At 40.0% G+C, this 1,153,433-nt stretch overlaps 2 protein-coding genes across 7 annotated transcripts; both read left to right on the top strand.

Annotated features, from left to right (window-relative positions):
* The first annotated feature begins 93,201 nt into the window (after nucleotides 1–93,201).
* On the top strand, nucleotides 93,202–145,469 carry DHX15 (DEAH-box helicase 15). The gene is made up of 14 exons (XM_079703993.1): nucleotides 93,202–93,339; nucleotides 99,432–99,867; nucleotides 103,015–103,208; nucleotides 117,711–117,870; nucleotides 119,437–119,655; nucleotides 123,753–123,920; nucleotides 131,838–131,924; nucleotides 132,937–133,086; nucleotides 133,493–133,601; nucleotides 134,108–134,299; nucleotides 137,193–137,315; nucleotides 141,775–141,965; nucleotides 143,508–143,677; nucleotides 144,903–145,469. Exons 1-14 carry the CDS (start codon nucleotides 93,269–93,271, stop codon nucleotides 145,018–145,020), a joined length of 2,388 nt encoding a protein of 795 aa, XP_079560119.1. The 5' UTR covers nucleotides 93,202–93,268; the 3' UTR covers nucleotides 145,021–145,469.
* Nucleotides 145,470–187,647: 42,178 nt separating this feature from the next.
* Nucleotides 187,648–867,900, top strand: PPARGC1A (PPARG coactivator 1 alpha; the record flags this gene model as incomplete). Of its 6 annotated transcripts, none has more annotated exons than XM_079700904.1 (13): nucleotides 187,648–187,861; nucleotides 775,332–775,511; nucleotides 830,603–830,797; nucleotides 832,630–832,752; nucleotides 833,638–833,842; nucleotides 837,924–837,969; nucleotides 838,079–838,152; nucleotides 849,485–850,400; nucleotides 851,184–851,288; nucleotides 851,441–851,561; nucleotides 860,280–860,401; nucleotides 860,733–860,884; nucleotides 867,797–867,900. In XM_079700904.1, 13 exons carry the CDS (start codon nucleotides 187,775–187,777, stop codon nucleotides 867,898–867,900), a joined length of 2,430 nt encoding a protein of 809 aa, XP_079557030.1. The 6 variants fall into 6 exon arrangements, with proteins under 6 accessions (XP_079557030.1, XP_079557031.1, XP_079557033.1 ...); XM_079700905.1 differs by lacking the exon at nucleotides 187,648–187,861 and adding an exon at nucleotides 518,616–518,702; XM_079700907.1 differs by lacking the exon at nucleotides 187,648–187,861 and adding an exon at nucleotides 564,306–564,374 and having other exon boundaries at nucleotides 860,739–860,884.
* Between the last annotated feature and the right edge of the window lie 285,533 nt (nucleotides 867,901–1,153,433).

Genomic DNA, 1,153,433 nt, shown 5'->3' with positions numbered 1-1,153,433 from the left:
TGCATAATCTCACTTAAATGTGGAATCTAAAAAAGTCAAACTCATAGAAGCAGAGAGCAGAATGGTGGTTGCCAGGGACTGAGGGGAAGGGGAAATGGGATGATGGTCAAAAAGTACAAAGTTTCAGTTCTGCAAGAGAAATAAGTTCTGGATATCCACTATACAATACAGTATATATATATATATATATATATATATATATATATATATATATATATATAATATGCCTATAGCTAATAAAACTGTACTATATACTTAAATTTGCTAAGATCTTATGTTACGTATTTGTACCATAAAAAGATAAATAATAAAGGGTCTGGGAGGAAACTTTGGGAAGTGATGGATATATCTATGGCCTGCTGGTGGTGCTGGTTTCACAAGTACATACTTATCCCCAGACTGATTGAGTTGTATACATTAAATGTGTATAGCTTTTTCTATGACAATCATACTTCAATAAATTAATTTTTTTTAAATAGACATTTATTCATGATTTGGTTTGTTTTCATTACTTGCAAGGATGTTTGTTTGACATAAAATAAAAATAAAGTTAAATTTTAAAAAAAGAAGAGAATATGGGATGGAATATATGGGCACAGCCATCTTCGAAAATACAGGCTGCCCAAGAGTTCCATGACAGCAGGGATCTTGCTTTGTTCACATGGTACCCACAGCTCTAGAGCAGTGCCTGGCACACAGCAGGTGATCAATAAATGTTTGTGGAATCAAGGAATGAAATGCCCTATGATGTAAGTATATTGTCTTCATTTTACAAATGAAAAAATTGAGACCCAGGGAATGGTTCCGGTAGAAACCCAGGTCTGCCTGACTCCAATAGCTGTTTTGTTTTCTTTTTTTAATTAGAGTATAGTTGCTTTACTATATTGTGTTAGTTTATACCATACAGCAAGGTGAGTCAGGTATACGTATACCTATATCCCCTCTTTTTTATTTCCTTCTCATTTAGGTCACCACAGAGCATTGAGTAGAGTTCCCTGTGCTGTACAGTAGGTTCTCATTAGTTATCTATCGTATACATAGTATAAATAGTGTATATATGTCAACCCCAATTTCCCAATTCATCCAACAGCTGTTTCTTAACAAATTATACACTCCATTCCCTCCCTAATGTTGACAACTGAAAAAATGAATAAAAGAATAAAGGGTGGAATTATATTTCTTCCCTAGTAAAATTATCCTAATATCTCTGGTTAACATTCAGATTCTATCAAGTCTTCCAATTCACCTTCCCAGATTTTCCCAAACTTTTTAGTACTGCTTAACACTGATATGTACCAAGCATCCTTTTTCAATAGGATCCCATAAACTCTGGTCTTAGGATACCTAAGATTTCTGCTTCCAGGTAACAGGCCCTGGAAATGGTGAAACACAGCTCTCGAAGGACTCCAGTCAAGGTCAGTCAAGCTGACTTCAAAACTAAAACCACCTAACGACTTCTTTTATTGTCACTTTCAGAAGGCTGGGCCTTTCTGCTGGCTGGTTTCTGTCTTAGCTGGGGGTGGGTGGCACGTCTGGGTAATGATTCAGAGGAAGAGCGCCACCTACTGATGACCTGCTCCACCTCCAACATCACCATAGCTGGGCTTAGACCTTCCTGTTCATGGTCAGAAGGGTGTACCGGGATCTTCTGAGCAGAACAGTGGAATCTTGGTATGACTTCTAACTTGGTTTGAAGTAACACTAAGATGGACAAAATCATAGCACACTGAATACAGGGCAGGCCCATGTGGTTCTGACAGGCAGGATGGTAAGTCAAGTAGGACCAGATTCTTTCCAAAATACAGCTTGCATTTTTTCTGGCAAGCCTCTCCACTGAATGTTTCTTTATTAAGCAGAATAATTCTGTAGCATATTTAATACCATTCTAGCAAGGCATTAACTAGGTTATTATTTCCACTAGTGCCTTCACTTCCATTTTCAATGTGTTCCTAAGAAATTCCAATTTATAATATAAGGCAAGAAAGGTCAGCTTCAAATAGTTCTTGTATCAACTAGGAGGCCTGTAGCTAGAAAAGGAAGCCATGGCAACTTGACTTAATAGTTCATATGATATAACTCTATTTATATGAAATTCTAAATAGGCAAAACTGACATATAGTGATAGAAATTAGAACAGTTGTTATCTGGGGTAAGGGGTGGGAGGGTGTTAATTACAAAAAGACACAAAGAAGGTCTGTGGAGATGAAAATTTCTATACCTTGGTGGGATTTGGTTACTTAAATGAGCATACTAGTCAAAACCCATTGGATGGTACAAGGAAGATTTGTGCATTTCACTTATATAATTTTTTCCTGGAAAAGAAAAAAATGTAAATAAATAATGAATTCTAGTTAATAACTGGCATGCTGAAGTATTTAGGAATAGAGTTTACTGATGTCTGCAACTTACTTTGAAATCCACTAAGAAATAAAATGGGATGACAGGTGCGTAGAGAGATGGATTGACATGTGAAAAAGCAAATAGGGCAAAATGTTAATGGTTGTAGGATTAAGGTGTTGTATATATGGGTGTTCACTATACACCTCATTCATCTTTTCTCAATGTTTGAAAATTTCCATAATAAGTAAAAAAGGAAAATAAAAACAGAACAAAGCCTAATGGAAATAACACATGTAGCCACCTTCGGATTGAAATGACTTAAGAAACTATCAAGTTTGGGCTACTTTGGGCTGGAATTAATTCATTTATCTTAGTAAGAAGGACAAATTGGGTAGTTCTGATGTCACCAATTAATTTTTCTGAATGAGAAAATTTCTAAATTTTGAAATTTAATTTAAAAAATTTTAAATTTGGGGTGCCCCCAAGCTTTCTGACACATCCCTGTAGTACTGGTGGGCTCTCAAATTAATCTGATGAGGTCAAGGAAGAGGATACTGCTTTACCAATTACTTGCACCTTTCTGTACCCTCTTGACTAGGCAGAGTGTTTTGTTGTTGTTGTTGTTGTTGTTGTTGTTGCGATACACGGGCCTCTCACTGTTGTGGCCTCTCCCGTTGCGGAGCACAGGCTCCGGACGCACAGGCTCAGCGGCCATGGCTCACGGGCCCAGCAGCTCCGCGGCATGTGGGATCTTCCCGGACCGGGGCACGAACCCGTGTCCCCTGCGTCGGCAGGCGGACTCTCAACCACTGCGCCACCAAGGAAGCCCCAGAGTGTTTTAAAGAATGGCTGGGGACCTGCCCTTCCCCAAGTTGATCACCTTCCTAGCTTTGTACTGATCTTTGCAATGAGAATCCCCCCTCCTCAGCATCCTGTCTCTGGAAAGAAGCTGCACCAAAAAAAAAAAAATTCTTATTTAAGAGAGCCAACAAAGCTTTTCAAGCCATCAAATGAGTTAAGATGAACCAGAAGTATATGAATTAAATTTCCCCTCAAGTCTTATAGAAATACAACAAATAAATTAAATGCATGTGGATTTAAAAAATCAAAGGCTGAAAAAGCTTGAGGCAAAGTGCATTTGACATTTGAAATAATAGAAACTTGAGAGGAGGCATGTAACAAGATGTGCACTTACCTGCTGTAATAGGGGCCTGACTCGGTGTTTATGGAGCATAATGGCATTGCAGGGAAATTCAATACAACTCTCCAGGCACCAGGTGTGACTTGAGGGCCATCATTTAGAAGACAATGTCAGTGGGCTCCAGCTCAGCCCTCAACCCAGGAGGGCCATGGTTGCTGCAGTTCTTAGTTCCTGCAGAGTTTGCAAGGGTTTGCCTACAGCTCCAAAGTAAGCATGTGAAAGGGTCTGGGAATATGTTGAAAGAACCTGAAAGATGTTCTCATTGTGGCCTGGTAATTCCACTTTGAGGCATTTAGCCTAAGCAAGGAATTATGAGATGTGGCCAAAGCAGCATGCACAAGGATATTCATCACTAGATTATACAACACAGTAAAAATTTTAAAGCAATCCTATGTCCAACAATAGGAAATTGGTTAAAAAATCATGGTAGATGCTGTTTAACAGAGTAGTTAAGACAATAGATGTGAGTTTGAGACCTGACTTAACCACTCACTAGCTTTGGCACCGTGGGTCAGTTCTAGCTGTAACCCAGTTGAGCTTCTGCTTCCTCATCTATAAAATGGGGATGATACATTACCCCATGGGTCTGTTGGAAGGATGAAATGAGACAATATGAGTAAAGCCCTTATGTAGTACCTGATCACTATGAGTGCTTAACTAATGGCATCATAATTATGATTTTATATATGTATATATTGTATGGGATGTTTGTATATGTATAGTACTATACAATATAATTTGTAGCTGCTATATAATAACTGTTACAAATTATATTGTTTAAAAAATACTTTTTTAATGGCATGGAAAATGCCCATAATATCACATTAAGTAAAAGAGTACAGAACTAAATGTAAAATATAACTCAATTTTATTAAAATAAATATTAGTGGACATAAGAGAAAAGACTGGAGGAAACCATCAAAATGTTACTAATGACCTTCATATCTGTTAGGAAGAATATTGATGATTTAAATTCTGTTCTTTACACTTTCCTCTATTTTCAAAATTATCAGCCTTGATCACATATCACTTTGTGTAATTTCCTTTTAAATAACATCCTATTAGTTTATATTAAATAGAGTTGAATTTAAAGAAAAGAGCAAAAAGAGACCCATCCTTTTATCACTGAGAAAACTGTTGGGAAAAAAAGCAACATATAAACATGGTTAGAAAATTGAAAGCATAGAGAAGTACAAAGTTAATAGTGGAGTTTTCCATCCGCTTCCTCCCTCTGTCCATTGCCCACAAAGGTAAATACAGTTAATAGTTCCCTTCAAGGCAGGAAAAAGACACCAGTATCTATCAGTGCGAACAGATCCACCTCATTCTTTTAATTTTTATCAAATGTTATTTATATCCTATTCTAGGAAAGCTGTTGCTTTTAAAGCTCTTTAACCATCACCCCAATCCGTACCATCACCCCTCCCTCCCTCCCCTTCCAGCCCAGCCACAGTTAGCAGTTTGATTCGTGGGTCCTTTCATATCGATTCCTGTACATTTACTTACGTAACAGCATTCTCAAGCCCAGCAATAGCGTGGGGCTTTTCTTTTTGATGTAAATGGTATCACACTCTACACGTAAGTTTAACCACGGCACAGTTTTCTATAGTATAGATGTATCACAGTGTATTGAACATTTCCCCCATGAATGGATATTTAACCTTATTTCAGTTTTATTTATTATTTTTATAATCAGAATGAAATATTAATTATTTTTAATTTGCCTTTTATTAAACCTAAATATATATATAGATTTATATATAAATATAAATCTATATATGTAAATTTAAAATGGGCTATTGGAAGCAGTTCAATGTGGTTTCTTGGTGTTCATCTCATTTTGGACCCTTTGAGTGAACCTGGCCTGTGCAATCTCACCCACACGAGACCTCAGAAATCAGCAGTCCATCCCAGGAGCTGTTCTAGGCTCTGTCCATTTGCACATACACCACCTCAAGTTTTCCCTTCCCTGCACACATCCCTTCTTCTCTGCTCTCCACTTAGCCCCACATCCCAGTTCCTGCTTCTCCTTCTAACCAGTAGGTAGCCAACCCAGCTTTGGACTTGCTATCCCAGCTAATCACTGATAGATAAGAAGAAAAGTGGGTCAGGAAAAAAGACCTTTCACCTGCTTTTATACCTTAACAATAGGGAAATGGATACCTTGAAGTGGGGTGCTACAGTAACATTCCTTAACTAATACTGAAGTTTATACTTGAAGTGGGGTGCTGTCGTGATGTAAACCTGAAACATGTGACTCTGGTTTAGTTGTTTGCCTTTCAAGCTACCACAGGTCTTTTGTAGATACATGAGTCTTTCCAGTCTCCAATAGCAGCTTGCTTGCTGTCCACTGCCCAACTAACTAGTGTTGAGTGACAAGTGGCAAGAAAAATGATTTTAGAAGCTATAAAGATGAAGACCATGTTAGTTATGCAGTAGCAAAATACCTGGACGCAAAGAAATAAATCACTCACAAACATTTTTATTTAGGGAAGAACTTCAACCATGGTTATGCTCATGGGACCAATTGGACACATGTAGATCAGAAGCCTACTAAGATTTTGAGGGGACAGAATTGCTGAAGAAACCATAATCCACGACTTCGTTTGAGCCTAAAACCACTAGTTCTCATAGGACACTTGGCATTGTCTGGAGACATTTTTTGTGTGTGTATGGTACACAGGCCTCTCACTATTGTGGCCTCTCCCATTGCAGAGCACAGGCTCTGGACGCGCAGGCTCAGCGGCCATGGCTCACGGGCCTAGCTGCTCTGCGGCATGTGGGATCTTCCCGGACCGGGGCACGAACCTGTGTCCCCTGCATTGGCAGGCGGACTCTCAACCACTGCGCCACCAGGGAAGCCCTGGAGACATTTTTGATTGTCACAACTGGGGCAGAGATGCCTGTACCTACTGGTACCTAAAGGGTAGAGGCCAGGAAAATTGCTAAGCATCCTATATTCATAAGACACACCCCACAACAAATGGCTCAAAATGTCAATACAATAATAGATCATAGAGAACAACAGATGAGGGGATTTTTCCCCAAGGAGTTTAATTCTGGTCTAATCAAGAAAGTTTCCCTGCTGCCTGGCAGAGCCTCTTGCTTGACAGGATTGTACAATCTATGGACTATGGACCAATGACTCCCATTCTGTGCTTTTCTGAATGGAACTGCTTGTTTCCTTGTCCCATCCCTGTTCCATCATAGCACATGGGGTACATGGAGGGTGGTGATAGATAACTTGTTTTTTTAGTTCAAAGGTCAGTGAGCATGAAATATTGCATCTGGACTTTGTGGAGATATTACATATCACCTGGAGACTCAGAACATTGAGCTGAACACAGTAACTGGCCTGGACTTTCAATTGTCTCCTTTATGGAGGGGGTCAGTGTATTCTCTGCGTGGGAAAAAGGGTATGAAGGTTATTTGGTGATCGGAAGGGCAGATTGCAGCAGAGGTCCTCAAATCCTAGGCTAGATGACATTCCTCAGTCTCCCTTGTGGCGTGGTGTGGCTGTGGACTAACCACTAACCCATAGAGTGGGAGCACATGTCATGCTCAGCACTTCCAGGCCTGGCCCCTAAAGCCCTCCTGCCAAGCCCTCTCGCCACTCCCACCCCCACCAGGTTGATGCAGAGGAACACAGGGAACTTGGAAAACAAATGTTGAAGATGGCAGAGCCACAGTGTGGAAGGAACCTGTGTCCCTGAAACACTGTTTGGCAGAGAGTTGCCTACTAATCTGAAATACCTGCTCAGGGATTTATGTGAGCAAGAAATAAACTTCTCTCGTGTTAATCACTGATCTGTTTATCTGTTACAGTCATTCACATCACCTTAACTAATACACCTACAGAAGGGAATCTGGTTTAAATGAAGCCTGGAACACAGGCCAATTTTCCTAGTACAGCCAATCTCATCCTATCACACAGACACTGTGTGATCAGAGCTCAGAGTAACCCTCAGCACGCTTATACTTGCTTGTTCAATGTTTATCTCCCCTAGTAGACTATAAACTTCATTGCAAATGTGTCTGCTGTATCCCTCAAACCTGAGAGAGTGCCTGGCACACTAGCCAGTCAATAACTATATTTTGACTGAATGTATTCTCTTAAACACCATCTGAGGAAGATTCTAAACCACTCATAATAACAATAGTTAACATTAATTATGTGCATATGCAGTCAATGTGCTAAGCACTTTGAGTGGATGGTTTCATTTTATTCAATATCCAACAAATGTTTGCTGAGTGCCTAATATATGCCCTTTACTGTTCCAGGATTTACCACGTGTACAAAAGGATAAAAATTCCTGTCCTCAAGTTGCTTATATTCTGAAGGATTTAAACACTCACAGCTTTTCCCTTTTATACATGAAAAGATACATACCTTGTCTGAGGACTAACAGTGGGGAGGGGGGAAGGGCGTGGGACCCCAGAGACCAGGTATTAACAAGAAGAATGACTAACAGGCAACATCGATGCCTCTCCTGGGGAGATTTGTAAAAGAGAACAAGGTGCTGTCTGTCTGTGTTACTTTGTTACAATGAATCCTATGGCCTCACTTGGGTTCCTATGGTATTAGGAGGTGGGGTCTTTGGGAGGTGATTAGGTCAAGAGGGGGAATTCCTCATGAATGGTATTAGTGCCCTTATAAAAGAGACAGAACCAGGAAGTAAGTGGACCCTCACCAGGCATTGGATTTGCTGGTGCCTTGATTTTGGACTTCCCTGCTTCTAGAACTGTGAGAAATAAATTTCTGTTGTTTATAAGCCACTCAGTCTATGGTCATTTGTTACAGCAGCCTGAAAAGACTAAGACAGAGAGGCAAATCTGCACTGGCTCAGTTGCACATGTCTCCAAGTAAACCTGGGGAGCCTGGGCAATCGATAGAGCTTCAGTGGTCAGAGGGCAACTCCAAAGTATGGGCTCTTTAAGAAAAATAGGGGGCTGCCTTAAAAAGAGGGGGGCCTGCTGTTCAAAACCAGTCCCACGGGCCTCTATAGGCCCCTCTGATGGTGCCAACCTGCTCCCCGGCACTTGACTGTCTCTCCTCCAGCTCAGACCCACATCCACATCCCCTGGCTGCCCAGGCTCTGCACTCCTCCTGTGCACTGGAACAGCTGGGCGTTTCACCACTACATACTAGTCTGGTTACCTCTGAACCAGATGTTCCAGGAGATCAGTTCTGCTTAGAACAGGGAGTGGGGTTGGGTCTGAGAGGTTAAGGGCCTCCGTTGGGAAAGGACTGGAAATCCTCTTCAGGTGAGGATGCCCAACAAGGTCTGGAGAGTGTGGCCAAATCACTGAGACCTCTGGTCCACTCCCCAAGAGCCCTCCAGCCCAGACATGACCAACCATGGTCAGACCTGGCCGAAGCACAGCCCCACTCACTCTAAGTGGGAGTCTTGCTGGGTTAGGGCTGGCGGCTTGACCGTGGCTCAGGATGGGGAAGGCTGAGGAAGGCTGGGGAAAGGAGGTGGCTGGCACAGTGAGGGGGATTACATCATCTTCCAGGGCACCAGAGCTCCCAGAACCCCTCTCTGGCAAAGCAGATCCGCTACCCTCACAGAATATTCAATTTGGAAGAAAGCACAGAGACTATCTAAGCCAACCCCACTGCAACAGCCTCCCCTACAGACTCAATGTCTAATTCACCCTTGGCCATGAGGGACCTTGGGCTGCAAGACACCATAAGACTTAGGTGGTGCAAATTTGAAGAAAAAGAGTACTAACTCAAATACTTTGCATCTTGAAAAGCTTATATCAGTAAAATAACTCCGTGCTTTTCCAAGACTCTGAGCTCTTTGAGTACAGGGAGTGTACTTTACCCTTCTCTGTATCTTCTGGGGAACAGACACTTGCCCTGTATGAAGTGAGTGCTCAGTATGCTTGTTGAATTGAATCTAATTGTCTTAAGTAGAGGAAAATGGAGGTTTGGGAGGTGGGCAGATTTTTCATTGTAAGGATTTCTCCCTCCCCACAATGTGTTTTCCAAATATTATAATATGCTTTTTTTCTCACTACACTTTTTTTTTTTTTTTTTTTTTTTTTTTTGCCGTACGCGGGCCTCTCACTGTTGTGGCCTCTCCCGTTGTGGAGCACAAGCTCCGGACGCACAGGTTCAGCGGCCATGGCTCATGGGCCCAGGCGCTCCGCGGCATGTGGGATATTCCTGGACCGGGGCACGAACCCGTGTCCCCTGCATCGGCAGGAGGACTCTCAACCACTGCGCCACCAGGGAAGCCCACTTTTTTATTTTTTTAGTACTTTTTTTCTGGGTATTGCTGGGGCTTTGGACTTTGAAGACCTCCACCCTGCTTTTACCACCTTAGGCCAGATAATGCGTATGGTCCCTGGTCTGTAGTTTCAACCTCCATAAAAGGAAGCCATAAACATGTGCCATTTGTGACCTTACTGATATGTTGTCAGATGAAACGGGGTACTTTGTGAAAGCATCTTGTACACTGTAAAGTCCTCTATAAAAAGTCTTCTTCTTCTCCTACTTCTATTTCTCTTCTCCCTAACATTAATTGAACATTATTTTGTGACAGAAACTGTTCTTGGCACCTTACAACCATCTTCTCATTTAATTTCATGAAAATCCCACGTTACCTCCATTTTACAAGTCAGGAAACCCAAGCTTAGACAGGCCCAGGGTCATGCCAGGAACACACAGCTAGGAAATGACAAAGCTGGGATTGAAACCAAAGTCTGTTTGATTCCAAAGCTGCTCCTCTCCCTTATCCTCCTCCCTGCTTTTCTCTTTCGCCCTCTTTTTTTCTACTCTTCCTTCGCTCCTCCTTCCCAGCCCCAAGGTAGGGGTGGGGGGGGGCGGTTAGGAAAGAGACGCTATTGGTAGTCCAACGGTCATGTCCCCATCCCTCTTCTTTGAATTCAGGCCCTGATTTTTTTTTCAGGTATGGGGTTTCAGCACCTCAGGGGAGGCAGGGTCTCTCCCCAGCTCCAGGGTAAATCTGGATTGTTGGGTTCTAAGCCAATGACAATAATTTTATTTCTTTGTTAATGATTGGTTTTAAGCATGGGCATGTGACTCATTTCTGGCCAATGTGACTTTAAAGGAAGTATTTGAGGGGGTGTCCTTATTGGAAAATAAAAGGTATGCACAAGAGGAATATTGATGTGCAAAGACATGATACCTGAAGCCATGGCAACCATTTTGTTACAATGAGGAGAATTGCCTTGATACAAAGTGGGAAAAATGAAAGAGATGTGGGTCTTTAATGACGATGAGTTGATGACTTATCCATTCCTGAAGCTGCTGGTATTACACTGGGATTCTCTTCACATTTGTTAAATCATCCTCTTATTGTTTAGGCTGGTTTGATTTGCTATTCTCTTATTTGTGACCAAAAGTCTAACTCACATACATTTTCCCCTCTTCTTTTCCTCTTTCATGCCTTCTTGTGTTCTTAAGTGTTAAGAAGTATTGATCGGGGAACTTGATTACATGAGTTTGACACTCTCTCCACTGTTGAAACTGTGCCAGAAATGACAGAGAAAAAGGCAAGGGGGCATCTGTTCCAGGCTTACATGGGATCCATAGATGCCTCAAGGTCCACCTTACACTCGGACCAGGCTTCCCATCCACCTGCTTAAGGTGGCTCTACAGAAGAACCAAGGTTATTCCCACACCTAGACATGAGGCCAAGAGGTTGCCGCCCATCATCTGAAGCAAAAACAACGTTAAAGGAGAAAACAGGAGAGATTCCCCTTTTCTGCCTCATGGGGGATCAAAGATAATGAATATTGTTAATGCTGCAGGAGACCTAAGACATCCAAGTTCATTCCCATTATCTTACAGATAAAGACATCAGGCGTGAAGAGGGAAATGATTGTCCAAGTTCGCGCAGTTGGTTAATGGCAGAGGCAGGCCTGCATTAGGAACTCAGGTTACTAACTGAGGGTTTCTTCATGACTCCAAGTGCCACTATCCATTGAGATACCTGGTCCTAGATTGCTAAGCATTTCCCACATTGTCCCTGAGTGTGTAAAGGAAATCTTTTTCATTTGGATAGGGTTCAAATTAAGAAGAAGGAAATGAAATCAGGGGTGGGGGAGGGGAGAGAAGGAGCGTGTGTGTGTGTATGTGTGTGTGTGTGCGTGTTGCAAAGAGGAAGAGGTGTGAGTGCTCAGGAGAGCTGCAGCCACACGACTTGCCTCCGGCGCTTCCACTACTGGGCTTGCTGGTCACACCAGCTGCGTTACCCAAAGCCCATCCCTTCCCGGCCTGCCACCGACAAATTGCATTGATTTACGAAACAGACAACTCTGCAATTGCCTGAGTACATTTAATCTTTTCAAATTAAGCCAGCTTCACATTCAGCATACCATATGGAATTCTTTAGGGTGTTTATAAACACGGTTACACTTAAGCCCTCGTCCACTCTGCTTAAACTAGAGCAGAAATAGACCAGAGAGCAAAAAACATACAGATTGAAGGGACAATCTGTCACCAGGCCAAATCCTCTCAGAGTGGAAAAGACTTCAGACATCTGGTCCAGAGGCTGCACCCTGGAGGTCCATGGGCTGATTACGGCACACAGATGTGTTGAGTTTGGCTCGCTTTCTGTTTCTGAAAATTTTTGTGCCAACATTTAGGAGTTGGAAACTTTCACATAAAAATCCAGACTTTCTACATCTTTTGGAAAAAACTGGAAATGTGGCCACACTGAGCCCTCATTCCCACACAACGATCAGCTGAAGACGAATCGTAGCTTCTTCCTGTGCCTGGGCGACCCTTTCTTGTTGGCCATCATTGTCACCACTGCCGATCGTCTTACACCAAATACCTGCCTCACTCACTCTCCATACTTGCCTGACCCTCGTAGGCGTTTGTCTGCCATCCTTCTCTAAATGAAAACACTCACTTACACGAGAGGAAACTGAACCTCAGAATCCAGATGTGACTTGCCTAAAATCTCCAGACACTCCAGAGAGAGGTTTGGACTTCCTCGGCCCATAAAGCTGGATGTGGGGAGGATGGAGGAAGGCAAGCCAATGTTACCCATATTTTGAGAGCGTCAGAGCCCACAGATGACTCAGGATTAGATGAGAAGGTGAGATATTTGATTCATAGCCTGTGGCTGATTGCAGATGTTCATTTATTCATTGCAACAAACATTCATTGCTTTCACAATCTACTTTAGTCTCTGGGGAGACAAAGATACTAAATCTTGATTCCAGTTCTCAAGGAGCTTTCAGTCAAGTGGAGAAACATAGACATGTTAGCACAGGAATTCCAACAGTCCTCCTCCCAGCCTCTTTTGGTCAGATCTGCAGGTGGAAGGCAGTACAGCACAGTTGAAAAGTGTGAGGTATTAGAAAATATGTATTGGTCTCTGCCCCTGGTTGCTGGCACAGAGCTCCTGAAACCCTTGTAATGTCCTAAGTGGTAAGATCACTGGAACATCTTTTGTTCTAATATTTGTCTTTGATCTCAGTTCCTGAAACAGTGCTCTTTAAACCCTTGTGATCTGCTGGGTGATAAGAGTGTCTTTTGTGGGAATGAGGTGACTCTGAGTCAGCTCCTGGATGAAGCCTGGGCACCAGTAACAACAAGGCATGATTAGAAGCTTGGAATTTTTAGCCCCATCCTCCATTCTCTTGAGAAGAGAAAAGGGCTGAAAATGGAGTTAATGATCAGTCATGTGTATGTGATGAATCCTCCATAAAATTCCAGTTGTATGGGGTTCTGAGAGCTTCTATGTTGTTGAACAGCTGGAGGTGTGGGGAGAGCGGTGCACCGGAGAAGTCATGGAAGCTGCTCTGCCCCCGCTCCCAACATACCTTGCCCTACGCATCTCTTCCACCTGGCTGTTCATCTGTATCCTTTATCATATCCTTTTGGAATAAACTGGTAAGCCTAAGTAAATGTTTCCCTGAGTCCTGCAAGCCACTCTAGCAAATTAATCACATCCAAGGGGAAAGAAGTCATGGGAACATCTGATTTGTAGCCAACCAGGACAGAAGTTGTAAGTAACCTAGGGACCTGCTACTTGCAATTGGCATCTGAAGTGGGGGTCAGTCTCATGGGGCTGAGCCCTGAGCCTGTGGGATCTGACACTGTCTCCAGGTAGACTGTGTCAGCATTGAATTAAATTATAGAACACCCAGCTTGTGTCAGAGAGTTGCTTGGTGGGGGAAAAACTCACACACATGTGGTGACCAGAAGTGTCAGAAGTGAAGTGTTTTGGGTGAGTGGTAAAGGAGAAAGACACACAAGAGGTGGACAAGACTGGGTTGTTTTGTTTTGTGGGAGGTTTGGGGGTTTGTTTGTTTTTTTTAACATATTATGGTAACAGGCTGACTTGCCAACTTGGATTCCAGTACTGGTCCTGTTCCTTCTTAACTTGGACAAGAAGGTTCCCATCTAAGCCTCAATTTTCACATCTGTATAAAGTAATTAAATGCCTATCACATGGAGTTCTTGTGCAAAACATTTGAAAATCTCCTTGCGCAGAGTAAGCATTTAGTAGCTGGTGAATTCAAGAATTCTTCTTCTAGAATGCTTTTTTTCCCCTCCTCTGCTACTCATTCTTCTTTTCCTTTTTTTTTCCCCCTTTCATCTCTCTCTTTCACTCTAGTTTGTTCTGGACATTGCTTTAAATTTTAAGATCTCCAAATGTTTTCTGGCATCACAAATCACTATGTGATGGGCAGGACTTATAACGAGAAGTGCCAGTACTTATTAAAATGAATCCATGTGGCCTTGATGCTCAGAAGCAGTGCATTGTTTGTGTTACTTCTTTGAAAGACAGAAAATTACTAAGGGGTGAATCCTTAACTATCTGGTCTCTTATTTGCATGGAGTGTCTTGGTTGATGGTCCTGCTCTGGGGTTTTCACACACACAAAATTTTTCTGGGCCTTGAGCATTCCAGGTTCAAAAGAGAAACAAAGGACCAAGAGCTAGAAAATCTTACATTTTGATCCCAGGACAGATGCTGTTTCACTTGTTGGCCATGGGCAGATTACCTCCCCCCCATCACTTTCCCCATCAGCAGTGCAGAAATCAATTATTTCCTTGCCTCACTTGAGGGCTGAGAGACTTAATTAAGCTTTTGGAAGATGGTTGTTAGTTAACCTAATTCTCTCCGTAAACTGACAACCTTTTGCTTTCCTAATCATACCTCCCAAACTTTCCATAAATTAGTCCCCTTTTCCTAAAGTCAGAATGTAGGATGACTGTTCTTTTTACTGATTCGCTTCTATAAATGGTTTTTAGTGATGTTATTAGCCCTTTCCCATAAACAGGCCCAGGGTAGGAAAATCCTCATGAAGAGAGAGCCTCTCAGGGGTGACCAAGACCAGAGGTGCTGGGAAGAAAACTGTCTTCTCCAGAAGGGAAGTGTTACCTTTGCCCTTGAAAATAAGTCTTGGGCCCTCTGGTCCTTGTGGGCCATACAGAGAATTGCGGATTAGATTAAACTTGCTTCTTGTTCACTGGCTTGGATAAAGAGTCCTTCCTGGCATAAGTAAGAGTCCCTGAGAGCTTGGGAGGTATGATTAGGAAAGCAAAGGTTCAGACACAGGTTCAAATCTTCGCTCCACTACCTCCTAGCTGAGAAAGCCTGAGCATTTATTTGCTTAATTCACAATCTCTCTGTTTGTAAATGACAAGGATGAAGTCTCCTTTACAGGCTTGTCATGAGGAAGAAGTGAAGCCACGTGAATTTCCCTCGTCATATCTCCTTGTAGAGATATGTACATCTGTCCAATTTTTATAGCTAGATTATTAAAAAAAAAAACCTTGAGGACAGAGATTGCTCAAGTGTATCTAGCCTTTCTCAACAGGGGTTCCACAAGAGAAACAGAAAATTGTGTGGGTGACTCTTTTCTCAATTCTCCTAAGGATGATATATAACTAGTACCATTTTAGATGCACAGGAGAGAAGTTAATTCATTCCCTACAGTGGATGCCTTAGGCCATTAGGTCTTAATTCTTTCCTACAACCTGGTTAAGAAGCGCTGGTAATACTAATCATTGTAAAAGATAAACTCCAAACTTTCAGTGGTTTAATGTTAATAGAAGTGTATGTCTAATGGGTGTTCCAAATTGGCAGAAATAAAATAATTCAGAGCTTCTAAGCTCTCCTTGCTCATCTGCATTAAAGGAAAAGAGCAGGGAGGAGAGAGGTTTTCTAGTCACATTCAATTAGCTAGACTGCAGGCGCAGGGCACAATGGAGGCTGGGAAATGTAGTCTATCTGTGGAGCCAGGGAAAAGAAGAGAAGGCTAGCAGGTCTCTGCCATATACAAGTATTATCCCCCTATGTTTAGTCTTTCATATAGTATCATACAGTAAGTGACAGCGTTCAGTAAAAGGCTGTGAAATTTATGCTTGAATGAGTGAATCAGTCATTCATTCATTCAGTTAATCAATCCTCACACGCTTTCTCTGTTTATCCTATGTCCTGCTTTCCCTGAACCCTTTCTCCCAGCCAGCTGCCGCAGCAAGACCCAAATAAATTGATCTGTAGCATTAAACAGTGTTTAGAAGGAGCACTTGGACTCAACTTCCAAAGCCTTGGATTTCTGTCTCAGTTGGATCAATTACCAGCAGGGGAACCTGGGGTCAGTTTACCTATCATTCCAGATAGATATTACATGCTGCTTTGTCTATAGTGGAAACCATGGTTTGTGGCCCAACTCATGGTTTTGGGGAAGACCACGGGCTTAATATAAGCTAAGGTACAGTACTTTGGGAAATGCCATATAAATGTAAATGCTATTGATGTTCATCCATGCTAAGTTATTAGCTGGAAATACTCAAGGTGTTTCTCCTAAAAGGGCATCTGTATTGTAAGAGAAAACTCTGAACAGATTTCTAGTGGTGAAATATCAGATGCTTCCTTGCAAAACCGTGCTTTCTGCGCACTGTTCCTGTGTCCTACTAGTGGCCTAATAATTTCCATAAATGCCATCCTGGGGGGGCCAGAGTACAGGGCTATTGTTTGGATCTGTATTGATGGTGGACTCCAGGATAAGGAAAGATGCACAAACCTGAGATAGTTAAATTCAAACCAATATGGGACAGGGGAGGAAGGAGAGGGGAGGAAGGAGAAGAGAGGAAGGGAGGAGACAGGGATGGGGTGCCACGCCAACCAGTGTCATGTGTCTCTAGCAACGCAAGTGAACATCAGTTGGCTCAACTGGATTATTTCTTCCAAAGGAAAGGGTTAGAGAGAATCAGGGGGAAATTCAACGTCTGTAGAATCTTTCAAATGGGGCAAAAGAAAAAGCCTTTGTCGTTTGCATGGAAACTAATCTAGGTAAATTCTAAATTAAACTATTCACCACCTGTGGAACAAGAGTTTGAGGGCAACCTGCTGTCACAAACCTCTTACTTCTAAGGAAGGGAGGGGATACGGTGTTTCAGTAAAGACACTGATCATAGAATCAAGTAGAGCTGGGTTCCGATTTTTGCTCTACCACTATTTCTAGTATGATTTTGGGAAAATCTCTCTGAATTTTGGAGATAGTAACGCCTATGTCAAAGGTTCGCCATAAAGACTAGCTACAACCAAATACCTGTTAGCCTGCCTAGCACGTAGTAGGTTTTCAATAAGTGAAGGTTGTTTTTATTATTAAAATAGACCAAAGCATCCACTCCCCAGTGATGTGTGATTGACATACTCATTTCTGGATAACAAAGAAGCTGCAAAGATTGAAAGGGGCTTAAACAGCACTGCCTCTGGGGGAGAGGGGTCTTTCCTGACCATCCTACCCAGAGTAAACTCTCCCAGTGACTTCGTATTTGGACGTATATTTGTGTACTTGGGTTTTGTCTCTCTTTTCATCCAAAAGTAAGCTCCAAGAGGGCAGAGAGCTTGTCTATCTTGTCCATGGCGGTTCAATGTGGGACACAGCCTAGAATGCCATGTGCTTCTGGAAGGAAGGAGAGGGAAGGAAGCAGGGCTGCCTGAATGATTAGTAAACATTTTAACACTGACAACGCTTATATCCCACAGAGAGAGCTGCATCCTGAAATGCAGATACCCCTGGGAAAGGCAGCCGTTGACTGAAATGTGTTCTGACGTTTAAAGGACTCCTAGGAGATCCCTGCCTGGGAAAGAGTCTCCAGAGATGGTGGGATGGGAGATGGGGGCAGGGAAAGAGCTTGTCTGGCTGTCACCTGGGCACCTGAATCCAGGTGTGCATGTGGATTAGGAAGAAGCCCTCCCCAACCCAGCCTGCCCATGCAGAACCCAATTTGCATGCATCACCTACACCCTCAGTGTAGCATCCATCTTCCTTTTCATCAGTGCTTGTGGGGCAAGGGAGGAAAATACCTTTCAAGACCAGACATGAATCTTGCAGTAAACAAGCTTTACTCTGCCCTGTTGTGTGGGTTTTAACCTTTCATATTACCCAAAGGGCGGACTGAAATGCTGAAGTAACGCACTGTGAAGCTTCCATGCTAGGCTGGGGAAACTCTAGCCATGAAAACAAACAAAAAAGCATGAAAGTTACCACGAGCCTTTTCTCCTAAAAAGAGGCATTTAGACACACTTTCTTTGTTTGCTAGCCCCCTTTCCTGTTCTCTTAATCCCTCCTTCCCTCCTGTCTCTCCTCTCTCCCTCTCTCCCTCTCTCCTTCCTCCTTCCTCCTTCTTCTTCCTCCATCTTCTCTTCCATCTCCCTCTTCTTTCTCTCTCTCTCTCTCTCTCTCTCTGTGAATGAGACTAAATTTCATATTAGATGGGGATGAGGAAGGAAAGGACTTGACATTTACGAAGCACCTGCTATGTGCCGGACACTGTGCTGGCAACACCTACATGTGTTATTTCATTGAACCATCCTCACAGCCACAGGGTGGTCATTCTCTCCGCTCTGTGACCCTCAACAGTTAACTTGTCTGAGATCACACAGCTACTCAGACATCTGTCAGACCTCATCAGCTTTACTACTTAAATATTTTGAATTTCATTCAAACTGAGGGTCATACATGTATACGCTATGCTCTTTCATCCATTAATATCATTTCCTGTGGAAATAATCGAAGATGTACAGAAAGATGCAATGAGACCATTGATTACAGCATTGTTTTTGGTGGAAAAAATTAACCTAAATGTCCAATAGTAGGGATTGGCCAACTAAATTATGGGATACCCATGCAGTGGAAGACCTCATAGATATTGTGATTGTTTATTTATTGCCACAGAAACGTGTTGCTGATTTATTATTAAGAGGAGGGGGGAAAACAGGTTTCAAACAATATGTAAAATACAGTTGGGCAAATAAATACACAAGTAAATATATGCATATAAAAATTCAAAAAGAATGTAAAAGAGTAGCACTTTATCTCTGAATAGTAAGATTATAGGTAATTTTTATCTCCTTTTGCTTCTGTGTAGTTTTAAATGCTTTTCTACGACGAGCCGGCATCTCCTGAGCAATTAATTTGTTTTAGTTTTTTCTTCTTAAGAGTAGTTTTTAGAATGATTAGAAAGCTGCTTTCTAAAACATTTTGCTGGAGGACCCAGAATCTGGAAACGTCTATTTTTTTGTAGCTACTACTAAAAGGAGAAATAAAAATCTTAGCCAAATACTGGCATTTGGCCAGTATTGTTTCTTTTTTTAATTACATTGTCAGCCGCTGATTAAAATGTAAGCTCCTGAAAACAGAAAACATGTCCTTTTCTCCTCTTTAATCCATGTCCCTTTGTGGTGTTCAGTGACTATTCATGGTTATTTGATTTCTTCCCTTTACTCCTTTTGTTTTAGGTTTGGGCTTTGTTTCTTTGTTTGTTTCCTATTTTACACCGGAAGCTTACTCATTTGGACCCTTTTTAATTCTAGTTTGTGAAAAACTGGAAAACAGAAAAGACTGAAACTTACTTTTTTTCTTTGAATAAAATGTGGGTTCCTTGAGTGAAATGCCCATGTAAGCAAACGAGGTGGGAGGGGTATATTTAACTTCCTTGGGAAAACACTTCTGAACTCTTTATGACATCCTTTCGTGCCCAGTTAACTGAAGGACTGATTACAAGTGATTATAATCCACTGGGTCGATTTTGCAGAACTTCTCCTGGCTGCAGGGCGTCTCCTCATGGTTTGTGTTACTGGTCAGTATTGAAAGTGACACATCTACTTTGCCTTACAAATAGCATGGATATTCACTAATTCAGAATCTGTTCAATAATCTGAGTGGGTCTTTCGTATTCTTCTATGTTCAGATTTTACTGTGTTTTGGAACTGAGTTGATCTCTCTTTAAAATAAAACTGTGCTTTTAAAAATAAAAAAGTTTTTCTTTCACTAAAAAATATAGCTGTAGAATTCAGGGTATACATGAAAGTGTTTTTTTTTTTTAACTTCTTTTTTAAATTTTTATTTATTTATTTTTAATTTTATTTATTTTTTTGGCTGCGTTGGGTCTTCGTTGCTGCGCGTGGGCTTTCTCTATTTGCAGTGAGTGGGGCTACTTTTCGTTGTGGAGCACAGGCTCTAGGCGTGTGGGCTTCAGTAGTTGTGGTGTGCGGACTTCAGTAGTTGTGGCACACGGGCTTAGTTGCCCCACAGCATGTGGGATCTTCCCGGACCAGGGCTCGAACCCGTGTCCCCTGGATTGGCAGGCGGATTCTTAACCACTGCACCACCAGGGAAGTCCCTATACATGGAAGTATTAATTGCATTCATTGAGTAAAAAACAATGTAAACAATATGTAAGTGTGCAAAAGTGAAGGTCTCCACCCAACTCTCTTTTTTCCATGCACAGATATGGAGATTCCTGGTCCTCCTATCTTGTTTCTGTGGAGAAACACAGTCCACGTCTGCTTTCACAGTACAGCATCCCAGGAGTCATGGCAGCAGGCCTGGGGCTGGGACCCTTCCTCATTCAGCTGATAGGGGCTGAATGCTGTTTTGAGTCTCTAATAAGACAGCCTCAGAGCTTTCGTGACCACTCGGTACCAAAATGCCAATTTTACAGAGTTGTTGATTTTCTGGTTTTGCAAGGTGGTTGGGTTGTTTTGTTTTGTTTGTCAAAAGCAAACCTTTCAGTAGTTTTCCAGTAGGCAACCCACCTATTTAGTGAGGTATTTCCTTCACTAAATAAAACATGTATTGAATGAAAATAAGAATTGATATTATGAGCACATGGAATCTAAAATGGTCTCCTCTAGAACTGTACTGTTCAACAAAGTAGCCAGTAACCCATGTGGCTATTTAAGTTGAAATAAAGTAAATAAAATTTAAAATTCAGTTCCTCAGTTGCCCTAACCACATTTCAAGTGCTCAAAAACCACTTGTAGTCAGTGACTACCATATTGGAGAGCAGAGATGGAGATTGTTTCCATCATTGGATAAAGTTCTATTGGACAGCACTGCTCTAGAGTCTAATATGAGACAAAAAACATAAAACCACTAGTGAAACACCTCCCTCACAATATAGGTACATGTTTCAAGTTTGGGCTACAGAGATCTTACACTCTGTGCACTAGCTATAGTTCAGAAAATATAGCATAACTGGAAGAAGGACAAAAATATATCCAGGGAGGCCTTCCCTGGTGACACAGTGGTTAAGAATCCGCCTGCCAATGCAGGGGACACGGGTTCAAGCCCTGGTCCGGGAAGATCCCACACGCCGCGGAGCAACTAAGCCCGTGCGCCACAACTACTGAGCCTGCACTCTAGAGCCCGCGAGCCACAACTACTGAGCCTGTGTGCCACACTACTGAAGCCCACACACCTAGAGCCCGTGCACCGCAATGAAGTGTAGCCCCCGCTCGCCGCAACTAGAGGAAGCCGGCGCGCAGCAATGCAGACCCAACGCAGCCATAAATAAATAAATAAATAAATAAATAAATAAATAAATAAATTTACTAAAAAAAAAAAAATATCCAGGGCACCTTCTATTCTGGTGACTCTTGCTATGGAACAAGTCATGTCATACTTAGTGCCTTAAAGCAATAACGATCCTTGTTATCCCGGTCCGGGGCACTGGTTCTTGGGTCTGTGTTGTTTGCAGTGGCGGCTGGGCCTGGCGGCAGCTTCCTTCCTCCAGCGGGCCGATGTGGCTGTCAGGCTGGGACCTCAGCTGGGGCCTGTCCTGGAGGAAGCAGTAACACCTCTCACTTCTCAGAAGCTGGCCTGGGCATTTGCATCGACCGTCACACTTCCTCCCCTCTTCAAGAGGAGAAAGAACAGAGAGCCGCTCCTACCAGAAGGAGAGTCAGCCTCACATTAGGAGGGTGTGGGACAGGCCAGCTTGGAAACTACCATCTGCCATCCCTTCTCTGGACGGGCCAAGGGTCCACTGTCACATCCCTGCCCTCCTGGTCTCTGGCCCTGACTGCAGTTCGAAGCTCCAGCTGAGAACTGATCACGTTAAAGAATAACTAATTGCATGACTTCTGCAGTGCTTTTTCCACCCAAAGCACAAATTCCAAATCTTTATTGTGCCATGGGTCCCTTTGGCAATATGGTAAAATCTATGGACTCCTCAGGGTAATGTCTCCAAGCGCATAAAATAAAAACATAGGATTTCAAAGGAAATCAGTTATACAGAAACACAGTTACCAAAATATTTAAATAATAATTTAACAATATCTAGCAAGCTCTAGCAGCAAGTCTAGTAAGTACTGTAATTTCAAAGTTCTGATGAACCTAAATGATATTTTGAGATGTCTGTAACAACTGTATGTATGTGATACAGAAATATCTGTGATTTCTATTAATGACAAATTCATAAGTTCTGCTGAAACTATTGTGATTTGTTGCCTACCTTCACATTTAAAGGAAATGCTGAATTTCCATTAAAGGCTAGTGACAATAAAGATGTGATTTTCTTTCTCATCCAGGTTTGCCAGTGCCTGACTCTGCTTTGCTTAGGAGTCCCTAGGCTACACGGGAGAGGCTGGGTCAGGCCTTCTTTGTACAGCAGAGCAAGAGGAAGCATTGAGAAGTGTAAGGTGAGGTACAGGCTTGGCGCAGGGTGGGTGGAGGGCAGGAAAGCAGGGATAAAACTGCTCAGGGCGAAAAAGTAACAGGGATTTGGATAGAGAAGAAAAAGCTTCTGGCAAGACAGAAAGCTAGAGAGGATGGTCAAAGGTGGAGTCCTGAGGAAAAAATTCTCCCAGTGAGGAAGTTTTCTCTGGCTACGAGGGCCAAGGAAACTTTTTGACCTCCCCCATCCCCCAAATTGGGATTCCTTCCCCAGGAGAGCAGTGATACAAAAATGGAATTCCATACTGGCCACCACACCTTCCCGGAGCGAGTTGGTCCAGTCCCTTCTGTGGGGCGGAGGGAACTAATTAACTACACTGCTCCCCTCTGTTCCCAGCTCTAAATCAACTGAGAGAACAGGAATGAGGAGATGGAGATCAAAACATCTGCTTTATTGCTACTAAAATCTGGATGGCAGGGCAGGGCTTAGATGTGGGCTTCCTCCTTCTCCCTGCCTCGACTCCTGCCCACACACCCCATTTTAAAGCTGGGCACGGGCAGGGGGGAGGTTGAGCCCATAGAACAAACACCTTATGCAGGATGGCTGCCTGGCATTGGTCTAGGGAAAGATGGCGGAGGGGGAAGAGGGCAGAGAGAGGCACACACATACACACTTACCTTTAGTTTTCTCGATGGACTAGTTTCTCCCTATCAGAAAACATGGGCCAGTGGCTGTCACACACCAACCAGGTAATTCACTCCATCTCCAAGGGGAGGTATGAGGGGTGTGGCAAAAGGCCAGGAGTGCTCAGGGAAAAATCTTAGTGGAATTTTTTTTTTTTTTTTTTTGCGGTACACGGGCCTCTCACTGCTGCGGCCTCCCCCTTTGCGGAGCACAGGCTCCGGACGCGCAGGCTCAGCGGCCATGGCCCACGGGCCCAGCCGCTCTGCGGCACGTGGGATCCTCCCAGACCGGGGCACGAACCCACGTCCCCTGCATCGGCAGGCGGACCCCCAACCACCGCGCCACCAGGGAAGCCCTTAGTGGAATTTTAAAGATGGAGAAGTATCCCCCTCAACACCCGCAGCCCAAACTGCCCTCCCCAGGTATAAATAATAATTACTATTTAATTTATTATTATTATTATTATAAAAAGAAGAGGGGGCTTCCCTGGTGGCGCAATGGTTGAGAGTCCGCCTGCCGATGCAGGGGACACGGGTTCGTGCCCCCGTCCAGGAAGATCCCACATGCCGCGGAGCGGCTGGGCCCGTGAGCCATGGCTCCGCTGAGCCTGCGCGTCCAGAGCCTGTGCTCTGCAATGGGAGAGGCCGCAACAGTGAGAGGCCCGCGTACCGCAAAAAAAAAAAAAAAAAAAAAAAAAGAAGAGGAAGATCAAGAGGGCTCCCTACCTTGTGACAAGGACTAGATGAAAAATTTTAATGCATAATCTCAACTAATCCTCACAACAGCCCTCTATCGTAGGTGGTCAAATCATCTGAAACTGTGGATTTGGGGCTTACAAAAGTGATAATTTTGTACCTTTTGACCTAATGGCTCCCCCAATTGATAGATGAGGTCACTGAGATTTACAGTAGTTAGGTGACTTGCCAAGGACCACATAGCTCCCAAGTGAGCCATCGGGAATTGAATTCAAGCCTGACTCCAGAGCCCATGAGCTGCCCTGCCACAGCAAGATGGTGCACCCAGAGATGCACCTGAGGATTCTGAGGCTCTTTTCAGAGTACATACCCACCTTCTCTTTCTGAGGCCTGTGCCATGGACTAAGTGTAAAGAGATAAATAGCATACAGGTTCTGCCTCCAATGGTGCCCTGTATAGAGTAGGTGCTCAGTAATATATTAATAGGCTAAATACTGAAGTTCACTTTCTTACACACATAGTGCGAGGAAGACCTGCTCTACTTGGCTGAAGACTCCAGCCTTACAATGTCCAGCCCTTTACTGTTCACAAAGCTCATTCACACACATTCTTAGAGCTGAGGTGCTTCTTTTTTTGTTTTGTTTTTAATATATTTATTTATTTATTTTTGGCTGCATTGGGTCTTCGTTACTGTGCACAGGTTTCCTCTAGTTGCGGCGAGCAGGGGGCTACTCTTCGTTGTGGTGTGTGGGCTTTAGGCGTGCGGGCTTCAGTAGTTGTGGCACGTGGGCTTCAGTAGTTGTGGCTTGCAGGCTTTAGAGCGCAGGCTCAGTAGTTGTGGCGCACGGGCTTATTTGCTCCACAGCATGTGGTATGTTCCCGGACCAGGGCTCGAACCTGTGTTGCCTGTATTGTCAGGCAGATTCTCAGCCACTGCGCCACCAGGGAAATCCTGAGGTGCTTCTTTTTTAAGCGCCTGATGAAGGCTCTGAAACCGAAGATTCGGCCTGCTTTGGGAGGAGATTCTCCCCTGCTCAGAATGAAGCGGGCTTACAACAGAAACCAAGGTCAGGGTGGGAGCAACCTCAGGCCAATTTAGAGAAAGCATAGGGATTCAGATGCAGGGCAATTTGAGGTTCTGTTTTGCAGTTTTCCTGAGCAAGAATCTACCCTGAAGATCTCATTCTCATTTCAAGTCAGTCCTGGGAAACAGGTCTTATATTGGGGACAATCCAGGAGGAGACTGAGCTCCATGGAGACTCCTGCGGCAGCAGGACCCCAGGCAGGAAGGCTGTGTCGGTGGCATTTCAACCCCTCACTCCCAATTTCCCAATACTAGGGTCGGGCTGGAGGACCACCCCAGCCTGGACATGCTGCTTCCTAAGCACCTTTGGAGTGCATCCACTTCTTTTGCTGCTGTCGCCATGTGAGTCCAAGTGACAATAATCTCTTGCCCAGGTTATTGATCTGTTAAAAAAAATCCAATTGTGTCATTGTACTGCTTCAGACCTTTCAAAATGGTTCCCCACTGACCCCAGAATAAAGCCTAGACTCCTCCCCCTGCACCTGCCTAACTCCACAGTTCACCTGCCTCCATCCCTCCCCTTCTCTCACACTTGGGGATCCAGCCAACTGGACTTCTTTTACTCCACAAATACCTCATTCTCGAGAGAGACTTTCTCCTGGCTTTCATGCACACCGTTCCTCTGCCTGGAACATTCTCCCCATCTCCATTCCTCTTTGACATTATTTCCTCTGATATATTCCCTGCTGCTCCTTTGGGCTCCTATATTACCCCACATGTCCTCCATCCTAATACTTTTCACACTCCATTGTATTTTCTTGTTTAGTTATTCACCGATCTCACTAAATGTGCCTGAGGCATAGTAAAGTTTCAGTAAATACTGTTTGAATGAATAGATGAAATGAACAAATAAAAGATGAAAGTAAAGATCCATGTTCCAGAGGATTGAAAGGTCTTTAAACTATGTAGCCAGTTATGGACTTGAGAGAACTTTAGTTCTGCTCTGAGAAAGATATACAGTGTCTGAGTCCAATGGCACGTATATATCTGTGTGGATCCAAAACCCCATAGAAGCCTCAGCACCCATATGTCAGGGGTGGATTCCCAAAAGCCCAGCCTATAGCAGTGGCTGTAAATTAGAATTCACTCTTCATCCTACAAATTTAATCCCATTCAACTGCAGCAGGTCTAAGTCCCATCAGAAATGCCGTACAACTTCTTATTTATTTATTTTTTATTTTTTAAAATAAATTTATTAATTTTATTTATTTATTTTTGGCTTCATTGGGTCTTTGTTGCTGCACACGGGCTTTCTCTAGTTGCGGTGAGTGGGGGCTTCTCATTGCAGTGGCTTCTCTTATTGCAGAGCACAGGCTCCAGGCACATGGGCTTCAGTAGTTGTGGCATGTGGGCTCAGTAGTTGTGGCTCGCAGGCTCTGGAGTACAGGCTCAGTAGTTGTGGCGCACGGGCTTAGTCACTCCACGGCATGTGGGACCTTCCCAGACCAGGGCTGGGACTTGTGTCCCCTGTATTGGCAGGTGTATTCTTAACCAATGAGCCACCAGGGAAACCCCCAACTTCTTTTTTAGATTCCACATATACGCGGCGTCATAAGATATGTGTCTTTCTCTGTCAGCCTTACTTCACTTAGTATGACAATCTCTAGGTACATCCATGTTGCTGCAAATGGCAACATGGATGCAAATTATTTCAGTCTTTTTTATGGCTGAGTAATATTCCATCATGCAAATATACCACATCTTCTTATTCATTCATCTGTCAGTGGACATTTAGGTTGCGTCCATGTTTCCATCAAAAAAAAGAAATGATACAAATGAACTTATATACAAAACAGAAATAGACCCACAGACATAGGAAACAAACTTATGGTTATCAAAGGCGAAAGGGAAGGGAGGGATAAACTAGGAATTTGGGGTTAACATAAACACACTACTGTATATAAATTAGATAACCAACAAGGACCTGCTGTATAGTACAGGGAACTATACTCAATATTTTGTAAGAACCTATAAAGGAAAAGAATCTGAAAAATTATATATATGTATAACTGAATCACTTTGCTGTACACCTGAAACTAACACAACTTTATAAATCAACTATACTTCTGTTTAAAAAAATAATTAAAAAAACAAAGTACCACCAAAACAAAGTCATACAACTTCTTGATTTGTTTTTATTACTCACCTCAAACATGATGAAAGCAAGTTTTTCCCAGACTTAAATAGACAAGAGACCTCAATTTCTTGGCTGCCTGAATTAACACTGGGTGGGGGAGCAGGCTTTTCAAGGACAGTTTTGCCTTAACAATATCACTGCTGCTGTCTCCTCAAGGACAGAGGCCAGGGTCACCTGTAAACCCTACAGAGACCAGTGCTGCCCACCCTGCAGAGACGAGGGGACAAGAAGCATTTGTTGCTCACACCGAAGGATCTGGATGTTGGCATTTTTAAAGCAACACCACTAAGCTATGGTTGAAAATATTTATTTATGCCTTAGAGATCACAACAGTGCTTTTAAAACCTATATTTAATATATAAACTAAATCCAGGAAATAAAGGTGCATTATATAAAAGTTCACAAAAGTAGGGTTTATAAGGAAAGCTTCTTACCTCCTAAAGATATGATGACTATAGTTTTTTTGAGCCAAAAGAGAGCATTTCAACATGAAGACATCCCATTAAAGATCCCAGAATAATCCTACTGATCTCATCCGTTAGCCTTGATGTCATAGAATGAGAGTCAATGTCAGTGAGACTGGGTCCCAACCACTAAATGTCGAGAGAAGATAATAAACTTACAGTATGCATATGTTCGTATTTGGCCTGTTCCACAGAGCTTAGAGAGGCTATCAGAAATACATCAATTAAAATAGTAAGACATAAATAAATGCTAAAACATAAGAATCAGGGAAATTATACGTTAGAATGGGATATCAAGTTTGGGGGTAGGGGAATGCAGAACATAGTTTTGAAGCTCCAAATTTCCATGCATTATTATAGATGAGGTGCAAATTTAGCTTTGCGTTTTCTAGTGCTCAAAATGAAGAAGGAAATTAATGAGCAACATTCAACATAGTACTGTGAGTTGTCTTGGAACTGCACATCGTAGGGGTAGACCTTGCTCAGGAGTGCCTCCATTGCCCAGGAATCTTGAGAAATTCCAGATACTAGAGAAACAGGTAGAGTGGAGTTTTATTTTACCTTAGGTGAACTGATCTCTTCTTGTACCTCTACATCACACTGTAAAGGTGACAGCCCATTCTGTCCCTTGTAGGTCTGTCCTGAGGCTCTAGGTGGGTTCATCCATTCAACACACATTTCCTGATGGCTCAGCCTGTGCCAGGCACTGTCCTGATGTTATGGGCACCGTGATGTGATGCCCACGACTCCTTTAGGCATGAAGGGCTCTCCTTCAGTTCTGAGAGTGCTATTGGCATCCAGCCCTCAGCTGACAGCTCACTTCAGGAACCACCTGAGCAGAAGGGAGCCCCCTCACCTGCAGTGACCCACATTTAATGACTGGCCAATGTGGTGATATTAAGGCCTGGTCCCCTTATCTCAGTTTGGGACAATCTGAAGGCACACCCTGGCTTCAGAACGTCCCATAGAGTTGTCTGGGGGCTCTGTGGAGGCATCACAGCTCAACTTCCCCCTCTGCCTTTCCCGTTTACAGGTTCCAATCCCAAGAATCCTTCTTAATAAACCACGGGTACACTACCTCCATCTCGGAGGAGCTTCCATCTCAGGAAGCAGAGAAGCTACACCTGGTTAGCAGTTACACTGCTCCTTCCTCTCCAGGAAGTCACCACAGAGGAGAGGAGGAAGGAAGCATGTTCCAGGAGCCAGGGTGGTCCAGCTTCCACTCACCTTCACCTTTCTCTCCCGTTTTCCTCCCTGCTGGGAGTCCAGGGTGCTTGGTTCACACCCTATTCTCTCTCTCTCTCTCTCATGATCAAAACCTAATCTTGGCAACAAAAAAGTTTTTATATTAAGAGTTGGCTTAACAGTGTCTGGCATAGAGAAATAAAGACAAAATATAAAAACAAAACAAAACAAAAAAAACTAATCTTGGGCTAAGTTTTCTTACACTTAAAATGAGGGAAATGAACGAAAGGATTTGTAAGCTCTATAATTATGATCCTTTGAACATTTAAAGATATATCATGTTCTTTTAAATCTCAACCACTTATTTCAGAGAGTGCCAATTTATGCAAACGCAAACTAAAGGACATCACAATATACTATTTATTTTTTCAATACACTATATTTTAGTAAATACATTTGCGTCACCATCATTGAAGAGCATTCAATGAGCGCCTGCCAGATGCATCGTATAGCACTTGAAAAATCAGCAATTGTTGAGATGTTGACATATTTAAATTTGGCTCATATTACATGAGAGTGCGTAACTCAGATTGGGAATTACATTCATGCTCCATGGCTGCTGTTTCTTCTTTCTCTTCTGCTCTTTCTTCTTCTTTCAAGCTGCCAGATGGTGTGGATCAAATTATTCTAGAAGGCAGAGAGCCTGGATTTCTGCAGATAAGCATAGCAGTCAGTGCTGACTTTTGCCTCCATCATGGCCACTCACTGTGGTGTAATCTGTTCCTAGTCATCCAGGCTGCTCAGGTATGAGGGTGGTTCCAGCCACACTTTTAAGTGCACTTTGAGAATTTCTGGAATAAAACTTTTGCTTTATTTCTTTCACTTATTTTCTTAAAATCTTAGACATATAAATTTTATTTTTAAAAAAATGAACTGGACTTCTAGGATACAGTCAAATGCAGTGATGAAAATTCCATCTTGAAGAGTCAGATGGACAAAGGTGATATCCAAACTTTACTGAGCATTTTCTATCTATTAACTGATCTACTCCTCACAATGTCTCCATTTCACAGAGGGAGAAACTGAGACACAGAGAGGAAGGGCAACTTGCCTACAGTTACCCGGCTAAAAAGAGGGAGAGTCAGAATTTTAATCCGGGCAGTTTGGATTACAGAGACCATGCTTTGAACTGCTTCCCTCCACTGATATGTGGTCATCAGTACCTCTGTGACTCAGTCTCCCCATTAAAAAAAAAAAAAACAAGGATAAGAACATCATCATGAACACAGGCTGTGAAGCGGTAGAAGGACACAAGAAGACATTTGGCTCTCTGCCAGGCACGTAGTAAGTGCTCCAAAAGCATTTGTCTTCATTACATTTCAAGGGGGTGCTGTCACAGGAAATGCATATATCCTCTCAGTATCTCATTATTGAATCTGTCTTGGAAACCTCAGTTTTGTGGAGTTCAGAAATTTCTTCCTCAATGACACTTAACCAACAAGGATTCTAACTAACTGGATGGGCATGGGAGTTATGCTGTGTGTGTGTGTGTGTGTGTGTGTGTGTGTGTGCACGTGCATGCACAACTTCAAGTGCACTGTCTGTGTGCCTCCGGGCTGCATTCATTCATCTGTAATTCCACAGCCTGGGGGTTCCGTGGTCATGTCCACCTCCAACATACAGAAGAGAGAAAAATGCTTTGAGCAGTGACCAAAGCATGGACAAGGGGAGCAGAAATATTTGGCTCCATCTTTTCAGCACTGAGTTCCTACTCTTACACTCTGCTGATGAGAAGATATATATTGGTATAGGTTTTATGGAAAAAAATTTGCCAATGTCTATCAAAATTTTAAATGCACGTGCCACATGGCCCAGCAGTTCCACTGGAAGAAATTATATCAAATATATGATAGTCACTTCAGTAACATTTATAAACACAGAAGATTGAAAACTATCCAGATGTCCATACATTATGGAATATCTGTACAATGAAATACAAATGCTGCCAATAAAAGAATAAGATAACTCTCTGTGCTGATAAGGAACAATTAACAAGATGTATAATTAGGTGAAAAAGCAAGATGAAGATTATCATCCATGTAAAAAATAGATATATACGCATATTCACGTGTGTGTATATATATGTATATGTGTATGTATACATACGTACATACATACATACAGTCTTGGTCTATTCAGACTGCTATAATAAACATTACCATAGACTGGGTGGCTTATAAACAACAGAAATTTATTTCTCACAGGTCTAGAGGCTGGAAGCCCAAGATCAGGGTGCCAGCAGGATCAGGTTCTTGTGAGGGCCTTCTTCTCGATTGCTGACTTCTTGTATCCTCGTGTGGTAGAAAGAGGCTGAGAGAACGAACTCTCTAGGATCTCTTTTATAAGGGCACTAATACCATTCATGTGGGCTCCACCCTCATGACCTAATCACCTCCCAAAGACCACACCTCCTAATACCATCACATTGGGGACTGGGTTTCAACATATGAATTTTAGGGGGACACAAACATTCAGTATGTATAATGTAATATATACATGTCATATATATGTCTATACACACATATAGCACATGTATATAATAAATGTAATATATAATATATGTGTATACAATATGTAATGTAATATACATGTGTGGTATATTGTATACATATATGTAATGTACACAAAAGGTAATAAATAATACATGCATTACATATATGTATATATTACATTACACACATACATATTACATTACATGTGCATATTACATATATGTTTATGTATATATATATTTATAGCTGTCTGAATTTGTATTCCTCCAGAATCAAACTTTAAGAGAAGAAGATAAGTGTATGTCATTTTTTGTGAACCCAGGAAACTCCAATAGGAAGTGGAGAAGTAAGGCAAGGGATGTCTTGTAGGCAGGGAAGGAAAGAGAGTCAGTTAAGGGCATTATCAAGAGTGACCACTGAAGGCAGGAGTGCAAATCTGCTGGGGGAGTCTGGAAAGGGGCATGAACTTCACCTCACTACTATCTCACCTGCGGGGTCAGGGGACTGTGCTGCTTATCCGTCATCTTTCCATCTGTCTTTGGTTGTGGGCTACTTCCAAGACATTCACTCTCTCGAGTCATTCCGGCTTGCCAAAGCTGCTCCCAGGAGCAGAGCAAATAGCCCCAGGAGGGAAGTCTCAGGGCTCACAGAGAGCAGCCTTTGGGGTGTTGAAGGGAGGGGAGGGAGGACATTAGTGGAGCACTGACAGGGTCTGTTCAAACATGCCCAGAGGCTGTCTGGAGGGAGCAGCATAAGGAACCAGGGTTAGTGGTGGGGAGAAGGGGCACCGGGAGTCTGGAGAGGACACGCACTTTCCCTATGGACCCTACTGCACTTTCTGAATTTTGTGATGTGCATACATCACCCTTTCTCAAGGTAAACAAAGTGATACCTAGAAATTAAATCAAGCCTTTGCAGAGAAGACTGGGAGGCCAACAAGCACGTCTCTAGAGTACCTGGCACTAGTGACATTCCAGGCTGGATAATTCTGTCCTATGCATTGCAAGATGTTTCGCTGCATACCTGGCCTGTACACACTAGAAGCCAGTAGCACTCCCTCCCCAAGCTGTGACCATCAAAAATGCCTCCAGGGACTTCCCTGGTGGCGCAGTGGTTGAGAGTCCGCCTGCCGATGCAGGGGACACGGGTTCGTGTCCCGGTCCGGGAAGATACCACATGCCGCGGAACGGCTGGGCCCGTGGGCCATGGCCACTGGGCCTGCGTGTCCGGAGCCTGTGGTCTGCAACGGGAGAGGCCACAACAGTGAGAGGCCTGCGTACCGCAAAAAAAAAAAAATGCCGCCAGACATTGCCAAGTGCCCCCTGGAGGCACAATCACCCCTGTCCCCTTTGAGGACCTCTGCTTTAAAGAACTGGCAAGGTTGGATTCTCTCAGGTAGCACATCCATCTCTCTGCATGAAGCCCATGTTTGGGGAGGGACGTCAAAACTGGAATGGGATGAAAGCTCTTCCCTCAGAAAGGAGCTGGGATACCTTCCCACCGACTCCTCCCCACCTTCTGCCAGTTGCCTCCTGGAAGCTAGAGCTGGACCACAATTTGCAGGGTGTAACGTCGTCAGAGGGTGATGACAGCTCTGAAACGAAATGATTTTAGTTGAGTTCGGATGGCTTCATGCCCCATTTTCCAGGTCTGTGTACCATGTGCCAGCGTTGCAAACAGGCAACGGGAACAAAAAGAGTCCTTGTTTCATGACAACGAAGGCAGCTTCTCCTGAGGCTGTGTAGCATAATTGCCATTGTTTAAATTGTTGCTGAGCAATACTTACTCCCCCTCCCACCGTGGGCCCAGTCTACGTCCCTGCTCTGTCAGTGTTATGCTTGGCTTCAAAACTGTTTTTAGCCAATGGGACGTTAGCCACAACAAGGCTAGAGGCTTTACATGCGCCAGCCCGTTTGGCTTAGTTCTTAACTCTGGTGTCCCCCCTGTGTGGCCACTGCCCTTCACCTGGCCTCCGGGATGAATATACATAGAGTCAACCCGAACCTGATTCCCAGCCTGGAGCCAGTCCCACAGAACCCACAGCCTGAAGCAGAGTTAGTCACTGAGACCCAAACCACAGTCAACCCACAGACCTGGAAGTATGAGAATAAATGCTGATTGTAAGCCATTGTGTGTGGGGCTGTTGGTTAAGCAGCGTTACTGTGGTAAGAGATGACTGATTCCATAATAATTAGCCATGCCTGCTCCAAAGACAGGCACTTTCCCTACTAACCCTATGGCCTTGGGCAAGTTAACCTCTGAGCCTCAGTTTCCTCACTTATAAAACAGAAGAAATAATAGCATTACTTTTAACATTGTTGTAAGGATTAAATGAGATAATCTATTGATATAGAGAGAGTTTGACATCATACCTGGCCCGGAGTAAACATTCTATAAATCAGAGGTCACAAAAATTGGAAGTGTGTTTTCAAATAATTCAATTAATTATCTCTATTAGGCTCAATTCCCAACTGCCAACTGGGAAATTACATGTAAAAAAGTAATCTAGACTTACATCTTCTCTTGAAAAATCCGATCTGGCAACACTGGGCCATCATTCCTACATGGCAACAATGGATAGAGCTAGGGGGCAGTATATCACTGTGTAAATAATAGAAAAATCTGACCACCAGGGTTTAACCAAGGGATTAGTTTTTCTAATGCAGCAAGATGAGATGTCCAGGATTCAGAAGTCTGAGGCTAGCACCGAGGCTGAGCAATGCCATCAGGAACCTAGGCTCCTCTGGCTGGCTGCTCTGCCATCTTTAGCATGTGGTGTTTGGTCCTCATGATCTCAAGATGGCTGCTGCACATCCAGCTAGAGCATATGTGCTTCAGACAAGAAAAGAGGGTGGAGGACGGAAAGGGGCAAAGGACAAAATCTCTTCAGGCAAAGCTGTCCTTTCATATGAGAAAGGAAGACTCCCCAAGGACTTCCACTAACATCTTAAAGGTTGGAAGTGAGTTGTATCAGCCACCCCTTGCTGCAAGTTTGGCTAGGAAATGGAATTTTCATTACTGCCTCTATTATCAAGAAAGAAGGCAGTTGAAAATGTGTTGTATAACTCAAGCTAGAGTATCTCAGTTCAGAATACACCCTTCCCAGTCTGGTTTATCATTTACCTGCCCTCCATGGCCCCCATCCCTGTATTTGTGTTTGCAATTCCTGTCATATATGGTTTTTGTTATTCTCAGCCAAGTCAGGGCATAGGTTTTGGAGTATGTTCTGGCCTAAACCTTTCTAGGCTGATGGCAGAACTGAACATCCAAGGCCCCACCCTCCTCAGCTACTTTGCCCCATTCTTCATCTTTAGTTTCTCATCTGGGGCAGGGGTGATATGCAATATGCTCAAAGAAGCAAGGGAAAGGTTTTGGCCGACCTCTTAAAAGTAGCTCTGACCGTACTCACCATATTCTTGCTGTGGTCTTGGCTGAAACTGAGAAAATATTCTTTCCCCTCTACTCCATTTGTTCTATTTCTCCTTTTGATGGACTTTGATAGTTTCATACCATTTTTCAAGGCAGGCTATTGAAGTTCCAGGAGGTGACCTCTATTTACTACAATAAAATTAATGATTTATAGAAAGTCAAAATTCCACAATCCCCCAAACTCTCCTTTTATCCCTAACTACTATGTCAACAAACCACCCAGCATCCAGCATGGTTCAAAGGTCTGAATTGTGTAGCAAAATAAATCATTTTTTAAATCCCAATAGTAATGTATAGTGGGAGCATTCTTAACTTGAATTGAGTAAGGTGGAACAGAGCAGATGCAGCCAACCTTGGCTGTAGTATATTACTCAAGTTGATGTGGGCCTGAGGAGATTGGATATTTAATGTCAATGATACCATGCGGGGGGGGAATTCAAAGTTCCACTAGAAAATAAGAAGGTAAAATTTAGGTCCCAGAAGCTCTGGCCTATTTTTTCTTTCCTCCCCCTCCCCTGCTGTCATTTCCCCTGGTTTCTTACCATCCTCCTCCTCACTCTCTCTCCCTTCCTGCCCGCTGGTCTATTTCTATGTCCTCTCTTAAAGGTCTAGCGAGTTTTTCACTAGGGCCCTAATTTAGGTCCAGTGTTGACATTCCAATATATGCAGGACTCTGGTCCCAACCTCGCTTATTCCGAGGCACTTGATGTCGTGCTTTACATCACAAGGTTCCAACCTAAATCTCTGGAGTGTGCAGAGCTGCCCAGAGCCCGTGCAGAGTTTGCTTCGTTTGGGCAAATCTGCACACTCAAGGTGGCGTCCACTCCAGGAGGCTCAGGAATCATGGAGAGAAAAGGTGTGTCTGTAGGTAGTGGAGTAGCCTGAGGCGTCTGGTTGCCCGGTAACATCCACTCACTACGGTTCAACAGGTTTGTTTTGAGCTCCTACTATATTCAAACACAGCGCGAAGTGCTGGGGATACAGAAATCCAAAAGATGTGATCCTGCTCTCAAGAAGCCCACCGTCTAGAGGAGGTAGCTGACCCCAAGAGAAATAACTTACTACACTAGAAAAGCTCTGAATTCCCCTAGTGCATTGCTTTTCACACTTTAATGTGCACGCGGATCCCCTGTGGTTCTTGTGAAAATGTCGATATGGATTCAGTGGATCTGGGAGGGACCTGGGATTCTGCCTGTCTAACAGGCTGAGGCCCACCCTGCTGTTGCTAGCAAGGTCCTAGGGCTGGGTCTTAGCCTTGAAGAGGAAGCCTAGAGGGGCCCTGGCTGAGAAAGCCCCCAGGGAGTAACTAGAGGCTCCTTCTTCCACACTTCAGGAGCGTGTGGCTTCCACTCCGGAAGTATAAACAGCAGCACAAACAGAGCTTTTCCAGGCTTAGCCCATCCGACTAAGGCCACGTATCACTAGGTTGTCACAAACCAATGGGACATTTTTCGACCATGGGCTGAGTGATGGGGTAGTTTCAGGAGGTAAATATTTGAAAGGGAAGCAGCAAACAATTGTTTAGGGTTGAGGGTGGTAAGAGCACTCGTGTTCTTCTTGCGACAGCCTTCATTTCTCTTTTCTGTCTTCACTGGGAAAAGGAGTCTCTCAGTGCACTGCAAATGCTGTAGCTCCCATTGCCCCTCCCCACATAAAGGTGACAGTACTTGTCAGAATTCCTATGACACACCACACACAGTACCTGTGCTCCGAACCTGCTTTAACAATCTTGAGCTGAAAACAATGGAAGTTGTATTGTGGTTTTGCTTTTTAAAGCCTGAAGCCAGATGCTAGGATCTATTCTGTACTTCCGAATCTCTACTTAGAAAACTTTTCCTTCTCCTTTCTTATAAAGGATTGCGTCAAGAACACACTATGTGGAAAACCAGCACTATTTACAATAGCCAGGACCATGGAAGCATCGACAGATGAATGGATAAAGAAGATGTGGCCCATATATACAATAGAATATTACTCAGCCATAAAAGGAAACGAAATTGAGTTATTTGTAGTGAGGTGGATGGACCTAGAGTCTGTCATACAGAGTGAAGTAAGTCAGAAAGAGAAAAACAAATACCGTATGCTAATGCCTATATATGGAATCTAAAAAAAAAAAAATGGGGCTTCCCTGGTGGCACAGTGGTTGAGAGTCCACCTGCCGATGCAGGGGACACGGGTTCGTGCCCCAGTCCGGGAAGATCCCACATGCCGCAGAGCGGCTGGGCCCGTGAGCCATGGCCGCAGAGCCTGTGCTCCGCAACGGGAGAGGTCACAACAGTGAGAGGCCCGCGTACCGCACACACACACAAAAAAAATGGTACTGATGAACCTAGTGGCAGGGCAAGAGTAAATACGCAGACATAGAGAATAGACTTGAGGACATGGGGAGGGGGAAGGGTAAGCTGGGACGAAGCGAGAGAGTGGCATGGACATATATACACTACCAAATGTAAAATAGATAGCTAGTGGGAAGCATCAGCATAGCACAGGGAGATCAGCTCCGTAATTTGTGACCACCTAGAGGGGTGGGATAGGGAGGGTGGGAGGGAGATGCAAGAGGGAGGGGATAAGGGGATATATGTATGCATATGGCTGATTCATTTTGTTGTACAACAGAAACTAACACAGTACTGTGGAGCAATTATACTCCAATAAAGATCTATTAAAAATAATAATAATAATAGTATATGCCCCTCATTAAAAAAAAAAAAAAGAAAGAAATCAGTGCATTTCCACGCCATGAGACTCCAGATGTGTGTTACTGTATCAGCTTTCTATTACCATGGCTACTGCTGTGTAACAAAACACCACAAGCCCTCCTACGCAATATACTTATTGTCCATGCATCTGGAGGTCAGCTAGTTGTCCTGACCGGGCAACTGGGGTGACTGGGCTCTGCTCTGTGTGTCCTATCTTCCAACATGCTCTCACAGGCCTGTTTTCACCACAGTGGTGGAAGGTGCAAGAATGCAAACAGAGAGATACAGTGACTTTTTTCAAGCCAATGTCTGCATTATGTCTGCTAAAATCCCTCTGTCAAAGAAAGTCCCATGGCTGGGCCAGAATCAGAGTGGAAGGGGGCTTTGCAGGGTTATATGGGGAGGGCATGGTTACAGGGAAGGGAGAAAAACAGGGGCTATGAATGCAATCCATCTAGCACAGTCTTCGCATGTAGCAGTAACTTTCCAGTTCATAGTTAAGCTGATCCAACCATCTACTCTTCCCTGCTCTAGGAAAGACAGAACAGCTGCAGAAAGTCCAGGGAAAACAAAGGCATCTGAGAGGAGGGAGAGCAACCAAGTATTTACTGACAATGCTCTATTCATAATCCACATTTAATTCGCATTCAAAAGGATGTATTGACAATCTGCCAGGTTTTAATAGCTCCACCTTTAAGTGGCATCTCTGCAGCAGTAGAAATATCAAGCTTTCTGTCTCTTTGAGAAGCAAGGGCCTGGGCTCGCAAGGTAAACAAAGGGTAATGAAACAGCAAATGGCAGGGTGTCAAGTTGTTGGAAGGTGTCTAGCAGGATGCCACGGAAACACGGTTTCATTCTGGTCTCATTTAACGTCTTCATTAATGATCTGGAAGAGGGAGTAAACAGCGCATTAATTATAATCACAAGTGATACTAAATTGGGATTTGTTGCCTCCACCAAAGGAAGGGACTCTGAAAGACCAGGCAGGAGATGGATCCAGCTTGGAAAAGTGAACAGCATCTAGGAAAACATCACTGTACGTGGCAGGGGACCGAACAAGTCATTTGGAAGCAATGAGATTAAAAGCCAAGGAAGCTGCCTGAAATCTTTTCTGGGACAACCTAGGGTATTCACACATAAACCAAAGAGGTGGCATCAAGAAATTAGAGACAAGCAAGCTGGAGCAGGAGAGGGGAGAAAGACAACATCATTTGAATTATAAACTAGGGAGCTTGAAAATTTCCCCTTCACAGCTTCCTTCTCCTACTGGCATAGTAGCTCCCAAGGGCAGGGATTCGTGTTGATTTGTTTTCTGCTATATCTCCAGCACCTGGAATTATGCCTGGGACATACAAGCCACTTAATAAACATATGTTGAATGAATGAATGAGGAATGGAGTGTAACTCCTGAAGAAAGAATCAAAAGAGGCTTTCTCTCCATAAGGCACAAACCAGTCAAAGATGGGTTTAAAAGTAAAACAAACAAATGAACAAAACAAACACTGGGGATTGGGAGGAAATTAACAAAGTGGAAATAAATAAAGGTCCCCAGAGAACTGAGACCCTCTTGGCTTTATCATACAGTGCTAATAGTAGTCGCAGTAGTAATCGCTGTAATAGTGGTGATAAGTATCTTCACTGTTCTAAGTGCTTTGCATGAATTATCTCGTTGAATCATCACAAAACATGGAGGCATGTTCTATCATTGCCCCCATTTTATACATGAGGTATAGAAAGACTAAGTAACTTTTCCAAGATCCACAGTGAGAGTGGTGGGATTTAAATTGATGCAACCATATCCCGTGTTTTTTACTACTATATTACATTGCCTACCACACTGGCTTAAGGGAAAGGGGAGAGGTGGGAGAGAGAGAGGGAGGGCTAAAGTGAAGGGGAAGGAGAGGAAGAAAATCAAAAGGAAAAGTAAACAGAGTCAAAATAGGGCAGATGACTCTTCCCCCCCTCCCATCAGGGAACCAAGCTCAGTGTGAGCATGAGACTGAAAACTTAATGCAGCTCTTCTCCCTGTAAGTGTTTCATGGTCTCTGCCCTAAATATCATCTAGTATTTAAAGACACATTTTTTTTTGGTACAAAATACCCCTTAATTCTAAACTGAGTACTTGATCTGGTGCTCAATTGAAGAAACCATCTGTAGTTTTCCTTTATTTTCTTCTTTATTCTTCCATTTCTCAGCTCTCTTCTATGAAAGTAAAAAGTCTGGAAGTTTATGTTTTACACGTGTACTCATTATTTTTCTGTACATTATTCCTTATTTTCTTCACATTACTGCATGTCTCTGTCATTTGTACATATCAAGAGTTGAGGATGTAAAACCATATGTACTGTACTTTATAGGTGATTTAAGGGACTTCCAAGGGCCATTATTTACAGGAATTGGTTTTTGTCCTACACTTTGACCTTAAAACAAAACCCCTTTGTCCTGTCCTCCTTTGAAACCACTCTACATTGCTTAATGATTTTGCTCATGGTTCTAATTTTTAAGTGATTGTCTTTGTTTTGTCTGATGTTTATTATGTGAATACTTGCAGGTCATAAATTTGTCTTCAAATCACCGGCATCTATAGAGGCAACATGGTCTGAGGTGGGACAGATTGACGCTAAGGCAGAGACAAACCGTGATTGGAGATGGAATCCTGAAACAGCAAGAAACTGGGTCCAGTCCTCAAGGGCCTCAAAGGTGTTCTAGTTCCTGAATTTTGTCCTCTGCTTCTAGAATTTTATTCCCTAAATTTCTTCCTTCCTCCCTTCCTTCCTTCCTTCCCTTTTTTGGCTGTTCAATTTGAGTTTCTGTCTCTTACAAACAATGCAATGACCTGGGCTTCCCCAGTGGCAGAGTGGTTAAGAATCCACCTGCCAATGCGGGAGACACAGGTTTAAGCCCTGGTCCGCGAAGATCCCACATGCCGCAGAGCAACTAAGCCCGTGTGCCACAACTACTGAGCCTGCGCTCTAGAGCCCACAAGCCACAACTACTGAAGCCCGAGCTCCTAGAGCCCACGTTCCGCAACATGAGAAGCCACTGCAATGAGAAGCCTGTGCACTGCAGCGAAGAGTAGCCCCCCATCACCGCAACTAGAGAAAAGCCCACTCGAAGACCCAATGCAGCCATAAATAAATAAATAAATAAATAAATAAAAATAATGCAATGACCTTAGGGTCTGTCTAATTTTAAAAGTCTGTGCTTTGATTCTGGGATTCTAATATTAACATTGATTGGAGGAGTCAATTTAGTGTTCTAAACTGTGCTCTGGGGGACGATGGGAAACCATTGTTCCCGATAATTCTCATGCTGTGTTCATCTAGAGAGAACTAAGAATCCACTCTTAAGTTTGATGCCCAAGTAGTGATAAATATTCCAGCAAGAAGAATTCCTAAGGCTGATCGAAGGTGGTATAAAAAGTTGCTCTCTCAAAATAAAGATAGAAAAGCATTTTCCAAAGTGTGTTTCTGTTAGAATAGGGTGACCATGTTATTTACTCTCCAAACTGGTACACTTTGGGGAATTAACGTAGATGCCTTTAGCAATTATGCAAGGACAGCAGGTGTAAAATATGACTGGTCACCCTATGTAAAATATGTCTCAACAAAGGGGGTTCCTTGACCTCAAAATTTTGGGAAGTCTGCATACTATATAGTTTTTTCTTGAGAATCACAACACCCATACTCTTAAAAGCTCTGAGTCCTATAGTAAAGAAACCCACTAAATGTCATCTAAACCAGCATTGCCCAACTGACTTGATTATGAAATCTTTATTTTCAATAATACCTTCTACCATCCTAGGGACTCAGTGTTCCATAGAACATACTTCAGAATATGTTGACCTTGAACATGTCTTATTCAATTATAGTGTAACCTGCTACCTCCTGAATCTAGAGAACACCAAAACAAAAATACCTTCCCACCAAGCTCCTATTTGCCTGAAATGTCTACCATTATTTCCTCCTTTAAGGACCTTTTAAAGGATATGCACATTGTAATGGGGTTAGGCATTATGTCATCTGGAAAGAAAGAATACCTGGAAAGAATAACTCATTAGCTAGCTAAATATTAGTGATAATTAGGTTGTCTGAATAGCCACTTACCACCCATAGACTCTGAGCGAGAACAGGTCCCCCAGGAATTGTCTTCAAGGGAGGAATGGGAAAAACTGGGTCTGGATCGGAGGACACTGGCCTGTGCAGTATTTTAGTGGAGGGTTTGGTATGAATATGGTTCCCAACCTTTACTCCACCAAAGCTCACTTCTCTTTACTGGCTCCCCCATATCCTTAGTTTTAAAAGATGTTGCCTCCCAAATAAACTGAACTTACTCAATAGTAGCATTTGTAACTTTATTGTCATGGTTCCCCTGCCGTTTATTTTCTTACTTCTGAGAAAGCTCCTTCCCAACTTCAACCATGAAGTTCTAGAAAGGGCTTCTCTGGTCTTTGAAAATCCCACCTCTCTGGACCTACTGACTAGTCTAGGGTGAGCCTCTGGGCCAAGCTGGGCCAATCAGGGAGCTTTCCTGGGTTTGTTGACATTCGGATCAGAAGGAACAAGTCTCAGTCCCCCTTGGGCTACCAAAGCTGTTGGATGTAGGCGTGGGAGCAGCCAGTTTCCAGCCATATGGAGGAAGCCGGTCTTAGACCAGGGTTTCCCAACAACTATTGACAGTTTGAGTCAGATAATCCTTGGTTTTAGGGGCACTATTCTTTGCATTGTAGAATGTATAGCAGCATCTTGGCCTCTACCCACTAGATGCCAGTAGCATCTCCCCCCAGATATTGATAAATGTCCCCTGGAGGGTAAAGTCACTCTCCACCGTTGGTCGAGAACCACCAATCTAGAGAATGAAGCCCACATTCAGAGAAAAGCACAGGTGAGAGCTAGGAAAACTTGAGAATGTCCTGGTGACATTTAAGGCACTGGTCCCAGCGGTCCCTGAGGCTCAGCACACCCCAATTCTTCCTGTGGATTGATTTCATGAGCTAATTAATTCCACTTTTTTTCCCCCTAAGCTGGCTCAAGTTGAATTTCTCTAGTTGCACACAAGGGTGCTGTGTTCATCTATAATTTCCATTTGGATTTTTGACAAACTGAAAATAGCTCACTTCCTTGCTCTCTTCCTCCTGTCTCCCCCCACACAAGGTTCACGATTACATACAAAGACCCCAAGAGTCAGGGTTCCCCTACCCTGTCTTAGACTGAGAGCCTTGATGCATGAATGAGGACAGAGATAGTAAAAGTGAACCCTAAACTGGATCTAATATGCATGCAACTAAAACAGTTTCTTTTCCTTTCTTTCAGCAGCGAGCAGCAGAACTGGGTTTGCCTAAAGATAATTTTTTTAGGGGGATGAGGGCTGTGGGGGAAGGGAAGTTGTTTTTTTTTTTTTTTTCTTCAATAATGGGAATAAGCAAGGCAAAAAATAGAATAGAAAGCTGATGTCTTAGTGTCAGAGCAAGCCTTTCTCTGGAGCTGTTACAAGCCGCAGGGAATTTGGCACCAAAGCCAGTGACCATATGCCTGCTGGGCCTGAGGAAAAGATGTGCCCTGTCCTGCCAGCTCAGAGCTACACAGACACTGCCTTTTGAGCCACCAGGCCCTGGGCCTCTTCAGAACGACCCCGACCCCTGATCTAGGACTGAGCCCCCTGACAGCTCCCCCCAACCAAAGTGCACAGGCCAGTGCAAGGTAGAGCTTTCATAGGCCCAGCTTCACCCCAGCTTTGCAGCTGGGAGCAGAGTACCTAGAAAGGGGAGGGGGCTGGTACTCAGGCAGGACACATCAGGATAGCCATAAGGTTGTTAAACTATTGGAATGTTTCCACATTGGTGGGTAAGTTGATGCTATCCTGAGCCAACTGGGCAAACCTTTCCCAAACTTGATGCTCCAGGAACTAAAGGGTTAATCCCACACAGCATGTGGCCCAGGACTCAGCTTCTGAGCAAGCCTTCTTCTATTCTGATTGGTTGATGCTGGTGCCTTCCTGGTTGTTATATATTTTAATATTAGCACTGTAAGGGAAAACTGAATCCTGGGGGAAAGGGATGGGAGGGTGGCAAAGATTTCATTTATTTCCACATTCTCCTTTGGAATGATCCCGCATTGTTGCTTATTCTTTATGAATGCATTTATTCTGAGAGCATTTTGGATTTGCACTTGAAGATGAAGCAGCCTTGGCTCCTGCTGAAGACATTCACGGTCCAGCAGGGGAGGGAAGACATGCACAGTAGGTAGAGAGCGCACAGGTGATGCAGAAGGTGCTCTAGCTGGAAGGCTGCTGGGACTCAGCTGACAATACCTTCATTTCTTCTGGAGGTTGTGAGCTTTCTGTGGTTTCCCGGGAGTTGGGATGATTGGCAGTGTGCATCTGCACTCTCTTTTGGTCCTTCCTGATGGGCGCTGGTAGGAATTTGGCTTACCTCCTACCACGGAAGAAGCACACCATCATCCAGGCCATATCCAGGCTTTGCTGCCACCCACTGAGCCACCAAAGCCACATGTTTGCCACGGGACTGATGCCATCAAACAGAGCTAAATTTAAACTGGAGGGGGGTTCTGTTGTAGCTATTTCCTTGGATTACTTTTACTCTTTCTAATTTAGGCATGACAAAGGAGAGAAGCTCCAGCATCCCTCCTTAATTCAACTTAGTCTCAGGTCAAGGGGAAATAAACCAACCATTTAAAAATGTCTCCTCTTGAGAAGGCAAAGGAAAAGGCTATGGAAAATGGTGAGCTGAGTTTATTCTGGTCAAAATAGAAGAAAGACCCCAATATGACCCCTTCAATAGATATTCTCTCCCCTTCTTCCTATATCTATTTGTCCTTCCACAATATCACCCCATCCCTCTGCCATCCTGGCCCCATTAAAGCAGGATCCTATGCTCATGCAACAGTCAACTATTAACTGATAAGGCTTAACAACTCCCAGTAGGTATTTGCATTTTAATAGAGAATTATCGAAGACCAAAAACTTTCAGAGTCCGAAAGAACAAAGTACCGAGTTAGAGACTGTGAGGTAGATATTTGGGAGAGCAGAAAATTGTCCAGATTACTCTCAAGCTTAACATGTTTATTTGTCCCCTTCACAAGGGACATTTGTCAAACCCCCTTCCTGTGTTCTCCCCTCTGATCCCCACTCCCATCCCATCTCTACAAATACATTAGCTATGGGGTACCTGAGAGAGAGAACGTCTTTTATTTAGTGAAAATTCTGATAAACCATTCTGGTTATGGAAGGCTAGCACTCAGGGTGGGGGGTAGTGAATTGCTTGGCTCAGGAAGATATAAAGAGAGGGTGCCTGGGTTGGAGGCTATCCTCTAAAATGGAGGATAAATCCCAGAAATAAGAAAAAAGAGATGTAAAAAAGAAATGAATGGGGAATATGGGGATAGATCATGTCTTCATATGGAAGACTGGCCAGTAAGAAGTTCATGGTACAAGAAAGGCCAATGGACTTAATAGGGATGTTTAATGTTTAATTTTAATTAATTTAATTAATTTAATTTAATTTTTCATGTGCTACACTGAGTTAAAAGCAGCCCCCATACCCTCAAAATTTTCAGTAGTAGTTTGCTATGCCTGTGTCAACATGCGATTTTAGGGAAGTGCATGTACTTGAGTAAGGAGTACTGGCTGCAATCCCAGATAAACCCCGAAACAAATGAACCTGAACACAACACGTCTTCATTTCTCACCCTGGCCACCACGAGGGCACGGCATTTGAAACACATGGCCTCCAAGGTCAAGGACCTGCATGATGTTAAGAATGACACCGATCGGGCAATGTGGAAAAGGAACAGCATAGAGGACGTAGAATGGAGATTGAGAATCAAATGGAAGCATGAAACTGAAGCCAGAGGTGACTGGGAGGAACTTAAAGTCACAGAGAATAGTATGGTTTGTTGGGAGGGATGCTGATTTCTGGCAAAAGTGAGATAGGAATTTGAATTGATCTTTAAATCTTTAAAGACAAGGCGATTGCAGGCTGAGAGAATCGGGGACATCTAGATCGCTGACATTTAGTCACTCTGAGATAGGGGTACTTGCCCTTCCCCCAGTGGTATTTCCAATATGTGCCTGTTTCAATCTTCTGGCCATCCTTAGCATGGACATGGAAAGAATAAATTAATTTTCCAGGAAAAATGGGAAGTCAGGTCCCATTGTTTCCACTCTTAGACAAAAGACCATGAAAAGGCACAGGCTAACAAGCCGTTGGGCCTGAGGTGACAAGAGCAGCAGCATCCTTGAGTGGTGATGCTAGGGTAGTTCTCAGTAATGGGACACAGGATGGGCCATAGCACCACCCAATGGGGAACTCTGCTTTCAGGCCAGGTCCCAAGTAAAAAGAGACTCTTCCCACCAAAGGGGTGCAAAATCCTGCTCACATGATTACAGATGGTGTTTAGGAAACAGCAACTAGACCACAGAGAGGGCTAGAAGTGTGTGGTTAGCACCCTCAAAGGTGCAGCCACAATATAAATGTTAATGTGAAAACTATGCAGGACTTCAAAGGGATCTCCCTGGCTGCAGAAACCATGGCTGACACAGGTCAACTTGAGAGAACTCATGGCCAAAATAGAGAGGGCTCAGAATAGAGACAGAGTCACAGGCCCAAGAACCTAGACCAAAAATTTACAGAAAGGACAGGAGAGAGGCCAAGCCTCCCTAGACAATATACATAGAGGTGATTTTGAACATTGTGGATGCCAATGCCAGGAACTTTCTGCAAATAGCAATGAGGGCACAGGAGTGGCTGCCCGAAGATCTATTATTCTTCCTCCTCCTGCTCTGCTCTATATCCCACAAGGTGTCTGTGTTAAGAGGGTGAGAGATGGGCTGACCCTGCAGCTGCATTTCCCAGGCTGCCCTGGGCTCAGCCACGGGAAGGCAGTCGTGGGAGACTGGAGCTGGAGGAGGGAGGAGCAGGGACTTCCTCTAGCAAGGGTTGTGTCTGAGCTGCCAGCTCCTGCCAGCTAGGCCTGTGGCGGTTCCTGTGTCTCCAGGTGACCCTGGCCCCTGGGCTCCAGCAATGCTGCCTTCCCCCTTTGTCCCTCCAGCTCAGAGGCGGCAGTGGCTTTCTGCTGTTGCAAATCTCTGGGTCGCCTCGATCTCCCATTTGTCTTCTTAACATTTCCATCACCCATGTAACCAATTCCCCACGTTAAACTCCCTCTGTTTAAAATATCCAGAAGTTTTCTGCTGTCCTGGTTAGAACCTGGCCAATATAGCCCTGAAATAGGAAATATCATCATGCAGAACAATAGGGGGATGAGACGTTGTGGGCATAACCATGAAGAAGTGGAACACAGGCCAAGGACCTACACCCCACTGGTTAAGGACCCCATCCCAACCTAGAGAGAGGGTACTGGAAGGTAACACTGGAAGGCTGGTTATGCTTAAGCAAACATTTAGTGAAGTGTTTGAACACAGTTTTCATTCCAGTGTGGATTCAGTGATTCTCCCCCAAACTTTTTGTAATCTTAATGAATGTGGGCTCTATGAGATCAAAATTTTTGATATGGAAATAATTTTACGCACAGAAAAGTGGCAAACATAAGAATAGGACAAAGAACACCCATGAGCCCTATCCCCAGATTGACATATTGCTGGCATTTTATTCATGTGCATTATAATTTACTCCCTCTCATATATAAAACATATGTGATTATTTTAATTATACAACCATACTATATAATTATATAATACTCTTCTGAACATTTGAGAGTAGGTTGCCTACATCATGGCCTGTTACCCCTAATTACTTCAGTGTGTATTTCCTAAGAATTGGGATATTCTAAATCACCATAACACAACTATCAACTTCAGTGAATTTAACTCTTATCTAATGTGTTTAGGGTATTCCAACTGATAATTGACCCAATGATGTCAACTGACCTAATACTGTTCTTTATAGCATTTTTTTCCCAGTTCAGCCTTTCTTTGTATTTTATGACACTGACACTTTTGAAGACTATAGTGCTTCTCTCTCTCCCTCTCTCTCTTTCAATAGAACTTTCCTCATTTGGGATTTGTCTGATATTTCCTCATAGTTACATTCAGGTTAGGCATTCCCGACCAGAATACATCATTGATGTGTCCTTCTCAATGAATGACATTTTTTTTTTTTTTTTTTTTTTTTGCGGTATGCGGGCCTCTCACTGTTGTGGTCTCTCCCGTTGTGGAGCACAGGCTCCGGACATGCAGGCTCAGCGGCCATGGCTCACGGGCCCAGCCGCTCCGTGGCACGTGGGATCCTCCCAGACCGGGGCACAAACCCGTGTCTCCTGCATCAGCAGGCGGACTCTCAACCACTGCGCCACCAGGGAAGCCCAATGAATGACATTTGAAAGCACACACCATCCCTCTGCCCCTCATGGGTGATATCAATCTTTATCATCTGGTCGAGGTGTTGTGCGATTTCTGCACTGAATAGTTACTGTTCTTTCCTTTGCAAATGGTGACCAGTCTCTAGAGAGACACTTAAGGCCATGCAGATCTCCTGTTCCTTGTGAAAATTACCTCCTAGATTTAATCTACTGGTGATTCTTGCCTAAGCCAATCTTTATTATGATAGTAATAAAATGGTAATTTCCCACTTCAGCACTCCCTGCCCATTGACTGGTGAGAATTTGGCATTTTACTATAAGCAAGAGCCTTCCCTTCTCCCTTGTGTGTTTGTTTATCTACCTATTATTACAATGGATTCATCAATTTCTATTTTTTCAATAGTTTATAATTCACTGTTTTCCTTAATTATTTGATATTCACATTATCCCAGATTTTGCTGGTGGGAACCCTTTCAAGCAAGCTCTTGGGTCCTCCCTACATGCACTCATCATTTTCTTAAGCACTTCCTTACGCTCTAGTATTCATTAGAAGATGTCTGAGGCTCATCTTGTACTTCCCAGCGGAGGGATTTTTGTATGTTTTGTTCACTGGTATCTCTAGTACTGAGAACCATGCCTGATCAATAAATATATGTTGATTGTTCGAATAAGGTTCTGAATTAAAACCCTCTTCAGGTACTAAGACAGATAACTGGGCTGGGCAAAACCTAAATGTTAAAGTTAAGATTTTGGTGGCCAAAAGCCTTTGAAAATGTTTAAACCCTGTAACCTACTAATTCTATTTCTAGGAATCATTCCTAAAAGGAATAATCTGAAATTAATATAAAATGTGATTGCACAATGATGTGAATATAGTTTTATTTGCACAAGGAAAATTTAGACACAATGTCCAGAACTGGGGGAATGGTTAGGTAAATCTGCCACATTCACATGCTGTCATATAAAGCAGCCATTAGAAGTTAGATTTCTGTAAATTTATTAATAATGTTACTAAATGCTTTTGCTCTGATATCAAGTGGAAAAGAAGAGTCCAAAACTGAATAAATAGTATACCTGAAACATATTAAAATACACATACAAGAAAAATCAGAAGAAAATATAGAAAAATTTTAGGAGGAACTGCCTCTGTGTGGTAGGATTATGTGTTTTTCTTCTTTTTACTTTCTTTTGCATTTCCAATTTTTCTACAATGTGCCTGCATTTCTTTTATAACTAGAAAAGTTAATTTTTTGAGAAGCAAAACAACATCAATGTGCCTAGCTTGTGAGAACAAGCTAAGTGGTATCCCTCATGTTTGCTTTGTGCGCTACATGTTTCAAAACCAGTCCCATGTTCTGAAAAGCACTTCTGACCAAACAAAATAGACGAGTGTAGAACAGTTTCAAGACATTATCAAATGAGATCCTTTACCTGGAACACTGCACCAGGCTTCTTCTATCTGTCAACATCTTGTCCGTCCTTCAAGGTGTCTTCCTTTGATTTCTTGCAAAAGCAGACCCTAAGACAAGGGCTTGGGTGCAGGTGTCTTCCTTGAAAGAGGAGAGTGATAAGGTGTGTGTTAATGAGCAGTTTACTACTGAGAGTAACTTGGGGCTCAGTCCCCAAGGGGGTCATCTGAGGAATTTTGAAAATGTGCCACAGAATTATTCCACCCAGGATGGGGAAGCTGGGGTATGGATTCCTTAGCTCCTATCTCACGCTGGCTGAGGGTTGCCCCTGGGGGCATTAACTCTGACACTTGCAGGCTCCCCTGCAAGGGGACAGAGCAAACTTTGATGACCCTGGAGAAAGCCTCAAGCAGAGAAGCAGAGAGTCCCTTGAGGTGAGAAGCTGGCAGGCTGTCCCCCACAGATGCTGGTGAGATCAAAGGTGGTCCTGGTATGAACTGGGGTGAGGCATCAACAGCACCTGCTACAGTGTCCCAGTTCTGATTTATCCCCACACCAAAGATTTCAAGCCTGTCATAAAAGCATCAATCTCTTCCTTCATCACTACTTCCATAGCCCTTCTCTTTATGATGCCAGTGCTTTCTGTGTGAGCTTAGGTACCTCTTTATGCATCAGTTTCTTCATCTGTAAAATGGGGATGATAGTAGTTCCTGTGGTAGATTACAAAAATGTCTATTACGATTCTTTACTGCTCTGGCATTCATGCCCTTCACAGAATAACTCTGCAGCTCCTCTCTTTAAGAGGTGGAGCCTCGGGGCTTCCCTGGTGGCGCAGTGGTTGAGAGTCCGCCTGCCGATGCAGGGGACACAGGTTCGTGCCCCGGTCCGGGAAGATCCCACATGCCGCGGAGCGGCTGGGCCCGTGAGCCATGGCCGCTGAGCCTGCGCGTCCGGAGCCTGTACTCCGCGGCGGGAGAGGCCACACAGTGAGAGGCCGGCGTACCGCAAAAAAAAAAAAAAAAAAAAAAAAAATAGGTGGAGCCTCTACCCCATTTCCTGAATCTAGGTTACCCTTGTAAATTTGCTTTGGCCAAGTGCAGATGAAGCAGAATTGACTGTGTGCCAGTTTCGAGATTCGTCCTCTAGAGGTTTGTGTGCTTCCACGTGTTTCTTGGAGTCCTGCCTCTGCCATGAGAATAAGCAAGAGCTAGCATGCTGGAGGAGGAGAGACAGAGTAAAATGGAAGCAAAGTGTCTCATCTGAGACCTTCTCAGACCAGCCAGCCCCCAGCCATCCAGATGCATGGGAGAACTCAGCCAAGGTGCCTCGGCCAACAGCCCACTGCCCCAGAAGCAGAAGCTCCCAGCCAATGCTCAGACTTGTGAGCAAAAATAAATGTTGTTGCATGCCACTGAGGTTTTATGGTTGTTACACAGCCTTATTATGGTAACAGATAACTGATACAGCACTGATTTCCCTAAGGATTAAAGATATATATAAACACTGCAGGATTTTGCACAGGGCCAGGACCATGATACCCCTTCCTCAAATGTTAATTATTATTGTTATAAAACTATCACACTATCACAGTGTGCCATGTTTTCAGATTATTTATATATATGTCGGTTTCTCTTACTAAACTAGGGGCTCCTGGATGATAGGAAACCAGACCCAATTCATCCCTGATGACATAGTTCCCTACACTCAGGAACCCATAATTTAGTAGGGGGACAGATGTGTACAGAAAGTCGGCTGTGGGGACTAGAGCTAGCAAAAGTCCAAAAGTGCTGAACGCAGAGCTGAGCACAGAGAAGATGCCCAATGATAAAATAAATAATGAAAACCAAGCATCCCCAACGTCAGGGCATTTTTATGCAAGGTGAGATTTGTAAGGGCTGGGCCAGCCCTCACCTCCACCTCACAGAAGCACAGCCAAGGCAATGATGAGCTTATTTGGTGGTTTTACAGCTAAATATGGCTGCAGCTCATGCTTTCAAGCTCTGTCTTCCTCCAGAGACCAACCATCACATGATGAAAAAACTAATTAGAGCAAGCATGATGCCCAGAATAAGCAGCCTATTAAGGAAAGTTGAGTCGAATGCAAAAAGACATCTTTTATAAATATATTCTCAATAAGTATTTATTTGTGTGTGTGTGTGTGTGTGTGTGTGTGTGTGTGTTTCCCCCAACTTTACTAAGGGAGTTTATTGTTTGAGAAAAGTCCTGGGAAAAAATAAGAATATTTTTACGATTTGACTCCTGGTCCCCGGAGAGCTCCTCTCTGGGGCTAGCAGGACGCATGGAGCCAAGTCCCAGCAGGAACATGCAGGCAGCACGTGCTGAGCCTGGAGAGCAGGTTAACACAGCCTCAGACAGATTCATCTTCAGTGCATGTCCTCGACAGCCTCTCAACTTAGGTCAAGTCCATGGCAAACCAAAGGATTTTATTAGAGGCAGGGAGAAGTTGTGAAGAGCATGTGCACTAACTCGGATTCCATTCCCAATTCCATGACCCACAAGCCCGGGGACCTTGACCTAGTTACTTAATTTCTCTGAGTCTCAATTCCCTCATCTGTAAAATAGGGATAATAAGAGTCACCTTGCTGGGCGAGTATGAAGAACAGAGAAGGCACACAAAGAGTCTGGCTCTTCGTGGCAGGAGTCTAGGGGCAGAATAGCCTCATGGTTAAGCAATTGGCCTGGAGAGCCAGATGGCCTGTGTTTATTCCAGCACTGCCACTTGCTAATGGTCCTCAACCTCTCTGTGCATCAGATTATATAAAATTTGTAAATTGGGGGAAATTACCACTAGCTCTTAAGGTTGTCATGAGGATTAATTGAGTTTGAATATGTAAAGTCCTTAGAACAGTATCTGGTACATGGCAAGTGCTCAGTGTTAGCTATTATTGTTCTTCAAATCGAGTTATTAATAGAAATCTCTGATGACCAGAGACCTCCTAATCATCTCACTTTAGTCCAGATATCAGCTGCAATAAATACATTAGCTCCTATGCACAAATGGCAAGAGTGGATTTAAGCAAATCATAACTTAGTGAGTCACAATTCCAGTTTATAAGCAGAGAAACACAATTCAATTTTATAGGCAGCTGGGCTGCTAATTAAGAAGAAGCCCTTAATTACAGCACCTGATATAGGAGATCTGTCTTGTGCTCACTCACCTTATTTTGCCCACCTCTCCTCCCTCTATCTATCATTCACCTATTTCTCTGCATTTTATTTATTTCCCTGTCTCCTCAGAGGAGAGGGTAGGTCAGTTGTCTAGAGACCTAAATTCTAAAACTGCTCCCTGGCTCTGGAACTCACACATCTCTGCTTGAAGTAAGAACGGTGCTCAACTCACCAAGCTGGGGCTCTGAGGATAATGCAGGCAGATGTGAAGCAGCCACAGGAGTTTGGGGGAGCTGAGAAAATGGCCCATAGGGTTGACCCAAGGGAAATGAAAACCTATGTCCATATGAAAATCTGTATGCAGATATTTATAGTGGCTTGATTCATAATCACCCAAACCTGGAAACAGCCCAAATGTCCTTCAACTGTGAATGGATAAACAAACCGTGGTACATGCACACAATTGAATACTGTTCAGCTATAACAAAGAACAAGCCACCGGTACAGGCACATCATGGGTGCATCTCAAATGCATTAGCTGAGTAAAAGGAGGCAGACTCAAAAGGCTACATAGTGTAATGTTTCATTAATACAACTTTCTAAAAAAGGCAAAACTATAGAGACCGAAAACAGATCAGTGATTGCCAGGGCCTGGGCATGAGGGAGGGGAGTCAGCATCAAAGTGCCTTAGGGAATTTGGAGAAGGACTGGGAATGTTCTATACCTTGATTGTGGTGATTACACAGCACATGTGTTTGTCAAAACTCATAGAACTCTTCTTTGGAGAAATGTCTATTTAGGTCTTCTGCCCATTTTTGGATTGGGCTGTTTGTTTTTTTGTTATTGAGCTGCTTGTAAATTTTGGAGATTAATCCTTTGTCAGTTGCTTCATTTGCAAATATTTTCTCCCATTCTGAGGGTTGTCTTTTGGTCTTGTTTATGGTTTCCTTTGCTGTGCAAAAGCTTTGAAGTTTTATTAGGTCCCATTTGTTTATTTTTGTTTTTATTTCCATTTCTCTAGGAGGTGGATCAAAAAGGATCTTGCTGTGATTTATGTCATAGAGTGTTCTGCCTATGTTTTCCTCTAAGAGTTTGATAGTGTCTGGCCTTACATTTAGGTCTTTAATCCATTTTGAGCTTATTTTTGTGTATGTTGTTAGGGAGTGTTCTAATCTCATACTTTTACATGTACCTGTCCAGTTTTCCCAGCACCACTTATTGAAGAGGCTGTCCTTTCTCCACTGTACATTCCTGCCTCCTTTATCAAAGATAAGGTGACCATATGTGCGTGGGTTTATCTCTGGTCTTTCTATCCTGTTCCACTGATCTATATTTTTGTTTTTGTGCCAGTACAATACTGTCTTGATTACTGTAGCTTTGTAGTATAGTCTGAAGCCAGGGAGCCTGATTCTTCCAGCTGGGTTTTTCATTCTCAACATTGCTTTGGCTATTCGGGGTCTTTTGTGTTTCCAAGATATACAGATTGCCAACAAACACATGAAAGAATGCTCAACATCATTAATCATTAGAGAAATGCAAATCAAAACTACAATGAGATATCATCTCACACCGGTCAGAATGGCCATCATCAAAAAATCTAGAAACAATAAATGCTGGAGAGGGTGTGGAGAAAAGGGAACACTCTTGCACTGCTGGTGGGAATGTATGGAGAACCACTATGGAGAACAGTATGGAGGTTCCTTAAAAACTACAAATAGAGCTACCATATGACCCAGCCATCCCACTACTGGGCATATACCCTGAGAAAACCATAATTCAAAAAGAGTCCTGTACCACAATGTTCATTGCAGCTCTATTTACAATAGCCAGGACATGGAAGCAACCTAAGTGTCCATCATCGGATGAATGGATAAAGAAGATGTGGCACATATATACAATGGAATATTACTCAGCCATAAAAAGAAACGAAATTGAGCTATTTGTAATGAGGTGGATGGACCTAGAGTCTGTCATACAGAGTGAAGTAAGTCAGAAAGAGAAAGACAAATACCGTATGCTAACACATATATATGGAATCTAAGAAAAAAAATGTCATGAAGAACCTGGGGTAAGACGGGAATAAAGACACAGACCTACTAGAGAATGGACTTGAGGATACGGGGAGGGGGAAGGGTAAGCTGTGACAAAGCGAGAGAGTGGCATGGACAAATCTACACTACCAAATGTAAAATAGATAGCTAGTGGGAAGCAGCCACATAGCACAGGGAGATCAGCTCAGTGTTTTGTGTCCACTTAGAGGGGTGGGATAGGGAGGGTGGGAGGGAGGGAGATGCAAGAGGGAAGAGATATGGGAACGTATGTATATGTATAACTGATTCACTTTGTTATAAAGCAGAAAGGAACACACCATTGTAAAGCAATTATACTCCAATAAAGATGTAAAAAAAAAAAAACTCATAGAACTCTACATCAGAATAGGTACATTTTCCTGCATGTAAATTACACCTCAGTAAACCTAACTTTACATTTAAATGGTCCATTGGGACCATGAAGCAGCAGATTAAAGGACCTTGGCACTTTCCAACGTCAAACAAATAACTGTTACCTTATATTTTTATTTTATGCATTTCTTGACATCCTTGTTAGCCATTGAAATATGCATTTTTGAAAGCAGGGGGCAATTAATCTCATCAAATATAATAACTTTAGGATAAAAAAATGTCTTTTCCAAATTAAAGTAGCCTTGCAGGAAGAATCAGATATGAATTCCATTGGGCAAAACATGTTAACAGCCACTACCCATGTCAGATGATGCATAGGATGGGATGTGTGTGTTTCAGACTCTGGAGAAGAGGGGACAGCTTGTTTTGCCCAAATGATTCTTATCTGACCTCAATGCACAATGAACTCAGGGAAGCTGTTCCTACAAAATTAGGGCACAGTTGAATATAGACACGTGCCAGATGGGTATTCCCAGAAGAACAGCTTTGTCCAAGTGAAAGAATGACAACGTAGATAACGATCCAAGAATTCACAGTTTGAGATCCCTCAAACTGCCCAGGATCTAGCGTTGCAGAACGAGACCTGGGTTTCACAGTTCATCACAGAAGTATAAACGAGGGTGGATTGATTGTCGTGAGCTTTTTCCACCATTGAAGTGATTTTTGTCAGCTTAAAACACACTGCACTGATGAATCATTAGTGCCAGCTTTTCATAGAACATGAGAGTGCCAAAAACTATCAGTGGATGAAGGAGTAACCTGAGTCTGGGCGGGGCGGGGACCGGCACAGTGACAAGAGTCAACGAGTATTGAGTATTTGCTGAGCCCGGACCTACGTGACCTGGTCTCGTCCCATCACGACCTCCAAGGAAGATGTTGCTATCACAACTTTACAGACAGGAGATGAGAACTTAAAGAAGGTGAAGCCACTTGCACTTAACCATTTTATATTTTCAAATGCAAATGTTCCGTGACTCCACAGTGAGTGGAAATGGTGATTTCTGAAGTAAATTCAGACAGAGGTGAGTTGAAGCAAGAGACAGAAAATAAAATCATAAAGAAGTGGGCAATAACGTGCTGGTAAGTGTTTAACAACTGGCTCTGGGGTAGGGAGGGCTGGGTTATAACTACTCTACCATTGCCAAGTTGAAACTATCCATGTGAAATCAACCAGCTGGCAAATTTCCTGACAATTCAACAGTTAACCATCCTGAGAGTTGCTAGTGGGGAAATCTGGGGTGAAAAATATCAGCTCAGAGAAAGCCTCAAGAAGACCCTGAGTGAACTGGAACGTGGGGATGGGAACAGCAGAATAGGAAAGAGAAGGATGTGGAGGAAATAATAAAGGAAGACAGAATTCAGGGCACAGATCTGAGACCTGCTGAGGAAGATGGAGGTCCACTGGGTGTTTAAAGAAGCCAGAAAAGCCCCAAATCTGTCCATGGCCCTCTGCCCCGTGGCCCCTGAGGTTAAGCTAGGGGGGCACTGGGGAACTGAGCAGAAGCCTGTGTTTGAGGAAAGGCCAGGAACACAGTGATCCCTGGTCAGGGTTTACAGGAGGGATCTGTGGAACAGAAAAAGGGCTGAGTTGCTGAGAAGAAGAAATGCTCATTTCCAGTGACCACATTAGCAAACTTGCTCAGATGTCCGAGCATAAAGTAGCAACGATCATGAGTTCCTCTGATGGGCAATATCACGCATATCACACACAAGGCACTGAGCCACTTCTAAAGGAAAACTCCATCATTTCTTGCTGCTCATAGATTTTTCTTCTGAATACGTGATGCCAACAATTCATCCTATCATGTAGTTTCTGACTCTTGCTGATAGATTCTGACCTTACTTTTCATCCTCCCACTTGCAGCCTCACCATGCCCTTCAGGCTTGATGGGCACATAGTCTTTCCCCCTATACACAGGGCTTCCTGTTGGAGTCTCCCCACATCCACACTCATGGCAGTTTTAAAACAATGCTGCAAAATCTTTGACACTCCTTCCTTCCAGAGGTGGGATCTGTGTCCCTGCCTCTTGAATCTGGGTAGGCTTGGACCAATAGCATAGGGTGGAAGGGCCGCTATTTGGCTCTGAGACTGGGTCATAAACAGCCATGCAGCCCTGGGCTGCCTAGTAAGAAAACCAATTATCCTGAGGCCACCTTGAGAGAAAAACTACACATAGGCACTCCAGCGGACAGTCCCAGCTTAGCTGAGCCTTTCATCCGACTCACCAAGCCACCAGACATGAGAATAAAGCCGACTTGTACCCTCCTGGCCAGCCCAGCCTCCAGCCAAATATTGCCGAGTGATCTTACATGATGCCACATGAAGCACTGTTGTTGACCCCTGCCTAAATTCCTCACACACAAAATCATGAGATATAATAAAATGATTGCTATGTGTTCAGGATAGTTTGTTATAAGCAATGGATAACTAGAACACCGCACTCACTCCCAGGCTTTTCATGCTTCCCTCTTTGAAGAGCCTCTGGGCAAACAGTGCATCTAGTCCTAACCCCTAAACAGTTGAGAAGGTTCTTTGAATAGCACCATGAAATATTGCTTTACTTAATTCCATCATATGAACCAAGAACAATTTTAGTAGCCTAGATATGACATGAGTACATGTGTGCAATAAAAAAGCACAGCTTTCAGCACACTCTTCCTTGAAAAATCAGTCTCTGGACTTACGGACTATCAGATATTTCTAAAATGTCCTGATAATATTTGTTTGCTACTTGTTTATTCACTTGTTTGTGAACTGGCGCTTATCAGAGAAGTAGAAGCAGCTTCCAAAGATTCATGGGCAATCTAAGCAAGAAAATTCTATCCATTTATGTGACTTTTCTCCTCTTGAACTGGAGAAAAACATTCTTCAAATTGAGGAACAAGACATGTCTATCACAATTCACAAAAAAAGGAAGAATAAATTGAGAATCACCCCCTTCAAACCTATGTCAGTCCAACTAAATAACTGATACATGAACACGTATCAAATTAGTTACCCAACTAGTGTATAGTTTGCATTTTCCCATTCATTCCACAGTATTTATTGAGCACATAATACATACCAAGCACCATACTAGACTCTAGGAACACAGAGATGAAGTTGAAAAAATAGCAGAACTAAGGAGCTTATAGTCTTATGAAGGACACAAACACATAAACAATACCTTAATTTTGTGATGATAAATGCAAATGTTTGTTAAATTTTGATATTTCTGGAATTGAAATGTGCCTTTACAATCAATGCCAATCTTTACTTTCCTACAAGCTGCCGGGCAGAAGAGTGAATTGTCACCAGCTGGGGTAACACAAGTGAGAAGGCTTGAGCACAGGAGTATTTAGTGATGCACAGTGAGTATGTTACCCTTTTCTCACCTTTATTTGCATCAGTGATAAAATTTTAACTAACTTTGGATTCCTAATTGTTGCTTAAGTGTCTTCCAAAAAATTATTTTATGATGAAGAATTAAAACAAACAAAATTGAACAAATTCCTCTCTTCAACAAGCAATGCAATTAAAGACAGTAGAAATGACCAAGTCTCTCAGTAATAGCTGATAGAACTTACAAACCTGGGAGAGGCAGGTGTAACCAATTCACACACCATGAAGGAATATCACTCAGGCTTTACAAGTCTCTCTGTTCAAAGCTTCCGCTCACTTAAAGAGAAACCATTTAACTTCCAGCAATACATCATTTAATTAAATGGCAAACAAGACTCTGAGTTTAACCAAATAAGAAACAATGACAAACTTTGATAATCTTTAATATACTTCCATACTTAATGATCTTAACTAAGGATGCTAAAGGGGTCACTATCACCAGCACAGATTACAAAATGATCATGATATAAACCGTGATGCCATGCAAACTGCAGGTGATGAGATGTGATTCAGAAGGACCCTTAGATTCTCATTATGTTGAAGACTTAAACTCTGTAATACTAAACAAAAAAAGTAAAATATAATTATCTGGATAAATTTGGCAGTTAAAAAAATGTAGATTGATGTAGATTAATAGTCTTTTAAAAAATGTATTACTAAATAAATATGCCATCTTAAAATCAATAGTGTCTTAAAATCAAGATGATATTATACCATCAAATGTGTTTATGATTATAATATATTATCAAATGTGCTATGTAGTCTTAATTTAAAGTATTTTGTCTGATTGTCCTCATTAGTAATTATATTTATCAGAAAATGTGTCACACTTGTTGATTAGGAAGATAAGGTCACAGGTAAAAGGGTAAAGGACTATGGGACATGACAAAGGGAGTGGTAAATTTTAGTTGAAACAGGAGATGAAGGAAAGTAATTGGCTTTCTGAAATGTTGATTTTTTTTTTAAGTTTGTCTTTAAAGATAGGTACATTTTTGTCATAGGAGTAATGAGAGTTTAAATTAGAGGAAAATTATATTAATGAACAAAAATATTTGGCTTATTCAGGAAATTCTGAGTAGTTTAATGGCTAGAGTTTAGGCTTTATGAGGATGGAGACAGAAAAAGTACACTGGCTGGAGTGGCTGGGCCTTATGAAGGGTCTCGTGTTTTATTCTATCCTGTACACACGAGGGGATCACAAAACGATTTAAATAGGAAAGTCTCATGAGCAAATGTATTTGTTTAAAAAACAGTTCAATAGCTGTACAGAAAATGAATGGGAAGAGAATGAGGCTGGAGGCAGGGGGGCCAATTGGAGGCTGTTACAATATTCCCCCAGGAGAGATGATAAGGGCCTCAACCAGGTAAGTGGCTCTACGTACAAATGGCTGAGGGAAGTGACTCCCTTGGGTCTCATCCTGTTGTATTCCCATATTCCTCACCATAATCTTGAGTTCTGTGTGCGGGGCTAGAGCAGACAGGAAGGGGAAATGTACCACTGGAGATAAAGAAGATAAAATAGAAAAAGTATATGAATCCAGAAATTTAGTCCTTGGAGAGAGAATTCCCCTTTTTAATTCATTTTGATTTCCTGTATGGGCAAAAGTTACTGGAAGTTGATAAGAATTTAGCTACTGAAGCCATTTCCTCAGGGATGGTATGGATGGGGAAGTGTCTTTTTTATTACATGATTGAGTTAAGCTGCAAAGGTCCAGTCATCATCCTGCTATATTTTGCAATGGCAAAATACTTACTAATGTTGTAAAAAAACTAAATGCGTTTACTATTGAAACATTACTATAAATGTATTAAAAATATATTTTAGGGGACTTCCCTGGTGGCACAGTGGTTAAGACTCTGCCTGCCAGTGCAGGGGACATGGGTTCAGTTCCTGGTCTGGGAAGATCCCACATGCCACGGAGCAACTTAGCCCGTGTGCCACAACTACTGAACCCGCGTGCCACAACTACTGAAGCCCACGCACCTAGAGCCCGCGCTCCACAGCAAGAGAAGCCACTGCAATGAGAAGCCTGCACACCACAACGAAGAGTAGCCCCCGCTCGCCGCACCTAGAGAAAGCCCGTGTGCAGCAACGAAGACCCAGTGCAGCCAAAAATAAATAAATAAAATAAATTTATAAAAAATAAAATAAATTGTATACTAGTAGAGATGTCAGTAATTGTGTACATACTAACAATGAATATGTGGAAATCAAAATTAAGAATACAACATCACTTACAATTGTTCCCCAAAAGTGAAATATTTAGGTGTAATTTAGCAAAACATGTACAAGACTTGTATACTGAAAACTACAAAATTCTGATGAAAGAAATCAAAGACAATCTAAGTAAATATAGAGACTTTCCATATACATGGATTGGAAAACTCAGCATACTAAAGATGAGAATTCTCTCCAAACTGATATACAGCTTTTATACAATTCCTAGCAATATTTTTTGTAGATAGGCGAGATAATTCTAAAATTTATATAGAAAGGTAAAGAAAGTAGAACAGCTAAAACCATTCTGAAAAAGAAAAAAATGGAAGGAATCACTCTACCTGATTTCAAGACTTATTGTAGAGCTACAGTAATCAAGGTTGTGTGATTTCGGCAGAGGGATTGACATATACATCAGTGGAACAATATAGAGAACCCAGAAATAGCCCCACACAAGTACCGCCAAGTAATGTTTGATAAAGGTCAAGTGCAATCCAATAGAGGAAGGATAGTCTTTTTAATAAATGGTGCTGGAGCAACTGGCTATCCATAGGCAATACAAAACAAAACAAAACAAAACAAAAAAAACTCCTCAGAAACAAAAAATAAAACTTGACCTGAACCTCACACCTTATAAAAAAATTAACTCAAAATGGATCATAGAGTTAAATGTAAAAGGTAAAGCTATAGGGCTTCCCTGGTGGCGCAGTGGTTGAGAGTCCGCCTGCCGATGCAGGGGACATGGGTTCGTGCCCCGGTCCGGGAAGATCCCACATGCTGTGGAGCGGCTGGGCCCGTGAGCCATGGCCGCTGAGCCTGTGCGTCCGGAGCCTGTGCTCCTCAACGGGAGAGGCCACGGCAGTGAGAGGCCGGCGTATCGCAAAAAAAAAAAAAAAAAAAAAAAAAGTAAAGCTATAAAATTTTTAGAAGATAATATAGGAGAAAGTCTTCAGGACCTAGGACTTAGTGAAAAGTTCTTAGTCATAACCCAAAAGCACAATCCATAAAAGAAAAAAATGGATAAATTGGACTTCATCAAAATTAAAGTTTTGCTCTGTGAAAGACCCTGTTAAGAGGATGAAAAGGCAAGCTATAGATGGGGAGAAAATATTTGCAAATCACATATTAGATAAAGGTCTCATTTCTAGAATATCCAAGAACATTTAAAAGTCAACATTATGAAAACAAGCAATCCAATTAGAAAGCAGGCAAAAGACATGAAGAGACATTTTACCAAAAATGATATACAAGTGGCAAGTAAGCACCTGAGCAGATGTTCAGTGTCATTAAGCATTAGGAAAATGCAAATTAATTGTCCAATGAGATGTCACTACACACCTGTCAGACAGTTAAAATAAAAAATTATGACAATACTGCATTTGTTTACTAAAACTGCTGTAACAAATACCACAGACTGGGTGGCTGAAGACAACAGCAATTTATTTCTCACAATTCTGGAGGCTAGAAGTTTAAGAGCAAACTGTTGTTAGGGTTGATTTCATTCTGAGGCCTTGCTCCTTGACTTGTAGATGGCCATATTCTCCCTGTATTTTCACATGGTCTTTTCTCTGCATATGTTTAGTCCTAATCTCTTCTTATAAGGACACCAGTCATATTGGATTAGGGTCCACACCAATGACCTTATTTAACCTTAATCACCTCTTTAAAGACCCTATCTCCAAATATAATCATATTTTGATGTACTGGGGGTTATGGCTTCAACATATGAATTTAGGAAAGACATAATCCAGCCCATAACAAACACCAAATGCTAGAGAGGATGCAGAGAAACTGGATCACTCTTTTATTGCTGGTGGGGATGTAAAATAGTACAGCCAATGTAACACAGGAATTGCACTCTGGGGCTTTTTTTTTTTTTTTTTAACATCTTTATTGGAGTATAATTTCTTTACAATGGTGTGTTAGTTTCTGTTTATAACAAAGTGAATCAGTTATACATATACATACATTCCCATATCTCTTCCCTCTTGTGTCTCCCTCCCTCCCACCCTCCGTATCCCACCCCTCTAGGTGGTCACAAAGCACCGAGCTGATCTCCCTGTGCCATGCGGCTGCTTCCCACTAGCTATCTATTTTATGTTTGGTAGTGTATATATGTCCATGCCACTCTCTCACTTTGTCACAGCTTACCCTTCCCCCTCCCCATATCCTCAAGTCCATTCTCTAGTACGTCAGTGTCTTTATTCCCGTCTTACCCCTAGGTTCTTCATGACCTTTTTTTTTTTTTTCTTAGATTCCATATATATGTGTTAGCATACGGTATTTGTTTTTCTCTTTCTGACTTACTTCACTCTGTATGACAGACTCTAGGTCCATCCACCTCACTACAAATAACTCAATTTCGTTTCTTTTTATGGCTGAGTAATATTCCATTGTATATATGTGCCACATCTTTTTTATCCATTCATCCGATGATGGACACTTAGGTTGTTTCCATGTCCTGGCTTTTGTAAATAAAGCTGCAATGAACATTGTGGTACAGGACTCTTTTTGAATTATGGTTTTCTCAGGGTATATGCCCAGTAGTGGGATGGCTGGGTCATATGGTAGTTCTATTTGTAGTTTTTAAGGAACCTCCATACTGTTCTCCATAGTGGCTGTATCAATTTACATTCCCACCAGCAGTGCAAGAGTGTTCCCTTTTCTCCACACCCTCTCCAGCATTTATTGTTTCTAGATTTTTTGATGATGCCCATTCTGACCGGTGTGAGATGATATCTCATTGTAGTTTTGATTTGCATTTCTCTAATGATTAATGATGTTGAGCATTCGTTCATGTGTTTGTTGGCAATCTGTGTATCTTCTTTGGAGAAATGTCTGTTTAGGTCTTCTGCCCATTTTTGGATTGGGTTGTTTGTTTTTTTGTTATTGAGCTGCATGAGCTGCTTGTAAATTTTAGAGATTAGTCCTTTGTCAGTTGCTTCATTTGCAAATATTTTCTCCCATTCTGAGGGTTGTCTTTTGGTCTTGTTTATGGTTTCCTTTGTTGTGCAAAAGCTTTTAACTTTCATTAGGTCCCATTTGTTTGTTTTTGTTTTTATTTCCATTTCTCTAGGAGGTGGATCAAAAAGGATCTTGCTGTGATTTATGTCATAGAGTGTTGTGCCTATGTTTTCCTCTAAGAGTTTGATAGTTGGGGCTTTTATTTTAAAGAAATGAACAATAGCTGACACATGATTTCTCATAGCATCAGTATTTTTAATAGCCCAAAACTGGAACTACAATTTCCTTCAATAGGAGAATGGTTGAAAATGGCATGGTAACATCCATACCATGGAATGCCACTCCACAATGAAAACAAACTACTGATGCATGCAAAAATATGGATGAATTTTAAAAGGTCATTATGCTGAATAAAAAAACCTAATCTCAAAAGGTCACATATTGTACGATTCCGTTTATATACCATTCTTTTTTTTTTCCCAATTTATTTATTTATTTATTTTTGGCTGTGTTGGATCTTCGCTGCTGGCACGGGCTTTTCTCTAGTCGGGGCAATTGGGAGCTAGTCTTCGTTGCCGTGTGCAGGCTTCTCACGGCAGTGGCTTCTCTTGTTGCGCAGCACGGGCTCTAGGTGCACAGGCTTCAGTAGTTGCAGTGCATGGGCTCAGTAGCTGTGACTCGCGGGCCCTAGAGCGCAGGGCCCTAGAGCGCAGGCTCAGTAATTGTGGCACATGGGTTTAGTTGCTCCATGGCATGTAGGATCTTCCCGGACCAGGGCTCAAACCCGGGTCCCCTGCACTGGCAGGCAGATTCTTAACCACTGCGCCACCAGGGAAGCCTTATATACCATTCTTAAAATGACAAAATTAAAAAACTAAAAATAGAGTTACCATATGATCCAGCAATCCCACTCTTGGGCATATATCTGGAAAAGACAAAAACTCTATTCAAAAAGGTACATACACCCCAGTGTTCATAGCAGTGTTATTTACAATAGCCAAGACATGGAAACAACCTAAGTGTCCATCAACAGATGAATGGATAAAGAAGATGTGGTATATACATATATTTCATTATATATATAAATATATATAAATATATATATAAATATATATATATGTATAGTGGAATATTACTTGGCCATAAAAAAGAATGAAACATTGCCATTTGCAGCAACATGAATGGACCTAGAGATCATAATACCAAATGAAGTAAACTAGACAGAGAAAGACAAATATTATATGACATCACTTATGTATGAAATCTAAAACATAATGCAAATGAACTCATTTACAAAACAGAAACAGACTCAAAGACATAAAAAACAAATTTACAGTTACCAAAGGGGAAAGAGGTGGGGGAGGGATAAATTAAGAGTATAAGACCAACAGATACACACCATGATCTACAAAATAGATAAAAACCAAGGATTTACTGTATAGTACAGGGAACTATATTCAATATCTTGTAATAATCTATAATGGAAAAGAATTGGAAAATATATATATATATATATATGTATAACTGAATCACTTTGCTATACACCAGAAACTAACACAATATTGTAAATCAACTATACTTCAATAAAAAAGTTTTTAAATAGTGCATTAAAATATCACTCATCTTGATTTCTGGGTTTTCTGATGTCCTTTTAAATTCTGTGCCCAAAGCAAGTGCCTCTCTCGCCCCACCCTAGCCCCAGCCCTGTGGGTCATCACCTGTTGCCAGATTGTTTGTCAAAGGGTTTTGCCTCTAATGTTTGCTATGTAAAATGTGAGCTTTATTTTACAATGTTTTAAACTTTAATTACAAAAGTACCTCATACTCGTAAAAAGTAAAAGAAAGTATAAAGTAAAAAGTAAAATTCTCTCATAACTTTCTCCTCTCAGTCCCGTTTCCAGAAGTTGCCACTGTTAGTAAATTGTATGTCCTTTCAGATAGTTTTTATATAAATACATGCGAAGTATACATGCTGTTAATACTCATTAAAAAACAAAAGTGGGGGGGGACTTCCCTGGTGGTGCAGTGGTTAAGAGTCCGCCTGCCAATGCAGGGGACATGGGTTCAAGCCCTGGTCCAGGAAGATCCTACATGCTGCAGAGCAACTAAGCCCATGTGCCACAACTACGGAAGCCCACATGCTCTAGAGCCCGTGTGCCAAAACTACTGAGCCCGCATGCTGCAACTACTGGAGGCTGCGTGCCTAGAGTCCATGCTCCTCAAGAGAAACCACTGCAGTGAGAAGCCTGTGTACAGCAACTAGAGAAAGCCCACACACAGCAACAAAGACCCAATGTAGTCAAAAAAACCAAAAATGACAACACAAAAATAATGGGATCCTATTCTACCACTGTTCTGAACTTGCTTTTCTTTTCGATTAATGATATAACAGACACCTTTTCATATTCTTCTATTCTAGTACATTCTCTGTGAGCTTCATAGAGATCCATTGTATGGCTCTGTAATAATTTAATTCCCTGTTGATAGACATTCAGGTTGTATCTAGCATTTATTATTTCAAACAATGCTACAATAAACACCCTTAAACATATTTTTGCTTGTTTGTTCTAATGTAAATGTTTTATTACTATTGCCAAAAACCCCTCTAGAATATTTTATGCATCTTCTCACCCCTCCACCAATTTTGGGGGGAGTATTAATTTCCTCTCTCTGTGGCCAATACTGTATGTCATCAATTTTTTTTTAATTTACTAATCTGCTAAGTAAAAAATGGAATTTCATTGTTTTACTTTGATACTCTTTTATTATATTTTTATAGATTTATTAGCCATTTACTACTCTCCTATGAATTTTGTGTTCATATCCTTTGCCCATCTTTTTATTGGAACATTAATCTTTTCTATATGGATTGGTATGAACTTTGCATATTAAAGAGATTAGTGCTTCATGTATTACAAACATTATTCTTTCTGTTTCTTGTTTATCTTTTGATTTTGTCTATGGAGAGTTTTTTGTTTGTTTTGTAGGGTTTGTTTGGTTTTTTTTGCTGAATGGAAATTTCAGGATTTTAAAAAAAACTTAAATGGTCAATCTAATCATTCATGATTTCTTAATATCATGTCATGCTTAGTATGGTCTTCCTCATTCAAACTTTTTTTTTTTTTTATTCACATGTTCTTCTAGGGGTTTTGTTGTTGCTCTCATTGTATTACTTTAAGAGTTTAAGCCATTGAATTTCTTTTGGTGAAAGAAGTGATGTAGAGATTCAGATGACCTTTGTCAAATGCCTTTCCATTTCTCATAATATACTTTATTGGACAGGCCAACCTTTCACCACTTCTTCTGAGAGGCTAACTTTATTGTAAAATAATGTTTATACATACTTCTGATCATTTCTGAATTTCTCATTCTCTTTGTTTAATAGAATCTCTTTCCACAGCAGTCCACAGCATGTTAATTACTGTAATTTAGTGAAACATTTAAATATTTAATAGGGCTATTTCTCTTCATTTTTTTTTTCTATCTGGCTCTTCTCTTATGTTTGTTTCTCTAGGTGGACTTTGGAATGAGTGTGCTAAGTTTTAAGAAGCCTGTAAACTGTCATTATACTGAATTTATAAATTAATTTCAGGAAAACTTATCTTTAATAATATTCATATTTTTTAAATTCCTAGGCAAAATGAACACATGTCCTTCAACACATTAAAGTCTTCTTGAACAAAATAATATTGCATTATATTGCAGACTTTTGATTAAGAGCTTGAGAAGGGAGGTCTTTTCTATAATTCTATAATTACTATTTACACTTATTTTAATGTGAACTAATTCATTCTATAAGCAATTATGAAGCACCTACTGCATATAGCATACACCACATTGGACAGTGAAAAGATAATGAAGCAAAGACATCGTCCCTGCTCTGACATCTTATCATGCGGTTGGTTATTTCTAGTAGGAAGACAGTCATATAAATAATTGCAGAATACTGTTGTGATTATTAAACAAGGGCAGTACAGTGTGTTATGGAATACAAAATCACAGGTTTGAAGAAGAGCTTACTTTCCCTAGGAGTTTCTTGAGGACTTCCAACACATGACACGTCAACTAGATTTTGAGGAAAAGTGAATTTTGGCCAATAAGAATATTGTCTATTCATGATTCATGTATCTACTGGCATCTGGATATTACTCAGAAAGATGGTTTTAAATGAAAATAACCAAAGCATTAAAAAATGAACATAATTATTCATTAAAAATTTGATCTTATATATAAGCAGATTTTCATACAAGTAAGTAAATTCTTTAGATTGTATAGATATGAATTTTTTACTATTTTAATATTTCCTAGCCAGCTTTATTAATTTTCATGGTATATAAATTCAAAAATTTTAGACAGTTAAATCTATCGTTTCCTGTTTAATTTCTCTTATTGTTTCAATCTTTCAAAAGCCACCATCTCTACAAAAATCTAGTAAATGGGGTCCCATTTTGGCCACATTTCAATAATCACATGGAATTGCTGAACAGCATCCAAAAATGATGAGAAATGAAAAGTAGGTTTCCAGTTTTTCACAAGTAAAAATTAGAATAAGCCAAAGAGAGATCTTGTGCATTGTCTCCAAGGATAATACAGAGGATGATGAGCAACAATTTTCTATGTCCAATAATTTTAATTAAGAGAAGCAAAGGACAACATTTTGGATGAGCACAGGGAAGAACTTATTTACAATCATGGTGCTAGAACAATAGAATAAACTCCAAAATAAGATGAGAGCCTCCATTCGCATAGGTTTTCCCAAGATAATAGAAACCATTTATACCAATGGTTTACAAACTGGAGTTCTTATTTGGTGTATCTTAGAGAAGGTAGAGGAAAAGGATAAGACTGTTAGCAGGAGGCCAAGGACATGGGTCTATTGATTCAACAGAAAGATCTGGAAAGACTGGTTTATCCAGTTGATAGTTGGGGTGTTGACAGGTGGGGTGCTGACTCAGCTGATAGCTCAAGGTCTCTTCTCTATATTGGCTGAGATTAGTAGTCAAAGGCCAAGTCATATATTTTTAAAAATAATAATTTCAGTCACAGTTTTCTAATTTCGTGTTCTATGTTTATTCACATTTGGTCTTGGATAAATGGGTTCACAGTGAACACTTTTCCTCCAAATCCAACATAGCCATGAAATTACATAAAAGTACAAAACCACAAGCATTGAGAATATAAATTTTTTTTTAATGAGGGAATAAAAAGCAAGTTTTTCTGCAGTTTATAAATGCTATGCTAGTAGGAAAGTCAGATAAAAATAGTTTAGCACACTCCCAAACTCCCAAATTAACCAAATTTCTTTTCATAGGGTAGGCATATTCAGCATATAAATCAATGGTCAAAATCTGGTCTTCAGTGACTTTGAGAATAGACATAAAAATGCATATTTTACATTTTGAAAAGTCTTTAATTGACTAGTAGAGCTATGGTAAAAGGAGATTAGAAATTTTTTCAGCTGCATAAGATTTTCAATGAGTTCCCTAAGGATGTGGGTGGATATCTTTGATTTTAAGATTTGAGTTGATTAGTAAGAAGGAAATGTGGTGTCAGGCATTAGAACCTCATTTTTATTATCTAGCTTTTATGCAATTCATTTCCTCTCTGAATTGAAAAAAAAATGCTTTATAATATCTTGGTTAATGAGGACAGTGTTAAATTTGAAAGGCTAGAGCTGGAGGTCTTAGAGGAAGGCCAGCTGTTGGCCAAGCCAGGCTTCATAAGTCTACATTGTATTGATGGGGTCACTAGGGCCCACAGCCCAGTAACTTAGGTTCATCAGATTCACTCAGACTCAGAGAGACAGATGCACACTAACAAACTCCCAGTTCTCTGAGGTCAAGGGTGGGACGAGGGAGCACACACATCTGCCTTTCCTTACTCACCAAATCCTATGAAATCATCATAGAGGTACTTTAAAAGAAAATAAATCTATAATAGTGTGGGGGAAACAATGAAAACCTTCAATAATGAGCCAGAAATTTGGAATGATTCCTAAAAGAGGAAAAGCAGTAAGAGTCATACTTAAGAGGAATTTTAAAATCCTGTAGAACATTACAGCTCAAAACATATCCAAGAGAGGAATCATAGCATTGAGAGGACTGGTTTTGGAGGAGCTAATGCAATTCACTAATTCATTCTTTTATTCAACAAATATTTGTTAAGCATCTATTATGTGTCAGGCACTGTTCTAGGCATTTGGGTCACATCAGTGAACAAAACAAGGTTTTGTCCTCTTGGAGAGTGTGTTCTAGTGGCATGAGACAGACAATGAAAGATAAACTTAAACATTTCAGTATGGAGAAGAGGATGAATGCCATGGAAGATGAAAAAGTAGATGGGGGCGAGAGACATTTGTCCTGTGGTTGTAGGAGGCTGGATATTGAATAAAGTGGTTAGGGTAGGGCTCGCTGAGGAGAGGAGTTAGCCAAGCAGCTATCTGGTGGAAGGGCATTCAAAGCAGAGGGAACGGTGAGTATGAAGACTCCAGGGTGGGAGTGGTGTGCCTGTCATGTTCTAGGAACTTTGAGGAAACTGGAAGTGGAAGGGGATGAGGTCGAGAGGTCACAGGGAGCTGGATTGTGTAGCCCTTGTACAGACGTTGGGTTTTAATCTAAATGAATTGGAAGCAGTGTCAGGGGGACGTGTGTAGGCGGGGAGAGGAGAGAACAGGGTTTTGAGCAAAAGAGTGATGTGATTTCATGGACATTTAAAGGGCTTGACTCTGGGTGTCCTGTTGAGAATAGACTGTAGACAGTCAAGAACAGACACAGGACCACCAGTAATGCAGGTGAGTGAGGATGGTGGCTCTGACCAGGATGGAAGCAGTGGTGGTAATGAAAGTGGTCAATTCTAATGTATTTTGAAGATAGAATGAACGGGATTTCCTGATGCATTGAGTGTAAAAGTGTGAAAGAGAAACGTCACAGATGACACATATTTTCTGGTCTGAGAATTGGCTAGATGGAGTTGTCCTTACCTGATATAAAGACAGCTGCATGTAGAATAAGTTTGGTGGAATTTGGGAGAGTTGTGTCGAGTTTGACACATCATTAGACATTCAAGGGGAGATGTCAACAGGCAGTTCTCCAGGATCTGGAGTTTGGAAGAGAAGTCTGGGCTGGAGATATGTATTTGGGGCTTGTTGGCACATGTATGATGTTTGAGAATGAATACGATCACCACATGGGAGAGTACAGATATTGAAGAGAAAATAGAGGAGAAAAACCAGATGATCATCTCAATAGGTGCCCCCAAAATATTTGATAAACATCTATTCCCGATTAAGAAAACAACAAATATCAAGAAACTTTAAGGGGAAAAAAAGACTTCAATATATCATGAAAGATAATATGTTCTCTAAATGAAAGACTATAGTTTTTTCTTGTTTTCTCTGCTTTATGTTTCTCAAATTATAAAGCAATACAGCTTTATTGCAACAAGGAAACTAGTACAGTGATGTGTAAAGAAAAGTTAATCATCATTTCATCCCCATCTCAACCCCCTTTGAGGTGACAAATGTTAACAACTGGCATTTATCCCTTCACATCTTTTTCATGGTTCATTCAGTATTACAAGCATTTATGCAGCCCACAGTTATAGTGGTTTGTTTTTATGTGCTTTGTTTTGACAAAATAGAATCATACCATAGACATTACTAGCTTTTAAAAATTTAACAACATATCATGAACACCCCTGCAAATATGTCAATATAGATTCAACTCTAGCTTTTTCTCTTAATATATATATACACACACATTATACATGTATATGTATGTATATATAATGTATATACATACTAATGTGTGTTATATATATATATATATATATATAGTATCATTATGCTAGTTTAAAAAATTTCTATTAGATTTTTTTTCCTTCTACCTTCTTCCAGCATCTACCCAAAACTAATCCCCCTACCCCCAACCTGGCATAGCCCTTGTTAACAGTGCCCTGTAGAGCATTCCATGCTTTTTCCCCAAGGTCATGTAATCATGAGCAAACTGAAGTTTGCACACAAATATATATATTTACATATATACACACGTACATACATACACTCATATACTAGTTTATAGCTGGAAACCATAATATACACAATTCTAAGCATCTTGTCTTTATCACTCAACATTGTGAAGAAATCCTTCTAATTCATGGGGAGTAGTTCTAATTCCTTCTTAGTAGCTGCATAGTATTTTATGATGCAGATACATGCACAATTTATTCAACCATTTCCTTATGGATGCATATTCACTTTGTTTTTAGTTTTTTGCTACTATAATTCTGCAGTAAACAAGTTACATATAGCCTTCTGTACTGGTTCTTTTATTTCTACTGGCTACATTCCCAGCAGTGCAATCATTGGGTATGTGGATTCTTTATTTTAATAGATGTTGTTAGATTTTTTTTTTCCAAAAGGCAATAACAATTCACACTTTTCACAAGCAATGCATGAGATTGCAATAGATAATATTATTCTTTTTAATTTTTTAAAATAAATTTATTTATTTATTTTATTTATTTATATTTTGGCTGCATCGGGTCTTTGTTGCTGTGCACGGGCTTTCTCTAGTTGCGGTGAGTGGGGGCTACTCTTCATTGTGGTGCGCTGGTCTCTCATTGCGGTGGCTTCTCTTGTTGCAGAGCACAGGCTCTAGGTGCGTGAGCCTCAGTAGTTGTGGCTCGTGGGCTCTAGAGCACAGGCTCAGTAGTTGTGGCGCTTGGGCTTAGTTGCTCCATGGCATGTGGGATCTTCCTGGACCAGTGCTCAAACCCATGTCCCTTGCATTGGCAGGCAGATTCTAAACCACTGTGCCACCAGGGAAGTCCTATTCTTTCTAATTTTTGCCAGTCGGATGGGTGTAATGTCTCATTATTTTAATTTGCAGTTTCCTGACTGCTGGTGAGTTTGCGTACCTTTTAATATGCTTATTAGCCATTTGGATTTGGTATTCTGTGAATTGCCTGTGTATACCCTTGCCCTTTTTAAAAAATGGAAGTGCTTATCTTTTTCTTATCACTTTGTAGGAATTTGTTGCATGTAAGAATTGTTAACCCTTTATCTGTTATCTGCATTACACATACTTTTCTAAATGCATATTTTGACTCGACTTTGTTTATGGTATCTTTTGCCATATAAAAGTTTTCCATTTTTAGATAATCAAATATGTCTATCTTTTATACTTCCAGATTTCTGGTTTTAGTTACAGAGGTGTTCTCTGTCCCCTAGATTTCCAGGTAGTCGCCTAAATGTTCTTCTAAGATTTACTGTTTACATTTAAGTTTTTAATCCACTGGGAATTTATTTTTGGATTGTTGTGAAACTGGGATACAAGTTCATTTTGTTCTAGATGAATAGCCAGTTATGCCAGCACTATTTATTAAATAAACCATTCTTTCCCACAGAATTGAAATACTACCTTTGTCACATATTAAATTATGATATATACTGAGATCTATATTTGGATCCACTCTTCTGTTCCACTGATTTGTCTACTCTTATGCCAATACCATGCTGGTTGTATTACAGTGATTTTTATTACAATGGCTTTCAGTTGAAGGCAAGTCTCTCATTATTTATCTTCTTTATAGTTTTCTTTGCTATTCAGGCTTTTATATTTCCATATGTATTCCATATAGATTTTAAAACAATTTTATCAACTCCTTCCACTCCCCCCCAAAAAACCTGTTAGGATAATAAATGGAATTGTGTTATATTTATTTAGGGGGACGATTGTTATTTTTTATCTATAAGAATTTCAGTATTTATTTCTTTAAAAAAGAAATAATATTAGCACATCTTAAAAATGAACAATTTCTGGATAATTAAATGTCTAGTCACTGTTTAAATTTCTCCAATTATCCCATGATTATTTAGTCTATTTGTTAGACTCAGAATCAAAATAAGGCCATAAATTGCAGTTGGTTGTGACAGGTCTTTAAATCTTTTTTGAATCTATAGACTCCTCCCCTCTCACACTTTTTTCTTGCAATTACTGAAGAGAATCGGTTGTTTTTTCCAGTAGCATTTCCTAGCCTGCATTTTGATGACTGCGCCTCTGTGGTGTCATGTAATGTATTCCTCTGTCCCTTTAGTTTCTGCCTATTAGTGGTTAGATCTAGAAGTTTGATCAGACTCAGGTTCAATTTTCTGGCAAATACTCTTCACAGAGGACAGCACAGGATGTCTGATTCTCTCTCTTTGTTGTTCAGCACTCCTCTATCCATGGATTTGTTAGAACTTGCATAGTGGTGACGTTTTGACTCCATCACTCCTTCTGTATTGTAAATGGAAGCAGCTTTAGATGTTTCTTCTACAAAAGTACTTCAACTACTTGGGTACCTGGAGGTACATGTTATGCAAAAAAACAAGATAAGGGATTGATTTCAGATGAGCTGACTTCCTAGAATCTTCTGAAAGTGACCACTAACTTTTGTTTTGTTTTGTTTGTTTGCTTTGTTATGAACTAGTGGGCATAATCATATTGGATATATTTCAATCTATTAAAGTTATTATTCATGTTTCAGTGGCCTGTGGGAGCCTCTTCAGGTTGGCTTGTGAGGCCTTTGGACACAGCCCTGGGAATCTTTAAGGTCACACCAGAGAGCAGGAAGCTCAGTTACTCAGGGCAGGTGGTGTGTTTCCTGCCCTAGATCTGTCATGGCTGTAATCCAAGGGGCCCTTTGGCCTTCTAGGTGAAACTGAATTTGGGACCACCATCTGGGCACTTGATGTTACCAGCTTAGTCATTGTTTCTGGAATTTTTTTTCAGTGGACAGAGTAGAAAATGGTGTTTGTTGGTAAGAGTACATGTCATGAGTTTATACTAATAGTTTCAACTCAAATTAAAGACTACAGGGTTATTACTTAACTCATTGACCTCCTTCCTACCACACTGAAAAATTTCAGTTGTTGACAATCTCAACAGAATTACTTGCTTCCTTTAGGCCACTCTACATACACTATAGTCTGCGAATAATGGTCTCAATACTGCCTCAAAAAATGTGGGATTTCTCAGGGCAGCTTAAGATATTTTTTGCAATTCATTTTTTGTCCGTAGAGTATATCCCACTAGGGATGGGCTATCAAATTACTGTGCTTTAAAATTCACTTTAAATAGCTTCTCTCTGGGTAGCTGTGCCACCAACATGATTCTGGTTGAGTTGGGTTCATTTGTTTTATTTTACTTTCAGTGTTTAGGGATTGCATTTTAAAAATTTAAGTTTGATGTATAATTGTGTAAAACGTATATGGTTTTAAAGTCAAATCTAAAAGTAGGGAATATTCAGAAAAGCTCAGCTTCTGTCTCTGCTTGTTCACTACTTCCCCGCAGGAAGTCATTTAAAACTGGTTTTATAGTTAATTAACTTTACATTTTTAAATTTAAGTAGTTATAGATTTATGCACATGTATACATACACAGTATGTGTATATGTATCTCCTCTTTCTTTTCTTTTTTTTTTTTTTTTTGCGGTACGCAGGCCTCTCACTGTTGTGGCCTCTCCCATCGCGGAGCACAGGCTCCGGACGCACAGGCTCAGCGGCCATGGCTCACGGGCCCAGCCGCTCTGCAGCATGTGGGATCTTCCCGGACCAGGGCACGAACCCGTGTCCCCTGCATCGGCAGGCCCTTTCTTAAATATATATACCATATATACTTCTCTCCATCTTGTTTTCTCATTATAAACTGTCTCAGAGATCACTCTATCTCCTTAACCTTTAGAATTTTAACCTTAGAATTTTAAGGTTTTAATCCAAAAGAATTCCCACCCCCTTCCAGCTTATCAACCTTGAAATGGCCAGCCTGTCCTCCACTGGTTCTTCAAATGCCCAATCCAATTGTATCATGCATCCTCCCCTTCCAGGCCATCCAAAGCATCAGCAGCTGAGAAGTAGTATTTTATGATATTAACTTTCCCCATCCAAGGGCAAGATATATGCAAATGTAAGGATATCAGTTATATCTCATATTATTATACAAATTTAATTCATCCCAATCCAAAACCCAACAGGACTTTCTAAGGGAATTTAATAAGCTGGCTATACAATTCATATGAAAGAGAAAGGGACCCAAATGGCCAAGAAAGTTTTGAAATAAAAAGAAAAATGAGGGAAGACTTTCCCTACTAGATACTGGAGCATTGAGTCTATAGTATAGACTGAGTTTACCTGACCATGATGAAATAACAGGGTCCAGATTTAGCCTCCTTCCTATACAATGAAATTACTAGAAAAAAATATGTAAAACAATAGTTTTCAGGCATTGGACAACAGGCAGCACGGAGAATGAAAACAAACAAGGTGAACTCTAAGACTGTCCAAGCATACTCCCTGGAGAGAATTTCTCAGCTGCAGCACAGGAAGGAGCACCTAAACAGAGTGGTCTCTGACCCCCGAGGAGGTCAAGGGAGCTGGAATTTGTGAGTCAGGCCAGACAGTAAAGAGCCACATGAAGAGAGCTCAAAGATCCACAGAGAGTTCCCCTTGAGAGTTCAGCTCAGTACTCATCAGTACCTAGGTGTCTTAGTCAGCTCAGCCACTGCAACAAAATGCCATAGACCAGGTGGCTTAAACAACAGACAATTATTTCCATAGCTATTATTTTGTAATAACTTTAAGTGGAGTATAATCTATAAAAAAATTGATATGTTGTACACTTGAAACTAATATTGTAAATTAACTGTATTTCCATTCAAATTTTTTAAAAACACACTTATTCCTCACAATTCCGGAGGCTGGAAGTTTGGGATCAGGGTGTCTGGTTGGGTCTTGGTGAGAGCTCTCTTCCTGTCTATACCCTCACGTGGCCTTCCTTGGTGTCTCAGAGAGACTGAGATGCCTGGTCTCCTCCTCTTTTTATAAGGGCATTAATCCCATCATAAGGGCCCCACCCTTATGATCTCATCTTAACCTAATTACCTCCTGAAGACCCCACCTCTAAATACCATCACATTGGGGGTTAGGGTTTCAACATGTGAATTTGGGGGGGACACAAGCATTCAGTCCATAGCAATGTGTGTGAGAACTCTACATGAGGTTAGGGGAAGACCACCAGAAAAGATCAGGCAGAACAATCCCGAGAACTAGCCCTAGACTAAAGGCTGCTCTGAACCCAACTAACAAAGTATAAAGACAAATTTTGAAAGGACTGAATTCCTTCCAAGTAACTTAACTGTGTCCTAAAACAGAGCCCAAAACCATTCAAAGGAACAAAAGATATCCAGTATTGAACAAGACAAAATTCAAACTATTTGCATCCAATAAAAATTTACTAGGCATGCAGAGAAGCAGAATAATGTAACTCATAAAGATGAGAAAAATCAATCAATAAAACAGATCCAGAAATAACACAGATGATAAAATTAGTAGACTATGGCATTAAAAGAGTAATAACAAATATGTTCAAGAAGGTGGAGGAAAGCATGAGCATGTTAAGGAGAGATATGGAAGATACAGAAAAGACCCACATCAGACTCCCTCCTGGTGACTGGGCTTTGGAGACTGGGCCATGCAGTAAATCAGCCTTCGGTGAGTTGGCTTTTAGAAAACTGGCTTTTGGAGAACTGACCAAGAACCATCTTAAACGTGAGATTGATAGTGGGGCTAATATTTCTTTCCTCTTTGAACAGAAGTAGCACCCCTGGGGAACTTCAGGCCTCCCTCCTCTTGTTGGGGGAATGGGTTGGTGGGGAGGGGTATGTGAGAGCAGTGTGGGTGCTTTATCTCTTCAAGCTTCCTCCGAGGAGTGGGAGTGCCGAAAGAGAATGGACTCCCTTTGTGGGCATGCAGATCCAAGAGAACAAGAACCAAAAGGCTGGTTGCACAGTGACATTTATTTCACCCAACTGAGAAACATGGACCAATGGAGGTCAGGCTCTACTGAGTTGGTGAAAATGGTGAAATCTTCCTTGCTGGTACTTTCCCTAAGAGGAAGATGTGCCTTAAAAGAGTGTAAAGCTGGAGTTGGAAAGAGAAGCTGTCCCCATGCTCCTAGTAAGTTCCAGGCATTGTGCTGAGGATCCAGGCTTGGGTATGATGTGGTCACTGTTCTCAAGTCTCTCACAGTCTAGTGGGCTTGCCTTCCTCACTTTCTGTTCCTTTTTGTTTTCTTTATAAGCTCCCATTCTTCTTACTTGCCTCTTAAATAATTCAGCACCTGTATGGGGCTTGATAACTAGGTGCCCTGAGCTTCCTACTGCTCTATTTATACAGTTATCATGATGAGGGGAGAGACTGGTACACATTACTAGAGGCTAGAGCAAGATCTCCCTTAGACCCAGGGAGCCGGGGCTCCTGCCCTGAGCCCTGGGCTACAGAGGGCGCCCCTCTCAGGCAATACTCACCCACTTGGCCAGGTGTCTACAGGGCCAAGGCAATGTGGCTGTTTGGAGTCTGTGCCCCTGAGAATCTGGACAAGAGCCATCACAGTTGGGCTGGAGTGTCCACACAGGGAGGAGAGAGAAGGTGTGTATGCCACGGGCGAGGGGCATTCACTGATATCCTTGCCCCAGATCGCTTAAATGTTCACAGTAAACTGTCTGGCAATCCAGAGGTGGCCTGACTTCTTGCTGGGGGAAACCAATATTAATTTTTACCCACCTGAAGCCTTTCTCTGGGGCCCGGACAGTGTACCAGAACTCATGACTTTACCTATCATTCCGTGTCATGTCTCTTAGCATCACCAAATTAGAATTCTTGATTCATTCCCTCCAACCCACCCACCACAATCTTCCCCATCTTAATAAACAGTTCCACCATCCACCCAGTTGATCAGACATTCTATATTCTTCTCCTTTCTGTTATCCTGAACTTCCACTGAGACAATCCATTAGCATGTCCTGTTGGCTATGCCTCTCAAATAGATCCCAAATCCAACTACCTCTTAACTGCTTTATTGCCACCATTCCAGGTTTAGTCACCATCATTTCTTACCTGGGCTACTTCAACAGCTTCTACAACAGTTTCCCTGTTCTCATTTTTGCCTTTCTCCCCCTTAGTTGATTCTCCAACAGCAACTAAATTGACTTATGAAAAAATAAAACGGATGATACTACTCCCTTGTTTAAAATCCTCTAATGGATTTCCACTGAGATTAGAATTAATCCAAAATCCTTTCAATTTCCCATGGGTCCTACACAATGTGGCCCCTGCCTACCTCAATGGCCTCCTCTTAGCCCACTCCCTCTTGGTCACCAGCTCCTTCCACTCTGGTCTTTGTCCTATTTTTTACACGCTCACACTCATTTCCTTCCTTACACATGCTCTTTTCTCTGCCTGGAATATTCTTACCAAATTCTTAAAAGGCTGGGTTCCTCTTATCTGGGCTCAAATGCCATCTTCTAAGAAAAGCTTTACTTAACCACCTTCTTGATGGAACCCATCATACCTCTAGCATCTCCAGTTACTTCCTATCATACTCTCCTGTGTTATTTTCCTCATAGCACTCATCAAAATTATCTTGTTTGTTTCATGCTCATTGTTGGTTAACCTCCACTAGAATACAAGTGCCACAAGGGAAGGAATCTTTTTATTTTTTTTTGTCACTATAGCCTTAGTCTCTAGAATGGTTCTTGATATATAGGTGGTACTAAATAAATATTTGTTGAATGAGTGAATTAATCAATGTACATATGAGGCTTTCAAGCTTTCTGATAATTAATCTAGAATGTGTTTGGAGGTTTTTCATATTGAAAATAAAGAAACCAACCTAGTATCTTAAATTGGGTTTCCTGGGAAGCAGACTCTGACCCTGAGATTAGCATGTAGGAAGTTTACTAGGGATTGCTTCAGGGATCAACACCAGTGGAAAGAAAAGAAAAGAAAGTAGAATTTGGCAGAGAGAAAAGTTTGGCTGTGTTAGTCCCCTAATAGGTCTAAGTTGATCCTAATAGGAATTCTGAAGCAAGGGTAGCCCTCCCAATTTAGTCCAGATCATGACGGCTGGGACCAGGATTTATACTTCCATGATGTTCAGTCATTAGACATAGGCTACCCTGGGGAGGAAGTACATTACTGGGATCAACTACAGACACTACCACTGTAGGAGGTCTCAGTGCTGCAGTTAATACTCATCATTTCCCTCCTCTACCGGCTGTCTATTTTACCCTCACCCTCAGCTAGCACCTCTGGTGCTCCTGGTGGCTTACCTGGTAGTATGACCCAGACCCTCAACTCTTAAGAGTCTGAGTCCCTGGTCACAATGCTGTTCTCAGTCTGTAGCTGCTACACTGGTCTATTTATTACCAAAACTGAACAAGAGAGTACCAAGAGATGCTCAAATGGATCACCCAGGTGGAAAACATATTCTTTTTTGCCCCTACTGTCTAACAGCAGTCTTACCTCTTCCTGGTGACTAGGGCCAATTATTCCTGCCAGGATGGTGATTCCTCTTCTTGTCCTCCGACACCTTGGCAGGAGGAGCTTAAAGAGCCCAGCTGGCAGCCATGGTGGAAGTACTCCCTTCTAGCAACCAAGACTCTTGACTGTTCAGAACCCAGAGTTTCAGGAGAGGGAAGCACAAATTCCCCAAATGGAGCAGTAGGAGTGAAGGAAAATGGGAGTACCCCCACTTGCACCTCTTGATTCCTAAGCCTATGTATTCTACCTCCTGGGGAAACAGCACCATATAAGGGTCATTTATTTAGAATGTCCCCTGCATTGCACAGGACAGCGTGCCATCTTCATAAGGTATTGGCTCTGAGCTGGCTCTTCTATCAGGCTAGTGGCTTCTGGTTATGGCGGTGTGTGATGTGAACAGTGGATCTCACGGTATTATGCCTGTTCCAGCACTTCCTTTAACGTTAAGTGAATCCCTTTGTGTGACACAGTAGTACATGGAATCTTATGCTGGAGGATTAACCATTCTATATGCGCTTGGATAATGGTACTGGATGAGGGCTGGCAGGCAGGAAAGGCAAATCCACACCTAGAATATACGTCTATCCTTGGGAAAGGGTAGATGGTATCCAAAGTAGTTAACTTGTCATCAGGTGGTTGCTTGGTCTCTTGGAGGGACTGTGTTGTTGGTTTCTGTTGCGAGAAGGTCAGACATTCAGTGGTGAGAGTAGGTCGATCACCCTTAATAAGGACCTGTGCCATTGCATCCATGTATAGCTTCCATCCCTGCTACCATGGGAACTCCATTCATGTGCCCAAGATGCAAGCAGTGGAGTGGCTGATGACAGAGGCTGGCTTGTATCAACTGGATATGTGTTTTTTTAGTATGTCTCCTATGATAGATGTCCTCTGATGGTCATTAACATGTGAAATAAGGATCTTCACACTCTATGCTCACTTCCATATGTTCATCCACATGGCTTTACCCTTGTCTTTGTTGTTCCCCAGTCTTCCAAGCTTTCTGCTTCTAGACCCCTGATCAGAGGGCCAAGCTATTCAGCACTGTCCATGAGTCCCTGTGTATTCTAATTTCAGGCCACTTCTCTTTCCACATAAAGTAGCTGACCAGGTGGGAGGCATTCTCCTCACCGTCATCTTTCAAGACCATGTTGTGTGGGGCAGCAGTGCAGCCATCACCCCTTTCTAGCTTTCACCAACAAACTAAGTTGAGCCATTTGTGAATCAAGCTCAGGCTTTTTTTCCTGCATCAACTGATCATCAAAAATTTCCCCATGCAGTAAGAGATGTGAGCTGAGCAGTGGTATACTGGTAAATATTTAACAACTGGCTTTCTGAAAAGGAGAAAAAAATATCTGATTTATAACATTAGCTAATTTTCATAGTGTACATACTTCCACTATGGTCAATTTCAAACCACCAATATGATGTCGACAAGATGGCAACCCTTCCTGAAAAAACAATGAGCTCTCATGAGCTGGTGCAGACTGGCTCCAGCACACCACTAGGTGCTGCATAGCAGCACCTGCATGATGCTATGAGCTACCTGCATGCTATCTTCTCTTGCATCTTGCTTGTGCCCTCAGGTCTTGTTCACATTCAATGCTAGATGTACCTCTTCCACCTGGGTCTGCCCCAGCTAATGGCTTGCAAAGTGTGATAGAAATATCTCATGAGGGGTAGTTCTGGTGTCATGGTCACTTGGTGTTCCATGGTGAGGCACTCATCTCTATCAGGGCCTAGTAGTATTCCAGGAGCTGTGTTTTCAAAGGTGTATAATTCTCTGTTGCAGTTAACATGGCTTTGATCCAGAATTCTATGGATTTACATTGTGATTCTCCTATTGGGGCTTGTCATAAAACCTACATGTCTTATTTTCCCACCACTGATACCCCTAATAGTCTCTGCTGGGCTGTGTGGTCCAAAAGGCCAATAGCTGCTTGCCCTGCAGCCTAGACCTGTTGCAGAGTCCTTTTCTGCTATGGACCCGACTGAAAAATGGCATCCTTCTGTGTCACCAGGTATGTGAGTTGGAGCAGTACTTCTGGAAATATATTGCTTCTAGAACCTGAAGAGGTCTACCTGGCAGGCATTGTGCTGCCTTGCTCATGATGGGAGCTACAATATGCAGTGATTTCTCTTTTACTTTAGAAGGGATGCCCCAGCATACTCAAGATCACTGGACTCTGAAAAAATACTTATGTGGCAGGCTCCTGAGTCTTTTAGAGTTCATCTCCCTTGAGGATGCATGTAAATTACCAAGGCCTCCAATATCCTAGCAACTGCTTGTTTTTTGATCCAACTAGCATGATGTCATAAATTTACTGGACCAGTGTGATACTCTGCAGGATGTCCAGCTGGTCCATGTCTCTTCAGACTGTGTTATGACAGAGGACAAAGAGTTAACATAGCTTAAGGACAAGGCTATAAATGGATATTGTCGCACATTCCAAAGGAATGTCAATTATTTCTGACTCTTTTTTTGATAGGGGATAGAAAAAGAGTCGATTTGCCAGATCACTGGCCACATATCATGTACCTGAGTCCCTACTAATCTGCTCTAGCAAAGATAACATACTTGACACAGCAGCTGCAATTGGGGATACTATTTGGTTAGATTTGTGATAGTCCATTGCCATTCTCCAGGATTTGTCTGGATTTTGTAGAGGCCAGACTGGTAAATCAAACAGAGGTATGATGGGAACCACCACCCATCCATCTCTTAGGTCTTTAAGGGAGGCAACCATATTTACCTTTTTTCTCTCAGTTTTTTTAAAATGTGGGTTGTAAAACACATACAGTTTGCCCCCCATAACCATAGGTTCTGCATCCACAAATTCAACCAATGGTGGATGGAAAATATTTGAAAAAAATTCCAAAAAGCAAAACTTGAATTTGCCACATTCTGGCAACTATTTCCATAGCATTTACATTGTATTTACAACAATTTACATAGTATTTACACTGTATTAGGTATTATAAGTAATCTAGAGATGATTTAAAATATATGGAAGGGGGCTCCCCTGGTGGCACAGTGGTTAAGAATCCGCCTGCCAATGCAGGGGACACGGGTTCAAGCCCTGGTCCAGGAAGATCCCACATGCCATGGAGCAACTAAGCCCGTGAGCCACAACTACTGAGCCTGCGCTCTAGAGCCCGTGAGACACAACTACTGAGCCTGCATGCCCCAACTAGTGACAACCCGTGCACCTAGAGCCTGTGCTCCACAGCAAGAGAAGCCACCGCAATGAGAAGCCCACGCACCGCAACGAAGAGTAGCCCCTGCTCGCCGCAACTAGAGAAAGCCCACGCACAGTGACCAGAGACCCAACACAGCCAAAAACAAAATAAATAAATAAATTTTTAAAAATTAGCATTGGTTTAAATTAATTAATTAAATAAATAAAATATTCGGGAGGATTGCGTAGGTTATATGCAGATATTACACCATTTTATATAAGGGATTTGAGCATCTGTGGATTTTGGTAGCCACAGGGATCCTGGAACTACTCCCCCTCAAATACCAAGGGATGACTGTATAACACGGAATTCACTGTTTCAGCCATTCGTGAGTGTCCAGTTCGGAGGCATTTAGTACATTCAAATTGCTGTGCAACCTCCACCGCCATTAATCGCCACATCTCATTTCACTCAGCATAATGTCTTCAAGATTCATCTATATTATAGACAGTCTGATTTTCATGGCTTATTAAGGTTAAATAAAATTCCATTGTATATATAAACCAGATTTTCTCTGTCCATTCATCTATCAATGAACATTTGGGTTATTTCCACCTTGTGGCTATTGTGAAATAATGTTGCTATGAACATGGATGTACAAATGTCTGTTCAAGTCCCTGCTTTCAGTTGTTTTGCATATATACCCAGAAGAGGAACAGCTGAATCATATGGTAATTCTATGTTTAATTTTTGGAGTACTCGTCATACTGTTTTCCATGGTGGCTGAACCATTTTACATTCCCAACAGCAATGCACAAGTGTTTCAATTTCTTGCCAACACTTGTTATATTCTTTTTTTTTTTTTTAAGAGCCACCTGGACACCATGTGCTTCTTTCTTTTTTTTAGAAAATATTTATTTATTTATTTATTTGGTTGCACCAGGTCTTAGTTTCAGCGGGGGGGCTCCTTAGATGCAGTATGTGGGCTCCTTAGTTGTGGCAGGTGTGCTCTTTAGTTGTGGCATGTGAACTCCTAGTCGTGGCATGCATGTGGGATCTTCCCTGACCAGGGATTGAACCCAGGCCCCCTGCATTGGGAGCAATGAGTCTTATCCACTGTGCCCCCAGGGAAGTCCCACAATTGTTATATTCTGTTTTTTTGTTTTTATAATTGGCATCCTAACAGGTGTAGAAGTGATTTCTTATTGTGATTTTGATTTGCATTTCCCTAATGATTAGTGATGTTGAGCATCTTTTTATGTGTTTATTGGGCATCTGTATATCTTTTTTTTGAGAAATGTCTATTCAAGTCCTTTACCCATTTTTTTAAGTGGGTTGTTTGTTTCTTGTTGTTTCCTTCAGTTGATTTTGTAACTGTTTTCTATTCATTGCAATTGTTCTTTGTTTCTTTTTTCACCTCCTATTTTTCTGCCTTCTCAGGTTTTAATTGAACATTTTATATGAATTCATCTTACCTCCTCTCTTAGCATATCAATTATACTTCCAAAAAAACTTAGTGGTAGGCTTAGACTTTTCAATATACATTTTAACTTATCTAAGTCCATCTTCAAATCACATTACACTGCTTCATGCATACTAAGTTATTGCAGGTAACTCAGAATATCTCCAATTCCTCCCTCGCATCCCTTATAACATTGCTGTCATTCATTTAACTTATCCATTTGCTATAATAAAATATAAATAAAATAAAATAAAAGATTTTACTTTACTTTTATTCCTTCTCTAATACTCTTCCATTCTTTATGTAGATCTGAGTTTCTGACCTATATCATTTCCTTTTCCCTGAAGAACTTCTGTTAATATTTTTTGCAAGGCATTCTTCATTTCTGTTACAATGTTTTTTACTTTTAACATTTCCTTTTCATTCTTTTGTTAGAGTTTCCACTTCTCTACTTGTATTACCCTGCTTATGTTAATCCGCTCTTGCACGTTATCCACTTTTTCCATTAAAGCCCTTAGCATACTAATCAGAGTTATTTTAAATTCCCTGTCTGATAATTCCAAAATCTGTGTCATATCTGATTCTGCTTCCAGTACTTGCTTTGTCTCTTCAGACTATGTTTTCTCTTGTTTTTTAAGCAAGCCTTGTAATTTTTTCTTGAAAGCCAGCATGATGTATTGGGTAACAGGGGCTGAAGTAAACAGTAGGTCTTTAGTGTGAGGTTTTATGTTAGTCTGGCAGAAGTTGGGCTGTGTTGAATGTTTACTGTACCTGTAGGTGCTAGAGGTGTCAAATTCCTCTGTTGTCCTTGTTTAGTCTTCCAGGTTGGCTATGGTTTCCCTATGGAATCATCCTCAGTTTGAGTCCTCATCTTGCAGCTCTTTCAGTGCTAATCGTGTTGTACTGTTACACTGGAGTCCTGCTGGGGTGGTGGTAAGGAGTGGGCAGGGGATGTGTTCTCTAATCTTATCACTGAATCTATCTTTTAATGGGCCTGTGTTCCTGAGCTGTGACCTTCACAAGCCTTTCTTAGCTTTTTTTTTTTTTTTTTTTTTTTTTTTACGCTCTTAGATAAAACAGGAAGGCTAGAAGGGGTTGGAGTGGGAGAAATGCCCTCCAGCCAGGTGGGAAGGCTCTGGTAAGAGCCTTTTTCCCTCCTGGAAAGTAAGCTCTTGCTATGGAGAATGTTCTGGGCATATTTCACATGGTTGCTCTTCCCCATCTCTTCCGGAGCCACAAGAGTATCTTTCTTGGCTCTTTATTGTGAAAACTTGGTGGGATTCCTGGAGGTAAAACCCACTGGAGTGTGAAAGCCCACCTAAGACCAAGGCCCACAAGAGTTTTTCACTCTCTAGATAGTCTCCACTCAGCCATTAGCAATTTGTCAAAATGACCACTGAGGTGAGCATTCCAACCAGGTATGGCTCCAGTGGCTTCTGCTCCAGGTAATCACATCTTTGCTATGACTCTTTGAACTTGCCTGTCTCTCCAGAGTTCAGGGTGGCAGTTTACCCTGCAACCTCAGTTTTCTAATGGTTTCAAGAAAAGCCATGGGCTTTCAGTTTGTTCAGCCTTTTCTTCTAAGAACGGGAGTGATAACTTCTAAGCTCTTTACATCCTGGCAGTGTAAGTGGAAATTCCTCCCCAGGTTGTTCTTTATTTAGTATCTTGATTGAGATGGGGGGGATGGTTTCATAAGCCTTTAGTTGGCATTCCCCACTATGATAGCTCTTACTCCTTACAGGCCAAAAATTCAATATGGGGGGTTGTGCAAACTACCAAGGATGTCTATTCTTAAGTGTATTGATACATTTATGGACTGGGGACATGACAAGTGGGTGTGTTTGAGGATCCAGGAAAACTGCTACAAGCTGGACCTGGGCCAGACCTCCATTCCAGGCTCCCATCTGCCCCCACTCTAACGGAGTCCATACAGGCACTTGGAATCTCTCAGTGTCAATGTCAGTTCAGGTTCTATGTGCAATTGTCCTTGAAATGTTTGGGTACTCTCTTTTCCCCAGTGTATGGCTACATAAGCAAATGGCTACAGATCCCTTAAGGAAAGGACTCGGGGAATGACTACTGAATACACTGTTATGGTGTTGTAGAGTTCTTTCTCCTAGGAACATATTTCTCCCTTAATTAATGTATTCCAGGTCCAAAAACTGGTTGTAAACCCAAAACTAAAATGGAGTCACTTATGTTAGGGACAAAATGGAGTTGGCTAATTCAGGTTCATTAAAGAAAAATGAAACTTAACTTTACCTAACATAAGTTGCAGGAATTTACAGCTCTTCTCAGAAATCAGCAGAGGATGCGGGCCAGTCCCCAAATGCCAAGTCTATTCACGCCATCTTTGGATTTCCTTGTTCCCCTGATCAAAATAAGGAAGAAGACCACCAGGCAACCAATCAGCTGAAAAATCCAAATAACTTCTGCATTTACCCGCCCCCCCAAAAAAAACCCTTTAGTCTGTGAGCAACTCAGAATTCATTGCTCTGGCAGCCCTGAGTGTCTCACCTTGCAGGTCAAAAGCCTTTCAATAAACTCATCTTTCTGCTTTGTTTTATTCAGTGTGAAGAATTTGGTTTTTGACATAGTTCAGGTCCAGAAACTGGGCAAATTTTCACTGGGGCAACTTTCTTTAACCTCTTGATCTTGCATCCTTGATTTATATTGGTTGTTCAGATTGAGGACTTCCTTTGATGGTTGTCCATCTATTTTGCCTTAGATGCCTTGTTCTATTTACCACCTCCATAATTCTGTGGGTCAGGCCCCCTTGACTGCACTCCTACCTTATAGCATCCACTTGGTTTCGGATGTTTAAATGCCACCATAAGACCTCTGTGTTACAGGGTGCTATCATCTCTACCTCTCTCAGGAAGTCCAGCTCTGAAATGTCATCTTCTATCTTCAGTCCTGGACTACGATGACAGCCACCACTGAATTTATGAGTGATGATGATGCCTCTCACCAGAAATTCCTTTTCGATTTGCTAAGTGGTGTATCCTCTGAACTTTTCTGTGGAATATATTCATCTGCTGAGTTTTCCAGCTTTATGTAAGTATTTTCGCTCTAGCATGTTCACTTACCTGAGCTGTTTAATCCCCCCTTACACTGTCAACCACAGCAGTTCTGGCATTTCTACCTTACTTGATGTAGTTTGGGCCATTGTTTTTGCCATGCTTCTAGATGACATCTTGAGTGTGTTCACGCCATCAACTGAGGTTCTTGTGCGAACCCATATCCTGGGAGAGTACACCCAAATTGATAAATTCTCCCTCATTGGACTTTATGTTCCACCTTCTTCTTCTCTTTTTATCCAGAACCTTCAGAATTCAATCACGTGCATACTTCCCTGGCTTCTGTTGGTACTTGTTGCGTAGGTTCTACAGCTTCTTTGGGGTTGCTTTCCAATATTATCAGCCTTAGAATGTCTGTGGAATATCATATATCGTGACTTAATTCTAATCATTGCCTAGTGATCAGCAGGTAATGTGGGGGGTGCATCCTGAGGGAAGTGCATGTTATCTTGCACAGAAGGCCTCTCATTATCTCACAAGGAAGGAGCACTAGCTTTTAATAGGAAGTAGTGGGACATTTTGGCAGACTCAGCAGGTTGTAGAGAATTTAGGGTTTGAGATTTTTCATGTATATTGACCTAAATGTCCTCATCCCATGTGTCAGGGTCCCACTCTTTCCCAAACAGGGATCTACCCTTGAAATATGCCTGCCTAAATGGAGAGTTTAATCTTCTTTGGAAGTTTCCACTTGGCTTTCTGTTACTGTTACAGTTAAGTCCTGGGATCTGTCCTCAGTTTTCTCTGTCTTCGCACTGCAGGAGATGAGAACCTCTTTACATGCTTCCAGAAGATCTTCTGGCTTTCATACTGAGCTTTGACTTGCAGGTTAATCATACTCAGCCTTTCATTATCTCTCTTCAAAGTATCAAGTCTACTTAGCAATAGCCAATCAAATCCCAATGGTCTTACAGAATAGATACTATTTCCCCTATACTTTGGCAACAGTGCCTGATCTTTCCCAGTACACCATAGTTGAAAGCTTTAACAATTGCCCTGCTTTCTTGTGGTAGCTATGTTCCACCTGCCACTGATTCATTGCCAGCCAATGAAATTGGTGGCCAACTGCAACATTCAATCATAGTGTCTTCTTTCTTGGACCATTCCTGGCACCAAAGCTTTTAGGTCAGGTTCCATGAAAAGTAGACTCTGAAGCAAAGATTAGTGTTCTGGGAGTTTATTAAGGAGTACACTAGTGGAAGGAAAGGCATAAAAGTAGGATCAGACAGAGGGAAAAATTAGGCTGTGATGCTGTCGTATAATAAAGAATGACTGGTTTTGTCCCTGGTTCCTGGGAGGCAATTTCTAAACCATTGGAATTTCCCATGGGATAGGAGTGAGTTTGTTATTTATGGTGGGTCCTTGGACCACACCTGAGTTTATGCTATTGAGATGATTTAGGATGAGGGTTGGTCATGCCACAAAGACCGACCATGTGATAAAAGAGTTGAGGCTTTCAGCCATATGACATCAGCCTATGTTCTGGACCTCTACGGAGGGGAAGGGGACTGGAGATTGAGTTCCATCATGGGGCCAGTGATTCAATCAATTATGGCTGTGTAATGAAACCCCAATAAAAACTCAGGACACTGAAGCTCAGTGGAGCTTCCTGGTTTGTGAACAACACCTTGATGTGTCAGGAGGGTGACGTGTCCTAATTCCACAGAAGCTCTGTGTTTAGGACCCTCCCAGGCTTTACCCTATGTATCTCTTCATTTGGCTGATTCTGATTTGTATCCTTTATAATAAAATTGTAATCATAAGTATAGCACTTTCTTGAGTTCTGTGAATCATTATTCCAGCAAATTACTGAACCTGAGTAGGTTGTGGGAAACCCCAAATTTGTAGCCAGTTGGTCAGAAGCACAGGTAGCCTGTGGGTCCCTGAGCTTGTGGATGGCATCTGGAGTAAGGACAGTCTTACTGGAGACTGTGCCCTTAAATCATGGCATCTGAGCTAACTCTGGGTGGTTAGTGGCCAAAATGCATGGTGGTACAAGAGATGCCATCATAAATAATAACAGCCTCAGCTGATCCCACAGGGAGCTCTGATGTGCCAAAGCTCACAGTTGTTCCTAGTTACGTAAAGGGATCAGGTGTTTATACCTCCACAATGTCTTCAGGCTGCCCTTGAGCAGCTCTCTTTATTTATTTATTTATTTATTTATTTAGCTGTGTTGCTTCTTAGTTGCAGCATGCAGGACATTTGTTGCAGTGTTTGGGCTCTTTGTTTGGCACACGGGCTTCTCTCTAGTTGTGGAGCATGGGCTCCAGAGGGTGCAGGCTCAGTAGTTGTGGTGTGTGGGCTTCTCTAGCTGTAGTGTGTGGGCTCCAGAGTGTGTGGGCTCAGTAGTTGCAGTGCATGGGCTTAGTTGCCCTGCGGCATGTGGGATCTTAGTTCCGCGATCAGGGATTGAACCTGCATCCCCTGCACTGGAAGGTAGATTCTTAACCATTGGACCACCAGGGAAGTCCCAGGCAGCTCTCTTTAACCAAGGAAATTCCTGAACGGAGCAGACAGTTGAGTACCGTCTGCAAGTAGCACTCCTAGAAACTGAGGGATGTCTTTCATTCTTTAAGCAGAATTTCTATGGCAAGTCATAGTGCCCACTACACTTTGTTACAGTTTCTATTAAATGGTAGAGAGAGGACAGGGTGATTAAAAGCACTACTGAAGATTGTTTTGAATTTGTAAGCATTTTGCAACTAAAAAGAATTCAGAAAGAGAGATTGGCCGGTTGATCCTGGCAAATCCTCACAAGTGATCATATTTTCCCAATTAAGTCTTTTTGATGTCTTCCTATTGCTCTTGGGAAGGATAGTCTTAATATCCTTAGCAGACAACTCAGGCTCTGCGTGAAACGGCCCCCTCTTGCATCTGCAGGATCATGTCTTCCTCATCTCATTGCACTCATGCTCTCTCTGTTTGTGGATTGCACCTGACTTTTGAAAGTTTCAGGGCCTTTGCACAGGCTGCTTCCTCTGCTTGGAAATGTTTTCTTACCTCTTTGCCTGACCAATTTGTACTGCTTTTTCTGGTCTTTGTTTAAATGTCCCTTTCTCAGAGAGGTCTTCCCTAACCTTCACTCTAGATAAGGGCCACTTGTTATATGCTCTCACAGTGCCTGTTCCCTTTGCATGGCCTAAAAACACTTACCAGATATAGTTACCTGTGTATTTATCTGTTTAATGCCTGCCTCTCTCCCTCTGATAAGTGTCACGAAGGCAGGAACTATGGCTATTTTGTTCTTCTCTTTTTCCCAGCACTTAATTCAATGCCTGGCATGGGAGTTTAATAAATATTTGTTGAGTGAATAAGTAAATGAAGTAATTAAGGCATAGATAATAGTGACAAAGTGCAGTGGTTAATCACGTGGCTCTGGAGACAGAGTGGGTTCAAGTCTTTTAAATCCTGACCATTCATTGAGAGCTCTGTGAACGTGTCCTCCCCTTTGACAATGTAGAAATTTATCAGTTCACATGGAGTCTGTCTGACTGGGGAAACTTACCCTCAATAACCAAACCCTAGGAGAATAATGTGGAATAAGAATGCCTCCTTATCAGCAGCACTACTGTGTACCCCTTAAGCACACAGACTGTTCTGGAATGAATCCAAAACTGTCATCTTGGCCACAATACTCAGCTTCTTGGTGCATCAGTTTCCTCACCTGTAAAGAAGTCTAACTCATAGCACCCAGCTTAAAGTTCTGTAAGGATCCGATAGGTTAATATATATATAAGAAACAGTGTGCAGGACCCAGTATATGTGTGTGTTATATGTGTTACCTAATATTATTTATTAAGTTAGGTTGGGAGACACCTCTGGTTTGACACCTGGAGCTGGTTAGCTGCGTAAGACATTCCCTCTAGGTGAGTAAAGTCATGCCATAGACCAAATAATAGACTGGAGAGTTGTCTGGTAGAGTAAGAGTAAAGGAAATCTCCTCTGGCAACATTTCTGGGAAGCTGTAGGGGAGCTGGTGGATAGCTCTTCTCTATTCTAGGGACCGTTCTGCCTGAAAATCCAGTATGAGTCATTCAGATCCAGAACTCTACCCCTCCTCACAGAGAGTGTAAACATCCTGGCAGATTCTGGCCCTTTGCTCCCCTGTTGTAGATTCCAGAAAGGCCACTATACTTAGGGAAATACAGCCTCTCTTCAGTCATTCAGGTCACAACACAATTGATTAGGTTACAGTTTTCTTTAAATATACACTAGACCCAAGGAAGAAGTCTTATCACTTTGATTTCAGTTCCTCCTTTACCAAGTTTCCTTGCTCATTTATGACAGGCTGATGCCTCTTAGGGTGGAGCATTTCTGCAGGTAGGATTCTAAGCTTTTCCCTCATTGTTTCTCCAAAATTTTAGAGCACTTTATAGTATCCCTCAAACTGGGAACCTGGAGACCTGAGCCTGGAAATGTGAGAGTGAAATCTGGATTTTAATTCTGACATTGACACTAACTGGTGAACCTGGTCATCACAGGGCTTAGATTTCCTCATTTGAGAAATGAAGCAGAAAGAGAAGATCAGCTGGAAACCCTTCCAGGTTTACAATTCAGTGATTATGCATCATGATCGCCAACAAAAGTCAATATGCTGTTAATGTACTTTTAGGGTAGAAAGTTGTACTGGGTATTTTATAAGTGAAGATACTCACTTTTATTTGGGCTGACTTTGGAATGTGCATTTTGTACAAAAAAAAAAAGAATTCTCTTTATAGGCTGCAATTGTAGAGTTGTATTTAACCTTAGAGATTGCAATTCTGAGGACTGGATAAGAACCCTAATATGGTCTTCCAGGGCATCCAAATGACCACTGCGCAAACTACATAGATCACCCGGCTTGGGTTGGTTCACAAATCTTTTTCTTGTGTGCTTCTTCTGGGAATGAATGCAACTGAGCAAGCAGATAGGTTCTGGGGGGAGAGAGTCACAAAAGTCATAAAGTCATTCTGCCCCAACAATTTACTATGGCTTTAGGGACAGCCCTAATGGCTGTGTGACATAACCTCTCTCAGTCTTGGTGTCCACTTCTATTAAATAACACCTACTTTGCAAGGTTACTGTAAGAATGAGAATAGAGGTACGGTTAACACCGTGGAAGCACATAATATGCACACAGGAAAAAGTTACGCCCTTACTGCCAATTTTCCCTATTCCAGTAAAAACATCAATAGGTTGAGTGCAATCTGTCCGTGCTTGGTAAAAAGTGGCAAACTTTTAAATCAACTATAGTATAAAATAAACATTAAAAAAAAAGGCAAAATGCATTGTGGTAAGTCTTGACATTTTCTCACCTCAGTTTCCCCACTGCAATTGAGAATGTCTGGTCAGTGGCTTCAAGTGCTAGGTCAGGAGTTATAGTTGGGTACCAATCCTGGCTCTGTCCCTTAACAGCTGTATAATCTCGATTAGTTTTTCAACCTCTGTGGGTCTCAGATTCCCCTAATGCCAGGGTAATACAGATGGATAGGATTTCCTAACTAGGATTAGACTTCCTCTTCTCTCAATTTCCTAGATCAGAGGGCCGTGAAGGGGCCAAGGGCCCAGCCCCCCTAGCACCCGCCCAGAGGGCGGAATGTGCCTGCCAGACGGAGGGCGGAAGAAGGGCGGGTCAACGAGGCGGTGGGCGGGGCTGGAGTTCCCGCCTCCTATGCGTGCGCGAGCACCACGTACGCACGCACGTACGTACGCACGCACGCACGCACAGCATACCGCGGAAGCGCGCGCGCAGGCCCAGCCCTCGTCGCCGCCGCCATTTTAGCTCCTGGTTCCGGCCGCACGGTGTAGGCTGTTGTAGCGGGAGGGGTGGGGGTCCTCCAGAGTTTTGTAGCTGCCTTCGACTGCACCGATAGAGCCGCTAGGTTCTCTTTTTTTCTTCCTTCGTAACCGCCCGCTCGAAGAGTCCGAAGATGTCTAAGCGACACCGGTTGGACCTGGGGGAGGATTACCCCTCCGGCAAGAAGCGTGCGGGGACCGATGGGTAAGCCAGGCCGGGGGCGCGAGGCAGGAGCTCAGGCTTTGTTGGGGTCCCGGCCGGGAGCGGGCCAGGGAGGGCTAGGCCGAGCGGGCCACGGGCCCCGACCCTTTTGTTTCCCTCTGGGCTCGGGTCACTGGCGGCGGGGCGCGGGAGAGCGGACCCCCAGGCGTTCGGCCCGGCAAGGGCGCGGGGAGCTGAGTGGCGCGGTGGCCGCCCGGCCCAGTCGGGAGAGCGGAGAGGCCTGTCGTGGCCAGTAGGGTGCCTCCTCCCCGGGCGGAGTCGAGCAAGACTCACTTCGAGGGGAGCGGACGGGAGGGAACCGCGCACCTCGTGGCCTGGGCTCCTGGAAAGGCCTGGAGCCTGGGGAGAGGGTGGGGGAGGGCGCGGCGGGAGTAATCGTTTCCAAGGGCACCAGGTACTTCTCAGCCAGCGGGGTCGGGGAGAGGGCCTTGGGGGGCGGCTGGGCGCCCAGCAAGGGGAGAAGCGGAGGCCGGAAAGTGAGCGAAGCGCGTGGATTCTGGTGTAGGCTGGGGTGGAGGTGCTGGGAGTAGAGTGAGGCGTGCGGACGAAGAGTTCTCGGGGGAGGGGAGAGTAGAGGGCCAACCGGGAGAAAGGAAAACGTGGAGTATACCTGATGGGCTGGAGGGCTGGTGGTTTGGAGCCGCGGAGTTTATACTTTGGCGGGAGAGTGCGTGCCTCGGTCCATTCAAACACTTCAAAGTAGATACTAGGCAAACTTCCGCTCTCTGCCCACGCTCCCGCCATCTCCTTTATTTCCTGCTTTGGCCGAAACAGTAGTTATTGGGCATCCCCGGGATAGCAATTAGAAGGCATTCTTTTTATCCAATAAATTCTTGTTTTCTGTGTCCCTCCCCCGCCCTCGTTCCTAGGTAGCTTTTGAAATGAGAAGGCCCTTTTCAAAAGTTTTTAGTGTTTACGGCAAAATATCGGCCGTCGGGAGGTTGCTTTGGAGTTGAAATAGACCACGCCCGTGGTGTTTCAGATTCCTTTCTACTTACCTTTTCTTAAAGGTGCAGAGGAATTTAACAGTTAACCTTAGCAATTGCATCAAAATCATTTCTTGTCCAGTGTGTACATTTCGTTCCTGAAGTACAGAGATTTATTTGGATAATTCAGGCAGAGACATGAAAGTCTGAATATCTTCAATACTTTGCATAATTTTGCATTTTATTGTGTGTGTACGTGTGCAGAATCACTGTCAAGTCCGTATAACTTTTGTTCACTCAAAGTCCTTCCTTTCGGTTGATTGAGATGTCTGTGTCTGGGGAGTATAAGCCAGGATGGGGTATACTTTTTGGTGGCTTTCCGTATATTGAATATGGAAAGCATAAATATATAACAGTTTAATCGTGTAAATTTTTTAGTTTACAGTGTTCTATGTCAACTTTCTCTCCCTCACCCCAACACACACAGCAGAACTTTAGCACATTTGAGCTACAAGTCACAGGCTCCTTAGAGCTGGAAGTGACTTTAAAGAGAGTATACTCGGCTCCACTCGAGGGATGAGAAATGGAGACCCAGAGTTGTTAAGGTGGCTTGTGCAACCTTACAGTTTACAGGTGGATCTAGAACCTTGATCTTTTAATTTTCAATGTTAGCCTGTTGCTTTTTCCAATACAGCACACAGACTGTGACTGTAGTTAAGAGTCATTACAGCCTATTTTAATGACATTTACAATGGGTTGGTAAAGTAGGGAACACTTGGTTCTTTGTTCCTGTGAAGCAAAAATAAATTGCTTGTCATCTGGCTAAGATGCAACTAATGCCTCTCACAGAATTCAGATTGGAAAAAAATATACGGGGAAGGAATGAATTCACTTACTAATATTTGTGTGTATGTGCACCATTTAAATGCTTTTTTGGGGATTAGCGGGCACATGATATGTACATGGTTTGTTCCCCTTTCCTTGCAAATCCGACATCCTTAGTAAAAATGTGGACTTTTTAAGTCTTTGATGGTGACCTTTTGATTCTCTTGGATATTATATATGACATCTACCTGTAAATGAACGAGAGTTCATCTTTGGAATAAAGCTCAAGTTCTGAGATATTTTGGAGGGACATTTGTATACTCATTTCTATGTCACCTGAATGTCATTTCTGATAGAACTTTCTTTAGCAGTGGGCTTGGAGTGTTTATTAGTGCTTAGGTTTTTTTTTTTCCATATTTAATAATTTTAAAAGTTACCTTTGTTGACTGTCATGCAATCTTGTAGATTTTTTTTTTTTTTTAAAGCCCTGCTAAGTAACAGGTGGTTTTACCTGAGAGGGTAGGCCTGTCAGTCTTGTGAACTCCACTGCCAAACATGGATGTCCCATTTTCCCCGCTACTCAGAAGGGAAGGTAATTCAGTGAGAGATTTTACTCAAATTCATGCTCCCAAACTATATATGGCTTTATTTACTCTTGATATATTTCAAGTTTGGAAACAGGTAGAGAAGTTGAAGGTTTCTGTTACATACTGACCTTATTCCTTTTTCCATTTTTCCCACAACATTTTCTGTGTAAAATTATTAACCAAAAGACAACTTACTGTTGAAATATGGAAAAAATTTTTGAAAACAGGGACAGTTTTCACTTTGATGTTAGTTTCTGATATTACTGCCTGATAAGAATTTTTTCGATTAAAAATGTGAAACATAGATAAGATAACATACGTACAGTGTTCCCAAAACTATTTCAGGTGCTTTATAAACAGGTTTTCACTGCAGTTATGTGATGAGGTTAAGTAACTTGCCCCAGGGAACACAAACGTCCATTCATAAAGATATAAAGAAAAGGGAAAAAAAATTATCAGAAATCTTCATCCCCATCTTTATTTAATCCCTGATGAAAATTTTTTTAGATCTCTGCGTATTTATTCACAGGTATCCTATTTGATACCAGTAGGATCTTTTAATATATTATTTGTGCTTTGATTTTTAAAAATTCACCCAGAAATATGTCATAAACTGTGGAATGGATATACATTATTCTTTTCATTGGCTGCATAGTATTCCACTTGTAAAGGGGTATCAAACTTATTTAACCAATTTTCTGTGCACTGATGTTTTGGTAGTTTCCTAGTCTTACAAATGAAAAGTGTGATGAACATCCTTATGTGTACTTATATCCCTAGAAGTCCCTGAAAGTGAGAGTACCAGATTAAAAGCAATGCTTGTTTAAAATACTCTGATTTTGATAACCAGTTTACATCTTCATTAGCATTTCTTTAGTATCTGTTACTCCATGTAGAATTTTAATGTGGTATTTTAAATTTAAAAAATAAATGATAACCAATGTTTATTGGGCATTTATTATGTACCAGGCACTACTTTAAGCACATTACATATATTAACTCATTTAACCCTTGCAATACCCCACAAGAGCTTTTTAAAGATGAGGAAAGAAATAAAGGTGGTCATATAGTTAGCTTAAATGCTGAGCCAGGATTAAGCTGAGATAAAATACTGAACCACGTGCTAAACAACTGTGTCTTGTTGTGTCTCTCCCTGCCAGTATTGTGGCTAAGTGATCACAGCTTTGATAATTAGTTTTTTAAGCATTATACCTCGATTAGTAAATCTTCTAAGTAACAAACTCCTTTATAATAAAGGTGCCTGTTTAAAAAAGAAAACATGCATATACACAATATTCTGCATATATTTATGAAGCAGTGGGTTTGAGGGCCCCCCCCCAACTAACCCTTAATTTTTATCTTCCCTTTCCTGTTGAAGGTAGATAGTTTGAATCACAGGCAACATTTCTAGGTGATTGAATTTGCTTTCTTATTTTAATCTAAGAGACTATTTTATTAATACTTCTCGCTTTGCAGATTAGTAAATTGAGGCTTATACCTTTCCAGTGGTTATGCAACTGTGATCTAGGTGCTCATGCTCCTTTTACTCTTATACTAGAGTTAAACCCCAATTCATGGTCAGCAGTTAATTTTTGTGTCTTCAGAATGTATTTTATGCTTCCTCTGTTGCAGTTATTTTTGGTAATAAAGTTTCTGGTGAAGTAGGCCCTTGAAAAACATGTATTATTTAGACCAGATGTTCTTTAAGGATTCTTTATGTTCTATGAACTATAAAATGTCTAGTCTTTGAATACATTCCTGACTACAGTGCTTCTCACTTTGCTGGACACGTATCTAACTATCCTGTTGTAAACTTTTTCTCATTCACATTTTGGGGCTGTGCAAATACTTATTTAATTACAAGCACCTTAAACTGGAGCAGAAACAGAGAAGCAAAGAAAGGATGGTTGACGGTATATTGCGAAGATAGGCCAGGAACCTTAAGTTCTGAGTTAGGGGACTTTATTTTGTATGCTGAGTAGGTTATCCTTTAGGTTCCTTTGATTTCTTTCTGTTTATGCCAGATGAGATGAGAAGCTTAGATCCTAGCTTGTATGTCCTGTAATTCTGTAGAAGGTGAACATTGGGTTGGGGGAAAGGAGAATAGCTTTTTATATATACATATATGAAAAGATTATATATATGTAAAAAATATATGTGTGTATGAATATTTGTGTACATATAATAAAGCTTTTCTCTATTTAGGCAAGTTCCTGTGGAATAGAATTATTTATTTTAGAAGGGACAATATCAAATATAATTGGTCTGTTTACTATTTTTGTAATTGGGGAACCACCCTAACTCATGCTGGGCTCAGCATTTTAGCTGTATTCTACGAAGGGGAGTAACTGTTGCCCAGCTGATGTGCCATTACATCAGAATGAATGGTCTTCCCTAGTCTGCTACTGGTAATTGAGGCATGGGAAATTTGTATGTCTTTTGTGTGTTATGGATAAGGAACATGACATGTTTAGCAGCTTGTGTCATGGTTCCATGTTGCCTCACTGTTTCAAATCTGAGTCCAAACACCTTGTGGCACACTTGTCTGCTATAGGATTTAGTCTGAAGTAAACTAGATTAGTAAAATGAATAAGCGTAGATAATTTTAAAATTCTTACTGGTTAGGGATCATCTCTAGTAACTAGAAGTAGATACTGGAATTGGCTGAATGACCTAAGATTAATATGGTGGTCATCTGCATAATCTAAACATTTTAAACAACTTAATAGTGTTCAGTGAAGCTTTTTTTTTTTTTTTTTTTTTTTTTGCGGTTCGCGGGCCTCTCACTGCTGTGGCCTCTCCCGTTGTGGAGCACAGGCTCCGGACGCGCAGGCTCAGCGGCCATGGCTCACGGGCCCAGCCTTCTCCGCGGCATGCGGGATCCTCCCAGACCGGGGCACGAACCCACGTCCCCTGCATCGGCAGGCGGACTCCCAACCACTGCGCCACCAGGAAAGCCCGAAGCTTGTTTTTAAATGAGCTACTTTTCACTTTATGCATGATCAAAGTATACATAGGTTTTACAAAGTACTTCCAGTGTTTTTTACTATTGCTGTTAAGGATACATGCAAGAGTAAACAATGAAAACAAGAATAAAAAGTTTTAGTTTTCCTTATAGAGCAATGTATGCATTTTGAACAAAATTTGGGAAGTGTTAACTTAGGAAGACAAACTTGCTAATTCTTTAACTCAGAATTTTGTTCTGAATTTTGTTTGTATTACTGTAATGTGAGGTGGAATTGTCTTTGAGGCCAGAAGCAATAAAAGACTTAGTTCTTGCTAAATTTTGAACATACTTTCAGTGTGAAAATACCTTTTCATGTAACCTAAAGGAGAATCTGGGAAAGACCCTTGATGCCATTCTCTTTTTGCCTAATTTGTCCCTACCTTTTTCCCACACTGCCCTCAGTCTTTAATTTCTAAGAAGGAAAGGATTTTACATGCAGAATGAGTTCTTGTGTTATCTCAGCTGATGGCTAAAGGTGGAAAGAGACTGTTCCTTAATAGAATTTGAAGCATCATTAAGGAAGGGAAAGATGTTTATGGATGAGGCATGGAGAATCCTTGATTACAAGTTCTTTTTCATTGTTTCTGATACTTCGAGTTTTATATCAGTTTATTTGGTTGTTGGACATTTACTTTCTTGTGACTATAACGCCGCTATGAACATTTTGCATAAAATTTGGAATCTGAGTTGTAAATTTTTTTTTATTTTTTATTTTATTTTTTTTTTTAGGAAGGATCGAGATCGTGACCGTGATCGTGAAGATCGGTCTAAAGATCGAGAACGAGAACGAGATAGAGGAGATAGAGAGCGGGAGAGGGAGAAAGAAAAGGAGAAAGAATTGCGAGCTTCCACGAATGCTATGCTTATCAGTGCTGGATTACCACCTTTAAAAGCGTCCCATTCAGCTCACTCAACCCACTCGGCACATTCAGCACATTCAACACATTCTGCTCATTCTACACATACAGGACATGCAGGACACACATCACTTCCACAGTGCATTAATCCATTTACCAACTTACCCCATACGCCTCGATACTATGATATTCTGAAGAAACGGCTTCAGCTCCCTGTTTGGGAATACAAGGATAGGTTTACAGATATTTTGGTTAGACATCAATCCTTTGTACTTGTTGGTGAGACTGGGTCTGGTAAAACAACACAGGTGAGTTATTGAATACCACAGTACGTACTTTATTAACGTTTACGTTTACTAAATGTTGCGTATTTGGTTCTGGTGGTTATTCTCACTGGCTATCAGAACTTTTTGAAGCATAGCTGCTTTTATGTTTAGCAATTTTTAGTGACTTACGGGGTCGGAATCCTGTAGGGAGTACCTATTTTCCTGAGTCTCTTTGGAAAAACAGCGGTGCTGTTTTTTTCCAGTTTTATTATGTAAATTATGGCAGTGATACTGTCCCACCCACTTTGAATCTGGGGTGGTACATATTTGGGGGCACAAGGTTTTCCAGTGCTTGGGTGGAGAGAGCTGAACCATTAGAGTGGTTTTGTTTTTGTCATTTTCATTTCTTTGTTTTTGTTTTTATAATTGTTTTGAACTATGTGAATATTATCTATTCTTTTTTAAAAAAATAGAAGAGCTAAGTAAAGTCTTTTTGCTTGAGACCTCCATCCAATAGTGTCCCCGTCCTCCCCACCCCTGAACTAAACACACATGTTAGTGTTGTATTAGAAATATATTTAGGATATTTCTCAGACATGGATGAGCCATTATTTACTAGGTCCATGTTATAGATATTTAGGCTGCTTCTAATGGTTGTTTTGCATGGGCAAGTATATCTTTAGGATAAATTCTCAGAAGTAGAAATTACTGGGTCAGAAGATGGATTATAATTGTGAAACGTACAGCCAAATAGCCTTCTGTAGGGAACGTATCAGTTTACCGTTCCGTGAGCATGTATGAGAGCATATGTGGGAAACCACTAGAGTGTACTACTGAACTTGAACTTTTGCAAATCTGACAGGAGAAAAATGGTATTTCAGTGTAATTTTTTAATTTGCATGTTCTTGCTATGAGTGAGGTAACCATATTTTCATTTTCAGATGCTTGAGCCTGACCCATCAGAAAATTTCTTAGATTTTACAAAAATAGCAGCCCCTGGCTATTGTAGAAAATTTGGAAAATTCAGGAAAGTGTTGAAATGAATTTAATAGTAATTTACACAGAAATAATCGCTGTGTTTCCTATGGGCCTGATTTTCCATGTTTATGTACCTATGAACATGTTTAGATTTGAGCATACTGCATATACAGGTTATCCTGTATGTGTATAAGTTACACAATGCCACAAGTCTATCAATTTGAGTATTTCATAGAGACATTTTGAAGGCTACAATAGCAACCCAGATTGGAGGCGCTTGTTATATAAGACTGAGCCTTAGTATGGTTTTTCTTTTTAAATGGAGGAAATGTAATGCTGATGTTGGAAGCTAAAACTGTTCGTTTATTTTTATCACCTTATGGAAATTTAAAGAATTAAATACATGAAAAGATATAACTCTAAGATTATTAATATTATATTTTTAATAATTATTTCAACTGGCTTATCTAGTTTGTGTAGTATTAATAGCACGCATTTAGTCAGCAGTTGGGTAAAGCCAGGCACTGTGTACTTTGTATTATCTCATTTAAGTTTTTCAACAGCCATGCAAGGAAGTTGTTAATCACCATTTTCCAGATGAGCAAAGTGAGGCTTTGATTTATGAGAGGTTTAGTGGGTTGCCCTAGGTTACACAGTAGATATAGGTGGGTTCAGTATTTAAAACTCTATCCCTTTGTCTCATAGCCAAAGTTATATTTATTTCATACTACCCTTCTGTGGTCTTATATGATTAACCTTATTTCAGAGATGAGTTTATTTAGTAGCAGTTAGTGGAGAAGAAGGGCAGGTGAACTCAAAACAAGATTTGTGATTTTTTTGGATTAGTATTTTTTTTTTTTTTTTTAATACTTAAGGTACATGGATACCTAGGATTGCAGGGATTTGGGGGATTCAAAGGGAAACAACAGTGTAAATAGTGAATTTCACGCAAATGCTTTTTCCACATACTCCTATTAAACTTTGACTCAAAACCATTAAGAATAGTTAGCCATTTTTGGTTATCTTTTTGTGCCTATCAGAAAGTGAAATTCTCCAAACAAAATTGCAGAAGGAACCTAACTAAAATGTAGTAATAGGGCTTCCCTGGTGGTGCAGTGGTTGAGAGTCCGCCTGCCAATGCAGGGGACACGGGTTCGTGCCCCGGTCCGGGAAGATCCCACATGCCGTGGAGTGGCTGGGCCCATGAGCCATGGCCGCTGAGCCTGCGCGTCCGGAGCCTGTGCTCCGCAACGGGAGAGGCCACAGCGGTAAGAGGCCCACGTACTGCAAAAAAAAAAGTGGTAATAGTACAACTAGTATTCTTCAAATATCACTGTACAAATCCTATACCAAAAAAATGCCACGTTTCCTGTAGCATTAAAATCTCTTAGGCTTTTGGAGGCTCTGATGGAGATCCATCATGTCCTTCTTGTAGGAATGGATTCCAATTTAATGTAGTAAGCACTTAGATTTTTCCCATGGTTCTTTCCCAGGTAAGTGAGTAGAGAAGAACCATTAAATTAGCAGATCTCTTAGTTTCTATTGATAATGGAACAGCTAGTAAATGCAGTGTCATCATGGCAACAACCAACTACTTATGCTTGTTGGTCTTTTTTTTTTTTTTCCTTGTTTACCCTTCATTGCCCTCCTTCAGGGAAGTGCTTTTGCTGCTTCTGTAGGTCCTATTGAATTTGAGTTTGATAGTTAACTAAAATTAACTTTTAAGATGTACTTAAGGTGTTGCCATTGTGCCTACTTCTGAGGGGAGAAGGATAGGAGTTAGATTCTGCTGGCTTACCAAGTATGAGCTAAATTTGTAACTTAAATTGTATAGGAATCTAAGTTACAGTTTCTTAGAATATTTTTGGGAACTAACATTTGTTATGAAGTAGAATTTTCCTAAGTTGGAATTTTTCCAGTGCATAGAGAAATGCTTGGTGGTGGAACATTGACACTATAGAGCATATTCAGCAAAGCCTCAGTGGACCTAGCTCACTAAGGAGTGCAGTTATGACATATCAGTGTTATACATTACCCTTCCTTGGCTTGGAGAGCTCATGCTATTATAAGTTTAAGTCATAAGTAATAATTTGTGGTGTGCCTAAATTGAATTTTGTTTTAAATTATTAGAATGAGATAAAACACTTCATGTTAAATATACCTGATGCGCAGGCAGAGTAGAATTAATTCAAATGTGAAATTATTTGATAGATTCCACAGTGGTGTGTGGAGTACATGCGATCATTACCAGGACCCAAAAGAGGAGTTGCCTGTACCCAACCCAGGAGAGTGGCTGCAATGAGTGTGGCCCAGAGAGTTGCTGATGAAATGGATGTGATGTTGGGCCAGGAAGTTGGTTACTCCATTCGATTTGAGGACTGCAGTAGTGCAAAAACCATTCTTAAGTAAGTACTATCTTTAAAAATGAACACTTTTGAAACTCTGTTTTTATTTTCTGCCACCAGATAGGGGACTTTGCTAGTGGAGTCTCAAGCCATCTAACTTTAGAATAATCCATATTAGACCTTCTTATGCTTACTAGTTGACTTTTTAATATGGACTCTTTTTCTTGGTAGTAATATATGTATAGCTATTCAGTGGTCATTGAAGTTCAAAGGTCAGATTTTTTAGTTACTTGGTGCAATATCTTAGGTGAAATTCTGGATCATTTAAATATGATAGAAAAGTAAAGTGATATATTTAGTAAAGGACAGTTACTTTTAGAACGAATGATGTGTGGGAAGGGGTATGATTTATTTGGGTGAGAGAGCTTTTAATGTTAACTGTACAGCTATTACCATGCATAGGTTACGAGCTAAAAGGAGGAATCTTTTGTCTTGTGATATACTCTTGGAGTCTCCTCAAAGACCTCGTTCCTCTTCATTATACCATGGTGCATATGATTGACAGCCGTACTGAGCTTTTTTTCTAACATTTTCTTTAATTTCCCTAATACTTTACCTTCATCTTAACACTTCCATTCTGCGTAAGTAGTGATGTTTGTTGCCTGATGGTAATTCTTTTGAAAATCTTCCCCTTTTTTTATTTGTTTATTCTGTGTATGTATGACATTTCAATCATTTTTTAAAAACAATTTCCTTGTCATGATACAATCTTCTCCCTCAGGTTGTTTTTAAAAGACAATTGGGAATAAAATGTTACATGGACAGTGACGTGAGTCTTTGATGGCAGAGGTACATACTGTGTTATGGGGGAAACTATATATTTTACAGAAAACATCAAATGTATGTAAAAGTAGAATAATACTGTAATGAACTCATGTTTATTTGTCTTGCATCTTCAAACTTGGCCAATCTTATTTCATCCATATCTCAACCTTTTATATGTCCCATATAATTTGAAGTAAATCCTAGGCATCATACACTTTCATCTAAATATTTCAGTGCATCTCTCTCGAAGATAAGATTTCTTGAAATGTAACTGTGATATCACAACTTAAAATTTTTCCATAATCAGAACATTGTTACCCTCAACCCTCAAGTTTCATTTCAGTTTCTTAGTTTCTTTGATATATTGTTTCATTAGAACTTCAGATTGTTTCATTTTTAATAGCAATTGAACTTAGGTGTTTACTTCAGCTTGTCTTTATGAGACATGTTTTTGGCTTAAACCTTAATCTTCATTGAATAAATCTTTTTAGTTTAGTGTAATCACATTATTGGTTGGTTGTAATTACAATATAATTGACAAAAACACTACATAAGCAAAATCTTAACTTATGATTTTTTTTTTACTACTTTAAGATTAGATAATGTCAAGCAATTGAGGATAATAAAAGGCAGATTTTACTCACCTTTAGGAGGAATAATATTCTAAAATTTGATTCAGTATGCATTGAATTTTTTTTTTTAAAGCCACAGGTGAGCAGGGAGAACAGAATTTGGAAATTTGGAGATGAGAAAGTTACATGCAGTGTTGGGGCAGAATGTGTGTTGTGTATTTTTGTAGTAGGAAGTGGTAGGCTTTCAAAAGCTGTGTGCTTGTGAAAGGTTTTGGTTCAGTTAATAGGGAGTGACAAGTAACAGATTTGATAGCTCAAAATGAAAGTATCTTTGGCATTGTGATATTTTCTTAATGGAATGGTTTCTGGAGGCTATAGTAAAATTTAAAAAAACTTTAATTCTTGACAGGGTAAGCTTACTGGAATTTCTTCTAGAATCTTCTGAAGAGCTAGAAGCTAACTTAGTATTATCTTTAAGTGATATCAAGTCCTAGTAGTACAGGGTTAGTGGTAGTTTTAACTAATGGGAATGCTTCATTAAGTGCAGTGTCTTATGAATCCCTATGTGTATTTTGTATAGTCATCTATCAACTCATTTCTTGAGAACCCAGTGTTCAAAACATTTAAAGCTTTAACTTAATGAGGGTCGGTTACATAGTTAATTGGGTAGGAAGAGTGAATACATCAGACAACTATTTTCATATATAGATATAAAATGCTTATGTATCTACTGTGTAGCCAGAAGAAGCCTTTAATTTTCACCATAGAAGGATGGTAAAGAGGACTAACTTATAAAGATTCTGTCTCAGGAGCTGAGAATTTAACCATGTCCTTCCTCATTCATTGTGTATACTGAATAAATACGTGTTTACTAATTAAATAAGTTTGAGAGTACTTTAGCCTAATTATATCTTTAAATCATCTTTATACAGATTAATGGTCCATAGATAGTTTCTTCAGTGTTTGGGACACATATATGTCTAGGTTCTAGGTCTAATATTATGCTATTTTAGAGAATTGGATCTAGTGTAAATTAGTGCACAGTATGTTAGACTAGCCTTAAATAGTTATCCAGTCCCAGTAGACAAGTTACTTTTCAAAACCACCACTGCTAAATGGTTTTTATATTTTGTTTGTTGTGTGTTTGCCTGCTCCCATCTTTTTTTTTTTTTCCCCTCCCTGAAGTATTTCTTTTGCAGTATATTTATGTTCCTTTGGCCATCTTGGAATGCACATTATTGGGAGGGGTACCTCATGAGGTAGCTATAAGAAGAGCAGAATAGTCAGAAAGATTAAGTTGCCAAATTTGTGATGAGTCAGTGAAAAATATCTTAATTCATTTTAATATAAGGAAGAGGTTGATAACAGTTTTGCACAGGATTTTAAGCACTTTATAGTTGGACTTGTAACAAATTCTAAGAAATCCATTCTTCATCCTTTGTGAAGGAGCTGATAACTTTTAAGGCAGTTTAGTAGTCTTGAACTTTCGGGAAAACATCATAATATTTAAGTTATTAATTTAGTAGCTAATTTCACTGTTATTTTAGGTGGTATGCTTCCTTTTTGTTTTTTTTTCCTCAAACTGCCAAATTACTGAGAGATTGTGATATTGAGGGAATCCAGTAATTTACACAAGTAATGCTTAGTCATTCATTCAGTCAATTAATAATTGAGTATCTTCTGTGTGTTGGGCAGTGCTAGGTATAGTAGTAAATCTGGTTCCTGTCTACGTAAAGCAAATAAAAAAGTAAATATAAAATTTAAAATTATGATTAGGCTCTGAAAGAGAATTTTGGAGTGTATATGAAAGCATCATTTGAGAATTCAGTTGAGACTAGAAAAGAGAAGGCAGAATTTTAAGTCAAGGACTGAACTAAAAGTAATGGTTTGCCAGGAGTAGGGATTGGGGTACAGAGAAGCAGATCTTTCTAGGCACATGGAACATCATTTTTAAAAACTTATTTTCTGAAGGGGAAAAAAAATCGTACTTTTTACTTGAATGCACGGTAGTCTGCATATTATTTAAAGTATCCAACTCATTTGTGTGAATCAGCATTTCCATGGCAGATGGCTTTTGAGATATTTCAGGACTGGTTTGTAGACAGTATGGATGATCAAAGATTGGGGTTTTTTTTGTTTTTTTCCTTGCCTAATTGGAACATAAACCCTTTGGGAAGAGAGTTTGTGTCTGTATCTGTAGACATTTCTTGTGCATGAATCCTTTAAAAAAAAAATTCTGAGGACACAGAAGGGGCAGCAGAGGAGTGTGAAAATTTGTCACTACAATGTAGACTAAGGGTGAATCTTAAATATAATCATGGAGAGGGTAGAACTTTCATGGAAAGACATTTTCCCTGATTTGTTTAAACTTGTCTTGGTGGAGAAGGTATAGTGATTTGATGTACATAATTTGCCTTTTATTCTGAATCTTTTGCTTTTGGGTATCAGATTTATTTCAATTTTGGGATGTCACAGGACTAAGGACTCAACCCAGGATAATGATGAAGCAGAAGGTGTTGCAGCTCTTTATTGGAGGACAGATGCTTTTAGCTCTGTATGACTGTGCACTATCCTGAGATGTTTATCTTTTATATAACTTCAGGACAAGATGCTAGAAAATCAAGGAAAGTTAAAACATAGGACATAGCTGAAATTTAATTAAGTAATGGGGAGAAATAAAGCCTTGGGTTTTAAGGTGTGGTAAGCCCTGTGTAAAACTTGAGGGAGAGAAGTTTTGAGCAAACCAGCCAAGGAAGTGCTTTTCCACAGAACATGGATTGGAAACTGGCAGAATTTTTTAATCTCCGAAAGACAGTCTAGGCAAGAAGATGAGAGAGAATCCAAAAGTATTTAACAAATGTAAGAACCCAGTAAAATAGAATATCTAAGGTTGACCCTTGGGGAGGATTTATCAGACATTGCCATAGCAAATTCTTTGGGACCCCTGGAAACAACAGTTCAAAGCACCAGCTGCATAAGGACTACTTAGAGGTTCCAGAGTGGGTTTCCAACAAGACAGTCTTGTTCTAAAAAGTTGACTTGAGAAGAGAATCAAAAGGAAAGAGATTGTAGAGTACAGACTAGGATTGCAGTGCCTGAGTTGTGTCCTAGCTCTGCCACTTACTAGCTGTGATTTTGGCCACATAATTAACCTCCCCTGAGCTTATTGCTTTTTCAGAAGATGGAGCTGATAATAACAACTACATCTTAGGGGTGTTCTCAGATCACATGTGTAATTTGTGTGTAGCCCATGGAGTAATTCCTGTTACCCAGAAAGTGCTAAGTCAACATTTCTACTCTTGCTGCTGCTGATAGTGGTGGTAGATTTCCAGTTTGAGAAATTATTGGATCTTATTAACCAGTTAACCCGGTTAATTTTAAATGGACTTATAAAACCAATTTAATAAAGTTCCTTTTAATCAACAATTGAATTACAATTCGGGGGTTTTAGCTTGAATTAAAAGTTGACGTTACTTGTCAATATGAAATTAATGAATGAATCCAAATATTCTTTTAGGACTGGAGGTAAGATGTGGAAACAGATAACTGGTCATTAGAGGTCATTAATTATACAAACATCAATTATAAACTACTTTATTGAACATCTATGATAGGCTTTGTTCTAATTCAAGTGTAGCACTGAAGTTGGGGAAAGGCAGTTTTAGTGGATCTTTAAAAAGGGGTGGGAATAAAGAGTAAATGTGGCTATTTACCACTTAAGCAGTTCCTGTCATAGAGACAAAAAATAACTGTTGTCACTTAGAATTAAAATTCTGTTGGCTTTTTTTAATTCATAGAAAGCTAACTTGATTTCCTAAAGGTCTGCATATAGTATTACATTTGACCTTTGTGTTTATACTTAGGCACTCGCAAGGGATTAGTTATAGAAGTCTCTCTTGTTTACAGTGCCAGCATCTTTAAAAACACCAAGTAGGGGACTTCCCTGGTGGTCCAATGGTTAAGACTCCGTACTCCCAGTGTAGGGGGCACGGGTTCGATCCCTGGTCAGGGAACTAGATCCGCATGCTGCAACTAAAGATCCTGCATGCTGCAACTAAGACCTGGCGCAGCCAAATAAATTAAAAAAAAACACTAAGTAGAACCTACACATTGATCCTAGCTTTGTAAATTCTGTTGTGAAGATGGGAGAACATTTCCTTCAAAAGTTATGAGAATTTGTAGACTAGGCAGTATATTTTGAAAAAAATGATTTAGTTTCCTTATTTTTCAATTGTTAATTTCTTTTGCTTGATTAGATCCCTAACTCTGAAACACACACCAAATGTATTTTGGCTGTTTGCCAAAAATAAAGCTGTATTCTTTGGCTGCTGATCTTCAGCATTCCAGTTAATAACTATGAGGCTATGTACTTGATAAGTGTGATTTGATGTTTTCTGTTTGGCTTTTTTGGTCTGTTTTTAAAATAATTAATTAACTAATTTGGCTGCGTTGGGTCTTAGTTGGGGCACGTGGGATCTTTTGTTGCATCACGCAAGCTTCTCTCTGATTGCCGTGCGAGGGCTCAGTTTTGGCACGAGGGCTCTCTAGTTGTATGTGGGCTCTAACGCGAGAGGGCTCAGAAGTTGTGGTGGGCGGGCTTAGTTGCCCTGCAGCGACATGTGGGATCTTAGTTCCCCAACCAGGGATCGAACCCATGTCCCCTGCATTGGAAGGTGGATTCTTAACCACTGGACCACCAGGGGAGTCCCTGTCCATTTTTTTGATATTAGAATTGCATTAAAACATTGTAGATTGCAAATTATTCTGAGTACTGTATAGTACCTTTCCATGTGACTGTTTACATCTAATGGTGATTTGTTCTCATTGTAACCGATATCATGCTAAATATAGTGTTGTGGTTATAGTAAGATTAGTGTTGCTCATACTGGATAATGCTTTTGCTAAGAATATGTCAAACTGAACGTGAGCCTATATAAATCTTTATCCCTTTACCAGTGAAAGGATCATTATGTATATAAAGGAACTGAGTGTTGATGACTTTTTTCTGACTTGGTTGGGGAGGTAAGCTATGAAGCAATTAAGAAGGTAGTTTGAATGTCACATGAATTGTGTAGATGATTTCACAGAAGAGGTGGTATTTCATCTGAGCTGAGAAGGATGGAGAGACTTAAATGGGCAGATTAACTAGGTAGATAAGCTAGATTTTAAGTAGAGTAGAAGTTCCCATGCTGCTTTGGTTCGCAGCATGCTTAATGTCAGGAGTTTTTTCATGACACCCTAGGCCTAAAGAAGTAACTCAGAATTCTTGTTTATTTAGTAGTATAGTTCTAAGAACCTAATAAGCATCTATGTTCTAAAAACTTAATAGCCTATTAAACAAATATTGGACATTGAAAGAAAAAACTCAGTCATTATTTCATTCTTAACCACCATTATTTACTAATGTAATGTCTGTGGAATCAGATTGGATGCTCCCACCTTTATTTTTCTACACAGTAAACTTAGATTGTGCTTTAGTGGATTGTATGTGAGCTGTCCTTTAGGATATCTTAATATTGAACAACAAAATGTCTTGCTTTTTTAAATGACTGTGTTCTTGTGGATCACGTTTGTGAAGTTAGAACTGAGGCATACAGTGCTAGCTATTTGGGAGATGCACAGAAGACTTTCTTAAGTTAGTGATGAGTCCAGAAATAGCCAGGTCACTTAAAAGAGGTAAAAAACTTCATTTTTTAAACTGACTTCTATATACTTAAAATGTATGATCAACTTTTTTTGTGCACATGGCATACAGAAGTACTAACTGATATTGGAAAAAAAATTGTTTTGATGGATGAAGGTATTTGATAACTATCAGTAGTTCTTTAATAAGTATAATAGCATTCACTGTAAGCATGTTTAAAAATTGTTTGCTTTTTTTGGGTAATCAACCATTTCACAGTGTTGGCATTGTGAAGGAAGGGTAGGGTGTTTAGACTCACCATATTTGCTGGTGAAAAGAACAATATTTTATAAAATCAGTGTACTATATGTAGTTCTGCCTTCTAATATTATTCCTGATAAATGCAAACTGTTTTAGCTTTGTTCTTTTTCTGTTCATTACTATTGTGATTAAAAAATTATTCTACAGATAGGGGCTTTAAACAAAAATAGGTTATGTGGTAGGAAAGTGTGTAAGTACTTCTTTTAGTCATTGTCTCTTTCAGAAGTCTTGATCCATTATAACTTTGAAGAAATTACCAGACACAAACCTGTTTGTATAGGCATTTTAATATGGGTAGCTTTTCTTTAACAGAGACACATATGTCACTTGACTGGATTGTAGTGGGTTAATCTAAAAACAGTGGTAGGGCTTCCCTGGTGGCGCAGTGCTTAGGAATCTGCCTACCAATGCAGGGAACACGGGTTCAAGCCCTGGTCCAGGAAGATCCCACATGCCGTGGAGCAACTAAGCCTGTGCGCCACAACTACTGAGCCTGCGCTCTAGAGCCCATGAGCCACAACTACTGATGCCCACGTGCCTAGAGCCCGTGCTCCGCAACAAGAGAAGCCACCGCAATGAGAAGTCTGTGCACTGCAACGAAGAGTAGCCCCTGCTCGCCGCAACTAGAGAAAGCCCTTGTGCACCAACAAAGACCCAATGCAGTCAAAATTTAAAATAAATAAATAAATAAATAAAATAAAAACAGTGGTAAACAGAAAATTTATGAAAACGTTAAACATTTTATTTTAGCTTAAAACCTATACATTCATTCGTCAATCTGTTAATGTAGGACAAACCCATTTCCTTGAATATGGGCCCTTTGGAGTTCCATTACTTAGTAAAATGTCTAGTTCTAAAGGTGGGATCTAAACCTCAAACACTTGCAAAATACACAGGTGTTGCTTTTCTAGAATTTAAGAGAGTTCAGTCTTTTGGAATTCTGGAATTCCAGACACCTTTCACTCTTCTGTAGTTATCTCACACATTTGATAGCTTTTGTGTGTGTGATTTATCTTTTTCAAGCTTTTCTGGAGCATACAACTTAGGATACAACTCTCTTTTCTGTTCTAAAAGTTGATCATCATGTCACATATTATGTTGACCCAACTGGCAGGGACAAAAGTGTAATTATACTACAGTATGTTTGTAGAGTAAGGGTGGTTTTCCCAAGGATTCATTCATTAGGTGGAGGTTAGTTAAAGAGTGTAGTGTAGAGTTCTACTGTATTGAATACTTACCAAGTGCCAGGCAGTTGGTGCAGTTAGGTGTTTTATATACATTGTTTTGTTAAATTTAAACAATAGCTACCATATTCTCATTTTTCAAATGGAGTGTTAGAGAAGTTGAACTTGTTCAAGGTTGAACACCAGTAAGAAAGCAGGGACTTGATCAAAGTTTGTCTTGCAACAAGGATGCGTTCTTAACCACTGTATGTCCACTGTATGTGTTGTTATTCCTCTCCATCCTCATTCTTCATCTCTCCATATAGTTATGTGTAAGTATTTGTGAAGCAGTAAATCTAATTACTAAGAATTAACAGTGCCTGTCATTTATACTGAATACTCTTTGAAGCAGATACCAAGAATTTCTTTGGGTCATGCTGAGGCAAATTTTGGATCCTCTAAAAACATAGTTTTGATTTACATGCATATTTAATCATGCCAGGATAAAGCCGATACTTTGAAAGGTAACCAAAACCCTAACAGGATTGGAAAAGCACTGTGTAACTAGGATTTTCAGAACAGATTAATTCAGAGTTTATAGTAGGGCTGGTTCAAGACGTATGGCTGCTGATTTCATTTATATTTATCTTGGAGGCTGTTGTAGAAGAATAAACATCAAATTGCCTCTTTTTGGGGGGGTGGTACGTGGGCCTCTCACTGCTGTGGCCTCTCCCATTGCGGAGCACAGGCTCCGGACGCGCAGGCTCAGCAGCCATGGCTCACGGGCCCAGCCGCTCTGTGGCATGCGGGATCCTCCTGGACCGGGGCACGAACCTGTGTCCCCTGCATCGGCAGGCGGACTCTCAACCACTGCGCCACCAGGGAAGCCCGCCTCATTCTTTTTAATGGCTGCATAGTTTAATTCTTCTGATGGACACTCAAATTTACAGTTTTTGTTATTAAAATTGGTTGCTGCCCTAGGTACTCCCTTACAATCTTGTACACACATTTTTTCACACATGTGTACAGGTGAGTATATCTGTGAAATGAGTTTCTTAAAAATGAAACTGGTTGGATCAAAGGGTGTGTTTGAATTTATTAGCTGTGGCCAGATTTCCCTTCACAGAGATTTTATTTACTCAGACCAGTAAGGGATGAGCAAATGAGCGTCAGTTTCCATGCCCTTGCCAATACTTTGTTGCAGAACTTTTTTTTTTAATCTTTGTCAGTATTGTAAATGAATAGAATCTCATTATGGTTTTAATTTGCATTTCTTTTGTATGAAATTGAGCATCTTTACATGTATTTATGGGCCATTTGTATTTCTTTTCGGAATCTGAGATGCTTTTTTCATCTTATCAGGAGTATTGCTACCTGGTTGACAGTCGTTTGTAAGGTGCTATTTTAAAATGTATGCTTTAAACAACAAGGTCCTACTGTATAACACAGAGAACTATATTCAATATTCAATGATAAACCATAATGGAAAAGAATATATATTTAAAAAGTATGTGTATGTATAACTGAATCACCTTGCTGTACAGCAGAAACTAACACAACATTGTAAATTAACTATACTTCAATTTAAAAAATCATGAGTGGAAAAAATAAAATGCATGCCAATCACAGAGAAGGTAAATTTGAAAAATATACGGTATTATAGAATTGATGAAATTTGGTAACTTTCTATTCTTTGTCCTGTGGTTGGTCGGCCTTTTTCTTACTGAGTTGTATGAGCTTTTAGCAGTTGACATTCTGGATACGAGTTGCAGTTTTTGCCTAGTTTGCCATTTGTTTCCTTGCCTTGTTTATGACATTTCATGCCTTGCAGAAACATGAATTTTATATGTTTAACCACTTTTTAATATTGGATTTTACATCACACCCTGGCCAAGGTTGTTTTAAATAATCCTCCATGTATTCTGTATTCTAATATGTTTTTGTCTTAAACATCTTTGATCAGTCTGGAATTGGGGGGGTGGCGCTGAGGCAGGGAACCTTTTATTACCCCCCACACCCCCTGAGAACACTGTTACCGAGGATTGCTTACCCATACAGTCAGGTATTTTTCTTCATTCCTGCATGGGGGCTTTCTCTGGTTGCGGTGAGTTGGGGCTACTCTGTTGTGGTGCGCGGGCTTCTCATTGTGGTGGCTTGTTGTGGAGCACAGGCTCTAGGGCACGTGGGCTTCAGTAGTTGTGGCACACGGGCTTAGTTGCTCCACGGCATGTGGGATCCTCCCGGACCAGGGCTCGGACCCGTGTCCCCTTATTGGCAGGCAGACTCTCAACCACTGTGCCACCAGGGAAGCCCCAGTCAGTTTTTCATCACTCATAACTTGAGCATTACTTGTTGACATTCATTAAAGTTATGAATAATACATAGTTTATTATTAAAAACTTTTTAAATTTCTGGTGTTCATTTTGCAAAGCATTTATCACCTTTCTGTGGATCTATTTTCCCTTTATGACTTTTCTTTGAATCAGACTACTTGAGATGTTTCAAAAATTATAAATATATGTAAAGAAAACTATAACCAAATAACACGTTTGCAGTACATAATGTTTTAAAGTGCTTTTTTTATATCAGAATTTGTGACATTGGTTGGGATCAGAGTTTGCAGTTGGCTTGTACCATGCCGTCTGTCTGTGCCCATTGACTGCAAAAAATACTTAAGCTAAATTGATAGTACTTAGCACACTGGGTTTTTTGGTTTGTTTTATTATATAGACAGTCCTGGTTGGAAATAGGGACTGTTTCTGACTTGCTCCAAGGATGTTTTTGCCACCATAACCATCTACTTTGCTTAATCTGCCTCTTTTTTTTTTTTTTTTAAGTTTTATTTTAATAGTGCCAAAGACTTTTTTTTTTTCTTTTGACCATGCCACGCGGCTTGCGGTATCTTAGTTCCCAACCGGGGATTGAACCTGGGCCCCCTGCATTGGAAGCTTGGAGTCCTAACCACTGGACCACCAGGGAATACCCTGCGTCTTGTTTAACTTGATTAATTTAGACTAGTGCTTTCCACAAGTTAGCAAGCATCAAAATCATACGAAAGCTTGTTAGAACACAGATTGCTATGCCTCACCTTCAGAATTTTTGATTAAGTAGGTCTGAGGTGAGGCCAGTTCTGTAGTTCTAACCAGTTCCCAGGTGATGCTGATGACTTTTTAAGCTAGTCTTTGTCCTAAGACAGTTAAAAAAACACTGTGGAGAATAGGGTATCCAGTAAAATGTAGAGTTTGGCCGTCCTGTGCAGTTTTTGTTTACTAGTCCATTACTGAAACTTCAAAAATAATGTAATTAAAATTTATTATTGTGACCTCCTATTTTTATGACTCACCCCTTAGTCTGGGTTAAGTATTTTATCACTACTATGAAAGGTAGTAAAACTTGACCTAACTAAAAGAAAATGGTTAGGGTTTTAATAGGACCACCAGTACCTACCTGGTTCTCCCTTTTTTGTGCTCTGTTTCAGGTTACTTTGTTTTTTTTAGCAAAGGGTTTCATACATCTAGCAGTACAGCAAATCACCAGGTAGCTTTTTTATTTATTTATCTGGGACTTGGAGGAGAGTGTGTTAGTGTAGGAGGGGCCTGGGATTGGGAATCAGTACACTGATACCTAGTCTTAGTAAGCTATTTAACTGGTTTTGAGACCTTGGAAAAGTTAACTGCTAGTACTCAGTTTTCTTCACTGGGAAAGCAGCAAATTTGATTGTATCTTTGAGAGATTTTCCAACTTCAAAAATATCTTTTTTCCTGAAGCTCTCTCTGGTTGTACAAACAGCAAGCTTCCCATATTAGCTGCTGATGCAGGAGATAATTAACTGTAACATCTCATAGAATTGGATCACCGGGTGATGATCTAATCAATATTGAACTATTAGGAGTCCGTAGAATCTGGAAGTCAGAGGGTTCAGGTTTAGTTGACCATTTAACTTGGTAATAGGTAATACAAGTTGTTAATAAAAGAAGGCAAATAATAGTTCCATTAATTTAATTTATAATATTTATAAACTGCCATTTGTAACCTTTCCCCTCTTCTCAGAAAAATATGAAAGAATGAGTATTTGGGTTAGCTCTCCTTTTGGATGCCTCGATAGTGTTTTGGTCGTCTTAAGTTTGAGGAATATGAGAAAAGATCAAAATAAAAGGGTGGTTTGTTTTTTTTTTAAGGAGTTTTCAAGTGAAAGTTTGATACTTTAGTGGCTTTTTAATCACAATTTTAATATGTGAAATTAGAATGCATTTTACAGTCTATGAGGGTCTTATAAACAGGTGGAAGTTAGGTGGTTGTCAGTGCTTAAACTTGATCTAGCTGTACAAGGTGTCACTTCAGATAAGTAATATGTATTGCTGTAACTACATATGTTGAGTTCATTTGTTAATTCAAGTATCTTCAAAATACTACACTAGGATTCCATGTTGAAATGAGTTGGCTTGCAAACTGAGCAGTAGAGTGTAAATTTGATAGTATTTAAGCAGATATTTGCTGTTCAAAGAGTGACCAGTTCGGATTTTTTGCCTTGCAAAGCAACAGACAAGAGCTTTGTTGAATCTAAGGAAATTATCCACAAGTAGATGAAACTGTATTAATGTTTTGCTACTGAGATAATGTGCAAAAGGACTGCCCAGCTCATGTCAGTAGTAACATCTGAAGGCAGGAGAAAGCATCACATGTCCTCAAAGAGATCAAAGATATTTCAGAGCATCTAGAGGATAGTGTAGCTGATTCATATACCGTGGTGCACTGTGGTTAAGGCATTGAGTCATAGTTAATTGGCTCTGTTTTTGCTTCATGGTCTTAATATAAAATAATCTTGCAGGTAATGCTGTGTTGATGCCAGGAGTGTGGTAGCTTCCTTTTTAAAATAGGACCAAAGAAGAAAGAAACGTAGCATATAAAGAGTAAAGATGGATTTCTTTGCCAAAAGTCTTAATTTACAGTTAAGTTCAGGTAAAATAAAGAGAAGACTTCATGTGGGTTGTATACTGTCATTTTGCTGAACTTGGTGCTCCAACAGATGGCCTTAGCTAAAAATATCAAGTTGGTCCGTGAAAGATTAGATTAGACTAATTTGTCAAAAATAGAGCCAGAATAGTGAAGTCATAAATGATGACATCAGATTTTTATACTGCTTTTAATTCTGTAAATAAAAACCATGGATTTGTATTTTAACTGAATGACCTGTGACTTCAGCATTTGCAATTTGTCCAGGTGCCAAATGTAGGATAGCATTTCGTGTTAGTGACAGTAGCAGCCAGAATAGAATGGACAGGAGATGGCTGACCCATACAGCCATTCTGCAAACCACCCTTCTGCTGAGTGCCTGAATTACGCATTAGCTGTCTTCTCTTGAGCCATCCCTAAGCCTAGTTTTCCTTTTTGCTTCATTGATACAGCTAATGCCATTTGCCTTTTCTCTTCCATATGTATTTATCAGCATTTCCATAGTGCTAATGCTGCTACTCATTCCATGAATATATTCCTTTTTATGATTCTTTACCATCATTTTATTGAATTGGATGGGGCTGGGGAAAGAAAGATGGTAGACTCGTGCTCTCTTAGTCCTTTTGAACCGGGAGTCTGTTAGCTTAAGTGGGGAGTTATTAGGATTTTAAAGAAATACAACATTTTAGTGCTGTAATGTGATAAAGCAACTTAAAATGGTTTCTTAGTTTTATTCGCAGGTTGAATATTTGTTTTAAATTTTATTTTGTTTTTAAGAAATTTATTTAAGTGACTAATTTTGCTTTGGCATTTGTGTGAAACCATGTGTTATATTCCATCATCAGATTTACCTTGTTTTCTCAATGCATTGCAGTATTACAGGCTCACTTGACAGGATTTGATAATGTATAACTTTGATATATTCACTGAAAAGTTTTTCTGGAAGCTTAATTTTGCAATTGATTATGAAACAATAGCACATTTGGTTTGAATAAGGGTTTAATTTTGACTTATCTGATGTCTTTGCTTTTCATATTTATGTCATGAAGTTTAGTTTTAAAATGCACTAAATGAACCTTAACTAACATGTTCTTTGTCAATACAGGTATATGACTGATGGGATGTTACTTCGTGAAGCTATGAATGATCCTCTCTTGGAGCGTTATGGTGTAATAATTCTTGATGAGGCTCATGAAAGGACATTGGCTACAGATATTCTCATGGGTGTTCTGAAGGAGGTTGTTAGACAGAGATCAGATTTAAAGGTGAATTAATTTATTTGTTTGGTTCTTTAAAAATACCTATATATGTATGTATATATAAAAAACAGGGAGCACATGATGATCACTCTGGTCGACTACAAAAAATAATCACCTGTAAAAGAAGCAACCAATGAGAGTACCTGTAGTGGTTTATCCTTTCTTTCTAATTTACCTTGCTGTGTCTTTTAGACTTGAAGTATGTATTTTTGGTAATGCCTTTTTAAGCCAAACATTTTTGGTAATGTATTTTTAGTAATATATTTTTTAGTAATGTATTTTTAGGAATGTATTTTTAAGCCAAATCTTTTGTTTCTAACCCACCTAGTTTTTTGTTTTGTTTTGTTTTAAATGATCTAATGGTGTTTTTAAGCCTTCTGCTCACCCTGACTTTATTAAGTACAGGGAACGCCTTCATTAAGGATCAAATCTTTGTCCTTGTCCCAACACAAACATGCTCATTATAACTCGTAACGTTGGAGAGTGGAATAACTATACCCAGAATAAACCACTCCTTAGAAATGCCTTCCCTAAACCTAGGGTCTTGTGTGTGTTTGTTTGTTTTTCTGTCCCTTATACCACTTAGACCCTGGCCAGTGTTACTTTGTTGATAAGGGCTTAAAACTGACTGAATATGCTAACTTTTTTGTCTCCCCAAGTTTATGAAGTTTCCCTTTTGCATTGTCTGTGTGTGTGTATGTGTGTACCATTCATTGGAACTTAGTATCGTGTGTTAGTGTATGTGTTACAGAGGGTTTGTATACTAGGCAGAAAGATTCTGGGTCTTAAGAAAAATTGATATTGAGTATGATTTGGCTTATATATATTAAATGTATGCTTTTAAAGAATATACTTGAATAACTATATGAGTACTGTCATTATTGATTAAACCTTATGAGCTACTGAAATTTTTCGGTAGGAACTCAAAGTAGAAATTAAGAACTCTGTAGTGGAATGTTTAAGGGGGGAGCCTTCTATTTAAGTACGTTTTTAATGGGTCATATAATGTCATAATTTAAATAAAAGGAGGGTGACTACACGGTCATGCAACCCTGTACCTGAACAACCTTTTTTCACTGTGGCTTTTACAGCAGTATAGAAAGCCTCTGTTTTAGAAATTTTTCTGAAGAGCATATGCTTAATAAAGATGGTTTGGAAGAATGGAGAAATACTGTGTTTTGTTTTGTTTTTGCGCTTTCTTCCTGTTTTCCCCTATGTGCAAGGTTGTCATGTTTTGTTTTAATAACATAGCTGCAATCATACTACATATTTATGTTGTGTTTTACCAATCCCTTTTACATAACATGTAATTATATAAACTTTGGTTTTTAAGGTGTTCCTTCATGAACATGTATTCTAGTTTATTTATTGGATGCCAGGTTTATTCCTACTTTTTAAAAATGTAAATAGTTTACTATAGTATAGCTTTTCTGTATTTGATTTTTTTAATCACAATTTATTTAGGCATATTGACATATTTGGAGCAGTAAACATTACTCTTCTGTTTTTTACTTTAAAACCACGTAAGGATCTTTGAAGACAGCTTCACTTAATTTACTGTTTTCTTTTCAGGTTATAGTTATGAGCGCTACTCTAGATGCAGGAAAATTCCAGATCTACTTTGATAACTGTCCTCTCTTAACTATTCCTGGGCGTACACATCCTGTTGAGATCTTTTATACTCCCGAACCAGAGAGAGATTATCTTGAAGCAGCAATTCGAACCGTGATCCAGATTCATATGTGTGAAGAGGAGGAGGGAGATCTTCTACTTTTCTTAACTGGTCAAGAGGTATTGTCATTATTTGCTTCATTATTTATATTGTTTCTATTAGGCAACAACTTTAAGAACTTGGCATATATTAACCATATATTTCTTACGCCAGTATTTAAAGTTTTTCTTCAACCTGATTGTATATATATATGAAATAATTAACTCCTTTTATCTGTGTACTCTAGGAATACCCTTTTATACTATTAGTCTTTGTGTTCTGGTTAATTACGCTAAGAATATTAAATGCTTTTAGAATTTCAAGATTTAGCGATTGTAGTCTCAACTTTGGAGAGACCTGGGTGGTGAGTAGTGTTGTGTTAATTTGCAATTTTGCTGAGGTATGAATTTGAATCACAGGTAATGTGAAATCTGGTTATTATAGTCAGTAATTTAGTTTGTAAGTGAACTCAGGTAACTCAAGTGCCCATCTACCATCAAAACAAATGTGTGTGTTTTGTTTTTGTCTTCTTGCATGTGTTTACTGAGGATTGGAAGGAATCACTGAAATTCCTTACTTAGAATTTACATCATTTTTAAGATAGGAATTTTATTCTCAGATGCAGCATTTTCTAAACTCATATCCAACAGGATGTTTACAGGTGTGCTGAAAAATTCTTGATGGCTAAATAAGCTCAGTGAAAGCTGTGTGGATAAAATAGTTTTAGAAAGCCTTTTTCTAGAGGTTTTCTTAAAGCTTGTCATTTGCTATAGTAGGCTTTGTGGATTTTCTAGAACTTGCTTCTCAAACTAATATATGTGCTGATCACTTAGAAAACTTGTAGATTCTGATTCAGTAGGTCAGGTAGGGCCTAAGATTCTATTCCTAGCAAGGTTCTAGCTATTCCATTACAACTTTCTTCATATCTGGAAATGTTCTGTATCTGTGCTGTTCATTCACCTCCACTAGAATGTGAACTGTTATTTGCGTTCAGTCTGCAGGGATGCTTGATATATAATATTTGATCAAATGCTGTTGCATTAAGAGCTATAAATGTTGAGTAATTTTTTTATCCTTGCATTTTTTCAGTATTTGTCCATATGATTTATTATTTCTGTCCCATTGGCCATAGTTTTTTCTGTAGAGCAGGGTTTTTCGACCATAGCACTATTTATGTTGTAGGTTGATTAATTCTTTGCTGTGGGTACCCCATGCATTGTAGGATGTTTCTTAGTGTCTCTGGCCTTTACGCATTAGATGCAGTTACACTCCCCCAGTCTGTAGACATTGCCACATGTCCTCTGGGGGTGCAAAATCATTCGCAGTAGAGAATCATACTTGTTCTTTTGGGAAGAAAGGTGGGTTGCAAATTCCGTTTTACAGATAGATCTCTGTACGTATTAGTCTTCCTTTGTATGCATTTTGAATGGAAGAATTTTTATATATATTTTGTAAGCAAGAGTACCAAATGCTTTTTAGATAGCATGTAACCAGTGTTTATCTTATAATGCAATGTTGAGGCTGTTGTATTCATTTTGTTCTTTTGTGTATGGTCTCTATAGTTTCTCACTTCCTCCAAAGTGCATAGCATGTTTTTTTAACGGCTATTCAAAGTAGTCATTATGTTCAGATAGACAAGCATATTAGAATTCTATCAAAAATATCAGGTGGCCTTATGGAGACGACCTGAGATGCTTTTCTATGAGTTAAATTTCTGTGGTTGATACTTTGGCAGCTACCCCACAGCTGGGGAAAGGAAGGGAATAAGCCCCAAGGTTTTCAAATGTGTGTATCTTTCAGTAAAGTATTACTGTAATTGAACTAGGTTTACCTGTGTCCTGTTGCATTTTTAAGTTTCCTTTAGAAGACTAATGAAGTCTTGAAGAATGTAAAGACCTTTAAGGAGAAGGTAGCAATACTACTATTCCTCATGTCTGTGAACCTGTTATTTTTACTTGGTCAGTTCAGTGGTAGATTCTGGGAAATCAGTACTCCTGTCTCCATAAATTTGAATAGCATCCATAAATTTTAGCTATCTTGACATTTAAAAATGATGACCATGTTACCATTTTGACCACGTAAACAGTTGTGTTTCTATAGTCCCTTGAGTTAATTTGGGAGGGGAGAGACCAGTTTTTAATTGATGAAAGGTTGGAAAACATGTGAATTCTAGAATGTGTATTATTTTTTTGTTAATCCATTAAATCAGGTGTTCCTAGAAGAACTCCTTAGAGGGGCTGTGCTACTGAATTAGATAAGAATGATTATAATTGAAATATCAATTGTAGATGCTTAAAGTTGTTGAAACCTTCATCTTTAAGCAGTACATTCTTTTTAATTTCACTGAGTCTTTTCTACATGCAGGAGTTGAGATTCATTAAATTAGTAGGGTCTAAATTAATTTACTAACATACATATTGATGCTTTTGGAGCTGAAAGTCTTTCCTGAATTCAGAAACTCTTAAACTTTTGTCTCAGTTCTCAATCCATGACTAAGCAGAAGGTTGCATTGTGCTGATGAATGTTAATAAGCTTTGTGGTCTTCAGAACTGACAGTGTTGACTCTGGAAGTTTGGTTAAATTTAGGGAAAATTTTGTTGCCGAGTTTAAAAGCATAGTGTTTAGAACTTCATATAAAAACATAAATGGTGTGGCATTTTTGTTCCCCTCTTCTCTTTAGAGTAGTCTTTATATCCCGTGCAATAGTGATTTTGTTTTAGCTCCATACATGCTTAGCAAATACTTTCAGTACTTCCAAGTAAAATAATCTTGTTAAAATTTCTGGAGTCTGCAAATGCATGATTTGGGGCACTTTTAATTTTCTATATAAAATCTGGGATTTGGTGGGTTCGGACCATTTATTTTCCAGTCGAATATATTATAGAATTAACAAAATTGAAAATACTGGTGTCAGTTTTCCTATAAGATATGTAGTATATAAAATCTAGTTTTGGATTTACATTCAGTTTTTTTTGCGGGGGTGGGGAAGAGGTCTAATTTTGTATTTGTATACCAGCAGGGGGCATTCTAATCTAGGTACAGCATTTGAAAGCAGTTTTTTTTGGTAAAAATATTTGTTTCATTTGTTATATTTTTTTCAGTGAATAGCAAACTTTCATTTTCGTTTGGAAACTTTAGATCTCAAAGGAAACTATTACATCAAATACTTAGTAGTAATTTTCTGTGTCAAAATTTTCAAGACCTTATCTGTTATTCAAGAAAACTGGTATGTTTGAAATTGATGAAAAAAACCCTTTTTTTTGTTGTTCTTAAGTACCCAAAATCTTTGTATTCTTTAACATGGAAACAGTTGCACTTTGATTTACAATCATTTCAAGGAAAATTATTCTAGCTTGATTATAATATACAATAAATTAACCTGATAAATGTTTAAAAATCATTCTGTCTATTGAATAAAAGATAATTTGTCAATAAGGGTAACTTCTGGTTGAGATTATTGGACAAACTGCCAAATCATTTAGCATACTTCTGAGTTTAACTAAATCAAAGCTTCTGTAAAATTTAAAATTGGCTCCCTTCCCATTTTCAAGTCCCTTTGCCATCCTCTATAGCCTCCATCTACCTGTCGCTCACACACTCTCAGTATTCATTGTGTGTCCTCTCTTTAAAACTGGGTTTGAATGCAAATGTATTGGAATCGTTTTCTGTAGTAGGGAAATTTTTGAAGAGGCTCTAAGATATTTGGGTTAACCTAGTTCTTAAATATCTATGTTGATACTGTAGAGGTGTGTGTTCTCATTAAGCACAATGAAGCAAATCTTCCATATAATTGCATTAGTGATACGTGACATTAAAGCCTAATTGGCTTGTTTAAAATATCTAGCACATCAATTTCTTTTAGATTGTGAAAATTGAAAAGGTTATGAGTGCAGTTAAATATTCCTGGGTGAGAAATTTCAATTTTAGTACAGTTTGTTGAGAATTAATTAGGATATCGAGTCTAAGAAAAAAGGGTGTGGAATGCCAATAAGGCAATTTTGTGTTTATTTGACTACAGAAATCAGTTTCTTGGATTATTTTTGGAAATCCCAGTGAAATTTGCTAAATTAATTTTGATTATTAAAATGAAAATAAGCTGCATAGAACTAGGATTATGATAAATACTTAAAATGTTTCAGTGTGTATTCATTTTATTTTCAAACTCAAACTTTTGTAGGAAATTGATGAAGCCTGTAAGAGAATAAAGCGTGAGGTTGATGACTTGGGCCCTGAAGTTGGTGACATTAAAATCATTCCACTGTACTCTACACTCCCACCTCAGCAGCAGCAACGCATTTTTGAGCCTCCGCCTCCAAAAAAGCAGAACGGAGCAATTGGAAGAAAGGTAGCATTGAAATGTTCTCTATAAACATTGCATTAATGCCGAAAGATTTGTCTGTGAGATATCAAACTATATTGAATTACAAAGGAGTAAGTTATGGGTGATTGTCATCTGAATTGTATGCTACAAAGTTACCTGTATTTCCAAAGTAAATAGAAAGAAATGTATTTGAGTAGAGTTTTGCATATCTTTTGACCTTAGAGTAAGAGCAGATACTGCTTCCCTCTCTCCCCAGAAGTTCCTCCTTAGCAAATGGAAGGTTGATTGGGGTGAGGAAGACAGCCAAATGTCTTCCTCCCCATTAAATCACTTGGCAAAAACTAAGTAGTTTTTTCTTCAGTGCCTTGGCTTCTGCCTAGAATTTTTGTCAAGACCTAACCAAATGTCATGTCTGTAGGTATGAAGTGTTGACTGCACAGATCTCTAATAACAGCAACACTAATCACACTGCGTAAATATTTGGATTTCTTGAGGGCAGGAACTGTGGATCCTTTTGGTGTGGATATCTGCCTGGCACAGGAAGGGAGCCAGGGATATTCCAGCCTTGTTTCTGGGTGCGCTGTGTGGGGGGGAATGTATAGGAAGGAGATCTGAGTTTGATACAGGCAGCTATGCTTTTATTTTTTAAGAGATGGAGATTCTGTTAGTTCCTTTGAAAATAAGATTGCATTGTTTGAAAAGGTTGGAAAACCACTAGAGTCAACTTGGCTTCTAAAAAGCCCAGCCATTTATTAGGCTATATAATAAGCTACATGTGAATTTTGGTACGATTCTTGATCTGGTTTTAAAGTTTGCATATTTTAAAGTGGGTATAGTTGATTACCTTCATCACCTTGGGGAGATGATTGTCAGGGATTAAGCTTATTGTATACAGGGTATCTAGAACAGTCTAGGCCCTCGTGGCAACTGTTACACATTTCTTGAGTTTATTCATGTAGAAAAGTCTTAGGAAATATTACTCACTTATGACTTGCTTGTCAGTCAGATTTGGGATTTATTGCTTTCTTATGTCTGTATTCTAGCCTAACAGATGCACAATTTTTTTTTGCTGTATTTTTTCGATCTTTTTTCCCAACATTTTTGATGATTGTTGGAAAATTACAAATTATAAAGATATTTAAATGTATCATGGTTAATTATCTCTTCACATGGCTGTGTAAAAGTTAAATGAACCAGATACATTTTTCAAATGGAAAGAACTTACTGAAAAGATAGGCAACACCAGCGTAGTGGTATATAAATTAACAGGAGATTGATAGGGGAAAATATTAGGTTTTGAGTTTTTCATAGATCAACAAGAGTAGTGAATATGACTTTTAAAAAAAATAGTCTGATCATAGCTTCATTATGTTCAACATTACAATTATTTTTGTCATAGTGCTGTCTCTAGAATATGTTTTAAAATATTTTCTGTTTATGTTCATTCAGAACTTCGGGGGACAGTTTTAAGTGATAACTTCAGTATATAATTTTGAAGTTGATTTGTTGACTGAAAAGTACTCATTCTCTGTGGAGTTTTTAACTTCACTCTTTGTCAGTGGATGTATATAAAAGTAGCTGTTTTGTAAACATTTTCTATAGTAAAGAGGAGTTAGTACATCCTCCAGGCAGGTGATTTAATTTTTTCTTGAAATCATGCACTTTGTGTATCTGCATTCGTTTTAATTTTAAAATGGTGTTTTTATTTATCTTTGAGTAAAATTGGCTTACAGCAAGATTTGCCATGTTTGTCTTTTCATGTAGTTCTCTTCATTCCATTTTGAGTTACTTTGAGAACTACTGGGCGCACACATTAAAACTTCATATCTGAGCTCTTTGCTCTGTTAATACTAGTATATTGGAAGTTTAGGTTCAGTCTGGTGTCAGTCCAGTACATGGTACATTTTGTAGACTCTACAACCAAAGCCCATGGAATAGAATGAGTTGTTTGGTTTTTTAAAACTATTGCTTTTCATGTTCTTGTAAATCCTAGGATATTTAGGAGAATTTTGTCTTTCTGAAAAGAGTGATTCAGCAGCAGTTGGATATATGTGTGATGGCCACAGATGTTGAGAGGAGGCCATTGGAGTTCCCAGGGCTTGGGCTCACCTTGGGATCCCATCTCAGCCTTTTAATTCAGAATCAAAACTAAGGGACACAGTGCTATTTCATCATCCACTAATGATGTTTCATTCAGCTGAAGCTGTAGGATCTCTTGTTGGGAAATCATGTTATCTCCTGGCGTGAGTCAGCTTCATCTTAGAGGTTGAGAAGAGTGCTGTCATGGCCTCCCTGGATGATCCCAGGGGAGGGAGGACTTCCCTTGGCAATTGGTGCATTATTCTTTATGAGGAAAGGCACATTGAAGCCCAGCATGTTTAAGGGAAAGTGAACAATTTTTATAGAAATTTATAGAGGAGGATTCACTCAACAAATCATGTATTTTGAAGCTGGTCAGGGAAGGTGGGAGTGCCAGCTGAAAACCTGACACTGTTGAAATGCACTAAGGCCAAGCAGTGACTGGCAGGTGAGATGAGCAAGTGACCATCAGACCCAGGGCTTGGCAGGTTCAGTTAGAATAGAAGAAGGGATTGGTGGGATTGGGAAAAGAAGAAGGGTAAGAATTAAGATGCACACAGGTTACATGAGAGAATGTGGGTGGATACCAGATACTGAATACCAGTAAGAACTGGTGTTCAGTTGCTATTTTCCTGTTCTCTTTTTTAAATGCTACAACTTTGGTAATATCCTATTTATATTATAAAATAAAGAACTAGAGGCCAAGGCTTGATTCTTTTGTCATGAATTCATTAATTAAACATAACTGTGCCAGTTACTAGAATGGGACTTTATTCAAGAGTGCTGTCACTGACTGATACTCAGTTCATTTAAAATTACAGGGAGGGATAAATTGGGAGATTGGAATTGACATATACACACTATTATATATAAAATAGATAACTAATAAGGACCTACTGTATAACACAGGGAACTCTACTTAATACTCTATAATGATCTATATGGGAAAAGAATCTAAAAAAGAGTGGATATATGTATATGTAAACTGTACAGCAGAAAGTAATTCAGTGTTGTAAATCAACCATACTCCAATTTAAAAAAAATAAAGAGTGTGACAAAGCACAAAAATAAATAAATAAATAAATAAAATTACATAGGAACACTTAGGGGTTTACAGTCTGCTTCCATTGTGAAACAAAATACTATTTGATTCATGTTTTTGTTAAATTACTGTATATTCAAGCACTTTTTGTAAGGTAGTACCTTATTTGTTATCTTACTCATTGTATTAATTTATGCAAAATAGGGTTCCTAATAGGATTGTGGTAAAGCTGATAACAAAACAGCTTTTTGGTACCAAAGTTTTTAAATGTAGGCTATATTAAATGTAATCTTTTATGGGCACTGGGTACTTAACTAGTATTCCTTTTACAAATAGTTACTGAGTTCTTTTTATGTGGACTTGTAACATAGCACCAATGGTAAACTTTCAAGTTTTTAATCAAGAAAGGTTGACGGCTTCCCCGGTGGCGCAGTGGTTAAGAATCCGCCTGCCAATGCAGGGGACACAGGTTCAAGCCCTGTTCCGGGAAGATCCCACATGCTGCGGAGCAGCTAAGCTCATGCGCCACAACTACTGAGTCTGCACTCTAGAGCCCGTGAGCCACAACTACTGAAGCCCACGTGCCTAGAGCCCATGCTCTGCAACAAGAGAAGCCACCACAATGAGAAGCCTGTGCACCACAACGAGAGTAGCCCCCACTTGCCGCAACTAGAGAAAAGCCCATGCGCAGCAATGAAGACCCAACACAGCCAAAAATAAATAAATATATATATATATTGTTTTAAAAGAAAGGTTGAGAACACAATTCATAAAATTTATGTGAGGGTGGAGACTTTTACCTGTTTTGATCATGCTTGACATTTGTTCAAATATTTGACTTTAAGCTAAAGCTACAGTGGTTTTGTACATGCATGAAAGTTTACTCATCAGTAAGTCACTTGTATGCATTTTTTGACTAAGACTTATAGCTGTTGTTTTATATAGATTTGGTGTTATTAAAAATCCAGCAACTATTTTTGTTTTTATTTAGTTTTCATTAATTTTGTCCATACAAATAGCTGATTTTTCTGTAGCTTATCTTAGAGTTTACTAATTAACAATGTATGCTCAGAGCATACATACTCAATAAAAAAGAGAAATGGCCCTTGTGGAGATGGCTCTATAGTTTTAAAGAGAGGCTTAATAATACACTATCTGAAGATAACTTAGTGTGGTGCTGCTGGGACATTTACATACAAGCTAATGTCCTCACTGAATTGGAGACCCCACCGAGTTCCCTAGGGACTAAAAATCCAAATTTGTTTAACCTAAATGCATTACCATGTCCAAATAGAATTCAAGTAGAGCAACTCAAGTACTTTGAAATGGAATTATTGAAATAAATCAATGTGGATTCCATTAGAAGGCAGATTATTGAGGAAGAAAGGGATAAATCTAGCTGAGAGTTTATTCTTAACACGTATAATATAAAAAGATTAGAATTGGCATCGCCAGACTTTTTGTCATAGTGTTTATTCTATAGGGTTATTTACCTGAAATAATTCCTTTGCAAGTGAGGTTTGAACACTCTTTAAGACTCTTTGAACACTTATTGCCAAGCTACAGTCTAGAAAGCTTATAACATATATATTCCTGTTGGTAATATGTAAGTCCCTTGACAAATTCAGTATCACCGTGTTATGACCACTTCCTAATTAGATCATGTGCCACTTAACACATCTAGAACATACTTAGGGCTTGCCTCACTCACCCCACTGCTAAGGTTCCAAGACAGCTAGATAACTTTTATCGTCTCATTTATTTCTCTGTTCTTTTGTAATCTGTGGGTGTGTATGTTTTATTTAGCTTTAGTTAGTAGTATTTATCCAGCTCTAGTGGTAGAGTCAGTAGAAATACCTCCCTCAGAGTTGTACAGTTTGTTATATGAGTGTTCCCCATATTTGTCCAAAAACCCACCTCTCATAGGGTAGGTAGGTCCTACTCAAAAAATTTTTTTTATCACCTTAAAGCTTTTTAACCAATTTACTTTTTAAATCTTTGGTAGAAGTCTAAAGACCATGCTTCTCTAGGTCTTTTTATGCTTGTATTTCAGAGTGTGACTTTGGATGGCAGTTGACTTTATCATCAGTAATGACACGGAGCTTGCCAAAGTTGGTGTAATCACCTGATTCTTAAACGCTTGTGAAATCACACATCCACATCACCTTATAAGGTGGTGTATGATTTGTCACACACATACCCAGAGAAAACACATGAACACCAAGTGAAATTATTTGGTGGACAAAAATTGTTTTTAAATAACTCAAAGGGTTAATCACATCAATACATTTTTATTACATTGAGTATATTTTGTTGTATTAGAAATACGTGAAATGTTTTTTTTCCCCCAAAATATGTTTTTTTGTTTGTTCATTTGTTTGTTTTTTCGGTATGCGGGCCTCTCACTGTTGTGGCTTCTCCTGTTGCGGAGCACAGGCTCCGGACACGCAGGCTCAGCGGCCATGGCTCACGGGCCCATCCGCTCCACAGCATGTGGGATCTTCCCGGACCGGGGCACGAACCCGTGTCCCCTGCATCAGCAGGCGGACTCTCAACCACTGCGTCACCAGGGAAGCCCCCCCCCAAAATATGTTTTAAACATCTATCTAGAAGTACAACATTTATCCATAATGGCAACCATTTTCACCCCAGAATAACAGAAAACCACAAGACCTCTTATGTAATCACAGGCATGTAGTTTGTGATTCTGTATAATTTATAAGGGCTTTCCACATTCATTATCTAAGTTTATATCTTAAAATTCTGTCTCAGCTAGACTAGTATACAAGAGTTATAAAAGGAAATTAAAGCTTGGGGGTGTTAAAACCTCTCCACTCTTACTTAGCTATTTAGGTTTGATTCCTGGCTTTGCCACCTACCCCTGCTCCTTCCACTACAACACACTGACTTTGTAGAAGAATATTAAATAAACTCGGGTTATATTTATTCAAGTTCACCTGTTAACCTTGTTTATGCTTGCTTCAGCTCTAATTATTGAATGTGCGTGTCTTCGAAATGTTCTGGAAAATATATTTCATTAGCATCAAACCACTTACGGTTTATTGTCCATTTGCTAGTTAGCAGTCTTTTCAACTGACCAATGCACAAAGGGAGCGTTTTGGTCTTAGACATGTAAGTGATTCTAGAATATTATCCTGTTAGTGATGCTCTAGTAATCTTTTTTTAATATATATAAATTTATTTATTTATTTTTGGCTGTGTTGGGTCTTCGTTGCTGTGCGCAGGCTTTCTCTGGTTGCGGCGAGCGGGGGCTACTCTTTGTTATGGTGCTCGGGCTTCTCATTGCGGTGGCTTCTCTTGTTGAAGAGCATGGGCTCTAGGCGCATGGGCTTCAGTAGTTTTGGCTCGCAGGCTCTAGAGTGCAGGCTCAGTGGCTGTGGCACACAGGCTTAGTTGCTCCGCGGCATTCTAGTAATCTTAAACCTCCAAGATTTCCTGGCAGTGTGAGTCCTTTCTTACATGTGCCTATGGGCAGTCTTGTCCACATGCTGTCTCGTTTAAGCCGAACCTTCTATTTCTAGTGCTCTTCCCTTCCCTCTTGTGGGTAGATCCCACCTTACCTTCCACAACTCTCCTAAATGCCATTTTCTCAGTAAGTTTTCCTTGTCTTCACTTCGGAAATAAACACTTTAAAAATCTTACAGCACATTTTTTTTTTTTTTTTTTTTTTTTTTTGCGATACGCGGGCCTCTCACTATTGTGGCCTCTCCTGTTGCGGAGCACAGGCTCCAGACGCGCAGGCTCAGTGGCCATGGCTCACGGGCCTAGCCGCTCCGCGGCATGTGGGATCTTCTCGGACCGGGGCACGAACCCATGTCCCCTGCATTGGCAGGCAGACTCTCAACCACTGTGCCACCAGGGAAGCCCTTACAGTGCATTTTTGATGTCATTACACTTCCTCTCCACCTCTAATGTTTCTTTACAAACTGTAAAAGCTTTTAAGAGCAGACGCTGATTTATCTTCTGTGTCAGCTGCTTGCATATACACATATTTCCTACTTAATGGCAGCAATCTGTTCCCAAAATCAGATGTTTTGGGGAAAATGATAATGAGGATCCCATTTTCCCGTTGTTTAAAAAGAAAAACTGTAACATGTCATTCTCAAGCCCCTAATCTTCTAAAACCTGTTTAAAATACAGTAAAACACCCATGTCAAAAAACAAGCTATCATGTTAGTATGTAAATGCTTTAAACATTATTCCCTGTCAATAAAAAGTTGAAATGATTAACAGTTTCCTTGTATGCAGTGACACCCCCTTTGAGACTATACACTTTACAAAACATCTACGTTCTGTTCTGCTGATCTGCAAATTCTTGGATTCTAACTTGAGATTTTCATCCCTATGTGCCATTTTGTTTAAAATACTGAGTTGCCTGTTGGTGATATAAAGTTTTCCTTTGTCAATGTTGCCTGAAAATATTGAAAGATGTTACGTGTTGTGTGGAGTTTGGATATTAACCAAAGAGTGTTCTCTCAGGGAGACATTCTGTGAGGTAAGCTTATATTGCTTTATCGATAATTTTCTTTTGATGCTCTTCTGCTCTTTGAATAATCAAAACATGATGTGATTGAGTAATAACCTGAAGATTTTTTGTTGAAGTAAGGTACTATGATGAGCTAAATGAAACTTTGAATTTTTATTCGTCTTTATGTAGCATTGGTCATTAAAGATCAAACCTTATTTCTGGTTTATTTAGTGGGTTGTAACTGATTGTTTAGTGAAAGTTAATGCTAATCTTACTATTTGAATTGTACTTGGCCAGTAGTATAAGTTAAATACTGTTTATTTCTTAACAGGTAGTCGTGTCAACTAACATTGCCGAGACATCTTTGACAATAGATGGTGTGGTATTTGTGATTGATCCTGGATTTGCGAAACAAAAGGTACGTATTTTGTACTACTTTAGTACTTTATAAATTAGTATTAGTTTAACAGTACTTATTGCTTACTCATTTAATGGCTGAAATTTACTTTTTAGAATTATTTTCCAGTTTGTGTTTCATTTTCAGACTTCTGAGATATGAACCCTTTGTGTTCTAGCTGGCTTTCACATACTAAGCCCATGTTTAATATTTAACCCTAGACTTCTTTTCGGTTGCATTGGTTTCTTTGTAGTGATGGTGAGTGTTTTGTATGTGAGTTATGGTTCATGTAAGGAGTATGGTGGTAGTAATAAATACAGGATTGATTATCGTAACCTGCATATCAGTCACTCCCCAACTAAATTAGAGTTTCTATGTGTCAGGCACAGTACTTGAAAAAAAAGTACTATGTTAACCTCTAGTTTAACAGTACTGAATACCAAGCACTTTTACCAAATGAAGTGACTACTCAGTAAATAAATAAATCTGTGTTTTATAATTTAAAGATCTTTGATTGCATTTGATTAATTTTATAAGTATAATTGGGAGAATTCATGAATTCATTGTACATAGTATTCATGTTTTTGATAGAAAACTGTCCTTTAAACTGGCAGCATATAACTGACTTCTTCTGGACTAAGTTCAAAATAGTTTTCTTAATGTCCAAGGTGTTGAAATTGACAGGTTCTTTTCAGGCAGAAACCTTCAGCACAGTCTACTATATAAGAATAAGGTAAAGCTGAAATTATTTTAAATTAGGAAGAGTAAAGATGATATAAGCTATCTGTGTGTTAGATAAGAGACTTTTCACGTTAGCTTGGGTCTCTCAGAATGCTGGAGTCAGAATACCTGAAAGAAAGTTAAGGAGTAAAGACGATGAATTTTGTTTCTGTCCCAGCATGGTTTATGGTGGTCATCAGTACTACTTTGTTTATTTTCGGGTTAGCTGTGGGCTTTGGATACTTCTGTTAGATCACAGTTTTGTGTTTAACTGAAGGAAGAATCATTCTTAATGTTATTTCCATTCCAATAGGTATATAATCCTCGAATCAGAGTCGAGTCCCTTTTAGTGACAGCCATTAGTAAAGCTTCAGCCCAGCAAAGGGCTGGTCGAGCTGGACGAACCAGACCTGGGAAGTGCTTCAGACTTTATACAGAGAAAGCTTACAAAACAGAAATGCAGGTAAGGGTTTTACTGTGTCCTTCCTAGTGTGTGTGGAAGGTTGAGTTGAATTTGTTACCAGGAGAAAATTACTTCATTTACTTTATCTTGCCTTTTGGCACTATAATCTCTTTAGTTTTTCCAAGATTTATGGTGTAGTCTACCAATACAAATCTTTGTTACAGTTCTAAGTCGAGGTGTGCAGCAGCAGTAACGCTTTGAACCCTATAAAGATAGTTCATGGAAAGTGTCTGATTCCCTTTTAGTCTTTTTAGTCCACAAGTGTTTTTCTCTTCTCTTTAGTCAGTGGTTTAGAAGAAATGCCAAAAGTTAATGGCTAAGGGGGCAGAGAACAGATACGTTTTGCTTTTTGGAGCAAGAGGATTAAGGAATATTTAACAGAACAAATGTTTTTGTACTCTTCTAGGATAACACCTATCCTGAGATTTTGCGTTCTAATTTAGGATCAGTTGTATTACAATTGAAGAAACTTGGTATTGATGATTTGGTGCATTTTGATTTTATGGATCCACCAGGTATGAATTCTCAAAGCATATTTTATCAAACCTTTTAACCAAAATTGACTCTTTCTCTGCATCCTATTCAGTATATATATTAAATACACTTTACCTGTTTCTTACAATGCATCAAGATAAATTTTGTGTGTTAGCATTAAAACTAAAAGAGTGACAAAAGAGCAAATTCTTTTTTTTTCCCTTCAGAATAGCTTAATTATTCTGGGAGTTATTGACAGGGCATGAAAATGTGAAAATTTTCCCAGGTTTTTTTTTGGAAGAAAAATAGTTTGATAAACACATTGTTGAGTTAACAGTTATTTAATGTACTTAGGAAGATGACAGTTTTACTATTATACAGGAAAGTTTTGCAATTTTATATGATTCATAGTTTGCTAGATCTCTGTAATTTGATGACAGTTTGAGTTTCGAGTTTGGTCCACTGTAGAATGAAAAACGAGAATGCTTATAATAATTTGTACTATGTAATGTTTTTGCTTGTCTGTTATATTGCCTTTTCCTCCTAGCTCCTGAAACTCTGATGAGAGCCCTAGAACTTTTGAATTATCTGGCTGCTTTAAACGATGATGGAGATCTGACTGAATTGGGATCCATGATGGCTGAGTTTCCTCTAGATCCACAGCTCGCTAAAATGGTTATTGCAAGTTGTGACTACAACTGTTCTAATGAGGTCCTATCTATTACTGCTATGTTGTCAGGTAATAGAGGGAAAGGAACTAAAAAAAGCCCAGCTCTTCAAAGTTTGGGTGGACGTCACTTTTGGTTTTGTTTTTTAATACTTAGTATGATAGTGGATTTTATAGGTGGTTTTAAGGGACTCATTTTGTTTCCTAAATATCTTGTAAAGTAGCTTCATAATGACATAGTATTTACAAAAGTAAATTAAGTCATTGTGCACACAGTATAGTACAAACATGGGCTCTCTTGAGTGCAAATAAAAATCTCAATAAGAGAAGAATAAGTCTGAAGACATTATAACTGAGTTCTTTGGTAGGTCCATCAGTTTTGCAGTTTATTGCTGAAAGTACCAGAAGAACTTTGTTCTAGTAGCTGGCACTATTAAGTGAGCCTGAGACAAAGCAAGCTGTCATTTAAAGAGTGAGCTTTTTTCTACATGTATAAATCGTACTGCAGTGGCGATCAAACATTTACTTCAAACTTAGTATCAAATAAATAGAAGTAGTAATATATAATTCTAGGTTTAAAATCTAACCTGATGGTAATTCTTTTACAATGGCAGGAAAACACTTGATAAAATAAATATGTCTAATAGATAAAATTGCTTATTTAAAAAATTAGAACATTAAGCTGAACAAATACTATTGTTTTTAAAAGCAGTAACACTTAATTCACAAATAAATAGTAACTTGGAAATTAGATTTTCCAAAAAAAAGAGAAATATTGTTAACATACAAATATACACTGGTTCTTGCAGCGAAAAATAGAAAACGTATTAAGTTTTTACTATCAGAGTACTCTAATACTTATAGTTTCAGTACTGGGGAAAATTGACTTCCAGTCATAGAGTGGTTTATTGGTATTACTTATAATTAAATGCCTCAAATAATTCAAAATCTTAAATGTAGTTAAAGGAGGAAATTTTTTAAATTTCTAAATATAAAAATTTTGGCTTAGTTTAGATGTATATTTTAATGGTGTGAATTTTTAATTTAAGAACTAGCTAAAATGTTTTTTTTGCAGAGTTATGATTGATCAGACTCAGAGCAGATGGGCAGGGCAGTATCGAATCATTTTAATGAAATTGTAGTCTCTTGCGGAGGTGGTGGTAGGTTGTTGTCTGCCTTTTCTTATATGTTGTTTTTGCTAGATTCTCCCAGTTGTAGTTAACCCAACATTTTAGTTTTTAGAGAAAGTGTGGGGCAAGAGTTTAACAGATTGTGTATTTGTTATCTGCCCAGTTTTTATTTTTCTAGGTTCTCTTATCAGGCATACTATACAGTTACCATTGTTTGAGTTTAGAAAATTAGCCCTTTAAAAAAATTGGTCATTATGATGCAGTTGAGATCTTCCAACTACATCTCTTATTTGTAATAGTTCTACAAAACGTAGGGTTTACTGGTCATCTTTAGCACATCAAGAGAGTGAACATTTATGTGCAGCGGTTATTAAGCATGGCATTTGTGGGGGAAAATGTTAAAGCGTGAGGAAGAAGTCATGGAACTGAAACAGTTTGCTGAGCTTGTAATGCTTTGTTTTCCATTTAAAGAGTTTCTGAAGTTTTCAGGTCCTGATATAAATAGTACAAATCAGGGGCCTTATGGAGTGCTTCTTATACCCAATATTTAACTCTGGTAGCTAGTTCACATCAACTTTCACAGCTATGAGAGGTTTCTGTACTTTTATTTATTACCTTGCTTCAGTTACATTAAGCAAGACTTAGTATTTACTGTGATTATGTGTCATTGTCTCTATTTGGCTTCTTTGGAATCATTTTAAAGGGGAAACTGTATGGCAAAGAGTAATTGATACTGTATTTGATCTCACTGTCGATTATTCCCATTATCTTCTATCTGAACTGATAATTTATAATTTTTTTTATTGACAAAGTTTTAAGAGCTTTAAAAATGTGTTCACAAAGTCCCAAGTTGTTAAGTCTTTTTATTTTCATACTGCTTTTATGACTATGGAATTACTAAAGTGAATTAAGGAAAGTTGTATCTCAAAAAATATAGTACACGCTTTGTATGTAACAACTTAAAGTTTTATGTGAATTAATATTGAGGCTCTAAACAAATACTGTAGTTATATATTTTGATGACCCTTGAAATAATGACCGTTTCAGACTAATTGTCAACTTTTAAAATATTGGATTCTGCTTTTATATTGAAGTCTTCAAATACAGTTTAAAAAAAGAACTTGGGACTTTATTTTCTAATCTTTTTCTTAAAATGCTGGAAAACTAGGCCGAATATTCCCAGCCTTTTTGAATTTTCTTAATTCAGAGGCGGTTTAACCTTCCACCACTACTGCTATCATCAAAACCCAAGATTTCATGATATTTTTTATGTTTACATATGCTTCTGCTCACCAGTGCTAATAGTGATACCCACCAGTTGGTAATAGCCACAGCACTAGGGAAGAATTATAATAGAAATGTGGCAGTACACTGGTTGGAAAGTTGTTTTTAGCCCTGCAGTGGGCAAGTATAGCTTCATCACTTTCATAACCATTCAGCGGATTCAATGGATGGCCTTTTAAAAAATTATATTTAGCTAAAAGGCTATTAACACCGTAATTCTGGCTATTGGTAGAGCTATCGGCACTGGTTTTTGAAATAAGTTAGCTTTCTAGTATCTTGATGGCCTTCAGAATAGCTGTTTTGATGCCTACTTTTAGATCTAGTTAAAAATAATCAGGTACTCTGTAGCTTTGAAACCCTCTTGTCTTACAGATGTGGTTAGGTGTTGATGTACCAAATCAAGGTAGTAAACAGTCCAAGATGCAGTTGGAGGCCATCCTGCCCTGCCCTATGCTCTGTGAACTGACCTAGCTAGGCCTTGTTCCTCTATCTGTGAATGCGTGACTCATCGATATGGGCGTTTGTGTTGGGCCCATACCAACCTTGTTTAGTCCCACAGTGTTTTGTTCGCCCCACGGAGGCCAAGAAAGCCGCAGATGAGGCCAAGATGAGATTTGCCCACATAGATGGAGATCATCTGACACTGCTGAATGTCTACCACGCTTTTAAACAAAGTAAGTATAAATTAGATTGAATGCACTCTTTTGTCTAAATGTCACTTGCAGCATATAAGATGTTTCTTCATCTCACTTTCGTTTATTATCCATGACAACTTTACATTAGAAACCCAGAGATCCTTTAGAAAAAAACTCATGACTAGCATTTAAAATAGAAATTGCCCATCTTTTCCAGAGTTGTTTACTTTTTTTTTTTTTTTTTTTGCGGTACGTGGGCCTCTCACTGTTGTGGCCTCTCCCGTTGCGGAGCACAGGCTCCGGACACGCAGGCTCAGCGGCCATGGCTCACGGGCCTAGCCGCTCCGCGGCATGTGGGACCTTCCCGGACCGGGACACGAACCCATGTCCCCTGCATCGGCAGGCGAACTGTCAACCACTGCGCCACCAGGGAAGCCCCCAGAGTTGTTTACTTTTATAACCAGGGGAAAAGCACTGGAAAGCTGGAAAATATAGAGAAATAAAGATAAAATACTTGTATAAAATTTACCATGAACATACAGATTTTGATATACTTTTGTTTTAATTTTGCATTTTTTGTGAATGGTTTTGTATTACAGAATTATTACTGTCTAATATTTTTACTAATAGCTCTTACAAAAGAGTAAACTAACAAAATAGAAATACAGGCTATAAATGTGAATGACCATTCTCAGGCTATAGTGGTCCATAAACATGAGGGGGAAATTCAACTCTACTTATAGTTCAATAAATGCATTGTTATTGAGAGGTGCCATTTTCTCACCTATAAAATTGGCAAAGGTTAAAGAAAAGTAGTCTTTAGTTGTGTAGGAGTGGGTTTAGTGGAGCAGTCTTACAGCAGACCTGGGAATGTAAATTTATGTTATGTTTATGAAAAGCAGTAGATTTTATGTTACCAGGAACCTTAACAAACTCAAACCCTTTGACCCAGAGATAATCTGTGAGATTTTCTTTTAGCATTCTGTGGACAGAGATATGTTTCAAGTTTTTTATCCCACAGTTATCTATCATAGTAAAGGAAAATGGAAACTACCTAAATGCCCACCAGTAGAAAGATGGTTCAGTGATTTATGCTATAGCAATGTGATGAAATATTGTTCTAGCTTTATATTATGTTTTCAGAGAATATTTAGCAACATGAAAAACATTTTCCAGTTATTTGAAAACAAGGAAACATAGTGGTAATAATACAGTTATTGCCAGATGCTTTTGTTGGAATGCACTATTTATAAAAATTAAATGAGAGGAAAATGTAAAGGGAAAAAAAATGTGGAAACAATTGCAATAGATTCTGAAAGTATTTGATTTCTACATATCGGTAGGTTAACCTGTTGGGTGATACGTTATCAGAGACTGATAGCCCTACATCACCCTTTTCCAGGAACGTGGTGTCTTCAATTACTCTGAAAGTTTGTGGTTTCTGCTGATAAGAATTTAGCTTCCTAATTTATTATATAGACATTCAAATTTTGCACTCCTTGTTTTGTTTGAATCTCATTTTTATTTCTCAAAAAATCCTATTTCTACTCTTAAAATAGTCTGTTGACTTTGGCACATCTCTTTGGGGATAGGGGTGAATTTATTCATTCAGGGTCCAGAAGTGCTAGAGGGCCAGTATGAGGAACAGGTACCGTAGCAGCCAAATTGCACATCTGTGTCTTACACACGAACTCTGATATGAGTTGATAGAATTGATGAATATCAGATAAGGAAAAGGTAGAGTCCTTCTCTTCCTGGATCTAAGAAATTTGGGGCAGATAAGGGAGGTAAATGAAAAGTAATTGAGAAACAGATGAAGGCCAATACATAGTTTACTTCAGAAAATTAATTTTATCCTTCTTGTGTCCACAGTATTGGTAATGCATAATGTTAAAGCCTTTATTCCCGATGGGATAGGTCAATTCAAGAAATACACTATATTCCTGTTGTGGTGCGAACTGTATCACATGCTAGTTGATAACTGTGTGACCACCAGACATGTAACTTATTAACAGATTGTGATAACTGCCTTGAGAAGGAGCAGATTCACACCCATCTTGGTTCTCAGAATCCCTTGACGTTATTAAGGTACTGTTTTTAAGTGGAAATGAAAAGATTTCTGTAGGAGCAGCATGGTTTTTTAACCCTATTTCTCTCATAGGACATTTTAATTCTTTAAAAATTAGGTTGTGTTATTTTGTCATTTAAGCTTTTGATGATAACTAGCACAGCATTGTATTTGGATTTCATAATTCGGTTTGAAAATGAAATTTAAGATTTATAATGGAATTGTGTGTTTTCATTTTTACATATAAATGTAACATTACAGTATCATATTAGAGGAGTTTTAAGATTTAAATGATAAAATTGCTAAAGAATGCTTGTGCTTTATACACATATTTGGTAGTTGGGAGCTTTCTAGGAAAATATTGAACAGTAGGTACCTATAAAAGCTTTATCCTACCCATTCTAAGCAGAGGGAGTGTCATGAAGTAGAATGGGAGCATCTACTCACTCGATAGATGATCCTTTTCTACTAAATGCTTCTCATTGCCATAGGGATGGTAAGCTGTTGGTTAGTTTTAGACCTTTTCCTCGATACGCTTTTCTTAATAAGGTCAAAGGAAACAGAATGACTGGACATTTAGCCTTTAATCACTGCCACCTTTTCAAATAAGGAGAGCTATTCTAAAAATAACATCAAACTTTAATCTCCACATAATATTTGGACATTTCATATCCATTTATTGAATTTGGGGTGTTTTAACTATTTTTTAAGTGACGCTGTGTTGTATTTGAAACATTGTGTATTTGCAAACTAGCAAATATTAGCAAATATTTCAGATATTAGTCAAGAGGATCTATTTCATTAAAGACAATGATTGATTACATAGTAAAGATAAATCAGTCTTTATACTATTTGTTTTAACACTTGGGAAACAGAACTAGATTTAAGTTATTTTGCAGTGCCTTAACTTCTCTGTGTTTGTGTGTGTCTGTGCTAATGGTTTGGCTTTAGATCTTAAGAGTAGTTTCACTGTGAGAAATACATAGCTAGAATTATTTTAATAAAATGTTCCCATGTTTAGATTTTATTCCTCCCATTTATCAAACTATTTCTCAAAAATTTAGAGACATAGTAAAACCATCAGATACTATTTGTTTATCTTGACAACTTAAAATTCCTGTTCTGTTACTCTTTAGTGTATGAATTCTGTGAAAAGTTTAGCACGTCAGAAACACTACACTCCAGATCAGAGTCAGCAAATGAACAACCCTTTTAAGAAGTCCCCCTTTTTATTGTCTGTTTCGACGTTACCTTTCATTAAACACATACTTTCTTTGTTTCATCTCTGAAGCTACTCAGTGCTTTGCTTTAAATGTCAGTATGTTCAGTTGGATACCTTTTATTTTTCATTCCAGATGGGTTAGTTAATGGACATTTTAACATGTCAGTTCTTCAATTTAAAGGTCATTTACTACCCCATCTATCCACCTACCCTGTTTCTGAAATGTGGCTGCATTTTGTAATGGATAAACATTTATTAATATACCTGTTGTTCCTCTGACAAACTATTAAGAATATATATATTACAATTAGAATCCTAGAACCAAGGAGAAAGGACTATGCCAAAGATTACATCACATAGCTGGAAAAGGATCATCATAGTTGTAATTTTTTAAGGACCCCCCCCATTTCAGAATAACCCTCTTAGATTTATTTATCCAAGGACCTCTGAAGTAAATAATGCAGTTTTCCATTGTGACTGTCTTTGAGACATAAAGATGACACTGTGTGATATTTTACATGATGCTACAGTTTGAGCTCTTATATGAGCATCTCTAGGTTAGTTGGAAGGATTAAGCAATGGAGAAAGATCCCTTTGATAATAAATAAAATACATGTAGTGAAATTACTTTAAGTGCTTTGATATAAGCTTTGTTTATTAAACATAAGAATGAGTGTTCCAGACATCCTTGTAAACTATGTTACTTGTATTTTAAACCACTAAGAGGTACGTGGGTCACAGTAAAACTTCTAAACACTAAGTTTGGGGTGCACACAATAGTCACTTGAAGTTCATTTTTATAACTTTTAAATTGTATTTGATAGTCTTAATCTAAGCTTGTTTTTTCTTTGAAAATGAGAAAGACATGGCATTTTCCCAAATTTTCTCAACCCACCCCTGTCAGACTATGGAAAACAATCAGGTGGATGTTTATGGGTAAATAACTCAGTACAATTAAAATAGTTTATCCAAAAACCATTGTTTTGTCATTCAATAGCCAGAAACCTTAGTGCTATTTCTAATTTTGAACTTTACTCCAGATTTTTAGGAAAGTTGATAACATTGTGATTAATTTATAAAATGATGTGGGTTATTCCCTTTTGGATTATTTAGCTTACTGTTTATAGTGATTTCCATTTTTAATTAGATAATATACCTGTTTGGATGATTCATGTCCCCTTTTATTTTCCCTCCCTCCAACTTTGTAGATCATGAATCGGTTCAGTGGTGTTATGACAACTTCATTAACTACAGGTCCCTGATGTCAGCAGACAATGTACGCCAGCAGCTATCGAGAATTATGGACAGATTTAATTTGCCTCGTCGAAGTACTGACTTTACAAGCAGGGACTATTATATTAATATAAGAAAAGCTTTGGTTACTGGGTATTTTATGCAGGTATGTGGATAATACAGAAGTGCATAATTAAATGTTTACATAATAATGTTTGTTTTCTATAGCAGCCCTTGGAATCCACGTAAACACAAAAATTCAGTTAAAGAATGCCTATAAATATTGATCTTAAATTTTATGTCCAAATTCTTGAATGAACTGATATACTGAGAAGTTTTTAGGTGTCTAAATTAATTCACTAAATGGCATAGTTAGTGATCCAGTTACATAGAAATCAATTTTAGACTTACTTTTTTATTAATGGAGTCTTTAAGACACTTGGTGCTGGGAAAGCCAGGCATGTCTTTTGATTTAAGTAATAGAGATGAAAAATAATTTAAAACATTTCATTTAGCTTTGTGTTTTATATTGGAGGCTGAAGTAAAACTTGTCAGGTAAATCTAGTGACTATTTATTTTAAGGGACTTAAAACAGATTATGTTTTTAAAAATGCAAAGTTTTTCTGATGAAAACAAGTCAATCCCTTACTTGGGATGGGATTGGTTTTAGTTATCTCTTATATATCCCACTTGTTTTTTTTCATTGTCTCCTTTGGCTCTGTCTTTTAAGCAAGATGTGGCCTGCCTTAAGGCCAGATGCGCTCAATAAATAAAATGGACTTAAATGCACTGAGTCAGAATGAAAGTAGATTGGCTCATTGTATTTGAAATCAAAGCAACAGAATGTTTACTGTGGCATCTTAAAAGATCTTATTAGAGTTAGGATTTTCATGCCTTGCTCTATTACTCAAGCGTTATGGATTTCTAATTCTCTCAAGATTAAAATTTATTAGAAATAGGGCATGCAGTGTAGTACCTGGCACCTAGTAGGTGCTTAGTAAATATTTATTGAATAAAATTGAGTTTATTTTCTATTATGTATTATTCATTTCTATTATTCACACATATTCTTTATATTACTAGAGTTCTAGAATTGGAAAGGGCTGTCTTCATCTGCTTTGGTATTTGTTAAATGTTAGATGAGTGCCACCAATTGATGTGTTTGATTGTAGATAATGAATCTTTTAGTAATTGTTCAGCTACCACAAAGTTGTCACCTGGCGTTAAGAACCTACTCTAGATAGTCTAAGGCAGGAAAGGCCAAATAGTATATATTAGGCTTTGTTGGGCCCATTAGGTCCCTATTAAAACTATTCAACTCTGCCTGCCCTTGTAGCACAAAAGCAGCCTTGGACAAATGGGAATGCCTGTGTTCCAATAAAACTTCACTGAAATGTAAATTTTATGTGATTTCCACTCCATTGTCACCAAATGTTTCTCTTGTGATTTTTTCCCCCTAATCATTTAAAGATGTATAAAGTATTATTAGCTGACAGGCCTTACAAACATAGGCAGTGAGTTGGATTTGACCTGCTGTAGTTGGCCGATTCCTGCTTTTATTAGGCAGTGGTAAATAAATATAGCCATCAGATAAAAAGCAAAAGGTGAGGCTTGCTTGTCCCTAATTATGTAGGTAGCTTTACACCACTTTTGTTCTGTAACTAGCACATCAGAAGTATTGTATTAACTTACTGGGTTTTGGTTTCAGGTGGCACATTTAGAACGAACAGGGCATTACTTAACTGTGAAAGATAACCAGGTGGTTCAGTTGCATCCCTCTACTGTTCTTGACCACAAGCCTGAATGGGTGCTTTATAATGAGTTTGTTCTTACAACAAAGAATTACATCCGGACGTGTACAGATATCAAGCCCGAATGGTAAGCTCAGCGCCTTTCATTCTAAAAGTTTTCGTTACCATTTGCTCAGAATGGAATCTGAAAGGAGTCTTGTTTTTCGTTTCACTCTGGGGAATTTGGTGTTTTCATCAATAAGGTATATAGTCCAGTGTATAGTTATGGAGCTTTGACCTGATGGTATGGTTACCTCTTAAAATCTTTGCTTTGATAAGAGGACGGTGAGATTGTTGGTACGGACATGGGCAGGATTTGGAGCCAAATATAAAGTTACAGTTAACTGATATCAAGAGTGTCTTTAGAGCCCTTCTCTTGCTGTTGTGATTAACTCAAGTCTCCTGGTTCCAGAAGTCAGTCAGTCTTTATATTTTCTCTGTCCCACTATAATTAGCTCTCAACCATTATTTATATGTTGGTGCTTTAGGAGCTAAGCAAGCATTAAAAACTATACCTCTTTGTATCATTGCATATTTGATTCACAGAATGTAATCAGAACTGACTTATTTTAAGCAAAATTACCCACCCACTTCAGTAGCTCACTACCTCACTCCCTCTTGTGTCCTTTTTTTTTTTTCCTTTTTTGCCAGAATCTATTCTGTAACTTAAGATAGGAAACGTCAGCCAAGAATGGTGGGACTGAAGCGCTTATTTTAGTTGATGTCACTTGCTATATACTTTGAGGCTTCTTTCCTACACTGATTTATGACTTTTGACACTTAAATTGTGTAAGACATTATCATTTTATCTTAAATGCTTTGTTGAGAAAAAATTGTATGGCTAAATGTTAGAAAAGATTCAGTCAAGTGTATTGTTTGGGGTACAGAGTTATATTTATGGTTATTAGAACTTTGAAAATGAGAAGATCCAGTCATTTGAATACCAGGATGTTTCTTGTATAGAACCTTCAGTACTCTAACCTTAGAGATGTTGGTCAAAATAGTGTTCTAGAGTGAAGAAATGAATGACCTTATGTTAATATCTTTGTATTAATGTAAAGAAAGAATTTTTTATAAGAATTTATCTTTTTTTTAAGTTTATGGAAAGTCCACCATCAGGAAATTTACAGCTTATTAGAAACATCCATATCAAAAGTGGTGTTTATAACGATTAGGCACTTGTAATTTTAACATTGATTTGGATTTGTAGGTTTGCCTTTCTTTATCAGTATATTAATGAGTAATGCCTATCCCATTAGCAACTCCAGTACTTTAATTGTTAATTTGGTAATTTTTCCCCCCCTTCTGGACAGGTTGGTGAAAATTGCCCCTCAATATTATGACATGAGCAATTTCCCACAGTGTGAAGCAAAGAGACAGTTGGACCGCATCATTGCCAAACTGCAATCCAAGGAATATTCACAGTACTGAATTCAATGCTTAGAACTGAAGTTATTCAGAGGACAGCTTTAAAAGATGAATGAATTCAAAAGTTCAAGTTGTGCTCTTCACGTTGGTTCAATAATGGCCTTTATTTGAAAGCTTTTTAATTTTTCTTTACAGTAAATATTCCATTCTGATTTCATAAATTAAACATTTATGCCTCCCTTTTGTGTTGACACTGTAGCTCATACTGGAAAAGTCGATCAATGTTTTGCAGTTTATTGAAAGTAGTTCTATATATAACAATGTTATAAGCATTTCTTTAGAAATGGTTGAAAATGCTTCTAAAATGTGATTATCGACCATGGTATGCATGATCGTTGTAATTGTTGACATTCCTTTTAGAAGTTGTGAAATGTTACAACTTGTGCTTATGTAGACACAATCTTCTGTCTCAGTACAGAGGCACTGACTTCAATAAAGTCTATTTATACTAATTTTGGCCACAGCACTTTGATATTTTTGTTCTAGTCTCTTTAAGTATGGCTTCTTCTCTTCCCCAGTGTGGGACTTTTTTTTTTCTCTCCTTAAACTGTAAGTGTACTATGATTACATATTCAGCATCTTTCCACAGGGTTGCTCTTTAAAGTAGTCGTTACAGCAATGTTTTAAAGAACATAGTTTAGCACTTTGTTAGGTCAGGATGTGATCTAATGGGATAAAGTATGTAGTTTTTGCTCAGAAATGGATCCCCAAAGACAGAATAATAAAAGGATAGTTTTCTCTTCATCTTAAAGTTCGTTCCATAAGACTGATTATTTATTATTTTGTTACCACATTTTTAGCAGATGTTTTTGTTTTACTTAGACCATCCTAAGCACTCTAGTCACTGAAACAAATGTTTGTATTAAATAGACAATAGGAAATGATATTATAGATCTTGGTCAGTTTTACTAAATTCTCAGTGTTGGGTGTTTTATGCAATGTACAAAGTAATTAGTGTGTTAAAATGTGAACTTTCCATTCTCTGTAACAGTTCACAGACAAGTTAAAAACCCTTTTTTTAACCACAAATGACCCATCAAAGGGTCTTTAGATGCAACCCGTCTTTAGGGTGTGACCCATCAAAGCGTTCTTAGTAAATCAGTTCCTTTTACTTGAAGAGTAAATACTGTACTCATTAATGTCTGGACTTGCCTCTTCTCCCTCTCCCCTCTTTAAAAATATTTAAATGGTAAATTTATAGGTGTACATAGTTGGGATTTAAATATACTTTGAGGCATATAACTAGTATGTGGTGTAAGGGAGTTAATTGGGCAAGTTAAGGGTATTTCAGGTTACTGGGATACTTCTCAGTGTAGGTAGCTGTTATTGTTAAATGATGCCTAGTGGTTTGAAAGAGTTAATATGCTTCTATTAAGTGCTTAATTTTGTTCCCATGGAGTAATTTACATGCTGAAGTAATATTTTAGGTTTCATTTAAATTGTTTAAAAATTTATCCTACGTTAACTATTGGCAATATTATATGCTAGCATTTTTTTTTAGGTTAAGAAAGTCTAGGCACTTGATAAGACTGTTTTCACTAAAATGGTAGGTCTTGCCAAAGTAATATATTATCTGTTAAAATTATACCACAGTATACAGTTGGTAAATCAGTTGCATATCTTTATAATCTGGCCATCTATCCAATTTTAAATAGGTCTCAGTGTGTTGTGTGTGTTTTTTAACCTTGTGCTTTTTAAAATCTAGAGTTCGACCATTAGGTTTTCTTATAGAGAAACAAGCTATAGAACGATATGTAGAACAATGTTAGGTAGTTATTTGGCAGAGTTTCTGGGAATCGCTGGTATTGTTTGTATCTTGTAAGTGATGAGTGTGCATTGGGAGTGGCTGCCTGGAAACAGAGCAAACCGAGTTTTTTTTTATTCCCTATTATCATGCCTACCAAACTATTAAAATTCCCTCCATAGTAATTCAGAAAATCTTTTTTGAAGATTTTCTGGAGAGGTCTCCTTACCTCTCAGTTTAAAATAAGTAGAACTGCTTTTTGTTGTGAATATAGTCATTCTCAGTAACTGTGGGGAACTGGTTCTAGGACCCCTTGTGGATACCAAAATCCGTGCATGCTCAAGTCCCTTATATAAAATGGCATAGTACAGTTGGCCCTCTGTAAACACAGGTCCCACATCCCTAGATTCAACCAACCATGGATACAGAACCCCTAGATACAGAGTGCAGAATATGTAGCATAAGGAAGGAAGACGATCAGCAAGTAGAACATTTGCCTGTAAAGGCCGAGGAAATGAACACAACTTGGGGGTATAGGGCAGGATAAAATACATACCCTGTAATCAGTCCATTTAGCTAGAATTGCAAAAATAAAAGGATTCTATGCTGAATTTTTAATATAGTATATGACTTAGTTCTAGAATTTTAGGTTTGTAAGGTACCTACAAATAGTTGGGATTCTTTTCTGAATAATTTTAATGGCCATCCCCTTTGCTCAGATACTTCAGAGCAAAACCATTACTTTAGAAGACATCTTAATAGTTCTCTGAGAAATGCTGAGCTGAATACTCTTTCACTGTAACTAATTGTTTTTAATTCTTCTAGAGTAAAGTTAAATAAGTCTGGCTGTTCTTCTGCATGATGCCATTTAGTTATTTGAGTTAACTGTCACCTTCCTTTATTCTTATTTAGACTGTATAGCCTGTTTTCCTCCTCAGCCTTCCTCTGATACGGTTTCTAGATATCATGAATGTTCCTGCTTAACCTCTGCTGGGTGTTCTCTGGATTGTAGTCAATACTGTGGTCTAAGCTGGGCAAAGTGCCGTGGAACTTGTATCTCCCAGGGGACCAGACATGCCATTGCTTCTGTTAATGCAACTTGATTATATTACCCTGTATTAGTGAAAGTAGAGGAGGGGATTGTGGTCTGGTTCTAGGCATTTTTAGAGGTGCCCTCGTACCATACTTATGGATAAAATAGGTGGATGTTGTATCCATAGGTAAAAGATAACCATCATACAAGTGGTTAGATAGTTATCTTGCCATCATCAAGGCAAATGTGTTTATTGAGAACTTACTGCTGTAGTGACTTTTAAGTACTTCTGTTGATATACACTGGCTAGATTTTGGGAACTTTCCTGTTTGACTTACTGTGAATTCTCTAGCTTGGACTGTTAATTGCTCATTTCTAAAGTGTTTGAACTTAGCCTAGCAAAAGCAGCCTCTGTTATCAGTCATATGCTAAGTTTAACCCAAACCTAGGAGTTACTTGTATTTGGCAGGTTTCTTGCATTCTTTTAATACGTGGGCCTGTTTTATTCTGTTTGAAAAGATGCTATTTTTTGTACAGTCTTCATTTATAGTTAATAATAGACTGTAGTAAATGGAACCTGATTGAGAACTCATGGGAAAACTACATTTATAACTTGTTTTTAACATTTCTCCCTGATAGAAGTTGTATTGTTACTGGTATTCTTTCATAGAATTTTTGTATACATCACTTTGTAATACCGATCACTGTTCATTTTATTAAGTATCAACTCTGGAAGGCATTGTGTGAGTCTATAAAAATAGATTGATAATTCAGAGACCGTCTGGAATTATGGTCTGGTTGGGATTTTAAAAATGTGTTCAGGGCTTCCCTGGTGGCGCAGTGGTTGAGAGTCCGCCTGCCAATGCAGGGGATGCGGGTTCGTGCCCCGGTCCGGGAAGATCACACATGCCGCGGAGCGGCTAGGCCCGTGAGCCATGGCCGCTGAGCCTGTGCTCCGCAATGGGAGAGGCCACAACAGTGAGAGGCCCGCATACCGCAAAAAAAAAAAAAAAAAATGTGTTCAAAGATCCATAATACAAAGCAAGGTATGATGAATGTGGTAAAGAGCTATAGGTATCAGAAAGGAAGGATGGGTTAAGGATTAATTAGTCAAGTATTGAGTAAAGTGAGATAAATAAGCAGCCAAGTAAGTTAAATGGTTAAGTGTGAGTCCATTGGAAGTGGTTAAGGACTGGGGTAAGCTCACATCCCTGGCTCTGTCATGTGACAGTGCCTCATGGTGTTTTTTGTTTGTTTGTTTGTTTTGGTTTTTTTGCCTGATGGTATTTTAAACCAAGCTGGAAATTCGAATTTATGTGTTAAATCTCCCTATTATAAATTTTAGATTTTTTTTTTCTTCACTCTTAAAGCTGGATTCTAGGCAGCCATTTGCAACTTTGGGGTTAAGTAATCAGGAAATTTTGTGGTTTAGTTGCACATCAAACAATTATTAGGATTGCAACAGGCACTAAGTATTTCTTAGACAATTAACAGCATTATCAGGCCAAGAGTCATGGTCCAGAGACAGTTGTTCTGCTTTAATTGAAGTATAATTTACATACAGCAAACTGCCTTGTTGATTTAGGTCTACAGTTCGGTGAAGTTTGACAGATCTATACAGTTGTGTAATCATCACCATAAACGATACACAACATTTTTTTAAATTTTATTTATTTATTTTTTTTGCGGTATGTGGGCCTCTCATTGTTGTGGCCTCTCCCGTTGCGAAGCACAGGCTCTGGACGCGCAGGCTCAGCAGCCATGGCTCACGGGCCCAGCCGCTCCGCGGCATGTGGGATCTTCCCACACCGGGGCACGAACCCGTGTCCCCTGCATCCGCAGGCAGACTCTTAACCAGTGCGCCACCAGGGAAGCCCGATACACAACATTTTGATCACCCCAAAAATGTTTCCCCCTGTCCTGTTGTTCACTAATCCCCTTGCTCAACTCCCAAGAGCTTTGCAAGTGCACAGACTTTCTGTCCTTTTAGTTTAGCCCTTTCCAGAAGGTCATAAATGCAATCAGACTGGTTGTAGTTTTTTTGTGTCTGGTTTCTTTCATTGGGCATAATGCTCTTAAGGATCATCCATGTTGCATATATAGGTATATTCAGTAGTCCATTATGTATGTACCATATTTGTTTATGCATTCACCTGTTGCTGGAAGGTTGAGTTATTTCCAGCTTTTGCTATTATGAGTAAAGCTATTTGCATACAGGTGTTTGCGTGGACATGGGTTTTATTTCTCTTGTGTAAGTACCTAGGAACGCATGTTTAGTTTTATGAGAAACTGCCCAACAGTTTTCAAAGTACTGTACTACTTTGCTGTCCCACCATCAGTGTGTGTTTTGTTGCTCTTCATTCTTGCCAATGTTTTGTAATTACCACCCTCCCCCTTTTTTTTTGCCACACTGAGCGGCACGTGGGGTCTTAGTTCCCCAACCAGGGATCAAACCCTCACCCCTTGCACTGGAAGCTCGGAGTCTTAACCACTGGAACTCCAGGGAAGTCCCCCATTTAAAAAAAAAATTTTAGCCATTTAAGTAGGTATGTAGTCCCTCATTATGGTTTCCATTTGCATTTCACTGTGATGAAATTTGCACGACCAGTCTTTAGTGGTGTTGAACATCTTTTCACATGCCTGTTTGCCATTCACATCTCTTTTGGTGAAGTGACTGGTCACATCTTTAGCCCTTTTTATAATTAGTTTTATTGTTGAGTTCTTCATGTATTCTGGATCCAAGTTCTTGATGAGATATATGTTTTGCAAATGTTTTCCCAGCCTGTTGACTTATTTTCTTAAGGGTGTCTTTCAAAAAGCAGAACTTTTAAATACCGATGAAGTCCCCATTTATCCTTTTTTTTTTTTTCCCCTTTAATGGTTTGTGCTCTTGGCATTAGGGGCCAGTTTTGATGGTGTGTTAAGGGGGCAGCAAGTATGCCATTTTGGCTGGAGCATGATGTATACGCTATAGAGTGAGGTCAGATGAGGCTGTGAATTTAGGTAGGGATTGAGTTGTGGAGGGCTTTAAAGGCTAGATTAAAAGTGGATCCGAGGGGCTTCCCTGGTGGCCAGTGGTTGAGAGTCCGCCAGCTGATGGCAGGGGACACGGGTTCATGCCCCGGTCTGGGAAGATCCCACATGCCACGGAGCGGCTGGGCCCATGAGCCATGGCCGCTGAGCCTGCGCGCCTGGAGCCTGTGCTCCGCAACGGGAGAGGCCACAATGGTGAGAGGCCCGCGTACCGCAAAAAAAAAAAAAAAAAAAAAAAGTGGATCCGAGTTCACTATAGAGGATAGATTGGAAGTAGTGGGGGACACTGAAGCCACTTAGAACATTATAATCCAGGTAAGAAGATTGAACCCAAACAGAAGAAGAAGAGTGAAAGGGCAAGAGAAAGTAGTGACATAAAGCAAAGGAGTCATTAAAGATAGCTGGTTTAGGGTACAAGTGAATGAAATGGTTTGGTGTGCCAACTGCGAATCTAGGCTTTAGATCATTTTACTGTGATCCTAGTTGCCACGTAGAGAGAGAAATGGCAGAGGTTACAAGTATAGAACCTACAATAAGGGAATTGGAGAGGTGAAAAACCAAGAAATAAAACAGTTTAGATAGTGCACTTTCATGGGTAGATGAGAATTGTGAATCTACAAAATCATTGGATTAACCAGTTTGTGTTTAAGGCAGAGGCTGCAAATGGGTAGCCCAAAGAGCCAGATTTCAGCCTGCTCATCTGTTTTATGTGACCGTGGGGTGTTTCAAACCAAGTAGAACCATTGTTTAGAAAGGGAAAGATGATCACATAAGGTTTTTTCAAAATATTCATAGGTCAGGCAAGGACAGGCCTACCTGATGTTTAGCGTGGCACTCAGTAATCCGCAGTGGGGTTTGTGTCTGGCCCCTGCAGGGAGGCACATTTTCTTCAGTTTGCCTGAGTCCCTTGCATGGCCAACCTGCCCTCTGTTAGGCATTGTTGAATGAGAGAGAGAGGGTTTTGAACTAGGAAAAGCTTGCCAAGGCTACTTTTTACAAGAAGTTGCATGGTTAGGATTGAGATCAAGAGGGCAGGGATATTAAAAGAAGGGGACCCAGCTTAACCGTTTTAGGGAAAACCTGGACCTGTGTCTTAAGAGAGACTGGGGTTGAGGCCAAGCTTGGTGGTGGTAGCCTAGGAAATGAGAAAACTTCCTTAGACTAAGGTGAAGATAGAAGAGAGGGTTAAGGGACCCTAACTCAAATGCCTCTTTTTTTTTTTTTTTTTTGCGGTACGCGGGCCTCTCACTGCTGTGGCCTCTCCCGTTGCGGAGCACAGGCTCCGGACACACAGGCTCAGCGGCCATGGCTCACAGGCCTAGCTGCTCCGCGGCATGTGAGATCTTCCCGGACCGGGGCACGAACCCGTGTCCCCCTGCATCGGCAGGCAGACTCTCAACCACTGCGCCACCAGGGAAGCCCTAAATGCCTCTGTTTTGATGGGGGTGGGGGAATGTATTGATCTTAGTGTGCACTGGAGATCAAGTTTAGGCTTGAGGGAAGGGAGTAATGTGTGACAGAGTTGGTAAGTGGTTTGATTGTGAGTAAGCAAAGGATCATCAAAGGGATGCCTTCGTCATGGGCAGGTTTAGATCTTAGGAATCTGATAGTAAATTCACTCTGCTCAGGTTCCTCTTCTGTGGTCTGTAGCCTGGGAACTGAAAACAGGGAGAAGGCTGCCCCAGGTTGAGGATGGTTATAGTAGGCATGGAGGAAAGTGGTAAAGTCTTTTAAGATCTTGCCATTAAAAAAAAAAAAAAATTTAGGCAAAGCAGACGTTCTTTATACTTAGAGTTTAATGCATTCCATGTATTTAGATTTGGATGGCAACTATACCCGTAAACTCATCAAGTAGCAGTGAATTTTCCTTATGCCTTGTTTTCTTGTGATTTTTGGTTAATGGCATTGGTGAACACAGTCTACACTCGGTAATAGATGTCATGTTTTTGCTGAGAGGTGTCTTAATTTCAGCTTAATTTGTTATTCATATGTAGAATTGTTGGCAGTTGAAAGAAATTTTGACTTAGCCAAATCTGAGGCACGATCAGAGGCATGCTAGTGGAAATTTATTTTAATGCTTACAGAGGTGAGTGTTGTTTATTTTAGATCACATAAAGAAGTAGAATTGTTAAGGTCCGATGCTGGGGAATACTTCAGCTCTTTGGCACTAGTTCTATTATATATTATAGTACCTTGTCAAAGAACCTAGTATTTGACTCACAGGGAGAATTTACCAGTGCTAACATTCTTCTTTACAAGGGAAACATTTTAATGTTTAAGGAATGATAGATAAATTTGTGCAGTAAATTGTAGAAGAAATGATTAGAATTTCATTTCTGAATTGCAGTAGTTAGCGTATGGTATTACTTTAGTATATTTGCTTTTTATTGTACAGCCTCAGTTCTCCTTAGTACAAAAATATGTACTGAAGACTGTTTTGTAAAGTATTGACTTAGAAATTCTTAAAAGCTTTATATTTGGCTGCTTTGTGCTATCATGACTTCCCATGATTAATTATATTAATGAAATTTTTGTAATTTAAAATATAGTTTACATTTTATTTTCTTATTGTTTACCTTTTTTACATTTGAGAGAGGCTGGACCGATGACTTAAAGGTGTTTTTTAAGCTTTGAATGCCTGATTCTGTTTTTTCCTTGCCTTTATTAGAGATGTTTAATTACCTCAGAGAAACAGGAGTTTGTACAGAAAGTCCTGATTGCTTTAGAGATGTCTTCTTAAAGTAATGTGATGCTTGGGATCCGCTCGTGTCAGTTTTGGTACAAGGTATTTTGTTTATCAGGGTTAAGAAAAGTCGTTGAAGCCCAAATTTCCCACAGTTTGTGTAATTACTATAGAGAAAGGTAATATTGGATATCTTTTAGTATAGAGGACTTTTACATGAACAGCTCTCTTGGACAGTTATTGTCCTGTTTTCACTAAGAAACAGGTAGACTGAAGGCAGTAGAAATGATGGGAGCATGGTGGAGGAAAAGAGAAAGCAATCAATAGCAACTTTTAAAATAATTCGTAGGAACTCTGAAGAGTCCTTGATCAGAACTCAATCTCCTACCTCTAGGGTAGACTGCATTTTCCCCCCCTCCCCTTTTTTTCCTCCCCAGAACAACTGAGGTCCAAGGTCACGTGGCCACTCAGCGGAACTGGCATTCCTCTGGCAGCCTAAGGGCTCCCTGCACTGCTTGATGCATTTCCCCTGAGCTGTGTACTAGGGAGCTTGGATATATAAAGCCTGGTTGGAGTCCCTGATTGATTGCATGGTTCTCAGATTGTGATCTCACGTTAAGTTTAGAACATTATCCACATTATGTATAGGCACATGTGTGAGCAAGGTGGATCTGGTTTTCCGTTCTGGTGTAATGTTCACAAGGAAATAGGAAAAGGAACTTTACTGCATTCTGGTGCTCCTCTTGCTCGAGTGGTACTACAAGGGTCTCAGGGGATTTTTTTTTTAAACCAGTAACTTGCTTTATTGTAGTATGGATTTTCACTGCAACTATTTCTTGTTTTTAAAGTGGATCAGTGATACGCTAGTGTGAAGTGAACGTAATCCAAAAGTTACTTGTTTAGTTTGGGGATGAGAAATATTTCCAAACCGAAGTGAATCATGTTCCCTCCTGCTTAATTCACGCTAAACTGCTTTTCCCTGTGATTTCGAGCCATTATGATGATTGTCTTACCCATTTCTGTCCTTGGAGTATTGAGTATTTAAGGCTGTTTTTCTCTGATAGGCTGTGAGCTCCTTAAGGGCAGGGCCTGTGTCACATGTCACTGTGTCCCTAGTACCTAACATTAGGTGTGGTATGCAGTAACGTTTCAGCAGATATTTAAAAAATCTAACCACTGTGGCTTGCTTTCTTGTGTTTGCTTTTCTTACTGCATTGTTGCTTCCTCACTGGTGATGGGGTTACTTCTTAGAATGCCTACTCCTTTTTTAACCACCAGACTAGAAACCAGATTATCCGAGGAATATGGGGTAGGAATATCGTGTAATGAGCTTTAGAAACAGATTGATGGGGTTTGAAATACTGGATGAGACTTACCTAACCGCTTCCTCATTTGTTAAGGGAAATTGGTTATAATACTTTGCCAAAGGATTGGGTTGACTAAATGAAATAGTATATAACTAACACCTGGTCCAGTGGATGCCTGTAAGTAGCAACTTTTCCTATTCCATTGTGATTGGGTATTTCGTGGGGCCTGAGTAAAGCTCCATTCTTTACACGAACTTTGAAATATTTATTGTGACCGCCTTCCAGAGGTCTGTCTTGTTTATTAGTCCCTGACTCTTAGGATTCTTAGCTAAAGTCACCTGGAAAGAGATTCCCCTGTAAAAACATTGATACTACTGTGAATATGACAAGAAGATTTAAGTAACCTGAGTGCTTTCTTTTCCTTATTATATGCCAGGGGATGCTTGCAGGGAAGTATCCCGAAAGAACGTATTGAATGTATTGAAAGGAATCACAAGTTTTTCATGGATAATCCACGTTATATTTATGAATTAATAGTGTAGTGTCTGTGATTGTTTATAGATCCTGTGCTGTAATCTACTGAAGTCAGTATCTGATTACAATAAATGCCTGAAGTATTTGTCTACAAGAGAAACTCAGGATGTCATGCACTCTCAGAGGGTCCAGTAGAGGTTTCCAGGGAGAGACCTTATTTCTTTTGACCTTCCTTTTTTAGTCTCCTGACAGGGTTTAGACCCAGCTAGGCAAGCAGGAGCAGGTGTTTAGACTTACGGAAGACTTTTTGAACTATTTAGCAGAAACGTCAGTTGTTTTTCTTCTGTAGTATTTTCCCCCCAGTTCCATAAGGGAAGAGGGAAAAATAATATTTAAATGGTATAAGTAAGGAAATTAGCTTATTTTGTAGTAAAAATGAATACTAATAGCTTTTGTATACGTATGATATCTAAAGAATCCTTTCAAAACTTTTATTGTGAAAAGGAATATGGTGTCTTTTGCCAAGTTCTTCTCGTTAGTAAATATAAATACTATAACCATGTTCATATATATTACTAAATTATGTCTGAACAATATATCTGAAGAAAGACCTACTAGTAAGTGGTCTAAAAGTTTTCCATGGCCATTGGGTTTCCCACAGAATTTCTAAGTCTGCTAGATTTATTTTTTAAATTAGTGTTTTAAGTTTAGTTTTGCTATTTATTAAAAAATAGAAAACTTAGAAAAACAGATAAGTGACAGTTCCTCATTTCTCCCCCGCCCCCTTTTTGCTTCCAAGCCATTACCTAGTTTCTGAATGTGGCATTGCGATCTTTATTTATTTTACTGTTCTGAACTAAGGCTTTTGAGATAAGTCCCTAGTGTTGAGGAAATCCTGAATCCTGGGGTGGGGTGGGGGGCTTCAGAAGTATGGTGACAGGCTGTGAAATAGTGTTGTCATGACTTATCAGTGGCTAGTAAATGGGGTAGTTGCCCTCTGGCACCATTTTGAGTGAAGGCAGCTTAATTGCATTCCCTCTGTTTAGATAAGCATTTGGGATCTACCGTCAAATGTGTGAATGCTGTGCTTAAAGTATTTCTACTATATAAGATTTGATTTCTTAAGTGATTTCTCTTTCGAAGTTCTACTTTACATCAAAAGTTATTTGGACAGTGTCTTTCACTGTATGTGTATGTGGAGAAACATCACTTACAAATGTATGTAAATCCAGTGACTGTAAAATATCAGGAATTTTGGAATTACATGACTGACAGTTGGTGGTTTGCTCCCATGTTACCCCTCCCCCCCAAAAAAAGAATCCTGTGAAAAAAATTAAACCTTTTGATGAAGAATTTGGAATTTTTTAGTTGTGTTATTTTTATTTGAAGAAAACTCTTTCCCTGTTGAAGATTCTAGTTTCTGGGCATATTACATTCATGCTTCCAGCCTCATTGCTTTCTGCAGCATAAACAATAAACACTTAAACCACTAAGCCTTTACCAGGATACTCATGGAGGAAGGCTGCAGCTATTTGAGCTAATTTTTGCATGCTTTGTCAATTCAGATTTTCTACTAGGTTGAAAATCCACTTTGGTTTTCAGTGGTGATGGGTTTTATCCTCTGATGATTCAACCTTTTCGATTTTTGAAAGAGAGGAGTTTTAACCTTAGCAGTCATGTAGTGCTTTAAAATTCAAAACAAGAATTTGACTCTTTGACTCTTAAAATGATAACGTGTTTTGTTTTTGTGGAATGGGAGGGCCAAATGGCTAACTTCTGTCGCCGTTGCAGCAGCCGTCAAAATCAAAGGAAATGCCGGAAGGGACCTCAAGCCATTGATTCCAAATTTTCATTTTCAAAGAAAATCAAGGCCCTGAAATAACCAAGTTTGCTTCAAGGTCATTCAGTTTGTTAACTTTGTTTCCTCATTCCAAGTGAGGGCTTTCCCCCCTGTGCAATTATGTACATGGTGGCTTTTATATTTATAATCCCTTTTTTTTTTTTTTTTTTTTTTTGCTGTACGTGGGCTTCTCACTGCTGTGGCGTCTCCCGTTGCAGAGCACAGGCTCCGGACGCGCAGGCTCAGCGGCCATGGCTCACGGGCCCAGCCGCTCCGCGGCATGTGGGATCTTCCCAGACCAGGGCACAAACCCGTGTCCCCTGCATCGGCAGGCGGACTCTCAACCACTGCGCCACCAGGGAAGCCCTATAATCCCTTTTGATTTCTTTCTTTTCCCAAATAAAAACGGTTTTTAAACTATGCCAGTGGCATTAAGGGAACTTGGATAATAGTTACTAAAACATTTTGTGTGTGTGTTATTTTAGTAATTTCATTGTGGAGGGAGTTGCAAACCTTTGCTGATGTCAGGCTATTTTTTTCTAATTTGATTAGCATCGTATAAGCATGTGAAATCTTGGTCCTTTACAACTAAAGATGGAGTGTACTTCTTTTTCGTTCAGTTTTCAAATAATGAAAAGTTTGACTTCTTTATTTTTTAACTTAAGGAAAGAAATCGTTTTTTGACTTTTTCTTAAGGAAAAATATGTTGAACTCTGGAAGAAAAACATATCAAACACATTTTGATTTGCCCTACGATGTTTGAACAGTACTTTTATGTACCAAGTACTGTGTTAATTAAGCACTTAACATAAACTAAATTTATGAGGTGCTGTGAGGTTATGTAACCTGCCCAAGATTTCAAGCCTAAGTGAGACCTGGGTTCCAAACCTTGAAGGTGGAGGTAAAGGGTGGGGAGAGCAGATAACTGAGCAGGGAGAGCTCAGTTATCTCTACAGCATTGTTATTTCCCTTAACACCTTACCCTACCCCCAGCCAGTGCAAAACTGAACTGAACTTGTCATATCTGTGCCACTAGAGACTTGCTTTTTTGAAGGCCAAGGCTTTATGTAGAAATCACAGTTGTGCTCCACCCCTTAGTCCCATTCCTCCCGTCCTTGTCTTGCCAAGTCTGGCAAATGTCAAAGTGTACCCACTCACCTAATCCTTCCTTGAATTGTCGGTTGCTTCCTCCCATCCCCATCTTGGGGATTTCCCCTGTTTCCTGCTGTGCTCTGTTACGCATTTTAAAAGATCTTGTTATATTTCTTCTGCATTCTCAGGTGTTTTGTTGCAGGAAGCTTTCAGGTGATCTGTCTCTAGAATTGCTTGATACAGAAATTGGCCACTCCCTTTTAATCTTTTTTTTTAAGATTTATTATTTATTTAATTTATTTTTGGCTGTGTCAGGTCTTAGTTGCGGCACGTGGGATCTTTCGTTGCGGCGCACTGGCTTCTTTCTAGTTGTGACGTGCAGGTTTTCCCTCTCTTAGTTGTGGTGGGAGGGCTTAGTTGCCCTGTGGCATGTGGGACTTCACTTCCCTGACCAGGGGTCGAACCTGCGTCGCCTGCATGGTAAGGCAGATTCTTTACCACTGGACCACAAGGGAAGTCCCCCCCTTTAATCTTTAAATCAAGAGAGGATTAGGGGCACAGCACTGTGCTATCTAATGAATTATTCCTACAGATGTAGAAAAGATAAATATTTATTGATTTAATCAGATGAGTGAAAGTTTAGTGAGCATTCCCCGGCATATTGACATACTTGGGCCAGCCAATTTTTTATCCTTTAGCAAATCCCACTTGGGTTCTATTGGCATAATTAAGTGGGGTTGATAAACCATCTCTATTTTCTTTCCCCCTTAAGCCTGACACCCAGTGGTCAGGCTTTGAAACCAGAACACTTCCTTGCCAGGATTAACTAAGAAAAGAGACTATTCTTAGCCTCCTGCCTCACACTTTGATCTTGAGGGTGGAAGAGGTGGGTGAAATACTGAGCCAGGGGCCAGACCCAGAGGGCCACACAATTCTTGAGATGCATTTAAGCTATCCCTTCACAGGGGACTTGCCTTGAGGAGCCGGGGATTTTAGCCGCTTCCTTCCTCAGTGTCCTTGTTATTTGACTGCTGAGCCTTTGTTCATTCCCTCATCTTTTGGAGAGGGATAAAGTGAAGTCTCATCTTTCACCCAGGGGTCAGACTCTGAAGTCAGACCTTAAGGCAAAAATCATTATATAGTCCAAATTAAATCTCCCCAAGAAGGTGCTGTATTAGAGATGCATGCTGGGCTATTTCAAGAAAAAAAAAATGGCCAGTTTTTCCTTCAGTATTGAAAGATCACAGTTTTTAAGCTGAGAATTGATATAGTTGGCCTTCATTCAGAGGCCATTTACTAGAGAATATCAATCAAAATGAGAATCCCACTCATTACCAAAGACATACTTCAAGAGGCAGACACGTCTTGAGGAAACAGCAAGTTCAACGTTTCATAAGCTGGAGGCACTTTCACTCAGAATAGTGGGCAGAGTTGCCCAAACTGTTTACATTGGGTTTTCTCTGTTTTTGTTGGTGTTTGCTGACTCCTTATAATTGAATTATCACATATAATTAATTAATTGCTACTTCGGATATTTTGAGAATTGGGCAATCATTGTGACAAATGCTTTGTAAACTGTAAAGATCCCTGTGGTAGTCATCAGTGTGATTCTCCAAATATTTCTGGTTCCAGGCAGGTGGTAGTTTTTTTCATCCCCCTTGAAGTTAGGTATGGCCATGTGACTTGCTCACTTTAGGCCAGTGTAGAAGTGAGACTGTAAGCTGTAAGAGCGTAGTCAGTGTGTGATTCCCATTGACCAATCTCCCTCTGCCATGGCCCTGTTCCAGAGTGAGGCCACACAAAGCAAAGTTCCCAGCTGATCCCAGATGGAAATGAGCAAGAAATAAACCCATGTTTGTAGAAGCCACGGGGGTATGGGGACTCTTGCTACAATATATTTTAGCTCATCCTGACTCAGGTAACATACAACACTTACATGTCTTATGTGAGATTGTGCTATTTTATGCATAAGCCTAATCCAATCAACAAGGCTTATGGTGAAGGTACAGTGTGATTGTATTTAAAACAAACTTTTCAACTCTTAACAGAAAGAGTTAGCTCCAAGATCCTTCAAGGATATGTTTGAGTCATGCCTTATGTCCAATAACCAAGCATGAGCATTCATGGGAAAGGTGGAGAAGTGATATTTGGTGAGGCCCCTCTCTTCCTGCCGCTGTGCTAGACTGATTTGCACAGACGAACACATTCAGTCCTAACAGCAACCCTGGGAAGAACCCTGGGTATTATTCCTACTGCTCAATATAGAAAGTAAGGTTGAGAGATACTAAATGGCCTGGGTCACACAGCTAGCTAATAAGCAGGTGAGAAAATTGTTTTTGAGAGTGCAGAATGCAACTTTAATGTACAGTGACAATCTCAGCTTAAACCTAGAAATTGGCGAGGAGTACCTACTTGCTGAAGTCTAGTTGCACAGCTTAAGGATTAATTACTCTTATTCTGGATTTAAAAGGGAAAATGTAAGTCTCTCCACTGCACCTTGACCTTCCTCACTGACTGTGACCTTGCAAAAAGTCACCCTGATGTAAACTTCTACATAACAAAACCCTAAGGGTCATCCTTGCAATTTGGGACTCCTGTATGGGTGGGAATGTTGGCTGGACTCTCTTTTACTAGAGCTCTCTCTTATTGCTTGATTCATTTTCCTCATTTATATTACTATATCTTTCCTTAAAAAAGAAAAACAACAACAAAACCCAGCAACCTAAAATGATGCTATCAGAATGCTACACCTTTCAAATTTAGATTTTTTAAAAATTGCAAAGCCAAATATATTCATTTGTATTTATATAAAGTAGTATGAATAAGAGCCATGTTTAATTGCTTCAGAATATTGTCACTTACCACACATTATGAAGCTTTTTTATGTTAGTTTGTTATATAGCTGTATTAAGGCACCTTGGTGCATTTCTGTGCATGGACCTGGGATGGGAACATGAGCAGCTGGTCAGTTTTTAATAGGGGGCTGCCTTGTAATACAGTTAAGCCAGTGGTTCTCAACCCAGCCCCACCTTAGACCAATGAAATCAAAATCTCTAAGATTGGGCCCACACATCAGGGTTTTTTTTTTGTTTTTTTTTTTTCCCCAAAACTCCCCATTTGGTTCTAATGTGAATTTAGGGTTTAGGTACCTTGGGTTAAAATCATGGACTCTTCTTGGTCAGGCAGTCTTGGATTCAAATCCTGAGTTGACAGAGGAAGTTACTTTAAGCTTTGCCATCTATAAAATGAGGATAGTTTAGTATTTACTTCATACGTTTATATTAAGTATAAAATTATATAGTGTATGTAAAAGGGCATAGTCCCTTCCCAGGATCAAGTGCCCAGTAGATTATTACTGTGATTAACTTTTAAATGACTGGGAACTGTGGGTCAGGTTCAAGCAGGAAAGAAAGAAGGTCTCCATTTGCAAAGAAGCAAACCCAACTAGACAGAGTTTGAGAAGTGACTTGCCCAAGTTCTCACGACTAGGCCTAGGGTCCTGTTTCCTCCTCCAAAGCTGATTTTCTTATCTTTATGCCATCTCCCCTTTAAAGTTCAGCTTCTTAGTTACATCAGGTAGCCTTCCCTTCAGTTACCGACAGCAAGGAGCTGGACGCCTTTAGGAAGGGAATGTGCACAGCAGGCTGCTCAGCCTCTCACAGGTAGGTCTCCAGCAGCACTCAAGTGTGCTTTTACTTCTTAGAATGTTCTCTTGGATGGCATGGCTCAGGGCATGAGAAAGTGAAGGGGCTTTTCTAATAAATGGTCGTCTGGGCCCTGGGTCTCAGGGAGGTGTTTTGAAGTGGTGGTGAAAGTTGGGGCGTTTGGCGTCGCTCTTCTGAGGCCCTGCCGCAAACACTTGCAGCTGTGTGACTTCACATCTATGCGGTGGTGATGATTCCTCGTAGGGTTTTGGGGAGGACTGAATGAACTGCTTCTGCCACTTCCCAGTTGTGTGGCCTTGGAATAATTACTGAACCTTTGATACCCTCAATATTCTCATCTGTCATATAGGATCATGGTACGAGGTACTTGGGATAAATAAGGTTATGTACGTGAGGTGTTCAGCATACACCTGCTATGTGCTCAGCATCTAAGCAATGGTAGCTGTCGGACCTTGTTACCAGAAATTGCCAATTTCCCTCATCCCTCTACGTCGGATGTCATGAGGTGATATTACGTCATAAGTCGGCTCTCTTCTGAGGCCTGATGGACAGTGGCCACGGTCAGGTCCAACCCATCTCCCCTTGATAAGCTTTTCTAACTTTTTTCCCAGCTTGCTTCCCATTTGTGGATCCTGTTGGTCTGCAGTTTCCCTTCTCTTTGCCTTGCCTTCTGGCTACTTCCTTATCGTTAGCATCTCCATAGAGTGGGCAAGGAAGAGAAAGGATAGGACACTGTTAGTAGGAAGTCTGGGAAGAAGACAACATTGGATTATAGGAGGACACGTTTGCGATACCATTCCCACCTTCTTGTTACCCTGATACTAAGAAACCTTCACATTTGAAGAACCATTTATAATTCACAAGGCACTTGCAGGTATATTGTCTCTAAGATGAATATTGCCCCATTTTTACAGCTGTCAAAACTGAGGCGCAAACAGGAAAAGTGACTTCCCAGGGCTCTGTTAGCTAGTGAGGACTCAAGCCTAGATCTTCTTACCACCTTCTTTGTTTTCTTAACCTCTGGCACAGAGGGTTAAGTTAATCAGGCCCTTAGTGTATGGCATGTTACCATCATTTGTACAGATAAGCTTCCCCTGACAATGCTTAAACGAATGGGTTACTGTGTTCCAATAAAACGTTATTTACAAAAACAAAGGGCAGATTTGACCTGAGAGCCATAGTTTGCTGATTTATTTATGTCTGTGTTGGGTCTTTGTTGCTGCGTGCAGGCTTTCTCTAGTTGCGGCAAGCGGGGGCTGCTATTTGTTGCGGTACACGGGCTTCTCATTGCGGTGGCTTCTCTTGTTGCGGAGCACGGGCTCTGGGCGCACGGGCTTCAATAGTTGTGGCATGCGGGCTCAGTAGTTGTGGCTCATGGGCTCTAGAGTGCAGGCTCAGTAGTTGTGGCGCACGGGCTTAGTTGCTCCGCGGCATGTGGGATCTTCCCGGACCAGGGCTCGAACCCGTGTCCCCTGCATTGGCAGGCGGATTCTTAACTACTGCACCTCCAGGGAAGCCCCATTTCCTAGTTTATATGTGTCTTTCCAAATGAGGACTTTTGTCTTGTGGGACAGTATTTTGAATTGACTTTTCACAGAGAATTTGTTTCTTACTTTGTTTCTCCTTCAACTTGATGCCTTTAAGGTCCATTATTGCCATGGGTACATCAAACCTGTTGCTTCTGACTACACCATAGTGCTCCGTGGGTTGCAAGCCCCACGGTTTACCCACCCACGCTCCCAGTGACAGACACACAAGTTGTCCCCAGCTCTGCACTGTAAACGAAGCTGCACGGAACACTTCCTTGCACTCGCCCTATGCGCCCGTGTGAGGACCTCTGTGCTGGGCGCCAGGTCAGAGCAGGGCCGTGCTGCTCTCAGCATGGCTGCACAGGCTCCGCTACCCCCACACCTCTGCCAGCTGGTGGCATTCCACTTTCTCATCTTCGCCATCTTCATATCTCATTATTTCAAGTTGCGTTTCTCTGATTACTCATGAGTTAGAACGTGTCTTCATGTGCAAATAGATCTTAAATTTTCTAATTCAAAAGCCAGGTTTTCCCTTAAACCTCAGCTGGTCCTTCTCAAAAGATTTCAGACTTTTTAATGGGATTTTTCGAACTTGTACAAAAGTATAGATGTTTTGTAATGAACTCCCATGTATCCATTTCCCTGCATCAACAGTTAACATTTTGCCATCCTTTTCTGGGGTCCCAGCATTATGACCGTTGGCTGTACACCAGTAGGCTGAATAATGACCCACCCCCACGAGTCACCCATGTCCTAATCCCTGGAACCTGTGAATATATTACCTTACGTTCCAATAGGGACTTGACAGATGTGATTAATTTAAGGATTTTGAGAAGAGCACGTTATCCTGGATTATTTGGTGGGTCCACTATAATCATAAGGGTCTTTATAAGAAGGAGGCAGGAGGGCTTCCCTGGTGGCGCAGTGGTTGAGAGTCCGCCTGCCGATGCAGGGGACACGGGTTCGTGCCTCGGTCCGGAAGGATCCCACATGCCGCGGAGCGGCTGGGCCCGTGAGCCATGGCCGCTGAGCCTGCGCGTCCGGAGCCTGTGCTCCGCAACGGGAGAGGCCACAACAGCGAGAGGCCCGCGTATCGGAAAAAAAAAAAAAAAAAAAAAAAAAAAAAAAAAAAAAAAAAAAAAAAAAAAAAGAAGGAGGCAGGAGGCTCACAGAGTAGGAGATTTGATGACTGAGGCAGAGAGAGTTTGGACTGATTTGAGGAAAGAACCAAAAGCCAAAGAATGCAGGTGGCTTCTAGAAGCTAGAGGAGTCAAAGAAACAGGTTCTCCCTTAGAGCCTACAGAAGGAATACAGATCTGTTGACACCTTGATTTTAGCCTGTAAGACCCATTTTGGACTTCTGACTTCTAGAATTGTAAAATAATAAATGTGTTTTATTTTACCAATTTTGTAGTAATTTGTTACAGCAGCAATAGGAAGCTAATGCAACCTGCATCACATGCTTTATGTAAAAGCTATAAACCAGGGCTTCCCTGGTGGCGCAGTGGTTGAGAGTCCGCCTGCCGATGCAGGGGACACGGGTTCGTGCCCCGGTCCGGGAAGATCCCACATGCCGCGGAGTGGCTAGACCCGTGAGCCATGGCCACTGAGCCTGCGCGTCTGGAGCCTGTGCTCCGCAACGGGAGAGGCCACAACAGTGAGAGGCCCGCGTACTGCAAAAAAAAAAAAAAAAAAAAAAAAAAGCTATAAAGCAGTATGGTAATGTCTTCTTGTTCCTTCTTTCTAAAATGCCCTTCCCCCCAGTTACCTGCCTGGGTTCCTCCACCTTCTTCACCTTCCTTGGTCTCTCTCTATTCATATGCCACCTGCTCAGAGAGGCCTTTTTCAAGTAACACACTCCTATCACTATATCTCCCCTTACCTTGCTTTATTTTTCTTCATAGCATCAAATTACCTGACAATATATACATATAAGTATATATTTTTATTTCTATATGAAAGCAGAAGCTTGTTTTGTTCACTTTACCTGGCACAAAGTAGGGATTCCATAAATATTTGTTGAATGAAGGAAAGAAGGAAAGATCTTGCTTGTGATATCAATCCTCTCACTCAAGGGCTTCCTAAATGACATTCCCCCCTCACCTGTATTCTTAGTGTAGTTTGTGGATTTCTTCCTTGAATCTTTCATTAAAATGCAGGCACTCTGCTTAAATCAAGGAATGCTTCAAACACACTGTGGGTTGCCAACAAGAAATTGGCATTAATTCTACTTTGCAAATGAGAAAGAAGTACCTGTCCAAGGCCAGCAGCTTTTAAAAACCATAATTGTGGGGATTTGGGCCACTGTGCTGGGCAGAGGACAAAGGCGAATCCAATGGCTCTGATCAAATGGCTCACCTGGGCTTCTCTGGAGGAGCAGATTTGTTTCATCCTAATTCACCATCAGAGATCAGCAGAGTTGGGAGGGAACTGGGGAGACGGTCTGGATTCACTCCCTGCCTTTGCCATGTGACTCCTGAAACATTCCCTGGGCGCTAGCATTAAAAAAATAGTACCCCATTCCCCAACATTCCTTCTCCCACTCCCAGCTGGCCCCAAACTGCCCAGGCTTCAGTAAGACACTTGACAGGTTTTATGATACCGTTGGGGACAAAAATCCTGGTTGTCCTGGCTCAGTGCAAAGGCAGTCAGGCAGAATGGTGACTGTCGCAGACCTGTGGGACTAGCACTTGTGCCTGGCTGCCCAGGCTGTTCTTGATTTTCCAGCAGTGAGGTAATGGCCCCAGGAGCAGCCTGGAGCCAGTATGGGGCGGAAAGTTTGCGGATAAATACCTTCTCCTCTCCTCAGCTGGGATGATTCTCAAGCATGTTGCACGCTGGATAGAGCTCCAGTGCCCTTGCAGTAATGAGCTTGTTGGTGCCCTTTTTACTGGCTTCCTTCTCTTCCCTGACCCCGCTTTCCTACCCGTATTTCCAGGGCTCATCTCCCAAATAAAATACACACACTGCATTGTCATCTCAGCGTCTGCTTCTGGGGTCTACCACTTCTGTTCCTTTCTGCCTAAGTGCTACTCATCTTTTAGCTGCACCTTCCCTGTCCTCCAAGACCCATCCTTACCTTCTCAGGCCACCCCAGTGCACTCCTTCCTCAGCAGTGAGTATCCCTCCTTGCATTTGGCACATACTGCCTTGCGGCAGTTCTAATATTATCCAACTTTTGATGGAGTTGGGGTGGGTAGGGTGGGCATATCTCTCCCAGTGAGACTGTAAGTTCCTGGTAGGCAGGGACACTGTCTTAAACTGGATAATCGCCCTTTGAGCATATCATTTTGGACCAGATACCTAATAGTTTCTCAACAAATACTCATTCAATGATCAAAGTATCCAGAAAAGAGGATTGTGGTTAGAAATTTTTCAATTAGAAAAAATTTGTTTGTAGATGACAGAACACCCAACTCAAATAGGGTTAAGTAAAACTGGGACTGTATTGATTTGTACAGTGGAAAAGTCGAGGGGTACATTGGCTTTAGGCAGCGCTCGATCCAAAGCTCAGACAATGGCTTTGGGACTCGGTCTCTCCCCTTCTCTTGCCTCTGCTTTCTTCTCTGTGTTGGCTTTTTCAGGCTCCTCTTGGGGACACCACCAACTAACTCATCCACTTCATTAGCAGCTCTCTTGACTGAAAAGACAGTGGCTCTTCTTGGGAGCCCTGGTCTCAGGATGCATCAGCTGGGATCCATACCCACTCCTGAGCCAATCACTCTGGCCGGGGAGATGGAACCCTGCCGACTGTCTGGGCAGGGCTAGTGGTAGAGCATGGGGCGGGGATAGTCGTGCCCCACATGACTCATGTGGCCTCTGAGAGTGAGGGGTTCCTCAAAAAAATCAGAAATACTGCTGGCTCAGACCCTGCAGCCAGACGCTGCGACTAGGCAACTGAGCTTGTAGTGCGTTTCCTTGTCTACAAGATGGGAATAATAGCAGTAGTATCTAGAACAAAGCAGAGGATTAACAGAATTAACACACAGTGCACTTAGAATATTACTTGATCCATGGAAAGCACTCGATAAATGTTTGCCATTATTGTACAGCTGAATACATATTTTTGATACTGCAGAAGCTCTCCTTTCCAATAAGATTGGAACCAGTTGGTTGGTTGATAAAATGATGGATATTTAAAAACGTTATACCCCTTCAATGTTTTAACTTAAAACATACGTAGATCTGAGACCACTTGGCTGGGCTGGCCCCAGGGGGTAGGCAAGTAAGGCACTTAGGGCATGAAATAAAAGGAGGCGCTCACTGTGGGGTGCAGACCCTGTATGCGCATGGTGCTGAGGGCAAGTCCTCCCGAAATTCTGCACCCTGGGTTCCTCGCTTGCCTCACCAGTTTCCCACTTTGCTGTCTAGGTCTGTTGATTAGAGTTTCTTGTTTGTTGTCTGCACAAGCCATGCACTGAAGTAATATGTCATCTCTAACTTCTGCTTTCGGTTTCTTTAAAGGCTTGGAAGAACTTTAATACACCTGCAAAGCAGAATCCTGGATTCTTACCAATGCTTCCAACACTGTCTGGTCATCTGGCCCACGCCAGATTCAACAGCAATTTTCTTTTCGCAACTTGCATCCACTCAGTCATGGCAAAACATTTCACTTGGTTTTCATAGGAACAAGAACTTCTTTTTCCCACAGGTTTCATAATATGTGATTAAACTATGAAATCAAAGACGTATAACTGGAATAGAAGGTCCCTGTGGGCAGGCCTTCTCTGTCTTATTCACCAGAGCTTAGAACAGTGCCCACACATCACAGGTGCTCAAATGTCTGTTGTATGAATGAATTAAACTGGCAGCCACAGGTTTGGGGAACAAAAGATTGATTCAGTTTGTGGGAATATGTGGGCGAACTCAAGTGGAGCAAAGCAGCTCTGAGCATTTCATGGGCTGTGGGCGTTGTCAGCATGCTTTACAGAGGGACTGGGTGGCCTCAGTCAATCCAGCAAGTTAGTAAAGAAATGGTCAAACAAGAAAACAGATACCGCATTATATGTAAATACATAGGGGAAGGGTCCAGAAACTTCTGCTTGCTTCTTATAGTAGGCAGGTATTTCCCTGTGCTGACTTCTTTTTCCTCCTGTCCTTCCAGCTCTTCCCCCTCTGCAGCATCCCCTCCTCCTCTTCACAGCTTCTGCTTTTGAGAGTTAATAGTGTATCAGCCACTATGAGAGATATCTATTATTTCATTTAACCCCCAGTAACTCTATGGAAGTAAGTAATAGAATTTCCATTCGGAAAGGTTAAGTCCCTAGCCCACAATCACATGGTCAATAATGTAGTAAGAACTGGGTGATTCCACAGGTCTTAACCACTCTTAACCGCTTAATTATGCATACAGTTCTTCCATCCATCCATCCATCCATCCATCCTTCCCAGCAGTGGTGCTTGTCTGTCCTGCCCAACCGTAGCACTTAGACTCTTGGTATATGCAAGAGAAGCTTACAGACTCATGAAGGAAACATGTACAAGCCATTACAATGCAAACTGTTAAGTAAGAAAGCAAAGGAAATAAGCTAGTGGGGAGGGAGAATCAAGGAAGGATCATATTTCTCAATCACATAGGTGGTACCTGATAAATATTAATTGTCGATTAATTTTGCTCTGTTTGCTCCCCAGGAAAAGCATCTGCTCTCATGCTGAAATAAGCATGTGGGTAAACGTGGTTTATAAACTCAAAAGCACTTACAAATGTAAGGAAATGTGCCTGTGGTTACCTGACAGGTGACACACCTGAAGCAATGCCTACCTGTAGTAGATGCACGTCCATGGGTGCTGTTATTAAAGACAGACGTCAGGGGACAGTTGGTATGCTAGCTTTGGTAATTTAAAATAAAAAAAATATTTAACATTGTGAAAATATTCCCTCCCTCCGTTTTCCTATTTCATTGCATAGCAGTGATAAAGCTGAAGCCAGAGGGAGTGCGTGTTTTCATGAAAATTCTCCAATTGCCTACAACTTTTATTTTTATTTTAGGCCAGAGTTTGAGGTGTATTCCCTTGCACCCACACAAACTCACCATTCATTCTGCTTTTCTCCCACCTATTTTATCCCTAGCATATTTCGTGGATTCTTCCCCTAAAGAGTTTCCTAGTCATTAAAGATTTTGGAGACAGACAAAACAGTGTTCCTATGTGACTTTGGGTGAATTTTTTAATTCACCCAAGGACAAAACTTATTCTCACATATTTATCATTAAATATCTACCTCATGGAGGCTCTAGTGAAAATGGCAGGAGATAACGTACAAAGCACCTACTTTGGCACCTGTCATATAGTAGTAGCTCAATAAAATTGTTTTCCAGTTATCTATTGCTTTTTAACAAATGATCTCAAATTTAGTGGCTTAAAACAACCATCTTACCATATATTCCATGCATGGAGGGTCAGGTTATTTGGGAAGGACTTGGCTGGGTGGCGTCAGCTAGTCCATGGCTGAGATGGCATGACTGGGGCTGGCAGATCCACTTCCAAGATGGCTCGCTCACAAGGCTGGGGCTCAGCTGGAGTTCCACATGGCTGCATGGTCTTCCTTACAGAAGAGGGGCTAGGTTCCAAGAATGTGTCCCAAGAGACTGACGGAAGCTGCAGTGATCTAGCCTCAGAGGTCCGAGAACATTCTTGCTGCTGCATTTTCTTGGTCAGGCAGGTCACTGGGGCCAGTTCAGATCCAAGGGAAGGGAAATTAGACCACACCTACTAAAAGGAGAAGTATCAAAGGATTTGCACCTATCTTTAACCCGCCAGGAAAAGCAAGTGTTGTTTTTATTGTATGTGCTGAGGCATGAGGTCAGCACAAGCTGCTGGGCTCCAGTGCTGACCACGGGTCTACTCAGGGTCAGTCCTTCAGCTGCTCCAGCCGTGGAGCAGCAGCTGGTTCCTTACTTGTCTCTGCTGGCCTCTCACTGAACTGGAGAAGGCAGGTTTCAGAGCCAGCCGTGGGTCTCACCATCTGTCCCTTTGGACTGTTCTTCCTCCTTCCCTCCCTCCCTCCCACCCTCCCTCCCTCTTTTCCTTTCCTTCCTTCCTTCGTTCCTTCGTTCGTTCGTTCGTTCCTTCCTTCCTTCCCTCCCTCCCTCCTTCCTTCCTTCCTCTCTCTCTCCCTCTTCCTTTTTCTCTCTTTTTCTTTTTTTTTTTGGTGTGTGTTTTGATGCTTTTATTTATTTATTTATTTGGTTATTTATTTATTTCAAGTTCTCTTGAATTTGTTTAACTGAGTAATCCTTTAAATGCTGGTTTAAATTCTTTTTGTCTTTCCATTTAACGAGCTGTAATCAACATATAGTGCTGTATGTGTTTAAGGTGCACCACATAATGACTTGATATACATGTATTGTGAAATGATTACCACAGTAAGTTTACATAATAACCATTACTTAATATAGTTATAAACTTTTTTTTCCTTGTGGTGAGAACTTTTAGGATTTACTCTTTTACAATTTTCAAATATACCATACAGCAGCGTTAACCATAGTCATCATGTTATCTATTACATCCCCAGTATTTATCTTATAACTGGAAGTATGTACCCTTTGACCACCTCCATCCAACTCCTCCCCACCCATGACCCTCCCTCCCTTTGGTAACCCCAAATCTGATCTCTTTCTCTTTGAGGGTTTTTTTTTTTTTTTTTTGCTTTGCTTTTTTTGTTTTTTAGATTCCACATATAAATGAAATCATGCAATATTTGAATTTCTCTGTCTGACTTACTTCACTTAGCAGATTGTCCTCAAGGTCCATCAATGTTCCTGGAAATGACAGGATTTCCTTTTTTATGGCTAAATGGTATTCCATTGTATTATATATACCACATTTTCTCTATCCATCCATCCATCCATCCGTCCTTCCCAGCAGTGGTGCTTCTCTGTCCTTCCCAACCATAGCACTTAGGCTCTTGGTATATGCAAGAGAAGCTTATAGACTCATGAAGGAAACATGTACAAGCCATTACAACTTAGGTTGTTTCCATGTCTTGGTTAGTGTAAATAATGCTTCATGGACTGTACTTTTCTAAGCCATTCATTGCAGAGTCTTAGCAAACATCCGATCATTTTGGTGAACATAGCAATCTCATCATTCCATGTGAAGATCTTAGCTCTGAGCATGAACTAATGAAATAGAGGTTTTGTACCCCATGGTGTGAAGCAACCTGGTTGCCATTTTATTTTGTCTTCTGGATTATATTTGGGAGTCATCCTGAATGCTGAAATGGTTTTTCATATCATAAAGACTTTAGGTTTCTTTATGGTTTTGGTTCTGTTTGCTTCATAGTTCAGACTTTCCATGAGTATCTTGCTTGGACACATTTTCCTCTGTCCTTGAGACATCTGTATCAGTTCATTATTCACGTGTGTAAAGTTCCTTTTCTTCACTTTCATTATGCTCCTTATTTGCCAAAACCAGCATTTGTCAAAATGAACATTAAAAGATGTCATATGTATATAAAAACCCAGATGTCAGGTAGGCCAGGGAAATGCTAATGATTAAACAAAGTCAGGCAAAGAGTTTTCTTTACTGTAGGACTTATGAGAACCTTTAACAAACTAATGTGTACTTTGTATTTCAGACAGAATAGTAAATGCCACGTTTCACAGACTTGGTGTGGCCCCAGACCCTTTTCACAGAGCACCTCCCAGGACTTATGTTCCATGGGACACACTTTGGGAAACGTAGGCCTAATCCTGTGCTCGTTTTGGGGGGAAGATGCGTGTGACCCACCATTTTGTCAGTGTCTATATTTCAGGTGTCTGCACATCTTCCCTTCCTCCGGGCAATGCCGAGGGCTGCCTTCTTCTGGGATCTGGGGGCAGCCTGGTAGAGTAAGAGAAATCTGGGTTCCATTGCAGTTTCTCCTCTCAGCGCTGTGATCCTGGGCAGGTTAGCCTGAGATTTCTCAGGTCTGGTATGGAGTTAATACAACTTCCTGAGCTGGGCAGTGGGGAATTATAGCGGTAGTGCACACAAAGAAGGGGCTGGAGCCGGTTCTGGGACTGAGCCACCACAGGGAGCAAGGAGTGAACGCGCTCGCCCCCTAGTGGGCATTTCTGCCTCTGCCACCTGAGTCGACCCATCCTTACGACCGATGGCTTCCATTGGCTTGTTAGCAACTGTTCTGAACTAGTATGTGGGCAATTCATTTTAGACGAACGAGTCGAGAAATTATTTAAATGAAGGTGATTGATAGATCTGAGAACGGGGATTGTAGGTATTTTCCCCAGCAAAAGACGACGCATCATTCCCATTTTATGCATGCTGGCCTTGAGGTCACACAGAGGGGCCATTCCACACACCTGAATCCTGTGTGGACAATGAGGAACAAGATCTTATTACCTTCATCATGTGTGGTTCTTAATTTTGAGGGTAGGGGAGAAGTATGATTTGCCTGATTCTATCTGTGATCCAAGGTAATCGATAATATCTGAAAGTTGCAAATAGTCGGCAGGCAGTGATAACAAAAGTCACTGTCATTCAGAGCTTGCTCGGTGAGGAACCATCTTAAGCTCTTTAGTTATTTAATCCTCGCAACAAACCTTGGAAGATGGTAGAATGACTCTCATTCCCATGTTAGAGCTGAGGCAACTAAAGCACAGAGCCTTTGAGTAACTTGCTTGAGGTCACACAGCTAATGTCGGATAAAAATGAGCATTCAAACCAATCCACGCAGTCAGATTTCGCTCCTGTGTACTTAGCCATTGCACCGCCCTGCCTTTCAAAAATCACTTGTCGACCATCCTGGTTGCAACAAGTGTTTACAGTGTCCCTGCTGTGTGCCCACCCCTGTGTCAGGAGCAGTGGAGGATACAAAAGATTCATGAGACTATTTGATGTCTATGATCGCTCCAAAATTGGTTTTGACTTCTTAATAAAGGGTAAAATCCCTGAGGAAAAAAACTGAATGATGAAATTTAAAAGAGCAAGTTTTTCAGAGTAGGAAGAAACTGGTTAATAGCAGGCTGAAGGGCAAACATGTTTAAAAAAAGAACCAATGCAGGGAAAACCAACACTGTATTAGTGACACATATGATTTGTATGCCTGTGAGCAGGAAAATGTAAAAGGGGGAAAGAACTATCTTCTTGAGTAAATGAAGCATAGAAGTTCATTAGGGCCATAAAGGAGTGTTAAAAGAGGTGGAAACCCTGCCTTGAGAGCATCAATGGATTGTAATATAAACCATGTCAGGTAGGTGCAAATTGGAAACTGGAGATGCAGAGGCACGATCTGAGGAATACATTTACCAAAATATCAGATAAATAATAAATTATTAAATATGTTAAAAGCTAAAAGGATCTTTGTGTCTGCAAGGCTCTTAAATTCAAGAGAAAAAAAAGGCCGGGCTGGTCTGGTCTGGGTGGGGGGAAGGGAGGGGAATGGAGACAGTCTGGCTGGGTTAGTCCTTCCTCTAAAGACACAGAAAACACCCCTGGTGGAGCTTTCACAGGAGATCATTAGGCCCAGGCCACACGCGAGGCCCTGGGGAAATGAAGGAACAAAGTTAAAAACACGAGGGCAGTTGACAGCTGGGAGATCCCCTGACCTCATCTTGTGCCCAGGAGCCCCAGGCCTGGCGGGAGACCCCACTGCCCGGGGCAGGGAGGTCTGGATGCCTCGGGCCCCTCTGTCCCCCTCCCGGGAGTGCCCTTCAGCTCCTCTGCTGTCAGCTGCTCGGAACCACGGGGTCCAGGTGAAATCTTCATGGTCCCTGTGCGGGCTCGGGGGCGGGGCGGTGGGAATGCTGGGGAGAGGGTGCGAGGATGGGCCGTCCTCTGAGCTTCCGCGACGCCCCTGCCACCTCTCCCTCCCAGACTGTGGCCTCTTACCCCACAGACGGGAGGAAAGACCCAAAGGGCAGCGGGGAGTGGCCAAGAGGGGACGCACACAGGATTCAGGGCCAGGCTCAGCGCGACCCTCCACCAGCCAGGTGACCTTAGGCAGGAACTCACCGCTGGTGTGTAAAATGGGATGCTGATCGTAGTATCTCACTGAGTTCTCCAGATGCTGGTGGCAGGCCTGCTCTGCTGAGCTGGGCACAGTCCTGCCCTGGTGGAGCCTGGTGTGGGGGGGGTCGGCCTTCTGCCCTCTTCCTACGGGTGCTACCTGCAGGGTACTTCCCAAGCACGGTAGCAGCATCAGTTAATTTCATCGTTGCCGCCACCCTGTGAGGTCGTGATTCCTATGTTCCTTGTGTTACAGCCCAGGAAACTGAGGTGGAGGGCGGCTAGAGAACTTGCCCGGCGCTCAGCTGGTAAGAGGTGGCACTTGCTCCAGCTCTGATGCCTGACATCTGAGCTGGGCTCAACCCCGACTTTGTACAGGAAGCCCATGATCGTGTGCACGGCGTGCAGTTGTAGCTCTGACAGGTGGCTTGGCGTGCCCACGATACGGGCATTTCACTGAGGAAGTGACAGCACTGGGATCCCAACGAGGTCCGAGTTAACCAGGGAAAAATGGAGGGGAGCGGTCCCTGTGCAGGGAAGGCTGAGCCCCTGCTGTGAGGACAAGCCTGGGGATGTGGAAGGGACCCGGCACAGTGCTAGCTGCGTGGCTGGCTGCGTGGCCTTGGCCAAGCTCCTTAGCCTCTTGGAACCTCAGTCCCCGCATCTGTAAAATGGAGAGAACAAGAGGTCAGAGGATCAAGTGAGACGCTGGATGTAGAGTGTTTAGCCCGCCCGGTAGTGGCCGCTGTTAATGTTATTTGTTGTCCTGAGCAAAGATGTGTGAGGAAGAATCCCTACCCCAACCCCCCTCCGAGCCTCTACCTCAGCAATGACACCACCTGAGAGTTGAGAGAGGTCAAAGGTGCTCAGGGGGCCCTGGTTAGGCTTCTCCCTCAGTTTACCAGAGTAAACAGATAAAACGAGAAGCCAAAGTCATTATTCAGATTGTCCTAAGCTGCCCTGGTGGTGAGACTTAGCAAACAATGTGGGAAGGATTATCTGAATCTTAATCATGACACGTGGCAATGCCCAACACGCTCCCAGATAGGTATAGCTTGTGAGGTCTCAGGAATCTCCTTATTCTACTATTGTGATGAATATTGATGTCTCAATAGCGCAGATTTGACCCTTCAACAGCCAGGTCAACCAAACACTCAGTGTCAAGGTCAACAGCAACTAGAGTGTCCCATGTCTCCCACGTTGTTCCATTTCATGTTCACAGCAGCCCCGCCCCTGCCCTCGGGTAAGTGTCCCAAGCCCATTCTGCAGATGGGGTGACTGAGACTGTCTAAGGCTGCATGGAGGACAGATCCAGGATGGCCCCCTAGCCTTGCTGTTCCCACTCTGCACTCTCTTACATGTTAGGAGAATTTTGTAGGTACATGATACTTCTGAGTACCCTTCCTAGGGTTACCATTAAGCTTTGGTTTTACGTTGAGAGACTTAAATAAATCTGACTCTAGATGACTGTGTGATTCCCTCCTCTTGTCACTTGGGTATCACTTCAAATCTTAACTCCTCAGTTTTCCTAAATGATCACCAGCCCTTCCATTCGCCATATCACAGGGTAGAATTGTTTCTCTAGTAGTTATCTCACATCATCTTGTCCAAATAAAAAATTACTGACTTTATTGCATGGCTCAGTTCACTGGACAGTGAGGGCCACAAGAGTAAGAATCCTGTTGGTCTTCCATTCTCCACTGAGGCCAGCACATTCCCTGCACATGGTACGTGCTCAGTCAGCATCTCTGTGTCCAGAGGGCATGCTCAGGTGCACGGAGCCTAGGCCCCCAGGCGGGGCATGGTTGTTCCTCTTACTGTTTGCCCTCTAGCAAGCAGCCAGGCCTCGCTTTTCCCATCTGTAAAACGGGCAATGGAATACTACCATTTAGCAGCCACCTAAAATGATGTTGTGCAAAAATATGAAATAACATGAACAGATATTCATGATGTGGCAAGTGGGAAAAAAAATCAGGCAATAAAACAGCATGTTAGGGTGAACCCATGAAGGGTGCAGAGTATGGAATTAAAGGCCCAGGCTGTGCTTCCAGGCTACCTGGTTTCCAGCCTGAATTCCCCATTGACCAGTGTGTGACTTTGGGCAAGTGACACTCTCTGTGCCTTGATTTCCTTGTCTGTAACATGAGGCTGATAAGAGTCCATGTCAAAGAGTTGTGAAAATTAATGAATTAAGGCACTTAGTGTGCAAGATGGGTGTTTGGCACATAGTAAGAGCCTAATGAAGATGAGCTCTTGCTGTTGTTATGACCATTATTGTTTCTGTTGTTACCCTGATGTAACAAGTGAGAATGAAGACTTGCAAAATGAGATGGACAATATAATTCCATTCGTTAAAATATGTGTATACATCTGACTGGAGGTATAGGGATAGGTCTTTTCTTATTTTCTTCTGTTCTTTCCTCCCTCCCTCCCTCTTTACCTCCCTTCCTGTCTTCTTTCTTTAATCGAACATGTATTACTTTGTGTAATGAGACAATAAAATCAAGAAAAGTCATTGAATACTAAAAAGAATGAAATACTAAAACGGGCAAGGCACACTTCCCGGGGAGTGGGGAAGGTGGGCCCTGGTCTCCATTCTGTCACTAAGGACATGCCAGGCATTACAGTCAGCCCTTCACATGCATTCCACAATTTAATCCTCTTGGCAGACCTGTCTGTTAGGTTGCTATCGTCACTGTTAAACAGATAAGGAATCCAGGGCCCAGAGAGGTCAAGTAATTTGTCCCAGAGCGTCCAGCTACCAAGGAGGTGGTTCCCAGCCAGGCCTATCTGACTGGGAGCCTGAGGTCTAAAAGCCTCATCATTTGACTTGTGGGTCCTGGGCCAGCAGCATCAGCATCGCTCAGGAGCTTGCTAGAAAAATGCAGAATCTCAGGCCCCAGTTAGCCCTACCAGAATCCACACTGTGACAAAGTCCCTGGGTGGTTCACGTACCTAGTTAAGTCTGAGAAACCTTGGTCGACCCGCCATGCTGTGCCATGTCCCTCAGGCCTCCCCCACAGCCTGCCTGCCCCCCTGACCGTTCCTCCTTGCTGGGATCTCACTCTCCAGATCTCAGCAGGGGAAGCTGGTAGAAGCGACCTCCAAACCACTTTAGTGACTACTTAGAAGCTCTAAGACAAAGGTTTGAAGAAAAAAAAAGATGTCTGAATCCATAGACCTGATTTGAGGATTATCTACGGAGTGCCTGTATCCATGTTATCTCTTTCCAAATAGGAGACTGTAAAGAGGATATTTTTGTTATTAAAAAAAAGATAAATACTGCAGGCTTCGTAACTAGAGGCCCTTCTGATATGCTTAAATGCAGTTCAGGGTGCCCTGATTTAAGGGGCTAGTGCTAGAACAGCAAAGGTAAATTATCCTGGCCTGTGGGTGTTTATATATGATGATGGAATGCAAACCAGCATTGTTTGGCTCTAAAAGCAGAACGGGAAAAAAACTTCATCTAGGTATTTAATTATACAGGGCAGAGTGGAAATGGTCTTTTCTTTCCTCACTGGCCCATGATTGGAAACCCATAGGTCACTCTAAGTCAAAAGCCATTACAATGTATACGAAGGAACTGGAACATAACATTTAGCAGAAGTTTTCTCCGTTTCTGCTTGTGTTCTTCACTGCCAAGGCTGTTTGCACTGTGTAATTCATGGATGGAGTCGGATAAAGTGGTCTGTCGTCGTGCACGTGAGCAGGTGCTCGCACGTGCACATGCGCGCACACACGCGTGCACACACGCACACCCCCCCCCCCCCCCTTTAGGGTTTATGGGAGGAAACAAGTCTGGTAATGATCAAGTCTGGTAATTTGGCGTTTAATTCCGCCTAGGTAAAAGAAGAGTTGGAGATGAACATTTCTCTTGCACGTGTGTATGTATGGGTTATAAAACCAGATGAAGTCAAGGGTACAGGGCTGCAGCTTTTGCTTCTGCCAGTTTCTTATGAGATATCAGGCTTCTTCACTAGTGTTAGAGCCAAGGCAGAGACCTAGAAAGATAAATGATTTAATTCGGGCTGTCAGGTTCTGTTTGTTTGGAAGCAAGGATTCACGAGGAGAAAAGCACATTAATTGAAGTCTCAAGGTGGTAGTAAAGCACATTTTCTTTATTACTGCTTTCTGTGTAGTGGGATGACTTTTTTTTTTTTTTTTTAAGTTGATTTGGGGCTTCCCTGGTGGCGCAGTGGTTAAGAATCCACCTGCTAATGCAGGGGACACGGGTTCGAGCCCTGGTCCAGGAAGATCCCACATGCCATGGAGCAACTAAGCCCGTGCGCCACAACTACTGAGCCCATGTGCCGCAACTACTGAAGCCTGTGTGCCTAGAGCCCGTGCTCCTCAACAAGAGAAGCCACCGCAACTAGAGAAAGCCTCCGTGCAGCGACGAAGACCCGATGCAGCCAAAAAAAGTTTATTTGGTCTTGTTTGGTCAACTTTTATTGAGTTGGTCCTGGGCTAGGTGGGAAAATCCACGTGAAAAAGACCGGCCTGTGGGCAGTGGACCATAGGAATGGTGGGAGCAGGGCTAAGAGAGACACACGTCGTTTCCTCTGGGACCCTTACAAAGGGCTTTCCCCAAAAAGGTGACTCCCAAGTTCGCTGTTGAGGTCTCTGCCAGGCAGAAAGGTGGGAAAGGCATTGCAGGCAGACGGAGCCATAGGGGCAAAGCTACACCCATGTGGAGAATCTGATGTCTCTGGGCATCAGTGTTGGCAGCACTGAGGTTGCGTGTGGCTGGGAGACGTGAGGAGGAGCAGAGGAGAAAGGGACTTGAGGTGAGACCGGGTGGGTATGTGGGAGGAACCCATCCGATCGTCAGGGCTCCTGTGGCTTCTTTTTCTGTTTTGTTTTGTGTGTGTGTGTGTGTGTGTCGTACGCGGGCCTCTCACCATTGTGGCCTCTCCCATTGTGGAGCACAGGCTCCGGACGCGCATGCTGAGCAGCCATGACTCACGGGCCCAGCCGCTCCGTGGCATGTGGGATCTTCCCGGACCCGGGGCACGAACCCGTGTCCCCTGCATCGGCAGGCGGACTCTCAACCACTGCGCCACCAGGGAAGCCCGCTCCTGTGGCTTCTTAAGCCACACGGGATCATAGAAAATCATGCCAGACTTGGAGAGGGTGAGGACAGTTAGACTGAAGGAATTGGAAGGGGCCCGTGTAAGGATTGGGGCTTTTTTAAACAATAGTAATTGCTACTTTTTTAATTAAAGTGTTTACAACTGAATAATCTACAGTGTTGTGTTAGTTTCAGGTATACAGCAAAGTGATTCAGTTATCCATTTTATGTACATATATATTTTTTAAACTTTATTCCTTTTCAGATTCTTTTCCATTATAGGTTATTGCAAGATATTGAGTATAGCCCCCTGTGCTATAGAGCAGGTCCCTGTTGCTTAGCTATTTTATATGTAATAGTGGGTATATGTTACGGGTATATGTTCGATCCAAAGAGCAGTGGAAGCCACTGAAGGGAGGCCATGATTAGACTTGTGCTTTGAAAGCTTATTCTGTTTGCATGGTAGGTAGAGAACAAGAATGGAGACAAAAGGAAGGGAAAGGAGTTTACTGTAAGGTCCTGGTGAAAGAGAAAAGTGGCCTGGCCTAGAGTGATGGGGAGGAATTGGAGAAAAGTGGAAGGTTTAAGGGGAGGAAACAGTAGATATAGGTGTCGAAGGGGAGGGAGATGTCCAGGTTGTTCTTCATACATCGTGGTCAAGAGTTCTTCCTAATTGCCTCCCAGAGACAGACACAATGTCTTCAGATGGCACCCAGGACTTGCAGGTATGGTCCAGGAGTGGTCTGAAGAGTACAGGCTTCTATGGGCATCTTATCCCCTGGCATCAAGATCCTCTGATTTTTTAGCAAATGTCAGAGCCAAGTCAGACAAAACAGTGTGACAGATGATCTGAGTCCAGCCTTTATCATCTACTCTCGGTCTGAACTCCTGTCATCTGCTCTATGGCAGGTATTGTAAATTAACTCAGTATCCATTGCAACACCTCCTAATTAACCTTTTGGTACTTGGAGGCCACACAGTGGAAAACTACATTTCCCAGACTCCTTTGTACGTAAGATGCCCCCAGGTGCACACACCTGCTCTGGACTGACAGGCAGAAGTGAGCAATGTTTGGTGGCTGCTAAGTGCAGGAGATCAGGTGTTCCGGCCAATGAGGTGGCAAAGACTTTTTGTTCTTCTGGGACAGTGGGTGGTAGAGTTTTCTGATGTCCAGTCCCTACTGTCATATCACTTCTTTTTCTGTCTGCTTTGTTCCTATTTGTAGCGTCCAAACCCAATTGTCTGGCCGTCCCAGGAATGATATGAATTTCCTCAGATTGTCTGCTTAAAGCATTGACATGTATTCTGTTGCCTGCAAATAAGAACCTGCAATTCACTTCATTTATTATTACATCTTTTCTTTGTTGTTCTACATGTAATGTTCCTTTTTTCTGAGCATAGTATGAGCTCCTTAAAGACCAAGACAAGGTCATGAGTCTTCTCTAATGTCAACCACAGTGCTGCTGTGGATGATTGCCATATTTGTCTGCTTGACAGCCAATCATCATTCTTCTAGAAAGAGGAGACTACTAGTTTGTGCCCCAGCTTTCCTCTGGGGGACCCCATCTTCTCCAGTCTCAGTTCACATGCTTTTATGGGCTGACTCTACCAAGAGAGCCAAGGATGGGCATGTGACTCAAGTCCGGTCAGTCAGAGCATTGTATCCCACTGACTACCATAATTAGCGCAAAGATGGGCACGTGACCCAATCAGAGCCAATGATTTGAAATCTCAGGGTTTTTTGCTGGGACTGTTGAGAGAGAGGGGCATCTGTCTACTCTCTTTCTGTTGGGACTACTGATAAAAAGGAAGAGGTGAGCCAGGCGCTGCTGGAGGCTCTTGTGCAGGCTTGAGAATGAGGTCAACCCAAAGGCAAGTAAAACCAAGAAACTGTGTTGTTGATGTAGGTTGAGACTTGCAGAGATCCAGCCTTTCCCAAAGACAGCCCTACTCTTGGTCTTTTCAGTTAGGTTAGTCAATAAAGTTTTCATTTGTTTGTTTTTTGCTTCAGCCAGTGAAGTGGGGTTTTTGTCACTTACAACCAAGAGTCCTGACTAAAACTGTAATTGTCCATAAGTAGCTCCTGATTGGCTCATCAAAAAACTGAAGGTCTTAACTCTCTGTTTTCGTTTTAAGCTTTGTCACTTCCGCTCCAGCCTTTCTTAAGTGACCATCATTAACATATGGTTGCGCTTTTAATGATTTGATGGAACAAACAATTCAAATACAGCCAAGATACACCTTGATCCATCATCCTCTTAAACAAATTGGCAGCTGCTTCTGGAAGGAAAGAGGTTCCAAGTGAGGGCCAGACAATGAGGAGGGTGCTGTGGCTCTGAGCTCTGTCCTGTGGTAGACACTACTTGCCACTGTAGAGCATGAGCTAAGAACATGAGCCATAGCACCAAAATGAATTAGGGTTACTTGGGTTTGAATATTACCTCCACATTCATTAGAGGTGTGATCTTGGCAAAGTTGCTTAGCTTCTGTGAATTTAGCCCCAACTGGTGTATAATTAAAGAAGAGTTTATTGGCTTACATACTTGGAAAGTCCAGGGCGGTGGCTGGCTTCAGGTTGGGCTGGATCCAGTCTCTCAAAGGATGTAAGTCACGAATCTGTGGTGCTTCCTTTCAGTGCTGGCTTTCCCCTGAGCTGGCTTCATTCTTAAGCAGTTGGGTTCATTCTTGTGGGTGTAACAGGGCCTGGAAGAGCTCCAGGCTTATATCCTCCCAGCTTTGCTCTCCCAACAGAAAGAACACACCTCTACAGCTCCTATAGCCTTATAGGTCCAGTGAAACTCTGAGGTAGTGCTCTTATCAGGTCAGCTTGGGTCACCTGCGCATCCCTGGAGTGAGGGGCTTAGGTCAGATAAATGAGACAGAGGAGGGAATGTTCCTCAAAGGAAAAGCAGGGGGCTGTTACCAGAAGAGGGAACTGATGTTAGTTAACTGGGTAAAAACAACAGATGCCCCTTCTTACTCTCCTAGACTATGTTCTCTCAGGAAACAGTGGAAATGTTCCCACTTCAAAAGGTTTTTGTAAAATGAAATGAGTCAATGTTTGGGGTGCAGATGCTCTTGGTGCCTCACACATAGCCCCACAGCCCTTACCATTTCCAAGTATGTGGCCGCAGGTTCGAACAGCGTTCTCTGCATCCCTTTGCCTGAGGACTTGCTCTGGCTACCAGCGCCCACTTTGCCCACGTTTGCCGCAGGTTGGACGTGCTGGGGAGTTAACGACACCTGGGAGCAGCCGTCAGCCAAGGAGTTGACGGATCCGTATCCCAGCACCCTCAGCCCTCGAGTGGGGTAACTCTGAAGGGTGCCTCCTCCACTGCCCCCCAGAGGTTCCCACGTGTCGTTAAGCTCTGGTTGCCCATAGTTGGCCGCTTTAATCCTTTCTTCTTTTCTCACTTCTCCTACTTCCCTACCTATGCTTCCTAGGATCTCCTCCCAAATAAACAGCTTGCACTTTAATGCACTTCCCTTTGGTCAGGGCAGCCCCAAGTAAGGCTGCCCTACGTTTAACATCATGCCTGACATACTGTCAGCATTCGTTACACATTTGTTATTACTATTGTCATAGTTATTTTTAGGTTCATTTTCTGCCGTAGTTGGGTTTTGCATGAACCTGTGCATCCTTCTTCCTGCCCTTTTCTTTCTGCACTTTCCACGGGATCTCCCTGTCTCTTTCTTGCCCTCTCAACTTTTCCTTGTCTCACTACTTCTTAATTTTAATCTCTCCCCAGGGTAATTACAATTTTGATGAGCAGATGTAAATTTTTAAACAACTATAAAGAAAATCGGCAACTAAAGCAATTGGTAGACCAAACAACATGTGTTGAGACTGTAAACTTCTTTTTTAAAAAAAATAAATTTATTTATTGTTGGCTGTGTTGGATCTTTGCTGCTGCACGCGAGCTTTCTCTAGTTGCGGCGAGCGGGGGCCACTCTTCATTGCGGTGCACAGGCCTCTCACTGCAGTGGCTCCTCTCGTTGTGCAGCACGGGCTCCAGGCACGTGGGCTTCAGTAGTTGTGGCACGCAGGCTCAGTAGTTGTTGCGCATGGGCTTAGTTGCTCCACGGCATGTGGGATCTTCCTGGGCCAGGGTTCAAACCCGTGTCCCCTGAATTGTCAGGTGGATTCCTAACCACTGTGCCACCAGGGAAGTCCCAAGACTGTAAACTTCTTGAAGGCAGGGATGATTTTGGTTTCCACTGTGCCTGGAATTAACACAAGTTTGTATTCAGAGGGCTTTTTAAAATAAGACAGATTAGCAGACTTTATTTTAATAAAGAAAAAAGACTGAATGAAATCTTCTTCCTCTGTACATCTGCTTCCCATCTGCAGTTTTTGCCAAAACGACCATTTTTTATCCTCATCCACCACACTTTGGCCTCTTGCATCTGCAGAGTGGAGCAACCGTTCACTAAATGACACCCTAGTGGTATGAGAGTGTTAATGCAACTCATTTATAAACAAGGAAAACACCTCAGCATCATCTGGACCATTAACCAATTTCCACTATGAAATGAATGCAAAACATTTCTTAGGGGGAAAAGTGTTTACGAATAAAGATGTATTTTCTTGTTAATGGAAAGATATCAATTTAACAAATCACACATTTCAGTGTGACAAATCGTGACTTGGCAGTATGACAGAGGAATGCGTGCAGAAGTTTGGTTTGTCTTCAGAGAACCAAGCACAGGGGATTTGGAAATGAAACGCGGTTTCCATCTTCATATCTCTGAATACTGCAGAGCAAAGAGTTAGCAAGGTAGCTGGGATGATCTTTTCTCAATGAGCTTGTGGTTCCCTCGGCTTCCCAAGGGGTTGTCTCCATCTTTTCAGGGCCCCAGTGGGGGTAGAAGGGGTGGCTTGATTTTATGTTTTTGGGAACTAGCAAACAAACCTCTACGTTACTGTGCTAGTACCTGGTGAGCGAATCTCCCAAGGAAGAAGTTTTTCAGGATGGCAGGGCTGCCCTGGGAGAAGGACAAGCTGGGCAGAGAGGAAGGTGTTTCATCAGAAGCCTATCCAGGTGGCCCTCCTTGGGCCTTCCCTGTTTGGAATAAGAAAGAGCTGGAGATTTGAGGGCAGCCAAATGTTTGTGGCTGGAGGCCAGACTTCTGTATACAAATGTTCCCCTGTTTGTTGCTCAGAGGAGATACTTTCCACCTGTTCCTGCCTCTCCTTCCCTGGATGTCTCTGTAGGTCCTGAGCCTGCTCAGTGGATCCATATACCCATTTTCCTGTGTGTTTGGAGATGGGAAAGACTATTTTTTAAGGAAAGAGAAATCATGAACCAGAAATCTTTGGTTCAAGACCTAGCTCTCCACTTACTAGCTGGGTAGGATGGGGATCAGAGCCTTTCCCTGAGCCTCTGCTTCCTCACCTCTAAAACAAAAATAATAATAGCTTCCTGACAGGGTCCTCATGAAGAGTGGATGAGCTCGTGAACGTGCAATCAATTTTTAAATGAACACGTCTCACAGATGTACACACACCACGAATGTGGGCAGTTAGAGGGTGGAACCACTGACTCTGCTCTTGGAGGGATGTGTGATATGGTCATAAGAGCAGTGCTCTGATGGGCTCAGTTAGATCTGGATGTGAGAGGTAGGTGAGGGGTGTGGTCACAAAGTTTGGGTTCACTTCCCAGTACTTTGCCACTGGGTGATCTTGGCAAGTTATTTGGCATATCTGTGCCTATTTCCACATCTTTGAAATGGGTTTAAAGAGTCTCAGTTCTTCCAGGATTGTTGTAAGGAATAAACCTATTCGTTCAGCAAATAGGAAAGGGGATCACAGAGACAGAATTAACTTCCCTTGGGGTGGAGGTGGGACCTGAGGGGAAACCAGGGAAGCAGTAAGTGGCTGTAGGAATAGAATGTAAACTTGAGATAAAACGTATATGAAAAACACCTTACAGACTAAATCTCTATAGTGCTCTGTAGACATATTATCTAAAGGACTTTAGACAGGAAGCCTAAGTAAGAAATCCCAGACATTGGGCCTCATTTCTATTTTCCATTCCCTTTACGTTTAATATTGATAAGCGTGAGACTGCAGGGGGTTAAAAGGGGGGATGGCATGAAAACTGTTTCCCTCTTTCTCCCAGCCTGAAGATCCAGGAAACAATAGAAGGAACGATGGAGGAAAAGCCCCTCTCTTCAATATTGGCGAGATCAGCACTAATTTTGATAACCGAATAGAATTTCCGTGGGTCTAGTACTCCTTAAAAACTATTGTATTTTTGAAGCCAGGCCAGTCAGCATTGTTTGGATCTGAAGTTATACATTAAATTTCATCTCTCAGTGTTCTTTCTGACATCATTTTTTAGAAAAAAAATCTTTTTCCCATTTATTAAAATCTCTAGTGGCCAGTGTGATTAGGGACCACTGATTTGAAACACCATTCTTCACGAACCCAGGAAAGAGGATGGTGACCTATTTCTTTTAAGATCATTTGACATATCTTTGAAAAATAAGTTAATCTCAGAAAAAAGGTATTTAACCAGAAATCTAATATGTTTTCTGAATCGCTACTAGGAGCAATGCCATTTGCAGGAAAACAGAAGCTGTCTTTCTAGAGAGATACTTTTCTCTTGCTTTATTTCCCCTCTGAAATCATGAGCCGATGTTTGTGACATCAGTGGGTTGCTGTGGAAATGTTGATTTCACAGAGGATTTCGACCTCAAGTGGGGAGTTTAAAAGAGGAAGTGTGGAGTCTTGGAAAAACACAATTGGTTTGAATAAAAATGGGCAGCATTTGGAAAAAGGATTCAGAAAGAAAACAGTATAAATTGTATATAACAGGTTGTTTCAAGTTGTCCTGGAAAGATTCAAATACTTGTAGGAGCACCCTACACTGATACGTGGACTTTTATCTGAATTTTACTTACTATGAATATCTATAAAAAGTTGGGGGGAGCAGGTAAGGAATGGCTTTTTGCAGAAAAAAACCTCTTGGATATTCAATTACTAAAATTGAGAGAAAGCTTTGCTTCTAAAATACCATTTGGGGGCGGGGGTTATCCGTTTACAGTTTTATAGCATGTAATAGACTTAGGAAAATAGCTCCATTTAAAGGATTGTGACTCAAGGGGCCTGAATTTCAGTGCAGAAGCTACAAAATCCTTCTACGTTTTAAACTGTTAAATCAACAGAATGCCAAACTAGAGCCTTTCTTCCTGCTGGGGCAGTATTGTCCCCTAAATCCACTTTCCAGTTCTCTCAGCCTAGCCTAGTTTGATGTAGCATTGACTTAGCTTAACTACAGCCAAAGGAAGTGGGTTTGCATTTGGGATGGGAGGAGGCGGCCACGGGTGTGTGTGTGTGTGTGTCGGCGTGTGCGCGCGCGCGCGCGGGAGACGTGGAGCACCGGGAAAGGAAAAAAAAAACCCCATTGAGACGTAGCAACTGTGTGAAAATAATTTCCCCGTGGCTGTAAGAGGGGTCCCTGCACGGGAAAGCAATTTTAGGAATTAAAAAAAAAAAAATCTTCAAAGAGGGTGGGAGGAAGGCTGGCCAGGAGGGTGCGGGGCGTAGCGGGGGACAAGTGCCTCCCAGCCGGTATCTTTCTTTCCCAGTCCAGGCTTGGGGCGACCCCCTCCCCACCCACCCACCTGCCCGCCGCTGCATCCGCGCCCCCTGCAGTCCCGGGGTCCGCACAGACCCGCGGGGAGGGTTGGCCGCCGGCCTCGGGGGAACTGCAAAGGTCTGGCGGCGAGGGCTTATTTAGTGGCCGTGGCTGTAGTACAGGCTGTCCCCGGCAGCCGGCGGAGTCAGCGCACCCACGTGACGGCCCCGGCTCTCCAGTGAGCTCCCCAAACAGACGCACACCCAGCCACACGCGCGCACACACACACGCACGCACCCCCGCGCGCACACGCCCGCCCGCTCTGCCTCTGCGCCCTCCATCCCGGCTCGCTCATTCTCTCGCCCTCTCGCTTCCCCTGCGGTCTCTCGCTCTGCGCGCACACACCACACACACGCACACGCACACACACGCGCGCACACACGCAGCCGGCACAGGCGGCGGCGGCGGCTGCTCAAGTCAGGACGAACCTCTCTAGGTACCGTCTTGAGAAGGCGGCGGCGGCGGCGGCGGCGGCGGCGGCGGCAGCAGCGGCAGCCCGAGCATCCCTCCTCAGCCGGAGAGGGAGCACCGCCGAGAGTTTCCGTTCCCTTTGCCGTTCCCTTCCCCCTCCTTTTCTTTATTTTTCGAGAGAATTTCTTCTTCGCTTATTGGTTTAATTTGATTTTGAAAATTTTTGGTTGCTTTTGTGTGTGTGCTTTTTTTTTTTTCTTTCCTCATTTTATTTGCATCCAGAGCATGGCGGGCTGCGGGCTGTCGGAAGACACCTTCTTCTCTTCCTTCTTTTACAACTACGGCTCCTCCTGGGAAACCCCTTCCAACCAGGTAAGCGGTGGCTCGGTGCCGGTCGGCGTCGCGCCCCGTGCCCCCAGCCGTGCGCTCACTTGGCACTCGGCGGGGAAGCAGAGGCTCGGGAGGGGGTGGGGAGGCTGGGGGGGCCAAGTGGGTCGCACCGTCTGGGTCTGTGCCAACCGGCGAGAGGAGGTGTCCGCCTTCCCCCAGCACTAGCTTTCCAGTCTCCAGGGTCTGTTGCGTCCCTCCCTTGTCCAATCTACCATCCAGACTTCTCCCCACCCCCCGCCCCAACCTCCCAGCCCAGCGGGAACCCGAGAGAGAGAGGTAGGAGCCGGCACGTTACCCCGAACAACTCCAGGCAAAACCAGGGAACTCGAGCGCAACCTTCCCCAAGTCGCCGCGGGCGCCGCGCCCCTGTGCGCCTGGCGCCTGCCCTCCCTCCAGATGCGCCGAGGGTCTGCGGAGCTCTGAGTCCCCCGCGACGTGCTGTTCCCCCTTCACTCCCCCCCGGGCTCCGAGCCACCTCTTTCCCTAAAATGGCTGCAGTCTCAAGTGGAGGCGTCCCCTGACCCCGAGGAGGAGGGGGGAAGAGTGGATGCTCCGGTGCCCATGACCCCGAGCCTCCCCCGGCGCGCACAAGCACCCCACAAACACACACACTTAACTTTGATGACAGTGCAATGCAGTCCGGCTGCATCGTGCCCTCGACGCTCCCCACCGCCGGCCTCGAGGTGTGCTTGTCGGTGTGACTCGGGGGGCGCGGAGGAGCTGGGGGTAGACGCCGGAAGGGGGGGCGTGGAAGGAGATGGGTGTTAGTGGGCCACTGGTAACCTGGAGAGACAGGCATGTGCTCAGGGTCTAGGCGTGCAGAAGCTATTCCGGGAGCCAGAGCGAGAAAGAGGAAAAATGCCTTTTAATTAAATAACTGTTGTAGTCTGCTGCCCCCACCGCTTGTTTGGTGAAAGTCTACAGGCATCTGTCATCTCCAAACTACACGGGGAAGTGGAGCTGGAGTCGAGGGAGGGGAGTGTGTGTGTGTGTGTGTGTGTGTGTGTGTGTGTGTGTGTGTACGCGCGCGAGTCCAGGCTGGGGAAAGTTGGCGGGAGGCGAGGCGAAGGAGCAATGGTGAAAGGCAGCAGCAACTCGGTGGGCGGTCCGGGGCGCGGGGGATTCCCGGGCCCGGCGGAGCCAGCGCCGCGGGGGGAGCGGGCCGGGGGGGTTTGGGGGGCGTCTAGGAAAAGAGCTCTGTTCTGCCCGGCTTGCCCAGCCGCCGCGGCGTCTCTCCTCCCCAGCTAGCCCGCCTGCCTCGGCCGTTAGCCGGGCTGCCCGCTGCACTCGCCGGCTTTGGCGCGCTCCTTCCCGGGCCCGGGGCGCAGCGCGCTCCTGCGAGCTCCCGGCAAAAGAGCCAAAACCCCAAAGCGAAACAACAGAAAAATGCGCTCCGCCGCCCTCGCAACACCCCCAGTTTCCAAGAAACTGAGACTGCCGAACTAGTAATCGCCGGGCGAAGACCTCGCGTCTCCGGCGTGGGCTCTCCAGAAAGCGCCGTGGCCATCCGAGTGAATAATACAGCAGGGCGGCCCGGGAGACTCGGAGAGGCTCCTGCCGCCGAGACAGCATCAGCGGGAGACGGCGGCGAGCTCCGGCCAGACCGGCCGGCTGCCGCCGCTGGTGGGGGCGTCTGGGCCGCTCCCCGGAAGCGTGCCGGCAGCTCGCCGGGTGCGGAGCTCTGGAAGGCGGGGGCCGCGGTGGGGGGGAGGGGGGACGACGGGGGGCGGGTTGGCGGCTTGAGCTGGGGGTTCAGGCAAGGCAGCCGAGAAACGGGAGGCCCCGCTGGGAGTAGAAACTTGCAGGAACTGCCGAGGGGGTCGGGCGGGCGCTGGGATTGGGGAACTCGAGGGGTACTTCGGCTACCCGAGGCAGGCGCTGGGGGCTTTCTCCAGACCACCCTGCCTCGGGTGCTCTCCGTGCCTCCCGGCGCCGGCTCCGGATTGCCGAGAGCCAACAATCCCTCTGGCTCGGCAAACTCCAGCTCTCCAGGAGCGGGTGTCCGCGCGCCTGCGCGCGCGCGTGTGTGTGTGTGTGTGCGCGTGTGTGTGTGAGATTGTCGATGAGTCAGAAACCAACCCCAGCTGGTCTTTGAGGACAGAGAGGTGTAGGAAAGGCTTGAGCCACTCACCCCGCACAAGCCGGGGCGGGATTAGGGATTCCTTGGCAGCGCCGCGACCCCGAGTCCGGGAGTCAGAGGCGTTAGGATAAGTTTTCAGGCGCGTACCTCCGACCTGCACCTCTGGGCCGCGAAACTCCAGCACTTTGTTTACCTCCCAAGGGAGAGAGAAAGGAGATTTGGGTTTACACCAGCTCTCAGCGATACAGCTTTACAGCGATGGGAGGTCTGGCAACATCTTTTAACGAGATAGGAAGCAAGTCGTTCGAGAGCCTTTAAAAGCGAAGGGCTACGGCCCGATTTTGCAAGACTGGCAATCACGTGCAAACTCCTTGGAAACCGAAGGAGGTGGGCGAGAGGGAGGGGTGCGGGCAGGATTGGAGTAAAGGAAGGAGAGAACCAGAGAAGGGGCGGGGGTGGCGTTTTAAAAAGAGGAAAACTATCGGTTTCTTCGGGTAAAGTTAGTTTAACTTGATTTGGAAAAGCGTTTTCCCAAAAGGCAAGATCTTTCTTCTAGAAAGGGAGACTCATGTTGCTAAGAAAATCGGAAAGAATTTCTGACAAAGCAGCTGGCGCTGCTCTGTGGAGGATGATTAGCTCACAGGCCGGTACTGGGTGGCGTGCTACTCTTAGTGCAGTGGCATTGTATGGTGGGGAAAGGGAGATTATTTGAAATATTGATTTCTTCTTCCACTGGTGCGGTATGAACTTTAAGATAAAGTACAGAAACAAATGAGAGATGTACATCATTAGAGAAAGGTGCCCTCAAAGTGCTACCGAGGCTTTAGTCTCTGGTGGTAGATGCAGCCGGGCAGTGAGTCTTACCAGGACTTGCGGCTTCCATCGCGGCCTTATCACCATTTTCAGGGATGAAGAATATATAGGTATAAGGACCTAGGTTCTTAGTGATCGCCAGTTTGCATTTTCAGCATTTGAGCGTGGTTAAATGACTAAGAAACCTGCTCCTAACTGTTCCTTCGGAGAAAAAGCATTAATTAAACAAAGGCAACCCTAACTCTCATCTTGGACTCTGGGCAGGGCTGCTAGGGGGAGGCCTGGGCCAAATTTGAAAGAGTGAAACTTATTCATGATTTTTACCTGAATCGCTGCCAAAAGGCTTACAAATCTTCCATTCCCTAAAAATAGCAATGCTCTTCAAATATAATTTGTTTACTCCACCTCAATTAAAAATAAAATCCTATTCCTAGTGTTAGAAAGTGCTTATGAAGGTAAGGGTTCCCTGTACAAAAAAAAAAACAAACAACCTTTTTATTTCTAGATCAATATGATATGCTCTCAACATCTAATACCATGTAAAAGAAGCCTTTTTACAACATCAATAGAACGCAGGCATGTCTCCCTAAGAAGCTCTTTTCCTGGAATCACAAGGCATTTTGATTACTTTCATTTTCACAAGAAACATGATTATGACACCTCTGGTGATAAACAAGCAAGTGAAAAAACTAATGAAAATGGGGGTTCTTTATATAGAGACCTGGAAATTTGGAAACGACTGGTGCCTTTATTCCTTACTAAACACAAAAACAGACCCAAAAAACCCAAACACGAATCATGGCTGACTGGAAGGTTTTTAGTTATTCTGTGAAATTTTATTATTAAAGCAGGGGGAGGATGGATTAGGGTGACTTTTTTGGAGAGAGCCCAGTGTGTATTAGAGCCGAATATGTTACCATTTAAAAACTGGGAAATTCCATCTTATATCTGAAGGGACCATGTTGCAGAAATTTTGCACCCACTTGCCAATGTGCAAAACATACCATAGTGAGAGTGGGGCGGGGAGCATCTGCTTAGGTGGAATTTATTTCTTCAATTAGAATGAAAACCCCAATTAAAGTGCGTATACGAAATGTCTCTGATTTGGCTCAGCGCAGCAGACAACAGACCATTCTTTAATTTACAGTTTCACGCCTAGGGATGGCAGTAGTGCAAGCTTCCAGAACCCAACTCTATCTTTTTATGTTGTGCTTTTTCAACCTGCGACTCTCTCCTATAGTTGTTGAAGCTTTCTGTCTCCATCAGGAAACTGACTGTGCACTGGTCATTACTGCTTGCAGCTGAGACCTGGGTCACCTTCTTAGCTGTCCCTCTGTAAGCCCAAATTGAAGCAGGCCAGGTCTGTATGATATTGAAGCAATCAACTGAAAGTGAAAAATGAAGCCAATTAGCTGACTGCTTGGGTGTCCACAAGGCCAGCTATCTGACTTTATTCACCCAATTGACCGGTTCTTTGGTTACTGGGTAGCTTAAACCTGAGTTCGTGATAAAGGCATCACCAGCAGACTGTACTCTGCCTTTAACTTTTTTTCTTTCCTAACCCCCTCCCCCTGCCACTCCCTCAAATTTGCCAGACTCAAAACGGAAAATGGCATCCTTATAAGGACACACACTCTCTTCTCAGAGTAGACAGTGACTGTTTTGAATTCAGCCCTGGACTTTTGTTAGCCAAGACCTATAATTCTTTGTACTCACTCTATCTTTTCAAGCAGGCTAGACGTTTCAGTGCAGAATCATTAATGGATTTGGGTAAGTTGTTGAACGCTTGTGCTGACTGCCTGTTTTTGGGGAGGTGAGGGGTAGGGCTTGGCACTCCTTCCATGAATATAGATAGTCAAAGCAGAAACAGTCCGCTGAGGAGCACTTCTTTTCCATCCAGTCCAAGTACCGTAAAGAATTCAATATTTTTCCCCCCTCTTTTCTGGGTATTTCATAATTCTTAAAGTGGTAACACTGCTTGGATCCACGGAAATGAGCCAAGACTTGGGACTGTCCTCCATTTACAAGGTTGTTAGGAAGCCAGTATCTTAAAGCTGGAAAAATATAAACTGGGCTTCTTTGTTTAAAAACATTTTAATTTCCCTGAAGATGAGTGTATGTAGTTTTTAGGTGCATTTCTATATATTTACTTCAAATACATTTTAGAAATCTACCTCTAAATCCAGCTCACCTTATCCCAGTTTTTCCAACATTGGGTTTCTCCTAGGTAGACGGAAAAGTAAGAGACTTGTAATAACTTGGGTTTGTTGTGGATCTTCCAGCAAGGGTAGCTTCTTTAAGGTACAAGCTTGAAAGTCTTGTTCCCTTTTCTGTATAAAGTGCTGTTACCCTAAAACTTGGGAACCAAAGTACAGTGACAATAGCTACCATTTATTAATGCTGTTCCAAATTAAAAGTATGTGACTCCTTTAATCTCCACAACATATGAGTTAGATACCTTTATTATTGTTCCCATTTTATAGATGAAGAAAATAAGGCACAGAGGGGTAAGTACCTTGCCTCATACCTCAGTGCTAATTAGGGGCCAAACTGGGACATCCTCCAGGCAGTCTGGTTTCAGAGCCCAGAGTCCCACTTACTCTTTCTCCACACTAGACTTGCTCTCCAGTACAACAGAAAAATGCTGTGTGGCCACAGGTACGTTTCTAGCAAGTTTGTTATGCTGTCATTCATTTGCCAGCTTCATGAAATAATGAATAAATCCTTTGCTTGTCCAAGTTTGCTCATTTTTTTTTTCCTGGTTATTTATATAACCAGGTATAATTCTGTTTGGGAATGAGTTGAAGTCTTTTGTTTTGGTGAAATCAGCCATAACTACCTGATGCTTTTTTTTTGTTTCTTGGTGATGGACTAAATGTTCGAGTTTACCATTCTTTTCGGTTCATCCAGGTTGAGAGATAGAGAGGGTCTTCAGATTGCCAGCTCCCAACATCAGATAATTAAGATTTAGCGGGGGGCTCATTCCAAATGTATGTGGGCATCAGGAAGATAACACTGTACAGAAGGAATGTAATTTTAAGATACACGAATAGAATAATTTTTATAAATAATCATTCAGATGCACCAAAACTGTAGCTTATGTATATATATATATATATATCATGTATAGGTATGTGTATGTGTGTATATATATATATATTTGAGGCATAACTCACTCTCCTTTTATAAGCAAGCTTATATCATTTTGGGTTTGTTCTGTATATAGCTGTGTTTGTGATTTAGACTGAGATTTACCTTTCTTGTCATGGTGACATTATAGCATGTGTCTTCTGTACCAAATCACGCACCTAACATTTATGTCCATCATGAACTAATGCCTTTTAGTGGTTCATCCCTTGTATCGTGTTCTTCTAAAATATAGTTGTGGGAAGGGGAGGGAAAACATTAAATGTCAGTAGTTACAGCAAGACAGTCTCAGCGAAGAGGGCAAAGAGTCTCTGTCTAGTTGCACGTTCCTGCGGCCCTAGTGGAAAAGTAAAAGTGCTGGGTTTGCATTGGAATGAGAATGGGGTCACCTACCCTTTGTAGTCATCATCAAGGAAGCAGAACTTCCTTCCAGAGAGAGAGAGACCATAGGAAATCAATGATCACACTTTGCCACTGGAGAGGTAAATGTGGACAGCAGACGGCATTAAATGAAAGGGCAGCAGAAAAGTGATTTACTGAAGACGGCAGTGTGACTTTTTGGTCCCTTCAAAGAATTCAGATTTTTGACATAATTATATCAACATCTTTCTTTCTTTTGGATTATATTTTTTTTAAAAAAAGGAGAAGAGAAAGTACCGTTAGGTGCTGTTACTGTCTTTTCACTTGAAGATAGTTACTTAAGGAAAGCAGAGTGTCTGGGATATGGAACCACATCCGGACTTCTGTTTGTTTGTTTATTCCATGTATTCCCTGACACAGAGGGGAAGCTTGCCAAGGCTCACCTTGACAAGAAGGTGCTGCAGAGGGATGCTTATATGGGAGAGGCACGGAGAAGGGGGGCGATCGCTGGGGTAAAGGGCAATGTGGGTGTGGAAGCTTAATGACATACGTAGAAGCAGGCGTGCGGTTCTAATACACTGCCCCTTTTTAGGGTGCGCTTCTGATTTGGTGCGCTTCTGATTGCTTTGTGAGCACATCTTCCTGTAGATATGAAATATCCAGCTGCAGGTAATAGCTATAGGGCAAAGAACGTCTGGCTTATATCTGGGAGAAGACAAAAAATCCATGTAATCTCTTGCCTGAAAGCGTATTAGAAAGTGTGTTAGTTGTGTAACAACGAAACCAAACAAGCCAAAAAAGCACAAACAAAAAGAAAGAGGACTTTAACCATCACCCCCTACCACATTTTGCTTCAATTTATTATTTCCAGTAGCAGTTCAGTCCCTAAAGTTAACAATGAATGATTATGATTCTGTAGTTTTGTTTACAGCATAAATTAGCATTTTGTTTTCTGTTACAGCTTTTGAATGAGGAATTATAATGTATAATTTGCTGAAAATAGATGTTATCATCTCTTAGGATGAGAACAACCCCATAAACTTGAACAAATGATAAAAATGGAATCAATTACATTTCAAATGGAAGTAGTTTACAAACCTCCAAATACAAAGTGGCAGTAGTAGCTGGTTATTGTAACAAATAATTTGTTTTTTTAAACAACATTTATTGAATTCCATTGATGATTTGGTAATTGTTCACAGTCGACTGTAGCCCTCCCTCTTCCAAAATGAAATGTGGCGTGGAATGACTGCATCTTATGAACTGCAGGTTGCCTCATTATTTAGTGTTGCAACCAGAATGTATATTTATTTGCTGATGTAACCTTTCTGAGTAATAAGAAAACATCAAATTGACAAAAATGATGCCACCAAGGCTGGTTGGTGGCTTAAGATAAACACCCAAGGGCTCATGAGTGAGAGTGTTTTCAGGTTGCAAAGAAAGAAAAGAAGTATATTGTCAAAATGGGTGTGTGTGAGTGTGTGTTGAAGGGGGAAACATTTTAAATAATTTATCAAATAGATGAGTCGTATTTTTACATCAGCAAGAATTCATTTCTCTGTCCCACTCCCACCACTGTCTTTCCCATAATCCTTTCCATCCTGAGTTGTCATCGTTAATGTGTGAGTTTCACCTCCCCTATCACTTAGGAAGCTCCCTGTGGGAAGGAACAGTGCCTTCTTCAGTTCAAGATCCCTCATCATGCCTGGCCCGTAGTAGACAGAGAGATGTGTTGGAAAATGTCTGAAATTTCAGAAAACTTTTATACCGTTATATGTGTCCCTTCATTTATTCTTATTTGTTCCATCTCTTAGGATGATGAGGACAATTCTACAGTGTCATTTTTGAAAATGGGAATTTGACTTGGAGAGTAAATGAATCCTGCCTTCATTTAAGTGTCCCCAGGGAAGAAGATGATTGGTTTACTGTAGGCTCACTAGACCTCTTAATTTTTAAAATGAAAAATTATGAAGTATATACTTAAATTAATAAATTCAGAAAGGATAAAGGAGGAAAAGTGGGAATCTGAGGGGTTGTAATTTTAATTTTAACTTTTTATTTTTTGGTAACTTCTACATGCTGAGTGGATCATTCATTTTTGATTATTTCTAAAAGATTAATCTATTTCTTTAAAGTTAATATGCAAAGAAATATATTCAACATCACTTTATTTTTAGATCCCACGATTTAGTCTGAAACAAATCAGTGGTGCATTATAAACACACAAGAATGTATCTAATGACAGGAGTCAGGCTGAACAGATGCTAAAAAGGATGCTTCTGGTGAAGTTGAGGGAGCTGCAGGAGGGGATGGAAAAAAATCTCTAGAAGTTGGAGGGCTTGTGAGGTGAACAGTATAGAGACTTTCCACCCATCAAATATGTGTTTGTGCAGTTCAGAGCAGAAGGGACTCCATTTGCTTCTGCATAAAAGTAGGAATGATGACATCCATCCCCTAGAATGGTTGTTAAGATTAAGTGAGACCTTGGACCTGGGAAGACCTTTGCTCTTGACTAGTAAAGAGCTGAGTCAGTGTTAGGTCTTCTCCATCAATCCTCAAATATTTATAGAGTACCTACTGATGTGGCAGTCCAGCAGTGTGCCTGGCACATAGTAGTCTCAATACATTAGATTGAGTCGATAATAATAGAGTTCTTGCATTGAACACTTACTATAACATTCCAGAAACCTTTTAAAGTGCTTTACATAGAACAACTCATTTTGTCATCAGAATAACCCTAGAGATAGGTACTGTTATCAGTGTTGCATATTACTCTTTACAAATGAGGGAGCCAAGGCACAGAGAGGTGAAGTGACAACCAAGGTCACACAGTCAGCAAGTGGTACAGTCAGGATCTGTATCTATCATGTCTGGCTTCCGAGCCCATGTTTTAATATTAACCACCATGCTAGGCTGCCTTCAGGTGGACGAACCGATGGGTGACAGGGAAATCAAAGATGGATAAAACCTGCTGCCTTCAACATGGGTGTGGGTTTCAAGTGGAACCTCACCTCTATGCAGAGAAGGTTAGAAAATGGGTAGTGCTTTAAGAAAGCAGTGGATAACAGTGCAGTGGTCATTTGGATGATGGGGAGTTTCCTTTTGGCTGGAAGAATCACAGATTTTAAAGAGGCAGTGACATTTGCTTTGGGCTTTGGAAAATGGGGAGAATTCAGGTAGATGAGAATGAGGCAGAGGGGGCATTCCAGGCAGAAGGAAAGCGCAGAAGGAATTTGTCAAGGAGTAGTTGTCAAGGATTGTTCTTTTTTTTGTTGTTGATTTTTTTTCAATCAACCAAATTTATTGAGTACCTACAATTTACTGTGCTTATCCCCACCCTCAAGGAGCTTTAATTTAGTAGGAGACATAGATCACATGACATATATATAATATATATTATATATAAATTCTTTTGTATCTGTCTCCATATGTGTATACATATCGTCAATCTATCATCTATTTGTCTGTCCTTCCTTCCTTCCATCCGTCCATCCATCGATCCATCGATCCATCATCATCTTGTTCAAACTGTGAAGTACCAAGAAAGAAAAATAAAAAATGTTATACAGAAAGAAGAACAGGTGAGGGGGCAGGGTCTGGCCTACTCATTGTTTCAACTTTGGAAGTTTATAAAGGATCCTCCAAGGGACGAGTTTACAGTCCTCCCACCAGCAGTCCCCCTCCCTCTCTCTTGCTTAGCATAGGGACAGAGCTAGCAGAGGTAGGATCATGTGAGTTAGTAATCTAAATAGGGTAGTTGCTTTCCATTCTGTTCTGTCACAAGCAGGCAAGAAAGCTTTCAAACTTAGTTGAAAGTTAAGATCTTTGCATCATTTAAAACCTGCTCTGTTGACGATGTCAAGAGAACAGTTTAATTAGTAAATCAAACGTAAAGTTTTATTTTGGATCTTATTGCACTTTAATGGATTGCTAAACATTTTCTGGATTAAAATTTGTCATCCGAGCTAGAAAGTGACGTAGCCTCTGAAGTTGGGGACACACTCTGAGGCCCGTGCAGCAGTGCTAATGAAATTATTTACTTCTTTCTTTTCGTGATGTCAGGCTAAAAGGGTTACATAGCGTTGGGAAAAGAGCCAAAAAAAAATTGTAAAGGGGAATGGAATCATCTTTACAATGTTTGTCGAATGCTTGTTTTTTAGGAAGTAGGACTCCATTGCTAACTGATTTTGTGACCCTGCTAGTAATATATGCATTAGAAATAGTTTTAGGATTATTTTCCCCAATTAAACTGGCTGTAAAGAACAAGTTTCTAAAAAAAACCAAAACAAAACCAAACAGCAACCCCTACCCCCTCCAAAAACCAATAGGTTGATTACAGTTTATGTGCATTAAAATAAATACTGGTTCATTTCTCCCAAATTTTGGCCATATTCATTCTTTTACTGTAGTAGTAAAATCGAGTATGATGATATTTTGGGGAATGTTTATAAAGTGCTCTCTTAGTCACTATCATTATGGTGGAAAGTGAGCTTGCCTTCTGAAACCATTTTTTTTTTTTACTATAGTAGCATCGAATACCCACCGGAAATAAAGTAAATGTTAAATAAATATGCATTATACTCATTTAGGTAGTTCTTTTTTAAATGCTTGTTACAGTGATATTAAACATTTGCATTGTGGGGTCTCACTCCAGGAACAATGACAAAATCTTTATTAAATCTCTGCCTCCTCTGTAACTGATTCTGTCAAGTGACCTCTGAGAGCATCTCAAAAAAGCATAAAAAAAAAAAAAAAACATAGGCTGAGGTCATTTTAGGCTAATGAGTCTTCCCCAAGCATTACTTAATTGTTTAAATAAAATAATTAGAGAATGTCCTGTAATATGAGAGCCTTTGAAGATACTTGAATATCCCTCTTTTTGGGAGAATTTTGGGAAAATGCCTAATCTTATATTTGGGTATATATGGTATTTAAGAAGTCTTCATAAATAGGAAGCACTCCTTGAATGCTGTTGTTCTTATTTGTTCTTTTATATCTGCTGTATTTAAATAGTTACAGCTTTTTCTTAGTTGATTTATAAATGCCTTGAGTTTTTTTTTAAACATCATTTGCATGACTCACATTAAATACAGTGCAGGGCACAAAATAGGTGCTAAAATCTTTATTGATCATTTGAAAAGAAAAATAAGCTTTGACTCCTTCTGGGAATATACAGGTATCAGCAGCCCCTGTTTCAAAAAGGATCAGAACATAGAGGTAGGAACATTCCTTTAAGCACCAACCCAAAAAGGACTTTTGCTAAAAAGGGAGTTTTCTCTTCAAAATTAGGACAAATACTTCTTTTGTTCTGCATTTTCAAGAATAAGGAATACTTTCTTCTTTTATACTTTACTACTTAATTTAAAAAATATATTTAAGCCTGATTTTCTAAGGTACTGTTTTGGAATATCATATACTAGGAAACTGATAAAAACATATTATTAATTTTTCTTGTTATAATATGATACATTTTCATTTTGGAGATTTTTCTTAGAAAGGTTCAGAAAAAAGAGGAAAATCAAAACCATACATAATGCAAATATCTAAAGATAATCACAGATACCATTCTAATGGATATCTTTCCGGTCTTTGTTTTAGGCCTACATAATATTTCATTTTTACATTGGTATCACGTGTAAGCAATTTTATAACCTGATCTTAGCCCAATAAATCATAACTAACTTGCCACATAATATTTCATATGCTTCTATATCCCTTTTAATGTCTCTGCAGTATTCCATTGTATGATTATAGGACCATTTATTTAACCATCCTCCTAAATGTTGGGTGTTTAGGTTGTCACCAATTATGACTAAACCTGGGGCATATCTATGATTATTTCTTCAGGATCATACCCAGTAATAGAACTGCTGAGTTAAAGGGCATACAAATTTTTACGACTTTTGTGTTAATTGTTTCTTAGAAGAGATGCACCAACTTATACTCCCAGCAGCTACATGTCAGATGGAGGCTATTAGGAGACGAACCTCGTATTACAGTCTTTTCTTTGTCCATTTGAAAACTTCAAAATAAACCTTTATAAGGACCGTGTCAGTCAAGAGGTCATGCTTATATCAATTATGACCTTCTTTCGTCTTTAGTTTTTCAAATTCTTTGGGCTGCTAGAATAAAACGCTAGATCCAAGCAAATAGTTTATGTCAAGAGTTTAACTCTGGTTATCAAATGAGCATTTTCTCCCCTCTTTCCAAGGCATATTATCTCTACAAAACCTCCTGGCTTATGTTCTGTTGAGACCTATGGAGAGAAAAATGTTTCTTGTTCCACTCACAGAACTACTTAAACTTCAAAACAAGGAGTAAGTCTGGACTCTAAGCAGTATCTCTGGTCATTCCTGAGATACTTCCAAGGGAAGAGGAATGTTAACTATATAATAAGGCATCATTATTGCTGGTCTGGTCTGGACCCAGATCTGACAAATCTTAGAGATATTTGTGCAAATAAAAACTTATACAAAAGTAATAATGATTCAATTCCACAATGAAGGGCATTCTCTTTTCTCACTGGCTCGCCCCGCTTCCTTTCTCTGTTGACCTCCTCGCAGCTTTTTCCATAATGCCTTTGGACCCTTGGTTTATTAACAATATAAACTCCCTTTTCCCAAATCTTGCCTTTACTGCAGTTTGATTCCTCCTTAGGAAGATACAGTGGGGCAGTGGCTGTTCATTTGTCCACACCCCTTAGGCCCAGAGGAGCTGTGGTCATTGTAGCTTCCAGAACATTACTTGGCCACTATCACACAAAACCATGTGATTCCTGTAGCCCCCGGTGAAATTCCCAGAGACTGTATCCTACCCTTCCTCCTGGTCATCTTCTCAGCTCCCTGTCACTTTCCCTTTTCCCCTGAGGGCCCAGACACTTGGCTTATGTCTCCCCTCTCCCCCAACTGTCATCACCAGGGTGATCTTCAGCATTTGTGCATGGAGGTTGGACCCAGTGGCTTAGTCTCCGAGTTGCAACGTTTCACCTCCCACAGTGGCCCAGTCACCAGCTGACCTTATCGTTTGGAATGGCTCTGCTCGTGGAACCTTAAACTCCAGTGTCATCATACATGACTACAGCCTTATAGCCTTTCTGCTCCCTCACCTATTTATTTCCAAGATCCCTGGTCCTTGTACTGCTCTCCCTTTTTTCGCAGCTCATCAGTCATACTTCCCTCCTTGCTTTTTTAGCCAGTGCAGAACCCAATACATCACTTTAACCACTCTCTTGCCAAAACCTCAAAGCCCTTATTAAGCCTTTGCCCTTTAATAACTGTCCACAGAATCCCAATCTTGGGTCAGTCCAACCAACTGCCTTGTTTGCTTCTACATGCAAGCTGTTGCTTGCTGTTGGAAAAACCCAGTCACGCTAAGGAATGCCACTGTGATTTTATTGTCCCCAAACTCAGTGCCATTCACCAAGCTCTGTATGGGTCATCAAGCTCACTCACTGTTCGTATCTGCAACTTCAGACATTGCCCACTGTCCTCAACTCCTCTGCCCACCACTGGCTCCCTTCCCAGGTGAGGATTCATGGTCACCCAGTGTGAATTCCCTTAATCTTTTGTCTCATATCTGGAAATCTCCATCTTTTCACCTCCGGCTTTTTCTTGCACCTGTGAATATCGTCCCCTCTCATCCTCTCCAGGACTTTGATCTATCATTATGGCTTCGTGACTCCATACACTTAGGAATAAGTGTTCCACTCCCATCTTGAAAAATTCCTCCTTCAACCTTTTACTTCCCTTTAGAGGGTGCCTGTCTCCTTCTTTAGTTGGATGGCATGAAAAAGCCCAGCTGATGTGACTGTACATTTCAGAGTCAAGAATCTGCATGACTGTGAGGATGGTCTCTCTCAGTGGCTCAAAGATTGCTGGAGCAAAGGGGCAGATAGTGATCCAGGCAGGTGACCTCTGTGCCAACCTCAGCAGGAAACTTGTAGATACTCACTGTTTACAAATCCTCCCCTCCCACTCACTTTTTAATGAGCTCTAAGAAGGGTTCACCCATCACCACCTTACTGAAACTCTCCTGGCAATGGCTTCATAATACCCAAAGGCTGAGACTCTTACTAGTTGTATTTTTTTTTTTCTTTAGGTATTTCTGTGACTCTGTTGAGGAATTGCTTTGACTTCTGTGGCATCTTCCTATCTTTCATCACCTCTCCTCTCCCTCATTGACTCTTGCTTTGCTTGACCTTAAATGTGTGTTCCTGGGGTCCCCACTCTGATCTCCTTTCCTTTTACTGTATTCCTGCTCTCCTGTGGCAATCTCTTCACACATGGAAATCAGTCTTTCAATTTGTATTTCCAGGCAAGATCCCTTCCTGAATTCCAAAACTATTTAACCAACTGGCTACTTGACATTGATCCCATCGATATTTTAAGCACAGTGTGTCAAAAGACAGAATTCCTCATGCGTTGCTCTTGAATTCCTTATCTGGATGAAAGGCAACAATACTCATCCTGCATATCAGTTAACATTTGCAGTATACCAAACCACCCAAAACCTTGTGGCTTCAAATAACAACCATTTATAAGTACATAATTATATGGATCAGGAATGTGGGCTAAGGTCAGCTGGGTGGTCCTTCTGCCGGTTGGTTCAACTAGGTTCACTTATGTCTGCAGTCAGCTGGCCGTGGATGGCCTCACTCATACGTCTGGCAGATGGCTGGCTGTTGGCTGGGGATATGGGGTTAACTGAGCCATGTATCCATGCATCCATCATCCAGCAGGCTAACCCAGGCTCATTCACATAGTAGTGACCACAGTCTTCTCAAGGAAAGCAAGAGAGAGGAAGCTGCAAGGTCTCCTGAGGCCTAGGCTTAGAACTTGTAAAACATTACTTCTGTCTTATTCTGTTGGTCAGAGCAAGTCAGAAGGCCAGCCCAGATTCAGGGAGTGGAGAAGTATATTCTACCTCTTGATGGGAGGAGCTGCAAGGCCACACCACAAGGACATGCATGTGTGATGTGATGGGTGTGGGAGGTGGGGTAGGTGGGAGGGAATTAGGGGCCACTTTCATAATTAACTATACTCATGACCCAAGTCAGCCAGTATCTCTTGCTTTCCTTCTCCTTTCACTTCAAGTCAGCCATCAAGTTAGGCTGGTTATGCCTTTATGTGAACTCTCTCATTTGTTCCTGTCATCAGCCACTGGTCTGCATAATTCGTAAGCTTAACCTCGGTATGAGTTTGCTAGGGCTGCTGTAACAAAGCACCATGGGCTGGGTGGCTTAAGCAATGGAAACTTACTTTCTCACAGTTTTAGAAGTCCAAGGTCAAGCTGCAAGCAGGTTTGGTTCCTTCTGAGGGCCAGGAGGGAAGGACCTATTCCAGGCCTTTCTCCTAGGCTTCTAGATGAGTGTCTTCTCTCTGTGTCTCTTCACATTGTCTTCCCTCTGTTTGTGTCTGTGTCCAGGTTTTCCTCTTCTTATAAGGACACCAGTCATATTGGGTTAGGCCCCATCCTAAGGGCCTCATTTTAACATAATCACACTGCAAAGACCCTGTCATCAACGATGGTCACATTCTGAGGTCCTGGGGGTTAGGATTTCATCATGAACTTTTTTGGGGTGGGGGGACACAATTCAACCCATGTTGATTCCCCCCAGCATCCTCTACCTCATCCTAAAACAGCATTATGATAGTGGTAGGATTGAAATCTCAGGCCCTTTGTTAGTGTTGTTAGTGCCAAGTGATAGTATATTTTTTGTCATTTTTTCATGTCTACCTTCCTAGACTGTAAGCTTCGTGAGGGCAGCACACTTTGTCTTTGTGTGTCCAGCACTTGGAACAGTAGACCCCCAATCAATAGTGGTTAATTTGAATGTATGACTTCCAACTTATGAAAAAAATAAGTAAATTATCTTTTTACTTGAGGCCCTGGGGAAATGGTCCTCCAGAAACAGTGATCTCAGGATTTGTGATTTAGAAAAGAGTGGTGAATGATGTGGCCTTAGTGCCTTTTGGCTGACCATGAGCAAGGAAGTGAGACAATTCTAGCCTTCACTCATTCCTAGTTATAACTAGTGCAGAATGACTGAAGGACGTGGTTGAGAGAATAGAACTTGTTAGACCCACGTGTGCAATTATAATACATTCTGTTAACTAAAGAAAGAAGCTGAGACTGTGATACAAATGACAGCAACGTTAGACTTTTCCGAAACAGCGTGTTTTAGGGTTTTCCAGAGAAACAGAACAGACATACTGTGTGCGTGTGCGTGTGTGTGTGTGTTGAGAGAGAGAGAGAGAGAAGTATTTTAAGAAATGGTTCATGCAGGTGTAGAGGCCTGGTAAGCCCAAACATTGCAGAGTAGGTCAGCAGGCTGTAGACCCAGTAAAGAGTCGCCATTGGAGCCCCAAAGCCATCTGATGGCAGAATTCTTGCTCAGGAAGGTCAGTTTTTGTCTATTAAGGCCTTCAATTGATTGGATAAGACCTACTCACATTATGCTTTACTCACAGTCACCAATTTAATTGTTAATCTCATCCAAAAAACACCTTCACAGAAACATCCAGAATAATGTTTGACCAAATATCTGGGTACCATGGCCCAGCCAAGTTGACACATAAAACTAACCATCACCCAGTTCAACCCTCGTGGTCCCATGAGGCACTTCATGGTATAGAATATAATGACTGGAATGTAGGCAGAAGGAATGGATGAAAATAAATAAGTAACTGACCTATGTACATATGTAGGAGGGACTCTTTGTTGAAAATGCCATTAGGGTCTTGCCTGATTTAGATGTTAGCCAGCATTTTAAAAAGATGTTCTGTAGTCTAAAAAGGAATAGTCATATGATTTTCTGTAGCTCGAGTAGAAAATATGATGAGCCCTGAGTGTTTAAGAAAACTTTAAAATCCTTATTTTATGGTGAACTTAATTTCAGTCGATAAGACACAACACAAATATGAGTACTGTATTCATTTTTATGCAAACATGAAATCAAAGTTTATGGTATATGCTGGGAAGGGGTGTTATAGATTAAACAAAGTCATGAAAATCAAAGAATTATTTGGTTAGGAAGCCAAGCTGAAGTGCTGATTATTATAGCTTAGTTATCATCCTTTACTGTTACTCTTAGATCTATTTGTATTGTAATTAAATTCCCTGTAGTTTCTTGTCTTTAAGCAGACTCAGAAGCGTGATGAAAAGAAATAATTGTTTTCTTAGACAGTTTTTGGATTCTGAGAAAGTCTTTCACAACAGAAGAGGCCTTGTGGGTGGTCATTTGAGAGGTAGTAACAGGTACGAAGCTATATTTCTATTAAGACTTAAAAACATTTACAAGGGTGAGGAATTTGGAACAAGCTATTTTTTTTCTTCAAATGGCCGAATATTCAGATGATAAAATACTGTCTTCAAAGATGTCTGTAGGCATCTGGCCCAGACTTAATATGCAGTGTTTATGAAATCAAGGGAAGCGAGAAAGGTTACTTGTAATGATGAATTCCACACAGCAGTTATTAATTCTGTCATCATTTTTACTAGTGAGTATAATTCAGGCTTCAGATTTCTCCATTTTTACTGGGAAGGAAAGAATCTCTGCAACATTTACATATTCTCAGGCAGATTTGTATAAGAATTCTATGTTGCTTCAAAGGTTTGACCTCTCCAAATTGAAATCTATCCATGTAGAAGTTCTAGAAGGAAATCCACGTATAGTGTGATGGTGAAGGTCTGGTGTTTTATAGTCAGCTCTGCAAGTTACTAACTTTCAGTTTTCTGATCTGTAAAATGGACATTGTAACACCTACTTTCCGAGGTTATTATTCTAGGAGTTAAATGAGATAATACAAGGGAAAAGCTTAGAGCAGTGCTTGGCATGTGGAAAGCAAACAGAGGCTTTAATGATGATGTTAGTATAAAAGGAGAAAGAGGGAGACAGGTGCAGCATATGTGAAAAGAAGCTAACCAGGCTTACAAGACACAATTTTGGGGAAACCATAATATCTATTTGACCCCATTTTCTCTGCCCCCTTCTGTATTTGTTCCCACAGAACATGTTGGTAATGAGGTAAGTTTCAATAAAATATTTTCTAGGAACAAACATGTTTAGTCTTTTGTTGAGAAGCCGTATGCCCTAATACATACTAGTCACGTCATTTCTAGAAGTTCTGTTGTCTGCTTCAGATTTTAATTTTTTTTTTTCCAGTTTGCAAACAAAATGGAAAAAATTGCCCATTTATTTGCAGGGAATAAAAACGTAATACCAACGAAAATTAGAAGGTAAAACTCCAGAATAATGTGATTCTTCAGAAAATGCAATCAAATTATAGGAGACAGGTAATAGCCAGTTCTTTTTCGGTTGACCTATAATAAATGCAGATTGCATAGGTATTTAACATAGAGTGGTATTTCAAAACCAGATGGTGACTATTATTTCCATTATCAGTGGAAAAAGTAATGTTAAGGTAGAAATTAGTATTTTGGGCTTATAAATGGGAAAAAAGTCTTTTGAGCCAAACTACCTGAAAAACTAATTCTTTCAATCTCAAGTTAGAGGACTGTTCTTTCCACAAATATTTTTGGAGGCTCGATCATGTTCCAGACACTGTTTTAGAACCTGAATAGACAGCAGTGAGCAAGAAAAAAAGGCCCGGGCTTTGGTGGCATTTATTGTCTTGCAGGCGGAGACAAAATAAAAACAATAAAATTAAATGCAGGCACAAGGTAATTTCTGAAAGTGTTAAGTGCTATGAAGATGATAAAAAAGGATGATGTGATGGGATTGACAGTGATGAGGATGGGGTGTGTGGAGGGGGTGTACATGCTGGGGTAGTCAAAGGAAGACCCTGTGTAGGTCTTGTTGGAGCTTCTGTGGGCTGGCCGGAAGTGGACAGCGCTAACGGTGTGGCTGCAGATGGGTGAGTGAGGGGATGTGGCTGGACATCAAGATAGAAGTAGCGGAGCCCAGATCCCACCAGACTGCAGCTGAAAGGCGAGGAGTTTAGAGCTTAGAATCCATCCTCAGTGATACGAGAATTCATTGGAAATTTGTAAGCAGGGGAGGGACATGGCGTGATTTATGTTTTTTAAAAGATCACTCTGGCTTCTTCGAGGAGGGGGAGGATAGGCTCTGGCAGAGGCAGGGGTGAATCAGGGGAAGAATGAATAGTCGGGGGCTCTTGTGTAAAATAGATGTGAGAGATGGTGGAGGCAGGGACTCAAGATGGAGAGTCATTACCTTAAACAAAGAAGAGTTTGGGCATCTGCCTCTGTTTCCCAACGTTGTAAGGATGTCCGAGTGTCTGGTACTCGTGCAAATGACAAACCTGAAGTGGGCTCCTCAAACATTACATGGCATACAAAGGTTAAGTAGCACATTCAGGGCAGATGCCCGTGGATCTCTGTGATTGGCTGGATTCCAGTGGGAGATGAGAAGGGTACAACTCCAGTGGGCACACTCTGTACCCTTGTGAACCCTCTGGGGTTTTTAGAAACAAGTGTTTAAAATGTTTAAATGAGCAACCCTCTCTTTTGTTGGTTTCTGTAAAGAACAATCGCCCAGTTTGCAGAAGCGCTTGATGCTGAAGTCTCTAGAAGCTGCTGGTCATTGCCTCGGATATTCTGCGGGGAAGGATATCTTCTGGGGCTGTTTCATGCCAATGTTTCCTCCTTTTGTTTGCAAGGAAGAAAGCTCACTAAGAAAGCACACACACACGCGCACAAACACACACACGGCTTTGGTGGTTAGCAGATGTGTGGCAAGGATCCAGACACATGGGATTCAAGGTCAGAAAGTGAAGTGAAGCCATGTGTCACGTGAAGTAGGACTGGCTGCTGTAGAGTTGGGACAAGGGCTACGTGCCCTCACTGTCTTAGGAGCCTCTTTGCTCCTGACTTATGTGGCCTAAGATTCAACCTAAATGGCTGCTGGTCCTGATTCCACGTCATCACTGCTCAGCCCCAGTGCCCCATCCCAACTGATGTTCCTTCTCTGTCTCTTTGTTTGGTTTCCCAGTGGGCAGTTCTGTTTGGCTCAGGCCCTGGAGTCACCTGCTTGGTCCTGGTTTGTGGTGGTGGCCAGGGTCTGGCTAAGATGGCCCCTCGTCCATCCACTCAGCAGTGCTGGGCAGGACAATGACGGGTGGGTCCAGTGTAGCATTTTTGTGAAGAAGAGCCATCTTTGGTTTCTCCACAGCCTTGGGCCACTTGGCAGTGGAGGGAGGAGAGTGTTTCTGGTCATGGGATGGAGCAGGTGAGAAGGCACTCCTGGTTCTGGGATGGGCGGCTGCCTGTGGAGGTTCGGGATTGTCTCCAGGGGAGAGCTGGAGGAAGGTTATGGTGTAGTAGCTGTAGGCAGAGAAGAGACGCTGCCAGTGGCTGAAGGACCTGCTCTAGAAGGAGGTGTTTTACATGCACTGGTCAGATTTTCACTTGTAAAGTAAGACAAAGATGTGAGATGGCTTTCTAGTAAATTCAGCATCTCCCACCTGTTGTAGTGAGTTTGGGTTGCTATAATGAAGTACCATACACTGGATGACTTATAAATGACAGAAATTCATTTCTTACAGTTCTGGAGGCTAAAAGTCCCAGATCAGGGTGCCACATGGTTGGGTTCTGGTGAGAGGCCTCTTCTGGTTGCAGACAGCTGACTTCTCAGTGTATCCTCACATGCCTGAAAGACATAGACCTCTGGTCTCTTCCTCTAGTTATAAGAGCACTAATCCCATCATGGGGGGCTTCACCCTCATGACCTAGTTACCTCCCAAAGGCCCCAACTTCTCATACAGTCACACTGGGTATTATATTTCAGCAGATGAATTTCGAGGGGACACAAACATTCAGTCCATAACACCACCTTGTCTATTCTGAGAGTTTCACCTTGGATTCTGGCAATACCGCCCTCTCCTTAGCACTCCTCTGTGTGATTATTATGTTAAAAGCGTCTTTGTCTCTTCCCTCTTCTTGAGGGAATTAAAATATGTAAGGGACTCCTACAACTCAATAGCAAAAAACTGATAACCAGATTTTTTTAAATGGGTTAAAGACTTGAATTGACATTTCTCCAAAGAAAACATACAAATGGTTAACAGGTATATCAGTGGCTCGAAGTCACTAATCGTCAGAGAAATGCAAATCAAAACAACAATTAGATGTTATAACACACTTTGTAGGATGACTGTTATTTAAAAAAAATAAAAAGTGTTGGTGAGGATGTGGAGAAATTCAACTGTTCCCTTCCTTATCCTGTCTTTGGTTTATGCCAGGTTCCAGAACCAGGTGTTGTTGGGTGATAGAAAGTGTGTAAGAAAAAACTGTTTCATCAGTGCCTTAGTCCATTCAGGCTGCAATAACACAAATATCACAGATAGGGGGGCTTAAACAATAAACATTTATTTCTTACAATTTTGGAGGCTGAAAGTCCAAGGTCAAGGTGCTGGCAGGTCAGTGTCTGGTGAGGGTCAGCTTCCTGTTTCATAGATGGCCATGCTCTTGACATGTCCTCATGTGGTGAAAAAAGTGAGCGAGCTCTCTGGGGTCTCTTTTATAAGGGCACTAATCCCATTCATGAGGGCTCCACCCTTATGACCTAATCACCTCCCAAAGACCCGAGCTCCAAACAACATCATGTTGGGGGTTAGCATTTCAATCTATGAATTTTGGGGAGACACACATTCATATCATAATGATATGGACTGAATCATTTCAATGATATTGAACTAATATCTTTTAACCAGCAATGTTCTCCAGATTATCAGAATATATTTGGCAAAGGTAGGCAATCTTTTCCTGCCCAGTAAACTGAGAAATGCAGAATGGCGGATTTTCTGATAGTTTCATGTCCCTTTTGCTCACCTAGATTTGAGGAATTTGGAAGACCTACAGATACGCTTTTACCTCTGAAATGCTTTAAGTTCAAGGCTTAACAAATACCAACACATGTCTTGAGAGGTTTGGAAGAATTGAATCCTGTGGATGCAAATTGTTATGATTTTATAATAATAAAACCCACTGCTGGTATTCTGAACAGAGTCCCCATAAAACACAGTAATCCAGTACTGACAGTCTGGTTGTGTTATCAGAGACAAAAAGGAATTGTGGAGATATTGATTTTATATCAGCATGGGCCTACTGACACATGATTTAGGAGACATTTAAATAAAAAGCTAGTGAGAGAAACGGGATTATATGAATCTTCAAGCCAGAGAGACATTCAGTCTTGAGATCTTATTTAATGTTCACACCTGTGACTGCCACTGTCTGCACAGGGTTTGGGCCTAGATAATCGGGGTGAATGTCTCAGCACGTATGGGGTTCTTGTGTAGAGCTGGTCATTTGGTCATGGGACGTTTTCTGGAGGGATTCTTCGTGGAGGCTTGCTGAGCTGACTGTTCTCCTGCATGCCTTGGTGCAGCCCCCCAGGACCTGGTTGGGTGGCCTGAGCTTTCCCTTCCCACCTCTCACCACTTCTGCACTGGCTCTTCCCCAGTGCCAGAGCTGTTTTTTTACTGTTCCAGTACAATGCAATCTCTTATTCCACTGAGCCTTTGCTTTTACTAGTCCCTAACCCAGACTTTCCTTTCCAACTCTTACTGTTCTGTAATTTTTAGCATATTATAAAAAAATGAAGTGCACTTTGCAAACTAAAATAGTGACATTAAAGCTGAGGAAGAGAGGCAAAGAATATATGTAATAATGAACATTATTTGACCAACCAGACAAATATATAATTTGTGCAGGTTAAAAAAGCATATTAATAACTTCATGAGGTTAACCAATTTAGGACTCAATTAGAAATGTGATCCCAGGAACTACATACAAATTATTATAATTATGGTGACAGGAAATGGCACTCCTAGGAAATGGAAGGAGGCAGAAATTTAAAGGGGGAATATATTATTTAAAAGTCAGGCAGCTTGTCTTTGCAGCCCTAAGAGTTGAACTGGGAAAATGAAAGATCTCAGATCATAAAACTACCAGCAGAATGAAGTACTAAGCTAATCCACTCAGCAGAAAGCAGTTCACCACCATAATTGGAAATACAGGCTTGTGGTTACTTAATAGAAGTGAACATTTAATCATGTCAGGGCCACTGTGTGCCATAGATTTAACATACCATCACTAACATATTTTGCAGCTTAGACAATTAATTCCACACCTGTACTGTCCCGTATCCAGCTTTATAAAACATGTCCTCCCCATAAAAATAAATGCATGTGGCAAATAGCCCTCTCCCTTGTTTGCCAAAAAACAGATTACTATCAGGAAGGCCGGAATTATCACCTGCTGTCAACAAACGGATTACCTAAGTTAAGGTCATTATCACTGCTGTCATTGCCTTACGTATTAAAGCTGTTATGGCTGAACATAGGAACGAAACGGATGATCTTGAATTGGTCTGGGGTTTCCATTAGACCTTTTTGAACTTTATTTTGCATGCTCGTAAGATTATGAATGAAAACTATCCATGCAGCCCCACATTTTTTAAAAAGAGAAACTGCCCCTTTAAATAAAGAATTTTTTTCTTTACCGCTCACGTTTTTAGAGGAACTCAGCCTCCCATGAGCATTTTCATGTTGTCGTCTACTGACATTTTTCTTTCTGGATTTTTAGAAACATAATGCAAGATAAAAATTCACTTGGAGGGGAAACAACAAGAGGTAGAGATAACAAGAATATGTATTAAGTTTACTCTTCTGCTTTTATTTTTCCCTTATTATTTATGTAATGTGTTTGTACTCTTTTTCACCTCTAAAGTCTGTTTTTGTTAACGTTGACTTCCGTGATTCTATTTTATTTAATTAAACTTTTGGAAGACTTTTTTTTGCCACTCCATTTACATGAAACATGACTGAGGAGAGAGTGAATATAAACATCTTTGCATAACTGATACGTTGAAAAATGCATGACCGCTTAAATGTCACAGCTCCGCCAAGCAGTTCTTTTTTGTTCTAGGGCTACTGAATTTTAAGGACCAGCTGAATTTTGCATTTGTAGCTTTGCTAAGATCAGGTAGCACCACACTCCTGGGCTCAGAACTGTGTCTATGATGAGTACGTTTTTGGCATCTCAGAGTTTCTCCCTCCCCTGTCCTCCTCTTTCCTCACCTCTCACCTCCCTCCTTCCTTCCCTCCCTCCCTCCTTTCCTCCTTCTTCGCTTCTTTCCTTCCTTCTTTTCTTTGGCAAATAGCTAGGGCTGTGGGCATGACAGATGTGAGGCCAGCCTTGGGCTGAGGCAGCAAAATCCACATTCAGGGCGGCTATCCCTCCTCCCCTTTCCGCGGCCTCCTGGGCCTGTGATTGAGTAAGGCTCTGGTTCTGCCAGGTCCATCAAGCCTTGGGAATTAATTTTCTTCTGGGTGGTGTAGCTCTTCCCTGACTGGACTGCTCATTTGCTTGTGCTCCAGCAGTCAGGCTGCAGTAGCTTAGACTCCAAGAATGAGGTAAGGTCTGATTCCAGTGTCCTAGCAGCAGGATCCCACAGGCAGAAAGGGGCAGGGGAATACAAATCTGAAAGGGAAATAAAAGGGCACAGAGAAACGATTAGGTTGTTGAAAGAATAAATCAGAGCTAGAAGAAGAGCATAAGGGCAGGGGAAGTGGGTCAGGGAACTGCTGTTTCCGAAGCACCTACTAGAGGTGACACACACGTGGCAGTGCCACGGAGGGAAGCACATGAATGAAGTGCGCTGGGTGGGTGGTGACTGGGTGTGTCCTTGTCAGCTTGTCACACAGTCCCTACCATTCCACAGTGCTCTGACAAACAAGCGATGACTGTTTTTAAGAAACAGGAATTTTTATGTTGTCTCAAATCTCCACTTAATGTTGTGTTAAATAGCTTGGGAATGGTGAGGACGCTGTGAACCAGAAAAATCTATGCTTCTCCAGAGGAGACAGCTGCTCCCTAAGGCCCATCCATTGTTGCCAGGTAGGGATGAATGTAGAGTGATGAGCTCTGATTTTTCAACAAAAGTAGGTGTTCCAAGTTTAATTGCTAGTGTGTGTGTGTATATATGTGTGTGTTTGTGTGACATCTCCTGATTTTTGACTGTTGACAACAAAATTTTACAATTTAAAGGTAGTTAACACTCTTAAATAAATGTGTCTATGAGGTGAATGTGTCTGGGGCTGGTAGTTTCTGACCTGTGACCTGTGCTGTGCTTGAGCTGGCCGACTCACTCCTCGGCCCGGCCCCTCCAGGTGCGTACTGCTCTTCCTTTTCACAGGACTTAAAGGAAACTGGCAGTAAGCTTGGAAGCACATGGAATTCAGCAAATCTCTCCTGGGCACTTCCTGTGTGCCAAGTGCCATGTCGTTCCCTGTGGGAAGATGCAAAATAGTTCCTGCCCTGCAGATACTTCTGGTCTACCTTGGGATACTGGAAGGACATATGAAGTTTACCACCATCACAGTAACCATTTAGGTCAACAGTACAAGGTCTCCCAGCATTAATTGTCAAATGAATCTCACAGATAATCGTTGTTCTAGGAACTCCTAGGAGGAGAGAGACCTCTCTTTGCGTTTGCTATAGGGCAAGGAATTTGAACAGGGATCAAAAGATTGGGAGTATGCTTCAAAACAGGCTGGATGAGGAGGAGAGAAAGTCAGAGTGAGATACTGAAGCAGCTCCTCTTTTGGAAGAATTCCTTCTGGGTAAAAAGTCTCCATGAGGTATGGGATTTGGCCCAGAGGGTTGGGTCACTTGCCAATGACTTGTTGGTAAATCCATGGCAAATCCAGGGTTAGAACTCCAGGGTCTGTTTGAGTAAATGGGTCATTTTATTGGGATCATCTTGGACCTTTGATGGGAAAGATCAGAGCAATTACAACAGGAGTCTCTACAGAGTGACCGCAGGGTCCTTGTGCCTGCTGATGAGAAGCTATTTAACCCTGTCTTGGAAGGTTTTCTACTTTCTTCTGGAAATCTGTTTTTTTGTTGGTTTTTTTTTTTATGTGAAAGCATTTGTGGGAACACCCAGATTGTGGCCATATCGTCTCTAGGTTTGAGTGTCTACCGATACCAGTTGAATCGTCATTGGAGGCTGCTTTAATGACTTCTAGCCTGGAACTTGGAAGAAGTCAAGAAGAAAACAGGAAGAAATTACAGCAAGTACAGAGAATGGAAAGGAGCATACGGATAACTTCTAACTGGTGTGCCCAAGGAGTCCTAGCTGCTCTGCGGAATGGTGCTTCTCAAACTTGATTTTATGAACAAGTCCCTTTGTTCAGTTAAACTTCTCACTCAAAAATCCGCCAATTTAAAATGGATGAAGACGGTTCTCCCACATCCCCTGCACCTAAGCCTTCCCTTAGGGTGCCGCATTTAACCCTAGCGGGTGGAAATCCATGGTCAGATCAGTTCTCTCAAAGAATGAGAAGGATGCATATGAATCAGAGACGGGGGTGGGGGCTTGGGGGAGGACGGTATTCCAGGCCCATTCTTTCCAAACTGCTGGGCTTTTACCCAGGTGTTGAGGGCAGTGGGGAAAGGGAAGAAGATGTTAGAATTTCAATGTCTTTTTATTTTGTATCTCATCCTCTTAAGTTCTTTTTGGTTCATAGGCTATAATGTATATAATATATTAGTGCAATAGAAATAATATATAATTAAATCGTATCACATTTTATTATACATTAAAAAAACATTCTGGGGATTTGTGCTCAGTTTTATTTTACTAATGAAGTACAGGATCAAAAATGTTTGGCAACCTCAGTTCTGGACTGTGGGTTTCAACCATTAGTATTTTAATTATCTTCTACTAAAGGGTGTAGATCCTACCGTGATACAAACATGATGCCCAGCTTTTCCAAGAAGAGAGATTAACTGCTCACAGGCACTCTGCAGTTTGTCATTTATGGCAGGTTTTGAGGACATCAACATTGCAGTGGTATTTTTGAGAGGAAATTTTTATCATTATAGCTCCAAAACACATCACAAGCAGAAACAATAATTTCATTAGCAGTCAAAAATTGTAATAATGCTCTTGAATATAAATTTCACTGCTATGATAATTCTAAAACACAAGTATGATGAGTTAAAAAATTGCAGCAGTATTATTGGGAATAAACTTTACTGCCGTGAGTAAGGCACAAGTGGGAGAATTGATGGAGACTAAAATCTTGGGTGATTGTTTTCAGCCAGTGGTATGGGTATTATCAGTAGGAATGTAGGGTTTTTTCTCCAGTATCATACCCTCATCTCTGGTGGAAAATCCCTGCTCCATAGAGAATGGGATAATGCTCCCTTCACTCCAACTCCAACTCACGTCTGTTTCTTACTCAGTCTTTTATTACCTCAGTCATTCTATCCTGTTGCTTAAGCCAAAACCTAAGAATTGTCCTCTCTTCCCCTGTTCCTCCACATCAAATCCATCACCAAGTGCTATCAGTTCTACCGCTGAGTCAGTTTGTTCATCTCCATCTTTGCCTCCCCCTGATCCAATCTTGGACCTCGTACTGAATCTACCCACCCTCTGTGCTGTTCCCTTCCAACCAGCTCATTACCTGGGACCAGAGTGAACGTTGCCATATGGTCATTGGATCAACCATCTTCCAGCTAACTCCCTCTTGTGGCTTTCCTTTATTTACAGATTTCAATCCAAAGTCCTTACCATGGTCTTCAAAGTCCTACAGGATGTCCAGCCTCATCCCCTGCAGTCTTCTCCCTGGGTCACTATGTCTAGCTACTCATGTCTTTCTTCTAATTGTTGGATGCTGCTCTGGACTGAATTGGGCCCCCTGCCCCGTGCCCAAACTCATATGTTGAACCTCTAAACCCCCAAATATGATGGGGCCTTTGGGAAGTAATTAGGATTAGGTGAAGTCGTGAGGCTGGGGTCCTCATGATGGAATTAATGTCCTTATTTAAAGAGACACCGGAGAGCCTGCTTCTTTCTCTCTCTGCCATGTGAGGACACAGCAAGAAGATGGCCTGCTAAAAGCCAGGAAGAGTGCCCTCATCAGGAACCGGTCAGCCAGCTCCTTGATTTTGGACTTCTCAGCCTCCAGAACTGAGAAGTACATGCCTGTTGTTGAAGTCAGCCAGTCTGTGGTATTTTGTTATGGCAGTCCGAGCTAAGACAGACACCAAGCACTTGCCAGCTCTGGGGCCTTAGTTCCCTCTGCTCTGAGCTGACTACATGCACTCTTCAGGTTCTATATGTCCCTTCATTGGAGAGCTCCTCCCTGACCACACCAGCTAAAGTGTCCACTCTGGGCCTCCGTTACTGTCCCTCTGCACACCTGAGCTGTGGCCTCCACTCCTCCAGGGGGAACTGTTCACACAGAACATGGGGCAAGAGGTGGCCCCGGAAGCTGTGTAGCTAAAAGGTCCTTCCTCATCTCCTTTCTTTCCTTCACAGATATTGAGGCAATCTGACATCATCTCTCATGTTTGTTTATTGCTTTGCTAAACAAAAACCCAGTCTTGAAATGCAAATCAAAATTACAATGAGGTACCACCATCATATCAGTCAGAATGGCCATCATTAAAAAGTCTACAAATAACAAATCCTGGAGAGGGTGTGGAGAAAAGCGAACACTCCTGAGCTGTTGGTGGGAAAGTAAATTGGTACAGCCACTATGAAGAAGGGTATGGAGGTTCCTTAGAAAACTAAAAATAGAGCTGTCATATGATCCTGCAATCCCGCTCTTGGGCATATATCTGGAGAAAACTCTAATTCAAAAAGATACATGCACTCCAGTGTTCATTGCAGCACTATTTACAATAGCCAAGACATGGAAACAACCTAAATGTCCATCAACAGATGAATAGATAAAGCTGTGGTACATATATATGACGGAATACTACTCAGCCATAAAAAAGAATGAAATAATGCCATTTGCAGCAACATGGTTGGACCTAGAGATTATCATACTAAGTGAAGTAAGTCAGAAAGAGAAAGACAAATACCATATGATATCACTTACATGTGGAATCTAAAATATGACACAAATGAACAGATCTACAAAACAGAAACAGACTCACAGACAGAGAGAACAGACTTGTGGTTGCCAAGGGGGAGGGGGGAGAAGGGGAGGGAAGGATTGGGAGTTTGGGATTATCAGATGCAAACTATTATATATAGGATGGATAAACAACAAGGTCCTACTGTACAGCACAGGGAACGATATTCAATATCCTGGGATAAACCATAATGGAGAAAAATATGAAAAAGAATCTATAAATATATATATATATGTATAACTGAATCACTTTGCTGTATAGTAGAAATTAACACAACATTGTAAATTAACTATACTTCAATAAAATAAATTTTAGGGCTTCCCTGGTGGCGCAGTGGTTGAGAGTCCGCCTGCCGATGCAGGGGACGCGGGTTCGTGCCCCGGTCCGGGAAGATCCCACATGCCGTGGAGCGGCTGGGCCCGTGAGCTATGGCCGCTGAGCCTGTGCGTCTGGAGCCTGTGCTCTGCAACGGGAGAGGCCACAACAGTGAGAGGCCCGCATACTGCAAAAAATAAAAAAATTAAAAAAAATAAAATAAATTTTAAAAAGGAGTCCAGTCTTTTAAGAGAGGAAGCTCTTATAACTTTCAGGTTTGTAGTTCCACATCTGATGGGGAAGACAGACACCATCACTTATTGGCAAACAAAATACCCATGTGTTCACGTTGCTCTGCTGAGTTCTCCGTAAAGCAAGTCAGGCAGACATTCCTCACCGGGCAGACACACTGGAGTGGCAAAGAGGTGTCAACTCGTCTGCCACCTCTGCTTACCTGTGAGAGTTGCAGTGAGCAACGCCTTGCCAAGCCACCCTAGGGCCTGAGGTGGGAGAAAAATCAGTAATACCCATCCTGCCTCGACTTAAGATTTTGACTTTTTGCTCATCATCAATTTTTTTGTGTCAGTTTTTTTAACATATTGCATTAAAATATCTTGGTTAATGAGATTTTGATGTGTCCTTAACTTTGGCACCCAAGGCAAGTGCCTCACTGGCCCTGCCCTAGTCCTGGCCCTGTCTGGGAATGTCATATCACTCATGAATATATAGGCGTAGGTAAGGAATCGAAGGCCTTATTTTGCTCAGTAGAAGAGTGATTGATTTGTACCATGGGCTGTGGTGTGCATGGGGTTGGGTGGATGCACCCCAGGTGCCCACCCTGCTAAACTGACAACAGACACGTCAGGAGCTAGGAAATCACGTGGACTCTTTCACAGCCCAGCATTGACTGAGGCCTGGGAGCAAGGTCATATAAAATGATGGGGAAGAGCAGGGCTTGGGAGCCTCATGGCCTTGGGTTCCAACCTTGCTTTTGCCAAGTTATTAGCTGTGTGGTTTGGGTCAAGTGATTTATCTGCTCAGAGCCTCAGCGTCCTCCTTAGTAAAATGGAGATTTAAAAAAGATCATCTCTTCATCGGGTTGTTGTGAATAACTTCTGAGGTGCCCACGATGTGGCAGCTTTGTGCTCAGTGCTGGGTATGGAGGCGAGGAAGAGGAACAAGTATGCTGTCTTGCCCCCGTGGGAGTCTGTGGTCCAGAGGGAGAGGTGGACCTTAACCCGGGGCGCACATGTCAGTGCCCGTGCTGTGACAGGGCTAGTTGCCCTCCTCAGGGAGAGTAGGGGAGAAGCGGTGATGTGGGTGAGATCTGAGGAAAACACAGGTGTTCAGGAGACATAGCAAGTGGGAAGGGCTTCCAAGGAGAGGAAACATCTCGTCCAAAGACCCAGTGTGGGGAAGGGCTTGGCCTGCATGCAGAAATGAACAAATGCTAGGGTTGCTGCAGTACAGAACATTCCTTTATGTAATTTATGTTGTCGTTTTTACCAGTATCAGCCACTCTGCTGGCTCTGGGTGATACAGGGAGTATGGGATCCAGAAGATTCACTGGCCTATTCATGCCACCAGCAGAAAGGACCGTGCTGCCTACAAAGGCAGGAATTGAGTTCTGGGTCTGAGTCTGTACTTCTAGAGAAGGTTCCAGTAAGGGACAGGAGGAGGACGACTTCTCAGTGAGGGTGAAGAAAGAGGGCAAAGAGTTAAACCCAAAAGAGCCAATCTTAGGATGGACAGTGGATAAACAAGAAGGGACGTTTCTGTGTCACCAGCCATATTACTTTGGAAATAGGAATTGTTTTTCCAGAAATAACTTCAGTATTCAGCAAGAAAAGGTCCTGAGCTGTAAAGCACCTGTGCTGAGAAAATTCCCTGGTGAGTTAACATTTCTGAGCAGAATGTACAGGCAGTTCTCACGGGCTCTGCCCGTTTCCCCCACGTCAGAGTTGAATTTTGGGGGAATCTTAAAAGTTTCAACTGCTAACCTGTTTCCACCAGCCTATTATGAGTGGGCAAAATCTAGGTGAGAGTAAAACTGTTGAACTTTAAAGTAATTTCAAAAATGTGTTGAGGGGGAATTTGCATTTATGATCATTTTGGTGGTGTTGGCAAAGATCACAGAACAGGTGGAAAAGGGCTGCTATAGCCTCAGCTTTCCCAAGCCCGTCATGACCTCGGAGAGCGTGAGTTTCCAAGCTCTTCCTGAGATGCTGTGCAGTGAGTGTTTGTCATGCGAGCATCATTTGTGGCAGCTGATAGCGCCTGAAAACTTTGCCAGAGTCCACGGGAAGATAATGGCTCTCCATGGCCTTTTGCATTTGAACTAGTGACCTGGAGGTGAGAAATTCTGTATTCCTTTACTGACTCACTCAGCAATCCCGGGCACCCTGATGTAGCCTCGACACTTAGAGTTACGTGTGGCATGCTGCATCGGCTCATGATGAAAAACTACACCGATTGAAAGTGAGTCTTCCATGCAGATCCCACGAGGCCAGCTTAGCAATTAACAGCTCTGACTTTTCCTGAGAGGGGCTGCCGAAAGCTTCATTGCCAAACTGTTCAAAATCCTGACAGGGGCGGTGAATTCCTAGCAAAACCCCCTCTGTAGTCTGCTGTTTATGCTTTTCATTAGCTTTAGCGCTTGCTTTGGCTTTCTTTCCTTTTTGGGGAGAGAGAGCAGTTCTCATCGGTGCCCTGCAAGGGATCGGAGGGACCCAAGTGAAGATTCAGAGAAATTCGGAGTTCAAGAGATGTTTTGACAATGATGACAAGAATAGCAATCAGGGCTTCCCTGGTGGTGCAGTGGTTGAGAGTCCGCCTGCCGATGCAGGGGACATGGGTTCATGCCCCGGTCCGGGAAGATCCCACATGCTGCAGAGTGGCTGGGCCCGTGAGCCATGGCCGCTAAGCCTGCGCGTCTGGAGCCTGTGCTCCGCAATGGGAGAGGCCACAACAGTGAGAGGCCCGCGTACCGCAAAAAAAAAAAAAAAAAAAAAAAAAAGAATAGCAATCAACAGGTCATCCTCCCCATCTAGGGTCTTCCGTGGGTGGGAAAAGCAGTCATTATGGAGGCCAGTGAGGCTTGGTGTCATTTGTTAATACAGGCTTTATAAGAACCAGGAGAACACCATCTGGTCCCGGGGCTCTGCCAGGTTGAGGAGACTTTAATAGCTTCTTGAATTTCAGCAGTAAAAATTGGGCTATCCAGGGAACAGAACACATACTCGGGAATGGGAGGAGTTAGAGCTTATTTAAAAAGTGACGGAGGGGGGGGGTTTCCTTGGTGGTGCAGTGGTTGAGAGTCCGCCTGCTGATGCAGGGGACGCGGGTTCGTGCCCCGGTCCGGGAAGATTCCACATGCCGCGGAGCGGCTGGGCCCGTGAGCCATGGCCGCTGAGCCTGCGCTCTGCAACGGGAGAGGCCACAACAGTCAGAGGCCCACGTACTGCAAAAAAAAAAAAGTGACAGGGGTCTAAGATCACCCTCTACGTTGGCACAGGAGGGAGCTGGACTGTGTGGCCAGAGCAGCTGCTCCAATAATGCAAAAAGGAATAATTTATGGCTGCAACTTAGCATCCCAGGTGACCTCATTGTCTGGGATCTGTGAATCAACAGAGGAGGAGAGTCGTTATATAAAAGACTATCCAATAATCCTTTAGGCAAGAGACCTCATTCATAAACTCAGTGCCTGTAGATAGGTGCATTTAAGGTGAGGGTTTATAGGTCCCTTTTGCAGATGATGGTAATTAACACTGGTTAAAGGGGATGTGGGTTTTCCTAGTTTACGAAACTTATGGGCCACACTGAAACCCAGAAACCTATTTCATGAAGTAAACTGTCAAAGAGTTGACGCTAACCCTCCAGAGAATCACTTGTCCCCTCTAGAGAGAAGGCAGATAATAGTTATTCATGGTATTAAAAAATTTAAATTAAGTTATCCAGTAGCAGCCTCCTGAGGAAGAAATAAAAATGTACAGGGACACTGTTTAGAAATGTTGCTATAGATTAAGACTATGGAGGCAATTAATATTGAAAAAAAGTCAACCTAGCAAGGTAAGAACCTGAAACATTTATATAAAAAGTTAAAAAAAAAAATCCCACAAGCTGTTACCTAGGTGGACATATCTCCATGTAATTATGGAGTCCACTAACAAAAGCAAATTTCTCTCTCCTTGGTTCCATCTCTAAGGCATTAGAGTTGGCAGAAGTTCTTTTCATGGAGAAGTAATTTAAATAGATACTGAATGAATTAAGGGTCTCCTATGTAAACTGTCCTTTTTCTGTAGGTCAAAAATGTGATTCTCATGGGGCAAGGGAAATAGTTGGAGAGAAGGAGACTGCCAGGTGCCTAGTAGGTGTTCAATACATCCTGGCACAACTGTATTTAAAAAAGATGGTACAAGACTTGTTTGGGAAAAGAGCAAGGTGGGTGACCTCAGTAGTACTTAGGAGTTGGCAAAAGTAGCTCAAATAAGTTGTCCTATTTGGGCCCCTGCATAAGTCGGTGAGACTAGAACAATATTACGATCCACAGTTATTGGTAAGAAGCTCATAGAGTTATGATGACACACTCAGGACCCAGCAACCTTGATGGGACAGTGGGGCTAAGACAGGGACTACCTGCTCTTATTGGTGGAGAAGGAGGGTAGGCTTTCTTCCAGGACAATCCTCATTAGACCACACTGTGGATGCATGGTAAACCCAAATTTTTTTTCTGCTTCTGCTCTGGGCTTTCAGCATCACTAAAGGGAGCTCCATAACCACGCTGATGGACACCACCATAACATTATGGTTTCCAGTTTTGGTTAGATCCTTAGTACTTCTTGAAATCTCTTTGCTTTCCCCTAATTAGCCACCTTTGGATTCCCCATGGCAGCCAATTCAAAACAAGCTATTCCTCACCTTATGCAGGTTATGCAGGTAATTTTTCCTCATCTTTCACAAAGGAAAAATGAATCCATAAGCTGGGGATTCCTTCATTTTCCTTGCATATATCAGAACATTTACCCATGACAATCCACTCCTTCTCTCCTTTTCTGTAACACACAAAGCTTATTATTAAAGTCAACTTTTGCTGTGGTCTGAATGTTTGTATCCCCTCAAAATTCACATATTGAAATCCTAAAACTGCTATTGTAGTATTAGGAGGGGGGGCCTTTGGGAGGTGATTTGGTCAGGAGGGTGGGGCCCCCATGAATGGGATTGGAGTCCTTGTACTTGAGACCCCAGAGAGATCCCTCGCTTCTCCCACCATGTGAGGTCAGAGCTAGAAGGTGCTGTCTGTGAGCCAGAAAGTGGGCTCTCACCACACACTGAACCTGCTGGTACCTTAATCTGAAACTTCAAGACTTCAGCACTGTGTGCAATAAATTTCTGTTGTTTATAAGCCACCCAGATTATGGCCTTTTATTATAGCAGCTGGAATGAGCTAAGACAACCTCTTCACTTGTATGCCGACCTCCTTAACTCTTTCTACCCTTTTCACTGGCTTATTCCATTGCTTTTCCCCTTCTTTATCTTCCGTTTCTTTCCTCAGGCTTATTCATCTAAGCCTATATGTGATCTCAGATTGCATTCATCTCTCCTCTCCCAGATTAACCTTCTCTTGACATTGCCTCCTATTCCCTTGCAATTAGTGCCCTCACCCCCAATTTCTTTGAAGTCATACCAATTTAGCTTTTGTCCCAACACTTTATTAAAAGGACTCTTGCTAAGGTTACCAATGACCTAATTTTCAAAACTAATGACCTATTTTCAGTCTTCTTCTTTCTTGATTCTTTTAAGCAGTTGCCTGTGTTGACGACTCTCATATTTTGAGATACTTTCCTTCCTTGGCTTTCATTCCTTTCTTTATTCATTCACTCACTCAACAAATATTTCTTCAGTCCTACTATGTGCTGAGGGCACTCTTCTAGGTTCTGGAGATGCAGAAGTGTATCATATTCTAGTGGAGAGGCAGGTAATAAATAAATATGGAAATGAACATAAAGTATCATGTTGGATAATGATGAGGCCATGATGATGGCCAGCCTTCCATTGGTGGCCACTGATCTCTCTTCCATTGCCTTTGACAGTCTCTCTGGTTCTTCTGTCTGATTCTTCAGTTTGGTGTTTCCATGTCTCTTCTCCTCTTTGCTGTTTCTATATGACCCTCTAGGAGAATGCATCTACCCCAAGGCTTTAATGATCATATCTCTGCTAATTACATCTCCATCCATGTTTCCATCTTTAGACATATCTTCTGAAATTTGGAGGCATCTTTACTGGACACTTCCATTGGGGGGGTCATCCCATCAACCTTTCAATCTAGAAGATTTTCCCTCGTTCCTGCTGTAATAAGTCACCCAGGGTGGTTGATTCTGTGACTTAAATGCTTCAGAGCTTTGCCCTACTTTCCATCTTCAGGGTCATTACCTTAATGCAGACTCAGATCATGTCTGTTATGGACTCTGGCTTCTAGCAGGCTTCCCTAATCCTAGGGTGCCCAACTCCAGTCCACCTCTCACCTTGCTGCCCAAATTATCATCCTAAATATACCTGATTTTGTCAGTTCCCAATTTAAAAAATTCTCTTGCTTCCCTGTGGCTTGTAGCAAGGTTTAAAAACTATAGGATAAAACTGATATGTGGCTCATGAAATCATTTTATGTTTGTTTGCAACAAGCATTCAAAGATATGAAGAGGAACAGAATGAATTTCACGTAGAAAAGGTGAGTGTTGTCTTGTAAAACATTTGTTTCAGCTGCAAATCTGGTCAGGAAGCGCTCGGTTATAATGGAAACTGTATATCTTATCTGGGTAGCCCCTGAAAAGTTAAAAAGAAGTGCAGGCTTCTGAAGTATCATCCGAACGCCTTCGCTTGGCATATAAAGCGTTTCTCAGTCCCACTTCCGTCTCCCTGTACAGGTTCTCACACAGGGCCTGTCACAAGAAAACCCTCCTCAAGTCATATGTAAGGAAAAATACATCTCACTATTGCTGAGCAGGTCTGATTCTGTTGATACCATGCCTTTGCCCAACCTGTCCCTGTGCTGCTCCCCTTTACCACAGGCAAACCTCTCCTTGTTTTTTTGTCCCAGCTTCCGTGTCACCTTCCCTAGGCAGGGCCACTTACTGCTTCCTCTGTGGGGGCGATCCCCAAGCTTCCTGACCTTCCAGTGTGGCACTGGTCTCTTGGGAATGTGATTCACCTGTTGATATGTCTTGCTTCCCTTACTAGACCCTGTAGAGGATGAATGTCAGGCCAATTCATCTTTGTCTCTTTGCTACCCAGCACAGGGCCTGGGACACAGAAGAACTTGGGAGATGGAGGAAAACGCATGTGTTTATTAGTTTTACGGCAGTTATGAATACATGTGTGTGCGTGCCCACAGCTGACGTTCCAGTTCTTTGATTATTATTATTTTTTTTATATTTACCACCTCGGCCCAGTGCCCCTGAGGCCAGACACCGACCAAAGATGTACTGTGCCGCTTATCCAGGCTCAACAGTTGGGGATTTGCAGTGAAATTCCATGTGCATTTTGTCATGTCCTGCAGCAGTATGACACTAGTCTCTGCCCTTGTGTTGGGCCTCTCCTCACTGATGAGGTCAGTGGCTTGTGGCACTGGGTCCCATGTCAATTATGCTTGGATCTCATAAAGCCTGGGATTACCCATGGCCCGAGGCTCCTAAAATAAGGCATTTGTATAGCTAATGATAAGGAGGATACACTTTCATTTTTCAGCACCTGAATGCCTTTGGCTTACAGCCATCACAGGACAGAGGGGGGAGATGCTGGTCTGAAAGTGAAGTTTGTCTATTTCCTGTTACATCATTCTTACTGGCCAACTACTTAGGAATATTTTGGAGGTCATTTTAGAACATGGGTCAGCCACCTCCTTGCAGCACAACCAGGTAATATCCCAGCCCGTCCTTTGCCAGGAGAGAACTCTTGGCCCTGGAGCTGGACACACATCCAGTTTCTCCTTTACAGTGTAGTGACTTGGGTGACATTGGACAAATTGCTTATATTGTGTGAGCTTCAGTTTCACCCTGTATTGAGTAAGGATGTAATATTTCCCTTGTTGTGTTGTTTTGGAGATCACATAGGCTAAGCTCCTTGGAAACTGTGAAGCACTCTTCAAATGTAGCCTTTTGAAGGCAAAGAGAAAGAACAGAGGGTAGAAAAAGAGAGAGGGAATGGGGCAATAGTAAAAGAGAAAGAGACAGAAAAAAGAAAATGGAAGATACTAGGACATCAGGTGGGATGGGGAAGACAGGCCCACCCCTCTGCTCTCTTACCATGGACTGCCTGCATTTCCACCAGCACGGATTGAGGGCCTTCTGTGTGCTCGATGCCGGGGAAGTGCCGGGGATGCAGGGTTGAGTCAGGGGGACACCTGTTCTAAACAGCAAGGCATCTAGACCTGGGTTTCTCAACCTCGGGACTGTTGACATTTGGGGCTGGGTAATTCTTTTTTTTTTTAAGATTTAAAAAAAAAAAATGTGGGCTGGGCTTCCCTGGTGGCGCAGTGGTTGAGAGTCCGCCTGCTGATGCAGGAGACACGGGTTTGTGCCCCGGTCCGGGAAGATCCCACATGCCGTGGAGCGGCTGGGCCCGTGAGCCATGGCCACTGAGCCTGCATGTCCGGAGGCTGTGCTCCACAACGGGAGAGGCCACAACAGTGGGAGGCCCGTGTACCGCAAAAAAAAAAAAAAAAAAATGCGGACCATTTTTGAACTCTTTTTTGAATTTGTTACAATATTGCTTCTGTTTTATGTTTTAGTATTTTTTTTGGCTCTGAGGCATGTGGGATCTTAGCTCCCCGACCAGGGATTGAACCTGTACCCCCTGCATTGGAAGCCAAAGTCTTAACCACTGGACCAGCAGGGAAGTCCCTGGGGCTGGATGATTCTTTGTTGTGTGTGTGTGTGTGTATGTGTGTGTGTTTTCCATGTGTTTCTTGGGCTGTACCCACTTGATGCCAAGAATCAAGCCCCCCCATCCCCCCAGTTATGACAACTCAAAATGTCTCTAGACATTGATCAATGTTCCTGGGGAACAGAGTCACCCCTGTTGAAAACCACTGTCCTAGACAGGTATTTGTCCACCTAGCTATGGCCTGTTCAGCTGTGAGGCAGCTCCGATGGTGTTGGGCTGATCGTCACTGGCATCGGCGGAGATCCTGAGCTCTCCACCTGGAAAGATGAAGCCAATAAATCTTCGAAAGAAAGTTGACTCTCAGCTTCTTCAGTAAAGATCCCACTAAAAATCAGTTGAGTGAGATTGTTTTCCAGGTGGGCAAGGAGAGGATGAGAATGCTGGTAGTAAGAAAACTTGGAACAGAAGAGTTCCTGTGTTTAATTAGTGAGCTGGTTCTCAACTTTAGGCACGAACTTGGGATCAAGGGGTGAGAACTGTGGCCCAAAGGAACCCAGGCAGATGTCCACTCTGGAGGAACTAGCTCATTGGAGTAAATGAAGAAGAGGAGGGAAGCTGGGGTCACTGTTTTCCTTCTTTTGTGTTTTAAACAACTGGAAAAAAAAAAGTAGCTGTAACTGGTTTCACTTCATCTGTATTCTAGGAAGTGCCCAATTTTCTGTACTCTCCCCACTACTGCTTTGCCAAGAAATAACCAATGGTAATTCTTGATAAAGCAGTGGAACTCTTTTCTCGAGTCTTGGAATGGAATGTCCAAGAAAGCTTTAGACCAAGCATGGCTTCCAGACTGTACAGTTTCTTCCATGTTGGCCAGAGATGCATTTGCAAAGATTATTTGATGTTAAAAAAAATTGTTGAGCAGAAAAATTACAAAGAAGAAAACAGATACAACATTTCCTGTACATTTGAAAAAAAAGTTTTTTAATGTGCGCAATCCCCTAGTTTACAGGAGATGGGAAAGAAATACAAATAGATTTGTGATGAAGGAATTTGAAAATTGTAAAAAAATTTACCTTAATGTAGGAACCCAGGCCTGCCCTACAAAGAGGTTAATTTTCAGAGCCATTACCTTGTTTCCTCCCATAACAGGCCATTTGGTTTACCTGGGCCTCACTGTTTTGACCTGCAGAATGGGAATATTAATATTATACCATTTCGCAGAGGGGATTTATAAATTAACCAAGATCCCTGCAGCTTTCCTGACGGCTGAGGTTTAAAAAGGTCAGAATGTTCTCTCCGAGCCTTCGTGTTATAAAACATTCACCTGCATTACAGGAAAGCTGCTTTCTGTGTGTGTTTTCGATTACATCGGTCTGGGTATTTATCTTTTCAGTATAGCACTATTACCCTAGGTACATATTTTTCAGATCATTATAAGATTCCTGGTGTGATAATGCTGGGGAGGGAAAAATCCATGCATGCAAGGCAGCCTTGGAACGGTTTGAGCATTTACTGTTTATTTCTAAGCTACACATCTGCAATGAGCACTAGACCATACTTAAACCATAATGTATGGTTTGAAGGTCACTGCCGGTTATTATCTGACCGGTAATGACCGCAGAAGTATACATTATTGCTATTAGGAGTCATTTTTGTACTATTTTCAGTTTTCCTTTTTATTGAGTAGCTGCTGACACCCCCAGAGTTTCACAGAGTTGGACTATGGTAGCTGAAATTCTCAGTCATTTCACTGGGTTTTTTTTGGGTAGAAGCTGGTATATAGCTGCTGTTTTTGTTTGTATGCTGTCAGGGGGATTGAAGTTTATTTGAAGTGTTCCTTTTATTTTGGAATGGCACTTGGGACTTCCCATTCTATGAAGCCATATTTCTGCTCCTTTAAATTAGGGATTAAGGTTGGAGGAGGAGTTGGATTGGTTTATTTTCTTGCTCTTTCTGAATAATTAGTTATTATATCTCCACAATAATCACAATGTCAATATTATATATTCTGGAATCATAAAGCATTATATTAGGGGCTTTACTTCTCTAGAAGACATAAGAATGGAGTCCAAAGTTCACTGACTGTGTTTCCCCAGAGTTGTAATTTTATTTTATTTTATTTTATTTTTTGGATGAATCTATGGGGTAGAATTTTATTTTAGATAGGAAAATGGGGTACAAAAAAGTTAAATCATTTGTGCAACATCATACAATGGTCATGTGTAGTAGAATTGCCAAAATGCTAAGACTGTGCTTTAAGTATTTATGCCAGAGTCGTAATTTTAAATCATATTTATGATTGTTTGTGTTATGATCTTACTGAGAAAACTGGAGTTTGAACCAGTGACATCTTTATTTTTCCAATGCTTAAGCATTCCTTTTTGAAATATTTACCGTTAGAGAAAACACCACAGAGTGGCTTTTCTGCGTGTAAAAGCTTGTTATTTTGCAGTTAGCTTCAGTCAACTTTCATTTTCTGTGGAGATTCAAATAATTATTCAGAAAGTAATACCAGGGGAAGGAATCAGGAATGCGACACCATGACAATTTGATCCCAGATGTGAATTCTCTCCCTGAAAGTACACAAGTGACATGAAAGATTTTATTCAGCCAAACAGTTGGATATAAAGTTCTTAATAATAAAACCTCATTTTGACAGCTTTTACTGTTCGACAGCAGGCTTCATTATATTTGCCATGTTGATTTATTATTTTTAACTTCTTTTACATATGTATGCATGCTGTGTAGCAATTTCATCTGTATTTTTTCCCCCATCACTATGTGGCCTTGTGAAGGGATATATTAACATTTTTAATGAGAAATTTTATGTAGGAATAAGAAATAACAAACTAACATTAATCATTATACTTGTCTAAAGTGGAGAAGAATCTCTACCATATATCTTTGTCTATTTATGTAACTGTCTAATGGTGGATAAATTGTACCCTCGTTGCTGCAGTAAATTAAAAAATAGTAATAATCCGAGCTAGAGAAGCAGTTTTATAAATCTGTGGTTCTACAGAAATATTTCAGGAGATGATGAAGTTTCCCCAAGACTTTGTTATTATGTCATGTACAAACCTTTGCTAATGGGTGTCATTGTGGTCCAGTTATTGAGACAATAATTATGGTCTATGATATTTTAAGGTATCATTTATAATCTTACCATCATAGTTTTTTCTTCCATGAGAGAAATCAGATGGGTGGAAAGTTATGCTCTCTGTGATTCTTTGCCAAACTAGAGCATTTTTGAGTGTTTGGATGATGACAGAATGATCTCTTTTATACTCTTAAATACATAATCCCAAGAAGGTTTAAATCAGTGTGTTAATTGGTAAGTGATACTGTAATTATATGCATAATCAGGGAAATTTTGAATCCAGATTATTTACTTGCTCTCAGGAAATTAATCTGCAGAGGTCATATATTAGATTGCTTGTTTATTAAGTGGAACCCCTGTAGTTACAAAGTGCCGACTGGCTCTGCCCTCCATGAAGCATTCTTCTAGATGTTCCCAGCAGGTGTCAACGGCACAGAGCCTCGAGTGCTTATTGATCCAGATTCAAACAGTTCATTAATCTAAACGTGCATTATATAGATTTTTCAATGTAATTTTGAAAGGGTTGAAAAACTATATTGAATGATGAGAGCTGATACTCAAATTATGCTTTTTATAGCACTTCTCCTTTGGGATTGTGGCATTCTAACTGGGATAGATACTGGAACACATGGCATATAGTTCCCTCTGGATTTAACATTTCTTCTGCTCCCCTATTACTAGGTGTTTACTTAAACAGTTTGCTCAGCCAGCACAGCTCTTTCATAGTTTTCTTTCTCCTTCCTTTCCTATTTGGCATAATCAGTGAGGCTTCTCCCAAAATACCCAAATAAAAAAACCAGCTATAGACATGTAAAGGCTAAAAAAATCACATACAGAACAAACATTTTTTAGGATGTTTTTGTCTTTCTCATGAATACAGTAAAATTTTCCTTGAAGTTTTTCACTTCGGCTCAAGGTCTCTACTTTTAAACATGTACCACATAGTTGCAAATAATATATTATTATGTTCTGAAATAAACAAAGTGACTCTAAGATCTGGAAAGGATGCTAAAAATAATCATTGTATGTATTTCAATCCCCACCATTACTGCCGCCATTTTGTACATCTCTATTTGAGCCAAGGTAACTTTCCATCCCAACAGTTTTGACTTGTAGGCAGAGTTGGGTTGTGTTTGACATTTTCCTTGGCCTGTTGCACATCCTTCTGGTTCCTTTAATTTGGGATAATGACTTTACTGCCTCTGTTAGAACTGAGAGAGGTAACTGGGAGAGGTAACTAATTATCTTATTCATACTAATGTGCAAATGACTGATACTGGCTTATTTTCTAAGAGAAAAAGAACAGCAATAGGCAGATGATAAGAACTTGACAGGAAGAGAAAGCATAGAAAATGCGAAAGGCTAGAGGTCATTGATCCACCCCTCCCCCAACACTACTCATTGTGTGTCTTGCCGTGATAGGCATAACTTGTTATCCAAACTGGGTTACAAACAGAATGTTTCTTTGATTAGTACAGAAACATTTACTTAGTTTTGTTCTATTCTGCTAGTTTACTGGAAACTTGTCATATTCTCCTTGGATCTCATTTGGAACAACTTTGAGGGTTTCATCCCTTCTTTTAACCAAAACTTAACTAGCCCTATCATGTGTTAGGCTAGAGAGAGCAAGTCAAACATAGGCCTTGATTTAGAGGCAACCAGGTCAGTGACTTGTCACCAGGTACACAATTATGGCATGTTGGTGACTACTGGACTTTCAAGAGCAACCAGAGTCAATAGATATTCAGAGGGAAGGGCAACAAATTTTGTCTGGGCCAGCTTGGAAAGGTTTATCAAGGAGATGATGCTGAGCTGGAATCCACATATCTATCTATCTATCTGGTGTTTTCCAAGGCTGGGAAAATTTCTAGATATATTCAATGACTGTAGTAACAGCACAATAGAGGCTGTATTTTAATTTTATTTTAAACCTAAGGTGTCTGTGTCTTCTCATCTTAGTGAATTGGCTTGAGATGCTGCAATATTGCTGACCTGTGGGATCAGAACGCTGTCATGCTTAAGGATGTTTAACTAGCGGGGTGCAATTATGCTTACTCAGACATTTGCGGCTGATTAAAGCTTTATTTCCAGAGCCTAACCATTGTTTCAAAAGTAATTTGTGCATGATTATGGAAGTCACTGTGTTACCTATTTATGCTAACTTTAATATATTCTGTACTAAAGTATTGAGTTGTTTTGTTATTAAAAAGGTTTTGCCTTATATGGCCATAGTTCTCTATAAGAACAGATTTTTTTTTTCTTTTTGTATTTTTAAAGAGAACTCAATAAAAGGCATGTTGGTGTATTTCACTTACTATCACCTAGTTCAGGGTGTAGGTGGGTCTGAGTTAATAAGGGAAGGCTTACTGGAAGAAGCAGATATTATTCTGAATCTTAAGCATGAGAATGAAGGATGAAAGCCTCAGCAGATTCAGGCATGGGAAGGAGGTTAACAAAAAGAATCTGAAATGGAAAATGGAGGACCATTTCGGCTTTAGGCTGGGTTGTCCAAAAATATCTCTGTCATGGGGACTTTCAAAGTTCTATCTTTTCCTTTGACTAGCTTGGATGAGTGATGCTTTAGGTCTGGGGTCAGAAAACTTGTTTTTTTGTAAAGGGCCAGAGAGTAAATATTTTAGCCCTTGTGAGTCATATGATCTCTTTTGCAGCTACTCAGCTCTGCTGTTGTTGCATGAAAGCAACCATAAGCAATACATAAACGCATGGTTGTGGCCATGTCCCAATAAAACTTTATTTACAAAAATGGGCGGGGGGCCAGATTTGGCCTGTGGGCTTTAGGTCATTGTTTCCTAAACATCAGTCCTTTTGGTGCCACTGTCATGATATCACTTTATCTGAGTAGCATCTGTGCTATTGTTTACTTACTTTTCTCCCTTATATTGATTCACCTTTTTTTTTTAAAAAAAAAACCACTTAAATTTATTTTAAAATAAATTTAAAAATAAATGTATATCACTACCATCAATGGGAAAGCAGTAGTGTTATTAATGAGTAGAAAGTGTTATTAATGATCACCAAAAAAAAAATACAATGAAAACAAAACAACAAAAAATAACAACAGAATTCAGTCATGTACTACTAATTGCGCACACACCATGTTTTGGGAACTATTGATTAAGGCTGTTGTCAGTACCAAGAAAGAGAGCTTAACATTAGTCTCTCTGATTTGATGACTGGTCACTTGGACATCCTAAAAGAATGTAGACAGGTAGGCTTCATTATGGAGTCAGTGGCTCAGAAACAGATGGGAAAAAGACTCTTGCATTGAAGACCAGATCACCATGTGACACCCCAAGAGGGTTCCTAAGCTGGAGTTTTTGGATCAAACACAGAACACCTGTTACATCTGAACTTCAGGTAAACAACACGTAAGTTTTTAGTATAAGTATGCCTCTATGCAATATTTGGGTCATACTGATGCTAAAATTTACTTGTTGTTTATCTGAAATTCAAATTTAACTGAATGTCTTACCCTTCTTTCCTTTTCCTTTTTTTTTTTTTTTTTTTTCCTGAATCTGACAGCCCTACTCTGGTCCAAAGCAAGGAGTCAGTGCAAGGCCATGTGAGTGGTGGGGTATGGAAGGTGCCGGTGGATGCATAAAGAGTGCAGGAAATCAGCAACTCATCCTACTTAGAATTTGGTCTGTTGTAGGTCTCAGCAGGGGACAGTGAGTAGGCCTGACCAGGAGGTATGGGTCAGAAATTAAATCAAGTTCTTGTGGGTTGGAGTCCCAGCTAAGAGTTTTACGTGATTCATCCCTGTACCAGAAAACCACTGGAGGGTTATAACAAAGAACACGTGAGATACGACAGAAAATAATCTTTCAAAGAACTTTACTGTTAGCTTATTTCTGTAACTATATCATGCCTTCAGTGCTCGGGAAAAATAATTAAAGGAGAATTTAGGACTGTTTTCGAATTGTCAGTTTTTCATCTAAAAATGTTAATGTACATTAAATTTTTAATTAAAAAAAGCATATCCCATCACAAGCTATTTTTAATATGGAATACTTAGTGGCAGTGCACACATTCTGTTCTGAGCTCCACCAGGCTATTAACTGGAATAATTTGGGTTTAAAATGAACTGAATTAGGTTGTATACCCCCAGGTTAAGTCCTAAACAAATTATGTTAGTTCAACTGCCATCTTTACAATGTACAGGCATGTTTTTGGTTGTTCTCTGCAGGATAAAGTTGCAATTCAGTTGTCAGTTTCTGATGACATCAAAAATGCCAGCAAGTTGACAGAGCAATTTGTGGAAAATAGAAAAGAGGAATCTCATTACAGGTCTTTAGAGACCTGTTTTTCATCTTCCTTTTTGTTTTAAAAAGATTTTATGTATATAATTGCAGGCCTTGAAGACTTTACAGGCCACAAAGATGCCTGGATTTAGACTAAATATTTGTGTAAGTTTGTGAGTTTGTATGAGGATGCATTTGGACATGAAAATCTAATGATAGCAGGAATTTTCTATCCTCTTGTCTCTTCCCAGTGATTTGGATGTGATTATAATCAGGAAATAATTTGAATATGATAGAACCGTGGTGATTCCTAATTCTAGCTGTCGTGTGTTGCAGCCACTTTTGTTTCTCTTTGGAAAGGATGGAAGTTGCTTTTTCACATTGATGAGAATGAGCGTACGCCTTGCTCACCTGGCCACTAGGTGGCGCTGCAGCCATAAGGAAGTGTGGTCACAGTTACATAGTTTGGCTGTGGCATTAAGGAAGTTCCCCGAGGCTGGAAGTGGGAGAGAACAGCCTTGGTACCTCTGGCTTCTCTGGGTTTTAGGGCACTTTAGGTTCTACTGCATACTTTGTGTATCTAGGATGCTGCTGAAAGGGGAGAGGGATTTTTTTTTTTTTGATTAGGATGCAATGTTTCCTGCGTTTGTGTTGTAACACACACACACACACACACACACACACACACACACACATATATATACACAGTTGAAGATTTGTTAGAGATTGGTGTTGGCTGGGGAGTAGGAAGTGAAGGGAAATATCACACTTCCATGGAATCTAAGCAGTATGGTCTGTTCCAGCTGAGCAACAGATGGTGTCCTGACTGATGGTCCCTGAGTGAGAAGGAATGCCCTTTTCTTTGGTGTTTATCTGCCTTAAGGGGGCCGTGGGAAGTGTTCTCGTAGCAGAGACAACCCCACTTCTGGATGATGGCGAGTCTCATGGCATCTCTTTTTATACCAGCCTCCTCTTTTGGCTCTTTTCCCTCTGTTTTTAACCACTGGGGAAAAGAAATCATTGTCCAAAGGAATATTTTTTTGTTTTTCCTTTTCCAACAGAAGCCAAGTATTTGAAATCTAGACACCCTACGGCTGCCTCAAAGAAGAAAAGAAATCCTGGATGAATGTCAAAGAGTGAAAATTGAATAATACAACCCAATGCTCTCTAAATATAAGAATTCTGGCAAAGAATTAGCAAAACTATTTCCTAAGTAGTAAAAGATGTGGTATTGATCAGAATTGAAGTGTGTCTGGTGAAATAAAATTTGCTATTGAATGACTTAAATAAAATTTGCTCATGGTATATTGGCAGTTAAATCAGCAAACAATGGGATTCATAATGAAATAATAGCTATGTTTGCTGAGGTCCTACTATGTGCTGGGTCCTGTGTCAGACACTTTTGTATAATCGCTTAATCTTTAGCATAGGTTTTTGAAATGGATATTAGAATCGGTTTTTGAGATGGATATTATCACCCTTATTTGGCACATAAAGGGTGGTGTGGATAGGTTAAGTACCTGACTTGGGTCCTAACACCTTTAAGAGCCCTAATTAGAATTAGATCTGCTGGGCTCCAGCACTGTGTCTTGTTGTTTAGGGAATGACTCGATAATGGCACATAAAGGTGGACAGAATGTCTATGTCACTTCCCATTGCATCCCCAGGACCTGCCACAGTGCCTGGCACATAGTATGACCTTGGAATACATTTGCTCAATGAATAGATAAATGCCAGAGGACTGAAAGTAGTCCATGGTGTTTAATTAGAAAACTATGTGTCCCTTGAAGTCCAGAATGTAATAATAGCTTCCTATTTGGGTAGCCCTTTACAGTTTAGGGCTGGGTTGATTCACAACCTTGGGAGATTCCCGTGGTGAAATCTGAAACTGGCCCTATATGCAGAGGGCAAGGAGTGATTGAAGAAAGAGGAGCCCACCCCAGATTGATGAGTGGAGGGTTTAATAAGCGAGGAAACTTACAAACGAAGCTTGTCTTGGGCAGTACAAGATGAGTAGATTTCTGGCCCCCACCCATCAGAATCTTAAAAGTTTACAAACAGGCCTTAATGGGGTTCTGTCACATACCCAGTCCAGAGGGTCTCAATGGTACCTTACCTTCTCAAGGCTGCATCCTTGAAACATCTCCTAGTGTGGGAATGGTGGGTGGATCGTATGTTTCAAGGACATGGGAGGGGATGAGGAATCTCTGATTGCCTGGGTCCAGCTCCAGGGTCAACCAGCAACACATCCTCTCAATGACCTCCTCCAACAGCCTGGCACATATTTTATGTTGCTCAGCTAATCTCAGACTCTGAGTTCACTGGGGTAGGAAGTATCATCAAATTTTACAAGATGGAGAAGCTGGATCCTTGGGGTTAAGAAAACTTCTTGAGTTCAGGTTTTTTGCTTGTAGACTGAAGGATCTTGACTGCAACTGCACACTCAACGGATGGCCACATAACTTATTATAAATTAAATCAAGTATAAGGAATAACATTTCTATTATTTTTTTATTATGTATATATGGTAAGCATTCCTACAGAAAACCTGAAGTAAGTAGTCTGAGGGAGAGGGGTAGTGTTATAGCCATATTAGAGCCCATTTCACTTGAAAAAATATGTTTTTAAAAACTTTTATCTATAATAAATGTTTAGTCTAGAAAACTTAGAAAATACAGATAAGCAAAATGAAATATGGTGAAAATCATCCATCATTTCTCTACGTTAGAGATAGAGACAAACATTTATGTCATCTATACCTTTTTCTATGCATATGTTTTTTAAAAAGACATCATAACCTCATAATTTGCTTTTGAATATATTGTACACATCTTTATGTGTCAATAAATTATTTCTATATCGTAGCTTTTAACGGCTACAATATGGTCTGTATGAACAGACCATAATTTATTTAACCAATTCCTTATTGTTGGACATTTGGGTTGTTTCCAAATTTTTACCGTTACAAAGCAATACTACAAGGAATACCCTTGACTATATATCTTTGTGCAATTGATCTTGACTCATCATTTTATAGATGAATCTACAGAGACCCAGAGAAGTTATGAAATTTATCTGAGAGGCAGAATTTGGATCAGATTTCAGGGCTTTTAGGTCCCTGACTAGGGGGAACTGTTTTCCTATTACATCAGTGGAGGCCACTGACCTTGTCTGGTATCTGTGGCTACACCCTCCTGTGGAAAGGGAGGAATCTGTGGCTTGTGCTGGGAGTCATCCAGCACCAGAGCTAAGCTACCCCCAGAAAGAAAATGTCAAATTAAAAACCAACAGATAATGTTATTTTATTGCTTTAACACTGTTAGTACAATTCTTTCTTTAAATCCTGTCTTCCTTTTCTTCTGTAATGTTGTATTCCCTTAGTTTCTTTCCTTCTTCTCTAATCTTCGATCTCCCTTCCTCTCTCCCTCCCTCCCTCCCTCCCTTCCTTCCTCCCTTCCTTTCTTCTTTCCTTCCTTTACCCCCATCTGCCAATTGTCAATATTACTCAAGTTTCTATCTTCACATTTCTTTTCTCTCTACTATTTTCCTATTTTAATGGCTTCCAGACAAATCACTCAGAAATCTGAAACTGCACTCTTGATGTCTCTCCCACAGGCCAGTTCTATACTTCCTACTGACTGTTAGAACTTTGCATTCCTGGAACCTGTACTTCTAATGAATGCCACTCATTTCCTCAGCCTGGAACCTTGAGCCATCCAATTCCTCCCTTGCCTTTGACTAATTTCCCACATCCTGCCAAGTCTAGTCAGTTCTGTTTCTGGCACTTAGCCTCCCTCTGCATTCCCACTACCTCTGCCTTAATTCTGATGTGCATTACCTCTTGCCTGGACTGTGGCTGTGACATATTACGTGGTCCCCCTTCCTCTCTTCTCTCCCTGGCTAATTCCTTTTGCTTGGGCTTGGCAAATTAATCTTCCGAGGTCACTGCTCTGACCCACACTGTCTACTGAATAGATCCAAAACTGTTAGCCTGGCCTTCCAGACTTTTTGTAATTGGACCCTAAACTACCTTCCCAGCCTCATCTACCCTCTTTCTCTAGCACAGACATTGTGTTTCAGTCCAACTGGACTCCTTGTTAAGACACCCACCTCATAACTGCCTTTCAGCCTTGATCAAGCAAGTTCCTGGACCTGAAGTGCCTGTCCCCGTTGGCCTTTTGAGATCTTAAAACAGGAATGCCACCTCTTCCATGAAGCCTTCCCTGGTTCCTTAAGCCAAAGGTGATCTTGTCCTTCTTTGGTTGACCACAACCCTTTGTGGGCAGCACTGAGCATCCACTATAGCTATTCGTGTACATATTATATCCCACTCAGATTTTCACCTCCTCGTGGGGAAGAACATGTGTCTTTCTGTAAACCCTGCAAACTCTTTCTCAAACCCTTTTCCTGTAAAATTAGTGTCTCTTCCATACTAGGTTCTCAGAAAGTATTTGTTGAGTAAATAAATTAAAAGAATTTGGGATTTAAGAAATTTTACATAAATTTATCAGGAATACAACCACAGTATAAAGGAAATTTTAAGGGCATGCTGTTCTTAAAGCAAAATAAACTTTACATGTATTTGTAAGAGCTTCTACTTATCATATCTTCTCCTTGTTCAATGTTCTGGCAATACATATGAAAGGGATTCAAAAATAGGTGGTCAGAATGTCAGTAGAGTTGTTTGTTAGTGAGAACCCTTTTCTCTGTCTGTAAAATATACTCTGCCCCATTCCTTCTAGCAGAAACGTCATAGGATTGGAGTCAGAACATTTGACTTCTGTTACTTAGAAACTGTGGGACTCTGAGCAACTTTTCTCATTTGTAACATAGTGATGCCAACTGTATTACTTAAGAATTGCATTTGGCTGTTGGTAACAGACATCTGGTGTGGTGGCTTGAAAAAGGAAAGATTTTTCTTCCTTGTTGATAAAAATCTATAGATAGTCCATGGCTTTATAGCTGTTGATGACCCCAACTTCTACTCTTTGTTTTCCCTCTTGGTGTGTGGTTTTCATCTTCAAGGTAGCCTCAGAGACCAAAATGGCTGCTTGAGCTCCAGCTCTCATGTCAGCATTCCCAGCAAGAAGGAGGAAAGGCCCAAGGCCACCTCCTCCTAGCTGAGTAAGCTCCCTTTACATAGTTTAAAATAATTTTTCCAGAATTTACACCCAACAACTTTGGTTTAGAGCTGGTACAGTACTTTTAGGCTGCAGCTGCATATTTGAAACACGTGAGGACTTTTAAAACATACCTATGCTAGGGCCTCACTGCAAATAAATCAAACCAGAATCTACATGGTTGGGGTCAGGACTCAGTATTTTAAAATAATCTCAGGTGATCCAGTTGCATAGCTGAGGCTGAGGATCCCTGAGCTAGGGTCACTATATAATTGATAATTCAAATGGGCACTCTTGAGAGTGAAAGAGGGATAACAGACCTAAACTGGGCCTGCCTTGGGCAAACCCAGAGGTACAGTGATGCATATTATAGTTTATTCTCTACTCCTCTCCGTCAGGTGGCTAGGCACCAAGTTTTCTGCTGATCTGGAAGGAGATAATAGAAGGGGAGAAAAGATATTGGTTAAAGGCACTCAGGGTTTCCTTCTGTTCGTACTCAAGTTTTGGGGCAGAATTAAATGAGATAAAGGTACATAAAATCACTTGGTAAGCTACAGTGTTTCAAAGAGGTGTTTATAAATAACATTTTCATAATTTAGTACAAATAAGTATGCCTGATGGCCAGAGGGAACAGTTTGGATGCGCTCAGAACATGTTTGATTGATTTAGTGCCTAAGGTAATTTTCTTAGCTCACTGGGAGCAGGTACCTAATGGAGGTTTTAGAGTGTGGACTTTGGAGGCTGATAAAGTCACTGTGGGTTCGAAGCCCAGCTTCTTCCCAGCCTTGTCATTTGACTTCTCTAAACCTCTTCAAAGTCTCCAGAATATTACTTAGCTCAAAGGGTTGTTACAGGGATTAAAGAAGTTAATACGTGGAAAGGATTCAATTTGGGGCCTGGTTTATAGTAAACGTTCAATAATTGACTATCCTTTATTATTCATAAGATTACTTTGGGGATGCAAGGGGAAAGAAAAGAAACTCATGTTTTCTGCCTTTCAAGAGCCTAAAGTATCAGGGGTGTTTTCAGGCTGACACTGGCCCTGAGTCCTTTCTCCCTTTTCCTCTGTCTGGGAAGTGAGCGACAGAAAGAAGGAATTGCAGATGCAAAATGTCTTTCCCCTCCCTGTGTTCTGCTGTTCTAACTGACCCCCCAGCAAGGGTCTGGGCTGAAATACCAGCAGGGCTCCCAGCCGACTAAAGAAGCTAATCGCCAGAATTAAATTCATTATTTCAGTGACTTGATCCACACGTTGGGAGATTTGTGCATTTGAAATAACCTTTGCCTGTGGCGATTTTGTCTCCAGTGATTCTTCCTTCTGGCCACTGAGTTCCAGGTGTAATCTCCCTTTCCATCCACTCAGTTGCTAACTTGTAAACTTTCTTCCCTGGGGCTCACTCCTCTAATCTTGCCTTCTCTGTGTTTTGCTGTAGCCTTGTCTTCCTTTATTCATTCTACATTGCTTTTATCTCCTTACCTTTCCTCCTGCTGAGTGTAAACAAACCTTAAGGCAAAAAAAAAAAAAAAAAAAAAGGGAGGCCGGGCAGGATGTTGCTCTCTCTCTCTCTTTTTTTAATAAATTTATTTATTTATTTTAAAATTTTTGGCTGCATTGGGTCTTCGTTACTGCACGCGGGCTTTCTGTAGTTGCAGTGAGCAGGGGCTACTCTTTGTCGCGGTACACGCACTTCTCATTGCGGTGGCTTCTCTTGTTGTGGAGCACGGGCTCTAAGCTTCGGTAGTTGTGGCACACAGGCTCAGTAGTTTTGGAGCATGGGCTTAGTTACTCCGTGGCATGTAGAATCTTTCTGGACCAGGGCTCGAACCCGTGTCCCCTGCATTGGCAGGCGGATTCTTAACTACTGCGCCACCAGGGAAGCCCCCAGAATGTTGCTCTCTTGAAGGGGAAAGAGTCTAAATCTTAGAGACGGTGCACTTTACTGTTGGCAGTCAAAATTCAATATTTTTTACTTGGAGCATCACCACCTATACAATGCTAAGATGTCCGGAAAAAGTAGCAAGGAGAGTTCTATAAGGTGGGGAGCTGCATATAGAAACTACTTTTGAAAAAAAATGATACAAATGAACTTATTTACAAAACAGAAACAGACTCACAGACTTAGAGAACTAATGTATGGTTACCAGGGGGGAAGGGTGGGGAGGGGAGGGATAGTTAGAGAGTCTGGGATTGACATGTATACACTGCTGTATTTAAAATGGATAACCAACAAGGATCTACTGTATAGCACGGGGAACTCTGCTCAATATTCTGTAACAACCTAATTGGGAAAAGAATTTGAAAAGGAACACATACATGTATACGTATGACTGAGTCACTTTGTTGTACACCTGAAACTAACACAATATTGTTGATCAACCATGCTCCAATATAAAATAAAAAGTTAAAAAAAGAAACTACTTTTGAATACATTTTTGAGTTTGTTGATAGAAAACCTGTACAAAGCCTGATTATCTTCATAGAGATGATACTTCTAATTGGGTCTGATTCTTCTGGGCAGAACTTGGCAAGCTCTTTCTGTAAAGAGCCAGCTAGTAAATATTTTAGGCTCTGCAGGCCATATTCTCTCTCTGGCAACTACTTGGCTCTGCTGGCAAGGCACAAAAGCAGCCACAGATATGGGAAAACAATAGGCGTGGCTGTGTGCCAATAAAACTTTATTAAATAGATGCTGAAATTTGAATTCCATGTAATTTTCACAGGTCATGATATTCTTCTTTTGGCTTTTTTCCCCTAATTATTTGAAAATGTGAAAACTATTCTTAGCTCAGAGGTTGTAGAGCAACAGGTGGCGGGTGGGATTTGGCCCTGGGGGTTAGCTTTTAGACTCCTGCTCCAATGAATTGTAAAAAGCACAATGATTGTACTTGTGCTTGGTTCCAGTCACTTCATTTGAAGTCTAGACTCAGTTTCTTCATTTAAAAGATCAGGTTAAGGGCTTCCCTGGTGGCGCAGTGATTGAGAGTCCGCCTGCCGATGCAGGGGACACGGGTTCGTGCCCCGGTCCGGGAAGATCCCACATGCCGCGGAGCGGCTAGGCCCGTGAGCCATGGCCACTGAGCCTGCGCGTCCGGGGCCTGTGCTCCACAACGGGAGAGGCCACAACAGTGAGAGGCCCGCGTACCGATAAACAAACAAACAAACAAACAAATAATCAGGTTAAATGATGCCACCTGCTAGAGAGGATGTGGGGCAACAGGAGCTCTCACTCATGAGAATGCAAGATGGTACAACCATTTAAGAAGGTGGCTTGGGCTTCTCCCAGCATGGCTGCTGGGTTCCAAGAGGGACTGTCCCAAGGCTCGTCATTCAAAAACCGCCACCAAATACAAAACCTGATTAAGGTTGTTCAACCCAGCATTTCCCAAACACACACACTACTCCAGAGACCATTAACCAATCCAACACCAATAAAATTAAGTGGTGTGGGGATCTGCAGACATTCTTTGGGAAATGCTAGTCTAAGGCATTTCAGTTGATGCCATAGGAAAGCTAAATACACAAAAAATTTACCTCACAAAGCTTCAAATCTAGTAGAAGAAAAAAGGCAAGGAGTTGTCTTATAGTAACTTTTGTTTTATTGCTATTTTATATTACCTAACATGTTGTTTATATTTTATTAGCAATTTATGAGCCATTGGCAAATGTGTGGATTTAAGCTGCCTTTTAAAGTTAGATTTCATTAATTTTTTTCACAATTTATTTCAATAGCAACAGATCATTGAAATGGAAAGCCAAGTTAACGGAGGAATCTGCTTCAGTTACAATATTTGGTTTCCTCCATATTCACTACATAAAGAGAGATGTACATTGAATTCTATCTCAAGATAACAGCACACATATTCGTGGATTAATTTATTAGTGAAGTTAATGACTTGTTCGCTTCCTTCGTGTTGTTTGGGAGAATAACCAACTGTCCTAAAATCGTTTCTGAACTGCTCAATCTGCAGGATGCTCTGTGGAGTTGCCCATAGCAAGAAGCAATTTGGTTGACCTCTCTTTTGCTGTACACCCGATTTTCTGCTCTAAGCATAGCACCACGTTTCTGATGCCCTAGGCAATGAATGCATATCTCTTCAAGATGTACCCCACCCCGAAAATGAACCTTACGTACTCTGCATGACTTCTATTTTAACCAAATGCATCCTCCAGCATGAAGAAAGGTCTGTTCGGCTCTTGAATGTGTGATAAAAGAACAGAAATTTAATATCATTTACACTGGTGTGCAGATGATGTCTAGTAATGTAATATTATCAGGACCTCGAGAATAAATGATTTCTTTTCCATCACAGCTGGCAACAATAATATCTATACTTTTATAGCACTTTATAGGGTACATTGCCCCTTTAACTGTTTAAGAATTGGGCAACTTCATTAGGAGAAGTGTTTGCACATGAAAGAGTGAAGCCCAGAAATACTGAAGCGCATGCCCAAGGACTCCCAAGAGGAGGTGGAGCTGGGATTGGAATTCCACTCTTGACTCCAGGTTATTTCAACTCTATCTGCTGCCTTCTGAGAGATGGATGTCCTGTAGATGGACAGGTAACAATGAACTTATCAACACTACACATTTAAATGGCATCTGTGATGCCTACCACATAGAATCACCTAATAGCTAATATTCTTTCCCCCTGTAGTCTCGGAACTGTCTTGATAAATCCAGAGCTCTTAAAAAAAAACGTTTCATTAGAAAACATTTCAAAAAAATTCAAAAGTAGAAAGAAGAGTATAATTATTCCCTATGATCCAATTTTTCAGTTTTAATAATTAGCAGCACATGGGGCAAGCTCACTTCAACTATTCCCCCCACCTCAACTGGATTAAATGGAAAATCCTAGGTATCATATCATTTCTTCTGTAAATACTGAAGGGTACGTCTCTAAGAGATAAAGTTTTCTGATAGTCTGCATAACAAACTACTTCTAAACTAGATGTCTTAAAACAATAGTTTATTGTTATCTCTCACAATTCTGTGGGCTCATTGGGTTTAGCTGGGCAGTTTTCATTTGGGGTCTCTAATGCCATTATAATCAGATCTTAGTTGGCTGCAGTTGTCTGAAGATCCAACTGGGCTGGATATGCAGGGTGGCTCACTCATATGACTGTCAGCTGGGAACTCAGGTGGGGCTGTTGATGCCTTAGTTTCTTTAGATGGTCTCTCCATGTGGCTTGGGCTTCTCCTAGCATGGCTGCTGGGTTCCAAGAAGGAATGTCCCAAGAGCAAGAGTTTCAAGACACTTGGGTAGAAGCTGTAAGGCTTCTTATGATCTACTGTCCGAGCTTACTGCCATTGCTTCCATCACGTTCCATTGAAGTAGGGAGTCACTAGGGCCAGGGTCAATGGAGGGGAATTAGACTCTACCTCTCAATGGGAGGAGCCGCTAAAAAATTCAGAATAATTCCTGAATATCAGAAATATCCAGTTAGTGTTCAGATTGCCCCATTTGAACTACTGGTATTTTACATTTGGTTTGTTCAAAGCAGGATCAAAATGAAGTCCACATACTGCATTTGGTGGATATGACTTTTATGTTTCTTTTAATTTAAGATACTCCTTCTCTTTGTATTCTTTGCTTGAAATTTATTTGTTGAATTTATTTGTCCTATTGAATTTACTACAGTTTGGATTTTGTTGCTTGCAACCCTGATGTTCCTCTGTCTTTTTTATTTTTCTCTTGGACACTGTTAGATCCAGAGGCTTGATCAAGTTCAGGTTTACAATTTGGTAGAAACACTTCATAGGTGGTGATGTGTACTTCTTATTGCATCACACCAGGAGATGCAAAATCAGTTTCTCTCTGGTGGTGTTGAAATTAACTTGTGGGTTCAGGTGTTAAGTCCAGAGCATGTTACTCCAATTGAGCCTTTTTAGAAAAAGCTTTTAAATAGTTGCCTCTTGTTTTGCAGGCTCAGGAAATGTAACGTCTACGTTTCTGTATCTATGTCTGCATTTACCGTGTGCTAACCATGTGCTGGACATCATATCAGATACTTTCTATGAATCAACTGATTTATTTTTCATAACAACCTTATAAAAGAGGTATTACGAGCACCCCTGTTTTCCAGAGATGGAAACTGAGGCATATACCACCAACACCTGACATCCAGACAATGAATGCCTTCTGATTAATTTCATTCTCATTTTCAGGATTCCTGGGGGGAACCAACTTATATCAATGAGAAAGAGAAAGAGGTCAATGGGAGGACAAAATTAGGGAGTCACACATTTAGTTGTTCCCTCTTAAAACCCAGAGTCACCAGACTGAATTCTGAAGCTTGTGAGGCAAATTCTGACCCAGCTTCCCAATGTAGGAGAATGATTTATTGAACAATAACATTTCCCCCTTTTGCATTATTCACTGTGCAATAGGGTCAGCAGGGCGTGCCTCCGTGAACCATGCCGAATGACACCCCACTTCATTTGTGCTACTTGCTTTATCCAGACACAGGATGCCTGCAGGAGGCTCAGAAATGACAATTTTATTTTAAAGAAAATATTTTCAAATACAATTTGCAGTTTGTACATGAAGAGTAATGAGCAAAATGGATGCAGCTGTCTTTTAAATTAACCCTGCAGTGCCACCCGATTTGCTTTCCAACTGAAGTGATCATGTAGGCAGCTTTTGTGCCTTTCGTCGGGACTTTGGAGCCTTCCAGAGCTTTAGAGGGAGTGGAGTTGGGCTAAAAGATAGGTGCATGCCTAGATGCCCGGTATCTAGGGCTGCTGTAGCTGAAAAAAAGAGAAAGACCTCAAAAGTACAGAACCCAAGAAAAACATAAAGAAATGGCTACATGAGAATGACCTGCAAGGGCTGGACCACGGAGCCCTGTCGGGGAGCGGGAATGCTTCCGTTTGGGAACATTCCTGAAGGACACAGCAGCATTTCTTGCATCTCTGTGGAGCTATTTAGAGCTGTCTTGGTGTGGATGCTCAGCCTCATGTAGTCTAAAGCAGATTCCACGCTCCATCGACTTGGAGAGGTTGTCCTCCACCATGTCAAGCAGGTACCCCTGCTCTACTGGAGGCTAAATGGAGCCCGCTCCGTCCTCCCTGGAGGACCCAACACTCCGAAGACTCTGACCCTCCCCTATGGTCATGTATGCACCCAGCTGTGTGGGTCTGTAGGCTCATGGACAATGCACGCTGACAAAGCCAATTTCTTTCTTTCTTTCTTTCTTTTTTTGTGCGGGACGCGGGCCTCTCACTGCAGTGGCCTCTCCCGTTGCGGAGTGCAGGCTCAGCGGCCATGGCTCACGGGCCCAGCCGCTCTGCGGCATGTGGGATCTTCCTGGACCGGGACACGAACCCGTGTGCCCTGCATCGGCAGGCGGACTCTCAACCACTGCGCCACCAGGGAAGCCCAAAGCCAATTTCTTAATAGTGCTTGAAAGGGGGAAACTGGTTCCAATTTAGAAGATACAATTTCTTGGCATTCCTGGCATTGCCCTTGGTTATTTTAAAGGATCCTGAGCGACTTAAATCAGGGTAAGTTCACACCCAGTTATAAAGAGACACAGGCACACATGCAGACAAACCCACAGTTTAATTTTTTGATATCCTGACATCTTCCCAAGCAGACACAATGATGGTGTGTTTGACTCAGAGAAAGAAGGAGGACACCTCAGATGTAACACAGGGATGCAGATTTCCAAGAAGTTTCTATGGTCCGATGTAGGAGCTAGGATTCATTTTGAGGAATATAATGGCTTTACTCGTCTGAAGCGTAATTTCTTTTTGTGGGGTGAGGGCTGATGCTGCCGTGTGGTAACTTCCAGTTAAATTAGCCACTCAGGGCCAGGGTAATTTTAATGACCATGCAGTTGTCTCATTAAGAGCATGATGACATGTTATGTAAAGCCCTGTGGTGGTTGCTTATTTTTAAAACACTTTTCTGTCCATGTGCCTTTCCCATGGACAAAGAGCCCTTGAATAGCATTTCCTTGCCTGGTGACTTATGACTCAGGAATAGAGGCTTGTACTCTGTATGAGAACAGCAGGGAGGAAAGGGAAGAAAGGAAGAGAAGAATGAAGGAAAGGAAAGACGGAAGGAAGGAAGAAAAGGAGGGAGAGAGGAAGGGAAGGAAGGAAGAAGGAAGGAAGGAAGGAGGGAAGGAAGGGAAGGAAGGAAGGAAAAGAAAACAGGCAGAAACCTTACAGTAACCCTAAGACTGGGCAGTTCTTTAGAGTTGAGTTGAATAAATCACTGTTGAAAGATTTGTTTTTCTACTCATGTTTTTTACCCAAACTAAGGGGATTGGCCACACTGGCTGGTTGGAGGCCACCATTAGGTCTGTCTCCATCCATCTCAGGGTCGTGGTGCCAGTCTCTGGTGGGGCAGCATCCTCAGCCATGATGTAAGGAGAGTTTCTACCTCACACTTGTATGTCATTCACACAAGTGGAGCATCATGGGAGCTGGACTAGATTGATGTCCCCTCCAAGAATAGCACTGATTATAGAACAGATTTTCCCATATACAGAGCCATTTTTAATTCACTCCTACCACAGCTGCCAGGCTGCAGAGATAATTCCTTCTAGCAGAATAGCTCTAGATTATTATAGGGAAATCAAATTTGCATAAAAGAGCCCTCTCTCTCTCTCTCTCTCTCTCTCTCAAGTTACTAAACAGGTACTGTCACTTTTGTTAGGAGAGCTTTTTTGGAGGGAGGGGAAAATACATTGTTTCTTTGGAAAATGCCACATATAAACTTTCCATACAATTTTAAAAGATTTTGATGACTAGTGTTTAGTGTGAAACTTGACATTTGTTAGATGCTTCACAGTTTTCAATGTACTTTTCAGTTCAACAAACTTTTTTTTTTTTTTTTTTCTTTTTTGTGGTACGCGGGCCTCTCACTGCTGTGGCCTCTCCTGTTGTGGAGCACAGGCTCCGGACGCGCAGGCTCAGCGGCCATGGCTCACGGGCCCAGCCGCTCCGCGGCATGTGGGATCTTCCCGGACCGGGGCACGAACCCGTGTCCCCTGCATCGGCAGGCGGACTATCAACCACTGCGCCACCAGGGAAGCCCCAACAAACTTTTAATATATATTTTATTTCGATTGGGCACAGGCCCCAGGGACATAAAAATGAAATGGCCCTTGCTTTTGAAAAGCTTATTTTATTTGATTCATTGGAAAATTATGTGAAATAAATAAGGGAGACATCCTTAGGTCTATTAGGTCCATTTTGCAGATGAGGAAACTGAGGCCCAGAGAAGTTTCAGTAACCTTTTGAAAGTGCGTAACTGGGAAGTGAAGAACAGGTCTTCAGAGTCTCGTTTGGACTTGTTGTGGGGTACCATGATGTCACTCAGGAGGGGAAAGGTTGCAGTTGCAAATCTTGGCCAAAACTTTTAATTTGTCATTGAAAAGTCAGAAGGTTTTGCTCCAGCTCCTCCCACCCCCGAAAAGAAAGGACTTCCAGCTTCTTTTTAAAAATATCAATAAAATCTGGCAACACTAAGCCTGTATTCCCTCAAGGTAAGACCGCTCCATCAGACTGGGTACAGCCCACATCCTTATGCCCAAGTCACTCATGTAAGTTGCTGGCTTTGGGCCCAGAAAGCTTTGAGTTGCCCCCTCTGCTGAATCTGGGAGAGACTAAGGATGTGGGTGCTTTGCCCTGGGAGCATCATTCTTGCACCTGGTTTTAAAATAATCTTTTCATTTTTGCATTGCCTCAATTTCTCAGCTTTTAAAGAAAAGTTGGCAATTTATCAGCCTTTTATAAAAAGATTGTCTTCTGTGGGTCCCCATTCCTGATGATTTAGGATTTGGAGACTCACTAGAGATTTTTACTCTGCTAACCAGTGTAGGCTGATATTCTACTTGTGTTCTTAAAAAGGCTTTTGTGGCTCTTATTTGATTCAGTTGTGTTCTATTTTCTGATCAGATCTGTTTTAAGCCACCTTTTGGGGGATAAAGAGTGTGAAGATAGAAGTCTATCTAGCCTTCACTTTTGCATGTGGGCTTCAATTTTTTTGGGCAAATTTCTATGCTGAATATAGTTTCTTCTTATTAGGGAAATGAGGATAAGGCTACTGTAAAATATAAATCAAGACATGATCATGGTGTTGTACACTCCTTAGATATAAGGTGTTGTTAAATTCTAATTTACTGCAGAAGTGTAATTAAATCATTTGATTTAACCATGGAAGTTACAGGTTAGATGGATCACCCAGGAATCTAAAAACATCTCTGGCGCATGAGACCTTCTGGGAAGGGATTGTATGCAGCAGGCTGAATAAATGCATTGGCTTCTGAGCCACACCCCCAGTATACCTCTTCCTGGTGTGATGCTGTCACTTTTTTGTTCTGTCAGAGTTGAGGTGACAATCTGTTGAGGGTCCTGCATTGGGTAGAAGGCTGTTTGGGTGCACTTTGCATAATTTTGCAACTCTTGCAATTCCAAATCTGGGCATTCTGCTCACCGCCCACCTCCTGAGAAGGTGGCCGTGTGCATGCAGTGTGGTTGGATTTTAAACCTAGCGACAGCTCTCTTGTCTCTCAAATACACCCATTTCTTCTCACTGCTTAAAATTCCACTTAAATTGTGCTGTTTGGGCTTTAGGCTTTGATTCTGTGTTAACAGTTATCAACCTTCTCAAGTGCAGAGTTTGCAAAACACACTCATACACCTTATCCATTTGACCTTCACAATAGCCCTGTGGGGTAGGAGAGTGGCATTGTCTCCTTTGGGGAAAAAGAAATGCAGAGGAAAGACTATGATTTGGGAGCTAGAGATGCTGGGTTTGAGTCTCAGCTATAACTCAGAAACTGTGTGGCCTTGAACAGGAATACGACATCTCTGAAATTAATTTCTCTCCCTATATTCAGAGGATTAAAATTTTACTTTACAGAGTGGTTATAAGGATTAGAGAGAATATTTTCATCCATCCATACATCATTTATTTATGCTACAAATATTTTTCCGGCCCCTACTGATAGCCAGGCATCGTGCTGTTTCTGGGGATACTTTAGTAAATGCTACAGACCCCATTCCTGCTCTCACGGGGCTTACAATCTAACACTGAGCACAATGTGGGGCACATACTAATTTCTCAATAAATGGTGGTGGTTACAAACAGTCGGTCCAAAGTTCCTTAGTGAGTGCAGAGCAGAGGAGGAGCTGAGCTCTGATTTTGGAGTCTTTGGCTCCAAAGTCTTTGACTAGTGGGCTCTATCCACCAGTCCTCCGGGGAAAGGAGGCTCGTTGTGGCTGCAGCCTGAGCCATTTTATTGCAGTCACCTCTCTGGTGTGCACTGTTGGAGCAGAGTGTCCTACTCTGTTTGGGCTGGTATAACAGAATACCATTAGAGTGGGTGGCTTCAACAACAGACATTTACTTCTCCCAGTTCTGGAAGCCGGGAAGTCCAAGATCAAGGCGCTGGCAGATTGGATGTTTCGTAAGAGCCCACTTCCTAGTTCATAGACGCCTTTCTGGCTGAGTCCTCCCATCGCAGAAGGGATGAGGGAGCTCTCTGAGGTCTTTTATAATCTCATTCATGAGGGCTCCACCCTTATGACCTCCCAAAGGCCCACCTCCTAATACCATCATTTTTCAACATATGAATTTTAGGGGTGGGGTCACAAACATTCAGTCTACAGCAGAGTGTAGTTAGATGGATTATGACCCAGCTCTGGGCTGAGCCTGGCTCTGCTATTTAACTCTGTGCCCTCAGGCAATTTACTTGATCTCAAGAATCCTCAAGTTCCTCATCTGCAGAGGGGACAACATGACAGCACCTGCCTCAGGAGGTTGTCATGGGGATCAGATGAAGTTCCTGGGAAGTACCCAGCTCGGTACCTGCCACATCCGAAGTGTTTGTTAAAGTGGGTGTTATTGTTGGCTGGACTCTCAAACAGCATATGCATTGGTGGGGAAGACATACCCACTCCCGCTTCTCATTCTTGGCCACCCTTTCTGTGGCTGGGGAATCAGAACACAGCAGCAGATGCTGAGTTTGAGAGGCTTGTGGCTGCTCTCTCTCCACCTCTCAGCTGTTTGTCCACATCGTCCGTTTTAAAACTGTGCTGGGCAGAGGCCAGTCATGAGTGGGGCAGGCCAGGGGGACAGGCCTTCCCTTGGTCTGTTCTGTTCCCTCTCAGCCAGATAGAGTTGTATTGGGCAGTCCTGCCCTTGACTGCAGTGGGGTGAGACCACTTATGTTTGAGGAAAAGGCTTCAGAGCTGCCATGGAAAGGGTGCATATATCAAGCTTCTGCTTTTTGTCAAGTGTCTAAAGTCAGGCTGCCTGGGTTCAAGTCCCAGCTCTTCCTCTTACGAGCCAAGTAATCTGACAGATGTCAACCCCAGTTTCTTCATCTGGAAAGTAGGGATAATAATAACTAAGACTTACATAACATTTACTATGTTCTAGGCACTTCCCATATAGCAATTCATCCATCCCCACACCAGCTCTATGGGTATAGAGCTGTTTGAAGACTAGGAGGCTGTTTGCCTGTTTGAAGACCAGGGGGCTGAGGCTTAGAGAGATTAATTAACTAGCTTTGCTCAAGGTAAATGACAGAGCTGGGGTTCAGGCCCAGGCAGACAGATCCCAGAGATCTGTGCTCCTAACCACTCTACTGTCTCCTTCCCTAACAGGAAGCATCAAGCTCGGAACATAGTATGTGCTTAGTAAATATATTTTTTTCAAGTGAAAAGTTTAAATTTTGTGTTAGCAAGTATGCACTTCTTTCTTTACAGTTTTTTCCTATCATTTAAGCTTATAAATCCATCACCCTTTTGCATTTCAGCTATATTAAAACATTTTTCCTAATATTTAAATCATTTGAATATTTATATTTAATTATTTTGGCCACAAAAAGTATATTAAAATTTTAATTATTTATGTGTTACTTTATAGTAGTAAGAACACTTAACCTAAGATCTACCCACTTAACAAACTTTTAAGTGTGCAATATGTTCTGGTTGACTCTAGGTACGATGCTGTAGAGGAGATCTCTAGAGCTTAGTCATCATGCTTGACTGAAACTTTATGCCCATTGATTAGCAACTCCCCTTTCCCTCCTACCCCACTCCCTGGTAACCGTATATGAAGAGTAGGTAATAACCATCATTCTCAGCTCTGAAAGTGAGTATGGATCTCTCTTTCTGGAGCAGTAAGGATCAGGGCCTTAGAACACTGGTTGGGAGGTATTCTTCAGAGATCTCAGACTCATGGGTACATGTGTCCATCTTGGCCTCATGCTAGAATTTTGAACCCTAATGCTCATGAGTTGCCTTCATGAGACAGTGATACCCTTACAGCAACACTAACATTTACCATAACGACGGAATATTTATTAAGTATCTACTTAGACCTGATTCATTTTCAGATGCTCTGGATACAGGTAAACAAATCTGAGGCATGCCCTTATTGGAGTTTTAAGACCAAAACAAAGAATGTTCTACTTGCTCTATATTGATTTTAGTTTTTAGTCAGTTGGTGTATCTCCCTCACATTTTACATTGATGCTTTTTAAAATCATTACCACCATCATCATCCCCCCAACCATCATTGTAACAAACTCTTACTTTGTGCTAAGTGCTGTGCGCTTTGCCTGAATCATCTCATTTAATTCTCACATTAGAACATAAAATGAAGATTTCTGTACCTACAAATTAAGGCAAATGTTGTGGAAATATCATTGCTTAGCGATGGTTACAATAGAAGGAAAGGGAGAGAAATGTATCTCAGCTTTTTGAATATTTAAGAATTGCTCCATAGAATATTTGAAGAGATTCCTTTGATGTAAATGTTCATATGCTTAAAAAATGGGATATGATAAATATAAAATTATCGACAAAAGTTTGCTTGTACCCACTTCTAAAATATTGCTTAGTGGACATGGGTATTTTTATTTTATTAACATAATTATTTAATGAGCACCTACTATATTCTGGCACCTTGATGTTCTCTTGTACCCTGCTTTCTCTGCTCACCTGTGGAAGTTCTTGACTTGTATATAATGTCCTTTTATTTTGGTAATGAATCAATGGCTTATTTCAGTCTCATCAAGGTGCAGAGATTTTCCTAGAGCTGCATCTCAGTGCTGAATAATTTTTAGCAACTTCCCCTGTAAGGGAAGTTTCCAGGATAGTCAATAGGCAAGACTCTCCCCATTTTATAGGGATAGGTTATTTTGTACTTAAATTTTTTTTTTGATTATAAAAGTAATATCAGCCCACACTTCCAATTCTGACTACATGGCAGGTAGACCAGATACTCTAATAAACCTTCCTGCTCAAATAATCTAAGAATGCTGGATAAAGGATAACTAACATCTTTTAATGATATCTGCAAAACAGGGAGTGGAGTTTCCAGGGCATAAAAATAAAGAGGGAAATGGAAAGTGGGTGCGAAGGAGAAGCTGAGACTCTGCCCTGAGGGTGTTTGCTGAGAGCAGAAACTTAGATTCTTAAGCTCTGACTACTGTGCTGGGGACCAGAAACCAGTCTTTGGGCCCGTGCAATGTGGGAAGTTGAAAATGAGACCCTACTGTAAAGCTAGGGCATTCAAAGGACTACACTTTCCATGAAAAAGGGATTTAGGGAAAAAAAAAAATCATCCTTTTGGCCAAGAGAGATATCTTAGACTTAGCTCTCACTGGGGGGAAAAATGTCTTCTTACCCAAATTTTAACAACAGTTCTGCCCTCCTTTGGCTTTGGGGGTTGAATTTAGACTCCCTGAGTGATCTAGATGAGATTTTAACTTTAGAGGTCTTGGGCTGGTGGTGCTCAGAGTGCCTGGAAGATGTGGAACAAATGCTCTCTGGAGAAATGGACCTTCATCCCAGACCCTGTGGCATTGTCACAGTTTCAGGTTAGTCTCATGTGATCTCACAATCCAGAATTACAAACACATGAAGAATGTAGTTGTATTTAAGAGTCAAGGGAAGCAACAAATGGCAGAATGATACCCTCAAGTGCTTCAAATATTGGAGTTATGATGATACAGAAAAGATACAGAGATAAGTTAAAAATGTTCAAGGAAATAGTAGAACTGAAAACATGAGCAAAAGAATCAACTAATCCCAAATCATATACAGTTATCCCCCCTATCTATGGGGGATACATTCTAAGACCCCCCAGTGAATGCCTGAAGCTGCAAATAGTACCGAACCCTATATATACTATGTTTTTCCTATACTAATGAGCAGGAGTCCTATACAGTGTGAATATGCTGGACAAAGGGATGATTCATGTTCTGAGCAGGACGGAGCTGGATGGTGCAGGATTTCATCAGGCTGCTTGGAAAGGCATGCGATTTAAAACTTATGAATTGTTTATTTCTGAAAATTTTCATTTAATATTTTTGGAGCATGTTTGACAGTGGATAACAAAAACCATGGAAAGTGAAACTGCAGATAAGGAGGGACTACTGTATCAAAAGTTTATTGGAAAGCCTAGAAATATTCAAAAAAAGCCCAAGTAGAACTTCTAGAAATAAAAATAGAATTATTGAAATTAAAAGAAAAACATGCTCTTTGTAAGAAATTTGGAAAGAATAAAGGAGCCCCCATAAATTAACCATTATTGAATCAGTAAGGGGCAAGTAATATTAGTACTCTTTATGTAATTCATTCAAGTCTTATTTTCTATGCATTTTTACAAAGTAGACATCATATTCCATATGAGTATAATTTTATGCTATCATTTTCTTTCTATATAATAAGCATTTTCTCAATCATTGTGCTGTATAATATATACAGAGAGTAAAGAAATGCCATAATGTAGATGTTCCCCTATAGTGGGATTTACTTATTTATTTCCTATTTTTATTTATTTGCAAAGAACGTCTTGGCAGAAGCTGCCAGGCTTTCTTAATGCTTAGGCAAGGAGCTGGCACAGTGTCACTTTCTCCACTTTCTGTTTGTTTAAGTGAGTCATATGGCAAGTTCAGACTCAATGTGGGAAGGGTCTATGTAAGGGTATGGATAATGGGAGGCATGGTTCATTAGGGAACTAGGTTCCACATACATAATGTTTTTGCTTTCCTTTTTTATACAATGGTAGCATAGTACACACTGTTCTGCATCTTTTTTCAATCAAATATTTTGCTGTACATTCAGTATTAATGCATATATTATTTGGGATTAGGATTGGCTGCAAGTAAAACTCCAAATTAGAGTGGCTTAAACAAAATAGAATTTTATTTGTCTTCTGAATTTAAAAAGTTTGGTAGTGATTGGTCCAGCTGTTTCTATTTTGTTGCTCCACCACATGTGACTTCCATTCTCAAACCACCGTAATATCTAAAATGACTGCTGGAGTTCCAGCCATCCAGCTGCATTCCAGACTGTAGGAAAGAAGGAAAAGAGAGGAAGAAAGTAAGCCTTTACTTGGAATTTGCATCAGTCATTTCCACTTCCATTTCTTAGGCTAGAATATATTTGCAGGACCACACCTAGCTGCAAGGGATGCTAGGAAATATAATCTTTATTATAAATGGACATATGCACAGCTAAAAAAACTGGAGATTCCATTCTTAAAGAGGAAGGGGAGAAAGGATATCAGAGGACCATTGTACCTTGAGAATTTCCTCATGTTTTGTACATATGAGTCCCAACAAGACTTTTGATATATTCTGCTATATTGTTTTCAGGATGATTGTACCAATTACAGTGTACTGAAATGCCCATCTTAGGTCACCCTCATCAGCATTGGGAATAGTGAATTTTATAATATTGGCAGTCAGTTGTCATGTTTTAATTTATTCTTCTTTGATAACTAGTGTGGATTAGCATTTTATTTTATTATTTATTAGCTGTTTATATTTTATCTTTCCTGAACTTTTTGTTCATGTTCCAAGTCCAAGGAGTGATTTAGTTGTTTTTTTAACTGTTTATTAATCATTTATATTAAGTTATTGGCCCTTTTTCATGTTAATTATAAAGCAGAAATAATGTTTCTGGCAGTTCTGGAATAGGGGATATATGAGAGTACATGTGGTGGGTAGTCAAGAGCTCTCTTCATCATACTATATGGGGACTAGGATTTGCACAAGTTCCGTGTTTGAGTTAATATCATTCTTCTGCAGTGTTTTAATTGCAGAGATTAGAGTATCTTTCTATGAAGGAATCAGAAGAACCAGAAAGGGCATGGAGAAAGGGGTGACACAGATAAGAGTCACATGCAGTGTTTGAAGCATGAGCTGTGGGGAGAAGTGCAATGCTCTTTGACCTCTAAAACGATTGCCAGGGCTTCCTGAATCCTGCTGTGTCAGGACTCAGAGGGAAAAATATGAGACTTATACTAAGATATGTATTCTCTTGTTATTTCAAGATAGAGAAGGATGTGATGATACCACCTATCCATTAGAGGGCGCGCTACAGACAGCCATCTCGGCTCTCTATCAGTTGAGAGCATTTTGTAAACACTGTCTGGTTTAAACCTGCACAGGCACTTAACACTTAGTAAGAACGCTATCAGGGCTCTTTAGCGCTGGACTGTAAAGGTCCTGAGTCAACAACTCTTAAAGAGGGGTCTGCCCTTAGAGATTACTAGATCACCTAACAGGGGAAGCAAGTTGCCTAACATTCCCCAGTTTGTTGGCTGAGGAAGCAAATCTAGAATTCGTGGCTGCAATTCCCATATAAGCTACCACATTCTCCATGCCTAGCTGCCTCTGAGCCTTCACCATCGTCCTGCACTTGCCCTAAGGCTTTGGACTGTACCCTCGTTCTCTCCCAGGAATTCCAGGCGTGGCTGCATCCTGCGTCACCCTGCCCCCGTGTGGCTCTACCTGAGAACAGCAGTCTCCTGCACGCTGGTGACCAAGGTCCCAGTGTCTGCCCGACTCAGCCCCAGAAAGTGGGGGCACGATGAAGGGTTGAGTCTCCCAGAAACTTGTTTCATCTCAACGACACTGACAAGAGGTCAGCAAGAGATTTAGGGCTACTGTGAGAGCTTGGAGGACCGGTGAAGAACAAGTCCTGAGCCAGAAACGAGGAGATAGAACGCGGATGAACAGCAAAATGGTGTAATTACTTAAAAAAATGTTTTTATGATGTGGAAGCATGGAGTGAGTGGAACATTTGGAGCCAGATTTGGGCTTCCTTCCATCTCCATTACTCACAATGGTGTGACCTTGGGCAAATCCTGTCATGACCTCTCTGAGTCTCAATTTTGACTTCCATGATTTGCAGCAATAACGCCTGTCCTGTTTAAAGCCCAGGCTTGGTACAAGGCTCAGATTGTATCGTAGCGTGAAAGCACCTAGTACAAGTAACTCACAAACTAAGGAGATGCTCCTCTGACAACAGGAGAAGCAGCTTGCTGTTCCCAGGGGTTGCACTGGGGTAGATCATTTTATCTTCGGGACAATTCACATTTATAGACTTGTTAGTGTCCAGTAGGAGCCTTGGAACAGAAAGTCACAAGGAACTGGAATCTGAGGTGGTAAATTGACCAACTCAAAGGAACCCGCCTCTACGGGGTCCAACTCTATTTGTGACTGACTAGTCTTCAGGTACTATCCTATGTAAGTGAGCATTAGTAAAGCATGCAGTGATGATCTAAAACTAGTTGGCACTGTGGTTCTTTGGGTCTAAAAAATAAAAGAGGAAAAAATTTTACTAACTATATTGCACTGATACTAGTAGTTACCAATGATACTTAGCTTTCACTAAAAATCAGTTCTGACAGATCTGGGCAGAAAAATACCCAGGGTTCTTTTTTAGTTTTCCACTGGGGAAATGTTTAAATATTGAAAATACATGGAGTAATTTACAGATGAACCAACGGAGTTTGTTAGTCATTTAATGTGCCACTTCTAGTAAGTGACAGAAGCAGGATTTGAACCCAGGGTCTTCCAGGCTCTGCTCTGAATCACTGTTCTATATTGTCTTGTCCTAAACAGATGACAATTTACTATTCTAGTTACATCAAGTAGGACATTGCACCAGATACGCTTTTTCATTGTTTTCTGAAAACCAGTTAACTTCCAAGCTCTATATTATTTGCTTCTAAGCAACAGTGATTAATAATGTGTCTCATTGATTCCAAAACAAGCATCTCCCCGCCACATTTTAACATCTCTGAAATTGGATGCTTCTTATAAGTGATGGTGTATCATCATTTAATTGGCAGCATTTTTCTTTCTTAGTGGCACATAAAATAATGGTGCATCTCACAATTGATATTAACTTAGATTTGATGAAATGCTGTAATAATGACTTAGTTTATATAAAGGATAGGGTGGTAAGGAGAAATATATATATAATACCACGGTGCATACTAGGGTGGGGTAAGGTCTTTGATCTATTTCAGTGTTTCCCAGAGTAGGACAATGATTCAGAATGACTTTAGGTTGTACCCTAACATGGCCTTGAAAACCCTGAGTTACCCCATGAGTGATTTTTTCAGAATTTAGGATTTTGAAGAGTTTAGAGTTCTCTCTCAACCCTTCAGAGAACCTTGAGGAGAAAGTCTTTGTTTGATGTTGGGATGCCTTCAACATCTTGCCCCACTAGCTCCCCTTTGTGATAATGAGAGGGCAGGCTCCAACAGTATTTAGCTAGAATTTCATTGTTTTGTTTTCATTTATTTGCTTTTATAGTTATGTGGTGCTTGGGGCAAGCAACACTGGATTTCCATTTACAGTAGTGACAGAAAATTTTCCTTTGAAAAAATAAATTTATTTCAGTAAAAATGGAGCCAATTAAAAAAAGAATGTTAAGCAAATACTAGTACAGATGGTGTGTGGCTATAGCAAGAATTGTGAATGCAGTCCTCACGTGACAAAAATGTGCGCAGGAGCGATCTCTTCTGATGACTTCACTTCTCTGTGAGTCTGTGCATGCTGTTCCTTAATTGTAAGTGCTCTTTTCCCTACTCTCTAATAATGGATCTCCTTTGCTTTCTCCTCTTTGAAGCCTTCCCTGATTTCTGTAGTCAGAATGAATTGTGCATGCCCATAAGACTTTGCTTAAAACATGATTTAGTATTTTTGTTATTCTAATCTTGTCATAGATAGTCACATGACCATCTCTGTTATAACTGGAAGACTTATGGGCAGGGACCACTTCTCAATTCATCTCCATGGTATCTTCAATGCCTTACATGTGGTTCTAGGAAAGAATGAATGGATGGATTTGAAATTCAGGTTAGCAATTATTTTATGCAATTTCCTCCCCATTCTGCAGAAACCTTGCCTGGTTAGACAGCTCATTTGTTCGGCTTACCTTTCAGCTTCACTGTAAGTAGTAGTTACTGAGGCACTTGTAGAACCCGAATTGTTTTTCAGCATAAATATTTTGCAAGGAAGATCATAGAATCATCTGAAACTATTCATGAGGAAGTTAACCCTAGGGTAAAGCCAAAGAAAGGCTGGAAGGAGGCGTGCCTGTGTGTGTGTGTGTATGTGTGTGTGTGTGCCTCTGTGTGTGTGTGTCTGTGTATGTGAGCCTCTGTGTGTATGTGTCTGTCTGTGTACGGGTGCTGATGGAGCAGTATTCCATTGGGTTTAGAACTGTACCTTCTGGTTGACTTCGCTCTCCATTTGAAGCCCAAAAGACAAAATTCAGTGACCAGAGATAATGGTAATCTAAGCAGAAAGAAAGATAAAGTACTTGCAGTTTTTATACTTGAGCAGTCCTGTTATCCTTTTCAGAGTCTTAGATAAGAAGCTTTGCTCAGCCTGCTTGAGCCAAGGCAATGGGAAAGTGTACAGAATTACAAAGATTGGTGCTGTTTCTGGAAAGAAGTCCAATTCTGCTACCAATGTTGTCTTCTGGAAAGAGAAAGCAGAAAAAGACCTGGTACCACTGCACCATCAATTAAGTTGGATTAATGGTGTTCTGAACAGCTCCTAATAAAGCCCACTGTTTACTAATCTTGTCTCTGTGAAGGAGGAATGAGGTCAGAGTGCATCTGAGAAGGGAAGGTCGATAAAAATGGGAGGCAGCTCTATGGCAACACACCTTTTATCTTCTAAGACTTTCAAAGCATACCTGGCTGTTTCCATCAACAATAGCTCTGCTCAGTTCCTAGTATATTGTTGAAGAGTATCACAAGGGGGATCACAGGCCTCCTGGTTAGCGATCTGGCTTTTCTTTTCCTCCCCTTAGGCTTCAATGGCATTGAGGTGCAATCAACATGATAGTTTAATTGTACTCCAAGGAATGCTCTAGTACAATCAAGACTGACACATGATGGTCTGTGGAGTGAGAATGGTCTGTGGAGTGAGAATCTTTATTAAAAATCAAAACTTCATCTAGCTGTCAGTCATTTACAAAAGAGTCCGGTTTTAATGATTAATGGCAATTGGACACATCTGACTGTCCTGTGCTGACTTTTTCTTGGGTTTTAGCTGGCAGATCTAGGGAAGAAGGGAACGGCCAAAAAAACCCTCTTATGCTGTCAGGTTTTCCTAGGGTATCCCTAGTGCTCTGGCAAACTGAATTGGAATAGTAATTAATTTGATCAATTTTACATTAAAAGCTAATTTCTGCTTGTATCTTCTGTATCCTTTGCCAGGGTACGACCCTGTGGCCTGCTGATCTTTCAAAGAATTTACAGCAGATCTGTTTCAGAGTTCATTGAAAGCAATTTACTATTCACACGTTAAATATATGGGACAGTTGGTCTTGCTACAGCAATACAATTATTCTGGAAAAGAATTTTCAATGATGAAAATGAAAAAAAGTTAAAACAGTCATAATTTACTACTCCGGAGTGCCGGGCAGCTGTTTTCTGCCTCGATCTGTATTCTAATAAGTCTTTTAAATGAAGAGATTTATGAGATTATTTTAATTTTGATGTCTTTTTAATGCTTCATGCATTTTAAATACAACCTTTTAATAGTTTTTGAGATTGAAGAATTTAATTTTGTTTTATACTGCACAAATAAATATATTCTCAGGAGACCATATCATTATTGTAGTTCTTTTTCTTTCTTTTTTAAAAATCAGCATATCTACTACACACAGCTCGAAGGCCAACCAGAACCGGCAAAGCCTTTCTTTAGTTGGGGAGCTAGCAAATTGGAAGAAAAGTGTTCATCATTGTGTTACAACATAACTGGTGCTAATAGAATTTTTGTGGGTTTCGATGTGTGTTTACCCCCACCAGGGAAACTATTTCTTGGTGAAGATGACCCAACTTTATTTGGATGAGTAGTCGGAGATATATATGAACTGAATACCTGTGTAATGCCCCTCTTGTGATGAGGTATGGCCAAGTCAAACTCAGAGTTTAGAGAGATCATTGTTTTGTGTATATACCTGTTTACTGGTTTCACAGTACAATATTATGGACAATATTCACCTGGACACGTACTTTAGAAAAGTGGTAACAGTCTGGTGCAATTAATTTTTTAAGGCATTGAAGAAGACATAGAGATGGATTGAGAAGTGGTCTCTGCCCTTAACAAGGCTTCCAGTCACAATAGATAAGGGCATATGAACTTCATAATAATATTTTACTTTTACCTTTACTTTCTAGGCAGGGAAAATCGTAAAGCTAAGGAAAGCTGCTCTAGCCAAAAGATTTGAAGTACCCCAAAGAGGTCTGTTAAAATGCAAACATGAGGAGTTACCCCGAACTAAAAGCTTTTCCCTGATATTTTAAGGTAAAATTATTAAATTCCTAAGTTGCTTTAGATAATTTAACATGTGTTAACTGGAGTTAGCAGGGAGTCATGAAACTTAGATCTCTATATTATGTCATAGAGTTTTGAGTTGCAGAACATTCTTGAATCTATGTGCTATTTTTAAAAGGTGAGATATCCAAATCTAAAAAGTCAGGAAAAATACCTTTTCAAACAATGTTTAATAACATGGGAAATGCTCTTGATATAATGTTAAATGAAAAGCAAGCCAGACAAAACTGCATATATAGTATCCCAACAACAGAAGAAGTGATTTTTGTGTGATATTAAGAAGTTATGAGCTGCAAGAAGTTGGAAATAAAATTTTATATTGGGGGCATGCAAATAAGCGGTTGTACACATACGCATATCACACATCTACAAAACATTACAACAGTAAGATTATTTATTTTGAAGTTTGTGGAATTTAGGATGATTTTTTCACTTTCTTTTTCATAATTCTCCATGGTAAACATATGTTTTTATGTGAGACCAAAGCTAATAAAAATACATCTGGTTGTGTAAAGTAAGGCATAAAAGGAGCCAGAATTTATTATATAAATTGCTAAAAATCCTACCTTCTTGTGGCAAGCATGGGTGTTTTCAAACTGCAGTCTTCTCTTAATTTGAATTTGAGGGGAAAAAGAGTGCTTACTTCCTGTCTTGTGACTCTGATCTTACTTTGAAGTTGTAAACATGGACTTGTCTGAGGAATAATCATATTCTGTGAACTTTTAGGATATTGCTGCTAAAATACAGTTTTTGTAGTGCTACTTTTGGCAGCTCTTTCATTTTTCTGAAAAAATAAGTTACTTGTAAGTCATACTGTGGGTCATGATTAGTCAAGTTATACTATACCATTTAAAACTCCAAACCTATCCAAATTGCTTTGTCAGCAAAAAGGAAGGCCATAAACTCTTAACCAATCCTCCACCCCCAGCCCCACACCCCACCCCCTCCCCGGGTCCTTTTGTGAGGGTTGACACTTATAATCTGCAGCTTTAGAGCAAAACCTACCTCAGCCCTTACTAACGTCCTATTTGTGGGCAATCCATCAATTGCATTGCTCTCCTGGACCTCAGTTGCTTGAGCTATATAATGTGTCTAAAACCTGTCTTACAGAGTCAGAGTGAAATCAGAAGAGTTAATACATGGAAATGATGACATGCCTGCGAAAGATATAATAGTAGTTACCATTATCCTTATTTATGTCATTATTATTAATGTTAATAAATGCAGGCTCCCTCAAGGCCAGAGTGTTGATGCTTCTGTGTATCATTACAATATCTAATAATAATAACAGCTAACATTATCTGTGTGCTTATTATGTTCCAGGCATATCTCTAAGTACTCTACATACATTAATCTCACTTAATATTCACAAGACCTCATGAGAGACATACTACTTTCATCCCCATTTTGTAAATGAGGAACCAGTGGCACAGAGCATTCTGGTAACTCACTGAGGGTCTCCAAGCTAATAATGTTGGAGCTGGAATTCAAACCCCTCTGACTCTGGAGTCCCCCTTCTAACTATTACGGGCCTTTGAAATTGTAAGCAAAATAACTAATTGTTTTCTGAAGCATTATTATAGATGTTAAGAAGTTCAGTTCTCATGGCAATGTTGAGAAATAGCCTTCGTTAATCTAAATTGCTTAAAATTGAAGCAAGGCCTGTTAGCTACTTCAGGCTAACCCGACTCTATCTTAGTGTTGTTATTTGAGCATATTCAAAATTTTACTGAAAATATTTTAAAAATAAAATTAAGTTTGTTGTAAATAATATTCAACTAAGGATGCAGAGAAAACTGAAAACTTTAGCACTACACCAATAGTTTACTTATGCTGGAACTGTCTGCCATCTTTATTTCTTTGTTTTCAGTAAAATTGGTCAAAAATATATATATTTAACATTAATAGATTCTGACTGTAGTGATGACAGGGTACCCATCTGTATCATTTAAATGACTCATACGTGCAAGTGGGTAACCCCGTTTAACCTTGTATCAGTTCTAGACAGGACTTCAGAATCTGCAAGTGAGTCACAGTCAACAAATAGTTTGCAAATATGTCAAGATACATTTTAGAATTCTTTTTTTCTCTTTTAGGACTTTTCTTTACACTGGTTTTGATCTTCAGTTATGTTCTCCTCTTCCTTCTTCCTTCCTTCCTTTTTTCCTCCCTCCCTCTCTCCCCTGTCTTCCTTTCTCTTAACTTCTGAAAGTTCTTATAGGAACATTAAAAGAAAGTTTGAAAAAAGAAACAAAAATCTTTCTTATTTCTACTGCATAGCTGTGTATGTGTATGTGTGTGTATTATATTACCTTTAAGAATTTTTTGTTTGCACAGATAATTTACAATTATATGATTGCAGTCAAAATGAACAATCTTATTCAGCTTTGTCTCACGCAATTAATGACTGTATATGATTCCATTAAGTAAATGTCCGTAATTGATGTGGTTTTCTCCCCATTGTTGAATTTTTAGGTTGTTTCCATGTTTTTGTTCTTCTGGATAATATCGTAGTGAACACATCTGTGCAAATAGCATTTTTCCCCTATTATATCATACGATAAATTCCTAAGAGCAGAATTATTGGGTTAGAAATAATGAACCGTGAATCTTTTTGTGGATCTTACACATAGAGTGAATTTGATATTTTTAGGTGAATTGAAGGAAAGAATGGTATAGACTTTGACCCAAATATGGGTTAAAGTTCCTAACATTAAATTAACTAGCCCAGTAAGAACCACAACAAAAATGAAGTTTCTTAAATTTCTATGCAAACTTCTTCAATTAGTTTATACTACACAAATGGATTTTTACCTAATCAACCTTAGGTCTACTTAGTGTTGAAAGCGTTATTCAGTTAATTCAAAACATCTTTGTCATTCAGTAGATAATTTAGCCCCAAATGCTGGTCCCAAATTATTTATAGCTATCAATTGTATTCCTCATATTAGCAAAATCTTTCAATGACCTGAGTAACAGAAAAATTTAAGGTGAGACTTTGGAAATGGCATCTCAGGATTTTCTCACACTGACAAAAAATCTTGCCAGTGTGAATTTTAACTGAATAATGTTGATGTTTTAGAGCAAACATTTGGACATGTGTTGTCATATCTTTGTTTTGTGGCTGTATGTCTATATATTTATTTATTTATTTATTAAAACAAATTTTTATTGATGTATAGTTGATTTACAATAGCATGTAAGTTTCAGGTGTACAGCACAGTGATTCAGTTATATATATATATATATATATATATATATATATATTCTTTTTCAGATTCTTTTCCCTTATAGGTTATTACATAATATTGAGTATAGTGCCCTGTGCAATACAGTAGGTAGGTCCTTGTTGGTTATCTATTTTATACATAGTAGTGTGTATATCTTAATCCTAGCCTCCTAATTTATCCATCCCCTCACTCCCCTTTCCCCTTTAGTAACCATAAATTTGTTTTCTGCATCTGTGAGTCTCTTTCTGTTTTGGAAATAAGTTCATTTGTGTCTTTTTTTTTTCCTTTTAGATTCCACATATAAGTGATATCATATGATATTTGTCTTTCTCTTTCTGATTTATTTCACTTAGTATGATGATCTCTAGGTCTATCCATGTTGCTACAAATGGCATTATTTCATTCTTTTTTATGGCTGGGAAATATTCTGTTGTGAAAGTGTACCGCATATTCTTTATCTATTCATCTGTCCATGGACGTTTATGTTGCTTCCATGTCTTGTAGAGCTGCAATGAACACTGGGGTTCATGTATCTTTTCAAAGTATGATTTTCTCCAGATACATGCCCAGGAGTGGGATTGCTAGATCATATGGCAGCTCTATTTTTAGTTTTTAAGGAACCTCCATACTGTTCTTCATAGTGGCTGTACAAATTTACATTCCCACCAACAGCGTAGGAGGGTCCCTTTCTCTCCACACCCTCTCCAGCATTTATTATTTGTAGACTTTCTGATGTTGGCCATTCTGACCAGTGTGAGGTGATACCTCATTGTGGTTTTGATTTGCATTTCTCTAATAATTAGCCATGTTGAGTATCTTTTCATGTGTCTTTTGGCCATCTGTATATGTATGACTATATGTTTATTAGGTGAAAAAAGGTGACTATATTTCCTGGGTAATCATTACTGCGATTGTTGCTAGTCACCTATCCATAAATCATCAATGCCCTTCTTTTCTAGTTCTACGTTCATCTCTAGTTTTAGTGCCCCCTTTCTTCTTCAGTTCATAGCTAAGTTTGTGGAAGGAGTCCTATGCTCATATTCCCCTTAAATCTGAATCATTCCATGATCTCTTATAAGCTTCTGTTCATACCACCCACTGAAACTGCTGCAGCAGTTGTCAAATGAGCATTCCTATTGTCAAACCTAAATGATGCATTTTGGCCTTTTTCTGTTTGACCTCCATAGCCTTTCTTTGTTTTGTGGCTGTATGTCTATATATATATTTATTTATTTATTAAAACAAATTTTTATTGATGTATAGTTGATTTACAATAGCATGTAAGTTTCAGGTGTACAGCACAGTGATTCAGTTATATATATATATATATATTCTTTTTCAGATTCTTTTCCCTTATAGGTTATTACATAATATTGAGTATAGTTCCCTGTGCAATACAGTAGGTAGGTCCTTGTTGGTTATCTATTTTATACATAGTATAAAAATCTCTGCTTCTCAGCTTCCATGACCATTCCATCTTGGTTATTTTTGCTGGCTCTTTGTGCCTGTCCCCAAGTATATGATCTTTCCCCAATTTCCAGGCTCCTCACTTTGCCCAGTCTTCTAGGGTGATTCCATCCATTACTAATTTTTTAAGCATGGAGCTATAAGCTGAGTGTTCTCAAGTCTGTTCTTCTATCCTTCACCTATGACTTGTGTACGAATCCATGGAGGCTTCTATGTATTCTTATCTGAATATCTGGAGTCTCCTTTAATTCCACATGTCCCAAATCAAACTCACTGGCTTTGTGCCCAGATCCACTTTATTAAGATAATGGTACCACTCACTTATTCCATCTAGAGTCCTGGGAATTACCTTGGACACATTTTTTTCATTCATTCACATCTATCTGGCTACTAAATTATATTGATCCTATTTCCTAACTATCTGTAGAACCCCTTCTCTCCTTTCTTCTCCATTGTTCTTCGAGGGAAAAGCCTATCAGAATCTCCTACCCCGGATCCCTGGCTCTAGTATTGCCTTCCTCCAATTATTTGCTTGCTGCAGCCAGTGACCTAAAGAACTCCTCTCTTCTTATTGCTTTCTTGACTTAACCCCTCTCCACATCCCCTTTTCCAGCAGGGTCTACCCATTGTGTGTAAAGATTGAAGTCAGATCCTTTTCCATAATATGCAAGGTCTTCTATGATCTAGCATGTGCCATCACTGGCGTCATCTTCTATGATTCCTGTCCATATTCTTTGCCCCAGGAAAGCTCTTTATTTTTCTTGTGGTTTCCATGTGTCTCATACATGGGCCTTTGTATATGTTCTGTCTAGACTGCTCTCTCTGTTATTATTAAATACCTGCTTACCTTGCAAGACCCAGTTCAAAGTTCTCCTCCTTCTATTCTGAACCTCTGCCTTGGGCTACTCCCATGGTCCTCTGAGCTCTCACTCTCAAAGAGATTATCACACTGATGGACATTTTCTACCTCTCCAGTAGAGTGTGAGTTCTTGAAGCCAAGGATTGTGGTTTTGTTTTCCTTTAAATAACATATATGTCCCATTAAAATATATATCTTATTGTCAAAAATTTAAATAATAAAGTCCAAGGAAGGAAATAAAATCACAATGCCCCATTACCCATATTTATTTCATCCAATTTGCTTGGGTGTCTGTATATAATTATTTCTTTTATAAAATTGGCATGATAGGATATAGATAACCTTGTAGCCCTTAAAAAACTAATATATTGCACAAATTTCCTCATGTATTTAAATATTCTTCAGAAACATAATTTTTAATGGCTATATTATATTTGATAATATTATATCACATAAACATACCATAATTTAGTTAACCATTCTTCATGATGTGTTTAATTTTTTTTCAATTTTATCATGATAAAGCTTTGTTGAACAGCACTTTTTACTGATATTTAACAGATTTCATGAACTAGAAGAAGGGAACAAAGAAGATCTACCATAATACAAGTCTAATTTCTTCAAATTTATAAATTCCATAAAAGGGAGATTTTTATGGATAGTAATAGCTGCCTGGTATAGTGAAAGCTCTGTTAACCCTTTAGATGGTTTTGTTAACAGTATTTATAATGAAACATGTTTTAAATACATAACCTTTGTTGTAGATTAAACATATAGAATGTGTGAGAGTGACTGTTACTAGGAGAACTTTAGCTTTTCCATTTTCTGATTTTGCAGTAATATAGCTTTTTATGTAACTAGTTCATATTTGTGAAGTGCTTTGAAGATGAAAGCTATTATGTAATGGCAAAATCACTTCATAAAAATATTACATATAAAATACAAAAATCCATAGACATACTTTAAGAATTTCAAAGTAATATCAACTCTTTCATGTAATCATTTATAACCACCATCTTTAGACTGGTAATCCAGGATTCATTTATAGATTATTCTTGGAGTATTTCAGTGCTATCTGTTATGGTGAAATTGTTTTTATAGTAAAAGGCAGTGGTTAGGAATGACATTATTCTTTTTAACCATGGCTATTGAAGTTGTAGCCCAATTTATAAATAGGTGAGAATAAATAAAAATTGGCCATAAATATAAATCTTTCTTTCTGCCATCCAGCATTGCAACCACACAGATGGATATTCTAAAGAAATTGATTTCATCACGTGTTGTTAAGGTTTTAAAGGTGTAACGATCATAAATTACAGATCATCTGATTCCTGTAGCTTATTTAAAGAAAGAATCTACACACTGGATATAGCAAGAAGGATCTACTGTATAGCACAGGGAACTCTGCTCAATATTCTGTAACAACCTAATTGGGAAAAGAATTTGAAAAAGAATAGATACATGTTTATGTATAACTGAATCACTTTGTTATACACCTGAAACTAACACAACATTGTTAATCAACTGTACTCCAACATAAAATAAAAAGTTAAAAAAAATAGAGTGTACAGACTGTGTGAGAATTGGACCTGGAGAGTTAGCCAGGTATGAAAATAAATATTTTCCCTGTGTGAATCTTGAAACAATATTCCACATGAACAACGTGTCCTGCCTAAACTCACGGTGTCCTGATATTAACATTTGACACTTTTATTCACACAATTATTTTTATTTTAAAATATTGTCTGTAAAGTTTCTCTGGATCTCCCTATCCCTTCCTAAATACATATTACTAAAATGAATTATTACTGCCAGTTCTGCAGCTGAAGCTGTAGATTTCCAGTGACTGCTTCCAATAGTAGTCCTCTTCATGTAGACACATCTCAACTGACTGAGTCCAAATGCTCACCAAACCATCCTATGAGACATGTTCTCTTTGGCCAGAATTGAAGTACAATTATGCTGAGGTTAAGAACAGGAGCCCAGGACTGTAACAGTGCAAAGAACTAAGAATCAGACTGAACTTTGGGTAGTACAGGCATGTCATGGTTGAAGTCCGATACTTTTGCTTTTGCTTTTATGCCTTTCTGCTGGTGTTGATGCAGTATGACTTCAACTTTGGAAATTGAAAACAAATGAAATATTTTCTATCTGACTTCTTTCCATTACTCTTAGTTCTTACTTTCTCCTGTTCTGGGCTGCTTCTTCCTACCTTTCCCATGCATCCCCACCACTCCCTGCATCTGGGTCTGGCTGGTTTCTAGGGCAATTTAAGCTCAGGCATACATGAGGTATAAGAAAAGCAATGTTGTTCCTGAGATCTTTTTTTTTTTTTTTTTTTTGGCTTCTGACATTTTTGTGCCCTTGAAATTGCATTTAATATTTCATTACTACAGGTCTTTCCATTTAATTTCCTGAATTTCTTTCTACTTGAAAAAAATCAACAAATTTGGTTTTGTACAACAGAATTATGGGGTCTAATAATTCTCCAGCCTATGGCAGTTTGGTAACGGGTACCCTCCAGCATTTTTATTGCACACAGTTTTATTGATAAAAGGTTAGGCCATTTGACTATTTTTAAAAGACATATCCATCAAACATTGCTCAGAGAGAACTAAAATCATGCACAATTTAAAATGTAACCAACATTTAGTCATTTCTTTGAAAGGGGTATCCTTAAATTCATTATAAGAAGAACCCCCCTACCTAAGAACGTAACCCATGGGTTCGTGAACATGGTAGGGAGGGTAAGGATGCAGCACAGGTGTGTCTAGTACCTCATGTAACTAACTGTGCAATAGTGAGGGTAATGAAAAAGTATTTCCCTAATAGTCTTCCCCTTTTAGTCACCGATAAATACTTCTAGAACATTGACCTTTAGTCAAATGGTGAATTCTTTCAACCTGACATGACAAGGAAAGATCACTGAGCTAGTTAGGAAAACTCTCCTGCAATCCATTTTATTTTCCAAGTGGCTTAAAAGCAATCAAGAGAACTATAAGATTGGAATTTCATAAAATTTACAACTTTTCTGGTGATTGGGAAATGGAAGGTGCTTTGTATAATCGGGCACATCCTTTTGTCTCTCTGAGGATTGACCTGTATCCACAGAGCAGATTGGGTACATCTCGAATATGACAAGCTTTCATGGAGATCCGATGGCTTCTGTAGCCCTACGGGGCTGAAGTACCCAAGAGCCATTTGCTCCATAGGCCATGCAGTAAATACCTGACTGCTTTTGGAGTTAACTGATTTGATGGAGGACTCTTCCATTTTCTGTGGTGGGAAGTTTATGTGCTTAGGTGCTAAATGCATTAAAGGACTATGTATCACACTTAAAAGTTCCGTAGTGAGGCTGATGATAATATTTAATAGTGGTAATTTTCCAAAAAAAGTGAAATGTATGAGCTGTTAGGTATTATTTAATGTGTGAATGGAAGACCCTTAAAGAGAAGAGAGGCAAAATGCGTAGTTTCCTTTCAGGCACAATGCCTCCCATTTTGCATAATCCACACAAATGAATCTGACAGTGTTAACGTTGTTTTTTCTTTTTTGGCCACACGACCTGCGGGATCTTAGTTCCCCAGCCAGGGTTCAAACCCGGGCTCCTGGCAGTGAGAGTGCCAAGTCCTAACCACTGGACCACCAGGGAATTCCCAAACAGTGTTACTCTTAATACCACTAGTAACCATTTAACATTGCGAGTCATGGTAGGGTTGCTCTGCCTCTCCTCCTCACCCTCCCATCTTTAGTCTGTCCATGACTACGACAGGTCCTACTTAAGACCTTGGGGTTTGCTCTTTCTTTTGTGTGGAGCACTCTTCCTGGGCTCTTAACGTGGCTGCTTCCATCCCATCTTTCCATGTCAACCTAAATACGTCCCTTTGCAGGAGGCTTCCCTGCAACCCTGTCTTAAGTAGGCTTTCCTTATTTTTCTCTATCATACCTCCCTTTTTAGTTCCATGATGGCTCTAATCTCAGTTTTTAGTGATCTTATTTAATTATTCTCTCACCTCCCACCATAATATAAGGTCTACAGGGGCAAAGATTTTGCCCTGTGATTTGCATATCCCTGGCTTTTCCTGCAGTATGTGACATAAAGTAGGTGCTCAATAAATATTTGCTAAATGAATGAGTAGACACACAAATGAATTTTAATTTAAGCACAATTTAAGAACAATTCCTGCTTCAACTAGATGACATGCCATTTTCCTTTTTAACTGTCTGTTTGGTCTATCCTGTGTTCAGCTGTTAAGGATGCTAACTGATTCTGATGAAACTAGGTGTACTGCTCAGTATAAGTGTCATCTTGAATTGGATTTATAACTCTGTCTGTCATCTTGAATCCAAATGCTGGCAGATAAAAGTTGACAAATGGGACTTGGAGCAGATTTCAGTACAGTGTGGTACATGGGTCAATGTACCATTTAATTGAAATGTGAGGAGTCTGAATTTCATGAACCCTTAAGCCTAACCTTAACCTCCCCCAACTCTATTTTCTTTTTTAATGATACTGCTTTCTTCAAAACCTAACATATGAGGCTAGATTAGAAGTGTCTTGGGAGAGAAAATTCACAAGGAGTCTTTGTTGTTGTTTTTGGGGGGCTAATTATGAGTGATTTTTATTTTCTTCTTATTGGTTTTCTGTAGTAAGCAAATTATTTATAATACTGTTAATATGAACATGGCATATTTAAAAATTTTATTTCACTGTTAGAATTTATTCATGTTAAGAATACTTAACATGAGACTTTAAAATATATTGAGATTGGTTCAAGATGGCAGAGTAGAAGGATGTGCACTCACTCCTTCTTGCGAGAGCACCAAATCACAACTAACTGCTGAACAGTTTTCGACAGGAAGACACTGGAATTCACCAAATAAGATACCCCACATCCAAAGGAGAAGCCACAATGAGATGGTAGGAAGGGTGCAATCACAATAAAATCAAATCTCATAACCACTGGGTGAGTGATTCACAAACTGGAGAACAATTATACCACAGAAGTCCACCCACTGGAGTGAAGATTCTGAGCCCCACATCAGGCTTCCCAACCTGGGGGTCCGGCAACGGGAGGAGGAATTCCTAGAGAATCAGACTCTGAAGGCTAGCGGGATTTGATTGCAGGACTTCAACAGGTCTGGGAGACAAGAGAGACTCCACTCTTGGAGGGCACACACAAAGCAGTGTGTGCATCAGGACCCAGGAGGAAGGAGCAGTGACCCCATAGGAAACTGAACCAGACTTACCTGCTAGTGTTGGAGGGTCTCCTGCAGAGGCAGGGGGTGGCTGTGGCTCACTGTGGGGACAAGGACACTGGCAGCAGAAGTTCTGGGAAGTATTCCATGGCATGAGCCCTCCTGGAGTCCGCCATTAGCCCCACCAAAGAGCCTGTAGCCCCCAGTGCTAGGTTGCCTTAGGCCAAACAACCAACAGAGAGGGAACTCAGCCTCACCCATCAGCAGACAAGCAGATTAAAGTTTTACTGAGCTCTGCCCACCAGAGCAACACCCAGATCTACCCACCACCAGACCCTCCCATCAGGAAGCTTGCACAAGCCTCTTAGATAGCCTCATCCACCAGAGGGCAGACAGCAGAAGCAAGAAGAACTACAATCCTGCAGCCTGTGGAGCGAAAACAACATTCACAGAAAGATAGATAAAATGAAAAGGCAGAAGACTATGTACCAGATGAAGGAACAAGATAAAACCCCAGAAAAACAATTAAATGAAGTGGAGATAGGCAACCTTCTAGAAAAAGAATTCAGAATAATGATAGTGAAGATGATCCAGGACCTCGGAAAAAGAATGGAGGCAAAGATTGAGAGGATGCAAGAAATGTTTAACAAAGACCTAGAAGAATTAGAGAACAAACACATAGAAGAATTAAAGAAGAAAAAAAATAGAGATGACACAATTCAATAACTGAAATGAAAAATACACTAGAAGGAATCAATAGCAGAATAACTGACGCAGAAGAACGGATAAGTGACCCGGAAGACAGAATGGTGGAATTCGCTGCTGTGGGACAGAATAAAGGAAAAAGAATGAAAAGAAATGAAGACAGCCTAAGAGACCTCTGGGACAACATTAAACTCACCAACATTCAAATTATAGGGGTTCCAGAAGAAGAAGAGAAAAAGAAAGGGACTGAGAAAATATTTAAAGAGATTATAGTTGAAAACTTCCCTAATATGGGAAAGGAAATAGCCACCCAAGTCCAGGAAGCGCAGAGAGTCCCAGGCAGGATAAACCCAAGGAGAAACACCCTAAGACATAGTAATCATTGACAGAAATTGAAGACAAAGAAAAATTATTAAAAGCAACAAGAGAAAAATGACAAATAACATACAAGGGAACTCCCATAAGGTTAACAGCTGATTTCTCAGCAGAAACTCTATATACCAGAAGGGAATGGCATAATATATTTAAAGTGATGAAAGGGAAGAAACTACAACCAAGATGACTCTACCTGACAAGTATCTCGTTCAGATTCAACAGAGAAATCAAAAGCTTTACAGACAAGTAAAAGCTAAGAGAATTTAGCACCACCAAACCAGGTCTACAACAAATGCTAAAGGAACTCCTCTAAGTGGGAAGCACAAGAGAAGAAAAGGACCTGCAAAAACAAACCCAAAACAATTAAGAAATAGTAATGAACATACTTAATCTATAATTACCTTAAATGTGAATGGATTAAATGCTCCAACGAAAAACACATAGGCTCACCAGATGGATACAAAAACAAGACCCATATATATGCTGTCTACAAGAGACCCACTTCAGACCTAGGGACACATACAGACTGAAAGTGAGGGGATGGAAAAAGATTTTCCATGCAAATGGAAATCAAAAGAAAGCTGGAGTAGCAATTCTCATATCAGACAAAATAGACTTTAAAATAAAGACTATTAGAAGAGACAAAGAAGGACACTACATAACGATAAAGGGATCGATCCAAGAAGAAGATATAACAATTATATGCAGCCAACATAGGAGCACCTCAATACATAAGGCAAGTGCTAACAGCTGTAAAAGAAGAAATCAACAGTAACACAATAATAATGAGGGATTTTAACACCTCACTTACACCAATGGACAGATCATCCAGACAGAAATTAATAAGGAAACACAAGCCTTAAATGACACAATAGACCAGATAGATTTAATTGATATTTATAGGACATTCCATCCAAAAACAACAGACTACACTTTCTTCTCAAGTGCACATGGAACATTCTCCAGAATAGATCACATCTTGGGTCACAAATCAAGCCTTGGTAATTTTAAGAAAACTGAAATTATATCAAGCATCTTTTCTGACCAAAATGCTATGAGAATAGAAATCAATTGCAGGGGAAAAAACGTAAAAAACACAAACACATGGAAGCTAAACAGTACATTACTAAATAACCAAGAGATCACTGAAGAAATCAAAGAGGAAATAAAAAAATACCTAGAGACAAATGGGAATGAAAACATGACGATCCAAAACGTATGGGATGCAGCAAAAGCAGTTCTAAGAGGGAAGTTTATAGCTATACAAGCCTACCTGAAGAAACAAGAAAAATATCAGATAAACAATCTAACCTTGCACCTAAAGGAACTAGAGAAAGAAGAACAAACAAAACCCAAAGTTAGCAGAAGGAAAGAAATCATAAAGATCAGAGCAGAAATAAATGAAATAGAAACAAAACAATAGCAAAGATCAATAAAACTAAAAGCTGGTTCTTTGAGAAGATAAACAAAATTGATAAACCTTTAGCCATACTCATCAAGAAAAAGAGAGGACTCAAAGCAGTAATATTAGAAATGAAAAAGGGGAAGTTATAATAGACACCACAGAAATACAAAGCATCATAAGGGACTACTACAAGCAACTGTATGCGAATAAAATGGCCAACCTGGAAGAAATGGACAAATTCTTAGAAAGGTATAACCTTCCAAGACTGAACCAGGAAGAAATAGAAAATATGAACAGACCAATCACAAGTAATGAACTTGAAACTGATTAAAAATCTTCCAACAAACAAAAGTTCAGGACCAGATGGCTTCACAGGTGAATTCTATCAAACATTTAGAGAAGAGCTAACACCCATCCTTCTCAAACTCTTCCAAAAATTTGCAGAGGAAGGAACACTCCCAAATTCATTCTAAGAGACCACCATCACCCTGATACCAAACCAGACAAAGATCCTACAAAGAAAGAAAATTATAAAGCAATATCACTGATGAACATAGATGCAAAAATCCTCAACAAAATACTAGCAAACAGAATCCAACAACACATTAAAAGGATCATTCACCATGATCAAGTGGGATTTATCCCAGGGATGCAAGGATTCTTCAATATATGCAAATCAATCAATGTGATGCACCATATTAACAAACTGAAGAATAAAAACCACATGATCGGGTTTCCCTGGTGGCGCAGTGGTTGAGAGTCCACCTGCCGATGCAGGGGACACAGGATCGTGTCCCGGTCCGGGAAGATCCCACATGCCATGGAGCGGCTGGGCCTGTGAGTCATGGCCGCTGAGCCTGCACGTCCAGAGCCTGTGCTCCGCAATGGGAGAGGCCACAACAGTGAGAGGCCCACGTACTACAAAAAAAAAACAAAAAAAACCCCACATGATCATCTCAATAGATGCAGAAAATTTTTTTGACAAAATTCAATGCCCATTTATGATAAAAACTCTCCAGAAAGTGGGCACAGAGGGAACCTTCCTCAACATAATAAAGGCCATATACGACAAACCCACAGCAAACATCATTCTCAATGGCGAAAAACTGAAAGCATTTCCTCTAAGATTAGGAATAAGACAAGGATGTCCACTCTCGCCACTCTTATTCAAAGTAGTTTTGGAAGTCCTAGCCATGGCAACCAGAGAAGAAAAAGAAATAAAAGGAATACAAATTGGAAAAGAAGAAGTAAAGCTGTCACTGTTTGCAGATGACATGATACTATACACAGAGAATCCTAAAGATGCCACCAGAAAACTACGGGAACTAATCAATGAATTTGGTGAAGTTGCAGGATCCAAAATTAATGCACAGAAATCTCTTGCATTCCTATGCAGTAACAACGAAAGATCAGAATTAGAATTTAAGGAAACAATCCCATTCACCACTGCAACAAAAAGAATAAAATACCTAGGAATAAACCTACCTAAGGAGGTAAAAGACCTGTATGCAGAAAACTATAAGACATTGATGAAGGAAATCAAAGATGACACAAACAGATGGAGAGAAATACCATGTTCTTGGATTGGAAGAGTCAATATTCTGAAAATGACTATACTACATAAAGCAATCTACAGATCCAGTGCAATCCCTATCAAATTACCAATGGCATTTTTTTTACAGAACTAGAACAAAAAATCTTAAAATTTGTATGGAGACACAAAAGACCCCAAATAGCCAAAGCAATCTTGAGGGAAAAAAACAGAGCTGGAGGAATCAGACTCTCTGATCTCAGACTATACTACAGAGCTACAGTAATCAAGACAATATGGTATTGGCACAAAAACAGAAATACAGATCAGTGGAACAGGATAGAAAGCCCAGACATAAACCCATACACCTACGGTCAGCCAATCTATGACAACAGAGGCAAGGACATACAGTGGAGAAAAGACAGTCTCTTCAATAAGTGGTGCTGGGAAAACTGGACAGCTACATGTAAAAGAATGAAGTTAGAACACTCCCTAACACCATACACAAAAATAAACTCAAAATGGATTAAAGACCTAAATGTAAGACTGGACTCTATAAAACTCTTAGAGGAAAACATAGGAAGAACACTCTTTGACATAAATCACAGCAAGATCTTTTTTGACACACCTCCTAGCGTAATGGAACTAAAAACAAAAGTAAACAAATGGGACCTAATGAAACTTAAAAAGCTTTTGCACTGCAAAGGAAACTATAAACGAGATGAAAAGGGAACCCTCAGAATGGAAGAAAATATTTGCAAATGAATCCACGGACAAAGGATTAGTCTCCAAAATATATAAACAGCTCATGCAGCTCAATATTAAAAAAACAAGCAACCCAGTCAAAAAATGGGCAGAAGACCTAAATATTTCTCCAAAGAAGACATATGGAGGGCCAAGAGGCACATGAAAAGCTGCTCAGCATCACTAATTATTAGAGAAATGCAAATCAAAACTACAATGAGGTATCACCTCACACCAGTTAGAATGGACATCATCAGAAAATCTACAAACAACAAATGCTGGAGAGGGTGTGGAGAAAAGGGAACCCTCTTGTACTGTTGGTGGGAATGTAAATTGATACAGCCACTATGGAGAACAGTATGGAGGTTTCTTGAAAAACTAAAAATAGAATACCCAGCAGTCCCACTCCTGGGCATGCACCCAGAGAAAACCATGATTCAAAGTGACACGTGCACCCTAATGTTCATTGCAGCACTATTTACAATAGCCAGGTCACAGAAGCAACCTAAATGCCCATCGACAGACAAATGGATAAAGAAGACGTGGTACATGTATACAATGGAGTATTATGCAGCCATAAAAAGGAAGAAAATTGGGTCATTTGTAGAGACGTGGATGGACCTAGAGACTGTCATGCAGAGTGAAATAAGTCAGAGAGAGAAAAACAAATATCGTATAATAACACATATATGTGGAACCTAGAAAAATGATACAGATGAACTGGTTTGCAAGGCAGAAATAGAGACACAGATGTAGAGAACAAACGTATGGACACCAAGGGGGGAAAGCAGTGGGGGGTGCGGGGTGTGGTGTGCTGAATTGGGAGATTGGGATTGACATGTATACACTAATATGTATAAAATAACTAATAAGAAAAAAAATTAACCCATATTTATGGGATTTATGGGAAAATTTTAAAAAGTAAATGATCTAAACAGAGATGGTAAGACTGGATTAAAAACAAGACCCAGCAAGACCCTGGTGGTGCAGTGGTTGAGAGTCCACCTGCCGATGCAGGGGACACGGGTTCATGCCTCAGTCCGGGAAGATCCCACATGCCGTGGAGCGCCTGGGCCCGTGAGCTGTGGCCGCTAAGCCTGTGCGTCCGGAGCCTGTGCTCCGCAACGGGAGAGGCCACAACAGTGAGAGGCCCGAGTACCGCAAAAAAAAAAAAAAAGCAAGACCCAACTATATGCTGCTAAATATATATATATATATATATATATATATATATATATATATTTAGTTTGTTACTGTTTTAAAAAAATAGAATACTTAACACAAGATCTAACCTCTTAACAGTTTTTTATTGAAGTACAGTTGCTGTACAATGTTGTATAAGTTACAGGTGTACAATGTAGTTCACAATTTTTAAAGGTTATACTCTATTTATAGTTATTATAAAATATTGGTTATATTCACAAGGAGTTTTAATGGTGGCTGTTTAGCTGTTTTCTCTAAAAGTCCCACATCCCCTTACCGGACAGAGTTGATGATAGATTTCTTCATGACAGGTTTCTTGTGGCAGCCAGACCCCATGGGAAGACCTCTAAGGATAAAGCAACAGGGTGCGATAGCTATTCTGTATTCCCTGAGTGGGTCTATGCCAGCAGACCAGAGGTAGAGGCAGATAGAAGAAAAGAAACACTGACCTTGGCCTAGTGAAAGCAGAGGCTTTCCCGCATGGAAAACCTGTCCTTCCCCAGGGGTGTTAACTGTCATAGTTTTGCCATAGGAAGCATTTTGAACGTTGTAGGAAAATTTTAATTCTGACATCTGGGATCGCCTCTTCGAAATCCATGACATCCTGTATGAGGTTGCATGTATTTTTAGATTGGAAAAATACTGACAAGTGATGTTTTATGAAATATAAGCACCTCCTTGGTTTTGTTTTGGTTTCTGTAGGTCTGTGCTCAATGCTAGGTTCTTTTGCTAGAACATTTCCTTCAACATTCCTTAGTGATTTATTTGTGTTTGCTATCACATAGCAATTCCCAGGTTCCAAAACACTGGAAAAGCCAGTGTCAACACTGCAAGCAAAAAAGGTTAAAATATAGACTGCAGCCTTGTTTGCTATTTGCAGTGGCAAATTCTGACCCCAGTCTCCTAGGAAATAGGGTCTCATGAATGGTTAACCCACCAAATTTTCATTTGCTCTCTTCTTAAAAACACAGCTCTTTTAAAAAATTAAAAAAAAATTATACACTTTTTAAAGGTTACTTTCCATTTACAGTTATTACAAAATATTGGCTATATTCCCCGTGTCGTACCATACATCCTTGAGCTTTCTTACACCCCAAAGTTGGTACCTCTCACTCCCCAGCCCTTATATTGCCCCTCCCCACTCCTCACTGGTAACCACTGGTTAGTTTTCTGTATCTGTGAGTCCACTTCTTTTCTGTCATATTTGCTAGTTAAAAACACAGCTCTCTTTTTTGATAATCTCATGTCCTCCCCCACCTCTACCCCGTGCCTCTTTACATTTTTGTCCCTCTCTGTCATTATAAACTTGTATGACATGCTTCATTTATGCCTTCCATTTGTTTCCCTGAAAATAAAAGACATTCCTATTCATTACAGATTTGCAATCTGCAGACATGTATATGGAAGAGACTAGAAATGACCAACAAGTTTACTACTTCGAGACAAACCCTACTAACATTTTTGTGTTTCCTTCTAGTCTTTTTCCTCTGCCATGTACTCATGGGGAGGGTAAAGCTAATTTTTCACAGCAACCTTACTTGCAGCAGTGCCGAACGTTTCCCTAGCCGTTTATTCTCAGGGATCTGGGAAATGTATTCCCTGGCCCTGCCAGTGCTGCAAAGGGCAACTATCTTTTCTTTTTCTCATCTTTTTCCTCTTCCATCTGTTGCGGACGGCTCTTTGCCCCAGTATCACTAGACTCCACTGTTTCCTCATTACATTCCTTTGACGGTTGCCTCTCTCTTCCTGCGCTTTTGGCGGCAGGAGTCCAGGACTGGCCTACTTATCTCATGGCCTGCAGTTCTGTTAGTTCACACTTGTAGCTTCCCCCTTCCAGGGCGATGAACCGGATTGTTTCTGCTTTTCTGCAGCTAATGGGAGGGAGGACATTGCGGCTCATGGTGGGAGGACGTTGCGGCTCATGATGGGAGGCCGGGCTTTGAAGCTCTAAGTGTCTCTCTGGCAGGTGTTGATCTGCTCAGCCAAAGACTGCTCTTGGGGTTCTGGAAATTCAGACTGGCCTTCATCCAGCTCTTTCCTCTGTGAGCACAGAACCTCCTGTCACCTCCAAATTTCAGGGAAGGAGGGGTAACTGACACTTATTCAGTGTTTACATCCTGTGTACTTTTATATATGCATTCACTCCTCACAACCGTCCATGAAAGAGGTATTATCATCCCCATTTTGGAGATGAGAAAGCTGGGGCTTAGTGAGATTAAGAAGCTTGCTCAAGGCCACCACAGTAGGATTCAAAATCAAGTCTGCATAGCTGCAAAGCCAGTTTTCCACCAAAGTACAAAGTCCCTTTTGGTAGAAGAATAAACTTCACCTCTTTGGTGTTGGCAGTTTTCCCAATAAGGTTAAGAACTGCAGTTATAGCAAAGGCAAAAGTGTTTATAGATAAAGCCTAGGTAGGCTTCCCTGGTGGCGCAGTGGTTGAGAGTCTGCCTGCCGATGCAGGGGACACGGGTTCGTGCCCCGGTCTGGGAAGATCCCACATGCCACGGAGCGGCTGGGTCCGTGAGCCATGGCCGCTGAGCCTGCGCGTCCGGAGCCTGTGCTGCGCAACGGGAGAGGCCACAACGGTGAGAGGCCCACGTACCGCAAAAAAAAAAAAAAAAAAAAAAAAAAAGGCTAGGTGGTGCCAATGGAAACCAGAAAAGGCCGCCAGCCCCTAAATGAGGTTCAGGGACTCCAAGAATGTCAGAGCTGGGATCGGCCCTCAGGGAAGCTCCATGCCAGAAATCCTCAAACCTGGCGGTATAATAGAACCCCCAGGGCAGCTTTACAAATGCAAATGTATGGCGCAGTGCTAACCCATTAAACACTTTCCAGGTGTGGGCCCGATTGGGCATTGTTTATGAAGCTCTGCAGGTGGTTCGATTCTAATGTGGAGCCAACTTTGAGAACCACTGATTCAAGTGCCAAGCTTGTTCCACTCACTGTGAGGCAGCAGCTACACTAAGGACACAAGCTACAGTCTCCTTCCCAGTCTTTTCCCCACCAACTTTGTGATCTTGGCCATGTCACCTTTGGCACTTAAGTAAACCCAAAGCCGACAGGTTCAGTGGCGTGGCCAAGGTCACAAAGTTGGTGGGGAAAAGACTGGGAAGGAGACTGTAGCTTGTGTCCTTAGTGTAGCTGCTGCCTCACAGTGAGTGGAACAAGCTTGGAGCTTTGCATTAAAATGTGCTCCTCCCAAACTCTGGAGGCTGAAAGAGAGATGTATCTTTCTTAGGTTTCATAAGTAGCACCAGTGAGTTTCTGAAGAGAGGCAGCCATTCGTAAAAATGAGCCCATCCTACTGACTTTCCGTGGTCTCCATATGAAAGGTGCAGGCTCCCGGGTTCACCCCTGACTCAAGGATTCTCCCCCTTCCCCTTCCTTTTCCTTTTCCTCATGAACATTTGAGATTCCTTCTTCCAGAGATGTTCCATAGCTTCTCCTTTGGAGAAGGCAGTGGATGGGGGTTGGGGACAGTGCAGGTAAGGGTAGGTACCATCACTCAACACTCTTTTCAGGACTCTAAGCAACTCGATTATTCTGGAGGAAGCATAGGAGGGACAGAAAGGTGTGTGAGGCGTGGAGGCAGGATGAAATTGTTTCTGATAGATGAAAGGTGGTCTGTCTATTTCATGGTGGTTTAACATAATTTCCATATTGGAGATGAGGGAAGGCAAGAGGAAGGTGATGAGAGAGAGTGAGCCGGGATGTCCTGTAGTCTTGTTTCTGCTCTTTGGCTCATCTGCAGCACATGCCTCTCCATTGTGGCTGGCCCTGGGCCACAGTGAGGTCCAGTCTAAGTGAAACCAGAAGGCCTTTGATTGGATCAAAGGCCCATTGTCATGGATTAAGGGTATTGCTATTGAAAAATGAGATTCCAACATAATACGATGATGGTCCTAATAACAAGGCTTCTCAAATTGAAGTCATTCATCTACTATAATTTTCGGAGTCATATCTAAATATGTCTATATATATGTCATCTCTCTCTAAGTATATCTATATATTTGTCATATGTATAAACATTCACTATCATAGTCTATCCATTTGGCCAAATCATATGAAAGGACCAATTTTTGATATAAAAAAATGCCACCAGGGGTTTCACCTCGTTTAACCTAATATGCTTATCTCACTTTTTTGTTTACCTCCAGAAATTTATTCCTAGAAGAAATTTTATGTTACCATTTATATGGAAAACCAGTATCACTTGCTATAAATAGAAGGATACCTAATAAAGGTTAAGAGAACACCAAATAGTTAATATATTTAGCTAGATACTGTTGCCCGATGAAGGTTATGAGCCTGAAACCTGTTTTTCTTTTGTTAAAAAGCGGTAGTAGTCTGGGAGGGCTGAGGAAGGTGGTAAAGGTTTATTATCTCCAAGCCAAGACTTTCTCTTTGATGGAATCACAGTGATTGAAAACAGGATCGAAAAGGAACTAGCACCTTGTTTAATGCTGCGCTTGCCCAACTAACAACATCAGCCATCTCTCACAGTGGGTACCTTGAGCCATAGCACACAGTCACGCCTCGCTAAGCCCCTGCTAATTCGGTGGGTGGGCGGGCACAAAAGACAAAGTCTTGCCTGCCTTTCTTCATTGTGACTGGATCGAGGGTGTTGACAGGGCACTTGTACCTTCTTGAATAATTATGCGACAGCAAATATGCCAAAATTATTCTTGCTGCATTTATAGCTACAGCTTTGCAGGGTGTTAAAAAAGCATGGCGTGCTACCAGCTATGGTGTTTTTAAAAAGTGAATGAGTTGGATGTTTTATATTTCTTTCTCTGTGTGACCCTGAGCAGTTTTTCTGTTTCCTCTGAGCTTCAGTTTTCTCACACATGACTTGGGGCTGATACAACTTCTCTTAACTACTTCCTAGGATTATAATTCGGACAAATGGGATAATGATTGAAAAGTGCATCCAAGATGTAAGGTATTGGCATTATCTAACTCAAATTAATTTACTTGTAACTTTCATATCACTGACAATATTCCCCCCACAGCCTGCCCTTATCAGTGAAAAGGAACTGTTAGAGGGAAACTGTTTCCTCCATCCCTATCTCAGAGTTTGAACAGGAGGTGGGGTGCTGTTAGATTTTCATTCTGTTTTTTAAAAATAAGTTTGATGGGCTTCCCTGGTGGCGCAGTGGTTGAGAGTCCGCCTGCCGATGCGGGGGATGCGGGTTCGTGCCCCGGTCCGGGAAGATCCCACATGCCGCGGAGCGGCTGGGCCCGTGAGCCATGGCCGCTGGGCCTGCGCGTCCGGAGCCTGTGCTCCGCAACGGGAGAGGCCACAACAGTTGAGAGGCCCGCCTACCGCAAAAAAAAAAAAAAAAAGTTTGATGGCTTTTTGTCTGAGTGTAAAAGGGATGTGCGTGTTCAGTTAAAAGATGTACAGAACAGAAATATGCAAAAAGAAGGAAGTGATGATTATCTGTGCTCTGACCATGCCCTTTCGGACTTTTTTCTCCATCGATGCTGATATCAAATTACCATATATCTTTAAACTCAGTGGCCTAAGGAAGAGGTAATAAGCTTGGCCTGGCTTCAGTCCTCTTCTGAAATTGTGCTTGTCCGAGCCAGCTGGGGTGCTAGCGGGAGGTTGAAGATACGGCAGAGTGAGGACCAGGAATAAAGGCTCATCTCCAGTCCACCGTGGGAGAGTTTGCCCCGCTTCTCATTTCAAAGGAAAGAATAAAACGGTTTGAAAGAAACCGAGTTAACCGGCCACGAGAAAATAGCCATCTGACTGTTCCCTTTCTGTTTCTTGTGCATCTCCTGGTGGATATGCTTCCTTATAATTTTTGTTCCAGGAAAAGTTCTTCCTTTCATACATATTAAGTTTCAACTGCCTCCCTTTAGCTTAATGTTTAAGAAATTCACTATAATATGAATCAGTTTATTGCACAGCCTATTGGGAACAGGACACTTAAAGGTCTTTTTCACATTTTGTGTGGTGTAGATTATATGATACGAATGCATAGAGTAATATATGGATATTTTAAACGCCCTTGTTCAGAGGATCTGCCTTAAAATTACTAAGTTCCATGTTGAAGAGAGAAACTCAAAAATTCGATTCCATTATTGTTGGAATCTTAGTTACCCAGCTTCAGATAAGAATATAGAAAAAAGAAAACTAGAAGTGATATTGGGAGAAAGGGGAGAGAAGTCTTTTAAAATAAATGTTCTAAATTTGCATGCAGGTTACCATGACTACAAAATATCTTTATCACTTATTGGAAGTATCTGTTAACCTTCTGTGGCTGTCCCACCCATAGCAGTATTTCAGGATTGCTACCCTCAAATTGCGCAGAACTTCAAAACTGTCCCTTTAACAGACTGCTGAGTCGAAGTTGGCCTGATTATTCAGTGTACATTTCTCTGATGATGGAAATTCAGGGTTCTCCTCTTTCCTTGTGATTTTCCTGAGGACTCCCCATTTCTTCCTCAGATGCCCACTTTTTCTTCCACAGGAGTAGCTACTAACCCTTGGGCTCTTACCAGTGATTACCAACCATTAACCCAAATGGTTCTCTGGACAGCAATTGCTTTCTGAAAGGACTAAAGCCACATTTCAACCATTTTATCCATTATGACCTATTTTGAATGGCCACACCAGAAGAGAGCAGGGATCTAACACCTACAACCCTATTGTTTTTCCACAAGTGTGCACATCAACTAATGATCCCTCAGGCACTGATTTCTCCCCACCTAAAATGTTCCTGGATGGAATCCCAACAGAGTTGTCACCTTGTGAGCATGACCAGAGTTGGAAGGTAACAGAAAAGGGAGGAAAATACTTACTTTTATTTCAGAGGACAGAAAGTCCTGCCCATGGCTGGTGCCAGTGGAATTCTCCTGTGAATGACCTCTAAGACAGGCCTGCCCAAGTTAGGTTTTGCGGGATCCTAATTCATCACAATGGGATGTTGACTGAAACTAGATCTGGGGGAGGGCAGAGTAGACTGCCTTGAATCAGGGTCAAAGTCTTTGGAGGAGCATCTGCTTGAGTAGGCATGGCCTTTGGCACTTCCCAAACATTTAATGCTGCTGGTTTAATTGATAGGAGCTTTGTGTCACCCAGTTTTCCTGAAAACAGGAGAAAGATGTGTGCTGTTGGTTGTGGTGTGAGGAGGCTTAAAAAAGAAGTTAAGGGCAGTAAAACAAAATAGAACAAACAAACTCCTTTTCTTAGCTCGATCTCTAGCAGTTGAGTCTAATGTTACAGTGGGAACTCATCAATCAATCCTTTCCGGGATAGAAAGCCTTCAGGTAAATATCAGCTGTCACATAAATTGTGCAGAGTCAATAAAAATTGGGCTAATCATTTCAATAAACATGACATGATTTCTTTTCTCATTAAAGATTTAAGGAGTAATGCTACGTAAATGATAACTCTCTTCAATGAATGAAACTGAATAAAATATGGAAAAGAATATTTTGGCTGGCTCTAGAAAGGAGGGGCTGGTGTTTTGGTTTAAATGCCGAAGAATCATATTTTCAACTTCATATTTTGATGGTGTGAATTTCAGCTCTTGGTGAGGTGATTTCTGACTGATGGCCTTTTCAGACTGGTTCAAGCCCAGTGGTTTTCATCCAGTAGATCAGAGAGTGAGGAAATGCTCAGACCTGTTCTCTCCCTTCCCCCTCTCCCTCCCAAGTTGATGATTTTGAGAGAAGCCAAATTGGAAAAGGGTAGCATACTAAGTGATCTGGCTGTTCTGAATTTTTCATTGTATATTCCCTAATTTTGAACCTGTCAAGTATTATCTGTCAATCATCTGCATATAGCTTGTTAAGATTACAGAGTCGTGAATGTGCATAAGAGACTGACTAAATCTTGTGATTAGCAACAAAACTTATAAGAAAAAAAGTTGAAGCATAGGTTAAAAAAATAAAAAACCCTACCGCTAATAAAGACCTCAGTGTTTACTTATGAGAAACAGAAAATAAGTGATTGGGGAAAAAAAGTTATTGGAGAATGCAGCACAACTGAATTTATCTGATGTACATTTAATAATATAATAACAATGCTGTGTACCCGCAATGCTTAAGAACAAGAGGGATTATTAGATTTGTGCATGGGAGGTAAAATGACTGCAAAGAATTGCTTTGGGGGAATATACAAGATACAGGAAATGAAATGAAATAAAATAAATACAGGGCAGATGACTGGTTTCTCTGTATTGCTGGAGAGATTTAATTAATTGCTAATATAGCACTGAGCTATGAATTACTCAGTCATTGCCATTGTTTCACTTTTGGAATTTTCCTCTTAAATACAGATTCATTAGAAAGAAGAAAATGTCACTGGGCAGGGAATAAGTTTATGATTTTGAGTGTTAAATTTTTCGTAGTCATCTGTATAACATTGAGAAATCTTGTGAAATATTTTAAAATAAATTAGAAGATCCCTTTTCTTTGTTTTGGTGGGAGGGTTTATTTTGTTTGAAGTCCCATTGAAATCTGAAATAGATCAATGAACTTTTCAATTATTCAATGCCATCTCTGCATTAGTTTGTTATTGTAGGTATTTGAGAATCAGCAGGATGTAGTGAAAAGGGCTAGGGTTTTAGACTCAAACAAATCTGATTCACATCCTAGATTTAGTGTTTGTCAGAGGTGTGACCCTGCACAAGCTACATAACTTCTGTGAGCCTTAGGCTTCTGTTATGTAGAGGCATATTATGAGGATTAGTAATTATTCATTCATCTGCTATATTTGAGGACTAACAGTGTACCAAGCATTGTGCTCTGGATATAATCCAAGGATTGTAATTGTGGCTAACATTTATTGAGAGCTTAGGTATTGGATATTGTGATAATTATTTCATGTATACTATCTAATCCTCACAGCAACTCTATAATACGTGCATGTATATAGGTACATACATACGCACATATATACAAAATATAAAAGTAAATAATTACATAATAGGCCTGGAATGCTTTGCTCTCAGGAAGGATCAGTTTCCTTATCAGAGGGATGTTCAAAATTCTTCTTTGATTTTTCTGTCTTCTTTTCTTATTATTCTTATAAAGAAAAAACTCTCAAATATTATTCACCTGAACAATTAGAGAAAAAGTATGTAAGAACATGATGTCATAAGAGTCGGGGAGAAGCCAGAGACCTTCACCTCTTGCAGAATTGGAGGGTGGTGGTGGGGGGCGGCTCTTGAGGCACCCTAACCTCCCTGCAAGCAACATCACAAGAATATATGGTTTAAGTGCTTGCAACTTTTAATGTTGCACTTTGTGTCTGAACATCCCTTCTGCTAAGGGTTTTGCCATTTGAAATGTTATGCAAACCAAAGTTTGCCATGTATTAATTCATAGAGAAAAGGGATGGTGTAATTGCCCACAGGGAACCCCTTCATAGAGTATGAATGTCTTTATTATAAATAAGCCTCAAGCACCTTCACTGGAAACACTTTATATTCATCTGAATGGCCTTCCTCCCTTTCCATTCCTGAAAGCTAGGAATGATGGATCATCCACTGTTGATATTTGCAAGCCGATTATTTTGCAGTTGTGGTGGTTGTTAAAAGAGGTGGACTTATTCTGGCGATCTTGGGCCTCTAAAGCTTAATCTTATAAGAAAATCTCCAGCCAAGTCAGGTTTTTAATCGCTGTGTTAGTCATCCTACTGATTACATAAGGAACACGGTAGGAGCATTTCAAATGCCATCAGCTCTTGGCAGCAGGATGACAGTGAGGATGAAGTATTAAAAACTAGGTACCCATAAAGGCAGACATGGAGAGAGTGCCTCTAATTCCCTCCTCCTGAATATGCCTCCACATTAATTCCCCTCCTTTATAAGAGAACTCACTGGAAGGAAAGCATAATTTGAATTAATTATTTGCACATATGGTGTGTTCCTGATGTCAGCTAATGCTGCATTAAGGACAGACATGCTGGGCACCCATTAAATAATCAAGTAAATATTTGTATTGTTTATGATAAACTGCTTCCTTCTGTGGGTATTTTCTGTGTCTCTGTAAACATTCCTTTAGTAGGCAGACTTTGTCTGTTGGGGCTTCAGACCAGGCTCAAATCCGACAAAGAGCACTGTTTCAATTCCAAATCTGACCAAGGAACGTCACACCCACTGTGTTTTTTTGGAGCTAAGTGAATATTTAGTAACACTTTAATATAATAGCCAGATCATTATGGTATATTACTGAACTGAATGCTGTGTTAATAACAGTCACATGGACTCATTCTTGTCCTAGTCTGAATGTTATAAGTACTTCTATATGATTTCCACTATAATTCAATAGTAATTAGTGATACAGTTGCTTCAAGCTGGCACCAAATATTTATATTGAACCATCATGAGTGTTAGGTCTCAACATATAAGGGAGCCCAGCCTCTGAATAAAAGATTGGGGCCGAGATAAGTCAACCCAATTTTTCTTTGGCAAAAAGTATTGTATAATTGGAATGTACAAAAGGTTTATAAATGCTCTGAGTACGTGAATGAGATTGACTTTCACACTTTTCACCAAAAAGGCATTCAAACTCTGTGAAGGGGTTTCCTGTGGGAAATAAAGGCATTGTCTCTGGGCACATTTCCTGAAAAGAATCCAGTGTTTCAGAAAAGCTTGAAGTGAGAGTGGGAAAGAATGACATCCAGGTGAGGAGATGCCCTAGAATCTGTACTTGGCAGTGGGCTGAATAGAAATTCCTAATGATTATTGGGGTCTTTTGGAATAAGGTCCTATATTGATTCTTTTTCAGTGAGCTTTAAGACATCTTGAGGTTTTTTTTTTTGCAGGCATGATATTTCAAAGGGGCCTCTGTGTGTGCTCTCTAGTGCCTCACTTTGTCTCATAAAAGGAAGGTCATCATATGCTGGGCATCATTCTACTGAAATCCAAGCGTGGAAGTCAGCGGTAGTTGCTTAACCAGGATTCTTGGGAACAGACTGTGCCTGACTATGTCAGCTAAGGGAGATGAGTATAACTGTTCAGATGAAGAGACTTGCAAACCACCTCTAGACATTTCTTAGAAAGTTAGAAGCAAGGATCTCAATCCTTTTCTGAAAGTGAGGAGAAAGGGACCAATAAATACTTCTCTTTACTTTAAGGCAATGCAGCTTGTAATTGGCTACCTCTTGGCTGTGGGATTTAATTTGTGGAGGGAAAAAACCTAATCATTTCATCTTCCTCTGCACCCTGCTTAAAAAAAAAAAAGAAAAAAATGCTCAGTGAATTTACTTCTTTACTTCTTTACCCCAAGAAAAACAGATCTTTGATCTTTGGATCATGAATGAATCCATTCATTCATTCACCAGTTCAGCACACTTTTATAGATTGCCTGCTAGGTCTCAGGGATTGTGCTTGAGCTGGAATTGGCATAGGAATCTGGAGCAGCCAAAGGAGATGGTAGGAGATATATACTAAAAAGAAAAAAGGAAGATGATCATATCCAGTATCTGAAGTGGGTGAGCTCAAAGGTAGGCACTGGTGGGTGGGGACCCATGACTGGAGTCTCTTCAGAATACGATACCAGGGATAGGTCTGTGAAGAATATTCTGGGTAAATTGCAATCCTGAAGGAATGTGAATTTCACATGGGACTTGGTCTTGTTAGTCTTAAAGTTTTATTATGACAGAAAAACTCCTTCAGAATGTCAGGGTTGGACTGAAGTCCAGCTTATTGTTTTGTCTTTATTCCCACGTGGGAAAATCTTCTGGACAACGCATTTGTGTTTGAGGAGACTGGTCCAAGGGGAGGGACATGCTTCATGTTCTTGCTGCGAGCCTCCTGCCCCTTTGCCTCTTCTGATGTCTTGACTTTCTAACAGGTCAGAACAGGGTTTCTCTAGCGGATGGTGTGGTCTTTGCCCGCTTAACAACAGGAGGTGGGCGTTGGATTGGATTCTGCTTTTTTCTTTTTGTTGGGGCCCTGGGTATACATTTCTCTAGCCTTCACCTGGGTTTCTTTCACTAAAAAATACTAGATTTTTCTCTTTGATCTTTTAAGCCTAAAAGTCAGAACAGAGGCATTCAAACAGGAAATGATCAAACTCAGGGTGTCACGTGCACAACCCATCTATAGAATAGTATATTGAAACAGAGAGATAGATAGAGACAGAAAAAGAGAGAGCCAGAGAGACAGAGACAGAATGAATTAATCTCCTTTGGGGAAAGTTCATGAGATTCTTGCTGATACTGGTCGTGAAAGGAAAAAAAATTCTCCCTTTCAGGCCTTAGTGACTATATTGCTGTGGGAACTTAGCAGTTCGACTCTCAGAGGTAAACTGGGGAGTTTTAGGGTCTCTGAATCCCTGACGTATTTCGTATTAACCGTTTTCCCGTTTGTCATTTAAATCAGATTTTGTCTTTCCCTGTCCCCTAGAAAGCCTTTTGGGCTCTGGCCCCGGCTGCATCTCTCATCAGCTGCCACCTGCCCCCACCTCCTTCTCTTCCTGTTCCTCCCTAGCTGCCTGCCGTGCTTCACTTGTGTTCCAGCCACACTAACCACTGGCAGGTGGTTGCCTGCACACTTCATGCAGGTCCCCGCCTCATTGCCCGCAATTCCCGCACTCCTCACCCACCAAGAGCTAGTTCGAGGGCTACCTCCTTCGTGAAGCCCTTGCATTCTATTGAATTCCTATCCTGCACTAGGCACTGCCCACTAGACACTCCTTATCTGTATTTAAGCTCTATATAAGATATATATTTATATATCCATATTTAAGCTATGTAATATAGCTGATTTCAACTATGTTGTGGCTTATGCTATATATAAGCATTGCATTATCCCAGGGGATAGATATTATTATTCCCCTTTTAGAGGTGAAAAGAAAAACTGAGCTCTAGGGTGGAACTAGGTCCTGCCCCTTTGACACCACAGCTGCTGGGTCTATGCCCTCTCCAGCACTTTCCTGCTTCAACAGATGTACTGAAAGTCTTTGATGCACAGGGTACTGTTCCAGTGCCTGGAAAGGAGCCGTGCTGAAACACCACGCCCCTCTTCTAGGGAGGGAGCTAGACAATACACAGGCACATACATAACAGCCAGGTGATGGTGATGGTGGTCAGCGCTCAGAAGGCAAATAAGCAGGAACAGTGAGTGAGAGGGGTGCCATATAGATGGGCTCTGATCAGATAGGATATCAGTGTGGCTGGAGCAGAGGAAGGGATGGATAGAGGTGGGGACGTGTTCCAGGAGGGGATGATGGGACCACAAGGAGTGCTTGTGAGCTATAGAAAGGAGCTTGGATTTTACTCTGGAGTCATAGGATGGTTGAGCAAGGAGTGAAATAATCTGATCTACGTTTTTAGAAATGCATTCCAGCAGCACACATTCCAGTGTGGAGAATGGACTGTGGCTGCCTCAGGGTGGCAGCAGGGAGGCCAGTTAGGTGGTCTTTGCTCTGATCCAGGGGAGAGTTGATGGTGGCCTGAATGAGTGGCAGCTGTGCAGGTAGTGAGATGTCAGATTCTGGATGTATTTGAATGTTGACATTCCTGATGGATTGAATGTGAGCTGTGAGAGTGAAAGAAGTGGAGAATCGGCCTGATCAATGGGAGGAATGGATTTACCTTCCACTCAGATAGAAGGTGTGGGTTTTGGGGGTGTGTATTCATTTCCTAGGGCTACTGTAACAAATTGCCACAGACTTGGATGTCTTAAAACAATAGAAGTGTATTGTCTCCCAGTTCTGGAGGCTTATAGTCCAAAATTAAGGTGTCAGCAAGGTCATCCTTTCTCTGAAGGCTCTAAGGAAGAATCCTCCCTTGCCTCTTCTAGCTTCTAGTGTTTAAAGTCCTTGGCATTTCTTGGCTTGTAGATACATCCCTCCAGTTTTGGCCTCCATAGTCACATGGCATTCTCCCTGTGTCTGTGTCCAATTTCCCTCTTATAAGGACACCAGTCATTGGAGTAAGGCCCATCCTAATCCAGTATGACCTCATCTTAACTTGATCACATCTGCAAAGATCTTATTTCCAAATAAGGTCACATTTCCAAGTACTGGGTGTTAGGACTTGAACATACCATTTTGGAGGATACAATTCAACTCATAACAGTGAGGATCAAAAATGTGGTTTTAGGGCTTCCCTGGTGGCGCAGTAGTTGAGAGTTCGCCTGCTGATGCAGGGGACGCGGGTTCGTGCCCCAGTCTGGGAGGACCCCACGTGCCACGGAGCGGCTGGGCCCGTGAGCCATGGCCGCTGAGCCTGCATGTCTGGAGCCTGTGCTCCACAGTGGAAGAGGCCACAGCGGTGAGAGGCCCGCGTACTGCAAAAAAAAAAAAAAAAAAAAATGTGGTTTTAGTCAGGTTGAACTTAAGATACCTTTTGATATCCAAGGTGAGGTGGTGTGTGGGCAGATGGACACAGTGGTGTGGAGTTAGGGCAGAGTCTGGGCTGGAGGTGCACAGAATGGGTGGCATCGGCATGCAGATGGTAGTCAAGCTACAGGACCGGATAGGATCTCTGGAGAAGAGTGTTTGTTCTGAAGGGACAAGGTGGAAGGACTGAGCCTAAAACACTCAAGAAGTGTTTAGAGGTGAGGAGAGGGGGAGGGGGAATCTGGATGAAGCTTATTTGGTCATGCCTATCTTTCTTACAAGGTTTGAGCTTGTGGAGAGCAGCAACTATTGTTATATTCCCAGTTCCCGGCACTGGCGCTGACATAGAGAGGCTCTCCATAAATGTTTGCTACATAACTGGGCAGGTAAATCTCTGTTTTTAAACCTTAAACAAATGCACAACTTCAGTGGAAAAATAATACCAAAGGAAATGAAGGTGTTGGCCTGTCTGTAGCCAACCCAATATATTTGCAATGGCCCCGCTCTTCCGTGCTGCCTGCCTGGTATAGTAGAAGGATGGGTGTGTGAAAATGGGGGTGGAAAAGGATGAGAACACATCTTCTTTGCTGAGATTCTTTATGGGAACCAGATGCTAAAAAAGGCCAAGCCACCCTCAGGCGTCACTAATCCGAGTCCTGCACTGGGGCATGGGAAGTCATCTTCATATTGGTCTGTGAAGTGGTCCAGCCACACCTGGGGGAACTCAGCTCAGAGAAGTTGGCAACAGGGATAGAGAGTTTCCATAGGGCCTGGATGGTACAGTGAAGGGTTTCAAAGTCAAGGCATTGTTAGGGAACGGAGACCTTGTGAGAAGAAACAGGATCGCCATCTTTGAATATTTATAGTTTTATCAAGGGGAAAGAGAGGAGACTAGTTTTGTATTCTGGAAGGCAAAACTAAGAACATTGGGCAGAAGTGACACTGAGGACACTTAAATGCAGTATAAGGATTTGTGTCAATAAAGAGCATCATGGTTAAGAGAGTTAACAAAAAATAATGTTTAAAAACATGGGCTAGAAGCCAGAGTGCCTGGTTTTGAATATGGCCTCTGCCATGTACTGTGTGACCTGTGCAAGTTACTTAACTTCTCTGTGCCTTACTTATCACAACTATAAAATGGGGATAATGATAGGATCTATTTCATAGGGTTACTTTAAATAAGTTAGTACTTTAAGACCTTGGAGCAGTACCTGGCGCATGGAAACACTATTTGTTACACAAAAAGAGCTTGGGCTTTGGGGTCAGAGAGACCTGGATTTCACTTCTAACTCTGCCACATACTAACTGCATGACCTTAACAGGTTACCAGCCTCAATTTACTCATCTGTAAAATGGAAATAATCACACTTGCTCGAAAGGGCTGTTGTGAGGATTAGTGAGATAACATGAGTGACACCTCTGAAATATCATGAGTACACATAAATGTTAGCCCTCTACTAACAGGAAGGACTCAACCATTTCTAGAGATAGCTCAGATGACAGGTAGGATGGCCATATGTCAGGTCAGGGATGTAGAGATGAAATGGTTGCATCAGAAGGGAGGTCAGAGTTAATGCCTTTTACAGCCTTCAACACAGACTATTTAATTTAGCAAGCAGAGCTGCTGGTAGAAATAAGGGCAGGAACAAATATATAACAAAAATGTGGAAAAGTCTAATTTCAATTCATTACTTGAATACATTGATTAAATATGATGCCAGATATGGGATGGCAAATTTTTGTAAAGACACCAGACATCCGTGATGAAAGGAGATGGTATAATTTAGGGGGCAGGAGTCTGGACTTTGGCATCAGCTATCCTGGGTTTGGTTTCAGCCACGCCATTTACTGGTGATATGGCCTTGGACAAATATTGTAGGTTGGCTTCTCCCAGAAGCTGACCCCAAGTCTTAGACTTGAGTTGCAGTTACTTATCTGGGTGCACATTTATTTGGAGGCCCTCGACTGTCTTGGGGGAGAGGGTCAGGAAGCCAGTGCAAGGTGTGTTAATGACCAGGAGACAGCTGTGGGCACCAGAAATCCAGTTCTGCTGGGACCTCTGGATAACCATACAGACCTTCCTCAGCCTGTCCCACCCAAGGGGCAAGGAAGCTCAAGTATTACCCACCAACTCCCATTTGTCTTTATTTGAGGGATGCTCCTGGGACAGGGAACATCAACTCCTTGGCACTTGCATACTGCCCTACTCATAAGCCCAGGTGCTCTTGTGAATAGAGAAAGCCCTGGGGCAGAGTCTGGGCTTCAGGAAAAAGCTAAGGATGCTAACCTGTGAGTATGGAGGGTGTCTTAGTCAGCTTGGCTGCTATAACAAAGTACCATAGACTGGGTGGCTTATAAACAATGGAAATTTATTTCTCACAGGTCTGGAGGCTGGAAGTCCGAGATCAGGGTGCCAGCACGGTCAGGATCTGGTGAGGGCCCTCTTCTCGCTTGCTGACTTCTTGTATCCTCACATGGTAGAAAGAGGTCAGAAGAGCTCTCTAGGGTCCCTTTTATAAGGGCACTAATCCCACTCATGTGGGCACCACCCTCCCACCTACTAGTTCCATTACCTTGGAGGTTAGGATTTCAACATATGTATTTGCAGGGGGAACACAAATATTCAGTCCATTGCAGATCAGATATGGATGGACACTAACAGTATAGGCTAAGACAAGTCACTTGAACTCCCTATACCTCGTTTCCTCTTCTATAAAATGGGCATAATAATACCGTATACCTCATAGTTCTTTGTGGGGATTCAGGGTGATAATGAACATACAATGTTTAGCTTAGACTGCTTGGAAAGCCAGCAAGGGTAGCTGTTACTGTTATAAAGGAGAAATGTATGAACAAGGAAACTGTGCCTTTCAAAGAGTGGTGCCCACAGACTCTACTGAGGAAATAAATTATTAGAGGCAGTTTGTGTCCATTTAATTTGCTTGGAGAAATGCCCCTAATAGAATCTTTTACACTTGGTCACTTAAAAGAATTAGGTGTGGCTGACACACTGAAGTCACATTTGTCCTCTTGGACAGAAGGTTCATCTTCAGCATAGAGCCTGTAATTTACTTACAGGTGTATACGGTAGGATAACTCAGGTTAATGTCTGTGAACAGAGACCAACAATTAGCAAGTTAATTAGGGTCCTGATTTTAGTAGCAAAGGATAATCATTTATTAGCTTAGGTCAGACCCTGGGCCTTCCCATGAAGTGACTTTCTATGAAAATATTGACTGAGAGGGACTCCCTGTAGCTTGCCTAGTACAGTTCACACATGCTCGGGAAACTCATTATCTCTTACAGAGATAGTAGTGAGGATTGCAATAAGTTTAGGATGCCTTGCTTCAGCTGGCCTTAAGTTGATGGCCAAAATGTAAATAGGATCCTAATATAACAATAGGAATATCAGTTCTTCCCCACCCCACCCTGCTGGTCAAGTGCTGCTTTGCTGGTGCGTGACTGCTGGGTGCCAGTGCTTGCTCTTCTCTAGCCAATAATCTCAGATAAATTAACATTATCATTTCATATGAGGCATTTGTTGAAAAAAATATAAAAGGTACTATTGTGCTTTGGGGCTAAAAAGCATTAGGAAGTGGTAAGCTTTTCTCTTTCTTGTATTTCACAATGACAGTCATTGACCCGTACCAGGGATTCTGTATAAGGGGCTGGAGATTATAAATCCAATTTGGAGAAGGGGAGAGGGCATGGATTGAAGGGACATCTTGCCGTGGATGAAGATATGAGTGGCAGGCAGCTCCTGTTTTTTTGCCAATAAAAGGCACAGGGTTCATTGTGTCTGTTTTGTCTTCTCACTCGACCCTTCTTGCCTTTTTCCGGCACCCACGCCTATTTAGCTTGGTTGGAAAGTTACTTAGAATGTCCCTTGACTAATAAGGTGGAGGCTTGGCCACGCCTCAGGAGCTATAGAAAGGATGATGGACAAGGCTTTTAAAATCTGTTTGCCTCCTGTTTCCCATGCCATCAGTCATGAATTGTGAGTTGTTTCTGTTTGTTGTAAATAGGAGCAGAGATGAGGTCATGACAAATGTAGCTTTGGTAAGTCACCGCAGCTTTCTGAGGGAAGCTGGTCCTGGGTGACGAAGCCAGTTCCTGGCTTTTCTTTGCTGGGGGCAGATTCCCTGAACGCTTTTTCCCATTTTGGTTTAAGCTGAACCTGCCTACTGTGAAAAGTCCAAGTCAACAACAAAGGAACGCTTCTAAATGATATGTTAGTGTTGTTTTTTCTTAACACTATCTGGGGAAACGTAATTTTAGCTAATTAGAAGAGAACTCAGTGGTAGAAATACCCCACCAATAACCTTCCCTGACCCAGGTCCCGGCATTCTAGGTGTAAACTGGTGCACACTTTAATGAATTATGTTCAGCAAGTAGCCTGGGAGGCAAAATAAGGCTCCCGTCCCTCCAAATGTTCACGTCCCGACCCGCCAGAGTCTGTGAATGTTACCTGACATGGCCAGAGGCACTTTGCAGATATGATTAAGGTTACAGACCTTGAGATGGAGAGATTCTCTTGGATTATCCGAGTGGACCCAGTCTAATCATGTGAGTCTTTAAAATCGGAGAACTTTTCCTAGCTGTGGTGAGAGGGAAAGAAAGGGCAGCATGAGAAGGATATGATGCCCCGGTGCTGGTCCCGAGGTGCAGGGTCTGTGTGCCAGGAACTAAATTCTGCCAACAACCCCACTGCATGAGGAAACGGTCCTCCCCAGAGCCTCCAGAAAGGAAGTCAGACCTGCCAGTGCCTTGATTTTAGCCTGGCGAGACCAGAATTCTGATGGACAGAACTGTAAGGTAATACATTTGCATCACTTTAAATCACAGAGTTTGAGGTAATTTGTTGTAGCAGCAATAGCAGACCAATACATCTCAGTTTCTCTGGTCTAGAGTTGTCCTAATGATAAGGTGCTTTCTGAACCCAATCAGGAAGGGCCATATCATTTCTTTTCAAAATCAAATGCTCTAGCTCCAGTGTTTCAACAAATTCCCACCTGTGGTCCTGGGTTTCTAGAATGTCAGAAGACTTGGGTGATGGAGAGCCAAGAGAATGTGAATGAAGATTAATGGAGCATCCCCAGTGCTCCAAGGATATTGATTAACCTACTTAAACTTATTTCAATCTGTGCGGTAGGTAATATCATATTGTACAGATAAGAGAGGTTCAGCAACTTTTCTGAGCTTAAAGCAGTAGTAAGTGACATAGTGAGGTTCTGAACCTCCAAAAAATATTTTTTTTTCATCTTCTGCCCCACTCTTGCCTTGTCCTTAGCAAGCCTCACGAGTCAGGAACTCAAAATTGTAGTGGCTGCGTCCTCTACACCAGTGAACGAGAGAATAGAATCACTTGGCCAGTTTCTGCTCTAGAAAACAAGAGAATAGAACCACTTGTTTCTTTGGTTGATACAATATTGATGAAGATGGAGGACATCGTCCCTGACTTAAAAAAAAAAAACCCACAGTGGACGGGGGGACCCAGACCGATTGGCTCATCTCTCAATCTCCACTCCGGTTCCCATCTGTATACTTAGCTACTCTGATTACTAATCAGCAATGCTTTGTGGCTTGCAGAATACACACCTAGTTTCTTAGCAAAGGAATCAGATTGGTATTTAAGACGAAAGAGGATTTGAAAAAATGATTGATTATGTTAAAGAGTCACTTGGCTTTGCAGATCCTACCGCAGTAAGACAGATTTTGGTTCTACTGCTGGCAATGCCGGTAGGATTAGACATGTGCAACATGGCCCTGAAATCCCAAGATCCTCTGCCAGCCTTTGAAGAGCCCTGCATGTTGTCCAGAGAGAACACTGACTATCAGCTAATGAACCCCTGCCCCACCTGTGCTGGGAGACGGCTTCTTTCAATTCAGCCTTAAGGCTGGTGGAGACCTCCAGACAGGATTTGTTTAATGGGTGGTTTTAAAGCACTCACTCTGCAGCATTAAGTTCCACAAGAGTACGAAAGAAGCATACAAAGTGCTACCTGCTTCTGAGGAGCATCCGGTCTAGAGGGAGGAGGAGGCTGTTTAAAAAGACCAACAGGGGCTTCCCTGGTGGTGCAGTGGCTGAGAGTCCGCCTGCCGATGCAGGGGACACGAGTTCGTGCCCCGGTCCGGGAAGATCCCACATGCCGCGGAGCAGCTGGGCCCGTGAGCCATGGCCGCTGAGCCTGTGCGTCCGGAGCCTGTGCTCCGCAACGGGAGAGACCACAACAGTGAGAGGCCTGCGTACCGCCAAAAAAAAGACGAACAGGTTTTGGTAAACAACAGTTCCGTGCTCCATAAGTAGGGGGGAAACTCCAAGGTCACCGAGCACATGCCCAGGTTTGGGGCTGGCAGTCGGATGTTGGTGACATGTATTTGCTTATGGGTTGGTCGGGGAGAATACCCAGCACCCTTTGCGGTTTGAGAATCAAGTCCTTAGATCTTGAGGGCTACAGCTCCGTGTGTGTGCCTGTCTAGACCCGCTGCTGAGATCTGGGGGATGAAACTGGCACCTCTGATCACCCCTGCCCACAGGATGTAGAATCCTAGCTAGTCTGTTACTCTTCTGAATTCCCTTCCCTAGAGCTTGCTTCTAGAACTTTCTCTTCTGTCTCCTGCTGGAGTTCTGCCCACTCGTGTTGGCCATTCCTATCCTAGCTGCCCCCTCACCTAGTTCCTGGTTAGGGCCAGTGCCTGATATCTCTCTGCTTTCTATTGGATTGATGTCTTTGTGTTATTTTCCCCAGCTTGTAACTTGCTCTGCAGATGCCAGGCTCTCTCCCCCTACCCAGTTCTGCCTCTGGGTCAGCTTCCACTCCCCCCGTCCCTCATATCCCAGGCTTCTCCTAGCCTCTCCCCTCCACTCTCTGGTGACTCTGTATTGTTAAAGTCCCAGGGTGCCTCATTTGGGAGTTGGAATAGCAACACAATGGACCCCAAATTCATCCCTCTGGGGCCTCCTTGATTTATGCCCATCAGGTTTATAACACCCTTTGAGGCTTTGACTTCGACCCTAGAGCCCAACCAATACGGTACCCAGCTCTGCAGCTCTGCACAGAAACTGCTTCCCAGGATAGAATAAAATCCTTACTGAAATAAAAAAAATTGAAAACCTCTTTCTTCTTTGTTGACTACAGGAGGGCTTTTTTTAAGAAGACCATATTAAAAAAAGAAAAAAACAACTGTGATTTTTTGGTGAGAAAATAGTCTCAGAGTACACTATGCCCTAAATCAGGATGCTGTATGTTTTCTGCACCATGGAAGCTTTTTTTTTTTTTGCCCCTCTCAGCTCAATTCTTACAATAAAATAATTTTAAATACTTAAGACTAAACACTTCTTACATTGGGTAGTTAGTGTCTTTTTTTGGAAAGAGTTTTGGATTATATCTGGGCTTATTTCTGTTAACTAATTTTTTATATTGGATTATTTAATGTGCATTGTGATGGCTTTTTATAAACACTCCATATCAAGCAAAACATCTGTAGTCAGAATAATTTGCCTTAAATACTGCTTTCAGCACATCACAACTCTGCTCAGAAATTCTGGGTTTTTTCCTAAACTCTTTGTCCTCTAACCTAAATTTGAGCGTCTGAGTCTCCAGGTCTACTTGCTCCTGACCCCAGCTGATCTGTTCTTTTCTAACAGCTCTTTTCGTTGTCCTTTCTCCATGTTCTTCTCATAATGAACTAGAGGCTGTGTTGTAGTTGGTGACAAAAGCCCTGGAGCCAGGGTTTCTGGGTTCAAGTCATATCTATTAGCTGTGAAACTTTGGCAAGTTGCTTAACTTGCCTGTTTCAGTTTCCTCATCTGTAAAATGGGATAATAATATGACCTGCCTATAGGGTTGATAGGAAGATTAAATATGTTCTCATGAAAGCATGCTTTCCAGCACTTAATAAGTGCTTACTAAGTGTGAACTATTATTTTACACCTTCTCATGAGGGAATTGGTGATTTAGATAAGGGAACTGTTTTTGTCCCGTTCCTCTTTTTTTCCTTACATCTCAGGTGTAGATATCCTTGCTCTTGGTTTAACCTGAAATTGGTGTTTTAATCATTTGGAACATTTCATTATTATTATTTTTTCTTTATTTTTTCAGAGACAGGGCAGATTTCAGGACAGCTTCGCTTGTTCAGAATGTACAGACTAAATAGTTTTCCTAAAAAGTAGCATCGAATCTCTACCCTCAGCCCTAACTATTTGCATATACATACAAGGTGTTATCTTTAATCCAGGCAGTCAAATAAGTTTTAGGTTTGCATCACTTTTTCTGTGTTTGCTGCCATATCATTGAAACTTGCATGGGAGGTAAAGATACAGGATAATTCATCTGTGAATAAAGGTTTGGTTTGAATCAGGAGACTCTAGAAGCAGAGTGTTTTCATGGTGGTTTTTGCTATTTTGAAACTTTCTATTCTGGTTCCCTGGCCCCCCTTCCTCCAAGTGAATCCCAGGAGCCAGTTGACCTTCAGAGCTCAGTTTGAAGTTCATTGACAGCATCAGAAAATGAGAATGCCACAGTGGGTCAGAGCCCTAGTCTCTCTAGCCCAGTTTTCTGTCACCAATATGGGGGGAAGTGTTGTTTTTTAGGAAAGCATGTCAGAGTTCTACCATAAAATGATCTTTAGGAAGTCAGGGGCTTACTGTAGCAGCCAGCAAAGCAAGGCGTCCCAGTGTATCAAACTGGGTTGGATGCCCATGAGGAAACCCAAAGAAGTCGAGGCTCTGAGTCACGGAGTCTGTAAAATTTTTGAATTGTTCCCAAACCTAGTGTAATTGGAAGAAATCTACTTCACCCATTTACTTTAAAGAACAATCCTCTTTATTTTACTGTGCCCAAATGAAGAAAATACATTTTGCGTCACAAATTTAAATCTTGGTAATATAATAAAGGAAAGACTCCCTTATGTATCATCTGGTAGCCATTATGTATATTTCTCTTTGAAGGAGAAATCAGTAGGGTTCTCACCTCTAGAGTTTGGTTGAGGGAGGCAGCATAGGGTAATAGATAAGAGAACAGATTCTAGAGGTGAAAGATCTAGATCATCAGCAACATGATCCCGGTCAAGTTCCCTAACCTTCTGTTAAGCCTTAGTTTTCTCACTTGCAATTGGAAACAAAAATAAGGAAAACCTCTCTCTCTTTTATGCACGTGCACACACACATACACACACACACACACATTTATTGCAGATATTTTTGAAACTTGAGTGAGCTAATGCATACGAAGTGCTTAGGACACTACCTGGTCTCTACCAAGGCTCCATGCATGGACGTTCAGTCTTTAAGTACTCAGGTGCCTTTTATTCCATGCATTTTATTCCATGCAAGTCACAGGGGCCACAAAAATGAGTAAGAAATGGCCTCTGCCTTTGAAAACCATGCAATAAGTGAATATTACAAGGCATAGGAAGTCTGTGGGTTTAATCAGTAAAGGAGGAAACAAGTTGGTTGTGGGTTTGTTGGGTGTTGTGGTGAGGCAGTGGAACTGTCTTCAAAGTGGCGGCAGGGCCCTCCATGATGTGGCTCCTGCCTGGGTGAACAGCCTCATCTCAGGCTGCTCCCCTTTTTGCTCACTAAACTCCAGGAACACTGGCCACATCTACTCACTTAACAACCATTTAGTAGATAGTTTGTGAGCGCCTTCTATGAACAAGACACTTCTGTGAGCAAGTGGTAACTAAAACGGATCTGAACCCTGCTTTCCTGGTACATGTGTACTGCCAGTGTGTCAAACACACTAAGCTCTTTCTCACCTTAGGGACTTTAATCATGTGTCTCTTCTACCTACAATGTTGTTTCTTTGATGCCTTCCTCAACCTAACTTCTATATGTCCTCATGTCTTAAATTTTGCTTCCTTGGACAAGCTGATCTGTGTCCAATCCAATCTAAAGTAAATACTGCTGTTATTTTTTCTCAACGTACTCTTAACTTTTATTTCAAAACGCTTATCACAGTTTATTTGTGTCACTGTTTGTTTACTGCCTCATTCACTAGACTGTAAGCTTCATAAGGTCCCAGAGACTGTGTTGATTTTTTATTTCATTCTTTTTTTTTTTGCCATACGTGGGCCTCTCCCGTTGCGGAACACAGGCTCCGGACACGCAGGCTCAGTGGCCATGGATCACGGGCCCAGCCGCTCTGCGGCATGTGGGATCTTCCCGGACTGGGGGACAAACCCGTGTCCCCTGCATTGGCAGGTGGACTCTCAACCACTGTGCCACCAGGGAAGCCCTGTGTTGATTTTTAAAAAAAATTTATTGAAGTATAGTTGATTTACAAAGCTGTGTTAATTTCTTCTGTACAGCAAAGTGATTCTGTTATACATATATATATATATATATTCTTTTTCATAATCTTTTCCATTGTGGTTTATCACAGGAGATTGAATATAGTTCCCTGTGCTATTCAGTAGGACCGTGTTGTTTATCCATCCTATATATAATAGTTTGCATCTGCTAATCCCACACTCCCAATCCTTTCCTCCCCCTCTTCCCTCCTCCCCCTTGGCAACCACAAGTCTGTCTCTACAGTCTGTGTTGATTTTGTTTACTGTTTTATCTACCACATCTAGGACTTAGCTGGTTCACAATAGGTTCTTAAAATATATTTGTTGATTTAATAAAAGAATCATCTTAGTATTCAACTCTATTTTCATTTTTCAAGCACTGTTAGAAAAATCTGTGCAGATTTTTAGCGGTGATAATGCATTTAGATCAGTAGGCTTATTTTAGTTCTGCTGATTGTATGTATGTATGTATATATAATTTTTTAATTGCTAAATTATTATCCTGGGAGCTATTCTTTATATTTGAAAAGCTTTCAAATAGTTTTCTTTTCCTCCCCACAGGATTAGCTTTTAGAGTGAATTTTTCTTGGGATTTTGTCATGTTCTTTAATCTCTGTAATAGCACGGGTCACTCAGTATGAACGTCCTTGGGTGTTCCAGAGGCTCATTCTTCAGATGGAAAATGTAAATCTGCTCCCTTGATTGCCTGTGCTGTCAGTGTAAGCCCAAATCTCTGGAGATAATGTTTAGAAGGAAATGAAGAAATGGATAATGCATCAAACAAATGTTACCTCTTTGTTTGCCTGCTGGGGTGAGGAGTAAATGGGAAAGGAAGTGGGGTGGTCACTGGGTTTAAATGTCTGCAGTTGATATTAGCCTGAAGCGTTGGTCAAACAGAAACCTCTTCTTCCGGTAAAGTTGACTAAGTCAGCCCACCATGTTCTCATCTATTTGAAAAGTGTTAGTTCAAGTTTCAACACTGCTACAAAAAAAAAAAGTCTGCCATCACAGCAAATGATACTGTTGGATGTGGACAGAAATCCCATAAAATTGTATGGGTGATATTAATTTAGTCACCTAGGGCTTAATACTCATTTTATGGACATTAAAAAACAGTTTTGTAGCCATAATGTTTTATCTATCTTTATGGTCTCTTATGCTGTGTTTAATCAGTATAATTATGGCAGAAGATAATTAAATATAGTACTGTACAGTTCTTAAGATTTTAATGCTGTTATTACTAATATGACCACAAAAAATGATATATAAAATCTGCGCCATTGTAAATCTTTTTTTTTTTTTTTTTTTTTTTTTTTTTTTTTTTTTTTTTTTTTTTTTGTGGTATGCGGGCCTCTCACTGTTGTGGCCTCTCCCGTTGCGGAGCACAGGCTCCGGATGCGCAGGCTCAGCAGCCATGGCTCACGGGCCCAGCCGCTCCGCGGCATATGGGATCCTCCCAGACCGGGGCACGAACCCGTATCCCCTGCATCGGCAGGCGGACTCTCAACCACTGCGCCACCAGGGAGGCCCCATTGTAAATCTTAAAGAGAAATATACGGTCAGAATTTTCAGGAAGCAGTTTAAATAATAGAGGTGCAGTTGTTAAAAAAAAAAGAGGTGCAGTTGTGACTTCTTTTTTTGTCAGTTTATTGATACCACTTAATATATTTTAATCTATAACTTGGAAGGGAAATCAAGAGGAGAACATATTTGTACTATTCTTTGAACAAAAGTGATATCTGTCTTCAGTTCAAACTGGTTACATTAGAAATAGTCTACTGCCCCCAAAGACTATTCAGGACTACATTGAAAAATTGAGACTATACATGCAATATATTTTATTCTATATGTGTATTCAGTACACATTAGCCATATTATTACCTGGCATAAGTAAGAAACATTAAAAAATTTTTTAACAAAAAGGGGGACTACCAAAGAATTGACACATGTATTCAGGAAGGTACTTGAACTTCCATTTGCTGTTGTGAAAGCACACATTTTACAGCTGGTCTGACTGTAATTGAAGGGTCCTTGAGCTTAGTGGGTGCTTAATAGATCTCTCTTGATCCGTGCTCCCGTGAATCTTTGTGGTGGAGCCGGTGTTGAATCAAGCTCATGCAACCACCAGGATTTAGAGTAGAGAAAGCAGGGTGTGGGGTGTGCTGGGATGGGGGACCAGTGTGAGCAAAGGGGAAGAGACTTGAAATTCCTGGGGAAGAGGCAAGGAACTCCTGACTAATCTCTTCTACCCCAGAGTGCACAGAGCTATGTAATGGAAAATAAGTACGAAGAAGAAAAAGAAGAAAAAAAAATCAGGCCAGAATGTGGAGGCTTAAAATGGCATGCAAAAAATACTGGACTGAATACATGGTATATTATTTAGCCTTAAAAAGGAAAGAAATTCTGATACATACATAGCATGGATAAACCTTGAAAATATTAAGCTACGGGAATAAGCCAGACCCAGAAGGATAAATACTGTGTGGTTCCACTTATATGAGGGACCTGCAATAGTAAAATGCCTAGAGACAGAAAGGAGAATGGAAGTTTCCAGGGGCTGGGAGGAGGGGGAATGAGGGGTTATTTTTTCGTGGGTGCAGGATAGTGGTGATGGGTGCACAACAATGTGCATGCATTTAATGCCACTGAGCTGCACACTTTGGTAAAAATGGTAAATTTTAAGTTATGTATATTATTTCTATATATGTTTTACTATAATAAGAAAAAATTTACAAGTACTGGATTGAATTTTGTAAACAATGGGAGGCATTGAAGGTTCTTGTGGATGGGAGGATATGATCCAAGTGGCATCTTTGGAATTAAGCTATTGGCTCTTTTTGTTTTAAGCTTTGTACTTTTGTTGACAAGCTATGTTTGAGACCATTTTTGTTGCCATCACATAGGAAGATGAGTATTGAGTCTCTATAATTTCATGAGAAAACTAACAGTGTTGATGGATGGAAGTTTCTAATGGAGAATGTATGGTTGACAGTGAAATTAAGGCAGCAATAAATGACTTGCAGCCGGAGTTGTACTCCATATTTGAAAGACTTCTTGGCAAACCCAAAGAAATTTTGATTTGCCTGTGTGCTTCTAGGAAGCTTGAGTTGGATGAAGCACCGGGGCCTAATGCTGAAAGTTATCAGCCTGGAATTAATGAAAAATGTGAGACCAGCCCTTAGGTTTGAGAGCAGTTTTGCGCACTAAATTGATGTTGTGTTCTTTTCATTCTCCGGCAAATATATTCTCATTGTTGTGCTTGGGAGGAAATGATTTAAAAAATCATTAAAACACTTCTCTTCCTTTCTTCTTCATTGGAAGAGGCCACAAGTGTCTGCCTTTTCAATTTGAACCAAACCCTCGCTTTTGCATTCTAATAGTGACTCTAAATGCTGATGGTGTGGTTCAGTGGCTCGTGGAATTTTACACCATGAGACTAGCAAAGGGGCTCACACATCATCATTTTTTATATTTTATAGATAAGATTTTTTTAAAATTTATTTTATTTATTATCATTTTTGTTTTGGCTGTGTTGGGTCTTCGTTACTGAGTGCGGGCTTTCTCTAGTTGCGGTGAGTGGGGGCTACTCTTCGTTGTGGTGCTCGGGCTTCTCACTGCAGTGGCTTCTCTTGTTGCGGAGCATAGGCTCTAGGCGCACAGGCTTCAGTAATTGTGGCACGCGGGCTCAGTAGTTGTGGCTCACAGGCTATAGAGCGCAGGCTCTGTAGTTGTGGTGCACGGGCTTAGTTGCTCCCTGGCATGTGGGATCTTCCCGGACCAGGGCTCGAACCCGTGTCCCCTGCATTTGCAGGTGGATTGTTAACCACTGTGCCACCAGGGAAGCCCCACTCATCATCATTTTTTAAAAAACATCTTTATTGGAGTATAATTACTTTACAATGGTGTGTTAGTTTCTGCTGTATAACAAAGTGAATCAGCTTTACATATACATATATCCCCATATCTCCTCCCTCTTGCGTCTCCCTCCCACCCTCCCTATCCCACCCCTCTAGGTGGTCACAAAGTGCCGAGCTGATCTCCCTGTGCTATGCAGCTGCTTCCGACTAGCTACATGGCCCTTTTTGAATTATGGTTTTCTCAGGGTATATGCCCAGTAGTGGGATTGCTGGGTTGTATGGTAGTTCTATTTTTAGTTTTTTAAGGAACCTCCATACCATTCTCCATAGTGGCTGTACCAATTTACATTCCCACCAACAGAGCAAGAGGGTTCCCTTTTCTCCACACCCTCTCCAGCATTTATTGTTTCTAGATTTTTTGATGATGGCCATTCTGACTGGTGTGAGGTGATACCTCATTGTAGCTTTGATTTGCATTTCTCTAATGATTAGTGATGTTGAGCATCCTTTCATGTGTTTGTTGGCAATCTGTATATCTTCTTTGGAGAAATGTCTATTTAGGTCTTCTGCCCATTTTTGGATTGGGTTGTTTGTTTCTTTGATATTGAACTGCATGAGCTGCTTGTAGATTGGAGATTAATCCTTTGACAGCTGCTTCATTTGCAAATATTTTCTCCTATTCTGAGGGTTGTCTTTTTTTCTTGTTTATGGTTTCCTTTGCTGTGCAAAAGCTTTGAAGTTTCATTAGGTCCCATTTGTTTATTTTTGTTTTCATTTCCTTTCTCTAGGAGGTGGGTCAAAAAGGATATTGCTGTGATTTATGTCATAGAGTGTTCTGCCTGTTTTCCTCTAAGAGGTTTATAGTGTCTGGCCTTACATTTAAGTCTTTAATCCATTTTGAGTTTATTTTTGTGTATGGTGTAGGGAGTATTCTAATTTCACTCTTTTACATGTAGCTGTCCAGTTTTCCCAGCACCACTTGTTGAAGAGGCTGTCTTTTCTTCATTGTATATTCTTGCCACCTTTATCAAAAATAAGGTGACCATATGTGTGTGGGTTTATCTCTGGGCTTTCTATCCTGTTCCATTGATCTATATTTCTGTTTTTGTGCCAGTACCCTACTGTCTTGATTACTGTAGCTTTGTAGTATAGTTTGAAGTCAGGGAGTCTGATTCCTCCAGCTCCATTTTTCTTTCTCAAGATTGCTTTGGCTATTCAGGGTCTTTTGTGTTTCCCTACAAATTGTGAAATTTTTTGTTCTAGTTCTGTGAAAAATGCCAGTGGTAGTTTGATAGGGATTGCATTGAATCTGTAGATTGCTTTGGGTAGTAGAGTCATTTTCACAATGTTGATTCTTCCAATCCAAGAACATGGTATTTCTCTTCATCTCTTTGTATCATCTTTAATTTCTTTCATCAGTGTCTTGTAGTTTTTTGCATACAGGTCTTTTGTCTCCTTAGGTAGGTTTATTCCTAGGTTTTTTTTTTTAAGTTTTATTTTTAATTTTTTTATACAGCAGTTCTTATTAGTCATCAATTTTATACACATCAGTGTATACAGGTCAATCCCAATCGCCCAATTCATCACAGCACCCCCCCAACCCCCCTATTCCTAGGTATTTTATTCTTTTTGTTGCAGTGGTAAATGGGAGGGTTTCCTTAATTTCTCTTTCAGATTTTTCATTATTAGTGTATAGGAATGCAAGTGATTTCTGTGCATTAATTTTGTATCCTGCTACTTTACCAAGTTCATTGATTAGCTCTAGTAGTTTTCTGGTGGCATCTTTAGGATTCTCTATGTATAGTATCATGTCATCTGCAAACAGTGACAGCTTTACTTCTTCTTTTCCAGTTTAGATTCCTTTTATTTCTTTTTCTTGTTTGATTGCTGTGGCTAAAACTTCCAAAACAATTTGAATAATATTGGTGACAGTGGACAACCTTGTCTTGTTCCTGATCTTAGAGGAAATGGTTTCAGTTTTTCACCATTGAGAACGATGTTGGCTGTGGGTTTGTCATATATGACCTTTATTATGTTGAGGTAAGTTCCCTCTATGCCTACGTTCTGGAGGGTTTTTATCATAAATGGGTGTTGAGTTTTGTCAAAGGCTTTTTCTGCATCTACTGAGATAATCATATGGTTTTTCTCCTTCAATTTGTTAATATGTTGTGTCACATTGATTGATTTGCATATATTTAAGAATTCTTGCATTCCTGGGATAAACCCCACTTGATCATGGTGTATGATCCTTTTCATGTGCTGTTGGATTCTGTTTGCAAGTATTTTGTTGAGGATTTTTGCATCTATGTTAGTCAGTGATATTGGCCTGTAGTTTTCTTTCTTTGTGACATATTTTCCTGTTTTTGGTATCAGGGTGATGGTGGCCTCATAGAATGAGTTTGGGAGTGTTCCTCCCTCTGCTATATTTTGGAAGAATTTGAGACAGATAGGTGTTAGCTCTTCTCTAAATGTTTGATAGAATTCGCCTGTGAAGCCTTCTGGTCCTGGGCTTTTTTTCGTTGGAAGATTTTTAATCACAGTGTCAATTTCAGTGCTTGTGGTCACATCATCATTTTTGATCTCCTTTCTTTAGAGACAGAGAAGCTGGGGTCCAGAGGGTCATCACTGATCCTTTTCTCATTCTATCCGTTTTCTGCAGTTAGAACAAATTTATACCCTAATGGCCAGGCTGGGAAAAGAGCAGAATTTTAGTTGCACCCAGCTTAAAAGGAAATGAAAGTCCTCCTGGGTGATAAGAGAGCTAAGGAGAGGACAGAGCAAGGGAGGTTGCCTGGGAGAAGTCAAGTTGTGGGGAAGGCACCTCAATCTGTCTTCACAGATGGAACCACGCAGTTGGAGGTCACGTCTCAGGAGCTTTATTTGGGCTGATGGAGAGCTTGTAGTGAGCCATGGATCAGCTTGATGTAGAGCTTTTTTTTTTTTTTTGATCACTCCAAATTTATTTTAACTTGTTTACTTTTTTATGTGAACTTTGAGTACAACTTTCATTTCTTTTTAAAAACTGACGTATAGTTGATTTACAATGTTGGGTTAATTTCTGTTGTACAGCAAAATGATTCAGCTATACATATATATATTATTTTCATATCCTTTTCCATTATGATTTATCACAGGAGATTGAATATAGTTCCCTGTGCTATACAGTAGGACCTTGTTGTTTATCTCTTCTATATTTAATAGTTTGCATTTGATGTAAAGCTTTGAAGTTATATCTGGGGTCACATTTGGCTTCACCCTTTATTAGCTCTGTGATCTTGGACAAGTTATTTGTCCAAGATCACATTTGTGAAGTTTGTGAAAGAGCAGTAGTATCTCTTTAATGGAGGTGATCTGAGGATAAATGAGGAAATGCTTGTAAGTACAAAAGGAAGTGCTCAGAAAGAGTAACTATTATTACGTTGTTGGGGGAATGGTCAGGTGTCATCCCCACCAGGAGGTCTTTCTGACTCCCCCTCTCCCCCGCCCCCTACAGATGCCCTTGTGGGAGCACTGGGGCGCCCAGGCCCACCTCTGTGGGGCCCTCGTCTCGTGGTGCTGTCATTCATTTACATGTCTGTCTGCCCCAAAACACCACTGTTCCTATAGGTTAGGGATGAAGTTCTGTTCCTCTTTATGTCCTCAGCACCTGGCACAGTGTCTGGCAAATAATGGCTCAACTACTGTTCAACTGTTGGTCGGATGAATGAATAAGAGAGTGGCTTCATTTGACTTGTCTTGCAAAAAACCTAGAGGGCAGAAGCTGTTGACCCTCTGTAGGTGGTGGGCGGAGAGCAGCTGGTGAGTCAGAATGAAGATGGACCTCGATGTTTTGGGCCTTCTCCCAGATGACAAATCAGGAGGTGATTATTTTCTTTGTAAAACTTCTTTCTAACATTTATAAAAAGGAATTTGGAGAGAGCACAGATTTTTTGGACTGCAGTTAAACAACATAAAGAACCTTAAAAATGCTCATAACCTTTGATCCAACAATTTTACTTTTTAAATTATTTCCTAAGGTAATAATTGAAATGTTCAGAAAGAACTTTTTGCACAAAGTTGTTCATGGGAGCATTTATTTAAAACAGCAGAAAATTGAAAAAAAAAGCCAACTATTTTTCTTTGATGATTAAGTTATTTAGTCATCAAAGGAGTATGATTCAGTATATTTTGGTATAAACATATATTGGAATAAGATGTAGCCATTAAAAATAATGTTGAGAATTGTAATAGCATGGACAATGTAGGCATATAAGTAAAATTAGTGATATATGCAAATTTATGATATGTGTTGAAATGCAGAAATAAAATATATGCACGTTTAACGATAATTGCTTCCATACTGCAATAATGCTGAGTGATTACTTTCTCCATACTTTTCTGTACTTTGAATAAATGTTTATTAATTTTATAATTAGAAAGACAGAACCCCTAAAAATATCTAGTTTCCATAATCCATTTAAAGAGAGACACTGGGCACAATTTTCAGCATGATTTTCAGGAGGAAATAGCTTACACCTGGACCATCCCCTTCTCCTGGAAGCAGGAGAAGCTGATAGATCAATGCGTCTGAAATGACACAGTGACACAAAGCTCTTGCCAACAGGGGGGTGGAAATGCTGCCACTCGGATATCTCCTCTTGGAACCAGGCACAAAATACCAGGGAAAAGGCACTCAGGAGATGAGGACAAAAGAGTCCTCGTAGAGAGGGCCAAAAGGACAGATTGAGAGAAAGACAGATTGTGGAAAACAGAAACCATTAAGAGGCAAGAGGGATGGTGGTATAGGAATGGAAAAAAAAAAAAGGGAAAAAAATAGAAGAGAAAGACAACTGGTGTTTTGGGGGGAATATAGAGCAAGTCCTCAATTAGTCCCTGTATTGCTCTGGACCTACATGTATTCTGATCAACTAATAAATCAGTAGGTACTTTACTTTTATTTATTTACTTATTTTTATATAGCATGGTATCATTAGGCAATAAATAAATGGGCATATCCACCTGACTTCTTTCTCCAGGAAATACTTGTGATTCAAATTGGAAAGAAGACCAGTTTTTCCTCCCATGCATCTCTGTCACCTTGAGCAGCTTGTTCATACTGAGCTGGGAATCTCGGCCCTGGGTGATGGACTATCGTGTGACTGTTGTCTACAGACAGACACTTTGTTTTCCTAAATACAGGATCCTCTGAAAGTTACCCTAGTGCTTATGGCTGAGCACTGAGGGATAAGATTCAGAAATGCATTCCATATTTTATTCTGAGAGCTTTCAGGGATGGCTTTGAGGGACCGCTTTTTCCTACTATGAACCAATCCATGAAATGGGAATGGCTTGCTAGCATTTGTCACTGGCTGGCATTTACAAAGACTTCTGGTCTCTGTGAGAGGAACTTGATAGAGGGCAGGAGACAAAAAGGAAAGAAGGATAGAAGCAAGGAAGGAAATGGCTGAGTGTAGTGGAAAGAAACTTGCTTTTGGCTTCAAGCACCTGTGGGCTGGCAGCTTAACTCACCTACTTACCTAATGAACAGGTGATATCAGTTAACTCTTATGAATCTCAGTTTCCTCATCTACACATGAACATAGTCATACCAAATTCAGGGGCCATGATGAAGACCACATGACATAACATGTACAAACACCTAACACATACTAGGTGGTCATTTACGTGACTTCTGTTCCATTTATTGACTGCCTACCTTATGCCAAGAATTATGCTAAGTGATTTCCAGGGCCCCTGTCTAGTAATTTAGACAGACAGCTCCCATTATTTCCTCCGAACGCAATAAAGTTGTTTTGAGTATATCCTGATAAGTAATTGCTTCCCTTAATGATACTCTAGTGGAATACAATATGGAAATCTCTGAAGGTTCTTATTCTTGAAACTAATTTTTAAGTACAAGTGCTTACAATTAATCTTGCCTCAGCGTGATTTGCAGCATACCAAAAAGCCCTGGATTTCTAAATATAGAAATCAAATACCTTGAATCCTCTGAAAGCCAAATCAGGAAACCTTATACAAAAGGAGGATATGCTCATACTATTCTTCAACATAACTGCATGTCACAACCCAGGAAACATTGGCTGTTCAGTTAAGAAGTGTCTTGGGGAAGTGTCCAATTTGTATATATAATATATACAAATTATATTATATAATATATAATGTACATATAATATATAATAACTAACCTGCCATCCATGTCCCCCCACCCCGACACCCATTACAGCAGATAAAGAAATTTCTTGGAAAAACAAATTCAGTGATTAAAAAAAAAAAAAAAAACCCTGTGGATGGTAATGCTTGGATGGTGGAGTACTTTGTCAAGATGGTGGTTAAAAATTTCCCACGCAGATAGAAAAAGGACAAAAAGATGAGTATTCGCTGAGATTCCTGGAATTCTACCTTAGTTATTCTCCAGCAGGTTGAGTCCTGTGATAGAGGAGCTTTCGGGAACTGCACTTGCTTTTGACTTTGCTAAACACTTCTTAGACATCATGTCTTTTTAATCTTCACAAGATCTCAGGTAATATTTTTTCAGTAATTGAAAAATATGGGCCATGGAGAGGTTAATTGACCTTCTGAAGACTACACTGATTTGGTTAATCAACATGCTGGAATTAGGGCCAAGCTTATACTTGGGGCCTCGGTTTCCTAATACAGAAAATGGGTATAATTACATTTACCTTGGACCAGCATCATCAGCATCATCTGGGAGCTTGTTAGTGATGCAAAATCCTGGACCTCATCCCAGACATCGTGAATCAGAGACTCTGGGGGTGAAGTGCAGTGATCTGTGTTTTAACAAGTCCTCCAGGTGATTTTGATTCCCCCTGCACCTACCACCCCCCACCCCCCGCCACCGCCTTGAGGACCACTAAGCCAGTTTCTTTTGTGCTGACTTCTCTCCTGGTGACTATTTGGTAGGCCCAGTGGCTTTCAGCTCTATAATGCAACCCACAGACTAGATGCTCAAGAATTTTGACTTTTGTTTTGCTATTCTCAATTATCCTCAGCCTCTGGTAAGATTGAGAAGCTCTCTATATCATAGGATCCTTTGCAGAAAAATGGGGAAAACAGAATCAAAGTATTTGTGAAGACTTATAAAAGGATTAGGAAAAATTTTGCTGATGGAACATTTGGAACAAACGTGTAATTGTCATTTGTGAATGGATCGTGAAACTTAGAGAAAGCAAATAATACACTAAATAGATGTTTAATATTTCAAAGGTATTTGAAGTCTTTGAAAAGTCAGGAAGATGGGGAGACAGGACACGTCATAAGCTCATATCCCTACCACACTTTTAACTCTGCAAAGTATTTGCTTATCTATTATTTTATGTTAGACTCATTATGAATATTTCAGGTTGGTAGATAGGCAAGAGATTGTCTTCAGTGTACAGATGAGGAAACTGAGGCTCAGTGAAACTAGGCTAATTTCTGAAGTTTACACTTGAGAAAATTAATTGATGTTAACAGAGTGTCACATCTACTAGCCCCCCCAGGCTACAGCCTGTCTTCTATAGACTTCACCGTCTGCACGTTATGTCTTTTGGGTAGTATAGATGATAATTTATATTTCAGTTTTGCCTTGTGCCAATTAGTGTAAATAATTTTACAACTGTTTAGCTACTATTCTTTGGTAGGTTTCACATACACAAAATAAGAGATGCACTCTCGGTTCTTGTACATATTGAAATAATAAGTGGTAAGCGATAAAATACAAGGCAAAAATATTTCATTCATTCGTTCATTCAGCAAGTGTTTATTGAGAGTTTACTGAGAGTTTACTCTGCTGACGATACTGGGTTGAATCTCTGTGTTTACAGTCATAAGCACAGCCAACCTCCACTGGGTTTAATATTGTCATGCCATCATCTCCAGTTATGTGGCCTTTACTAATGCATGAAGTGATGTGAAGTAGGTCTGCTCAGCCTCCCTCTCTCTTTGGAATCATCCTAGAGACACCTCTGAGGACCGGCTTTAAAGCCACTGATCCCCAGAGAGCCTCAGTCATACAGGATGGTCAGTGGTGGCTTGGATAACAAAGCATCATGTGAGCTACTGCCCAAAGTCAACATCTGGCTAAACGTGGAGTTTACCTTAGGGCCACATGGAGGTGTTTCTTAAATGAGAAATGGAAGGATGTATGTTATAGTAGAGATGCAACTGAAATGTTAGGGGAAAATGCTTTATATACATTAGGAAGCCTGCTTCCTGATGGAACTTCCTAAGAAATGAAGATTAAGTAAACAAATATTTATTCATTTATTCAGCAAATATTTTTTTGAGATGCTGTCCTAGTGTCGGGACTACAGCAACGAGCAAGATGGGCAAGTTCATTGTCCTTCTGGAACTTGTTCTCTACATAAGAAAAGGAATACACAACTACATAATACACTGCAGGGTTAGGAGATGGCGCGTGACCGTCTGGGAGTGGGGAAAGGTGACTCGTTTAGATACGGGTGTCAGGGGAGGCCTCTTGAGGAGGAGGGGAGATAGGAGCCAAGATGGGAATGCTGTAAAGGAGCAGCTCAGGCTGACAGCTAAGAAAGAACGTTCCAAGTAAAGCGAATTGTAAATGCAGAGGCTACCAGAAGGCAATGGGCTTGGGCAGTGTGGCTGAAGAATGTCCTATCGTATGTACATTGTGTTGGGCAGTGTGAGGATGGGCAAGGTTCTGTTGAAAGATGGGCAAAAATGAAAGATTTGGTCTCGGCCTTCAAGGAGAGTATGTAGCATGAAGTGTAGTACCAGAGCAATGAAAGATGAGGCTACATGATGTCTTGAAATGTGCCAAAGAACTTGGAGGAAGCGAACATCAGTGGAGGATTCAGAGAGGGGATCCTGACGGAGGAAGGGGATTAGATAGGTGGGCAGAAGAAAAGGCAAGGGGACCCTTATAGAGGGGAGGGCAGCTGGAGACTATGTCTAGCAGTCAAGTGGAGAAGGTGGATCGCTGTGGAGTGGTGTGGCATCATGGAAGGGCACCCAGGGTCTGAAGCCAGGCTGCCCGGCTTGGACTCCCAGCCCCACTCCTTACCAACGGTGTGGTTGTAGGCTTTGTGTGTCTCACTTTCCTCATTTGTCAAGGAAGGGTCATAATAGTATTCATGTGTTCTGGTTATCTATTTCTGTATGGCAGTCTTCCCCTAAACGTGGTGGCTTAAAACATCAAATAATTATTCCCTCTCACAATTCTGTGGGCTCAGTGGAATCTGCTGAGGCAGGAGTCAAGTGAAGGCTCCACTGAGTTGAGTGTGCAAGATGTCATCTTCATCTGGATGTCTGGCACCTGCACTGGGATGAATGCAACAGCGGATGGCTGGCTGGGCATTCTCTCCCCAGGACCTCTTCCTGTGACCCGCTAGGGTTTCCTCCCTGCATGACAATTCTCAGGGGACTCAAACTTCTCACATGACAGCTAGCTTCCCCCAGAGTGAGCATTCCAAGACAGGAACTGGAAAGATGCATGACGTCATTTCCAGTGCACTCTATTGGTCGAAACAGTCACATGCCAGCTCAGCTGTAAGGGGACAAAGACCCCACCTCTCAATGGGAGGAATGTTAAAGAATCTGTAGCCATCTGGAGTCATCTTTCAACTGCTACACTATTTTTGTGTGTGTGTGTTACGCGGGCCTCTCACTGCTGTGGCCTCTCCCGTCGCGGAGCACAGGCTCCGGATGCGCAGGCTCAGTGGCCATGGCTCATGGGCCCAGCCACTCCGCGGCATGTGGGATCTTCCCGGACCGGGGCACGAACCCGTGTCCCCTGCATCGGCAGGCGGACTCTCAACCACTGCGCCCCCAGGGAAGCCCCCCTGCCACACTATTTTATGGACTGTGGTGAGGAGTGACTAGGTTAGGAGAGAGTGCTTATCAATGCACGTGGCACATAGAACACGCTCAATGTTAACTGTTGTGGTGATGGTGGTAAAGGAGGGTCTTGAAAGCCAGGCAGGAGATTTGATAGGACAACCCTGATGGAACGGCGGGGTCATCTGAAATTCTTGTGTTGAAATGGTGGGAGGAGGAGGGCTTGGAGAGAAAACTCACTCCGTAGCTTGTGCACACTTAAGATGAAGATTTTGTTCGGCTGATTTTTTTGCTAGGTTCTCTCATAGGCAATCAGTAGCTCTTGCACAACTACTCCATTCATTCATTCATTTGACCTTGGCGAGCATTCAAAACTTGAGCCTTCAATTTTCTGTGTTGCACTGAGTGCTAGGTGAATAGGACACAGTCCTTTCCAATGGAGGAGCAAAATTTCAAACTGATAGTCACCAATAATTAATAATTTGTGATTGGGCTAAGGGCCCCAGGAGATCATAATGGGGGACCTAGCCAAGTCTCTGCAGATAACATTCAATCTGGAACAAGAAGGATAAGGAGAAATTGCCAGGTAAGAGCCCCAGGAGGAAGGCCCAGCATCAGCTAAGGCAGGAAGTGGAGCGGAGCTCGGGTCACTCAGAAACCTGAGTGGCGGCCCTTGTGGTTGATGCAGTAGGTTGCGGGGACCAGTGGAAGGAGTTGGAGCTGGTGAGGTGGGTAGGATCCCGTCGTGCAGGGCGTCAAAGTCTGGTTAAGGACTGCAGATTTTATCCTATGGGTAATGGGGTTCACTGGAATGATGGTATTTGAAGAGTTCCCAAAATTGCAAAGTCTTTTTGCCTGAAGAAGAAGGAAAAAAAATATCTTAAAGAGAGATGGGAGATGGTGTTGAAGGATGAACTTCGCTGGTTTCACTTGAACAAATAAATCACCGGTTGCCATTTATCCCCAATCAGCAGTAATCCTAGCATGCTCACCCCGGGGTCAGTCTGGACAAAAGCTGCCCACTCTGTTCCTTTCCACATTTGTCAGCCTGTAATAGCATCCTTATCTTAGGAAATCTCTAGATTGCTCCCCAACATAAACTGTTTGCTGGGCAGCTGGGGTTAGCTGTGCCTGCTAAGCTCGCAGCCTGACCCAGGTGCCCTGTTTGAACTGCCGAGGGTCCAGTGGAATTGTAGCGAACAGCCGAGGTGGTGGTGTTTACTGAAACAGGTTTGGGTCTTGGACTGTAATTTCCTGGTGCATGTGGTGCATGTGAAAACCACCTGCTCTAACCAGTTCATGGGCCGAATGGCCAAGCAATGCAGGTAGCCAAAAGGATATTCCTCCCCCCCGACTGCCCTCAAAGAATCAGACCATTTAAAATAAGCTCCATTCATGCAAGGAGCAGGATTTCTCATAGATTGGGGTGGGTGGTGTGGAAAAAAAAAATCCCTCAAATTACAAAATAAAACCAAACAAAAGAGCCTATACATGACCTTCACTTTTTCTTTTGTCAACGCTGGGACAAAAATAGCCTCCCCTGGGAAGGGAGGTGATTTTAGTAGGTAAACTCCTGTAAACTCCTAGCTAGGGTTTAAAAGCTTTGAATATTGCTAATGAGAAGTTTGGGCTGAAAAAATTCCTCCTTGCCCAAAGGGGTTAAAAATGTGCACCATGTTTCCTTGTGCCTCTTTTGTTAATGGGAACTGACGTTTCCTACAATCAAATGGGACTGAACCTAATCATATTCTCCATGACAGAGGAAATTAAGGTCTGTGGTAGAAGACATTGTAATCCTGACAGAATTTTCATGCTCTCCAAAAGCCCAAATTACTCTGTTTACTAAAATCACATGTTGGCGGATCTTTGCTTTAATGCTCTGATTTGGGGGCCTGCTAATTTCCATTTTGTGGGGAGGGGGAGTCTTCAGTGTTGTCAGTAACCTCCCATCATTTATCTTTCTATGTGCTTGAGCAGATGAGTGCTGCATTCGTTGACTAGAAAATCTCCCCCATGCTGGATGACTCCAGGGTTTGGGCTGGCCAAAGGTAGCAGTGAGAACTGACTCATTTTGTTTTTCTCTAAGGCCCAGCATGGTTTCTTCCTTCCCAAATGATATGTTTGGGATCTACCAGCAGTTAAGCCGTCCAGAATTTATTCCATGGATTACCTGAGGTCTAACTCCATGATCAAATATATACATATGTGTATATTTCTGATAATGGATGCTGTGATAGTATGAGCTGCTTTTCAATGATTACATCCAAAGAAAAAGTAGTCATTGCAACTACCTTATTTGGTTACACGTGTATGAGGGTGATATTAAACATGCTGGGTGTGACCCAAGTGGACACTGTAGTGGGTCAGGATGGACGCCTATGTAAACAACGGGCATAGCAGTGGTCAGAGGTGGGCTGGTACATGTTTAACAACTGACTGTCCCTCCAAAAACTCCCAGGCTTTTGGAAGTTTTTGGAGGGAGCCCTGACTAAGTGCTGACTCATAGTGCATGTCGATTTCTGTAGTGTAAATACTCCCACCACAGTCAATTTCAAGCCACCCATATGATGTCAAGGGACTTGCAGAATTCCTGCAAATTTAACAATCTGCTCTTGCAAAAGCGAACATAAGCCAGTATACCACAGCCTGAAGCAAGTGCATGCCAGTTTAATATTATCTCTGCACACGCGTGTGCACACACACACTCACCCCCCCACACACACACAGTTACACATGCATCCAAGAGATCCTTTTCTCCCTCCAAAAAAATGTGAAGTTAAAAATGATGTATAAGAACAAGTCAGCTGGGAATAAAGTGTCTGAAGTGTCACCAGATGAGCCATCAGGGTTGTCAAGAGGAAAGCTGCAGTTCGATTATTTTCTGCTTCTCCATTGTAGTGAAGCTACCACTCAAGCTTCATTTTCAAAATGCATTTCTCACCAAATGTTTTTTTTTTTTTTTTTTCTAATACGCTTCACCTGAGGGGAGAAAATAATTTTGTACCCCGGCCACTGGTGAAGCAAGCTCCAAAGTCACCAATTTAAAGAACCATTTGCAGATTTGGTATGTGGACAAAATAAGCGGAGGCTATAATCAGGAAATTCTGCATTAAGAGCAAATGGATTTGAGCTGATTTTAACTCAGTGGGTAAGGAGTTCTACAGCATTATAGTTGGAATAATTCCTTGTAAGGCTTCTTGGGGCAGCTATGTTCTAAAAGTGGTTGATGCTCCTATTAGGTCATCGTTCTCCATTAATCCACCATCTATTTTAGAAGCAGAAACAATCCCGTGCAGGCCGTGAAATTTTTGATTTGAGCACTTTGTTGCTCTTTCTTTTATGGACAAGTCCAGAGTTGCTCCTTACAAAGAATTCTAATAGGCTTCCTGCTGAGTGTTGTCTGTTCTGAAGTCTCTTTTCATTTGAATTGGAGAGAAATAGCAGTCAGTTGAAATACTGGTCTCTTTGGCAGTGGCCTTTGCAGAGCTAAACAATACAAACCAACGTCCATCATCATACATTAAGACTAAATCATTTCAGTCAAGTTGTATGTAGCAGATAGAGGTGATTTTTACATTGTACAGCTTCTGACAAATATTTCCCTATCCGTCCATAAACATCTTTATTGGTGCCTCTCTGGGTTCTGGAATAGTGGTTCCAGCAGGGTACTGCTGTGAAAAAAGTAAAGTCAGAGATGTACTTGTGTCATCCTTTTTGCTTTGACTTCTTTATATATTGAGATTAGTTTCTGTTTCCCATTTGGGAGAAAATAATACAGTAGTTCCTAGTGGAAAAACTATCTTCAGTTATATTTAGCAGGAACATGAGTCAAACTACTGAGGGGCTGCCAGTTTCGTCATTATAGGATTATGCATTTTAATTGGACACGAGTTCGAAGAAGGCCTTTGGGTTTGATGGTTGCATCACACACATTTTAGTTTTCCAAGCATTCTGAGGCCTGGAATCTCCCCAGTTTTTAAAAGCCTGGTGTTGGGTGACCTCTGTTTCTTTTTGCTTCATTTTAATCACTTGATCCTTCTTACACAGTATCGTTTAGGATGAGGGAATCGACACCAGCAAGTTTATTTCGAAGGGCACCTCTATTTTGGAGGCTTTACATGATGACTTAGCAGAGAAATGAATTTCCTCTTCTTCAGAGCTTGCTTAGATAATTCAGGCTTGCACAAAGAGGAGTCAGGCCCTACATTTGGCAACTCTTTGTTGGTACAGCTGGGACTAGGGGAGAGAAAATGGGGGCCCGGATGTCTTGGTGGCCTTGTAAGGCTGATTTCTGGAAACTGCTGGAATAGCGTTGTAATTTTAGAGGACTATAAGGGTTGGCTTACTGGAAGTCATTTTCTGGCTACTGATATTGTTTGCCCAAGTGCAATTTTTGTCAAAATAGCAAACAGGTATTCAGAAGTTTATTACCTAGCTTCTATAGTTGTCTATGCATGTTTCTCTTGGCTGCAATCTGTAAAATCTGGATGATCTCCACTACATGCTGAGACACATTCTTATGTAAAGCCTTTACACATATTTCCAGGAGCTTCTCTGAGCTTTTTGCAATGGAGACACATGTTTACCAGCTTGAGCATCAAACCCCATCTCTGTTTTTATATGAGAAGGCCTATAGCTTTCAAAGGATGTTCATTACCCGGCAAAATATTTTCAAGTTCCTAATGCTTAAATATACTTCAGGAATGTCAAAAAGAGTAAAACCAAGTCTTCATTTTAAATGCATTGCTTTATGGTAAAAAGAAAGGGAGAAAGGGAAGGAGTGTATATATTGTGACAAATATTGAATGCTAAGGTTGTCTATTTTCCGTCAGAACTAAGGAAAGGTAAATTGAGTAGAATAGAATCTAGGAGGCATATTAGTTATAGTGTTGTATTTATTTTTTGTGAAAACTATATTATTCATTCTAGAATGTAAAAAGAATGCAATGTTTTCTTCCTTTTTATGATATTGAAGATAGAGGATAATTTTAGAGAACATTGCTTAAACTTGCCAGAAACAGGATGTCTCAAGAAGGCTGGAGAGAGCTAGTGGCAGTGGTTCACAGCAAGTAAACATTTTCTAAGGAAAGCCATCATTTAGAAATTTAAGTTTACCAACTAAATGAAGAGAAGTCCACTCTAGTGTTCTGATGCCTTTTCCTGGTCCTCCTGCCATTCAGCATTAATCATTCCACATGTCTTGTGTAGGTATTTTCTGGAGGCCTTGCCTTACATGTGAGACACACCTGGGTCCAGATTGACTCTTAGAGAGCAATTGTCTCTCTTTTTGATGAGCCAGCTTTTGGGGCAACAAACATGAAAAAGTAACTGAGAAAAGAAAAAAAAAAAAGAATCGTTATGAAATCAGAGATAGCCCTGTGGATAGAAACAGGTATTTTAGAGAAACGTAACCTATCCTTCTTGGAGTGCATTCAACTCATTCGGCAACAATTTAATGGGAGGGAAAAATTTCTTCTTGAACCCAAATGTCTGCCTTGAGTTATGAGTATTAATAACATTAGCCATAACTGCAGATAGAACTCTTACTGGTATGAACATATAATTCTATTAAAAATAAAGCTCACTAAGCTACTTGGGGAAGAAAGTTCCTATAGCAGTGAATCCCCAGAGCTAATTGTGTGATGTTAAAAGCACTTCCTCAACCCATTAATTATTTTTTCTCTTTAATTTCATGGAGTGTTTCCTTGGTCTTGCATTGTGGCACAAGGTAACTAAGAATGCCCATCTGGCATATTCATGAACCCTCATCTATTAATTACTTCATTTGTACTATTTTTTAAAAAATTTTTGGCTGCATTCGGTCTTCGTTGCTGTGCGTGGGCTTTCTCTAGTTGTGGCGAGCGGGGGCTACTCTTCATTGCGGTGCGTGGGCTTCTCATTGCTGTGGCTTCCGTTGTTGTGGAGCATGGGGTCTAGGCACTTGGGCTTCAGTAATTGTGGTGTGTGGGCTCAGTAGTTGTGGCTTGTGGGCTCTAGAGCGCAGGCTCAGTAGTTGTGGTGCATGGGCTTGGCTGCTCCGTGGCATGTGGGATCTTCCCAGACCAGGGATGGAACCCATGTCCCCTGCATTGGCAGGTGGATTCTTAACCACTGCGCCACCAGGTAAGTCCCTTCATTTGTACTTTTTATCTTTCCTGACACTTCTGTATTTTCACAACGATGTTAACTCTTATCTCAGGACAAACTAAGTCTTTTCTCAAATCAGTGACTTTATTTCTGATCTCTTCTTTTTACTTCTCTGCTCCAGATTTTTTTTTTTTTTTCTTAAATCTGGAATGATCTCCCCGTTCCTCTCCATTCTCAGAAATAGTATTTATCCTTGAAGGTGATGCTCACATCCTACCTTATCTGGGAAGTTCTTCAAACTTTTATTGGCTGGATTATCAATGTGGCACAGCTAGTGATAACTTCTGAGTCATCTCTTTTGTGTTTGTAAATTCATCAATCAGATTGCAGTTTCTGGAGAGAAGGGATTCAGAGGCTCTCCAAATTACACATCCTCGGTTTAACCAGTAGTTGTTGTTTGGGCTGATTTAGGCCATAGCCTAATAATACTTTTCTGTGTATCTATCAGTGCTTTAAAAAAGATGCTGCATACAGTTTATTGGCACTTTTGATGATGCCAGACTAAGAATAGGCATTCTCATGAAGCTGTCCACTGGGATGCGCACAGCCTTCTGTGAAGAAGTTATCACTTATTCTGGACCAATCAAGACACAAAAATAGCAGGGCGAAAATGTTTCCTTTGCCTTTTCTGATGCTCCTTTTGATCATGGATTGCTCAATTTTTTTTAATTCTCTTTTTTCCTTCTGGTTCGACCTTAACTTCAAGTTGAAGGGTTTTAACTATTTTCACAGGTCTAAGAGCCCTTAGGCCATATCATGTGTAATCTCATCATTTCACAGATAAAGAAATTTGAGGCCCAGAGAATAGTATTAAGAGGTCCAGGCTGGGCCAGGCTCCCTAATACTTTACAAGCTGGGTGCTTTCTCCAATCTACCGTGCACTCTCTTGTTATTAGCTACCTGCATTTTTCTATTTACTGTACTTCATTTGACAAATCATTAAAAATAGATAGCACAACGCTGGCCCCAGGACTAATCTTTGAGCAGCCCCATTATTTTTAGCATCCCATGTGGAGAATTGGCTATTTATTCCTGCTCTTTGTTTCCCCTAGCTTAAGAAGCCTTTAATCACAACAGAACTTTACCTTTCACCCTGTAGTTACAGACTTGCCTGCCTGGCCTTAATAGCCTCCTATGAGAGATACCTTCTTCACAGTCTTTAGAAAGTCTAAATAAATTATGCCCACGGATTCCTTTTTATCTGCTGTTTTTAGCACACAATTTTCCCAAACAAAAAACCAGGCCAGAGTGCACGTTCGTCTTGGTAGGTGCTTTGAAATGCCGTCCTGTGGAATTTATTCTTTTCTTGTACTTGGGTAAAGATGGATGCTTGTCCGGGGCTGGGCTGGGGGCTGTGGAGTGTGGCAGCCAGCTCTGAAGGGAAAAGTCCAGCCAAACAACTGGTTTCTCTGTCTACAGGGTGCCAAGTAGCCATCTACCTGCAGGTTTTTCAGGGATAATTCTTTTGGTGTTTGTTGTTTCCTCTTCCTGCTTAAGTCCTGCTAAAGCTGGACTTCTCAAAGTCCCCTCTGCTATGAAGCCTTTCTGGACCACTATTCTTTCATCCCTTTCCCTTCTATCATGGAACCACAGCACTTCTGGACATTTGATTTCACTCCACCAGACTGGCCATACTTTCCTGCTGAATGTCAGGGCCTTGCTCAATCAATACCCACTGAATGAATGACTTCTGTATCCCCAGAGCCTAGAATAGGGTTGGAATATAGCTAGATTCAGTACATGCTTATTAATCAACAAATAAATGAATGTATAGAGGTAAGCAGCTGTGGTTAAAGGCTAACCAACTAGCTGAGTGACCATGGGTGAGCTACTTACATAACCTTTTTAGGCCACATCTTCCTCATCTGTAAAATGGGGATAATATTACTTATCTATAGGGTGATGGTGAGGATTAAGCCACAAAGTGCTTGGAACAGTCCTCAGTTACAGCTTGATACCTCTATTTCTTTTTTTTTTCTGAATCAAAATAAAGTAACTTTCTTCTCCCCCCACACATAGCAGAAATGAACGTGGGTTCTGCTGGAGGGTTATGAAAATGGTAGGAATGTTTGCAGTCATAACTGTACTGAATTAGCCCAAGACATGGTAGCTTAATAAAAGCCTACCTTTCCAGAAGACTTTTAAAAATTAATTTCCATTTTCAGAGTTCTTACAGTGTGTCAGGCAAGGTATATATGTGATCTCATGTGATCTCATTTCACTCTCAAAGCCGGTCCTTAAAGGTAGGCACTGTTATTCCCATTTTGCAGAAGATGAAATGGAAGCTCAGAGATGTCAAAGGCAAGATCTTGCATGAGTAAATGGCAGAGCCATGTATGGACTTTGAGTCTTGCCACTGCCCCTGTGGGAAGACACCGTTACAGAAACTGACATGGAGGGTTTCTGAAAATTATTCTCAGATTGGTGTTTGTGGAACAAGCTCATTTGCAGCGAAGGCCCCTCAGCAGCATAATCATGCCTCTTTCCTTTTGCTTCAAGAGGGTGACAGGACTACAGGTTATTGAATTATAGTCCACTAAATAACCATTGAAAGTAAAGCATTGGGACTTTGTGCTAACTGGTTTAGAATCTTGACATGGATGCTAAGCTGACTCAGCAGCTACAGAGATGTGGTTGGTTCATTTGGCCCTGGTATCTGTGTCTCCTTAGCCCTGCTATAGGTGTCTCTGCCCATCCAAGATGGAAACCCCTGTGGCAGAAACATTTGGTCTTGACAAATGCAACATCACCTTGGTTGACCCTTGCTTCGGAAGAAATTGTGATCTTCGAGTTAGACCAAGACAGATGAGAGCATTAATGATCCTGAAAATCATTCTGGATCCAACAGAAGAGACAAATGGAGCAGAGCCCCCAACCTCAAGGGTCGGAATAAAAAGTGCTGGTTTCAGAAGCTGCTCCCTTGGCCTGGCCTCTGGGGCATTGGGTGCATGCTGGCCTATGGCTCTTCATGCAGGCCAGAGCCCGTGGATATGTAGTGTCCTTTCTGAAGAGCAGGTCCAGGATGGAACGTTTAGAATGCCCCAGTTTTGTCTGGCTTTGAATGCCCAGCAAGGCCCTGGCAGTGTAACCTGCAAATGTTCTGACCTTCAGGGAAGAGTTTCTCAACTGTGGCACTATTGACAAGTTGGGCTGGATAATTCCTTTGGGGACTGTCCTGTGCATTGCACTGTATGATGTTTTCCAGAATCCTTAACCTCTACCCACTAGATGCCAGTTGCATTGTCCTAGTTGTGACAACCACAGTGTCTGCAGACATTGTTAAATGTCCCCTGGGAGTGCAGTAAAATTGGCCCTGGTTGAGAACCACTGCTGCAGGGTCATTGGCATGTGAAGGCTTGGCCTGAGCCCAGCTGGTCAGTGAAGAAAGCCTTGGTTTATTGATGTATCTCGTATCCCAGGTGTACTTTTGAATGTTCAGCAGCTTATGCACTCTTGGATGGAATTCTGTAAGATGTTTGGGGCCTAATACCATAAAACACCATGCATTTTCAGTTTTAGCCTATCCAAGGCCATTTTCTTCAAGTGGCTAAACCTGGGAGAGCAGATGCTTGGTTTACAACCCCTCTTCCCCCACTCCTGTGCTCATGCAGACATTGCAAATCCATTATGACACTTCCCTACTGACCTTAGTGGCGTCAGCATCCTTTCAACATAAGGTCCAAGAACCTATCATTGTTCAGAAGTAGTATGCAAGATGTCAGCTGTTTGTCATCTCTGGGCTTGACTCTGTGAACTCAATTCAAAGAGAACTGCCAAATATTAAACATAGTGGTGGGAAGAAAGTCTTTTGGACATAAGGGGGTCTGGACCCCTGAGTTCTAGTTTGTTTTGATTTCTTTTCTTTCCTTAACACCTAAGGCCTCTGTTGATTACTCTGTAAAATGGAGTCAAACTTTCTGGCAAAAATGGAATACCATAGAGCTGTTAATTATTCTTCATGAATTCTTGGATGGTGGAAAGCAGGCAGCCTTAGGGACTGAAGAGATGCTGACTATAGTATCATGATCTAAGTTAGCAGAAGAGAATGTTTCTGCCTTCACCTTAGATTTCCAAGGCAAATTTTGAGTTTAGGTTAGTAATATCTCTCAGTACATTCAGTAGCAAGCAATTTAATAAAGTTAAGCTTTGTACCCCGGTGATAGACAAAACACTTTTTTTTTTCTTGAAAATTAAAAAGAAAGAAAGAAAAGAAAAAAAGTACTATGACAAAAATTCTATTATCACCACCCAGAATTGATAATTGCTAATATTTTGTCATATTTTTCTCAAATTTTTTATTAAAGAAATAGATCTTCAAAAGATAAAGTGAAATATTCAATCCATCCCTAGTTCCATGACCCTCCCAATCTTTCCAGAGGCATCCCATAATATGAATTTGTTGAATATCTTACTAGTATATTTGTTTACTTATCTAAAATATGAATATGTAAAAAATGTATTCTATAATTTTAGGTGTTACTGACTTACTTTTTTCACTCAATGTTGTGATTTTGAAGTATGTAAGCAGATACATATAGATCTAGTTAATTAGGAGTTGAAAACTTCCTTTTGTATTTCATTGTATGAATATACTTTGTTTATCCATTCTTCCATTTATGAACATTTATATTGTTACCAATTTTTCACCTCTAAAATAATCTTGCAGTGAGTAATCTTGTAATTTCTCCTAGAGTTTCTTTAGCATTTGCACCTAATATGAAATCGGTGCTTCATTTCACATATACTTTTTAAACTTTATTAGATATTACAAATGTTCTCCAAAGCTGGTGGTACCAGTTTATCCTCCTACTAGACATATATGACAATTTCCATTTCCATACATTCTGAGATGGGCTGGATTAAAGCTCCAGAATCTTGTTTAACTTCTGATCAGCCAGCCAGGTGAGTTATAATATACTGGCTGGGTATTTTACTGTTTGGAGATCACTCTACCATAGAAATCAAGTATATTTTCCAACCATGGTAGAGTGTAACTTGCCTTCCAGTTCACTGCAGTATGAAGCCTTTTAAATGTTAAATGGTAAAGCTATAAGGAATCAGAGATTACAAACATTTTGCACTTCTGGATTCTCTGGTGAATGCCTCCTGCATTGGCTGGAACATGGCAATACCTTCTTTTACCGTTTCATTGACTCATGGTTCTCTTTGATGTCTCAATCTAAGCTGGGCCTCTCTTTCACATAATGTTTTTCCTCCCTTTCCTCTATTGCTTTATTCTCCAGTGTGAAAACAGATGCAAATTCATTATTTAGTTTCTCTGCAATCTCCTTATCCTTTTGAATATCTCCTTTGTGCACTGCTTGTCTAGCCAATTCACTGATCCCTTTGCAGCAGTCTTATTTCTGATGTACTTAAAGAATTTAATATTATTTGTTGTTATCACTGGCTGTTTGTTTTCAAACACCATTTTTAATCCTCTCTAATCTTCACTTTACATCTCACCTGCTAAAGTTTGTTCTTCTGTAAGCCTCACACTGGAATGGATTTCAATTTCTTGAAATATCCGTTTTCTTTGGTCTCAATAAGCTTCTGAACCTTGCTGGTTTTCTGATTTTTTTTTTTTTTTTTTTTTTGGTTACTGTTTTAACTTTTGTCTGGTGTGAATTTGGTTCTGATTATGGATTAAAATTTGGAATCTATTTTTCAGGGGATTTTTCATGGTAGAATTCCTGGATGAATGTTATCCACAGTTTTATTGTGCGATGAAGCAGTAAACAAGCTAAAAAAAAAAAAAACTTCTAGGAAAGTAAATTCCTTTGTGCTTTAACAAATCTCTGTAGTTTACACTACTGGTTAGGTCTTAGTAACAGAGTAGAGACAGAAGTATTGATAGTGTCAGTAAGTTGCAACTTTAGTAGATGAAAGTCCATCCCCGCATCTGACTTGTTTTGGTTGCTGTATTTGTAGATATAAGACAAAGAGAAAAGCAAAACATCAAAGTGGATTTTCTGATAGATAAGAAAATTAAAGCATTTCTTCTCCATCTTCTTTGTTGATTCTTTCTGGGATGGAACCCCCTCAGGGCATTTTCCTTGGACCCTCTTCTCTTCTCTGTCCTCCTAGGTGATATTATTTAACATTTCTATTTATACATATGTTAGAGCTTTTGATATTGCCCCATTGAGGCTCTGTTCATTAAAAAAAAATTTTTCCCCCTCTGTTCCTCAGATTGTATAGTACCTATTTATATATATTCAAGTTCATTGAATCATTCGTCTGGTCTGTTAAGCCCATCTAATGATTTTTTAAAAAATAATTTCAGATATGCATTTTTAGTTCTAGAAATTCCATTTGATTTTTTAAAAATTTAATTAATTTTTTTATACAGCAGGTTCTTATTAGTCATCCATTTTATACACATCAGTGTATACATGTCAATCCCAATCTCCCAGTTCATCACACCACCACCACTGCCACCCCACCGCTTTCCCCCTTGGTGTTCATATATTTGTTCTCTACATCTGTGTCTCCATTTCTGTCCTGCAAACCGGTTCATCTGTACCATTTTTCTAGATTCCACAGATATGCGTTAATATACAATATTTGTTTTTCTCTATCTGACTTGCTTCACTCTGTATGACAGTCTCTAGATCCATCCACGTCCCTAAAAATGACCCAATTTCGTTCCTTTTTATGGCTGAGTTATTATTCCATTGTATATAGGTACCACATCTTCTTTATCCATTTGTCTGTTGTTGGGCATTTAGGTTGCTTCCATGACCTGGCTATTGTAAAGAGTGCTGCAATGAACATTGGGGTGCATGTGTCATTTTGAATCATGATTTTCTCTGGGTATATGCCCAGTAGTGGGATTGCTGGATCATATGGTAATTCTATTTTTAGTTTTTTAAGGAACCTCCATACTGTTCTCCATAGTGCCTGTATCAATTTACATTCTCACCAACAGTGCAAGAGGGTTCCCTTTTCTCCACACCCTCTCCAGCATTTGTTGTTTGTAGATTTTCTGATGATACCCATTCTAACTGCTGTGAGGTGATACCTCATTGTAGTTTTGATTTGAATGTCTCTAATAATTAGTGATACTGAGCAGCTTTTCATGTGCTTCTTGGCCATCTGTATGTCTTCTTTGGAGAAATGTCTATCTAGGTCTTCTGCCTATTTTTGGATTGGGTTGTTTGTTTCTTTAATATTGAGCTGCATGAGCTGTTTATATATTTTGGAGACTAATCCTTTGTTGATTCGTTTGCAAATATTTTCTCCCATTCTGAGGGTTGTCTTTATGTTTTGTTTATGGTTTCCTTTGCTGTGCCAAAGGTTTGAAGTTTCATTAGGTCCCATTTGTTTATTTTTGTTTTTATTTCCATTACTCTAGGAGGTGGATCAAAAAAGACCTTGCTGTGATTTATGTCAAAGAGTGTTCTTCCTATGTTTTCCTCTAAGAGTTTTATAGTGTCCGGTCTTACATTTAGGTCTCTAATCCATTTTGAGTTTATTTTTGTGTATGGTGTTAGGGAGTGTTCTAATTTCATTCTTTTACATATAGCTGTCCAGATCTCCCAGCACCACTTATTGAAGAGACTGTCTTTTCTCCATTGTATATCCTTGCCACCTTTGTTATAGATTAGTTGACCATAGGTGTGTGGGTTTATCTCTGGGCTTTCTATCTTGTTCCATTGATCTATGTTTCTGTTTTTGTGCCAGTTTGTCTTGATTGTACCATATTGTGTTGATTACTGTACCATATTGTCTTGATTACTGTAGCTTGGTAGTACCATATTGTCTTGATTACTGTAACTTTGTAGTATAGTCTGAAGTCAGGGAGTCTGATTCCTCCAGCTCTGTTTTTTTCCCTCAAGACTGCTTTGGATATTCGGGGTCTTTTGTGTCTCCATACAAATTTTAAGATTTTTTTGTTCTAGTTCTGTAAAAAACACCATTGGTAATTTGATAGGAATTGCATTGAATCTGTAGATTGCTTTGGGTAGTAGAGTCATTTTCACAATATTGATTCTTCCAATCCAGGAACATGGTATATCTCTCCATCTGTTGGTATCATCTTTAATTTCTTTCATCAGTGTCTTATAGTTTTCTGCATACAGGTCTTTTGTCTCCCTAGGTAGGTTTATTCCTAGGTATTTTTTTATTCTTGTTGCAGTGGTAAATGGGAGTGTTTCCTTAATTTCTCTTCCATATTTTTCATCATTAGTGTATAGGAATGCAAGAGATTTCTGTGCATTAATTTTGTATCCTGCAACTTTACGAAATTCATTGATTAGCTCTAGTAGTTTTCTGGTGGCATCTTTAGGATTCTCAATGTATAGTATCATGTCATCTGCAAACAGTGACAGTTTTACTCCTTCTTTTCCAATCTGTATTCCTTTTATTTCTTTTTCTTCTCTGATTGCCGTGGCTAGGACTTCCAAAACTATGTTGGATAATAATGGTGAGAGTGGACATCCTTGTCTTGTTCCTGATCTTAGAGGAAATGCTTTCAGTTTTTCACCATTGAGAATGATGTTTGCTATGGGTTTGTCATATATGGCCTTTATTATGTTGAGGTAACTCTCCACTTTCTGGAGAATTTTTATCATAAATGGGTGTTGAATTTTGTCAAAAGCTTTTTTGCATCTATTGAGATGATCATATAGTTTTTATTCTTCAATTTGTTAATATGGTTTACCACACTGATTGATTTACGTACACTGAAGAATCCTTGCATCCCTGGGATAAATCCCGCTTGATCATGGTGTATGATCCTTTTAATGTGTTGCTGGATTCTGTTTGCTAGTATTTTGTTGAGGATTTTTGCATCTATATTCATCAGTGATATTGGTCTGTAATTTTCTTTTTTTGTAGTACCTTTGTCTGGTTTTGGGATCAGGGTGACGGTGGCCTCTTAGAATGAGTTTGAGAGTGTTCCTTCCTCTGCAATTTTTTGGAAGAGTTTGAGAAGGATGGGTGTTATTTCTTCTCTAAATGTTTGATAGAAGTCACCTGTGAAGCCATCTTGTCCTGGACTTTTGTTTGTTGGAAGATTTTTTTTTTTTTTTTTTTTTTTTGCAGTACGTGAGCCTTTCACTGTTGTGGCCCCTCCCGTTGCAGAGCACAGGCTCTGGACGTGCAGTCTCAGCAGCCATGGCTCACGGGCCCAGCCGCTCCACGGTATGTGGGATCTTCCCGGACCAGGGCACAAACCCGTGTCCCCTGCATTGGCAGGCGGACTCTCAACCACTGTGCCACCAGGGAAGCCCAGTTGGAAGATTCTTAATCACAGTTTCAAGTTCATTATTTGTGATTCGTCTGTTCATATTTTCTATTTCTTCCTGGTTCAGTCTTAGAAGGTTATATCTTTTTAAGAATTTGTCCATTTCTTCCAGGTTGTCCATTTTATTGGCATAGACTTGCTTGTAGTAGTCTCTTAGTATGCTTTGTATTTCTGCTGTGTCTGTTGTAACTTCTCCTTTTTCATTTCTAATTTTATTGATTTGAGTCCTCTCCCTCTTTTTCTTGATGAGTCTGGCTAATGGTTTATCAATTTTGTTTATCTTCTCAAAGAACCAGCTTTTAGTTTTATTGATCTTTGCTATTGTTTTCTTTGTTTCTATTTCATTTATTTCTGCTCTGATGTTTATGATTTCTGTCCTTCTGCTAACTTTGGGTTTTTTTGTTCTTCTTTCTCTAGTTCCTTTAGGTGTAAGTTTAGATTGTTTATTTGAGATTTTTCTTGTTTCCTGAGGTAGGCTTGTACAGCTGTAAACGTCCCTCTTAGAACTGCTTTTGCTGCAGCCCATAGGTTTTGGATCGTCGTGCTTTCATTGTCCTTTGTCTCTAAGTATTTCTGATTTCCTCTTTGATTTCTTCAGTGATCTCTTAGTTATTTAGTAACGTATTGTTTAGCTTCCATGTGTTTGTGTTATTTACATTTTTTGCCCTGTAATTCATTTCTAATCTCATAGCGTTGTGGTCAGAAAAGATGCTTGATATGATTTCAATTTTCTTAAATTTACTGAGGCTTGATTTGTGACCCAAGATGTGATCTATCCTGGAGAATGTTCTATGCGCATTTGAGAAGAAAGTGTAATCTGCTGTTTTGGGATGGAATGTCCTATAAATATCAATTAAATCTATGTGGTCTATTGTGTCATTTAAAGCTTCTGTTTCCTTATTTATTTTCATTTTGGATGATCTGTCCATTGGTGTAAGTGAGGTGTTAAAAGTCCCCCACTATTACTGTGTTACTGTAGATTTCCTCTTTTATAGCTGTTAGCAGTTGCCTTATGTATTGAGGTGCTCCTTTGTTGGGTGCATATATATTTATAATTGTTATATCTTCTTCTTGGATTGATCCCTTGATCATTTTGTAGTGTCTTTCCGTGTCTCTTGTAACATTCTTTATTTTAAAGTCTAATTTACCTGATATGAGTATTGCTACTCCAGCTTTCTTTTGATATCCATTTACATGGAACATCTGTTTCCATCCCCTCACTTTCAGTCTGTATGTGTCCCTAGGTCTGAAGTGGGTCTCTTGTTGACAGCATATAGATGGCTCTTGTTTTTGTATCAATTCAGCAAGCCTGTGTCTTTTGGATGGAGCATTTAATCCATTCACGTTTAAGGTAAGTGTCGCTATGTATGTTCCTAAGACCATTTTCTTAATTGTTTTGGGTTTGTTTTTGTAGGTCCTTTTCTTCTCTTGTGTTTCCCACTTAGAGAAGTTCCTTTAGCATTTGTTGTAGAGCTGGTTTGGTGGTGCTGAATTATCTTAGCTTTTGCTTGTCTGTAAAACTTTTGATTTCTCCATCGAACCTGAATGAGATCCTTGCTGGGTAGAGTAATCTTCGTTGTAGGTTCTTCCCTTTCATCACTTTAAGTATATCATGCCACTCCCTTCTAGCTTACAGAGTTTCTGCTGAGAAATCAGCTGTTAACCTTATGAGAGTTCCCTTGTATGTTATTTGTCATTTTTCCCTTGCTGCTTTCAATAATTTTTCTTTGTCTTTAATTTTTGATAGTTTGATTACTATGTGTCTTGGCATGTTTCTCCTTGGGTTTATCCTGTATGGAACTCTCTGTGCTTCCTGGACTTGGGTGGCTATTTCGTTTCCCATGTTAGGGAAGTTTTCGACTATAATCTCTTCAAATATTTTCTCAGGTCCTTTCTCACTCTCTTCTCGTTCTGGGACCCCTATAATGCGAATGTTGTTGCGTTTACTGTTGTCCCAGAGGCCTCTTAGGCTGTCTTCCTTTCTTTTCATTCTTTTTTCTTTATTCTGTTCCTCAGCTGTGAATTCCACCATTCTGTCTTCCAGGTCACTTATCCGTTCTTCTGCCTCAGTTATTCTGCTATTGATTCCTTCGAGTGTAGTTTTCATTTCAGTTATTGTATTGTTCATTTCTGTTTGTTTGTTCTTTAATTCTTCTAGGTCTTCGTTAAACATTTCTTGCATCTTCTCGATCTTTGCCTCCATTCTTTTTCCAAGGTCCTGGATTATCTTCACTATCATTATTCTGAATTCTTTTTCTAGAAGGTTGCCTATCTCCACTTCATTTAATTGTTTTTCTGGGGTTTTATCTTGTTTCTTCATCTGGTACATAGCCCTCTGCCTTTTCATCTTGCCTATCTTTCTGTGAATGTGGTTTTTGTTCCACAGGCTGCAAGATTGTAGTTCTTCTTGCTTCTGCTGTCTGCCCTCTGGTGGATGAAGCTATCTAAGAGGCTTGTGCAAGTTTCCTGATGGGAGGGACTGGTGGTGGGTAGATCTGGGTGTTGCTCTGGTGGGCAGAGCTCAGTAAAACTTTAATCCGCTTGACTGCTGATGGGTGGGTCTGGGTTCCCTCCCTGTTGGTTGTTTGGCCTGAGGCAACCCAACACTGGAGCCTACCTGGGCTCTTTGGTGGGGCTAATGGCAGACTCTGGGAGGGCTCACGCCAAGGAGTACTTCCCAGAACTTCTGCTGCCAGTGTCCTTGTCCCCACAGTGAGATACAGTCACCACCAGCTTGTGCAGGAAACCCTCCAGCACTAGCAGGTAAGTCTGGTTCAGTCTCCCCTGGGGTCACTGCTCCTTCCTCTGGGTTCCAATGTGCACAGTACTTTGTGTGTGCCCTCCAAGAGTGGAATCTCTGTTTTCCCCAGTTCTGTCGAAGTCCTGTAGTCAAATCCCACTAGCCTTCAAAGTCTGATTCTCTAGGAATTCCTCCTCCTGTTTCCGGACCCCCAGGTTGGGAACCTGACATGGGGCTCAGAACCTTCACTCCAGTGGGTGGACTTCCATGGTATAAGTGTTCTCCAGTCTGTGAGTCACCCACCCAGCAGTTATGGGGTTTGTTTTTACTGTGATTGTGCCCCTCCTACCATCTCATTGTGGCTTCTCCTTTATCTTTGGATGTGGGGCATCTTTTTTGGTGAGTTCCAATGTCTTCCTGTTGATGATTGTCCAGCAGCTAGTTGTGATTCTGGTGTTCTCACAAGAGGGAGTGAGAGCACGTCCTTCTACTCTGCCATCTTCGTTTCTCATCTCCATTTGATTTTTTTTAGATTCCTATCTACTCATTCGTTACAAATATGCTCTCTTTTACATCATTGGTCAAATTTCTTTCTTTTTAAAAATTAATTTTGGAGTATAGTTGATTTACAGTGTTGTGTTAGTTTCAGGTGTACAGCAAAGTGAATCAGTTGTACAAATACATATAGCCACTCTTTTTTTTTTTTTAGAATCTTTTCCCATAAAGGCCATTACAGAGTATTGAGTAGAGTTCCCTGTGCTATATAGCAGGTTGTTATTAGTTATCTATTTTATATATAGTAGTGTGTATATGTCAATCTCAGTCTCCCAATTTATCCCTCCCCACATTATCCACTTCAAATTTCTAATAGTTGTTCTAAAAACATAGTCTGCTAATTCTAACATCTGGGTTATCTTGTGGTTATTCTCCTTTGATTGTTTTTCTTTTAATACTGGTCACAGTTGCCTAGATTTTGGTATGTTGAGTAATTTTATTATTTATTTATTTATTTATTTTTTTTTTACATCTTTATTGGAGTATAATTGCTTTAGAATGGTGTGTTAGTTTCCGCTTTATAACAAAGTGAATCAGTTATACATATACTATTTTTTTTTTTTTAGCGTTACGCGGGCCTCTCACTGTTGTGGCCTCTCCCGTTGCAGAGCACAGGCTCCGGACACGCAGGCTCAGCGGCCATGGCTCACGGGCCCAGCCGCTCCGTGGCATGTGGGATCCTCCCGGACCGGGGCACGAACCCGTGTCCCCTGCATCGGCGGGCGGACTCTCAACCACTGCGCCACCAGGGAAGCCCAAATTTTTTTTTTTTTTTTTTTTTTTACATCTTTATTGGAGTATAATTGCTTTAGAATGGTGTGTTAGTTTCTGCTTTATAACAAAGTGAATCAGTTATACATATACTATTTTTTTATTTCTATTTTTTTAAACATCTTTATTAGAGTATAATTGCTTTACAATGGTGTGTCAGTTTCTGCTTTATAACCAAGTGAATCAGTTATACATATATATATGTCCCCGTATCTCTTCCCTCTTTCATCTGTTGAGTAATTTTAGATTGTACCCCAGATATTGCAGATTTTGTCATGGAGATTCTGGATTCTGTTATAGTTTTCAAAGAGTTGATTTTTTTTGTTTTGTTTTAATAGGCAGTTAATTTGTCTGAACTCAGATAGAAAACTCTATTTCTTGGATAGCAGCAGCTGAAATCTCAGTTCAGGTATTTTATCTTTAGCTGAGGAGCTTTCAGTTGGCCTCATCAGTTGTGGTTCAGGGTCACAGAGATTTGCTGTCCTCTGATTCCTCAGGCCAGAAAGACAGGTTCCCCACCCACCCCCCCAGCCCCAAATAATCTAAAAACCATAAAAATGAGAAACTCATCTATGACAATATCTTTTTCCAAATATCAATTCCTTTCTAAAATCTAACAATTCCTTTCTAGAATCTGTCTACTTTTGTTTACTTTGCAGAGCCTTATGTAGTTGTTTTTGGTATTTTGTCTGGAGTTTATAGCTCTTATCTGTGGGATGGTCAGTCTGACAGGAGCATTTTCAGCCATACTGGAGGTGAATCTCCCCAACTTCAAGTTTTTAAATACCATCTCCAAGTTACAGATGCCACATTTTCAACTTCATCCCTCAACACTCTCTTGAGCTCTGTATGTGTATAGCCAAAATCCTACTCATCATCTCCATTTGGATATCCAGTATACATCTCAAATACAATATACCTGAAATGAATACTTTGACTTCTCTATGCAAAATATCCCTCCCCTCAATCTCAATAAATGGAAATACCATCCCCCCTGATGTTCAGCTGGGAGCCACTCAGCACACTTTTCCTCGCTACTCCTCCCCATTCAGTTCATCAGCAAATCCTATTGGCTTTATATGGAACATATCGTTTGAATTCATACAGTTCTCTCTGTCTTTAATATTACCACCTTTACCTTTACCTTTACCACCATTATCTCTTTCCTTGACTAATGCAATAGCCTCTCATTATTAGTCTTCCTTGCATTTATCCTATATCTCCTACAAACTAGGCATCACACACCAGCCAGAGTATTCTTCAGATATAAGTCAGATTATATGACTCTTTGTCTAAAAACTCTTCAGTGATTTAGATTCTTTGTTCTTAGCATAAAATCTAAGTATTGCACCATGGTCCACCTGGTCATATGTGATCTGCTTTCTGTTCACCTCTCCAACCTCATGTTGGCCACTGTCTCCACCAGGTTCCAGCCACACTGTCCCCTTACCTGTTTCTTGAATGAGTCCCAGTCTTTCTCACTTCCGGGATTTTTCACTTAGAGTTCTTTTTATCTGGAATGTTCTCTCTAACCCTTTTGCATTACTGGCTCCTTCTTTTCCTTCTGCTTAAATTCAGGTTATCAGCTCCTTAAAGTGACCTTTCTTAACCAATCTGTAGACTTACGTACTACCTCGTCTTGTTTATTTCCCTTGTGGCATGTATCACATCTGTAATTATTTTGTTTATTTATTGGTTTGTAATCTTTTCTTTTTCTTTCACACTGGAGTGTGAGCTCCTAGAAGACATCCTTTTCTATCTTGAATGTGGTTCTTCCTCACTGCTTGGCACAGTATCTGATATATAGAAGGTACTCAATAATATTTGTTGAATAAATGAATGAAACCAGGAGTACTGGGCTTTTTTCTTCTTTAATATACTAACTCCTCAAGTGTTTTCCATTTTCTGATACCTCATGCTGAAAAGTTGAAAGAAATCCCTGATATGACTGTGATTTTCTCTGTTTGTATCAGTCCTCTTAGAGATTTCACCTTCATTCCATTACCAGCTAGCTGGGTGATCCTGGGTAAGTCTCCCATTTTCTTGGGACCCCTTTTATTCCATCTATGAAATGAGCAAATAGAACGAGAATCAGTGGTTTACAATGTTTTTTAAGCTACAGGAAACCTTCCCCTGTTTTATTTCCAATGAAATATTATGCAGAACCTCAAATAGCTCTATTTAAAGTGAGATGGTCTACAGCCCTGCCTCTCGCTCTCACACTTGACCCCTGAGACACCTTGGTAGAACCCGAGGTCTTTGGATGCAGCTTGCAAGCCATTGTCTGTTCAGCTCAAGCAGGCTTTTACTAACACAGTCAATTTTTCTGAGATGAACTCCAAGGCAAATAGATGTCAAACAAATCCCATACTGTCCATGTGGTAAAGAGTATAATTAATCCCTACATACTACATAAATCAAAAAACATTTGTGCTTGTTAAAAAATTAAGGCAAGAGAATATGACCCTAAACCTAGAAAATTGAAAAAAATTAACCTGATTTATTTTATTTTATTTTATTTTTTTACATCTTTATTGGAGTATAATTGCTTTACAATGGTGTGTTAGCTTCCGCTTTATAACAAAGTGAATCATCTATATATATACATATACATATATCCCCATATCTCCTCCCTCTTGTATCTCCCTCCCTCCCACCCTCCCTACCCCACCCCTCTAGGTGGACACAAAGCACTGAGCTGATCTCCCTGTGCTATGTGGCTGCTTCCCACTAGCTATCTGTTTTACATTTGGTAGTGTATATATGTCCATGCCACTCTCTCGCTTCGTCCCAGCTTACCCTTTCCCCTCCCCGTGTCCTCAAGTCCATTCTCTACGTCTGCGTCTTTATTCCTGTCCTCCCCCTAGGTTCTTCAGAGCCTTTTTTTTTTTTTTAGATTCCATATATATGTGTTAGCATATGGTATTTGTTTTTCTCTTTCTGACTTACTTCACTCTGTATGACAGACTCTAGATCCATCTACCTCACTACAAATAACTCAATTTTGTTTCTTTTTATGGCTGAGTAATGTTCCATTGTATATATGTGCCACATCTTCTTTATCCATTCATCTGTCGATGGACACTTAGGTTGCTTCCATGTCCTGGCTATTGTAAATAGAGCTGCAATGAACACTGTGGTACATGATTCTTTTTGAATTATGGGTTTCTCAGGGTATATGCCCAGTAGTGGGATTGCTGGGTCATATGGCCATTCTATTTTTAGTTTTTTAAGGATCCTCCATACTGTCTCCATAGTGGCTGTATCAATTTACATTCCCACCAACAGTGCAAGAGGGTTCCCTTTTCTCCACAGCCTCTCCAGCATTTATTGTTTATAGATATTTTGATGATGGCCATTCTGACTGGTGTGAGGTGATACCTCACTGTAGTTTTTTTTTTTTTTTTTGCGGTACGCGGGCCTCTCACTGTGGTGGCCTCTCCAGTTGCGGAGCACAGGCTCTGGACGCACAGGCTCAGCGGCCATGGCTCACAGGCCCAGCCGCTCCGCGGCATGTGGGATCCTCCCGGACCGGAGCACGAACCCGTGTCCCCTGCATCGGCAGGCAGACTCTCAACCACTGCGCCACCAGGGAAGCCCCCTCACTGTAGTTTTGATTTGCATTTCTCTAGTTATGTTGAGCATTCTTTCATGTGTTTAGTTAACCTGATTTAAATGTACCTTAGAGAAGACATGCTTTCAAAGTTACTTTTCTTTGTTTTTTTTCCTGAGGGAATAGCTGTACTCCCTGTTAGTTGGGAAAAGCAGGGAATTTGGGCATTGGAGCTCTGGAACCAGGGTCTGTGTCTTATCCACTCTCTAAAGGATGAGGCAGGGGATAGCACTGCTATAGTACTGTCTTGGCTATTTGTTAAAACAGGCAGGGCAGGCTAATGAAAAACCCAGCACTGGAAATGAAGGTGGGCTCATGAGTCAGCTGGGGCTCTGGTCACTGTTAATTAATGGCTCCAACAACTTCATCTTCTGAACCAGCTCCTTTGCTGGTATTAAATCAAGACTTCCTTTTCCTCTTCTGTACCTGGGCTCCTCAGAGAATCTGCCTTTATCAACTCATGCTCCTTTTAGTCTTGTGTTTCTCAATGACTCTTAACTCTCCTGATTTTTTTTTTTTGAACCATGTCCAGTAGCAAAATAGAATTGTTTTCAGCTTCTTCCTTGCTTCCCCTTATTTTGGGGTGGGTATAAGCTTCTTGAAACCAAGGACAGGTATTAGAATTAATTGCCTCAAATTCACAAGAGTGCCTACCCCAATGCCAGGCATATAGCATGTGCTTTTGACATCATTCAGTTCAAACAAATGTTTGGAGAAGACACTTTTCCTCTTTATGAAAGTAATATATATTTATTGTAGAAAATTTAATATAAGCAGAAAGAAAGAATTGTATCCAAGTGTCAAATGGGGAGAGCTGCCTCCAGTGTCTTGACAGATTGGGTGAAACCCCACTATACAACTTGTGGGAACTTGACACCCTTTTCATGGTACCACTGCCTCTGGACCATGGAGATGCCTCATGGGTGTCTTCCTACTTTAACTATATAGACCTGGAAGTGAACCTTTTGTTCCTTGACTCAATTTTCTCTCCCCTTTTCAATAAATAAACAAACAAATAAACCCACATCCATGCATGCAAGGCATTTGTATATATAGCAAACTTTACTTAAGGGTTTGGGAGATGGAAGATGCTTAAGTTAGAGCAAAACAAATCACCTCAAATTGAAGATAGAAACGCCTATTCTTATCAGCCATTTGACAGCCTTGCCATATTATTTGGCCATTTTCTTTATTCTTCTCTACCACCACCCCTTTTTCTCTTTCCTATGTCCCAAATTTCTCTCTTTTATTTTTCCAATACAGAGCACACTTAACTAGGTTTTTTCCCCCTGTGTTTCCTACCATGGATGTAATCTAAAAGGGGTCTTTCAAAATGAGGGTCATGAAATAAATTTTGATTATTTGGTGAGGCAGCATAAGGCATGGCCAGATAAAAGTTTTCTTGAAACTTTCAAGAAACAACTTTCAGGTGTGTGTGTGTGTGTGTGTGTGTGTACTAGGTCACTGTACTGGTCAGACTCCCAAGAGGAAACAGAAGTCACACTTGAGTTAGACTAATTTGAGCAAGGTTTAATAGAGAGACTATTTACAAAGGTGGGAAGAGGGAAGCCATGAATGTCAGACCCGAGGCTAGCCGCACAGAGCTGTTATTAACTGGTCCTTTTGATTTTTGGGGTCTTGCTTGTGCAAACCCTCCATGTCTCCTCTCCATCCCAAGAGACTTATCTAGAAATAGTCCCAAATGAAAACAGGACTATTTCTAAAAGGAATCTTGAAAATATTTTTTTCTACCTTGCTACAGAAGAAAATAAAACCCTCACAGAGTATCACCACTTGAATAGCTACTAACATTTTGGCATAGATCTTTTTTAGTCCTATAACTTTTATTTTTTTAAGTAAAAGCAACAAAAATTTTAAGCACCTAACATGTGTGCATCATATTTGTTTTACAGTATGGAAAAATGAATAAGGCAGTGCTTGAAAGCAGCTTTTGATTTGATAAGATGTGTAACTGGGTAGAAAAAATGATGGCATAAGCCTGAAAATCATTCAGCACGTGCTACTGTATTAGTTTCCTATTGCTCTTGTACAAATTACCATAAACTTGATGGTTTAGGACAACACAAATGTATTATCTTACAGTTGTGTAGGTCAGAAGTCTGAGATGGGTCTCATGGGGCTAAAATCAAGGTTTTGGTGGGACTGTGTTCCTTTTGAAGGCTCTAGATCAGAATCTATTCCCTTGCCTTTTCAAGTTTCTGGAGGCTGTCTGCATTCCTTGGTTTGTGACCTCCTTCTGTCTTTAAATCCAGTGACATCCAGCTGAGTCCTTCTCATGCTGCCATTTCTCTGGTTCTCTCTTCTGAATACCTCTTCCACTGTGGTGAGTGATTAACCACAACCATATATATATAACCATTATATATAACCAATATAATCTCTTTATTTTAAGGTTAGCTGATTCGTACTCTGAATTCCCTCTGAAGCCTTCATTTCCCTCTGCTGTGTAACCTCGCATATTCACATGTTCTGGGCATTAGTACGTTGACATCTTTGGGGGACCACTTTTCTGCCACCATAGCCATAGTCACAGCTGTTGAGCAAGACTCTGAGGGACCTGGCTTGGATGCTACAAAAACCAGAAGCTACAGCATGCTATGACCAGTGAGCCTCAGTTGGGGGAAGGAGGTTGTTCTTAAAGGGAAAAGCAAGAGAAGTTGAACTCTGGGCCAACTTCCTGATCTGCCTCTGGATGATGATGAAAAGATAAACTTATTGCTTGGGGCAGGTATGGGCAAAGAGGAAGCCAGTCCCCTCATTTCTATTTATTTATTTATTTTGCCATCAAAGGCAATGACCTTCAAACTGAAACTGGGTGCTCAGTGGTTTCAAAGTTGGGGTGAGTCATAGGGGTGACCCAGCCCCAAGCCACCTGCAGTACTGCAGGGACTTGGGTATATATCACAGGACCACTGTTGGTGGTTGTATGCATATCCCACAGAAAGGGAGCCAGGCCAGAGGATTGGAAAGTTATAGATGACTTAAATTTTAAGAAAGAATTAGATGGATTTTAGACATCCTCCAAGCCAGTGACTACCAATCTTCAGAGAAATTCTAGTGCAGTTCAAGAGAAGTAAATAGCTGATTATTGAACATAGAGAAAAAAGAAAGATCACTAAAGTCAATGAAAAAGAAGCCAAGCTAACCTCTTTTCTGGTGGACTATTAGACTAATAAATCAGCACATGTGTAGATAGTGTGAATACTGATTTCATCAGTGTGTTTGACTAAGACTCTGAAGGTTATTTTTCTTCTGTTGGGAGATGGTAGCTAAGCTGGAGAACTGGGTGGGGGTGGGGAGGGTGACACTTAGTTGTTGATCAGTGATAAATTCTCCTCTGTTCCAGATTTTGACATGTCAAATTTAACATGGTCACCGTGTTATCACTCCCACCCCATAAGCCTTCTCTTGTTACTATCATCATTGTCCTTCAAGACGTTAACACATAACACTCAGGGTATCTTTAGTGTAAACTTCCTTCTTATTGTCTGTGTTCAATCCTGTCGATTCTATTTCTAAAATGTTTTTACTTTGTACTCTTCAACATCACTGCCACCACCCTAGTATAGGCCCTGGTTCCTTTTTGCCTGGATAAATAGTCTCCCTGTCTTTAAGCGTGCTTCCCTCTTATAATATATCAATACTTAAGAGTATTCTTTCCTTAATATTGACCTGATCGTATCACACCCCTCCTCAAAAGCATTTGCTGGCTTCCCACTCCCTATGTGGCTCATACTTACCTTTTTATTGCTAGTGCCAAGTCCTGCTGACTCTTCTCTCTTGCTCTTTTCTCCATCATTAACCTGAAAATACCAACACTACTCAAAATAGTGTTACTGAGAGCTTCAACTTTGCTTTATGATTCATTTATTTACTCACTTATTCATTCATTCAATGAGTTTTATTAAGTACTGAGTGAGATGTTGGGGATATAATGATGATAAGACATAGTCCTAGTTTTCAGAGATCCTGCAGCCAGATTTTAAATGTATTGTCTTTGACTGCTTTTCCGCTACAATGACAGATTTGAGTAGTTGCAGCAGAGACTGTGTAGCCTGTAAAGCCTAAACTACTTACTATCAAGCCCTTTTTAGTAATTTATTTATTTATTTTTGCTGTGTTGGGTTCTCGTTTCTATGCGAGGGCTTTCTCTAGTTGTAGCAAGCGGGGGCCACTCTTCATTGCGGTGCGCGGGCCTCTCACTATCACGGCCTCTCGTTGCGGAGCACAGGCTCCAGACGCGCAGGCTCAGTAGTTGTGGCTCACAGGCCTAGTTGCTCCGCGTCATGTGGGATCCTCCCAGACCAGGGCTCGAACCCGTGTCCCCTGCGTTAGCAGGCAGATTCTCAACCACTGCACCACCAGGGAAGCCCTCAAGCCCTTTTTAGAAGAAGTTTGCCATCCTCTGGCCTAGATCATCACTCAGAAGTTGCAGATAAGGTAGCTAGAATATGGATGTTCCCTGTGTTGACCGAGGTCTTGGGGTAAATCTGTGACCCAGTCAAGAACCCAGCAAGCATACTGCCCCTGTCCCCTTCTTGGTCGTCTGCTCCTGTGATGACAGGAGTTCTCTTAACTTATGGGTACTGATTATTCTTCACCTCTTCCATTTTTGTGTCATTCGGATTTCTTCCATAGGTTGAGGACATATCCCTGATTTCACCATGCTTATCTCCTTTAGGCCCTTCAAATGTTGTACAAATTCAGCCAGCTAAATATCCTTTAAATTCTATATGCTTGTTGCATTTTGAATCTACTCCAGTGTCCAAGGACCCAGAAGACATCCCAGTAATGATGATGGCTACCATGTTTTAAGTGGTGGCAAACATTGTGGAAGGCATGTACCATACATTAAATACAGTTCTTACTGCCACTTTGCGATGAAGATATTGCTATTTATATTTTATAGGTAGAGAAATGGAGACTCAGAGTGGTTTGTTAATGTGCCCAAGGTCACACAGACAGTTAAGTGGTAAAGGCCAAATTAGAATCCAGGTCTATTTTACTCCCCAATTCTTATTCTTTCCACCTTAATGCCCTGCTTCTTAGTGATAGCTGGGTGTCCAGTTGATCTTTGAACAACATAGAAGTTAAGGGCTCTGACTCCCTCCCCCTTTCCCGGGCAGTTGAAAATCCGAGTATAGTTTTACAGTTAGCCCTCTGTATCCTCAGTTCTGCATCCGTGGATTCAACCAACTGCAGATAGTGTAGAAATGTAGTATGTATTTATTGAAAACAATCCACGTGTAAGTGGACCTGCCCAGTTCAAACCCATGTTGTTCAAGGGTCTACTATATATTCCACTTTAGTGTGCCCTCAAACCACTGTTCTTGTGCGTATTATCTCATTTAATTGATTTTGAACCTCACAACATCCTACTAGAATGTAAACTTCAAGGGGACAATGACCTTGTCTGACTTATTCTCAGCCATAATCTTAGCACCTAGCACAGTGCTTGACATAGAGCAGGGGCTTAGTAGTTTCTAGAATGAGTGGGTCAGCTCACTATCCCCCTTTCTTAAAAGCCAGTAACACATGACTTTTGCTAAGGTCTTCCTTTATCATTCAAACTCTCTTTATAACATGTACCTTCTTCATAATTAAGGGGGCTGTGTTCACCTATTTGCCAAGGACAGTTCCAGCTTGCTTCTGTTTTGGCACAATTATTAATAGAATCCCTTTTCGCTTTTAAAAGTGTTCTGATTTGGTCGATGAGTCATATGGTCATCCACTTAGAACACTTAAAACATTGCTGAGCCCAGGAGGGTTGAATTTGGAAGTCTGGCAGGGAGATGGTTGTAAGGACCGACTCTGGAGTCAGACTACCTGGGCTTGAATCCCAGCCCAGCCATATTCTTGCTGTGCAAGTCGGACAGGTACTTAACCTCTCGGTGCCTCCATCCACTTATGGAGATAAGACTGAGACCTATCTTACAGGGTTGCTGGTGAGGATTAAATGAAATAATTACGCAGAGTACTTGCAGCAGTGCCTGCGTCATAGTTCGGACTCTAAGTAGTAGCTGTTGGGGTACTTTGCCCTGTAACAAGCTATAATAAGTTTGGGGGCCCATTACTGGTAATCATACCCTTCGGCATTTATTAGGAGCCAAGTAAAATATAAAAAGCTCCCCTCCAAAAGCCTGTCCCATTGCAACACAAGCCGGTAACTATAAAGCAAGCGTTTATAGATCAAAATACCCTTGTACTGAGTGAGCAATTTACTTCAAGCTCTCTCAGTCATCCCAGGTTCATCAGCTTGTCCTCTGGTTGACTGAATCTTCCAGAACAGAAACTTGTCTTTCCTGATTCTCCTTACATTTCAAGGGGAGTTGGGGTGGGGCTTGTGGAAGGGTGTCCCCTCTCAAGGTCTGCCACTAAAACTGATTCATATTCCCTATGTACATTTCTTATTGGAACTAACGCCACCGCAGACAGCATCTCGCTTGTGCATTTCCCCGCTTTCTGACATTTGCTTTTAAAGTGAAAGCATCAGAACAATACAGAGTTCAATTAAGCTGGACATGAAGAGTCTCTGGTTTAAAAGGCACCAGAAACAAACAACAACCAATTTCAGCTTTTTTCCCTTCTTCTGTACAACACTGTTTATTAGACCAGATGATGTACTCGACTCCAAAACATTCATATGGAAAAAAATTGAAGAATTGTGATTAAAATTGATTTTTTCCCTTTGGGAAGTTGGAATCAAAAATGGTTACCTGCTCATTTATGAAACAGATTTATTCTGTTGACATGGAGGCTTGTTTGAAATGTAATTGAATTTCTGTTACCTAATGGAAAGTGACAGTTAACAGTATTTATTTTCCATTTGTGTCTCAGCAGATAACATAACACAATTTTGATTTGTAGTTAGCTTTGGAATCTGAGATTGTTCTATCTCTGTAATTGAAAAGATGGGAGTGTGATGGACCCAATACAATCCTTTTTTGTTTTTATACAACCAGTAAAGGTAGCTTTAATACAGTAAACAGCCTCTCTTCCAGGCTGCTAATGGTTATATTCAGTTGTACTGCGTGAAGCATGTGTTTCTTATTAGGCTCTAACACATATTTCTATGTTGATCATCTCTCCATTTAGAGTCCCATTTTTTTTTCTCTGCAACTAATTTCTGTAAATAACCTCTCCTCTGTCTTCTCCCCCTCCCTTTTGTGCAAAAATAACTTCTGTCTTGGAAATAGAGTGACGATTCTCCAAGAGGATTGCAACTGCTCAGTCTAGCTGACATTTCTGGGTGTCTGGTGGACGGGAGATGGAAGTTGTGGAGGAAGGGTGACTTTCAAATGTGGCAGGAGTTCAACCCAGGGGTCTGGGTTTTCATGGCAGGGAAAGGGAACCTTCCTTTGACTTGATGTTATTACTCTTTCTCTTTATCTGAGTCTAGACCGAGAGGTACAAGAATATAATGACTTCTGAAGTAGACTGAAAATGGGAAATAATGTTTATTAAGATGGTTTTCTTCTTCATTTGGAGAAGTTGGAATCCGATCTTGAGCCTGTGTCCCCAGGCAGAGATACATTTCTCTCGCCATAACTGTATTCCTCCGACCTCCTGTTTTCCCAGAAACCCCTTTGGATAGATAATTCCTGACTGCTATTTAAGAAACACTGAGTGTGCATGACAAATGGCAGAAGTGGAGGTTTCACAGCCGCTGGACTTGATTATGGAATGCCCTGCCTGGCCTTTGGCTTGTTAAGTGACCATGGGAAGTTCACTTCATCCACCTGCTGTAAATGAGGGCCTCAAAGCCCTTCAACAGTGGTTGGATGAAAGGTCTTCAGCGAAGCTACAGCATTTTGATTCAATATGACCAGCCTTCTGCCTCAGGGCCACCTCCATCAAACACCCTGTCAAATTGCTCAAGTTTAAGACAAGTAGCCAAGATGGCCTGTAGGGCAGGGGCAAAGAAGAGATTGGCCAGATGTGACCGTTCATAACAATGGCCTGGAAGGGGAGAACAGACGTTTCAGCTCCTGCTAATTTAAAAGTGGCCCATCAGTCTCTGTGGGCAGTGCAGCTCTCCTCTAGAAATAAAGTATTCCAGCAAGGACATTACTCAGGATATATATATATATATATATATATATATATATATATATATATATATATATATATATATATATATACATTTTTTTTTGTATATGATGTTTTGTAGAAAGTTATGCAGCCGTGAAATCAAACCTTTTATACAACATCAGATATCATAACCATCAATTATTACTCTATAATCAAACCATTGCACTGTTCATGCTGAAGAATGAATCAAGAAGGAAGATGGATTTTCGGAGGTGGCCTGAATTTAGAGTGGTGAGGGACCCATGAGAATGCTGTGTCTGCCTTGAGAGGGACAACTTGGGGGCAGGGGGCATGATGAGAATAGGGAGGGCTGCCTCTAATGTAGGAATAGCATTGATTCAAAGTGAAGGCTGAATTTCACAAGTAGCATGGCCCACAGGATGATTTTAGAAAATGGCAATTCATTCAGTAAGCATTTTGGGGGCACCTATCATGTGCCCAGCCCTGTGCTAGGTTAAGGGGACAAGAAATGATAAAAAGACTTCAGGATCTTTGCATTTGAGGCAGTCACTGGTTCTAAGAACCAAGAAATCTTGGCTGCCTGCTTTGAACACATGCACATACTTTTTTTTTTTCGGATAATGATGGGTATGGGGAGGGTGCATTTTCAATGTTTCATTAAATGCTGACCCTTAAAGAATCCTCTTTGATGGCCTTAGAAACTAACTGCAGTCTCTCTCAACTGATGTTGCTTATTTACTAAATAGACCCCAGGCTATTTTATGACTTGATGACTCAGTTTCTCTGTCAATAAAATTATGTCAGTAATTTTACCTACCCCATAGGGCTATTTGCAATTTGCTACAAATTTTAGGGATGAAAAGCTCTAACTCACCACTGGTGTTATTATTTACTTAACAGCTAGAGTTCAGTTCTCATCAACGTGAACCTCGTTAACCCTGGACTTGGATGGTTTTGCCAGATAAAATCCTTCCAAATTATGGGGTCTGAAAGATCTTATGCTTCTTTTTAATGATAAATATTGAAAAATAAACCAGCTTTTATTAAGGTAAAATCTGAATTGTATTTATTCATTTGCCATTAATCAGCTCATAAATTATTATTTTAACTTTTAGTGTGGTATCCTTTATACGTACTGAATTGTCATAAATAAAGAAATTAAGGGTGGGATTTTTCTTTTAATGAATGAAGACCAGAAATAGGCCCTTTAACACTGACATGGTAGCTCCAAAAATGTATTAGGGACCCAGGTCTTTCTGTCTTTCTGTTCTTTCAGTAGTAGTGCATGGGTTTTCATCTTCAAGATGAAAGACAGTGGCTGAATTATTATTCCATGATAATGATGATGATGATGATGATTACTTCCATGTTTCAGACAGAAAAGCAAGGGCAAGGGCAAGGGCAAAAAAGGGGTGTGTTCCAGTTTAAAACTCTTTAAACTTCTTTTAAGGAGTTTCTTGGACATCTCAGTCAATGACCTCTGCTTGTGTTTCATTGGCCAGAACTTACCTCTCCACACGTAGCTACAAGGGAAGCTATGAAATGTAGACTCAACTGGGCACCTTGGTCCTCCAAATGAAACTGGGGCTTTAAGCAGGATGGGAGAATGAATTTTAGGTTAGGCAGCCTCCCTAACAGATTTTAGGTAGACATTCTCTGTGGCATATATATACCAGTTTATAAGCTGATGGGTCCATTTAATAACCAGTTTATTGCAGATGTCAGGTTACTGCCAGATGCCAAAGGTAAATAAATTTATCTAGCTGGAAATTTATATTGTGCATTTGTAGTTATGTGTTTGTGTGTATATACATACTTATTTTTATACAATCATGTATTTTGATATATGCTTATGTCATGTTTCACATGAGTACGTATATATGCCAATATGCCTATATCCTGTGTTTTTAACTTATGTAAAAAATGCTATTGTTTAGAAAACTACCATTGCTTAAAGGAGAAAAAAAACATAAAAGCAGTAGTAAGGCAGTGTTGCCTTATTTCTAGATAATGAGGTCCTATATAGCAAAATGTGGCAAATTAAACAGTGGTATAAAAATAGGAGGAAGAGGGCTTCCCTGGTGGCGCAGTGGTTGAGAGTCCGCCTGCCGATGCAGGGGACATGGGTTCATGCCCCGGTCCGGGAAGATCCCACGTGCCGTGGCACGGCTGGGCCCATGAGCCATGGTCGCTGAGCCTGCGCGTCTGGAGCCTGTGCTCCGCAACGGGAGAGGCCACAACAGTGAGAGGCCTGCGTACCGAAAAAAAAAAAAAAAAAAAAAAAAAAAAAAAATATATATATATATATATATATGGAAGATTCAAATAACTGATGTAAACTGTTCCTGAAGAAGGAGCTGGGAGTAGATACTGAAGGCAGGAACTCCAGAGTCCTCACATTTATTTCATGCTGCTCCCACCTAATCAGACGTGACCTTTAGAAGGCCTTGATGCATGGGACCCTCATCAGATTGGAAATGATGAATTAAGTAAAAGCTTAAATTGCAAATATGAAAATGTTTAATTTGCACATCACAGATAAAAAGCCACATGATTTCTGATGCAGACTCTAATTTCAACACACATGGTTCTTATAGAGGAGGTTAACTGATATACAATTAACCTACAACGATTTATATTTCTCAAAAAGGAATTTCTGGCCTGGATCTTGCCTCTAGTGACGCTATTCATATTCTAGTGTAAGATGTGTCTTTCCTGAAGGATGAAAACAGCCTAGTTAAATAGGCTTGTGATAGTCCCTAGGACTGAAATTACTTCTGTGTTGGGTTGGGATGTCCTTTGTTTGTCTTGCTCTGTGCCACAGAGACTTGATTGGCAGTCCATATTCATGATCATAAATAAGAGTCATATTCAGACTTATCTGGAGAAGGAAGACCAAATTGTAGCCCATGTTTTCCAAACAGTGAGCTAGCTCTTTAACCTCGCCAGGGTTGAGCAAGGTGGTTAACCATTTTGGCCCCCTGAAGGGGCTTTATTTAAAATACTGCTCCAGGGCACTGTGGAACCTTAAAAAATCCCATATACTTCTGTGAACAAGCCTACACCCCACATAGAGCTAAGTCCCTTCTGTTACAACTGCTTAGGCAATAATGCTCATGCACAAGACATAGGCTTTTAACATGGTAATGTCCATATATTTTTTATTCCACTGGAAATTATGGCTTGAGTGAATAATTTTTAATAGCAAAAGTCCCATTTGTCAACTAGGTTCTGTGGTCAGCTGTGGCAATCCATGCTGACAAATGAGGAAATCAGTGACTGAATTTAAAATCAGGTCCTTAGAGAAGTTGTGTAATAAAGAGCATAAAATTTTCACCACAGCTGTTCTTTGTGTTCAGTCTGTATATTTGGCTGTGACTTTTGGCAGCATTTGTGCATTGGTTTTGGTATAGAATATTTTATCCCCTTCTTGGTAATGAGACCTATGGATTTAGTTGACTCAATTCTGTACTTCTTTTTACTGTTCAGTCCACCAGTGGCCTATTAGCTGTTCTATTACTGTAGCGAGAGGAGTTGCTTAGGTTCTTATCATTAAACATTTAGTAAGCACATTTATTAAACACATATGTAGTATAAATGCTGTTTCACAGAAGGGAGGCATAGGTGCTTCTAGATGTTTACATTTTTTTTTTTTTTTTTTTTTTTTTTTTTTTTTTTTTTTTTTTTTTTGCGGTACGCGGGCCTCTCACTGTTGTGGCCTCTCCCGTTGCGGAGCACAGGCTCTGGATGCCCAGGCTCAGCGGCCATGGCTCACGGGCCCAGCCGCTCCGCGGCATATGGGATCCTCCCAGACCGGGGCACGAACCCGTATCCCCTGCATCAGCAGGCGGACTCTCAACCACTGCGCCACCAGGGAGGCCCTAGATGTTTACATTTTGAGAAGAGTAAATTTGTATGCGAGATACCAGTAAAACCCAGAACTTTATAGGAACTGTGTCTCTTGGACATCTGTTTCTAGGTTTTGTTTTTGGTGTGGAATTGAGCATAGTAAAAGCCATGTTTTATAGAGACACTATACATTTCCTGCTACATTTTTAAGCGCAGACAGTTCCTTTTTCTGAGTGTTAATGCCAAACTCAGAATCTGATATGTGTAGGTGCTTAGTAGGTGTTGGTTGAAATGGACTAAACCATTATGAAGGTGGAATCCCATATTAGTCAGGATAAGGTAGGTGAAGCTGCATTAACAAACAGTCCTCAAATCATGGTGGTCAAGAGCAGTCATGTAGATCAATGATAAGAATGATGACCAACATTTATTGAGTAGTTACAACATAGTAAACACTATTCCAAATAGTTTACTTGGAGTAACTCTTTGAATCCTCACAACTAAATGAGATATGTTCTATTATCATTAGCATTTTATAGTCAAGAAGACAGAGGCACAACATGGTTAAACAACTTATCCAAGGTTACACAGTAAATCTCGGAGCCAGGATTCTTACTTTGGGGAGTCTGATTTCATTGTGTGCACCTGTAACCGCTACACAATACTTTTGTAACCATTTGATGTTTTTGCCTTCCAAAGCAGAAACATTATGTTTTCCCTGACCACCTCTCCTTTTCTTTTTGGTAACAGCACATGGATTTTGCTTTTTTCTCTCCCAGGAATTGGAATATTGACTATAATTGGAGCTAAAATATGTCTCCATGGAGGTGGCTCTCTGCTCTCTGGGTCCCCTGTTATCTAGGTCTGTGTTCATTCTGAAGCCTGACTCTGTAGTCTTTCAGTTGGTCCTGTGGGTTGTCATACGTCCTCTTATTCTCTCTTTGTAAAAAATTATCTGGGCTTACATTAGCCAAAGCTGGTTTCTGTTGCTTACAACCAAAGGACCCTGATTGACCCGGAACATAGCTGACAGTAGAGTGGTTACATCTTAGTGACACATTTCTCTTTTGTCTCCATGTCTTTGGGCATGGAGCAGTAGAGGCTTTGGATGCAGGCAAACTAGGCTGTTTGGGCCACTTTTTTTCCTGTGTACAAATGGGATACTCATTCGATGGTGACTGAATGGAATCAAAATATGAGGGGGGGCTCACTTCCTTTACTTCCCTCAAAGCTCATGATGAGCTCCAGGTGTTAGTTATTTTATGATTCCTGAGATGGAAACAAATGCTTGAGGCTGGCTTTTGTTGACCTTATGGTAATGAATCGTTTTTTTGCAGTGACCCTTTCCTTCTAGATACAAAGATTACATATGGATGATTGAAATCTGTTCATTGGCTTTTATGGAGTATTTACATTCCCTTTATGGCCCATGAGGGTAAATTGTATGTTTGTGTTTTGCAGTGAGCTGAAAGCTGTGAGAAGCTCATGGAAAGAAAGGAGAGGCTTTTAAAAGTACATTTCTGAGAAGAATTATATCAAAGCATCACAGCCTAGTGGTTTAGAGTATGGGCTTTGTGGGAGAGTGATCATAGGGATGTGGGTTTAATTCTTTTAGCTCTACTACTTGGCATCTCTGGGAAAGCTATGCAGCCTTTGCCTCACTTTCCCATCTATACTGGTAAAGTTGTAATGCCTACCTTGTGCCTGGTATTTAAGAGGTGTTTATTAAATGATGCTCATTATTAGTAATATTGATTTGATCCCCAGGACCCTTCTAGTTTCAAGTGAGAGTCACTTTGACAGTTCTTTACTGTCTTTCATTAATTGTACTTCAATACATTTGTCTTGTCTTCTTAACAATACTCCAGTCTCTTGTCTTCTGTCTTTTTCCCTTGCCATCAACCAGAGTCAATCCCTAGTATTTAAGGCAGTCCTCCACGCATTGCACATTTGCAATTGAAAAAAAATAATGTGTTGATTTGATTGGTGAGATAGGAGAACATATGCTTGGGGGTGGGACAGACCTTGATGTCCATCCTGGGATCTCCATTTACCAGCTGTGTGACCCTGGACAGGTTTCTGCAACTTGCCAAGTAATGAATAATACCAACTTCACAGAGTTGTGAGGATTAAATTAGCTAGAACTATAAACACCTAGCATAGAGCCTGGGTACAACCATGAAGATGCTTTTGATGATAACATTATTTGCTGTTTGAAATATGAATGGGTTACTACTTTAAAGCATGTATCACAGGTACACACAGCTAGGACTGCTGAAGTGGTAAAATTCAGAATAGTGATGGCCACTGACCATGTTGCCATGAAGGCTGCTAGGTCCTGAATTTGTGAATCATTCAAGCAAATTTTCTGCCAACCTAACTGATTTAGACAAAAGCGTCTGGCCTTTGATTGAATTTGCCAAAAGGATTAACTCCTTGGCTTCTGAGGATCAACTTAAATTCTTTGGGGTGAGGGTTGACAGATGAAATACAGGACAATGAGTTAAATGAAATTTCAGATAAACAATGAATAATTTTTAGTATAAGTAGGTCCCGTGCAATATATGGGACCTACTTACACTAAGAAATTATTTGTTATTTATTTGGCATTCAAATTCAACTGGATGTTCTATATTTGTATTTTCTAAAGCTGGCCACCCTATGTGGGACTGTATAGCAGCCACTCCTGTGAATCTTGCTGGTAAAGTCAAGAATAGTCCTTTCAGGATAAATTTGGGTTTCTCTCTCCACTTTCTGGTGCCTCTAGCACAAGGCTCTCTCTGATGCTTTTCCCACAAACTCCAATAGAACCCTGTTTTACCTTAATTTTGTGTTCATCTATTTTAATCTGTTTCATCAGATGAACAGCATTAACTCATCCTATTTATATATAATCTATTTATAAGCACTAAAAAAGAGAGGGTATATTTGGCAGGAGAAACAACTTCTATTTAGCAACTGGCAAACGTCAAGAGAGGTTTGGCTTCGGTAAACATCTCTAAAAGTTGTAATGGTGGGAAGGAGATTATTATGATCCTCTTCCTTTTCAGATAAACTTAAAAAGTGAAAACAAATACACAAAAACATCTCATGATAAGGTATAGAAAGAGGTTTTGCTTTTATCCTTAAAGAATATTCTTTGAGGCTGCTTCTCAGTCCCAACTCTCAAGGTACTAACTAAACAGTTTTGCATTAATTGGAGAGGCAGCTGGCTTGAAAGTAGTGATTGATGCCTCTGATTGACCACGGCATGGCCAGTCGCCCATGAAACTGCCTCCTCAGAAGCCTTCCCAGGGGCTTGATGGAGCAGGCGGGGCCCAGGAAGGACAAGGGGCCTGGGATTGTGCTGTGTTTCTGCATAGCCTTTGTAGCTAGAGCTGCCGCCTTCAAAAAGCCTGATGGTAGTCATCACAGAGTTCCAGATGTGATTGGTGCCAGAGAACTGGGAGCTCCTATTGCCTTGTCATTGCATCTTTGTGGGATCATGGGGAAAAAGAATAAAAAGACATCCTTTCCTTGGTTTCTTATCTTTCACAGAGAGAAATTGAACTTGGACGACATAGTGATTTGGCGTCCATGGGTGAAGAGACCCATGGAAATGCTGACTCTTGTTAGAAATCTCCAAAGGCCAATGAGGATCTATCCACAGAAAGCTTGTCTGGGGGTGGTGGGGGAAGGTTTAGACCTCAGTGGGCTTTCTTGGTGGCAACTCAGCTGGTTTATGCTCACTGTCACTTATTCTTTAACTTGTGATCTAACTATACCTCTGAATTGCTTCGTATTTATTTTAGAAAAGAAAATTTGTAGCAGTCGATATGCAATATTTATTCCCAAAGAGTGACTTTAGAGATAAAAGCTCATAAAAATTAAGCCTTCCACAGAGAAGATATAGTATACATTTTAGAGACCGTATATTAATGGACACTGAGGCATCATTCAAGACATATTTTCTGAGCATCAACTATGTACAAGTCATGGCACTGTAGCCATAATAATAATGATAATAACAACAACAACAACAACAACAACAACAATTAGTGCTTATATGGGTTTTCCACCTGCCAAGTTTTTTCTAAAAGTTTTATGCATTTATATATTTATCTCCTCATTCATACTATAAAAGGAGCCTCAGTTTTGGCCCAGGCCTTCTCTAAGAAAAGGCAGTAGGGAAGAAATAAGAGAAAATACAATTTCTCTACTCAGAGATCTGGGTTTAAGTTCAAAAGAGAAGGTATGGTACCTGTAACAATCAGAAAACAATTTAGGGTGGCTTGTAATACCTGAGTTCAGAGCAAGAGGTAGGTACTTGGGGAACAAGAGTGTTCTAGAAAGCCTGAAGGAAAACTATAATCCCTGAGTTAGGCCTTGAAGAAAGGTTGGGCTTTGAAGTGGTAGCAAGGATACAGGAGGAGCATGGGCACCGGGTAGACAGGGAGGGGGTGGAGGTGATGGAGGGCGACTTGGTGAGGAAGCAAGGCAGGCATGGCTGGGTGACATTTCTGCAGCTTCTCGGGGAAAGGGCATGTCTGGGAGATGGAACATCAGGTCTTGGCCACCTGCTTATTTGTAATTGACATTTTCCGTAGAATAGTGGACAGAAGTCCTGACCTCTTATCTCTTCTTAACGCCTCCGTTCTCAATAGTAACCAGTATGGACATAATCAGGGCATTCAAAGCAACTCATAACAGTTCCTTCTTTCAGGGCAGGAAGTATTTTTTGAGTGGGTATTTTGTACTTGGAGATTTATATGTGTCCTCCTGGGCTTCATCTCTAGGCAGGGGTGAGAATAGAGGTCAAACCCTTGACCTCTATTCTCCATGAAACATCCCTGTGTAGGAAGTAAGTCTCAGAGAAACCTGTGTGGTGATGTAGCTGTCTAGCCATCTCGGCCTGTGTCCTCCTTTTGGTCTGTCTCCCTGCCTTCTCTCTCTCCTTCTTCTTCACCCACTTTTCTCCATCTCTGAGGAAGCCAGGCCCTCTCACCAGACTTCCGTGCTGCTGTTGCCCAGCCTCCAAAGTGATACCCATTTTGTTCTACCTCTGCAGGAGCCCTTCTTAGTGTCTTCCAGCTGCCCTAGCCGTTTCCTCCTCAGTTTCACTTATGTCTTCATTTCTCACGTTCTCCGAAGAATTCTCTCCAACTCTTCCCCTCTTCACTGATTTCATGCCAGATGTTTCTCTCTGACTTACTACTTGCTTCCTGCTCCTTTTCTCTTTTAACTAATTTATTTATTCTTCACCTCCGCTGATCTCCACCCCAGGCACCCTGGTCCCTGAGTTCAGCTTAAATGTTCAGGCTGTTCAAGTGCGTGGGTCTTGGGATCAGCTGGCCTTGGGACAGAAGCCAGTTCTGCTGCCTCAGTCACTGCATGTTTGGAGACAAGTTGTTAGCTCGCTGAGCCTAAGGATTCTTGTACCTGGGGATAAAACTCCCTGCCACCTAGGGTTTTGTGAGGATTAAATGCAATACTGCAGGCTGTGTGTGAGGCTCAGCATCATGCCTGGCAGAGAGCAGGAGCCCAGTGACTAGCAGCCACAGCTATCATTCACTGTTTGAAGCCATCCTAGTTCAAGTTCAAGAAGTACTCTTTAACATTGACATCATATACACATTGACATAGAATGGCTGCACATGCCCTCTTGTCCACTACAAAACCGAGTTGGGGGAAATGGTGGGAAGAAGTTAATTTATTATATCATTAAGAGATACTGAGAGAGAGAGAGAACTTTAAGTAGGCAGTTTTGTCAGGCTCAAGGGTTTGGACATGTTAGAAAAAGCAAAGGAGACAAACTTCTTAAACAAAAGAGTGATTCTGGGCACCCATTTCCAGGGGATTTACCTAGCAAATGGGTGGGCTACTTTAGGGAGATTGGAGGTAGGTAAACCATGTAGGAGATCACAGTGATGATTTGAGAGACAGAAAGGGGGGTAAAGACCCAGATTAAAGTGACAGTGGAGAAGGATGAATGGGATCCATGAAACAGTAAGGGTGCAATGGAGGGGGATCCATGAAACAGTGAGGGTGCAATGGAGGGGGGTCCATGAAAGAGTGAGGGTGCAATGGAGGGGAGGAGAGAGTAACATGTGAACCAAAATTTTGTCTGTAGGATATGGTGAAAATGGTTGTTTCAAATTAATAAAAATGAGGACTTTGCAAAGAGGAATCAGATGGAAAAAAGATATTGAGTTAAAGTTTAGGCAGACTGTGGCTCTAGTGTCATATCAAATGTGTCTCAAAGTTGGAATCAAATAGAGTCAGAAATAAGGGGCTGTATTTGGGAGTCACCAGCATTGAGTCATTACTTGAAATGTTCTTTCACTTCATTATTTCAGTACATAGTTATTAAGTGCCTACTATGTGCAGGCATGATTCTATGAGCCAGAGATATAGGAGTAAGGCAAACCAAGTCCCTGCCCTCCTAGAGCTTCCATTCCAGTGTGAGAACAGAATGGGGATTCAAGGAAATCCGGTTGGTAAATCACATTGACTTTGGGATGGCACCATTCTCAGCACTTTACTTGGTTTAATTATGTTATTTTTTTCTCAGGTCAACTCAGTGAGATAGATACGACTATAATCTCCATTATATAGATAAAGAAATGGAGGCATAGGGAGGCTAATTCAGGAGGAGAAACAGAAGAGTTAAGACTGAGCTTTGCAGGCTGTCGACCAGTCAAGCTGGGAGGGAGAAAGGAAGAGTAAGGAAGAAGGTAAAGAAGGGCTCAGAGAAGTGGGAGAGAAATCAGAAGCGGCTGGTGGCAGTGATCAATGTCAAATGCCCTGGGAAGTTAAGCAGAATAAGAAATGAGAAAAGACTTCAGGGATTTGGCTGGAAAGATGCTACTGATGACTTCCCAGTGGTCAGTCTCCCCAAGTAGTAAGTATAAGTAGATGATGCATATCAGATGCCTCCCCAGATTGAGGAATGTCTAGTGAGAAGATGGGCATAGATCACTCATCCCAGGAGTTAGAGAGAGAAAGAAGTGAAATAAAATAGCAGTTAACAAACGCAACCACGTAAAGTTATTTTCTATGTGGGGAAGGTACAGAAGTTGCAGAGGGTAGGGTAGGCGAGGTCACGAAAAGGAAGGGTCCAGGTGGCTGGAGGAGATGGGAGCAATGGTGGAGGGGAGGGCTCAGCTCTTAAAGGATGCCGGCAAGGATGAGAAAGGAGATGTAGGGTGTGGATTTGCTGAAATGGACCAATGTGACAGACAGGTGGGACTCTTGATTCAGACAACTTTTTCTGCAAACTAGTAAGATTCCATGTTATCAGGTAAAGTCTTGGTCAGCAGAAAGGACTGGCGACTAAAAGGAGGAAGGAATATTTTCCATAGTTTCAGTATCTCTCTGGGGAATTTATCAAACGGGACTTGCTATTCAGTTGCTTGTACCGTTGATGTCTACTGCTGTTTATTTATTTATTTTGGATTTTTAAAACAGCTCTTCCTCTTGTCCTGTTGGTGCATGTCTTGTTCTTGTACAAAAATGCTGGTGATATTAAAAGGAAATTTGTATTTGCACTTTCATGAGTCTTTCACATCCTTTTCCTGTCAGCTTTATTAGTGTGAAACGCCGTTAATCATTACAGTGTCATAGAACATATTTTACAATAATGTTATTTCACCCCCCAGGTTGATTTCTACCATTCTAAGAGATATTTGTGTTGGAAATAGGTTTCATTTTGAGCCTTTCATCTTGAACTCCATAGTTATTCCTGGAACCACTGCCCCTTAGTTGATAATTGGTTTCAGATGTCTGTTACAGACTGTAATCTCTGGAGGGAGCTCTGGAAAGGGATGGGTTAGACCAGTAAAAAAGACCCTTAGTTTTTTTTTTTTTTTTTTTTTTTTTCCCTTTTTTTTTTTTTTATTAGTTTCTGCTTTATAACAAAGTGAATCAGTCATACATATACATCTGTTCCCACATCCCCTCCCTCATGCATCTCCCTCCCTCCCACCCTCCCCATCCCACCCCTCCAGGCGGTCACAAAGCACCGAGCTGATCTCCCTGTGCTCTGCGGCTGCTTCCCACTATCTATCTACCTTACGTTTGGTAGTGTATATATGTCCATGCCTCTCTTTCCCTTTGTCACAGCTTACCCTTCCCCTTCCCCATATCCTCAAGTCCATTCTCTAGTAGGTCTGTGTCTTTATTCCCGTTTTACCCCTAGGTTCTTCATGACATTTTTTTTTTTTTTAAATTCCATATATATGTGTTAGCATACGGTATTTGTCTTTCTCTTTCTGACTTACTTCACTCTGTATGACAGACTCTAGGTCTATCCACCTCATTACAAATAGCTCAGTTTCGTTCCTTTTTATGGCTGAGTAATATTCCATTGTATATATGTGCCACATCTTCTTTATCCATTCATCCGATGATGGACACTTAGGTTGTTTCCAGCTCCGGGCTATTGTGAATAGAGCTGCAATGAACATTTTGGTACATGTCTCTTTTTGAATTATGGTTTTCTCAGGGTATATGCCTAGTAGTGGGATTGCTGGGTCATATGGTAGTTCTATTTTTAGTTTTTTAAGGAACCTCCATACTGTTCTCCATAGTGGCTGTACCAATTCACATTCCCACCAGCAGTGCAAGAGTGTTCCCTTTTCTCCACACCCTCTCCAGCATTTATTGTTTCTAGATTTCTTGATGATGGCCATTCTGACTGGTGTGAGATGATATCTAATTGTAGTTTTGATTTGCATTTCTCTAATGATTAATGATGTTGAGCATTCTTTCATGTGTTTGTTGGCAGTCTGTATATCTTCTTTGGAGAAATGCCTATTTAAGTCTTCTGCCCATTTTTGGATTGGGTTGTTTGTTTTTTTGCTATTGAGCTGCATGAGCTGCTTATAAATTTTGGAGATTAATCCTTTGTCAGTTGCTTCATTTGCAAATATTTTCTCCCATTCTGAGGGTTGTCTTTTGGTCTTGTTTATGGTTTCCTTTGCTGTGCAAAAGCTTTGAAGTTTCATTAGGTCCCATTTGTTTATCTTTGTTTTTATTTCCATTTCTCTAGGAGGTGGGTCCAAAAGGATCTTGCTGTGATTTATGTCATAGAGTGTTCTGCCTATGTTTTCCTCTAAGAGTTTGATAGTTTCTGGCCTTACATTTAGGTCTTTAATCCATTTTGAGCTTATTTTTGTGTATGGTGTTAGGGAATGATCTAATCTCATACTTTTACATGTCCCTGTCCAGTTTTCCCAGCACCACTTATTGAAGAGGCTGTCCTTTCTCCACTGTACATTCCTGCCTCCTTTATCAAAGATAAGTTGGCCATATGTGCGTGGGTTTATCTCTGGGCTTTCTATCCTGATCCACTGATCTATCTTTCTGTTTTTATGCCAGTACCACACTGTCTTAATTACTGTAGCTTTGTAGTATAGTCTGAAGTCAGGCAGCCTGATTCCTCCAGCTCCGTTTTTCGTTCTCAAGATTGCTTTGGCTATTCGGGGTCTTTTGTTTTTCCAAACAAATTTTGAAATTTTTTGTTCTACTTCTGTGAAAAATGCCAGTGGTAGTTTGATAGGGATTGCATTGAATCTGTAGATTGCTTTGGGTAGTAGAGTCATTTTCACAATATTGATTCTTCCAATCCAGGAGCATGGTATATCTCTCCATCTATTTATATCATCTTTAATTTCTTTCATCAGTGTCTTATAATTTTCTGCATACAGGTCTTTTGTCTCCTTAGGTAGGTTTATTCCTAGATATTTTATTCTTTTTGTTGCAATGGTAAATGGGAGTGTTTTCTTGATTTCATTTTCAGATTTTTCATCATTAGTGTACAGGAATGCCAGAGATTTCTGTGCATTAATTTTGTATCCTGCTACTTTACCAAATTCATTGATTAGCTCTAGTAGTTTTTCGGTAGCATCTTTAGGATTCTCTATGTATAGTATCATGTCATCTGCAAACAGTGACAGCTTTACTTCTTCTTTTCCAATTTGGATTCCTTTTATTTCCTTTTCTTCTCTGATTGCTGTGGCTAAAACTTCCAAAACTATGTTGAATAAGAGTGGTGAGAGTGGGCAGCCTTGTCTTGTTCCTGATCTTAGTGGAAATGGTTTCAGTTTTTCACCATTGAGGACAATGTTGGCTGTGGGTTTGTCATATATGGCCTTTATTATGTTGAGGAAAGTTCCCTCTATGCCTACTTTCTGCAGGGTTTTTATCATAAATGGGTGTTGAATTTTGTCGAAAGCTTTCTCTGCATCTATTGAGATGATCATATGGTTTTTCTCCTTCAACTTGTTAATATGGTGTATCACATTGATTGATTTGCGTATATTGAAGAATCCTTGCATTCCTGGAATAAACCCCACTTGATCATGGTGTATGATCCTTTTAATGTGCTGTTGGATTCTGTTTGCTAGTATTTTGTTGAGGATTTTTGCATCTATGTTCATCAGTGATATTGGCCTGTAGTTTTCTTTCTTTGTGACATCCTTGCCTGGTTTTGGTATCAAGGTGATGGTGGCCTCGTAGAATGAGTTTGGGAGTGTTCCTTCCTCTGATATTGTTTGGAAGAGTTTGAGAAGGATGGGTGTTAGCTCTTCTCTAAATGTTTGATAGAATTCGCCTGTGAAGCCATCTGGTCCTGGGCTTTTGTTTGATGGAAGATTTTTAATCACAGTTTCAATTTCAGTGCTTGTGATTGGTCTATTCATATTTTCTGTTTCTTCCTGAGTCAGTCTTGGTAGGTTGTGCATTTCTAAGAATTTGTCCATTTCTTCCAGGTTGTCCATTTTATTGGCATAGAGTTGCTTATAGTAATCTCTCATGATCTTTTGTATTTCTGCAGTGTCAGTTGTTACTTCTCCTTTTTCATTTCTAATTCTACTGATTTGAGTCTTCTCCCTTCTTTTCTTGATGAGTCTGGCTAATGGTTTGTCAATTTTGTTTATCTTCTCAAAGAACCAGCTTTTAGTTTGGTTGATCTTTGCTATCGTTTCCTTCATTTCTTTTTCATTTATTTCTGATCTGATCTTTATGATTTCTTTCCTTCTGCTAACTTTGGGGTTTTTTTGTTCTTCTTTCTCTAATTGCTTTAGGTGCAGGGTCAGGTTGTTTACTCGAAATGTTTCCTGTTTCTTAAGGTGGGATTGTATTGCTATAAACTTCCCCCTTAGAACTGCTTTTGCTGCGTCCCATAGGTTTTGGGTCGTCGTGTCTCCATTGTCATTTGTTTCTAAGTATTTCTTAATTTCCTCTTTGATTTCTTCAGTGATCACTTCATTATTGAGTAGTGTATTGTTTAGCCTCCATGTGTTTGTATTTTTTACAGATCTTTTCCTGTAATTGATGTCTAGTCTCATAGCATTGTGGTCGGAAAAGATACTTGATACAATTTCAATTTTCTTAAATTTACCAAGGCTTGATTTGTGACCCAAGATATGATCTATCCTGGAGAATGTTCCATGAGCACTTGAGAAAAATGTGTATTCTGTTGTTTTTGGGTGGAATGTCCTATAAATATCAATTAAGTCCATCTTGTTTAATGTATCATTTAAAGCTTGTGTTTCCTTATTTATTTTCATTTTGGATGATCTGTCCATTGGTGAAAGTGGGGTGTTAAAGTCCCCTACTATGATTGTGTTACTGTCGATTTCCCCTTTTATGGCTGTTAGTATTTGCCTTATGTATTGAGGTGCTCCTATGTTGGGTGCATAAATATTTACAATTGTTATATCTTCTTCTTGGATCGATCCCTTTATCGTTATGTAGTGTCCTTCTTTGTCTCTTCTAATAGTCTTTATTTTAAAGTCTATTTTGTCTGATATAAGAATTGCTACTCCAGCTTTCTTTTGATTTCCATTTGCATGGAATATCTTTTTCCATCCCCTTACTTTCAATCTGTATGTGTCTCTAGGTCTGAAGTGGGTCTCTTGTAGACAGCATATATATGGGTCTTGTTTTTGTATCCATTCAGCCACTCTGTGTCTTTTGGTGGAAGCATTTAGTCCATTTACATTTAAGGTAATTATTGATATGTATGTTCCTATTCCCATTTCCTTAATGGCTTTGGGTTCGTTATTGTAGGTATAGTCCTTCTGTTGTATTTCTTGCCTAGAGAAGTTCCTTTAGCATTTGTTGTAAAGCTGGTTTGGTGGTGCTGAACTCTCTCAGCTTTTGCTTGTCTGTAAAGGTTTTAATTTCTCCATCAAATCTGAATGAGATCCTTGCTGGGTAGAGTCATCTTGGTTGCAGGTTTCTCTCCTTCATCACTTTAATTATGTCCTGCCACTCCCTTCTGGCTTGTAGAGTTTCTGCTGAGAGATCAGCTGTTAACCTGATGGGGATTCCCTTGTGTGTTATTTGTTGTTTTTCCCTTGCTGCTTTTAATATGATTTCTTTGTGTTTAATTTTTGACAGTTTGATTAATATGTGTCTTGGCGTATTTCTTCTTGGATTTATTCTGTATGGGACTCTCTGTGCCTCCTGGACTTGATTAACTATTTCCTTTCCCATATTAGGGAAGTTTTCAACTATAATCTCTTCAAATATTTTCTCAGTCCCTTTCTTTTTCTCTTCTTCTTCTGGAACCCCTATAATTCGAATGTTGGTGCGTTTAATGTTGTCCCAGAGGTCTCTGAGACTGTCCTCTGTTCTTTTCATTCTTTTTTCTTTATTTTTCTCTGCATCAGTTATTTCCACTATTTTATCTTCCACCTCACTTATCCGTTCTTCTGCCTCAGTTATTCTGCTATTGATCCCATCTAGAGTATTTTTCATTTCATTTATTGTGTTTTTAATCGATGCTTGATTCATCTTTAGTTCTTCTAGGTCCTTGTTAACTGTTTCTTGCATATTGTCTATTCTATTTCCAAGATTTTGGATCTGGGAAATAGAATCTTGGATCAGCTTTACTATCATTATTCTGAATTCTTTTTCAGGTAGACTGCCTATTACCTCTTCATTTGTTAGGTCTGGTAGGTTTTTATCTTGCTCCTTCACCTGCTGTGTGTTTTTCTGCTTTCTCATTTTGCTTATGTTACTGTGTTTGGGGTCTCCTTTTTGCAGGCTGCAGATTCGTAGTTCCCGTTGTTTTTGGTGTCTGTCCCCCGTGGCTAAGGTTGTTTCAGTAGGTTGTGTAGGCTTCCTGGTGGGGGGGACTAATGCCTGTGTTCTGGTGGTTGAAGCTCGATCTTGTCTTTCTGGTGGACAGGTCCACGTCTGGTGGTGTGTTTTGGGGTGCCTGTGGCCTTATTATGTTTTTAGGTATCCTCTCTGCTAATGGGTGGGGTTGTGTTCCTGCCTTGCTAGTTCCTTGGCATAGGGTGACCAGCACTGTAGCTTGCTGGTCGTTGACTGAAGCTGGGTGCTGGTGTTGAGATGGAGATCCCTGGGAGATTTTCGCTGCTTGATATTATGTGGAGCTGGGAGGTCTCTTGTGGACCCGTGTCCTGAAGTTGGCTCTCCCACTTCAGAGGCACAGCACTAACTCCTGGCTGCAGCACCAAGAGCCTTTCATCCACCCGGCTCAGAATAACAGTGAGAAAAAGTAGAAAGAAATAATTAGTAGAAGAAAGAAAGAGAGATTGAAAGAAAGGAAGAAGGGAAGTAAGGAAGGAAGGAAGGAAGAAAGAAAGAAAGGAGGGAGGGAGGAAGGATGGAAAGAAAGGAAAGAAAGGAGGGAGGGAGGGAGGAATGAAAGCAAAAGGAAGAGTGAATGGAAGAAGAGAGGGAGGGAGGGAGGAAGGAAAGAAAGAAAGAAAGACAGGAGGGAGGGAGGAAGGAAAGAAAAAGAAAGTGGAAAGAAGAAGGGTGGGAGGGAGGGAGGGATGGAGGAAAGAAAAAGAAAGAAGGAAAGGAGGAGCGGAGGGAGGGAGGGAGGAAGGGAAGGGAGGAAAAAAAGAAAGAGCAGGTAAAGTAAAATAGAATAAAGTATGAAATATAGTAGCGTTATTAAAATTAAAAAGTAATTATTGAAAAAAAAACACGGACCGAAAGAACCCTGGGACATATGGTGGAAGCAAAGCTATACAGAGAGAATCTTACACAGAAGATTACACATACACATTCACAAAAAGAGAGCAGGGGGAAAAATCAAAAATCTTGCTCTCCAAGTCCACCTCCTCGATTTGGGATAATTCGTTGTAAAAAGAGGAAAAGGGCGAAAAGTCTGAAATCTTGCTAAGTCCACCTCCTTAATTTGAGATAATTCGTTGTAAAAAGAGGGAAAAAAAGGGGGGGGGGAAGTCTTAAATCTTGTCCTCAAGGTCCACTTCCTCAATTTGGGATGATTCGCTGTCCATTCATGCACTCCACAGACGCAGGGCACATCAAATGGACCGTGGAGCTTTAATCCGCTGCCTTGGAGGCTGCACAGAGAGATTTCCCTGTCTCTGCTCTCACAGCTCCCGGGTCTCAGCCTTGGACCTGGCCCCGCCTCTGCGCGTAGGTCGCCGGAGGGCGTCCGTTCTTCGCTCAGACAGGACGGGTTTAAAGGAGCCGCTGATTCGGGGGCTCTGGCTCACTCAGGCAGAGGGGAGGGAGGGGAATGCCCTCTCCTCGCGCACCAGGCAACAAAAGGGAAAAAAGTCTCTTGCCTCTCCGGTAGCTCCAGACCCTTTCCGCGGACTCCCTCCGGGCTAGCACTAACCCCTTCAGGGTCTCTTCCTGCCGCCAGCCCCAGACCTCTCCCTGCGCTCCGACTGAAAGCCGATACCCGAGCCTCAGCTCCCAGCCCCGCCCGCCCTGGCGGCCGAGCAGACAAGTCTCTCGGGCTGGTGTGTGCCTGAGGGCACCGATCCTCTGTGCCAAAATCTCTCTGCTTTGCCCTCCACACCCCTGTTGCTGTGCTCTCCTCCGCTACTCCGAAGCTTTCCCCCTCCGCCACCTGCAATCTCCGCCCTCGAAGGGGCTTGTAGTGTGTAGAAACCTTCCCTCCTTCACGGCTCCCTCCCACTGGTGCAGGTCCCGTCCATATCCTATTGTCTCTGTTTATTCTTTTTTTCTTTTGACCTACCCAGGTATGTGGGGAGTTTCTTGCCTTTTGGGGGGTCTGAGGTCTTCTGTCAGCGTTCAGTAGGTGTTCTGTTGGAGTTGTTCCACGTGTAGATGAATTTCTGATGTATCTGTGGGGAGGAAGGTGATCTCCGCGTCTTACTCTTCCGCCATCTTCCTCCGGCTCGACCCTTAGTTTTTAAATAAAAATCACCATATGGTCTTTCCTTAGGACCATTTGTTCACAGCCTGGGGCTTAAGAAACCCAGCCAGGGTCATCATAAGGTACAAAAGGAGCTCTTTGCTCCTGGGAGACTGTAAAGACTGGACAGCTCCTGAAGGATCTATAGGATGAAAACCAGGGTTGTTGGTAAATTGAATATAGTGCATGTTTGAGGAGGTAACAGTGAGGTTAGCCAAAGAACTGGAATGGGTTGAGGAAGCATCCGAGAGTTGCTAGGTCCCTAAAGAGGATTTAACTTGAAGGGCACCCAAAAAAGATGCGGGATGTGGTGAAAGGACACAAATATGAGAGAAGGTGCTGCAGGATCAGCTGGCTGTCATTCTCCTTTGCTATATAGTCCATGCCTATGTCTTCTGAATGGTAGGTCATTGTCCATTTCAACTGTATACCCAGGCAAATCAGGAGTAGTCTTTTGCTGAGTGTGTGGCATTTACTAAATGCTTAAAAAAAAACCCGATTGGTATGATACGGGTCATTCCTTTTTTGAAGAGGTACCATTTAAAACAATTGTTGTCCTTTGTATTCTGACTTTCAGGTCTTCGTCATGTAGTGAAAATGCATAAGATGGGGGCAGTTGATGTCTTTCCTTTAGAAACTTGTGTGTGCATGTGTGTGTGGTGTTGAACATTTTATTGGTCCGAAATGGAAGATAATGGTTCTTTCCTAGAACACTAGTGCTGAGTCACTTCATTGGTAAGCATGATGCTTTGCCTGATATTTACTTAGACTCTTGAAAGATGGGAAAAGTAACAGTATTATTATTTTTTTTAATTGAAATATAGTTGATTTACAATGTTGTGTTAGTTTCTGGCATACAGCAAAGTGATTCAGTTATACATACATACATATTTATATGTATACATATTCTTTTTCATATTCTTTTCCATTATGATTTATTACAGGATATTGAATATGTGCTATATATTAGGACCTCGTTGTTTATCTATTTTATATATAGTAATTTGTATCTGCTAATCCCAAACTCCTTATTTATCCCCTCCCCGCCTCCTTTCTCCTTTGGTAACCATGAGTTTGTTTTCTATGTCTGTGAGTCTGTTTCTGTTTTGTAAATAAATTCATTTGTGTCATGTTTTAGATTCCACATATAAATGGTATCATATGGTATTTGTCTTTCTCTTTCCAATTTATTTCACTTGGTATGATAATCTCTAAGTCCATCCATGTTGCTGCAAATGGAATTATTTCATTTTTTTATGGCTGAGTAATATTCCCTTGTGAATGTATACCACATCTTCTTTATCCATTCATCTGTCGATGGCCATTTAGGTTGCTTCCATGTCTTGGCTATTGTAAGTAATGCTGCTATGAACATTGGGGTGTATGTATCTTTTTGAATTAGAGTTTGTTCTGGATATATGCCCAGGAGTGGGATTGCTGGATGATATGGCAACTCTATTTTCAGTTTTGTGAGGAACCGCCATACTGTTTTCCATAGTGGCTGCACCAATTTACATTCCAACCAACAGTGTAGGAGAACTCCCTTTTCTCCACACCCTCTCCAGCACTAAGTAATAGCATTATTAATAGAGAAAATAAGTGGCTAGTCCCTCTGTATAGGTTAGGGAGCTCTTGGCTTCAAATAACCAAAGAGTCAACATTAAGTGGCTTAAACTTTCAAGAAGTTGATTATCTTATAAAGCAAGATGTGGTATTCAGGATCCACATGGCTTCCAGTGAGTGATTCCTGGCTTCTGGTCCTTCATGCTCTTGTGTAATCCTCTCCCCTTGATTTTGTGACTCATTATAAATCAGTGGTTCTCATCTGGGGGCGATTGTTTCCCATGGAACATTTGACAATGTCTGGTGGCTTTTTTTGTTATAACTGGGGGTGGTGATGGCAACACTGGCATCTAGTAGAGACCAGGGATGCTGCTCAACATCCTACAAAGCACAGGACAACCTCCTGAGCCAAGACTTATCCAACCCAAAATGTCAGTGGTGCCAAGGTTGAGAACCTCTGCATTAAAAGAATAGAATATAGCATGGAGTAATAGGACGCTACTTCTTTCTTTCTTTTTTAAAATTTATTATTTTTTTTATTTTTAAATTTATTTTATTTTTGGCTGCATTGGGTCTTCATTGCTGTGCGCGGGCTTTCTCTAGTTGTGGCGAGCGGGAGCTACTCTTCATTGCAGTATGCAGGCTTCTCATTGCGGTGGCTTCTCTTGTTGCAGAACATGGACTCTAGGTGTGCAGGCTTCAGTAGTTGTGATGCTCAGGCTCAGTAGTTGTGGCTTGCGGGCTCTAGAGCGCAGGCTCAGTAGTTGTGGTGCATGGGCTTAGCTGCTCCATGGCATGTGGGATCTTCCTGGACCAGGACTTGAACCTGCGTCCCCTGCATTGGCAGGCGGATTCTTAACCACTACGCCACCAGGGAAGCCCTAGGATGCTACTTCTAATAATAGGTTATAAAAAAGACCATGGCTTCCATATTGGGTACTCTCCCTCATTTTCTCTTTCATTGCTTCTTCTGGGAGAAGCCAGCTGCCATGGTGTGAGGCAGCCGTGTGGTGTGGCCTGTGTGAATGAGCTTGAAAATGGATCTTCTGAGGCTTGCCAACTGCCATATGAATGAGTTTGGAAGCAAATCCTCCTCCACTTGAGCCTTGAGATGACTGGCCCTGACCAGCACCTTGACTGTAGCCTGTGGAAGACTCCAAGCCAGTATCACTCACCTATGCCACTCTTGGATTCCTGATCCACTGGAGTTGTGAGATAATGTTTGTTATTTTAAGTTGCTAAACTTTAGGGCTGTTTGTTACACAGCAGTTGGTAACCAATACATAAGAAGTCTGGAAGCGAGGTGGTTCCAGAAGTGGATCAGAGATTCAGTAATATCATCCAGGCCCAGGTTGTCTTTGTGCCTTCACTCAGCCATCTTCTGTGCATTTGCTGGTCCCTGGGCTTTCCCTTTATAATCCTAAGATGGATACCCTAGGTATCATACACTCAATTCCAAAAGCAAGAAAGAGAGTTTCTTCTTGGGCATCTCTTTTTATTAGAATTGAAAACTTTTCTCAGGAGCCGCTTATAAGACTTTCCCCTTACATCCTCGTGGACATGATTAGGATGTATACTGATGTCCTAGTTGTTAGGCAGGCTAGGAAAGTAAATATTAAGCCTTCTTGCCTCTGTGATGGGAAATGGTCTCTATCAACAAAAAAAGAAGAGCAAGGCTGAAGAAGAGACAATTCCACATCTTTCCCTCTGTGAGTAGAAACCTGTAGCTTTGGGTAACTTTCCTGTGGAGGCAGTGAGCCTGAGACTCTAGTTAGGTCTCTGGGTACTGACTGCTTGAGCAATTACATGTCCCATTCACCTTTACCCTTTCTGTAGCAGATGTTTTCCCACTGAGATATCCTTGCATGCAGGGAATTAGTAAGGAGGGTGAGAAGGCATGGTTGGCTCAGGTATTTTGTTCTTGGCTGCTGGTTGACTCTCAGGGGACTGCTGCTGCTGTAATAGGAATCATTGTTTCCTCCGAAAGTTTGGGCAGAGTTCTTGAGGAGGGATGGACTGTGGTTTAATAGTTTTGCTTTTCCTTAAGCTTCAGTGCAATCCCTGCTGCTTCATACTATGACCATAGCCTTCTGGAGGAGAAATTATGGAGAGGAACAAAATCACATATTTTATCCTCATGACTGCATTGGAAGTGGTGGAGAGATGAAGAATACATATGATGAGGGACAAGTTTGTAAACACGATGGCCTGCAAAAGAATGATTGAGCACAAATTCTGGTTTAGAAATAAGAGACCCACAGCCATTTCTGAGTTGCACCCGGTAGTTTAATACAGAGAGGACAGGGGTAGGATCATGGGATTCAGAGATAAACGTGTTCAAATCTCAGCTCTGCCCCTTATTAGCTGTGTGATCTTGGCCAAGTCATTTAACCTCTCTCAGGCTCAAGGCTGTAATCTGTGGTACATGAAAGCACCCAATATAGTAAGGACTGTATTTCCTTCTCTATTATGAAAAGTCAAATCAGGTTGTTTCTGTTGGGTAGAATCTTGATGTTGGTTTTTGTTTCCCTTCTCCAAGCCTCTTTTTCACAGCCCCCCTCACTATTTTATTCCTCATTCCTCCCTGAGGACATCCATGTGCTTGTGTATTTTGCCACGTGGAAAGGGGATCCGAGGAACACAGGCACCTCTGCGGGCAGGAATTTAATTTCTTACCCATCACAGACATATTTGCATTTTGAAAGAGGAGGACTGAATGGATACAGGCTAAATGCGAAAGCATAAATCACGAATAGCAGGACATCAGTGGGTAAACATTTCTTTGGGGAAGATGCCTTAGGTGTCTTTCTATGACATCTAAGCCACCCTATTTAGGCATCAGACTCTCCTCCTCTGCCTAAGAGTGACCTTACAAATATAAGTTCCTGTTAATAGAAAGGGCTGCCTACTACACCGATTATGCCCTCTTTACCTCCGTGGATGATCTGTTACTTTCTTCTTTCCGTTCTAACGGGTGAAAACTATTCTGACACCTTCCTGCTTCGAGGCATGGACAGACCGGGAGGGTTCACTCCTTCTTTGTAGAGGGTGGAGGAGATGGAGCAGAGCTACAGAGCAGAGCTACAGAGCAGAGCTACAGAGCGTCCCTAAGTCTGTAGCTTCTGCAGGCAGCCCTGCACTGCTGACCAAGGCTCCGGGAAGTACCTCCCTCCATTCTGGTCGAGGCTTCGGGCTGCCCTTGTGATCTTTTCCCCTTTAAATATCCATCTTCAATTGATATCACAAGGCGAAGAAGGAAGGCTATGGGCCCAGAAACTCACAGCTAAAAACTGTCCCCATGAAGAAACTAAGGGAGTGATTAAGAACTTGGGCTTTGGAGTTAGACTGCCTGGTTCAAATCCCCATGCTTCCCCTCAGTAGGCACGACCTTGAGCATGTCACTTAATTAGTCTCCCAAAGCCTTGGTTTCCTCATCTGTAAAACTGGATTAATGATAGTAATAATATACAGTGCTTACCTGAGCATGTACCAAATGCCCAGACCTGGTCTAACACTTTATATGCATTGATTCATTTAATCCTTACAGCAGTCTTAAGAGCTGAGTATCATTATCCCCATTCTGTGTGCACAGGGCTGAGGCAGGGTTAGGTGAAGTGCCTTGCCCGAGGTCACACAGATAGTCAGTGGAAGAACGAGGATTTCATCCTGAGTAGTATGGGACCAGAGCCTCTGTTCCTAACCTGGTTTCCTAGGAAACCTTTGAGGACTCCTTGAGATGTTGCAGGCAAAGTGATACAGTGGTCTCTTGGTTCCTGCTGTTGCTATTTCCTACTTATTGGGTTACCTTGTAGAGAAAATCTGAAGTGCATTCTTAAATGTTGATAAGGTTAAAGAGTTATCTAACCCTTAGAAGTTGCCAGAAAAAGATTTTAATGAAGTATTTTCACTTCGTTTTTCCCCTCTTTCAAGTTCAAATGCTACCAGCTAGAAGGAAAACTTTAATGTTTTAATTATCCGAAGATGGGCAGGTAGGATTTTTGACCCCCGTTTTAAGAAAGGGGAAGCAGTTATAGACGGCAGGGCTCGTTAGATGGTGCAGCAAGGACTGCCGTCCAGGTAACCTCCTGCCGGGCCTCCGTGGGAGGTCGATTGGATATGGTGGGAAGGCAACTAACAGGGACCCTCAGTGGTTGAGAACAGTCTTATCTGATGTTAGATCATGAGTGTTTTGGACGCGATACCAACACTGCGTCTTTGTCACTACATAACAAGTCTCACAAGAGGGAGGAATGTGGTGGAGTCAGTCAAATGCCTTGGCCTTAAAATTGTTGCGAAGGAGAAGTGAAGGCCATCAACTGAGCTGGTTTGTAAGGACCATGGGAAGTAACAGCCATATTATTGAAGCTGACCTTCTGCTTAAACCTGTAGCCATTTCATCAATCACCCACTGGTTGGGTCTCCTGAAGGTCAGTCAAATGATTCCGTTAATCACTGGCTCATTCTCAGGTTCTCACTTCAGGAGTAATAAATTTTTAAAACTTTTTAAAAAATGAAAAGTTCGATGACAGGTGTGTATGGAAGAAAAATAATCAGATGGAAGAGCAGTCATTTAGGAGCAAGCAGTTGGAGCAAGTGCTGGACGAAGGTAGAGGTTTTCCGTGGCTCAGGAAGACCTCCCTGCCTCCCAGACCTGAGCCTGGATGAGAGAGAGGGATGAGGTCCTTGCTTAGCCAAGGTGAGTCATCAGCACCATTTGGTTCTGTCTTCCTGACATCAAGTCTTTCCAATACTGAGTAAGCAATGTACAGAGCCTGACGTGGAGACATTCCTTACGGAAGGAACCACACAGAGAAGGTCCTCATCAGTGACAAATTCTGATGGACAGGCTCCCTTGAAATCAAAGAGCTGCCTGACCCACTTCTCACTTGTCACCTATAATATCAGTCTTTCTTTTGTTATACAACTTATTGGGGAAAACAAAAAACAGATGCAGACCCATAAAGAGATGTATCTGCTTTATCATAGACAACTTTTTTTGGGGGTTGCAAATATAGATACTCTTATTGATAAGATGGGGGAAATGGAGTCACTGAATGGAAGCACTGAAGAGGGAGTTGCTGGGTCGCATGGTTTAAAATATTACAGTTGTTTCAAGACCATAGGCCTCCATGTCAGAAAGACCCAAGCTGAGTCCTCATTCTGCACACATAGCTGTGTGACCTTGGGCAAGTTACTTAACCACTCTGAGTCTCAGCTGCCAACTTTGTAGATAAGGGTAGTCATATTTTCCCCTTAAGATTGTTGTAATGCTTACCTTAGAGGCTTCGTTCATTTAAAAATTACTTATTGGTACAGTAAACATCCTGCAATAGCATAGAGGTTAAAAGCAGAATATATGTGTTTGAATTCTGGTTTTTACCACTTACTTAGACAAGGTACTAAAGTTCTCTGAGCATCTGTAAAAAATGAGGATAACAAGAGTATCTACCTCATAGGGTTGTTGTGAGGATTTGATGAGTTTCTGTATTTGCCGCCCTTAGAACGGTGCCTGGCACCTACTTAGCGCTCTGTAAGTGTTAGTCATTACTGTGTGGTGGGGACACTGGCAAAGCAAAAGAAAAACAACAGAGACAAGATCTTTGCCATTTATAGAACTCCAGGTTTATTGGGAGAAGACAAGACACATAAAGTGCTACAGCACAGAGCCTGGCATTTAAGTGTTCAGTAGATGGTAGCTATAAGTAACATCATTGTTACCCAAATTACTTGGCCTGAGTCACTAGCAGCCAGAATCTGAAAGGCAGAGAGGAGCTGTAATTCACATCTAGTCTATATATCATGCCTGCACCTCCTTTTGGTTTCTCATCTTGCATCTGGGATGGATGTATCCTTTGAGATAGGCAGGGAAATAGAGGTGGCTGCCCGACAGCCCACTTGTAAAGTATATTTTCCTCCGTGATGAGAAATGTTGGGCTTCTCCATCTTTGGTTGGTTGATTCTGTTGTGCATTACCTGTGCCCAAGAGAACGCAGACTGTGACATACCAGAGTATGTTGAGTGATTAACTCCACCCGTTTTGGCAAGGAGTTGATGTTGAGAAACATGTCCCATGAGGCCAAAGGACCAGGAGCAATAAGAAGGCCCACCCAGCAATGTCTTCATATGTGCAATGGGCCCATGCCTGAAAAGTTGAGAGTCAAGTGAAATGAAACCTATTTTCTCATTGCACGATTGGAGATGAAGTCCATTGAAAAAATTAACTCTAAAATCTCTAATTTCCATAGAAATATGTGTTATAAGAAATAGTAAGACTGTTTTTTGTCTTCCCAGCCAGCATTCTCTAAAGGCTTTTTTCCCTCGCTTATTCCTTTCCTTACTCTTCTGTTCCTCCCTCCCTCAAATCTTCTTTCCTCCTCCACCCCTTCTCTCTCTCTCTCTCTCTCTCTCTCTCTCTCTCTCTCTCTCTCTCTCTCTCTCTCTCTCTCTCGGAGGTAAAACAGCATTCAAGACACAGGAGAACAGAGATACACCCAGGCTGCCAAGATGCAGCTCTGAAGCAGGTCACAGCATATTTCTGAGAACAAAAACTGTGATCTCCTGCCCTTTCCGCTTCCTGGGAAGTTGGTTTCTTTATTTGGCATTTGTTTAGCATTTATTTACAAAGTTTAGGCAGCAGCTGCGACTTCAGGAGGTACACAAAGAGAAGAGCAAGCTGGTTGCCAAATTCCACGAGTACACATCAAATGCACTGCCACATTCCGGGAGTTCTCGGTATTATGTGAAATTAACCTCTGGACCATGAAGTTGCTATATGAGAAGGGATGCTTCCACTGATCTCTGTCAGCCAGTGGTCAGCATTAAAGATGACTTGTGCGTCTAGCTGGGATGCATCAGGACAGGCCTATTTGAAAGGGGGTGGGATGTTGGGGGCATTGTTGCAGGGGAAGAATGGATGGGCTAGATATTGGCTTTCTGGTTGAATTGGGCTGGGCCTCTCTAATAATAGCTCTCAGAGGGAAAGGCCAATTTGCTCTCCTGCTGTTTTCTAGAATGCTTAAATTCCTTTTTCTCAGTGGCCCAGTTATGTACCTTAAGCATATGGGACTCCAACAACTATCTGCCCCAAATCACACATCCCAAGCACATTTCTAACAGTGTGCCATTTTGATGGGATGCAGAGAGAATGGGGGGCAGAGATTGCCCCACGGCAGCTGAGAGCTGGACCCGCCAGCCACCCTTGCAGAGGGACTCAGAGGAAGTTTCAGTGCCTGAGGGCGCCGCATGTGTCAGAGCTTTGTCACCATCTGTGGTGGGAGTGTGGAGTGAGGAGACCATGTGTGAATCAAGGCGGGAGAGTCTGCCTGGCTCTGGCTGGTGCATTCTTTGTTTTGATTTTACTTTTTTTGGTTTAGAGAGCTAGACACAACGGTAACAAATGCTTGGCCTGACTCTACAGGATAGAAGGAGTTTTTTTTTTTCTCCCTGTTACCTCTTTCCCCATCATCTTGTTCTTCCATGTTCTTTCTCCATCTCCAAACTTCCCTCAGTGTGACCTAAGAATGGGATTACAAAGACCACTCAATAGATTCATATTCTTTCTTTCTCAAGATGCCTGTGAAATCATTCAACCTTGCTTTGATCTTTGCCCGACATTTAGTCAATTCAAGACTTCTTGTTCGTTTGCACCATATACTGTATTTATAGAGAAAAAAGTGAAACCAATAGGCTCTTGACTCACTCAAACCAAAGACCATTTTATTGTTCAAGCAAAGTGGAAAAGAGCAGAATGTGGTTTTTGCCTTGTGCTCAGATCACGGAAATATAGGATTAGAAGGCCCAGAAGATCAGCTGGGAAAAAACCATGGCAAATTTTGCTGGACAGTTGAAGTGAGTGCTAATGCCAACATTTTTCTCAGCCTTGTAAGCTTTTCTTCTTCTTCTAGAAACAAACGGTTTCTATTTGTCATTTTTTGTTGTTGTGCGAAAATGTATCTGGAACGCAGCCACTTAAACTCAGGGACTGACTTTCTGGTCACTAGGAGTGATGAAGGGAAGGATATTGATGGTGAGGCTTTCGGTTCTGGAAGCAGAAGCTCAGAGGTGCAGTTTGAGTACTATGTGCAGACACTCTTCTCATGAGGGAGGAAATAAGACGTTAACACAACGTTGTCCCTGTCCTTATAAAGCTCACAATGTAGGGATTTGTCACTTTGTTGAATCACAGTGGCAACACGATGTGGAAATTCAGAGACTGACCTTCACTCAGGAACTAAGAGAACCCAGGGGGAGGAACTGGGCTGGAGGTCTCTGAAAGCTTCTGAAAGGGCAGATGCACTCTTCAAGATTCACGAAGGACACAGGGGACCGGGCCTGTGTACAGTATAAGAATTTTTGCCAAAAATTATGATTTTCCCACCACCTGTTTTTTCCTTGTGTGTCACCTTAATTGTTGGTCCTGTACACCTTTTAAAATTGGAGGTCAAGCCTGAACAACTCCCAGGATCTAGGACAAAGCCTGATACATAGTTGATGCTTATTTAATGTCTGTTAAATGAATAAAACCGTCTTACGGCCCATCACTTGTTCTTGTGGAAAGAAAGTATGGATTTTGGGGGGGTAGGTAATTTTTTTCTTTCTCTTTTTTGTATTAAAAAGAATTTTAAAGATGGAGATGTGCTGTGTGTAACAGCTACCATCTTGAGTGCCTGATGTATGCGTGGTACATTATAGTCTATTGAATTTGATCTCATGGCAGCCGTGCAAGGGAGTTTATCCCACTTATTGTAGAGTGACAAAACTGAGGCTCAGAGAAAATGTCACTTGCTGGTGACACATACTGAGGGGCTGGCACAGGGAGTGTTTGCTCTCCTGTTGGTCTGAGCCCCCCACCTGTGCTTTGTCCCCATCCCCCAACCATCTCATGTTAATGTTCCCAGCTGATTGGAAAGTCAGTCTTTTAAACAAGGGAATAAATGAAATGAGGGAATTTTATTTCCCATCAGATTTCATCTCTCTCAGAGAGATTTATGTCCCTGGATTGTATTTCATGGAGCCTTTTTACGAGTAGGGAGATTTATAGGTAATAATCAATAGAATGCTGAGCTGGGTTTCTGTTGCATGTGTGTACCTTTCACAAAGAGCAGGTAGGATTGTTCAGGGAAGAGGTGGTCTTCATAGTTCTCAGGCAGCCTCACTGAGCTGACACTAATGGCAGGAGGAGGAGGGAGACAGAACCTACCCTAGGAGGGATGCTTGGGAAATAGTGGGGGGCCAGCTCTATATCTGGAGAAGGCAAACCATCAGAGGAGGCCCATCTGTCAGGAGAGAGTGTTAACTCTCACACCAGAATCTCCATGTGTATGTTGTTGAAAATGGATACCCATGAAGGAAGGCCCGTTTGGACGTGGGTACATTCTGGAACACATGAGGGACCTGAATGTGAATTGCTTTTGATGTCAGACTGTATACAGCAGAACTAGAATGAAGCTGGGATGCCTGACCCTTGACACCCACGAATTTTGCTCAGAGGTTATATGTGATCACACAACCCATGTGTGTTTATGTGTGCAGAACTGAGTCTAATCCTGTATTGTTGATATCCTCCTTTTATGGGGCATTTTCTTGCCTGTTTGTGATGCCTTGTTTAATTTCTGCAGGGCCTAAGTATCCAGCAAGGCATCATCTGGTACAAGGACTTAAGCTCTTTTTTCTAGGTATTGTTATATTTGAGTTCAGTTTCAGTACCCGTGGAGACCAGAAAAATCTTTAAAAGGCAAAAGAATGAATTGCTAATTATGGAATTCGAGGATACTGAGAGAGCAGTGTTATAATTTCCAGGGCAAAGTGTTCTTCCCAGATGCTTTTCAAGTATGATCACAGAGGCCACTTGTTCTTAAACTTTGAAGTGCATCAGAATCACTAGGAGGTCTAGTGTAGGGCTCGTAATCCAGACATGCAGGTTTGGAACAGGACTCAAGGACCTCAGGGTTTGAGAGCCTGCAATGTAGACGGCTGCTGCTTCTGGCTTTTTGTGAGGATTGGAAGTCATCAGTGTGAGCATAGGGGTGCACCTGGGTGCGTGCATTCTTCGGGACCTAGACCAGCGTAACTTGGGGCTGCTACTTACTAAAACCATGGCTCCTATCTCAAGAAAAAATGAGCAGTAGGCATTTTCCTTATTGACTATGATTCCAGCACTGCTGCCCTTTCTCTGAGTCTTAGCAACTCCCCTGTAAATGTACTGTGGAGCCTCACTAAACGTTCATCAAACCATCCCCAGCTTCCTGGATGGCTAGGAGCATCCGTGGTAGGATGTCATTATCACCACCCAATGTTTTTATACTTATGCTTTCCATAGCTTTTCTTATTCTAATGTCATAATACCCTCCTTCTCTTCTTTCCTTTTGTTCTTCATTCTTCTCTTATTTCCTTTTCTTCCTTCCTTCCTCCCTGCTTCTTTTCCTTCCTTCCTTGATTCCTTCCTTCCATTTATCTTTTTTTTTTTTTTTTTCGGTACGCGGGCCTCTCACTGTTGTGGCCTCTCCCGTTGCGGAGCACAGGCTCCGGATGCGCAGGCTCAGCGGCCATGGCTCACGGGCCTAGCCGCTCCGTGGCAATGTGGGATCTTCCCGACCGGGGCATGAACCCGTGTCCCCTGCATCGGCAGGCGGACTCTCAACCACTGTGCCACCAGGGAAGCCCCCATTTATCTTAAGATAAAAAAATCAACAAGAAACTTAATGTTCTTAGAAGCCTCTGTAGAGTTATTTCCATCAGCCTGTATGTATTATAATATATATGGGCATCACTTGTGCATTTGTATTGGCAGGGTGTGCTTATAAACGCTGCCATAAACTTGGTTCTTCCATCTCGGATGGGAAAGGAGTTGTTAAAGACAGTTGATGAGGTGGCATCTGTTGGCCAACAGTTTTATGCGGCAGTAGCTCTGAGCGGATAACATTAATAGGAATCACATTTGAAAGTTGTAAATTTGATGTAAAATACTAAATTTGACAATAATTGCATTATAAAGCAAAAATTCTATTTATTAAAGGGCTCCCGTCTCTGCCTCTCCTTTGTGTGAGGGGCTTGGAAATTCTTGCTCATACCTGCCCCTAGCAATTATCATGCCTTCTCTAAAATTCTGTTTTATTTTTCCATTTTCATAACAACTACATTATGATGTGACATATTTTTTCCAGATATTTTGCTTGAATAAATAAATAGGATATTAAATTCAACTGGGGTATTAGATTATAAATTAGTTCTGTAATAGGCGTCATAATGTTATTTAGATTTTCAGTTTACACAGACCTTGTAGCAACTCCCCAGAGCTATGCTACAGAATTAGAAGTAGATAGAAGTTGATGTAAGAAAATTGGTTTTTGTAATATGCTGATGCCAGTAGAGCTGTGCTGTGTGTAAAAGTATTTAAATGGAAGATTTCTACTTACTTCATTGAACAGACAAAAGATTGATAATGAGTTCAGTGATTGATTCGTTGGTGCTAATATTGGCCATAGGTGAAACTAAAATATTTCTTTCTGAAATTAAAGCAATATTTATGTATGAAGGCTAAAAATCCAGTAGTAGAACATATATCAACTGTCCCATGGCTGGATTTTTCTCTTTCATCTGATTGGTATCATAGTGACATAATTTCACAACTGTTTCTTGGTGATCAAGTTAGTCTTTTCAGTTGTATTTCCCATCAAGGAAGATACCCCACTCAGGAATACTGTGTGATAACTGAAGTTACTAGCAAGTGGGATAAAACCTTACTGAAATCATACCTATCACACACCAATGGAAGAACGTGCACATTTAATAGAAAATGTGGATGAGCCAGGTGAGTACTGATAGCAAATTATAAAGACAGCATCTGGGTAGGAAAAGGAAGTTTTCTTTGCAGCGGGTGCTTTCATAACTCTAAACCAGGAGTTGGCAAACTATAGCAGGGACGAGGCAAATCTGGTCTGCTGCCTGTTTTCGTACAGCTCACGAGCTAAGGCTGGTGTTTACATTTTTAAATGGTTGAATAAAAATCAAAAAGATGAATAATGCTTCATGATACGTGAAAGTCATATGAAATTCAGTTTCAACATAGATACATAAAGTTTCATCAGAACACAGCCATGCTCATTTGCTTACATAATGTCTGTGACTGCTTTTGCAGTACAGTGGCTGACCTGAGTAGTTCAGACAAAGACCAAATGGCCTGCAAAGACTAAAATAGTCACTATCTGGCCCTTTACAGGAAAAGTTTGCTGAGCCCTGCTTTAAACTAAACCAGGGTAGATGACTGTGTTCTCACCAACTCAGAAAGCCCCAGACTGGGGATTGAGTAGGAAGTGGATATCTTCTGCCTGGAACCTCTGGTTACTAGTGAACAGTGGTGTAAGGGAGAAAAGGAGTTAACAATGAGAAAGATTGTACTCCTGGGCCTTAGTTAAAAAAATGTCAAATATAAAATCAATCCAACTAACTTCTGTAGGGTTACCAGACCGAACTTGGATCTGCTTGCCTGCTGTGCAGCAAAACCAAGTTACTGACACCAGACTGTGGCGAAGGAAAGTACAGCATTTATTGCAGGTTCCAAGCAAGGAGAATGGGCAGCTCATGCTCAAAAGACAGCAAATCCCCGATGGCTTTCAGGGAAGGGCTTTTAAAGGCAACATTTGGATTGAGGGTTGCAGGGGGCATGACTTTCTTCTGATTGGTTGGTGGTGAAGTAACAGGGTGGTGTTTCAGGTATCTTAATCATCAACCTTCTGGTTCCAACCAGTTTGAGGTCTACATGCTTGTAGTCACCATCTTCCACCTGGGTGCGAGTCTTCGTTCCTGCAGAAGAGCTCAAGAATATGTTTCAGACTATTAAGTATATCCCTTGAGGAGGAGCTAGGACTCTGTTTTATCACTGAACTATTGTTTCTTGACTCCTTTTCCTTTGTTCCTGCATCCTTCACTTCCCTAATTAGTACCTTCTTGAATCTGCTCTTCGGAGCTCAGGGAAGGCTGGGCGACTAAAGCATTTTTCTACAAGTAAGAAATGGGGGACACAGAGGGGCTTTTTTTACTACAGGGTCTTGTTCTATTTTAATCCCCCCTTTTCTTTGCTACTCCATAATCCCGAGGGGAGCAGGGGGTGGTACAAGAAAGAGAATAAAATTTTGGATAGAGAAGTTAATGATGAGTTCGGCAGGGGAAATCAATTTTAGGGGGACTCAGTTTCAATAGCATGACTAAAAATATCCTACTGGGATAAGCTCACTTCCAAGTTTTTGGAACTTTTATCTGAACACCAGGAGGTTGGCACCCCATGGGACTTATGAAAGTGCCCCAGGAGGGCAAAGTCTATTTTAGAGTCTTGTCAACCCTATGGCACTAGTGGAAGGCAGCCGTGGGGTGGCCAGGCCAGACCTGGGCCCAGTTGTCTCTGCCCCTCACTAGCCCTAACACTTTGGACGAATCTTGTTTTCTCTCAGGCTTCAGTTTCTTCATCTGTGAGCAGAAGTGGCTCATCTCAGTGACCTCTAAAGCCCCATTTGGTTTTGAGATGATATAATAGGTTTTGAGATGATATAATATCTCTGATAATGAGAACTATCACTAGCATAAGAAAGCCCCAGTCCCAGGAAAGGAGCCTCTTCTTTCTGGCATCTTTGTAGCTTCCTCTGTGCCTCTAAAATGCTGCATTTCATTAAGGGTTCACAAGTCTTGACATGTTTGTAAAGAAAGACACGGCAGGAATTCATATGCCTTGCCTTATAACAAACATGTTGTGAATAACTTATATTTGGAATACAGTTTGTCATAGGGGTGCAAACAGAGTTTTAAATTTGAGTAGCTTCTGAAATGGGATGTTTTATTCTTCTCAAGCAGATCCCAGAGTTATTTCACTTTACACCTTGAAGGAGGTCTTTATTGGAGAAGCTGCTCTCCATTTCCTAAGAATGGGAACATTTGCATTAAATGATGCAAGAGATGCCATTGTAATTTCATGAGAATTACCCTTTCCAGTGAATGTTAGATTAAGGACCAAGTAAAATCCCTTGAAAGTGGCTGGAAGATAAATTAGAGCTGAGCTGCAGTTAGGTAGAACTAAATTTTACTCCTTCCTTTTAAAATGGTTTTTAATTGTTTTGGCATACTTTTTAAGTTAATAATGAATACTGTACCTGGGTCTGCATGATCACTCCTGTGAATTAGATCTATTGCGCTTGAAACAGCTTTCCCTTGCAGAGGACAGTGATTTTAATGAAGAGTCTTTGCTTATTGCACCTATGGAAATGTGGTTCTTGGTGGTTTCAGACAGTTCTCTAATTAGCAGTCCAGTCTGTTCCCCTGAATATTTTCCCTGAAACAGTATGGAAATGTAGACAGGAAAGGTGCTTTATCATAATGCTGGGAGTTCTTCCCAACTTTGTAGGAAACCATGTAAATGCATGGAGATTTTGGAGGCGGGTAAGTCTGCACAGACGTGGCAAGACCCCGAGATCTTTTTTTTTTTTCTTAAATTGCATAAATCAACGGATCTTTAAAAGTGGTAGAAATCGGTAACTCTGAATAAACAAATGGTTTTAATGTTAGAATAATGAATTTCACTTATTTTGGGGGGGTTGCATAGGCAGGGTGGGAGGGGCATTAAATTCCTAAATTAGAGCCTAGTGATCAGATGTCAGGTGTGGCAACTTGTATGTAATATGAGTGGGGTTGTGAGTCTTATGGCTCATATACTTGCCCATCTCGTGGCAGGCGGTGGAGTTTCTGAGTCTCTCCACCGTCATCATTAATGGAGCGTGGAGTCTGGACACTGGACCATGCTTAGAGGCCATGGCTTTGTTTAGAGGTCAATGTTAAGGACAACATGGAAACAGATGCCATGAAAGGATAAGCCAAAGCCAGACATTCCTGAGAGGTGAAAATATAAAGAATGGGGTCTTCCCATTGACTCACAAAACAGAGTGAGTAAAAAGAAATGGGGAAAACATGGAAGGAGAGAGGAAAAGAGAATGACTAAATTTTGAAGACTGCAGTGTCCTGAGAGAAAGAAGCTAACATTCAGCATATTTCTACTCTACATAGGGCCTTTGGTCACTATTATTAAGTTTAGAAAAATGATTGATCTGGATATTAATATAAAATGATAATAACAACCACTATTATATATTGAAGACTTACTATGTTCCAGGTGCCAGTCTAAGCATTGCCCACAGAATGATCTAATTTAGCTGCTATTATCACTCTCTGAGTTAGGTACTGCTATGTTTTCCATTTTTAAGATGAGGAAATAGAGGCACAGAGAAATTCCTGTCAGTCCAATTTGTATGGCTAGAAAGTGATAGAATAAGGATTCTAAAACCCTGGAAAAATGGCTTCAAACCTCGTGATAGTACTGATTCTGCAGAGGGAATTGTGTTCACTATTTAAAGGTGGAGAAAGAACTGTGCATTTCCTGAACTCAAACCAAGGGAGTCAGAGTTAGGACTGAATTGAAGAGCTGCTGATTCCCATAATGCACTTAGAGCCCTAAGCGCTGCCTGCTCTCTTGCTACCCAACTGTAATTAAAATTATCATACAGTATAATGATTTCTAATACATTTCAGAACAAATCACCATCTTATATCTGACATGTTGTTAATTTTTACTACCATAATTACTAATTTGAAATATAAGGCAGCAATTTTTATTAGTGTTTGGTTATGTATAATTATGTCAAATATGAGACTGCAATTTAGATTGAACTGTATTAGCAGTGATCATACAAAATGATTATACTGTATATTTGACACCCTGGATATTTTATGTTTCTATAGATTTTTTTCCCCCATCTAAACTATAAAGAATTATTTAAAGATCATCCAAGGTTATTTATAATGCTTTTCATTTAAGGAGTTTTAGAGTGTGGGAATATACATATTAAAAATGAAATGAATCACGGTTTAACAGAGAGGGGTGGAAGTTACCTATCAGTGAATATGTGTGATGTGCCAGACCCTCCTGGGCACTTTGCACATCTAATTTCTAATCCTCACAATGAGTATGCTATTTTCCTGACCAGAAACCAGTGCTCAGAGAATTTAAGAGATGTTATTCATCTAGTGAATAGTGCAGCTGAAATTCAAGTTCATGACCTTTCTGGGAATTTTTAACCTGGGTGGTTATAAAAGAGATCACTTTATGATATGTTATTGTCAGAATGTGCTTTCCTGTAAAATTAGCAGTGTCCTGTATAAAATGAGATGATGTATGTGATCCTTCCTTACATATTATCTCATTAAATAAGTTCTATTAGGCCCGTTTTAGGGCTGGGGAAACTGAGACTCAGAAGTTTAAGAGTTTTATCCAAGTTTGCAAAGTTAGCATGAGAAGAGCTAGGATTTGAGACAGGGACTTGTGATTTAAGTTCTAGTGTTTTCTCGGGATAGATTGTTACCTGCTTCCTTTGTGATTACCACCAGGATAGTCTAAAGCTGCTCTTTATTACAACAGATCTTAAGTTCTTTTGTGATGATGGTGATGATGATGATGATGATGATGTGTTATGATGAAGGCAGCTAAGGATTACCTGCTAAGCTATTTACATTTATTATACTCATGTAGTTCTTGTGATATACCACTTTTATGGATAAGGAAATGTGGAGAGATGTGGAGAGCTTCTCCTACATAGTGGGAGAGCCAGGATTTGAAGAGAGAACTTGTTAGATCCCAGAGTTCATTCTCTTACATGTTCATTCCCCACAGAGATAATAATCAAGTTATTTCTTGGGAGAAATGAGCCCAATTCCTTATCCTTCCCCAAGAAGACCCATTTTCCACTCCTGAATATGTTTTTTGTTACATTTCCCTAAACATTCTCTATTTTATTAACATATTTCAAATATTCAATGGTCAAAGTTTCTTCAAAAGTTAACATTTCAAGAAACAAACAGAAAACAGGTCCAGAAAGATTACTTCCTGGTCCCAGTACATAATCAAAATACTTAAAATAAATGCTTCAGATTTTAAAAGCAATAAAACTATATTCAAGAGAGGAAACAGAGTAGTTACATATCTTAATTAAATCACTAATATGATTTGGTGAATTTCCACTCAATTCACACATACTTTTTTTTGAAGACAGTAAGCTCCAGGAGGGCAAAGACTATGTCTGTTTTGTTCACTGTGCCTGATCCTTAATATGGTCCTTGATATTTGATAGAAATCCATGAACCCATACAAATTAAGGAATCAATCAATGAAGTATAAATATTAGTTTGTTTTTTGCCTTTTTATTTTGTTGGTTAGTATGTCATATAGATTTTTAATCATAATCCTTCTAAATCTTGTTTAAAATTAAATTTATAAAGTAATTGATTACTAGTGGAGAAATTTGCATCCTAACCAAGAGTGAGCCTTTTGTCTTTTGTTGTTTCTCTCAAACTGTATCTTGCTCTTTGGATTGACTCAAAGCTGAAGTTAATGTACCTTTGTAAAACTAAAAACTCTTCTCTCTGAGGTCCTACTTGATAGCCATAAAAACTCTTTAAACAAATCTCTCCCTGCACCCATGTTTTGTCATCTATGTATGAGGTCTGTGTCCAACAGAAGGGCTTCTATTATGAGTTTCTATTCCATTAATGGTAAGGGGTTTGCTGGCTCATTCCCACCAGCTTGACTAGCCATCATTAGGCCAGTGCCTTGCCCTTGCAAGGCTAGCGTTAAGAACTGGACAAGGCATGGTTTGATCGTGTGTCATAAATGAGTGAACTAGCCGGATGCTGATTCAACTCTAAGCAGTGACCTTGGCAAATACTGGGTTCTGTCTTAGCATGCGGCATCAAATCAGATCACATTGAAAATTTACCTGCCCTTTCAGCCAAAATGGAAAAAAATAAAATATTTTGTTTATGATTGTTTTACTGGACTTTATAGTAGGGACCCATTATGCTTGATTAAAAATATGTACATGTCAATATCCAGAACTTTACATCTTAATAAATCAAAATTACATTTTGTTGTTTTTTTGTTTGTTTCTTTACTTCAAGTGCTTCTAACATCACAGAAATGTATGGATAAGTCCTTTTAAGGTTCATCATGAAAAAGAGTCTTATAAATCCTTTAACCCAATTCTAAAATTGATCCCTTAAGAAAAGTTAAATATCACCATTTTTTGTAGATTGCTAGATCACCACAAAGATAATTCGTTTTATAGATACAGATGGTGCCCTTATGGAAATTGTATGACAGTAAGTAGATGCCAATAGAAAAAAAAAATGACACGTTGATTAGCTAATAAAATGGTTTTCAGTAGAATTATGCTTCTTTGTCTAATTTATGGTTTATTTGAACTTGTGATGCCCTGTTTTCATTTTGGCTTTTAATAACTGTTCCTTTAAAAACTTTTAAAGTGTAAAGTAATATGAATTTGATTGTCTTGAGCATAAAATGCTAATCATCGATCAGCAGTGAATCATGTCTATAAAACTTCCACCTCCTCACCCCCGTTCTCACCCTAAGCCATTCTTATGAATTGATGAAGCTGAACCAATTGCCAGCATGTTGAAAACATGGCACTAGACTGGCAGTTAGAAAAAAAATGAGCCAGTGAATATGCTATTGGCAAATTATTGATATAAAAATAAATGTGCAGGGTATACTCAGGCAAGGAGTATGGGGAGGGGAACCTATGTTTACTGAGTGCCTGGTGTGTGTCACATCCTAGAAATAGCCTCATATTTGGGACCCTGTTGGTGCTTTTTTCTTTTCTTCTCTCTGAGCTGTATTGTACCAAAATAATTACTCCTCTCTCCCTCTTTTTAAAAAACATCAGTTAAAAGAAAAAGAGTGCAGAGGCATTTTATCATGGTATCAGGACATAGAAGGCATTTGAATCTTGGCATCGCATTTATCACGTTTACCACGCCGTTTGTTGGTGGGTGCGATGTTGAGAAATGTTGCCCAACCTCTTCGAAATGGCATGTGAATAATCCCGTAATCAGTGTAATATATGCTGTTATGGGAGTAATCAAGTCACTCAGCTTTGAAGTAAGATCCAATTTTTTAAAAGTGTCTGATGAATGCAGTTTCAGGTATTTAGAGGAGGCTGATGTTACCTGGACTATTTGGGTCTTCTGGTTGAACAGGGAAAAATGTACTTCAAGAAACTGAAGTGGACCATTCTAAAAATATCCTGATTCAGGATAGATTTTCCTAGCAGGCATGGTACGCAGTTTAAGAGTTTTAAATTAAACACGTCTGTGAGCTTTTGAATTTAGTATTGCCGAAAGCTGAGTTGGTTAGAAGTGAGGGGTGATGGTGGCCTCTGCTTAGTCTGAGGGAGGATTTGCCCGCTCCCTCCTCCACTGTGCTTTCCAGGTCTTGGCAGGGTGGGGTCTACCTTGTTATTCGAGTCTTCACTTAAATGTTTCTTCTTCGGAGCTGTCTTCTCTGAGCACATTTCCCCGCCCCCAGGAGTCCTCTCTCTTCCTCTTTTATTTTTGATTTTCTTCTTGTGTCTTATAAGCAATAGAAATTCTTATTTACTTGTTGGCTTTCCCTCTTCCAGGAGAATGTAAGCTCCTTGAGAGCAGGGGCTTTGTGTGGTCCATCCCCCTATCTTCAAGGCCCCAAATGGCTGCAGACACCCTGGAGACATTGATGCAAGACTGATTGAAAGAGTGAAAGCTCCATTCTAAACCCAGGGCCCCAGGATTCAGGCTCAGAAGGTCTCCCACCAGGTATACCATTTGCATTACTGATGGATTCAGGGAGCAGCGCAGTCTCCCTGCCAACACACACACCAGCTCCTCCTGAGCTCACCTCTGGGTGAAGGCTTACCTAGTTGGTCCTGCCCCAGGTGGGAGGCTGCTGCTGACTGGGCAGCTCCGGTTCCCAGCCGGGCCACCAGCCGCCAGCAGTCACACAAAATGCTGCGACTGTCCCTGCTAGTTAAGCGTCATGTTACTTTTTTTTTTAAGATTTAAATTTATTAATAAATTTATTTATTTTTGGCTGGGTTGGGTCTTCATTGCGGCGAGCGGGGGCTACTCTTCGTTGTGGTGTGCGGGCTTCTCATTGTCGTGGCTTCTCTTGTTGTGGAGCACGGGCTCTAGGCGGCGGGCTTCAGTAGTTGTGGCCTGTGGGCTCCAGAGTGCAGGCTCAGTAGTTGCGGCGCACGGGCTTAGTTGCTCCGCGGCATGTGGGATCTTCCCGGACCAGGGCTCGAACCCGTGTCCCCTGCATTGGCAGGAGGATTCTTAACCACTGCGCCACCCTGGAAGTCTGAGCTTCATGTTACTTAAGACATTAATTTCACAAATAACTCCTGCATCTTGGTTATGTTCTGTACTTGATTTGCAGGTCTTTAGCGGTCCAAATCCCATTAATGCCAGAGCCCTTGCACAAAGCCTTTTGTATTGACTTGGGTCAACTTCATCTGTGGGTTTGTGTTCCCCTCCCCCCACTTTAGGCTTATCAACAGCTCTTGCTTTTTTTCTCTCATTTGCTTTCTCTCTCTCTCTCTATTTCTTTCTTCCTCCCCTCCCTCCCTCCCTCTCCCTCTCTCTCTCTCTCTCCATCCCCACCTCCCTTCCTGCCTTCCTCCTGCCTTGTCTCCCTCCCTCCTTCCCTCTCTCCCTCTATCTTTGCCTTGGAGAATGGGAGAATGTGGGTGATTCCTTCCTCCTGAGATTGAATTCTAAGCATGTGAGGAACAATCTTGGCCCAGTTTCCTCCTTGCCTCCCCCTTCTGCTTCAGTTTTATCAAGTGTACTAATATTAAGTAAGATCTTCAGGAAAACCCCATATATAAAAATCTTCATGTGCAGGTAGGTAATTTTTGGACTAATCACTGGTGTATCAACACATATCTACAGAATTTCTTTTCTTTTTTTCCCCAGCATTGATCTTCTGTTTATGAAAGTAATGCACACTCACGGTGAAGCATTCATATGTTAAAGAAAACCCCGGGTGACTTTAAATAATGGGATTCCCCGTGTAGTCAGAAGAGGATTTGGCTTTCAAGAGAATAATTAACAAAACTCATTTTTTAAAAATTTTTTAATTTAATTTTATTTATTTTTTTATACAGCAGGTCCTTAATAGTCATCAATTTTATATACATCAGTGTATACATGTCAATCCCAATCGCCCAATTCATCACACACCTCCGCCCCCCCACCCTGCTTTCCCCTCTTGGTGTCCATACGTTTGTTCTCTACATCTGTGTCTCAATTTCTGCCCTGCATATCGGTTCATCTGTACCATTTTTCTGGTTTCCACATATATGCATTAATATACGATATTTGTTTTTCTCCTCCTGACTTATTTCACTCTGTATGACAGTCTGAGCCCATTTATTGAAGAAAATAGGGGAATTACCTGTCCTGGGGAATGAGACGTGTTCAGATGTTGCCAACACTTCCCCCGAATGCGGTGTGGTTCCAGAATAACGACTTCTTTTCTAGGAAAAGAAGTTGCTGTGGTCCAGTGGATAGGAAACACTGCCACCAGGCTTTCTTGGTTTGCAGAAAATATGCCCAAGTCTGCCTTTTCAAAGAAGGCCATCGGAACCAAAGACGGTATAGAATCCTTATCTTTTGATTCATTTATTCTTAGAGCAAATCTATATTTCCCGAAGTCGGTTCCATTGAATGACTGTCATATAGGATTTGCCAAAGGCTTCCAGGGTCATATAAGGTGGGAAACACTCATGCCACTGTTCACATTTCTTGGAGCTATGTGATTCACATCCACGTATTACAGAACAGGAAAACCTGAAGTAAAGACCCATGTTGCTTCAGTTCATTTGTTGTTTCTAAAACTTATTTGATTGTGGACTTTTTTTTTTAAAGTACCATCTGATATTCCATAGAACTATTTGGGTCAAAAAACAAAGAAAACAAATAAGCAAAAGCGTTTACTGTATCCTTACTCTGGGCACACAGCCCTTTGTTGGGGGCTTTTGCATTTCTGGTGTGCATGTTCTTCCTGGATGAGAAGATGAGGGAGGCATGGACTCATCTGTCAATTTCCTCGTGCCAGGCACTGTGCTGGCCACTCTCCTTGCCTGACTGCATTTGAACTCCACAGCACCTGGGATCCTCACTTTGTAGACGAGGATCCTAAAGCTCAAAGCGGTGATGTAACTTGCTTACAGCCACTCAGTGAGGCAGGTGGTGGAGCTGAGGGAGGATCATGGTTGCGGACCCCGAACCAGGGTTCTCAACGGTTCCGACACCCATGTCCTTCAGCACAGCAGACACAGACCCCAGTGCACCCTTCTGACTTCGGGTACCCTTTAGAGGCATTCATCAGTTGCCCTTTAAAAGAAACTGCAGTCAGATTGCACCATTACACACAGACCCCTCTTGGTGAAGACTGTATACCCTCCACATGCAAATAACTGGAAATTAAGTGTGTGATGTGTATATATCCATATCCATATCTATTTATCCACCCAACCATCCATCCATCCATCTACACACACACACACACACACATACACACACATATATATATGGCTTCCTCAGAGCCCATTTCCGGGCCTGAAACATAGTAGGAGCTTAGCAACAAATATTTAGTGACATGAAATGGGGAAATAAATGCTATAATGAAGTATGAGTTCATGTCCTTACACTCCCTAACCTCCTCTGCTTTGTTTTTCTCTGAAGCATTCATCACCACTAGACATATGTTTACTTGTTTTACATTTACTTATGTATTTACTTACAGGTTGTCTCCCTACATTTGGATGTAAATTCCTTGGAAATTTCTATAGGTCATTTATTCACCACTGTGAATCTAAGGAAGGTGCTCAGTAAATATTTGGTGAAAGAATAAATGGTTGAATAAAGGTTTTTTTTACCATTAGTTCTACTTTTCCAAAATTTCTCAAATTGCTTTCTTTATTCCTCTGCTTCTTTCTCACGAGTAGTTAAAACCTACTCAGGGCTGTAAATAAAAGTCTACATTCTTAGCTATTTCAGTGGATCAAATACTGAAGGGCTCTGGGTTCATGGGTCTGGGTTGTTTGCAAGACAGAAACAGCTGCAAAGCCTGTGTACAGGAAGGTGTACAGTCACGGGGACAGTATGCAAAGGCCACTTTCTGCTTTCTGCCATCGCCCATCACTCTCCCAGCACAAGTCTCCAGGGCAGAAGTCCCAAGTTCAAAAAATAAAAATCCAAAGAGCATCTCTACTTCCCATCCACTAAAACCACACCCCACTGGGCTTCTTAACTCAGGATGGAAAATGTTTCAATGTAATTAATCTCCTTTGTAATCCTTTGAAAACCGTTCTTCTTAGAAGGGGTCCATAGATTTCAACTGATAGCCAAAGGGATCTAGAAAGGATAAGGACCCCTGAAAAGCCTTGACTAATATAGAATGGGGGGAATATTTTTGGTTGTGCTTAGGTAAGGCAAAGCGTTGAAAAATGGGTTTCCTTTAATCTTTAAAGTTAAAAAAAACTATGTGTTTGTGCAGTATTTGCCCCTGCTGTCCCTGCTCCCCACCTGTAGGTGGGTGCATTAGAATCTCTCTCTCTCTCTCTCTCTCTCTCTCACACACACACACACACACACACACACACACACACACACACACACACACACTCCACTCCTTGATGCCAGGAGTGCTTCTGATACCCTGCGGTTTAAGAAGGCAGGTGAAGCCCTGTTCCCGGGGCAGGATGGCCCTTGGCTACGTTCACTTCTGCAGAGCAGAGCGGTCAAAAATAAACACGGGACCAGTGCGGAATGCAGAGTGCAGCTGAAAGGCATCCTGCCAAAATGTTTTCCAGCTGAATGGAATGGTAGAGATTGAAGCACGCCCAGCCCTGACTGGATTACCACAGCCCCAGAAGCACTTTAATCTCAACTGCTGCTACTTGGGGTGGGGAGGGAGCTGGGGGAGGTGAGGTGATGACTGGGTGATTGAGCTGTGTGTGTGCCATGGAGGCCCTCAGAAGCTTGAGTCTCCCAGCCTTGGGGCTGGTGCTGGGAATATGAAACTACTTGCCACAGAGATAAAGTGAGGGATTCTCAAGTATGGGTCTGTTGATAACTTCCCTTTAATTTGGATTCTGTTGTATAAAATATTTGTCAAAACAGGCTTTTAGCACGCACAGCCTGGTGGTGGCAGATTGTGTATCAGTGGCTGATTGTATTCAGGGAATAAACCAAAGCTTTAAATAGGGATACATTTTCATAATGGGTGTGTGCTGGGATGGGGAGGTGAAGGGAAAAAAAAGCTGAATTGTTAAGAAGGGATCCTTTCGTAGCTAGAAACAGCAAAGTAGAAGGAGAAAGAAATGGAATAGAGCATGAATGCTGTAGAACCACCAGAAAAATATTACTACTGTCAAAATGAATGGTGTTTATCCAATTATATACTCGTATCTAATGTTAAAGTATTTGAAAAAATTTAAAAGCCCAACCTTAGAAGGAATTTATTTTCTTAGGCCACACAGAATAAAGCAAACCATAATAAGCAGTGATGAATTACACCCAAACTGAAAAATGGGAATAAACTAGGTTTTCTGCCCACTTGGGGCCCAGAGTCCTTACGTACGGGAAGATGTCCCATGATTAGACATGAATGTCGTGGTCATGAGAGTGACAAGACGACCCCGCAGGAAGGCTAGCAGGGGAGTTGAGGATTGAGAGGCATGTGTGGGTCTGGAGAGGTCCAGCCTCCGAAAGGTTGAGCCGTTCACACTTTAGGCTGAGGGAGAAGGAGCGCCAGGGCAAGGATTCAGGAATGTGGTCCAAAGGGAGGTAAAGATCGATTTGCCTGGCATTGGCATTTTAGATGGATGGTAGTGATGAGATATGAAGGAAACGGAAGCAGGAAGAGTAACAGTGGAAACATTCTCTATTACCCAGAGACCCTCCTGGTAGGGTAAGATAAAGGGTGTGTGTGTGCTGATTTTGGTGTGATATTTATGAAAACAGGTCAGAAAAACTGACAGGGAGGCAGGCATAGAGCTCGTTGGAATGGGAGTGCCCATGTCTTTCTGTGTACTTGGGACGTATCAACCCGTGTGCACGCAAGTAAGTGGCAAAATTTATTGGGGAAGCGTCTAGGTGGATATTCATAGCTATTATTTTTGTGGCCTCTAGCTAAAAGAGCTAACAGGTGAAGATAGTCTAGAGACCCAAAGTGGGAAAAAATGACATTTTAACATTTTTGTCAGGTAGGCAATTTAAAAATAAACTTGAATTCAATATATACCATTAATGCTAGAGGTTGTGTTATAACAATGCAAAAATGCCTTCTTTTCGATAGCAGTTAAAAAAAAAGTATGTCGTGGGGGGGCTAGGAACCATATAGAGAGAGGCATATGTGGCTTTGACAGCAGGCCCCACAAAGCTATTGAAAACATACCACGAGTCTGCCCTCCAGAATTAACACTATAACCTATGTCAGGGACTCACTATTATCCTAATATCTGCTTTTGGATTCTGTCCAGTCCCATTAGCGATTCCCTTGTTGATTACTCTGTTACTCGTGAATGTTAATTGCTTCTAAATCTCTGTGGATGTTCAGATGCTTGGGGAAAAAAGTCTGACTGGCAAAGGTACGAGTTTTATTAATGTGCAAGTAAATAAGAAATCTGTTTAGAGGCCCCACTGAAGTGTCTGTAACTCAGGATGTCATAATCAGCTGATGTGGCATCTTTCTTTGCATGTCTGTTGTGTGTTGGTGGTGTGATCATGCATGGTGGTGGGGAACAAGCTTTTGGTGATATCTGTGGTGTTTCTCCAAAATTGGCATGCTTGTAGATATGGTTAGATAATCAACTCCTTCCCTCTGGGATTTCCTCTTGCTTCGTTGAAATGACCTCGCTACCTTTAAGATAAGCTTATACTTAGAAAGTGGTATGAAATCAGAAGATGTAAAAATATAATTTGGCCCATCACCTGTATGTTGATCTCCATAGTTTCCAAACCGGAAGGCAGCCTGGAAATAAGCTTCTTAAGCTTTCTTATTTTACCATTGGGAAACAAAGACCCTGGAGGGTGAAGAGCTCAGGGCCACAGAGCAGCCCACAGTGATGCTGGTCAGAGAGCAGGGTTACCTGACTCTTGGCCCAGTGCTCAAACAATCAAGTGAAGGGAAAATGCTAAAAATGGGTGTTCATTATATTTTTCAGAAACACTTCATTGACTGTGAATTTTTTTCCCTTTAGGTGGAAAAACCTATTATGAGCCAATTTCGAGATGTATTTGTTAGTAATTATAACAGTATCCCAGTGAGAGTAAAACAAGATGCAGGAGGAAGGCAGAGCACACATTTCAGCCCTGTGATTCATTCATTCAACCAGTATTTATGGGGTGCCTTGACCTTAGGATTGATTTAGTGGTAAACAAAAAAGTCCCCACTCTCGTGGAGCTTATATCCTAGTGGGTGAGGCATAGGGTAACAAAAACAGGTAAAGACCGATAATGTTAGGTTGTCAGGAGCCTCGTGGAGAAAGAGAAAGAACAGTAAGGGGATGGAGCCTGGTGAGTTGCAGCTGTTTTATTTTATTTTTGGTTTTTTGTTTTAGCATTTCATAACAGCTTTATTATGATTAACATGAAAGAAAATTCATTCATTGTAAGTGTACAGTTCCATGATTTTTTAGTCAATGTACAAAGTTCTGCAACCATCACCACAATCCATTTGCAGTCAATCTTGGCTCTCTCCCTTAGGGCCAGACAACCACTGATCTGCTTTCCGTCTCTATGGATGCGCCTTTTCGGGAAATTTCATAGAAATAAATGGTAACAGTGGAATTGTCGGGTGGTTAAGTTTAGCTTCATGGTGAAAGAATGTTTCCCTCTAAGTTTTGGAATAAGACAAGGATATCTGCTCTCACCATTTCTCTTCAACAGAGTACTGGAGGTGAGAAAAAGAATTTAAAGGCACTAGACTAGATTGGAAAAGAAGAAATAAAACAGTCTTTATTAGCATACTTTTTGATAGCAATGCAGCTATTTTAGATGAGTGTTCAGGGGAGAAATCACTGAGCAGGGATACGAACAGAGATCATGGAAATACCTGCAGGAAGCTTTTCCCAAGAGAAGGAAACCATTGGAGGGGCAAAAGACCTGTGATTAAGTATTTGGGGACAGGCAAAGAGGTCAGTGTGGCTGCGGACGTGAAGATAGTAGGAGAGATCATGACCCTCAAATCATGGGCTTTGGAAAGACTCTGGGTCAGACATTTTTAAGGAGACACAGTTTTTAGCATTTCTGTAATCCCAAGTAGTATGGCTCATAAACAGATCCCAAACTCATCTTGTTGGAACACATTCTCCAAAGGAACCATCCTTCTGGGACTGGTGTTCATGACTCACCAGGAGTGTCCAGAAACCATCAAATCTTTCCAGAGTGTTTTAGATCAGAGAGATTGTTACTGTATTCGAATCATTGAACCATAAGATTATAAGTATCTTGATGATGGGACCTGTGTCATACACATTTTTGTGTCCTCCAAGAAACCACATGGAGTGCTAAACTTAAACATGGAGCTCAGTAAATACTGATTATTTGGTCAATGCGTGAATAAATGGCCTGAGAGTGGTAGAAAGGATGGGGTGTCCTAGAAAGGGTTGTTAAAAATACACCCTTCTAAAAATGTTGTTAGCAAGATTACTTCTGAAGCTTCTGACTTCCTTGGAATAATTTTTAAAGACAGGTCCATATGCTGACATGGGAACATAAGTATGTATGTAACAAATTGTACAGTAGTAACATTATTTTCAGGCCAGATTTTACTTGGATGATTGTATTTTGTCAATCTAATTTTTCCTCCTGTTTAGACGGATCTGGGAGTTTTTTTTAACCTTTTCTCTGGTATTAAAGGCATATTGGTCTCTGGGCTCTTTGGACCTAGTGCCGGTCAGCACTGCCTTACTCTGGGTAGAATGTGTTTAATACTTTGAGATCGTGGTGGAAATTCCATGGGAAATATCAGTCCCCAAGGAAAAGATGGGTGGTCAAATTGCCTTCTGACACGGAAGATGAAAGTTGTAATTCTTGTCCTCCTGTTACTGAATTCTCTCACTATAACAGACCAATAATTTATTCTCCTATTGCATTTCTATATCCCCATCTGCAAAGTGGGGGTAACACAAACTTACCCTCTGCCTTTCAGGTTTTTTGCGAAAATCAGTGAACTAATATTGGTAAAATTGGAGCCCCATGGATGAAGGGTACTTTGTAAGTATAACCACGTTATTGTCATGTTATGTTCTGTTACTCCAAAGTGCAAATATCAGATGTCTGTTTTTTTGCCATATTAGGGAATCAGTAACATCAAGTTTCACACCCAAATATTGAGAATCTGACCTCTTTTGAAGACTTTAACTTTTCTGAACTCTCTAATGGTTTGTCAATATGTTGGATGTAGAAGAGCCTGACCCACCCCTCAAAATATTTGGTTAATGTTTACTAGACAATTTGGAAGAATACATGTCTGCATATTGTGTAAAAATGTTGATATCAACCCTGGATATGAATGCAAGGTATCTGTATTTATCTTCCCCCACCTCTCTCTCACTTTCTTTTTGATTTGCGTTTAACTCTGTGATCAGTCCATTTGTGTCTCGAAGAAATGATTGGTTTCAGGGAGATGCTGCATGTTTCACTGAGGTCAGCTATGTTTTGTTAATGATGAAACTGAACAAGACATTCCTTAAGTTGCTAAGTATTGTGTTTTCAGACTTGGGTTTGGGGGAGGAGGCTACAGTGGTGAGCTAAGTGTGGATCACCCCTTTGCGACCTTGTGACAGCCCAGGTGACTTGGGAGTGGACTCCTGTCCATGGAATGGCCGAGGCCTGCAAGCCACAAAACCCAAGAGCAGGCAGAAACTGTATAATCCTACAGCAGCTGCTTCAACTGATTTTCCCTGCTAAATGGGACATATTTTTATCTTGTTAGGTCAACCAGTGCTCTGGCATTGTGTGAACAACTGTAGATTGGCCAGAGACATGCCCAGCTTAACTCATGGTATATATATGTTTTAAAGGGTAGCTATCACCCTTTAAAAACTCCAAACAGAGAGAAATTTTAAAAGGGTTGTGACTGCTTAGCAAAGCCCATTTTAGTGAGTCCCCCTGGGATTTCCAAGGCTGTAAGATCTTATATCTGGAAGGGTCCATGCATGTCTCATCTCTAGTCCTATTTCTTGGCCAGTTCTAAGTATTCCATCTGATGGGTGCCCGAGCACCCCCAGAGGCTGACCTGCTACCCCGAAAGGCAACTCTTTTCTGTTAGAGCATTCTTTCTTGAGTTGAACCCAAATCCACCTTCTATGTATCTTCCACGCTCGGGTCCTAATTTTACTATCCATCCCTACAAAGAACCAGTCTTCCTCCTCCAAATTGACACCCTTTTTCAAGTATTTGGTGGTACTTATCGGGTCCCCCTGCATCAGTTCCCTCCACAAGCAGAGCTTGTCTGCTTTGACTTCCTGACTCTTTACCCCTCTGGAAGTTTCTCATTGTCTACATCTTTCTTAACAAGCAGCACTGAGAATCTCCCTTCTGCTGGCCTCATTCTGCATTTCAGAGTCAAGAGATCTAATCAGAGGTCTGGAAGAGAATGACCTCGAAGGAATCGTCTGGAATCCCATGCGCCCATGGATTGATTTGTGTAAGGACACAGCAAAACCCACGTCCCTCTGTGAGGTGCAGATGACTGACAGGGAGGCCGTTGTTCTGGTTAATAATCCAATCTGCTTGCCTCCTGGATATTCAGCAGTCGCCTACTAATTCTTTAGAAGTGAATTAAGGCTGTTTACTGACGTTTTAAAGTAACTGTCAGAGTGAAAAAAAAGAAAAGGTTCATCCTGGATGAGACCACTCACCTACTTGCAAGTTGCTGTTTATTTTAAGCCGAGTGCATAAATAATATATTGAGATAAGAAGGGTGATTTCAAGCATTAGAACACGAAGCCTCCTGTTTACTAACTGTCATTGGGCTGAAGAGAATTTAAACAGCTCTGAACCTTTTTGTCTGTGAATGAAAGGCATGAAATTAACTTTCATTTCGTAGTTAGCAGAAAGCATGATTAAGGCAGTCTTGTTGATGTGTCTTCTGCCGATCGGGGGCTCTTTTGCTATGCAAGACAAGCCTGGCAACAGAAACAAGGGTTTGAAACAAGACTCTCTCCCCTGCGCTTCTGCCACCACCCCAAAGAAACATAAGCAGGGACATGTCTGGGACACTGAGTCAGTGTGTTCTGAATGTAAAGAGAAATAGTGGAAGAATCCTAGGCTAGGTTCAGGGGTTCTAGTCCTGACCACCAGGAGCTCTGTCTGAAACTCACTTTCTTCCCCTGTAGAATGGGCATCATAGCATCTGCTCCCATTGTTTCCCAGGAAGACGGTGAGACCCCAGTGATGTCATCTTTCGGAAATGGCTTTGAAAGGTATCAGGTGTCATATTTGGGCAGGACAAGGCTAATGTTTTAGGTGACTTACATAGAGTGACTCTTTTCATCTGCCTGACAAAGCTATGGGAAAGGTACTGTGATTATCCCAATTTTACTACTGCAAAAAATGGAGCTCAGGAAAGCAAAAGGGACTTGCTCCATCATCTCACAGCTAAATGATTGCAAACTGGGATTCAAACACCAGGCAACTGGGGGCCCGCGTTTGTGTTCTTAGCTATCACTTATTTGGGAGAAGGGGCCAGGTTTTCCTACATAAGATTATGCCTCCCAGTCATGCTCAAGTAAATGAAACATCATTCCTAATAGCCTGGACCAAATTTAGCTTGAGAAAATGCAGGTATGCTTCTCCATGAGTGAATATCAGCAAGGAGGACTCCCATTGGATAGGGATATAGCCAATGGTATGGATTAATTATATTTTATGTGTAAAGAGCCTGGTGATACTTAGATGAAAAGCCTAAAGTGAAAAGACCTATTACTTGGAATGCTTTCAGAAACAAGAAATTTGATTTACCTTTTGTCCCTGTAAACTTGAAAGTGTGATAGCCTATTTTGGAGTATAGGGAGAGTGTTAGAGAATGAATAGAAAATGTATGGAATGTTTAATTTTGCATGATTATATTTCATATTTGCTGAGGTGATGGTGGCAAATAGAAGTGCATGATAATATCACAGCATACTTATATTAGATGTTTTGATGAAATACTCTGGGTTTTACAGTCTGATACAGGAACCCTTTGGGATAGGTCCTTATTAAGCAGATGAATAGGAATGTATTTGTGAATGTATTCGCATCATTGAAAATATGTAATTTGTATAACTGCTTTTAAATTTATATTTTACATTATATTTACTTGAATTTCAAAGGAGGAAAGAGCCTGAAGTGATTGGTGAAAACAAAAATGATGTGAATTTGCAGATCTTTTCCCTTGAAATATGCTCAGTCAGTAGCGGGGTCATATTTTAAGGAGTGGCAAAAATGGAGGTCTGATTTACTTTCGATTTCTGAATGAAACAGTTCAAAAATAAGATCATTTCCATAATCCCAGAAAAATGGACAGACTCATGAGAAGTAGTCAGCTGAGGAGAAGACTAAATCCTGCAGTTCCAAATTGCAAAAATCTCAGCAATTGCTGTTGTGCCTTAGCTCTTGTTAATACAATAAGACAATTGCATAATTAAATACACTGTGGTATTTCAATAATTGGAGACTCTGTTTTTTCATCCCAATATGCCACTGGCTGGGGTTGGGAAGCATCTCAGTGTTTTAGGGAGGCTGGATCATTCTTTCACATCACGTCTTCTGCAGTGTACTGCGGCTCCTCTGGCGGTTCTGAGACACTTCCCTTTCGGGTTATTTTTAGCTGGTTATATTTAGACAAGGTGAAATTAAGCAGGAAGTCCCCCAAAGTCTGACTTGGCCATGGGAGTTGAGGATCATTTCAGTAAAAGGGTCCCTGGTGCCCTCTAGATCTTCCTAGGAAATAGTTGGTGAAAAGTAAGCTGAAGATGAGTGCTCTTTGGGGTAGGGGAGCATCTCTTTGGGTCAGAATTGTGAGATGACTTAAAAGAGTCACTGAGTGGGCAGGCTCCAGAGCTGGGGTCCTGGGTTCAAACCCTGGTACAGCCTCTTACCTGCTGTGTGGCCCTTGGAAGGATACAAAGTCTCTCCTGTGTGCTTATTGGTAAAAGGAGACTCTTAGCCTTGCTGCAAGGCTTAATTGAGTTCATATATGGAAAGAGCTTAGAAAATATGAGGCCGTTTGTAAGCACCCAGTACATGTTAGCTAGTATTACAATATTAGGCAATCTGGGAAGAAGTTTCATAGTCATCTAAATGTGGCAAATCTTTGAGGAAGAACAAATAAGTAGATTTATGGTTTCATCCATTCAAGAAATATTTACTGAATACTTTATCTATCACCATCCTGGGTGTCAAAAAAACAAAGATGATTAATATTCATTCCCTACCTTGAAATAGTTCCATGGAATTGAGAAAATAGACATGCCAATCGATGATGATGATGATGAAAATAATAGCATTAAAACAGTGTCTGGCAGATAGTAAGACATTTTAGTAGGGACCGATCTGTCATCACAGTGTCTCTGGCACCTAACACATGGATGAATAAACGAGTGGCAGGAATGTGGTTTAAGATTCTTTTGTTCGAGTGTCAAAATTGTTTACTAGCACAGAATAGGTTCCTAGCTGAGCGGTCACTTAGCATATAGCTGGGGTGCAATACATGCTTGGTGAATAAATGAAGGAATCAGTGCATGGATAACATTGACTGTAAACTTCTTCTCTTTAGGATTACTACAGTCAGTTTGAGAAAGCAGGTGTATTTGCTAAGGTTGAGTACTAGGGCCAACACTAGGGTGATACAAGTGAGCACCTATGGTACAAAATTGAAGGAGGCGCTCACTCTCGGAGTTGTACCAGTGCCAAGGAGACATTCACCCTCTGAGAGTCCTGCAGGTGCTTCCTTAGATGCCTCAATTTCCTCACCCTAGTCCAGGCCCCAATGACTGTGCTTCATTTGTACGTGTGTTTGAACATTCCCCCCAATTTTATTTTGAAAAATTTCAAAGCTACAGAAAAGTTGAAAGAATAGTAAAAGGAACACTGTACACCTTTTCCCTGTATTCATTAAGTGTCAAACTTTGGCCACAGTGATAATATCTCTCTCTCTAGACATGTCTTTGAACCTCATGCTAATTCACCAGAGAAATCCTGTACCCTCCATGTGCCCCTGCTTATAATGCACATAATGTTAAATTGACTTCCTAAATTCTACATCTAACATTATAAATTTTGGAGGAAAAATCCCAAAAGAGCATAAGAGAACTTCGCCTAAATATTTTTTCAAGTTTAGAAACTGCTGCTTGAAACTTATTTTTAGACTATTTATACTACTAACTTATTTAGAACACGGCCAATATAAGATGCCTAAAATTTTAAAAGGTTAGAAAGTTTTTCTGGATGCTCTTACGTTCTCTTTCACAGAGGAGAGATTTTCTTGAAAAGGCAAATTTCCTTGACCATTATTTTTCTGAGAGTCTTTCAAAAGTAGACGATAGTCCAAATACTAATACAGGGTGATCATCGTTACCCACGTTAAGAATATTCACTGTAAGGGGTGACTTTGTAAATATAATATAGAGGCTATTTATAAATTTGGTGGTATGATCTCAAATAAAAAAGAATACACACTTGACTTTAGATTATACTGACAAACTTTCAGGAAAAAAAACCTTTTCTGATAATCTTGAATATTTATAAAAAATAAGGTATCCGTCACTATAAGTGTGTGGCAGGATGCCCCAGAAGGTTGCATTGTTTCAGTGGTTTTGGAAGTGCTTTCTGTGAAGCATAGGGAATCTGGGAGGGGACTCAGGACCACGATGGATGGTGACAAAGGGGGAGGGCAGAGGAAAGGGAGTGGGACCAGCATTGGAATCTAAGCCACTCACCCCTGTTGCATCAGAATAACTCTGATATTATGTGCTTTACACTGGCATCTGCCTAAGAATCAGTTTTCAGGAAAGTGTGCTAAAAGTAAAAAGAAAGAGCTTGGAAACCATAGCACTGGCAGCTAGAAGATAAAATAGGAAAAATTTAGGCTGCAATGTTGGTTGGCAGTGAGAAACGATAGCTGTCAACTTGCAGGGTGGAAGAGGTCGGAAAAGCCATGAAAAACAGACACAAGATCTAAGATACAGTTGGTGTCTAGGAGTATAAAGCAGGGTCAAATGCCCATACATAGCCTAAGGCAGTGATTCTGAAACTTGAGTGACTCCTGGTCTTTAACCCAGAGATTTTGATTCAATAGATCCAGGGAGGGGCTCATGAGTCTGATTTTTTTTAACAGTCACCCTGTACCACACAGATAAAAATTGCCCTAAAGTCACGTCTATAGCATAGGATATCATAGGGCTTGTCATTGATGAAGATGACTGGAGTTGTCAAGAAAATGTTACATTCAGCCCAGTATAATGTAGCCCTTTTTCAAATTCAGGGACATTTTAAGATGATTTCTTTCCAAAATGCTTAAAATAGAAAAGATTATCTTGAATAACAGAGGGGGAAAGACAAACAAGTAAATAATTATACTATAAAGTGGACTTTACTAAGTCCAGTGGGAGAGGAAAGAAAGTTCATGTCTGTCTGAAAGCTGTGGTGGGTTCTTGGAAGAGAGAACTTCATGGTGGGGCCTCATGGCTTAATGGGATAAGTGTAGGCTGTGGAGTCAGATGGACCAGGGTTTGAATCCTGACTCTCCTATTCACCGGGTGTAGGACCTTAGGAAAATTTACCTAAGCTCTTTAAGCTTGGGCCCTCCTCATAGCGTAAAAAATGAAAATTAAATTAGGTGATATATTCAAAGGACTGAGCACAGGGCTTGCAAAGTAATAGATGCTCAATAAGTGTTTGTAATTACTATTGTGTCTATTCAAAATGGACCTTAAAATGGGTAGGCTTTTAAGAAGGCAGGAATGAGGGTGTGTTGTCTACTGCTTTTGTTTTTGGCTTTGGGATGGGATGGGGAGAGGAAGCAATAGAATATCCTCAAGAAGAGGAGCAACATAGGCAAATCCTGAGGTAAGAGATGGCGTATACTTGAATGCCTTCAGGGTTCCCAGTAGTGTTCTTCATGTAGAATGTTCTAGACAATACCAGTATTTTACAAATATTAACTAATTGAATCCTCAGAGTGACTCTGTGAAGTAGGTATTATTATTTAACAGACCATAAAGCTGGAGCACAGAGAGGTTAAGTCACTTGCCCAGGATCACACAACTAGTAGTGGCAGAGCCAGGATTTGAATGCAGTCAGCATCTGTACTTCTAACCACTATGCTATGCTATTTTAACAATAATGATTTATCTCAGTGTGTATGAGGAAAATATAACTAGCACAATAAAAACCATGGCTTTATAGATATTCCTGCCTAGAACAATAGTAAAATGTGTTAAAGTAACTTGATTTAAATGAGTCATATGAAGCAAATAATAGTAGGGGTGACATCTAATGTGACGAAAATCCTGTGTCTGGTTCCCAGATGATTTTGGCCTGGGAAATTCTGGGGCAAGGAGAGATTGGGGCTACGACAGGAGACTGTTGCCTCTAAATCATTCTTGTGTAAAACAACAACAGTTAAGTTCTGGGGAAGAAGCAAGTCTCTTTACCCTCGGAAAGGAAGCTTGGAGAAGGAAGTCCTTGTAGCTTGCTGAGTTTACTCCCATTTCCGACAGCTCCTTTGGGAAGGGGAAAAAAGTCTGCTCCACCCCCAACCCGCCGCCGAATGTGGAGTGGCCGGACTGAGATCTGGGCTGTTTGGGAGATTTTTAGTTTTTCCTCCTCTTCTTCCTCTTCCGTCTTCTTTTCTCCTCTTTTCTACCTCTTCCACTTCTTCTTTTTATTGTGCATGAGACACATTTCAAAGAGCCCATACCCCAAGAATGCAAATGCGTAATGCAATTCAATAGAAAAAGAGTTGAATCCTCTGTATGGCTTTTTAAAAAATCATCTTTATTGGAGTATAATTGCTTTACAATGCTGTGTGAGTTTCTGCTGTTTAACAAAGTGAATCAGCTATAGGTATACATATATCACCATATCCCCTCCCTCTTGCGTCTCCCTCCCACCCTCCCTATCCCACCCCTCTAGGTGGTCACAAAGCACCGAGCTGATCTCCCTGTGCTATCTCTATATGGCATTTTAATTTACCTTCAGCTTTCCAGGATGGCACTTGTGTCTGCCCCTGAATCTTTCTTTCTGTTGGATATTTAGATAATCCTAAACCAATCCATGCCTAGGTGTTTATATTTGCAGCAGAGTTATCTTCCTAACAACCTGTGTGAGGCTAATACTAAAATGAGTTTGCATATCCTGGGCAAATGAGCACAGGAATTAAGTCTGTAAGTTGCAAGAAACCAGAGTGTAACCAGTTATTTTTAGGCAATGCATTTTTGGATAATTCACAGCCCCCCAAACCTGGGTGTGGGTAGAATGGCTGCCCCTCAGGCTCCAGATCTGGGTCTCATATTTAGAGATGACTGGTCTCCTAATCCAGTCCTGTGTACTTCCTCTGTCTTACCCTGAGGACAAACATCATAATCTGGTCTTCTTACCTCTCTATTCCCATCATTTAGTGCTTGGCCTATGGTGTGCATTCAGTACATTAAGCTTATGCCCATTGGTTAAGGAGTGATATCAGTAATCCAGTATTTCTTGTTTCAGATTGTGTTTCAGCACATATTTACTGAGCACTTACTATGTGTAGGCATTGTGCCAGGGGCTTTCATACCCTTGATTCTCTCACAGCCCCCTTCACCTGTTGACAATGGGAGATCGAGGCTCAGAGAGGCCAAATGATTTAAACAAGACCACACATTCTTAGCTCTGCACGATTCAAGGCTGGATATTCCGATTTTCAAGCTCAGTTTTCTGTTTTCTTTATGCTACTCCCCTGGGCCTTGCAAGCATTGAGTGGGTTTCCCCACTGCCTATTAAACTGGACTCTCCTCACAACTGACTCCCCAGGATCTCAATAATCAACTCCCAAGTAGAAGGAAAGTTTTTCCCTCTCTGACTGTAAATAAAGAATCTTTCTTCATGGCCTGAGACTCTGAGTGTCATCAAATGCCACTGCCCACAGTGAGTCCAGGAACGGAAGCTTCCCTCAGAGTTTCCAGTGGGGCCTGCCCATGAAAGCACCCTGGGATTAGTCCTGTATACGTGCCCCAGATGCTGTTCCACGGATGAAAATAGTTGTCACAGTGACTAGAAAATTGAATTGGTTAAACCTTCTGGTTTTAGATTGTTTTTGGAGAGTGAGTAACTCTATGATTTTTTACTTGTCACAGGCTAAAAGGAAAAAAAAAAGTAAGAGTGAAACTTCATAGCTATTTTTCTTCCCTGTATGTTCATAGTGGTTATTTATATCTGGGAAGTTTCCATTGGGATTTAGTTCAGGATATAGACTTGGCAGGGTGGCTTCTGCACTCTGTGGTGACACTTGACAGACTGCAGGCAAAGCAGGATGGATTTCTAATATCTAGATGGATGGATTTGGGAACGAAGTGTTGGGATTGTACTGTATTATGAAATGGATTTATTGATCTGAATATAAAAGTGGCCCGTTGCCTGTCAATATCAGATCTGCATCAACACATTTGATAGATAAGGGCTCCCGCCCCTGTGCTTTGTTTGCTTATCAACTGCACTTGGCAATAACAATAAAAGACTCCAGGTGGTGTGTTGTGAATGGCTTATTGCACTCGTCATGTGCGCTGCTAACCTTAGGGCCCAGTTTTGCGATCCTGCATATGTTATAACCACCAGGAGTGCACTGCTGTGCCTGACTTCTTCCCCCAAATTAGACATTCCCCTGCAAGGTTGTGTTTCAATGTCAGCCTCACGCATTAACCTTGAAATGCTGTGCCTATGCTGTAGGTAGCATCTTCATTTTCCAGATGAAGAAATTAAGACACTGAGTGGTTAAATGAGCTGCCCAAGGCCACACAGTAAATCTCGAATACAGCTGGGATCCAGGCAGAGGTGTCATGGTTCCTGGGAGAGGGTAGGGCACTTTCCCTTTCTGTTCTTCTGGAGTAAAAGGATCTGAATTTGCAAGGAGCTTGCGCGTGATATACTTTCTGCCCAGGTGTAGTAAGGCTGCCATCTTATCTCTGACTTTCTGGGGGAAGAAATCCAGGTCGCTGTGTTGGAAGCAGAAGGTTCAAAATCTGCTTTATTTGGTCTTTGTAACCACAGACCAAGGTTGGATGACAATCCTCATGCGATGGTTCTTATCATGACACATGTATCTTTCAGGGGCAGCTATATGCCCAACTAGTTTTTAGGTGATTTAGGGGGAGAGAGAAACAGAAAACACAGTTCTTCCCCCCAAGTGTGTACATTTGAGTTGATGAGAATGGTTGAATGCCAGTTTGTATCCTCAGATACCTTCATTTGTGGGCTGGTGGGTGAAACAGGCCCTGTGACTCCACTCACAGGACCACAGCACAATATTAATAAGTGATATTAATAATGATTGCAGTGATTGCACTGTTGCTACGTGAACACTTTGCATACACTTACTCAGCCAGTCTCAGCAACTACCTGGAATAAAGTTAACAAAGATGTTTGAAGTCAGCAACCCCTGGGTGTGCTGTGTGGGTGCAGGTCTAATTCCGAAGGTAGAGCTGATCTCTTTGGTGTAAATTAGGTTATTGTCTTACTTTTGAGCCTCTTCTGGAGCTTTGAATTAAAGTCACTTTACTCTGTCATCACAATGATGATGATCTGGGATAGAAAACCAAAGAGATGATTGATTATCTGGCAAAAAATAGAGCTAGAACTAGAAGCCTTGGGGGTAAGTGGAGTTTTAGCTAGGAAAACTTTTTTTTAAACCTTTGCAGTTGAAAATTCATTCTAAAGGATATCATGGAAAAATGCTTATATCTCTGTTTTCGTGCCTCTTTCTTTTTGTGGAACCTCAGGGTTATCTTTCTGAAGACCAGATTTTTTTTTTTTCGGTAGGTTGAGAGGATGTAGGGCATTAGCCAACTGATGATTTTTACTATGAAATTTTTGACATTAGTTTACTTCAAATGCAGTGAGTTAATGAGCACATTTTCCACAATCTCATTTGCATCCCTTGTTCCGGGGAAAATTGTTTAGTAATATGCTTTTGCTTCCTCTCCTCTACCCCTCAGTCCATATTCCTCAAGACTCAAAGAAGAAAGCCAATTTCACCTGCACATACTGTTGAAAATCCAGATTCCCCTAGAGGGTCAGATCTAATCGGTTTGGCATGGCATCTAGGAATCACCGTTTCTAAAACGCACCCTAAAAAGCTGATAACAATCTTTACTTCTAACAGGCAGGTGTTCTGAGGTCCACACTTTGAGAAACAGTGATAGAGACAGAGGAGTTGGTACCTAGACAGATTCCAAGTGGAATGGGAGAGGTGATGTGTGCTGGACAGAAGTGTCCCTTCTCCCAGAAGATGGTTTCATGGTAGTTGGGTGGTGGCTTTTAGTCAATGACTAATTATACAACCTTGTAGGAAATTCAGAGCATGTATCTTACCCCAGATTCAAGTGTACAAACATATATTGAAGATAATTTCTTGGAGCCAGGATCTGAATGAGAAACAGTGTTAATACTGATCACTGGGAAATATATTTATTACAGGAGCTGGTTTTTTATAGTAAGGAGAATTTATTTCATACAGAGAATATATTATTTGATTGATAGGATCAGATTATAGGAAGTCTGTGAGAAAAGAAACAGTAACACCAGCAAATTATCACATTAGAGTTATTCATACAGCCATTTGTATACCATGTGAATAAGCACTCTTGGAAAAATTTTGTGTTTCTGTCAAATAGAGGAATTATTCACAGAGAACATTTTCATTATTTTCAAAGCAACAACACTAGTATGGCTGAGCGTCAGTGTGAGTGTGTGTGTGTGTCTGTGTGTGTGTGTGTGTTGCACACGGCTTGTGGGTAGATGTCAACAAACAAGCCATGAACTAACAATAAAACAACAAATTAGCAACAATTTAATTAAGCACAATTTATGTCAAAGTATCTGAATAGGGATATGATTACATAATTACATGTAAAACTTTGAGGGAAAGAATAGACATTTTTCTTTTCTTATATTCAACTCCCCATTCCTCCATGGTCCGGCAGCTGTTTTTTTGAGCTCCCAAGCTGTGTCATGAGTTGGGCCAAACTTTTTCTGAGGGAATGGTCTGTGTGAGCTGGCGGGCTGTTAAGCTGTCTGTGGTCCTCGTCCCAGCAAGTGAGTAAATCAGAGTTATAAGCTGCAAATATACCTCACGTTAACTTCTGCAGAGTAGGGAAGGAGCTAGGCATCACTGAAAATCTAGCTCGGTGACAGAGTCTCTCGTGGCAGCTGAATCAAGGAGGTGATGGAACGTTAAGGCCTGGTGGGCCACGGAGCTTCCACAGGGCATGAACTCGGTGTACTGTGCTCGAAATGTCACATTCCAAGAGGTCCTGGAATTAGCAGGCTCAGTGTCATATCACGCTGTGGGCTCGGCTCACATGATGCAAGCTTTTGCTTATCTGACTGGGGCCTAAAATAAGATGCTCCAATGCTTTATTTATGAGCTCTGGGCCACCCAGGCCTGAGATGTAAGTAACCTTGGGGTACACAGCATTTGATCACTTCAATTCCCATTAACTACCTGTTTCTAAATGAGGAAAAGCATTTACCCAGCACATGGCGTTATTCATGAAGACACAAAAGCAGCCTGTTGTGCTGTTGCTGCGGCAGATTTCCATGTAATGTGATCCAGCTGTTGAATGCTGCAGTGTAGGTGTCTAATGTTACTTGTCTCCTTCTCTTTTTCTTGTTCATTTTCTTTTTCTCTTTCTTTTTGTTACTTCTTCCTCATTTTTTTTTTTAACATTCTTAAAAAGAACCTTGGCCAATTCCAGACATCGTTAAACATGTATATCAAGAAGTTACAAACTGTTCCCCTGTTTAACACAGAAAGTCATGAGTTGGTGGCAGAGAACCATTTTACATAATAATGGGAGCATCTAGCACAGAGTTTCTCAGCTTCGGTGCTATTAATATTTCAGACCTGATCATTTTTTCTGTGGTGGGCGGCTGTCCTGTGGATTGTAAGATGTTGGGAGCATTTCTAGCCTCTGTTCACTAGATGCCAGCAGCACCTACCCATTGTGACAGCCAAAAAGTGTCTCAAGACATTCCTGAATGTCCCCTCAGAGCAAAACTACCCCTGGTTGATCTAGTATGACAGCTAACTGGGTCTTTGTTAATGAAAAATTTCACTGACTCTCTCTGAGATGTACAGATATAGGTATCAGACCTGGATTTGGAGGCAGAAAACCTGGATTTGAATCCTGGCTCCAACTCTAACTGTCACTAATTAATGTGACTCTGGGCAAGATATTTAGCTTATTGAAGCCTAAAATTCTCCACCTGTTAAATAACAATAATACCACTTAACTTATAAGGTAATTGAAAATCAGTGAACTAATATGTATGAAGAATATGGCATATATACATGCTCAAAAACTGATGATCTGATTATATGACCTGACATAGGAAATATTATGACTGTCAATTTAGACACGCAGAGAAATAAAAGGCAGTCCTGTGGGCCCCTTTCATCATGTGTTGCTCAATTCTGCTTTCATCCTTTTCTTTTTCCTCTCCCCTTCCATCCCCCAGGCATTCTTTTTTTTTTTTTCCCCCCAGCCATTCTTATATTCCAGAAACTGACTAATTATGGCCAAAGATGTGAAACAGGGAGAATGGAAAGAGAAATGGTGAGGTGAGGAGAACAGTTTCCCAGTGGGATCTTTCTATTAGGGAGCCCCATGAAAAGGTGTGGGCAATTCATTTAGCTTCTTGAATGTGAAAATATAGAAAGATTGTAAAAACAAAGAAACCCTCAACACACCATTAATGTGAACCCCACTCCATACTCAACAAATGCCAAATCCACCTTGTGGTTTTTGCTTCAGGAGGAAGTGAAATCTCTTTCCTTATTCCGGAATGAAGGTGACAAATGTTAAATCTGTTTTCTTAGGAAACAGCTGAGAAAACAGTCAAAATGATTCCATGTGACTAGCACAGTTTTCTGCCTGGGTCTTCAAAGTCTGAGTCTCTTTTGAGCTATATCTAAATCTAGAAATAAGGGCCGGGTTAAGAATGAAGGAGTAGACATCAGACAGGGAGTTGAGACTGTAATCTTTGACATCTCCCTTCCAGCCATCACACGCATATTTTAACAGAGCCTCTCATATCTGCTCCCTGCCAGCAATTAAGAAAACCTTGGCAAAAACCTGCTCTTCCCATTTGTTCTGAAACTCTCTTTTCTGGGAGGGAGGGAGTTGCAATTTCACTCATGTTTTGCGGATCTCTCTTCCTTACACCTACCCTCTTTCTAGTTCTTTCTAGTTGCACCATAGAACATGAGGGTTGGAAAGGATTTGAGAGATCATCAAGTCCCTTGGTTGAATTGCTTCTAGATCATTTTGACGTGGTCCATCTGTCCTATCCTTGAATGATTCTAGAGACGGGGAGTTCACGGTTAAGTGATGGAGGATGCTTAACTGCTGGTCCACTCTCTCTGATTGTTACGGGCATAGAATCTGCCTCCCTATATCTTCACCCCGTATTCCTTCAACAAGTGCATTCTGAGGATCCACCTGTGCTGGGACCCAAATATGAATAAAAGATAGCTTCTGCCCTCAAGGAGCGAATTATGGTCATAGTGATATGTTTCATGGATATAAATCATTCATTTATTCATTCAACAAACATGAGCAGTTATGATGAACCAGGTACCTTGCCAGGAGCTGGGGATGCAGTGGAGCAAGAATACCATCTCTACTCTCAATGGAGCTTGCAGCCTAATGGAAGAGAAAGACATTAATCAAAATTTCACCTTAACAAATATATAAGACGATTGCACTAACTTAAGTGTACTGATGGAAAGGGACACGGTTTTGTGTGTATATAACCACAAAAGCTGACTCAAATTGGGTGGAAAAGGGGGATCAGAAAGTGTTTCTACATGAAACAGACTGTTTTCTCTGAGCTGTGAAGGATGAGTGGGAATTAAATGTTCTGAGGTTGGAAAGGGAGGAGTAGGGTTAGTATCCCAATCAGGGGGATGGCAAGTGTTGAAACAGGAGGAAACATGGGGCCCCAGGGAGTGATGAAGGCCAGCAGGACTGGAGTCCAGACAGCAGATGTGGATGCAATCCACAGGGCTTCAGGGGCTATCGATTTTGGTCTTTGTCTTAAGATCAAGGCTGTTGAAGGGACGTTAAGAGCTATTTAGGGGGTAAATGGACAGACTTGGCCATGGTTAGATATGGACCAGATCAGATCAGTGGATGGAGAGAACACACTGAGATAAATGCTTCTTAAGTGCCGAGGATGGAGTGAGCGACCCTGCTGGTGAGGCCATAGCAAGCTTTATGGAGAAGGCAACTTCTGAATCCTTATGAAATAAGAGTGGCCGTCTTCCAAGCTGGTGTTCCAGTAGGACAACTGCAACTACACAGACAGGCAGGCATGAAGATTTACAGGAATCTTCCAAAACACAGCAAAGTTATCCTTCACGGGCTGGAGCACAGGGCTGGTGTCAGTGGTGAGCATCACTGGCCAAGAGCCCTGTAGACTCTGCAGAGGTGTTGGGCTTCATCCTGAAATGAGGCCTTGGGGAAGACAGAGAATCTCAGCTGCAGTTTTAGAACAGTCACTTGGCTGCTGTGTAGAGGTGAAGATCGGAAGCCAGAACATCTGACTGAAGGGCTGTGCACTGGTCAGGATGAGGAATAAAGAGATCTTTCATCAGGGCAGCAGCAGTGAGCTGGAGCTTTTAAGGAGAGAGCATCAACAGGATTTTGTGTTGGGGCTTTGGCATTTCAGACATCCTGACTATTGCTTCCTTAATAGCTGGGGAAATACTGGCTAATGGTATCGTGAATCTATAAAAAATGCTGCTTGGAAGAAAACCTTACAGCAGAACAAAAGGACAGGAATAAAATATTTCAACACGTACAGAGGCAACCATGAGTTCCCATTTTATCTGCTCTTTTGGATTGTTCATGTACCTGTTCATTTTCTTTGTCAAAGGCAGCGTTTATAAAATGCGGTTCTTTTTTCCCTCTAAACATCTGGATACTTGGAGCTGCACAGATGAAACATCTGGAGTTAGGCCTGAAGTTTTACCTCTTCTTCCAGCTATTTGGTGTCCTGTTGACAAAGCCTGGGAATCTTTGTGAAGAGCCATCCATAAAACTAGGTGCTACCCAAGGCTTGAGCTTGTAGATGAATTTTAAGGGGTATAAGAGTGAATAAACCCTGCTTCAAGGTGCTATAAAATAACCAAGCAAATTACAGGTCCAAGGGAATTGAGAATATTTCTGGTTGACAAAAAGGGATATAAAGTAGTGTATCTAGGCTTTTTAGGAATATATTTTCAGGTGAATGTTTGCTTGAAACAACTTGGGGTAGAGAGATCAGGGGTGATAAAATGTTATGTGTCTGGAGGGGTTCCCCAGCTGAATTAAAGTCTATCATTTAACTTGGCTGGCAGACAAAGAGGCAAGAACTTGAAGGTTGAGATCATTCTTTCCTAAATAGCATATTTTGAGGGGCTACAAAAGTATTTTCTAGACTTTTTGATTAACCTCTTGTAATCTTTTATAAAGGAATGATCCACAAAGGGTTTGGGCAATTACTTATATATAGGAATTATACACAAACTTTAGAATAGTGCAACCCCATTACAATATCTGGGGCAGGAGAAACATGCAAGAGAGAATACACAAACAGTGTTAATAAATTGTGAAGAAACTATCTCGGCCATTCTGGAACTAGGGGTAGATGAGTTCATTTTCTACATCCTTCTCCCGCCACCCCTCAGCATCCTAGTTTCTCGTGTATGCTCATGGTTTTTTCTTTGGTTGGGAGGGGGATGTGACTATGACAGGTCATGCCATGGATATTCCATGAGCTGGATGAGGCTGCTTCTGGGGACTGGGGAGGGGTCCCCTTTCTCTCTCACCCTACCTGGTGTGTGTCTCTCCAGAGAGGTGTCTTTGAGAGCTGCTCTCCGGCCAAGGGTGTATCTGAATAGCTACATTCCTCTGCTAGGAAGTGACTCCTTTTGAACTACTGTCAAGGCAAAATTGCTTTATTTTCTAATTTTGATGATATTAGCAAATACATGTAATGGGAAATAAAATTAATCAGTTTGTGCTTGTGAAATTGCCTCCTGTTTACCTCAGCCTTGTAGCGATTTTCCCCCTCCTACAGGGGTTATTTTAATTAACAGCGTGAATTTTTGGTAGTTTAATTTATTTTATGATTGTGTAAAAATACTCCTTTGTAAGGGTTTATATATAACTAGCCAGCTAATTAGCAGTAATATTTTAACAACAGCTGTAGAAGCAGGGAGTCCCATGAAACATAGCTTCTCCCTTCAGACCGCAGGATATTTATTGGTGTCTTTCCTTATCAGCTCAGGCTGAAGGCAACAAAGGAGGGGGGTGTGAGCATCAGATAATTAAAAGAGAAGTAAGCTTTCAAGTCCTCCTCTCACCTGACACACAGAACTTCCTAAGGACTTCTGTGTCTCTAAGCCTCTGATTTAAGACTCCTTCTCCTTGGCTTCTAGTTCTTCTGAAGTCTATTATATCTTCTTGTGGACCTCAGCATAAGACATACCTTCCTGGAAAATTACCGGGAGGCTTTTAACGGCATTAACGTGAACTAATAATAGTCACCAGCATTTGGACTCCACTTTCCATTGATGCAAAGCATTTTAACATAGAGTGACGTTCACCTTCCATTCGTTGAACTTACTGGGATTCAAGTATAAAACTGGGGAGAGGAGGGTGCAGGGGATGAGGGAGAGAGTCTGGGGAGATGATGCAGAGAAACGAAGACATTGAGAGTCAGAGGGAGAAAAAGCAAGACAGACAGACAACCTTTCCCTAAACATCTTAGCCAGACCTGCGATCTGCCCCTTTCTACTCCTCCATCGTCAACCAGCACCTCTTTTGCTGCTTTGGGTTTGGGTTAGAGGAAGGGGCACAGGAGCTGCAAGAAGGCTGCACGTGGAGAGGATGGTGGAAATGGAGATGTAGTAAGGGGCCAGCAGACTCAAGCATGCCCCTGGTGCCCCATTTCAGGGGGTGCAGCCAATGGCCACCCTGAGGGAGAGTCCAGAGTTCAAAGAAAAGTGTTTTTTTGTTTGTTTTTTTTTGCGGTACACAGGCCTCTCACTGTTGTGGCCTCTCCCGTTGCGGAGCACAGGCTCCAGACACACAGGCCCAGTGGCCGTGGCTCACGGGCCCAGCCGCTCTGGGGCACGTGGGATCTTCCCGGACCGGGGCACGAACCCGTGTCCCCTGCATCGGCAGGCGGACTCTCAACCACTGCGCCACCAGGGAAGCCCAAGTGGTTTGTTTTTTGCACCACATTTTTTACTCCCAAAGGCAAGGCAACTACTTACTATGGAGCCTGAATTCTGCCTATAGAACGCTTTCCCCCTTATGTGTGTAGGTGTTCTAACTCCTTCAGAAGGGGGTCCTCCTTATCACTGTGCAAGGGTGGGTAGCCTTAGCCTTCTTTTCTATCCCTAACCTTGCTTTAGATGTAGGGACACTAAGGGCAAGAAAGTCAGGTGACTTGCCCAAGATCACACAGAAAGTTAGTGGTGAAGAGACAAGTAGGATCACACCCAGCCCTTAAATATCTGAGGTCTGCTTTCATAGAGAAGGCTTGGGAAGCCTCACCTTATTTTCTACGAGAGAGCTCACCAGTCTTTTCTCTGTGCGCCCTACAACACCTCACCTCGATGATAGCACAAGCCCAGTTTTCTCATCATGGTTCATTTGCATGTTTGTTCCCCTCTCCAGACTGTGAGCTCTGTGAAAGCAGAATGTCTTTGGGACAGTTAGGTACCCGGTCCATGGTAGATGCTCAATAAAAAAATGATTGTGTGGGTAAAACAATTGTGTAAGTGGAATCTGACTTTCCAGTGCAAACTTCTTTAGAGTCAGGAGTCTCAATTTCTGATGAAGTGCTTGATATTCAACTCCTTTTACTAGTAATTGTCTTCTACAAATACTACATGTGCTGTGTTGGTACAGTGCCTGAAACGTAGTCAGGGCTCAAATGTTAACTCTTAGTTTTTCCTCAACTTTAGTAAATTAGAGGAAAAGTATGTATAGAAAGTACAATAAAAATTTCCAAAGAGTATCTAAATCTGAAAGTAGGGGGAATCAGTAATCAGAGACACACACGTACACACACACACCCTTGGTGTGACTGGATTCACTTAAGAGATCTTCTGAAGAGGGAAAATGCCCAGTGGTGGACAGGTACAAGGTTCCTAAGAAATGGAGAGCTTCTTGTACTATATAATCACTCCATGACTAATATAATGACTTATGTTTGTAAAGCTCTTGTATTTCACATAATGCAGAGAAACAGAGACATGGAGAGTCAGAGAGAAAAAAACAAGACAGACAGAGACCACCTCTGTCTCTAGCTAACACAGACCAACCACTTGCTCCCTTCCCCTCCTCCATTGCTGTCAAGCACCCATTTTGCTGCTTTGGGTTTGGGTTTGAGATGGGGCCCAGGAGTGGTGATGCTGCATACCCAGCCCTTTAACAGTGCCTGACATAGAGTTGGTGCTCAGTATATGTTTGATGAGTGACTGAATGACGTTATTTGGCTTTCACCATAACCCTTCAAGGAGGTTATTGTCATTATCTCTATTTGGTCAATGAAGTACTTACTCTCAGGAGGTTGATAATCCTGATGAAAGTTCCCTAGCTAATCAATGACAGAGCCAAGAGTCAAACCCACAACTTTTCATTCCGAAGTCTGTGCTTTATTTTATTTACTGTAAAATAGCACCACTAATGATGTTTTTATTTATGTGGATATATAACAACTAAGGATAAGGGCAGTCCATGGTAATTTTGAGAAGATAGCCCTGTGTAGTGTTTAGAGGTAAGTCTCTATAATTAGACAAATTTGGGTTCGAATCTTGAGTCTGCCACTTATTCTCTGTGTGTCTTTGAGCAAATACCTAACCTTTCTGTGCATCAGTTTCCTCATCTCCAAAATGGAGGCAGTATTCACATTTACTTCATGAGGTTGTCTTGAAGATTATGGGAGATGATGCCTTGGCTATTTGGCACAGAGCCAGGACTCACTGGTAGTGACCTAAGAAGTAGGAGACACGTCCTGACTTCTGTCCTTAACTAACTGCAGTGTGATCTTCCTGGGTCACGCTACCCTCGTCTGGAAAATGAGAGTTTGGACGACACAATTTATAAGGCCCCTTCCAACTCTAAAATCAGTGATCTGAGAATGATTTTGTGGTGTCTCACAACTGATGTGATTCCCTTCAGTATTTCTAAAACGTTTTCATTCTCTCATGAAGAGAGAAAATAATAATGTGAAGTGGAAAGAGAGAGGAGAAAAGAGGAATTGTAAGAGCATCGGTGAGGGATGGATGAAGAGTGGGTATCGTATGACAAGTAGCTAAATTGACCATTATGGGTATTGAACTCCATTTGGTGTGTAATAGTAGGTGAGCACTTGGCCATATGAAACTCGCATCTATATATCAGCTTTCCCCAAGCACCATCTCAATTAATGAGCGCTGAATGAGGAATGGAGATTTGGCTGGGCAGAGATAACGGTAGAAAATATGAGAAATATAAGTATAATACTGTAATTAAAGGAAAACCGTTGTGACTTATGGCCTCCATCTCAATTCCTTTTTCTTTCTTTTCCTGTTAAGCAGCACAAAGCAAGAACTATAATGGAAATAGATAGAGGAAGCAACGTTTCTTTAAAAGTCTAAAAAAAAAAATCTAAACTCGGGATTTCTTTTGATGGGGAAACAATAAACTGGTAGATAATTCTGAGGTTCTCACTGCAAGAAAACAATAATTGCATTTTGTATTTTATTATAATAATAGGTTCCCGGCTAAATGCACAAATCTAATAAAACCATAATACCAAGCTACAATGGGCTTCATGAATTAGAAATGGAGCGAATTTAAATGTTTTTGGCACCTGCCACCCAGTTCCCCAATAATAAGATCTATAATTTCCTGATAAGGGCGTGCAGCACTCTTGTGAATCTATAGAAGGGCCCAAGTCTGTCTCAGTGTTCATGTTAATTTCTTACTGGCCTTGCTAGGCCTACTCCTTCATGGCCAACCCTTTTGCCATTTAAAAGCATTGAGAGTACCAAGATAGATTTTGTGACTTTTAAAGGGATTTTTGAACATATAATTAGCAGTATAGGACCAGAAAATGGTGAGTCATCTTGGGCTTATTTAAGAGTGTTTCAAAAGCACTGAGTGTCACTTATACACATTTAAAGAACACTGTGTGTTTGCAAGTGCATCAGGAAGTGTTAATATATGTTGGTAAAGCTCAGGGCACAGTGGGAAAAGGCTGTAGCTTTTCTGATCTGAGTGTCTGCGTGAAAGTTGAGTGCAGTTTTCCTTAGTGCAAGTTACAGGGCTCACTAGAGGTCAATGTGGACGTGGTGAGTGGGGTAAGAAAGATGGGATTTCATTTCTTTGCTCAGGCTCTTGGTCCTGACAAGGCCTTTAAGCTAAAAGCAGGTGTTAATTGGGCTGTCAGACACAGCATCTCCATGTACAACTCAGGGTACTGCATGGAATCCTTGGAAACCCCCTTTCTTCTAAAAAAAAGGGTGTCATCATTGGTGGACAGTTGGATCTCATTTTATGACTCTACTAGTGCCAAGTCCACAGAGAATACGTGAAGAAACCACTAGGAGTATCTTCAGCCTTTATTATTTATTTATTTATTTATTTTTAATGGAAGTAGAGTTGATTTGCGATGTGTTAATTTCTGCTGTAGAGCACAGTGATTCAGTTATACATATATATGCATTCATTTTTTAGTATAGTCTTTTCCATTATGGCTTATGATAGGATACTGAATATAGTTCTCTGTGCTGTACTGTAGGACCTTGTTGTTTATCTGTCCTGTATATAAAAGCTCACATCTTCTAACCCAGACCTCTCACTCCATCCCTCCCCCACCCCTTCCCCCTGAAAACCACAATCCGTTCTCTACGTCCTTGAGTCTGTTTCTGTTTCGTAGATAGGTTCATTTGTGCCCTATTTTTTTTTTTTTTTGCAGTACGTGGGCCTCTCACTGTTGTGGCCTCTCCCATTGCGGAGCACAGGCTCAGCGGCCATGGCCCACGGGCCCAGCCACTCCGTGGCATGTGGGATCCTCCCGGACCAGGGCACGAACCCGTGTCCCCTGCATCGACAGGTGGACTCTCAACCACTGCGCCACCAGGGAAGCCCTGTGCCCTATTTTCGATTCCATATATACATGATATCATATGGTATTTGTCTTTCTCTCTCAGACTTAAATGCACTTGGTATGATCACCTCTAGTTGCAGCCATGTTGAAGCAAATGGCATTATTTTGTTCTTTTTCTCCCAGACTCACATGGCACCACGTGGGTGGCTGGTGATGGTATAATCCAGGAGTCTGGGAACCGTAGTTTCATGACAAGCTTCCACGAGCATGACAAAGGGTTCACCACTAAAACCTAGGTTCACTACTAGAAATCAATGGTAGGTATACCTCACTGGTTCTCTTTGCCTGCTGCATTCAGTTGATATGCCAGTCCCACACAGCAGTGGTTTTGCTCCTTTTTACTCCTGTTGAACCTTGGGACATGAATTGCTAGTGGTGAGAGTTTGAGATGTTTACTACGTACAGTACCAGGATGAGGGAAAATACCTTCTGAAAAACTTGCCGTTTCCTCCCTGTGCGCCCCACCTCCTCCCATCACACTCTCTGCTCTCCTTTCCAGTTTGGAAAATGCGGTTCAGTTGAGTTGAGTCACCTGCCTCTGATCATTTCCTTATCAGCTGCGGATGAGTCTACCTTGCCTTTGCCCCCAGTCTCATTTAATTAGATATAAGCTTACCTCAAAGTCAATTCATTCTGTTTCTTAACATTGACCGCAGTTTCTCTTTTGGCTAACTCCTTGCCTTTCCCTGTGATTGAAGCAGTGGAGGTTGATAATTCATTTTGTTCCACCATTATTGATTTGGTGGCTCTGGTCCAAAATTTGAAAATTTCTCTCCAGGTTGTTCTTGCCCTTGGTTTTTACAAAGACACTGCATAAAATGAAGGGTGTAGGTCAGAAATAGAAGCATCAGTGCTACTTTAGGGTATGAGGGTCCACTTTCAATTGTGAAAGAGGCTTATTGTTAATTACAGGGATTTCCAAGGGCATCACACACTTCTCATGTGGCTGGGAAAAAAATCCTCCTTACAAATGCCTTCTAAACTGAGAATGGATTTGAAAGACCATTGTCTGCCCTAGCTCAGAAATTATTCCCTCATAAAGGACTTGTGTAAAGGTTTTCAAGATACCTTTATGTGAAAGATAAACTATATTAAGGGCCCAAGAGCTTCTGCTCACCACATTTTACTGAAGGCTTCCTTTCTTCATTCTTATAAATGTCAGTTTCACCAAAGAGTTTCTTAAAGTCACCGCCTCCCTTGGATTAAGAACTCTGAACTCAAAAGTGGATGCTTCTCTGACATCCTTTCTTTTTATTCTTGACACCTTGATGGGTGTCAAGTAGCCAGTGGAGTTTTTCTTGATGGAGATTCCTAATTTCCTAATGAGATTACTGAAGGGCTCTTATATTGTCTTAAAAAATCTTCCCTAAATGAGCATTGCAGAAACTGCAGGAACCAAGAATTTGTGCTGTGGGGCTCTTGTGAAGGCTTACATTTCTTCATGAGTTCTCTAGCATGTGATGTTTTATTTTCACGTTGCAACTAGTTGTAATAAAGGCCTATCCTTAAAAAAAAAAAAAAACAAGAAAAACAGGAAAAATATCCTATCTTTCTTTGTTTCATTTTCCCCAATTAGTGTGGCAAGCTGAGTCAGTGACCCCTAGGGTCTATTTATTGGATTGTATGAAAGAGCAGTAGAAATGGACAAAATGCATTATTTTCCTCAGGTTACTTTACCTTCATATGAAGATGGGTCCTTTGAATTCGCTCATAATCACAGTAGTGTGTAAGCGTTTTGCTTTCCTCTTCCGATTTTCCTAAAGGCAAAGGCAGAACCCATGGCATTGTCTTATATCTTTAGATAACTGGTTGTGGATGCCTTCCAGAGACACTTATTCTAAATAAAGCTAAATTCTTCCCTCTCCTCCTTTCCATCTAATTTGATATCATGGGTCTCTATAAATAAAATGAGCCTGTAATGCCAGTTTATCATTGGCTTAGAGATCAACTCAGCCTTGACCTCATGCCTGTAATGAACTCAGTTTCCTGTGATCAGATGGTGAAAACATAACCCAAAAAAGTGTTTTCCTGAAGTGAGATAGAAAACTCAAAGATGAAACCATCATGTAAGGACTTTTAAAATATTTCCCTTCTGTCAGTCGCGATTGTTATGAAACAGGTAGCACAAGGATGTTTATAAGCCTTGCTGGCTGTCAGCTATGAAAGGATCTAGCCAAAATCAGGGAAAACTCTTACTGCGTTAAGTATTCTGGCTCCATGCAGCAAAATCCAAATCTGCCCATTGTGCTTTCATTTCAATAGGCCCTCTAGATTCTTAATTACAACGTGGGCTAATTATGACGTCCAAGTTCTAAACCACACTAGATTTGCACAGCACGTCTCTCCTTCGCCTCTTCTTCTCGTTGGCATTATTGTATTGGTTTTCCCGACCCTGTCAGACTGAGATTTAAATCCTTAACCTGACATTCATTGTGTTCTGTGTATCAGCCTTTCCTGCCTTTCTGAATTACGTGCCCAATAAAGTTCTCATTTCTGTCATAGGTCAAGACTTGGGCTTTTATAAATTCTTAGGCTGGGATCATTTAAATTCTGCTTTTGATTTTATCCTGCCTCTTCAAATTATTTGCCTTGTAAGCGCTTTAGCTTTTTGGTCTTTTGCCCCAGCTTCTTAGGCTATTAATTCTTTTTTTTTTTTTTTTTAACCTATGTGACCGTTAAAGCAAATATATGCTTCAATTTTATTTAAAATCTCATTGACAACGAGGTAGCTTCATTCGGGAGAGAGAAGAGAAATGTTTGGAAGGTCTTCAAATGGGTGTATTTGCCAAACTGTGTGTGTGTGTGTGTGTCCTCACTGCAGGTCACTGAGGGAGTCTCCAGCTATTAGAGCCTCTTGAGTTGGCACATGTAGGGTATTCTCCGTCTATGCATTTCCTCCAGCCACTTTGGGTTGGAATTTCACTGGGACCATTGGGACAATGTGTTCATTTCCTCTGAATCCAGTTGAGAGAAAGAAGGAGAGAGGAGGGGGTTGTGTGTGTGTGGGGAATGAGAGAGAGAGGGAGAAGGGGGGCATGAGGTGATCTTTAGTACAATGTGTATGTGAAAGGCTTATGACACATGAACAGGCCAACATATCATATTTGCTTGGTTATTGGGTGACTTGTCAGAATATTTTTGTTTCTTTGTTTTGCCTTGGAGAGGAAATTCTCCAATGCATCTTATTTGCACATACCTCTAAGTGAGACCTTTTGAGCTGTTCCTACAAATTCCAAAGATACACTGGAGATACATTGTTTCTAGGCTTTTCTCAAGAAGAAAGGGGGCCCAGGGCAATATGAAAAAGCAGACAATGCTACGACTCTCCAGCACCAGGGCCCTGATGCAGCCTTGGGGCACATTTTGTGGCTATTCTACTGGACATTCTCAGTCATGCCCTGGGTTCTTTCTCCGCCCATCTCTTCATCACACTGTCTGTCTTTGATCCCTATCCTTAGGGATTTGCTTTCTGCCATCTATGTTAATAAACACATCCATGCAAATGTGTTAGAACCTATTAATTACTCAGTATGTTATCCCTTCTAGATCAAATAGTTGTATTTTAACAGAATATTTCTAGAGAAAATGCCCTAAGTCAAAAAGATGGTGTACATTGTAGGAATTTCATTTGATCCTGTGGGTATTCCTCAGTCAGGCCCGGCTGGAAGCCAGCTTCTCTGTACTAGCATAAGAACTAAACCAATTCTACTTGGAGTAGCAACAAGTCTTTGTGAATTTTTTTAAGTGCATTTGTGTATTATATATGTTATATATATATATATTTTTTTTTTTTTCTGAGTGAACAGCTTATTGATCCCAGCAGCTGTTGAATTTTTCTATGCCATTTATCATTGTTCCCGTGATACAGTGAAATAGTCAAGGCAAACTTGATCAGTGTTTCTTAAAAAAGGTCAAGTACTTCTATATAACTTTCATCTGAAGACATTCCAAGGTGTTCGCTACCAGTCCAAAGGGAGTTGGACAGGTATGTAACTAATGGAGTCACAAATTGGAGGCTGGCAAGGTGGTGACAGAAGACTTTAAGCAAACCTGCTTCTGCATCAGTAATACTCCAGACCCGAGATCTCTAGGAGAAGGGAACAGTGTAATTCCACAGGGTCACTTCCCTTGTACAAATAATCAGCTGTGATTCTGTTCCAGGATTTTTCAGTGATTGCCCCCCGCTCCCCCGGGCCAGGAAGTAAAGAATGAAGTATGATGATGATAGCAGTTGGTCAGCTACAGCCTAATTCAGTCACGTCACATGCTGAACTGACTGGTAATTTCATTGTCACACTGAAAGACAGATTGAGACATATTTCAGAAAAGTGTTTTGTGGTGACCTGAAAGGTTATGTATTTGAAGATAGCCACAGAAAAGCAGACAGGGTATACCATTTTGTGTGAATTTGAAAAGTTTTTCTCTTAAATTGAGGGGAAAACAGGAAAAAAATAAATAAATAAAGAGACCAAATGCAGGGCTATTTTCTTTGCCAGAATAGTTGTTACTTTTTTTCCTCTGGAAAATAAATAGGTTACTATCTAGGTCTTTGTGTTTCTCTTCCTCAACTTTATTGTATGTCTTGTCACTTTCACTCTGGCAGTATTATATTTGACAAGAAAAGGACTGGATTTTGAGTTGGAAAAAAATAAAAAATAAAAAGCACATGTCCCAAATATCCAAATAATGTTTAGTGGCACCCTCATTCTTTGTGTTCCCTTATGGAAATGTGATTTCTTCCTGAGTGGAAGTTTCTGGAAATAGGTATGTGAACTCCCTTACAAATTGCCGTTTGACAGCTAATTTGGGGAGGATTGCAGTTCCCTCTCCAGAAGCCTCTGAGCCTGGGTAATGTCCCCCCATGTGAGCTCCATCTCCTAAGATTTCTGGGACTGAGCCCTTTGGGGTGTACCCCTCTGGGGAGCATGGCAAATCCTTTGTACTGAGAACCCTTAGGAGAGAGACCGGACCAGACTGGAGAAGGCCTTACATCTCTTTGAAATGTTGGCTCTCAGGGCTCTGAATGGTCCAGAATTTTTAGTGGAATTTATAGGTCAATATCCCAAGAGATATGATGGATAGGGAAATAAAGTCACCACCCTGGTGTCACAAAATGAGTGAATGGTGGAACTGGGTTTTGAGCTCGGGGCTTTTGCTCCAGACTCTTGGCCTTATTTTACTAGTACAGCCCACAGCTGCAGAGAGGTCTTTGGTTGTGGAGTGTCAGCACCTGAGACTAAGGACACAGACAGTGGCTGAGTCAGACAGGGACTTGGGATTTAGGCTGTGGACTTGAACTTTCTCTTGGAAGCGCTTTGGAGCCCTTTTTTCCTACAACTGCTCATCTACATCTTGCTTTGGATCGTTTGCTATTTGTTCTCTGTTCCTCTTCCATATCTGATGAGAGCTTTCCAATTATAAAGTTGCAGTGACATCATCTCTTGTCAAACAATAAAACCTTTTCTTCTTTTCTATAAATTTGATCATCTGTCTGGTTCCTTACTCTCCTGTGCCTCTCACCGAGAGGTATAGCCCTTTGATTGTCACCCCTCCTCCCCCTGACCCTTGTTTCTATATCATATCTTTTTGTGTGTGTGTGTGTGGTACGCGGGCCTCTCACTGTTGTGGCCTCTCCCGTTGCCGAGCACAGGCTCTGGACACGCAGGTTCAGTGACCATGGCTCATGGGCCCAGCCACTCCGCGGCATGTGGGATCTTCCCAGACCGGGGCATGAACCCGTGTCCCCTGCATCGGCAGGTGGACTCTCAACCACTGCACCACCAGGGAAGCCCTCTATATCATATCTTGAAATCCATACTAGTAGAGCTAATTTTACTTGACATGTACAGTTGGCAGTTATCTCTGTCATCCTACCCACATTTGTCTCAAGACAGCAAGATGCAAGTGGCCTTCTTTGTTTTCTTCTACTTTTAGTTCTTTCCTAACTTCTAGCTTGAGTTTCCTTTCTCTTCTCACACTGCCCAGAGTCATTCTACCCTGGAACCCATCCTATGGTCCCCAGATTTCCTCTCTTCTCTTGGAGGACTCATGGCTGAAGTTACAGACCCAATATTGAGGCAAAGAAAGGTGCCATGTGGGCTGGGTCCAAGAGTACCAGATGGGAATTAAGAAAGAGTATGTTCTGCTCACCGCTCCACAGTTAACCAGCTGATGACCTTAAGTTAATTAATTTATATCTCTTGTCCTTGCATCCTTCATCTATAAAATGAAACAGTTCATAAAATGGGAACTGACTCCCATTAAACTTGGTCTCAGATCCTTGACCTACCCATGCTTCTCCCCAGAAGGAAAATCTAGAGGACCAAGAGAAAAGTCCCTGAAGTGGGGACATTTATTGTTTTGGGTTCATTTCACAGGCAGGTTAGAGATTTGCAGTTGATCCTTTTCATCCCCAACTGTGTGCTAGTTTAAATACCAGAGCTTGTTTCTACACATATACTCATGTAAGAATGACTAAGGATGATAAAATTGGAATGTGTAGCTAAGAGCTGCACTGCAATCAATAGGATTGCAATGGTAATAACACCAATACATCTAGTTAAAGAGATGTAAATTGCATTTCATCTGAAAGCAAGTTAGAACCACAGTGGAGCAAGATGGGATGAGGAGCTGGGCTGCCACAGAGTGGTATTACGCTTTGATGCTGGTGTGGACTTTGGGGATTCAGCTACCATGTTGTGTCTGCAGAGGAAGAGGAACTCCAGATACCAAGAGGCATTCAGTGAACAGAAAGCCTTTCCTCCCATCAACAACATCAAAGATCTTTAAAAACAACAACAACCTTAAAGAAAGATTTCTTTTGAGGGGGGCTGTACCAGTGGGTCTTACCCAGGTTGCATGTTAGAATCACCTAGAGAACTTTTAAAAGTCCACAGAGCCAGGTGTCATCCCTAACCAATTAAATCTGAATTTCTAGGATTGGGATTTAGGTAATCATTATTTTTAAAAGCTTTTCGGGCTTCCCTGGTGGCTCAGTGGTTGGGGGTCCACCTGCCGATGCAGGGGACATGGGTTCGTGCCCTGGTCCGGGAAGATCCCACATGCCGCGGAGCGGCTGGGCCCGTGAGCCATGGCCGCTGAGCCTGCGCTCCGCAATGGGAGAGGCCACAACGGTGAGAGGCCCGCATACCACAAAACAAACAAACAAACAAACAAAAAACAGCTTTTCAGGTTATTTCAAAGTGAAGCCAAGATTGAAGACCACTGGTTATACACCTTGCTTCTCAAAGTGTGGGAATACCTTGGGAGTGCTTATAAAAGACACAGTTACTGACTCAGAATCCCAAAGGTTGGAGCCTGGGCATCTGTATTTTAAACAAATTTCCTAGGTGACCGTGACAATGACAGGAGTTGAAAGATAAATCCGCTGGCAAACAAAGAAATGAACTGTGGTGATAAATATCTACTTTTGATGACATGAATAATTATAGCCTTAATTAGTTAGTGGTAATAGTGATGTGTGCAGCTAGAGCATTAAATCAAAGACCAGGGCTCATCTTCATTGTTGGGGGCTTCTGAGAAGTCCTACCTTTATTCCCTCCCTGGGTTTTGAACAAATTGAGAAATAAAGGAGTCAAAATGGAGGCCATCTTCATTTCCACTGCTGCTGATACCAGGCTTGGCCAAGAGAGGCAAATGGCCCATCACTATCACTCAGGGTGAAGTAGACTGATCTACCTGGTCACTGAAGGATAGGCTCCCCTCACCTCTGGCACTTGGTGGAATAACCAGCTGGAATATGCCAGCTCCCTGAGGGTAGCTCATGCTGAGGATGAGAAGAGTGGAGCTGAGCTCAGCGTACTCAGTTGTTTTCCCTAAATTCAAGTTAAGTGGATCATTCCACTGCCCCATTGTAACAGGATGGGGAAAGGCAGCTGTTTCCTAGGGCAATCTTTCGTGCATGGAAACAGAGAAAAGAAAAGTTGCTTCTCTCTCATTAGGCAACCCTATACATTATTTTTGGCCTCCCACCTCCATTTGTACTTCCACGGTTTAGGTGCTCACTGCCCTCCTCTTTGGAATCTGCCCTTAGATTTTTTTTTATTCATGCCCAGTTTTCTCTTCCAGATACAGGGGACCCTGGAGTATAGGATCAAGGCTGGGGTTTGGAGGTCTGGAGGCTGAAAATGAGGTTGGAAGTGAAGGCATATTGGGCTTTCTTCCATCACTGCAGTAACCAACCCTCTGTATTCAATCCTTTAAATACCTAGAGTGATCTCTGTTGTTATGACTGGACCATGACTGATAGAGTTAGTGTTTTACATTTATCATCATATTTAATCCTCTCAGCAACCCAGAAATCTTTGCCTTCTCCTATATTCATTTTACAGAAGAGTCCACAGAGACGTGCAAAGGTTAAATACTTTTCCCCAGGTTATAATTCTAGAAGTGTAGGAACCAAGAATTTAAACGCAGTTCTGGTTGAATACAAAATATATGGTTTTCTCACAGAATAAAGAGCCAGGATAGGGGTTTTCGCTTTCTGCTGAAGATGCCATAAGAAGTTCTACTGTGAGAAGGAGGGTGACCGAGCACATCTGTTCCCTGCACACATCTCTAAACTCCTGCCCTTGTGCATTTCACTTTCTATAACCATCACACAATCATAGACCTTAGAGCTGGAAGGGCCTGAGCCAGATCATCTGGCCCGTCATCCTGCCTTCTGGCAGGCAAACGCTAATTATCTTTATTTTTCCAAATGAGCTACCGAGTCCTGGGAAGTTGTGTGACTCGCCCAAGATGACACAGTGAGTGTTAGCTGAGACCTGGGCCCCAGGACCTCTGGGGGTGACTTCAGCTCTCTCCAAACACGGAGCCAAAGAAATCAACTCAGAAGGAAAGGCTGGGAGACAGTTTTCCCAGGATTATTCCAGAGGAGCTAATTCTTTGTTTTACATCAGCATTTCCCCTTGACTCTGAAGACAGAGCTGCTGGCCAGTGAGTTCCTGCCTCGTCATCTTCCCTCTGCCCGTGTCTTCCTAACCCTCCTTATTCACGGTGAACCGCCTTTCCCAGCCTGCCCAAGTCAGGAGTGCAGAGGAAGGGCCTGGAACAATTCCTATTCCATGGCAAACGAGTTTTAAGAAGACCCAGGCAGGGTTGACAGCGTGTGATGCAGAGGGCCAGGTGCCTCTGCCCTGCTCCCAGATTTCCAATTTCCAACCATCCTACAGCCCAGGCGGAATGAGCACATTTTAGACAAACGTGCGAGAAATCATCTTGTCACTGGTCTTTACGGTGTCAGAAAACAGCAGATTAGGATGCAGGCTCTTAGTTTAGCAAGAGTGGAGAAAGTGGGGCTGGGAGGAAACTCAGACCTCCACTGACAGGGGATGGAGGGTTAGAGACCCCTGTCAGCATGGGCTCAGCACCAGCGCTCACCTCTCCTCACTTGTTCTCTTCCCTGTTTCAGAGGCTGTTCCTTCTCTTTGCCTCCCTCTCTTTCATTTTGTTTTATTATTTTGTTTTTTATTTTCATTTATTTTTAAATTTAATTTTTATTTTATATTGGAGTATAGTTGATTTACAATGTTGTGTTAATTTCAGGTATACGGCAAAGTGCTTCAGTTATACATATACATATATCCATTCTTTTTCAGATTCTTTCCCCAGAGAGGTTATTACCAAATGTTGAATAGAGTTTCCTGTGCTATCCAGTAGGTCCTTGTTGATTATCTGTTTTATATATAGTAGCGTGTATATGTTAATCCCAAACTCCTCACTTATCCCTCCCCCCACCGCATTTCCCCTTTCGTAACCGTAAGTTTGCTTTCGAAGTTCTTTTATTTTATTAACAGCATTATATTTTTTACCTTTCTCTCTCCTTTCTTTCTGTTTTCATTTTTCACTTTTCTGTTTTTTGAGCATTTGTTCAGATATTGGTTCAACCTAAACACCAGTCAACAGGACAACTTTGCTGGACTATCTAATAATTTTGCAAACTTACAGTGTCCCCAAAGTGGACTCTTGGCCTTCTCCATCCAAACCTATTCCTCTCACCACTTTTCCCATCTCAGCACACAGAAGTTCCATTTTCCATCTGTTCAGACCAAAAAACCTGGGGTCACCCTTGACCTCTCTCTTTCTATCACACACCACATCCAATCCATTTGCAAACCTCTTGGGATCCATATTCAAAATATTCCCAGATCCAATCACTTTTTAGTACATTTCAATTATCATTTTGGTCCAAGACTCTTAGCTGAGTTATTAAAATAGGCTTCAAACTGGCCTCCCTGCTTCTCTCCTTTCCCTTATGGACTATTCTCAGCACAGCAATGGATCCTGTTAAAATTGGTCAGATCATGTCACCCTTCTGGTCCAGACTCTTCACTGGCTATCCACTTCACTCAGAGTAAAAGCTTTGGTCTTAAGATGGTCTCGGAGGCCCCAACCTGTTCATTCCTTCTCTGAGCTCATCACTCTGCTCCACCCACACTGACCTCCTTGCTGATCATTGAACAGGCTTTACACATTCCCACCTCAGGGCCTTTGCCTGTGCTATTTCCTCTCCCTCAGGTATCCACATGGCTTCCTCTTATAGTTCCTTCAGGTCTTTTCTCCAATGTTACCATCTCAGTGAGGTCTTCCCTGAATACTCTATTTAAAGTTGTAAGCTTCTCCCTCACTCTCAGGCACTCTCATCCACCTGGACTCTTGCCTTTCCTCCACAGCACATATCACGATCTAGTGTTTTGTATGTTTTACAGTCTTGTTTATTATAGTCAGTCTTCTCTACCAACCTTTCTACCTTGCTCCATCCCCACCAGAGTGTTAGCTCTCTGAGGGCATGGATTTTTATCTGTTTTGTTCAGTGCTTTGTCTACCTTGCCTAGATAATTGCCTGCCACATAACAGATGCTTAGTAAATATTTGTTAAATGAATGAATGAATAGTGGTTGAATGAATTATTGAGCAACTACTATGGGCCAGGCATGGCATTAGCATGTAGGCATATAGAAGTCATTCATTCCCTTATTTATTCCTTTACCAAATACTTGGTGAGGACTTACACCATGTGTCTTTGAGGATGTTCTAGTTCATTCTCTCTTTTCTTCCTAACTTATTTCTCCTTCCAGGGCTCTCTTTTTTCCTGCCTCCACATCAACTTCCTGACATCTTTCTCATTTTTCAATAACAGTTGTGTTCCTACTGCCTTATCTTCATTCTCCTCCTCTAGCTATGGAGCCCAATTCTCTTTGGTCCAATGTGGCAGTAGGTGTGCAGTCTGAACAGGTCCCATAATCTACCTTAGGGAGTTTGGTTTTGTTTTAGGCTTCCTGACAACCCACTGTAGCTTGCAGGGGTAAATGTCCTCAGGGATCATCTCGCTCTTCTCCCCAGCCTGCTCCTACACAACCCCTCCTGGAATGGAAGTAGGAGATAAGGATTAAAAACTCTTTTTTTAAAATAGGATTTTAAAAAATATTTATTTATTTATTTATTTATTTATGGCTGCATTGTGTCTTTGTTGCTGTGCGCGGGCTTTCTCTAGTTGCACCAAGCAGGGGCTACTCTTCATTGCAGCACGCAGGCTTCTCACTGTGGTGGCTTCTCTTGTTGCTGAGCGTGGGCATGTGGGCTTCAGTAGTTGTGGTTCACAGGCTTAGTTGCTCCGCAGCATGTGGGATCTTCCCAGACCAGGGCTCGAACCCATGTGCCTTGCATTGGCAGGCAGATTCTTAACCACTGAACCACCAGAGAAGTCTCTAAAAACTCTTAAGTTTCTGTTTCTACAATGAATAGGGCATTTAGGTGGCTTTTACTCCTATCTTGTTCATAATATTTCTACCCAGGATTTCATGGGAAGTGAATATCAGTGAAGGCATGTTTTTTTCTTAAAAAAATGAAGAAGAAATGTTAACACATGCATAATATCATAGTGACATTCATGCAACTCTAAGTGAAAGGAAGGAAAATATTACTTGTAAGTCAACCTGCATTTGTCTACTTGCTTTCTACTCTAACCCCCAATCATACAAAATTTAATATGGTTGTATTCGATATTTTCATGTTTTTAAACAACATCTATAGTTACTTTTTTTTTTTTTTTTTTTGCGGTATGAGGGCCTCTCACTGTTATGGCCTCTCCCATTGTGGAGCACAGGCTCCAGATGCGCAGGCTCAGCGGCTATGGCTCACGGGCCCAGCCGCTCCGTGGCATGTGGGATCTTCCCGGACCAGGGCACAAACCCGTGTCCCCTGCATCGGCAGGCGGACTCTCAACCACTGTACCACCAGGGAAGCCCTATAGTTACTATTTTTAATGACTGCAGGCTACTGTATTTTCTTGATCATAAGATGCTACTGATTTTAAGATGCACCATTGCTTTCATAACAGCTTTTCAAGGAAGAGAAGAAATATTACCACTTTAAATGTATACAGTGAATGTAAGATGCAGTCTAATTTCAGAAATGTTGAAAATTTACCAAAAAAGGTATCTTAAAATTGAGAAAAATAAAATAGTTCATAGTATGTATATTTGTTTTACACTTACATTTACTTTACATTTATATTTACATAATTTACTTTACTACAAATAACCCTGCTGTGAACATCTTTGTGCCTATAACTTTTATCTTTTGACTTGTTTCCTTGGTATAAATTCATTGGGATACAGACAGACAGTTAAAAGCTTTTGAAGCATATTGCTATGTTTTTTAAAAGGATTAAAATATCTTAGGCTGTTACCCAAAATATATGCTTGAGTATCTGTTCTTAATTGCAGCTCTGCCAGCATTAGGTTTTATTAATTTTTGTTAGGTTTTGGGTTTTGCTAATTTTATATGCATAGCAGGTTTATATTTGCATTGTTTTGATTATTTAGAAGGTGGTATAAATTACATTAGTAGCAAATTGAGTGATGTGTCTAAACTGCTAGTAAAACATGTTGCTATTGACAAAGTGATGTAAGATTATCTTACTCAGGTGACAGAGACTGGAATTGTTCTTCAAATTCTGATCTTTAGCTGGAGTGAAGGAGAAGATTGAGTTAATAGAATTATTGAAAAAGAAAAACAATTTTTGTTTCTAAGGACAAATCTAATTGACTTTTGCCATTTCCCAAGGATTTTTTAAAAAAGGTATTACAGTCTAACCTTGAAATTTTCAAGAATTTCTGTTGGGAACTTTGACACTGCTTGTTTCTGTCACAGACTATGTAAGGAAGATTTTTTTTAAATTTGATAAACAGTTTTATTTATGTTTTATTTTAAAAAATATTTTGTTGAAGTATAGTTGATTTACAATGTGTTAATTTCTAGTGTACAGCGATGTGATTCAGTTATACATATATATTCTTTGTCATATTCTTTTCCATTAAAGTTTATCACAGGGTACTGAATATAGTTCCCTATGCTACACAGTAGGACTTTGTTGTTTATCCATTCTATATTTAATAGTTGGCATCTACTAATCCCAAATTCTCAATCTACCCCTCCTCCCCCAACTCCCCCCAACAGTTTTATTGAAGTATAACATATGCCATAACATTCAAGCCTTGTAAGTGTGCAAGTCAAGGATTTTTTGTTTTTTTTAGTAAATTTCTACAGTTGTGCAACCACCACCATAACCCAGTTTTAGAACATTTACATTTCCTCCACCAGTTCCCTTGTGCCCATTTGAATAAATCCCTGCTCCCACCTCCAGCTGCAGGCGATCACTAATCTACTGCCTCTAGATATTTTAGGAAGGATTCAGTTTAATCACTTTGAACACATGATAATAATAGCAGCAAACACTCGTGTATAGCATTTACCATTTGCTGGAAAAAGATCCAATCACTTTGTATATTCATTGAATTCTCACAATGACCCCATGAGATAGGTATTATTATTCACACTGATGGATGTGGAAATTGAGGCACAGAGAAGCTGTTGTATCTAGTAAGTAAAAACACTGGGATACCAAGCCAAGCAGTCTGTCTTACAGCATATTTTGTTAACTACCTCAAGTTACTTCCTACTACCAGTGTAACACACTGCAATGTACAGGAGGTTGCAGAGGTTGATGGAGATGTTAGGGCTTGGAGGATTTTCTACTCTATGCTAATGAGTTCACTTTCCACATCTCACATGGGAGGATGAGATTTACTCTCTTGCCAACTGAAAGCACATTTTCCAGCCACCTCTGCCTTTTGACTCAAGTCCTGAGCCAAACACCCCGATGATATTGCCCTTGGAGATGGTACCCTTTACCATCTCCCCAGTGTTATCAATGGGTGTCTCTCAGTGAGGCAGATGTTCGAAACACTGGGACTTGCTAAAATTAATGCAAATGTTCCAAATGCCGCAGCATCTGGGATGTTTCTAGAACATTTTGTTTCTCTTCGCCCAGAATGGTGAACTTTGAGCAAAGAAAGGTCTTACTGTTATTGGAACAAACAAATCATTTCAACTAGCTAATTTAATTACACTTGTTCCATTGCTCCTCCAACTTTACCATTTTATGTATTTCCTCTGTGCTTCTACATCACAGGCAAATACCTCCTCTGTGTTTTGTTGTCAAGAATTAGTATTATGTTTTATTTATATGAAATTTTACTCTTGTTTGGAAGATAATTTTGCCCAGTGATTAAGAGCACAGGTTTCAGTGTCAGAAAGACCTGGATAAAATCCTAGCTATGCTATCACTTAGACAGGTTGTCCGATTTTCTCAGGTACAAAATGAGGATAATACCACTCTACCACATAGATTTGCTGTACAGATTAAATAAAATTAATGAACAAATGCTTATAAAATGCACATCAGTACTTGGTGCATACTAAGTGTTCAATAAATTAGCGACTACTAGAACTACATATGTAATAAATTTTTCTTTTCTTTTTTTTTTTTTTGTGGTACGCAGGCCTCTCACTGTTGTGGCCTCTCCCGTTGCAGAGCACAGGCTCCGGATGCGCAGGCCCAGCGGCCATAGCTCACGGGCCTAGCCGCTCAGCGGCATGTGGGATCTTCCCGGACCGGGGCACGAACCCGTGTCCCCTGCATCGGCAGGTGGACTCTCAACCACTGTGCCACCAGGGAAGCCCATGTAATAAAATTTTAATAAAATGTAATAAACATTTAGGTAAAGCCCAAACTCAGAAACTTTTTTGGGAAGTTGTTCCATCTTTTTCCTGTTTCCCGTTCTCCAAATCAATGACTCCCAGCCTCTCTCACTGTTTAATTTTGTGATATCTCCCCTCTAAAATTTTCCTTTGGAAAGTAGAATAAATTAAGATTTAATTTGTCTATGGATTAAAAAGAATAATGTCACAGTATTTTGGTAAATGTTGGAGACATCCTCATTTTCTTTTCCCCATCTGGGGATAGGATGTGCTATTTCTTATGGTAGTTTCTGGAGTTCTACAAAGGAACTGTAAAGTAAGTGGACTTATTTCTAAGAAGTGAAAATTTTAAACTCCTTGTCTAAAATTGGTTCAAAGAGAGAAATCCCTTCTTAAAGGTAGGACCCTGTTACTTGATGTTATCATTAGGAAGGGCCCCTCCAAGGGGCTTCTCAACAGAAGGGATTGGATGGTGGATGGTTAGCACCAGAGTGTGGCAGTGACCTTTATGTTGGCTCATGTCTGAATGGCCTCCAATACCAGGTCCAAGGCACCACTCACAGAGCATCAAATATCCAAACACCATTCCTATCCACACATTTTTAACTAGTCTCCAGAATGCCCATATTTGGGGGAGGGGAGATGAGCCTCTGGAGTCCAGCCAGTGGCTGCAGGTGTTTAGTGAAGATAGGTAAGTGTTAAAGGAATAATAGAGACAACTCACTGATTGATTGATCGTTAACTGAGCAGGACCCTTTCCCTGAGACTTTATCTTGATGGTTGCTCTCATGGGGTAGAGGCAGCAATGCAGATGGTGACAGAAAATTGACTCCATCCTTGAACAATTCAAAGGAAGCAAGAGCCCAGTATGATGGAGCAGATAACCTGGTTGCTGTTGTTTGTAAGATTCTGCCTGGGAATGCAGCAATTCCAGCCTGCAGGTGTTGGTCTGACAGCTACTCTCAGCGTCGTAGAGAGATTCTGGATGGTTGCTGCCAGATAACAAGAGTTCAGAGCATGCTGGCCCAGGTGTGACTACCCCCAGCAGTGTGCTGGCACTTGCAGAAAAGCATAGCGGTCTCCCTGGCTCCATTTCCAAGGGGCACGGGGCTGTGAAACATCACCAGGACGTTTGGACTGGTACCAGTCACCCTGTTTGTTCACTTTTCTGCCATCACTACTTCTGAATCAGCTGAAATTTGAACTCTAAGGGGAAATTAAGTACCCCCTCTCTCACTCCACCCAAACAACACTGTAGTTGTTTTAATTGGAAGAGGATTGTGTGTTCCCCATCTTGGACTTGGTGATTGTCCTAGAAGAGGACTGAGACTATGCATATGTGTCTCCTTAGAGTGGAGTCAAGGGTGGGCAGCAGGGCAGGTCATTGGGACACCAATCTTGAAGGGACATTTAAACAGCACTGGGGGTGAAGGGAAGATGATGTCTAGCTGCCAGAACTCCACTCTGGACAGAGGTTAAAATGTGGCTGGAAAGAGTGCCATGATTGTGCTGCTTGGGGCTCATCATCTCAAGAGGTAGATTGGGGGACAATGGATGTTCCCTAACCTGCCTTCCAAGAAGGATGGAAGCAATTAACTGGTGTGCTGAGTAGGATGGGGAAGTTTGGGCCAGAGCTGAATTGCTGGGGATGTTACAGAAAGGATTGAGAACTGCTACCTCTTGCCCTCTTCCTATCTGAAGCCCTCTGCCACTCTTCTAAAGAAATATTTAACCAACACTTCAATGCCTTTTGGAAAATATGATGCATTGTCAGCTTCTTGGGGGACCCACATGACTTGTTTCAGCCCTGCATCCTGGCCGAGGTGACAGGGACCTCCTCCTTCTTTCCTTGCACTGCCAGTTTCTCTGTACCCTCCAAAGTGGGAAAAAACTGGTGTGAATGGTTATGTCTAGGATATTCCAAACTCATCATGGAATCTCTTTTTCTGTGACAACAATTACGACTTAGTCTTTTGTGTACCAGGCTTGGTAAGAGTTTGCTCTAGCTGTTCCTTAATTCCCAGAGCAGATGGTCTATGTCATTTATTTATTCATTTGAGAAGCATTTATTGGGCATATGCTGTATGTCAGTTGCTGCTGTATGCTCTACCAACATTTTAGATTCAAGATGTCTCTGGATAAATTTCTCACCATTCTCCAATCCATACTCTGGAAACCTTATTTATGGTGATTTTCTAAGTTTGTATCAGTGGCAGTAGCATTTTCTCCCAGGCACTCAAGATTAAAGCCTTCTAGTAACCACTAATGCCTTCTTTTTTTTGAATATGTCATTGACTTTAACAATTTTTAAAATAAATGTTACACATTCCTTCTAGAAACATTAGAAGAACACACGTTAGCTAAAAATGGAAAAAAATTTACTCACCATTTCAAATCAGTTGCCAGGCTCTGATGTTTCTGTCTTTCCCTGTTTCCTCATATGGGGCCCCTTCTCTTGTCCCCATGAACACCATCTAACACCCACCATGGCTCAAGTTCTCACACCTGAACAATGGCAATAGCCTCCACCTAGGTCTCTCTAGGTTGACACATTTCAGTGTCCCCAAGGCCTACTTCTGTGAAGGTGTGGAATGGTCTAGAGAAGAGAATATGATCAAGAATGAAGGTTAGGTTCCTACATTTTATCAACAAACTGTTAATACTACCTTTACATCTCTGGTAGTTAAGGCAGTACTACAGTTCTTTAATCAATTTAATGATCTACTATTTCTTATGGACATGGATGTGCTACATGCCAGTTGAAGTTTTGCTTGAGATCTCTGGGAGGAAATACCTAAGGGACAAATAAATTCTTCATTCCCTCAGATCCCTAACTTATGTTTCTCCCAGCTTCAAAATATCATATGCGTATATTCACACACGTTACCTCCGTTCCAGAGTCTGCCAAGGGTTGCCCCAGACTCTGTGGGATGGAGCCCTAATGTGAGGACCTACTGTGTGTTGGGCACATTGCATGCATTATCTCTTATGTAGTCTTTACAATGGTGGTAGTTATATTACTTAGTTCTGTATTAAAATGAGGGATAAAAAGAGGAAAGTTGGGGGGGAGGTATAAATTAGGAGTTTAGGATTAACGTATACACACTACTATATGTAAAATAGATAATCAGTAAGGACCTACTGTATAACACAGGAAACTCTACACAATATTCTATAGTAACCTATATGAGAAAAGAATCTGAAAAAGAATAGATATATGTATATGTATGACTGAATCACTTTGCTGTACACCTGAAACTAACACAACATTGTAAATCAAGTATACTCCAATATAAAATAAAAATTAAATTAAAAAAAAAAGATGAGGAATAAACACAAAGAGCTTAATGTACCCAAGGTCACAGTTTCAAAACCAAGTCTTGATGCCTGACAAACTCTCTGGGTTGGGAAGAATCTCGGATGATCAGAAAGTCCAAGGGGTGCTCCTAACATAATCCCTTCCTGGGTAAGATTTTCTTTCTACCCTTTTTTTGGTAGTAAGTTTCATTTGTAGCTTCTGGAAACTGTCCCTTTAAATCCACTCAAATATTCGAATAATGAAGAGGCTGGGGCCTCTGAGTGTTTTTTATTTAAAGCTATGTTTCATGGAAGAAATAATTTGGTCCAGAAAAGAAACTGAAGGGCAACATAATTCTCAGTGGATCTTTTCAACTCTTGAAGAACTTCATTATCTCCTCAGAAAAATCAGAAGAGCTGATTTTGAGTAAGTCAGCCCCATGATGTACCATCTTATAAGAAGTTAGCTGCAAAATGGATAAGCCTTCTTGTGTGAGGTGGTGCCATACAGTAGGGAGGTCTGGTCAGATTGGATAAATGATACCCACCTGAAATATAACTGGTGAAAATACCAGCCTCACAGGTATTTTAACAGGAGCTGGAAATAGTTGATTGAGGTGTACTCTCCACAGCACCTAACCCCATGCCTATGACATTTGTTTATCTCACTGTCTATTCTGGGGTGGGCTATGAGAACAAACAGGACATGGGCTTTGTCCTTTCCATAGGAAAGCACATTTTTACAGAGATATCCAATGTATGACAGTCCAATCTGTTTAGCCCAGTAAATGCTCAATACATGTTTCTTACATTAATTCGATGTGGGCACTTCCCTACTATGGCCATCTTGGTCATTCCCTCTGGACCTACAGGAGAACCATGGACCACCATGTGGTGTTATTTCATTTTTCTCTCCCACCTCTTCCCTGACAAACCTCTCTGTTTGTTTGAAAAGTCTTCATTTGTGTCTCCTTTTTCTTCCATAGTAAGTGTAGCATTATTTTATTTTTTATTCTTTTAAATTAATTTTTAACTGGAGTGTAGTTGATTAACAATGTTGTGTTAGTTTCTGTTGTACAGCAAAGTGAGTCAGTTATACATATACATATTTCCACTCTTTTTTAGATTCTTTTCCCATATAGGTCATTACAGAGTATTGAATAGAGTTCCCTGTGCTATACAGTAGGTTCTTATTAGTTATCTATTTTACATATAGTAGTGTGTATATGTCAATCCCAGTCTCCCAATTTATCTGCCCCCCCATCCCCCTTGGTAACCATAAGTTTGTTTTCTACATCTGTGACTCAATTTCTTTTTTGTAAATATATTCATTTGTACCATTTTTTAAGATTCCACATATAAGCATATAAGTGACTTACTTCACTCAGTATGACAATCTCTAGGTCCATCCATGTCGCTGCACATGTAGCATTATTTTAAAGTTGCACATAAACTCCTTCAAGAAGACATCAAACTCCCATGAATAAAAAAGTAAACTAAAGGACCAGTTACTCAAGATTAAGTAACTGGTCATTAACAAAGGTAAGATTTACTACCAGGATTGTCTGATTCTAAACACTTTTTTTTTCCCTCTTAAGAAAGACCCTCGTACATTCTTGTAAAAATTGTTTAATGAGGCCAACAAACCATTATTTCCATCAGTGAAATTCAGCTTGGGTCTTCTTAAACTGACCAGGTACCAGCATCCTCTGATCAGGTACCAGTATCATCCATGTGCCATACAAGTGTGGACAAACCGTTCTCTCTGGGTGTGGCTCTGGCTCTCTGTTGCTCTGTGACATCTGAACTGACAAGATGGTGGGGAAATCACAGGAGGGTCTGAAGCCATTTGTTTATTGAGAGCCTGGGCATGTCCTGGGGAGACCGACCCCCTCTATTCCCAGACTAGAGCCAGTGCCTCTGTGGGGGAGGGCCAGGGCAGTGAATATTTCCTTCTCCCTCAGCTCTCGGATTTGCTGCTAACAGAAGGTGCACTTAGAGTTTTCTGTGATGGTGACTGGGATTCTTTTTCTCCTCTGGGCCTCCAGGTTGAAGCCACAGACTTGAAGACTCATGGTTCAGACCCATTCAAGTATGCTGCTTACTCAGAGTGAGGGACAGCCTGCCTGGGGTTTGTCTCAATCCTGAGTACCCTGACTCCTGGGTCATTTCTGCCATTTAGATACTTTGCCTTTTCCCCTCTTTGCTTTTCTGCTTTCAAAGCTTTACCTTCTTGGTCAGTTATGGCAGGAGAATTAAGGATTAGAGTTCCAGTGCTTCCTCTCTCTCCTCCTGTACTCCCTGCTTCTTGTCCTGTAGCCAACAGAAATGACCTTGGCTGAATTTCTGATATATATTTCCTGCCGTATTTATATTACTTAACTAGTATTTTTTTGCATTATTAAAATTTAGTTACAATTCAAATTTCAGAAAGATATTGGCTTCAAATAAATAGAAATTAATTTTTCACAAAGAGAAAAAAAAAGAAATGGCCTGGGATGGAGGGGCCATCCACACGCTATGGACAGCTGGAAGGTTTGGAGGGCAAGACTGAGAAGGCAACACACTGTAGTCAAGGGAGCGATTGCAGAAGAGTCTGGAAATCTTTGTCTTCACCATCATGTAGCTGTCAGCTGGAGTCTCTCTCACGCCTCTTGTCTCATGTGGTAATGTGACCCATCTCTTAGGTTTTGCTGCTCTCCTCCTCTTCTCCATTGCCCAAATCCTCCAAAGACCTTTCTAGAACACCCAATTCTGTAAGTCTTTCAGCTCAACTTATGTACACAGGGTGAGGTTTAGAGGCATGTTTAACACCCCCTTCAGCTTTCCTAAATCCTTTGGAAAATAATGTGAAATAATGCTGTTGTTTTCGGGGAGGCGTGTCATTTGTTTTACTGGTCTGTAGTTGATTAATTTGCAAATGATATTCTCAATAAAGTGCTTAGAAGTAGATAATTACAACGATACTAACAGTTCCCAGGGAAGCAGATGGTATTCCGAGGAGCTGTCATGCAGCATTACTGCTGATGCTCCACTGGAATGTACCATCTACCCCCGAAAACCACAAACAACGAGTGCAAATCCTGCTGATATTCCAGATTGGGAGTAAATTGTGCTTTTACCTCACATTCCATTCTTATCGGAATTTTTATGTGTGTTTTCTTGACCACTACGGTGCTCAGTGAACTGGTACATTTTATGTTGAGTCCCATAACTCTCCAACTCTGTAAGTCTGAATTAGCCCCATATTAAGCCCGCACGAAGCAAGTTTTTAAACTTTTCATCAGTGTTCCTCCTACCATGCCAGATATTTTTAAGCATAGATTATCTCTGTACAAACATATATTTCAATTTCCTAAATTACCTGAGCCAACATGCCATGTTAGATAATCAGTTAAGAATTTTTGGAAACAGAGGAATCTCTTCCTTTTTCTTTCTCCTTCTGTGTCATACACACACACTCGTGCACGTATACACACACACACGCTCTTGTCTAGTTGCATCATATTTTTTTCAAGCTACCTGATTAAAAAAGGGATCATTTCTAGTTCTCAGGAGACAGACTGCAGTGTCATGCATTTCTCTCTGTGCAGCTATGCATCAGGAGTTGTCGCTCTTAAGTAGGCTGGAGTTATATAAGTGTTATGTACACAAGGTTATATACACAATAGGTCATGGGAGTTTGATTTAAATATTCATTTGTGCTCTGGTCAGCTGAAGATGGTTGGGCCATGGAGAAGAGGCTGTGTGTCACCCAGAGCAGGATGTAAGTGTGACATGGAGCCTCTCTGGGGACCTCTGATAGATCTTTGCTCTAGGTCAGGCTAGCAGTGGGCCACCAGCAAGGGCTCTGCCTTCAGCTGCTGTCATCTCTGAATCACCGCTGGCCTGGAGAAGCTCTGGACAGGCCATTGTCGTAGACTTGGAATGACCACACTCTAACCTGCCCAAGGCCATAGTCATTTCTGCTAAGAGAATAGGAAATGATGGTGACCAGTGTTTTCTCTGCTTTCCGTGGGTGAGAACAGGCTTGGAGAATGTGTGTGGGCTGCTGAGTGCTTTGTGCTTATTTAAAGCTGTCTCAGAGCATATGTTCACTGGCTTTTCTAGAAGCAGGCCTTGTGGTTCTCGCCGGGGGCTTACGCATTAGGGGGCTTAGTTTGATATGCAAGTAGGCTCCAGGATTCTCAACAAGTTGCCCAATTATCACCATAAGCCTTTTTACTCTTGATTTACACTAGAAACTTTTAGTTTTAGCTGCCATTTTTTGAGAGTCTACTATGCACCAGGCACTGTGGGAACTAATTTGAATTACATTATTCCATTGAATTCTCACAATATTCTATACAACACACAATAGCTGTAGTTCACCAAAGAAGAGATAGAAGCTCAGAGACGTTAAGTAACTTGTTTAAGGTCACAGAGCTAATAAGTGCCAGAGTTGAGATTGAAACTCTAATCTGCCTGCCACCAATGCCCAGGCTCTTAATCATGACATTACTCAGTATTCGGTTATTTTATGAAGTTAATTCCATGAACGTATGTTTAAATCACCTAGAATGTTTTTATAGTTCTGTGCATGTATCAAGGAAGTAGAACATGAGAAAGGCATGGAAGATGTGGCTTGAATGCAGGCTTGGAGTTGGATTGGGAAAGGTCTTGACAGTCATATGAAGGAATCTGGGCAGCATCTTAGCCATTGGTGTTCAGGCAAGTGAGTCACATGATCAGAGGAGATTTTCAGAAAGAGCTTAGAAAGAAGATGATTCAGGGAAAGGTGGGGCCATAGGCAGGCAGTCGAGTAACACCAAGGTGTAGGCTGGCATAGGTGATGAAACAAGTAGGAAAGAGGGTCACAGAGGTAGAATATGCCAGTGCAAGCATAGCAATAGCTAGTATTTCTTATCCTATGACTGTGTGCCTCTCGTTGTATTAAGCATTTAAACAAATGGAACTCATTGGGCTTCCCTGGTGGTGCAGTGGTTGAGAGTCACCTGCCGATGCAGGGGAAACGGGTTCGTGCCCCGGTCCGGGAAGATCCCACATGCCACGGAGCGGCTGGGCCTGTGAGCCATGGCTGCTGAGCCTGCACATCTGGAGCCTGTGCTCCACAACGGGAGAGGCCACAACAGTGAGAGGCCCGCGTACCGCGAAAAAAAAAAAAAAAAAAAAAGGAACTCACTTAATCCTTAGAACATCCCTATGAAGTAAGTTATATTACTTTCCTCGTTTTACAGATGAGGGGATGGAGAGACAAAGAGTGCTCAAGGTGACACCATGTGTAAGTGGCTGAGCCTGGATTCAATCTCAGCCCCTTTCACTCCAGAGCTTGAGATCTGGCCAGCATGGTGTCAGACCTTGAACTGAGGCGGGGTATTAGGGTCCAACTCATCATTTCCTAGACGTGCCAGCCATGCATGCACCCAGGGCCATATACCCCTATCTCCCTAGGACAAAATGCATGTAGGGCACATGGGAAGAGAATTGACATAGTGAGTTCAATGATTCTGTTTGTGCCCCCTCCTATATCCTGGCAGCTCGTTCAAGGCTGTACTCAGGAGAGCAACATTCACGTTTCTTTCTATTTACCTCCCTAAGGTAGGAATTACCTTCTATATTGACGTCTGGTGAAAATGAGGTCAGAAGACCTGGGTTTAGGACTGTCTCTGTAACTTAGAAAAGCATGTTTTTGAGCACATGACGACTTATGGTCCCTGGGTTTCAGGTTTCTTATGGTTAAGGTAAGGATTATAATATTCATTCATCTAGTTGTGCTTTCAAGGAATGGCTATTGAGCACCTACTATGAGCCACACACATGCTAGGTAGGCCCTGGAGATACCAAGACAGAAGCAAGTCATAGGACATGCTCTTAGGGGTTCCGAGTCTAGTGGCTGTTAAGTAAGTAAATAAGCCATTGCAATTCAAAGAATCGAGGAGATAATATTCATTACAGGTTTTTAAAATCTAAAGTGCTTTGAAATGGTGTGCTATTATTGTTATTAACTCTGTTAGGGAGTGTGGGGGGAGAAAGTCAGAAAATGCCAGCAAGATCCAGGTTGGGGTTGAGTTCTCAGCATCTCCGAGGCTCCCACTGGGAGAGATTCCAAGAGCTCAGTCTCCTCCAAATGAGGACGCCATGGCTCCCGCCTGCTTTTGACCTTTGTGAAGAGTGCTTGCCTGAACGCACTTCACCTTCAAAAGTTTAAAAATACGCACTTGGAATTGTAGGTGATGGAGCACGAATCCCAGGCCGTAGGCGTGTGGGAGAATTGTGCTGAGCTGGGAGTGCACAGGGCCACGTGCCCTGCGATTTGACGTCAGCACCATCCGGGAGGTACACAGCCTCTGGGCCCTTCTGCGTGGTCAGTTGGTGATGCAATGTGCTTTCACAGCCTGTGAATCAATTCCCTCTAGAAGAAGAAAAAAAAAACCAAAAAACAAAAAACCAACAAACACCATGCTGTTGAACTGAATATACCACTGTTGAAATTCCTGATTTTGCAATATTTAAGCACTCTCTCAGCTAAGATGGTGAAATAGTGTAAGCAGAAAAGAAAAAGCCGCATGGAGTTATTAGCATCAAGCCGTTTCCTTTTTGAATGTTGATCTTTGAGTTTCCAAATTGGGCAAAGGAGTAATTATCAGGGATACCCTTGATAAAAGGTTGTACGATCACAATTTAGGAAAACAACTTTATATTTATAAATCCTTTGTATTTTTGGTGGCACTTTAATACCAATTTTCTAATTTAATCCTTCGTGCCAACTCTGTCAAGTAGATGGAATATTCATAATTTGGTTATAGATGAAGACACTCAGGACAGGGAATTTGTGACCTGTCCCAGGCTTTTATACCTAAAACACAGGGGAGGGAAAAGAGGGTAAAGGAAATGAATATTCATTAAGAAGCTACTATGTGCTAGGTGTTCAATACACAGTTGAATTTAATTCATCACACAATCCTGGGGTGGGGGGATGAGTATTCTTATAACTATTTTACAGACAGTTAAACCAAAGTCATACATTTAATATTTAGAGGTTGAATTGGGAATTGGATCCCATATCTCCTTGATTCCAAATCTATAGCTCTTTTTCTACATTTCCAACTTGTTGATTATGTGGTTTTACTGTTCTGGGCATTTACCTCCAATAAATATGTATTTATTTATACACAAATTATTTGCATGTACTGTTGTACTACTATTTTAGGAACATTATAAAACATACACAGGAAATAAAAACATAAAGATGCATACCGATGAATGGAAGACATACTATTTTCTTGCTACACTCCATTTTGAAGACTGCCATCTAGTCTATACTCCTTTCTTGGCAATTTAGGGGCGCAAAGTTCATTCCTATGGCTCATTTTCTTAGAAAAATCCACTAGGCAGCATAGGGATACTTTAGGGTGGGGTTCCTCAGCAGAGGCACTATTGGCATTTTGGACCAGGTGATTTTTTTTTTTTTTTTTTTTTTTTTTTGCGGTACGCGGGCCTCTCACTGTTGTGGCCCCTCCCGTTGTGGAGCACAGGCTCCAGATGTGCAGGCTCAGCGGCCATGGCTCACGGGCCCAGCCGCTCTGCGGCACGTGGGATCTTCCCAGACCGGAGCACGAACCCGTGTCCCCTGCATCAGCAGGCGGACTCTCAACCACTGCGCCACCAAGGAAGCCCAGGACCAGGTAATTCTTTGTTGTGAGGGGCTGTTCATTATGAATATTTAGTGGCATCCCTGGCCTTTATCCACTAGATGCCAGTAGCACACCCTCCCCAGAGTGACAAAGAAAAATGTCTCCAAACATTGCCAAATGTCCCTTGTTGGGGGAAGGGGGAGCAAAATCCGCCCCAGTTGAGAACCACTGTTTTAGGGTAATCATTAGGAATGTTCTCCTCCTTGCTAATGTCAAAGAAGAAGGCATCTGGCAGCACCAGTTTGGAAGATGTTTTTTCTTGCCCTTTGAAATTCATCCAGAGGACCCTTGGGCTTGGTTTTAGCCTGTGTCCAGCAGCTCCTGAGACTGGCCAGCCAGAACAGAGGTCCAGCTGTTCAGTGATGTTATCAGACTTGGGATGTCTCCTGTCCCCAGGCATATCACGTCTAATTTTAACGTCTTGCGCTTCACTGCCAATGGACTTTGACAAAGCCCAGTGTGGAAGACCGTGGTGGTCCAGTGTGAGGTGGAATCAGGTAGACCTGTGTTCAAATCTGTCTTCTGCCATTATTATCTGTGACCTTGAGCAATTCCTTCGACCTCCCTAGGCCACTCTTTCCTCATCATGATAAGACATACAAGGGAGGAGAACTCTTGTATCATAAGAATGAAGAATTTAGCACAATGACTGTTACTGGCTCTTAATAAACAGTAGTAGCTGTTATTTTGATTATGATGATGATTGTATAAAACATTCAGACTCTTGCCTGGCACATAGTAAGCACTCAATGAATGATACATATTATCATAATGTATACTGTAAGTATAGATATTTCTGTGTATGTATATGTATATGTTTGGTGAGTTTGACTAGGGATTCCATGAAATAGAGACAAGACCTGTCTTATTTATCACTTGATCATCATTGCCTAGTTCAGCCTGACATGTAATAGGTGGTCAATAATTGTTTGTTGTGAAACCATTAATGCATGTGTTCTTCCTTTTAAGCCATCAAAAATGTGGGATCATTATCTTTTTTGGTCTGCTTTAGAATCATACCTAATGGTCCTGGCCAGGTAACACTCCCAGAAATTCTCCTTCCCCCTTCACCTTCTGCAGCTCAGTGTGACTGCGTATGTTTGGCTCTACCATGGAAAAAAGGGAGGAAAGGGAGCTCAAACTCTTCTTAAGGACCTGAAGCTTAAGGAAAGGGAATTCATCATAATTTGATCTAGTCAATGGAAATGCAGAAATTTAATCATCAGGATTGTCTAATTGTTCCCTTGGAATTGACTGAGATGCTTGCTGTCATGATATTTTCCTGAATTCCATTTCATAATGCAAGTTTGCTTATCTGGTTTCAGGTTTTTGATTTATTCTTTGTTTCCTCTGGCTAGTTTTAGAAAGATTAGAGTTCTTTTGTGGCTTTATGAAAAAAAGATAACTTATGAGGTTGAGGAAGTTTTTTTTTTATTGGGAATACATCAAAAATCATCAATAAGCCAGGCATAACAATGCTTGATAAATTTAAGAGAAAATTGATTGCAGCAGCGATAGCTGACTTAAACTAATGCCTGCAAACAAACACAGGAGCTACATCAGTTTTAATTTCTGTCTTGTTTAAAAATGAGCAAGTTTCTTTTCAGCAAATGACTGTTGATGATCTGGATCTTAACATTAAAAAAGGGGAAAATTTTCCACCATTTTCTGACTCGTTGATGTTTTATGTTCTTCAAATTTTCAGCACCTCAAACCTATAATTTTCGGAATATGTTTTATAAAAGCAAAATTAACAGTATAGGCTTGTTTTTGTGTTTGTATGGGTATTGGGAGTGTGTTAGAGAGGTGTGTATGTAAGTAGGCCTGTGGCTTTTCACATTTAACCTAAACGAGATATGAAATTGGAATGTTCCTTTTGTTCGAAAAGCATGTATTCAAAAACATATTGCCTCTCAACTTCATTGAGTAACCTCTCTTTAGCTATTAATGGAATGAGTGAATAGAAGCTTCCATTTTGCCTTGTCTGGTATCATTCAAAGGCTGATTTTATGTTAAATTATATGTAATTGCCTAGCCACATCAAAATATTAAAAAAAAATTGAAAGCAAGAGCAGCCAGCCTTTTTATTCCCACTGTGTCTAGGAAAGGCTGTTGAGATTCAAAGGAAGTAAACAACTGAGGAACTGGGGGTTTCAATTTTTTTCTCCCCAATTATGAAAATATGTGAAAAATGCAGAAAAATTTTTTTAAAGCCAAAAGAAAATATTTAAAAGTTACATAAAGTTCTGTCATCTAATTGCAACTACTGTTAGCATTTTTAAAAATATGGTCTCAGGCTTTTCTCTATAGACGGGTTCAAATAAAAGAGTAGAGATAATATTGCACATAAATTTTAAAAAAATCTTATTGAAATATAGTTGATTTACAATGTTGTGTTAATTTCTGCTGTACAGCAAAGTGATTCTGTTATACATATATGTATTCTTTCTCATATTCTTTTCCATTATGGTTTATCTCAGGATATGGAATATAGTTCCCTGTTGCACATACATTTTTGTATCCGAATTTTTCTTTCATGTAACTTATAGCCATACTTTTGTGTTACTGTAAATTTATAGCAGTTTAATATCTTCATTGGTGAGTAAACCATATTTGACTCAACTGTTCTTCTATTATTAGATATTTAAGTTACCATTATTTTTGTTACACAAAACTGTGGATCTATTAATTAGGTGAGAGTGGTCTGGCCCAGATATATATTCTCATTCTCATACTTTTGTGATTTGCTTATACCTCCTTCAGTGGTATCTTAACTTGGCTTTTTTACTAGGCCAAATGGCCTTCTATCTTTTTAATAAAATTTCCACATCTTTACCAGGGGATGGTTTCAGGCATAAAGGACCCTGGTGATTTCCTGTAATTGACTTCCAAATCTTGCCTCCAGTGTGGAAATGTTATTGCCCTGAGCCCAAAGAATGGAGCTATAGTTGCCTTCAGCCAAGAGAGAAACTTGGCTGAACTTGGCCTTGACTTTTAAAGCTGAGTTTTAATAATTCAAGGTTAGCTTCCCCCGAAACCTACTTTAAATCTCGAATTGTCAGAAGTTTATTGTGTTTAGCCATATATTGTTCTTATTGAACATGGGTTACTTTATACCACAAATGCATGGTTTATTAACCATAGTAACAGACTTTCCAATATGAACCTGCAGCAGAAGGATTCCCAAATATCTTGACTCTGACTTCAGTGTTTTCTACATGAGGATTGTGTTTAGAGCAAAAATTGTACCATCCATTTATCATGTTTTCATGAAGAAAAGCCTCGATTGCTCTTATTCGTGTTGGAAGCATAGAATCTGGACATGTGTGTGCTGATCTACCATGTGGAGAGGTCAAGGGTAAACATTTTGAACATCTGCTTCAAGTTACTTCTTTTGCTAATTTCACATTATAATTTTCATGACAGATATCATTTGCTAAATGTCTGTAGGTTATACTAAATCTCTATCTGTCTCGTTTATGGTTTCCTTTGCTGTGCAAAAGCTTTGAAGTTTCATTAGGTTCCATTTGTTTATTTTTGTTTTTATTTCCATTTCTGTAGGAGGTGGGTCAAAAAGAATCTTGCTGTGATGTATGTCATAGAGTGTTCTGCCTAAGTTTTTCTCTAAGAGTTTGATAGTGTCTGGCCTTACATTTAGGTTTTTAATCCATTTTGAGTTTCTTTTTGTGTATGGTGTTAGGGAGTGTTCTAATTGCATTCTTTTACATGTACCTGTCCAGTTTTCCCAGCACCACTTATTGAAGAGGCTGTCTTTTCTCCACTGTATATTTTTGCCTCCTTTATCAAAGATAAGGTGACCATATGTGCGTGAGTTTACCTCTGGGCTTCCTATCCTGTTCCATTGATCTGTATTTCTGTTTTTGTGCCAGTACCATACTGTCTTGATTACTGTAGCTTTGTAGTATAGTCTGAAGTCAGGGAGCCTAATTCCTCCATGTCCATTTTTCTTTCTCAAGATTGCTTTGGCTATTCGGGGTCTTTTGTGTTTCCATACAAATTGTGAAATTTTTTGTTCTAGTTCTATGAAAAATGCCATTGGTAGTTTGATAGGGATTGCATTGAATCTGTAGATTGCTTTGGGTAGTAGAGTCATTTTCACAATGTTGATTCTTCCAATCCAAGAACAAGCTATATCTCTCCATCTATTTATATCATCTTAAATTTCTTTCATCAGTGTCTTATAATTTTCTGTATACAGGTCTTTTGTTTCCTTAGGTAGGTTTATTCCTAGATATTTTATTCTTTTTGTTGCAATAATAAGAATGGGAGAAAATATTTGCAAATGAAGCTACTGACAAAGGATTAATCTCCAAAATTTACAAGCAGCTCATGCAACTCAATATCAAAAAAACAAACAACCCAATCCAAAAATGGGCAGAAGACCTAAATAGACATTTCTCAAAAGAAGTTATACAGATTGCCAACAAACACATGAAAGAATGCTCAACATCATTAATCATTAGAGAAATGCAAATCGAAACTACAATGAGATATCATCTCACACCGCTCAGATTGACCATCATCAAAAAATCTAGAAACAATAAATGTTGGAGAGGGTGTGGAGAAAAGGGAACCCTCTTGCACTGTTGGTGGGAATGTAAGTTGATACAGCCACTATGGAGAACAGTATGGAGGTTCCTTAAAAAACTAAAAATAGAACTACCATACGACCCAGCAATCCCACTACTGGGCATATACCCTGAAAAAAACCATAATTCAAGAAGAGTCATGTACCACAGTGTTCATTGCAGGTCTATTTACAATAGCCAGGACATGGAAGCAACCTAAGTGTCCATCAATAGATGAATGGATAAAGAAGGTGTGGCACATATATACAATGGAATATTACTCAACCATAAAAAGAAACGAAATTGAGTTATTTGTAGTGAGGTGGATGGACCTAGAGTCTGTCATACAGAGTGAAGTTAAGTCAGAAAGAGAAAAACAAATACCATATGCTAACACATATATATGGAATCTTAAAAAAAAGAAAAAATGGTCATGAAGAACCTAGGGGTAGGACGGGAATAAAGACACAGACCTACTAGAGAATGGACTTCAGGTTATGGGGAAGGGGAAGGGTAAGCTGGGACAAAGTGAGAGAGTGGCATGGACATATATGGACATGGACATATATATACACTAGCAAACGTAAAATAGATAGCTACTGGAAAGCAGCCGCATAGCACAGGGAGATTATCTCAGTGCTTTGTGACCACCTAGAGGGGTGGGATAGGGAGGGAGACGCAAGAGGGAAGAGATATGGGAACATATGTATATGTATAACTGATTCACTTTGTTATAAAGCAGAAACTAACACACCATTGTAAAGCAATTATACTCCAATAAAGATGCTAAAAAAACAAAAATAGGGCTTCCCTGGTGGCGCAGTGGTTGAGAGTCCGCCTGCCGATGCAGGGGACACGGGTTCGTGCCCCGGTCCGGGAAGGTCCCACATGCTGCGGGGCGGCTGGGCCCGTGAGCCATGGCCGCTGAGCCTGCGCATCCGGAGCCTGTGCTCCGCAACGGTAGAGGCCACAACAGTGAGAGGCCCGCGTACCACACACACACACAAAAATAATAATAATAATAATAAAATATTAAAAATAATAAAAATAAATAAATAAAAATAATAAAAATAAAACTCTATCTGTAAACTTGAAGTCTCTCCTTTTGGTTGGTAATTCTACGTTTTCAGCTTAGGGTCTCACTACTTATGTCTTCCTTCTGGTTTGGTCAACTCTTTTGATAACACTGGTGATAACCACTGCTAGTCTGGTCTGAAAGGAAGTTTTCATGCATTTAAAAGGTACATGTTGAGCTCTTCCTATGTTCTAAGGGACTAGAAATATGAGCAAGAAAATTTAGTATGGGATATACGGGCTGGGTGAGGCTTTGGATCATCATCACTAAGGTGTATACATGGCTAACCCCATCGAAAAATAAGAGAAAACATGGTGTCTGCTGCTCGGCATTTTCTGTGGTCAATATTCAGTTTTGGACTTGAGAGCCCCCTGTGTATGCCTCTGTCAGGCCCATTTTCTCAATGGGCAGGATCAGGTAAACAAACTCAAACAATTAAGGCAGAGTGGTGGTAAGTGCCGGAGAGGAGTTGTGAACAAAACATTATGGCATTGCAAAAGATGAATTTGGTGCTCATACATACACTGACATTCACAGCTCTCCTGCTGGCTCTTATTCTCTGCTTCTGTCTTGCAGGATGCTGTGGGGTATGTGGATATAGGAAGGGATAGTTTCTAGGAGAATTATCCTAGGAAGGCTGTTCACCGAGGAATATAGCCTTCTCTATCTTCTTTTCTTCGAGTCCTTCCTCCCTCCCTCTCTCCCTTCCTTCCTTCCTTCCTGTCATTTATTATTTAATTTACTCAACAGATATTTCTTAAGCAGCTGCTATTTACCAGCATGGAGATACAGTGATGATGAATATAGGCAAAATTCTTGGCCTCAAAAAGCTTATGTTCCAGTGGGTCAGCCTATTGGCACTGATTAAAGGACCAAATTACAGTGCTCCATATGCAGATGTTTCTGCTGCTATCAAACCATGCTGTCTTAGCAGAAAAGCTCCTGCTGGCTCCCTGAGTCCTTTAAGTCTCCCTGAGCCCTTTAACTCTTTGCTGGCCCTGTGTGAGTTTTATCCACATCATGCTGTGCTCATGGTAGGCCCTCATGATGTGCTTGTTGATCAGTACTTGGCTGATTCTGCCAGTTTCCTAATTATATGCCATTTTTTTCCTTTTAAAATTCAGTTTCCTACATCCTTGACTTATCTCATTTCCAGGCAGAGTCTCTGCAGGAGTTGACTCAAGGATGGTTTTGGTTCGACATCTATAATAAGCAGATCCCTAAAGCATTTATTTTTAGAGGTAATGCTCTACTCCAGCAACTTAATTTCACAGTAACAATGAACAATACATACTCCAGTGAACACTTCAGAAGTACCCATAAGCATAGACAGAGTCAAGCTCACCATATTTAAGTTATCCAGAATTTAAACCACTCCTAAGTCAGTACTTTGGCTTATTCCCTTCCTTTCAAAGAGCTCAGAGCAACTTGCCTGCTTTATCTCCTTGATCCTCACATTATCCATCAGACGTTCACGACGGGGTTTCATCATTGCCTCGCCCTCTGTGAGTCTGCAGGCAAAAAGATAGATTTTCATATTCAAAGATGTTTTATGCTTTTGTATTTTAAAGCCAAACTTGTAAATACTTCTTTATTCTTTCTCTGTTTTCTCTTTCTTTTTCTTTCTCTTGTCTATCTTTCTCTAGTTATTTCTTCCTTCACTTTCTTTGAATGATTCATTATTTCTGTATTGAAGGGATGAATCTCAAGTACTGTCCATTCTTAGTGGAAAACAGTCCTGGGAGGGATTTCTATGCTTCCACTGGCCGGCGGTCTGCTCCCTTCCATCATAAAGTCTTCCTGCGTGTGGACCATGGGTTGGATTTTAAAAGCCGTGCCCTGTTAAATTGATAATGGTTCATTTTCAGAGCTGCCTCTGCGGTTACGGATGCGCATTCTCTGTTGTACGTCCTTTCGTGGGCCACAACCCTGTTTTGGAGAGAGAACCTTTTCCTGCTGAGGGGCAGTCTACTCCTCAGCCCCTCCCTGTCCATTTGATGACTTGGCTTCACAAAAGGTCGTGCACACGGTGGATTCTTTAAAGTTTATTTATCTGCAAAAGGGCTTTAGAAGGGAGATCGAATCCCTGCTGTCAATGACTCTTTTCTGAAACAGGGCCAGGGAGATAAGGAGAGTTCATGTTGCCAGGTAATGACCTTGCCTGGACCCAGTTGAGAGAGGAACCTGCAGGCATCTTGTCTGGAGGGGCCTGGCACAATGATGAACGGGCCCACTCTCTGTCCAAGGCGGAGAGGGCTGTGTCCTCTCTGCTCCTAAAAGGCCAAAGAGGAAGAGAGTTGACCCACATGGACAGTTTTCAACTTTCTGGCACAATCCTTTGGTTTATTCAAGTTGTTGGGGTCATTTAATATTTATTAAAGTGTCTACTCTGCATAAGGTGCCAGTTGTCAGCTTTCACCCTGGTACACTCCACTTAGAGATAGTGAGGGCACCAAGGTCACAAATGCACTCAGTTCATGAGCATCTCTCGAGAACATGCACAGGCCTGGCTCTGCATGACATTCAGAGGAACCATAACAAAAACAACGTGACATAGTCTCTCCCTCCCAACTGTAGTTTGAGTCATACTGGGGCCCGAGGCAGAGATATATGAAGCGGCTAGAAAACAGTGCCTGGCTGTGTAGAATTGAGCTTTACAAGGAAATGAATTGCAGCGTTATTTGAAAGTGCAATGAAATTAGAAGCGTTCTTGATGTCGATCAGTATGGGAATGCTTACCAATGATGCTATAACCATACCGTAGAGTATTCTGCACCTGTTTAAAGGAAGGCAATGACGTTGAAAAACTGCCAAGACTATTGTCGAGTGAAAAAAAATTTTTACTTTCCCTATAAGCCATTTATATTAAAAAAATATATATTCGTGGATGTAGATAAATGCATTGAAGAGAGACTTCCATGATATTTACATGTGAACTATTTTTTCTGTTTCATAAGGATAATGTAGTTATATATTACTTATATAATTAAAGTTAATAAGGAAGTAAGTGCTAGATTATATGAGATCAGAAGAGAGCAGGGACACAGTGAGTGCCCTCTCCTCTTGACCCTGGAATATTGAGCCGCGGTCTTATTTGAGCAAAAGACCAGGGGCCTGGCTGGAGTTGCTTCTTCCCAGGACCAGGCCTAGAAAGTAGCCGCAATAATCTATATGACTTTAAAAATGGCTGACTCCGCTTCTGAACACAATGCAGGTTGGGGGGACGCACCATTTGTCTTCCTTTTCTCTTTGCCAGCATGTTTGTGCTAGTGGGGGTGAGGGCTGACAATGTAACTTTTGACTCTTTGTCCTCAAGAAGGGCATAAGGTCCTTATGAGTGTGTAAGGTCCTTTTCTGCCATTGCTTTTTTAGATCTTGACAACTGCCAAGACATGATATTGTATTTATGGCTCCAAGTTTGTTTTACACTGATACCAGCCACATACTAATAAAAAATAAAGTGCATTATGGTGATGTAGTTTTCTGGCATATAATTTCTATATACTGAGGTGTTTGGGAGCTATTTGAATGTATATGTCTTTTGACTCTAGACAGATTATATACATGTTGAAGTTGAGGATTTTTGTCTTTTGGGTCACAGGAAGCCCCTATAATAATGGAAAATGGTAGCTTTTTACATAATGGACACTGAATAAATGCTTGTTGTTGGAGTGAATGGTTGAATTTATGAATAGAGTAAATAGTCCCTGACTTTTTGTTTTCATATAGAAAACAGAGTCAACACAATAAAAATGAGGCCAAGGAATGAAAACTATATAAAATAAGTCTATCTTTCAAGTGAAATTCCTTTGGCCATTTTAAAAACTATGAAATCTTTCTGAACAATAAGAAAAGCACAGAGATGAACGTAACAAACGCCTAAAAACATCCGTGTGTCCAAAATCCATATTTAACAAATGCTCACAGTTTGACACGTTTGCATCAGATTTTTTTTCTTAATAAATAACATATTTCAGATACATTAAAGCTCCATTTGCCTCCTGTCTAATCCCATTAGCCTCTCTCAAGTCTCAGAGGTAACCACTAAGTCTACAGGATCTATACATGTTTTTATCCTTTGATTTTTTATGTGAGCATAGGCTCCACCAACAGCCTAGAGTTTTGTGAATTTTAAAATCTACGTAATGGTATTATGATGCATGTATCCTTCTCTGACTTGCTTTCTTTTCTCAATATTATAATGGAGATTTCTCTGTGTTGATGATGTAGATCTAGTTCATTCATTTAACTCCGCTATACACAAATTTTTTTTTTCTTTTTTTTTTTTTTGCGGCACGCGGGCCTCTTACTGTTGTGGCCTCTCCCATTGCAGAGCAAAGGCTCCGGACACACAGGCTCAGCGGCCATGGCTCACGGGCCCAGCCGCTCTGCGGCGTGTGGGATCTTCCCGGACCGGGGCATGAACCTGTGTCCGCTGCATCGGCAGGCGGACTCCCAACCACTGCGCCACCAGGGAAGCCCCTATACACAAATTTTGTGGTGTATTTATTGCTTATTCATAGGTAAGATATCTGTTCTCCTATAGATGGAGACCTAGATTTGCCCCCAGTTTTTCACAGTTATCAATGGCGCTGTTAATGACATCCTCACAGATGTTCCTCCTTTTGTTTGTGAGCACGTCCCTCTTGGGCAAATACCGGGAAGTAAAATGGCTCAACAGTGAGGGAATTGTATTTTCAGCTTTGCTAGATATCAATAAATTGTCCTCCAAAAAGGTTGTACTAATTGACATTCCCACCAGCAGTGTAAGAAAATGCCTGCTTCTGCACATTTTCACTAACACTTGGTATCAGAGTCTTTCACTTTTGATTTTTTAAGGGAATTTATTTCTGGCTGATGAAGGCTATGTTACAAGTTCAACCCCTGCCAACTTGCTTCATGTTCCAGATTTGTGTAATGTCACATGCTATCTGAACATCGTAAAAGCCATCCCCTTTGCCAGGAATGCGTTTATTGCCTTTGAGTGGCAAACTCTTACTGATTTTTCAAGTCCCAATTAAAATATCCCTGCCCCTGGGACACTTTCTCTGATTCTCCCAGATTCTTTGTTGTTCCCTCTTTTTGTTCTCATGGCTCTCTGTATAGATCTCACTTGTTGCACTTACGATGTTATATTATTATTATTTTCTGTGGCTGTTTCCATGGCTGGACTGTGAGATTTTCCAGGGAAGGGATGATAGGCAGGCAACTCAATTCATGAGCATCTCTCTCTTTTTTTAAAAAAATTAATTATTTATTTTTGGCTGCATTGGGTGTTCGTTGCTGCGTGCAGGCTTTCTCTAGTTGCGGTGAGCGGGGACTACTCTTCATTGCAGTGTGCAGGCTTCTCATTGCGGTGGCTTCTCTTTGTTGCGGAGCATGGGCTCTAGGCACGCAGGCTTCAGTAGTTGTAGCACATGGGCTCAGTAGTTGTGGCTCACGGGCTCTAGAGCACAGGTTCAGTAGTTGTAGCTCATGGCCTTAGTTGCTCTGCGGCATGTGGGATCTTCCCAGACCAGGGCTCGAACCCATGTCCCCTGCATTGGCAGGAAGATTCTTAACCACTGCGCCACCAGGGAAGCCCGAGCATCTCTTGAGTACCTTGCTTGTGCCTGGCCTGTGCTAGGTTCCGTAGAACCACAACCACACAAAAAAACTACTTGGCATCGTCTCTCCCTCCCGACTGTTGTGTGAATGCTGTTAGGGCCCCAGCTGTGTAGTAGAACTGAGCTCCTGTCACTTCTGACACACTAACACTTAGCCCAGGTACAGCCCAGTCAATGGTTATTATATAAATGCATGAACAAATAAATTAATAAATTAATTCATCCAACAAAATCTGCTAAGCACTTGTCTAGGCATTGGAGATGTAGCAGAGAACCAACCTGTGAACTGTCTGTTCACATGGATGTGTTTGTTGGGATGGGAGCAGGGATGGAAAAGGGATAGACAATAAATAAATCACCAAATCGATGTATACTACATCAGGGGATGAAAATTGCAGCGAAAGAAATCCAAGTAAGGCGAGGGAGAGGGAGTGGAGGCTGACGTTGCCTTGCATCACGGCCTTTCAGCCCACCTCTGACTTCAGCTGCCACTGAGCGAGATTCCTTTGCTAATGACAGCCCCCTACCTGCGGCAATTTCTCCAAAGCTGAGGAGCCAGCACCCCTTGGGAGGAGCAGCCTTCCCTCCAGCAGGATTGAGCTCCGGTTACCCACAGCGGTCACCAGCTTCCTCTTCGCCCTGCACTGGCTTTCTCTCCTGCCACTCCTTCACTCCAGCTTCCCAGCATCACCTTTCAGATAAACATTCTGCTCACAAGTCCTTGCCCCAAACTAAGACAGAGAATGCTAGAGAGGTTTCGAATCAATAACGGGGAGTTAGGAGAGGACTCTTTGAATGTGGGACCTGAGTGTAAAGAGAGTACGTTGTGGACACCTGGAGGAAAGGTGTCTCAGCAGAAGGAACAGCAAGTCTAACCCCAACCCTAACCTTGAGGTGGGCGTGTGCTTGGCATTTTTTTGAGGAACAGCCAAGAGAAACAGCTGGAGCAGATGTGAGCTGGGGAGGGATCAGGAGATGATATCGGAGTAGGAGCGGGGACGCTGTAAGCCAAGGTATGGGGTTTGTCACTCATTCTCGATGAATGAATTGGATGCCTTTGAACAGAGGAGAGGTAGGATAAAACTGAGGTTTTAAATGAATGCATGCATGTGTACTTAGGATTGAAGCAGACCTCACAAATAATTTGGTTGTTCAGAGATCCCAATTCATGCAGATCTGAAGGGCAATTGTATTTCACAAGACAGTATTGCATCACAACCAGCTCTTCTAGTGAGCACCAGTTGGATTCCACACTTCGATAGTGCTGAAGTTAGCTATGGTGAAAAGTTGCTTGGCTTTGGTAAGTCTGTGGGGGAGGGAGAAAGTAAGAAGGGAACAACAGGAATCTGAGGCCGTTTAGAATTCCCCTGGGCACTGAGGATTTTGAAAATGATGTTCGAGGTCACAGACTCTTTGTTGCTTTGTGACGGGGGTGGCTTTAAGTCAGAATGCCCTCTGCTTAACCATGTTTTCTAGCAGGTGAGCTGCAAGGAAAGGTAAGCCTCCTTCATAAAATCCAGTTCTACAGCTAAGGGGGATGTTAGCTAATTCATCAGGTTTGTAAGAAACTGCTACCCGGCAGCTCAATTACTTTTGCGTTCCCTGCGGCGAAGCCATGCGGGATTGTGGGGTTCCATAGTAGTTTCTCTTCTTCAAGGCGGCACCTTTCTGCTTCAATGCTGGGGTTTTTGAAAGAGGTGTTTATGGGATTTATTTACTGCTTTGTTGAAAAAATGAGCACCTGATCAGAACACAAAATGAGATGACTCAGAGAAATGATGGCCCTTCCTCTTTAAGTCTTAGGAGCAAAGGGCCTAGTGGTGTAGGAAGGCAGAAGGGCTTTGTGTGGAATTACTCAGGCCAAGTGGTCAAGATGTGGGCACTGAGTGAGGACCCAGAAGAAAGAAGATGACAAAAGTTCTAAGGGGAGAAATGCCCCTTTCCCTTGTGGAAACTCGGAAATGAATAATCCCACTAATCTGACTCTCTCTGGGCCTCCCGTTCGTTTGCTCTGCATGCATTAAATTTATCCTCACCAGCATAGCTGGGAAATGGAGGTCAAATTTCATTTTGGCCTGCAATGTGATAAAAATGACCTGCAAAAGGGAGATGATGGGTTGTTATTTTATGCCCTGGAAAATAGCAAAGATCAGATAGTGCCTCCTTTTTTTCCTTCTTGGATGGCTGATGCTAACTTTCCTTAGTAATGCATCATAAATGCACATCCTGATTTGTTAGAAGGGTGGTCAAGGTTTAAAAGAGGGACGATCTATTTCTAACTGGCAATTTCAATCAGTCCAGGTTGACTAGGCACCTTTTGCTGTGCGAGTTCTTGACGGAACCACTGACAAGTCATAAAAATATCCAGAGCTCAGGCGTGACATTCAAACACGTTGTGTCTTCTGCTTATAGTTCATTGACTCCCAGAAGTCATCTATTTATAGCAATTAATGATTTCTAAGCAATTAGATCCCCCTGTTTCAACAACTATCATGTTGTAGGATAACTCTTTCCCCACAGAAATGTGTGTGGCAGACAGTTTCTGATATAGGAATCAGGGACAAATTTGGCATGCACGAGGCTGGGGAAGAAACCTTTTCCATTTGAGATGGGTAGGATTCATGGCAAATAGCCGCTATCAGAAATTATCTCTCCATCAAAAATTGTTTAAACTTAGGAAGTGCTTAGAGCCCGGCTCCTGCATTGCAACCTTCTCCACTGGAGGTCCTTCATGAGTCAGTACTACTTCTGCTTTGCTTTGCTTTGTAAAGATCATTGCAAGGGCTTATCTTGGGTAATTGTTATTACTACCATCTGCATTACGGTATAATTACCTTTCCAAAACACTAGATCTCTTTAGCTGATATTTAAAGATAAGTAATAGCCAAATAATTGCAAAGCCTTTGGATACCGAGCAGGAGCTCTGCAATGAAAGGTGGGCTGTGTTTACCACATGTTTCTCTCTCTTGTTTTTATTTTTATTTTTTCTTTCTCTGGGAGTGGTAGAGGGGTGACTGATTTTCCTCCCTAGCGCTCCCTTTATTTTTACAAAGACTGATGACTCGGTCAATGTTATAGAATTTATCCTTACCCCAATCTGTTATCTATCCGGCGCAACCACCAGGATATAGATTGTGGCATTCAATAAAATTAACTTTTGATAGTCAGAAGTTATGATGGGTAAATGCTCTCTCTATTTCTGAGGACCGAAAGTGAGAAAACAGATGAGATGAATTAGAGAAAAGTCCCCTGGCCTCTTTTGGATCAGACAGGCAGATTTGGTGTCATCTCATCCTGACTCCTCAACTTTTAAATAAAAGATTGGAACTCCTTTCTTTGTGATCCTTGATGCTCTGAAGTTCGGGCTACACTTGGTGATTAAACCTTGAGTGTATTTCTTTGTCTTTATTTTTTTGTTTTTTGTTTTTTTGTTTTTGTTTTTGTTTTTTTGCGGTACGCGGGCCTCTCACTGTTGTGGCCTCTCCCGTTATGGAGCACAGGCTCCGGACGTGCAGACTCAGCGGCCATGGCTCACGGGCCCAGCAGCTCCGCGGCATGTGGGATCCTCCCGGACTGGGGCACAAACCCGTGTTCCCTGTATCGGCAGATAGATTCTCAACCACTGCGCCACCAGGGAAGCCCCAAGTGTATTTCTTTATTAGCATGATCAAGCAGCAGAACCTTAGCTGCGTGTGAACTTGGTACTTTTGCTATAAACCCTAGAGTATCTAAGACACAAAACTATGGATGGTGAGGGATAAAAATTCAGAGAATGAGGAAAATGAAGACAATGAGCAGAAAAATATGGATTAATTGATAACACAGAGAAAAAAGCATGATAATGTGATGGTTTTGCATAAGGAACAGTATCGAATTAACGGTTTTAAAATTGCTATTTTAAATCCTGCTTCTTTGATCTTTGACATTCCCGTTTTCCTGGAAATTTGATTAAGCAAATCTGGCCCAAATATTTACCTCTCTAAATTCTTAAACAAGTAAGGCAGATGAATTACTTTGAGCCATGTGGATTCAAGGAGTAGGTACCATATGCCTGCAAAATTGGGGGTAAGTACTAGCTTGTCAAATACCATTGGTCCCCAAACTCACCTGTTATAAGCCAGGATTTACACTGGGTGAACCAAGAAGGATGCTAGTTTTTAAATCTCAACTGCTAGCCATATTCTCCATTCCACTGGAGAAAGTATGCTGGAAAAGATTTTGATGTGGTGGTATTTATTTATTAGGCTGAATATTAGCTTCTCCCAGTTGAAAGAGCATCCTTTCTCTTGCTCCATTCCCACCACCAATTAAGCAGTCATTTAAAAAATATTTCGTGTAGTCCCATTTTAAGAAATATCTGTACCCATCAAAGCTGACGTTAACACAGGCAAACCATGTAGCTCCCTGATTGTGCATGCATGTGTGCGTGTGTGTTTTAAGGGGGACTAGAAATGTGCCTTACTCCCTGCCCCACCAGTGTCTGAAATTCCTCTGCTACATCTTGGTTCTTCTTATTTATTTATTTATTTAACATCTTTATTGGAGTATAATTGCTTTACAACGGTGTGTTAGTTTCTGCCTTATAACAAAGTGAATCAGTTATACATATATATATGTTCCCATATCTCTTTCCTCTTGCCTCTCCCTCTGTCCCACCCTCCCTATTCCACCCCTCTATGTGGTCACAAATCACCAAGCTGATCTCCCTGTGCTATGCGGCTGCTTCCCACTAGCTAGCTATTTTACGTTTACTAGTGTATATATGCACATGCCACTCTCTCACTTCGTCCCAGCTGACCCTTCCCCCCACCGTGCCCTCAAGTCCATTCTCTAGTAGGTCTGTGTCTTTATTCCTGTCCTGCCCCTAGGTTCCTCATGCCCTTTTTTTTTTTTTAGATTCCACATATATCTGTTAGCATATGGTATTTGTTTTTCTCTTTCTGACTTGCTTCACTCTGTATGACAGACTCTAGGTCCATCCACCTCACTACAAATACCTCAATTTCATTTCTTTTTTATGGCTGAGTAATATTCCATTGTATATATGTGCCACACCGTCTTTATCCATTCATCTGTCGATGGACACTTAGGTTGCTTTCATGTCCTGGCTATTGTAAATAGAGCTGCAATGAACATTTTGGTACATGACTCTTTTTGAATTATGGTTTTCTCAAGGTATATGCCCAGTAGTTGGATTGCTGGGTCGTATGGTAGTTCTATTTTTAGTTTTTTAAGGAACCTCCATACTGTTCTCCATAGTGGCTGTATCAATTTACATTCCCACCAACAGTGCAAGAGGGTTCCCTTTTCTCCACACTCTCTCTAACATTTATTGTTTGTAGATTTTTAGATGATGACCATTCTGAGAGGTGTGAGGTGATATCTCATTGTATTTTTGATTTGCATTTCTCTAATGATTAATGTCGTTGAGCATTCTTTCACATGTTTGTTAGCAATCTGTATTATTTCTTTGGAGAAATGTCTATTTAGGTCTTCTGCCCATTTTTGGATTGGGTTGTTTGTTTTTTTGATATTGAGCTGCACGGGCTGCTTGTAAATTTTGGAGATTAATCCTTTGTCAGTTGCTTCATTTGAAAATATTTCCTCCCATTCTGAGGGTTGTCTCTTTGACTTGTTTATGGTTTCCTTTGCTGTGCAAAAGCTTTTAAGTTTCATTAGGTCCCATTTGTTTATTTTTGTTTTCATTTCCATTTCTCTAGGAAGTGGGTCAAAAAGGATCTTGCTGTGATTTATGTCACACAGTGTTCTGCCTATGTTTTCCTCTAAGCGTTTTATACTGTCTGGCCTTACATTTAGGTCTTTAATCCATTTTGAGTTTATTTTTGTGTCTGCTGTTAGGAAGTGTTCTAATTTCATTCTTTTACATGTAGCTGTCCAGTTTTCCCAGCACCACTTATTGAAGAGGCTGTCTTTTCTCCACTGTATATTCTTGCCTCTTTTATCAAAGATAAGGTGACCATATGTGTGTGGGTTTATCTCTGGGCTTTCTATCCTGTTCCATTGATCTATATTTCTGTTTTTGTGCCAGTACCATACTGTCTTGATTACTGTAGCTTTGTTGTATAGTCTGAAGTCAGGGAGCCTGATTCCTCCAGCTCCGTTTTTTGTTCTCAAGATTGCTTTGGCTATTCAGGGTCTTTTGTGTTTCAGTACAAATTGTAAATTTTTTTGTTCTAGTTCTGTGAAAAATGCCAGTGGTAGTTTGATAGGGATTGCATTAAATCTGTAGATTGCTTTGGGTAGGATAGTCATTTTCACAATGTTGATTCTTCCAATCCAAGAACATGGTATATCTCTCCATGTGTTTGTATCATCTTTAATTTCTTTCATCAGTGTCTTATAGTTTTCTGCATACAGGTTTTTTGTCTCCTTAGGTAGGTTTATTCCTAAGTATTTTATTCTTTTTGTTGCAATGGTAAATGGGAGTGTTTCCCTAATTTCACTTTCAGATTTTTCATCATTAATGTATAGGAATGCAAGAGATTTCTGTGCATTAATTTTGTATCCTAACACTTTACCAAATTCATTGATTAGCTCTAGTAGTTTTCTGGTAGCATATTTAGGATTCTCTACGTATAGTATCATGTCATCTGCAAACAGTGACAGCTTTACTTCTTCTTTTCCAATTTGGATTCCTTTTCTTTCTTTTTCTTCTCTGATTTCTGTGGCTAAAACTTCCAAAAGAATGTTGAATAATAGTGGTGAGGGTGAGCAACCTTGTCCTGTTTCTGAACTTAGTGGAAATGGTTTCATTTTTTCACCATTGAGGACAATATTGAATGTGGGTTTGTCATATATGACCTTTATTATGTTGAGGTAAATTCCCTCTATGCCTACTTTCTAGAGGGTTTTTATCCTAAATGGGTGTTGAATTTTTTTGAAAGCTTTTTCTGCATCAATTGAGATGATCATATGATTTCTATTCTTCAATTTGTTAATATGGTGTATCACATTGATTAATTTGCATGTATTTAAGAATCCTTGTATTCCTGGGATAAACCCCACCTGATCATGGTGTATGATCCTTTTAATGTGCTGTTGGATTCTGTTTGCTAGTATTGTGTTGAGGATTTTTGCATCTATGTTCATCAGTGATATTGGCCTTTAGTTTTCTTTGTTTGTGACATCTTTGTCTGGTTTTGGTATCAGGGTGTTGGTGGCCTCATAAAATGAGTTTGGGAGTATTCCTCTCTCTGCTATATTTTTTGATTCTTTTGACGTAACATTTTATTCCATGTTCAGAACAAAACTCCTGGAAGGGTTGCTATAGTAAACCCTGCCACTTATTGTGAGCAATTTGATCAGATGTTTTCTAGAGAAGCAGACTTAGATGAGGGCAGGTAAAGAAAGCATGCAGAGAATGGAAGTCTCATGGGAGTTACTGGGAGAAGTGGGGTTGAAGAATAGAAAAGGGATGCTAAGGGTGAAGGTAAACTTCACCTTCTTCCCCATTTTTCATTAAACCAGCTCGAATTCTGGTTATTTAGTTGTTTTAACCAAGGAAAGAGTTGAATCAGTACTGGGTGCTTTAATGAAAGTTTCCACACTTAGCGCTGATAGAGTACATTCTTCCAGGTAGAGAGTTGCCCAGTCTTCTTCCTTCCTTTTGTTTATTGGTGTACTCTTGATCCAGTGTCTGCTTTGTAAGAGTTGCTGTGCCTCCCTAGAGCATGAACAGAGAAAACGCACCGTACCTGTTCTCACGCTGCTCCTAGCCTGGGGAATGGACACACTAAGAGTCACAATGCCCTAGGCTTCATAAAGCTAAGGCAGGGAGTGACTCTGCTTGCAACTGCTGGGGTAGATTTTATGAAAGATAATGTTGAACCCTGGGTCTTGACATGTAAATGGCATCCCTACAGGTGGAAAAGAGGCAGAGCATGGAAACTTCGTGAGAAAAAAACATTATGGGGTCAGAATTTTCAGATCCTGATGAAGCCTCATATAGCTTGTAATTAGTTAGGGTAAAACCCATCAGTTGCCAAGGAGGCTTATTGCAGGACTTTCCGAAGGGATGTACTTCCCTGGAAGGCTGGTGAGAGGTGAGCTGCTTTTGATGAAGTCCTCTGTCTCTTTCCCTTGCATTCCTCTGGCATCTCTGTAATTGACGCTAATTGAATTTCAAAGCAAAGGTAGCACTCCTCTGTTACTGTGGTGAATATCCCTGTCATTGAAAACTGGCATCACCTTATACAATCCCAGCCTTGTCTCTTGCAGTTTCTTTGGGAGTTACAGCTAGGGACCCACTTAGGTAAGAGCAAATACATCCCAAACAGATAGATTAATGCATTTTAAACAAAGAAAACAAGGAGAACCTCTAAAATGCAAAAACCAAATAGTTTGATATTTTTGAGAAAAGTTACTAAACATTCTTAAATTTGCATTACAACTTAAATATACTAAAGCTTTTGCATTTATAGACTCAGTAATTGATCTAGATATGTCTTCTTGCTTCTTCTTTTCTAACGTTCTGGTACTGAGAAAAAACAGCATTTCTAATTTACATGTCCAAATTAGTTTCAACTTACTTATATTGAATGATAATAGATTTCTTTTCCTTATAATTAATGTTGTCTGAAAACATAATACAGATTTAACTTATCATTGTAAAGATATTAAGATTTTAATATTTTTGCTGAAGCATAAATACAGTGTAGCTATAATTATTTCATTATGTAGGTATAAAAATAGGGTACGGCAAAAAGTACATGCTTTCCCTCACTGATTACTCTTAATGTCTCCCAAATTTCCTGATTTACAATATTCTCTAAGGATGTAGATTTTTCTAATTGAAGTACAGTAATTTGCATATTTTTAGACCTTGTTGACACAGTTAATTGATATGTCATTACTTATATCATGCTGAATATAATTTACACTCTTTATTCACGGCAGACTTACAATGCTGTCCTTCTGGGGAAGAATTCACAAAATAACGTTCTTTGTCTGGCTTTTCTTTTTTGCTTAGCCAGCCTTTGCCCAAGGAAAACCAGAAAGAATGACGGCCAATTGGCAGGGCTTTCTGTTCAGCTGAATATTAACCATTAACATAAATAATCTAATAAATCTTAGCATTGGTGGTAAAAGTGGACATTTTTTTCTAGCAGTTTGCTATTTTCCAAAGGACTTTTACCTATTATCATCTCAATTAATCCTCACATAACCCTTGAAATAGGGATTATTACATTTCCTTTACTGATGAGCAAATAGAGGTTCAGGAGACATAAAGACTGGCCCAAGGTCACATTAGCTAGAAGATGACAGAGCTGGATGGACACTTTTTATCTCCAGGACAACGTTTTTTCCTGCACTACACATTCCACCAGAGAGGTAAGGAAATAGAACTAGAGGAGTATGAAAGAAAGAAAGGAAAATAAGGAAGAAATCCTACTGGAGCCATGGACCAAACATATAAGCTTAGAGACAAGGGAAGAGGTTCATATCAGAGGTGTCTATCTAGGTATGTCTGAAAAATGTAATGTTCCTCAGTATAGATGCCCATTTTCATGTCCGAGAACCTGAATGGGAGTACTGTGTACTCCCTGTGGGTTGGGCCCAAGCTTTTTGCTCCTTTGTCACTCCCACAGTGCTTTGCTCTATTGAAATGAGGCACTCAGAAATCATTGTGGAGTGAACGAATGGCATTCTTCAGAAGTTGGACTTATGGCTTCATTGTTCTGATGATGGGCTGTGATTATATCTGTGCCAGCTTCGGCCACCCACACCCATCTGAATCACACAGGCCTCCTCTGCAAATTACTTTTTGCCTTTCTCCTTTCTTTTCTTTTCTTTTTTTAAAGCCCCGTTACTCAGGGTGGAGAGTTCTCTTGTGAAAAAGATGGTTGGAATTTGGCCTAGCATTTATGTGGATTGCTAAAGATGTAGGATCTGCTTTTGGTGGATTTCCAAGTGTGCAATCCATCCAAGCAGCTGAAAATCACAACAAATGGAGTTCAGAAAGCATGCAAAGGCGAGACGTTATGGTATAATGGAAAAAGCATCAGCCTGGGAGTGAAGCAGACGTGGGCATGGAACCAAAATCTACCATTTGCTAGCCATGTCAGCCTTTGTAAATCACCTCCCTGAGCCTCAGTCTCCTTTTCTGCACAGTGGGACTCTAGTTAATACTTCTTCTCTGGAGGCAGTTCAGAGATAAGGTATATCAAATGCCCATCCCAGTACCTGGTGCCTACTGGATATTATTTCCCTTCCCTCGTTCATGTTCAGGCTGACATTGACCCCGTTTTGATGAGTTGTAACTTCTGCTCAAAGAACACATGGAGCTCAATTCTTCGTTCCTGGATGTTGGATCACGTGACAGTTTCATGCCTTGTTAATGTCCCAGGTTGGTGTTGAGAACTATGGAGACCTGCCTGTTGTCCACTGTGAGCACAAATAGAGGGGCTGCAGCTTTCTTCACCCAGCAGCGGTGGGATCTGTTCCTCTCATGGCATCTGGGAGATTGGCTGTGCTGCCCTGTTTCACGGAAGCAGGCAGTGCTGGGCTCCACATAGCTCCTTCTGCGCTCTTCTCTGGGAAGCTCTTTTTCCAATGAAAGGCAGACTGATCTTCCTCTGGAGGATGCTGCAGCTGTTCATCACTTTCCTCCAGCAGCAGGAAATATGCTGAGCTTGAGAAGAGAGTGGGGGTTGGCCACTGGCTGTAGTTTTCCTTTATTTCTAGAGGCATGAGGAGGCAGAGTAGAAAGCCCAGGTGATGGAGAGTGCAGCTGAAACCTGCCTTGGGATTTCAGCTGCATGGTATGCAGAAGTCACTTCATCTCTTTGAGGCTAAGTTTCCCGCTTTGTAATGTGGGGCTAATAAAACCTAATTTATAGGGCTTGGAGAGGATTAGAACCTGAGAGTTAGTAGGGGTTCGGGAAATAATGCAGATAATTATTTTTATTGTTTTCATGAGATTACTTACAGCTCAGTTGTAACCATGAGTGGAGTTGGTAGCCACCCCTGTGTTGTGATTTTACCAGAGACTGGCCTGCAGCAGAGAACCCCCATTATCACCCAAAGGTCCACAATTCTTACAAGTTTTCTGTAACTCTGGCCATCTTGATTGGGTTATGGTATGAGATTGCCTGGGAGGGAACCTCCTTAGCTGAGTACCATATTTATGTATTGGATCAACCAATTTCCATCCCTTGTAACCTAGCAGGCAGTGGCAGGGCCTTGCAGAAATGGGACACAGAGCAGGTGTGCTTGGGAAGAGGGTGCTGAGAAATGGTGGAAGGAACAGAGTTGCCAGGTGAAATAATTTGGTGGGGTGCTCAGGGCAGGCTGGTAGGGATGGGGTGTAGGAGGCAATGAAAGATTTAGGGCTACAGATGGTTAAGTCCATTAAACTAAATGCATGGAGCATGAGGGTCTTCTCTGTGCAGCCACTGTGCCAGGTTCCAGCAAGGAGACCTTTGACTAAGTCAGGCTCTGTTCTCAAGGTGCTCACTACCTAGTGAACAACTTGTGAGTACAAGTCAGAGTAAGATAACCACTTATGCAGGTATGATGCAAGAATTATAGTAGTCAAAGGAGTGGGTTCAGAGGGGCAATTAGAGAAGGCTCCCTGGAAAGGGTGACGTTAGAAGGACCTGGAAGTCTAAGAGGACAATTCCCAAATGCTTCCTATTTCATAGTCTTGCCAGAGGGTAGGCTGAAGTGTTTAGGTAGGGCTTTCTCAGGGCACAGCAGAGCTTCTTGATGGGTTTACAGTTGTATCTACATATATGGAGTGAAATGGAGAATCCAAGTAGCTATTTGGATCACTCAGGTCAGTTTTTGAGGCAATATTGGAAACTTGAATTATCCAGGTAGTTGTCCATTTTTTCCTTCCTTACTCTATTTCCCCCAGGACCATTCCTGTTGGTAAAGAGAATAATATAGGTAAATGTTGTCAAAGCACTAATGGTGCCTGGGAGTTCTGCCTGATCCCTAAGCTCAATATCCATTTCCTTGAGGAAAGCCTGATATTGAGATGGAAGGCTTGGAGATGGGAATGGGGAAGAATTCTCTACTGTGGCAATTATTAGCATTCTGATGTAGTCTTAGGATACAGGACATGGATGGACAAAGACACCAATGGTCTGCCACCTGCCTGCTTTACCAGATCTGTCTGGTACCACTTTTCTCCCCTATTCACTATGTCTTAGCTACAGTTGCCTTTTCTCAGTTCCTGGAATACACCATATTCTTTCCTATCTCAGGCCTTTGCATATGTTGGTGCCTCAACCTGGAATACCTTTCTTGGACTCTTAAACTAATCAGCTTCTACTACCTTGAAGTCCTTATTTTAAATATCACTTCCTCAAAAGATCCCTCAGTCTAAATCAGGTTCTTCATATTATCCTCTTTCATGGGACCCTGGTACTTGCCCTTTAGGGCACCTATAAAAATTTGTCATTATATATTTCCTTGTCTGCTTACTTAACATCATCTCCTCTTCTAGACCATGAGCTCCAGAAAGGTAGGGAACATATCTGTTTTTACACCCCTGTTGCATAAGGACCAATACAGTGCCTATAACACAATAGATGCTTAATCCCCAATTATTATTTACTAGATGAATGAATAAATCATACAACTGATGATCTGGAAGAGACCTTAACAGGCATTTAATGTCAAAGCTACTCATTTTTAGAAGAAGATACTGAAACCAAAGATGCAAAGTGACTTAAGCCAGGTTAGTTAAATAGGTGAAAAAGTAGTTGGGCAGAACCAGAACTCGCAATTGGATTTCCCAAACCAGTGATTTTTCTATTAGATAATTTTAGAGGTAGCCTAATATGGTGATTAAGAGTGAAGATTCTGGAGTCATCTGCTGTATGACCATGGGCAAGATACCTAACTCTTCAGCACCTAAGTTTCCTTATCTATATAAATGGGTATAAAAGGCTACCCATCTCCTAGGGTACTCATGAGAGGTAAATGAGATAATCTAGGTAAAGCATGTAGAGAAGTGCCAGCTCATGGAGAGTGCTCAATAAATGTTACCTGTCATCATCACCACCACCATCATCACCATCATCACCACCATCACCACCACCACCACCATCACCGCCACCACCGTCACCACCACCACCACCATCATCACCACCATCACCATCATCACCACCATCACCACCACCACCATCATCATCACCACCACCATCGTCACCACCATCATCACCACCACCACCACCATCATCACCACCGTCACCACTACCACCATCATCATCACCACCACCACCATCATCATCATCACCACCACCATCATCACCACCACCATCGTCACCACCATCACCATCATCACCACCATCACTACCACCACCACTATCATCACCACCATCGTCACCACCATCATCACCACCATCACCACCACCACCACCATCATCACCATTATCACCACCACCACCATCATCACCACCACCACTACCATCACCACCACTACCATCACCACCACCACCACCATCACCACCACCATCATCACTGCCATTATCATCATCTTGAGTCAAGGAGGGCATTTCCAGATGACAAGTGACATCATTTTAAGGTGCATAGCCAAGAGGACTAATATTCATGGAATTGTATTGCGCTAAAACCCCAAAGTCCCTGGAGGCGATGGGAGCTGCAGTTGCACTGTCTTCTTTCTAGGTGGTGCAGTGTTTGGCAATGAAAAAATAGGTGTATGTAAAGGAAAGCACATTAAGTTTTTCACAAGTAGATGCTCATTTGGAAAACACCTCTGGCTGCACATGCAGAAGCAGTTTCAGTGGTCAAGCAGGTACACAAGTTTTTGCTGGCAATTAGTGGCTGTCTTTCCTTGGTGGTCCCACCCATGGTTCTGGTGACCAGTGGCACTAAATGGGTTAGAAGAGCCATCATGCCCCCACGCAAAGGAGCACATGCTCCAAGTGGCTCGAACTGGGTAGCAACCTCTCTGCTACCTACCTTCAGAGATGATAATGTGATGATAAGGTGTGAGTAGCAGCAGCAAATAGTGTACTGAGTCCTTCCCTCCCACATGCCAGGCAGTGTTCTAGGTTCTTTACCTGCATTCACACTCATTTAATTGTTCCAATAGCCCTGCTGTTGGGCTCCATTTGTAGACTGAGGGCACTGTGACACAGAGAGTGTGAATAAACTACCCAAGGTCGCATGCGACATAAGCATGTGGCACATGATGGGCCTGAACCCAGGTGTCTGATTCAGAAGCGCCCACACTCTTAATAACTGGGTGATCCTGCCTCATGAGGCACAGATGTAGGAGGTGACAGGCGGGGTTGTTTGAAGCCCAAATACTCACTCTGAGGTTGTTTGACTGTAACTTAATGGTTGCACAGAAGGGTCCTCTTTGCATTCTGAGGCATTTGGCACTGTATGTGTCTCCATCTCCATCTGTCTGTCTGTCTCTCGTTTATGTGTCTCTCTTATCTGTCTCTTGCTGTGCCTTGCCCTCTCTCCCCCTCTCTGTCTTCTTTCTCCTACCTTCTCTCTGCCTCATGCAGGGCTAAAGGCTCCAATCTGCCCGCAGCCTGATAATTGACATGTTCAGCAGAGGTATTAACATGCCACAAATTCATGAACGTTCAAATCGAACTTGCTGTACGAGTAACCAAAGATTGCTTTAAGAAATGTTTTCCTTTTCCCCCCTCCCCCAAATATCTGTAAATAGAATCTGGCCCAGGGATGATTCCTCATACATATAATGCTTTTGCTGCTTTAAAGGAGAGGAAGAAGGTAAAAATCCCGAAGCCCTGAAAGAAAGTAATACTCTCAACTAAAAAAACCTTTGTTCTCTCCAGCTATAAACATGTAATAAATCACCCATACAAAGAGCCTAATCTTTGAACTGAAAGTTGGCGGCTGCTCTACCTTGCTTCTTAGGCTGGCATGGGGAGAACTACTACACTAATGTCACTGCCTTTGAGAGGACCGGGGGTTACATGTGATTGTGTACATTTTAAATGCTGCAGGGACTTCCCTGGTGGCACAGCGGTTAAGAATCAGTCTGCCAATGCAGGGGACATGGGTTCGAGCCCTGGCGAGGAAGATCCCACATGCCGCAGAGCAACTTAGCCAGTGCACCACAGCTATTGAGCCTGTGCTCTAGAGCCTGCCAGCCACAACTGCTGAGCCCACGTGCCACAACTACTGAAGCCCATGCACCTAGAGCCTGTGCTCCGCAACAAGAGAAGCCACCACAATGAGAAGCCCGTGCACCGCAACAAAGAGTAGCCCCCTCTCGCCACAACTGGAGAAAGCCTGTGCGCAGCAACGAAGACCCAACACAGGCAAAAATAAATAAATAAATATTTTTTTAAATGCTGCAATTTCATTGATGAGCATTTCCGGGGTTCTGGAGGCATGCTCATCCTAGCTCTTTTGGAGAATTCCAAGGTTTGCTTTGTCAATATGTGACTGATCTAGTTTTCAGTTTTAAGATGAGAAAATCATCCACCTCTTGGTTTTTCTCAATTTCTCTTGGTTTCTCAAGTACAGAACTTAACAATTTTAATGATTTTGAAATTATATTGTGACAGGCTGAGTTTTTTTTTTTTTTTTTTTGTGGAGGGTGATGAAGGACATAATTACCCAAGTTTCATGAAATATCTGGTATTTCATGAGGGAAAATGTCAACATTTGGTACATCTGATGATTTCATTTTATATGTGTGAAAACAGAGGCAAATGCCTGTATTTGAGGAGAGTAATTGTATAGATCAGTGTCTGTACTTTTCTCGAACACACTGTTAAAATAATAATTAAGCCTCCACACCTGTTAGACTGTGAAAAAAATCCTCTTCTCAGAACACAGGGCCTTTCAAGAAGCTCATAGTATCACTGAGACAAGGACAGGAGAGGTACATAGCTCTCTTGTCTCTTTCCCTTTTTCCCATCCTATTCATTTTTCTTTCTTTCCTCTCATCTTTTTCCTTCTCCTTCTGCCTCTTCTTATCACCCTCTCCCTCTTCCTCATCATTTCTTTCCTAGGGAAAAGTTTCTTGACTCTAGAAAATTATTTTAGCTGGGCTATCTCTGAGTCAGACTGGGATTCAGCCCCTCCTTCTATGTTTCTTGAGCCAAATGGAACTTCAGTTGGACCCTGAAGGACAAAAAAAGAGCAAAAAAGTAATGGTGGATAAGGAGAGAAAGCCATCACCAGCACCAAGAACAGCATCCTCAGTATCATTGGCCCCAGGCAGAGGCTGGGCCTAGAGGAGGAAACTAGTCAACCAGCAGGTATTTCCTGAGCACCTACTATGTGCAAGGTATTCAGCTAGGTCCTTGGGAGGCACCCTATCTGCCCTTGGCGACCTGATGGGGTTGGTGGTTGCAAAACTAAGAGACTGCCCACATACCAGGTATGGACTAAACACCTGGTAAGAACTGGCTGATTAATTTCTCAAATACCTCTTCAATGTTAGTTTCAGAGTTCTTTAAAGACCCATGGGAGGTGAGAAAGAAAAATATAGTTCAGTGCTCACCACTGGACCATCTGTTGTCTCACCAGAAAATAGAATATTCTTTTTTTTTCTTTTGGTAAATTTACATATTCTCCCTAAGAAGCCAGTTTTCTAATTTCCAAATTGGGGATAATAAAAGTACTGAACTCCAGGTGTAATACTTAGAACAGTGCCAAATACATTATTCTGTTCAATAATTGTTAGCTACTATTATTGTTGTTGTTATCATCCATTGGCTTCCTAGAATTTGTATCCCCAATTCCAGGTGGCTCAGCAATACTTTTACAACTCTGCACGTCCTCTAATGATGGCCGAGGACAGAAGTGCAACTAAGAAACTTGGACACAGGATGTCAAGGCAGTGCATTATTTTAGGAATGCAGCCAAGGAAGATTCAGTAGGCAATCTTTTTTTGGGGGGTAAGCAAGTATTTTTCACACCAGTCTTTGTGTCCATGGAGTTTTATGTTTTTTCTTCAACTTGCAAACTGATTATTTCCCAGAAACGAGACTCCTGTAACATTTCATTAAAGAAACATCTCCACCAGGCAAGGCACTAAGTCGAATCTTGCATTTTTCCTTTTATCACTAGCAGATCCTTTTCAAGATCAGATGTTCCTGATATAGATAACAAGGTCATCGAAGGGAGAATGAAAGAACAGAGGGAGGAAGGGAAACCATTGCCCATGAGAAGATGATTTTATATTACAGGAATGCCAATCCACTTGCTACAAGTCTATTCTGAATATAAACGTGGTTTTCACCAGTCTCATGCCTACCAGGGTGAAGGAAACATGCCAGTGTGCAAGGACCGTTTGTTGATTCATATTCACAAGGTTATTTTTCAAGACCTTAAAGAAATTCCTTCACTTTGGTTCTATTTCTGCCCTCTGTTCCAACTCAGTACCTAGACAATTCCTTTCAATGAGATTATGAGATGATCCTTCAGTATTTGGAAGGCATAGTAACCAAGAGCCTAGGCTTTGGAGTCAGGCTGCCTGCTCCAGAGCCCGGATCTCATTAGCTTGTAACTAGTGTGATCATAGACAACTTACTAAGTGCCCTGTGCCTCAGTGTCTTTACCTATAAAATGGGGTAATAAGGATTCCTACCCAACAGAGATGACTTAATGCATGTAAAGAGCTTAGAGCAGTGTCTGGCATTCAGTAAGTGCTGCAGAAATATTTCCTGTTGTTATTGTTGATGCTACTACCGGAGATGGAGTCTTGTACCATGTGCCAGGCACTTTGATAAATGCTTTACATCTAAAATATCGTTTTCTCCTTATTCCCATCTGGTTGTCTTTATATTATTTCCACTTGGAGCCATTTCCTTAGAAAGGCATTGCATAAGCTATTTTATCTTCTTTGCAGCACTTTTCAGGGCCTCAAGTAATTTTTGCTATTTCTTTAATTACATGTTTATTGTGTCACTCTCTGCACTGGTTGTAAGCTTATTGAGGGCAGAGATGCTGTCTTGTTCACCATGTGATTCCTGGTGCCCTGGCCTGGCACATAGTAGGTGCTCATAAATATTGACTGACTTGATTCTCTTGCCCAAGTGGAGATACCCCTGAGGCCATTAGCTATTCCGCAGGTGACTTGGTTTCAATACTTTATCCAGCCTGCTATCCATTTTATTCCTCTTAAAATGTGGCACCAAGAACAAAGCACCTTATACCAGATGTGATCTTGTTGACCCGAGGGCTTGCAGAAACGTTTCTTCTCAGGAAAATGGGCCTCCGTATTGTTTTGTCGGGGGAGACATCAATGGCTCTTTTCATTTCTGCCTCAGTCGGGGAGCACACGTCAGCTACTGGCCAACCAGACTTTATGAAGCAAGGTTTTCCTTAGAGTTGCTTCAACTATTATAGTGGACCATGCGGGACTTTACTTTTATCCTTGTTGAGTTTTCTTGGCTCCATGCTCAAGGTTCTGTTTGTCAAGGTATCTTAGAACTTTCGTTCTGACATCTATTGTATGAGCTCTCTTTCTTATCTTCAGGTACCCATACGTAGTTAATCAACATGATCTATACACACTCCTTCAAGGAGCTGGCAAACATGTGGAGCTGGATAGAGCCTGTGACACCCAAAGTAGCTATCCCATATTGACATAAAAAGGAAACTATCAGAATTACTTACAGCAATAGCCAGTGTTAAGTACTTAACTCGTATAAGGTCTTGTTCTAAGGGTTTCAAATGAATTAGCTCATTTAATCTTCACAAGAACCCTACAAGGTAATGACCATTATTATCACCATGCATACATGGAGGAAATAAATAACTAATAAGAGAGAAACTAAATAATTTACCCCATGATATTTAGACAGGATTCAACCCAGAGAGGATTTGAGCCTGTGTTTTTCATTCTAACACCTTACCCTATGATCCTTCCTGTAGATACTAATCCATTAGTCCATACTTCCTGATTACAGTGATTTTTGGCTGTTAGTAATTCACTTAAGTCCACCATCTTATTCTCAAAGAAACCATGGAGGCTTTTACTTAATGTTTTGATTAAGTTAAGGTTTACTCCATTTTATGGCATTTCCTTGATATTGTTTGTGGGCAATAATTGAAGGGGCAAAAATATGCTCCCAGGGCTGGAGCTGGTTTATTGTGGACTGGCAGGTGCCTACCTGGATGAATCAGAGGCAACTCGTTTAGTCCCAGAGAGGTCATTTTTCGAGTCTTGATTTTGTAAATGACACAGGAACCACGACTTTAAATGCTTCTACTTAAAGGTTTATGTTGAGGATCCAAAGTATTAAAAAAATGATGCAGGGCATTGGGAACATTCTAATACTTTTGCAAACCCATCTTCTAGTCCTCATGGATGGGAATGAACAGTTTCATGGCCTCAAAGCCATCTGGGGGCCTGTTGATAGCTTATTCAGATCAAGAGTGCCTAAAAGAGTCAAAAACTCAGTTGAGACCAATGAAATAGCATTTGCTTGCTGGGCCCAGGGCTAGAACATTTGTTCATGGTTCTTCAGATGGCAGGGTGTTGGTCAAGTAAGTAACCAATGGAATTGTCATCCCCATCAGAGTTCCCTTGGGCCTAGAAAAGCCTTGTAAGTTGCCCTTCCCCTATAGCTAATAGTCGAAGGTATGAAGTCAATCAAAGAGTTGAAGTCAATCAAATATGGGTCATGCAATATTTCTCAGAGTATGGCAAGCAGGATGATTTTAGATGGTACACAGATGAATGTATGCATTTTAATTTTAACAGTTATGTAGAAAAATATGTCATTAGTTTACAAAACAAGTGATCTCATGGTTATTATCTCAGGATTAAGCAAAGTAAAAAACGTGAGTCAATTTGAATTTCATTTAAAGAAAAATATTCAGTAAATAACAATATTGGTAGTTTGCAGATTAGTAAAGATTGTGAAAGTGATATGTAAATGAATAAGATTTGGAGAATATTGAGCTAATGCAATGTTAATTAAAAAGGTAATTTTATGTGTGTAAATACTGCTAAAAGTTTTTCATGCTCATTATATTTTCAGAGCTCAAATTGAGCATGTAGTCACTGTGGTTACAGTCTCTCATGGCAGGAAGAAGCACAGATAGATTGGAGATGTAAGGACATAGCTATGGTAAATCCTAGGGAGACATCATTCCTTGGTAGCATGGTGGGTATGATCTGGTAATGAAACACACACGGAGGATTAATTAACCCCTACCTTTTGTTTAAATAAAATAATTCCATGTTTTTATCTTTTATTGCTGCTTTAACCCTCCCACACCTGATATTTATTTTTTAATTAGAAAGTAATCTAGTTTTTCTGTAGCAAATAAAAAACACTGACTTCTGAACTCTGTTTTCAGCACTGCCACTGTGTCAGTCAGCTCTTACTATGTAACAAACCACCCCAAGATTTAATGGTTAAATATAATGATCTTTTTTTTTTGCTCACAGTTCTGTGGTTTTGTAATTTGGGTTTGTCTCCTCTGAGTTCATGCATGTGTCTGCAGTGAGTTGATGGTTAGCTAGGCACTTTGATTTGGGGCTCGTTACCTGGAATGAGGGTGGTGGCTAGGCCATATGTCTCTCACCATCCATCAGGCTAGCACAGCTCCTTCTCTTGGCGAATAGAGCACAAAAAAGTGTAAGACCTCTTGAGCCTGAGAACTGGCATGTTGCTGCTTCTAACACATTAGATTGGTCAAAGCAAATTCCAAGGCTAGTTCAGATTCAAGGGGAAAGAGACTCCTCCTCTTGGTGGGAGGAACAGCAAAATTACATTGCAAAAGGGAGTAGTTACAGGGAAGTGAAGCATTACAGCATTACAGTTACAGCAAGTGGCCATTTGGTGTAGTCTACTACAACCACTTGGCAAACATATCACCTTGGACAGGTTACTTCACTTCTCTAGGTTGTGGTATTCTTGTATCTAAAAAAAAATCTAAGAAAAGATATGTGCATACACACACACACACACACACACACACACACACACACACTAGCCCTTCAGTGCTCAAAGTTACAACCAGGCCACATGAATCAGACCAACTATGTCAAAACACTTTGAAAGCTACAAAGTTTCTTAAAAAGGTATGATTTTGTGCTGACTTTGCACAAATTCCTCTGTAGAACAGGACGTCATAACAGAACTTGCCTCATAAAGAGATGCAAAGAGTCAATAAGATAGTGACTGCAAACTGCTTAGCCCAGTCTTGGCACAAAGAAAGAGTCCATAAATGACAGTGGCTCTTTTTATTATTAATAAAAAAACGAAGATAAGCTATAGGTGGAGAATACCGAGTAGGTTGTGATTAAAAAAGAAAGAAAAACAAAAGACAAAACAAACCCATTATAGTGAAATATGAGCTGACCCCCAAATCTCCAACTGCTTTACTATAAAATATATTTTTTTCATCACCCGTTGATGGCTTTTGAAGTCATTTATTTTTATTGTCTAACAAAGGGCACTTTGTTGAGTGCTTCATCATCTGTAGAAATGTTTTAGCATTTGCACCAAAACCCTGTGCTCAAATGCTGGCGCTGGCAATACCTCTTAGTGATAATTTTCGAGTTAAGTATTATGCATCAGGTAAATGATTGTGCATATAAACGGTCATTTTAGCTGGCCCATTAGCAGGTAGAAATGGACAGTCTTTTCTGAGGAATATTCAACTCCCCCCCACCCCACAGTTAACTGCTTCAAGTAAGATTGTAGAACATGCTGTGATGTTGTACAAAGTCAGATTTTAAAAAAAACAATAATGAAGGTCTTATTGTTAGCTCTTCCAAGAAAGGACTCTCTGTACATTTGCTGTTTCTTTTCTTCTGCTGTGCAGTCTCACGTGTGTTTATGATGTTATTTGAGTGATGCTTCTAAAAAACCACTAGCAACAACATGCCATTTAGTACTTGTGGCCCTTATTCATTACAGGCATTGCTTTTTTTTTTTTTTTCTCCGTACACGGGCCTCTCACTGTTGTGGCCTCTCCCATTGCGGAGCACAGGCTCTGGATGCGCCGGCTCAGCGGCCATGGCTCACGGGCCCAGCCGCTTCGCGGCACGTGGGATCTTCCCGGACTGGGGCACGAACCCGCGTCCCCTGCATCGGCAGGCGGACTCTCAACCACTGCGCCACCAGGGAAGCCCACAGGCATTGCTTTAAAGTACAGACAGCTAGATATCATAATAGCAGGTAACCCCTCTAGCAAAAGTGTTCCAGCACTAGATTGTATGACTCTGGAAGGTATAGGTTGGAATTTACTTAAATCTCAGTGAGTTGCAAATACTAGCTGCTAAATAATTGTATATTAAAATGAATATTTGGGTGCCATCCTGAGGGCATTCTCTCACATTTCGCCACCCTTTTTGATCCAATCCTACTTTGGCTTCCAACAAGAGAGCCTAATGAATAAAGAGATGCATTTCAGTTCAAGAAAAAAATAATGGTAGTTTATGGAGTTCTATCTCATTTTTTTTTTCCTTTTTCTGGAAGGGAGGGGCAAAGAGGATTAAGGGGGAATCTCATTTCCTGAAGGCTATCTTTTAACTGAAATCTCATATAGTTGATTAAAGACATGAGACATCCCACTAAAGATGCTTTCAGTTGTGCTGTTCCCCCCATGCTATTTGCATATACTACTGTAAGATAACCTGTGTATGGCATAAAGAGAAACCTGTTCCCTTGTAAGCTAACCTTCAAGATTGCAGATGATTTCCTAGAAATGGAATCTGCATTATTACATATAAGTGGTGGTTGACTCATGACACGTGTCTACCCTAAGATATCCCAGATGTAATGAAAGCACCATGTTTCCTATTGGTTCCCTTCTTTTGATGGTAAACTCCTTGAAGACAGAGCAACTGTGTTTTGTCACTTGAATGCCTGTCACCCCTGAGAATGCCTGGCATCTACTAGGCACTAAGAAGCCCAAGAATTCTTCCACGGCTTGAAGACACTGCCCAAGCCCTGCCCTCAAGGAGCTTCCCGTCTAGTGTTAAGACAGCAGAGAGCCATAAAGACTGAGTTTTAAGACCTCTTTCCAAAAATTGTGAGGACTTTTGACTGACTTTTGTGCAGAATGTGAAAAATAGAGCAAACGGGCACTCTACCCGTGGTTTGAGGTATGTTGCTTGCACTCTTCGCCTTTGACCTTTCCTCCTTGGCACTGCCTTCTTGTCTCTAGTTCTATCTTTTCCACGTGGTTCTCTGAGTTGGCATTACTATTATTATTATTGTCTTAACCTGGGTTATGCTTCTCTGAGGAGGTTGACTCTTCTCTGATGAGTGCTGTGGGTCTTTGACTAAGAAGCAATAGCTGTTCTTCATGCCTCTCAGGGGTGTCTTTAGCACGGTGCTTTGCACACTCTGCATGGTCGGGAAATATACAGGTTCCATCTTCTGTTTGTGTCTCTTTTCTGGTTCCTCACTAGCCCTCCTTATTGTAATCTTCACTATCCTCTTCTGCCTTTGAACATCTCTTTGCTCTCCTTTTCCCCATTCTGTTTTCAAGGATGAGTCTCGTGTCATGTCCCCATTTGCCTCCTTCCATTACAGTTTTTCACCATGGGTGGGACAGTGGGGGATGATGGAGGCTCAGGAAGTAAAGGCCATATTAATACTGCAGTTGAGGCATGTTGCAAAAAGGAAAGAAACATCACCAGCTAAAAAGGTAATTCTGTTCTGTGTCAGCACTGTTCTAGGTGCTGGAACAAAGCAGTGAATATAGTGACTGAGTTATAGGATGTTAGAGCCGGAAGAAAGGACTTTCTCATGCAATATACCTTTATCTCAGAGCCTCAGAATGCCAGGGACCATGGTAGGTCCAGGGGATACAGCCGTACTCCAGTCTAAGACTCTGAAGAGTGGCTTTTTTGGGAGGAAACAAAGTCCTAGCCCAGTGATCCTCAAGATTTGAGATGATGAGAGTGAAGGTTAAGTCCTTGTTATTCACTGTGTTTCTAGTTGGAGTCCCCAGAGTGGTTGCATTTGAAGAGTCAGCTGACTCTGAGCCTGTGGCTTCTAAGCTTCCAAAGGCCCTGGGAGATAAGAGGATGCCATATGCTGCCTGTTTAAGTGGTCATTACCACAGTTGTGAAATAAATGAGATTCCAGAGGATTTTGTACTCCCTTTTGCTAAATAGAGCTATGAATGGGATTACAATGACATTTTTAGGTATTTTATTATTTATGGTTGGCTTGGAGCTATTAGCCATATATATATACATATATATATATATATATATATATATATATATATATATATATATATATATATATATATATATATATATATAAAAGAAAAGCAACAAAAGGATGTTTGAAAAAAGCCCCAGAAATCAGAGTCGGTTCAATGGTTGTTATCACAAATGAGATCATCTATTTATTACGAAGAACGAGGAAGGACCTTCATGCCCCCCGGAGCGGCATTCCTTTTTCTCCGGTAGATAATAAAGGGTTTCCTCCATAATTACCTGATAGACTGGAAGAGCTCCTTGGGATCCATTTCAGGCTACTGGGTAAATGATATATTTTCTAATAGCATTTTTACCCAACAGTGAAGCTTGTGAACTAATGATATATATAGTGTGAACTAATGATATATATAGTGAGGCTTCTGTAGGGAACTGTGTAGAGGCATTAGTTACTTTCATAAAGTTATACATAGGCCCCAAGCTACCAGATTCCAGGGAGACAACATTTGTATTTAGTATTACCAGAGAAAATAAACACTTTGCAAGAGCATTCTTAGGACATTTTCACAGCATGTCTAAAGAGGCCATGCATTGGGCGGCGTGCCATTTCCAGCCAGTGACATCGTATTTGAAATGCAGCTGCTCTTTGTTGCTATGAAAGACATGTCAGAATTAGTCTGGGAAGATCCCATGACTAGTCCCATATGGCTGCCCGGATCATCGGTCTTGGAGTTGTTGATAGAGGAGCGATTTAGGTTACTGAGGCACCATGAGATCATGGCAAAAAAGCCCTGGGCGGCAGTCATAAGATGTGAGTTGGAACCCCAGCTCTGATGCTTAATGGGGCAAGTCACTTACCTGGCTGAGCTTCAGTGTCTGTCTTTAAAATGGGGACAACTGTCACTGTGTCACATGGAAATTGAGAGGACTGAGAGGCATGTCTCACATGCATTACTATAGTAAGGTTCTGGTATGTTCCAGGACCTCGATGATGAGTGCTTATCAAGGAACAAATCCAACAAGAAATGGTTTGGCACTAAGACAAGTATTCTGTCCTCTGTTAAATGCAGATTCCCAGGTCCCCCAACTGACCTATTAATTGAGAGTGTCCAGAAGACGTTATATAACTTGCATGAGGTTGCTGAGCTACCGTAGGGAATGGCAGAAGTGAAACGGCAACCCAGTTCAGCCTCAAACCTTGACCATCATACTGTATTATTCTCATAATGTATCCCAATATTTCTGACTTTTCCAGCTGCTCTGTACAGATGTAGTCCCACTGATATTAAGGCACCCAGGCCCCACCTCCTTGACTTGTTTCTCTGGTCTTTGACAATCTGCTTCTCTTCGGATGTTTCTAGAAATTTCTGTGGGGAGGGGGCTTCTTTGTCCAGCCCAATATCGATCAAGGCTATTTTGCTTTCATAATATATGGATCTATCACACCCATTTAGAATAACAAAATCTCAGAATCAGAAGGACTTTAATGGTCGTGTAGGCCAACCTTGAACATTGTCAGAATGTTGACTCCAGGATCTCTGACACATCCTGAGCCCTCCATCTGAATGGCTCCCAGGACAGAGAAATTTCTATGATCATAGGCTGTCTCTGACCACTCGGCATACAACACAATCTGTCTACATTTACTTCCATCTTCTGTTGGGCTGATGGGAAAGTTTCAAGGGACTAAAATACAATGGGCAGTTCATAGTGGTTGACTGAGTCCAGGACACAGAGTCCCTGGATTTTAGAATAGTCACCTTCCTTGGATAAACAACAAGGTGACTTCATCAGAGTGGAGGAGAACGGTAAGATGGCAAAAACTGAAGAGGCTTTTAAGTCACCAAGGGGGCTGACGTGAAGGAAACGCTGCGGTGTTTTCAGGATTCAAAGGAGAGAGTCTAAACCAGCAAGGGTAAAGTGCCATGTTTGCATTTTATTGATTTCCTACCTATTGATTTCAACAGATGAACTGTCTGCCTGAGAAAAAGAGACTGACAGGGAAGCAGAAACCCAGAAGGCCATGCCTTCGAGGGAGGGAGGGAATTACATATAAAACACCCCAGGCCCTCTCTTCTTTCTTGGTCAACCCAGGAGCACATTCTAGGGCTTTAATCCTTCTCTTAGAATCCTGGAGAGAGATATATCTGTGAGCTTGCCAAAGCCCTCTCTTCTATCCTCCCAGGAAGTCTCAGCTGTAGGGAGAGAGAACTGGGGGTTTTCTTTTGGATCTTCCTGAGCCTTGAGTGACAGTATCAGAGCTATTCTGTGCTTCATTGTGTCTGATGCATCTGTGTGTCGCCGACACCTAGCAAGTGATTGCACAAAGTAAATGTTCATGATATGTCTTGAAAATTGAACGAATAAATGCTTGATGAATTGCTTTCTCTTTGGGGGCTCAGGAATTAAGATATTCTTAAATTGGGAGTTTATCTGAACATCTCATTTCTTTCCGTTGAAAAATACCCAGAAGGGCAGAGACCACTTTTAAACTTCTTTTTCAATGCTCCTCTGTGATACTGTAATATATCTTGGGGTTCAGTGTCATCAGTATTTTCTCACTCTGATAAAACTAGAGTTAGTTTTTGCCCTTGTAGAGAACCACTGTTTGGGGCTGTTCTTCCTCAGTCTCTGTCCAATGTATTGACTTGTGACACAATGGTAATGGTGAGACAGCGCCTGGCTCGTTCCTGAACAGTTTTTGTTTTTTTTTTTAATATCTTGAAGTACACTTAACACTCAATAAAATAAAACTCATCTGTTTTCAGCATACAACTCAATGATTTTTAGTAAATTACATAACTGTACAACCATTGCCACAATCCACATTTAGAATATTTCTGTCACCTCAGAAAGAATCTTTATGTCCATTTGCCCTCAAGCTCCAATCCCACCTTTAACCCCAGGCAACCACTCATTTACTTTATGTCTCTGTAGGTTTGCCTTTTTGGCATTTTTTATATAAGAGAATCATATACTATGTGAATTTTGCTTCTTTCATGTATCATAATGTCTTGAAGGTTCATCCATGTTGCAGTGTGTATCAGTAGATTATTTCTTTTTATTGCTTAATAGTTTTCCTTTGTATAGACCCATCATACTTTGTTTTTCCATTTACTAGTTGATGGACATTTGTATTTTTTTCTTTTTTCTTTTGATTCGTATGCTGCTATGAACATTCATGTACAAGTTATAGTGTGGACATATGTGGAAAGCAGTGGGCTGGGCTCTGTGTAAAAGAGAGGAGTACAGAGATGAGAAGTGGATTTCACATGTATTTGTGAATTACCCCACTCACTACCTAAGTAAGAAACAAAGGAAAACGGTTTTAACATCACTTTTAATACATAAGGTGATTGTATTTTCTACACCGAAAGTTAGTCTTAAAAGATATGTTTATTAATTAATTTATTTATTTTTGCTGTGTTGGGTCTTCGTTTCTGTGCGAGTGCTTTCTCTAGTTGTAGCAAGCGGGGGCCACTCTTCATCGCGGTGCACGGGCCTCTCACCTTCGCGGCCTCTCTTGTTGTGGAGCACAGACTCCAGACGCGCAGGCTCAGTAGTTGTGGCTCACGGGCCTAGCTGCTCCGCGGCATGTGGGATCCTCCCGGACCAGGGCTCGAACCCGTGTCCCCTGCATTAGCAGGCAGATTCTCAACCACTGTGCCACCAGGGAAGCCCTTAAAAGACATGTTGATAAAAAGTTTATAATACCATTAAAGTGGAATGTCATATATATGCATATTATGGATTAAGTTTTTAAATAGGGGTGGTGGATAAGGTTTCTATAAATGTGAGCTGCTCAAACAGAAAGAAAGTTTTGCTGAGAGTTAAGCATTTATTCATTCATGAATTTGTATGAACTTAGTGACATATGCAAACCACAGTTCTGAGTGCTGGGGGTACAACAGTGAACAAAGAACCCTGACCTCAGGGAACTTATATTCTAGAGGGGAGACTAGGATGATAAAGAAATAAACAGGAAAATATATAGTAGGTTAGATTAGATAGATAGATAAATGCTGTAGAGAAAAATTAAGCCATTAAAGAGTGTTGGGGATGAAGGTGGGAATGGGACAATTTAAAATGAGGTGGTCAAGGAAAGCTTCATTGAGAAGGTGACACTTGGGCACAGATATGAAGAAGGTGAGGGAGTAAGTCATGTGAGTATATGGCAGTATTGCATTCCAGGTAGAGGAAGAGGCAAGTGCAAAGGCCCTGTGGCAGGAGTGTGCATGGAGTGCACAAGCAACAGTGAGAAGATCAGATGGCTGGAGTGGGGGAGCAAGAGTAAGAGAGGAAGTCAGAGAAATGGGATCAAGAAAGGACAATGATGACCTCGGGACATGCCCTGAAAGGCAGTAAGGTTCTCGTCCCAAAGAGAGGCTGAAGGATCCTTTGGCAGACATCCTATGGTGATGCATCAGGTATCAAATGATCTGCTGAATACAAGAGTTTTTCAGGTTTCTTGCAAAACTGAGACCGCACCATAATTCTTTGAGACAGGAAAATGCTGTTCGGTACTAAAAAGATGGGCTATCAGAGCAGATGTCAGAGGGCCTCCACTCCATCAACGAGCTGATGGGGTATTGCCTGGCATTTGCTGGAGGTGGGTGATCTGAAGTGACCAGGCTTGGAGGAGCTCAGCACAACATCTCATTTCACTGACTAGAGTCTTACTTGGGCCCCACTCCCTGCCTGGGCATTGCAATTTAGCTCAATTTAAAAATGAAGAATTCTTTTTTCCCCTCAGTAGATTATATGCTCTTGGTGTATAGGTAGGAGGGAAAATAACTTAGTTTGTGAGGTTCTGACAGGTACTGTATAGTACATTAATGTCCACTTAGCCACCACATGGATTGCTCTGTCAATACCCAAGACATTTAGAGTTACAATTTTCCGATCTCTCACACCGGGTACACACACACTCCAGCTGAAGTTGTTTACTTTTACTCCCCCAGCTGTGAGTGACACACTGATTTTTCATCTTTCACCACCACTCAGTAGAGTACTGTTGGGGCTGGAATCAGGGAGCACAGTTGGGACCAACCTGCAACACATTTTTTTTCCCAAGCTACCCTTGTTTCCTTAGCAGCTGTTGCCTCTGATCTTTTACTAGTTTGCTCAGTGGTAAAGAAGGATGACCCACAGGTTATGGAGGATCTTATAGCTTTAAAATATTCATTATAAAACATTTAGATGCCTGAAGGCTTAGGGCTGCCATTAGGGCCAGTGTACAGAAAGCATAGTTAAGTTTCCTTGTTTACCCTGAATTAAATCCCATCATGTAGAATGGTTTGTGTGTCATGTATGTGGCTTTGTTGCAGAGACAACACACACATCATTTTTTAATAAACATTTAATTTTAGAACAGTTTTAGGTTTATAGAAACATTGCAAAGGTAATACAGAGTTCCCATATAATCCCACCCACCCCCAGTTTCTCCTATAATTAACATCTGATGTTAGTATGGTACATTTGTTACAATTAATGCACCATTATTGATACTTTACTATTAAGTCCATGCTTTATTCATATTTCCTTAATTCTTTACCTGATGTCCTTTTTCTGCAGCAGGATTCCATCCAGGACACCACATTACATTAGTTGTCACGGCTCCTTAGGTTCCTCTTGGCTGTGACCGTTTCTCAGACTTGCCTTGTTTTTGATGACCTTGACAGTTTTGAAGAGGATTGGTCAGGCATTTTGCAGGATGTCCCTCAATTGGGGTTTGTCTGATGTTTTTTTCTCATGATTAGATTAGGCTTATGGGATTTTGGGAGGAAGGTGACAGAGGTATATCACATCATGTCAAGGGTGTATACTATTAACATGACTTATCACTGCTGAGGTTGAACTTGATCTGAAGGAATGTTTGTCAGGTTTCTCCACTGTAAAGTTATTCTTTTATTTTTCCTTTTCCCATACTGTACTCTTTGGAAGAAAGGGATTCTCATTGCACTGCCCACACTTAAAAAGTTGGAGTTACACTCCACCTCTTTGAGGGTGGCGTATGTGCAGAAATTATTTGGAATTTTGCTGCGTGGGATATTTGTCTCCTCTCTTTCATTTACTTATTTATTTCCATTATTTACTTATATCAGTAGGGATTCATGGATATTTATTTTATACTCTGAGTTCTAAGAAATAAGTAATCTGTGTTATTTATTTTGTTTCAGCTTTGGCAATTGGTAACTCTTTTGGTTGGCTCTTGGGTTCCTTTGACATACTCCCATCATTGTGTATGTGTGTGTGTACGTGTGTATGTGTGTTTGAGAATGTCCTTACTTTCTGGCATTGCAAGATACTCCAGAGTTTATTTCTTGCCCCAGTCTGAGAATCAGGCATTTATGTAAGGATCTCTGGTTTCTTTTATTGAAGAATGGTATTGGAAACCAAAAACTAGGTTCTAGGGGTTCTCATTGTTACTGGGATATAATTGTTCTACACCCAGAGGGGTTATCTTTAACACAAACATTTTTTTGAGGAGACAAAGTTGTGGTATGGTAGAAGAGGCTGCGAACTTGAAACTGCTCTTTGGGGCACTGGGATGCACTCGTTCATGTTACTGTGTGTTTGAATGCAAGGAATCCACTTCACTTGTGAGCCTCAGTTTCCTCTGTGATGTACAGCATGGGCATATTGGTATCTTGTCCACCTCATTTACAGAATTTCAACAAAGATCCAGAGAGTTCATATTATTTGAAAATAATAATAATTCACTTCGTGAATTGGAAGTTTCTATACAAAGGTTTTTAAAATTTTCATCGTAATACTTTTGCATAAGTTGCGCCTGTTGTCGTAATTTTAGTTTGATCAAATTTCATGCATTTTCAAGTACAGGATCCTAAACACCAGCATCCAGTTATTTTTTAAATGAAAAATAATTTATAATTTTTAATCTTAGAATTTATTTGGTAATATGTCCATTGGAAATTTCTGTTGTAAAAAAGGAAAGCTTCTAATATTTTGGTTAAATTATTTTCCTTTCCTCAAATGCTTCCATGTTTTAAGAGGTTTAAAAAGGAGTCAAGTCAGATACTAACCAAGAGACAACTGTAGTTACTCCTAGTAGGTATATCAGAGTAGCTTGGAGAGACTTGGAGACTTCCCCTCGGCAGGCTCCCCTCGCGCACCAAATGAATCTGCTATGTCAAAACAGTGCACTTGCCATGCAAAATGTCACATTGAGACAGGTTCCCTCAGCCCCCATTTCAACCTGCTTGCCCAACCTCTGCCCCCCCAATAGAAATTCTGGGTCTGCCAATGTGCAGAGTCAGAAGGTTTATTTACCTTCCAATCTGTGCACTGGGAACAAGGCATAGACTAACTCATGCTTTCCCCATGCACTGCAAGCAATGAAGGCTGTGCCTTGTAGGTAATGTGGTGAAGCTCTCAGTTATTTTAAAACAGATCCTCCAAAGCAACTCATTTGAAAGGGTACAAGAAAATCACATCAGGGCTTCCCTGGTGGTGCAGTCGTTGGGAGTCCGCCTGCCGATGCAGGGGACACGGGTTCGTGCCCCGGTCTGGGAGGATCCCTCATGCCGCAGAGCAGCTGGGCCCGTGAGCCATGGCCGCTGAGCCTGCACGTCCGGAGCCTGTGCTCTGCAACGGGAGAGGCCACAGCAGTGAGAGGCCCGCGTACCACAAAAAAAGAAAAGAAAAGAAAAGAAAATCACATCAACCTCTTTCTGTTTGATGTCCCTTGTATAAACCAACTAGATGGGATTCACACACAAACACACACATATATAAAATGGCACCATGAGATACAGTCAGTGTTTGAGGACCTGAGGCTCAGCTCAAAGCTGTCAGTCTCTGGGTATTGCTCCCTGGCCTGGCGACCCTGTGGAATAACCCCCAGCTGTGGGCTATAAATGATGTAGAAGAAGCAGTGAACCATCTCGGCATGAGGGAGACGCATTTTGCTGGCATGTGCTGCTTATTGGAATTTCAAAACGTGGTCTCATCTAGGAAAAGGAGTCCCTGCTCTGTCCCCACAACTGAGGATTCTGAGATTTTGCTTCTGCACCGGGTGCCAGCTCAGCTCCGCTACTGCCTGACTCAACTTCGTTTTCCTCTGCATGAAGCTCAGCTCACTCATGACACCTGTTTAAATCAGTTTATTTGCCTTTCCTTTTCATTAAGCACTAATGTAAGAGGAAAGAAAGAAACACACAAGGAAGATAGTTGCCTATTGTACTCTGGACACAATACAGAGATGCGTATTTGGAAAATGAGAATTATTTTGTTCAAACAGGATTTTCATTTTGCTGTAAATAAATCAGCTTAAGGTGAAATGACTGAGCAAGAGAGAAGGCAGGGCAATGGAAATCCAGCCTGCTTGAAAATGTGTTTATTTAAATGAATGAACAGTCATGGTATTTCTAGTCTGATGTGGGAAGGAGGTCTTCTTGTTGGTTTGGGAAAAGCTCCCTATGGGCTGTTCATCTTAAACACAGCCTAACAGAGTGCTACTTAATGAGAGCCATGCGGATCTCAAATTCAATTTTGTTTCTAACTGGCTAAAGCACGTCTTTAACTTTGATCTGTAAGTAGGAGTCAGGAGCATGATTGGCTAATGTTTGACTTCCAGTTGGCCTAATGAGATTTTATGAATATCAATATTGCTACAGCATCATAATGTATTTGCTGGCTTTTTGTGGCAGTGAAAAAATATTGCTGTCTATTGGTCAAATAAGTTGGTTTCATAACACCACAGTAATTATTCCGATTTCCCTTTGGTGAGTGTGGGACAATGGCTTCTTAAGTTTGGGGGAGGTCAGCATATTTTTTTAATTGATGCTTAGTTTGACCACATCTAATGTCAGTCAAGTGTTGTTAATAGGCTCTATCATAACACAAAAGTGCTGATATTTTAAACGTAGCTGGTGAACCCCAGCAGGGCTGTGTATTCAGGCCTGCTCTACAGGGTTGCATTAGTCATTCAGCAGCGGTACCAAATTTATGTGGTTAAATTCATTTCAGCCATTGAAACTTGACAACTAATTTTGGATAAGAATGATTGGAATTGATAAACTCTCTTATTTTTGGAAGTGGCTGTTTTTCAAAACAAATCTTTTATCTAGCATGGCACATAATTTAGTGGAAACATACACAGATCAGCATTGCTGTTGATCATGAGGGTGGGGGAAGCATTCAAATCATTAGATCCTTTATTTTTCAGGAAGAAGTAAAGAATATTGTATGAAGGCCACAATGCTCATCCAAACCAATACACATAGGGCAATAGTTTGTATACTGGTAGTTTTTTAGAAAGGGAGTTGGAAAAAAATACATTTGGTGTCTGTTTTCCACAAATCTTATATTATTACCTTTATGAAAACAAAACACTCGGATGTTTCTGGCATGGCAGAAAACTCCAATACGAAGGAAATAAGGAGAGTCTATGCCTTCTCCTGTAGGACTGGCTCTTACGGAGGTATCCCACTTAATCTTTAGAAGAACACTGTGAGGTAGCTAATATTAACCTCATCTTACAGCTAAGGAAGTAGCTTGGGTGAATTTGAATCACTTGCCCAGGACCAATTGTTAGAATATGGCTGACCTGGAATTCACTCCCAAGTGGGCCTGGCTCCAAAGGCCACTTCTTTTTCATTCAATTGAAGGCTCTTGAGTGAATGGGTCATATTTTTGCTCACCTCTGTATCTCCCAGTGCCCTATGCAATGGCTGGTCCTCAGGGACATGATAGCTCCCTGCCAATCCCTTCCCTGGCCTCCAAATTTACCATCTAAACCTCTGCAAACTGCCTCTTTCCCTTAGCTACTCCTTCATATTTTACTCTCAGTTAAAACCCCCTTGTAGTGCTGATTTAGAATTTGCTACCTGTCCGCCTCTGTTCTCCTCTCTAATTCTCCCATGGTATCTGTAACCCTATGAATGAAATAGATCATGTCAGCTCCATTTTCCAGGTGAGGAGAATGGCTTGGGGGAGTTAAGTGACTTCCCATAGGCACAGATCTCATGTGGGATGGACCTGGTGTCAGATTCCTCATGTGCCCTGTTCCAAAGCCTGGGTTCCTTTGCATGGAATCTGAGCTGGGTCTTGAAGGAAAGGATAGAATTGTGTTTTTAAGTTGGACATTCTAGGTGGGAACAGGCTAGAATTAAGAAGTACGAGCAAAAGCTCAAAGGTGTGAGAGCATGTGGCTGGTCCCGAGAAGAGAGACCCTTGCATAAAGTTGTCAGGATTCTGGTGTTTTAGATTTGTTTGCTAAGGGAGGGCCTGGGCCATTTAACAATGCTGTGTTCTTGCTTCTTGACCATTGTAATCCTCAATCATGCTCTTCCTTATTGCAGACCAGCCAGTAGAACTTGGGAAGCATTTAGTTGGAGGGTAGCTCTGGCTCTTTGACAAACTCCTTTTCTAATCACTCATCCTGCAGCCAGCAGCCACCTCCCTCATGTTTTGAGGAATCCACGCTGTACCTTTTCTGTGATTGCCTTCCTCCAGGCCCAGAGGAAGATTTGGCTCTGTCTCCATTTGGCTTTTCATTCTAAAGGCACAACAAGGTGCACAGGTTAAAACATCTCCGCCGTCTCCCATCACGTCGTCCATGGTTACTCTTCCCAGCAAACACCTGGTTTTTGGCATCAGGAGGGAGAACATTTGACAGAGCCAGAGATTCTCAAAAAAGCCCATTCCTGATGAAACGGTTTCAATTTTTCTCCTCTTGTGCTGTTGTTTAAGTTTCAGGTTTCTGTCTGGGGAGACTCTTGAAATTAGGAAATTAGACCATAGACAGTGTCACTGCTGAGCTCCAGTGACAATGTGGTATAATTTGAAAGCCCAGCGATATCAAACTTGTCAAATGTTTATTTTAGATCATGCAACAAAGGAAAATCCTTAGCTGTTCAGATCTTGCATTGCTAGACCGAGGGGAGCAGGAGAGTCTTGATTTTCCAAATGTTCTCATCTGACAGAGGTTTCTTGTGTTGGCCATTTTGTTCAGGCTGAAAATTACCCACCTTCTTCTCTCTGTCCCACTTCTTCCCCCTTGTCAGGAGAGTCAGGGGTCTTGATGGTTGCATGGTCAACCCATTGTCTGCTCAGGTCTCAGGAATGAAGAAACAAGGCTGGCTATGAGCACAGTTTTAGCTTCTCCTCCTCCTATCCAGTGCCTCTACCCCACCTATGCCTTGAAATCCAATGGAAGGCATATCTTAGCTGTCTAGTGCCTTTCCCCCTCGATTTCACCAAATTAGCCCCTGTTATGTCTTAGGTTCTGGATGCAGTGACAAAGAAGATAGATAAGGCCCTTGGCCTCCATAACCTTTCAGTTTACTCTCCCTAGGGGGGCAGGACTCGTGCCTGTTCAAGACAGTTTTCTACACTCACAAAGCTCCTCCTTTGCTATTCTTTTGTGCATCAGGTAGCATTGTGAACTCTTTCTGCCCCTTTATTCAATCAGCTCAGTATTTCATTAACCTGAAGAGTTTGTTTGTTCAGCAGAGCTGGAGAATTGGGTGCATACTACTATATTAGATCATTTATAAAAATATTAAAGAAGGCTAACATCAGTGTAGCCTCTGGGGCTCTCTCTTGTTGCATTCTGTCTTTAAGCCAATTCACTTGATGCAGGTTAGGTATGTAGTACATGTTCAATAAATTTCTTGTTGATTCATTGATCCCCTTTCCTTGTCAGGCTAGTTCCCGGAATCCCAGGATGACTCAGTGTTTTAATGGCCCTGGACTTGAAATATTGTCAGCAGGGTTTTTTTTTGAGGCTACATAAACGATAGACGTTCGTTTCTCCTAGTTGCCACGCTTGCCTTCTCAGAGGAGTTCCATGATCAAGCAGACCTGAATTCATCATCTCCTACCTCAATCCCATTCCTATGCTCCCATTGGTTTTGTTGTCTTCAGTGTGCAATGATTTGAACACCTTGATTCTAAGAATTTGCAGGTCTCGGAATGAAATGAAGGGATTTGTCTTTTCAGGGTCTGGAAGCCAGCCTCTGTAGCATTCTGCTAACTCTGTATTGCTTTGGCTGCTGGTAGTAAAGTTTGAGTGTTTGCTCCTGAGGTCACCAGCTTTATCCTTGACTCACCATGTATATACATTACAGCTCTTTTCTAGCAAGGCAAGGTGTATAACTGATGCTAATTCATACAAATGTTAAGTGCCAGGGCCTGTTCTAGGTGCAAAGAGCATGGGTCTCTGTGCTCAGGGAGCTCACATTCTAGTTGGAGATAGGACAGTAAATACGTAAACAAGCAAACACGTTTAAAAATGAGAATTTCAGATTGCGGTGAGGGCTCTGAAGCAAATAACTAAGGTGAGGTGATAGACACATGGGGCTGGGCCAGGAAGAAGAGGCTGGTTTAGGCAGCGTCTCCTCTGAGAGGTGACCTTGGACCAGATATGGCATGATGAGGAGGCAGATGTGTGGTGATCTTGGGGAAGAAGGCTATTGGCAGAGGACACCTAGGCACAAAGGGCCCCAAGATGGGATCAGTTTGCTGCTTCATTAAGAATTCTTGGGCGAACTTCAACTGCACAGCTGTTCTAATCATAATATCGGGTGTGAATACTCCTATATAATAGTTTTAACAATAACTTTTATTTACGAATCACCAAGTAATATGCTGGACGCTCTGTATCCATTAGCACTAACTGCTAAAATGTAAGCCAAATGAAGGCAAGGATATTTATCTGTACTGCTCAATGATATATCTCACATGCACATAGAAAATGCTCAATAAACACTTGCGAGCTAAACAAATCCTTACTGCAATCCTGTAGCGGAAATAGCACCTCCTCTCATTTAGAGATTAGAAGACTAAGGCCCAGAGACATTAAGAAGAAGAGTTAGGATTTGAGCCCAAGACTGTCAGACTCAAAAACCAATGCATTTCCTACTGTGCTGTACCTCCTATGCTTGTTCTAGTACATCTGACTCACCTGCTTCCAAAGTCTAATCTTTTTAGCATCCCACTGAGTCAAGACTGAGGCAGGGGGTTAATTTGGCTGTTCTGCTCAGCCCTGTTCATCAGGGAGTGGTCCTTCAGCAGCCCAATCATTATATGGTCCCACTGATTTCCAAGCTAACTTCCTGCCTTTGATATGGGTTCAGATCTTTTCAAAAAACTGGACCTCAGGCTCTGACTGCCAAAGCTTGCCCTCTAAGAGGTTTTCGTAAATCATGGAATCAGAGCACAGTTCGTGCTCTCACATTCAGGCAAATGTAAAAGAGCAGGGAGGAAGGGAACTAACATGAATTGAATACCTGCTTTGTGACTCATTTGTGAGTTTGTATTTTAGGTACAGAACCTAATTTAACAATTAATAGTTATCATAGTAGAGTGGTGATGAGAATTGGCTTGAGGGTTGGATAGATCTGGATTAGATTCTAGGCTCTAGCACTTAGAAGCTGTATGATTTTAGAGAAGTTACTTAATCTCCATGTTCCTTAGTTTGTTAGTTATAAAATAAGTCTAATGTTACCTATTCTATAGGCTTCTTGGGAAGATTAATAAGATAACACTTGCAAGTGCTTGCCCAAAGCCAGCATTCAATGAATGTAACTTATAATAAATCACTATACTTTATTGAGTCTAAGATGCCATATGTTAAGTACCATCGTTTTATATACCACTAAGAAAAGATGCTGCCAGTTTAACTATCATGCACTATCAATTGTAAGATACATTCTGATATCAGAGATGGAAAAATGTGCACCTTAGAATGGATGAAATATGTTTATGTTATAGGTTACGTAGCCTACTGATAATGACAGTACATTAACAAATTACCAAAGCATTGAAGGCAAATCATGGGCTATTGTTTGTCAAGTGCTTTAGGAATTGAATGCCAGCACCTTTCTTCATTTCCTCTCTCAATTATTCATGACCCTCAAAATCAAAAAGATTTTTCTTACATCAAGTCAAGTTGTCCCACAACAATTTCAGCCAGATTTGACTTGTTTATTTCACTCTGCAGACAATATACAAGTGGCCAGTGTCCTCAGAACACTCATTCATCTGCTTGTTAATTTACAACTTAAATGCCTTTCTTTCAGTCTAATTACAATATAATTATCTAGGCCTGCAAAACATCTCACCAGTGTAATGTGGATGAGTTCAGGGAATTAAGAGATTTAAAAAGTTCATTCATTCATTCATTCATTCAACCAAGACATGGAGAGCATAACACGTACTTGGTCTTTTTTAAATATTGGAAATAGGATTGTGAACTAGACAAGATGCCCACTTTCATGGAATTTGGGGGGATAACAGGTAATACATGAATAACAGAGAAATAATATTTCAGATAGTGATGAAGTTTATGACAAAAATAAAACTGGATAATGACTCATAAAGTGACTGCTGCTGAGGCTATTGTAGGTAGAACAGCAAGGAAATTCTTTGGAGATGTTACTATGAATAGAGACCTGAATGATTCTGGCGTTGGGTGGGGGGGAGGTGCGGCCGAGGAGAATATTCTGGTCAGAGACCGCTATTGCAAAGACCTCCTAAGGTAGAAATGGGCTTGGACTATTTACAAAAGAGAAAGAAGTGAAAAATGTAAATGTAGGGGGAGCAGGGGAAGAAAAGTGGAGAGGTCTGCAGAGGCTCACTCATGGTGGTCATTGACAAGGTCAGGGTAAAGAGACAGGAGTTATTCTAAATCTAAAAGCAGACCAGTGGACAAGGGCAGGTCATGAGACTAGGAACTGATAAGATCTAATTTGCTTTTAATTTTTTTCTGAATTCTGTGGCTGCAGAGTAGAGAGAAAATTGTGGGGTGGGGTACAGGGACAAAAATTGAAGTAAGAAGACACCACAAAGATCCAGACCAAATCTAAAATGGCAGCGATAAAAATGGAGAGATGTGGTCAGATAGGGGCAGATTTGAGAGGTGGAGGTCTTGGGGTAAGGATTTGGGAGGGTGAAGAGAAGAGAAAAATCAAAGCTGACTCCTAGGCTTTGGAACCAGGCCACAGAATGGATGGTCATGCCACTTACCGAGGTCGGAAGGAGCCTGGAGGAGTGCATTCAGGGAGATATCTAAGGTCAGGTTACCACTGAGACGTTTGTTAGTCGTCCAAGTGGAGGGGGACAGGAGGAAGGTGTGTGAGCCAAGCATTCAGAGGAGCAATCACTGTTAAAGGTATACATTTAGAGGACTCCCCTGGTGGCTCAGTGGTTAAGAATCCACCTGCCAATGCAGGGGACACAGGCTCAATCCCTGGTCCAGGAAGATCCCACACGCCGCGGAGCAACTAAGCCTATGCGCCACAACTACTGAGCCCGTGAGCCACAACTACTGAAACCCACCTGCTCTAGGGCCTGCATGCTGCAACTACTGAGCCAATGTGCTGCAACTACTGGAACCCACGTGCCTAGAGCCCATGCTCCACAACAAGAGAAGCCACCGCAATGAGAAGCCTGCGCACCCACAAGGAAGAGTAGCCCCTGCTTGCCGCAGCTAGAGAAAGCCTGTGCGCAGCAACGAAGACCCAACGCAGCCAAAAAAAAAAAAAAAAAGGTATACATTTAGGATATTATTTAAAGCTCAGGTAAGGTTTTCTAGGAGAGAAAGGAGATAGAGTTGAGATGTTTAGAGGAAGAGGAGAAGGAGCCCACAGGGGGTGTTGCTAGGAGAAGATGGTGAGTTTTGCAGATCAATTAAGAGGAGAAAAATTTTAAAAAGATGAAAGACACTGACAGCTGGATCATAGCTCCAGACTAATGGACCCATTTTGGGCTAGGAGTCTGGTAGAGAGAGTTTTCCTGGGAGCAATATTGATGATGATCAAAGGAGTGGCTACCTTTCATTTTACAGAAACTGAAACACAGAAAGGTTAAGTGTCTTGACCAAGGTGACAGAGCTAAGAAGCGACAGAGCTGGGATTTAAATTCAAAGATCTTGGCTCCAGCATCTGGATTCTTTACCACTGTACTATACTCCCTCTATGTGGGATCCTTGAAAGAGTTTAAAATAAATGAGGGGGGAAAAAAAAGAATGTTCTGAATCAGAGGAGTGGAATTGGCTTAGTGAAAAGATATTTTGGTCAGCTTCACCATTTGGGTGATGGTGCCATTTTGAAAGAGGCTAGAAACAGTCATAATGAAAATAAATCTCGTTTGGAATGGAGACAACAAGCAGAACTCATTCCCTCCCTTTCCTCTTCAGGTAGTTCTGAGCAATAAAGGCCACCAACCACTCTTCACATTTGATTAAACAAAAGTTAAAAAAAAAGAGAGAGAGAGAAAAGACCTCCAGAGCAAGTGGCAAGCTTAATCTTTGGTATTTAGAATGATGAAGAGAAGCAATATGTGAAATCCACTTAAAATATGATTTCATGTTCTAATATACATTTTGAATTTATGAGGAACTGACTTCTGCCATTTATTCAGAGAGCAAAAAAAAATGCATATGCTATGCAGCTGAACTTATCACACCATAATGGGACACCTAGCATTTTTCACAAGTGATTGATCTTCCCCACCCCTTAACAGTTCTCTCCTAACTGTTACAAAAAATGGAATACATTTCAAGCTTCTCTTGAGTTGAATTGAGCAGAAAGCCAAAAAGGCACAGACACTTGCCAGCTTTAGTAAGGAGAAAAAAAAGAGATGGGGGGTTGGTGGGAGAGTGTCTCCACTTTATGAAAAAAAAAGGAAGAAAATTTCAACTGGGAGAAACACCCTAGGGGTGGATATGTTAATTGGAATATTCCCCACTAAGGTTAAATAGAACTTAAACACTGTTTGAAGCCTATGTTATATATCCCAAAATACATACTGAACCAGGAGGTAAAGAAACTGGGTTTTATTTCCAGCTGTGTCGTTGATTTGAACAGGTAGTTTAACCTGTCTGTGGAGCTCAGTTTATCCATCTTCAAAATGAGAAAAACAGTGTTTGCCTATATCCAACAGAACCTGAAAACCAGGTTTCATATTCAAAGCTCAGGGTCCTGTCTGAATTTGAGTTTTAAGGTGAGTGGATGTTCTTTCCAAAAAAATGTTCAGAATTCTGCGAACAGAAAGATGGAGAAATAGCTGAGTGTAGGGGTCTAAAAAGTCCCAATTTTACAAAGTCCCCCAATTATATAAATTCTAGTACCAGTTCCTTTCTTGGAGCTCTTGCAGAACTTGTAACTTGCGTGTCTCTTGTAGGGTCACCAACTCATGATGCTTTGCCCAGGACTCCCCCGGTTTTAGCATGGAAAATCCCAGGTCTTGGTAGCACACTCTGTCTGGGTCAAACCTGGACAATTGGTCACCCTAGTTTCCACTGAGCCCTGGGTCACACTTGCCTTGGTGTTTTTGTGTTGGCAACTAGACTACAAGCTTCATGAGGGCTTTCACAGGAAGTGAAATATACTGATTGCTCATATTCTCCTTGTGTTTTGGTGGTGGGTGTTGGGTCCATAGTATGTCCCTCTTGCAAATACTTCATTGATTGATTTGTTTCCCAAATACACCCTGAGATCTTTAGCCTTTGCCTTCTGCAAAATATTTTGCCAGGCAATTTCTCATCATCAAGTTTATTACAAGAATCCACTGAGGTTGGCAGTGAACCTTCCTACTTCAAGATCAACAAACTGGGGTCCAGAGAAGAGAGTGATTCACACAAGGCCATCCATCTTGTAAGAGGCTGATATCAGACTAGAACCCAGATCTTCACTGAACAAAGCCTGGACATTTTTCATTACATTGTGCTGGTTCTTGCTTTTGCGGCCTGGAACACCCTTGCCCCTCATTTGGTGGGTGGATTCTGGTACATGTCTCAAGACTTAGCAACTACTCCAAGAGGCTTTCCCTCATGCCCTTACCTGTTTTATTTGAATCAACATTGTTGTTTTTTGCTTTGGAACTTAATCTTACCCTGCCTTTCACAATATTGGTTTTCATATCTGTGTCTTACTTTATATTTTCTGGGTGATTGTGTGCTTCATGAAGGCAGAGATGAGAGCTTCATTCAGTTTTGAATTCCCAGCTCCCAAGTGCCTGCTTATTCATTCATTCACTCATTCATTCAAGGTTTGATGACCCTTTACATTTCCATTGTGAAGGGAAAAGGACATGCACTTCACATTGTTTGATGTCAGTGGGAAAATCTGATAGTAGAAAGCAGAGAGGAAGTTCTTTAAGCAAGTTGGCTGGCCATATATTTTGAGTTTTATTTAAGTGTCGACCACCACGACTTGCAGAATACCCTTCCCATAGTATTTTCCCCAAGTTTTCTCATAATATTTTAAGTTCTGCCATTCAGACAATAAAAGTGTTCAGATTCTATGACTATTAGAAGAAATTCATGGAAGCAACCTTAATGTCCATCAATAGATGAATGGATAAAGAAGATGAGGTACATATATAAAATAGAATATTACTCAGCCATAAAAAATGAACTAATGCAATTTGCAGCAACATGGATGGACCTAGAGATGATCATACTAAGTGAAGTAAGTCAGAGAGAGAAAGACAAATATCATATGATATCACTTATTTGAGGAATCTAAAAAAAGTGATACAAATGAACTTATATACAAAACAGAAATAGACTCACAGACATGGAAAACAAACTTATGGTTACCAAAGGGGCAAGTGGGGGAGAGAGAAATTAGGAGTATGGGATTAATAGATACATACTACCATATATAAAATAGGTAAACAAGGACCTACTATGTAGCACAAGGAGCTATATTCAATATCCTGTAATAACCTGTAATAGAAAAGAATCTGAAAAAGAATATCTATATATATATATATAACTGATTCACTTTGCTGTATACTTCAAACTAACACAACACTGTAAATGAACTATACTTCAATAAAAAAAGAAGAAAGTCATTTGCTTGATTAATTTATTTGACAAGTGTGTCTTTGAGCATCTGCAGTGTGAGGGATGCCATGTGCAGGTCCTGTGGGGAATATGAAGGGTGTGAAGCCCAGCTCCTGCCCTCCAGAATTTCACAGTCTGGCTGGAGAGCCAAGACAGCACAAGAATCACTGTGGTAGAATTCAGCTTATGAATTCACAAGATGGAGGGAAACACATCATGCAGGAGGTGACACTGGACGAATTCCTAGAGGAGATGGGATTTAAACTGGGCCTTGAAGTATGTAAAACATTAAAAGTAACAGCGATTATCAATCTCAAGTGTCTTAATGGGAAACGTGGCTCCTGAGTTTGAATTTGTGGGTTCCTGTCTTTGCCCCATGGTCCTCTGTATTTCTTTGTAAGAAACTCTGGCGTTTCTGGGATCTTTTGTCCTGTATTCACTTCTCCCTTCCCTCCTTTTCAAGTATGTACGTTCCCTACTATTTCTCCCCTCCCCACCCCGTCTGTCATTTGGAGGAGTCTGTCTTTGCTTGGCAGAGAGTATCCCTCTCTTGGGCCAATGGCCCAGTATGATTTCAATTTGATCTTATTTCCAGGCTTATAGTGATAGAAAACCTACAGCCCAGCCCATAAAAATCAGATCACACCACTTCATTCATCAACAGAGTCACCATCAACCCCCATTAACACGGTACAGGAAATAGTATCATTAGGTTTTCATGTGAATGAAGAACATGGGGAAATGTTTACAGGATTTTATGAAATTTTTATGGACCAAGCAGTAATTGACATGTTAATAAACAGCAGAAAAGATACTTTGGTTTGCTTTCTAGTTATCCTCATATTTCCTATTGGAAACCTGTTGTCAACCAGCATATGTCTTCCATGTCGAGTGTACACATGTCTGCTGATAATTGCTACTTATAGTTAATTTATAAAGAAATCCTGGGAAATGTTGGAACATCAATCTGCACTGTCTAGTTTCATTTTTATTCAGATCAAATCTTCCTGTTGCTGAAAGGAGAGGAGGGGCTAATGCTTGATATTTTTTTCAAAGCATAGCATTTTTTTGGAGATATTATCTAAATTATTTTATTTCTGAGTGCTGGGAGCCTGGCAAAAACAATTGAATTGTCATTGTTTTGTGCAAATTCTCATATCCATTGACTAGGTTAGTTTTGTTTGACCAGTATTCCACGTGTCTGTATAAACAGAGCGATCGTACAATTGGCATCTTCAGAGAATACTCTGTGCTCCTCTTCAGCACCTTGGCCACCCCTGAGCTCATTTCGCCTTCTGTATCCAAAGTGTCTCTTGGAAATCAGTCAGCACTATTATTACTGTTGCTAACAATAGCTCATGTCCACAGCAGGGAAGAACAATTAACAAATTCATGAATTGTGTTTGTTTACATGTCTGAGCTCAGGCTAATCATTTAATTAACATCTTCTGTCTTGAACAGCAGTGTTAGCACATGGAAGTGTTGCTGAGTGGCAAACAAGGTGGGATTTGAGAAATTCCAACTTATTTGTGAGATGTAAATAGATATTTATTTGTTGAAGACCTAGAGTTAGGTTAGGAGTGCTTCAATCTCAACAGTTAACTTTGGGAATGCTTAATAAAGAGTTAATGAATGAACTTAGCTAATGCCTGTTGCAATCATTGGAAGGTACTTCATAGCTATAACTAATAATAATAATAATAGTAATAATAATAATAATAAATGGCAAACTATTCAAATATTTCGACAAAGGCTTCTTCACATTTCATGCTGTGGTATTGGAAGAAGGTAGCTACTGATTATTCTCAGCCTCAAAGTCCCAATTCCATCTCTGATTCATTTGTGTGCTCCCATAACTCCTTATTTCTATATTTCATGTGGTGGTATACTTCGCATTGTGTGAAAATCTACCCTCTCTCTCCGCAGGTGTTGACTTACATCATGGTGTCCATGATCACTCACTGTGTTGTACACATTTCAGGTGCTGCGTAAATGTTTGCATGAATGGAAGGCTGACTTTCAGCGTTTCATTGATTTTAATACCAATCAAGGAACTAGTTTGCCCTTAGAGCAGCTTCTTTTTAAATATGTAAGTACAGATAGAAAAGAGACATAGTTACAAGGCCTTTGTAGTTAAGAAAAAGCTTCTTTTAAAATTTACCTTTATGTTTTGGGGGGATGTGGTTTAAAAAGAAGAAAGAAAAACCTTGAAGTAGCTAACAAGTCCCTCAGTTGAGGAGCAATGCTTTTCTTCTTCAATTTCCATAACAAAAGACCAGCTCTAGCCATGCATTTCCCCTCTCTGTGCCTTACTGTTTAAACATATGAACCAGATGCTTCCTGAGACCACAAACTCTGAACTTGATTGTTCCAACCGCTCTGCAATGATTTGGTTTTGCCTATGTCTGAGGCACTTATCTAGGTGCTCTTTTAGCATAGACATATATGGGGATGCTACAGTGTCAAAGTTGGGAGTATGACCTCTGGGACCACAGGCCTGTGTACATTCATTAACTCCATGATGTATGGGATCTGTTACTAAACACTTTGTGCCTTTGTATTCCCATCTGTAGGATAGGGGTAGTGATAGAATTACCCTATTCATAGGGTAATTGTGGTGAATAAATGAATGAAAACATCTAATAATATAAAGAGCCTGGAACAGTGCTTAGCACAAAAATATGCACATTCAATAGATATTAGTTAGGTGCTATGGACTGAATGTTTGTGTTCTTCCAAGATTCATATTTTGAAGTCATATCTCCAGTGTGACAGTATTTGGATGTGAGACCTTTGGGAGGTGATTAGGTTTAGATAAGGTCATGAGGGTGGAGCCCCCATGATTGGATTAGTGTCCTCTAAGAAGAGGAGGAGACTAGAGCCCTCTCTCTCTCCACCATGTGAGGTCACAGCAAGAAGGCTGCCATCTGTAAACTAGGAGGCAGGCCCTCACCAAGAACTGAATCTGCCAGCACCTTGATCTTGGACCTCCCAGCCTACAAAATTGTGAGAGAATGTCTGTGGTTTAAGCCACCCAGTCTGTGGTATTTTGTTACAGCAGCCTGAGCTGATTAAAACACTAGGCACACAGTTTTTGCCCCCAGGCAACATATAATGTGGGGGGCCAGAAGGAGAGGTGATGTAGAGAAATGAGAATTAGATGGCAGTAGAAATGCTTTGTTGGCAGCAACCAGAGGCAATAGGAATTTAGGGGAGACAGTGCTTACAGCAGAACCTTGAGGAATGGTAGACTTTAAAAAATGGAGGGGACCCCAGAACAGGGAATTACATGTGGCAAACTATAAAAGTGGGAAAGTACAAGGCATATTTGGGACATAAAGGAGATGTGTGAGAATAGAGAAGAGGGGGGTATGTGGGGAGGCAGTGGAAAATTAGGTTGAGCCCGTTACGGCTATAGCAGTGTCATGCGTAAGAGAATGGACTTTGGATTCAGACTAGCTTGATATGAGTCCCAGCTTTGCCTCTTTCAGTTGTACAACCTTGGGCATGTCAGTGTACCTTTCTGAGTGTCAGAGACCTCATCTATAAAATGAGCATCATTTACATAAGTGCTAATGCTCCAAGTACTCAAAGGATGGCTCCAATTAGTGTATCTCCTGTGTGCAGTGCACACTGGAGTTTTTGCAATTGAAGAGTTACACTCCAAAAGCAATCTTTTAGAGTTAACTGGCAACAGAAAAGAAAGGACCTCTTCGTTGTAAAATTTCAAAGGATTTGGGCTAAATGGGGTGGGTCAAGCCTTCCAGTTTTAATGTGAAGTGTTTAGTCTATGTTGATAGGTTTTCTTCTGAACATCGTTTAATGAAAAGCTAAAGCAAGAAGTCTCCCTCTTGCTCTCACGAGAAGAACAGAGGCTTTAAAGCCACCAAAATACTTGCTAAAGGAAGTTTGTAGAAGAATAATACATTAACTGATATGTATGTAGTGTGCCCTTTTATGTTCCACCCACTTGTCCTTTCTGCATTGCAGATCCCAGAGGGAGTTGGTTTCCATTGACCTTCTTACTCAATAGTTTGCGAGCACACCATCCCGGGAGCAATTTTTATCCACAGAATACAGCCCGGTATATCTCTTCAGTTCGTGACTGAAGATGAAATAAGATTCTCTCATCCTGTTTACACTGCTGATTTGTTAGCTCTTTATTGATTAACGATCGCAATGCACAATTTGTTTTTCATCTTAAGTAAGGATATTCGGTGTAAGTCATACTGTCTATGAGTTATTGATTTACTATGATCTGTAAAAACTCTTTTGTCCCAAAAGTTGGGGATACTCCACCTTCCTGAAGGATAGTCATCCATCCTATTCCAAATCAATGAATTTCAAATTCTCCCATGGGGTTTGCTGTAAGTTAAGGAAAAATTAGATTTAGATGAAAATAGTTCAGGCTAGGAAGGACCCTCTTAATTTCTATTATTTAACATCTGGTTTATTTAATATATACCTGCTGAACCAAGTTTCAACACTGCTCAGGATTTTTTCCCATTTATGGAGAATGGTAGGCATGGTGGCATTTCCATTCTTTTGCAAGTGCATTTTAAGAACATGTGCATCTATTGGACCATTAGAGGACAGCTTGTCTGAGCTCCTACAAACTGCATAGCTCTTTCACATCAGGAAATGTGTGTAAATTGTAAAGTATATGAAACCCAAGCCTTTAATGGCAACAAATTGATTCCCTAAATGAACAAAGCAAATTAGTAATACAAATGGTAACCCAATAGGCCTTTTTGCTTTAACTCCAGGCTAATTCTCTAGACCCAGCTTCTGTCTTTTCACTGCCAACTTATTTTTTTTATTAGCAGCTTGTCATAAAATATGCTAGATATTAAAATCTTCTTAAAACTTCTAAATCCAACAATTCATTAACACTGCTTACCTTGGTTTTTCCTTTTAGGAATATTGGCTTTAGGAACAAATAATGAATTATGGAACTCTATATAGGTAGCATATCTTCATTATTCTTGATTTACCATGTGAGACAGATAGTGCTAATAATAACTGTACTCATATAGAAAACTCTTGATCAGAACTACTGTATCCTTTAATTCCATGCAGTTATGAGCATTCTCTTTGTATTTTGCCAATTTTATTTTTGTCATTCATTTAAGTGTGCTTCCTCATTTAAAGATAAATACAACAATAATTTTAATGGGCATGGTGAAAGGGAAGACCATTCAGAGATTAAATTTGGGGCACAGCATGATTTGAATACAGCCTTTGATGCCACTGAGCATGTTAAGAGATTTGACTGATAAATCAAGCACATGTGTTTACATTGCATTTAGAGCAGCATTTAGTCTTGTGTCATTAATGGGTTGTCTCAGATCCTGTTTGTGAATGTCCTTACTCATGGAGGGAAATATTTTTCATCTGCCTTGACAAACATGTATCATGTCCATGTCTACATGACAGCAGCACTTCTAAGTGTATTTATTTCTGTGTTGGGCATATACTTTTAGCTTTGATATGATGAGCAACTAATCCTTTCCCTGGATTTGCCCCATTTGAATGTGGGATTCATTACAGACACAGAGGCATCAATTTGTTTGCTTGTTTGTTTGTTTGTAATATGTATGAGTGTAGTGTATCTTTGGGTTGATCCTCTTTAGGATTTTTTAGTTTCATGGATCTGGATATCCCTTTCAGCCTGTATTTCTTTTCTTTTCTTTTTTTTTTTTAAACATCTTTATTGCCATATAATTGCTTTACAATGGTGTGTTAGTTTCTGCTTTACAACAAAGTGAATCAGTTATACATATACGTATGTCCCCATATCTCTTCCCTCTTGTGCCTCCCTCCCTCCCACCCTCCCTATCCCACCCCTCTAGGTGGTCACAAAGCACAGAGCTGATCTCCCTGTGCTATGTGGCTGCTTCCCACTAGCTATCTATTTAACGTTTGCTAGTGTATATATGTCGATGCCACTCTCTCACTTTGTCCCAGTTTACCCTTCTCCCTCCCCATATCCTCAAGTCCATTCTCTAGTAGGTCTGTGTCTTTATTCCCATCTTGCCCCTAGGTTCTTCATGACCTTTTTTTTTTCTTTTAGATTCCATATATATGTGTTATATATATGTGTTAGCATACGGTATTTGTTTTTCTCTTTCTGACTTAACTTCACTCTGTATGACAGATTCTAGGTCCAACCACCTCACTACAAATAACTCAATTTCGTTGCGTTTTATGGCTGAGTAATATTCCATTGTATATATGTGCCACATCTTCTTTATCCATTCATCTGTCGATGGACACTTAGGTTGATTCCATGTCCTGGTTATTGTAAGTAGAGCTACAATGAATATTTTAGTACGTGACTCTTTTTGAATTATGGTTTTCTCAGGGTGCATGCCCAGTAGTGGGATTGCTGGGTCGTATGGTAGTTCTATTTTTAGTTTTTTAAGGAACCTCCATACTGTTCTCCATAGTGGCTGTGTCAATTTACATTCCCACCAACAGTGCAAGAAGGTTCCCTTTTCTCCACACCCTCTCCAGCATTTAATGTTTGTAGATTTTTTTGATGATGGCCATTCTGAGCGGTGTGAGATGATATCTCATTGTAGTTTTGATTTGCATTTCTCTAATGATTAATGATGTTGAGCATTCTTTCATGTGTGTGTTGGTAATCTGTATATCTTCTTTGGAGAAATGTCTATCTATGTCTTCTGCCCAGTTTTGGATTGGGTTGTTTGTTTTTTTGATATTGAGCTGCATGAGCTGCTTGTAATTTTGGAGATGAATCCTTTGTCAGTTGCTTCATTTGCAAACATTTTCTCCCATTCTGAGGGTTGTCTTTTCGCCTTGTTCATGGTTTCCTTTGCTGTGCAAAAGCTTTGAAGTTTCATTAGGTCCCATTTGTTTATTTTTGTTTTTATTTCCATTTCTCTAGGAGGTGAGTCAAAAAGGATCTTGCTGTGATTTATGTCATAGAGTGTTCTGCCTATATTTTCCTCTAAGAGTTTGATAGTGTCTGGCCTTACATTTAGGGCTTTAATCTATTTTGAGTTCATTTTTGTGTATGGTGTTAGGGAATGTTCTAATTGCATTCTTTTACATGTACCTGTCCAGTTTCCCAGCACCACTTATTGAAGAGTCTGTCTTTTCTCCACTGTATATTCTTGCCTCCTTTATCAAAGATAAGGTGACCATATGTGCGTGGGTTTACCTCTGGGCTTTCTATCCTGTTCCATTGATCTATATTTCTATTTTTTGTGCCAGTACCATACTGTCTTGATCACTGTAGCTTTGTAGTATAGTCTGAAGTCAGGGAGCCTGATTCCTTCAGGTCCATTTTTCTTTCTCAAGATTGCTTTGGCTATTCGGGGTCTTTTGTGTTTCCATACAAATTGTGAAATTTTTTGTTCTAGTTCTGTGAAAAATGCCATTGGTAGTTTGATAGGGATTGCATTAAATCTGTAGATTGTTTTGGGTACTAGAGTTATTTTCACAATGTTGATTCTTCCAATCCAAGAACATGGTATATCTCTCCATTTGTATCATCTTTAATTTCTTTAATCAGTGTCTTATAGCTTTCTGCATACAGGTCTTTTGTCTCCTTAGGTAGGTTTATTCCTAGATATTTTATTCTTTTTGTTGCAATGGTAAATGGGAGTGTTTTCTTAATTTCTCTTTCAGATTTTTTATCATTAGTGTATAGGAATGCAAGAGATTTCTGTGCATTAATTTTGTATCCTGCTACTTTACCAAATTCATTGATTAGCTCTAGTAGTTTTCTGGTAGCATCTTTAGGATTCTCTATGTATAGTATCATGTCATCTGCAAACAGTGACAGCTTTACTTCTTCTTTTCCGATTTGGGTTCCTTTTATTTCTTTTTCCTCTCTGATTGCTGTGGCTAAAACTTCCAAAAGAATGTTGAATAATAGTGGTGAGAGTGGGCAACCTTGTCTTGTTCCTGATCTTAGTGGAAATGGTTACAGTTTTTCAACATTGAGGACGAGGTTTGCTGTGAGTTTGTCATGTATGGCCTTTATTATGTTGAGGAAAGTTCCCTCTATGCCTACTTTCTGGAGGGTATTTATCATAAATGGGTGTTGAATTTTCTCAAAAGCTTTCTCTGCATCTATTGAGATGATCATATGGTTTTTCTCCTTCAATTTGTTAATACGGTGTATCACATTGATTGATTTGTGTATATGGAAGAATCCTTGCATTACTGGGATAAACCCCACTTGATCATGGTGTATGATCCTTTTAATGTGCTGTTGGATTCTGTTTGAAAGTATTTTTTTTGAGGAATTTTGCATCCATATTCATCAGTGATATTGGCCTTTAGTTTTCTTTCTTTGTGACATCTTTTTCTGGTTTTGATGACAGGGTGATGGTGGCCTCGTAGAATGAGTTTGGGAGTCTTCCTCCCTCTGCTATATTTTTGAAGAGTTTGGGAAGGATAGGTGTTAGCTCTTCTCTAAATGTTTGAGAGAATTCGCCTGTGAAGCCATCTGGTCCTGGGCTTTTGTTTGTTGGAAGATTTTTAATCACAGTTTCAAATTCAGAGCTTGTGATTGGTCTGTTCATATTTTCTATTTCTTCCTGGTTCAGTCTCAGAAAGTTGTGCATTTCTAAGAATTTGTCCATTTCTTCCAGGTTGTCCATTGTATTGGCATATAGTTGCTTGTAGTGATCTCTCATGATCCTTTGTATTTCTGCAGTGTCAGTTGTTACTTCTCCTCTTTCACTTCTAATTCTATTGTTTTGAGTCTTCTCCCTCTTTTTCTTGATGAGTCGGGCTAATGGTTTATCCATTTTGTTTATCTTCTCAAAGAACCAGCTTTTAGTTTTATTGACCTTTGCTATCGTTTCCTTCATTTCTTTTTCATTTATTTCTGATCTGATCTTTATGATTTCTTTCCTTCTGCTAACTTTGGGGGTTTTTTGTTCTTCTTTCTCTAATTGATTTAGGTGTAAGGTTAGGTTGTTTATTTGAGAAGTTTCTTGTTTCTTAAGGTAGGAATGTATTGCTAGAAACTTCTCTCTTAGAACTGCTTTTGCTGTATCCCATAGGTTTTGGGTCGTCGTGTTTTCATTGTCATTTGTTTCTAGGTATTTTTTGATTTTCTCAGTGATCTCCTGGTTATTAAGTAGTGTACTGTTTATCTTTCATGTGTTTGTATTTTTTACAGATTTTTTCCTGTAATTGATACCTAGTCTCATAGTGTTGTGGTCGGAAAAGATACTTGATATGATTTCAATTTTCTTAAATTTACCAAGGCTTGATTTGTGACCCAAGTTTTGATATACCCTGGAGAATGTTCCATGAACATTTGAGAAGAATGTGTATTTTGTTGTTATGAATGGAATGTCCTATAAATATCAATTATGTCCATCTTGTTTAATGTACCCAGTTAAAGCTTGTGTTTCCTTATTTTCATTTTGGATGATCTGTCCATTGGTGAAAGTGGGCTGTTAAAGTCCCCTATTATGACTGTGTTACTGTCGATTTCCCCTTTTATGGCTGTTAGTGTTTGCCTTATGTATTGAGGTGCTCCTATGCTGGGTTCATAAATATTTACAATAGTTATATCTTCTTCGTGGACTGATCCCTTGATCATTATGTAGTGTCCTTCTTTGTCTCTTGTAATAGTCTTTGTTTTAAAGCCTATTGTGTCTGATATGAGAATTGCTACTCCAGCTTTCTTTTGATTTCCATTTGCATGGAATATCTTTTTCCATCCCCTCACTTTCAGTCTTATGTGTCCCTAGGTCTGAAGTGGGTCTCTTATAGACAGCATATATATGGGTCTTCTTTTTGTATCCATTTAGCCAGTCTATGTCTTTTGGTTGGAGCATTTAATCCATTTACATTTAAGGTAATTATCGATATGTATGTTCCTATTACCATTTTCTTAATTGTTTTGGGTTTGTTATTGTACCAGCTTTTCCTTCTCTTGTGTTTCCTGCCTGGAGAAGTTCCTTTACCATTTCTTGTAAAGCTGGTTTGGTGGTGCTGAATTCTATTAGCTTTTACTTCTCTGTAAAGGTTTTAATTTCTCCATCAAATCTGAATGAGATCCTTGCTGGGTAGAGTAATCTTGGCTGAAGGTTTTTCTCTTTCATCACTTTAAATATGTCCTGCCACCCCCTTCTGGCTTGCAGAGTTTCTGCTGAAAGATCAGCTGTTAACCTTATGGGGATTCCCTTGTGTGTTGTCATTTTTCCCTTGCCGCTTTTAATATTTTTTCTTTGTATTTAATTTTTGATAGTTTGATTAATATGTGTCTTGGCATGTTTCTCCTTGAATTTATCCTGTATGGGATTCTGTGCTTCCTGGACTTGATTAAGTATTTCCTTTCCCATATTAGGGAAGTTTTCAACTATAATCTCTTCAAATATTTTCTCAGTCCCTTTCTTTTACTCATCTTCTTCTGGGACCCCTATAATTAGAATGTTGGTGCGTTTAATGTTGTCCCAGACGTCTCTGAGACTGTCCTCAATTCTTTTCATTCTTTTTTCTTTATTCTGCTCTGCAGTAGTTATTTCCACTATTTTATCTTCCAGGTCACTTATCCATTCTTCTGCGTCAGTTATTCTGCTATTGATCCCTTCTAGATAATTTTAAATTTCATTTATTGTGTTGTTCATCACTGTTTGTTTTCTCTTTAGTTCTTCTAGGTCCTTGTTAAATGTTTCTTATATTTCTCCATTCTATTTCCAAGATTTTGGATCATTTTACTATCATTATTTTGAATTGTTTTTCAGGTACACTGCCTATTTCCTCTTCATTTGTTAGGTCTGGTGGGTTTTTGCCTTGCTCCTTCATCTGCTGTGTGTTTCTCTGTCTTCTTAACTTACTTCTGCTTAACTTACTGTGTTTGGGGTCTCCTTTTCACAGGCTGCAGGTTTGTAGTTCCCGTTGTTTTTGGTGTCTGTCCCCAGTGGCTAAAGTTGGTTCAGTGAGTTGTGTTGGCTTCCTGGTGGAGGGGACTAGTGCCTGTGTTCTAGTGGATGAGGCTGGATCTTGTCTTTCTGGTGGGCAGGTCCACGTCTGGTGGTGTTTGTTGGGGTGTCTGGGGCCTAATTATGATTTTAGGCAGCCTCTCTTCTAATGGATGGGGTTGTGTTCCTGTCTTGCTAGTTGTTTGGCATAGGGTGTCCAGCACTGTAGCTTCCTGGTCATTGAGTGGAGCTGGGTCTTAGCGTTGAGATGGAGATCTCTGGGAGATTTTCGCCGTTTGATATTACGTGGAGCTGGGAGGTCTCTTGTGGGCCAGTGTCCTGAACTTGGCTCTCCGACCTCAGAGGCACAGCCCTTACACCTGGCTGGAGTACCAAGAGCCTGTCATCCACATGGCTCAGAATAAAAGGGAGAAAAAGAAAGAAAGAAAGAAGATAAAATAAAGTTATTAAAATAACTATTAAAAAAAATTTTTTAAGTAATAAAAAAAAAGAGAGAAAGAAGGAAGAGAGCAACCAAACCAAAAAACAAATCCACCAATGATAACAAGTGCTAAAAAGTATACTAAAAAAAAACAACAAGAGGGCTTCCCTGATGGTGCAGTGGTTGAGAGTCCGCCTGCTGATGCAGGGGACACGGGTTCGTGCCCCTGTCCGAGAAGATCCCACATGCCACGGAGTGGCTGGGCCCGTGAGCCATGGCCGCTGGGCCTGCATGTCCGGAGCCTGTGCTCCTCAATGGGAGAAGCCACAACAGTGAGAGGCCCGCGTACTGCAACAACAACAACAACAACAACAACAAAAAAAAACGGACAGAGAGAACCCTAGGACAAATGGTAAAAGAAAGCTATACAGACAATATCACACACAGAAGCATACACATACACACTCACAAAAAGAGAAAAAGGGAAAAATATATAGATATCATTGCTCCAAAGTCCACCTCCTCAATTTGGGATGATTCGTTGTCTATTCAGGTATTCCACAGATGCAGGGTTCATCAAGTTGCTCGTGGAGATTTAATCCGTTGCTCCTGAGGCTGCTGGGAGAGATTTCCCTTTCTCTTCTTTGTTCACACAGCTCCAGGGGTTCAGCTTTGGATTTGGCCCCGCCTCTGCGTGTTGGTCGCGTGAGGGTGTCTGTTCTTCGCTCAGACAGGACGGGGTTAAAGGAGCCGCTGATTCGGGGGCTCTGGCTCACTCAGGCTGTGGGGAGGGAGGGGCACGGCGTGCACGGCGAGCCTGCGGCGGCAGAGGCCGGCGTGACGTTGCACCAGCCCGAGGCTCGCCGTGCGTTCTCCCGGGGAAGTTGTGCCTGGATCACGGGACCCTGGCAGTGGCGAGCTGCACAGCCTCCCCGGAAGGGAGGTGTGGACAGTGACCTATGCTCGCACACAGGCTTCTTGGTGGCGGCAGCAGTAGCCTTAGTGTCTCATGCCCGTGTCTGGGGTTCGCGCTGATAGCCGCGGCTCACGCCCGTCTCTGGAGCTCCTTTAAGCAGCTCTCTGAATCCCCTCTCCTCGTGCACCAGGAAACAAAGAGGTAAGAAAACATCTCTTGCCTCTTCAGCAGCTCCAAACTTTTTCCCGGACTCCCTCCTGGCTAGCAGTGGCGCACTAGCCCCTTAAGGCTGAGTTCCCGCCGCCAACCCCAGTCCTCTCCCTGGGATCCGACCTCCGAAGCCCGAGCCTCAGCTCCCTGCCCCTCCCATCCCGGTGGGTGAGCAGACGAGCCTGTCTGGCTGGTGAGTGCTGGTCGGCACCGATCTTCCATGCGGGAATCTCCCCGCTTTGCCCTCCGCACCCCAGTGGCTGCGCTCTCCTCTGTGGCTCTGAAGCTTCCTCCCTGCCCACCCCCTGTCTCCGCCAGTGAAGGGGCTTCCAGTGTGTGGAAACCTTTCCTCCTTCACAGCTCCCTCCCACTGGTGCAGGTCCCATCCCTATTCTTTTGTCTCTGTTTTTTCTTTTTTCTTTTGCCCTACCCAGGTACGTGGGGAGTTTCTTGCCTTTTGGGAGGTCTGAGGTCTTCTGCCAGCGTTCAGTAGGTGTTCTGTAGGAGTTGTTCCACACGTAGATGTATTTCTGATGTATTTGTGGGGAGGAAGTTGATCTCCACGTCTTACTCTTCTGCCATCTTGAAACTCCAAGGCACCAGTTCTGACCCTGAACCTACACAAGCAATCTCAGGGCTCTCAGCCCTGTTGCTCTGTTTAGTTCTTCACACTGTGTGCTTTAATTTATGTTGATGTGCTGGTTCCTTTTCATCCTCCTAGGAGCTCCTTGTGGTCAGAGACTGTGTCTCCTTCCTCTTCATATTCCCAGAACCTGACAGAGCACATAGTAGATGCTCAACAAATAGGGGAGGAATTTCAGTGGGTATCACATGGAGTCAGAGATCATGCCTGAGTTTGTAAGGGGTTGTGTTCCTTCTACTACGGCTCAAAAAAAACGTTAAAGAGCAGTTAGGAAATAACAAGTGCTGGAGAGGGTGTGGAGAAAAGGAGACCCTCCTACACTGTTGGAGGAAACGTAAGTTGGTGCAGCCACCATGGAAAACAAAAACTAAAAAATAGAGGTACCATATGATCCTGCAGTCCCACTACTGGGCATATAACCAGACAAAACTATAATTCGAAAAGATACATGCACCCCTACGTTGTTCACAGCAGCACTATTTACAATAGCCAAGACATGGAAACGTGTCCATCAACAGATGAATGCATAAAGAAGATGTGATATATTATCACACACAGAATGAAATATATATATATATACACACACACACAGTGGAATATATATATATACACACACACACACATACACACAATGGAATATTACTCAGCCATAAAAAAGAATGAAATAATGCCATTTACAGCAACATGGATAGACCTAGAGATTATTATACTAAGTGACATCAGAAAGAGGAAGACAAATACCATATGATATCACTTACATGTGGAATCTAAAATATGGCACAGATGAACTTATCTACCAAACAGAAACAGACTCACAGACAAAGAGAAGAGACTTGTGGTTGCTAAGGGGGAAGGGGTGGGGGAGGTATGGATTGGGAGTGTGGCATTAGCAGGTGCAAACAATTATATATAAGGTGGATAAACAACAAGGTCCTACCACATAACATGGAGAGCTATATTCAATATCCTGTAATAAACCATAATGGAAAAGAATATGAATAAGAATACATATATATATATAACTGACTCACTTTGCTGTATAGTATAAATGAACACAACATTGTATATCAACTATAATTCAATAAAATAAAATTTAAAAAACAACAGGTAGGATTATAGCAGGGCCATGAAGGAAGGGTGGAAAACAGAATTTATGAGAATAGTCCTGAGAACACAGATAAAGGAACAAGATGTCAAATGCATCTTAGCCCCAAAGCATGTGTTCCATCCAGGATTTGATTGTGAGGTAGGAAAGGCCACACAGGCTACTTGAGGTGAAGAGGGTATATGTGGCTGGATGAGGAGCAAACTCACAGATACAGGAAATGAAATCTGCTCAGACCTCAGGTGAGTTGGAGTTAGGCATCTGCTAGGAGTGGAGAACATCTCTTGTCATGTCTACAAGGGTGGGGCCTGGCTTTGCAAGTTCCTTAACTACAGAAGCCACACACAGTATCTCATTCCTGCTTTCTCCGTCTCCATTGTATTTGGATTGGTTTGCTTCTGCTTATTTATCAGCCAATATTGCACGTCCTGATTTGTTAAGACCTCACAGTTCTATTGCCCACAACCTGTGGATGATGGTCTCTGTGGCCCTTAAATACTCTCTCAGGAGAATATGAGCTGATTGGCCACTGGTCAGTCAGCAGGTTGGCTGTCTGTGACCTTGTGGCCATTTCTTTACTCAGCTGGCCAAGACTGGGTGAGGGGGCAGTCAGACCTTACAGGGTGTTTGAGCGATTCACATTCTGTAGAAGGGGCTTTGGGCCGGCATGGCAATAAAATATGCCCAATGCAAGAAAAGGCACAGAGAGGGGTCCTCTCCAATGTTTAAAGGGTTTGACAAACTCCTTGTGGCCAGAGGGCTGGTACAAATGCTAGGCATTGTCTGCTCTGATGTAAGAAGCTAGGAAAGAGCTCCTTTCATAGGGTGTGTTACCACTGGGTCCATCTTGAAGCGCATGACCTTCTGCATAGAGTATGAGCTCAAGGATACGTGTGATCTCATGTCTACACCAGAGCTCTGCCTCCTTTACCCTGCCCCCTTTTTTCTTTACTTCTTTTGCCCTGGGTTAGGTTGGAGCTGAGAGGAGTGTAAGGAGGCATGATAATTGTGTCAAGGCGGGACAGGAAATTAAAACAGGACTGTCATTCCCCAAGGCAGGGGATCTGGTCCCCTGAATCAAGGTTTCCTGAAAGCAGAACATTCATTCAGTGTGCAGCAGGTATTTGCTGAGTGATTGCTCTGTGGCAAGTATTGTCATAGCCCCATGGGGGCTATGGTGATGAATGTGACAGATATGTCCCTGACCTCATGGAACATATAGTCTAGTGGGAGGAGACAGGCAATAAAAAAGAAAAATAATAAGACAATATTAGACAGTAAGTGCTGTAGAAGACAGCAACAGGGAGATGGGCTGGAGAGCCACTGGGAGGGTAACCTCACGTAGGTGGTTGGAGAGGACCTCTCTGATGTGGGGACACTGTCAGAAGGTGCTTAGGGCTGTCGTGTGAGAATGTCCTAGTGCCCCATTCCAACCGGCCCCATTCTGAGCTGCTCGTAAGGTCCAGTGTTGGCTGTTGTATTGATTATCTTTCAGGCCTCATTGAGGTTGCATGTAGCTTGTCTGCTAATAACGTGGTTCATCTCTGGGGAAAATGCTGATGGTGACTGGAATCTTTAATGTGTACTTCCTTTTAGGGTCTAATGTTGCGGTGCTTTCCTAGTCAGGGGGTAAAGGTGTAGGGATACTTGAGGTTATGTGAAACTTCTGGCTCATATTGGCAGAGGGGAAACACTCATGCAAAGTTTTGAGGTTCTTTGCTGAAGCTTTGATTTTAACTTTATTGAGTCCTTTTCCTTTAGGACTTTACATTTGCAGGAATGTGCATTCTTGGTAACATGTACATGCTTAGGAAGACCTGCACATGAGGACAGATAACTTGGCCAGGCCCAAATATACACATGGCTAATGCTAAGTGATGAACCAATGCATATTCTGTTTATTCTTTGCTATACTTAAATACTGGCTTTGCTACAGTTTTTTGATTCAACATCCATTACACTGGCGTTTCAATAGACTGATAATCAGATAGGTCCTCTTTTGAAGCAAATTTCTTTGGTCAGTGTTCAGAAAATGTGACATGATGTGTTCCATCTTGGAGAAAGGACATATTAACGTTTTATACTATGTTACAGATTTGAGGTTAAATACATCTGTTTTGCTCTCTTTAACTCACATTCCCAAACTTGTTTGGACAGTGCGCTGCTTTCTGGGGCACGATACCTAATAGTTGTGCTAGGTGTTCGTATGCAAATACTCATTGACCCTGCATCTCCCAACATTGAAATGTAGGCTCAGAGAAAGCCCCACGTACTTGTGGAAGTTTCAAGCACATTATCACTCACTTACAGGCACTAATGACTCTGATAATGTTGTAAAGTTTAGCATAAATAGGCTCATCATTAAAGTTGATGGCAGAAGTATAAACAAGGCCCACACTATGAAATTTACTGTTTGTTCATTATGCATCTGGAATTATCCTCCTGTCTCTAGCTGTCTCATACTGGGTGTTTATAAACCTACGTAGAATGTAGTATTACTTTGTTTTTCTGTGAGTGAGTTGATTTTTTAACATCTCCTCTCCCACACAGGGGATGACCAAGGCTGGGAAGGGCAGTTTTTGGCTTTTCCATGGTGATGTCTGCCATTCTGGTCATAAAGCTTTTCAGAGTACCATGATTTCACAGAAAAAACCAGCAGTAGATTCAGGGAAGTTAAGGGTCTGATGGTGTGACCTTGGCAAGGCACTGAGACTTGCGGAATCCTTGTGCCATTATCTGTTGGTAGAGATGCTTAGAGCATGATCCACCAGGAGGATGGCGTGAAGCACCCTGCTCTCACAAATGCAGAATGGAGTTGGCTGGTTGTACCTGCTGGTATAGGCTGAGGGACTTTGGGCAACGTACTTCGTCTCCTCCTTCCTCTAAAAGTGGAGGTAATTATAGGGAAATTGTGAGGATTAAGTGTGTAAATACTTGTAAAGTGCTTGGCGTATACACATGTATATATATATATATATCTCCTCAACAAACACTAATATATGTATATGAATATATTATGTAATATATATTATAATTGGTTATATAAATATATATTGGTATAATGTAATATATAACTTATATAAATATAGGTATGAAATCTATATATTCAACAAACACTAGCTTTTACATAAAACAGATGCCCTTGGATGCATGGGAAAGTGGGGAGTCATCCAAGATATTAATTATCCCTGGCTGGCAAGGATCCAGAGACCAAAAGTAAAAAGACCCTGAAACATGCTTATTGCCCTCACAGAGCATGGGCGTGAAAGCACGCTTGCCCCTGGCTGAGAAACAAAATAACACTTCGGTTATTTTGCCAAATGTCAACATCAGAGGAGGACTAACATTTATTCGAACAGTGCATCCATTTTGTGGGGAGGCTGGCTCTATTCTTTTACTGTCTGGATGAGGTGACAATGAAGGTTCAAAGGAGGACCGACAACCAGGGAGAAAGTGGAGGGAGAGGAGACAGACCAGAGGGGCCACAGGAGGAAGACTGGTGCCCTTTCCCAGGAACTCTCATTCTGCCTCCGTCTCACCATCTGCCAGGAGCTCAGAATTCCCCTCCATGCATGCGAGTGCCAGCTTGCAGATTCCTGCGGTCAGCCCTTCATATCTGCGGGTTCTGCATCCAGGAATTCAACCGACTGAGGGTAGAATTTCTGTGAATGCGGAAGCTGCAGATACGGAGACCTGACTGTACTATGCCATTTTTTTAACGTGATATGAGCAACCGGATTTTGGTATCTGTGGGGTGTGTGTGTGTGTGTGTGTGTGTGTGTGTGTGTGTGTGTGTTTTCCTGGAACCAATACCCTGTGGATACCCAGGGACGACTGTCTGTTGTAATTCCAAGGCTCCAATTCACTCTCACTTTCTTTTAAAAGTCACCTCCACCATCAATTCCCCTGGGAAGTTATCCTTAAAGCTATCGAACAGGTATTTCCCTATTTCTTACTCACAGACCTGCATATTCCTACCCCAGAGTTTTCTTGGACCATATTCACCTTTCTGAAGTTAACATCATAAATCGTATGCGATGGCACTGGGGGAGGGCTCTGAATATTTGTGACTTTAAGGTAATCAAAACAGTTAACCTCTATCTATCCTATTTGCTACAAGTTAATCATCACATGACTAAATTGTGCAGGCACTTTCTTGGGACACTGTATACTTGTAATTCTTTGCAGTCTATCTCATTAAATAGGAAGCTCCTTAAGGGGAAACTTTCTTCACCTCTACACCTTTACCTCTTAGTACTGGGTCAGCATAGGGCCTGTGGTCAGTAAGGCTGGTTGAATGTATTGATGAATATGAATGCAAATAAGTGAAAAGCACATAGACTTCTTGTTCAGTCAAGAGTGTGCTAAAGAAAACCAGTTTACCTGCTATTTTTGCTTAACGCTTGTGGAAAACTTGGGGTAAGACTGCCCGGTTCCTGAAATTCATTGCTGGCTCTTTCCCAATTTGCTGTAGTGCCAAGTGGGAGTTCTGAGATCTTGGTTTTGCCTCTGATTTGATTTAAGCCTTCCTGAGAGCAGGGACCAGCGTCTGTTTTATTTACAACCTTATTCCTAGCACAGTTGCTTGCGTATAATAGATGTTCAATAAATGAGTGATCAAAATACTTGGCACAGTCATATAACTATGTAAGACTATATGTATACACACACATATATATATATATACACGTTGTATATGTATACCTATATACCTATGCGTTATAATACATACACATTATAATATACATCTTTTGTGTATATACATATATATATATACACACATATAATCTATTCATATTCACGCTGTCTCATGCTATTCTAATTTACATATCCTCACTTACCATACCTTTACTATACCTTTGGTTACTCAAACAGGCCTCTTTCCTGCCTCAGGGCCTTTACACACGTCTAGGAAACTCTTACTTTAAATATCTACATGACCAATGCCCTCATCTCCTTTAGGAGATCCTGACCACTCTCTCCCCTTTTAAATTGTAATACCAACACTCTTCTTTCTCTTTTGCCTGCTTTGTTTTTCTCCGTGGTATTTACCACTGTTTGACAATATATATTTTGCTTATTTCTTACTGCTCCATTTCCACCCCTCTTCAAATGTGAGCTCCATGAGAGCAGGGCATTTTGTCTCTTTTCTTTTTTGCTGATCCCGAGGGCCTAGATCAGTGCCTGGAATACTTTATTGAGGTTGGTTTCAATAAATCTTTGCTGAAGGGATTACCCCTCAACACGGTTATATTAGGTGGTTGTACTGTATGGGCCATGACGATTTAATTTTGAGTGAATGTAACACTACGTGCTGACTCTCTTATAATAGAATAATATTTTGAAAGTTAAATAGTTCTTTGAGCTCCTTAGGAAAGGGTCATAACTTTGTCTTATGGGTGATCATTTTTAGCACGACGCCAAACTTTTTGAGCCACTGTTTGGTAGCAGATTTTGTGCCCTGATTAGAAGTGTGGTCCCTTTTCCCTGGTAACTGTTCTTAGAACCTATCAACCTGCAGTGTCTTATTTTCACTGGAGGAAACTGAGTGTTTCTTTCTTTGCTTCAGATGGTCACATCTTTAGATCCTGAAGCAAGAGCCGCGGCCCATTCTCTCAGGAGTCCAAATGCAGCAACAGATTTTGCCTCTAAGCAAGTAAGATATGCCATAAAAACGAGCAACTTTCCTTACCAGCCTGTCTCTCATTTGAATTTTTGATGCCTCGGTGGTCAGTTGGAGATGATAGCTGGTTATAAGAAAGTCTCTGCATTGGAAGGGGGAATACATACACCATTTCCCTCAGGGCCTCCTGCTTTTGCTTAATAACGTAATTCCTTGGAGTCCACGGTCTTTACCTCTATCCTCTTTACTTGGAGACCCTGCTGGTTCCTCTGAGAAATGCATAATTTGACATAGCTGGTTAGTAAAACCCAGATCTGGGGTCAAACTCTATCAGCCCAGCAATACTTGAGCACAGGGGCAACACTGAAGATGGAAGGACTTCACAGCTGCTGGAGATAGCTGTGTAGATGCTTCTAGCAATGCATTCCTTGAGGGGTGGGCAAGCTCACGATAGGCAGGGGACTGAATGTGTGGACTTGGAGGCCAGTCGCTCTCTGGACCTCTTTGATGTGCCTGCCATCTTGTGAACCATAGAAGGCATTTTGCCAGAGTTTCGTTGAAATTCTTCTGCAGTGAGGGCTTTTGCCTGCTCCAGGCAAAAGAAGTGGCTTTTCCCTACTTCTCTCCCTAAGTCATTGCTCTAAGGATCCTGGCTCAGCATCTTCTGTAACCTCTAATGGCTGTCTGAAGCCTGTGTTTAGTGATTAGCCTCCCCTAGAGTTCTCCCACCTCCTATTAGTTCTTCTGTTATCTGGAGAATCATTCAATATGGTTTGGAGGAGAAGAAAAACAGATAAATCTGTGTTGCCAAGAACACCCTTCATCATTTTTGGATGGGACTATCTATCTTTGGTTTCTTCTGGGGTTGGTTCCAGGTGGGATGGGTTGGGGGCAATGTCTCCTACTAGCCTGAAAAGCTGGTGTTGCTCAGTGGTTTTTGAAGATGTATATTCATCAGGGACTGATGGTTTGAAAGGATCCTAAGTCACGTTTCTCTCAGCTATGTGAACACAAAGAAAGAAATTCACCTTTCTTTGTCTCCCTTTTCGTCAGCAGAATCCTATTTTTAAGTCATTGGCATATAATTCAGCTTCCCTTACAACCAGGTCCTGGCATTCCTTTTAGGAATTTTTAGAGCCATTCATGGTATGTGACTAAGTTAGGGCAGAGTGTATTATCTCAGTTCTCTCCTGGCAATACGTACATTTGAGGAGAGTGCTATTTTCAGCAAGTTGCCAGTGTAGCATTGTCCAACGATCAGGCCAAGAAATCACAGATCCTGGGCATTGTTGTGAACAAAAGAAATTTCTTGTTCCTGTCGCCAGGCAATGTGATTACAGGGCCCGTGATCAGATACATGACCCAAGATGGATGCCTTCCTGAATGTGACTCAGGTTTATCTGTACTGTCCCCACCTTTATCTCTGAGCGCGTCCTTTGCATTTGAAGATGACATGCCTGTTGGATTTATTTCCAGTTCTGCCCTCCACCATGGTGTTTACCCTTGATGCCATGCTGAGGGTGAATCATTCCCTCACCTGTGCCTTTGTGGTCTAGTGTCTACACAGCCAGGTGTCAGGCAGGCATCTCGGGCAGTTTTTGGCCCCTGGCTGAGTGATGATCTCCTCATAACCTCTGGAGTGATGGGGCAGAAGATGGGTTCACCTCTGCTTGGTACCTGGAGATACCCCAGCTCTTCCCCATTCTCTGCTGGGAAGGAGCCAGCCTGTTTTTGTTTGTTTGTTTTTTGGAGAGGCTTCCCGTTGGGTTTTCAGATGAACTTGTTTCAGAGATGCTGCCTTTCAGGTTTAATCCTGTGGATAATTGAGCCGTAATGGACCAGAGTTTTACACACCTCCTTTTTGGTGTGCTCATTTCCAGCATTTAAGCCCACAAATGAGCACTTCCCTTGTGAGCCACTGAGGGTGCAGATTGCCTGATGCTTTTGCTCAAATGCTTATTAATATGTGGGAAGGAAGGAAGGGCGGGCACCCTTGTGTGGGACACACACAAGATCCTTTCATGCACCGTCAAGAATCCTAAGGTATCCTCAGGGCCATGAGCACAGGAAACAAGTCAGGGTGACAGCAAACAATAATCTTCATGTTGGGATTGTGTTTATTTCTCACTAAACAGGATCATTTGGGTGAATTTGCATCAATTAATAGCACAAGTCTGTTTTTCTCTCCACTTAAACACTGTAAAAAAAAAAAAAGAAAGCAGTGTTTACTCAAGCAATTTGTATTTCACACTTGGAGCCATTAATGTCAGTTGATTTTTTAAATAATCATCTAGCAAAAATTCACTAGTAAATATATGTAATTAAAAGTTTCTGATGGTAGAGAAAAACAATTTAGTAACCCGATTCTTTTGAAATAGCTTAACCCACTTTGCATCCACCATCGATTCAGAGGAAGAAAAACTGTACTGGAGAACTGCACGGAGTTCACACGGAGATATTGCTGATGGAAACAAGCTTCCCTTGGTGGATCACAATATAGGGCCCAAAACACAGAAGTTAAAAGAGGTACTGGATATGAAGCCACGGAGTGTCTTGTAGGTTAAAGAAGCAAGTCTCAAAATCAATACTCTCACTTAATAGATGGTCCCCGCTGTGTTTCCAGGCAGGATGAAACGTATTCATATGCACACACTAGGATCTTTGCATTTACACGGATTTCTCCTGATGTTTCCAGTTGAATTGAGTTGGCAGGCTAACGGGAAAGCTGACCATTCCAATGGTCAAAGGCCTTGGCTGTTCTGAGAAGAGAGATAATTCTATTCTTTCGCTTCCTAGCGAGAACAAGCAGGAACTGCATGCTGTTAGGCCTGGTAAGACTTCAGTGATTTGCAAAGGAGAATGCATTTCATGTGACCAAGCTGGTTAGTCCCAGGCATATACTTTGGGATTTCACCAGGAACAACCAGAGGCCCCAAAACAAACAGCCCTAAAGGATTTGTGAACAGGAAGTGTTCCTTCCCTTGTTGACCTTAACTTATATGTTGAGTAAGCAAGTCCCTGCTCTGTATACCCTGGCATATCTAAGGCAACTTTGAATTTCACTGCAATTGGACTGTGTCCAATTGTCCCTTTGGTTCTGGTTCTGAAAACTGCCAAGAATTGGAGGTTGAGAGAGACCTGACTTAACGAGAGAAACTGACTTGGAACAGGCTGTGGGTGGATATGCATATTTCTCAGGTTCTCGGTGTGTTACCTGACCCTCAGGGGGGGATTAAGAGGGGCACACATGACTAGGTGGCCCTGTCTGACTGCAGTTTCACTGCAAACCTGGCAGGGTGTTTGTTGTTCTAACTTTTAAATGTCTCATAGCTAGTTTAATCTGGTGAGCACACAGACCGTGGGTGTGGAGAGTTTATACTCAGAATCTTGGGTTCCACAATAACCTTGGCCTTCTGGGGCCCCGGTTTTCTCTTTGGCATGAAGCTCTTCAAATGCTTGCATGACAGTCTGTGAATATGACTGGAACGTTTTCCACAATCATGGGAGATGGCTTTTTTGGGGGGCGGTAGTTAAGAATTGGGTTAATTTCATCTTAGGCTTGTCAGGCAGTTTTGTCTAGATAGAAGGGGAAAAAATGGGTTAGACATTGCTTGATTATTTGGCTAGCACTTTGGAGAAGGGATTTTTGAAAAAGCTGTTTGCTTGTACACAGTGATCTCCCTCTGACCCCTTGTTTGTGGCTTAGAAATATTGAAGCTACATTGAGATATGAATCTGCCATTGGCTAGAAGCCAGGAATGTCATCTAGGGTTTTGTTTAATGTGCTTCCCTATGCCCACTGTGCTTCCATTTCTTGCAGAGGCAGAATGGTCCAGTAGATGAGGCATGGACCGTGAGGCTTGGCCTCTGAATTTTGGAAGGTGACTTCCTCCTTCTGTCCTTACTATATCACATTAAGGCAACTCATCCTAATTGATCTGTTTCTGTTTGTGCATCTTGTGTAGTGTAATCGGACTGGAGAGACTGGAATGGGAACTAACATTCTCTGAAGGCCTGTGCCATGCTGAGCACCTATTACATCTGATTGCACTGGAGACTCAGAACAGCCTGTATGAGTTTGCTTGGGCTGCCATAACAAAACACCACAGACTGGTTGGCTTAAACAACAGAAGTTTATTTTCTCACAGTTCTGGAGGTTAGAAGTCCAAGATCAAGGTGTCAGCAGGGTTCATTCTGAGGCCTCTCTCCTTGGCTTGCAAATGGCTCTCTTCTTCTTTTGTCTTCTCATGGTCTTTCCTCTGTGTGGATCTGTATCTAATACTTCTCTTATTATAAGGACACCAGTCATATTGCATTAGGGTCCACCCATCTGTCCTCATTTTACCTTCATAACCTCTTTATAGGCTTTATCTCCCAATACAGTCACATTCTGAGGTCCTGGCGGTTAGGACTTCAACATAGGGATTTTGGGGTGGGACACAGTGCAGCCCGTAACACAGCCCCTGTGCATCGGTTCAACGTCACAATTTTTAGGTGAGAAAACAGGCTGGAAAAGGCTGTTTAACATTACACAGAGAGAAGCAGGGCCAAGGCTTGAATCCTTCTCTGGTTCTACATTCTGTGCTCTATTTCGTTTCTCTATTTCTGTTGAAGCAGACCTCCCTCCCAGAGATAGTTGGTACAATGACTTCACAAGTGCAGCATTTCCTTGGGCTTCCCTGGTGGCGCAGTTGTTGAGAGTCCGCCTGCCAATGCAGGGGACACAGGTTCGTGCCCCGGTCCGGGAAGATCCCACATGCCGCGGAGCGGCTGGGCCCGTGAGCCATGGCCGCTGGGCCTGCGTGTCCGGAGCCTGTGCTCCACAACGGGAGAGGCCACAATAGTGAGAGGCCCGCATACCACACACACACAAAAAACAAACAAAAAAGCAAGTGCAGCGTTTCCATAGCACTGTTCTTGTGGTTCTTCACCTCTGATTCTGACTTTCTGGGGAGGGTTGGTAACTTAGAGTCTGCTTGTGTTACACTCAAACCATAGGGTCTTATGACACCCGTCCACATGTTTACTAATGCACCGTAACTCGTAGACTTCCCATGTGCTTCATCAGAAATCCAACTACAGGAACATAGAATCTAGACTTTAAAAGATCATTCTCTGTGAAAATGGCAAATGGACTTGTTATTACCTGTGCATCACCTCTTCAGAGCCCAAGTTCACAGAATAAACACTCATCGACCCGGTTGACTCTACCCTTCATAATCTTGAAGGAGTTCAATTAAGTGCCTGTACAGTGGCTCCATATGTTGGTGGGATGCAAGGTGCCAATATTTTGGTACTGCTTTCTCATTAAAATGATCAGGGCATAAGCCTGGAAGATTCCAGTGTGCCTCTCACCTGGGACCTCCCCAAGGGAAACGTGACTGCCAAGCAAACCAGAAATATTGTCAGAGAGGAAGCACCCCCTCTGCTGGCTCCTCTCCTGGACTGAGTCATTAATGAGCACTTTTTCCCCTTGGCAGGACCAGGTAAGTTGAAGTGTACCTCCTGTGGTGTTTAAATGCGTTCTGGTTACTCCCATGATAGCGATGCATGAAGAATCAACATATTGGACCCCCACCCCCGAGTATGTGTTAAGTTCTGAAGGATTCATCAAAACTGCACTATGTTGTGTGCAATTACACCCTTGAAAGGCAAAATAAATTTGCTGGAGCAGGAGCAGCTCTCGTACCACCTCTAGCTGGAATGAGGCATTTTCCAGTTCTATTACCAACAGATGAGTTTTTGCTCAGGCACATTTTTCAGGAGGTAGGATGGGCTAGATGGAGACATCTACAAAACATTTTATAGATGGGAAGAGAACAGGAAGTCAAGCTCTTCTTGTGTTACCCTTTGGAACTGGGTAAATACCAAGCAAAATCCTTCCATCAGAAGGAGCACTGGATTGTGTCATTTTTCTTATTCAAGAAGAAAATGCCAATGAGTTGTCTTGGGAATAATGGAAGGAGTAGACCCTCTGTTGTCTGCCAGGGTCCTCTGTGGTAATGGGCATGCCCTGAAAAGGGGGTTTTAGGGAAGGATTTCTCTACTCACTTAGCCATGCTCCTCCATTCATGAAGATGAAGAGCTGGTGTGTATCTCCATTTCAGGTGAACAGAGTCCTGGAGCAAACTTGTTTCTCCCTGACACAGCTATGCTTGAAGTCACCCAGGGTGGCTCCTTACCATGGTACCTCTGCCCTGCCATTTAAATGTTCTGGTGGTGCCAAATTGCACATTGTATAGTCATCTTAGTTTATTTTATTTATTTATTTATTTTTTTTGCGGTACGTGGGCCTCTCCCGTTGCGGAGCACAGGCTCCGGGCACGCAGGCTCAGCGGCCATGGCTCACGGGCCCAGCCGCTCCGTGGCATGTGGGATCCTCCCGGACCGGGACACGAACCCGTGTCCCCTGCATCGGCAGGTGGACTCTCAACCACTGTGCCACCAGGGAAGCCCTACTGTATTTTTTTAATAGTTAGAGTGTGTTGAAAAGAGCTGGGAAGCTGTATATTCAGTTCACCAAGGAGTGAAAGAGGAAAGGTTTGGCGCCGGATTGCTCTGCTGTGACACACGATAGCCAAGCAGTCACAGAAACGGTATTTTGGAGCTAGCCCTGTGAGCTAAAGGAGAATGAGAGCATTGTGAGGTCTGCTGGAAGGGAGTTAAGAAGTTAAAAAAAATCTTAATGAAGGCATGCATGAGACCAGAATTACATTTTTCTTTGTCCACTTTTGACAATAAACTTCCTGCTTCAGCCAGACTGCCAAGGCTCAAGAGAGGCTGGTAAGGATGGAGAGTGCAGCATGCTGCTAATGGCATGACTTTGTCTCCATGTCTCTTGTTCCAACAGGGGTAAAAAAATTAGTGAATCAAAATGCCTAAGTCATTCCCATAAATAATCCAAAATTGTCTTCCTTGCAAGAAAAAATATTATATAGAATGATGTGAAATTCTTGAATTCATAAGTTCAAGCCCTGACTGTGTTAAATGTAGCAATTAGAAAAATAAGGATAATGTGTTTAATTTATACAAAGTACATTTGTTTGTTTTGTTTTTCAAAGTTCAGAAATAAATTTTATTGGGCGATGCATTGAAAACTCTCATGACATCTGGAATATGGAGATCTAATTGCTGATTCAATGGCATTGCGAACACGCAAACATATTTCCTTAGTGAAATGTCAAAAAGGCGGCAATCAAAATGAAGCGTTTCAGCATTAAAATGAAGAAATGATGACTGGATTGATTTGTAAACATTTATCTCTAAGCTTACTTTATGAAAAAGAAGGAATAAGTTTGGGAACATGATGGCAAATTTGCACATTCTCAGTCCCCAGTGTCGTGAGGGCATAGAAGTCTCAAGATGCCTGGTGGGTTCAATCAAAATTTGTATTTCCCCAAACTCTGATAAGCCCACTTGACTTTTTATGTGAGGTTTACTGCGCTTTAATGAACAGCAAGAGGTTGCAAGGGGATTGAGAAAGGAATGGCTTTCTTTTTCACCTCCAGCTTAGTTATTTTAAGACAGAAGATTTCTCTATCTTTGAAATAATCACTTTTTAATGCATTTTGGAGTCATTTACTTATCCTGTGATGTTGGTAGGTGACAGTGGTTACTTTCACTTGTGTTACTGCATAAGCTTGGTAGGGAACCTCTGGTTCTGGTTTGGCCTGGCTGTGCCACCACTACCACTTCTTAGAGCTAGCTGTCCTGAAGGCCAGTGTTTGTTTACTCTGATTACATACTGAAGACAGATCATGATTTAAGGGTATACCTCAAAACCAAAATGTGTTAGGCCACCTCACAGAGAAGGCAGGTAAACTTGTTTCTGAAACAATGTTCCTTTGTGCTTGTTTATACAATCTCTACATTCTAGAGAAGCAGTCCAGAACGAAGTTTCCAATGAAAGGGAGAAACTTGTTAAATCGATGAAATCCACCATGTATGGAGGGACTCACAATTTCTTGACCACGAAATGAATAATCTCTCCCCAGTGAGTATGTTTTCGGGTTCCCAGATTATGTCAATCATATACAATGAAACCTTTCTTCAATGAAGACCTGATAAAGAAATAAAAATCTGCTTGAGGAAAGAAGTTGCCTTCCCCAGAGGCAATGCATTTGTAAGGTCTCCACTGTATTGTACTTCCAAATAACATTTATTTCTGTAGTGTAAATATGCAAGAGTTCATTTTAATAAAAAGTAAGTCCTAAAATAAGATAAAACCCATGACTAGACTTGCATTTGAAGATTTAGAGTGTATTCATCTGCTGGTTTTTGGTATAAATATTCATTGGTTTTGAGCTCTCAGGTGTTGGAACTTTTAATCTGCATTCAGATGGAGGTACTTTAATCAGAGTTCATAAAAGTCTGCAACTTTCCCCCCGACCAAGGAAAAAAAGAACAGAGTAACAGATAGCATAGAGGGTGCTAGGGCTTCAAAATAGCCCACCAAGCTGAACTGCATTGCTAAAGGGGCACGAATAAACATCAAATGCCATTTTGTACCATAATATCAATATTCTATTAAAAATAAATCTCTTTCTGTTAGACCGAAAAGCCTCAAAAGCCTGTCACTTGACTGCAGTCTTCGGAGATGACTGATAATGGGTAAAAAATCCCACAGCATCTGTTTACCATGTACTCACACAAACTGTTAGGAATGTTTTTAAATGTCAGCAGTAAGTATGCGTGTGTATTAGCTATCACAGAGCCATGTCGCCACCATGATGGCACCAGGGACAGCTCTAAATTAGGTAGGTCAGGTGAGGAAGGTACCAGAGGAGCCCTTTGAAAGGATGTTGTTTGTCTGGGAGAAAAACAAAACAAAACAAAACCTGAACTGCAAATGTTAATACGTGAATACCTGGGAAACCCCCTCCACCTGATTTTAAATCAAGCTTTAAATCAAGAAATGTTTATCAGGATCCCAAGCATAAGGTCAGTTTTGGGAGAGCAGAGTTTAGACGGAAAACACTTTGCACTAGATGAATTTTGCATTAGCAAGTTCTCAGATTTTTCTTGGTAACCTAAGCACATATCAAGAGAAAAAAGTCATTGAGGTACAGTCGCTGACTAAACGATGTAATGGTGGTTAGCAGCTGCTGGATTACTTGAGAATTCTGTGCCATTTAGCTACGTAGAGGGGAAACACTGCATATTGTCCCAGCAAAGTCATGGGGACTCCAAGCCATCTTCAAAATGAGCTTTACAGCAGTTTTCACTTTCTTCAAAAAACAATAAGAGGTTTGGTAATTTATTTTGATAATGGCTTTTATTTTTTCTGGTCTGGTAAAGCCCCATGAAGGTACCATAGCTTACTGATGACTAGGGAGTGTAGGGAGTCCGAAAGGACTGAAAATGAACTTTGGTTTCACCCCTTGCAAAATTGCAACATTGGATGTGTTTAGTGTTTAATGTCTCTGCCTCAGTTTCTTCTTTTTCAAAATGGGTTTGATAATAACACCACCTACATTGGGTTGTTGGAAGGATTCGACAGCTGATGCATGAGAAGTGCCTTTCTCAGCACTCAGTGAATGCTCCAGACAAATTCAGAGGGAGGCCAGTGTGAATTAGTGAAAAGCCTAAACTGTGCTATGTTTTCTTTTTTTTAATTTTTATTTATTTATTTATTTATTAACATGTTTATTGGGGTATAATTGCTTTAAAATGGTGTGTTAGTTTTCTGCTTTATAGCAAAGTGAATCATGTGCTGTGCTTTAACATAAATGTGGGTTTGTTATTTTCAAGTGTGTATAAGAATCATGCCATGCTGTCTAGAGAGTTGTGCCTTAGTGATTTGGTGGTATGTTTCAAAATTTACGTATCAGGGCTTCTGGCCTCTGCTTATATCGTGAGAGGTGTGTTTGTATACAAAGTGGTTCCTTCTCAAGTGCTCAGAAGAGTGGGCATCCTTTCTGATCTTGTTTTCAGCATTAATTGGCATATTAAGCTCCTTTTTAAAGAATAGAATCAAGGTCACCTTTAGAATACCTCACATTCTGTTTATTATTTTAAGTAGTGGTGTTTTAACTAATGTGGTTTTATTTTTGTTTGGCAAACCATATAAATTGCAAAAGGGAATACATATAAAATCAAAGTAAGTGGCTTCTTTTCCATTTGTCCAATCTAATTGGTTGGGGAAATAGAAGTATGTTTAACCTTCTCTTTTTTGTGGTCCAGCATAAAATTTCCCTCTCACACCATGTGTCCTATTTCAGTAGTTACTGATGTACGTTACATAGCTGGTTTCTCAGCTAGCATCTGATTTCTACCAGGGCAGGGACTACGCCTTATTTATCGGTATGATGTATACTCCCAGAACAATGCTTGGCATTTGTAGACCTCGTTTATCTTTTGTTGACTGATTATAGTCGTAATAATAGAGTGGAAACAGAATTAGTGAAGTCAGTTCTTAATGCTTTCAGCGCAACCAATGGATTATGTTTTGGGTGCTAGACAGAACCTTTGTACTCAGGTTAAAACCATTTTCAGTACTTCAGATGACAAGTTTTTTGTCTGCTCATTCAACATATATTTCTCCCCCAAGCTCTGTGTACCTGACACTGTGCTAGGTTCTAAAGGTAGACATGGCCCCTGGGTACAGTCAAGGGGGGTGGGCATATAAGTAAGGAAGTGCAATAAAGCGGGAGAGGGGTTGTGACAGAAGGGTGGTAAAGGGTCCGAGGTGAGGAAATGGTCAGTTCTATCTGAAAGGGACAGGAAACACTTCTTGCTGGAAGTGGGTGGGGAAATCTCAGCAGATTTTGCTGGGAAAAAAGAGTGGTGGTGGTAGTGATGGTGAGGAGAATGTTCCTGGCTGAGGGAATAAAAGTACAGGCCACCTGGCTCAACAGGCTGGATCTGGGCAAAGAAATGGGGTCATGCTTGGGAGATGAGCCCAGAGAGATGAGTGAGGCCTGTCCCCTATACAAAGGAGGCTGGACTGTGTCTCGTAGGTTGTGAGTGGCTGCCGATGAGTCTTGAGTAGTTTGTGGCATGAGTTGATTTTCATTTATAGAAGCATCAAATGTTAGAGCTAGTGGTAGATTTAGAATAGATTTAGAATAAATATTTAAGATATTTACAGATGAGGAAATTCAGGTCTGGAGATGTGAAGTAATTTGGAGGTCATGGTGCATAACAGGAAGATGAAAGAGATTTCTAGGTGGGCGAGTTCACGGTCCAAATTGGATCTGGCCATCTTATGGGATTGCATTTCATTGAACAAGTCGCTCAGACTCTCTGAACCTCAGTTTCTCCATCTTTAAAATGGAGATGGTAATTTTACCTGCCATGCAGGTGGGTAGACAGGTATTGCTGTGGGGCTCAGGTGAGCCACTGCACGTGAAGGCCTCTGAGAGAGTGACATGCTGGAGAAATACGAATGTTTTTTGTTAAAAGCCTGAATGTAGTGGAAAGTTGTCATAGAACTTAAGTTTTTATGAAGTTGTATCTTTATCTCTATCTGTATATGTTACATAATATTATATATATATCCATATACATGCACCATATGTGTGTGTATATATACATAATATTATATATATTTAAAAAAATATATATCTCATATGATCCTTGAGAATTGCTGTCTTGAAATTTTAATTGCCAAAGAATGATCCACCCCCAACTCCATCCTCTTCCCCACCAGATAAAAATGTTTTTAAACAAAGACTTTGTTGTGATAGAAAATCTTCAAATTTGGAAGAACATGTTGAGGTTTTGAGGTTTTGGTTTTTGATGTGTAAAAAAAAAAAAAAAACAACAACAACCCAGGAAAGGCTCCTGATCTCCCACACCCACCCCAGGATTTATTAGTTGAATTTTCGAAGCACAGGGCACATTTGAAACTTTTCAAATATTCTGGCCATGACAGCTAATGGTGGAGGGTGCCATGGTTTGGAAGTTTCTCAAGGCTAATCATTTTTCAAAGGGGGAAAAAAAAAAGAAAAAACCAAGTAGATTGATAAAAAGGGCATGGTGTTCTTGATGAGGCAGGAAAAATCTCAGGCATGGCTCATCCCCTCTTTTAATTATCCAGCTCATTTAGTCAGCTGTGACCCAGGACTTTGGGAGGTGACCACAGTGTGAGGAAAAGCATGGTTGCTATTGACCCACCGTTCGGTTCAGGCATGGAAAATGGCCACACCGGCTGATTCGTCCTTTTACAAATGGAACCTGAAGAGAGGGGCTCTGGGTGTGATGTGTGGTGCCCAGCAGTCCTCTTGATGTCCTGAGTTTTCTTGAACGTCAACATAAAAATGTAATTGTATCCAAGAAATTGGCTGGTCAGCCAGCTTCTGTGGCAGCTCCTTCACTTGAACAGAGAGAGCACCAGGATTGAAATTTTCAGGTAATATACCTGGAACGAAGCCCTTGGGAAGTCATCATTATCATCAGCACTGCATGCACTCCACCTTTTCCCCACCTCTGCTGATGATTTTATCCACATGGGGTAACCTTTGGGGCTTCCTGCTTTCATGGCTAGGCCGCCCCTAGACATCATCTTCAGGAAGGGGAAAAAAGCCAGGAAAACTCACCTGGTTCCTGCCTCACTGCCTCTGAGATGCACTTGTCCTGGGCTGCCGAAGGAGAGTACCCATCTCTTCTTGCTACCAGGCTTCTACTCAGTCCTCTTGATGTCACACATCCCAAATAAAACACTCACCATTTCTTGGTCCCTTTAAGATATGTTTCATCCGAGGAACTACAGAAAGGACTCTGTCCCTCGTGTAACTTTAGAGTGCAAAGGACATTACTGCTTAGTTAACTTAGAAGACCTTTTGGGTCAGTTTACCCATGTGAAAAATGACTGTGTCTGTGTGTGGTGAGAAGCCAGGCCCAGTCAATGATTTAAATTACTGTGTCAACATTCACCGAGGGAGGAGAAATTAGTCATTGTCGAATGATGCACTGTTGGCATCTACACTGGGCTGTAGAGCCAGCGAGATCTGGATTGGAGTCTTGTTCTGTCACTTACAATGGGCAGTCACGACACTGGGCATGTCACTTAATCTCTCTGATTCTCAACATTCTTTCTCCTTACCTGTGAAACTGAGGGTAATGATGACTCTTCACAAGGTCATCGTGAAGATTAAAGAGCAACATTCATTTCATAGCCGAGGGTTTAGAAAATTACAGTTCGGAGCTTACCCTCTTCTTGTTTTGGTCTCACTCTCATAGAGGCAAGGAAAACTATTCACTGATTGATTCAAGGAGCCCTGTGCCACCCCTCAAGGGAGGTGGGCAGGTGACATATATGAGACATAACCCTTTGCCTCACCTCAAGGAACCAAGGAGCCAGTTGCCCTCTGTAGAAATAAGATCACATTGAATAAATTTGGGGTGTGAAGTCTTTCTCTCTCAATTCTTCTTACATGAACTTCTAATAATCTAGAAAACTTTTTGGCAACTTTGTGGGTTTGATGCCATTATTTATAAATTGCTGGTCTCTCCTATAGAGATAATTACAAATAAAGCATATGAGGGAGTAGGGAAGGAGAAAGGAGGAGGGCAGGAGTGGAATTTTCCACCGAAGTCTGGTAGCATCACCAAAGTAGACCAGGAGCTGGACTTGCAGAACCACTTCTATGAGAAGAGTGGGTGCTCAGCATTGTGGTATCTTCAAAACTAATGGCAGATGCTTTGGGGTGTGTGTGGCTCCTCTGGAAGACTCAGAGGCCAGGAATCCACAGCTCCATATTATATATTATATAATCAGAAAGGCAGTGAATATTTGCCTGGAGACCACCTTGGGGAAGGGGATGGGGAGGAAGCTTTTCTGCGTGCTTGCTGTCTGTGACAAGAAAATATATATACAGGCTTTTATTTTTCTTTGCGGTACGCGGGCCTCCCACTCTTGTGGCCTCTCCCGTTGCGGAGCACAGGCTCCAGACGCACATGCCCAGCGGCCATGGCTCATGGGCCCAGCTGCTCCGCAGCATGTGGGATCCTCCCAGACAGGGGCACGAACCCATGTCCCCTGCATCGGCAGGCGGACTCTCAACCACTGCGCCACCAGGGAAGCCCTATTTACAGGCATTTTGTTGGCACTCTCATGGAGGGAGAACCTGACAAGTTTCTCGAGAGCCCAGAATGATAATGATAAGAGGGGGTTAATTATGTGATCCACATCATGATTAAGATGTGTGAAATACCATTGTTGGCCTCTACAGAGCAGGGGATCGTTATTCTGCATGCAGTTTGTGTTGGTCATAACACATATTTTGAGCTTTCCATAGTGCTGCCCTAACCTCAGGCTGTCTAACCCAATATTTTCTATGGAGCCTTAAGTTTCTAATTGTGAATTTCAGGAGTTTTTCAGACTCTCATCCCATGTTTTCTTTCATTCAAGGAGGGAGAGGAAAGTATTTACTCTGAGACATTGCAAGACCCAGGGAGGTTTTCTGCAATTCTTGTGCTCTCCTGTGTTTACCATAAATCTGAGACAGTGATACGATCAGCAAGCTTATTTATATTTGAGTACAAAACACGAATACAATTTAAACAGGGCAGGCTCCCTTTCTAGCATCTCCCGTTATATGCTGAATATGACTCTTACAACCTTGGTGGACAGTCTGTCCCACTATCAGATATTGATTAGTAATTTAGTTTGCAGTCAATTGTTGCCTGTACTAACATTTGCATTTCCTTCCTAAAAAAATGTGTTTCTACCTTCAGCTACCTCTCCAATGTCATTTGAAGACTGTATCTGGCTAACGCCTGAGGGCTCCCCCTCCCCGGCTTTCTAGAAAACGAGTCACTTCCGGTAGAGATGTGTAGCTCAGGGTTTCCATGCTGCTTTGAAGTGACACCCAGACTGCAGGTCATGCCACAGACTGTCATCGTAAGGTGTCTGTTAGCATCCAATAGGATGACTCTTGAGGAAGTGATAACTTTAAAAAATGTATGATGAGTACCACTGAATTAAGACAGATGGGCTGATTTGTGTTATTCCTGAAATAACTGGGAAGTAGGTGTTTATCTCATTTTACAACAGGACAAGATTGCTTTTAGAGTGATTCATTTGTGATCCCAGCTAAGCTGTACTATCAATTTACTTTACTTCTGACTGGTGTATTTGCTTCGGTATTTATTGTGTTTCCCATCAGTATTGTCAAACTGTGGTGCCGCTCTGACACCTCGACATTTGCATTTAGATTATGGGGTTATGGGTTAGCATTGTAAGATGGTATATGCAGCTACAGCGTGCTTATTGAAGGTGTAGTCAGAGCCATTTCTGACATTTTTTCCTTGGGTTCTGCATGTGAAACCTTGATGATCACTGTAACCCTCTGACAGTTTCTTCTGCCTCCAGTCCCTCCCCATTCCTGTCACCTATTCTGGACACTGATGCTTGAGTGAGTTTTGTAACATGCAAATTTTGATTCTTTTAAAGCTTCTTCTTCTTCTTCTTCTTCTTCTTTTTTTTTTTTTTTTTTTTTTTTTTTGAAAGAAAACCCAGGTTCCTGAAGGGATCAGGTTTACCAAAGGCATGAATCTGATTAAGTATGATGGGGCCTATGGTGACTAAGGGAGTGTCTCCTAACAAAGAGAGCACTGCTATTCCGGCTAATGAGAAAGTCAGCCCAGCTTCTTAAGGAAAGATCGAGGTTTATGCAGAATGTCTTGATTTTTAAAACTTTGTACAGGCCAAACAAATTGCATCTGTGCACAGCTTTTGAATCCCTGGCTTATAGTCACTCACTGGTCCCCCCCTTGGACCTTAAGATAACTCCAAACTCTTCGGCATGGGATATGCAACTCTTAATAATCAGGGCTTTGTTTCTATGCTTATCTTCTACCCTGCACTCCATTCCCACCAGTCCCAATGCTACTCACACTGAACCCACTATAGTAAAACCTTCCACAGTGCAATCAGTGGATTCCCAAAAGTCAACTGTGCAGAATGAGGGGGGTGGGAGCTATGAGGTGGACGGAATGACCGGGAGAGCCAGTGCAGTGAGGCACACAGGTTTCAGGGATTTTGCTGTAAGACCCAAATCCATCCTAGTTCCACCTGTGGTTTGGTACAGCCTGGTGGTGGACATCTACTCTGGCTTAGTTCTTGATGGGAACCATTCTGGTCAGGATAGCAGCAGTGATTCTGGGAATCTTAGCTGGTTGTCATCTATTTCTTTGGCCCACTCTGGAGCAATTGGGATGGGAGGTTACTTGACATGTGGGATCCAGCATCAGCCTTCCTTTATGTGCATGAGCGCCATTTGCACGTGCACGCATACAGGCAGAAGTGCGTGTGCACACACAAACACACACACACACACAGCAAAGAACTTTAGCTGTCCCCATTTGAGAACTGGGACTGGAGAGAGGGCAGGAGCCGAATCTTGTATTCAAATTCACATTATTGCACGACATGTTATCCTGGGGTTTTCCTATACCTGTAGTTCCTCAAATGTCAGCGCTAAGCTGTGTTTAGCCTCTGGGCCTCTGTAAGGGCTGCTGTGTCTGGTGGCATCATTCTGGTTAACTCCTCTTAATTTGGGGGGGGATTCAATTTCTATTTAACCACCTCTTTGAAGACCTCTCCGAGTCCCTGTGAGGAGTCACTTACTTCCTCTTCAGAATTCTTGGTACATCTGAACAACTTATCACATCTCTGTAATTGGTTCCTTCTACTCTGTGTCCCAGGCTAGTTCTGGGTTGCTCGGGGACAGGGACCATATTCTCAGTACCCTTTTCTTTTCCCAGTACCTAGCACATGCTCAGTGTTTGTCGAATGACAGAAGAATGGAAATGAAGTGTAGCCAAATGGCTACAGAAAAGTTTGCCAAGTAAGAATGAAGCAGTTTGGTTGAAAACATAATATATATTAGTATATATATTTTATAGAATATATTTCATATAATAATATGTACAGTGTATAGTAATATAATATAGGGGCTTCCCTGGTGGCGCAGTGGTTGGGGGCCCGCCTGCCGATGCAGGGGACACGGGTTCGTGCCCGGTCCGGGAGGATCCCACATGCCGTGGAGCGGCTGGGCCCGTGGGCCATGGCCGCTGAGCCTGCGCGTCCGGGTCCTGTGCTTCGCAGCGGGAGGGGCCACAGCAGTGAGAGGCCCGCGTACCGCAAAAAAAAAGAAAAAAAAAAGTAATATAATATATAGTAATATTTAATTTTAAATATAATCACACATTATAAATATATGTAATTATTAATAATATATAATTAATATAGAAACAGGTAATCAATATAGAATTGATTATAGATTATATTAATTATGTATAATTGCAAATTATATATATAATATTACAAATTATATATAATTTATATAATTATAAATTATATATAATATGTATATATTATATTCTGGCTCCTACAGAGGAGCTAAGAAGTGAGCATACCTTTCTCTCCATCCCGTCCACCAGCCACATTATTCCACATTTTAGTTTCACTCTGAACTTCCTGGCCCAGAACGAAGGTCTCCATGAGTGAAGCCTTTCTTGCTGCTTCCTGGCTTGGCCTGAAGTCAGATGCGGCAGAAAGGAACCTTACAAATAGATCTGCTCTTGCCAGGTTGCCAGCCAAACTGCGAAGACTTGACACGCTCGTTGAAGTTCTAAGCACACTGTCACAACCGACCCCAAACTTTCTGCCACTTTCTTCCCCTCCTCCCCCAACTCGAGAATTAAAGTTCCTCGGCAGATTTCCTCCCCCTTCAACTTTTCCACTCCTTGAGTCACCGTCAGTGACGTGCTTTTACCCGTCACTTCAAGTCTTGCTAAAATGAGGTTCTCAGGAAGAAAGGGAATTCAAGTTCAGGGTTAAGATGCTAAAATCAGATTGTTCTCATCTGGCAGTAAATTGGTATGCCACGCTCACCACTGCTGCAGATGAAATTAACCATGCATTGAAATTATTGCAATAGGCAGTGTCATCAAAGCTTATTTGTAATGAAAATATGATGTTTCAAACCTAAACTCAGGAGTATAATGAATGTAGGACCATATGTTTCCCTCCCACGTAGGACTGCAGAGAGGAGATGCTATTTAAAATATGTAGCTGTGGATGGGGCTTGTGGTTTTCTCTGTAGTCCTCACCTCTGGTCACCCGTGCGGGTGGTCCAGGAGTAGGGGGAAGATCAGGGTGCCCAAGCCTGGCGTGGTGCTGGTGGGGTCTCTGGCTGGATCTGCTTCTCTCCTTCAGTGGCAGTTGTCTGAGTCCTTAGTGATGCTTCCTTGGTTGCCAGCAGTTGTGCTTAGGCAACTGCTGTAATGATGACAAGGAGAAGGAAGGGGACCGGAGGTAAACTCTAGTGAGTGGGACCCCTGAGACTGGTGGTCAGGCTCAGAGGTTCCTGAGGACAGAGTTAGTTGGTGTTCTCACTTGTTCGAAACAGAGGGATGGCGGAAGAAGCCTTCATTCCAGTAGCCAGAAGCCTGTGTTCTTTCTCACTGGCCTTTTCCTGGCCAAAGCTAGCTCTCTGAAGGGGCCGCAGACCTTTGTCCCGTGACCGTGAACCTCAGCCACCCAGGTGCTTGGGCTCTGATGCAGCCACACTGGAGGGCCCGGATGAGTAATCCTAAGTCCTCACAGTAACTCTGACTGGTGGTTATTACCACCTCTGTTTTTTAGGTGAAGAAACTGAGAACCAGAGAGGTTAAGTCGCTTGCCGGAATGAGACCAGCAATCTGAATTATTTCCTGCTTGTTACTGCTGGAGAGCGTGAAGCAGAGGGGTCTAATGAGCTGTTTTGCAGCCTGGTTTTGCCATTAGTAGCTGTGAGACCTTGGGCTTATTCTAAGTCTTGATTTTCTCATCTGTAAAATGGGAACAAAGCTTATCTCAAAATTCTTACGGGAATTAAATGAGAGATTGCACATATGGACAAGAATCAGGACAGAGTCAGCGCACATTAAATCTTGGTTGTGAATATCATGCTGTTGCCTCTGCCAAGGTCCGTGGAGGGACACTCTGTGCCTGCTGTGTCTGAGCCACCCCTACCCTTATCCCTGTCGGCCCGCCTGGCTGGGGTAGGACCAGATGGTGGTGTTAGGTGTCTACTTTTAAGAGTTTTTTGCAAAGGTGACATGAAACAATATAATGTAATGTTGCTGGCGCATAGCAGGTATTCTACGCTGGTACATTTTTCCCTCTCCTGCTCTCAGCTGCCTTCCTCTGTTACTTACATTGCTCTCGGGCCTTTTACAGTGTCATCCGTCTGGGTATTCTTATAACCTACGAAGGAGACTTGTGAGGACCAGGAAAGTGTTTGAGACTCAAAGGATATGTTTTCGGTGGAGGAAGTTCAGGCCCCTTTTATAAGTATAAGATGATTTTGGGGGTGTTTGAGTGAGTGAAGAGGGGGGAGGGTTTTGGTGGGATGGATTTGTTGGGCCAAAAGGATGGCTTACATGGAATTCACATCTCCTGAACTTATCCAAGACACAGAAAAATGGATCAAAGCATCCACTTCTTCGTTTCTTGCTCTCCCTATGAAAACATGCACCATATTACCCAAATTAAAATCCTCCAACAGGTTTCTATTCTGTGATTTTCTTTTGCCAAGTATGTATACTATATTATTGTAAAGTTGGGCAGGTCTTCAGCTTTTCATTTGGCTTGTTCAGATAACGAGGTGCAGATGAAGAGGTGACCCTTGTGGATGGCTCTACACGCTCCTTTGATCTCCTGATGGTTTGCTCGGTGGCCACAGAGCAGCCCCTGTATCTTTCCTCCCTTCAGTTTTACAACCGAAAAATTGAGAGGGCACGTTCCTGCCTTCTGAGCCCAGGGCTTTCACGTCTCGGGAAACAATTTGGGGGGAACATTCTGTGTGTTTCTGGTGAAGCAGTGGCATTGAAAGCCAAAAGGGGTCCTACTTTGGACTTAGCGCTTCGACTGAGAGGTTCTCATACCCAGCAGCGGGAGCAGCGCTTGAGGGCAGCAGGAGGAACATGTCCGGGTCTCATCTTCTTGGTTTTGATCAGTCGTCTTTTTGAAAGGTTTCCTGACAAAAGAGCCTCCTTCACGGCAGCGGGGAAAGCAGGCTTGGCATTCCATTTTATGTTGAGACAATGCAAAACAAAATCCCTCCCTGATGACTGTCTGATAAAGGAATAAATTGACTGTACAAGGTGATGCGTTTGCTAGGTCATTCTCACCAATGCACTAGAAACACCTTCTATTAAGAACAAAATGAGGACAGATTTGTTATGCACCTTTTGTTATTTTTAGATTGCACTGACTTTTTTTTTTTTTCGGGTTGGAGCCTATTATCCTGAACTTCCTAATAAAGAGGAGTAGTGACTTAGAAAACGTTTCATTGTGTTGACCTTTACTTAATTTTCTATGCAAATGAAAAAAACCTATTCCAGGACCAGTCCACGCTTTAAATATCCCATGTGTATATGTTGTACTTATAAATAGATGTAGGTATGGCTTTGGAGTATATTTTTATCAGCTTGTGTAAGGGTAAAGGGCTTATTTAAAAATATATATATATGTGTGTGTCTATATTTATCTGTTTCTGAGAATAGGGTAAAATGGTTCATTTAGGACCATTGTGGTTCTAAGAGATCATGTGGCTGCTAAAATGTTAAAACCGGGTAGTGTTCTAAAAATAATAATATTCCACTGTGGCTTGCCTTTGGTGAGAGCTCTGCGTAGGGCAATTAGACAAAAATGATATTCTGTTGTCAATTTCCTCTTTAGCAGAAGGCAGGGGCTGGCAGTGGAGCTAAAAGTGTTTGCAGGGCCGCTGCAAGGAGAAGCCGGCATCGGGGAGCAGCACCTTTTAACGTTTGGGGATTTTTCTTTTAATTTTCTTCAAACGTTCCAACTGTAGGAGGGTGGGTAACACAGCTGTTCTTTGTAGCTTCTCTTCTGGCAGGCCGACAAGAAAATCAGAGAGCTGCTGGAATCCCTGACTTGGCCCATAAATAGCGGCAAAGTGTTTGGTTTTGAAATGCCTGTGTAGCTCATTGACCACGCACGATGGCTGGGATGCTAATGGTTTATGTGGCCTGTAGGTGACAGGAAGATTTCTGCAGGCAGGGCTTTGTTGTAAATTCAGTCTGCCCGGCTGCCTCCTACCGTCAGAGCTGGTTTCCAAGTGATTACAGGCTTTTTGAGTTACGGCGAGGGGCACCAAGATGAATGATGGGTTGGCCTGACACAGCTGTTGCTCCCGTCGTGAGGAATTCCAAAGGACACATAAAAAGAGATGGTGCCGGGGAGATGTGGGAATTAGAAATGAGGTCCAACTTGTGTCACAGAGCAGGGACTTTTGTGATGACGCCGTAAGAGATGCTTAGAACTTTTATGTTATTTTTCCATTACGGCAGTGGACGTGGGGATAACTCATCCAACATGTATTGCTCTTTCTTATTATGACTGTTTATTATTAATAGCAATCATGTCTTGTTCCTACAAGGGACTTCAGTTTCACAGTGTGCTCTTCTCTGTCATCTCATTTTATCCTCATACCAAGTGGCAGATATTTATAGAGGGGGTGGTGTTCTTTTCGGGGGAGCCACCCGGCTCCTGTTATGTGCCAGGAGCTGTTGTAAGTTAATTAAAAAGACACATTCTTTGCCCACTAGGCACTTCTAGGCAAAAGAGACGAGAAAACCGCAAATGCTAAACATGTCATAGCTGTTCTCCAAAAAGCCCTCTACAAATAAGAAAATAAGGGGTGAAAAGGATTTTTTTTTTGTTTTTTGTTTTTGGTCTGTTTCTCGCCTTGGTGGACTTGTTCCTAGAGAAATAATGTTGATAAACAACAACAACATCCAAAGACATTAGTATGCACTTGGCCCTGTCCTCGCTGGCACCTCGCGTGGATTCCCTCACTTAATGCTCACAGCAACCGGACAGCATTGGTCTTGCTATTAGTTTTGTTTTACTGAAGAGGAAACCGCAGCACAGAATGAGCCCAAGGCCACGCAGCTGGTAAAGGCATTGGCAGAATTCGAATCCAGGCCATTTGGTCTTCTTGGAAAAGTATAAAGCTCTCTGTTTATGGGGATGTTATTACTTTATGGTTTCAAAAAGCTTTCTGAGAATTCCCCTGCTCAGTCCAGATGTAATCCTTTCAGAGGAATCTAAAACAATTTCTTTCCAATGATAATTTACCTACTTCGCTGTGTAGTCATCATTTTTTTAAAAAAAAAAAACTTGGTGAAGTCTAGAAGAGAAGCCAGTGGGAAATGCAGCACAGTTTCTGAGGCTGGGTTCCCCAAGGGCCACTCAGAACTCTGTACCAAAGCATGTGACAGAATGTTTTAACCTGAGAAGTGCAGGGCTGTGGCGTCGGGGAGAGGTTGAGGAGGTCTGAGTTTGAGACTCCAGTGAGTTTTTGCAAAATCCTGTCTGGGCTTTCGTTTCATCCCTTGTGAAATCGGGACCATCCTACTCATCTTGCCTGTTTCATTATGTTCCTGGACCTGCCGAGTCATTCTCCCCTCCAAGCCTTTGCGTGTGCTGTTCCTTCTGCCAGGAGTGCCCTTCTCAGATCTTTGCATTGTCTAGCTGTCCCTCATCACACGTCAGCTTCTGGAAAATTCTTCCTTGACCACAATGCTCAAGTGGCAGCCCTCTACCCTCGAGCTCCTATTGTATTATTTTCTTTCATATTTTTATTATTCTTATTATATTCTTAGTATACTTACTGCTTTTAGAAATGATCTTTTTATTTGCTAACTTGTTGATCATCTGTGACCCCAAGTGCTCTAGTGTCAGCCCCTGAAAGTAAGGATGTGCCCATCTTGTTAACAACGTAAGTCCAGTGCCCAGTACTGTGCCTGGAGCAGAGAGGGCACTCAATAAATATTTGTTGAAAGAAGGAATGAGCAGATGACTAAATGAGTTACTTGTTGGAGAGTTATTTGGGATAAAGTAAACGAAAGTCCTGTATACAAATTGCTGTAAATATCAAGCACAAAGCCAGTGACAACAAAGGGGCAGATCTGCTTAGGATATTTACATGCAGCTAGGTGCTCCATCAGAGAATGTGCTCAGGTGACCTGCTTGTGTCAGTTCCAGGAACTGGAAGGCAAGATAATAGCTAACTTAAAATTAAAAAGCCTCTTCCCCCCACTCTCCTTATCATAATGCTGGAATTGAGTAAGTAAATTTCTTGGGTATGTTCTTGATTGGAATTGAATAAAAATCAATGTAAAGTGAAGCCCGAAGCCTTCCTTTAGATTTTCCTGTAGACAAAGTTCCATATCTCTGGTCTTATCAGGGAGGACAATCAAAGGGAGGATGTGTTGGGTCAGTCTTTGGATAAAAAGGAGCTCAAGAATAGCCCTTAATGATTTTCGAATACTTGGTCAGCATGAAAGTGCTCCATCGTTGGTCTATGAAAACGATAGCCTTTCTGATAACACAGTGTTCTCATTTCACCAGGAGCTGTTTAGAGAGCCTCTTAGATGCATTGGCACTTGGCATTTCATTTTAATTGGAATAATGTGAATCCTGGTTGCTAATGCTCAGAATCAGAAGACCCTCCAAATATGGGATACACTTTCAAAAAATATTGAAATTGAGATGTTTGTCTCCATGTGTCACATGGGCAGAATGATGTACGCCAAGATACTCCATTTTTTTTTTTTTGCAAGCCCCAGGGTTTTCCTAAGCACGTCTGACTGTCTTTGCTACCTACCTTTTACCAGAAAAATGTTTATTTAAATATTGTACCATCCCCACAAGCACTTTTATTATTTACCGATTGAAAAAAAATGACATCATTACTTTTCTTTTGAATTTTTTAAAGCGACAATTGTGCAATTAAATTACTGACTTCATTTATATTTAATTGTGCTTTTGGTTTTAATGTGCTATTAGACGACGTTTCTTTCTGAGGCTGTTAGTTTTCCACACAACATGGAGAATCTAAGGCTATATCAAGGAAATATATTACACGGGCAAGACAAAGTCTCATTAGTGTTATTTATAGCATGCTGAAACCTCATTAGGGGAAGGTATGCTGGATTCCAAAATGCATTACCGGGAATGCTTTATTTTTTTGTACTGGAGAAATTGCTTTTATTGTGTTTCTTTGTCACAAGCATAGTGGCTACTGGACATTTTGGTTTCTTAAAGTATGAAATAAATAAGTTAGAAGAAAAGAGTAATTAATCCACTAGCAAGTGTAGCCTCATCATATTAGCAGAATGGCCTACACATGGTTCTAAGGAATTTCTATTTATCAACGCAGCTTACCCTTGCCCAACCATTCACTTATAACTGGTTTCACCTCAGGTAAAAAGTGATATTTTTCAGGGCAGTAGTTTGCATCTTAAACAGGAATAATGTGCTTTTAGTGCATTTCAAATCAGGGATGAGTGAGTGAAACTTGGGGTGCAAAGTCACAAATTGCCCAATTTAGGAAGTTCTATTTGTTCTAATGTGAGCCATATATTCAAGCCTACATAAATAGTGTCCAGGAGGCATGCCAAAGGACTTGGGGATTTGAGGCAAATGGGAACAAAAGAATGAGTCCCTGAGTTGTCAGTCTCAGGAATGAAACTCATTTGGTGTGTGTGGTTGCCTGATGGGATGGAGTAAGGAGGTGCTCGACTATTATAGTTAAAATTCTGCTCTTTTTTCCCGAAGACTTTGCCTTGTTGCAGGGTAGGTTAGTGGAAATTGTTCAGACCTAGCCACTCATTTCTCTGCTCCGTTACCATCCTGGCTGTGGTTGTTTATTGTCATCTGTCTTTGAGTCAAAGGCTGTATCAGTTAGGAATAATTTCTACTGTAAAATTCAGAAAACCCAACTGATAGTCGTTTATGATATTAAGTATCTACTTCATATCTATTATTTACTTAATAGGAGAGATAGGTGGTCTCAGGGTTTGTTCATTAGCTCAGCAGTATTATAAAGACAGGTTCTTTCCATCCCTCTTCTCGAAAGCTCTCAGCTTTTTCTTTTTCTTTTTTTAGTTTTTTTTTGGTTTTTTTAAGCAGAGGTCTTCTTCAAAGCCCATATGATTTAGATTTATTTATTTATTGATTTATGACTGTGTTGGGTCTTCGTTTCTGTGCGAGGGCTTTCTCTAGTTGTGGCAAGCGGGGGCTGCTCTTCATCGCGGTGCGTGGGCTTCTCACTATCGCGGCCTCTCTTGTTGCGGAGCACAGGCTCCAGATGCGCAGGCTCAGTAATTGTGGCTCATGGGCCCAGTTGCTCCGTGACATGCAGGATCTTCCCAGACCAGGGCTCGAACCTGTGTCCCCTACATTGGCAGGCAGATTCTCAACCACTGCACCACCAGGGAAGCCCGCTCTCAGCTTTTTCTTCATGCCTGTTGCCACATGGTCTCAAGATAGCTGCCACAGCTCCAAGTATCACGTCTTTACACTAAGTGTTGCAAGCAGAAAGGGACAGGCACAGTCAAGTGTTGTAAGTTTGTATCTTTTTTTTTCCATAGAGAGGAAGCTCCTCCCTCAACCTCTGCCATCTTCATCTTAAATTTCATTGATCAGAACTGGTCCACTTGATCCTCTCCTCCCCCAAACAAATGACTAATAAGCAATAAAATTACCAGGATTGGACTATGGTAAGGAGAGGGATCCCTGTTCCCTAAGATAAAGGGTTCTCTCAACAAGGAAAAAGAGGGCATATGGCTATTGGGTAATGAATATCCAGTATTTGTTATCTGCCTTGTTGGTCACAAATCAATTTATAAGGTTTGTTTGCTTATTTGTTTGTTTGTTTTTGCTCAGTAAATATTTCTACTAGTTACACTTGTGATATTGTTCTCTCAGTCAAGATAGAGATTTTCCCATCTGTCCTTCCTCTTTCCTTCCATTTTTCCATCCACTCCCCCCCATTAACTTACCAAACATTTGAATAATAGCTACTATGTACTAGGTACATATTAACTGCTTTGTGGAACAGAGAGATAAACTAGAAATGGATTCTGCTCTAAAAGCAACCCTGCTATAATTTGGAAATTAGACATATGCCTAAGTAATCATAACTCAAGATAGAAAGTATGAATTGACCTGAGTGTTCAGAAGTGGGAGAACCAGGGAAGCTTTCTGGAATAAGATTGGATTTGAGCATTTTATTTCTATCTAATACATATATTAAACATAATAGCCCTTCCTGTATCTTTGTCATTGGAAAAAATGTCCATAATTCTCTCAGAAGTTATTTTTGACAGCTTCTCTTGCCCCAGCTTCCTGTGACACATCTTGGGGTGGAGTGGTCTCTGGTTAAAAAAGGAGTGGAGAAGGGCAAGGGATGGGTCTTGATGTTCTTTCGCCTCACTTGATAATGAGTGTATTTGAATTTGTGGATGAATTGGGTGGCTGGTTTTGATGAGATTTCTATTGGAATTATGTCACCAGTGACTCCAAGTGGTGCATCCAGGGCAAGATCACTACAGCAAAAACCTAGAGAAGAAATAGACATCATCAGCCACATTAACAGTGATGAATGATCATGGCACTGATGTGGTCTTTTTTTTTTTTTTTTCCTCTTGGAAGCAGACAGCCCTCTACCTGGCTACATTTCCAAGGCATAGTGACATAAATAGCTTCTGGGTATACATCTAGAAATGTTCTACCTGCTAACTTAGACTTGAAGTCAGAAAACCACTAAGGGCAGATGGGCACACTTGAAGCTTATGTATCAAATCCAGCCTGTGGTCATATTTTGTTAGGTGTACATGGTGCTTTAAAAATCATGAAATTTCAAAAAAATAAATTCAGATTTTGGGCCTAAGGAATGGAACTGTATATAAATTCTGGGCCCATATTCCTGCAGGGCAATATTTGCCTAGAACTATGAAGCTCCAGCTGCCTTGAACAGGGCATATTTCCTTCAGTTTGCCACATTACCTCCCATTCTCTGTTGCCTCACACTGGCTCTACTTGATTCACTTGTAGTCCCTGGTAGACAGTGAAAACTTTGGAGTTTTGCCTCCCTGAGTTAGAGACTTTAGTTCAACTTAGGCAACACAGAACAGATGACTCTACCCATTTAGAAATTACTGACTTTTCTTATCTTTCAAAGTCCTCAGAGAAAGCTCACCACTATCTTCTAAAGGTTTTATTATTTTGTTTGTTTGTTTTGTCTAAAGTAGTGAATAACTTTATATTTGAATTGCTAACAGCTCTCTTTATAATGCGTTGACATTTCAGTTAGTTTTAGAAATGGAGTAAAACTCTTTGGAGTTAATCAAGCCAAGTGTAAATTAATACACTTCTTCAGAGCTGTTTTATATATATATATATCATATATGTATATATAATATTCATATATACATATATAATACTCATATATACATACAATATTCGTGTATACACATATTATTCATATATGCATAGACTATGTAGTCATATATGCATATAATATATCATTCATATATGTATATATTATATGCATATATATATACGTATATGAATATGAATACATATACTATTCATATACATATATATATACATACATATATATATATATATGAACTTTCTCCACTGGGAAGCATTTGGAAGGCAATTAACTCTTTAAGAACTGTAATTAAATGATCCCAAGTGGATTGAAAGGGTTAACTCACCTTCCAAGTATGCAGTTAACTTCTTCAGGGCACTGCGAATTACAATCTTGGAAAATTTGGTTGAGTTATTGTGGTTGTTACCATTGCTGTTAAATAGTAGTAATAATGGATTTATGTAGTACCTTGACACCACAGAGCTAAAAACAATTACATTTAAATATCAATTTAATTTAATGTGAAACCATGTTTTGTCTAATCATTGTAGCTAATTGCCAGCTTTTAGAAGCAGTTGCCACAACATTTTTATTAATGGTCTGGTAGCAAGTTAGCTGTCTGGGAGTTTCTTCCATGAAGTATCATGCAGTGTGAATTTATGTGTATCAAAAATATCTTTTTAAATGTATTCACTAGCTGATGTGTATACAATATATGACCTACTGAAGATTAGAAACATCAATGGAGTGAACATGTCTTTGAATCAAATATGTCTAGAGAACATCCATGAGGATAAGATGAAGGCTTCAAATGATGAAGTCAATATACAAAACAATGAATCAAGAAAGTTGGCTCTCCCACTCTTTCTGTCACCTAGGAATCCCTATTAACAATCAATAGGTGTTCAATAAATACCCAGAGATCAAACAGTATTGTAACAAATCATGCTTGCAATAATCTCCCCAGGGCAGTGCAAATGGTGTGAGTCAGAGTAACGCCAAAGAAAGATTAAATGCCTTAAATGCTTTCTCCCTTAAGTTTTAAAACAAGAAATGATCAAAAAGTTAAAGTTGGTGGGAAATAAAACAATATTTAAATTGTTTATATATAATGGGGTTGAAAATCAGAAGGCCTGGTTTTCAGACTTGATTCTTCCACTTTTTAACTGTGCACCTTAAGCAAGTTATTAGACATTTATGAGTCTTTTCCCCTGTTAAATGAAGGTATACCTTCATGAGATGTATGCTATACACCTCATAGGGTTCTTGAGAAGTGAAAGTAAGATGATTTCTGTGTGCAGCTTGCATAGTGCTGGACACATTGGAGATACTCAACGTGCTTGTCAAGTGTTAGTTGCCTCTCCTTTTACATGAAGAAAGGCTTTTTTTTAACACAATGTATGTTAGAAATTTCAAAGAAATGGCCAGCATTATTGTACTAGGTTTATGAAAATGATCTGGTTGTTCCTACCTGTGTTTCTTGCCTCATCCAGAAATACCCACCTAACTACCAAACACCTGGTCCTCCTTTCCTATTGATTATTTTCCTGATGATTTGGTGATGCTTGTTGCTGAGCTGGGAAGGGTGTGGTAGGTTAGGAGCTGAGGCTTTAAGTCCTATGGTACTAAATTAAGTGATTTAGACAGGTGTTTGTTTAATATGTACAGTTCAGAGAACATATCAATGTCCACTTGATTCCATATTCAGGTCAACCTCTTCCTGAAAGCCAAGGGGTTGAGATATTTGGAAATGAAGCAAGGCATATCGAGCTCTTAGGTTAAAATCTGGTGGTTTGTCTTTTACCACTTGGGTCACCTCTACACATAAAGTGGCCCATTGGTTTTCCCACCTAAGGCTAAGTCACGTGGCTGAGATAGGTGGGTAGACCAGATGGCTGGGGGAGGGCACTCACATCCAGGCCCAGGACCTCAACCTTGCTGTGGTAGATAACAGAACACCAAGGAAGCAAGGAAGTGGTGTGGAAAAATGTTCAGTCTGCTTGTCACCTGTGAAAAGGATAGAGAGTTTAGAGGGCAGAGGCAGCGATCCCTGCTGGGAGGAGGTTGCTGGGAGGCCTCCCTTCCCACATGCCTCTCCTCCTCTCTAGGCTCCTGGGGCTTCTTCCTTCTCCTCCTCCTCTGTGGGGATGCTGAACTCATCTGTAGCAGCTGGAGAGGAGGATCTCTGGCTCTGTGCCACCACTTCTTAGGAGGCCAAGTTAGACCAGGGAATGGCGTTTCAACAACTCCTTTTGCCTTGCATCCCTGCCCCTTCCCTTTTCTCCCACATCCTCGAACTGGCTTTTCCTTCCCACCCCATTGCTCACATCTGTTGTGAAGGCCTAGGAAAGAAAAGAGGTGTGGGCTACACCACTTGTCAGCATCTATTTTCAAGGTCGATTTTGGGGATCAATAATTGAAGAGTGAGTTTTAAATGTGAAGTGTCATATAAATGCTAAATAGACTTGTAATTGATGGGGATGCTAACGTCTCAGATACCATAAGGTGGGCTGGGAATGAATAGATATAAATGCTTATTCCATAAATATCATGACAAAGTAACACGTTAATTTGTTGAACAAATATTTATTGAGTGCCTGACTGCCTCGTAGGAGCCAGACTTTATGGTAGGTGCTAGAGATACAGAGGGAACAACCACAGAAATGACGATAAACCTCCTTTCCAACTCCTGCCCAAGGAACTTATGTCCTGATGAAGAGAGATAGGCAGTAAGCAAAGGAATAAGATATATAGCGTCAAAAAATGGTGTTAGGTCCTATGGAGAAAAGTATAAAGCAGAGAGGGGTATAAGGACTTGGGGAGAGGTGCAGTTTTAAATGGGATCAACTAGACAAGGCCTCATTGGGGCTATAGTATTTTAATAATTAATTCTTACCAAGGAGTTTAGATTTTCCAAATTAAAATCTATTTCAAAAAAACATCTATTTCAACCTAGGGTAAAGAATGCCTTTTCTGTTATGTAGATATCCTTTCTAGAAATGGCATTATAGTTGCAGATAGGGATGTGTGTGTGTGCGTGCATGCGTGCATGTGTGTGTATGTGTGGTTTTTTACAGCTCCAGAGTCAAGATTTTTGTTTTCACCAATACTTCTAGGTTCCATTAATGCTCTAATCTTCTTTTTTCCAATTCTTTCCAGTTCTTTCAATCTTCCTCTTCCTATCTCTTTCTCTCAATATATCCCTTCTGTTTCCTAAGTTTAGTAGCATCTTCTGCCCAAAGTTACCCCTGTATGTTTTCCTAGAAATTCAAATTCAGAGGCCCCTGAGAACTCGTGGATGAGTTCCTGGAGCCACTGCTTGTGCATGGAAATGTGTACAGCTGTGGTCAGAGCCCAGGCTCTGTAGTCAGCACTGAGATCTTGGGCAAGTTATTGGATCTTTCTGGGCTTCAATTCATCATCTGCAGAGTGAGGCTAATGATTCCTAGTTTGGAGATCTGTGGTGTGAATTAAATGACAGGACCCAAGGAAAGTGTACAGCACACTGCCTGACCTACAATATGTTCAAGAGGTGTTGGGTGCTTACGTCCTGATTTTTTTCCTCATTCTATGTTTTGGAAGATAATTAGTATAGATTTTTATCTTAGAGCCAGGATGGATCATGGAAATCATCTGGTTTAATGGTTTTCAAATTATTATAATTTTAAATCAATAGAAGGAACCCTATTTTTTCCAATGAAATTCTGGCAGGGAACCTCAGAATATAAGGAAGATAAATGGGATGAAGCTTGTTGAAATGGGAGCAAGAAATCAGGATCCTGCCCACTTAGCCTGTACCCCTTGACACTTCAACCTTCCCTTCTCTCCACAAAACAGCCTGTAAGGCACTTCTGAGAAACACTAGGGTTTCTTAGGCCTTTTAGACCAGCCAAAGCCATTTATCAGAGGGAGGCTGACTCAAATGCTCTGCATCCGTAAATACTCTCAGTCAGTCAACCTTGTCTCCTCTCTGAAGAATTTGGGATGGGAACTGGCACTTTGAATTTCTCACCTACCTACTCCGTCCCATTCTTTTTTTGTATTCTATTGAAGTTTTCCTTTCCAAGGTCACCAGACTATCTGCCTGGCAAACCCAATGGGTTTTTCATCCTGTTTTATCTCTGTGCAGAACCTGCAACTAACCGTCTCATCCTTTCTGAAACTCCATCATCCTGGGGCTTCCATGATCCTTAAATAAGGGCCTGAGGCATCTTAATAACACTTCCTGAATGATAGCTTTGATTGTGTCACTCCCTTTCTCAGAAACTCTCCATGGCTCCCTATTGCCTGTAGAATCAAGCACATACTCTGCAACCAATCTTCAAGGCCTTTCGTGATCAATGTGCTATAAAGCTTCTTTTTTAACCTTAAATTTTATGACTTCCCTGGATTCTTGCCTGAACCTGCTCTATGCCTCCCAAAATGTGTTTTGAAAGTTCAGAAACTTTACTTATGGCTGGGGAAGGAAAAAAATAAGGGTAGGATTAGGGAAGATGGAAAAGAGAAAGAACTACTTTACCTGGACCTGGTAAGGTGGGTAAGATTTAAAACCGTAGAGATGGCAGCAAGAGCATAACATGTTCCCTGCAATGTGTTAAGGGTGAATATGTGCTTTTGTCAACCCTGCTAGATGGAAATTATTTGAGATTAGGGACTAATGTGCTATTAGAACCTCCATAGTACATGACTGTCAGCTCTGCCCACCATAATCCTCAACAAACAAATGCACAAAAGAAGGAATGACCAACCAAATTGGTGAAAAAATTTGCACAAGTTTATATAGTCTATTAATGAATAGATTAAACCCTTTTAAAAATGAAAACTAATATAGAAATGTGTTTTATTATCTAATCCCCTAATGTGCTTTTTGTTTTATAAATGATGCAGTTATGTTATTATAATGTGTTTATGTCCATTAATAGTTTTGTCAGAGGAAAGCCAGTGTCCTATTGGAATTATTTATATACCTGGACTTTTTATCATGGCTTTTCCAAAGGGTGCAATATCAGTTATTATTATTATTTTTTTTGCCCAATAATGCTGCATCACCAAGCACTCCAAAACTTGGTGGCTTGAAACAACCACTGTTTATTATTTCTCATAAGTCTATGGGTTATCTGTACAGTCCTTCTGGTCCGAGGCAGGCTCAGATGATCTCAGCTGGGCTCACTTTTGTGTGTGGGCCAGCTGGTGGGCCAGCTGGGGTCTGGCGAGTCGGAGGATAAGCTTTGCTCTGCTCTAAGTGGTCATGGGCTAGCCCAAACTTGTTCTCTTGGTGAAGGCAGAAGAAAAAGAGAGAGAATAGAAGTATGCAAGGGCCACTAGCCTCAGATCACACACTCACACTGTTATTTCCATCATATTGTATTGGCTAGAGCAAGAGACAACATAGCCAAGCTTCAAGAAATGGGGAGGTGTTCTCCACTTCTCAGTGGAAGAAGCTGCAGTCATATGGCAAAGGGCGCAGATGCAGGGAGAGACAGAGAGCTGGGGACATCCATCTTTGCAGTCAGTCTGCCATGGCAGACCTACATGCTTCGTCAGTTTTTCTTGAGATTAAGAAGGAGACAAAGGAAGATACACGTTACTCTAACTTGAGGGACCGTGAACTTCCTTTTGCCTCGTTGATACTCAAGCTGCCGCTTAAGGTACTCAGAGTATTACTACTCAATCTGCCCCTGAAGCTGATTTAATTCCTTAAAGCCTGATTCTATATTCTGTCTTTTTCATGCCCTCTTAGTTTCTTATCTTCTAACACAGGAAATGATAGATCAGTTATTTGTTGCCTTTGTGTCTCTAATGAGTAGAGAAAATAAAAGACATCGGGAAGTTCCTAGGAAGCAGATATGTAGAGAAATGAAAAGAGATAGCTTTGGTTTGCCTCTTTCTTGGCTGTTTTTTCAAAGGTGAAATCTAGAAGAAAGTAGAGTGAAGTCTCGGGGGACATCTTTGGGTTTGGGAAGGATCTAACCAGGTGTGTAAAGGTATCTGTGGGGCGGGGAGCACATAGAGGTGCTGATCTGGAGTATTGGAAGGCATGAGAAAGAAGGGACTGATCAATAGCTGTTTTTCAAGTGCGGAGCATAATTTGTGTCAGGCTGCTGAAATGAGTTAGTGCTTCATAGTTAATGGCTGTGAGCACATTTTGTTATCGCTGCACTCTCTAAAATGTTTGCCATCCACAATTTTAAAAGGCTGCGAGTGACTCACAGCCAATGTGAGTAATGCACGGGAGCTTTGTGAGCTGGGGCCTCTTCTATTCTGAAAACCTTCCCCTTGGAGCTCGTGTCTCTGTATTTACCTCTCTGGCTTGGCCACCTCTCAGATCATCTGGTCTTCTTGCCGTCTTGTGTGGACATTACTCTTCTTCCAGTTGCCCTTCTTTCCTTGGGGGCTCTCCTGGTTCCCCCACTCAGTCCTTTCTTGAACCAGACGGAAACATCATTCCCTTGACATTCAAAGTGTGGTCCATGGACCAATAGCATAGATAATACCCTGGGAGCTATGATTCAGCCCGACTGAATCAGAGTCTTCATTTGAACAAGATCCCCAGGGGATCCGTGGGCACATGAAAGTTTGAGAAACACTGCACTATTCAACAAACATTGATTTTCACCCCTGCTGTTTCTGTTCCTTCACTGTTAACCTCCCCCAGGCCCTTTCCCCCCTTACCTTAGCTGAGAAAATGCTCATCCACTTTTCACTAAACTCTGTGTGAGTAATCCAAAGTGTGATGAGTTTCCCTGCTGTGGATTGACATAAGGGCCCATTAAAAAGATCTTTTCCCCCCAAGGTTGCTTCTTTGCTTGGGTAAGTGGAAACTGGTGGTGGCTGTGGGGTCTTCTTCCTTTGTAATGTGGTGTAAGCCACAAGGTAGTCCGAAATTAGACATTTACGAAAGCAAAGGACACTCTGTCTTACTCTCGCCATACCCTAATATTAATCAAGGCTTCCTGCCAGGAGAGTGGGTACTGTGTGTGATTAGAGGCATATTAGAATATGATCTCATTTAAATTGCTCCCAATTGAGTGAGTTATACGCATTCCTTGAGTCTTTTCCATGAACCCTGCACCAAATCCTGAGCCAGTTATCTATTCATATTAGGATTTAATCAGCACATCAGCCCAATGGAACATGATCCCCATTTTACAGATATGAAAGTGAGGCTCAGGGAAGGGAAGTAATTCCCCAAAGTTGCGTAACTGGTGAACTGCAGGATTTGAAAGAGGCTACATACTTCAGTTCTCTGTGATTTCTCCAGCTGGAACTTCCTTTTTTCGCTTCTGGAAAGCTTTTTCCTCTAGCTTTACTAGGCATATATTTTTGAGAAGCGGTGTTACACTAAGCTAATTCCTGATCTTCGTCCACCCCTGGGCTCGCGTATTTCGAGTCCACATCCCCACACTGTCTTCATTGTCTGTTCCCAGTGCTGCCTCCAGAAGAAGGTCCGTTCTGATTCCTTCCAACAAGATGGCAACTCTCTCTTCTTCGAACTGTGTTGCCTGCGGTCCTCTGAAAGCTTTCCTTACTCAGGGAATTACCTGACGCTTTCTCTAACAAGGACGTTCCATCCTTTGCTCCCCTCTGTCCACTTTGCCCTGCCTGGCACTGCGCCTGGCACATCACAAATAACACATATTTGTTCAGTGAATTGAATCTGAGCTGATTTCTCTCTGACAGGGACCTTGGGAGTGTCAGGACTTCGGGTGTAGGGAAGGTTGTTAACAGAGGAGAATTTCTCTACACAGACTATTTCACACTTTTTGCCAAGGGCCGGCCCAGATTCCTCTTAATATCCAGTCCACAAAGAACCGAAGCTGAGGGGATGATGAGCTTGCCCTCCTAGGAAGAGGGGGCCCCACACCACTGCTTTTGCTCCTTAAGAATCTCAACGAGAAAGAAAGCAGAAAACATTTAAAACTTCCTCTTGGAAAGCTCTTCTGCCTTTGATTTTTCAGAATGTCTTCAAGTGATTTGGGTCTATTTTTAATACCCGTGAGACATGATGTTGTAAGGAGAGCTAAATATAGGGGCCACATCCCCCTTTCTTTTATTCATTGGCCTTAATCTTCCTGGGAGGAGAAGAAAATGCACATGATATTTCACCACAGAGTTGTGACGTTTGCCCTGCTGGGCCTTGCTGCAAGGAAATTCATAAATACCATGTCGGAAATAAAGATAATGAATGGATTCTTTTTGGAGAAGTTGTGAAGTGGGAGTTTATTTATGTTAAACCTCCCCTGTCTGCTGAAGACGGCGAGATAGTTCCTCTCGTTTCCCTCAGGGTCCTCTGGGGACAGCAGGCAGCCTGTGTTACTGGAGCGAGCTTCAGCACCCTACCAACAGAATCCAGAAGAGCCGGACAGTCAGCCAAAAATAACACACGGCATCAGAACAGCAGCTATAATTCCGGTTTATTATATACTTACGAGCTTTCTTCTTCTCTCTTTTTAAAAAGAAGGCATTAAGTGGTTGTTAAAAGCAAACAACTTTGTGCGTACCCATTGGACCAGAAGGAGAGACTGGAGCTTACTGCGGCTGCCCTAAGCCTGAGGGATCTGGGCCGGAGGGCTCTGCTCTCTGTCTCATGCCTTCTTTTGGGCCTTTGCGTTTCCCACACACCTTCAGGATCCATTGTTTCCACTTGTTTTGGGTGGATCCCTACATCATCAGCATCTGGGGATGTGTCTGGGATGCATCTTCGATCTGACGCTGGTGCCATCATTACCTGTGGTTGCTTTGGAGGCCGATTAAGAAGGGAAGCAGTTGGGAGTGTGGCTCCCAGGATGGGCTCTGGAATCACCCATTTGGTCCTGGATTCCCTCCCTTAAAGCCATGAGAACTTTGCAAAATTATTCAACTTTTTCATGCTTCAGTTTCCTCATTGGTCAAAGAGAGATAATGATAATCTCATACAGAATTGTCTTAAAGATTGCTGTGCATGGCGAGTAGTAAACACTCAACATCCTTTAGCCTCTAAGTCTACCCTTGTAACAAAGTCTGGGCCCAGTGCATCTTCTAGAGCAGAGACATGATTCAAGGTTTGATGTAGTTACTATGTTTTAACAACCATCTACAGGATGGTCTTGCCTTAATTTGGTTTCTAAATCTGCTCACTGTCCTGATTCCTAGTGTTGTTCTAGGTAGAGTGGCAGCCTTCGTTTCAGAGAAGTTGCATCTATATTAAGTGCCGTATCTGTGCTTCACGTGGGCTGCCTCTTGGGGAAGAGGTCTTCCCCCTGCCTCCTCTGTCATTCCCCAGGAAATAAGAGTGACCCACAACTCTGCTTGAGAGACTGAACTACGGCTGGAAACATTGAAGGATTTCTTCTAATGGGGTAGAAATCAAAAGGTCCTGAATGGCACTCTTTCTGCCCAAGTCCAAGAAATACAGTCCCCAGTTACTCCCTAAACCTTCCAACAGAAGCTGCATTTTTAAATCTCTTTGCTTGTGTGTGCTCCTGTCCCTCTGTCTTAAGAAAGGCAGCTCTCCAAAGGAACATCTTTTGTTAAATGACATTCAAAAGACTTAACATCTCTGCTGATCTCTAGTTGATTGGCCTCTAAGGGGACTTTTGGCTCCCTTAGATAAATCATGGCTGTTCAGACAGAAGCTAGAAAGTACGAATTTAGACACCTTGGGGATATTAGGTCAGAAAACCCCTTGTCCCCAAATTTCTCTGTTTATACAAATCATTGACTGGAATCTAGCAGAGGAGAGTTTGTCTGTGTGGACATCAGTGTCCTGTAGGTGTCCGTGGATATTTGGATTTCGAAATCAATCTAAAAAGAAAAAAGAATTCATGGGTCAGAGTGCTGTGAAGTCTTACTGGTGCTGTGGTCTGTGTTTCTGTAGAAACCTTTCAGAAACTATTTGATTTAAAAACATCACCACCAAAAACCTTAAGCCTAGATTATATACTCAGGTTTGGGGCAGGGTCTCGACGTTGCCTTCTCCAAGGACACAGCAACAGGAGCGGACCTCCTGGCATTGAGCTAGGTTGGCATAGGGGGTTGGGATGGATGGATCCCTGGGGCAATGCCAGCATCCTTCCTTCTCCATGTTCAGATATTACTGTGGCTGAGATGATTTGCTTACTTGACTGTCTCCCTCACATGAGGGCAAGGAGTGTGTTCCTCACCTCTCATCTCTAATGCCCAGCACTGTTCCTAGCACATATTAGGTGTTTAGTTCATGATCTTAGAATCCACGAGCTATAAAATAATGTGAAAAACCACATTGCATCTGTTTAGTAATAAAGAAAGACATTTATCTTGATCTCTGTTACAGGCCTGTATTTATCTCTGATGCCAGTTTAGGACTAAGAAAAACATTTGGATTTGAATTCTGACATTTTGTCTGTCTATTAATTTATGGTTTATTTGATAGCTCTAAGAGGCATGTTTGAAATCTAAAATGAATTAAATAAATTACAGAATTTGTCTCCCTACCTCTGTCTCCTAGAACCCAAAAGTGTTAATCAAATGTGTGCTCAATTTCATGGTTGCTAGGTTATCGCATGGTCTGCATCTGCAAATTGGAGTTTATTTGTTGTAGAATGTTAAAAAATTATGGCTGTTCGGACAGAAGCTAGAAGGTACAAATTTAGCTCTTATTTTGTAGTTCCTGTCATAATGCTTTCCTGGGGAAAAAAAATGAACAGCATGTTTGTCACGAGTGGTCTTACCTCTAAATTATATTGTTTTTTTTTGTGGTTTTAAGCCAGATTCTTGATGTTACTTTAACTTGCTTTTCCTGGTTTAATTTATTTTAGTTGGTAAAGATTATTCATCACTCATTCAATTCCAGGGTTATCTATTGATTCTTTTCTCCCCATTTGGTATTTTCTGACATTTTGTGGCACTCAATATTGATTTATACAAAATCAGTCATCTAAATGTCCAGAGGAGGTGTCATTCACTTGTCATCAGCTGTTTTTCTGAGCTAGTAAGTGGAATAGTCACGTACACTGAGGTTGTTGAGTGATTTAAGGGCTGGAGTCCCGCCCGTAACACCTGCTGGATCATGCTTATAAAGATGCTTACAGAATTTTGAAAGTGAGATCACTGAGAAGATTCTCCAGAGGCAGCATCAAGCAGTTTCTTAGTAGGGGACTCAATTCTTCCATGTAACATTTATCAGTTATTCTGTTCCTCAGTTACTGTAAACCTATGCTCTTAGTTAAGAAAAAATAAAATAAATAAAGCTTGCTATGCAAATACACCTTCCATATAATTCTTCCTTTGTTTCCTAAATTTAATGAATCAGCCCTGATAAAATGCAAATAGATTCTGTAGATCTGGAGTGGGGCATGAGATTCTGCATTTCTGCCAAGCCCCTAGGTGATGTTGGTCTGTACACTTTGAGTCCTTAGCCCACCTACTAACCAAATTCCCATTCTGATTCCTTCGTATTTTGAAATTCTTGAACTGTATCTGAGGTTCCCCTGGCATTCAGATGTTAGTATTAGGAGTAAATGAAGAGGGAGAGATGAACCCCCTTCCTGCCCCCACCAAGTTATATCAGCATTATATTTTTCCAACGTTCTATTTTTTAACGGCAATGAGAACCTAGGTGTATGTTACAAATCCCTAAACCAATTGGATAGCTTTTAATAATCTTCCAAGAATCTGGTGGTTAGTGAAGTCAATTTTCATGAGTTTTTGAATTTATATTTCTTAAAGTTATTTGTGCCTGAGGGGCTCTGGCAATCCCTCACTTCTTCGGTTCTAAGCCCTTCTCCTCTTCTGAGGTTCCTCTGGCCTCCATCTTCATTTCTTGCCTGGTTGCAAAGAGTCTTACTCTCTAAGCTGAACTGAAAAATAACTTGTGACAAAGTGTTAGGAGATAAAGCTTTAGGTGGCCCCTCCTAGGAGTGTGTGCAATTTCATAGACAGTGACAGAAAAGTTTTTAAAATCAAAAGATATGACTGGTGGAATTTTAGCCCCATGGCAGTCTACTGGAGGACCCTTTTCGGGGGGTGGGGAGGAAGAGGGAATGATGTTTCCAGCCTACCACATAGCCTATTTCTCATTCATTCATCCTACTCATAAGATCTACCTTCCCACTCTACTCATGAGTCCGTTGGTTATGACTTCTGGGGGCTTATGACTTTCAGATAGTCTTTAAAGTAATCTCTTTCAAGGAAGTATTCTGTAATTCATCTCTGCTCTGCGTACCATTTGCTAAGGCAACGCTCTGTGTCTACGGGCTCTCTCGATGTCCAGGATCTCACAAAGTCAGGAACAGTATATAAACATACTGGAAGGAGAAATATTATTTTTATATTGAGTTGGAAGGATGATGTATGGAATATCTTCACCTGGTCAGACTTAGATTTGATTCTTCTCAAGTCAGCGACAGATTCATATGAGGTTCTCATCTGTATGTTGCTTTTTATTACATTATTTTGCTTCGGGCTCAAACATATCAAAGTGATTCAGACACTGTGGATGAAATCATCTGATTTCCATCAATAAAAGTCTACTAAATCCTTTCGATGATAGGCAGTTGGTATTATTACACGGTTATAGGAAGACATGGGGATGCTATGCACTAATTAATAGGAGTCTACGTGGCTCAGATTTATACAATGATTAATGTTTATAGTTATAGCCAGGCTGTTTCTCACTTAAGCGATATAAGTAGGTTTAGTTATTGAAATGGATTCTGTTTCTTGGTTTAAATATTTGAGTCTATTGCTTTCTATCTCTGTTCACTAGGAGTCGGTTAAGAAAAGGTCCTTTCTAGTTTACCTTCTTATTCCATGATTGAAAATGGTTGTTGACTGATTAATCATGTAAGTTGATTAAGTTGGGGGATCATAAATCATATACCTACACAAAAATTTGACTTTTGCTTAAAATCCATAAATGCACATTTATTCACCAGTGTATTGCTGTGGAGCTAAGGCCTTTTCTCTAAGTAGGGGTCCACAGAGTGGAATTTTGGAGTCTTTTTTTTGTGTGTGTAAGCTATATCCCTAGAGGAACCTCTACAAATTCCAGTTTCAGTGTTTTTAAAGTGAATTACGAATTTTAAGGCAGTGCCCAGTAACCTGAGTAGAATCTGTGCAGACCTTTATAATACCTGCCCCTACAGCGACAATATTTTTAAAGCAACTTTTCTTTATTGGGTCTTTCCAAAGCATTTGACTAGTTTCATGAAAGCAATAGCTCCCTTTCCATTGAAACTCATATTTTATAGCTATATTATGTAATTACATTAACAGGCACAACTGGTATAAATAGGACTGGGAACAAACACAAATGAATCTTGATAAGCATACAACTCAGCCACATGGGAGCCAAAGCACATAGGTGCACAAGAGAATATTCTCCTAGCCACAGTGCTTTATTGTCCAATGTCCTGTGGGCATCACTGTAGTTCGGTTTAGATATTTTACAGAGGGAATGATTAGCATTAATTATTCCAGTGAAACAGTGAACTGGAAACCAATGTTCTATTTTTTTTCTTTCCAAATTATGACTACACTACCAAAGTTCATCCTTTTCAGATTTATCACTCTTATGACACCTGTTTTTGTTTGTTTGTATTTATTTTGTTTTGTGAGAGTTAATACACAGGCACCTCTGGTGTTGTGGATTTGATACATTATTGTAGTTTTTCTGTGAAGCAAAGTTCTGAAGGTAAACACCTTACTCTTAGCTTCTAATAAAAAAAAGAGAGCAAAAACAGAAGTAAAAGTTTGTGGGAAAACGTCTTGGAAAATTTCATTGAGAATGGATTTAAAGTGAGAATGTATAATAAAATGGATGGTAGGAACTCATAAAAATTCTAGCCCAGGTGTTAAGTGAAAGTGTGTACAAAATCCTATTAGTGGGTGAAAGACCATCAGTTCCTTCCACACCTGGGGACTCCTTGACTCTGTACTTATTTTCATCAATGTCCCCCTGCTCTCCCCACCCAGGCTTTCTTTCATTTTCTCCTCTAGACCAAATACCTGCCTCCCATAGAGCAGGTTAAAGTGTCATGTTCTGCCATCATAGAACTCTGTGGAATGTATGGCTTAAGTCACTTAGAAAACTCTCTTTATTTTCTAGTCCTTTGATTCTTAAAAATGAAATATTAACCCATATTTATTCTATAAGTTAAAGGAATTTTCCTTAAAATCAAGGGAGGACTGACGCATTTTGTACAGATGTTTCCTTTTATAAAATTATTTATTTATTATTATTATTTTTTTGCGGTATGCGGGCCTCTCACTGTTGTGGCCTCTCCTGTTGCAGAGCACAGGCTCCGGATGCGCAGGCTCAGCGGCCATGGCTCACGGGCCCAGCCGCTCTGCGGCATGTGGGATCTTCCCAGACCGGGGCATGAACCCGTGTCCCCTGCATCGGCAGGCGGACTCTCAACCACTGCGCCACCAGGGAAGCCCTCCTTTTTAATTTTTTTATATAACTTTTCCTTAAGGAAAATGTTACAAATTCTAGAACTCTTTCTATTTCTTATTAGTTAGCATATTCTCAATAAGCTGCTTATATTGAAGGAAAAATAGTGATTTTCCAGCAATCCTTGGCATGTAGACGCATCACCCCAATCTCTGCCTTCATTTTCACATGGCTTTCTACCTGTGTGCATTTGTCTTTGTGTCCACATTTTCCCCTTTTTATGAGAACACCAGTCAGGTTGGATTAAGACCCACCCTAATGACTTTGTTTTAGCTTGATTACCTGTGTAAAGACCCTGTGTCCAAATAAGATCACATTCTGAGGTTCTAGGGGTAGGATTCCATCCTGTCTTTTTGAGAAGACACAATTCAACTTATGACACAGGGCATAGTTTATAGCATTTGCATTTGCAAAACATTAAGAAAAAAGACTCTCCCAGTGGTGTCCCAAAGCAGGTTTGAGTTTGTGTCTTGAAATGTCAGCGTTGCAATTTGGCTAACGTGTTATATATGCTTTCCTTACACTTTATTTTCATAGTTGAACCTTCCTTTAATGAAAATATTTACAAAGAAAGAAACAAAATGAATTCTTTTTTGATTGCTTGATTTAAGAATCATGAATAAAAGCTATGCTATTTAATAAGCTCCCATATTCCTGTATGTTCTCATTATGTTTACATTTTGAAGGCGTGTACTTTATTTTATCAGTAGTGAATTCATACTGAGCTACATTTAGTATTTGAGGCTTCATTTTGCTTTCATTAATTTCCTTGCTAAATGATAAGTGGCATTAAAGTCATGCTATTCTGAGTTTGCTTTCCGAGACAGAGTGACGCTGCATTATTGAACACTTTTACCCTTCCTTTTTAAAATTCATATTTCTACATCATCTATGGAAATTGCCACACTTAATGCTACTATCTTATGAGCAGGAAAAACCCAGGCTGTAAAAGAAGGAGGAAATAGTGGATTATGTGGGACGTGGGTAGAACAGACTGACTTGTAACGGAATCTATTTAAAATAAAATAATATTGCAGACTTGATGCTCATGATAATGCTCTAGTGAGATTATTTCATTTGATTCTTATAATGACTCTATCGTAAGGAGAGTGTATTGGTCAGTGTAGGCTAGGTTATGCTGTGGAAACAAATAACCCTGAGGTTTATTTCTTGTTCACATAATGCCTGTTGTTGGTCCAGGTGACTCTCCAGGACAACTGTCCTCCATGAGTTGGCTCAGCATTCTAGTCTGCTTCGATGTTAAGGCATGTCTTATCAACATATGCAATCACTGCAGTAGGGGAAGGGCTGGCTAGGAGTCAAGAGCTGGTGATTAAGGTCTCCCCTTGAGAAGTGATAGCCATCACTTTTCTTACATGTTATTGGCCGAAACAAGACATGTGATTAAGGCTAATTTTAGGGGGTTAAAGGAAATGCCATCTTGCTGTGTCCCTGGGACAAATGGGAATCAGATATTGATGAACAATAATATGCTTGAGACAATAATACTTCCCTTTTACAGACATGGAAACTAGGGTTCAGAAGTATTAGGTGACCTGCCTAGGGATATAGAACCAGATAATAATGGAGCTGCTACTCGCACCTTGGTCTGTCTGACTCCAAAGGCTATCTGTTCAACCACTTTGTGTACTGCCTTCCATAAGAACTGAGTCAGCTACCTTGAAGATGATGTGATTCAAATGGTAAAACTAATTGCCCCCAGTTTTCCTTATGGAGTGCTCTTGATAGAATTTAGAGGAAATGGGGAAGAACAGGTGATTGGTGAGGCTTCCATTGAGTCTAGTCTCTGGGGAAATTTTCTGGACCCTTTCTCCTCTGGCCTTTCTCTCTTACCCTTCAGGGTAACCTCTGAAGAAGCATCTGAATATTATGGATAAAAGAGAGGAGCTGAGCAAGTAAAGGAGCGATCTTGCATTTCTCTGCTTTGCTAGAGGTGGAAGGTATAGTCTTGTAATTATTAAAGGGATACCAATGTCAAGTTAGGCCTGTATGGCAATTTGTAGCCTACATAACATGTTCATATATAATCTGAAGATGAGAGCAAACCTCAGTGTACTAATTGACTGTAACCCATATCAGTGAGGTGTGGTTGTCAAAGTAGCCAGTGGGACCTGGGACTGCATCAGTGAAAGGGACTGACTAACATGAAGTAGAGGTGGAGAACGCAAGCCTTGGGGTCACATCTGGGCTAACCTCTGACCCATCACCTAGGCAAATATCTTTGTCTGTCTTGGACTTTTCACTGTAAATCAGGAGCAAAATAATGACTTCACAGTATACTCATAAAGGATAAGTGATGTAAGGTTAATAAAGTGCTTGCAGTACCGGGTGTATAGGTCCATGCTCAGTAAATGCTGGCTGCTCCTATTATTATGTTGGTTGTTAGTGTGAGGATTTTTAAAATAAGGCATGTGATTATTAGGCTCTATGTACAATGATAGACCATAGCGGGGATATTACAATCACTTCTGGAATATTAGAATCACTATCACTAGAGATAGTGAAATATATTTTGAGGCTGGCATCCAGGATGGAGAGTTTACCTGAAACCATCTTCCATGGTTTGCTGAAGAAACTAGCAAGATATAACTTGGAAAAGAGATACTTTAGCAGTGGTTTGAGGGCATGGGCTGCTACTGTCTTTGGATCTCTGAAAGGTTGTCCTACAGAATAGGCTCTAGTATTCTTTATGGAATTAAGAAACAGTACAGCCATGGAAGTTGCAGGGAAAAGGATATCAATTCACTGTGGGACAGAACAATCAACCATGGAATTGGACTGTCTTGGGAAGTAGTGGGTTTACTGTCATTGGTGGTAAGAACATTGTTCACATGGGTATTGGCAGTATCTTGGGGATTCAGGCATCAGCTGAGTGATTAGATTAGAGAAACCTTAAATGATACTCAGCACTGAGTTTTGTGATTCTAATCCTGGGCACTCAATAGAATCATCCAGTGGGATTTAAAAAAATATAGCAGTGTCTTGGGCCCTACCCTAGACCAATTAAATCAGAATCTCTAGGGGTGAGGCTCCTGTAACAGTATTTTCACAATCTTTCCAGTTGATTCTGTTGTGTAGCCAAGTTTGATAACCACTGTTTTAACAGAAAGAAGCAGGTGCCATTGGCAGTAGCGCCTCTCTTAAAACTGTAGGTGATCAGTTTTGAATAGCAGGAGAGAGTATCATTCTGTGTGAGAAATAGTAATGGAACAGGGCAGAGTTTGGTTGGGTTTGGCTTCGTTGAGCCCCAAATATTGAGGAGTCCATCCAAACTGAAGCCTCTGGCCATTTTGGCTAATGGTTTGGGTAAAGGGTTGAGGTCCATGTTCAGTTTAAACGCCTGCCACATAACTTCCTAGAGGGGGGAAACCAGAGACTGTAGACACTCAGGATTCAACTATAGGAAAAGTCTATTTTCCCCCAAAGGGACTTGCTATTATTCATGTTTACTGGCTGCTGAGTGATTCATCTGGTGTTGAGGGAGATGTGCTCAAATGAAATGTGTTGCTTCTATGTAAAGTAGCTTATTTCTTCTAGGATACTCCGGCCCACTGATGCAACCCTGCAGAACAATGCAAATCCTGCTGTGAGAGTGTGTGTGTGTGTGTGTGTGTGTGTGTGTGTGTGTGTTTGGGGATGAGGAAAAGACAGGTGCACACATAGATATGCATATTTCTAGGTCATAGAGCATGCCTTCACACCTCCCTCCTCTGACCTCTATGCCAGAAACATAAGAATGACCCATTGTCCACTGGCCCTGGAGCTTGGTTGTTCCTAATCTCTGGATGCTCAATGGCTGAGCTGGCCTCCTGCCTGGCCATTTGGCAGCTGTCAGGGTAGCCCCGTGTATCCCAAATTTGTTCCTGTGTGGCTTCTTCCTGCCTGATCCCTCATCCTCTGGCATGGCATTTTCTCCATGACAGTCTGCCCCTGAACTGCCCTCGCTGCCGCTTTGGTAAAGGCTTGCAACGAAAGAGTAACAGCCACTGGCGAATCCAGTTTGTGCAAGCAGCATCAGCAATGGATGAGACCTCCCCCAGGCTGGAAGAAGACTGGAAAAAAGGACTTCAGCGAGAAGCGAGCTGGCAGGTAAGTGATGTCCTCAGCCCCAGACGGACCCAGAGCTCTCTCTAAACTCTTTTAGCCCAAGTCTGGGTAATTCACATCAGTCTGTTTGCACAAACGCGTTATCTGCAGACACATCCATTTGGGAAAAGTCATCATTAGTTTTCATTTCTTTGTAAACCATGCAAATAAGATTCCAAATGAATTTCCTCTAGATTCTTGAGCAAGCTAATAGAGTTTTACAAATCTATAGATGTTGCTAAATTTATACTTTCTTAATAAAGCCCCTTGAATTAACAAGTTGCAGGTGTATATCAAAGGAAGCATGAAGATTTGGTTTGTGTGAGTACAAGTTCATTGCAACATAAAAATTTAATACAACACCTGTCACCAGACTTACTTTATAGTGTTATAGTAGCTTGGAATAAGGGGCTTGGTTTTAACCTATTTTAATGAGGTGACCATTCTTTTAATGCGGCTTGTGTGCCTTTCTTATTTATGCTGAACTCATAATAGGTAGAAGCTCTGTGGTATGCAGAAAGTTCAAGCTAAAGGATTCATTTTGGTGTAGAGGCAGTTTTCATTAAAATATGCAAAGCAATAATGTTTATACGTTACAATACCTATTTCAAATTAGCAAAATTATATGCTCCTGTCTCATAAGCTGCCAACTGAAATCCCTTCCTAAATCCTGTTGAATGGCTTTGATTACTCTTCTTCACATTACACATTACACACCTCTAATGCATATTTTTACACATCCACTCCATTGCCGTTTAATTAGACAACAATATTGAAGAGTGATGCCAGAGGTTTGGTTTTTTTTTTTTTTTTTCTAATGCTGCTCCTTATGGAAAAAGAACACTTCCGTGCATGAAGCATTTCTTATGGGTGGTGTTGGATAAAGTGCAACTGTGATTTTCCATTTTGTCTATAGTAGACAGTTTCCTACAAAAATGGTGATTCAGGATGAGTTGATTTTCAACATCAATTTTTAAAAATAATTGTCTGTTTTTATAAAAGGAGGGAAACTTTTCATAAGAGTCTCCTTTGCTATTGAAATGTCAGTGAAATGTAATACAGATATTGACAGGTATGTTCTGTTCTAAGCCATGTGATGTTAAGTAAGGAGCTTCAGAAAAAAACCTCCTCCAGCCTGTCATGAAATTGGAGTCCTTCCACTTTGAGTGGGAGAGTTATTTAGGAAGCAGGAAGGCATACAAATAAATCTCTGCATGCTACTTTGAGAATGTCATGTGGTAGGTCCCCAGGGGTTCTAAACAAATATCCAGATATTTTATGGTATATTGATGTGACTTTTGGATTTTTGTCTTTTGTTTATGTGTTTTCCTTTAGAGAGTTGGCATCTTATATATAGTCTTCATTTCAAAGGAGGATGAAGGAAGGAAGCATGTGAGGAGATGACTCAGAGATCTCTGTGGACAAAATATTTAAACTAGGAACATGAAATCCAAATGTTTCTGTAAAAAGGATGTGCCCTATCAATGGTAGCGTCCCATGAACCTTTAGCTTAGTCATTTCCCAACAGGCAGATAATGAAAATGTTCTCTCCGCTCCTTGCCTCCAACGATGTGATTGTGTTCAAGTTGACCCTTGCCATTTCCATTATGGTAACCGAAGCTCTCCCTGTAGCTCCTGGAGGTCACGGTTATGGGAAGGACATCCCAGGCTCCCATTTGACCCTCCCTGACTCTTGGCCATGCATGGCATTGTGTATCACGGTGTGTCAGCCCCTGCTACTCTGCTTCTGGCGCTCTACCCCCAGTGAGGCCTGCCTGCTGCCCACACTGTACAGCCATCTGTGTTGCCATGCTGGGTCTCCACATGCACGGAGTCACCCCACTTCAGCTGATACTTAAGCTGCCCCTAAAGGAGGCAATAAAATCTGATGGCATTAGATGTAAGACCTTTGTCATGAGAGTGACTTCTTTTGACCCTCCATGGTAGTGATGGAGCTGGGGACAATTTAAAAACAAACTATGATTGATACTGAAACTTTAATTTAGCTTTAGTACTACATTTCTTGTAGAAACTGATTCCATACTTCTTTACCTAACTAACTACTATTTACCAATCACAGTGCCAGGTGTGTGTGTGTGTGTGTGTGTGTGTGTGTGTGTGTGTGTGTGTGTTGAACAGGATTGCATCTTTGGAGGCAAGGAGCAGAGAGAGCATTTTCATTATCTGCCTTTTGGGAAATGACTAACCTAAAGGTATATGGGACGCTACTGTTGATAGGACACATGATTTCTTACAGAAACATTTGGATTTCATGTTCCTAGTTTAAATATTTTGTCCACACACACACACTCCAACATTCCTAAGAAGCCTAGAAGGTACATATGATTACCCCCTTTTACAGATGAAGAAATTAAGACCTAACCTGTCCAAAGCCATCCAGTATTCAGGTCCAGTCCTATTTGACTCCAGTGCCTGTGCTCTTCCCACTTTGCTGTACCATTTGAATTGAATTTTATCTCATTTTTTATCTCATGGAATAATAGCATATGAGCAGCTGTGACGTGGGCAGGCAGGAAGAAAGAGAAAGAAAGGGAAAAAGCGTGACGATCTTCTAATGGAATAATCAATCTCTGAATCATTAAGACTTTAATAAAATGTTTTTTAATAGTTGATTTTTTTAACCCTTACTATCTACCAGACACTAAGCTGCATTTCTCATTCTTACAAGTACTCTGACAGATATTATTTATTCATCTTATACAGATGGGGAAACTGAGGCTCAGCTCAAGGAAACTGAGGAACATGTTCAAGGTTACATACCTACTGAGATGATGAAAAGAGATGTGAGCCCACTCAGACGGGCCCCAAATCCTGTACTCTTATACAAGGCTGCCTCTCAGATTGTATATTCAAATTACATTTTGATCATACATACTTTAACTATCTCATCTCACAGTGATGTGATGGGATTCGGTCCTTGAGAAATCCCGATAGTTTTTTTTTTTTTTTTTTGTAAATAAATTAAGAGTTGGGCAAAAATGCCTTGCTCACTCATTTCTCCAGAATGTATTTTAATTGGATGCTGTTTGCCTTAAATGAACCAGCTTACCCATGGAGTTGAAAATGAGCTAGATGCAATTTCTAGAATCAACTGTAAATCTAAAAATCCTTTTAAGCTTATAACCTGTACTGGAAAACCAGCAGTAGCTGTGTCTGAGTTAATGCTCCTGTTGCCCATGGCCCGCTTCAGCTCTGGGAGAATCTGGGAACCAAGATGGCAGGGGCTTCAGCCACCAGGTAACCATCAGGCTACTAGCAAACTTACTTAAGGCAGCAACTTTGCTTCTTCACTTGTAGACCGAGGTGATTATGCTTGAGTGGGGCATTGGAGAGAGGATGGGAGGAGATACCAGTGCTTCATTGCTCTGGGCAATGGTCAGTTGAAAGACATTATGGAGGGGCAAATGGCTAATTTCTGGGTAATGTTTTATCTTGGGGTGGTTCCCTTGAAAATAACCAATGTAATAGTGGTGTGGCCATTGTGAACTCCTCTGTCAATGTTGTCTGCCTGTGTCCATCTCCCCCACAAGAAGACAAATTCCTCAAGGGCAGAGACACATCTTGTTTGACTCTGTGTCTCTGCCCTTAGCACTGAGCCTGACACACACTTAACCCTGATGATGTTTGCCTAACTGAAGGGAATTGCAAATTTGATCTGGAAAAAAGCTAAGGTGTAATGTTGCCCCAAAGCCCTGATTTGACACTTGAAGAACCAAGGCTGAGCAAGGCTGACTGCGCTGAGTTCTACTGCTGGTTAGTGAGTAGCAAAGATGGTAATCTCCCTGTTTAGCTTTCTTCCGTTTTCCTGGATTGCTTCTCCATGAAATTCCAATGTCGAAACTTTCCCACCTGTAGAATTGGAACTAGAATATGTTATCTGTGTCTGTTTAGATATCTTTATTTATCATGCTACCCATATCTGACAGGAACAATGGCACCAGGGTTAAGAACATGGGATCTAGAGTCAGACTTCTGGGTTCCAACCTTGGTGTCATCAATTTCTAACTATGTCACACTGGTAACATTTCTAACCTCTCTGTGCTTCAGTTTCCTCACCTATAAGATAGAGATAATTATCCCAGCTACGTTCTAAGGTTGTGTGAGGATTAAATGAGTCAATTCATGAAAAGCCCTTAGAAGAACCCTTCAACTAAGTACTGTTTAGTGCCCCATAGTGTGCACTATATGTGTCATCTGGATCTATTACCTATTTAATGAGATCAGCCATTTAGCATTTTTTTGAATAGGTACTGTGTGCAAAGCACATCCATACTTATGTGAGTGAGACAGTGACAGGAGACATTGCCCTTGAACTTGAGGTCATGGTGGGGAGAGCACAGCAGGTCATCATGATTATAGAATAGCCACAAAACGCTCAGTGTATCATGGAAGCACTGAGGAGTGGCCTCTGATCCGTCTAAGGGGCTCCATGGAGGGGGTGATACTGGTGCTAATTAAACAAAGAGAAGGACTTAAGCCAGACAAAGAACTCGGAAGAGTGTTTAGGCCAAAATAAAGAACGTATCAGAGGCAGGAGGAGCCAGTTGTCTTCTGGTGCCAGCCTTTCAGGGTGAGGCAGGAGTGATGCAGATGAGTCTGAAGGGGCAGGAAGGAGACAGTCCCTGCATGGTTAGACCAAACAGCTTCAAACAGCAGTGGAGAGCCATCGATGGGCTTTAAACAGAGGCATAAGATAGGGATCACCATTTTGTAAAGACATCCTTCTGGCTTCAGTGTGGAAGATAAATTAGACTGTAACAAGACTAGAGGGCAGAAACCCAGTTAAGGAGCTGCTTCACCACTTTAAATGAGGGCTGGCAGGACTGTGGAAATAAGATAGAGATGGAGGGGTAGATTCCGAAAAATCTAGAGGACAGGGGCCTCTGGATTTGGTGACCGATTGATGCAGGGAATGAGGGTGTGGAGAGTCCAGTGACTCTTTAGGATGGCTAAGTGGATATCAGGGACATCACCTGAAAAGAGATTGCCAGAAAAGAAGGTGGTCTCTCGGCTCATGATGGGCTGGGTAATAACTAACAAAATAGTGGAGGAGAGTTATAAGAAATATGAATAATATAGTGTTTTATACCAGAAAGATAAACAAAACCTCGTGAGGACTCAGAAAACCCAGAGAAGGTAATAATATCAAGAATATTGAACAATTACCAAGAGCTTACTTTGTGCCAAGAGCTGTTTTAAGCATTTGTCATATTAACTCACAGAATCTTCACCATCACAGCGTTAGAGAGATATGAGTTGTATCCTCATGGTGTAGGTGAGGAAGTTTCAGAGAGGTTAAGATCACTTAACCAGTCCATGGAGCCTAGGCCAAAGCAGCCTGGATCCAGAGCTTCAAAGCACTTAGGATTATGTCCATTTGCATGGAGCTAGGGGCCAGGGATGAGTTCACAGAGTAGATGACATTTGAGCTGGGTTTTTTAAGGAGTGCAATTTGCAAGTAGTGAAACCCTGAGTTAGAATCCGGGCTCTGCTGCTTCACTGGTGGTGGATATGCTCTACTCGGGGCCGATAGAACAGTCTCTTGTATGTGTCTCTGGGTTCAATGGGTCTCCTAAGGTTATTGGCCTGAGTTTCTCAAGGTGGGACAGGCCAACTTCATAGCTCCCAAAAGAGATTGCATATGGTGAAGGAGGCCTCTAGCAAGGCCAGTCCAGTGCCCAGCAGTCCATGATGTATGGGAGATGATAGGCCTGGAAACTAGAGGGCCTGACTGGGGAAGGGCAACTGGACTTAGATGTGTGACCTCAGGCAAGTCCCTCTTCTGAGATGTTTCCTCCTCTGTAAACAAGACAAAATACCCACTTCCCAGGTAAAATAATGTGTGTTTAAAAGAATTTGTCTAATGTAAAGCATTAGACAGAATGTAAGATTTTTATCTCTAATAATAGAAAATAAAGTAGAATTGTATCTTTGAAATAATACCAAATACAAAAATAGTTTCGTGTTACTCTCTACCTTCCCTTCCAATTCCATTGCAATTTTATGTTTCAGTTTCCATGTAGGAAGGGAAAAAAGTATGTGTGAGGTTGTTTCCTCCTCTCAGGAAAGGATTGATTTCTTTATGTTGGATACACCTTACATTGGTATCGATGGAATAGTGGCTCGTATTTTGAGTTTACGTGATATTTAGAGAAATCTGCTTCAAGATACTAATGTCATCTATCAAATGAGCAAATTGTGATGATAGGGTAAAAGCAGTACCCGAGGATATAGACTGACCAGTTCTAACTTTATGTCAGGAGTATGATGGACCTAGCAAGAAATGGTTTGAATGTAGAAACTGTAAGAGTTTAGGTTTCTCAGAAAACAAGTTCTGTTTTTCTTCTATTGTTACATTTCTGGCACAGTAGTATGTTTGAGAAGACCTCTTTTTCTGCTGGTTATAGTTTTTTGTTGCCTTTTAAATTATTTGGAACTCATTCATTCATTCATTCATTTGGTCCAGGAAGGTAAAGTGACATATTTCTTAGATTCAAATGTCATCGATTTATAAGACTCAAAGAGACCTTGAGATGACATGTCATTGTTTGTTTTCACCCTCTGTGTTCCTCACTCTGAGCAGAAGCAAGTCCAAAGTGCTGAAGACAGATGACCTTCTATAGCTTCTGTCCATAACTCATCCCTAGGTCTAACAAATGATTCTTAAGCTAAGGGAATTCTTCATTGCGGTGGATTTAAACCGCTCCCATTGCAGCTGAGGACAATATCTGCTCCTTCATCCTCCCTGGAGGTGGAGAAAAACAGCTCAGTCGCTGTCCTCAGGAATCAGCCTTCCTGGCCTTGAAGATCATTATGAAAGCAGCCTTCAGCTTTTGCTTCTCAAGGCTAAGCAACTTAAATCCTTAGGTATAATTCTTCATTTCCATCTTCTTGAGTTTCTGTGAAGCTTCTCCAAATCCTCTCATTACCTTTAGCTTCTTTTTTTTTTATATACAGCAGGTTCGTATTAGTTATCCATTTTATACATATTAGTGTATATATATATACACTAATTACCTTTAGCTTCTATAGTCTAGAACTTTTCAAGAGGATCTAGCCAGGGCTAACCTGTAGCAGTCATCTGCTCATTTATTTAATCAGCTGCTGCACATTTATTGAGCTCCACGTTCTAAATACTAGACCTCTGGGCAAAGTCCTGAGGGTACAAAGATAAGTAAAAACAGCATGAGGTATCACTAAGAGCCAGGCTCGTATCATGGATCACTACTTACCAGCTGTGTGACCTTGAGCATGTTACTTAAACTCTATGTCTCACGTCCTTCATGGGCCAAATGAGATAGCGATAGTATCAATAATCTATCTCATTGGTTTGTTGTGAGGATTAAATGGATAAATACATGTAACGCACTTAAAAATAGTGGTCGACACATAGTTATGGTCATGTAACTCCTTGTTAAAGAAAATAAAAATGAAATAAGATGGAGATCCTGCCCTCTAGTTGAACCCACTCTACTTGGAAGGATGAACTAATAAATAGTTAATGACAGTTCAGTGTGTTCGATGCTCTGGTAGCAGTTTGAGCATGTGGGATGCAGGTTCGGAGGTGCAAGAGGAATCATGCCCCAGGGCATCAGGAATGGCTTCATGGTTCAAGGAAGGTGGACTGTTGGACTCACGTCTTAAATTCACATATCGTTGACATAAAAGGCTGTGAGAGACCTTGGGATGACACCTCCTTGTTCATTTTCACCCTACAGATGACTGAGTTGGATCTTAGGGGAAGAGTAAGGGCTTTCTAGGTGGTAAAGAGGGTGAAAAGGCACTCTGGTCAGAGGGAGGCTTGTGAACAAAGAATTAGAAGCATAGACATTTGGCACATGTTTGAAAGATGGAGGGTGGCTTGTTGTGTCAGGGGGTGTGATGGGCAGTGATGCTGGGAGAGGCTCTTTCATCTGGGTAGCTTCAGGTTGTGAATGGAGCAGGAGGCCTTGCTGAGGCATTTTCCATATCCTTAGCCTAATCCATGCTCATGGGGCTTTATTTTAAAAAGCTGTAGATGTGTTAGGGAGGCTGCCACAGCATTTGATGTCTCTCTTCTAGGAGTTTTCTTGCATTGTCTTGGATCAGAGTTATGTATCAATCCCTAGAGGCCAGAATCTGAATCTTATTCATTTTCCTATTTCTCTCAGGGTCTAGCATAGTACCAGGCACGGGGCAGGCTTAAGTCATGTGTGTTGAAATCAAGTTCGCTGTGTATAACCAGTGCCCTCATCTGCCTGTTCAAGGACAACCAATTGTGCTTATGCATGAATGAACACATGCTAATAAATGCATCCAGGGATTTTACACTTTTCAAATTTGACTCAATTTCGAGCACCTCTTGGGAAGGGAGTAGTTTTGTGTAAAACCCAAAAAACCAATTCGAGAAACAAATTCTCCCTGTGGTGTCTTTGCCTTTTACATTCGGCTTCCTGTGCTCCTGTGTGCCACATTCACGGCTGATTATTCTGATGGGGGCCCAATGAACATTGACTTTATGTCTTAGACTCTTCCCTTCTCGAACTCTTTCTTGAGCATTGGCTTACATAGGTCACAATCCACGCTGACGTTGGCTACAGAACATTCGAGCTGTAAAGGGCAGATCTTAAAAGAAGGTTGAGGGGGAAAAAGCAGCTCTGGACTCTAAAGAGACAAATGTGTTTTACATCAAGTTCCCCTGTTGAAAAAATGTCGAAAGAAGTGAGAAATACTCAATTTGTACCAGCTGGTTGAATGTAGTGATTCTCACTTAGGGTGCAAAAGCTGCAATTTTCTATCTAATTCACTCCTCAATCACTCCATGGCCCCTGTCTCAAGCTCAATTTAAGTTCAGTCCCCAGTACACGGAGCCACTGTACAGTGTATAAAGAAATGACTGGCCAAAGGGACTGAGGGGAAGACGGAGCCACGTGGTGACCAAAGCTAAGTTACCAAGTAGTCCTGGGATCACGCAGCATCTCTCCCTAGCGCCTCTCACAAAGTCCGTGTAAAATAGGTCATTTCTCCTTTAGCCTTTAAATGGTAATTATCTCCGCCTGATAGGCTAATCTGATCAGACACAGCCTGATGCTTCTGGTCAAATGCTCACCACATATATTGGGGAAACAGACAAATTTACTGGAGACTCTGGGGTAGTGCCTGGATTGAAAGTTTGCTGCCTCCAGGGCTTTGAATCGAAATGGAAACAGGCTGGCTCTCTGCAGAACTCCATTACTGTTGATGACCGTTTGTCTTTTTCAGAGGAGTTCGGGTGAGCGATAAATAGGACTGCTCTATAGGGAGCGCGTCCTGGAAACTGTTGGATCTTTCCTTATACATGTCAAGTGTATTTCAGTTTTCAAAAGCACATATCCATTTATACTCCTTTTTCAATCTCATAGAAGCCCTATGAAGGAAATGGCAACCGTGTTATTATAACCAATCGTCAAATGTATAAACTGAGGGCTGACAGGTTTAAGAGCCTTGCCCAGCAGAACCAGGACTAGAACCTGAGTCGAAGTACAGTCCTGCGCTTGTGTGCTCAGATCCAGCTACCTCTCTCTTTACTGGCCAAGGGTAAGCTTTCCAGAAGCTTGTAAAAAATTGTTATTAAATTAATACTTAGTTAACCTCAATCAATTGTCCCCTTCCTAAAAAAGGGTGACATTTAAAGCTAAAAACTTTTATGTAATCATTTCTGAGGAAGAGTTCCCCTCCCCAACCCAACAATGAAAATGTCTGGTGAGAAAGCAAGATGTTCATGTTTCTCCATGCTGCTCCTCAGGCTTCAGGCGTGGGCTTCTCGCAGTGGTGGGAGTCCAGGAGGGCTATTACACAGTTACCACTATCTGGGGATATGCTGCAGAGATACATAATTTTGTGTCACACTCTAAAGACTTTATTTTGAACATTGCTAGATGCCTTTTTTTTTTTCACATTGGAGAAGGAGACACACCAGCTCCTGCAACTTAGCTCCTTGCCAAGATGTGACTTAAATAGCATGGATCACCTCAATCCCACCTTTTGGATGAATCAAAATTTCAGCGAAGCAAACATCTGAACTAATGAAACTAAATGTTTTCTTTAGAAATTTTTGAAAACTGAAATGGTCAGGAGGTTACACAGTACAGCTTTTGTTATTTTTGTGGGAATAATAATGAACTCTTAGATTCAGTGGTGTTTGAAATATACTATTTTTGTTAGTAATTGGTTTTGGTGTTCACACGTAACTTGAGGAGCTGTGGAGAAACATCTTATGTTGCTCTTTTCTTGCACTGTTATTGTACTTTTTATGTCTATGTTTCATCTGCCTAAAATCAATCCACTCTTCTCTCTCCCATCTCCTTTTTCAATCAAAAATTTTAAAAAAATCTTCTAGTCATCCATAAAAACTCCTATCACTAACTCATACTTGAAATTCTGGAATATAATATTAGTTATACACAAACATAAGCTCTGAAGTCAAACCAGTGTAAAGTTGAATTCTGCTTTGCCATTGACTAGTTGGATAACTTTGGATATATTTCTGCTTTAAAGCCTCAGTTTTGCTACCTTTAAAATGAGATTACAATAGTAACTTTACTCTGAAATGATTATGAAAATTAAAGGAAATAACATACCTAAATCCTTTGGCAAAGTGGCTAGCATGGTGTTTCCATTAAGACCAGGATTATGACAATGCTGTTCACAATCCCATTTATGCCAATTTACTCATATATGGGACAGAAGTAAGACATAGAAAAAAGAGACAAAAAAGTATGTTATCAGCTAAAATTATTGTCTATATGGGAAAGCAAAGATATTTAGAAAAACTGGAAAATTATTTTAAAAAATGAGAGTTAGTTGATTCAACAGAAAACAAATATACAAAAATTAATAGCTTTCTGGTGTAGTAGTGATAACCAGTTAGAAAATATGAAGATTAAAATCATTCAAAATAGCACTAAAATATAAACTATCTAAAAATAAACTCATTGAGTAATTCTGTATGAAGAAAACAGTAAAATTTTAGCAGGAGACATAAAAGGAGACTTGGATAGATGGGAAAGGAGTCATTTTCTTAGAAAGGAGGAATGAATACTGTCAACATGTTAGCTCCTCTCAAATGAATATACATTTTTAATGTAATTCTAGTCGAAATTATTTTGCTGCTGTTGTTTTCTGGAAACTTGACCAAGTAATCTAAAGAGTAAATAGAATGTAATCTTCAAGTAATCTTGAAGAGTAAATAGAATGAAAGAGCTAAAAAATATTTCCAAACAAGAACAGTAAAGCAGGCTTTTCTCTAGTAGATATTGTAATGTACTGTAAAGTTATGGTAATTAAAACAGGATGCTCTGGAGTAAGAATCAACAGACAAATGGGGTTGAAGTAGACCAGAAACAGACTCTAGTAAAAAAAAGAGTTTTAGGAGGTGGATGTGGTCAAGGCTAGATTACATATTAGTTGAAGAGCTGACAATTATGCAATAAATGGTGTTGAGCCACCTGGTTAACTAATAATAGGAGAAACAACTACATATTAAATTCCAGGGAGAAAGAGTAAAATGTAAAAAATACAAATGAAAGGAGAAAATATAGGGTAATATTTATCCGATTCTGAAATGATAAGGCTTTCTAGGCTTAAAGAAAGAGAGTGATAATTTTGATTATGTAAAAATTTAAAAATTCTCTATGTCAGAAATGTAATAAACAAAAACCCAACAAATAATAAAATGGAAAAATATTTTGACAAGTCTAGTCTAAATGACTTGATATCTTTAACAAATTAAGAGATTATAAATAAGAAATAACCTAATATTCCACTTGAAAAAAAATGAGTTTGATCCAAGAACAACTAACAAGAGATAAATGTTACCAATAAATACATGAAAAAATTGTAATCATACTTGTCAGTAGAGGAATTCAAATTAAAACAACAGTGAGACACAACTGGTAAAGATTTTGAGAAACAATTATGTTGGTGATGATGTTGGTGATGGTGGAATGAATCCCATGTAACTACTACCTCTGCCTTTTGGGGGAGAGTGTGAAATATTGCCACCTTTCTAGAAATCAACTATATAATATGTATCAATAGCTTAAAATTATTTAAAAACTTGACTGAATGTGATTATAGAAATAGATCTTAAGGAAGTTATCAGTGACAAAGATAAAACTTCATGTAAAAGGATGTTTATTTTGATGTTGTTTATAATAATAAAAGTTTGGCCCATTGTAAATTTCCAGTTCTAGGTTGCTGGTCAAACACACTATGATACTGCCATCAGAAATTGTGTTTTCCATATTTACTGTAGGGAGAGAATGCTTTTGATAGAATATTAAGTGAAAACCATGGACAATATACTTTGGATTAAATATGGTAACTGAAACCCAGCAAAAGACAATAAAGACATAAAAAAGGTTTAAACAATGAAAGACAAAGAGAATGAAAGAGGAGATGACATTGGTGAAGAACTGTCTACTGGAGTCTGAAGGCTTGAAAGAGAATAAACAACTAGTAACTGACTTGGCACGGCATTAAAATAATAGTGAAATTTTAGCTTTCAGGGGGAGAAATCAGCAAACAGCAGGCTGTTTGGCATTGCCAAATTTTGGAAATGCTCAGGAATTGGATGTGCTAAGTATCTTAGAAGATGAGGGTGAGAAGTAGAATGGAAAATAGGTGAACATGCTGAAGGTATCCAGAAAGAGCAAAGAGACCAGATCTCTTCTCCACTATATGAAGGCAGAAAACAAATAGTTCATATCCTAACAGAGTTGAGAAACGATCTGAGTTTTGAGGACAATCAGGCACCGTGGTGGGACAGGTAACAAGCAATATGAAAATAAGAAGGTTTCAAGTGAAAGTCTGCCTACTGAACAGTCAGACCCCAGTTCTCTCTTCTCTTACAAAGTGTTGGTGCCTTGCTTCATTCTCTGCTGGAGAGGAAAGTGAAGGGTTCCTTTCTGGGGAAACTGACCAGTCCAATAAAAAATGCTGCTGTGAAAAGATAACTCTCCTCCATGCCATACTGCGGGAAAGCCCACCACCTATAACTCCTTTCCACGTTCCTGGAACCTCCAGTCAGCCTTGGATGTTTTACTCTTGAATGACCAGATATTACTGGAAGGCATTCTAATATGAAAGAGACAGACTAAAACAGAAACAAACAAACAGAAATAATTGGAACAAATGGAGGCTATGCAGGCCAGAGGAAAACATTTTAAACAATCTTAAATTGATTTTGAGAGGTAAGAGAATATATTTCATTCAAGTTATAAGAACAGGCCACTATAGGAAGGAACATTCAGAATACCAGAATGAGCTCTTGGAAATAAAAATATGAATGCAGAAATTAAACTTAATAGAAGAGTTGGAAAACACGTTTAAAAAAATCTCTGACAAATTAGGTAAAAAAAGACAAAGAGAAGGAAAATACAAAAGAAAAAAAAAAACCAAGAAAATTTGATGAACAACTTAGGAAGTCTAAAATCCAGAGGAGATCCAGAAAGTGATACCAGATAAAATGGAGGGACTGCCACTGTTAAATAAATAATATAAGAGAATTCTTTTGAACCGAAAGACATGAGTTTACAAATGTAAGGGTCCATTTACTTAATACCAGCATAACAAATGAAATACACACACACACACACACACACACACACATACGTAGACATATCACTGAAAAATTTCAGAACATTTGGAATAAATAAAATATACTAAATGATTCCAGAAAAAAAACCAAACAGGTCACATACAGCAGACTGAGAATAACATTGAAAATTACCACTCGAAGCTAGAAGAGACTAGAGTATTATATTCAAAATCTTAAATGATTTTCAACCTAGAAGTCAATATCCTGCTACTGCCTCTCACTGCTATGGGAATAAAATTGGAAGCATCTCATAGGATTAAATAAGATAATGAATGTAAAGTTGTTCAAATAAGATATTTTCAGATTGCAAGATCTTTACAAATGTCTCAGAAAGCTACTAAAGGATGTGCACCATTAAAAACAAGAGAGTGAATCAAGAAGGAAGAAGATATGGGATCCAGGAAATAAGAGAGGCAAAGGATATTCCTGGGATGATGGCAGAAGGGAGCTCTAGGATGTCAGCTGTGCTGAATGCCTGAAGGGAAGCCAGTCCAGATCAGAGCAAGAGGATTAAGGACTCCTGGAGGGATGCCTTCTGGAAAAAAATGGAATGGAACATCTGTCTGAAGTGAACATATTCAGAAGTTTTTTTCAGCTCTGACAAAGAGTTTGTCACTGAGTGAAAAAAAGAAAAGGGAAATAAAAAATGCAGACAACTATTAACTCCAGGGAAAACAAAAAAGTATGTAGGAAAGAAAATTTAATTATGAGACACTACATAGCTCAGCAGTGAACAAAACAGTTTTTAATAACGTAACATAACATGAATATAATTTATTTTTCAAAACACTATGACATAACTATACTGAGAGGGTGAGAGTAGAGGAAGTGTATGTGTCAGTAGGGGTGGTGTAAGACCTAATCCTCCGTTTCCATATTTAGAAGTCAGTAGATAATATCTGATGGAACAACCTGGTTAGAGGGACTGTTATAATTTACAAACAAGGAAATGAGCCTAAGGGATGATTTGTTCAAGGTTTTGCAGCAAGCTCCTGGTAGAGCCAGAACTAGAACTTAGCTATCTGTCTAGTCTTGGTCCTGACTGTGGCAGAAGGGTCTATCAAAATACATCATCTGCCTTTCTCTAACTCTTCCCATACCTCCAAGTTGGCTGACTCAATAGAACTTCCTCTCTCCATAAACTTGTATTGAATTAAAATAGGTAACCAGTGATTTTTATCACGTATTTTACGTGAGTTTCACTCTGAGATGCGGTAATTGTGCTGTTAAGGAAATTATTTTCTAAGAATAGGCAGAATTTATATATAAATTGTGATTTGAATGGGCTGCCTTTGTTGTTACTCTGGGTCTGGGTTTGAGGGCTACCTTTTCCGTTGATTAGCTGTCTGATCTTGGGCAAGCTAGTTCATCTATCCAAGCTTTGGTTTTCTCATCTGTAAAATGGGAATAAAAATAGCAGCCACTTCATAAGATTAAATCAGGTTATGAATGTAGAGGGACGAACGCAGTGCCCAGGTCACAGAAGACCTTTGATATGTTAATGATTGTAGTAACAGCAGAAGCGTAGTTGTGGGGTGGGGAGCAGGGGGAGAAGTTGATCCCAGAAATAACTACAAATATTGTACCTTTTAAACATATTTATAATGTTAATATTACATTACATGGTTGTTGGGAACTATGACATAAAAATATAGGAGGAACAGGGAGATTTGTAGGGAATCTAGTCAAAGTGGTGTGGTACCAGTGTTAGGTCTCCTGCCTTCATCAACCACTGACATGGGTTAGAAAAAGGTCTGACCTTTGGTAGTGGTTATTTGACAACTGGAGCAGAACTGGTAGTAATAATATATTACAGGTTTGTTATTTCTCTCAGTAATTCAGCCTAATTCTCCATAGGACATCTCTGAATATGAAAGTGGGCTTGAGAATTATTTGAAAATTTCATGGATGATAGTTTCAAGAAGTTGCTAAGCAAAAGGGAGATGCTTAGCCTTGATACCTATCTTTAGAGCTTAGCCCTGGTGGAGACCACTGCCGATCACACATTTTCACAAGGAAGCAAAATGGACCACTAGGTTGCTTGGTCTACAATGTGAAGCCCATGTGGCAATTTCTTGTTCTTAAGAAACACACCAGTTGTGGTACAGAGTATTTTCAAAACATGATGTATTATTCGATGACAAGCCCTATTTTCTGATATATGAGGTGGAGATGGGCTCATACAAACCTGAAGGACTCTGAAGCAGGGAAAATATTTGTCTTCACCTCTAGGGAAATGAGGCATTTGTCTCTCTCACCTGAGACTACCATTGGCATCTGGGGCTTGAAGGGAAGAGAGGGGATGCTTAGGGCACCCTAGGTATCTCTGGAGCAAAAAAGCTGGAATCTGTGAGGGGTATCAGGAGGATTTTCCATCCCTCTGCTTTAGGGAAAACACACTTTGCCACTTAGGGAAGGTGGGATCTTCCATTCATTGTCCTCTGTTTATGCTTGTGGTTCAAAAAATATAAACATATCTCTGTGCAGAGTTAGGGATATAGGAAACACTTGGTCGGGCAGACTCTTACGGACCAAAGCATCCAATTATTTGCATCTCACTGCACTGGACAAATGTTTTCAGTCAGTGGGAGTTATCACAGGGAGAGTACTTTATCCAAAATTTCAGAGAATTCTATGAAATAGTAAAAGAGCAAGGCTGATTTTACAGTAGAAAGATTAGGGCACGTAAAGGTAGGCAAAGGAGCATGTGGGAGAAATGACTTCTATGGAGAAGGAAGTAATTAGGAAATAGGGGGAAGGCAACTTAGGTAAAACGATGCTGATGTATGTGGAACGATGCTGATGTGTGTGGTAGTTTATGTTTAATTCTCATGTCAAACCTACAGATGTATAATTATATAATGATTCCCATTCTCAGATGAGGAAGCTGAAGGATGGGGATGTTGGTTCTCTGGAGGGTACCCAAGCCCACATAGGTAGTGGTAGGTAGTGACTTCTCAGGTCTCTCTGGCCCCCAAGACTATCATTTTCCTTCCCCCTTCCTTTTCTAGGTACTTTACAGTTACTGGAAATCCTATTTGTTGGGGTCCTCCCTTCCCAGTGTCTGCTGGACCAATCCCCTTTTCCTTTTGGTGATGACTTGCTTTTATGAGACCCTCTACCTGGGTAAGGAGGAGGATCTGGGCATCCAGGCTGAGTGCTGTTTCCACGTCTGCCTTTGGGTAGGGGGGCTGGATACCCACCAGGAGCCGACAAGGGGTCCAAAGACATCACAGCTCTTCCCTGTCCTCTCTCCTCCACCCCAACAGGCTCACATTCCACAGATTGAGACCCGCGGTTGACCAGCAGTTCCTCATGCTTGCCTGTAAAGGGGAGAGGTCAAGTTTAATGCCGGTCAGTAGCATTAAATGGTCCAAATCCTGGTTCTACCTCTTAAAAACTGTGAGAACTTGACAATTTCCTAACCTCTTTGTGCTAATTTCTGTGTTTCACCATCTGTAAAATGATGATAATAACAGTAGCTGCCTCATAGGGCTGCCATGAGGATTAAACAAGAAAATAACACCATCATCATTGTCGTCATCATCTCACTACCACCCCCAAAGGGCCTGCACATACAAGGTGCTCAGGGCATGTGGCTCTTTTCATCTGAGATTGGTTTCAGCTGTTTGAAGTTTGGATTTGCAGGAATAGGGGTGAGGTTTGGGGAGGTCCAGGGTTCAAGAGAAGGAAAAGCAGAAATAAGAACAAGGCTTATGAACATAAACTCCCCACTGTCCTTCATGTTTCTCCTCTTGACTCTTACGAACATTCCAGCCACTTCCCTCACACATAAACATACACACACATACCTCTCCATGTTTATTATGGATAAAGTTCACCAGTAGTCAGAATGCTCTGCAGGCTGTCTCTTAGAAAAACTAAAACTTTTCTGGATCACCTTGCTGTAGTAAATGAAGGAAGACATCAGGGAGCATTTTAAGACATCTAGACCTCCAAGCTATCCTGGGAGCGCTTGTTGATGCATCTCTTTAGTGTAACTCCAGTTAGACTTAATTTGTGACTCAATGCAAGTTAGTCACTGTGACTCCGAGTTCTTCAAGCAACTTCCACACAGTGACTTTCCTTTAGCAAGTCTCTCTTGGCCAGCAATCCCCATGCAGTTGCATTGTGCCAACGTTTCCACCTGGTTTTGTCTCCCTGGCACCAATGGGCCTTTCTAGGAGTCATTGAATTGCTGTAGCACCTCTGAGCAAGGCTGAGTCACCCTCAGTCCTTTAAAATACCAGAGACCTTTCAGACAATCGTGGTTCAAAATACTGAGGCTGCTTGAGGTTGCCTGGAGAAGTTTGTATGTGCATTTCAGGAAGGGTAACTTAGAAATCTTTGATCATTGGGTGCACAGGGCCTGTAGATTCCCACTGAGGGGATGACAATGCACTGGGGAAAATGGGTAAGCCATTAAGAATCAAGCTTTTCTTTGTTTGTGTGTGTTTGAATTCCCAATTTTCAGATTTATAAGAGCAAGTAATTATATCACCAATTAAATAAGTGAAAAAATCTATAAAGCTAAAGAAATGCTATTCCTGTTGAAAAATATATGTACATAAAATTAGAGCAATTCACAAATGCAGAATTCTAATGTTATATTAGATGGTTGCAACTGCAAAGCCTGCATTCATATTTCCATTACAGCTCTGTTTTCTTTCAATTTGAGGAAATGTTTCTCTTAACAAAAAGCTCTAATGCTTTATTTTAGCCTCAAGGGATAAATCTCATACAAGACCTGTTTTAAATGATTTTTTTTGAGGTTTTGAAGCAGTAAAGTATTTTTATTTTAATCTCATTAATTTTTTTGTTGTTGCTCTGGGAGGACTCACACATAAATCAAGTTTAAAAGCTGAAACTTTCCACCTGCCTAGTTCCCAGGGAGGAGCTTGCTCATGAAATGAGAATTGTTCAGAGAGACAATGAGAGCATTGAGGGGAGGTCGAAGTATAGAATCTGGTATTGGAAGGGACGTTAGGGTCATTTAGCCCCACTTGGTCCTCTCAGTGACCCTTGGGAAATGTGTGTAAAATCCACATGCATGTCTAAAATTCAGTAGTACGTCTAGCCCCATCCATCAAGGTGTGGATTACAAGTAATCTAAAGTCTCTTCTAGGTTTCATTAAAATTTTTTTAAAAAATTTATATATTTTTTTATAATATGAGATTATATTTTCTTTAAAAAATCAAATGTTTCAAAAGGACTTGTAATGAGAAACAATTGGCCTACCTCTCTTCACTTTGAGCCCTGTTCCTTAGTGGGTTACCCCATCCTGCTTCTCAGGTCCTAACAAAACGGAACAAAACAAAAACTTAAATACTCTGATTCAAATTGCTATTTAATATTTCAAATTCTTTTGTGACGCCAAATGACAAATTAGAATCTATGCATGAGTTTTTGTCCTGGAATTAGGGAATGTGAGAATGGGAAAGCTCCTCAGGATCTGAAGTAATTCACTTGTAAATGAAGACAACCAAGTCTAAAGAGTGACTTGTCTGTGACTAGTCCAAGGTCAAACATTTAGTTTATGGCACTCTGTGAACGAAAACTTGGATCTGATGCCCTTTCCCCATTACTACACTGCTTCTCAGGATGTGTTTTGATACAATTCAGGTACATCCTGAGTAGTGCTGTGATAAACTAGGTCTCTTCTTTAGATAGTTAAGACTATTTTAAAATGCTAGTTAACGTGAATGCAATAGGAGTGATGCATTTGTCATTTAGAGACTAGTGCAAATTATAACATACCTATGAAATTATAATGTACCTGTAAAATCGACCCAGTTTGGCAAGAAAAAAAAGAAAGAAACAGGCAATTTGGAACAGGAAAAATAAAGCATTATTGATACAGGGAACTATGTAATGTTAGAAAGCATAACTGGTAGGAACTTTCTAATGTTAATATTAAGTTCCAGTAACATCTTTCCATACCTGATGGTTCCTTCAGTTTGTCATTTGATGAGAAACAGAGTATTGATGGTTCAGGAATTATGGAAGACAGTGTAATAGACAGAGGAAATCAGAGTGGGGAAATAGAAACCAGAATTTGGGGTCCATGTGTTCATGGGGGTCTATCTATATATATGGAAGTGGTGATGGTAAATTAGAGGCAAGAGTCAAGAAAGTGTTCTGGAGTTCTAGGAACTATCTTTTTTTTTTTTTGCGGAACATGGGCCTCTCACCGTTGTGGCCTCTCCCTTGGTGGAGCACAGGCTCCGGATGCGCAGACTCAGCGGACATGGCTCACGGGCCCAGCTGCTCTGCGGCATGTGGGATCCTCCTGGACCGGGACACGAACCTGTGTCCCCGGCATCGGCAGGCGGACCCCCAACCACTGGGCCACCAGGGAAGCCCCTAGGAACTATCTTGAACAGAGGCTGACACATTTGAAATCCAGTCTTAAGGTCAGAAAGAGTTTGATCAGGTAGCAGCCAGGCTAGATAGGTTAGTTTCACCAACTGAAAGAAAACATAATTGGCCTAGATGAGTAGTTGGCAAAATTATTCTATAAAGAACCAGAGAGTAAACATTTTGGGCTTTGCCAGCCATAAAGTCTCTGTTGCCATTATTCGACTCTGCTGTTGTAGCACAAAAGTGGCTACAGACAAGATGTAGACAAGTGAGCATGGCTATGGGCCAATCAAACTTTATTTATTGTCACAGGAATTTGAATTTCATGTAATTTTCATATGTCACACAGTCTTCTTTTCTTCATATTGTTTTCAACCATTTAAAACTATAGAAACCATTCTCAGGTCACAGAGCTGTACAGGAATAGGCGGTCAGCTGGATTTGGCTCATGGATCATAGTTTGGGGAACACTGGGCTGGGCTAACAAAGGGTTAGGGTCTAGCACTTAAGAAATGATTCTGCTGTCCCAGCAGAGGAGTGGAGAGGAGCTGCCCCTTTTCTCTGTCTCGAATTCTGTGGTTTCTGGAATCTAAGTACTCTCTGTTTTGCTTTGTTTTCCATAGACCAGTGGTCTCGACAGAAGACAGAGTAAGATCTGTGTGTGATCTTTTCACTCTAATATCTCACTTCCTGATCCACAAAGCGCTCCAGCAGATAAAACAAAGAGGTTCTTTACTGCATTGTACAGACCATTTGCTGAATATGTTTGCCATTGTGACTAAGGTGTAGCACTTCTGAAAAAGTTTGTTGTTCTGAAGTGCATCCTGCATTCGGATATAGTTCTGTGTGGCGTATATGCATGGGAAAACCTTTCCACGCGTCATTTGGGTTCTGACTTCCTCCCATGTGTCGGGGGGGGGGGGTTCTACCTTGCTAACCACCCCCAGAAGTACACTCAGTGAAGAGTTCCGGGCTACATCCCTCACAATCATTTGTACTTAGTATGACTCATATTTCTAATCCCTACACTTTGGATTGGTTCCTGGCCCTTTTTATGACTGTAATACCGTATACGCGTGGCATGCTTTCAAGGTGACAGGTTTTTTCCATCTAAAACCCTGATGCAGGGCTTCCCTGGTGGCGCAGTGGTTGAGAGTCCGCCTGCCAATGCAGGGGACGAGGGTTCATGCCCCGGTCCGGGAAGATCCCACGTGCCGCGGAGTGGCTGGGCCCGTGAGCCATGGCTGCTGAGCCTGCGTGTCCGGAGCCTGTGCTTCGCAATGGGAGAGGCCACAACAGTGAGAGGCCTGTGTACCGCAAAAAAACCCAAACAAACCCTGATGCAGATGGCAAACTGGCACTCAGGGAAGTCACACAGGTAGAAAGTTGTGGAACCACCACTCAAAACCAAACTAGAAGGGCTTCCCTGGTGGCGCAGTGGTTGAGAGCCCGCTTGCTGATGCAGGGGACGCGGGTTCGTGCTCTGGTCCGGGAGGATCCCACGTGCCGCGGAGCGGCTGGGCTCGTGAGCCGTGGCCGCTGAGCCTGCACGTCCGGAGCCTGTGCTCCGCAACGGGAGAGACCACAGCAGTGAGAGGCCCGCGTACCGCAAAAAAAAAAAAACAAAAAAAAAAAAACCAAACTAGACTCCCGATGCATTTTTCTTTCCGCTCAGCCACCCAGCCTTGCCTCTAGTTTAGAGTTTATAAGGCTTGGGATCTAAAGCCACTTGTAAACTTTGATTAGATGAGGTCAATTATTCTTAAGATTTATTGCCATTAGAGAGTGTTTATGTATTTTATTAATGTGTTTGCTTCCTTCTAAGTGAAAGTCATTGACTTGAATGTAGGAGGGCATCTCATGCTTTAGAGAGTGAAAAATGAATACCCACATTCAAATTTGTTGAGCAATTAGCCCCTCTTTCCCTGTGTTGACCTGGGGATTTTTGCCTTTGGACAGTAGAAGAAAATAGATACTTAAGGAAGCAAGAGAATTTAAATAAACGATTAGAACATAACTTGAAATTTAAGTTCCTTGGAATCTGTAGGATGGATGGAGATCTGTACAAAAACCCTTATCTCAACTAATTTATAAATTATTTGATTTCTTTTCCAATGAGTATTTATTCCACATGTGGATGCCTGTAGTATTTACTTATTCTTTATTCTGCCAGCCCACTCTGAAAACCCATGCACTTAGCAATGCCCAGGCTCCTTGGGGAAGATAAGACCTGATTACTGACCCAAGAAATGTACGATGTTGGAAAAACCAAGAAATCTTGAAATAATTCAATAACAATACATAACAGTATGACCAGTGCCAACATTAGTGGCAGACATGCTAAGCTGAAGGAGATTTCAAAGAAAGAGCAGGTCAATATAGACTCAATGTCTGGGAAAGACTTCATGAAAAAGCACAGATTTGACCTGGCCTCTGGAAACAAGGGGGATTGAAATAGAGGAAATCAATATTTTTTGAGTGTGTACTGCACTGGGCATTGAGTGTGTGCTGTGCTGGGCATTGAGTGTGTGCTGTGCTGGGCACTGAAATTACTCATTTAATCCCCACTGAACATCAGTATTACTAGATCCACCTTGAAGTTGAGGAAATCAAGGCACCCAAGAGAGGTAGTCTAGTGTGGTTAAAAGTATACACTCTGGAGCCGAAGTTCCTGGGATTGGCTCTAGGCACTACCATTTTACTAGCTGTGTGACCACAGGCAAGACACTGAATCTTTCTTTGCCTTAGTTTTCCTTTTTGTACAATGGAGGTCTTAAAAGTACCGACCTAGGTAGCATTACTGTGAAGTTTGAATGGGTTAGTGGAGTTAATGCATGGCAAGTTCCTGGCATGTATTAAATGCTCAATAGACCCCAGGTACAGTTATGACTATCACCACCAAGCACCTTGCCCAGGAGCAGGGCTGAGGTCAGAAGGCAGGTCTGACTCTACCTCTGTGCTGCTCATTTCACTCCAGCCCCATTGTGGAAGGTGGTCCTGGTGGATCCAGCATGGGAGAAGGCTGGAGCGCAGGATGAGGTACCGTGATGGTACATGAAGGGCCGTGAGGAGAGTGCTGTGATGAAACAGAGGATTGGGGGTACTGAGTGGTGTGAGAGAAAGTTGGGTGTGTAGGGGGCAGTACTAGTGTCCCCTTCAGGGTAGGATGCACTGCTCACTTAAGGCTGTGACTACGTACCTTTCCCTTTGACTTCAGTTCAGGCCAGGTGTGTGTGTCCTGTTCTGGTACCACACTCATCCCGCGATACACATGCATATGGGCACATATACACAGACACAGTGGCGCTGGGTATAACATCCACATCCTAAATGTGACACGGATTAAGCCATGCGTACTGCCCCAGCTTCTGCTCTCAGCCCTCATTCTCCCCTCCCCCGCCCCTCCCACACACTGCGCGCCAGTCGCACAGAATTAATTCCCAATTTCCCGAAGCCGCTTGAAGGCAGGGCCCTGTTGGTCACCCCCCACTGTGACCCGACTGCCTAGGGTAGCACCTAGTGTATAGCAGATGCTCTGTGAAGGATGGGTGAAAAAGTGAAGGGCTAAGTAAAAGAGGGTTCTCTCACACCTCTGGACTTTTGCACATCCCGTTCCCTCTGACTGGAACAATCTTCCCACCTTCTGTTAACTTAGCTTTGTCAGTCACCTCTTCCAGAAGGCGTGTACTGCGTCTTCCCTCCTCCTTTCTTAAAACCTGAGTCACATGTCCATAAGAACCATAGTCATTCCTTCCCCAGCATTTATCACTTTGTACTGCAATCCCCTCTTTTTTTGAACTTTTTTTTATTGTTCTCTATATATATATTTTATTGAAGTATACTTGATTTACAGTGTTTCAGATGTACAGCAAAATGATGCAGTTATGTGTAAATATATATGTATATATATATTATTTTTCAGGTTCTTTTCCATTCTAGGTTATTACAGGATATTGACTATAGTTCCCTGTGCTATACAGTAGGTCCATGTTGTTTATCTATTTTATATATAGTAGTGTATATCTGTTTATGCCCAATCCCTAATTTATCCCTCCCTGCCTTTCCCCTTTGGTAACCACAGTTTGTTTTCTATGTCTGTGAGTCTATTTCTGTTTGTAAATAAGTTCCTTTGTATCATTTTTTTAGATTCCACATAGAAGCGATATATGGTGTTTGTCCTTCTCTGTCTGGCTTAATTCACTTAATATGATCATCTCTAGGTCATCCAGGTGGCTGCAAATGGCAGTGCAGTCCCCTCTTTATTAGTCTTTTTTTTTTTTTTTTTGGTACACAGGCCTCTCACTTCTGGGGCCTCTCCCATTGTGGAGCACAGGCTCCGGACGCGCAGGCTCAGCGGCCATGGCTCACGGACCCAGCCGCTCCGCGGCATGTGGGATCTTCCCGGACCGGGACATGAACCCGTGTCCCCTGCATTGGTAGGCGGACTCTCAACCACTGCGCCACCAGGGAAGCCCTATTAGTCTTTTTACCTCATTTAACTGTGGCTTCCTGAAGGGTAAGACAGAGGTTTTTTTCCCCAGCACCACATGCCCTATGCCTAGCAGAGTGTCAGACCCCCACGAGGGCCCAGGGCCTGTCTGTAAACATAGGTGAGTGAACACACACACACACACACACACACACACACACACGCGCGCGTCCTTTCAGGAGCCATTCTGTTCAGGCCTCTCAGAGAGTGAGTCACCAAGGTGAGTAACAGGTGACTCAGGACAGTGGCAGATGTCTCCCTCCTCCTTTTCTGGCAGCGGGGGTGGCATGGCTCAGCCTCCACCGTTACCCTGGCAGTTGGAATTCAGAGAAATCAGTCGCTGACAGCAGAAGTGAGTGCCTGAGATGGAGGTCCGGAATCAGCCTCGGGCCTTTTAATGAGTGTTCTCCTGAGCAGAGTTGCTAACAAACCATCCTGGACTCCCTTGATCAGTTTAATTGGAGGACAGACGGTCTTAAACATTTAAAAAAGCTGACAGAAGGATCCAATTCCCAAGGCTTCCCCTTGAGCTAAACCTGTTCTGGAAGCTCACTTTCTCGGACACATGCGATGCTTGCATTTTGACCTTTAGTGGATTCTAGATCGTTCCACGCCCAGCTCTGTTTCTGAGCGTGCTCTTCATTTTGTCCTTTTGAGCACAGACAAAATGATACTAAACTCTCCATTCATTCTGATGGCTTGCTACTGGAAAGAAGTTTGAGCGAGGGATTGCTTTGGGAACATTTTGAGGCCTGTCTACATCCCAGATTTTGTTTATCTGTTTTCATAAAGCATATTTAAAGCTAACTCTGTCTTTTCACTCCCTGACTGTTTCGGAATCATTATAGAATTTCCTAGTCATTGAGATCCTTCTTTGCATTGAACGTGTTTTGTTTCTCTTAGCAAATTAAAATACTTGGAAAATTGAATTTTTGTATTACTAATATGTGTTATAGAAGCTGATAAATGTGAGATTAATGGCCAAAAAGAGACATTTCAGATGGATAATTTAGATTTTTATCATTTATTAATCATGGAAAGTAAACCTGCTATATAAGTAATTTTAGTTTTATCAAGAAGACAAATGGTTCTGGCTAATGAATGTATAGATAGTCTATGCCAAAGGCATTTGAAGTAATCTGTTAATCATTTAACTGTGTCAGGGCATATGCTATGTCTTCATAAAGCAACTAAAACACATAACTTTCTCCACTGAAATGTGTATTGGCCTTCACCGCCTAAAACAAATTAAAATGGCATTTGTCTCAGACTAGGCTTCAGTGGCACAATATCTAAAGGCAAAAAACATGGGAGGCTGTAGATGTTACAGCAAAGAAAGACTATTTCAATCTCTCATACTTGGGGTGAAGTTGCAAATCACTCCCAGAGTGGGGCTGGGCTGATGAGGAAGACTTTCTGGTCCCTAAGTACCTGTCACACTGGATGGGTTATTGGCGGAAAATCCCAGGGAACCATTTCCCCTTCCAGTGCCTGGGGATTTACATCTGTGGCTCCCATTAACACTAATGGGTGCTCCCCATATACAAACTGTCCTCTCCCTGATGGAGGAACAGACCCCTGAATGATATTCTTGCTCCCTTTATCTGGTATTCAGAGATGGACAGAGGGCTGCATGAACAGGGTTTTGATAGCATTGTGGTGCCATTATGCTAATAGAGATTTGTGTCAGCTCTTTTTTAGAGGGTCATAATTCTACTTTTAAAACTCTCTTTCATCTGAAATACATTTTTAAATATTAGTTTTTTTGTTGTTGTTGTTGCAAACAACCAATCACCATCCCTACCACCCCCGAAAAATAAATGGCTATTTTACTCACTTGGCAAGAGTTTGTGGAAGGCGATTTTCCCTCCGCTTGTTTTCTAGACATCCTTCCATCTGATTTGCCCTGAGCTCAGGGCTCAACTTCAATCATCCTTCCCCCTGTGGCTCTATCAGTCACGAGTCTTGGAGGACCCCTGAGAGGGAGGGGCTCAGTGGAGACCAAGGCAAAGAGAGGTGAAGTTGTAGTTTGAGATTTTGTGGAAACCAGAGGCTGAAACCCATTTGCATTGGAAATCGGATTTCTGATTCCTAGGGTTGGTAGGTATCTACTATCCCACAGGAAAGTTCCTCCAGAGCTTCTGAGAAGGGATGGAGGGTGCTCATTCCCACCTGGACTTGGTCTTGCAGAGGGCACAGCAAGTGGTTTCTCAGTAAATGCATGATGAATCAACAGATGTGTGAATGGACATGTAAGATTGATGTTGGCTTTTGTCCTTTTCTCTTACTGGCTTCATAACCCCCTCAGATCTCAGTGTCCTAGGAAAGGGAATTTGCTCAGACCTTGTGGTGCCTTCTTGAGAGTTAGGGAGGTAAAGCCCATGGAGGCTGTAGCTCTCAGACTGAGGGCTGTTCTCAGCAGGGACAAACTGTAGCACTGAACTGGCCTATGAGCAGTCCAACAGAAGCAAGGGTTGGATTCTATTAAACACACCCTTTTTCTTTCTTTTTTTGGTGAAGTATAGTTGATTTATAATGTGTTAATTTCTGCTGTACAGCAAAGTGATTCAGTTATACACATATATATATTCTTATATATATTCTTTGTATATATATTCTTATATATATTCATATATATATATTCTTGTATATATATTCCTTTTCATATTCTTTTCCATTATGTTTCATCCCAGGACACTGAATATAGTTCCCTGTGCTATACAGTAGGAACTTGCTGTTTATCCATTCTGTATCTAATAGTTTGCATCTGCTAATCCCAAACTCCCAATCCACCCCTCCCCCTTGGCAACCACAAGTCTGTTCTCTATGTCTGTGAGTTTGTTTTTGTTTTGTAGATTAGTTCATTTGTGTCATAGTTTAGATTCCACATATAGGTGATATCATATGGTATTTGTCTTTGTCTGACTTACTCCACTTAGTATGATAATCTCTAGGTCCATCCATGTTGCTGCAAATGGCATTATTTCATTCTTTTTGTGGCTGAGTAGTATTCCACTGTATATATGTGCCACATCTTCTTTATCCATTCCTCCATCGATGGACATTTAGGTTGTTTCTATGTCTTGGTTATTGTAAATAGTGCTCCTATGAACATAGGGGTGAATGTATCTTTTTGAATTGTAGTTTATTCCAGATATATGTCCAGAAGTGGGATTGCTGGATCATACGGCAACTCTATTTTTAGTTTTTTTGAGGAAACTCCATACTGTTTTCCATAGTGGCTGCACCAGTATACATTCCCACCAACGGTGTAAGAGGATTCTCTTTTCTCCACACCCTCTCCAGCATTTATTATTTGTAGACTTTTAATGATGGCCATTCCAACTGGTGTGAGGTGGTACCTCGTTGTAGTTTTGATTCACATTTCTCTAATAATTAGCGACATTGAGCATCTTTTCATGAATGCACCCCTTTTCTTAGCCACACTGAGTGCATGGCAAAGCAGAGAAGAAGCTGAGTTGCATTGGGGTTTGGGGATCACTTCTCCACCTGAGTTGGGTAGGCATGGGGGACAATTAGCTGAAGATCAAATGGTCGGTGCTATTGGCAGATAAAAGCTTGAACAAAGGACATGCCGTCACTCTGTGGGGGAGAGTCTTTCTAAAGTCTGCACCCCAGAGTTAAATTGACCACCCAGACACTGGCAGACCAAGAGTCCTACCTGGGAGAGCAGATGCAGGTAAGGCAGGACCTCATGAGAGGACCCAGAAGGGGTTGAACTACACAGGTTGGGTTCCTTCTTCCAAATTTGCCAGTCAAGTTAAGTCTCTTCTCCTGCCCTGGAAAGAAAGGAGGCAAGGGGTAGAGGGAGGCTGATAGTCTTTAAATGACAGCTTCCCCCATGGAAACAAGACAAGTGAGGAATAACCATTCCTCCTTAACAGGTTGTAAGGTGTTCCTGAATCCATTCTTTAAAGGGCTTGATGCACAACTTTGTTAATGATGTGTTAGGACCAAGTCTCTCAGCTTTTATGTTCTAGATGATCATCTTTATTTTCCTTATTTTTTGAAGCCCAACATCCACTAACCTGGATTGTATGTGAGGACCATGAGGGGCAGTTTTCATAAGGCAGGATGAGCAGTCATTTCATAGTTAGCAAGATGTACATGTTGGCACTTAAAAATCCAGAAAGGACAGGGTTGTTTTTTTGTTTGTTTTTAATTTATTTATTTTTGGCTGCATTGGGTCTTCGTTGCTGTGTGCAGGCTTTCTCTAGTTGTGGCGAGTGGGGGCTACTCTTCGTTGCGGTGCGTGGGCTTCTCATTGCGATGGCTTCTCTCATTGTGGAGCACGGGCTCTAGGTGTGCGGGCTTCAGTAGTTGTGGCACGTGGGCTCAGTAGTTGTGGTTCGCAGGCTGTAGAGCACAGGCTTAGTAGTTGTGGTACACGGGCTTAGTTGCTCTGCCGCACGTGGGATCTTCCCGGACCGGGGCTTGAACCCGTGTCCCCTGCATTGGCATGCGGATTCTTAAGCACTGTGCCACCAGGGAAGCCCTGGGACAGGGGTTTATAGAGATGGAATCTGAAAAAGGAAGGTGCAGAGGGGATTTTGAAGAAGAGTTGTTACAAGAGGACAAGGGGCAGCAGAGGGTCATGTCAGGAAGGACAGCTGCCTTGTGTGTATGTATATGAGCATCTTGAGTGGGCTTTTGATCACATTTTTGGCAGAGTCTAGTTCCATGGCATCTTCTCCAAACTTTGGCTTCCACCCTCTGCTCACTGACAGCTCTAACCAGATCTGACAGTCCTGGTTTGCCAACTCTTGGGACAGCTCTGGTTTCCCCACCCACATCAGGGAGATGAGGGAAGAGTTACTCCCATCCCCTCCTGTTCTGGACTCTTTCCCTCTTGGTCTGTGGTCCACATCCCACACAATGAACTACTGCAACTACCCCTGGACTCACTACCCCTGACCCTCCACTGCAGCAGGCCCCGTAGTCCTTTTTCCTCAACCAAGTCTCCAGAGACCTTGTGGACACACCAAGAATGAATGATCACTGACCTGCTATGCAGCCAGGGCATCACACTGTAACAACCCCCTTCCATCCTTTCTTATGACCATTGAATTATCTTCCCTGTTCTTTGTCCTTATTGGATTCCTCTTCTACGTTTTTATCCCCAAATAAAATCAGCTACTTTTCTGGTCACAGAGTTCTCTGCACAGCAGTCTTCATTCCGTTTTGGTGCCTGGGGGCCTGGAAAGCCTCTGCTGGGAGGGGAAGGAGGGTGGGGAGGTGCTGCTTGGGCAGGTGGGATGTGGGCGTCTGGCCAGCTCTGGAAGGCTGGCCCACTCCAGAGCCTCGAGCACAGATTCCCTGCTGAGGAGCATATTGATGCCAGCAGACTGCCGGGCAGGCCCCCTGATGTTGGGAATACACAGATCCATATCAGGGTTATGAAGTTCCATATTAATAGGATGCTAAATAGGGATTCCTATGCTTGCCAGAGGCAGGGATGGGGAAGCAGTGAACGAGGTCACCAGTAAAAATGAAAGCTCCGGGACTGGAATAGCAGCAGACTTGCAGGTGACTGTCGGGATGCATTAGCAGTAGGGGAAGCTCCACCAGCATCTGCCTGTGTTAGTCTTAGTTCCAGCCCAGTGCCCCCTCTCTCCTCTTTCTCATTGAATTTGATGCTTTATGGAAGCTGCAACGTCATAAAAATAACACCCTGCTGCATCCTTCACCGCGGGATCTCAAAGCCCTCTACGGACATTAATATTTATCGCTAGGGACCTGAGATGTCAGTGGAGAAATATTATCCCAATTTTACACATGAGGAACTGGAGATTGGGCAGTTAAGTGACTTGGCAGAAGTCGCTCCCTACCTACTGAGTGGCGGGGCCATGCCCTGGGCCAGATCCCAGGAAAGTCTTCGGAGCCCTTGGCAGAATGGGAGAAGGGCCTTTGTTTAAATGAAAGAAAACATGGTGTGCCCTGAACAAGCTGGAGGGAGACAGGGCGATTAGTCTCGTCTCCTCTCTCTGACTTTGGCTTTCCTCTTGTCAGACTTGAGGGAGTTGACTCTTACGGCCTGTTTGGTTTTTCACTTCTCTGCCAACCTTGCCAATTATATCTGCCAGCTCAGAATCCATGGTTGGAGAGTAGTGAATGGTTTCAGTTACAGAACTTTCAGAAAGTATGAAAAAGGCCCACTTGGGAGGACATCTATAATGGTCAAGGAGAAGGGGCCCTCTCACAGAAAGGCAAAATCTCTCTCTCAGTCTGGAAAGATGGTGGCCAAGAGGAGAATATCATCCAAAGCGAAGGGGTCCTGAGGATTCTGGAGGGGGTAGACCATCCGTTATAAGGTTCAGAATTCTAGGACTATGGCTGTATTTTGTTCTTTACTTTGAAGTTGTTCAGGAGGAATAAAGGGTAGTTCTGCGTTTTTCTGTGTAAATGGGAGGACTTCTATGTCTGGAAAAAAATACATGGATTTAAAAAAATGATTGAAAGACATTTATAGATGAGGCATCCATTTTGAAGGCATGTATCTGACTTATTTGGGTTGATACCAGGAGACAATGCTGCAGTTTTATTTTCCAGCACTTAGTGTCTGGCTATGGAAGAAAACTGAAAAAATGGCTGGGGTGGTGCTTCACTAAACATTTGCTAACCATTTGTAAAGCTCTGATGATGGGCCATAGACTGTGTGGCACCAGGGATACAGAGCAGCATAGGATGGAGCTTCTGCCCTGCTGGTGGTTGGCCCCAGGCTGGACCGGGGAGCAGACCTGCAGATGAATAATCACAGAGTTGTGAGATAAGCTGCTATAGAGATTGGTCTATGGTGCTGTGGGAGTACAGAGGAAGAGGTGATTCATGTCAGGGAAATTCTACTTGCAGATTATATTCTTCCCAAACTAGCCTTGATGAGGCTGGCACATTTTACCTATTAGGAATTAGACGGTGACCACCTGGTTCATTTAATGGGTAAACAAAAGCTGTTTTGAAACACTTGATCTAGTTGAATGCTAGTCATGTCCTATGGGATTTTAGGAGGTATCAAGTGTCAAGAGTCTCCTGCAGGCATGAGAATAGTATCCTTGTCACCTGTAGTGCATCCCCAGTACCATTAGGGAAGGACATCAACATTGCTCTCTTGGGGCCAAGTCATGCCATTTCCCTGCTTCTCAGGTCTTTAATGTTGGAATAACATCCTAGGATGGAGTTGGTGAGGGGCTTTGTTTGTTGCTTCGAGTATAAGTAGATGGTAGGATATGTTTTATGGCATGGTGTACTTGGTAGGGTCCAGGGTTCCGTGTGCAAAAGCCTTGACCAGACCTGCTGGAGCCATGATCACTTCTTCCCATGAAGTGCCTGAAGAAGATTACATGGATGACAAAGTACCACATTCAATTAATAACTTAGACTCTGGTCCCCCAAGACTCTGTCATGGTACCGTGTGAAGGTATGGTGGAGGAAGAGACTTGAAGCGGTTGAGTCAGCTTGCTGTGTTCCCTTGGAATCCAAGCTCTTGGGCATCCTGGTCTCTGTGGCCTTTCTCTTGGAACTGTTGCTCTAAATTGATGCTCACAAGTGGCATCTAAGACAGGCTTGGAGTTGGAATAAAACCAACAGAAAGGAGGCCATTTAGATCTCCACAGTGTGAGTATGTCCTTGACCACCTTCTCTTGGCCCAGTCAGCTGACCATGGTCCAGTATATGATCTTTCTCCCAATCCTGACTCCTCTCTGAAGGACAAGCAAATATTTCTTGTGTTGAGGATAATTCTCGGTGCTTGAAGGGAAAGAGGATCTTCATCTTCCTCTGGTGGTTGGTGTGAGCGCCAAGGAAGCAGCGATGGGATGGTTGTGGCCATGAACTTTATGCAGTTTCTAAGACACTTGTCCAGCCTCCCTTTGGCCAAACTTGCCCAGCTCAGTGAAGCCTCTCCCAAGTTGTCTGCACACATGGAATCAAGTCATCAAGCCAAACCCGGATCCCAGCCTAGGTGGCTGTTCTTCAGCATCGTGAATCCAACTGCCTTCACCCATTTAAGGCTGGAACAGTGAAAACTGGGTCAGTTTGTAGAGAAAGTTTATCAGCACTACATTAACATGGTGATTAAGAGTGTGGCTTCTGGAAGGAGTGGCTCTGGGCCGAATTCCTTTATGATGTTTGGCACATCCTACAAGTCTTTGATCTACTTTTTCTTCATTTTTTAAGGCAAAGATGTTGATGCCATGAAGATAACCATGAGAGTTGCAAGGATGAAAGTAGTAATGTATGTAAAATAGTTAGCTCTGTGCTTGGTATGTGGTAGGTGCCTTAATGTCCTCATCTGTAAAATGGGGATACGTTTAATTTGGATCTTACAGGATTTTTGTTAGGATTAAATGGGTTAATTCATGTAAATCCCTGGCATGTAGTGATCACTCAATAAATGTTATTTTTACTAAAGTGTACGCGTTGTTATTTTATGCATTTATATTAAGATTTCCAAGGAAGACCTCATGAAACACTACCCTTTCCCCTTCACCTGGCAAAAAGAAGGATTTGATTTGAGAAGTCCAAGTGGCAGGGACATTGTGGTCAATTGACAACCTGAACGCATTTCCTTAAAATCCCTTTTTAAAAAACACATCTTTTCCTCAACCTTAGAAAGACTTAAATATTAAAATGCAGTGATTGGGCGCTTTTTTTTTATAGTGATTTTTTGTTTTTGTTTTTGTTGTTCCACAAAAGTACTTTTAAAAATAGCACAACCCAGTATTAGACAAATGCTTATCCGATTATGTAGGCACATCAACCAAGAGAACATAATAAGGGAGAGTTACTAGAAATTCTAAACGTGAAAAACGGGCATATTAAAATGAATGAAAAATTATAGGTGTTACTGCAGTGAGCTGCTTGTAATATTCTTTAATGGCATATATTTCCTGAAATTGTGCTCCGTGGTGGTTTGCTTACAAAATGAAAGAAAGCCTGTTTCCAAGGTCTGCTTGTGTGGCAGTATGCAGACCAGCAAATACTTCCAACTTTTGTGCTTGTTTATTGTATTATATCTTTGTTCGTTTGTTTTTAACTTCCTGGGCTTTAGCTAGATGAAGTTCAGTCTTTCTGGATTTGGATCTTCAGAGCTCAAAGCCACGTGCTGCTGGTAAGCTCAAGAGTCTGGAAGAAATAGCTCTGTGATGAACCTTTGTGGAAGGTAGATGCTGAGAGTTCCCCAGTGCCAGGTGCATGAGGCAGGGTCGACGGTGAGCTTGTGTGTGGTGGAGCTGGAGGTCAGGGAGGCAACTCCCAATTCACTCCTTCTAGAATAGCGTCATGAGAGACAGGGACCTGGGTGGCTTTGGAATTTCTGGGACTTTGAAAGAACAATCATTTAGGGTCATGTTGCCCTAGCTTTTGGTGGCTGCTGGGAGTAACATGGAGAAAAGGTATCATTGTTACAGGAGTTGAAAATAGCTGAGGACCCCACAGGCGGGGATGGGAGGGACATCCTCCTGCAGGGTGCTGACCCCAGATTGTGAAGGCAGTTGGGAAGCTGGCAACATTTGGCTGTCGTTCCGCATGAGAAGTTGTCTTGAAGATGCCATCATGCTTTTCAGGGAAGTGACCCCTGTCAAGAATGTGTGGCAGCCACAGCTGTGCCCAGGAAGGGGGGCTGGGCAGGGATGAGCATGGGTACAGAGTCAAATGCATCTGGCCTTTTGGAAGAGTTTGAGAAACGGCTGTGGCTGTCCTTTTCTCTCTCCCACACCAAAGAAAACCTCGGGAGAGACTCAGGATGCTTGTCAGTAAGATGCTAAGTATGAAGCTTGAAAACTGCTGGCTGTTTACTGTTCAAAAGCAGTTCACTTGGCCTTGTCATGGGGACAGTGCATCCCGAGGTACATGTGGGTGAGGCTTAAGCCTCCAACATTGCAATTCCCACCTAAATAAAGGATACTTTGGGTGGATTTGCATCAATACATTGTATAAATTCTGAGGAAAGTCCTGTAATCCGTGAGTCTGGTGAGGCCAGCTGCTGTTCCCCTTGGAAAGGTCAGGATAGCATTGCATTAGAAAGCACATTTTTATTTTTTGCTCCTGCTAACTTACTGTGCATTTCGTTCAGATTTTCCTTCTCGGATAGTGCAGTATTGGCACGTTCTCTTTGGTTAAAGTAGTGCAGCTTGACTGAAAGAAACATGGAAAAGAGCTTAGGAAGAGATCTTTTGTTGGGTTTTATTGGTAAAACACACTAAAAAACCATGTCCAACACCACGCCCCTACCCCACACACATAGAGTTATTTTTCCTTCTTCTCTCTGGTCAGCTGTATCCTAGAAATTCCCAGTCCTTAGCACAGACTCTTACCTGAAGTTTTATCTCTATCTTCTCAGCTGTACTTTTCACTAGTTGCCCTGCACTCATCCCTTTGTTTCCTTTCCCAAATTTATCGTTGATCTCATCAACAAGAGGAGAGGGCTGCAAAATCAATGTCTTCCCAGTACGGTGGTGGGAAGAGGGGCCCCTAACTCGGGCTCCTTTGCGAGGGTGTTGGCAGCAGAAGTGAATTAGCCTGCCAATGTCAGGAGAGCCTGTTTTCAGTGTCCTCTGCCAGAGAGCATGCAGAGTGCCAATTACAATCGATTTCTCACTAAAATTGTGTTCAACCTTCCCCAGCATAATCCGAGACAGAAATGACAGAGAACTGTAGAGAACTGTTTCACTTTCAAAATTTTATTCTGTGGAGTCAATTTCATTCTTGCATGTTTATTATCGTTATTAGCCTTGGACTCTGAGACGCTCACCTCACTGGCCTTCGTAGTCGTCAAAAAACAGGCAGAGTCAGCTGAGGAGGTGGGAGTGATGACGCAGCCACCAGGTACCCCCGCCATCTCTTTAGGGCAGGGCTTCTCACCAGGTGCCACAAGAAGATGCCACTGGCCCCTAAGATCCAAAAGTGCAGGAGTTCGCTCTCTGCGGTTCGAGTCGCTCACTCAGAACCTAATGGGCTGTTTACAGCAGATTGTGCCCCTTCTCCGCAGTCAATCATTCTCCCTTCTCTCTCCATCTCTCGCTGCTGTCTTGCGCTCATGCACATGCACACTCTCTGCCTTCTGCTCTTAGCCCATTGCTTTGGGAACCACCGACCAACCAAACTAATTAAAACACGTTGTAAATAGAGCTGCAATGAATATTGTGATACATGACTCTTTGAATTATGGTTTTCTCAGGGTATATGCCCAGTAATGGGATTGCTGGGTCGTATGGTAGTTCTATTTTTAGTTTTTTAAGGAACTTCCATACTGTTCTCCATAGTGGCTGTATCAATTTGCATTTCCACCAACAGTGCAAGAGTGTTCCCTTTTCTCCACACCCTCTCCAGCATTTACTGTTTCTAGATTTTTCGATGATGGCCATTCTGACTGGTGTGAGATGATATCTCATTGTAGTTTTGATTTGCATTTCTCTAATGATTAATGATGTTGAGCATTCTTTCATGTATTTGTTGGCAATCTGTATATCTTCTTTGGAGAAATGTCTATTTAGGTCTTCTGCCCATTTTTGGATTGGGTTGTTAGTTTTTTTGTTATTGAGCAGCATGAGCTGCTTGTAAATTTTGGAGATTAATCCTTTGTCAGTTGCTTCGTTTGCAAATATTTTCTCCCATTCTGAGGGTTGTCTTTTCGTCTTGTTTATGGTTTTCTTTGCTGTGCAAAAGATTTTAAGTTTCATTAGGTCCCATTTGTTTATTTTTGTTTTTATTTCCATTTCTCTAGAAGGTGGGTCCAAAAGGATCTTGCTGTGATTTATGTCATAGAGTGTTCTGCCTATATTTTCCTCTAAGAGTTTGATAGTGTCTGGCCTTACATTTAGGTCTTTAATCCATTTTGAGTTTATTTTTGTGTATGGTGTTAGGGTGTGTTCTAATTTCATACTTTTACATGTACCTGTCCAGTTTTCCCAGCACCAGTTATTGAAGAGGCTGTCTTTTCTCCACTGTGTATTCTTGCCTCCTTTATCAAAGATAAGGTGACCATATGTGCGTGGGTTTACCTCTGGGCTTTCTATCCTGTTCCATTGATCTATCTTTCTGTTTTTGTGCCAGTACCACACTGTCTTGATTACTGTAGCTTTGTAGTATAGTCTGAAGTCATGGAGCCTGATTCCTGCAGCTCTATTTACAATAGCCAAGACATGGAAGCAACCTAAGTGTCCATCAACAGATGAATGGATAAAGAAGATGTGGCACATATATACAGTGGAATATTACTCAGCCATAAAAAGAAACGAAATTGAGTTATTTGTAGTGAGGTGGATATATCTAGTCTGTCATACAGAATGAAGTAAGTCAGAAGGAGAAAAACAAATACCTTATGCTAACACATATATATGGAATCTAAGAAAAAAAAAAAGGTCATGAAGCACCTAGGGCTAAGACAGGAATAAAGATACAGACCTACTAGAGAATGGACTTGAGGATATGGGGAGGGGGAAGGGTAAGCTGGGACAAAGTGAGAGAGTGACATGGACATATATACACTACCAAACATAAAATAGATAGCTAGTGGGAAGCAGCCACATAGCACAGGGAGATCAGCTAGGTGGTTTGTAACCACCTAGAGGGGTGGGATGGGGAGGGTGGGAGGGAGGGAGATGCAAGAGGGAAGAGATATGGGAACATATGTATACGTATAACTGATTCACTTTGTTATAAAGCAGAAACTAACACACCCTTGAAAAGCAATTATACTCCAATGAAAATGTTTAAAAAAATCAATCAATACAATTCATCATATTAGCAGAATAAAGACGAAAAGTTATATGATTAAAAAAAAAAACAAAAAAGAAACAAAAAACCCCCCACGTTTTTCCAGTTGCTGGAACAGTTTCCCAGTGCTATGCTCTGTCACTACCATGCTGGGCCTGCTCAGTTTCTACCTGTTTGGGCTCTCACACGGGCTCATCTTGTGCAGGAAAAGTCCGTTCATTTCGTGTCACTTTGCATTCTGAGATGGAGAGTGTGCATCTCTCTCTGAGGAAGCCGGCCTCTTCTAAGGAGGAGAGGTATGCACACGCTGCATCAATACCCCGTGCATCACTGTCTCCACCACGTCATCCCCACTTCACCACCACCTTCCCTGACATCTTTACCAGTGGTTCAACATTCACTCAATAATCGCAGTGGGCCAGTCATGTGCTAAGTACTTTTTCTTTTTTCATTGCAGGCATTTAAAATTTATGTCATTGCTTCCCCTCCCCCAAGTTGGCTGTCCTCCTGTCTTTTTTTAAAAAACTATCTTAACCATTTTTAAGTGTATTTTAAATGATATTAAGTACATTCACGTTCTTGTGCAACCATTACCGCCTTCCATCTCCAGAACTCTTTTCAGCTTGCAAAACTGAAATGCTATACCCATTAAATGATGATTCCCCATTCTCCCTTCCTCCAGCTCTTGGGAACTACCATTCCACTTTCCATGAATTTGACTTTTCTAGGTATCTCGTGTAAGTGGAATCAGTACTTGTCTTTCCGTGACTGGCTTATTTCACTTAGCATAATATGCTCTAGGTTCATCCATGTCGAAGCATGTGTCAGAATTTCCTTTCTTTTTAAGGCCACATAATATTCCACTGTACGTGTATACCACATTTGGCTTATCTTTCATCTGTTGTTGGACACTTTAGTTGCTTCCACTTCTTGGCTCTTGTGAATAATGCTGATATGAATATGGGTGTAAAATATCTCTTTGACGTCCTGTTTCAATTCTTTTGGGTGTATACTCAGAAGTGGAATTATGGGATCATATGATAATTCCATTTAAATTTTTTTGAGGAACCTCCATACAGTTTTCCACAGCAGTGGCCCATTTTTTGTTTTCACCAACAGAGCACAAGTGTTCCAATTTCTCCACATCCTGGCCAACACTTGTTATTTTCTGCCTTTTTGATAGTAGCCATCCTATTGGGTGCAGGGTGGCACCCTAACTATTTTATGCCTCACAACCACCCTGTGCAGTAGGAAGTATTATTTTCCTCATTTTAAAGATCAGAAAATTGAACTCAAATGTTCTCCAAAAAAAAAAAATCAGTAAATATGTAAGATGATGGATGTGTTAATTAACTCAGTGCAGTGGGGAGGGGGGAATCCTTTCACAATGTAAATGTATATAAAATCATCATGTTGTACACTTTAAATAACTTGCAAATTTATTTGCCAATTATACTTTAATGAAGTTAGGAAAAGAAAGATCAGGAAATTGAGGCTTGGGAATGTCAAAGAGATTGTTCAAGGCTACACACCTAGTTAACTCCAATCTAGCTGCCTCTGGAATCATTCTAGGAAAAATAAGGTCCCTGTTGTGTAAGGTCCCCTGTACTGGCAATATTGACAGCATATCAACAAAGAATTGGGGGCTTTTCTTTTTCCAGTTGATGGCTAAAATTACTAGAAACAGAGCTCTGCACATTGCATATGAGCACAAAGAAGACATTCTTCTTTTATTATTCTAAGAAAAACAAAAGAAAACTAAGCTAAACAACAAGGGGGTAATTTATTCTCTGTGCCATAATACTTCCCTAATTGAGCAGATAGGAACCGACCTGGTGACTCCTCCTAGGGTTGGAAGGAGAATGGCTATTTTCTGTCAGCCTAAGCAGAACATGCCTTTAGAAAAAAGAATTGGGGGACTTCCCTGGTGGCATAGTGGTTAAGAATCCACCTGCCAACGCAGGGGACACAGGCTCGAGCCCTGGTCCAGGAAGATCCCACATGTCGCCGAGCAACTAAGCTCGTGTGCCACAACTACTGAGCCCGAGTGCCACAACTACTGAAACCCCCGCGCCTAGAGCCGGTGCGCCACAACAAGAGAAACCACTGCAAGGAGAAGCCCGCGCACTGCAACAAAGAGTAGTACCCCTGCTCGCCATAACTCGAGAAGGCCCGTGCACCATAACAAAGACCCAGCGTGGCCATAAATAAATAAATAGATTAAAAAAAAAAAGAATTGGTTGCCTGGAAGGTATTATCTTAGATCCAAAGTGAAAGGCATAGACATAAACATATGCACTTCATTGTCACTGATGAAACTTTTGCTCAGCAATCCTATAGCTGGGCCGTAAGTCTGCCATTTCTAAGATAAGTAACTTTAGCCCAATTTATTCACCTCTTTGAAACTCAGTTTTCCCATCTATAAAATACAAATATCTGTCCTTTTCTCCCCAAAGAAAGAGGAAGAGCAAACAAAACCTTTTATATATGTTAGAAAGTCAAGCTTAGTACCCACCACTGCTCCCTTTTGTCCAGTCTGACAAGGGGTATCCCTGATTCAGATTGATGACTTTGTCACTAATCAATACCGGGGATAGTGTGTCTCAGCTGAGACATTATCTACTGCCAGGCACCACTGGAGAAGTGGGAGGGCACAGCAAAGATACCCCCTTTGAGTTGGATGCAAACATGGACACTGAGGCAGAGGGAAATCCAGTGGGCTGGTCCAGTCTTGGATTTAGTGTTAACTTAATGTGTAACTTGGGGCATGGCATTGAAGCTCTCCCAACTAAAGTTCTCAAATTTGCAAAATAAAGAGCTGACTTTTTCCTAATAAGTCAATCTAGTTTTCTTAATTTTTCTGTAACTTAACATTGGTCTTTTGATCATTTTTGTGGCTCTTTTTGTGAATTCTGTGCTTTGATGAAATGGGTTCTTATACATAAAGTGCTCAGCACTGTTCTTGGCACTTAATAGTTGTTTAATAAAAATTTTATCTTTCCTTTCTCTTCTCTTTTCCTTCATCCTTTCATCCCTCCCACTTTCACTCTGGAAATGAACAAGGCTCTCAACTAAGGCCTATGGAACCACTTTTCTGATGCACATTCATTTTAATTTCCATCACTATCCAGACTTAATTCATAGCTGCTTCTTGGATGAAGATGGCTGGTCATACACTCTGAACTCATGAGACAGGGCCCTCAGGACCGTATTTGCCCAAAGGACATGGGAATCTGCTATAAAACAACTGAAGTTTTATAATCAGGGAGTATATTCTTTAATCACACAGACGTGGGCTAGAATCCAATCTCACCTTCCTTGTAGTCATGTAAGTGAGGTGTGTTCTAGAGAAGTGTAAAAAATCTCAGGTTCTTAAGTCTTTCTCAGTTTAAATTCCAGCTCTACATGATCTGGGGCAATACTTAACTTCCTTGTTATGCCTCAATGTCTTCATCTGTAAAAAGGGATAGTAATAAAAATGCATAGGGTTGTGAGGAATAAATATGATAACACATACGACACATTTAGAGCAATGCCTGAAGCAATTTAGTAATATTGTAACTATACTATTACTACTGCTACTATTACAATTACTGTTATTACTTCTGAAGTCACTACTTATGCAACAATGGAGTCATCTGCCTGCTTAAAAGCATGACCCATTTCATGACTGTTTCTTGCATACAGACATATCTTGTGAAATACACCTTAAAGCACAATTGCTAGATGCTATGTACTGACTTGAAGTTCTAAAGAGATTCAATTTCTTAATTTAAATAGGATTTCTCATATTATTAATAAAGTATGTTAATAGTAGCTCATTTGCCAGTTGAGTGAGATTATGTTTTTACCATGAGAGTTAAATATGTATGTAAAATGTAAATTATGTAAATTTTTGCTCAGTTGAAAGGATATTTTCAAGCACCCACCACACTACAGTGTAACTTATTTCAGAGTACAAATAAGATTAGCAGCAGCGAGAAGAGAGTAGTATTTAAAAACCCTAAATAGACATATGCAAAACATAAAGTTGAAATCTCAAGTGGAATAAACATCTCCAAAAAACTCTCCTTTTTTCACAAGACATCAGTCTTAGGTTGTTATCTCAGATGGGTTACTTCCTTTAACAAATACGTGTTTTATGTGCCCATATAATTTTTTTTCAAAGAGGATATTAAGGAATGTGTTTCATTCCCTACCAGAGACCCCTCCCCCTCCACAGCCTCAGGAGCAAATAATACTATGCATCTAAAAATGAGCATTTTTTCTCCTTAGGATATCTCTTCTTAAAATCACGTTCAGATACTTATAATTCCAGTACCTCAAACAGCTGGTTCTGTCCTCTAATCCTTTCTCCATTAGAGAATTCAGCACTGCTTTGAGCAACACTGGTTAGCTGATGACCCAAATCTCCTTAATCCAGAGCAGCGGTAATGCTAGACCAGTAACTAGGGTATATTTTTCTCATCTACTCCACACATTTTCTTGTTCCCTTTACATCTTCATGGTGTTCTGATGATTGAAGCAGTGTTACAGTTAGAGGTGTAGTTGGCTGAGACTGGCGGGGAGTGAGGGTTTGAAGGAGCAGGACTTAGATTTTTTTGGATTCGCCTTGGTACGAAGCACAGTCTGATAATGATGCAAATTACAGCCGCAGTTTACTGAGCTATTTGCTGTGCCCCAGGCAGATGCTGAGTTTAAGCACATTATCTTATTTAATCCTCACAACTAACCTGAGGCTTTATCTGCATATTATAGATGAGGAAACTGAGGCAAAGGGAAGTGAAGCATCGCACACGTCTCTCGGTTCATGGCAAAAGTGGCTGAGCTTCAAACTCAGATCTGTGTGACTTCAAAACCTTCATTCTTATTCACTATAAATATAGCGTTTGGATGGATGGATGGATCCACCTGAAATGGCACTTTGGTTTTTTTAGTTATTTTATTTATTTGTTTATTTATTGGCTGAGTTGGGTCTTTGTTGCTGCACACGGGCTTTCTCTCTAGTTGCGGCAAGCGGGGACTACTTTTTGTTGCGGTACAGAGGCTTCTCATTGCAGTGGCTTCTCTTGTTGCTGAGCACAGGATCTAGGAACGTGGGCTTCAGTAGTTGTGGCATGCAGGCTCAGTAGTTGTGGCTCGAGGGCTCTAGAGCGAGGGGTCAGTAGTTGTGGCGCATGGGCTTAGTTGCTCCGTGGCATGTGGGTTCTTCCCGGACCAGGGCTTGAACCCATCCCCTGCATTGGCAGGTGGATTCCTAACCACTGTGCCACCAGGGAAGTCCCTGAAATTCCATGTTTAATGGTCTCAGAAATTTAGGATTGATGAACCCCGAGTTACTTTTATTTTTTTCTTGTTGCCCTTCATCTTTTATCTTTTATTTAACTAGGCACATTGTGCTGCTCCTAAGGCACATTGGTGGTGGTTATCAAAGCTGGTGCCTAGGCTTTTATGAATGTGACTTTTCACCCGTTTTATTCCATGTCCTCTTCTATTTTGCCCTTTTCACATATGCCTTGTGTCCAGTACATGACATAAGACTGATTCCTTAGGTTATTGGGTAACCCTTTGGGTCCTCTATTCGACTTATATTCTGAAGGAGAGTTACAAAACCTTGCATTAAGTGAATAGATGTATTGGTTGAGTCTCTTGTTCCCAGAGAACTCATTCTCCAAGAATGAGAAATCCTGCTGGATTAAAAAATATATATATCTGGCTGCATGACAGGAGAGTTTCTCAGGAATTAGTTCTATAAATTTATAAATCTGACTATTTACCACATTACCTACACTAACTCAGAAGAAGAGTTTTAAAGAGAATACGGAGGTTTGGCTACAACAGGAGCAAATTAAAAAAAAAAAAAAAAAAAAAAAAAAAAAAAAGGAAAGAGCGCAGGGAATGTACATTGCTTCCAGGGACAATTCTTTGGGATCTGACTCTACTTGGGAGGCTCTGTCATTTCCTCAAACTCAGCTTCTCAAGAACACTTCATTCACTCATTCATTTACTCATCTGTTCATTCATCCTTTTGTTCATTTTAAGAACGTCTGAGTGCCTACTCTGTACCCACTGTTTTGTCAAGCCCAAACTGACACCTATTCCTGACTAAATGATTTTCCATGAAAGCAACAGTTACTAGCTTCAAAACCTCAGAATCATTGTTTACACCCTACAACAAAATCCCATATCCAAATTTTGCCCATTGTTTTTCTGTGATACCCATTCTCTTAGTTCAGTTCGTTATTATCCCACCCATAGACTATTATTATTTTCTCCTAATGAGTCTTGAGGCCTCCAATTTTCAATCCTCTGTGCACATCACCACTGAGAACAGCTGTCCCTGGTTGACACATTTGCCAGGTTTCTTCCCTGCTCAGAAGTCTTCAGTGCCTTCCCCCTCTCTGCAGGTTTCAGAGCTCACTCTACAACCTGGCCTCCAAGAGGCAGCCAAGGCCACTTCCTCAGCCTGCATATCCACTTGCTTCCTTTGCTCCTTGACTCAAATTTGCTATTTAAGCCACACCGTTGTCCTCCAGGACCCTCTTCTTACTAACAATTAACCAAACATCGAATGGGTGCCTACTACATGCCAGACACACTCATGCTCATGCTACGTTTTTAGAACTTAAGAAGGCAGACACTGTAGATATGAATTATAGCTCTGCCACTGGTAAGCTGTATAATTTGATCTAGTGTCTTAATTTCTTTTGATCCTCTATTTTCTTATCTGTAAAATAGGTGGTAACAAGAGCACTTAACTCATAGGGTATGGTGAGAATCAAAAAAGAGAATGAAGATAAAACCCTTAGCACAGAGAGAGCCCACATAAAGTGCACAGTAAATAGCTGTCATTACTATTGATATCACTTATGATAGAATGTAGCCTTTAAAAGAATGTGTTTCATCTTTTCTCAAATATGAAGATATTTCCTTTGAAACTCCTTTCCAAAGAAAGGAACCATATCTTTTATCATATTCCCTATTCTTAGTACACTGCCTGGAATTCCATAAAATATTTGAATGAATGAGGTTCGAAGAATAGACTATGTTCTAAATAAAATGTCTATTGGATTCAGCAAAAAGGCTGTTAAAATCGCTTTTGAAATAAGCTAGTTGTCAATGAGTGTTTAAGGATCAGACTTGCCTCGGACTATTTGTGTTTTGCTGTAATTGATTCCACAATGCCAAGGACAACTACAACCAAAATATTTCTCCTAAGCAATGGAATTAGAAAATGAAGGAGAATGGGAGGCCAGACAGGCCACTTTATGTGAAGAGGAAAGCTAGATAACTAGAGAACTGCAATGTGAGGAATTAGTTAGCAACTACTTGGCCTCCGCGTTTAACTAAATTATACAGAGGAGAAGCTTAGATGCGGCAGTCAAGGAGATTTTGGTGGGAGAGTCAGAAAGCTACATAAGAGGCTAAATAAAAGAATATTCTAGTCGCTAAACTATACCATATAAATCAGTAAGATCATATTATCTATTCCAAGGGTTCTTAAAGAGCTAACAAGGGAGTAATTTATGAAAAACAATCTTCAGAAAAATCAGAGTGAACATTAGAAACTATGGAAATATGCAGTTCTCCACACAGTCAGTCCTTGATTAAACACACTAATGGAGGAGAATTCAGATAAATCACATTTCTGGATAATCCTTAAACTGTTGGTTTGGCTTTGAAGTGCTTCTGTGCTTGTCCCCTTCACAGGAGGAGAACAAAACTTCTAATTATATTTGCTACTGTCATTCCGAAACCCCTTGGTAGACATTGACTAAGGATGACTAAGGTTAGGAACCAGTGTCTCAAAAGGGCACACAAAGGTTAAAGTGGGCCATTCTGGATTTGGGAAGGTGGAACCAACCATGGTCTTGGATAATGGAAAAGTGAATAATCTATATACACAGAACCTTTATAAAGCCAAAACCTCTCATAGCACAGTCTTGGCAAGGATCAAGTCAAAGGAAAATAGTCATTGACATTGATTTAAGTTTTCATTGTCTCTCTCCAACAAACGCTCCGGAAGTAGGACATTTATAACACCCACCACTTCTTTCCTCTGTTCCCATCTTGTCTTTCAGATAGACAATAACCATTCCCCTCAATACTCATGCCTCTCCATTCTCCCCCAGAATTCCCCCAAATCCATACCAGGAAGCTACTGACTTATTCCTCCACCCTATTCCTGAGACTATTAGTTTTGCTCTTTTTTAGAGTAAATCCTATCTTTGGACGGTCTCATGTTCTCCCCTTCCCTGATTATCCTAATGTATATATTAAGGCCTCATAGGAGGAGAACATACTGATACTAGAATTTTTCTTGGGAGTGGGAGGGTTAAGGGAAGAGACTGAAAATTAATGTGTTGTCCCTATAACAAGCATATGAATAATTGAGAGTTCCCTACATGTGGAAATACAGAAAGCAGAATATCATCTCCATTTTACACACAAAGAAACTGAGGTTCAGAGAGGTCATATGTTGCCTAAAGAGAGGAAGATTTTTCCTTAATTTCCATTAGTTAGCATTAATTTATCAAATCAATTGACTGATAGGTTGAAAGAGGTTGGTGTCTAAGATTAGAGTATGAGCACTGGATGATTGGGCGGAAAATAAGATCTGTGGGCAGCTTGGAGGAAGTTATAGAAAGGCATGAGAATAGCAATGCAAAAATTTCTCTCCTTCATAAATTCTCTAGGCTCAGGTTGGGTGTAGACAATATTCTCCGAAGCACCATTTGGGATGAGATGCCTTTCATCAGTATTGGAAAGACTGGCTTGAATCCTGTCTGAAGTCTGATTTTCACAGAGTGCTGCAAGGGTCCATTTACAGTTCCTGACGTTCATCACTCTTTGGAATACTTGAGTTAAGAAAAAAAAGAACCACAAAATGTGTTTACTTATATAAATTATAACAGATCAGAGAGCCACTTGTGACTGTTGAAGATACTTGGTCAAAAATGAGAAGGACAGATCTGGATAAAAAAGTGAAGTGTTGACCAAAGAGCAGAGGGGAGGAAGAGGCAGGCCAAAAATTACAACTGTTGTCAAGAGAGGATTCTGATGGAAAGACTGGTTCTGGAATGCCTGAGATTTTGTAGTGTGTGTTTGTATAAATGTGTGTTTATTAGGGCACCATTTTTCTTTCAAAAAAGATGAAAAAGGAATACTGCAAGCAAGGATGACGAGAATGATAAATGGATTGGAGGGCATGACTTACTGTACAAAAAAAGATGGAAATAATATAGCATAGATAGCCTAGAGAAAAAATCAGCAAAGGAAAAGGGAAATTGCTAATCCTTCTGAGCACCTGAGAGGTTATAACATGAGTGACATTCATTTTGGAACTTGAGCACATCAAAAGACATGCTTAGTATGGTCTGGAGATATATATTTGCCCGTTTACCAACTAAGTTCAATGACACTGAACCAGAAAAGGCAGGAAGTGAAGTGTAAAGGCAGAAGAGTTAGAAAGAAAACATTTTAAGTGTTTATGTTACCTTCAAGGAATGATATTATTAACATTCTGCTCTTTAAGATTAAGAGTGACATTAAGCATGGGAGATTATATAGCTTCTCTATGTGTGTTCATGAACAGAATCTCTGAATGGTGTCTGAGCCTTTCAAGTGGGCTGGGATAGGCCTGGCAATAGCTAGACCTTGAGTACTTTTCTGCTGTTGGCTGAGAAGGACTCATTCCAAAACACTTATTGATTCATGAACTAGTGGTTAAGTGCAAGGGTTCCGTATCCATCTGATTAGGTTCAAATCTTGACTCAGTTACATACTAGCTGACAATCTGGCAAGGAACTTATTAACCTCTCTAAGCCTTAAGTTTCCTTATATGTAAAATGAAGATAAAGAATAGTCTATCTTATAGGGTCCTTCTAAGTAGAGAGAGCATTACTCTAATGAAACCAAAGTCAAGAGGGAAGTAATGAGTTTGGAGGACCATAATAGTTCACTGAGGCAGAAAGATGGTATAGGATGGAAAGGAGTAATGAATCAATGATGAGATGGGAGAGGTAGGTAGGGGCCAGAAAACTGAGAGCCTCAAATGGTATATTGGTCAGAGTTGGCACATGGCTGTAATAAACAACTGTCACAACTCAGCAATACAATACAATAGAAATGAATATTTTAATACAATGGGATCGTGAGATCTTAATACGATAGAAATGAATATCTCATTCATGTAGCAGGTAGCTTTCAGTATTATTCCAGGAGCCCAGATTTCTTCCATCTTATGGCTCTACTGTTTCCTAAGGCCCCAAAGCCCTGTAGTGGACTCTCTGCACCTAGTAGCCAACTGAGGAAGAGAGAGCATGGAGGATGGCACGGGAGATTTTTATGGACCAGGTTGGGTATAGCACGTGTCATTTTCTTTCATGTTCTATTGGCTAGAAACCCACTGACATGGTCACAACTAACTGCAAGGATGGCTAGGCAATGTACTCCAGCTGTATGCCCAGGAGAAGAGGAAATGAGTTTTGATGAACACATAGCCAGCAGTATCTGCCACACATGGCATGCTAAGAATCTTGGATTTAATCCTGAAGGCAGTAGATAGTCACTAAGGTAATTGAAGCCAGTGAATGATGACGTTTGCGTTTTAGAAAGCTCAATCTGGTAGGAGTATTGGTGAGGCCCAAAATTCAAGTTAACAAAGTGAATAATTTGAGACATAATGAGTCCTCAACCAAATGAGTGGTGTGGGGCTGGGGAAGAGGAGGCTGATTTGAGAAATGTGGGAGAGTTTGAATGGACAGGGTTACAGATTAGTGGATGGGAGTGAAGAAGACAGGAATTGATATAGAAGGATTAAGAACCCCCAACTTTGATTCACTGAGAGAAGAAACATAGGGGGAGAAGAAATTTGTGAAGGGAAATGAAGGTTTTGAAGAACAAACCACCCCATTGTCTTTTCTTCTGATGCTTATATTTTAGTGAGCCTGGTTTTGAAACCAATATTGGGGCATATATTCTGACATGCATAAGTGAAATTGTAGGGCCAGCACAGGATTATCTTGGGAAATCCAGGGTGTTATATATATATATATATATATATATATATATATGTATATATATATATTTATATATATATATATATATATATATATATATATATATATATATATATATACATACACACACATACATTGAAAGAGAGAGAGAGACTATAAGGAATTGACTCTTGTGATTATGGGGCTGGGAAGTTCCACAATTTGCTGTCTGGAAACTGGAGACCCAGGAAAGGTGATGTAGTTCTGATCTGAGTCCAAAGGCCTGAGAACCAAGAGAATCAATGATGTAAGTTCCAGTCCAAACTTGAAGGCCTGAGGACCAGGAGAGCTGATGATGTAAATTCCAATCTGGGGGCAGGAGAAGACCAATATCCCCACTCAGACAGGCAGAGAGAGCAAATTCTCCCTTTCTCTGTCTTTTGGTTTTATGCAAGCCCTCAATGAATTGAATGATGCTCACCCACATTGGGGAGGGCAATGTACTTTACTCAGTCTACCAATTCAGACACCCTCACAGATACACCCAGATATTTAACCAAATATCTGGATACCTTGTGGCTTTGTCAAGATGTCTCATAAAATTTACCATCACAGAATTACTCTCCTAGAGCCGTAACAGAGGGCATGGCCCTGTTGACACCTTGATTTTGGACTTCTAGCCTCCATAACTATGATAGAATAACTATTGTCTTAAGTCACCCAGTTTGTAACACTTGGTTATAAGAGCCCTAGGGGACTAATGCAGAGTGTGGGATCTAAGGGCACCAAACACAGAGATATTTTGACAGAGGGATGGTCTGTCTTTGCTCAGCATTAAAATTAATGCTTAATTTAAAAATATTTTTATATTACAACATAATTTGTATACATATTCTCATTCTCATAAAACATAATTTCTTCTGTAGAGGAGAAGAAACTAAGGCTTAGTGAGTTAAGAAAATTGCCTGAGTTCACATGACTAGTGAGTAGTATTGAGGTCCTCTGGCTTCAGTACTCATTCCTGGAACTAGGGTGATCCCTTCCATGCAAGAATTAAGATGTAGACTCTTGCTGAGTCATTAGGTACCACCCAGGGAAATTAGGAAGCAGTGACCCTTCAAGCTGTGGGTAGTTCCCCTGAGAACTTCTGTGCTCAGTAGACTTAAAATACTTGCCTGTATGGAAAGGGCTTACCTTTTCCCTTCCAAGAGCACAAAGAGTACAAATAAGGAGGAGTTCTTGGTTGTCATGTGAGCTGTATGCAGTTTTGTGACTCTTGCCCACTTAAAATGTTTCTTTGGGTGCTTCTCAAGTGGCCTCCGGCTTCTGCAGAGTGAAGTGTGCTTTCTAGTGACCAGCCTTGCCAATTAACTCAGTGCTCCGTGCTCTGGTGGAACTCTATGTCACCGTGTGTCACTTTGAGATGCACCCAGTGCACTCCTGGCTCAGAGGTGCTGCAAACTGAGTGTGTACGATGCCTAAAATGTCTCAGAGCCATTGAATATGCCTCAGCTCATATTTTCCACTCCAAGCTCTGGATTAAAGAAGCAGTCTTTTGACAAGATGAAACCTGTTTGTGCTCAGTCGTATTTCTTACTAAAAGAAATCCAACATGACCGCCCTGCTTCTACGTCAGGTGTCTGGGAGGTGGCCATGATTTTGACTAATGAGGTTGTATTTCCTAATACTTTCTGCTGTGCTTGCAGGCATCAGAGTGGTTCTTTTAAGAGACTCATCACAGTACAACTCAGATTAGAATCTGACCCTCAAGGTCTTTTAAAAGAGGAAGGCTTTGTGCGAAACTGCAGACCAAGATGACAAAGCGGCATCTAATTTGCTTTCTCTGTAAGTGAGAGCTCAGGAAAGCTGAAAAGGAAGAAATGGCCTGACTCAAAGACAGACTCAGTTCTTTTGGTAAGAGCAGCAGGAATCCTTGTTACACTCAACTGCCATCTTGACAACAAAAGAGCCCCAGCCTAGGAGTCATGGTTGACATCTCTTAGAATTCAATTAGTGATAGTGCAGTGACCCAACTTAACACTTTGTTAAGTGAAAGCCAGTGTACACATATGGCATTTCCAGGCCAAACTGATCTACATAGACAATCTACTCAGAATCTGAAACTGTTGGTTCTTTCTGTGCCCCCAAATTGAGGGCATGTAGTTTCTTTCATATGTCCTTCCTCTGTTTCTTCCTAAGTTATTTATACTGTGGCAGGGGCAGTGGAAGATACAAAAATCAACAAAATCACATTCAGTTTTCCAATTCCTTACTGTATAGTAACTGTTTGAAGACAGAAGCAATAACCATGGCCACCACCACAAAAACCATAACTGTGCTTTAAGTATTCTACATAGTTAGTCCTCAAAATTACTTGGCATTATTAACCCCATTTTACAAATAGCTAAACTGGGTCTGGTAGTTTACAGAGAGGTTAACGACTACCAGATAAATCCCTGGGATTGGGCTGGTGAGCAGTGGGCCAGAAAGTATAGAAAAGATGTCATATGTGTTATAGATGGGGTAACATTTGAACTGCCTTGGAAAAGCCATCTGTATTGGTATAAGGGAGAGATGGGCAAAGGCATGATTATAAAGCACATGGTACGTCCAGGGAATGGTGATGTAATTCATTTGTAACCCACAATAACACAGAAGAAAGGTGGAAAGTCAGGGTAAACCCAGTGCCAGATTATTAAGTGTTCTGAATCCCAGGCTATAGAGTTCAAACAATTTCTTTTTCAGAAAGACAGGGAGAGCCCTTGAAAGGTTTTGAACAGGATGGTTGGGCAGTGGGGAACAATTGAGGCTGTGCTTTCAGGAAGATTAATTTGGCAGCAATGTATTTGATGGAATCAGGGGTAGGATCCCTAGGTGAGCTGGAGACGACAAGGAGAGAAATCTTCTTTGGACTTCCAAATCCAGTTGCATATTTATTCCTTTTAAGATTAAACAGAAGTCATCTCCTGATTCAGTAGGAGAGGATCAGTGTGGGGAAAGGATGAAGGGAAGACATCACTGTTCGCTGACCCCAGAGAGCTGCCTATAAGATTGGTAGCTTCATGGCAGATTAGAAAATCATGAGGACAAAAAGACCATTTGAGGATAAGGGCACTCTCTCAGTACTGCTGATGACTGGTGTTGAAGATTGTCACCAAAATAGTCAAGGCGATCTTGGTTAACAAAGAAAATAATGTAGAATAATAAAAAGAGGTGCTCCACTACTATCAAGTATGTGAACTGTAGAGCTTATGTATCCACATATCCTTTGATAGACTTTTTTTGTTAGACTTTTTTTTATAAACAATATTTCACCTTTAATACAAGTGATGCATTCTGGTACAATTTGTTTTATTCCTTTCAGTTTCTTTTTTAAAAACATCAGTTCCACCCAACTAAATATCCATGTATTCTTTAAAATTATGAACACCAATTGTGTCTTTTATGCTAATTTATTTGGGGGCTGAAAAAAGAATAATGTATATGCCCATAGGACTCATACAAGTTTATATACACTATATCATGGTATTTAAACAGGTTTATATAAAAAAGGTGACTTTTAAATACAGGGTCATTAAGATGACTGCCATTGGAAGGAAAACATCAACTAAAGTTTTTGTTCCCATGGTCTTCAGTTGACATTTATATGATCCAGTGTCTGTTGCATTAGTTCTTTTGCTCCCCTCCAAGCCACACAGAATAACTTAAGCTGCCAGTAGCTTAAGGAATATAAGTAGCATGTGTTTTTTGGAGTCAAGGACTATGCAGTGCACTTTAAATTTTAATAGCCACTGATAGAGACCTTAAGAGATTCAAGCACTCTGGAGCATTGGACTTCAGCATTCATTTTTTGATTTTCCTATAGAAAGATGCTCATCCTGGACCATGGGGAAGGCATATAGGCAGAGAGGGTGACTATTTGAAGTGGAATTTATTTTTCATCACAATCCGTGCATGTTTCCTATTGGTGTAACTTGGTGTATACATTTCATTTCTTTTTTGAAGTATGGTTTATTTACAATGTTGTGTTAGTTTCTTTATTTTATTTTATTTTTGGCTGCATTGGATCTTCGTTGCTGCACACGGGCTTTCTCTAGTTGCGGCGAGCAGGGGCTACTCTTTGTTGCAGTGCGCGGGCTTCTCATTGCGGTGGCTTCTCTTGTTGCGGAGCATGGGCTCTAGGTGCGCCGGCTTCAGTAGTTGTGGCACGTGGGCTCAGTAATTGTGGCATGTGGGCTCTAGAGCACGGGCTCAGTAGTTGTGGCACATGGGCTTAGTCGCTCCACGGCATGTGGGATCTTCCCGGACCAGGGATCGAACCCGTGTCCCCTGCATTGGCAGGCGGATTCTTAACCACTGCGCCACCAGGGAAGTCCCTGGTGTATACATTTTTAATACTATGAAGCCACCAGTGTTAATAAAAAAACAGCTGAATACATATCAGCATCCTTGGAGATCAGGCTTTGGAAGGCTGAGTGGGTCTGGTAGACGGTAAAACTTCCAGAAATCGCTTTCAGAGATTTTTAAAGACATTTACTTATCAGTAGTCCAGATGGCACTTGAAGTGATGAACAATCAGCTTTACAAGTAAATAAAACATTGGCTGATGGAAAAACATTCTAAGGGTATATGTGATAAATACTTAAATGATGTGATAAGCAAGGAAAATAGTAAAATTAAAGATGCATTATTGAGCAATATCTTTTATATTTATTCTTTATTTGGATATTTTTAGGAGTGGGGTGCTTTCTTATAACTTCACATTCCACAATCTGATATCCATTGTGGACTCTTTAAAGAACAACATAGTACCCATATAATTCTCTTCTAATTCTCTTAGAAAACTGTTTTCTTAAATATAGTAGGGGTTCATACTTGGGGATCCATGGATGTGACTCAAAGTGTCTGTCACCTCTTTGAAATGATATCAGAAAAGTCACATGCATGTGACTATGTGCATTTTGGCACAGAGAGGTCTCTGTAATTTTTTCTTTTTCATTTAGGCTCTCAAAGGGGTTTGTAACCACCAACAGGCAGAGGACCACTGTGTTAATGGAAGGTAGACAACTCAGACAGGGTTCTGGCAGATAACAGATGGCACATTCAAATGGGATTAGAGTTTAATGAAGAGACTAATTTCAAGGATGTGGGAAGGGTTTAAAGGAAATCAACAAATGATGAATCCCCAGGGTTAGCAGCAGTGGAAGGCCAAGACCTCCCCTAGACCTGAAGATGCCAGGAAAGGGAGCTTTTTTTGGAACCCAGAGACCTGTAGCTGGTGGATAGGGTACATCTCAGCAGTGCAGTCTTTGGTGGAGGAACGAGGTTCCTTTCAACCTGTGCCCAGCAGGGAGAGAGTTGTAAGGAAAATACCCACCTCCTTTTTCCACTGACCTTAGGTCTACTCAATCTAGTCAGAAGTGGAGGGCAAGGAGGCCCAAGGACACAATTTCTAAAGGTCAGCCTCAGGGGTCGCAGGAATAGAGAAGGGAGAAGCAGAGAACTAAAGGAGCAGATAGAGAATGTTCAGAGCACTGAAAGTTAGCATGCTTTATCATCATTCCAATGTCTGTTTTTGTATTGCTAACATGAGCTGAAGTCAAGTTCTGCTATAATAATTTACTCAGTTTAGGAATATTCACAACCTAGACCAATGCAGCTTTGTTTTCTGTTAAATTTTTTTCAGTCTTCTACTTCTTAAGGATGGTTTCTGACTGAGCCATGTGAACACTAGAGGGTCAGCAGCTTAAAATTCATTTTGTGTTAAGATAAGTATTATGGATGTTGGGGCAATTTTAAGGCAGGTAGATATCATGTGAGTATATTTTGCCAGAATGCTAGAGAAGCAAAGAAGACCATAGTCATTTATTCACTCCCAGTGAAACAAAACTATGATTGTCCTATATTCAACAGAATTTGTACTTTGTTTTTCTTGCAATAAGAGACTCAGATCTATAAGCTTCAGCATTGCATTAACTGGTTGTACAGAGTTCATTATTGTAATTAGACTTCTTTTTAAAATTATTAGTGGGCTCACTAATGTACTCTTAAAAAGCTTTATTTGGAAGGAAGTAAATATCCAAAGCCAATAGAACCGACAAGCTTGTGCCACGCGCTCTGTTGCTGAAAATCATATTATCAATTTTCATGTGACTGTTAATCAATTAGAGTGACAGAGAGATGATTTGAAGTCAATTTTCTGTTTATTGCTAAATTAGCATTTGATCACATGTGCTTATTTGGGGTTTCAAAGAAGCTATGGTTTCTTTTGTCAAGAGAAAGAATGGAGGTCAATGATGGGAATAATCATTTGTGATTTTTTAAATATTTACATATTAAGATGCAACTGTTAGTTACAGGACTAAAATGGAAGATCAGTGCATGTGTTTGACTTGGGACAGCTGGCATAGGAAGCCTGATTGGATAAAGTGTTGCACCTGATGCAGACATACCTCGTCAGCGTAGAACCCAAGAAATGAATCGAGCATTGGAGGTTTAGTGGTTGGTTAGCATGTTGTCCTCAAAACAAAGGGGGATCCAGTTGTTCAAATTGGGGAAGTAAGCTGTAAGGTGTATGGTCTTTGGAATAGAGCGGAAAGATATTCTGGCTAAATGTGGAACAGTAACTGCAATATGTTTTGGCCAAATTGTTGGTTAGATATTGAAAGTAACAATAGGATTTAAGTAAAAGACTATGAAATGATACAGTGACTGGGACTGGACATGATGATGGTGATGGTGGTGGCTAGTTTTTTATTGAGTACTTACTGTATGTCTAACGTTATGCTAAGTGTATCAGAAAACATATTCTGTCAGGAATTCTAGATGTTGTTCTCTATTTGTGGCTAATTGCTTTAGGGGTTATCATCTCTATTTAATAGAGGAAGAAGCAAAGGCATCTTTATTTAACTAGATAATAGTATCTAGTTGATCTAGGAGTTACCATATTCAAGAAGAAGCAACAAAGGCATAGAAAGATTAATTGGTTTGTATAGCATCAAGGTTGAATCTTGTCTTACTCCAGAGACTGTGAGTTTGACCGTGATGCTAAACTTTCTGAACTGGAGTCAGAAGGCCCCTCTTTGCCTTTTATAAGCTGACTGATCTTTGAGCCTCCATTTCCCATACCTAAAACAAGGGGTTAAGCAAGATGAGCTCGTAGGTTCTTTGTAGCCCTAAATATTCAGATTCCACAACTATCCAGAAGGGAACAATTCCTCTCAAATGTAGAATATTATGCCAATATTCCAATTATAAATCAAATACTAGGGAATCTGGAATGCAGACGTTATGTTTCTCATAAGAACCTCAACTCCTTGTAATTGCATATTTTCAATTACTCAGTGGTGTAATTGAATCACTAAAGTATGGCTCCTTAATTTATGTTGGATAGCAGGTGGACAAGTTTACTATCAGAAGTGTTGCACATTCTGACTTTTCTTCCTTTAAGATATGCTTCCAATTGGAAAGCAGAATAAATTACTGAGGGTTTGTCGATGATTCACAGTTATGGAGGGAACATTAAAGCTTTGGGATGACAGAATGTATTTTGTCCATATATTTGGACAAGTGAAGTTGGGTTTAAATTACTTATGATAATATTTAATGGTGGGCCAGTAAATGCACTGTTGTCTATTTGGTGAGTGTAATTAAATTGTGCAAGACAAGACGTCACTGTGGCTCTTTGCTGTTAAATCTCTGTGGCGACGTTAGGTGAGGCTGTCCAGGTTCTGTGGGGAATTACTAAACCCGAGGAGTTAAGAGGAAGGATTTGCCAGCTTCTGCCGTATATCACTTGCTCTATTTGGATTCTGGAATGCCCATTTCAGTGCAGTGTCTGGGGTGCACTTACAAGGTGTAAATAGAAATTAAACTGGAGATGGGTCCACTGCTGAATATAGCCATTTGCTTTCATAAATACAACCAGAGGGAGGGAAAAAAAAAGAACTGAAAGGAAAAATCCAAGCCAGCAGCCCATATAGAAAGACTCTTCTCTTACTCTGAAGATCCCAGAGGGAATATCGCCCTCAGGGGGAGCAGTTGGGATGGTGTCAGGGCCCTGATTTGGAATGCTCCTGCTTTACACTCCCTGGGGGAGAGAATTAGAAGAGCAGGCTAGATCAAATAACCTTGGAGGGCCAGAATCAGGGCAATTACTCTGGTACGTGGCCCTTGAATATTAAATATCACTTATAGACTTTTTCCAACCTTGAGTTAATTGCATTGGCTCAGTAGGTACCTGAGTGCTACTGATTCTCTCATTTAAGGAAGGTTTGGGCCACCGCTATTGCACCCAGCTCAACTACTCTTTGGGTACCCCTAGAGTTGAAGTAATCTCATCTAGAAGTGACAGAGACATCCAGACTAGGTTTATAGAGGGGACTGCTGATAATCCTGAAACAGAGAATTATGCACAGTGAAGCCATCGGCCCTTTATGTTGTTTTGTTCCACAAGGTCATAGCATTCTCTTGTTCGTCCACTTATGTTTGGGCAGGGTGTTTACTTCACAAGGGAACTTGACTTGAGAGGGCAAGTGGGGGGCTGAAATCCAGTCCATTCTCAGCTTGCTAAGCTGTGTGTCCCGGTGTGGGACCTCTTGTGATGGAAGAAAAAGGTGTCTTTGATTTTTTCAAAAGCTGCCGTTTAGACTAGCAGCAGCCTGGATCATTCTAGACATTTAGGTCAACACAAATTGTTGAGTACCTACTTTGTACCAGGCACCACGCTAAGTTCTGGGGGGTATGGGATGAGCAAGACGTGGCTTCTGCTTTTTAGTAGTTTGTGGTCTCATGGGGCCGGCAACTGGGTAAATGGATAAAGGCACTGTTGTGAAATATATGCAGTGATAAAAGTATTATACACACAGCATGTCATAGATACAAAGAGGAGAGAGGCTGAGGGTGGTTTGGAAAGGTTGAGGAAGGGACATATACAAATATGGGTGCAATACATACTCACGTATGCAGTAATCCAAAAACGAATGCAAACATACAGCTAGAGACGTCCTGCTTTCTCTGCTGGTAATGGAGATAATACTTGAAATCATAATTGACTGCCATATTGACAGGTTTCCACAAGCATGTCTGTAAATAAATTGGAGTTGAAACTCCTCTGTGATCTTGAAAGATCATTTAGCCTTTCTCAGGTGATGTCTATATAAACATTCGGAAACAGTTCAAAGGAAGGTGAATACGGGAACACAGCTATAACTCAATTGTCATTAATGCCTCTCAAATATTCAGTTTTAGCCCTGATCATTTTTTTTCTGAAAATTAAAGATGAAATTAATCTAAAAATAGTAATATTAGCTAACTTTTTTATAAGCATCTCACAGCAATCTTATGAAGCAGCTTCTATTATCAGCTATATATTAAAGATAAACCAAGACTCTGGGATGTTAAGAAACATTGCCAAGGCTTGTAAATGGCAGATCCAAGAATCAAAGGCAGGTTTTTCTGGCTTCAGAGACTGTACGCTGAATTGCTAAGCCATGACGATGCTTCCTGAGAAGTGACTGGAACTGGTTAACAGGTCTCCTCAAATAGCTTGTCTCCTCGTTAAAATGGGGACTGTATTTGATAACCCTGTACCATCATAGAATATTTAGGTTCTCAAGAAATTCTGTAGACTCTTTGAAATGGATAGATAACTAGAAGATAAGAGTAAATAATAATAGCAGAGTACTTACTATGCACCTGACATTGTTCTAAGTACTTTATATTACAATTTACTTTTGAGCCATGTACAAAAAATACAGTAAAGTATGTAAGTGCTTTCATCTTGAGTGTACAGCTCAATGGGTCTTTATATGTGTATGCAATATTTCCAACACTCCAGAAGATTCCCTTGTGCCCTTTTCAAGTCAATGCCCTACCCAAGGGGTTACCACTCCCAGAGGTTCCCTCTGTCCTTATCAGTTATGTCTGTTCTTGTACTTCGCGTAAATAGAATCATACATTATTTATTCTTTTGTGCCTATCTTCTTTTGCTAAACAAAATACCTGTGAGATTTACTCATGCTGTTACACATATTAGTAATTCTCTTTATTTTACTGCTGTGCGGTATTTCATTTTATTAATTTACTGCAATTTATTTAGTCCTTCTCCTGTTGATGGACAGTTTGAGTTGTTTCCCGTTTGGGGCTAATATACTTAAAACTGCTAGAAACATTTTCATACATGACTTTTGATGGACTTATACACTCAGTCCTCTTGGATGTGAACCAAGGAGTGGAGTTTCAGGGCCATAGAGTAGGCATGTGTTTGGCTTTAGTAAATATTTCCAAGTAGTTTTCCAAAGTGGTTGAACCAACTCACACCCTCCCCAGCAATATATGAGACTTCTAGTCCCTCCACATTTGTGTCAACACTGGGTATTGTCAGTCTTTTTCATTTTAGCCATCCTGATGGATATATACTAGTATCTTATTTTTTTTTCTTCTAAATGCTTTACACTGAATCCACAAAATAAACCCTGGAGATAGGCACTATCATTAGCCACACTTCACAGAGGAAGAAACTGGGGGCACAGAGAGGTTAAGTAACTTGCTTAAGGTCACACAGCTAGTCAGTGGCAAAGCCTATATTTGAATACAGATAGTCTCGTTCCAGAGTCCACATTCCAAAACATTTTGCTAACAATGGGGCACTTATGAGAGGTAACCAGGTAGATGTTCTTTGGGATTCTGCTATTTAAACCTATGAATAGTACCTTCAAACATTTTTGCCATGGCTCTTTGCCAATAGTATGAATATTTACTAAATTTTATTTAAAATATAAATCATTGTAGCCTCTTCCTAAACTATTGCATCTATGTAAATACCAAGTACTTTCATCTTAAAAAATATTAAAAGTAAATACATAACTCCTCAATAAAAATTGTTTGTGAACCATATAAAATCACCTTGCATACATATCACTATGGTACTATACTTTGGGAAACACTGATTTAAGCCACGTGATGATCTGCCTGCCAAAATTCACCCATTCATTTCTCAGAAGTTTTAAAAAGTTTTGTTGCTATATATTTTGATGAAAAAATTAACATTAAATTCAATTTATCGGTCCTATAGAGGCACAAACACTGCCTCAATACTTTCAACAAGTGAGTCTCACACATTTACTATGTCCCAAGTATTAGGTATGGCTCTCCAGGAGGCAGAGTGATAAGCAAGATCCAGTCTTTGTCATAGAGATTACAATCTAAGGAAAGAGGAGGGGGAATTAGGTACATCTACAAGTAATAGTACTGGAAGGCAGAATATGCCACATTCTATAGAGCCATTCAGGGTTCTCCACGTGATTGTCTTTCAGACAGCTCTGTCATACCATTCAGATGCTTCCCAACACACTGTTGAGACAGCAGTTGATGATCATATGCACCACTTTTGATCAGAGGCAAAAAAAGCCATTCTATCTTTGTCTTCAATCACTTCCTTTTTAAAATATTTTTTCTTGCTTCTTTAAAAATTAATCTATTTCACTGTTTAATCACAAACGCATAAAAAAGAGACAAAATAGTATAATGAACCACTGTGTACCTGTAACCAGCTTCAACAATTAACAATTCATGGCCAATCTTATTTCTTTAAGAGTGCTTCCTCCTCTCATATAACTTTGAAGCAAATGCAAGATATTCTTTCTTCTGTATTTTATTGTGTATGTTTAAAGAAAAGCAACCACAATACCACTGGCAAATCAAAAATTTAACAATAATTCTTATTATCAAATATGCAGTCAATATCACAACTTTCAATATTTTATAAATGCCATGTTTTAACCGTTTGTTTGAATAAGGATCTAAATAAGGTCCATGTGTTGCTATTGGTTGATTTGTCTTTTCAGCTTCATTTACTCTATATATCCTCCCATCTCTTTTGTTTTACCTTTTAATGTATTTACTGGAGACGGTTCATGTCCAACTTCTGAGTTTAGAGTAACAAACTGGAATACGGATATTGGAGTTGCTTTTCTCTCCATCTTCAGTATCTTGAAAGAAGACCTTAGGAATGACTTCTGAGTTACTCCTTGGGAGAAATAATGAGGCTTCTTTTTTGCTGTTGTTTAGAAATATATTTTTTGCATGTCCAGCAGATATCTACATAATTATGTATTTATGATGTTATGGCAGCACTAAGCTGTCCAAGACTCTGCTCACCCACGTGTTTAGGAAGATGAAAGCAAAATGGATCAGTCAGCATGCTAAGGCTTCAGAGCCAGAACCTTGCCATTTTGATATGAAAGGTATTTTTGAGAGAAAGGCGGCCTGAAAGCAGCCTAAATGTAGTAGTAAATGAATATGAGTTGGAGTTAACCATCCCATCTGCCGGCCCCACGTCACCCTGATCTCTTCCAATCATCTGAAGCCATTTCTGCAGAACTCTGCCTAGTCAGTTTCACACAGGGTAGCAGCGTGACACAGGAGTAATGGCTTTGGTGTGTTTGTGTGTTCACTTTTTCTCCTTTATCATCCACTCAAAGGCATATTGGAATAGTGGAATAGTCTATCCACAGGCAAAATCTGTATTGGGTTGGATGAGCTCCAAGGTCACTTTTTACACTGGGATTCTCAGATGGCCTTCTAAGATTGTACATTTGACTGCTGGAGACCCCCAGAGGGGTGGATTATCAAGAAAGCTATCATCTATAATGGTTTTGACTGTCCCCCAACCCAGGGACACTTGGCCACATCTGGAGACATTTTTGATGTCCCAGAATGGGGCATGCTACTGGCATCTTGTGGGTTGAAGCCAGGGATTTTGCTAAGCATCCAACAATGCACTGGACAGACCTCTACAGCAAAGAGTAATCTGGGCCAAAGTGTCCATAGTACAAAGGCTGAGAAGTCCTTGTGTTTTCTGAACATGGGGGCTCAGCCATGTAGATGCATCCAAGCCCCCATCCACAGTTGTTTTACTAGGCATCTGGGTCATTTGAAGGGACCACATACAAATTTTGTTGTTAAGGAGTCTTTTCCTCCCATGCTCTTCTGTCTCTTTGTGACAGGAAGCTGGGAACATAGAGGAGGTGTCATACGATGTAAGAAATGGAATCAGAGACCCTTTAGAGAGGAGAGCATGAAACAACTTCTGTATTAAAGGGCCACAAAAGGAATGGAAAGGGGTCACCATCTCTCTTGCTAAGGGACTGATGGGGGCAATGAGTGGTAGATTCTCGTGGGAATCTTTGTGTCATTAGTTCATTCGCTCACTGTGCATGGAGTCTCTATTGCTTGCCAGGCTCTGTGCCATTGCTGAGGGTACGTAGCCAAGGATAAAATGGCGCAGCTCTGCTCTTTTATATGAGCTTTCCTGTGTCTTCCCCCTTTTCATCCACAGGCAAGTCCTCCTAATCCTTCCAGACCCAGCTCAGAGAATCTTCCTTCTCTAACTCTCTCAGGGTGAGCTGGGTGCCCTCCTGTCTCTTCCCACTGAGCCCTGCACTTACCTTCTTACTCAGCTGTTTATCTGTCTGCTTCCTTGCAGAGATCAGATCTCATTATTCTCTGTATCCTGAGCATCTTGCATCGTGCCTGGCGCTGAGCAGGTACTCAAAAACTGTTCAAAAGATGAGTGAGAGGGCTTCCCTGGTGGCACAGTGGTTGGGAGTCTGCCTGCCGATGCAGGGGACATGGGTTCGTGCCCCGGTCTGGGAAGATCCCACATGCCGTGGAGTGGCTGGGTTCGTGAGCCATGGCTGCTGAGCCTGTGTTTCCGGAGTCTGTGCTCCACAACGGGAGAGGCCACAACAGTGAGAGGCCCATGTACCGCCAAAAAAAAAAAAAGATGAGCGAGAGAACAAACGAATTAATGAATGAATGCGGCAGGGCTTCATAAACCAGTCTTCATGCAGTTTTAAGACTCCATCTCCTTTTCACCTTCATCCCAGTCTACTCTGTGAATCCCAGACTGAAAAGAGAGAGGGGAGAGGTGCGGAGGACAGATATCCAGCCAAGGTCTCACTAGGGTTGCATAGAGATGACGGTCACTTGGAGAAAGGGAGGCTAGTGGGATCTGAGGGCAATTGGAATACAAGCGAGAATTGTGGATAAGCCGGTGTTGTGGGTCAGGAGTGCAAAAGTGATCAAGGAAAGAATGGGACCGGTAACTGCTCTATTATGGGGAAATATTAACGATCTCCATAAAGATGGTATATGACTCAAAAGGTGTTATTTTTGGTAGATGTCTTCGAGGTATATGAATTAATAAGGAATTTGGGTAGTGGAACTCATTAACTTCACAAATCTACCTTATTTACACTGAATGTAAACCTTTCTCAGGCTGGTGGCATCAGCCATTATAAATGATGTTCCCAATGTGAACTGTACTTTCTGGTAGAGACAGTATTTTTGCCTTACAGTGTGGGAGTGGGGAGGCAGCTTTTGGATGCACTGGATACTTTTATGTAGGTGACTGCAGCTTCTGCTACCCGCAGCCCTTACCGAAACCAAAAGTTCGGACTCACTGCAAAGACACTTACAACCAATCCGATAGTGACTGTGTTTGTTAAACTCTGTTGTGTAGCAGTTAATTCCGTTCTATTAGAGTCGCTTAAGTTGGTCAATGGTCTGTTGTCCTCGTCAATAGGTTATTAGTGTCAATTTATAGTTCAGTTCCTCCCTTTCACTTCACCAGCAAAAGCACTCTATCTGCATGGTGGGTGGCTGATTTTTGAGTGAGGAGCCTCTTCCTCATGCTGGTTTCTTCCTGTAAATGCCTTTCCAGACAACTCACCTCCTTTGTACACAGGCTCCTGGGCAGCTTGTACTTCCTCCAGCAATTGTTTAATATAGGACATTTCTCTTAGGTCTTCAGTCAATGGCCTTGTTCACTGAGACTTTCTTTTTTCTGGCAATGGTATGGAAGTGTTGGATTTCATATTTATTATTTATTTTTCCTGTGGTCTAACAGACATTTTGGAGTCTTGGTTTTAAATAAATAATAAGAGCAAAGTGACTCTATCGATGTAGTTCTCAGACTTTATAATTTTCCTCTCCCCACCTACATCTACCAACTGCTGCATTACCTGCTTTACAGAGGAGAGTGGAGAAGGCCAATGGAGTCTGTTGGGGGTTTTCAATATGGCGCCCCCTTTAACCTTCCTCTAAGGTATACATTGTCATCCCAATTATTCAGATGGGAAATCAGGGCTCTCAGACACTAGGTAATACACCTAAGATCACAGAGCCAGTAAGTGGAGAACTGGGATTTCCAATCAATATTTATCTTTGCTCCAATGTTCTGGTGAATCCCATCAAATACCATCTGTAAGGGGAAGGAGAAGACCAGGGAAAGGTTAAGGCAAAGGACTTTATAACTGGAAAATAAGAGAACATTGGACATGGAATGCAGGGGAAAAGTTGAGGGATTGAGTTATTTTCTATCATTTCTACTAATGGGCATCTTGGAAGTCCACTGAGCTGATCCAGCAAAATCTTCAGAACTTCCTCATGATTTCTCCCCATAGATCATGAACCAGGGCTTGGAAAGAGTCAAGCTCTGGTCCGTAAAGTTACCAGCATCCTATGTCTTAGAATTTATCTTCTTGTTGCTGCTTGAATTTTTGGCTCCCTTCCTAGGAAGTGGAGAAACAGTGTAGCAAATAATGATATTAATATTGATAGTTAATATTTATTGAGAACTTTCTGCATAACTGGTAAGCATCTCATCTAGTGTTTCTCAAACTGCTTGTGGGGAAGGACACCCCTCCCTTCCTTTTTTTTTTTTTTCCTTAAAAAATTTCAATGTATCATGGACTATTGCTCTATTAAAATCTAACAATTAATAAAAAACAATTTTGTAAAATGGCATAGAATATACAAGCCCCATTTTTTATTATTATTGGAGTCAATGGCCATAAAAATTATTTTCTCAGAAGCTCAATTTCAGTATTTATCTGATCATGAAGTGATGAAACACAGGATGAAGACTGGCATAGTGCATGGATCACACTTTGAGTAGCCCTTCCCTAAGCAACTTACATGTAGTCAGTCTTGGGAAGATTGTCTTCCTCATGTTGCAGGAGAAGGGATGGAGGCAACATGGGGGGATTAACTTCCCAAGACTTCAGAGCTAATGAGATGAGGAGCCTGCATTGGAAGGCAGGCAGCTGGTTCCAAGACCTTGCCTGTGAACCTCTTACATTCTGTCTTGACACATAGTGCACACACAGTGCATGGGGTTTGGGCTTAGAATGAGATGGACTCCAGGCAAGTCCTGACTTGATCTTTTAGCACCTGTATGACATTAGGATGAAATGACATCTCAAAGGCTCATAGATGGCCCCTGGCATGATGTAGGTGTTTAACAAAGAGAAGCCATTCATTTCGACAAAGTCAAAATTCCAAGTGGCACTTTGATAATGATTTAGGGTAGATTACTTGCAGTTACTGTTCCACATACCAGTGTGTCTCAACTGTCATGTTTGTCAGAAAGCACTTAGTATTTTTTTTTATTCCGTGAAAGAAATTAAGTTTAACTTCATCATTTTAATATTTTTGCCCATTTATTTCTAAACCCTATGCAGAAGTGGCCAGCTACAAAACTTATTAAGAGAATGGATTTTGTTTCCTTGGGGAGCCAGTAAAACAACTGCAGGGGTCTGATGCCTGGTTTTAAATTCCAGCTTTTCCAATTACTAGTCATGTTCTCTTGACTAAGTTTATTTTTCCAAGCCTCAGTCTCCTCATCTATAAAATGGGGATGATGATACTATGACGTATTTCAGAGTGTTGCTATGAGGATTCAATGAATCAATACATGCAATGCACTTGGCACAGTGCCGTGTAGATAAATGCATGTAGCAGATGTTAGTCATTATTATGGGTGCTGATTTGTGGGGAAAGGGGGGGTGGATTCCAAGACTAACTCTATGTGGCCTCTAACTGAAAAGTTTGCAAAAATTAATGATAATATTAATGGTCAATTATTGGAACTACTTGTCCAGCATCTATAGCATGCTGGACCTAGTGCTCGTCATTTCCACACACATTATTCATGTAATTCTCAGCATTTTGCTGACCAGTAATTAAGTCTCAGGGTGGTCAAGTTACTTGCTCAATGTTCCAATAGTGAGTGCATAGAGGCTCCCCAAGTAGAACCTAGGATCCACCTGGCTGCACCCCACACTGTTTTCCACTTAATTCTACTCAGAAGCAAAACTGATAATAAATAATGAGTTAGCATTTACTTAGTTCTAATTGTTGGGCCCCATTCCAAGTGCTTTACATGAATCATCTCATTTTATCCTCACAAAATCCTATAAGTATACCATTATCCCAATTTTTATAGATGAAGAAAGAGAGTCAAAGGAAGCAGGGGACTCAGGTAATGAGAATGGGACCACACTTTGAGCTCAGACAGTCTGTTCTATAGGCCACACTATGCTAAAAATGGGGAGAGACAAACACACACATACAGCAGCCTGGGACAGGGATGCATTACCCTGTTTCTTGGGTTAATTCTTTTCCCTTCCCTGTAAAACTAGAGGCTTGCATTAGGGCCCCTTTAAAGTCCTTTCTGCCACTGAAAGCCTATGACTCTGTAAATAGGAGGACAAAATACAGCTTTCCTTGTATGTCTCCACCGCAATACTGACCCGCTAGAAAATGGCCATCATGTGAATGGCTTAATTTGTACTTAGGCCCTGTTTATACAATTTTGGGGAAAGGAGTAAAGATGGAGGTTCAACAGAGCAATTGGAAGCACGTTATCAGCTTCTCACTTGGGATTTAGTCTTGGAGTGCTCATTCTCTTCCTACACCCATACAACTGCACTGTGGACCGAGAGATTTCTCAGGTTGGATTTCTCATCCCACAGCTTTCCTGTACACCCTGCTCCTTAGAGAAACTGCATGTGATCTCTTGTTGTGCAGAATGGACCCTCCATGACTTAGAGTGAAGGATGGATGATTATTTGGAGCAAGTGTGTATCTGAAGATTTGCCAGTTTTCCCCACGGAGTCTTTGAACGTGCTGTTGGTAGTGGCTCATTTGTTGGTCTACAGAATAAAAAAAAAAAAAAAAGATTTTTGAAACTTTGAGCTTTCCATCATGAGAATTCATTTAAAAAGTGGTTTTGTCTTTCACTTCAAGGGAAGAAAGGGACCTAAAAGATGATCATGCACACTCTTATGCTGCAGACAAGGAAGCTGAAGGTCAGAGAGGTGGCTTGGCCAAGCTTAAGAAGCTCTGGCTAGTGGATAATCTATATCAAGGGCTCTATCCACCCCTGGACCTTTACTCTGAATTTTGTGTGTATAAATATTTCTTGGAAGAGAAGATTTATGGCAGGCATTGGAAACTCACGGTTCTACAGATCATGCACATGAGTGATGCAGTCAGGTGGAGGGCAGTTGGGACTGGTAGAGGGTGTGGCCAACCAGACACTACCTACCCCACTGAGAGGAAAAGTTGCTACCTAGCATCAGTCAGTTGTTACCATGGGGTCACGCTGGCGTAGTATTGTCAGGCCTTTAAACTTTTCAAGAGAAGTAAATTTTCTGGACTTTATGTAAAATATTTCAATTTTATATTGTCAGTTCATTCAAAGATTTTTAAGGTAGTGCAGGCCAAACACAACATGATGTTGGGTTAGATATCAACTATGGGCCACGTGTTTGCAAACATGGATTTATACCTCTTATCAGATTCTAGAGAGAAACCATGCTGCAGAAACTTGGGGAAAAGCCAGCTTTGCTAATGACAGCTACAGCACTAGGTGACAGGTTTTCTCCTGCTTCTTTTCCCATTGAATTACATAATGATCTTTAAAAAGTCATCTAAGCCTGGAGTTGTATGTAAGTCATTCGAGAGCAACTCCTCCTTTACTGAACATTACATATATTTATGACAATGTCTCTTATTTTATCTGCCTCAGTCTGTTGCACTTGGGGCCTTGCTGACTTCTGTATGAATCTCCATACTTTCTTTCCTGGTGACAAATACCCCTCTGTGAGGGGGTGAGGCATTGGACAGAGGTGACTGACAGCTCTAAATAAGTATTAGAAACATGTCAAACTCAGTTAAATAAGAGAGATTGGACATGGAGTCTGGGCAGGGGGAACAGATCTGTGATTACTGGGGAGGGAGGAGAGATTATTCCTTCTAGAAAGATGGGAGAAATGAATGTGAATTGAAAGAAACTGGAAATTTTATCACTGCAGATAAATCTCTACTGCACTCTCCAGTCCAGGGCCTTAGCTGTGACATAAAGATGATGGTGTGTAGTCAAGTGTATTGAAACTCACACAGATGTTTATTTGAAGTTCAGTGTTAATAAAATACATAGATGCTTCTCTTTATTTCTCCTTCCCTCATGCTCTCCCTTTCTCTTTGTCAATTTATCTCATTTAGCACCTGAAGAATCCCCCTTTTCAGAAAAGACACTGTATAACTTCACTGCTCTGGGTGTACCATATTTAAGAGAGTCCAGGGACTAGAGATCATTTTCACTTAAGAAAGGAAGTCCTGAGTTTAGGGACAAGGGGCATTTGTATCACAACTTTGTAAATGGGGTAGTTTTCAACTCACTTGTCAAAAGGACTTTATTTATCAGTCTTAAAAGTACTAAATAACTTGTCATTACTTCTATAACAGTGGGAGCTAATTAAATCCTACACGCTTTAAGGAGCCAAGCCAGGGTCAGAGCTGTTTTGCATACAGCATGCACAGATTAGGTGAAAGTAGCCTGTTTAAGCTGTCACTTGATATTATATTAGCTGTTAGATAAATGGTACAAACTGAGCAGCACAGCAGATACTTGGCAGGGCCTCTCCACCCTTGCCTTGTGCTATGGCAGGACCTAGGACTTGCTTCTTTGGGGGTAACTTGATACTCTTAGGCAATCGAAGAGCTGATCTGTTGAAATTGCCATCAAACACCATAATGCTTGGTGGTTTCCATTTCCAGGGAACCCTTGAAGTCATTCTCTGAGAAAGAACTGGACAGGATGACGTGGATCTAAATTACTGCCCATCAGAATTTGGGGACTGTCACGCTGGGTTTTGAGCAGCTCTGTGACAAGGCTGTTGAAAAAAGGCAAAACGAGAAATTTAGTTAAGTTGGAGGACGTGGGTGGACAGTGAGAGTGGAGAGAGAAGCTGCTTCTTGTGAACTAAGCCAGGGAAGAGCTGGCTATTGATGCAATAGGAAGATCCTGTTCTATGAAATCAGACACACATGGATCAGAAATCTGGTTCCATTGCTCACTGGCTGTGTGACTTAACCTCTCAGACTCAGTTTCTTTGTCTGTAAGTTACCTGGGTCAGTGCTTGGAACATAGAACATGCTTTATACATGCTGGTCCTGGCAGAAGTCTGACCCTGAACTTAGTAAGGTGTCTGTTAGTGAGTTAAGCTTGAATACTGATTCAAACCCAGAGAGGATGTTTGTCATTACTCATTCTAGTCTGTTGGTAGGTGCAGGTGGGCTGTGGTCCCCAGGTGTTTATTACATCCATAAGGAAAGCAGAAATAAGTGAATTATGCCATGGTTGCAACATGGACATCCCAGGATAGCATTTTAGCTATAAAATTCCACTTAAGTTGGCTGCACTTTGGAATGTTCTCCAAAGAGAAGCTTGATTCTACCTGCTTTGGAGGTTTGTAACAAAGAAACCTCAGCCATCTACCGTTAAGAGATGCCCCCTGCTCTGATCAGCCCACATGCTTTATTTTGACTTTCCTTATGCCGCTTTGTATTTCTATCTTGTGTTACAGTGTTTGGGGTTTTTAAAATCTCTTCTACACCAAATCATGGTGTTATCCAGATTTGATGCATCCAGGACATCCACTAACATCCACTTCAGAGGTAATGAAGCTGTGGCATAGAAAGGTTAAGAAACTTGCCCAAGGTAACCAGGCTTCTAAATAGCAGAGCAGCCTGCTCTTCTAACTTCAGCAAATATGTACACGTTACTCTCATTCCTAACACCAGATTTATCACCATTTTTGTGATGTTTCTGTGCCTCTCCTTCCCTCCCCTCCCCCAGATAATATATACACACTCCTGGACGAGGAACTGCTTGAAGACAGGACAGGCATCTTTGGTGTGTAGCTTAGCACGTGGCAGAAAGTCAGCTCTAAATACATCCCTGAGGAAGGAAGGAATGCAACATGGTTAGAACATCCCAACAGAAGAAGGGTTAGCAAGTGACCTGTGGGCTTGTTAGTCATGGCTTTGGAAGCCCTGTGTGACATTGTCCAGGGTCAGCCTGTCTGAGATAGCACAGGATGCCAGAGGAGGGATATTCCTGGGTCAGGAGGCCTTTGGAAGTGGATGGTCTGTGCCCTCTGGAGGTGGCTGCCCGGCCAGCAGACTCCCTATAATTTCTCATGTGCCTGAAAGAGGCAAGAGGGCCAGATGAGGGGAACCCTGCTTCCCTCCTATGGACCAAGAAGCCTGCCTCCAAGCCAAACCTTTCAGGTGGCATCTCAAAGGTTATAGAGGTCTCTGATTCCCCAAGGACCATTCAGGTCTTTGCCAAGAAACCTGGGTCGTTGACTGGAATCACTCATGTTCTTGCAGCCTCAGAGCTGTTAGACCAAAGACTGATGGATGGCAGGAATGGTGACCAGGCCACACTGGCCCGAGCAGAGCCGTGGAGGCCACAGTTTAGCTCTTGTCAGTCAGCACTTTGGTGGTGTTTTCATAGGGATTCTTTTTTTTTTTTTTTTTTTTGCGGTACGCGGGCCTCTCACTGTTGTGGCCTCTCCCGTTGTGGAGCACAGGCTCCGGACGCGCAGGCTCAGTGGCCATGGCTCACGGGCCCAGCCGCTCCGCAGCATGTGGGATCTTCCCAGACTGGGGCACAACCCGTGTCCCCTGCATCGGCAGGCGGACTCTCAACCACTGCGCCACCAGGGAAGCCCCTCATAGGGATTCTTGAAAGAATAGAGGATTTCTGAAAGAACAGAGAGAGAACATGAATGAAACTACACCTAAAGTATTGATGTTCCCCAGGAGGAGAAAACTACATCCATGTCTAGATGTCCATATGCTCCATGGGGGCTTTAAAGAGACAGGGAGTGAATAAGTTCATTTGTCATTCTACATATAAGTGATATATTATATTTGACTTGCTCTGTCTGACTGACTTCACTTAGGATGATCACCTCTAGGTCTATCCATGTTGCTGAAAATGGCATTATTTCACTCTTTTTTATGGCTGAGTAATATTTCATTGTATATCTGTACCACATCTTCTTTATCCATTCCTCTGTCCATGGATGTTTAGGTTGCTTCCATGTCTTGGTTATTGTAAATAGTGCTGCTATGAACGTTGGGGCGCAGGTATCTTTTCGAAGTATGGTTTTCTCCGGATATATGCCCAGGAGTGGGATTAACATATACACACTACTATATATAAAATAGATAACCAACAAGGACCTACTGTATAGCACAGAGAGCTCTACTCATTATTCTGTAATAACCTATATGGGAAAAGAACCTGGAAAAGAGTGGATACATGTATATGTATAACTGAATCACTTTGCTGTACACCTGAAACTAACACAACATTGTAAATTAACTATACTTCCATATAAAATATAAATTAAAAAAAAAGAGAGGAGATGAAAGAAATTGAGCTCTGGGATGCAGAAGAAGAGAAAGGGGTGCGCTTCTACCCCTTTTTTCCCCCGTCCCTTGTCCTCTCTCTACTCTCAGCACACACTCCCCATCCCCTAGGACTGGGGATCTGGGAAATCAAAGCGTTTTACTCACACAACCCGGTCCCTTCGGAAAGATAATGAGAGCCCATCTCCTTACTAGTATCAGAGTGACTTTCTCTAGTAGCCACATGTGTTAAACTTGTGACGTATTGTCTTGCGGCGGTAGAGAACACTGAATGCAGAAGGAAAATCTAAAAGAAATAAGAGCTTTGAAGACAGTCTGTATTGATATTATACTTATAAAACCTAAAAGCCCCTGATGACTGTGGAAAATTAATGATAGGTACAGTCAATATTAATTGTCTCTCCAAAAAGCAGGGGGGGAAAAGCCTCCAAAATGAGGATTAGTATTATCCCCTGCCAGTACGGTATTGAGCCTTTCTTCCAAAAATACATGTATTTTTTTCAACCATTGACGGGATTATTTAGGAAAGCGTTTACTTAGTCCTGTTAATGGAAACCCATGATCATGATCTCTGAACAGCAGGTTTTAGAAACATCAGCTCTTGGGTGGTAGGCTGGCCTCCCACCCAGTCAAGGCTATAGTTTTTCTTTGAAAGCGGAGCAGCTAGGACTGAGGGGTGGAAGGAGTTTGGATACCTGATCTCCCCTGTAGAGTTTCTTTTGGTTTTTTGGCATCTCTTTTGAATTATTAAATGCAAATCCAGCAACATAGGGGAGGAAAAAGCAGATGATTTCCCTTTGAGTTTGCTGATTAGCCAGTTCAGGGAAGACTCCACATATTTCTAGTTTCTATATACGTCTGTAGAAATGGAGCGTGATCCTGACTGCATCTCAAGTGAGTGATTTTTCAATTAGCCTGTAGTTCCTTGGTGGCATTGCCTTTGCAGTCCTATGCGGGTAATGGAGAACAAAGGTTTAAGAGATTTTGGACAATTTATGTGGTTTGGAGAGACTGTTTGTCAAGAAACAACATCTACAGTAAGTTTCATGTTCAATTTGAGTCCCAGGTCTTTTGCTTATTTTTATAGCACCATTTTCTGAGGTGTTAAAGATAACTTACAAGTGGTGTTTAAATGGTGGTGTTGGTGGTATTTCTGGAGGGGCTTGGAGAGCCAGGAAGGCTGTTCTCCTGGATCCACAGAGACAGTGGACGTTATTATAATTGGAGGGTTGTTTGTCGAATCTCATTGAAATGCTTTGAATAATGAATACTGTTTGAGCTGAAAATTCCACCTCCAGGGTGGTAGAATGGTGTGGGTGGGAAAAAGAATGGATTTTTAAAATATATGTATCTTTATTGGAGTATAATTGCTTTACAATGTTGTGTTAATTTCTGTTGTACAACAAAGTGAATCAGCTATAAGTATACATATCCTCATATCCCCTCCCTTTTGAGCCTCCCTCCACCCTCCCTATACCACCCCTGTAGGTCATCACAAAGCATAGAGCTGATCTCCCTGTGCTATGCAGCAGCTTCCCACTAGCCATCCATTTTACATTTGGTAGGGTATATATGTCAATGCTACTCTCTCACTTCATCCCATCCTCCCCTTCCCCCCATGTCCTCAAGTCTGTTCTCTACATCTGCGTCTTTATTCCTGCCCTGCCACTAGGTTCATCTGTACCGTTCTATTAGATTCCATATACGTGCATTAGCATACAGTATTTGTTTTTCCCTTTCTGACTTACTTCACTCTGTATGATAGACTGTAGGTCCATCCACCTCATTACAAATAACTCAATTTCGTTCCTTTCTATGGCTTAGTAATATTCCATTGTATATATGTGCCACATCTTCTTTACCATTCATCTGTTGATGGACATTTAGATTGCTTCCATGTCCTGGAAATTGTAAATAGTGATGCAATGTGGGGAGAAGGGAACCCTCCTGCACTGTTGGTGGTAATGTAAATTGATACAGCCACTATGGAGAACAGTGTGGAGGTTCTTTAAGAAACTAAAAATAGAACTACCATATGACCCAGTAATCCCACTACTGGGCATATATTTTGAATTATGAGAATTCATATTTTGAATTATGAAAAAACCATAATTCAAAAAAGATACATGTACCAAGAATGGATTTTTGAATTCAACCAAATTTGGGAGATCTGGGAATACTACTTCCTAAGATAAATGACTAATCCTTATCATATCTCAGTTTTCTAACCTGTAAAACTGGGATTGGTACCATGGTTAAATGAGATAATGCATGAAAACTGATTGGTCAGAGCCTGGTATAATAAAGTAAGTCATCATATATATTATTATTTCTATTGTTATTGCTGCTGTTGTTAGGAACCTAGCCTAAGACATATGTAGGAACATGTACAAAGGTTTAGTTGGAAAGATGTTCCTCACAGCATTGTTTATAATAGTGAAAAATTGGATTGGCCAAATATATCATAGCAAATATTTAAATACATGACTCGTGGTTATTTGGCTATTAAGAGCCATGTGGTTGATATTTATTGATAGAACAGTATTCACAATAATTCAAGTGAAACATTAGGTAACAAAATAGTATCATCCTATGGTTTGTTTAAACAGTAACAACTTAAGTATATACTCACACATCAAAAAAGTTTATCTAGGTATATCTCTAGGTGACGGAATACAATTTTTTTAATGTTTTAATTTTAATTTTTTATTTTTGTGGCTTCTCTGAGATTTTTACAATATTCACACGCTATTCTTGATTTAAATATAGTTTTGATTGGAAAAAAGAAAACATTAAAGTGGGGGTGAGACTCCCAGTTGGAGACTATCTTGTTTAGTGGTGAAAAAACAAAAGTCACCGTGTCAGTGTGGCTTTATCAGAGAATTCAGGATGTAAACTTGGGTGTGCTGGTGGTGTGTCACTCTATCAGAAAACATAAACAAAGGATGAAAGATCAGGAACATTTGAAAATGAGATCTTGAGGAATGAGAACTACATAGTCGCTTGGCCCCGTATATTTTTTTTAATAGGAGACTTACTGACATTTGAAATATGGAGGCCTGTGCCACTGACTGCAGGTTGATTGGCATTTATGGGCAGTATAAGGTATTATTTGCCCCCCATCCAAACCCTCACCCATCCACCCTTTGAATTAAATTGGATCAGCTATAAAACTTTCTAAAATGGCTATGTGCGGAAAGACTAGTTGTGGTTTTCAAAATATGACTTATCTGGATAGAAATTTGAAAAAGTAACTTGTGACATTTTAAACACTTTTACTGACTCTTATTAAAAACGAAAAAAAAAAAAGCAGAAAAAAGAAAATTGTACCTGTTCAGAGAGGAAAAAAAAAACAACGAGAAGAACTGAGAATAGTTTCATATCAAGTCTTTATTGAAATAGTTGGGTCTAAATCCCAGTGGATTTTGTAAAAATTGAAATAATGTTTGGAAGGGGCACATGATTGCTATAAATATCTATTTATATTCATACTTCAGGAGTGGGCCAGGTCCCTTAATTTTCCTCATAAATCAAAAATTATTTTCACGCATGGAGGTTTTTAATTTTTATGATGCTACAACTTGACCCTTAGGGTTCTGGAATTTTCAGGGCATCCTGCTGAATACATAATTTTAGAGACAGGTGCATATGTGCTCACATATAAGATTGTACCCTAATGCTTATTAAGCCTCCTTTTTTATTCTCCAAAGGGTTAAATCATATTTATGAATATTTTGTCTTTTTAACTCTGAGTTTTTTGCAAGGGAAAAATTATATTTTTCTCAAAACCATCATACTCTCAGATATGTCCACAGGCACTTTTTCTATGTGTTAAGAATTCAATTCCAGGAATAATGAGTTTTTTCTGGGGCCTCACTCTCTTGAAGACAACCCAAAAGTTGAGCATCATAAAGAATGCTGATTGTTATTAAAAAAATGATGGCATTGTCAGTAAAAATTTCTAAAAATTATTTTGCTAACAGGACTGTTCTAAGTGAAGATTTAAAGGAATTATATTTACTTTCCCCAAATGCCCATTTCTGCTCTTTCCTTTTTCTTTTGGTTCCTGTGTGTTGGCACTTTCTCTCTCTCTCTTTCTCTTTCTCTCTCCCTCCCTTGTGCTGTCTCTCTCTCTCTCTCTCTCTCTCTCTCCTCTCTCTCTCTCTAAGCTATCTGTCTTTCTCTGTCTCTGCTTATCTGTCTTTTCTGCATTATGATGTACACCATTTTTATTTTTTATGTACAAAACCCTCCCCACTGTTTCAATCCCATCTCCTACCATGGAGATCTTAGCTTTCCCAATAAAATTTACCCTCATCATTCATTTCCTCAGAGCACTTTTAGCCATCAGGGATTATATTATATATTATTACAATTTCATGCATAGTATTAGGAGACGAAAATGTCAGTGCTTTATGGTCTACTGGTAGAGGTTTCAACTGGCTAGCTGGTTTTTTGCTTTGATCCAAATGCTGTTCAAAAGTTTTTTGTTTGGTTGCTAGGGCTTCAATATTCTACATGGAAATTTGGATCTTCTTAAAAAGATCAGAAGATTTAACCATCTTGGGTACCTTACCACACGGCAATAGTGAGCTGAAGTGGAGAGGTAGCAGCCTCTTAATACATCACAGTCTTTCCCACCCTTTGGGGTCTTCATTCATCTCTCTTCCTGCCCCACTCTCTGGAGGCAGTGCTTTGCCACTCCCATTCCCTTCCTTCCTGGTCCTAGAATTTCCTCTCCTAGAACTCCCCTATCTCCTCCCCCAAAAGATGTGCGAACATTGGGAACTCCAGTTGTGATGGCTGGACCAATAAGAGAGGGTACCTTTGGTTATCCCTCAAATGACTCCTCAGCTTACATATCAGCTGAACTCAAGACAGAGAATGTTGATAACTGTTATGAACAGCTTCTAATGTTACTTGAGGTCACTGCTATCTGAGTCTATCAGCCATTTAGACTTATTGGTATAATTTGTTCTCTGGTATTTTTCAGATGTGTTATTTATCTTTTTAAAGATATGGGGACATACAATGAACTGAAATATATTTTATCATAATTTGAACAGAAACAAAAGTTGAAAGAACTTTAAAATTCTACTGGTGCCTGTCTAGCTTTCAATAATACACATATATTCATGGTTCTGGGATTTGGAAGGGGTCTATCATGGGGTCATATCTGAGTTTTCCTTTCCCCCACAAATATTTGATAATTTTCCCTGATGTTGCCCCTTGTGGCTGTACTGATCTCCCTGAATATTCCAAGAGCACACCAGTGCCTGGCCTATGCTTAGCATTCAATAGTTGTTCATTAGATGAATGAACACTTTTATATATGTTTGTGAAAATGAGACAGAGAGAAGAGAAGCAACTTGCTTTTGGTCATACATGAAGTCACTGAGAAAACTGGGGTTAGATTTGGCTGTTTAGTTCAAACATTTAGTTATGTGCTGCCTTCCCCCATTTATTCCTAATTCCCATCACATGGCACTGTAACCCAGCTTTTCAGGAAAGGTTCAATTTTCGCTTACCATGAGCCTTTGAAATGGTCCCAGGTATTGGTGATTCTTATTCTAATTTATGCTTCCAGCAGAATTGAACTCAAATAATAGTTTCTGATTTTCAGAACATTGACAAACCATTTCCTTGCTTAAATGATTGGTGAAATTCTCACATTTTGTGTTCATAATTTCCTATTCATACTGTAAACATCACAGCCTGTGGTACCACTCTGTTGGCAGTGGGTTTATCCACCGAAAGTACACACGATTACATATTTGTGTGTGTCTTATCAGCCTGCAAACAATTCATGCCTTTGTGCTGTCCGGCTTGTCCACAGATGCCAATCTCACTTCTTTTAGCAACTCTTGGCATTGAACATGGAATGTTTACTCCAAGTTCATTTATGATGTCTTCTTGAAGTTTTGCCACCTTACAAAATGAACATTGGTTTAGTTTAGTTTTGCTTTGTTTTCCTACTTTGGTCAAGGCTTTCTCTGTGCAGCTTTATATGAGTTGTATGGATTGCTTGTTGGACCCAACTTAATTCATCTGTCAGAAAAGACAAGTACTTTGGAGACTTTTCCTTCCAGAGTCTCCCAAGTGTATGCACACATGAGGACACCACACTTAGGCACACACAGGCACACATATGCCACCATGAACTGAGAATAGCTCTGCATTGCTGAAGATCTAGGCAGCCATGAAGAAAGCTTTACCAAGAGGTGAAAGCCTGATTTGGAATGAGCTTTCTCTTGTTTCTCCTTTCCTTGAGACTCCGTGGTTGCTACAAAAATGAAGGTGAAGATGAAAAAGAAAATCTGGTAGAAGGGAGGGTAAATAACAACTCTTTTACCCATAAAACCACTGAAATCTTAACTTAAATACACATAATATATACCAAACTGAAAAGGGTTCTCTTGGGTACCCCAGAGGCAGAGTGGTTTGGAAGACTTGATTTTATGAAAAAAGGGTGATTCACATCTATCTCTATATCTATCTGCATCTACATCATCTATACTGATGCCTATATATCTAGTAAATAGATGATACCTGTATCTAATTATATCTATTAATGTATGTTTACATATATGCATACACACACACACGTATATCTCATGCATGCTATATCTGTTTCTTTGGCCAAAAAAATGGTGAGTTATTGGTGATTTTGTATGGTTCAGCCCAGTAACTCTGACCATAGAATAGGTTCCTGCCTGCCTTCCCTACCACTTTTCTCCTATTTCCTCCCATGCTAGAGAAATGACCAGGAGCTGGAAGTGTCAAGAGAGAATTGCAACATTGTGGTAGGCAGAATTTCACGATGGCTCCAAGATTTCTACTCCCTGGTGTATGTGCCCTGTATAATCCCATCCCCTTGAGTGTGGTAAAAACTTGTGCATATGATGCTATGTCATTCCTGTGATTAGGTTACATTATAAGACAAAGGTGATGGGATTTTAGAGATGTAATTAAGATCCCAAGTCAGTTGGTTTTGAATTAATCAAAAGAGAGATCATTCTGGGTGGATCTGAGTCAGGTGAGAGCCTTTAAAAGAAGGCTGGGTCCTTCCTCAGGAGACAGACACCCTGATAGGGCTGTGATGAAGTGACCAGCCATATTGTGAGCCTCCTGTGGAGGGGAATGACCCCTAGCAACTCAGAGTCTCAGTCTTACTATCCAAGGAACTGAAGTCTGTCAATAATCTGATTGAGTTTGGCGGAGGACCTTGAGCTCCAGATGAGGACACAGCCTGGCCAGCACCTTGACTGCAGCCTTGTAAGACCCTGAGCTAAGGTGTGCTCGACGTGTGCTGTTTTAAGCGACTAAAGTTTTGGTCACTGGTTATGCAACAATAGAAAATGGGCAAACATAACATAACGAGATCTGCACGTTCAGATAGAGGGTCTGATGGCCCCCGTGCCTGCTGCCATCTGCACCTTCACCCTCTTGCTTCATCCACCTCTATCCCATCCCAAGGAAGAGACGTAGGTGCAGAGAGACCTTTGTGTTCATTCTGGCTTCAGCTGGTGCTTTTGCTCCCATATCTGTGAACTCAGCTTTATTCTTATTTGCTTCATTCTGTTACTGCAACAGGGAGAAATTCTCTTTTCAGGAAGAAAAATATTTAGCTTGTTCTTGGTTTGGAAACATCAGACACTTGATGCTAGGAATGGGGTCTTGGACTGTTCCCTGCAGAGACGTCATCCTACAGCACTGCGTGCGGAAAAAGGCGTGTGGCTGCTATAATATACTTTTTTTTAAATTTCCTTACTCTCTTTTTAAATGTTCTTTCCTGTTCAGACTTCTGGGCTTTTTCTTCCTCTTTCCCTTTGTGTGGTGGCATCCGCCTTGAATGTTGATGTGGGTAACTTGGTCCCTCCCCAAGAACTTATTTGGGGTAATTAATTCTTGGCACCCTAGCAGTACTTCACAACTGTGACTTTCTTAGGTACGAACTGACTGACTAAATGTCCAAGCATGGGACATGTGCACTTATTGCCTTACCTTTTGCCAAAAATTAATCATTTATTGAACTTGCTCTAGCGGGAATGGGAATGGTGATTGCACGTATAAGAGGGTAAGGGCAGAATTCACAGGAGGACAGTGAGGGAATCCTTGAGAACATGGGCTCTGGTCTCTTAAGTCATTTTATTTGCAATTTTATGCTCTGGAGCCCTGGAAGAGGACCATCCATGGTTCATGGAGGCTGAACCATGCCTCAGGGAGATTACAGTCTGTTAGGGTGGCAATCATGCAAAGAAGATCACACATGAACTTGATAGATGGTACAACTACATGTACAAAGACATGAAAGAGAAGAGGATAGAGAGACAAACTGTGTCTGGTGGGAAGGAAAGCATCTGAGACGTGGTGTTTGAACTAGACTTGGACGATGGAATTTTGCAGAAGCGAAAGAGTATGGAGTGATGAAGAATTTATTGGTGTTTCAGCACGCCTTGAACTTGAAACTGGGTGTACTTTTAGGAAACTTTTGTACTACCCAATGCATGGCAGCATGAAAATTAACAAACTAATACTCTGCTGATTTAGAATTGGTGAGAATTGGGAATGTAAATTCTGCCAGGGCAGGGGCCATCGCCTTCTTGTTCTCTGTTGCATGTAGGGAATGCTCAAACACAGCTGGAGGCTCAGTGAGTGAATCTCACCACTGAGCAACCCATTGAAAGGGTTTCCTAATAATAGTGTGTGATTGCATCTATAAAGACAAAAAAGTGGGAAGAACAAACTGTTAACATGGAAATGGTCGCTCAGTCACAAAACATTGTTTCCCATTCATTAAAGCGGGGCTCCAAAGGAAGGCTGTAAATGAATTCATTGAGAGTCCAGTGGGATTCACTGGATATTTTGAATGTACAATATATATATATATATATTTTTTTTTTTCCAAAATAGTATCTCATTCACTAGTCTACCTTCCCATCTGACCTTCTGAATGAGTAAAGACTTCATGAGGCTTTGGCAGGCTCTCCATTTTGATACTTTACCAGGTTTAGAGATCATAGTGGGCTTTGGAGGCTAAGTGGGCAGCCAGGCCTGAGTTCAAGACATGTGAGTCAGATCTTGAAAGTGTTATGAAGCAGGGCTGCAGAGCAGAAGAACAGGGCGGCACCAGGTCATCAAGAATCTGGAGCAGGGGAGAGAGTCCAATCCAAATGGGCTGGCGATGGCCACAGAATACTCCAAAGGTAGAAGTCCAGGGAGATGCTTTCTGTGGAGGGGAGGTAACACTGAACAGCAGAAACCCTATGTCCAGTCTGATGAATGGGTCAGGAACGTAATAAGTTCAGGTCAACCACTAAGAGCTGAGCTATACTTCTTGACAATTGGCTTCCCTAATATCATCCTCACCTAGAAATTACCAATACTATGGTGGCTCAGTGAGGTTGGCTGGTTCACAACAGACTTTTTCTCCCCAAAGGCTCTCTTCTACATATACAGGCAATTTTAGCTTTAACCACTCTGGACACTCTTCGCAAAAATATTTCATTGGGCACACGATGGCAGCTCCATTTTGTGAAGAGTTAGACTCTATCACTATTTTCTCAGTGAATATTGTAAGTGTTCTGATGAGTCTGAAAGTTACGATCAGAACCCAGATTTCTATTTTAGGGAGCTGGAGCTTATGTGCACAAAAGGCCTTTTGCTGGATTGCACGTTAGATACCTCATTAACTTAAAAATGGAATCTGAATGTCAATTATAACCCTTGTTATTACTCATAACTGCAGTTCAGGTGAGTTGGCAGTTTTCCCATACTTTCACAAACCGGTGACTTCCGGAATAAATGATATATTGCACCTAGTTCCGATTGTCCTTAAAGAGGCAATCTGTGCACAAATGGTATAAGGTGCCACTGATTCCACTGGAAGCTGCTGCCACAGCTTGTGGTAGTTTATCCTCTTTCTGCCATTTCCCTGTAGGCTCTGAGCTGACCGAATCCAGGTATTGAACACAAAAGAGCTAGAGTTGTTACACTGGGTTTTGGTAACTGTGGGTCAGAGAAGGTTGATGGAAAGGAAAATCCAGGACCTTGTGGATACAAGGGAGTGGTTTCTGTGCAGCCTTCAGATGGTCCCAGGTGACTGTCCCAGAGCCCACAGACTAGAAAGTCAAGGGACTTAGGCGTGTTCCCTCCTGGGGCTCAAACTGCCTTGTTTACTCTCCAAACATGGGAGTGAAATGCTCTATAAACTTGAATGAGAGTCCCCAGTATGCACTTGCACATATGAGTGTGTATGTGTGAGTCATATGTGCCTGAGTCCATGAGTGTATAATTGGTGCTGTATTGTTTCCGTCAAGACTTTAACATGGGAAGGCAATGTCCTGATGGCAGATGGTAAAGTCTCTCCATGGATACATTTGCACATGAGCTTCAGAGACAAGGGATAGAGAGTTTTGACCTTTCTTAAAAAGGAGATGCCCCTACTTTAAAGTCTATTTTTATTCAGTTGCCTTATTTCACAGTCGAAAGAAGGAGTGGCCTCCTGGAGTTCTGTCCTCCCCCAGGATGATGGTGGCCACTTCTACTTGCTCTTGAAACTGCAAAGTCCTACTTCTGCTACCGGCTCTTCATCCGTCCCAGTACATGCCTCAAAGAAACCCACTAGCCCTCATCATCATAGTTGAACAGATGGTTGTGAGCATGATGCCAAGTGAAAATTAATACTCGTGGGGACCCTTTGTTATTCTAAAACCAAGATCTTAGTTTTGGTATTTGGAGACACGGCCCCAACCTGGAATGCTCAGTAGTCACAATAGTCAGCACTTCTCTGCCCCTTAAGGTAAATGTTATGGGGAAGCAGTCTGCTCTGAGGAGGCTGTGTGGACGGTTCTAATTTCTTGTCACTCCATTTCTTGATATTTTAGGTACATATTTATCAAAAATTATTATCCTGTGATCAGAAAAAAATGTTCTATACACTCAGTGATTGAAGAAAGCAATCCTAAATAAATATACATGAAATGAATGAATGAATGATTGGGCATCAGTGCTTTCTGACACGTTATAAATTTCCTGATGTGTTTTTATCTGCCTTCCTCACTAGAATATAAGTTCTATGAAAGCAGGAATCTTGTTTGAGTCAATACAGCTTTCTCAGAAGAAGATTAGGCTAGGCATTTAATAAATACTTGTTAAATGCATGGCTCAGCCATGGGGACTGCCACTGAACAAGTGGCGGCAGCAACGTCAAATTCCGCTTTACAGGGTGTTTTTTAGCTGCTTCTCCTTTAAATCCTCTAGCCTGCACAAAACTGCCGTGAAAGTTAATATTTACTGAGTGATCTACTGCGTTCCAGGTGCTGGGGATAAGTAGTTTGTTGACATATGAATGAATTTTCCATTTACAGTTCTGTGAGGTATGTACTATGATTACACCCATTTTGTAAATGAAGACACTAAAGTGTGCAGAGGTTATAGTTGTGCCCAAGAGCACAGGACTAATAAAGTGAGTGATAGCAATTCAACTCCAGGTTTCCCTAACGCCAGAGCCATCACTCCTTGAACCCTCATTCCAGTGTCTTTTTATGGCTTGCTTATTCAGCCAACGAATCAACTAACCAACTCTTACTGAGGGTTCTCTATGTGTCAGGCGCTAAGCTGGGTGCCTGACAGAGTGGTCCCTGCCTTTTCTACCTGCTAAGGAGGAGAGGAGGGCAGGGCACGGATTGGGGGAAGAGGTGTAGGTGGCTCTGTAAGCACTGGTAGGATAAATTGACAAATTACAGGCCAGTTTACTTCCCGGATATTCCCGATGGAGGGGGTAGTAATGAAGAGTGAAATGCCCCATAGCTGGACCAGAGTGACAGTCTGTTTGCAGGAGGTGCCGGCGGCTGCTTCCAAAACAGACTCGAGTGTTGTGTTCTAAAACAGAGATCTTGTCAGTTTCTCTCCGGTCAAGTTAAACCCAGAGCTGTCCCTTAAAATATTGACCCAGTCAGTGTTTTACCCGCTTCACTTCTTCTCAGAATGGAAGTTTACAGAGAGTTCTTTGTAGTTAACAAGAAGGAGAGAGTGAGAAGAAGAAAGCCAGCCATACATTGTCTGCCCTAAAATATGCAGCATCTCACTGCTAGTCATCCTAGCGGGCTGATTCTGCAGAACTGCTTATTAGTTTTCATTTAGGGCTGAATTTTTATTATTTTTCTTTTTTGCGGTACGCAGGCCTCTCACTGTTGTGGCCTCTCCCATTGCGGAGCACAGGCTCCGGACGCGCAGGCTCAGCGGCCATGGCTCACGGGCCCAGCCGCTCTGCGGCATGTGGGATCTTCCCGGACCGGGGCACAAACCCGCCTCCCCTGCATCGGCAGGCAGACTCTCAACCACTTGCGCCACCAGGGAAGCCCAGGGCTGGATTATTTTAATGTCACTCACAGTGCTTCATAATCCTCATGTGGTCGCCAGAAGACACCTCTAGCCAGAGCAGGCTCAGATCCTGTTCTCAGAATAAAGGTTGTGTTCTACGCCGTCACTTTCCTTGCTGGCTTCCTTTACTTGCCAACACAGTTTCAAAATGTTTCTGTTAGCTTACTGATGCAAGGCTGTACTGGGAGAGGCTCTGTGCTTTACAATCAAACTCTCCATTAATTTATGTAAAATTCTTGTAACATAGTGAATAATCATCAGAAGTGTTTTGCCTTCCATTTTTTCTTTTCCTTCTCTGTATTTTTTTTAAATAGGCTGTGGGACACATTACAGCAAATATTTCACACAGGAGTTTGTGCCACCGAAATAATTAATGTCAAAAAGTTATGTGAAGGTCTTGCTGTATTAAGTAAACTAGCCCTTGCAGAAAATGGAAAGATAAATGGTGGGAGAGTTGAGAAGAAAGCTGCTGTAAAAACGACATAAGATTTAAGGCATATAAACTGTGGGAAAAGAACCCACATATCTTTATCTTTGCCAAGAAAGGTTACTATTTTTCCAAGACAGTCACAGAATAATAACAACTTCAGTTAGCAAATAATTGCACAACTGTGATCAGATGCTTATAGAGGTTTCAAGGAAAAAAAAAAAGCAGAAGGGAACTGTGTTTTGCCCAGCTTTTGTTTGCTGCCCTTCTAGTGATTAGATTCTGTCAATCAAAGACTGTTTTTTATATAAAAAGCCATTAGGAGTTAGATCTTCAGTACTTCTGAAGGGCAACCAAACTTGAAGGCGGCTGGAGATAGCAGTTACTCTGTGGCTAACATTATCATGGGGGTGAATTATAGGTATTGGCATTTAGCTTTGTAAACTGTGCTTACCTAGGGATTTTAATAAACCATGGATTGAAGTTTTATGTTTTCCCTTCCTAAGAACATCTAGTGTTTTTACACTGAGGCTTTATTTGTTGTTCATATGGCTTCATCAAATCGCAATTCATAGGGTAGAGGTACAAGGACTGGAAATAGATATATTCCAACCAGTGGAGTAAGATCGGTTTTTAAGTCAATATCTGCCAAGAAAAAAAAGCTCCTAAGGACCCTTTGTGTTCCTTTAAATAAAGAGCTCTTTTTCTCCAGGCTTCAAATAAACTTTTATCTTCCCCAAGTTGGTTGTGAGATCTTCAATGCATCTATCTAATGAGGACCATGCTAGTGATACAATAGGTTGACTCAGAAAGTTCAGGAGTGTCCAGGCTTGTTACATATCCCAGCTGGGGGAGACCTGGCAGACCATATGGGCTATGCTTCCTTCCTCTCCTCGTGCATTTCCAAGCCCCCTCCCCTGTCCTGCTTTGTTCACAGTTCTCTGCCATCTGTGGCAGGAACCTCTATTGAATATTCTGACCTCAATCTATGGGTATTGCTCCCAGGATGTCACTGCAAGGTCTGTGCACAGAAGAGGTGACAGGAAGGCCTACACTGCAGAGCTGAGGACTGCATGGCTGAACTGGTGAAGAGAGTAGCCCTGAGTCCACTTTCCTCCATCAGTTCTTGCCTGGACCACTAGAACGGTCTCCTAGCCCGCACCCTTCAGTGGACCCCATGTGGCAGCTAGAATGCGGTTTTTTGTTGTTGTTGTTTTGTTTTGTTTTGCGGTATGTGGGCCTCTCACTGTTGTGGCCTCTCCCGTTGTGGAGCACAGGCTCCGGACGCGCAGGCTCAGCGGCCGTGGCTCACGGGCCCAGCCGCTCTGCGGCATGCGGGATCTTCCCGGACCGGGGCACGAACCCGTGTCCCTTGCATCGGCAGGCGGACTCTCAACCACTGCGCCACCAGGGAAGCCCTAGAATGCGGTTTTTGATCTGAATATACTGCCTCTCCCACCCTCCCCATTAGTTTTACCTCTTCAGTGCCTTCAGATTCTCTTAAGATGAAGATAGAACCTGGCCATAGTCTTACTCCTGACCCATTTCACCCCATATCCAGGCCCCCCCTTGTTCTCTGGGCTCCAGTGACATGGCCTTCTCAAAGTTTTGTTTCTGTCTACCAAAGGACCTTTTGATATGAAATTCCCTTTACACAAAAGCCTCTGCCTGTAACCTTCACCTTTACTTATTCTTAAGCAGGGTATCCCAACTCATTCTTCATTTCTCAGGGGAGTCTTCCCAACTAGGTCATTACCCTGTTCTGTACTCCTTCGTGGCACTAGGCACCTCTCCTTTCAAACATTTACTATGCTTGTAGCTTTACATTGGTTCTTGTACTATTTGATCCATATCTGTCTCTCCCTAGTAGCTGGTAAGCTTCATGTAGGCAGGGGCCACTTCTGTTTGGACTCATCATTTCATCTCTAGTAAGTAGCATAGTGCCTGCTACAGAGGAGACAGCTCAAAAATCTAAGTTAAAACATGGGAAGGACAAGAGAATGAGAAAGAGTGGTAGGGATAGAGCATGTGCACACACACAAAAGAGAGAGAGGGAAGTGAGAAGGGAGGGAGGGAGGGAGGTAGAGAGAGACATAGAGACACACAGAGAGAGAGAGACAAAGAGAAAAATGGGCAGTTCACTCTCCTGTAGCTTGCTGAAGAGAGTGATGAAATGGCTCTGCATTTATGCTTTGAATACTACATTTCACTGAGTCTAAGGTACAAAATTGTATGATACATGATTACTTTCTTTATCACAAAGAAAGAACAAACACTGCCCATTAAACTATCAGATACTATTGATTGTAAAATGTCTCCCAACTTTTAGACATCAAAATTTCAGATGGCAAAATGTGAAAAGATGAGCATCTTAGAATTGATGCACATTAGAGTTGGATTACATTAAATCTAGGGAAAATGAGCTCAATCAATAGTCACATGGATGTGGGTTGAAGAATGATGGCCTTGAGGATTAATGCTACTGCCCACCAATGTCGAATATCAGAATGCCACTGCTGACCTCAGCAATGTTTTTTCCTTCTTTTCTTTTCTGTAATGTGACACAGATTAGGCTACATTTAGTCACACAGGTATGCCTTGCTCATCTAGTGAGAAGTAACATTTGAGTTTCAGGTGGTTGGGATAGGAGGGGCAGTCTTCAGTCTGGCAAGAGGAAGACATCACGGCTACCAGTGGACTAACCAATGGACTAGCAAGTTACAGACAGTACAGAGTGTAGTCCAAAGAGGTGCCCAAGCATATGTTTTCCCTAAATTCCTAAAGCATAGCATAGTTAGGCATCTTTCTGTGATTGTTTTGGCACCAGGCTACTCTGAAGAGGAGTAACGGATTAACAGTGGTTTCAGTCAATAGTTAGGGGTAAACCTATAAGGTTGCAAAGCCATCACTCTTGCTGTCCAGCTGGAGAAGGAAGACTAACTGGTCAAGAGTCAAGAGTCTTCATTCTGATCCTGAGTCTATAACTAGCTGAGTGACTATGTCACCCCTGTGAGCTTCAGTGGGATTACATGTCTCCAAGACTTTTCCAATCCCCACTTTTAATCTGAGTCCCCCTTCCCATATGTTAATGAAATTGTAAGATTTCTAGGCTTTGTGTAAGTATGCACTCCTCCCATTGGTTCCTCTCCATCTTTCTCTTTCACCAATCAACACGTTTTCAGTGCCAGTTACTATGCCATAGTGATGACTTCTGCCCTTCTCTGCTTCTGTTGCATGTTTTCCTCATTTCTGGTATTTGTTCTCTTCATAGGTTTGACCCTGTGTGCTTCCCACCAGTTTACATGTAGCACCTAAAATCCAGAAACCTCCAATTTTATCTAGAAATGAAAATGTGAACAGCATGGCACTTAATACTGCCCTCTTGGTCCCCATGATCTTAAGGGCCATAGACATAAACTATGAAAAGGCTGTACCTGACAGGATCTGTAGGGATTGTCTTAGCTAATTGTCTCATTTAACAGAAGAACTGAGGGGGATGAATTACCAAAGGTTACCCAGAGCTGGTTCTGGTAGACTCAGGACAGGATTCTCCATCACATGTGTTCTCCATATACCAAGCTGACTTCATTCTTAACAATACCGAGCACAATAGTTTCCTGTACCCTATTTTAAGTGTCTGTTTACTTTGCCTTCTGAGTTTTGCAAACCTGTTTTGAAAAAGAATATCTTTTTTTTCAAAAGCTCTTCTTTTATTTCATGTTTAAAGAATGTGAATATGAATTCCTTTATAAGTTTAGTGCTTATAATTTTCTTTAAATCACCAACTTCAAAATGCTTTGTTGCTGCCTTTTGAATTTAAATCTTTTTTCTTAGGAATAACCTGGGGACTCAGGATATTTCTTCAGGATCCTATCTTAAAGATTCTCATTCCCCTGAAGACTTCATCTCTGTTTGTAACTAGATTGTCTTAGCTCAGGCTGCTGTAACAAAAATATTGTAGACTGGGTGGCTACAACAGCAAACATTTATTTCTTACAGTTTTAAAGACTGGGAAGTTCAAATCAAGGTGCTGGCAGATTCAGTGTCTGATGAGGGCCTGCTTCCTAGTTCATGGTGGAAGGGCAAGGGAACTCTCTTGGGTCTCTTTTATAAGGGCACTAATCCCATTCATGAGGGATCCATCCTTATGATCTAATCACTTCCCAAAGTCCCCAAGGCCAAATAGCATCACATTGGTGATGAGGATTCTGTATATGAATTTTGAGACACAAAAATTCGGTCAGTAGCACAGATGGAGTCTTTCTAAGTCATGAATGCTGTTGGAAAGTCCTCAGGGAGATAAGGGTGGGCAAGCTGTACTGTGACGAACATTTCTTGTATACCTCCTACGTGTCTTACCTACTATGTGCCTTACCAAAATGACCTCATTTTAACCCTCCCAACAATCAGCTGTCAATGTGACTTTCACTTTACAGATAAAGAGACTGAGGCCCAGAGAGGTAAAACATAATGGATTGGCAAGTCACTCAGTGAGAGGTGGAACCAGGATTCAAACACAAACCTGTCTCTTTATGAAGCCTGGTGTTCTAGTAGTTTTTCTTTGCAGATCCAAGAACTTCAGTTTTTCATAATGTGTGGCTAGTGTGGTTCTTGAGCTGTTGATTTAATTTTTTATCTTACTGAAGACCAGTATCACAATCAGTGATTTCCCTAGAGCTTTATAAACCATCACTTTCCTTTTTTTTTTTTTTTTTTTTTGTCTTATATGAACATCCCTGGGAATTTGTCATCAACAGGCAGGACTTTAGAGGTGAACTCTACCTTGGGTTAATGGTTCAAAGTTACTACCAAAACTAAAGGGAGTTATGGTTTTCTCAGGGTATATGCCCAGTAGTGGGATTACTGGGTCATATGGTAGTTCTATTTTTAGTTTTTAAAGATGAACCTATTTCCAGGGCAGGAATAGAGACGCAGACATAGAGAACGGACATGTGGAGACAGGGCCGGGGGGAGGGTGGGACGAATTGGGAGATTAGGATTGACATAAATACACTCATGTATAAAATAGACAGCTAGCAGGAACCTGCTATAAAGCACAGGAAGCTCAGCTCGGTGCTCTGTGATGACCCAGATGGGTGGGAGGGAGGTCCAAGAGGGAGGGGATATATGTATACATCTAGCTGATTCACTTCATTGTACAGCAGAAACTAACACAATATTGTAAAGCAATTATACTCCAATATAACAGAGTGAAGTAAGTCAGAGAGAGAAAAACAAATATCATATATTAATGCATATATGTGGAATCTGAAAAAATCGGTACAATCTTATTTACAAAGCAGAAATAGAGACATAGGCGTAGAGAACAAACGTATGGATACCAAGGGGCAAAGAGCAGGGGTGGGATGAATTGGGAGAATTGGGATTGACATATATATACTACTGATACTATGTATAAAATAGGTAACTAATGAGAACCGAAAACAAAAACCAGCAAACAAAAAAACCAAAAGGGAGATTGGCAGATGAAATTGATCGGTTTGAATTTAGCTGTGGGGCAGGACTTGACTACTACTTTGTTGTCGAAAATCACCAGTTGTGTTTTAATCACCCCAACTGATCTGGTTCTTGATCCCTAAAGTCCTAAGATGTTGATTCTTCTCAATGCAGAGGCTGCATTCCTGTCCCTCAGCTCACTCATTCTACTTATTTGGGTTCTTCTTTGTAAAGAAGTATCATTTCCTCTCTATTCAATTTGGAATGCTTAGGTGACAGAATTCTGAAATTCTGAACACCTGAGACTTGCCTGTGTTAGGTCTGAGTTTCTGAAGCTGCAGTAGCAACACAGGTGGCTTGAATTCCAATGACGACCCGACCCAATGAGGCCCAACATCAGTTTCATCTTTGCCTCTGTTTCAGAGATCTATCACTCTGGGTTTCAGAACATGGACAAACCATATACTTTTGGCTAGTGCCAGAGTTTAAGACATTCTCTGAAAAAAATCACTGCATTATTATTTTTGAAGATTATGATGCTGTTTATATAATGACAGCCGCTGCTTCCATTTGGATTTCTCCTTAACTTTCTTTTTAAAGGAAGTTATGTATGTTGTTTCAATCCTACATTCCATTCTTCACACTGCAGCCAGTCATCTTAAAAAACAGAACATCAATCTGATCATATCACATCCTTAACTTAAAATCTTCCTGTTGCCATCAAGACAAATGCCAAATTCCTTTCCATGGTTTAAAGGTTCCTACAGGAGCTGACCCCTGCCTACCTCTTTATCTCCTGCTGACTCAGTTGTACACTTTTTGGTCTTTTTCTTATTCTTGGGATTCATTTTTGCTTCAGGGTCTTTGGCCTTGCTGTTTGCCATGCCCAGAATGCTTTTGGTGAAGATGTCTGTGTGGCTGTCTCCTTGATGCCTGAAATAGGTGTCAGCTAATTAATCCTCACAGCCTGGGTGATTCTCATGGATGTTTACTATTTCAAAGCCCACCCTCCCACCCTCTTCCTCACTCAGAACTTCTTTGACTACATATTTTTTCTATTTTAATTCTGTTCTTCCATCTACGGGACATCTGTGTTAGGTCTTATGTACCCGGAGGTTGAAGTAGCATATCTTTGATTTTTCTGTGATTTCCCCCTTCGGTGCTGTTCACTAGAGGGTAAGAAGGTAAGATATTAGACAGCTTAGTGGAAAGAGTATTGGATTCTGAGTTCAGGGGTTTGTGTTCTAGATTGGCTGACTTGATAACCAGCTGTGTGGGTGTAGGTAACACATCCACCTCTCTGGGTCTTAGAGTTTCCTTCTGGAAGATGGAAACCATCTCATTCTTTTTATTCATGGACATAGCTTTCAAACATTACTCTGATTTTTTGTGTGATCATAAAAATGGATTTCTCTGTGGTAATCAAGAGATGACCAGAGAAAATAAATCCAACAAGACTGAAATGAACACAGCTGTCCGTTTCAAATTATTTCTATGTTTTGGGAAGGATTTAAGACCCCATGAGGTGGACTCAGTTCCATATAATGAAGGTCCATATTCTTCCTGTAATTATGTCTAGCATGTCGGGCTGCAATAAATCACAGCAACAAAAAAGTGGGACATTTGTAGGTATGTGTGGAATGCCTGGTAGCTGGAGCCAAACTGTGAGATGATAGCATATAATGAAGGACACTAAGAGTTACATTTTCTAGTCCTTGATCTTGAGGTTTCTATGGAGAGCTTGCCAATTCAATATTGTGTCTAGTTCTTTTTGTTTGTGTTTTTGTGGAAAACAAAACTAGGAAAATATCGTCATGATGGTTAAAAGTAAAAAAAAATAGCAGCGTGCACTTTTGAGAACCATAATTAATGCTCGGATTATGCCAGGATCTCTTGCTTGATTTTTTTTGTAAAACCCTTTCCACTGTCTCAAAAGCAAATTGCAAGGAGATCAGTGACTTCTGCTCTCTGGAAATGACGAATCAAGTCAAACTGAGTTTCTAAAGCATAAAAGTATGTTCCAAATTTCTAGACACTCGCAGAAGTGTGTGTCTTTCTCTCTCTTTTTTATTTTTTCAGTTGTTGTTGTTTTTATCATCCAGTTTGTGTGAAACTGAACAACTAAATACCAGACCACATTGCATGACTCTCTTCCTGATGGTCATGATGTTTGGCCAATGGTATGACCCCCCTCCTTCACTTCTTGGTATGTTTTGTGATAGATGTAGGATTTGGCAGGTGATATCTTCTACTTCGTGAACTAATAGATTCATTATACCTCTTCGGATACTTGAAGAATGTCTGTTTCGGTGCCACACTCTAATTAAAGGCTGGTACCCAGCTGTAGGAGTCTACAGTTCTTCAACAGCTTTTCTCGTGTTGTCACAAGGAGTTAGCTCTCTCTGAAGACAGGCTGAGTTTGCAGCCTTGAAGGAGATTACCGTAATTACCAGTGATCAGTGTTTAAAGCCTTTCCATCCAAACCCACCTTCGGCTCTTTACAAGACGGTACTTAGAAGGAAAAAAATATCAGATCTCAGCTTGACAGTGAGCTTGATTTAGTTTATAAGAAAACTGATTCTGGTCTGGCTTTTGAAATATACCCAGGCTCAAAAATGCACTGTTTCTGAGTGTTCTCTAGGATGCCGGTTGTTAGATCGTTACTATATTTTTTACACAATGGATCGGGTTCCTCTTGAAGATATATCATGTTCCCACTTAAAAAAACTACCTGGAGAGAAAAATCGTTTGATTTCTCCCTCTCTGCTTCTTGGAAGGACAACGTATATAGTTCAGTAGGAGAGTTTGTGATTGGTGCAAGCATTAGCTAAGCCCTCAAGGTACTGCAGAGATCCAACACGGGAAAAATAAAGGTCCATCTTGGAGAGATAAATCATTTCCCCCACTCCCAGTAATTAATAGTGTATTACAACAAAGGGAATCATGAAAACGTGAAGGTGTGTTTTTTCAAGTCACATTTATCAAACATGGTAAAGTAATCCCGAGCCCTATTAGTTCCTGTGTACTTTTAACATGATATATGGATTTTCCTTTTCAATTGTTCAAATGTGAAAATGTTTTAAAAAGAAAAACATGCCTTATTGCCATTTTAAAAAATATTGAAGTGGATAAAAAGGGAAGTGTAATAAGAACGGTATGTTTTTATGTCAAAAGTAAACTTTCTATGGTACTCTTTAGATGAATATTGGGAAAGAAAGGGAAAGATAAGTAGTTCCCTTATTCATCTTAGTCCAAAACCTATTTTACTCACAGCTGGTTGTTGGCATTGTGTGATGATGTGACACAGTACCAGAAGATCAGATTATTAGAGAAGAAGGAGATTCCCAATTTAATAGTTACTCACCAAAATTTTCCCCTTATCTCTACATCACAGAAAAATAAGTAGTTGTTAAATTTCAAATCCTGCAGTCTTTCTGATTTATCATCAAATTGTGGATGCACTTAGCTACCTAGCATCAGGGAATCCAATAAGTCCTGTCACATAAGAAGAAAAGAAAATATCCCACTGGATAATGGTTTACTTCTCCCCCACAGTGATTTATTTCTGTCACAAGACTTAATTTTATCATGAGGCAGATGCCTCTGTCTGTATCAATGTATTCGTTTCTACATTTATCTGCTTCATTAAAAAAAAAAAAGCACCTGCTGCATTTGGGGGATGTATTTGGCTTCTTTATTCTATGCCTCGATGACCCGATTACGTGCTACTTCATCACATCTTTCATTTCTTCTTTTTTATGATTTGAAAATCCTTAGCTGTTTTATCAAGTGAGTCTGATGTGAAGGGGTGACACGGCAAATGAAATTGCACGGGGTAACCGTTACAGTGACAGAAGGTGTCAACATCTGAGCTCTCTGGTACTAAGTCTCTGAGATTCATGTCAGAAGAAATAAGCAGAGCTTACCGGGGTTATCAGGTGATACCTGGGATGAAACGGTGACAGCCCTTGTTATGAATTAATTTTGTTGGCCTACATGTGGAAGATGTTGCCTTTTACAAAAGGTGCCAGGGAGACTTCAAAATATATATGTAAAAGAAAAAAGAAGGGGAAAAGAAGGGAGAAGGGAAAGAAAAGAATAAAGCAGGGAAGGGAGGGGGGAAGGAAGGAGGGAAGGGCGGGAAGGGAGGGAAGAAGGAAGAAAGCAAGGAAGAAATGAACTTAAAAAAAGGAAGCGCATCATTTTTATTTGGTCTGAGTCACCACACCTGGCCGCAGAATGTTTTAACGACGTGCTTGTGTCTCATCAAGTCGGCCCTCCCTCCAATCTGCCACTTAATATAGATTCTGCACCTCTGAATAATCATTCCGGTTCTTGGGGCAGCTGAGGTCTACAGGTTGGAATCCTTCGCCAACTGTCATCATTCCAGAGAAGCAGCTACATCTGCCTCGCCACACTGCTTGTTTTTGGCTTTTGCAGTCTCTCTCCGTGACAGACTGCCTTTTTCCCTCTAGTGCAAGGAGGTCCCAGGGAGAGATTGTCAGATAGCTGGACTGTTCAATAAGCTTAGGATAGCTGCCCTTCCGTTTTGACATTCAGCCCAAAGGACTGTCCTCTTGTCAGCTGACAATGACAAGTGACAAGACAAACTGGGACTTCTAGGAAGTTTCCAAAAATCCCTTCTTTACCTCCTTATGCCTTCTTTCCATTCCTGTTTCCTCACTGGATTCTGGATTTCCCTCAAAAACAAATCAGCCCAGACCATTCACTCTTTTTTTTTTTTTTTTTTTTTTTGCATCAAAGAGGACACAGAGGTTAAGATGGTGATGCTGAGTTCCCCAGATTTGCATTTTAGTGGAATCGCTGCAAGAAAGCTAATAGACAGGAAAGGAGACAAAGTTAATGACAATTCTCTAAACAGCTGTTGTACGATTCAGCTTCACTACTTCAGTTAATTAATCAGCACCTTGCTGGCAACTCTGGGGGAGAGACTCGTTACATACTGGTAGCAAACAGACAATGCTTTCATATCAAATATGTTCAACAACATCTAATACAGCAATAACTTCCACAGAAGATGGTAGGGAATAGCGTGGCTTATAAAGGCACTCAGGAAGAGGCCCTTGGTATTCTTGTAGATATACACTTGCTAGAAATGCTACATATGCTGTTTTCTTTGTTGTCTGTAACCAGCCCAGATAAAACATGGGCAAAATAATCTCCAGGGTTCCCTGTTCTCATGAATGCCTCTTTTTATTATAATAAATAAATATGTATTCATAGGTTGATAGCAATGTTCATGATACATAATAAATCAAGCATCTTCATTTCTGATTTTAGTCGCAGTATTTCATTTAGAATTTTAATCGTTGAAATAGTCCTTAAACTTGACAACAACTGAGGGAGATCAAAACATTCAAATATAGGCCACTCACCAAGCTACCGCAGCATTTAGTATGAGAGATATTGACTCTCAAGCTTCTCTCTGACTTTTTATATTCTAAGGGGAAGCAACCTCTTGTTCTCACTAGGAAGTCAATAAAGCCATACATATTTTATGAATGATAATGCACAGAAACCTTAAACAGACAAAATAATATCTGTATCTGGCCAATGTACTCTGCATTGTCTTACTCTTCCAAAATTGCTCTCAGTAAAATTGGTAGTGAGTTTAGTAAAAGTTGTGTTATTCTAAGTTTCCTGCTATCACATGGCCTTCCCATTGATTAAGAGGATATCAGTTTGCATAGTTCTTACTTTACTTTCTCTTTGTTACTTCATGTCTTTACCATATCATTATACAGAAATCATGTAGAAATATGATGGCTAAAAAAAATGCCTTCAAATGATACATACTTTTCCAGTTAAATTTAAATTTTTCATTATTGATATAATGAGAAAGACAGTACTGATCACAATCAACAATTACATTAATTACTACATAAATCTTAAAAATACACATGTATGCATTTGTTTCCTATATCATTTTCCATTTTTAGGAATAAAATTGTGAGGTAGAAATTGTCTTATGTGTGTAAAGATTGTCATGCTTTGGAAATGCCCTTTGAATTTCCTTCTCTGATATTCTCCCAAGTAAAACTCAGCCTTGGGTTTCCTGCCCACCTGCCAGGGGTCAAGTGGAGAACTTCATACCAAGGACTTGAGGTTGTATTAACCAATTCATTGGGATGATATTTCTGGTTGGCGGCCTGTATGTACTGATGGAGAAAATTATAACTTTAGTTCTTTAATGAATTCCACATTATAGCAGAAGAATATCATTGAGTCCATAATACTCCAGGGAACTATAAAGAGAAATGTCCCTTTTAAGTTAGCTTTATGGCACTGAAGCTTTATGTATTTACTTACAAGTTCAATGTTAACTCAAAGTGTGATTCTTGAACCATCTCTGTTGTTGATGACAACACCGCTTATAGAAAAGATTTTCTTGGCAGTTATTAATGGTGAGTCTCTTTGAAAAAGAAAAACAGTTCCCACCTGCTACGGTTGCTTTTGCTACAGAGAGAGTAGGATGCTTTGTTAACCCTAGGTAATCTAGGGTACAAACTTTAGATAAGAAAGGACTTTTGCCTAATCCAACTTCTCGAAGTGTGATTTACCTTTAGATTTGATCTACAGATAGATTTTCTAACTTTCTTATTTTTCCAAATCGTTGGTTCTTGAGTTGTGAATCATTTAGAATAGAAGCTAGGTGAAATTTACTAGGGAAAGAGGTGGTGGCAGAGTGGTGGCTTGGTGATCACTCAACTTTGGTGGGTCTCAGGGTATTTGAGAAATATACATTGTTTCAAGGCCTCTTTATAAACTCATTTGTGTACTCAAAGCTTAACCAAAGATGGCAAATATGGCACATGTCCCACCATGATCCTTCTGACACCTATAGCAGACATCAGTAATGGGTCACAGCATTTTTCCTATTAAGCCCATAGATAGCCTTGGAGTCTTTTGAACATGGAGCTCCAGGAAGCCAACTACCACTCATTGATCAAAGCTGGCACATGAGATGAAATTTATTTATTGCCCTTGGTCTAGACCAGGGGTTGGCAAACTATAACTCATGGGCCACATATGGCTGGCCACCTATTTTGGAAAATGAAGTTTTATTGGGATACAGCCACATTCACTCATTTACATGTTGTCTATGGCTGTTTTCATGCTACAATGGCAGAGTTGAATAGTGGTGATAGAGACTGTATGGCTGTCAGAGTCTAAAAGTATTTACCCTTTGGCCCTTTACAGAAAAATTTTGTTGACCTCCGGCCCAGGTCTTTATAGGTTTCCTGTGTCTAGGCTCTCCTTGTTTTGCAGAAATAGAACATGTTAAGAAGTTTCTCAGGGGAAACACGGTGGGAGAGAGGGATGGAGGGAGGGAAGATAGGAAGAATGGAGCAGGGGGGAAGCCTAGTGTCCAGCCAAGCTTCGTGAGCTGATCTCTAGGTATTGAGCAGGTCTAAGTGGCACTGAGAATGAGAAGCAGTGAACTTGCTTCATGGGGAAGCCTATTCTGCAGTTCTGAGTGGGAAATCCTTTTTGACTGATACAGGTTAAGACCAATAAATAGGAGGATTCTTCTCTTCTGTGGAAGCTGAACTATCGAGGAAAGATCTTAGGTTTTCCCATCATCATACCTGAGTTGGAGTCAAGACCACTGCTCACTTCCTGGGTGACATTGGGCTTTGCATAATAAATGGGGAAATACTTACCTCTCCAGGTTGTTACATGGTATAACACATGAAAAGTACTGGTAAAAGTATGGGTACAATCATTGTTCATCTCCATCACCTCCATTTCATCAAAGGTAGAAAATGCTATCATAGCTGTGAAAGTGCTTATAAATACAATGTCTGAGCAAAATGTGCACAGTTATCTTGCTTTTTCTTTATTTTTTCTTTATTTATTGTTTTTGGCTGCATTGGGTCTTAGTTGCAACATGCGGGATCTTCGTTGAGGCTTGCAGGATATTTCGCTGCAGTGCAGGTTCTTCACTGCGGTGCGCAGGCTTCTCTTTAGTTGTGGCATGCAGGTTTTTCTCTCTCTAGTTGTGGTGCGTGGGCTCCAGAGCACATGGGCTTTGTAGTTTGTGGCACGTAGGCTCTCTTCTTGAGGCACACGAGCTCAGTAGTTGTGGCACGTGGGCTTAGTTGCCCCGCGGCATGTGGGATCTTAGTTCCCCAACCAGGGATCGAACCCACGTCCCCTTCATTGGAAGGCGGATTCTTTACCACTGGACCACCAGGAAGTCCCAGTTCTCTTGCTTTTGTCATGCTGATATAATTCGTGCTGAAGATGAGAAGCACATGCTTCCTCCTTAGCATCTCTGAGAGTTTCTAGACTTATATTCTTTCTAGCCGTTGAGGATCTTCTGGATTTGCCCCAAAGTCAGGTTTCCTTTGGAAGGCTGACTAGAATTTACCTCACTGTTTAAAGTGTTCTCTGTTGCTGAAAGGGATTGTTCATTGTTTCATTCAGCTAATCAGTGAGCATCTAAAAGTGAAAATGTCTCAGTAGATGATAATTAGGATGAGGAGGGAAGAGGTAGGGCCATGGCAGTGCTCCAGGAGGGTCTGGCTCCTTCCCTGGAAAGCCACTTCCCCACAGAAGGGGCTCTTTAGCCAAATCTTGAGTGATACATAGAATGTTTAGAATGCAGGAGGTGGGTGGGGTGAGGATTCCAGACCCGTGGACAGTAAGGAGGTGAAAAAGTCGAAATTAAAGTGAGAGGGGCTCTGTGCCGTTGGGTGCTGCTGGAGGGTGCTGGGAAGGCAGTGGAGCTGAGGGAATTAAATTCTCTCTGCCATCCCACAGAGGACCACTGAGCAGGGCAGTGACATCATCAATTGGTGAACAGGTCTTTAAAAGAGGATAGTATTTTGGAGATCAGAGAGGTTCTGTAAACTGAAATACGATACTTGCAAGGAGAATAAGCCCATGGCAAGATGGACACATCTAAGCAAGGGATGTGTGTGTGTGAGTGTGTGTGTGTCTCTTTTTCATGGAGTCAATCTACATGACTTTCCCACGTTATTTTCTATCGTGTAAGCCCAGGATGCAGATAGGACCCATGAGAACCTGCCAGTCCTCGTCTGGGTACTGTACTCCTCTGCAGACTTTGCTCAGACCTAAGGAGTTTTAATATAATCAGTACCATTGGGAGTTTTAAACTGGAACCTGTCACAGAAAGAGATTGATTATACAACCATGATTTAGACTCACACTAAATTATATTAAACTGCTAATGTAGGTAGGGCATGATCAATTTCGAACACGCTCTTGTAAATGTGAGTTTCTTTTAGGCCAGCCATCCTTCATGGAGGGAACTGGTAAACATTTTCAGTCTGGGCTGGTTGGTCTCATTCTTGCTCTGGTGATTGTTGCTTCTAAGCGTCATCTGCTTCATATGTTGCAGTGACCAAATCCATTCCTTGGTAGTGTCTAGTCACTGTCACTTCTGAGAGCACTCATCTGTGGCTGCCCTTCTTGTAAAGCCTCTCCAACTTCCCTTCTTATCCTATCATCTTCTTTCTTGTATTTCGTGCATTGAAACATGTGTTTCTTTCTCTTGCCTCCTTCTGGATTTCTGCTGCTTCCCTGGTCTTGAGGGAGTGGTGCACGTGGGAAAGAATGCCCACTCTGAATTCTGACAAACTTGAGGAGGAAACCTGGAGGGGTCACTTAGTATCTTTGTGACCTTGGAAAGAGTTTGCTTAAGTTCTCACATCTTCCACTCCTTCATCTGTAAAAATGAAATGACTAGTACCTACCTCGTAGATCACAGTCAGGTTTAGATTAGACCGGAGGAATGTACCTAGCATTGTACTTCCTGCAATTTACATGCCTAGAAGATGATGGCTATGGGGCTTGATTAGTAGCAGTGTTTTTCTCACTTCCCTTCTCTGCCCAATCTGGGCGAGTGTTTATTTCATGAGGAAAGACCAACTTCCCTACAGATCACTTCTCTCCTCAACCCCCTGGAAGACTTTCACCCCAGGAAACAAAACAGCCTTTTTCTATAGTACTTTCTGACTGGTATACTTTAAAAGTCTTTCTGCTGAATCTTCCAGGCAGGATCAAAAGAACTCTGTACTCCTGGAGCTTCAGAACGTTTTAAATCTGCTCAGGAGCCTTTAACTGGTGACTGCCTACACACAGGGATTACATAGACGGGGGCGGGATGGGTTTAAGCTGAGACAGAGCGAAAATAGCCAGTATGAAGAGTGTTTGTCTGGAAATGAGATGACCAGGGTTCTAAACCTCAGCTTATTACTAGCTCACAGCATGGGTATCTGAACAGACTGGGACATTTTACCTTCAATTCACATTACCTGGAAACTCCTACTCTCAGGAGAAATTGTCAAACACAGATGACAATCTTTTAAATTTTGAAGTCCCTTTAGGAAGGAAGAAGTGTCCAGTGGATTGTTTTAAGCCCCTAGGATACTACTGAAAAAATTACTCTTAAATTAATTTAGATGCTGAGTTTTAGGTACTCCTAGGTACTGAATGGCATCCTGGTCATTCAAGAAATTATTATGCCTTTGCTGTACTGTTTACAAAAATCCATTTCTTTCCTTCTCTCCTCTAAATGCTTGCTGACTTTTCAATAACCCAGAGACCACGTAGCCAGGTACTTTTAGCTTAGTAGTCAAGAGTTTAGACTGGGGAGCTTGGTCCAAACCCTGTCTGTAGCCCTGAAAAGGTGTGTGTCCTTGGGTAAGTTATTCACTCTTTTCAAGCCTCAGTTTCAACATCTGTAAAATGAGGCTGATGACAGTAATCCCTGGCTCATAGAGGTAAACTAGGATCAGAATATATAAGCAGCTAAAACAGGTAGAACATGGTTAGTTTCCAACATGCTACCCCAAATGTGAATCTACATTTTGACCATCATGGAGGAAGTTGGCAAACTTTTTTTTTTTTTTTTTGCGGTACGCGGGCCTCTCACTGTCGTGGCCTCTCCCATTGCGGAGCACAGGCTCCGGACACGCAGGCTCAGCGGCCATGGCTCACGGGCCCAGCTGCTTCACGGCACGTGGGATCTTCCCGGACCAGGGCACGAACCCGTGTCCCCTGCATGGCAGGCAGACTCTCAACCACTGTGCCACCAGGGAAGCCCGGCAAACATTTTTTGACTGGGGATCATTTGATATCAGTGTTTCATTCCTGCTGTATTGGTCCAGTGAACTTTCTCCTCTGTCCCCATTTGTTATCTTCTCTATACATTGTGGGGGTTAAGTCTACTGCTTTTGCAGCGACTTGGTGTCTGACAGGATTCAGTGTTGAAGGAAGAAATAATCTGTGTAAAGCACTTGGAGAGTTAGCTGGCACATAGAATGTATTCAATAATTGTTAAATACCATCGTTATTCTTACTAAGTTTCTAAGCTTCTATAGAGTAGAGCTTTTCCTTAGTTATGTTTTATTGTTATCTACACACCATTTATTTTTTGTTTTGTTTTGCTTTGTTTATTTGTTTGTTTCAGTGGCCATTGTTTTTTAAGGAAGGACAGAGTAGGATCAATTCCCTTCAGATTCTAGGGTTAGGGGATGAAGCTAATTTGTCACCTAAAGGGGACACAATTAAACTTAAGCAATCATTTAAGTACCAAGAGACTCTGATTAAAAGCACCTAGGGCTCTTTGAATTTTTCAGAAGGAAAGTGCTGTGTGAATTAAATATTGTTTAATTGAAGGTAGAGGGTGTGCTTTCATTGGCTCTTCAAATGTTGAAAGACTTGGGCCGGAAGGAGCCTCCAGACTTCATTTTGATGCACATGTGGAGGGCAGGAGCAGTAGAGGGAAGGGGAAGAGCTTAAAACGGTAGCAGGAAAAGCTACAAAGGGAATTGAAGAGATTTTGATACAAGTGGGTATAAAATTAATGGACTATATCGAGCCTTTCAATCACTCTTTTAAAATGGGAACATGCAGCTTGTCAAAAGGTACGATTAGCAGTCATAAAGCCAGGCATCCTTCATTTAGCAGTGGTTAAAAAGATGGGCCTTGGGGCTTCCCTGGTGGCGCAGTGGTTGAGAGTCCGCCTGCCTATGCAGGGGACACAGGTTCGTGCCCCGGTCCGGGAAGATCCCACATGCCGCGGAGCGTCTGGGCCCATGAGCCATGGCCGCTGAGCCTGCGCATCCAGATCCTGTGTTCCGCAATGGGAGAGGCCACAACAGTGAGAGGCCCGCGTACCGCAAAAAAACAAAAAAAACAAAAAAAAACATAGGCCTTGGCGTCAAACCATACTTGAGTTCAAATTCCAACTCTGCTGTTTTCTGGATACAACTCTGTAAGCAAGTTGTATAACCTTTCGACTCCCAGTTTCCTGATTATTTTAACGGGAGACATATAATAACTGCTTTATAGGGTTGTTATATGAATTAAATGAAATGATGTATGCAGAACAATGCTTAGAACAATGCCTGGCACACATTAAGAATGGAACATAATAGTAATAATATTACCTGATGGTAATTATAATATTAATAGTAATGCAATCAGGTGTACTCCTGCCCTCTGTACTAGCACAACAGCATCAATGGAACTACTAAGAGAATTCTACCTTCCATGTGACAGAAACAAGGAAATATGATTGAAATTTTCTTTTCCAAGGACTTGAAAGAAGGGGAAAAAATCACCAAGCAGTGGTTGGTGCAAGAATCATTTATTACATTGTTCAGTGAATGTCATAAAAAGAATACCACAGTAAATTCCCTCAAAAATACAGTGCCTGGAAAACCTTATTCTGTTAACTGAGATCTCACCTACTGTGAGACAGAGAAAACTTGCTCTATTCCAGGAGACTCAGCACCAATGATTTTGCGCTCTGCCGTTGTAGCATTCCTTGGTTGAGATTTCTTGCTGTGGTTTTTTTCCATCCCTTTTTCTTTGTCTTGGCTTTTGGCCTTTGTTACATGTTAATTTTTTATCTAATTTATTTTTAAAATTTTATTTTGTTGAAGTATAGCTGATTTATAATGTTGTGTTAGTTTCTGTTGTACTGCAAAGTGATTCATTTATACTATTCATTTTCTAGTCTAGTTGCTGAAACTCCTGGATAGGTATAGAGGAGAGAAAGTGACAGTGGGTTTCAGAAACCTGAGCTCACATTACTGCTGTCTTTTGTCTGTGGGATGTTTTGAGCAACTGATTTAAGCTCTTCCAGTCTCGATTTTCTCATTGGCCAAAGGAGGCTCTTAAAAACACCTTTGTTTCTAGATTTTTTGATGATGGCCATTCTGAAACAATAAATGCTGGAGAGGGTGTGGAGAAAAGGGAACACGCTTGCACGGCTGGTGGGAATGTGAATTGGTACAGCCACTGTGGAAAACAGTATGGAGGTTCCTTAAAAAACTACAAATAGAACTATCATATGACCCAGCAATCCCACTACTGGGCATATACCCTGAAAAAACCATAATTCAAAAAGAGTCATGTACCAAAATGTTCATTGCAGCTCTATTTACAATAGCCAGGAGATGGAAGCAACCTAAGTGTCCACCATCGGATGAATGGATAAAGAAGATGTGGTACATATATACAATGGAATATTACTCAGCCATAAAAGGAAATGAAATTGAGTTATTTGTAGTGAGGTGGATGGACCTAGAGTCTGTCATACAGAGTGAAGTAAGTCAGAAAGAGAAAAGCAAATGCCATATGCTAACACATATATATGGAATCTAAGAAAAAAAATGTCATGAAGAACCTAGGGGTAAGACGGGAATAAAGACACAGACCTACTAGAGAATGGACTTGAGGATATGGGGAGGGGGAAGGGTAAGCTGTGACAAAGTGAGAGAGTGGCATGGACATATATACACTACCAAACGTAAAATAGATAGCTAGTGGGAAACAGCCACATAGCACAGGGAGATCAGCTAGGTGGTTTGTAACCACCTAGAGGGGTGGGATAGGGAGGGTGGGAGGGAGGGAGATGTAAGAGGGAAGAGATATGGGGACATATGTATATGTATAACTCATTCACTTTGTTATAAAGCAGAAACTAACACACCATTGTAAAGCAATTATACTCCAATAAAGATGTTAAAAAAAAAAACAATAAACAAAAAAAAACACCTTTGCAGGTTGCTAGGAAGTAAGCCCTGGTGATGTAGATTCAGCTCCCAGAGTAAGGATTTGACTCTTTGTAGGCTCTCGTATGTCACTGCCTCCGCCACCCAGGTTTCCCTTTCACACGCTCTTTGAAGGTCTTTCTGGGGGGTAGGTCCTGCTCCCTAGATGGGATCAGAGTGGAGGAGGCCCCAGCCCCAAGGGGAAAGCAGCTTTGCCTGCCTTTGTCTGAGTACTTTCTCAGGGTCAGAGGCTTCTCTTACCTGGTTAATTTTTGTTAGTTCCAGGTTAATCAATTGTTTGATTCATTCAACAAATATTTATTAAGCAGCATTGTGTTCAGCACTGGGGGTTACCAAGGTGGAGAAGACATAGTTCCTAATTTCATAAAACTTTCATTGTCTTGCATTCCTACTCCTCAAGACAACGAAGCAAACCATCTGCCCACCCATGTCTCTCAATTGGCCTTGACTCTGGAGGAATGGCTTTGATTTCCAGAAAGTGGGGTGGCCCTATCATTTGTAACTGACCTTGGGGGACTGGGCTTGTCCTTCTGGGTCAACAGTATGATTCTGGAGAGCTCTTTTATTTCTTATTTTCAAAGGATCAAAAACTAAATTTAAACAAGTCTCAGGCTTATAAGGATGCCTTGATTGCAGCTTCCAAACTCTCACAGGGTGAGATGTTTAGCTACTTTTATTTTATTTTAGCCTTTCTGGGAGCAGTTTTAGCAACAGATGTCAATTTCTGTATCAGATGGCGATGCTTCTTTCTCTCTCCTACTTGACTTGACTTTTACTTTGTCAGGTGGCCATGGTTTATTTCCCTCAATTACAGGAATTGATCACAATTGTGCCTAAGTCTTCTGCGCTCCTCCTTTCTGTTGATCGTCCGTGAGTTGGTGATGCCTGCAGAAGCCCTGCAGGTCAGGACAGCTGATTCCACCTCTGAGCTGGACCTGAGTGCAATAACTCAATTCTCCAGTGATCAGGAAAGGCCAAGTGTGTTTCTCAGCGAGAACTTACTCTTCAGAGAGGCTGGCTGAGTTCTGCCTTCAATAAAACAGGAGATGCATGTTGTTCTTTATGTTTCTTGAAAGCACGTGACAGCTTTCTTATGGATGATGCAGCATCCTAGTAATTACTGTAGGGAAATGATCTATTCTATGTGTATCAGTAGAATACTTCTTGCTACATACAATCTATAGGACATTTAACACTATGGTAAGGCGAGGAAGTGTACTTGCTACATTAATACCTACGAGGTACATAGTATAGGGAATACAGTATTTATATAACATAATTTACTGTTGTTGGTATTATTATTCTGTGCATTCAGAGTACCTGGTAAATTATCAGCAAAGAGACTCAGTTCTTTTTTATTATTATTATCCACAGGATATATATATTAGAAGTGAACATTAATTGTAGGGACAAATTATTTAAGGAAGCTAATTTAAAAAAATCTTCAACAATTTTTTTGCCTTTTGAAGTGGGGATAAAACTTATTAATGTCTTTTAGAATATATGTAATTATTTTCTTTTAAATCATTTTTAATCTTTTTAAGGGATAGTCTGAGAACAAAGGAGTTCATATATCTGGGAGTTCATGAGACTGAGAGTCAGGAAGTTGGAGTTGAGGTCCTATTCTTGCAGCAAATTTTAGTACTCATTTACTCATTCATTCATTCACTCATTCAATATTTAATTCACTAAGTATTTATCAAGCAACTACCATGCTAGGGGTAAAACCAGCAATGAACACGAAAGCAGATAATGCTCCTGTTCTTGTGGAGTTTATGTTCTTAGGTAAGTTACATAACTTCTCTACATTCTGGTTTCTACAATTTATAAAACATATAGAATAGCGTCTTCCACCCCCTAAGTGTCCATCAACAGATGCATGGATAAAGAAGATGTGGTACATATATACAATGGAATATTACTAAGCCAAAAAAAGAATGAAATAATGCCATTTGCAGCAACATAGATGGACCTAGAGCTTATCATACTAAGTGAAGTAAGTCAGGCAGAGAAAGACAAATATATGATATCACTCATATAAGGAATCTAAAAAAATAATACAAATCAACTTACTTACCAAACAGAAATAGACTCATAGACATAGAAAACAAACTTAGGGTTACCAAAGGGGAAAGGGGAGGGAGAGGGATAAATTAGGAGTTTGGGATTAATAGATACACACTACTATATATAAAATAGATAAACAACAAGGATTTACTGTATAGTACAGGGAACTATATTCAATACCTTGTAATAACCTATAATGGAAAAAAATCTGAAGCTGTATACCTGAAAGTAACACGATATTGTAAATCAACTATACTTTATTAAATAAAACAAAAAATAATAAAGTAAAAAAGTAAAAAAAGCAAAAAAGAATAGTGTCTTCCATTCTTCTTACCTGTCCCTCTTCCATTCACCCCAATTTCCTTGTAGGATTTTTGTACCTGTAAAATGGGATGATATGTAAGAACACTTTAGAGCACAAGTTAAATGAGTAAATCCCACAGTGTGGCCTCATGCCACACCTCCCTATTCCCCTCCCCACTTGTACTTAGTTATGAAGGCAAAGCCTACATTTAAAAAAATCTGTCAAGGAAGTGATGCAGTGTCGAACTGCTACAGAAACCATTAATTATTGACATGACCTCTTGTTAACCGAGGATTGAAATGTGCATTATTAAAAGAAACTCCACCCCCAATTCTAAAGCCATTAATCTGAAAGTTTAGAAGTTACTAGATCTTATAATGATGGGGCCATTAGAAACACTTTGATAAATACATACTTGCTGACAACCTTTCCAACCTTGATTTTCTGCGTAACCGTGTCTGCATCAGCAAATATTTTTCAATGTAAGATTTGTTCCCTAGAGATCAAGGAGTTAGTATATACATTTTTTTAGTATATACATTTTATATACTAATTTTATATGTATACAAATAAATACATAAACTTATGGTGCAAATTATTTTTATGGTTAGAACTCTTTTTATGTGTTATATATATCTATTCTGCATATATATATATATATATATAGAATATGTATGTATATACATATTTATATGGACATACTGTATGTAACTTCCTCTATAAAGAGCAGTAAACCCATATATACTATTGGGATGATTTCTATTATACTAATACAAAATTATACTAATACAAAACATAAATATAGTCTAAAAACATAAGAGAGCAAGAAATGTTATTAATCTTCAGTACACTAAATTTTTAACATTTGTCTTTCAAAGGTTTGTTTATCTGAGGATAGTTTTTGCATTTGGGTATTCCCAACAGTATTGAACACCAGAGCTATTCATTCTGATACTTTTAACAAGTATTTATAGTAACCTACAAGGTGCTAGTGTTGAGCTGGGATCTGTGGTTACTGTGATAAAATAAGGTTCTCCTATCTTGGGGCCTATAGTTGGGGAGTAGGGAAATCAGTTAAAGAACAGGTGGTTATTACTTAGAAGTGTGATGCTGTGGAAACATATAGAAGAGGCACCTCTCATGGGCATGGTGGGTGAGGTGGGGTTTAGGAAGTGCTTCCAGGAAGTGGTGACACACTGACACCTACAGGAAGAGAGCTGGGTGGGCGGTGGGAGAGGAGCATGGAGCAGTCTGGGCAGAGTGAGCATGCGCATTTGGGAAAGTTCAGAGGCAAGGAATACCATGATGGGCTTAGGGAACCAAAAGTAGCTCTTGAAGGTGGCAATGTATTTGTGAGGGCAGAATGGTGAGGAATGAGTGTTAACCATATGACTGTTAATAAGAGGCAACGGTTAGAGTCTATAGTGAAAGAAATCCCGCTGCTATGAAATAACTTCCTGCGGTCCTTTAGGTGTGGAGGGAATTGTGTGTGTGTTTTCTGTGGCTTAAACGTAGACCTTTCTGAAAAAGAGGGAGGTGGACAAACTCAGTATTCTTAATATTGCTTTCCACAAGTGCTTTTGTGATTCTATGCCTTTGATTTGATATTTTTGCCCCATGGGCCAGTGTAAGGAAGATGCCATTTTGCACCCATCAAATACCTATAATGCATACCATAAGACGTGTTATGGGACTTGAGAGTTGAAAGTAGACCTAGGTACCTTGGGGTTTACTTTTACAACCAGTTCTATGTTCTTCTTGGTAGTAAAAGTACTACTGAAATACACTTTAACAACCTGTAATTGCCAAGTTACGTTGGAGAATTTTTTTTTTTTTTTTTTTTTGCGGTACGCGGGCCTCTCACTGTTGTGGCCTCTCCCATTGCGGAGCACAGGCTCCGGACGCGCAGGCTCAGCGGCCATGGCTCACAGGCCTAGCTGCTCCGCGGCATGTGGGATCTTCCTGGACTGGAGCACGAAGCCGTGTCCCCTGCATCGGCAGGCAGACTCTCAACCACTGCGCCACCAGGGAAGCCCACGTTGGAGAATTTGAAGATAAGAAAGGGAAATAATATTCTTGATGACGTTTGCTATACAACTGTACATTTTGTGCTGTTCCTTCTATGAACGTGTCATTTATGTAGCATGGAGGCTCAATAATGTCTCATTGTTTATGAATACACTCTAGAGAGGTGATACCTTAGGATGGAGAAAACTGGCACGCTTGAGTTTGAATTTTGTTTTTGCTGGATTCTGGGCTACGTGACTCAGGGCAAATTTGACTTTTCTCAGCCTCAAGTTCATCATCTGTAAAACGTAGGTGATACTACCAACTGTTACTGTGAGATTGAAACAGTGAAATGAGATCATGATTATCAAGTGTCTAATATAGTCTGGGTTTCTGTATGTTTTCCTGCAAGAGTTGTCCCTACCTCATGAAGGGAAATTCAGTTGCTCTGAACCTGTTGAGAGGCTAGGCAGGGCTGCGTCCACTTGGTAAATACTGCCCCATTACTCTTGCAAGTAGAGCCTTATTAACTATTTCTTTTAACTGAATGTTACCTGGAGTCATATACAAATCATTTTTTTTAAAGACTTTTATTTTATTAGTCTCTGCTTTACAACAAAGTGAATCAGTCATACATATACATCTGTTCCCACATCCCCTCCCTCCTGCGTCTCCCTCCCTCCCACCCTCCCCATCCCAACCCTCCAGGCGGCCACAAAGCACCGAGCTGATCCCCCCGCGCCATGCGGCCACCCCCCACCATCCATCCACCCCACGTCAGGCAGTGTATACACGTCCATGCCTCTCCCCCTCCCTGTCACAGCCCACCCCCCCATATCCCCAAGCCCATCCCCAGTAGGTCTGTGTTTCTATTCCTGTTTTACCCCTAAGTTCTTCATGACATTTTTTTTTCTTAAATTCCATATATATGTGTTAGCATACAGTATTTGTCTTTCTCTTTCTGACTTACTTCACTCTGTATGACAGACTCTAGGTCTATCCACCTCATTACAAATAGCTCAGTTTCGTTTCTTTTTATGGCTGAGTAATATTCCATTGTATATATGTGCCACATCTTCTTTATCCATTCATCCGATGATGGACACTTAGGTTGTTTCCATCTCTGGGCTATTGTGAATAGAGCTGCAATGAACATTTTGGTACATGTCTCTTTTTGAATTATGGTTTTCTCAGGGTATATGCCTAGTAGTGGGATTGCTGGGTCATATGGTAGTCCTATTTATAGTTTTTTAAGGAACTTCCATACTGTTCTCCATAGTGGCTGTACCAATTCGCATTCCCACCAGCAGTGCAAGAGTGTTCCCTTTTCTCCACACCCTCTCCAGCATTTATTGTGTCTAGATTTTTTGATGATGGCCATTCTGACTGGTGTGAGATGATATCTCATTGTAGTTTTGATTTGCATTTCTCTAATGATTAATGATGTTGAGCATTCTTTCATGTGTTTGTTGGCAGTCTGTATATCTTCTTTGGAGAAATGTCTATTTAAGTCTTCTGCCCATTTTTGGATTGGGTTGTTTGTTTTTTTGCTATTGAGCTGCATGAGCTGCTTATAAATTTTGGAGATTAATCCTTTGTCAGTTGCTTCATTTGCAAATATTTTCTCCCATTCTGAGGGTTGTCTTTTGGTCTTATTTATGGTTTCCTTTGTTGTGCAAAAGCTTTGAAGTTTCATTAGGTCCCATTTGTTTATCTTTGTTTTTATTTCCATTTCTCTAGGAGGTGGGTCCAAAAGGATCTTGCTATGATTTATGTCATAGAGTGTTCTGCCTATGTTTTCCTCTAAGAGTTTGATAGTTTCTGGCCTTACATTTAGGTCTTTAATCCATTTTGAGCTTATTTTTGTGTATGGTGTTAGAGAGTGATCTAATCTCATACTTTTACATGTCCCTGTCCAGTTTCCCCAGCACCACTTATTGAAGAGGCTGTCCTTTCTCCACTGTACATTCCTGCCTCTTTTATCAAAGATAAGTTGACCATATGTGCGTGGGTTTATCTCTGGGCTTTCTATCCTGTTCCATTGATCTATCTTTCTGTTTTTGTGCCAGTACCACACTGTCTTGATTACTGTAGCTTTGTAGTATAGTCTGAAGTCAGGGAGCCTGATTCCTCCAGCTCCGTTTTTCGTTCTCAAGATTGCTTTGGCTATTCGGGGTCTTTTGTTTTTCCAAACAAATTTTGAAATTTTTTGTTGTAGTTCTGTGAAAAATGCCTACAAATCATTTTAATCTGAGAACTTGAGTCAAAATGTCATCACATTTAAGTTTAATTGATGAAGAATTCCATGAACCAAAGTAAGGGAAAATCTTATTTTTCCCTAGCTAATCTCGATTAAGTGTATGTAAATATTTTAGACGTTTTAACTCTGCTTTAAGGCATTTCAATTAATACTGAGATGGATCCCAGTGGAGACTTTACTTTTCCAAATGTTTACTAGATATTCTCTAATTTTCAGATTGACACAAAGGAAGCCTTTAATACGTAGCTTCCTTTTAATAACTTCAGAGATTTAAAACCAGAGAGCCGGGTTGTTGTAGAACTGGAGAAGGCTTTGGGTGGTGTCTTCTCATTTTACAGACAAGGAAACTGAGGTCCTGAGAGATGAAGCCCAAGGTCAGAGGGCTGGACCCTTTGGCATTTACTTGAGGTTTAGTCTGAGAGTTGAGGCTGGTGGGCAGGTCTTCTGATTGCTTGACCAGCACTTTTCAAGTTAGTTTACTATTTTCTACCATCATTTTCTCATTAAAAAATTGGTTGCGGTGTGATATATAACATGCTTTTGGCATGATTGGCCTTCATGAGAAACAGTCCCAATGAGACCGTTCTATTTTTTGGTTGTTGTTCATTAACTTGAAGATAAAGTAGAAACATTCAGATTTCCTCTGTGCTCTCTGTAATCCCTTGAGCATTATGATTTGTGTGTGATTTTATATTTAGTTTTCTTTTAATTCATTCTCAAATTTGCAAACACCTCCTGCACAGGCAATTGTTCAAAATCACCATACTTGCTAGATGTGCATTTACTTCTGCTTCCTACCTGTTTAGCCAAAATATTTGCTTTTGAAAAATCTAAGCATCAATGTCTACGGTTCAGGAATGGTCAGCAGGAAAAATTGCAGGGATGGATCTAATTTTCCTGTTTTTTCCTGCTTTGTGTATAGCATCCACCTCTGAACATTGGATGGTGCTGGTCAGCAGGAACCAGCACAACTTACCTCTTCTACTGACTTTCCGTCAGATGTTAGGTGTGGAGTCCTCTCAGCCCTCATCATCAGGGAATGAGATTCCATACCCGGGGTGAATTCTCCAGTCTAACATCCGTTTTGCTCACCCAATCATCCGTGTAGTGAATGGAGAGTGCGTCCTCATCTAATTTAAACGATTTCCCATTTCTTTGGTGGTCTTTGGAACTGGAGAGCAGCTGGCTACCCACCCGCCACATAACAAACATTGATGAACTTGAAGGCTGTTAGTAACTCATCTCTTAGTTTCCATCCTCCAAACTTTCACCGTAGCCCTCTCATCTTTCTGTGTTAATTCCTGGGGCTTTAATTATTTCCATTTCTATCTCCTGGCCACTCTGAAATGTTTGTCAGTGTTCTATGGTATTGCATACAGTGGGTTCTTCTGACAGCTCGAATTCTTATCTTCCTGAAGACATTCAGGAGTTTCCCACTGCCTGGGCTCCCTCATCCTGCCTGACTGTGGGCTGTGTGGATGGTGGGTGGGAAGACTTGAGTTCAAGTTCTTGTTCTGCTACCAACTAACTGTATAGCTTTGGGAAGATCATTCAGACTCTCTAAGTTCCAGTTCTCTCATCTGTAAAATGGGGATAAAAATGTCTGACCTCATCTACCTGAAGAGGTATTGGGAGAATCTGATATGATTACAGATAGAAAAGGCTTTTTGAAAAATGAAGATGCCCCAGAAAGTGATATGTGATTATTCACCCGGCCTTATCTTGTCAGCGACCTTCTTGATAAGACATTTCTTATTTTCTAAATTTATCCTTTCTAAGCCTTTTTTTAAAGCATGCATTTCTTTAGAGAATGGTTCGTGTGTTGGGTTAATCAATATTTAGTCAGATCTACAATGTGTCAAGTGATGAGGACATGTGGTTAAGTAAAACAGACATGATCTCTACTCTCATGAGCGGGCAGAGTAGACATTTGAATAGATATTAGAACTGGTGGGAGTGGGGCTGGCAGGGAGAGATGGAGGAAGACATTAATTGAGTAATTACAAATGAGCGTGTAGTTTAAGCTGTGATAAGTACCCTGAAGGAGAAGTAAAAAGAGTTGTAAGAGCAAAGAAGTACCTCACGGTGTGAAGGTTTCTCTGAGGATGGGACCTTCGAGATGAGACCTGAAGTAAAATGAGGGGGAGGGCAGTGGCTGGGAGAGAAATGCATGTCCTGGGGTTGGGGGAAAACATTAAACATTAGCTCTGTCATAACTTTCTATCTAGCCTTTACATTTCTATTTTTGTCATTTTAGAGAAGAACATACACATACAATTTGTATAAGTATGTGCGTATACACATATGTATACATACATATATGTACATGTAATTGTAAATGACTAAATATTCATGTGTTTGCATGGGCACTAAAATGTTTTTACTAATAGAAACATACAATCAAAAAAGGTAAAAGAATACTGTTTTAGCCAGATAGAATAAGATGCACAAAAGTTCTGATAAAAGGAGGAGGAATGTGGACAATTTTAAGAGACTTCAAGAAGGGCCAGGTGGTTGGAGAGCAGAAAATTCGAGGGGCTGGTGGTGAGTGAGGAGTCACAGAGGGAGATAGGATAGGCCAGTTAAGAATCATCTTTTCTTTTTTTTTTTTTTTGCGGTATGCGGGCCTCTCACTGTTGTGGCCTCTCCCATTGCGGAGCACAGGCTCCAGACGTGCAGGCTCAGCGGCCATGGCTCACGGGCCCAGCCGCTCCGCGGCATGTGGAATCTTCCCAGACCTGGGCACGAACCCGTGTCCCCTGCATTGGCAGGCGGATTCTCAACCACTAAGCCACCAGGGAAGCCCAATAATCCTCTTTTTTGTAAGAACATTGGAAAACCATTTAAGGTTCTCCCCTCCTCCCTCCCCACTCCCTTCTTTCTTTCCATTTAATAAATGTTTCTAGAACCAGGCACTGTTCCATCTTCTTCTATATTTTTTACTTCTAGAAATTCTTGACTTAGATTTAGCATCTTCCCATTCAAAGCTTTGCATACTTTGGCCACGTATAGATAAGAACTTCTCCTTTCTGTGATGTGGACCCTGTTTTTCCCACATGGACTTCAGATAGTCATTAAGGGTGCACCCAGCTCTCCCTGGTATAACTAACATGAGGTGTTGCTGCCCTGGGTGGTGATGCCACTGTTTTAAAGGCACCTGAGTTTAATATATGAGTACCCCAAAGTGAGACACTTAGTTTTTGTTTGTTTTTAAGGAAGCTTCAAACTAAGTGCAGCAGGATTTTTTTTTAATTCATTCATTCATTCATTTATTTTTGGCTGCGTTGGGTCTTTGCTGCTGCGCACGGGCTTTTTCTAGTTGCAGTGAGCAAGGGCTACTCTTGGTTGCGGTGCGTGGGCTTCTCATTGCGGTGGCTTCTCTTGTTGTGGAGCACAGGCTCTAGGCACGTGGGCTCAGTAGTTGCGGCTCATGGGCTCTAGAGCACAGGCTCAGTAGTTGTGGCTTGCGGGCTCAGTAGCTGTGGCACACGGGCTTGGTTGCTCCGTGGCATGTGGGATCTTCCCAGACCAGGGCTCGAACCCACATCTCCTGTATTGGCAGGCGGATTCTTAACCACTACACAACTAGGGAAGCCCCTGAGACACTTGTTTTTGTCATGTAATGTCTTGCATACATTTAGTAATGTTGTTGTGGGACCAGTGGTAACCATATATCAAGGAAAGTAAAATAGGACTAAAGGTTATAGAGTGTCTACTATGTGCTTGGCACTGTGCTAGGTGCTTCACATAATTTATTCCTTTCATTCTTGAAATGATGTGGTGAAGTATGTTTCATGACTTATTTAAAACTGAAGAAACAGAACATGTGACTATAGATCAAGGGTTAGTAAACCTTTTCTTAAAAGAACCAGAGAGTAAATATTTTAGGCTTTGCAGGCCGTAGAGTTTGTCTCAACTACTCAACTCTACCCTTGTAAAAGCAACCATAAACAATACAGAAGTAATCAGGTATGGCTGTGCTCCAATAAAACTTTTTATTTATGAATTTGGCCCTCGATCTATAGTTTGCCAACTCCTGTTAAAAAATAATAACAATAAAATAATAATAACTGTCATTTATCAATTGCCAATTCTGTGGGTCAAGTACTTTACATGCATTATCCCACTGAATCTTCATAACTCTTCTGTATGGTGAGTGTCTTTATGCTCACTTTGTAGATGTGAAAACCAAGACTTATCCAGGATAAGTAACTTATTTAGGATTAAGCAGTTGGTCAGTGACAGCACCAGGATTTTATCCTAGGTCTTTTTTATTTCTAGCCTTTTTAGCAAACACTGCTGGTTGTCCTTCAATATCTATCATTTCTTCTTTCCTTTAGTATAGCAGCTATAGTATAGTTCTAGCTGAGCTCCTGACTGCCTAGTCACAGACTGCATATCCTTGCCTTTTTTGTAGTGGGGCATGGTTGTAGTCAAAGGGAGATAAGTGAGCATGATGTTTTCAACTTCCAGGCCTGCCCATAAAGAAAAGGAACGTGACTACTACATTGTCTTGTTCCTCTTCCCACTGGCTGGAATGCTGTCATGATGGCAGGAGCTGGGGCAACTCTCTAGATCAGGAGTTGAAAGTAATGTGTTGAGAATAGTTAACCATTTGGGATGAAGACTTAAAATGGACCTAGCATGTCAGGCTAGGACTGCATGTTATTTGAACTGCTGTAAGAAACTTTTTTCTTTTTAAACCACTGTTACTTGGAGCATCTTTGTTATAGTAGTATATCTGTATCCTGACTAACATAAAAACCCATACTGGGGATAGAGGGCATATTCCAAGGAGTTTCCCAGAAATCTCTTGCTTATGGGTAAGAGTGGATACGCTTTCAGTGTTCCAAGAGAAATGAGATGAAAAGGTGTCACTTTCTTGACGCATCTGAGTCAAAACATCTTACTCTTTGATTAATTCTGGGCCTCTATTTTGGTCTTGCATTTTGTTTTTTGCCTCAGGGCCCTTTTGTCATAGAAGCTCCTCTGCTTTCCTTTTCTTTAATTCAGTCACCCTCATCCATCCCTGAGCTCTCTCTCCCCACTAAGGCCAGCATTTCCTTAGCTTTCTCGTTCCTTGTGGTCTCAAGGAAAAGTACCATGGCTGATCACTTTGTGATCAAACAAACCAAGACAAAAAAAAAATGCAGAACAAGGAAAGGCCAAAACCAAATAGCGAATAATAATAAAAGTAACACACATGGAGAAATTGCAAAGCTTAAAAAGCTAATGCCATTTCTGCGTTCAGGTCCTTGGTGTCTGGTTGTTGACTTACCTCTGAAGGGTTTGGGACTGTCACCTGTTTCTGTGCAGTGAAACTCTCTTCCTCGCCCTGACCCCTTCTCTTTGATAGGTGATGCTGATCCCTTTTTCCCGAAATGCTCCTTTTCCAGCCCACACCTAATTTCCCTCAAGTTGCCCAACTGGCTTGCATGACTATGAGACTTAGAGGGGAATTTCTACAGCAGTGGTATCCTGGAAACATTTCCTTCTCCTCTTCCTTGGAAATGTGATGTCCCATGGTTGGTGTGCTGTTGAACTTTGTTCTATATGTTCAAAAAAAGAGAACACACATGCAAAGTGGTTTATGCTTTTCTAGATATGAGTTGGGCGATTTGAGAAGACAGACACTCAAGGAAATGCTGGCTCCTGACTTCTGCCCTCATGGTGTGTTTACTGAGGATAACGTGGAGAGCGCATCTTAAGTAGGAAGTTGGGCAAGTCATTCAACTTTACCAACACTCCCCTGCTTCACCTATAAAAGGAGAACACTAGGGAAACCCAACTGACAGAGCGTTGGGAAGATCAGAAGAGATGATGTGTGTGGAAACACTTTTCAAATCATAATGTAGTTTAAATGTGTTTAATCAAGCTGAACATTTGAGATATAGATAATAAGTTAAAAGGAGTTCAGAGACAAGCGAGACCATTACATATTAAAAGCTTGAAGAAGGTCTTCTGGCGGAGGTAGGCCCATAAGGGCTAGTATAGCGGATGTTTGTCAAGTTCACGGTCACCCAGCACCTTATGCACTTGTGTCTCCCTGAAGGCAGAAGACAGAAACTTCTTCCCAGGGACCTTCCTAAGGTGCAGGCATGTGATCTAAGTTCTACACTCAGATTTTAGCTTGGAAACAAATTATGGGAAAAAGTAGGCTCCACTGGGCATCCACTATCAGAGGTAGCAATGGGGAGAATTGAAAGGAAGCCTCCTGTGCCAGCCTCTTTCTGGGAGGTGGGAAGTCTATGGCCTGCCTCAACTGTCTTGGGTCCCCACTGGGCAGGCCTGGGATGTAATTTGATTGTTGCTTTTGGTTGCTTAGCCTCTGGCCTAAAGCTCTTGGAGTTTCTGGGAAGTACTTTACATCCTTTGATAACTTATTTTTTCAGCTGAAATTGGCACACATGGGTTCTATTGTTTCCAACTAAGAATCACTGCTCATAAAGACTGGGAGATTTGTTAAGTGAAAGGACCAAGAGAACATATATATGCCCAGAATAGAGCATTATGCAAGGAAAATGAATTCACACAATTTCTGTGGACTCCTTGTCTTGGGAAGTGGGAGTTAAGTTTGGATAGATGGAGTAAAACCAGTTAACAAGAGCCTTGAATGCCTTGCAGAGCAATGAGAATTTTAAACCATCGAGAAGGGGAGCTACTGAAAATATCTGAACAGATAAATGGCATCAATGAACATGAGTTTGGAGGAAAGTACAGACCAAGCTGCTTATCTCCCCTTTTCTCCTGGCAGGTAGTTTCAATTCAAGCCACAGGAAGTGACGCTGGCTAAATGAACTAAAACAGAGAGGAAAAGCTAGGGGGTAGGTTACTGAATCAGAGGAACTCCTGAAGAACCAGGTTTTAGTAAAGTTGGGGCCAGCGCATTCCTGAAACCCTAGATACTAGGAACTATAAAACAGTCTTTTCAGTGGGCTGTGCTTACCCCATGGCTAGGAGAGAGCCATGTACCCTGATTAACAGTCCCAGTAAGACCACCCATAGAGAGAACATTGGTTCTCCAGAGAGAACCAGTTACTGGGAGCAGATGAAAGAGGAGATGTCCACTGTACCTGTCCTCAGCAATGGCCCTAAAGACATTGGACACAAGTGAAAAGGCATAAAGCACGTCTGAGTCCATCTGAGTAGAGGTGAAACAAAACCATCGGAGTGGTTATTTTCCCTCCCTGTACAGCAAGGACCCATGATAACATCCCTCAGTAGGTTTACAGCAGCTTCTTCTCCCCACTGCAGGGTTGTGAATTGGGGTCATTAAGTTTTAAGTTGTTCTGCTGCTTCCGTGTAAGTGATCATGTAAATATCAGGATGCTGAATGGGGGAAGCAAGTAATGGCATGACTCTCAAGATCTTGGATTATCGCTTATTAACTTACATCCAGAAAAACCTTAAGAATAGCACCCCATCCCCCCAATCATAAGCCGAGCATACTTTATGAGCGCTGCCGTTAGAAAAGCAAAGCTAATAATTGTAGCCATGTAGATGCAGAAACCATTAATGTTTCTCATGCCCTGTGGTAGGAAGAAATATATTAAAAATTGATTTTTGGTTTCTGCCTGTGTCTGTGTAACATTTATAATAAAGGATATAGGAGAAAGTATCCTTTAAAATTGATATTTTAAAGCATTTTGGGGTTGTTGGTGTTAACATAAATTTTTATTAATGGCTTCATATTGAGTGGTAAAAGGTCAGCATCTGAATATGACAATTTTACCTTCTTAGAAAAAGATGGTGCTAGGATTCTTCAGTAATTACATATAAGCCAGAATTTTTGCTACATTATTGGGTTAAATCATTTTTAGACATGAAATTATTCTTTGAACATAACGGAAGCTTAGTGTGCATTTTCTCCTCTTTCTCTTTTTTTAACTCTTTTTCTTGCCTTTTCTATGTGCAATAGATGTAACTTGTTTCCTTGCTGTATATACAGTAAGCAGTGAGCCATGTGTTCATATTACTTCTTTGTCTCTGGGATTCTATTATCAGTGTACTCTTTTATAATTGAAGCAGCTTTTGTTCATCGGCAAAAACACATTGCATTTTATTTTGTTCCTGTTTCAGCGTCTTGGACATGATGTGGTGAATATACAATCCTGCGGGTGTTTTTTTTCCCAGTCACTTTAACTAAAATATACTTCTAAAAAGCCTGTCCCATTTGTTCTGAATGTTTTAGCATGTATCTTAGCTGTAATTCCCCAGAAATTAAATGGCATGGTGCACTTTCTGATGGGTTTTCATTAATCTGGTATAGTTTTGCTGCTGATTTGAGTTTATCAAATAGGGTTATAACCGGATGGAAATAATGCTGTCAAATGCTTGGATTTATCATATGTTTTGTAATTCCACAGATGATGTGGGCAAGATGGATCCGTATCAGGAAACAGCCTTTGAGTCAGAAGAGCTGCAGAGGCTCAATGCGTTAATTGCCAACCACCTAAAGTTTATAAAGAATGACATTTTATGCTACCTTGTTCATCATATTTTTAGAAAGACTATGTGATAGATTAATAAAACATAGCAAATTTCTATGCAAACCAAATGTTTATAATAAATGGAGCATAATCTAACTGTTCTGCTATAAAATGAATTAAAGTAGTCTCTAGCCAGTAAATGCAAAAAGAATAGAGTAGGATGGTTAGGTGACCTTAACAGGCAAGCATTTTACTATTGAATACATAATTGCCTTTCAAATGGTCCTCCCCTGTCAGGATGGAGTGGGTTCAAAGTAACACTGGAGTCTTTTCTTTAGCTGGTAGTAGCAAAACTCGCTGCAAATTGGATGCTTAGTGGCTGGGGGATGGGGGCTAACTATAGCCACTCATATCTGAATGGAGACCTCCTATAAATCCAGCTGAAAATACTGTCGTTTTAATGTAATTCTCTGCCCTATTGTACTATGTACTAGTAGTTTTTTAAACTTAGTTTGGCACCCATAGTATGTGAATAGAGAAGGCAAATTAATATCAACTGCAATAAAAATCTCTCAGGAGGCTTATAATACAGTCTCAAAATACATTTACTTTTTATTATTGACAAACAGGTACCATGGTAGCCTTCAAAGTCAGAAGAGAATGGGTGATGATGATAGAAGTTGAATGAAAGTGAAAAAATGCTTTTCTTTTTCCTATTTGTATTTGTCTTAGAACTATCCTTTTCTTAGTTTAATTTTTCACTCTTTGTAGCTATATACAAGGTGGAAATCTTCTCTGAGATTTTGCTTATTATTTTTATTTTTTTAAACCAGGACAAGTTTACAATGAGCTAAGCTTCCACTCTGTTCTTCTCTTTCGGGTGGAGGTGATCTTATTTAAAATATCATTTTGGAGGGCTTCCCTGGTGGCGCAGTGGTTGAGAGTCCGCCTGCTGATGCAGGGGACACGGGTTCGTGCCCTGGTCCGGGAAGATCCCACATGCAGCAGAACGGCTGGTCCCGTGAGCCTTGGCCGCTGAGCCTATGCGTCCGGAGCCTGTGCTCCGCAGCGGGAGAGGCCACAACAATGAGAGGCCCGTGTACCACAAAATAAATAAATAAATAAATAAATAAATATCATTTTGCTTGGGGCTTAATTTCAGAGAAGGCAATGGCCAGGGAAGCTACTGGATGACAGAGCCTCGTGCTTTTAGCATACGTGCAGAAGGCAGTAGGAGCCAGGCAGCAGCTCTCGTGCAGCTGAGCTCTGTAGACAGGCAAACTCCATCCTCAGCAGAGGGTCGTGGGAAGTTTTTCACCCGTGATGATTTTAACTTGTGGTCCAGAACAGACACTGAGGAACATTGCTCTTCTCCTGCACTTCTTCCTCCTCCTCCTTCTCTTCTTTCTCCTTCTATAATTCCTTCTAGCTTTCTTCTTTATCCTTCAGCACTTAAGCAGAGGGACTCTTCTAAGCCTACATGTTCTTACAGCTACTGTGTCAGTTTGCTCTAGTCAGGCTTAACCAACAGAAACTTATTTCCTCATGGTTCTGGAGGCTGGAAGTCCAAGGTCAAGGTGCCAGCAGGGTGGGTTTCTTCTGAGGCCTCTCTTCTTGGCTTGCAGGTGGCCGCCTTCTCCCTGTGTCCTCACATGGTTTTTCCCCTTTGCATGAACGTATTTCTGGTGTTTCTTCCTCCTCATATAAAGGCATCAGTACTATCAGATTAGGGCCCCACCCTTATGATCTCCTTTAACCTTGTTATCCCCTAAAGGCTCTGGCCCCAGATACAGTCACCTTGAGGGATAGGACTTCAACATGAAAATTTTAAGGAGACACAATTCAGTCTATAATAGCTACCATAAAGGCTGTCTGGATAAATGATTCATTTAGACCATTCTATGAAATATACATTAGATCTTTTCTGGTGAGTGAAAGTTGTCCATCTCACATCCAACAGAGAGCTATCTGTGAAGGAGTTAACAGCCCAACCCTCACTCCCACTCTTTTTTTAATACCTCACTTCTCCTTCAGAGCATCTCACTCCGGAGACCAACCATCCTCCCCTTCAGGGTCCCAAGCCCACATTACTGTGGGGTTGTTTTTAGCAGAACCATTACATTTTAGGAGCCTTCTTTGCTTAATGACTAAATAAAAGTTCCATGGTTCCTATTTCCTGCCCCACATCAAAGCTTACCTACCCTCTTGTTCAGCCATTCCAAATTCTGAACTTCATTTTTTTGGACGTCTCATATCTGCTTAACCAAACCTGATGTACGTGTATGGTGAGAATTTCAAACTCCAAAAGCTGGCTGATAAAGGACCGTTATCACCTCTGTGACAACCATCATCACTGCTAACATTTATTTGATCCTCACAACAACCGTACCCAGCAGTCGCTATCATTATTCATGTGTTACAGATGTGGAAACGGAGACTGTTATGTCATTATTTGCATATTAGAAATTAGAAATGAAGGCCATTAAGAGGTTACGTTCTGTGCACAAGATTGCACAACTTTTAAGTGGCTGAGCAAGAATTTGAACTTGGAAGCCTGGCTCTAGCACCTGCACTATTAACTGTGATGCTGTTAGGAGTGAATAGCACAGCTGAGATCAGGAAGAGACCCTAGAAACCCTTCATAGTGTAACTCAGTATTTGAAACTGATGAAGAAACCAAGGGCCCACTGGTTCTTATTTTCACATGGTCATACAACGAAATGCCACCCAACAAACTCCAGGCGGCTGGGATTGCTATTTTTATTACGCAGAATAAAAATAACGTTTACCAACTTTGAACACGTAAATACCACTTTGTCTGCATAAACTCAAACTTTCACAATTGAATAAGATGGATTTCAATTTCCCCATTTTGCAGATACGGAAACTGAGGTCAGCAGTTAGTTATAATGGACCCCAAAATCAAACTAGGTGGTTCTTTGTCCTCTAACCATGCTCTTTCCACTCTCCTGGCTTTGTACTGTCTCTACAGCCATGGCTCCACATCCTGAGACCCCACCCCCGTAACCTTTGTGAGGAAAGGTTATGTGTGTCTCTGTCCCAATTTAGGCAGCATCACTGAAATAAAACATAGACACAGACAGTCATGGGTGCAAGCCAGCCTCTGCAACTACTAGCTGTATGGTTCCCTCACCTCTTCAAGGCTCTCTGAGACTTGATTTTTCTCGTATGTGAAAGAGGAAGAATAATGGTAACCACATCAAGGCAATGTTTATAATTCAATGAATATTTATTTAGCACCTTTCATGTGACCACTAGAGACAGGGTTTTGGCCTCAAACGTTTCTGAGAGAATTTAAAAATACATTACAGGGCTTGGCTTCCCTGGTGGCGCAGTGGTTGAGAGTCCGCAGGGGACACGGGTTGGTGCCCCGGTCCGGGAAGATCCCACATGCCACGGAGCGGCTGGGTCCGTGAGCCATGGCCGCTGAGCCTGCACGTCCGGAGCCTGTGCTCCGCAACAGGAGAGGCCACGGCAGTGAGAGGCCTGCGTACTGCAAAAAAAAAAAAAAAAAAATTACAAAGGGCTTAGCACAGCTTCCTGGGACATAGTAAGTACTCAACAAATATTATGAGGTGGTACTATTATTGTTATTATATTATTTGGGGTGCCCTGGCAGTTGTCTGTTCTGCTTGCATACAGCATTATCACAGGTGTTTTGTGGGGAAACATACACACATACACACACACATTAAGCAAAGAAGTTTTTTCCATGTTATCATTATTGGATCCTTGATAATAGTGGTCCTGATGCAACTAGTTTTTCCCTCTCGATCTATCTAATACTTGGGCCTGCTCTCCACAGCTTTGTAGCTATTCTTCTCCCTTTCATCTTCCAGGCCATTAGAAGCCCTTATCTTTGATCTCCAATAGCTTTCAAAGAAGCTGGAGAAACTTTTTTACCCCATAAGCCAGCCTTTCCTCCTCTGCATTCCCCCCATATGCTGCCCTTTCTGTGACTTGGTGATGCAGTGCCTTCAAAGTTACCAACCCAACCTGGTTACCAAGCCACCCCGGCACCAATTTTGTTATTTTATTTTATAGATATTAGTGTCCTTTACCAATAATGTTCTGTGCTTTCCCCTGAGCCTTTGATTTCCTTTCAGAAGTAGATCCCTTATAGTCAATTAGTAACACTTAAAAAACTTCTTTCTACTGGTTTATAGTCCCATCTGGAGGAAGGGAGTTACTCTGCAGTATAAATTGAGTGTAAAATTTGGCTATGCAATAAGAATTCACTTCCGTTAAGGCAAAAAGAAGAGATGCATAAAATTCAAATCATGCATAGAATAAATGCTTTATCTTTAAGAAACATAAAAATAGACGTCAAACACCATAAAAACATTGAGGGTTTCCTCTCTCTGTCTCTGTCTCTGTCCCTCTTTTTAGAAATGAATTTGTGTGCAATTTCATAGCAAAAACTTTGCAATGAAAGATTATGTATGTCCAATGCTGATAAGACTGCCCAAATATAAATTTAATGATGCATTTCCTTTAGAATTCCATCTTTCTACCAGCATAATCAAAGAAAGGCAAATAAAGTTTAAAAGCCTTTGGAGAGCCAAGCACAGGCACCTGAAGAAATCAGGGAAGAATGAGAACCTGTAAATTGTAGCTAATTTGTAACATTTTGCTAAGGCTGCTCTCCTTAAAAGAAGGCGCTTGCTCTAAATTTTCTTTCCTCCTTCGGCCGCAGGACTGCGCTTCCTACTAACACCTGCCAGTGATAAAAATGCAGGGTAGGAAGTGAGGGGGGTGAAGCAATTAGGGAAGCTTGCAAGCCAGCATCCTGAGCCCAGGAAGACCACAGTGGGAGGACTTATCTGATCCTCTAGGGAATTGACAGTGGGTAGAATCACTGCAATTGAGTAATAATGCAGTTCATCTTCACTTAACCAGCAGCTGAAAGACCCTCAAACCAACATCGCTGGTACAGATAGGAAGTCACAGGTGAAGCCTGAGGGGGTGCCTTTGAGGACCCTTAGGATCAGACACCTGAAGATGTGCACAGAATATTTGTGTTTCAAAAATCTTCCAGTAGCAAACTGATAATCTCTTATATTTTTCTAATGTAACATCCCCCAAATTGTGACAAATAAAAATGGTTTCTCTGCTCAGGTAAATTTGGGAAATATTGATTAAAGAGAGAAAAAAAAGTTAAAGGAATTAAAAAAAATATTGCAGGACTTTTCAGAGCCTTTAATAGATTCATGAGCATTGTGAATATCTAACAGAGAAACAGTGTGAAATAGTAGTTTGATTTTTCACTAAGTGTCTCACAGGTCTGATTCTTTGCAATCCACTTGAAGATACACTGGTTTAGTGCTTCACAAAGCACTTTCATACAGATTATGTCTGAAAAGTGAGCACATGTATATTTCATCAGGGATGTATTAAAATATAGTCTGTCAGTTTAATAAAATCTCAGTTACCTTCAGGGTTGCCATCCCTCATCCGTAATTTCACAGAGTCACAAAAAAAGTCATATTTTGACCATCACTACCTACGATCCTCTGAAACTTTCTGGCTTTCACATCTGTGTTTTCTATTTTTAGAAACCACTGTTTATTTGCAGGAAATATTGAATTCATTTTCCTAGACTAGGTTTACTCTACTGGCAAGAGATTTCAGATTTTCATTTTTATCATTATCTCTTTAAACCTGATTGTGTTGAACTTCTTACAGTTTCATTATTCCTAAGCACCACCTCTGACGTTTTACATTTCAAATGTTACTTTATTGCTATAAATGTCTGTGCCTTTATTCCTGTGTCATGTGGGGAGGATGAATTTTCGCTCTTCCACCTTTTGCTTAACCACCTCATTGGAGATCAGCAACGCAGCAGGCCTAGCATGCTGTTTCTGAGAATATATGATGGTCCAGATGACGGATGTTGTATTTGTATTTGGTGAAAAAGTCCTATTTTTTGCTAAAAATATGAATTAGAGAAAAGCTCAGTCACTAAATTCAAATGTCTGAAATGCAGGTCCAAGGTGCCGTCCTCTATATTGTTTGAGGAAAGGTCCTTCGCTTCAGTCAATCTCCCTGCAGAAGTGGGTGAACCTTGAGTAAATTAGCGAATTAGGTCATTCTGAACATACTATGCCCCCACTGTATTGATTACATGAGTTATTGCTATAATACTATCTTAAATTTATATGGAACCTTGGAACCTTGCAAAAATCTGTTAGGATTCTTGCATCTATTATCCCATACATCCTGAGGTACTATTTGGAATAGATAACTACAGGTACAAAAACTAGGGCAATGACCAACCAAAATGGGCCCAGGTCCAGCCCAGAGCGGAATGGTGGAGCCCTCCGCACTGTGCTGTGCTAGGCGCCCCCCTCTTAGCTGTTGCATCCAAGAGAGGTGGCATCACGTCATAGGGTGATCGATGGTGCACCCAAGTAGCCGGCATGGAAGTGTCTTAATGTTTTAACAGGCAGTGCAGCTGTACAATGCTGCACATCAGAGCAGAATATATCATGAGAAGGATACTAAGAAATAGACTGAAGTGGTACCATTTTTCTCATTTTAGAAAAATTACAAAGAAAAAAAAAAAACTGGGGTATAAAAGCCTTTTGCCCTTTAACCAAAATCATAGTCACTGACACTAGACCAAATAGATACCAACCTGCTATTCCTTCCATTGAGCTAGGAAGAAAGGATGTACATAAAGTGGTGACCCGCGGTCCCTCAGCTGCAGGTAACACATTTTGTATGGATTAGTAAACACTTGTGAAAATAAGTTGTTTGAGGGAGAAGACATAGCATATGACTCCACGAATTGTATCTGCCATTCTCTGAGGGTCAAATCAAGCTTGTTAATTGGACCTCCAGGTAGTGTTTCCCCATGGTTGCCTACCCCCTCATATCAGCACACATTACAGTGCCTATCCCAGACATAAGCAGCCAAGCATACAAATCATGATTTGAAAAATTGGAGGGGCTAGGCCAGGACATGTGGCTAACAGCTTGCTTTCTGCTAAGTTGCAAAATAGCAGGGTTGGGAGTTGCCAGGTTCATCTGACTTCAGGGCCCATCATTAACCCATTAAATTTCAGCTCCAGTAGCAAAGTCTGAGGAATTTGCAACGGGATCACCTCAGCCCTTTGCAGCCCTGGGAAAAGGGTTGAGTGTATCATTTGGTTTCCTATCTTATTGAATGATGGCTGCTATGGTGAGTTGGAATTTGTTGTACTTAAGCTTTTTCTCCAGTCTGCTGCAGACTGATGTAGGAATTCTTAGACCCAGAGGTAAAAGGATATCTCGTAAAATAAGAAATCTGTCTGGGCTTCCCTGGTGGCGCAGTGGTTGAGAGTCCGCCTGCCGATGCAGGGGACACGGGTTCGTGCCCCGGTCCGGGAAGATCCCACATGCCGCGGAGCGGCTGGGCCCGTGAGCCATGGCTGCTGAGCCTGCGCGTCCGGAGCCTGTGCTCCACAACGGGAGAGGCCACAACAATGAGAGGCCCGCATACCGCAAGAAATTAAAAAAAAAAAAAAAAGAAGTCTGTCTAAGTGTTCCTAAGTCCACATTGCTTTTGGTCAGTGAGAAGTGGGACAGTCACACACTAAACAATCCCATAGAATATTCACGGTAGATAGCATGTATCTATCTGTATCTTATGTCATGGTTTTGCTGTCTGTTGTTTGTTTTCAAAAGGTTAAGGAGAATTGTTTCCTCATCTCTGTGGGAAAAGAAAAAGGGAACCAAGGAAAGTCCTTACCCACCACGGGGTGGGGGGGGGGGAGATTAAGGGACATAATGGGCTGTTTTGAGCAAGTGGTATTGAAGGTGCCTCCTGCTGAGAGTGTGATTTATGCTGAAAGGCTGCTCTTGAGGCAGGTGTATGTCTGGGAGAGCCAACGTGGGTGGGTCCGATTGGTGATCCAGCAGCAGAGAGAAATACAATAACAGAATGTCCCCAGTCCAGGGCTGGGAATGCATGTAAAGAGATACTAGAGAAAGCTGATTCATGGGCAGCCGTGATCGTTATGGGAATTTGGAAGAAATAAACAATCAAAACCTTCGAACTTGTCAAGAAACTTTTAATTCCTACAAGAGAGTAAACTGTTTTAAAGATAAATAAATAAATATTCATTGAGCCTCTTCAGCATTCCTGGTGTTCTTCCCAGCACTGGAGGATTCCTAACAAGTGTAAAAGAAATTTTGTCATCAAGAGAAGCAGCGTGCCTAGAGGCTCTGGATACATGCTCTGGGGTGGACCTAGGCGTGGATCACAGCAGCATCACTAGTTTAGCGAGCCCAGGCAAACTGTTTAACATCCTTGTGGCTCAGTTTCCTTGTCCGTAATAAAGTACATAATAGTAGCCCTTGCCTCATACAATGAGTTTAAGTTTAATGTACTTCATACATACAACATTTTTAGAACAGCATACCCAGTAAGCACTTAAAATGTCAGCCATTTAATGTTTGGTAAGACTCTTACCAAACATTTATCAAGGATCTAATCTTGGCTCTAGGGCTTGAGTCCTCGTATCAGCTCAACCATGAAGCAGCTGTGTTGCTTCAGATACATCACATAGCTTCTGTGCTTCTCTGAAGCACAGTGCTCTCCTCAGTAAATTGAGGAGCTTAACACTTGCCCTACTGACTGAGGGGATTATTCTGCCGATCTCTATAACGATCCCTCTGGTGAAACCCCTTTGCAAGGTACAAAGTTCTGGGCAAATGCAAAGTCGCAGTAGTTTTTACTTTAAGAAAGGCATTTATTATTAGGAATAAGTTGTTATGATCTAGTTGCAGAAATAAGGTATGTAGAAGAAAAAGATAACTGTGTACATAAGAGAGTGAGTAGAGAATGAATGGGGAAGAAAAAGAGAGCTGAAGGTACTCCAGGTGAAGGCGAGATCTCCAGTGATCTGAGGGGGCTTAGCAAGGGTAAGTCACTTCCTGGAGGACAAATGGCTAACAAGTGGTGCTTAGGGGCTTTGGGGACGGTTCTGCCTCCTGCCTGATTTGGAGGGGGAGGCTTTCAGCTGCTGGGGCTCTTCTGCTTGCACCTGCGAGGGGGTGGGGCTAGAATCTGCAGCCCTGGTGGAGGACCACCAAAGGCTGTCTAACTTCCTTCCACCTCCGGTTCTTCTCTTCTGCTGTTCCCACGGCCTGAAATATTCTCTCCCTTCACCCATTTGACTGTCTCCTGCTCCCCCTTTAATTTGCTTTTTCTAGGAAGGCTTCTTTGGTATTATTCCTCCTCGTCTCTGGGCTAGGGATTCCTATACACTTTCGTACATAGATCTTGTCACACTGTTGTGTCACATACTGTTTGTGTCCACAGCCTTCAGCTGGACTGTGAGCTCTGTGAGAGCAGAGACAGGTTTGCCTTATTCCGTCTGGTATTCCCAGTGCAAGGAAGGAGGGAGGATGGAGGGAAGGGAAGAAAGAAGGAAGGAAGGGAAAGAAAGAGGGAGGCTTTGCATAATAAAAGATAAGCTTGGTAAATGAGTTTAGAGGTTCAGACTGTGGAATGATTTTTAGAAACCTCTTTAGGGGAGGATTCTAATATCTCTTCCCCTCCTGATACACACATATGGGAAATACATGATTATTTCTCTTGAACACGAAGCTCTCAGGAGCCAGTAAGGGGCCCAGGTCCTGGGTAGGCAGACTCATCAGAAGTTGAGCCGCTGTTGTCTGCATCCATCTGCTTTACCTGCTCAGCTGACATGTGGGCCCCATTGCTCAGAGCCATTGCAGCCAATTTGGTAGATAATCTGCAAATTAAAAATTCAATAAGTAGTTCCCAGAATCATTTTCAAAAGCTGGGACATAGAAATTAACATGTTAATAATCAGTGCACGGTGGGGTGGGTTTTCTGCTGTGGATAGTCATTGCTTTAATTTGGTATTACAAAAAAGCCACAGGATGCATTCCTTTAATTTTGCTGCACAGAATGTAGGCTTTCGGGGCATTCAGTAAATATCGATGTGGGTAATGATATTGCACATGGATTTTGTGGCAACTTAGGCCAGAAATAAAGAGGGTGTGGTAGGATTCATCAGAGTTTCCTTTAATCGCAAGGCCTTATATTTGTGCAGCACTTTTACTCTTTAGCACATCCTCAAATGGATCTCTCAAGTGCTCCCACCAAACCTGTGAGGCAGCAACAAGCCTGTACACACACATGGAGAGATGTGTCTGGAAGTGCATGGCCTCACACCTGTAGCTAGTGGGCGGTAGGTTGCGATGCGAAGCTAGCTCTCTCCATCCCCGGATAGAGAGCTTTGCAGAGCTAGGTATTGAACCCTGCAGTGCTAACAAATTCATACAAAGGTTGCCCTAATGATTCAGTTACAATAACCTGAAGCCAGAATGTCTGGTCTGAACACCACTCTGAGGGCAGCAAAGCTTTGACAGACAGACCTGGGCGCGTGTCTCTGTTCCATCACAGAGAGACTTCAGACTTGTCACTTAAAATCTCTCAACTTCAGGGGCCTCCTTTAAATGATGGAGATCTTAATAACTACCCCACAGGGTCACCCTTAGGGTGAAAGCAGAGCAGCCACATGAGAAAGTACTCAGTGGATACTTACCATGATTCCCGGTGTTTGAAATTGGAGAAGTACAGAACAAGGTATCTGAAAAGGAAGACAGGTCAAACGATCTTTGCTGTGCTGACCCTATGGTAGCCACTAGCCCCATGTGGCTATTTACTTTTTTTTTTTTGAGGTTAGTGTAATCTTCATTCAAAAACTGTATAAAGATAATACAAGAAAAGTAAATTATGTATCATTTCACTTATAGATGCAAACATTTGAAATGAAGTATTAGCTACGTCAATCCAACATTGTATATATTTTTAGCTACAGAATTATCAGGTGGTTTACATTTAAATTGATTACACTCAAATTGAAAAATCTAGTTCCTCTGTCTCACAACCCACATGTCAAGTGTCCAGTAGCTGTGTGGGGCTTGTGGCTGCCATCCTGGATAGCGAGCATATCTGTACAGAACATTTCCATCATGGCAGAAGGTTCTACTGGACGTTGCTGCTGTAGGGGAAAGGACCTCTTCAGGGAAGCAGGCAGGGGAGATGCCATGCAAAGTCAGGACTTCACGTTGCCACAGGAGGAGGCCAGCATGAAGACGCAGACCAGTGGGTCCCCTCTCTGTTGTGTGACAATGTTGTTTAAAAGGGCTATGCAAATCACGCGTGAGGAGGGCAGAGCGGCGCGCTGAATAGGCCCACTCCACAACATCCTGCTGGTAATTGTGTGGAGCCCTGCAAATGCCGGGTAATTTCCTCTCAGGTGCCTGTTCTACACGCTTGTTTGGCATGCTTTATTGCCGGGTGGATTTACACTGTGCATTTGCCATAAAAACTGTTTCCAAAAGAAACAAGGAGCGTGGCAAGATAAAAAGCGATATAAAAAGGGTATTTTGTGATTTATTTATGTCAAATTTATGGAAGATGACAGGAGGCATTACAGTTCCAAAATTAGCTGTCACAGTCAGGCTCTAAATCCTACAGGACAGGAGTTAAAGGAATAGGCTGGGAACCAGGACCCCTGGGTCTGTGAGGGGCCCACGGGAAATCCAAACATAGCAAGGAATTTCTAAAACCCTCCCCAGAGGGGCTTGGCCAGTCATTGAGCTGAGAACCTGGCACTTAATAGCTAACGAGTATTGGATGCTTGCTATGTTCTAAGTACCTTCCGTTTATAATCTCATTTAATTCCCACTAGCTCTATTTCATTAATTTTACATATATGGAAACTTGATACTGTAGTTTTGCACTGAGGTACAGTGCATAAAAGGTGAAGCCAGAAGCAAGATGGTGACTGACTTGAATGTACCCGTTAGGCTACATTCGCTAAAAATTTAAATTCAAATTTGTAAAAAATAAAATAAATAAAAAATTTTTAAAGATTTAAATTCATTCATGGCCCACAAGCATTTATTTAGCACCTACTATGTGCCAGACACAGCATCAAGCACTAGTGATACAGAAAGTCTAAGATGTGGTCCTGCCATCGATTAAATTTTGGTCTAGCAAGTGATTGAACTGTTGTACGAACAACCGTGACATGAATTAGACCAAAAAAATATGGTATAGATATGTCTGGAATTCTCTAGAACCACAAAGGAACATGGTTTAAATTCCAACTAGAGTGCGTGGGAGAGCTTCACGGACGTGGCAGTCTTTGAGATGAAGAATAGATGAGTCCTTAACAGAGATGGAGAGAGGGATGGACAAGCTGACCTCCCCTTAGCCCGTGATGTGAGTTTTTTATTTTCCCAGGAAATGAGCTGGCATGGCACTAATCCATCTACACTTAAATTCCTTGTATTTGGTTAGGGAGTGGTACCCTAAAGAGGTAAGTGGGGAAAGGTAAAATATTTTCCCTAATTAAAAAAATCTAGTTTTAAACCAGAGAAAGACTGTTGAAACCCTTTTCCTTCTTGGCTTTCAGCAAGCACGTTCCTTCTCCACCCACTCCTTCTTGCACTCCTTTAAGGACCCTTCTTTGTTCAACCCTTAAATGTTGGAGCCCCCCTACTTCCCCGCAAAGGGATCCTCTTTAGTCCTCTTCTTTTCTCACCCCATACACTGTGTGTGTGATCTCATGCACTCACAGGACTCCCGTTCCCAAGTATTTTCTGATGACTCCCAAATTTATAAAACCCACCCTAATTTCCGCCTTGAACTCCAGATCCATGTATGCACCCGCCTATTAACCATTTATATCTGAATGTTCTACGGGTATATAAGACTTGTTCCTCTTTCTGTATTCCCCACCACCCACCACTGTGAGAGATACCATAGACCATCGCTCAAGTCAAAACCACAGGGAACCAGTCTGGATCATCCCTTCTCTTGTCATCCCTACATCCTGCCAAGCACGCAGTCCTCCATCTGTCTCCATTCAGATCTATGGCCTTAGTAATCAATACTAATGGCTATTATTAGAGGAGTAATAAGCAGCACAGATTCTGGAGACAGAATGTGTGGGTTCGAATCTTGGCTCCATAACTTAAGTTACAAATCCTCTCTGTACCTTAGTTTCTTCACCTGCAAAATGGAGGCAAAATATAACACTGCCTCTCAAGCTGTTGTGAGGATTTAACGAGTAACAGAACAGTGCCCAGCAAGTGTAAGCGTTATTTCAGTTTTTGCAATTATAACTGAACATGTTTTGCGCTGAATATTGTGCTGAGTGATTTACATTTATCTTATAGAATCTCCACAGCCCTATGGGGCACTTTTGTTAGTCCCATTTTACAGATGAGAAAACAAGAGTCTTCAATAAGGGAAATAAATTGCCCACACATCTGGTGAGTAACAAAGCCAGCATTCCAACCCATAGCTGACTGATGTCAAAACTTGTGCCCTGGGGAACTTCCCTGGTGGCGCAGTGGTTAAGAATCCACCTGCCAGTGCAGGGGACATGGGTTCGAGCCCGGGTCTGGGAAGATCCCACATGCCTCGGAGTAACTAAGCCCGTGTGCCACAACTACTGAGCCTGCACTCTACAGCCTGTGAGCTACAACTACTGAGACCACTCACTGCAACTACTGAAGCCCCTGAGCTCTAGGGCCTGCGTGCCACAACTACTGAGCCTGAGCACCTAGAGCCCGTGCTCCGGGACAAGAGAAGCCACCACAATGAGAAACCCACCCACCGCCACGAAGAGTAGCCCCCGCTTGCCGCAACTCGAGAAAGCCCGTGCGCAGCAAGGAAGACCCAACACAGACAAAAAAAAAAAAAAAAGAAAAAAAAACCCCAACTTGTGCCCTTAACCACTGTACTTTCTGGATTCACTCTATAAAGACATCCTAACTGGGCCCCTGGCCTCCAGCTTCATCCCTCTCTAATGGCTTCTTCATAGTTGCTTGACCATGTGATAAAGAATATTTGTTTCAAGAAGATCAAGCCATCAAAAACTTCAATATTTCCTCCCTGGCTGGCCCTTCCTCACTCTAGCCATGCTCCAATACCCTCATCTCTTTGGCCAACTTTCCAAGAGCACCCAGGAGTGAATACAGAACTGCCTGGGTTCATAAATGCAATTATGTGGTTAGTAGGGACTTAATATTATGGCCACACATTTATGGACAGTTAGGCTGCCTGGAGAGGTTGGGAAATGTACTGATCTCCCTCTAGGGCTTGAGTCAAGACTGTCTCCACGTGGACCCACAATCCTTCCAGAGTTTCTCCATCTCTACAAAGTGAAGAAATCTGTTATTTCAAATGGACTTGAGGCTTAATGATTATGAAGGGCTTACAGGTGCTAGAAGACAAAGGCATTACTTAAATACACATGTAATATAAATCATATGTGGATAAAAGAGACAAGTAAATTAGATCAACCAAAGGTCACTCCTTTACTGAGCTGGGCACCCGAAAGTTCATCCAGGACTGCTTCTTGCCAGGAGTGAATGGATTCGAAAGTAAAGATTTTCAACGGTATTTTGCTCACAAAAGATTCCTGCAGTGGGTAAAGAATGATATTGCTCATGGTAATAGCAATAAGAGCGGCTAGCGAGGGAGAATAATTTGAAAACTGAATGTCTCTTGTGATTTTCCTTTGATGAACAATCATGAAAGACTGTCTAGGTTTAATGCTAGGTCCCAGTTTCTTGAGCCTGTGTTTTAGAAACTGTCTGATTGTAGTTTTTCACTGGGTCTCCACCAAGTCCTGATCACAAAATGTCACTTTGCAGTTAGATGGCCCCCATCTGAAAGGCACCGAGAGATGCCAATTGCAATTCAAAAATATCAGTTTTCAAATATACCTTGCAGCTTATTCCTGGTGAGAAACACTTCCTGCCCCCCGCCACCCCCAAATGGGCATGCTAAGTGTTGTGCTGAGAAAAAAGGTGGAGATCGTTCTTTTGAATGAAAGGAAATTTGTGGCTAGGAGCTCAAGTCCCTGGAGCTTAAGAGGCCTCCCTTTTTTTTAGTGTTTCTTGCCGTGCAGCTTTCCTGTGGGTTCAGGTAAGAGCAAGAGACAATTGAAATGGAAGAGGTAAAAGGCACAGACTAATGGCAATTGCCTTTATCACCTCATCTACTTGGCCTTAAGTCAAGGTTATAATCTATATGTGCAGGTACCCAGCAGGCCATATGCTTTCAGTGGACCAAGTTCCTGCAGTAAGCCCTGGGCAAATAGGAGTCTTGTATTGACATTTGGGATTGCTCAGAGTCAGAAAAAATATCTTCCTGGCTAGGTAGAGCCAACCTCAAGTTCCAACTCCCAGTTTGGATTTGGGAGTTGGGAAGCATCGGTTGCTTTAGACTGTCAAATTGTCTTGGACAGCTTTGAACTCAGAGATGGTAGACTCTAGAGAGATCTAAGCAATGGACTTGAAATAGTGGACCAGTGAGGGGAGGCAACAGGATGAAATTGGAAGTTTCGCTTCCTGGTGTTCTTACTAGAGAATTGGGTGAGTGAACCATTCACCCTCTCTGAGCTTTAGTTTTCTCCTCTTTGAAATGAAGGTGTTGGACCAGGTGACCTCATGGTCCTAACATGCTATGCTCAGGTGACAAACCTAGCTTCAGTCCCTTTCAGCCATGCTTTGCCTCACCCACAACATACAGTAGAATTTGACAATTGTTGCCAAATGGATATTCAGGATTTTCTGTCCCACTACATTTTAACTGCCCCCACCCCTGCTACTTCGGCTTTTCTTCCTGGTGCTATTCAAAAAAAAAAAAAAAAAAAAAAACAGGGGAGAGAAGGGGTAGTGGAAGGTGGACCCATTTGGCTTTCTCAGCAGATTTGTTGTTGGATTTTTTTTCTAGCCCTTTTCTTACTGGCCAGAGGGATTGATTTAGTTGGAAATGGCATCTAACAGTGAAAATGCTCATTATCTTTATTGGTCATGATCCTCACACCCATTTCTTTGTCCAAAGTCCTCAAAACAGCCTATTAGTTAAAGTATTCAGTTGGACACCTTTAGGGCTGGTGTCACCGTGTAGGGAAAAGGATGATTTCGGGAGAGTCCTCTGCGATGGGCGTCTCATCACTGCATAACAAGCACAGGGGGCCTTTTGATAGGCAGGGAATGTGGCCACTCAATGCCTATCCCAATCGCCATAGTGAAAAAGGCCAGTTCTTGTTCCATGTAGTTATAACACAGTAACAGGTGACATGAAAGGGTGGGGGACCATGTGTCCTTGTCAGACAGCCCAATTGTCATGTGTTGCTCTAGGGATTGGATTCATGCTGAAGTTACCCACAAGTGCCCTAACCTTTTATAGGAAGTGTAATGTGGGAGTCAGCAAGGGAGATGGCTGGTCTCCCCAATAGGTTCAATTGAGCATGCTGAGAACTTCCGGGTACCATATGGTTTCTATAGAAGTGTAAGGATAAATCACGTCATATACTTTAGCTGAATCCCTGAAATCCTCCACGAGTGGAACTGTCCTGCCCTGGGACTTGAGTTAGGATATTCTGACCCTCTTCCAAGTTTGATGAAATTTTGCTCAGGGGGAAATTAAATCTAAATCGCTATTCTGTCATCAGAAGTTCTGCTATGGTGGCAGATCTTTCCTAAAGAGATAGTATTGTTATAAGATGAAAATAGTAAAATGGTGTAACTGCCCCATTCTTAAACTTTTTTTTTTTTTAGATATTGGGGGTAGGAGTTTATTAACTAATTTATTTATTTTTGCTGTGTTGGGTCTTCATTTCTGTGCGAGGGCTTTCTCTAGTTGTGGCGAGCAGGGGCCACACTTCATCGCGGTGCGCGGGCCTCTCATTGTCGCGGCCTCTCTTGTTGCGGAGCACAGGCTCCAGACATTCAGGCTCAGTATTTGTGGCTCACGGGCCTAGTTGCTCCGCGGCATGTGGGATCCTCCCAGGCCAGGGCTCGAACCTGTGTCCCCTGCATTAGCAGGCAGATTCTCAACCACTGCGCCACCAGGGAAGCCCTGCCCCATTCTTTTTTTTTTTTTTTTTTTTTGTGGTTCCTGGGTCTCTCACTGTTGTGGCCTCTCCCGTTGAGGAGCACAGGCTCCGGACGCGCAGCCTCAGCGGCCACGGCTCACGGGTCCAGCCGCTCCGCAGCATGTGGGATCTTCCCGGACCGGGTCACAAACCCGTGTCCCCTGCATCGGCAGGCGGACTCTCAACCACTGCGCCACCAGGGAAGCCCTGCCCCATTCTTGACATTATTTTTAGCTGCCTAGATATATGATTTTTTTTAAAGAACTATCTAGAAAAACTACACACACACACGCACATCCTTTTAGCCATTTTTTGGCTTTTTCCACCAACATGTAGACTTAGCTAGATTGAAACACAGAAACATAATTAAAGCAACTATTCATAGATTATTTCCTTGATATCTGGAAGTGAGAGCGCTCAGTGAACAGAGTTGGTAGTTAATCTAACTACCATTGTTCTGTCATGTGCTTATAAGCCCACTAGTCCATCGGGTTCCCAGAGAAAGTGGAATGACTTACTTTAGTGATGCTTAATTTTGTTATGAATTGGGGCAGATTAAGGGGAGCTTGAAGCCTCAGGCACTGAAACGATGTGATGACTTTCACCCTAGGTGGAGGCAATAGAGCTAATTGGGCATGCTCGTTAAACCTTACCCATCTGCAGGACACACTGCACAATTCAAGATGATGGGGCTCTCTGCCGGAAATAATGATGATTTTATTCCTTTTTCCATTTAGTCATTTTCACAGGACAAGTTCATTACCCCAACAGGACTTCATAGTGGATTTACTTGACCAAGGCCTGCCCAGTGGAATGCAAGTGGACTTACATGTTTTGTTCAGTCCTGTCTCTCAAATTAGGAGCCAGATTTTGCCAGCTCACTCTTGTTGGTTAAACAAGCTGTGGTTTACCAATGTGTGTACCCTCTAGAGAAGGATTTCTTAATACTACCTCAGTACTGTTGACATTTTAGGCTATATAATTTTTTTTATGGGGAGGGGTGCTGTCATATGCTGTAGGATGTTTAGCAGCCTCCCTGACCTCTGTTTACTAGATTCCAGAAGCATCCCTGCCCACCCCCTCCCCCCCATGCAGTCACAACTAAAAATGTCCCAGGACATTGCCAAATGTCCCTGGGCGACAGAATTGCCACTGCTCTAGAGATATTTCTGACACAAAAGGATGAAAATTTAGGCCTTCATATCCAAAACAGAGGCTGAATCTATCGGGCCACCTTATTGGGAGATTTCAAATCAGTTTGTAAAGGTTAGTCTAGATTGCTACCTGATCCAACTCAGCAGGAAAAATCATACCATGTTGCATGAGAAGTGACTATAATTTATGAGCTCATTAGTCTGGCCTTGAAATCGCCACTTTGAGCACTTGCCCAGGCTGACCAAGCTTAGAGGCTGGGTTGCTTTTTTACACACTCAAGGTTTCCCCTCTGCTCTTGGGCACTCATTACAGGAGCTCGCTGAGCTTACTATGGCCTGGTGCACTTACTGATAAGCAGCCTTTTACTGGTGCGTCCAATGATTTGAAATCGTCTGCTGCCATCACCTTCCTGGCTGATATAGAAGTTCTGCTGTATAAATGAGAAGGACAAAGAAGTGCTGATCAGAGAGAAAAGAAGGAGAAAGATTGACCTGTCACCTACACTCTTCTCTTTCTACCTTCACAGGAGAGTCCAAGGCCTCCCAGCCACCTGAGGGCTTAAACGGGCAGCAAGCAGCCCAGTCGTCACTGTTGGCATCTTTCCAAATGGTCAAGACAAAGCTAGGGAGGGTGGTGTTCCCCAAAGCCACACTGGCAGGGAGTCTCAATTTCTAATCTCTTAAGCTGTTCACCATACCTTATCGCCACCTTCTGTGGAATTACAAGTCATACTGACCAGTTGAGAAGGTTTTTCCATTCAGGGATATATCATGCACATTCTAACACCAGAATAATTACTGAAATATGCGAGAGGGGCACATTTCATTTTACCTCGGACTTGATGCCTACAAATAATTTGGAGACTGGGCAGCTGATTCAAATATCCTGATGGAGTTTTATCTGACCAGGTGTTCACCTTGTTCCCTGCTTAGTTCTCTGTCAGCAAAGAGCCCCTCCTCATGTTGACTCTGTTGAAGAGGGCCATATGGTGTGTAATGCCTACCCTCAGTCAATGTAGTCACATGTGCATTCACTCCCTGATAAGACAGTAAAGGGGAGACTCCTCTCCAATGCCAAGGACCTTGTGCTTGGAGCAGGACTGAGCATAGAGTGATAAAGGCTTCATTTATTTTTTAAATCAAGGGTACTAGCTAAAGTCATTTATTTGCATATTGAAGTTCTAGGATATCTTCCAAATTCTTCTCCTTCTGTTAATATTAATAAACCCTTTGGGGGTAAGTCATACTAACAAACACACTCTTTAAGAAATAAAGGCAACTAGGACTCTGGGTGTATCTCTACTAACATTTTCTAGCCTTCCTTGGTGGGAAGGGCATAGTGATCTATTTCCATTTTATGTCTGAGACTATGTTGAAGACAATTCTGTTTCATAAATACGCTTAAGCACTTTCTAGAAATAATTTTACTATAAATATTGCAAGTACAAACCCTTTATTTTCTATTACCTATTTTCCATTAACTATGTTTTCTATAAGAAAAATATTATATATTTCTATATTTCTAGGTTTTCTTATAGAAAGGGCAATGAGTTACATTCACAAACATCGGTATTGATAGCCACATAAGACCATTTATTTGAAAACTGCGTTGCACTTGAGCAAAATTGATACCATCAAGGCTAAATGAATTGTTGGAGTAGATTACAGTTGATACAGATACATTTACTTAAAGTAAAGCAGAATTTTAAACAGGGTAAAGAAAATTCTGAGTTATATAAACTTGAACACTATGCTTAGGCCCCTGGGTTCATATCTGTTTTTGTTATGAATTTGTGGTTGTCAAGTTATCAGCTGTTTTAAATCTCTGAATACTAATTTACAAGTTTATCTTACTGGGGTTTTATGAAAATTTTACAAGGATTTCAGGTTATATATATTTTTTTCTATAAGAGTGCTTCTATTTCTATTGTAACTACAATTCTATGTGCAGTAAAAATGACCAGTAAGTAAAATGAAAAGTAAGCAAAATGATTATTATTATTAAAATAAACCAATACTTGGTACTTAATGTAAACTTAAATAGAATGAACAAATCATTTGTGCTTTTCATATGCAATTCAACAAGTATAACTTTCCATTTCTCCACAAGATAACTGTTTCTGAAGTCATGGAAAGTTGTTTCATATTTCTTTTCTTATTTGCAGTGTCCTTCTGTAAATGGACACTCAGGAATGGGTTGCTAGCAACTAAATACATCAAATGCAAAACTACTGCAATTTTGAGGCCCCAGATGGACAGTATAATCAACCTAAACTCAAGTGCCCCTCTGTCCTTTTGTCAATATCCCATATTCTTGCCATATTGGCAATACATATTCTTTGAAGACCAGAAGGAACTGATTCTTACTTGTACACATATGAGTTGATTAATTCAATTATAAATGCCACCTGTAAATAGCTGTCTTTTTTGTTATGCATATGTGTACATCTGTCTAAAAGAGTGCTCCCTAAGTCAGTTTTGGCAGGGACTTTGCTCCCTCTGCTACTGTCTATGCTCAGGATCTAGAATTGTGCCCGGCAGGCTGTAGGCATTTAGTAAATAAGGGCGTGAATGAATAATAAATATATGATGGATTTTGATGAAAATAATTTAGAACTTATCTGATTCAACCCCTTCTTTATACAGATGTGGAAATCCAGCTAAGGGTGATTTGTTAAATTGATTGCCCACCCATTCATTCATTCCTCAACCCTCTTGTTCATCTGTCAAATATTTATTGAACACCGACTACCTCCCAAGCATAGTATTAACTGACGGGGGTACCAGAAAAAAATAAACAGAGACCCTGCCTTAAGGGAGGTCAGTGTTGGTAGGGGAAATGGACACAAGAAAAATAATGACTCTGGGGGCATCTCTGCACCATGAGGAGAGAGGGAGATAAAGGAGACTTTGAGAGGGGTGACCTGTGAGTTGAGTGCTGAGTTAGCAGGGGGCAAGCGATGATGGCAGTAAAGCAGGTTGTAGGCAGAGATGAGCCACCGCAAATGCATGGCCTGCATTAGGGACTCAAGTAGTTCAGCGCGATGAGCGTGTGAAATGACCTTGGGAGGGAATACACCTTAGCGGTTCGGCTGCGGGCTCGAGTCAGAAGGCCAGGGTTCTGGCTTCACATCTTTTGTTTAGGAGCTCTGTAGCTTTGGGCACCAGAAGCTCTTTATGTCTTAATTTCCTTATCTATAAAATAGGAATAATAGAACTTACTTCATACAGTAGTCTGGAGCAATGGTTAAAAGAAATGTATTTGTGCCTTCTACATGATAAGAGCTTAACAAAAGTTTGGGGCTACTGTTATCATGATTATCATCAGGAAATGATGCGAGACAAAATTGGTAAGGTGGGTTAGGTGAGACTGTGAAGAACTTAACATTTGAATCTTATTCTGTATGCCCTGGGCTACAACTGAGATGAGTGCAAGTCAGGAAGGGAAATATTTGGGCTTTATTTTATTTTAAAGAGAAAGAAGTCCCAGACTGCCAAATAGAGGAGAGGCTTCAGAGAGAAGGGACTGAACACTAGGGAACTGTTTGGAAGATGTGATTGGCAATGGAATTGGGGATGGAAAGGAGGCAGAGCCTCTGGAGAGATAACTCAGATATGGAACAATAAGAATGGGGGCAGGGGCTCAAAGCTTCCCAACTTTGACAACTGTGAGCTTCAGTGAGGTCATTAACCAAAACCCTGGGTGTAGGAAAACAAGCATCTTTAGAGATTTCTTAGGAGAGCATTACAGTGTAGAGCTTTGTTCTTCAGAGCGTGGTGGTCTGTGGACCAGCAGCATCAACATTACCTGGGGGTTTGATAGAAATTCAGAATTTCCAGACCTCACCCCAGACCTCCCAGCTAATGTGTGTGTACATTAAAGTAGAAAAGTACTAGTTCAGAGCAGGTTTTTCACACTACAGATGCTTGACCGAATCCAGCTCACTGTTTTTGTTTTAGCCTGAGAGCTAAGAATCGTTTTTTTTTTTTTTTTGGAATTATAGTTGATTTACAATATTGTGTTAGTTTCAGGTGTGCAGCAAAGTGATCCAGTTATATATATATATATATATATATATATATATATATATATATATATATATATATATATTCTTTTAAAATTTCTTTTCCAATATAGTTTATTACAGGATATTGAATATAGTTCCCTGTGCTATATGGTAAATCCTTGTTGTTTATCTATTTTATATATAGTAGTGTGCATCTGTTAATTCCCTACTCCCAATTTATCCTTCCTTCCCTCACTTCCCCTTTGGTAACTATAAGTTTGTTTCCTATGTCTGTGAGTCTGTTTCTGTTTTGTAAATAAATTCATTTGTATTATTTTTTTTAGATTCCACATATAAGCACTAGTATATAGTATTTGTCTTTCTTTGTCCGACTTACTTCACTTAGTATGATAATCTCTATGTCCATCCATGTTGCTGCAAATGGCATTATTTCATTCTTTTTTATGGCTGAGTAATATTCCATTGTGTGTGTGTGTGTGTGTGTGTGTGTGTGTGTGTACGTGTACCTACACACACACACGCATGTATATATTACATCTTCTCTGTCCTTTTCATCTGCTGAATCATTTTTATATTTTTAAAATGGTTAGAAAAAATAAAGGAAGAATAATACTTCATGACATATAAAATTATATGAAATTCAAATTTCAGTGTCCTTAAGTAAAGTTTGACTGCAACACAGCCATGCTCATTCCTGGACATGTTGTCAATGGCTGCTTTTGCTCTACAACTGTAGAGTTGAGTAGTTGCCACAGAGAAGATATGACCCACTAAGCCAAAAATATTACTACATTGCTCTTAACAGAAAGTTTCCTGGCTTGTGATCTACAGAAAGAACTTGGGAGTTAGGAAGACCTAAGTTCTAGTCATACTGATGCTATTTGCCCACATGCAGTTACTTAAAATCTCTCCATTTTGATTTTTTTTCATTTATAAAATGAAGGTATAATTTTACCCATGGAATAATAAGAATAAATGGGAATAATGCACCTATTGTACTTACCCCAAAGACTAATGCATAGTAAGTGCTCAGTACATATCAGCAATTATTCTTATTACTCAGTAAAAATATTAATAAATGACCGAGGTACATCCCAGGGCTTTTCTTTAATCCTGCATGCAGATTTCTTTTCAGACACATGCAGATTTCTTTTCAGGCACCAATGCAGATTTCTTTTCAGGCACATCTAACACAGCTGTTTTTTTTTTTTTTTTTTAAAGCATCCTTTTTTTTTTTTCTTTTTTAATTTTATTTATTTATTTATTTATTTATGGCTGTGTTGGCTCTTCGTTTCTGTGCCAGGGCTTTCTGTAGTTGCGGCAAGCGGGGGCCACTCCTCATCGCAGTGCACGGGCCTCTCACTATCGCGGCCTCTCTTGTTGCGGAGCACAGGCTCCAGACGCGCAGGCTCAGTAATTGTGGCTCACGGGGCTAGTTGCTCCGCGGCATGTGGGATATTCCCAGACCAGGGCTCGAACCTGTATCCCCTGCATTGGCAGGCAGATTCTCAACCACTGCACCACCAGGGAAGCCCACAGCTGTTTTTTTAATATTCACTCTAAGTTACCTAGATTTCTGTCCTTGTCCAACTAACCGATTTTAGAGGAATGCATAGTAATAAAGAAAATTACTCCTTTACATCAGTATTTAAGCCTGTCATGAATAATGATATTAATAACTAATGACCTACAATGTGATATAGATACTAGGGAGTAATTTATTTTGATATTTTTATGTCATCATAATGAATTTGTTTGTTATTCATTGTAACACTACGTTCAAGGCATAAATCAATGTTGTTTTATATTCTGGGCAGATGCTGTGTGTATTTCCAGAGGTTTTCTAGGGTAAAGAATTAACATTTATTAATAGTAACACAAGCATGGGGTGTTTTGAATACATTTTAAAAGCATCAATAAAAGAAAATCATTGTCATGGATTTTTTTCCCACTTTGAGGGAATGCTGCAAATAACCATGCTGGTATTTAATACTTGGACCTTGATTTGAACTTAAATTGAATGTAGATCAATATTTTGGTTATCTCCCCAATTGAAGTATAACTTTTCCTCAAAAGAAAGATACAGTTTCAAGAAAAATGGAATGCTCCTGCCTTTTTACCTCTGCCTTTTCTTATTAGCTACACTCTGATATCTCTTTTAGCAAATACTGATATCTGGGGATGCTTGGTGCAAAGGGCAAGACAACAGCAAAACTGAGAATTTATGTGCAGCTATTTCCTGGTTGTGAATATAATATTGGGCTGTGGTGTTAAGTATCAGATAATTTTCTTAGATCTTCCTTTTTTTTTTTTTGTGGTACGCGGGCCTCTCACTGCTGTGGCCTCTCCCGTTGCGGAGCACAGGCTCCAGACGCGCAGGCTCAGCGGCCATGGCTCACGGGCCCAGCCGCTCCGCGGCACGTGGGATCCTCCCTGACCGGGGCACGAACCCGTGTCCCCTGCATCGGCAGGTGGACTCTCAACCACTGCGCCACCAGGGAAGCCCAGATCTTCCATTTTTGTAAATATCTTCTCTTAGCACAGCCTTTAGGAGTTAGGAAATAGAGAAACAGACTCAGATTTCTAAGACGTTATAATTATTACAAATAAAAAAGAGCAGAGTATTGCCTCTTAATATGAAACAATCTATTTCTTTACAACTTGGTAGAGATAAATACATATATGTTTTCTATTTATATACTTATTCTCCATCTTAATTTGGTTTGTTAATCAACATTTATATTTCCAGTTGGCATCTACTAGAATTATGCCAAAATTATTGTTATATAATTTTTGAGAATATTTCAAACTTTTATTTAAACTTGTTCAAATTCAACATTTAAATGTGAGCTCTTTCTAGAAGATCTTAGGTTGTAAACAGTATGAAAAAACTCTCTAGAGTTCTTTTAAATATAAAAGAACATATAGTACATTTAAGTTACAAATAGTACAAAATTGTCAAAAAAGCGTTTAAAATGACCACTGCTTAAAACAAATATGTACTTGTTTACTAACATATTAATAAATGTGTAATTTACTAAATAGTAAATATGCAATATAAAAACTGGATATTCCCACAGTTAGCATTACTAAACTGCCAGAGTGAAAAAAATAAGCCTGCTTATTTTCTGTGCCACATTTAGGATGGTGAACTTGCTATGAAGATCTCATCTTCTTGTTCCTTTCTTTTCCATCCTAGAAACACTAATGTAGTAAAAATTTGATAATGTAAATTTCAGCTTGGTTGAGCAAGGTAGCCAGCATCCGTAAACAATTTAAACTCTGAGTTGTGAAGTTGCTACGAAGAGTTAAAAAACAAAACCAAAGACTGACTGTAGAGAGTTAGGTGGATAAGTGATGATATGGAGGGAAAAAAGCCATGTTTCAAAGGAAATTAACTGAATATCTCTTACTGGACAGTGTAGTCTTATGAAACATCTTCCTAACAATGAATGTGTTGTTCTAATTTGAAGCACTTTTATCATAGGAGGTGACTCGAATACCATTGTATATTTCCACGTGTGACAATGTAGCCTTGTATTTTCTTCTTGGTATGTAGCTCTTAGAGTTTCTAACTTTGGAAGGTGAAGTTGTTTGAATCAGTTGTAAAATGGTCACCATTTCTTTTACTACTGAATATTCTGTCTGTGGACATTAGGAATGCCATGGTTCTGAAAATTAAAAGGAAACAACAGGCTTGCAATACACTATTGCAGGCTTAATCTGAGTGGGCTTTGGATGTTCAGGGAACTGAAGCTCTCACCACTTCACTGGGGATTTTGCTCAATAATCTAAAGATGCAGACCCTGGATATTATAGTAAAAGCAGGGGGCTAATCAATTCAAACATCTGCATCAAATACCTGCAGAATTGTGTACTCTGTATGGTTAGAGCCAAACCAACATGGTTCCATAATAAAGTTCTTCTCTCTTTTTTTGTAACATAATGGTGCTTTGTTTTGGGTGTTTACTAAGATGTTTATTCAAAAGGAGCAGCAAGAAAAATGCTGGGTAGCTGCACTGCAATTACAGCTGCTAAAAATCGTAGTTGACCAAACATATCTTTAGAAAGGTGCCATCATATTTCTTTTATGCATTTAGTGAGGATAGACCCAATACATTTAGCTTGTGGCCTGCTTGGAAAAGCTCATAAGAGAGTAAAGTATTTCTTTTAGTCCTGCCTAGTTTTATTTTTTCATGACTGCTTTTGGAAAGAAAGGCTCAAAATTTAGACAAAGTTACAGGAAACTTTCACGTCTCTCAGGGAGGTAAGCAGAAGGGGAAGAAAGCAAGGTCGTCTGTCACATCTTCACTTAGTACGTTAGAATGGGCAAGGATTTTTGCAGCACTCAGAATCAACACAGATTGTGTACATGAAGAAATGTTAATGAAGGGGTTCCTTATACAGGTGTGACCTTATAAAGAGAACAAACAGGCATGCTGGGGCACCAAAAGACAGGCCAAAGTGGGAAGTCTTCAGCAGAGAGGGGACTTACCATGAAACAAATCAAGTTTAGGCTTCAGGGTTTCTCATTCTATAGACCCCTTCCAAGGCCCCAAGAGGGGTCAGGGATATGTTCCTATGGTCATATATTTTTATTTATTTTATTTACTTTAAATTTTATTTATTTATTTATTTTTGGTTGCATTGTGTCTTCGTTGCTGCGCACGGGCTTTCTCTAGTTGTGGTGAGCCGGGGCTACTCTTCACTGTGGTGCACGGGCTTCTCCTTGAAGTGGCTTCTCTTGTTGGCAGAGCACATGCTCTAGGCGCGCAGGCTTCAGTAGTTGTGGCATGCAGGCTTCAGTAATTGTGGCACGCAGGCTCAGTAGCTGTGGTGCATGGGCTTAGTTGCTCCACGGCATGTGGGATCTTCCCGGACCAGGGCTTGAAACTGTGTCCCCTGCATTGGCAGGTGGATTCTTGTGAGCCTGGGAATGTGTGGGGTGTGGGTTCTTATGGTAGATTCTGAGAAGGATAATATGCAACATAATGTTTAAAGTTGTATTGCAGACCTTAGTTTGTACAAGAGCCTTGGTTAAAACAAGTAACAGAACACACAGAACGACCATGGGCCAGTGTGTCCCACACGGTGAATTGTGATGGGGAAGTGGAAGGAAATGGCCATGAATTATAAACAGAATTATTCAATCTACAGACACTTTCCAGATGAACACTACCTTTCAGCCTGAGCCTTTGTTAATAACTGTCCAGATATTTACACGTACCACTGACAAATGGATAGGAATGTTAGACTTCTGGAGTATTGTATTGGAGATGAAGGCAATGACTCTTCTGGCAGGACAAGGGTGAGAGGATTTGTTTTTCATGACTGGGTTCTAGATTGAGAGACTGCAAATTATTCTAGTCAATAAATGGAGGAAGTTAGAGCAGGATTGCTAAGCTCTAGGTTTTTCCTTCTAAATTTGCAGGTAGTTTGGGGTCTTTGTTTGTTTGTTTGTTTTTGTGAGTTTCAGTCAAGGGAGTCAGCTTTGCAGCATCCCTGAGACTATTGTCTCCATCTTTGTATGTATCCCACTGTTCCTTATTTGGGTAAATGGATGGTTTCTCTGGAATCTATCATAAGACTGTGTTTTACAAACAGGAATGCATTTTGCTTGTCTGTTTTGATCTTCATTTTAAGAAAAACTGTGTGATGTTTGATGGTAAGGTAAAGACTCCTTTGAGGGCTTCCCTGGTGGTGTAGTGGTTGAGAGTCTGCCTGCCGATGCAGGGGACACAGGTTCGTTCCCTGGTCCGGGAAGATCCCACATGTCGTGGAGCGGCTGGGCCCATGAGCCATGGCTGCTGAGCCTGCGCGTCCGGAGCCTGTGCTCTGCAACGGGAGAGGCCACAGCAGTGAGAGGCCCGTGTACCGCAAAAAAAAAAAAAAAAAATCTTTTGATAGTGCACGGCATCATTTCTCCTCTTCTTAGGTTATCTGTTTGTCATATTCCCTAGCCTCATGTTCCAGACCTTGCTCTTTCATGTCGATTTTCCAGTAAAAAAGCACGGCATCTAGCTCCCTGTAAGGGTTCCATGTAGGGTCTTGTCTGTGCTCTTCCCTCTGTCTGGCATCCCTTCCTGTGACTAGTCACTCATCTAACTCTTATTCATCTTGACTCAGACATGACATCCCTTACAGAAAGCCACCCCCTGATTCTCTGTGTACCTCTGTCTCATAATTTTCATATCATATATCACATCATATCTCTGTGTTTATCTTTGCCTCCTAGACCACATGGTTTTCCAGGTCAGGGAAAGGGTGGTATTCCTATGTGTGTTCAGAGTGTGTAGGATCTGGCATGAAGCAGATCATCAATAAGTATTGGCTGAGCTGAACAATTGTATAATTGTACGAATTTCATTTTCCCCTGAGCAGGAAACACTATGTAATCCTCAAGGTAGCTCTAGTGTCCTAGTTAAAACTTAGTCCAATGTGTAAAATTTAATTATCTCTCTCTGATTAATTGGATCCTGAGATGACTTTTGGATTTTCCCTGTGCTTGGGGTAAAATTAGACCAGTAATGTCTGCTTCATCACGCTGAGCTACCTGAAAGAGTAAGTTGTACTTTTTTTAAGACGACATTGCAGATTAGGTAATACCTTTTATATGAAGTACTAGAGAAGGGAACTAACCTTGATTACCACTCTATGCCAAGTCCACAGTGAGTAAGGTGGCAATGACAATGTCCATTATTACGCTGGATCTCATGCTAACTCTATGATTTGGAGAGAATAGGGATTTTATTGTCATTTTTAGCCAGGAGAGATGAAGTAATTTCCCTGAGGTCACCATTCTGGAGGCAGCAGGATTTGAACCCTGATCTTCCTCAGTGCTTTCTGTTCATTATTCTAAGATGTCTCAGCACTGAGAGACGTTCCATCATGATCAGGCATTATTTTTACTTTCATCTGACCAATACACAAGACCTTTTATAACTTTGAGGGGGTTTTGGCCTCTTCCTAAAGGCCATCTCGTGCATTGGGCAAATGATGTACATTTTCATCAGTTTAATGAGAATTGGCTTTGGAGGTAGTGTTGAAGAGGAAAGAAGTCTATGGAAGAGGTAGATAAAGAAATGCTAAAGATTAATGATATATTGACTATATAACCTTTCTTAGGGTAAGAAAAGAGACTCGAAGATAAGTTTCTCAGGGAAGATGTTTACCAGTGTTTCTAAAAATGCATGGTCTATATACCTTTCTAGGACGTGGATTGGAAATCTACTTTGGGTCTATACCTATAATGAGCCAATTTGCCAATGAAGTGTTTTGAGGTTGGATTATTTCCTATCTGCTTTTCTAAGTACCCAAGTGTTTTATACCTTGCTAGGCATCATCCATTTCAGAGGAGATCACTTTTAAAATGGGTTTCCGGGCTTGCCTGGTGGCGCAGTGGTTGAGAGTCCGCCTGCCGATGCAGGGGACACGGGTTCGTGCCCCGGTCCGGGAAGATCCCGCATGCCGCGGAGCGGCTGGGCCCGTGAGCCATGGCCACTGAGCCTGTGCGTCCGGAGCCTGTGCTCCGCAAGGGGAGAGGCCACAACAGTGAGAGGCCCGTGTAACAACAACAACAACAACAACAAAAAAAAAAAATGGGTTTCCCCCAAACGTAGTCACACTTTTAGTGCACAGTGAAATTCATTTGAATAATGGGGCTTTATTTTCTATGTGCTTTCAGCAGAATTGTGAGCATGGAAAGAAAATAAGGCAGATTTGTTGGGTAGCTGCAAAGTGAAAAATATGCATTTGAGTGAGTGATGGCATGTGGTTGATTTTATTCCCCCACCTCTTATGGATACTTCCCCAGGATTTCATGGATGGGGGGAGGGGTAGCTCTTGTCCTTGAATTCCCATCAGGACACTGTGACACTTCACACTATAGATTCTAGGGAGAAAAACACTCCGAGATTTGCAAAGCCTAAAGAGGCCTGGCAAAATGGAATCATTTGCTTAAAATGTTAGGGAGTTTATTTACTGGATTAAGTGTGAGGTATGTTGATAACAGATGGAACGAATGATCACATGACATGTTTAAATAGTCTAAGGATAACCTCGATGTCCTGGTCAATGTTCCTTCTCTCGATTAATGCCAGTGCTAATTAACTGGCACAAGCATTCCTAGCCATATGGGGGATGTTGCTAAAAGCCGGCTGGCAGCCTATATCCAGCCACTACCTGTATGTAATTTAGTGCCTTGCTTGGTGCTTTGGGACTTACATAATGGAACAGCCCAGCACAGAGAGAGCTGATGGTGGCAAACATCATGATGTTGTCTTTGTTTCTTTTGTGCAGATCATTCCAAATGTGGTTGACAAATTAGACATCGTATTGACTTTTTGCAGGATGAGTGATGCTGTGCTTGGTCCATGTCTGCACGTTGGCTCCTTGAGTTTCTGACTGATCTGTTAATTGATCTTATTCTGATTTTCTTATAATGGGCAGCTAATTCAGAAATGATCTTCATTAAACCAGTCCTGTGCCATTCAGCTCTCTATCTGCCTTATGACTTGAAAAATGAAGGGAAAAACTAGTTTAGGCCAATAGAGTAATGTGGTTTGGAAGTTAAGTTCTATGTCCATCTCTAGCTATGATTCTCACAGGAAACAAGAGTACTAGGGGAAAAAACAATGGATTTGGAATCTCATAATTTGGGGAAGAATCCTACTAGGGTTGGACATGAGCCTGTTGGCTCTGGGTGCTCCAGAGGGCTGGCTTGGGAAATAGAAGATTTAATCCCAGCAATGTCCACCAGTCTTCTCCAAGCTAATTCAAATGAGTAAAGTTGAAGTAAAAATAGGATCCCTAGCATAGCACAGGGAGATCAGCTAGGTACTTTGTGTCCATCTAGAGGGGTGGGATAGGGAGGGTGAGAGGGAGACACAAGAGGGAGGGATATGGGGATATATGTATACCTATAGCTGATTCACTTTGTTATATAGCAGCAACTAACACACTATTGTAAAGCAATTATACTCCAATAAATATGTTAAAAAAAATAGGATGCCCGTGTAATTTATCATCAACATGGAACACTTACAAATGAAAAGAGGAGTTCAGTTCATGAATAATCACTCAGGGACCCTGGCATAAAGCAGGACAGACCTGGAGACACTGAGATGTGCGGTGTCCCTAAGTCAGAATAACGCACTCGCTTTGCAAATGCAACTTCAAGACAAGCCCCCTAGAGCTCCCTAGTCCAGCTGGATTTCAGCCCCTCAGGATCTCCCAGACAGGAGCTGTGAAGCCTTCACTGTCTTGGGAAAAGGTGTTTTTGAACCTCTCTGTATGTCAGTTGGTTATGAAATGGGGCTTAGGGTACTTGCCTCTCAGAACTGGGGAAAGAATTAAATTAGATGTGCATCAAGCTTCTAGGACAGGGACTGTCACACAGGAGTTGCTTGTCCTCTTGCCTCCTTCCTCCCCCTCCTCCCTTCCCCACGGAGACAGTCGCACTCTGTAGCATGTCTTAATATACATTTTTAAAGGAAGGGACCAGAGTTTTGTATTCCCTAATCGAGGCTGACCCCTTTGAAGTTAGCCATTGTGTGTTATTAATCATTTATCCCAGTCACATGGTGTCTGGGACAGAGTAGTACTCAGTAAACATTCGTTGAATAGATGAATGAATTAAAGAATAAAAGAATCTTGGTTGTTCCACAGCAGAGGTTTCTCAGACAGCGAGGAGTGTGACTGTGTTCTTGGCTGATGAGAATTCAGGAAGCACGAGAACACAGAGTGGTCTTTCCCCAATGGAAACTTACGCTGAGTGGCAAAATAAGAAGCCTCTTCTCGAGGGTTTGTCATAACCAAGGAAGAACTGGTCCTCCTGTCCCCACATGGCTCCCCAGATCCTGCTGAGTTTCTGAGATGGAGAGGAAGCAAATCTGGAGCTCGGCACAGCAGGGAGGGAGAAACACATGTAATTTCCTTTGTGCCCACCCTCTGCCCCCCTACCGGACTGGAGAGGAGGTTGGTGTCCACATGGAATGTCTGTGAAATCTGATGGGCCCTGTCTCGACTGGGTGGCTTTTGTTTCCTGTCTGCACTAAGGAGTGGTAAGCATAGCTTTGGGGACAATATAGATATGATCTGAGCAGTGGACCAGAGCGTAGGCTCTGGGGTGACACTGCCCAAGTTCAAATTGCATCTCCACTGATTACTAGCGTGAGCCTGTGCAGACTGATCAAATTCTTTAAGTCTCCATTTTCCCGTTTATTAAACAGTGATAATAATTCTATGTACCTTACAGGGTTAGTTTGAAGGTAAAATGAAATGATCTACGTAAAGCATTTGGTTTTGGGTTTGGCACATAGTAGGCACATGATAATTATTAGCTGCCATTTCCCATATTAACGCTGGTAGGATTGTCACCATCATTATTAATGGGTTTGAACCTCACCCTTCGTTATACCGAATTCTCTCAGTGAGGTGATTGCTCCCAGTTAGCTGGCATCAGGGAACCTCCAGGGGGGAAAAGTGGATACGGTAAGACAGGGAATTGTCACATCTAGTATATTACATGCTTCAACAGCCAGGGGCTGATTAGTACAAATTGAATTTTGCACTAACCTGCCAGAGGCTGAATGCACAACTGGGCTCTTTGGGTTCAGTTCGATTGTTGTAAAGAGATAGTTACATGAGAGGTACCCTGTGAATATTAAAAAATACTACTTGGTAGCAGTTAATAAGAGAGCAAAATACATACATACGAATATTAAAAAAAACTTTTAACCTCCCCACCAGGAAAGAAATATACTGAAACTACTCTCAGACTTGAAGCTTGAAGGGCACAATCCGCCCTGGGGGGAAAATCAAAGAGATCAAAAAAAGTACCAATCCCCTATGCTTTCGGAGCAGGCTTTATCCGTGTCCTCTTTTCGTTCTTGTATGCCTGGGTTGCGCTGTACCTTTGCTGCTCTTGCTACTAAGACTCTTCCACTGTCAAGTTCCTGGCACACCAGAGTAGGAAAGAATTTTTCTGTACTTTGAGATTGTGCTGGGCGCTGGGAAATCCTCCTGTCCTGGATTTGTAGCCGCACGATGCCATTCTTCAAGCAGAAGCTGCTGTTCCCCCCCACCCCCCCGCGCAGGGCGTTTTGGCGATTGTTGGAGCCAGCCCCGCTTTGGCTCGTGAGGGGCTCTGCTTGATGGAGATGAAAAGTGAATTTCTCCTTTGTGTCTCCACGCGCGGCTCTCTCATGATGAAAATAGAACCTGCTTTCATCTTGCTGGGCCTGACGAAGAGATAGCTCCCAGACTGCAAGTCAGCATTTGCCCGCACGATTGTTTGGCAAAATCTATTTTTAAAAGTCCATAAGTTCTAGTGGTAGACAAAATGGGTACTCTTTTCTGGGGGAAATGGGAGAGTGTGTACTCCATGATGTGCTGTCAAGTAATGAACGAAATTAGCTCCCCACTTCTTTTCACTCCCTCTCTGTCTGGAAGCCTGGCATCCTAAAGATACCCGAGCCAAGTTATGATAGGGAGGGAGTTGATTCGCCCCTGGGAGGAGGGAGGGACTGGCCTGTCACTCTGTGTCCGCTTCCAGCTGTTCTGGGTTGTGCCCGCTCTGCATCTCTTTGTGACCCACATCTGCAGGTCACGCGAGGCTGACCATCTTGACACATGCGTGAGTCACTGGCGTTGGAACTGTAAATTCAGAAATGAGGTTAGGCTTCTTTTGGTCTTTTGTTCTTCTTTCTATGTAATGGGAGTGGATTAGGAAGGCTTGATGAGGGTTAATTAATCAGGAGTTCTTAAAAAAACCAAATTTGGGGACTTGGGGACAATTCAAGAACCTGGATTGATGTAAAGATACACAAGGCAGGCTTGTGTGTGAACGGTGGGTGCCTCTCACACCCGAGCTTCCCTAACTGTGCTTTCGCTGATGCTGTCCCTCCGGCTAGGACCACCTTGCCCCCAACTCTGTCCCCAGCTGGCATCTCATAGCATCATCCTTTCCTTTCTCTCAAGTTCTGTTCTAATGATAGCTTCTACTTGTCACTTGCCTGCTCCTCAGAGATTACTCTAAGGCATCTTTTTTTTTTTTTTTTTTTTTTTTTTTGCGGTACTCGGGCCTCTCACTGTTGTGGCCTCTCCCGTTGCGGAGCACAGGCTCTGGACGCGCAGGCTCAGCGGCCATGGCTCACGGGCCCAGCCGCTCCGCGGCATGTGGGATCCTCCCGGACCGGGGCACGAACCCGTGTCCCCTGCATCGGCAGGCGGACTCTCAACCACTGTGCCACCAGGGAAGCCCTAAGGCATCTTTTATATTGCTTTACTGAGTGTTTCTTCAACTTTTCAGCAGTGGTTTTGTCCCTTTCCTCTTCAGCTAGATTGTAAATTATTTGGGGGACAGAACAATATTCTATGTATCTTTGCTATGTCTCATTGGTGTATGTGTATGTATGTTGACTTATTTTCCTTTTTATTAATATTTTTAATGAGTGTAATATATTTTCATTATCTAAAAATTATGAACAGAGCTAATCAAAAATAAATTGAAAATACGCATCTTAAAATGGCAAATATCATTCACTTTAGATATGTAGCTTCTAATATACATATTTTTTAATCACTCCATCTGGATGATGGAGAGACAGAGAGACGGGGGAAGAACAATGTATTTTATACATATTAACTCTTGAATCCTCAGAACAAATCTATGGGATAAGGGTGATGATTATCTTTGCTTTAAATATGCAGAAACTGAGGCTCAGAGTTCTGAACTGACTTGCCCAAGGTTGTATAGCTAATATGTGATAGAGCATGCTATACAGAGTGCTTTGTAATTGATTATTATGATGATTTTTTACTGGACAACATGGTAATCCATTCTTTTATTTACTAAGTTCCTGCATAGTCTTGGGAGAATTTTGCACGGAACAGAACTAGCCTCTGCTCTCATGAAATAGGAAAGAAACAGTTGTGCTGTATGATAGGAAAAGTTCAGGATACTGTGGGGCACATTGGCAACACCTAATTCAATCTGGAAGTAGTGCACACATTTATTTATCATCGTTGTTCATGACTGTATTATTTCAAATAATCTTTTTATTTTAGAATAGTTTTACGTTTATGGGAGAGTTGTAAAGATAGTACAGAGAATTCCCATATACCTTGTAACCAGTTTCACCTAATTTAATATCGTATGACTATGGCACACTTGTCACAACGAATGAACCAATTTTGGTACATTGTTATTAACTAAACTCCATACTATAATCAGATTTCATTAGTTTTTCCATAATATCCTTTTTCTGTTCTAGGATCCCATCCAGGAGCCCACATTCCGTTTAGTTGTCATGTGTCCTTGGGCTTCTCAGGGTTGTGACAGTTTCTCAGACTTTCCTTGTTTTTGATGACCTTGACACTTTTGAGGAGTACTGGTCAGGAATTTTATAGAATGTGCCTCAATTGGGATTTGTCTGATGCTTTTCTCATGTTTAACTGGGGTTATGGGTTTTGTGGGGGAAGCCCACAGAGGTGAAGTGCCATCCTCAACACATCACGTCCAGAGTACATGCTATCAGCATGAATTGTGATCATGTTAACCTTGATCTTCAGGCTAAGGTGTCTGTGTCTGATTTCTCCACTGTGAAGTTACTCCCTACTTTGCATTCCAGATTGTACTTTTAGAAACAAGTCACTATATACAGCCCACACTTAAGGGATGGGGAGTTAAGTTCTATTTCCTTGAGCAGAGAGCATGATTGCATTTTTACACTGCATGGATGTTTCACCACTGATTTCCCCAACTCCCTATTGATAGACTTTGAAGTTTTTCCATTTATATCAACTTTTAAAGCAATGCCACGTGAATATTCTTTACAATTATCCTTGAACCCCTCAAATGATTTTCTTTAGAAAAAAACCTTTTCTATATAAATTTGGGTCAAAAAGTAGGTATTTTTAAAAGACTTTAAATTTTGGTGGAGAATTATTTTATAGAAAGGTAATACCTATTTACACTGGTGAATGCTATCTTTACCAAACCATAGCAAGGTTGTATATTAATCCTTTTAATCACTGATGATTTGATAAGTAGAAAATTTAAGCATGTAGTAGATACACTACTAAAAAGAAGAATTTAAAGTCAAAGTTCTGTTTTGACTGAAAAATCATAATCACTCTTTTATTTTATCAGGGAAATAACTCAGATTATCTAAAATGTTAATTCAGTAGGTATTTGCTGGACTGTGTTCTGGATAGGTAGCTAGTTCCCACACCCAAGAATATTTTAGTCTAGGGATGGAGGTAACATTAAAAAAAAAACCCTCAAATTATTCCTGCAACTCAAATAGTACCTACAATTCAAATTGTACTTATATTTATTCCATTAAAAATCCACAAAATACCTCTTTAGACTGTCTACATGACTTTTTATGCTGAAAAAATGATGAAGATTGCTTGAAGTATTTCTACAGTGCTAAAATTTATTTAACATGAAATTTAGAGACCTACAGAGATGGAGAGGTTATTGGTGCATGAAAGAACCTACACTCCAAACAGAAATTGTTTATGTAAATATTGGACTCTGAACAGATCTTCACTGAGGAAACCTGCCTTTGTGATTTCACAGATGCCAAATGGGAGGTGATTATGGAAGAATTATGAATTCCAAGATGTAGCGTTATGTGCACCTAAGTTTAGATTCCCAAAGGGACCAATTTACTAATACTAAGTGTATGAGCACAATGGGATATGTTGAACACAGAGCTGCACAGATTCAGTAAGTGTGGAGGTGAATTTTAAATAAATAACAATGTGGGTGTTTCAAAGGACTAAGATTTTTGTCCTAAACCCTATACTTATTTGGAATGATCTTAATGTACTATATTTAGATTGGCAACCGGAGGAAAAGAGAAAAAATTCTGAGATTACTAACAGCAAAATCCACTGGTCCTGTGAAATCTGACTGTGTAGAATAGATCAGAAATTAGGAATCATTTAGATACAATCAAAATCTAAATATGGATACTAATTCCTTTCTCAGAGGGACATTTTCAGCTGTTCTTCAGTGAATTCAATTACTTTTTTCCCCTCACTGCTCATCAGTTCCTTGTTTATCCCAAGAACTGCTCTGCTGATGGTACTGTTTTAGAACACACTTGGATCAGTAGGGCAAGAGGTGAAATTTGAAAACTATTTAGTTAAGGTCAAAAATCCATGAAGTTGTACTTCTAAGACCCTTGCTCTTCTTCTTCTCCTTCCTCCTTTTCCTCTTCCTCTCCCTCTCTCCTCCCCTCCCCCTCCTCTCCCTCTCTCCTCCCCTCCCCCTCCCTGTCCTCTCCCTCTCTCCTCCCCTCCTCCTTCCTCTCCTCTCCCTCCCTCCTACCTTCCCCCTCCCTCGCCTCTCCCTCCCTCCTTCTCCTCCCCCTCCCTCTCCTCCCCCTCCCTCTCCTCTCCCTCCCTCCTTCTCCCTCCTCCTCCTTTTCCCTTCCTCCTCCTCCTCCGTTTTCTTCTTCTCCTTCTTCTTTTGCTTTTTTGCAATCTATCATCTCCCACAGTGGAAAGACTGTATCTTCTCATATTATACGGTATTCTTGGGTTGTTTAAGAGCTAAAGTCTTTGCCCAGCTTAAAGTACAGAGGACCCAGAGCTCTGACCATTCTCTGAAATAATGGTGGTTTTTTAGTCTGCAAATCCAATTAAAATAATTCTTAGTAGAACAGGTAAGCAGGAAAAGGAAAGACATTATAGTCATTCATAATGTAATTGTAGCAGTGGTCGGTGCTGTGGCTTGGGTTCATGCCGTGAGTTTTTTTTAGTGATGATACTCAACATGTATCCAGGGAAATAATACCTAGAAGGATGGATGGATATGAAGCCATCCAGTGGTGACACTGTGCCCTAGGACAGTACATGGCTGCATAAAGCTAGAACGGTCTTGCATCAGAATTCCTACTCGAGAAAGCAACAGTAGGTGCCCTGTGACATGGAAATCTGTCACCAAAGCCATTCTCCTTTCTAAAATGGGTATGTGTGAAATGGAGTTTATATATTCTGTCTGTGGAGTTTATAAGTCCCTTCAGGGATGAGGTTAAAGGTGGGCTATTATTTCCATTTTAGAAGGTAATCCTGAAATTATTTGTTTATATCAGTTGCCCATCTGATCCAGTCTGATGGATATTACATTCTAATCTAGAAGTTAGATTTTTGCTTTCTCTCTTACAAAGCTATATGAATTGGTTAATCCATTTTAGAGTTAAGGCATTCAAAAACTATTTTCAGTGATTCAGAGTTCTGTTTGCCAAAGTCTCTGTTTAACAAACATTAATTTCATAAGGCCTTCCACATTTTAGCCTACAGTTTGGAGACACTACTTTACATCTGGGCTTTAAAGTTAATCTATTTCCTATGGAGCTAAGTGGTGTTCTAGAGTCAGGAGGGGAATGATCTTATGCTGGGGCTTTAAGTAGCAAGCAGCCAAGAGGATCCTGGCAATTAGATCCTGGCAATTAGAATTGGATCTTATAGGGTGATTCTTTGTGAGGCCCAGGTCTAGTTTGTCAGAAGGCCCACCAAACAAGAGAATTCCATGAACTAACTACAAAACAAAAACAAAGCAAAACCAATAATTACACACACACATACACTTGAATTAATGAGATAAAAAGATCTCATGGATTAATTTTGTTGATGTCATCTGGTTTCATGCTTCTGCTTCTACTGACCACATAGTTACTATTCATTTGCTATTATCATAAGCATGTAGAGTCAGTGAAGATTAGTTGTTTCTTTTTTGTTTGTTTTTAACATGACAGTAGGAACCATAGCATATTCTCAAATGGAAATCTAGAATGTGCTTCAACCTGTCCTCTCTCCTTTGACAATTGCCTATTTAGATCACCTGAGAAACTTCAACCCAGCTTTTAAGACTTAAATATCACTTCTTTCTGGAATTTTCCCCAGAGCTAACGGAAGAGTTGGCACTTTCTCTACCATGTTCCATGTAGTACCTTCCATAGTTCTCTGCTATAGGATGGAATTTGTTACTTTGCTGCAACTATTTATTGCATGTCTCTTGAATTCCTCAAAGCAGGAATGGTATACTTTCATCTCTGTGGATAAAAAGAGGAGTGTACTGCAAGAGAAGGCACTTAATACATATTTGGTAAATTAATTGCTGAATGAACTGCAACCAACACAATTTTTATATCTTCTGGTAAATTGCTGATTACATTTTAGAAATTTGGACCAATAAGGGGATGCTTGAAAAGTCAGTGTTCTGGAAAATATTTTAGGAATGCAAAAGGATTAAAATATATTTTCAAATACATACAGTTAATTCTAACCACTTTCAAGCAAGTGAAGATGAGAAGAGATAAATTAATGAGAATGATTTTTTTCCTTGGTAAGAGGTAACATGCTATTTTTTTAAAAAGATCAGACTTCGAAGGTTCTTATTATGTTTCTCCCTTACAAGCTTTGTGTTCTTTAGCCTCAGTGTTCTCATAGGTAAAACTAAGGTCATATCAACTTCTGCAGAGTAATTGTGAGAGTTAAATTATGACACTGCATGTAAAGTTCTCAGCATTAGTGTCTGCACATAGCTGGTTAAATGGTAGCCATCAATAGTGTTGAAGTGAGGATCTCTCTAACTCCTAGGTTTGTGGCATTTACTAGTGTGAGCTACCCTCTAATGTTTTCCCTCTCTAATAATCAAATGGGCTAGAAATTCATTTCGCAGAGAATGTTTACACACAGGGCAAAGACAGCAAAATCTCTAAGAGTCCCTACCACTGTAAATTCCTGTGACTATGATAATCTTTGTAATGTGTATTGAATTCTTTAGAGGGAGAGAGTATTGAAATTTTAAAAAAATGTTGTTATTTTTTAAATTATTCTTTTACTTAGTGGGTAATAAGGTGAGGATGCTCATTGCATTTATACATTAATTTTGCCCATCTGGCAATGAATTAGTCTTTAATTTGGGCTGAGCCATTTTGGTATTTCAAAACAAACATATTTTGAAACAGTGCAGAAAAAATGTCATTATGGATTTTAATATGTTTACTATGCTTTATTTGGGGGAATTTCGATATGCAAAATTTCTATTGAAATGCAGAGGATATCGCCACCACTGATTTAAGTACTAAAAATAAGACGTAGTCATATTCTTCTTCCCTTTCTTTTTTTTTTCTCCTTATTTGAGTAATTGTATAGTACAGAGCTAAATGACAAGGAAAACAGAATGCTAAAAAGTAACATTGGGTAAGCTGCCCTGGCCAGGCAATCATCACCATGGACCCCATCCAGCCCAAAATAGCCTTGATGAGCCTCTGAGCAAGAGCAGCTGTGGAGGCTTCTCCCTGACTCCAAGGGGGCACCCACTGGGGCAGCCACAGGATGCCTTCTAGCTGCCAAAGGCCAACCGACCGTTGCTGGGCAGCAGACACACTGTCTCCTCACAGCTCTTCTTCGACATGGAAGTAATGTCCTAGAGGGCTGGAAGGAAGGTTCACTTCCCTGACACTGTCTCTCATCAGTTCTCTGGCTTTTGCTTTTAACCTCCTTTTTTTTTTTTTTTTTAAGTGATCCCTACTTAATGAAAGGGGTCATGATATTACCACTCCCTGAGTGTCCTTCTCTGACTTCTTTGCCTTTTGCACTTGCACCTTCATTGTTCATGGTGCTTTACATCACATCTTCAAGGAGGTCTTCCTTATTATCCTTAGTTAGTCATTTTCTCCTCTCTACTCCCTTAGCATCTTGCATCTTCATCAGTCTTTTAGAGTCTGTTTTTCTGACTCTACTGCAAGTTCCTCGAAGGCATGTCTTATTTGTCATTGTATCCTCCAGTGACTACCTAGCACAACGTATGACATGTACTAAGTGTGCAGTAATTTAATGAAAGGATGAATAAATGATTGACCTAGAGAGTTGTTGGACCAGGAAAAGATGTGCGTTTTTCTTTTTAAAGGAAGAAGTGTCATATGGTGCCTCTACCTTCCAAAGAGGGACTTGTCATGGTTCCTCAGACTTTCTCTGCAACAATTCTTACTCAGGAGACTTAGAGGTGCTGAAATTAAACCCATGGCAAGGATCAGAAACTGTATTTAGCAGAAACCTTTTTTTTTTCTTCTGGTTTTCCTGTCTCTGTGCGACTCTTCCACCTCCTTGGTTTACTTATTTACGTAACCTCGACTCGATCTCATAGGACCCATTTTGGCCACTCCAAGACTCCCGTGGGCCACAGCATTTGCTAGTTTCTTTTGGACCTACCTCCAAGCCCAATTGTGCTTATGCATATTATTCTGAGTTTGCTAAGTTCTGTTGAGATGAATGGGATGTTTGTTGAGGCATGTTCCTTGGGGACACTGTGAAAAGGGACTGATCCTAAATAACGAGAAGTTGTATAATTGAAAGGACTGTGATGATGAGGCAGAAAATACTACCACATAAGGCTCTGTTCTTCCTCCTGTGGAGAAAGACAGAGGGATCATTTCTGTCTCTGGTAGAAATCTATTAAGCAGTTTGGACTTGCAGGATACAGAATGGGAGGGTGAGCACCCAACAAGTGAATTTATGCTCAAGGATTAGACCATTGGCAGTACCTTCTCACCTTTCTGGTATAAGTATACGTGTTGAGGACAGACAGAAATTTGGTTTATTTTAATAGAAAAAAGGTGAAGAGCGTCAACAGAGTTTATATTTAGGTTAACTTTGTTTTCCAGTGAAAGGAAAAGGGAACTTGTGTGCTGGGAACTAGGAGTCAGTTATGACCCACGATTCTACCTCTGGCTTAGTGCCAAGTTTTAACTTTGGGCAGAAATGGTGGAACGTTCTGACTCCATTTCCTGGTTCAGAATGGGATCAACAGCACTTTTGAATGCATCATCCTACATTGTATGAGCTCCCTGTGTTGGTGGGAGAAAGATCACCCACATAAATGAAAGATGAATTTCACTTGTAAAACTACCATGGAGGCAGGGAAAGTAGGGTAAATCAGTGGACGTTACACCGGGGATATTGTTGTCTTATGGTTTATCCTGTCTTCTCTTCCTGTCTTTTCTATGCAAAAGAGAAGTGATTGAAAGAGTTGCATCGTTCTGTGGATCATGAAACTTGTGGTTTGTCACTGTGGCAGCCTTCATGGTACCACTCTTGGTCACTGCACAGAAAGTGCCCTCTCATTCTTGGGCATTATGGCGAAGTCGATGCTTTTGATGTCTCTTATATGCAGGAGCTGGTGCTTTACCCTGTTCTGGGATCCTGTTTCTTTCTGTTTTTATATGATTACCCTTCTTGGCTCCATCTGCTGCTTTCCATGTCTTATGATCTCTATCCTTCAGATCTTTGCGTCAGTAAAGTAGAACCCAGAGCCAGACTGCTGCCCAGTTCATATTCTGATTCCTTAAAATATCTGTGTAAAGTAGGCCTAACTATAGTACTCGCATTATAAGGATGTCTTGGGGATGAGACATGCTATGGAAATGACTTAGAACTGTTAACATAGTAGTTACTCAACATGTGCTAGCTTTTGTTATTAGCTCTTGAAATCATAGTGATAGATCAGTTGTATCTAAAGGCTTTGTGATGATATTGGCTTATTTTAAATGAAATGAAATCAGTTAAACTTTTTTTTCTGGATGTGGTCATGAATGAATGTGTAGTAATATCAGTACTTAATAGTTACTAAATTAAAGAGATGTACTGAAAAGTTATTACATGTTAAGAGGACAAGAAAACTTAATCCATTTGTCTTTTTGAAAAAATAGAATTAAAGATCTGCTTATATATGGAGTTAGCATTTAGATACTAACCAGCTTTGTAATTCTTTCTTAAAGGTTCATGTCTAACTGTTATACTATGTCATCAGCTAGTATAGTGAAACAATTAACAATATGAGTTTTGGGCTCAGATAGTTCTGAGTTTGAATCCTGCTTCTGCAACTTACTAGTTGTGTTACCATAGGTAAATAATTTAAACTTTCAATATTTATTTGTTTCCTTGTCTATAAAATAGATACTAATGCCTACCACATGGTTTGTCATTATATCAAAATGAGATACTACATGTAAATCATGTTGGTGCCTGGCATAAGGAAAGTAGTCTATAGAAACAGCCATATTGCACACCTCTAGGGGGCACCATTCAACACTGTATTCTATGTAAATGGCACCCATTTGAGTTGTGCAATAAGTGGCTCTGTTATAAAAATTGGTATCTACTAACATTTTCATTATGATGATACAGCTAGGAAAAGTACCTGTGAGTCAGAAATGCATGATTATCTGCTCTTTCTCTGCCACATGTGTAAGCAGAAAAAAAGTGGCCAACTTTGGTATATTAGAAACTACCAGTGTTGTTTCTCTTTAAGTTCATCTGAGAGATTTCCTGAATGTGTGTTGTATTTATCAATGGTCAAGTCTATGACTCTTAGGAAACTTACTGGGGGAAAAATAGTCTTTTCTCGCTGGATGTTCTGGTTGCCAGTGCTTGATCCTGCCCACCCCACCTCCCAGGCATGTGGGTATTGTAGACGACGGCTCTTTCAGGAGGTGGTACCAGGACACAAGTAATATTTTGCAAGAAGAATCCTTGGCTTTGCCTGTGGAGCAGAGAATGTGATCCCTAGCTGGCAGCCAAACCACAAGCATGTGAGCAGGACCGCGAGCTTGGTTTCTGCCCAAGTACATGTAGGGGAGTGGAAAAGACAGGGAACCTTTGTGAAAATGATGCAGCCTCACATGCAGAGACAATTCCACAGTATCTGGTAGGATATTCCACCTTTGCCCCCAAAGGAGAGACATTGTTTCTTACTTACCTAGAATCATCTTCTTTGGAAAGGGAGCCTCCTCATTCATTTCCTAGAACTGGGGTCTTAGGAAGCCAGTCAACCTAAATGAGCCTTAGTTTCTTCATCTATAAATTGAGACTAATAATAAAACTTTTCTGCCTATATAATAGTGTCTGGCCCAGAGTTTTTGCTCAACCAATATTTGCTGTAAATGTAACCAAGAGGATGGGCTTCACCAGCGTGGGCCACCCAGTTATGTGTCTTCTTGTTGTTATTAATCAGCAGTGTCTCAGGTGCCATTGTTGCAGGAAGCTGAAATAGCCTTCCTGAAGTCTCTCCATCATCTCACAGATCACAATCCTAATTGTTCCCAGTAACTAGGGTTTTATTTAGTCTAGAGGATCCAGCCTTTTTTTCTTCCTTCCTTCCTTCCTTCCTTCCTCTTCCTTCCTTTCTTTTTCTCTTTCTTTCTTTCTTTCTTTCTTTCTTTCTTTCTTTCTTTCTTTCTTTCTTTCTTCCTTCCTTCCTTCCTTCCTTCCTTCCTCCCTTTCTTTCTTTTTTTTTTTACACCATACTAGCAGGACAAGTGGCTGCTATGTTTTCTACTGGCACCACTGCTTCTGTTGCTACCACACAGTGTCGCTGTTCGACGGTGATCCTGCATAGCACAGTGAAGGCTGGTCCATTGCTCTGCAGGGACCTTTGTTGCTATAGATCTCCAAGCAGATGCAATGATGTCCCTTGGATTGGGCTCCAGCTTGCCGCGTTCTTTCGTCACACTCATGTGCTAAGTTAGTGTTCCTCATAGCATTATACCAAGACAGGGTAGCAGGCTCTGGGTGGATTTCCAGTCTCAGCCAAATCCATCCTTCCCTGTATCACCTTCGTATGGGTCCTCTTTGGGACCTGAATTGAGACTGCCTCATTCTAATAGCAAGATTCCAATAACATTGAACATTAAATGAGACATTCCAATTTCTCTTTCCAGGAGTCTCCTTATCCCCATGACAATTTGTTTGTAAATCCATCCTTCAGTGGATGGGTTCACATAGCAAGTGATATTGGGAGACACCTTTGTTAGACGACACAGGATATACTACCTCTTTCCCAGAAGGAATTGGTGCTCATCTTTCTTTCTTTCTTTTTTTTTTTTTTTTTGTGGTATGTGGGCCTCTCAGCTTTGTGGCCTCTCCTGTTGCGGAGCACAGGCTCCGGACATGCAGGCTCAGCGGCCATGGCTCACGGGCCCAGCCACTCCGCGGCACGTGGGATCTTCCCGGACCGGGGTACGAACCCCTGTCCCCTGCATCGGCAGGCGGACCCTCAACCACTGCACCACCAGGGAAGCCCTGCTTATCTTTACATAACTAAAGAAAGACTTGTTTTGCCCACTCCTGGCAGATGAGTGGTCAGCAGATGCTGGTACCTGGCGTCAGGTGAATGATTAAGTAATGTATGTGAAAGTGCCTCCTAAACTAAAGCCCTATAAGAGTAAGCTCTTATGATTATTATTAAATGGGCAGGGATGATTTATACACATGGCAAAGGCAAGGCTAGCACTCATGAATTTAGATGATAGCCAGGAAGCTCTCTGAAATAAAATGCCTCTAGTGCCTCAGAATGCTGGGCCAGTACTATTCTCCTTAATACTGAATCGTGTTTCTTCTTTGTCTCCCATTCTTTGTTATCCATTTTCATATTCGTTTCTTTTACTTAAGCTTCATAAGCCTCCAACCAGTGTGGGGTGAGCAGGTGAGAGTTAGTCCACCCAACAAGCCACGCTTTTGTGTGGTGGGGAAACACGTGCTCCTGGATGCAAAGGAAAAATGATAGTATTAATAACTTATAATATGCCGCGTGCATCCTTACTATCTCATTTAATCCTTGAAAAAACCCTGAAGGCTTTCTTCTCACATCTGAGGAAAGAAAGATGGAGATGTTGAGCTTCAAGGACAGGCCCAAGTCCACCTGGCTCCTGAGGGGCAGAAGCAAGAGGCACACTTCATCGTCTGACTGTTTTCTGCTCTAGTGCACCCCCTGGCTTCCGGAAAGGGAATGGGCTCTACTTGAAAAATGTTCACAAGCTTTCAGACATTTTGGCGTAGGAATAATTAGGCAATGGCTCCATTCCTTCCTGATGAGCTTCACCTTTGCTTTGGGGTCTTCTTATTTTTATCCCCTTAGAGCCACCACTTGTAAGGAAGAGTGTGCAGTGTGCCCACCTGGCCAATGCAAGTCGTTTCTTCTTCCTGAAGCACCTAATGTTAACAGCCTAGAACCAGCGAGACTAGGATTCCTAGACCCCATATGTTGGTGGCTTTCTCTTTTGCAGAGCAAGTTGCTGTGGCCTTTGTCAGGGCATTAGCACATGCAGTGCCCTGAATAATCAGATGTGGGTACAGTAGCAGGAGGGGGTCTAGCTTTCCTTCTTCCCACTGGAATTCTTCCTACTTATGTTTCTCCATGAATTTCTAGCTTCCTTGATTTATCTTCGGTAAGTTGTCTTTCTATTAAATACAATTTTTATTTCTCATTTTTAAAATTTTCGTCTTGTCAAAATACTGTTTGTGCTTATTAAAAAACAAACCTATTTTCTATTCCATTTCCCATCTGTAAACAGGAATTTTTGCCCAATACCATTTATTGCCTTTCATTTAGTTACTAATGTTTCTCTAATTACATGGAACTTCTGTCATGCTTTTTGTTACTCAGCTGTCTTTCCTAAAAGAGCATAGTAAGGGTGCTAGCTGTAGGTTAGGTCCCCTTATGCTACTTACTAGCTGTGTGATCCTAGAAAAGTCATTGTGTATCTCTGACCTTCAATCTATAAAATGGGAAGAATAACATGTTACCTCCCTAAAGGCAGAAGGAGGGTGGACTAGGTAATTTCCAACTAGGAAATATGATTAGTCCTACTCAGGATGTTCTCTGTCTCTTCATGTACTTGTGTCCTTTAAAAAACCTTCCTATCTTTACTGACCCTTCCCTTTGATTTTTAGTTACATATTCCCTACCTTTGTATAAATTTTCGTTTACTTCTACTTCTTATGATTTCCATCTGCTGAATAAATGAATGGATTTGTTTTCTTTCTACCTGCCTACCTACCTACCTACCTATGACCACCACCACTACTACCACCACCGTTACTATCTACTGAGTACCTACTCAGTGCCTGTCTTTGTGTTGAGTGCTGAATATTACCTCCATAATTCCTTTCAATAACTCTGACAGTTGGGTGTCATTATCCCCATTTTATAGATAAGAAGACTGAGGCTCATAGAGGTGAAATAACTCGACTGAGGTCACATGCCAATAGGTGGTAGAGCCAGATTGTGGGCTTGGGTAGTTCTGACTCCAACGATCACCACAACTTCTGGGCCTTTCCAGCAGCTACTATTTATCTAGCATCTACCACATGTGCCACTTAGCATGGCTCACTTCTTTTTACCCTCACAGAAATATTGTAAATTAGGTATTATTATTTCATTTTACTGCTGAGGATAACAACACTTAGAGAGAGACGTTAGGTAAATATGCCAGAGGCACACAGCCAATAAATGTTCTCAAATCCAATGTCAGATGACCTCCTTTCTCCCTTCTTTTCTGCTCTCTCCTTTGTGAATGAATCAGGGAGTCAACGGGTCACCTTCCTTTCTTCCTCTTTTCTACTATTCTTTGCTTCCTTTCTTCTCCTTGAAAAAAAAGGATATGACTTTACTTTTCAAGTTAAAAATCTAAAACATGCCAGAAGCCAAAAAAACAGGGAGGGGGCAGTAGTAGCAGAAAAGCACAAATAAACCAGAGTCAGCCTATAATAACCTTCCACCCAGAGATGACCACTTTCCTTCTTTTTTTTTTTTTCCTCCTTCCTTTCCTGCCCTTGCCTTGGCGTCCGCTTAGCCAAGAGCCACATTCCTTCTCCATCTCTTCCGGCACAAACTCCCTGTGGGGTTCCGTTTCCCTGCTGCGGCACTCTGCACAACGGTGTGGCACACACATTTGCAAAACTAATCAAGTGTGGCTGGGACAGGGAGTCCCAGCCCAGGCTCCGAAAGGCAGCAGCGGCCGCCCCGCCGCGCTTCCCTCTCCCTGGCCCCAGAGGTCGGGTGAGCCAGCGACTCCCTGTAACTGAGCCCCGGCTGCCCCTCACTGGCTCAGGAAGCAACAGAGGCCCTAGCAACGGAAAATGCCACGGGACCCTCGGGGGCATGTGCATGGGCCGCCTCTGGGAGTCTTTCGTTCTAAGCCGAAGTTCAGCTGAAGGGCAGCGGCCGAGCCAGAAAGTCATGTGGCTCTCATGTTGGTTAGTGTGTCACTTTGAACAGCTCTTATCTGATATTATTATGACTAACCCAGTGCTGACAGCATGGGACAGATTATAGGGGCCATGTGACAATTATTTAAGGCATCACAGAGGGCACTGTATGGCATGTATTAACCCATTCTTTCCAGGATCACTTTCCCACACGAGTTTGTCCCCTTGAGAGTCTGGGAAGGGAGGGGGAGAGGAGAAAGAAACAAAAACGTCCATTGGACCTTAAAGGATCCTACTGGTTCCCATCTGGATGGCCCCCTAGTAGCAAATTATTTTTGTCCCTATAGCTTGAATGGTATACGTTCTTTGGGCTTTAAAAAAAATCAATGGTAATAGTTGTTCATGTTTCAAAACCTTTCTTTTCTTACACGTTGTACTGATAAAATTCTATGCCTTTGTTGTTGTTGTTGTTGCTAAGGTTGATCTTTAAGATATTAGAGAACTGCATGGAAATCCTGGCTAGAGAAATAGTCATTCAGCGTCATACCTAAATGTCAGCGGTGAGAAGGCGTTGCTCCTCACGATACGATTGGTGTCTCGGAGGGTGCAAAGCAAACATAAGAAATGCTATGATTTATTACTTTATGCTGCCCTGAGTGTCCATGGAAGGGCACAGTGGTAGCCAACAGCACGAGGGCTGCCATGCCAAAAATCAAATTCACAGCCACTCTTAGCAGATGCAAACTATTACTTATAGAAAGGCTAAATAACAAGGTCCTATTGTATAGCACAGGGGACTCTAGTCAATATCATGGGTTAAACCATAATGGAAACGAATATAAAAAAAGAATGTATATATGTGTATAACTGAGTCACTTTGCTGTACAGCAGAAATTAACACCACATTGTAAATCAACTATACTTCAATTAAAAAAAAAAATAAATAAAAATTTCACAGGCCCTCATGTGGCAGAGAGGGATTTTGTCCTGCTTGAAGCCATATGAAGCAATGTAAATGATCTTTATGTTTGAGTGAAAAGAAATGTCAAACCTTATTTGGGGACTTAAAAGTAAATAAAACAGGGTATTTGGAGCAAAGTTTGGATGATATCATCTAAATAATGTCCTGGGTGCTAAAATGTAACTATGCTCAGTGGGGTACCCTGGAGGGACAAACAATGGGATCTCAAAGCTTTAGGAGATGTTGGAAAACAGCCGTGTTTTGAGGATTTCCTTGGTGAGTTCAGGCCCTGTTAACATTTGGCTATAAAATGGAATAATAATAGTACCTTCGTTATTGGGTTGTTAAAAAGATTTAATGAGAAGAGGCTTAGACAGGCTTAGCCTAGGGCACAATGAGTGCTCAATGAAAGCTGACAGGTGTTACTCTAGTTATTATTCTTGTTATTGTCATTGTTTGCATGCTCAGCAGCAGAAGGCAGAAAACTTTGAACACAGACTTGAAATGTTGACATTTCCAGGATGATTTCAACCTTGAGACCACTTCAGTCTTCCTACTGAGGGTCAAGCCATTCCCAAATCCTCCCCCCACATCCCCATGAGTGCCACACTTCTTCCCCTCAGTACAGTGCCTGCTACTGCCTTTGTCACTGACATCCAACAATATTCCCACTTTGTTACTGCAAAGGGACCAGGACCACTCCGGTAAAATGATAGAGTGAGTGGGAGGACCCCTGGAGGCAGCATCAGCCTCATCCTATTGCCCCGAGCAGTTCAGCTCTAGCTCCAACTTGCATGTGCCATTCAACCGTACAACAGGCCTGTGGTTCACAGGGCCTCCATCCTTAGATGACAGTTTAAGGAACATCTGTTATGATGTGAGCACATGCTGGGGGGTTTCATTCTTCCATCTCAAGCAACTTATCAAAGTTTTCCTTCTACCACATCTAGCGCCCTCTGTCTCACTTTGTCACCAGCAGTGCTTTAGCATCCTTTGTAGATTAGTGCTCTGTGTCCCTCCCCATCTGTCCTAACATTTAATCCAGTGTTGGTGAGTTACTTATCCATTTATTTAACAATAATTATCGAGTGCCTTTTTTTGTGCCAGACATTCTTCTAGGGCCTGGAGATACAAAATTTAAAAAAAGAGCATAGAAGCCCAGAATAATTTTGCTGCCTCTATTCTTCCACCAGAAATTGTGGATTTTTACCTCTAAGGAAATTCTACTCAATGGTGGCTGCGTACAAGGATGGTGACCCTTGGGAGGGTAAACCATCAAACCTGAAAATAGGCCAGACACTTTTTCTTGATACCTTTATTCTGATGAATTAGATCAGGGTTGATATTCATTTGATATTATCAGTTGTCAAAATAGTGAAGTGCTCATCAGTAAATAGCTGCTGCCTGAACCCTCTGAGTGCCTGCCCCCCATCACCTTGGCTTCTGCTCTTGGAATCCCTTGGTTGCCTCATGATACAGGAACCAAAGAATTAATTGTTATAGCAGGACCCTCTAGAATATGTTCTGATTGGTGATGTCCATTTCCATATAGGCTGTTATGCCTATGAACATTTTTGAGTCATAGTACAATTTGTTTCCATGATGTAGAAGTCAATCATCATGAGCTGAATTTTGATTGAGGGCAGTGTAGTACACAGTTGAAGATCTTGGGCTGCATCAAGATTCCACCCCTTCTGACTGGCATGGCTTTAGATGAGCTATTCTCAATTCTTTAGTTATCCTTTGTGTAGATGGGGAGAATAGTAATACCTGGACCCAAGCTGCCTAGAGCTACAGCAAGGATAAATTAATTCAGACATCTACAACACCTAGAACAGTGGATTATTATTTATTCTTAACGTTATTAGACAGTTTGGCAAAACTCATGTTCGAATTTAATTTATTTCAAGAAAAGGTGAACCAGCTTGGATTACGCTCTTCTCTAACTGCAGAACAAAACAAAACAAAACAAAACCAAGAAAGAAACCATAAACCTTTTCTTAAGGGATGTAAGGAAGTAAACATATATGAAATTCTTATTTTTTTGGGCATGATTAGATGATAGTATCTTTAAAATATCTGTGTGTGGAGTATAGGTGTATGTACATGCATTTTTATGAGAGATCTTGTATTCAATAATTGTTGTTTTGTTTGTGGTGGATACAGAGATGGATCAGAGTGCCCTTGCTATCTTTGAGCTCATTGTCTGTTGGGGGAAATGGGCATATAATGTGCTGTAGCAGATGAGTATACTAGGCACTTGGGAACCCTGAGCAGAAAGACCTAACTTAGCCTCAAGGGGTCAGCAGGATCTCCCAGACAAGCTGACATCTTAGATGATTCTTCAAGGAAGAAGAGATGTTAGATAAGGGAAAAGGCCTGGAAAGGGATTTCGGGTAGAGCTTGGGCAAAGGCATGAAAAAGATCATTCTTTTGGAAATTGGAAGGGAGGGGGGTTGGTAAGAAGTCAGGCTGGAGGCATGGGCAGGGGCCAGCTCAGAGAAGGCCTCCCCGCCATGTTCAAGAGCTCCCTCTAAGTCAGTGTGGAGGCCCTGAAATGAGGTAACAAGGTGGGTGTGGCCATCATTGTGTCTTAGAAAGTACACTGGGATGAGGTTGATGAGGCTCTGAACTAGCACCTTGGCAGTGGAATGGAAAAGAAGGGCCAGATTTAGGAGTGATTAGGAGTTAAAAGTGATGCCTGTATTTCTGGTTTGGGTGGATCTCACGGCTACTTTCCAAGTGATACAAAAAACACAGAGAGGGCTTCCCTGGTGGCACAGTGGTTGAGAGTCCGCCTGCTGATGCAGGGGACGCGGGTTTGTGCTCCGGTCCGGGAAGATCCCACATGCTGCGGAGTGGCTGGGCCTGTGAGCCATGGCCACTGAGCCTGCACGTCTGGAGCCTGTGCTCCACAACAGGAGAGGCCACAACAGTGAGAGGCCCGCGTACCGCAAAACACAGAGAAGCAGCTGGGTTGGGGGGAGGATGTGAAGATATAGGTTGTACACTTTGAGTTCCTCTGGACTTGCAGGGTGTCAGTGGTTGGCAGCTGGCTGACTCAAAGGCTGAGAGGAGGCATTCTGGGCTGGAGACATGATATGGGTATCATTATTGTAGTGATGATGGTTCATACCGTGAGAGGCAAAGACATAATCCACGGAAGAGTAAGAAGAGCAAGCAGAGTGGGCTGAGAACAGAGTTATGAATGTTGGTGAACACCAACATTATAGGGATGGAGCACTGTGAAACAGCATTTGGAAAGGTAGAAAACCCAGAAAATATAGCATGACTACAATCAAATTTGAGAGGGTCAGGTAGACACACAGTCTTGCACAATTAATACTCCTCTGTTATTAGACTTCTTTGGTAACATATTGGGTTCAAAGTTTTATAAGAACTGCCTTGACTTCCTTGACTGAATATATATATTAATATATATATATATATATTTATATATGTATTTTTCTTAAATATCATGTTTCATGACACGTAACTTTAAGCATTGAACTGATTTATTTTCCTTTTTGCCTGTAGACTAAAACCAAAGTATAAAGTGGGACATAAAAGTGATCTTCCTATATCCTCTCATGTCACACCCCTTTCAGTGAAAACTAGACTCATAAAACCTTTTGTTTGAGTCCTGGACTGAGTTTAGGTCAATTCTTCTTTTTAACTGAATCCATTCCATTTTCTCTCATCATCCTCAAAAGATGGTCCCTTCACTGCTTTTCACATTCTTTCATGAAATGTTTGTCCTAAATTTCTTTTATTTTGAGTGGCACTTATAAACTAGAGTCTAGCATGGAACAGATGTACTCATTTAATAGTTCACTTTGATGGCTCCTTTAAGAGGCTTTATAATCTTTATATTTTACCTTTGGGTTTGGAATTTTATGCTCCTTTAACAGGTGTATTACCTTCATCAGATGTTTTCATTTTAAGCTGTTGACTTATAAACACATAGCCTGTGGGGATTGGTGTGCAGAAAATTTATTCACTTACAGATTTATTCTCCTATTCATTTTTGTATTTAGTGCAGGGATATGCAGAGAACCTTAAGTTGATTGATAATGACGGTTCATTGGTAAAAATGACTCCTTTGATGACCAAATTAATTGTTTCTTCCAGTTGACAATGGGTTGGTGAAAGATCACTCCTGTTGAGAGGATTTTTAGAAAGTTAATTAAAAACAAAATGCTTTCAGGCCCATATTTAGTTCTCTGGGTTTTCATTTTAGGAGAAAATTGTGCTTACACATCTCTTCTGAGGACACTTGAAGGCTTGTCTTTTAAGCTATTTAATTGTTCAAGTAGTTCACACTTTTCAAGACATAATGTGTTTTGCTCGACACTGATGTGTTCTGATCTTCTGACCATGAACCTATCAGGTTTCTATAAAAGAGAGGAAAGGGGGTGAAAATTGTCCTTCTTCTGTTTGGTGTGTGAAAGAGATGGAGCAGGAGAGTCTTAACTGAAAACAGCGTGTGTAGCCAAAGGGTTAGTTCAGGCGACCACATCCCTCGTGCCCTTTGGTGATGTGCGTGAGGATGGAATTCGGTGAGCATCTATGGTGAGGAAGTTGGTCCTGCCTGGGCTTGGTGCTGCATGGAAGTTTGTGCCTGCAAAAGCTAAACTGTCCCAGAGCCTTGTGATTGGAGTCCTGTCTGAGAAAACAAATGGAATAAAAGACTCTTCCTTCACTTTTTGCCTTAGAAATTTGGACATGTCTACTGTGGACATTAATTGAGCAATGCTTCCTCTATATAGCACGGATGGCCCCTGAAAATGGGGTAGGGAATCTCCTAGGAGAGGTAGGCCACTTGTTTACACAGAGAGGGAGGCTAAGAAGTTTAGGACTGGCCCATTCGGTGTCCAACCTATTTTTCAGTATTACAAAATGGAGTTGATGGTCAAGTCGATCTTCTATGACTAATCGTCTTCAGCATAAAACCAGTGTAAGTGATTCAGCATAGTTTGGTATCACTTCTACCTGTGCCCAGGAGAGGCCAGGACTGAGCCAGTCCTGAAATTGATTTACCCTTGCTTCTCAGAATCAGAAACGGCATCTGTCCTTAGTAAAGAAGGAGAGTGTAGGCCAATCCTGGAAGGAGATTTCACGATTTCTTCTTGAGTTCTGGGTTGTGTCCTCTTGAAGAAAACTATGTGGCTTCAACAAGAGCAAAAAGAATGAAAATATGAAGAAAGTGTTGAGGGTGGGTGTCGAATTGAGGAAAAGGAGGTGGAGGAATTATTTCGAAAGTGAACTTTTTTTTGGAAATATTTTATCTCAGGGGAAAGGTAGGGGGTGGATTTGATACCTCTCTCCCTTTTCCATCTCAGGAAGTCAAGTTAAAATTTTGCTTCAGGGGGCTTCCCTGGTGGCGCAGTGGTTGAGAGTCTGCCTGCCGATGCAGGGGACACGGGTTCATGCCCTGGTCCAGGAAGATCCCACATGCCACAGAGCGGCTGGGCCCGTGAGCCATGGCCGCTGAGCCTGCGCGTCCGGAGCCTGTGCTCCGCAATGGGAGAGGCCACAACAGTGAGAGGCCCGTGTACCGCAAAAAAAAAAAAAAAAAAAAAGACATTAAAAATTAAAAAAAAAAAAAAAGAAATTTTGCTTCAGGTATAATTGGAGCATTTTTGGAATCTATTTCTAAATCTATGTTGATCAGGTTATACTCCTTTCTCCCCTTTATATTCTGACAGCTCTTTGATGTACTTCTTTTCTAGTAGTCACTTCTTTTTTTTTGCCTCAAGAGTATTTGTTGATGATGCATTTTCCCTATGGGACTGTGGATTCCTTGAGAGGAGCATCCATATCTTATTCAGTTTTTTGTTTCCATCACTAGCATTTAGTCATTACACAGTAATCTTTCTCATATTAAGTTCACTAAGTTCATTTGTTAAGTGAGTAAATAAATGAGTAAATAAATTAGTGAGCGAGCAAGTGAAGAAGTTATAAAAGTAACAGATACTGGATACAGTTGTTTTCAAGGAGGTGAGTCAAGCAAACGGCCACGTTCCTCAGTTGCCTCTTTTGACCTGTATATAATTTCAGGCTCTTGACTTAATTCCATACCTCAGTCTGCCCATTTATCCAGCGTCTTTAGAAATAACTTCTCTAATGCTCGAAACCATGGTGAGCCTCAGTTTTCAGGAGCAAGGAGCCTCCATATCTTTTTACCAAAAAACCCTGCTGTACTGGAGGTGCTTTTATTTTCAGAAAAAACAACCTGTGGTTGTACAGCACTGGAAGAGTTAATGGCAGCCACCAGAATGAAAACCAGAAGCTCCTGGGGAAAAGTCAAGAGCTAGAAAACGCAATAGTTGGCTGGTACAATGTCTGCTTCAGCTTTGGCCAACTTCCTTGAACCTTGCCCCATCGCAGTGGCCCCCAGTTGAAGTGGCGAAGAGGTGTCAGTGATAAATCATCCTGCCAGGAAACAGCACAAACTTTAGTAAGTTACATGTGGAAGCCAGAGTGGGTACAATCATGGTGCAGCGTGGACGAGCCAGCAGGCTTCCAGTGGGGTTGAATAGCCACGGGCTGCCTTCTGTTCATTCACAGATCGAAAATGAGTTGGGTGTTTTTCATTGAAGCATTCCACTGTATCTGTCAGGAATAAACCAAACAAACACATGGAGAGCTAAAATGCTGGTGGACTCCTTCACCTCAGACCCAGAGAGTTAGTGCCTTGCTGGGGATGACTGAAGTCAACTCCTGCTTTTATTCTCGGTTTGTTTTTAACATTAAAGAAAAAAATCAAAGGAAAGTGAACTAATGCACTAATAAAGCTAATCCTCTTAAAACATGACAGAGTTAAAAAAAAAATGAAGCCTAGCCATTGTGTGAACACGTCTACTCCCTGCTGTTACTGGGGGCAAGAAAGGAGGGACAACCCCTGGTTGGCTATAGAGATTCAGACCACACATGGATGTGTACCTGCATATCTTGGCAAGAAAATGAAGTCGTCTTAGAGATGCTCCTTTTTTTTTTTTTCGGTAAGCGGTCCTCTCACTGCTGCAGCCTCTCCCGTTGCGGAGCACAGGCTCCGGATGCACAGGCTCCGGATGCACAGGCTCTGGATGCACAGGCTCAGCGGCCATAGCTCACGGGCCCAGCTGCTCCGCGGCATGTGGTATTTTCCCGGACAGGGCACAAACCCTGCATCGGCAGGTGGACTCTCAACCACTGCGCCACCAGGGAAGCCCCGGATGCTCCTTTCTTGATGTGATGGGATGTTGAGGGCTCCCTGTCTTCCACTGCGTACCAAAGCTAAGAAATATACTCTGCCCCAGTTAGAATCAATTTCTCTTCAAGTGCCAAACACCCAGTCCATCAGGGGCCAGTTTCTCTCATGCCTGATATTTCTCCCTTGCACCGAAGGATCTTTAGTGTTTGTGTATTGTTTCTCCTATCAGACTGCAAATTCCATAAGGTCAAAATCCAGATCTGATTATCTGGGTATCCTTCCCTGCTCTGCCTACCTTCTAGTATGATAAGAATATTTCATGAACATTGTGGATATTCAATAAATATTTGTGGAATGAATGAATGATATTATTCCCTGTCGATGGGTCGTAAGCAAGGCTCACACACTTAGAAAGTGCTCTCTAACATTTCTAGAATCACATTATAATTTGGGGGCTGGCAGAGGCCTTCTGTTTAGGCGAATGCCGTATTTTCCTTGAAACCACAGAATTATTATTATTGCTTTCAGGATTTGCAGCAACATGGGTGGACCTAGAGATTGTCATACTGAGTGAAGTAAGTCAGACACAGAAAGATAAATATCACAGGATATTGCTTATATGTGGAATCTAAAAAAAAATGGGTGCAAATGAACTTATTTACAAAACAGAAGTAGAGCCACAAATTTATGGCTACCAGGATTGAACTTCCTTTTGAAAGCTGAGTCCAAATAGCGTTTCACCCCAACGAATACATGAAATGTGCACCTGTAAAACTGTGCTTGTATTCAGTTGGCTCCATGTTCCTTTGACAATAAATTCCAGAGAAGCCCCACACAGAGTGTTTGTGTTTAATGCAAGGACAGCCAAGTCGGATCCCACGGCTGACCTGGCTCAGGCTGAGAACTGGAGATGCCGGGAGAAACATAGTTTTAAGTTACAAGGTGTTTCACTCCCATGCACTTCTCTGTGTGGAGACTTTCTCAGGAGTCGAAGAATCCCTTCTCATTCATTCAGTGCAATTCCTTACACACTCCACCCCTGTCTCCCCATCACACACACACACACACACACACACACACACACACACACACACAGTTGGTTATCTGAGGACAAGCCTTGGGTTGTTTACCGGTTTCCCAGAATACAAAGTCTTGAAGAGTTGAATTGTGAATGTAATCTGATGAATCAAAGTCAGCCCCATTCCTTGGAAGAATGTGATGAGTGGGAGACAGGAATTGTTCCTTTGCCCGAAGCTCAAAGTGGAGTACCCCACTCCCTCCCCTTTGAGACACAGGGTAGGAGGGGTGTGGGTGGGTAGCGTTCTTTTTATAGATGAACCCCTAGTTCTCCGGGCTGTTCCTTCCTGGCTGTTTACTTGGTGGGCAAGCCCGGGCTGGGTGGTGGAGATGATGAATCCTCAGCAGAGCGTGAGTTCTGCCTGGGACAGGCTCCCCGTTGCTGGGACTGGTTTGAAGAACGGGGAGGAACCTCTTTATTGTTTCCAAACAGTAACCTGAGTCTGGTCTGGCTCTGGTCATTTCAATCGCAGGGCAAGCAGGAAGGAGGATTCTCGAGGCCAAGTTGTAGGATACAGAGACTACATAAAAGAATTCCAGCCAAACTTGCCCCAACGTTCCCATTTCTGAAGTTGAGGGAAGGTTGCTACTGAGGAGATGGGAAGAGGAAAGTTGGGGTGGAAGAGGAAAAGATTAGAAGAATGATTGCAGCGTTGTTCATAGACAAGTTTAGGGTTTGGGGGAAAATGAAGATTTGGTAGATTTAAGTAGTAGATTTAAGTAGTCCAAGCACTACTTAAAATGAAAGGATTATGGTATTTATGCCTGAATCAAATTCCCCGGGGGCAGGGGGCACTGCTTGCTCTCTCATGGCTTCCATTTCCTTAGTGCACTGCCAAGCTGCTGGCTGAGTAGTGTTTTCTGCATTTTGTAGTTTAGTGTTAAGAGATGGCAAATTGAAGCCTTGACCACACTATAAACAAATTACCATTATGACGATTAACATCAATATTAACCTTGGTTCCATTTTCATCTTCTAAAATTTAGATAGATCAAGTCATAGTAGCCAGAGGTGCCTTTCTAGGTAAAAGACCTGAGAGATTACTGAGTTAGTTCATCACCTGCCACAGGAGAATACAGTCCCACCGGTAGAAGCTTCTCTGCCCTTGATCTTAACCCATTCCATTACACTTACAATGCTGCTTTGAACATTTTATGTTTTATCTTTTAAAATCAATAGATAGTTTTTGACAGATTGCGATGGGATTTCTTTATGCATACCACTCTTCCGGCTGAGTTAAAAATGATAGTCTCAAAATGATTCATTTACATTTGATCCTATGTGGACCTCAAGGGTCAAAGAGAACAAGTCAGACTTCTGGATCTTCGCTCTTAACCTCTCACCCACCACTGGTGATTCTCGCTTTCCTGTTTCCATTGTCTTGTTGAATATGTTGGCTTCTGTTACATCCTCTTATCAGGGTCTCTTATTAGCAAGCACTTTACAGTGCTGACTTGATTCTTCCAATCTGACTCAAATCTCAGGTACTTTTTCTTTGTCCTGCATTTACTCTCTATTCGCTCTGCTAAGCCACTTTATCAGTGCATGAAAAAAGAGAACATTCTGTCAATAACAATATTTTATCTAAGCTCCTGACCAATTAGTATAAAAGCCATCACTCAAATCCTATTTTCTATTAGTAAGAGGGTGGATTTTTCTTAAGGGCTGAAGCAAGAGGAGAAAATCACCATTCATTTATTGGCAAGTTAGAATAGAGAGCAAGTGAAGGCTGAGCTGCCTCTCAAGAGGATTCACAATTCACTTCTTTTTCAAAGAAAAAAATTCTCTTCCTTTCTTAGATGAAAAGAGATATTTCAAACAATAAAAGTTTTCCTTCAAGCAAAATATCCTCTAAGATACGTAGAATCATTGAATGCTAGGGTGATTTGGGAAGTTAGAGATTTTCTCTTGCCACCGCTCTATTTTAGGGATGGAAAAACTGAGGCTTACAATAGTTACATAAATTTATACAAAGTCTTGTATATGGTAAGGGGAGAATTAGTATAGGAAGCCAGGTTTTTAGGGCTCTGAGATTGATCCTTTCCCCATGCAACCATACAAAAAAATAATTGAGTACTTTTGACATAGCCAACAGGGTGCTTAGTGCTGTAAGGGCAACAGAGAATGAAGATAAAAGGTTGCTGCTCTCAGGGACCTTTATGATTTTAGATAAAAATTAGATGTATTCAAATGAAGAAACTGGAGAAGGGTGAAGCTCGGCATAGAATCAAGTGCTAGATGGTGCAGTGTGGATGGGGGCAGCACTCAGTATTAACCATGTTGGGTCATGGTTTATGGAATAGATGAGTCCTCAAATAACTCACAAAGAACCAATAGAATAGTTATCCAGAGAGAACAGCCCAGAACAGAGGAGCAGGGTCAGCATGATATATATGGAATAGGAATGGCAAGTACTTGACACACAGGCAGCTTGCCCCACTCTTTATTCACGGCAGACATTACTCATTGATCGTAGAAATTTTCCCAATGCTTAGACATGGTTGAATTTTTTTAAGCAGTGAATTTCTGGTAGCCATTATGAAATAGACAGGAGACAATGAAATCTATTTGTTAATTTCCACGTTAGGATAGAAATATCTTCCTGGTTAGAGTGATGAGTTCCTATTTTAATATTAGGAAATAAAAACATACAAGCCCTGTCTTTGACAGTCATGAATAATACTTGTCATGATGACCCATTCATTGTTACGGGACATGGAATGTTTATGTATGATCTATTTGAATTTAAATCATATTTTGGTCATGTTGGACCTTTCCAAATCTAGTGCTTACTGCAGTGCCTGGTATATACTGGGCATGCAGTAAATATTTGTTGAATGAATGAAACTCACAGCGAAGTTAATTGTATCCTTGAAGAGGTGAAAGGCCAGAGTTTTATGAGCTGAATCCATCCAACTCATGCTGGGACCTGAGTTAGGATGTAGAATATTCACAATATATTGCAATGCACAGCCACTTTCTTCTGTAAAATTGGTATAAACACGGCCCTCTGTTTCCTGCCATGCATATTTGCTCTAAGTCACAACATTAATTAATGGAGAAAATTTATTGTAAAAACAGAGTAGCAATTCTAAATTACTTGTTTTCATGCATTTGGTTGCCCTATCCAACTCCACTCTACCAGAAATAACTTGGCAGGTTTTATTTTCAGAAAATACATTGGCACTTTTATTTTATTTATTTATTTATTTATTTATTTTTTGCGGTACGCGGACCTCTCACTGTTGTGGCCCCTCCCGTTGCGGAGCACAGGCTCCGGACGCGCAGGCTCAGCAGCCATGGCTCATGGGCCCAGCCGCTCCACGGCATGTGGGATCCTCCTGGACCGGGGCACGAACCCGTGTCCCCTGCATCGGCAGGCAGACTCTCAACCACTGCACCACCAGGGAAGCCCGGCACTTTTATTTTAATTTCAGTTATTAATCAATGAGATTGTAAAATACATGAGATCAAGGACTTCAGACATTATTTCAACTGCTCACGCACAAGTGAACAACATTTATTAAGCATCTACTCTTATGAGGCATTCTTTTAGGCAAAGGTGAGGCTACATAGAAGGACAGGACATAGTTTCTAATCTCAAGGAACTCAGAATATAGGAGGGACGATGACGTAAATTAACATAGCTACAAAATCTGCCATTTACAACATGGGTACTATAAGTTGTAGCTACACAGTAAATGCTGGTAGATATCACCTTATATCCTCAACTTGGGGTGAGCACATATATTTCACCTCTCTCGCCTGTTCCAATTGTTTTATAATGTTTACTTGGAATTCATTATCAGAAGAGATTCTGGGGCTTCCCTAGTGGCACAGTGGTTGGGAGTCCGCCTGCCGATGCAGGGGACACGGGTTCGTGCCCCGGTCCAGGAGGATTCCATATGCCGTGGAGCTGCTGGGCCTGTGAGCCATGGCCACTGAGACTGCACGTCCGGAGCCTGTGCTCCACAACGGGAGAGGCCACAACAGTGAGAGGCCAGCATACTGCAAAAAAAAAAAAAAAAAAAAAAAAGATTCTGAAGCCATGGGAAGATTCTGAAAAGGGTGGCAATCAGTGAGCAGTTTCAGTCTATGAGCAAAGGAGAGTGAGGTGGCAGGTGCCAGGAAAGGACACAAGCTTTGTACTGAGAAGTGGGCTCTTCGGGACATTCATTCCCTAACATCTTCCCCTACTTCTGATTTAGTAGTTGTTGATTTTCCTGTTCAGACATAGGGTCCCTAAATGCCATGCTTTTTTGAATGATGGTGTGAATATAATTTGGTCAAAGCATCATTTCCAGGGGGTTAAATAAATAGTGAAAAAAAAGACCTTTCAAAAGTTTAATGGTGATGTCTAGGGCCTCCCTGGTGGCACAGTGGTTGAGAGTCAGCCTGCCGATGCAGGGGACACAGGTTCCTGTCCCGGTCCGGGAAGATCCCACATGCCACAGAGCGGCTGGGCCCGTGAGCCATGGCCGCTGAGCCTGCACATCCAGAGCCTGTGCTCCGCAACGGGAGAGGCCACAACAGTGAGAGGCCTGCGTACCACAAAAAAAAAAAAAAAAAAAAAAAGTTTAATGGTGATGTCTAGATATTTATTTTAAAAATAATGATAATGATAGCTAACATTTGTATATTACTTTGTAGTTTACAAAGCACTTTCACAAAGTGGAAACAACCTAACTGTCTGTGAATGGAGTGTTGGCTAAATAAATCAAGGCACTTTCATACAATGGAATACTAGGCAGCTGTTATACAGAATGATATAGATCTTTATTTGCTGATATGAGATAACACCCATGACAAGTTTTAGAAAAGCAGGTCTATTGTACGTGTCTAATGCTGTTTAAAAATTGTATTTTCACAGACATCTATATTTGTATGTAGATACAGCATTGAAAGCAATCTGGAAATTTATACAAGAAAATGCTAATAGTGGTTGTCACTGTTTACTGGGATATAGAAGACTTTTGCTGTCTCCTTTCCATCTTTCTGCATTTTCTGAAAAACTTATGATGAACATGTGCTACACTCATGAAAATAAAAAATAAGTCATCCATTAAAAAACTTAAGTACATTACCATATATTAAGGTCACTTGATCCTTATGACCACTCCAAGGGTAGTTATTATCCATGCTTTACAAATGAGGGGCACAAGTTCAAATTAACTGCCAGTACTTAGTTTTACTGTGTCAGGCAATATTCTGATTGATTTACACATATAAACTCATTTAATTATCACAGAAATCTTTTGAGGTAAGTCCTATTATTATCTATATTTTACAGATGAAGAAATTGAGGCACAGAGAGGTTAAGTAAATTGTCAAAGGTCACACAGCTTATAAGCTTATAGAGCCAAGATTTCAAACCAGTTTGCTTGACTCCAGAGTCCACGTGTTTCACAGTGATGCTGTGCTGCCTGATAGAAGGTGCAGGGTGGGAGGAGGTAGCCTTGGTAGCTGAAATTAGCTCTTCTGGCTCCAAATTCTGTTCCCTTGTCACTACACGTTTGCATATGCCTCACTTTATGCTTGCCGTGGTTTGTCAGCCCATTATCTCTCCATCCCAACGTGGCCTCATAGCCTGGTATAATTTATTTAGGGGACATCATGATAACTTTCTGCTGGAATTCAGTATTGAGAAAAAAATCACTCTTGGCTACATGACAACATTTATACATATATAATCTACTCTGTGCCAGGCACTGTTCTAGGAACTGAGATAAAATAGTGAACAAAAAACTCCTGTCCTCATGAACCTTACATTCTAGTGGAAGGGGACAGAAAATAAGCAAAAGATACAAGTTTAGAAAATTGATAAATGCTATGAAGAAAAATATGGAAGGAATAGGGATAGTAATGGCTGGGCAATGGGAGTAGGGGTGAGGTTACAATTGTACTAGAGAGGTCAGGGAAGTCCTGTTTCCTTTTGTTGAATAATGAATGTTTATCTAACCCAACACTTTTTGATTTTTGTCCAAATGGCCAGGAAACTCAGACGTAAATTCAGAACTCAGTTACAAAAAATGTAGTGCATTCCAAGTATATACCTAATATTTAATTCCTGGCTCCTCTTAACCTGATTTGATCTGGTTTTCATTTTTATAGTCTTGTTTTATGTGTCTAACTTCATATGTAATCCAGAATTCCATTTTTAGAAATAGATAGGATATACATTTTAAATATCAAAGAAATGAATAGAGTCAATGAAAAGTACAAGAGAAACCAAACAGCCCATTTTCCTTGAGTTCAAAGGAATCTCCCCTTCTTTCTTCTCATATTGACTGTTGAATAATCTCATCTCTGACTTGATTGGGGACTCTTCATTTATTGCTTTTATTGTTTTCTCCCCAATGCCCATGACCCTCTCTCCCTCTCTCCCTCTCTCTCTCTTTCTTTCTCTCTGACTCTGTCTCTATCTCTGTCTCTCTCTCTCTTTCCAAGAAGGTTTAGACTTGTGTTTCTTGGTTAGAACTGGTCTTTTATTTTTTTTATTTTTTTGCGGTACACGAGCCTCTCACTGTTGTGGCCTCTTCCATTGCGGAGCACAGGCTCTGGACGTGCAGGCTCAGTGACCATGGCTCACGGGCCTAGCTGCTCCACGGCATGTGGGATCTTCCTGGACCGGGGCACGAACCCGTGTCCCCTGCATCGGCAGGCGGACTCTCAACCACTGTGCCACCAGGGAAGCCCTAGAATTGGTCTTTTTCTTTTGAGATACAAAAATCTTTCCTCTTTCATTACTATAACCCTTTTAAGTGACTGTGAAACTTCCTAGGACCATGGTGATACTTGGCAGGAGTTGTGGATGCTGATGGATATTGTAGTTTCCTAGAGTAATTAAAACTACAGTTATTTACAAGGCTTCATTTAGAAGCTGTTGCAATCTATAGTTGGTGTTAATTGCTGACAAATTCAAGCTATTTATCAATAATGCAAGATATTTATGTCAACATCTTCTGTTGTTATGCTCACACCTTTAACTTTGCTATCTTGAGAAACAAGACTTTATGTTAACATTAGTGCCTGGAAGGTGACTGAAAACACTGGTGTTGACTGACATCCCAGGCGTCTGTGTTTGGTTCAGGCCATGTTAACCTGCAGTTAACGTGGTAACTAGTCCTTAGTCACAAAAAAGAGAGAGTTTTGTTTTTAAATATAATTTTGAAGATCTGTCTATCATGCATGTTAACAGTATTTCTCTTTGGTTATTTTTCTGGCTTAAGGATAGGATAAAACAACAAGGTGTTTGGGATTAACCGATACACACTACTTTAAATAAAGTAGATAAATAGCAAGGACCTACTGTATAGCACAGGGAACTATATTCAATATCTTGTAATAACCTATAATGAAAAAGAATATGACAAAAAATAGATACATGTATAATTGAATCACTTTGCTGTATACCTGAAAATAACACAACATTGAAAACCAACTATACTTCAATTAAAAAAAAGCAAAAAAAAACCCACCCTATTTCTGTTGGTTGTGTTCATAATCATATTCCCAAGTTTCTGTGAAGTTTTGGAGGTGGCATCTTTATGCGTATGACAAGGCCTTTGCAAGACTGTGGGTGTCACATAGCCTGATATTGTAGTCGTTTGTGGATATGTCAGTCTCTTCCACTAAATTTAAGGCAGAGATTAGGTGTTAATCACATAAATTGGTGCTTAACAGAGTGCCTTCTAGATGGTCGGTGATCAACAACTCTTTGAAGAGTAAATATGAGAATTTATGCCCACATGATTGTCTTATAGGAAAGATATGGAAAACACATACCTGATTCCCTACTGGTATAAGGAGAATCTGTAAATAAAGTAAAAGGCTTAGAACACGCCTGAAATACAGTAAATGCTCAATATAATTTACCCATTATTAGTATTATTTATTATACTATCTGAGTATTCCCAAGGCATAGCAGAATGTATGGCACAGAGTTCACCTTAATAAAGATTCATTTAAGAAAGAACACATGAATGAATGAATGAATGAATTCCAGAAGAGGTTTGGTATCCATTCTGTGAGCTTGCCCAGCACCTCCTGCATTGCTTAACTCCAGTATATTCTACTAATATATTATACTTGTTTATTCATCAGCTCACTTACCAGCCTGTGGTGCTCCAAAGGGAAGATATCTTCTTTATCTCACAGTCTGAAGGCCAGTACAGCCTGTAGAATGTGGCAGATGGATGCTTGAATGCATACCTCCTCCATGATGTTCTGTTAGCTCAGAAGAAAAATAGTTTGGGTGGATACCAATAGGAAAAAATATCCTACCTTGCTGTACATAGCTATAGAATTCTAGCATTCATTCCTTTTCAACACATGTTTTTTAAGTTGTTTAGCTACCATTTTAGACCTATGGACATAATTGTGAACAAGGCAATGTCTTTGTCTTCATGGAGAGTGTGTTCTAAATATCTTTGTGCTTCATTTTATTTGCATTTACTCTCTTCTGAGAGTCCTAATTTACTTTTGAAATTATATTAAAACTTATATTCCTGAGCTTTTAGACATTTCACCAGTTGGTCTACTACTGTTGAAGGGCCTACATTCTATATGCTCATTTATTAATGGCAGAGGGGAGAGAGACGTTGAGAGAGATAGAGACAGAGATAGGGGGTGGGGGGAAAGGGAAGTCATTGACTATTAGTCATTGACTAATTATAGTTTAACATGTGTTTCTTGATTAAATTAGGAGGGGAGGAGGACGGAAAGAGAAAGGAATTTGAAGAAATTGGTACACACGATTGGGAAGGTTGGCAAGCCTAAAATCTACAGATCTGTTGGGCTAGCAGGCTGGAAACTCAGGCAGGATTTTTTAGGTTACAGCCCTGAGGCAGAATTCCTTCTTCTTAGGGCAACCTCCATTTTTGGTCTTACAGCTTTTAACTGATTGGATGAGGCCCACCCACATTATGGACGGTCATCTGCTTTATTTAAAGTCAGCTGATTGTAGATATTAGTTACATCTACAAAAGAACTTCACAGCGACACCTAGGTTAGTGTTTGAACAACTAGGCACCATAGTCCAGCCGAGTTGACACATAGACAATCAGATTATTACCTTTTATGATCCTTATAGAATCCTTCTAAAGAGCCTAGGCACAGTGAGCCCTGTTTTACAGAAGTCACAGAGAGCCTTCAAACCTTTCTTCAGGCCATGTGGCTCTGAGCCAAGGTCAGTGTCAGAGTCAAGGGTGTGAGGCTCTGTCTGTACCATGTTGCCTCTCAGCCTGGCCTAGCAACCGAGAACCCACTTTTGAAAACGCCATCTCTTCACCTGGAATTCTCTTTCCCCCTCTTTGTTTAAATCTTTTCTAAGACATTTTTCTACTTTAAAAAGTAGTTCTGCATACTGGGTATCTTTTCAAATGAATCCTGATGACCTCTTTGTGGTTTAGTCTTTCAATTTTGTGATTATGCAGTTTGTGATTGTGTACATTTGGGGACAGGCAGTTCCTGAACAGCCCCTAGGATTGCATATCTTTAAAAATAGATGCTTTCCAGAATCCATTGATATGCATTTTAGTATATATTTCTTGATGAAATAATTTGTATCCATGTATCATAATTTCTCTAGTCCACAGTGGACATTGTCAATCTTTTGTCCTTTTGGAAAATCATTGATTAATTATAGTTTAACATGTGTTTCTTGGTTAAATGCATGGTCATTTATCCCAGTTTATCAACAGTTAACAGCAGATTTTGTCAGACTGATGACCTGTTAGGAAGATCATCAGGTAACTATCAGAACTTGTTGGTGTCATTATTTATATCAGGACTCTAATTGTATATCATGTCTGTCATCTCAAGATTTCACCGCAAACCATGTGAACCCATATTAGAATTATTTAAGTTCACATCTCTATCCCCACAAGATCATAAACTCCTTGTGTGAGGATAGATTGTATTTTATTCATAATTGTGAATAAGATCAGTAGAAAATATTATCTTGATAATCAGAAGAGGACAAAGGCAATGATTTCCACTGGGCGCGCCCCACGCTGCGCTAGGCACACATAGAATGATTTCACAGAAGGGAAGATGGGAGAAAGGCTCCTGATAACGCCTGCTTCTCCTTCCCCACTCTCTTCCAGGCAGTCTGGGTTGCCCTGTTCTTTGTCCAACAGATTCCTCTTGTACAGCTGCTCCAGACTCAGAGATTCCATCATCCCTATTAAACTGTGGGCTCTGTGAGGCCAGCAGCCAGATCTAATTCAACTATGTAGCTGTAGCGCATCACACAGCTCTAGTTAGCAGAGATTAAAAACTTTGTCAGGCAGCAGAGGGAGGCAGTTTACTGTAGAGGTTAACAGGCTGCCCAGGTTCAAGTTCCAACCTTACCATTTATTAGATGTGTAGTCTGGGGTAAGTTACTTAACTTTTTTTTTTTTTTGGTGGTACGCGGGCCTCTCACTGCTGTGGCCTCTCCCTCTGTGGAGCACAGGCTCTGGACGCGCAGCCTCAGCGGCCATGGCTCACAGGCCCAGCTGCTCCGCGGCTTGTGGGCTCTTCCCGGACCGGGGCACGAACGCATGTCCCCTGCATCGGCAGGCGGACTCCCAACCACCATGCCACCAGGGAAGCCCAAGTTACTTAACTTTTTGTGTCTCTTTCTCCATCTGAAAAAAGGGATAAGAGTAGTTCCTATTTCATAAGATAATATGTATAAAGCACTTAGAATGGTAGTGGGTACATGATGGACATTATACATTCAATTGTATTTTTTTAAGAAAACCACTTATTTCCGTTTTAAACTACTTTTGATTTTCTATCTCTAGTCTAGTTACTTCCTAGAATTTTGTGGGTTAAAGACTGATTTCCAATAATATCACATAAGCAGCTGCATCCTACCACCTGCCTGAGAGCCACATCTTGGCTCTCACTGCCTTTTGTATTTCTTTGTATTTCCCTTAGCAGTTAACACTGGACTTTGAATGATTTATCATTTGTCACCAGGACTTTTTATTTTCTAGTCCCCTTAGTATTGGGGAAAACTAAAATTTAACCAAATATCTACCGATGCCAATCTAGGTATCTGATCCTTACATTCTCCATGAGGGCAGTGGTGTCACCCTTATTTTATAGAGACCCAGGGAGATTAAGTATCAATATCTTGACTCATTTCAAAGAGTCAGGAAGTATCAGAGCCTTGTTCTGTCCTCAGGTCAGCCTTCTTTTAAATCTCTCCTTCATTATCCTTCCTCCTTCTGCCTTTCACCCTTCTGGGGTCTCAGCAGGTACCCCCCATCCCAGAGCTAGAGGAATCCACATGCTCTTTTCTGGCCACGTATGCCTCTTGCAATCATTTATTCGGGATCCCAGAACTTTTATTGGAGGGCCCACAAATGGACGGTCAAGGTCCTGGCAAACCACATCTCTGTTTTCCTTTATTTACATGTTGGCAAGCACACAGGATTACCCAATACTACACTAAACTAGTGAGTAGGGCACTCAGCAATGCAGGGCACACATGCAAGGGCACCAAAATTTTTCCTTTGAAAGATTATTACATTTGTTTAAAAGAATGAAATAGTGCCATTTGCAGCAACATGGATGGGCCTAGAGATGATCATATTAAGTGAAATAAGTCAGACAGAGAAAGACAAATATTGTATGATATCACTTATACGTGGAATCTAAAGAAATGATATAAATGAACTTATTTACAAAATAGAAATAGACTCACAGACACAGAAAACAAACTTATAGTTACCAAAGGGGATAGTGGAGGTTGGAGGTGGAAGGGGGGAGATAAATTAGGAGTTTGGGATTAACAGGTACACACTACTATATATAAAACGGACAAACAACAAAGACCTACTGTACAGCACAGGGAACTATATTTGATATCTTGTAATAACCTATAATGGAAAAGAATCTGAAATCACTTTGCTGTACACCTGAAACTAACACAACATTGTAAATTAATTATACTTCAATTTTAAAAAATGGTTAAAAAAGTGATCATTGGAAACAGCTATTGTGACAAAGGTTAGAACCCTATTGGGCTTCTCTATACATATGTAATTTAGTAATGAGTCTACTTTTTATTTTGAATTACATGTGGGGCAGGAGCCTCTAAAGTCTTCACAGGGCCTGGCTGTTTATAATGTGAAATAGATATATTTTCAAGCCCCTAACTGATCCCCGTCTCTTCTCCCTCAACACACTTGCTATTGTTCTGTTCACATGTGAGTGTATTAATTGATTGTGAGTCTGACCTTCCACTCACTCTTAGACTATAAGCAGTTTCAGGGCAGAGAGTTATACAGTTTTATAGAAGTTAAGTACCTGGCATGTTGCTGGACCATCTTTTGGATAGTAGTGGATACTTACTGATTTGTTGACTTATAACAGCTGGCTGTTTCCCCTTTAATCTTGCATTCTACATGTTTGCAGATATGTATTTTCCCAGACAGGTGGCTAGGCGTAGAGAGATTCGTGATGTGTGTCTTCCTCTTTGCCTCGGCATCATGACACTGACGTTGTCCTTTGACCCCAAGTCTCTGAGCAAGGACTTTCAGTTTTAACTGTAGCCTTTAGGATCAACTTTATCTACCTTTACAAGGTGGGAAGACTGTGAACAGTTAGTATTTAGTAGGCAGAGTTCCTGTGGAGGAGAAGGAAGTCCATCTCACACCCTTTGACAAGTCTCAAGTTACTGTCTGAGACTATAAATAACGACTGTGGACATGAATCACAAAGACGAATTCTTTGTGAATAATTTTCCAAGCAGTAAGGTGTTTTCTTTCCACTTCCCTCTTCCCCTTTCAAGTGGTGATGGTTACTGATAATATTTAGAAAAACAATATATAGATTCTGAGACTACATTTCTTCTCTCCTATATCACCAGTTTAATTTATTTTACTTATTTTAACCTCTGGGCATTTCTACAGTAGCTTTATGATGCAGATATTCAGAGAGAGCTTTGGTGCATATGAGTAATCCAACTTTCAAGTTTTCCTTGTTTTTGTTTGTTTGCTTGTTTTTATTTTTCACACTTCACCTATTTCTGTGAAGGTGAAGTTTCAAAATTTTGATTTTTCATATTTTGATTTTTCATATTTTCAAAATTTTGATTTTTCATATTTAGTCCTTAATAATTTTGCCTATGAATAACAAAAGAGATGCTTGGAGTTGGAAAATGTAGACATTGTCTGTCACTCGTTCTTTTGAAGCAAGTGACATTTGGTAGCAATTTGTACTATCTCTTTCCTCATACATTTACCCAAACTGGCAATGACTAAAGCATCGGCGATAAAGCCAAATATCAAATTTTTTTCCATTTAAAAGTTCTCAAGATTTTTCTTTCACACGAATCTTTGATCTTTAAAAATGCCTCTCTTTTATACATTGAGTTGGGCCTTACTTTATCCTCCAAGCAGAGTTGTCATTTCTTCTCTCCCTTCAGTAAGTGGGCAAGGCACCCCAGAGAAGGAAGCATGAGTCCTGGTCCTTATACACCTTTGTGTATTCATAAATCTCAATCTCTACTCCGTGGACGAAAAGGTACAAAAACTTTATTGCATATAATTTACTTTAAAATGCTTTAGGAAAGGAGGGAGAAGAAGGAGTGAGAGGACAGAGAAATAGTTGGATCTGAGAAATCTGAAAAGTGAGGGAAGTGGGCATTTGTGTAGCTCCCCTTGTAGGTGAGGCATTCATTTTGTACGCCCCTTACTTACATCCCTGTTGAATCCCTGTGATGAGCCTGGGAGGTAGGCATTATGTCCATTTTCTAGATGGGAAAATGAAGGCACAGAGAAAATAAGTAGTTCGGCTCTTGGGATTGAGATGAAATGTTCTGAAGTGGCTTCCTACTCATGTTTGTGTCTGGTGCTCCTTGCTGAGGGCACAGCCTTCACAGCCAATGTATTCTGCGTCCATCGGAATTAGATTTTGCTTCAAAGTGTTTGTTCTTAGCAGCATAACTTGCATGCCTAGAAAGAGATCACGAATGTGAACTTGGCTTAATGCTCTTTTAGAAAGTGAATTTCTCCTTTTTAAATCATTACATTCAGACCAGGCCTCAAAATATTACAAAACCAAAACATGCAACTTTCATTCCTACTCAGTTATAATCAGTGTGGTTTTGATTTTATTTTAGGGATGGTGGTGACGGTGGCCATGGGGATTTCAGAATTAATAACACATGCCTACCTCCCCAAGTGGCCATAGGCCATCCCTGTTTGCCTCTGTTCTTCTAGGCTCCAAGAGGTGTGAGCGTATCAGAGGACACAGTCTCATTCTGGCTTTGAATTCTGGGCTATTTACTTGGGAACCTGCCCCATTGAATGATGGCCCTCTAGTCCACCAGGTGACCCAGGTACTTTGGATCTTAGTCATAATTGTTTGAAGACCAGAGCTGCAAAGTTCTGCAAGCTTACATTTTTTGGGGGTAAATGCATTCAATGGATTTTGTTTTGTTTATTTTTCATAAATCAGAGGAGATTAGAAAACCATATTTTTTAGCTCCCGTTTCTGAAGACTAGTACCCTGATGAGTTTTGAATGGCCCTGACTCATGCTACCTTCTGTATTTGGCTGCACTTCCAAGCAAAGGCTATAAAATTGTAAGTTCATTCAATTATTGGTATTAAGAGTCAAGCTTAAGGTGTATTTACTGAGTTCTGTTCTAGAGTGAGATAAGCATATTGTTTGTACTTCATGGGATAGATTTGTATAGGAACAGATATGTGTCATGGAAAACATTTTTGTAATATGGTTTGCCATGTGGTCTTAAGATGTGTTCTAATCTGACTTTCGTTTGCAATTGCCATCTTCAAAAGGAGTCTAAATTTCATTTAGGGAGAAGCGTGGCATTATAATAAGGGCCCCTTTTTCTCTAGGGGTGCTGTCAGTGATCTGAATCAGATACCTCAAGTTAACTTTAGAGGTTGATCCACAGAGAAAGGGACGTTCTTTTAAATGATTTGCCAAATCACGTTCAAAGAGACCTGTGGTATGCCTACTTTTGACCAGAGCAGGGTGCCATGTGTTGGCTGTGATCCTGTTTGAGTTCTGCCTTTTCTTAATTTCCCTGGCAGTTTTAGCTAGATGTGTGTGGTGTTTTTACTTTCATTCTGAATGGGAAGCTATGGTTCCCTTCTGATTCGTGGGGAGATTCCTAGATGTCTAAGTTACGTGACTTTGGGGCACAAGCAAAAATGCCATTTTTCTGCACAGTCTGCAGAATGTCTGGAGTCAGACAAGACTGACTTCAGGTCCCAGGTCTCCTACATACCAGCTTTTTGTCTTTAGAAAAGTTACTTAAACTTTAAGATTCAATTCCTAGAACTGACATAATAATAGTACTTGCTTCTCCTGTTGGTGCAAGAACTAAGTGAGATAATCCACAAAGCTTCTCAGCACAGTGCTTGGCATAAAAGCAAATATTCACCAAATGTTGGCCATCATTTTTTTTTTATTGCTACTATTTTGACTCTAGCTCAAAGAGGCATGGACTATGAATGTTAGAAGTAGAACGTTCTCTAGAAGTAGAAAAGAGTCTGTTCTTTGAAAGCTGAAGAAGGAGAGGGGGAGAAAGGAGCCCCGTGCTTCATTTCCCATCCTTCAGACTTGTTTATTACAGTGGTAGGTTACCATGGAAACTTTTGGGATTAAGATGGCATTATTGAGTTAAGCATTCAATAAACACCTCAGGAAAGCAAAGCTAAGACATGTATGCACGCCATAAGAAGTTTTCAAATAAAAGGGTTATTTGGGGGCAAAGACGGGATGGCAGTTTACTGACTTTCTTATCTCATGGAGTTTCCTGAGAGAATGATGATCAAGAGTTGAAACTGTGATTGTCACCCTGCTTTTGCCCCTTTGAGGCCATTCCGTCAAGTTGTCAGTAGTTACAGCCAGAATTTCAAAATGGGAAGCTGCTCTTTACGTACCAGGGAGTGTGGCTTTCCAAAATAGATTCTGAAGTCGAAAAGAACTCTGAGTGTTTTTCGAGAAGGGTTGACCTCCTTTCATGCCACTTACTGTGAATTAAAGCTGCGAGGGAGAACTAGTTTGGGCATGTGGTACAGCACTTAGAGCCGCCACTGCCAGGGAACAAGATTTGTGTTTCTAAGGAGATACAACAAAAAGGAGAATGCTTCAAGAGCCAGAGGCTGTCAGAGTGTAAAAGTATCTATGTTCAGAAAGGGAAACAGAAATTGAATTAAGTAATTTTATACACAAGTTACAGGGCGCCCTTCTGCTAATAATTCTTAAATGCAAAAGCAAATAGTTGTGGTCACAAAGGGCTTAGTACATCTCAGCTGATTTGAGTTCTCAGACTTGAACTGGGTGTAATTGGTATTAACCTGCTCTGTGCATGTGATTTTCAGATGGTCTGACTCTTGTCTGTCATTTTGTTGGGCTGTATTAGTAACAGGGACATATTCCAGCAGACGTTTAGGCAGCCACTTGACAACGAGAGGAGGAGAACTCTCCAACCAGAGCAGCAAAACAGAATCCTCTACCAGTGTCTTGAATGCCAATTTCAGCCCGTTTGCCAATGTTTAATCAGTGTTTAGCATGGAAGGATGCCCTGGATGGGTTTCTTCGATAAAGTATCATCACAGGACAGAAATCACAGGGAGAGCGCACCAAAGAAAAATTACAGTACAGCTATATTTACTTAGTGCCTCTGCAATGGGGTTTTATTTTCCACAGTTGGAAAGGGAACCACCTGTCTCAACTGCTGATGTCAGAGAGCTCCCTCGAGACACAGGGCTGTTGGAAAGCACATGATACTGTATATATTTGCTCTTACGTCCATATCAGGCTAAGATTGGATTTCAGATTTGTGCCCTATTGTGGAGTTCATTGAGCAGTGACTCTGAGGTGCCCTCCTACGTCACCATGCCCTTGTGAATTAAAAAGTAGCGTGTGTGAGCCCCCGTCGTGAGTGTTCCCTCAACTTGCCATGCAAGTATTTACACTGCAGTAAAATGAATGATACGCATCTTGGGGGTTATCATTTATGGACTTGGTTCTGAAAGTGAGTATCGAGAGGCATGATCTCTGCCCCCAGACTCCTTGTAGTGTCTTGGCTTTTGTTTTCTTTCTACTTATCAGGATTTAAAAAATACATATATAGATACCTGTCTATCTATATCTATCTATCTATCTCGGATTTGGAGGTTTTATGTGTAGATTGTTAAAGAGGCAAAAAAAAAAAAAAAAAAGAATAGGATGTGCCTGTCTTTTAATTTTTATTTATTTATTTAACTTTAGTTTTTGCTTATAGCATGTCAGTGTGGGGAAATTGTTATAGAATGAATGAATGCCTAATGCCTGATTTGGAAAGGCTGGATAGTATGACCGTACAATTTCAAGGCATCTATTGAATTATTATTATTATTTTTTAAGATGTTCAACAGTTGTATAACCACTGCTCCAGTCCTTTGTACCTAGGGGATAATTAGGCCTTTTAAACATAGTTCCTTAAGGCAATGGAGGGCCACTGTATTGCACAGCTCTAGGGGGCACCATTTCTGTCATAGTCAAGGACTCACGCTTGTACTATCCTGATGACTATATGTCCATTCCCAGCAAATATGGTGCTATTAACATTACTCAAACATTACATAAAAATAGAATTGTTACCAACAATTGCAGAAGGCATGCTATTAGTGAAGTTCATTATTTTAATAGTGTCACACATCTGAATTTGACTATCTTTACCAACTTGCAAATTATATGGTTGTTACACAAACTAGGTGGGAAACAGAGTTTCTGAGAGTGTAAATTACATTCTTGGTCCACATCAAATCAATGTCCTATTAGGGATAAGAACGAGGTTTCTTAATTCCCAGACTTCCCATGATGCACACCTTCAATTAAATTAATATTTTAAGTGATGCTTGGTACCTTTTTCTCAAATTCTAGAATAAAGTAATAGGATGGGCTAAGACCCCCAGTTCATCTAATCTTTCCCCTAGTGTAAGATTTTCCTCTGAACCATTAAAAATGTTATAATATATGATTGATATTAATTAGTTTTCTGTAAAGTACTGCACTCCTTAATATGAACTGAACTAGAAATAAATATATTACCATGAATTAAGATTTTATTAGTTGCGAAGAAGAATTGGATGAAGGCGCCTATGTGAAATCCTAAGTACAGGCATCAAATTGAATTCATGCCAGCACTGCCTTGAGATTAATTTGAGTGCCGAATAAGAATAGTATACCATAACATAACTGTGTTTACTGAATCATTTTTGGCACCAAAAACTAAAGCTACATTAGAGATGCAACAACGGGCTTTTCTCCCTTGGAAGAGAGAGGCGGGTGCATTTGTAATTCAAGTGAATGTTACCCTCTGAAAAATGCCTCTAGTCCCCAGGAAGAGAACAGTCTTCTTGAGAACCTTGCATACTCATCCCTCAGACCTTGCATACTTTGTGCTGCTCTGGCCTTCTCCTGCAGCCTGTTCAAGTTCTATAATATGATCAGCTCTATTTTTCTATCCACACCCCCCGCCCCCAATCTGGAGTACCGGTTAGACCTCACTTTACAAATTTCCATCGCGTTATTACGTATATGTTTTGAAAAGGTGTGCAAGGTGTTGAAAAGATAATACGGGGTTGCCTCAGGGATATTCTAGAAGGACTTCCTGATTATGTAAGGAGGTGGATTATACAACATTTAATACAGGGCTGTGCGAGAATACGGTAAAGGTCCAAGGGTCACTGTTCACTGATGGGGATGGGAGTGATGCCCCTAGAGTTGTGTACTGCTGGGGCCCTGCTCTAATACCTCTTTTCTTCTGAAATTCCCTGATTCTGTGTTCATTCATTTTATTTGCATCTATGATATCACTTACTTGAGAATGAGTGCAAAACTTCCGGCCACCACTGTCAAATAGGAACATTATGTACATCACATATATAATTTGGAATTTTCTAGTAACCACGTTTAGAAAAGGTAAGTTTAATTTTAATAAAATCTTTTATTTTTCCCAATATGTCCAAAATATTATATCAACATGTCATCACTATAAATTATTAATATCTTCCATTCAATTCTTCACACTTAAGACTTTGAAATCCTCTGTATATTTTGCATTAACAGCACATCTCAAGTTTGACTAGACACATTTCAAGTGCTCAGTAGCCATAGGTGGGTAGTGGATGCTGCATTGGACAACACAGTTTTTTAATGTATATGCCAATATATATACTTTACTGTACATACCAACTTTTTAAATGTATATGCCAACACAGTTTTTAAATGTATATGGATATCCTTATACAGAAAAATTACTTGAAAAAAAAAAAAAACCTCAACTATCTAAAACAAAGTATAACATACCCTTTATGTCACTTTATCAATTTAAAAAGTAATTGTATAGGGGCTTCCCTGGTGGCACAGTGGTTGAGAGTCCGCCTGCTGATGCAGGGGACACGGGTTCGTGCCCTGGCCTGGGAAGATCCCACATGCTGCGGAGCGGCTAGGCCCGTGAGCCATGGCCGCTGAGCCTGTGTATCCGGAGCCTGTGCTCCGCAACGGGAGAGGCCACAACAGTGAGAGCCCCGTGTACTGCAAAAAAAAAAAAAAAAAAAAAAAAAGTAATTGTATAATTGATCACAAATTCGAGAAAAGTGTGAATGCTAAGACAATTTAGTTAATGGGCCACTGGTGGAAAAATTGACTTTATATTGGATTGTTTTGCTCCTGCAGCTTTGTTTTCCACTTTTACCCCATAGATATCATCATTTTAAAACACGATTTGCTACTTGGCGGATCTTCTCGAATTTGCAAACTCATGGTGTCTTGTCAGTTTTCAGGCACCATATGGATGTCTTGTTTCTTAACAGAGAAACTCTTGAAAAACTTTTGGCTCAGATCACTTTTGTGGACAGCAACATGGAAACAAAAACTGTTCTCTGCACTTACTCCTTCTGGTCTCTTTAGAGGTAGAGCCAGGTCAAGGCTGGTCTGAGGCTGCTTTTCCCTTCCTCAGGTACAGGCACTTGGCATCCCCACAGCTTAGGTGATGATTCTGTGTGTATATTCATAGAAAGTTGGCTTAATGTAAGACTTCAAAAGAAAGTCTACTCTGCTTTGCTTTTAGGACTTTTTTTAGATGGGGAAGCCAGGCAAAAAGCAAACCTACGTATTTATTCTACTGATGTTTGATGTTCAATGAGTTTTAAGTATTGGTATGTGAATGACAGGTATCATTACTGTGTAGTTATTATATGCTAAGCACTGGGCTTGTATACATCTCATTTAACCCTAACACCAATCATGTAATGTAGGTATTTATGTTGCCATTTTCACAGCTAAGAATGTGAGGTCTGATAGTTGAGGTAACTTGCTTGGGCTCACACAGGTAGATACCCAGTGGCACATCTGCGCTGACTAATCCCAAAGCTTATGTTCTCACAGAAGGGGACCATTGTTTTCACACCAAGTCAATGACCCCCTTCAATAACAAATTTTAAACCAAGGGCAAAATACTAAAGGTATAGAGTTGGAAGTTTCCTTCACTTCATTCATTTAGGAAATACATTCAGAGATACCTAATCCTATCCCATCCTTTGATAGAAGATAGATCTAGAAAGGTGAAAGGGCTGTGTCCAAGGTCAACAAACAAACCTACATGTCGGGTCCCTTGATTCCTACTCCGCTCTTGTTGTCTATGTGATTTACTGGATTTTTGAGATAAATTGAACATTCAGAATTTTTTTTTTAACAGAAAGGTAGCAAACTTTAAAACTTGGGAGTACAGAAAGACTTCTTTTTCTTTCTTCTCTATGCTTTTTAGACTTTTTATTGACATATAATATGAATACCAAAAAGTGCATATAGCATAAGGGTTCAATTCCATGAACTTTTACTAACTGAACAGACCCATGGAACTAGCACCACCAAAAAGAAATAAACCATAACTAGCTTTCTGGAGCCCCTTCCAGCCTCCAACCACCACCAAAGGCAACCTCTATCCTGACTTCTGGCTGCATAAATTAGGTATATCTGTTTCTGTACTTATTTGTATAATGACTAGCGTAAGTAGGTATGTACTTTTTTGGTGTGTCTGGCTTCTTTTGCTTCACATTATGTTTGTGGAAATTATGTACAGTTTGATGTGTACTAGAAGTTTATTCATTCTCATTGATATACTTGGCTATACATTTTTCTTTTTTCTTTTTTTTTTTTTTTTTTTTTGCGGCATGCGGGCCTCTCACTGTTGTGGCCTCTCCCGTTGTGGAGCACAGACTCCAGACGCGCAGGCTCAGCGGCCATGGCTCACGGGCATACCGCTCCACGGCATGTGGGATCTTCCCAGACCAGGGCACGAACCCGTGTCGCCTGCATCGGCAGGCGGACTCTCAACCACTACGCCACTAGGGAAGCCCTTGGCTATACTTCTGAAGTGTAAGAACCTCAACAACCATAATATTGTCAGTGGAATTAATAAGTTTATTGAACATTAATTATTATTTAAATTGCTTTTTTAAGAACATTATTAACCACAGTTTCATGTGATTCAGTCTAAAACAAAATCACAAAGCTCAAATATGGAGCCTTAACGGTTGCAGTGTAAGGTACCTCCCAGCAAACCTCTCTTGTTCTGTGTTTTTACGCAATATTCAACATAGGGTAATACAATAGGGAAGACAAAGAGGGCACAGTCTGAAAATACCCACAGGAGATTGAATAGTTGGAGTTCCCACTAAGTAGCTTTGTATGGCTGTGCAAAAGGTTAGGTGTGGCCTATTTTTAGGTACCCTACATGGAAATGGATGTACTAAGATGGATGGTAGGAAGTTACACCTCAGGAGTTGTCAGAGATTTTTGTTTTGAAAAGAGGTAGGAAAAGAATCCTTTCTGATCATCTGCTTGGGGCAAAGTACAACCTGGGCTCTTTAAAGAATAATCAAGCTTTTGGACTGTTGAAAAGGGAAACTTGTAAACTGCCTTTTGGAGACTGTTTCACAGGCCCAGAAATCAAGCTTTCTTATGTTAGTCTTCTTGTTGTTTCTTTTTTCTGGGTGCAAGAAAACAGGAAGTTAAATCTGTCCTGCTAGAGTATACTGCTGGAGTGTCCAGCACTGTTTGAGCTGGTGGTCTGTCAAAGCTTTGTCCTTACTGAGGTTTATCATGCACCTGGTCTTACTTTGCTTACTCCATTGTTACCAGGGCTCCCTCTCCAAATGTCTTATTAAGGAATCTAGTGTGGCTGCAGCTGGGCTATTCATTCAGCGCTAAAGGAAGGTCTCTAAGTTGGTAATATTATTTGGCTCGGAAGCACAGATCTTCCTCCTGATAAATAGGGTCATATATACAAAGAACACAGCTAAACAGGAAAACTAGATAACTCCCAGTGATGCATCAACTATATATCTTGTGATACAGCATTGGTTTAATACATTTGTTAATAATGCCAGGATAACCTATGTTAGGCATTTGTCCTTCTTTTCTGCCTCCACACCCTAAAGTAATATCTCAGATGATCTTTCTCAAATTACAAAAAAAAAAAGGTAAGGTCTCCTTTTACCCAGTACCCTGAGCTGTTTATTTAACGGGGGGAGTGCTCTGGTATTAGGAGGCAAAAGTGTTACTCTAAGCTCATATTTCCCTAGACCTTATTCCTATTTACAAAACCCTGAATTTCAGATCCATCCTCTTTTCTATCTTCTCTCTCTGGGTAACATCATTTCTTACCTGTTGTAAAACCAAATCACATGTTAGTATGTGAAATTGCATCTATATGCAGGCAGAAGTGAATAGTCACTATCATATCAGCTGTGTGTTTTTCATCCTTACTATGCAAGCAGGGGCTTGATCTTCTACGTGACTTGTACCATTTAATAGAATTAATGATAAACAAGATGAAAGCTTGCTGTTTCTCTGGGGCAATGACCTGGGCTTTGTAAGAAATACAGGTCTGTAGAAGCTGGTCTTCTTATAGCCAATATTCATGAAAGTATTATGTTTCACCAGTTCTCATCTATTCTTTTTCTGGAATGGTTAGGAAGTTAAATATCCATATTGCTATGAAAGTGATGAAGCTGTGGTTTTTCAGCAAAGTTGAGCACCGGATACCTTTCCTGCACACCCTCCCTGATTTCTAGTACCTTTGTACAATGAAACATTTGGATTCACCCCGTGCAGAGAAGTCTTCCCAGGTTGCCTGTGTCTGTCAAGGCAGATCCAGCATTGCGTTTGAGAGTTGACAGGAATCTTAGATATAATTGAATCCGGCCGCCTCTGTTGACAGATAAGGAAACTGAGGCTCAGAATCATTAAGTGAACCTCCCAAAGTTGAATTGCAGGACCCATGTCCTTCCTACCATCCTTGTCCTTCTCTTTTGGGCTAAATCAAGATCTACAAAGTCACTCTACTTATCAGGAAGACTTGAACCTCATGTAATTACTTGATATCTCATGAACTTGGCCTTGGTTCCAGCCCCGTCAACCATCTTCTCATGAGAATTCTTAATGGTCAAAATAATGATCACCCAAGTGTAGGAAGAGTGATTTGCAGGAAAGACCCATGAAACTGCAAGGATGCTAAGTCAAAGAGGCTCATAATACAGCTTCCATTCCTGTGGAGATAGCCTTCCAGGGGAAAGGAGATGGGTGAAGGTCTCATGTGACATTTGGAGAACCCAGAATGAGCTTCTTGCCCAAGAACAGGGCTGCAACATGATAGCATTTATACAGGTGGCTCCCCGTTTTGGAACAGATTGTGGTCCAGAAGTTCACTTGCAAGTCATTGGTTTGAAACGTGCATTTTCCCCATCCAGTCAATTTCCATGGTCTCCAGTAGAAGCCATATCTCCAACACCTCTTCCCTTCTTCTTTCTAGAACTGCCCCTTCCTATTCCCTAGTCAGTAACAATCCCTTCTTGAGAAATTTTCTTAATACGTTAGTCATAACATTCTTAAAGCATTTACTATTTTTTTTCTTGGTATGTGCTTCTGAGCTCCATTAGATGCTAGAAGAGAATAAAAAATATGATTAACAAATAGATGCTTTTGTATAAATAACTGAAATCCCCTTAACCCTACCAAGGATAATCGTACTTTAGAATGGAATGTTTGTCTCACTTAATTGATGAAATTTCAACTTGAGAAACAAAGTGAAGATGGCTGTGGCATCTGGGTGTCAGTGGTCTGGGCCCACCTCTGAGGCAAGCTAATAGTGGATAGCTTTCCTATCCCTATAATTCAGGTCTCAGAGGTTTCTCAGGGTGCCAGGTAGTAACTTCTCTCAGCTTTGCGTCCTGAGTGGAGTGGCTGTTAGACTCGATTTGATAGACAGAAATGGCTTTCTTTTAAATATATGATGAATATGGAGGCTTATATTGGATGTCAGGGGCTATTTCTATTTGCTACATTCCCTGTATATTAAGAAGACACAGTTATACGTCTGAATCTCTATGTTTCTTTTCAAAATGAATAGTTTTTATTCTTCTTCTGAATATAAAAGTTATACATATTTAGCATAGAAAATTAAAAAACTACAGAAAGGTACATATACCCCCCACACACACAAATTTAATAGAACTTATGTTATTGGCCACTATTAACACCTTGTTATATTTTCTCCTTATCCTCTTAGTTCTTCTGTCTTTCTGAGTGTATATTTATATGTAAATTTGTTGTGATTATAGTTTTTTCAAGCATAGTTTTAAACCTTAATATATTTTGAACATTTTCTCATTATGCCATTAATGTATTTCACAACAGTTTTTAATGATAGCATTGAATATATATACATAATGAATATATGTGTATGAATATATATGAGTTTATATATATATAGTGTTCCATTATTTATTTTGCTAGGCCATTACTGTTGGACATTTACACTGCTTTCAAGTTTTCAATAGTGTAAATTATGTAGCATTGACTGTCTTCACACTAAAAATCTTTGCACATATCCCCCTGTTATTTCCTTAAGATGAACTTCTAGAAGTAGAATTTCTGGATCTATGGGGATGCCCATTTTTAACATTTTTGACACATACTGCCTGCTTGTCCTCTAGAAAAATTTGTACTCATTTATAATCTGACCAGTAGTATTTGACATCTGTTTTTCATTGAGCTGCTAAATGTGGAGGTCAGTCTTAGAAGGGGTCTTCTTGATTAAGAATATTCCCTCAAAAATCCTGTGTTTACTTGGGCTAGCAAAAAAATAAGATTTTATATAAGGTATCACAAAATTTAGCTAGACCTTAAGCTAATTGCTTCCTAAGATGAGAATTTATTTCCTTTCTACATCCCCACATTTTTAAGATATATATTCACTCTGCTAGAGTAAAATTCAAATACCAAAGCACTGGAGAAATCCACAACAGAAACAAAAGCAAAATAACTAAAACCCTACTGAATCTTACCTGGTGGGATTGAAAAAAAGAAAAAGAAGAAAAAAAACACTTCACTTATTTAATTCTTGCATTTCAACAATAGTTGAAAATACAGTTTTTTCTCTACAATCAAAAGAAGTTAAGCTCATTAGGACCCCAGCTGTAGAAATAAGTACCAAACAGGGGGAACTGTTTGACTAACAGTTTTTTTCCAATTTAATAATTTGTGTTTCTACCTGAGGTTTCTCTGGCCCTCAGTAACTTCAGTTAGGGGATAAAATATCTCTCTTACCAAGTGAATTATGTTATTGAGGTTCGATAGGACTTTAAGATTTTAAATAATAACAAATTTAATAAGATATGATGTGCTTTATTTTCAGTTTCAGTAAAAAAAAAGCTAAATAATCCTATTGAACATTTCTTGTTTAAATAGTCAATAACTCGCTGAATTATAAATGAATTAACCTGAAATAATTAAGGTAAATGAAAATGTCTATAAATGCACAAATACAACAGAGTTAAGCATCAGACAAAATCAGATTTTAACCATCCTTTTATTATCTCTTATCTGTGGGCCTAATAAGCATACTTCTTGCCTTATGTTTAGATTAGTCCAATTGATTGCAATTTGGATTAATTTGCACATTATTTTTTATTTTAATGTGAAAAATGCCAAGAGCAGATTTTGAGATCCACGTTAAAATACAGGCTCAGTTGCATAGAGCTGCTCTGCAGAAGGTTTCACTGGAGATGAGAGAGAGGTTGCTGAAGTTGTTTAGTTTATTAGAAGATAAAATAAATAAACAAACGCTAGGAGGCATTAAAGCCGACTACTGATTTTCCTCTGTTTCCCAAATATGCTTAGTTCACAGTGCCATCACCATGGTGATTTTGTGTAAAATAAGACTTTATTTTAAGGTGGTTATAGGCTAGGGGCCTTTGTTATACCCTGCCCTGCTACCAACTTCTGTGCCCTGCACAGCAGCAGCTTCAAACATGTCCCAGGGGCTCAGAGCACGTGCTCAGACTGATGTGGGGTTTCAGGATCAGTTAGCCCCTCTAGGAATTAAAAGCCAGCAATTGAATGCCCATTATCAATGATTAACTTTAAAAATATTAGCCATTCTGGGCAGATCCCTTTCCTTTCTATGCAGGCAGCATTCCCAAGAATGTTGGTTTCCAGCTATGTAGACAGTCTCTAGGTTATAAAGTTGCCTCGGGGGACTTTGCTGTGCTTTTGATTTGAGAATGAATATTATTCTTATTATGAAACTTTAGTTCTTCCTAGAAAGGTTTTCAGAGATCTGTATGCTCTTTTCAGCTGTTATCTAAATCCTGGCTCTGTCTTATTTTTCTCAGTTATAAAATGGGTACACAGATAATCTTTATTGGATAGTTTTGAGGACTAAATTGATTGTAAGTGTGGTATCTAAAATGCTAACCTCAGTGTCTAGCCCTTGTAAGCTCTGCTATATATTTTCTTCCCCATTTTTCTTCCTTGAAAACTTTTAGCCTTAAATTTCTTCTTATGTAGTTTATTGTAAGCTTAGAAAAACAAATGAGCAAAGATATTTATACTAGTAGCTCTTCACTTCTGGGTTCTCACCTATGTTCAATAATGAGATCAAAACCAATCGTCTCTGCTGTTGTCTACTTGGGTATTTGGGTTTGATGGTGTTTATTTTTTATAAGTGGCAGATGTCTGAAATAGGCAGAGCAGCAAAAGCCTTGTAATCTGGGGCAGGAGAGGGGAAGGAAACTCAAACGTCATGTACTTTGTCAAATTTTTTTCATAGAATTGAACTCTTTTCTTGAAGGTTTAATTTCTCTCTTGTTATCGACTTTAAGGATAGATACTCTTGCCTCCACCAATGTTGGAGTCTTGGGGAACGATAACAGAACTACTGAAGGGAGAAATTCTATTGGGGTGGAATCCAGGCTCTGTGTAGATATGGAACATTATGAGCACTCAACAGATGTTAATAAATACCTCCTTCTATTGTTGAGACAAAATGGGGTTGATTTGGGTGTGAATTTAATGGTTAGTGAAAGAACCTTGTACCTAGAAAGGGTGTATTTTAAGGAAGACAGGAATCGGATATTGAGCAAAATAGCATTGTTTTTTTCATATCAGATTATTCTGTGTTTTTAAGGTCTGTCAGCCCCCCAAATTGTAAGTTCCCTTGTGTTCATGACATATGCCTTCTTAGCAGCCCTTGCAATACATTGCTGTGGACACAGTAAGGTTTCAATAGATCCTTGTTGATTGAAACCAAACATTTGGAAATCTTGGAGGCAGAGTTGATGAAGGGGTGAAAAGAGGGCTGCAGGGAGAAAGGAAGAGAAACAGTCAAGGCCGAGGGGGAATCAAATATAGAAACATCCTGGGAAACCAGGAAAGACCAAGGTTGGTGAGCAACTAACACTTTATGTTCTCCTGAGAAAAGAAAAACTGGACAGAAGAGAAACTTTAATCTGAAGAGCTAATTAACCAAGTTATAAGACCTCTAGAGTATCCCTCTCATTAGAGTTGTAATTTTGAGACCAAAAAAACAACAGTGGAAGGTACTCTAATTTTCCCCAAGAATCTATTTAAATTTTTATGTGTAAAATAATAGAAATTTGAGGGAAAAATTGCAGTATGCTGGAGTTTATAAATCATTTCAATGTTTTGACTCCTAACTAACCCTCTTCGTGACGGTAAGAAAAAAAAAAAGTCTGTATGTATGAAACCACCTTTGCTTTCAGTGAATGTGCTGATTTGATTAAGAAAACGTGGAATTAGGTGGCAAAAAGACAAACAAGAAAACCCTGATAACATATTATGAATAGGTTAAATATCAAAAGCAATAATACAGAATGTTCCAGTGTAAAGAACAACTCTAAAAGATAGGATTAAATATTATATATATATTCACATAAATATAATGGATGCTTAGCATTCAATGAACACAAAAGTATCAGAGAATATCACGACACAGGGGTCACCTGATAGTAATGAATAAACATCAACTCTTCTTGGTCAAGTGACCAATATTATTTCACAGTTGACTGTGTTGAGCACAGAGCCAATGACCTTTGCCCTGCATTTTAATAATTTACTGTAGTTTTACATTAAATCAGAATATAATTGTGAAGAAAATTAGTGTTTCTTTGTGGGGAGTGCAGAGTAATGCCACTAATTGCATGTATAAAAGCCTTCCCGAGGTTGTATTTTCCTGTTCTTTCTTGATTTGGAAAATTAAAACTATGGTAATTTTCCGCTATTTGTAAGAGGGAAAATGTGCCAGTGAAGTGTATTCAGCTAACTTAAAACGTCAAAGCTTTTGGCCATCGGTTTTATGTCCAGTAATGACAAACTGTCAATTTCATCACATTATTCAGTAATATACTAGCAACTTGTTGCAGATCTCAGAGTAGACAAATTTCTTAAAATAGATGTGATCTGAAAGAAGAAACAGTCTGATGTTTTTTGGTTTGTTTTTTCTTTCACTTTAATATTTGAGCAACTTTATATTTAGAGCAAATCACCATTTTTTTCCTGATAAAGGAATGGACAATAGCGAATTCATTACATTAAACTTAGTAGAATAGGAGATTAAATGAATAGTTCTTTAGAATCATTTTTAGATACCTGGGGAATTTTTTTTTCAGATGAGTAATTATCAAGTAAAAGACTGAGTTGATTTTTAACATATATGGGGTTTAAAATTTTATAAAAACATGTATATTCACAAATATATGTCCACGTGAACATCACTCTGGAACTTGGAAGGGTTAAATCCGACCTCTGTGGTGTTATGGGAAGTGTTTTCTGGCGTTGTCTAGTACCTTGAGTTTGTTATGGATTCAATATGTAGTGTCATCATAAAACAGTTGAACCTGCATTAGCCCTCATTGTCTCAGGCTAGAAGCTGAAAAATTCAAAGAATGAAAAAGCTCAAGAAATGAATATTTCTGCTAATAGCATGTCGGTATTTTTCCCTCACTCCATGGATATTCTTCATCTCAAAGGCAAACTGCACAACCCAGGGTACTAGGGTTGGAATCCAGTGTTTATACAAAAAGGCACCCTAAGGCAGTTGCAGAGGAAATGCTACATGTATGAAAAAAAAAAAAAAAAGGTAGCCGGGAAACTAAGCTGATCTGGGCAAAGCGGCAGCGACTGTCTTTATTAACACTTGTTTTCTGAGAGCCTATGAGAGAAATGGAAATAATTAGAAGGACCCTGAAAGGGTGGTATTTTGTTGCTTGTTCTCCTTATATGGAGCAAAGTAAACTGCAGTAACACTTCTCGGAAGCTGGTATTCCCTACTGACACAGGGACAGCAGATTTCTGGGTGGAGGAGTTTGTTTATACCTTAACAAATACAGGCTGTTTTGTTGATTAAATAAGCAAAAACAAAAAAAAGAAAGAAAGAAAGCATGCCCCATTCTCTGTTTTCAAACACTTCCCCCAATTAGAAAATGTCTCATAAAAATCCATCATGTAATAAGATCTTGCGTTAGTCCCAAACCAAGTCCACTTGGATGTCTTCAAATCTGAGTCCTGAGGGAGTCCACATTTTAGCTAAGAATGTAGTTACTCTGTCATGAAACAGAGAGCTTTGCCACTTGCTTGTTTTGGAAGGAAAATAAATTAAAAAAAGATTGCAGGGGATTTTAGTTATTATATGGGCAGGGCTCCATTTAGAGTCGGTGGCATTCAAAGCTGGCTTTAGTCACAGCATGATGCTCCAAAAGTCCAAGTGTTTCCTTTCTTTCTTTCTTTCTTTCCGTTTTTTTTTTTTTTTTTTTTTAAGCGTTACTTCACTGAGGCAGAGGGCTGCCTTTGAGTGACGTCAGGAGTTTGAGCAGCTAGCAGCACAGGAGAAGGGAGGCTGGGTGAGTGACAGCCCAGCCTACTTTTTAATAGCTTTGTCATGTGACTGGGGACTGTAGTAAGACAGGTGCCTTCAGTTCACTCTCAGTAAGGGGCTGGTTGCCTGCATGAGTGTGTGCTCTGTGTCACTGTGGATTGGAGTTGAAACAGCTTGACTGGCGTCATTCAGGAGCTGGATGGCGTGGGACATGTGCAACCAGGACTCTGTATGGAGTGACATCGAGGTGAGGTGGGGCTGGGCTCAGCGCTGCAGCCAGGACGGAAGCTTCCCTCGCAATGCAATTATTCCTGTAAGAGGGGGAAGGGCTTGGGCTTGGGCGAGGAGAGGAGGCAGCAAAGTAGCCCGGGCAGGAGCTTTGGAAGGGAATCTCAATCTTATCTTAACTCCAATAAGTTTGCTATTTTAAGGTGGCTCTGAGATACCGTGAACAAATCAAAGCTTAGCTGCTGTCATCAGGATCTGTTGCAGTTAGAAACTCTTTCCATGTGCCTTTGGCTCTGTTTCGATTCATATGCAATATTTATGCCCTAAGATATTGATATGAATCAGAAGCTGAAGTCTTTCCAGTGGTGTTTAGTGGCCTGCTTGGAAAAATGCCATTTCTATTTAAAATAAGATGAAGATAAAAATATTAAAATAGATGGGCTCAAATCTAGTCAGTTTTGACTCTAGTCTGGATTTTTTTCTTCTTCTCTCTCTGTTCATCAGAGAACTCACAGAATCCTAAATAATCCTGCTGGGCTATTTTAGATTGCTTTTCCCACAGAACACAAAACAACAAAGCTGATTCCTTTAAAACTCTATGTGGTTGAAAGCTTTGGCCAGCAAAGAAAAAAAAAAAAAAAAGCCTTACAGTGCAAGGTTTTCCATCAGCGTCAGTGGCAGGGAAGCCAATGGTTAAATCTCTCTGTACCACGGAGAGCTGCCTGAAGCCGGAGAGAGAATAGAGTTTATGCAGGACTGTGTGTGGAGCTGCTCGCTGCTTGTGTAAAAATAGATGGCAATACATCAATTCCACAGTCTCTGCTGGCTACAATTCATACAGGGGGGAAAAAAGCGAGCCGGTTTCCTCGTAATCTCTGGAGTCTAGAGTGACTAGCGGGGGGGACGGAGGACCGCGGCATGTTCGCATTCAACACAATGGAATGTTCTCGGGAAGTTTGGCCAACTTGGGAAACAAGCAAAACTTTCTGTGGACTCTGGTGAGATGGACCCGAATTGAATTGCAGGGAGGATCTGAGCAGCTAACAATGAATCTGGCAAAGGGCTGGGAGAGCTTCCTCTGGGAAGCTGGGGGCACGTAGGGTAAGGGGAGGATCAAGGGCTACACGTGATTTGATTAAATAAGATGTCCATGTGGTGCTGCGATACACATCTAAAGTGAAAATAATTTGGCCAAGGCCGTCTGCGAATGCATTTTTCCTCTCTAGTGAGGCATGCCCTGGATTCTTAACTCTTCGCTGGGCTTGCAAATGCTGGCTTCGTTTGCCCTCTCTTGCCTTGGCAGATGCATATTTGCGGATTGTAACTGTTCTTATCTTGTGATTTCTTGGTAAGGTGGAAGAGTTATGGATAATTCATACGTCCTGCAGTTCTTACGAGTCAGGGTTCTAAGTGGCTTCAAAGTCCTAATTGTCTTCGAGTAGCTGGAGTATCCTGCGGGCGGTTGTCTGGCTGGCACTGTGGGTCTCAGCTGCTGCAGTTTCATTTTTCCATCATGTATTCTTCCTGATGCTGCTAGGAGTTGATTGAAGAACTAGATCATATGGAAATAGGGAAGATTTATTTTCTTCATTGGCATTCCTGCAGTCATTTTCAAATAAGCGTCAGAACCGTTTAGAACAGTGGCTTTTTAATTTTGTTCTTAAGGAGGTGAGGTCTCGGGCTAATTGTCCAGCCGTGGATTGAGTTGTCGGTCAGCTGAGACGGGCCAGTCGCTTCTCTATTGCGCTGGAGGCAGTAGGCTGCTAGCAGCCCAGCCTTGGTCGTGGCAGCCCTGGGAATCACCTCCGCCAGGCTCAAATATTACGAGCAGCAGGTAGCGTAGGCCGCTTTCATTTTTTGAATCATTAATGTTTGCTGTCATCCTAAAACGTATTATGCCCTTTTGCACATAATGACGGGACAGTACATTGGTTAATAAAGGCCTCTATCACTATAGCTACTCAGAGTGCCCCATGTTTCACAGTTTAATGAAGGTGATGTCCAGTAAGCTTACCAAGATTGACAGAGACAGTTCCGATGACAAACACTCTACTAAGACTCTCATTCTTTACTGACCCCTGCCCTGCCCCTTATCCCCGTCCTGAATTTTTTTTTTAAGAAGTAAGGTTCTTTTTTCTTTAATGTAATTAATGTGGCCAAGTCCACTCTTTCTGCTCTCTCTCTCTTTAAAATTTACCATCAATGTCACAAAAACCTCCAAAAGGTTAATGGAGAATTATACTTAATTATAATGTTTCATTATCATCAGTGCAGTTAAGCTAATTTATGGTCTGCTCTTTAACTAAGAGAAAAGTCTGTTGGGGTGAAATAACGTACAATAATTAGCCTTTTGTGTTTAGTGACTGCTTTATCCTCCTAAATCTTATTATAAAATTAAGGCTATGGTTGCGAAATAGCTGTCATAGTTGCAAAGAGGCAGTAGAATGTCTCTGTAATTGCAATAAAGCACACCTGTTACAGATGTATAGGGAAGCAGTAAATATCAGAGTGTCAGATGAGGACAGTTACAGGGCTCGGACTGTTAAGTCTGGCATCATCCAAAGGCCAAATATAAATTAATAACAGGAACACTTGCTACCACTAATGTGTTTTAGATTATCAGGATAATGCCACGTTCAGAAGCCCTGATTTTATTAGCACGTCAGCATTGGCAAGAGCACATGCACATTTTTCAATGATAACAGAAAAGCAAAAATGAGAGAGGCAGACAGAGAGAGGAGAGGAAAGAAATATGTGAATTACAGCAGAGTAAAATACAAAAAATTGATCCGATCTTTTTAATGGTTTTCAAAAGTTCCTGAAAAATACATATTTCTGAAAGGTTAAAGGGTTTTGAAGAAGTCATGCCTCAAGAGGGCTGTTAAAGAGGGAGACAGCAAGAAGTTGTCCACCAGTTGGTATCAGCATTCCCAAACACGGGTTCTAGAGTATGCTCTCCACAAAAGGAATTTAAGCCAGATGTAGAGATCCTACGTTGTCTAACTTAGTTTTCCTTTTTGTTGTCATTTTTGTTGTTTATGCTTTTTATTTTAAGGACTCTCCCCTAATCCTAGTGGGTTTTGCACCAGTGAAAAAGTTCTCCCCTTGTCTCTGAATTGGTCATGTTGTGGAAGAGTTAACTGTGTGTGTGTGTGTGTGTGTGTTTGTGTTTGGAGGACAAGCAGTGGGCAAGTGTGGAGACTGGGAAGTGTTGTGCCTGTAACAAAATCCAAACACTGTCCCAGAACAAAATCTCTTCAGCCCAGCCTCTGCTTACTTATCAATCTAGTCAAGTATACGGATCTGTAACTTTGGGCTAACTCCAATAATAAAAGAGAAAGACCAATAAAATGATAAGGAAAGAGTTGAGATGAAGGGGATTGCTCTTTCTTGGCATTACCTTTGTGCCTGCAGTTTGGTATCTCAGTGGGGCCCAGTGGTCTTAGGGAGGAAGTGCAGGAATTTTCAGGCTTCTCCCAGCCTCCCCTTACCAACTGCTGACTCCATTACCCAGTACCTACTTCTCAGTGTGGTGCTTACGACCATGCTGCTGCATATGACCCATGTAATGTAGCCTGCCAGGGATGACAGGGGTGCTTGAGAAAAAAAATCTGCGTAGAACTTATTTTATTCAAAATCTAAATGTTAAGCAGTATCTTTAGCTTCATGCCCAACTGCTGCCTGGATGGGAAGAACTCCCCAGCATCTCCCCTGGCCTTGGAAGGGAGGGCCATGAGGGTACCACCTCAGAGAGTGTACCTTTCAATTGAGACCCCTCGGCTTGCAGATAAAGTCCTTATGGCTCTGGCATCACCAGATCCCTTCAAAAGGAAGTTTCTGCAGGGTTCTTCACAATTGGTAGTGATGAATCAGCAGTCAGACAGCCAATTCAAGGTTAGAAGCCCACCTTAGGAAGCGGGCCCACTTTCCTCAAAAACCCACAGTGCAGGAGAGTTAACAGACCACTTACTCTATGCTAGGAGGTGACAAGCAGCCCAGTCATGGTAGAGGGTATTTTAAGCCTCTCAGTGTATTGAAACCATTTTTAAAACTCCAAATAAAAAATTGTTCTTTTGAATTCACTTAGAGCATAGTTTAGGAATATATAAATGATGAACAAAAACATAGTTGTGGTGTGCTAGAGTGGTTTTTCTTTTCAGACTTCAGGTGATCCCAACAGTATACACATATACACAGACGCACACACCAACACAGAAGACTTGCAAGTTACACATAGTGAAAGATAACAAAGATCATAAAAAATATGATTTTTGTCCTTCATCTCAATGGATTTATTTTTGACCTGTTTGAGAAGTTCAGAATCTCATGAAAAGTCAAGTAAAAGATTTAAATAACAATTCAAGAGAACCATAGACACGTTAAAGGACGTTGCATCATTAGTTGCTAAATGAATTATATGGATTATAATAGTTAAAGAGAGAGTAAATGGAAAAAGTTTTCCTGGTATAGTTCTTAAGGGGTTTTTTTCTGTCATTTAGTAATCGTGTATTTTGTCTCTCGTATGTGTGATGCAATTCCAAGGTGAAATCAAATTTGTATCCTTCCCTCAAAGGGCTTATGCTCTAAGAGTAGAGTGAAATTTTGCATATAGTTAACCAGAAGACAATTTGAAACTTGGTAAGTGCTAACTATCAAAAAGGTACCAACAAATCTAAGTTGATTTCTAACTGGACGAATCAGAGAAGGCTTCATGGAAGCATGGCATTTACTATGGATTTGGAGGTAGAATTTGGGATGGAATGGTTCTGGCAAAGTATCCTTTGGGAGCAAAGTGAGTTAAAGAATTTAGGATGTTTATTCTGGGGACTAAAACCCTGGAAACCAGCTTTGGTGGTGTCGTTGAATTAACCAGGCTTAATTCCTATCACATGCTATTGCAGTTTAATAAATTCCTGCAGTTAATGAAAGCTTTTTTCTTTCCTACCCTGCCCCCTGCAGTGTGCTGCTCTGGTTGGTGAAGACCAGCCTCTTTGCCCAGATCTTCCTGAACTTGACCTTTCTGAACTAGACGTGAACGACTTGGATACAGACAGCTTTCTGGGTGGACTCAAGTGGTGCAGTGACCAGTCAGAAATAATATCCAATCAGTACAACAATGAGCCTTCAAACATATTTGAGGTAAGGACAGACCTTGGTGAAAATTAATTTCTCATTGAACTTGGCTTATGCCACACTAACATATTACTGGCCTGAAAGCATAATGAGTTCTTACTTTGCTTTCACCAAAAGACTTTTTATCATACGTAGTCACTTCCTATTTTGTGGAAAAACGATTTTGGAAAACAATTTTTTTTTTTTTTTTGAGAATTAAGGCCCTAAGGACCCACAACAGAGTGCATCAAACTCTCTTGAAATACTAAGGGATTGTGAAAGAATAAATGACAAAGAAGAACAAACGTCTACACCTATTTATTCGGGTCTATTTCCCACAGAAAATGGTGCCTACTGTAAACTAACGTAAAATGTAAAAGAATACATTTCTTTTTAACCAAGGGGTGAGGTCTACCTTTAATTATTTTACAAAGTAGGCGAGCAGGTTTTTTTTTACTGTCATTGTCATATTTATAATCGTACCTCTGATTTCTTTATATTATGGGAACTTCTAAGCCCAACTACTCTGATATTTACTTATAAATTAGTCAAAATTAATTTACTTTTCAGTAGTGAGAATTACCTCCCAGGCTCTAGACTCTTTATTATAAGCCTACCCTGTAATAAAGAATGTTAATCTGCACCTATTAAACAGTTACTTTGAGAAAAGAAGTTCTTTCTTACAAGATCAGTACTCATTTACTTGAAAATAAATGGTTTCTTAGAGGGACAAACTCTGGCAAGTGAATTGAGTAAAGATTATCAAATCAAATAGTTTTCAATATCATCACCACCAGCACCACCATTATCATGTAACATTTTCTATCTACCATGTGCCAGGCTCCATACAAAGCACTTTAAGTGTATTTTTTATCCACCAGCAGAGACATTTCTTATACTTCATTGTTGTTTGGTTGAAATCTCAAGTCATTAAGAAAGCCAATTTTACAATATTTATTGAGTTTTTCCAGCACCCAGCACATAAAAGGCACTGAATAAATGTTTATTGAGTCATTAAGAAAACCCATTTTACAATATTTACTGAGTTTTTCCAGCACACAGAAGGTGTTGAATAAGTGCTTCGTGAATAGTGAGTGAATGATGAATATGGTATGTTCATAAGAGTAATAGTAATAACAAAATGGCCAACATTTTGGCACACTTTTGCTTTATGTATGTCATCGCACTCATCCCTCAAAATAACCTATTGTTTAGGTACTATTATTATCATTCCCATTTTACATATGCAGGCAGTGAGTTTCAGAGAGGCTAAGTGATTTTCCCAAAATCACACAGTTGACAAAGACGTGGGATTTGAACCCCAGATGTATCTGACTTCGAAGTCTATTATCCTTGATTAAAAATAGAATAACAGTGAATTTGGGTGACGGCCATCCTTTACATACCAAGCTGCTTCTTTGCTCAATATATTTAAAAATAGAACAGAATCTTTCCTTTCAGTGTTGGTTGACATGGAAGCAGGTATATAGCTGGTGAGCTTAGGTGGCTGTAGATTCTGTTGACCGCTAAGGTTTTATAATATGTCTGGAGCATTAAGTGGGTCTTAGAAGAGTGCTTAAGGTAATGGAGTGAAAGCTGGGGAGAAGGAATCAGGTGGAGGAAACACTGAGGGTTTGTGGTTAGTTATACTTTCCCAGGCTTCTCAGCCGGGTCTCAGAAAGTTCATGTGAGGACTTGGCTGGTTCGAACTGGTAAATTGAACATTCCTCATTCAGTACACTTGTCAGGTTACAGGCCCATTTTAAGTCATGCTGCATTAAGTAAACAGTACTTTTAAAAATGTCCATCTCCATAGGCCTCTTATCTAAAAATCGACTATTTCATATTGGGTGAATGCCATGCATTTTGTAGAAGATGGTTAGGGAAAAGCTAAAAGGTGGTTGGGGTGATGGTGTGGTAGTCAAGGCCTCTCTTGTGGGCTGGTTGCAAAAAATACACCTTTCTTTCATGGCTGGTGTCCCTGTATTTCATGTCGTGGCACCTGCATGAGGTACTTCTCATTTACACTTCCAGGAGACTTGGTTTGGCAACTAGTTATATATCTATAGATGCTTAATCTACACAAAGACACCCCTTTTGTTTTCCTGTATAACTTTCTACTACTGGTGGAATTGTTTTCAACACTCTAAACACAAGGTTTATTTCATTTAATCTCTCATCAGTTCATTTTAAACCAGTGGTTCTCAACTGAAGGCAACTTTGCCTGCCTGGGGATATTTCGCATTGTCTGGAGGGATGTTTGAGTTTTAGGACAGGAGGCAGAGAGATGCTGCTGGTATTTAGTAGGTAGAGACCAGAGATGCTGCTTAACATCCTATAATGCACAGGACAGCTCCCCACAGCAAAGAATCATTTGGCCCCAAGTCACCATGGTGCTGAGGTGAAGAAACCCTGTTTAAAAAAAAAGTCCCTGCAATTTTTAGAAAACACTAAAGATGAATCCGTCAGATTTCCGAGAGAGAAAATAGAGTTAAGATACAGGATATGAAGACTTAGAAGCCATATAAAATTATCGAGATGCCCAGGGCCCCAGGACTAATATGTCAGGAATTCTCTTAGTGGCAGACAGCAAAAGTGACTGTATCAATAAGTCCCCGTAACAGTTTTCTCTGATGTCACAAAACCATTCTTCTTTGTTGATGCCAAGGGTAAGGCCAAATGTGGCAATACTGTTACACACAGCAGCAGCTTCCTCAGCATTTGCATACAGAAAGATGCCTCTAACTCTTTGCCCTCTAGCGTTAAACTCAGACATCTTTTGTATAACGAAAAAAAAAGTGTGTTTTGAGCATAGGTGGAATTCTAAAATTGTGTCTTCCCCTGTAAAGAAGCTCCATAGACAACAGAGTAACCCTTGAATGGCTACAGCTTTGCACATTGCTTCTACCAAAGCTGCATTACCCCAAAGGCATTTCCCAGCGCCTGTGACTTTAAACCTCTCACAGTGGACTTTCACCTGTGTTCCCTTGTTCTCCTCCAATTTTCAAAACCCTGCCTCATCACATTTGTGAAGGCCTTGTACTTGAGCAAGCCCAACAGTCACGGTCTCTGCCACCTCTGATCTGCCAATAACAAGCATTATCTACCTCGGATTCCCAGAATAAAATAAGGCACCGAGCAGTTCAACACTTTTCCCTGACTCAAGTATCACATTGATGACACTGCTGGAAACTGGCCACAGGATTTCTGAATTCTCATCAAAGGAGGAAGAAAGCGTGTATTTAGAGTTACATTTAGTATTGCAGAATGTTTAAACGTCGGGAATGAATAGAAATTTCTTCCTTTGACCTCTTCCATAATTTGAATCTTAGTTTGATTTTTATGTATTGGATAACTTAAGAAGAAGAAGAAAAAAAAGAATGGAATTGAATGTCCCAATTGGGGAAACAGTGAATTCCTGAGTGGGAGCAGAGTGAGCTGACACGTAATTGTGCATGTTGGTTGAGTAACTGGGCACACAAACAGTGATATCTGCTTGCACAACCTATGTTTGGATGTGTAAATGCAGGTGACCACGTATGATTTAGAAGCCACTTAGCAAAACAGGACACAAGGCCTATAGGTGCAGCACCCAGTTTATCTTATCCATGTGTCAGGAAAACACGATGCTGTCCCTGGACCGGCTGGTAGCAAGATTTATGTTTCAGAATATTGTAACACAACTTCCTTCTCTCTGTTGCTTTGTGCATTGTTTGAAGGAGGAGAATAAAGAAGTACTTTTAAAGCATGGCAGTGTGTAAAGATGGGTGGCATGGGTTAGGTTAAATAGCACATTGGCTCTTCTGGGACATTGTGGGCCGCCTTGTCTCTGCTTTATTTTAACCTCTGCTTTGATGCCTCCTTGATTCCACTGAATGGGCATCTTTCATTTGTTGGTCTGTTAACTTCTGAATGCAGCTACTTGGGGTTCTTTAGTACATGGAGAGTGAGAATGTAGCTGTCTCTAGGTCATTGCTCAGAATACGTACTGAAGGCTGCCTTTGCTAATGGGGAGGGAAGGTCTCTAAGCTGTGGCCAGCATTCACGTTGGGTAATTACTGAAACTTGCAGGAAGGTCTGATACTGTGAACTTTTGTAAAAGAAAAAGGGTGGTTTCCTGCTATCTGTCTGTAAGGTGTCCTGCTATATGCCACCGGGGAATGGTGGATGGAAGCTTTCAAGAATATTCGATCATTATGGTGGGAATATAGACGATTTTACATTTTTTCCTTCGACTTTCAGTTGTATTCTAATTTTTTTCTACAATGGGCATATATTATATACTTATGAAAATGTGAAAAACAACAGATCTTGGCTACTCAAAAGACTGTGAGCATTTTGGGAGCAGGGAACCAGCTTGTCTTGTTCACTGAAGTTTTTCTAGATGTTTTCTTAGAAAGCAGGAGAAAGTGTGTATTCAGTAAATAATTGCAGCCTCATGAATGAGTTAACCATCATATATTTATTGATGGTGTGAACTGCGTTAGTTAATGTGAAAATTAAATATAGAGCTCCAATAGATCTATTTCCTAAAGGACTTTAAATCTAGCTTGGGAGGGTGAAATCGGAAACCATTAGCAAATAATGGAAGACTATGTATACAAATATACATATATATGTACATGTTCATATATATCAATAATTGGAGAACAGCATAACACTATATACATCCATGTATATGTGCACATGTATATTTATATGCATGGGGTTATATATTATATATATATTAGCAATTGGCAAATACTGCAAGACTGTGTGTATTCATATGTACATGTATACATGTACATGTGTGTGTGTGTGTGTGTGTGTGTGTGTGTATGTATCCTAGCTAAGGAGGGAATCAGTAAGAATAACATCACCAATGTTAATAAGAGAATAAGAGTGAAGTATTTTCATAGACGGATTATGAAGGTGAAGAGCTTGGTTTACTCAAAGTGAAAAATGTATTAATGGGAGCACAGGAGTAAGATAGGTAAGTCTGAATTTAGGGTAGGTACAAAATTATGCCAGGCCCTGAGGACCCAGCTGCAAGTGTTTAGAGTTTCCAGAATAGGAATTAGGGTGCCACTGAAGATTTTTAGCAGGAGAGCAATGTGACGGAGACGGTATTTAAGGGTGATCGTTCTGATCGTTTTAAGAGCTATGGACAAGCAGAAAGTAGAGGAAATCCAACAGCAGGCTCTGCTGCATTCCAAACCCCATGCGATGCAGGTGCAGGGAAGGGACAAGGTGACAGCAGAGGGGGTGGCGTCCAGGGAACAAAATTTAAGCACCTCAAAGGAAAATTCCATCAGTCCTGATAAATATAAGTTAGGTTAGGGAGGGAGGTGGCAAAGCTGACTAACTCGAAAATATTCCAAAGGGAATTGGAACTTCATGGGTATCTATCTGGTTAAGTTTCTGCTCACCTTTAGGAGGTGAAGCACTTTCTTGGACTGTGAGTCATTTTACAAAGGGGCTGCCATCTCCCTGCTGCATCAGGGGCAGAACCTATTTAACCCACATTCACGTGGTGTCTGCTTTTTCTCACTTGTCTCCTTGGAGGAAATTCTGTAGCCTTCCATGGTAATGAATTCCTGCTTCTGCCTGTGCCTGAGGTCAGGCAGACTTTTCTATGAATGGCAAACCTCTTGGAATTTTAATAAAACAAACAGAGAAATAAATGTGTGTCCAAACCACCTCCCCTTAATTTACTCATCAGGAGAATAAATTCTCCTTTTTTATGTGGAGAGACCGAATTCATTTACAATAATCACTTCTTGAAGATTTCTGGTATTTCCAGTTTGCAATCAATAAAGGTTTGTCATTTAAATTCAGTTTACGGCCCACAACCAGATTTTTGCCACACTTGGTAATGACGCTTAGGGAGAATATAGACCTCAAGTAAGAAAATAATAGCCATTTAAGTGGGGAGATAATTGGCTGTAACGTAAGAACATTGAAGAATGTTGAAACTCCTGGAGACTTATGGAGTATTTTAAAAATTTATGTTGTACTTATCTTTGCATTTGTAGTCTACCACAAAATTTCAAATTCTAGGTATAAATCAGTTAGATGTTCATCTTGGAGAGTCACAAATCAGGAAGCAACAATCTGATCCAGCCTGTTTGCTGCTTTATTTTCAACCTCTACTGTAGGCTTATGCACCTGGGAGACTGAATAGTGTTCACGTGTGTGTGTGTGTGTGTGTGTGTGTGTGTTTCTCTACACACCTCAGTTAAAGACTGTTTAGACTTCTTGTCTTGATAACATCTGCCTTATCTTGGGAACATCTGGTTTATCACCTTGTTTCCTGCTCGCCATTATGCTGACCACTGGAAAAATATGGCTCAGGAGCTCTGACCCATGGGGCTATGTCTATTGGCATCAACCCCTACTGATAGATAGTAAGTCAAAGGATGCCAGTTAAATGACATCCTTCACCACTAACTTTCCTGATGGTTGCTTTTGTTAGTGCAAGTTGTGGTTACAAAAGATGAGGTCGGCTGCTGTTTTTCAGGGAAGTCAATCCAGTTCTTAGCCATTTGCAATTTGGAAAGTGAGAATCCATATGTGTAACTGGGCACAATGATTGTAGAAGGTACTAGTTTGTGTTTTGGGGATAAAGACCAACTATTTCGATACTCTTGGCACTCCAAGAAGGAGATAAGACATTTTATGGACATATCTTGGGCTTTTCCTAACTCCTGGACTCTCCAATGGGTCATTGAACTAAAAATTACTCCACCTGGATATCTTTGGAGCCAGGAAAGTGGAGAACCACATTCACAAGGAGGAAAACTTGGGGAGGAATCAGGAAAAAGTGGCACACTGCCTCTTAGATTTACTTCAAAGATATTAGTCGAGGTTAAAGTAATTAAGATTCAGGATGCTGCAGTGGACAAACTGTCTCTTTGTATAGCAACTATGTGTGCTTGCATAGTAAGCTTATACATAGTGTCTGTTTGTCCTCCTCCCCCTATCTATATGAAATGTCCTGGAAACACAGCCCAGCAGATGGCTCACCTCTGAATGAGATCAACACACAAAGCAGATAAAAAGATGAACATTAAAGACCGACAGCCAAATTGTTCTTCCACTGTTCTCTACCCCAGACTTCACATTTTTAACAAGATTTATCTGTCCCGATAATTATGTGCCTGTTCTTTTAGCAATGAAAACTTTTATTGTGTATTTTATAAAATGAATTGCCTGTGATGTAAAACAATTTTGTAAGGACCATTTTTTTTCTTTTTTAACCTCTCAGGTTACTTTCAAGATTGTGCACTCTGAGGTATAGTTTGAAAGCAAAGCAGGGTACTGTGTTTTACTGTAGCCTGCCAAAGATGCTGAATTACAAGCAGCTAGAATGAGAGCAAGGGAAAAGGGGAGAGAGATACACAAGGAAATGTACGCTCTTACTCTTGGCAAGGGCAAATTTTTACGAAGATAAATGACTTCTTATCCATTACACAATTTACCCCAAAATGATAATAGGAGGTACTTTTGTGCCTTTTCTGTTCCAAAATGATAGAATAATTTGCATAGTTTCAGATCCTAAACACTGATGCTGTGTAGACCTGCCCATCTCCATTACTAGAGCAAGTTATTCATTCAAGGTTTGCAGCCGGATAGATTAATGAATTACCAGATCTTGCGTAAAATGACTTGGCTTGACTTTTAAACAAGTAGGCTTTTTTTTCTCTGTTTTTTGTTTTGTTTTTTTTTTTGGCCAGTCTTGTGATTGGTGTTAATGGGCTCTTTCAAGCCCCCTCTAGAGTTGTTTTTTTGGTTTTTTGTGTGTTTTTTTTTAGAAGTCTCTTTGTTAACTATTTCCCCTACTTTTTCATTCTCTCCCAAACTTCTGCTCAGAAGCAGTTAGTTCAAGGGGGTAAAAGCAGGGCGGTCAGGCAGGAAGGAGGGAGGAGACTTAACAGCCAAATTCTTGGTGGCCGATGCCCTGCCCTGTGCCACATCAGCATGATTTATTGGAGCCTTGTCTTCGGCACAACCAAGTTTAGTGTGAGATCTTTGGTGTTTCTCACACAATATGCAGGGCTGGAGCTCTGAACTTTGAAGGAAAGCCTCAGAGCTATTTGCAAAGTGCTGGTGCTCAGTGAATACTAAATTACATTTAGGAAATAGTCTATTGCTACCAGTTATACTTCATTTTTATTCTTGACACAGACACCTAAATCAGAGAATAGTAACATTTCAGAGATTATGGAAGCAGTTTGGGTATGTTCCAACACTATAATAGGATCAGAATTTTAAGGCCTTTGTACTATTACCAATAGTCACTTAGTTTCTACTGCAGTGTACTTTGTAGGGAATTACAGCTTTTACTAAAAAGATTAAAATGCTATTATGCAAATGATTGCAGTATGTTATTATGTTTACAAATTAACATCCATGGCTCAACACACAAATTAACTAACTATTCTATCTATGTTATTAAGGATTTAATAAAGTAACTGTTAATAAAAATGGGGAGCTTGGAACACTTAATAGGAAACAAATTGTGATTTAACACAGAACTCAAGCCTTGTGTGTAAGGTTCTAGGTGATATAGTGGTAAAATAAAGTTGAGCACAGCACAAAGAAGAACTGGGACCATGAGAGCCACAGTGCTGCTTGTCTGAGACGCTGATGACCGTGAACTAAATAGCTTCAGGCTACAATATACAGTGGGCAGCATATCAGTAAATCTTAGCAAAGCACACACACCACCTTCTATTAATAAATAGTTCATTGAAATGATAATCGCCCTACACTGCATGTTTGATATGTTCCATACACACAGAGAATACTTAAATTATTCGAAAATGGAGCTCAGAGCAAATTTTGCTGTGGCGAATGGGATTTAGCTGCAGAATATCGCTGTGTGATAAAAGAGGGGAAGGCTAGGTTCAGACTAAGATGGCTTTACAAACAGCCTGCAAATTGCTATTCCTGGCTGTTCATAAGAGATCATAAAAGCAAGGAGATAAGAACCGCCAAGGTCTCTGAGAAATGAATGTATGTGATTATGTTATCTTGTGGGTTGGATTTACTAGACAGACCAACAACACCTTCACTTCAGTCCAACAGGAAAAGTAGAAAGAGATGTAGATTTTGAATAACAAACTTTGTTAGAGTGTGGAAGTTCCGAAACACTAGAATTAAAATCTTTCAAAAAAGATCCACGATTCTGGTCAGTGACTGCATTGCTAGATCTCGAAATGAGAGCTAAGGGTGTTACTTACTCTTAAACAAACAAACAAAAAGGAAACAAAAGAATTACTAGAAAATCCTGCAGCAACGTAATTCATATTTCAAATATTTTTAATTTATTTTTCTTAATAGTCACACACAGATGTTGAAGACTTCTAGATAAACAGTAAGCTTTTTAGGTCTACCTAAAAACAAATAATTAAATGAAATAATAAATAAACTATTATCCTTTTATATCTACCTACAGAGGGCCACCAACTTGGGCTTCTTAGCAGGAATATCAGGGTGTACTTAAAGAAACATAGGAGCAGGGAAGCAACCACAAACTTGGTCAAGGTTTGTGCCCTTGCATACAATACAAGCAATTTATTTTGTTCCAAATAGCACTTCTGTCATTGGGAAACTACTTATGCAAATTTGTGATATCTAGCTTCAACAAGGCACCTGGTTCCCTCATTTCCTTCCACATTTGGATAAATTGTGTTGTTCTTCAGTCTTCCAAATTTGTCCTTGTGGAAGTGAACACTTGCAAATTGGTTGAAGCTTGCTAAGAGAAAGAAAGAAAGCGGGGAAAGAAAGAGGAAATGATTTGACCAAAAACAGTGTCTGGGACGGCTTATGATTTGATGGTTTGTGGCCTTGTCCCGCTCCCAGGCACCTGATCGAGAACGTGGTACAATTCTGTTATGCAGACGTTCCAGAACTCTTGCCAACATTCACCTGACATGACCAAGGTTTAAAGTACTGACTGCAACTTTACACAGCATAGTGGAACTGTGTGCCTGTGTGTGTGTGCCTACACGTTCGCATTCTTTCTTTTTTTAAGGAAAAACATGGGATACTTGCCATGGCTGGGTGGTAAAATAATTAGTCCAGCAGACAAATGTCTTGGCCCATGTTTAAACAGAGCTTTAAGGACACAGTGTTCTCACCAGTCACATATCTAAATACAAACCAGCGTCAGCTGCCATGCAGACCAAAATGTAATAGCCTGCTTTCACATAGGTCATTGTCAGTCCATTTTGGTCAGAGTCACACTTCACATCTGTTTCTGTGAGCTGCAGCCCCTTAAGGTGGCAATGGGCTTCGTAAGAGCACAAACAACCCAGCTATAAATTGCCACGGCTGGAGTTACTTTGAATAAGTGTATACTGTTTCATATTTATAACAGTGAGCCTTCGTAATATGCACAGTGAATATATAACACCGATCAGTTCAACAAGCATGAAATTGTATGTTGTCAACTTGTCACATAAATAGAGTCATATTCTGGCTTGCGATAATGTTGAACTAACACTTTTTCCCCCAGAATTGTCAAGAGGGTCACCAAAAAAATTGGGAGGTAGCACTTCCTTTGGGTAGATAAACAGTCAGGGCTATTGTAAAGTTGATATTACCGTTGATGGGTTCCTTTTCTCCCTTCTCTCCAAAGTGCTTACTTTTCTTGGGTGAATGCTAATTGGCTAATCTGGTGTGTTGCTTCTGTCATCCAATGGTATCATTTTCAGTCAGTGCTAGAAGGCTTTTTTTGGGTTATGTATGTGTGAGAAGCTTTTTTTTTCTCCTTTGAAACAATTTTTTTTTTGTATTCTTGTAGCGCAAATCAGTGCTAATTGTCATGAAATTCTCTAACCATCTTCTGGCAAGCTCTCTGTTTCATGTGCACTCCAGTTAACTCTTAATTCATTACCAGAGCCCTGGATCATAGTGAAGGCTGGACATTTTGATCAGACTTTCCCACGATAGAGAATTTAGAGAGATGCAGCAGAGAAATGATTGAAGCAAATGTGCAACTTACTGAAAGGAGAAGGGGACAAATGAAACATACTCACCAGTCACCGGGGAGCAACTGCAGAGACCAGTTTCCACGGTGGCTGATATTTCGGCACCAGAGGCATGAGTAGAAACTGATGCCAAGTACTTTTGAACTTTGGAGAAATTCTTAGAGTGTGTTCAACACTCCCCATCTTCCTTCAAATGCTCTGGAAACAGAAGGTGTTGCCGGCTATCTCTGCCATCATGTGGATTTTCCTGGTTAAGATGCCAACTTTAAAACCTCAGGACTGTGCTTTAGAATGCATGTATTACCAAGGGGGTATGACTAACACTGATCTTTCATCCCATATCACTTGTGGTATGGATGGTCACATTTTCTCATGGAAGAAACCACTTGCCGGCCGAAGCTACTGGTCTCCAACTTGTGCGTATTTTCACATTTCTTCATGCTTCTGGATTTTAACCGTTTCTCTATTCTCTCACTGATTTATTTATCCCTTCATTAAAAAAAATTACTGTCATTAAAAAAGAAAATAATGCCCGTCTCCTTGCCACTTTCTGAAGATACACTGATTATGTATAGACAAAGTCCATGGTACCATAAAGCTCATGGTTAGTGATGAAGACAGTGCTTTAAAATCAAGTGAGATAAGTTCTCTGATAGAGAAAGCAAAGCGGGGACTTTCTCCACCTGCCTGTTATCCTGGTTATCGCTCACAGATAATTTCTGCCCTTCTCTGGGTTGGTACACTTATCATCTTCGGAAATGCCTTCACCTCGACATGGAATTTTGCTGGAGAGCATTTCTCCTAGCTAATGGGACCTTCTGTTCCAAACCAAGAGCCCAGGCATAGGGTCCATCAAAAGCAGGGCAGTGGGACAAAATATTTGAAATTAGAGAACCTGGGATTTATGGTGTCCTACACACTGTGTATTGAGAAAAACAACAGTTTGCTCATTGGAATGGCTGAGAGAAGAGGAGAGGTAGTCAACCTAAGGGAAGAGGGCAAGGCTGTCAGCAGAAAGTTCTCTCACCAGTGTACAATGCTGCCGTGAGTGGAACACTGAGCCCCTGGCAACGTATTTGGGGCTCCTTTGGATGAATGCCATTTTGCACCATTTTAGGCCTGTTGACATTTCTCTGTGAGAATGTTATTTCAGTCCAGCTGGAAAGCCTGACACACTTTTTGTCTATATGCGACACCTTGAATATGTGGCTTTTCTACGTCTTGGAGCTTTCTTTGCACTGTTTCATGGATGGTCCTACCTGCTTCCGTGAATGAGGCAGGCACAGGAAGAATGCTCACTACCTCTTTCCTCTTGTCTCTGGAGGTACCAAGCATTACATCTCTACTGGGCCTGATTCAATTAGATCTCTTTCACTTCCCTGTAATTCTCCGGCTTAAACTTTTTCTCCCCAGTCCTTTCCGAGAAGTTTATTTCTGATTTGAATGGTGCTTGTATAAGGGAAAAAGTCCCTCTATTATAGGAATGTCCTTTGTTTTTCCACGGACTCTTGGCCTAAGGACATTAGCTTCGCTGGGTGCCATCACATTTGTTCAGAGGTGAAGTTGGAGCTTCTGTATTCCAGACATAGTTCTCCCAGGTGTCCAGGGATCCTCGCCAACTCAGATCCTGTCCAGAAATGTTCTCATGTCAGGATCCTCTTGTGTCTTGCCAGCACATGTTTAGCAGGGACACCCTGCTCTCCTCTGAGCCACTGATATCAGCTTGTCTTTTCTTTTAGGCAGTGCTGCCTGATGGGCAGGCTCGCCTCCTGTTCCCACTGGAGAAGGGTCTAGTCAAATACCTGAGCATCTGAACGCCGTGATGCTGCATGGGTTAAGTGACTTCTTACCCCACTGGTCCACAGTTCTAGGACTCTGTGTGCAGTAGATTTGAGAGTTATATTAGGTCACAATGCCACTTTCTAGCTCCTTTAATCCTATCACCTGGCAATCCCAGTAATGTAGCTGAGGTAGCTTCCTCTGTCCTAAAGGAATTTGTGTCAATTTCTCCTGGGACAAATCTCATCTGGACTGCTTTGCAATATTTGTTCCAACTGAAAATTTTGACAAAGACATTCTGTCCACACAGAGCCAGAGAATTTTCTGTGTTTAGATGCATTTGGAGGTAACTGAATGTTGCCTGGTCTTGGCAGATAACTGAGTCTGGCAATCCACGTAGCATGATCCATGCCCTGTTTATTTTGTCTTTGAGTGGCAAATGTGTTTCTTCTCTGAGTCAGCAAAAGGCATGATACCCTCCAACAGTACTATGTGACCTCCCTCCTGCTTTTGTGATATGGAAAAACAAAACAGCGATCCCACTTTTTTTCCTTTAGTTGCTGGTTCATTTTTATTTCCAGCGACATGTTTCATAGCTGAAAGGGAAGATGTATGTTCCATAGATGGGATGCATTTTTACTTAATCACAGTGGTTATTTTTATAATTCATAGTAGGAGACCTCATTTCTCTGGCCATTATTAACTTAGTATTATTAATTGTCTGAAACATAGCAGAGAAACATACCATTTGTATAAATGTCTCTGAGAAGCCAAACCAGATGAAAAAAAAAAAACATACCCTCAAACTCAATGCATTTTATTCCCAGATAAGCTTCTCCAGCTCTCACTTACCACTTGCTTCTTTTGTTTTACTTGCAATTTACACCAATCTAGTTATCTGTGTTCTGAGCACATGGGAGATGAGAAGAAATGATTTAGAAAGTTAATGAGCTTGTAGAGGCAAGGGGTGGGAAGTAGGAACTGGCCAAAACAGATGAGACTAAAAACTACAAAAAGTAGACACTTACTCAAAATATGACTGTCTGGGGCCATTTCAGTTGAGGGCAAAGCGCCCTGTATTTCTCAGGGCTATATTTCTAAATAGCTCCTTGTGGTCATTTTACAATATCACATAATGCTACAAAAATCAGTTCTCATAATTTTTAAGATGAGGGAAATATGTAAATGATTTAGAAATCTTCCGATTAAATGCTTTAATAAAAAATTGGGTGGTTAACCAGTCAACTTCTTGATTCATCTGCACAAGTACCCATGTGGATTAATGCCTGATCATGAGAAATAAATGAGGGATATATGCAAACACACACACATATTTTTACACCTAAAAGATTTTCCTGGGGTCTGGATATCATCCTGTTTTTCCCAGGTAGTAGTACCTAATAGGAGAACATTCCATGTAATGTTAAACTTCGTTGTATAATCTGTCAAATCACTTTCTCCCTTAAAAAGCACAACTGGTGGGATTTCCCTGGTGGCGCAGTGGTTAAGAATCCTCCTGCCAATGCAGGGGACACGGGTTTGATCCCTGGTCCGGGGAGATCCCACATGCTGCAGAGCAACTAAGCCTGTGTGCCATAACCACTGAGCCTACTCGCCTAGAGCCCGTGCTCCACAACAAGAGAAACCACCGCAATGAGAAGCCCGTGCACTGCAATGAAGAGTAGCCCCCAGTCGCCGCAACCAGAGAAAGCCCGTGTGCAGCAACAAAGACTCAAAGCAGCCAAAAGTAAAAGAAAACAAAACAAAACAAAAAGAACACAACTGGTAAAAATTTCCTCCAATAAAAAGATCACTGAGGGCTTCCCTGGTGGCACAGTGGTTAAGAATCCGCCTGCAAGTGCAGAGGACACGGGTTCATGCCCCGGTCTGGGAAGATCCCACATGCCGCAGAGCGGCTAGGCCCATGAGGCACAACTACTGAGCCTGCGCATCTGGAGCCTGTGCTTCACAACAGGAGAGGCCACAACAGTGAGAGGCCTGCGCGCTGCGATGAAGAGTGGCCCCCGCTCGCCGCAACTGGAGAAAGCCCACGCACAGAAACGAAGACCCAACACAGCCAAAAATAAATAAATTTATTTAAAAAAAAAATCACTGATTTTTTTTTCTTGTCAGGAGTAAAGCTCTTTAGCTATAAGGCCATTGGTCAAGACAAATACAGCTCAGCAGAGTTATCCTTAAATAAGTAATTCCCCGCATTACCTTAGAAGGAAATTATTGATACTTTTCCCCTTCGTTGCTTTTCTACCCAGTCCCCAAATAAACCACCACTCCAACAATGCATAATTTATGTGTCTATATTCTTTGAGAACACACTCAATTGTATTACCAGTACTATGAGTAATTTCCCCCTTTTTTTCCCATTTTGTTTGGAGATTCTTATAAATAGAGGCTGTAGGGCTTACAAGATAATCACTAAAATGTGCTGCTTGGTTTGGGGTACAGGATTTCAGATAATGTGCAGCACTGAGTTCTCTAAATCTCATTTCTCTCTCGAAACCCAAGGAAAGCTATAACTGTGTCTTCTTTATCCAAACTCTCTGGCCCAGCTCTGTCACCTTTCACCTGAGGGGAGAGAACGGACAGCATGGGTTTCTCTATATGGACCCTGAGCTTTGGTTGGGCCATGACCCCTCATTCATATTCAAACTTTGGCAATTTCAAAGAATGCCGTCCACCCTGACTACTGTAAGCAGCCCGGCTCCCCTGGTACTTCTCACGCTTCTCCCTTGTATGAAGACATTTGTGTCCCTCTTCATGTCCCCTTCAGGCATCATTCTTCCATTGTTCAATTTTTCCCTTTCTCTTTATGGCTGTCATAATAGCTCCTGATACAGTCGGGCAGTGGTGACCCTGTCCATCACTCACCTGCAAGCTATTCTTGAACCAGTGGATGGTCCCTGAGGGACCAGATTCATTGTGTCGATGGTGGGCCTTTCCACCCGACCTTTCATCCAGGAGCATAAAAGCCCATCCCAGGCTGTGTGCAAGCTGGCTGCCCTGCCATCTCTGTGTCCACCGTGGAGCTGAGCAGTGGAAAGGAAGGAATCAATGCAAATGAAGTGCGGAGGCATGGACAGAAAAAGATGTGCAGTTGGGGGTTCTCAGAAATTAAATCTGTCCTCCTTTGAGTGTCAGTGGAAATAAGTCTTAAGAAATGAGAGTCCAAAGGAAATTTGCCATACACCCAATGTCCATAAACTGTATTATAACCATGTGCTACACTAAAGGCCAGTGGTTGGTTGGGTCTGTGTTCAGTGGGAACCTTCACCAGGCAAAGGATAAACTATTAAATCCCTAAACTTAAGAAGCTATCAGTGGCCCCTCTTAGGCAAAATGAGTATTATTATCACATGTGCCAAAGAGCATCTTTTCCTTTTGTGAAGGTCTTTGCATTGTGGCCATAGGGGTCTGTCCTTCCGGCAGTATCCCTCAAGCTACATTATGAACTGCATGAGGGCATTCCCTCGTATCCTTTATAAGTTGCCTTAACTTGTTACCTCATCACCTTGTCCGTGCTGAGCACAAAACTGTGCATATTTGGAATTCTATCTCTGATGTCTGTTAACGGATGGATTTACAGTGTTTCTGTCAGATTCAGGGAGAGGAAGAGAGAGAGAATAAAATGACCTTCCCAGCCATTTAGACCAATCCTGCTAAAAATAAGACATCTCAAAGATCTGAGAGCATGCTCTCCAAGAGATGGTTTGTACACAGAGCCAACTGTGACAGCAGTATGTGTGCACCTGCCAGACTAGCTGTGAACTTACCTTCTAATTCACTGAAACTTGCTCCTCAGATTAAGATAGATGGGTGGTTATAATGGCAGTTGCAAGACATGTGTTAAGCTGGTGTGTGTTGGCACATAAAGACACTGTTGTATGTCTGCTTTGGATGTTGAGTATTCACTCCTCTCTCCTACGGAAGAGGGAATATTTCTCACATTCAGTGAAGAGCTAAAGAATTGGTACCTTTATGACGTTCCAGAGCATGGGATTAACTCTGCCCCTGTCCAAGGGATCAGCTGTTACCTGGGAGCTCATAAAAATGCACGGCCCCAGCTTCCCATGGCCCACGTTGTTCCCACACTGTGCCCATATTTCCTGGCCTGTTTTGCCTCTCTCAACAGATCCAGACTTCAAACATTTGCAGATATTTTGTTTTTGTTGTCATTTCCTTGTCAAAAATTGCAATGAAAAGAATTTATCTCATGAGGAAAAGTGATTGCCTAATCGCACAAGTTTACAGTACCGTAGCTCTATGACAGTTATCTTATTTCCTGGAAGAATCAAGCACAGAGGCTAGAAAGAAATGGTGGGATGGCAAAGGATGGCTAATCTCCCAAGGCGTTCAGGCTTTTCAGAAGTTGTGAATGTTTTGGCCTTGCTTTGGTTTATAGGCTGGAAACCTGGGTGCAAAAATAGCAAAGCAAAAGGATCCCCTTAACCTGAATTTCTTACTAGTTTCTGTAGAGCAGTTGAATTTTTGTTCATGTTCGCTATTTTAGCAAAGACCTCAGTGAGCTGTCTTTGTTTAAAAGGGAACAGTTTACCCAGCCCATGTGGGTACCTGTTTAGGCTGACTCATGGGTTAAAATTTAGTATGCTATTATATAGGATACTCTGATACAGGAATTTATTTCAGTCCTTCTTAAATTGACCCATTTATTGACCATTTAAAGAGCATCCACTATGTGCAAGGCACTCATTTAGGTGCTCAAAATACAAGGACTTATTATGTACATAATACTTAGGACACAGAGTTGGTTGTCTAGTGAAAAGACACTTAACAAATTATAAGATATTGGGATGGATTTTGTGGCAAAATTAGAGATGAAGTACATGAAGACACAAACAGGGGTAAAAATGTCTGCTGAAAGGGTGAAAAGGGAAGAAAATATGTAAGTGTTGGTAGGTTATTTATTTGAGACTTCATCACATCAGGGGTTAAACACACTCCTATTTACTTATAAAATATAGTAAACTGCATTTCTCATCTCTTAGCAGGAAAATGGAACGGCCAAGAAAAAGGATGCACACATTAGGCCCTTAATAACATTTTTTTTAAATGAATCTGCCTTCTAACAAGGCCGTTCTACGTCACGCTTGGCAATCCAGTAGCTCATTAGATTTTAACAAAAGCAGCAGAGCTAAATGAGAAGAATTCCTCAGTCAGGTACTCTTGGCAGTATCCCTGGGAGCAAATGTGACAAATAGAATCAGGAATGACTTAAATAGTCAGCTACCACAAGCCAAACTTAAAAAAAAAGCCCTGAAAAGACCAAAAATGGAAACATATTACAGTTATCTGCATTCACAGTGCAGAACAAGTTTGGTCGTATTTAAGATAATTCTCTAGTGCGTGCTATTTTTAGCCCAAGGGTAAGCTCCTTTAAGAGTCTTTGGCGTTGCATCCCTTTAACCTGGCCTAACAAACTAAGCCAATAAGCTGTCTGATTTTCCTTGTCCATCCAGGAGGAAGAGAGATAGCTAAAACAAACCATTTTCGGGGAAAATGTTCAGCCTATCTTGTATTAGGAGCTTTTTTCATATAGATTTTTTTAAACATCCCAATATTAAGTGTTGCCTGTCGGAGACCAAAATGTCAAACTTTGCTGTTTTGAAATTGTAGGCTCACGGTTATAAAAAGAGGATTTTATAGGCCTAGCCTAATGGAAATAAACATTACTCCATTACCTTCTGTAAAACCAAATCTTTACAGTTCAAGCTATCATTATTAATGTCTGTGAGAAGAAAGAAACGTTTCCAGGGGGGTTATTTATTTATTTTTTTAGGCAAAGAAAGACTGGTGAGCTGTACCATAGCAAATGAAAGTTTTCTTAAAGCTTTCTCCTCAGTGACTTTGCAGGGTGTAATTTAAAAGCAGAAAGCAAAGAAAATGCCATCTTAAAACACTAGGCTGGCTATTCCTGGTATCTTTCTTTCTTACATATTAACAACTCTTTGTGAGACAATTGCTCTGTCAATTCTTGTCTGTCTGTCTCTATATAGTATATACAAACAGCTCTATCAGCTTTCTATTGTTCACAGCCCTGTGTTTTTTTTGAGGGTGTGGGTTGGTGGGTGTTGGGTGTATGTCTGGAGGCATAGGTGTGAGCTATCTCAGTTTAAATCATATAACCACAGTTGTGGATTATAACACTTAACAGTGCATTAATTTCTACTTAGTTCATCAAAAACAATGCTGTTAACCATCCAAGTTTAAGGTTGTTCCCAGATTGACTGGGTTACTGAAATTCAGAAGACAATTTGCCAATCCAGTATTGGGTAGATATCAGCAATCAATGGCCAGAAGTTTCTTGAGCTCATAGTATAAACAAGATGGTACGCCAGGTGAGGTGGCAGTTAGAAAGGTGATTAAGGCAGGACTTCAGTTCTCAAGGAGGCTTGTCACCGAATGGCAGAAAGAAGTTGCCCATGCCCACACAGTGGCAGTCAGAAAAGTTTAGGACATTTATAGAGATCCAGACACCATGCCTAGGTTTCCTCTCTTCCAGAGTGATTCTACCTCAATTTAGAGCCTTCTCATAAACATGTCATTAGGCCCCTGATAAATGAATGCCCCACCACTCCTCTTGGTTATGCATGATTTCTATCTTCCCACAGATTAGGGATTTAGGGGTTAGTATTTAACCAGAACTCAAATTCCCTGGTTCCCATTGCTTGCCCTCAGTGTCAGTAGGATGGAATTGCTGTTTTCTATCAGGAAGCTTCAGAAACACTGGCCAGTCGCATGACCATCTCCAAGGATATATTTGCTTCCTTGAGCTGCTCTATTGCCTGTTAAATGAACAAATGGTGCCTATTTCTGCAGAGCACTGGTGGGGTCTGGGCATTCTTTGTCCTGCCCTTGCAGTCTGCTGCCAGGGAGGTGTTTTGTGCTTTACAAGCTCGCTCCTGATCTTTAGTCCCCTTTAAGACCGGCTGTTAATCTTTAGCACAGGCTGACTCTGCAACCCAGCGCACACCAGGTTGCCTAACTTCTTGTTTGTGTGCTCCCAGGGATCAGAAACCAGTTTGCTGTTTTTCCCCCAAACCACAAGCCTTAGGGTCACTGCCTCCATCTCCCCGTCCTTTGTTCTCCATGTTCGGTCTGTTGCTGAAAACTTCCTGTGCTTAGGTGAATGATCACATCTTCCTCCGTCATTTCTTTTGAACTCTTATCAACTTGTACTTAGTGATCACAGCCCCCTTTAGTGCTTCCCTGGTGGTGGTGTTCCCAGCTACTTCAGAAGGTATCATATCCCGCACACGCCATACTTGATGACGAAACCAACCATTATTTTTCAGCTTCTTCTGTGTGTCTAGAACTTTGCCAGAAACTATGGTACCTATAAAAGAAATATATGGACTTTAGGGATTATCTTTCTTTGGGGATACACAGCTTTGTGAGGAAACAAGACCTACTCATGTGACACAATTGGACAGTGGGTGAAATGTGGATAGACATTCAACAAAGCCCTATTCTGGGCACAACATAAAATATACAAGTCTAGTCCCTGTGTTCATTTTTATTAGAAATTAATTGTCCCATAAGGAAACATGTGCTCATTGGCATGATGTTAGCAAACTCCTCTAAGAGTTTTAGAATTGGGAAGAGATCCATAAGACCTGTGCGGGAACACAGAAGCCAGATCTTCTGAAATAGATCTTCAGAATGGAGAGAGATTTCCATCAGCAGAGAGGAAAGGGAAGTATTTCAGACATCAGTTTTCATCTCTACTACATACTTATTGCCCACCTGCTATGTACCAGGATTTATGCTAGCTGTTGGCATAACAAACTGGATGAGACAGGGACCATGTTAAACGCAAAGTCATGGTGGTGGAGAGAGCCCAAGGGATGACTGGGAAATTAGAACGAATCTGATTGGGCAAGAGGGAAAGTAGATACAAGTGAATAGAATCTTAGCATTGGACTAAATTAATATGAGGAGAGATTAGTCCAGCAATAGGGAAACTGAGGCCCAGGTACCTTATGTGACTTGTATGATAGATAACAGCTTGAGGTCAGGACAAGCAGGGGGAAGACAGAAGACAGGGCTTGTTATCATGGAAGAAGTGTTACCTTGCACAGAGGTTGCAGGCAGAGGCCCAGTGAGGAGGCTGTTGTGGTTTTCAAGCTTGAGGTAATAGGACTGGAATTAGGAGATGACGGTGACAGTGAAAGGAAGGGGTGGATGTGGGAGACGTTGTGAAGAAAGAATCGATGAAGATCTTGATCCCATCCAGTGAGAGGTTCGATGCTGTGGTGGGAGAAAAAGCAGTAAAAATGGCTGTGGTTTCAAGCCTGGGTGATTTGGAGACTTTGGGATCAGTTAAGGAAAATAAGAGAATCAGAGGAGGGTATGTGCATCATGGCAGGAGCTGAGAGGAAGGGTCTAGAATATAATGTGCTTCGATTGCAAAGAGCCTGTGGTGGCTGCTATTGGAAGTCTGTGAAAAAAAATATAATAATTGAGCTTGGGCACAGTCACGGAAGTCTTTATGAGGATGGGTGTCTTAAAGGAAATATTTACTTGGCAGATGCTGTGGAGGAGGGATATCAAGGTTCCCCTTTGTCTGACAGATTAAAGATTTTTCACTTTTGCTTTGAGGTCAATAATTCGCCAGGCTTTTTCTTGCCAATAGTAACAGTAACTTTCGGTATTTTTATGTGCTAGACACTAGGACTACACTTTCAAACAGCATTTTCATGTAAAAAAATAAAGTTTAATTTTGGATATACAGTGGAGAAAAGACAGTCTCTTCAATAAGTGTTGTTGGGAAAACTGGACAACCACATGTAAAAGAATGAAGTTAGAACACTCCCTAACACCATACACAAAAATAAACTCAAAATGGATTAAAGACCTAAATGTAAGGCCAGACACTATCAAACTCTTAGAGGAAAACATAGGAAGAACATTCTTTGACATAAATCACAGCAAGATCTTTTTTGACCCACCTCCTAGAGAAATGGAAATAAAAACAAAAATAAACAAATGGGACCTAATGAAACTTAAAAGCTTTTCCACAACAAAGGAAACTATAAACAAGACGAAAAGACAGCCCTCAGAATGAGAGAAAATATTTGCAAATGAGTCAATGGACAAAGGATTAATCTCCAAAATATATAAACAGCTCATGCAGCTCAATATCAAAAAAACAAACAACTGAATCAAAAAATGGGCAGAAGACCTAAAAAACATTTCTCCAAAGAAGACATACAGATGGCCAAGAAGCACATGACAAGCTGCGCAACATCATTAATTATTAGAGAAATGCAAATCAAAACTACAATGAGGTATCACCTCACACTGGTTAGAATGGGCATCATCAGAAAATCTACAAACAATAAGTACTGAGAGGGTGTGGAGCAAAGGGAACCCTCTTGCACTGTTGGTGGGAATGTAAATTGATACAGCCACTATGGAGAACAGTATGGAGGTTCCTTAAAAAACTACAAATAGAATTAACCATATGACCCAGCAATCTCACTACTGGGCATATACCCAGAGAAAACCATAATTCGAAAAGACACATGCACTCCAGTGTTCATTGCAGCGCTATTTAAAATAGCCAGGTCATGGAAGCAACCTAAATGCCCATGGACAGACGAATGGATAAAGAAGATGTGGTACATGTATACAGTGGAATATTACATAGCCATAAAAAGGAATGAAATTGGGTCATTTGTAAAGACATGGATGTACCTAGAGACTGTCATACAGAGTGAAGTAAGTCAGAAAGAAAAAAACAAATATTATATATTAACACATATATGTGGAATCTAGAAAAATGGTACAGATGAGCCGGTTTGCAAGGCAGAAGTAGAGATACAGATGTAGAGAACAAACATATGGGTACCAAGGGGGAAAGCAGAGGGTGGGGTGGTGGTGGTGGGATGAATTGGGAGATTGGGATTGACATATATACAATAATATGTATAAAGTAGATAACTAATAAGAACCTGCTGTATATTAAAAAAATAATAAAATAAGATTTTTAAAAAAAGTTTAACTTAATATATTAAAAATAAATGATCTCGTTTGATTCACCTAACTGCCATGACGGGTTGGAGGTGTTATCTCACTTTACTGTTCAGACAGTGAGGCTTAGATAAGTAACTTGTCCAGGGCCAAGTTACAAAAAGTAACCAGAAAACCTAAGACGACCCTACTCCCAAACTTGAATTTTTAACCATACCTTTTGACTTAATACCTCTATTGCCGGGCTCTAAGCTTCTCAACCCCTCCTACTCCCAGCCTTTTTAAAATTTTCCAAATGCCTGGAATTATTTCTGTCCCCTTGTTTTCAATTCTCCTGAATTTGAAAATCACAGGAACCTCTCAAATTCAGGAAGTGTTCCCTGATTAATTCCACCTCTACCCCAACAGCTAGCAGAGCCCAGATCTGATCTTGTTAGAGTAGATTTCATGTTATTTAGTGGAGAGATTGCATGAATCCATCCTGCCACAGCCTGGTCAACAGATTAGAGTTTATGCCTTACTGCACATGGATCTGTAGATGTTTTCATTTGCAGAGGATTGTACTTGGACGCATATATTAAACTTGTAAGGCCAGGAACTGTGTGTGATATTCTTCATGCCCCCAGTGTGTATATTCCTGATGCGTGTTGACTGATGTACCAATATTTTTGTTGGTATTTGGTTGAGAAGGAGGGCAATTGCAAAGTATTGATAAAGCATCCTAAACTTGGCTTTAAAGTCCTTTATTGAACTCATGGGCATGTCTTCATAAACTAGATTTGGTAGAATGTGCCTGTGAGATAAGTCTCCCAGAAGACAAGTTTAGTGGGAATATAACTCTTTTAAAATGCAATTGAAAACAGGCATATTTCCCCCAATAAACCATTTCTTACAATTTCACTTAGCTCTGACAATTCTCCTTCCCTTAGTGGGCATCAAATCATTTTGCATTGTGGCTGTGCATTTTTTTCTTAATATTCTGTTTTTCTGTTGCTCCTGGGTTAAGAAGTCAAACTATGCCTTATTCATCTTTTTCTTATATACAGTGCCTTGCATATAATAGGAACTCAATAAATACATGTCATAAGACTGTGTATTATTCCCTCAGCTAATTTATAAGTAGGAATGTTGATTTTTATTTCTTTTGGTTCCCGTGTTATCTTAGCAGTTCTTTAGTTCCTAGTTCAAAATTCTGTGAACAAAAGGTACTCAGTGCAGCCTAATGAATGAATTAATGACATTTTACTTGTGATCTTCTAAACCATCCTGGAAGTATTTTTAGGGGACTGGGAAAATTACCTGGGTAACAAGATCTCTTGAGTAGCTGCCAGGCTGCGTCTGGTGACTGTATCAAAATCTTTGGTTAAGCCAATGATTCCATTTCAGCTAGTTCATTCTTTGCTTCAAATAATACAGGTTTTTGTGCACTGATGTTTAAGATAAAGTGGTGCCCATTTTTCATTTCTGGTTACATTTACAAAACAGTGTTTTATTGCTGTCTAAACACAAGACTGCTCGCAACCACTCCTACTGCAGCGCACGGAGAAAGGACTGTCATGTGGACTTGCCCTTCATTTGAAATATGTTGTATTTAAAGGTCATCATGTTCTGGTTTGGGTAGAAGAGTATTGATCAGAGTATTATGGTAACAGTTATACTGCTGATTGAAAGAAGATAAATATCCAAGAATGCAACTGTTATTACCAAGCACTATTGTTATTCCTGGGAGCCTAGTCATCCCAGGAAGGCTAAGAATGGTCAGTAGGTGAATATTATCAAGCAGGGAGCAAGCCAATGCCCTCTGAGAACCACTATTTAGATTTTGGCCCTTATATTGTCCTGCTCCCACCTTTTTACTCTTTATTTAGAATTCCTCGACTTTTTAGAATTCTTGTTTCTCCTTTTTTCTTCTCACATTAATACTCATATTTTCATCCATTTTTTGAAAGATTATGAGGAGACAGTATCATTGCATCTAATTTCCCCCTCTTGAATTTAATGGTGCTTCCTCTGATATCATCAGGGAATTCTTAATTGTCTAATATAAAAGCCCTTGATCAGGTCCCCATTCTTCTGGAATTTTCTGTGCTATTTGATTATTCCCCATTGACCGGCAGGTAGTAAAACTCTTTGCTCCCTTGGTATTTTATTTTAAATGTTTTAGTTGTTGTTAATTTTCCTTTTTGTAGTCTCCTAATTTTCTTCCTACTTCTCTGAGCACATCTCTTCTCTTTCCTTTGCTTAGAAGATCCTTACATTACCGGTCCCTTACACTTTTGGGATGCAGGCACACCAGAGCTAATTGTTCAAGCCAAAGCTCACATCTGAACTGGCTCTGTTGATTGTGTTGCCATCACCTCTGCGTTGAGCCTTGTCTTGGTCTGATGTTGGGACTAGCATTTTAGGCAGTATCACTCTTCCCTAGTTAACAGAGGCAAGGAAGAATGGTTTATGAAATGATGCTTGAGAACCCTCCTAGTATAGCTTTATTTCCTGGGAAGAGCACAGAGTGGATAATTGCTTTGAAGAGTGTACTGGAGTGGGCTGGTATTAAAAGTTATCATCATAATAGTCTAATTTATATTTAAAACTATATTTATGTTATATAAGTTTATATTTATGTGTTACCTTAATTTCTATTTATAAGTTATCTTATAAAATATAAATTTATACCTTAAATTTATATCTTATATAATTATATGTTTATATACCTTAATTTCTATTTATATTTCCACTCACAGAGTCAGTCCATACGACTTTCACTAATTCTTCCTGCCTTCCTAAAGGGACTAGAAAGCAAATGTTTGGCAGAGTGGGGCTCAGTCTCAGAATTAAGAAGCCTGCCAGTCTATGAGCTAGCAATGGCAAAGGTGACATTCGACTCTCAATCCTCTCTCCCAATTTTAGCATATTATCTCTACAAATGACATTTTCCCGTGTGTACGAAGGGATTATGGAAAATCTACAAAAAACAAATGAGGGCCATATCTCCTCTTCATAAGAGGACACCAAGACTCAGAGGGCCTTTCCCAAGTTCCTAGACGTCGGTGACCTCCTTCTTCTCTGCGTCCCAAGAATCCAAAGGCGTAACAGGTTGGTTAGGAGAATGGGTCCTAGAGTCAGATAGGCCTGGGTTTGAAATCCTAGTTCCACCACTTACTTGCAGTGGGGCCATGAGTACATTTACGTAACTCCTCTGAGTCTCAGTTTCCTCTTTCATATGCTAGTGCCTGCCTCGTAGGATTATTCATTCATTTTGCAAACATTTACTGATAACTTATTACATGTGAAAAATCTGCTGGACACTGGGAATTCAGTAGTAAACAAGGGAATAAAAAGCCCTGCCCTCCTGGAGCTTATGTTCTAGTGAGTTGTTGTTAGGATTAAATGAGATAATGCAATGAAAGTGCTTTGCACAGTGCCTGGACATAGTGGATATGCAAGAAATGATTTTTAACAAATAAAAAATCTGTAAACAGCTGGAGGTGATGCTATTTGTCCTTCATCCTTAAGGGTATCCATAAACATAATAAATGTAATATGAACAAAGCCTTAAATTTTCCAAGAATCAGTCTATTCCGTGGAAACCATTTACAATTTAGCTATAATAGTTGGAATTTAGAATTTTTGAGTTCTTTGGTTGTAAACAACAGGATGAAAAAAAAATAGAATCAACTCCCAAGCAGAGGAGCAAAAGGACATCAGTGGCTGATGGAACTGATGAGAGAGGTTGAAGTAGGCTTACAAGCCTTGGAACAGAACTGCCAGATGGCTCTGATCACAGTTCAAATCTTAATAGCTTTTGCTTGGGTTCTATGCCAGCTCCTGGGTGGTGAGCAGAGAGTGGGGCTTTGGCTTTCTGGCTCTCAGTGTATATCTAATGGAGAAGGGATCATTTTGTAAGAGGAAATTGTGGTGCTACTAAAAAATACAGGGAAGACAAGAAACAAGACATGAAAGCTATAGGGTTCTAAGGTGGTTGGAGGATCTTGTCAGCATAAAATGCTTGACATTGAGGAAAGGAACAGGGTTCTTGCTCCTAAATAAACAGTGGAAATCCGACCACACAGTCTCTCCTCTGAAATTCCATGAATTAAAAGTAGCACTGATATTTTAATTACTTGTGCCTTCGAAATATAAATATACATTTGTATATATACACACAATAAATTACATTTTATGAAACCTTGCTTCTGATGTTATTTGCCAAAGTTGAGCTCTCCATCCTGTGGTCTGTATATCTCATTGGCATTTGGCAGTATGTGCTCATAGCCTTTTATAGTGATCCAACAATCCCAGAAACACATATAGAACATCAGTGATGAGCATCTTCTGTGAGCCCAGTGGTATGCTGGCTCTGGGGATACAGAGGAATGTGTGTTTCATTACACTCCATAATCACATGTATTTGCTATCCCTGAGAAATCACTTGCGTTTCTCTGCCAAGAAACATGAGTCTTCTCATTAAAAAAAAAAAAATTTTCAAATAATATATGTAGAAATAATGTAAGGGAAGTGCATAGTTTAATGCTTGGACCTAATTGGTAGTCAGTAAATGGCCATTTGTAGGAAAATTCGATACCCCAAATTTCCTGGATAGCTCTGTAAAACCCAAAGTGTCCTTGGGAACAAAAACTGCAAGAGAATTCTGGGCAAGATTCAAATTCTGGGGAAGGAGTGTCCAGCAGCCCGCCCCTGGGCTCTGTGCCAGCCCGTCATTGATGAAGGGGAAGTGGGGTTTCTGCTTAGTGACTTCCTAGTGTGTATCCAGTGCGTACCTTGAATCCAAGGTAAATTCCAGGAGGGAGGAGCCGTGTCTCTTTTATTCACCTCAGATCCTGCACTTAGCATGGGTCCCAGCGCATGGTGGGCACCTAAGAAATATTTGTTGAAAAAATGACCAAACTGGGAAGCTCTAGACAGAGGCCAAAGGGAAATGACTAAGCTACTTGCTTGAGTGGCTAACATTAGTGCTTAATCTCCAAAAGCGATCCTAGAACGGGCGAGGTGTTTAATCTCTGTCATGAAATGTAACCTTTGGAGGGAAGACAAGCAAGCACAGTGTGATTTCTTAGAGTGTCCAGCAGCTTTGAGCATGGCCCGGACCTCTCTCTGATGTGGCTGAGGAGAGCCAACAAGCAAAGGCATTTTATATGTTAAAGTGGACCCCATTTAGTCAATGATGTTTGTGATGACTAATGAGTCCATGGTAAGGGGAAACCAGGAAACAGTGGCCTACACTGCAGAAAACATCGACACAGGGAACCTTTGCTCAGAATACTGCTTGCAAAAGTTCAGAATTTGGCATTTGCAACAACTGCTGTTTGATTTTCTTTATGGTTGTAGGGGCACATTCTGGAAAGGCAGTAAGCTCTAATCTATGTTGTGTGAGCAATTTGGGGTGGGGTTAGGGCATATAAATATTTTTTGTTTTATAACTATGTAACACATTTGTATTATGACTGTATAAAAAATGCCCAACCACCACTTTATTTTGGTTCAGGGTGGGAGAACCTGGTTGTAGTTTAATGTTGAATGGGTCCCATAATGTAACATTTGCGTAATCATTCACTTACTCCGTGGTTATTTATTGAACATCTACTAGATGCTAGGTCTGGTGACACTTTGGGTTTTTCTATGTGTAAGTTATACCATTTTGTTTAGATGTAGCACATCTCTTTGTCCATCTCTTTGCTGCTTGCCTAATTTCTTACTATCATCCAGACTTCCCCTTCTACATCACCTCCCCTAGACTATCTCCCTCTGGTCCCAAGACATCCAGGCACCTCTACTATGTGCCCCACAGAGGGTGGGAACTGTGATTTTCACTAACATAGTCCCATTACCTAACTCAGTGTCTGAAATATAGTCAGCTCTTGTTATGCATATGTTGAATGAGTAAGGCATTAAAAAATCTGAAATTATTTTTGGAGTACATTATGAAAGGTACAATGCTCGCTGTTTGGAGAACCGTCAAGCGTAAGAAGGTACTTGGTTGTCCTAAAGGAGCTTACAGTTAACTCATCCATTCTCATTTTTTGACAAGTGCTTTTTGGATGCCTACTGTGTTCCAGATCATTGTCTATTTAGAAGTAAAGATGGGTATTTAATTTAATTTATTTATTTATTCTTTTGGCTGCGCCGCTCAGCTTACAGGGTCTCAGTTCCCCAACCAGGGATTGAACCCAGACCATGGCAGTAAAAGCACTGAATCCTAACCTCTAGACCACCAGGGAACTCCCAAGATGGGTATTTTAAAAGATAATTAATATTAAGTGCTGTTTGCCTCGAGTGATGGTAGGTTCAAATAAGACAAAGAGAAATGAAGAGTGGCTTCATGGGAGGATCACTTAAAGAGAGAGGTAAAATATTTGAACGGATTTTATTTTGAAGTAAGTCCTTTCTTTCTCTTCTTTCCCCTTTTTTTCTTCACATTCATTCATTCATCCATCTGGGATTTGTGCAGCATCTGCTGTATCAGAGACTCAGCATACAAAAATAAATGGCACATCCCTCCCTAGGAAATACACACAAGTAAACAGTTTTTAAGGTGAGCCCTGCCTTTGAGCCAAACATTTTAGTACAGTGAATATTATTGGTATTAAAACGCATCTTTACTATTTGACATTCAGATAATGAACTAAAGGATATAAATGATAGCAAACCTATGTATCACCATTTTTTGTTGTTGTTGGTAAATAAATGCCAATATGTGAAGCTTTTTATATGGAGTTGATGGGCTTCTATTAAATAAATAATATCAAATAAAGCATACTTTTTTACATCATTTTTCCTTTATTTAACTTAACTACCTTCTATCTAGTTATGTCACACATTTATTTTTTTATTTTAATTTTGTTGGAGTATAGTTGATTTACAATGTGTGTTAGTTTCAAGTGAACAGCAAAGTGATTCAGTTATATATGTACATATATCCACTCTTTTTTAGATTATTTTCTCATGTAGGTTATCACAGAATATTGAGTAGAGTTCCCTGTGCTATACAATAGGTCCTTGTTGGTTATCTATCTTATATATATAGTAGTGTGAGTATGTTCATTCCAAGCTCCTGATTTATACCCCCTGCCCATCACGTTTCCCCTTTGGTAACCATAAGTTTGTTTTCGATATCTGTAAGTCTGTTTCTGTTTTTTAAATAAGTTAATTTGTATCAGTTTTTTAAAATTAGATTCCACATATGAGTGATATCATATGATATTTGTCTTTCTCTTTCTGACTTACTTCACTTTGTATGAGAATCTCCAGGTCCATTCATGTTGCTGCAAATGACATTATTTCATTCTTTTTTATGGCTGAGTAATATTCCATTGTATATATGTACCACATCTTCTTTATCCATTCCTTTGTTGATGCACATTTAGGTTGCTTCCATGTCTTGGTTATTGTAACACTGGGTTGCATGTATCCTTTCAGTTTATGGTTTTCTCCAGATATATGCACAGGAGTGGGATTGCTGGATCATATGGTAGTTATATTTTTAGTTTTTTAAGGACCCTCCATACCATTCTCCATAGTGGCTGTACCAATTTACATTCCCACCAACAGTGTAGGAGGGTCCCCTTTTCTCCACACCCTCTCCAGCATTTATTGTTTGTAAAGAAAGCATACTTTTTTTTTTCCCTAATTGTGGCTTTCCGTATTAATGTTACATCATTCCTAATTTGTATACATGCTCTGACTTTACTGGATTTATAATGGCAAAGTATGTAAATAAAATAAAACTCTACTCCTACATTTGTATAAAAGGTAATAGATTGTTAAAAAAAATAAAATAAAAATAAAACTCATCTTTGTGGAGCAAGGGTGTCTTCGTTTATAGAGGTTTTAATTTTTTTCTCTCAAGCTAGGCTTCTTTGCTAAGCCTGTGAAATTATTTGGCTGTATGGCCTCTCAGGCCGGACAAGTTGCAAGGCTATCGGAAACTTGTACATGTTTCTGGTAATTGGATAGGTTCATAATCAACCTGAGTGTGAGGTCTAGATGTGCTCACCATGAACCTTCATTCACAGGTCAGAGGGAAAACTTAGATGTCTCAGCATACCCAGACATTAGGAGAGGCCTGTTCTGTAATTGTTGTTGAAGGGATTTCCATGACCAAAATAATGTAACTATGCTAAAAATGCTATTACTTCTATAAGAAATCCCTTGCCTGGATTCCTGGCAACGTTATGTAAAGCTAAAAATAATGCTCCCCTCTCAGAACTAACCCTCAGTCTCTGAATGACTTATCTGACACATGTCATTCGTCCATGGCCTTGTGGAGTTAGTTATATTTTCATTGTTCCCGTCACACTTCCTTGACTAGATCACAAACTCACTCATTCAGGATAACAAAGAAAACTTTTAACTCTTGAGGGCCTCTATGTGCCAGCAGTATTCTAAGCACTTTACATGTTTTAATTCATTTAACCTTTACAACAACCTTGAGGCAGAAATTTTATAATTGTCTTCACTATATATGGGGAACCAAGTCATAGAGAAGTTCAATGGCTCACCCTCGGTCCGCAGCCCTAGTGTCAGAGCTAGGATTTGTGCCCATACAGTCTGACGCCAGCTCCTGTATCCTTAGATCCTTCACTCTATGACCTCTCTAGCTATCTCATGTGTTACTGCATGATGACTCATACATGGAAGGGGCTCCAAAAAAAGTGAAATGATTGATTTATCAAATAGCTTTCCAAATGTTTTCATAATTTTATCATGTTTTGATATATCCTTCTGGATAGAAGATATAAGGCAGTTATTACCTTAATATTCTGCAGAGTTTGACTAAGGAGCAGGGATTATTTCAGCATAAGAATTTTCTGCAGAAATCCCTCTTCATTTTCACCACTGAAAATTCATAGTGGCTCAGTGTTCATCAAGTTCAGATATGGAAACATGTCTGACTCCCCAATTTGAGATTCATCTAGTATACTTTCCTTCCTCAAAATGTAGCTCATTTTTTTCTGAGGCAACATAGTAGATATAACTTAGGAAATCTTTCCTTTCATCTATTTAATAAATAATAATATTTTGGCCCACTCTATTAGTGCATATAAAGTATCACCACCCTGATGTAGATGTTGCTTTTATGCTGAATTTTCTGTTCTACCTATCTTTCTTACACACCTCTCACACTCCCCATTCAAAGAGATGTTTCAGAGTGTGTCTTCCACTAAAGATGATCCCCTCTTTCTGTACTTACCTTTAATCAAGCTATAATGTTTTAAGTAGTTAAAAGTTTTGACTATGTCTTTGCTTTCTGTAACCCAGATCTTCTAATATAGAAAACCAATATCCTAAGTGCTACATGCTTTAAAAAAAAAACTTTACAAATCCCTTATACAAAAAGGAAAACCTGTGAAAGGAGATCTATCATAGCTCCAGCATAAAATTAGCAAATAATTTTGCTTATAATTACTTCCTATGGATCATCCTGTTAATATGCAAACACCACTGCACATTGTTAATTCCTTGAAGACAGTGACAATCTAGTTAAAAGCTGAAGTAATTGGTATACAAATGCACACACACACACACTCACTCTCTCTCTCATATGCTTATCTGAGTCATGTTTCTTGCATCTGTCTATCACTACATAGATGAAGACTGATAAAAATGTGCTAATAGAAAGATAAAAACTAGGCTTTACACAATAAGCTTAAAGTATAGTAGGATGTGCTAAAACACTTTAAAAGAGTTATATTGGTGTGCTTAAGTAATATTTAATGGGATAGGAAAAATCAAACTGGATCTTAAGCCATACTTAGGATTTCTATGAGGAAAAAAATTGGGAAAAGCACTTTATATTAGAGATACCATAATGAATAGGGAGGTAAATGGGAAAAAAGGAAGATCAGAGGAGAAAGAGACTTTAATGCCAATGGGCAACACAGTAAAAAAGGCCATGGAAACTCAATGGCAGAGCTATAAGGGGAGAGAGTGGAGAATTGGTGAGGACATCCCTTGTGTAAAGTGAGCAGCTGCTCCTCGAATCTTCTGCTTTCTCTGGAAAAACAAAAGTTTCAGATGAAATCTCCAGTGTAGTAAATATTATTACCCAATCTAATAATGTTTAAAACCTTTTGTAGGTAAACACTATGTTATCTAAACAAAACATATGTCTGGGCTAGTTCTGGCCCAAAGACCTCCAATTTGGAACCTGAGCTAGAATGAGTGAAATGACATAAAAATCTAAGATCTAAGTCTTCATCCAAAATGTTATGACATGTCTTTCTAGTGGGGATTAACTGTAATAAACAGAATTTTTCTGTCCTGTGTGATGGGGCAAGTATTAGAGAAAATGTGCTGAGTTTATGAAGAAAACTTGAGGCTTGCTACTCAAACTGTGGTCTGTGAACCAACAGCATCAGTATCATCCAAGAGATTATTAGAGACTGAGAATCTCAGGCCGAACCCCAGGATAAGAGTCTGCATTTTACCAACATCATCCAGTGATGTGAAGCACCTGATTTAGTACACTTAATGTTCTTATTTTATTTTATTTTTAAATACACTGCTTAAATTACTAATTTAATTTATTAATTTATTTTATTTTTGCTGTGTTGCGTCTTCTTTTCTGTGTGAGGGCTTTCTCTAGTTGCAGCTAGCGGGGGCCACTCTTCCTCACAGTACGTGGGCCTCTCACCATCACGGCCTCTCCCGTTGCGGAGCACAGGCTCCAGACACGCAGGCCCAGCAGCCATGGCTCACGGGCCTAGTTGCTCCGCGGCATGTGGGATCCTCCCAGACCAGGGCTCGAACCCGTGTCCCCTGCATTAGCAGGCAGATTCTCAACCACTGCGCCACCAGGGAAGCCCAATGTTCTTATTTTTAAATGGCCCCTGTAAGGCAAATCATACAGCCAAAATTGGAGCATATAGCAAAATTTCCAAGAACCTTGTGTTACTAGTGGAACGTGGAACTGGAAAATGTTTGCTCTTACTGAAGCTTGAACAGAGCAGTTAATATGGTAATGTTGACATATTTAACAATGCTTTCACACTGTTCAGTTCTTTACAAGAACTTGGTGAGCCAAATGCAAGGCTACACACACAGGTAATGCGTTTATTTGGTAATCAGTAAATTACCTTATATAGTCAGTAAATGTTGCATCCTGAACAACTGATAAGGTCGTTGGCTTTCACGTGTTTTTTCAATATTGTGCTCAGCCTCAAGTATGAATTGGATAGGGTGACCTTTTGATACTCTATGAAATTGACTGCATTTCCTAAGATTCTGTGGTTTCAATTACCATAAATTTTTTTATATTGGGTCCTCAGCTGTTGCATTGGTCCCAGCATAACAATATCTTATCATTCTTATAATGCAGTCGGCAGCAGTGGGGCATGTTGTCACTAATATGTGACAAGGTGCTGGTGTGTGTTCCCAGTCAGAACTTCATGTAAAATAAAGGAACCATATGAAATTTACTCAGATCAATTCTACTCACTAAGTGGATTGCAAAATGTGAGGGATTTTTGGTTCAGTGATGGGAATTGTGTTGTAGGGTACTGGCTGGATTTTGAATTCGTGAGATAGGTAAGTCAATTAGTGGATCCTCAGTTTATTAGCAACGTAATTGTCAGAATATAATGGAAACTTTTATTTCTAGAAGAATATTTGGTGAGCTGTGTTTTTTCCCCACAGAGATCTTGAAAATAAAATTAAGTTGAAATTCACACCTGTGAAGGTATAAGAGTTTTGTATTCTGCCACTGGAAAGAAGCTCTAGAAATGTTAGGGACACTGAAGAGAGGGGGAAACTGGGTTCGTATTTCCATTCAGTCACATGTTTGCAGTGTAAACTTAGGCAAGTTTCTTAGCCTCCTTAAGCCTCAGTCTTTTTATCTGTAAAATGGTGAAGTGATAGCTGTTTCAAAGGATTGTTTACAGATAAAAAGACATAGCAGGTACAATATCCCTAGCACATAGCAAGAGCTCAGAGACTACTATTCTCTTTTATTTGTCAACGTAGATAGTTTTCTTCACTTGCCCTTTATCTTGAAATAACTTTCATCTTAGAGCAACCTTATTTTTTTCAATATTAAATATGTAATCATTAAAAAGCATGCAGCCATTGTATTATCTACTAGAAAGAGAGTTGTATCTTACTGTCTTACTTGTACTTTACAGAAATGGACAGTTTCTGCCAAAACAAGAGTTTACTTTTTAGTTCCCTGGTAGATTGTGGTTTGAATTTATTTGGCCTTTATGGCAATAATACTCTGATCACTGTCACAGAAGCTCAAGGAAAAATCTTGCTTCTCTTCTAATGTTTTATTATAGCTATATCTCCCAAAGAAGATCTTGGCAATGTTTAAGAATAAAGAGCAGTTGAAGAGTTGTGTGTGGTGATTAAAACTTTAATTCACATTTCAAAGACAGTAATTATTTTCTGAAGCTCACAGCCCAAACAAAGAGTATAATATGAAAAGAGTATTTCATTTCTAACTAAAAGTGATGATAAAATTATGAATTATTTCATTCTCCTAATTTCCTTTTCTTTGATTTTCAGTTTTCTTTTTCTCCAGTTTTTCATTTTTTAGTCTATTTTTCCTTCAGTTTTTGTTTAAATAATTATGTTAGATTCTACACCAATGACTGCTGAGCAGCTGGGATGCTGTAAACATCATGAGAACAGGGACTGTGTCTGTTAGAGCCATGGCTGTGTGTCTTAGACACTTGCTATTCAAAAAGTATTTTCTAAATATACAAATGAATAAAAGGAGGAATGAATGAATAAAGCCACATAAAACATGGCTATGGACTTCAAAATGCTTAAATATGTATTGAGGCTTTTTCCCCATTTTTTAAAGATATTAAAAATGAAAGTGCAATACCTGCTATATTTACTGAAGACTCTATTTTACCTAGTCTTATTTTTAGATAAGATGAATCAATTATTTCTTCCCATTATCATCTTCAACCACCATAACCTTTTCTTTTCCTATATCTGCTGTTTATATTTCCTTCAACTCAATTGTATTTGATCTTTTTAAATGATACTTTTGTCCTAGTTCAGCTATTCCAAATTGAAGACAATATCTATAAGGTTTTATCAGTTACTAAACCCAATTTATTGTATAAGTAGAAAAGCTATTTAATCAGGGGTAAAGATTGTGAAATGGCTCATCTTAGGTAATAGATTAAGTTCTTATTACACAGGGTTTCTTAAGAAATTCTCCTAAGTTTTGCTCTTTTATTGACAGGGTAACATTTTGAAATGAGTTTTTAAAAGGAACATCACTAGAGAAATAGCAGGAAATAGTTACATAGTGTTTTATGGTACTCTTTTGTCCAATATCTCATTTAATCCTTACCTCAATGTTGTGAAGCAGCTACCTCTATATACAGTTGATAGAACTGGGGTCACAGGGCCCAAATGCCTTCTCTAAGGATATAGGCTAGTCTGTGACAGAATCAGAACTTGAACCCTATTCTTCTTAAGCCAAATCTCATAAGATTTTGACTATTACTTTAAAAGTATTCACAGTGGACATGATATCAATAGGAACAGAATCAAAATGAGCGACCTTGGGTTAATGTTTCAGTAATATTGAACTCCTGAATGCTCTGCCAGGGACAAAGTGAGCAGCAATTGATGCTGTGATGGCTCAGAACTATTTTGCTGTCAATTGCTAAAGCCATATGTTTTCATACTGTGCCCAGAGGTGAAAGGATTTACTCCAGGGCCACCCTTAGGTGATAGCATCAGATCTTTCACCCCTGAACAGATTACAGCAGGCTGACATCATCCCAACAAACATACCTGGAAAGTCTGTCTACAACCATTGATGTCAGCTGGGGCAACAAGGGTGTCAGAGTCATTTCTCAATCCCCTTCCATGGCTTTGCTATAGAGTCTTCCAACACAATAACCTTTTCTTTTCCTATATACCCCCTGTTTATATTGCCTATGACTCAGTGGTACTTTATTTTTTTTAATGATACTTCTGTCCTGGTTCAGCCAGTTCAGTCGTTGTTCTTATACAGGTTGCTGTAGTCTGCTTGATATTGAGGGGTGCTGTGAGGAAGAACTAAATTTAAGTAAAATATTCAACTATGGAAGTATATTGCAAATTCAGTAAGTATTGTTTGAATGATGTTATCTGACATGCAGGTACCTTTAGCACTACATTTTTGTGTATTGCTTCTCAACTCTTCCTCAAAACACATAGGTATTACGATGTTTCCACTTCCAATAACCTTCAGGAATAACCAGGGCATATTTCACTGCTGCCAGTTTACAGTTGAGAAAATTAAGGTCCAAGGAAGGCAGATTCTAAGCCAGAGCCACAAAGCTGAGTGGACCTGGACTGATCTGGATGAACTCTTTAATCACACATAAGCTTTTTCTCTTGTCCCTTTTATCACATTACTACACATGCTTTTTGTTTTTATGTTTTTATTTTATAAATACAAAAGTGATCATTACAGAATGATTACAGAAAAGACAAATTGAACTAAAGTCATATGAAGTCTCACTTCCTTGTAATTTTTGGTGTTTATTCTTTCAGATGTTTCCCCCATATACATGCATAGATCATGGGCTGAACAAGTGCTATTTGCTAAATTTCTTTATTGATTTAATAGTATTTAATGGGTACATTTCATTTTAATGATATACATTTGTATCATCATTTTCATGGATGTAGCATGTCACTGTGTGTGTTCTCCTGGACATCTTTTTACTTGAAACCCAAGCTTTCATTGCCTGCCCAGCCTATAGCCAGAGGCCACTCTAATGTGATCTGTGATGATTTTCTTTTTAAAGAAGGGATCCAGTATGACGGCAGCAGTCATAGCAATGAGCCTCTTGGCTGGTGGTTGTCCCTGCCATATGCCAAAAAGATCTATTTGATGGACTTACAAGTACTAAAGAAGGATCCAGTGCTGGAGATACTGACAGAACTAACCCAGGGATTCAAAGGTCAAACTCTCAGCTCCTAATCTGAGTGGGAAATTTAAATGAGAACAGGACCCAGGAAAGAAAGCCTCACCTAGCAAAGGGGCCAGATTTGATGTGCACTGGATGAAGGTGAAGCATCCACATTCTGTGGAACATGTGAGAATTCAGGGCGACTCACTGTGGGACACTGGCCTGCACTGATGGAAAAGCCCATGAAATATAGATCATAGCAAGTATTTTCACCTTCCCTCAAAGACTCTACCATTAAGTCCTGGCTCCCGAATCCTGCCAGAGGAGCTTTATAAAAATACTAACTCCTAATTCCAAAGATACTGATTTAGTTGCTCTGGGGGTGGGGATAGGGGGGTGTCAAGCATAAATATTTTTTAAATGCTCATGTGATTCTAATATGTAGCCAAAGTTGAGACTCATAGATACCTTTTACTTTGTGTGAAAGACAGTAGGAAACTTTTCTTTCAGTCAAGTTTTTGTACTAAGAATTATATTTTCAATAGTTTAAGTGTTTCTATGTTATCCCAGTATGAAATATTATCTAAGGAAAAGTCATGCCCTGTTTTGTAAATAAATCTGATTTTTAAAAATATTTGGCTTTTCTTCCAACATCGTCCTCAATGGTGAAAAACAGAAACAGTTTCCACTAAGATCAGGAACAAGACAAGGCTGCCCACTCTCACCACTCTTATTCAACATAGTTTTGGAAGTTTTAGCCACAGCAATCAGAGAAGAAAAGGAAATAAAAGGAATCCAAATTGGAAAAGAAGAAGTAAAGCTGTCACTGTTTGCAGATGACATGATACTATACATAGAGAATCCTAAAGATGCTACCGAAAAACTACTAGAGCTAATCAATGAATTTGGTAAAGTAGCAGGATACAAAATTAATGCACAGAAATCTCTGGCATTCCTGTACACTAATGATGAAAAATCTGAAAGTGAAATCAAGAAAACACTCCCATTTACCACTGCAACAAAAAGAATAAAATATCTAGGAATAAACCTACCTAAGGAGACAAAAGACCTGTATGCAGAAAATTATGACACTGATGAAAGAAATTAAAGGTGATACAAATAGATGGAGAGATATACCATGCTCCTGGATTGGAAAAATCAATATTGTGAAAATGACTCTACTACCCAAAGCAATCTACAGATTCAATGCAATCCCTATCAAACTACCACTGGCATTTTTCACAGAACTAGAACAAAAAGTTTCAAAATTTGTTTGGAAAAACAAAAGACCCCGAATAGCCAAAGCAATCTTGAGAACGAAAAACGGAGCTGGAGGAATCAGGCTCCCTGACTTCAGACTATACTACAAAGCTACAGTGATCAAGACAGTGTGGTACTGGCACAAAAACAGAAAGATAGATCAATGGAACAGGATAGAAAGCCCAGAGATAAACCCACGCACATATGGTCAACTTATCTTTGATAAAGGAGGCCGGAATGTACAGTGGAGAAAGGACAGCCTCTTCAATAAGTGGTGCTGGGAAAACTGGACAGGGACATGTAAAAGTATGAGATTAGATCACTCCCTAACACCATACACAAAAATAAGCTCAAAATGGATTAAAGACCTAAATGTAAGGCCAGACACTATCAAACTCTTAGAGGAAAACATAGGCAGAACACTCTATGACATAAATCACAGCAAGATCCTTTTGGACCCACCTCCTAGAGAAATGGAAATAAAAACAAAAATAAACAAATGGGACCTAATGAAACTTCAAAGCTTTTGCACAGCAAAGGAAACCATAAACAAGACCAAAAGACAACCCTCAGAATGGGAGAAAATATTTTCAAATGAAGCAACTGACAAAGGATTAATCTCCAAAATTTATAAGCAGATCATGCAGCTCAATAACAAAAAAATAAACAACCCAATCCAAAAATGGGCAGAAGACCTAAATAAACATTTCTCCAAAGAAGATATACAGACTGCCAACAAACACATGAAAGAATGCTCAACATCATTAATCATTAGAGAAATGCAAATCAAAACTACAATGAGATATCATCTCACACCAGTCAGAATGGCCATCATCAAGAAATCTAGAAACAATAAATGCTGGAGAGGGTGTGGAGAAAAGGGAACACTCTTGCACTGCTGGTGGGAATGTGAATTGGTACAGCCACTATGGAGAACAGTATGGAGGTTCCTTAAAAAACTGCAAATAGAACTACCATACGACCCAGCAATCCCACTAGTAGGCATATACCCTGTGAAAACCATAATTCAAAAAGAGACATGTACCAAAATGTTCATTGCAGCTCTATTCACAATAGCCCAGAGATGGAAACAACCTAAGTGTCCATCATCAGATGAACGGACAAAGACGATGTGGCACATATATACAATGGAATATTACTCAGCCATAAAAAGAAACGAAACTGAGCTATTCGTAATGAGGTGGATAGACCTAGAGTCTGTCATACAGAGTGAAGTAAGTCAGAAAGAGAAAGACAAATACCGTATGCTAACACATATATATGGAATTTAAGAAAAAAAAATGTCATGAAGAACCTAGGGGTAAAACAGGAATAAAGACACAGACCTACTTGAGAATGGACTTGAGCATATGGGGAGTGGGAAGGGTAAGCTGTGACAAAGCAAGAGAGAGGCATGGACATATATACACTACCAAACGTAAGGTAGATAGCTAGTGGGAAGCAGCCACATAGCACAGCGAGATCAGCTCGGTGCTTTGTGACCGCCTGGAGGGGTGGGATAGGGAGGGTGGGAGGGAAGGAGACTCAAGAGGGAAGGGATATGGGAACAGATGTATATGTATGACTGATTCACTTTGTTATAAAGCAGAAACTAATAAAAAAATTTTGGCTTTTCTTGAATAAAAGTGGAATTCTTATTATTTTATCTAGTCATTTATTCCTCACGACTGTTTACTTCATTTACAGTAATTTATTTTGTTAATCATCTGTCTGCTAGAATAAGCTCTGTGAGGGCAGGGACATTTAACTACCTTGTTCATTTTTAATTATTTTGTTCATATTCCCACTGTCAAGAATGCCTGGCATATAGTAGATACTCAATAAATATTCGTTAACATTTTTTGACACTCAGTTTGACATGCACATCATGATTCTTATTCCCAAGAAGCTTATGGTCTATTGAAAAGCACAGACATGGAACTTAATTGTAGTCCAGCATTTCTATAGAGGACTGAAATGGGAACTTTCCATTTACAATATTTTATTTTTATTTTTTAAACTTTTTATTTTATATTGGGGTATAGCTGATTAACAATGTTGTGATAGTTTCAGGTGCACAGCAAAACAACTCAGCCACATATATACACCTATCCATTCTCCCCCAAACTCCTCTCCCATCCAGACTGCCACATAACATTGACCAGAGTTGCCTATGCTATACAGTAGGTCCTTGTTGGTTATCCATCTTAAATATAGCAGTGTTTTCAGAGAAAGAGAAATATGTATGATATCCCTTACATGTGGAATCTAAAAAGAAAGGATACAAATGAACTCATTTACAAAACAGAAACAGACTCATAGACTCAGAGAAGGAACTTATGGTTACCAGGGGGAAGGGTGGGGAGGTGAGGGATAGTTAGAGAGTTTGGGATTGACATGTACACACTGCCATTTACAGTATTTTAAACAATGTTGAGGCCCAAAGAATAAAGTGGCAAGTGCATGAGAAAGATTCTTTGCTATTATTTCCTTTAATTCTCCTGGGAAACAACATAGTATAGTAGAAAAAATAAGGAAACCATAGGCCACAAACAAGTATGGATTTAGATCAGTTACTAACTGGCCTTGAGAAAGTCTGTTTAACCCTTTGGGGGTCAGTCGTCTAATCTCCAAAATCATGTGACTGGATGAGTTGACTCTTAGCTCTTGCTGTTTGGTATTTCTGTTCCTATGTTCTATCATTATACGAGGCTTGTTTTCTCCTTTCTGTAACTCTCGAATTTTTATCCAGTTTGGTTTGTACTTCTCTTGTCATTTCCCATGTTGTTAAAGGCACATACACTTTTAAAAATACAGTTATCAAGGCCACTTTTGAATATGTTACCTTTGGTGTTATTAGCCACTTTGTCTAACTGGATATCCTAGGCTACATTGCTGTGCGTGCTAACTGGGTATGCATATAAATCACTGACCATCATGAATGATTCTGTATCCGGAAGGAATTCAGTATAAAGTATTTAAAGATTTTTCAGGAGGGTTGCACTCAGTCTGGCATTAAGAGAAGCTCAATCTCTAAATCCTAGGAGATTGCAGACTTACTCAGATGCTTTGGAAACCCAAACCTATGTGAAATACTTAGCTATAAAGTAATTGAAAAGATGAACTTCTCATATTGTATTTATTTGGCAAGTATTTATTGACAACCCACTACTCTGTGCAGGAACACTTTAATGGAAAATGAAAGGTGCTCAAGGAGTCTAAGGTCCAATCCCAGGATCTGAATGGCTCCTATTCTCTTGGGGACAGGCCAGGAGTGGCACAGAGGATTATCAGCATGTACACTTTGATTTCCTTCACCCTAGATGTCCCCATAGAGAGGACAGCCTTGCCTCTGATTAGCTTCTAACTACCTTGAGACAATTTTCTCTCATTTTAATGCTATTGCCAGAATATTGCAGTAATCAGATCATTTGACATCGCCTGCATCTTGGCATCCCCAACCTTAATATGCCATCTAGATCCAGGTGCCAGGCATCTGCAGCTGCACGTTTTGCACACATAGCTCATGGTGCTAAGTCTTTAGGAACAAATAGTTTTGCATTGGCCTCTGTAATGGTGCCTTCTAAGCACTTCTTTGGGGCAGAAAATGTATATCTTAGAGAGAATTTATTAGTTGTAATGGAAAATTATTATAAATGTTTCTTACAGAGTCACTCTAAAAAACATTGCTTATGCCCAGGATTAGTATAATCTGCTAATTTAAAAAAAATAAAACTTTATGAGTCATTTAGAGTAAGCCTCCTCTCTGAAGTCCTAGTGCTGCTGTTCTGATTGATCAATGCTCTTGTGGAATGTTTGTTAAATATTTTCAATATTACCTCCCTCACCCTTCTACCAATATGTAAACCGTGGAAAAATTAATATCTTACTCATTGCAAGTTTGTACCTCAGGACCTTTGTACTTACTCTGTCCTTTGCCTAAAATATTTCTTTCTCACGTATTATGGCTTGCTACTTCAAATGCTTTCTCTCTCTCTCTCTCTCTCTCTCTCACACACACACACACACACACAATAAGGTATATATATGCAGTTACACTATAAATATACATACACACACATATATTCCATTCTTTGTCTATCTATATACTCCAAATATTTGTCTCCTTCTCTCTCTCTATGTATGTATATATTACATATATGTATATATATAAATGAACCAAATATATTCTCTCTATATATATAGGTACTCTCTCTGTGTAATATGTATATATACTCTATATTATTTATATATTATATATGTATATATATATATATTTATACATATGTGTATATATTAGTCTAATCTTTGGAAGGTCTGCCATCTTCTCTCTACCAAACTAAAATGTAAGTTTCTAGAAAAATGATTATAGCATGTAGTAGACACTCAATAAATACGTGTAAGTAATAAAAACATGCATTTATAAACATGCACATAAATATGGTATTTATGCCTGTGTGTGCACAAGTGTATGTCAAGTGTAGATATCAAAGTTCAGCTTGATATGGATTTCAGGTGATCACTTCATGTAATAAACATGCAAGCATCCAGGGATTATGTCAAACCATGCCTGTTAACTTGGACATATCAGCCTTAACAAGTAACAGGTAGGCAATGACCTTCATACAAATTGTGAGGATTTCTGAGCATTCATGTATTTAATAATTTTGATGCCACATTTCGAATCTCTATATTGTGTCAGTTTATTGAGTAGAATGTTCTTTCCTTTTCCCTTCATTTGTTTATACTCTGTCCCTACCTCAAAGTCTACTCTGTGTTCCTTCACATTATTTTTTCAACAAATTTATATTTGGTCTCAGTTACTTTGAACTCAATCTAGTGCATGAGGACAATAATAATGATAATACTAATAATAGCAAACATAAGTCGTTACTATATATCAGGCACTGTTCTACATGATATGCATGGATTAGCACAACTGAGTCTCAAAATAACCCTACAATATAAGTCTTATTATTTTTTTTTAAATTAAGCCCAGAGTTTTATTTATTTTTTTAATTAAAAAAACATTTTAATATTTATTTATTTGGTTGTGCTGGGTGTCTCCTTAGTGCGGCATGTGAACTCTTAGTTGCAGCATACATGTGGGATTTAGTTCTCTGACCAGGGATTGAACCCGGGCCCCCTGAACTGAGGGTGCAGAATCTTAACCACTGCGCCACCAGGGAAGTCCCTGTAAGTCATTATTATAACGCACTTCTCAGACATGAAATCTGAGACACGGAGAGGTTAAGTAACTTGCTGAAGGTTACATACCTTGTAAGGATGAATTCAGGATCCCAACTCAGGCAATCTAACTTCAGAATCTATATTTTGCCTCACTGCCTCTTTCATAAGAACATGAAAATCTTATAAGGCTTTTATGTGCTTTTGATCTTTAAAAAAATCTTAAGAAGTCTAGAAATATTTAAGAACTCTGTGAAAGTATATAGAAGAAAATCCTCAAGAATCATTTGGCATCTAGTCTATGTAATCAAATAGGCTACAAAATGAAAATCAACTTTACGATAATCATGATGGTCAGAAAATGCTGAAGAAAGAGGAGAGTGATTGGTAATAAAAAGAGTTAAATGCCGTAGAACTAATCCAAAAGAAATTCGGGGAGTAAGACTATAAAACACCTAGGCATATTAATGTAAGATATTAGAAATAAGCATTCACGGGCTTCCTTGGTGGCGCAGTGGTTGAGAGTCTGCCTGCCAATGCAGGGGACACGGGTTCGTGCCCCAGTCCAGGAAGATCCCACATGTTGCGGAGTGGCTGTGCCCGTGAACCATGGCCGCTGAGCCTGCGCATCCAGAGCCTGTGCTCCGCAACGGGAGAGGCCACAGCAGTGAGAGGCCCGCGTACCGCAAAAAAAAAAAAAAAAAAAAAAAAAGAAATAAGCATTCACATAGAATAAATTAAAAATGTTATTAATAACTATTAGGCACTACTAGAATTGCATGTGTGAGAAGAGATAAATCTAGCATATGTGGAATCATATATTCTAACTTGATATATACGTTTCTCAACAGGCACAAAATAGCAACTTACCCAAACTTGCATGATTATCAGAATCACTTGGTGTGCTGCTTATCAAAACTGCAGAATCCTGGACTGTTTCTCTAGGGAAATTGTTCTCAAATAGGGGAAGTTTTGCCTCCTGGCAAATATTTGGCAACATCTGGAGACAATTTTGGTCGTCACAACTGGAGAGGTGCTATAGGCATCTAAATAGGTAGTGGTCAGGGAAGCTGTGAAACAACCTACAGGGCACAGGGTAGCCCCCTAGAGCAAAGAATGATCTGATCCAAAATGTCAATTGTGCCAAAGCTGAGAAACACTGATCTAGATATTTTGATTTGGTGGTATGTGCTGGGATCCAGAAATCTGTATTTCTAACCAGGGATCCAGGTTCCTCTTATAAAGGCTTGAAGACACCAGTATGGGTTGGATTTGTTGAAAAACTTTTCATTAAAGAAGAACCACTTATAATAGGCTTTGAGGTGGGAGTCAGAGATATGAAAAACATGAAGGGGAAAGGGGAGATCATTCTAATCGAAGAGAAGATCACACCCAGTAGGACTAAAGATAGGCAGTAACACTGGCCAGCAGTAGATAGTAAGAAGCAATCTCAGAGAAACCGCCTCTTTCTACATGGAAGGCCAACTCTGCTCCATGGGATGTAACTATATTTCTTCACCTTAGTCCCTACCTGTTGATAATGAACTGACATGTCTTTCCAACTCATTTTGTACCCTCGAAATGTGATTATAGATTAGACTAGCCCATCCCTACTTTCATTTTTGTTCTAATAATTTCTTCCATAAAATCCCAACATATAAAGAAAGGGAGGGAGAACAAGTTTTTATCAGAGCTATCTGTTTTGATATCCAACTCTGCTTCTTATTAGCCACATGAGTTTGGGGCTACTACTAGGGTTAATGGTGGTTTAAATGAAATAATATGCATAAAGAAACTAACTCAGCACCATGCACATGAGAAGCACTCAATAAAGGTCAGCTGCTGTTTACTATTTTTTATATCAAAATAACATTTATATGTCATAATATTTTTGACACTATTTAAATGAACATAAAAAAGTGAAGTTGGGTTATAAGATAATGATTGGTATGTTATAGCAATCTTAGCAACAGATTATTTTGTACTTTGTTTTGATTGAAGAGGATGGAGAAAACCCTGCTTCCTAGAAAGGAGTATTTGTAAATGGCTTCACGTTTTAAACTGCCCATGTGCACATCTCAAGATATTTTTTAAATCTTGAGACCAACGCCAAATGATTCAACTTGGCAGGTTAAGGCAGTGGTGATCTCCACTGTGTTTATGATAAGATAAATAACACAATTGAATGTACATTTTGCTTTCTAAAAGCAAATTATTTATACTTGTATATGAATTCAATTATAAAAAATATATTATATACTAAAATATTTACAATCAATCCTTGTAGTAACTGTACTGATGTCCAAGGTTCCATGGAACACAGTTTGAAAAACCCTCTGGCTAAGAGTAATATGTATTCCCAGCTTGTAGATGAGTATGTTATAAGGTATGAAATAAAGAGCTCACTCTAATCCAGATAGATTATATCAATTGTTTTCTCTTGATTAGTGAGCCTGATGCTCCTGCATGGACAGATAGTTAGTTGGTCTGGCATGATTTTTCTCTTGGGTCTTTTGAGATATTTGTGAATTAATTGCTTAATATTGCATTCCAGTATCTTTCCAAACACCAGAATTGGTGAGAGTAAATCTCTACAAGACCCATCCCAAAGCCTTCCTTTACAAAAGATGGATTTACAAAAAATGCATGAGAAATGAATGGAAGCTATTTTAAATCGGAGCCTAAGATAAACATTATTATCAAGACAAATCTGCTGAGGGTGAGAAGAGGTGGTAATTACAGAGGATACAACAGTGGCAATAAGAAAAGGAGAATGAAAAGTCACATTATATTCTTAGAACTGATTAGACTTTTTAGTTATTACTGATTCATTTTAATTAAGCTTCTACTATACGTCACATGTTTTAACCAGCGATCAGATGGACCTTGCAGGGCTTCTATTTTACACAGACCATGAACAATGGTCATTAAAATATATACTGAGTTAAGTTTCAGTTAAGTAGTAAGTTTCAAAGGGAAAAATAAACCAGGAAGGTGGATAGACTGTGTTTGGAGTAGTTAGGAGGGTCTCACTGAGAAGGTAACATCTGAGTAAATAAGGGGATAAAGGGGGCAAGCCATGTGGCCTTCTGGCAGAAGCGCCTTCTAGAAAGGGGAAACGGCAGGTGCAGAGCCTTGGGGCAGAGGAATGCCTGGCATTTTTGTGATCTAGTAAGGAGCTCAGAGTGTTTGGAAAGGATTCAGCCTGATAAATGGGGGTGTTGAGAGCATCAGAGGATATAGGTCTAATATAAGGCAACCAACAATGCATCTCAGTTAGCCTGTAGTAGTCTGGGTTAAGCCCCCAGTGGTTGATTGTTGATTATTCCCAGTCACTCTCAAAAGTGTTCTGGCTTGGATGATAAATTATATGGCGATCCTAGGCTAGTAGGTCACTCTTAGGACTTTGATTCTTACTCTTAGAGACATGGGAAGCCATGGAAGGCGTGGTCAAAATTGAGGCAAGATAAGACTCAAGTTTTATCAGGATCACTGTCTTCTGGGTTGAGAATGGACTATTGGGATGGGGTGGCAAGTGGCAAGGGTGAAAACAGGAAGCCAGTTGGGAGCCTATAGAATGATCATTCTAGCATGTGCAGGGCAGCCGGAATTGAGTTGTTTAACTTAAGCCATACAGATAGCTCGTGGTCCAAATGGGACTAGGATCCATTCTCTTGACTTCCAGTCTGGTGTTCTTATAACCTCCCCAGTTTCTCTCTTGGTTTAAACTTGAGGACAAATGGAGTGCCTTACTGGCTCTTTTCAGGTCTATTAAGCCTCCTGTTTGATGGCACAACCCAGTTGCTTCCTCTATACAGTGTGAGGAGTAGACATGAAACATCTCCCCCACCCACCCCTAAACTAGCTCATTTTGAGGGCATCAACCAGGATTTTCTTAGGCCTTTCTCTTGAACTTCTGTATTTACACTTTTGGCTCATGTGACCTCTTCAGAATAATGAACTCCATACGTTCAGGACATGCTTATTAACTCATGAGGGTGTGATATAAGCTAACAAGTTAGTATAGAACCTAAGTACAGATGTGAACCTAAATTTTATGCCTGCTTAAATAGGAGCGTTAAGTATTAACAGGAAGTAAATGGACTCCCACAGGTAAATATATCTATGGAAGGACTCCTTCAGTTTTGCTTGTATTTATTTCCGCTTGATCCTTATTTTAAGTTTGCAGGAGTTTATCTTCAGTTTTTGTTCATTGCTTTCTTCAGTTAGAGTGGGTAACTGGGAGGAAAAATGCATGCACTGATTATACACTTACACAGTCAATGACAATTGAATTTTTAGAATTCACTCAAGAGATTGAGATGCACGTATACGTAGATTCTGTTTTAAATAATGCCTTGAAATGCAGACTTATATGTGTTGAGGGGTGTGATGTGTGTAGACACATTTACGTACATGATATTTTAAGTAGCCTGTAGTTTCATAGGGAGTTGCCTAGACAGTGAAATTTAAATTTGTGTTCTTTCTGTTAGCCACTATATCGTACAACCAGCAACTCTGGTATCTGACAGGGCAAATACAGTGGCGCCTAATGTACTCATTGTATCTCTCCTGGGAATAAAATAGAGGGATAAGCTAACTTTTGGGGTATTTGTAAGAAATGAATAGATGAAAAAGTATTTTTTATAAGAAATGTGTGATATGATGTAAGGTGGTCTTTATTGTCTTGATTATTTTTCTGCTGGACATATATGCTTGAGATTTCTTAAGTTGTTTTTTTTTCTGCCTTCAAGTGACCATCCCATTTTCAAAGCCCTTTATTTCATATGCTAAGCAAAAAGTTAGTGGAGTGTTTTAGAGACTCTTCCTATGGAATGGGGTAGGAGTTAGCAACCTATAAGAAGTGCCATGTAGGGATTCTGCCCGATTTGGAGTGTGAGAAGGTGGACAGACATGCTGTTGTTACCCATGCCTGGGTGGAAGCAAAACAAGAAAAACCACAGTGGATTGTAGAGCATTCAAGGAGAGAAAGAGAAGAAAGAAGGAAAAAGAATTGTTTGAAAATAGTATTCAAAATATTTAATAACCTCTTCAGCAAAGACTCAGACTACTCAGAGCAGACATGTGCAAGAAACAATTAGTGAAGTGTTATCTGTCCTCATTAAAATGGTTTTTACAAAAACTAAAAACCTCAAATTCTACTTCAGGGGTTTAATCTGAATTGTTATTTTTTATTTCATTTCCGAAGAAAAATTTTTTCTTTATTTTGAATTCAGCTTCTTGCAAATCTTTTTTTTTTTTTTTTTTTTTTTTTTTTTTTTGTGGTACGCGGGCCTCTCACTGTTGTGGCCTCTCCCGTTGTGGAGCACAGGCTCCGGACGCACAGGCCCAGCGGCCATGGTTCACGGGCCCAGCCACTCCGCGGCATGCGGGATCTTCCCGGACTGGGGAACGAACCCGCGTCCTCTGCATCGGCAGGCGGACTCTCAACCACTGCGCCACAAGGGAAGCCCTTCTTGCAAATCTTGAATCAAACTTTATACATCAAAACCAACCTTGATACATGCAAACATTTTTTGCCTTTTCGTGCATGAAACAGTGGTACAGCACTTTATATATGGTGATTCAGGAAAGGGACACCTATGATCAATTGTATTCCTTATTTGAGCCCCTGAATCTATCATAAAATTCACTTTCTTATTTATTTATTTCAACTCCTGGTGGGGTCTCTTGGAACAAATAATCCAATATAGTGGATAATCCAAAAATGTCATTTATATTTGGCTTCAGAATACATTACCAGATGTTACTCTAGCAGAATTCCCTTCTTAATTAGGCCTCACTTAAAGTAGGAGTTAATTTTGTCTTCATTAGCTGCTTCCAAATCAGCAGGATGGGGCAAGAAGGAAGCCCAAGGCATGCTGGGAATTTGGGAGGAAGCTGGCCCAGTGCTAAGAGCTGGGGGTAGAATGTGCTCAAAGAATGAAGTTCAAATACAGGTAATCAAGATGATGGGCATATACAGGAGATGTTTATTGAGCACCTTCTTTAAGAATTCTCGGGCTTTTATCAACTCTTTTTTTTCCTCCTTATTACTCATGAGGGCAGAAAAATTCTGTAATAGGAATTCGGGAGATAACAAGTCAAAATTTTACAAAGTAAAAAAGTAGAGGCTCAGAGAGGTTAAGTGACCTCTCACACAGATTGATTTCGGAGTAAACAGCCCCTAAGGTATTGAAACTGATTAATGAATGATAAGAAGACCCCACTGTTTCCTCCTTATTGATGATTTGACTAATGAGGAAGCACGAATTCTCCTGGCCTAATTCGCATTAAGAGAGCTAAGATAATGAAGCTGTGATTAAATGGCTATTAAACTATTTTTATCAAACAGAGATCAAGTGAGTGTAAGAATCTGGGGATGCAGAGTATAATTGCAATTCTACAAGATGTGGAAAAAATTACTATCATAAGCAGGGCATGGACCTTCCAGAATAGTCTGCATTAAAAATCTTTGGGATACCTCATGCAGTTTTGCACTCTGTGTTTCTCCCTTCAGGCGTCAGCATCTCAGAGTCCCTCACCTCCTCCTTAATTTAGTGGATTTATTCACTCTGTGTGCATTTGGGTGAGTTGAATGCATTGTCTACCCCACCATGTGTAACTGGTTGGAAGATCCTTTTGCCAACTGCTCACAAAGGAACAAGGCCCAGATATGATACACTGGATCCCAAATTTCAATCTTGAGGTGACTTGGGGTGTGTGAAGGGGCAGAATCTACCTTCCTTCAACTGTACCTTTTGAATTATATCACACTTAGTGCAATTCATATAGGGACCCGACAGTTCCAAAGAGAGGGAATGAATCTTCTGGTTTTATTGACTGTTCTGAACTATCGTTTATTAAGGACACGATATGGCGTCTGATTTGTTGCACATTCTAAATTGTGGTTTGTTAGTATACATGTTATGTGTATGTGTATCTATCACTGGAAATTCTTTACACCTTGAGTGAGTTTTTGTTGCTATGCCTTCTTTATTCCTGGAGAGCCCTTAGAGATGTAAGTGTTACCGTCACAAGGACCTTTATTTAGGTCAGAAGAATAGCAGCGGACTTCCTTTATGTAAGGAGAGGCCAAAGTTGAAACCCATCGTGGGAAATGTGGCTCGATAGCCACAGAGCTCCACATGGAAATGTTCCTTGTCTGCTTCCGAACCTTACTTCTGCCTCTCTGCCCCCAGAGGAGACTGAGCTGTTTGTGTAGCTGTAGATCACCACCCAGTTGGTGATCTGCTCTCTCTTTTTCACTGCTCTGCTTTTCTTTTCCTAACTTACATGGAGCTAATTAGTATATTTTTATAAAAACAGTAATTTTGAACAATTAGAAAGCAGTATCAGAGGCGAGTCTTGGAAAGGTTATCTTGCAATGGCATTTTTCCTGACTCATGTATTTCCATGCCCTGTGAACAGACACGTGTTAGTAGGCCAGTGGGCTTTGTCTGCAGCGACTTTCATTTATTTGCTCTGTAAATTGGGACCGAAGCAATAATGGAAAGTGACATTAATTGTTTGAGTTCTTTTGGTCACATGTGTTGCCTTCTCTGGGGTGTTCGATTGTTGAAACTCATGCCAAATTAATTGAAATTGTCAGAATGAGGGACAGTGTGCACTCAACTTTACATGTACGAATATCTGTTGAGCTTCAACACAGAAGTGTCATCAAACTTTCTTCCCAGTATGCTATGACAAAGGAAAACAGAGATTTTGAAATCATAGCATTCGTTTCTACCTTAATTCAAGAGCAACTTTATTAAAACAAATAGTCTTAGAGCACCTCTCTGAGTCACACATATACAAGGATGATAATAAAAAGGTTTAATAATTATTTCTAATGGACACTGCCTGTAAATAATTATTACAGTCCCACTGTTCCATACTGATTTAAGACCAGCCTGCCCCTCCCCTCCCCTCCCCCTCCCCTCCCCTCCCCCTCCCCTCCCCCTCCCCTCCCCCTCCCCTCCCCCTCCCCTCCCCTCCCCCTCCCCTCCCCCTCCCCTCCCCCTCCCCTCCCCCTCCCCTCCCCCTTCCCCTCCCCTCCCCCCTCCCCTCTCCCCTCCCCTCCCCTCCCCCTCCCCTCCCCTCCCCCCTCCCTCTCCCCTCCCCTCCCCCTCCCCTCCCCCTCCCCCTCCCGTCCCCCCCCCCACACACAATGCCAGTCTTCCATTCCACAAACCCTCCCCTCCCATGGTGGTTTCAGGAGAGAGGAGACTTTAAATAGTTGGTGGTTTAATCAGGTCTTGTAAATTAATTATGACATTATCAAGCTCCAGTATTTCTGCCATTGTATTTGGTGTACACTCACCCAGGCTTACTAAAGGAACTGAAGAAAACTAGTTAATTTAAGTGTTCTTTGTCATTTTGACTTGATTGGAATTATCATCATTTGTTTACATTAGGGATAGAACTAAGACACTATTGTATTATGTGATTGAAAGCAAATAGGGGCTTGTAGTATTGCTGGGAAGCCAAACGCAAAATTTAAATCGGAGTAAACAAAATTACTCATTTACTGGTAAACATGCTTAACTATTTTTCCTGAGCTCTTTTTGAACTTCAGTGAAGTAAGCCTTTCTGAAAACTGGGATACCTGGAAAAAATGTCCAGCTTATTGAAAGTGCTTGTGCGTGTGCTTCTGTGTGTGTGTGTGTGTGTGTGCATGTGTGTGTGTAAGCATGCATGTGTGTGCTTGAGACATTTTCAAAGATTATATTTATTAGAGAATATGGGGATACTTATATTAGTGTGAATCTGATTTTGAGATGATTTTGAAATGATTTAAAATAATATATATTTCATTTAAATATAACTTTTATTCAGAATACTTTAATAACCTGAATTTGGTTTTTGGTATGTGGGAGAATCGAAATCAAAATTAAAAGGGAGAGATTGGCATCTTTGGATACCAGATTATGATCCTCTGCAGAAAATAGGAGCAAATTATTTCAGTATCTTTATTATTAAGGTTACATGGATAGAGTCCAGAAGAGTTGAGGGTGAGGGGGATGCTTAATAAAGTCTTCTTATTGAATTGAGCAATTTGGATTTTTAAAGGATTGACCAATTTATGGAAAGAAGTGGTGCAATGTTGAAGTTAACATTTCGCCCCTTCTCATTAGGGTTTACCGCCTGCACTAGAGTCTAAAAACTCCTAGAATTTTTACTCCACACTGTGTTCCCCAAACCGTTTGACTCACAAGGTCAAGTACAGGGCCATTAGGGAGATGGAAACAAATGTTAAAAGTGCCTAATAAAGTATACCATGAGTATCTATGGCTTTTCTTGCCTTCTTGAGTCCAAAACAGAAAGACGTTCATAGTTTTACTCCTGGATGGAGAATCATCAGTAAGGAGGGAAAGCAATATTTATGTGAAAATAGAATGTATACATGATAAACGCCTGCCTAATTTCTCTAGTAATACAATTTGATTTTCTGATTAGCTGTCTTATTCTGTGATTCTTGTAATTTTGTCAGGTCAATTAACTGGAGTTCAGTGCTAGAGAGAAAGGAAGTGTGGCACTGCTGACTTTGTTAGATGTCAGCAGCTTAAGTGTATTTTGTAATAGAATCTGCGTGGGATAATTTAGCTGATATTGTTAATGTCATAGCGTACAGAACTTAAAAAATGACTTATGAAACAGGTCAGATTGGACAATGTGAAGTGCTAAAAGAAAGAAAAGAAAGTGATCTACACAACATATATTTTAGGTAAAAAAATGCAGATCAATGAATTATTGAGCAAGTAATCAATGGCTGTCTACTGTATGCCCAGCATTGGCATTGGTTGCCCAGGTACATAAGAATATAGCACATTGACCTATAGACAAGGGGTATAAGCTCCAGTTTGGAAGATCTTGAGTTTTTTTTACAGAGTGCTGAAATAAATTAATATTCTCTTTTCTAATAAATTGTTTACAGATTCTTTCCTTCCCCTGGTGGGTTCTCAGAGGGGCAGAGTTTTGTCTTGTTTCTCCTTTTGTCTCCAACATTTAGCATGGCCCTGACATACAGTAGGTGTTCAAAAATATTTGTGCAGTGAATAACTGAAGATGAGCTTTCCAAGGATGTGTTGGTGGAAATGAGTGTGGCAGGTAGGAAAATGAGTTAAACCATGTTTGCAAGAGCCCCCGTTAGAGGCGTCGTTGTCCTAGAGAGTACCCCTGGTCACAAGAAATGAATGCATTCAAGAGATGTTACAAAGTAAGGCTCTACTTAGTGACTGGCCAGGTACAGAGGACTCAAGGTGGTTCCAGAGTTTAGGGTCTGAAGAATTGTTATCTAAACCCAGAAAGTCAAGAGAAACAGCAAGTTTTTTGGTTTTGTTTTTGTTTTTTTTTCCACGAAAGGTCCTAAGTTTGGATTTTGAGATGAGGGAGCTCTTATCAGGTAGAAATGTCCAGTAGGCAGTTATAGATTTATGACTAAAGTTGGGAGAGATGTCAGGGAGAGAAATAAATGGCTGTGGAGTGTTCAGTGATGAGACTATAATTGAAACCATGGAAGTGTATAGTTTTTCTTGGTATAGTTTCAGTTTGTGGTGGTGTTCAAACAGAGGGTTATCTAAACATTTTGGTGGGTATGCTGTACAGGAGATTGAAACACTATATCTGAAGATGCAATAGATGATAATTAAAATGTTCTCAAGCCCTGAGATTCTCTAAATCTTCTCTTTTAGTTAAGGAAACAAGACAGAAATATACGGAAAATGACTGTGACTAAGACAGAATCGTATTTAGCAGTGTTAACACCGACACAATAAATAGCTAAATTGGACAGCTCAACAAGCAGAGATTGGTACACTAAAGGTATTAATTGATTGCGTGATTCAGACCAAAGGGGATTTGGAATTTAAGGAAGACGTGATCTTGTGTTCTGACACGGATGTTCCAAATTGAATGTATCACGTACTCATTTGGGTAAATATATTCAGTCTATGCTGATTAATAGATGACTCATCTCCCAATGTGAACTAACTCATGACTTCTTATGTTTTACTGTTTTTTGCAGAAGATAGATGAAGAGAATGAGGCAAACTTGCTAGCAGTCCTCACAGAGACACTGGACAGTCTCCCTGTCGATGAAGACGGATTGCCCTCATTTGATGCACTGACAGATGGAGATGTGACCACCGAGAATGAGGCTAGTCCTTCCTCCATGCCTGATGGCACCCCTCCGCCTCAGGAGACAGAAGAGCCATCTCTGGTAAGAACCCGTCCTACTGTTTAACAGGAATTGGAGTTGCCTCTGGCTACCCGCTGCGTGGGTATGATGTAGTAACAATAAGGTTTGGATTTTTCATTTAGACTGATGCCAAAATAATCCCCCAGCACACTCAGAGTTGCAAATTCTGTGATTCTGTGTTGAAAAATGTTGATAATACAGGCTTCATGTGGTCTCACTGCAGTTTTTTAAAACTACCTTTTGTAGGTTTTTATATCTTAGTATTATTGATGTTTATGGTTAGAAACTTAGAAAATGTAGACAACTAAAGAGAATAGACAAAAACTTCACCTGTAATTTCAAATAATCTCTAGTATCAAAAATTATTGAAATCTCTTGTTTTAAGATATATCATGAATATGATCGTGAATTTTAAATAGATGCATAATTTTGAACGGTTGCATAGTATTTTATTGTTTGGAGATGAACTAATTTATTAAGCAATCCCTTATGGTGGGGATATTTAGTCTTTTTCGTATTTTTTTTCACCATCATAAATTGTATGATAATTGACGTATTTGTAGTTTTATTCTCATGCATACTATTTTAGAAATAGAAGGTAGATCAAAGAGTATGCAGTATTTCAAGGCTTTGGATCCATAATTCTTAGGAAGACTGGAAAATAATAGCACATTTGCCACCTAAGTTACCTAAATTTATGGTAGGCAATGAAGAGTAGATTTATTGGCAATGAAGAGTGAATTTTCTTTTCAGTGCAGTACTCGACCAGGATTTTATTAGTTCTAAGACACAGTTTACCTTCTCAGCTATGGTAGCCATTTGTCATTTGCCATAAATCTGATGTAAAAGCACGCAATGTAAATTATGGAATGCCATCCTGCAAACTTTAATAGTGTGCTTTGGCCTGCCGTTTAGGTGTTGTTTCTCTCCCGTCTCTAAGTTTCTATATGTTAAAAGCATTCCATGTAAACCTATGGAGACCCTACTTATATGCCTTTGCAGTTTGAGATTTCTGGTTTAGAGGAGAATATCTCATAAGCAGTGGTGACATATGTATTCCCCAATTTTTCCATGTGCCAGTGTCATTGGCTTTGCTGCCTAAGACTCTGATTTCTTTACATGGATACCCAATGATTTTCATCCACACAGTGGTTTCAGTTGGGAGGGGCTGTTGACTCAGAGTCATAATACATATCCCATCAGGGAGTTCCTGGAAGGCCAGCAAGTCAAATGAAGAGAAAGAGATCAAAAGAGAGGAAATGCTTTGCCTAAACCAGAACCCAGATCTCTTGATCTACAGGCCAGGACTCTACCTACTTAAAAATTCTTTTTAGTGAAAGCCACTCTTTTACCTGAAATATTATTTGAATCAGTAGTGTTTTACACTTGATTGTGAAACATGATTCAAAACATCACAGAATATTTTCTTTATTGCCCCTTGATTCATTTGGGTTATTGAGGGGGAAATGTATACCCCCCCAACCCCCCCACCCCCAAATCCCCTAGTCTTCATTTAGTAAAGCAGCTTTTCTCACCTCATAGGTATTTGGAAATCCTTTTAGGAAGATTCTTCTGGCTTACTTTATCTAAAAGAAAAATTAAGGTAGATACTACTAAGTCTCAAATGTAGGAGAAGGTAACACTTTCACAGTTTGTAGTGTAATGCCAAACTTTTTCTTACTTTTTAAAAATGTTTCCTTAGTGCTATTGTGCTAAGGTGTGCTATGATTAGAGTGAATTCATTTTTGTAATTAAAATTAATTAATTTAAAGTTTAAAATTTCAACAGCTTATTCTAATGCTGAAAAGATGCCTAACGTTTCTTGCTTTCTCTCTTCCTTGATATGTTTCCAGCTTAAGAAGCTCTTACTGGCACCAGCCAACACTCAGCTAAGTTATAATGAATGCAGTGGCCTCAGTACCCACAACCATGCAAACCATAATCACAGGATCAGAACAAACCCTGCAGTTGTTAAGGTACAAATGTAAAGTTTTTTTTTAATACAGGAGGGGAAGTCACAAGGGACTTTGGCTTAAAGCTATAAAATAAACAATAGGTTTCTATGTGTTAATTCAGCTGGAATCCTTCAGCGGCTTCCTAATGGTGAAACAGATTACGAAATGGGTTTCCAAAAGCAATACTCTAGCTATTTTAAACTAGGAAGATTTCATCAACGCTTTGTCTTTGGACGATTGAAATGAAAGTTCTACTGTCTGTTACTTCTTGCCTACTTTATTAATACACGCAGCAGCGTGGGCTACAATAAAATTTGCTGAGAGTCCGGTATCATCTATGAGTGACTTTAAGATGTTGGATTGCCATTTTGCCAGCTGTCTAACCTGAGAAAGATTGCTCTGGAATTACCACAAAAGATCTATCTCTGCCATTAATTGCATGGAATGCTGGCAATGACATAATTCGGTTAGCAGGCTGTATTAAACAATGTTTGTCTTGCCATTCACTGTGAGTGAAAACGGAGCGTTAAGGGGTACTTAAGAGAATTGTGAGTACTGGGCTCCGGCAATCAGTGGCAAATTAAGGTTTAAACCAGCGTTTTTTTTTTTTTTTTTTTTTTTGTTTTTTACTCACAGTAGAGGCTCTGTAGGGTCTTGTTAGTTACATGTTGCTGAGTAGGAACATTGAAATGTAGGAGAAATGAAATAAAAAGCTGCATAAATGTCATTTAGGAATTTGAAATGTAATTTTCTTTCCTTGTTCTGCAAACAATTATTCACAGCTCATAGATCTAGTACACTTAGACTGAACACTTCATTGAAAATCTCATCTCTTCAGAAAACCTATATCCATTCTGATAAGGTTCAGTTCACCAATTTTAGCTTTCTTTATGCCTTGCTTTTAAGACCGAGAATTCATGGAGCAATAAAGCGAAGAGCATTTGTCAACAGCAAAAGCCACAAAGACGTCCCTGCTCGGAGCTTCTCAAGTATCTGACCACAAATGATGACCCTCCTCACACCAAACCCACAGAGAACCGGAACAGCAGCAGAGACAAATGCACCTCCAAAAAGAAGGTCCACACACAATCTCAGTCACAACATTTACAAGGTAGGCTGTGGACCCAAACACAAGCTGCGGGTGAGGGTGCGGAGGGCAGGGCAAGCCTGCACTGGGCTGAGGATACCCAAACTTCGGGCTTCTGTTCCATCGGTGTCTCTCTTGAAAGAGAACTCAGCACTTTATGATAACTGGGGGAAAAAATCCTTCCTTGGACACAGGTTGAACATACCCTATTTAGCTGAGGTGCAGCCTAATTCACAATCACCAGAAGGCACCTGAAATGTTAGCCGGGTGGGGAGCCAGGGGTGGTGTAGAGGGAATTGCAACAACAGATGAGGTTTGTAGGAATCTCTGAATTGCTGAGATAACTGAAGTTCTGAGCAAGCTGGGCTAGCCAATTCATGAAAGAGCTCTTATTTTTTCCCTTCCGATAATGGAAAAAAAAATATGAGGCACTGTTGATTTGCTTGCTGTCTATCCCTTATGAAATAGTAACTAGTATTTATGCAGTCTCTCATTTATGATGTGCATTCTTCTTGTTTTAGACTACATGGTATACTCACAAATTTTATTTTGTAAATAAGGATTTGGAAATTCCTGGATATTTTAAAAATTTGCTTTCTATTTAAAAAATATAAGCTTATATTACACTAAACATCTAGGGTGATTTTTATTGTCCCCATACATTACTAGAAGGCTGATACTTCTGAGGCAGATCAGGGTGATTTGGGGAAAGTCTCTCTTAGCAAAGATAAATTTTCTTTCTTTCTTTCTTTCTTTCTTTCTTTCTTTCTTTCTTTCTTTCTCTTTCTTTCTTCCTTCCTTCCTTCCTTCCTTCCTTCCTTCCTTCCTTCCTTTCTTTGTCTTCCTTCAAAATATTCTAATTGTAGAGGCCCAACGAGAGCCCATAGAAAGTTGCCGTTGCTTTAAAATATTTAACTTCCACATTATCTGTACCTCTGACTTTGTAGTGGAAGTAGACACATTCTAAAATAGCAGTTATAAACATCCACCTCTTTTTTTTTTCCCTTTTGTTTCCCCAATTCCCCTTCCAGCTGCAGAGTGGTAGCCCCTGATCCCTGTTTTGAACCATGATTATTTCATACAGGTATGCTGTTGCTGCTGCTTTTAATACATCTTTTCTTTTCCAGTGTTTTGAATTTCCCTCTCTCATCCCTACCTCACCATAAACCCGGGATTTTCATATTCCTTTAATATTTTTAATTGGCTCTCAATTAGATTTTCCCTGGTGGATATCTCAAAGTCACTGTCCATCCCTTTCTGTCAGTTCAAGGAAATATATTTATCAAAATGGGCCACAGTCTCTCAGTTTGCTGCACCCTGATTGGCCTCTCACGTGCATGCACTGGAACAGTTTTCTCAGTGAAGAACCAGACATGCTGTGGGATTCTAGTGGGTGACCTTAAATGAAGAATTCACTGGGCTACTCCCCACATGGTTCTGGTCATATGTTCATTTTCTGGAGCTGAATTTGAAGCCCCAAACTTGCTGGAACCCTGTAGTCAGTAAACCTAGTCCAGCAGCACATGTTTTAAAGTGGGGTTTTTTTTGTCTCTTTTTTTTTTTTTTTAATTTTACTTGGTCCTTTTGGATTTTGAGGGTTTATTAATTTTGTCAATCCATGTACCACTAAATATTATTGTAATCTGTTACAAACCATGGCAGTGAAGAACTAAATTGGCCTATGAAGGACATACACTTTAGATAAAACCTTCTGTATGTAGGGTTTTTTTTTTTTAAGTTATATATCTGTGGTGAGGCATCAAAAGTATATCCCAGAATAGAACAAAGCTTGTTAAACAACAACAACAACCAAAAAAAAAAAAAATTCCTGTAGTTACTAGAGGTCTAAAAGAAAATAAACATGCAAACATGGCTGGCTGTTAATAACTAACAGGAAATAAATGCTGCGTTTTAGGGATTATTTAAATTATTATTCAAAATTTTAATGTAGAAAATATATGAACAATTAGCGACAATAACTAAGAGGATTTTTTGAGGTTACCTTATTGAACATATTGTCATTTTTTTGCATGGAGCTTCACGTGTGCTCTCTGTACCATTGTAGGGTCCAGTTCTTTTCACTTCCCTAGGATAATGGTCTGGACTTTGGCGATTGTATGGTCCCATTAATTCATTTATTGATTCATTTACTAATGCAGTCATTCATCAAAGATATCATGATCTTCATGAAAAAGATTCATTCCTGTCCTCAAGGATCTTAGGGCCTCTGGTCTACCAGTCATTGGAACAGTGTGGATTAAACTTCCAGTAAACCAGATCAAAGCTCCTCTAGTGGTAGTTTTTGTGAATGTGGGCTTATTTTGGGATTAGATTCTGGATGCGCTTTGAAGCTGTACCCTTCCTGTGACCCTCATTTCCTGTTTGCATTTTGTCCCGTGAAATATGACCACTGTCTGTTCCTTTCCTTCCATTACCATAGGCCTTACTTTTACCCAACGATCAGAATTTGGGGGATCTTCCTTTGAGCATTCCAGATAGGCTATCCTACACCTTGAAAACTGGAATTTCAGTGACTGATTTTCATTGTACATTATTGTGTGACATAGCACATATTCATACCTGGTGATATTTTGTATAGAACCTGTATGTGTTATCTTAATTATTAGTTGAGCACCATAGAAGTTGGTAAAGTTCCTTCATAAGTGTGTTCTTTTTGAAAGGCTCATTGTGTCAGACATATTAAAAAGTTAATGTCAAATCAGTTCATTTCTTGGTATATCTGAAAAAGCCAATCAATCAATGTACCTAATTTGCACAAGACAGCATGAGCTTCATATTTCTAGATGCACATTGGATAGATGATAAACCATTCAACTGTTTAAAAATGAAATCTAAATCTACAAATTGAATACTATGTAAATACTACTTGTATATGTAAATACTATTTGTCCAAGTAAAGTACCTAATTTCAACCTAATTTGGACATAAATAGTATTTTCACATTTCAAAGGGCCTTAATTAATGGTGTTGATTAATTTCCTTTAATATCTATTGAACGCAATTCCTTTCGGTAATAGGGGAAAGAAAACATATTCAGGGCCCGACTCTGCCAGTAACTAGTTTTATGGCCCTGGAAATATCATGCAGAATCTTAGGTCTCAGGTTTTTCATCCATAAAATAAGAAAGTTTATTCTAAAGACCTTTTTGGTTTCAAGTCCATGATTTTCATTACATAAATGACTACCTCTTGACCTTTTGAAAGTAGTTATTTTAATGAGAAAAAATTGACAAAATCTACATACATATAAAAATATCTTTATAGATAAGCATATATATACATAATATGTGGACGTATATCCCAAGTACGTTTCTCATCATGTTTTCCACTTCTTCTGTTCAAAAGACAAGACTGCCAAGGAGAAGCAATTGAAATTTTGGAGTGAGAAGAAGATTCTTACTCCACCCTTCATAACTGGGAAATGCCTCCTGTAGGAGGGTAAGATTTAGGAAGCAGAAAAAGAAGTAGATGAGCTCTCTTTGCAAGTCTATAGGTCTCTCAACTGATAAACAGTAGTTTTCCTTTAGTTGTCTATCAGATTTGGGGATCTGAAGGCCTTTTAAACTATCTGGGTCAGTGTCCACAATTTGCCATAATCTCTCACTTAATTTTCAATGAATAGAATAGTTCTTGAGTGAGCTTTGGCCTCATGGAAATAACCTATTCTCAGGGCTAGATATAAAATTATACATTTTAGGAGAAAAACTGAATATTCATAACGTTCTGTCGTCTTGTAGTTACTCTGCTGTTTTCTTGCCTAAACAAACCGTGTACTATATTCCAAATTAAAATAGAAAACATTATTTCTCTCTGATGGTCTGATGCAAATTTTGTATCCTTAACAGGGATGCTACATTTTGGGGAAAATTCTGTTTTCGTATGTGTTTTCAAATGATAGTTTACTGATGCAAATGTTGTTTGGAATTTGTTTTAGCATAATGGACTGTTGTCTGAGTTTGATCCAATATTCAGGGACTTCCTTACTTTAGCCTTCCAGTTTCCAGTTTCCAACTTGACTTGTAGAAAGAAAACAAATCTGAAAAACTCTCAATATTTCATAATTAGTTTCCTTTTTTTTCCTTTAGCCAAACCAACAACTTTATCTCTTCCTCTGACCCCAGAGTCACCAAAGTAAGTATTATGAAATGTAACCATTTTCAGAAAGGGAAGGGGGTTCTAATACATTTGGCTACAGCAACTCCATTTCAGTTTGTTTTTATAAATGTGCCATATCTTCCAGTGACCCCAAGGGTTCCCCATTTGAGAACAAGACTATTGAACGAACCTTAAGTGTGGAACTCTCTGGAACTGCAGGTAAGCCTTACATTTCACTTGAATCTTTTTGTGTGGGTGAGTCTGTATGTGAAATATATATTAGAGTATATTCTCTATGTGATTAATGAAATTCACGAAGAGTACAAACAACACTGGATAAGAAGTTATCTATAAATATTTTCAGTTGTTTATTTTTTTAGGAGGAGACATTTATTGTGTGTCACACCTGGGCCAGACCCTCATATATATCATTGATTTGGATCCACAAATAAACCTATTTCTGATTAAGACACTAAAACTTGAGTAGGAGGAGAAATTAACATTTATTGGTCTTTCACTCAATAGATATGCCAAGCGTATAAGTGGTTTTAGCTAATTTCATAATGACCTCATAAGATGGTGGTAGTATTTTTCATTTTTAAGATGAGAAAATAAGGTTCAGAGACGTTAAGTAACTTGCCCAAGATCACAGAGCTAGAAAGCAAAGAGCAAAGGTTTGAACTCAGGTTTACTAATTATCAATACTTCACTTGAAATATTTTCTTACTCCCCATTGTACTCAACAGTGTAATGCTCTCCTATATATGTTACCATTTTTATATCTTTCCAGTAAAGGAGAAAAATGAAAATGTGTCCACTCACCAAAACAAAATGTTCTTATATATTTTAAACAAGAGCAATTTCCTTCACCGTTTGGACTTCTTAATTTATTTGGCCAGTCTTACTTCACATTCTGAAGAGGAATAAGCTTTAAAAACTTGAACTAACCCCTGAGAAACTTACAAATCCAAAGAGTTCCTAGGCAGACTTCTGAGTTGGCTGCAAATGGTAGCTTTGCAGTAAGTGCTTAGGTTTAGGCACTTGAACCCCACCAGAAAGTGAATCTGAGGATGTCTGTACATGAAGTTCCTAGGCTCTGGCCATTGCTGATAAGGGTAAAGGAATAGTAAGTTAAACAAATGCTTTCAACCAGAACTATGGTGCCTACACACACTGTGGTCATTGTTACTAAGTTTAATTTCACCCTTTGAGTTTGCTAAATTACCTCCTTATGAAAGGTCTATTTCATGATTGCATGATTTGGTCAAGCGGTAGAGCAGTTAATTTCATGGTATTTATATATATTTTATATGTGTGTATACAAGTGTAAATATATCGTTATATAATAATACATGTACACACATGTATTCACATATAAAGAATATATATAACATCATTTTTTAAATAAATTACAATTACACATGTGATCATAAGTAACTTTTGTGTGCGTATATTATGTGCAGTAGAGGCCTTCTTGTCCGACCAATGAGTGAGTATTTTGGTGGTTTTATCTGAAACGTTGATTGAAGTATACACAGTTTAATCATTTTACTTTTGCTTAAAACATACAAATTATACATTTAAATACAAAATTTTTGGTATAAGACAGAGAGACCTTTGCACTGAACTTAAATGTACTAACTAGGGATCCATTCATCTTTCTGGCACAAACTTCACTAATAATGCAACATAGATGGTATTCACATTTCATTTCTTGCTTTTTGAAGGAAAATAATTAAGGGTATTTGTGTGGTAGTCTGAGTGCAGAATCATTCTAGGTTTTTATGATTTTTTAATATAAATCATAATCATAATTCCTTATGTTTTCCCATACCATCCACCTACAACTAATTTGACAGCCCTTCTTTTAGTAACATACCTTTATCAGGTCTTTTAATAGAAAAAACTTTTCTTACTAATATTTCATTCAGTTATATAATATTTTATTATCTGACATAATTTCAGTCACCAGTACAATGGACATTAATGGATTTGGGAAAATACATTACCTTGGCTATAGTAACAACCAGCTGAAAGGAATCTATTAACTAGGAGTGTTCAGGATGCTGTAGGTGTAAGTTCCTTTGGTTTAGAGAGGATTGAGAAAGCTTCCACTGTATATACCGATACCAAGCTTTCCATTAAAGTAACATTTTTTTATTTTTCTCTGATTATAAATAATATAAGCTTACTATAAAAAATTTCAAAAATACAAACTAGTGGAAAAATTGTGTATAGTTCTGAATTGTTTTCTATGGATATTTTTACATCTGTGATCATTTTGTATATACATAATTTTGCATTCTGATTTTTCAGTTAACATTTTAATAAAGAAGTTTTATATCATCACAGACCCTTTATCATCAGGCTTTTCTTAGTGTGCTGTATAACATTAGTTTGAGTAGGTGTATCAAAATGTATCAAAATTTAATTACACTTTTATTGTTACACATTTAGGTTGTTTTAAAGTGTTACCATTTTGAAATAGCACTGCAGTGGAAATCTTTGTTAATAAATTCTTTAAATCTTATTTTTCTCAAAATAAATTACTAGTAGTTATTAATACGAATATAAGGATATAAATATCTTGGGGGCTTCTGATACATATTGCCCCATTGCTTTCCAAAAGAGGTGTTTCCACTTATAGTCCTAATATCACCATGTGGATATATTTGCTTTATTACATCCTTGCTAGCATTGGGTATCTTCGTTTTTAAAATATTTTGCTCATTTATATGTATAACATATCATTTAAATTGCATTCCTTGTACTCATGAGATTATGGTGTTACAAAAAAGCACTTACTTTTATTTTCTTCTTGTCAGAGTTTTATTATTTCTCTTACTGACCTAATTTTAAATAATTTAGTTATACATTTGAAAGGTTAGTAGGCTTCACTGTTGAGAATTTATAGAAGATACTTTTTTAAAAAATACTTAGCATCCTAAAAATATATACAGTGGATTTATTTCTGTTGGTGAACCAGAATTCATCTTACTAGTTTAAACCCCTTTTTCTTAGTGCTTTGAAAGATTATTGAATACAACGGAAATCAATTTACCAACATATATAACATATATAATACCTGCTCTATGCTTGCAACACTGTAGGTCTTGGGGAATATTTATCAAGCATAAGACATAGAGACTAATCCATGCAAAGCATGGACTACTGTACTTGGCTCATAGTAGGTGCTAAATAAATGTTCTTGTTTTTAAGATGTGGGTTTATAGTCAGTTGGGAAAATAACACATATTGTCCAAGTAGCACCAAGGGAAAATATTATTTACTGTTTATAATGTTTTGCTACTTTCAAAAGAAGGTTGTTTTTCATTTGTTGAACATGGTGGTAATGAGTGCAGATACACATTACACAAGCTGATGTATGGCCAAAGTGCATTACATGCAAAAAGGGAATTCGAGCTACAGGAAAATCAAGGGATGAAGAACAACTTGGAGGCTGTAGAAGGTGGCTAGAAGGAGAAGTTTGAAACCTGCTCAGAGGATGGTATAGGGAGGAGGAAACTGGGGGAGAAGAGGGTTATTTTTTTTGATAGAGCTATTGTGTGTTTGAAGTGCTAGACAATGTGTAATGTTCATGACCTCCATCCTCACCAAACGTCTTCAGTAAAATTTGTTATGTAGTAGCGTTTGGAGGATACGACACACACTGATTGTGCCTCAAGAGAATCACCAAAGGGAGAAAATAAGCTTTCAAAGGGAACCCTGTAACATGGTTTCAAGTTAAATACCATGATTGTGCAAAAGATTGAAAAGAATTGTAGAGACAGTTCAGGACTGAAGGAAGCATTAAGGCAATACCATTAGGCAGTGAGTGACAGAGTTGATCTGTGGAAAAGAGTTTGGAGGAAATTGAGTGCTCCACTGACTTGAGGTGCCTTAAGGGAGAAAAATATTTGCATCTGATTTTTAAGTGTGTAGGTGGAAAGGAGAGAAGATATTGATGGAGCAGAAGATACTGTATTGTAAATTGAAACATAAAATTGCCAGTATTCAACATTTTTGACATACCAAAAAAATTGGCCATTTCGTGTGAGACTACCTGAACTAAGATACTTTAAAAGCTGCAAATCTCCAAATGAAAGTAGTCTATTATGGTTTTTTAAAAAACAGACAGCACAGTTTAGTGAAGCTGTGCAAAACCTTGGCTCTAATATTGGACAAACCCAAGTTTAAATTCTGGATCTACCCCCATCTAGCTGTAAGGCCTTTGGTCAATTTAATTAAATTCTGTAAGACTCAGGAAGCTTATGTATCAAATGAAGCTGATCACAGTACCTGTATCTCATTGAGTCACTGTGAGGATTAAATGAGATAAAACATGATAAAAGCTTAGTCCAGTGACAGCATATGTGTTCAATAACTATTAGCTATTTAATTACTAATTCTACATTAAATTCATTTCTGGAGGTCATTGTACCTTCCTGCTCATCTTTTCAACTTTTGACTACCTTTTACCTGTTTCCTTTTATTGGCCTTAATACTATCTCCTCTTTGGCACTCTCATATATGAAGTTATGTATTCTTTTTTGTGGTAAAATTCCCCTAATTCCCCATGAAATTGAACATATACTGCTTTTGGTGTGGGGCTGGGATTTACCAAATCAAGGTAGAAAAACCTCCTCTTGGGCATTCATTCTCTCAACAACAGGTACTTCTGCTGTTACTACAAATCCTAGAAGCTAGACATTCACTAATAGGCACTTCACATGTATTATTTTTTGACTCTCTGTCCATTTAATTGTGAAGGAAAAAGCTATATGTTGATTCTAGGTCTGTGGTGGACACTGGGTTCAGAGCAAGTCTGTCTAACTAGAGATTATGTAGATTATGTCTCTTTCCTGAAGCCTGAATTTTAAAGATAGTAGTGGACATCTGTTATGTTAAATAGGTTTTATTTCACTTGCCAAGTGTCATTGATTGGTATTGGTTGCCAGAAGCATAGTGTTGAGAAGAATGCTGAGGCCAAGTCTGTACTCAGTGGGAATGTCATGATCAGTTAGTAATGTCTGCCGTCAGTGTAGCAGAGGGGTGGACAGGGTGCAAACAGCATTCAGGTTGTTGATTTGTTGATCCTTTGTATACATGCTTAACGCCTTTGGTTGCAACAGAGGACATGGATCAAGCTGTTGCTCAGGACTTTCTGGTGTCTTCTTATTTAATTTTACAAATTTTAGTGAAATTTTCCAAACATTTAAGAGAAAACGTAAAGAGTCAACAAAGTTCTAAGACCTCAAGAATAATCTCTCTGCCCCATCTGCAGAGCCTTTGGGAAACAGGAGGGATGAGATAGGAAGTTTGCTTTATTAGGTATCACCAGCTGGTCTGACTTTGTGATTGTCCTAAAGTAGCTCATTTTGGCTGATAAAAAAAAAATGCATCTCTTTTACAGGTGTAAAAACTAATTTGATTTCAAAATAGCTGTTAGTAAAGCAAGATGAGAGAAAAGAGAATGCTCTTTTGGCAGAAGGCATTTAAATCTATTGCATATGGAGATGTTCAGAGTGCTAGACTTTTTGCTTCTGAAATGGGAATGGCAAAGCAATGTCAGCTCAACAAGGTGATGGTTTTAACCACAGGACATGAAGGAATTTGATTAGGAACCCCCAAACTTTTATTTATATATATTTATTTACATGTACATACATATATATGTATATGTGTGTGTGTGTGTATATATATATACACACATGTATATGTATATATAAATGTTTTATTTTTATTACTGTAAAAGTAATAAGAATAAATATAACTATTTTAGAACTAATTAGGAAAATAAGAACAAAATCATCAGCACCCTCATCACCCTAACTCACGAGATCTTAGCAATGCTTTCCTCCATCGATATGTATATTTTCCCCATGGTTTTCATGATGGTGGATTTGGTTTAAATCGGTAGTTATTCAAATTGCACTCAGTAGACTTGCACTTAAAAAACCCTGCTCGTTAACCCATCACTGAGTAATTTCTTATTCTTTTATGTGGAGTCTTATATTGTCATTTTTGAACTTCCCATTTAAAAGCTGATTTTGCTGGATGGTATATTGACAAACAGCATAAATTTGCTATACCCTCTTGGTATATACATCTTTTGTATGTGACTTATCTGTGGGGAAATAGACCAAAGCAAAATAGGAGCAGTAGTTGGTAGTTTTAAAAGAAAGCCACAGCGACAGAGAACTAGAAAGTGATTTTGACAGGTCATATAATCCATTCCTGTGGCTGAAGAAGTCAAGAAAGGGAGACTCAACAAATTCTCTTTACAGCCCATTCCAGTGTTTTGCAACTTGTCCTGACAGGAATTTCTTCCATATTTCATATCCCTCATTTTCTATTTTTAATCTCATTCTTCTTGACTCAGCGTCTGAAAAACACCTCAGTTTTCTTTTCTGGAAATGGTACTGTCCAATGTCTTTCAAGCCAAGGATAGCAAAGCAATTTTCTATCCCATATCAACTTCAGGGGTTTGGTGGGACACACCTGGAAAGCCAGACTCCTCCCTCCCTGACCCGGACCCCCTTTCCTGCCCCAGCTCTGTGGGAAAGTGCCCGAGGGCCAATGAATAACAGCTTCATCTTCCATGAGCAAGAGTTGGGGCATTAGACACATGTCATAGGAATGTTCTGAAGCTTTTCTGTAAGGTGAGTTTGTTCCCCAGTTCTCAAGGCTGATATAGGAAATCCTTAAAAAGCAGGAAAGGCAGGGGCTCCATCAATCAGAGGGGACATGTCAGCCTGGGTACCAGAGCGAGGTGTGGGAGGCCCTTCTGTGTCAGGGGTTAACACTTTGGTTGCTGGCTTTTGTGGAGATCCAGTGAGTCCTTGGGAAGTTAGGGGTGAAGAGAGAGCACTGGAAGAGCTTTTATCAACAAAATATTTTAACAATTATAGCAGTAACAGTTCATACTGATTGAGTATCAGTCCTTCCTATGCACCTTTGACACCCACTCCAAGTTCTTGAGGCCAAAAATATGTGAGTAGAACTCAAGTCACTCTCCTCTCTTTGCCCAGTCCTCCTTCTTTGGTGAGTTTTTAAGCAAATTAGAAAATCATCTTCTCTGTGTCTTTCCTTGAGAAATCTTAGAACTGGCATGTGACAAAAGAATAATCCCACTGTCAAACTCCAAAGCAAGTCACAGATTTAGCAGGAGGTTGTGTGAAATATAAACTGTAAAACTGTGTAAACTATTAAAAAAGATCTTGCTGAAGTCATTGGCTGGATAGTGGAGCACAGAATACAGAGCAGAGGACTTGCCATTTATCAGTCATTCAATTAAACACGCCAACCCAAAAGAAAACTCCTCAAAGGAAATCGTTTTATAGCACACAATGAAACACAAAACCAAACCAAACTTGTCTCTGACTTTTTTTTTTTTAAGGGCTGTTTAAAAAGATAACTGGAGAGTGTGGGAGAGTGTGTACCACTTCCCCCAGATTTGCTGTGCAGAAGTGCAGAAGTGTGAGTGATGTAGAGGTACTTGTTTATTATAGAGCACATTTCAATGCAGTAATCATAAATATTGCTAAGGTTGTGCTCCATTGAAATATGACCTACATACTCTTGATTGTTTGTGTTACGTGATTTGTCTGACACCCATTACATTCTGGGTAATAGCAGCCATTTGTTGCTCTGCACAGCAGGCTCTTCTGACAAAAGAAAATAGGCAGCAATAAAAAAGCTATAGTCTGAATTACATTCTGCACAGTGCTGCACTGCTGAGAGTTTGTGCAAGTGTGTTAACAATGTTCTGAACTGCCTCTTGTCAGCCTTCAGCCTGTAATGGCCATCTGTCCTCACATAAATCTGTCAAAACCTGCTAAGTTCAAGAGAGAGCATGGAATATACCTTGTACTGTCAACACCAAAATGTACACATTCCCCATAAAATCAACACACAGGAAATAATCCGGAGGTTATGGGAAGCATTAGCCCGGTTGATTTAGGCTTGTGGGCTGAAATTGAGAGTCCGGCAATTAGTGGGAAAATGACAAAGGTAGTGGCGTTGAGGAATTGAGTATTGACTGCCCTTCTACCACAGGGGAAAACATTCTGGGTGGAGGAGATGGGGTTAGAGAAATCTAATTAGTTCAGGTGCAGCAAAGGGTTCCCTGTCCCGGGCACAACTCCTAAAAGCTGGACATCACGTTAAAAGAAAAAAAAAAAAAGCTTCTTACACTTTTGTTTTGCTTTGTTTTGTTTTACTCTGGATCTCAACCCTATCTGGAAATAGATTTTCAATGAGGCACTGGTGACACGCAGTCTCATGATCCTTAAGATGTCTCAGTCTTGCTCTGGGATATTCTCCTCGGATTAAAGAAGTTTCAATAAACAGTCAAAAGGTTAGGGAATGATCTGAATTATTTTTCCCTGCCCACCGACTCACTAATCCTAAAATAACTTCCATCTACTAAGAGAGTATTATTTAATGAGCAGGGCCGTCAGAAATTTCTAGCCCTGCTATTTTCACTCACAGGGTATATCTGGTTATCTAAGGGTGTTTCTGTAAGTTTTAAGCAGATACACAAGAAAATCTGTAGTTACTGCAGATTTTAAAGAATGATCTCTTTATGAAGTCCCGGGGGCTGAATCCCTGAAATGACAGCATTTGGTGAAATATTCAGCACATAGTAGGTGCTGAGTGAAAGTCTGTTTAATTGCCACAGGCCATCTAAAATGAAAAGGAAGTAAAAAGCTTTGTTTTTAACACCAAGAAACTCTAATCATGTGTTAGCGCTCCCAAGAGCAACTTGAGAATCGGTTATTTAAGCGATAATGAGCTTAGGTACTAGGACAAGAGTTTCAAATGTTCAAGACGAAAAAGAATTTCTATATTTAAAATCCCTAGATAGCTGAGCTATTTTTAGAACTAGTCTCTCTTTAATAGTGGCCTAATTTGGTGTTTCTGAAGTTTAGGGTTTCTTTTTATAAGTCTAGAATGTCAGTCAAAATATATCTACCTGAGATCAAGGCAAGGTGCCACATAGACACGACGGGACAGTGGCTCTCCATAAGTGGTCTATGAACCGTGTCATTAAAAATATTTGACCAGCTTCCCAAGTGATCCGTGGGCCACTGAAATGGGACACCTACTAGTAAAGAAGGATCTAGAAAAATAAAAATGAGTGAAACATTTTACAAAAATAAGCCCAAGCAGTATTCCACTGAGAGCTCCTCATCTGTCTGGAGAGACAAGATATAATTCACATTCAAAAAGAGATAAGCGTGAAAATATAGCAATATCTGGTAAGTGACTGATCCTGGCAGTAAATTATTGGAAAAGTAAAAATTACCCCCATTCAGAGTATCATGAAAAGATCTATGAAATTGTATTTGAGGATGTTGAATGTCATTTCCCCCAATTCAAGGGCTATCTCATTTGGAATATTTGACTGTTATTTACTCAGCAAAGAGAGATTATTCATCATTATTTCTTTGAGCATCTTAGCTTCCTGTGAGAAATATTTGAGATCTTGTCATTTCTATGCTGGGAATTGGTATCTTTACATTTGTTGTAGCAGTAATTGAAGGTAGCATGTGGTAGAAATCAGCGTGTATGAATGGGGCAGTGCAAAGGGAAGAGGAAACAAGCAGAGAGAGACAGACAAACAGAAAGATAGACAGGATAAGAAAGAAAGCACGAAAAGGAAGGGGAGAAGGAGATGGAGGGGGAATGGGAGGAATAGGAAGAGATGGAGGAGGGGAAGGAGGAGAGAAAATTGGCCATATAGGAATTCCTTAGACTGAGTAAAAGATATACTTGTCTGTGAAAGAGGGAACACAAGGAGAGTGAACTTCAGTGACATAGATGATTCATTCAGTAATGTCACCTCCCTATTATCTTCAAGCAAGGAATGGGGGCAGGCGTACAGTAGGCTGCTGATAAAGGGAAGCTTTTCTGAGACTCAGATGTGTCACGAAGGGAGAGCAGTGTCTCCTTCTCTTCGTGTTTGCATTTCCCTGTCTTTCTGAACTTTTCTGGGATAGATTTCCAAAGTCAAACCTCTTTGCATTTTTGTACGTTTCCTTCCCTCCTTTAGGGAGAATTAGCTATGTGTAATAAAAGTTGCCAAATACTGGTGCAAAGTATTTCATTTTAAGGAAAATATTAATTTCTTCTATCTCTGTATTGTCAAGTAGGGGAGAGAGGCAGTGTCTTCCTATTCATACCAAAACTTCATGTAGCTTTCTGTGCCCTACTTGGTTATGTGTGTGTGTGTGTGTGTGTGTGTGTGTGTGTATACTTTTATTTTCTAGCAAGGTAGAATTTTCCTTGAAGCATGCAGTCGCCTTAAGTCTAACCCCAGGCTTCTTGTGGACTTGAAGTTCTTTTTTGCTGAATAGCATCCTCCCATCCTCCTAAATAAAAAGTGTATTGTAAACTAAAATGTTCCCTTGTAAGCATAAAGTCATTTGAACTCCAGCCTGCCCTTCTTCAAAGTTCCGTTGACTCTGAAGCTTTTCCACAATTCTTCTTCCTTGGCATAAAGGGCTGAGGAGGACTTAGGGGTGAAACTGAACAGAGATAACTAGCCTTCACACACTCTCCCACAATGACTTGTGATGGAATTTTCTGCCCTCTGTAGAAAAGCACAAAAGGCAACAACTGACCGATTCCCCCTCTTCTTCCTTTCTTTTTTTTCAGTTTTTTCAATTAGTTAGTTGCCGAAGCTTGGATTCATTTCAATCCTTCAGCCTCGTAACCCACCCTGATGTGGTGTTCCAAATAAAATGGTCCGCTGGCACTGCAATATTTAGTGTTACTGTTCACTTAAGTTTCTGTTGCAGAACCATATTTTCGACAGAATGTATTAGTTATGCTTACAAGAATGTACTATACCTACATTAGCCATGGTTTACAGAGTTAATGAACTGTGGAGACAAAGAATCATTGCCGTCATGTTGTAGAGTTTTCTGGTGCCCTGCATTAGCTGGCTGCATTTTACTGAACTTACTCTGATGTTGCCAATGTCATTTCCACCCTCCCCCCCAGTTGCTGTCATCCCATCTTTTCTTTTCTTTTTTAAAGTTGCCTAATTCTTTGGCTCCATGGGTAGATATCCTTGATTTTACAAAAATCCCTGACCTACATGCATCCTCCCCAGCATTCTTTGCAGACAAATGCCACCAAAGGTCTTCTATGATTTCCCTGTGTCCCACCGTGTTAATTTTCCACAACTCAGACTGCGAGAAGCCCCTGTAAATCTGAGCTTTGGTAATGCCTGGTGGTGACGTGGTCATGTTTCCTGGGAAGCAGGATCTGTTAGCATTGGCGTTTGAAATACAAAATATCATGGCTTTCACCACAGCCTCATATTGTAGATCCATCTTTTCTTGGTGACAGAGGCTTCGGGGGACAGAGTCACTTTTTACGGTCTTATCATGAATTTAGTTTCCTTCCTTTTCACTGAGTTTTAACCATTGTCTGAAATCTTGGAAAAGTTAGGAAAACATATCCTGGCATTTAACAACATATCTCTGTCTCTTTTCTTTCTCTCTCTCCCCTCCCCTTTTTTTTTCTTTTATTATCTTAGGCCTAACTCCACCCACAACTCCTCCTCATAAAGCCAACCAAGATAACCCTTTTAGGGCTTCTCCAAAGCTGAAGCCCTCTTGCAAGACTGTGGTACCTCCGCCATCAAAGAAGGCCCGGTACAGTGAGTCTTCTGGTATCCAAGACAATAACTCCACCAGGAAAGGGCCCGAGCAGTCTGAGTTGTACGCACAGCTCAGCAAGACCTCCGTGCTCACCAGTGGACACGAGGAAAGGAAGGCCAAGCGGCCCAGTCTGCGGCTGTTTGGTGACCATGACTATTGTCAGTCAATTAATTCCAAAACGGAAATACTCATTAATATATCACAGGAGCTCCACGACTCCAGACAACTAGAATATAAAGATGCCTCCTCCAACTGGCAGGGGCAGATGCGCTCTTCCACAGATTCAGACCAGTGCTACCTGAGAGAGGCCTCGGGGGTGAGCAGGCAGGTCTCTCCCGGCAGCACCAGAAAACAGCTCCAAGACCAGGAAATCCGAGCTGAGCTGAACAAGCACTTCGGTCATCCCAGTCAAGCTGTTTTTGACGACGAAGCAGACAAGACCAGTGAACTGAGGGACAGTGATTTCAGTAATGAACAATTCTCCAAACTACCTATGTTTATAAATTCAGGACTAGCCATGGATGGCCTGTTTGATGACAGCGAGGATGAAAGTGATAAACTGAACTCCCCTTGGGATGGCACGCAGTCCTATTCATTGTTCCATGTGTCGCCTTCTTGTTCTTCTTTTAACTCTCCATGTAGAGATTCCGTGTCACCACCCAAATCCTTATTTTCTCAAAGACCCCAAAGGATGCGCTCTCGTTCAAGGTCCTTTTCTCGACATAGGTCGTGTTCTCGATCACCATATTCCAGGTCAAGATCAAGGTCCCCAGGCAGTAGATCCTCTTCAAGGTAAACCTTGTCAAAACCCACCCAAAGCCTAAGGCGTCCCCAGGAAGTGAAAACAAAACCAAAGGCAAAAAATGCATTCAAAACCCACAGGCAGCCCAGCCCCTCACCATCCATTCCCAGTGCCACAGGAACTAAGGAGATTGTTGTTAGCCATACATTCCTCCCCATCTTCTCTCTTTTTTTTTTTTTTTTGTGGTACGTGGGCCTCTCACTGTTGTGGCCTCTCCCGCTGTGGAGCACAGGCTCCGGACACGCAGGCCCAGTGGCCATGGCTCACGGGCCCAGCTGCTCCGTGGCACGTGGGACCCCCCCCGGACCGGGACACGAACCCGCGTCCCCTGCATCGGCAGGTGGACTCTCAACCACTGTGCCACCAGGGAAGCCCCCCCATCTTCTCTTAAATCTGTCATTCTTGAACACAGTGCCTTGAGCCAGTCAGATCAGAGAGAGCAATTTGTAAGAAACTTGCTCATCTAACTTTTTCCATTACCTGGAGAGCTGCCTTGTGCCAGGATAGGTGAGATCCATGCAAGATAAAGCTGACAGTGTACCAGGCCGGCGTTCGGCATTCACATCAATAAGAGACGCTGCAAGAGAACACGTCACTCCAGACCTCTAAGCTGACTAGACGATCACAAACTGTCACTGGGAAATCTCACAAGTAGCTGGGAACTGAAAGCCGGTTTATGTAATGCGGAATTCCAGGGGCTGTTCAGTCATGCCGATAAACTGGGGTTCACTGGAAGTTGCAAATGCCCTTTTGTTTTTCCTCCTCTCTCCCAGATCTTGCTACTACTATGAGTCAGGCCACCGCAGGCACCGCGCGCACCGAAATTCTCCCCTGTGCGCGAGATCACGTTCAAGATCGCCCTACGGCCGGCGGCCCAGGTAATGATACACGTCCTTTTCCCTCCGCGCCTCTCATCTCCTCCCGTAGATGACAAGATGTTTTCTAAAACCCTGCCCCCTCCCCGATTTCTGATTAATTTTGCTCATGCGATTGGAGGTGGTTGCCTTAATGATGAAGTTATGTTTCTCAGGTATGACAGCTACGAGGAGTATCAGCACGAGAGGCTGAAGAGGGAAGAATACCGCAGAGAGTATGAGAAACGGGAGTCTGAAAGGGCCAAACAGAGAGAGAGGCAAAGGCAGAAGGCAATTGTAAGCAGCTTGGAGCTTACTTTCATTTTACAGGAGGGTTTCTTTTCTTTTTTTCTCCTGTCTTTTCTTTTCGTGGGGGTGGGCATAGATTAGAAAATCAGGTAAAGACTCTTGTTAGAATATGCAATACTCAGCCTTTTGGCTTTAAAGCATCAGTGAGTCCTCAGTCCCTCTTAACACAGACTATTGGAAAACAAAATGTTAGGTCAGTGTATTTCTCCTCCATACTACCTGTTTCTCATTCATCTTGAAGCTCATTACCGTTTTCGACCTTTGTTTCTAAAAATGGAGGAAGGAGAGATTTGTCCAGTCAGATACTGGTCCCATCAAGCCAGAGGATGAGTTCTTTGTATTGTTCTCTGCTGCTTTTTTCTCTGAGTGGAAAATGAAGAGATATCACTATTTGGTTTCAGTTTTCGTCTTTTTGGCAGACATGAGGGTTGGATTGAGTTAGATTTAAAGGCAGTGGTAGAGAAAGAGTTGCTAAGAAAGTCATCATTTCTTCCTTGTGCCGGGTCAACAACGAATACATCCATATTTCTTATGAACTGTTCAATAACCTATTATGGATTTCAGCACCATGTACTGCAGGGTATTACATTCACTTGACATATACACAGTACTGACCCTTTGGGGTAAGGATCTAGGTTATGTGCATCTAGTTCGTTCTCTGTTGGTCGGACCTTAGAAGGCAAAAAGGAGGTCCTCCAATTGTCAGCATCCAGTACTTGTTCAAGGCAGATATTCCTAATTGATTAAGGAAATCTTTCCCACTGAGCCCCAATCGAGCCTTGAGGGCTTTCCCAACGTGGTGCTATAGGGAGCCATGGCATATCCATTGGAAATGGCACTGTTTTCATTCACTGCAGATGCTGTCTGTTAGCTGCTAAATGTCATTTCAATGAAGATCAACCTTTGACACATCTTGCATACAAGCTAACCAGGGCTTAGGGAAATGATTTTTAGCTGTAAATGTTAGATGGATATGGTACCTTTAAAACAACCCACAACCATCAACAAAATCTTGAAAAACCTACATAAAAGAGCTGACTAATAGAGTCCAAATCAAGCATTGGCCAACAGTTATCAACTGGAGGAAAAAGGTTAACTGAGAGGTTTGTTAACTCAGGCACTCAAGGAGAAAGAAGGGAGAAGTCATTGGATACTTAGGCTAAAGATCTAGGGCTTTGCTGCCATTTAACTTTGAATCTACCTAAGACAAAATTAAAGGCCTTGTGAAAATCATAACACTTTCCCTCATTTTTCTCAATTTTCAAATGAGTTGTGATATTAAGATCTGCCAGAGTATCATTAGTTAACACTTAAGAAGACTAATGAAAATTAAAAATTCAATTTTCTAATTTAGATGTTTTTAATTAATAGCCTGTTCAATAATTATAATAATTCACATTTATAGAGTGCCATATAGTTTACAAAGCCTTGTAGTATGGCACAGTACAGTTAATATATACCAAAGAGAGTCATGTTGAGAAAGCATGAAGGAAAATAGTTATTTAAGTGTTTTCATATTCATATTTGATAAAACTCTTCATGTTTCTTCCCAAAAGAATGACACTAAAGAGAGAAATTGTTTGATCATATATTTGCTCATTTGTGCAAAATATAACACAGCTGTAACCAAAGCTATGTAGATAAATGTAGATAAATGACATGTGCTTATTCTATTCTTCCAAAGATAATTTAGTCCCAGATACTTACTAGGGTGAAGAAAGGGAGGGAGGGGTCTTTTTGCTAGTTTGGTTCTTTACAAATAGATCAAATAGTGTGATGGTCTATATTCCATAGATGCCTGAGCCAAAAGCACTCTTGAGGCCACTAGCCTCAGTTTGGAAGCAGATACCACCCTACTACCCTGCCTTTCCCTGTGTCACAAATATTGACCCGTTCCTTGGTTAATTCTTTGACTAAGACAATCTTTATCAGTTCCCTTTGAAAGACAGCAATTATAGTGCAAATGTCAACTTGGCTTATATTAAGTCATCATAATTAACTAGAAGTTTGTGAGAATTTTGGCTTTGAGATTTTTATTTTTGTTTTTAAAAAGCAGATTAAAAAAGAAAACTAGGCCATAGAGATTGTTTACTAACACAGTGACCCATAGGTAGTAAGAGCTTAGTATAAAGATTTGGGACTTACTGTTAAACCAATTCCCACTTGGACTATTAGATGCTATTTTTGTTTAAAATAAGTGAAAACACATGACTATATGAGAGACATTTGTTAGGTGCCTGGGCTCTAAAATTAGGTAAGACCTAGTCCCCACATCCAGGGAGTTCAAGTCTACTGGCTGGTAAAGATACATGGAGAGGCAATAGTGTGTGTTAATTACTATTGCAGAGGATGCACCTAAGGTACTGCAGTGGCAAATGGGTTGGCAACCAGCCCTGGGAACGAGGGAGGGCATCCCTGGAGAGGGTGATATTGATTTGAAACCTAAAGGGAGGAAAGGGCAAAGGTTTTTTTCACCTGTGTTGTCCAGTGTGGGAGCCATTAGCCATGAGGCCAATTCAGCTAGTCCCAAATTTAGATGCACTATGAGTGTGATTGAATTTTGAAGACAGTACAAAAAAAAAAAAGAGTGTAAAGTACTTCATTAATATATTTTACATCAATGACAAGTTGAAGCAATAATATTTTGGCTATGCTGAGCCAAGTAAAATATATTATTAAAATTAAATTTGTTTCTTTTTACTTTTTAAAATGTGCCTCAGAAAATTTAAAAGTTACATATGGTGCATTATATTTTTATTGGAAATTACTATTCTAGGCAGAGACTTTAGCTTATACTAAGTCTCTGGAAAAGAACAAGCTATATTGGGAAACTGCTAGTCATTTAATTAGAACACCAGGGTACAGGAGAGGCAAGAAATAAGTCTGGAGGGCTCCATGGTAGCCAGATCCTTGAAGGGTCCTGTAAGTCATAATAAAGATTTTGAAGAATATCTTGAAGGCATAGTGGAACTATTTAATGAGATTACCCGCAGGAAGTTTTTCTGATTGATTTCCTTCCTCAAAATGACCTGCTTTCTTGTGCCATAATGCATTTGCAAAATATATTTTTATGGAATTGGAGATACAAGCAATGATTTTTGACTCATTTTGACTCATTTTTGACTAGATTAGCTTGAAAAGTCATTCATGAAACAGCTAAAGGAACTAGGACCATTTGCCTAAGTTGGTCAGGTAGGTGGTTTCCATTCAGATTTCTGAGACACCCTTAAAGTAATGAATAAATAGCAAATTATATCTGGAATATCTTGGGAGCAGTGCTGGATTATTCATTAATTCAGATCAATTTTATAATCAGCGGAACAGCAAAACAGAGGCTCCAAAAGGAAATGAAAAAAATAATGTTACAATCATGTAATAGATATTTTACAAAATTAACCTTTGCTACCTTGTCTTGTGGTCTATAATATTGACTTACTTTTGAGTTCCATAAGAAGGAGATGGTGGTTTGGGTCATCTATAAACTTTTTATTATGTATGTGTCCAAAAGTCTTTATTCAGACCTTCAGTGCACCAAATCAGACAGCTAAGAAAAGACTAATAATTAGTAATTACACAGAATCATATGTTGTGGTTGAATATTGCCATTGTTAAAGTTGCTGTTTTCCTCCAATTTCCATCTAAATGCTCTCAAAACCCAATTTATCCTCTGCTTTTCTCAGTCTCATTGGCTTGAAATAATTCAGGTTTTATTGGAACTCTGGAAGCCAGAGTATAGTACTTAATGTCTAATTATATTAGCTCTTAAGTAAACTAAGCTGGATGTATTCACATCTATCCAACCTAAGACACTAAGGAGTATTCCTGGGACGTACTTGGATGGAAGTAACTTTGGTAAACTGAAAGCTATAGTTTTGTTTCTCCCCTGAAAGTGTCTCCTAGTAGCAGTCACTTACTGAATGCCTACTGAATCAGATGAGTGTTATCAATGTTAAGAACAAGAGAAAAAACAACAAAAAAGAAAACTTGTTTTGGCATTATGTCAGAGTTTTGGCCTTTGTTTCTATCCATTCACACCTTTTCATGGTCATTCACCCCTCCCACTTTATCTTTTAGATAGAGGACATAGCTATACCATTCACTGTAGAAGTGGCATGGATTTTATCCACTCATCTCATCTATAGTATTTGTAATATCCTTGGAATTTTTGAGGAAGTTAGGTTGTAACTAATCTGGAGGTGAACATAAATCTTTCATTGCCAAAGTTGACATTCAGTTTCCTTAGCATAGGAAGAGGGATTTTTAAATTATCCTGACTTGGAAATGTAGAATAAAAGTTCTGAGAACTAAAATCCAAATTATATCAGTCTGTTCCTTATTGTTGCCTAACACTGCAGAGCATTTAGTGAGATAACCCACAGAAAAGCATCAAGCATAGTACTTGGCATCTATTAGAATTTAGTAAATGTTAATCTTACTACTAATTTCCTTTTCTTCTTAGTCAAACCCCTTTTGCCAGGAGTTACTTATTTTTTGATGAGAAACAACCATTATATGTTTTCCCCAGCTAACTGGGAGGCTCTACACACTTTCTGATAAAGATTTTGATAATGCAAAGTCAGTTAATTCAGTCGGATTTTTTTTCTCTGTTTATCCCCTGTGTTTTGATATAATGAGGATTTACCATACCTGTTAATGCAACATAAATCTTCACTTTTATTATCCACCCCATCAGCAAACTAGCTTTTGTGAAAATTGAAGCTAAAATATACTTGATAAATGTTCCTTCCTCCTCGATAGTGAAAACTGGTCTGAAAATCATTTTTCAAGGAGCTTTTTCCAAAGGTTTAGAGTTCCTCCAAGCCTTTAAGAAGTTGGAAATGTTATTAAGCATTTTGATTTCTTTTCCTTTCATCTCCTGTTTAGAAATTAATGTCTTGAAAAATTGACTGCAAATGTTAAGGTTTTTTAAAGATATGGAATCTATTCATCTGTCTAATAAAACTGCAACATGTTAAAAATAATCAGTTCTTCACTAGACATTTTGGCCAATCTTGGAAAGATTTTTGTCTTTGCTTTTTAGACCTTCAGATGCCTTTTAATTTCATTTTTATCACTAGGAAAACCAAACACTCTAATCATTTTCTCAAATGAGAATTTCAACATGTATTCAATCTCTGATCTTTGTAAGATAGCAAGATGTGGTCGCATTCTTATGTTGCATAAAAGAAGATTGACAGTCAAATAGGTAATTTAAGTGATTGCGGAGCAGCCCTTTGGATTTCTGTCTTTCCTATCTAGGTTGTGTCTTCTTTTTACTGCAGAATGTATCAGTATCCGATATAAAAGTTCCTCTGGTTTATCCTCTTTTGGGATTATTGTTGCATAGAGTTTTGTATAAAGAAGCAATTCAGAGACTATCCCAATATGTCTGCATATGGATGTGCATATGGTCGATTTTCACTTTTCCTTTGAATTTCCTTGAAGATGAACATAGGCTGTGTATATTCCCTTAATGGTAGATGAGCAATTTCTTTGTGATGGTTCAATTTCTTTCTCTCTCTTCTGCATTTCTCCCTCCTTTTCCTCTGTACAGTAGTAACCTTCCTAAAAACATTCATTAAAAAAAATAAATAAATAACACTCATGCAAGCAGGCGCCAGGAAGTTTAGATAACAGTCCCATCAAATTCTGCTGTTTGGCTGGAGCTGGCTGCATAAATAGAACGGAATGTGATGTGATGATTCCCTTGCTCAAGTGTACAGCACTGCCCCGGGATGAGCCTCACTCTCCATTTATATTTATTGACCTCCAGGATGTGCTGGGTGCTCTGGAACAACAAAATTACAGCCTTCAGTTGAGACATACAATCTACATGGAAGCGAATCAGGCAGCCCGCTCTGCTTGCTGTACTTCATCTGGTCAGTTATGTAGGCTCAATGGTTGCTGTCAGAGAATTGTGTTTTACCAGCTGTTTCAGTGGAGTGAGAAAAGTGAGAGTCCTTACACTTAAACCATAAAAGCAAATCATGGAAACCTTTGTTAGTACACTCAGCTGAGCTACCTGGGCAAGGGCTTTCCTATGATAAAGCACCAAACCTGGTTTTCATTCTCCATTGTCTTAGAGAGTCTCAGAGTAAGGACCACACTTAGTCACCTTTGATGTAATGAAGGGCATGGAACTAGGTGTTAAAAGTGATTAATTGATTGGCAATTGATTGATTTTTCAACAAATATTCATTAAGAGACTCTTATGTTTGGGTATCCTTAAAATATAGTAGTCGATAGGACTGGTATGGTCTGTGCTTTCATGAAGCTTTCATTGTTGGGGGAGATAGACATTAAACACCGAATAAACTATTAATTATTTAATTACAATTGGGCACAGAACTACAAAGGAGAAGTAGAGTGTTCTATCAGAGCAACTTGTAATAGAAAGCCGAACCTCACCTCAAGTCTCAGAAAGGAAAATGATTGTTGAGTTCACTGTAATTCTAGACAGTATGTGTATGTTGGTGGAGGGGAAGGGGAGGCAGTGTGGAAAGGATATTCCAAGTAGCAGAGAAGCAGCTTGTGCAAAGCCCTTAGAAAAGGGAGGAGCACAGTACATACTAGGGACTGAGAGAAGATCAATATGGCTGGAAATAGAGGAAAGGAAAGAATGGGATGTGGGAGCTGAAGTCCAAGATGAAGATAGATCCAGACCCTGAAGGGCCCGGTAGGTTCTGTTAATGATTTAGGTCTTTCCCTAAATGTTATGAGAAACTATTGAAATGTTTTAGATCTTAATTGGTGTGATTGGATTCCTGTACTCTTTGTAAAGACTATTCTGACCAAGGTGAAAGAATAGTTTGGAGGAAGGTAAACACAGACATAGGATCTGAGTAAAGAGGCTGTTTTACTGGTCCAGAAAGAGATGCTGGCAGCTTGATTTAGGGGACATGCAATAAAAGAGGCAGATTTAGGAAGTAAAAATCAACAGGACTTAAGGAGTGTTTGGAAATGTGGAGGGGACTAAGTGGGAAGAATCAAGGAAGGCACTTGGGTTTTTGTCCTGAATAACTGGCTAGATGGTGTTAACTTCACTGATACAAGAAAGACCCACTGGGAAGAGGCTGAACGACAGAGTTTGGTTTGGGTAATGTTGGTCTAGTTTGAGGTGCCTATGGGACATCCAACCTGAGATGTCAAATAGATAGTTGTTTATTTGAACCTGAAGCTCAGAGGAACTTCCCTGATGAAAACGGAAATATGAGTGTTGCATATGGTAAAAGAAGAAACATGGTTGATCAAATCACCTAGGGGGATATGTATTATAGGGTCTGTGAATTGTTCAGTTACGTTTCTCAAACATTTATTGAGAGTCCACTCTTTACCAAGTTCTTTGCTAAATACTGGGCACGTGAAATGGACATATGTTAAGTAAATAACATAGGACATCTCTTTGCTTTAAGCCTAAATGACTTTTTACATCATCCAAGATGTAAAAAGATATTCTCAGCACATCCAGAGAAAACTCTTAGGCAAGCTAAATCTGTACCTTTGCCCTGTGTTTCCTAGTCTCTGCCTCTATCTAACTTAAATCTCTCTAACCTTAAATTCATTTCATTCTTGTTTGCCATTGATAGACATACAAGCTAACTGGTAAGCACTTCGTTATACTAACTTCTTACGTTCTTGAAAAACTTTTTCTCAGTTTGAGAAACATCATCATCTTTGGCCTTGTCTTCTTGGAATAAGAGATATATGATTACCTCTTACACTAAGAATGCATTCTTGTTCTTTAAAAAGTGATCCATCTTCAGGCTATAAAATATTCTTCCCATATTTTGTAGGTTATAAATTGCTGTTGACTTTCAGATTATGATGATATTGACTCCACTTGTGAAAATTAGGCCACACCCTTCTCGTCTGTTCCTCAAATAAGATTCCTTGGCAAAGTGAAATTTATAGCCTCTTTTATAGCTCTTATTCCTTGGAGACCCATGGCTTAAAATGGCCAGTATTTTAAGACTGTATTCTTAAAATTATTGTCTTTGGACCACCTGTATCAGAATCACTGGGGTGTGCTTGTTAAAAATAAAGATCATTGAAGCTTACTTTCCAAATTTTTTTAATACACCTGGAATAAACCCAATAATTTGTATTTTTAATAAGCACCCCAGGTAATTTGTATTTATACTAGAGTTTAAGAATCAATATTTTGAGGGGTGTCAAAATTTGTATGTCAAACTATCATGCTGTACATCTTAAAATTATACAGTAAGGAATGTCAATGATTCGTCAATAGAACTAAAAAATGTGTATATTTTATTATTACAATTCTGAGTTAAGGAGAAATTAAAGAGTTTTGCAAGCCAGGTCAGTTTCCTACCAACTTTGAAGATTAATAATCGAGTCACAAGTGTTAAAATATTTAATAGATATTATTCAGCTATTCAGTGATAAAAAAAGATTGCATTACACACATTTCTTCTATAATACATTAAATGTCATGTGACAAAGGAACAGAGATGGATAGAAAAAGTAGAAGAGAGTGAGAGGCGGAAGAGAGTGATACTGAAGAAATGGAAAGTAAAACTTGGTTCAAGTGTAGTCTTTTGTTCAGGTTTAGTGTGTGTTTTGCTTTAATTGGCATGCTCTGGGGGGGTTCTCATTATGCATGATTGCACATTTATAAATGTTTCTAGCATTCAACTTCTTTCCTATCTTCAGAACTAGCAAGTGTCTTCTCACTTCCCCCCCTAGGAAGAACGCCGTGTGATTTATGTTGGTAAAATCAGACCTAACACAACACGGACAGAACTGAGGGACCGTTTTGAAGTTTTTGGTGAAATTGAGGAGTGCACAGTAAATCTGCGGGATGATGGGTGAGAATCTTCAAGATTATTTCTTGTTTAGAAGCTGACATATGTAAAAAATTATGGCCATAAGATTACTAGAATGGGAATGCTTTGACAGATGACATGTTGAGTTCAGAACCTTATTTATTTTCTTTCATCTCTATTTATTAATCTTTCTAGTTGAGATTTCCTGTCCCAGAAATAAGTATTTAGCTGCTTGACAGGACAATCACACTGATAAATGGATGCAGTGGTTCAGACATTGGCACCAGCAAAGTCTCCAAAGTAGAAAGGGTTACAGTCATATATGCTAATCCTTCCTCACTAGCTTTGAACTTCTCTTTTTTGTCCGTTGCAGAGACAGCTATGGTTTCATTACCTACCGTTATACCTGTGATGCTTTTGCTGCTCTTGAAAATGGATATACTTTGCGCAGGTCGAATGAAACTGACTTTGAGCTGTACTTTTGTGGACGCAAGCAATTTTTCAAGTCTAACTATGCAGACCTAGGTATGGATTTTACTGTACATAGAGTGAGGAATCCATAATGTAGAGCTCAAAATGGAAGCGTATGTAAACTGTAGGCACATTGGGTTGGACCATCGCTTTATTTTACTAGAAGGAATATTTGAATACAGATTTTATCTTATTTTTTATTTTTTAACACACGAGACAGTTTCAGAAGCAAGGGGCTTAAGTTTTGGCAACAAAGAGAAGAAGCAAATTGTTTCTACTGTCTGCCCATATGCTGAAATTCTGCACTACTTGTATGTCTTTGTGTGTGTGTGTGTGTGTGTGTGGTATGGTATGTTCTGAGTGTGCAAGTGTTGTATTCGTTTGTAACCTGTTACTGCTTTCCGTGCCTACCCTGAATCCTTTTGTACAAGCTATAGCATTGGCATCATTGCTTTGCAGAGCAGAATATGCAAAAGTCTTATTCTTTTTTCCTTATTATCTCACAAACTCTTAGAAATGTCGAAATTTTCTACAAATTACACCCAGAGAGGAGAAAGTAAAATTTCATGTGCTAAATCACACTGTACTTTCTTTAAAACAAAAGAAGAAAAAAAACCCCTGTTTTTTTCTAGTGCATCCATATGCTAGGCATTGTGCCAAGGCTTTGTAAGCATTTTCTCATTTAATTACCAGAACAATCCTAGGAAGTGGATATTATCATCCCCATTTTACAGGTAAGGAAGCTGAAGAATAGATAAGTATTCCTTTTTGCCTGTTATAAAAGTTGTACAGACTCAAGGGGTGACATTTGGAAAATATAAAAAGGTATTAAGATAAATAGTAAAATCACCTATCAGCCTATCACCTAGAGATAACCACTGTTGCCTAGTATGGGATTTGCTGTTCAGTATTTTGTCTCAGAACGTCAAATTTCTTATAGTTGAGGTCATATTATACGTATATATACACTTTTAAGTTCTACTTTTCTTGATTAATATTATATAAGTTCACTTTCCACTGTGATTCAAAGGATCAAAAATAATTTACCAGTATATTTTAATCGTTTTATAGTATTCTGTTTGGCAAATAGCGCCATTATATTTAATCGTTCCATTATAGCTGAACACATTTTCGGTTTCTGATATTATAAATAATGCCAAGATGGACATCTTGATTTCCTTTCCAATTTTAATTTTGTTCCTTTCCATGTTATTTCCTAACTAATGTGTATATTGTAAGCCTTTAAATTCCTTCATGAAATAATGAAGGAAGGAAAATGACAAATGTCTTGTGTATATGACATAATTATTTAAATCAACTTATAATAATCATCATGAAATTAACATATAAATCTGCTCCTAAACATTATTATATGTCTATCTGCACTTGCTTTGGCTTGGTATAAAGGAAAGAAAAATGAATACCAAATACAGGGCTTTTTTCTTCCTTCAGCTGAACTGATGTCTTCCTAGAGTAATTGATACAGGTGGAGTGCATTGTTCAGGGGGAATATGCTATAATTCACTTCACAAGCTAAATAGATAGTATGAAGCAGGGGAGAGGCAGTTGACTGTTAGAGAGATAGACGCCTAGGGATGAAAATATAAAAGGTGGCAAGTCATTTGTTCAAATGTTGGCTGATAAAAACAGTCCAGACAGATTGAAGTCTTGAGTTGATTTGACTTATTTTCTTCAGTGATGAAGTCCAGGGTGTTTTCTAGTCTCTCAAAACATCTAGAGTTTAGAATAAGCTACCTAGAGGGGCCTTTAGATCATGATCCATCACTGGTAAAGGGAGCATGGGATAGTATTTCCAAATTGAACTGGAACCTCCCTGAAATATTTCTAAGAAGAATGCTTCTCCTCTAGTTATCTCTCTGCCTTGCCAGCAGCAATAGAAACTTTGCCATTGCTAAGCTAGCTCTGATTTCCTGAAAGGTGTGTTTGATGTGTATTGTAATAGCATGGATTTTTCCAATTCCCTCCAGCCTTACAAATGCAGGAAGTGGAGTCAATCTGAGTGTAGGCCTGGTGTAGTTGAAAGCGCCTTGGCTTTGGAATTTCGCAGGCTTGGTTTTGAAACCTGAGTTAGCTTTTGGACCTTGAGCAATTAAACTCCCTCTGCTTCTGGTTCTTCATTTGTAAAATACATTATAATGTTGTTGTGAAGATTAAATATGTGTCTGTGAAGCCCTTAGCATAGTGTCAATGTCTGGCACAAAATAGATTCTCAATGAATAGTAGCTATAATTATAATAAAAATGATTGTTATGAGAAGTTATAAATTTCAAGTTATTTTAAAATGAAAGAATCAACACCAGGGGCCAGCTTTGGAACCAAACAACATCATATATGTCTTGTCTTTATTCCCTGAATAGTTGAAGTTAAGTGCCTTGGGCCATGAATGCTGAATAAGGTGCATGTAAGCATATACTGGACTCTAAGAGGGGTTGGGAGCTTACGTGTATGTCAAGAGTAAAGTGAAAATGATGTGATACTGATTAATTTTACCAAAAGTAAAGCAACCTATCATTTTAGATAGATTACCAATTTTTAAAATTTTTATTTGCTCTCCTAAATTAAGTTAGCTCATATATCCCATTTCTCTGCTATTTTTAAATTATAGTTAATTTACAATGTTGTGTTAGTTTCAAGTGTACAGTAAAATAATTCAGTTATACATGTATATATATATTCTTTTTCAGATTCTTTTCCACTATAGATTATTATAAGATATTGAGTAGAGTTCCCTGTGCTATCCAGTAGGTCCTTGTTATTTATCTATTTTATATATAGTCGTGTGTGTCCATCCCAGTCACCTAATTTATCTCCCCCCACCCCCCTCACCCCCCATCCCCCTTGGTAACCATAAGTTTGTTTTCTATGTCTGTGAGTCTATTTCTGTTTTGTAAGTAAGTTCATTTGTATCATTTTTTTTGGATTCAACATTTAAGTGATATATGATATTTGTCTTTCTCTGTCTGACTTACTTCACTTGGTATGACAAATTCTAGGTCCACCCATGTTGCTGCAAATGGCATTATTTCATTCTTTTTAGAGCTGAGTAATATTCCATTGTATATATGTACCACATCTTCTTTATCCATTCCTCTGTCAGTGGACATTTAGGTTGCTTCCATGTCTTGGTTATTGTAACACTGGGGTACATGTATCCTTTCAGATTATGGTTTTCTCCAGATATATGCCCAGGAGTGGGATTGATGGATCATATGGTAGTTCTATTTTTAGTTTTTTAAGAAACCTCCATACTGTTCTCCTTAGTGGTTGTACCAATTTACATTCCTACCAACAGTGTAGGAGGGTTCCTTTTTCTCCACACCCTCTTCAGCACCTATTATTTGTAGACTTTTAAATGATGGCCATTCTGACTGGTGTGAAGTGACACCTCATCATAGTTTTGATTTGCACTTCCCCAATAATTAGTGATATTGTGCAGCTTTTCAGGTCCCTGTTGGCCATCTGTATGTCTTCTTTGGAGAAATGTCTATTTAGGTCTCCATTTCTCTGCTGTTGAGGCCACTTAATGGTTACTTACAATACTATTAGTACAAAACACAATGATTCTAGTTACTATTTATGAGCCAGATTTATAAATGAGACTCAGAATTTAAAGGGATGATCAAGCTTATCATGATGAAGCCAATATTTAAGTCTGGTTTCTATGAATCTGTAATCTGTGTGTCTTTCTGTTTACTGTTCTATAAACAAATAGATCTTTCCATTTGAAAGAGCTTGATGAAAAATCTCAAAGAGGAAAGACAGAAATTAAATTAGGACTATAGGGTCAAAATAGAAGGATGGGTCACAATTAAGAATATGATCATTTTGATCAGGAATTAGTTATGGCTTAGAATTCATAAATAATAAAAAGTAAACAAATAACATTGGTCACAAACTCTTTATTAACTCAAAGAAATGTATTATATTACCAACATCTTGAATACATAGTAACTTTACATATACCCTTGCCATTCATTGGTAAATCAATCCCAGATCTAAACACAAATATTTTCAATCACTTTTTTTTTTTTTTTTTTTTTTTGCGGTACACGGGCCTCTCACCGTTGTGGCCTCTCCCGTTGCGGAACACAGGCTCCGAACGCGCAGGCTCAGCGGCCATGGCTCACGGGCCCAGCCGCTCTGCAGCATGTGGGATCTTCCTGGACTGGGGCACGAACCCGTGTCCCCTGCATCGTCAGGCAGACTCTCAACCACTGTGCCACCAGGGAAGCCCTTCAATCACGTTTTTAATAATATGTGTAGGTGTTCAAGATTAATACATTCAGTAGACAAATACTGAGTGCCTACTTTGTGCCAACAGTTTTCTAGGTGCTCAGAATACAGTTGTGATGTGATTTGTTTCTATTAATACCGTATTATTAATTATAAAATTTTATTTTTTTAATTTGTTAGAGTGGCTTTCAGGTTATTCCTATAAAAATTTCATTATCTCTTGCTTGTGTTGCAATATCCTTCCCTTAGTGGAGGGAAAGGGATGGAGTGGATGTTATTGCCACAGGAGTTGCATATAAACACATTGTCTCTTCAAGAAATGAGAAAGATTTTGTGGGTGCCGACTGACATAGTATGCCCATGAAAGTTGGTATATACATAAGCACCAGCCACTGTATTTCACAGTGTAGAAACTCTTGAAGTAGAAACTCTTGAAATCCACTGTATCAAAGTGCTTTTAGTATTTACTAATGAAAACCCAGAAAATTCTGGGTTTCATGTAGAGTAATCCCAAATTAAGACATTTTAAATATTCTCAAAATTTCCTCCAAGGAAAGATACACATATATATTCTCGACGGTTCTATGCTGACTTTATGTCACACAGACTGCCATCACTGGACAGCTCTTCCATCTTCATCTACAGTGCAAGTGGAATTCTGATTTCAGGCTAATCTCTGACAATGAGCAGGACTTTTTTGTGTGTCTACAGAAAAGATTTTGATTTGAACAACAGCTGCTCATGAGGCTCTTTGGTTATACAAGCAAATTATTCATTAAGCTATGAAGAGAAGTGTGTAAGCCAGTGTAATTTAAGATTGACCATATAGGGCTTCCCTGGTGGCGCAGTGGTTGAGAATCTGCCTGCTAATGCAGGGGACACGGGTTCGAGCCCTGGTCTGGGAAGATCCCACATGCCGCGGAGCAACTGGGCCTGTGAGCCACAACTACTGAGCCTGCGCATTTGAAGCCTGTGCTCTGCAACAGGAGAGGCTGCGATAGTGAGAGGCCCGCACACTGTGATGAAGAGTGGCCCCCGCTTGCCGCAACTAGAGAAAGCCCTCGCACAGGAATGAAGACCCAACACAGCCAAAAGTAAATAAATAAATTTTTTTTAAAAAGTAACAAATGTTCAAGTACAATTTGTGTCTCCAAATAATAGGTATTGAATAAAATTTTAAAAAAAAGATTGACCATATAAAATTTTAGTGAGGAAAGATGGGCCATTTTTGTCCTGTTTTTTATATCTGAGGCTGACTACAATTGTTCATCTTACCTGGAAAAAGAAATGCATTAAAGACAAGGGATGGTGAGAATGAGAAAAAAAAAAAAGTGAAGGAATTTCCTTGTCTTTAAAGTAGATTGAAGCTGGTGGGGAAGGGGAATCAGCCTGGTTCTGGAGAGCTTGAGGGATTTGCAACCTTTTCAGAAGAACACCTTGTGAGGTCAGTGATTAGTCCCCATATTATCTAATATTACCCTTTTCTGTCACCAAGCATTTCTATTTTGTAATTTAATCTGGGTAAAACACAAATATTTATATTTTAGTAAGATTGTTAACGTTTCCCAGAAAGGTTTAGTTTTCTCTTCTAGTAAGTACTTTCCAAAGAATGAATGTGTTTGCCAGAGGCTTTCTATTGTATTTCCAAGATACCTTTTCTCAAGCTGAGAGACCAGCAGAAATAGTTGACTTTTTCGTAGATGTCAAAGGAGAAAAATCAGAAATATTTGACAGAATTTTACCTTACGTCCAACGTGACTCACACACATCTATTTTGTTCAGGGCTACTTAAAGTGGCATGTGGAGCTTTGCACAAAAGCTTACTTGGACTAGTTTAAGGATCTAAGAAAGACCATGGCTTTATTTATATGCGTATATTTTTCCTCTCCTATTAGTGAGTAAAGAGGCTGCATTTGCCCTCTCTGGACATGAAGCATTTTCCTAAACCTTCTAATGTGGGGAGAGTTTGTGCCACTGTTGCTGGGGTCCCTCAAGGTACTGGAGATCGTATGTCCCTCCCGCCTGAAAGGGGAGCAGCAGGGCGATGAGTGGGTGAAGTTCTGACAGTTCTCTCTCTCCCACTCAACTGGCTTTCACGCTCAATGAAATCAATTCCACTGAATAGGAAAATTAGTTCCAGCTTCTACTTTTACCTCTCCAACTAAGTGGTTGAGGAACCTTGGGTAAGTCATTTAACATGCCAGGAAGGGAGAGGGGGCTTATTTGTAAAGCATATTGATTGACTAAGTTGCTATTGAAAAGAAATTTTAAAGTCTATTCTGATTACCTCCCAGGAGTGTTTAAGTCTAACATGAGTCAATAGATGATTGTTTTGAATGCTCATCACTCCTTACCCTCTGCAAATATATACATGTGCTATAAATAAATAAATATATAAATATACAATTAATTAACTAAAATATTGGTGTGTATATATACCAGTACCATATACTGTAAAAATACCTTCTGCAAATATATATACACATATTAATATTCATACATATAAATACCTTCTGAAAAAATATATGTAAATATATGCACATATATATGTGTACACCAACACCAATATCATATACTAATAAAAGTTGGGCATATTTTTTAAAGTATATCGATTGGATAAGTTGCTCTTGAATCAGGTAATCTTAGCTTAGATGATTGAGTTAATGACCATCAGCAGAGGGTACATCTAAATATGGCTTGGGTTTCTTTCAGATTCAAACTCAGATGACTTTGACCCTGCTTCCACCAAGAGCAAGTATGACTCTCTGGATTTCGATAGTTTACTGAAAGAAGCCCAGAGAAGCTTACGCAGGTAACATGTTCCCTGGCTGAGGATGACAGAGGGACGGTGAATACCTCACGGGACAGCGCGTCCTTCCCTAACAGACTGTTGCAAGTCATACTTAGGAATTTCTCCTACTTTACACTCTCTGTACAAAAACAAAACAAAACAACAATACAACAAGAACAACAACAATGGTTTACATGAACACAGCTGCTGAAGAGGCAAGAGACAGAATGGAAACCCAGTAAGCACATGTTTATTTATGGGTGTCAGCTTTGCTTTCCCTGAGTCTCTTGGTGATGGAGTGTGTGTGTGTGTGTGTGTGTGCGCGCGTGTGTGTGTGTGCGCATGTGTGTTGTTTGCCTAGTTTGGGGGAAGTGTGTATGTACAGGTGGGGAGTGGGGGCACCTGACCAGAGCGTGCAAGGGCAAACCACTTCAAATGGCAGCAGTTCCATGAAGACACACTCAAAACCTAGAACTTCAAAATGTTCATATTCTATTCAAAAGGAAAAAAAAAGTGTACATCCAAAAGGAAAGAAAACCAACCAACCACAAGCCACCCTAAAATGACAGCCACTGATGTCTGGGCATCAGCCTCCATACTCTGTTTTTTTTAAGAAAGTGCAAAATCAACTTGAAGCAAGCTTTCTCTCATAACGTAATGATTATATGACAATCCCGAAGAAACTGCAGGTTCCGTAGAACTCATATCCTTTCTCTCTCTCTCCCTTATTTTCTTTCTTTTTTTTTCCTTTTTCCTTTTGCCATGGAATCTGGGTGGGAGAGGATACTTCGGGCACCGAGCTCAACTTTCCTAACATTTTGAAGTTTCTGTAGTTCGTCCTTTCTCATGACACCCATGTAAATGTCCAAAATGTTGATCTTCCACAGCGAATTTCAAAAGCCTTGTCAATGGTCAAGCGTGCAGCTTGTTCAGTGGTTCTTCCTGAGGAGCGAGCACGGTGTTACGTTACTAATGGGAGTTGGGTAGAACTCTCTGGGATGTGTTCAGATAGTATAATTGCTACATTCTCTGATGTAGTTAAGTATTTACAGATGTTAAATGGAGTATTTTTATTTTGTGTATATACGATACAATGATGTTCTTTTTTTGTTACAGCTATGCACTGTAAATGCAGCCTTCTTTTCAAAACTGCTAAATTTTTCTTAATCGAGAATATTCAAATGTAATTATGAGGTGAAACAATTATTGTACACTAACATATTTAGAAGCTGAACTTACCGCTTATATATATTTGATTGTAAAACAAAACAAACAAAAAAAGGACAATGTGTGTGTCCATTGAGTGCAACACAACAAATCGATGCTTTACGCACAACCATCCCTTCTTAGGTGAGCTTCGATCCAAGCATCTTGTCAAGAAATCTCCTAGCCCCCTAAAGGTATTAACCACTTCTGCGATATTTTTCCACATTTTCTTGTTGCTTGTTTTTCTTTGAAGTTTTATACACTGGATTTGTTAGGGGAATGAAATTTTCTCATCTAAAATTTTTCTAGAAGATATCATGATTTTATGTAAAGTCTCTCAATGGGTAACCATTAAGAAATGTTTTTATTTTCTCTATCAACAGTAGTTTTGAAACTAGAGGTCAAAAATCTTTTTAAAATGCTGTTTTGTTTTAATTTTTGTGATTTTAATTTGATACAAAATGCTGAGGTAATAATTACAGTATGATTTTTACAATAATTAATGTGTGTCTGAAGACTATCTTTGAAGCCAGTATCTCTTTCCCTTGGCAGAGTATGATGATGGTATTTATCTGTATTTTTTACAGTTATGCATCCTGTATAAATACTGATATTTCATTCCTTTGTTTACTAAAGAGACATATTTATCAGTTGCAGATAGTCTATTTATTATAAATTATGAGATGATGAAAATAATAAAGCCAGTGGAAATTTTCTACCTAGGATGCATGGCAATTGTCAGGTTGGAGTTTAAGTGTTTCATTTGGGAAATTCCGCTTTTGCAGAAGCAGTGTTTCTACTTGCACTAGCATGGCCTCTGACGTGACCATGAAGTTGTTCTTGATGACATTGCTTCTGCTAAATTCAATAAAAACTTCAGAAAAACCTCCATTTTTGAGCATCAGGATTTCCTCTGAGTGTGGAGCCCTGGAATGGAAGTCAGTAAAGTTTGGCGTGTATATTCAAGTTTTTAAATTGAGATTCGATTACAGTTTGGCCGACATGACTTTTCTGGAAGACATGATATACCTACTACGTAATCGTTCTTTTCCTTTCTCTTGCCCAACACGATCTTATAAAATGGATTTCACCCCCAGGCCAATGCAGCTAATTTTGAAAGCTGCATTCATTTATCACCAGCATATTGTGTTCTGAGTGAATCCACTGTCTGTCCTGTCGGATGCTTGCTTGAGTTTTTGGCTTCTTATTTCTAAGTAGATAGAAAGCAATAAAAATACTATGAAATAAAAGAACTTGTTCACAGGTCCTGCGTTACGACCGTAACACATCTTTAATCCGCCTAATTCTTGTTGTTCCGTAGGTTAAATGCAGGTATTTTAACTCTGTGTGGACGCCAAACTAAAGTTTACAGTCTTTCTTTCTGAATTTTGAGTATCTTCTGTTGTAGAATAAGAATAAAAAAAGACTATTAAGAGCAATAAATTATTTTTAAGAAATCAATATTTAGTAAATCATATTATGTGTTCAAGGACCAGATGCTTTCTCTATTTTGCCTTTAAATTTTTTGTGATCCAATTTTCAATACATTCTCCTTTTTGCCCTGTATTGTTGACATGAGTAAAAATCTTGGTTTCTTTTCTTACTTATGAAAAGACAACACTACAGATTTCATGTTGAGGATTCATTTATCCCCCCTTCTGGCCTGACAAATATTGTTACCATGAAGATAGTTTTCTTCCATGGACTTCAAATTGCATCTAAAATTAGTGCAAAGAGAGACTCACTAGACCATCCAAATAGAGCTTTTGTATCTTATGCAGACACTGTGGGTAGCCCATCAAAATGTAAACTGTGTTCCTTTTATTTTTATTTTTAAAAAAATTTTTGGAGAGAATATTTCAAATGAACACATGCACCCCATCATCACTGGAGGCAAATTTCAGCATAGATCTGTAGGATTTTTAGATGACCCCGGGCCATTGCCTTCATGCTGTGGTAAGTACCACATCTACAATTTTGGTAACTGAACTGGTGCTTTAGAAATGTGGGTTGTTTTTTTTTTTTCAAGAGATGTAGCAGAATAATTCTTCCAGTGCAACAAAATCAATTTTTGCTAAACGACTCTGAGAGCAACGGTTGGGCTGTCAACATTCAAAGCAGCAGAGAGGGAACTTTGCACTATTGGGGTATGATGGTTGGGTTAGTTGAAAAAAAGGAAACCTTTTCATGCCTTTAGATGTGAACTTACAGTAGGTAATGATTATGTGTCCTTTTTTGATGGCTGTAATGAGAACTTCAATCACTGTAGTCTAAGACCTGATCTATAGATGACCTAGAATAGCCATGTAATATAATGTGATGATTCTAAATTTGTACCTATGTGACAGACATTTTCAATAATATGAACTGCTGATTTGATGGAGCTACTATAAGATTTGTAGGTGAAAGTGTAATACTGTTGGTTGAACTATGCTGAAGAGGGAAAGTGAGCGATTAGTTGAGCCCTTGTCGGGCTTTTTTTTTTCCCACCTGCCAACTCTACATGTATTGTTGTGGTTTTATTCATTGTATGAAAATTCCTGTGATTTTTTTTTAAATGTGCAGTACACATCAGCCTCACTGAGCTAATAAAGGGAAACGAATGTTTCAAATCTACTTCTGCTTTTCTTATTTATCATAACCAAACTTCTGGCATATTCCTCAGATCAGTACACATTACTCGCTTATCGTTATTCTGTTTCCTCTCTGGATCTCCCCCCTCCCCCTGCTTTTCCATATTCATGGATGGATTTCAGCTCTAAGGTAACATGCATCTTCTGTATTTTACCTTGTCTCCTTTCAAATGGCAAAGGCGGAAGTGGTGATTTCTATAATGAGAAGTGATGTGGGACTTTATCAAATGGATTAGCTCTGTTTTTGTACTTAACCCTGGAAAGTGTGCATTTTAAGTACAAGCCACTGCCCCTAGTGAGAAAACTGCTAAATATTTCAGCTTAGGAAACAATTCTACTCTAATGGGCTGAATTACTTTTTATTGACAGTTGATTTACAATGTTATGTTAGTTTCTGGTGTATAGCATGGACTGAATATTTTTTGAAGACTTGTAACAGAATGCATCTCCCTGTCCGCCCGTCATATGTAAGTCATCAGGTTAAATATGGGACAAGCTGATAGATTGCTGCTGGTACGGCTTGCTGTCAGGATGTCCACTGTGCCTTGTAGGTGATTGGTGATCTTCATGACAGAGATTGCAGAGAATGTGTTATTAGTGCTCTGCCATGTCCAGATTTCAGATGTGGTCCTCACTCCCAGCCACTTGCATTGCAAGATTCAGCATAAGCCTAGCCATGGGGAAAGGTGGCTAAATATATTCCAGCTCCCAGCACCCCCCTTTCTCCTACAGAAAAATGTATTCGTAATTATTGGAAATGTGATAGAGCTATCAATAGTACATCAAAATCTGCTAAATAACACAAGAAGCACTTCCCATGGCTCTCTGTCTATTTTATAGCACTGTAAGATTTGCCAATTATTTTATCAAAATAGAAAATAAAAACTTACCGTTATCTTACCCAAATACTGCGTTCATCTACAACTGTGATTCAGTGGATAGGCCTCAGATTGTGACTTGTCTCCACTGGTGTTTAAACGGTATAGGGCATTTTGAATCTTCTGGCTGGAATTAGCAAGGGCAATAAAATAATGACAGTCTTCCTTTTAAAGGGTTAACTTTTTACCCTTGAAAACCTTTTGAGGGTAAAGAGGGATTTTTAAGAAAAAAAAAAGTAGTAGCCACTAGTCTTGTACAGGGACATCCTGATTAGAGATAAAGGATTCATTTGATGTTGTCCTCAAACATTAAATCGCTTCCATCCTTAATGACACTAATGGCAAAATAATTATTGAAGCCAAAATTAGGCTGACGAAAATAAATGAACACTGGATATGAATAGTTTATTTAAAAGGAGCTCGTTTCCATTCAAAAGTCCTCCAAACTAATCTGTTTAAAGTATACAATGTGATATTGGTTCAAAATCCTTTTTCAGCATTGCCAATTTTCTCTTAATTGTAGCCTTATTTAGCTAATCATTGGATATAATTTACAGCTCTGAGAGCACTGTTATACTCATTTGACACTAGTGTTACTAGCTACACAGTTGTAACTCAGTATTAATTATAGAGTATTATAACCAAGATGTACTTTTTGGCAATGTTTACTTTATATTAATCTTGTATTTTGCAATTCTGTTTACCATTCCTTGTTTTCAAACACAGTATACACTATTATAAATCAATCTTCACACTTTATCAAACAGCAGAGAGCAATAAATAAGGTCACAACTCATAGAGGAGCTCCTTGGAGGTTTGTAACATCATGATTTAAATCTCAGAAAGATTTAATCAAAAGCTGAATTAATCCCTGGGGAAAAAGATGCTGTATAGATTCTGTTGATGGGCGCAAAGCAGCCTAGTTCTTTTCACTGGTCTATGTTAACATGTTGGGGAAAAGGAACAAAGTTTCTTCTATGAGAAAGAAAATAAGATTTCCTTGGTGGGGGAAAGATAATGTGCAATGACCTTTGTGTCATGTTTCTTCCCTTTCAATCAACATGGTCCTTTTTATTCTACTTACCGTGACATTATCTACTCTTCTAGTTCATGGTTTAAGTTAAATGTCCTCTACCCTCCTGCTCCCCTCAGTATATCCCATGTGATTCCAGTAATTCTGCAAAGTCCCACAAGCTCCACTCCAGTCAAGCATGTGGAATGTGTGGGTCACATGAGCTTGTTTCCTGGGCTTCTGTTGTAAGCAGGTGACTGCCCCTGGGGCAAATTCTTAGCATTCAGGGACGCTGGAAACTTGCAGGAAGAAATGATCAGAAAATTTGGATATTTCTAGGACCAGGTTCCCACTGAAAAGCCTAACACTTTTCCTTGATTAGGATGTATAAGGACAAGAGGCCACCCCCCTTCCCCTATGCCTCTTTTCTGTCTATCATCCTTACAGTGGTAAAATCCTAAGGAATGTGATCATATTCCTTTTAACCCTAAAGCCATTACTTACCATTGGCTGACTTATAAAAGGGGCAGAGTGGAATTAATTAATTGAATAAAGTGAGAGAACTTTTAGAGGAGAAAACCAAATGATCCTATAATATTTTCCTGATTAAATTAAATGAGCATAATTATACATGCACATATGCACACCAAGGCATTATCATCAAGAACCTTAAAATATTGTATTGTTCCAAATGTATGCATATAACACTTACTGAAGGTGAGTAGCCAGTGTGATATTTAAATTTGCATATTGACCATTTCCATATATTAATTTCTAGTAGGAAGAAGCTGAATTTTTAGGGAAAGTCCTGGGTTGATTTAGAAAAAATGTGCTTCTGCTCGTTTTGGAACATTGGGAGCACTTAGCAACATTATCTTTTTTTCCATGTAGTTTTCTGTGATGGATTTTCAACCAGATGACATCCAAGTGAAAGCTGAAATTAAATGGGAAGGAAAGAATGTTAAGTGGTAAAATCCTAAGTAGCTTATTAGACTACTTAATTGGAGAGAATTTTTGCTGTCGTTAGGGACTCTATCGTCAAGCTTCTCCTTAACATTACTAATTGATGAGAAAAAGGGGGACTATAGTAATATAGCTATCACACAATACTCTCCAGCAGGTCATTTAAGGGAATTCACAGATACTTTCCTTTGATTGACTTTGGTGGTGTTGAAAATCATTCATATCAATGTTCTTATACTTCATTTCCAACCAGGTCTCTTATTCCTACCAGAGCTTCACAGCACACTTAAGACTTAAAGAAAATGAGGCTGTGTTTGTTCCTAGTTTAACCATTTGGCAGGTTTTCAGCTTGATTGCTATATGCTTTAATCAAATGACTCATGTTTTGTAGTACTTAGAGGTATTGCCCTCTGTAAGCATGTCACTATTTGTTGGTAGGAATGTGTGTGCACTATCACAGAATGATGGTTAATTACTCTGCTTGCCAGAGAAGCATAAGTTAGTAATCTGGTGACACAACATATGATGCGGCCATGTTACTTTTGTGTCAGGGAAATTCACGGTCAAGGGCAACACATGGCCTAATGTTCCTCCAATTATCTGGCTACAAAACATCCTGGTACTATTCAATGAACTGCCTTTCCCAGGGTCAACATCTGAATCTCTATCAAACCATCCAATAGGAAAATGATTAGAAGGAAAGCAAAAATTGGAGTTCTCGACCAAATGTTTGGCCTTTGTGTCTGAGGTTGAGAAGTACCTGTGTGGTATGGCTGACATTTTCCCATTTTTAATGGCAGGTATGGTGGCATCCATAGGGAGTGTCGGTGTATGCGCCTGATGAATGAAACAATTCATGGAGAGCTCATAAGAGTTCCTCTGTCACATGGTGCCAGGGGCTCATTGAGCCACCTTCTGCCATGACTCACCATGGCAAGGACTAAAAACTAGAAAGCTCAGCTGAAGGAAAGAGAAGGAATAAATAGAAGGTTAACCAAACACATTTGAACTTCAGGTACAGAGCAAGGTTTCGGCAAAGATTCCCCCTGGTTTCTTATTTGCTTTTTATGCCAATTCAGCCTATGGGATTATATAAGCAAAAGGGGCAATTGTACTGCGAGGGCAGTGGAGCTGTGAATAAGAGAAGGGACCTTACAAAGCTGATTCCATATGTGTGTGTGGCTCTGTGTCAGCTAGACAGCAATCGGCCTTTACCGACCGGCTGTTTGCTTGGAGGAGCTATTAAAATCCTGTTTACTGCCTGGGATAACATTGGTGGGAGGCTCTTAGAGGTTTCCCTAATGAGGTTTTTGGAGAGAAATTTTCAGCTTTATTTTTGGGGAATGATAAAAAGATACCACATGTGCATACAATAAACAGGACTCTTCACCTTCCAATGATGCATTGCAGAAGATCCCATTTTTTCCTTCTAATTGGTTCAGTTTTATCATCCCCAGAGTCGCCACCTGCAGCAAGGGAGCATCAGAGACTTGCAGCATTTTGAAAGTTAAACTTGAACCCCCTCAAAAGTCATATCTGTTAGATACCATGGAGACATTTAAATTCATGGCAATGGGATGATTTAAAGGCATCATTTGCTTTCTTTTTGCATGCTCTTAAAAACTTAGCCTTGCCATCTCCATTTGGAAACTTGATCAACTTAGAGGCTTCTGTTCTCGGAATCTGGTCTTAGTGACACACCTGGCTGTTTGGTTGCTCAGCAATTCCACCTCAGATAACGATGTTACTTAATCTGAGACTTTTCCTCTAACATCTTAATTTTCATGTTAGATGAATCTTTCTGCTGCAGTAAGAAGGCTAATATGAAAATCTATCTTCCATTCGAAAGTCCAGCAAATTCAGGCTGTGATTAAAACAGTGAAGATAATGATAATGACCATGGTGGTATCAACTAACATTTATTGTGGGCTTACAATCTTCTAGTCACTTTGCTTGACTCTATATGTGAATTTTCTTGATAAATCCTAAGTAAAGAATGAGGTAGTGTATCATTTTTCTCACCTTATAGATGAGAAAATGGAGGTGTAGAGAAGCTGCCAACATTTGAGTAAAGTCCAGTTGACCCTAAAACTTATTTAATTGACTATTTCCTATATATAATGCCTCCACCAATAAAATATTAACGCCCAAAAGAAAACATTCTTCTGTTGGAGGTGATTGAAAAGTTTGTGTGGTTTTGTTGTTACCATCTTGTTAGAATGAATGAATGTTATGTAATGCATTCATTCATTCCACATTCACTGAACACTTCCAATGGGCCAGAAACTATACCTAGGTACTAGGAGCAGAAGGGACTAGTTGACAATATAGTAAGAAAAAATTAAACTGTGTATTTACTAATAACAACAGCAGGGCACTCGTAGCAGGAGTGTGAGAAAGTGTGTATGTGTGTGTGTGTGTACACATACACAAGTGTATATGTATATATGTACAGTTGATCCTTGAACACCATGGGGAGTTAGGAGTGCCTACAACTTGTGTAGTCAAAAATCCAAGAATAACTTTATAGTCAGCCCTCCATATCCATGGTTCCACATCACATCATATTTAAAAATCCAGGTATAAGTGGACCCTAGCAGTTCAAACCCATGTTGTCCAAGGGTCAACTGTATATGTATACATGTATATATGTATATGTGTATATGTACATATGTGTGTATACATGTGTATACATATATGCATATGTATATGTGTGTGTGCATGTGTATTTGTGTTTTCTGGAAGGTATATTGTGCTATTACTAATGTCTATGAGGTTGAGGCCAGAGATTCTCATACTTAATGGGCAGGAATGGCAAAGTGCTATGATCCCACGGTAAACAATTTGATTTAAAAGCACTGCCAATCAACTTTAAAAAAAGTAGACCTCCTCCCTGCATTCAAATTAAATTGGAGTTGGCACACCATTACCACTTAGGTATTCAATAACAAAATAATCAATATTTGATAGCTCTTTACGGTTTTCCCAACACTATTTAAAAGTTTCTCGGTTAAAGCTAAGCTATGTGACAAGCTGAAGGCATAATCACTAGCCACCTTTTGACTGAGTGCTTTCTCTTTCCTGTGTGTATAGTCATTTTTATCTTGAATATCAGCTGTTCATGATAGAGGACCTTCTTAAAATTTCTCAGGTGTATTTTGTCTGGATTTCTCTCTCCAGTGCTAACATTTCTACAGTAAGGTCTTAGGATTACTGTGGAGAGCAATCAATCACTAGACACAGTTTGAGTTTGTGGATGGCCTTTTGGGGGTAGTGTCCATGTTGTACCTGGAATCAATGAGAAAAGAGGGCTCAGTTTCTAACACTGCAATATTTGGGCTACATTTCCAATCCAGTGTCCAAGCTCAACGAGGTCAGTTAAAATTATAAAGAGGGCAAAAAGAACGAAATAATGCCATTTGCAGCAACACGGATGCAACTAGCAATTATCATACTAAGTGAAGTAAGTCAGAAAGAGAAAAATACCAGATGATATCATTTATATGTGGAATCTAAAATATGACATAAACGAACCTGTCTATGAAACAGAAACAGAATTACAGACATAGAGAATAAACTGGTGATTGCCAAGGGGGCTTGGGGGAGACTGGAGTGGGAGGTCGGGGTTAGCAAATGTAAGCTGTTATATATAGGATGGATAAACAAGGTCCTACTGTATAGCACAGAGAACTATATTCAATATCCTATGATAAACCACAATGAAAAGAATATAAAAAAGAATGTGCGTGTGTATATATATATATATATATATATATATATATATATATATATGTATAACTGAATCACTTTGCTGTACAGCAGTAACTAACACAACATTGTAAGTCAACTATACTCCAATAAAAAATAAATAAATAAAAAGAAATAAATTATAAAGAGGGAAAGAGGTATAGTTCATCACAGACTTTGGTCTTTGGCATTCTATGAACCTTAAAAAAATAGTCTAGGGCTATCAGTCTCCAGGGTAAGAGAAAACATTCCAGCAATGACTGGCTTAACAGTGGCTGCAAAATGGATATTGTCACAGACTCTTTTTAAAATGTTTTTAAGGTTTAATTAGAAAACATACCAAACAGAAATGTAAGTGCATAAAATAATCGAATAGAGCCTCACATATGAGATCTTAACATTTTACCCTCTATGCTTAAGATCGCTCTGAAAAAAAAAATACATACCCATGTCTTTTTTTCTCCTTCCCTCCTCAGTAGTGACCTGTCTCCTGTCGTTGGCGTGTTGCTATTCCCATCCATTTCTTTTTCTCCTAACTACCTTTCCATGTCTCCAAAAGCAAGAAGTAGTATTATGTTGTGCCTTTTGAAAATTTACATAATGTTTTCCCACCGTACGGTATCCTTTTTGCAATTCGCCAGTGGTGACTTTTAATGCAAATGCAATTAGAACAATTCAGCCTTGCTGTAAGCCAGAAGGAAATCCTTCTTTCCAGGTGTTTGGAGTTGCCTTAGCAGCTGCTCAACTGTCCCAGCTAATCATTCTTCACAGCATTCCTGACATTCATCTTGGTTTCCTATTTATCACCTGGGCTCATGGTTAAATGCATTTATGCAATATCTTTAAAAGTCTTCGACCCTTGATCCACACCCTCCTCTTGCTTATTGAGTGGTTATAAAGTTATTCCAAGGGAACAGGAGAAGTTGGAAACCCATACCTACGTATTTATTTATTTTTTTTTAATAATAGAATGGGTTCTGATTCTTCTTCTCCGTTAAATCAGAGATTTTTGCCAGACTCCTAACGTTCCCATTCCCACATACCTGTGAATGGCCATGCCCTCTCCGAAGAGGACATTGGGAAGCCCCAGCACTGAAGAAATTATTTCTTGTAATAGTAACCGATTAAACTAGTTAGCAGCTGGGGAGCATGTTTCAGCACTTAAGTTAATTGAACTGTTGCAAACTAAATATGATTCTAAATTGTTTCAGTATTCTAAAGCACTTCATGCGTGCAGACAAAAATGAAAAAAAATTATCAAATCGGTTTGATATGTGCAAATCGGGCATATAGCGCTGACATTTAGATCTATGACCTGATAACTCTGCAGTAGATACATTGAAAAACTTTGTGGGCTTATTTGTTTTTCTTCTTTTGCTGAGCTCTCCTTTGAAACCCCTGAACCAATACTTGATGTGATATTCAATACGTGGAAGTCAGACTGCAATCAGAAGGGAAACTGTCTGCATCAGGGTTTTTCTACTAATTTTCCCAGAAAATAATCTCTTCATGATTCGTTTCATGGGCCAAGGAAGAAAGGAATTGATGAAAGGAGGTTGAGCTTAATAGAGGAAATGCAGAGGGGCTTTGTTTTTGTTTGTTTGGTTTTTTCCCCTGAGAGAATCTTGCTAGAATGTGGTTTGTGTATCTGTTTGGAGGGCATGGTTTTCCTTGAGGGGGTGGCCTTACTGTATGGAGGACCACTGTACACAATCAGTGAATATTTAAATTGAAGAAGGAGGTGGTCCTGAAGTAAATCTGGATGGCAGAAGATGCTACTCCCCCATCGGATATGTCTCTTCTTCTTCTTCATGTCTCCCCCCTCACCCAACATATATACAGATGCTATTCCATTCCAGAGCTTTCTGTGGCTGTGAATTTTCCAACCCTCTACATGATCAGGCCACGGGCTGGGACTGGATGGGTTGTTTAAGAAGCTTGGATGGGCTGTGAACCTCTCTGCAGCTTAATGAATCACCATGAGTAACAAGTTACACAATTCTTACATCCCTCCAAGGTCATCCCTCTCTCCCCCAAAGGAAACTTATGAATAAGATGAAGTGAAATACCATATCCACTGACTTCATGGACTCTATCTGAGAAGATAAATAAAACTCAAAGAATGATAGACTTAGCATCAGGAGGAGAGTCTTAGGGGACACAGTCAAGGACGCTCAGGGTCATAGTGGATAAGTCCCTGGCTTCAGGTCTCACAGTGGTGGAGTCTGAGTTAGAATACAGGCTGTCATTGTTATTTCAGTGACATCACAAGTTGCTGGGCACCATACAATATGATAACATGAACCAGCAACACATGGACAAGAACAAACTCACCCAGAACAATTAACTACTAATTAGGCAGCTGCATCCACAGTATGAGTTGAGAGGTTCATGGCAGATGCCTTTCTCCAAAATATCTCTTCTATGGCTGACCAATCATATTGGAAATTCAACACTTGGTGATTCATATAGGTTTTAATTAAACTGAAAGTACTCTTGGGAAAGATGAAAAACTCTGGCCATTACCAGTTCTAACTCACTGTTGCTCAGATCATTTCAAGATCATAGGTGGTTGTGTTAGACCCAAAGTGAGAGAAATTGGAAAACCCAAGTCCTCCCTCCCTGAAGGAAGACAGGAAGGACAGTGACACTGGGTGGTTAGAAGAAAGACACACAGTGAGTGTGTCCTTGCCACCATTATCATGCTGAAGTTTGAGTGAGTTCCTACAAGAAGATGTAATCCTCACTTGTATTCTCAATATGTAAGAACTTTCTTTCTCACTTATTTAGACATTCATTAAACATTTATTTAATATGTACTTTGAGCTAGACCTGGAAGGTATGAATAATGTAGTTTCTACATTTAAGGAACTTCCAATCAAGTGTGGAGACATACAGAGTACTTGACAAATGTTACAGAAATGCCTGCTATGTCCCAGACACTGTTGTCATCACCAGAGGTAGCAAAAACCAATTGATGAGATACCCGTCCTCAAGGAATTTGCAGCCTAGTGAATGCATATACAATGTAATGAGTGAACAATTCAGAAATGTCCCATTCTACGGGAACAAATTTATTTCTCATAAGGGAGAATAGACAGTGAAAGCTCCATGGGATTTGTTTTTAATATTTATTTATTTATTTGGCTGCACTGGGTCTTAGTTGCGGCACGTGGATCTTTGTTGCAACATTCCAGCTCTTAGTTGCAGCATGCGGGGTCTAGTTCCCGGACCAGGGATCAAACCCGGGCCCCCTGCATTGAGAGTGCAGAGTCTTAACCACTGGACAACTAGGGAAGTCCCTCCATGGGATCTTTATTAACAGAACTGACCTTGATGTGTGGAACTGGGCAGTGAGAGAAGCAGAAGCAGTAAAACTCTCTCTTTCCCCAGAATCTCTCCTCAAATCGGGAACATTCAAGATTTCCCTAATCTGTTTGCCTGTGAATACTTGCCATCTTTCATTGACTTAGCTCAAGTGTTGCCTTTTCTAGAAAAACTTTCCATACCTATCACTCCCCACTTTCTGCCCCAGATTTGCAGAACTAACTTCTTCATTTTTACATCTTCTGTGTATACTCCTGACTGGACAGATGAATGAAAAGTTGACAGAATTTTCAGTTTTCGCTAAACGAATCCCCAAATGCCCTGGCTCTGAATCGTTTCTGGAAGATCATTCTTCTCAAGCTCCTATAAAAAGGGCAATTTATGATTCTTGATATGGAAAAATGATCCCTCAAGACTTCTCTGAGAAATTGGGTGTAAGCAATACTCACATGGTGACATTTTCTCTCTTCTGCCTCTTTCAAAGAACCACCCCCTGAAACTAGAGCCTGCTATGACAGAATGTGATTTCTTCATTTGAGGGCAGTCATGACGAACTGGTTCTACAGGATCCATGAGAAACATGGGCTCTTTCCTCAGAGCTTTACAACTCATCCTCCTCCACCCCTCCCCCGGCCACCACAGGCTAGTTCTGGGGAAGAATCTGTCTGTTTATTGCTCCTAAACATACTTTGCTTTTCTTTGCTAGCAGCATAGTTCTGATGGAACCCTTGGATTACACATCACCCAGGCCATCCTTTATGGTTCTTTAGCCAAGTGGGAACTTGGTTCAGGCAAGGGGGCTGCTGATGACTGGGGTGCATAAAGAGCTTTCCCAGGAGTTGGTCATTATTTTCACATTCTGGTTATAGCTTTAGGGAAACTTCTCTGGAGGCATAGAGATTTCTGCTGATCCAAACAACTTAGAGAATGTTGAAACTTAGCACAAAAGCCCCACCTGAGCAGAAATGGCAGAAGCTGGGGAGGTTTGCTCGTGCCTTCCAAATATCTATCCAAAAAGTCTCATTTCTGTTATTTCTACGGCCAAATGAATTGTCACATCCATGTGCATCCCTTAGCCAGCAACCTGTTTATCAAGAAAGAGAAGCCTGTTGTCTCCCAATTTCTACTTTCCAGGTGACCGATATTAATTAGTTTGCAGCAAGCACAATTTATCTCTAGCTGAAACCAAAGCAGATGAAAATGCTGCCATGCAGTAAGATTTCTTTTCTTGAAACGATGAATGGGATGAAGATACTTATCTGGGAGAACAGGTTTCAGGTGGAGCTTCCATCAGCCGTACTTTGAAATGCGTTGTTAAACTATGGCTGACCTGGGTAAGGAATAAAAATAGCTTGTCATATTTTGACGACATTAACTCATTTCCAACACAAGAGGCCAAGGCCCCAGCACAATGATAGACTCTTTCTGAAAGTAGAAAGTGCCGACTCCGTTAATAACTCTGGAGCTAGTTCTCAATTATTGGCATTTTTTGAAAGATATCACTAATTTCCTCAAAGCTCTGGCACCACTTTAGAATTCATCTCAATGTCCCAATTCAGAGAACAAAGGTTTTAAATCAATCTACCCTTTTATTATTATTATTAAGATAATCTCTAAAATTGTCCCTTCTGGCTAGTTTGCATATGGAGTCAGCACTGAATCCCCGAGAAATTGACAGACATATAATTAGGGCAATCTGACCATGAAATAACTGTCTACCGTAGCTGTGTGATCCCAGCAAATTTATTTCTTAACATTTCTTAGCCTCAGTTTCTTCAAGAGAAAATGGGAAAACAAAGCCCATTGTGTGAGGTTGATAAAATGTTTCCTGGGCTAATCTCTGTAAAACCACCGGAGAAATGATGAGCATACTCCCTTTTCTTCTTAGTGGTCCAAATGGGCACATGAAATGCCTTTGAAAAATTGGAAAGCTGTGATGAAATCTGACGTCAAAAGGACACTTCTTTTTGTATATATATATATATATTTTTTTTTTTTCCAGTTCCTATACACTATGCTAGACAGTGAGACTAAAGGAAATACAAACAAAAACACAAAACCGTGGTTGGCTCTGGGCTTCAGTTCTGGTCACCAGCTGTATCCCAAGCACTACTTTTCACATCTTTAAAGTGAAAGGGGCAGATAGCTTCCAATTCTAACATGCTATGGAAATAGGAAAATACTCTTAGTGCATTATTCTCTCATCTTTCTCTTTCCATTCTAGCCACCCCTTTGTAGTCTCCTTCATTAGTTTTTTTCTTTTTTCTTCTTCTACTTATCTCTCTCATGTTGATATTCCCCTGGATTTTTTCTTTAATCATCTTTCTCTTCTTGATGCATGTTCTTGAGATATATCATTGACCACGATAACAGTGAATGCCTGAAGACCATGGAAGATGACTTCTAAATCAATTTCTCTCACCCAAGTCACTCTCCCAAGCTTCAGAGTCATAGACCTACTGGACATTTCCTTTTGAGTTTCTCCTAGAAGTTTAAACACAGTATGTCCCAAACTGAACACATCATCTTACTCCTTAAAAAAATAGACTTATATTCCCTTTTCAGAGATTGTCATCAACTCGAAATTCCCTGGCAAAAACATGGGAGTCATCATAAATCCTCCCTCTCTTTCATTACCATATCTAATTTCACCAAATCTAAGCTCACCAAGTCTTATTTATTCTACTTTTAAAGCTCTCAGAGTTTTCATCTTCATTATTCCAGTTATAACCAATTCCACTATAGCTTCCATTTAGCGGTCAAAATAGTGCTTTGAAAACTCTAAATTTAGCCTACCCTGTTCTTAAACCCACTGATGGTTTCACGTGGCTCTCTGGAAACAAACGTAAAGGCCTTATTATTGAGTATAATTTCATCCACGAATGGCCCCTACCATCCCCCATTACTTTTTACCATGCTCCCAGCTCCATGGCTCCCCTGTACTACAGATTCACTCTTACTCCACCTTTGTAGTTTCTGGAATATACACCCTCAATTCTGTCCTATTTCCAAAACTTTGCAAAAGCTATTCCCTCTACTTGGAATGCCCTCCCTCTCCTGCCCTGTCAGAGAGCCTGAGGGTCTTTTCCCCATGCAGTTAAGAGCTCTTGCTCTGAGGTAAAACACACCTAAGATTGAATGCCAGATCTCGTACTTACAAGCTCTGTAATGGTAGGCAGGTTATTTGTGCTCGCTTAATTTTGGTTAGATCACCTTTAAAATGTAAATATCAATACCCGCTACATAATGTTATTCTAAAGATTAAATATGATGCAATTAGTATGGCATATGGCACATAGGAACATTCAATCATTGTTAGCTAATGTTTGTCCTTTACAGCAATTCTAAGCTCCTCCCCACTTCCTGCAACCACACCTCTCTATGCCCTGCTCTGGAATTTAAGCTGCACGATGTCAGGGACAGAGTCTATCTTGTTCACATTTATTTAGCACTTGTCACTGTGTCTGACTCACAGCAAGGCCACTATAAAATTTGTTATTTCCATCAAGATTCAACTCTAACACTGTTTCTTCTAGGAAGCTTTTATTAACCCCCTAAACTTCCTTCAAAATTGGTGCAACACTTCTCCTAAGTAAGAGACTCTGCTATTGGAATGGTTTCTCTTTCTTCTCTAGAGTCTTGAATTTCTGGAGGACAAAGACTGTGTCATTTATGTTTGAATCCCCAGCACCCTTCCCAGATCCATATAGTAGCACTCAAGGAAAGCTTTTTGAATGAATAAATAGATGAATGAATGGATTATCTCTTTCACTCCTATCTTTTTTTTCTCCTGTTTTCTCCTTACCATGCTCCATTTACATTCTGTTCATAAGAATCAGGCAGAGAATATGGAAACCAATGGATGTCAGGCAGGTGAGACTACTCCTTCACCCCAGAGTAGACATCACAGATAGCCCCCTAGTGTTCTGCTAAAATAGACATATTGATAGTGGCTCCTGGGTGGAAAGGTTTTTCCATCATAGAAGCTTTAGGAAAGCTTTCCCCTGAGCAAGGACATGAGAACCGCACAGGCAAGCCGGAGACCGTGCAGACCTCCCTGAAGGAAGTCTGAAAAGCTGGTATCTAGGTGAGAGTCCACCCTCTGGCTCTGCCCACAGGGTTTAAGTAAGAGCCTGGAAGGACGGTGCATTTCTAAAAACTCAGATGAAAGTGGCTGACAGATGATCTGAAAAGGAAGAGGACACTTCTGTACTCTGTTCCCTGGGCCATGGCCTCCTAACCACCTTGTAGGCCAGGCAAAAACCCGAGCTGACCCGGATGCATCAAAATGAAAGGGTTTGTATGCAAATCAGGGAAGGGTTCTGCCAGCACCTACAGGACTGGTGCCAGGGAGTTAACATTTGAAAGCCTCAGCTCCATGCCAGGCCGTTGTTGGAAAAGCAGCAGATTTTGGAGCAAATGCCAGTAAGGTGCAGAGGGAAAGAAGTGAGGACAAGGACTCCAAGAATTAGCTACTCAGGAATGTTCAAGAAACCTGGTAGCTCTTTTCCTTGTCAAAAAAGAAAGAGAGAGAGAAAAGGACATTCAGAGGAGCATTCATCAGAGCAGGTTGCTCAGGGTTTTCAGGGAATTGGCAGGGCAGATGATACAAGGTCATTGGAGTCAGTGTCAAATGCGAGAACAAAGCCACAATGACATGAGCTAAGAAATGACTAAGCACTCGAGACCCTGAGTAGCTGATAGATGGATCCAAATGCCAAGTGAAGCAGTTATCTCAACTCATTTGAATACTTCTGAAGAAGTGATGAAAAAAATAGCGGGAGAGATGGAACCTCTTCTCTTCCAGAATATTCCAAGATGAGGAGATAACATTCCCTTACTCTGTGACTCTGTGATTGTGGTTGATCAAGCTTCCCCTTTAGTCACTTTCTCTGGTGTTTTAGAACCAGTGCACACCAAGTTTTCCTTTGATTCAGGGGCTTTTCTTTTATTTATTTATTTTTACCTACACGGAGGTTTTTATTCTTAAGGAATTGATTCCTATTTGCAGCTTGGGAATCTCCCTCTCTGGTAAAAGGCTGCTTAGAATTTTAAGATGAAGGGCATGGTTTGGCAATCAGTCAGCTAAGCTTTGGGGTTATACAGAGCTAGAATGCCAGTTCAAGTTTTCCAGACTCCAACTCCATGACTGTCTTTTTTTTTTCAACATCTTTATTGGAGTATAATTGCTCTACAATGGTGCATTAGCTTCTGCTGTATAAAGTGAATCAGCTATACATATACACATAAACCCATATCACTTCCCTCATGATTGTCTTATAATGCTACATGTCTCTCATGGACCGTGCAAACATGACTTTCTTGGAGCAAACCCATGTCATTCATTTGGCACTTAGGCGAGGGCTAGTTAAGTTGGTGAATTTGGTTGGGTGACCCTCCCTTTGGCATGCTCCTCTCAGCTCTCCCTGCACAAAGAGCAACAAATCATTCTACCCTTTTTGTCAAGCACTTTTGATTCTCTCCTATAACTGGGGCTCACTCACCCCTATATGTTTGTCCTTTAGGGGCTCATGTCTCAATTCGCTAATTAAATGAACTTATCTGGGCTAATAGCTCTTAATTCCAGTCAGTGCCCTTCCTTCAGTACTGAATGCAGAACAAAAGATGGAAATTTCAGTTGGTAAAAGATTACTGGAAGAGAGAAATAGTTGAAGTAGATAAAACTTCCTTGCCTCTCAAATCTTACTGAATAACATCACCCATCCTACCTACAAGTTGACAGGTCCTTGCTTACAGGAGCCCCTCTGGAAAACCACTACTGAGTGTTGAGATTCAGGTCTGCAATTTTCTGAATAATAAGAATCCATTAGGAAAAACTTTTTCTGATTTGTGAAACACTTCTTGAGCAACTGTTGTGCACTGGGCTCTGTTCTACGTAGGAAATTCAGTGGGGAAACAAATCATGCTTCCAGAGAGGTTCTATGTTATGGGACATTTCTCTCTATCTTCCTCTCTCAACATTTTTACAGCCTGTTGAATGCTTAGGAAGACACCTTTGAAAAGATCAAGTAACCAGTGGCTAGGAAGAATAAAGATTAAGAAAAAAGAGGGATATTTGTTTTAAACTGCTCATTTAGAATTACCAGTTTCAATCAATGACAATTTTAGGATATTAAATACCTTCTGGAGTAACTTGTCAAAAAAAAGTGCCATTACTGATATTTTCCAAGGTCTTTCTAATCAGATCAGGGTCAGTGATGGGAAATAAGCTGGAAGATGAATAGGATGTCAGAATGAAATTGAGTTCCAAGGAGTTACCACAACTTCCCAGCTTGAGCGACTTGGTTCTGAGACAATGGCTGGGGAGGTCTTTGGTGAAACTGGACCACTGCTGATTGCTCACCACATAGTGTGGGACCCTCCTCTTACTTAAGCTATAGGAAAGCATCTCTTGGCATTCTCCTCTGAGTTACGGGAGAGAAAGAGGCAGTTGTGGGAACCCTCTCTGCTCCTCGGATTCTGCGTTCATGTCTCTTGTCAAGAAGCCTTGATAGAGTCTTCACGTGGCCCAGTGAGAAGCAAACCCTGGCTTTATCAGTTACTAGCTGTGTGACTTTGGGCAAGCGTGTAACTCCTCTAACCCTCAGCTTCTTTACCTGTAAACTGGGGATAATATTAATAGTAGTTAATAATAACAAAACATCGATGAGATGATTATTGCTCTGTTCAAACACTGCCGGAGATTCATGCCCTCATCAGAAGCTCACAGTCTCCATGAGTTAAGTGTGATTACACCAATCAATAACTTTTTTTTTTTTTTTTTTTGTGGTACGCGGGCCTCTCACTGTTGTGGCCTCTCCCGTTGTGGAGCACAGGCTCCAGACGCCCAGGCCCAGCGGCCATGGCTCACGGGACCAGCCGCTCCACGGCATGTGGTATCTTCACGGACCGGGGCACAAACCCGTGTCCCCTGCATCGGCAGGCGGACTCTCAACCACCACACCACCAGGGAAGCCCCAATAACTATTATTATAGAGAATCATGGTCACAGGTCAGAAATCACTACAGGTAACGTTTTTTTAAAAAACAGTGGTTATCTTTTTTTAAATTAAATGACTGTGCAACTTCTGTGATAACCATCTCTGCCAAGGAAGAGCTTTCATCACTTAATAAATGGCATACTTTGGAAGAGCTCCTGCACTCAGACAGATGACACTCCCTCCAATGCCAATTTAGTCCTCTTAGGACAGTAGGATAGTAAGACATTTAATTGACTGAAGGCATATCCTACCTAGTATTCAAGTGTGTGGAGAGCTATAGTGCAATATTGTTCTATATTATGCTATAGTGATTATGTGCTATAGTGATTCCTTTTTAAAAGTAGAGAGAAAGAGAGAGAGAGAGAGAGAGAGAGAGAGAGAGAGAGAGAGAGAGAGAGATAGAGAGACAGAGAGAGAGAGAGAGAGAGATTTCATATGTGTCATTTAGCACTCTTGAAAGTGAAGCAGGAAATTAGCGTCCCCACCTGTGACCTGATTCTATGACCTGCTCTATAATTTGGTCTGGAATTGCCCAACTCGCAGAAGCCAGGGGATACAGTGGGTTCATCTTCAGCTGGGCCCCGGTGGGGTCTCCTTCCCCCAGGGCTCAGTCTCCAGAGAACACATTCATCTTGAAGAAGGAAGGAAAGACTCCCCTCAGCTCTGCCATCTCTTCTGTTCATCTTCCAGGCCTCCAGTCTTTTCTCTGTCCCACTCTTGCTAAGGGATCTGTGAGAAAAGAAAAATCAATTCACTAGTTCAGGTCAGCCAGTAAAATTTGCTCATAGGTCCCCCAAACCACAGCAGGATGAATCCAGCCACATTTCTCCTGGGTTACAATTCCATAAAGCCTCCTAACGGCATTTATCATGACTTCACACAGGCCCCTCAGCAGCCACCTGTCATGATTACTATTAAATCTCCTTGTGGGGCGATAATTTTGTCTTTTCCTGGATTGTCTGTGGGAGTAAATTGGACTGGGAAGGGGAGATGGAGGGCTCAGAAAAAAAAGCCCTGTGTTTTAGCCACATCTGGTTATACCAGTTAGCGTTCGCAGAAAGACTTGAGATAGTTACTTCCTGTGATTCACCTGGTCCCTGAATCGTCATGCAGCATCTTTTGAATCATTCATTCATTTATGGTTGGCCATGGGTGACAAACACCTTTTGAGCCCCTAACTCATACATGGTAATGTGATAACTGAGAAAGAAGAGGGCCGGGTTGTTGCTTGCACTCTAAGGGAAGGAGATGCAAGCAGACTAGTAAGTTGTAGCATTCTTACTTGCTTTCAAATGGCAAGTAGGGGCAGAGGGCATCCAAGGAAGACTTTCTAGGCATGGTACTGAGTCTTGAGCAGAGGAAGATGGTGTGCTTGGACATCAATAGACCTTCACTAACGTTCCACATCTACCATATATGTTCAGTGTTACCTTAGGCAAATTACCCACCCTCTCAAAATGCAGGTTCCTGAGCTCAAAAATAGATATAGCCTGCTTTGTGGGGTTTGGGTGAAAATTAGCACACTATATGTAAGCACAAGACTCATGTCCGACACAGTAAATACTTAATGCATGGAGACTCTATTTTTGTTGTATTATGTATGATAACTGTTTTATATTATGCATCTATCATGAGTCATCTCAATAATAATTAGAACTAGGGCACGATCTATTGAGGAAATGAAAGAATTTCAATATGTCTGAAATTAGCAGGGGGTATGTAGAAGAGGGGCAGGAAGACTGAGTGGGTGACATGTGTGGGTACTCAAGCAAAAGTCTATTCACTAAGGGCCGCGTGTCCTGAATTAAGGAGTAGAGATTATTTGCTTGAAGAGGACGGAAGCCTTTGAAGGTTAATCCCTTTTTAAGAAATGTTGTGTGGTAACAACTAAATATCCTGAGGATGTGGCCCTTCTTGTTGTCAGCTGTCTGGCCCTGGCTCACAAAGCCTGGGTTCGTTTGCCACTTAGCCATAGGGGGATAACAAACCTCAGGCACCTCTTTGCCTATGAGGAATTCTCAGCAATTTTTCGGAGAGTAAAACATTCTCCGTGAAATTCTTGAAGATTTCTCCCCCTCATTCTGAAATGCCCTGAATTTCAAGCAGATATAATGTTGCTGACTCACTTGTAGTTTCATAAGGATCTGGGTTGAGTTGTCATATGTTATAAATCTCTAGTTTACGGAATTGTTCCTATTGTTGTTAAGATAGAGCTGGGAGTGTGTCAAAGGAATTCAAGGTGGGCTAAACACAAGTTGAGCTTAAAATCTGCCATGTAATTTTGCTTTTTTTTTCAGTAAAAGGAGCCCTTTAATGTTTTTATAGAGGGTCATTATTAATTTTTGTCTTAAGGAGGAAATGTCAAAGAGTGGACTTCAAGATATATGTGTATGTAAGAATGATTGTATTTAACATAAATTTCCCAGGACTTCCTTTAATGCTTTATGGAATGTCTCTACATCATTCATGGCAAAACTATACCAGATCTCTGACAGGAGGAAGTTTTTTCTTTTTAGGATTTTTGGTTTGACTCTTCCACAAACAGGCACATCTAACAACTTTGGGAAATTGCTCACCCCAGCCTATATGTTAAACAGTAAATGTAAAGATGTGGCAATGCACAGGAAGAGAAAAAGAGGCTGGGCTCAAGACAAATATGGCTTATATCACAGTTTTTACCCCCAAGAATCAGCTCTATTGACAAAGCCTGCAGAATAAACTTCATGGGATTTGAATGTGATTTTGCAAGTCAACTCATATTTGGGCATCTCCTTCTTAGTGAAGATAAATTTGCCTATGCCTTACTCTGTTTAGAATACATGAATGGATGGATGGATGGATGGACGGATGACCAAGAACAACCATCCTTATATGAAAACATAACTTCGTAGCACATTTTTATACTTATTTTTTTCACCTTTTAAAAAAGATGTTATCTCTCAGTGTTTTGGCCTTGATCATTGTTACTAATTTCTTTGAGATTTTTCTATTTCTATACCTTGCTTTGCTCCCTTCTCCTTGTGGGTTTAATCCTCCTTGGCCTAAAGCCAAAGTTAGGAGGAACAACGTGCAACAGGGTGCCTAGTCCAAGTTACCTCTCCTGATCAGGAAATTGAGCTTCTACCTTTCACCAAGCAAGCATGGTTTCTTATAGGGAGGGATGCTGATGCATGAAAAAAGGCAAGACAATATGTATATGCAAATATATAACTTATCTCTTACACTGATTTTATTAGACAACAGGTCTGTTGTATCTGAGAAGTTGTCAAATACTTAGGCTTCATTTTACATAATTACACAGTATGGAATGACAGGAGTTTTTTTTTTTTTTAAACAACATTGTGCCAATTGTTTAATTTGGGGGCAGTTTTTTCTCTTGGATACATTCACACTGACCACAGTTTTCAAATCAAAACAAGTTTGAAACATTTTCTATTGAGTTTTGTGTGTGTGATTGTATTTATATTAACCTCTTACAAATACTATATCAAAATTGGCATAGATAACACAGCATCGTTTTGGAAGGGAATACAATTAAATGAGAAACAACATTTAGCAGCAAAAACAAAAACCAAAACCAAAACAGTCAGCGTACAGAGAGCTCCATTATTTAACATCAGATGCATGTTAACACAATGTTATCCAATGATGAAATAAGGTGGAGGACAGCTTATTGCTCTTGTATCTTGTGTAGAAGTCATGCCCATTTGGTTGTGCATGTCAGAACCCCACAGGCATGAGTGTAGATACAACAGGGATTTGTGGTCCCTATAACTAAACCGTGGGAAGGGAGGGATGGGCCCCAGGGGGATTGACACCCAGGCCAGCATCCTCTCCGCCAACCAATGCGCTTTCTTGCTTTCCACTAGTGGACTTGTTTTCTTCTGATATTGTTCAGCCCTGATTTAATGTATGTCTGTCATATTATGTCTCGATGCAGCAGGCGAAGTTAGGAGCAAGCTTTGAAGACAATAGATGGGATGGCCTATCCCAATGGCAGCACCATGGGAATGACATGAGATTATCTCTATGTTTCCTATGATTGTATCATCTCTCTTTGCCTCACTAGAAATGTAAGCTCCATGAAGACAGGGGTTTTGAGGCTCTTGTTAACTGATGTACACTCAGCACCTAAAACAGTGCCTAGAACTAGTAGGAACTCACGAAATATTTGAATAAATGAATGACTGAATCAAAGTCAAAGTGCCCTCCTTCATTTGCTTCCTGTCTTTGCTTCATGTGGGCTTTTGTTTTCTCTCTTGGGGAGGGTTCACAGTGTCTCTTGCAATGAGAGAACTTACAATTATTTTTCAAGATCATGCCATTTTATCATGGGGAGCTGGAATTTCCATGCCCATTCTTTCTCACTGACACCAGCTGATTTTAAGTCAGCCTTTCTATATTTTTCACATTCTTTGTATTTCTGGAGTTGTTTTTAGCAGGAGCCTATTTTTTTTAGATTATTTTTTTTCATGCACATATACCTATTTCTAAAATGTCATTAAACTTAATTTTCTGTTCTGTTTTGTTCCCCCCAATCTATATTTTCTTTTCTTGGCACTTTCTCATTTGCTTTTCTCATGTTATTCTTTCTTTCAGGTCACCAAAGAGCAATTGCCTAAGCTTCTGGGTAACATCTCTATTTTGGTATTTTTGGAGGTATCTTTTAGCACTCTTTCACTATAGCCCAGATCAAATAAATACATATATGCAGGAAAGTGTTAAGTATTAACTCCTAATAGCTCTGCTCCTTTTCATCTATCCTTTAGGTTAAGTTGCCAGATAGATTTGACAACGGGCAGGAAACTGCCAATTGGTTGGAAATGGAAGGTCACTCAAGCAGGGAACTATTTTCCTGCATGGGGGAGAGGGAGAGGCTGTCTTCCAAAACTCATATCTAGAAACAAATTTTTTCCATCAATGGCTGTAGTTTGTCCAAAAGGGCAGATAAATAATCGTTTGTAAAGGGATAGTGGAAGCATCTTTTTACACATAACAGTAAGAATAGTTTTGAAGTTTTAAATGTTCAAATGCAAAGATAAATGGACAGAGATAAAAGCAATAAGCAACATGATCATTTACTAGCTCTAGTCATGAATACAGTGAATACAATGTCATAATAATGGAGTTTTGAATAAACTCAAAGAGATTCTGTATATCTTCTTGACTAGGATGAGGATGACGAGGTTAATTAGGACTTAAGGGAAATAAGAGGGTGCAAAACAAAATTGAAACATTCACTTGGTACCTTCTCCCTGCCCACCAAAAAATATTATCAGTTCCCGGTGAGCATGGATTTGTGTTTGTATCATGAACCATACCTACAAAATGTGTGTATGCAATTGTTAACAAATAGTTAAGTTTCACATTATGTGTCAGCGCCAATTACTTGATACTGGTTGTGTAGAACTTTCCCTAGTGAAGGATTCTTAGACATTAAGGGGTATCACTGAAAACATATTCTGTAATCATTTAGAAATACCTATCATGAACATAATGCTTACAAGTGCTAGCTTGAGTTCTATGAATTTTTCATTCTTGATTCATATCTAATTATTACTTCAATTATGTTTAGTTTCCTTCTGATAATTTTTTGGGTAGGTTTCTAAACTTGTTATTGTAAAATTTACTTCTGGAAAGATTGATGTATCATCATAGCCATCTGGCCCTTGTATTGTTTGCCCAGTTGGAGTTATTACAAAGTTGTACCCTGACAGATTTCATGGCAGAGAGCAGATAGCCCACATGGACCATAAGGAAACAGATTTCAACCTAAAAAAGCAAAAAGTATACAATGCAAAATTTACCATTGTTTTCACTAGGTTTAATGATGTTGGAGACTTCAATTACATTACAAAGGACTTTGTTAGTAAAGATGCTTTCAGCTGCAAACAACAGCAAATCCAATCAATAGCGATGTAAATTAATATGAATAACTGTTTTTCACTTAACAAGAATCAGAAGGTTGATTATTGCTGACATGTTCAATACCATAATAGTGTCAGGGTTTGTACTTTAACTCTCTTGGTTTTTTTCCCATGATTATCAGACAGATGTCACACCGCCAAATCTCATGTCTACCTTAAAGTTAGGAAAAAAGTGGTAAAGTAAAGAATCAGTAGTGTCTGCTTATTTTATCAGTAACAACTTTTACATATTACTTCTGACCTTCATCTCTTTGTGTTTAGAAGTATGTGGCTCACCCTGTTTGCAAAGGAAGCTGGGAAAGCATATATTTAGCTTTTCTGGCCTCTGTGATAGATGGGGCAAGGAAGAAGAAGGTTAGAGGTAAGTACTTAACTAACCAATCAGTAGTCTCTAACATAATCTGCCCCTTACACTAGTGGCATCTTCATATAGCCTTCTTCATATAGATATGTTTCATCTTTGTCCCACAGGAAGTAACCCCTAATCTCATTCATTTTAGAATCTAGCTTCAAGCGCATTATCTCTGAGAGTGATGTCCAGTCCTCACTATCAGATCCAGCAGTGAATTTCCTGGTCTGGTGACTATTAGCTGAAAGACAAGTATTCTGTTACCTTCTTCCAGTATCCAACCATGGGGAAGGAACAGGGTAACTACAGTAAAATCTCCATCTTGGAAAAAGGAAGACTGAGTGTTACATACAAATTACTGGTCTATAACAAACATCAAATGGCAAGGGCTTCGCCTTGGCAGTGGAGTACAACTTTTTTGTTAGACAGTCAGCCTATCCTTTTCTAATATGATCCCTAGTATCCATCGTGGCTGTATCTGAAATAGACTCTGGAGAAAATGATCTTCCTGAGGCATGTACAAGCTTCCTAGTTCATTTCTTGTTCATGAAGTTTCAACAGATTAAATTATTAAACAGTGACAAGTTTGAGCTTTTCTGAGCAATATCATCTCCTCAAAAACATAGTAACCTCGGGGATGATTTTGCTTCTAGTAATCTCCATACGAAGAAACTAAAGCCAAATATATGCGTAGACATAGTCTTTGTGAGAAATCCTATCTCCTAATGCCTAAGTTTAAAGATTAGTCTAATAGGCAATGCCTTGTGGGGATATAAAAAAAGGAAATAGGCTTGTGTTTGTGTTAGAAAACACCATCCTAGATAACATCTTTGCTGAGGTATAGTTATCATGGTTGTTGAATATTGGAATGCTTTTTTTTTTTTTTTTGCAGTACACGGGCCTCTTACTGTTTTGGCCTCTCCCGTTGTGGAGCACAGGTTCCGGATGCGCAGGCTCAGCGGCCATGGCTCATGGGCCCAGCCGCTCCGTGGCATGTGGGATCTTCCTGGACCGGGGAACGAACCCGTGTCCCCTGCATCGGCAGGTGGACTCTCAACCACTGAGCCACCAGGGAAGCCCTGGAATGCTTTTATACATCTTGGTGGGTGGCTGTTTCCCTAAGTCCCCAGTCTATACCCTCAGATCCAGCTACCAAAGGATTAATGCTTGACATAGTATGAGGACTTTCCAGAATCCTCCTCCAGTCCTGTTGTCAACATTCAGTTTGACTCCTTATTGCCTCATTAAATATTTTGTATATCACCTCTGGCTTATACCCAGTTAGAGCAGCACAGAAGTATGTTCAGTGATATGCAGGATCCTGGGACCAAGCCAAACATTTTCCAAGGAAATATCACATTAGGAGAATGCTAATCAAAGCCTTAAAAAGGACAACACCAAGTTGAAAGGGCAACAGGTAAAGAAGTAATAAAAATAAAGCGAAGGTAAAAAAATAGGTTGGTTTCAGACAAAGAATGACTTGGTTGAAAGTGGATTCAGAGAGAATTATGTTAATGTAGACCAACTGCCATGGTGTTCCTCTCCCGTGTGTCTGGGCATGGTGCACTGCCCAGGGTCATGTCCTTAAAGCCATTGACCCATCCTGGATACAAGTCAAACAAGGAAGGGTCAGGAGTATAAGCCCAATTAATCAGGTACCACCAGTGCAGGCGGTCACGGGACCAAAGACCAAAAGGTCAGTTAATACAAGGGGGAGCAAGAAGGTGTCATAGATCTCAGAACACAGACAGGGTCCAGAGTCTAAGAGGTTAGGAATTAGGCAGAAATAACTCTAGTAATAAGGGTTGAACTTGGATCCTAGGGCAGAAAGTGCTCCATTGTACTCTGTGTCTGCCTGCTGAATGTGGATGAGTTGGGACCACAGATGCTGGGCCTTGTCAGGAAGTCTCAAAGGCTTTTTATAATTAAGGGCAGGACAGAAATGTCAGTGAGAACTTATCTAGATTTTACTACTGAATTGTCTTTTTCATTTTTTACCCATTAATTTATTATCATATTTCTTGAGAACATAACATTATGACTCTTAATACTAGTATTTTTTGGAGGCATGTTTAGAACATACCAGGCACAGTTCTAAATGCTTTACATATAATATTCAACAAATATCTCATTTAACCTTCACGGCAATGATTATGAAGTTGGTATTTTTATCATCTCCACTTTATAGAAAGGACAGAAGACCCCATTCACTTTCTTTACCAAGCTCTCCAGCAGGCTCATCCTCATCTGTCCATTCAACCATCCCTTCAACCAACCATTCATTCACTCAGTAAATTGATTTGCAAGTTGCTGTGCTAGCTGCTGGGAATATGATGGTGAACAAATTTGAAAGCTCGCTTCTTTGGAAGGTTACAATCTAGCAGGAGAATCAGAGAGTTAAATCATCACTTGAGATAAAGTGTGCTGGGTAAAGCAATAAGGTGCAAGATACAGTGTTAACTCAGGGCAGGGGCACTTGACGTTGTTTATTAAGGGGCAGTAAAGCTTTGCTCAATGATATTTAAAGTGAAAAACAAATGGTCATTAAGAGTTCAGTGAGTAGGAATAAAATTATGTTCAAGAACTAGAAAAGGATCCATTACCTAATTTGAACATAAATAGGCAAGGACACGAGGATGAGAGATTAGGCAAGAAAGAAAAGCTGGATGCCAGGCTACAAAGGGCATTCTGAAGGGCTTGGACTTTATCCTAATGACACTGTGAAACCTTTGATGAGTGCTAAGTAGGGGAGTGACATGTTTCATTCATTTGCATTCTAGAAGTATCACTCTGGCTGCAGTGTGGAGGATGGATTAGATGGGGCAAGATGGTAGGCAAAGTCATTTGGGATGGAGTCAGCTACAGTCTCCAGGTGAGAGATCATAGTGGCCTGAACTACGGCAGTGGCCACTGGGATAGAGAAATGTGAATGGGATGGAGAGGAATCTAAAAAGGTGAACCAGGCAGAGCTTACCATGTGCCTTCCACATGGAATGTGTAATATAATGTATATATGGCCATTCCTCTGTAGTAAATATGACTTGAGATTTTAGGCCATATTTTTAACATCTAATTGAGTGACTGAGAACTTATGGGAAACCCTATGCCAGCAAAATGTACATTTTCCTAGTTGGTAATATAGAAGAGGGAGAGCCTCTCGTTTTCTTGAAATAAGCCCAATATATATGGCAAAGGATGGGTGGTATTAGGACATCAGGGTGCTTAGTGTATACTTGAATTCCTTTCTGCAATTATAAAGCCAAGTGGAAACTCTGCTGTGAGGCATTGAAATATGGGACTTGGTGGGGAAATTGAGGGGAATTCTTCCTGACAGCAGTTATTTATTTTGAGAGAAGAGTGTGGTAGAAAACATTCTGTCTCACCACACTGAGATCCTACTCTCCCCTTCAAGTTACTTTTTCTTTAAGTGAAGAAGGATCTGAAGCCAGATTCTAAGAAAAAATGACAGCAGCAACTTGAAAGAATCTGAACTCAGCCTGGATGCCCGTGCTAGGCTGTGACGTAAAACCAGAGAAACCTTATTTTTCATCCATTTCATAACCAGAAAGTACATGAATAGAAGCCCCTTTTTGGCTTTATATTGCCTCCTTACTGAATTTAACTTTTGCCCAATTGAATAGACTCATATTTTACTGCCAGTCATCTTCAGCAGCGCACTGAGAGCAGTCTTTTCTTGCCTGTGGAACATACTTTTATGGTGTTGTTTCACACTGCATTCTGTAACATTTCTGCGGTGTGGCTGGCCAAAGCCTAATCATCAATCCGTCATCATCTCTGAGTTTCAGCTCTTCACACCTTGTCTTGTAAAGGTTTCCCTCACACATTTAAATTGGCATCCAGATGAAGACATAGGATATCTTCAGATAAAGGAGCTCCTTCTTGCCTTCATTCCACAGGCTTCTTGTCATTTCCCAGGAAGGGAGGCAGGAGGTTAGAGGCACTTTGATGCATAACAGTGTTTTAAAAATCTGTGATCACAGAGCACATTCTTAAAGACTGGTGGAGCCCACAGAGTTCTGACTATACCACCATCATCCCCTGCCCAGATGATGGGAATAGATTGTTTTCTGATCGTTCTGCCTTCATTCTTGCCCTCCTCCAAACCAATCTCTATCCTGCAGCCAGTGTGATTTTCTTAAACATAACCTGATCTTTCCTGTCCCTTTCTTTAAGCCCTGGGAACTCTGAGAGCCCTTCACAATCTCACATCCCACTAACTCTCATGGATTACTATGGTCCAGCCAGACTGATCTTTAAATTCTAGTGATTCTTCCTCTCACCCAGGACAGTCACATGAAATTACCACTGCCTGGAATAATGATCTCATCCATCTGTTTATTCTTCAGGTCTCAGCTTAAACCTCATTGGCTCTGGAAAGTTACTTTAAGAATCCATGTTGGATGCCCTTCTACCCCTTTTCTCATAGTTATCTTTATTTCCCTTATCATATTACTTAAAACTTATCTTTTAGAGATGCCTGTGTTCATGTCTATCTTCCCGCATAGACTATAAGCCCCTTGAAAGTAGGGACTGTGTTTTTCATCTTTAAATCATTGGTTCCTGACACAGCGGCAACTATATAGTAAGAGCTTGGCAATATTTGTTGATTCTTTAGTGTTGTAGGAAAGACATATTTTCAGATGTGAAATTAATGAGAAAGATTTTGTGAAATTTTTCTCATTAATCAATGGATGTACCTAATATTAATTAATTAATTAATGCTCACTCAATAAATATTCTCAACACCTATGAATATGTCAGGGACTATGCTGAGCACTGGGTATATGAGGATGAATAAGACATTTTTCTTTTCCTCAAGGCTTTCCAGGTGTGACTGGGGAAATAGACAAGTAAGCAGGCATAATATGACATGATATATGCTATAATAAACATATGCATACATTGCTATGGATTGTAGAAAAAGTAGTATGTCAGATGTCAGAAGAGGAAAGAAGCAAATCTTAGGAGGAGGAACCAGCACTTGGAAAAGATCAAAAGTTGGCAAGAATATTGGCATATTCAGCAAGCTGAGTGGTCAATAGAGTGTCCAATGATAGTAGCTTATTGGACCCCTACGGTAGTGAGAAGCAAACTCATTATGCCTCTTGATGCAATTAAAAACTTGGGGGCTATTCACTGATCTTAGATATGAGAGAGATATGCTCAGAGGGACACTTTAGAAAGATCACTCTAGCAGCGGTGTGGAAGGTGGATTGGAAGAAGATATACCAGAGGCCAATGAGACCTGTTAGGAGCACTTTTTAATTGCATTGGTAAAAAATATGATGGACCAGCTGTATGTAAGTACTCGGCAGTGCATCTGGAGAGGAAGTGAAAGGGAGTGACTTAGGAAGCAGAACCATATTGCCATGCCTTTGAAGTAGGCTGTTCCTTCTTGGACTATTGTTCTCTCCTTTCTTTAGCTAATTACCATTTATACTTTATCATTCAATTCAAGGGTTACCTCTGGCAAGTTTTCTCTGACTCTCCCACATTTAAGTTATTAAGATAACCCTACTTTTAAGCTCACATTATATATAGTATATAGCATCTGCAACATTAAAATGTAAGCAGTAAGAGAGCAAATATAATGTCTGATTCAACCTGGCAAAAGGTTAGCAGAGTGTTTGGCATGTGGTATGCACTTAATAAATATTTACTGCACAGATGAATGTGTGAGTGACTAAATGACTACTCAGAAATGGGAATTTTAGGAAAAAGAGTAAACTTAGTGTGACACTCAGTTTCCTTCTTGGGCAACAGGGAAACAGTGGGAATAATGACTGAGCTAGGTCAAGAGAGGGAAAAATAAATTTGGAGAATAATTTGGGGAGGGTGACAATGATTACATTTACTTGAGACAGGTTGGGTTCAAGCAGCTTATGAAAAGAATGCTTAAAAGTTTTTTAGTGGAACTTCTAAAAGTGATCTAGTGTGAGGTCAAGAGTTGTGATTCATTGATTCATAGGTAGCTGGTTGTTGAAAGTATCATACAGTTTCATCATCCAGGAACACTCTGTGTATTGAGGAAAAAAAGTTCTTAATGGAGAGAGAGACCTGAGGATCCCCATCATAGTGGTGCTTTTTGGGAGAAGAGCTCAAGGAAAGTTTAGACACTAACAAAGAAGTTTGGAAAGAATATTACTATAAAAGACAAGAGAGAAATGAGTTCCAGGAAACAGTCATCAACAGCAAATATTTCCAAGAGGACATCTATAATAACTGAAAATAACCAATTTATTTTTTTTGTGATTAGAGCATATGTAAAGTTATTCATTACTTGTGAAGAGCAATTTTAATGGAGTATCAGAGATGCTACAGGAGTTTGGATTGATTTGAGAAAAGGAACCATGGAAGGTAGTGAGTGTAACATATTCTTCTGAGAAGTATGGTTATGAAAAAAGAGAAATGGATGGGGTAGAGTATGGAAAGGAGTAAAAATGAATTACACCATCGAGGAGACTTTTTTTCTCTTTTCAAATAAAAAACCATAATAAAATCTTGAGAATAAGTAGCAATTTAAGAGGGCAACATTAATAATATAGGTGGACTAGATGGGTATATGAACAAGGTCTAGGATAGAGTAGGATCAAGAGCCCAAAAGGAAGGATTAGCATTGGCTGGAAGAATGTCACCTCTCACTCTGAGACTAGAGAGAAGAAAGGCTGTGTACATGTGTAAGTTTAAATTAAGTGGGGGCTCATTCACACCTGATTTCTTCTATTTTTCTGGCAAGTAGGTAGCAGGACCATCTGTAGAGAGTGAAGGAAATGGCAATAAAGAACATGTGTTGACTGGCTTCAGTAAGAATGAAACATAGAACTACAGAGACTAATGAAATATTATTGTATAGCTGTGTAGACCTTGCTAAAATAGTTGAAAGAATATCTTTAATGTATTAATTTGCACAGTTGTGTGATTTATCCAACATCACCCAGTAGCTTGTGTCCATCTAAGATAAAAAGGAAGGTAATTATAGTGATCCAAGTTGGCATTAACAGGGTGCACACATGAGTTTCTAATCTGGAATTCATGGTTCGTGGTCCATATGCAACTTCAGGAGTAGGTATCTTGTGGACTCCTAAAAAGCTATGAAAAAATTTGTATGTATACAGATTTTTATGGAGAGACAGTAGACAGTTAGTTTTTATATAACTTTCAAAGTGACCCAAGATCAAAATTTTAAGATTAGAAGATTGAGGGAAAAGTATAATAGTTGTGAATCAATGATCCTCCAAAGGTAATGAAAGAATGAGAAAGTGATTCTTCTGGTTACAATGTTTGTAAGGAAATTGCTGACATTTTTAAAAAAGACAATAATTTGAAAAAGTACTAATAACCAGAATATATTCAATATAAAGAATTCTCAAAACTCAATAATATGGAAATAATCAACCCAATTAAAAAAGAGGCAAAACATTCGATCCTACAGTTCAATTGAGAAGGTGTATAGATGACAAACACATTAAAAGATATTTAAAAGCATTAACTGTTAGGGCTTTCCTGGTGGTGCAGTGGTTGAGAGTCCACCTGCCGATGCAGGGGACACGGGTTCGTTCCCCGGTCTGGGAAGATCCCACATGCCACGGAGTGGCTGGGCCGGTGAGCCATGGCCAGTGAGCCTGCACGTCCGGAGCCTGTGCTCCACAACGGGAGAGGCCACAACAGTGAGAGGCCCGCATATCGCAAAAAAAAAACCCAAAAAAACAAAAAAAAACATTAACTGTTAGAAAAATGCAAATCAGAACTACAAAGAAATACCACAAGTATTAGAATGGCTTAATTTTTTAAAAAAAGGCAATAACAAATGTCAGCGATGATGTGGAGAAACTAGAATTCTAATATACTGCTGGTGAAACTTCAAAATGGTGTGGCCTTTTATAAAACAGTTTGTTAGTTTCTTATGAATTTAAGCAGGTATTTACCATACAACCTATGGAAATATTCTTTGGTATTTACCAAAGAGAAATAATAATATATGCTGTGGCTTTATTCATAATTGTCAAAACTTGAAACAACTTAAATATCCACCAGCTGGTGAATGGTTAAACAAATTGTGGTGTACCATACAGCAAAATACTATAATAAGTATTTTATTCAGCAATACAAAAAGAATGAAGTACTAAAACATTGAACAGAAATGATAACTCTCAAAAGCATTATGCTAATTGAAAGAAACCAGACTCAAAAGGCTACAATACTGTATAATTCCCCTTACATAACATATTGGAAAAGACAAAACTAAAAGGACACACATTAGATCAGAGGCTGACAGGGGCTGGAAGTGAAGAAAGGAGATTTTTCTACAAAGGGACACAAGGGAATATTTTGGGGTGACAGAAATATTCTACATCTTGATTTTTGTGTGGTTACATGGCTATATAAGTTTATCAAAATGCATAGAACTGAGAATACATTTTATTGTTTGTAAATTACACCTCAATGTGTGTAGAAAAATAGAGCACAAAGCTCTAAAAATAAGTGCTCTTGGGGGGCTTCCCTGGTGGTGCAGTCGTTAAGAATCCTCCTGCCAAAGCAGGGAACATGGGTTCAAGCCCTGGTCCAGGAAGATCCCACATGCCATGGAGCAACTAAGCCCATGTGCCACAACTACTGAGACTGTGCTCTAGAGTCCATGAGCCACAACTACTGAAGCTGCATGCCTAGAGCCCATGCTCCACAACAAGAGAAGCCCGCCCACTGCAAATAAGAGCAGCCCCCACTGGCCACAACTAGAGAAAGCCCACGTGCAGCAACAAAGACCCAAGACAGCCAAAAAAAAAAAAAAGTGCTCTTGAAGAAGCATGATGGCACAGTTGTGTAAATGGGTTTGTACTATTTTCTCAGCGTCACCTTTCACAGAGTTTATTCCCTTTCATCCAGCCACTTCCTCAATTGCAGATGCAAAGCACAGAATCCTCCAAGGATTTCACTAAAAAGAGCTCTGGGAGGAGATCTCCATGTAGTAACAGTGGGAGAAAGAATCCTACTGACAAAATGAAAATCAATGGAAAAACATCTGGACCACTCTCTACCCAATCGTTTTACCACCTTATTTTCTACTAAAACTTTGAGTTGTATTATTAATAGACTCCATTTTCTTAGAGCATTATGCTCAAAGGCAAACTTTTACCCCAGGGAGATGTAATCAAATTAGTTCTTACCATTCCTATTCCACCTTAGATAACATAATAGTGGGGATGAATTTATTAGATCTTTCTACAACAATTAATGCATGTCTTTCTTGGAATGCATGCAAAGGAGGGGTGTTTGCTTAAAAATAATGAGAGAAGAGCTTTTGTTTCTTGAGGTTCAAGTATAGATAGAAGCACAGCACTATATGAGGCTTTGCCCAATTGAGTCACAGTGTGAAGGACCTGGACACATGGGAGATGAGCAAATATGGATGATGAGCAAGAGGAATTAAATTTGTGAATGGGAAAGTGCTAAGAATAAAATGATAGAAACTTCTCATCATTGAATCTCTCACAATACCAAGTACATATAAGTCATCCATCTCTATCTTCAGGGTTGAATTAAAATGAATTGAATGGAATTGAATTGAGCAGAGATGAATTAAATAGCTTCAACTCAAGAGGAGAGAAAAGGCTCTGAGTCACAGCCACTGGAAGAGTAGTTTTTGCTTATCATGGAAACCCAAGACCCCACCCCAAGCCTGTATCAAGCAGCAAAATGTGATTCAAAATACTGTTTTCTAAAAATGTTATGTCTTCAAATATTTTCATGATGGTGATGGTGGGTTGCCTCATACACCAAAATGCTCCTTCTTATCCTCAAGGATCTGCTATTTATGATGAAATGCTGCAAGTGCAGTATCTCATTAACAACTGGTATATTCTGTGAAGCGTTCCTACATAGGATTCTGGAACGGCTCACGCCAAGGAGTACTTCCCAGAACTTCTGCTGCCAGTGTCCTTGTCCTCATGGTGAGCCACAGCCACCCCCCACCTCTGCAGGAGACCCTCTAACACTAGCAGATCAATTCCATTTTCTCTATTCCTCCACTCATTATCAATTGAGAGAAGAGAGAAAGAATGAGAGAAAGAGGAAGAGAGAGAGGGCAAAAAGGGGAGGACAGTCTGGTAATTAATTTAAGCTGAGAAGAAGCAAGAAGAACTACAATCCTGCAGCCTGTGGAACAAAATCCACATTTGTAGAAATATAAACAAGATGAAAAGGCAGAAGGCTATGTACCAGATGAAGGAACAAGATAAAACCCCAGAAAAATAACTAAATAAAGGGGAGATAGGCAACCTTCCAGAAAAAGAATGCAGAATAATGATAGTGAAGATGATCCAGGACCTCGGGGAAAAAATGGAGGCAAAGATCGAGAAGATGCAAGAAATGTTTAACAAAGACCTAGAAGAATTAAAGAACAAACAAACAGAGATGAACAATACAATAATTAAAATGAACAATACACTAGAAGGACTCAATAGCCAAATACCTGAGGCAGAAGAACGGATAAGTGACCTGGAAGACAGAATGGTGGAATTCACTGCTGCAGAACAGAATAAAGAAAAAAGAATGAAAAGAAATGTAGACAGCATAAGAGACCTCTGCAACAACATTAAATGCAGCAACATTTGCATTATAGGGGTCCCAGAAGGAGAAGAGAGAAAGGACCAAAGAAAATATTTGAAGAGATTATAGTCAAAAACTTCCCTAACATGGGAAAGGAAATAGCCACCCAAGTCCAGGAAGCACAGACACTCACAAACAGGATAGACCCAAGGAGAAGCACACCGAGACACATGGCAATCAAACGGGCAAAAAGTAAAGACAAAGAACAATTATTGAAAGCAGCAAGGGAAAAATGAAAAATAACATACAAGGGAACTCCCATAAGGTTAACAGCTGATTTCTCAGCAGAAACTCTACAAGCCAGAAGGGAGTGTCATGATATACTTAAAGTGATGAAAGGGAAAAACCTACAACCAAGATTACTCTACCCAGCAAAGATCTCATTCAGATTTGATGGAGAAATCAAAAGCTTTACAGACAAGCAAAAGCTAAGAGAATTCAGCACCACCAAACCAGTTTCATAATAAATGCTAAAGGAACTTCTCTAAGTGGGAAACACAAGAGAAGAAAAGAACTTACAAAAAAAAAAAAAAAACCCAAAACGATTAAGAAAATGGTAATAGGAACATACATATCAATAATTACCTTAAATGTGAATGGACTAAATGCTCCAACCAAAAGACACAGGCTGGCTGAATGGATACAAAAACAAGATCCATATATATGCTGCCTACAAGAGAACCACTTCAGACCTAGGGACGCATATAGACTGAAAGTGAGGGGATGGAAAAAGATATTCCATACAAATGTAAATCAAAAGAAAGCTGCAGTAGCAATACTCATATCAGATAAAATAGACTTTAAAATAAAGAATGTTACAAGAGACAAGGAAGGACACTACATAATGATCAAGGGATCAATCCAAGAAGGAGATATAACAATTATAAATATATATGCACCCAACATAGGAGCACCTCAATACATGTGACAACCGCTAACAGCTATAAAAGAGGAAATCGTCAGTGACACAATAATAGTGGGGGACTTTAACACCTCACTTACACCAATGGACAGATCATCCAAACAGAAAATTAATAGAAGCTTTAAATGACACAATAGACCAGATAGATTTAATTGATATATATGGGACATTCCATCCAAAAACAGCAGATTATACTTTCTTCTCAAGTGCGCACAGAACATTCTCTAGGATAGATCACATCTTGGGTCACATATCAAGCCTCAATAAACTTGAGAAAGTTGAAATCATATCAAGCATCTTTTCTGACCACAATGCTATGAAATTAGAAATGAATTACAGGGAAAAACATGTAAAAACCACAAACACATGGAGGCAAAACAATATGTTACTAAATAACCAAGAGATCACTGAAGAAATCAAAGAGGAAATCAAAAAATACAGAGACAAATGACAATGAAAACACGACAATCCAAAACCTGTGGGATGCAGCAAAAGCAGTTCTAAGAGGGAAGTTTATAGCTATACAAGCCTACCTCAAGTAACAAGAAAACTCTCAAATAAACAATCTAACCTTACACCTAAAGGAACTAGAGAAAGAAGAACAAACAAAACCAAAAGTTAGCAGAAGGACAGAAATCATAAACATCAGAGCAGAAATAAATGAAATAGAAATAAAGAAAACAATAGCAAAGATTAATAAAACTAAAAGCTGGTTCTTTGAGAAGATAAACAAAATTGATAAACCATTAGCCAGACTCATCAAGAAAAAGAGGGAGAGGACTCAAATCAATAAAATTAGAAATGAAAAAGGAGAAGTTACAACAGACACTGCAGAAGTACAGAGCATCCTAAGAGACTACTACAAGCAACTCTATGCCAATAAAATGGACAACCTAGAAGAAATGGATAAATTCTTAGAAAGGTATAACCTCCCAAGACTGAACCAGGAAGAAACAGAAAATATGAATAGACCAATCACAAGTAATGAAATTGAAACTGTGATTAAAAATTTTCCAACAAACAAAAGTCCAGGACCAGATGGCTTCACAGGTGAATTCTATCAAACATTTAGAGAAGAGCTAACACCAATCCTTCTCAAACTCTTCTAAAAAACTGCAGGGCTTCCCTGGTGGTGCAGTGGTTGGGAGTCCGCCTGCCGATGCAGGGGACGTGGGTTCGTTCCCTGGTCCTTGGGGATCCCGTGTGCCACGGAGCGGCTGGGCCCGTGAGCTATGGCTGCTGAGCCTGCGCATCTGTGCCTGTGCTCTGCAATGGGAGAGGCCACAGCAGTGAGAGGCCTGCATGCCGCAAAAAACAAAAAACAAACAAAAAAAATTGCAGAGGAAGGAACACTCCCAAACTCATTCTATGAGGCCACCATCACCCTGATACCAAAACCAGAAAGAGATACTACAAAAAAAGAAAATTACAGACCAATATCACTGATGAATATAGATGCAAAAGTCCTCAGCAAAATACTAGCAAACAGAATCCAACAACACATTAAAAGGATCATACACCATGATCAAGTGGAATTTATCCCAAGGATGCAAGGATTCTTCAATATACACAAATCAATCAATGTGAGACACCATATTAACAAATTGAAGAATAAAAAGTGTATGATCATCTCAATAGATGCAGAAAAAGCTTTTGGCAAAATTCAACACCGATTTATGATAAAAACTCTCCAGAAAGTGGGCATAAAGGGAACCTACCTCAACATAATAAAGGCCATATATGACAAACCCACAGCAAACATCATTCTCAATGGTGAAAAATTGAAAGCATTTCCTCTAAGATCAGGAACAAGAAAAGGATGTCCACTCTCACCACTATTATCCAACATAGTTTTGGAAGTCCTAGCCACGGCAATCAGAGAAGAAAAAGAAATAAAAGGAATGCATATTGGAAAACAAGAAGTAAGACTGTCACTGTTTGCAGATGACATGATACTATACATAGAGAATCCTAAAGATGCCACCATAAAACTACTAGAGCTAATCAATGAATTTGGTAAAGTTGCATTATACAAAATTAATGCACAGAAATCTCTTGCATTCCTATACACTAATGATGAAAAATCTGAAAGTGAAATTAAGGAAACACTCCTATTTACCATTGCAACAAAAAGAATAAAATACCTAGGAATAACCTACCTAGGGAGACAAAAGACCTTCATGCAGAAAACTATAAGACACTGATGAAAGAAATTAAAGATGATACCAACAGATGGAGAGATATACCATGTTCTTGGAATGGAAGAATCAATATTGTGAAAATGACTATACCACCCAAAGCAATCTACAGATTCAATGCAATCCCTATCAAATTACAAATGACATTTTTTATGGAACTAGAAAAAAAAAGTCTTAAAATTTATATGGACACACAAAACCCCCTGAATAGCCAAAGTAGTCTTGAGGGAAAAAAAAACGAGCTGGAGGAATCAGACTCCCTGACTTCAGACTATACTACAAAGCTACAGTAATCAAGACAATATGGTACTGGCACAAAAACAGAAATATAGATCAATGGAGCAGGATTGAAAGCCCAGAGATAAACCCACGCACCTATGGTCAACTAATCTATGACAAAGGAGGCAAGGATATACAGTGGAGAAAAGACCGTCTCTTCAATAAGTGGTGCTGGGAAAACTGGACAGCTACATGTAAAAGAATGAAATTAGAACACTCCCTTACACCATACACAAAAATAAACTCAAAATGGATTAGTGACCTAAATGTAAGACCAGACACTATAAAACTCTTAGAGGAAAACATAGGAAGAACACTCTTTGACATATATCACAGCAAGATATTTTTTGATCCACCTCCTTGAGTAATCAAAATAAAATGAAAAATAAACAAATGGGACCTGATGAAACTTAAAACTTTTGCACAGCAAAGGAAACCATAAACAAGATGAAAAGACAACCCTCAAAATGGGAGAAAATATTTGCAAATGAATCAACAGACAAAGGATTAATCTCCAAAATATATAAACAGCTCATGCAGCTCAATATTAAAAAAACAAACAACCTAATCCAAAAATGGTCAGAAGACCTAAATAGACATTTTTCCAAAGAAGACATACAGATGGCCAAGAAGCACATGACAAGCTGCTCAACATCACTAACTATTAGAGAAATGCAAATCAAAACTACAGTGAGGTATCACCTCACACCAGTTGGAATGAGCATCATCAGAAAATCTAAAAGCAACACATGTTGGAGAGGGTGTGGAGAAAAGGGAACCCCTTGCACTGTTGGTGGGAATGTAAATTGATACAGCCACTGTGGAGAACAGTATGGAGGTTCCTGAAAAAACTAAAAATAGAATTACCATATGACCCAGAAATCCCACTACTGGGCATATACCCTGAGAAAACCATAATTCAAAAAGACACATGCACCACAATGTTCATTGCAGCACTATTTACAATAGCCATGTCATGGAAGCAACCTAAATGCCCATCGACGGACAAATGGATAAAGAAGATGTGGTACATATATACAATGGAATATTACTCAGCCATAAAAAGGAACGAAATTGGGTCATTTGTAGAGATGTGGACGTATCTAGAGACTGTCATGCAGAGTGAAGTAAGTCAGAAAGAGAAAAACAAATATCTTATATTAACGCATATATGTGTAACCTAGAAAAATGGTACAGATGAACTGGTTTGCAGGACAGAAACTGAGACACAGATGTAGAGAACAAACATATGGACATCAAGGGGGGAAAGCAGTGCGGGGTGGGGGTGGTGTGATGAACTGGGCCATTGGGATTGACATGTATACACTGATGTGTATAAAATGGATGACTAATAAGAACCTGGTGTATAAAAAATAAATAAAATTAAATTATAAAAAAGAGTTCCTACATAAAGTCAGTAGCGGCAAGATTGTAGTTAATTTACCGGAAACTACACAATTAACAGTTTAACCTCCCTAAGAAGCTACAGCCACTGTTAAACAGGGTGTGACTCCTTGCAGTATAGTTCCTGATACAAAAGTTACTCTTTCCACAAAAGAAGCAGAATGAAATGCTTTCCCACTGCTGCTCTGTGCAATGATAGAACAAGAGTGTGGAGAGGAGAGGAGACGAGAGGAGACGAGAGGAGACAAGAGCGGAGGGGAGGGGAGGGGAGGGGAGGGGAGATTGAAAGGGAGAAGGAGAAAGGACAATATAACGAGAGAGGTAGAAATAAAGCCATTACCTGGGTAAAAATAATATCTGGTCAGAATTTTTCAAAATGCATCAGAGGGAGAACAAACTTTAGAAATACCATAGACAAATAAGTAAATGGTCCAAGTGAAACTTAACAACTAAAACTTGAGAGTACTGCAGATTGACTAAAAAAAATCAACTTGGATTGAAAACTAGTTTGGATATAAGAAAGGGACAACTGAACGCATACTGCCACGGAACAAAGGCAGCCCAGTTCTCAGCATTGAGGATCAACAGAACATGGCCACAGCTAACAGAGCACAAGTCTATAATGGACTGAACCATGGCCAGCTAGGGATTTTCATCAATTTCTTGGGAAGGGAAACTTGGAAACTAAAATGAGAATTCAATTTTAGATGCACTTTAAATTTGCTAAATAGAATTTGTATACATTATACATATAGTTACACAAGTCAGAGTTTCTATTTCATCAGAGTCCTGGCAAATAAATGATGGTATACTCAAATCGAGTCATTTGAAGAGCATTTAATAAAGTGCTTTCAAAGATACAGAGAAACCACAAAGAATAGAGATCAGTTACCAGGGACTATTAAACTTTGTGTGTGTGGGTGGGATGGTGGTGGCACCATTACCATTTCTAGGCATAAAGGGGCAGAGAAAGAGAATACTTACTGGAACTCAAAAGAAAGAAATATGAGGTGAGGGCCACTTGATGGGCCCTATGATCTTCTGATGAGAATGTAGCCAGTCAAACACTGACTTAATAGAAGGAGTGAGGGAAATAGCATGACTTCTTTGTCTTCTCTGTATCTCATTTCTTGCCAGTGCTCCCATTGGGTGATCCCAACAAGAACCCAGAGAGATGAGAGTCCATTGATGCAACATTTATAAGTCAGCCTCCTGAGGCAAATAGCAGGGTTGGGAAGAGCAGTGAGCAGATCTGGAGAGATCAGGAGCACTGTCAATACTTTTGGCCTCTGAGCAGCCACTCCCGTCTTTCATCCATTAAAAATCTTATGGCCTAAGCACAGGAGACAAAGTTGCTACTGTATCATTGTAGGGGTGATGGTTGATTCCTTCATTCTTCTACTTGAAACTGAAAACATTAGCCACCAGTCATCATATAAAGTAGTAGGAAAAGAGAAAGAGTAAATAATCATAATGTTCTGCTGCTTTGGTCCTGCTTCAGTAGCTGGTCATGAGACCTAATTTGGTAATCATCACCGTCACCATCATATTCTGCTATGCATTTCAGGTTCCTTATGACTTCTGGCAGCACCTTGCCCAGGTGGGTGGTGACCTGAACCTTTGTTCACATAGTGTTGCATCCTTACAGATCTTACAATTTAGAGAGAATGTGAGGTGGGGGTTGATTCAGTTTTCCATTCATTATTACTATTGGGCAAGGGGTTACTAAGAGGTGTTCCAGGTGACATCCTACGTTTCATATATGGTCCTCCTTGTAATGTTTGATAGCAACAATCCAAGACTCAGGATCAATCAACCCTGCAGGTACAATGACCCTTTTCTCTCTGTTAGTGCAGCTGCACAAGGATCATGAAATAACTGAGGGGAACAGTCAGCTTCTATTTCAAGAGAATCAGGTTTTGAACATTGTTGCAGGTGTTAGTCCTTTGCCATTAGGGTCTCAGAATCTGTTAAGCTTTTGTATGGTCCAAACAGTGAGCGTCGTGGGTATTAGCCTATCATTGGATCGTCCTTGGCTTAAAAAGTGTCATCTGGTTGGAGGCTGTGTTCTGAAGGGTAGTGTATTAGTTTATGACCACTGCTGTAACAAAGTACCACAGACTGAGTAGTTTAAGCAACAGAAATTTATTGTCTCAGTTCTGGAGGCCACAAGTTCAAGATCAAGGTGTCAGCAGGGCCATATTCTCTGAAGGCTGTAAGTTGGGATCTGTTCTAGGCCTCTCTTCTAGCTTCTTCTGGGGTTTCATTGGTTTGTGGCAGTATAACTCCAGTCTTCATATGGCATTCTTCCTGTGTGTGTCTGTTTCTGCATCTAAATTTCCCCTTTTTATAAGGACCCCAGTCATATTGCATTAAAGGCCTACCTTACTCCACTGTGATCTCATTTGATTTAACTAATTAGATATGCAATGACCCCATTTCCAAATAAGGTCACATTTTGAGGCATTGAGGGTTGAGATTTCAACATATGAATTTTGGAGGGACACAATTCAACCCATGACAGGAACCTGGGAAATTGATATGGTTACTTTTCCTCCCATGCAAAGTAGACAACTGAATGTACCACTTGAAGTTGTGCTCACTGGAAGCACTATTGTCTCTTGGGAAAATGGAAGGTTTCCATCACAGTTCCTACTCCATGAGGTTAAGGCATTTTAAATGACCACTTTTATTATCTTTATATGATCCTGAATTAAAGAATCCTGCCAAATACTTATTATATAGAAACACCAAAACTGAATTGACCACTAGACCAGATAAGTAGCCCACTATTGAATACTGCTTTTAAGAAGTCTTCTTTCTGTCTCTGCATGTTCTGTGTTATGCATTTCTAGTGAAAGTTGAAAATCTTGCTGAAAGATTTGCATTTTTTTCTGCATGGATCATGACAGACTCAAATCAAAGGAAACTTTGCTTTTGATTAGATTCTGTTTTTCTATGTTAGCACTGGTATTTTTTTTTCCATTGGAGATAGTTCTAGAAATAGGTCTTTAAAGCCTTTATTCTGATCCTGTTGGTTCTATAATCATGTTTCACTGTATTTTTTTCTAAGACCTGTATATAGGCATATGTACACACACACACACACACAATGTAAACAGCCATTTGCATTCTACATGATTTGAGTGGCAGTAAAAGAATATTTTTTGCCTCAAAGTCAATCTCCCTTTAGCCCACTTTGAGTACCAGAACTGTCACTGTGTACCAAGCAAAAATCCTTCCTGTTACAGCATTCTATTTAGAAGTCCTTTGTTTTAATAAAAAATTTTTTTTTAGAATAAGATGCTCTGGCACAGTGAAAAGATGACAGGTTTGGAGATAGGAAAATATAGGCAATACCTCAAGTCTTACCTTAATTGTTCATGTAGACATGACAAATTATATCTTTTTGGTCCTCTATGACCTCATATGAAAGATAAAGCTATTGGATAAAATTAGCATTTCTGAAATTTGACTGATCAATATCATTACATGGAGTGCTTGTTAAATGTTAGTTTTCCAGACCCCACTCCAAACTCATCACATCGGACGCTCTGGAGTAGGGGCCAGAGAATTGTTTAGTACTTGCTCTAATCCCTGTACTCCATCCTACTTTCCTATGAACTGACACCTTGGGGAAGTGCCATATCAGGTTATTTCTCAAGCTCATCCTGCTCCAATTATCTGTTGAAACCAAATAAAAGCCACTGTACCAATTAACCCATTAGCTCACTTTGTTCCTTGAAGTTTCCCAGTTATCACCAAATGGAATACGGTTGTGAAGAATAAGGCCTAGGATGGGCAACTTCTGATGAGCAGACAGTTTGGCACAGTAGGAGGTCCAGATGGCAGGTGCAACTAGGAACACTTGGATAACTTGTGGATAGAGTGAAGCCCTCATGGATAAATTTGGGGATAAGAAAAAAAAAACTGTGAATGTGTACATTATCTATGAATATATATATATATATATATATATATATATATATGAATCAAGAAGAAACAGACTAAGTGTGCAAATTATGGATACATTTATAGAGATTGCTAAAAATGGTAGTGTAGATCTATATTTATTGAAATGCAAAGATGCACAAGATGGGTTTCTAAGTGAAAAATAGATATGTCTCATAGGTTTCATTTAAAAAAATATATATTCTCTTTGAATTTGAAGACTCTGCATTCAAAATACCAGTGAATTTCTCTCTGAGTGGCAATAGAGTTAATTTTTATACCTTCTTATTTTCCTTTTTATATAAACTGAAATTTTTTTTACAATGAGAATTCAATATTTTACAATCATGGATAGCAATCAAGCTATGCCATCATAATAAGAGAGAGTGCAGGTTGTATAGAGAAGGTGAGGTTGTTGGTTGCTAGATGAAGGAGGGACCAAACAGACCAGGTGTGAGAAGGAGTTAAATGGAAAGCAAGAAATCGGCCCTGGCCTGTAGAGGAAAGGGAAATTAAAGAGGAGACGCAAACACGTCTAAGGCAGGGGTAGGCTGATTCTCCTAAGTTCCTAGCACGACTCTTGACGAATTGGTCCAGGATGCTGGGTTGCGCTTTGTCCTTTCCTGCGGCTCGTGAGGAACGTGTGGGTCAGTACGGCAAGCATAATTGTTGCGCTCAGGTCTATTAGATTGTTTAAGATTTAACTCCTCTGCTGCCGGTTGTCAGCTGCAAGCTTGCCTTGGGCCACTTGCTCCACAGACCAACGTATTTGTTTCTGATGTGCAACCCAGGATTGCAGGGTTGACTAGCAGCGTGGAGGGAAGGCAAGCGGATGGAGGCTATTTATAGCAGGAGGCAACAAAGGTTTCCTTTCTTTCCTTTACCACGAGTTGTATTTCTCTGAAACTCTGCCCATGTTATGCAGAAATCAAAAGGGCAAGAGAACAAGTTCTTCAGAGCTGGTTAGAAAGTTCCAGGGCTCTGTTTTTAGAGCAAATCTGCCAGCTTCCGAGGAGGTTGCAACCACCCTCGGATTCTAAATCAGCTTGATGGCGGTGCAAATAGATGCAAATGAGGGTCAAATCAATTTCCATAATGAACAGCACAAGCAGAGCAGACTCCTCTCCACCTGACTCAAAATTACTAGAAAATTCAATGAAGGGGGGAAAGTAAAACAAAGAAAGAAAGGGAATGAAAATATCTTAGTGACTTGAAGACTATCACCCTATGGATTTTGGGGAATAAAATCGGTGAGGTTTGAAAGTGATGCTGGGCTTCATTCTGGAAGCTTGTCCAGGAATGGATGGGTCCAGTATAGCTCTTCTGAGGATTTTTTTTTTTTTTTTTTTGCCATGGTTCATCCTTCCCCAGTCCTAGGCTCCACTTCATATTACACCCTGGTTGAACTTTCGTTTTTCATTTATAACAGCTTTATTGAGGTATAATTCACCTACCATAAAATTCACTCTTTCGAAACATACAATTCAGTGGTTTTTAATATATTCACAGAGTTGTGCAACAATTGCCACTATCTAATTTTGTAACATTTCATCACTCCAAAAGGAAACGCCCACTCATTAGCCGCCAGGTCCCATTTTGTTCTCCCCCAGCCCCTGGCAAACACTAATCTACTTTCTGTCTCTATGGATTTGCCTATTTTGGTGATTTCATGTAAGTGGAATCATATAATATGTGGCCTTTTGTGACTGGCTTATTTCACTTGACATAATGTTTCAAGGTTCATCTATGTTGTAACATGTATCAGTACTTCATTCCTTTTTATGGAGGTTGGCCTTTATAAGCAGAGCCAACATGAGGGCTATAAACCTCCAGGTCTCAGAGGACTGCAGTGAGCTCCACTTATTTCATGGAAAACCACATGAATTTAGAGATAGTAGTAACATGACCTAACCTTATTACTTTTCCATTAAGTCTTTGCCCACTGCGTTTAGCTCTGGATCTCGCTGCATTTCAGCAATTAGCTTCTTGTCATTCAACTAATACTGGGCTGGGTTGACTTAGATTTATAATGAACAGGTATTTTTATGAGCCACAATGCAGAGGCATTCATTTCCAAAGACTATTTTGGTACTTCTGGCACAGCCTATGTCACTGCATATGGTTGACTTGCATCTATAAAAGAGATGGGAGTTGCTAGAACTATAATACATATGGGCCATTGACTGAACCATCTGAGGAATTTTTAATTGGTGTGAATATGGAATGTAATAATTTATATGGATCCATTACTTTTATATGCTTAAGTACATGGAGAGAACTAATTGAATGGGTTTTATTTTCTGGAAGGCCCTGAATGTCTTTGGATAACCCAAATTTTCTTCACAGAAAGCTAAACTTCCATGTAAGTCATTATCTTTAAGACACATTTATCAAATTCTTCCCTTGTGTCTGCCCATACTTTGAAGCAGTGTGGTTTCCATCAGTAATCATGCACAGCAAACCTTCTGCTTTTGACTATTCAGCCAACAGAACCTCACATTTACCCAGCAAATGCATAGGCAGATGGTAGGATAAAAATTGAGGTTCTTCATGATGTCTCTGAGGCAGGGCTTAAATGTCTTGGGGAACAAGGGAGTCAAGTTTAACCTTACATTGTGTTTATGGCTGGGATTCAGCCATGCAAGGGCATGTTTGACAAATGAGTGAAAAGAGCATGCCAGAAATCTATTTTCCACCAAGTACTAACAAAGAAGGCGTCTCCTGAGAGAGAACTCATTTATTCCAAGGCTGATCAGGGATCCTAACATGGGATATGAGTGCTGTTGAGGTTGGTTGGGAATTCCAGAGGGAACCCAAAGCCGTGAAATGGGCTAAAAAATCTGGAGGAAGAATGCCATTATTTTAGATTAATATAATACCACAAAGAAGATGCCAAATTCATATGATTTTTTTTCCCTAAGATAAAAGACGGCACATCAAAGAGATTTTGCTCTCATGTCAGGCCATTTTTGGCTCTGTTCCTAGACACATGGAGTTCAGGTTCACTGTGTATAGAGCTTGGGAGGGTGAGTTTGAAGTGTGCTAACTAAAGTGACTTTCTCTTTGAAGGGAAGAGAAAGACAAATTGGCTGTGTCTGGTAATCTGACTCTGTTATTGGAAAGGGAATAAGAGTGATTCTAATAGAAGAACCCTCAGTCATTCAGGTTTTACCCCAGCCTATGAACCTCTACTTCCCACACACTGAAAACCCCATACAATATTGAGCCTCAAGACAAAACCATTTTTGTGTTTATGCCACAAGTATAACAAGACAGATGGTGGCAAAGCATCCTCTCCACGTTGGCATGGCACTCAGTGCTACTTTGGCACATCAAGAGCTGTTGTACACTGGAAATACCCAGGTGGCAGGGGGATGGGGGGAGACAGTGCTTGTAGATGGCTGTGTCTGCTGAGGTAGTGCTCAGAGGTGAGGGGGGTGGTAGAGGGTCAGAGGGTGGGTGACTGCATTTCTGGCACCAGGGGAATTAATAAGGAAGAGTCACACAGCTTCCTGCATGGATCTACCATGGTCACACTCTTTTTTCACCAAGAGGTCCTATTTGCCCATTCTATGCTCCCTATTGGGTGAAGGCTGAGATGTCATTCATAGGCACATAGGGGATGCCCTGTGGGATGCTCAGAATATGCGTGTGAGATTATCATGGTTCTGGAAGTCTGCAATAGTAGGTTTGGGCGAAGTTGGAGAAATAATAATAATGATTGGAACCATAAAAATAAGAGTCACTGAGTGTACCATGTTCTGGGCTCTGTGCCACATGCTTTACATTCTCTATCTCTTTCGGTCCTCACAATAATTCTTTGAGTTAAATATGTTTTATCATGTCCATGATATGATATGTTCAGTTGAGGAAACTGAAGCATCAGAAGTCAGATTCTCCTGTAAGCAATATTGTCAGAATTAAAATCTAAGTTTGTTCTTTACTCCTAGCCCATGCACTTAACCTCCATATTTTATTACCTCTCAGGTTATTACTATAAGATTACTGCAATAAGCTTATTACTATTACTCATTTTTAGCTATTCATATGTTGCCTGTATGAGTGTTTAGCAACAATAATAGATTTCTTGGGGATGCCATTAAAAAATTTTTGTTTATGTACTTGAAGATACAGCTATACATATGTACCTTAATATGCTAAGTTCACATAGATAAGTAATTTCAAAAGTAAATGTGTGACCTTTATAAAATAGTAGATTTAGATATGAATAAAGACTGGAATTGTAAAAAAAAGATATTTTTATTAACATTTAAAGTGCTTCAATGAAGGAAAACAGAAAGGAAGAGATGTTTACTAAATATCTTGACATATGGCAAGTATTAGGATAACACTGTTTTCTCACATCAACCTTGTAATGTTATTGCTGTATTCATTCTATAGGTGGGAGAAAGGAGGCTCCAAGATGTTAAGTCACTTAAAATCTTAAATCAAAAATGAGATTCAAAATCACGTATGATGGCACCAATAAGACCCATTTTTAGTAGGATGTTGAACAATAAAAGGAATAATCATTTTCTTCGTCCACAAGCATTGTTCAGTATGGAAGATCTATTTATTCAATTCTTCAAATGAACACTCTGGAGTACCTATTATGTTCCAGGTATCATGCTAGATGCTGGGTGTTAAGTCTTAGCATTGACCTTGGGGGGAGATTCATTGCTCAATGGAAGAGACAGAACTCATACAGATCACTAATTAATATGCAAGAATAGCAGGGTTCTATGGAAGGAAAAGGAAGGGATAAAACTTACATGCTTGGTAGATTAGGGGAAGTTTTTACAGAGGAAGTAACATTCATGTAGGATCTTGAGGAGGATTTTGTCAGGCAGAGAACAAGGTAAAGGAAAGAACAAAGACCATCCAGAAGGTATTGAAAAGCTCAGTTTGGAAGGGAAGGATCATTCTTTTGTGTGTCTGGAAGCCCTGGTTTTGAGATAGGCAGTGGAGAGAGAGAAATCTGGTGGCTTGTTCTTGGACCTTGGTTTTGAAGGATCTTGTATGCCCAGGTAATGAGTCTGGACTTTCTTATGCCAGATAAGAAACAGTTAAAGCTTTCACAGAAAGTGTGATCAAATTTTTGTGTTAGAAAAATAACTACATAAGATTTGAGACCATATGTTAAGTATAGAGAAAGGAACATTAGGGAGAAGTTTCAAAAGGCTAATCATCTTGAAGACATCCATGGATGTTAACCAGTTCCTAGGAAATTTCTTTTAATTCAGGTATCTGCTTTCTGTCCCACTGCCATTCCCATGGTCCTGCAGCTCCTCCTCTCTTATCTGGAGTGATCTAGCCCTTAGCTCCCTTTTCCAAATGCCTGGTCTCCTACAGCTCCAGTGAGAAATCACTATGAATCCCAGGCCTACAGGATGCCCAGCATACACAAAATCTCAATTCTTCAGTTCCTGCCATACTTTTACATCTGTCCCAAGGCAGAGCAAAGTAGTTCTTTGCACGAAGCTGAACTTTATAGGAATGTTGGATGATTCCTCAATGGTTTGACCCAAATGGATTATAGTTGGTAGAGATCTGATGCCTTCACTCTTCAAAAGAGTCTAGCAGGACCTGGGATGACTGGGGCTCCAAGCTGGTCACCTGGCACCACAGACATTTTTATCCATTTACCCTCATGACTCATATAAGTGCTGCCATTTTCTGTGCATGCCATGATATGAAAACATAATTGAGAGTAATTAGAAAGGCAAAATTGCTCTTGGGTTATAAGATTATAGAAAGGAACAGTGCTTTAACATTTCCCACACTAGACTGGAAACATTTCCAGAGATCTGAATTCTGTTCTTGATTCTATTTACAGCTTGTTTTATGACCTTGGCCAAGTCAGTTAACCTTTCCATTCCTCAGGTTGACCTTAAGTAAACTTAGAATAATATATCCCTGTCTGCCTTGCTGCCAGGCATGTGAGTTTGAAAGAGTTAATGAGATAAAGTTTAGAAAGTGTCCAAAACACTGTTTATCAGAAAGTCTACAGTCTGTTGTGATAGGCAATCTCTGGGTGATTGTGCTAGGTAGCAGAGGGTAAGAAAGATTATTGGGCACAGTTATCTCTTTTCCTTGAAAGCCCTCAACTTCTAGGTCAATGAGCACCTATGTACTAGGTGATATTCAAGGTTACAGAAACACATGCTTTACTACTGTATTGCAGAAAATCAGTTAATTACAGGGCATCCTGTTCTTAACAGCCCCTGAAGGCACTGCCTGACCTTGTGCCAAGACTGTGAAAAGACACGTTCTTGACAAGGAAATAACCGGATTTGGGAAGGCTCTTCGTGTATCCAGGTATTTACAAGGGTAGCTAAATGCAGCAGTTACAATTTCCTTGGAAAGGCCCACACCTCTTCTCTCTCTGTGATTTCTCAGCTTTGCCCAGAACAGACAGCTGCAAATAGAAGTGGCAGTTTGCTTGGGCATTGATTGAGCAAGGGGAGGCCGGTGATGTAATGAGGATCATCTTATCACTGGTACATAGATGAGGTTGCGTCCCAGCATAACCTGCAGACAGACTGGGAAAACAGGGAGAAGGCCTGTTTTCAATGTCACATTGAAATCACATTGTCAACACATTTTAAAGAGAGAAGTAGAGGAATATCAATTGGCACAGGCCGATCGGTACACATGGTTTAGAGACTTTTTTTGTCAATATCTGTTAAGATTAAACTATCATGGGCTCTGTGACTCAGCATTTTCACTTCACAGCCCTATAGAAACAATCACACGTGTGTAAAAACCCATGGATACAGACAAACATTCTAGCACACTTTGTGATTTTAAAATGGTAGGGAGGTGCCTTCAATATGAGGAATGGCTAATAACAATGGAGTATTCATATTGTGCAATATAACGGTACAACTTAAAGAATGGGGGACATATGTTCAAACCACCAGCAAATTCTGTTAGTTTTCCCTCAAAATATACTGTGAATCTGACTAATTCTCATCAGTTCCACCATAGGCATCCTGGTTCAAGGAACAATCCATCATGGTTCCTGTGAACTAGGACCTGGCAATAGCCTCCTTACTGATCCTGCAGCTTTCTCTATCACCTCCTACAGCTTATTTTCCACTAAGCAACAAGAGTGCTCCATCTAAATGCAGATGTGGTCATATCACTCCAATGGTTTCTCATCACATTTAAGACAATACCTACTAAGCCACGTGCAATCTGAGCCCTGGCTACATCTCCAAATTAATTTCTTACCTTTATCTTTCCTATCCCTACACCATGTCATATAGTAGGAGTTCAACAAAACATTGCTGAATCAGTGAAAGAAGAGCTCTATGGACACTACAATGGAAAGATCAGCAAGACACCAGGTTGTAATGTAGATAAACACAGTAGCTATCAGTTTAAATGCCTGGGTTCAAATCCTAACATCATCGCATAATTTTTAGCTGCATGGTGTTGAGCAGGTTAGTAAATTCTATGTGTCTTAAATTTCTTCTCTAAAAAATGGGATTAATAATGTTATCTGTCCCACAAAACTGTTGCGAGGATTAAGTGATCAATTCAGGCAAAGCTCTTAGAGTCATGTCTTATGATAAGTTTCAATTAACGTTATGTCATAACTATTTGGAGCCCTTTTGACTTTTTGTTTTTTCCTCTCTATATTTACACCAGATCCTGTGCTGTGAGTGCCATTTTATATAGTGTGATCAGAAGAGACTTATGGTTAAGATGCTTTTAGTAGAGATCTTAAGGCAGTGAGGCTGAGGACCATGTAGCTTTCTGGGGGAAGGATATTTGAGCAGAAGGAATATTAGGAAGAAATGCTCTGTGGTGGGGACATAAAACACTATCCATGATACATGATGTGGTGAAAAGATAAGGTAAAAAGAAATACATAGGGGTTTTAAATAGTGGTGATATAATGTTAACTCAGACCTCTTATGAGTAAGATGCAGCTCTAAGTACTTTATATATATATCAACCATCTAATCCTCACAACAGTTCTAAGAAGTGGGAGCACTTTTGAATGTTCCAGGGAAAGCAAGAAGGCCAGAGATAAGTGAATGGAGAGGAGAAGGAGTGGGAAGAGAGTCAGAGGTGTGATGAGATGGGCTGAGAAGTTAAAGAATGCAGGCCTTGGGCTTCCCTGGTGGCGCAGTGGTTGAGAGTCCACCTGCCGATGCAGGGGACATGGGTTCGTGCCCCAGTCCGGGAAGATCCCACATGCCATGGAGCGGCTGGAACCATGAGCCATGTCCGCTGAGCCTGTGCTCCGCAACGGGAGAGGCCACAACAGTGAGAGGCCTGTGTACCGCAAAAAAAAAAAAATAAAAAATAAAGAATGCAGGCCTTTTGGGGCCATGGTGAGGACCTTGGATTATATCATGAGTGAGCTGGCAAGCTGCCGAGGGCTCACATTAGACGATGAATATGTGAGAAGGATCATGGTGTGGAAGCACGGGTATGTCTGTTAGGAGGATAGTGTAGTAATCTGGGTAAGAGATGGTGGTGGCTAGCAGGTGAGTACATGGTATATATTTTGATGATAGAACTGACAGATTTGGCTAAAGAATTGGAAGTGATGTGTGAGAGAAAGAGTCATCAAAGATGACACCAAGGCTTCTGGTTGAGCAATGATAGACTTGGGTTGCTGCTTATTGTATTTACTGAATGACAATGGAAGAAGAAGTTTGGTAGCCTGGAGGCAGCAGGAGGTTCAATTAAGAATTTTGTTTTGATATCCACCTGGAGATGTGAAACAGGCAAATGGATGTAGGCTTAGTCTTGACTTCTGGCAGAAGGCTGGGCCTATTAAAAACCCAACATTTGAATCTCTAGAAATCAACACTGTGCAAGGCCTATAATGACCTTTTCACTGAAATGTCTATCTTGAGGGTGTGTTGGTGGGAGGGAATCTTTCTTGTTCCTCATTCTTCTCTAAATTTCAGTTCCAAGATTTTTCTCTTTAACCTGAGTCATCCCACCCATTGAAGACCTGAAGGAAAGAAAAGGGATACACATTTTGTTTTATTTTTGTTTTTGTTTCCCAGTTTCCATACAAAGTGGTGCTGCTTTTGAAAGCAGGAAAGGAGTTGGATGACCACAGAGAGAGAGATCTTCTAAACTGAGAATTGACAGTGATCAGACATATTTGATATGAGGAGGGAAAAAGGAACGGTTTATGCTGTTTTATAATATAAGACTGTAGTAGGATGTGCTTAAGACATTCTTGGATACAGGATACAGTTGCAAAATATATAGCTAATATATTCTAAAGAGTATTAGTTCTAATATTTCAATGATACATTGACTGTCTTAGTAATATTATCCTTCTTGGCTACCATTATTCTCAATGGCTCTCCTTGTTATCTTCCATTGTTTCTAGATACCATGTAGCTGGTCCATTGCTTTTCTTGGTGCTTAACATACTTTACCTTATTTGACCCTTGCACTTTGCTCTCATATTTTTGGCATCTCTGTTACTTAAATGAGGAAATCAAAAACATGTAGTTGCTTTAATATGGTTGGTCCTAGGCCAGAACTTCCCAAAGTTATTTCACAGAATATTAAGTACTGTGAAAAGGAAATGGTGGCCGCAGATTGGGAAGTGTTAGATTAAATAAATACAAGCATGATTTTTAGCAGGATTTCTCTTGTCATTAATATGCTATAATGTTATATGAAAACCCTCTAAAAAGGGCTATAGCATTTCTCAGTTACTTGAGCACAGAAACAATTTTTTTACCTGGAGCTTCTCACAGTTTAAAACTAGGAAGAATGCAATTGGGGACATGTCTCTTTAGGACAAATTAACCCTGAGGCATGATGTATGCTCATAACCCTGTTTTTCTGTGGTATTTTTCTCAAAATCTTCTTGCTTGGGCCTTCTACATTGCACTGCTGTCGGCATTTGCCACTATCTTATATTTCTGATTTCTCAATACATTCTGAACTTGGATGTACATTTTGATTGATGCACTATTGTTGGTCACACAAACATGATTTCACTTTGAATGTTATTTCAATTTGATGGATGCCCAGAATGTTTGTCATATGAAGAGGGCCTGCCCACACAGGATTTTCCTTTGTCCAAGTTCAGCTACAAACCACCACCCCAATGCCATGGTCATCCCTTAGGCACAGGATGCTTTGTGCTCATCTTGGTCTCTGTCAACCTGCTTCCGCTCTCCCCAGCTCCTCCCAGTTTGGTCCACAGCTGTTCCCATTCATGGGTTTAACCATACCCCTGTTGACTTTACACCAACTCAGACAGAGAGTGTTTACTACCAAACACATTTTCTATGTCCACTGGGGCTTAGAATAAACCCATTGGCACGGAAGTGGGGACTTGGTGTTCCTTGCTGAGAATGAGGTCTCTCTACATGGCCATGGGGTCACAGGCCTTTGTTCTTATTGATCCCAGTCTTTATGTGGCCATTTCTGTCCATTCAAAACCTTCAGTTCTGCTTAAAGGATCCCATTTGGCTCTTGTCAATATCCCTAGAGATTAAATATTTGGTAACTTTAGGCTATGGTCTGGAGATGAGCTATGCAAATACGGATACCTCAGACAATGCTTTGCTTAGATCTAGGCATCTTCTTAACTAAGAACCTCTTTAGCTGTGCCTCGCCTTCTTACACAGCCACATGGATGACAACAGCAGAAGCTTCCATTTTACGAGTGCTGACTGTGTACCAGGCTCATGCTAAGGTCTTTGTAAACATTATTTTATTTATCAGTCTTATACTATAAGTATTATTATCCCTGCTTTTCAGAAAAGGAAATAAACTTGCCAGAATTGTCAAACCCAGGTTTTCATCCTTCTGCCCGTGCTTCCAAAACAACATCACCTTCCCATATACGTTTAGGACATTTAATCACTAAGCTTCACCTGAGTTTTCTTATGTTTTTCTTTTTTTCTTTTTCTTTTATTGAAGTAGAGTTGATTTACAATGTTGTGTTAACTTCTACTGTACAGCAAAGTAATTTATATATATATATATATATACACATTTTTTTCATATTTTTCCATTATGGTTTATCACAGGGTATTGAATATATTGTGGTTCCCTGTGCTATACAGTAGGACCTTGTTGTTTATCCATTCTCTATATAATAGTTTTGCTTCTTTTTCTTAGTTTAAATTTAAATAGTACTTACTATAGAAAGCAAAGTTGCTTTGTATCAGACAATTAATTAATTCAGGTATTCATTTGCTAACTAATCAAACATTTACTGAGGACTAACAGAGTGTCAGACACTGTGCTGGATGAGGGAAATGAAAAATTTTTAAAGAGACATAATCTCTGATTTCAATTGGTTCCTGACCTTAAGGAGACAGAAACATTAACAACTATGTAGAGAGTGTAATGTCTACTATTACAGGTAGTCGTGTGTTTAACACTTACAGTTCTTTAAATTAATAGACTGATTGCAAGTGTCACTGCCATAGTGTCTCTAAACCCAATACATCTATAAAAAAGTAATGTACACGCTTATTGTAAGTATGTTCTTTTAAAAAATATTTATTTATTTATTTGGCTGTGTCAGGTGTGTTGGGTCTTAGTTGCGGCACGTGAGATCTTCTTTGTGGTGCGCGGGCTTCTCTCTAGTTGTGGCATGCAGGTTCTAGAGCACTGCGGGCTCAGTTGCCCCCAAGACATGTGGGATCTTAGTTCCCCCACCAGGGATCGAACCTGCATCCCCTGCATTGGAAGGTAGATTCTTAACCACTGGACCACCAGGGAAGTCCCTGTAAGTATGTTCTAGTAACTATACTGCCAGGTGTCTTAGTGAAATATCACTTCTTTCGGTATTTAGATGACGGTACTCCCTTCAATGAGTCATTTAGAATTCTCTAGGTGGGTGAACAATGAATGATAATGCAGAAATGGAAGAGTCAGGTTGTTCAAGGGGATAATAGGTAGGATACCTCTTTGCAAATTATTTTTCAATGTACCAGACTAGACCTTCCACCGGGAAATAGGAACTGAGTAGGAAGGTGTCCCTAGGTGTCTGCAAGGTTCTAACTCCCACGTGTTGTCATTTAATGCATTGACATTTTTCCTTGGAAGGATATAATAAATAAGTAGCTCTACACGTGGGTGCTGGAGAGGCAAGATGGTGTCCTCAGGCAACATGGGCAGCCAGGCTGGGAGGAAGAACCATAGTGACTGCTATGTCAAGCACTCTCTGGAGGGGATTATGTTCTGGTAGGAATTCGGGGTGTGAATGCTCTTTACTGCATTTCCTACATTGTATAGAATCCGAAAAATAGACATGATAAGGTGAACTGTATAATGAACTCTATACCTGTGTTGGATCAGGTTATTTTTCCATAAAGTATCTGTTCAAAATGTCAGCCTATTATTCTAGGGAGAAATAAGGAGAGGGATTTATATCCAGGTTTAGACCAGAGAGAAAAAGAAGAACTTCCCTGCTGAGATGGAATGGGTAAGAGGGAGGAAAAATTCAATGAGAGAAAATTCATGGTGTGAGAGGGAAGCAGGAGAACAGGGTGATTCACACATCAGTGATTCTAGAACATTCATCTGCCCCAAAATCAAGGATTTTAGTTAAGGATATTAGGTCCCTAGAATTCTCTGGTAGACAAACAACAGGAAAAATCAATGCTGTTTTGACTGTACTATATCAGTCAATCTTACCCGTGAGTCTAGGATCCAAAGGTCCCTGGAAGAAGCAACACTTAGCACAGACAGCAGTTAAGGGTGATCATTTGCTATCTGCCTCATCAAGCAATGTCATACTGGCCTTTCAGAAATCTTAGAATCTTTTTCTCCCCACCATCCACCCTGCCCACATTTAGATAGCTCATTACTGACAGCCTAAGAGAGTCTGTTTAGCTTTCTAAATCCTAATATGGTAAGACTACTGGACTTGGTGGGAGAATAATGCCAAGTTTTAGCCAGGAGATAAATTGGTAGATACACCTTGTTTATCAAGGATCTTTGTGTGATTCTTCCTGTTCGCTAGAAGAGAAAGGTAAATGTGTTAGAACTTTTATTCTCCCAAAAGTTTGTATTGAAAACAAACTGTAGACCAGCAAGACAAGCATGACAACAATTTTACTACAGGAGTCCTATTTTTGATAAATTTAAGTCCAGGAAGCTCTAGAAGCACAGAGTAGAAACAACTTACTCAGTACTGATGGTCAAGTGTGGCTTCTTAGAAAAAAATGACATTGACACAGAGGCCTAAAGGGTGATTCAACCCACGTATTAGGCACAGATCGTGCACTAGCACTAAACTAGCAAGATTTGGAGAGAACAAAGATGAGTTTCTGCTCTAAAGTGTCTTCTCTCTCTTTAAAGATACAAGCAACTCTAGAAATTAGCATAACCATGAGACAGTAAATGATTATTAGCTGCGATGTGTGATAGAGATAAGTTTATAGGTGGTTAGAGGAGGGAAAAGATCTCCACAGTTATCAGTATGGCCAATTTATAAATGACTTAATTTGGACATCCACTCTGATACCTTGCCATCTGCTTTAAAAGACTTTCCTTCATTATGTAAAACACCTGATCATGGGGTAGTGCCTGTATTAATGGATGCTTTTTTCTTTTAGGGAAGCCTCATGTGCTCCATCTCACATTGAATTCCAAAGTCAGATTACATTAGATGTTCATGCTGTTTTCCACTTGGCAATTCTAATCTATCAACAGCTGTCTAGTACAGTACTTTTGTGCATAGAGCCTTTGGAAGAAGTCAGAGCTAAGGAAACTCACTAGCTCCTTTAGAGGCAAAAACTCACAAGGCGCATGCCTAACAATTCAATCTTTATGGCTAAGCAAGAGACCCACAGTATAATTTCAGACATTTTCCTTGGCATGTGGGATCTGTTACTCCTGAAACTTCAAAATGTACATATTTCCCCCAATGAGATGTAATTCTGTTGAGTTAATTATCATACAATTATAGCAATGGAAAAGAAAACCCTAATCAAATGGGAACAGCTTGTCTAACTATTAACTAGGCCATAGTGAACCATTACTCAGCTCTGACTTGCATGATCCATTATAGACTTCTGCCCCTCTGTGAATAAAAGCTTAAATGAGTCCACAGTCATTTAAAACTGAGAGGCCTGGTCGCCTGGGACCCTGTGATTGTCTTTAAATTGTTTAGTCAGTATATTTTACTGGCGTGAAGTTAGGGTGAACTTCCTCCTTGCTCCCATCTTCTCTGTGTCATGGGAAATGGTAAGGAGGATGTGACATGAAAAGCATAGCTTCCTAGGACTTTCACCTAAAATGTGGTAACTTGCTTTAAAACTTTTCTACTTATATTCTCTCAAGCTACTGAAAAATACTAGAAGTAAAGTGTGTTCTTGATAAGTTTCCTTTCAAGGAAGATCCAGAGCCCAAACCATCAAATTTAGAGTATCTTTTAGTATTAATCCAACTTGATCTTTCTTCAAGCCAATTCAACTATTTCCAATATTTCAGCAGTCAAATACAAAAAGACTCAGGTGTGGCATGATAAACTTTGGTGTCACAGTCTTAAATGGAAGAGATCTGTTTGTATTGATACACGTGTCTGAAAGTAGGGTTTTCTCTGGTTGAAAAGGGTTAGGTTGTTAGGACTGAGAAGGCAAAAACAGAAAGGATAAAGCCAGTCAGATGGTCTGATACTGCCTTTGGTGTTAGGTAGTGAGGCAGAGGTTTCAGAGATTCAGTTTATTCCCAGGCACACTAGAAACCAGGCATAGTACCTAGTGACAGCCTGCTCTTTGATCATCCTAAGCCCTATCACACTGAGCTGCCTTGGTGTCAGCCACAGGTGGATCCAAGCCATAGCTGATCAGGAAATGTGGCTTTTCCTATGGGACTACAATGGTGTCAGGTACCACAGCCAACATAAAGGATGATTGGACGTGAAGCAGATTTCATCTGTCCTGGGCTTTGACAGTGTGAGGTGTTTAGAAATGGAGGCAAGTAGGTGAGTTTAATTCTGCAACTATAGGATTAACTATAGCAAATGAGCTCTTCTATCAATGAAGAGGTCTACATAACATTTTGGTTTTCTGTTGTTTCCTGGTAACCAGGGTCTGGGTAAAGAGGGGAGGGCGGTGTGGGGAAAAGACAGGGTGGAGGTGAATCCTTGCCAATGGTGCTATTGAAGCTGCCACAGCAACCACCAATGGTAACTACCCCAAGGGCCCTGTTTGTAAACAAACAGGCTGTTCCCCTGAAAGTATCAGTCTCGTAAGACCAAGATCAGCAATCATACTGTCTTCCTTTTCCTCACTCCAGCCATATGCTAAGAAGAAAAAGAAAGGCAAACATTTTGGGACTAAGAACCCAGTTGGGATAAATATTCCAGGATGCTTTGAATGTCAAGGCTTGCCCTCCAAACTTACCTTGCTTCCTGTGAGCACTGAAAAACTGAAAATAAGTTTTGGAAGAGATGCCAAGTAGAGGTTTCCAAGGGAAGAAGATCCCAGTGAGAATGAAGCATATAAAACTGGGCACAGGACTAGGGTAGGAAGAAGTCAAATTAAAAAGAAGGTACAGAATAGGAAACGTATTAATGATTTGTGGAAGCATTTGGAGCCTGCAGCAAAGGAAAAGGAGAGAGATGGAAAGGAAGTAGAGAAGCAAAGAGCCTAGAAGAGGATGAGAAAGTGCTGGCTAAGGGAGTAAACTTGGCCTGGGGAGAAGGAGAAAGAGTGCTCAGGGATTCCAGGGTTGTGTATTGGGGACATTGTACAGAAGGTCTTTGGCATCCGAGCTCAGGCTGATGCCTCTCTCATCTTTATATGGAATCTATTGAAGGTGATGAACTCATTTCCTGCATGTACCTCATGGGAAATAGAAATTTCTCCATAAAGAAATAGATTGAGGGCCTCCCTGGTGGCGCAGTGGTTGAGAGTCCGCCTGCCGATGCAGGGGATGCGGGTTCATGCCCCGGTCTGGGAGGATCCCATATGCCGCGGAGCGGCTGGGCCCGTGAGCCATGGCTGCTGAGCCTGCGCGTCCGGAGCCTGTGCTCCGCAACGGGAGAGGCCACGGCAGTGAGAGGCCCGCGTACCACAAAAAAAAAAAAAAAAAAGAAATAGATTGGCTTAGTAGAGGTCCACATAGCTACCTTCTGCTTAGGAAATGAAATGATGGGAATGTATGTGGAGTTGATGATGAAAAGAGTGATGTGAATGTTTCATTTTAACATGAAATAGGACTGGGTTGGGGGCAGGATTGGTGGGGACTGCTTCTCAGTGTTCTGGAAGTTCTTTTCTGCCTCATTTCTACCACTGTGATCCCGTTTCTTGCCTCTGATCAAATAAGGCCAAATTCAGGTGATCTGGATTATGTGCCCAGAAGACGTAGGACAGCATGGATTACAAGAGTTTGGGGGGGAATTGTAAGCATTTTTGTGGCCATAAGTGGCAATTTTTTTTTCCCAACAAAACTATTAATCTGAATTGAGGAAACTATCCTGGATGAACTGCTTCTTTCAAAAGGGTGTGAGGCCCCTAAACTACCAGCTAAGCAACAATTTTAAAGACTCGGAAGACCAGATTCTGAAAGAGAACAATACAATTCTTGGGATGATCCACACCTTCAAAGTGGTTTTGGATGTTTACTGCCCATTAGATTTTCTCAGTCTGTGTTAATTGTCACGAGCTTTAGTAAAAGTTTTGCCTTCTGATATTTTGAATAAATAATAACATAAAATTTTAACATAGGCAAGTAAGAGCCTGATCCCCCCACCACCACCATCTGTCTCTTGTATGGCTCTCAGCAGTACCATGGGGGAATCCATCGCATATCCTGTTTTCTCTATAACTCTGGTTAAGGTATGATGATTGGTTTCAACTTTTTCCTTGTCCTGAATAAGCAGTATTTGTCCACTCTTATTTTGTTCTCCTCTAACAAGAAATAGTATTTCCACTGAAGGATTTGACTGCTTCAGTAACATTGTGTTAATTTATAAGATAGCTTTGTATTAAAAGGGTAATAACAACAACCACCATGTGTTGAATGCACACTATGCCAGGCAAAGTACTTTGCTTTTATAAGCCATCTCGTTTAATCTCCATGGAAATTGTGCAAGGTAATTTTTATATCCATTTTACAGATGAGGAAACCTGGGAATTGAGTTAATTTCTCTGCGTTTACACAGCGAGTAAGAGGCATATCTGAGATACAAATACAAAGGCAATCTGACTCTAGAACCCACAGATATAAACCTTAAGGTATATAGCTTCTCTAGGGCAGCTGATAAAAGTCTGTGATTACAATTACTAAAAGAATGCTTAAAGAATTTAATTGAACTCAACATTGAGTTGAAAATTATCCCTCTCTAGTCCTTGTCCTCAATGCAATATGCTTCTGATGCTTTATGCCTCACAGTCAACCTGGGGCATGGATTCTAAAGCCAACGGACCCATGTTCCCATCCTATTTCCTCCACCTCTACCTCTGTGCCCTTGGATGTGTTATTCAACTTTTCTGAACCTCAATTCACTCATTTTTAAAATTGAGATAATACTGTTTTATAGAGCTGTAGGAAGGATTGTGTGGTATAAACAAAGAAAGTTCTGCAGATTGGCATAGATTAGATATATGAAATACCTCCCCTTCTGTAATACCATATGGCACTATCTACTTCTTAACTAACCTGTCTGAACACTTCTTTTCCTGGATAATGACATCAAATGTTTTACTTTCTGGTCCTCAAATACAGTTATTTCCATTTAAGAACACAGAATCACATTATATTTATGTAATATTTCTACCTTCTCTAAAGATACCTCATTAATGATGGTGGAGTCTCCTAATTTTCTGTTTTCTACACCTTGATTTGGGTTTAGAAACTGTCAGTATCTCAGTAAATAACTGCTAACCATAGGCTTTTTTGGGAAGTTAACGCTCTATTGATTGCTGATGGCTCCTTTCCATCAATAGACTCTTGGTACTGATCAAGGACAATAGTGCCAATTGTAGGGCCATTACAGATGGGTTTGGATTTCATTGAAATCTGTAGAGCAGGGCTAATGGGATATATTGTCAGCCCGTAGATAGCACAAGGACTGCTGTGGTTTACTTAATTTGAAGGGACATTTCATAATTCTGGCTAAATTGGAATCACAAGTCAGATGAAATTTAGGAGCAAATTATAGTGATCTTGCCCTCTAGACGCTTTGAAAGAATAAGTCATTGCCGCAGTTGGTAATGGCTGTTGATGACGTTTCTTTAGCTCAAGAAGGAAAGTTACTATTTCAGGAGTTGAGAGTTTCTGGGGTCCAGTGACAGAAATGATCAGTTCTTCACAAACTAAAAAGGCTTATGATTCAAAAGGATGAGAAATATTAAGTGCTCACTGAAGCAATGTGAAATTACAGTATTTTTAGAAATACATTAGGAAGACAGAATGGGTATGCAGGACAATGGCTGCATCCACTGTTAGGGTTCTAATAGCAAGTTTAGAGGAGAAAAAAATATTCAAATCAGGTATTGGTTAATTATTCTGTGCCAGTAACCATGTTAAATGCATTATACATTATGTCACATAATTCTTAAAATAAACTTTTAAATCTGTGGTTCAGAAAGATTAAACCATTTGCCTTAGTGCATATATCTAGTGCATGACTTGGACTTGAACTCAAGATTTGTCAGAAAAGTGTGTTCTCTTTCAACCATGTAAACTTTGGTGTCTGCCTCATGGCTTAGAGCTCTCCAGTATCTCTCTACTACCTGTTAACATTGCTCTGATAAGACTGGGCCTTGTGTTCTTCATCTAGGTGCAAATTAGGCTAACTTTACTATTATGCCAGGGATCAGTATTACCCAAGATACAGCTAAGGATAGAATCTGAGATCAGTAGAACATGAGTGGGGGAGATATTTAATGAGCATAGTTAAATTGGGGACAGCCAACAGGCTTACTCCTGGATAAACACAGGAACTGTGCTCTGCACCCTGGTTTGTCCTGGCATCTTCATGTATAGAAAAGGGAGCTCGCTCTGCTAAGTATGGGCTAAGGCATGATGTCACCACAACCATAAGGCAATAAACGTGTATTGAGCAGACATTCCTTGTCAGGCACTGTTCTAGATGTTTTATCTCTGATCCACTTAATCTTCATAATGTTTATGTTTAGGATAAGATGAGGGGAGTTCTGAAAGCCAGCACTTAGAGAAATCAAGTAAGTTGTGCAGAATCACATATCTAGAAAATGACAGATTTGAGATCTAGGTCTGTCCAATTCCAAGGGTTACATTTGTACTACTTTAACCTACTCATTGGTTAATTACCAGCATTTACCTACTGTGTGCTAGGCCTGGTGCTAGGTACAGGAAATTACAGATAAATAAGAAACAAGTCCTACTCTCAGGGTTTTATGTCCTTCATGTTTTAGTCAATCCTGTCCTATTAGGAAGAAAATTTCATAGCTCTTGATTAAGACTAAGTCTTCTGTTTCTTCCTCCTCTGTTTTGCCCTGCATAATATTAGGCAAGCAGTAGGCATTCAACAATACTACATAATTGGCTTATTCTTCTCAAGACCTTGTTCGTCCTACCATCTCTCATTTGAGAGGTGAATCAGGGCCATTGTACCTTGAATCATGATCCCTCAATGTTTTGAAGAATTTCAACATTGTAATTCCTTTGTACTAGCACAATGAACAGAATTAATGGAATTCTCTTCTATTAACGGAAATGGAAATGAGAGGGGTTAAGGGTATAATGCCAACTGGGCATGAAAAGAAGCTGGAAGCATCAACAGGAAACAATGTGTCATAATCTCATAGGTCTTTTCCCTCTTGGATTTCAGTACTTTTCTTCTACTGCCAGTTTCTTCTGTACTTTTGCCCAGATCAATATAGTAAGTCAAAAGAAAAAACACACCAATGGAAGTTTTAAGTGATGTCATTTCATTCAACTTCGTTCCCTCCTCTGGGATAGTGTAGGGAGTGGGAATTCATGGGTGACCAACTTCCTATCCTGGGCAACTGGAGATCTCAACTTCATCTTTAAGCTTACCTCACAAGATCATGTAGAGTTCTCAAGAGATGTCCCATAGCTGGAATGATGTGCTTCACAGAAAAAGGTAAAATTTCTCCAAATTTAGTTCTTCTTTTAGGGTTTGAACAAACACATTGTATGTTCTCTCTCTCATAGTGCATGAATACCAACATGATGTTAAAAACTGGGTAGCGAGTAAAGTTTAGGGGAGGGTTCTGTTCAATACAACGACTAGCCACAAGACTATAGTTTTTAATCAACTGAACAATTACTTTGACATATGGATACAAATAAACTAATAATGTGTGTCCATTCATTTATTTATCCATTCAACAATAGAAATTTATAGAGAGACTTCTATGTAAAGGGCATGGCTCTAGGTTAACAGTGGCGGATTAACAGACACAGCCTGGGTTTCCCTGGTGGCACAGTGGTTAAGAATCTGTCTGCCAATTCAGGAGACATGGGCTTGAGCCCTGGTCCGGGAAGATCCCACATGTCACGGAGCAACTAGTCCGTGCACCACAACTACTGAGCCTGCACTCTAGAGCCTGCAAGCCACAACTACTGAGCCTGTGAGCCACAACTACTGAAGCCTGTGTGCCTAGGGCCCATGCTCCACAACAGGAGAAGCCACCGCAATGAGAAGCCCACACACCACAACGAAGAGTAGCCCCCGCTCACCACAACTAGAGAAAGCCCAGATGCAGCAATGAAGACCCAATGCAACCAAAAATAAATAAATAAATAAATTTATTAAAAAAAAAAAGACACAGCCTCAGTCCTGAAAGACTTGACAGTCTAGTGAGATAAATAGTCTAAAATAAGAGAACAGACAAATACTTACACCATATTATTTTATATCGTTACAAAAAGAAATGGCTAGGGTTCTGATGCCAAAGTAGTAAAAAATGTTTCTGTCTCCACAAAAGTCTTTATGTCGTTTGACTTCCTCTTTCTTCTCATTGATTTAAATAGTCTCCAGTTTCTTTTGTTTTTACTTGCAAAACTCTTATCATACTGTCCTATACTTAGTAGCTATAATAAGAACACATTACCACAAATGGCTAATATTTGTTGAGCACTTTCTATACGTCAGTCACTGTAAAGATGCTCCATCAATGTGTCACATTATGCTAAGCGCTTCACAGAATAAGAGTTAACATTCATTGGGTACTTTTAATGGGTCAGTGATTTTCATGTAATATTTATTTATTTAATCTTCACAACATCTTTAAGTTAGCATTCTCTGGAGAAATAGAACCAATAGGATATAGACATAGATACATAAAATAGATTTATTATAGAAATTGGTTCACATGATTATGAGGGATGAGAAGTCCCATGATCTGCTATCTGCAAGCTGGAGAACCAGGAAGGCTAGTGGTATAATTCAGTCCAAGTTCAAAGGCCTGAGAATGGGGGTGCTGATGGCTGAAATCTTACTGTGAGTCTAAAGACCTGAGAACCAGGAGCACTTATGTCCAGGGCAGGAGAAAAATGGATGTCTCAGTTTAAGCAGAGAGACCAAATGCCCACACTTTCTCCACCTTTCTGTTCTATTCAAGCCCTCAGTGGGTTGGATGATTCCCACCCACATCAATGGAAGTGATCTTCTTTACTCAGTCTATAGATTCAAACGCTAATCTCTTTTGGAGACATCTTCACAGGCACATCCAGAAATAACCTTTTCCCAGCTATCTGGACATCTTTACTCCAGTCAAATTGATACATTAACTTAACCATCATAATCCCTATGATTTGTTACTATTACTATGGGTTCAGCAATGTTTCCAAGTTCATACAGCTAGCACATGTCTAGACTCAGATCTGATCCCAACTGGTTTTACTCCATAGTGCATTCACAACCACTGTGCTAGTGGGTTCATAGCAACGTAGTCTAAAAATACATTAAACATCAGAATCCATTGCATATATAACAGAAAATATTGTTTGGGGATTTTTTTAGTTATAATATACATATGTAACAGGTATATATGTACAGAGTCACAATAATATTCATTTCTTATGTGCATCATGCTCAAAAGAGCTTCAAAAGCCCTGCTACTAAACCATAGGGACCCACAGCACATTAGTGTACAGGAGCCCTCTTTTCATCCCAGAAGAGTCTGCTATTTAAAATAGGATTTCAAGAGAAGGTGACACAACTTTAAAAGTGGCTGCACTGGGGCTGGGAGGTGGGGGAAATAGGGTGAGGTTTGTAAAAGGGTATAAACTTTCAGTTATAAGATGAATAAGGTCTGAGGATCTAATGTATAACATGGTGACTATAATTGATAGCACTGTCTTGTATAATTGCAATTTGCTAAGAGAGTAGAACTTAATTTTTCTCACACACACACAAAAAGGTAAATATGTGAGGTGATGGATGTGTTAATTAACTCAATGGGAGGAATTCTTTCACAATGTATATGTATATCAAATCATCACGTTGTACACTTTAAGCATCTTACAATTTTATTTGTCAATTATACCTCAATAAAGCTGGGGGAAAGGTGGATGCATTTTCCATGGTTCATGAGCTTTTGGAGTCAAGGACAGCTGAGTTTACCTTGCAAGGCTGCAGTCAGGGATGTTGGAGATTCTTGATAAGTCTTATGTTTCTTCAATGAAAATATGAATAATCCAATTTTATTTGCAGGGTTATTGTGAAGGTTTCATGAGATAACAAATTTAAATTGCTTGACCTACCACTGCTGCTTAACAAATATCCTGAGTGTCTCTTCTTTCTCTGACACTCCCACCATTCATACTCTATACATCTTGATCCCTGCTCAAAGAAATCCTTAAAGATTCCGTGAGTTGGCTGTATGACCCCCAGATATTTGGCAGACTTGTCATTTCCAATCATTTGTTTAGTTTACAATGACAGAGAAGAAGCAGGTCATCTATTCTTTTAGGGCTTAAGTAACAGGGCAACCACTCAAGGTACCCAGGAGCCAGGATGCACAGATATACCCACACAGGTCTCACTCAAAGAATAAGGCCATTGGGACTTCCCTGGTGGCACAGTGGTTAAGAATCCGCCTGCCAATGCAGGGGACACGGGTTCAAGCCCTGGTCCAGGAAGATCCCACATGCCACGGAGCAACTAAGCCCATGTGCCACAACTACTGAGCCTGCGCTCTAGAGCCCGTGAGCTGCAACTACTGAGCCCCATGTGCCACAACTATTGAAGCCCACGTGCCTAGAGCCTGTGCTCCGCAACAAAGACAAGCCACCGCTATGAGAAGCCTGCACACCTCAACAAAGAGTAGACCCTACTCGCTGCAACTAGGGAAAGACCACATAAAAACAAAGACCCAACACAGCCAAAAGCAAATAAATAATTGTATAAATAAACAATAATACTTAAAAAAAAGGAATAAGGCCATTGATAGGAGATGTCTTGGGTAAAGTGGCACTGTGCTTCTCCATGTCTCTTCACACCGGTGACATTTTAGAAAGTGAAGTTGCTATAACAAGTCACATGTTGGAAGGAATCATGGAGATTCATTGAGCTTAGGGTTCTTTAAAAATTGGAAAATTATAGAAACCCCCTCCTAGACTACAACCCCCCTAAGAAATCTGGAACCTGTATTTTTCCAGCTCTGCCAGGACTCTTGCTCTGAAATGAAAAAAAAACAGATGCTCCCTGCAGTTGGTTTCACCTATTAACTCTTGAATCTATCCTAGAAGGGGGCTCTGCTTCCATAATAGCAATGTGTTCAATCTGGGTAACTGTGCATGATGCTGGCCTGACAGCATTAGATTGCAGAGGAAATACCAGATACCAATTCTCTTTCTTTACTTTAATGAATTTTCTCCCCTCCTTGCCCCTGCTCCAAGCTCCTACCCATCTTGTCCTCACCCCATCCCCTACCATCACCACCTTCATAGTTGAAGCCATGGATGGAGATACGTTTCCAACTACTTAGTTTAAATCATTCCCCAGCTTTCTTTAGATATTGAAAGGCTCTTTTCATGTTGTTTTCTTTAGCAATATTGCTTCTATTTGACTCGCTATTCCAATAATTGGGAAATGGAATCTTTGCTGAGAAGGTGTAAGTGAATAGGACCTAATAGTTGCAATTCAGCTAGAGCTACAGGAAATATATGAGGGTTACAACCCTTGTCAGAGTGAGACAGTTGCTTTTATGAAGAGCATATATTTGAACAATTGTAACTAAATACAGTCGTCCTAACCCCTGCACCCATAAACAGTGATTGTAAATGGTAACCTTTAAAAGAAAAAAGAAAGAAAGATTCTTAGATGTGGGGTTGACTAGGTTGAATTGCCTTTTTGTACCAGTCTTTCAGAGGTATGTGTGTGCACGTGTTGTGTAAAATTTTATATAGATATAGATATAATTTTTATATATCTTATTCTTTTAACATTTTCTTCCTAGTTTACTCCTACAGTTTAGCATTACTAACCTTCAATCTTAACTCATGTCTTCTACTTCACATCTGCTTTCTGATGCCCAGGTTAAGAAAACAAATTTTCCCCTTCAGCCATTGGAATCTGCAGAAGCAAATACCAATGAAAACATGACCAAAAGTCAGTTGAAGGAGAAACAGAACAGATTGGAATTCCTTGTGGCCCCCCCTCCTGGTTTCTTTCAGGCCCCAGGCAAGTGAGCATGTGCTAATTTGCATGGTTGACTAAATGGCATGCTTAGACCCCAAATTTGCATCTCTGCTTGGGTTCAAAAGTGGGTCCCTGAGCCAGTTTCCCTTGGCTCCTGTGTTATTTCCCACTCATAAGTTAAACCCCTTTGGGAGTGCTGCTCACCAGGGTACATCTTAGCGCAGAGAAGCAGTCTTTGGCTGGGCCACATTCTTCCTCTGATATGAGGTACCACCAGCTGGTACCAATGTGATGGGATAAGGTAGGGGAGAGAAAGGGGTGGGGAAGCGAAGGAGATAATTTCCAAGGCAACATACAAAAGGCCTGGAGTGACTTGCCTTATTCTGCTCCCATTCCCAGGGAATAAACTCACTAGACTTAAAGGCGCCACAGTTTTAATCTTCCTTCCCCCTCCCACTCCTGAATGGGAGGAGGGGTTAAAAGCAAGGTGAACAGCTTTACGTAAACCATATGTTCCTCTGTGCTTCAATCTCCTTACCTGTGAAGTGGGAATCAGATACTTGCCTGGTCTAATACACTGGACTAGCAGAAAGGTTATCATGCTATTTTGAGATTATTTAAGGTTCAATAAAGAAAAATAAATTTCCTCTTGTATATTGTGTTGAGAAAGCTTCTGAAACAGAAGCGAAGGTCCTTGGGAAGAATGCCAGGATTTGTACTTAATAACTGCCATGGGGGTGTGGTGGTGTGTGTGCATCCCTTATTTCCTCTGACCTAGTTCACCAGTGTCATTTCATGGATGAGGACATTGAGACACAGGGAGTTGAAGCAGCTTGTTAAAACAGACTGTCAGAGTGAAGGGTTCTGCAAAGACCTCTATACATGTGTGCAAGTAATAAGGATTTTACTAGGGTGATAGTTCTATTTCTGCTTAGGAGAAAATTGAGCTGAGTAAATAATACTTTGGTGAGTGTATTAGTTTGGTTGCAAGTGTCAGAAGCCTAAACCTAGCAAGCTATTGGCAAGAGGGTCATTTATCAACACGTACAATCATGGCACAGTTGACCAACCAAACAAGGGCAAGGAGAGTGGTGCAGCTGAGTCTCAGGAATAACCAGGTCCAGGGGTGTGAATGCACTAGACCCTCCCTGCAAGTCTCACAGTGCTATCTGTCTGCATTTCAACTTTATTATTTTCATCGCATGTCATGTTTCTGAGGAGGCATATGGAAAAACCAAGACTCACATTTTTTGCTTTGGCCACAAGAGGGAGACTGTATCACCCTCTGTGTGTTCTGAATCTATAAATATCTTAGGAAAGTTCAGGGATTGGTCCAGATTGGGGAAGAGGGTGATGTTAATAAAAACATGGCAGCTCCAGTCAGGAGCACATAGATGGAGTAGGGAAGGATCTGTTCCCAGAAACTGAGTTTTCCTGGGCAGAAAAGTAATGTGATGGAGTCACTTAAAATACGTATCTAATCACATAAAAACAACCTTAGGTCCACTTGATGCCACAGAGTTCTCTTGGATCGTGAATTAAGAGAGATGAATCCGAAGTTGCCACTATCTGTCTCAGCTTCCACACTGTGCTGAGGTATGTATTTTTCATAGGCTAGATCTTCTCAGTCCAAGCAAGATTCTTCCTCTGGTGCTCAGCTGAAGAACAGAGGGACGCTGGAGCAAGAGTGGCTTGCTTTTGGGACTTCCCTGGTGGTCCAGTGGTAAAGAATCTGCCTTCCAATACAGGGGTCGCGGGTTTGATCCCCAGTCGGGGAACTGAGATCCCACATGCCGTGGGGCAACTAAGCCCGTGCATCAACTGAGCTCGCGGGCCTCACCTGAACGAGAGAGCCCATGTGCCTCAAGCCACAGAGACCACATGCCCTGGGGCCCTCGAGCCACAACTAAAGAGACAAAACCCACATGCCACAACTAGAGAGAAGCCCACGCACCACAACGAAGAGCCCGCACAGCAATGAAAGATCCCGCATGCCTCAAGGAAGACCCCACGTGCTGCAACTAAGACCCGAGGCAGCCAGAAAAATAAAATTCAATTTAAAAAAATGAAAAAAAAAAGAGTGTCTTGCTTTGGACCTATTATAATGAAAATAGTGTGTGAGTCTCACCCATGCTGCTTTCTTTTTTTCCAAGAGTTCTTTGACTTGATATTTAGAGCTCCGACTCGAAACTCCAAGTAAAATGGAACTCTTCTGATTCTGCTCATCAAAGCAGACTTTACACAGCCAGGCTGCAAGTGTCAGGAAAGACATCTTCATCTTCTTTTATTCCTGGGGTGTCACATGCAGTGTTGTAGCTTCTCCTGGGCTTGACAAGCTAATAAGTCACTTGTATTCTTCAGTATGCCTAGTAATTAAATAAACCAACTAACCAAATGCTAAAAATGGAAATATTAAAACTTACCCACAGCTTCTGGGTGGCTCCAAGGGCAATTGAGGTGATCCAAACAAAAAAAGACCCAAAGCCTCTTTAAAGGCAGTTTTTGATGTTCTAGCTAGGTATTTCAGAGATTAGAAATACAAGGTGTCATAATTACAGGAAAGCATTTTGACTGCCTCTAAAGTATAGCACTTTATAAATCAGTAAGTCATTGTTATGTTCCTGGAGAAAGGAGGCTTTCCAAATGAAATAAAACATCACAGAATTTAATTGTATTTTCCTTCTAGTAAATAACCTTTTTTTTTGACTATAAATATGGCTGGGTGCAAATGAAGGTGATGTTTTCATATTCATAATAGATGTTAGGTTTAACTGTACCATTGATGTAACCAGGCCAAGGACTATAGAAGAGGATAATATGTGTTATAAATTTTTGCCAAAGATCTTGTTTCATTTTCTATCCAAAGTAGCAATGTACCCATAACATTGAAAGGAAACAAAATATTCCAATTGTATAAAACTAGAAACTCATTTCTAGAAGATGAAAAGAACCAATGTGTTGTACAAATATTGCTTACTGAGAAGTTAACATTTAGATGGCAACTTGCATGTACCATGCAGGAAATTTATAAGGTATTTAAAAAATGCTCAAGGCAAGGCTAAAGTCCTAGATTTTATCTACATGTTAGAGATATGAAAACTGAGATTACTTAACATTATTTGACACATTCAAGGTCACAAGGATAGTAATGGGAGCGGCCCAGGTCTGTCTGATTCTTTTAACTTACACATTCCCCTCTGCATCACTGTGCCTCGATTTTGTTTTGGTCATGCTGATTCAGGAATGAATGAAACATTTTCAGCCCTACTGGGTGCTGTGTGGTCTTCAAGCTTCCAAGAGAGATTATTATAGTTGGGTTTTTTAAAAAAAAAATCCCCTTTCAACTTCTCATATTTATGAATGTGTCAATGAACAGTTTAAGAATGTATCTATCAATATCAAATGTGGTTTTTAACAGAAACCTTGAAAAAATTGCAGAATTATCCTCTGAAATATTGCTGCTATTATTTTTTAAAATTGCAAGAAAATGTTCTGCCATTTCAGACCATTTATCTCTGTTAACAAGACACTTTTTTAGTTGGATAGATAATATACACCCATCTGGTCGGCAGTTTCTTCATTTACTTTGGTAATAATAACTAAAGGCGTTTCTGCATTGCTTTAGCAATATCCAGGCCAGTCTTTTGCCTTTCCCGCTGCTAACATGGAAGGCAAAAACTAGGAGAAATTGGGACCTGGTTATAATACACAGACATGCCATTTAGAATGTCATTTCAGTGTTGAGGAGGGAAAAGTGTCTATGTGATAATGAAAGTAGAACCTTGTTTAAAACATCCCCGGCCATTCAGGAAAGATATAGGAAAATACTGCAAAACATTTTTGTGCTTTTGATAGACACCTCTCTTGCTATTTGTCTTCTATTTCACAAAGTTCTCCAATGCAAGTCTACACATTTGCAAATATGTGTGTAATACAGATTTTTTGCCTGAGTTAAGCAAAGAACTGGACTAACTTTTCACTTGGCTTTAGCTCTGTTTACAACACAATGAGAAGTGAAACGTTAAGACAATTTTGTGAATAATGCAAGGTAAAGAAAAAGAATTTGCTTTAATCACCTCGATGTTCAGTAAAGATCATTCTACAGAATCTGTGTAGTTGCTTCACTTCTCCGTTTTCTCTTCTGTATTCACAGAGCTGGCATATTGGCAGAGATTTTTGCCTGGGAATCCTAGAAGGGTTGTTTTTTAAATAAAGTATAAGAAAACATGAATGTTGATCCCGAAACTGCCAACTGCCATTTCCTGTCTCTCTTTTGTTTTCATCTCTTTTTCTCCTTGTGTTTTCTCTCCATCCCACAGTTTTCTTTTCTCCTTATTATTCCTAAAGCTGCCTGACCCTCTGTTAATTGGTTTCATTGATTGTGGTCTCTCAAAATACAGTTGAATTCAGAGAAATTTATGTTTTGTTTCAGTTTGACTGAATTGTTTTCTCTTTAACGAGTTGTTTTTGCTTTGCGGTAATACAGCTGAGTTGTGAGCTCATTCCAGACCTTTCTTGGCAGGTAAACAGGCCTACCTTCTTCCACTCACAAGCTGGGAGCGGAGTCTCTGGCCCACAGTCCTACCCAGGCTGGGGGCAGCAGTGGGAGGTGGAGAACAAACAACTGGTTATTTTGAAAATGATGCATACCTATTTACCTGCTGAATTGAAGTGGTTAAACAAATCAAACAGGTGGACAAAAATTCAGCTTTTAGAGGCTTTGTCTCAAAGCAGTTTATCTGTGTACAGAAGGCTACTTAGGGCTGTGCACAGCATTGTAAATCAACTATGCTCCAATATAGAATAAAAATTAAACAAAAAAAAGAGTGGCTCTTAAAGGGCCCATTTATTTTTTTACTTACCTGAACAGCAGTTTAAAATAACATCCATATAAAAATGTCATTTTTAATTTTTTCCTCCAAAGTGCTGTTAATTTAAATTCTTTATAGATAATGAGCTATGTCATTCTTTTATTTTTTTAAATTATAGCTTTATGAAGGTATAGTTCACATACATTAAGCTGCATACATTTAAAGTGTGCAGTTTTATATTTTTTGACATGTGTATCCAGTGTCAGTCCTGAAATTCCAAAAACTTCTGGTTTATCCTTGCTTAAAATTGGCTATGCTTACTATAATGAGACAAAGTGTTATTTATTTATATAAACTAAACTTTATGGTAGAACCTAGAATTGGAAGTGAACAGATTAGAGATGATATAATAATATGCTTTCATTTTACAGGAGAGGAAACTGACAAAGAAGTGAAGTCTGTTATTCAAGCTCAAAGATTATTTTTGCTACAACCCAGGCAGGGCTTCTGGTTTTCAGTTCTGTGGCAGTTATATACACCTATCTGTCGCTTTGACTCTTGAGGGTAGGGAAAAAATATATATTTTTATATATATATATATATATATACACTTATATATAAAAATTATTTATATATACACATTATATATAGAATACACACTATTCTATATATAGAGAATATTTATATATATACAAAGTTCTCAATTTTTTGTTAAAGGCTAATTGGAATGCAAATTTTCTTACTAAATTTACTAAGAAGTAAATAAGAGAGAAACCCTCAAATTCTCCTTCAGTTTGTATGTTTGTGTGCGCCTGTGTGTTTAGAAGGATACATTCTAAGAAACAAGGTCATGGGAACCCACACAGATATTGGCAGGTACATAAAGAAAGATTTATTGGGTAGGACATGATTTTTTTTTTTTTTTTTTTTTGCTACTTAATAAACTTGTGCTGGCTGAGTTAAAAATACAAAATTCTCCATGAAGCAAACCAACACATGAAACACAGTGTATGAACTCAGTGTCTCTACTTCTCCTTATCATTCTTGGTCTAAGATGCTACTGGATTCTTTGCCAGGTTTTACTGTTGACCTTTCCTCTTGGGATAGGGACCCTAGGCTTGGGAGGTCACCTGAAGTTTTAAAATTCAAAACTGGGCGTGGCCATGTTTAAACTATAAAGTAAACTCTTATAAAAAAATAAAAAAGCATAAAAAGGAGGAAGTAAAGGTAGGCATGTTAAATATCTCCTTTCTGGCTAAAAATGAGCTGTTATATCTGAATGTCAGAAATCCACACAACAGAAAAAGCATCATGTATATCTTTATACGGACATTTTCCATCTCTGCCATCAAAACAGTAGTCATAAAGTCAGAGGATCACTATTTTTGAATGTTGTAAATAAATTACTTTCTATATGGTGTCTTGTAGCACACAAAATATTTTTTTCTGTCTTTCCTTTAGTTTTTAGCTTAAATCTTTATAATAATTCCTTTATAGCTAACACTGATATGGTGTCAAAACCCTACATATTCAAGAAACCACTGTGAATGTTATTAAAGCTAGAAAATGATTATTCAAAGTGGTTTGGAAATTATTTGAGGTAAGAAACATTTTCAGTGACATATACAAAATGTTTTATAATACCACTGGTGTATGGCATTATCTCAAACTTCTCTGTTCCTGATGTATCATTTTGTGACTTCTCTGAATGCAGGGACCTCGTCTGTCTTCTTCACTGTTGGATCGACAGTACCTACTCCTTTCCCTGAGTCGGGTCCTCAGTGCCTTTAGTTAAATGAACTAATGGTCAGATTAAATACCCCTCTTAACACAATGGTGACTTAATTGGAAGATTAATCACTAGGGAGAATGACATATTAACTCAGTCTGACTAGTGTTCTGTTTTCCCACTTGCCTACTACATGAATATCAACTGAGCACCTTCTATGGCCATGGAATGTTCTAGATACTGAGGTACAGGCATGAACAAGACAGGGCTGGCATTGTACTGATGAAAGATGAGTAACACATTTACAAATAATTCCAGACAGCACTATATAAAGTTAAATCAGAATAGTGAGATGGAGAGATGGATGGGGGTGTGGGTCAGGAGGGTGGTCAGAGACCGCCTGCCTTAGTAGGTCACGGTTGAGTTGACATCTGCCTGATGAGAAGAGGGTAGCCATGTGAGGCCCTGGGGGGATTGTGCCCCAGGCAGAGGGAACAGCAAGTGCAAAAGCTTGAGGTGGGAACAAGATGGAATTATTCAAAGAATAAAAAGAAGTCCATGGAGCTGGAGTGGAATGAGGGGTGGGAGACCATAGGAGGTGAGGCTGGAGGGGAGGGCAGAGGGCCAGATCATGGTGGACCTTGAGAATCTGCTGCCTGATTGCTTTTATTAGCTTTGTTATTTTTCATTTTAATTTTATTGGTGTATAGCTGATTTGCAATGTTGTGTTAGTTTCAGGTGTACAGCAAAGTGATTTAGTTATCCATATACATATATTCATTCTTTTTTAGATTCTCTTCTTTTATAGGTTATCACAGAATACTGAGTAGAGTTCCCTGTGCTATAGAGTAGGTCCTTGTTGGTTATCTACCTTATATATAGTAGTGTGAGTATGTTTATACCAAGCTCCTGATTTAAATGAAGGTTTCTTTCATTAAACACCAGAACTCCTGATATTTTTTCAGTCTACTTCATAAAGATAGGATTTTAAGTAAAAAGACAAACAAAAATCTATTATTTTTAATGCTTCTTTAGGAATTATTATATTATGAGATGGATTAAAGGAACTTGTTACAATAATGCTGCATATCACTAGGTGGGATATTTAGGACTTCCCTCAGTAAGCAAGTAGTTGGTTTATAACAAGAGCTGGCAAACTTTTTTAAAGGGTCAGATCGTACGTACATATTTTAGAGTTTGAAGGCCAAGAGGTTCTTACATAATGCGTGTGTGTGTGTTGTAATTACAGCTAACATAAATTTTACCATTTTAACAATTTTTGAATTGCAATTCCTTACATAACTATTTATAATGTAACCATTTACATATAAAGCAATCTAAGCTCATTGGCCATACAAAAACAGGCAGTGGATGAGAAGTAGCTGTGGGTCATCATTTGCCAACACTGGGTTTACAAAAACACAAGAACTACCCTTTTCAGCAGAATAATTGACATCAGCACAAAAAAGCATTATGTATTCTGAATCTAAATAAACTTTCATGAAAGCTGTAATATGGAAAAAATTTAGATGATCCTCTTCTATTGAACACAGATCTTACTGGTTTTGTATGTGCCAATTTAGGAAATATTGTTTGCTGAAGTTCACAGCATAGATATCAACAAATAGAGTTGATATGTGTGATGGTTAAATTTTATGTGTCACCTTGGCTAGGTTATGGTGCCCAGCTGTTTGGTCAAACACTTATGCAGATGTTGCTGTGGGAGTATTTTGCAGGTGTGATTAACACCTACAATCAGAAGGAACAGCAATAATATGGCTGGGCGTCATGCAATCGATTGAAGGCCATAGAACAAAAGCAAATCTCCTGGACAAGAAGCAATTCTACTAAAAAATTCCTGCCTGAGTTTCCAGCCGGCCAGCCTGCCCTACAAATTCAGATTTCAGACTTGCCATCCCCATAGTCGTGTGAGCCAATTCCTTAAAATAAGCCATATATACATGAATAAATCATATGTTTATCATATATAATATTTCATATATATTTTATAATGACATATGATGTATATGTTTGTTCTGTTTGCTTCTCTGGAGAACCCTGGCTGATACAATGCCCTTAGTGTGTTTTCGAGCCTGAAAGGATTAAAAGTTGCTGTGACTTTTTGTAAGATTCTACCATTGAGATTTTGAAGCTTTAAGCTTTATCATCAAAGACAACACAGACTTGGTCTATAGGTTATAAAAGTCTCTGGTACTGAATTTAGAAAGCAGCCAGGAATTTGGAAAGTGACAACCCTAAGATTTTTTTTCAAATTTTACATAGCACCAGTCTTCGAAAAAGCCCTCTAGTCTATAAATAGAATGTACAATTGTTCAGCAATTGGATTCACTCTAGATGCAAGTCTCTATTTGCCTGTTTCCTCCCTTGGCCTTGTAAATAATCCAAATAAATCCTCTAAGTATAGTTTATGGGAGTTCCTACTCTCAATTAGTAACAGGATGCCGTAAAGTGGCTGTATCTGCTACAGAGAGAACTCTGCTCTCCTCATTAACTCATCACTTCAGAGAACTCAGTGCCTAGGGGAACCCTCATCTTGTATCAGGGTTTCAGACTGTGTGATTTTTTTTTTTCCCCAAGAACTGAATGATTGTGTTACTGGGGAAATAGCATCATCTGTGACAGATAACTTCTTTATTGGGGAAGATGAGTAACAGTGACTGCAGCACTGATATCATACTTAAAAAACTAAGGGGGAAGTAAGGTGATAGTGGGTATCACCCCACACCTGTCCCTAAAGCTGATGATTCATCAGCCCTAGACAATTTTTTGGGACTAATAACATTCACTGTGTCATGGCTGCCGAATCTTCCCAAGTTTAATAGATGCTGCAGACCCATGGTGCCATAGAAACCTCTGAATTAAGATGATTCAATAGGTTCCAATTCATCCTAAATAAGTGGCTGTCTAGATAAATGAAGTTCATCAAATCGCAATGAATACCATATAACAAACTTGCTGGGATTGCATGCCCCTGGGACAAGGACCATGTCTAACTGTGTGCTCTGTAACATCTCCTGTGCCAGCGCTTTGCAGTCCACGTTCAATAATAATATGACAGTGTGTTTGCCCTGAGTCATTTTATTTTTTATCAGCAAAATGAATGCTTTAACTACTTCAGTTAAGTCACTTAAATTCAACCGGTTAATGAAATGCCCTTATGGAATGCAGTGTTGGAAAAACTTTTTAAAGCAGCAACAAAACAAAACAAAACAAAATCAGTATAAATCACATCTCATTCAATTTGTTAAAAAAAAAAAAAAAGACAACTTAGAGTCAGGATTTATTTATTTATTTTTATTTTATTTATTTATTTTTTTTTGCGGTACGTGGGCCTCTCACTGTTGTGGCCTCTCCCGTTGTGGAGCACAGGCTCCAGATGCACAGGCTCAGTGGCCATGGCTCACGGGCCTAGTCACTCCGTGGCATGTGGGATCTTCCCGGACCGGGGCACAAACCCGTGTCCACTGCATCAGCAGGCGGACTCTCAACCACTGTGCCACCAGGGAAGCCCCAGGTTTTATTTTAATTAATGATCTATATTGATGAGGTTGCCTCAGCCACGGAGGGTTCAGCTCTCTTTACTTAGTAAGTTTTTTCTTAAACACACTGGGGGACACCAGCCCAGTGACATGGTGTGGCCAGAGGAGCTGAACTGTTTAATGTGACCCTGGGTGCTCACTCTGGGATGCTTGGACACTGAGCTGGTGAGGCCAGCTCCACCTCCCCGAAGATTTTCTCCAGGGGGAGAGGCTGTGTCCAAGTTCACCTTTCATGGGCCAAGGGCTTCTTCCTTCCAGTAGGGGAACTGCAAATTCTCATGGTGCCAGAGACTCCAAGTGTACCCACATCCAGACCTCCCAGTGCTGAGAAGCCTGTGCACTCTCCATAGATAGGTCTGCTTTCTCACTCTTATCTGTAAAAATGGGAAGTGAGGAGTGGACCATGATCCCCTCCCTGGAGTACAGATCCACACTGTATGCACAGCCATGTCCTCGTTCTGGCTTAACCCAGAATGTTCACCTTGTTTCAATTACTTTCTCAATATACTTCCTTTCATTTTGCTCAATAAGCCTGAGAATAGGTTATGACTCATGATTAGAAGAAAAAACAAAACCCGGAACTACTGCGATCCCTAAGTTCTGAGAATTACTCATCAACTGATCACGTCTCCCATTGCAGGTAGCAACCAGACAAGTGCAGTGGTCTTCATTTAATCATTTGATTTTGCCACTATATGAAGTTAATAGAATCTTATATCTGATGTCCCTAGGGATTTGTGGGTAGAACGAATAAGGGATTCTTTAGATCCATTATTCTGCATGGGGAATTGGATAGTGTTTATAAACTTTTTATATATCTCTGAGCCCCAGATTTTTTTTGTATTAGCACCTCTTTCCTTCTTATGTTTCTAGAGACCCTGACTAGTCTTTAAAATAGTTGCAGTAGTGAAAGAAACTTGGAATCTTATGTGTGCTCTACAAAGGGCATTTTCTTATACAAAAAACCATCTGAAAGAGGTCGTCCCCATAGCAAGAGGTAGGGGTCCTGCAACTGAGTGGTTTTTATCTTCAGTTCATGGTCCCAAGACATCCATCCTGTGTACTTTGTAAACACTCAGTTAAATCAGGATTTTGTTGATTAATTTTCTCTTCTGCCTCGTACCAGCCTGGACCTGACATTGCCGATCCACATGGGTGGTTCTATGCGTGTGTGTGTGTTTTTCCTAGCTCTTACAACCCTTGGCATCTACAGGGTAAGACATAGAGCAGGAAGCAGTCTGGGCAAGGACTTCATGTGAGTGGCAAGAGCAGGAAAGACTCAGTTGTGGCTTGTTTCTCTCTAGCTAAAAGGACTAAAATCATGTATCTCCTCTGGGTTAGTACACCATATTCATGTGGGCAATAAACAATGGGCATTACCTGAAAGGTGGGAACAGGAAGGGTCCAGTTCATACCACATTCAAGTGCTATTCTCAGGAAATGAAAACACCTTGTCTTCTTTATGGGTAGCGATATTGTGCTTTTAAGCTGTTTCTTATATCAGACAAATCAGTTATGGATCTCTTTCTTTTTCAAAGAGTGTACATAGACAAGATATTAAGTGGATGGTGGTTATCAGCACTGATGCTCAAACACCATCGACTCTGTCTTGCTTCTCCCACTCCAGGTGGCAATCAGGCAAGGTCAGTTGCCTTCAGCTAATCATCCAATCCTTGGTTATACAAAGTCAATAGAATGTAAGGAGACATGAGGTAAATGTGCTAATATAAATCTTTAGACAGTGGTTGAGTGGCATGAAAGAGTTATACACAAGACCAGTAAGAAAAGGCAACATTGTGACCATGCAATAATCTCTAAGGAGCAGGCAGGAAACAGTTATGATGGAAAGTGTGCATGAGTAGGGGGAAAACCTTTTTAGGAATTATTTGGCACAAATGTGCTTCTTGAACCAAAGAGGACAAAACTATCAATCATTAGAAGAGCAAGATACTTAGGAACTCCCACCAGTTAGTTATAAGCTACTCTTACCTCATGTACTTCTTGTTTTACCTAGCTTTGTGAACTAAGAATTCAGGGCACAAATAGAAGCAGAATCAGAGAAAGAAATACAGATTTTGTTGCTGAGCTTCATGAGTTAAGAGCAGAACTTCAATATACTGCACTCCGAGAAGTTAGCATCTTTGTACTAGGTCCATTAGCACTGAAACCCGGAAATAATTTGCCTGTGGAGACCAGCATGGAACAAAGAAACACAGAAGTAAGACATACCGACCAAGACAAATGAACTAAAATGAGGCTATGGTCCAAAAAAGGCAGAGACGCTATCATAGACATTTCTAGTTAAGGGACTCTCTTATGCCTATGGAAATGTCAGAGTCCGAGGTGTTCTAATACTTTGTCCTGCTTTTGTATTCTTTCAGTGCAAATATCCAGACCTAGCAGGGAAGGTGATACAGCAAAGTAATTAAGAGACAGGTTTATGAGTCAAATCAGGTCCAGGTTTGAATCCTGGTTGCATGGCTTACTACCTTTATCAGTCAGCTATTGCCACAATAATGCTGAATAACAAATCACTCCCAAACTCAGAAGGATGCAAAAGCTAGACTCTTACTGACTGAGGTGTCTGTGGAACAGGCTGAGCTTAGCTGATCTAGACTGGGCTCATCTGGTCTTGATATTGGAACACTGGTTTAGTTCAGGCATACTCAATTTATCTTCAATTCTGAGACTGACAGGCTACTTGGGCCATGTTCCTGTAACAATGAATACAGAAGTGTGAGTTGAGAGTCCAATCACATGCAGTCATATTTTGCGCTTTGCTTATGTTATAGCCAGTTACTCCCCATTGACTGAAACAAATCACAAGACCAGTTCCTAAGTCAATGGGCAAAATACTCAACCCTTTATGAGACCAAATCAAGTATCATGGCCAGGTTCAGTATCAGTGGGGTAGGGATGTACGATCACCCAATGGGTAGGTGGGTTGGGGAGAAGAAGTGAGTTTTTGAGAAACAGTAATCTAATCTACCATACTGGCTCTGTGACCTTGAACATTTTGCTTAGCCTCTCTTATTTTACTCATCTAAGGGAGAAATAAAAGTGCTCAGCACAAATGGATGTGGGAATTACATTGCATAATATATTTCAAGTGTTTAGGAAAGTTTCTGGCACTAAACACTTGAAGAGACAGTCATATCATCTGTCTCTCATCATTATCCTTCATAGATTCTACTGTGTCACCTCCTTGCTAGACCCACTGAGTAATTAATATGTGAGTATCATAATATTCAGTTTTCTTAATTGTAAACAATAGAAATGGCTCTGTTGGATTAAACTAGAAAAGGCATTTAATAAAAGAAACATTGCAGAATCAAACTCAGGAAACGGTCAGGAGAGCAGCAGGAAATTTCACTTTGAGACCATCCATTACTCACCAGGATAGAGCTGTCACTGCTGTTGAACCCTGGATGCCTCTCTGACCCTGAACACATGGAAGCTGAATGTTCCTGCCCACATACATTCTCCACTTGAATAGACTCCCCTATGCTGCAGGTTTTAGTTTTACTGTTTCCTGGTAAAAGTCCTTAGCAGATACATCCTATTGGCTGAGAGCAGGTCACACGCCCATGAAAACAGTTTGGGCAAGTGATTCTTGACTTTTGCATTTTAACGTTTCTAGAAGAATTAAGTTATCTCCCTTCAAGACTTGTTTCTTTGGAATTTCTCAAACATTGAAAAGAGTTTCAGATATAAGACAGACCAAAATTACAAAGGCCATTCAAACTATGGCCTCCAGTTTCCAATTTCGGGTTTTGCCTGTGAATTATGACTCCTGGAAAGTTTACAATAGGATATCAGTGTTTCTTTGTGAGTAATGGGTGGTTCCAATGTAAAATTTCCTCTCATTTGTTTTGAGGCTTTGTGCTTCTCCTCTTAATACTCGTGCTAATTGTGGGTGATGCTTAGGTTTTCCCATTTTTTAAGAGTAGTTTATTTTACTGGGTTCAAACAACTAATTTGGTGTCAGGCCTCTGGTTTCAATTTTAACCTTTTTGCTCTGGTTAGGATGTATTAAAGTATACATGTACAAGTTAGTAGGACTTAGAACATATTTTCATCATGTCAAACATATCAGGTATTACTATAGGGAGGTGCCTAAATTGACAGATATCTAACTAGCATTGTCCATATTATTCTTAGTTTGTCACATAACAGTGATTTTATGGACCTAGTTCCCTGCAGCTCTAGGTTGGTTTGAATCAGCCAGACCCTTTCGCTGGTAGAGCAGAAAATGTGTAAACTCAGATTGAATCTTATTTCTTCAATTAGGCAGCTGTGTGACCTTAAGAAAGTTAGCTTACTATCCTGGGCTTCAGTTTTTGTTTCCTAGGAATATAATAATTCTTACCTTGGAAGGATCTTTCAAGCATTAATGAAATGCATATAAACATTGCGCCAATTTTCTTATCCATTCTTCTGTAGCCAGGTTGGTTTTTAACTCTTGCTTGAACAAGACAAGTTCCTTCGGTCTTGGGGTCTTTTTTTTTTTTTTTTGCGGTACATGGGCCTCTCACTGTTGTGGCCTCTCCCGTTGTGGAGCACAGGCTCTGGATGCGCAGGCCCAGCGGCCATGGCCCACAGGCCCAGCCACTCCGCGGCATGTGGGATCCTTCTGGACCGGGGCACGAACCCGTGTCCCCTGCATTGGCAGGCGGACCCTCAACCACTGCACCACCAGGGAAGCCCCCCTTGGGGTCCTTTTAATGCTTTTTGCCCCTTCTAATTGCCATCTCTTCTCACTAATAACATTCATTTATTCATTTATTTAACAAATATGTATCAAGTGCCTTCTCTGTGCCAAAGATTGTTCTAGGTGCTAGGGAGGTATCAGCATACAAGACAGACAAGAATGCTTTCCTTCTTAAAGCTTACATTCTAGTTAGAAGAGACAGTCTTAAATTAGAATGTTAGATGGTAGAAAAGACTAAAGAGAAAAATAAACCAGAGAAAGAGATAGGGAGGGTTAAGGCTGGAGCTACAGTTGAAATGAGATGGTCTCTGGTACAGATTACTAGTTCTCTGTGCTCCCTGGTAGCTGGAAAGGCTTTCCAGTCCCTCACAGTTAGATGAGATCATATCACTAGTTTGGGCCAATGGCTTAGTGGTAAAAGTGATATGGTCACTTCACTTAGGAATTAAAGAGAAGTTGTACATTCTTTTTTTTTAAATTTATTTATTTTAATTTATTTATTTTTGGCTGTGTTGGGTCTTCATTTCTGTGCGAGGGCTTTCTCTAGTTGTGGCAAGTGGGGGCCACTCTTCATCGTGGTGTGTGGGCCTCTCACTGTCATGGCCTCTCTTGTTGCGGAGCACAGGCTCCAGATGTGCAGGTTCAGTAGTTGTGGCTCACAGGCTCAGTTGCCCAGTGGCATGTGGGATCTTCCCAGACGAGGTCTCGAACCCGTGTCCCCTTCATTGGCAGGCAGATTATCAACCACTGCACCACCAGGGAAGCCCGAGAAGCTGTACATTCTTTACGGCCATTCTTTCTCTGCCACTGAGGCCATGAGCCTGCATGCTCCAGGTGGTGCCAATAAAATATGGTAGAGTCTTCATCAACCTCAGTAATTGTGTGAGATACAGATTGCCTGACCAACCCACCTAGGACACATAATATGAGCAAGAAATATATATTTGTTGTGTTAAGCCATTTAAATTTAAATTTGTTAATTTACCACCACATTACGTATCTTATTCTGACTAATAACATTGGTTAGACAAGAACTCACCAAAAAGATGACTTTGAGTCACTATGTAAATGAGGTGAGGGAATAAAAAGAGTTTTCATCTTCAGATGTCAGCTTAAAAATGATCCTTCTTCAATATTTGCTTAATGCCATGAAATTTTAAAGCTCCACAAATACAAGGGCTGAATTTGTTTTGTTTTGCTTTGTTTTATTGAATTTCCAGCATAGTAGGAATTTAATACATCTTTGAAAATGAATAAATGAATAAACAAATATATAAATGAATGAGTGAATTACACAAAAAATTGTTAGGACACAAAAATGGTAACCATTACTGTTGTAGTTAACATTTTATCTCCTTTTGCCTCTCTTATTTTTTTACCTTGTTCTTCAAATAAAAATGATAATAGATGTTTAGGTAGCCTCTTTTGATTGACAGTGATATTAATTATAAGGTACATTTAGATATAAGGGAAATAAGAGTTATATTGGAACTGAGGGGCTGCTAAATATGTCAGTTTTATGTCAGTTGAGGCATAGTTGATAATAGCTAATAATGCTTAATATTTACATATTAAAAAATAACTATGTGTCAGTGGTGTACTATGCCTTCACATGTATTAACTTATTTGTTCCACAGAATGGCTCTATTTGTGGGTGCCATTTGTTCCCCATTTTATAGATAAACTTGCTTAAATCCCCACAGCTGGTAAGTGACAGAGACAGGGCTTGAGCCCAGATATTCTGATGCTAGAGCTGTGTGATTAACAATTCCACCATACTGTTTCCTCCAGGACCTCTAGATGATCTACAGGAAGTTGCCAGGTCCTCAACAGACAGGTTCATTTGTCTCAAACTTATGACTTTCCATTCATGCAACTCAGCTCCTCTTAATATGTCTGCTTCTCTGTAGATCTATCTGCTTCCCTCACCATAAACTCATGGATTCTTCCCATTTGTGAATCATTCCAAACTTTGCCAGTTTGCTTACACTCTCCTTTCTCATAACCTCAGTGATTCTTCATGCTGTTGCCCTAACATCATGGCTTCTCTCTGTAAATCCTTTCATTTTCAACCTTGGCTACTAACTCTCTGATTTTTTCAGGACTCAAGCAAGAGTCTGTCAAAATCTTAGAACTAGTTCAAATTTAGGTACCTGCCAGGTCATAACTTCTTGGCTACCTTATATGTCACCTGTGTTAAGACTGGTATAATCATCTTTGGCCAAGGTAGCTAAGCCCTATGGCAGAACCAATGTTGCCTGAGGATTCTCAGAGTTAAGTGCTTGGTTATAGCTGTTTACTTAGAAAAGGTCATGGACATGGCAGGAATCCCAATTAATAGATGTACCATTATCATCTACAGTGGGCCAGGCATCACACAAGACACTTAGACACATTGGATAATGTGATTTTGATGCTTGAAGGTAGACATTATCACCATTTCCATTCTACGGACAGATACTGAGTCTCTAGACTTGCCCAATGGTCCATGGCTAAAAAATAGCAGAGCAGGTATTCAAGCTCCCTTGACATTTTTACTCCACTAAGCCACATTTCCTTTGTACATGTTTATTTTATTTAAAACTCTCTGTTCCCTTTCTACCTGAAATAAATAGCACACTTGAAAGTCACCACTACTGTCAATATTAGAGACATGTCAAAAGCTGTCACTTAGCCAGAAAGCTGCTTTGGAGTAACTGTGTAATATTATCCAACATGACAAGTTTTCATCCACAGTGGCAACATTAAAGCCAGGAGCATGTGGCTTGTGCAAAACCCCAAAGCCATTAGCTGAAATCCCAGGACCAGAAGGCTGAAGAATTCCCCACCCAACCCAAACCGGTCTCAACCCTGGAGAGCAGAGGGCACTCTGCACCGGTAGGTTATTTTCATTCACTGGGAAATGTGCGCTGACGTTTGCTTTCTGTGCTGGTGCTCTCTGGGCACATTATCTTCTCAGTGTGGACTGGATGAGGGAAGTGAGAAGCAAACAGCAAATTCTTGGCAGCCAGAAGCAGGCAGGCAACAGAGAGGAAAGGAGAAAAGCTGTCAGGGGACCATGGAGGAGTCATTTGACTCTTGTGATGTTTATGTCATTTTTCTTCAGTCATCAGCCTGCTGTTTGCAGCCTTGATATTTTCTTAATAAACTAAAGATGAGAGTGAATCATAAAAATGAAGAGACTGGAAGAGGTCATCTAAATCTCTACCTTTATCCAGACTGTCGCTGCCACAGACAGGTTTTTAGCAGTTAAGATACTTTCAGAAACAAGAATGTCCAAGTTCCAGAAAAACCCATTTAAATGGCATAAATGATTTTCAAAAATTCATAATTCTGTTCATCTATGACCCCAAGTTAGAGTAGACTTAAAGTGGGGTTTGGTACAGTTGGTTCTCCACGTTTGCTTTCTGAAGTGTTGGGTTAATCTAAAGGTTGATTTTCTTTCTGTTCACAATTTGGCAGCCAATAGTGTCCAGGCTGCTTTGCTTGGTCATGGAAGAGAGAATACCACGGATTTTCCTTGACTTACCATGGAGGTTACGTCGTGATACACTCAACATAAGTTGAAAATATCCCAAGTTGAAAATGTATTTAACACACCTAACTTAGCAAACATGTTAGCTTAGCCTCGCCTGCCTTAAATGTGCTCAGAACACTCCCATTAACCTCCAGTTGGGCAAAATCCTCTAGGACAAAGCCTATTTTATAATAAAGTGTGGAATAGCTCATGTAATTTGTTGACTACTCTGCTGAACGTGGAAAACAGAATGATTGCCTGGGTACAGAACGGTTGCAAGTGTGTTGGTTATTTATTCCATTGATGCTCAGCATCACAAGAGAGGACTGCACCACATATTCCTAAGTGGGGAAAAGATCAAAATTCAAGGTTTTCTAGGTTTCTACTGAATGTGTATCACTTCCTCACCATCGTAAAGTCAAAAAATAAATCAAACCATCATAAGTCAGACTAATCTGTATTCCTAGTAGTTTTCCCAAAAGAGCAAAGGAGATTCTCTTCCAAAAGCCCAGCCCACACTACTATATATGAGATAGATAACCAACAAGGACCTACTGTATAGCACAGGGAACTTTACTCAATATTTTGTGATGATCTATATGAGAAAAGCATCTAAAAAAGAATGAATGTATGTATATGTATAGCAATCACTTTCCTGTACACCTGAAACTAACACAACATTGTAAATCAACTATACTCCAACAAAATTAAAAAAAATAGCATGTCACTCTTAATAAACTACTCTTAAAGCAGAAAACAAACAAAAGCAAGCAAACAAACAAACAAATGAAAGCCCAGCCCAGATATTCTCTGGCCACATTTGTTTCACTTGAGTCATGTGCCTAGTCCCAATCCGATGACTATGGCCAAGTGAGTGGGCTTTGATGATTGATTAGCTTGCGTTAATTAAGAATCACCCTTGGAGCTGAGGATGAAGTCATCTCACTCACACTGAAGGCTAAAAGTAGGGGGAAGGGTAGTTTTCGAGAAATCCTGTGTACCACGAGGAAATATGTTCAGGGTAGCTACAACGGATCCCATGAGGCCCTTGCCAAATCTCAGCTAGGCTATTGCCAGTCTGCTCATTGGGTGTCCTGCCTCTAGCATTGTCCCCTTTGGTCCATCTTTGATTCTGCTCCTGATGAAAAACAAATGAAACTGAAGTAGCTCGCATGGCATCCCAACTTCTTTATGAACTCTTTCTTGTCTAGCTCCTAGTTATTTTCTACCCCTCTCTCCAGAATGAACTAGGTGAAACTCCCTAAACATTTTTCCAGCCTTCTGCATCTAACTCACTCTTCCTCATTCTTTAATCCCATTTCCCTCTGGAAGCCTTGCATAACCTTACTATCTTGGGCCAACTTTTCTTCCCTTACTCTGTGCTTTCATGGCAATCTGAACTTACCCTCTATCCTAGAAACATTCTACTGTATAGAAATGTATAGAAACATCCTACTGATTTGCTTACTTTTTTTCTTCTTCTCAGGAATGTGAGCTTTCTAAAGGAAAGGTCCACAACTCTGTTCTTAGATCCTGGGATTCCTCATGCTATCCTATAAGCATTCAGTCCTGAATGCATGTGTACTGAGTGATTATGATTTGCTAGTGAACTTTGCTAGGCAGTGTGGGCATAGCATGAGCAGAAAACAAATTCACACCCCGGTCTTACAGCCGATTCATTAAAAGAATAAATAAACTGTAAATAACAAAATGTGAGAAGGAGTGTGGGGCATCTTCCAGCATCCAAGGAGATAGATTGAAAAGAGCATGAAACTGGGTCCTCTCTGTGGAACCTCATTCCTTTCTCTGATCTGATCTGCATTTTCATCACCTCTACATAAGGAGCTCTCCAATGCTTAACATTCAAAAGAAGTTAATTATATTTTTATGAAATTCTACCGAAACTTTCTCCTTTTGTTTTCTTGAAAAATGGGGTGGGGAGTGGTTTTCGCCCTGAGATGTTTGTGGGAATACTTGGAGGAGCAGCAACCATGCCAACTCCTGTGAACATCCAGCTGCCATTTCTTTAAGCAGGTAAGTGTTCAACAGCGGGTAGCCCTTCCCTAGAGTACTGGTCTAATCAAAAAGCATATTTAATACCAATGACTGATGCCAAGGCTGGAAAAAAAAAAGAATATTATAGTAAGTGGAAATTTTGTGAATTTAATACCAATTTAAATCTAGCCTTGCCCTTCTGCCAATGCTTTATTTCAACTCACTGCCAAATAAATTTACACCTAATTTTTAACTAATTTTTAAAGTTGGAAAACTCTAGGACATAATTTGTGCTAGTATCAATGATACATTAACCTAATTAATTAAAAGCTGGCTTATAATTAAGAAAACAAAGGAAAAAAGGACCCTTTTGTGGCAGTGACCTCCATTTATTGTCATTTTTTTCACCTTCATTGCTCACTTGCTAATTCTCAGAATTCAATATTCTGCACTGGGTATCCCAGTCATTAGTATGAATTAGCAACACTCCACTGTAATTCACCAGAGACAGAGTTTTGATAAATGGAGAAAGGGTTTTAAAGTAGATCAGTGTGGTGAAGCCAAATTACAGGAAAGACTAGGTCCCTTTGGTAACTAGGCTTTCCTTTGGTTTCCCTATCCTGCCTCCCCTGCCATCTTACAAAATAAAAAGATAAAATAAATGAAATCTTTAAAGAAAAAACTAAATCTAAACCTAGATTTTAATAAACTTAACATTAATAAAGAGTTTGCATGATTAGAGTAAAGACTTCTAATCAATCCAGACAGATAAGATCACAGTCATAATTGCATTGGCTGTTATTATTTCCTTTTCATTTACTTGTACCAAATAGAAAATAAAGTCTTGAGATGTCTACAAATGGAAATGAAAATAATGGTTTTCAGTGATAATTTGATAGGAAGTAATTGGCCACCTGAAGAGAAAAACCCTCATCATGGAAATAATTACATATAATTGGTTACTACAAGATTGGACTGCATTTGATACACTCAGTACAATAAATACTCTGAAACTAAAGATGATAACATGGAGGTTTGAGGGGCTTTAGCAGCAGTGTAAATTGGAGACAATAAAACAGTTTGTAAAATGAGTAGCCAGTATGATTTGATTGGCCAACAAAATCATTTTGAAATATATTTTAATCAGCTGTCAATACTTAAAGATGGAGATTTTACACACTCATCAGGATTTATAAGGGTTTTTTTTGGAAAAAAAAGGAAATATCAGACAACACCTGGCTTTTATTGCCACGATGGCAGCAATCTTATGGAACTAGAAGATACCAGAGCCCAATGGATCCGCCGCGTGCAGTTAGAAGACAACCTACCCCTTGAAGATGTTTGGGTTTGTCACTCCAGGGCCAAAATATCCTGTGTTTATAGAAACCTTCTGCAGTTGATAGTAAGTTTACATATCTTAATTTATTTTACAGAATAAATATAGCTTATAGAAAAATAAACTGAGCCTTTGTTAAAGTGCCTCCCCCAAGGAGACAAGTTAGAAGCTGAAGAAGCCAGGACATGAATCCAAGTCTTTAGTCTCTTAATCTCCTAACCTTTCAACTGAGCTCTGCTATGTCTTGTCTGAGATCATTTATGAAACTGTTCACTGGAGTAATATGTGCACTCAGGTGAAGTAAACATCCTTTATTTGGAGCTTAAAGTACTAGCATTGACCTCTTAGATGAAACAATTAGCTTTATGTGAAAAATACTAAATGGCCAAGAAACTAGGTATGGTTCTAAGCTCTGACCCATATTTCTAGAAAGTTTCTTGGAGTCATTTGTTTAGTTAGAAAAAGAACCAGTTTTAAATTATCACCCCTCAAGCAGAGCCTATTAGGTTTTTCACCTGGTAGGATATACATCTTTTTCTCACTACCTACTTGACTTTCTCTAACTTATGACATTTCACTTTGAGCTGTTTTTCAGGGAAATCAGAACCCTGAACAAGCTGAGTAGATAGTAAGTGAAGCTTCCTGTAAATAAGAGACATAAAATATGACATAAATAGTATTTTGGAATCCTCAAAAACTTCTGAGAATATTCTCAGCAAACATTATTGAATAGAAGGAAACTTTGTGTTGAACCATTTCCTTGTAGGTGAAATCTTTTCAGTGTCTGTCACTATCACTTTGGCAAGGATTATTTGTCATTAGCTGTGCTGTTACTTAATAGAATTTTTTCCTGATTAACTTCATGATTTAGAAATAACTTCTCAACAACAATTTCTCTATCCTTTTATTTATTTTAAGGCCAAGCTAAATGAGGATCCCCATAGCAAAATGGATATAAATAAGCAATTTTGAGAGACTATAGGTAAATTGGTCAATAAGCAAAAGAAAAACATATTCGACCTTACTAGACAGAAATACAAATTTAAAATATGTACTTTAAACAAAATAATAATGATACATTATTAATTGCCTATTAAATCGGCAAAAAAATTTAAAATTATCGTATCCATTGTGTCCAAAAGTCCTGGGAAACTGGAATAAGGATACATTACCATATACATTATGCATTGAAAATGTGGAAATAGTTTAAATTAGGATATAATTACATGTTTGGATTTTATCATTTGGAAATAATTAAGGGTAAACACAAATATTTATTTATAAAGATGGCAATAATCACATTTTGTTATACTATTAAAAAATTAAAATAATACTAGTAATAACTTGGAAGCAAATTAAATCCCTAAGTATAGTGTATCAGATCAATTCTCTAACATCCATATACTTGAATTGCCATGCAGTCTATGATTTTGTAGAATATTTAATGATATAAAGTACATCCCCAGTATAAGTTTTAAAAAACTTCTGAAAAATATATAAATATGATCCTATTTCTGTGTATACACAAACACCTAGATGTTAGAAATGTATTGAACCATACACTCTTAAGATGTCAACCATGCTTACAGGGTGGCAGAAATATGGGTGATTTTTTGTGCTTATTTATATTTTCAAAGTTTGTTTCAAAGAATAAATATGAATTTTGTTATTGATAAAAATAGAATGGAGCATATTAAAAAGCCAGCTGAATATTATTATTTCTTGACAAATAAATCCCATACAGATGACTTAATCCTACATTCTGTTGATTCAAAAGTACCAGGGATTATTCAAAGTCAAGCTTCTATCACATCTTGCTTGGACCACTGCGATGGATGCCTAATTGGTCATGTCATTCCACAACTTAAAACCCTTCAGTGGCTTTCCAGTGCAAATAAAACCCAAATTGTGTACACGACTTGGTCCCTTGTCTGACTCTTTCAACTTATCTCATACCACTCTCTTTCCCTCTAATCACAATCACACTGTTTCTCCAATAAACTAAAAATCTTTCTGCCTTCGGGACATTGCACCTGCTGTTCCTTCCTCCTGGAATGTTCTCCTCTTTCTCTCCCTATTCCAGACTTTTTGCATGACTGGCTCTTTCTCACATTCTGCATCTCAGCTCACCTGTCACTTTCTGAATAAAGAGTAGCCATCTCCTGACAAAGACCCTCTGTGGCATCCACCTGTTTTCTAGTCTTTAGAGATCTTCTCACTGCATCCATTTTTCTTGCTTAGTTATTGTTTCACAGTTCTTAAATACGGATTATTTCTATAATATTAGTTTCTTGCTCTCAAAGTGTAAACAAAGACCTGTTTTTACTATTATGTAAAATAATACTACATAATAGACCTGCTCACTATTACGTCCCCAAGCAAAAGAAAGATGCTTTGTATGTTGGAGGTGCTTCATAAAGACAAGGAAAGTTTGCCTCCCAGAATACATGGCTTCCTGTGAAGCTACCCAGCCTCAGAAAGAAAGAAAAGTATGGTTCCAGTTGCCAGTAAAGACCTAAGAGCTGGAGTTGGGGATGTCTGCCCTTTGCTTGGGAGGCAGTATTATCAGTCATTCTCCCTCTCCTCAGCTCGTTTCTATTCTGTTATCTATTCTTTCTGCAATTCAGGCTCCTGATCCTCTACTTGTTCTCTATATTTTCCCTTCTTCAGAGCTTCTACTGACTCGTTTCTCATAATTTTGATTTGCCTATAATACCTCACAGAGATTGTTATAAAGCAAAATCACCATCACAGCATTTTAATCCTTATTTCATGTAATTTCCAAATAGCTGTATTAACACCAGTATTAATGCCAATATTTTTAATAAAAAGTGAAATATGATTACTGTCAACTTCTACACCAACATAAATATAATAAAAGACATATATATAATTACAATTTTTAGGAGTCACATTAAAAAAGTAAAAAGAAACACATTAACATATGAAATTAATACCAATACTGTATTTTTTAATACTGAGTTTTATTTTAAAAAATACTCCAAAGTATTTTTTTCAACAGATAGTCAATATAAAGATAGTGAGGTATATATATATATTTTTTTCTATGAAGTTTTTGAAATCCAGCATGTACTTTATACTTATGGCAGACCTCAATTTGGACTAGCCACGTTTCAAATGTTCAATAGCCACTTATGGTTGTAGCCTACTGCATTGAGCAATATGGTTCTACATTGTATATCAGACTCTGTTCTACTTGAGAGAAAATTAAGGTTATTCGGGCCTTTTGGCTAGAGTATCCCCGAGGCAGATGGTTGGGAAATATAGCCTTTGTTAAGATAAATAATAGTGTCCATGGTGCTGGAGAGATGGCAGTGATGAGATCCTTGGTCTTATGAGGAGGATAAAGGAGCAGGGGGAAAAGAGGGACCCACACACGTGAAGAAGGGAGATGGTTAGCCTCTAGGGAAGTAGCTAGAAATTGGGCCTCAGAGACCTCCCCACCTTTTCCCTGTCCTCTTCTCTCCCAGTCCCCTTACCTCACCCTCCTACTATTTTCCTTAAGGTAACGGCTACCACTCTAAGCCAACCCTATCAGGGCCTCCAGAAGTAACAACGAATGCAAATTGGTCCTTCGGTATGAAAATGATTACTAAACATATGAGAAGATGATCACCTTAGAAAGAATAATTGGAAACATCAAGAAAATACTTGGGAAAGATTTTAAACAAGGGAGAAATACAGTTAGAACACTTTCAGAGTACTGCTTGGTTCCATCAGTCCCTTTGCATAACTTCTAAAGTTTTAAATTATTCAGGTTTCAGATTTTTAAAAAATGGTAAAATAATGACATAATGGAAGAAAAAGACCAGTGTTTTGGTATTTAAAAGTATCATAGTGCAGTCAATGTGGGCTCATAAAGCTGATATTACCATGACAAATTTCATCCACCCTGGTCTGTTTCTTGTCTCAACTCTTATTCTCATTGCTTAAGGACAAATTCTCTCCATGCATTTTTCATTCAAGATCCTTAGTGAGAAAATCTTATTTGCCCCACTTTTTGCATTTGGCCAAATCATCGCTTGCTGGCTTGTTTCTGGATGGACAATTCTTGAGCCAGGTATTCTAGTGGTTCAACCAGCTGAGGCCAGGAAAGGCAATGTGAACCTCTGGGAACTGTGGGCAGGTCAGGTAATAAACAATATTTTTTAGCATACTTGTGCATTGGGCAATCCTGGTGGCCAGATGGCTAGCTGCTTGGTTTTCTTCAAGGAAGTATGGGGTAGTAGATGAGAGTGTGGACTAGGAAATCAGACTTCTGGGTTCAGTTATTGATTCCATCAAGAACAAGTTGAATGTACTCAGGTGCTTACTTAACCTCTCTGCAAATTTCTCATCTATCATGGAGATACTAATAGCATTGACCTCTTAGTTATTGTGAGGGTTAATGGAGATAACCTATGAAAGCTATTTGAATAGAGCCTGGAATATAGTAAGTGCCTTATAGTATTATTTTTTCTTCTCTCATTTATGCAGTGCTAAGCATATCTTTGGCACACTGTGCTTTGTCTTGCTGATCTTCACAAAAGCTACGAACAATGGGTATTATAATCCCCACCCCACCTATGAGGCTACCAGGGCTAATGAAGGTTAAGCAACCAGCTTAAAACCACACAATTCATAAATGTCAGGGATGGGAACTACAATGAAGGCAGAATGATTTCAAAGGTCCCAAGAGACCATAAAATATATAATACAAGAACTGAGTGACAAGAGTCAGCATACTTAGGGGCATTTCATTTCAATGTGTAGTTGATTATTCCAGAATGCAACCTCAGGATCTTATTGGTTTCCAAAAGGCCTCAATCCTCATCCTGTATCCTATTCATTTACATGCTTATGTTGCCAAAAATGCAAGACCTACCACTGAGAGTCCCTACTCTGTACCTTTGGGTCCCACTGCCGTCAAGTCATCACTGATATGTTGAAAAGGTGTGTTCCAGTTTGTTTTTCAGAGGATGAACTGAGCCTCTTTGGGCCAAGATCAGGCACGCTGTTCAAATAATGTGACTGTAGAACCCAATTTAAAGGACCAGGCTCTGGCCTCAGGGATTATAGTGATGGAACAGCCGACAGCCTCCGAACTACTCTCTGCCTGCATTGTAGTCTTGAAATGGTTTGCATGACGGTACAGACTGACCAGAGACCTCTTGGATTTGCAAAACATTTTCTGTCATGCTTTGCCTTTTTAAAAAGAGGTCCAAGCTTTAAACAGTTCCTCCAAAGATAGACTTTGCCTTTGGAGTTTTGGGGAAAAAGGCACACACACACACACACACACCTGTGTAGAAAATCGTGAATGTATCATATTAAGGGTAGAGCCATTATAAATGTTGGTGCAGTTAAATTCTGAAAATCAGGACTTGGAAAGGGAATGCCTCCTTTGCTGATTGCACTGTAACTGGTGCAGCTATAATAGGCTATAGACACTACTAGAATAGCAGATATCTGTGTGTGACTACAGAGGAATATATAAGAAAAAAAAGACAGATGGTGTACTTAGGTGCACTTAAGTCTGATTGCATGAGTTGATAATGAATGTTTAAATATGGCACTCCAGTAAAATCAGATACCTGTAGACAATACTGGAATAACTACAGACTTGCTAGAGGGAAAAATGAAGTTGTGGATTCTAATTTTTGTTTTTGTCATTATTATGATTGTCTATTTACTTGTACGGGGATTTTCATAATTTTCTCAGAGCCTAATCATAAAACAAAAAACAGTCAGTAGCATAGAAAATAGATTCTTAGAAATGAGAGGAAACTTAAAGATTGTTCAGAGTTGTGGAAACTCATGTCCAGATAGGTGAGATAACAAAGGTCAGACAATTCTTAGTGACAGATTGAGGATTAAAAGTCATGTCACATATCTCCTTTCCTAGTCATCATGCCACTACAAAGGACCATGCTTTCTCTCCAAGGAGATTATATTAAAGCATTATAAATCAAGCAAGAATCATAAATAAAATACAAGCAACATTATTCAATAAGAGATAGTCTTCCACCCCAATGAACAACTTTGGTTTACATATTTCGTTGCCCCCAAACCAGATTAAGTAAAACTGTTTTAAAAACTTAATACAAGTTTGGCTTTTTTTTTTTTTTTTTTCGGTTTGTGGGCCTCTCACATCTGTGGCCTCTCCCGATGCGGAGCACAGACTCCCGATGTGCAGGCTCAGCGGCCATGGCTCACGGGCCCAGCTGCTCCATGGCATGTGGGATCTTCCCGGACCGGGGCATGAACCCGTGTTCCCTGCATTGGCAGGCAGACTCTCAACCACCGCGCCACCAGGGAAGCCCAAGTTTGGCTTTTATACTGGCAAGTATGCACCCAATTTTCTAAAGGGGCCCTATTTTTAACACCGTTCCTGCATATGCTGTCCAAACAGCTCTCCAGTTAGACCGTTAAAGGTCCAAAGAGTAAAAACTCAAAAATCTTGCTTAGATCTGATGCCAAAAGATGACTGTGGCACCAGGCGATTCTGGAGAAGGGTCCTGGCTTTGCATGTACATAGGAATGGCGAGTGAACTGACGGAAGTAATCCTGATCTTCAGTTCATGCTCCACACAGAAAGTAGACATCGATCAGAAGCTGTAAATAAACTGGACCTGGCATCTTAAGTGCCTTAAATGTTTGAAGTTAAACCTTAAATCTCATCCTTATTCTTAAAGGAACTGGGTAAGCCTCCCATCAAAGAGACTGGTGGCATAATCAAGATGAGTAATGCTGCTGAATTCTGAAAGGACTTCACAATCGGAGTTGGAAAGACAGTCCCTGGTGCAGGAAGCACTAAAAGTCTACATGTCACTTATCATGAGCAGGAATCTAGGTGGTGAAAGATGCACATACTTGAAAATCAGACAGTGCTGACATATACTGGAAACTCTTTGCATGTTGGTGGAAATGCTTTCCAATCACCATCTCAGCAACAGGTCCACATCAAGCTGTTACAGATTTTGCTAGAACACAGATGATTTTGAAAATAACTCTTCAAAAGGAAAAACCACTTCATATACAACTTTAAATTACTTTGTAACTCTTAATTTATACATTCTATAGTTGTATAAGTACAACTATAAAATTCCTTATAATTCTCACATGAATAGATACATTTAGTAAGCAAATATGATACAAATGTCACCTGTCTAGCTTCCAAAGAATTTGCTTTTTGCAACCCATCAAAATGGCAAAAGGACCATTCATTACAATTTGCAAGGGTGAGGTAAACACTGTAAAACTTGTACACATTCCTAACAGAGGAAGTGATGCTATCAGTGAAATAGAATTTTGAAAAATTCTGGAAGCTAGAAAGCTTGTGGAATCAAATTGTCATAGAGATTAGAACAGAGAAAATCATAACTATGGAGGTAAGAGCAGTTCTTGCCCATTTGGATCAGAAGAAAACTTAGCTCAGAAGGTGCAGAAAGAGCATGAGCAGTCAGTAAGTTGATGATGTGGGGAGGAATTAAGGCTTAACTATGGAAGAGTTGGTCCAGTTATGCTTCCTCTAGAGTATAACATTGGCCCTTTTTAGCACATGACTCTTAGCTGAAAGTAAGAGCTATTCCTGATGAGGGCTACCCTGATGAGGGTAAGCCAATCAGAGGATGCTATGATTTCAGACCTTCATAGTAGATCTGAAAGAATAAAAGTAATAATAATGGAAAAAGGAAAGGCAGCTCCACCCACTATTCAAAGTGTGAAAGTCATTGACAAGTTTCTCATCCAGAGTAAAGGCATCTTTTCTCTGGTAATTAAGGAGGAGGGGGCAAACTTCATACCTGTTTTGATCGATTCACTAGCTGTAAGGGAAGTCAGCTTGTCCATAAGCCCACTCCAATCAGTCCAGCAGTCAGCCAGTCCTGTCATTGAGGAGAGAGAATAAAAGAAGGAAATCACAAACAAATTCACTTTAAATAAGAAAGTTGACATAAGCTACAGAGAAAAATTTTAACAAATAGAATTTTAAAATTGAGATGAAATGGCTGATTTTCCTGGAAAAATATAAATGACCAAATTGACTCAAATGGAGGGAAGTAATCTTAACAGACTGAAAATAATAGAAAAAATTTGAAAAATAGTCAAGATCTCATGGTAACCCTCTACCCACACCAAGGGCAATAAACCAAGACAGTTTTACATAAGAGAGTCATCAATGTGTTATGAGCAAATAAATCCTTTATTTATGTAAAAAATGATCCCAGATATTAGGATAAAATGCAGAGCTTCTCAACTCATTCTATAAAGCTACCATAATTCTTACAACAATTCTGGAAAAATATAGATTTTAAAAGAGGTGAAAGAAAACTACTGTCCAATCACAGTTACATATAAATATAAACATACAGAAAATATGTAAATATATAAAAATTCTAGATTGAAATTTAGCAAACTAGATCCAGTAACTTATTAAAAGAATATTTCATGATTCAGTATTAGGTAACCAAATGATTACTTTAACAAAAGGAATGTCCATTATATGTTAAGTTATAAACACTTTATCCTAGTACAGTGTATAAATATTATCATTTTGTATGTTTGCCATGATGTAAAGAAGTTTAAAACACCTTATGGTAACCTGAAATGCTTGTTACATAATCATATATACAGGGTAATTTCAGTTATGTTAAAAAAATATTTGTTTGGCATGTGAATGTGTGTGTATATGTGGGTGTTTTTGTATTTAAAAATAGACAAGAAAATATCTGGGAGGATAAACAACAGTATGGTAACAATGATTACTCTGAGGAGGATCATTCTGTTTTTGCTAAATGTTATATCTCTTGCACATAGCATAGTCATTGTCACATAGAAGATTCTCTATTTGCTAAATGAATGAATTAAATACATTAAGTTGAGGGTGAAATACAACTTTCACATTTTACTAGAGATATCTACATTGCTTAAATATTTTTAAATAAACATCTTTAATTGTATTAAAATACATATTTAATTGTATTAAAATGATATCTTAAAACTATATATGTTCACACACACACACACACACACAAACGTATAAGCGTATGTTATTTCCTAATGGTCATTCATTACCAAATATTTGTTGGGAAAATAGTATGTGCCAGGCACTGCCTTAGATGCTTGATATTGACCAGTGAACAAAACCAGAAAAATTGATTTCAGATACAATCATTTATTGATGGATTTATTATGTATAATTATGATTACTTAATCATTTATTAATCCATTAAACTGATTGGTCACTTTACTTCAAATATTCTGTTAGGAGGAATCTATTGAATCTTACAAAAATAAAAGTTCTTTTAATTATATTAAATATATTTTCCTGTATGTATATGAGAGAAATTCACAGAAATTAGCTAGGAAATTGAGTTTTCACACTCATTGTTCCTTCTTCATTATTGGTCAGGATTCACCAGCATGTATTTTAGGATCTTCTGTTAAAAAACAACATGAGTCCATTCTGAGAGAAGGATGGTAAACTGCTTATTACCCATTTAAATTAGAAAAAATGCAAACCATTTTAACAAAGAGGAAATGAATCAAAGAACACTGAGTCTGAAATCAGATTGACCTGATTGTAAATGCTGTATTGTATGTGAGTATACTTCTGAGGGAGATGGAATTTAACACTCTGATAAGGGTACAGCGGTCTGTGCTAACATCTGCTAGGAGGGCTCTTAGGAGCTTGGAGACAATTATGATGCACATTAAATGAAGTAGAAATACTGTAACTCATGCCACACCATGGAAGAGGAGCTTAGAAAGCTCCAAGAAGTAGGCATGTGAGAGTGGGTGTAAACATGAAAACCCCACTGGGTGGTTATGTTCCATGGGGGAGCCCAGAGAACATTTTGTTTGCCAAATTAATAAAGATACACTGGTTAAAAGGGTGTCAGCATCTCTGAGAAGCTCAGTGATGGTTTTCCTCTGAGATGATATCATCCCTTGACATTGGGAGATGTTACACAGTTGGCTCCTTATAACATTGGAAATGATAGGGTTTCAAATAAAAGAGGTTAGGTGGCAGTGCTTAATTCTCAGAAGGCAAGGGGTTGTAACTATCATAATGAATAGCAGGGCTGGAGTGGCATCCAGGAAGTCGTGACCTGTAGGGATCTATGAAGGTTGTGTCCAGAACAATAGCTAAAAGCATACTGCACAGTCTTTACTAACAAAAACATACCAAGTCTGAACGATCAGGAGACTGAGAATAGCTATCCAATGAAAGTCACGATCTCATGTTCAGCTTCTAAATAGAAGCCAATTTTCACATCTGGAATCTATTGACTGAAAGAGAGGCCAGATCTTCAGAAGAAAAGATCCTAGAAAATCAGGTCAAATATAGAGTAATATTTCCACAATACTTCCCAAAAGGGCCTTCAGACATTTACAACAGGGAAAGAAGAATATCCAAATATTTCAAGAAGGGAGGATTCGAGTTAATATCCAGGTTTCATGACTCCTCTGGTAAACTGGAAGTATATGGCAAAGTAATAAATGATGTTTTGGCCCAGGTCTGGCTCACAGTGTGTCCAGTGGGTCCAAGGACCCACCCAGTGGTTGTTTCCCAGTCTCTGAATAAATAATTGACATAGATATACTCATTTTGATTCCTTTATTGTGGAATAAGAGCCACAGTAGTTAGGAAGGCCAAGTGAAACCTCTGAAACTGAAAATCTCTCTCTTGCTAAGAGAACTAGAAAAAAAAATGACAGAAATTAATGCTATCTAAAAACCTAAAGAATATAGGGTAGTGTGTCCTATCATATCTCCATTTGATTTGCCAGTCTCTACCTTATAAAAGTCAGATGAATTCTGAAAGATAATAGTAGGTTACTGCCAACTCAATTGAGTAGTATCTCAATTGCAGATATAGTGCCAGAAGTGGTATATTTGCTAGAACAGATAAAAATAGCCTCAAGTACGTGGTATTCGGTTATTGATCTGGTGAATATTTTTTTCCCATCCCTATGAAAAGGGTGGATCAAAAGAAGTTTACCTTCAAATAAAAAAACCCCAAAACAGTATGCATTTATAGTCGTGCCCCAGAGCTATGTGAAAATTCTCCCACGTTCTGTCAAAATATAGACTGAGGAAAGCTGGACTCTCTTGACATACCTCAGAGCATCCCACTGGTCCAATCTATAATGACATCCTGCTAACTGGCATAAATGAGCAAGATGTGGCAAGTAGATGAGAGGCCTCAGTAAGACACATGCCCTCGAGAAAATAGGAGATAACATGATGAAGATACATCAGTGAAAATTTTAGGATTCCAGTGGTTTGGGACATGCTGTGACATACCTTCCAAACTAAAGGACAGATGACTGTATTTTCCTATCTCACTTGGTGATGAAGGAAGCACAATATCTCATAGAAGTTTTCAGGTTCTGGAGAAATCCAATACCACACTTGGAAATATTGCTCTAATCCATACCCTGAATGACCCAAAAGTCAGACATGTTTGATGGGGCCCAGAGGAGAAAATGGCTCTGTGGAAGTATATGGTTCCATGCAAGTGCCCTGCTGCTTGGATTGCATGATCTGGATGACTCTGTGGAATGAAGTGTATTAATGTTTGTGAAAGACACTGTGTGGAGTTTATGGCAAAATTCGGGGATAAAGATCTGGCTCATTCCACCCAATAAACCACACAGACCAGCTGAAGTTGCTAGCCAGAACAGAAAAATTTAGAACAGGTGGTAGAGAAAAGAAATGATGATGTAATTTAGAGTCACTTAATAGCTTTATAAAAAGTATTTTAAATAAGTTAGAATCTTTCTGAATTTTAGTTTACTGACCTGGAGACTGTATTTGCATTAATTTTGAAACACAGTGCTAGTGGAAAGAATATAATTTAGGGTAATTAAAGTCAGACAGAATCCTGCATCCATGAGTATCCAAGTTAATCTCCACACTGTGCTGTGTACCCACTATATAGCACAAACTATCACAGTATTTTATTGAAGCCTCCATAAGTGACTGGGCATAGATATGATGATCTCAATGGAGTAAATGTGGTGTCCAAAGTTTCAGGAAGTAACTAGACAAATTCACAGAGCTGATACCATTTGAATGGTTGATTCTTTTGTTCATTTAGTTGTTCATCTTCCTTTCCTGCTGAGAATCCATTCTTGATGACTGGAGAATAAATTGTAGTCATCAATTCCCCATGTATATATTTGGATTTGTATATTTCAAGCTCCACTAGTGCTTTCAAAATCACAGAAAAATAATTGCTTTATATTTATCTTTTTATTAACCACATAGGCTTTTTATTAAGCATAGGCTCTGCTTCCTGATTTGTTTAGTTCTTGGTAATTATGTTATGGCAGTTACTTTCAACAACAATAACAGGAGCAATAACAATAATAATAAAACTAAATATGTTGAGTGCATCTTGTGTACAAGGGACTGTTCTAAGGAATTTTCATGTATAATTCATTTAATCCTCAAAATAGCTATCAGAAGGGGGGACAAATATCATGAAGGAGGGACAAATATCATACCAATTTAATATTTAGGAAAATAATTGAAAACAGAGCTTAAAAAACCCTATTTAAATTCATACATCTAGAAAGTGGTAGAAATGAGTTTTGAACTCATAAAGCTCCAACAGCTTTGGACATACAATCACCTGCTACTGCAGAAATGGCTGCCAAACTGTATAGAACCTAAATCTATGGAGCTCTGAATGACTCTCAGTTCTCTTCAAGTGGCTGTATAAGGGTTACAAACTATGGAAAGAAAAGGATTTGAAGTGTTGTATACGATTGCAAAATAGCTTTCTACTTCACAATAAAATTAAAATTCACTTTTCCTGCTTTTCAAATGGTATTGCTAACTTAGAGTGGGAATGAGCATATGCAGAAAAAAGGTCTAAGAAATTTGTGTCTTAATCCCAGTCTTGCCATCAATGGCTGTGGGACCACAAGTCATTAAACCTTCTGTGACCAAGTTTTCTCATGTGTAAATAACTGTCAATAATACTACTTCTCAGGACTGTTTTAATAACAGGGAAAGAAGAATAATTAAATTATAATTACATGGGACTGTTTTAACAATTAAATGGGTTAATGTTTGTAAAGCACTTAGCAGAGTGTTCTCATACCTTATAACAAGCAAATAAACAAACAAACAGCAACAACAATAAAAAAATGAGTGGTTTCTGGGGTTGGAATAATTGATCTCATGTCTTTTGAGAGATATAAAGCCAACTTCACATGACTAAAGGGATTTCTGTCCCCAGCAGTGTTTTAAAGATCTCTGGGGCAGTTGTAGTAGTCAGAAATATACATAAGCACATATTTAAATGTGAGAGGAATGCCACTGTCTACTTTTTATAGTCCTATGGGGATTTCCAGAATAGCTCTTTTGCTTTTAATTCTATGGAGAATTAAACACCTGACTTTTTAAAAAAATTTATTTCTTCTTCTGATACCAACACTATGGTTTTCCTTTGGAGGAACACCAGTTAGCCCCTTTCAGCATATGCAATTGTTGGGAGAGAGGGCTAATCTTGCTCTTAACTCCAAGAGGGGCACTGTGAGTGAGGCAGTAGAAGTGACCCATGTCTGACCAATCAGAGAATCATATTCCTCTGGCCAGGGTGATTGGTCTGGAGATGGACTTATGAAACAAGCCAGATCAATCTGAGTCAATAAGACTCATTCTGGATTTCTTTTAAAACTATTGGGAAAGAAACACATCTTTTATACTGACATGGTTGAGAGGATAGGATAGAAATATAACCTTGGAGTTGCTGGCAGCTATCTTGCCATCATGAATGAAGATTCTGCCTGACAGTGCAACAAATACAGAGGAAAGCATAGTTCAGAGATGGATAAAGAGTGAGTCCTGAGGATACCACTGATCTCCTGTGGATCCATCTGTATCTGAAGCCAGAACATGATCAAAATTTTCAGTTGCCAGGGCCAACAAATTATCATTTTCCCCTAAACTAGGAATATTGGTGCTATATCATTTACCACTAAACAACACAAAGGTAGTTACTCTTTTGACTTCCAAGTGTTGAAACTGCCAAATGCATTTGAAATGCTCAGCACTATTGGCAACAAATATTCCAAGACTTTTAGATATGCTCTCCATGCCTGTTTTAGTTGAGTGCTTGCTCTCAAAATCTAACCAGTGATCTGCTTTGCCCAACTTCTGGTCTTGCCACTCTGCCTTTCCCTTAAGAATCTGAATATAGCATTTGAGCTCTTTATAACAGAATGGCAAGATTGTTTTGCATAAACACACATGACTTCTTCCAACTCATTCCCAAATGAGTCCTCTCCATCAGAGCATAGAGATGCCCATGGCATATGGCTCCAACTACACTATTACACTTGTTCCCTACAGAGATTCTCTGGGTCAGCTCCAGGAGACAGTAATTATTACTTGCATGGAAGTAGCTGTTTATCACTCAGGGGCTTTTGTAATTGATGTTTCTTACACCAGTGTTTCTTTTTTTTCGAGGTGCCTCAGAGAACTGCAGACTAACTTTTTTAGGTAACATTTGCTTTTTCTTGCTTACTTAATTTTTTAAGCAAATACTATCTTATGATGAATTTGGTCCATTATTGCAAAGACCCTGAATTCACATCAGACTCATTGCCTTGATAATGAAAGATAAACTCTTATCAAGAGTCACTGAGTATTTGGGGAAAGGAAACCAGATTTATTTATTTACAATTATGACATTATCTCCTGAAATTGCAAAATAGCTCTTTAATACAGACATCAAAAAATCCATATTATAGGCAAAGCACTTACTTTGCTGGGATTTGAAGACTCATCTTTTTATTTTTCAGGCAAAGTACCATGTTGCCTCAAAATACTGACACAAGGAAATGTCACCTGTTCCCACCTCTTTAGAATACTATATTTAACATTCCACAGACTTGAGGCTCATAATAACTGTGGAAGCTGAAATTACCAGGGCAGCTTCTTAGTTGGCCTAATGTGAGTATAGAAGAGGAGATTTTAAGCATGTGCCCATCTGATAGAAGATTTTATTTGAGGAACATTATAGCTAAGTTGGAGAGAGAACAGGGTAACAAAAATGATAAATGGAATGGAAAGGATTATGGAACATGAGAAGAGATTAAGAAAAATGGGGTCGTTTAGTCTTGAAAGAAGATGAGTCTGAAGTGAATTGATTGAGGAATTTGAACTAGCAAAGGGCCACACTGCAATTAAATTTGATCCATTTGAAGGTGTATCTTCAGGAATGTATGAAAGGTGAATTAAAGAGCTCTTATTTTACAGAAAGGGTAGTGATAAGCAAAGAAAGGATTTGTAAGTACTAAGCTAAAATAAAATTGTGTTATCATACTTAAGAAAATATTTGTACTGATTAATTGAAGACACACAAAAGCAAAGTAGAAAGACAATGGGAATAAGCATCTAAGTTCTTGGCATGGTTTTTAAAGGAAACACTTATGTTTATTATGTTCTATTTGTATTTTATTGAAATCAAGATATTTGGGTTAAATTCTAACTTGTTCACATGCTATCTAATTGATTCTGCATTTTGGTTTCTTTATTTGTTAAAGAGGTGGCAGAGGTAATATTTATACCATTTTATTGGATATTAAACAAATAAATAAAATTTGCAAATCTATTTAGACTATAAAATATGTATTATATATGTCTATGTTATACTTGTCAAAGCCTTCTTACTAATGTAAATGTAGCTAAGTACAGTTTTGAGAAGGAATATATGTTGCAGAAAACCCTTTGTAAAGAATTCAAATAATTTACTTGTCCTCTCTGTTTAGTTTCAAGGCAACCTGAGGCTGCAATCAAAAATACATAAAATAGGGCTTCCCTGGTGGCGCAGTGGTTGAGAGTCCACCTGCCGATGCAGGGGATGCGGGTTCATGCCCTGGTGCTGGAGGATCCCATGTGCCGCAGAGCGGCTGGGCCCATGAGCCATGGCCACTGAGCCTGCGTGTCCAGAGCCTGTGCTCCACAACGGGAGAAGCCGCAACGGTGAGAGGCCCACGTACCACAAAAACAAACAAACAAACAAACAAAAATACATAAAATAAACAAAAATATTTAAATTAGGTGTAGTAGGAAAAGAAGTCAGGAAAATAAAATGTAATGAGGGATAAAACTAAATCATATATTTCATATGGATAGACTACAAACTTTCCTCTATATCCTCTATGTTTCCTCTTAACCAAATGGAAAAAACAAACCAAACCCTAAGAGTTATACAACATAGAAAATTCAGAATAAAGACCAAGCAGTACGGCAAAAAGAAAACCTATTCTTGGCACTATGGCCAAAAGAGTATGTTTTCTGAGTGCTCTCCTAGAGAGAACACTACCATCATAATAAACAAGTTCCTCAATAATATGTCAAATAGTACACACCATAATACTTTTATAGGACTATTCATTTTAGGGTTCAACAGGGTAAACAGTTGGCATAAAATCAAAGCATAATTCATTAAATGCAGTTCCAATGAGTACTGTGTAAGTTATTCAGGGTATCCAGTTTTTTTGAACTCATATATAATAAATTCTGCTAATCTGTTAATTCTGTTTCTATCAATTTACATCAAATATCTAGCATTTGCCAACATTAAGTTAAGTCTTTGCTATATACAGAAATAAAGCATGGTCCCTTAGTAAATTCTGCTTCTGGATTTAATGGAATAGCTGATATTAGGCTGAATCTCTCACCAGAACGAACTATAAAATATGGATAAAGTACAAAGGAAAAAACAGTTATTTGAAGATATAGAGAACAACCAAGGTAATCAGGATTTGAGAGACAATATTTCAAGAAGATATTTTTAAGAGGCTGAAAAGCTAAATAAAATATTAAGCAGTTTTGTAATGCCTGGGAGATAAAATTGAAATTCAGGGTAATGAAGTGAAGCCTAGGTAAACAGTCCAAATTTTCTTGAGAGCCTGGAAGGGCCACTAATCTTGACTGATTAAGGTGATATGATCATATTCTAGCTACTGGCCAGATGAAAAATAAATCCTCTGAAAGATAACATCATCAGACCCTTTAAAATTCTTTTATGACATTTATTTAATTGAATGCTAGATATTTTACAATACTGACCAAAAACAGGAGAAGGAGAAGAAACACAGAAAATTAAAAAATAAAAAATAAAAACTTTTGGTGAAATATTTATTAGAGTCATCCAACAGAGATTTTAAGATAACTAAGATTAATGTGTTAAAAATATAAAGAAGGATAACATTGAAACTGAACTTAAATATATGAGAAAAATCAAATGGAAATACGAGTTATAAAAAAGAAAATAGCAGTTATTAATAGATCAATGGCTGCTTTTAATAGAAGATTAAATACAATAGAAGATAGGAGTAGAGAATTGGAAGATAAAACAGTAGGAAATATCCATTTTGAGACATAGAGAAAAAAATGTAAAATATAAAAAGGAGCATACCAGACACCTAGAATACAGCAAAAATGTATAACATACTTGTAAATTGAGTCTCAGAGTAGGGGAAAAAAGAAAGAATGGGACAAAAACATTTTTAACAGATACAAGAAAAGAAGAAAAACATTATTCAAAACAAACATGAGACATTAAGCCACAGGTTTGAAGAGTTCTGAGAAACCAAAGCAGGATAAATAAATATAAAATAAAGCTATGTCTAAGCACATCATAGTAAAATTGTCAATAAACAAGGACAGACAGAAAACCTGAAAGCCAGAGACCAAAAGACATATTGATTTCAAAAGAGGAGCTATAGAGAAAAGATGAAACCAGAAGATAATGGAATGACTTTTAAACTGCTGAAATAAAATAATTGCAAACCTAGAATCCAATTGAAACCAAAAACATGCCTATAAGGCTCAGCTCCACTCAATGACCAGCAGGCTCCAGTGAAGGACACCCCATGCCAAACAACTAGCAAGACAGGAACACAGCCCTACCCATTAGCAGAGAGGCTGCCTAAAATCATACTAAGTTCACAGACACCCCAAAACACACCACCGGAGGCAGTCTTGCCCCCCAGAAAGACAAGATCCAGCCTCATCCACCAAAACACAGGAACCAGTCCCCTCCACCAGGAAGCCAACACAACCCACTGAACTAAACGTACCCACTAGGGGCAGACACCAAAAACAACGGGAACTACGAACAAGCAGCCTGAGAAAAGAAGAACCCAAACACAATAAGTTAAGCAAAATGAAAAGACAGAGAAATATGCAGCAGATGAAGGAGCAAGATAAAAACTCACCAGACCAAACAAATGAAGAGGAAATAGGTGGTCTAACTGAAAAAGAATTCAGAATAATGATAGTAAAGATGATCCAAAATCTTGGAAATAGAATGGAGAAAATACAAGAAATGTTTAAAAAGGACCTAGAAGAACTAAAAAGCAAACAATGATGATCAACACAATAAATGAAATTAAAAATTCTTTAGAAGGAATCAATAGAAGAATAACTGAAGCAGAAGAATGGATAAGTGACCTGGAAGATAAAAGAGTGGAAATAACTACCACAGAGCAGAGTAAAGAAAAAAGAATGAAAAGAGTAGAGGACAGTCTCAGAGACTTCTGGGACAACATTAAATGCACCACCATTTGAACTATTAGGGTCCGAGAAGAAGAAGAGAAAAAGAAAGGGACTGAGAAAATAGTTGAAGAGATTATAGTTGAAAACTTCCTTGTATGGGAAAGGAAATAATCAATTCCAGGAAGCACAGAGAGTCCCATACAAGATAAATACAATTAGAAACACACCAAGACACATATTAATCAAACTATCAAAAATTAAATACAAAGAAAAGATATTAAAAACAGCAAGGGAAAGGAAACAATAACATACAAGAGAATCCCCATAAAGTTAACAGCTGATCTTTCAGCAGAAATTCTGCAAGCCAGAAGGGAGTGGCAGGACATATTTAAAGTGATGAAAGGGAAAAACCTACAACCAAGATGACTCTACCCAGAAAGGATCTCATTCAGATTCGACGGAGAAATTAAAAATTTTACAGACAAGCAAAAGCTAAGAGAATTCAGCACCACAAAACCAGCTTTACAACAAATGCTAAAGGAATTTCTCTAGGCAGGATACACAAGAGAAGGAAAAGATCTACAATAACAAACCCAAGACAATTAAGAAAATGGTAGTAACAACATACATATCAATAATTACCTTAAATATAAATGGATTAAATGCTCCAAACAAAAGACATAGACTGGCTGAATAGACACAAAAATAAGACCCATACATATGCTGTCTACAAGAGACCCACTTCAGACCTAGGGGCACATACAGAATGAAAGTGAGGGAATGGAAAAAGATATTTCATGCAAATGGAACTCAAAAGAAAGCTGGAGTTGCAATTCTTGTATCAGACAAAGTAGACTTTAAAATAAAGACTACTACAGGAGACAAAGAAGGACACTACATAATGATCAAGGGATCAATCCAAGAAGAAAATATAACAACTGTAAACATTTATGCAACCAACATAGGAGAACCTCAATACATAAGGCAAATGCTAACAGCCATAAAAGGGGAAATCGACAGTAACACAATAATAGTAGGGGACTTTAACACCCCATGTTCACCAATGGACAAATCAACCAAAATGAAAATAAGTAAGCAAACACAAGCTTTAAATGATACATTAAACTAGATGGACTTAATTGATATTTAAAGGACATTCCATCCAAGAACAACAGAATACACTATATTCTCAAGAGCTCATTGAACATTCTCCAGGATAGATCACATTTTAGGTCACAAATCAAGCCTTGGTAAATTTAAGGAAATTGAAATCATATCAAGGATCTTTTCTGACCACAACACTATGAAACTAGACATCAATTACAGGAAAAACATCTGTAAAAAATACGAACACATGGAGGCTAAACAATACACTGATAAATAACCAAGAGATCACTGAAGAAATCAAAAAATACCTAGAAATAAATGACAATGAAAAAACAATGACCCAAAACCTATGCGATTCAGCAAAAGCAGTTCTAAGAGGGAAGTTTATAGCAATACAATCCTATCTCAAAAAACAAGAAACATCTCAAATCAACCTAACCCTATACCTAAAGCAATTACAGAAAGAAGAACAAAAAACCCCCAAAGTTAGCTGAAGGAAAGAAATCATAAAGATCAGATCAGAAATAAATGAAAAAGAAATGAAGGAAACAATAACAAAGATCAAAAAAACTAAACACTGGTTCTTTGAAAAGATAAACAAAATTGCCATTAGGCACACTCATCAAGAAAAAAAGGGAGAAGACTCAAATCAACAGAATTAGAAATGAAAAAGAAGTAACAACTGACACTGCAGAAATACAAAGGATCATGAGAGGTTACTACAAGCAACTATATGCCAATAAAATGGACAACCTGGAAGAAATGGACAAACTTTTAGAAAAGCACAACCTTCCAAGACAGAACAAGGAAGAAATAGAAAATATAAACAGACGAATCACAAGCACTGAAATTGAAACTGTGATTAAAAATCTTCCAACAAACAAAATCCCAGGACAAGATGGCTTCACAGGTGAACTCTGTCAAATATTTAGTGAAGAGTTAACACCTATCCTTCTCAAAATCTTCCAGAATATAGCAGAGAGAGGACACTCCCAAACTCATTCTACGAGGCCACAATCACCCTGATACCAAAACCAGACAAAGATATCACAAAAAAAAGAAAACTACAGGCCAATATCACATAGATGCAAAAATCCTCGATAAGATACTAGCAAACAGAATCCAGCAGCACATTAAAAGGTTCATGCACCATGATCAAGCAGGATTTATCCCAGGAATGCAAGGATTCTTCAATATACACAAATCAATCAATGTGATACACCATATTAACAAATTGAAGGAGAAAAACCATATGATAATCTCAATAGATGCAGAAAAGGCTTTGAACAAAATTCAACACATATTTATGATAGAAACCCTCCAGAAAGTAGGCATAGAGGGAAATTACCTCAACATAATAAAGGCCGCATATGACAAACCCACAGCCAACATCATTCTCAGTGGTCAAAAACTGAAACCATTTCCACTAAGATCAGGAAAAAGACAAGGTTGTCCACTCTCACCGCTGATATTCAACATAGTTTTGGAAGTTTTAGCCACAGCAATCAGAGAAGAAAAAGAAAGAAAAGGAATCCAAATCAGAAAAGAAGAAGTAAAGCTATCACTGTTAGCACATGACATGATACTGTACATAGAGAATCCTTAAGATGCTACCAGAAAAGTGCTAGAACTAATCAATGAATTTGGTAAAGTATCAGGATACAAAATTAACTCACAGAAATCTCTTGCATTTCCATACATTAATGATGAAAAACGTGAAAGAGAAATTAAGGAAACACTCCAATTTACCACTGCAACAAAAAGAATAAAATACCTAGGAATAAACTTACCTAAGGAGACAAAAGACCTGTATGCAGAAAACTATAAGACACTGATGAAAGAAATTAAAGATGATACAGATGGAGAGATATACTATGTTCTTGGATTGGAAATCAACATTGTGAAAATGACTATAATACCTAAAGCAATCTACAGATTCAGTGCAATCCCTATCAAACTACCAATGGCATTTTTCACAGAACTAGAACAAAAAATTTCACAATTTGTATGGAAACACAAAAGACCCCGAATAGCCAAAGCAATCTTGAGAAAGAAAAATGGACCAGAAGGAATCAGGCTCCCTGACTTCAGACTATACTACAAAGCTACAGTAATCAAGGCAGTATGATACTGGCAGAAAAACAGAAATATAGATCAATGGAACAGGATAGAAAGCCCAGAGATAAACCCATGTACATATGGTCAACTTATCTTTGATAAAGGAGGCAAGAATATACAATCGAGAAAAGACAGCCTCTTCAATAAGTGGTGCTGGGAAAACTGAACAACTACATGTAAAAGAATGAAATTAGGACACTTCTGAACACCATACACAAAAATAAACTCCAAATGGATTAAAGACCTAAATGTAAGGCCAGAAACTATCAAACTCTTAGAGGAAAACATAGGCAGAACACTCTATGACATAAGTCACAGCAAGATCCTTTTTCATCCACCTCCTAGAGAAATGGAAATAAAAACAAAAATAAACAAATGGGACCTAATGAAACTTAAAAGCTTTTGCATAGCAAAGGAAACCATAAACAAGACAAAAAGACAACCGTCAGAAAGGGAGAAAATATTTGCAAATGAAGTAACTGACAAAGGATTAATCTCCAAAATATACAAGCAGCTTATGCAGCTCAATATCAAAAAGAATAAACAACCCAATCCAAAAATGGGTAGAAGATCTAAATAGACATTTCTCCAAAGAAGATATACAGATTGCTAAAAAACACATGAAAGGATGCTCAACATCACTAATCATTAGAGAAATGCAAATCAAAACTACAATGATGTATCACGTCACACAGGTCAGAATGGCCATTATCAAAAAATCTACAAAAAATAAATGCTGGAGAGGCGGTGGAGACAAAGGAACCCTTTTGCACTGTTGGTGGGAATGTAAATTGATACAGCCACTATGGAGAACAGTATGGAGGTTCCTTAAAAATCTAGAAATAGAACTACCATATGAACCAGCAATCCCACTACTGGGCATATACCCTGAGAAAACCATAATCCAAAAAGAGTCATGTACCACAGTGTTCATTGCAGCACTGTTTACAATATCCAGGTTATGGAAGCAACCAAAATGCCCATCAACAGATGAATGGAAAAAGAAGATGTGGCATATATATACAATGGAATATTACTCAGCCATAAAAAGAAACGAAATTGAGTTATTTGTAGTGAGGTGGATGGACCTAGAGTCTGTCATACAGAGTGAAGTAAGTCAGAAAGAGAAAAACAAATACCGTATGCTAACACATATATGTGGAATCTAAAAAAAAAAAAAGGTCATGAGGAACCTAGGGGCAGGACAGGAATAAAGATGCAGACCTACTAGAGAATGGACTTGAGGACATGAGGAGAGGGAAAGGTAAGCTGGGACGAAGTGAGAGAGTGGCATTAACATATATATACTATCAAACGTAAAATAGGTAGTTAGTTAGAAGCAGTTGCATAGCACAGGGAGATTATCTCAGTGCTGTGACCACCTAGAGGGGAGGGATAGGGAGGATGGGAGGGAGATGCAAGAGGGTGGGAATATGGGGGTACTTGTATATGTATACCTGATTCACTTTGTTATACAGCAGCAATTAACACAACAATGTAAAGCAATTATACTCCAATAAAGATGTTAAAACATGCCTCAAAAATGAAGGTAAATTAAAGGCATTTCAAACTGTATTAGTATTCTATTGCTGCCAATACAAAGCACCACAAATTTGGTCCCATAAACAATACAAACTTATAATCATGTTGTAGTTGTATAGATTGGAAGTCCAACACCAGTCTCACTGAATACAATCAAAGCATTGGCAGGGTTGAATTTTCTTCTGGAGACTCTAGAGGAGAATTCATTTCCTTGTCTTTTCAAGCTTCTAGAGGTCACCTCCATTTCTTGGTCTGTGGGACTCTTACTCCATCTTTAAAATCAGCAACAGTGGACCTAGGATTTCTCACACTGCCATCTTTTTCATTTCCTGAAGTTAGGAATGGCTCTCTATTTCTAAAGATGCATGTGATTAGACTGGACCTCCGGATAATATTCTCATCTCAAGGTACATAACCTTAGTCACATTTGCAAAGTCCCTTTTGTCATGAAAGGTAACATACTGTAATGTATTCACAGGTCTGAGCATTAGAGTGTGAACATATTTGGTGGCCATTATTCTGCCTACAACACAGAAAAATAGAAACTTCAAAAATTTGTTGCCAGTTGGCCTTCACTGATATAAATACTAAAGGGAGTTCTTCAGGAAGAGGAAAAATAATTCTAATAATAACCATGATAATTCAGGAAGAAACAAAAACTATCGAAAAAGATAAATATGTGGATAAGCATAACTGTTTAAAATGATAATGTCTTGAGGAATTGAGATCTATAGATATATATAGAGAGAGTCCAGTGATGTGCTGGAGTCAGTTAGTACTGGCTTGCAAGAACTTACGTTAAGTTTTTAGGAATTCTGAAGCTTGGTTGTTGAACACAGTATTTTAACTATTATTAAAAATTAAATTGAATAATATTCCAGTAAAATATGTTTTAGTAACAACAAATGTAATAAATAACCAGAACTCCATAACTTCCTACTCCTTATCTTACTACATTTTATCTATGCTCTGGAGATTATTTATATCTATTATATATGTTATGATGGAAATACCACATAATGGTGTATTAATGCACAACTGTTTTCAACATGCATTCAGTGATGTCACACTGTAACTTGGAGCTGGCTCTCATAGGAGTATTTATATCATGAAAATTGGCATATACTACAAATCAGGGCTTGATTTATTGTTTTTGTTAATTGTCTAGAAAGTGATAAAAATGTTGATAAAGCAGATTAACTATCAACCATTTTAGCAAAGAAATAGCTCATGTCAGTTTGTCAAGCTCTGACCTTTATCCTTGTTTCATTTTCATCATTCATGTTAATGTAACCAAGATATGAGCCCACTGGTGTTATAACTATATGTATTTATCAAATTCAGCTATAGTTTGACTAAGGATACAAGAGTTTGAAAAAAATGCATTGTAAGCATTCTGTGAGAATCAATTGACTATATGGAATTTATAACAGATAAAATTGTACATTTTATTTTTATTTGAAAATTTAGTGCTACACATTCTTTTTATCAAGAAAAACAATAATAAACTCATTTATGTATCTCTGCATACATTTTTTCCCAGATAACCGGCTGCTAAACATCTCCTGATACATCCTAAACTGGGTCCAAAATATAGTAGTAGCACAAAAGGTGCAGTTAAAGTGTTATTACTTGCATTTTTTGAGAGACAGGAAAAATATTAATTTAAGATCAAGAATGCAAGTTGTAATTTCTAGGGTGGCCATTTAAAGAATTAGTAAATAACAACTTAATAGAATGACAGAAGATAACACAATAGAAACTCCTATCCAGAAAGAGTAAAGCATTTTATCCATTGCCATTTAATATAATTACTGACATATTTGGATTTAAAAGAATCATTTCATTAATTTTTTTATTTAGTCCATTTAATTTTATTTCTTTTTTTCTTTTTATTTTCTCGAGTGTATGGGTAGACTCTTAACAAAATTGTTAACATTTCTATATATTGATTTTGGCCTGACTTTTCACTACATGTTATATTGCATGTCATTAAATATTCTTTGAAACATCATTTTTAATGGCAATGTAAAAAGCTCATTATATGTACTATTATTTATCCTCTCCTTTATTGGTTTGTATTTGGTTTTAATGAGCTATTATGAGTAATGTTATGAATAGTATCCTTTACCACCCCTTTCTTTGGTAAATCTATGATTATTCCCATAGGAATAAAAGAATAAAAAGGTATGGATTGTTTTAAGCAATTTATATATATTGCTAAGTGACTTTCAGAAAAGTTGTGCTAATTTACATCCCCTCTAGTAGTTGAAAAATGATCTTTTTTCACTGGAGTTTTATTAACCTTGAACATTATTACTTAAAAATATCTTTTCCAATTTTTAAAATTGAAAATACATATTCATTGCCATTTTGATTTGCATTTCTTTGCTTACTATTAAAGCTAAATAGTTTTGCAAGGTTATAGGCCATTTATATATCTTCTGTGAATTATTGGTTCATATCTTTTGTCTTAATTTTTTTCCTTTTTTTTTTGGCCATGCTGCACAGCTTGTGGGATCTTAGTTTTCCAATCAGGGGTTGAACCTGGACCCTCAGCCGTGAGAGCACAGAGTCCTAACCCTTGGACTACCAGGGAATTCCCTTTTGCCTTAATTTTCCAAATGATCTTCCTTTTAAAAAAAATGTTCCTGTATATTCATGATGAGCAACTGATTGGTGGAATTACATAACAATATTGATGAACTTTTGTTAAGTATTTACTGAGAACCTACCTTTAAGACTTGTGATAGATACAAAACATATAACATCCCAAGGACCCCATAAGGTTAGTGAACAGCTGTTGATTCACCATATAACCTAACCTAATTCATAGTAGAGTATATAACTAAGGGCCAGGTGTGTATAATAGATAGACAGTAAGTGTATATGCTAGGAAATACTAGTAATTGGCAAATATATTTGATGGACTTGGGGCATGCACTGAGTCTTGAAGGAAGAACAGTGTGTAGACTGAAGGAAGCCATCTAAACACAAATGGCTTGAAGATAGAATATATGTGTGTACGTGAGTAGAAGAAGTAGGATTTGTGAGAGAGTACTTTTAGCAGATGAGTCGATGCTGACATTAATTGAGATAACTGGTGGCATTAGACACATGATTTGATTTAGCATCTAGTAGATTGTGATCCCTTTCCATTCAAAATTTATTTCTAGATCCACGATTGAGGCAAAAAACAGCAATAACAACAAGGAAGACAGCGATGACCACGTCAACAAGAAAAGAAGGCAATGTGCCTCCCAGAAGGGGTGCTATCTGAAAGTCACTTTAGTGTCAGCACTAAACAAGGAAGGCTGAGGGAGACCCTTCCTGGAATAGCTGTCACACACAGTAAAATCAAATATAAATGTGTAAGTGATCTGCTGTACCTCTCCCCACTACAGAGAGAAAGGAGAAATGAATCCTTAATGTATGATTTTTACAGACTTCTCTTGGGATCATAGTTTTTTTAGATTATTTGAGTAATTTAAACATTTTCCTCCCAACACTTCCAGTTCCTTTAAAGCAGACAACAAAATAATTATAAGTATTCAAATCATAACACAAATAATTTTGGAGTTTCCTCTTAATTGGTACTGGACCTGCCTTCCTACTTTAAATAACAAGAAAACTGGTCAAAATGTATGAAGCATTGGAAATAGGCAATGCAGGACAGAGGAGGGAAACAAATGATGTGAGCTCTACAGGGCTTTCTGTGTGGAAGGGCTTTCTGGACTGTAGTGCAGGGAGCAGGCACCTAGCACCAGCTAGCAGAGCACTGTAGTCTCATCAAGCAGAGAAGAAAAAATCAGAGGGTCTATAAAATACATCTATTTGATGTGACATCAAAAGATGTCACATCTCTTCTCCAAACACCCACTAATGGTTTCCCACCTCAGGAAAAAAAAACGTCTATTAGGCAGTAAAAGTCTCACTCCCTGCCATTACCTCTGTCCCTAATCCCTTCTTCCTAGTTCATGCATCTTGAAGTACCTACAGGAATTCCATCTTGAAGTACTTCAGAAGCTTGAAGAGCTTCTGAAACTCCAGGCTTTTCCTCAAACAAGGCAGATTCTTTGCCTTCCCTTTTCCTTTTCTTGGAACCCTTTCCCCAAAATGTCCCTATGTTCTTGCCATGATATATACATAGATTCATAGATTTCCCCCCCCTTACATTATTCAAGTCTCCACTTAGTTCTCACCTCTTACAGACAGGCCCTCCGTGGCCACCATACACAACATACTACTCCCAAATCATCTCTCTCTGCCACACCCCTTACCTCATATCATTTATCTTCATAGTATTTATTACCTCAGGAGGTATTCTTCTCTTATTTTTTCATTGAATGTCTCTCTTTGGCATTATTTAAGCTCCATGAGTTCAGAAATGTGCCTATTTTCTCTACGGCTCTGTGTCCAAAATACATGATAGGTGCTCAATAAACATGAATTGAATGAATGAATTGCTGAAGAATATTCCAGGCAAGAGGGGCAGCAAGCGTAGACTTTGTAGAGGGCTTGAGAGCAAGGGTTTTATTTAGCTGAAAATGGAATGCCCAGAAGTGTCAGCATGAGGAGGAAGGAATGAGGAAACAATTTCAGATCAGTCTGGCTGCAGCATGGGGCATCTGAAGGAGAGAATCAGAATATGAGCCAAATCAAGTCAGGGAGAGCCTTGAATGCTAACCAAGGTTTGCTTGATTTCTTAATGTCTTGGAAATCCACAAGAGCAACTAGCACTGAGGACCCTTAAGTGGTGGAGTGATTTGTTTAATGTAGTATTTCCAGAAGATGAAATTGGCATCAGAGAGAAAGAAGCTACCTGAAAGCAAGTAGCTCCTGAGGGTTGCCTAGGTCCAGATTAACAGGATATCATGAGCATTAGCTCACTGTCACAATAATGTGGAGTTTTGGTGATCAAAAGGAAAATCACTAAAATAGGACACTTTTTATCTTGACTGTTGGTTGCCAAGCATCCTCTGTGGATTATCAAAGGGCTATGTATAAAGAAGGTTGAAATACATTATTATCCTTGCAGGACTCCTGTTATAGTGAACCATTGATTTCTTCTCCCCAAACCCCAGGGACATTGTGAGCTCAATGCAAGGACCTAATAGGAATTTCTGCAAAAGTGCTCCAAATCCATTTGGCTGAGTCCCTCAAAGGAGAAAGATGTAAGTTAGTGACATTTGTGCTTTATTACAATTAATAGCCCTTAACATTCAGATTGTCCCTCATTCCCAATTTCATTCTCAGCAATTAGTGACTGCCCTCATTAATTAGTTAATTTACAGAGCACTTTCTAAGAGGCAGGCTCCACTTTATGGATAAGGAAACTGAGGCCCCCAGAGACTAAGCAAATTCCCTGAAGTTCCACATTAAGGCTAGGGTGAGCAGAAAGTGGGGTGTGGCAGTGTTTTAGTCTATAAGTCATACTGGGTCAGTTTTATGATTAACATGGAAACTCATGTATGCACTGGTACTAGAATATTATCACATGATTTTCAAAAGGGACACCAACATTTGGTGACATCTAGTTATTAATAATCAGAATTTATATCATCTAGAACAATGACAGTGATAAAAATGATGACCATTAAGTAATAATAAAAGTCAATGATTTAATGCTTTTAACTTTTCAGACTTTCACATCAATTTCTTTCTCATGATACTTACTATATCCTTACGAGTTTAGGAATGATAGTCATTCTTATCCCTATTTTATAAGTGAGCTAAAAAGGCACAGTTTTATTTGACTGCTTCTCAAATGTTTAGAAGTCATGCCTCCTTCATGTATTCAATAAGATTCTCATTTTTTAATTTATTCATACTTAGCAAATACTTGTATCAACTATGTGCCAGATATTATTACAGGCTCTAGATCTACTTTGATGAATGAAATAGACAGTCTTAGGTCTTATGGATCTCACATTTCAGTAGGGAAGACAGGAAATAAACAAGTAAAGAAATGTATATTTACAAATTGATTGAAGAGATAGGAAGGGTTTAGATGTAATATTTTAAAAATGTCAGCAAGAATTCTTCTTAGATAAGATAATCAGGGAAAACCACTCCAAGAAGATTATGTTGAAAGCTTAGACCAACACTGAGAAGAGAATAGCCATACAAAGCACAGGTGAAGGTATTTACATGCAGAGGTAATAACGTGTATGGACGTCTTGAAAAAGGAAACATTTAATATGGAGGAGAAACTGAAAGAAGGCCAATGTCTCTGGAGCATAAGAATGATGGTGTAAGAGGTGGCTGAAGGAGTAGGCAGGGGCCATATCATTCATATTAGGATTATAGAAAAGAGTTTGGCTTCATTCCAAGTAGCAAAGGCTGACAATGGAGGTTTTAAGCAAAAGAGTGATATAATCAAAATTATGGGTTAAGAAAGAGCATCGTGGCTATAGTGTGGGGAATAGATTGAAGGTTAGGTGGGCTGGAGAGGGCAGAAGAGTGAAAACAGGGAAACACTGAAAGGAAAGCTTTTACTGTGGTCTAGGACAAGGGTGATGTTGGTGCTGATAGTAGAGATGGGACAGATTCAAAATATACTTTTGGAAGTAGAACCAATGAGACTTTAAATGGATTCAATGTTGGGTAGGGAAAAAGAAGCAATCTTGGATGACTTCCAGTCTCTGGCATTAGCAACTGATAGATGTCAGAGCCCCTTACTGGCAACGAAAGGGAAAAATATCCAGTTTCCAGATTTCAGGAGAGAACAAGTGTTCAACTTTGAACTGACAAGTTTGGGAGTGAAAATATGTAATTGCATATGGATCTGGGGTGTAGAGGGATGGTACTCTTGATATTATGAATTTGAGAGTCATCTACATAAAGATAGCATTCTAAGTCATGGGAATGGAGGAGATCATTTACTGAGAGACTATAAGAATGAAAAAAGAGGGTTGAGGACAAAATCCTGCATTTTTACATACATTTATTATCTCATAATCACATACTTAGCAAGTCAAATTAACTACTTATTTATTTATTTTTTCTCAATTTAGTTGTAGTGGATAATAAGATCTACCTTGGGGCACGGCTGGGAGAAGAGAAATAGGAAGTCATGTGATGGGCGCAATAACTACTATGTAGAAGGAACAGAATTAATAATGGGAAATTATTATTTATTTCACTAAAATATTTAATATACTACAATTTCTAATTTACTGTTTGCATTTTACAGTTATAAATTCACAATTTACAATTTTAAATTCATTGTCTATAAATTTACCTCCCCTACACACAGTGAACTCTTTAAGGCAGGGATTATTTTTTATTTTTAATCCCCAATACCTTGAACACTGCTGGGTACATTTTATATGCACAAAGAGCTTTATGAAAATATTAGAGTATACTTTATAGTGCCAAGTAGAGAGTTCAAGTTCTAGATGTGTGTGTTAGGTGGAAATGTGTAACAACATGTTTTTAAGCATCTTTTAGATTTAACATTAAAAAATCACTGTAATTTTAAACTGGATTACCTGGCTTTAATTAGTGGTTTTTTTTTTTTTTTTTTTTTTTCGCGGTACACGAGCCTCTCACTGCTGTGGCCTCTCCTGTTGCGGAGAACAGGCTCCAGACGTGCAGGCTCAGCAGCCATGGCTCACGGGCCTAGCCACTCCGTGGCATGAGGGATCTTCCCAGACTGGGGCATGAACCTGTGTCCCTTGCATTGGCAGGCGGACTCTCAACCACTGCGCCACCAGAGAAACCCTAATTACATTTTAATGATTACATTTTGGAGAGGTGTAGAACAATCAAGATCTGGTGTGTTGTGCTACAGATAACTTTCTTGCAACCTGACAAGTTTATAAGGCACCCTTGGATCCAGAGAGTTATACACTGGTTGAACTTTCTATTCAGTTTGAGACTTGTGATGCATTTTCATTTATGTGAAGATAACATAATGCTTCCCCCTTTTTATAAAAAGAGGGAAAACTTTGTTTTCAATTATATGTAGAATCTAAAAAATAAAACAAACAAATATAACAAAATGAAACAAACTCACAGATACAGAGAACAGACTGGTGGTTGCCAGAGTGGAGGGAAGGGGAAAATGGGTGAGAGGGATTAAGAGGTACAAACTACTAGGTATAAAATAGATAAATTACAAGGATATAATGTACAACACAGGATATATAGCCAACATATTACAATAAATTTGCAAAGAGTATAACCTATAAAATATTGAATTACTATGTTGTACACCTGAAATTAATATAATATTGTAAGTCAGTTATACTTTAATTAAAAAATACTTCAAATTTTTTAGTAGATCAATTTATAAAGGAGCATTTTAATAGAGCTTTGTCTTGAGTAACAAACTGGTCTACACGCGGGCTTTCTCTAGTTGCGGCGAGCAGGGGCTACTCTTCATTGCAGTGTTCAGGCTTCTCATTGCGGTGGCTTCTCATGCCAAAACTGGCACATGGGCTCAGTAGTCATGGCACACGGGCTTAAATAGCTGTGGCATGCACAGAGCGCAGGCTCAGTAGTTGTGGCTCATTGGCTTAGTTACTGTGTGGCATGTGGCATCTTCCTGGACCAGGGATTGAACCCATGTCCCCTGCATCGGCAGGCAGATTCTTAACCACTGCATCATCAGGGAAGCCCATGTCATCATATATTTAAATACTTTCAGAAATGTCATTTTCCACATGGTAGAGATATTAAAAATTTAAAATAAAACTGTTAGACCGTGCTTTAAATTTTTCCAATAAAATTTAAGTACAATAATAATAATAAATACTTATCACCGTTCATTTAAAGCACATGAACAACTTTACTTTTTTAAATAAAGTGGTAAATTTTATTTTATTTTTTTATTATTTTTTATTTTCTGGCCGTGCCACGTGGCATGAAGGATCTTGGTTCCCAGATCAGGGACTGAACCTGTGCCCCCTGCAATGGTAGCACAGAGTCTTAACCATCGGACCATCAGGGAAGTCCCATTAAAACACATGAAAAGGGCTTTCCTGTTGGCGCAGTGGTTGAGAGTCCACCTGCCAATGCAGGGGACACGGGTTCTTCCTGGTCTGGGAAGATCCCACATGCCACGGAGCAGCTGGGCCCGTGAGCCATGGCCACTGAGCCTGCACGTCCAGAGCTTGTGCTCCACAATGGGAGAGGCCACAACAGTGAGAAGCCCACGTACCGCAAAAAAACCCACATGAACAACTTTAAATAAAATAAAATTATTTTTACTCTTCAAACTAGTATTTTTTAGTCTACTTTCTCTGAATAATTTTATCCTACTTTCATGTGTTTTGTGCTTGAAAGACTTTATAAATCACCTGAACATACTTCTCTACAATAAACCATGTATATAACTTGAGATTTAATTTTTTTAATGTTTCCTGTAACCATAAGACTGTTAAGTGTTAAAATTATCTTTCACATTAAGTTATGGTAATTGTCTTAAGTACACCATTGATCAAAACAATATGTTATATTTCAAAAATGATCAATAATTATTAAGTATAAAAGTAATATTTTATTGGAAATTCATCTCTTAATGAGATAGATGTCTTTTTATTCTTTCATTGGCTCATATCTATGAATGAATATTACTTATTGCTAGAATCATATAGTTACTGCATAAATTCTGCTCCTATTTTTTTTATAGATGTAAGCACTAAGAAGTCATATTCACATAAATAAGGGGATGGGAATGGAAGGAGCAATGTTACTCAATTCTTTGATCTTCTTCAGAGGTATATGCAAGAATTCACATAGTCATCTAGCATCATAAATTATTTTTAATCTATTAGCTGATAACTAAGTCCTCCTTAGTTTTGCTGAAAGTAAAGAATTAGAAACGACCTAACTTTCAGAAAAAAATTTGTCACCTAGTTATTAGATTCATTCAGTTTTTCAGCATCTCCACCAGTATGTGTCCCTTTGTTTGGTGTCACAGAGTTTCATATGGGGTATTTTATCAGAGGTAGACTCCAGGATTGGTGGGAGCTATGCCTTTCTATCTTAAACAAGAAGAAAAGAGGTTTTGTTTAAAGCAGGTGGAAAGTTTAAAAAATTCCATGATGTCTTTAACGTTCTCAAGGGGACTAATTTTATATAAGAGTTCCTAAGGAAGTTGGGCACTCAGAACCCTTGGAAAGTCTTCATACAACAGCAGGGGTACATGAAGTAGAAATACCACAGACTGAAGCCCCTAGTGTATCCCCTTACCATTAGCCTCATATCATAACAGCCTGGCAAGAACATCTTCCACTTATTACTACCCGATTTATATATTCATGTGTTATATGGAAATTAGTTACCTATGGGATATAGATATATGCATTGTAAAGGGTAGATAGTAGTTAAGTATGTAAAAATAGACCAATATACTAAAATGTGTTATCAGGGAGAGATTATATTAGGGGGGAATAGGGTAAAGAAACTCTATAAGGATGGTAACTGGTACATTTGATACAGTTCCACATCTCGGTATCTATCATTTTTATTTTTTTCTTTTTTGGCCACGCTGTGCAGCATGCAGGATTTTATTTCCATGGCCAGGGATCGAACACATGCCACTTGCAGTGGAAGTGCAGATTCTTCACCACTGGACTGCCAGGGAAGACTCTAGGTATCTATCTTAATAAAAATATGCTAAATAAGGATAATATTTTTTCAAAACAAATATTTATTGCAATACTGTTTACAATGGTGAATAAATGAAATCAACTTAAATGCTAGCTCATGATATACTGATTTAATAAATATGGCACAGGACTTCCGGGTAAGATGGCGGAAGAGTAAGACGCGGAGATCACCTTCCTCCCCACGGATACACCAGAAATACAACTACACGTGGAACAACTCTTACAGAACACCTACTGAACGCTGGCAGAAGACCCCAGACCTCCCAAAAGGCAAGAAACTCCCCACATACCTGGGTAGGGCAAAGCGGAGAGATTCCCGCACAGAGGATCGGTGCCGAGCGGCACTCACCAGCCCGAGAGGCTTGTCTGCTCGCCCGCCGGGGCGGGCGGCGCTGGAAGCTGAGGCTCGGGCTTCGGTCAGAGCACAGGAAGAGGACTGGGGCTGGCGGCGAGAACTCAGCCTGAAGGGGGCTAATGCGCCACAGCTAGCCGGGAGGGAGTCCGGGAAAACTCTGGAGCTGCCGAAGAGGCAAGAGACTTTTTCTTCCCTCTTGGTTTCCTGGTGCGCGAGGAGAGGGGATTAAGAGCGCTGCTTAAAGGGGCTCCACAGACGGGCGCGAGTCACGACTGAAAGCGTGGAGCCCAGTGACGGGCGTGGGACGCTGGGGCTGCTGCCGCCGCCGCCAAGAAGCCTGTGTGCGAGCGCAGGTCACTGCCCACACCGCCGTTCCGGGAGCCTGTGTAGCCCGCCACTGCCGGGGTCCCGGGATCCAGGGGCGGCTTCCCTGGGAAAACGCACGGCGCGCCTCGGGCTGGTGCAACGTCACGCCGACCTCTGCCGCTGCACGCCCGCCCCGCACTCCGTGCCCCTCCCTCCCGCCCGGCCTGAGTGAGCCAGAGTCCCCGAAGAGGCTGCTCCTTTAACCCTGTCCTGTCTGAGCGAAGAACAGACGCCCTCCGGCGACCTACACGCAGAGGCGGGGCCAAATCCAAAGCTGAGACCCAGGAGCTGTGAGAACAAAGAAGAGAAAGGGAAACCTCGCCCAGCAGCCTCAGAAGCAGCGGATTAAAGCTCCACAATCAACTTGATGTACCCTGCATCTGTGGAATACATGAATAGACAACAAATCATCCCAAATTGAGGAGCCAGGAGTCAGTGCTGTGCCTCTGAGGTGGGAGAGCCAACCTCAGGACACTGGTCCACAAGAGACCTCCCAGCTCCACATAATATCAAACGGCGAAAATCTTCCAGAGATCTCCATCTCAACACCAGCACCCAGCTTCACTCAACGACCAGCAAGCTACAGTGCTGGACACCCTATGCCAAACAACTAGCAAGACAGGAACACAACGCCACCCATTAGCAGAGAGGTGGTCTAAAATCATAAAAAGTCCGCAGACACCCCAAAACACACCACCAGACGTGGACCTGCCCACCAGAAAGACAAGATCCAGCCTCATCCACCAGAACACAGGCACTAGTCCCCTCCACCAGGAAGCCTACACAACCCACTAAACCAACCTTAGCCACGGGGGACAGACACCAAAAACAACGGGAACTACGAACCTGCAGCCTGCAAAAAGGAGACCCCAAACACAGTAACATAAGCAAAATGAGAAGACAGAAAAACACACAGCAGGAGAAGGAGCAAGATAAGAACCCACCAGACCTAACAAATGAAGAGGTAATAGGCAGTCTACCTGAAAAAGAATTCAGAATAATGATGGTAAAGATGATCCAAGATTCTAATTCCCAGATCCAAAATCTTGGAAATAGAATAGACAAAATGCAAGAAACAGTTAACAAGGACCTAGAAGAACTAAAGATGAATCAAGCATCGATTAAAAACACAATAAATGAAATAAAAAATACTCTAGATGGGATCAATAGCAGAATAACTGAGGCAGAAGAATGGATAAGTGAGGTGGAAGATAAAATAGTGGAAATAACTGCTGCAGAGCAAAATAAAGAAAAAAGAATGAAAAGAACAGAGGACAGTCTCAGAGACCTCTGGGACAACATTAAACGCACCAACATTCGAATTATAGGGGTTCCAGAAGAAGAAGAGAAAAAGAAAGGGACTGAGAAAATATTTGAAGAGATTATAGTTGAAAACTTCCCTAATATGGGAAAGGAAATAGTTAATCAAGTCCAGGAGGCACAGAGAGTCCCATACAGAATAAATCCAAGGAGAAATACGCCAAGACACATATTAATCAAACTGTCAAAAATTAAACACAAAGAAATCATATTAAAAGCAGCAAGGCAAAAACAACAAATAACACACAAGGGAATCCCCATCAGGATAACAGCTGATCTCTCAGCAGAAACTCTACAAGCCAGAAGGGAGTGGCAGGACATAATTAAAGTGATGAAGGAGAAAAACCTGCAAACAAGATGACTCTACCCAGCAAGGATCTCATTCAGATTTGATGGAGAAATTAAAACGTTTACAGACAAGCAAAAGCTGAGAGAGTTCAGCACCACCAAACCAGCTTTACAACAAATGCTAAAGGAACTTCTCTAGGCAAGAAACACAACAGAAGGAAAAGACCTACAATAACGAACCCAAAACAATTAAGAAAATGGGAATAGGAACATACATATCGATAATTACCTTAAATGTAAATGGACTAAATGCTCCCACCAAAAGACACAGATTGGCTGAATGGATACAAAAACAAGACCCATATATATGCTGTCTACAAGAGACCCACTTCAGACCTAGAGACACATACAGACTGAAAGTAAGGGGATGGAAAAAGATATTCCATGCAAATGGAAACAAAAGAAAGCTGGAGTAGCAATTCTCATATCAGAAAAAATAGACTTTAAAATAAAGACTACTAGAAGAGACAAAGAAGGACACTACATAATGATCAAGGGGTCAATCCAAGAAGAAGATATAACAATTGTAAATATTTATGCACCCAACATAGGAGCACCTCAATACATACGGCAAATACTAACAGCCATAAAGGAGAAAGCGACAGTAACACAATCATAGTAGGGGACTTTAACACCCCACTTTCACCAATGGACAGATCATCCAAAATGAAAATAAATAAGGAAACACAAGCTTTAAATGATACATTAAACAAGATGGACTTAATTGATATTTATAGGACATTCCATCCAAAAACAACAGAATACACATTTTTCTCAAGTGCTCATGGAACATTCTCCAGGATAGATCATGTCTTGGGCCACAAATCAAGCCTTGGTAAATTTAAGCAAATTGAAATTGTATCAAGTATCTTTTCCGACCACAATGCTATGAGACTAGATATCAATTACAGGAAAAGAGCTGTAAAAAATACAAACACATGGAGGCTAAACAATACACTACTCAATAACGAAGTGATCACTGAAGAAATCAAAGAGGAAATTAAAAAATACCTAGAAACAAATGTCAATGGAGACACGACGACCCAAAACCTATGGGATGCAGCAAAAGCAGTTCTAAGAGGGAAGTTTATAGCAATACAATCCCACCTTAAGGAACAGTAAACATCTCGAATAAACAACCTAACTTGCATCTAAAGCAATTAGAGAAAGAAGAACAAAAACATCCCAAAGTTAGCAGAAGGAAAGAAATCATAAAAATCAGATCAGAAATAAATGAAAAAGAAATGAAGGAAACGATAGCAAAGATCAATAAAATTAAAAGCTGGTTCTGTGAGAAGATAAAAAAATTTGATAAACCATTAGCCAGACTCATCAAGAAAAAAAGGGAGAAGACTCAAATCAATAGAATTAGAAATGAAAAAGGAGAAGTAACAACTGACACTGCAGAAATACAAAAGATCATGAGAGATTACTATAAGCAACTCTATGCCAATAAAATGGACAACCTGGAAGAAATGGACAAATTCTTAGAAATGCACAACCTGCCAAGACTGAATCAGGAAGAAATAGAAAATATGAACAGACCAATCAAAAGCACTGAAAGTGAAACTGTGATAAAAAATCTTCCAACAAACAAAAGCCCAGGACCAGATGGCTTCACAGGCGAATTCTATCAAGCATTTAGAGAAGAGCTAACACCTATGCTTCTCAAACTCTTCCAAAATATAGCAGAGGGAGGAACACTCCCAAACTCATTCTACGAGGCCACCATCACCTTGATACCAAAACCAGACAAGGATGTCACAAAGAAAGAAAACTACAGGCCAATATCACTGATGAACATAGATGCAAAAATCCTCAACAAAATACTAGCAAACAGAATCCAACAGCACATTAAAAGGATCATACACCATGATCAACTGGGGTTTATTCCAGGAATGCAAGGATTCTTCAATATACGCAAATCAATCAACGTGATACACCATATTAACAAATTGAAGGAGAAAAACCATATGATCATCTCAATAGATGCAGAGAAAGCTTTCGACAAAATTCAACACCCATTTATGATAAAAACCCTGCAGAAAGTAGGCATAGAGGGAACTTTCCTCAACATAATAAAGGCCATATATGACAAACCCACAGCCAGCATTGTCCTCAATGGTGAAAAACTGAAACCATTTCCACTAAGATCAGGAACAAGACAAGGTTGCCCACTCTCACCACTCTTATTCAACATAGTTTTGGAAGTTTTAGCCACAGCAATCAGAGAAGAAAAGGAAATAAAAGGAATCCAAACCGGAAAAGAAGAAGAAAAGCTGTCACTGTTTGCAGATGACATGATACTATACATAGAGAATCCTAAAGATGCTACCAGAAAACTACTAGAGCTAATCAATGAATTTGGTAAAGTTGCAGGATACAAAATTAACTCACAAAAATCTCTGGCATTCCTATATACTAATGATGAAAAATCTGAGGTGAAATCAAGGAAACACTCCCATTTACCATTGCAACAAAGAGAATAAAATATCTAGGAATAAACCTACCTAAGGAGACAAAAGACCTGTATGCAGAAAATTATAAGACACTGATGAAAGAAATTAAAGATGATACAAATAGATGGAGAGATGTACCATGTTCTTGGATTGGAAGAATCAACATTGTGAAAATGACTCTACTACCCAAAGCAATCTACAGATTCAATGCAATCCCTATCAAACTACCACTGGCATTTTTCACAGAACTAGAGCAAAAAGTTTCACAATTTGTATGGAAACACAAAAGACCCCGAATACCCAAAGCAATCTTGAGAACGAAAAATGGAGCTGGAGGAATCAGGCTCCCTGACTTCAGACTATACTACAAAGCTACAGTAATCAAGACAATGTGGTACTGGCACAAAAACAGAAAGATAGATCAATGGAACAGGATAGAAAGCCCAGAGATAAACCCACGCACATATGGTCACCTTATCTTTGATAAAGGAGGCAGGAATGTACAGTGGAGAAAGGACAGTCTCTTCAATAAGTGGTGCTGGGAAAACTGGATAGGGACATGTAAAAGTATGAGATTAGATCACTCCCTAACACCATACACAAAAATAAGCTCAAAATGGATTAAAGACCTAAATGTAAGGCCAGACACTATCAAACTCTTAGAGGAAAACATAGGCAGAACACTCTATGACATAACTCACAGCAAGATCCTTTTGGACCCACCTCCTAGAGAAATGGAAATAAAGACAAAAATAAACACATGGGACCTAATGGAACTTAAAAGCTTTTGCACAGCAAAGGAAACCATAAACAAGACCAAAAGACAACCCTCAGAATGGGAGAAAATATTTTCAAATGAAGCAACTGACAAAGGATTAATCTCCAAAATTTATAAGCAGCTCATGCAGCTCAATAACAAAAAAGAAACAGCCAAATCCAAAAATGGGCAGAAGACCCAAATAGACATTTCTCCACAGAAGATATACAGACTGCCAACAAACACATGAAAGGATGCTCAACATCTTTACTCATTAGAGAAATGCAAATCAAAACTACAATGAGATATCATCTCACACCAGTCAGAATGGCCATCAAAAAATCTAGAAACAATAAATGCTGGAGAGGGTGTGGAAAAAAGGGAACACTCTTGCACTGCTGGTGGGAATGTGAATTGGTACAGCCACTATGGAGAACTGTATGGAGGTTCCATAAAAAACTACAAATAGAACTACCATATGACCCAGAAATCCCACTACTGGGCATATACCCTGAGAAAACCATAATTCAAAAAGAGACATGTACCAAAATATTTATAGCAGCCTTATTTACAATAGCCCAGAGATGGAAACAACCTAAGTGTCCATCATCGGATGAATGGGTAAAGAAGATGTGGCACATATATACAATGGAATATTACTCAGCCATAAAAAGAAATGAAATTGAGCTTTTTGTAATGAGGTGGATGGACCTAGAGTCTGTCATACAGAGTGAAGTAAGTCAGAAAGAGAAAGACAAATACTGTATGCTGACACATATATATGGAATTTAAGAAAAAAAAAATGTCATGAAGAACATAGGGGTAAGACAGGAATAAAGACACAGACCTACTAGAGAATGGACTTGAGGATATGGGGAGGGGGAAGGGTAAGCTGTGACAAAGCGAAAGAGCGGCATGGACATATATACACTACCAAAGGTAAGGTAGATAGCTAGTGGGAAGCAGCCACATAGCACAGGGAGATCAGCTCGGTGCTTTGTGACCGTCTGGAGGGGTGGGATATGGAGGGTGGGAGGGAGACGCAAAAGGGAGGGGATATGGGAACATATGTATATGTATAACTGGTTAAATTTGTTATAAAGCAAAATAAATAAATAAATAAATAAATAAATAAATAAATAAATAAATAGGGAAAAAAAAATAAATATGGCAAAATACTTCAAGATATATTTTCCAAAACAGAAAGATAGATCAATGGAACAGGATAGAAAGCCCAGAGATAAACCCACGCACATATGGTCACCTTATATTTGATAAAGGAGGCAGGAATGTACAGTGGAGAAAGGACAGCCTCTTCAATAAGTGGTGTTGGGAAAACTGGACAGGGACATGTAAAAGTATGAGATTCGATCACTCCCTAACACCATACACAAAAATAAGCTCAAAATGGATTAAAGACCTAAATGTAAGGCCAGACACTATCAAACTCTTAGAGGAAAACATAGGCAGAACACTCTATGACATAAATCACAGCAAGATCCTTTTTGACCCACCTCCTAGAGAAATGGAAATAAAGACAAAAATAAACACATGGGACCTAATGAAACTTAAAAGCTTTTGCACAGCAAAGGAAACCATAAACAAGACTAAAAGACAACCCTCAGAATGGGAGAAAATATTTTCAAATGAAGCAACTGACAAAGGATTAATCTCCAAAATTTATAAGCAGCTCATGCAGCTCAATAACAAAAAAATAAACAACCCAATCCAAAAATGGGCAGAAGACCTAAATAGACATTTCTCCACAGAAGATATACAGACTGCCAACAAACACATGAAAGGATGCTCAACATCTTTACTCATTAGAGAAATGCAAATCAAAACTACAATGAGATATCATCTCACACCAGTCAGAATGGCCATCATCAAAAAATCTAGAAACAATAAATGCTGGAGAGGGTGTGGAAAAAAGGGAACACTCTTGCACTGCTGGTGGGAATGTGAATTGGTACAGCCACTATGGAGAACGGTATGGAGGTTCCTTAAAAAACTACAAATAGAACTACCATATGACCCAGCAATCCCACTACTGGACATATACCCTGAGAAAACCATAATTCAAAAAGAGACATGTACCAAAATGTTTATAGCAGCCCTATTTACAATAGCCCGGAGATGGAAACAACCTAAGTGTCCATCATCGGATGAATGGGTAAAGAAGATGTGGCACATATATACAATGGAATATTACTCAGCCATAAAAAGAAATGAAATTGAACTATTTGTAATGAGGTGGATGGACCTAGAGTCTGTCATACAGAGTGAAGTAAGTCAGAAAGAGAAAGACAAATACTGTATGCTGACACATATATATGGAATTTAAGAAAAAAAAATATCATGAAGAACAAAGGGTAAGACAGGAATAAAGACACAGACCTACTAGAGAATGGACTTGAGGATATGGGGAGGGGGAAGGGTAAGCTGTGACAAAGTGAAAGAACGGCATGGTCATATATACACTACCAAACGTAAGGTAGATAGCTAGTGGGAAGCAGCCGCATAGCACAGGGAGATCAGCTCGGTGCTTTGTGACCGCCTGTTGGTGTGGGAGGGAGACGCAAAAGGGAGGGGATATGGGAACATATGTATATGTATAACTGATTAAATTTGCTATAAAGCAAAAAATAAAAAATTAAAAAAAAAAAAAAAGAAGATATATTTTCCAGGTATTAAAATTATGCTTTATGAAGATTATGGAATAATCTCAACAAATATTTGCTATGTTAGTTAATTTATACAAATTCATTTGTTTATGCAAAATTCAATGTCAAATACAATAAAAACTAGGAGAAAAGCATGCATATGAGGAAAGACAAGGAAAACACATGAAGGTAATAATTATCTTGGATTTATATGTTTGTGTGTTTTTTCTCCCTTTTCCTCAAATACAGGAAATGTGATTATATTGAACTTGTGATTATATTTCTTCTTTGAAGGTGTGTATATATTATATACAGACAAGTATTATAAATAACTATATATAAATATATAGTTATATAATTTATTATATTTATTTTATAATAAATGTACATATTTTATTAATTTTTAAAAGTAATACATGCACATAGTAAAATGGCCAAACAGATCAAAAAATTTTTAAACTTACAAGATTAAAATATTTTTTAAAATTTTTGTCCAGTTTTATTGAGATATAATTGATACACAGCACTGTATAAATTTAAGATGTACAACATAATGATTTGACTTACATATATTGTGAAATAATTACTAAAATTAGTTTAGTTAACGTCCATTATCTCCTATAGATACAAAAATAGAAGATAAAAATTTAAAAAATGTTTTTCCTGTGATGAGAATTCTTAGGAGTTACTTTGTTCAACTTTATTTTTTAAATTTATTTTATTTCGTTTATTTATTTTTGGCTGAGTTGGGTCTTTGTTGCTGCACGCAGGCTTTCTCTAGTTGCAGCAAGTGGGGGCTACCCTTCGTTGCAGTGTGCGGGCTTCTCGTTGCCGTGGCTTCTCCTGTTGCAGAGCAGTGGGTCTAGGCGCGCGGGCTTCACAATAGTTGTGGTATGTAGTCTTCAGTAGTTCTGGTTCTCAGGCTCTAGAGCACAGGCTTAGTAGTTGTGGTGCATGAGCTTAGTTGCTCTGCGGCCTGTGGCATCTTCCCAGACCAGGGATTGAACCCATGTCCCCTGAATTGACAGGTGGTGGATTCTTAACCACTGTGCCACCAAGGAAGTCCCTCAACTTTCATATGTATGTGTATGTGTATGCATATCTATATCTATATATCATACTACAGTGTTAAATACAGTTATCATGTTGTACATTACACCCCTAGTGCTTATTTATCTTATAAGTGGAAGTTAGTAACTTTTGACTATCTTCATCCAATTCCCCCTACTCTCTGCTTCTGATAACCACAGGTCTGATCTCTTTCTCTATGTCTGAGTTTGTTCATTTGCTTGGTTTTTTTGTTTGTTTAGATGCCACATATAAGTGAAATCATATTGTATTTATTTTTCTCTGACTTATTTCACTTAGTAAAATGCCCTCAAGTTCCATCCACTTTGTTGCAAATAGCAGGATTTCCTTCTTTTTCATGGCTGGATAATATTCCACAAAAACTTTATCCATTCATCCATTGATGGACACTTAGCTTGATTCCATGTCCTGGCTATAGTAAATAGTGCTGCTATGAACATGGGGATGCAAATATCTCTCTCTTCAACATAGTGTTTTAGTTTCCTCTGGATATATTCCCAGAGGTGGAATTGCTGGATTTTATGGCACTTCTATTTTTAATTTTTTGAGGAATCTCCATACTGTTTTTCATACTGATTGTACCAGTTTACAGTCCCACCAACAGTAAACAAACTTTTTCTTTTCTCCACATCCTCACCAGCATTTATCTCTTTTCTTTTTGATGCTAGTCATTATAACAGGCATGAGGTGATATCTCATTGTGGTTTTGATTTGCATTTCTCTAATGATTAGTAAAAACTTACCAAAAAAAATTTTTTATTTCAATTCAGCTTTCCAGGGCTTAACAACAATTGACTACTATTTGTATATGCTTCTAGGAAATTTCTATGAAGATACACGAACGTCAATGCATATATGCATAAATGAGAAGATGGTGATCACATACTTTTATGTAAATAAATTCAGTTTTGGGGCAAAACTCATTTTCTTACAGCTGTAGAACTTATGGTAACTTGTTTCTGAAAGCCAACATCTCTGATTTCAGGGAAAGTCTAGGCCCTTTTTTAAAGGCTTTCCACTTGCTAAATCAGGACTGTCCAGGATAATTTCCCTTTTGATTAAATTCAACTTATTTAGGGTTTTAATTACATCTGCAAAATTCCTCTATAATTGTATTATAATGTAACCTACTCAGGGGCGTGGGATCCATTACCCTTGCCATATAATGTAACTTAATCATGAACATAACACCAGGGGGCAGAGATTACAGGGCCATTTTGGAACTCTGCTTACCATAGTATCTATAAGAGATGTTGGGGACAATAAACACAATGACTTGAAAGAAACACGTGAAAGGAATCCACAGTGTTCTAACCTCAAGTTGGTGCAGAGGTAAATAAGCAAATAAACACACACACACACATACACTTACAATTAAACATGGAGTGATAAGTGCAAAAATAGAAGCATGTATAAGGCACCATGGTAGCTCAGAATAAGGAGCCCCCAGTTCTTTCTGGAAAGGGAAAAATCAGAGAAAACTTCCTACGAGAGGTATTTCTTGAAGGATGAATAAGATTAATAAGATAAACAAATACAGAACAGATACACAAAGTGCGGAATGAGGATCAATAAATAACTATCTTTGATATTTATGTAATAGTATATATATTTAAAATAGTTTGATATTTTATTCATTTTGGACTTTTGCATTTATTTTTTAAAATATTGCATTATAACATTACTTACCTTGATGACTGATTTTTTTTTTTTGGTGTCTTCTAAAATTTCACATCTGAGGCAAAAGCCTCACCCTCCTCAAACTAGTCCTATCCCTGAGCATCAAATAATAGAAATATGCAGGGAACTGCAATTATTAAGGTATTGCTGAAGTACAAGGAAAGAGTAGGAGAGTTGAAGGGAGGGAAGCTAGAAAAACTGGCTGGGGTAAGATGATGAAAGGTCTTGTTTGTTCTCTGAAGATAACCTCCAAAGACTTTACCCTGAGGATCACAGGGATGAGTCATGTTTTGAAACTGGAGAGTGACCAGATGAGACTGTCATTTAGAAAAGATGACACTGAAAAAACCATGGAGGCTAGTTTGGAGACATTTGTTATTTTCTGTTAAAAGAGAACAATTAGGAGGCTACAGTAGTGGTCACCCGAGGTAAGTAATTATACTTCTGTTATCCATAGTATTTGGGTCCCTGAAAAGTATTTTAATTGGGGGATTCACCGGCAAAAAACTGAGAATTTCTTTTTGCAGGGCATGTTAGATGGCTCTTTTGACTCTCTAAATGGTAGACCTTTTGCTAACGTGATTTTTTTTTATGGCAATCACATTTATGGCTGAAGCATTTCTGTAACTATATGCAGCTTATTTCACCTGAGAAATTAAAAAAAATCCTTGTTGGAGTATAATTACTTTACAATGTTGTGTTAGTTGCTGCTGTATAACAAAGTGAATCAGCTATACGTATACATATATCCTCATATCCCCTCCCTCTTGCATCTCTCTCCCACCTTCCCTATCCCACCCTGCTAGGTGGACACATAGTACAGAGCTGATCTCCCTGTGCTATGCGGCTGCTTCCCACTAGCCATCTATTTTACATTTTGTAGTGTCTATATGTCCATGCCACTCTCGTCACTGGAGAAATTTTTTTGCTAAGGTGCAATGTTCTGATATGTGATGCCAGAATTGAGTCTGAGCCTACAGTTTTATTGCATTTATATGAAGTGATGTTATGTTGGGAGTTAGGCACATGAATTCTTACCATAAAGAACTGAACAATCCAGGTTTATAATTGCTTCAGGATCATCGATTGCCTATTTTGTCTCTGTTCAAAGTACCCAAAGGAAATCTTCCTACGGCTATTGAAGATATAGGAGTCTGCAGATGGAGACCATAACTATATAGTGTTGGCTGTGTATTGAATATACAACTAGTGAAAACTGATTCAAGGAAGGGAGCCAGGATTACAGTTGGATGCTTGATTGGAAGGGCTGATATAACAAAGAGGCCAATCTATAAAAGACTATTTTACATAGTAAAGAGGTGGCATTTAAAAAAAAAAAGTATTTACTGCCTTGAAAGATTCTAAATATGCACAACACAAATGCCAATAGGATCATATAGCCCTTTATATGTCAGCTTTATTTAATATCTCTAATACCAGCCCCCATCCCACATCGCCATATTTTCAGAACTTTTTTCTTACAAACTATGTCATGACACCAGTCCCAGATTGTTTTGTTTGTTGATAAAAATTGAAGACACCAGGAAGCTTTACTTAAATATTGGGGTTTATCTTTTCCTTTTTATATTTATTTATTTATTTGGCTGCACTGGGTTAGTTGCCACATGCGAGATCTTTAGTTGCAGCATGTGGGATCTAGGTCCCTGACCAGGGATCGAACCTGGGCTCCCTGCATTGGGAGCATGGAGTCTTAGCCACTGGACCATCAGGGAAGTCCCAGGGTTTTCCTTTTTCAATTATAACAGGATTTAACTTTTTTAGTGTTTCTTGTTGCATAGAATAGCCATCAGTTAACTAGAAAATGCCATGATGATTCCTGAAATTAGGGACAGAGGTTTTAATTTTAGGGTTAATTGGAAACTTTTGGAAACAAAAGTAAACTCCCAAAATCAAACCGAAAATTTTAGCTTCCTTGGAGCTTGTAGTATAAATCACTGAACTGACATGTTATAAAGCTTTGTGAATGCTCTGAGCATGCGAATAAAGAGATACAGTCCCAAAAGAAAATTGGCCAAATATTTAAGCAGGATGCTTCCATAGTTGGCACCATTTCAGCAGCTCCAAAAATATCTTCCTGTCTCTAGAATGTACTACATCCATAAAATCCCACTTCACATGACACGATTTTTTATTTCATAGTAGAATTTGAAAAAACAAGGTTGAAAACATTAATCTTCCTAATAGAGTTTACATTTTAATTAAATTTTTATTAAAGTAAAAATTACTGATAGCTAAGCTTTTCCTGGGAGACCACTGTGATAAGAGAAGAGTCCTGATATCCTGAATGTGAGGATGCATTTTTGGAGGGAAAGGAAGGGAATAGAAAAAGAGACATATTGGTCACAGTCCCATTTTACCTTTACCCATTGTACTTAACAACAAGCATAAAATCTAAATTTCAACTGAAAATGAAATAAGATGATTTGCTGAAAACTTCAAACAGTACAAAAGTGTATGAATGCTTACCCTCTACTGTGGATTGCCAGTTTCTTAGACCTCTCTCCAGAAGCGACTTCTTAGGAAATGTTGAAGTTTATTTCCCCAGAAATACTCGAATATACAAACATATATGCATATATGATATACTAGTATACATAGGGTATATACATATGTGTGCATTGTGTGTGTGTGTGTCTTTATTCTCTTTAGTTACCTAAATGAAAATAGAAAGTGCCTTACTTCTCCTAACAATGTGTCTTCAAGATTACTCCTTATCAGCCTACACAGACAAGCTCATTCTCTTTAGTACCTGCAAAGCTAGGGTTTCTCAATCTTGGCACTATGGATATTTGGAGCCAGATAGTTCTTTGATGTGGAGGCCAGTCATGTGAATTGTAGGATGTTAGCAGCATCTCTGACCTAAACACACTAGTGACAGTAGCACCTTCCCATTCATAAAACGCAAAACTATCTCCAGAAATTGCCAAATGTTCCTTGAGGTGCAAAATTGCCCTTGGTTGAGAAATGTGGCTTTAGGGGCCCCTATTATATAAATATGTACTCCCTTTTGATAAATATTTAGGTTGTTCTCAATTTTTGAAATCACACAAAAAATGCTGCACTGAGCATTCCAAATTCATTGTCTCTGAGTACATGTATAAGCCTATCTGTAGAATAAATTCCTAGCTGAATTCACGTGTTAAAGAGGATGGGTAGAGAAGCACTTCCGGGTAAGATGGCGGAAGAGTAAGACGCGGAGATCACCTTCCTCCCCACGGATACACCAGAAATACAACTACACGTGGAACAACTCCTATAGAACACCTACTGAACGCTGGCAGAAGACCCCAGACCTCCCAAAAGGCAAGAAACTCCCCACATACCTGGGTAGGGCAGGGCGGAGAGATCCCCACACAGAGGATCGGTGCCGAGCGGCCAGCAGCCCGAGAGGCTTGTCTGCTCGCCCGCCGGGGCGCGCGGCGCTGGAAGGTGAGGCTCAGGCTTCGGTCAGAGCACAGGAAGAGGACTGGGGCTGGCGGCGAGAACTCAGCCTGAAGGGGGCTAATGTGCCACAGCTAGCTGGGAGGGAGTCCGGGAAAACTCTGGAGCTGCCGAAGAGGCAAGAGACTTTTTCTTCCGTCTTGGTTTCCTGGTGCGCGAGGAGAGGGGATTAAGAGCGCTGCTTAAAGGGGCTCCACGACGGGCGCGAGTCGCGACTGAAAGCGCGGAGCCCAGTGACGGGCGTGGGACGCTGGGGCTGCTGCTGCCGCCGCCAAGAAGCCTGTGTGTGAGCGCAGGTCACTGCCCACACCGCCCTTCCGCGAGCCTGTGCAGCCCGCCACTGCCGGGGTCCCGGGATCCAGGGGCGGCTTCCCTGGGAGAACGCACGGCGCGCCCCGGGCTGGTGCAACGTCACGCCGACCTCTGCCGCTGCAGGCCCGCCCCGCACTCCGTGCCCCTCCCTCCCGCCCGGCCTGAGTGAGCCAGAGTCCCCGAAGAGGCTGCTCCTTTAACTCTGTCCTGTCTGAGCGAAGAACAGATGCCCTCCGGCGACCTACACGCAGAGGCGGGGCCAAATCCAAAGCTGAGACCCAGGAGCTGTGAGAACAAAGAAGAGAAAGGGAAACCTCGCCCAGCAGCCTCAGAAGCAGCGGATTAAAGCTCCACAATCAACTTGATGTACCCTGCATCTGTGGAATACATGAATAGACAACAAATCATCCCAAATTGAGGAGCCAGGAGTCAGTGCTGTGCCTCTGAGGTGGGAGAGCCAACCTCAGGACACTGGTCCACAAGAGACCTCCCAGCTCCACATAATATCAAACGGCGAAAATCTTCCAGAGATCTCCATCTCAACACCAGCACCCAGCTTCACTCAACGACCAGCAAGCTACAGTGCTGGACACCCTATGCCAAACAACTAGCAAGACAGGAACACAACGCCACCCATTAGCAGAGAGGTGGTCTAAAATCATAAAAAGTCCGCAGACACCCCAAAACACACCACCAGACGTGGACCTGCCCACCAGAAAGACAAGATCCAGCCTCATCCACCAGAACACAGGCACTAGTCCCCTCCACCAGGAAGCCTACACAACCCACTAAACCAACCTTAGCCACTAGGGACAGACACCAAAAACAACGGGAACTACGAAGCTGCAGCCTGCAAAAAGGAGACCCCAAACACAGTAACATAAGCAAAATGAGAAGACAGAAAAACACACAGCAGGAGAAGGAGCAAGATAAAAACCCACCAGACCTAACAAATGAAGAGGTAATAGGCAGTCTACCTGAAAAAGAATTCAGAATAATGATGGTAAAGATGATCCAAGATTCTATTTCCCAGATTCAAAATCTTGGAAATAGAATAGACAAAATGCAAGAAACAGTTAACAAGGACCTAGAAGAACTAAAGATGAATCAAGCATCGATTAAAAACACAATAAATGAAATAAAAAATACTCTAGATGGGATCAATAGCAGAATAACTGAGGCAGAAGAACGGGTAAGTGAGGTGGAAGATAAAATAGTGGAAATAACTGCTGCAGAGCAAAATAAAGAAAAAAGAATGAAAAGAACAGAGGACAGTCTCAGAGACCTCTGGGACAACATTAAACGCACCAACATTCGAATTATAGGGGTTCCAGAAGAAGAAGAGAAAAAGAAAGGGACTGAGAAAATATTTGAAGAGATTATAGTTGAAAACTTCCCTAATATGGGAAAGGAAATAGTTAATCAAGTCCAGGAGGCACAGAGAGTCCCATACAGAATAAATCCAAGGAGAAATACGCCAAGACACATATTAATCAAACTGTCAAAAATTAAACACAAAGAAATCATATTAAAAGCAGCAAGGCAAAAACAACAAATAACACACAAGGGAATCCCCATCAGGATAACAGCTGATCTCTCAGCAGAAACTCTACAAGCCAGAAGGGAGTGGCAGGACATAATTAAAGTGATGAAGGAGAAAAACCTGCAAACAAGATGACTCTACCCAGCAAGGATCTCATTCAGATTTGATGGAGAAATTAAAACGTTTACAGACAAGCAAAAGCTGAGAGAGTTCAGCACCACCAAACCAGCTTTACAACAAATGCTAAAGGAACTACTCTAGGCCAGAAACACAACTGAAGGAAAAGACCTACAATAACGAACCCAAAACAATTAAGAAAATGGAAATAGGAACATACATATCGATAATTACCTTAAATGTAAATGGACTAAATGCTCCCACCAAAAGACACAGATTGGCAGAAAGGATACATAAACAAGACCCATATATATGCTGTCTACAAGAGACCCACTTCAGACCTAGAGACACATACAGACTGAAAGTAAGGGGATGGAAAAAGATATTCCATGCAAATGGAAACAAAAGAAAGCTGGAGTAGCAATTCTCATATCAGAAAAAATAGACTTTAAAATAAAGACTACTAGAAGAGACAAAGAAGGACACTACAAGGGATCGATCCAAGAAGAAGATATAACAATTGTAAATATTTATGCACCCAACATAGGAGCACCTCAATACATAAGGCAAATACTAACAGCCATAAAAGGAGAAATCGACAGTAACACAATCATAGTAGGGGACTTTAACACCCCACTTTCACCAATGGACAGATCATCCAAAATGAAAATAAATAAGGAAACACAAGCTTTAAATGATACATTAAACAAGATGGACTTAGTTGATATTTATAGGACATTCCATCCAAAAACAACAGAATACACATTTTTCTCAAGTGCTCATGGAACATTCTCCAGGATAGATCATGTCTTGGGCCACAAATCAAGCCTTGGTAAATTTAAGCAAATTGAAATTGTATCAAGTATCTTTTCCGACCACAATGCTATGAGACTAGATATCAATTACAGGAAAAGAGCTGTAAAAAATACAAACACATGGAGGCTAAACAATACACTACTTAATAATGAAGTGATCACTGAAGAAATCAAAGAGGAAATTAAAAAATACCTAGAAACAAATGACAATGGAGACATGACGACTCAAAACCTATGGGATACAGCAAAAGCAGTTCTAAGGGGGAAGTTTATAGCAACACAATCCCACCTTAAGAAACAGGAAACATCTCGAATAAACAACCTGACCTTGCACCTAAAGCAATTAGAGAAAGAAGAACAAAAACATCCCAAAGTTAGCAGAAGGAAAGAAATCATAAAAATCAGATCAGAAATAAATGAAAAAGAAATGAAGGAAACGATAGCAAAGATCAATAAAACTAAAAGCTGGTTCTTTGAGAAGATAAACAAAATTGATAAACCATTAGCCAGACTCATCAAGAAAAAAAGGGAGAAGACTCAAATCAATAGAATTAGAAATGAAAAAGGAGAAGTAACAACTGACACTGCAGAAATACAAAAGATCATGAGAGATTACTATAAGCAACTCTATGCCAATAAAATGGACAACCTGGAAGAAATGGACAAATTCTTAGAAATGCACAACCTGCCAAGACTGAATCAGGAAGAAATAGAAAATATGAACAGACCAATCACAAGCACTGAAATTGAAACTGTGCTAAAAAATCTTCCAACAAACAAAAGCCCAGGACCAGATGGCTTCACAGGCGAATTCTATCAAACATTTAGAGAAGAGCTAACACCTATCCTCAATCTCTTCCAAAATATAGCAGAGGGAGGAACACTCCCAAACTCATTCTACGAGGCCACCATCACCTTGATACCAAAACCAGACAAGGATGTCACAAAGAAAGAAAACTACAGGCCAATATCACTGATGAACATAGATGCAAAAATCCTCAACAAAATACTAGCAAACAGAATCCAACAGCACATTAAAAGGATCATACACCATGATCAACTGGGGTTTATTCCAGGAATGCAAGGATTCTTCAATATACACAAATCAATCAACGTGATACACCATATTAACAAATTGAAGGAGAAAAACCATATGATCATCTCAATAGATGCAGAGAAAGCTTTTGACAAAATTCAACACCCATTTATGATAAAAACCCTGCAGAAAGTAGGCATAGAGGGAACTTTCCTCAACATAATAAAGGCCATATATGACAAACCCACAGCCAACATTGTCCTCAATGGTGAAAAACTGAAACCATTTCCACTAAGATCAGGAACAAGACAAGGTTGCCCACTCTCACCACTCTTATTCAACATAGTTTTGGAAGTTTTAGCCACAGCAATCAGAGAAGAAAAGGAAATAAAAGGAATCCAAACCGGAAAAGAAGAAGAAAAGCTGTCACTGTTTGCAGATGACATGATACTATACATAGAGAATCCTAAAGATGCTACCAGAAAACTACTAGAGCTAATCAATGAATTTGGTAAAGTTGCAGGATACAAAATTAATGCACAGAAATCTCTGGCATTCCTATATACTAATGATGAAAAATCTGAAAGTGAAATCAAGGAAACACTCCCATTTACCATTGCAACAAAAAGAATAAAATATCTAGGAATAAACCTATCTAAGGCGACAAAAGACCTGTATGCAGAAAATTATAAGACATTGATGAAAGAAATTAAAGATGATACAAATAGATGGAGAGAGGTACCATGTTCTTGGATTGGAAGAATCAGCATTGTGAAAATGACTCTACTACCCAAAGCAATCTACAGATTCAATGCAATCCCTATCAAACTACCACTGGCATTTTTCATAGAACTAGAACAAAAAATTTCACAATTTGTATGGAAACACAAAAGACCCCGAATGGCCAAAGCAATCTTGAGAACGAAAAATGGAGCTGGAGGAATCAGGCTCCCTGACTTCAGATTATACTACAAAGCTACAGTAATCAAGACAGTGTGGTACTGGCACAAAAACAGAAAGATAGATCAATGGAACAGGATAGAAAGCCCAGAGATAAACCCACGGACATATGGTCACCTTATCTTTGATAAAGGAGGCAGGAATGTACAGTGGAGAAAGGACAGTCTCTTCAATAAGTGGTGCTGGGAAAACTGGATAGGGACATGTAAAAGTATGAGATTAGATCACTCCCTAACACCATACACAAAAATAAGCTCAAAACGGATTAAAGACCTAAATGTAAGGCCAGACACTATCAAACACTTAGAGGAAAACATAGGCAGAACACTCTATGACATAAATCACAGCAAGATCCTTTTGGACCCACCTCCTAGAGAAATGGAAATAAAGACAAAAAAAAAACACATGGGACCTAATGAAACTTAAAAGCTTTTGCACAGCAAAGGAAACCATAAACAAGACCAAAAGACAACCCTGAGAATGGGAGAAAATATTTGCAAATGAAGCAACTGACAAAGGATTAATCTCCAAAATTTATAAGCAGCTCATGCAGCTCAATAACAAAAAAACAAACAACCCAATCCAAAAATGGGCAGAAGACCTAAATAGACATTTCTCCACAGAAGATATACAGACTGCCAACAAACACATGAAAGGATGCTCAACATCTTTACTCATTAGAGAAATGCAAATCAAAACTACAATGAGATATCATCTCACACCAGTCAGAATGGCCATCATCAAAAAAATCTAGAAACAATAAATGCTGGAGAGGGTGTGGAGAAAAGGGAACACTCTTGCACTGCTGGTGGGAATGTGAATTGGTACAGCCAGTATGGAGAACGGTATGGAGGTTTCTTAAAAAACTACAAATAGAATTACCATATGACCCAGCAATCCCACTACTAGGCATATACCCTGAGAAAACCATAATTCAAAAAGAGACATGTACCAAAATGTTCATAGCAGCCCTATTTACAATAGCCCGGAGATGGAAACAACCTAAGTGTCCATCATCGGATGAATGGGTAAAGAAGATGTGGCACATATATACAATGGAATATTACTCAACCGTAAAAAGAAATGAAATTGAGCTATTTGTAATGAGGTGGATGGACCTAGAGTCTGTCATACAGAGTGAAGTAAGTCAGAAAGAGAAAGACAAATACTGTATGCTGACACATATATTTGGAATTTAAGAAAAAAAATGTCATGAAGAACATAGGGGTAAGACAGGAATAAAGACACAGACCTACTAGAGAATGGACTTGAGGATATGGGGAGGGGGATTGGTAAGCTGTGACAAAGTGAAAGAGCGGCATGGACATATATACAGTACCAAACGTAAGGTAGATAGCTAGTGGGAAGCAGCCGCATAGCACTGGGTGATCAGCTCGGTGCTTTGTGACCGCCTGGAGGGTTGGAATAGGGAGGGTGGGAGGGAGACGCAAAAGGGAGGGGATATGGGAACATATGTATATGTATAACTGATTAAATTTGTTATAAAGCAAAAAAAAAAAGAAAAAAAAAAAAGAGGATGGGTAGTTTACATTTTTATGGATATTGCCAAATTGGCCTTCTTTTATACCTATTTGCCTTAGAACTACTCTGTAAGAATTACTTGCTGATCTCTGGGTAGGGAAGAGGATGCTCAATAAATGTTTATATCAGATATTCAAAAACTCTAAAGCAATGATAGCAGCAGCCAATTGCATTGATCAAGGTTATGCTAGAGAAGATGACATGTCAAATGTTTACAGGAGCCTGGGAGGGGAGGAAAGGCAGCCAATTAAGAGAGGATGAGAAAGGAAACATTTATCGCATGTCTTCTATGTGCAGGTGCTGCAATACACACTTTATGTATGTTACCTCTAAGGTGTTGGGATTTATCATTATGGTCCCTGCAGGGATTGGCTTGGGTCTCTGGGAGTGGACCTAAACTGGGTGAGCAGGCTTAAGTACTAAACACTGCCAACATCAGTTCAAGTGCTCTGTCCCTTGTGCAGAAATAAGAACCAACTTCTCAACAGCCTGAAGATAGACTGTTTCATAGCAGGTATATTTCATTGAAATAGTCCATTCCTCCAGCCCTTCCAAGACTCCTATGATAGATGCTTATGTCATATTTTAATCCCCAAATCACAAACTAGTGACTAAAATGTTGGATTGGCCCACAGACAAGGTTTGGTTGTCTCCTATGTTGTTATACAAAAATTGAGCCAACATTTAAATATCAAGAGGTGTTACAGAAAATCTTGAGTTCTGGTTTTTCTTTTTAAAGGGTAGAAACCTCCAACAGTGGGTAGGCATTCCACCTGGCAACAACAGGCATTAGATGAATAAGTAGCAGATGCCTCTTAAGACAGGACATTTGCTCTCCAGTTTATCCTAGTCTCCACCACTCCCTAATGCCTCCTTGACATAAGGGTGTAGGTTCAGTTGCTATTGAAACAATAACCCTGATATATATCTTCCAGTTGATAAGCTCCTTGTTGTAAACATTCTTTAAATCACAGTGAAAGGAAAGTTAGAAGAGAGACACAAGCAACGAAAAAAATAGTAAAGAAGATAAGCCCAGATCAATGGTTCTAAATTCTGTCTGCACATTAGAATCACCTTAAAAGGCTTTTAAAAATTATGCATGCCTGGGCTTGCCTGGTGGCGCAGTGGTTGAGAGTCCACCTGCTGATGCAGGGGACACGGGTTCGTGCCCCAGTCCGGGAAGATCCCACATGCCACAGAGTGGATAGGCCCGTGAGCCATGGCTGCTAGGCCTGCACGTCCGGAGCCTGTGCTCTGCAACGGGAGAGGCTACATCAGTGAGAGGCCTGCGTACTGCAAAAAAAAAAAAACAAAAAAAACAGGTATTCAAGTGATACTAATGTAGAGAAAATATATACATATCTTAGTCCTAAATTAGGTCACTGGGTAACCTGGCACCTATAAGTACTTCAGCTTTGAATTACCTATCCCAAGCCAATCACTTTAACCACATTGCTTATAGAGTTGTCACTTTGTAAACCAGTCAATTTATATTCAAAGCAAAGCACACTTCAGGACATAATAGACACTAAGTAAACTTAAGTAATTTTTTACTCACCTTGAGCCTGGGTGGGTCACTGCTCCTCTTTTCTCCCATTTTTTTCTGACTAACCCAGTCCATCTTATCTTCAGCATGCCATATTAATTCCTCTTTACTGTGCCCTTTCTTCCTCTCATTAACAATTCTGGTTTTCAAATGAAAAAACTGGATCTTAGAGAGCTCAGTCAACTTAGTGAAGATTATTCTCCTGGTAAAGGGCAGACTTAAGACTCAACTCACATTTTTCTGATTCCAAAAATCCATGCTCTTTCCAACCATACAAATTTGTTCCCCAGTACTGCTACTGTTCCTCTTATTTTTGAAAGCCCTCTGAATGGAAATAAAGCCTTTTATTTCACAATGAGAAAAGAAGTTTGAGAGAAAATGCCTCTGGAGGGGTAAAGTAATAAAATAAAACCACACTGATGTAGAAATGACTAATTGTAGATCCTTTCATGAGAATTATTACAACATTATTTTTCACTGGTTCAAGAGTTTTTACATGCTCACTGGAAAAATATTTGGAAAATAGATAAAAAATAGAGGGAAGGCATTTACTAGAGAATTACCCCTCTTGAAAACCACTCTTAATATTTCAATGTGGTTTTTTTCTCATCCATTTATCTCAAAATTGAGATCAAATGATAGATATAATTTTCTCTCCCAATTCATCACCTAGTATTGTGTACTATTTCTCCAATTCACTGAAAAGTCTTTGAGTCTTTGAAAGATTTCTAATGGTTGCAAAATATCTTGTGGTGAAGAGCCACTATAATTTATTTAACCAGTTTTAAGCAGAGAATGCTAGAGATAGATTTTGAAAGATGTGAGGGTATTTTATAAATGGACAGGGGAACACAGGGGCTTGTATGCTAGCTTTATGTCAATATGCATTGACCTGGTTTGCTTCCCAAGAACCACAGCCGTGACTGCCTTGTGCTCAGGGTTGATTATTTGATTTGGATTTGAACTGAATCCAAACTGGAGAGTTTAGATTATGATGGTTTTTCAAGGGAGAAAGGTCAACCTTAAAATAGAGAAAAAGGGAGGAAACAGAATAACGGGGGATTATTTTATTAAGTTGGAAATGCATAGGTGTTTTCCTTTACTTTGAAAACAACTCTAAGAAGACAGCACTTTTTAACGAGGCACACATTGAGAAATAGAAAATGAATCTGGCATTTGATTATCTTACTTTTTTTTTAAAGAATTTCTTTTTCTTTTTTAAATTAATTAAATTTATTGGCTACATTGGTTCTTCGTTGCTGTGTGCGGGCTTTCTCTAGTTGTGGCGAGCGGAGGCTACTCCTCCTTGCGGTGTGCGGACTTCTCACTGCGGTGTCTTCTCTTGTTGCGGAGCACAGGCTCTAGGTGCGCGGGCTTCAGTAGCTGTGGCACACAGGCTCAGTAGTTGTGGCTCGCAGGCTCTAGAGCGCAGGCTCAGTAGTTGTGGCGCATGGGCTTAGTTGCTCCACGGCATGTGGGATCTTCCTGGACCAGGGCTCGAACCCGTGTCTCCTGCATTATCAGGTGGATTCTTAACAACTGCACCACCAGGGAAGCCTCTGAATATCTTATTTCTTAAACTAGCACTGTCACTAATTGATTATGAGATTTTAAACTTTAACATTTAAGCATTATTCATTGGATATATATACTGTGCATAGCACTAGACATTTAGGATATAATGATGGCCAGGAGAGACACATAATTCAACTTCTGGTTGACTTGGAAGATAAAATAACATTATTATGTAATGTGACTTTCTCATTTATAAAATAAAGGGATTTCTGTAGCCTATTTCAGTAATAAACTATTATTTTCTCACCTCATTCATTAATTTAAGAAACATTTATGAAATGACTGCTGTGTTGCATGCATTTTGCTAGTTGTTGCTGATGCAAAGTTACTTGCTCTTAAGGAACACACTGCGCAGTGAAAGTAGGTAATAGCAGCATAATTTACAATAACGTGCAATGGCTTGCCATTATGGAAGTGCGCACTGGGTGATTAGGGTCACATACCGGAAGTATGTTTTTCTGAGAGAGAATGGAAAGCCTGGTACGGTGTAGAAAAGGGGAAGAAAATGAGTTTTTATAACACAGGAGCGAAAGCATTCGTGCAGAGAATCTGGGAAGGGAAGTGTAGAATATACAGCACCACAAGAGTATGAGAGGACATTCTATACTCAGAAAATGATTGAAATATAAGGTGTGTTTATTAATCTATCCATTCTACAAACATTTATTGCACATATAGAGTGTTGGGGTACTGTGCTGAGCCAGGGGAATAAAATGATGTTCAACAGCAATGTGGGTCCCGACTTCAGAGGGCTTCAAGCTGATTGGTGGAGACACACAATAGATACATAACCACACAGATAAATATATATTTACAAGTAGTTACAAGGGCTTTGAGGGAAAATCCCCAATAGGCTTAAGAAGTTTAAGAATCATCTTATGAAGGGGGTGCAAAACATTCAAAGTAGTAGAAACAATATGTCCAAAATATCTCTTAAAGAAGGTTGGACGTGGGTTTCCCTAGTGGTGCAGTGATTGAGAGTCTGCCTGCCGATGCAGGGGACACGGGTTCGTGCCCCGCTCTGGAAAGATCCCACATGCCGCGGAGCAGCTGGGCCCGTGAGCCATGGCTGCTGACCCTGCGCGTCTGGAGCCTGTGCTCTGCAACGGGAGAGGCCACAACAGTGAGAGGCCCACGTACCGCAAAACAAACAAACAGACAAACAAAAAACAGAAGTTTGGACGTGGTGATTTAGTGGGATGTATAGTGTCATGTGGCTGAAGTATGCAGGACAAGGGGATTTGTTCATGGTGAATTTGAAGCAGAGACTTAGGCCAAGTCCCAAGAGCCATCTTGGGCCATGATGATAGGTACTTACTGAAGTCTTTGACTATGCTTTACCTTTAATAATGTGGTCTTCAAGTCCTATATTATCTGGTCTCTACCTAGTCCCCAAGTTTCTTCTTTTACTGTGTTTCTCCTCTTAAGTGAACCTCTGGAAATTTCTACCAGTTATTTCCTTTACAGGAACTGCTTTTCCCCAATTCCCATGGTTATCATCGTACTCCCAGCCTCAACTCACACTCCCAGCCTCATCACATAAGCTGACTTCTGGTGACTGGTTTTAGGAATCCACACAATCCAAGACAGACCAATCTAAATACCCCTCTCTTCAAACCAGAGTATATGGGTCAAGGGTTTTTTCAATAAGTTTGTTCCTGAATCATTATTCTTTATTTAAAATTTCAAAGGATATGTGATAACTCACACCATGAGTTACACAGAGTGCTAGTTATACCATTAAAAAAAATTTTTTTATATCAACTTGAGCAGAGAAATAGTACAGGATCTTCTGAGCCTTCATAATTTTGTCTGGAGTGTACCTGGAACAAACGGTATTTGCTGTAGACAAAAATGTCTAAGAGAAAAATGTCACCCACATCCACACCACACTGCATATTTATGGATTAGCCTAAAGGAGGGTGGAAAAGATATGCCATCTGTAAGTAAAAAATAATTTATCAGGGAATCTCTGGACCCAAGAGCAGGCAAAGGAAGTATGAATTCCATGGGTCAGGTTTGCACTCTGACATCTCTGGGAATAGCCTTGAGGAGTCTCTACATACCGGGGTCACCAATACCAATGACCTTAGCATTTTTCCATAAACTGTCTCAGTCAAGTTCACTGCTGAACCTCAAGAAAAGAAGAGAGAGGAAAAATTTTTCCTCTTCACTTAATGAAAAGAGGCACAGGCCCATACCAGAACTTTATAGCAAAAGAGGGCATAGAAGACTCAGGAATTTTAGTAATTCAAGCACCAGTAACTTGAAAAACACATACATCATCTCATTGATGCAGATTATCTTTTCTGGGGCATTTGGGGTTCTCTGATGGAGTGATCATTCTAGAAGGAAACAAAAGCTTCTTATAAAGCATGTCTAGAGAAAATTTCTCCTCTAAGAAGGTTATTTTCTCAAACCAAGTGTGAAGAGGATGTATACTTGGCTATCTCAAATACAGAGTAGAAAGGGGACAGATGTTATAGTCAGACCACTTTCACACTTCCTAAGAAGTGGGATTTGCCATCTGTAATGCTGTCTTAAGGTGTATGCTTCTAAAGGGAGATTTTGAATTATTACTCCATGAATGAATGAAATACTAATTTGGAGGGGATGATGAGGAGAGATGTTAAACAGGTATAGCACATAAAAAGCTCCAAATGAGTGTGTGGTTAATTAAGTTGAGTAAAATTGTGTTAAACATGTGCAGGACTTTTAAGAGCCTTTAATAAATAAATTTATGTTGTGAATCTCAAAAAAAGTATAACCATAACATGATTTCCAAAGTTTACTTACCTAAGGAAAGGTTTTATTTTTCTACTCAGTTTCTTGAAGTTCTAGTTCTGAAAATAATACCACTAAATACTAATTGAGCATTTAATATGTTCTAGAACTGCTGTAATTGGTTTATGCAAATTATTTAATACTCATGACAAGTCTAAGATGTAGAATCTATTACTCCTCTCATGTTGCAGAGAGGAAAACTATGATTCTGCATATTTAGCATCTTCCCCAAAGCACATTGCTTTTGTATGGAGATGTTTTGCTTTGAACCAAGGCAGTCTGACTCCAGAACTTTTGTTGTTAATCACCTGATCTTGCCACCCATAGTTCCTTAGAATAGCATGAAGATAAGCTGGCAAAGAATATAGAACTCCCTAACAGTGCTTGCCTTCTATATGAATTGGTCTTTTATTACCTGGAGCTATGCTGTTTTAGAACATGTGATTTCCCTAAGAAATAGGGAAATAGGATTCATGACAATGAGTCATGTTGTAGAGGGATCCACCATTATTTCTACAAGGGAACTTACCAAACAATTTATTTTTAAAAGGCAACATCATAGAAAACCTTAGCCATGCTTTCTTATTGTCCCTTACCTGGGGAGGTGGGTGGGTGTGTTAGTAATTAATTCCTTTTGAAAATGAATCTTTGGGGACTATACACACTTTTACTACAACACAAAATCAAGAATACACCTGGATTCTTCCTAGGCTTTCCATCAATTTTAGATCACACTCTAGTCAGGACAAGTTTTGTCCTGAGATTCAGGAACTCTAGGAATTATTAAGTGGAATAAAAAGCATACTAGAATCTCCCCAAAAGCCTATCATTGACCTTTTCCTGATTCTATATTAAGGTCACTGGCTTATAGATAGTTACAAACTTCCTGACTCAATTGGCACTTAGTCCTGGGAGACTAAGGTGTTCTTTGTGATACCTGGTGGGGTTACTTGGTTTGTATATCTGTCCCTTGGGATGTTTTTAATTGTATGGCACTGTAACCATTGATATAACTCATCCTGAACTTGGAAGAAGGTGGTGGGAGAAATCTGCGGAGAGAGGATCTTCTTGAGAATATTATTGTTGAGGGAGATATAATGGGTTAAAGTTAGTATTTCTCTTCATTCTTTCACTATACCACACTCTAGTTTTAATATTGGTAAAATCCTGAGAAGTAGATGCAATTCTGTTACATAAGAAAAAGTTAATTTGCTACTACATTGCCAGGTGAGGAAAGCAGGCCTAATTTCAATTAGACACCCTCTGATGATCTAATATTAGATTTGGCATGCATAAACACAGCAGGGATTTCTGTACTTTAAGATGCTGGACTCGTGTGAAAGGAGGCATGAACTTAGATGAGCTTTTTCTGGACTCCCCTCACCCAAACCTCCAAGACATATTGACATCTAAGAAAACGCTTTGATTTAAAGATAGTTTTATATTTTACAAAGCAATTTTATGCATTGATGACTTCATTGAATCTTCATGACACTGTATGATGGTTATTATTATTTCCCTATTTTATGAATGAGGAAAGAGTATGAGAGAAGTTAAATAACTTGCCCAAGTCACAAGTTAACAAACAAACGAACTTCAGACTTCAGAATTAGGTCCCTGTCTGGCACTCCTTTTCCTATACCTTCCATTAACCGTCCCAAGCTCACCAACATTCAGAGAAGTACAAACAAGAAAGCATTGTTTAAACCAGTAGAGATTCCACACTGACTATTAAATGATCACATGTATTTTTTATTATATGTTCAAATATGAAGGGAGATACGTGATTTGCTCTGCTCAAATTTGCCTGGTGGATTGAAAATCCAATATGGTTTGCTTGTAGCAGAGTTTGAAAAGTTTCAGACCTTTCTATCTAACATTTCTACTACAAGTAAGCCATATTTTGTTAGAATGGAAAAAAGAAATTTTACATACCAAGTTGTTTATTGATATTTATTTTTAATGATGACACAAAGTAAATATTTCCCAAAGACTACAGTGACTTAATGATAGACAAAACAACGGAATATTATGCAACCATTAAAATAACACTTACGAGATGCTTTTAATAATACGGAAAATTCTGTTTATGAAGACGAAGAAAAGCAGAATATACAAGTGTATATATTTGGGAAATAAGCATACAAAGGAAACAGAAGGAAATAACTGGAATCTCATCAGTATTGGGAATGATGGAATTGTGAATAATAACATATGTATTCTTGTTTCTGCTTCTATGCATTTTGAAGGTTTTCCAAAATCACCATTTTTTCTTTATAATTTAAAACCAAATTTTTAAAAGGTAAAAATGCATTTTAAAAAAATCAGGTGAAAGCATTTGGTGCACTAGTATGATATTTTGGCTAGCATTTTTTCCTGAAATCAGGGAACCTGGCTGTGTTCAATTTGTAGGTTAAGCTAACCTATCTCTAAATGATCTTTCTGCATCTCTTTCCTATGATTATCAGACCAGAATGACTATTAACCATCTTTTGGCTAACCACATTCGATTCTTCCTTCCTAAGAGCACCTTGATGTCCTTTCGGGGCAACTCTTCATTGTATATAGTCAGCGTGTGAGGTAGGGCTGCTTTTCCATTCTTTCTCCTCCTCTAGGTTACCCATATGCTGAGGCCTTGAATTTTGACCTAGTAGCTCTAGAAGGCAGTGTTATGTAAAGATCATTTGATTTCCAGCTGGTCAGACATTTCGTGCTATGGAACTACTGCTGTGTTTCCTCCTAATACTTTAGAGCTCTTTTGATGCCTGTTCATTTGTAAGCCTACTTCTCCAGCCTTCTATCAGTTCTGTGACTTCTTTCTTATCATTCACTTCCATTGAATTGATCTAGAATCGGGTTCCATTGCTTTGAATCCAGAATGCTGACTAATACACACACTGACAACCATTCTACATGGTGAGTATCAGCAAATACTTTCCTTCAGGTCCATAAAAGTTAGCAAGAAAACATTTCAGCATCCAAATAAAATTAAAATAAAGGCTAACTGCCGTAACATAACACCTCACCCAGAAGGACCTAGTGAAAACACCACAGACCACAATATATCAATTCAAAACTTTAAAATGTTCTAATGTCATAAACACATTTTAGGCTTCCATATGATATGAGAACTAATTCTCAGAGTAGCCATGAATAGGTGGGCTCAGAGAGATTAAAATGTCATTTTCCAATTTGAAGCAGAAGGCTGCAGTACATTGCAGGGTTCTTGATTATCTTATGCTCCTAGATAAGTTTTTTTTTTTTTTTTTTTTTTTTTTTTTTCTGGTTGTTAACGCTGGCTGTTCTTCAAGAATTTTGTTGAGGAGGACATAGACTTTGGCCAGTTTAAGCTCAGTGTTCTGAAGATAACTTGCTAATGCTCCAATTCCTTTGTAATTAAAATATTACTGGAGTGGTGCATTGGATTTGTCATAACTCTCTCGTGACAGCAGAGCCAAGCAGAAGACCCAAGACTGTTTCCTACAGTCTTTTACATAATAACATTCCCCAGGATAGACACTCAGCTCCTTCAAGCAGCTTTAACTCAATGAGGCAAGCGTTCTCTTAGAGGGTCCAGAAACCAAAGCAGCTTTTAAAACAGGAAGCTGACACAATTGGCTTTGAGTTCTGTCCTAAAGAGATATTTTGTCAGCTTTGGTTCTATTTGCTTAGCTAGTGGGTTAACCAGGATAAAATGTTTGACTTTCAAATAGATTTCCTCAAAAGAATACAAACAAAGCCACCATCCCTTCAAAAAGAGCAGTGAGGCAGGAGGCTCCTGGTTGTGATGGGGCCTGGAGAGCTTGCGTTTGGTTCCCCCTGTATAGATTATTAGTCTCGCTCCCTCCCTCCATCCCTCCTCCTCTCCCAGCTTACCTGGGGTGAGGAGGGCAGAAGGTGCTGCCAGGTCTCCTGAAGAGGTGACAGCAGGAGGATGACACACATTTTTAGGACTCTGGAAAATCAAGAGCCTCTGTTTCCATTTTAGATCTGAAGTAATGCCTTCTGTGTTTCCACTTATAATGCTGTCTAGTCCCAGACATAAAACCTTTCCTCCTAATTTCTTCCCAGCCATGCCAATTCTCTCCTCCAAAGCCTGAGCAGTGTTTCTTCATCCCTTTTGTCAGCTGAAGACTATATTACTGAACTTCAGCGGTCATAAGGTGAGCTCAACCTGCCTTTCTCCACATTCCTTTGCCCTCAGCTGGCTAGTACTGCTTCAGGCACTAACTCTCTTCCCTGCCCTCGTTCTCCTGCCTTCAGACACCCTTTTGCTTAGGAGCCCTTTCCGGTTCTACTCACTAAAGTTAAACCTTTCTCATGTCCTCTTTTTTTTGGCATCATTTCTTTGTTTTTACTATCCTTCCTAGGGACCAGGTATTATAAGCACTGAAATACAACAGTGATGTAGAAACACATGGTCCCTATTCTCAGAGCTTACCATTTAGTAGAGAAAGAAAATGAATTACAGTGCATAGAATAAGTGGTGGGTGAAGACGGGCGCTATGGGGATAATGTCATGGCTCCTCCAATTATATTGTTGGGATGGAGGGATGTCTTCCTTGATAAAGTAAGAGCTAAATGTGCAGGGAGATTAAGTAGGAGTCAGCTAGGTGAAGTAGGTGAGTCTAATAAACCAAGGAAACAGGGTTTTTTTGTTCTTATTTTTGTCAATTGTGTAGTTAATGCATACATACCGTGAACTTTTTGGAAAACAGAAAATGATAAAGAAGGAAGAAAAACAATTATCTTAAGTCCTTACCACTCAGATATGAACCCTGAACATTATGGCACCTTTTCTTCTTATCTTGGGTGTGGATGTGGTGAGGGATGAGGAAGTAATGAAGAAATGAGCTAGATTTTGTATTTTTCAAATTATTTACTGAATATACAATTATGAATACTGCTTTTTTTATTTCACTTAAAATTGTACTGTAAACTTTGTTTCGCTCCATTAAAGCTTTCAAAAACATCATTTAAATGGCTCATTTACTCTTTCTACATGAGTCCCTCCTGGTTCCTCTCTCTCCTGTGGTCACACCAGTAATCTTTCTTGTTCATGCCTCCAAACCGGACTTGCCTTCTTAGCACTCCCTGGGAATTGATAATATTGGTCACACTTGTAATCCCCATCGTTCATGTGAATTTAAAATGGCCCAGTGCCCCAAAAATGGTTAGATCAAAGGTGCCTAAACCTTGGGCATTCCAGGCATCAATTCACTGCCTTTGGGACTCTCTTCTGTGTGTGGTCACTAAGTGTTTCTGACTAATCTATCAGTTGATGTTCCTTTAAAACATAAACAAGCATCTAAAGCCAACACACCTTGCCTAAATCTACTCTGAACTTTATTTTATTCCTTTCATTGGGCAACATCTCAGTCTGTCACACTGTGAATTATTGATTTTGCCAGTCATCATTTGTCCTGGAACTTTCCCTTTAATCAGGGTTAGGGAAGGGGTTAGGACATCATGTGCCAGATTGATAGCTTCCCTTGCTGAAATAGTTAATTCATAGGCAATTGCTCTGCAAAACCCTGCAAGGAAGTCACCATTATCACATCTGTATTTCCCCCTGTCATTATTATTATCACCATCATCAACATTATCATTATTATTGATACCATTCTCAGTATGCTCCCTCTATGACAGTCATTGTGTTTAGTGAGTTACTCATGTTATTGAAATTTCAAAATAACCATGTGAGATAAGCGGTATTTGCATACCTATTTCCAAGAATTAAGAAAAAAATAGCTAGTAAATGGCTGGGCTAATGATTGAACCAGATTTATCTGATTCTGGAGTGTGGTGTGTGACTTTAGGAGAGAAGGAACATGAGAAGAGGTGTGTGTGTGAGGCAAGTGTGTAAGTGTTTGAGAGAGAGAGAAGGCAGAGAGAAGGAAACTGGGAGAAGCATAGTTAGAAAAGAGAAAGACTGGAGAATACCATCACATTCGGTGTATTTGAGAGAGCTCATTAGCCTTTGTTTCTTACTTCACAAAGGCCATTAGTCAAAAGCCCAATGTCTGTGTTGGCACTGAGAACTCAAAGAATTCTATGGAAAAGGAAGATGTTATTCATTTGCACTCATGGATTCTATTTCTCCACACATATTACTATTACACTGGTTGCTCTCTTTTCTCTACTAAATACAGGTCTTTCTAATAGTTTTCCTTCCAGCCTCATTTAGTCCTGGAATCAAAGGGAAGTCCAAGTACTGTATTTTAGGCTTAGATGGGTGATGATGCAGCCAGTTGGCCAATGGATTTCTTGAGGTATAGTCATATACTTTTATTTCTATTTACTTTTCTGTTTTCTTTTACTTTTCCTCCACCTCTATCCTGGTACCAAATATAGAAAGGAAAACATACAGATATCTAATTTTAATCATATTTAAAATTTTCTGTATGTTATGATGTGTTGATGTCTTAAAATACTTTTCTGGCTGGGAAGAGATTCCCCTTCAAGAGCTAGCCAATGCTTAGAGACAGCAAAGGGCCCAGCCTGGAGCTGACTTTGATATGCAAACTCACCAATCCAGAGCCAGACCTCCTCTATCTGATTCCTACAGCCCAGGAGGCAATATTTCTCTGCCTTAATCATCCCAAGGTCAAGTGCCAGGCAACTAGAGATCATCCCTCTAGCCCAAAGGCAGTCAAAACTATTCAATCTATCCAATCCTAAACTAGTTACCCCTCCCTAACATGTCTTTCCTATGGAAATCCCAATAAAAGCCCTCAAACAATCCCCTGGTCCTGCTTCTGCTTCCTGAAACCTGATGTTCCTCCTGTAGCTCTTCAGTAAGTCATGCCTCACCAGAGGAACTTTGAGTAACATTAAATCTTTCTTTCCATGAATTGACCTCTCCATGTCATCACTCAGTCACCTTAAAATTTAAAACCTGGGCACAGAAAATGTTTAAGGTATGATATTTGTGGCAGATGTATTCTAAGGGGCCCCCATGGTCTCCATCTCCTGCTGTGCATGTCCTTGTGGAATTGTATACCCTTAAGCATGAGCAGGACCTGTGACTTTCCTCTACCCAGTGGAATATGGCAAAGGTAATGGGATGCCACTTTTATGATTATATTACATTATAAAAGATTCCATCCTGCTGGGATGCTCATCCTTTTTTTTTAAAATTTTTTTTTATTAGTTTCTGCTTTATAACAAAGTGAATCAGTCATAAATATACATCTATTCCCATATCCCTTCCCTCTTGCGTCTCCCTCCCTCCCACCCTCCCTATCCCACCCCTCCAGGCGGTCACAAAGCACCAAGCTGATCTCCCTGTGCTATGCGGCTGCTTCCCACTAGCTATCTACCTTACCTTTGGTAGTGTATATATGTCCATGCTGCTCTTTCGCTTTGTCACAGCTTACCCTTCCCCCTCCCCATATCCTCAAGTCCATTCTCAAGTAGGTCTGTGTCTTTATTCCTGTTTTACCCCTAGGTTCTTCATGACATTTTTTTTCTTAAATTCCATATATATGTGTTAGCATACGGTATTTGTCTTTCTCTTTCTGACTTACTTCACTCTGTATGACAGACTCTAGGTCTATCCACCTCATTACAAATAGCTCAGTTTCATTTCTTTTTATGGCTGAGTAATATTCCATTGTATATATGTGCCACATCTTCTTTAACCATTCATCTGATGATGGACACTTAGGTTGTTTCCATCTCCGGGCTATTGTGAATAGAGCTGCAATGAATATTTTGGTACATGTCTCTTTTTGAATTATGGTTTTCTCAGGGTATATGCCTAGTAGTGGGATTGCTGGGTCATATGGTAGTTCTATTTTTAGTTTTTTAAGGAACCTCCATACTGTTCTCCATAGCGGCTGTACCAATTCGCATTCCCACCAGCAGTGCAAGAGTGTTCCCTTTTCTCCACACCCTCTCCAGCATTTATTGTTTCTAGATTTCTTGATGATGGCCATTCTGACTGGTGTGAGATGATATCTCATTGTAGTTTTGATTTGCATTTCTCTAATGATTAATGATGTTGAGCATTCTTTCATGTGTTTGTTGGCAGTCTGTATATCTTCTTTGGAGAAATGCCTATTTAAGTCTTCTGCCCATTTTTGGATTGGGTTGTTTGTTTTTTTGCTATTGAGCTGCATGATCTGCTTATAAATTTTGGAGATTAATCCTTTGTCAGTTGCTTCATTTGCAAATATTTTCTCCCATTCTGAGGATGGTCTTTTGGTCTTGTTTATGGTTTCCTTTGCTGTGCAAAAGCTTTGAAGTTTCATTAGGTTCCATTTGTTTATCTTTGTTTTTATTTCCTGGGATGCTCATTCTTGAGACTCTTTTTGCTGGCTTGGTGAAGTAAGTGGCCATGTTGGAGAAGCCTTCATGACAAAGAACTCTGGACAACCCCTAGCTGTTGAGTGCGGCCTCCAGCCCACAGCCAGCAAGAAGCTGGGGCCCTAAGTCCACCTCAAAGAAACAGATTCTGAGAACAACCTGAGTGAGTTTGGAAATGGATTCTTTTCATTTGAGTCTCCAGGTAAGAATACAGCCCACTTGACATACCTTGAATGTAGTCTTGTGAGACCGTCAAGCAGAAGACTCTGCTAAGCCATTCTCAAGCTCTCACAGAAGCTATCAGATAATGCATGTGTGTTCTTTTAAGCTGGTAAATTTGTGGTAATTTTTATGTAGCAATAGATAACTAAAAAAGCATTTGAGGGCAATCTCACTTGTCTTCCTTTCCTTCCTGATTCCTTCTAACAGAAGTCACCAGTAACTTCCATATCACCAGTATAGTGGATCCTATTGGTCTTTATATTACAGGTCCTCTCTGTGACATTCCCACCTACATCTTTTGAAACTCTGAGATCATTTGAAGCTTTAAACCCTTTCAATGACTCCTTGTCACCTACAGAATGATTCTAAATTCCTTAGTCTCCCCACGGCTTCCCTGAAACATCTCCAACCTATTGCTATAGCTTTAATTCCTGCCCTGTTTGTCTTACACTTGACAGGCATATACTGCTTAACTTCTTGAAGTTAACCACATTTGTTTTCCATTTCTTACTTTATTCATTTCACCCCTCCGTAAAAGCCTTCCCATATTTTTTCTCCTAACTCTTATCTTATTTGTGTGTCATCTCTTCTCCTTTTCTGAATTTTAAGTATATTTAAGAGCTCTTCTTGTGTTGCTACAATGTGTTATGAATTCATCTTCCATTAGTTCTTATCATATTAATCACCTGTTTATATATAACTGCCTTTCACTATTGGACTAGAAGTACTTCTAGGGCAGAGCCTGTGTCTAATTTCCAGTGTCATGAGGAGTGCTTGGGGAATAGAAGGTGTTCACCAGGACCGAACTTTGGTTGACCAGATTGATAGCAGGTATAAGTACAGTAGTATTTGAGATATGCTTAGCTTCTATAAAACGTTGAAACTTAGGATATTGCATAGAGAATTGGGAGAGATGGAAGTGAGGAGGCAGGGTACTATGGGAATCCATTGCTCCTAGCTGCCCCATTGGATTACTTTGCTGCAACCACTGTGGGTTTACACTTCTAGAGACTGCCTCTGAGGGTTTGGTCAAAGCAGCTAATTACTGGTTTTTAAATTTTTTCATATTCAAGCCCCAACATTGTTCAAGTTTCTCCAGTTATTTTAGCCACATTTTCAGAAAGTCTTGCTACTTCTTTTAAATATATCAACCTAATGTGTATGGAGCAGTGGTGGAGGCGGTGGGTGGAGAGGTATGTGTGAGGGAGACTGACAGGGAGAAGAATCAGATAAAGACAAATGCATGCAGTCACACGTGAATCCATCGTAACTTTCCTGTTTAGCCACAGCTTGCTTGCTCTGAGTTCACTTTTCTGAAATGTACACTGGAATGAAATGTATAAGAAAAGTGAGGGGGTACCAAGTTTGATTGGGGTTAGGCTAGGCATTGCAAAAGGTTTCTTACTGGTTGTCAACTGGAACAAGTCAAGGCCTAAATTTTCCCTTTTCATTTATCTTTAATGCAGGTTGAGTTTACAGATAATTAGAGGGTATCTTGGTTGTTTTCCTTTGATGTTTTCCTAGCTCATGGAAGACTGTGGTACACAAATAAAGAAAGCCAGGAAAGAGAATTCTGCAGGTTCACTTTCTTTGTTTTTTATCCAGCCCTGAAATACAGCTAAGGCTCAGTCTCTTAGAACTTCAGAGCTAAATCCTGGTGTCAGCTCTGGGATGAAAGTTACTCCCAGTGAATTTTGGAAAAGGGAGAACCACAACTGCCAGGCCACTAATCAAGTTAACCCATGGGATGATGATGAAAGAAATACAAGGCAATAAGGTAGAGCAAAATCAGATTCTACATCTATTCTAAAACACTGTAAAATTGGGGCTACATGGAAATCTGTATTTGGGGAAAAATGCTACATGCATTTGATTCAAGCAGATATATTTAGTATAGACAGATGTATTGAAGGATGTCAGATATGTTTGATGAAGCCATTTATATAAGAGCAGTAAGATGCATATGTATCTTCCTTTCACTTGAAAGGAAGTAGCAAAAGGTGAAAGTAAATATACATATAAATGTGCGTGGTGACAAAGGAGACACCAACATTTAGACATTTACAGATGAGGAAAACTCAGCTTTTCAGTACTAAACCTTACAATCTACAAATAGTGGATCAAAGAGAAATTGTACAAAGCCACTTACAGAGATTAGTAAATATTAGCCAGATTGGAAATTCTGACCTCTGCTTTTTTATGTTTTCATTGTAATGTCTTAGATTCCTCTTCTATGCTTCTCTACTAATATTAGTTGTAAATGTTTAATCCCTTAGTTTAGCTTAACTTATTGTTTTATTTTAAGAAATAACATTTTATAACTATTTACAAAATTAAAAATTTAATTTTTAAACACAATACCTATCTATTCTCATATTGAATCAGAAAACATTAAGAACAAGAGAAACAAGGAAAAAAACCTGTTGGGACCATGTTTTCATTCTAGTCTGTGTCCTTGCTCTCTCTTTGCTGAAGTGAAGATCTGATCAATTTTTCACACACCATAAGTAATGCAGGGAGAATAAGGAGAAATTAATTTATATGAACAAGCCCATGAATGAGTCATAGCCAATGTCTCCTGCTACCTCCACAACCCACTTTTAGTGCTGGGAATTGGAGGGAAGGAACAGCATAGAAAACTGACCCTTTAGAACCATACCAAACCAGAAATAACACTGTACAAAATAGTAATGTGACACTTTACAAACTAATAAATACTAAATCCATTTCTTACCCCCTTCTCTCTCATATTTCCCTGGTGATGAGGACCATGACGTAGGCTGCCCTTACAGCAGAGCCAGGAGAAGCTGGCAGGAGTTTCTCTAAGTTAAGGAAATGTCTAGCAGAAATATAATTCCTTTTCTTATACAGCATGATATAAAAGTGTATATGAATAAAGATATATTTATTGAAATTGAACATTGTAATTCATCAGCATACGGCATGTGTGTTGTTATACTGGTAGCACTTGGCTATTAAACTATGAAATTCCCATTATCATTCTAGCTTTTATAGTTCTTTGAAATAAAAGTTCCAAAATAATTTGGCTTTCAGAAGTAGCATGAGTGGGTTCATAGGGAGAATAGAAGGTATTGATCTGTGATTTTCAACTGTGGCTTTTTAGATGAATCTGTGGAGCTACTTACTAGTGCCACAGTGGCAAGATTGGAATCCCACCGCCAGAGACACACTGGGATGGGGATCCAGCATCAGCGTTTTTTAAAGTTCCCCAGGCGATTCTCATGTGAACCAGGTTGACAAACCTTGGAACAGGAGAACCAAGGGGGCAGAGTGTGATGGACTGCTAGCATTGCCAAAGAAAGTCCTTTCCTGTGGCAATTTGGACTGAGGGCGTGTGAGTTTAATTCCATTAACAGTTCAAATCTGTCAACTTATGCGTCATTGCTGTGATTCTGTGCCGAGCACACTTTTCCATATAGCGTGGCTCCTCATGTTGGTCAAACTACTGAGCAACTTTGGGCTGATCGTGTTAACACCAGAGATTTGGTTTCTGAGACACTTAGGTATTTCATTATATCTGAATCAATGAAATGGCTTCCTAAATTAGCTACTAGTCTCCTCTACGATTGATCTGCACGATTAGTTTCCCAAAACCTGCTTAGTTCGGAAACCCTGAAACTTTGGGTTTAAAGACTGTAGGACAGATAAAACCACAAAAATCCAACTGAAGCATTGCACCATGTGACAAAGATCTTCTGGCTTTCTTTTGGAGCTATCCATTGGAAAAATTGTTATTAATTCTATGGCCTAAATGTTGTCTCAGTAGACACAATTTTGGACAATTCTTTTTACAATTTGACTAATTTTGGTTAACGTTTTGGAAGGAATTGCTGGACGAGAAATTATTTCACACATTTTCAAAAGAAACTTTTGGGCTTCAAGTCATTTTGAGCTTGTATCACCATTCAGGATAAAGTGAAATAATCACGACTCTGAGCAAGTTTTGATGCTACGTTATCTATACATGTCATTTAGTCTCTTTGCATATCCTCAGTGCAAAATAAGAGGGTAGGGTTATATTGAGATAGCTCTAGATTTCTTTTAGCTCTAAAATAATGTACACTTATGCTACTATGGTCTTTTTAAAAAATAAAATTTATTTTATAACTGTTTTATGTTTACAGAAAAATTGGGATGATAGTACAAAGAGTTCACGTGTTAACATCTTATAGACTACAGGATGTGCTATAATTAATGAAGAAATATCAATACATTGGTATTAACTAAAACCAATAACTTATTCAGATTTCCTTAATTTTGACCTAATGCTCTTCTTCTGTTCCAGGAGTTCATCCAAGATAACACATTACATTTAGGAGTCACATCTCCTTCAGCTCCTCTTGGCTGTGACTTTTCTTAAATGTTCCTTGTTTTTTAATGATCTTGATAATTTAGAAGAGAGCTAGTCAAGTATTTTGTAAAATGTTCCTCAGTTTTGTGTACTTTTCTTAGGATTAGATTGGGCTAATGAGTTTTGAGTGAAGAGCATAGGCTAAAGTAGACATTTCCAATCCATCCTATCAAGGGTACACACTATCAACATGACTTATCACTGTAGCTCTAGACCTTGATCACTTGCCTTAAGTAATATTTGTCAGGTTTCTCCACTGTAAAGTTACTCTTCCCTGCCCCTTCCCACACTGTCTCTCCTCTTTAAAAGGAAGTCACTGTGGGCAGCCCACACTGAAGGAGTGAGAAGTTATACTCCACCTTCTGGAGGGTGGACTAACTACCTAAATTGTTTCGAATTCTGTGAAGGATATTTGTCTCTTCTCCGCATTTATTTATCATTTATTTATATCAGTTTAGACCCATGATATTTATTTTATACTTTAAGTTATAATCCACTATTACCTTATTTATTTTGTTGTTCAAATTGTTCCATCTTAGTCCAATAGGAGTTTTTTCACTGGGCTCTTGGATCCCTTTCACACGTCCCCATCATTGATCACTGTGTGTGTGTTTAATTTCTGTCACTACCATATGTTTCAGGTCTGTCTTATATACTTCCTGCCTTTGGAGAATCAAACATTTCTCCAAGGAATTCTGGCTCCAATTATTGGAGAATAGTAGTAGAAACCAAGATCTGGGTTCTAGATGTACTTCTTGCTACTGGAATGCTGTTGCTTCTAGGCAAGCTCAGCTGCCAGAATGAGGAAATGTATGTCTGTGTATATTAACTTGTGTATACACAAATACCTATAAATATTTCTATGTCTAACCATCTGTATCTATATTAAGCTAAACACAAATTCATACTGATGTCTCTGACTCTAATCCTTTACAACATAGATCATTCTAGTCTTTTCTTCTTGCCCACATATAACCTCCTAGTCCAACGGTGAGAAACTTGGCTCCCACCATCTGCCATCCATTTATTTAATTGTTCAAGTATATATGTATTGCGGTATCAGAGCTGTTAACCTATACCCCCATGGGAAATAATGTTAACTAGAGTACAGAGCTTATGTATAATTTCTTTTGCCTTTAAACTTGGAGACTCCATGCACTTCCAAAGTTACTTAGATTAGATTAGCATCTTTTCCCCTCATCCCTTCAGTGAGGTTGTTTTATACATTTGTAATTAGATTGTTTTGTCACATTCTTCATGCCATTCTAGGATACTTCAGAATCCTAGATTTTTTAAAAAATTGTATGTATTAAGGTTTATTCTTTGTGATATAAAGACCATGATGTATTTTGATCCCTGTGTTTATGGGCTATTGCTTGTACTTCAATGATTCATCAATAAATAAAATCATGTACAAACACCCTTAATATATCTTCTAGTGATTTTCCAGAGAGCTAGACTTTCTAGAAATTCAGATCTCATGCATTGATGCTACCTGATCTACACATACCATTTAATCTCTTTGGGTATCAGTATTCCTTAATGCAAAATTATATATATTATATACTATAATTAAAATATATTGTATATAATTATATAATATATATATACTATAATAACATACTATAATATACTAATGTTATAATATTAATAAAAAATTTATTATAATATAATAACTATATAATACTATTATTATATTAGTATATTAATTATATAATGATATACTATTATTATATTAGTATAATAACAGTATTAATATAATTACAATAATATAATAATAGTATTATATTATTACATAATTATTATATTATGCTATAATATTAATGATATATATAATATAGTATATTAATGACTTTGAGACCCTCTTCCCAGATTCCTGCATCTTAAAATCTAGGATCAGGAAGCCTCCCTTGCCAGATTACTGCGAGGGTGAGATGATCAAGGTTCCTGCTGGGATCTCTGGCTTTCTCCGTGGTTGCTTCTTTCTAACCTTTCCTTCCTCACTCACTCAGCTCCAGCCACGTTGGCCTCTTTGCTATTGCTTGGATGGGTCAAGCCCACTCCTGCCTGAAGTCCTGAGCATTTGCTCCTCCCATTGTTGGAACTATCTCTGCATTTTTATTTAACTTGTGCTGTGATTCCCTTCTGTTGTAAACTCCAGTGCACTTGGTCACAAGGTCTTCCTGGTCACTTTTTTTCCAATAGCCTGTCTTCTCAGTCACTCTTTAATCCTTACCTGCTTTATTTTTCTTCATAGTACTTATTTATATCTGAAATTACATTGCATATTTATTACTTTACTTGTTATCTATTTCACTGAGATCTGAGTTCCCTGAGAAGAAAGATGCTGTCTTCCTCATTTTAATATTCCCTGGCTTGTAACAACAATATATTAGGTGCTCAATAAATATTTATTGAATGACTAAGTAAATAAAATAATATAATGTGAGTAAAACACTTAGCCCATAATAGTTATTTAACTGACAGTACCTTCCTTTGTCATTTATTCTAGAAAAGTGCTTTTTAATTGTAGTAACACTGAAAACATGTAAAACATAACTTATTCCTTCTCACGGTTTATATCTCTGAAGTCTGGTTAATAAAGACCTAAGTAATCTGATTTCATCTGTTGAACTGCTTGTTCTGGGTGTTGTTTTTCCCTAGCCCAGGCCCTCATGCACTTGATAAGAGGCCATAGCATTTTAAAATGCCCCCTCTCTGTCATTAGTCATGCTGATTTCTTGGGTTCTAGATATGCTCATATGTCCAATTGTATCTGGAGTGTTTGACTTCCAAACACCAGCAGAAGCTACATCCCTGCATTTGCTTTTCACTCTCGGATCTCCAGCCTGTAACACTGTCTCTCTCAGTGGTTATCATTTGCCAGCCAGTACTTAATGTTGCTCTCAGCTAGGATGGAAGATACTCAGGCTGGTTTGACTTCCCCATTCTTCAAATGGAAAGGTCCTGCTATCACGGATTTTCTTTAAGATTTTGCAGACTAATAATCTAAGATTGAGGTAGAGAATTGCCTGTCCTACTTTAAAGTTTAGTAAAGTGTACAATTGGGAAAAGTCTCTGACCAAGCTTGACCTTTCTCTGAATTGTTGAGGCCCAGGCACTCAGGACCAGGGGGAGACATGGAATTCAACCTCTCATCACAGCCCTTTTGACAGACAGGATGAGAGGGTCTAATTGCAATGGGAAGTGTTTCAAAATGACGAGGAGCGGGCAAGAGTCAAAAGACTGAGAAGGGAAGTAACAATCACCAGGTATATATTGTGTACATGACACTACACTGGGGTTTAAATCAGGAGCAGTTAAGTAGCTTTCAGATCAATAAATGCCTAGCAGCTCACACACAATGCTGGCTTAGGGATGTCTTACTGCTTTACCTCTTAAACCCTCCTATGGTCTGAATGTTTATGCCCACCGCCAAAATTCATTTGCTGAAACTTAACTCCGGTGGTGATGGTATTTAGGATGTACAGTCTTTGGAACGTGATTAGGTCCCCCTCACAAATGGAATCTCTGGTTACTTTACAGAAGTGACCAGAGAAAGCTCCCTTACTCCTTCCACCATGTGTGGTTACAGTGGGAAGGAAAAGAGCTGTCAATGAAGCAGGCCATCACCAGGCACTGAATCTGATGGCACCTTGATCTTGGATTTCCCAGCTTCCAATACTGTGAGAATTAAATGTTTGTTATTTAGAAGAAACTCAATTATGTTATTTTGTCATAGCAACCCAAGTGGACTAAGACAAGCCCTCTTTCTTGACTTTGTCTGGAATAGTGGCTCCCAAACTTTAGACATTTGGATATACTACCTGTACTACTTTAGTCATATCTGAGTACCATGTGTACTATTATTTATTTTAATTTTTTTTCTAAAATCAATTTACTTTAAAAAAATTATATCAATTTATTATAAAAGAAAATGTTACATTGTTTATAAAACCATTTTCTTTGACCTATAGAAAGTAACTATTAATTTAAAATTATTGTTGTATCACCTAAAATAATATTATATGTCACCAGTGGCCTGAGTCCCTACCATACTTGGAGAAAGACTAGAATCCTTTCTTCAACTTCAGACTATGTGAATGACAAGTTTGGGGTCTCAATTTCTGTCTGACTTTGTTATGATACTCAATCACCCAGTTGTTGTGAACCACAACTTGTCTCTGCCCAATTCTATTTGCCTCTGACTCTGATTAATTATTAGGAATTTCCTCATCCCCAGCCAGCTCTGTGGACTAGTTTGAGTTCTATTTTCAATAAGACTTGGTTTTAAAGTTAACGCAGGTCTAATATTCTCTCTACTGTAAAACGCAACCCTCCCACCCAGGGTTCCTTTTCTTCTTCCTTAAGGATTTAATTTCCCCACCAGAGCTAAGCATCTTTAGGTTTTCCCACCTGGCATATGGAAGCTACAAAGGAAGAGGAAAAGCAGAAATGAAATCATTCTTAAAATGTCAACTATGAGCCAAATACAGTTCTAGATGCTCTAGAAACCTGAACCCATTCAATACTTTCAAACCATTCACTGTAATCCCCATTTTACAGGTAAGTAAAATGCACTAAAGAGAATGTAGGAAATTTGCAAAGGTAATGCTGCATTGGTAAAGCTGAGATGCAAACCAAGTTGCGTCTGACAATAAAGTGTGTGCTTCTTCCAGTAAAAATCCTGTAGGAGAGAGTCCACTGACATTTCAAAGATATGATATGCAGAGTTGATAATCCCTCTTAAACTGACAAAAACTCAATCATTTTTGTGATTCAAATAGCTACAAAATATATGTGTTTCTGACTCAAGCTGCACTTAAGGTATGAGAAAACTGTTTTCAAAGAGCCATTTAATGTTCAAGAGCCTTATAAATAGGATCAGGCGACCCAAAGCAGCTAACTGTGGAGATCTATTTCTTGTTTCAGTCTTAAATGTGCTGAAATGATATCCAATTCATAATGCTACTATTGATATGCCCAGAGGGTAGAATCCTGTGACTACTTAATCTCATGTTCCCTCAGAGCAGAGGACTGAATAATCTTTCATTGTGTGAGGGCACCATAATTCAGTGGAACAGTTCTCTCTTTTTGGATATTTAGGTTGATTTCCTTTCTTTGATTATATGAATAATCATATTATTATTAGTTTTAAAGTTCAATTTGATAGGTAATGATATTTCATTTTTAAATTGATTTATTTTATAGTTTATGAATTTAAAAGTGAGTGTGTGTGTATATGAGACATTAATTTATTGTTTTTACATTTTCAGTACATATAATTCTGCATTGCTCTATTTGTTTGGTTGCCTTTTTCTCATTGACTTGCTGGCTTCATGAAGACAGAGACCTTGTTTTTGCTGTCCAACGCTATATTCTCAGATTCCAGAATAATACCAGGCACACAAATAGGCAAAATTAAATAACAGAAGTCCACTGTGGTTTACCAAAGAATTATGTCAATGATGTTAATAGAACTTTCCTTGGAATGAAGAAGTTACAGGAACCAGCACAAAATTTGAATGTAAAGTGCATTTTTCCTGGTCAGACACGTCATCCTGAGTTCAGGCTACATGATTTCTAGGTGTCATTTGGATCTTACATAGCAGACGTGGGTCTGAATGTCTCCTTTATCACTGTAAACTTTTAGTTAAACTATAGAGAAATATAGGAGTTTGACACTCCCCCTTTAGGCCTTTAAGTTTTGAATGACAAAATTCTCTAGAGAAGTAAGAAAGAAGCAAGTGAATAAATATTTGCTTAAAAATAAGAAAGTACAAATTGCAAAAAGAAGTTATGAGTTATGAAGAAGAAACAACTTAATAATGAGAAGCTCTTATATAGATCAACCTTTTACCTTTTCCAACCTTTTACCAAAAAAAAAAAAAAATAGAACACAAATGTTTACATTGTGATGCAGTTTTGCTAAAGTTTGAAAGGGTCATTACATAACCCAATTAAAATTCTCAAAACACATGCAGGCACTCCCCACCACATACAAAATAGAGTAATAAACTTTGCTCTATCCTCAGAAAAAAACTGCTTAGGTGTGAGGGGGTCCTTTTGTGGCTCCTACTATGAGCCCCAGCACTGTGTTCAAAACTAAATATTTATTAACTCAGTTAATTCTCTGAGGCAGTGATTGTTCTTATTCCAATTGAAAGATGTGAAACTGAGACACAGAAACGTTAGTATTCTATTCCATGACAGAAAGCCCCTAAAAGGCAAAAGTAGGATTTCAACCCAGGCAGTCTGGCTCAGAGTCTGAATTCTTAACCAGTAAACATAATTCCACAGCCAAACATTCTACTTCTTATACATGTTTATGTCTAGTTTCTTCCTCTTTGAAATAAAAGTTTATAATTTTTAGTGTTCATTATGTCCTGGGCATCAATCTAAGTGATGTGCTACACATACTAACTCATTAAGACTTCAAAACAACCTTGTAAGAGATGCACTAATATTATTATTTTCATTTTGCAAATTAAGAAACTAAGACAAACTGAGGTCAGGTAACTTGATCTAATTTATATGTTTATCAGAGGTAAATCCAGACATTGACCAAGGCACCAAGGGACTGAAACTTGCTCCTAACCCTTCTGGATGCTCTATTTTTCTCTCCCCTTACCTTTCCTTCTCACATAGGCACTTACTCCTCCTACTTCTTTTTTTTTAACCTCCTCTCCTCTCCAAATCACCCTATCTCTTCCTATTCAGTTGAAAGATTATAGCCACATATTGTCTTCCAACCTTTTGTTTTGTAGTTTATAATATACTTTCACTTGAAATAGTTACCAGGCACCCACCATCTCCCACTTATTTTAAACTTATTTTTAAGGAGCAATATGTAAGTCTTATATAAGTTGTTATACAAAACAAAATGAAATGATTCTCATTAACATTTAGTTCTTTCTTTTGTAGGCACAGAATTCTCTACTTTCTAGTCCTCTTTATAATTAGATGGGATCATGTGACCAGATCACCAGTAGACTGTGAACAGAAGTGACACCTGTCACTTTCAGGCTTGGCAGTGAAAAAGTCTCACATATGGATGGCAGAGCAGCAAAATCAAAGAGCACTACATGGAGCACAATTACAATAGAGAAATGTTGGGAGCTGTAACATTTCTCATTCATTTGCATAAGAAAGAAATAAAATGCTACATTTAAGACACTGATAATTTTTTTACAGTTTAGTCTCTTCTATTCTGATTAATATTATAGCCAAAGCTTACAGCTAATTTAATGTCTTGTATAGTTTTATTACAAATTTAATTAAGGACAGTACAAGAAAAGGAATTCATAGGCTCACTTTACCTGTGAATGTAGATTTTTAAAATTTACATATATATGATTATATATTATATTATATATAAACAAATCCAATGAGTTTTATAAAATGTATTATGATCCTTAAGTTAGGTTTATCCCTGGAATGCAAGGTTGGCTTAACATCAGAAAGTCTACCAATATGGTAACATATTACATTTATATAGGAGAAAAATCAAATGATTATCTGAATAGATGAAGAAAGATATTTAACAGATTTTAACATGTATTCATGATTAAAAAATCCTTACTAAACTGAAAACTTAAGGACACTTGCTATCTTAGTGTGACTGATGGTAAACAGACCCTGAGACAGACATTTCCCTTTAGAAAGTTTATTGAGGAGTGCTCTGATGAACAATACTGGGGTTTGAGGAGAGTGAAGAAAGCAACATTGGGCAAGAGAAGATCAACTGCTATGAAACTGTAACAAAGCCCTCACCTAATCCTGTAAGGAGCCTGGGTACAGCCATTTAGAGTTGAGCTCATTTGAAACAAGATGGCGATAATTCTATACAACCAAATCTACCTATCATTAGCTGTAGTGGGTCCCTGGGAAAGGGCTGTGATCTTGTGCAAGGAGGGTCTCTTCAGCCAAGGTCAAGTTTTGGAGGGAATTGTATGAGAGCTGTTGATATGCCAGCAGCTGGAGAATGAGAGTTTCAGTATTGAAGGAGAGGTTCTGACCAGTACACAATAACATTCACTACAAATGGTAAAAATATGACAGAGAAATTAGTCTCTATAAGGCAACAAAACTCACTATTACATTTTTAAAAAAACATAGTACAGAAAAGGACTTCGCTGGTGGCACAGTGGTTAAGAATCTGCCTGCCAATGCAGGAGACATGGGCTCGACCCCCAGTCTAGGAAGATCCCACATGCTGCAGAGCAACTTAGCCCATACGCACAACTACTGAGCCTGTGCTCTAGGGCCTGTGAGCCACAACTACTGAGCCCACATGCCACAACTACTAAAGCCCGCACATCTAGAGCCCTTGCTCTGCAACAAGAGAAGCCACCGCAATGAGAAGCCTGTGCACTGCAGTGAAGAGTAACCCCTGCTCCCTGCAACTAGAGAAAGCCTGGGTGCAGCAATGAAGACCCAATGCAGCCAAAAAAAAAAAAAAAAAGAAAAGAAAAAGAAAAAGAAAAAAAGTTATGTTGAGAGATAAAAATGTACTTCAATATAGTCAATCAATTAAAACAAACAAACAAACAAACATAGTACAGGATGTCCTGAGGAATTTCTTAGAAAATTAAAAGAAATAACAAGTGTAGGGAATGAAAGGGAAAATCTCAAAATACCCGTATTTGTGGAAGACTTGATCATCTACATAGAAGAAAGAAGTAGCAAATAACTCTATCAAATGAGAAAGTTTAATAAGTTTATCATATATAGGATCAATTTAAAGTAATCTAAAAATCAGCTTACAGTACACTAAAAAAATAAATGCAATTCATGTGTTGATAAAAACTATTCTGAATCTAGGAAATAACAAAAAATTCACAAAACTACTACGGTGATCAACAGTATTCCGTGGATGGGATGACCTAATGTTGTAAATTTTTCCATAATCTCACATTTTAGGTACTTTGTAAGTATATTCTCCAATTTATATGGAAAAATAAAAATGCACACCATGTATTAGGAGAATTGAAAAAGACGAATATGCATCTAACTATATCTTGATTTAGTGCTAAATTTTAATCATAAGGAAAGATTTCCTCAAGCATTCATATAGAAAAACCAAGTTTACTTTCTAGGATAAAAACTTTAAATGAGCCTCAGACTTCTTAGAAAACTATAGTAAAATATACAGAATTCTAAGGAAAAGAAAGTATTACCTAAAATTGTCATACCCAGCCAAGATATACTCAAGTAGACAGGACAATAGACATACAGGACAAAAGGCATATAAACTTGAAAAAACTCAGAGAAAATGGAATCCATAATTTCTCCTTTGAAAAAATCTACTGAATGCTAACCAAGAGGTGGATTAAAATAAGAGCTCAAAAGTGGGACAAATATCCATAAATCATTAAATCTATTTCAATGTAGAAATAAGACTGACTGGGATAACTATGGTTACAGAGCATAATATAAATTGTAGAAAATTTGAAATAAAATATGTGCATCAAAAAGATAATTAAGGAAGGGTTAAAATATGAGGAAATGTATGAGTCTATTTCATATTTGACAACAAGGAATAATTCAAGGTTGTCTATGTTGAAGGTGAGCTTAAATTCTTCATGCCTTAGCTTCTTAATATTTTCAATATTTCTTGCCTTAAACCCAGACAAATGTAAAGGATTCAATATCTCATAATTTAAAAATCAAGTAAAAAACTTTTTAAGTAAAATATATTAATTCCTTTAGATTGACTACATTTTCTTTAATACTCTTTAAGTTCAGGTAAAATTAAAGTCCTTATAAATTTAATACCAGAATATTAGCATGTCTTGTTGTGTATGTATCTGTCTACCTCTACTACGTCTATTTAAATAGAGTAAAAAATATGAGTTCTTATAAGCATGGAGGCCTCACTAAATATTATTTCTGGCAAGTAAGATTATTCGGAGGTAATTTGGTGTTTTATTCCTTATGCTTTTTATAATATAATATAATAATGTGCAGATATATTACTAAAACAATAAAAAGATTATACTTAAAAAATAAGTAAATATAATTAAATGAAGACCCATAAATAAAATTCTATTAAGAAAATTAAGTAAGGAGAAAAGGAGACTGATTACAAAGTTAAATATAAATGCAACAGATTTTTACATATCAAATAGTAGCCAACTAGAAAACAAAAGGAAGAAAAATTTCATTTCCAAGAATAACAAAAATAATAAAGACCCTGGGATAAGCTTAACACTTAAATCTGATTCTGGCACTACCTAGAATAAAGATGAACTAATTTATTAAAATGTATACATAAAGATTTTTCTTCCTCATAGTTATATTTATGATTGAAAACAGAATGTACAATCTAAATACAATATTAATTAAAATAATATCACATACTTATATAATTCTTACTGTGTACTAAGCATTTTTCTAAGTTCTGTACACTTATTAACTCACCTTATCCTAATGTAATCTGAGAGTAGTATTAACTATCCCCATTATACAGATGAGAAAACTAAGCCACAGAGAGGTTTAAAAGTAATCCAAGTGCTCATCAGTAGTCAATGCATTAAATAAATTATTGCATAGTCATACAAGGTAATCTGATGGAATTAACATGATAAAATAAATCTCTATTAATTGACATAAAAATGTGTCCAATACATTGCTAAGTGAAAAAGTAGATATCTATATAGAACTGGCTATGTGATCAATTTATGTAACAATTTATCTATATTTATCTATATTTCTATGTTTATTTTTGGCCAGATTCATAGTTCATCTATATTAACCGATTTCCATTTGTATAAAGAGATACCTGGAAAACATTTTCAAAGTGATGACACTTTATTTCTCAAAGAAATTTGGGGTGATTAAATTTTTATTGATAATTTTATGGATTGCATGAATTTTTAACTGTTTTCTCATTGACAAAAAATATCACATACTTATATAATTCTTAGTGTGTACTAAGCATTTTTCTAAGTTCTCTGTACTTTAACTCACCTTATCCTAATGTAATCTGAGAGTAGTATTAACTATGATTAAATGATTATGAAATATATAGCACAGATATGGATACAAATATGTTATAAAATATTATGTATGTTTATATGTTTGTATGATATAATTAATTTTCAGGTATAGTCTGAAACAATACACAAAATAGAGCTAGTAATATTTATGTAAAAGGGTTGTAGGCAACTTTAAAAATATTTTATTTATCTGCATTTTTAAGTTTTTTCCTCAATGTACATATTATACTCATGTAATAAGCAGTAACACTGACTTATAAATACATTCAAACCAAAAATGACAGCCATATATAACTCAACTAATTGCTTCTGTTGTCATGTGTGCTTCTAAAAAATCCCCACATTGGACCCTTCTCTCTTTGTTCTTTGTTCTTACCAGCAATGTCTGCATCTTTGAGTTTTTCTTCATTCTGCATTTTTTCTGCAGATTCTAGTTTTAAACTTATCACTAATTCTATAGTGTTAATTCTGCTCTTTATTGCTTTTAATGCAGATTTCTATTCTATTATTGCATTTTTAATCTCCTTTAAGTCTTTCTTTAGCATGTCAAACTCCTGTTTTTATTTCTACCTGCCTCTCAGCCAACTCCCTTCTTATCTCAACTTATTTTCATATAATCTCATCTTTCATCTCTTTATTCAGAGGCTGTAGTTTTCATTTCTATTAAGATTACAAAGCAGACAATTTCAGCAATTTCTGTTTCCTTTAGTGAGTTTTTAAACTGTTCTTTTGCTGCACCGTGATCACTCTTTCTTCCTTTTAATGTGCACAATATTTTCATTGGAACCATTTATTTTTCTGTTTTCAGTGTTGTTATCTTTAAACAAATGGGTAACTATCAATGGTTGACTGAGGACTATCATTTCCTTCCACTCAGCCCTAGATTACTGCTAAAGTCTTCTTCCCAGATCTGGAGCAAAAAGTTGGTTGATATTTATGCCTCAATGTCAAATTTATGGTGTCTAGTGGTCAATGATGATGTTGAGGTATTTAACATCTATTCTTGAGGTATCCTTGACTTGCTGTGAGGAGGCAACATACTGTAGTAATTAGGATATTAGATGTACTGTATACATGAAAATGGTGCATTCAAATTCTGGGTCTACCAATTGTTAGAAGAGTCATTTAACCTCTACAAGACCTACTTTACTCTACCTGTGAAATGGACACTATAATAGCACAGGCCTTATTGCATCATATGAGAATTGATGCTGATATCAAACCTATATTGTTCTGAAGTACTTCAAACATTAACTCACAGAATTGTCTCAACTATTTTATGCTCATTTTATAGGTGAAGAAATTGAGGTATCAACAAATTAAGTAATTTACCCAAGGTTACATAGCTTGTAAGATGTAAAAATGGCATTAGAATCCAGGCCACCTGGCTTGCAGTGAGTGCTCTGTATTTAGCATCTGATAAATGTTTGCCATTATTATTACCAGGAGGAACAAGTATTTATAGATGATTGAAAGTAGTGAGACGTCCTTCCATTTCCTGAAACAATAAAGGCAAAACTTGGAGTTCCACTAACATGCTTTTTTTTTCTTTTCACATTCTATTCTAAGATGAAAATATGCTATAGCTTAACTTCTCTGCCAATGGGTGTGTAGGATTCCTGAAAATTGTAATCCCTGAAATTATTTAGAAGATGTCAAAACTGGGGAATCTGAAATATGGAGTGGAATATATGTATGTGTGCATGTGTGTGTGTCTGTGTAATCCTTCTCATATGATACACACATTACTCACAAACACACATACACAGCTACTTTAGAATCCATGTTCCATGTTCTATTTGATAGGGCTGTAACTATACAGATTCTGCTTTTCTGAGCCAAGGCATAGGCTGAGTTGATGAGCCTCTGCATTGTCCTTCACGTTGGCAGTTTTGATCTCCTGCAAGTGACAAGGTATATGTTAATGTCACCTGACAATTGTATTTCTCTTTTCCACTCCATGAATATTATAATTAGAGGAAATTCCTCTAAGATTTTGGCAGTAGATTAGTTGTCAATCTTAGTTTCTTGGTTTATTATGCACTCTCATGTCTTTCTGTGTTTTCCTAGATATTTATGATGAAAATCACGAAGTCTAAGATACGGAATGCACTTCAATCGCTCTCTCCTCACTTCCACCTCTGCTTTCCAACTGCACACACACACACACACAGTTGGAGGACTTGAATATATATTAATGTCAATGCAATATAACAACAATGAGAATAATGTTAACATTATATGAAAAAAAAAAAGATAATGTCCTTGAGAAATCTTGTTCTGTGTCCCTAGGTCTGTGATGGCAGGAGGGTCTAAATCAAAATAGTTATTGATGCAGATAGATTTGTGGATTGGAGGGTTAAAAAATTTCAGAAAATTTCTCTTAATTACCAGAATTGTCAGCAAAAAGTAAGATATGAGGCCATTTACAGAGAGTGAAAGAGGTTAAAGATTGGGCTTGTGTTATTAGAGGCCTGGCAAAAGTGTGCAAAAGCTACTGCTTGAAATGGAGAAGAGCCATAGTTTTATTAGGATAAACATCTGCCCAGTGTAACAGACAAAAATAATGGTGGCTTAAACAAAGAGTATATCACTTTCATGCAACAATCTCTGTGTAAGCAACACAGACTTATTTAGTGACCCCATAGTCTTGGGAAACAAAACTTTCTGTTTGCTTGCTCTCTGCTTTTTTTTGCCTTTTCTGAAATCATCCAAGATCATTTTCCATCCATGTCTACATTTCAGGCAAGAAGAGGGAGGATGAAGGGCATAAGGACAGCAAATCTGCTGCCTTTAAGGCCACTCACAGGAAGTTTAAAACATTCCTTTATAGAAAGCCCAGCATGGTCATATCAGCTGCAAGGGAAGCTGGGAACTGTAGTCATCAGCTGGGCAGACATATGTACAATTAAAACTTAGCAGTTTCCTTACTAAAATAGGAATGTGAGAATGGAAATTGGAGGAAGCAACAGTCTATGACATAATCAATAGGGGCCATCTGTTCACAGGTCCCAGAAAAGTGGAGGGAGCCAAGTGTGCTTTTGAAAGTTTTCTTTTTTTTCAGTTACCTTCACTTCCAATGTTTTCATGATTTTCCCCAGATGCTTAGGGACTTTATCTGCTATGTGGGGCAGGAATATTAAGGTCTGTCTCAGCTTCCCATTTACATTATACTTCCAGGTGGTCAACTGACCTCTGCTTGGATATTTCCAGAGCAAGAACTCAGGACTCCATTGGATTGTTGGACAATTCTAATTTTCAGAGTTTTCTTTTTTCAGTTAATTTGATGATGTTGTTATAAATAAAAATATGCAGACAAAGTCCATTGCATATACATCAGTCATTCCCCCTTTCTTCCCTGCTAACAAACTCCAATTTGTTCAGATAGTACGTGGAGATCCTTTGATTACACGGCATTTAGACTCTTACCCCAGAATGCATTATGATTGATGCAGTCATCACTGTATCATTTCCCTTGGCCAGACATGTTCCCCAGTTAAGAGACAATAGGAGGAATCAGGGAACTGGTGAACTGGAGATTTTTCTCCCCTAATTAAAAACAAAAAGTAATTATGCTAGTAATACTGGTTAAAGAAATGCAAAATTTTTTTTTAAATTATGGAGAAAGCAGGCAAAATCAACTAACAACTTAGTTAGACTGGTTGGATACCACATACATTGATGTTATACAATTAGCGATCTTAATTGACTCCAACAATCAGATTTGGAACTTGGAACTCAGCTAGAAACCAAGAAATTAGAGTCAGTGCCTGGGGACAAGATACACACTGACCTAGTTGCATTCAAGAGAGAATTTCTGGACCTAGAAACACAGTGGTCCTGGAGAAAGTAGAGAGGGTTAAGAGGTCCAGGAAATTAATGTGAAGACAACATGAAAGTGACAGGTAGGGAAATAAGAGCATCTAGTAGAGAGACCATCAGGTAGACAATCCCTGTTTGATGACTCACAAGGAGGATGAAAAACTTTTGGTTTTGTGAAATCTAAAACAGGGGATTCCATTCTTTAAGAGGCCTCCTTAGACCTATAAATAAATAAATATAGCAAGAACCTAAGGAAGGAATTTAGATACAGAACTTTTCAGGGACATGATTTTTGGAGCTCTAGTCCTAAGAAAGGACAGCATGTATTTGAACTAGGGTATAGAACCGTTTGAAGTTTACTTCTCAACATTGGAAAACACTGGCATAGAAACATCATCCCCTCACTCTTCCTTACTCTCCATCTCCTCTCATTTATTTAGGGCCACCTGTGCCTTGATCTTTGACTTCATTCTTTATTTTTCCTATGATGCTGCCTTTTAGATTCAGGGCTTACGCTTGACTCTCAACACTCCCTAAAAACTTTGCCTCTAATATTCTTTAGCTCTTTGCTTATTTATTTGTTTTCTGGCAGCTTGCAATTTAATCCCCAGCCTGAATGTAGTTCTGTGTAACTGGCACCTTGGTCAGGCTTGCCCACACCCCAATCTGGGTGGGATTTGACAAAGGGTCAGGCAGATTGCTGTCATCATGTGTTGTTGTCCTAGCTTTGTCATTTTCCCCAGATTGGGGATATCTGAACCCCAAGATACTTTGGTGTATCAAGAACAAGGTTCAGAGATAGGGAAGATTCATTCATGGTGAAAAACTGGGGCTCCCTGCTTTACTAGTAGAAAACAATCAGGCAAAGACCAATTACTAACCAGTGTTACAATAAACAGCCTTCTGAGAACCCTGGTGACATGCTGACGAGTAGTGGTTGCTTTGTTGAGACTCCCACTTTGGGTTGGACATTTCTAGCAACAGAGAGAGTGGAATGTTTTCCTTCCCTGATTATATTAGTTGAGACAATACCAGAGGCTTGATACTCCACTTGACATCTAGTCATATCATCCTGTCTTGTTCTACTTGTCAAACAAGTTTGAAAGTGTCACCAGCATCCTGACCAATTCACCCTGCCTTGTATTTCTTGGCCCCAGACATCTGGAGAGTTGAGGCTCTGCCATCAGATCTCAAATTTTCATTCCCTCTAAGTCCCAGCAATGGCATGTCCCTGCTTGAAAGGAAAAGATATTGGATGTATGATCATCCCATCTCTGAACTCCCAATTCTCAGTCACATTTCATTTTCTCCTTCAAAAATGATTAGGTGCTCTGCTAGAGATGGTCTTTGTGCTCTGACCTGGACTTTTCACTATGTTTTCTGGCTTAACTCGCTCATACTTTCTCTGTGTCCCCTTTGACATCAATAAGTTATTCCTGTTCTCTTCCCTAGTATTCTCAATTCCTTTTTCATTCTTTCTATCTCTCATCCTCTGTCCCTCCTTTGCATGCACTTCCATTTTCTATAACTCCTTGTATATCCTATATGGTAATTTTCCCCTAGTGGTGGCAGGAAAGAGACAACAAGCTATTGCAAGCTTTCTTTCCAAGATTCATAATTACATTCCAACAACAACAAAAAATATTGATTGCTAAGCATTCTCTCACTGGTGATAAAGTGATCCAAAAAACAATCCCTGTCCCAGAAGAGCCCACTGTTCTATGTAAGACAAAAACAAAAACAAAACACAGAGAGATGTATGAACAAATACAATACAATGGGGTAAATATTATAGGAGAGTTATGCATAGAAACTGTAAGAATGTTAATGGTGGGGCAATATATTCTGGCTGTAGAGTAAGAGAAAGTTATAGATGAAATCCAATAATTGAATGCCTTTCCCCCAATATACTCAAGAAACATATTGCAAACTATAGAATGCTAGAAATAAGGGTATTCCTTGTTTTACCTGTGAAAAAAATAGACCTCAAGACTCTGAGTGACTTGCCCAGAGTCACTGAACATGTTATGATAATGCTTGGATCTTATGTTTCAGGAAGATTAACACTAGTTGCTCCAATAGACAAAGCCTCACAATCCAGCAGCTTAATACAACAAGAGGGTATCCTTCTTCCTTATTTGAAATTGATGTGGGTTAGGTGGTCTTCAGCCACTGTGTGGATATGCTATTTGCAACACATGTCCTCCAAAATTGTTCTAACAGGAGAAGAGAGAGGTAAAGGAGACATACGGATACTTACTTTTTGCCTTGTCCTTGAAGTGACAGATGTCACTTTCTCTCACAATTCATTGGTATACGCAAGCCTTAATGCCCTGATATGAGAAATTTATTAGAATACCTGAGATTTATTGGGTGCAAACTATCTTTGTCACACCTGACCTCCCTTGGGAATCCTGCTTCTACTATCAATGGGTATTCTTCAATGCGTGCTGCTGGTAATGGTAGTGGGGCAGGATGATTGGGATGGATGGATGGACAGATGGATGGACAAATGTGAGATATCTTTTACCTCATTGATCATCATTATTTCAGCTGATCATCTTAGCTAGGCTGGTGTTTATTTTCTTCCTTACGTTTTTAATGCATTGACACTGATACTTTTCAGCTGAAGGGCATGACCATCGTTGTGACCAATGGAATTCAAAAGAATTTTGAAAGTGCAGCATGGGACATCATTGTGTTAATCATTTTGTGACTAGTACTGCAGAATAAAATGGCTGGTATAGTAAATAATAACATTAGAGCTATCTTTGAAAGGAAAAGTCAATATTATACCTGCTTGCTGATAGGGGTGATTAATATACTCTTGTTATTATTAATAATAGTAATTAGACTCTATTGCTTTAGCTGATCCATAGGTCTCATTTACAGCAACAACCTAATGTTCTTCCTGAACATGAGTTGGCATATTTCAGCACATCATTGCAAATCAGTGCCAGGATCTTCTAATCATTTTATTTGCTATTTGGCACTTGGATTTTGTATTTGTATTGGGCTTACTTTTTCACCACTAAAACAGTTAGCAGGGAATTTTATATGAAAAGCGGAAGACTTTTCATAATAATATTTCCTATTGGGGGGGTATAACTATAGATCTTTGGATATTTTGCATCATTTAGCACAGCCACTCTTCAAATTAAGAGGACAGGCATCCTTATCAGGACAATTAACACTTGCAGCAGAAAATTCTTCTTAGCCACGAGGGAAAAAATGTTTAAATTGAGGTTGTCAAACAAGGAAACCTTCTCAGTATTAGAAACAGAGAGAGAAGAGAGGAAAATGAAATACTGGCTGTTTGATGACCAGAAAATCAACCCCCTTTTTGTTACAATTTCTCTCTCAAGATCACATTTGAATACTGTGCAAAGAGTTTGCAGGCATAAAATGTGCCAGGACGGACGATCCTTTTTTAAAGGCAAAACATACGCAAGGTAATTTTAGACGTTACCTCATGCCAGTAAATCCCCTCCATGTTCTTTCCTCTGCTTTGGATTCTCACTAATATTTCCAATTTTGGATTAAGGCACTAAAGGCCTCTATTAAATAAATCAGTGTTACCTAGCAGGGGTAAACCATTTCCTCTTTATCACTTATGTCTTACTGTGAATAATTAAATTGAGATTTCTTCCCTTAGTGAAGCCTTAAGAAATAATAGTGGTGATGTTTGAAAACTGAAAATTGATGGATGGCATGCCAGAGTATACAATGCCAACTGAGTTATTTATCCATCTGTTTCTTAGATTAATCATGTGAGATAAGGTAGGCAGAAGGGAAGGTCCTTCTCATCAAACAGAAGAAGAAACTGAGGCTCTGATTGATGAATGAATTCAAGGAATGGATTAAAGAGTAAGTAAGCAGCCGGGAGGGGGAAGGAGAAGTGAGAGCATATGGGAGAGTCAGTTCTTACTGAACTGGTAGCGGGCATATTGAATAGCTAAGGTGACTGAGGGTTTGAAGGGTCTTGAGGATGTTTACATTAGAGAAAGAGGCTGCTAACAGTAATTGCATTATCTACCTTTTCTTAAGTGTCTATTACCTGCCAAGCACAAGACTAGAATCTTCCACACGGTATTCCATTTCATCTTCTCTATAATCCTGCGAGGTGGATTATATTCCAATTTTCCAATGAGGAAACAAGGATTTAGAAAATTAAAAAATCTTTCTCAAGGTCACTCAAATAAAAGTGGCAAAATATTTTCCTATTCCTAAGCACCACATTCTCACAGCCACATGGTACCGTGCAAGAAAGCAAGCAAAGAAAAGGTCATGGCTGGGCCTTGAAAACAAATTTCCCTTTCTTCACATCTGTCTCAGGTTTGGCTTCTCTGCCCTTCATCTTTCCATTAACTCTGTAATCCTGCAAAGAACAAAAATTGGATCACTCCCTGATGAAAGGGAGGGTTTAAACATTTCTACCTGGATACACTTTTTCAGCTTTCAAAGTTTCTCATCTCCTTTCAGGTTCATTATGTGGAATATTTCACATGTTTATTTCAGTCACTTTTCTATTGGTGCTGAAGTAAAATAATGAGTTTGGTTATTTTTTTAATAACAAGGCAGTTATTGAGAAGTATGGTTGTCTAATAGTTCCCTCCTATGTCAAAAATTACCCCCAATTACCTTTAGATACAAAGCAACCAGTCAAAAGTTTCTGACCAGATTTTCCTCCCAAGCAAGAAGTCATTAAGGGCAAAGAGTGAGTGATATAATAGAAGGCAGGCAGCTTAATTTTCCCTTAGCATTTACTACCACAGTTGTGGTAAACCCAAATTACTCTCTCCTTGATTGAAAGGTGGCCATCTCTTGGGTGCAATATGACAGCTGCCTAACAGTGTACATTAATAAAACATGATCGTTTAAGAAGCAGCATGTAATGATGAGCTGACGTATTTAATTGACAAGGCAATGGGGGCTCAGCAGGCTCAGGGGCATTTTTTTGAATTTTCATCTTTCTGTTGAGTGACCTTGAGCAGGCTGCTTAATTTCTCCATTACTCAGTCTCCTCATCTGTAAAATGGGGATAATAACACTTACCTAGCTCACAGAGGCATCGTCAAAATTAATTAACTCCAGCAAAGTCCTCAGAGATCCCTGGATGAATGGTGCCATGTGATTACAAATGATTAGTAACCTTATTATTCTGACAGTCAACCATAAGGCCCACCAATCAAATACAGTTCTAGCTGAACTGAACAGAGAGATGGATTCTGCAACTGCGCTCGGTGGCAGTTTGCCCTGAAGATAAGTCTGTCACATACAATGTCTCCCCAGAGCAAGCTTAAGCTGGTAGCAGTATTGATGTAGGTGATCTGCCTGCCAGGATGCACAGGGGCGGTTTAACTAGAGCTAATTATGGCCAGCAATAATGTCAGAGCCAGAATTCACCTCTGATTATGATGAGATGTTCAAAGAAACTATTTCTAAACCAGATAAGCAGGCAGAATTTTCTGCACCGTTGGTATGGGTAGCATTCTGAAAGATGTCAGCGCACCTCAAATTTCAGAGGAAGGAGACTTGCATACTTTTCTAGAGGGGAAGAGAACCAGAGAGAACTGTTAATCTTCCAAACTGCCCATTGTGACATTCATCACTTATTTATCTTGGCTATTTTTTTGACTGTTATCCAAATGTTATATGCTTGTATTTAGGATAGGAATGAAGGAATAGAGGGAATTGGCAAGCAAGATGGGTTTAAGATGGAGCTCCCAACTTCACAGGAGCCTTTGATCTAAGAGAGAGCAAGAGAGACATGTGCAAATGAAATATAGAAAGTTGAGGAAGTGGAACTTTGAGGATGCTGTGAGCCAATGCTGAGTGTAGGTGCTTTGATGGGGTGTCTTGATGTTCTTAATCATAACACCATAAGGGGGAAAATTGTGTGATGTGACAGTGCAAATGTCCTCAATTCCATGACTACCACTTTAGTGAATGTTACTATCATTTCTCCACTGGACTACTCTGATAAAGTTTTGGCTGGTGTCCCTCTCTCAACTCTTGCCCTCATGTAGTCTTTTCAACACACACCAGATTACTCAGAGCAAGTAACTCTTCTACTTGAGTCTTTTAAGACTTCCTTCCCCATTGCTCTTTGGATCCAATTTAAACTCTTGCCATTGCTTCCTGTTTTTTTATTGCTCACCTCTAAACTAATCTTATTCCAAAATCCAGCTGTTCTCTAATCTCCATCCATGCTAGTTTCCTTTCAGTTCCCTGAAAGCCAAGCCCATTCCTGCCCTAGGGCCTTTGCATGTATCTTTCTTGCCTGGAAGTTGTTTCCCTCAGTGACTTCCACTGGCTGGACAGCAATCCTTAGAACATTTCAAAGTAAATATCACATATTCAGAAAGCCTTATCGAAATCATCTTTTCCCCTACATTGCCAACATTCTCTTCATTGTTGTTCCCCTTCACAACATTTTGAAAAATCTGTAGGGATTCATTCATTTATTCCCTCATTCATTCATTTACTTGTTGATGGGTCTGTCCCTTAGAGAAGGTACCTCTCAGAGGGAAATAACTTTCCCTCACCCCTTATTTACTGGTGCCCATCACAATACCTGGCACAAACAAATATAAGTTTTCATAATGTTGTTGAATAACGACTACCTTTTTAAAACACCTTCTGCATGTCCTGCACTGTACCATGTACTTATACACAAATCTCATTTTTCCATGCAACAAACTTGAGAGGTTTGTATCACTTAGTCATAGTTTTCATACAGTTAAGTTAAGGTTTAGGAACACTGAGACATGCCAAAGATCACAGCTTGGATTTAGTGAGAACTGGATTTGAACACAAGCCTCCTTAGTTCTGAAATCAGGGTAGGTCCCATTGTTCCCTGATTTGGGGTGTTGGATGAGCAATCCAAATGAAGAGGTCAATCATAAATCCTCTCTCAGTGGCACTGAACATGGATTGGCTTAAAAGACAGTTTTGGGAAATTGAAGCTAAGAGAAAGTCCCAAATTGTGAAGGACATTTGTTAAGTATTGAGAATTCAGTGATGACTTTCTAAAGGACCATTAGTAAAAACCTTGAAAAGGATAAGCCAAAACAATCTATTTCTGCCCTTCTTAGAAAAATTTCCCATTTATTTTCCAACTGCTTCTTGCCTGTGGGTACCTCAGTCTTTGGCTTCTGATTATTGTTTCCTGGAGGAAAGTTTAGGGAGTGTGAAAATCATTTCACTTTAGATTCATTTCAATTCATTTAAGAACCTTGTATATTCAAGAGTCTAAATAAATAGATAAATAACAAAACCTTTTGAACTAAAACATGTAAAAGATTGTAGCTTTTCTTTTCTCAAACTTTTACATTTAACATGTGATATTTTTTTTGTGGGTGGAAATTCTAGTGAAAGATCCTGATTTTCCTTGGTTGAGTTTCCTTCCTAACCCCAAGCCAATCAGTTTAGCCAAGGAAGTGGTGTTCTCTAGCTTTGGACCATTCAATGTATCTAGAATACTAGACATATAAGATGGCAGCTTTTATTTAAAACCTGTGATGTAATATGCTGATGAGAAAGGCCTTAAAAGAGAAGGAGAAAGAAGCTTTGCCAGATGAAGCATAAAGGATTGTTAACTGAATGAAATAATTTATACTTCTAGGGACTATCTCCCAACCTACTAGTGGTTAAAGTAATTAAGCCATTCTGGCTATATTTTAGGTCTCATTTACGTACTGAGAGACTGCAAAGCAAGAAGAAATGAATATTTGCTAAGTTATTTTCTGTGCTAAAACCTTTACTAGGTGTTTTACTTCTGTCATCTCATAAAAATTCTTACTACAACCTTCGAAGATAGGTATTAATTTGAGGAACAGAGAGGTTAAATAACTCTTAGATGATCACATGGATTAGGAAGTCACAGAGATTTAATTTGTTTTTAATTAACCATTCTATGTTCCCTGCTCTACACCATGTGGGGTCTTCAGAAAACAATATTTGTAGCATAATGCATAATCTTCCAAATGATCAGAGGTGTGCAAATAGGAGCATTGTTTTGTTTTCTTTTTGCTGACTTTATGATAAGATGGCCTTCTTTTTTTCAGATTTTAATGTGCTGTGTCAGGAGAAAATATATAATGAGTGCTCTGGATTTTCTGTCTTTTGAGCTGATTCTGTAAGATGTGTCACATGTCTCTTCCTTAGAGAGAGTAATTAATGGAGTGTATTGTTAGTTCCATATGATACCATCTCTGGCAAAATTTCTCTTTAGGTATACAGTGCAGGAGTGTGGGGGGAGGGGAGGAGGGACACTTGTTAATTTCTGCATTCATATTGAACATTTTTTCTATAAGATGGCACAAGAAAACATAAATAATGAAATGGGAAATACTCCTTCATCTTTACAAATACAAATATCCCCTACATCTTTCTATTAGGTTGGATGACAATTCTTTTGGTAGGGTCACTATTACTGGTTCTCCAGTTGTGGACTGGCAGAATATGGGGAGGTGTGGTGGGATATTCCTGGGTTATTCAGTAACTCAATAAACTGCTTCTTAGGACAGCTCATTTCTTATTTTATCAGCCCTACATAGGGTTTCCTGGAATTTTTTTTCTCCCACAGGTAAATATTAGGCTTAGTTACAGAGGCAAAAGAGATCTATAAATAGAGAAGGAAAAAAATGGTGTATCTCGTTTTATTACTCTTTTGTGTAACAGTAGTAAAAGTTTTGTAGGGAGTATTGTATACAGTAAAACAGTCATTTGTCAAAGGGTAAACTTACTGAACACCAATGCTCTGTTTTTAAAAGATCCCTTGTGTGCCATGAACTACACAGTGTTCATAAAAAGTTGTACTCCAGGGTTAGATATTCTTGCTTCCTCAATTACTAGAGTTTTCTGAAGTCTCTCAAGGAAGGAGGATTAAACATTTATTGTCAGGAAGCACCAGGTTGCACTTTGTCCCATGTTTTGACACATTCATTAGCCCAGACTCTAAATTTTCAATTACTGAATCCATAAAGTACTACCAAAGAAAAAAAAGTTAGAAGTAGAGAAAAAAAGAGAAAAAAGCAACAGCCACAATTTATGCACTGCTATTTTAAAGACTCTATTCTTTTCCTGTCATTTTAATTTGGCCATTATAGGCTGTGTGTTCCCTTAATGAATAATGCCTGGAGTTATATTTGAGTCATAAACTGTCCTGAATGATTATTTACTATTTGATATCATAAGAGAATATGAAATTTGCTATATTTTAGTCTTTAGTCTTTAATGGAGAGTTGATATGACTTGTAGTAGATGAGGAACATGAAATAAATTAACAAAAATTCCTCATGGTGAACTGGTAGGGATAGAACATTTTTAGATAATGATGCACACATAAGAAGAAGGTAAAAGACAATTTCAATGACATAGCCATTTAGAAATTCTAATTTAAAAGACTAGCATCAACTACATGTGCAAAATTTAATAGAGTTAAAAAATATAGACTTCTAGCTTCAGTTCTAACATATAAAGTGATTGAAAGCTGTCACCACCAAGCTGACAACAAGAAAAGCTGGGCAACCTGAAAAATCACTGACTTTTTCTTGGACCAATCAGAGAATTGAAGTCTCAGGACAAATCAGCTTCCTGAAATCTCTAGAGGTAGGCACATCTAAAGAGATACAGCCTGAATCTGCTTATCAGGGACAGAAGTCCTGGGGCCATAATCTGGCAATAACACTTAAGTGGTAATCTTGATGATTTGCTTGGGCTGAGTATGGACTAGCAATATATTGAGAAATACCTGGTGACCAAAGTCTTTGGGGAGGTGGGGCACAGTTCTCTGGGTTTAACCTCTAAGAACTCCACCAGGTTTGTATAAAGATACAGGAAAAATACCCTTCATGGCTCTGACAAAGGGAAGGGAAGAGTAATCATTATGAAATATACCCAGAGCCTTCTCCGTAACAAAGGCCCACTCTTTGAGGGGGAAAAAGCTTTGCCAGAGCCTAATCCCAGCTGAGGGAGTGGAATTCCTCCCACTCCAGCCTCTTGTCTCACCTAAGGAGGAAAATACATTCTGCAGGGTTCAGTATTCAAGGGAATAGTTTGGGAACACTGTGGCTATGGAAGAGAATAAAGGGCTTGTGGTAGAAAAACTAACATGGGAGAAAACAGTTATGAAGGTCTGAAAAAAAGCCCTGAAACAAAAAGGCCCATTGAAGGGCTAAAAATTAATCAGAAGATTATAGAACACTCTGCTTCCCCTTCACTTTACCACTATACAAACAGGGATCTGGTACAATAACCATGGGTTTTACCTGGAAAAGCTGTATGTACAAACTCCTCTAAGGAATAGCACATAGAAAAGACTAAAACAAGGACATTAGAGGAAATTAAAGCCTCTAGCATTGACAGATACAAGCAACCATTAAACACAGTCCAAATCCTAGCCAAATTAATTTAAATCTACATATTAAAGACCAATTCTGCAACTCCTATTAGTAAATACAGCATGTCTGGCCTCCAAGAAAAAACGTACAAGGCATGCCAAAAGGCAAAAGCAAACAGTCAAACAACAACAACAAATGTCTGAAGAGACAAAGAAAGTATGAGAATTAGATTCATATATAACACAGATTTGGGAATTATCAGACAAAGTATCTAAAATGACTACAATTAACATGTTAAGGGCTCTAATGAAATAAAGGAGTAAATATGAAAGAACAGATGGGTGATGTGAGTAGAAAGACACAAACCCTAAGAAAGAATCAAAAACAGTAAAACATAAATGAAGAATGCTTTCTGATAAATTTATCAGTAGACTTGACATGGCCAAGAAAGAATCTGTGAACTTGAAGATAAGTCAATACCAAATTCCCAGACTGAAATGTAGTTCTTTTTTCTCAAAGAATTTTATAAAGAGAACAGACATTCAAGGACAGTGGGACAATACCAAAAGGTATAACATATACATCACTGGAATAGAAGAAGAAGAAAATAAAATTGAGTAGAATAAATACTTGATGTAATAAAAGCCAAGACCTTTCCAAAATTAATGAAAGACAGCAAACCACAAATCCAGGAAGATAAAAGAACACAAAACAAGATAAATTGGGAAAAAAACACTATATTTAAGCATATTATATTAAAACTGAAGAAAAAATTAAAATGAGAAATCTTGAGCCAGAGGGAGGGAAAAATAGAGGGACAGGAATAATAATTATTACAGACCCTTCATCAAAAACAATGCAAGCAAGAAGACTGTGAAGAGACCTTCAAGACGGCAGAAGAGTAAGACATGGAAATCACCTTTCGCCCCCCAGAAATACATCAGAAGTATTTGCAGAACACCTACATGTGGAACAACTACAGAACACCTACTGAACACTGGCAGAAGACCTCAGACTTCCCAAAAGGCAAGAAACTCCCCATGTACCTGGGTAGGGCAAAAGAAAAAAAGAGAGACAAAAGAATAGGGACAGGACCTGCACCTCTGGGAGGGACCTGTGAGGGAGGAAAAGTTCCCACACACTAGGAAGGCCCTTCACTGACTGAGACAGTGGGTAGTGGGGGGAAACTTCAGAGCCACAGAGGAGAGCACAGCAATAGGGGTGTAGAGGACAAAGCAGAGAGATTCCTGCACAGAGCAGTGCCCCAAAACACTCACCAGCCTGAGATGCTTGTCTGCTCACCCAATGGGACGGGTGGGGGCTGGGAGCTGAGGTTCTGGCTTCAGAGGTCAGGTCCCAGGGAGAGGACTTGGGTTGGCTGTGTGAACACAGCCTGAAGGGGGCTAGTGAACCACAACTAGCTGGGAGGGATTCTGGAAAAATGTCTGGAACTGCCTAAGAGGCAAGAGACCATAGTTTTCGGGTGTGTGAGGAGAGGGGATTCAGAGCACTGGCTAAATGAGCTCCAGAGACAGGCACAAGCCGTGGCTATCAGCATGGACAACAGAGATGGGCATGAAATGCTAAGGCTGCTGCTGCTGCCACCAAGAACCATGTGTGAAAGCACAGGTCACTATCCACACCTCCCCTCCCGAGACCCCATGCAGCCCGCCACTGCCAGGGTCCTGTGATCCAGGGACAATTTCCTCAGGAGAACACCCTGTGTGCCTCAGGCTGTTGCAATGTCATGCTGGCCTCTGCCACTGCAGGCTCACCCTGCATTCCGTACTCCTCCCTCCCCCTGCCTGAGTGGGCCAGAACCCCCTAATCAGCTGCTACTTTAACCCTGTCCTGTCTGAGTGAAGAACAGATGCCCTCAGGTGACCTACATGCAGAGGTGGGGACAAATCCAAAGCTGAAACCCAGGAGCTGTGAGAACAAAGAAGAGAAAGGGAAATCTCTCCCAGCAGCCTCAGGAGCAGAGGATTAAATCTCCACAATCAACTTGATGTACCCTGCATCTCTGGAATACCTGAACAGAAAATGAGTCATCAAAAAATTGAGGCAGTGGACTTTGGGAGCAACTGTAGACTTGGGGTTTGCTTTCTGCATCTAATTTGTTTCTGGTTTTATGTTTATCTTATTTTAGTGTTTAGTTTATTATCATTGGTAGATTTGTTTATTGATTTGGTTTCTCTCTTCCTTTTTAAAAAAAATATATTTTTTTCCTTTTTCTCTTTTTGAGAGTGTGTATGTGTATGATTCTTTGAGTGATTTTGTCTGTATAGCTTTGTTTTTACCATTTCTCCTAGGGTTCTGTGTGTCCTTTTTTTTTCCTTTTGTATAGTTTTTAGCTCTGGTTATCATTGGAGGATTTGTTTTCCGGTTTGGTTGCTCTCTTCTTTCTTTTTTCTTTTTTTATTACTTATTAATTTTTAAATATTTTAAATAATATTTTTATTTTAATAATTTTCTTTCTTTTTTCTTTCTTTCTTTTCTTTCTTTCTTCTTTTGCTTCTGAGCCATGTGGCTGACATGGACTTGGTGCTCTGGCCCAGTGTCAGGCCTGTGCCTCTGGGGTGGAAGAGCCAAATTCAGGACATTTGTCCACCAGAGAACTCCCAGATCCATGTAATATCAAATGGGGAAAACCTCTCAGAGATCTCCATCTCAACAACAAGACCCAATTCCACAAATGACCAGCAAGCTACACTGCTGGACAACCTATGCCAAACAACTAGCAAGACTGGAACACAACCCCATCCACTAGCAGAGAGGCTGCTCAAATCATGATAAGGTGGCAGAAACCCCAAAACACAACACCAGACATGGACCTGCCCACCAGAAAAACAACATCCAGCCTCATCTATCAGAACACAGGCACTAGTCCCCTGCACCAGGAAACATACACAACCCACTGAAGCAACCTTAGCCACTGGGGGCAGAAACCAAAAACAACAGGAACTACGAACCTGCAGCCTGAGAAAAGGAGACCCCAAACACAGTAAGTTAAGCAAAATGAGAAGACAGAGAAACACACAGCAGAAGAAGGAGCAAGGTAAAAACCCACCAAACCTAACAAATGAAGATGAAATAGACAGTCTACCTGAAAAAGATTTCAGAAAAATGATAGTAAAGATGATCCAAAATCTTGGAAATAGAATGGAGAAAATACAAGAAACGTTTAACAAGGAACTAAAAAACTAAAAAGCAAACAAACAATAATGAACAACACAGTAAATGAAATGAAAAATTCTCTAGAAGGAATCAATAGCAGAATAACTGAGGCAGAAGAAGGGATAAGTGACCTGGAAGATAAAATAGTGGAAATAACTACTGCAGAGCAGAATAAAGAAAAAAGAATGAAAAGAATTGAGGACAGTCTCAGAGACCTCTGGGACAACATTAAATGCACCAACATTCTAATTATAGGGGTCGCAGAAGAAGAAGAGAAAAAGAGATGGACTGAGAAAATATTTGAAGAAATTATAGTTGAAAACTTCCTTAATATGGGAAGAAAATAGTTAATCAAGTCCAGGAAACACAGAGAGTCCCATACAGGATAAATCCAAGGAGAAACATGCCAAGACACATATTAATCAAACTATCAAAAATTAAATACAAGAAAAAATACTAAAAGCAGCAAGGGAAAAACAACAAGGGAATCCCCATAAGGTTAACAGCTGATCTTTCAGCAGAAACTCTGCAAGCCAGAAAGGAGTGGTAGGACATATTTAAAGTGATGAAAGGGAAAATTCTACTGCCAAGATTACTCTACCCAGCAAGAATCTCATTCAGATTTGATGGAGAAATTAAAAGCTTTACAGAAAAGCAGATGCTAAGAGAATTCAGCACCACCAAACCAGCTTTACAACAAATGCTAAAGGAACTTCTCTAGGCGGGAAACACAAGAGAAGGAAAAGTCCTACAATAACAAACCCAAAACAGTTAAGAAAATGGTAATAGGGACACACATATAGATAATTACCTTAAATATAAATGGACTAAATGCTCCAACCAAAAGACATAGTCTGGCTGAATGGATACAGAAACAAGATCCATATACATGCTGTCTACAAGAGACCCACTTCAGACCTAGAGACACATACAGCCTGAAAGTGAGGGGATGGAAAAAGATATTCCATGCAAATGGAAATCAAAAAATGCTGGAGTAGCAATTCTCATATCACACAAAATAGATTTTAAAACAAAGACTATTACAAGAGACAAAGAAGGACACTACATAATGATCAAGGGATCAATTCAAGAAGAAGATATAACAATTGTAAATATTTATGCACCCAACATAGGAGCACCTCAATATATAAGGCAAATACTGACAGCCATAAAAGGAGAAATCGACAGTAACACAATCATAGTAGGGGACTTTAACACCCCACTTTCACCAATGGACAGATCATCCAAAATGAAAATAAATAAGGAAACAAAAGCTTTAAATGATATATTAAACAAGATGGACTTAATTGATATTTATAGGACATTCCATCCAAAAACAACAGAATACACTTTCGTCTCAAGTGCTCATGGAACATTCTCCAGGATACATCATACCTTGGGTCACAAATCAAGCCTTGGTAAATTTCAGAAAATTGAAATTGTATCAAGCATCTTTTCTGACCACAATGCTATGAGACTAGATATCAATTAGAGGAAAAAATCTGTAAAAAAATACAGACACATGAAGCCCAAGCAATACACTACTTAATAACCAGGAAATCAAAGAGGAAATAAAAAAATACCTACAAACAAATGACAATGAAAACACGATGACCCAAAACCTATGGGATGCAGCATAAGCAGTTCTAAGTGGGAAGTTGATAGCAATACAATCCTATCTCAAGAAACAAGAAACATCTCAAATCAACCTAACCTTAAACCTAAAGCAATTAGAGAAATGAGAACAAAAAAACCCCCAAAGTTAGCAGAAGGAAAGAAATCATAAAAATCAGATCATAAATAAATGAAAAGAAATGAAGGAAACAATAGCAAAGATCAAGAGAACTAAAAGCTCGTTCTTTGAGAAGATTAAAAAAACAGATAAAGCATTAGCCAGACTCATCAAGAAAAAAAGGGAGAAGACACAAATCAATAGAATTAGAAATGAAAAAGGAGAAGTAACAATGGACACTGCAGAAAAACAAAGGATTGTGAGAGATTACTACAAGTAACTCTATGCCAATAAAATGGGCAACCTGGAAGTAATGGACAAATTCTTAGAAAAGCACAACCTTCTGAGACTGAACCAGGAAGAAATAGAAAATATAAACAGACCAGTCACAAGCACTGAAATTGAGACTGTGATTTAAAATGTTCCAACAAACAAAAACCCAGGACCAGACGGCTTCACAGGCAAATTCTATCCAACATTTAGAGAAGAGCTAACACCTATCCTTCTCAAACTCTTCTGAAATATAGCAGAGGGGGGAATACTCCCAAACTCATTCTATGAGGCCACCATCACCCTGATACAAAAAACAGATAAAGATGTCACAAAAAAAAAGAAAACTACAGGCCAATATCACTGGTGAATATAGATGTAAAAATCCTCAACAAAATACTAGCCAACAGAATGCAAAAGCACATTAAAAGGATCATACAACATTATCTAGTGGGGTTTATTCCAGGAATGGAAGGATTCTTCAATATACACAAATCTATCAATGTGATACACCATATTAACAAATTGAAGGAGAAAAATCATATGATCATCTCAAGAGACACAGAAAAAGCATTTGACAAAATTCAACACCAATTAAGATAAAAACCCTTCAGAAAGTAGGCATAGAGGGAATTGACCTCAACATAATAAAGGCCATATATGACAAACACACTGCCAACATCGTTCTCAATGGTAAAAAACTGAAACCATTTCCTCCAAGATAAGGAACAAGACAAGGTTGTCCACTCTCACCACTATTATTCAACATAGTTTTGGAAGTTTTAGTCACAGCATCAGAGATGTAAAAGAAATAAAAGTAATCCAAATTGGAAGGGAAGAATGAAAGCTGTCACTATTTGCAGATGACATGATACTATACATAGAGAATCCTTAAGATGCTACCAGAAAACTACCAGAGCTAATCAATGAATTTGGTAATATGGCAGGATACAAATTAATGCACAGAAATCTCTTGCATTCCTATACATTAATGATGAAAAATTTGAAAGAGAAATTAAGGAAACACTCCCATTTACCATTGCAACAAAAAGAATAAAATAGCTAGGAATAAACCTACCTAAGGAGACAAAAGACCTGTATGCAGAAAACTATAAGACACTGCTGAAGGAAATTAAAGATGATACAAACAGATGGAGAGATTTACCATATTCTTTGATTGGAAGAGTCAACATTGTGAAAATGACTCTACTACCCAAAGCAATCTACAGATTCAATGCAATCCCTATCAAACTACCACTGGCATTTTTCACAGAACTAGGACAAAAAATTTCACAATTAATATGGAAACACAAAAGACCCTGAATAGCCAAAGCAATCCTGATAAAGAATAATGGAGTTGGAGGAATCAGGCTCCCTGACTTCAGACTATACTACAAAGCTACAGTAATCAAGACAACATGGTATGGGCCCAAAAACATAAATATAGATCAATGGAACAGGAAAGAAAGCCCAGAGATAAACCCACGCACCTATGGTCAACTAATCTATGACAAAGGAGGCAAGGATATAAAATAGAGAAAAGACAGTTTCTTCAATAAGTGGTGTTGGGAAAACTGGACAGCTACATGTAAAAGAATGAAATTAGAACACTCTGTAACACCATACACAAAAATAAACTCAAAATGGATTAAAGATCTAAATGTAAGTCCAGACACTATAAAACTCTTAGAGGAAAACATAGCAGAACACTCTATGACATAAATCACAGCAAGATCCTTTTTGACCCACCTCCTAGAGAAATGGAAATAAAAACAAAATAATCAAATGGGACCTAATGAAACTTAAAAGCTTTTTCACAGCAAAGGAAACCATAAACAACATGAAAAGATCACCCTCAGTATGGGAGGCAATATTTGCAAATGAAGCAACTGACAAAGGATTAATGTCCAAAATTTACAAGCAGCCCGTGCAGCTCAATATCAAAAAAACAAACAACCCAATCGAAAAATGGGCAGAAGATGTCAATAGACATTTCTCCACAGAAGATATACAGATTGCCAACAAACACATGGATGTTCAACATCACTAATCATTAGAGAAATGCAAATCAAAACTACAATGATGTATCACCTCACACCAGTGAGAATGGCCATCATCAAAATATCTACAAACAATAAATGCTGGAGAGAGTGTGAAGAAAGGGGAACCCTCTTTCACTGTTGGTGGGAACATAAATTCATACAGCCACTATGGAGAACAGTATGGAGGTTCCTTAACAAACTAAAAATAGAACTACCATATGACCCAGCAATCCTGCTAATGGGCATATACCCTGAGAAAAGCATAATTTAAAAGAGTTATGTACCACAATGTTCATCGCAGCTCTATTTACAATAACTGGGACATGGAAGCCACCTAATTGTCCATCGACAGATGAATGGATAAAGAAGATGTGGCACATATATACAATGGAATATTACTCAGACAAAAAAGAAACGAAACTGAGTTATTTGTAGTGACGTGGATGGACCTAGAGTCTGTCATACAGAGTGAAGTAAGTCAGAAAGAGAAAAAGATATACCGTGTGCTAACACATATATATGGAATCTAAAAAAAAAAAAAGATTCTGAAGAATCTAGGGGCAGGACAGGAATAAAGGCGCAGACTTAGAGAATGGACTTGTGGATATGGGGAGGGGGAAGGGTAAGCTGGGACAAAGTGAGAGAGTGGCATGGATATATATACACTACCAAATGTAAAATAGATAGCTAGTGGGAAGCAGCCACATAGCACAGGGAGGTCAGATTTGTGCTTTGTGTACACTTAGAGGGCTGGGATAAGGAGTGTGGGAGGGAGACGCAAGAGGGAGGAGATATGGGGTTATATGTATATGTATAGCTGATGCACTTTGTTCTAAAGCAGAAAGTAACACACCATCATAAAGCAATTATACTCCAATAAAGATGTTAAAAAATAGATAAATAAATAAATAAAATATTAAAAAAGGAAAGGAAGACTGTGGAGCAAAATATTTAAAATATTGATAGAACCATCCATCCCCACACCACAAATATAGTATTCTATATTCAGCAAAATTATCCTTTAAAAATAAAGGAGAAATACTTTCTCAGTCTGATAAAAACAGGTTTGTCTCCAGCAGCCCTACCCTGCAAAAAACCTTAAAATTCTTCAGGCAGAAAGAAAATGATATCTTATGAACTGAATGTTTTTTGCCCCCCCCCCGCAAAAAAATTTATTTTTGAAGCCATAATGCCACAGTGTGGCTGTAATAGGAGATGGGGTCTTTAAGGAAGTAAGTAAGGTTAAGTGAGGTCATAAAGGAGGGACCCTGATCTGATAATATTAGTGTTCTTAAAATAAGAGACACCAAAGTACGTTTTTTCTCTCTCTCCCTCTCCTCTCTCTCTCTCTCCTCTCTCACCCTCTCTCAGAATGCCTGGAGAAATGGCTGACATAGGGATGTGGAAGGAAAATACAGCACAGTAGCCTGTCCCTTAACTGCAGTTTCACTTTCTGAGGCTTCAGTTACCTATCATCAGCAGATGTCCAAAAACATTAAATGGGAAGTTCCAGAAATAAACAATTCATAAGTTTTAAATTGCTTGCTATTTTGAGTAGCATGATGAAATCTTGCACCATCCTGCTTCTTCCCACCCAGGGTTCCCAACCATCAATGTCATCTACTCCTCACTTCCAACCATCAATGTTGTCATGTTTTGATGACCCAGGATCACCTGAAGCAGATGATCCTCCTGGAATATCATCAGAAGGTCAACAGCAGCCTAACTCTATGTCACAATGCACTTCATATCATCACATAGACATTTTACCATCTCCCATTATCATAAGAAGAAGGGTGAGTACAGTACAATAAGATCTTTTAAGACAGTGAGAGAGAGAGAGAGGGAGAGACAACATTCACATAACTTTTAGTACAGTATATTGTTATAGTTGTTCCATTTTGGGTTTTTTTTTAGGTAATGAACAGATATTTTTATTTTTAAATATTCATATTTTATTATTAATTATTATTGTTAATCTCTTACTGTACCTAATTTATAAATTAAACTTTATCCTAGGCATGCATGTATAGGAAAAAACATAGTATATATAGGTTTTAGCACTATCCACAGTTTCAGGCATCAATTGGGTGTCTTAGAACATATCCGCATGGATAAGAGGGGACTACTGTATGAGTCTGAGTTTCTTATAGTGCCAGAAAGTAAGGAAGTTCCCCCCCCAATAGAAAAAACAATCCACAATAATAAGTGTATAGCAGAGAGTCATGGGAGACCACTGAAAGTGCTCCCAATGGCCAAGTCTGAAACTCTTTGAGCAACAAAATAAGATGATGTGATGGCTACTTTTATGAGTCAACTTGGCTAGGTCACGGTAACCAGATATTTGGTCAAACATTATTTTAAATTTTCCTATAAATATATTTTTTAGATGAGATTAACACTTAAATCATTAGACTTGATTAAAACAGATCACTCTCCATAACGTGGGTGACCTAGCCAGCCAGCCTATCCTGTAAATTTTGGTCTTGCCAGACGCCACAATTGCATGAGCCAATTCCTTAATCTCTCTCCCTCTCTCTCTCTCTACACACACACACACACACACACACACACACACACACAAACACACACACACACACACACACAACCTATTCATTCATTCTGCTTCTCTGGAAAACCCTGACTATAATAAAGGTACTGAGTATTGGATTATGATCCTACATATAAAAATTTCATGTGCAGAAGAATTCCAAATAAGTGATGTAGACAATACCCTCTCAAATAAATGGAGTTTAACCACTCCATTCCTTTAAGATGAGTTGTCCCTAGTGACTTGCTTTTAAAGACTAGTGCACAGAAAGAGAGAACATATAATTTTACAGTGGAGAAACCTGACAAACTTTACTTTGACCAAGTGACCAAAATTAATATCAACACAAGTCACATTGAGAGCATGCACTGTTAATATGATTGGATGAGATGACACTTTAGTTCTGTGGTCTCCATAACCCCAGTCTAACCATGTGAAAAAACATAAGACAAACCCACACTGAAGAATCTTCTACAAAACACTGCACCTATATTCCTCAAAACTGTCAAGGCTACTAAAAAACAAGGAAAGCCTAAGAAACTCTTATAGCCAAGAGGAGCCCAAGGAAACTTGATTATTAAATGTAATGCAAGGTCCTGGATGAAATCCTGGACGAAAAATAGTTCATTTAGGTAAAAACTAAGAAAATCTGTATGGAGAATCTGTATGGGTTGAATAAAAATGTATCGATATTGATTCATCAATTCTGACAAATATACTATTGTAAAATGTCAATGACAGGAGAAACTGGTTGTGGGCTAAATGGAACACTCTGTACTATCTTCACAACTTTTCTCTAAATCTAAATTTATTCTAGAATAAAAAAATATTAGAAATACATATACACTAAAGGAGAATAATATTTTGAGTAAATGATGTAACTATTATGGCAAAACATCAATTGCTTTCTTCTTTTGAGAGAAGAAGTGAACTTAACAGGAATTTCAGTGGAGGCAGTTTCTCCCAGGTAAAGGATCCAAATCTTCAGGGTATAGGAGCTTTGATTGTCTATCTTGACAACTAGTATTGGCTTTTGAAATTCAAAGTTAAAATAATTACATGACTTCTGCTGTAGTTTTCAGGTATAAAGACTAATAAAAGCATTTGATTTACATTTCTTAAAAAGCATACTGAATATACCCATTAGCACACTTTCCATGCTTAATGTTTATGGAAAATCCATCTTTAACCATAAAGCAATTGATTTTCATAAGCGCCTTTTTCATATGTTACTGATTTGTATTCTGTAAAGCCCACTATTACAGTTTGTTTGAATATAACTTGCCCTCTCTTTTGCTTGGGCTCTCTGATTTATTCAAGTTACCAAAAGACAGAAATAAATGCAAGTTTTGGCCATATCCATTCTCTTCTCCTATAGGGAATACTCACTATTGAGCAATGAGCATTTTCAAATGCAAATGACCCTCTAAATTAGGGCAGTCCTCCTTCTTAGAGCCACTACTAAACCACCACCTGTGTGTGTTCCTATTCAAAGCTGGTCTACTCAGCCCATATGCATCTCCTCCAGTGTTTTATTTGACAATCTGTTGCAGCTTTGTGAGGGAGATAGAAAATTATGTGTTGCTCATTTTGTCAAAGTCATCATTGATGACAATTCCGGCATCAAGAGGCTCAGTTTATTCTGCAGATGTTTTTTATCAAACAGAAGATAAATCATGGTTCCCCATCTTGTTTTGTGTTGTACTTCTGGGAATAATGGAGGGCACAAATAAAAACGCTTTCATTAATAAAGAAAGAAAGAAGTAGACTCCAGAGGCTCACCATGCTTGATTTTCAGATATGCAGTACACACCCTGGTAAGAGATCATATTTAGCACCAATGTAACGGGCTTGGGTGGGGCGTGAGGGGTGGAGTTAGGGGAGGTAATCTTAATTTTTTAAGAGATACATTTCCTCTCATTCCTTTGAGAGCAGTGGGCCCGATTCATTTAGAATTCCAATACAGATTAATGTTCAGTACAGCATCTTCTAGAAAGAGGCACTATAAAATGTTCCTGAAGAAAAAAATGATTAATCTCATAGGTAAATCATCGAGAGAGATTGTCTTGAAGTTTTCATGAGATGTAGCTAGACTTTCTGTGATTTTTGATGTAAGTACCAGGTCCCTGGATTTGGCCTGTTGAAGTCCAGACTCAAACTTAAAATTGGGGGCAGGGGGAAAACATGTCTGTGAATTTGTCTTCACCTTCTGCTGTAAGGTGTAGTTAGCTGACGAAAGTTGAATAAATATTTAATGTAGCCCACTATGTGCAAGGCACTGGTATTCTATTAGGATTTCTTGTGTGCGATTAAAATGGCCAGACAGGCTTCACCAGATTCTGCATAGTCTCTAGAGCAATATGGAGTATGGACTTGAAATCAGGGACTGGTGTGATAGTTATCAGTGGAGAATGAGCAAATGTTAAGGTGCTCATGGCCCTCCGTGATGCAGATGACAGCATTGTGAGAGGCAGCCAAGGATGAATATGATTTTAAAAATTCTCTAGTGAATGTTGGGAACAAGAAAGAGAAAATGTTAGAGAAGTAGCAGACAAAGAGGAAAACACTTAATACTCATTTGCTTCTACCATCATCATCCCCAGTGATGTTAACTATGAACCAGACACAGTGATAAGTACTTCAGTTATTACTTGTTATCATCACAACTATGTTTTGAGATATTATCTCATTCTATTCCAATATTAGAAAAAGAAGCTCACAAAGGTTATTTGCCTAAGACTACACAGTTATTACATTCTAAATCATGTTGGGCAGTGGCTAAGGCCATAGGATTTGTATTCAAGTGGTCTTTGGTTTGAATGTGGACAATTCAACATTTCCGACCATTAGAACCTCCATGGACTAGATTACTTTTAATTGGGTGAAAGTGTACTTAATTGGCATCATCAAGTTTTTCATATATTCTCTCACCATCTATTTATGGAAGATCTACTATCTGTCAAACACTGTGCTTAGTTCTGGACAGCAAGGATAAAATATATTATCATCTTCTCCAAAACAAGGAGATAAGAATTAGTGTAGCAACCTCTTGTTCTCCTTGGAATATACATGGACAAAGTATTTCCTTTCTATATCAGTGCCCCTTTCAGACTCTAGCCAGTCTCTCCAGGAAACCCTTAGACATTATGCATGAGCATTGCAATTGATTATTTAAGAGAAATAATATATTGCAATGCAAATAAATATTATTTATTTCCCAATTTTTCTCTCATTTGTCTGAATAAAACATAAGCTGATCAATATATAAAATATCCATAAAACTAGGCCACTGCAGTGACGGTTCGTGCTGATTTTTTTCTACCTTTTACCTTAATTCCACATGATTTAACATTAAAATTAAGGCAAGAGCAACTACCACAAAAGAACAGGAAAAGCAAATAAGATTTTAACAAGCTTTCAATAGACTGACAAAAGGAGAGGGGAAACTAGAAGCATGACAATAATAAGCAGTAACTCTGCAAGAAATACAGCATCCAAATGAATCCTGAATGAGAAATTTACTTATTTATTTGCATATTTCAGTTCAGTTTTGTGTTAGCTAGTTTTTTTCCACTCTTGTTTGGAAAACCATTTGGATTTATTGCATCTCCTGGTGTTCTTTTGTATTTTTTGTTTTTCAACATTCAATCTCCTTATTTTAACATGTCTTTATGTTCAGATTTTTCAGACACTGTTTACTCTGTTTTTTTCCCTACAAATAGTAGAAATCATGAAATGAACAATTAAATTTACTGTTAGTGCACAAATAACTTCAGACAGATCGTAAAGTCCCTAGTGATCAAGGAACTATATAATGCTGACTAGCTCCAGCAGTGACAGCAAAAATTTTCATAAGCCAGATGCTTAGCTTTTAGCTCAATCCCAACAACTTATCCTCACCATATGAGAATTCCCCCTTACTTTTCCAAAAAGCCTATTGTCTTTCTGACCCTCAGAGAAATTCTTCAGTTTCTGAGGTCTTTCCCCAGCTTTCCTTCTTTCTAGAACTGCAAATAACTCAAAATGATGAGGGCTCATGGCAAAGGAAAAACATGCATAACATTTTTTTTTTACCAGCCATAAGCAAATTCAGATGGAAAATTTTAAAACAGAAGTTACTAAAGTCTTTTTGGATAAGGCATTGCCACTTGTAGTATGAGTGCTTAGACTTTTCTTGTAAGCCTAGGAGGTGGATAAGGCATTCTTCATTTCCTAAAGAGCAAGAATGGATTGCTTAATGAACTAACATTTTGGATATATCATGATTTAAATCTACATGACTTACAATATCTGAACTAGACAAAATGTTAACTATTTTTTTTTAAGTTACTGATCTTCTTAACCCACAAAACTGTCTTTAGCTTTAGTGTTTACAACATGAGACAAGTTGTTGAATTTGCTTCAAGTTTTTGTTTTTTGTTTTTAATCTTGCCTGTATAACTACAAAATCCATTGTATGGATACACTGCATTTCTTAGAACTTCTCTCTCATATACATGAAGAAATTAAATCTCAGAAAGATTTTGTGTTGAGAATATCATATGCAGAAATACAAGATGAAGAATAAATTAACCAGCCAGGACCATAACAAAAAAATATCAGCACCCCCTGAAACTAGTGGTTGTAGATATTTAGCTCAATATGAGTCACATGTATGAGGGAGATTCCCGCCCCTGGAGTGAATACGATCTGTGACTGGTGCAGGAGACAGAGAATCCAGAATACAGGAGCTAATGGTTCTGAACCGCTAAGAGCCAGTCAGGCCATACTAACATACACAGGTGTATTAGTTTCCTAGGCTGTCATAACAAACTACTATAAGCTGGGTGCCTTATAATAACATAAATTTATTACCTAACAGGTGTAGAGCCTAGAAGTCTGAAATCAAGGTATGTGCAGGGCCATGTTCTCTCTGAAGACTCTAAGGAAAGATCCTTACTTGCCCTTCTAGCTTCTGTTGGCTACTGGCAGTCAGTGGCATCCTTGGTTTGTAGTTGCATTATTTTGGTCTCTGCCTCTGTCATTACATGATTTCTCCCCAAAGTGTTTTTGTCTCTGTCTGTCCAAATTTCCCTCTTCTTATAAGGATGCTAGTCATAGTGCATTTAGGGCTCACCTCATACAGTATGATCTTACCTTAACTTCATTACATCTGCAAAGACCCTGTTTCTACATAAGGACACTTTCAAAGGTTCCACATAGACATGAATTTTGAGGAGACACTATCCAACTCAGTATACTAAGATTCCAAGTTCCATTTCAGGTGACTTATCTCTAGGAGGCATCTCAGACTTAACATATACAACCTGAACTCCTGATCTCCTATCCCAAAATACACGTTCCACCCAGTGTCTCTTCTATCTTTGTTCAACAACAACTGAATCCATCCAAGTTGCTAAGGACTAGAAACAAAGAATTATCCCTTTTTAGGGTCCTTCTTTCATATTTCACATCCAAAACATCAGAAATTCTTTTGATGATTGATGGAAATTATATGTAGAGTCTGGCCACTGCTCACTCCCTCTACTGCAAATGCTCCTTATGAGCTGCCACCATCTCTCACCCGTATCATTTCAATAGCCTTCCAACTGGTCTCTCTAATTCCACTTTTCCTCCCTTACAGTGTAATTTTAAGATACCAGTTGGAGTAATCCTTTTGAAACATAGGCCAGATTATCTCATTCTTCTGCTACAATCCCTCCAGTGGCTCCCCATCTCATTTAGAGTAAAAGCCAAAACCCCAAAAAGGCCCAGTGTAATTCTGCCCCCCAACCTATCAGCCCTCATCTTCCCACCTCCCTTTTTCGGCTCCGTTCACACTGTCCCCTTGCAGTTTGTCAAACATGCTAGTTAACCCCCACCTTAGGGTCTTTACATTCCCTCTATCCAAAGACATGTTTGAAGTCACTCAAGTCTCTACATTGCTGGAGGAGTCAAGGTAAGTTGGACATAATCTTGTTCAAAATGCTGTAAAATGAATGCTTGTGTCATTCCTAGTTCTCTGAACTAGAGCAAAGAAAACTACTATAGGCTATGATAAAGAAATACCTCCTTTCAATCATTTGAATACTTATAATCATAAAAATAATAACAATATGGTATTTTCAAAATACTTTTATGCATCTACTGTAAACTTTGTTAAAGTGGCTTTTTAGACTGTAATGTGGTTTATAAATGGTTAGTGAATCTTAGATCCATTAGGATATTGAAAAGAAAAACTTTGAGCTATGGCAAGGAAGAAAACAGTGTGTAATTATGTGATGGATAGAAAAAAATTTCCTTGTCCTTCTCCAATTTAAGCATATCAACTCAGAGTGACTAATCCTGGTCCCATATTCCCATTAGTAGTTTATAGAGAAAGAGTGGATTTATAGGAGGTCCCATGGCTCCTTCCAGCTTTTTCCAACCAACACCCCTGGATCTGTCATCTGGATTTATTTCCTTACAAAACATAATTTAATAAGAAAAGATTTTCCATAAACTAACAGAATTATCCAATGAAACACAAGATGGATTCAGACAACTAGTTAGACTTAGACTCAAAAGAATAGCAGACATTGTTTATCTATTAATACAAAGAAATAAAAAAGGTGTCAACCAAAAGACACAAGGATTTAAAGAAGAAATTATAAAACAAAAGTCAGAGATGAAAGCCAAGCAGGAAGAGCTCAGAAAGGATATGGGAGAGAACAATGAAAACAGAATAAAGAGAAAATGCACATAAAAAAAAACAACAGTAAGACATAACTTCAACAGAAAATGCTGTCAAAAATATTGCAGATGGGCTTGGGAAAATTGGAAGAGAATAAAATAACATTTAAAATTGATTATACAAAAATATACTCAGTGTGGAAGACAGAAAAAGGAAATTGAATATTTGTAAAACATGGTGTTTCTGAAGATGAGAATAGAACATGTAGAACATAAAATATTAAAATATAAAATGAAAATAAAACTATTGTGAAATTTAGGAAAGAGCTTGTATTTGTAGATGAAAAAAGTACACCTGCCCCTAACCCATCAACACCAAAATAGACTAGTGAAATAACTGAACTGCAAGAATAAAGAGAAGAGTTCCTGTTTCCAGTCATAGGGATCCAGATTATTTGGATAATTTTGCTAAAAGTGACAAAAATTGCTGGATAAAATATTTTAAAAATTCTTCAAAGTATTGGATAGTTGAAAAGTTGACAAGGATCTACTAAGTCAAAAATTTGTGGGAATATAGAACCCAGAGATACAAGCAGTGTCCTGTACTGGAATAAAGGAGTGTTTGCTCTGAGGGCATTTGTTGCTGCTGGCAAACTTGGGCCTTTGGTTAGGCAAGAATGTCCCATCCAATACTGAACAGGAGACACCTCCACATTAACTTGGGAAGATAAAGGTGAACAGGAAGTAATTCTCTCCTCAGAGAGCACAGAAAAAGTTGCCTTCATGCTGAACAGATAAAGGAAGGAAAAGAAAAGTGTATTAACAACAGCAAAAACTCTGAAGAGCTGTGGTTATTTCATTGCTGTCTCTCAGATTTGTGGTTCAGATTCATGCTGCCTGGGACTCCAAGTAAATCACAGCTTTGATTTAGGGTCGTCATGGATTTATAGAACCTGGTAGAAAGTAACTTCATCCTAGGTCATAGAGAATCCATGACCCCAAATAATTTTTCAAAGACAATGTGTAATGCACAATCAAAAACGTTCAAACACAAAAGGAAACCACAAAAGAATCAATAAAACTAATAATTAAAATGGACACATAGAGATTTTAAACATGGAAGCTATTTGACATGGTTTATAGTTACATTGTGCTTACCATACGGTTTCCAAGAAGTAGTGGCTCCAACTAAGGGAAACAATGAAGGGAATTCCCAGGATAATTGTTGTGCAAGAGGTCTAGTGGACTTTAAATTTAGGGTAGAAGAGAAGGGCAAACAGTTCTTAGAAGAAATTATTATGAGATGAAAAAATGATTCCATGAGCTGGTTTGGAGTTTCCTTGGACCCTAAGTGCTTAACAGCAAGTAATGTACTATTATGAAATAAAAAACATTTGAACTTCCAAAAAGACCAAGTCTTATATAAGGAGGAAATGTTACTTTGGGTCAGTGAACAATACATATATGGTCACAATGATTTCATTTTCAACTTTCAGATCAAATCTTGTTGAAAACTAAATCAATGTTCAAAAGTGAAGAAAATAAATGGCATAAACATGAGCAATTGAGAAAAGATAATTTGATCTAGACTTACAAAATATTATCTTTTAAATAGTATAGTCCAGTGTTTCTTACAGATCCATTTAGACCATCTAGGTAGAAGCTAGATGCTTTAATAATTTTCAGCATTTAGAATCAAACTGTAGGCAAAACTAGACAGTATAATTATGACTGCTAAGTTCAGTGAAAGTGGTGTAAATCTTAACAATGTAAAAGTAATAGTATTGCTGAGAGAACTTGGTTGAATAGAGAAGAAGAAATAAGTGTGGTATAAACTGAAAGTTACCTCATCATTTAAATTGGATGCTAAAAATAGTTATTTAAAGTTGATAAGTACATGTTTTGTACATAAAGTTGATAAATACATAGTTGTCCCCATTTGAACTGAAGTGAATTACTCACAACAATTATCTGATGAGAGGGAATGTGGATAAGTCAGTGGAGTGGGAGAAGTTTCCATTTTATATCTTCTGTATTTTAAATGATTTTTATATCATTTGCAGTTATTATTTATATAACAATCAACTGTAAATATAATTTAGCTTGTGGGACGGTCGACTCATTAGTTTTCCCACACACACTGTCTGAGTGTGTGGTTAGGAAGAAACTTAAACCTCAAAACATCCTCCCCCCATTTCAATATTGGTGATATCAAGGTTAAATGTGTAGATTCTGGAATCAGACAGACATTGCTTCAAATTCAACACCTATTACTTACATTACCTAGTATGTAAAATTCAACTCAGTGTTACTGTGGAAATTACATGAGAATATATTTATATATGGCACTTAGCACGATGACTGGCACTGAGTGTGGGTTCAAATGTGAGAAATAACAGCAAGGTATTGGGGCACCACTACTTTGGGGACTCACTCTTGGTCAAGCACACACTCCCCCTGAGAGACAACATGTGTGTGGACATGCACATGTGCATGTAGTTGTTTTTTTAGGTTCTTTATTTGGTTACTTATGAAGACTATCAAAGTTAAGTATCCCCTCCCCAACCTTCATCCTATAAAATACCAACATAATAAAAACAATATGGAGGTTTTTGAATTTTATTGTTAGGAACTATGACTTGTAAAATAATCTTTTACAATTAAGTTAATTTCCTAAAACTCACTCATACTTACCAAACTTTAGGTTTTCCTTTAATTCCTACGATACTAACCCCCTACTTTTTTTTCATTTCAGCTTCTTGCCAGTGAGGTTTCTGAGACCCAAAGGATGGAATGTGAACATGATTAGTTTGTTGGAAAAACTTTGAGTTAGAATTAGGGAACTATAATTTGAGATCCAGCTGTGCTCATAGAGATCTGTGGGGATTGTAATAAGTATCCTACTCTCTCTGGGTCTTGGTTTCTTGATGTAGCAAGTGGAGTTAATGAATCCTGGTTTACATAGTGCTCTCATATGAGTGCATTGAAGCTTTACAGTACAGGGAAAGAAACATCAAATGTATCATGTATCATTTCCATTACTCCTGGTTTGAAACATCTGGACCTTTTTTGTGAGTGACATTTTGTGCTGACAAAATATTTTTGTATTTCTCTTCAGGACTTGTACTATTCTGCACGTAGTAGGGGCAAATAAACATGCAGTGCAGCACATTGTAAAACAAAAGAGGAAAATGGAAGAAATTATGTATCATCACACAGAAAATACATGATGAGAATCTTAATATCACAGCCCCATATTGGCTTTAAAAATCTGAATATTTCAGGTAACAGTTTTTAAGACTTACTAATTTCATTTCTTCAGATTACTACAGATTTGTCCTTTAACTACTTATCACTCCAGAGGAACAAGGTGTGAGAGTGTAGCCCTCTATTTATAAAGATCAATTTACCTACCATTTCTTGATGAGAGGTTGACAAGCTTTAAATAGTCTCAGGCAACCTCCCATTACATTTTATGGTAGGATCCTAAAGAGAATAGAGTATTCAATTGAATCCCAAGGATGTTTTCAGAAATAATTATCCAAGTGGAGGTACTGAAATAGCACCAGAAAAGTAAGCTCACCCTCAATCTGTTCCAAACTATCTCTCTACCCCTCCAAAGGAAAAAATACGGAATAAGAAAGTTAATGCATTAGCATAATTATTTGAATCTTGTGAAACTACTTCCATACCCTTGGAGTTTGGAGGTCAGTCTAATTTCTTTATTAGCTGAATGTATATTAAATTGGATCTCTTTGAATTTTGGGAGTTGTCCATCAATAATTAACAACCTATTAATTGAATGTAAATGTCTCTGTCCCCTAACCTGGGAATGTTTTATTTCTCACTCCTTTCATTTAGTGCTTACCCATCCATATTCCACATTTCTTGACACATTTTTTTTATTAAGTGCTCATTTATCAGTATTCAGGTATTCACTCCTATGTCACAAGCATCATAATACTCTTTATTACACCCCTAACTGCATATCCCTCCATATTACACATTCCTTGCCACCGTAGCCAGATATATTCTATTGATTGCAAGGCCATTTACCTTACAACTGCCTTGCAGTGATCTTTTGTGGAAAGTCTTGTTCTACAGCAAAGTCATTCCCCCTGCAAAACAACAAATAAGCAGGGTGCTGCATTATGTCCCCTTTAAGCAATAATTGGTTGCTTTGCAACTCTTTGGACTGATGCTTCCTAATTTGTAATGCACAAGGTTCTGTTCAAAAGAATAACATATTCCATTTCTGTTTACAGAAATAACACTTGATGCAAAAAGAGATAGAAAAGAAGATTGGTCCTTTATTGGTGATAATTATACCAACAATACTGAGCAAGATATGGAAGGGTTAGATAGAAGCAAATGAACTTACTTTTTAAATTGAGTTTACTAGATATAATCATATGGTAAAGTACAAATCTTTTAGCTGTTCAATTAAAACTACCTTATTTTTTCCAATAATTTAGAGGTTCATTTTTATATAATTTTGCATAAGTATTTCAACCAATTTCCATAAATTTGCATTTTTGTTCAGAAAGCCCTAATGCCAATTATGTAAAATAAATGTAATTAATTAATGTATTCCACAGCAACTGCATTCAAGCCTAGTTTGCAGTCAGAGACCCCAGAATGGCTGACTAAAGGGAACGATAAACCAGAAAATGTTCATCCCACAGCCCTCACCACAAACTGAAAAGTGAGGTCGAGGAATGCTTCCCAGAGAGATTAAAATACATCAGATATGAGATGCCTGTGAAGCTTTGTATCAGTCAATCTAATTCAATGCCTAAAAATAAATAAAGAGAGAGAGCCCCCCTTGGGCCAACATCATCATCTGCATGTAATCATCACTTTTGTAGTTAATCCTCAGGCTGATTTGGCCAAGTCAACCTGTAAGTATAATTCTGCTCTTGCCAACACATCCCTCTGCCAGAAGAGGCATGGGAAGAAGACACTGCATGCGTTACTCATGCTGTAATATGAAACTTTGTTTTCCAATTCAGAGTTAATTCAGGAAGCAACAGAAAAACATACTGTTGTCTTTTTGGACACATTTAAGTGTATGTGCTCATAGTTCCTCATTCTGTGTATATATGCTTTCCCAGAAAGTACATGCTCACCAGGTATGTGTTGCATGTTTGCTAATAAATAAAACCTGTTGGGAACACATTAACTCTAGTTTAAAAGCCATTTGCTTCTTGTAAGTTCGAGAGTGACCCATTTCCTATTTTAATTATCAGAATCTCTCATGAATTAGAAAACTATAACTGGCCAAACTGTATTTCCTATGGGGTTGCTTCAAGTTCAAGTCTGTGTATTTAGAAGTCTTACTACAATGGGGATGAGGAAAGAATTGAATGGCTGGCCTCCTAACTCTGAGTTGCATGTGAGGCATATCTTAGTTATTTATTAAATTGATTCTTACCTGAATGCCCCCTTAGGGCTTAAAAATAGATTTTCATATATCATAATTTAATAAATAGTCAGGAGGGCAGGCTGTCCCTCCTTTGAAAACTTGGGAAGTCCTCAGTTGTTTGAATATCAAGTCGCACCGTGGGAGGCACTGGTTTGTCATAGGTTTTCATTCATTTAGCATTGACAGCTTCCTGGGGGTGCTGGTGGCTCTGGGGTGGAAGGTCACACAGCTGGGAGGAAGAAGTCCTGTCCTTATATGACTCCCTGGGATCCTGCACCGATAGTCTTGTTTGCACAGTTGATAGATGTCTGTGTGGCCACCAGATTTCTATATACAAAAGACAGAGTTGTATGCATTGCACAGACCTGCTATGTGGGACCTGCTCAGTGGGGCAATGTAGAGCCTGTCAGGCTGGGGCAGAGTTATTGAAAAATGTACCCTGGCCTACCTAGGTCATGTGTCTTCTGGTGAGCTCTATGTAGTACTAAGCTTAACCAAAGGCTTTGTGTTTTATTTCCAATATTGGGGCCAGGTTATCATAATCATTATTTCTTATAAAGCAACCGGTTCTCAGAATTTTTATCTTAGATGTTTATAAATGCTTTACTTTTCATTGTCTTATATCAGTGCAGACACAAGGGGCATTGCGTATATTTTCAATACAATAATATATATTAGCACTCCATTACGTCCACTCTAGATGAAATTGATTGCTTGGAGGTGATCACTCATACACACGCCCCGTGAGAAGGCAATGTAATGATCTGTGACCGAGACCCATGTGTCCATTAGCTGCAGAATCTCTCCTTGCTTGCCACCAAATCCAGTGGCAGAGAAACCACAGGGCTTTTGTCTTATACTTAATTTTTAATAGGATCTGATGTCCCAGAAATTTAGAAACTTCTGAGAGTGAAAGGAAGACCTGTTGCCCCAGACATAGCCCAATATTGTAAATGCAGTGAATCTCAAGCTGGATTTTAAGTATTTCTTGTGCTGAGGTTTGATTGGTTCTTGAGAAAATCAACACTTTTGGGAGGAGAGTGGGTCTTCAGAAAGAGGAGAAACAACTCCTTTTGTGACAATTGACTCCTGGAAAAAGACCCCCAGGAGAGCATGTATTCTGATACTAAAAGGGCTTGTGTTTGTGTGGTATGTGTGCCTGTGTTGGTCTGTGTGTGTTTGTGTGTGTATTGTTTGGGAGAGTGTTTGTTGTAATGGAGTATTTTCAATATTCAATGTGTTTGCCTCTCTGTCCCTGATCTCATCCTCCTCGACCCAGTTCCACTGAACAGATAAGAAAATGTGACCATGGGTAGGAGTATTTGATTATAGTCTAGTGTGATCCAAGTGAACACTTTTGAATGAGAATATCTGGTTACTCAGCAGAGCTATAAAAGTACCGAACTTTGCAAGGCAAATATTATTGCTTTGGAACTTTTGGTGATGACAACTTAGATGCCCTCCTTGTCATTTATGTACCTTCGATTGGGTTTCTTCTATGTAATGATTCATGTAACAGATGATATCTTGGGATAAGATAACATAAAGGTGATCTTGTCAAACTACCACCTAGATAGCATTTTATTTTCTTAAACATCTATAATATGGAACATTTTGCAAAGAACATAGTTTATCTTCACAACAGACACTTAAAGGAAATAGGTCTGGGTTAAGTTGGAAAAAATAAAACTTAGAGATGATAGGAGACTTGCACAGACCCATGCTAATTGACAGATTTTAGGTACAGACTGAAATTCAGATTATATACCATCATCTTTACCAAAACACCTTCATTTGTAGCCTACCGTTTTCTGTTAAGGATGATGAATCCTGTTACCAGAAGATCCCTGGTTAGTTGAGAAGGGTTATGGGGGCCGGGGGGTAAAGTAAATTTGGAGGAGTAATCATTTTGTAGGTAAAAAAAAAAAGTGTGGGTGAGAGGAAGGGAAGTGTCAAGGAAGACATTTGCTGGCAACAGAGAGAATAGGACAAAAATTGCCTGGAGAAAGGACAAAAAAAAAAAGAAGCCTAAGAAAGGAGACATGCAGAGAATGTATAAGTGAGGCAGAAGTTTTGAGTGTGCAATCTAAAATCCTCCATATCCATATTCCTCCCTAACACAGTTTTGAGAAAATTCTATATTGCTGATGAACATATTGATGTGAGTAGGTTCTATCTAGGTGATGAGATACACTAGGTCAAAGTTGACATAGAGCGGGGCTTCCTTGGTGGCGCAGTGGTTGAGAATCTGCCTGCCAATGCAGGGGAAACAGGTTCGAGCCCTGGTCTGGGAGGATCCCACATGCCGTGGAGCAACTAGGCCCGTGAGCCACACTACTGAGCCTGCACGTCTGGAGCCTGTGCTCCGCAACAAGAGTGGCCACGATAGTGAGAGGCCCGTGCACTGCGATGAAGAGTGGCCCCCGCTTGCCACAACTAGAGAAAGCCCTTGCGCAGAAACGAAGACACAACACAGCAAAAATAAATAAATTAATTAATAAAAAAACTCCTACCCCCAACATCTTCTTAAAAAAAAAAGAATGCTGAGAGGAAAATAAAAGAAGGAAAGAAAATTATAAAAAAAAAAAAAAGTTGACATAGAGCGGAAATAGGGCTTCATATGGGCTTACAGCTGTTACACAATTATTTTGAAATCATCTCTTTATATGTGCTTCTTAGGCTGGATTATAAACTGCTTGAGAGTGACTTCTTCATTGTTTTATCTCTCATATCTATTCTCATATGAAATGTGACATATAGTAAGTGCTTACTACATTTGGTTTGAAATTTTCTTACTGTCTGAAGCTACATACTGTTTGAAACTTTTTTCATAGCATCTCTACAAGGGGATGTCTAGAGTTAATAACAGTCCCAGCACCTGAAGAAATGTATTATGCCCAGAGCTTGTTTTTATACTTAATTATTACATTTATTTCTATCCTACTTTATTCTAGAAAGGGTTTGTGATGGATATATCCTTTAGGGGTATTTGTCTTGTTTGTTTGCTTGCTTTTTTGTTGCAAATAATAAAAATCTATTATTATTTCTGAGCAAAAATAAATTTACTGGAAAAATATTAGTAGCTTACAAAATTAGTATATAGACCATAAAACTAGAACACACACACACACACACACACACACACACACATATCCACACATACTTTCAAACAGAATAAGAACAATAAGGGCAGGAAAAACTATTCAGCCAGTATATCAGGGTGCCAGAGTTAGAATAAATCAATACCAACCATGTTTCATTCAGATCTTAAAACTCTTTTGCTGAGATTCAAAATTCCAGGAAGAAGAATCTGATTGGTTGAACTTAAGTATTATGCTAACCTACTTGTTGGCTATACTGAGTTGGAGAGGAAAGACCTCGTGGGAGAAGCCTATCGTGTCTCCAAGGACTCCATTGTCTTCTAAAGGGGAGGGAATGTATGATCTACAGTCCCATCAAGAGTGATATCAATGGAGGAGAGTTAACCCCATAAGGGAAATACAAGATGTTTTGGAAAGCACCTATGCATGCTAGGCAGACAGAAGAGTAAATATACACAGCATGTGAGCACCTTCTCCAGTGGTTCTTTCCATCCTCAGGATCAAAAACTATGAAAGCAGCCCAAAGTGAGACCATGAGTAAGAGACAAAATTAGGAGTCAAATACCTTCCCACCACCAAACATCCACACACACCATAAACCCAGTAGGATTTATAGAGAAAGTTCTCCAAAGAGGTGGATAATACCACTTCAGCAAAAGAGTAGATTTCAGAAATGAAACAAAGAAGACTCTTCTGGATTGGTTCTTGATTTCTTTTGTGTTTGAATTGTTTTCCCCAGATACCTTGAAGCCAAGTTTTCTTTCAGTTATTAAAGAAATTGTAGTTTCTACCAAATGTTAATATCCTTTCCCAATTTCCAACAGCCCTCTATCTTAAAGAGGTTATCTAGAGATTTAAGAGTATCTAAATAGGATGTTGAATGTTGATTATGAATGGCTAAGGAGAAACCAATACTGAGGAGTTGTGAAAACTGGGATAGCTCAAAAGTCATTCATTTCTGTCACTGACAAGCCACCAGGCCACTGTAATTCAAAATCATTAGTCTTGAAGCACAAAGGCAAAGCAATAGAAAAGCAACAGGCACTGGAGTGTTTCAGGAGGATAGATTCTTTTTTTCCATGCACTGGTCATATTCTGACGACCTTACAGATTTTTTTAAAAACATAACACATGCCAGCAATACCATACTAGATTCATGCCAACCTATTTTAAGTATGCAGCAAAGCTGCAAATTTTGCTGATTCAGGATTCTATAGCAGGAAAAGAAATTCCGAAAATTCTGTTTTGAGAATACCATTCAAAAGATTACCAGGCAAGACAGCATTTGTTACTCTTTTGTAGGAAAGATTGGAAGGCTCCTAAAGAAAGTTTTCTAAATCTTGAAGAGATAAAAATATAATATGCCAACGTATCAAACTGAAGTAAATCTGAATTTGTTAAATAAACATGTTTTACAAATCCAAACCATGATCTGTTATGCCATCTTACATGAATTGCCTTAAAACAGCTTTTCAAATGTGCAGAACATTTAGCAGATCACTGAAAACCTAAATACCAAAGAGTCCACTGAGGTCAGATATATTTAGCTATCTCCAGTGCCCATGCCTGCATTCACCATTTTTGCCTGCTGCTAGGCCAAGGACTTTTAATGGAGTATTTTAAGAAATACTCCTTTTGTAAATCAAAACAAAAACAAAACAACCCCCCCCCCCAAATCTTGATGCAAATCTGCATTGGAGGATGCAAACCTTTTCCCTAGAAATGTGCATTTATGCCTGGGGGTTAACTTTAGGCTCTGTCAAGAATACATCAAAAATGAGGAAGATGTGGTGTGTAGGACTAGAGGAATTTGGAATAGTGCCTTGTGAAAAATTATCACTCTTCCCTCATCCCATTAAAATATATTGTTTAGACTTAAAATGCACAACTCCTATTAAAAAACTTTTCCATAGATGAACCTCATTTAAAAATGAGAATAAACATGTATCTAAGGAAGATAGCAGAAACAACTCCCAGAAGGGTGACCCTGGAACATTTCAGAAACATGTTAGTTCTTACTCCGGTTCTGGTCCAAATGTCACTGAGAAAGAGAAGGTGGGGGAGTTCTTCGGCAAGATCCCACCTATTTTGCTATCAAATGTCTCTGTTTCCTCCAACTAGATGTATTTTCACCACATCAGTCATATTTCAATATTGGGTAGACAGATGAACTTGTCCCATTCAATCACTAATATTGATTCCCTCTAGCAAAAATGAAATTTTGATAAGTGTCCATCAACAGATGAATGGATAAAGAAGATATGGCACATATATACAATAGAATATTACTCAGCCATAAAAAAGGAATGAAACTGGGTTATTTGTAGTGAGGTGGATGGACCTAGAGACTGTCATACAGAGTGAAGTAAGTCAGAAAGAGAAAAACAAATACCATATGCTAACACATATCTATGGAATCTAAAAAAAAAAAAAAGGTCGTGAAGAACCTAGGGGCAAGATGGGTATAAAGATGCAGACCTACTAGAGAATGGACTTGAGGATATGGGGAGGAGGAAGTGTAAGCTGTGACAAAGTGAGAGTGGCATGGACATATATACACTACCAAACATAAAATAGATAGTGGGAAGAAGCTGCATTGCACAGGGAGATCAGCTCGGTGCTTTGTGACCACCTACAGGGGTGGGATAAGGAGGGTGGGAGGGAGGGAGATGCAAGAGATATGGGGACATGTGTACATGTATAACTGATTCAATTTGTTATAAAGCAGAAACTAACACAACATGGTAAAACAATTATATTCCAATAAAGATGTTAAATAAATAAATAAAATAAAATGAAACTTTGAGTTCCTTGGCACCCAACTTACTATCCATATGCAAAATTAAGAACAGAGAGAATTAACAGGTGCTCTAATCAAACGTTTTTAGAATGGATTCAGTAATGGACCATGTCCCATTATGTTTCTACTCTAAATACTATGTATGGGATAACCTCTGAGTACAAGCATTCTTTCCAAGTTAACGATTGGTAATCCCAATAGAAGGAATGGCGGTATCATCTAAATATTGTATAACTATATTTCTATTATGTTAAGCCAAAACTTTGTGCCGATCCAAAGGGTGTAATATTTTCTTGAGAACTCTATCAGTTTTCCAAACTGGACTGTCAATGTAATATTAAATAGATATGAGGCACCATGACATATGTGCACCAACACATATGTGTTAAAATCCATTAATAACTATATCTAACACAGAATAAGTCACTTTAAATTTGCATATTAATTTGGAAAATTATCATCAAAATATTTAGAGATAATATTTTTAACATGCACACATTAGAATGCAAGATACTTTTGAAAAACATGGAAAAACAGGTGTTTTTATATGGAGCTATTTTAATAAGGGCTTTTATATCAAAAAAATATACCAATGGTTGGTAATGTTCTATGATTACCCTGGACTGTATAGGAAAGATAGTGAAAATGGTAAAGTTATCCTTGATGAAACAGAAAGGAGAATAAGAGTAGGGTCATGGGAGACAGACTTATTGACCTCTTTTAGATTTTTCCACTCTTGTATGATGATATTTATTATAGAAAGCCATGACTATATCTTAATAATCAAAAATACCTCTCCCCACTATGTTTCGGTCCATGTACTCTGGTATTATGCACATGACCTCAAATCAATATAGGCATATATAACTTGTAGATTCTTACTGGTAGAAAACAGGTCAACCAAGAATTTTGAAGAGGGTCAGGGCTGGCTAATCCTCTACAAGCATGCTACCTGGTTATCATAACAGTAAGCTTCAGATCAACATCTTTCACACAAACTATTGGGTTTGTTTGTTTTCTAAACATTTATTTGGAAGCAGTCTTTGAAAGTGCACACATTTGGTTCTGTAAACCTGATAAGTTCCAGCCCTCCATCCTGCTAGGTATTCTGACCATCAGCTTGCAGGAGACATTCACTCAAGGTAAATGTGACAACAGGCCAGAGGTAGAGATTGGTGGCCATTATGGTCTGTAGCTGGCAACCAGAAATCTTCCTAACTGGTGGGCTGGCACAGGAACTTAAGGAACTGTTTCTTAATGTGCAGCCTAGATTTGTACATGCTGTTAATGCAAGGATTAGAATTTCTCTAATAAATTTTTTGCCAATCTAAAATATTTTGAATATTTTACCAATGAGAACTCATGTCTAATATTAACCATGATATTTAACAGCATATTGATTTTGACAGCTTTTTTTCCTGAAAATTACCAAGCTACTTAGTAAAACATTGTTATTAATTGAGATCAGGGTAAGAGAAGCACAGGTAGAAGCCAATTCTAGAATAAGAGTTTTTAAATTAAAAATGCTGGATTCCCTTGAAGTGTGAATTCCTATTAGAGCAGCCATTTGCATGTGATTATAGCTTAACCAATTAACAAGCCTGTAACAGTATAATATAGAGAGCTATGCTGAAATATTTTAAAGTACATTTTATTCAGCTCACCAACAGCACATTTCTGGCCACTTTGGCTCCATGCCTAACTTAATACCAGTTATTTTTTGTACTCTTGACTCCATATATTGCCTCGTGTCTAGGTATCAGCAGTTCATCACCTTTACAAATTTCTTAATTCCAGTAAACAATATCCAGTGCTATAAGGCAATGTACAGGAGTAAAGCTGGACTCAAATATAGATAAAATCTCCAACCTTCAAATATTTAGTTCATCATAGATACAACTTTCATTCTTCAGTATGTACGCACTAATACTAAAAAGTTCTAACTAATAATAATGTATTTTGTGGGCATTTCTCATTATTTCATTTGTCTTTGATAAAACAATGGATGATGTCTTATACTCATCAACACACACAGATTTTACAGAGAGCTCTGCCCATATTGCATAATCAGCAGATATATGTTTATGGAGGCTGAACAATGATGGTAACTCAATGCCTTGCTTCTTAGAGTGGAGATGTTGAGAACAAGTGAAATAGACATCGTAGTTTGCTTAAGAGTTAAACTGTCACAGCCCAAGTACTAGTACTAATTAGCTGTGTGTCCCGGGCAATACTCTTACTCTCTATGAATCTCCATTTTGTCATCTGTGAAAGAGGAATGAACAATAAGGTTATTGTAAAGTTTAAGTAAGTGATATGATATGTTTCACTCATAAAATTCACTAAAAATGTGAATTAAAAACTGAATTAACTGCCTAATAAATGGTAACTTGTCTTACAGTTTTTTCTCCCTGGCAATACAGTATAATAAACACCTTTCTAATGTTGGATTGCAGTACAGAAATGACTCATGAATATAAAGTGATTACATTATATCAGACTTGCATATATACAATTTTGTTTTAAGGGCATTATTTTGCCCCAAAGAATATCAAAGTAACTGAAATTATTATCAATTTTGATAGTATTTTAGCATATATTACTTAGATTAATTTTATAAGTTCTATGTGCTCAAAAACATTATCCTGTGTCCTCATCATTAATAAACAATTATGAAAATGAGTCAGTATCTTCATTATATTAATTAATGGACTCTTTGCATTTAACCCATATAAATTGAATTAAATTTTACTGAATTAATATGGAATCCCTCAATTTGTATTGATAATATTGAACAAAAATATTTCTTCAAGATATTTTTTTTGGATAGTTGTTATGTTCTAAATGGTTAAATAGTGTGTTAGAAGCCTGTGATCTCATTTAATCTTCACATCAGCCCTTCAAGGAAGGTACTACAGTATCTATTTCATAGATGAGAATCTGAATGTCATAGACATTTGTACTCTTATTTTACACATATTGCATCTTATGATAATCAAACTTCTACTGTTGTCTATCAAAAGTTCATAAGCAAATGTCATTAGTGATCTTATTAATGAATGCAGTGAGCATTTTGACTTCTAGTATTACTTAACTTTGGCAAAAGTTAATACTGTGATCACTTTTCTTTTGAAAATCCTTTCTGATTTTTTTCCCTCACATCATTTATCCGATTCCTCCTATATCATTGGTAATTACCTCAGCTTCCTTTATGGATCCTTCTCCCTCTGCCTCTCCTTTAAATGTTAGAATTTCATGAGGGTATATCCTTATCCCTCTTCTCTCTCTCTCTAAACACTCTCCCTCCCCCATCTCATTTACTCTGCTAACTTCAACAGTTATCTCTATACTGACCACTCTCCATTAACATCTCCAACCCAGATCACGCCCCAGAACCCTGAAACATATTCCCAGCTGATCACTGGAACGGACTGCCCCACAGGTGCTTCAAATCTCATGTCTCCCAAACTAAACTCTTCAACCTCCCACCACCAAGCACCACCAAACACAGACACAGACACACAGACACACACACACACACACACACACACACACACATACCACTCTACTCTGAAGTTGATCTTCTAAAAGTCCAGTGTCAGTGAAAGGCACCATTATCCACCTGATTTTTCCCCTCAAAAGTTTCAACCCATAAATCTAAGCATTGGCCAAAGTTCACTTCCATGTTCCCACCTAATATCATAGAAATCATGCCTCTTCTGTATTCTGACTACTACATTCAGCCACCAGGAAATCCTTCCTAAAGATTACTTCCTGTTTAAACTCATGAACAGTTTTCCCCACATCTTCAGGAAAAAATTTCTAGTATGAAGTCTACTCATGTTCCCTAAACTTGCTTAATCATAAGTAAGTTCTTGTTAAATGTCCAGGTTCCTAAGTGTCACACATGGAGAGTCAATCTACCAGTCAGTCTGGGAAAGGAGTGGGTTGTTGTGTATCTCTACTTTTTAACAAGCTCCTTGGATTCTATTAAACAGACAAATTTGAGAAATAATAACATATAAGTTCCTTTCTATTCTGGTAGCTGCCCAATATTTTCTTTACATGCAGTCAACATTTAGCTCACCAATACTTAATATCATATTATTTTGCTGGGTGAGTTAATGAATAAACTTGTCAATTTAGGTTCTGACTCCAAAGAGTATAATTTTCTCACACATTAGAGAAAATAACAAAAGGCTAAAAGTAGACTACATTGGAGGAGGAGGATTTAGTGTTGTGTCCTTGGAAATGATGGTGGGTGGGGTCATATAGACCTACCACTAAGTTTATTTCCATGGTGTAAGTGTATGACTCATTCATACATGCAGAAATTGTGTTGACCATCTTCCATGTGCCAGTCAGTTCATAAGCACCAGAAAGAGAGTGACGATCAATAACAGATGCATTTCCTGTCCTTATGGAAGTCTTATTCTACTGAGGAAGACTGAAAATAAACCACTGAACAATGTATGATTACAATTACACATTGGGATGAGTACTCTGAAAGAAAGAAGATGCTCTATCAATACAGGGAGTTGTACTTCAAATAGCTGAAGAAAGTCTTACTGTGAAGGTGATATTTAAACCAAAGGATGAAAAGATAGCACTATGTGAAGAGGCATTTGGAAAATGTTGGAGGGAGAGGAAATGTCAGGGTCAAAATCTCTGTGCTAAGAGAGCTATGTGTGTTCAAGGAATCAGAGAGAATCAGTGTGTCTGGAGCTTACTGAGCAAGGCAAGGAGTAACCTGACATGAGGACAGAAAGGAAAGAAGGGTCCAAACATCCACATCACACCAGGGACAAATGAAAAATGATCAAAGGATTTGGGACATTTTTGACTATTCCTTTTACTTACTGAATCATCCATTTGGAACATAGATTTTTATGCCAATGTTTCAACAATGGGATAACCCACATTCCAGAATCTATTAAAAATTATACATAAGGGAATGTTTTTATATTTGTACCAGGGAAAGGAAACTTTTGCTTAATATTTCTTATTTCATAATTTTCTTTTTCTTTTTATGGTTATATATAGCCTTTGTTATAGAATACTCAGTTTGCAACTCTGATGAAAAGGATATACCAACAATGGTATTTGCATAGTGTAGAAAAGGGTATTTGTATATATGTTATTTTAAATATTTTATATGAGATTATTCTTAAAATAGGAACTATTATTTCATAAAAACATCCAATGTGGGAAATCAATGGATACCAAGACCAATAAGCAATAATAATGTAAAATGAGAGATATTTCTTGAAAATAAAATTTCTCAAATCATAAAGGGACAATTTTACAAACACATGATGAAGAATCTACCAAAAGATAAATTCTCTTCACATTAAGAAAGTTTGACAAAGATATCAATTCTTATATTTGATTAGAATTGGAGAAGAAGCTTCATTCTCAGTGGTCACAGTTTTTGCAGTGATAGGAAAAGTCCAGCATTGGTGAGTATGACTTTATAGTCTGTGTAAGCAAGAGAATAGTTTCATGGTCACAAGCAGAGACAGAAAGAAGAGTAAGATATTATTTTAATGTGAAACCTTATCCAGAAGTCACATTTTGAATTAAAAAAATACTATTTGTAACATATGTACTTTAAAATATAATACACAATATCTCTCTCAGGAAGTTAAATTTTCAGACATAAATTTTACATCAAGAGTACTGAGAATTAGTATTCACAAACATTCTAATATAATTCATTTAAGACTATGACACATCAGTGTAATTTGTAGATGTTGACTAACTTTCAGAGACCTTGATAGAAAAAAATCTTCCATTACAGAGACCTTGTGTTTTTATATCTATTACATTCTATTAAATATGAGAAACACTTGAGAAGAATAAGAAAAACAAATCTCTCCAAAGTCTTTTTCTTATTAGGAAAATCCATGAAACTCTATATATTAAATCATTTTAGAGTCAATTTTTCATCGAAATCTCATTACTGAAGAAGAATTATTTAATTCACCAAAAGAAAAAAAAATCAACCAACAGGGTTGACTTATATAGTACTTATGGTGTGTTCAGCATTGACCTGGATGTTGTGGAAAAAAGAGGATGTGTTAATAGTGAATCCCTGCCTTTAAGGAAATTACAGTTTAGTTGAGGAATTGCATTAGCTCAATGGTAATAATCATGGAATAATGCATTGAGGAGCAGAGATGATTTAAAAAGTTTCAAAAAAAAAGCTAAGAAAGGTTGGGTCTTAGTAAACAAGTAGGGTTTTAAAAGGCTTGAGGATATAAGGAAAAGAAGATTAACATTTCTTGAGCCCTACTAGGTTCTGTACACAGCGCTAAATTCGTCTTACACATTTTAAAATTTTAATTCTCATAGCAGCCCTGTGAGATGGGTAAATTTATTTCCAGTTTGAAGTGGAAGATGCTAAAGCTTAAAGTGAGCTCATTTGCCCGTACAAATGCTATAGCTTGTAAATGGCAGCAACTGGGTTTAAATACAAACCTCTCTTGATCCAAAGTCTGTGATGCTCTCCCAATCCCAGTATTCCAGATGTGAGAAATGCTGGGATGAAAGACAGAGGCAAGAAAGAGCATTCATGTGAGAGGGAAGAGGAGATAACTCAGTGGGTGTATACATAGGTGTGACATTACTTCCTCAAGTACTTCTGAGTTCAGACGTTTGCTTGGGCCTCTTTTACCTCTTTAGTGGAATAACTTCCATAAATCAGTCTCCTCTGACTCAGTCAGCGACATTACTCTGCATCTAAGTGCTCAAGTCATCCTTGAATTCTTTTGTATCTTTACTCTCTTACCTAATTCACTAGGATATTCTATTGTATCCACCTCAAATGTGTATCTACATCTACATTTGTGTCTCTATCTCTGTCTAAACTCATCTGCTTCTGCACCGATATCTATCTCTATTTATATCTAAATACATTTCTATATCTTTGTCTCTCTATATCTTATCTTTAAATCTATTACCTATTTCTATATGTTTCTATATATATTTCTATCTCAATCTATATAACTATTTCCATATTGATTTCTATGTGCATACATATATCTAAATCTCTATCTATATTTAAATCTATACCTACATAGGTCTACCTCTAAATCTATCTGTACATCTCTATCTGTATCTCTACTTACAGCTATTCCTAAACCTATACCTATATCTATATCTGCATTCATCTTAAATCTATCTCCACTGGATTCAAGTGAGTCTAAGTCATCATCATCTCATACTTGAATTACTGTGATAGTCTCCTAACTGTTCTTCCAACTGCTATTCTTACACCTCTATAATCCTTTAAATATGTAAATTACTTCATGCTAATTTCAAAAGCTTCCAATGCCTTCCCTTACACTAAGAATAGTATCCAAATTCCTGCCCATGGCCAAATGACTCTACTTTTACTATCTCATCTCCTTAAAGTCTCTCCCTCAGTCTTCAAGATCCAGCCACACTAGCTTTCACTCTTTTTACAAATACATCATTTATGCGTCAGGGGTTTGTACTTGCTACTCCTTCTGCATATTATGGTCTGCTTTTAGAAGTTAGCACTTTAGTTTCTTCTTTTCATTCAGGACTCAGTTAAAACGTAACTTCCTGAGGAAAGCTATCCTAATCATTCAACATTATATCAGAGACCCTGTGGTAGATTAAAGATGGCCATGTATGCTTTGGCACTTCTCCATTGAGAGCGGGGGGCCCATGTAGTATCTCCTTGAGACTGGGTGGACTCCGTGACTGCTCATATAAAGAGAAGTTGCCAGTCTCTTTTGGTTTCTGGTGATAAGAGACTGGCAACTTTCACTCACACTTAGAAGCAAGTCACCATGTAATTAGTGTGACTCCTCTCTGACCACCATACTGTAAGGAGCCCAAGCCATAAAGAGAGATTCAGGATGAAACGCTGTGTGGAAAGAGAAAGACAAAAGAGGGAGAGTGAGAGAGAGATCCTGAGTACAGGACATATGAATGAAAAAGCTGTTTTTGGAAGTGGATCTTCCTGCCCCAGCTGCCACTATATGGATCACAGACAAATCACCCAGCTGAATCCTTCCAGAATTCTCAACTCACAACAGTTGTAAACAAAACACAATGTTGGGGCTTCCCTTGTGGCGCAGTGGTTGAGAGTCTGCCTGCCGATGCAGGGGACACGGGTTCGTGCCCCAGTCCAGGAAGATCCCACATGCCGCGGAGTGGCTGGGCCCATGAGCCATGGCCACTGAGCCTGCGCGTCCGGAGCCTGTGCTCTGCAACGGGAGAGGCCGCAACAGTGAGAGGCCCATGTACCGCAAAACAAAAAGAAAAACAGAAACAGAAACAAAAACATAAACAAAAAAAACACAATGTTGTTTTAAGTCACTAAGTATTTGAGTAGTGTGTTGCAGAGCACTAGTTAACCAGACACATGCCAAGTATGGTTTGGTTTATCACATTACACTTTCCTACTAGCTAACACTACTGGAAATGTCCTTTTTTCTTCCTTTACTCCCATTTTCCCTCCTTCCCTTCCTTCCTTTTACTTGTCTCCCTCCCTCCCTCTCTTTATTTCCTTTCTTTTTTTTCTTTGTTACCTGACTACTTTCTCAACTCTTTAGATTACAAACCCCACATGAACAAGAACTTTGTGCATCTCTTTCCCCATTGACCTCTGGTACATAGGTGTGTGCTTCACAGATAGTTGGAATCAGTAAATAGTTATTGAATAAATAAAATAAGCTTATGCATTTAATTATTCTACCTACACAGGGTTGGTAGTTACTCTATCAAAATTATGACAACCATCCTTTATATAAATAAAGAAACAAACACACAAAATCCAGCCAAAATAATTCCAAATATAAATGGGGAAGAAATACATGATATACACTATTCTGTAGTTTTACAATGAGATGGGTTTTAGCAGAACAGGATGCTTGAATTGGATGGAAAATTATACCTCCCAACTGCCCTTTGGTATTAGATGTCAGTGGGATTACTAATGGTAATGATCTTCAGAGGAGGAGAAAACATCCACTGATTTTGAAGCAGCTTAAAACACATGATTTGGCTTCTCAGTACTAGATCTTATAGCTGGCAGAGTCCCAACCCTATCTTCCTCAGTTACATGGCAACCTGGATCAGGCCATGTGGATCCTGGCTGCCCGGCTGCCTCTGATCTGAGGAGCTGATGCAGAAGTAACTTCCATTGCTCATAGATGACTCTTCACAAGGGCAGACTTAATACTGCTCTCCAAATACCAACTTGGGGCCATTTGAGAACTCCTGCTGCGGAGAAGATGAGGTTTTAAGACATAAGAAGATGTCCTCTCACATCTTCACCCTTTGTGCTTAGTACAAGGACAGCAAGGGGGCAGAGCCTTATAGAGAGGTTCCTGCCACCCATAAGATAAGCAAAGTGAGCCAGCCACTTCAGAGACACTTCCTATGCTGCCCACCCAGCCAGTACTCTGTTCTGTCTCTAAGAAATTCTCTCCTGCCTCTAATGTCACAGAGGTGAACTGTGCCCTACCCAGATTCTAACCACTCTGGCCTTTTTTTGGCTTCTTCAGCATGAGGTGTAACTTCCAGGCTCAGGGCTTTTGCACAGACTATTCACTCTGACTAGAACTTTCTTAACACTCACCTTCCTTACTTCACTAAAAATCAAGCTGAGGCTTAAATGTCACTTCCGCTGGGAAGGCTTTTCTATTCCCTGAGCAAGGTTATGTATCTCTGCTATACACTTTTATTACATCCTTCATAGCAGGGAAACCTCTGCATTTAAACAGCTAGTCTACTGTTTCATGTGTTCTCTGATTAATCAATCAATTCATTGTATTGTGTTCTCTGGTGTTAGACAGTGAGCCCAACAAAGGCAGAAATCAAACATCTTTTGTTCTTTTCTGTATCCAGAGGACTTAGCATGATTCCAAGCATAGAATAGGTATTTAGTAACTAGTCATTGAATGAATGAATGAATGAATGAATGTTTGATAGGTGAATGGATTGCAGGGATGCTATCTTTTATTGATTTTTCCCCTTTGGATTTGGAACAATATATGTGTCCCTAGTAAAGGTGAGAGACTTTATTCCTGATATATATATTTTTTAATTTCTAACCTCACAGATCATTGATTTGTTCAACTGCAGACTTTGTTGCATCCTGTGTTCTAGAAACGATCATGATTGATGCAGGAAGTACATAAGAATTTCCATTTTCTTATTCATAAATTTCTTACAAAGTTGTCTTTTCTTATAAGGGTTTTAAACCCTCAGTGCTGAATGGTGAGATTCCAAGTACATCCTTTTAAGGGGCTTCATTGTGATAAAGGGAACTCAGAAAACTTAATTCAAATCTGAATCTCTGCTAAAATAAGTTTCCAGTTACTGAAATTTATTTCAGTATCTAGCTCAGCCTATGGTATATGGCAGGCACTCAATAATTGGTGGTCATTATCAATGTGATTATTGATTATGAGTAATCATTCTAATCATCTGGGCAGTCCTCCCTTTTCCTCATGAGCTTTTTGTCTATTCCTTACATTTCTGTCAAGTCCCTTCAAATTAGTCCAGAAATTTTTACTCTGACCCTGATCCATGAACTCGGGCTTTCTTCTCCCTGACTATTTTTCTGATGTTACCAGTTTGCTTCTCTTCCAGCAACTACAGAGCATTTGTGTTGGAATTTACTGAAGCTCAGCTCATCCGTTGGAAACCCGTAGCTACTTTTTGGATCACTATCTTAGTAGATCAATTTGTCTGAAATTAGAGGTTATTGTGACCCTTGGATATCATTATTATGTTCTCTGCGCTGGAACGCTAATATTACAGTCACTTCATCTGAGCATCTCTGATTTCTAATAGTTAAGAGCCTAGATTCTAGAGTCAGACAGACACATTTTAAAGAATAGATCCTCCACTTATTTTCTGTGAAAATTTGGGAAAATTATTTAGTCCCTAAGTGCCTCTTTCCTATTTTGTAAAATGAAAATCAATAACAGTACCTACTTCACAGGGCTTTGGTCAAGATGAAGTGAGATGACATGATAGTAAAAGACTACTGACAAGCCTGTTCTCCCTGGTCTGTCTGTCTACCTGCGACCATGATTTCTTGTTTGGTCTTAATATCTGCCCCAAGGTTTTGCTTGATGTGACTGGTTCAAGTACTTGCCCCAGTATATAACCTGAAGGCAAACATATGTTAATGGTCTTCTGGCTCTTTGGGAGCTAAGGATTACATGGGTAACAATATTTTAAGTACTATTTGAGTTCACTTTCTATGATAGGCTGATTCCAGTAGCAAATATTATTTTTGTGACTCTGTCGCTTGCTGGGCAATCTCTCAAACAAACTAGACAGTGGATTTTTAATTTAAAATTATATAAATTAATTGTTATTTTAAAAAGTTTTGTTAATAAGACTTCTGCTTCTAGGAGATGGAGTAGACATACTTCCCTTATCATCACACTAAGTACAATTAAGAATACTAAACAATATATATAAGACTAAAATTAGAAGACTCTGAAATATAGAAAGAAGGCAACAGACTGTCAAGGAAACTTAGGACCTAAGGGACGACGTGGTGGTTAGTTACCCCAGTTTTCTTTTTGCTTCATATATCCTGACTCAGAGCTGATGAAGCCAGCAACCTGGAAATACCAGCCAGCACTGACAAAAATGTCCCCAACAAAAGTCAACTCTTTCTAGCCAAAGGACCAGGAAAAATAGCAACCTAATAAGACAGCTAAACAACACAGAGAAAAGTCTGGCCCAACTCTACCCATGCCAGCAAAGGCTGAGTAGGAATCCACTTGAGGATGTGAGGAGGAAATATAAAACCGCTGCTGGGATGGAGTTGGAGAAGGTTAAGTAAGAAGCAAGAATTTTAATCTCTACTGCCAGTACAAAGCTCCTCATCCACAGTGTAAAGGCAGACCACCTGGGAGCCTGGATTCCTATTCATACTTGGCAGTAACGCTCCCTACAGCCACCCCCACTGCTGTCAGTGGGGACTACATGGGGAGTCAGAACTTCCACCTCTGCCCAACAGTAATGAGGAGCCTTGCCCAACCTGAGTGCTAATGGAGGCTAAGTGGCAAACTTGGAATTCTATTTCCATGTGGCAGTAAAAAGATGGTACCTTCTCCTTTCCCTCAACAAGTCATGCCCATAAAGTCCAGCTAAAAGTGAAGTTTAATAATATCAAGAATTGTCCAAGGGCTTCTCTGGTGGTGCAGTGGTTGAGAGTCCGCCTGCTGATGCAGGGGACACAGGTTCGTGCCCTGGTCAAGGAAGATCCCACATGCCACGGAGCAGCTGGGCCCGTGAGCCATGGCTGCTGAGCCTGTGTGTCCGGAGCCTGTGCTCTGCAATGGGAGAAGCCACAACAGTGAGAGGCCTGCGTACTGCAAAAAAAAAAAAAAAAAAAAAAGAATTGTCCAACATAATTCAAATATATCCAAATTTCAATAATAAATTACTCATCATATCAAGAATCAGGAGGATCTCAAACTAAATAAAATACAATCAAGAGATGCCAATGCTGACATGACAGGGATGTTAAAATGGTCAAACAAAGATTTTAAAGCAGCAACAGTAAAAATGTTTTAATCACCAATTACCAATGTGCTTGTAACAAATGAAAAAATATAAAGTCTTAGCAAAGAAGTAGTCTCAGCAAGGAAATGGAAGACATAAAGAAGGACTAAATAGAAATTTTAGAACTGAAAATAAAATTACTGAAATAAAACCTTGGTGAATAGGATCAATCACAGAATGGAGGGGACAGGGAAACTCATCAGTAAATGGAAGACAGAGGAATAGAAATCATTCAATCTGAACAGCAAAAAGAAAATGGACTGAAAAAATCAACAGTCTTTGAGATCTGTGGGACTATAATCAAACACCTAACAGTCTGGCCACTGGAGTTTAAGAAAAAGAGGAAAAAGAGAACAGGGATGAAAAGGTTACACATAGAAATAATGACCAACAATTTCCCAAATTTGTCAAAAGTCATAAATTTCCAGATTCAAGAAGCTGTGTAAATTCCATACAGGATAAACCGAGAAGAATCCATGCAAAGACACATTATAATTAAACTTCTGAAAATTAAAAACAAAGAAAATATCTGGAAAGTGATCAGAGAAAAATGACACCTTACCTGTAGGGGAAAAACAGGTAAAATAATAACTGATTTCTCATCAAAAATGATGGAGGCTAGAATAAAGTGGACAATATTATTCAAGTGGGGAAAGAAAGGAACTTTCAACCTAGAAAACTATACCTATCAAAAATATCCTTCAGGAATAAAAGGGAAACCAAGATATTCTTAGAGGAAGAAAAACTAAGGTAATCTCTCACTCTTGGACCTATTCTATAAGAATGGCTAAAAGAAGGCCTCTAAGCAGAAAGGAAAATAAAATAAGGAGCCCTAGAACTTTGGAGGGGAGGAAAGAGCAAAATAAAGAAAATATGGAAAATACAATAGGTTTTCCTTCTTCTCTTGAGTTTTCTAATTTTTTTGATGATCGACACAAAAATTTTAACATTGTGTGATAAGGTTCTAAATTTATGCTGAGAAAATATTTAAGACAATTATATTATAAATAGGAGAGTTCAAAGGAACTTAAAGGGAGGCAAGGTTTACATTTTAATAGATTTAGGTTTCATATGTCTATATAATATATATATGTGTATATAATGCAAACATTAATTAAAGGAAAGCAGGAATGGATATATTAATATCAGATAAAGTAGACTTTAGAGCAAAAAAAAAAAATCACAAAAAAGAACTGGTGACATACAATGATGAAAGGGTAACCCCATAAATGAACACAGAAATTCTAAATGTGTATACACAAACAACATATATGCAAAGTGTGTGAGGCAGAAATTGATAAAAGTGAAACAAAAATTATACACTCATCATTATACTTGGAGATCTCAACATCCTTCTCTCGGCAATTTATAGAAAAACTAGACAGAAAATCAGCAAGGATATAGAAGAACTCAACAGCAGTGTTTAATCAACAGTATCTATTCAATATTTTTAGAACACTCAACAACAGCAGAACACACACACCATTTTCAAGTGCCCATGAATCATATCCTGAGGTAGAAAGCCATAAAATAAACCTCAAAAATTTAAACTAGTTGAAATTATACAGAGTTGTTTTCTCTGACCACAATGGAATCAAACTAGAAATCAGTAAGAGAATTTACAGAAAAATTTTCAAACATTTGGAAACTAAGCAGCATATTTGTAAATAATCCATGGGTCAATAAGAGAGTTTCAGGAGAAATTTTAAAATGTTCTTTTAACTGAATGAAATTGGAAATACAATTATTAAAATTTGTGGGACATAGATAAAACAGTGCTAAGGAGGAAATTTGTACAACTAAACTCACACATTAGGAAAAATGTCTCAAATCAATAATCTAAGCTTCCACTTCCCATAAAAGAAGAACAAAATAAACTCTAAGCAAACAGAAGGAAGGAAATAATAAGAGCAGAAATTGGTGAGCTTAGAAACACAATAGAAAAAAATCAATGAAACCAAGAGATTATTCTTCAAAAAGATCAATAAAATTGACAAACAGCTAGCAACATTGAGGAAGGAAAAAAAAAAGAAAAAAGAAAGGGAAATAAAGCAGAGGATACCACTACAGACAATGCAGATATACCAAAAAATAATATGGATATATTATGAACAATTCTTCATGTATTGAAGAATTATGAACAATTCTTCATAATTTTCTAAATTAGAAAATTTAGATGAAATAAATCACTTTATTGAAAAACAGAAGCTACCACTACTTATCCAATATAAAATAGATTGTGAAATAGATGACTGCAATTACCTTATAACTATTAAGGGATTTGAATTCAACTATTAAAGAATCGAGTTTGAAGTCCTTATAAAATCTTAATACTGCTTATTTCATACAGATTTGAGCTAAGAATATTTAAAAAATCATACCAAGTATCACTTTATGTTCTTTAGTAATCTGATATTATATTCTGATTTTTTTTCTCCTAAAAGTTTCATAGTTTTATATTTACACTTAAATCTATGGTACATTTGGATTTAATTTTGAGTGAGTTCGAAGTCTGTTCTGTTTTTGACCAATGATTTAAGTATGTATTGCTACCAGCTAAAAAAAATCTAAAAAACTAAATACCCAAGACCAGGTAACAGTTGATTTGCAGCTCCATAGAACTTGAGATTCAGATTTTATCATTTTAACTACACCATGGCCATGACCTATAAAGAAGAAGCCCAATAAAATTAATCCTGCTACTGTGATTCAGTGAAAAGGGCTCAGGATAGGGACTCCTAGTCTAATTTTGGTATATTATATCTAATTATCTGTCTTACCTTGGGCAATTATTTAAATTCCTTGAATTGGCAATTGGAAAAAGTTGCATGAGATTATTTTATGGTCTTTTCCTTTTAGCTATAACATTTTTGATTCAAATGCAGTGTATCTCATCAGAACTAGATTAAGGGGCAAAGAAGCCAAGGTATTTTTGGCAAATTGGATTTTCCACTTATGATAACACCAGTATTAATCTCATCCCACACACTCTTCTTACAAAGTGATGTTGACAATCCTCTACTGAGAGGTGAGGTCTCTGGTCCATATGATCAAACCTGAGCATACCTGTGTAACTGCTTCAACTATGAGAACATGGCAAAACTGACACTTGCCTGACTTCTCAGGCTAGGTTATAAAATGTAATATAGCTTCACCTGGAGCCCTTCTCTCTCTCTTTCTCTCCCTCTCTCTATGTAATTGGACCTTTGGAGATCTGATCAGCTATGTAAGTAGGTCTGAAGATGCCATGCTGGAGATGACATAGGACACCACTTAGAGTTACAAAAAGATACCCGAGGAACCCTTGTTATTCCCAGATATGCAAGTCTTTCCAGCTGGAGTTCCATACACATGAGTGAGGAAGTTTTCATGACACTAGCCCTAGCCACCATCAGTCTATGAATTCAGAACTGCAGAGTTGAGCTGCTCTTAAATTTCTGATTCTTATAAATCATGAGAAATAATAAATGATTATTGTTGTTTTAAGTCACTAAGTTTTAGGGTGGTTTGTTAAACAGCCACTGTTACTAGAATAGTGCCCACCTAAGGATTCCTAAAATATTACTGGAAATATAGAGAAATGGAGAAAACTGTATTTACTAGAATGCCTTAGAGTATATGAGTGTATGAATAAATTATTGAATATAAGTCATCCCGCTGATAACCACAACATCTTAATAGTGTCAACATTTGAGGGGTGTATATTTTACATATTTGTAAAAAAAAAAAAAAAACCTAGAGTCAGAGGAATAGGATGGTGGAGTCAAAATATTTACTAATCATATCTAAGACCAACACATTAGGGTTAGTTCATTTTCATATAGCTTTCTGAGCAAGCTTTATAGTCATAAAGCAATGACCATAAGGGAGTCCACGATAGAAAGGGAACTTCTCCCCCTGCACAATGCAAGAACCCTCAGCTTTCATAGCTCTAGGGCATGTGTTCCCACTGCAGGGGTACATGGTTTTTTCTCTGTGCTAATTCTTGAAGGTAAATTTTCTCATTAGAGACTCTAGAAATCTAATGAAAGGCTGGGCTCTGGATTCAAGCTGTAAAGGTGCCCTAGAGCACAGCCAGGTAAAGAGAGTAATATAATCTGACACAGATCTATTGCATCAGATTATATCTTTGTGTCAGATTACATTATTGTTCAAAACAATTCACTCCCATCTTTGTAAGGAGTTTTTATGTCCTTGTGTTTAGAGTGTAACTTGCTGTGCCAGTGTGTGGGTGTCATATAATTTCCTGTCCCATTGGAAGACTTGCCCAGTGTAATCTGAGTGAACATGATGTGTGCCATGTTGGAGCAGAAGCTTTAAATATGACTGCATGGTTCAGCTTAGTCTCTTGCTTCTACTTTCTGCTCTGAGAGTGGCACATTCCAGATAGAAGTTGCTCCTATAGTCTGGAGGTCTAATTGACAAGACAGATGGAACAGAGCCACTGCTGGAGCAGAACTCTACTGGATTAAAGCCTACATGTAAAGTAAACAAGAAATAAACCTTTGTGTTATATGACACTGAGATATTGCAGTTGTTTGTCACTCCAGCAAACTACCAAATACACACACATATTGGGACACTAATTAGATGTGCACCCACTTAGAGAATTGGAGTACTGTGGCCTTTTACCCTTACTCAAAAGGTATGTGTGAATGTGTGTAAGTATATTAACAGGAAAATTTTGTCTAGACAAATTAAATAATTTTATATTGGATAATTTAGTTAGTGATGTTGAATAATCCCATACAAGATATAAGTAATTTGGAAAGGCTACCTTTGGTTTGCACTTATTATATGAAAGTCAGTGGAGTGAATTTAACATACTAGTCTAGATTTGACAGTGCTTTTCAAAGGCAGTATTATAAACAGTTGGAAGAAACTCTGCTTGGGGTTGGTAAGGGATTGTACTAATAAAGCCTGATTTCAAGTGACAGAAACTCAAATCATACCAGCTTAAGCAAAATAATAACTAATATTATTATATAAATTAACAGAATACTTTTGTGTGTGTATGTGTGTGTGTGGGTGGGGTGTTTGGGAGGAAGTTTGTGTAACTTGAAAATATAGTTTGGGGTATGTTTGGATTCAAGATCTCCAATGATGTCATCAGTGTTTTCTGTTTGTCCCTCTCTCTCTCGCCTTCCTTCTGTCTTTCCTCCATTTCTTTTCTTATGTTCAACTTACTTTGGTCCATCTCTATCTCTGAACTATACCTCCCCTTGTTTTGGCTCTATTCTTAAAGCTGAGGGTGGGAGTCTGTTCAGAAGCCACAGTGACTGAGAATATAAGATAAAGTTGTATGAAGAAAAATTAGGGTTCTATTTCCAGAAGAGGGAATAGATGCTAGGCAGGCAAATTTTTTTTAAAAAAATCTATTACAGGGGTAAATCCCACAAAGATTGTGCTCAAGGTAGCACAGATGTTTGCAAAGTTGGTTTTGAAGAAGAGTGGAAAGGGTTCAATGGAAGTCATTAGTTTTGCTGAGTGAGGTAAGCCAATTTGGGGCCAGAGTTGAATTGTTCAGGATGACAAAGGGGAAAAAGGAAGGTAACCTGTCCCAAGCACAGTAAACAAGCTCTCTATTAAAGGAACATTAAACAACTATTTTAAAATCTCAGTTTGAAGAAGGGTTAGTGCAAACTTATGAGCTTGGCAGAGGAAGCTTAGAACTTGCTTCAGCACTGTCTCTAGATAGTGCCTTAGGTTCTAATCATATTATATTAAAGGGGGAAGAATTAAAGTTCTCTTCATCAAAAAATGGTGTTAGTAAGTCACATTTTCCCATTTGATTCTTTTGGTAGCATTTTCTGTGCATTGTTCAGTGCCTTTGTCTTTAGTGAAAAAAATTCAAATATTTAAAAAGCTTTTTAAATACAGTCTCCAGGTGTCTGTTGCAGCTTCAATCCCCTTTTCTTTCTTCTATTGTTCTCTTAATTGTTACTTCACAACAATTAGCTGGTAATTCATATGCAAATATATGCAAATGAAAAGGAACTCAATATATGTGATTTTTACTACTAGTTAATTTCTACTTTGGGGTCTACAGATAAGATCTGCAAAACTGATTTTTTGTATCCTTACTCCTTGGAGCATAAAAGAGAAAGGGTGGCATGAGAGCCACCTAAATATTTCAAAAGCTCTGCCATTGTTAAGATTCTTCTTTAGCTTTGCAAGTGTTTTTTAATTATTTTTTTCCCTGTCTGCCTTGCTTTCGCAGAGAATGTTGTGTTGAAGCTTCCATTATGTGTCACTTACTAGATATTTAGAATCCAGAATGGCATTTGAGGTATTATAATCAACATGGAAATGGGCTGGGAAAGGAAAGGAGTAATCATCAGAAAAATAAATGGAATTTAATTGATTGATTGAAATTATTGTTTTAAAACATCACACAATATTTATTAAATTAAATATTAAATAAGTTAATTAAATAAATAAATCAAATAATTTATTAAGTTACATATTAAATATCATGAGTGGAGGGAGATCTGATGAATAAAATAAAAATACTTTTAAGCTTCTGAGAAACGTCAGATACCTGTTACCTGTTGATGTGTAGCAAATTATCCCAAAACATAGTGGCTTAAAACAACAATTTATTTGGATCATGACTTTGTGGATGAGGAAGTTAGGAAGAGCTTCCTAACTTCCTTAATTTTAACTACCCCCTGGGGTGGAGGGGGTAGTTAAAATTGAAGGATTATGATTTTCCCCCATGTAATAGATTAAAGATGTCTGAAAAATCTTTGCTGTCCTACCCTTAAGAAAGAGAGTCTATTTTCCATCACATAGAATCTGAGCATGCCTTAAGTGATGTGCCTGACCAAAGAATATGGCAAAAGTGGCTTTTTGGGACTCTGAGGCTAGGTCAGAAGGTGTTTTGTAGCTTTCACTGAGCTGAAGGAACACTTATTCTAGAAACTCAGCTTCTCTTGCTATAAACAAGTCCAACCAGACTGCAGACAGGCCCTCATGAATCACAACCAAGTTACCCTGACAAAAAACTAGGCTAAACTCTCAGCCAACATCAGCACCAACTTGCTAGCCCTGTGAGTGAGCCACCTTGGACCAGTCAAGTAACTCCAGTTAACAACTCATGGAGCAGAGATGAGATACCCAGTGAAGCTCTTCCTAACTTCCTCATCCACAAATCCATGATCCAAATAAATTATTGTTTTAAGCCACTACATTTTTGGATAGTTTGTTACACATCAACAGAAAACAGGCACACTAGACACAGATTAAAAAGAACAAAGAAAATAACAAACAGCTGTCTTTGTAAAAGCAGTTATACTACATGTACAATTGCCATTGCCAAGCTAAATAGGTGATCTATTCATGGATGGTTTAAAAACAGGAAGCAATTAAATCCAGTTTTCAAATGCTAAAAAGAGCTTTTAATTGGTAAGGTTTCCTTCCCTGCATTTAACGTTGGCTCTTTCAGTCACTATTCACCAATGGAAGCCCGGGAGGAGAGGGAGGAGCACAGTGGTGAGGATAAATGTGCCGGCCAAGACTCCAGTGTCCTCTGTACAACCTACAGATACCTAAGTGACTAATCTTCATCTGCGGATAATTCAGAAGCAGGGCAGATCCCTCGGATTTGAAAATGGGGACTAAAACTCATCCATCTTCTCCTGATGGCTAAACAGGCTATTATTAGCAGGCCAGATGATTTAATAGGCCAGGGATGGAAAGGCACATGTTGATAATTAAGCACTCCAGAGTTCTATTCCAAAACGTGTCCTTTAATAGCATGACTAAGGTTTGTTTGCATTTTAAAACCTTCTCTTCTACTTCCAAGTCTCTGGAATATGTTCAGACATCAACATAAGCTTTTTTTTTCTTTAATTTAATTTAATTTATTTTTATTTTATTTTATGTTTGCACTGGGTCTTTGTTGCTATTTGCAGGCTTTCTCTAGTTGCAGTGAGCGGGGGCTACTCTTTGTTGCAGTGCGTGGGCTTCTCATTGTGGTGACTTCTCTTTGTTGTGGAGCACAGGTTGTAGGCACACGGGCTGCAGTGGTTGTGGCACTCAGGCTCCATAGTTGTGGCTTGAGGGCTTTAGAGCACAGGCTCAGTAGTTGTGGCACGTGGAATCTAGAGCACAGGCTCAGTAGTTGTGGCGCACGGGCTCAGTTACTCCACCGCGTGTGGGATCCTCCTGGCCTGGGGCTCAAAACTGTGTCCCCTGTATTGGCAGGTAGATTCTTAACCACTGCGCCACCAGGGAAGTCCCACGTAAGCTTTTTTGTTGGCTAGAAATTATGTGTGTCAAACCAATGCTCAGTTGTTTTAGTGACATGTTACATGGAATTACCTGTCCTGAACCAGCTTTATAAATTTGTACTTGAATTCTAAAAAGAAACAGATCCACTCCTTCAGCAAATAGGAATTGAGGTCGAATAAATTGTGGTACCAAACACGGTGTGGTACTGCATTTTAGCACTGCCTCTGCCTGGTGGCTTTTGACCTTGAACAAGTCAGAGCATATTTGATACCTTACTCTGATCATCTGAAAGTGAAGAATACTTGATTCTAATGTTCCTTCAAGCACTAAAGTTCATTCATTCTCCAAACTTCATTGTCAAACTGACTCATTCTCTCAATTAAAAATATGTTTTGGGGGTAGTTGAGTTAATAGGAAATGGATCATTTTTGCTTTAAGCATGTGCATCAATATTCTCAGCGTTCTTTACTTCTTTCTTTAAATATTGCTATTTTATATTAGTAAATATTTATCTTATAACTGTGTGCTGAGCACTGAGCTGAAAGTTTTACAGATGTAATCGGATGCATTTCTTATGACAACTAATCGAGATAAGGTATAATTAGCCCTACTTTACAGGTGAGTTGATTGGGACTCAGAGAGGCTTAGTGTTACACACAAGAGTGGAGGAGCTAGGACTCAAATCCAGTTCTTTGTGATGCCAAAGCCCATACTCTAATGCATTTGTTCTACAACTATTTATTTTAATGCCTACAGTCAGCCTGAAGACCAGAAGAGGCTTGTAAAGCAAAAAAAAATCGGGTATATATATGTGTATATATATGTATATGTACACATATACATATGTGTACATATACATATATACATACACATATATGTATGTATACATATACATATATATACCAGAAACAGTGTAAAATTGAAGACTGCAACGTCAGCAAGCTCAGTGTGAAAGGACCTTCTGCAAGGGATGATGTTTGCATTGATCTCTTGGGTAATTCTTTTCCATCCTTAACTTGGAATAGGCTTCAGGGACAACTTGAACTACAGTGCAGGGGGAAAAAATTAAATACTTTTCCAGAAAAATATCCTTCCTGCTCCTTGGAGGTAAGGGTGCTTGATGTTATTTTTGGTGTACTGTGGTACTTCCAGGGAAGGGACTATATTTTTTTAAGCTGGAGAATTCCCATCTGGACTTTGCTATCTGTTTTCTGTTTCTGGAGTTGCATACTCAGATGCTTCCTCAATAGTAGACTTACATTGTTCTGAGAGAGTCACCCTTATGATCTTTCAATTAAATAAATGTAGCACAAGTCCATACCTGTTCTCCAAATGTGTGCATCTGAAGCATGTCTTTTTGACTCCATTAGGGCTCAAGCTAAGGCTGAGGAAGTTTTTGGTGCTCCTCCCTGCACACAACCATAAAGTGTTGGGCAAACAGGAAAATTTGCATAAATAAAAGAGTCTCCTAAACCAGTGTAAAACTTTCCAAACATTTAGAACATATTTGATCAATTTAAGTGATGCTGATTGAGGCCAGCATCAGGAAAGGCTAGAAGCAGACATGAAAGACATGTTGTAGTGGATGTTTTTGTCCATATTGCAACCATATCCACTAGGCTCCTGTCATGGACTGAATGGTTGTGCCCCCCGCCCAAATTCATAGGTTGAAGCCTTAACATCTAATGTAGTGGTATTTGGACCTGGTCCTTTGGGAGGTAATGGGATTAGGTCATGAGTATGGGGCCCTCAGGATGGAATTTGTGCCCTTATAAGAACAGGATAGAGATGCATCTTTCTCTCTCCCCACATGCACATCCACTGAGGACATAGTGAGAAGTCAGTCGTCTGCAACCCAAGGAGAGAGACTTCACCAGAAACTGAATTGGATGACACCTTAATCTTAAACTTCTCAGCAGCCAGAACCATGAGTAAATATATTTGAGTTATTTAGGTCACCCAATCTATTTGGTAATGGTAGCTCAAGCAGACTAAGACAGCTATCCTTTACCATTTCTTTGCATTCTTCCCTTAATTTTGGTATGTTTTGGCTTCCAATAGCTACCAGGGAGCTCTCTTCTTAGAGGACAGCTCTTGGGTATTCTCCTGACCCCACTCAGACCAAGATGACCACAATGTAATTTACACTCCAGAGTTCTCCTCCAGCAGCAGGATCAGGATAGCACCTTATTTTAACTTCTCCTTCCCTATTCTTCTTCCACTTCTTGACAGCTTATCCTAGGAGCAGTTCCTTAATAAATCACATACAAGTGAATCTTGTCTCAGGATCTGCTTCTGGAGACATGACCTAAGATGCTTTCTATAGAAAATAGAATGCCTGCACTGTTGATCTGGCTACCAACTGGCTTGTAGAGGTTGGACTCACGAGATAGCTTGAAATTCATGAGGAATCCCTATCGTATTTTTACCTTTCTGTACAAATGGGAAGATCTGGAAGTTAGAGGCTTCTTTCAACTCTAAAACCACCAAAGTGAGTTAACTTCTTTAACAGACACCTCCTGGGATGCCCACCCAGAGTGTAACCTGCAGTCTCATCTCAGAGAAATGCTCTCCCACCTCTAGGGTTACAGAGGTGAGCTGTCACGCTATAACATGCTTTATATGAGCTTTGCACATGCTATTCACTCTTTCACTCTGCCTGAAACTTTCTTATTGCTTACCCTTCTAGCCCTACCTCTAGTAATCCAGCTCTGCCAGAATTGTATGTTTTGGAAAACGTGGACAAATATATGAAAATATCTGAACTACTAAATCTGTGAAATACCTGATGACTTATATTGACCCTCTTTTAGAAAACCACTGATTAAGCTGTCTTGTTCTACATATTTGAGTACCAAGACTATATCCCAGTTGGCATGGCTTCTGTGCTTACTCATTGATTCTTTCTCTACTGACTGTTCCATCTCTCATCACCATTTGCTTATTAAACGGGCTCTTTTGTCAGCCAACATTCTTCTCTGTCCTCCAACCAGCATCATTAGTACCACCTAATAGCTTATTAGAAAAGCAAATCCTTAGGCCTCATCTCAGGCCTATTGATTTAGAAACTTTGAGGATGAACCCATCAGTCTGTGTTTTGGTAAACACTTTCTGCCATTTGGATGCATATTAAATTTTGAGAACAACTAGTCCAAGTGTTACAGGACTTTAAGTCTTGGTAAATTCTAGAAAAAACAAAACAAAAAACGTCCCAAACAAACAAGCAAGCAATCTTTCCTCAAGATCTTGGTTCTTAGAAATCATAAGTGCTTTAGCTAACAGATGATTTGTATTAATCTACTCAAGTTGCCACTAACAAAGTACCACAAACTGGGTGGCTTAAAGAACAGAAATTCATTGTCTCACAGTTCTGGAGGCTGGAAGTTCTAAACTGAGGTGTCAGCAGGGTTGACTCCTTCTGAGGGCTGTGGGGGAGAATATTTTCCATGCCTGTCGCCTAGCTTCTGGTGGTTTGCTGGTGCTCTTTGGCATTCCTTGTCTTAGGACAGCATAATACAAAGTTCATATAGTGTTCTTTCTATGTCTATGTGTCCAAATTTCCCCTTTCTATAAGGATATAAGTCATATTGGATTAAGAACCACCCTAATGACCTTATTTTAACTTCATTAGCTCTGTATAGACCCTACCTCCAAATAAGGACTGGAGGTTAGAATTTTAACATCTCTCTCTCTCTCTCTTTTTTTTTTTTTTTTTTGGTGGGTCACCCTTTAACCCACAACATGCTTAAGTCTGTTTTTTCCTGAGTTATATCCACTCTCCTAGTGAGGCAGTGGTGACTACAGCTTAATGGTTGGAGGACAATGAGAAAAGTTTTGAAAAAAAAATTAATTACTATCTTGTAAAAATAGTTTAAGTAGAGGCAGAAAGACCAGGAACTCAGTTCATCACAATCTCCAAGACTCATTACATTAGTCTGCTCAGGCTGCCATAACAAAATACCACAGACTGGGTGGCTTAAACAATAGAAATTTATTTTCTTACAATTCTGGAGTTTGGAAATTCAAGATCAGCATGCTGTCATGGTTGGGTTCTGGTGAGAACTCTCCCCTTGAGTTTCAGATGGCCTCCTTCTTGCTGTGGAATCACTGACTTCCTCTTTATGAGAACACAGAGAGTAAGAGCAAGCCCTCATATTTCACCTTATACGGGCACTAATTCCACAATGAGGATCCCACCCTCACTACCTCATCTACTTCCAAAGGCTTCATCTCCAAATATCATCACATTAGCAGTTAGGGCTTCCATATATGAATTCTGGGGGGACACAAACATTTAATCTGTAACACTTATCCAGAGAAATTCTGATTTGTTTCATCTAGAGTGGAGCCAGTCCATCTGAATTTTTAGAAATTCACAGGTAACTGCAATGCATAGCTAGTTGTTCAAACCTTCATCCCAGCTTTTAATTTCTATGGAAAAGCCCAGTAATTATCTACTGCTAGCACAGAAGAGGAAGTGAGACTTGTCCAAGCTATAGCATCTTGCTCCGCTGTCCTGATTATTATGTATATGTCTTGTCAACCCACCTCTTCTGTAAGCACCTGAAAAAAAGTCACTCCATTTCTGATAGCCCTGCTCCAAATCCCCACAGAGGTGGCTACTTATTAAATTCTTAACAAATATAAGCTGATTGGTCAAATAGAATCTTGGATTCTTTACGTCAACCCCTTTGCTTCAACAACCATACAAATAAAAGATCAATACATGCACATTATTGCTTCTCTTCTGTGATAGAGAAATACAAGAAATACATGTTGGAAATTTCATTATGTCTAGCTAGGTAACAGAGACAATGAAAGGCAAACTCAGCCTCTATTTAGTAATTAGTCTCTCTACTCTCTATATCTCTTTTCTACTCTGGATGTTTAGTAAAACTATTCTGATGCAACTGGCCAAAGCTTATCCAAGTATTATTGTGAAATGTATTAGGGTTGCAAAAGGGACAACAGAGATTTCTTTCCTATGCAACTACATTATGGAAGGCGAGTTAGGGAAGGCATTCTCAAACTCCTGTCCTTCCCTCCACTTTGATCCCTTGTTTAAAAATAAATGTATTTAGGATGTCAAGATCTTAGAAAATGTGTTATAAAAATAATGATTGAAAGTCAGTCTCCCCACCCCAGTTCCCCTCCACAAAATCAGAGTAAAACCACCTACATGCTACTACGTTCTGGAAAATAACAGTTTCCTATTTGTCCACCTATTATAGGATTTTTCTATTAAGCCCAGAACACCCTGATTTGTTTGGAGAGATAAATTCCACCCTCAGCATTTCTTTAATAATCCTTTTATACTTTCTCCTTATCTCTCCTCTTGCTGCTATTGTTTGATAGTGCCACTTAAACAGGTCCTTCCACAAGGTTACTCAAATTAAACATTAGCCAGCTCAATAAGCAGCTACTGAAAACTACTGATGGTAACTAGCAAGATAAACATCCACACACCAAACTTTTGAGATTTCTTTATTTCTACCTTGATTGTCTCAAGGGAATCTTTTTCAAGATCACCTGATTTACTTTCTCTTGCATTTTTAGATACTAGGACTTCTTGTGCCAAAAGGACCTTGGGGCATTGATAATTTCCTAGATTTGACTGCATTTTGATGATAGTAAATTTAATGTTTACATCAGTGGTCCCCAACATTTTTGGCACCAGGGACTGGTTTCATGGAAGACAATTTTTCCACAGAAGGCAAGGGGATGGTTCAGGCAATAATGTGAGAGATGGGGAATGATGGGGAGCGTTAGATGAAGTTTCACTCGCTCGCCCGCTGCTCACCTCCTCCTGTGCAGCCCGGTTTCTAACAGGCCAAGGACTGGTACTGGTCCACGGTCCAGGCATTGGGGACCCCAGGTTTACGTGGTCTGTTCTTAGGTTTGAGAGAATGAAACTCTAAGTTCAGAAATTCATGTCTTTGAACTAAACAATAGAAGATAGGAAAGAAACGATTTACCCTTTATGTATGGTTTTCTAAGTAAAGCAAACACAAAACAATCTAAACAACAAACAAGCAAAAAGGAACAAGAACAAAGAACAACTTCCTGGCTAACACCAAAGTGAGAATTAGAATATCAGATATATTCTAGGAAACTTAGATACTGGCTAAGAGTACTGGATGCCTAATGGTAGGGAGCGGGCTACTACAAAGGGAAAATAAGATCTATAACAGGAATGTTACAGGTGGGAGGTATCACAGGTATTCTTAAGCTGCTTCATATTTAATCAAGGGCAAACCCTTGTCTAAGGCAGGGTCCTATCTTTGTAAGAGTGAAATGAGTACAAACTTTACATTTAAACATTCTTCTGGGGGAATCTGCTTCCTCCATGGTTACTTGTGAAACCAAAATGATACTGAATGTCATTAAACTCAGTGTCATCCTCTGTAAAATGTTCATAATAACATACATCTAACAGTGTTGTTGGGAAAATAAAATGAAGTAATGCTTATGAAGTACCTAGCTTGTACAGAGACCACACAAATACTAGCCTGAATCCAACACAACAATCTTCCCTTGGCCTCACCATGTCTGATTTAGAATTTTGTCTTTTCTCCTGCCCCAGGAACACATGAAAGAAAGGATGTATCGTTCTGTCAGAGCATAATAAAAACTGTACAAGAGTCACCTGATAACTGGTAGCTGATTTTTCTTTTTTAGTAGTGCAATCTGGTTTTATTAACACATTTGGTCTGACTAACTCATCTCTGTTTCCTGATGGCCAGGTCGGACACTAACAAGGCTCCAGTGATTAAGGTTACAGAAAGTCCAGCCACCTACAGAGCTTGGGAGTCTAAGGGAGACCTTGAGTATTTATGGAGTTCTGCTTGTTTTCTCTCCCTCTGTGCTTCCCACACCCTTCAAAGGACATAAGAAATGTTGAGGATGGGCTTTGAATATGTGGGACTGGTGATTTCCAACAAGAGCACTTTTTTTTTTGAAACATCTTTATTGGAGTATAAATGCTTTACAAAGGTATGTTAGTTTCTGCTTTATAAAAAAGTGAATCAGTTATACATATACATATGTCCCCATAACTCTTCCCTCTTGCGTATCCCTCCCTCCAACACTCCCTATCCCACACCTCTAGGTGGTCACAAAGCACTGAGCTTATCTCCCTGTGCTATTCAGCTGCTTCCCACTAGCTATTTTACGTTTTGTAGTGTATATATCTCCATGACACTCTCTCACTTTATCACAGCTTACACTTCCCCCTCCCTGTACCCTCAAGTCCATTCTCTAGTAGGTCTGTGTCTTTATTCCAGTCTTGTCCCTAGGTTCTTCATGACCATTTTTTTTTCTTTTCCTTTTATTTTTAAGATACCATATATATGTGTTAACATATGGTATTTGTTTTTCTCTTTCTGACTTACTTCACTCTGTATGACAGACTCTAGGTCCATCCACCTCACTACAAATAACTCAATTTCATTTCCATTTATGGCTGAGTAATACTCCATTGTATAAATGTGCCACTTCTTCTATATCCATTCATCTGTTGATGGACACTTAGGTTGCTTCCACGTCCTGGCTACTGTAAATAGAGCTGCAACGAACATTTTGGTACATGACTCTTTTTGAATTATGGTTTTCTCAGGGCATATGCACAGTAGCAGGATTGCTGGGTCGTATGGTAGTTCTATGTGTAGTTTTGGAAGGAGCCTCCACACCGTTGTCCATAGTGGCTATATCAATTTACATTCCCACCAACAGTGCAAGAGGGTTCCCTTTTCTCCACACCCTCTCCAGCATTTATTGTTTCTAGATTTTTTGATGATGACTATTCTGACCAGTGTGAGATGATACCTCACTGTAGATTTGATTTGCATTTCTCTAATGATTAATGATGTTGAACATTCTTTCATGTGTTTGTTGGCAATCTGTATATCTTTGGAGAAATGTCTATTTAGGTCTTCTGCCCATTTTTGGATTGGGTTGTTTGTTTTATTGATACTGAGCTGCATGAGATACTTATAAATTTTGGAGATTAATCCTTTGTCAGTTGCTTCATTTGCAAATATTTTCTCCCATTCTGAGGGTTGTCTTTTGGTCTTATTTATGGTTTCCTTTGCTGTGCAAAAGCTTTTAAGTTTCATTAGGTCCCATTTGTTTATTTTTGTTTTTATTTCCATTTCTCTAAGAGCTGGATCAAAAAGGATCTTGCTGTGATGTATGTCATACAGTATTCTGCCTATGTTTTCCTCTAAGAGTTTGATAGTGTCTGGTCTTACATTTAGGTCTTTAAATAATTTTGAGTTTATTTTTGTGTATGGTGTTAGGGAGTGTTCTAATTTCATTATTTTACATGTAGCTGTCCAGTTTTCTAAGCACCACTTATTGAAGAGGTTGTCTTTTCTCCACTGTATATTCTTGCCTCCTTTATCAAAGATAAGGTGACCATATATGTATGGGTTTATCTCTGGGATATCTATCCTGTTCCATTGATCTATATTTCTGTTTTTGTGCCAGTACCATTCTGTCCTCATTACTGTAACTTTGCAGTATAGTCTGAAGTCAGGGAGCCTGATTCCTCCAGCTCTGTTTTATTTTAACAAGATTGCTTTGGCTATTCGGGGCCTTTTGTGTTCCCATACTAAGTGCAAAATTTTTTGTTCTAGATCTGTGAAAAATGCCAGTGGTAGTTTGATAGGGATTGCATTGAATCTGTAGATTGCTTTGGGTAGTAGAATCATTTTCACAATTTTGATTCTTCCAAACCAAGAACATGGTATATCTCTCCATCTATTTGTATCATCTTTAATTTCTTTCATCAGTGTCTTATAATTTTCTGCATACAGGTCTTTTGTCTCCTTAGGTAGGTTTATTCCTAGATATTTTATTGTTATTGTTGCAATGGTAAATGGGTGTGTTTTCTTAATTTCACTTTCAGATTTCTCATCATTAGTGTATAGAAATGCAGGAGATTTCTGTGCATTAATTTTGTATCCTGCTACTTTACCAAATTCATTGATTAGCTCTAGTAGTTTTCTGGTAACATCTTTAGGATTCTCTATGTAGAATATTAATGTCATCATGTCATCTGCAAACAGTGACTGCTTTATTTCTTCTTTTCCAATTTGGATTCCTTTTATTTCTTTTTCTTCTCTGATTTGTGTGGCTAAAACTTCCAAAACTATGTTGAATAATAGTGGTGAGAGTGGGCAGCCTTGTCTTGTTCCTGATCTTAGTGGAAATGGTTTCAGTTTTTCACCATTGAGGACGATGGTGGCTGTGGGTTTGTCATATATGACCTTTATTATGTTGAGGTAAGTTCCCTCTATGCCTACTTTCTGGAGGGTTTTTATCATAAATGGATGTCGATTTGTTGAAAGCTTTCTCTGCATCTATTTAGATGATAATTTGGTTTTTCTCCTTCAATTTGTTAATATGGTGTATCACATTGATGGATTTTTGTACATTGAAGAATCCTTGCATTCCTGGGATAAACCCCACTTGATCATGTTGTATAATCCTTTTAATGTGCTGTTGGACTCTGTTTGATAGTATTTTGTTGATGATTTTTGCATCTATGTTCATCAGTGATATTGGCCTGTAGTTTTCTTTCTCTGTGACATCTTTGTCTGGTTTTAGTATAAGGGTGATGGTGGCCTTGTAGAATGAGTTTGGGAGTATTTCTCTCTCTGCTGTATTTTGGAAGAGTTTGAGAAGGATAGGTGTTAGCTCTTCTCTAAATGTTTGATAGAATTCGCCTGTGAAACCATCTGGTCCTGGGCTTTTTTTTGTTGGAAGATTTTTAATCATAGTTTCAATTTCAGTGCTTGTGATTTTTCTGTTCATATTTTCTATTTCTTCCTGGTTGGGCATTTCTAAGAATTTGTGCATTTCTTCCAGGTTTTCCATTTTATTGGCATATAGTTGCTTGTAGTAGTCTCTCATAATCCTTTGTATTTTTGCAGTGTCAGTTGTTACTTTTCCTTTTTCATTTCTAATTCTATTGATTTGAGTCTTCTCCCATTTTTTCTTGATGAGTCTGGCTAATGGTTTATCAATTTTGTTTATCTTCTCAAAGAACTATCTTTTAATTTTATTGATCTTTGTGATCATTTCCTTCATTTCTTTTTCATTTATTTCTGATCTGATCTTTATGATTTCTTTCCTTCTGCTAACTTTGGGGTTTTTTGTTCTTCTTTCTCTAATTGCTTTAGGTGTAAGGTTAGGTTGTTTATTTGAGATGTTTCTTGTTCCTTGCAGAAGGATTTTATTGCTCTAAACTTCCCTCTTAGAACTGATTTGGCTGCATCCTGTAGGTTTTGGTTTGTCGTGTTTTCATTGTCATTTGTTTGTAGGTATTTTTTGATTTTCTCCATGATCTCTTGGTTATTAAGTAGTGTATTGTTTAGCTGCCATGCATTTGTATTTTTTACAGATTTTTTTCTGTAACTGATATCTAGTCTCATATCTAGTTTTGTTTGGAAAAGATACCTGATACCATTTCAATTTTCTTAAATTTACCAAGGCTTGTTTTCTGACTCAAGATATGATCTATCCTGGAGAATGTTCCATGAGCACTTGTGAAGAATGTGTATTTTGAGTTTTTTTGGATGAAATGTCCTATAAATATCAATTAAGTCCATCTTGTTTAATGTGTCATTTAAAGCTGGTGTTTCCTTATTTATTTTCATTTTGGATGATCTGTCCATTAGTGAAAGTGGGCTGTTAAAGTTCCCTATTATGATTGTGTTACTGTTGATTTACCCTTTTATGGCTGTTAATATTTGCTTTATGTATTGAGGTGCTCCTATGTTGGGTGCATAAATATTTACAATTGTTATATCTTCTTCCTGGATTGATCCCTTGATCATTATGTAGTGTCCTTCTTTGTCTCTTGTAATAGTCTTTGTTTTAAAGTCTATTTTGTCTGATATGAGAATTGCTACTCCAGCTTTCTTTTGATTTCCATTAGCATGGAATATCTTTTTCCATCCCCTCACTTTCAGTCTGTATGTGTCCCTAGGTCTGAAGTGGGTCTCTTGTAGACAGCTTATATATGGGTCTTGTTTTTGTATCTATTCAGCCAGTCTATGTCTTTTGGTTGGAGCATTTAATCCATTTACATTTAAGGTAATTATCAATATGTATGTACCTATTACCATTTTCTTAATTGTTTGGGGTTTGTTATTTTAGGTCTTTTCCTTCTCTTGTGTTTCCTGACTAGAGAATTTCCTTCAGCATTTGTTGTAAAGCTAGTTTGGTGGTGCTCAATTCTCTTAGCTTTTGTTTTTCTGTAAAGGCTTTAATTTCTTCCTGAAATCTGAATGAGATCCTTGCTGGGTAGAATACTCTTGGATGTAGGTTTTTCCTTTTCATCACTTTAAGTATGTCCTGCCACTGCCTTCTGGATTGCAGAGTTTCTGTTGGAAGATCAGCTGTTAACCTTATGGGGATTCCCTTGTGTGTTATTTTTTGTTCTTTCCTTGTTGTTTTTAATATTTTTTCTTTGTATTTAATTTTTGAGAATTTGATTAATACATGTCTTGGCATGTTTCTCCTTGCATTTATTCTGTATGGCACTCTCTGTGCTTCCTGTACTTGATTAACTATTTCCTTTCCCATATTAAGGAAGTTTTCAACTATAATCTCTTCAAATATATTCTCAGTGCATTTCTGTTTCTCTTCTTCTTCTGTGACCCCTATAATTCAAATGTTGTTGCATTTAATGTTGTCCCAGAGGTCTCTGAGACTGTCCTCGATTCATTTCATTCTTCTTTCTTTTTTCTGCTCTGCAGTAGTTATTTCCACTATTTTATCTTCCAGGTCACTAATCTGTTTTTCTGCATCATTAATTCTGCTATTGATCCTTTCTAGAGAATTTTAAATTTAATTTATTGTGTTGTTCATCAGTGTTTGTTTGCTCTTTAATTCTTCTAGGTCTTATTAAACGTTTCTTGTATGTTCTCCATTCTATTTCCAAAATGCTGGCTCATCTTTACTATCAGTTTTCTGAAATCTTTTTCAGGTAGACTGCTTATTTCCTCTTCATTTGTTAGGTCTGGTGGGTTTTTGTCTTGCTCCTTCATCTGTTGTGTGTTTCTCTGTCTTCTCATTTTGCTTATCTTACTATGTTTGGGGTCTCCTTTTTGTAGGCTGCAGGTTTGTAGTTCCCGTTGTTTTTGTTGGTTGTCCCCAGTGGCTCAGGTTGGTTCAGTGGTTTGTGTAGGTTTCCTGGTGGAGGGGAGTAGTGCCTGTGTTCTGGTGGATGAGGTTGGACCTTGTCTTTCTGGTGGGCAGGTCCACGTCTGGTGGTGTGTTTTAGGGTGTCTGTGGCCTTATTATGATTTTAGACAGCCTCTCTGCTAATGGTTGGGGTTGTCTTCCTGTCTTGCTAGTTGCTTGGCATAGGCTGTCCAGCACTGTAGCTTGCTGGTCGTTGAGTAGAGCTGGGTCTTAGTTTTGAGATGGAGATCTCTGGGAGATTTTCACCATTTGGTATTACATGGAGCTGCGAGGTCTCTTGTGGTCCAGTGTCCTGAACTTGGCTCTCCCACCTCAGAGCCACAGCCCTGATGCCTGGCTGGAGCACCAAGAGTCTGTCATCCACAGGACTCAGAATAAAAGGGAGAAAAAAAGAAAGAAAGAAAGAAAGAAAGAAAGAAGATAAAATAAAATATAGTTAATAAGAAAAATGGAAAATAATTATTAAAAAAATTTTTAAAGTAATAAAAAAGAAAGAAAGAATAGAGAAACCACACCAAAAGACAAATCCACCAGTGATAAGAAGTGCTAAAATGTATACTAAAAACAACAACAACAACAAAAACATGGACAGAGAGAACCCTAGGAGAAATGGCAAAAGCAAAGCTATACAGAGAAAATCACACACAGAAGCATACACATACACACTCACAAAAAGAGAAAAAGGGGGGAAAAATATATATATATATAATTGCTCCCAAATCCACCTTCTCAATTTGGGATGATTCGTTTTCTATTCAGGTATTCCAGAGATGCAGTGTACTTCAATTTGACTGTGGAGATTTAATCTGCAGCTCCTGAGGCTGCTGGGAGAGATTTCCCTTTCTCTTCTTTGTTTGCACAGCTCCTGGGATTCAACTTTGCATTTGGCCCCGCCTCTGCTTGTAGGTCGCCTGAGGGCATCTGTTCCTCACTCATACAGGTTGGGGTTAAAGGAGCTGCTGATTCGGGGGCTCTGGCTCACTCAGGCCAGGGCGGGTGGGAGGGGTATGGATGCGGGGCGAGCTTGTGGCTGCAGAGGCCAGCGTGATCTTGCACCAGCCTTAGGCATGCCATGCATTCTCCCGGGGAAGTTGTCCCTGTATCACGGGACCCTGGCAGTGGCGGGCTGTACAGGCTCCCGGGAGAGGCAGTGTGGATAGTGACCTGTGCTCGTGCACAGGCTTCTTGATGTTGGCCGCAGCAGCCTTAGCGTCTCATGCCTGGCTCTGGGGTCCACACTGATAGCCATGGCTCGAACCCGTCTGTGGAGCTCCTTTAAGTGGTGGTCTTAATCCCCTCTCCTCACACTCCCCAAAACAATGGTCTCTTGCCTCTTAGGCAGTTCCAGACTTTTTTCCAGGCTCCCTCCCAGCTAGCTGTGGTGCACTAGCCCCCTTCAGGCTGTGTTCACACAGCCAACCCAAGTCCTCTCCTTGGGATCTGACCTCTGAAGCCAGAACCTCAGCTCCCAGCCCCCACCCATCCCATTGGGTGAGCAGACAATTGTCTCAGGCTGGTGAGTGTTTTGGGGCACTGCTCTGTGCAGGAATCTCTCTGCTTTGTCCTCTGCTCCCCTATTGCTGTTCTCTCCTCTGTGGCTCTGAAGTTTCCCCCCACTACCCACTGTCTCAGTCAGTGAAGGGGCTTCCTAGTGTGGGGGAACGTTTCCTCCTTCACAGGTCCCTCCCAAAGGTGCAGGTCCTGTCCCTATTCTTTTGTCTCTCTTTTTTCTTTTGCCCTACCCAGGTACGTGGGGAGTTTCTTGCCTTTTGGGAAGTCTGAGGTCTTCTGCCAGCGTTCAGTAGGTGTTCTGTAGGAGTTGTTCCACATGTAGATGTATTTCTGATGTATTTGTGGAGAGGAAGGTGATCTCCACGTCTTACTCTTCCACCATCTTGAAGTTCCTCCAAGAGCACTTTTAACATGGAAATCTATTGAGAATTCCACATTGCTATTTTCTATAATATGAATATACAGATTCCCAAAGACACCTAAAAAATGCATCAGGAGAAAAACAGGTACCCCTATATTTTGCTATACTATGTAGTACAGAATAATAATTATTATAACATACAATATACTAGTATATTATATATGCAAGTATATAATATATACTTTATTATAGTAAAGCATTATATGTTAATACTATACTATTATTTAATATTTTATTATTATATAGTAAATACATATTACTATATATTTACTGTATATTCTTTTGGGATACATAGTAAGTTACTCTTCACAATAGAGGGCATAATATGTGGAAGAAAATGCAAAATCTACTGTGCCAACCTGTTCATGAGTAATCAGTTTTCAAGTAATGTGGATTTTGGGGGGAAATAAAGAAGTGCTCTGTGTTTGTGTGTGTGTGAGTGTGTGTGTGAGTGTGTGTGTAAATAATGACAAGGAGAATAAAGAAGATAGAAGAAAGAAGAGAGCAAATTCTGAAGGCTTCCAATTGCTAATGATCAATCCTTGTGCTCCTAACACCCTCCAGGGTGACTGCCTAGGTGAGAGCAGGGAATATTTTCTTTTTATCTTTCAGTCACTGTCTTTGTATGTATAAGAATAAGAATGAGAATATTGATCACTGGTTTCTCAGTGAAAATGTTATTTGTTGTTGGAATTCATATCCCTCTTGCTTGATTTTTATGTTACTCTCCTCAAGTCCTCAATCTTCTTCAGATATGGTCAATGTACTGGCAGGTCCCAGGTAGACATGATGGTTGGGACATTCTTCGAAGACACCCAGCCTGGCCATGGGGATATCCTGCTAGGATTCACACCTAAATTCTCAACCCCCTTCTGCTTGCTACTCTTGATATAAAAGAATAATCTTGACAAGAGTGGGAATTAGTATACTGTGTTTCCCTCCCTTGAAGTGCACTCTGATAATATCACATAGGAAAGAGAGGAGCATTTAAATACACAAATCAATTCTAAACATGTGAAAAATCTCGAGGTCATAGGAAGCATTGTTAACTGATAAGAGGAGCAAATGGCAAACCAGGGTGAGGTAAACCCCAGTGCCATCCACATACAAAGAATAAAAATATGAATTAAGAGTAAAAACTCAATAGAAAGGATAAATAGCAACATGTATCCATCCAACAGGGATTGCTGACCTAGAATACAGAGTTTGGGGATGTCACCACAAGAGCATGGAAAGAAATTGAGAGATGAAAAAGAAAAAATAAAGGGTTGGAGGATACGAAGAATAGAATTAGCAGTTTTAACTTTTTATGATTCCTTAAAGGTAAGAAAACTCATAAATGGAGGAGAAAATGTATTTTAAGAAATGAGGGCTGAGAATTCATGAGAGTTAGTGGATAATGAAAGACCTCAATTTGAAAGGGATTATAGAGTGCCAAATAGTTAGATTAAAAAAACCCTATATATAGACAACTTGTGGTGAATGACAAGAATTGAAAAATGGCAAAAATAAAATATGCTAAAACTCTCTAGATAAAAAATCATTGAACATTAAGTTTTTCAATAGCAAAACAGGGAAAGATAATGGGGTAATATTTTCAAACTGTTGAAAAAAAGAACATCAAACTTAAAATTTTTAATAAGCTAGAAATTATTTAAATATACATAAACAAATAAAGCTATTTTCAGTGTTCATAAGGTTTATCCTGCATAACCCTCTTTGAGATTATTTTTGGAGAAAGTACTTAGATAATAAGAGAAATCCTAGAGGAGATAGAGATAGATAGATAGATAGATGATAGATAGATAGATAGATAGATAGATAGATAGATAGATATAATACATAAATGACATTAAGGATGAGTAAATAGTTCAATCAAGTTTATTGTCCAAAGAAACAAGGTCTCTGTATGGGGGAAGATATAGTTATTAGTAAGTTTAAAATGATATATTAGTGAATATTTATGTTAGGCATAATTAACTGGAGATTAAAAATAAAATATATATAAAGAAGAAACCATAAAGGAAATTAAAACATACAATACTTAGCCACTTAATGATAATGTAAATGCATTTTGAAGAGGGAAATTCATATGCATCCAATGTAAAAATTTGGAAAAAAACAAATAAAGAAAGAAAGCCAGTGAAGCAAGAGGAGCTGATCATAATCTTAGCTGGATCTAGAGAATATCATGGGCATGTAACCTCCATGAGGTCACGGCTTTTAGTCTGCTTTATTCACTTCTATATCAGAGTGCCTGTAACAAAGTCTAGCACATTACAGGTACTCAATACATCATTAATAAATGAATGAATAAACCCCAACAATACAGAGATAATAGTTCCTAAAATGTGTTTTCTGGAAAGGATTCATACGGTACAGGTATCTTTGGCAAAAGTGATCTAGGAAAAAAATAAAAGCAAATATACAAATCAACAAAACACAGAATGAAAAATATATTATATGTATATATATACAAAAAAAGATTTGGAAATAAGTTAAAAATTATTATAGCAGCTATACACTAATATATTTGAAAACCTAGAAAGAAGAGAGATATTTGTATAAAACTATTAAAAAAAAAAACAGAATTGAAGCAAGAGGAATAAAAAACCTGAGTAGACCAATAACCACTACAGAAATTGAAACGGTAATTTCAGGCTCTCCTCCAAAGACGTCTCAGTTCCCAATAGCTTCATAGCTGAGTTCTTCCATGCTTTCAAGGGATAGATGGTTCCTATGTTATAAAATGCTTTAAGGAAACTAAAAAAAGAGAGAAAGACACCCAAGTTTTTATGAGACTAGTAAAATATTGATTTTGAAAATGGATAGGTAGAATACAAAATAAGGCATTTATAGATCCATTTTATGTTTTACCATATAAAGAACTAATCATACAACTATTTTAATAGGTACAAAAAATCATTTACTAAATTTCAATGTCTATTTTTGACATAGACTCAGAAAATCACCTGTAGAATGAAACTTCCCTAACTTAATAAATAAAGGCCTTATAGTTAAAACCTACAACTTCTTATTAAGTGGAAAAACTTGAGTCACATTCCTTCAGGTTTATGAATAAAATAATGATGTTTTTTAATAACCACTCTTGTTTAACATAGATTTCCTTACTTATGCTGTGAGAAAAAAATAGAAATAAGAAATGCAAAGATTAGAAGAGTACAAATAAAATTTATGATTTAGGTAAGATGAGCTGTGTAGGAAATCCAATATACTCCTAAAATAAAATATTAGACTTACCTGAGTAATCTATTAGATTACCAGATACAAGATACATTTATAAAAAATCAATGGTGTTCCCTTTTAACCAATAATATTTATCTAGAAAAGAGTATACAGTACATAACATTCAAATAACAATAAAAACCCTATATAAAGTATCCAGGAAATAATCTGACAAAGAATGTAAAATACTTTTAAAAAGAAAAAACTAATTATGTTAATTGACCTAAAAGAAAATCTAAGACAAGCAGAAAGATTGATATATGCTATTAGGTGATTGAAATTCATTTATAAAGGGGCAGTTTCCAAATTTCATCAATTGATTTAATATAATCCTAAAAAATTCAACTTAATAGTTTGATAAAATTGAAACATTTATTCCAAAATTTAAAAGAAAGATGAAAGTGCTATGTAGAGTATATTAAAAAGAAGAGCAGCAAGAGAGAATTCTTTCTGGAAAGTTATGTTGCAAAGCCATAGTTAAAAAAAAAAGGAAAAGAAAATATATATGAGCACTGTGATAAAATAGAGAAAGCTAGCAAAAAGAATTTAAAATAAGTCCCATTTATATATCACAATTTGGTTTAAATCATTGAGGAACAGAGATTGGCTCAATTTACAGAAAATAAAACGAAACCTTGATCCCTGTCTTACACCATATAAAAGAGCTCCCACCCTGTCCCACAGGTGGATTAAGCACTTAAGTATGAAGAAAAATATATAAAGCTCTTAGAAAAAAGTAGAAGACATATTTGTCCCTAAGGGTGATGAAGCACTTCTTAAACAAGATGGCAATAGCAAAGCATAAGAAGAAAAACTGGTAATTATGAATACTTAAAAATAAAGGATATCGGCTTAAGGAAACCACTGATAAAGTTGATGATAGATAATAGACTGGGAAAATTATTCACAGTATCACAAGTCAATATAGGATTAATATTGAATATAAAAGAAACTCCTGCAAGTCAAGGAGAAAAGATAAGAAAAAAGAACTGATTTTAAAAAGTAGTTAAAAGATATGTATAAGGAATTATTAGAAAAGAAAATCAATAAATCACTATTATTAATAGTAGTATTAAAATTCTTCCTGGTATTATTAAGACTTTTAGCCTGGAGAAGCAAAATGCCTCAAGGGGATGTAGCATAGTAGCTTTGAGAATAGAATAGAGTTCTAGATTGATGGGATGGCACTGTCCCTAGAGCTGTGCAGACTTTTGTGGAGCTTCTGTGCATATGAAGTCTCATACAACTCTTCATAGAGCTAGAACTGAATAATAGGAAAATGACAGATAATACTTAATAACCAAGAAGATGGTCCTGATGGCCATCTGTGAGCATTTTTTGGGCTTTTCAGAAAAGATCGGTTAAGAATTGGGAAAGGTTCTTAAGAAACATGTTTAGAAGCATTGCGATAATCTGTGGGTGAGCAACCAAATGAATGTCATTTGGTGCTGTTATAAACCAACCTTTTTAAACATCAGTTTCAGCCTGGAAAATCTGAGATCTACTAGTGCTAGATGTAGATACTAGATACTTAATGCTAATTCTCTAAAGGGAAATAGAGCATGGTCTCCATCCTCTCAGGATTGGAAACGTTTCCTGCCTCTCTAAAAAAAATTATTATTCTTTTAAGTTAGCTAAAATCACAATGGTGAGCTAACAGCTTGATCATCAATAGCTATAAATATTAATGTTTGATGGTGATAACAATAATGAGCCTCAGGCAAATTACAAAAAAACAAGACTTGAAGCTTGGGGCTGGCAAAAGGGTAAATAAAATTTCTCACTTAAGAATTAAATTAATTAAATTAAATTATTATTTTTTGTACTTGTGTTTGTAAATAGTTATTCTCTTTTACCATGGCTAATTTTCAGAATTCTGCTATTCCAGAGTTGACAAGGACCTTAAATTACCCTGTCCTCATTCACTAATCATGCTTTTAGGTATTTAAACAGATTATATTTTATAATATAAAATATAACTCATCCAAATTTCGGCTGTTTATTTTTACAGACGTTTACAAGCTGATCTTAAAATTCATATAGAAATGCAAGGGACCTAGAAGAGTCAAAACAATCTTGAAAAAGACCAAAGTTTAAGGACTCATGCTTTCCAATTTCAAAACTTAGTGCAGTACTGGCATACATACAGATAGATGTATAGTTCAATGGAATAAAATTGAGAGTTCAGAAATAAATCCATGCATATTTGTTTGATTGATTTTTGACAGAGGTACTAAGACAATTCAATAGGGGGGAAGAATAGTGTTTTCAACAAATGGTGTGGAACAACTAGATATCCACATGAAAAAGAATAAAGTTGAACACACACTTCACACCATATACACAAAATTAACTCAAAATGGCTCATAGACCTAAATATAAGGACTAAGACTCACAGAAGAAACCTAAAAGTAAGACTTTGTAACCTTGGGTTGGATGTGACACCCAAAGCACAAATGAAGAAAGAAAAAAAATAAATTGAATTAAATAAATATTTATTCTGTAAATGATACCATCAAGAAAGTGAAAAGGGGCTCCCCTAGTGGCACAGTGGTCGGGAGTCCGCCTGCCGATGCAGGGGACACTGGTTCGTGCCCCGGTCCGGGAGGATCCCATGTGCTGCGGAGCGGTGGGCCCGTGAGCCACGGCCGCTGGGCCTGCGCGTCCGGAGCCTGTGCTCTGCAGCAGGAGAGGCCACAACAGTGAGAAGCCTGCGTACCACAAAAAAAAAAAAAAAGAAAAAAAGAAAGTGAAAAGACAATTCACAGAATAGGAGAAAAATATTTGCAAATCATATTTCCGGTAAGGGATTTTTATCCAGAATATATAAAGTACTCTTATAATTTAATAATAAAAAGACAACCCAATTAAAAAAATGGCAAAATATTTTTCCAAGACATTGGAACCATTGCACATTGTTGGTAGAAATGCAGCCACTTTGCAAAAGAGTTTGGTAGTATTTCAAAAAGTTAAACATAACTTTACCATATGACTCAGTGATTTCACTTCTAAAATACACCAAATAAAAGAAAAACATATAGCAACACAATAGTTGTATATGAATGTTCACAGCAGCATTATTTATACCAGTCAAAAAATTAAAATGATGCAGATGTCCATCAACTGATGAATGGATATACAGAATGTGGTTTATTCATACAATGGAATATTTATTCAGCAATAGGGAGGAATGAAGTATAAATACACGCTACAACATGGATGAACCTTGAAAACATTATGCTAAGTGAAAGAGACCAGTCACACATGTGGTATATTGTATGATTTTATTTATATGAGATGTCCAGAAAAGACAAATTCATGGAGCCAGATGGTAAATTCGTGATTGCTTAGAGCTGAGGATTGTAGTGGGGGATAGGGAGTGACTGCTAGCGAGTATGAGGTCTTGTTTTGGAGTGATGAAAATGTTCTAAAACTAGATTTTAGCAATGGCTTCACAACTCTGTGATTATCCTATAAACCTATGTATGGTGTATTTTAAATGAATTTTATGGTATGTGAATTATATCTCAATAAAACTTTTAAAAAATGTAACTCATCCTTTTAGCCTGCTTATATCTTTTGGGGACCTGATTTGGTCATTTAATATATTTTCTATCCCTCTCAGCTGAGTGCAAATTGCGAATGTGATATGTATGTCATCTAAATCATCATCCTAATCATTGACAAATAATGTAAACCAGACTAGAGACATTAGTATGCTTCCACTAGGCTGGTATTAATCACTGCTTCTTGCCCATGTTCATTCCATAAGGTAAATCATTCATTCACTTATTTATGAGCACCTATTATAAGGCAGGCATTATATTAAATGATGAGTGCAAAAGGATGTTAAGTGCCTGCTCCCTGCCCTTTAAGAGAAAACAGCCTATAATGTGAGCCAAACGAGAGATAAGTTCTAGAAGAATCGTATCTGTTAGAATTTTTGGTTGTTATCAATAGAAATCAACTCTAGTTAATTTAATTAAAAAATTATTTGAAGGCTATGGAGTTGCTCACAGTACTAAAAGGAAATCTGAGTAACTAAGGCTTCCAAATGGATAGGAGCCAGAGGGGCTCCATGATAAAATTCAGGGACCAATCAATCAGTGGTTTTGTCTGGTTAATCAGCAGTCACGATTCTCCATCCTTAAGTTCTCCACTCAAGACCTCAAGTTTCCAAGAGAGTAAGCTCAATTGGCCTAGCTTTATCTCAACTCCCCAGTTGGCTAGGGGAAAGCAGGGCATTCTGGATGGCAAACCACCCAAGAATTCACATCACAGGGAAAAGAAAATTAGAAAAAGAGGGCATGGATTCTGAGCAGACAAAAAAAAAAAAAAAAACACAGAAATGACCACTAAAATAGCTCTATGTCAGGAGAATGTAGAAACACAGTGTTAGTGCTGGAATAGCCCTGAAGGATTTAGGAAGTCTTCTGTTGGAAGTGGTGCTTTAACAGAAATATGAAAACAAATTATCTGTGTGAAGTATGGAGCAGGGAGCTACGGTAGGAAATCAAGAGGCATTTTTACACAAATGGAGTAATATGTGCCAAGCCATACAGGTTTGAAAAACCATGAGTCATTGAAGGAACAGAAAATTATTTTTCAACTGGGGATATTAGTATGGCTAAGGAAGTGGGCACCAGTAAGACTGTGAAAGTCTTTCACAGTCTTACTGGGATGGAGTTTGACCTATATTTTGGAATTCAGGAGAATCAACTGAGGATCCCCAAGCAGGTAAGTGATATGATTAGATCTGCAATTTAAAATTCTGGCTATTGGGTGTAGAGTGGCTTGTGAGCTGGAAGAAGAAGGCAGACTGGTGAGGAGGTTACTTCAAGGCTACAGTTGAAATTTGTAAAGAAGATGGATCAGAGGGTGGTAATATGGTTGCAAAAAGGGGCTGTGCACAAGAGTTGTACAAGATAAAGAAGCCTAGGGCTGGATGAGTAACTGGATACTGGATACAGATTTGGGAGGGACTTGTGGGGAGAGAGGAAGGAGTCAAGAATGTCACCTTGATTTCAGGTCTAGGGGAATACTTGAATTTCTCAAGAAGACTTTTCACTGTTATGTTTACTAAAGTAGCTTTTCAGGATCCCTAGTTTGTGACTGTCCTGTCTTTTAGATGACAGTATAGAGACTGCAAGTCCCTCACATATATATTTGAGACTCATGTTCTAGGAATCCCTATTCTGATTCTATTTGTTTCAGACTCTCTGAAGTTCTTAGAGGTTAAAGCCTAGACTGTCTTGTTTCTTCTGGCACAATGCTCTGTTGCAGAGTCTTTGCTGTCTTAGTACCTGAGGTAAATCTTAAAGATGCTGTGGTTTTGTCGTTCATGCAGCCCTGAAACATTTTTTTTCAAAGGCAAGATAGAACACTCTCAGTGAAATGCCAACAAGGCTTATTACTTTGGATAGTGCAGTGTGCCCGGCTGCGCTGGCCGTGTGGTATAACTTTGGGTCGCTGCCAACAGGATGAAATTCGAACTAGCCACACAAAACTGAAGGGTTCTCTCTTGCAGTACAAATCCACTGATCCAGGAGTGCAATTTTAACTTTCCAATCAATTCAACCAATCCATTTGACCCTTCATCAAATGGAATCACCAGGTTAGAAAGGACACTGACAGGTCATTTAGTCTAACCCACTTGCATCCAGGCAAGACTTAACATGAGCCCATGGAAGAAGGTAAATGCTTTGGTCTTTCATAAAACATCCACTGGAGCAGTCCCCGAGGTGTCACTGTTGTGAGTCTTGTAAAGTCAGGAAGGCTTTCTAAGGATGACACACAGTTTTCCCCTGTCGCAAGCCACTTTCCTCTTGTTCTGGACTCATTAGGAGTAAGGGAATCTGCTTCTTGTCACTCACACACTTCTTCATATGCTTTAGAACTATTATTAATTCCTTATTCAGGCTTCTTTTCTCTAGGCTAAGTAAAATCCTTTAGCCTTTCCTCAGAGGGAATATTAGTCAAACCTTTCATCATTTTAGTTGCTGTCTTCTGGACCACCTCCAAATTTTCCCTAGCACATTTTATCTGGAAGAGCTGAAATGGAATGCAGTTGGGTAAAATTTTCATTAACTCAGATCCTGCCAATTTGAAATTTGTGATAATTCAGACAGGGATTTGTGTAACCAGCACTTCTTTGATTGTGCAAGTTCAAGGCAAACAAGATCAGGAAGACAAAGAGGAACTGTGGAAAATACTCAGAATTCTCAGGGGAGCTGATTTTTTTCCAAGTGTATCAGTGTACACTTTCCCACAGAGCCACTTGTAGGCCAAGTGTTACCTGGACATTTTGACGAGTTCCCTAAAGACATCCACTGAGCTGCAGAGCAAGGCTAGATTGAATTGTTGTCCCTGTGACTGTATATTCTTTCTCCTGTGAGTGTGCTTATTGGGCTAAAAGCTTTGAATTTATCAGTCTGATACTGTTCCAAAATTCTAGGCTATAAATCACCAAATTTTCTGTAAGCATTCTAAAATAACACAATTATATTTCAATTTGGTGTTGAGCTTTTAACCAACTCAGTTCAGCTATTCTTTCATGAATCTCTATGATAATTCTTTTTCTGTGTGCAAAGATTGCACTAATTCAAATTTAATTTCAAAATATGTTCATCTTGCAAGTCCAAGTTATTCATCCACTTATTCATTGAATGAATATCTATTTCATGGCTACTTTGTACCCAGGCATAACTGTGTTAGCTATTTTCAAAGAAAAGTTAAGTAGCCCTTGTACTCAAGGCCTCTTTCCTGGGAGTGAATATTATAATGTAGGTATCAAGAGAGTCACTGAGGGCTTCCCTGGTGGCGCAGTGGTTGAGAGTCCGCCTGCTGATGCAGAGGATATGGGTTCGTGCCCTGGTCCGGGAAGATCCCACATGCAGCGGAGCGGCTGGGCTCATGAGCCATGGCTGCTGAGCCTGCGCATCCAGACGGAGCCTGTGCTCCACAACGGGAGAGGCCACAACAGTGAGAGGCCCGCGTACTGCAAAAAAAAAAAAAAAAAAAAAAGAGAGAGGAAGAGGAGGAGCACACAGTGGTCCCTTGAGAGGCTGTGGAAAAATTCATGACAAAGGGCGGGTTCTGGAGAGGTGACCTTATCTCTAAGGAGGAGCAGGACTTTTCCAGATGGACAAGGTAGAGGAAAGAGCTTGTACAATATCACAGAAGTCTGAATTCTTCATTATATGGAAACAGTTTAATTAGATTTCACTTATGGATGTTACAGTGACTGAGTATTTTTTTTTAAAGGGATCTTTGCACTTTTTTAATTAATTAATTAATTTTAATTTTTGGCTGTGTTGGGTCTTCGTTTCTGTGTGAGGGCTTTCTCTAGTTGTGGCAAGCGGGGGCCACTCTTCATCGCGGTGCGCGGGCCTCTCACTGTCGCGGCCTCTCTTGTTGCGGAGCACAGGCTCCAGACGTGCAGGCTCAGTAGTAGTGTGGCTCACGGGACTAGTTGCTCCACGGCATGTGGGATCTTCCCAGACCAGAGCTCGAACCCATGTCCCCTGCATTAGCAGGAAGATTCTCTACCACTGCTACCACTGCGCCACCAGGGAAGCCCCGTGACTGAATATTTTTGCTATGAAAATTCTGAAAAGGCAGTCTTGCTTCTCTTAGTGTATACATCTTAATGGTTTTGAAGAGAGAAAAGAATCCATGCTTGATTCCAGAACATATTAATAGATTGACTATCTTAAGTGAAAAAATATAGACCAAAATATCTGTGTTAATTGGTGATGATGAATGGATTGAAGGATGTAGCTTAGATGTCCAGCAACAACGAGTTTCCTAAGATTGCAGAATTTAACCCTCTGTATTAAGTAGGGCTAGAAAACCCTAGGTCTCACAAAATAGAGACAGGCCCTTTTCTCTGGGTTTATTGGAAAGAGATCAGGTTTCGCTCTATTCAGGGAGACCCGCAGAGAACCCAGAAGCAGCTGATCCATAATGGGCCCAGCTCTTTATCACAGATTCATCTGTGAGGCAACTTAGAGGAACTAAGTGTCCAGAAGTGTTTCTCTAGTAAATTCCTCTAAAAGAAATCATGAGGACTGTGGAAAAAAGATTCTAATTAAACATAATCTGCCCCATTGTCCATAGTTTGGTTATGAGTTTCTATAATACAAAACCAACACAACTCCTTAATCTAATCAAGTGCATTGTAGCTCTCTGCTCATATGAGAATCAGGGGACAGAGCTTTAGGGATACTACAGGACTGGGGACCAAATAGGTAAAATTTGGATCCTAATTCTGTCCCTTATTAAATTAATGTCCTTGAACAAGGAACCCAACCTCTCTGTGTAAAATGCGGATATAACAGTATCTATCTCATAAGATTGTTGTAAGGCTTAAATGAATCAATATATGTTACATTTTATTTGTTTATTTATTTAAATTTTTATTGCATATGGTTGATTTACAATATATTGTTAGTTTCTGCTTTATAGCAAAGTGAATCAGGTATACATATATCTACTCTTCTTTAGATTCTTTTCCCATATAGGTCATTACAGAGTATTGAGTAGAGTTCCCTGTGCTATGTAGTAGGTCCTTATTAGTTATCTATTTTATATATAGTAATGTGTATCTGTCAATCCCAATCTCCCAATTTATGACTCCCCATCTTTCCCCTCTGGTAACCATAAGTTTTTTGTGTTTTTTTTTTACATCTGTGACTCTATTTTTGTTTTGTAAATAAGTTCATTTGCGCCATTTTTTTAGATTCCACATATATGTGATATTATATGATATTTATCTTTCTCTGTCTGACTTAAATTACTCAGTATGACAATCTCTAGGTCGATCCATGTTGCTGCAAATGGCATTATTTCATTCTTTTTTATGGCTGAGTAATATTCCATTGTATATATGTATGTAACATTTTAAAATGAGGATTGGCACGTAACAGGTGCTAGACAAGTGCTTACTCATATTAAGTGTGTTTCTGTCTAATATCTAAAGGCTAAATGACTTATGGAAGGTTCTATTCATTCTTTCATCAATTCAAAATTAAGAAGTGACATATACCATGTACTGTTGTGCAAAAGATTAGACCAGTGCTTCTCAAAACTTTGTGAGCAATTAGTCATCTAGGGATTTTGTTTGAAAACAGATCCCATTCAATGAGTCTGGGGTGGAGCACCGAGATTTTTTAATTCTTAAAATTCCCAGATGAAGCCAATATTGCTGAAGGTTGGACCATATTTTGTATAGAATGGGCATAGACACTTGTACCACAGATCTATAAATCCATTTGGGTGGGTCTAAAGAAAGAGGCTTAAGTGCTGTTTCCAGGTACTGACATGTGGGTTTGGGTACAATGGCATATTTCTTCATTTCTCTAAGTGCTTTCTCAATTCCAACCTGTGTAATGCATTTGTGCCTTTCCACTTGTGATTTACAACTTATAGTCTTCTGATCACTTTCTCTCTTAAGTCCTTATTTAAGAATAGAGCCAGAAAACATCCTTTGATCAATTTGCACCCCTGACAAAATCTGGTGTTTAGGGACAGGTTAAATCAATAAAGATTTCCTTTTGCACTGGTTTTCAGACCTTAGCATGAATTGGAATCACCTGAAAGATTTCTTTAATCATAGATCACAGGACCCCACCCCAGGAAGTTCTGGCTCAGTAGCTCTGGGATGAAGGTGGAGAATTAATATTTCTAACAAGGCTGGTGTGGCTGGATTGAAAACCACATACTGAAAGCCTTGGCTTATACTGAGAGGGTCTGGGTGTCTGTGAAGAGGAACTGACACTATTCAGAAAAGAATGGCCAATCCTATCATACCATCAAGTTCAGAAATAGCACAAACGCAATGCACATGTAACCAAAGGTTAAGGGAGTATAGAGGAGGATAAATTCTATTTCTTCAAAACCTACAGCAGCTAAAACCAGCTCACAGCCTCTAAAGCCCTTATTTAGTGTCAACGGGGAAGACTGCATGAAATTGAGGGAAGCAATCATGTATAAAGGCCAAGGCTGGTCTCTCTGTATTTCAAATAATACAAGTAATAATGAGGACCAGAGAATTTGCAAATTTTCCATTGGAAAGTGTCATTAAGGGATCCTGGTGTAGGTATCACTATGTTTCAAATATCAACATCATCTCCACCTCCTTTGCAGAGGTCAACATTCCTGTGACTGGACTTTGAAGCCTCTATACTACTTTGGTTGTATTTATAATTTTATGTTACCTGTTTACACATCCCTGGACTTGGAACTCATGGAGACAATGATCATCCTTTTAGCTCTGTTTTCAGAGTTTATCACAGTGCACACACATATTTTTAACATAGAATACACACTTGTCTTCAAAAATCTTGATAAAAGTTACTCCGCATCTAATACATCTTTGTTTCTGTTACAAAGTCAAGTGTTAAATATGTATAGTAAATACTTAGGTTGATAGCAGATAGCCGTGGGCATTTTGCCATGTAAGTACAGAACATTATATTTACATGAAAACAACATTTCTCCCCTGTGCAGTTATTTCAGTAACATGATCAATTCATGTATAAGGAAAACATAAAATTCATTAAAAAAATTTCTTAGTAAAATCTCAAATGGTCTTTAACAGAAGGGTGATGTTTAAAATGGGGTATATTTACATGATGAAATATTATACAGCAATAAAAATGAATGAAAGGTAACTACAGTCAATCTTCATTATTCTCAGATTCAATAGTTGCAAGTTCCCAACTTGCTAAAATTTGTATATGTAGCCCAAAAACAAATACTTACGGCACTTTGGGGTCACTTATGGACACATGGGGTGAGAAGTTTGAGTTGCCTGATGCACAAGATACTCTGCCTTCTTGTTTCAGCTCTCATGCTGTAAACATATATCCTTTTCACAGTCTGTTCAGTGTCATACTTTTCTCACTTTTGTGCATTTTTTTGATGATTTTACTGTTTGAATGGCCTCCAAGTGCAGTTGCTAAAATGCTTGCAAGTGGCCCTAAGTGCAAGAAGACTGTGGTATGACCTATAGAGAAAATGTACGTGTTATATAAGCTTTGACCAGGCATGAGTTATAGTCCTGTTGGCTGTATGAGGTCAATATTAATATGTTAAATAAGCTGTCTTTAAACAAAAATACACAAAAAACAAGATTAGGTATTAATCACTTAACAAAAATATTGTGACCAGAGGCTCATAGGAACCTAACCCTGAATTTCCACTAGGAGCAATCTTTCACTATTGGCTAATTCAATATTCACAGTGACTTTACAGAACACAACTACTGTAAATAATGAGAATCAACTGTATGTGCAACTAGAAAAATAAATCTCGATAATATAATTCTGAGTGAAAAAAATGACATCTTGGAAGACTCCATGGTGCCCTTCTCAAAAAAATCAAAAACAGATAAAACTAAACAATACTTTGCTTAAGAATAATTTAAATAAAACAAGGAAATACAAAATTTCAGGTAGTCATTGCCCTGTAGAAGCACAAGGGGTAGGGTTAGGTAGAAGCAAATTGGTAGATGTAAGGAATTAGGTGATGGGTTTGTCATGAGTGCTAGTTATCTTCTTATTACCTAGCTAAGATAATTAAATAAATAAATTGAGAAGGTCATGCTTGAAGGACAGCAATATGTTATTAACCAAGGATTACAATTGAATCAATTTTTTGCCCTGTCCGTTAAAACATGTCTGCACATTTTTCATACCCCAAAATATATATGATGAATAAATGAATAAGCAGATATATTTTCCCCCACTTGGTAAGTGATTTACCCCCTAAATCAGGCTTTCTGTGTGAGACTCTGAAAGAGGGATCCCCATAAAAATTGGAGGGCACTCTGCCACAGAAGGAAATAATGAGTTCTCAAACTTTGAGACTAGCACCTGGATTTCTCGTGTCATTCCTGAGAGTTCAGACACTTCATCTGTGGATGGATCACTAATGGAAAGGTGTTTCATAGAGCACAGCAGCACCCAGATTCCACTGTGGAATTCAGATGTATCCCTGACCCAAGCAGTCAAAACTCAAATGTGAAAAGGGGTGGAATGATCGTTCAAACTGAGATAGCAAGCACAGGAGAGAAAAGACTAGATCTAGCTTGATTTCAAGCTGTAGATGAGAATAAAAACCAGCTTTAAAACCCAGAATTCTGTGGAAGTTGGTGATAGAGAAATGCCTGTTGTATTGAGAAAAGTGTAGAAGGCATAAAAGTTGTTAAGTAAGAGGTTACTGCCAGTTTGCCATGATGGCTAAACATCAAAGAATCTGATGGGAAGCTAGTATGGTTGGATTTGGGAAAGGGCACATACTGTAAGGCAACAAAGAATATCCTCTTAAATGAGAAATCAAGGTGTGTCCTCACTGGAGGTTTGCATTTGATATACGAATGCTATATTCCAGCAGCCAGTTGCCTTGTAACAGTGGATAATTTTGGGTGATTTGTATAATGAACCTTGCTGTAGCATGCAAATGACAGGACCTCCTCCCCTGGCTGGTCTGCCATGAAGTCAGACTGATGGAACTGAAACAAATGCCTGATATTCACATGGCAGTTAATCACACTTTTGGTTTGATTTACTAATGCTGTTGTCTTTCCATTTTATGTTAAGAAATTATTAGCAAGTAACTCAGCCTGAATACCAGAATATGTTGGATCAATTTAAGAGGCAATATAGGGCTTCCCTGATGGTGCAGTGGTTAAGAATCCACCTGCCAATGCAGGGGACACAGGTTTGAGCCCTGGTCTGGGAAGACGCCACATGCCACAGAGCAACTTAGCCCATGAGCCACAACTACTGAGGCTGCGCTCTGGAGCCCGTGAGCCACAACTACTGAAGCCCGCATGCCTAGAGCCTGTGCTCCATAACAAGAGGAGCCACCACAATGAGAAGCCCTACTCTCTGCAACTAGAGAAAGCCTGTACACAGCAATGAAGACCCAATGCAGCCAAAAGTAAATAAATAAAAGAAATAAATTTATTAAAAAAGGGACAATATAGATCACTGGGATTTCTTTTGTCAAACGGAACCTTTAGACTTGCATATTAAAAATGTATATATTTCTGCTTCAAGTGTGTAAGCAATGCATTACTCACTTTTATGCAAAAGGCCACCAAGAAGGCAAGAGGAGAGAAAGAGGAGAGACACAAATGGATGGCAGGGAGGGGATAATAACTATGTTGTTGCCCATGCAGCTTATATTTGACCATGGATGTCTTGTTTTGTGGAAGGAACGTGCCTTGTCCTTTTTTCCCTAAAAGGTGGCTTGGCATATTCTCAATGTTGTCATCTATGAACTCAGAGAGAGTCTACCCTCTACTCTTTATACGAGCATACTATAACTAAAATATATTCCAACTATATCTAACTACTCATATGGCTACTTTTGACGAATACACTTCTTGAAAATCAAACTCAAGACACATTCTTCTTTCCTTTGTCATTGTAGGATGCAATTTCCACCCGTGCTTGTTTTTCTGTGTCATATCAGTTCTGTTTTTTGGTGTCCCACTGTTTTGCTGTACAGTGAATGGACAGAACAGCTAAGTAACTGTCAGTGTGACTGCAGTTTTACCTTTGGGGCCCTCTTGCTATACCCACACACAGGTGACTAACCCAGGAATGGTGACATTCCTTGCATGTGAGGGATTTGCCATGTGACTCTATCAACTGCAGTACAGCAGGCAGCTGAGTCACACCGGTTAACCTTACAGCTTGGCAGTGTGAGTCTGAGAGGGGCAGGTGAAACAGGACCCTAGGCACTCTGTCCCCAAAGGGTATGGCTCCGGATTGTGACTGAACAAACAAATCTAAAGAGAAAGTGTGGACCAGGGAAAGAAGGTGCTCTCTGTACTCTCATTCTAGCCCTGCTTAACCTTGGATTAGGCATGTAAGACCTTTAGGCATTCATTTTCTCATGTTTAAAATTGTGTTCCTTTTCCACCTTCCACATACATATATTGCGAAGACCAGTAATAATAGTAACAAGTACTATCATTTAACGATTTAATGAATGGTTTTTGTATGCCCTTGGTAATTAGCAAAATAAATAAATAAGCCAAACAAAAAACCAAAAACCACAAACACACACACATACACAATAGCACTGAGGCCGAATGCACTTGGAAAAAAAACAATTTGTACAAAAGCAGGTTGGGCAACAACAACAGCAAAATGATCCAAAATTAAATATTTTCTGTCACTGGTTTTTCCAACATTGGCAATGTGAGTATGCTGCAAGGTAGATTCATAAGCTTTTATGGGCTTTGAAGTATTTTTTCCATGTTACAGATTTTGTTGCTGTGGTTTTCCTATGTTTTATTATCTTCACATTTCTAATTTACTTCCAACTGAGTTTTTCTTTTCTTTACTATTTATAGTCATGGAAACAGGTTCATTTGGTTAGCTTTCAAGGGCTATCCCATCACTGGACATTTTGTTTGTTCTGATGAATCTTCGTTATTGTCATCTAGGTCACTTAGATTTATACACTTATTCAGAACATAAAATGCCTACTTTGAGTTAGCGAAGGAAGACTGGTCAAAATAAGAAGAAAATATATAACAGAGACTGAAATGGCCCCTGTCCTCATTGCACTTGCAGAGATACTCAGCATCTCCTATGTGCCAAACACTGAACTTGGCTGAGGCTGTGGTAGTCACCCTGACAGGCAGAATGCTCACCTTCATGGAGCATACAACCTAGTAGCAAGAGACAGACTATAAATAAGTAAACACATACATAAGATCAGAATGTAACTTCTGCAAAGAAAATCAAGCCACATAATGTGTTAGGGAGTAACTCAATGTGTAGCAATCAAACTAAGGCTGGAAGAAGAATGTGTTAGCCATGATCAGATCTAGGGAAAAGGTATTCCAAGGGCATTTATAGCAAATTATCTGGAATAGGTGTTTTTATAGGGAGGAATATGAAATAAGATTGAGCAGATAGTTTGGGAAGATTCTTTGAGAGCTGTAAATGTCATCGTGAGGCAGTGTTATGAGTTGAATTACATCCCCTCAAAAGATGTTAAAACCTAACCCACCACATACCTGTGACTGTGACCTTATTTGGAGATAGTGTCTTTGCAGATGATCAAGAGGAGATGAGGTCATGAGGGTGTGCCCTCATTCAATATGACTCTTTCTGTATAAAAAGGGGAAATTTGAACACAGAGACAGACAGGGAGAATGCCATGTGAATATGACAGCAGAGATCAACATGCTCTCTGATCTACAAGCCAAGGAACAGCAAAGATTGCCAGCAAACCACCAGAAGCTAGGGGAGATGTATGGAATAGATTCTCCCTCATAGCTCCTAAATGGAACCAACACTATCCATACAATAATTTCAGACTGCCGGCCTCCAGAACTGTGAGACGATAGATTTCTGTTGTTTAGGCCACACTGTGGTACATTGTTAAGGCAGCCTTAGCAAATTAATAATGGAAACCGACCCCAGATCCACAGTGCTGTGCCAGGTGATGTTCCTATACCTCAGTGCATGTCATGGCCTCAGACTGAAACTGAGAGGCAGCCAGTACAATTCAACTGAGTTTGGCAAAGTAGAAAAAACCCACTGAACTCAAACATTTGAAGTTTTGGGTTTTTTTGGGGGGGGAGGTTGGTAAGCAACAGGAAGCTCTTTGAAAATTTTGATAGATAAGTAAAATGAACCCACCTACCTTTTGACCTCACTTTCCAGCTTAAGGGTTGTTTATAAGCCCATTCCACTTCTTTCCATACCCCAGCACTGATTCCAGTATCCTGAGTGCTGGTTCCTCCATCCCCTGATGTAAACTGGGAACCACTTGAGACCAGGAATTTTATCTTAGAGTTCTGGATTTCCAGTACCTCTCTGAGGTCTGATGTCTGATAGGTGCTCATTAATTACTAGTTTGGTGGCAAATGTCATTATTTTCTCATTCTTACTTTGAGATAATTTCATACTTTCAGAAAAATTTCAAAAAGTGCATTAAGAACCTCATACTCCTTTCTCCCTGATTCACACGTCGTTAACATTTTGCCACATTTGCTTTAAATCATTTTCTTCCTCTCTCTATATAAGCATTCTATTTTTTTTTTTCCTGAACCACCTGAGAGCAAATTACATTCATCAAGCCTCTGCTACTGAAAGCTTTGGTTTTTATTTCCTAGGAACAAAAGCATTTTTTTCTATGTAATCATCATAAAGTTATAAAAGTCAGGAAATTAAACATTAAAAATACTTTTATTTACAGCTAATGTTCAAATATTTCCAATTGGTTCTCCATAGAAATTTATTTCTTTTTTCTGAATCAGGATTCAATGCAAGCTCATCTATTTAATTGTCATCATGTTTATTTAGTCTCCTTTCATCTGGAATCGTTTCTTATCCTTTCTTTGTCTGTCGTCATATCAATGTTTTTGAAAAGTACAGAGCAGGTATGATTTTTTTTGTTTTAAATTAATTTTTATTTGTAACAAAATATTATGAGAAAATTTATTTTTTTTCAATTTTTAATTTTTTAAACAATTTTTAAAGGTGACTTTCCATGTACAGTTTTTACAAAATACTGGCTATATTCCTCATGTTGTACAATACATCCTTGAGCCTACCTTACACCCAATAGTTTGTGTCTCCCACTGCCCCACCCCTATACTGCCCACCCTCTCCCCCTACTGGTAACCACTAATTTGTTCTCTATATATGCGAGTCTGCTTCTTTTTTCTTATATTCACTAATTTGTTGTACTTTTCAGATTCCATATATAAGTGGTATCATATCATACACTATTTGACTTTCTCTAACTTTTTAAAATTTTAATTTAATTAATTAATTTTTTATACAGCAGGTTTTAATTAGTTATCTATTTTATACAAATTAGTGTGTATATGTTAATCCCAATTTCCCAGTTCGTCCCACCCACCCCCACTGCTTTACCCCCTTAGTGTCCAAAACATTTATTCTCTACATCTGTGTCTCTATTTCTGCCTTTCAAACTGGTTCATCTATACCATTTTTCTAGATTCCACAGATATGCGTTAATATATGATATTTGTTTCTCTCTTTCTGACTTACTTCACTCTGTGTGACAGTCTCTAGGTCCATCCACATCTCTACAAATGACCCAATTTTGTTCCTTTTTATGGCTGGGTAATATTCCATTGTATATATGTACCACATCTTCTTTATCCATTCATCTGCCGATGGGCATTTAGGTTGCTTCCATGACCTGGCTATTGTAAATAGTGCTGCAGTGAACATTGGGGTGCATGTGTCTTTTTGAATTATGGTTTTCTCTGGGTATATGCAGAGTAGTGAGATTGCAGAGCAGTTATGTTGTAGAATCTTCTTCAATATGGTGTGACTAATGCTTTCTATTGGTTAGATTTAAGGTGTGCATTTTTAGGCAGGAATGCCACAGAGGTAATTATGTGTCCTCAGAGCATCACATTAGGAGGCACAGAATGTCAGTTGATTTATCCCATTTTGGGTAATTTTAACTTTGATTTCTTAGTTAAAGTTATGACTGTCATGTTTCCTCACTTAGTTACTACTTTCCCTCTAATTAATAAATAGTCTTCTTTTCCAATTTGTATTCCTTTTATTTTTTTCCTTCTCTGATTGCTATAGCTAGGACATCCAAAACTATGTTGTACAATAGTGGCAAGAGTGGACATCCTTGTCTTGTTGTAGATCTTAAAGGAAATGCTTTCAGTTTCTCACCATTGAGAATGATGTTTGCTGTGGGTTTGTTGTATATGGCCTTTATTATGTTGAGGCAGGTTCCCTCTATGCCCCCTTTCTGGAGAGTTTTTATCATAAATGGGTGTTGAATTTTGTCAAAAGCTTTTTCTGTATCTATTGAGATGAGCATATGTTTTTTATTCTTCAATTTGTTAATATGTTGTATCACATATCACAGTAAAACTGTCACTGTTTGCAGATGACATGATGCTATACATAGAGAATCCTAAAGATGCCACCAGAAAACTACTAGAGCTAATCAATGAATATGGTAAAGTTTAGGATACAAAAGTAATGCAGCGAAATCTCTTACATTCCTATACACTAACAACAAAAGATCAGAGAGAGAAATTAATGAAACAATCCCCTTCACCATTGCAACAAAAGGAATAAAATACCTAGGAATAAACTTACCTAAGGAGGTAAAAGACCTGTACTCAGAAAACTGTATGGCACTGATGAAAGAAATCAAATACGACACAAACAGACAGAGAGATATACCATGTCTTTGGACTGGAAGAAGCAATATTGTGAAAATGACTGTACTACTCAAAGCAATCTACAGATTCGGTGCAATATCTAACAAATTACCAATGGCATTTTTTACAGAACTAGAACAAAAAATCTTAAAATTTGTATGGAGACACAAAAGACTCTGAATAGCCAAAGCAATCTTGAGGGAAAAAAAAGGAGTTGGAGGAAGCAGACTCCCTGACTTCAGACTATACTACAAAGCTACAGTAATCAAGACAATATGGTACTGCACAAAAACAGAAATATAGATCAATGGAACAGGATAGAAAGCCCAGAGATAAACCCACGTACCTATGGTCAACTAATCTATGACAAAGGAGGCAAGGATATACAATGGAGAAAAGACAGTCTCTTCAATAAATGGTGCTGGGAAACCTGGACAGCCACATGTGAAAGAATGAAATTAGAACACTCCTTAACACCATACACAAAAATAAACTCAAAATGGATTAAAGACCTAAATGTAAGACCGGACACTATAAAACTCTTAGAGGAAAATATAGGAAGAACACTCTTTGACATAAATCACAGCAGAACTTTTTTGACCCACCTCTTAGAGCAATGGAAATAAAAAGAAAAATAAACAAATGGGACCTAATGAAACTTAAAAGCTTTTGCACAGCAAAGGAAACCATAAATAAGACGAAAAGACAACCCTCAGAATAGGAGAAAATATTTGCAAATGAAGCAACTGACAAAGGATTAATCTCCAAAATATATAAACAGCTTATGCAGCTCAATACTAAAAAACCAAACAACCCAATCAATAAATGGGTAGAAGACCTAAATAGACATTTCTCCAAAGAAGACATACAGATGGCCAAGAGGCACATGAAAAGCTGCTCAACATCACTAATTATTAGAGAAATGCAAATCAAAATTACAGTGAGGTATCACCTCACACTGGTTAGAATGGGCATCATCAGAAGATCTACAAACAACAAATGCTGGAGAGCATTTGGAGAAAAGGGAACCCTCCTGCAATGTTGGAGGGGACGTAAATTGATACAGCCACTATGGAGAACAGTATGGAGGTTCCTTAAAAAACTAAAAGTAGAATTACCATATGACCCAGCAATCCCACTACTGGGCATATACCTAGAGACAACCATAATTCAAAAAGACACATGCACCCCAATGTTCATTGCAGCATTTTTTACAATAGCCAGGTCATGGAAGCAACCTAAATGCCCAGCTACAGATGAATGGATAAAGAAGATGTGGTACATATATACAATGGAGTATTACTCAGCCATAAAAGGGAATGAAATTGGGTCATTTTTAGAGACATGGATGGACTTAGAGACTGTCATACAGAGTGAAATAAGTCAGAAAGAGAAAAAGAAATATTGTATATTAATACATATAAGTGGAATCTAGAAAAATGGTATAGATGAACCAGTTTGCAAGGCAGAAATAGAGAGATAGAGGTAGAGAACCAACATATGGACACCAAGGGGGGAAAGTGAGGGGTGGTGGTGGTGGGATGAATTGGGAGTTTGGGATTCACATATATACACTCATCTGTATAAAATAGGTAACTAATAAGAAGTTGCTGTATAAAAACTAAGTAAATATAATAAAATTCAGAAAAAAATAAAATAATAAAATAAAAAGAAATAAGACAATAAAAAATCTGTGAGGAGATATTTTAAGACCTTGTAAATATTATATTTCTCAGGAAATTTTTAGACAACAGTGTTAGTATCTCATTATTGATTTCTGCTTGATTCTGTTATTATTATGGTGACTGCACAATGGTGATTTTGCTGTTTCATTTTTTTCTACATTTATTATCTGTCATTCTGTTTTACCCTCTCTCCAAATGTTTCTTGATTCATTTGTGATCAGTATGGGCTTGGGTATTCTTATTTTTTTCAATGGATTATAACACATTAACATCATCATTTATGCTGATGCTCAAATTGTTTCAGATTTGCCTCCTGAGAACCACTTCAATCTGGCTGCTTTATACTTTCACAAGTCCATTTTTTGAGCACTTTTTATTTTCAGGCACAACAAGATATTCTGGTTTATCTTGCATTCTCTTTGCCTCCCCCTTTTCGCTTGGAATTAGCCATTTCTCCAAGGAACTCTAATTCTTTTTAATAAAGAATGATACCTAGACACCAAGAACTGGGCACACGGGTTTGATTAATTCTCAACCATCTCAAGACTCCATTTTTCAAGTTTAAGTTTGATTATTCACCACATTTGGTGCCATATAACATTTGCAACAGAGTTCCTTTTATTTATTTTTTAATTTAATTTTTATTTTATATTGTAATATAGTTGATTTACAATGTTGTGTTAGTTTCAGGTGTACAGGAAAGTGATTCACTTATACATATACAGAATATTGAGTAGAGTTCCCTGTGCCATACAATTTTATGTATAGTAGTGTGTATATGTTAATCTCAAACTCCTAATTTATCCCTCCTCCCCACATTTCCCCTTTGGTAACCATACATTTGTTTTCGAAATCTGTGAGTCTGTTTCTGTTTTCTAAATAAGTTCATCTATATCATTTTTTTTGAAGATTTCACATATAAGTGATAGCATACATATTTTTCTCTCTCTGTCTGACTTACTTCATATAGTAAGATAATCTCTAGTTCCATCCATGTTGCTGCAAATGGCATTATTTTGTTCTTTTTTATGGCTAACATTCCATTGTATTTGTACCACATCTTCTTTATCCATTCCTCTATCAGCACAACAGAGTTCTTTCAAAATTTTTCCTGTAATTCAATGTAGATTTTGTTCTCCCTTACTCTTCTGTCCATTTTTATTTTCTGAAAAGACTGAAGTTATCTCGGGCAGCTGATTTATCTTCTCTCCATTTCAAAATCTTTTGTCAACAACCCTAACATAACCATTCTATATCTTTCTCTACATTTAAGTAGACTTTGGTCTTCTCTTCTATGTCTGGGAGAAGTGTCCCTCCTCCTTTTTCTTTTTTTTTTTAAAAAATTTATTTATTTATTTATTTATTTATTTATTTATTTATTTTTTGCTTTATAACAAATTTAATCAGTTATACATATACATATGTTCCCATATCCCCTCCCTTTTGCGTCTCCCTCCCACCCTCCCTATCCCACCCCTCCAGGCGGTCACAAAGTACCGAGCTGATCTCCCTGTGCTATGCGGCTGCTTCCCACTAGCTATCTACCTTACGTTTGGTAGTGTATATATGTCCATGCCGCTCTTTCACTTTGTCACAGCTTACCCTTCCCCCTCCCCATATCCTCAAGTCCATTCTCTAGTAGGTCTGTGTCTATTCCTGTCTTACCCCTATGTTCTTCATGACATTTTTTTCTTAAATTCCATATATATATATGTGTCAGCATACAGTATTTGTCTTTCTCTTTCTGACTTACTTCACTCTGTATGACAGACTCTAGGTCCATCCACCTCATTACAAATAGCTCAATTTCATTTCTTTTTATGGCTGAGTAATATTCCATTGTATATATGTGCCACATCTTCTTTACCCATTCATCCGATGATGGACACTTAGGTTGTTTCCATCTCCGGGCTATTGTAAATAGGGCTGCTATGAACATTTTAGTACATGTCTCTTTTTGAATTATGGTTTTCTCAGGGTATATGCCCAGTAGTGGGATCGCTGGGTCATATGGTAGTTCTATTTGTAGTTTTTTAAGGAACCTCCATACCGTTCTCCATAGTGGCTGTACCAATTCACATTCCCACCAGCAGTGCAAGAGTGTTCCCTTTTTTCCACACCCTCTGCAGCATTTATTGTTTCTAGATTTTTTGATGATGGCCATTCTGACTGGTGTGAGATGATATCTCATTGTAGTTTTGATTTGCATTTCTCTAATGAGTAAAGATGTTGAGCATCCTTTCATGTGTTTGTTGGCAGTCTGTATATCCTCTGTGGAGAAATGTCTATTTAGGTCTTCTGCCCATTTTTGGATTGGGTTGTTTGTTTTTTTGTTATTGAGCTGCATGAGCTGCTTGTAAATTATGGAGATTAATCCTTTGTCAGTTGCTTCATTTGCAAATATTTTCTCCCATTCTGAGGGTTGTCTTATGGTCTTCTTTATGGTTTCCTTTGCTGTGCAAAAGCTTTTAAGTTTCATTAGGTCCCATGTGTTTATTTTTGTCTTTATTTCCATTTCTCTAGGAGGTGGGTCCAAAAGGATCTTGCTGTGATTTATGTCATAGAGTGTTCTGCCTATGTTTTCCTCTAAGAGTTTGATAGTGTCTGGCCTTACATTTAGGTCTTTAATCCATTTTGAGCTTATTTTTGTGTATGGTTTTAAGGAGTGATCTAATCTCATACTTTTACATGTCCCTATCCAGTTTTCCCAGCACCACTTATAGAAGAGACTGTCCTTTCTCCACTGTACATTCCTGCCTCCTTTATCAAAGATAAGGTGACCATATGTGCGTGGGTTTATCTCTGGGCTTTCTATCCTGTTCCATTGATCTATCTTTCTGTTTTTGTGCCAGTACCATACTGTCTTGATTACTGTAGCTTTGTAGTATAGTCTGAAGTCAGGGAGCCTGATTCCTCCAGCTCCATTTTTCGTTCTCAAGATTGCTTTGGCTATTCGGGGTCTTTTGTGTTTCCATACAAATTGTGAAATTTTTTGCTCTAGTTCTGTGAAAAATTCCAGTGGTAGTTTGATAGGGATTGCATTGAATCTGTAGATTGCTTTGGGTAGTAGAGTCATTTTCACAATGTTGATTCTTCCAATCCAAGAACATGGTACATCTCTCCATCTATTTGTATCATCTTTAATTTCTTTCATCAGTGTCTTATAATTTTCTGCATACAGGTCTTTTGTCTCCTTAGGTAGGTTTATTCCTAGATATTTTATTCTTTTTGTTGCAATGGTAAATGGGAGTGTTTCATTGATTTCACTTTCAGATTTTTCATCATTAGTATATAGGTATGCCAGAGATTTCTGTGCATTAATTTTGTATCCTGCAACTTTACCAAATTCATTGATTAGCTCTAGTAGTTTTCTGGTAGCATCTTTAGGATTCTCTATGTATAGTATCATGTCATCTGCAAACAGTGACAGCTTTTCTTCTTCTTTTCCAATTTGGATTCCTTTTATTTCCTTTTCTTCTCTGATTGCTGTGGCTAAAACTTCCAAAACTATGTTGAATAAGAGTGGTGAGAGTGTGCAACCTTGTCTTGATCCTGATCTTAGTGGAAATTGTTTCAGTTTTTCACCATTGAGGACGATGCTGGCTGTGGGTTTGTCATATATGGCCTTTATTATGTTGAGGAAAGTTCCCTCTATGCCTACTTTCTGCAGGGTTTTTATCATAAATGGGTGTTGAATTTTGTCGAAAGCTTTCTCTGCATCTATTGAGATGATCATATGGTTTTTCTCCTTCAATTTGTTAATATGGTGTATCACGTTGATTGATTTGCGTATATTGAAGAATCCTTGCATTCCTGGAATGAACCCCACTTGATCATGGTGTATGATCCTTTTAATGTGCTGTTGGATTCTGTTTGCTAGTATTTTGTTGAGGATTTTTGCATCTATGTTCATCAGTGATATTGGCCTGTAGTTTTCTTTCTTTGTGACATCCTTGTCTGGTTTTGGTATCAAGGTGATGGTGGCCTCGTAGAATGAGTTTGGGAGTGTTCCTCCGTCTGCTATATTTTGGAAGAGTTTGAGAAGGATAGGTGTTAGCTCTTCTCTAAATGCTTGATAGAATTCGCCTGTGAAGCCATCTGGTCCTGGGCTTTTGTTTGTTGGAGGATTTTTTATCACAGTTTCAATTTCAGTGCTTGTGATTGGTCTGTTCATATTTTCTATTTCTTCCTGATTCAGTCTTGGCAGGTTGTGCATTTCTAAGAATTTGTCCATTTCTTCCAGGTTGTCCATTTTATTGGCATAGAATTGCTTATAGTAATCTCTCATGATCCTTTGTATTTCTGCAGTGTCTCTTGTTACTTCTCCTTTTTCATTTCTAATTCTATTGATTTGAGTCTTCTCCCTTTTTTTCTTGATGAGTCTGGCTAATGGTTTATCAATTTTGTTTATCTTCTCAAAGAACCAGCTTTTAGTTTTATTGATCTTTGCTATCGTTTCCTTCATTTCTTTTTCATTTATTTCTGATCTGATTTTTATGATTTCTTTCCTTCTGCTAACTTTGGGATGTTTTTGTTCTTCTTTCTCTAATTCCTTTAGATGCAAGGTTAGGTTGTTTATTCGAGATGTTTCCTGTTTCTTAAGGTGGGATTGCATTGCTATAAACTTCCCTCTTAGAACTGCTTTTGCTGCATCCCATAGGTTTTGGGTCGTCGTGTCTCCATTGTCATTTGTTTCTAGGTATTTTTAAATTTCCTCTTTGATTTCTTCAATGATCACTTCGTTATTGAATAGTGTATTGTTTAGCCTCCATGTGTTTGTATTTTTTACAGCTCTTTTCCTGTAATTGATATCTAGTCTCATAGCATTGTGGTTGGAAAAGATACTTGATACAATTTCAATTTTCTTAAATTTACCAAGGCTTGATTTGTGACCCAAGATATGATCTATCCTGGAGAATGTTCCATGAGCACTTGAGAAAAATGTGTATTCTGTTGTTTTTGGATGGAATGTCCTATAAATATCAATTAAGTCCATCTTGTTTAATGTATCATTTAAAGCTTTTGTTTCCTTATTTATTTTCATTTTGGATGATCTGTCCATTGGTGAAAGTGGGGTGTTAAAGTCCCCTACTATGATTGTGTTACTGTCGATTTCTCCTTTTATGGCTGTTAGTATTTGCCGTATGTATTGAGGTGCTCTTATGTTGGGTGCATAAATATTTACAATTGTTATATTTTCTTCTTGGATCGACCCCTTGATCATTATGTAGTGTCCTTCTTTGTCTCTTCTAGTAGTCTTTATTTTAAAGTCTATTTTGTCTGATTTGAGAATTGCTACTCCAGCTTACTTTTGTTTCCATTTGCATGGAATATCTTTTTCCATCCCCTTACTTTCAGTCTGTATGTGTCTCTAGGTCTGAAGTGGGTCTCTTGTAGACAGCATATATATGGGTCTTGTTTTTGTATCCTTTCAGCCAATCTGTGTCTTTTGGTGGGAGCATTTAGTCCATTTACATTTAAGGTAATTATCGATATGTATGTTCCTATTCCCATTTTCTTAATTGTTTTGGGTTCGTTATTGTAGGTCTTTTCCTTCTGTTGTGTTTCTGGCCTAGAGTAGTTCCTTTAGCATTTGTTGTAAAGCTGGTTTGGTGGTGCTGAACTCTCTCAGCTTTTGCTTGTCTGTAAACGTTTTAATTTCTCCATCAATTCTGAATGAGATCCTTGCTGGGTAGAGTAGTCTTGGTTGCAGGTTTTTCTCCTTCATCACTTTAATTATGTCCTGCCACCCCCTTCTGGCTTGTAGAGTTTCTGCTGAGAGATCAGCTGTTATCCTGATGGGGATTCCCTTGTGTGTTATTTGTTGTTTTTGCCTTGCTGCTTTTAATATGATTTCTTTGTGTTTAATTTTTGAGTTTGATTAATATATGTCTTGGCGTATTTCTCCTTCGATTTATTCTGTATGGGACTCTCTGTGCCTCCTGGACTTGATTAACTATTTCCTTTCCCATATTAGGGAAGTTTTCAACTATAATCTCTTCAAATATTTTCTCAGTCCCTTTCTTTTTCTCTTCTTCTTCTGGAACCCCTATAATTCGAATGTTGGTGCGTTTAATGTTGTCCCAGAGGTCTCTGAGACTGTCCTCTGTTCTTTTCATTCTTTTTTCTTTATTTTTCTCTGCATCAGTTATTTCCACTATTTTATCTTCCACCTCACTTATCCGTTCTTCTGCCTCAGTTATTCTGCTATTGATCCCATCTAGAGTATTTTTTATTTCATTTATTGTGTTTTTAATCAATGCTTGATTCATCTTTAGTTCTTCTAGGTCCTTGTTAACTGTTTCTTGCATTTTGTCTATTCTATTTCCAAGATTTTGGATCTGGGAAATAGAATCTTGGATCATCTTTACCATCATTATTCTGAATTCTTTTTCAGGTAGACTGCCTATTACCTCTTCATTTGTTAGGTCTGGAGGGTTTTTATCTTGCTCCTTCTCCTGCTGTGTGTTTTTCTGTCTTTTCATTTTGCTTTTGTTACTGTGTTTGGTGTCTCCTTTTTGCAGGTTGCAGGTTCTTATTTCCTGTTGTTTTTGGTGTCTGTCCCCAGTGGCTAAGGTTGGTTTAGTGGGTTGTGTAGGCTTCCTGGTGGAGGGGACTAGTGCCTGTGTTCTGGTGGATGAGGCTGGATCTTGTCTTTCTGGTGGGCAGGTCCACGTCTGGTGGTGTGTTTTGGGGTGTCTGCAGACTTTTTATGATTTTAGGCCACCTCTCTGCTAATGGGTGGCGTTGTGTTCCTGTCTTGCTAGTTGTTTGGCATAGGGTGTCCAGCACTGTAGCTTGCTGGTCGTTGAGTGAAGCTGGGTGCTGGTGTTGAGATGGAGATCTCTGGAAGATTTTCGCCATTTGATATTATGTGGAGCTGGGAGGTCTCTTGTGGACCAGTGTCCTGAGGTTGGCTCTCCCACCTCAGAGGCACAGCACTGACTCCTGGCTCCTCAATTTGGGATGATTTGTTGTCTATTCATGTATTCCACAGATGCAGGGTACATCAAGTTGATTGTGGAGCTTTAATCCGCTGCTTCTGAGGCTGCTGGGCGAGGTTTCCCTTTCTCTTCTTTGTTCTCACAGCTCCTGGGTCTCAGATTTGGATTTGGCCCCGCCTCTGTGTGTAGGTCGCCGGAGGGCATCTGTTCTTCGCTCAGACAGGACAGGGTTAAAGGAGCAGCCTCTTCGGGGACTCTGGCTCACTCAGGCCGGGCGGGAGGGAGGGGCACGTAGTGCGTGGCGAGCCTGCAGCGGCAGAGGTCGTCGTGACGTTGCACCAGTCCGAGGCGCGCCGTGCGTTCTCCCAGGGAAGCAGCCCCTGGATCCCGGGACCCCGGCAGTGGCGGGCTGCACAGGCTCCCGGAAGGGCGGTGTGGACAGTGACCTGCGCTCGCACACAGGCTTCTTGGCGGCGGCAGCAGCAGCCCCAGCGTCCCACGCCCGTCACTGGACTCCGCGCTTTCAGTCGTGACTCGCGCCCGTCTGTGGAGCCCCTTTAAGCAGCGCTCTTAATCCCCTCTTTCGCGCACCAGGAAACCAAGAGGGAAGAAAAAGTCTCTTGCCTCTTCGGCAGCTCCAGAGTTTTCCCAGACTCCCTCCCGGCTAGCTGTGGCACATTGGCCCCCTTCAGGCTGAGTTCTCGCCGCCAGCCCCAGTCCTCTCCCTGCGCTCTGACCGAAGCCCGAGCCTCAGCTTCCAGCGCCGCCCGCCCCCCACCCCCCTTTTTCAAACTAATCCTCTTGACTCCGTTTTTTTCCTGTCTCCTCAAGGAACCCCTCCTTCTGTTATTCATTTTTCCTTCTTGCATTTTTCCATCTCTTCTAACCCACTGTATAATTATCTTCCTAAAAATTCTCAGATCTTTTATACGTTAGAGAAAGTCTTATCCAATCCTACCACCTTTGGAGAAAACAGCCTAATTCTGCTTTGAAACATTATCAGAGTACCTCAAAAAGTAATCTACATTTTCTGCCTTTGTTTTCATAGTACACACACACACTCCTTGGGTACAGGCAAAGATCTCAGCTCTTCAACTCAATTTGCTCTCTTCGAAGTCATCCATGATTGTAAAATCACCAATTTTATCCTTCAATGGGAATTAATACTTTTTAGGAAAAGGATGATGTAAGGAAAAATTGAGAATTGTTGTTAAAAATAAGATGTTAATAAATTGTGTTTAAAATGAAAACGAGAATTGGTGTCAGAAAACATGGTTTCTGCTGTTTACCCATGTGGCAGCAAAATAAACTATAATACATAGCACTTATTTTTCTGAAAAATGGGAAGAATGGATTCTTTCTTCATAAGAATGTGCTAAGGACCGACTTTGTAAACTGTAAAGCATGACCCAAATGTTAGTATTT

This window comes from Hyperoodon ampullatus (assembly GCF_949752795.1).
Source record: "Hyperoodon ampullatus genome assembly, chromosome: 1".
Lineage (NCBI taxonomy): Eukaryota > Metazoa > Chordata > Mammalia > Artiodactyla > Ziphiidae > Hyperoodon > Hyperoodon ampullatus.
The sequence above is the reverse complement of the archived record's forward strand: the minus strand, read 5'-3'. Positions and strand labels throughout refer to the sequence as shown.

Excerpts from the sequence above, each read along its gene's own strand:
- DHX15 (XM_079703993.1), top strand. The coding sequence starts at position 93,269 with ATGTCTAAGCGACACCGGTTGGACCTGGGGGAGGATTACCCCTCCGGC. Across the intron at positions 99,868-103,014 it reads GGTCTGGTAAAACAACACAG|ATTCCACAGTGGTGTGTGGA; the intron begins GTGAGTTATTGA and ends ATTATTTGATAG. Across the intron at positions 117,871-119,436 it reads GACAGAGATCAGATTTAAAG|GTTATAGTTATGAGCGCTAC; the intron begins GTGAATTAATTT and ends TTTTCTTTTCAG.